The sequence below is a fragment of the Stegodyphus dumicola genome, chromosome X2, assembly GCF_044657685.1.
Source record: "Stegodyphus dumicola isolate Sdum_Otavi_A_Nest chromosome X2, ASM4465768v1".
Taxonomy (NCBI): Eukaryota; Metazoa; Arthropoda; class Arachnida; order Araneae; family Eresidae; genus Stegodyphus; species Stegodyphus dumicola.
Window position 1 is genome coordinate 31,622,954 of NC_140781.1, and position 1,098,481 is coordinate 32,721,434.

The 1,098,481-nt window shown below is 32.0% G+C and overlaps 2 protein-coding genes, 2 non-coding genes and 1 pseudogene across 8 annotated transcripts in view; 3 read left to right on the forward strand and 2 right to left on the reverse strand.

Moving 5' to 3' along the window:
* The first annotated feature begins 110,528 nt into the window (after window positions 1-110,528).
* TRNAA-GGC (transfer RNA alanine (anticodon GGC)) lies at window positions 110,529-110,602 on the forward strand. The gene has a single exon. It is a non-coding gene; the product is annotated as a tRNA-Ala (tRNA).
* A 21,240-nt stretch (window positions 110,603-131,842) lies between these two features.
* On the forward strand, window positions 131,843-131,915 carry TRNAN-GUU (transfer RNA asparagine (anticodon GUU)). The gene has a single exon. It is a non-coding gene; the product is annotated as a tRNA-Asn (tRNA).
* A 288,788-nt stretch (window positions 131,916-420,703) lies between these two features.
* LOC118180861 (cytotoxic granule associated RNA binding protein TIA1-like) lies at window positions 420,704-974,858 on the forward strand. 4 transcript variants are annotated; one of them, XM_085810190.1, is made up of 10 exons: window positions 420,704-420,990; window positions 578,131-578,218; window positions 837,767-837,842; window positions 849,634-849,742; window positions 856,179-856,274; window positions 898,701-898,785; window positions 904,570-904,714; window positions 915,891-915,950; window positions 960,895-961,028; window positions 969,142-974,858. In XM_085810190.1, the coding sequence occupies exons 1-10, from the start codon at window positions 420,921-420,923 to the stop codon at window positions 969,299-969,301; spliced, it is 1,023 nt and encodes a 340-aa protein (XP_085666316.1). In that variant the 5' UTR covers window positions 420,704-420,920; the 3' UTR covers window positions 969,302-974,858. The 4 variants fall into 4 exon arrangements, with proteins under 4 accessions (XP_085666316.1, XP_085666318.1, XP_085666319.1 ...); XM_085810191.1 differs by having other exon boundaries at window positions 420,705-420,990; window positions 904,570-904,696; XM_085810192.1 differs by lacking the exon at window positions 915,891-915,950.
* Window positions 974,859-1,057,104: 82,246 nt separating this feature from the next.
* Window positions 1,057,105-1,057,258, reverse strand: LOC118188209 (5.8S ribosomal RNA; annotated as a pseudogene).
* Window positions 1,057,259-1,063,887: 6,629 nt separating this feature from the next.
* Window positions 1,063,888-1,098,481, reverse strand: part of Ranbp16 (Ran-binding protein 16) — a 195,164-nt gene continuing 160,570 nt past the window's right edge. For both annotated transcript variants that reach the window (XM_085808991.1, XM_085808990.1), the window contains exons 24-26: window positions 1,091,711-1,091,809; window positions 1,077,853-1,077,980; window positions 1,063,888-1,064,136 (exon numbers count right to left, since the gene is read on the reverse strand). In XM_085808991.1, coding sequence (XP_085665117.1) covers window positions 1,064,049-1,064,136; window positions 1,077,853-1,077,980; window positions 1,091,711-1,091,809 — 315 coding nt within the window. In that variant the 3' untranslated portion in view covers window positions 1,063,888-1,064,048. The remainder of the gene's footprint in view (window positions 1,064,137-1,077,852; window positions 1,077,981-1,091,710; window positions 1,091,810-1,098,481) is intronic.

Sequence of the window (1,098,481 nt, forward strand, 5' to 3'; positions counted from 1 at the left end):
GTAAGCTTTTCTTTATAATTTGAATAATGTAAACAGTGAAGTTCAATTTGTAGGCAAAATTTGCAGTTCCATGATATGCTTGTTCTTCCTAAAGTATTAAGTTTATTATTTTTTTAGTATTCCTAAGTATTTATTCTTAACCCAACACTAGTATTATAAGGTACGTGACATTTTAACGCCACTAATATACGTGACGTTTCAACTTTGTAGAGTCCAGGTGAGTTAACTTCTATTTGTATACTGGAGTAGCAGGAAACTGCACAGAAGAAGGGTTCAAACGCTTTATTAACTCTTTAAAATTTACAATGCGTCAACGCGACGCTAACAAACTTCGCCTCTACCTGAGCGGTAACTGAAAGTCAGATAATTGAAATAAAAAGTTGAAATGTTGAACAGGTAATAAAACTAGCCTACAGGGCTCAGCAAGATTCCCGTAACGTCAAACCCCCTTCTAAGCTAGTGGCAGCAAAGCAATACAATTAAGCCACTTGAAGCAGCAATGAGCAAACGAACCTACGGCAGAGACGGCAGCTAGAGCCTAACTCTCTCTTTCTTCTACTGAAACTCGGCTTTTAACTACTTCCTACAAAATAGAAAATTTGCATTCATTCACGCGTGCAACAACTTTAACTATTCTGGCACTGATAATTAGGGGAATGAAGGATTATAGGAAAGTTTCTGATAAAGCTTTAAATTATTAGTTAAAATAAATATAAATCCCTACAATTTGTTAATATAATTTTCGAAACATTTGGTGTTCAGCAGCATGCCTTTATGGAAATTCAGGCTACGCCCCTGGTTATGAGTAACAATTAAGACACTATTAACATCTCACTGATACCTATATTTCGTTCACATTGAAAAATTATATTAAAAGTACAAAAATCTTACCTTCTTGTACAGAATACTTCACATTTCCATATCACTGAAAAGGAACTTCACGAAAAGCAAAAACAAACCTCAAAAGCAAAGCAATATCAATAAACTGAAAGTGTTATGCCGCCAATTTTTTAATTATTGTAAACATAATAATCATCGCTTACTCAGCAACAGCGCCATCGATCATCAGTTAGACAAAACAAAAACGGAAAACTCCAGTGATGCAATTAAAAACAAGAATGCAGATGGTTCTCCTAAAAATCCATCAAATTGCCTGTTAACAAGGAGAAAAACTGTGTTATTAACGACTACAATAGCATATGTTTGTAATTCAAAAGGAAAACGAATTCCAGTTCAATAACAGCAACATATTATAACAGCAGCATTAACGACTGCAATAGCATATGTTTGTAATTGAAAAGGAAAACGAATTCCAGTTCGATAGCAGCAGCATTAACGACTACAATAGCATATGTTTGTAATTCAAAAGGAAAAAGAATTCCAGTTCGATAACAGCAGCATATCCATGGATGCCAACTCTCACTTTCAAATGTCGCTAGATATACCTGCAAAAGTAGCTAAAATGTCGCTAAATTCAGAAGGAATTTCGCTAATGTAATAACTAAAATTTAAAAGAAAAAGTATAATCCATATTCCATAGTAGATTTTGTTTCTCGTCATTTTTTTAAACTGAATCTTCATAAAAATATAAATAATATCCCAATTTTTCTGCAGATCACGGGTTGGCGACCGCTGTAATAGAACACTGCATTAAATAAGTATTGTCAAGACATAACTATCTGAATTTGAAATTTAACTTTTTTTTTAAGAATATGTCTTACGGTTTTAGGAATCTAACATTTAATTCTAGAGGAAGAATTCGAGAGCTGCTACAGCGTAAAGAAATTTTGGAAATATGTAAGGAAATATTTTTATAATTGCGAAAACCATATAACTGCAGAGTTATTTCCGAGAATCTCGAAATTTTTACTAGAAATCGCTCTCCAATAATTTTATAGTTTATTTTTTCAGTATTTCACTAAATTTTATTTATAATATTATTTAAAATAACTACTGGAATATTATTATTATTGTCATCTATGACGTTATCATGTTAGTTAATCGTTTGATAAATTATAATATTTAAACTTTTATCTCTAAAATATTAGCAGAAAAATTTATTGGCTAGTGCATTTAGTATACGTAGGAAAATCTTTGTGAAAAACTATGTGCTACATAAAAAAGTGTTCCTTCTTGAACATGATAATTACTTCCGTTTCATTAGGGAAAAATATGCGATTGATTATCGTATTTATCTAAGGGAAAACTTCCTCTTTGTTTTAAATGTAATTAAAGAGTTACTGAAGAGCTGCTTTTGTGCGCTACTTAATTTGCTTGAAATTATTTTTAGATTTTTGAGAGTATTCCTTTGTCACCTTCCTAGTTTCTAGACCAATTAATTTATCTAACATGAAAAAGTGATTTTAACTTTTAAAGTTATAAATTGCTATGATATTATGAATATTATGAAAGTAACTATAAAGACTCTGCTGTACTTTAAAAATTACGGAATAGTTATAAATAAATTTAATAATTGTGATTAAACGGCAAAATTGGAAATGTTTAAATTAAAAAACTCTGTCAACTTTTGTCGTACGAGTGTCAAACTTCTTCTAATTTAATTTTTCAAAAATAAATAAGTAAGAAAAATAAGCAAATAATTGTAGTAATGGTAAAAAAGTAAGTAAAATAAATAAGTAAATAATTGTAATAATGGTTGTAATAATTGTAAATAAATGTTTTGAAGTAAAGCAAACGCATACACTAATGTAAAAAATACAAATAATGTGTTTATTGTATTTAAATTTTCATCTGAAATTCAAATATTTTAATTTATTAAAATTGCTTAAAATATTTTATATACACTATGTACTTTTCTTTTTCCATTATTTAAATTCATACAGAAATCTCAGAAACATGCTCAAACACAAATTTCAGGAAATTAGGAATTTTTAATTTTATTTTTAAGTTTTTAAAATTGTAGATAAAATAAACTGAAAAGCAGTTTTAAAAAGACAGGTTTGAAAAGATAGAAAGTAAATTTAGAAATGCCAATAAAAATAAGTAATTTAAAAAATTTAGAAATTTAGGCATTTCTAAATTAACCAGTAAATTTAGAAATGCCCTAAAATGTTGAAATATTAATAATTTCTTCGCTAACGAAGCAGTAATTTTTCTTTGGTGTGTGTGTAATTTGCTAATGTAATTTAGAATTAAAATACCGCGTTTTTTGTAGAAAGAAATTTTATATTAAAAAATTGGATGTGGGCTCCACTTGATTTCATTTTGGCCTATTAAATTATACATGCTGCACTTCATTTAAACTTATTTCCTCGATTTTTTCTAGTTTAATTAACCGATTTCTCAAGGCAAATTGAAAATGACATCAAAAACTGCAAATTTTTTAATTAAAAATCTCGGTCAACTTTTGTCGTACTTAAGTCAAACTTCTTTTAATTTTATTTTTTCATAACAAGCGTAAAACTTTACCAAATATGACTAAAGAAGCCTTGGCACCGAACGAAAAGTTAGATTTCGTTATTTGTCGAAAATTAATTTTTCTTTTAAATTTGGCATTGGCAAAGAGTGGATATTTTCGTCGTTTATGAAGCATCTGTAGCTGGAAATATATGACTAAGGCCAACGATTGCGAAATTAAAGGCCTTAGGAGTTGGGTATACATTTTGGTACTGCCAATATGAATAGAGATTTGGCACTATTGATTGCAATTAAAAGAGGAGGTGAAATTAAATGTAAGATGCTATAGCAGTCCCATATACAAAATTTTAAGGCATATATATATGTGAGATATATACTAATATACGTACGTACAGACGTCAAGAAAGAATTCCTTTTGAAATCATTTTAAATCCATTTTACAGTCTGCGTTATTTAAAAAAAAATTCCTTTATTTTGTTCGTACGTACCGACGTCACGTCACGCAAAGAAACATCCAAATGGATTCGGAAAAGGTCGAAATAAATATTCTTCTTCGTATATGATACTCGAAATTTTTCGCGATTACAATATTCCGGTTTCTTCGGACAAGGAAGTAAAAACATAATTAACTCTACATTAGCATTTTTCAGCACTATTCTAGCCCCCTAGCGGCCGAGCGGTAACGTCGCTGAACACTGGTAGTTCGGTCCGAGGTTCGAATCCTGCGAACGGTCTGGCTGCGTGGGCGTTTTCGTGGTTTTACCCATGTGTAATGTGTATACGAGCCAGTTTCCCTTTGAAAGTCCTCCACGAAGGCTTCCCTCCCTTAAGGCAGATAGCCCTCGAGTGATTTGCCGTAATCTAATAAAATAAAAAACCAACATTATTCTAATTTTGTGCTTATATAAATTCATCTGTACAAAGTATGTATAAACTTTGATTTAAGCTAAATGCACACATCTGAGATCGGAAAAAAAAAAAAAAAAAAAAAGATCTGTAATTACGAAATTATTAACCGAGACACCAGCAAATGAATAACATTCGTGTTTTCATGTTCTAGTAGCAGCTTCTTCTTTGAATGTACCATTAAAGACGCGAAGAATTATTATAGTAGTAACGACTAAATTTCAAATGTTTGGATCTAGTTGAATTTAGAAGCTTTTATGTGTAATGCGAAATTAAATGCAAATAAACAATTCATAATTATCTCAAATAATGAGATAGGCAATGAATGTAACAGGAATATTTTATGAAAACATAGTGATGAGCCTCGCATTTTAAAAGAGGTTATCATTTGATTTTATATAGAAAATTTATCAATCTGAAATAAAAATGAAAAATAAAAAACTGAAAAAAAAAAAATTACGCGCAAAATGACGCTTTTTTAACGTTTTGAGTGTTACCTTTATTTATTAAATATCATGTTCTTCGCACTTAAACCATAAAATTCAATTCAAGAGCAACATCGCAAAATAATTTTAAAATAGAATATCTTTAGAATTTCCGATACACAGTTCGCGCGCTGGAGATATAAATGTTTTTTTCCCGTACAGTGTTGCCACTGCTCGCTTTGAAATTGTTGAGTTTGTTAAACGAAAAATTCGTTAAAGTATTAGAAAATATAAAATCTACAATAAAACAAATTTCAAATTCGAAATTAGGGCTTCCAGATGCCCGTATTCGATGGAAGATTACGTTATTCAAAATTTGATGGCTCTAGGTAACGCTATGTTATCAAAATGAGAGAAACATACATACATTTACACAAATTCTTCATTATTTAATTTCTTTAAATATGACACAAGGGGATAATAATTGGTGGTAACAATTTGAAAAGTGAATCAACATTTATAGTGAATCGACGCAAAATGCCAAAACGAAATTAATAGTCCTTCCGGACAAATTGCCCCTTTGGACTAATGAGTTTTGATTTATTCAAGATACAAACATCGTTTTCATTCCTAAAATTAATTATACTTTTCTCTTCGGCGCATATGTAAATGTTCGCAACGGCAGAAGTACAGTTACATATGGCGATAAAATAAATAATTAAATAAATAATTAAAAAAATAGATAATTAAAAAGTTAAAAAAAAAAAAAAAAAAAAAAAAAAACCGAGATTTCAAATCACTGCGCATTTGAGAACTTCGCAAAGAATTTTTGCACAAAGTGTATTAAATTTTTACGCAAAGGAGATTTCAAGCATCTTTTCTATGACTTAGCGATTAGATCGGACATTGAATTGCCGAATATGAAATGATAAGATAATAATTGCAATGCCTTTCGAAAACTACTTGACTTATGGAGTATTCAGCTCATTTGATAAAAGAAATAAATTCGGCACTGAAAGAAAAATTGACATTAATTTTTAACGTACATCGTAGAGAGGGTAAGAACATGACGTTTAAAATATTTCAAACTATTAAGTTTCGAACTAGAGAAGTTAGAGTATGCATAAATGGAAGAAGCGAAGAAGTGTGTGTAAATATACTAATTACAAAATAAAAATATTTAGCAAAACAAGATAAAGAATTATTGCGTATATAATTGATAAAAATGACATCGATATGTAATGGATATTGCAGCCAGCGAAAATTAAATTTAGGAAAGGTTGAATTAATTAACTGCGCATTTATATCAGTAAAATATTTCTTAAATTAATAGTAGCGGGTAATCGAATGGACATCTGGAGAACATATGTATAAAAGCAGCTGTTTCGCTACAATTCAAATAAGTGTCTATAAATAGTGAAGATAAGTTTTATGCAAAATAAATTATTTTAATTTATTTTAAATAAATTAAATTTAAGTTAAAAATTTTATTTAATATAAATAATAAACATTGCATTTAATAAATATACTTACAATTTACTAATTTAAAAATTCTTTAAATTAAATCAATTAAATTTAAAATAAGTAATATGTAATATTTATTTATAAAATAAATGAATATTATCAATCACGTATTTTGAAGATAAATTACAATTATAACTTATTTATTCATAAAATAAATTGCAATTATGTTTAAAATACACATTTGTATCCTAATTTCGGTTGTTTGTAAGGTATTAGAAATTTACATCACCGTTATGTAAGGATAAAACCTAATTTTCGTTTAGAAGTTAAATTTGGTTTGAGAAAGAAATCTACAGAAAAGTTCTTTTGCTTTATTCTAAAACAATTCAATTTATCTAATGTTCCTAAGATAAGAAACTCGAGGGAAAAAACAATTAGTATTAATTTTGAGTTATTTCTTCTGTAGTAAACAGAGTATTCTGTTTATCGCAAATCTGTATTTTCGAAGCTTTACTGAAACATCATTTTTAATTACTTATAATTAATATAAATTTAAGGTCATAAATATATTTATTCAATATATTACGGCATAACAAAGAGTAATTAGTTAGGTAGAAAAGGTCTTCTGCTAATTTATGGCTCTCTTTTGACTTAAAGAGATCAATTCAACAAACCCGCTGCGGAACTTCTTTTACCTCCCAGTAGATGGCGATACTGTACAACTTGAGTAGTTTTTCTAGCAACGAGACGCGAAACGGACTTTTCTGAAAGAATAAAAAGAAAATATTTATGTGAGGTAGCAACGTTTAATGAATATATCTTTGAGATTTCAGTTTCCTTGAGGTAGCCTAAATATTGCAGTTTGGATAAAATTATGTCCAGCAAGATTTACTCTCTCAAACTCAGCCTTCTAAAGAATCGAGGGAATGGGAAAAAGAAGAGTTAGAAACTACCAATATGGTCAGGCTATTCCCCATAAGTAGCCCTTGCCTAAAGATGAAATATAAAAGAAGTACGGGGTTCAAAGGGAATAAAAAAATAATGCATGTTTACATTTAACATAGCATACTATTATTTCTACTACAGATAGTAATTATAGGTTTGATGTACTTTAAAATTCTTCTATACTGAAGATAAATTAAATAGTTACCTAAAATGTAATTGACAAAGTTGCATCTTTCATTACTTTTAATTTGCTTCAATGTTAAAATACAAATGATAAAATTTAAAGCATTTAAGAACTTAAATGTAAAATTTAGTCGAATTTAATTAAACAGTATTTAGATATGTTTAATTAGGAAATAATGACTTTAATCATTAATGAATGAGTATCTCACTAGGTGAATTTTAAGGTTATAAACTAAATTAATAGTTTAATTTATTCTTCTTTAAACGACACCTAATGTTCATTTACATTCTGTTTCGCACTGGGAATGCAACGGTTGATAATAAATTATTTACATGAAGCCACGGATATATGATGAAATATACACGCATGTAAATATTGGATTTTAAGTTACACGGTGACTTTCGTGTTAAAAGTGTTATTTAAGCATGAAGATATTAATAAATGCGGCATAGGAACGAAATTAAAGTCTAACTTACATTTACTCAACCGAATCTGTCAAACAGTGCCCAAAACCATGGAAATTTTTACCACTCGAAGCTTCGATAGCTCGATAGTATAGACTGTCTGAGGAACGCACTAAAGAGTTTCCTTCAGGAAGTCCTCCACGAAGGCATCCATCTGAAGCGCTTGTACTAAATAAATTATATTACATCCTTCTATTAGAGTTTACACTTACGTTATCCTACAGCCGCTTTGAAGAGAAACTTAATCCTTACATTTGATCTTGCAGAAATATAAATATAATGCAGGTTATTAGTTTTTGTTTGATGCAGTGATAAACTGGTAGAGTATAATGATTTGTAACAGTGCACATCCATTAACGTTTTCCGTGAATTATCTTAGTAAAGAAGAGTCTATAAATTGAGAAACTCATTAAGTTTGAAACTTGAGAAACAAAATTTACTTAAAAAGAGGACAGAAATATAGCGAGGGGAAAAAAGCGCTGAAAGAAATTTATAATAATTCAAAACAATTTGCAAAAGTACAGTTTTAAGAAGAAACACGTTCAAACGAAAGTTTCCTAAAAGTTTCACTTGCAGTCTTAATTTGTCACTTTACGAGTTATAAATGAATAACATAGTATCTTACCAACAAAAAGTAATCTAGTCAGACAGAAGTTTTGACTGCGTCATATGACATAATAACTTAATAAACGATGACCTGAAGTTATTTTCTTAGGCGTAAAATAACCAGGCAAAAGCAATGTAAATGTTCACTGTAGACCTTCGTTAAATGTCTTCCGTTTATTCCGTCCAGTTAGGGTATGTCTTCCGTTTTATTGAAATAATCCTAAAGCATCTAGCAACAGTTAATTAGTCAAAATTAAGCTAAATTATTTACATATTAGTAAGTTTAAGTAAATTTATTATATTAGTAAATTATTAAGTTTATTCAGTTTACTTTTATTCTCACTTATTGAAATATAAAACTGAAACTTCAGATATGGAGGGGAAATGGATTTAAAGGTGAAACGAAAAAAACAAAAAAACAAAAAATTAAGAAAAATCTCCTGTCAATTGAACAAATTCTTTTAAGCACAGAAATATAACATTTTTTATCTATATGTGATTAATTTCGATAGTTTAATTTAATATTAAATTAGTTACTTTAAAAACTTTTCTTTTGAGGTAAGCCCTCAGACTTCTATTATGTTAACTCTAAATAACAGAAATTCATTCGGAATATACAAAGAGAAAAACTTTTCTTCTCTGAAGTGACACCAAGTTTTTGTTATGATTTCTATGCTTGAATTACTTTATCTTCTTACTGAATGAATTCAAAACAGTGCTTTAATAGTGGAAAAGAATGGAATGTAAAATAAAGTTTAAATGGACCTACCGTTTCATATCTTCCAGTTGCTTAGTGAAGTATCACCTCCAACTGATGGAATTCCCCAAGTGCATCTTTCTCTTGGCATTTATGCACTTCCTTAACGCTTCAATGGCCGCCGAGGGCCTTGATTTAAAGACACGCAAAATTCGTGAAACCGCTGAGCAGCTATCATTCTCAATCTCTCACCTATCATTTCTTAGGGCTCTGTTCCCTTGTTTCATCCCGTGTCCCCAAACCGAAGAATACTATCAAAGGATCTCATCTATATACATACATATGTATGTATGGTAAGGGAACGGTCTCATACAGAGGGGGTCCAGAAAACGATGATTCTTTCCGAAACGAATGCCGGATCGTGATGGATGAGTTAGAGCGTGCATTTTCAATACTCGCACGCTTCCAACTACGGCGCAGTACGACGGCCAACTAAACAAGAAAGAACCGAGATACTTTATGCAATATTCATAGTAGCTTCCATGAATAGCGACCTTTGCATTTCATAATGTAATAAAAAATGAAAATTTAACGAAATTTGAAAGGCAAAGGCGAATTTTCATTGTTATTATTCTTTGCTTCTATCTCTTTTCAAAGACATGTTTCAGTTTAATGTAAAAGATATATTCAACGAGGTTGCAAAACTTGACAATTATACCAACAGTGAAGCTATATTTTTGGTAGGGGAATGCATACCATGTACTAAAATATATTTACCAGACATATAGTTTTAATAATAGTTATGAATGAGGCGAAGCAATTCAAAACGAAAATGAAACAAATGTATTGATATGTATATATTTCTATATGTGTAATCAAAAGATAAAAATCAAATCAAAGATGGTGTAAAAAATAATTATTAATCCTAATATTGAAAACGTTAATCTCATGTTTATTTTTACAAGAACGATTTTTCATCTTTTAACGCATCTGCTGGACTTATCTAGTCATTTTAATTATCAATTATATGATTACAAGGTAGTTAACTTTCTAATTTGAGTTCTTGAATTTGAGTTCTTGAATTTGAGATTTCCATTAATTATCCTACGATAAATTACGTTGGTTACCTATTTACCTTTATCACATTATTGTTTTTTTATGTCATCATACATTTCTTTGTTTTGATTTTTGTTCATATCTATAGATCATTTTGCCACCATCTTTGATTTAATTATTATCTCTTGATTATTTGATTAATTTCGCAGCATACTGGTAGACATAATTAATAATTTTAAACTCCAAAGAGCTTGGGAATAAAAGTAAGAATGGAGAAAAATATTTCAATGATCGTTCAATCAGAAGACCAAATTGCAGTTGATATTTAATACACAATTAGTAATATCTGAAAAAAAATGCATTGGGTAACAGTCTTGCATAAGATGTTTTAAAATCAGAAATCAGGATAAGGAAATCAGACAGATGTCCGTGATAAGTAAGGTCTGGAAAACATGTGTCGGGAATCGTATCATCTGCCCTTATGTTTTCTCCCAAAGACTTTTCGTCCTTCTTAAAACTTATTAATATTATTTAATCACAATACGCACTGTCTCTGGAGGCTCAGTTACTAAAATTCGTACCACTGTCATAAAAAAGTAAATCTTCGCCTTTGCGTTTTTGCTGCCGACATTTAAATTGTTACGTAGATAGAAATTTTAAGCCAACTTTGTGCTAAATCAGCTGTGTAGTCCTTGACTAACAGATATAGATTTAATTTGAATATGACTATTACTTTAAGTTATTTCGTCACACGTGGTGGTTGGGATTATCAAACACGAGAAGTACTTTTTATTTCCAATTTATAATTTAATGAAAAGGTTTGTTAAACGTTTTCAAGACTTTGTAGTTCTTTTCAGACGAGACGAAATTAGCTGTAAGTCTATTAGGAGTTTGATAATAGTTTATTAATCTCAAAATGGCATTTTGCGTTGAATCACTATAAACGGCTGTATCACTTTTCAGATTGTTGAAACCAAATATCGCCCTCTATTTTATTAAAAAATTAAATAATAAAGAATCTGCAAACCAAATGGTATAGGCTTATATTTCATGTGAAAAATAGTTGAACACCAATTTAAAAATGCAGGAAAATGAAGCATTTAGAAAGAACACAAGAGCCAAATAAAAAGCATTTTTGAATTATTAAAATATTGAAATTTTTACGAATCATTTACATTTTTGTGAACACTTTAAAAAATTGCGTTAACCAAATTGATCAATAATAAATTTCAATAATTGTTTGAATAATTTCATTCATCTTCAAATACATTATGGCATAGTTGCTTAATTATTCCGTAAGAAAAGCTCAGAATTTCTTCAATAACATCTAATGTAAATATATACGAGGAAAAAACGCTCGCTGAGCCATAAATATGGCTAGGACATCATTTACCGTAGAGGAAGGAGATCAAACCCAAAAGCTTCATTTCTCAAAGGAATCATTAAAGACAAAACGACTTGCCGAAACGGATCGAAACTTATCTTAAAGGCAAAAGAAAAAGAAACATAAAAAAGGAAAACCCTTAACAACTACAGGAAACAATATGGAAAGGAGAAAGGGGAAGATGGGGAGAGTTAATGATTTGAAGGAAGGGCAGATAAAAAAATAATAATAATAAAGAACCCCACTAAAATAGGAACTGTGAATACCAGTAGCAGACGATAGAATTCCGGTGAAACTCCCAAAAACATTAAATAGCAAAGCTCATTGGCTACCGAGTGAGCTGTTTTTCTTTTTGTATTGGAATTTTTGAAACAGAGTTCCGGCTAACCCGCGGTTCACTTATAATTTCAAATGATTAACTGGTTCCTCAAATCTTTTCACCGTAGAAAAACAACAGACTTTGTTTACTTTAGTGTGACTCCAAACACTGCCTATACAGTACACTATCAAATTTCATGTATATTTTATGTGTTTATTTCTTAAAATATTTCAGCAATTTTATTTCGTGTTTGAGAATGTTAAGTATTTGACGAATTTCGCTACGTGTTTTTCGAAATGCCATTTTATCATTATACTGGAATCCTCTTTGGTAGACAAACGTTTCTGTTTAACAATATCATAAACAATTTGCCAGTCATTTCCATATTCTTAGGCTAAAATTTATTGTTGATTAGCCATGTTAAAATTTCTTTATTAATGTAAGTTTTCCTTACAATGTTAAAAAAACATTTTTTGCGCTTACTTCTTAGCGAATTCTTTACCCATATTTAGTTCTAAAATTTTAAATCAGTTTTCAGAAGAATAGGGAGAAAGTATATACGAAAATACGTACGAAATAAAAACAAACTCAGTGATTGACCGAAACGATGCCTTCGATTATAGATGCGGAAGGTTTTAAACGAGGTAATTATTGCAGATAAGCTGAAAGACCCAGTTGAGCGGTTTTTAAGCACGTTCGGAATTGCGAGTGTTTGTTCTCGTTCACAGCGTTGAAAGAGTGTACATGGGCACCACCAAGCACAGATAATCCGCATCCTGATAATCGGGAATACAACATTATTTTACTTGCAGTTCAAGCTTTTTATTGTACTTCTGCTTTTCTCATTCAGAAATACCAACACTTTAGCTAAATTTTTAGCGATAGAAATTCACAGGCTGCTCTGAATTTATTGATTCAGTATCTGCAGTTTTATCTACCGATAATTTAGTGTGTTACAGACATTCTCTCCGTGATAACTTAAAAATTAAACAGTTGATAGGTTACTAATTCAGAAGTCAAACAACAAAAATCAGCGTTATATTTTCAAATTTTCACAGGACTATTTTCGATGGTTTTACCGAACCGCCATCATCAGCTGCAAAAGCGCAAATGAACGAGATAGGATATAATGATCCGATAAGAAAGCCTGGACAGAAAATAAGCTAGTGGAGCCATTTGTTGATGAAACCAGAACTAAAGCATAATTTCTTTAAAGGCCGAATGCAAAAATGGCTGTTGCCAAAATTATTCAAAAAACATTTTCCATTGGAGAACTGTGTTTTCTAGAGGCATTTCACATTCAAAAAATCTTTCTGTTCTAGTTAACGATCCTAATTCCAATCCATCTTTGCCTTCAGCCTTTAAAGAAATTATGCTTTAGTTCTGGTTTCATCAACAGATGGCGCCACTAGCTTATTTTCTGTCCATGCTTTCTTATCTTATCTGATCATTATATCTCGTTCATTTGCGCTTTTGCAGCTGAGGATGGTGGTTCGGTAAAACCATCGAAACTAGTAGTGTGAAAATTTGAAAATATAACGCTAATTTGTGTTGTTTGACTTCTGAATTAGTATTTGTTCGGCGTGTTATTGTGTCTTAATTATTTGATAGGTTATAAAACTTCCGTCAAGTAAGAAGGGGGCTAAAACATAGCAGCCCAAAGGTGCCCGGTATTGCATTCTCACGATAAATCTGACCATCAGCAGAAGTGCAAACTTGAACGATTAAGAATGATGTTTCTATGCATGTTTTTTCCTATTATGTCACAAGTAAATGAATATATACGTCACTATGCAGCCCAGGAAGAGTTATATTTCCTTCAAGTGACATCTTTTGGGGAACAGAAATTTTTATACCTCGTCGTAGAACAAGCAGATAGGAAAGGTTAAACAAACTAATTAAAACTAATCAATTCAATAAGATATTTCACAAGTCTTATCAGTTTAATTGAGAGAGCAATTTAAAGCATTTATGTACCCTACCTAGCACTGCGTTATGTATAAAATTTTCTGACATCTGAAATTCCATATAACATCGGTAGGACTTAAAATGTATTGATCTTATATATCAATGCTCTGCTATAAAAGATACACTCGAATATTATTGATGTGGTATGATGACAGAAATTCACGATGACCGAGTAAGTAATGTTTAAATATTTCAGATGCTTTCAACACAAACGTTTCATTAGAAGTTGGTCATCTGATATTAACCAAATTAATAAGTAAATGTGTATTCAAATGCGCTACTGAATTTTTCTGTTAAAAGATTTAATTTGAAAAATTTTCAGGATATTCTTCTTAGCAAGCATATTCTTATGCATGAGTAAGTGTGAAAATATAGCTATAATGAGAATGATTTTATCATATTCTTGAAAAGAGGCATATATTTTTATTACTAAAGGGTGAATTTTTTTCTCATTTGCATCAGAAAAATAAAATATAAATAATGAAAAACAGCATGTTTCTTAAATTAAGTGTCGCAATACGGTGAAGGAGTGTAAATTGTAGTTAGTTATTATAAAAATATTTTCGAATTATTTAATTTATGAATGATTTCGTTACAGTTTTATTTATTCTGATGATGTCTCTAGTATCGCTTAAACATAGTAAAATGTTTCAAAACTATTCTCTACTAATTAAGATTATTATTGAGTGCTATGTTTATAAGGTATTTCTCTCGCCTTCTTAGCATGCCTTCGTGGTGTTATGGTCAGCACACTCGGCGCGTATTCTAGAGGTCCGAGGTTCGAGTTCCGAACGAGGGCATTGCTCATTTTTCAAGTCTCTCAGATTCAAATTAATTTAGTGCATCTACAGCGGCTTCCGAACTAAAAAGGGTGGTGGATAATGATTCTCCACCACCGGGATTTGGCGACTATGTTTTCTAATTCCAAGTCGCCCTTTAAAAGGGGAAGTATATAAGGTATTTCTCCCGCTGTCTTAGCATGCCTTTGTGGTGTAATGGTCAGCACGCTCGGCGCGTATTCGAGAGATCCGTGGTTCGAGTTCCCGCAAGGGCATTGCTCATTTTTCATCTCTCCTGTTTGAAAAATATCTAATGTCTCTACATCTTTAAGAGATGCAGTGTATGGTCTATAAGTCAGAATTACTGTTGGCGGTTCGATATCAATACAACCACATCATGTTTACGTTTTGCAAAGATATGGCTAAAATTATTTAATAATTCTTTCATCTGGTCATTTATGTAGCGTCATACCCAAAGCAAGAATATGAAAAATTATCAAGGCGAAGGACATGTTTACAACTTAGAGGACATTTTGCGAAATCTTTGGGTATTAGGGCACTTAAAATTTGCCCCTGTGAAAGTTATCTAGAGAGGCTGATAGTAGGAAAAATTCTAAACGCTCTTATTTCATGCTTAAGCACGTTCTAGATCAAAACTAAATTGAACCTGGGCAAAACTGCACAGTTCAACTGCACAGTTGTTGATCACGGCGAACATTGTCAGAAATGAAAGGCTGAGGTGATCACTGAAGCAAATATACCCCTCATTGTTTCCTCTTAAGTTCTGATCATATCGTTGATGACAGGAATCAGTTGCAGAAACACCCGAATGATATCAATAATAATTATTTTTTATATGAATCTTAGAATGTCAACATCTTTATTTTTATTACTTAGGAGTATCTTTATTTTTATACATGTTTGTTTTACACAGGAACATTGAAATCTTTACATATTTTTATTATGGAAAAAACTAAACATTTTAGCTTAAAATAAGGGAAGGGAAAGTATATTCTTAGATCTGGCATGGTGCTGGTAAAATGACTTAATTCCGTAAAATGCAACTTAATTCTTTTTTTCACTCATAAGAGTATTTTTTTTATTAAGTCACTTAAATTTCATTTTTAAGAATTATAAATAAAATATTTTGACAGTTTCTTTTGAGTGTACCTGCTTCAAAATAAATGAGTAGCTTTACGTAAAGAAAATAGACATAATTATCAGATGGTTTAAGATAAATTGGTGTTTTTATTATTTAATTTTATATAAAAAACAATTTAGCATATCGAAGGTACATCCTTATACGTATAGAGACCGTATACGTTTAGAGATGTATTTCTTGAAGTAAGTCTGAATATATGTACAATGTATTCTTCCAGTTACATCCTACTGAAAGTATGCAGACACATAAAAGAATGTATGTATATAAATAGCTTTGCATCTTTTTATATGATACTGTAGTCTAAGGTTGCCTAATGTGACAAAGACACACCAGGAAATGATTTTGAATTGGTTGGGATTTGCTTGTCAGGCAGGAAGTGTATATTTTTGGCTTGCCATTTTTTCAGTTACGCTTTTAACGAACTTTACATTTTGAATACAGAGTTGTTAAAATAGTTATTAGTCGTCATTTTGAAAGCAGTTTAAATCATCTAAAACCAATAAATGTAATGTATAGTTTTTATGCATGCTTGAAACAGAAATAAGATTTCTTGAGATTTTATTGTATATAAATATATATTTATATGAACAATGACTTTTAAAGTTCGTTGACACGGTTAAGTTTTTATTCTGTAGTCACGAACATTATCGTGACGAAAGTAAAGGTATAGGCGTGATGGGTCTCTCCTTGGGCTATTTGCAGTTGCTAAGTGATGATAGAATATCTAATGCTAAATATATTTTAGCTAGCAGTCAGGCCTAGTTTGGGAGTTAATATAAGTCTCCAGTTGAAGATTCAGAATTTTTTAATAGCGATGAAGCAAACATTACAAATTTCCAATAAAAATGAATAAAATCCTTTATCTTCAGTCGTGGTTCTAATATAAGAATTTGATTTCTAAACATTTTCCCAATCTGTAACATCCACACAAAAGGGAAATATTTTATGAACATCTATTGAGGAAAAATACTAATGAATAGTTTATTATGACACTCGCAAAGCCTTCCAGACAAAAGGTTGTTTTGGAAATATAATATATAAATTTGACTCTAGGCAAAAATAAAAAAAAAAAAAAAAAAAAAAAAAATAGAAAAAAATCCACATCGATTTATTATCGTGAAGGATTTAATTCCATTACTTTATATTAAATTTCCTACAAAGTATAAACGTCAACTTAGAAGCTTAAGCGTGATTATTTTAAACAAAGGAAGTCTTTAAATTAAGAAATTTCACTCGCAATTCCTAAACGTTAGGACACTTTCCTTTAATAAATGTGATTTTCTAAATGCGACAAACTCGAAGTACCTGGAGAGAGATACTAAAACTCGGGGTTTTTATTTAATGGAAAACGCTAGTAAAAGACTGACAAGAAAACTCTGCTAATTATAAACAATGTTTTTCAATTACAAGAAAGCGTCTAAAATGTTTTTGAATACGGAACTAAGTTTGGGGAAAGATATAGAGTAATCTTTAATAAGCTAGGTGTTTTAAGTCTGGGAATGATACGCATGGAAATCATACAGATAATAATCTGTGCATTTAACATACGCTTAGTGAACAAAGATCTTGCTAAGCTAGTAATTTTTAATTTGAGAAGGGAAAGAAACACATAAATTGCAAAATAAAATGTGTTTGTATCTGTGATATGGTAAAATCTCATGTACTACATGAGTATTCGTGACAGCAATTATTAGTAATAACAACTACAGAAAGGTGACAAAATTTGAAGACTTAAACTCAGTCCATTTTTATCATGAACCAGGAAACTCTCGTCTCATATTTTACGTTAGTGAGGGAGTATTGCTAATATTTTATGATATCTTTGATTTGGGCGTGATCTGAAAACGAAGTTGACCCATCTCGTTAGTATACAATTGATTTTTTTCGGGCTAATAATGAGTGTGGTCAAGTGAAGGCTATGGATTTTTATAAGTTCTTACTAACTTTCTCAGCTGCTAAATGAAAGTGACGGTTTTGAATATTTATTGTCAATATAATGATTGGTATATGTCAATATAATAATCAGTTATGATTATTATATTGATTAGCATTACTAGGTACCGTCCGTATCTTTGGTCCTGGATTAGAAACTGAGAAGGTTTGGATGTTTGTAAATGTTTAGCGTCTTTGGTCATTTCTAATATATATGTTACTGTGAAAGTCCGAAATTGGAGAATGTCGACTTTCACCGGAGAACGTTACCAGTCACGAAATACGTTGGTGAAAGATCGAATATTGCACTACATTCTTGTATATTCGGACCCTCACCGGTGTATGTCGACAATCACAGATATGCTCTGGTGTAAGTTGAAAAGAGAGGCCATAAAGTGCCATAATAGTTTAAGTTGTTGCAATAAATAAGATTTGAATCACATAATTTAGTAAGTTTTTTATTACTGTTATTTTATTTTCTCATTTAGAACGTACTATATAATTAAGTAAGTTTTTAACTTCTATTATTTTCCTTTATTGTTTTGAATGTATTGTGTGTTTTAGGTTCTCATGTTCTTAAGTTCTTATTTCAAGTCTCAAGTGCGTTTATTCGCGACTGAATTACGGAGAAGAAAATATAATATTGTTATATGTTCAACATTCACCATTAGTACATGGTGAATGTCGATATTGACCGGTGTAAGTCAGAAATAAGAGTATTTGGAAAATATTTCGGACATACACCAAGAGACTATGTGAATGTTGACATTCACCGGTTAAAGTCGACATTCTCCGGAAGGTGTTTCACCGTAACATATACAAAAGCCCATACCAATGAAGACAGAAATCCAGCGCTTCTCGGAATATAAATTCGCGGCCTTGATCTGTTTTGAAGTGAGATAAGTTTGAACAAAATAATCTTTTAGCGGAAAACAAGTTGAAAGGACTTATCGAAAGTGAGCGAAATACAGTTTTTCGAACAAGCGGAAAATTCTAATTTACAAGGCTAACATATTTATCGCGATGTCGCCTACATACAGAATATACCTGAATGTCACAAACATATCAAATTTTACAAATATGCTTAATCAATCACAAATTTAAAAGCAAGTAAATGTTTAAAACGTGGAGATTTATGTGGAAGATGCTAAACATTATACCTTTTTCGGTGCTGAATCTTTCAGATTTAGGTTGGGATTTTAGATTTAAAAATTTTTCTTGATCGAGAGTAAACAATTGGCATCTTAATTTGGTGATTCATTCATCGATATGTGGTTCGTTAGTTAAAATTTCGCTAATTCCTTGACTAAGAGTATTAACCTCTTAATAAAGCATTAAATTGCATTTTAGCATTAAAATTGAAGAATATAAATGCCAAAATATATATAGAGTATACATTTCAAAAAATTGTCAACAAAGAAAAAAAATTCAAATTCAAATTAAAAAATAGATTATTAAAAACCATTTGCAAACATTAAAATTCAGGCAAAGATGAACGTTAGATTAATGTTGGATTTACTAGAAAAACATCTAAGCATTCCATGGAGATAGGCTCCAGGTCTTTTCTCCTTCAAGAAGAATGTATTGCAGGATATTTATGCTCTTTAATTTGTAGAGATATTAGGTTTGGAAGCAGGAGACTTGAAAAATGAGCAATGCCCTTGCCTGGACTCTAACACGGACCTCTCGAATTCGCGTCGAACATGCTGACCACTACACCACGAAGGCATGCTAAGAAGGCGGGAGAAATAATTCATCACTTTGACAACCTTATAAACTACTTAACCGTTTCAAAAAACTCAAATATTCCCCATCTTTTTTTTTCTTCCAAAGATAAACTTTCGGTTTTCGAAACTGGCTTCAGTTTACGCTAGAACTATTTCTTTCCCCTTTGCACCAGTTCTCAAGACCTATTTAGAAGTTCGCTTTAAAGCTACCTGAACCGTCTAATTTTCCCATTGAAGGATGTTGAATAGCATCACTTTAACCAGGATAAAAAAATCTTTTGCTTTCCTAATCCCTTACCTGAAGATTAACAAAGATGATCCCCTAAAGTTACGCTTTCAAGCGAACGGTAGTTCCCATTGCAGAGTCAGCTGAAAGGGGAATGGAAGTTCATTCCTACTTCCGTCTTTTAAAACGAACTTTGCTTTGTATGATGCTGATGCAACTCCTGGAGAGAATGTGAAAAATTAAGTCATAAATTACTCTTTTCAATTTCGCCACATTTCGGAGGTCAGAAAGTACGAAGGGATGAATTTCTCCAGGGGCTAATGATCTACGCCATATTTATCCTCAACGAGTGAGTCTCGTTACTGACCCCAGACGATATTTTTATAATCTACTAATCTGTCTCGGGGTAAACGGTGAAATAGTCAAAAACTATGCACGTCTTGCTTTCTCATTTAAAATTCCTATAATTTTTCTGTAAAACATTATTAATCAAACACGTAAATACTCTGTAATATCACTACCAGCATATTTGTGGTTACCATCATATAAAACGTAAACTGAAATATCAGTTTGTCATATAATATCTGTAAAATATCTTGAGAAAATTATATATAAGCCTCAAATTATACCTGAGAAATTAAGAAAAGAAAAATATGCAATGTTTTATGTGTTTAAAACAACAACATTTTAGCAGTGTAAACTGTATGATATATTTGATTTCCTATACTTGTTTCTTTAAATATATGCTCGAATATTCACGAATTATGCTAGAGCTTAAGTAACGTTTCAACATCGAACATTAAATTATTAAATTGTGATGGCAATAAAGACACTTACAGTTCAAATATCATTAATGTTTTCTGCCTATTGTTATTCCGTCTGTGTTAGTGCCTTAGTTTCAATGCAGTTTTCTTTTTACAGAGCAGTAATTAATAGCATCAAAAAGATAGTTTCTCCAATTTAAAAAATGAATACATAAACCAGTTCTTAAAACGTTGGAAGATCAGAATCGTAACAAAAATGGTTTCGGATGACAATGATTGCAGCAATTCTATTTAATAAAACTGTCTCACAAAATTTGGCACGCTTTCAGCAAACTCGATTTGCCTTGAAAAGCGTGAAGGAAAATAAAAAAACTACGAGTTAAAAGATTACTGAAGCAGTTCATGGGCTGGAAGTAAAAATCTTTGTAGTATGCTCTCCCTAATTGCAGTTCTTCTTTAAACATTTAAAATGTTTTTAAATACTTCTTCGCATGCAAATTATACACTCTGACATATAAAAGACATGCAGGACAGTATTTTTCCGATAAGTATAATTCTGAGAATTACAGACTAAACTAAGGATGTTTTTGGATAATTTGGCAAAAGCACTGTTATTGAGAATATTTTTTGGCCCTTTTTTAACCTTAAAGTTTTGAAAAAATAGTCTTGAATGGCTTACATACTTTTATATAATTCTATTGCACATTTGCTCGAAGCAAATAGCTTACTTTGAGATTCAAGTATATTGATTTCCAAGAAATGACATTCTGTGAGACTTTACTGCTTGTCATATTCCTGTACATTCTATTATTATTATCTCACAACAGGTTTCGTTTCAATATAAGAAAAAATAGATATTTTAGAATATATTCACCCATACGCCTTTTATAGAAGTCATTGATTTTAGTTACCCAAGCTTATAAATTCAAATAATTGAAATCAGAAAGAGAAGCAATTTTGATAAGTAACGAGATCATTATGAAGCAAAATAAATGATATGGTCAGAAAAATAAATGATAAGATCATCAAAATAAATTATATGATCAGCGTCAAATAATTCAAGTGGGATGACCAGCATAAAATAATTCAAATATGCACTTAATGTGCATATTTGAATTATTTTATGCTGGTCATCCCACTGCACAAATCAACAGTGCATATTTGTGCAGTGGTCAAATTTGACCACTGCACAAATATGCACTCTTATGTTTAAAGATTTGAAAGTAATATATTCTTTAAAATGCTGTTTAACTTAAAAAACTTTAAATAACTTCACAAAATTTAACAAAGAAATAGACGCCACAAGGTTTAACGAAGAAATAAATAATCAAAAATAAACTTACAAAAAAATTCTAGCCTTACCTTGGCATTGGTTTACCAGAACACTCCTTCGATTTCAAGGAGTAACCTAAATCTCTTTATCTTCAAAAAGCGAAAATACTGTGTTGAACGTTGCTCCTTAGTTTTGTCTACTTTTACTATCAATTTTATCTGCTTTACAAGAAGACTCCTAATTTCGCTCCATTAAGAATGTTTCCTCTTTTTATCTCGCTATATATTTACATACTTTGAAATGTACTTAGTAGTAGTTTTATAGGGGGAGGGAGTTTGTTGCAGTTGTTTTTTAACAAAATAAAATTTATCTAACTTCGTAATTTTATAAACAATAAGTATTCTAAATATATTAAAAATATATGACACTGCGAAAAGACTTTAAATGCATTTAAAAAGATGTTTGAAAATCTCAAGAACGGAAAGATATGTGATTTCATTGTTTCGAAATATTTGACTAAAGGAACCTGTAGCCTTCAGAGCTTAGGTTTCGATATTGGTTTGTGATCTATGTAAAGCCTAAATGGCAAACGTCTGTCAGGAATTCTGAAACCAAAGCTGCGTTACAATTGTTCGATTTCTGAGTGTTTATCTATTGATTTGAGCACCTCCCTCTTATGTGCTTTGTTAAAGATGACGCAGCCGTTTATGACAATATTAAATTGCAGTTCTTAAACAATTGCAAGAGAGCAAATGTCACAGCCAGGTGTTTGTTTGTTATATATTTTCTAACGTTATAAACCTTATTTCATTAATTCAGTTTTTGAACACATGTTCAAATGTTATTATGAATATTCAAATAAGATTAGGAATTACATTTTATGAGTCAAAATTGGAATTAATTTATGCCATTTCATTTTAGGTTTATTTCGACTCAGAGAAAGTTCTGCAATACTACTTTGTCCTAAAGGAAGATATCTATTCCCTTAGAACTTAGTTCCCTTTAAATAATGAAATTAAATCAGTAATGGTACTGATATGTAATATGCAACATATTTATTTACCAGTAATGGTACTGATAAGTAATGAAATCGTACCTCTGCGAGGTACTTTTCCTAACTATCAATTTACTTACATAATAATAAATTCGTTAGTTCTATTAGGTAATTAAAATTTGTTCAAAAACTCAAATGTTAGGAGATTAGGAAAGTTTGAGCGTTAAAATGCATTGCATCACTTTATAAATTAAAATATGTTCTACATGTATTATGTTACATAAATAATAACTAATGAAAGGTAGAAAAATTACATAAAGTAAATTATTATACATAATTCGAAATTAATCAATTGTAAATTTTCCATTAGCTGTAAATTCCCTATCCTTGCAAGGAGGAGACTTTCTAGACGGAAAAAAAGTCCCAATACCAAGAAAAAATTAAAGTATACATTTTCCGAAGTACTATACTTTTTTAGCACGTGCACAACCTTTTTAGCTCGGGAGCCACTTTTAGCTCGGGAGTCATTAGGTAATTTAGAAGCAATAAAGATGACAAATGAGCAACCGCTTTCGCCGGGAATCGAACCGCGGACCTCTGGAATACGCTCCCAGTGTGCAGACCACCACACCACGAAGGCATGCCAAGAAGGTGGGAGAAATACTTTATAACTTAAGTAATTAAGTTTTATCATCTTCGACTATTTTATACTGTAACTTAGGTTATTCATTTTCATATTTTCGTTATATGATTAATAAATCTTAACTAAACCCTCTCGCTGTTTAGTATTTTCATTTAACAAAATTTTGCTTAGCATGCAGCAGTGGATTAATTACTCAGTCATGTTAAGTGGAGCTTTCATACTCCTATTTATCGTTAAAATTTACATATATCTTACAGAAGTTAAGTATATTTTCAAACTAAAACGTTATAACATAATATATAACATAATATTAATTAATTTAAAATCAATATTAAACTTAAAATAAAACTAAACTAAAATTAAGTTAAAGATGTTTCCTTTCAGGAAGAGCTCTACGTATCAATTACATTTTATTAGACGGTTATATTAAGGATTTGTAATCTACAGAACATATCTAATTAACATAATTGGACATTTGGACCATAATTGGACATTTGGACATTTTATTTAATGGACATTTTACTAACTGCTCACTTTGTTTAAGTGACCATGTAAAATTTTTAATTTTGTGCATAGAGAATCATTTTACCCTATTGTTAAAACTGTTCTTTTTAAATTCTTTGGCTGAGTAACATTCTAATGCAAAGTACAAATCTAGGATGAATACTTTGGAAGTTGTAAAGTTTGTAATCACGTTTTTCGAACAGCTTGTACATCTCTAATTTAATACACCGTTATGCAGAAAAATATTAATAACAAGCACTGACTACTAGTAGTAAAAAATGTAATATCAATATTTATCCTCCTGAAATTCTAGCTCAACGTCTGCAGTTTACAAAGTTTCCTTTTATCTTCGAGAAAATAACATTCGGCCCACTTGATAACTTGCTTGTTCCAGTGCAGGGTCAGCCCGTTTTATCATCTCTGTGATTCTACAAGGTAAGCTCTGAGACACTCATGCATTTTAATTTCCAACCTTTTCTGCTTCGCAGAAGTTATATTACTTTCTAGAACGACGAAAAAGCTTCTAAACCCTGCATCTCAGCTTCATAAAATCTTGTTATATATTAAACAAGATAAAATGTCAGCTGGAGACAAGTTTTTCATTTTCAGTCCTCTTCGGGCGTGTTAAGATAAACAAATAAATAAACCTAGCTCCCGCAGCCACCGCATGGTTTAAATTGTCAAGAGAACTGCAGTTGATTTTCATTTGGTTTACCCTTCGCGTGTCGTTCAGTTGCAACGTGCGCTAGGGGACACGTTGGGAATAGTGAGAGACGAAATTACATTCGTTTTACCTGCCCGACTGCAGGGGCCTGGGTTAAACTCGTCGCTGGATCCACCCTTGTCTCTTTTATTATAAGCCCCGTGTGTGTCGTATGGTGGGGCTAGTGGCATTAGCAAAATAATTAATGAAGTAAATGCAATATTTTGGGGAGATTTTATTCGTTTTCATACTCTGGGAGAAAAAATACGGCTAGTTAAGTATAGTAAAGTTTGTCACCTTATTAAACAAACAACCTCCCCTCCCGCAAAAAAAAAAAAAAAAAAAAAAAAATAAATAAATAACGTGAAACATAAGAGATAATATTTTATTAATATGCTTCGGTAATGACTTTTGCTCAGTTCAGTAAACTTTAAATTGTTATTAATATATCAAATACACCATAAAACATACGGCTTGAAATAAAAATTACTTTAGTCGTCTTTTATTCCTTAATATTACGAATTCCCTAATGAAATACAATTTATATGTAGAGTTATTCCTGCACGGAAAGCCTTTTCTTGATTAGCTTATAAAATGTTTAATTGGCGTGATAATAGAATCAAAATATATTTATATCTCTAATCATTAGTTGTGTATTTAAAATTATAACACTTTATCTTTTCTACCGCTCTTATTAAATTCTTGATTGACGTAAAATATTCTGATAATACCATAAGCAAAATCGTAAAATCATCGATTGACCTGTAGAAGAAATAGAAGAAAACCTCCGTAATTAGATATTTTAACCACAGACGTGCTTTCTTGGGTGTCTTCATTTTTGATAAAATGTTAATCACATAAAACTAATGAAAATTTTAATAACCTTTTCTATTGCTAAGTGAGTTTCAAAAACAAAGAATTGTTTAAAGTATATCATGAAAACAGAGTATCTGGATATATATGGGAAAATATCCTTTTGTTATTCCATGTGCACCTTATTGCATCTGCTAGGCCAATATGAAGCAGATTATTCTGAAGTACCTTTATGCTCAATCCTTATAAAATGTCAATATTTGGCTTTACAAAATGTTATTAAAGCATAACTCATATTCAGCAACATTCTAAAATCGAAACTATAGATCTTTCTTAGAACTCGATATTAAATTAATAATGCAGAACTCAATGATAATTCTACTAGGATATTTTTCCGAAAACTTAAACAATAAGACAGAATTGAGTTTGCAGTTAAGAACATACATAGCCAAAATGTTCCATAATCTTATACGTCACATTTACGAGATTAAAACAAACATAAAAAATCTTCGCATTTGAAAGAGAAAACCGGAGAATACTTATAGTTACCACTTTACTTTATAACCACTGCAACGCTAACAACTACCTATTAAATTATCTTACGAAAAAATAAAATTACTGGTCTATTCGCTCCAACATTCATTATTCACACCACTAGCCAAGTTATAATTAGCAATCTTAATTTCCAGGTCTTGCTTATAAATGTCTGGAAGCTATTAATTCTACTTTGTCAAGATAAAATGCAATGGAATCACTGTCTCCGCCTGTCTTTGTATTACATTGTTAAGGGTCTTTTTAAAACGCGATCTACCGGTAGAACATATTTTAATATATTGTTGATTTTACTAAATTTTGGATTTTTCAATATTATTAAAATATTTTGAGATATAATCAGAATTCATTTATCTGTGTTGTTTCTGTTTTAAGCATACTGTGTATTTATATAAATCATAGCGCATATCAAAAGGCACAATCACGAAGATCCTGAGGCACTTTTCCTGTAAAGTTCATAAGTTATTTCAATTGAAAAGAATAAATCCGGATATATAACTATAATTTACTTACTCTATAAGGTACTTCTCCCACCGTCTTAGCACGCCTTCGTGGTGTGGTCAACACGCTCGGCACGTATTCGCGATATCCCTGGTTCGAGTACCGGCGAGAGCATTGCACATTATTCATCTTTCCTGCTACGATGTCTCTACAGTGGCGCCGAACTAAAAAAGGTGGTGGATAATTATTCTCCACCACCAAAATTTGGCGAATGAGTTCTCTAATCCCCAGTCGCCCTTTAACCCTTTCCGGCATGCTACCTTTTAAAGTCGGAGTTTTGATTTTAAAAAAAAGTAGGCAGTCTAACTAGGCCTAGAGGAGCACACAAGTAAAATTTTGGGACGATAGCACTGATCGTTTTAATTCTATGGGTGTGCCCAAAATGGCCTACTGATTGAATAGAGCTTCGAAAACAGTGCTGAAACGAGCACTGTTGTCAATGAACTGACCGATGAGATGCGGAGAAACAACGGATAGAGACTCTCAGTTGTCCTAGATTATCGGTGAGCACGGTCAGGGCACACCTAGGGTTCGCCGTTTGATTTTAGGCAAGATTTCAAGGTAAAAATTTAAAACTAATATAGAATAAGGAGATTAGCATACAGCTAAAAAAATAACATAGAAATTTCTTTTCAAACAATTCCTTTTATACCCTAAAAAATTCTGGAAGATTTCTTTGAAAAATGAGGGTCTTAAAAAAACTAAACATGGCTAAAATATATGGACTGATTTGTGTTCAGCTGCCATCTACTATAAATAAATAAGGTTCAGAGTAACCTATAAATCCTTTTTCATTCAATTTTTCTGTGCGTACAGAAGGAAATTTTTAGGTGTGTCCAGACCGGACACACTGTGCCGCAAAGGGTTAAAAGGGGAAGTATGTAAAGTATTTGTCCCGCCTTCTTAGCATGCCTTCGTTGTGTAGTGGTCAGCATACTCAGCGCGTATTCGAGAGGTCCATGGTTTGAATCCAGGCGAGGGCATTGCTGATTTTTAATCTCTTCTTCTTTCAAAAAATACTTAATGTCTCTACAACTTTGTAATTTAAAATTTAATTTGCAGTTGCCCAACTAATGAAAATCACTTTAAATCTGTAGGTTAGTTTTTTTTACGCGTGAATGTGATATAATAATTCAGGAAAAGGTTTATCTAACAGCTGTATTAGGTAACGAATCCAGATATTCGTTATACGTTTGGACACCTAGAAGAGACTCTAGAGAAACTCCATGTATCCAAAGCAATAATTGCTGTAACCCCATCGCCATAGTTTTCTCCATTGGAAAGAGATATTTAAAACCTGAAAAAGCTTAACAAGGCCATTTTTATCTCATATTTATGATCCGTAAATGCATGCGAAACGATTCAAATTCCAACCCAAGTTATATATCGCACTCGGAAATGTAACTGCAGACCTAACACACGATGAACGGCACCATCATCACAAGGACGCTAAAATAGCCCAGCCGCGAGAAGTGATTAATTAAAAAGAAACAAATCATGAAAAAGATAGCCTCCCGAAAGCTAACTATCTACAACCCCAATAATTATGACGGTGATAAAGAGCCTTAAAATAACCATTTTTAAAAATTTTTCTTTTCCCATTTCTTCCCATTATTTTTACAGTGAATGTGGCAAGCTTTGTCAGCTTATCCTATGGGAACTGAAACCGCGTACTCTGCGTAATTTAGTACCACCACACTGAAAGGTGATTCTGTCCTTAATGCTGCCTGCTTTTGTGATTTTCATTAAATTTTAATTGCAAGAGTGTTTCCTTTTTTAATATGCAGATTCTGTGTAATTTTTTATTGGTAATTTTCCACGGGGTGCCTATTATTCCAGAACATAACTTACTGTTGATTATTAGTGCGCAAGTCATTTAGAGAAATCGCTCTAGAATTTCATTAATGCCAAGAGTTTTAATAAGGGATAAAATATAAAGTATTTTTGCTAAGAAATCGAATACTCAGAGGGTTATGTAGCAATACATTTTAATTTCGGCATTCTATAATTTACACATCCGAAAATTGTTTTTTAAAACGTTTTACGAGAATTTGTTGAGAATAATAACTTGCAGTTTTTTAAGCACTCCATAAAAAGTACTCCCTAGTTTCTTTTACAGATAAAACAATATTCAGAAGTATTTTCTAATGCAGGGAAAAATATATAGCGATTGTACATCAATTGCTTAAAATGTATTTGGACCTGGATATTGGTTTGCTTAAGGAAATGCGATATGCTATAATTTTAGCCTTAGGTCAGTACTTTATGCTTAGTTTATTACATTTATTGATGTTCAAATTCATTTTAAGCAGAAATGAATATGACGAAAATTCAAAACCTGTCGTTGTTATGACTAATCTGTCTTGTCTGAATCAGAACTGGCTCACGAAATTCATTGTGGCAAGGAGTACAAGATAAAGTCTATCGTTGGCAACAGCATTAAACATTATATAGGTGATAGCACGAGTTTTACCCAGTTCCACCCCAGTTTTGAGGACATGTACCTCGGTAGTCGGTCCGAGAGTCCCCCAACCACTTCCCTTACCATGAAACCACACGAGAGGACTTCGGCTTGCCAATATTTAAAGTGCCTCTATGCTGCAAAGACACCATACACTTACAAACATTTATGCCTTCTCGATATTCAAACCCGGCCTTTCGGTACCGTAGTAATATAAGGTGTTTTCTCCCTACTTTCAGCGTGCCTTCGCGGTGTAAATGTCAGCACACTCAGCGCGTATTCGAGTGGTCCAAGGTTCGATTCCAGGCGAGGGCATTGCTCCTTTTTCTTGTCTCCTGCTTCAAAATAACCTAATGACTCTACAGTGGCGCCCGAACTGAAAGGTGACAGATGTTGATTCTTCGCTACCAATATTTGGCGACTGTGTCCCGTAATCGCCAGTCGCCCCTTAAAAATGGGAGTATATAAGGTATTTTCTCCCTCCTTTCAGCATGCCTTCGTGGTGTAACGGTCAGCTCACTCGGCGCGTATTCGAGAGTACGAGGGTTCGAGTCCCGCATTGTTCATTTTTCATCTACTGCTGCTTCAAAATAACATAATGACTCTACAGTAAGAGTCACTAACTACTATTCTATTTGGGCGGCAGAAAACTGTCCTAATATAAGCATAGGTGTCCTACATATTTATTACACTATTTCAGTTATACTGACTAAATGTTTCATTTCGTAAAGGTATTGAATCTATATTTCCAATATTATTCATGCATAATTATTTCTAAAAGTAAAATGGACTATGTCTAAGATTTTTAAGTAAATGTATGCAGAATTTCTTAGTAAAATCTGCATTGATGTTTAACTTAACTGCAGGGGATTTAAGGTTCTGTTTAAGTATTTTATTTTACGCAAGTGCATCTGAAAACATTTAAATAACATGACATTTTAGAGACTCTTTTAAGTTCGTCAGTAAAGGGTTAATTTCGTACAAGTTTACCTTTTTGTAGATATATTTCAAAGCGTTATACAGTACCATCATGATTTTCTTTTCGATTACATCTCTCTTCAGTCTGATGTTCCTTATGGACTACAGTTTTACACATTACCTTTTGTATATTCCGATGTTAACAAAAAACTAAATAAAAATTATTTTACTTAACGAAAATGCGTTTAATTAAGAGAAATCTTATTTGCTGAAATTCTTAATGAAAAATGCCGAATATCTTGTCACATTCTAAAAATGTTAGAAATAATTTTCTTATCATGATGTATATTTTTTCAGTTCTCTATGGATGACAGAAATAACATATCGGTAAATTAAATAAATGCAGAAAACGACAGCTAGCCTACGACAGCACTAGAGATCAGAAGATGGTATTTCAAAGAATTAACATAATTTTAGCGTATGGGAAATAAATAAATACCAATATTGCACTGCGATATAAGTTGTACTAATTCTTTGAATTTTATAACTGTATAATTAATTTTTAGATGTTGTTTCGTCTACACGATTTTTTTCCTCTGATATACGAATTAACTTCTTACTCCTTAGTACAGCGTTTATTCAGCAGAGTACCAGAGTTTTGCTGTTTCTAGAAAAAATTAAAATTGCTTTCTCCAAGGAAAATTTTAAATGCTTTAATGGCACTATTGAGACTGATAATGGAACGAGTAGAAAAAAAAAGAATTTTCTCAAGACTGCCTTAATTAGTCCTTTAAAATAAAAGTGTTCTAATGAAAAATGAAATATTACAGTAATGAGACAAAGTACGACAAATAGTTAACGACTAGTTATGAAATTTGGAAAGTTAGTTAAGAAATTCGAAACGTGCAAACTAAAAATATGGTTTTTGAGCACTAATTTGGATTGGATTAAGAGCGACAGAAATAGGCTTAAAGTATAAACAGTAATACTAAAGCGAAAAATAAAAATAAAATTCACAATTATAATAATAAAAGAAACTAAGATTCTTAATTCAACAATAGAGTAGATATATTTGTTATAATTAAAATAAAACAAAGCTCTTTTCACTTAGAGGAAATTTGGCTAGTTCGTATATTCCGCATAGAAAAAACTAAAATATATATTATGATACTGTTCGTTTCGGCGGAAAATGAACTTATGTTGGTTCTTGCGTTCAGTAACCTTATTCACGTGGCCACTGGAGGATAACAGGAAAGTAAATTTCACAATGAGACAAATAGTAGGACTCTAGAGAAAACAACTAGCAGATATTTTTTATAACCTTAAGTAGAATGATATTTATTTGGTTACAAAAGGGAAAGCTCTTTACAGATAATACTCTTCTATCGTGTTCAATGCTTCATTGAAAGAGAAATGCGATTTCAGCAAAATGCTATGGTATGCATTGAAATGTTATAGCTGTTAAGTGTTAAAAATACATTCATACATACAAATACTCTCTGTCAAAACAAGACATCTTAATACTACGTCACACATAGAAAGACTAAAATAGAAGAATTTGTATTTTTGTGAACATAAATAGTGCATAAATTTTTGAATTTGAATTTGTGTACATAAATAGTGCATAACAACATTCTGTAAAATTATTAGGGAAAAGTTTATAAATTTAACTATGCGAACACGATACGGATTTCAAAATATGTTGCTGATATATCTTTTTGAACAATAAAGCATTAGTTGCGACGTAATATTACTTATACGTGATGCAATCATTAGAGATGAAACAGAAAGTAGAAATCATGAACATTCTGACTAAAAAAGGTGAGATTTTGAATTTGTCATATTTTATGAACATGAAACATTTGAATAAATTTGAAAAATTTTGAAGCCGTTTAATTTGTAAAACACGTTTTAAGACAATTTTGCAAAGAGACAAATATAAAAGAAATTTAAAGGACACGAGATTTAAGAACACAAGAATTAATGATCTAAATTATCACTGCTTAACTCTTAATCTCCTTACTTAACCTATTACCTTTTTGATCTTTCTTCCGCGTGACAATGGAAATTAAGAAACCATTTCGCAGAGAATTATGAAAAACATGTTTCTGATTCGTAAGTTAGAATATTTTTGAAGGTTTTCTTACCCATGAAATCCACATTATATTAGTTAATGATTCGATTTTATTGCCTTTGCCATTCAGAAAGCAAAGTTTTTATTATTTTTTTTCAGGTTAAATAATGCTATTAAATTAGGAAGTTTACTCTAACAACATAAATTTTGTATCTTCGATGTTACTTGTTACTTAGAAAGAACTGATTTTTTGAATTTCTTTCATATTTAAACCTATAAATTGTTATTAATGAAACTTTAATCCTTTTGATCATTTATGTGGCTCATTATCAGATGTATTTTATATCGTAGTGTATACAGTGTGAGGAATAAAAGCAAGAAAAAATTAAATTTCATAATAACTTCAGTTTGTTTCATTTTAATAGACTAATCCTGAATTAATTTAAGTATATATTTCTGTTCTACAGAAGACAGATAATACACAATATTAAGAAACTTGTAATAGCACAATGTTAAGCCTGTAATTTGTTCAAAAACTTACCTGCTACATAATACATTGTAAATTACGTTGCAATACAACTGCGTAGTGTTTGACAACAGCCAAAATTAATCAACCAATCAATTTCGATTAAAACGAAAGTAATTTAGTAAATATCTTTCGAAGTGATATTAAGGCTTATAAAGCTTTTTTTCGATATTTTTGCACTTTGAAAGAGTATTTATTGCATTATAACCTATTTTTATTTCCATATGTGAAAGCCCACCATCGGCCGAGCGGTAAAGTCGCTGAACACTGGTAGTTCGGTCCAAGGTTCGAATCCCGCAAACGGACGGTCTGCATGGGTGTATTCGTGGTTTTCTCCATGTGTAACGTGTATACGAGCCAGTTTCCCTTAGAAAGTTTTCTACGAAGGCATCCCTCCCATTAGAAAGATAGCCCTAGTGTGCTTTGTCGTAATTAAATAAATAAACCGAACCATCCATATGTGAAAATAAAATTATCCGTGATAAAATATCAGCAGTGCAGAATTTCACTTATTAAAATATAAGTTTTCTAATGCATTTTATAATAGCACCGATATTAAAAAAAGGAAAATACGTCATACTAGAGTTTCAGAAAACGTATTAAAATGATCCTAATATCAAATTCGTGAGATTTTTGCCGACGTAGAATCAAAACTAATTGTAATTTGTGTGTTTCGGCAACGTTCAGTATTTTCCAAAACGTACAGTTTAAATTGCACAATAGGCAAAACAATTTATGCCTCAATACTATAATAAGTTACAAACAATAGTATCTATGACATGCCTTCAAACACAGTGAATAAATATATTATAAATACTACAACGGGATTATTAATTTCTTAAAATTAGGCAAACATGCATCTGAAATTAAGTTATCATTTTGAAAAGAACACAGCTGAAGATTTATATCAAATCATATAAAAATAAAATAATTAATATCGTAATTCATTTTTTATCTTAATTTCATAAATACATCAGACATTTCTTTCATCCTTACTGCATTCTCATGAAACAATTACAGAGTTTAGTACTTTGGTTATTAATATCTATACTGTTTTGTTATGAATACTTATGAGTAAGGTATTTGATATTCATTTAAATTTTCGACCCGGTTAATTTCATTTCAAAGTACTAGTTTTTATTGCAATCAAAACAAGAATGAAAATATACTCAAAAAACGAGCACACAGAAAGGCGAGAAGCAAAATCCCGAGGAATGCGCTTAAAATAAACAGCAGCAAAAATGAAAAAAAAAATTAATGAGATCGATGGAGTGTTTTCTTTCCTTTATTCTAATTATAATTTTTAATATGCGATTCAAGAATTCCTGATGCACTTACCCGCCGTTTTGGATTAAAAAAAATAAGGTAAAACATATGTTTTTTGTCTCCGTTTGAAATAAACCCTAGACATTTTACATTTCTTTATGTATATTATGCACTCATAAGTTTATATATATATATATATGTATAACTGTATCACATTTATTACTTCTTATGTCTTCTTTCGATATAAATGCATTATGTGATTTTCAATTAGTTATCAAGCTTAAAAACGCGCAGGGGCAAAGTTGTGAGCAGGCTGCATTAATTAAAATTTATCCTGGATCAAATTAATACTGTTTACTCTAACTGATATAAAAGTTTATCGGCCTAATCGTATTCATGGGTTTAAGGAAGAAAGTTGCTGCTGGTAAAAAAAAAAAAAAAAAAAAACAATAATTTTCTCAATTACATTCTTGAGCTTCGATAAGAAAAATAATTCAATTTAAAAATAAGATGCATATGTATCAGGAAACTTTTATTAGGAATCCAATTAGAAAACTAAATACCCTCGGTTTATATCCAAAACTTTCATTACATTTCAATGAATTTAAAATTAAAGGAACCTAAAATAGTCAGCTCGCAAATATTCTAAGAGAAGGTAGAATAGAACTATGTAGGCAATGTTAATGCGATTAATTATTGAAACAGCTAGCTCTGGCAAAGATCATACGTAAAACATATCATGCATAATAGAAGAAAGCAACATAGTCATATTTGAGAAGAGAGCTCAGAAAGTCGGGAAAAATGAAAAAGCGTTGTTCTTTTTCTCCCTCCTATCGAAATTCAATTTTGTGCCGACATGAAAAACAACAAATAAATTCACTCCGTGCGTGTAAATTAATAAAATATGAAACTCGTTTTGGCCGTTGCTTAATTATGCTAATGCGTAATTACTTTGATGTCAAATAAAGTAATTCCAGGCTCCCTACTCCCGAATTCTGACAACCTTATTTGTCATTTTACTAATTAGACCAAAGCCACATGTTTTGCATCTGCAACATGCCTTCTGATATTCTCCTCACTCTTTTTATTCCAATTTATTTATCTCAATATTTATTTATGTAAGCAAATTATTTCGAAGTTGTAAATAAAAGTAAATAAGATCGATTAAATCTAAATATAGTATATAAAATACAGCAAAACATCTTTTCCATACTTTTTCATTAATTTGTTAACATGTATAATTTGCTAATGACAATACAAAGTTTGGATAATGTTAAAAGGTTGAACGATAAAACGTTCAAAAAATAATAGTTATATTATAAAAATTTAAAGTTTGTTTAATGGCTACTACAGCCGGAATTTTTTTTTTCACTTTAATTCCCCAAATTAGTCTGTAATTATATATTTTTATTATTACCAATAATTCTAGTTCCTTGCAATTGGTCAGTTATATTTTCTTATAATGAACCACTACTTATAATTTCTTAAAGTAAATTGACTGCTAAGAAATTCCGATTTTTTTCTTGCATTTTTCATTCGTGTTCTGTATGTACACCTTTTCAAAACGAAATAGATTTATAGCTAAATCTGTAGCCACGCATATGCGCAAATATATGGTTATATTTCCACTCAAGCTCCCAATTAGTGTATCTTCACCGTTTTTAGCTACTCAGATGTTCTGAGAACGTATAGTTTCCGATTAAGATGCTTGATAAGAATTATCTAGTTTTTCCCCCATACAATGTGCTATTTCAATCATTATTATTAAGCTGTATTAAGTGTATGATTTAGTTTTCATTTTATTTAATCAGTTTTGTTTTAAAATAATTTCTAGCTTTGATGCTTTCATTTTCGCTTAACCCTCACTAAAATATGTAAATTAGTTTCTGCCTTAAATGATAAGCGAAATACAGTTTAAATAGAAGTTGGCTGATTACGCCCACCTATTATCTCTGTGACAGTTCCAGATATATCACTGCGTAATAATACTGGAGTTTGCCTGAAATCTAGGTTGAATTTAGTTTCGTACTCTAGATAGTGGTCTGAGAGATTAGTTACGAAGGCCGATCCTTCGACTAATTTTCACTAAATTCAGATAGCGTATTATTAATGGCTCTTGATATTAACCAGTGAATGCAAAATAAATAAAAGCTTTATTTCATTTCAAATTTGAATTGATGTATGTTATATCTATATCATTAATTTTAAAATAAAGGCCAGACTTACCAAGAGAGCTTAGATTCTAGGCTTCTATAAGAGACATATTTCGAACCAGCATTGACTCGGTTAGAGCTTGATAAAATTACTTGGTGATTATGCAACAGACTTGTACTTATACCATGATTAAATTTAGCGAACAAATAAGTAGGTTTACAAAATTTCTTTCAGAATCGCGTACCTAATCAATTAGCTTACAAAGTTACCTACTATTACCTTTAATAAATGAAAAACTTTCAGATAAAGTAAAATGATTCCAATGTAATACTAAAAATTTACTGATCACAAATTTCTAAGTCTCAAGATTTCACCAGTTTCAACGTTATGCTGCAAAATGTTGATATTTTACTCTCTTTGAACTTGGCAGAGTTTCATCTCTTTTAGATTCTTTTAATCCATGCAGCATAAAGTGTTTAACTTTATACTAGCATTAAAATGATATTGAGTAATAAGGAGGAAACTAATCTGAAAGTATGTAATTTATTAACTTTTAATCTAAAAAAATTAATTTATCTTAAATGACGTAACATATTTCTCGTTTTACAAAATGCAAAGAAATTTTGAAATTTTCATTTAATATTTTTAATACAGCATATTAAATCAATTATCTTATTTACTTATCTCTCGCTAATTAATACTGTGTGCCTTATTGAAGGGACTTCTTTGGATTTGCCTATTTGTATGCATTGAAAACGACAGCCTTTTAAGATTAAATTTTACGAATGCAGTTCAAGCCTTTTCACTCTACAAATAACTCAAAGAATGCATAGCATTGTCTCATATTTTGATATTTTCAATATTACTTACATTTATCACTTTGCAGTTGATACCATTTAATTTCATCAGTCTTTATATGAGTGGAAACCGCAGCGGATTAAAAGAAATTTATTAAATTAATGTAAACAGTGTACCGCGTACGAACTAAAGAAAGGGAGCATCCCTATTGAGCGGAAATTTAAGTAGTTATTCGGACCTGAGCAAGCTGTTTTGACTACAGGAAGGAAATGAAACACAAATGTACTTTACATGGCGCAAAATCAGCATCTCAGTCATGCGAAATAATGTTAAAATTGATTGACTCATGTTTAGTTCTTAAATTAAGTATTTGCACACTAATTTTATTACATGCAGTTTATATGCCATTCTTCCTACATGTAATATGAGAAGGCTGATGTGTAAATTTCATTAAAACTTAAAAGTTGAATTTTGCACGTAATTCACCACGATTCTATATACCACCTGTGCCATCAGATATCGTTTTACTGTTTTTTAACTTATACATAAATTCGCCGCTTGACAGTAAATACGTAACAGGTTTTCCAATAGCACTTTACATAATATTGATGTACAACATATGCCTCAGTTTTTTGAATGTCACTGTGATTTTGGACTGTCACTATCAAATGTCAACTTTGTACTGATTGGCTATAACATAGCATTATTCTTAACTTGGAATGAAAGTAGTCGCTGATTTTGTGGCATTCCCACACGAAACATGCATCACTCTATTTTTCATCTTCATAACACTACACGTTTGAAAAATGTGAAATGACAAGCCATCTATTTCATTATGAATTATCATTGATATCTCCGCACTTGAAATTCTGTGATTTAGGGCTATAAAAATTATCAAGCAACTTTTTACATATTTTGGCATAATTTCTTTTCTAATTTTTAGCCTGAACTTCCAATAAATATTTCAAGCTAAAAAGATGCAAACTTTGAATCATCCGATGAATAATTCAGAGGCATTTAAGATCGTACTCTGGGATGTCTAAAGCTTTTAGTTCACCAAGATTCCTTCCCCACAATGTACGTACCTAAAGAACAAATCTACTACCAAGCAAGTGCATCTTCATTCCAGAAGAATATTCGTTCTTAGAAGAAAGCATAAGGCTAATTTGTTAACTATAGCGATGTAGACGCGATGCCTTCTTCGGTAAGGCTTTGTAACTAAGTACTTAGCCACACTGAACGGAAAAAACGTCAAAAGTGTTAACATTTTAATTTTATTCTTTTGCTTATTGCAAAATTCGAGACCTTAATACTTTTGCTGTATATTTGTACAACTTATTAGTTGCAAACAACCACTGAATCTAGACGCAAGAATTAAAAATTCACTAAGACTATATGTAGTAGATTAGTGCTGAAGACATGTAAATGAAATCTTTTTCCTTCTTTGTGCTCGTTATAACGTAAAACCTTGATTATGAGGAGGTTAATGATACAAAATGTTTTGATTTTGCCAGTAAAATCTAGAGTAAATATAAGAAAGTATATGTTCTTTTTTTTTGCTTACTCTGGTGGGTTCGCTTGTGTTTCTATTTCTTTCCAGGAACCAGAGAAAGTTTTTTATTTGTTTTTAAAGAAGAATTGTTGTTGCTTCTGAACCGATTTGCAAACTTATGCTATAATGCCTAAAAAGTTGTCTTAGCTTTATCGCGGTAACGTTTGGTAACTATATGTTCGTTTTCTAAGGAAAAGTTTTCTTGCGTAAAATATTTTAATTGTTCTAAAACTCGTGACTTAATTCAAGATTTTACCAACTTTCATTACACATTTTTTTTGTGCGATTTGTCGACTTTTTCCTTTTTTAACTTTTTAATCTGCTTTCAGAAATATGCGTAAATGTGATTAAATAACTGTTAATAATTAAGTGGTTATGCTAATTACCAGATTAATCTCAATATGAGAAAGATCTGTTTTTCATTTTTGCAATACCTATGGTAGTTATAGTAAAATGTTCGAAAACGGTCGGAAAAGTTGGCAAAAATTTTACTTTTTTACGAGGATTCCACATGGCTGGATGGCTGAAGTTCGAAATTACTACATGCTTAGCAACGTGAAACGAACCCTCGATTTTTCGTAACAAAGAAATAAAACGCTGACTATACTGCGCAGAACAGACAAAAATTGCACAGCTGCGCAGGGAGATAATTTTCAGTATCTTTCGTAACAGCAATTACGTCCATAACCACGAATTGTAAAGCGAGCATTACATGATGACAAGTGTTTTCCTTTCTTTGCTACTTGAGTGGGGTTGTCCCTTTTAAACTGCATACTCTGCACATTTGAAAATACAATAACGATCTAAGTAATCCTTGACCACAGCGTGAAACGAATGTCATTTAAAACGCTCTGAAAACAGAAGACTGCCTGTCTAATATGTGTATATAATATAGCGGTAGAAATGACTAATATAAAAGGCATTAAAAGAGGGAAACGTTTTGTAGTTAGTTTAAGTAAGTTATTAAATTTGCTTCTTGTTGCATCTTTAAACAATTACGATATCGCAGTCTGTTAATAAATAAAATATATTTAAAATCTTAAAAATTTGTTAAAGTGACAATGATTAGCTACGCCGCAAACAAATGCTTAAGAAAGGGCTAGATAGCAAACATTGAACTTCGGTTTTAATAGCTAGAAACAACAAGAAAACTTTAATTTAGTAATTGTCAAGAGTGAAGTAAGAAAGATACTGCTTAAGCGCAATTAATACCTTGTGGGCTGCAACTGTTTTCCCTTCTTCTTACTTCAATTAACACCTTTACTTAGTGACTGCAGTGCCAAGAACCTGATAATGAACTTTCTTAAGACACTAAAGGGATAAAAGTACCGATAAAACTTTGTAGCTCAACTCGTCTATTCTAGTAACAGCAGTCAGTCACGAAAAGTTTTTGGTCTCTAAGGTAAATCTTTAGGATTAGGTCTTCCCACTGCCCCATTTGGTGACGCACAATGCTAATCTTCAAAGGAAGATACTAAACTTTCAAATATAAACTCATTCAAACATTTTTTTTCTTTGTAAGTCTACTTTTCATAATAATTTATAATTCTTTTAACCTAGATGCTTTTTAACATTTTGATTTATTCAATTTATGAGTTTTTATTTGAAGTTCTTTTTTTTTTTCATGTTGGGTTCTCGTTTTAAATTTAGCAATAAGTATCAAATAAAATAACAAAGAATAATAGATTGCATTGTACAGACATTACGTATTTAAGCAGAAGAGATGAAAAATGAATGATGCCCTGCCCAGGACTCGAACCACGGACCTCTGGAATACGCGTCCAGCGTGCTGACCACTACACTACGAAGTCATGCTAAGAAGGCGGGAGAAATACCTTATAACATTAATAAGAGTTTCAGTAGGAAATATAAATGCGAGTTTTCCCATAGAGATTTAATAAGGGAAAATATATTGCTGTCATACATTTGCAGTAAGAGCTTATTAACCTAGTGAGGAATAGATTAGGGTGGTGTATTAACGTCTAAAGGATTGCTTCTAAAAGAAAAATTGCATAACGTCTGTTTAGTAAAAGCATGACTGAGAACTGCTAGTTCTACCGGGATTAGAATCAGATTGGTCTTAATTCAGTTAAATAAATAAACGAATAAGTAAAAGCATGGTTTTTTATGAAGAATAAAATGACTTATTAAGCATGAAATGTGCGTATGTGTTAAGCATAAAATGTGCGTAATGCAACTTCAGATGCACAATACTCGTATAATTCTTTATAATCAATTACCAAAATATATCTAACTTATTGCACATTAAATACTATGTAATAAATAGGAAATATATTTTTTCGGTACTTGTGCTCGTATTTCCTAAATCATATCCGAGTATTTTCAGTTTCTTTTAACACTTTTATATCTGCTACTAATGGTATCTTCTAGATACAAAAACCGGTTTCTATTTCTGTCATAATTGGTTATAAGAAAATATTAAATTAATAATTTTAGTATTTTTTAAGTTGTTTCAGTTGATTGTTACAAAAAATTAGCTTTCAACTAAAGCTGTGTTATGACTTCATAAGTGCTTTCCCTGAAAAGTTGTTAAAATGTCATCTGTCTTTCTTGTACTTTTCCCTTTCGCTGCATATTACATAACGTTGCATCTTTATTAAAATAAGCAGCTACGCGCAATAGCTAATATTACTGTTTTCTATGACTTTATAATTTTATTATTTGTGTGGCGTAACAATTTTCGGAGGTGCTGGCATTTTGCTCAGCGTACAAGTGCTTTAATTCAAGCCGTATAATTCTCAACAAACTAAGCTATTTAAAATAAATATACGATTCAGAAGTCAAACAACAAAAATCAGCGTTATATTTACAAAATTTTCACAGGACTAGTTTCGATGGTTTTACCGAACCAACATCTTCAGCTGCAAAACCGCAAATGAACCAGATAGGAAAATTTTCCTATCTGGTTCATTTGCGGTTTTGCAGGTGAAGATGGTGATTCGGTAAAACCATTTCCTATCTGGTTCATTTGCGGTTTTGCAGCTGAAGATGGTGGTTCGGTAAAACCATCGAAACTAGTCCTGTGAAAATTTTGTAAATATAACGCTGATTTTTGTTGTTTGACTTCTGAATTAGTATTTATTCGGCGTGTTATTGTGTCTTAAATATACGATTCTCTTAACAATTTGTATTTTATTTTATTTTTAATAACATAGTTAATAATTTACTGCGAAATCATATATTTTATTGCTTAGATGAGGTTTACATATGGCTTGAATTTGCATTTTATAATTTAATTGATCTATTTTGTAGTTTAAAGACTGTTAAAAGAATTTCTATTGCAATTGTAGATAATAGAAGTTGTATCCATTAACTTATGTAATAATCCTTTACTCCTCACCTAAGAAGGAGATCTAGTTTGTTTTGCTCTATTTCTTTTAAAATAAACCGCAAATCTGTTGCTTTTATATCTACCGGTTTACTTTATCGATATCTCAATCGCTTTAAGTGATGAAAAATAAAATGTATCTTCCTTTCTGATATTTTTTAATCCATCTTTAATTCTGACTTAACTGAAAAAACAATGTTTGGGATGATTATCAATTTTTAAGTACATTTGATTGGATGACTTTCTGAAATTTATATATCACGTAACTATGAACTCATTACACACTCTGTTGGATTATATCATTGAAATGATACAATTTTATGTTTTTAACGTATCTTTGAAATTAATCTGTGCTTAGCTTTTTAATTTGCATTTCTTTTTTTTTAGATTGGATAAATATTTATTTTAATGAGACACAAGTAATCTGCACATAGTAAAGAAAAACGAACTATGAAAATTGGAAAAATAATATAAAATTAAAATACCTGTTTTCGGTATTTAATACCTGTTCGATTTCTTTATAATGCGGGCCGCGAAATTAAAATAATTCTCGTTCTCTTTTAAAAGTTTTGTGGAAAAGGAAACATTTTAATGATCCCATTAGTGTAGAAATTTTTTTTATCCACTGTAAAATCATTTTTACGATAATTATTATTTTCATTTTTGAAAACAGTGCGTCGTTTCAACAGATGATATACATATATATATATATATATATAATATCAGAAACAAGTATCTTGTTTTTGAAGAGATATAGCTTTCGTTTACAGTATTTGAACTCAAAATATATATTTCATAGGTTATTAATTTTATTTAATTATATTTTTTATGTATTTGAACACACATATGCACACAAGGAACATATATATATATATATATGCAAATATAATTATTAAGTTTCAATAATATTGAAATATTGTTCCTAAGAGGTAATAACTAAATTTTAATATTATATGAGTATATATATATATACATAGATATAATTACAAAACAATTTTTTTAAATTCAATTCTTTGGATAAAGTTCTCTTTGTTTAAAGACATAATTTGGATTTGAATTTTTCACTAAAGTGTTTTATTATTTCATTTACGTTTTCAGTTCTTTGGACATAGTTTCTTAGTTGAAAGGTAAAATTTTGATTTGAATTTACTTTGTTTTTCCTTGCTTTGAGGAGGGACCAGAATTTTCGGAGAAACTATTGTAATTAAAATTCTGGATACAGAGAAGCAAGGATTTTTTTATGGAAGAGAGATTTTAATTGATTTCAATGTTCATCTTCCTGACGAAGTGGCACTGAGTTTGACTGAATTATTCTTCTTTTATTATTTATTCTTTAAATTTAATTGATTTTTTGAATTAGGGTATTACCTATTTGAATTATTTTAGTTTTAGCATTTCTTAAATTATTTTTTACATTTATAGGAGTTTGTGAAATTTATTACATATGAATTTCAATTTTGGGTCTTTGTGGTAAATTGGTTCTAAATTTCTTACTTTATGTCTTTACTTATATATACATACATCTACATATATATCTACACAAACACACACACACACACACACATATATATATATATATAAAATAAAAGTTCAATTTCCATTTATAAATATTTTTTGAAAAAATGTAAGTAAAAGTTTAGTTTATGTGAAAATTAAAATTTTCTTTCTCCCAAAATTATAGCCTAAAATTATGTTTGAAACTATTCTTTTCAGAGACATATTGTTAGGTAAAAAATCCTAGGACTTGCACATAACTGGGTTTCAATCACATACTAGCATAATACTTTATAAACTTTTATACGATTTTTTTATATCTACTATTTAAATACTTAATTCAAATAATGGTCATCAGAAAAGGAAGTTATTAATGAAAAAGTGTGATAGCTCTTAGATGACGCACAGGTAATTACAAATGAATAATTCAAAACACAGTTATTGTATTATGCAAAAGTAAAATGCCAGCATTGAAATATCAGGGATACATGTTTGTTCCATTTTTCTCATTAGCATCATTATGGAGATTAGAAATGTTACGCACCAGTGAAAGCCTTTTCCGCCAATCATGCAGCAGAATTCGTGACTATAATATGTTCAGCCGTAAACTGCTATATCAACTCATGTGAATATTGCCAAATTATAAGATATTTTCGAACCTTAAGACCTTGCCTTTGTTTGGGAAATAGAGAATATAGTAACTTACCGATTATGTTAATTTGATTTATGCGTACATATTTACGCTTTAAGAAACAAGTTCTTTTAACTCTAATTAAAATTATTTCTGAAAAATCTTTGTTCAAAACTGAGAACTATTGTTTATTGCCCTTTGGTTAGAGCAAATAAGTAACTGACATAAAATGAGCATGATAATTTTCATCACAGCAGATAACTTTTGAAAATTTAGTCAAATACAGAACATTACATATATCATGCATTTGAAGTTTTTTTAGCTTAATATTTGTTGTTATAATGCAACAGAAAATGCCCTTGTAATAAACTCATAGTATGTAAAATTTCTGTGTACCCTGTTTTACCAATCCCAGAGCGTCTTAAAGGTGACGGAACTCAGTAGTTTGCTTCGGATTTGGGACATCATGTAGTCAAATACAGTGTCCATGTTTCTATTGTATAAGGCAAATACGAGCTAATGTTCTTTGAAAAGTCTTGGACAAAAGTATCCCAGGCAAATACCTAAACGCTGCTTTGTCGCAATTATATGTCGCAATTATATTACCAACCAAAATTATATGAAGCACTTTATTTGGCTGCGGTTGATCCGATGTTTTTAACAAAACTGATAGAACTAAGATGAACTAAGAGCACTATTTAAGCTATAAAAGGTAATGGACTTCCACACTGAAACAAAATAGTTTTCAAGTATTTCGTTTTAAGTCTCGCTTTCTTAAAAATTTTAAATCCAGAAAGCTAGTTGGGCGAACCTGGTTAGTAAAAAATAACTGTTGAATGCTACTATTTTTCGGGCATCCAAACGCATTATTTCCGTTCTGGAGGAGAATATCGTTTTTATAGTCTTCCAATGGAGTCAATTGAGACGTGTTCTTTGGTGACATGGGGTCAATGAAACGGAAGACATTCGCTCCTCATTGTAGGGTCCAGTCGTCTACTTCGGAAATGTTTCTTACTGCAGCCATAGACAGCTCGAGAGACAGTTAATTCGAAGACATTTTCTTTCCTCTTTTTGCCACTAGAGACATAGAGCTGTCATTTTGGAATGATCAGTCTCTTGGGCGACCTTATTCTAGCCACTTGACTCATGAAACTGTTAAGTCATTTAGCCGTCTTATTGGTTATATGTGGCTCTTCCGTTTCCGATTTTATCACTGATGATCGATGTAGAAAAAATATTTTTTTTTCAGGTAAATATAAATGCTACTTCAGGTAAATATAAATGCTTCCGAAACAGAAGCCTGATAATTAACTTCTGTGAGTAATCATATGCTGTAGGCTAAAATAGTACCAATTGTACACATATATTGGTTATACTCCAAATGTACACATTTGTTTTTCAGTTGAAACTATCTTGAATAGTTTAATACTATGTTTAAAAATAAATTCATGAGGAATTAAATTAGTTAATTAAATTAGTGCAGTAGTAGTTCAATGGTCAGCACGCACATCCCAGCAGCAATTCTAAAGTTCTAAATTCAATTCATAGCCTGACCATGATTGGCTGCTATTGATTCTTGATGAAAAAATTGTTCTCTTTTAAATAATTGACCCCTCCACTCCAAAAAGAATAACTTGAGAACGAAAATGTTTCAATAGATTTCGATTGCTCGACTGGGAAACATGTACTATTCCTCAGTCGCAAGCATGTGCTATTCCGCAATCCAATTCGATTTCGGACTAGAGCAATATTATATACATAATAGCCACTTATTACTAATGTATATAATTTCTCCTCTCTTACTAATGTAGCTTAATTACTAATGTAATAATAATGTAACGTGTTTTCAGAACGCTCTCATGCCAAAACTAGTAGTAATTTTTTTACTACTAAACCATTTCCTTCTGCTTGTGTGGCTATTATGTATATATATGGCTAATTTACTATTTACCGCTTTTTTGGTTACTTTTGTATTTTTACTTATGACTTATATTACAATTGTATTTTTATTCAAATGTTTAAAGCTTGTCTTAACTTTAATCAACATATTACTTTCAATTTGATTTGAGTTTTAAATACGCTTTTTATTTGTAAGTATTCTAGTGATAATTTAGTTTATTTTGTACTTACACTTTTCATTGCACTTTATTTTAACTTATGTTAAAAATTTTCCCCCCGAACCAAAGTATCACAACGACTTTTAAGCGGAAGCATTAAGAATTTTCTTTTTACCTTGTTTTTTAATTTTTGCAGCTCAATGCGTAAAATTCTTGACCACAAAGATCTTTTTTTAATTTGTTCTTTCTTTAATTATATGTATGTAATAATAAAATTCCATAGTCAAGAATACACTTAAAATTCTAACTGTATGTTCTTTTCATTTATAATGGCGACGGTCTCTTATTTGAAAGAACGTGGAATTAAATCCACAGCCCCGTAGTCAAGTTGTTTTTCCCGCCTTTTCTACACTACAGGTATAGAATGTTCTGGAGATATTTAAAGCGAACTGGAATGGCTGACGAGGCTGACGTCATTTCTTGGAAGCTCCGCCTTTCCAGAGGCTATAAAAGGACACGCAAAGGAATATATGGGTCTTTCTTTAATGTAACGATGCAGTAAACTTCATACAAAAAGTTATTAGTAGTTCTTTTTTATTTACTCCGGAGATCTAATTTTTGGTAACTGTTATTTCTTCTGAATAATAATAAATGTATATTTACAGAACTCTCACTTGCTGTGGTGAAATTGTTTTCATACGTTTTTTAAACTTATCGTCTGATACTTTTGAGCTACGACTACATCTATGATTGTTCACCAAACTATTTATTCCGGACAAAAGCTGGTACATCATATATATATAACAAATTATATATTAATAATAACAAAAATTATATACATATATATATATATTATAAAACAAAAATTATATACATATATATATATTATAAAACAAAAATTATATATATATATATATATATATATAATTTTTGTTTTATAATATATATATATGTATATAATTTTTGTTATTATTAATATATAATTTGTTATATATATATATATATAACAAATTATATATTAATAATAACAAAAATTATATACATATATATATATTATAAAACAAAAATTATATATATATATATATATATATATATAATTTTTGTCCTCTCGGTAAATCTTAACGTCTAGTTGTTTATACACATGTCTCGGAATTAACGTTCAGTAATAGTTTAAATCTAAGACTAGTTTCTTTCAGCTGTGCCATGACATAGATATATTAAGCTGTGTAGCCATTAACCGAATCTTTATATTTATACAATAGTTAAGGAGGAAAATGTTCCATATTTCAAAATGTTAAGATATCTTTCATAGATTTAAATCGATATATTCGAAGAGCCTGCAGTCATTTTCTAGTGCAGAATTCAATCTCTTGTTCTTATATATTTCTTTTTCAAAGCTTAATCTTCAGATCATCAAACTGTCTTCCTAGAAGTGAAAAAAGTTCATCTATATATAAATAAATTTTAAATAATATAAGATGTTAAGAAACAGACTATTAATTTCTTTCTTTAAAAAGAGCTTTTAAGTAATTTCAGAGCTTTTGGAACGAATATAAAAAATCACTAATGAATTCCTTAGAATCGAATATTAAAGAATGTGAATGTCTAGCTTTTATAAAATGAAGCCATTGTTTGGTAGTGTTCTTAACAAACCATGAGCTAAAAGACTATAGACTTATTGCATTACGACAACAAGGCTGAAACTTCTTCTGTCAACTGAAGAAAATAATAGCTTTTTAAAAGAAGAAGAGTATTAGCATGCGGCATCCTTTCATTTTAAAGATAAGGTAACTTTAAACAAAAATTTATGAAAAAAGCGTTACATTATCTTTAACTTGATCATTGTCGTTTTCTGAGTGAGTGACGACTGGAAACAAAAAATAGGATAATGAGATTATTTTCCATAAAGGCAAATCTGATCATTTCAAAATGGCCTATACGTATTACATTCATGGGAGTGATAAGAAATTTTCTAGCTGTGCGGTTTATTTTTTACTTCTATTTAATTTTTTTTTTCAGCCATTAGTTAGTGATACTGCATGGAACTCAAATTCTAGACCACTTTCTATTTTTTTTTTTTTTTCATTTTTGCAAAATAAGGGCGGGAAGGAGGATAAAGAGAAAAAGAAATATAAGTTAATTCTCCTATTTTTTAGAACTTTGAAATATTTTAGATAGCTATATTTCTGTGTAAGGATTTGGTTATTATATATTTACAAAAAATTATTAAAAGAAAATTGCAATTAGTTACTTAGTAAAACGCAAGTGCGAAGGAAAGTGCAACAGAGACAAATGTTTCTGCTTAGTGCTACTTTGTTTAAAAAATTTAATTTCTATTACAGTTACTGTCTCAATTAAGATTTATCTTTTGATGAACATCTGTGTCATGCAAAATAAACAAAATCATATATAAATTAATATAATTTTTCAGACGTATACTTTATTTCTTGCCTCCGTGTACATAGATTTGTACTATTTTAATCGTTCGATTACGTACATTTTTAAAATATGGCTCTGTCATAACAGTTTAAGCAAATTAGGCAAATTTTATGAAATGACACTTATCTATGGTTTTGGTTTATTTAATTACGACAAAGCACACTAGGGCTATCTGTCTAAAGGAAGGGATGCCTTCGTGGATGACTTTCTAAGGGAACTGGCTCGTATACACGTTACACATGGGGGGGAAACCACGAAACCGCCCATGCAGCCAGCCCGTTCGCGGGATTCGAACCTCGGACCGAACTACCAGTGTTTAGCGACATTACCGCTCGGCCGCTGGTGGGCGACACTTATCTATGAAAAGTCAGTTTGTTCTAATTAACTTAAGCCTCAGAAACTAATGAAGGTACTCTTGTGAAATAAAAAATGTATTAAATGAACATTTTTAATATACTATATTAAACAGCAGTTAGTCCGCAATAGCCAGGTAACAATGACGTAATTAACAAAAAATTCGAAAATGGTGGATACAAACTTAATTTCCGTACCTGTTGGTCCTAGAGAAGTTTTTCCAGTTACGAAGCTTTTCCCAAAACTATAAAGTGATTATGAAAACACAGTACTTACTGTGAATGATAAGGTTACTGCAAGCAAAATATAACAAAGAGTATTACAATAATATTATAATATAAATTAAGAATATAGCAAAGTTCTATATTTATATATGAAAAATTTGAGGAGACATTCGAGAACAAATTTGCTAACTTAGATCAATTTTCAGTGTCTCTTAACTTATAATTAAAATTCTTCAACTAAATTTAAAGATTAACTAAAAAAACCAGAACTATTCCTTTCGTTGATTAGATGCATTTGATTAAGTAAAATGTCATTTATTATTAAATTAATAACTATGAAGTTGGAAATCATGTATAGAATAGTTTATACTTAAGTTATCAATCCGTACTGAATACTTTAATTTAGTAATATTTGATCTACAAATATGATATGAGAGTTAGATAAATATTTACAGAACTCTGTCACTTGCTGTGGTGAAATTGTTTTCATACGATTTCCAACTCATTTTGAGAAACGCTGTAACTGAAAGTTTCACAGCTAGGATTATCAGGTTCAATGTTTCTTCTAACCTTCTTCGGAAACATACAATGACCTGACTAGAACAGAGAGCTTACTAAAGCTATGTTCACTAATTGTAGTAAGTAGACAGGATACAGACGAAGGGTATACAAAACCCTTTATTTTTCTTTATATACAATGACTTCCGTACTTCGGAATACAATGACCCTCCACTCGGGGTCTAACGTAAAAGATATCAAAATAAAACTAAACTCTAATTTAACTTTAGAATAATACACGTGTAAGATTGGCCTTATAGTAACAGGAAGCGTATGTAGCACAGAGACTGTGAACACTACAATACGTTTAATTTATCAAGAGGATTAAAAACCTCTGGCCTGGAAGGCAAATAGCAACTGCGTAACTTCTAAGGTAAGCGGCCTGCTTCGAACTCACTGCTTCCTCTCTCTTTCGCTTGGCAAAAAGGCCACACTTAAATACTTGGCGTTCGCCAGACAAACTTTGCATAAATACTTTAACGCTTATAATTCTGGCCGGAAGTAGAAAATAAGAAGTGATAGTAAAGATTTAAAATAAAATAAACGTTAGTAAAACTTAAGATCCTTACAGGATCAGAATTAAAAATTCTGCAGTCCTTTTATTCGAACATCCTGCAGAACGGTTTCGCTTGTCAAAAGCTAAGTGGAAAATGGAGAAAGATAAAACAACCCAAAAGCGATTTGTTTTGCATGTGCTAAATGTAAAGTTGAAGTTAAAAAGGGCATTTTCTGCATATCGGCATTATTAAATCAAAATGATTGATGTTGGTTTTCAATTGTATCTGTAAATTTATTTTAGATATAAACTTAAGATTAATTTTAATTTTTTTTCTTTTATAGGTAAGTTATCTTACACCAGACCGCCCTTTTCACATAGATGAAGCTGGAGTACTTATGAAACACATTATGAATTTTATTCAGGCAACCATGTGGCAAGTTACTTAAAGTTATATGTTTGTTTGAGTCATTAAGTTAATTGGAAGCAGAATAAATGAAAAATATGCAACCGGCTTCGCCAAGGATCGAACCACGAACCTCTGAAGTACCGGCTCCGTGTGCTGACCACTACACCACGAAGGCACTCTAGGGAATCGGGAGAAATACCTTATATATTGATTTGTGATTTTTGAGGGATGTGAAGCACTATATTGAAATTATCACATGGTTTCAGAGTGCGTATGTGGTTGTAATCTTTAAGCTGAAGACAATGTACAAATTTTATACTTGTCTTAAATTGAAAACTTTAGTAATTTAATTCTTTCGTATAATACCAGATTTAAATCTGCATTACTGTACTTGCATGCTTTTATAAAGTTATTTAGAATTTTTATCATTTATTCTTTAGTTATTTAACTTTACTGTAATTGCATCGAATAGCAAAAGAAAGTAATAAGTTGTTAAAATTCTAATATAATAGTTCTTTCCAATTTTCTGAATAACACCGCAATAAAATATCACAGATGGTTACCAACTTAAGGTCGAGGATTTATTTTAACTTCAAAATTTTATAATAAATCACTCCGTCTTTAAAACCATCGAGTGCAGATTTAAGATCTCAAAATAATTATTTTCCCGTCTTTTTTAAAAAAGTCTGATGCAAGAAGAAATTTTCTTTTGCTCATTTTGAATTAGGATGATCAATAATTAACAAGCTATACTTCACTTCAAATAGGTTGTAATTTTTACACAGACGAAGAATAATTAATATTTCAAAACTGAGAGGCGTTCTTTTCGCTATCATAAATTTTTATATGATTTCGAATTATGCGGTTAATTTTATCTCAAGTATTGCACTTTAATTAGTTTACGTCTGAGCAGCTTCTGGAATTTTTGCAGTGAGATGAGAGAGAAGGAGTATTTTTTAAAGCATTTTCTGCCTGTAACGTTTGGCATCTAGATATTGATTATTCAAGCAGGAGGAAAAAAATGTGACAGTTCGATTTGCGTCATATGGATTTTGAGCTTTAATAAGGAACAGCCCACTCTCCAATAATCGGAGCCTTACGTGCATTTTCCCATTTTTCGAAAACTTTTCTTCCATCTCAAATGTACGTTCTTCCCGACTCTTGACACACTCTTGAGGATTCAAATCGACTCTGACAACAGGTATAAACTTCAGGAAGAGTAAAATCGTTCCTTGTTCGATGCTACAGTTAATTAGAGACCGAGGCCTTTTCTAATTAAAGTTCTTTCCTTTTCTTTCCATCTATCTATTTTCCTCTCCAGTGTCAACCCATATTATTCGTTTCCTTCGAGTTTCTACTGCCGCATTTAAGATATTTACTGTTTTCTGACAGCAATAAGACCAACTAGGATAACAAACTCTGACACGCAACGGCGGAAATTCGCGTTTGTATCTCCTTTGGTACCCGTTGACTTTCGGGTTGTGAGTTGCGTCAACTCTACCTTACATTTCGCTTTCGTAATTAACTTCCGTTAAGGAAGATCATAAAAAGAACTTGAGGAAACAGAGTGCTAACACTCTGCCCCAGAGAAGCAGAGGACAGTAAGGAAACCACGCTATATATTTAGAATAAGGTCATTTGTTCTCTTACCCTTTTTTTTCTTTGCTTTGTTGGCATTATCTTAACGGTTCCAATCAAAATGTATGGGCATTAGTAAAAGAGTTAGAGATTTAATGCCTTCTGTTCAGGAAAGGATAATGTATTTATGAGTCATTCATTCTTATTTTTTTCACTCTTTGTATAGCTTTTCTTCTAGAGGTAAATTATTCACTTGAAGAGGAAAATGCTTTTGGCATGGTTTATTCTTCTAACAAAAGAAAGTAGAATAAAAGTAATGTTGTCGAGAAATTGCATTTATTAAAAACAGTTGTTATCAGTTGCGTGAAGATCTATTTAAAAAAGGAAAAATAAAAAAAAACTGCTGTTACAGTTAACCACACATTCGAGCAACAGTGACGTAGTTAAAAAATATTTTACGTCTTTATCTTCTACAGTTCCAAATTGAAGAATGCATAAATTTTATGTATTTTAAACATTTATATTTTACACATCATATATTATTTCTAACAGAGGTTAATTATCTGCATGTTCCTCCTAAAATGGAGATTGATGGGCATATTATCTCTACCACCACGATTCTATGCAGCTCTAACCATTATTAGGTAATGTGAAGTCGTAGTGAGTAGACCACACCTTAAATATTTCAATCACGGAATATTGCTTTCCTTTTAAATGGCAACCAATTATATATAAAACGTTATACGAATGTATTCGAAAATGGCTTTTATAATGGCAATATTTTCCGCTTACTATTGTTTTACATAAACATAGTCTCTGTTTCTTTTAAATAAGTTTACAAAAGGTATAAACTCCTGACAGTAAAGCTATTTACAGATAGTTTAAACTATTTTACATTAGGATTATTGCCTGTATAATTTTGATTGAAGAGATATTTTTGTTTTACTATAATTTTACTATGATGTATAATAACAACCTTGCCTTGCGTAATCATGTCTAAAGCTTTATTCAAATAAGTGCAACTAATTTTTAATTCATTACATGTCCGCATTAACTGATAGTAACATAAATTCACAGGACAGTTTTTTCATGTACAGGCAGCTTCTTATTTTCGTTAAACTACCGTTCAATTTAGATGTAATTTCTGAATAATTTCTTATTTCAAGCTTCCCTAGTATATAGTTTTAACTTTCCTATACTACTCATAATAAGTCATTAATATAAAGGCCAATACTGTACGCACTTCAGATAAGCTCAATTTAATTTTGCCTTCTTTGATGTCCGATGTTAAAGAAAAGATTTTTTTTCTTTAATCAGTTTAGCTCAAGCTGGTAGGAAATGCGACTACAAAGGTTTTTATCATACTTACGTTCAAGAGATTGGTTTTTCTAATTTGTGTTTTATGAAATATTTAATAAAATGAGGGCTTCATATTTAACATGTGTATATGTTATGCATTCAGACCCAATAATATTTAAATAATGAAACATAAATTTATAAAAAGGAAGACCTATGCCAGAAAAGAACTAGGCGATTCTAAAAATTTTCCGTCTTCCGTAATTTCCGTTTGATTATTGCTTTTCAGTTAGGTTGTAGAGACATTAGGTTATTTCGAGGCCAATGAACAACGCCTTTGCCGGGAATCGAACCATGGATCTCTGGAATATACGCCCAGCGTGCAGACCAATACACCACGAAGGCATGCCAAGAAGGCGGGAGAAATACCTTATAAGGTAGTTATTTCTAAAATGTAAAATATTTATCGTTTAATATATTAACTTGGAGATTAATATTGCTGAAAACTCCATACAATTCTATAGTGTTCTTGAAGACACATGGGCTTGACACTGACACAGGATGTGAAGATTACGAGAGTATTATATATAAAGAAAATGGGACCACTTTCTTGCATTTGACAAACTCAGTGGAAGAAACCACTAAACTCGGTTACCTTAGTACTGCTTATGACTAATAAAAGACAAACTGGCAGAAGTGTCCAAATTTTGTCATGTTTAAATGTGAATATTAACTAATTCTTCACAAAAACCTTGAAATTAAATATATTTCACATCGTGAATACCGATTGAATGCAGTAAGCCTAAGCAATTAGCACGTCAGGTACTTTTCTTCGAGCTACCCATCATGCCATTTTTCTCGGAAACTGCAGCTTAATAGCATCTCTCCTATGGTAACCATTTTTCAATTTTAATTGCAGTCCTAACCAAAACAGCAACTTAAATTATCAAAAACTGTTTTGGGGCATTCAGTAATTTACGTATTGCTTCAGTTTAGTAATATTTAGCGAGGTATTAAAATTTTTCCAGTTGTTTAATGTAATCATTCTGATATAATTATTCAAACAATTGTGTCAAGCATTATTACCTGCATTTATTTCACTGCACACACTCTGCACGCACACAACGACACTTCTATATCTCCCGTTCTACTGCGCCGTTTGTCGAAATTTAACTCGAGTTTTTCATGTCTCAAATCCTCGATTTAGGTTATATATTAATTTTATATATAGCATCGTTCTAACCTAGGGGTTTTGACACAAAATTGGACTTTTTCTGAAATGACATGAAAATGTTTTCCATATTGTGATTCCACGACTCAAATTATGCCAAAGTGCTAAGTCTTGTAAAAATCGCACGGATAGTTCTTTAAACCTCAGTTTTCAAACTTTTAGCTCCTCAGTGTTAATTGAATTTGGCATACATTTATTAATTCTCTTTTTTTATTGAACTTACTTGATTTCTTCTTTGATAGTTCAAAATTTAGATTCAATCCATATTCATATATATTTAGATTCAATCCATTCGCAGATATTTTCTGATTTACTTTTCAATTTTTTTAGTAATTTTTATAATTTTTCGAAAATACTTTTGAACTGTAACTCAAGCAATTGCTACCATCAACTTAAAGTAGATATATTTCTAGGCATAACTGCGAAAAATTATATTTTTTTATTCAAAATTTCCCAAAATATACTTGAATTTATATAATGGCGCGTTTTGAAATTTGGCATATTTATTATGAGCGATAATGACGCCAGATATGGTTTACGCACTTTGTTAAAAAATTATTCGGAAGGATGAATGATGGTCCTTTTTTTCCGCTCGTGCACGATAAAATAGAAAGGAAAATAGGTTACCATAAATTAAGAATTTCGCCAAGTGAATTATTCTTGGCGCAGACTGAAAAATGTGCGCTAAGATAAAGTTTTAAATTTGGTTATTTTCCCACCAAATTTTACAAAATTTAGTATTTAGTCATAATTTGAGTCGTAGAATCCAAGTATGGAAAAACCTTGGCATTTCACTTCAGAAACAGTACAGTTGGATTTTACAGTACGATTTCTGGATTTTACAGGCAGGACAGCAAGTTCGTAATAAGAGCATGCGATGCATTGCAGAAGACTTAAGCACACGCGCTATCTTCAGCAATGAGAAAAAGGCAAAATCAAAACATGAATATAATAAAATTGCAGCTGTTCCAGTTTCCTGTCAAGGGCGAAATGAACACCCTTTTGTTTCAGAATTTTTAAGCGAATCTTCATATTTCAAGACATTGGCAGTTTTAGGAACGTTAGTGTAGTTCACAAATAAACCCGTTATGCATTTACCACAGTCTTTATCTAAAGCATTTTTCCCTTTGATTAAAATTAAAATGTAAAAAGAGCAGATAACTTTTGCAAAAAAAAACTTTGTTGTTTAAAATGGGGTTTAATTGCAGTAATTGTTTTCAGTGAACAAAGTGAGCTTAGAAAAAAATATTTGCAACTCCTTAAAGTGCTTCATTCACAATTCCAGTCATTCTTAATGGGCACAAACATTTTTAGAATTTTAATACTGAAGATTTTTTACACCAACTCGTACTTTGAATACTAATCACAAATTTTATTTAAGGGGTAATTAATTAATCACGCTGCCGTAAAAAAGAAGCTTAAAACACTTTTTTAACTTATTTTTTAGTATTTAATGGAGTTAAATGCATTTAGAATTATTCAGCATTTTTTCGTTTATAAATCTCACGCCTACAGGTGTTAGTCGCAAAACCACATGAAATTATTTTATTATTTTAGCTACGTAAAGCTACAAAACAGGTACATACTTTAATTGATTGTTCTCATACATAAAGCATAGATATACTAGTTGAAGCACTTCTTTTCGAAACATTTTCTAATGTGAAATATTCATTAATGTGAACTGTTTCTGGCTATCAGTTGCCCAGATAGAACTTAGCTAACCTTTTGATGTGAAGAATATCTAGTCCACGAAATAGGATTGACAACAAATATGAATCTTTATCGAAACTTTAGGCACAAGTAGAGTCACATTGGAACTTAAAGTTCCTATTTTCATGCAGTGAGCAGAATGTTAAATAAGATTTCAGTCTAACTTTAGTCAAAAAGACATTAAATTTTTATTCAGAAGCTCTCACCGAATCCGGCTCATATAAATAATATCTGTAAGTAAGTCAAATTTTACTTACAGATACAGCTCTGGTCTTAAATCTATCCACATCTAAATGCAAACAAATTGGGAGGGGGTGAAGGCACGGGAGATCGCAGGAATTGGATTGGATTATTCAATTATGGCGAAGCACACGAGGGCTATCTGCCTGAGGAAAGGGATGCCTTCGCGGAGGACTTTCTAAGGGAAACTGGCTCGTATACACGTTACACATGGGGAAAACCACGAAAATGCCCATGCAGCCAACCCGTTTGCGAGATTCGAACCTCGGACCGAACTACCAGTCTTCAGCGTCTTTACCGCTCGACCGCTGGTGGGCAGGAGATCGCAGGAAGTTTTTATAAATTAGGGTTGTATTCTTAGTTCCTAACTGATCTATCTCGAAGGTCTTTGTCTCTTGAATGCTAACTGAATCCTCATACTTCCAAAGCTGTCAAATTTAATTAAAAATCCTTGACAGATCAGTGTGATTAAGAGAAAAGGAAACGATAACAAAGACGGGATAAAAATAAACTGCGATTTCTTATTTTATCCTTGCTGTTCGACTAACATATCCAAACATGTTATACAGTACTTGGTTTGCCACCACTATTGATTCTCTTACGAAACTTCTTTATCCTTTGGTATGTCAGGAAGTATTTGCTATGTGACAATTAATATCAACCGATTAGGCTTCCTCTTTCTTCGCCTCTTCTTCTAAACAATTTCCCGTCTAGGATTAATTATATGATTTAATTTTACATGCACTCATACTCGCTTTTAGCCCCTGCGTGGAAACTGATTCATTCAAACGTAACTATTAATGAAAATTGAGAAACGTTAAAACTTTTCGTTTAAAATTAATTTTAGTCTTTTGTATTTCTATCACTATTTTGTACTTCTGTTTTCAGGCTTATAAAATGATTGACTTTTAGATTACAAAACAATACAAATACGGATATATCTCTGAATAGTCTTGTAAAACTTCTTTTGAAATTTTACAATTTTTTTAGGAAGAAAAGCATAATATCTTTTTGTTTTAACTTATATTGAATGTAAACGGTTAAATTGGATATCTGAACAAATATTACTAAAAAATATCTAATTTTAACTTGAATTTTTTTTCGTTTTGAAAATATTTTGTGTAATGAACTGAAACAGTTGAAATGTATACAAAATTATCAATAACATTCTATTTATGAGGAAGAAAACCTGCATATTTTCCCATTGTACTGATATATGAGTTTTGAATGGGCATATTTCTTGAAAAATTTCGAAAATATATAATTTCTTAACAATAATAATTGTTCATAATGACGTCACTTACCTTAAAATTTATATATTTAACACAGTTTTGATAATAATTTTTACCTGTCTAGACATTCAATATAGCAACTGTTGCGGAATTCTAACTACCCAGTTAAAATACATGCAAAAAGACTAGACGTATCTGCTTTAGTTTCCTTTGTATCTATAAGTGTGAAAATGTACGCAATACTTCACAGAAGAACTTCTGATGGATCAAAATATATCTTTGAATAATATAGAAATTTTAAAATATGAACTGCCGTAAAAATAATTAGCTGACCTTGCGTTGTCACTGGTGAATGCTGAAACTAGACACGTGATCAGAGACTGGATCATGCTATGCCTTCTTCAAGCAAGTGCAGCATTATGGGAAAAAGTAATCGAGTCTGTTATATTTTTAAGTTACTACGGTTTTCATAAATTTGTTGAGACAAAACTGTTTTTTTAGATTTGATACACCACTTTTACAAGCAATCTATGCTGCAGCTATAGTTCTTTTTAATTTTAAATGTGGTTATATGTAGCAAGTTCATTCTTTCATATATCTAGAAAAAAAATCACAGGGTAATTTCAAATCTAGGACCGAACCAAATATTCTTCAATCCTTCAACTAATTTTATTATAAAAAATGAGAAGTACTTCATTTTAGTTTCAAAAACATGCGTTCAGTTAAAAATTTAATTTCAGTTGAAAATTAGGCGGCCTCCTGTGAGTATTAAATTATGAGTATTAGTAAATGAGTATTAGTAAATGAAAACAGTTTTATGTCTTCCTCGGAGTAAGACACATTCAGATTCCTTTTCAAAAGCACTTGTCTTAAAATAAAGAGGTCCACATTTTTAAATTTATAAAATTGAAAACACTCGTTTCCACATCGCACAGTCTCTTAAATAACAGAAACGTTATATACCTGAACGAGTCGTAAATTCAGTTCAGCCTCACAGCGGCCGAACGGTTAAAATCGCTGACTACTGATAGTTTCGACCTACATTCGAATCCAGGCGAACGGGCTGGCTTCATGGTCGTTTTCGCGTTTTCCCCATGGGTAACGTGTACTATAAAAGCCAGTTTAACTTAGAAAGTCCGCCACGAAGGCATCCCTTCCCTTAGTCAGATAGCTCTAATGTGCTATGCCATAATAAATTAAAACAAAATCAAATTTGATGTTACCTTAACTTATATGTGCAAGCTGCCCATTTTACTATGCTACAAGTATAAAATTAAGGCCCTTAAATAGCCGAGTAGTTAGATCACGCTGCACTAATATTTTATATGTGTTCCAATCTCGGCAAATAGACTGCTTGCATGAGATGTTCGAAGCATTTACCTAAGCTTAACGTGAATACAAGCCAATTTCTTTTAAAAAGTCTTCCACGAAGGCATATTTCTTCTTATGCAGAGAGCCTTTACATACTTTGCCTTAGTCAATATACCAATTTACTTCAAAGTAAGAAAGAATATTTACAACCTACTACATTCACTGCTTTCACGAACTCCAGTTAATATTTATCCCGTAATGAAATTTGAAACACAAGTAGGAACAGAACGTAAAATATTGTGCTCACAAGAACTGCATTTAAAAGGTTAAGAAATCTAGGATTAATGAAATTAAGGAATCTAGGAAATTAAGGATTCTAGGAATCTACTAGAGATAGATTCTTTAATATAATTTCCGACATTTGTGTCTATGAGCATGAGTATGAAATTTAGAATTAATTGTTATGTCAGCGTTTTCAATTAGATAATATTAAACATACATAATAAAGAAATCAAACTAGAGATTATTAAACAAATATTCACTGTTTAATGATTTGTGTTTAACTTCCTTAAAAACTCTGAGATATTAAACTATTCCAACCTACGTTTCTTAAAGCATCCTAAAAGACCTTAAGAAGCAGTTTAGTTCTTAAATATCTGGCGGCCCACCAGCGGCCGAGAGGTAAAATCGCTGAACACTGGTAGTTCGGTCCGAGGTTCGAATCCCGTGAACGGGCTGGCTGCATGTGCGTTTTCGTGGTTTTCCCCATGTGTAACGTGTATACGAGCCAGTTTCCCTTAGAAAGTCCTCCACGAAGGCATCCCTCCCCTTAGGCAGATAGCCCTAGTGTGCTTTGCCGTATTCTCAATACACAATACACACACCTTAAATATCTGGCACTTACAATCGATGCTTAAGCATCAAAACAGCAATACTTTGAAAAGAGAGAAGTTACATTTTTTCACACAAGGAAAAATATCTGGAAGAACACGTTGTAAAATGTAAATAACAAAGATGAAAACAAAATTAAGTACTTCATTTGTTAAATTAAAAAGCTGCCTACATTAACAAATTATTCTGTTATTCATAGCTAGAATCAGATCGTCTAAGATGTTAAAAGAGAGTATTAAATCTATAGTTTTACTGTTATTGCAACACTTACCTCTTACAGTAAACATTACAGCAGTGCATAGAAAAGAGCAAATATATTCTGTGTTCATTTTGAAAGAAAAGAGAAAGTGTTAAAAAATAAAGACGTTGGCATGAGCGCAGTACCCAGTTAATCGCAATGAAACGATGCAAAAAGCATTATATTTTTTCTGTAACTCTATGGTTTTTGCTATCTGCATGTAAAAGTCCTCTTACCCCAAATATTTCCTCTCGTTAGCACTCGTTGGATCGAGAAACAAATTGCAAGATGTCCCAGACACTTACCCGATAGTTTGCTCATAAAGTGAAGGCTCAGGACGCTCAAAAAGCAGCCCAGTGTAAAATCAGGCCGTCTGCGGGGTAGCTGATAACGTAGGGCAGTGTAGGGGGCAATCCTAGTCTTTGTTCCTTCGCCCTTTGGCTCTTGTAATCTAAAATAATAAGCGCCAATTTCAGGTATCACAAGCTTCACAGTGCTTATGAATGGCTGCCGCGGTATTTTATCGGCCACAACAGAGGGATGATATAGTCTTTTATGCTCTCGTGTGGGTACGTGCTGATGTGCTTGATAAATATTCACAAAGCGCTGTTTTGGAGAACCTGTGGTTTCATGGTGAGTAGAATGAGTAACATTTTTATAACGGCGTCAGGTGTGTTTGGGGAAATGGTTGGTGATAGTGGATATAGTAGGAGGAAGGGCGCTGCGTTCTTGCCGAAAGGAATTTATAGGTGGTTTCGTGGGAAAACTTGAGCAATGTATATGCTAACAGATATGTTGCCTGAACAAATTTCAGTTATAAATCAATTCCTTCATTACTTAAAATTGTCCTCTGAAGCCAAATTCAGATTTCATTTTACTCATAGGAGCTGCCTGCTACAATGGACATTAAACTTGCCCTTTCTGGCATTTGCTAATTTTTAGATAAATGACATTGATCTGAATGTATTTTAAAATGTGCTAACGGCTTTGGTTTACGTGTTCCATTACGTATTTAACTACAAAAAACTTTAGCCTATATGTGTTCAAACCATTATTCAAACTTCATGCTTTTATTTTAGTTAACAATATATAATACTATTATTATCGATATGTTATCTAGGTGTTATTTAAACATTGGAAAGGGACTGGACTAGCGGATTGCAGTTCTGTAAATTATCTGGTCGTTCCGATGTTTGCGCATAGACTAAATCTTTTCGCGTTGTGGAGTAACGGAAAGTCTCTGATAACCAAAAGCTGATATACGAGTGAATTAATAATGTTTACTCAAAAATGAAACAAAAACACAATAAAACGTTAATTGCGAACTGGTGTTTCACAAACTTATGTTCTAAAACTGTGTTAGGGTAGACGTAGATAAAGAAAACTTGCCTATTAGTTTGTACGTGAAAATAAAAGTTTCAAGTGACCTACTGTTACAAGGAACCTTTATGTAACTGATAAATATCAAACAGAAATTTTAATTTAAAAACATAAAAATAATTTAATCGTTCATAAGGAACCTATATTAATCTTAGGAAGGCATTCCTTATTTAAAAGTAAAAGATAGAATGTAAATAAAATCATGCTTAACGGGCGCCAGTCGCCAAATCCACGTTAAAGGGTCAGATGGTGTAATCTGTTTATATCGCGTCATGAATAACTGTGCAATGCATAAACTGCGCAATGCCAAATTTGTGCAATTTTCTGATTTTTGGAGGGGGGAAGGAACAGTTCTTCTCCTGTACAGGACCATATGTTTTGGCTTAAATAAAGAGAATTGTATAAATTCGGAATCGCGCGCAGCTTCGTTATTGTTCACATTAAGCATTAATTATATAATACATAACACATTACTTTTACTAAATGTTTATGTTTATTTTCATGAAGCTTTTCGTATCATTAGGGTTACCGCCATTCGTAGAGACTCGGCACCAGCATTTATGTTCCCCGTTAACAGAAAAGTGGGCTGATCTTTGGAATATGGTAACAGGTAGTTTGGCGACATTTTGGAGGCGATAAAGGTTACTACCTAGCACTTTGGGAATAATGTGAGAAGTACTCAGTTCCGATTACGCATTATTTTGTGTGAGGGAAATGAGATATCATGAGATATGTCATGTGACATTAATGGACGAATCACTATTCTTTAATCGGAAAAGTGGGTAAATTTGTAAAAATATCTGCTGTACAGCATTAGTTTCATTCTATGTTCTGTGAAACAGTGTTGTTTAATATTTGGATCCCATGGCCCTATATAAAGTAAATCCGAAATTTTTATTGCATTTATGTGTAATTGAAAGGAATTGCTTAATTGCGGATAAGTATGAATGTCCAACATGTGGGTATGAAATGAGATTGTGTGAAAGGAAGGATATTACCGATAAGTTTGAATGGCGGTGCAAGAAATCTGGTGAAAATGGACATTTTGTGATCCGCCATGCACTCAAGATTCTGTAGAAGATTAGGTAAGTTAGTATTTTTAATTATTTGAGGATATTATTTTTATGCATTGTTCTAAATGTAAGGAGTAAATAAATTAATATGGTATTATTCGAAAATTGTTATTAGCAATGATTTAGTTTAAAGTAATTAGGATTGTAAGCTAATTTTTATTAATTTAATGTATGTGCTTATTTATATTTTAAGTAGTGTTTTTAATTTAATTACATTTTAATTTAATGATCGTGATTTTAAGAGTTATATGTTTGTAGTATTTTGGAATACGTTTGAGTAGAAGTAAATGTGCATGGAAAGAATTTAAGTATTTGACACTAAGTATTTGGAACCATTTTTAATGTTTGCATTAGAAATTGGTAGGTAAGGTTTATAATAGATATGTTGGTGACGTTTATAATAGATAATTTAGAGGTAAAAGTTTTTGGATATTTTATTTATATTATACGTGGAAATGTTCATCCTTGGATAGGATATATAATTTTTCGCGATCAGGTAATTTCATATATGTTCTTTTTACCGAGTTTAAAGATTCACAAAATTTTCCTTCATTTTCGTGCAAATTTTTGTAATTTATGAGAAAATAGCAGTTTAGATGGATAAAGTCAAGAATGTGCGCAATGCCATTTTTGTGCAATTCTGGGATGTTTTTTTAAGTAAAAATAAGTCGACGTGTACATGGTTACTGTGTATGTGCGATTTTGAAAAACGCGGCAAGGAGTTTGCGATTCTGCAATTTTTCCCAATTTTGCAATTAATATTTGTCATGATTAGTTTGTTTTTAGTTTATTTAATTATGGCAAAGCACACTAGGGCTATCTGCCTAACGGGAGGGATGCCTTCGTGGAGGACGTTTTAAGGGAAACTGGCTCGTATACACGTTACACATGGGGAAAACCACGAAAACGCCCATGCAGCCAGCCCGTTTGCGCGATTCGAACCTCGGACCGAACTACCAGTGTTCAGCGACTTTCCCGCTCGGCTGCTGGTGAGCCTTGTCATGATTAAGCAGTTTTGTTCCATAAAATTTTAGCATAAGTGTAATTCGGCTAGTAGATTGTTGGAAACAGTGTTGAGTAAATAAAAAGAAAAGAAACATGTCTTTACTTCGTGAAGACAAAGTGGCAAGGAAAAAAAAAACAGAGGGTTGCTGTAGTCGCCAAATTGTTGGTCGCCAAATTTCCGCCAAAAAATCGCCAAGTTACCATAATCCAAAGATCAACCGAAAAGTGCTAATAAAATTATTCAAAACGTTTTAAGGAAATCGCTTTTCTTTGGCGCTAGAAACTCTAAGCAATTGGAAAATTTAATTTGTGAACAATTCTATAGGTTGATCTTATAAGAATTTAATTTCAGTCATTTTGCGTTGTTTATCCATGCGTTATTGAATGTAAAAAAACATTTTCTTCTTAAGAAAAATGTTGTATGTTTTATATATATAAAAGAGAGGTTTGAGTTTCACCACAATAAAAAATAAAGAAGCCTTTTCGTTGTATTCAAGTTTTTGTGATTATTTTCAATAATTTGCATATTCTATATAATTAAATCAAGAAATCCTTACTTAGATGCACTAATGAAAGACAATTGTTTCTCGATAAGAGTATAGTATATCTGCTTTCTTATCATAAACACTCAATAAATATTTTTATTATTTCCTTTCCATCCAATCTCGCGGAGCATTTGCATCTTTTTATATTATTTTTAGCATTGACGACAAGCTGTTTTAACTGAATTAGCTGTACACTAATCAACGAAGACGTCTAGAAGATAATTGAACTGCAAATAGTATAGGATACACGGTTGATCTGATTAATTATATGCATTCAAACAACAGCAGGCTTATGGTTGCAAACAAACCTTCTAGTAATTTTCAGGAAAAATCAAAACAAAATAACACGAGGATAAAAACACTCACAAATATCCCCATTTCGTTACTTGGCACAATTTGCACTGCCTCTTTACCACAACGGAACTGTAATTACTCAAATTCTACAAGAAAAATGCGGGTACCCCGTTAAGAAACTAAACTCTGATCAGGACTCCCGCTTACATTAGGCGAAGACATTGATTGCAATTTCCGAAGAAGATTAAGAACTAACTTGGTGAGCAGAGTTGAGTCCTCAGTTGGTTTTGCTCTGAATGTAATTTACCAGTTAATCTCGTTTAAAGTTGAAATTTTCTAAGCTTATTTTTTTATCCTATTTTGCCTTCAGATTCTTTCTCTACACACATATTCTTATTTGGAACTGATTTAATTAGAAGAAAAGCGTGGAACTTGCGTGGTGATGAAGCAGTTGTGCTTTTAAGTAAGCATTCGTAAATTTCATTTTCGTTTTCCTTGCGCATTTTTAAAGGACTTTTCTCTAAAGGTTCCTCTATGTCTTTTTTTACTTTTAAATTACTCTACGATAGAAAGTTAAATCTGTATATGAATAAACACCTTTCCAGATTTTTTAGCTCTTCAGATTTATTCCCTGTGTTAGTCTTGAATCTAAATATTATTTCCCTTGAATGCTTAATAAACTGCAGCGATAAAACCTACATAAAATATCTTGTTGCATTCAAGAAGCGACGTTGTAAGTCACAAGCTATGCATTTACAATTTGGTTTTAAAATTCTTTTTGGAAGACAAATCTGATATTTTAATTAAAAATATTTACGTACATACAGTATTTACTGTAAACTGAAAACCATAAATAAATGCGATGGGTACTTACTTTGATCGAAATTAAAGCTTTATTCAGTTTCTAATAGTAGCAACTATCACTTACAAATATTGATTGAATCACTCTCAAATAGGAAATTTCAATCAAAATATGAAACACTGATTATCATATCACGTCAGAAGATTAAATTAATATGAATTAATGAATCGGATAAAATTATGCTTTTTTCATATTACATAATACGAGTATATTATGCAGTTATAGTAGTGTCACAGTATCTCTTGATCCAATATCCGTGGCTTCAGTTCCACGTGGTTTATGGCAGTCAAACTATATATTTGAAATTTAAAGAAATAGAGGAATTATAAGTTCAGATACCCTAAATGAGGAAGGATTACGACGAAATTTAGCAACTCAACTGCGCCTTTTGCTGCCTCTTCATGACAATCCTAACTATAAGCACAAATATAAGTGCGCGATATTTCATAGTTTCTAGATAAGCTTCGAGATAAAAACAAAGTATTTAATACGGTCATGACCTTTAAAAATATGTAGTGAAAATAATGTACTTTTATACTTCGTACCCTAAAGTAGGTGATTCAGTGATATTTCATATTTGATCATTTCTTAACAAAGCGTCAAAATTCATAACGTCCATATGGTACGCAAACAAGAGGGAGAGGGAGAGTGAAAAAAATGTATAAATGTTTAGTAACGATTGTACCTTAGTTTGCTTTCTTATCAATGAGTTTTTATCTTATCTGAGGGTGCTAGATGAATATGTGTAAATATAGTGCTTGTTATGTGTAAAGCTACGTGAAAATGTAGTGTTTGGTGCGTGTTTTCATGTAACCGAGGTATGTATATTTCAATTTATAAAAAGGCATGAATAACAATATAGAAGGAAATTCATTTAAAGATAAAAAAAATTAAAGTTATTTATTTTTCGTCTTTTCTTATTCGTAGAAAATTGCTCCAGCTCTTTCTAGACAGGAACCTGTAAAATGTTTCTACACTAGTGTGCAGAACTTAAGTAACAAATTCGTTTCTCAACGGACAACCACGAAATTGGTGTAAATTGCTTTTTCTTATTAGTACAATGAAAGGCCAACTCAGCAGAAACGTGATGCATAAAAATATCAGCATCGGGAGATCAGAGGGTACTTCAAGGCAAGCAAAAACGTGAGGTGCTAGCTCCATCAGTGCAAGCCAACCTGAAAATAATAAAGGAAGGCACATTTCCAGCCATTCTGCTTCAGATGAAATTGAGATTGTACGTGCAGTGTGATTACATGAAAACATTAAGGTGCCTTCACACATTTTAGGGTGATAGCTAAGTTTGAGGAAGGGTGTAGTTTGACATCTGTCGCCCAAGAGTTTGGAATTAATGAGTGTTACTTCACGAGCTTGGAAAGCCGTCCAAACGAAGGGTACAGCTGTAACGAAAAGTCGGTGGGGGTCAATCAATGAAAACAACTGCGATTGATGACTGATATATCGACTTGCAGAGGAAAATAGACAGAGACTAGACAACAGGCAACATTGTTCAGCAATTATGCATACCAAGTGGAGAACAAGTGTCTGGTTTACTGTGGCCAGACGACTTCATAAAAATGGGCTATTTACCCACCGTCCTGAATGCTGACTACCATTGACCGCTCTTCATCGGCGGCACCGTTTATAGTTGGTGTAGATATTACAAAAACTAGACGTGTCATCAATGGAATCATGCCCTCGTTACCAATGAGAATCGTTTCAGTCTGGTAAACAACTGTCGGAGCAAACTAATACAAAAAAATTAGGGACACGCTTTCATCTCACTAACACCAGAAAGAGACCATTGGGTGGGTCGTAGCGTGCTTCTATGAGAAGGAATTACGATGAAAGGACGGACGGAGATGCATATTTTCGAGAGGTTTACTTACCGGAAATCGTTACTGTGATGCAGTTTTCGTTCCCCCACGTGTATCTTTTCCAGGGTGATATTAGTTGTGACTTTGGTTTTATGGATGACAATACACGGCCACATAGGACACATGCTGCTAAACAGATCCTGGAAAAAGAAGAAATCTGCAGAATTTATTGACCAGCCTGCTACCCTGATTTAAATCCCACAGAGCTTGTGTGGGATAATTTAAAGAGATCCTTGGCAACATGAACTTCCAGAGAATTGTAGATCAGAGAGCAAGACAGCTGAGAACACCAAGCAATTGACACAGATGCGCCTTGAAAAAGGGGAACTCTTACAACAAGAAATGTTAGATGGGTCTATTGTTGAGTATTGACAGACGTACAACGCAACCAATGTCGTTAGGGATGGTCATATCCTTGCCAAGATTCCTTTATTTATTCACCCTTTTGGCCAAATAGAGTTTCATACCAGTGCCATTCCGTCAGAAATTCTTTTTATATTCTTTCCGTACTATATGTATCCTATTCATGTTTTTGCTACTGTACATTTATCATCCTTTATGTACTACATTGTGGCTCTGTAGTATGGATTTAAAGTCTCCCAATTGATGCTTAGGGGAATATCGGCCAGAACCAGAAAAGTGCTATAAGTATATAAAGTTATCTAACATCTGAAAGTATTTTAGGGGATCTATCATAAAAAAATAAAAAATTTACTGTTTCTTATTGCATTTTGATTTTGATCCATTTTAAATAACTCAAAAGCACTCATCGCAGTTGCAACTTAATCCAGGATAGCACTGCCGTGCATGATATCTGTATGTTCGTAAATGCTTTCATTAAGATTTCTAAATCTCTGATGATGTTTGCTTTGTGTTCTAAAGATAACTACAGGTTCGTTAGTGCTCAACGTTTCTAAATCAGTAGAAATAAATTTCGATATGGCATGTTTAGATAGCAATACATAATAAAAAATTATGAACAGTACAAATTAAATTAGTCGAGCAGAAATGAAATACATAAAATTCATGAAGAACATGAAAAATGCCTAGAATATAATAATTATATCAAATATTATAATAAAACAGTTATTTAAATGAAAAAAATTTAGATCTCATTAGCTTATTGATAACTGTGTCAGCAATTTACATTAAAATTCTCAAACGACCTGCACTTAATTAATTCTTCAAGGCTTATTTAACTATATGGATATACTGACGCCGGATAACTTTTTTTCAAAACTAACAGTTTAAATATTGAAAGCTTTTGGTTTGATTTACCCGCTCTTGTTTTAAAATGTTTTCCATAATTATGACCACCAAATATCCTTCGACAGTTGTTTTCGTCTGATTTGGATTGGATTATTCAATTATGGCAAAGCACAGGAGGGCTATCTGCCTAAAGGGAGGGATGCCTTCTTGGAGGACTTTCTAAGGGAAACTGGCTCGTATACATGACATCGTATACACGACATGGGGAAAACCACGAAAACGCCCGTGCAGCCAGCCCGTTCGCGGGATTCTGTTTTCGTCTGACGAAATATTAATCACTAAAATGAAGCCTTTCCAACATGTAATGATATTACAACAACTTTTAAGGATTTGCCGAAAACCAGTATCTCACATTTGATACTTAGCATAATCAGCCATCGTAACATGTATTTTCATTTTTCGATTATTCGAAATTATTGTTTGTTTATGATACTTTCAATATTTACTTTATATTGTGTATCAAATATCCTTCATATGTTTTGTAAAACTGCAGATAGATTAATTTATTTGTTTTTGGGGAACTACTCTGATATGCGAACTCAAGGCGCCAAATTTCTCGCCAAATATTTTTGGCGAGAAACTCCACGCTGCCATATTGCTATCTAAATTTTTTGTCTACATTTCGAACTTTAAGCCTAAAATGTCTCCAAAATCACGGTTTTCGCGAATGCAAAAATCACGTTTTGAACACACAATTTAAGCTAAAAATCCGAAACAAAAAACAACAACAAAAAAAAAAAAAATTAGATAGCAAAACCGTGAAGTTTCTAACCAAAATTATTTGACAAGAGTCCATGTACACAGCGATATGTTTTAACTTAAAAAAAATCTACGAATGGCACCATCTAGGCAACGAACGAATTTACGAGCTACGCACACCTCGCTTTAATAAATTAACATAACAACAATAAATTTCAAAGAATACCATGTACACAGCGTTCTGTTTCAACTTTAAAAAACATCTACGAATTGCACAATTTAGACAGTACGCACTAATCAACAAAATAACTAAATTAAATTTCAAACAATATAAAAGAACAACAATAACGACAGAAATTCATACTAAAAAAACAATGAACATAACATTCTACAAAATAAGAACAAGAATAAAATAAAATGCACTTACCATTAATGCTTTTTCGAACAACAGAAATACCAATTTCATACCGCCTTTAACATACCGCCACGTAATCACTATCGTATTTATATGACAGCCAGACACACTATCCAGAAAATTCATACTATGGTTCACAAATAAATAAAATAACAAATAATCCCAAATCCCTACTTCTATCACGCACAGCCACTAATAATAATCTCCCATACCTTCTTTCCACACCTCCAAATACCCATTGCCCCTCAACAGGACGGCCATGACGATATTTTCTTATGCCGAACTTCAATTCAACAACTTTCACCATTAAATCTTTCCCCCCTAGCTTCTCAGACACAAAGCATGACGGGAACCAACGAACTCCAGCGAAAGATTTTTCAACGTCAACAGGGTTGCCATACAACACGCAATCGCGCCAAAAACCAGCGCAGAACACATACCGCCACATTTGGTGAAATTAGGGCGTATATCAGAGTTGTGCCGTTTTTGATAAATTTGTTAATTAGCGTTAAACCTAGGACCACAAAATTTTTTTATCTAATATTGCAAATTTTGGTAACTGTAAACAAAGTATTAAGGTCAACGCCGGCTCTAAGCATTTTGCCACGTGGTGTATCTCTGCGGATGCTAAATTCTGCCGTCAAGTGACTCCTTAATTTTTTTTAAATGACATTTTTGAATTTTTTCGCCCGGAGTTGCTGCACCATTTGCACCGGCTCTTATGCTAACCCTGATTAAGATATTTAATGAAGTGATCTGTATAAAGTTTTCACAATGTACTCAAGTAAAATATTCTGTGAATATGTGGATTTTTCAAACGACATTTTTTCATAGTTTATATGATGAAATAATTTTTACTCTATCGGATATTCCAGGTGAATTTATACTGAAGCTCCTTTTCATTTGCCGTTCAGTAAGAACTATTTTGTGCAAAAAATTTAATCTTGAAATGTTTTCCCCTGGTCAAAAACTATGTTTCCTCTTGGGCAAAGAACTCCCTGAGGAGATTTCCTTCTGTCAACTACCTTCACTTAACGAAAAGTTCCTTCCTGATATATGTTACTTTGACTTAGGGCAAACTTTCTAGGTAGCAAACGAGCTTCAAACATGGAAGTTGAAAATATCTTTATTTGTTATTTTTTATAAATTTTGAAATAACGAGAAAATCTTTTAATACCTTTTCTACTGTCGGTCAGTTTACGTCAAAGAAACGCTGATTACATTCTAATAAAGTTTCGTAAGTATCTTTAGAAAAGGGAAGTTAAAGTTAGCTGCCTTTATAAAGAGATGCAATGTATAAAATTTCTTGCTTAAAACATTGGTCAGAGAAATACGTATAAGGTGTGTGTCTTGTAAATTTAAGAGTTTTACTTCTCTTGCATTTTTATTAAGCTTAAGCACAATAAAGCTGAGAAATACATTGATATTAGTATTTTATTTTCATTATTTTAAACTGGGAATAAAACTTAAAAAATATCTATGTTTTATTGCATCATTTAAGTTTATAGCGTTTTAACTATTTGCATGTTTCATAACAACAAGATCCACATAAGAATATCCAGTTCATAGGGTTTAAGTAGGCTATAGTGTTACGGATTTGGTATTTGAATAGCTAATGTTAGTTGAATTATAAATTAAATTGTTTTATTCTCTGTGCAGCGCAGCGCGTGACGAATATTAAAAGAAAGCTAAGCCGGAAAATTGAAAATACAAGAGCGCGTCCATGTAACATTTAATAAATATCTCTTTTTGATTTCGAGAAAGTTCCAGAAAGTTCTCGCGCGCGATTTTGGTTCAAGAACACAATTAAGAATAAATATGCAATCAGCCGCATTAGAGACTGCACTACCATTGCTAAAAGCATTGCTGACAACCTGGAGTGACTTCTTTCCTTGGACACCATGCCGTCAGCAGCCTGCTCTGTACATATATTAATTTACTTAATGTCTTGTGTTTTTTTTTTTGTTTGTTTTGCTATTTTTAACTATATTTAATATTATGACTAATACAGAACTAATTTAATGTATTCCATAGTTTGTAATGTATTTGGTCATCTTTACATCTGTACCTGATTTTTATAGCACATCCTTAATATAACTGGATGCCTAACATGTACGATAATAGTGGAAAGTGTTCCGCTTAGTCTCAGCAGTCCCCACCATGCACCTTCTTTCCATGTTCTGGTCCTTATTTCAATGTTCCTCGTTTCGTGGCCAATCCCCGGATGACACAGTACTAAGCTCTTTAATTATATTTATTCATGTATTTTTTTTAATTCCATCGACGGGATCCAACAGGCTGAAAAGCACCTAACCCAGTGGGCCAACTGTTCCGTCGATGGTGAAAAGAAAGAAACGAAAAGAGGAAAACCTCTCAGTCAGTGATTTTAGTTAGTTTGTTGTTGTTTTAAGAGTTTGTTTAGAAAACTGCTCTGGTTGATAGCGAATTCGCGGATTAGCTTTCTTTAGCTGTTTTGAATTAAGTTCTTTTGAACGTTTGAGTAGTTAGAAGATAACTACTGTGAGATATTGTAAAACTGAAAGAATATCTGAGGGAATTTAAGCATTTTGTGATAATAATAACTTTTTTGTTCATTTTTCATCGGACTTGTGCATTCATTTCGTAACGAACCCGTACGCACGCAACACTATAAAGCAGAAGTGAACAGTTTGGATAGCCAATCCAAACTGTCAAAAATATTTTACAGAGCAAACAACTATAATTATGAGTTATAGAACATTTTATAAGAATAGTTCTAATTTGGTTTAATTTGAATTTTAAGTTTTGTAGAGAAATTCTTTCAGTGCCGATATAAATTGCTGATATAAATATAGTAGTTTGTTTCAACAAAGGCATGAATATTAATCACGAATTGGAAATTATGTGTCATTTTACTTTATAATTTTCTATTGTCAGAACACATAACAAGCCTTCACTTTTTACTATCTCATAAGAAAACGGTCCATCGTTATTTAGTATCGTTATCGTACGCAGTTGACTAGAAGAAAGTTTCTCAACCGTTGGTTTCTATTCCCTAGGATGTCGCGAAGCCTCGTGACGTTTAGCTCGGTTGGTTTGGTTTAGTTTATTTAATTATGGCAAAACACACTAGGGATATCTGCCTAATGGAAGGGATGCCTTCGTGGAGGTCTTTCTAAGGGAAACTGGCTCATATACATGTAGCACATGGGGAAAACCACGAAAACGCCCATGCCCGTTCGCGGGATTCGAACCTCGGACCGAACTACCAGTGTTCAGCGACTTTACCGCTCGGCCGCTGGTGGGCCCGACGGTTAGCTCGACTGCAGATAATAGGGAAAATCAGCACCTGACCTGAAATTTCATCCCCCGAATGACCCTCGTGCAGAATTCGATAAAATTGCGGCAGGTAGCCTTCAAGTGCTTTGCTTATTTCAAATAATCTAATAATAACTTTCGTGAAGTGTGTTGGCAAAAATTTCAGCTTAAATATGTTATTTTAGGCCTTTCAATAAGAGTATGCATTAAAGTCTATTGTATATTTATTGTTTGTGTAGTGTACTTGTAAATTTTTTTCTTTTGGTATATTTTGCAAAAATAACATACACAACGCCACTTAACTAGCTTTCGGTGGGAAAAATGAATTGTTAGAACTGTCAGGAACGTCTTTCAGGAATGTATTTTTTTTTTCAAAATCATCTTTTTGCATCTATATACAATGTCAGAATTTTAAGTAGTGCAAGAAAATTTTTATTTTATTCTGAAATAATACTTCTGAAACTTATGATTTTTTCATGAAAGTAATACAATCTGAAAGGGGAAATAGACTAGTGTGTTTAGAAAGTGATAGGTAATACTTTTTTAAACTTCATCCAATAGGAAAACAAAATTGCCTTATTAGTTAAAAATGGCCTTTTCAAACTGAAGTATGAGAAAAATTGTGGACTCTAAATATGAACGAATTATATTCTACTAACAGATAAAAATTAACATAAGAATTGTCATAAGAATATTCTAATTGTCATAAAACTTCTCAAACCACAATTTCATGAATACATTCAGGTAAAATAAATATTTATTTAAAAAAATTCACATTTTTAGCTCAGAGAGACAAATCAGTTTGCCCTTGGAAAGTTTGTCATAAAACTTGTCAAACCACATTTTCATGAATACATTCAGATAAAATAAATATTTATTAAAAAAATTCACATTTTTAGCTAAGAGAGACAAAACAGTTTGCCCTTGGAAAGTTTGACAGCCGTTTTACTTGATATTAACATGAAACAAAGGATCATATTTGGTAATTTAAATATTCATATTAGCACGATAACACTGCATCACTTTTATGGATGACTGTTTAAAATGAATCCCAATATTAAAAATAATATATTTCTCGGAATTAAAAGACGCTTCTAAAGCGTATAATATAATTTAAAGTCTGATTCAAAATTCAAAGTCTAAACAATTAAATGTAGATAAAACATAGCTAAAATATTTAAAATAAAAAACATTTAAAAATTTATTTGTTTTTAATTCTTTTTCGGTGAGACTGTCAACCACAAAACCATTATTACGAAACTCTGCAAAACGCTTCACAAAATGTAGGTGAATATGAACTTACCTTGAGTAATGCTCGTCACGCTTTAACCTACTTAACATCTTTTGCAAGGTATTTTTTCTCTCTTTACTGCATGCCTTCGTGGTGTAACAGAAAAACACATCCGGTTTAGCATTCGAAAAGTCCGGCATGAATACGGTCAAGGCAGTACAGATTTTCCACGCCTTCTCTTCTCCAAATAAAAATGTCTAAAATCTCTACAGCGTAACCTGCTTAATATGCATTGCGTAATGCGTAACATACTTGACGTACAATATCATGAGTATTGCTTACATTCCTTGACTGTTACATGTCTTGAGTATTAAAATGTTTTCTTGGGTGACTTTCTGAAGAAAACTGATCTTATTTGCTCACAGTTGAGGAAAACCTAAAAATGTTGAATGCAGCTAGACAGTGGAGTCCAAAGCAATGAAACCTGAGGCCAATCCTAAGGCCACATACTCATGCTAATAATAGTTCAAAATCCAAATCCTTTTGTAGCCAGATCATAGTCGCTCAATTAAGTGGGCAGAGAAACAAAAGATTTTAAGTTACTTGATACGAGGAATATACTGATCATCTCTGGTCCGAGGTTTTGTGCTGAAGAAGATATTTTAACTGGACTCAGTGGGCTTCAACTAAATGACTGATGTCTTGATTTACATCTTGAATAGAAAAATATAAGCGCAAATACTCTAGATAAAAGGAAATAAAATAAGAACTATTTTCTACTAATATAAATTATATATTTTCATTTTCTGGTCTTACGTTTTTTAAAGTCTGTACAAATAGAAGGGAAAGCAATTTTTGTAAGACTGATGACAGCAAAAATGTATAGAAAAGATATTTTAGGCTTGGAATATGTTAAGCTAAAGAATGCAATAATTACATTTGAAGGAAACAAGTATAAATACCAAAACAGATAAGAATTCAATGTTAAGCTAAAGTAATTAAAATATTTATAGCATAGATATTTATAACTTCGATATTTGTAGTATTTTATATTGCATCTTTATTAAGAACTATTAAAATGTAATAAAAAAGTCAATATTTCTACTTAGCACCACACATTTTATCAGTTAGAACTTTAAATGCTTACTTAAATATTACATAGTTTACAAAAAAGAGTAAAATAGAACGTATAATGAAATTTGCATTTAGAACTGTTTATTTTCTTTAAGTTACATTTTTAGAACCAAAAAACTCCAGATAAGTTTCATCTGATGAAAGATATTCCTAAACTTGAAAAAAGGAAAGGCAAAATTTGAAAAAAAAAAAAAAAGATCTGATTAATCACCAGACATCTGAAACACCGGAAAAGGAAACAACAAACACGGAAATGATGAAACGGGAGTAGCTAAGAGCCAATAGGAAGTCTTCGTTCACTCTCAGTGATTCATAGAAAAACGCGATTCTTTAATAGGAGACTTCTAAAGTGATGTGAACGCACATTTGTATCTTACCAAGTTCATACAAAATATCAACTGGAGAACAAAAACTTCCGGTACTTAAATTCAGAAAAAATTCTAGTTGCAATGAGCAGCCGACGTGGTGGGCAATGATTTATTAGATAAGTATACAATGGCAACACTTTTGCCGAGAATGGGTGAGCTTGTAGTTGATAAGTACTTAGTTTAGTAACTAAATTTATGCCTTTAAAACCACTTCATTATTTATGAACCTTAGTTATTGTATTGCAAAGAAGTTGATGGCTATGTTTAGTAAGAAAGTGTTAGTATTTCGTTGAAAGGAGCTGATTTTCTGAAAGTTGATTCGTTGATTTTCTGGAAGAGCGGAATCTCTTCTATAAAGTAATGGCTTGGATTCTTTTAACTACAGGAAAATACGATATAGATATATAGATATCTAGCGATCTCTAGATATCTATTAGAGATATCTGTCTTGAGGAAAAACGCATGTGTGCGATGTTATCATCATTAGATGAATTGTAGCTACTTTATTTTTTACCACATTTTAGATGACGATGTTTTAAACTGCGAAGTTTTTGAAACACTTTATTTCGACCACGAAATTTTGTACCACGATGTTTTAGATCTGTGAGGTTTTCTCTTTGCGATATTTTCTCCCGCGATGCTTTGTACCACGACGTTTTCGACTTGCGTTGTTTTCTCTGCGACGTTTTCGTGCGGGATGGGAACTTTTTTTCAAGGTCAAATACCATTGCTTCGTTACTTTCGGTTCTTTGTCACTGGTAAGGGTTTTCTATCAATCCAGCCTCTTAAAGAACAAAATATAAACTGAATAATGTATACATGTGAGAGATGTTATCTTGTTCATCGTATATTATACTATTCTTTTACTTATAAAATTATTATTACTCGGTTGGAAATGTTAATTTGTTTGCTCTTAATTGGGAAGCACGTATAATAAAATCCGCCTTTCCCACCATGAATTTATTGTAAGTATCTATATTATGTTGGAAACGAAAGAAGAAAAAAATTTTTCTTGACTGACATCCTAAGCTTTTTAAGAAATCCAATCAGAAGATAAAGAATAAGAATAGTCTTAAAACGCAATAACAAAGTTAGCGGCGATGTCAAGTGTCAGATAATGGAACTCATAAGTTTTTTACGAGAAAAGAAAAATGAAAAATATTCGTTGAGCAAATTAAGATCCACGCAGAGATAAATAATTTACACCCATCTGTAGGCAACTGAAGGAGTTGAGATAACGCCGAAGAAAATAATAAGATTTAGAATATAAAAAAAAAGCGAACGGTGAGTGACTGATAGCATAACATCCGAAGAGCCTCAAGGTATATACAGTCACGTTGGACCGCAGTTTTATAAAATGGGTCCCAGAAGAAACCCCGAGGAAGTGTGATATTTTTTTTTTTTTTTTTCAATTTTATAAGCACTTTTTTTCCTATCTATTTTCTTCTTCCTACAAATGCGAAACACACGAATATAGGAGCATCTTTTATTTTTTCACTTTTAGACTTTTTCACCCTCTTTTTTTTTTTTTTTTTTCTCTTGAATCCGACTCATTATTGTTCGAAAGTGAACAACTCTCACTTTCGTTTCGTACAAGACTTATGCCTCCGGGAAGCTAAGGAAGTTGTAGATTCTTTTTCATACACTACTCAACTTTCTATCGTTTGCCTACCTGACCATTGACTATAATAAATAAATAAATTCAGGTAATAAGGGTATAAAATAAGATAGAAAACAAAATTTAAAGACATTTTTTTTTCTTCTTCTTCGATTATTGTTGGGTCATAGAATTTACTTTCGAATTTTATTGCGTATACTATCAGTTTCGCATGTTCCCACTCACGTTTTCTTTTTGATTCCCGTAGTAACTGAAGGCTGTAGGGGGGTCGCATTTCCGCAAAGGCTTTTGGCATTGCATTTTGGCGAAGTCTAAAGGAATTGTTCTAAAAAATTCCAAATAAAATCAGCTCGTATAATTTTATGCTGCCTAAATACTTGATATCAAAAACCGATTAAAAATAACAAGCGTGAAGTTAGGCAAATATATTTTACTGATAGACAATGGGTTTTGTGGAAAATATTTGTAATACTTTTTTTCATAATATTAAGTTACACATGTCCGTTTAAGAGAACATAGAGAACTATTCCAAATACAAAATGCTTTTTTTCTTCAGCAAAATATGATTAAAAAGGTATATTTTCTGTTTTTATTTCTCAAAACATGCATGTTAAAACTTTTGAGATTTGTTGTTTGGAAGCTATATCACGACCTCCTGCCATTCCAATGCAAAAAGAAGTCAGTGCATTAAAATAATATTTACTTATTATTATAATATATGGCAGAAATTCGGCCTGCAAGATTTTAGTTATATAAGTTTTTATTATGTGAGTATGTTAGTTATATTATTGAAATAAATTTTATACTATTGGAATTGTTATATTAAATTTTTATTAATAAATGCTATATTATTGAAATAAATTTTGTAAATATTTTGTTTTACAAGTAAAGAGTAATAAATTTTGATTATCCCCAAAGATATTAGACATATAACACATTGGATAATTGGCCCACCAGCGGCCGAGCAGTAAAATCGCTGAACACTGGTAGTTCGTTCAGAGGTTCGTATCCCGCGAACTGTTATATAAACAATATAAATTCATACTTAATAAATAATTACAATGGAACACCATATCTGTGAAACAACTAGAGCAAAAGTTCATTCTGGGTTATACAGTAGGTAACTGTGAGTATAAGTCACTTAACTGAACATATCAATCAATATTGTAACAATAACATACTAAGTATTGTGAGCAGTCATAGTGAAACATAAAAACAAAATACGTAAACAACTCCATAATTGCGTTGTGAAAATATTGTTAACCCGTTCTATGTTTAAGGTCCAGTGTAAAAGATAATTACAATAAATACAGACAGGAGAATAAAATCAACTAACGTTTATTTAAAATAGGAAAATATTATGATTACACAACATAAAAGAGAGTCATGACCTCACTAAACATTACAGTTAAACGTGGTGGCTGGATCAATTAAAGAACTAATGTGAAAACAACAGAAAAGGATGACATACCCTTCTTTAACATATTAGGGATCCTTCATATATTTGAGTTTTGTTAGCGAACCTTATTTCTCAAGAAAAATTTGGGATAGTATCTGAAATTAAAAAACAAAAGGGGTTAGATTGACGAGACACAACCAAACTATTGATTCGGAGGCCAGGCTTCCCTCCTATTACTGCTTCCAACCAGCAGGACACAGGTCTTCCCTCCATAGGCCATCATGACAGCGTAAATTTTAGGATTTTAGAAATATAGGTGTTGCAGCCTCTCTTCGGTGTTGGTTAATTTACGTTGCTGCGTCTAAGATGAGGCTCAGCTCCCAGCTGCTCGCCCAAGTTGACATCTTATAAGTTCTCGTGAAATTTCTTTTCTCCGTCTCTCTTCTGTCGTCACCGTCACTGTCCCCGTCTCCCGAAGCCTCTCGAAAAACACTGCGCAGCCGCATTAGTAGCTGGCGCGTTTTTTGAAAACTTGGCGTAGATGGTGACTAGCAGGAAGCCAATAAAGGCAACCCACACTCTGGATCTTCACGGGAAGGGGTTTCCCGACTACCAAAAGGAGCCGCTTCTCGCCATTCCATCGTTCAACTTATCAGGTTCAATGTTTCTTCTAACCTTCTTCGGAAACATACAATGACCTGACTAGAACAGAGAGCTTACTAAAGCTATGTTCACTAATTGTAGTAAGTAGACAGGATACAGACGAAGGGTATACAAAACCCTTTATTTTTTTCTTTATATACAATGACTTCCGTACTTCGGAATACAATGACCCTCCACTCGGGGTCTAACTTAAAAGATATCAAAATAAAACTAAACTCTAATTTAACTTTAGAATAAGATTGGCCTTATAATAACAGGAAGCGTATGTAGCACAGAGACTGTGAACACTACAATACGTTTAATTTATCAAGAGGATTAAAACCTCTGGCCTGGAAGGCAAAGTAGCAACTGCGTAACTTCTAAGGTAAGCGGCCTGCTTCGAACTCACGGCTTCCTCTCTTCTGCTTGGCAAAAAGGCCACACTTAAATACTTGGCGTTCGCCAGACAACTTTGCATAAACTCCTTCACGCTTATAATTCTGGCCGGAAGTAGAAAATAAGAAGTGATAGTAAAGATTTAAAATAAAATAAACGTTAGTAAAACTTAAGATCCTTACATACTTCCCGCCAGAGTTAATTAGTTTGAAACTGAGGTCTAAAACGACCTTGTTGAAAACTTTTAGCTCTAGAAACTAACGCGAGGCCAAACTTTTACAATCATAACTTAGCTAGAAACTAGAAAATTTTAAAAGAAAGAAATTTGTTACAATAGCAGCTCCCGGAATATACAACAATCTTTTCTTTTTCATCTGTACTGCATCAAAACAGGAGCTTTATTCAATTCTGGTTCCTTCCAGAGATCTGGAAGGAAAACTAGTTTAATGAAATGTTACAGAATGACATTGCAAATAACATATAGAATATACTTTTCTTAACATTCTTATTTCATTCATGATTATTTTAATTATCTCTCCCCGTGCTCTCTGACATGTGTTGTAAAAACACCAAACACGAATGTGTTTCTGTCTATGTGTTCAACACTTCCTCCTACAATCAAAACACTAATGTGTTAAAATTCAACATACGAGACCTCTTAACACACCCTAATTTCAACTCTAGACCCTGAGGTACTATTCTGAAAGTGGCTAACTCTAAAGTGTAGCGTCAGAGAGCCTAACTACATCATTCAACCTTTAACACATATTCACCATGATTTAATCTTTACAGTCACACGAATAACAAATTTTTTAACATTACTTTCACTTTTACCATATCACGTTATTTCTAAACATTCAAAATAACAGTTCACATGTATACAAGAACATATCAAGATGCCGTTAATTTTACACATTTGAAAACATACATTAGTAGTACATTGTTAACTTCTATTCTTTTCAAAGCAAGTGCCAATTCTTTCTACATTGAAATAATACTACATTTCAAAAAGTCTTTCAGACTAAAACTTCTTTCTTGTTAGAATGTTTTAAATAAAATTTATACAATAACTTTTTACAATATTTAAGTCTTTATACAACGCTATTATACATCAACTTTAGTTTTACGCGCGAGTAATTGAAAAACATAATAAGAAAATCGGTCACAACTCATTTCTCGCCCTTTTGGCGATAAAGGTAGACCTCGCATGAGGTAAAACTTCTTGAAATCTGCCACTTGCAGTAAGAATGAAAGATTAACTTAAGTTTGTAAAGTAACATAAAATTTTACTTATCTTTGTAATATTCAGACATCCTTTTCTGGGCCCAGTCTTTAAAGGTGCTGCAGACCGTAGCTTGGTTGATCCTCCTTCTTGTACGGGCTCGCCCTTCAGTGCTTTCCTCTGGAAGCTTCCGTTTTTCACCACTACGGCCACCCTTGAACATCTTCCTTCTGTCCTCTGCTTGTGGTCTTGGCCGTTTGAAGGCAGCTGGTCTTGGTGGAACCGGGAAACTTCTGTCGTGATCCTGCTTGGACCTCGTTGTTGGCCGTTCAAATTTTTCTTGTACTTTTTCCTCCGCCGCTGATGGCCCTTCCGCAGTTCGGCGACTTTTGCTGCGGAGAGTTCTGTCGGATGAGTCAATCTTCCGTTTCACAGCCGGGTTATAGTTGCCGTCCTTTCTCCCGGTCTTTTCCACATACGTCGTCCTTCTCCCTTCTTCATTCTGGGGGTGTTCGTGAACTCTGTTTTTTGGACGGTGGAACGGCTTCTTTTTCTTTGTACCTTCAATTTTTCCGCGGGGCAATTTTCTTTTCACTTGCTTCTGTCTCTCATTGGCTTGCCCTTGTACTTGTCGTTTTCCCACCTCTGGAACTTGTACCTGCGGTGTCTGCCGTACCGGATCCTGCAAAAGATCTGAAAAGATTTGCATTTTATTACGGTCATAGAATGGTTTTATCTGGTCAATGTTTGCGGAACAGGTTTCACCATTTCTTGCCTTTAACACTACAACAGCGTGAGTTATTTTTTCTATAACATATGGTCCTTCAAAGCGTGGAAAAAATTTGGCAGTTTTATCTTCTGGTGCTGAAGAAAGTGAATGCTTAATTTTTAGTACTTCATCCCCTACTTTATAAGTTACTCCCCGTCGTTTCAAGTCATAATACAATTTTTGTTTTCTTTGTGCTACTTCCGTATTCTTTTTTGCTTCTTTTATTAGTTTTTCAATATCACCCATTTTAAATTCTGGGGCTCTTTGTTGCACATAAAATAGTTTATCTAACGGTGTTATAACCTTTCTGCCTAGAAATAACTCAGCAGGAGTTTTGCCCGTTGTATCATGTTTTGCGGTCCTAAGGGCGAAAGCAAATTCATTGACATAGTTATCCCAGCTTTTATGAAAATTTTTAACATAACTACGGATAATTTTCATTATATTTCTGTTGACCCGTTCCGCTATATTTGATTGCGGCCGATACGGGACCATTTTTAAATGACGTATGCCCAGTTTTTGGCACATGTCTTCAAATATATTACTTACAAATTGAGGACCATTATCCGATATAACTTTTAGGGGCGCCCCGTATTTTAAAATATATTTATTTAAAATAGAATCGGTAACTAATTTCGCGGAGGCTCGTTTTAAGGGAACAATTTCGGTCCATTTACTAAAATGATCAACTATAACAAGGAGATAGCGACTTTTGTTTAACTGACTTTTTGGGAAAGGGCCCAATAAATCGATGCCGATTATTTCATTTGGAAATTCGGATTTAATACTATTTAGAAACCCGGCCGGGCGGAAATTAATATAATTAACGGCTTGACATGTTGGGCAGGACTGGACATACGCCCTTGTTAACTTTTGCAGTTCAGGAAAGTAGACTGCCTCGCGTACGCGTTGAGTAGTTTTTCGAATACCAGCATGAGAAGCTAAAGGGCTGTCATGGAGCTCTTGCAGGATATTTAATCTAAGACTAGCTGGGATAACAGGTCGAAATTCGTTGTTGGAATTCGTAGTTTTTGTATAAAATAATAGACCATCTATTAGTTCGTAATGGGCCGCCCTATTTCTTATCGCCACAATATCTTGGTGGCTAAAATTTTCAGGATCCTTCAAATACTCATAAATACTTCCAAACTCAGGATCCTTACCCAGTTCGGTTATTACAGTTTCTCGGGAATTTATTGTACACGCTGTCAGCATTGCAACTTTTACGGTATTACCCTGTTCGTCTAATTTAATTCGTGACAGGGCATCTGCTAAGATATTTTCCTTTCCGGGGGTATGCTTGATTACCAGATTATATTCTTGCAGCTTGAGTGCCCATCTTATTAACCTTGGGGATAAATTTTTTCCAGAGTACAATCTAGTTACCGCCGCATGATCAGAATATACTGTTATCGGCGCCTTTCCAAAATAGACTCGGAACTTTTGCACTGCTAACAGAACTGCAAGTGCCTCTCTCTCGGTCGCGGAATAGTTTCTTTGTGTTTGATTTAAAGTTCGGCTAAAAAATGCTACTGGCTGCTGATTTTGCGAAAGTACCGCTCCTACCGCATAATCCGAAGCATCCGCTGAAATTTCTAAATTTTCATCCTTTTCAGGAAATTTCAACACAGGGGCTTGCGTTAATGCTTGTTTTAATTTTTCGAAAGCACTATTGGCTTCGGCCGTCCACGAGAATCTTGCCTTTTTCCTTTTTAATTTTAACAATGGCTCAGCGATAGCCGCAAAATCTTTTATAAAGGACCTATAATATGAACAAAGTCCTAGAAAAGAAGAGAGCTTCTTTGCCGTGTTTGGAGTCGGATACTTTTGTACAGCGATTATTTTTGATTCATCTGTCTCGATCCCTTTTTGCGATATTTTGTAACCTAAATATTTTAATTCAGGGGCTGCAGATTTGCATTTTTCGACATTAACTTTTAGACCGGCCTCATTTAATAAAGAAAACACCTGTCTTAAATCCTGTACATGTTGGTCTAGATTATCACTAGTAATAATGATATCGTCTAAATAGATAAATGTGGACTTTCCGAGAACAGGTCTTAACACAATGTCCATGCATCGCTGAAATGTTGCTGGGGCGCCTGAAAGGCCAAACGGCATTTGCAAAAATGCATAAGTGCCAGACTTGGTTATAAAAGCAGTCTTAGGCACGTCCTCAGGCCGGATCCCTATTTGAAAATAACCATTCGTTAAGTCTAAAGTTGTCATAAATTTGGTTGATTTTATGTTCCTTAAAATTTCTTCTATAATCGGTAACGGATATACCGGATATTTCGTTATGGAATTTAATTTACGGTAATCAATAGCGAATCTCCACCTTTTTGGATGCTCCAAAGGATAATCATTATTTTTCTTACATAAAACCACCGGACTAGCATAACTACTTGAGATAGGCGTTACGATCTTTTTACGTAGCATATCGGTAATATGCCATTCTATAATTTTTTCCTTATTCTTATCATACCGGTATGGTTTTTGACGAACCGGCAATGCATCTCCTGTGTCAATACTATGGTTAGTAACCTGGGTAAATCCTGGAATATCACTAAATAAGGAAGCAAATTCACTTACCACTTGTCGGATTCTATCTTGCTCGTCATTAGGCAGGTGGTCGAGATTTAACCTTGGCGGTTCAACCTTTTCTACACGCACTGGTTTCATCGTCAGCTTAAGAGACGCTTCATTAAAATCCAGTGTAGCTTGTGCGTCTGAAAGAAAGTCTATTCCTAGTATTAAGTGTGCTTGCAAATTCTTTACTATAAAAAACATCACCTTTACTTGTTCGTCCTTGATACGGATGTACAAAGGTACTTTACCTACGCACTTACATTGTTCTCCTTGCGCCGCTAATACTGTTGTATTATCCGCATTATATATGCGGTATTTGCGAAAATACTTTCTAAAAAAGACTTCTGCCACACAGGAACACTGCGCGCCGGTATCCAGGAGTGCGGTGGCCGGGATATTATTTACCAAGACTTCAATCTTCGGAAGAGTTAAATTTTTCACCATTACTGTATTTAACTTGTAGGAAGAGGGGTTTTCGTGGCCTTCGGATTTCCGCACCCTCTCGTCAGCAGAAATCCGTTTTAGTTTAAATTATTTTTCCTTTCGGTGCTTTCCTTCTTTCTCCACTGGCCTTGAGACTTTTTTCCTGGGTTGCTATTGAACTGTCGACGTTCGCCGGCTGTTTTTGAATGCTCGGGTTTCCTTGCCCACTGATTCGCTTTTTCTCCGTAGCCATGTGCTTGAGTTTGCTGTAGTCTTGGCGTACCAAATTGGTTTCGCTGTTGATATTGGCGTCTTCTTTCGACGTCCGCCGTTCTTCTACTTTCAAACTGGATTGCTAGCTCAAATAATTTTTCCAGTGTAGTCGGATTTCTCAATTCAATAAAGTCTTGCACTTGGGGTAGTAACCTCGGCAAAATCACTTGAATTATTTCAGGATCCGGACGGTTTCCATACAAGAGCTTGAAAACGTGAATTTTTCTTAAAATAAAGCTCGAGATGTTTTCCATTCTTTGTTGATATATACTGAAAAGTTCTGTTTCTAATTTCGCACGATCCCTTACAACAGGGAAGGCTTTTAGTAGGGCAGTCTTGAAATTTTCGTAGGTATAGGTGGGACTTCCTGCTTGACCCAAGAGACTTCTGCCGATACATTTGAACCAGTTAAGCGCTTGGCCCCTCAAAGCGCTGGTAGCTAAGGTAACTTTTTGAAACTCGTGCACGGGGTAGAGCATGAAGTGGTCATCCAATTTTTCCAAAAAACTGGTTACCTGTGAGTTTCCATTAAACGTTGCTTCTGGTTTCATCGAAGCGCGCATGGTCTGGACAATATACCCAAATCCTTCCAGGGCGGCAGCTGGCATTTCTGGATTCTGAGCTGTTTCTGCAGGCAGCACAGGTTCTTCTTGAAACTCGGCCATGGTTATTCTTCGTCGGGCGCCACTATCAGGTTCAATGTTTCTTCTAACCTTCTTCGGAAACATACAATGACCTGACTAGAACAGAGAGCTTACTAAAGCTATGTTCACTAATTGTAGTAAGTAGACAGGATACAGACGAAGGGTATACAAAACCCTTTATTTTTTTCTTTATATACAATGACTTCCGTACTTCGGAATACAATGACCCTCCACTCGGGGTCTAACTTAAAAGATATCAAAATAAAACTAAACTCTAATTTAACTTTAGAATAAGATTGGCCTTATAATAACAGGAAGCGTATGTAGCACAGAGACTGTGAACACTACAATACGTTTAATTTATCAAGAGGATTAAAACCTCTGGCCTGGAAGGCAAAGTAGCAACTGCGTAACTTCTAAGGTAAGCGGCCTGCTTCGAACTCACGGCTTCCTCTCTTCTGCTTGGCAAAAAGGCCACACTTAAATACTTGGCGTTCGCCAGACAACTTTGCATAAACTCCTTCACGCTTATAATTCTGGCCGGAAGTAGAAAATAAGAAGTGATAGTAAAGATTTAAAATAAAATAAACGTTAGTAAAACTTAAGATCCTTACAAACTTCCAAGGCCACACCAATGTGTCATCACAACTGCAGGCGGAAACAGGGGGGAAAGAAACTAGCCTCGCTCCAGGGTCCCAGTCGATATTGTCTGTCTCAACGTATATTTTCCCCCACCATAAGTATGCTGTAGAACATCACCCTGCTAGCCTGGTCCAGCAAAACAGGGTCCTCTTTTCGTGAAACCCAAATGGTAAAACTATCAAGCACTTCGCCCCTCACACATTGTGGAACGCTTAGCAGAAAGGCATTTTGGGGTGCAGTACAATTGCTGATAAGAATTTCCGCTGAAGGAAAGAGGGCAAGGGGTGAAAATCTCTGAACTAAGTTAATACAAAATGACTTTGGTAAATTTAAAAAAATGAAGCTACTAATTACACAACATTATAATACATAATAAAAATGTCAGTACTGTAATAATTGTTTCCTCAGCCACCAATTGAGACTAAACACAATTTATCCAAAAGAAATACAAATAGAATCAAATTATTTTTCTTCTACCGCCAGTCAGAAAGTATGTATTCGTTTAAAGTTAAAAGAAAGAGGGATACCAATAAAATTACTCAAAGTTAAGGAAATAAATTTAACACACAAAAGTGCAACAGCAAAGTTTTAAAATAAAAAATTAAAGCTAAAAGTTAAACAACCTTAAGGGTCAAAACAACTAGAACAAAAACAAAAATCTTAAGTCCCTAAACTCAAATTAATATTAAACAACTTCAACTCATAACTTTTAAAAGCAACCTAACCAAAAACTTAAAGTTTACAAAAGTTACAATTTAAACTTACAACCAACTTTAAACAACAACAACAAAAAAAAAAAAAAAAAAAAAAAAAAAAAAAAAAAAAAAATAGAACTTCAATTACAAATCAAAACTGAAATAAGCAAAACAACTTAAGCTTAAAAAAAATATAACGATTAATACATAACAGAACGGACTGACTGAACAAGCGTTTTCGTGGTTTTCCTTATGTGTAACGGGTATACAAGTCAGTTGCCCTTAGAAAATCCTCCACGGAGGCATTCCTTCTCTTATGCCGATAGCCCTCGAGGCTTTGCTGTAATCACATAAACCAAGCCAAACAATTGGATAATTAAAAGTGTTATAGACCTTAAAATAATTTATAATATGAACATATATATTTATAATCCATGCATTATTTATAATTTAAATATGTGATATAGAAATGATATATTAATAATACGGAGAAGAATATTAACAGTAATAAGCTAAGAAGCAAGAGGCCACTCCAGAATGATTGTACAGAGTTGTAAATAAGGATGAAAGCTGTAAATAAAGATTACCGACAAAAGGGCTTTTACATGAGATTAATCGCATTAGCGGTGTTTCATTGAGGATTGACCGCATCACTAAAACATTGTCTTGGTGATTAACATACAATGTCATATTGTAAGGAGGGAGGTTAATCAGTTCTGCTTTGTTTGAATATATAAGTGTGTATCTGAGAGTGAGAAATGCAATTTTGTAACTGTAACAACTTTCATACTACACTTTACTTTATAAAGGTTTACGCGTATAAGCATTTTTTTGTATAATTCATTGTTCAAAAATGCAAATGTAAAACAATTCGTTCACGTGTATACAAGTCACAACAAGGATTTTTTCTTCGAGGTTTATTGTACATTTTTACATGACTTACAAGATATTTTAATAACTCATTTAGATATTTCGACCTGCACAATGCGCTTGTAAAGTATAAAGATTTATTCAAATCTGATAAATAATAATTTTTGGTAATGATTACGAATATGTTTCGAAACTTTAATTTTTAGTTTTATTGCTTTTAAATTTTAAATACCGTCCCCTTGCAAAATGACTTATAAATGGCTTTTTTGAACAGATGCTGTCGATACCTGCTGCTATGAACTCTAATGAGAATGAGATTAAAATTTTATTCGAATAAATTATTACTGGTGACGAAAATGTATGTTTCACTTATAACTCAGAAGACAATGATTTAGACGAATGACAGAAACTAGGAAAAAGGGAATTTACAAAAATAATTTACTTGAAGGGAACGACATTAGATTTCGTTTTATATAAAAGAGCAACTAACTAGATTAAAAAATAAATCATTATGCTAAAACGGGAAAATATCAATCATTTACTGTTGTCCCTGTATATATATGTAAGAAATAAAATACGAAAGAAAATTACTAAAAATTATTAACTTAATACGGCAATAGCCGTTTTAATTCCTGCTTTTAATTTCAATTTGGAGTACTGGGAGTCGGCAGGGAATCAAAAGGAGGATATTCAGTTAACTCGTCTACGCAATACTCATTGAAGATTAACACATCAGTATGTTCTGAAAGGAGAGAGAGATACGATTTGTGCTACTTGTAATGTTCCCATTTCAGTGAATCATATTTTAACAAGTTGTGCTGCTTTTAATAAGAAAAAGTATTCATCATTTTAACTATATGAATATTAAGCTAACAGATCTAATTGGAAGAAACCCCCATACTAAGGTCCTAAAATTGTTGAAATCCATTTCTTTTTACTACATGTTCTGAGTTACTTCCCTTTTCTTTTCTCTTTGCTTTGTTTGTTGTTGGAGATTTTTTTCACTTTCATCTGTATATATTTTCATCAACATTAAAGTTCCTTAACAGTTTATGTAATACAGCATTATACTCCTATAGCACTTTAGTTTTGTTATACTTTAACTATGGTACATAAGTAAACGATTCTTTTATTTTTTCAAAAGACTGATCAAATGAACCTCATCTTGTATATTTCAGTCTTTATGTACTTGAAACTTATTCATCATTCGTTTGTCGCACCATATCGTTAAATATTTGAGCCAGTAAAAATAAACCAATCAACCAAATAACCAACCTGCTTTTAGTTGGCTACATCTCCTTCCTGGAATCTGAACTGCGTTACTTTCCTCTGCAATAATTCGCAAAGTTGTAAAGTTCTTGGCCAGTCATAATTCAAAACTTGAACAAATCAGTCCTGTCTTATTTATAGGCCCTGCTGAAGTGCGCATTCACTTTTTCTGCTTGCTCTGGCCTGGGTGACTCACGTCTCTTCGCTTAGCCCTGTCTCCTAGTATTTAAAGTGTAACCAATTTACCTAGAATTGTGGGATGCTTGTCACAGCCATAGTGATGCGAAGAGAGGAAAAAATATTCACGAAAATAAAATTATGTATACTGTCTACAGAGTGTTCAACTTATGCAAGTTTCTACTATCACGCATCCTGTTCGTGTACTAGCTACATCTCGCTACAACATCTCGGCCTTAATTAAAAAGAAATAATATGTGGCTTCTCTTCTTAATTCATTACTAACGATACGTATATATATATATGGTTTTACCGAGTAAATTAAAAAAATTAGGGCGTAGTTATGCCATCTTTTTTGAGATGACAACTGACAGATTTGTTAGAAATATTACTTGCAACTAATGTAAGAATAATTTTCTCTTGGAGGTAAGATACTCCAGAACAACTATAACCATCGTCTTAGACATAACGTTTTAGAAGTTGTCATTTCTACTTTTCTCACATTAGTATTACATTATAAAATTTTTCACAAAAGTATCTTGGAACGTTTGTATTTATTTGTTTAATTACTTTTATTAACAATTTAAGCTGTATTAGCTACTGGATTTAAGTTATGAAAGTCCCTTTTTAGCGCTTTACTTTTATTAACAATTTAAGCTGCATTAGCTACTGGATTTAAGTTATGAAAGTCCCTTTTTAGCGCTTTATATTATGCTGTTATATATATATGTATATATATATCGCCTCACGATTCTCTTAGTGCTAATATCTTTCACATTTGACTCAGGAAGTCTCCAGTACGCTCCTTTTGTGACAATGGGCAGTTTATAAAGACATTTAAAGAACACTTAAACACGTGTTCTGCGCTTAGTAAGTTTTAATTCTGTCACAGATAAGAATTTTTGAAGCTAAACAGTTAATGACTTAATGCCAAAATAAAGGCAGTTGTAAATAAATACGTAATTATCTATTTATAACATTGTTCATTAAGATACGACGGGAGGCTAAATTAATATGGCTTAACGTATTAAATTTAATATAGCTTAACAAATGTGATATTTTTCCTGTATAAAATGGCACTACATTACGGTATTTTATACGTGTGCCAACTCTTCTGTGTAATAGGATTATTTAATTAAATTACTTACTCCTTGTCGTCTAGTGTGTAAATTTTACGAGTAAATCCAATTTAAGAAACAAAGAAATAAAGCGTTTGAAACAGAAATCAGGTATCATTAACAACCTAAGAAAATGGTACCTTTTATTTATTTTCATTTCATCACTCTATATATTTAATATATTATGTTCTGCGCTGTGTAAGAGAAAAGAGCATCTGAAACCCGAATATAATAATTCAAAATAATAGAAATTAGAAATAAGTTATTAAAAGCAGTCTAAATAAAAGTCTTTAGTTGTGAATTCGTAATTAGATGTTCTATATTAGATGTTAGTCGGAAAACTTGAAAGTGAAATGCTAAAAGTTTTGAAGGAATAACTGTCTCGAGTGAAAACCGGTTCCTATTGTATAAGTAGAAGTAAACAGAAGTATTTGAGAAGAGGTTTTTTAAACGCTTTAAATTAAAGGTCTAAGATTCTTTTTTTTAAACCAAATGTATAAATCTACCGAACTTTTGGAAAAACTTTGCTGTTTTCGTAATAAGTATGCGTATTAGTTGCCCCAAGAAACGTCAGAATTTATAAAATGATTGCAGCTAGGAGAGAAATAAATTGGCATTATTATTTTTATATATCTATTTTATTTTATCATTGTGTTATTTTATTTCATTTTGTATTTGCCCTGTCCGCGATTTAGAACCGGCAGATATAAATTCCATGTATTGATGTTGCTGCTAATTTAATTTCGTGAGAATAAATGATTAAATATGAAAAGGAAATACTTAAATCCTTGCATATGGGTACACATTATATACAGTGGTATATGTGACAGGGCGTAAAAGTACAAGATTGCAAATTTAAATCATTTTTAAGCAGAAAGTATTAAAAGTACAGAGTTCTAAATCCACTATTAACTCTGAAGAAATCGGATCAATCATACAATGTTACTGTTACATATGTTTCAAATTATCTCCACGCAGTGCTGATCGGATTAGGTCAGATTTAAAAGCCAATAATAATTTATATATTAAACAAATTGCTTTCGAGCATTAAAACTTCAAATATATTTTAATAAGGCCCTGCAAAAACAAAAATAAAAATACTTCAGAAACCTCATTAAATATAGAAATAATTAATAAAGAAAAACAGGTGATAAAACTGAAAATTTAGAATTGTTTTAGCATGCGCACAAACAGCAGAAGAAAGATGGAAAACAGCCTCATGAAGATAAGTATTTACACTGCTTAGTTAAAAATCAATAACGTTAAAATATTCCTTTCTAAAATTGATATTTTTATTTATCATTAGTTCTGAAATCGATGAATTTTTAGAACAGGAAACCTATATTCTAAGCTTACCGTAAGTTTGGTAAATGATAGTTTAGTAGAAGACAGCAAAGTACACGACAGCTATCGATCTGTGGTGCATTACCAATGCATGAAAAATTGCTAAAAGTAATTCATTGCATGTCACATTTTGGAAAATGTTCATGAAGGATCAGAACTTAGGCCCATAGTTTCTGGGTCTAGAGCTTCGGGATTTAGGGTTTTAGAATCATTAAATAACTCCTCATAATATATTTTTCCTGGCAAACATGAGCATTGGGTGTCATTGAAATTTTCAGTACCTAGGACCCTAAGACCGATCCCATCGTAGAACATAATATTTTACATATTTTATCTATAGTAGATACTTTCTTTCAATATTATATCTGCAGAAAGCTGGTGATGCAACGAGATGTAATTTCCACAAAACGAAATACTTACATAAATTGGAGTTGGCCTTTATTCTAAGAATACTTTCTTTAGAAAACGTTTGTCCAAGTTATTTCCGTGATTTCAAATTGAGTTTTATTTCATTAGAACCACACCCATCACATTATAACACTATATTTGCATGTGTGAGGAGTATATGTTGCAGAATTATCTGTAATAAAATTTAGATTATAATTTTGTAACCGAGAACAGTAGTATTTAATTAAAGATGATATAAAAAACAGGAAGTATTTTATGGAAAATGAGACAGTTTGAATAATTCCAGTCCCAGGCCCGAAATTTCAGACTTTCCAGAGCATTTTCCTGGGCCTTATCTCCATTTGAAATCCTGTATGCTTCACACACAGAAATGTAATAACTCCTGCTTTTAATATTTGTTCCATTTATTTCATTTTCTTTATCCAGAAATTGAAGAAAGTCTACGGAAAACAAACAAATTTTCAGAGTTCTGTTTTTATTAGCCTAAAAATCATTCAGATATATACTGTTCCGTATGAGCTCATTTATCCTAAAATACATATATTAAATTGAAATATATACATGAATACAATGTTAAAAGTATTCGGTATTCATAAACGGATATCAACAGAGCAGCCGGACCGTAACTATTCATACAATTTGCTGTAAGTTCCATGGTTTTATTCATTCATCTTACAGAGCCGGAAAATATTTATAATACCATCATGGTGTAAAACTAATTGTAGAATTATAAATATTGAAAATATGTACATATTTCTAATTACATTCTTCTTGATCAATTTACCATCATATTTGAGTGAATATAGAAAATTAGTGATCTCTAATTTTGATATTAGAAATCAAATTTTTCACGGGAACAAAATTTTTAAAGCTAATATTTTACATGAAAACGCACATGCATGGGAAAAAGCTGATTAATTCGTTAATATGGCTGATTATTCATAAATTCGCAACTTTGTTTTATATGAATAACAGTGAAAATTTACCATCAAACAGTGTTCGGGACATCAAAGCCACAGGTACTACCCATATATGAATCCCTTCAAGGAGGTTCCTACCAGAGTGTTCTGTAATTACCGTTGTTCCCTTGGGATCAACTGGGTTTTCGGCAAAGTCATGTGATGTTAGTGGGTTGAAGTGGGCCTGCCCTCTTTTCTGGCCGCATAACAATTACGGTAAGTGGATGGGATGGTCATTAGAGTAAGGATCAAGTGAAAGAAGGTGTTGTGGATGATGTTTCGGTGCATCATACTGCATACAGTGCATTGGGTCACAACGAGATGTAATTTTCCGTAAGCATGAGGCTCTAGATAAAGAGCTTTTCAGAATATAGAGGTGATTTTCACAGAAATTGGATATCTTGAGTCCCCCCCCTTCCCATCACTGTGAATGGGTTCTTGAAGAGCTTCCTATTTTTTTCCGCCAAGTGGAGGGAATATCTTACGTCTTATACCCCAGGCGAGAGGTACGAGAAGGACTCCCTGAAGTAGTTATATTTTCTATAAATTTGAAATAAAGTTTCAGCTATCGTAGCACTTTCTAACACAAGTATTTAAATCACCTTCAAGCGGATTCAAATAATATCACATAGTTTTTGTAGTAATAAATGTTTTATGATATGCAGTTTCTTCATGATATCCTGGTTTTATCTACGCAGAACGTCTGCACTGAAGTAATACTTTAAGTTCCTGGATTAAGTAATGTTTAAAAAACTTTTAGTTTTTAAAAAGTAGATACAGAAATTATAATTATTAATTCGTAAACATTTATAATGGTATTGTAGACGAATTCGTGAAGATTATGTGTTCACGAGAAAGTATAAATTATTTTAAGAAAAAACTGTGTTTTCGTTAAAAGCATACATTTTTAATACAGGAAGCGGAAACATATGCTTAGAATCGAACAGATTTAGCAGATTTAGCAGATTTGCATAAGCACCAAAACGGTGAAGACACAGACAACAGTAATTGAGATTAAAATATTTTCCTTTCAATATAGTCTTATTTCCTTATACATTTAAGACTGTAGAGTTTTGTAATTTATTCCTTCCAAAATTATTGTTAGTATTTATTTAAACTGCACGCGTTTCAATTTTATCTAATCTTTAAATCAACTGCACGTTTAATGTCCTCTAAAATTTTAAATTTCAAGTATTCACGTCAGAAAATTCTGCTTTCCTATGTACAGTGTACGACTAATGTAATTTCAAAAGCAGCGCATCGTATTATAATTGTTTTAAATGTCAACGAAATACGGCAGCAAAAAGTCCTTGAAAGTTCTCAGAAGTCTTAAAAGGTTAGATACAGATTTAATTGCATTTTCCCCGATTTAACGTGAGAAAGAAAATTAAACAAATTAAAAGGAATTATTCATGAGCAGCAAGTTAGTGAGCGAAGTCCTAGGATGTCAATGCGTCTCCATCCTATTAAAACTCCAGTTCTTAATCAAATGACGACAATTAAAGACGTATTTTTCCAGAATTTATCCGATTACCAAGGCTTCCTAATTTAGCACGGACGCAAGATTAACGCATTTAGACGCTGGATAACTATTCGGCTTTTCCAAGTCCTACTACACGCCAACAAAAGCAGTAATAATCTAGAAACTTTAATTGTCTCTGTGCTTATTTCAATGAAAAATAGTCTCCAGTTGAAATTACGCCGATACGTCAGCAATTATTTCTTGCGATATTCTTTGCTTAATTCCTTGATAGGTAGTTCCGTTCTCACATTTCTTAATACACAAATTTGAAGACAGTGTTTTGACGTTTTTAACGAGCCCTTGATTTTAGGCTACATGTGATGCTGACTTATTTATCATAAAGTACGGAAATTCCAGATCTCATTATTGCTCTTATTCATGATATTAGTCTAATCGAAGGTCTCTAATAGCTAAATAGTACTATTTGCAGAGTTTCAGAAAATAATAATTTTGAGAGATTCGTATGTATAGAAGATCAGTAAAAGTTAAATGAATGCGTTTCTACATACTTTATTTGGGAAAGAAAATTAATTTAGTTTCACAGTAATTCGTCTTTTTAAAGGCGAAATTTAAGGAAGAATCATAAGTATATTACTATGCATTTGTATCCTCCGCGGTCGGAAGCCATCTCAGCGGCGCACGTAATCACTCACCATGCATTTGCATAACCAGTATTCATTTGAAATGAATTATTTACCAATTTTAGATGCTTTATTGCATATACATAGGTATAGTTTGCGCACTTATGCTCTGTTATACTTATAATCATTAAAAAGCTTTGATTTCAAATTTTATCTGATAAACTTCGGTTTTTCAAGAAATCTCTACTTTCCAGTGAAATCATCACAGGGAAACTTTCGCAAAAGTTTTCTGTGAAAAACAAATCGGTGCAGGAAAACATCGCTGATCAGCAACATCCTGTATCAATAAATGCAAAATATAATTAATGTATTTAGTTAAACAAGCACAAACAAAAGAACTTCATTCTCATAAAATGTTTTACATTTTGATTTTCTTTATTTAATTTAATGAATGCATAAAAACTATAAATAATAATAATAAAGTACACGCATTTTCTTGAGTTTATATTACCATATAATTTATATTAATATATAATAATAAAGAAATAGTTTTCTGTGAATATATAAATTAAATTCATTTGCACACATAAGGAGGTTTATAATTTTTAATTAATCGAGTGATTTCCGAATGGACTGTTAATGCTCTAGAAGTTTTTAAGATCATCAAATGAACAGCATAATGGTGGAAAATATGAGAAGAAGTCAGTTGATAAGTCAGAAAACGTAATTATAAAATAATTTAAAGGGATACTCACCTGAAAGTTACCTTTTTCTCAGCTTAATCTTCTTAATTATTTAGGCATTTTCCAATCATTTTATCAGTGTCCTGATAACAGCTGCAAGACATTCTCTAGGTTGCTGCCTCAGCCACATTAAGACTTCATTTTGAACATCATTAGCATTTGCAAAGCGTTTCCTTAAGGGGACTCGTACACCTTAAAACCCATAAGATCTTCGAATATGTGACTGTTGCAAGAATTGTGATAACTGATTTGTTTTAAAGGCAATTACTTCCAACGTTTTACAGTTGACTACATAATATGGCTGCTTTCTGAAATAGTAATCAGAAAGTTTGTGTTGCCTAAAATATTTTTATAATTGAATCCGATTTATGACAAAATGTTTCGTCATGTTTCCACCTTGCGCGCACAATTTAAAACATTCTGTTGCACAATTTAATTCCATATTTAATACATAGCTTTCAAAACATTTGTAAACTACTGTGAACCAAAAATTCTAAGAATTTCATGTTAAAATTTTTATTTTATCTGGAGTTGAGTTTATAAAATGTATTTTATTAAAAAAATCTGTAATAATTTCGTGCCTAAAATTTTTTAATATTAAAATATTCATCAGATTTTTGGTTTAGTTAGAAAATAGTGCTTATATAAAGAATTCCATCCAATTTCAAGTATGTACCATTGGCCATTTTTAAAATATGCGCGCAAAGTGGAAACATGACGAAACATTTTGTCACAAAGCGGATTAAATTACAAAAATATTTGTGGCAACACAAACTTTCTGATTACTAGTTTCCAAATCAGCTATATTATGTAGTCAGCTGTAAAATGTTGGGAGTAATTGCTTTTAAAATAAATAAAATATCCCAATTCTTGCAACAGTCACATATTCGAAGAGCATAAGGGGTTTAAGGTGTATGAGCCCCCTTAACCCCCTTGTGCAAGACTTTACGCGAGAAACCCCTCTTTACATAAACAATTAGCATTCCTTTATGAGTATCTTTCACACGAAGTCCTTTTGCCGTCCTAAAAAAGCTAACAGAATGCTACTCCTCTCTTGTACAGTCTTTAAGTTACATAGGTATTTCAAACGGAACTACACATATGCAACTGGTACTAAGACTCTAAAGAAATGAATATCTTAACTAGGACGATTCTGCTACCTACTTACATACATGAAAAATGCATAGGGCTATTTTTAAATATATCATGCCAATATGTGGCTTAGTTATTAACTTAATTTCATAGACGCAAATAAACGTTGAAGCTTTGATTGAGTTGCTATTTATTTATTTATTTTTAACATAAATAAATTCCTTTCAAAATTTTCGGATTCCTTTGTTTATAATTTGACTAGCTGCTACGCGGCCAACCTTTAGTCTGGCTTTTAAATGTACCGGAAAATAACTAAAGAGACCATTAAATTTAAAAACTGCACAGAATTTTACTCTGCAGAACAACCTTATAAAAAAACACACAAATTTAAATAAAAATGTATTACATAAAAAATACAATGAAATAAGTAATATCCCTCAATACAAATATCAATTATCCTAATAAAAAATTAACCAGTTTCCCGTTGCCTTCTCTCGACAAACGTCCAGTATCCAAAAAAACATTAAATTTAAAAACTGCACAGAATTATCGCCCTCCTTTTTCTGAGTGGCAACAGTGCTGATATCAGCAACAATGGCAACAGTGATATATCAGCAACACTAGCTACTTTCTTAATCAAATGACGACAATTAAAGACGTATTTTTCCAAAATTTATCCGATTGCCAAGGCTTCCTTATTTAGCACAGACACAAGATTAACGCATTTAGACACTGGATAACTCTCATCGACTTTTTAACGTCCTACTGCATACCAACAAAAACAGTAATAATCGAGAAATTTCAATTGTCTCTGTGCTTATTTCAGTGAAAAGTAGTCTCCAGTTCAAATTACGCCGATTCGTCAGCAATTATTTCTTGCGATATTCTTTGCTTAATTGTTGCTGATATAATGAGAGATAATTGCCGATTTGATGCGATTACATCAAAAAAATTTTTTAAAAACTTATCCGAATTTTGAAAAATCGCTTCAAGTTGCACTGGCTCTTGTTTAGATGCACCTATGTACAACATTTCGTAGCCCTGGGTCTATTAGCTTACGTCCAGGAAGAAAGACACACACTCACAGACAGACTCTTCCTTTTATTATATGTATAGATGATAGCAAGAACAATGTTGTAATGGGTTCTTCTAATTTCAGTATTTAATCCATATAGCATTATGAAATTAAACTTCATTGTACATTCTGGGATTTACTGCATTGTGGATTGAACCTTTAATTTATCACGCAATGAACTATAGCAAAAATATAAATTATCTATTTTCGTTTGTTTTTATATTTTAGAGAACTGGTATCGAGTTTTTTTTTTCTACTGCACATTCTATATCTGAATCCCATAATTAAGCAAAAACTGGAAATTCGTGATCGTTTTCTTATTTTAGTAAGCTTCCACAATCACTCGTATAATTTGGTTTGATTTGAATTTTTGATTCTATCAACTTATTAAATCTGGTTATCACATTAATGTGTAGAATAGTGAGATCATGAATTTAGTAATGCAGACTACGGAACGATCCAACTAATTTCTTTAGAATCATAACAGAAAAAGAAATGTGCAACAGCAGAAAATCTGCAATATATATTGCCTCTTATATACTTTACAGAAAATTGCAAAAACCTTCTGGGAAATTAAAGTGAAGAACTGTACATTTATTATAATTCTGTTTACTTTATTTCTTCTCTTAGAATATTTATTTGAATCGAAAATTATTCTTTAATACATTAAAGAAAAGAAACGTCCATTCGTAATTCATTCACGCAATCTTCCAGATTGAAATTCTCCATTACAAAAATTGTGGTTAAACTTCTCATCCTGATAAGTGCAGCGTAGGCAACACTTCGTACTGCATAACAAAAAGTGATAAGTGCAGCGTAGGCAACACTTCGTACTGCATAACAAAAAGTGCATTCGTAAATTTGCACCAGTTGCTTTGCAATGTCACAAATACTTTCCAAGAATAACTGCATGCTAATGGAAAATTTATTAAATATAAATTTCCAACAATTTTTTAGGAAAATAATACGTTTCCGCAAATATATTTTTTTAGAAGCTTTCCAGTTTCATTTTTGACACTAACAAGAAATCCTGTCTTAAATTTTATTTAGCAGTTATTTGGAAAGTTATGCATGCTTCGCTTAACGCAACAGTTTCCATCTTTCTTCTTGTCATTTCTTTATGTTGTATCACTGTAAAAAAATATTTTAATTTTAACGGAATCGCATCGGGTTAGTTCACAGTAAAGAAAGACATTATAAGCTATTCGCATATATTAAAAATCTTTAATTTTTAGACAAATAAGTCAACAGTTGACTGGTCTACACGAACGTCTGTCCAGAACATAAAAACTTCTCAATCACTTACAACCTAACCGTGAGCATGAAATCAGTGTAGTCTAGACCAGGGGTTCTCAACCGGTGGTACGCAAAGAAGCAAAGTATTTTAACTATTAAATTCAAAAATTAAAATTCCAACATTCTGATTGAGTTTTTTCTCCAACAGTCGTAAATTTATGCGATCTGAGCTTTGTTCAAGAGTGGTAGTAGTACTTTGTAGTGGTGGTACTAAAGGTTTTCAATTCTTGTTTAGATTGTACGCGTTAGTCAAAAGATTCAGAACCGCTGGTCTAGACTATTGACGTCAGTGACCATTGCTAAATTCCTTCCCTTAAAAAATAATTATTTTGTACTCACTGGTTCCGTACTCTCTTTAGAGTATATTCGAGACTTAATGAAGACTGTCAGAAAAATTCTGACTTCCAAAGTTTTTGATTAGCAGCAGATTATGATCTATCATCAGCGTGCTCATATTTTAATATTCGTAGAGAAGCATTTTTCACAAGATAAGAGCCTTTTTACACTTCATTACATTATGGCCAATATAATAACCCCAGATGCATTTTCTGTAGAAACCTTGAACAATATTACCACCATAAATGTCCTCTTTGGTCCAATACAATCTCAAATGAGTGTAAGCTTTCTGTAACTTGCCACTACCGTTTACGAGTTCAAGCAATGTTTTAAGATTTATTCACTTACGAATTTATAAATGAGTCTTACTGTCTCACATGACATTCAGTGAATCTGCCTATCTTAGAGCAGGAGAATTTTAATATAGTAAAACCTCAATCATCTGACACCTCAAAGATTATATATCTTCAAGATTCGTTCGTTATTTTCGTTTAGGAATGAAAGACTGTTATAATAATGTTATTTATTCCAGTAATGATCATTCCTTAATTATCATTTTAATCGTTAGAAAATAACATTATTGGTTCAATAATTTCGACGTACATCGTTTAAAAAAGCTTTTGGTGGGTACATACATATTTACTACTTGCGTTACCTTCCCTCTGAATTATAAATTTGACAACACGGTAATGTAGAAATATTTCGTACATGATACACTCAATAGGTGCTCTTAGTGTTACTTACAAGTGTTGGCAATAAGTTTATTTCTATTAGCTCTTATTAGTTTATTCCTCTTAGTAACTAAGGGTTTCAGAGTTACTTTTTAAGTTTTGGGTCTATGCAAACTGTGGAGGAAGAAAATTGAGTTAAAAATAAACAACAGATGGTGTATATTTCAAACAAATTTTCAAAACTTTAAATGATTTTCTTTGTCTAAACTGGAAACAAAGTTGGATGGTGAAAAGGTTTTAATTCGTAGTCTCATTTACAGTTAAAACAAAATTCAGCCAAGAAGATGACACTTACAGAGTTTGATTTCCTTTGCTAACATGCAAGATATTTAATTGTATGTAGACATTCGCTATTATCTAAGTAACAACAGAAAAATGGGAAAATTGTATAAGACTCTTTATTTGAAACAAAGTAAGATGAATAGAAGGCACTCCCGGTGTTTACAAATCCGCCAGCATTTATGGGGAAAAACTCGAAGTAGTAAGTCAAATATTAAAGCTAAATTTAAATAACTAATAGTCAAAGACGATACAGAGAAGTTTAATGCGAAGTTGGTTCAGAACTTCACCGGCGTGGCCTCAACTATCGGCAGTTATAATGAAAGGCTGAAGACAGGAGCTCTTATCTAGAATGGCAAACCTAGTTATGGTCAGGAGTGGTAGAACACACTCTAGTGCAACAATTTCAAAAACTTCCTTTAAGTACAAGCGAGCTCATTTGCATTCTGGAAGAAAAACAGGAAGATTGAATAACTGGAACAGATTCAAAACATAAAATGACATATAACATAATAAAGAAACATAAAACATAATAAAGAGATCTCACACAATGTTAGATGTTTTTTTGAGAGGTTTGGTACAAATATTTCGTAGGAATGTGTCGAGATGCCCCTTTGCAATTTGGGCAACTGGCAGTACAGCTGGTCTACAAGTGTGCAATTCATACCTCATGTCTAGTCAAACTCTATGCACATCCTGTCGTGACGAAGTCAATGTAATGAGTGTAAGTATCATAAAACTGCAGCAGTTTAAGCTGTGGAAGTTCAATAACTAGCAGACACATAATCGGGACAATACGTTAATGAGTAATAGTATATGTACAATGCTATACAATCATAAATACTTGGCAATTACATGAAATACAAGTTTGAAATCCTTTGCAAATATAAGAACTTGACAACATTGTGTAATTACATATATTAATAGACATTTTGTAGTTAAAATTACCTCACAAACACATCTTTCATAGGCTAGGAATTTTTGGCAAATATTATGAAGCATAATACATTGTAAAGAATTTTCTCTTTCCTTGCTAAAACTTGTAAATGGGAGCACGTACGGCTAGCAATCGGAAAGTTTTGAATTCGAATTCCGTCAAAGACATCGGTGAACATATATTCTCTGTTTCAAAATAAACCTGATGACTCTATTACTTGATAATACTCTGTAGTTAGAATATTTGGTACAATTATGATATGTATTTATGGAAGACAGTGTTACAAGTGGCATATGATATGCGCAGTGTTATGTAGTAGCAAGTAGTTAAAAGGTGAATATATGTCCACAAAGTTATATAAGTATTTTGCTTCTTAGCATACTGTGCTATTAAGCAGAATTAGGAATGTTTCTGAAGGCATTTAATAATTTAAAAGTGTTTATAATTTATTAAACGTGTAGAAACAAATTACAGTCTTTACAATATGTACAACGGTTATTTTAGCAAGTTTACAGTATTTACAGCAGCATCTTACAAACTGCAATATGCGTTGTTTTGTGGGGAGAATTACATATAGTATAAAAGTAATAACAGCTATAATGTTATTTTCTGACTTCCAATCTGGAAGATGGATAAATTGATAGCCTGCTCTTGCTGTACTTGCTTGCTACCTTTCTAATACTTTTATTATGCGTTCATTTTGAGCATACTGGGTGCAGTGCTGCTCGGGTTAGCTACTGAAGCTTTCCTTTCGAAGGGTTCTGTTCTTCATCTACAGGATATCTTCCCTTTCTTCCGAAGAACCACTGCAAGCAGGAAGATCCATAAGTCTATAACGAGTACAATGCTGAAGACGGAGGTCGTAAAAAATTGGTTCTGGATCCTCTAGGCAGACACACACATATTGAGGAAGATTTCTTAAAGCAAAATCTTTTGCAGTCGTATTTCTTCTGAGTTAAATCAAACTCAATCACAAGGTCTGATTTTGATTTCATTCAACTAGTTACTTCATCTTATGGAAAATGCATAGGACAGTTTGACAGTGAGTTTCTTATGCTATTAAGCAAAATGCATAGTTTTTTGTGACGATTCTTAAATGGTTCAGATAAACCTCATTGAATTACGTGCTTACTTCATTAAATTAAGTCATTTAGTTATGTGACTGTTACACCATTGAAAGTAATTTTTATTTGATTCCGAATTGCGTATTCATTTATTCATTAATTGCCTAGAAATACTAGTAGTTAGTTTACTATTATTTTATAGCAGAGCTTCATTTGTCTGAACTACCTGAGGTGAAGCCATTTCGAGTAAACCATTCTCAGATACCTTTTCATAAAAACTCTTAATTCGTTTTACAATCATACAATCATATGTCTGATAATAGCATTTAACATTATGTTACTTAGCTTCTTTTTTATAATTAGTTTTCAAAAGTAAATAACTAATTATAAAAAAGAAGCTAAGTAACATAATGTCCCTCACTAACGTTTCCAGTTCTAAAAATTCCCTTCTGAAAAATTGTTAATGTCAGTGATAATCAACTGGAGAAACTTTCCTTACAGAGATGAAATTCAATTGGGTATTCTGCAAAATTCGTTTTAATTTTCTGAAATATTTGACGTTCCTAACTTTAGGAATTTGCTACCATTCGCCGAATTATTTTAATACAAAGAAGATTTTTATAGATGTAATATTTCAATAGTCACAGATACACGAAAATGATCCTTAGAATAAATATTTTATCCCTTATATTTGTTATATACACTACCCTGAGATCCCATGTTTACATTATGAAATAGATAATACTTGCATATAATCAAAACGACGGTAAAGACGTCGATTTAGAATAGAATCTGAGATGGCTGGTTTCTCTCTGTGGCTCTGTCTCATTAGATTATTTCTCAACATTTTTTTTTTCAAGCAGAAGTTAATTGACGCGAAGTTCAATATACCTGATTTGATATCTTTTGTTTGCAGAGATTTCAAAATACTTAAAAAGTTCTTGTTTGTTTGTTATTTTTGTTGTCTTTTATTCTTCTTAAAACATTTTAATTTAGAATAGTATCACAAACGTTAAAGATAAAAAAGAATTGATAGCATGTATTAGTTATTTAAATAACATTACATTCTTATTGATTTGGAAAACTCTTCTCAAAAATTTCCAAACATTCGATAATAAAATGAAATGAATATGTTGCATTATAGGACAGTTAGTTCTGCTTTTTTTCCAACTTCTAATTTATTGCTTTAAAGTATTTCAAACTGACTGCAAATTCTCGTGAAATTAGAGTAAATAGCTTTATGTATTTCTGTTTGCTTTACTCTTTGCCGAGCGTATTTGTTTGCATTTACTGTAAATCGCTGACATTTTAAAATACGGAAACGAATACCCGTAATTTATTCGAGACGTTTTAGATATTGAAATTCAGCGATAGAAAAAATGGTAAGCTTCTTAGATGAGTGCAAAGCAGGTGCAGATGAGTACTTCTATTGTGCACACTTTCTCGCTGTAAATAATTTTACAAAGAAAGCCGATAAATTCGGAAGCTAGTCTAGATTTCCTTCAAGGAGCTGAAGTTAAATAAAAATAATAGAAATGCTTATGCTGAAATATTTTTAGTTAATGAAATATTCACGTTTCTTTGAAGGATATATATTTCTCTTCTTGGAAATAACTACTTTAGATTACACAAAAGGTAATATATAAAACGTTTAAAATTCAGTTAAAATAATGCGAAAGATGAAATATGTATTCTTTGTGATCAATTTGAATTTTTTAAATGTTGAACATTTCTAAACAAAACTTAGGTAAAAACAAATTGACCACAGATGACCTTATGAAATGATTGAAAAGTTAAATAAAGATGCTATTGAAATATTTTAATTCTTAAGAGCATTGATATGTATACCTATGTATTTAAATTTAAGCCGACTTTACTTTTTATTTAATAGTTTTCAAATCTTGCAATTTATAGTTCAGTTAAATCAATAATGACATATTTGTCTTCATACTTCAGAGTAAAAAACATTTATTTCTTTGTTTGATAATCATGAAGTAGCTATAGGAATTGAGATTATTATTTCTGACGTATAATTAATTTTAGAAACTGAAGAATTGATATTAGTTTTAAATAAATTCTAGCCTTGTTATTGTATCTATAAGCAAATGTTCTGGCTTTAGTGAAATTTCAACACGTTTTTACCTTTACAGAGGTAATGAGAAGCAAATATTGGATCAGAAATTCTTAAGCAAAATTTAAAAGTGGGGTTTCATTTCAATTGACTTCTGGAAGATAAATGTTTTCAGGAGCCAAATGGCAATAAAAAAGGTTTTTGATATTTTACAGATAAATGAAAATCTCAAGAATATTATGAAAGAAAAATAGGCACTTTTGTATTTATTTTTTGGGTATTTACTTATTTTTAAATTTGAATAAAAGCACTAATCTTTAAATATATTACAAATAAAATTTGTCATAGAAAAGTTCCCATTCGTTTACATATTGACCATTCTTTATTTGTAGTATATGTTATTGACTTTCTGACTCTTGGGTTATATTCAGCTTGTATGACATGAGGATTTATTTGGGGAAATATATTTTTTTTATTTACTATAACGAGCAATAGCCGTTATAGGCATTGGCCACTATTAAGAACGGAAGCGGTGATCACTTTATTATGGAGACACCTAACGGGTGGGCCACCGTTCCCTCCTATAAAGGGAAATATAATTTACATTCATCCCTTCTCCGAATACTCTGACTGTCGTACCGAAGGATCCGGGTTTCGAACCAGACGCTTCGGTACGACAGTCAGATACTCTAACCACTTCCCCGTCTGGGAGGCAAACTTAAAATATACTTCCGTTTGTTATCTCTTTTTTTAAATTTAGATTATTATTATTCACTTTTCATTTTTAAAGCGACAGTTTTCGCATTAAATAATCTTCTGTAATTCAAGGTCTGCAAATATCAGAATTTTAAATAATATTCACTTTTCATCAGTTGTTAAATGACTAATGTATGAAAGCAAAAGATGCAAGAGCTTATCTGAACAAAACGCCTTATGGTATGCCCAGCAAGAAATTCTGATTTCTGGTTTTCCTCAAAAAACGGTGAAGTGCTGAGGCTAGGCTGTACAGTAATTAAACACTGAAAAAGTGGATCAGTCTGAAAACACCTTCTATTTTAGTTTTTGGAGCTGGTCGAAGCTACATGGTCTCCCACTTAAAGAAATGAAAAGCATATTCAAACATCTTCCACTAACATATGTTTATTAATTGCACAGGGAGCTACCAGAGATTAGAGTCGCCCTACATTGTGAAGGATACACATGTTCGGGAATTTCACTCTTTCATTGAAAGTGTGACGAATATGATGTTTCAGTTATAGTTTCAGATATCTTAAATGCTTGGCCTATTTTTTTAACCTGGGAGACGTGTGGCTTTCGTCCCTGGACCTGATTCATCTAAACAGACTAAACACTGCTTTTAGACTTTTGATATATCAAGCAAATAAATATGGTATTTCAGGCAAAGTGAGACTTTGGGATTCTCCTTCACGATCAGATGAAGACGGTAAGCAGAAAACAAAGGAGAAACTGTTAATCAGGCTTGCAAAAGGAGTGTATCAAGGTAACTTAGATCACATGCTTCGATTCGTTGGACATAAGAATATATTAAAGTATTATTTACAGATGTGAAAGTAGATGAACAGTATACTATACGAAAAATAAATGTAGTTATAAGCGAATACTGTTCTACAGTAATACGTATCGTAAGAAAAATGAAGGTTTTTTTTTTTAAATTAAATGTTCCAAGAAATCATTTTAGAGTAAAAAATTGCTAATGCAATTAAAGTTTCAATATTTAAATTGAAAACAAATCTTTATTTGATTGTTTCCCGTAGAAATTAATATCATTTAATGTTTGATAAATAATAAATAGATAATAATTTAAAATTCCGTCAAAATTTAATTCAGTTGGACATAATATGCTAATGTGTGAACAGGGCTTTATATAAATAGTCTATCTCAGTTGAAATATTTAAACATTTTGTCTGCATAAAAAATAAGCTACACATATGTTTGATTAAAATAATTAACTTTTAAAAAATGTAACACCTATTTTTATGGCATATCTTGTAAACATCTGAAACCGTTTATTTCTTTATACTTCAGTAATGAACCGGACCTGAAAGAAATATTTGTATATTATGTGAAACGGAGACCTCATTGCATATTCTTCGTCTTAAATAAGCATTCATTTCATATTAATGAAATCTGAACAGCATTTTTGAAGATGTGTAGATAACGTAAATAAGATATTAAGCTTGAATAATTCATATGCGAAACGAATAACTGATATATTGTAATAAACATGTACAATTTCAATGCACACGCAAAGGTTAACTTTCCGAACTGCATGCAGTTTCTCAATTAGATTTATTGCTTATTATCCTATTTTCGTATCTTTCATCAGCGAGATAATTAGTATTAAAATCTTCCTAAGAAGATTTGGCTCTTAAGAAATGCAGATCATCTTGATTACTATTCAAGATAATGATAATTATTTGCTTTTAAGTATGCGTATGCAAATTAATATGATTTAGTAAAGTATTGCAAACATTTAAATGTTAGGAAGCGAGATGCAGTTCTTTAGTCTTTAGGAATCTTTAAAATAAAAAGAACTTTCCTATTTCCAATAGAATTCAAGGTACAGTTTCTTCTAATTGAAGGAACAATATCCATTCATTTTGATAATATTTATGCAGTTCAAATCGTGAGAATCAAATAGATTAAAATAACAAAACATTAAAGTAAAAAGCATTAAAATAAAAAAAAGTTATTAACTCGGTTTGAAGGGTTATTAGGGCAGTTAGGTGCAATACTTCACCTTCGTTTTGAGTCATAATTTATTATTTATTAAGGTAAAAAAAAATTCCTAATCTGGGACTAGCATTTTTTAAGCGAGCAGTAAAATAAAGCGAATTATCATTCCTTTGCTATCTTAGAAATCAGTATTATGCATAAATCGTAAAGTTAATGTAAAGTTTATTTGTACTGCGCATCTAACAAACTAAAATGTTAATAAAGCTAGCAACCTCTTCTTGCTCTGGGAGAATGCAAAGATATTTTAAATATATACAAGCTGATTATAGATTAGATATTAGTCGCCCAAATCAAGAGTTATGCTAACGTAATATTGGTACTAAAGCAAAATGTTATAATTCACCAATGCATTATCCAATTCGCATGTGACGCATAAGGGTTAAAGCGTTGGATGGAATTGCGCTTAAGAAACTATTATTCTTGTTCTGTATTTAACTTCAGTTAATTTCATTTCTGGTAGAGCTTACGAAAAATGTAGAAGAGTGCGGGAAAGATTTAATATAATAAATAGCGTATCAGTAAAAATAAATCTTTCAGTACAGTACACTATATTTCTTCCTTTTAACTGTATGCTTACATTTTAAAATCTAGAAGTGATCCAGAAGCGAGTGGGAGTGCTGTTGTTTATAAAATTTCATACATTTTGCGATTGAGTTTTTGATTTACCTTTTTGTACCATTTTTGATTTGATTTTTGAATAAAATAGTTATTATTTGCTTTGAAATAATTTAGCAGAAAATGTCTTCATATTTATCTGCTTACTTCAATAAATAAAAAAAATGCCCTGCTTGATTTAGATTGCAGGAAGGCAATTTTTACAGTAAAGGGACTTTTCCATATATTAAATGTATAATTACGCTTCTAAATATATACTGGGTTCAATGCTCTGACTAATTTTGAAGGATTTAAAACATTTTTTATTGGGTGGGGGGGGAAGGAGTTCCTTCTCTCGAATTCTAAAAGTCATTTCGATTGGATCTTGGATCTTTTCTATGTTCAAATATTTCTTTGCATCTAACATAAAAGTTATTGCTAGGTGTTAACATTCATGAACATCAACTACAGCTTTTGCTGATAGATTGTAAACAATGGCGGGGATACAATACACAACTGTTGCCATGGGAACACACGGTCAATCGACTTTCAGCTCGAGAACAGGGGCCGAAGGAATAAGCTAAAACTGGGGGTAGGGGAGAGAAAAGTGGGCAAGTGGGCCTCTAAATGGGATTGAGCCCGTAGAAACTCGATTAGCTTCACATCAAATGGCCGAGATAATCAAATCGCATTCGGATGCAGATGATCTAACCAGGAACTCTCCATGTGTCTTGTTTGGAGTAAAATAAATAAATATCAACGAATCCGCCACGGTTAGAGTAGGAGAACCACTGGAATTACAAGAATACTGTCTTTTAATTACAGCGAAACTACAGCAATTAGTGAGTTGCGCAATTTAAGCCCATTTCTCAGAATGTCCGCTAGCTTTTCCCCATTCCAATGCTTAATTGGGTATGACGTTCAATAAAATATCGTAATAATTGAATATCTAAGATTTATTATTAAAGCAAATGCTTAATAAAGAATTCTACTCAACTGCATCTCAAATCAGCTATATATATTATATTCACATATAATATATATATATATATATATATATATATATATTATATACACATACAATATATATACATATATATTACATATATATATTATATACTATATACCATATATACATATGTATTATATGTAATACTTATACATATATATACATATATATTATATGTAATACTTATGAATATATATTACATATATATTACGTATATATGAAATATAAAATAAAAATTATTTTTAAAATCTATCCCATAACCACATACAAAACCAAAGAACAGAAGCGCAGTGGCAATCTGCAAGAAAGAGGGAGGCGAAACGTGTCAAAACCAAAAATGAAAGTAAAATTTACATCTTCCCGCTGCATCGTCATTAAGGAGTTGGTGCAATGAAAGAAGTAAACGAATAAAACAGCCTATTTCTGAATCATCAAAGACACAAAGTTTAAAAATTTGAAATTTAAAAATCATCTGATATATAAGAGCAGTCTTTGTTGGCTCAGAAACAGGTTTGCACACAAATTACTTTGATTGTTTCTCTAAGATTATTCTTCTGAATTTTAATTTTTATCAAAATGTTTAAACATACAATAAAATGCGTTTTTACAGCCGGTTAGTTATCATATTTTATGAATTACGTAAAACTCTTTTATATGACAGCTATTTAATAATAATTAATCAGCGAGTATGATTGTTGAAATTTTGTCATGCTTTTGAATCACAATTATTTATTTGGGTATTTATTTACAATATATCATTTTAAATCTGTTTATTGAATAATGTGCAATGAATGCTCTGATTAACTGATATTTATGTTTTTCTTGAAACGAAACTTAATTTATTCAGAAAAGTTAGAAGGTATAATTTATATATATAAGTAATAAGCCTCCATTTGAGAGTTTTTTATAATGCTGTTTAAAAAAAAGCATTTTATGTTTGAAAACTGAAAAAGCCTTGATCACTGAAATCATTTGTGAAGGCAATATGTTTCTGGAGATAATATTTCCAGGATGGAGAGAAAAGTGTCATAATTGCTAAAGCAATAAATCATGAAAATGTATGGAAAAATTTTATGAAAACTATATTTATACCGTTCAGCTATTATATATAGTCTGTTACACTCAAGAAAAAAAATGGATTAAAAATTGTTGTTAGTTAAAACAATGTAAAATTATTTTAACATTTTAATTGAGCATATAGGTAAATTTTTTACTTAATAATAACAATAATAATAATACCATAAATAACTTTTGAGAAGAAAATACCCTTTATTTCGGTATTACGTAGCTCACCTATATTTTAAGGCAAGTTCCTGATATAATGTCTTCGTTAGAATTTGCCCATCAATGGCCAAGTGCTAAAGTCGCTGAGCACTGGTAGTTCAGTGCAAGGCTCTAATCCTAAAGAATGGGCTGGCTGCATGGGCGTTTACGTGTTTTTCCATATGCGTACGAGCTAGGTTTCCGTAGAAAGACCTCCACGAAGGCTATCCCTTCCTTATGCAGATAGGCTTTGAGTGCTTTGTCATAATTAAATAAATGAACCAAACCTTCCTTGCCAATCCTTCCTAAATAATAAAACCTCCAATTTGAAAAAAAAGTAAAAATTAAAATTAAAAACTCCTTTTACATGAATACGTGTAAGCATATATTATAAGGTATTTCTCCCACTTCCCTAGCGTGCCTTCGTGGTGTAGTGGTTCAGCACGCTGGGCCGGCATTCCAGAGGTCCGTGGTTCGATTCCCGGCGAAGGCGGTTGCATATTTTTCATCTTTTCTGCTTCCAATTAACCTAATGACTCTACAATATGAAGGCAAAATGTAAATTATTAGCTGTGTTACAGCACACTCAAGAAAACGTCTTTGATAATATATTTATAAAAGATAAGCAAGTACGTCATAAAATTTATTTATGACCTTACAACTGATATATAAATTATAATTTTGCTTAGCTCTTACCAAACGTGAGATTTAAACAGTTAAATTGGAGTTGCACACTTTCAGCGACTTAAAATATATGACTCAGATATTTGATATTAACCGAGTGAAACATTCAAAGAAAACTAACTCATATGAATTAATTCTAGAAAATATTTTTTTAACATACTCCAACTAATGTCATTTGTTGAATGACCAGTGTTTTAAGTGACGTAGAATAACGAGTAATTTCGTTATTTTGTTTTGATACTTTAAGCATATTTTAAAACGTCTAATATTTAACTCCACAATCCTTTAAATAACAGCCATATAATCATACATTTCTTTACTCTCTTCCTTCTGTAAAGTTAATAATTTAATGAGAAAAATTTCGTTTTTCTTAATGTATTATATATTATAATATACCACTGATCACTTTATAAAATTATTTTCGACTAGGAATCGAATTTATCTAAACATATTAGTCATAGAACATTCGTTAAAAATAAAAAATAATTAGTAAAGAAAAATCTGATATCATTTATTTGTTTTATAAGTAAATAATATGGATTTAACGAATTCACTGAGTTAAATTAATGAGACAAACTTATAATGCGTCTAACACACATATTCAAATTATGATTAATTATTTCGAAAGTCTTTATAGGAAAAATAAGAAAATCTTATAAAAAGCGCTAGCAAATAGCAATTTAATAGGAAAACCTCATAAACAACAGTAGATGTAATAGCATGCATGAACGTATTGAATAGACGTATAATCTCTCATCAATTTAACAAAAAATTCTTTTGAATTGAATGCATCTTTATATCATTTTCATGTTACTGATAATGCATTTCGTTTCGATATATATAATGCTAGACAGGTGACAACAGTAACTTAAATTTGAAATACCTCAGATTCCATTATCTCCATGCAATCATTTTTCATTTTTAGGTATGATTTCATATATATGTGTTACATTTAATAGACCCAGCTTGAAAATCAGGTTTATTCCTTTGAATAAATTTGTACTTCCTTTCCCTTGAATTAAAATAACAAGAGTCGTAAATGCATATTTCGCTCTAAAGTATCACACAATTTTGCAATTAAGAAACTAAGTTATTATGGAGATTATATGATATGTTCTTTCTGTTTGCAGAACACAATACTCGATCGATAAATTTTAGGGTTCGATAGATCCCTAACAGTATATGCGAACTAGTTTTCAAGCCATTGATGCTTTATGTGATGTTATGTGACGTGCTCTTTTTTATCTTTTAAATATAGATGCCCTTCACTATGTGAATTTAGACGTTGTTACATGCTAACGATTCTTAAAAGTCTCCTAAATAAATACCTTTAAATAAAGAAAGTGTCTGAACCTTCATTGCAAATGCGGCAACAATTTTTACAGAAGTTGAAAAACAGCTAAAAATAGCCTAAGGAAGAAAAATATGTAATAGTATAATTTTTCTTAATGCAGGAACGAAACTAGTTCGATCTTAGAAATGCAGTATCGCTGTGGATAAACTTAACTTAATTGTTCAAGAGCACTTCAGTCTGGAAACAAGGTAGACCAACTTCTGATTTTGCTAAGAATTTCAAAAGTCTCTTGCTCGAAGGGAGTACAACGGAAGTCACTGTCAGAACATTCTGTTCAGCTTTACCAAATGGCTGTTTCACTTCTCTATCTCTCCGACATAATTGACGAGTCGAAGCATATATAAAGGATAATTTGCTAATCAATTTGCCTTCAAACCCAATTAAAAGGAATAAAAAAGTGTATTCGTTTGAAATTTCATACGAGCAAGTACAGAGTACTTCTACGAGCAATCCGAGACCGAAATGATATATTTCAGATCAGCCCATGACAGATATAGATTTGTAAGAGAGCAACGCCTCACATTTTTTACTCTACTTTTCTACTTTTATTGTGAAAACAATTTCTTATTTTTTCATACCTTTTCTCATGGTAAGTTCTGCAAGTTGACATCATCCATCCATACATACAACATCCTCCCTGAAGCTGCACTCTACTAATGGAAACATCATCATGAATTATAAACTTTCCACGAGTTTTGAAGAATGAGCGAAACACATGTTTACGTCATTTTCTTCTTTATGCAAAGAAATGAAGCAGGAGAATGACATCAATTTTACTATGCAAAGCAATCCGGCTAATTAATAGTTGGTCATTATTCAACCATGTTTAATTCTAGTTGAAATTCCTTAGGTCAAGTGTCCGAACGGAACTTATTTACAACTATGCATCTAGGTAACAATTTGTTTCCTCTATTACGATTCAGAGAGACGAACCTGGAAAAACATTTAAACTGATGTGTGATTAACAGGCAGCTCTTTCTGATCTGAGTACCGGTTACCACAAATGTTATTAGCAAATAAAAATTGATCCACATGTTGGTCTGTGTAAACTTTCTTGACACTATATAACAGGGTAAGTAATTAAAGATCTATATTTATAATTTGGGTTGTTTCGGTAACAACGCCAGCACAACTTAAGTAATAATCATTTCTAGTATTTGATATTCCTAGTATCTAATTATCTGGACTAGAGTTCTATATCGTGTCAATCTGAGTTAACATCCTAATTAGACAACCGAGTTTTCATGTCATCTGTGAAAGTACTACTAATTCTTTAGAAGGTTTTTAAAATAACCTTCTTAATTTAAACGTGACCTTAACAAGGCACAACTTGTGCGTACAAATCATATTATCCACGGGAATTAAATAGCAGGAAATTGAGTTTAAAAATTAAAATTAATTCGTAGCTGGAGACTATAATAACTTGTCTAAACTAAGCACTGGCTCAAACTTTTAATAGTGTTATTTTAGCAAAATAACTAATGCCGAAATGTTAACTAGCACAGATGGTCGAGGGGAGGTATGTCTACGAGTGTCAAAAGTTCTCTATCTAAAATTTTCAAAACCGTGGCCTTAAAAAGTTGTACCTCATTTGCATACTGGTTTAAGGACCACCGAAAGAAAAGTGACAGTACAAGTCTAAATTATTAGAAAACGAGTTAAATAACAAAAACCTTTTAGATTCACCAGAAAAGTTAAAATCAACTTTTAGGTGTCGAAAATGTGTTCTCTAGAAATTTCCAAAATGTCGCTGATTTGGCGAGAACGTTGTCAAATGCTCTCAACCGGAATTGATGATAAGCACATTCCTGAGGTTATTCTTTTACGTTTCATCTCCTATCAGCCACTTTCTCTCATAGAATTTTGAGATAATGTCAAGCTGCTATTAAATTAGCATTTAGAGTCGGTTTACTCACAGTTAGTTATTTGACATGTTTGAGAAGTACGTTTAGAAGGAAACCTCTTCCCATTTGGCATTTATTCCTTTGTGAAAATTAGTCTTGAATTAAGTAAAATCTCAAAGAGGAAAACTCAAGCATATTATACAATCACGGTTTATTCTTAAGTGTTTTAAATTGTTTCTTGAACCAGAATGAACTCTAAATGGTGATAAATTAGTAAGGGTAGAAGGAAGGCTATTTATTATCCTCAAATATCATACACTTAAATTTAAAAATGCACTGAGATAAAATATTTCTTACAATGTGCGTGCATGTCATTTTCAGCATGTAAATTCCTAAAACATGGCACAGCTTTCTTAAAATTTCAATAAGCTGGATGAAAGAGTAGTGTGTTTGCATAGTTGCGGTTTCTCGAACTGATTTAATTAATGCTTATGGCTTTTATTTAGAGCATATCTAATTTGCTTTCTAAGGTTATATCAAAATACAAATTTAAATACAAGTATTGAGTAGCCAAATATGTGTGAAAAATTTATGCAATGAAATTGAAGTGTGGATTAAATCATTTAGAATCTGGCTATATACTCAGCTATTGAAAAGTCAAATGCAGTGTAAAAATAATAATAAAAATAATAATGAATAATAATAATAATTATGAAATTTTATAATGTAACTTCTATTGTTCTTTTCCATTTTACTGCCAATTTTTTCTGCTAAATATTAAGTTCTAAAAATTAATTCAGTTTAATAAAATGTAGATATGACGCAGATGAATTTCATTTTTAAAGTAGCGTGAAATTTAGCATTTCAAAATGAATCCTTTTAAAGACGAAAAGAAATTAATAGTATTTTAGCTAGAAAAAAAGTGAAAAAAAAGTGAAAATTTGAGAAAAAATTCTAAACGTTAACTTACGAAATAAAAATGGTAATTTATTTTTACATAAAACATCTCTTGGCGGTTCCCGATGATCCGTGGGGTGGGGCTTATCTTTACTTTTCACGGGTCGGGTGGCGTAAATCCCCGTAACTAAGGCATCGGTAGCCAAATAGCGTATGGGCTATTGAGCGTCCAGTCACCACTGTCCTTGGTATTCTGTGCAAGGACTGGAGGGAGAGGTAACCCGTGTAGTGCTGGTAAGTAGCACCATTGACGACCAGTCATAGCTCTGGACATTCAACCCACCCCATCGTGGTCTCTGATCGCTGGGACGGCGGTCTTGGTTGACCAGTGTAGCGGTGGGCCTGCTTTGCAGGTGGAGATCTTTTTGAAGCTGTCGGGCACCGGGACCTCAGTTGGAGTGTACGACCATCTCCAAGGTGGCTTTTTGCTGGGTAGCCCGCCTTTTGCCTAATATCAGGGGATTGAGTTGGGTAGTACTAGCCGCGTAGTCTCATTAATTTGACGAGGCGCGTATATAGTTAGTTAGTTTACGTCCACTAGCGACCGAAGGGGGAAATTGGTAGTAGGTTGACCCAGATTTCAAATCTTAGCGAACAGGGTGCCTGTATGAGTATTTTAGGGTTCTTCGTTTGTGTCTTGTAAATACAAGGTCAGTTTCAAATAGAAATTCCTCCATATGGATTCATCTTTTCCCTTAGGCAGTAACCCTCACGGTTTTCTTGCCGTAATCCTAACATTGCTCATCTGCTTTGCTTGTGTCTAATATAGTATGAGGAATTTTTTTTAAATGACTTTCAAGAAACATTCCACGAAAACAAACCAATTACGGAGAGGTGCAAAGATTCTAACTATATTGTTCCTCGGATACTAATTGGCATCAATTTTACTAGAGTTTTAGTGAATTATAACATGAACGTATGGGCCAGTTTCCTGTTAGAAATTATTCTTAGAAAGTATCCGAAAGCATTCTTCTTTTAAATCAAGTATCAGTCACGTGGTTTGCGGTATAGATATTTATTTTGTGTTTAAATATATTTAAGTAATTTAGTATGTGATGTGCTCTTGCAATACATCTTATCAAAACGCAAATAAACATTAATAACACTTTACAATCAACTAGAATTTCAGTTTAATTATGATTGGGGAGATATTACAGTGTGATTAAAAATCATGCATTTCTGTTCCTAGAAAAGAATTGTATTTAAATGTTTTGATTAATTTTTTGTTTGCTTTCATTCGGTATATTTAGAATCATATACATAGTGAAAGAATAGCAAAATTCTAACATATTTTTAGTGCAGTAGGATAAACAATATTACGAGTTATGAATTATTAGGTATTAAGGTATTAATTGACAGTCACTGATACGCTGCAAACCAAAGAGTTTATTTCAGCTTCCTAGTTGTGATAAGTTCTTTATCTTATTTAGTAAAATGTTAATAAAATTTGAAATTAAAACGAATGCATTTCTGCTCTGATTTATTAGCGGATAAAAATTTATTCTCTTCGTATTATCAACAATTATATTTGCGACGTTTTTATGGAAGATTTTGCAGACATCCAAAATCAATTTATGTTATTTTCGCAATAAAATAACTAGACATATGGAAAATAAAATCATAAATGAATTACTAAGTATCAGAAACTCCCATTTTAACGACTAGAAGACTTATGAATAATATACGCAAATAAAGGAAAATAAATTTTCGAAAGGTTCTTTACTTCAATGTTAAAACAGATAAATTTCTGTCTTTCAATCCCTACATGCATCTCATTTTAGAAATGATGTATACCTTATGTCACTTACACTTCAGTAGATAATGTAAACAAACTGCGTTTTCCCGTATTAAAGGTAAAAAGGAAATAATAATAACACTTATATGCTGATTTTTCTATAGAATGAAGGAATTGTGACCCATAACCCAAAAAATGTGTACAAGTCTGAAAGCACACTAAAATATTTCTCCCTCCCATTTGCAATTTTATACAGTGCGCAACATGCATAAAATCTGCCACGAATAATTTGACATGTCTTCTAGAGTATCTTACCTCAAGAACTTTATTAAATGTTATTTTTTCTAAAGTATTACTTAACTTTTAACATATTATTAATAAGCATTCAATACTCTTTTCTGAAAACATTGATTATATTTATAGTTCTGATACATATTCACTGTTGCTCACAGAACAATATTTGCATTGCTCTATATATTATATTTTATCCTGACTTTTTTCCTACAATGACATTTAACTTAATTTAATTTGACTTTAATATTATTATTTATGTCATTATTTATTTATGTAATTTTAATGTCATTTACATTCGTTAATAATCAATCCATTATAATATCATTAGATTTCAAAAGTCTAAGTAACGTTGCAGAGATTTATATTTATTTTAACTAATAATTTAAAGTTTTATTTGAAACTTTCCTATAAGCCTACATTCCCCTAATTGTCAGTGCCAGATTAGTTAAATGTTGTAGCGCGCGTGAATGCATGCAAATTTTCTATGTTGAAGGAAATAGTTAAAAGCCGAGTTTCGGTAGGAGAAATGGAGAGTTCGTCTCTGTCGTAGGTACGTTTGCTTATTGCTGGTTCAAGTGGCTTAATTGCATTGCTTTGCTGCCGCTAGCTTAAAAGGGGGTTGAAGTTCGGGATCTCGCTGAGCTCTGTAGGCTAGTTGATCACTTGTTAAACATTTAAACTTTTAATTTCAATTATCTGACTTTCATTTACCGCCCAAGTAGAGGCGAAGTTTGTTAGCGTCGCGTTGACTCATTGTAAATTTTAAAGAGTTAATAAAGCGTTTGAACCCTTCTTCTGTGCAGTTTCCTGCTACTCCAGTATACAAATAGAAGTTAACTCACCTGGACTCTACAAAGTTGAAACGTCACGTATATTAGTGGCGTTAAAATGTCACGTACCTTATAATACTAGTGTTGGGTTAAGAATAAATGCTTAAGAATACTAAAAAAATAATAAACTTAATACTTTAGGAAAAACAAGCATATCATGGAACTGCAAATTTTGCCTACAAATTGAACTTCACTGTTTACATTATTCAAATTATAAAGAAAAGCTTACTAATTTAAATGCAAAACTTGGTGAGGAAAAACATGAAATGCTTTAATAGTTTGGTGATAAGTCATTTGTTGTTGTGCTCTATACGACTGGACTTGTATTACGTACTTCAGTGGCTTGCCTTGTCGCGACAAGAAGACAGAAGGAAACAACGAATTCAATAAGCTCGAAATTGTACTTTTTAGCATTGCATTTGATTGTATTAATTCCATTTTTATTTGAAAGTTACACTTTACAAATTCATGCACTAATTTTTTTTTCTAAAATATGCCAGCGTGTGTCACATACTTATTGTGTGATCAAAATTTTAGATCAAATTTGAAAGCTCTAGTGATACATATAACTTATCCTCAGAATAAAATGTTGCAAAAGCAATACTATTAGCAATAATAATGTTTTTGATTTATAGAAATGTAAAGGAAAACAAACCTTTTGAGATTTTCAGACAAATAACGTTTACAGGCTAGAATAAACACGAGAGATTTTAGAAAGCTCATACGTATTACCTCTGTGGAAGTATATTCAAGGCAGATAAGCTAATTCAGTATTCTCACAGTTTCAGAATAATTGATAACGTACTAGCCGTTTAAGTATATTTATACAGTATAAGATTTCTAATTCTGAATCTTTCTCAGGCCAGATTTTAAGTAAATAATTTAAATTTAAGAAATGCTACATCTATAATTAAATCTAAGGTTTTATATAAATGTAAAACATATTTTAAGAAATTTTCCTAGCGAATAAATGACGTACTACTGACATTCACATTTCACAATTATGCACTCCCTTCGCAAAAGAATTCTTGTTACCCTCTGCTTTTAAACTAATTAAAATAAAGGACTGGTGTAAATGAATTTGTGCTTATGGAAATTCACATAGCACATTCATATTGCATAACAAACACGGCGTTAAATATTGGAGATTTACGATTCTGCATGATTAAAGACGTTTTTCATAAAGTCATGTATGCTATGAAAAGCATGCTAGCCACGTTTACAGAAAAACGACTGCTTTTTAGTTCGAGAAAAATTTCTACATGTTGCGCGTTGTATATTCTCTGCATTTGAACTTCATATACAGAAAAGGATATTCATTTCTAATTGGCTATTTGGAGAAAACTCCAACAAATCCCTGAACAACTGCTATCTTTGTTCTCCTACAAAACAATTTGACACCGTTCATTAAATCCCCCGCTTTCAATAGGCAATTTAAACAGTCAACTGCTATTTTTCTTCGCGAAAATAAATAGATACAATGACGGCACACTGGGTATCATAATAAGCTTGTAAAATGATACTTGAAAACTATACCGCTCTTTCTCAGGCTCGTATGTTTATATACAATTGATCCTCCCGTAATAATAGGATTGTGCGAGACACATAGCGAGGGCTCTTGGGACCCTATTTGTTTAATTAAAGCAATTGTTTAAAGCGTGATGCGAGAGATTTTTCAGCACAATCAAACAAGGAGAATTTCTGTAAACAGGATTAAACGAGGCGCGCTATGTGAGCTACCTAATTCTTTCATCAGTAGGTTAATGCCGTCGTCTGTGATACACTATATTATTTGTTGGAGTTAATATCACTGAGACACTTTTTTTCCGTTTCTGATACCTCTGCTCAATCCTCTCAACCCGTGATTTCTTTCCTCGCTTGTGGCTGAAAGGATCCTTTGTTTGAAGCAATGTACGAAAATAAAAGTAGTAAATTTGCAATTGATTGCAGCCCGTTACGGTATAACTCAGAATTTTGCGCAATCTCCTCATGAAAAGGACTTATAGATTTCCTTTTATTTTGAAAGTTCTTCATTGTTTTACATTTCGAGTAAACAATGCATCGCCTGCAATCACATGCAGATTTCCTTCGCTCCTGAATTAACTTAAGAGTATTTATACCGTGAGATTTCATGTTATTTCGTAGAGAAGATAAATAAAACGTTTCTAGCGATTCATTATGCTGTATAAATGCACTTCTCTTATGTTACCTTTCATTGAAAGTTATTTTCGGCATAAATGTTGAGACTTCTGCTTTTTGTGTAGTTTTAAATTTTATTTCGAATAAAATTATTTCCTAATTTTAGCAGAATAAATGGAAACATCTTTACTGAAAATGGTGAAATTAAATGTCACATACCACCCTCCTGACAAAAAAAGGTCTTCCTCATCTAGGAAATATGATTTTAAAATAACACAGGGATAAATTCTTAAGGCATTTATACTTTTAGTAGATGATATTATCCAAGGCACTCGTATCAGTAATAAAAAGTTTGTGTATAATGCTATTACTTGTGCAATTCATCGTCAAGCTACAGAATCGTTCCTTAATTTGTACATTTATTTACAAGATTACTACGTTTCTTTTTAATTTTGTCCACCAGTTTGAGTGCTTTAGTTAATGCTTTCTCCCTTTACTTTTATGTCGTTGCAAGGTATAACTCGTTTTGTTGCTTTGATGTTCCGCTAAAGCTTGCTATCAGGAATAGCCCCAATGTCTAGGTATATAGCACATCTGGATTAGAGAAATGAGTAATTGATGCTTACAGGTAAATCAGTTTGTCTTAAATTAATTTTTTGAGAAAATGTATGCAATTCTAGCTCCCAACATTTATTTTTAACACTGCATAATGCGCAATGTGTTTTGTTCTACTTTCTGTGGCACAAGAGTTTTGCAAGATTAGTAGCTTTAAAACTACTGAAAACATTCTCGAGATTTTAATATCCGCAAAAGAGTAATATTAAATTCTGACTTTAAAGCATGAAGACAAATCAGCTTTCCTAAATAACGTGAATTCTATTCAGTTTCCCTAACCTAATCCTTCACAAACGTATCCGCCTGTTTAGTCATGTAGCCTTCATGTGTTTTCCATATCAAAATAACCTAATTTAACATAACATGGCTTTAAATGATATTATTGGACGAACTATAATATTGAAGTGATAGCGTTAAAAGGCAAAATATATGTTTCAATTCCTTGCGATATGCACGTTATTTCAGGTATAGCTAGTTAAATGAATTAATGATGATGTACAGTAAGCAGAATACGTGAAAAGATATAGAAACATTTTAGATTCTAAGCAGAAATGAAAATTTTAGCAAAAAATTCAAAATCCTAAATAAAAGACTTCATTAAAATTAATCTTTAATTGTTAAGCATACATTATCAACAAAAAATTCTTCTTCTTTCTCTTAAGAGATTTTCTCGAATTGTACGACCCCAAAACTGCGCTTAAATTTAGATCATTTGAGCTGATTTAAATGATAATAGAAATCTTTCTGTAAAGCGCAGCACTAATACATCATTTGAAGCAGAGAACTGTAATCAATTTGTTACTTAAAGGCTTAAGCAAAGCTTAGTTAAATTGCGTGATACTCTTAGTATTAATTGTATGATGGAACGCGTCATTTCGTATTTGACGGGTTGGCAGATTTCTCGAAAACTGAATGTTACTAAAGTGCATTTTGCGATATATTTCAGAATTAATCGCAAAAAAGTATTCTTACATTCTATTTTGTAAAAGAGTGGGGCGGGATCTTACACATCCGCAAAATGCATTACTCTTACTGTTTAACAATTACTTCCTGGAAATGAAAGGGGAAAAAAATAACTGCCAGATTTCTCCGAGAAAGATCCAAACACAAGCATGTTTCTTAAGGCAAAATTCAAAGTGACGTTAAATTATATATGTAATGAATATGCACAAGACGAAAACGGAATATGAAAGCAAGAAAATTTTAAAAAACAAATACGCAGTGTTTATTAAAATTCATAGCTGGTTATGCATTGCGCAAGCTTACAACCTCACATGCAAACGCATATTGAAAGCATTTTTGCGTGAGGAGAATGTGCCTTAGAAGACTTTAAAATATTTTTTCTTTCTTTCGTTCTTATTTTTTTATTTATTTTTTGCTATCTCGCTGATTACAACAACACACAGCTCTCTTTTTTTCAAGGTTTCTTCATTGATGCTTTTATTATCTTCTTTTATACTTTATAAAGACTGTATTTTTAATAGCTCGTCCTGGGCGCTGTTGCTGTTGCCCGTGTATCTAAGAAAGAAAATAGTATGTGGATGAAAACCTTGATGCACAATAAACTAATTTCGAGTCTGTTGTTCTATAAATAATGGATAAGATGTTTCAGATTTTTAGAATTGTTTACGAATTTTAATTTTCTTAGCTAATAAATGAAATTTAATGTAGAATTTCATTGAGTCATCTCATAAATTAGGATGTTTTTACTGTAAGTTTTAATGAAATCAAAACTTTTCTTTAAGCTAAGATACATTAACCATTACAATGTGTTCTCATTTCAGTTTTAAATTTTAATTACTCAGGCGATTGTAACCCTTGTGGATTTGTTCCAGGAATTTAGAAATGAATCTTGATCTTTTCGAAGACCATAATTTGAATTAAAACATTTTCGTGCCATAAACAATTTGGGAGGTTTGATGATGAAAATATAATAGTGAGAATGCCAGAGTAAAATAATATGGAACAGGAGACTTAATTTCATATTCAAATGATTTGAAATTTTGGAACGCTACGTCTAAAAACATGCAGTGCTTAATAAACAAGCACGCCTTTTCTATCTGTCTTAGCAGGTTATCTTGCTTAAACTATCGCTTTAATCGCTAGTTTTTCAATACACAACTATTTAATAATGGTTTGATTTTCAAGAAGCAGCTTGCATCGTAAATAGTCAATACAAATCACACCAATTACTCATCACAATCTTCTTTCTCTTTCGGTGAAAAATCTACCACTTTCAGTGTTGCAGATAATCGATTGCCTTTCATAGTCGTATCATTTATATTCTTATCTATTCATTTTCTTATAACTCTTTGATTCCTAATTGACTATTGTTTTAAATTAGAGCGTTTATTCTCATAGGTCTTAAATGTGATAGACATTTTTGACTAGATCAAATTGTGTGATTTTGAGTTTCGTAGGCCGATATCGTTAAGCAGGGATTTTGGTCCAATGAAATGCATGTAAGAAAGAAAATCCATTATTTGTAGGATGACCCAATAGAGCCATAAAATTTAAGAATGGGAATACCCAAACCAAAACCATTTTGTTCTGTACATGATTGGTTATGATAATAACTGAAGATCTAATAAAAAATTCATTTTAGTCGATTAGAAATGCTTTTGCTATTAATGACTCATTAAACATTTCATGATTATATTTAAATTTCCACCTAACTGAAATTTATTTGTTTGCTTTTATATTTAATTTCTATTTTTTATTGTTAAAACTTAATTTTCTGAGATGATATCAATGCTTATTAAACTTAAGATCTTTCGTCATCTTTTTCCTCAAAAGACTATAAGGTATTTCTCCCGCTTTCCTAGCGTGCCTTCGTAGTGTAGTGGTCAGAAAACTGAGTCGGTATTTCAGAGGTCCATTGTTCGATTCCCGGGAGAAGGCAGTTGCTAATGTTTCATCTCTTCGGCTTCCAAAAAATTCTAATGTCTCTATAGTGGCGCCCGAACTAAAAAAGGTTTGGATGATGATTCTCCTCACCCCGGATTTGGTGACTGGGTCCCCTAAGAAAATCCCCTTTAAAAAGGGGAGTATATAAAGTACTTCTCCCACTTTCCTAGCGTGCTTTCGTGGTGTAGTGGTTTTGCACACTGGGCCGTTATTCCACAGATCCGCGGTTCGATTCCTGAAGAAGGCGTCGCATAATTGTCATCCTGCCTGCCCAAAAAATACCTAATATCTCTACAAGATTTTAAAATATTTTCATAGATATATAACTGTCAAGTGCTACCTTGGCAGAGGAACTAATTATTTTGATGTTACAGTGAGTCTTTTTGCATCACCACTGACAACCAAACATGATCAGAAGAAAATGTTATAGAGTCCTCTGCTCGATTTATAGACTAAACACAAGGCCTTTTTAAAATTGGTTTTTGTTGCATTTAATTATTATCACCTTACTATACATAAAGCATATTTGTAGGCTAAATGTAACCTGTTATTATTTTTAGCAGAATAATCTATTACCATTATTAAAAACAAAACCTTCTTATATGCTTATAACATAAATGTTTCATGAATGAAACAACAAACTGGAACCTATAATCATAAAACTGCGTTACTGCTTTCAGCTCTTAGAACGTAATTCCGAAAGTTAATATCTCAATATTGCCTTTATTTGGTAAAATGATGCCTATCGATGGAAGTCGTACTGGTACCTGTATGGTGCTCAAACTCTTGCTAATGACAGGCGCAATCTTGCTGTCCTTGCTACGATGACTTTCGTGGGCTTGTTCTGATGTTACTGTCAAACAAGTGATAAGTCACAGCAACAGCAGTGAGATAAGTCACAACAACAACGCAACACAGGCGAACAGGACATTGTTTAATTGTAAGGATATGTTTTCCTTAACAAATTTCTTTTAATTCCTTTCGTACAATATGCTCGGATAGTGGAACCTGTGTTAATTACATTAAAGTACGCTTTTCTAGTACTAGTTGACAAGTGCATTTCCTTGTACTCAGTTTTATCCTTTAACCAGATAGGTCATTTGACATCTTTATTACCGCTGAGTAATTAACGCATAAATCTGTTTGTGAGAATTTTGTCAACTGCAGAGATTAAGAAATCCATGTTTATTTTCTATCATTTTCTCCAGGAAAACTGACTGAAATATTTAAAGTTGAAAGTGCGTTATAATAACAACAAAACTGCTTAATAATGAAATAATGTTATTGAAGATAATTATGAATTAATGAGGAATAAATTTATACACATTTGATATTTTTACCCGAAATTGCATTAATAGCAGTAAAATTATTTCCGTTTATTCAAGCGAATATTATTCGCACGATTTAAAGTAGCATGTTTTTTTCCTGCTTACCTTTAAAACGATGTCTAGCTTAAGTTAACATTCGGAATTGCTGGAAATTCCAAATTAAGACAGCATTTTCTCATCAGAAGCTTATGTAATACTCGGCTGAAAAACTGTTTTAGGCACCAAAGGCAAAAGTTTAATTTTCAAATCTCCTTTTTGATCCATTTTGCTTAATTCTTCTACTTGAATATGCTTCTGTCAGAAACTCATCCGTCGTTTTGATATCTACTCTGCCTTTGTTTTGCCGTTTTTCCTAAACTTATGTAAACCTACATTGACTTAACTGTTGTATGGCTTCATCCACATTAGTGAATTCCAAACCTGATTTCGAGTTCCCCCTCTAATGCAATAATGATAATTTTTTACTGAATTATTACTGTTGTCATTTTCAACTCAATGTAGCAAATAATAATAAATTTTATAACATATTTATTACTTATACTAACTATCTGGCAAATATTCTGACTATTTCTTAACACAAAACATGAATAAATAAGTGAACCAATCTACCTAAATTAATGCACTTACCTAAATTAATGCACTTTTAAATTAAAGCTTAAATTAAAGCTACCTAAATTAATTCACTTTTCTTACATTATTTCTGACCTCACGATTGCCTTCCGAATGTGCTTTAATTGCAACACGAAGCATGCCGTAAGGAGGGAGAAAATACCTTGCACGCTTATTTATTAAAATGGGATTAAAGATCCGTTGCGACAGAAATGTATTATTTCTAATAAACTTTAATGAATACTTTGCAATGGGTGTTTTCTAATCTGGAGAGTACCATTATGATGCTACTTGTCAAATAGAGTTAAACTGAAGTTTCTATTTCTGTTAGAGTAGAATTTAACTGAATTCACTCCAGGCAGCCGTAGTTATTACTGTAAGACCTTGAATTCTCATGAGGAATATAGTTTATAGAATTTCTTGGATTCCTATAGTGAACTCTGAGATGCAATCACAGTTCTCAACGGCTGAATATATTTCAGAATTTCTGTGAAAGATATGATCAAAATAAAATGTAAGAAAATGTTTCGACTAGAACGGAAACGCTCGATCTTTTAAACTCCCGCGTAGCCCGCAGAAAAGATGTGATTCGATACCGAGAGAAAAGCGAAAAAATTGTTCGCATCTAGCATCGCAAGTGCTGTAACTTTATTTCACTGGGGTTCTTTGCCACAGTTTCGATTCTAGATGGGTTATTTAGTTACAAGGATAGGAATAAAATAAGACTAGTTTCTAGGGATCTATGGAGGTTTTTTTCTCCCACAAAGTTGGATCGATGCTGTACCTGAGGTTGAGTTAAAATGTCCACTGATTTTTGACAGTCCCCAAGAGAATTTGTGGAAGAAAATAGCCAATGTAATAACTTTTATCGTATTGCTGAGAACTGTATTTTATATTTCAGGTTATTTCAATACTTCTTCATAGATGCAGTAACTTTAACTTATCTAGAATGTTCATTCACGATTCATTCGTTAAATGCTCGAATTGAGGATTGTTTTAAGTGAATAACTTGATTTAAGAAAGCAGATTCTAATCTAAAATAAATTCTTGGATGAAAAATATTGCTTTTCTTAAAGAGTTTTTTTCTATTTTAGGGAATGCGATTATACAACTAAGCTTATTTTAAATGAAAAATGTCAGGATCTCCATTGTCAGTATCTCTTCTCAGAAAATAACTCAAAAATATACTTGGAAATAACATTCGAGTAAAAGAGTTATTAATTTTAAAATATTGGCTGGCAGTTTCATGTACAGCCAGGTTTTGAGAAATCATCATCTGACTAACTGTTAAACATTCTCATGCATGATTATTCTCCATTTTTATAACTAGAAAACGGAAAATATTCAATACAAATTCAGTTTCTGTCGTAGAACTTAATAACTAGTATTTTTGAAACGCTTACAAATTATTTACTACAGTTATGATAATGAAATGTATTAGATTGGAAAAAAATAATGTTTTGAGATATGTCATTTTAAAAATTTATGTTATTTCTCGTTATGACATTACTTTTTGTAAAAGACCAAACCATTTAAATATGTATAATTATAAAAATTAATTCTATTGTTTTCTAACAACTTGCTTCATGTTTTATATATGTGCATTCGCATACTATAAGAACCGTTAAGCAAGGATATCTCAAACGAATTCATTAAAATGTAAAATGCAATTAAGAACACTAGTTATTACGAAATATTCAAAATTTTGCACATTTTTTGCTTGAAATGATATGTCAAGTAACAAAATGAAAATTCATGCGTTTAAAACGAGCATGTCTACTCATAAATAAAAGAAATGGTTTAATCATGGTCATTTTCGATTTTGGTAAAGAAAACCTCAAATGTAAAATTTAACATTAGATAAGAAATTTACCTAATCGTAGCGTAGATTTAGAATAAAACACTATCGATTTCTCGGATACGGACTCCTCTTCTTCAGGAGAAAAACATATTTTGCCCCACTCTAAGAAAATTGGTTCTAATCATGAAAAAGACAGACCTTATCTGACAATAATTAAATTGTAAAGTGAGCGCAAAGTAGAAATATGGCATTAAGCGTTCGGTCAAAGATGAGAGGTAAGGGGTCTCTGGCAGTAATAACAACTCTTCCTTTGTAAAAGAAAGGCAAGCATTGGAGAAGCAAATTTTGAGAGCACATGAAAATGGAAGAGTAAAGCGGAGCCACCTTTTATTACGTAAAATGGCAGTGTTGGCTGTCAAAAAATAGTTTTTCATATGATTTGATACAAGAACTAGATTCATTCCAAGCAAAACGTGTTTCAAGTTGTGAAAGAGACTGGTTTGGCTCAATTTAAAAATAAAACAAATTTCAAAATCTATCAAATTCTCCGCAGTCAGAATCTTAATTAAAACTCCTTCGTCGCAGTCAAAGGAAGCACAATAAAATCAATCCGCTTTCCTCAAAATGGAAGTTTTAGACTAATAAGCAATTCGTATTGAATATAATGTATATTTAAATAGTAATTAAAATTTTATTTATCCAGAAACAATTTTCTAACCTCAATAACAGTGAAACCTGTTGAGGTTAGAAAACTTCTCAGCGGAGTCTTTCTAAAGTTTTAATCATTACTTTATGTTTCACTACTATTCATATACCATACCCTTATCTTAGCAAATGTTTCTACTGCAAGAAACCTATAGCCTTTAACTTACATTCCATGCTGCCTCATAAATATTCACTTCTCAGTGTTTCACTAAGCATACGCACTTTAATTCATATTTGAAATATAACTAGGCAGTAATTTCTTAATGAAATGAGATATTTGAAAGCATCAAACGTATTTATTTATAATTTAAATATTTTAATAATTTAAATTTTTTAAATTATTTTAAATACAATTATATAAACTAAAATACATTTGACTTATGTTATACCAAACTGATATTTTGTATAAATACTTGTAGCGATATTTTAGTTCATAAAGGACATTTCTAAATCCATCTGTTACATACCTGGTGCCGAATAGTTTCCCTTCATTTAAGATAATTATAAAATGGAAAATATGCATTTAATATCAACAGGTTCTTAACAGCGGTAATCATTATAAGTAACGGTTGGCAGAAGATTTGAATACTGATGTTTACCTCTCGTTTCGTCTGAGCTAATTCTTACTACATCTCGTAGTAAGTGAAACATTTCAAGCAGCATAATATCGACCAAATGAACCAAACTAACATGGATTTAATATAGTCACTCTAATTTATAGTGACAAGTTTGTTTTATACTAAACCTTGATGTCCTGTCACTTTCAAAATTTTATTATTAAACTACCAGAACAATTTCAAATGTGAATGCGTGCTAAAAGACCCAGTATCAACGTTGATGCTGATTGGAATTATAAATCGTTTTCTTGTATTTGCTTGTCTGTCCTGTTGAATTATAAACACAAATTTGCAAACATTATACTCAGATTTTTCATCTCATTCGCAAAATATTCTACAAAAAATATCTTTATTATTATAAATTTGAAGCATTTAGTATTTAATGCATTCAATATTCTTATTATAGTTGTGGAGAAAAATGCTTGCCACTTCGTACGACTCCATTTAAAAACAACCTAAATAGCTATCTCGTTTTCTAATTAAACAACTAATTTTTTCTACATGTAGTAAACCTCTGAGTCTTATATACGAGGCATTAAATCCTTATTTACTAATACTGTTGCACAAATTATATTTCCAGACGTCTATCTTCCTCGTCTATAACATACAAAATCTTTTTTTTTTCATTATAAAAACCATAACAGATTTTGTACAAATTTATATGCCAGATATTGTTTCATTAGTCTCAACATTGCGTACATAAAGTCATTATTCAAAGTTGTTTCGTAGGGAACTCAGTCAAATTTGTTTCTATACCCCCCAGTACTCTAAATTCAACTTTTATTTTTTCTGGTCATTAGCATATAGTTATAAACTGAATTCCTTCTCCATGCACTCTAAAAATTTCATCAAACATGATTCCACATTAAAACGCCATTTAAATCATTTTAATGCGAAGCGATCAGAGTTGAGTACTAAATAGTGTGCAGTGTACACGGAAGAACAGGGGCTACTTGAAGGCAAATGAACGCCTTTTAATGATCAATCAGAAATCACACTAGTAGGAATGTAATGTGTTTTTGTTTTAGACGTAATCAGTTTTCGAATTTCAAATAATTAGGGTTGTCTCAAGTTCTAAAGCTTTATAAGGTGACATGTACTGTGCTTTTGTTTTAGATAGAATTAGTTTTCGAATTCGAATTAACTATTGTTACTTTAAGTTATGATGATATACTATATGGTGGCAAAAAAACCGTTGTATTTGATTAAAACTTGTGTTTTTAATGCACGAAGCGTTCCTCTTTTAGGCAAAGTATGTTATTCAGTTTGGCTTGCTTGAGAGCATAAAACAATTCCGAACCTTAATAAACGTTAAGCGAATTATCGCTCTGTCTGAAAATAACTGCAAAATCTTGGAAAAGTTTGAAAATAAACGTTTTAATTTAAACTCAAACTTTGAACATAAACGCATTTCTTCTGCTGACAGATTGACCACCACTTGCGACGATGCAACTAAAATAACAGTCAAATGTAATTCAGAAGTCAAACAACAAAAATCAGCGTTATATATTCAAAATTTTCACAGAGTGAAAATTTTGAATATATAAGGCTGATTTGACGCGTGAATATATAACGCGTGATTTGAAAATATAACGCTGTGTAACTGGGAAAATTTTGAAAATATAATGCTAATTTTTGTTGTTTGACTTCTGAATTAGTATTTGTTCGGCGTGTTATTGTGTCTTATTTAAATTTAATTATAGTCAAATTTAAATTTAAACGTAGGCTTATTACTCAATTATACTTAAACCTAGGCTATCTCAAATTATTTGCTCGGCGTAACAATTCACTAGTCGGCAGCAATAACGCAAGACCGAATAACTGCAAACTTTATCAGAGATGGCAGAACTAAAGTAACGTATCCGCGAGAGACAGAAACACGATCTGTCTTATAATCCAAAAACCACAGCTTAAATGCTCTTTCATTTATTTGCATTCTGTTGAGGAAAGAGAAAGGCTAAGTCATAGTGAAGTTTTAAACCATAATAACTTTCAAATGATAATATTAAAACCTTATTTGGCAAGTCGTGTAATGTGGATGTAAGACGCAATTGTTCTTTTATGTGTGGCTAGGGAAAATGAAAAGTTTGAATGGTGAAGATCATTACATGAGGGTTTAAGGTTTCTTAAAAACAAAATATCATGTTTTAATGACAGCGTTAGAAAAATGTAATCGTTTCGGTGGAGAAGCCGTACGTGGTTCAACAACCGGTATAATTAATAAAGGAATTGCAGTAGACTCTCGATATCCGGACGAAGGAAACAGGTCACGAATAATTAAAAAACACGTATAATCCAAACTATTAATTTTAATGCATATTTGGTTTATTTCTAAACAAATCAGCAATTTTACTTTGTTTTTGAGAGCTTCTAAATAGTTGTCGAACTTCACTGCATAATTTTCGAACTGCAATTTTATCATTGTATAAGGTATTTTTCCTGCCTTCCTAGCGTGCCTTCGAGGTGTAGTGGTTCTGCACGCTGGCCCGTGGTTTGATTCCCGGATAAGTCAGTTGCTTATTTTTCATCTTGCCTGCTTCCCCCCCACCAAAAAAAATATGAAATGTTTCAGATTTTAAGTTACGCCCAAGTCCAAAGAGGCGTCCTTTTAATGTTTTGTGTGTTACCTTTATTTCTTAAATATCATGTTTCTTGCACTTAAACCATAAAATTTAGTTCAATAGCAATGTCACAAAATAATATAAAAATGAGCATTTCTTTAGATATGCAGATCTTCTTTAGATCACAGTTCGACGCGCTGGAAATAATTTTTTTTTTTTTTTTTTTTTTTTTCCGTAGAGTTTTGCCATTGCTCGCTTTTAAATCATTGAGTTTGTTACTCAAAAATTCGTTAAAGGTTTTCAAATTATGAAATCGATATAAAACAAATTCCAAATTTCAAATTTGAGATTTCGGATGCCCATATTCGCAGTCGGATTAGGTTATTCAAAATTGGATGGCTCTAGATACCGTTGTTTTATCACAATGCGACAAATATGCATATATTTATGCATATTTTTCATTATTAATTTCTTCAAATATAATGCAGGACTCGAAAATTTGGTGGCAACAGTTTGAAAAGTGAACCGACATTTATAGGAGTCCGACGCAAAGCGCCAAAACGAAAGTAATAGTCCTTCGGGACTCAAATCCGTTTGGACTAAAAATCCTAATATCTCTACAGTGGCGCCCGAACTAAATGGGCGTTGGATCAGAATTCTCCACATCCAGGATTTCGCGATTGGGTCCCCCAAAACTCCAGTCGCCCTTTAGAAAGGGGAGTATATAAGGTATTTCTCCCGCCTTCCTAGCGTGCCTTCGTGGTGTAGTGGTCAGCACACTGAGCCGTTATTTCAGAGGTCCGTGGTTCGATTCCCGGCGAAGGCGATTGCTAATTTTTTATCTCTCCAGCTTCCAAAAATCCTAAAATCCTAATGTCCCTACAGTGGCGCCCGAACTAAACGGTTCTTGGATGATGAATCTCCACACCCAGGATTTGGCGATTGGATCCCTAAAATACCACAGTCGCCCTTTAAAAAGGAAAGTATATAAGGTATTTCTCCCTCTTTCCTAGCGTGCCTTCGTGGTGTAGTGGTTCTGCACGCTGGGCCGGTATTCCAGAGGTCCGTGGTTCGATTCCCGGCGAAGGCGGTTGCTAATTTTTCATCTTGCCTGCTTCCAAAAAACACGTAATGTCTCTACAATTGCATTGGAATCTCTTTAGTCGACGAATGCCAGCAGAGTTTCAACAGAAGGTTATTGCTGTCTTGGGAGTAATGAAATGATCATCATCCTCTTGGCTTGTATATTCAGTATGACTCTTTGCTTTATCTGTTCTTGTGATATTTGAAACCATATCCTCATCATTCAAGGACTGAAAGTCCAGCTCATTCGAATCGCCATCGAAGCATTCCGCGAAGTTTTCACGATGGGCATTTTCAAAGAATTTTACATTATCAGTTTTTTAGCATACAGCTTCAAATATTGCCTCAATTTCTTCATACTAAAATAAATCTAGGATTCCTTTATTCCCAATATAGGAATTCCTGTTCTTATTATAAAATTTTTCACTGCTCGGACTTGAGTGTGGTTATTTACTATACACTCTCGCGCGTAGCATTGACTGTGCGCGCGTGGGCACTGCTACGCTTGAATAATGTGCAAATTTAAAAATCCGAACCCGGATTATCGAGATTACACAGTATGGAAAATAAATGACTGCATATATGGTAAAGAAATCTTGGATATTTAAACATTAGAAAATAAAACCTGGAAATGCACACTTTTACAAAAAGGGCTGAGTTACAATAAATAGGAAAACTGAACTATTTTCATGAAAATAGGTGTTGAAAACTTTCTTCACGAGTTTGTTCGCATCTGTACAACTCCTCAGAATTTTCCAGTTAAAAAATAGACGCGTTTCTTAATTTATTAAAATTCCCCTCACCTTAATTCATCTATACAACAAAATATTTCATTCTTCAAACTAAATCAGTAATTATCCTTTAAAATAAAGCTGAATCTAATTTCGGATTAGAAAACAAAATTCTGGAATCCTAATGCACTCCTCTTTCAAAAATTCTTAAGCTACAGCTTTACTGTATTCCATTTTATGCAAAGAAAAATAAATAAATTTTGTGTCTTCAGTTCTCTAACCGTCCTTTTACCAACATGAACATCGACTGGGAAAACGATTCTTAAAAGAAGGCACACGACACAAAATGCAAGCGGAAAACAATTTGTATTCATGAGAGCACCTAGAGAGCATAATTAGGGGTCGCGCGTAGCGATTGTCAATTTATTCCCCGCCACAAACTGCATTGCTGGGAAGCTTCACATCAAGCTAACGTAATTGCATCAAGATACTAGCGATTTTAAATATTACCCTTAGTCTATGCAATGCCGCGTATCGAAGCTGCCCATTAATTCCTAACCTTCCTGCTTCTCTTCTTCATCCTAACAGAATGGATTCAGAAGACTCATGAGCTAAGTCACTCGATTGCAGTGAAATGGGATTGCTGTTATTATGATCTTCGGATTAAATGCCACGGCCAAAATGTTTTCGGCCAAAATAAAAAGGTAAAATTCCTGATCAAAGCAAAAGTAAATTATTTAACATATGTAGGAAATCCACTATTTAGTGTTAAATTACTGCTCTTTAAAATCTATGTTCTATTAGAAGCAGTCCACCAGCGGCCGAGCGGTAAAGACGCTGAACACTGGTAGTTCGGTTCGAGGTTCGAATCCCGCGAACGGGCTGGCTGCATGGGCGTTTTCGTGGTTTTCCCCATGTGTAACGTGTATACGCGCCAGTTTCTCTTAGAAAGTCTTCTACGAAGGCATCCCTTTCTTTAGGCAGATAGCCCTCGTGTGCTTTGCCATAATTAAATAATCCCAATCTATTAGAAGCAAACATCCGATGAATACAGTTACCAATTATACACAAATTTTATGCTTTTCTCTTTTACAATGCTCCTGGTATACAAAATTGTGACAAAAGTCTATTTGTATTTCTGAAAGTCATTTGATTATTTACTCCTAAAAATGACACATACAATATTTTGTTACTTGAATCAGATTAACGTCTCATTCTTATACATGTTATTTAAAAATCTGAATAAGTTTTTTTTTTCCTCCAATGGCGGGCACTTGCCTATAACGGCATTGAAGTGGTGGCCATATTTTGTGGAGGCACCTCATACCGCTCCCTTCTATGAAGAGACAGACAATTTTACATCCATGCCTTCTCCGGGATTCGAACCCTGACCCTTTGGTATTAAATTCAGCCTTCCCATGCTGTGCCAGGTTTTCATACAAAAAATTCGTACTTTATCTGAATGTTGTAATGCATCTGTGCCTGTTTATATCTTTTATTTATGGTACCTAATTTATATTAAGGATCACGCGTACCTCAATGGCATGCTTCGCGTAAACTTTAGCTATCATGATAACGTATACTCCCCGTATAGATGTTTATATGAATATGAGTGAGAGTATGTATACTTTTATTTGTTTTGGAATATATATGTATGTAAGTGTATATATATATATCTGTATCTGAATTGGTATTTATATGTATATACATATATTTTGATTTTACTGTAAGAATTATGTTAATTTTATTAACAGTTAAATTTTAAGTTAAAGTTCCTTTCCTGTCAAATTCTTAACTTCAACTTACTACTTCCGGCCAGAACGTAGTTTTGGAATTTGCTGAATATTTAATGAGGAGGAGCGGTATTTAAACCACGAAGTTACTTACTGAGTCAGAGAGAATCAAAGTTTCTGATTTACGCGCGTCTGCCTTTTTGGCTACTCTCTCTCTCAAAGCTGTTATTACGCTCGGCCGTACTCAGGCCCTTGCTAAGCTTTGTAGTAAAATAAGTTAAGGGACCAACTCAAATTGAACCTTGATAGCTTCGGCTATACTTCTTTAGTTAATCTTAGTTTTAGTTTAATTCTTAGTCTTTTAAGTTCAAGTCCAAGTGCGCGCTTTGCTTGTACACTCCCAGGCGGAGTTTTGTTAAATCTTATTGGAATAATAAAGGGTTAGTTACCCTTCTATCTTGTTGTTTCTTGTCACCGAACGCAAGCGATTATTCGCTAATCAGTTCTTAGATTCCTCACTTCCAACATTAACTTAGAATTCCAAAGTGAGGTACACTACATTACTTTTCTTCAAGTGCCTTGGGTGCACATGTATATTTCTTTTTTTGCATTTTATAAATGTCGTCTGTTCTGCCGGGATTGCGGCCTGGCAGCTAGTGGTTGACTCCCACTGAATTGTTAACCAATTCTGCATGGATATATCTATACCTGGGTCGGAAGCCAACTCAGCGGTTTACTCCCCTAACTACTATACCGTCTGGATGGCAAATCTGAATAAATAAATTCACACAACTTTAAATTATTTTAAGTAACCACTGAAATAAAAATATTTTCTTGGAAAAATCATAAAATTCGATTTACAGTTTGTTTATACGAGCACTTAGGTTTTATTTCATCAGTCTTTTTTAATTAGGCAGAGAAAATTTCTTCAAATGGGGGGTTGTTAAATCATGATCTGGAGGCATCGGAACAAAAGGTACAATTAATTAGACTATGCTAATAATGCTACGTACACAAAAGTAATTTACAATCCTACAATTAAAAAAAACCATCTGGATAATTTGTATTTAAATAAAACACCTTTCAAGAACTGAGAATCAATTTTATGACCTACATTAAAAAATACGTACATTCTTATTACTGCATTACCATTTCCGACTGTATAAAACTAAATTTAAAATTTACGAAAATGTGATTTTTATTTTAAACTGTAAATGTAATTTTGACCATCTTATAGCGTATATATAATGACATAACCTGTTGAATTCAAATATCAAAGGTAGATTTGCAAATTGTTTTTATTATTTTTGATGCAGGCCAAATGAAGTCTACAGAATGCCTGACTTCAAGGAGTATGTAAAGTAGTGGATAACACAAACGATATGAAAGTATAAAAAAAGCGAAGAAGAGAGGCACATATTAAAAATGAAAGGAATACTATAAAATAGTTTATATAGCTAGGTGTTTAATATAATTGATAAAAATGATGTATATAAACTAGACGGGATTCACTTTGTGTGCTGTCGTTAAAAGATTTTGGTTTGGTTTGGTTTAACTGATTATGGCAAAGCACACTGGAGCTATCTTCCTAAGAGAAGGGATGACTTCGTGGAGGAATCTTTAAGGGAAACGTGCTCGTATACACGTCACACATGGCGAAAACTATGAAAACGCCCGTGCAGTTAACCCGTTCACCTGGAATCGAACCCAGGTCGGAATTAGCAGTATTCATCAATTTTACCGCTCGGCGGCCAAAGATTATGTGTAGTCTATATACAAGAATCAATGAAAGATTGATTCATGTGATTTAAATAAATTGTAATAGTTCGAAGAATTTAGTTAATGATACTGCGTGTGCTTAAGTTTGAACACGCACTAAGTATAAATCGTATGATTCCCCAATTTTCCCAGTAGTATTTAAATGTTATAAATTGATAAATAATATTTGTACAAAAACGTAACTCAGTTTTGTAACGCATCTTTAAGGAATCAATTAGCAAAAATAAACATAAAGCATTTATTTATCTAATTAATCTGTCTGAATAATATCATCAATTTTGCTGAAATCCTAATGATTTATCCCTTTCGTGCTTTTAATGCATTTTTCATGTTTGTTTTAAGACATTTAAACTATAACATAATATTACATGAAACCATTGTATTGAAAATGTATATACTCTTGCGAATTAATGTTCAAGAAAATGTGCCAACCCTATCCAATTATTTCTCAAATGCCAGTAGTTAACATACCCTAATTATACTCTATAGTTGACTAAATGGTATTTTTTTTAAATAATGCAAATTAAGCTTGTTATTATCATTACTCTCCCTTTATTTGATTTCAGCACTTTCCTTTTCTATGTGTCTTGCCACTATCATTTTAAAAAATTCTGCTTAATAATCAGTACTTAAAAATTATTTGTTATTAAAACATAATATGTTGAATGAAGAAAACAACCAGTTTTTATGTAATAAAGCACAACATTTTCAGTCTTTTAAGCACATTACTTTTTCCCAGTAAATTTTAGTAAGATTTTAAAATACTTGAAAGCAAATGTTTTGTAGATTTCAAATTAAATGGTAAATTCCTAAAATCATCACAGGAAAGACAGCACCTAAGCAAACTCGAAAGATGAACGAACTCACATAAGTCTCTTGGGATAATTTATTTATAAATTCACTTAAACTGATTTCTGAGTAATAACTGAGCAATCGCCTATGTGGCAAATATTTAATTAAGTGTTTTTAAATATATGTTAAAAATCATTAGACATTTTAATTAAGTTGCTCTTTTATTATAAAAGTAACGACTCCTATTACAGCTAGGAAATATAACTGCGGAGCTTGAGAGTGAAAATAAATTGAATATTTCAGCCATATTTTTAAACTGCTATTTGAGTTGAATACAGAGTTTTTCCATAAAGCGACGTTTTTGCTTCATCATATATTGTATTAGATTAACCTTACATTCCGATCTGATTGTTTTATGCTACGTAATAGGAAGATCAATTTCTGTGGCAGTTTAGAATGAATATATTATTTTTAATCATATGTACAATTTATGATGAATTATTTTTAATCAACTTGTAGAGTCATTAGGCTGATTGGAAGCAGAAAAGATGAAATATATGCAACCGCCTTCGCCGGGAATCGAACCACGGACCTCTGGAATACCGGCCCAGCGTGCTACCGTTACACCACGAAGGCACGCTAGATAAGTGGGAGAAATACCTTATAAACTTTTGATGAAAGAATGTCTTGAAAGTTGTCCTGCAGATTTAAGCTGTAGAAATGAAAAAAAATATATATATATAGATCAGGCTATTCCGAATTCTCGCGTTTCTTCTATTTTTTTCACTTTTATTATATCCAACCATCATGTTTAAACACTTGACGAAAATTCTCTTGTCTTTCAAGTAAGCCACATTACATAAGTTATGATAAGTGGAGAAAAGAGTAACTCATTAATTTAAAATTTTAATTTAGGTCAAATTCAACTTTAAATGATGTTTTTTATAGAAAATCCTAAGGGGTGTTGGAACCACAAATCTTCAAAAAATTGTGATTTCAGATTTTTGCATTTTCAAATTCTCTACACTTTTATGTTTCTAAAAATACCATTCTTGAATATCTATGAAACCTAGAACTGTAAATAATATGGTTTTAATATTATTTACAGTGTAAATAATATGGTTTTAATTCGTCATCGATTGCTTTGATCAATGAGGATTTTTACATAAAAACGCGTTTTTCTCCGAACGGAATTTTTTTTTATACTCGATATACCTTTTCTCAGGAACTACTTCTCACAGGTATCTAAAATTTTATGGCTTATTTATTAGGTTTCCTAATGTTTACTGAAATGAGCTTTTTGTGATAAACTTAAGAAAAAATTTTTAAAAATTTTGTGTGAGAAAATTGCTAAATTTTACTATGCCTAACAAAATATCTCGTAAATTACTGTAAAATTCAAACTGTTTTAAATGCTTATTTCAGTATAATCAGATAGGTATACTTTAATTACAGAAAAAAATTATTTCAAGCGTGTATCTACAGCAGATTTTGAGAAAAGGTACATTGAAAAATGGCTAATTTAACATTGTCGGAATAGGGGTTGCTGATACATATTCTTTGGCTGATACCCCTTAATGCCTTGAGAAATTTAGACTGTTTAGAAATGCGCAAAGCCACAGCGCATCTTCAATCAATCGTTAAGTTTTGTCGAATTATAAATATCAAGAGTGTGCATAAAAGCTTCATTATGAAGAATAGCAGCATAAAACAGCACTATAAAAGAATGTAACTAGCATCCTTTTATAGTGCTCAATAACGCAATATTTAGATTAATTTTACAGATTATTATTCTATTCTAGATTCTATTTTATTATATTACTATTAATAATATTAGCACTGTAAAAGAATGTAACTAGCATCCTTTTATAGTGCTCAATAACGCAATATTTAGATTAATTTTACAGATTATTATTCTATTCTAGATTCTATTTTATTTATTTTATTAGATTAATTTATAGTTCTGTTACTCAAAAGGTTACTGAAATATTTTTCAAAGCGTTTTACTCACTTCGTATTCCGTTCATCAGTAATCTGTTATTGTTCATCTTAGTAAACAACGAACTCAAAATCCAAACTTTGCTAAGAAGATGCAACTGTACAAGGATGTCTCAAATGCTACGCTACAAAAGTATTACAAAGGTTTCATTTTGTGCTGCCTTTCTATGCTGTTTTACTGACGTAAGGGATTTGCAATATCTGTTTTAATAGTTTTGATCTAGAGCAGCATGCTTCAAAATAACACGTATGAAATAAGCTAATATTCATCTTTGATAAAATTTGAAATTTGAATGATTTATAGTTATCGCTAGAGATCTGAGAAATTTTACTAATATATAAAAACATTTATCGTGTCTCACATGATTTGTATGCTGAAAACCATTTATACGAATGGAGCAGCAAATAAGCAATAAAATAGCTGACATTATTTTGTCTCAAAGCTTTTTGAAAATAAACTTAGCAATAAATAGAACTAGTTCTATTCGCTCGTGTAATACACCTCGTTCTAAAGTAAAAACGTACCATAGATCCAAGGTTAAATTTCGCTATCGTCTAATTTTCCCTTTTTGCATTTGTAAATACGCTTAGAATGCAGCACCCAATTTAAACACTCTTTTCGTTTTCTCTTTCGACTAGATGTTTTGCGAGGACAACAATAAAATTTTATTTAAAAAAGGAATCCTAGTAAACATTTCTCCTCAGCTTCCTTTTTTTTAAATGCCTTATTTCCTTTCCTCCTGTAAGTCAAAAATAGAAAGACAGGGAGAATTTAAGACTTACTCCATTATCACTGTAAGTTTCATAAGCTACCTTCCAAACAATGAGTTCTCTTCCCTAGCGTTACGCATCAAATGTTTTGATTCCAGCTGAATGGACAGAAAGGTAGTTTTTCATCTTTTCTTTCTTTGGCTAAATCGTGACAACTGCACTTGTACTTACCTGTAAAGAGTAAATTAGGCCTCGATCGAAGTTGCCTGTATTTTATTAAAAAAGTGACACGGGGTACTTAATTTAAAAGGAAATTTATCTTTTTTTCGTTTTATCTTATGAATCAGGTGGCTTAAAAACTAGAAATAACTGCGCCACTTACAGAACACCCGCAATTTATTGCGTTTATAAACTAAGCTTGTCGTTTTGCGGGTACAGTAGTAGGAAGATCAGAGTGTTAAAGAGAACTTTACATGTGAACTCATCAGAACACCACAGCTGTTTCGAAACTAAACTGATAAAAGTACTGGTTTGGATTTTTTTTTCGTAATCTATTTTGCATTCAACTTTTGCATGTTTTAGTTATAGTTATGGCGTAGCTGTCTGTTTTCCGAAATCATAATGCGGGTAATAAATACAGTTTTTACAGCGTGCAAATACTTTCGTTCCGTAAATAATGCATAACTTTCATTTGCTGTTTATGGATATTTCGTAAGTATTACTACACATCGTGATATATATTTTACACTAATAGCCTTATGTATATAATAACTTGTAAAATAGCTTGTTTAATTTTTTATGAACTCTTTAGTTTGCATATAACAAGACGTTAATTATTGAAAAATTATCTCAGAAGGCTTGTTTGTGTAGTAGAGTAAAACAAGGCGCATGAAGGTTCTAAGGGAAGCGCATCTAAAACAAAACGCATGAATGCCTTTATGAAATCGTTCTAAGGGAATAATGCTTATAATCATGTAAAAAGTGTAACACAATAACACCAAATGCCCAAATAAATATTCGCTAAATATCATCAGATAGGTTTAAAATTTTGAGCAAATTTTTCTTTATTTCAAGTAATACAAAAATATGTTAATTTATTTTTATTTTAAAACAAACTTGGGCATTATAATACGTTTAACTCTTTCGTTTCATCCGAGTTCAGTGTTATTCTCTGATGCAGTTTGTTCCAGATATGCTATTCTAGTAAGATAATAATAAATAAAACTATGATATGTATTTAACGCTTAAAGACACTTACCATAGAATTCGAGCAATGCTATTGACCTCCTGTAAGCGGCTGTAGCGTCAAGTTACAGTAATTATTTAAACCCCTGAAGGAATATTCAGCGCTCGGTGAACGAACTTTCCGAGCGCCTCGCTTATCCACGCCAATTTCTGCGAAAGGGTTAAAATTAAACATTGTTTATTTCGATTGTTGTTCAGTTATTAGACTCGATTCTTTCACGGGAAACAGCACAATATAACTACCATTTTATACAGAATTTCATTTCTTATACATCAATAACAGCTTATGAATAAAATTTCCTAATATTCAACATTTCTTTCATTTAAAAAATTCATTTTGAATGTAGACCAGCATACGACTATCTTCATTTATCAATTAAATGTAATTATTTTCTTGAAATCAAGAACTATGTTTTTCGGACATTTTCTTGCATTATAATTGCATATTTAAAATAAAACTGTTTCGGTTTCTTTTGCTTCCTACACTGATTCATTTGCTTGAATTGCGTACAGAAATTAAAAGTAAAAAAATGTTCATTTGTCAGTTTTCCTTTTTATTCACAGCATTAAAGTTCACGTATTGGTTTAATTTAATTTGTCGCGGAAAAAAAAAAGTTTCACTTGCTTTACATACTTACATTTCATAAAAATATTTTTACATTACGCACACACATTTTCTATTATAGACAAGAAAAGTATTCATAGTCATTAATTTCATTCATATTCATTTTTTCATTACTATTAATAAATAAACGGAATGCGTCGTGCATTTTCCAAATGCTAATTTCATTCTTTTATAGTGCTAGATATTTCAAATCTCTAACTAATGAGAAATTTTTATCTTAAATTTTGATTAAATTTAGCGACTAATTAAATAAAATATTTTAGAAACAGCGATAGTATATAATATCTTTAGTGATATTAAAGTCTTGTGCTATGTAAAGTTTCCTAAATGATCTAATCTCATTTATTACACGTAGCAAAATATATGTTCGTAAAAATTACATAATTGATTTTTAATCTCAAAATGTGTGTAAATGCACTTTTAAAATTAAGCTATAATTTCAAAACTTTCATTCTGATATAATTGCATTTCTTTTGCATAAACTGGACATAATATGATATTTATCTCCCTTTGCACTATATGATATTTTAAAAAAAAAATGTATAGGCATTTGAATAAAAATACACAGCATTTATTTCAGGAGTAATTGGGAGGAAATATATATATCCTAAATCGCTTCCGCGAACCTTATGCATACTTTAGGTGTAAATAGCACCATATAATGAATACATATTGATAAATAAAAGTGTAAGTTATTTTCTTCCTTCGAAACAATGTGCCTTCGTGGTGTCACTGGAAACACGTCTGGCTAGAACAGGGAGGCTTGGAGTTCGAATCTCGGCTTGGGCATTGTTAATTTTCACGTTTTCTGCTCCGTAATAAACCTAATGACTCTACAGATTAATGATATTCTGGCTAGCAATTTATCACACACTTATGAAATTTGCACTATAATATTATTGTATCGTTATTGTCTGTACAACAGCAAGGGTTTTAAATGACATAATGTTATTAAAATATTTCAGGGTTAAATTATGCTAATGAAAAATGATAAGCAGAAATTTAATTTATATATGCATACCTTTATTTAGATTTAAAATTAAGGTAGCATGTAAATATAACTGAAAACAGTTAAAAGTATATTAAACGTATATTACCTCTTATTCTTTGGCGTCAACCTTGAAAATTATAGTTGAAACAATTCTTTCATGTTGCAAACAGGAAGGAGATATAGAAGTGAAATTTAAAATAAGTGTAAACTATATCAACCCTGAATTAAAATACAGTTGGAAGTTTGGTTATACATTCAATGAAAAATAAATTTCAGAAAACTGTCGTAAGAATTTCATAAATATGTCAAGCTTAAAATTACATCGATACATTGAAATAATGGGCGAAGAAGAAAAAATAATTGTCAACAGGAATATTGCTTCTTACAATAACTTTGAGGCAACGCTTTGTTAGAAACTATGATCTGACTAAACTTCGAAGGAATTAAAATTCTGCTAAGTTATATATCTACCTCAGATTCTATATCAAGCATTCACTTTGGTTTACCTGCATGGATATTTTCAAAATTAATGCATATAATAAATAGGAGCTAAACATATTCAAAAAATTAATATATACGTATTACGGGAAAATACGTTTTACGCGAAAATATTTCTCTTAAGATAAACAACTCACTTTTTTTATTAAGCAATACAATCGACCATCAACTGATGTTATAGAGATGACATTTAATGAAGAAATTTAAATTTCTGTAATTCCTAAAAGTAAATTAATGACAAAGAGATCCTAATTGCAACTTTTTCAAAATACTTATGAAAGCTGTTGCAGACTGAATGATATTGCCAAAATGGAGATGAACATATTTTGACCTTTCGTTTTTCTTTTATATTACATGTATTATTTTTTAAATCTATTAAGCCTTTTAAAATCAATACACTTAATTCCGCGGGAAAATTCAATAATGAGGTTTTTGGAAATTACTATTAACGGAATGTAAATTAAAGAATTTTCCTAGGAGATCTTTTTTATACTAAACTATTCTTATTAATTAACTACTTCAAAATACTTAGATATATTTGACATTTAATTTGAAATGTATTACGAACAATGGTTTCTCCTAACAATTAGAGTTTTCCAGTGAAATGAGCTTCAGTATTAAAACTTGCTTAATTTGGTCAAATTATAATATAACTCTATTTGATTATATATCTATAAGCATTGAATATATCTATAAGCAACTATCTATAAGCATTGAAATTCAGAAATTACATTTCTGGTAGAAAAATGTTACAAGTAGAGCCGGATTTAGACTTGATAAGGCCCTAAGCTATTTGAGATATGGAGCCCTTTATAAGTCTGTTATACTATATTTTAATTTTGCGGGGGGGGCCCTAAACTATAGCTTGTGTGGCTTATACGTATATCCTGCACTGGTTTCAAGAAATAAGCTTTTAAATTAAAATTAATTTAACAATTTACAGTTATTATATTACAAAAAATATAGTCTTAATAATCAGAGAAATAGTTTTCCAGACCAAACTGAAAAATCCCAATAAACATGAAAATACCTCTTAGTGAACTTTAGCCTAAATATTTCAGATTTAGAATACAAAACCAAGTAATTCAAAAAGAAACTTCTTCTAAAATGTGTTGTATTTACCTAATTGAAAGTAACCCTGTTACAAACCAGTATAACAGGTGCGTTGTCATAACAATTAATGATATCATATTATAACATAAAGATATATTTTTATGAGGTAGACTCGCCATATTACATGCACATACATATTAAATTCAAATTAGTAAATGAGAGTCAAAGTTTTGTAAATTCATGATTAAAACTTAATTAAAGTATTCACCTGAACGTATCAGCTAATTCAGAGCAGCAAATATGAATCATAGGGGAGAAACGTAAAAGTTTGAACCATAAATTCATAAAAAAACACAAAGATCTGTGCAATGTGTAAGAACATAAGTGTTGTTAAATTTGCCTGCAAAAAATATAAAAGTACTACTCTAAAGGTAGGGGCAAAATGAATGAAAACTGTGAATAAGCATATTGCACTTTTGTTACGAGATCTTAACCGCCCCTAGCTTTTCAGTGATGGTACCTCTGCGTCATCCCAAGGTTCAAATTTCTCGAACACTTTTACATCCTGTCTCATGGCAAAAGCAGCTATTTTTTTTCAATTCATGGGAGATACATATCCAATGAATGTCACTGACATTGAAACAAGTGGCTCTTAACATTTAGTTACAATCCTATTTTTTAATCATGCTCCACCGTATTAGCATTCAAAAGCATCCAGGCAGGCTAGAAAAATCGACGGAAGTTCTTCAAATCAAGCGAAGATCCCCTCATAAAATATGTTGTTATCTCTTGGATATACTCTCGTGGGAGGATGATATTTCCTAGTTAGAGGCCATCAAGGATTTTGAAATTGATTTCACTGCCATCGAGTCACACTCTGGAATACGTGGGGGAAAGTGTCAACACCCATCATCCTCTCTCTTCAAAAATCTAAAGTTCTCAATTTTTTAAAAATTTAAATTTACATTTTCGATAATGTAAGTAATTTAATTAGTTGGAGGCAAGGGATCTTCGTCTTATGCAATAGATTGAAGGGCATTAAAACTAAGAACAAGCCTTAAATTGGCTAAATTGAGTAACTGTATACAAACTTACACGAAAACATATTTCAATCATTACCACTGTTGAATAACTCGAGAGAGTTAATATCTCTTGCCAGAAAGCTACTTGAAAATTCGTGTAAAAATTCGTAAAAAATTATATCTTAATTTTCTTGAACCACATCAAATAATCAAAGTAACTAACTGTAAACTAAATATTGGATTTCCAGGATTGGATAGAAGTTATATAGTTTCATCTAATTAATATTAAGTAAGCAAACAAATTGAATAATAACAAACATGCATTTAATAATTACATTAGTAATGCAAATATTTCATTCTAAAAAATATAGAACATAAACTAGATAATATAACAAAATTGCATGGTATGAGAGAAAGAACATCACATCTTCAAAACAAATAGTTACTTAAGTACGATATACTTTCTCAGATATGATTTTTAACAGTTATCCATTAAGAATTGAAACTCCAGAAAGAAGCTTTTGTGATGGTAACATTGACAAAAGAGCCGCGAAATAACATTTATGCCTATTACCTAGGGACGCAGATCAAAATTATTTACTCGCATACGTGGTCTAAATATCGAATGATCTTCATCCAATTACATTAATGATAATAGTCTGAAAATAACTTTAATGTGAACAAAGTGATGCGCTTTAACGTCCCCCAATTTGCATGTACAGCGTGTACAGATTATTCTAACACAGTATCTTTGAGTAGGTTCTTGCTTATGGGCGTTGTCTGTTTGTGTCTCCAGCATTTCGTGCGGTTTTCGCATGCTTTATTTGCTATTCTACAGCAAGTTATTTTCTCCCCTTCAGATAAATTAATTACAGGTTCATTTATTAAACCTTGTGGTTTGAAGATTTGAATATTTCATTTTCTCTAAAATTGTTATGGAAATACATGCGTGCAAGCAGGTAAATATCGTAGGTTTGGGAAATTGTAATTTTGTATTGTATTAATTGGAACGTTTTTCAGAAAGTTTTTAGTACATCATTTATCTAAAAGAACATTCCGAAATTAGTTTCGTGCATCAAAGTTCAAGAGAAGCTGAAGTATGTATATGCGTATAACCACGCCTCTTTTAAATCTTTAAGTATGCCAGCTGAAAACAAGCTGTCGCAGTAATGTCCCTATTTACGGCACTTACACATAAAAAAATTCAGACTCTGAATTGAGAAAACGTAATGGAACTAAAGAGTATAGTAACATAATTGTTGTGATAAAAGTCACTAGATTTTTATTTAAGCTGGAGCACTTGAAAAATGTGCAGTGCGCTCACAGGAATTCGAAACACGGACCTCTCGCATATGCATTGAATATGCTTCCAATTACACCACGATAGCATGCGGAAAGGAGGCAGAAAATAGCTTACAACTGTCATTTAAAAATCACGCAAGTATAAAGTGATAATGAAAGAAATATATGTGTAAACATAATTCATAAATGTTAATAAATGTGTAAATCAATAAAGAGAATTTTTGCTTTAGAGGTTAAAAAATAGTCTTCTAATAGTGAAACAACAGTTATGACATTTTTATGAATAACACAGAAGGAATTTTGACTCTCTAAGCGGCAAGGCCGCATATATACGGCCTAGAATATTTTTGTGATATCTATAAGAACGTATATATACGTGCATATTAAAATATGTCAAAAAATTAAGGCAGTATATCAAAAGTAAACAAATCCAGGTATGAAATAACAGGAGAGCTTTTACATTAAAATCAAAAAAATAATCTGTTCTCATACTAGTTTTAGGAAATTTGTACATTCTTAGCAAAACCCCTGCCCCCTCAGAGAGTTCAGGAGGAACTTAAGCTTAAAATTCAGCATCAATCTGCAGCTTATAGTTTACCGAAACAGTACGATCAGTATTCAAAAATCTAATTAACATTAAATTAACTTAATTTAAAACATTTCTTAAATTCACGAGCGTATTTATTTCACACTTTAAGGAAATTATTAAATGTCATCAATACTAAATTGTTACAGGCTAAAACAACGCGGCAAAATCATCGCACACGAAAACATCTGGCAGAAAGCAATGCAAGAGAAAAATATCGTCGTACAAAGCATCGTGAGAGAATTGAAAGCAAGGAGAAAAGATGGCAGTTTTCCTTAGTTACTTGGGCTCTAAAAAATTCGTAATAATGATAATTAGAAAGCTAAAACATGGATTTGAGACTGTCATTTAATTTCTTATTAACATTTTGAACTGATGTTAGTAGATCTCTTATCACAGGAAATGTAATTTAAAAATAAACTAAAATTTTACAGTTTTATCGAAAGTTTTTATAAGAAATTTTAATGTACGTTGACTTTAAAGTCAGTAAGCATTATTAAATAGGCTTGGAAATCTACAGTGGTATAGGTTCATAAGCTGAACATATTGTACTTTGTATGTAATAACACCAAGTTATTCGACTTCCCTTATTCATGACAACTGTAACTGTTTGATGAAAAGACTTCATAGAGTTTGACTTTCTTTGAGAGCATAAACTAGCATAAAACTCCTAAGCGACGTTAGCGAATTATCGCTGTGTCTAAAATAAACTAAAGAGTCTTGAAAAGGTTTTAAGATAAATCTTTTTATTTAACAGACCTTAGAAAGCGCTTAAATAAACGCAATTCTTGTGCTCACAAGATCGACCACCACTTGTGGCAATGCAACTTAAAATAACAGTCCAGTTCAAAACTTAAATCTTAATGTAGTAGTAAAAGAATACACAATTTAATTACATTCTAAGTTGGCTCAGAACTTCTCACTGGTGTAACAATTTAAATGACGGTAACTATAGCACATAATATTAACAACATAAGTCGAATAACACAATCTTATCGGAACTGTAAAAACTAGGTAACGTAGCCTCGAGAGGCAGAAACATGCTCTATTTTACAATCCCAAAAGACCCCGACTTAAATACTTACTAACTCATTTGTATTTTGTGTCAGGAAACGGAAAGGAGAAGTTATAGTAAAGGCTGAAATTATAATTAACTGGTTAATGCAAAATAATGGTAACCCTATAAACTGATATTCATATTCACTAAAATTGTGTCAACCTGCCGTAGTATCTGTATCGGTAAATACATAGTTAAAAATCATTATGCCACCACCATTTATCTTGGAATTAACGGTCTCAGATGATATACATTAAATCTATTTGTGGTAAAGATGGTGTATTCCTTCTGATGGAAGTAATCGCAGCGCGCTTAGTGGAAAGAAGCATATGATCAGTTGCAAAGTTATGCACTATTATCTAATTACACGAGTTGACACCTTTAAACGTATTGCGATCCAATAATTATTAGTTATTGAGAGTTAGTTGCTCAGCCATTTGTTAACACTACGGCACCCATTTATGAGACAAAGCACATGTAAACTTTCATCTATGGCACTCAAACTAAGACAGTGACGAAACACCCATCTGTGAGATAACCCAAGTAGCACATGATGTGGCAAAGGCGTAGCAAACTGGTTCGAGAGGTAACAAAATGGTCGTAGTAACGTCTTTGCTACGTCATGTGCTACTTGGGAACGTGCTGCATATAACAGCGTAGGATATGCAAATTATCTGAATGCTTCTGATAGCATGCTCTGTCATATGATCAGTGTTATTATATAGTGGACCTTTATGCGAGTGTAATAGTAGTTCTGAAGGTACTTCTGGATAGTACGTTTAGCACCAGTGCATAAATAGTTGACAATTTGAAAAGAGTCAGCTTGCCGCTTTGAAAAGAAACATGTAGCTTACCATCACACCCGCAGTTCATCAGGCCTGAATGTTGGGGTTTTGTAATGCTTTCGTCTGGGGGATAAGCTTTTTCAAATTATCGGATGCAACACGTAAGGCATGTAGATTTCAGTTCCAGAAAGTGTGACAAGTTTTGAGTGAGTATTGAGTTCAGCAAATTTAGATAAAATTGCCAAGTGTTACAGATATTCATCTAAATTATGCTTGGATTAAATCAATTCATATTGTAATCGATTATATCCAAAGACGTATAATCTATAATTTCTGGTTGTTCCATCAGTTTAGGAATTTAGATCCATAACAATTAGATGGTTCTATACAATCGATGAGTTTTCTTTCTTTTCGTTAAATCATTAGATTGAATAACTTCTTTAATATTTTGTTAAGAGTGCTATAATATCTTTTATTTGATAACGCATGTCTAATTTCTAGAAACATACCTAGAATATAAAGTTTGAGACCGTTTAAGCTAAAATAAAAGATATAAAACAGATTTCTCTTAAATCCTGTACGTGAAGAACAAACGTTTTTCTTGATAAAAGTAACGTTTAATAATTTATTTTATATGTCATGTGAGTTCGTTTTCAGCAATGAATAAATATTCAAATTATTTGAACAATTAATTTATATCATCAGAGGCATCAAAATCTGCATATTCTTTTTGGAAGAAATGAAATGCTCTTGAAAACCCAGTGCTTTAAAATGTAGAATTGTGAGCAATGTAGATTTGTAATGATAATATTTCCATATTTTGCAATAGGAAGCTACATACTAAGCACTAATTTCACGTCAAGCGATGGCTACAGATATCGTTTAAAAGTCTTAGTAATCTCTAAATAATGCTTTATGAATTTCATCCTTCTCTGTATCTTTAGAATTTTATATGTATTTTCTGTATTTTAGATGCTGTTTTGTAAATTATCCATTTAATTAATACCGATCATAAATTGGAAGTAAAAAGATTAACTCTTTATCACCAGCGTAACATATCCACAAAGTTGGTATAACTAAAGCACAGCTTCTCATGAATACTTTAAGCTTGTCATGGAAAGGAAAATCTCTGTTCCTTCCATTAATCTTCGAATCATCACTCTTTAACATCAATCTCTGTCTTTAGAACAGTCAGAAGGCATTCTAACCAGTCTAGAATATGCTTTCAGTAATCTTATACATCGCGTTTCCTGATTATTTTGGGAAAGTGTGTTAATAAATAGTTATATGAAATACACTGTAATAAAATATTATTATATTTCAGAAGTTATAGAAGAAATGAATTCTTATCATTTGTAATAACTATATTTCATACAATGCACACAACATACAATGTTTAAGAAAAGAAGGTTTTAAATCACGTTGCATTTAATTTAGCGTCAACCTAAAATTATGTAGCAGTTTTAGAAAATTAACAACAGACGAATCATTTCACGTTTGTCTAGAAAATTTCTGCATTATTACTTCCAGCAGTAAGACTCAACTGCATTCATTTAAAAAATGTAAGTGAGCAATACCATCAGTAAAGAAAAATGTTACACGATTCTATACCAGACATCTGATAGGGGGTGTTAGAAACGTCTCTTCTTAAATGCAATAATATATTCTAATATAGTTTGTTTAAGATACTAGCTAAATTAACTTTACTTTGTTGGCTAGATCTTTACTTGAACTATGAAATGACTATTCGCTAAGTTCAAACTGTACCAATGACAAGACTTGAGAAGGTGAAAGACAATTTTATTCAAATCAAGAAAGAATTTACAGACGGCAGTCATGGTGCTTGAAGACTTAGTTAGTGCCTTTGGCTTCAAACTCAAAATAGAAATATAAAAGACATCAATTGATTTCCAGGAATTAATTGTGAAATTGGTAATTGGTAATTTCAAGTAAATTAATTGTGAAATTGGTAGTAAGAAGTAATTGTGAAATTGGTAAATGTAGATATTTTAAATGAATACAACATTGAATAAAATAAAATATATAATTGATACTAAAATAACAATTTGCCTTTATACGAATCAACACCGTTTCCTTAATAATGCCTTAAATTCCATGCACTGTAATTAGATATATTTTAGAATTATTTTTAGCATGGAAAATATTATGTTATCGCTAAAGTAATTTTACAGACCTAAACGACTGTGATTTTAAAGGACGTTCCATGTAATAAATAATAAAAAAACACCATTTTCCTAATGAGAATTATGTGACAAAGAATTAGTTAGATCCTGCTATTAGTTACGGCAAAGGATGTTTAAATATTTCGATAAAACATTTTATGTAAAATTGTATTTTCAATGATGAAGTTTTTTTAAACAAACCATTAAAATAATATGCATATATATTTATAGCCAAACTCATACATTAAAACATGAATGAGAGTTTTCTTGCCGAGAAATTAATGTTGTGCTCCAAATAATCTTTTGTTGTAGTAATTGAAAATTTATCTAAATATAAATCAGGCTAAGCTGCACGGATGCGATTGGTATGTTATAGGTAGCTCTTTTTAAAATGTAGATGCTTCTATTTCTGATGTCAAACTGTTCAAAACAGGGGAGAGTTTATTATTTCTTATAAATTTACCTCTTAATTTTTTTTTACGATTAAAGTCAAAAAAAGCTTTTCTTTAACCTTTTTCGTTGTATGTCCTAATTTTGTAATCCTGCACTGAAATGTTATTGTAGGTATAATTTTAGTATGAAAATAATAGTTAAATATAAACTTAATTAATTCACCTATTTTAAGCTGTACATTGCGGGCTAAGCTCCTATCACTTGACCTCAGGCTTAGCACAATATTCGGCAAAGGCTTACTAATTCTTCAAGGTAGCATTTATGCTATTATTGTCGTCAATACAGAATCATGCTATTATTGTCGTCAATACAGAATCATGCTATTATTGTCGTCAATCCAGAACTTTACATTCAGCAGACGGGAAGATTTTGCATATTATCATTACTTTTACAGTGTTCAGAATCAAAGTATATGTTCTATGCGCAAGACTGATGTGAACGAACGAAGTGTTTGTAAATGGGACTGCATTCTTTATTTTTCCAAATATCGATTCTAAACAAACAAGATACAAAATTTACAATATTTTGATACAAGAAACAAAAGATATATATATATATGTTTATGTTAAATATTTTAGTTTATATTTTTGTATCTTGTATAAATTTTGTATTTTGTAACTTTCGTACTGGGGGTAGGAGGTTTTTCTAAGTCAGTATTAGGTTTACTAATGAAAAGTCCGTTTAGTATTCGTTGACCCTCCTTGAGATAAAACAAAAAAAAACCTGTGAACACTTGTAGTTCGACCCGGGTATAAATTCCGGTGAACGGTTTGGCTGCATAAGAATTTTCGAGGTTATTCTTATGAGTAACATGCATATGATAAAATTCTGCTTATTAACTCCTTCATTAAAACATTCCTACCTTTAGGCAGATAACCCTAACAATAATAATAATTTGAAACCAAATAATCCAATATATTTCAGTAAGAACTGACTGCGCGTTAAGAAGTAAAATACAAAAATCCTATTTTTTTAATTAGAAAAATTTTTGGACATATTAGAGAAAGAATTTACTGAGATCTCCTTTCATTGCTTCTTCCTTAAAAGAGTTTGTTCAGTTTTAAGAATAACTTTCAGAGCAAAGTTTAGTTTCTCTGGCCACTATTGGTTCATTATTGGGTAAACGATCGCACACGTTTATAACTTTAGCTGGCCCAATGAATTATCTATCAATTATTTCTTTAATATGTATAGAAAGCCATAGGAAATGAAGAATGTAGTTTATTAAAACATAATGAATGTTTATTAATATAACACATAATCTATACAATCTCGTAAACTAAATGCTGAGCCTTTTTTACTATAAATTGTTTTACCTTATTTTGAGGATTTTTTTTTAATTGAAAGAGATATTTAGGTAAAATTATTCACTGCAACCACGCCGGTAGTAATTTTTTTATCTGTGTTTGATTTTTGTCTGTGTTATTATCCCTTTAAAACCACTTTAAACTCCTTTGGTTCTACGAAGTAAGCGTTGGACTCTGTAGTTCTACTAAAAAACTGTAACTTATTAGATCTGAAGCCGAATATATTTTTAACTGTTGTTTATAAGATATTTTATTATTTGGTTAGTTCCTCAATTTAGAGAGCGATTTCATGAACTTTGAATCAGGCATAGGGAAACAATTACTCTATTAATGTTTTGCTTCCTGTATTATTCGCAAATTCATAAACTCCTTACGTTACATCATTCCTTTCCTAGTATTATTTGTGGTACAGTGCATAGTTGAATAAAAAAATTATGCGTTAGTCTTAGCAAAAATATCCCATTGACTATCACTACTCGTTTGTGAAATGGTGTGCAAAATTTTAAACTTTGAAGCCGCAGAAGAATATTTTTTAACCCAACAACCATCAACCGATTTGCATTGTTCTAGAATATGGTAGAATACATCGTTTAGTGAACCATCTTATCTTACTGAAATCAGTGCATCGCAGTGAGTTATATATGTTACAAAATGGATGGTAAATACCACACAAACCTCCAAACGTTACGCAGACATTTGAGCCAGACCATGGGTTTCGAACTGTCATTTCAACCTCTTCTAACCACCACACCGTATACAACGACTGGAAAAGCACATTTACTACATAATAACTGCATATTGGAAAGGAAATCAATTTGTTAACGCAAGCCATTTCCCGAAACGTTATTAGTGAAATTAATTTCAAATACATACTAAGCATACTTCAGAGCATTTTCCTATCACTTAACTCAAATGTTCATATTTAACAAAATTTCACATTATATGGGTGGCAAGAATATAAATTTAGCTCTTCGTAAATGAACATATTTTTAATTACAAAAAAAGGCAGAACTGAAAGTGGAATAATATGTTTATATAATGGGAAAACGTATTCCTAAAATTTATATTTAGTTGAAAATGAAAATTGGGCCTATGTAAGTATACAGCAGCATACATAACAATAAAGGAAGTAAAATTTTATTTTCACATTTCTAAATATAGCAATATACAACAAGTTTACATGCGCATAAAAATATTCAGATTGAAAAATAATATAATGCGGTTTTTACGGTTGCTTAAATACGATGTTTTGCTATAAGTTTGTGTTCAGAGAGATTGCTTAGTGTAGCAGAGTGAGATTATCCCAGGGAATTATGTTACAGTTTGGACGCCCAGCCAACATGGATTTAGGTTCGCGCGTTTGGGATAATTTCTGGCGTTTGTTACTTCATTTAGTTGAGCTGAATGCTTAGCATGGCAATAAAAATTAACCATTCTAAATGACGGGGCGGTCTAGTTCGCTGATCACTTATCTGAAAGGTCTCGCGTCACATTTCTACACACCCTCACAATTTGCTTACACGCAGCCTCATATTCGAACTCCCCACACACCATTTCTGAGTGCATTTCTCCCTCCCCTCGCAGTGCCCATAACAGAGCATTTCTTGACATAGTGCCAAAAGAGTAAAATGCGCTGTTTCTTGCGGCGCGGCAAAGAGGCCCATTAAAGTTTTATCAGACTACACACACTGCATAGAGATTAAAGCATAATTCTGGACTGGTACTCGGATGTGATAAATTGTAGGTTGTTTTAGAGACATAGATTGTAAAGGCGGGGTTCTTGAATCGAATGCTGAGATACAATTGACGAAATGACGTTTCTGCAATGTCTTCTGATTAAGTTTTGTCATCTGAGGGTAAAAAAATGTAAATGAAACGTGTCAGAATTCCTAGAATTAAAATTCGGCTGGAAAGTAATCCAAGCTTGTTCCTTCAGGCTTAATAAATTTCAAAACACTTCACGCCGAATTTTAACAATGAAAGACTACATAACTAAAACCATCAAGACAATCAATTAACAGATATTCAAGTAATGCAATTACAGATATTCAAGTAATGCAATTATCGGCATTTAAACTTTAAATGCCGATAAATAGTTGAGAAAAAAGACGGATATTTTATTCTTCTTACTCCCATTGTAAGGATTTTATTCTAACCAATTATTTTTAGTTTTTCTTTCCTTCTTGCCGGAATGTAAATTTTGCAATGACGTAGTATTCTAATCTAAGCGTGTTTCAGAAGTAGTAGTATTTAAGCTGCGTTTTAAGAGTTCGAATATAGTAGTAGCGGACTTAGTTCCAAGTTTACGATTAGTGTTTGAATTTGGCTCTCTAAGTCGGTGTTAGTCACCTTTCATTTTATACTGATATATCTAGGCTCAGATTTGCTGTGTGCAGTCGTTTTAGCGTTTAGTTAAGCTAAGAGCTAGTCGTTAGCTAGCTTAACTTAATATGCATTTTACATTTTTATTTTCTATTAACTGAGTTAGTCACAAGTGGTGGTGATTTGTGAGCACCAAGTGCGTTCATCTATTCATTAAAACCTTTGTCTGCAGTACTTATTCATCAAAGACATAGCGAGAATTCGAAATTTCGTCTTCTACGTAGAGTTGACTACGTAGAGTCTAACAAAGAGAACCCCCAGTCTATACTCCATGATAAAAATCCGTACATTTAAAACACTATAAATCATACAATGCTTCCTTTATCGATAATATATGATACTGTAAGTCAATAACTATCATTTACGGTAATGCAACTCAATGACTAAGTTTATGGTTTTAGTTATGTTCTTGCTTCATCATTAACATTATTTCGCAACATCCCCCCTACGTTTCATTGAATTACCTTCAGCATTCTCCACAAGTTTTCATAGACTATAATACCTTCGGAAAAAATGATTTTATGTGCCTCTGAATCATCTATGCACCTTTTTTACTGGCCTACAGATAATCGACAAATTTTTAACTTAATTGATATCTTTAAAAGCATACGAACAACGGAATCCAAGTATACGGAAGACGTACCAATTCCTTTGAGTCGAATATATGAGCGTGCATTCAAATGCAATAATTAAAGAGTTTCAACACTAATTCTCAGCATTTAGTTCGATTATCAGGCGTTAACTGTGAGCTTTTGTCTACTCAAAATAATATAAAATAACCGACCTTTGAAAGCGCCCAAATGGTGTAAACAACATTCTCCTGCCAAAAACTGAGTTCTAAGTTTCTTCTTGATTTATTACCCTGGGTGTTTCTATTTTGACCTTTGGAGTCAGCGTTTTTCCTCTAAATGACGAATTTACATTTTATCGATAATGACTATTCTTGTCAGAAAGGTATTTTCATTCCATTTGATGTAACAATATTATACAATGTAAATTTATTATAGCTTAATTTTGACCCAGTCCTATCACTGGACGTGTGGTTTAGACCCCTGAGTGCAGATAGTTCGACTTGGGTTCTAATACAGGCGAACAAGCTGGTTCCGTCGATTTTCACCATGCGTAACGTCAATACGAGCCAGTTTCGATTAGAAAAGTCCTTCACGGAGATATTCCTTCTCTTAGGCCGATTCCTCTTCTTAGGCCTCTTAGTGCGTGCGTGTTCTCTTGCGTGCTTTGCCATGCAGACTAACCTACATTCTAATTTTTCTTCATTCCGATTAGGTAGAAATGATGCAATTATTTACGATCTTAAGCTTCTGAAATTCGGAATGAGGTTGAAATATTATATTTGCTTCGAATTTTAACATCCTTATGTAGCAGGAATCTCATCCTAGTTGGCTCAATACAACTGAAAATTTACAACATAATCTTGTCTCTAACGGTTTTAGAAATTAATTTATTGCATATGTTTTGACAAAAACTCCTTCCTATGAAATTGTTGGATAATCTCTAAACCTTCTCTCTTATTCACTTTAAAATTGGCCTTAACATACTACATTACATACCATTTTTAAAATTTATGTCACAGTTAAATTAGAATTAGGTGCAGAAAAAGCGTTGCTACTGAAGTAAACGTTTTTATCATACACAGTTTAAAAATAATTGTTATGAATTACTCAAGCATCGTAACCTACAGTATTCTCACAAGTAAAACGTATTAAGTTTCAGTTAAAGAGACTGAAATTATTTTTGTTAGGCTGATGAAAAACTGATAACTAAACTATTAAGCAACCAATGCTCAAAACTGGAGACATTTCACAGACACATTTAAAATAAATTTATAGGTAGTTTTGATTTTTAATATGAAAGTTTCTCTTCTATACCTATAACGTATGCTGTAAACATGAAAAAAAAAACGAATTCAAGGATTTTTTCAAAATACGCACGATACTCCCCACCATAATTATGAAGGTCTAGTGAGCATTACTAAATGCTGTTTTTCATATGAAGAAAGAGCTTAACTATTCTCAACAAATGCATCAAAACACTATTAACTCTACTTAAAAGTACTTTGCCTGATGTGATAAGAATATAGAGTATATAAAGTCCTAAAGAGAAATATTTATTTACATCAACTTCATGAAAAACTTGACCTCATTAAACTTTTCGTTCAAGTTATGTATAAACAACCGTGTAACTTCTTAATACTAACATGAATAAATTAATTTTTTTTTGGTTCCGTTAAACTGATACTCGATAAAGCATATTAAATGTCATATTTCGATTCAAAATTGCAAAATATATAAAAACACCTAAAAATATTGAAAAGAGGAAAATTCTTTTTAAATTCTGGGCTACGCTATATTTTTTCAAGAAATTTCCTGTAGGGAGTATTTTCAAGTTCTTACCCCAACGATATTAAATATATTTTAATGAGAATCATGGAACGATTAAATATTACATTCCGAAATTTTCAAAGTTATGGTTTTATCTTATTCTACTGATCTAATAATAACTGTTTTAAGAAGATGTGCTGCTTCTTTCGTTATCAAAAATATTTGCTTTCGTTTTCTCTAAATTATAACGATATCTTTATAAAAACCGTTTATTTTAAAGATACTTTGTAAATATTGCTAAATTTTAGGAGAAAATTTTAAAGTTGTTTTTCTTACATACATTTCTAGTAAAGAATATTTAGTAGAGAATTAAAAATATATGTCCATGTTTATTCATGCGAAGAAAATTAATCGCAAGCTTTCTTCTCATACATAAATTATTCATAATTGAGATATAGATAGGAAATTGAAGTTACATATTTAAAACAAATATATAAACAAAAGCAAAATTTAGCAGTATTGAGAGCGCAGTTCGTGATTCAAAACCCACCAGTGGTCGATTGCTAAAATTGATGAACACTGGTAGTTCGGTCTGGGACTCGAATCTCGGCGAACGGGCTGGCTGCATGGGCGTTTGCGAGTTTTTTCTCCACGTGTAATGTGTATACAAGCCAACTTCCGTAAAACGATCCTCCAAGAAGTTCTCCTGTTCTTAGGAAGATAGTCCATGAGTGCTTTGCCGTATTTAAATTAACCAAATAAAACTTTGTTCAAATCTTCTACAGGTATGTTATATCCAAGGCAACTGTAGAATCATTAAGTTATTTTGAAGCAGGAAAGGTGAAAAATGTGCAGTGCCCTACCCGGGACTCGAACCCAAACCTCTTGAATACGTGCCGAGTGACCTACCGTAACACCACGAAGGCATGCCAGAATGAGGGAGAAAATACATTATATACTCCCCCTTTTAAAGGGCGACTGCGGATTAGGGAACCCAATCGCCGAATCCTGGTGGTGACGAATTACGAATTATTGCACTACCTTTTAGTTCGGGCCGCAGTGTAGAGTCATTAGATTATTTTAAAGTAGGAAATGTGAAAAATATGCAGTGTTCTAGCCGAGACTCGAACCTGGACCTCTCGAATACGCGCCGAGAGGGCTAGCATTACATCACGAAGGCATGTTGGAAAGAGGGAAAAATACCTTGTAGAATGTATCTGTTTAATGTAACTCTCTACGCAGATTTGGGTAGAGATCTCATGCAAGTGTGGAGAGACCTTTATACTATATCAAAATATAAATCTTTGTTACATATAGCAAAAATTAAAGAATAACATATTTAGGAAACAGAAAATATGGTTTTAGCAATCTGAGAATCTGGTTGCCCTTCAATATTAAAATATAAAAATGAAATCCAGATTGCTTAGCTATTAATTTCCGTACCTACCGTAAATATTCCTAACAAGATGCATATGTTTAGCTTTGTAGTAACAGATTAAGCTTTCTCCTTTTCCTGTGACACGCCGATAAATAAATTAGTAAAATAACGGTGAAGTAATTAAGAACGTTTTCTGCTAATTTGCAAGGAACAGGAGCTGATATCAGTAAACAAAGATGTCTCTATGATAAATGCCTGGAGACTGTATCTACCCCATAGATCATTAGAGTCTAAAAGCAATCAGCACTGTGTCAAATTAGGTGCTATTGTCATGGGATTCATTACGGGCATTAAGAGGAATTAAGTCAAACGCATTATTCCCATGTTAGATGAACAACGTTTGGAGAAAGAAACTTCAGGAAATGGATTTCAAATCATTATTGTTGTTGTCCAAATTTTGTTGCTTACTTATGCACGCGACGAGAAATCAAAGGTCACGACATATGTCTTCGCTAATACGCTACAAACATTTATCTCTTCTTTTAAAAGCTCAATACTCTGGATAGGCATTACTTGTTCGAGTCAGTATTACTTACATGTTACAAAAAGTATTTAATTAATTTTCTCTTTACTGTGCCATAAATCGTTTGTTACTTTTAAAATATTATATTCATAGACATATTTTTTAAGCAAATCATCCTTAGTGCCTTGAGTCATTAAGAATCGAGCCGTATACCATTTAAGAGATACTAAAGTAAATTTTACGTTGCAGAAGAATCAGAGGAACAATTAACTTGCATTTGAAATATTAAATACTGCAAAGTTAATTAAGCTGAAGACATATTAAAATAAGACTTACGTTACAGAATGAGAGGAATAATTAAGTTTCATTTAAATATTTCAAGGTGCAGCGTTATAAATAATACTTTTTATTACATGTTTTTGATGGAATTATCCCATGCAACTGCATTTTAGAAACAGCTTTCTAAAAGCTAAACGTGCACAGCTTATTTTGTTTGTAATATGTTTTTTGTATTGTTTGCGAAAGCAACGTACTGAAAGTTTAATGTAATTATTAATCTACATGTCCGAGTCTGGTGCTTGAAAGTAACGTGTTTTTGCCCCACAACGTTTTATATCACTCCAAATCTATGATAAATATCTAATTCAAATACCGGGTGTTCACAGAATCTATGAGTAAATTTTCCTGAGTATTTCAAGCAACATATAAAGGCATTACTGAAACCTTTAGCGGTGGTATTGCATGTACATCAATCAACATGTTTTCCCCAAAATTAGTTTTTGTGTTTCTGAGTAATTTGAAAATCCGAAAATCCTCATGTTGCAAGGGAATTGAAGCGAGACAGCCCGGAAGTGAATGTTTAATATGGGATGATCCATGGCAAAGTTCAAAGACCATGGGCAAGGTTTTGCTTCAATGATAAATAGTAACAGTCCGAGTTTATCTCGAAACATCGATTAATTACATTTGCCTACAGTTGGAGGACTGTCAATCAGAGGTCATTTTGCCGCATGTTGAGGTTGTATAACTTGTGTCACAAAAACCTTGAACCTTGCTTGTGAAACTATTACCATACCAAAGGTATAAATTATTGTATTCCGAAACAAACTGTTAATGTTGTTCCGAGACTTTGTGGATACCCTGTATAATCGACGACCTTTTTGACTCTAGTTTAGGTTTACTAAATAACATCTTGCTCGAAAATGGCAGAAACTCTAAACGTAAGCGTGTACTAGCTTGGATGTATATTTAATGCATTATAACAAAACATGTGTTAGAATCCATGTGTCTGTCAAAGAAGTCTTTGTGAAAATAAGTCGTTTGCATTTACTTTATATTAGCAAAAATTCTCAAGTCGCTGTCTTATTACAATACTTAGCCTACTGAGAAAAGATGCTGAAACGAAATTGATTGTAAAAGCTCTTATGCAAGGATAAATTACAAAGTAAATAAATAAATAAATAAATAAAATACATGAGTTATTATAAATGCTCTCTTTTATAATTTTAGCAAACGATATCTAATTTCCCATGTATATAGTGAGAAACAAAGGTTAGCTGTTTCACATTTTGAGCTAATTTTAACATATTTGGTTCCGAAAATTTAGCCGTAAAGCATTATAATTATATAGCAGCGAGAAAAATTTGCTTTTTGGGGAACGGAGTTTTCTTTCCCTCTGCATAGTATGTTCGGGTGAATAAACATGATACTATTTATGAATGAGATTTTAATTAACATTAGACAATACAGCAGAAAATATTACTTGACTGCCTATATTTTGAGGCCATCTACAGAAATAAATAAATCAAATCGTGATTGGATTTTAATCATTTAAGGCACTTCATAGCTTTAAGTAATATTCTACCATGTTTAATGGAATCAATATTTCAAAACCTCTCTGAGACATCATCGTGAACACTACCCAAACAAAACTAGCAGAAGGCTCTTTGAAGTATGCTAAAGCACGCAATCGTGTTACTTAGATGTACGGCGACATCTCTTTGTGTGAGAAGCAAGTTTTGTTAAGGATGTTATGCCGTGTAATTTGTTAGGAATGACGAAAACTTTATTCGAAAGCAGTACATTGCTATATATTTTAAATTCTGTAGTTATTTTCTGTTCAATGCATGTATGTTCATCCCATTTGTTCTACAACTTAATATCGCAACTAAGTGATCTCAAATTTGTCTGTCTTCTTAGGATTTGTAGTTATGGCATGCACATTAAGAACTATGCTTTTAATAACTTCCACTTATGTTTCTCTCAAGCCTTACTAATTCCAACTATCCATTAATTAATACTTAGTTTGTTTTTGAAATTTAATTTGCAGACTAGCCGAGGCACAATATTTAGATTAATTTGAATTTGCGATGATGTAATACACTTGCATCCTAAGAAATAGCTCTTTTTTCCGTATGGTTTTTTGCTGCTTACCAATATCAATACGTAGATATTAGTTAATTAGACAAATAGAGAGATATACAAAATTAAGGAACGTTGCAAATTACGGCTTTTTTAAGACAAATATTGAACCAAAGGCACTAATTATGCCGCTGGAAGACTTATGCAAATATTCAGAGTAGAGTATTTAAGCGTACACGTGCGTGTCTGCGGAGCAGTGATTGTGGAGGGGGATATAAAATTCTCTGTTTTAACTTGGGTAACATAGTAAACGGAAATCACTGTTTACAAGGTTAATATTTATAGAAAATAAACATACTATTACCGCCGTTTTCAAGCATCAGCTTGCATCATAAAAAAGAATCCACATATAGCTGACAAAAATATCAAGGCAGGTACGGAAGACCGAAATGGGCAAGTTTTGTACACAATGTATAGGCAGAAGCAATACAGGGCGCTGTTGAACAGCAGGTAGAAGCGTTCATTCAGGGCTCGATTAAGCTATATAAGCATATGCCTTAGCGCATCACGAAAAGAAGGTACCACGAAAGGTCTTTAGGTATTCAGGAACCAAAAGCATTCCTGTTGCCGGTTTTACTATGAAATGCTTTTTACAGATAATGAAATACCAACAGAGTGGAAAATTGAGAAAAAAAAAACTGGCGTAAACATATGTCGGGGCGCCAAAATCTTTTAAGTACTTACGGCTTCTTAAAAGTCTTAATTCGGCTCTACGTTCATCTGATGTAAACCGTCAATCCTTGGGCAAATTTCGAGCGGCATGCATCATTACAGTAACGTAGGACTCCCTGAGAGTACCTTTTATCTATTGAACTGCGGTTGAAAAGGATCAACTACTTTAAGGAGGTACAAAGAACAATTTCCGAGGATCACGTTTTAGCAGCTCATCGGTTCGCGTGCTCAACCCTATGAATAAAATGCATAATGGCGAGCTTCGCTTTCATTTAGCGATGCCTATCGGTCAAACTTCATGCGGGGAATGATGTTCAGCCAGCGGAATGCTTTTATCTACCGCTTAATAGTGTTCTGTACCACCTTAATGGCGATTTCCGCATACGTATTCTACTTAAAAATCTGTTTAGGTCATCCCGTCTAGTTATCTCTGAAGTTTTATGCAGTTATGTAATTTTACCAGATTTTTTTTTAAAATCCTGTATATATACATGCATATGTAGAAAAAGGTTGTGTGAGATACTGAAACTCAAGATAAAAGCAATGCGCAAAATAGAAAACCTTTTCTGCTTGAAACATAAATGATGATAGTTGTTTATATTGCTTGTTAAACCAGTGGGATGACAGAGCTGCGTTATAGACATTATTATGTGCAGCTGAAAGTGAATTTTGTGCAAACTTACAGAATTTGATGCTTCTGTGATAAAAGTAAGCAAATTTATTTGGTATATCTCGAGGTACTGAGCCCAAAGTTTCTAGAAAATAGAAAATTCCATTAAAAATGAAGATGAAGTATTCCTTGTTGCAAATAGGGAAGTGCATTGCGGAAGATTTTGAATAAAATCAAGAAGAAAAAGCCGCAAAAGCAACTAGTGAACTGTTCCTTTAATCCCTCAGCAGAAAAGCAATGAGAGGAAAACTCCTCAAGCAGGAAATTTATGGTTACGCTGTAATCTTCAAACAGCTGATTAATGAAGTGAAAAAGGAGTGGTACAACATTCATAAAATTTGAACTGCCGATCAATGAAATACTGTCATCTTGTCTGATGAATCTATCTTAACACCCAACCTGTAGCCTAGTACTGTCATGTTGTCTGATAAATCGAGCTTAGCACTGTTCCCAACCTGTAACCTAGTTTATGTTTGACGAGCATCAACTCAAGCTTTTCTTCTGGATTGCTAGCGGATGTTCAATGATACATGAGCAGCGATATCGTCGTATTCCGCTTGCTTAATTATTGAACTGCAAGTTCATATCGGTGCCGAGGACTATAATTCTACTGGGAATGACATTAATGAAGAACGTATGCGCCCATTTCAGACACCTTTAAAATCTAGTTGAGGTTTTCGGAGTATGGCAATGAGGTTTCCCAGCTCCCTTGGCCCTCGTATTCGCCATACATCAATACTATAGAGCCTTTGCGGTAAATTTTGGAGAAAACACTTTGATATTACTATTTCTTCTTTACAGGTTCCCGCACCTTAACAGCATTTAAACTCATTTTGCAGAAAAAATGGAATAATGTCCAACTAACAGCCATCCAAGATTCATATTTTCTCATTCTGTGAAAACCTTTATCAGTCGCAAATGCAAAAAGTCGCCGTTACTATAGGAATTCGTTCTTTTGTTAAATTTTTAACATTTTTAACAGATATATGTGTTATATACGCACACACACCTTACCATCAAAGCCCCTACGCGGCTTTTATTCACGCAACCATTTTTCGTAGACATATATTTCAAATTTCAGAAATATTTTAAATCGCACAAGTATTCGCACCTCCCCATTTTTAAAGTTTAGAAAGTCAGTTTTCTAAAAAATTGTGAATCAAACTTTTTATGTACGTTCCCGGTTCCCATACTTACAAATTTTTTATATTATTATAAAAAAATTACAAACGTGTGAGTGCAGTACGGCAAAAAATTGCGAAATATTTCATTTTAAAGCTCTCGATTATATTTTGGGGGACTGTGCTCAAACTGAAGGCAAAATGTTTGAATTTTCATAAAATGTTGGAATTTTCTAAATATATAAAATAAGTTTAGAGAAAGGTTTCTGAGCCTAATAAAATAAATGATATATATAAAATATATAAAAAAAGTTTAGAAAAAGGCTTCTGAGGCTGATAAAATAAATGAGGAGCATTTCTATGCAGATAGTCATGAAATGTTATGATGAATATATTTTTTTTTCTCAAAAAGGAGATCTTATTCAAATAATCCTGCAGATTTCTTTTTCAATAAAACATTGGCAGGCTTAACTGTTGGCACATACACAAAGCATAATATACTTCACATAAATTAAAAATATTTATATTTGAAAAGTTATTTTTCGAATAATTAGTATATTATGAGTATATGCTGCAATGAAAATATTTCCGTAATATATATATATGTGTTTACAACCAACAGTTGAGAACGGTGTGTGTATATATATATATATATATGTTTACAACCAACGGTTGAGAACGGTATATATATATATACTTATATATATATGTGTGTGTGTTACAATAAACGGTTGAGAAACGTCAGCCTGAGTAAGGATTTCTGTGGACGCATAGTGTATGTATGTGTACAGTGAAGTACAGATGTAAGCACGCAGCAAATATTTATTTTAGTTTATTTTAGTTTATTTTTTATTTTAGTTTATTTTAGTTTATTTAGTTTATTTTGATTTTATTTTAATTTATTTTTTATCTTACCTATATGTATGGCGTCTTTCTTATACATTTGTCTATGCATATATTGGTGGCTCACTAGCTCACAAAAAAAGCGCTAATCAAATTCGAAGCGAAAATAATTCAATTAATATAAAAATAATAATATGATATAATAAACTGTAGGATTTAGTTATGTAGATGCTTATCATACTAGACTGAAATGCGAGATATTGCTGTGGTCTGAATTAAGACGACAAAGCCAACCGAAGGTTAAATAACCTTTTAAATTCAATTGTATGTGCGCGTTATAATTTTACATAAGCACGTAAAGGCTTTTCACGTCAACCAATTAAAGTGTCAAAATCATTTCTGACAGCTAATTGATATCCTTGAGCTATTTTAATTATGACCCTCTTGTAAGGCACAGCAAAATGAAATTATCCAAAAGTCCTTGTATTTTACTTATTCGCTCCTTTTGAAGAGCATGTTTCAACTCAGAAGATTTCTTCACGCAACGGCCAGCAATTCCTCTTTTTGCAGTGTGCCAAGGACGTTTAAACAGATTTAAAATGCAATTCATGTGCTTACTAGCCCATGTCTTTCACATCCTTGTTTTATAGCTTTCTGTAATCACTTTACACAATATCACTGTAATCACTCTTGTAGCTTACTGTAATCACTCTTGTAGCTTACTGTAATCGCTTTAGTTTTACACAAGTACATTATCTTCTTTAATCTGAAACATTTTCATAATGTAATAACATAATGTATGGGAAATTATTTGCATTTTCTTCTGTAGCTTAGTACTCTTAATAAATGACATTTATTTGCGTCCAGGCCAGATTACCATCATTACTTATACCTCCTGTAAGCAAAGATTTTCCCGCAACTAAAGGAACTCGTTTTTGTAAAAGCGTTATTAATGGTTCGTTTCTCATGACAAATAAGAACTAGTGATTACATTCTTGTGGTATTGTTTCCCCGTATGTGATTGTGGTATCATTTGCGATGTGCTGTCGATAATCAGGATTTCGAAACCCACAATCTTTAATGTGTCTTAATTACCAATGATACACTGGTAATTTCCAAGCATAACTTCATGTTTCCGAAAAACGACAGGAAAAGATTTGTGCAGATGAAAGCCGCCCTGACAATTTCATTACATCTATAGAAATTTTGGCAAATATTTAAACAGGTAAGTGGCAAATGACGTTCTTTATAGGGAGTGGGTGGTATTTCTTTTGCAAGTTTCTTCACATTTTCAATGACCTACCTACTAAGATCGTACAGGTTTAAACTGCCTACGCTCCGACATATGCACAATAAAAAAATCGTGGTAATGAGACAATGTTGAAATTTTGCTAGAATGAATTATTTCCGCACTGCGTTACTGATAAACTATAAAGTTCTAAATTAAAAAGCAATTTTCCTTAATTACAACTGCATATGCAAAACGCGACATAAACGCAAATTTATACAATTCCTGTACCTTTATGCAGCAGTAATCAATCATCTGGTGTCTGCAGTTACGCGTATGTCTGAAGTTACTCAATTCACTTTGTAATTTTGTACTTATAATACATTATTCTCAAATTTTGTTAAGCAGTAAATTATTCCGTGACTGTAGGTGATGTGTTACTGAAAAGGGCTTGGTTATAAAGCTTTCCTTTTAAAGTATTTCTTGTATACGCGAGAAAAGATCTTAAAGACAAGGAAATAATTCTACCAGATAGTATTAGTCAGGTTGTTTTTAATCAGATACAATACTGAAATATTTCATAGTATTGTTTCTGCCAGATGTAACAAGCAGTGCGAATAGACATTACATTTATGTTCGGCATTTTGCCAAACATCTTGCTTAAATATTTTATGCTCACCATGTAAATTTAGCCTTGCACGTTGCCTGATGAGATTTTATTCAAATGTTGCATTTATATTATTTTAATTCCTTTCATCATTATTTTTCTTACTTTTTTAACTTTTGAATACAGGTGTAAAACCGAAAGCATTAAGTCGGAAAACTTTTTCCTTAATTTCGAGTCTCATCGGTAGATGCTCTTAATGGCATATCTGTATGCGAGGTTCCGGACAGCGCAAACCATTAGTATTACGTGTTTGGCATAAGCAATTCCTGAATAGCAATGCATTTAGATTTATTTTCCTTATGGTTGCTGTGTGCTTTATTTGTTTGTGCTCCATTAGACGATTAAAGGTATTATATTAATAACATCACAATATTTTAATTTTGTTATTATGAGTCACTTTCCATTTCGCTTATCCATAACAGATACTACAAACCAAATTAGATGGTTATTTCCCTTAATGAATTAAAACAAATAAATTTCTGCTTGCTCCTAGATTGCTTTCTCACACTAAAATTCTAATGCTGATAGAATAGGAAGGTATTTGATATTCAGGTAATATAATAAATATTTTTATTGATAAAAACATATTTAATAAAATGTTACCCACTTTGTATGCCTAATGTGTCATTATTTAATATGTGAAGCCAATTTCGATCTTTGAAGAATTTCACTTTTGCCATTCCCCGTGCTTCTAAGTTCTGAATGAATAGTCCCACGATGCGAAGATAAAATTTGAACCTTTCTTTCTGTCCAATCTCTTTTATCCAAACTACTAATGTCAAGCTATTTCGAAGTATATTCGACAGATATTTTTGGTAGTACGATGTAAAACTAAATACGTATAATAATGTTCAGAAAAAGAATGTATTATAATAAAGTAAAGTATTTATATTGTATAAAATAACAGATGATTCTGGTTTGAAATTCTTAAGAGGAGCCACGTCGTTCGCCAGTTCTTGTTTCGCAGTGCCTCAAGCGCCACCGCGAGAAGATGTAATTATAATATATTGTTAGGATGAAAAATTCAAGTTTTGATGATATGTTACTTCTTTTGCAATAGTTTTTTCTGAGTTTTTCAAATACCTTCAAACATTGGTTTCTGAGTGTCCATTGTATAATTAGTATTAAAATGTTAATTACAATTTAAAAATAAAAAAGCAAAAGATGAATGTGTAAGCAATTTTGCAAAAATTTGTAAAACTTCTTGTTTTGTTAAAATGTTAAATATATTTTTCAAAACTAGGCTAATATTCAACAATCTTCTGGTTCGTGACAATATCTATCAACAGGCAAAAGTTGTTACAATTTAATTTTTTATGTATTCAATTTATTAAAAATATTTTTCGATGCTTTTTCTGCTTAGCAATACCATCTTTCCGTTTGAAATGCATTTTCTGATAGCATTCATTTAACGTTCATAAACTAAACCGAAGTTTGTCACATAAAGATTTCGAAAAGAGTCAAGGCTAACATATAAATTCTTGTATTCAGATTTTGCATTGGAAGACTGCGAAAGGTCCATATTAAACAACAAGAATCAATGAAGCGCTCGCTACCTTCCAATGAAGCTTATCAGATCCTTTTCCACCGAGCAAAGCTTTGTCATATCCTGACATATGTAAAGCAGTAGCAACCGTAACAAAGGTGAATGGCTTATAATTTTGAATTCCGATTGGTGTTCTGCGCTTATTGAGTTCGAAGCACAATGCCAGAAATAACCAAAGAGTTTCTGTAAGCCTAGCACCACTTTTCAAGCTTATGCGTTGGAGGCTGTACTTCAAAATATCATTCTTGACAAAAGCTTTCATATAGGCTAGTGGAATATGCTGTGTAGTTTTATTTCATACATGTATGCACATTGCAGCTATTGTTTTGCACGGTGTAGCAACCTCAGATCGATGTTTTGGCAATTAATTATATTTCTGCGATAGGTTTCTTCTAAAATTCATATTGTAAAGTCAGCGTATTTTGTAATCATCATTTAACTCTTGTTATTTGTGAAAACATTGAATTCTCACACTTGAATTAAAACGTTTTCATTGTATAAAATTGTGAAAATGTGCATGCAGCAAGAATTAGTTTTATGAAAAATAGAATCTGTGTGTCTGTAAAATACTGAATTGCACATTTTTAAAAATATTTATAAATATTAAAATTTGAAGGATTAGTATTTTTCAAAACAAGTACTTTTCTGATACATTTTGCATGTTATTACTCGCTGCATATTATTTTCCTGAAAGCATATTTTGATCCTTGACTAAGAATAGAAGACAAACAAGTTTGCGCTTTTTCAACACTGATATCACCTACAGAAATGGGAGAAACAAAATACAAAAGCAGTAGTTGCTTGGATTGCGGTTTTTTCTCTTATGTATTTAATTACTACTTTGAGTTCACATATTTATTAACCTTCTACCTCTTCTTCCTTTTCCTAGTTTCATATTTTTATTCAAAAGCCTAATCCTTCATAGATCCACAGCATCAAACCACAAGATCTATAACATCATAAGACGTTTGCAACACTTATCACCATAACATACGAGTATTTGCAATGAATATTTTATCTGTGTTGTATTACTTATGCACTTAGATTTCACAATTGACCATGGCTATCTAGGATGAATATCCTGTCATGTATAAGATTGAAATATCGAAACGTGGTAATTTTAATCGAAAATAAAATTAAATTCTGTACAAAATAAGAATTTAGATTAAAGAGAAGCGTTTCCAGCTCCCCTAGGATAGCAACCTTTAATGCAATTTCTGAAATAACAGATCATCATTTTTCGGTCTTTCTCGGTAAGTTCCTGAAAAGATCAAGGATTAAACTTTGAATAAAGTATTACGTTTATCACGAAACTTTACACTTTGGGATTAAATTTGAAAAACAAAAGTGTGTGTGTGTGTGTGTGTGTCCATATATATATATGTATATTTAATCAACAAAGCACTACATGTTCCCTAGCTTCGTTTCTATCAAGAGCCTTCCTGGGAAATGCCTAAACAAGTTAAAAATAATATTCTGATAAGAGAAAATTAAATAACTGCAGCAAAACAAACGCTTACGGCTAAATTGGAAAGGAAAAAATTCATTAGTCTTATTTCTGTGCGATGAGTGTTCACTGGCTAACCACTAGCTAGCGTTTAATTTGTTTCCTGTACGTTGAGAAAACAGGAGAAGCGTACGCATGGGATTGTTCAGAATTGAAACCGCCATCAGGTTGCTGTATCTCAAAGGACTTGCAGTTGGCAGGATTTTTAATCTTTCCATGAGATCTGATGCTTTAATTTGTTAGAAAATAATTACATACCGTCTTAGATATTTCGTCGGTTGATATGCTTCATGAGTAATTATTTAATAAATTTTTCTATTGCTTTAATTAATTCTGTGAGGAAAATTCTTTTTCATAATTCTTACTGTTAAATTATCTGCCTGTTTTATTTAACTGCAAAGAGAATAAGTTAAGTGGCAGTCTTATTTCGTTGAAGAATGATAGTCCTGTGAAAAAAAATAACTTCGAGACAGCGCTTAATTAAGAATGAAAACATTTACTGACAAAATTAAAAAATTTAATGCACATACATTTCTGGTAATATATATCACTCAAACGTAATTAAATTAACAACTATAATTTAAAACCAGCCTATGCTCAGAAGCGTGCTCAGAAGTAAAACTGTAAGGAACATAACAATTAAATTTTTGAACATGTAATAAAGATGCGAATATTTGTGCTTTGAATTTTAAAACTTTTGTAAAGAGGCTAATTTATTGGTGGATTCTAATTCTTTAAGGAAAATATAATTAAAAATAAACGCTTCATGTGGTTCTCCATTAAAATCAATATCTCACAGTAACATACAGCATTCATTTTCAGCTGAAGATTTTATACCTACGCCTATTTATTTACCTTTACTTAAAGTTTTGTCTTACCCAACGTTTAAAAGAAAACGAAATGTAATCTAGAGTACTTTATTCTATTTTCCCTTATTTATCTTATTATTGAATATATTATATTCCTTTACATAACATCCCTTTCTCAACAGGAAAGCCTAATTTAATCTTTCCATTTCACATAACATACTGGGCTTCCAATTATGAATCCGACACTATGTAAACCGTATCTTTAATTTACATTTTATTTAATAAACATTTTATGCGTCCCGAAATGGTTTAGCAAATAAAGTATATATATTGCCTCTATCTAAAGTATTAATCCTCTTTGGTTTATCCGAAATATCTGACGTTAATGGTAAATATTGCTTGATATTAATTTGACATTATATATGCACGCTTATTCTGAATGCTGCTTCGTGTTTATATTAAAATAGCAACTTTCTTTAGATTAGAAATGTCAGTAGAGATTCTACCCTTCTTATTCTCAGCTTATTAGGATTATGAAAGCTCCAATAGAGAAAAGAAAAGTTTCTTTCATGTTAAAAGCAAGGCGAAAATAATCAACAATACGTGAACGAGAATATCTTTCTTCGTCTGCGTTCTGCATTTTGTCATCTTTTACTAAAGAGATTAGTTAGCCGATTGAAAATCAAAGGGAAAGAAGAAATAAAAGGAAAGGGGGAGCCGGTTTCTTGAGCGTAATTAAGTGTAATTAGCCGGCTAATTAGACTTAGGTAAATGCGTGCATATTTAAGATAGTTCCTGTCATATGTCCTGCCAATCTACTATCGCTCCGTCGGAAAGCCCTAAGCGTCTAAAAGCCGATCGCAGTGACAGTTGCACTTTGAAAATCTCAGGTGGGTCTCGAGTAGAATTAAATTAGAGCAACCCTTGAGGTAAATGTTTAGTATCTTCAATCTATTTATCCCATGTTTGGCGATAGCTGTAATTTTCTTAAATAAAAGGAAATAAGGTCAGAAACCAGTTATTCAGGATTGAAACGACCCACAGTAAACTCTTCAGTAAGGAAGCATTTTTAAACATTGCCTAACAATGAAAGTAATGTAAAACTCTAGCTATTCTGAAACAAAAAAATCTTTCGTGCTTAAATTAGTTTCACCTTCTTTGTCGAAGTGGGTTTTCTGAGTGCATTCAATTGTCGTTAAGCAAGTGCTAAATTCGCAGCGCAGGATTATATCTTTTAATACGCTTTCCTGTACTTTCGCAAATGAAAGCTAATAATCAATAGGCATGGTTTTAAATATTTAAAGCTGTAATCTTTCACTAATACGGTAATAATGCATTTTAAAATTATTACAAATAAGCAGTTCTAATACCACTTTCAGTAAAAAAGAAATAATCAAGTCACATTTTTCATTAAAATAATGCATTGAAAAGTTGTTTATCTTAGGGAGAATGCATTATTTGTTGGAGAAATCATGCAAAGAAACGACACAAATCCCACATATTCTGTTCAATTGTTTGGAATCAAATCTGAAAGAAACTAACACTCTTCACCTTTGTATCCACTCAATGATTGTCAATCTAAGAGAAACTGTAAATTTTGCGTTATATATTCTCCAGTGAACAGACGAGAGCGATTTGCTTTTGTATGAATAGTAGTCAAATTAAACATGTTTTATACGGTTTAAGAAAGAAATGTTTGATATGGAATCAGATGTCAGATTTCCGTGCGTAAGTTCGAATGTATTAATAAAATATAATTTGATGCCTCTAATATATTTTAAGCGCTTCCTATTAATTATTTGTTTAGCGGGGTACGGATGCACCTTCAATGGCTTGTATTGAAATTATGGAAAATAAGAACTTGGGCATTTCGTAACAGCATCTGCAGGTGTCGTTCTTAAAATCCGTTGAAGCAAGGGACTTCTCGAGATAATGGTGGTAGAAGAAAAACACTATAAAAACTCTCAAATACCTTTCTATGAACAATTCGGCCCAAACTAGGATAAAGCTGATAAAAAAGGTATCCAGCTAATGTTCAGTGCATTTGGCTAACTACAAGCGCGTTGTCTGAACTATTAATATCTCATGAGAACGTTCATGGCATCCAGAGCTGGAATTAAAAATTTATTTTATATATTTCTTTCCCTTCCTATGTACCTTTCTACCTTTCTCTCTGTGTATTTGCAAGAATTTTTAAAAATGAATGTATATATATATATATACATGCAGTTTTCATCTGCTCTTTTCTTTTCTTTCTATTTTTTTCAAAATCTTCTTTTTGTATTTAAGTGTTTGGCACTAAGGACTATAAAATACAAGATAAGCTACTTATAAATTTAGAAGTCTTACGTTGTACAGTTAAATTAATTTTAACATTTATATCATTTAAAAATGTAATTCAGAATTTTTTAATTATGACTATTTTCATTTATAAAAAAAAGATGAAATAAATTTTTAAGTTGAAAGAAAGAAATTTCTAACTTTTGAAAACATGTTTTGCAGATGTTTGTATTTCAAAATTAAATAACCCTTTTTAAGTTTATTGTTAATATGAGGAATATTATGCACCTAATATGCTTTCTCTTGTTGAAAATCAGAAGGTGTATAAAATGCAGCTCTGTGCTTAGAAATATACAGAGAAAACGAAATTAATGACATGATTAGGCTCATTTAAAACTTCCTATCTATGTTATGCTCACTAACTTTATTCCTATTGCTTGGAAATATTGTAAATTCTAAAATAAGCTCCTGTTTAATAAAATGATTTACGCCGTCATGCGTTAGATCAGATAACATAGGATTAGACAGATATTTTCCTTTAAGTAAGGCTGTTTTCCCTGATTCACAAAAGAAAGCTTAAATAATCAGTTTCGTTCATTCACATCGAAATATCCTCTTATGAACTGCACGTCTGTTTGTTTTTCAAAACTTAATTCATTTCTAAATGAAGTATTTAATATTTGTTGGGCTTTTCAAAGTTCTTTTATTTATTCATCTTAGAAAATCTCTATCGTAATTTCAACTGCTAAATCAATGCTGCTGGCAGACAAACTAGATTAACTTTATTTGCATTACCAATTAATGCAGCTAGTTGAATAGGAAATCACTTTAACTCTTTAAATTTATAAATCAATTTCCTTTTGATTCCAGAGCCCTTTCAATTAGATCTTTAGCAGACGGTATTACGAGAAAGCGTAATTAGGTAAATCTTCTGCCCAGCTTTCTCTCCTAAACCATGTCTGAAGGCATTAAAATTCCTTAAATAAATCAACGTTATCTGATTATGAAGCCTTTTACCCGTTTAACAACTATAAAATATATGTAAATTAATTCTCTTCGTTTAGCATAACCAGAAAGCGCTCGACTTTTTTAGGTTTAATATCATCATCGTTTTCTTTAAATTTCTTCTTTTTGAGCTGATTAACATTCAAAACAGTTTTGAAGTACCACATAACTTTCACTGCTCTTGCTGGATTAATATTTAACAGAATAGTGAATATAATTGATATTTTTCCTTAAGTAATCTACTTTCAAATATATATATGTCTGTGTGCATATGTGTTGCTTAATATATATAAAACTCATCCCAATTGCATTACCCAAAGACTAATATAATTATTAATATTTATATAGGCAACGCATATCTCGCATTATTTATTGTCGAATTATCGGCGTGACTTACGTATATATAGGCAAGGCGTAAAATTAAGAAAAATAATAACATAAAATTAGCAGAGATTTAATATAAGCATGTGTTGTTTTTGAAAGCAGCTGACATAGATCCCTTTTCTTCATAATCAAAGGAAGTTTACATCGGCGACAGGGATCGCAGTCAAATCAAAGGAAGCAGCCAAATGAATAGATAGGACCAACTATGACATGAATGTATATCCATCTATCGGAGAAAAAAATTGATGAAAGCGTAGACTGATGGATAAGAATTTTAAAATCGGAGATTAGAATCAATCCCACTAACTATAACTAGTAGATTTTTCTGATTGTATAAGCTTCTAGGTATTATAGTTTACTAATTAAAGAAGTAAAAAGTTTAAGTTAGGAAAAGCTACGATAGATCATTGAATACTTATTATTTCTAATTTTCTAACTTAGGATGTATATTCCTTAACAAGAAATACCAGGTTTCTTAAAAGTTCTTGTCATCATTTTCTAACTTCGTACAAATGCATTTTATTCAGCAAAATAATTTCCTCCAGCTTCAATTAACTGTTTCCAAAGAGTTACAATCTTATTAATGTCACATTTGTAAACGCTTTTGTACCTAGAAATAATGTCCTCTGATCTGCTTGATATCTTTCCGGTTTCGAACAGTTTCTCATGCAAATGGTTATCCTTGGCCAAAACCAGATGATAATCAGGTGGAACAATGTTCTGGGAGCAAGGAAGATGACGTAATACTTCCCAACCAAGTGTGTTGATCATCATTTTCGTCGCTTTCACCGTATGATCTCTAACATTCTCTTGAAGAATGATCACTCGTTTCATGCTGAGTAGTGTTGGCTGCTTCCGATGCAGTTCAGCTGCAATCCTTTGAAACTATGACGACTACACCTTGACTATAATGGTTGTGCCACTCTACAGTAATTCAAAGAGAACAAAAGCAGAGTTGGTACACAGGACACAAAACAATACCTTATGTTGATGAATGTTTGGAGGAAAATGCCACAGAACCAGAAACGACCAATACTCTATTCTTTCGCGCTTGTTGTATGAGACCCATTTCTGGTCACATGTCAATATCTGGTCCAGGAATGGTGCTTTCTCATGGCGTGACAGCAATGAAGAACAAATGGTTAACCGAGTAATTTTGGTTTCAGCTATCGAAAACTAAGGAACCCACTTACTGAGCTTCCATATCTTCCCAAGGACGCAATCGAATGATTTCCTCCGACTCTCCAAACTCTTTTGCGGTTTCCTCGCACGTTTTATGTGGATTACGCTCAATGTCTTCTTCCAGCAAGGCTTCGTCGATAGGGGATGGACGTCCAGTTCGAGATTTGTCCTGGAGGCTTTCATCTCCCAAAGAAAACCGACTGATCCTCGGTGAGAGTCGTCGCCAGTTGCATGAAGTGTGTGACGATAACGCAGTTCAGCGCCAGACAATCCTTTATTGACGATTATTCGAAAATGGTCATACCTATATTGAAGATGTTCTCCAAAACGGAAGTTCAGTAACAAGGACTACGATCGTTAATGTTGAACAAGTTAACCAATTAATTTACAAAAACAACACGAATCAAACTGCTTGTATGGAAATGAGTAACATATTTATGTCGGTTGTCTCGAAATACCGGCCGGAGACGAACATTGGCATTATCATTTCTCACAGAAAATTAAACCAATTTCACTAGAAGGGAAACATCCCGAATGCCCATTTCCAAAAAGGCATCAAATATTTTCATTCATTGGAAAGGTAATTTTGTTACTTAGGAAAAATATAATTACACTAAAATTACCTTTTACATTGAACTTTTAAACTACTATCTACTTAACTAACTCTTTCTGAGGCCGCGACAAAAGTACTGTCAAATAAAGAAACTTATTCTAAACTCTCTAACATTTTGGTGACTTCAAAACTACCTTTAAGTTAAACTAAGTTCTCTTAAAACAACAACTATGAAAAATTAAAGATTAACATATCTACTCTCAACTCTATAAATCAAGGAATGAAAAGTCAATATCCTCCTATCCAGATATCTAATATCCTAATATTTTGTTAGAATATTATTTTTATATATTGTGTCAGTATCCTAATATTTTGTTAGAATCAAGGATTACTTATAAAAAATGCAAAAATGCATTTCCGTGACACGCTATCTCTCTCTAAAATAAAACTAGATCCACTGACTTCCTTAAAACACATAAATATCGGTACCACTCTAGAGATAGCCACTAGCCACTAAAACACTTTACATTTAAAATACAACTCAGAACTTTTCAAAGCACCAGGGAAAGATAAATCTCACACCAAAGAAATCTAATCACCAATTCCTATAAACTAATTAAGCCGATCGTATAGTCACAAACACTTAAAACTGATTACCCAGATTCGAATTGAAAATAACCACATTTTCCGCAAGGATCATATGGGTGACTTACACTAGACCACAAGATAAAACTAAAAAAAAAAAAAAAAAAAAAAAAAAACATACACTAATTAAATCAATAAAATGGCAATATTCTAGAAGATTTATAATTTAGATAGCTCGCCAGAATACCTCCTACGAAACATTTTTTAAAAGTACGCATTTCATTTCAATCTGATTTTTAACATTATTCCATTCATACAAAACTCATAGTGAAGCACCTCACAGTTATTAATCTTTTAAACATGTACTCAAGAATTTAAACTCATGACAATTAAACATTAAAAAAACATAACTAACACCTTCTCAACTATTCATAACACGTTCTCAACTATTAATTACTCATAACACTTTCTCAAGTATTAATTACTCATAACACTTTCTCAAATATTAATTTTTTCATAACACTTTCTCAACTATTAATTGATTGATTAACAGCAAATATTCGAATTTTAATCTACATAAAAATGTCAGCTAAAGCTTTATAATTTAATACTTCCCAAACCCTAAAGATTATCTATTAAAAGAAAAGCAAAAATTAAAAATTATCCGTATACACAAGTCAGAGAGCTGCCCGGATCCAGTCACAAATCGTCGAAACAATAACGTTGAAACTAAAAACCGATATTGAAGTCTGTTCAAAGGGAAACATAACGGGAATTTTCATTCCAAAGCACAACGGAAAATTTCATTTCAAAGGACAACGGGAAGTTTCTCATAGTTTCAGCACTATCCTCCGTCTAACAGCGTTTTAACTCAACAAAAATCAGCCTTCCCTTTTATTTTGAAGTTTCTCTGAAGATAACAGAAGGAGATGAAAAACTGGAGACAACAGACCACGGAAGACCTCAGGTGATGACGACTTCCCTCTTTCCACTTTGTACAAAGCAAACTGGAACTTCAGCGCGAGCAATTCAGACTCAACTCTTCCACAAGTGGAAAGCGTCAGACATGATTCTCAATCAAAAGTTGCTGGTTAAGGAAAAACGCTGGACCTAGCCCCAGATCTTCAGCTAATTTCGAAGTCTAACCAATGGGAGCCCGCGACGAGCTTGGACCGGTCCCCGCGGCCAGTACCTCAAAGATAAACAATATTAACCACAACCGCGGTTGCCCACAAGGAGTAGCCGTGCTAAGCTCTTCTCAAAAGTAGATCAAAACTCGACCAAATGTCACAAAAAATATCCCTCCTCCTTTCGTGCAACGGCTTAAGAAAACTCGCTCAATTGAAACGCCTCTAATTCACTCTTGGGTCAAAAAATACTAAAATTTAAAATTACCCAATCTTAAGCAAAACTTGAACTCCCTCTAGCCAACAAGAAGAGAGGTGATAAACAACGACCAAAATTTGGAGAAATTCAGACTCCTAACAAAAATGACGTACCCTTTTTTACAGCGCAACAGAGGAATGTTTCTAACCCATAATGCAGTTAAACTTGGGACATCAGTAAGTAATAAACACGTCACCTAGTTCTCTACTTCAGAAAGGCCGAAATATTTTCTCGCCTCCACACCCTAAACATGTGGTCAACGCCGTGAAAAGAAAAGAGGAAATTGCAGCTGTGCAGTCCGACCTCTCACCCTCAAAAGAAGCCGCCTTGTGAGAAACGGTCTTTTGTTTGTCTCAAAATCCAATGAATTTCTTTAAATGAACTAAGTGCCGAAGAAATAACAAATTTTGACAGTTGTTAACAAAATTACTCCATGGTGAATTAAAGAAGTGGCTTCATGTCAAGCTCAACAAAGGTTATACTTCATTAATGCAATTACAAATACTTCATTAAATTAGAGATACTATATTCTAATGATTGTTTAATTGTTTTAAACCAAACGTATAAAATATGTTTAGCATTCATATTTTATGTGGTTAAAGAAGCAGATCCGGTCATAAAGAATGTAACATTCAAATTTTTCCAAAACTCATGTATATTACATATTTGAATATCTTATATAGAGAAAAATAGTTAAACACTCTTATTCATGTACAACAAATGTCAAGCACTATTAAGAATTTTCGTCTCGTTTTCTTTCCATGGTCATACAAGTTTTCATAATAAATATCATAAAGGAAATTCAAAATGCAATGTTCTGCTAATGTTTCCAAAGTGACTCACATAAACTGCATTTCGCAGTATACATTTGGAAAAATAATGTGAACCATTTCTCTATCCATTCATATAAACCTGACGAATCAATGTGCCATATTCTAAAATGTATGTAAAGAATGCAGCCTCCTTTTACATTTACATTACTTTATTGTCATACTTTTATCTTTAACGTTAAACGTTAAAACTTCAAGCATTCAGTGCTGATACCACTAACTGTTAAAAGAAAATGCAAAAACATGTGCTTTCCTGAAGAATAAAATAGGCCGTACATGAACCATAATATTGTTAACTATCGAAGTATTAAAATATTAGAGTAAAGCTGCAAAATTAAAACGATGAGCAGACACAATCTTAGGGATATAAAGTGTTAGTGCATTCTATGTTTCGCTATAACATATGAAATGTCATTCCTTGCCTTCAAAGGATATTTATGAAGCAACATATTAGCCTTTTGATAAAAGTATATAAACTATGTAAGCAGCGAAAATCACTGAAAAATGAAAATCCAATCATCCGTCTACCTAAAATGTCGGAGAAAAGTTTTAGATCGGCCTCTAGCGTCTGTCATCTTGATTGTTGTTAATAGCAGTTTCTCCCAAGAATTATCTTCGACCCATTATTAATCTCTGTTTGAAACGTCGTCAAAGTTTCTAATTACTGAAGAGTAGAGTTTATTCAATGGATAATTCGTGGTCTTTCTTTATTGACGTAACTAATGGTTTATGATAAAGCAGAGTCCTTCTGAATACATTTCTCATATCTTGGTTTCAGAATGATAGGTTTCCTGCTATAGAAATTGTACTCAAACGCATAATTTCTTCAACATGAAGACTTTACTAAATATTTCTATAGGAAATAAACTCGAGTTCTCTCTAAAGTCTGTACATAAAATGCAAATAACCATGTAGACCTAAATATCTATAAGAACATGCACTCATATATGTGTATGTACATGTATATATATATACACATATATATAGGTATGCACTACGTACACACACATTTGTACGCAAGCGTTTAAAAACCTGGATATATAATTAAAATTGACAAGGAGGAAATTGAAGAAATAAATATGCGGTATAAGACGCAGTACCCAAATAAATTCTAAAGTACATAAAAATGATGGAAAATAATTTTAACAGTAAGTTTCAAACAAGATATTTTTGCGATGTTGGAATTATTCAAATATTCACATTCACAGTAAAATACCCATGATAATTTGAAGCAAAAATTGATATCTGGTTAATTATATAAACAAAAACATACGAAAAGCAGTGAAAGTAGGTGATAATATCCATGTCAATAAGAAATGCTCTGTCTCATCCGTGGGAGGACAGCTTTTGTCATACAATTAAAACATTATCAGTTACATTTCTAAGCGTAGAGTTCTTTTTATTTCTCTACCCCGTCTCACTGTCTGTCTGTGTCTCTCTCTTTCTATTACACATACACATACACATGAATATATATATATATACACTTACCCGACACTGAAAATGCAGCACCAAGAAAGAGTGACCAGAAAGTGATGAAACTCTACAAACAGAGAGAGACAGCAACGAGCAATAAGTGATATTTATTTCGAAATTATATGCATAATACAGAGCGAGAACAGCATCGGTTGAGTAGGTTGTAGGACAGCTTTGGATGGTGATACACGAAATAACATGTCTAAGTACAGAGGTCAGTGAGATTACGGATAGTGTCCTGAGGAATGGCTCTCCGTTCCCTGTCAACAATTTCCCACAGTTCGTCTTCTGAATACGGCAATGACAGGGTCTGCAAATGGCGTCAAATTCTATCCCAAATGTATTCGATTGGTGAGAGATCAGGAGAGAACGGCGGACAGGAAAGCATTTGTACACCTTTGCGGAGAAAGTTGGCTGATGCGAGCAGTATGTTGTCGGGCGTTATCTTGCTCATAAAGAGCACTGTGCACTTTTTGAAGGTAGGGGCGTGTCACCGGAGGCAGTACACCATCTATGTATCGTTGGGTCGTCGTAGTTCCCTGAATAGGAACTAGAGGTAACATAGAATCGTACGCAATTGCGCTTCAAACCATGATGCCACGTTGTAGAGCGGTGGGGCGTTCCACAGTTGCTGCCGGATTGGACCTGTCCCCACATTGATGCCACACTGGTACGAGGCGACTATCATTGGAGAAACAGAAGCGAGATTCATCTGAGAACACGACCCTGTGCCATTCCGTAGTTCACGTCGCTCCAGCTGGGATTTGCCATATGGACCAACTTGCCCTTCTTAGTCCAATCACCATGCCCCTCCTAAAATTGTGTGTCTGCCGAAACTGCCTCCGTTGACAGCGGCTTGGCATTTTCTGCTATTACACGCGTCCTCTGAGACAAGAGCAAATTTTCTACGATGATTTCCCTAGCAGAAATAATTGCATGAAAATTGAGCATTCTGAAGCTTCCTTCCTAAATTCTTCTTCAAAGAGCCTTGGAGAGCTGCGCATTTCACATCATTCGTATAACTCGGTGACGTGCGTCTACCCTAAAATTTGCATAATTCTCGGGCCACTCCTTCTTGGTGGTGCGTTTTTAATGTAGGGTAGTGTATGTATGTATATATGCTGCTACGTTATTCTATAAGAACTTGCTGGTAAACAGCAGGGAACATACATTAAAGTAAACTAGAAATAACTAGCTATTGCCAGTTTTCCATTAAATTCTAAAAATATAAATAAATTGCCAAATAACATAATACTGTAGGTATTTGCTCTTTGTTGGTCCATTTTATTGGAACAAAATGATTAGTTTTAATATAAATATTTTTACGATATTAGTCTAATAGCCTTTCTATTAGCTATCAATTTAGAGCTTGATTTTCTGAAGGAAAAAGGCGTGTTTCATGGGTTTACTACGGCTATGCTATTTCTCTTGTCTCCTTGTGTACCGCACAGTCCATCAATTGCCTTTGGTCAATTTGTAGAAAGGGTCCTTTTTAACATAGTTGAACTGAAGTCGAACAGAGTCATATCAGCAAACATTCCTAGAACAAAGCAAGTTGTAAAATTTGCTATAAAATTATGCACAATTTTACTCAACTTACTTCGTTTTCATTTTCTCAGCAGTTCAGTGGTAGATGTTAACTCGTGATTTATGGTTTTGCCTTGGTAAATTTCAACTCCTTTTATTTTGCATGAATAAAGAAATGAAACAGCTTGTTTTGAATATGAAATTCAAAACATTATTCTGATAGATAAGACACGACACGGAGTTTACAATGCCTTTGAATATTTTTAATTTTAGCTTCCAAATAAATAAAAGCCAGCAATGATCATAAATTGTTAATTTTATGTGGACTCTTGAAATCAAATTTTTTCAAGTCCTCTTTTATGAGGTATAAATTGGTTACTTTCTGCTACAGTCATTCAAATATAGCCATGCATTGTCTACAGAAAAATAATCTATTTTTCAAGAAATAAATGATTTTGGTAAATAATCCTACATCTCTGTCTGCCACATGTCTTGGATAAACACTAAGAATGCTGAATTTTTTAAGCTTTTAGAATTAAAAATCTTTTGTTTTAATATTAATTTTCAGCACAGAAACACATTTTAAAGGTAGTGATATTGCCTGTTGAACAGGTACGTTTTCTTTTAAAAATCATGGATTTAATTTTTGAAATGATGTTTTAAAGTATGTACACTTTTGGATAATCATATGGTGATGTATTCCCTGTAGAAAGTAGTAACTGCGTTTGTTTTCCCTTTGTTCTGAATGATACTGTTAATATTACACTTAGACATCTTGAATCTAAAGTCTTACATAATTTCATACTGAAAAATTATGATATTATTCAGCTGAGAGTTAATAAACGTAGCCATCTGTCCAAAATTTATTTACGCCGAATATTTTTCGCTTGTAAACTGTTTGACGAAGTAATGCACAAGTAGGCAATTATCAACTTTAATGCATATTTAATTTTCTGCATTACTTCCAGTTTTTCAGAAATGCAAGAACAGTCTTTGTAAATGTTAATAAGTAACTTAAAAATCAATTTATAGATTTGTAATGTATTAATAAAGAGATTGTGAAAGTAATCATAATAATAACAGCAAGTAAGGTTATACCGAACCAAGAAATACTGAAATTAGTGAACACTTCCTTACTCTACTCACATAAAATTTCTCTTTGACCACTTATTTTAATACATGAGCTTATTACATTTCAAATTTCTGCATAAGCATATTAAGGGAAAAGTTTTAGACTCATCGTTTCCATATTTTCTTTCCTTTCCTCTCCTCCCTTCTACAAATTTTTTTGACATTCAGCAGCAACAATGTTTTTAAAAACTAGCTACAGAAACATATATTTTATATCTTAACTCTCTCTTCAAGTGAAAGATAAATTCCATACTATTTTTTCACACAATGTAAATTCACTTGAAAACTTATTTTAAGAAACTAATCATTCTCATTTCCTATTTCTTGTTTCACATTTTCTTCTGCTCATTTTTATTTACCTTGTGTATTGTATTTGTTCATTTACTAATATTTATTTTATGTATTTTATTGTTTGTGTCACTTTTTGGCTATCTAAATCAATTGAAATATTTTATTATTCTTTTAGGTTTCAGCAAAGTTATTTTGCAAGCTCTTTGTTGTGTTGTGATTAGTTTCTTAAATAAACAACTATGTTTTTCTCCTAAGTGTTTTTTCAAATAGTATGTGTCCTTTTTAATCAAGGTTTCTAGTTTTAGAGCTCATTGCTATTGTTACAAACGCAACGTACTAAGATTTTGTTGATTGTTTGCAGTTCTGTTTTCTTAAGGAGAAAGTTGCAGATCAATATATTTCAACTTTCAAAGATAAAATAATGTTTCTTTGTTTTAAACGTATTTTTGGCCTGTTCTTTGGTTTTCGGTGAAGGAATTTCCAAAGTGTCCCTCACTTTCCCTAGCCATTTAGAATCTTTAGTTTCTGCAGTATCTGCTTTTTAGCTTTCTTAATATTCATTGAGTGTTTTATGCTCTTTAACAAACATCAATAATGCATTATTAAATTGTCAGTAAAAATTATAATTAAAAAAAAATAAAAAATATAATTAATTACAATTTTTCATAATTATCAGTAAAATTATAACTAATTTTATAAATATTAATCATTATTATTAATTAAATTATAACTAATTTTATAAAATTATGACTAATTTTACTATTAAAATTAAAAATTAATAATTGTTAAAAATTAAATTAAATAGTAAAATTAATAATTGTCAGTAAAAATTATAATTAATTTAAAAATCATAATTAATTTTTACTGACAAATGCGCGGTTTTTTTTTATTTTAAAACAGAAACTTTGAGTTAAGTAAGCCACATTAAACTCATAGGCCTAGACATCCGAATTTCAAAACAAATATCTGAACCTATAAGCTTGATTAAAATAATTTTTAAATGAGTAAACATTTGTAATGCAAATTGCTGTTCATAATTTTCCACTTGGGCTTTTTATCCTCAGATAAAGGCTCTTCATATTAAACTTACAGGCTCAGATAGTCGAATTCCAAAGCGAATATCTGAGCATATAAGCTTGATCGAGGAGGAAACAATCAGAAATCTCTGGCATAATCTAAGTTACAGACTCAGATAGCAATACTCAGGCAATAAGAAAGATATTCAAACCATTAAATACTAAAGCAATCAGAAAGGAACATAATCAGTTTGAAATTCTTTTAGTTAAAAATGTTAAGCTAAATTACAAAGGATGTTAGAGAAAATAATATAGCATAAGTTCGAAAGCAGAGTTTTGTTTTTTTGAGAGGAAATTAAATCGCATTTAAATATTGATTTTACTTTAAAAAATGCATTGGTATATATATATATATATATTTACATTAAATAAACAGTGAAAAATACTTTCTTGAGAGCTTGCCGATGTTGTTTTGCCATTTACTTAAAATGAGAAGAAAACCTTCTTCCTAGAAGCAGGTCTTGGAAAGGCAACAAAATATAATTTTTATGGTCATATTTATACTTAGTCGGCAAACTTAAGAATAGCTCGCTAATGTAAATATTTCCTGAAAATATCGGGATTTAATATTTGCATTTCTTTTAAGAGGAAAGAATATTCTAAATAAAATATGGAGCACGCAAATTTAGTATTAAAAGTATCAAAATTGATTTGCAATGCAAAGCGAAAAGACAAAAAAAAATAACAACCAATTTTATTTCTTCATCTTTATGTTACCCTTTTTAGCCCTTAGATCCTTTTCAGTTTTCATCCGACTTTTCAGGTTCGTCAGATCTGCAAAAAGTTTAAAAGAGAATATTCATCTCTTCTTTTACTCAGCTCGAGAAAATGCTTTGTGTTTTCTAAACTAGATTTTCATATATTAATCCATGATATTAGAAATTCATTAAAATATTGATATTACTTTGCGAGACAGAATTTTCTTTAAGGTGAGGGCAGATGAAAATAAACTTTACCTTAATTGCCGTGTCATTTTACTTACTTGCAGTTACTTCATCATCATCACTGCTATCACTAATAACTCGTAATCTTTTAGAACGAATGATGATGATGTCACTTCCACTATCACTTTCAAGATCATTACTATACTCCTTATTATCACTTCTCATAACATAGACACTTTCAAATGAATCAGAACTTGACATGGGTTATTTCGTAATTATCATTATAACACTTGGTAAAAAAATGAAAACAATTTCCAATTTCTATAAAACAACTGCTACTGATATCACTACAACTGCTCTCAATAATTGCGTAAAGTATACTAACCAACAGCAGCGTCTTCGCATTCTCGATACAAAACAAGAGAACCGCTATCGCGCTGCGCCGTATTTTTGGCATACGACAGGTGAAGCGCGATAGCTCTTCGCCGGACTCAAACGGTTAAATAAAGTCCTTATTGATAAGGTTTTACCCGTGGATACAATTTTTCGAACGAATCGAATACTTTTTCTGAAGTACCTGGACCAAAGCATGCCCCTCCTCCTGATGCGAAACCAATTGAATATTTCAATAATTTTTTTTCAATATAATATATATATATATATAATTTTCTAAGACAGTATTTTATTATTTTATCACAAATTTTTCGAAATTTCAGAAAATGAACAGTAATGAATAAAATGCATCCTAAAAACGTTTGAGTAATGTTCACTGTTTACTAAATGCACTTCAAACTAAATGAACAAAACGGACTATAATTCCCCTCTTTTAGTTTTCTATAACATGATAATTCATCAAATGAAACTTACCAGAATTAAATATTTTTAAAATTTGGACATTTCGCTCAATAAATAATTCTCGAATGAACCTCAGAAACTTGAAAATAAGGAGAGATAAATAGACAACCGTAAAGACATTTTAGTTGGAGACTCTTCGTAGACGTTATTAAAGGAGAAATCGACTCTTCTATTCTGCAGCAAAGTAAATTTGCAAGTTCTGTTATGGTGAAATCCTCTGTAAGAGGAACAGGACATCTGAAGAATCTGGTTAAATCCACTAATTTTCACATCTAATATTGAGAGTATGATTTCAGTGCTTATTATATACAAATTCAATAATTAGACTAAAATAATAGAAATTTTATTGAAAATGTTTCCTGCATGAGAAACATGTTTCACAGAACGACGACAGTTGTTTCACATTCATCAATCAACGACATGAATATTACCATTAATATAATACCACAATGTATCCTGTTTAACGCTTAGCTTTGGAATCAAAAGTTTCTTAGAAAAACTCGTATTTTTAAACTATCGATTACTTAGCAATAGCATTGTAGTAAATAGTATTTTAAAAAAGTGCTTCATTTCTATTTTAAGTAGAAACTGAAATACGAATTATAATTTAATTCATTTGCCGGCGGGTAGAAACGTTTAATTATGATGTTTTTAATAATAACCGGCAAACTTTAGCCTTTGTTTGTCGTTGATATCAACTGAAAATCTGAATGCCTTTTGGGCATCCATTACTTTAACTATCCGATTTCTATAATCGGTTCTTTGAAGTTTGCAAAAATTTAAATTTGTTTCCATGACATAATCTTTCAGTAGTTCCGGATAAAAACGTTTCTCGAAATTATTGCGTGAGACGTCAGCAGAAGTGGAGGGATGAATAATTGTTAAAAGTTTTATCTGTTATACAAATAAGAGAAGTATTTTTAAGAATATATCTCAAACTAATTCATTCCTAGTGATATTAATTATCTGAAAGCTATGTTCGCTTCACATTTTATTTTCAAAAATAATTAATTTTTCTAAGAGTGTAGTATGTAATTAAAATAAATAGCGTAATTGTATTATAAAAACTTCTCCATACATATTCGTAAACAAATTTGTTTTCTTCCTTTTTGGTTACTTGGAAAAAAGCTTTAAAGACATTTAGTTGAAACTGTTTTATTATTTTCAATATGCTATTCCTTTGGACCTTAATACGTTTCAGGTTTTCTCTAACTTAAACACTTGTCGTTCAAATAAAATATTTATTTTCTGGTCATCAGTGTTCTGAAATATTTGAAGATATTTCTTTAGGCTCTTACTTCACATTCATCATCATCTGCTGCATGATTTCTATTCTAATGAACGTAAGTATTGCACAATAATTTTATCTGGCTATTAAACACTGTACACTGTGCACATTATTAAGTCTTGTGCACACATGCTGTGCAACTTACGTCATGAACATATAGGGTAAACCTACTGATTTAGATGAGGCTTATATTGACTGGAAAAGACATTTCCAAGCATGCAACAGGAGTGTATTTTGTATGTTTAAAAGGCATACGTGCGTACCTACATAACTAATATATATACGTCGGGGAAGTGATTGGCATACACTTTGGAAGATTCTCGATGTGTCACGTACTTTTGTGGGCCCAATGCTAATTTTAATGACAAGTTCTTCAGGGAAGTCAATTTGCGTTTCAAAAAAGAGATCCGTTGTTTTCGTAATGCATGCTGATCTTCTTCAGAGCAGTTCTGATAAATACCAAACACTACTTCTAGTAAATATACGATTTAAAAACGTCTAAACGGCTTTTGTTTCCATGTTCTTCGAATTTTCTGTCTTTCAAAGCTCTCATCTCAGGTTCCATTATGAAACTTGTTACTTTAGTCATGTTCAATCAGCCCTTAAAATTGTAGCTATCAATCCTATTGCACCCTGTATCTGTACACTGGTGGACAATTGCTATGGAAGGATCACAAACGGCTATAAGTGAGTTAAAAAGTTAAGTGTGTTTGAGCGCAAAGTGAAATAAAATAATGCCAGAATACTAGGAAGTAACAGTAATATACTGTGCTAGGAAATCTAGAAGGCCTTCAAAAGTGTTCAACGGACAAAATCGTCATATTGTGCTAAATAAATAAAAGTGTAAAAAATGCAGTTATTGTCTGCAGGCATTCTGACGTAAGATGTCAGTTCGGGATGTGGTCACCACAGAGAGCAATATGAGATTCCACACGTCGTGTCATACTTTGCACAACATTATCCAACAGCTGCTGTTTTTTTTATCCTGTTCCTCTGTCAGTGCACGCATGAGTGTATCCTTGTTTATTGGAGGACAATGTCGACCAGCAAGACTCCTCCATAAAGAATCCCAAACCTTTTCAATGGGATTCAGATCTGGAGAACATGCTGGCTATATGAGGCGTCCACGAAAATAAATTTATCACCAACTGCACCATGGAACATGCGAACGTGAGTCAGCTGAACAACATTAAGGCATAGTTGTCCAGTCATAGTCCCAGTTGCAATGGCATTTAGCAGCGTGCGGTCATTGATTATAGTTCCGACCCATACTATGACACTGCGTCTCGGATATTGGTCCTCTCCTGGATATTTTCTGGAAGATAAGCTATGCCATACTAACTATAGATCAGTTGGCGTCTATAATTCTGCAACAGACTGAACCTACTCTCATTTAAGAATAGTACACAAACCCAGTTCTATTGAATCCATTTACGATGCTCGCGATAGCATTGCAAACGAGCCGTACGTTTCTGTCTGGACAATCGAACGCACACTACAGGACGGCTGGTGTATAATCCTCCTTAATACAAACGCCTAACTGCAGGTTTTCAGAAGATTCGCTTCGGAAACAGCAAGTAACTGATTTGCTACCTCACTAGCTGCGTTTATTCTTTTTTGTCCATAGTACTATGTACATATACTCTACAGGTGTCGCTTTGCGACCTCCCCGTGACGTTTGCTAGACATTCCATTTGTTTGAAATGATTTCGAAAGCATCGAAATAAAACGTGGTTGACGTCGGACTCCTTAGCAACATCTATTATTTTTAGCACTTCTTCAGTGTTGCCAATAATACGGTAATCCAAAACCAATAAAATCCCAAACACTCCCGTGTTTCTGTTCATCCAAACTTAGCCGATGAACGACCTTAAATTATTGAATTGTAATAGTTCATCTGTAAATTCTAAACGCAGTAGTCCTCTCTTGATAAGAAATAAAATGCACAAAAATAAGTTTAAATGATATAAATTCAATGCTTAGTAAAGCAAAAGTAAAATATACACTATTTGATTCAACTGAACCCCTCTTCCCTGGAAAACCACTAAGTTTTTGTTCATCCAAAATCAGCTGATGGACCATTCTAAATTGTTTAATTATAACAGTTAACCTGGAAACTGAATTCCTCGACGCATAGGCAGTCCGATAATGAAATAAAAATATACAAAAACGAATCAGTTTGTAAAATATTCAAATTCAAGTAAAATAAAATTAATTAATTAGATACTTTTTACTGAGTTTAAGACTCAAATTAAATGCAGAAATACGAAAAAAAATTAAAACTAAGAATACGAAAAAACACATAAATATTAACAGAGAACAATGAAAGGGCAATTTACCTAGAACGAACAAAATGAAAAGGTTGAAATTCAAAAGTGGACGCCTAGAGTAGCCAGATTGGTCAAACCGGCGATGGCAACGCAGTAGTTTTTAATTGAGTCTGATCTACCTCCTTTTAATAACTTTGATTCAGATTTAATTGATTTCCTCTTCCTATGTATTTTTTGTATTTCTCATATCTATAATTCTTCTGACGATTGGTTGATTATTTATATATTTAAAAGGAATTTTGAAATTTACTGATTTTAATTTAATTTCTTTTGGGTCTTTGTGGATTTGGTTCTAAATTTCTTACATTTTGCCTATAACTAATTAATTTTCAGCAGCATATGGGACGGAAATAAAATTAGGTTAATTTTGCTTTGAAATAAAAATTATGCATATATATGTAAGATATACGACTGCTTTAAGAAATCATTGGCGACCTCATCATTAATTATTCTAAACTTGTTCTCCTCCACCCTAAATTCATCTGTTCTCCCAAATTCGAGATCTTCTTATATTACCTAAAATTCACATCTTAGAATACGTTCTGCATCTACGAGGTATAAATACCGCTCACAAGTAACTACTTCATCTTCCTTTCCCTAGCTACCGCCTTCCATCATCTGCACGCTGCTATGCTCACTTGCTTAAAATGACATCGTATCCCTTTACCTGTGTATATAAAAGTTATTGCAATTGATTATGATCTAGACGTATTTTATCTACTGAGAAATGATTTAGTATGCGTCAAAATAAAAACTGGGAATTCTTCAAATTCATTTGTGTTAACGTCATCTTTCTGTCTTTCCACTCGACTATCGAAAGTTGTTAAAAGCTTCAGGGGTATCTACACACTTAAAATACAACATATATATATATCGAAAAGTTTTAGGTTTATTGGAGACATTTATAGGTTTAAGGAGAAGTCAAACAATAAGAATCAGCGTTGCTTAACTTCTCCAATAATCTTTATTCAGCATGTTATTTTAGCCTAAATTTATAGGGTGTTAAATTTAAATGTGGACATTTTTTAGAAATAGTAAGAAAACATAAGACATGCCTTATCATTAGTACATGTTGGGAATGACGTACTTCAAGTTATTTAGTCCAGTGTGTTTTTCCGCTCGTTTCACTATATTCCTAGTGCTATTGCGAAGCACTTCCTTATATATGCACTGAAAGGGAACAATAATACCCATTTCCTGTATATTGTTTATAAACACAAATTATTTTAAGTGCTCTAGCAAAATGTAGTCTCTGTTGGTAAAATATTAAGATGGAGATGTAGCAAGAGCTATAATGTTTAGATATAATCCTCTCTGTAAACAACTTCTAGCATCCTTACAGTTGAATCTGCGTTATGAGGTAATGCCGTTTCTTGCAATATTCAGAAATAGACATTTCTCCTCTTAGAATAAAGCGGTAAACTGTTAGACTGTATCACAATATCTCAAAATCCTCGATTTCCAATGTAGTTTCAAAGAATAGGGCTTGATTATTCGAATCTTGGATATGGCAAAATATTTCGCAAGATGCAGTAGAGACTCTACAAGCAGGTATAGGAATTAGGAATTCAGAGCTCCATGTTCGGTAATTGTTCCGTTACTGACTTCACATAACAGATTCGATAATGTACGTCGCATTTGTAAAATTATAAAAGTATAGCTATAAATGAAGTTCTTACAAAGTAATAGTGAGGAGCAGTACAATAAGATAAGGATCAGTCCCTGCTTTTCTTCTTTTGTTCTCTGAGTTAATTGTGTCATTTTCTTAGATCTGTTTCTTAGATTATGGAAATTCTACTTCATCATCCTGTTTACACAGTGCCGCAATTAGAGCATTTTTAATTTATTGCTAAAACCTGTCTTCTAAAACGTGGAGATTGAAGAAAGGAAACAAGATTTAATATCCCGTCATTAAAACCTTTCAGATGAATTGCCATCAAACATTAAAGAAATTTATTGTAAAAAATAATTTTAGCAGTTTTTTTATTGATTTTATAACATAATTACTCTGACTGTTGCTTGTGATCCCAGTATTTCGGTTAATAATTGAATTGATTATTTAAAGCAAAATGAAAGTATTCAATTCAAATCCAGTTTTTGAAGCAGTTAGGAAACAGGAGAACATTAAAGAAAAATGCTAATTCGCTTTTTTAGAAATCAGCAGAAACTACGTTTATGCTTAATTTTTCTTTCAGTTTGTAAAATGGTATTGAAATCCCATTTTTCTGTTTATTTGACAGCTGCTAAAAAGCTAAAATAATTTTCTGTATTTCTTGTTTCAAGTATTCTATAATTTCTTGATATTAATATATTTTTACGTAACTTTAACTATTATATTATTATATTCAAAATTGTTTGTGCCATTTATATTTAAAAATAATTTTATTATAAATAACTAATATTTATTTAGATGTGAATAGATTTATTACCTACTTAATAGCTTTGCCAGTCTGAATATTATTTCTACAGCTCCTCAAAATTAATAATTTATTTTCGATTACTTAGCACTGAGTCAAGCGGAAAGTTACCATTCTGTCTTTGTTGTGACGTTTTTCCCTAAGCAACAGGAAATAATTCTACAAAGTCCAGCAGCATTTAATTTTCATCTTTGCATTTTAAATGGATATAATTATTTATAGATGTCTGCATGAAGCCCTATTAATAATGCTGTGACAACTAATTTCAAGTTATTTTAACAGGCGATATCTTTCGTACATATTCTCGCAAGGAAACTATTGATAGCTGTGTTTTAAATTGCATATAGTCTTATTTTGCTGCACTGTAGAATACTCTCATAGACTAGAAAGCTACGTAAATTTTAGTTACTTGCATGTGAGATATATATAGGCGAATTTGCATTGTTGGTCATGCTTCTTCAAAAATACGGAAACCTTGCTTTTTTAACCAACGCGCTCAGGGATAAAGTAAGATTGTTTGTAAATGGTACTCTTGTCAGTAAGCTTGAGCTTCCGTTATTTAAAATACAGTTGCTCGTGTGAATTGTTCAGGTGTGTTTTCATGCCAACCAGACTTCAAATCTGAAATCGTTGAGGGTCAGATAACCTGTTTGTAAATTCAATATTTCCAGGAGCATAAATTTATTTTGTGCATCGTACTTCAGATTGCGTAACAGGTTCTCTTTTCATAAACTCTGTGTTCGTTTGGATTTGAAAAATTTTATTTCCTGATAAAGGCGGTGTTTAGTTGATGCAACTAAAAGAGTCCATCGAGCCGTTTGGTTGCTGTGCTAGTAAAATTCTAGAACTGACCTATCAGTAAAATTATAGTACATTGCTATAACAACTACTGCCGTCATATCAGTTATAGTGTTAAGCTTAATTTGAGTGTCCATGCTAACTAGAATTAGAGAAGAGTATAGTGACTATTCGCTGTTCTTCTTAAACAAAAGCCAAAGAAGTGTTAAAAAATCATTTTATTCAACTCAAAGAACGATAGCAGTCGCCCTCCCCCTCGGGGTTACACTCAAGTCTCCATTTGAGCTTTAACTTAAGACAGAAGATCAGAAATTTACTTAATTCTAACTAAAACTTAGCCGAAGCTGTTCAGAAAAATCTAACTGTGTTGTCCCTTATTTAAATCTCACCTTATTTAAATCTAACACACACGTAAAGATGCGGACGAACGTAGTAAGACTGGCACGACGTGGGCAGAAGGCAGTACACGCTGTGCTGAGAACTTCTAAGCCCTTCTACGGAAGTGACTGAAACTTCCTGTAAATACTGGTTTTACCTCATGTACACAAAACGCGGTATTGAAAACACATTCTGGCAGGGAATTGTAGGTGGGAAACAAGAAAATATAGGAAAGTTGTTTTAAAATTAAAAATAACTATTATGAAATTACAATAAACACCTACATAGAACAAAAATTTCCATAGTGTGCATTTCGCAGTTATAACTCATAAATTTTATGCTACTTCCATTTTTACAAAGTATATTACCAGAACAGAATGAAATTCGTTCACGTTAGAAAGCAAAACGTCCTTATTTTGTATAAGTTTCCGTTTTTCACAATGTATGACAGTTTAAGTAGAACCATAAGTCCTTGCCCATAATAACAATCGCTCGCCAGTTTTTCTTCATCATCTTGATCGCACTATTTTCAATCGGAATTCCTATAGCTTCTTTTTGCACTTCATAATTACGTAGTACTATATTTTATGACACTTGTGTAATTATAATATTCAGTTTTTAACTAACATGTCACGACAACAATTTTATTTCAGTACCAAGGCTTTCCCAACATTCAGTTGCCATTATATCATCAAAAGAGGTTTTTAGAAATATTGTATGTTGCATTCATTTTTAAGGCCGATATCGTAATGAAGATCAATCGCATACAACTTGTGTATAGTTTCATAGACGGTGTTTTGTTTCAGAAAGTGTTTTTCCATAATTTGATTCTCTACCAGTTAAACTAAAAATATATACAAGTGCTGTAATCTGTTCTACTAATTGTATATTAATTTTAATGTTAATTATACTTTATCGGCATCAAATTCAATTAACTATTACTGTTTTAAATATACATTTTATTATGATTACATATTAAATTATAAATAAAAACTATTATGGAACACCACATTTTTAAATATGAAAACCATAATTAAGTAGTAGGCATTCATTGTTTGGTATTTATTTTATCACATACCTATATCTCCTTTATATACAGAAAGAGAGAGAAAGAGACGCACGGATGAAGATGTACATGTACCGTATATTCTGGCCTACAACGCGCACATTTAATACCAAAAAATGAGATCCAAATTTCAGGTGGTTGCTATACACCGATTATAAAAATGTTAGATTAAAAAAAAGGTAAAAATAAGTACAAAAATTATATTTTTTACATGTACCTAAATTCTGCATGTTTAAAAGAAATTGCATACCTTATGAATCTAAACATTTTCATTATCGGGTAACATGATGTCATGTTCATTTATCGTTATATCTTCAGGCAAATCATCTAATTCTGTTTCATCTTTAAAATCATTGCCAATCTGATCCATAAGTAAATAGTTATGATCCATTCCACCCTTCCCAACACCAAATATCCCTACTGCAGCACGATTTTCTTCGCAAATTAAATGGCTTTGCATTTGAACAGCACGCTGTTGTTCAGTTTGGCAGAGGCCATAGTTAATACTAAAAGGAACTCTAAATCAACTGTATTTCAAATAAAACAAACGCGATTTATTAGAAGCTTCGACGTTCATTTCAAAATCAAGGCTTCAAATGGAGAGATATCAAAATCTTCAAGAAATGAAAGCTGGACAAGAGAAGATGAAGCCTGACATTAAGAGCGAAATAAAATCGGGTCAAGAAGAAATAGACATTAAGAGCGAAATAAAATCGGGTCAAGAAGAAATAGACATTAAGAGCAAAATAAAATCGCGTCAAGAAGAAATAGACATTAAGAGCGAAATAAAATCGGGTCAAGAAGAAATAGACATTAAGAGCAAAATAAAATCGGGTCAAGAAGAAATAGACATATAAAATCGGGTCAAGAAGAAATAAACTAAAGAAAGAGGACACACTCGACTCTGAATTCCTCGAATTCACTTGTGTCGGAAGAGCATTCTTACCCCAAATTCTGTCTCCCTTTTCTCAAAAACCTAGAATAATATTCTTGTGCCCACCTGCACTGAATTCAACCCACTCTCTTTTCAGAATTATTTACTTTTTCAAACATTTACCCACATGCACGAATTCGTGCTCTTATCACTTGTCATTTCAGTATAAATTTGTTCGAAGGCCTGGAAAAAATCTTTGAATGAATGACTTCAAAAAATAAAAGCATCACATGTGTATCTTTCAACTTTCTTCGCAAAATCCGGCGAATATACCTAAAAATTAATAAATGGGGTCTGAAATTATAGGTGCGTTATACTCAGAAATATACGGTATGTAAAGAAAACTACATACCGGTACATATATAGACATGTCATATATAAGTTTCGAAGACTTCATTTTACATTATGTTGATTCTACAGTAATGGATAAATATTTATAATTCATAGAAAATCAGAAACAATCAGGCCGACAGATAAACAAATAGCTACGTGCATACAAACATATACATAACCGATGATCTTACAAAGCGTTAATGTAGATTAATAAGTAGACGACATAAATAAAATATATGGTAACTATAGGCAACCAGAGCTATTATGTCCGATTCAATGATAGAAAGCTAGGTAAGCAATAAAAGAGCGCTCTAAATTGATCTATAGATAGGGACGTATAGATAGATTCAAGTGTCTATATATAACAAGAGATATGTGAACGTCATATCATACATTAAACATGATTCTCAAGTTCTCGGTAAGCCTGTTTACTTTACTGCCTTCTATTGTTTTCCTTGCCCACAGATTTCTTGAAAGGCTTTTGATTGGTGCAAAAATTCTGCAATGGTTTCCATTAAGGACAATGCTCGGGAGTAGTTGAGATAGGAAGAGGAATAAGAAAAGAAAAGCTAGTTGTGGTGGTAGGTGGCTGGAAGGAATTCATCATTCTTTGTAAATCACGAAATAATCCAAGCAGCTGTCTCGTTCAGGATTTTCTTTTTTTTTTTTTTTTTTTGCTCCCCTTTCCGTATATTTTTTTCTTATTTAATTGCCTACTTTGCAACATTAAGACAAATTATTCTTTGTATCAAGTTTGGTCCAGCGTACACGAAAACACGCTAAAAGTTGTTGCGGAAAAATACTACAAATCATGTTTCGAAAGCTCTTTATGCTTGTTATACAAGAAGATGGGACTTACAACGTTTGAAAAATTTTTTGTTAAAAAATGTCTCGAAATACAGAACAGGATTCATTACTTTCTGCAGTAGCGATTATTTAATTATACAGATTGCTGAAGCATGCGTAGCAAATTTATAGCTATTTCATAAAATGTTTTTTTCAATCCGAACTTAAAAATGGGCTCCTTCATTTCTAATCTAATGATTTTTCTGACTGAGGGTCGATTTAATTTGTTGTTAACACGCACAGAAATAATTTTATCAATGGTAATCAATATAATTCTAAAGTTTTGTATGCAAAACATTTTGTTTAGCAAAAGGAAATATATTGATCTTCTTTTCTAAGGAATATACTGCAAATAACCTGAGAAAAGGGTAAATAATTGCTTCGTTTACTTATGATATAGAAATTGCATTTCTTTTGCATTCTTTTTCATATGCAGCTTGCCTCAAATTCAACTATGCTATAGCAAATTAATATAAGTCTTTCTTGTAAAGCTTTTCCTCCGTTTTTCTGTGATAAACGGCAATCATCCAAGATAAATCTTTCTCCTTGTTTAAACAGAAATGGGATATCAGTCATCCCTGAATCCATATCGATTAGATTAAACGGATATGTATATGTTCGGTTCTGTTTGTGTACATTTGCACCAGGAAAATCTCAGTAGTGGAAAATTATGAAATTTCACATGTAAATAAGTATCTGAAATCAATAATTTGGAAGGGTACATTTACTTGAAGCTATTGGAATATATCGATCTCTCAAACATAAAATAACCTCACTACTGCTGTGGTACTGCGAATTTGTTATGGCATAAAAGTCGAATATTTTTATAGGAGTATAGTTTTTATAGGAGTATTTTATAGGAGTCGAATATTAACACAATTAATAAATAATAAGATCACCTTTTTATTTTTATTGTGTTTTTAAATTTTAAACAATAATGCTTCTGTCACATGGGTAGGCAGAATTATTTCAAATATAGCTCAAATTATAGGCGTATAGTGCAGATCTAAGCTAATCTTAATATGATTCAACTTTCAGTGTGTTAAAAACTAGAGACCTGTTTTTAAAATCTAAAACTGACTTCCATGAGGTAACTCTTGCTTACATATATATACTTGCTTACACATGACACAATGTTTAATCAGGGAGGAAACAATACCCATCGAAAATTAAGAAGCTAAACATTTCTTCAATTTATTGGCTGAGAGCAGGATATCTGTAATTTCATCTACAGAGAACAGCGAAATGTAAACATTTAAATTTAAACTGTTGACGAAAAAAAGTGCTTTTGAATTAATTTACATAATTTCATGCTTTGGAGAACTTAGATCTGATAGAAGTTTTTCGATTATTCAAAAGGGAACCAAGTTATCAAGTTTTGAAATTATAATATTTAACAACGCATAAACTTTGTAGGTTCTCACAAAAATGTATAAGTTTGGTTCAACCGGAATACACTTTGCGAGAAATTTTGTTTGTAACTGCAGCAATATTATGCAATAAAAATGTTCATGAACTTTTTTTCATTGAAAATTTATATTAGTCATTAAGGTTCAACTTCTAAGATAACAGTATTAATTTTGTAAGAACTATGTTAATTTTATTAACAGTTAAATTTTTGAGTTAAACTTCTTTCCTGTCAAATTCTTAATTTCACTTCCGGCCAGAACGTAGTTTTGGAATCACGTCTGAATATATAATGAGGCGGAGTGGTATTTAACCGCGAAGTGCTACTTGCTGAGTTAGAGTGTGTGTGTGTGTGTGATTATGGCAAAGTCTCGAGGGCTATCTGCTTAAGGAGAGGGATGCCTTCGTGGAGGACGTTCTGAGGGAAACTGGCTCGTATACACTTTACACATGAGGGAAAAATACAAAAACGCCCATGCAGCCAGCCCGTTCGCGGGATTCGAACCTCGGACCGAACTACCCGTTTTCAACGACTTAACCGCTCAGCCGCTGGTGGGCTGCTGAGTTAGAATCAGAGTTTCTGATTTGCGCGCATCCGCCTTGTTGGCTACTCTCTCTCAAAGCTGCTATTAGGTTCGGCCGTACTCAGGTCCTTGATAGCTTCGCAGTCGTTTAGCGTTAAGGGGCCAACTCGGTTAGAATCTTGATAGCTTCGGCTATATATCTTTTAGTTTAGATTAGTTTTACTTTATTTCTTAGCCTCTTAAGTTCAAGCCCAAGTGTCGGCTTTTATTGTACACTCCAAGACGGAGTTCTGTTAAATCTTATTTGAATAATAATGGATTATTTACCCTTCCAGCCTGTTGTTTCATGTCACACGAACTTAATCTATTTTTCGCTTAGCAGGTGTAAAGATTCTTCACGTTAAACTGTAAATTAGCATTTACAAAGTGAGGAACTCTACAATTTTAATGACTTATTTTAAATAATTTTATGCAATAACTGGAAATACTCTTAACTGCTTTATTAGCCAATATAAAGTGAACTTAATAGGCATTCATTTTAAGAAACTATTTTTGCCCTAAGTGCCCTACTAATATTAAACCTATTGCCAATGAGTTATTCAGTGGTTTTACAATATGGCAGATTCTAGATGTTTCACAATGTGCTGATATTTAAGCATAAAATCATAAATTTAAGATTTCTTTCTCCATGCGTTCTACATAAGTATAATTATTTCCCTACTGAGAAACATATATGCAAAACTTAAGGTCAATACGTGTCAAAAGGTAAAAATTTGCATCTGTAAGTTTGTTATCAGTGCTTACAAATTATTGAAATACCCTTTCTAAAATATCTGTATTGATTTCACAATGAATGGTTTAGTAATTAGCATGGAGCATGGAGTTTCTAGAGGGGAATTTCAGCAATTTTCATACAGTTGATAATTTTCAGAAACCATTCAGGAAAATATGTCCACAGCAATGAGCGTGTATTACATGAGCATTTATATAAACGCTCTTTGAGTAAATACGATGTTAACAAGTAGCTCTTCTCTCAGTCCATTGCTTTCCAAGCAAATTTCATTTCCCCCTAGTTAAAAGTGACCCAAACTGCAACGCACTTAAGATGGAGTAGGACAATTATTACTTCGCCGGAGCAGAGCTCTGTTGTTTAATCAAATAGTAGCTTGGCTTCCTCATTCTCTCTAAGCCATCAATCGTTTAGAAATGAAATGGTCAAACTTAGATAGGGAGTAGCATAGCAGGATTTTGACTAGGATATAAAATGCTTTAAATTTTCTTATAGATACTTGATTGTAAAATTAAGTGGCTTAGGTAAGAAAAACTGATTCAAATAATTTTTATAATACAGAATTTGCCTATAATGTTTTCTAGTTGGAACAAGTTTTGAGTTTAAACGAGTAGTAATATAAGAAATAAGCTTTCGCATAGCTCATTTTATGCCCGCAAATGTTTAATTTTATATGACTAGACTTATTCTCAATTCCACTGTTCTCTACCCTTGGCTAAACGGATCTTGTTTCCTAGTGATGGTTTTCATTTAATTGATACCAAATGATTCATTTTTAACGGACATTTAAAATGCGGTCCAAAACAGACCGAAGTTTGGCTACGTTGTAATCTGTACTTCCTTGTACGAGTGAGGGAAGTATTGTAATCGCGAAAAATTTCATTCATCACGTTTCAGCGGAAATACCCATTCTGACCGTTCCGGAATCCATTTTGATGATTTCTTTTGCTTGATGTCTGTACTTTAAGACAGAATAAAAGACTCTCCTTTTTACAAAATGGATCCTAAAATGCATTTCAAATGAATTCAAAAGGGATTTTTTTCGTGAGATCTGCACGTACATACGTATGTATATAAGTGTGTATCTCGCATAAGTCAAAAATGATTAACTCTAGAAAGCTGTAATTCTGTATACGCAACTACTATAACCTCTAGTTATGTACATATATTTTTATTGCCATCGACAGAACTAAACGTATATACACCTGTAGTAAAACTCCTTACAGGTCTTTATTTTTGCAATCATTGGTCATAGTCTTATACTTCCAGTTACAGATGCGTTTTAAATGATCATTTTTTAGCAATGTGAAATTAAAAAAAAATTATTTCCGACAAATAACAAAATCTAACGGCATATACAATAACTGTTTTTATATGTAGTTAGTCTAACAATATTTAATATCAGTTATTTTTGTAAGCATCTAACATTATTTAACATCAGTTTATTGTTGTTCCCAAAAGAATATTTAATAAGCCGTGAAAAGAAGTAATCTGATGGCCATATCCGATTTTCTTTTAATTGTACAAGCAAAACTTTTCAAGATTTTTCAATTAAAGTTTAAGCGTACAAAGATCATTTTCAAATTTCAGCCACAAATAGTCATTATTTACAAATAGGAAATGACTTTAATATTCCGGAAAGATGTAAAACTAAATTTAAATTTTTCCTATGTCCTCACCAACGCGAGCTTGATTAAAATTCACCTATGAAGTTAATAAAGAGGTAATTTTACGATTATAAAATCCTTTCAGTAGATATTAATAAGAATAGTCAGCACAAGACAGAGTATTAGACTATTCTAATAACCAATTATACCCAAGGAATGTCTTTAAGGTTAATTTACATTTTTGAAAAGAAGGGGCATTGCTCACCAAAGAGCAATTGGATAAGATAGGCTCAGCTAAAATTGCAAATTTTTACTAAAATTAACTTACAATCTTTAAATAAGTTTGTTTTTTTAAACGTAAGTAATATATACTTAGTGGTATTTTACATTAATGGTAGAAAGTACAACAAAGTACTGATTAAGTATATTTAGTAGGGGCAACCTGCAATGAAAATAACAGATATAAAAACAACAGGAGTTGCATCATTTTGCTACTAATTTGCAGGAAACAACACTTCTTTTCCAGTTCTGTAGTAGGAATATTCTATGTAGTAGGAATATTCTATATATTGCTGCATAAATATTTTAGAATTAAATATCATAAATTAATCACTGAAAAGGAATTTCAAATTTCAAAGCCGGTTATTTCCATAAAAAACAATAAGTTTATATATTTATATAAGTACTTTTATTCTTCATTTCACCTATTTAGGTGAAATGAAGAATAAAAGTACTTATGGCAGCATTTCGTGCATCTTTTCACCCAAAAAAATCCTTATATTTCTTTGTTTGTAAAATGTTTTAAAACTAACTGCGCTCTAATGTATGATTTTATTTCGATGCGTTAAGTAAGCAGAAGTGATTATTTTAGACTCCATAAAAATGTCCATAAAAGTGTAGCTCTACTGTAGATATTCTGTTTAGTACAAAAGATTTGCAACATTTCATGTAAATATGAATTTTGAGCATTTGAATATGCATTGAAAATAATAAGAATTCCAGTTATAAAACAGAGTATACTATGTGTCATATCACAGGTCAGTACATAGAAGTCTTATAATTCGATTTAATTTCAGATTTCATTTGTAATATGATGAAGATGTTGTTGTGTTTAATTATGGCAAAGCCCACTAGGGCTATCTGCCTAAGGGAAGGGATGCCTTCGTGGAGGACTTTCTAAGGGAACCTGGTTCGTATACATGGTACACATGGGGAAAACCACGAAAAGGCACATGCAGCCAGCCCGTTCGAGGGATTCAAACCTCGAACCGAACTACCAGTGTTCAGCGACTGTACCGCCCGGCCGCTGGTGGGCCTAATATGGTGAAGGATTTCAGTACTTTGCAGATTTAAAAAGACAATATTAGTTTACATGTTGGAAAAGAGAACATATGTAGGAAGTGTAAAAATGTCCTAAAAAGTTTTATATTTTTTAGTCTAAAAAAAACTACTAAATCAGGAAACAAAAGAGAAATTGAAACTTATTGTTATTCCCATATATAATAATCAATGAACTTTACATGTGTTTGGCGACATACAGAATAATATTAATGAATGGAAAAATCCTTTTACCAAATGCATAACATTTTAGAATACTGCTTGCAAGCTGTTCATCTGTAGTTAGATATTGCAGAGTGAAATTATACCTCTTACCCAAGTAGCACACGACGTTGCAAACTGGTCCGAGAGGTTGCAAAGTGGTCGTGGTAACTTTTACTACGTCTTTACAATGTTACGAAGACGCAAAATATCTGCCGTTGCATCTTGGCAATTTGTCGACGTCGCTGAAACGTCATGATATGACCGCTTTTAGACGTGGTCGTTTTAGCATTTTTTTCATAGTTCATCAGCCTTACTTTTAGAATGAAAAGAGACTAAATCTGCCCTTTCAAGAATCTGAAGTCCGCATAAGATTTAATTTGCAATGTTTTATTATTTTATTTCATCTAAATATATTAACCTAAGGTAGATTCCTATAATGAAATATAAATTTAATATAAATACTTTTGATTTATTAAATTTAATTAGTACTAAAAATACGTGCTAAATTATTGTTTAAAATTTTATTAAAATAATTAAGACTTAAAATATTTTTTACAGATATTATAGCAAAATATTTAAAAAGGAAACTAATCTATAAAGTAAGTTATGAAGTTATGCATTTTATATACTTTAAAAAATCATATTTCCGAAATCAATGCAAATAACATGTTAGCAATTATTTCACTGCTGAAATATGACTTTATTTATTATTTTTGAGGTAAGAACGTATTTATTTGAATTAATATGAAACATTTTACCGCATACAGAGCAAAAAGTACAATTTTCGCGAAGATATGATTGTGCGTGAAGATGTATTCACGGATAAAAATGGGGAGATTTTAAGAATTCGGAGAAAACTTCCAATGTTAAAAGACGATGCATATTTAACGGCTGTCCAATATATCTGACGGAAAACTCATCGACAATCAGGAGAAGCAGAACGGTACATTATTTACTGGATGCTTATATAAACGAACATCTCGAGATTTGCTGGCTTTGGCTAGGTGTCAAATTCGAACAAGTAACTGCGCAATTAATTCAGATTCTAGCAATTCTTTCAAGTAATTTGGTACAGATGTCATCTGTAAGGCGTTTGAAAAGACTGACTGCATGTTTGAAATTGACTCAAGCAATGACTGATATAAATAATATTGCTTATATTAAAAGTAAATGTAATACACTGTCAATCAAAGAACGCATTGTGAATCTTCTCATTGTTCTGTATCTACTTATCTCAACTGCCTTCAGTGAGTGAAATTCCATTGCTGTGAGCTCCTACTTGGAAGCCTATGAACTGAGGAGAAATCATCGTGAGAATGCTGAATTTTTGCTTATTTTGTTTGTGAATATCTTCTCTACAAGAAATGGCTACAATGCTAATCGTGAATATAGTGTTCGTGATATAGTGTTGTGTTTTGTTGTTTTATGTGTTTCGGTCGTGTTCTCCAATCTCTGTGGTTCCAGCGGTGCAATATTTGGATACCCTTATTAGCTTTGTGCTTCGGTTATAACATCTTAAGTGCTATATCGCATATCATCCATATCAATCGATTATTGTGTTCATATTGAAAGGTTGGGTCTCAGAATTAATTCATATAAAACCAAAAATAACGTACAACGGTAAGGCACTTTCTGGTTTTGCTAAAAATGCAATCAATACAGAAGCAACAACAATTCAAACTATTATGGTATGGTCTTTATTTTCAAAATACAAAGAAATTATTGGACTGGTACCAGTACTTAATATGACTACTGAAGATGAATTATACATATGTAATAACTAAATTTAATAATAATGCATATTCTATAGTGTGTTGTTTTTTGTATAATATGCAGAAAATGATAATGATTTTAAACAGCGTATGAAATGTATGATCGAAGAACTAGTGTTTGGAGGAAAACATTAGTATTTCTATGAGATATTATAAACTATAATTATGTGATATTTAATTGTGTAATATTTAAAAACACTAAATATTTTTTATTGATTGCAAATTGCAGTTTTATTACTTTTTCGTTCGGTATCTTTTCTTTCAAACACTGTGTAATTCGCGGTTTTTTAAATATTGTCGCTATTTTATGTTTATTAGATTATCTCAATAAATGGATGTTGGAAATTAGGTTTTATTTTTTTATTAAATTTAAGTATATTCTATTTTCTTCGTTTACTTTTTATGTGCTTGTGATAAGAAAGAAATTCATAATAAATAGAAACAAAAGGTTTCGTCGTGTGCTATTTAACGAAGAGCTTACTTTAAAGTACTTAGCTTACTATCGTATGCTATATTATTTAAATTATTTCTGTACAGTAACAAAAGGAAAGTTATTGATTATAAAAAGTGCATGAAATAATCATTGTAATTTACCACTATTCTAAAATGTAGAAACTAAAAATAAGTAAATACATTAACATATGGTCGAAAGAAATGGTATTAAGAAATATCAGCATTACTAGTAAATACTGCAATCCATAATTATTGCACTTTTAATTGTTTACTATTTAAAAAAAACACAAGTATTTTTTTTATTAATTGGGAATTTTAGTTCTGTCACCTTCCTTCTGCTATTTATACTTTCAAACACAACTAGTTCATGTTTTTTCTTAACTAGTACTGTCATGTATATTGTTTGTTAGATTATTATTTCATTTTAGATATGCATATGGGAAGTTATTAGATTTAGGCGTATTTTTGTATGAAATATTTTTTGTCACATTTATTAACTACTTTATACAGTCTTTCATTTGCATATCTTGGAGATATAGAAGTTAATGGTTATATTTTTTACTGTCAATCCCGAATAAATTTATACTTGACCTTCAGGTAAAATATTGATTATGTTACCTTGAACCGCTTCCTAATTTATCATGACAGGGGCAATTTTCAATGTCTCTGAGATTTAACAGAAATAAATGTGATAATGCTGTTATCAGAAACGCTCTTTTTTTTTACCCACATATATATCTTTACTTTTATTTATGTCTAATTGAATTCTATTTATTTAAAACCTACTATTAATGTTATATATTTATAACAACCATTTTCATAATTACTCTCACTTAAAAAAATGATGAAATCTTAAATGATCGTAACTTAGAATTTAAGCTATTTAAAAAATATAGTTTAAAGTACTGAAAATAATTAAGGCTATTATTAATTATGCATATTTAGTCTAAAGAGAAATTTAAAAACTATAGTTTAAAGACTGAAAATAATTAAGGTTTTTATTAATTATGCATATTTAATCTAAAGAGAAAAACTTTTATTATCTTCTGCTTTTTAGGGAACGATAAAATATTTAAACTTTAGAAAAATACAAGAAATACAATATTTTAAAAAAAGAAGAAAAATATATTAATTATTAAATTATTAAGCTTAGTTTTGTGCATTAATCAGTATGTAACACAAGGACATAATAACGACATTTTCACAATTGTTGCAAAAAGGTGGAATTTTGTGAACATTTAGACGTCGTTAAGACGTCGTAATAAGATGCTTTCACAATCAAAATATCACCTGCAAAAGACGCAATAACGTCGTCTATGAGGCAAAAACCTCATCTGCAAAGATGTATTTATTACGTCTTTGCAACGGTTGCAAAACAGTGGAGTTTCGCGGGCATCTGGGCGTCTTAAAGACGACATATTGAAGCGTTTTTTGCAACACGTCTCGCGACCAGTTTGCAACGTCTTTATGACGTTGCCGTGCTATTTGGGTACTAATTGCTCTATATTTCCTAAAGGCTTTGCACTGAGATCTGTTGATTGTACAGGCTTTTGGCGTCTTTTAACATATTTAGAAACAATTCAACTGTTTGCCGGTTTACAAAGTTTGATCTCTATTTAAGTAGATTAATCCGTTATTTCTGGTCATTCCCAAAGATTACTTTTGTATTTTTCTCTTCATCTGAATATTATAAACAACATTCATTTTACCCCAAAATACTCCGTGGAAAGTCTTTACATTCTGTGTGATTCAAGCTCAAAACCCAGATCACAACTGTAGTAGAAAGCATTATATTTTGACCCGTACAGTAGGGTTTGAATCTCTCATTTGTCTTCGCTGAACAAATACCACTTCTACGCTAGGTTTCAAAAAGATTAACATACTAAAGTCGAAGAGATTATTGTTTCATCGTTTTAGGTATGCTTATACCACTAATCCACAGTCCACCCTTTACGATTAATTCCATATTGCAGACACTTGGCACTTTATAATGCTTAACTCTCTGTTATTAATGAAAGTCTCCCGCTCTTGAATCTTTATATTCTAGGGTCTTTGCAAGTAACGAAAGTTTCTAGACAAGATTCTCGGCTCCTAAGTCATTTTCTTAATGTTTACAAAACAGTATAAGTACAGAGAACTGTATTCATTTATTTTTCAGAACCAGAATTTGAGCACAAACCGGCAATCTTTCTTGGTCTTTTTTTCTGGTGACAGTTTTCCAAATTTTGAAGAGCTTATATATATATGTTTTATACAGAATAATTACAACTGCCATTCAGGCCAACTTAGCCACAGGGATTCCTTCATATTCGATGCAATAATCTTGATTCGTGTAAGCACTTGTTTACAAAAGAAACAAAATCTCTTCTGAAGCTTAACGCATCCTCCATACTCTATTTTCAAGTACGAAATGATCTTCGCACGTGACATGCACTCGTTACATTTATATAAATCTCATAACTGGGAGATTTGGAGTGGATTAAGCCAAAAGACACATCTTTTCATTGGTTATTTGTGTTTCTAAAGAATAATTTTTATTATAACTTTCGAAGTCTTCCTGATAGCTTTAGTCTGTAAAATCTTCAAATTTACTGCAAAACTATCTTCCAGGTTTTCTTAGAACATGTTTCTTTTGATCCTGAAAGTAATAATGTTACTTGTATCCATACACTGTTTTCTATGTTAGGTGTTGTGCACGTTATATTTTGAAATGGCGCCAAATACTCAAAAATATTTGTCTGTGGTATCATAGAGCTTCAGTAGCAAATGGTATATTTTATTGTGCTTTCCTTTTATTCAGAGAAGCTCAATGAGCAATATTATCTGAATCAAATGAAAATGCATTAAAATATCCTCATAGCCTCTAAAATTGACGATTGTAATAAATAAAAGATACGTTATATATCGTATATCGTATTTAGTTTACTATAAGTTTGATAATCAAAATCACATTTAGTTGTCTTTATACGTATCTGGAATATCATAAATTTTGTGAATGCACGTCTGCTTGCTGATTCTCAAGCAATACGTTACATGTTTAAATTTAAGAGACCAAAATTCCGAAGTACAAAGCCACAGCTTAGAAATGTTCGACACTTGAAATAGTTATATAACGCAATGTAATACACACTGGAATAAAATTTTACACATGTTTTATCTTAATACATGTAATCAAAATTTTAAATTTTTCAGTGCATCCCAATACTTATAAAACATTGTGAGTATTTTCCTTTAATTTCTTCTATAATCGTTACCTTAAAATAACTGTACTTGTCTAAACATGCATGCATCTCGTAAAATATTTTTCTTATTTCGTTAAAAAATGTCCATCGGGCTTTAACTGCTGACGCTTTTTATATTGTTAAGTTGCTTTGGGAATGTCAATTAAGATAAAATTGCTTTTTGATTAAGCATTTATTTCTTTTTGTAGAGGAATCTAAATCACAGCTTAAGTATTTCACTTATAAAATGATGGGAAAAAATTTAACTTAACTGATGTAGAAGTGTGCATTAAATACTGTAATTTAATGTAAAATGTGAAGTTTACGTAAGATACGGGAGCAGAGCTATTAAAAATTTGACAACTAATAATTATAATTGGATAAAACCTAAAATACCACAAATATATACACGAAGCTTTCTCTTATATGAGGCATTATTAGTTATTATTTAAAATTAATAAGAAAGCTTACATTGTTTTAATGAGTACACTCATTCATTTGGTATATATGTTGTATGCATATAACTGTATATATTAGCGTATTTAATTAATTTTTATTCCATTAAAACTATGAATTAATATGACTTGAAATGGCACGGATAGGAAGCTCTTACGAAATCAGATTTTATGTCATAACTTCTGCTCCGATGAAGTACACTGCCTCTTTTGATTGGCTTACGTAACCTCAAATTACATCACTTCAATCATGGAAGATTTGACGATGTTGAGAATGATTTCACCTGATCTACAAGTCTACATGCATAAGATTATTATAACTGTGCATAAGTATTCGCTTTGTTCACTGTGCCATCAAATAAGACCAGCTGTTTCCACACTTGCCATTTCCAAAGCGAATTAGCACTTACAGAAAATCTTTGGAACGAAGAATCTTGATGGCAAATGCTGCAGTTACACGCATATCTAAACAGAGATGTAGCTGAGTGCAAATGTAATTAGGAACCCATTATCGTTTCAATATCTGCTTGAATGATTCTGTCATTTTCTGATTAAGATAAGTTACTAAGCATTTCCGACAAATATGATTCTATTTTGAGAGAATCAGATTAGACTACTGATAAATTAATTTTTCCTCCAGTTGTATTCAAATAGGAAATGAAGAAGTAGCCATTACTTGAAACGTATCACTCATGAGCTCAGTGATAAGATTACTTCTGAGATCTCTTAAGATCCACTTTCACTCTGCTTGTTTTTAAAACTTTTCTTTTTTGTACCGCATCATTTAAACATTTTGCTTTGCGATTTTCCGAAAGAAATGTAAGGAGAAGAAAGTGTTCAATTTTTTATTTTAAAAAAATAGGGAAGAAAGATTATGAACGTGGTTTATTTTTTTCGCTTTGAAAGCGCGTTATGTGTTCTTGTAAAGAGGGCTAGAAGATTCATTTAAAAGTACATTGGTACCAAGATGGAAAGTGATAATTACTAGCAATCTAGTGCTTTTAGTTTCCTTTCCCTCCCTACAGACACCTTTCTTCTGTATTTTACAAACGTCATTTTTTTCTTTTAGTACTTATAAAAATGTATTTTCAGATGTTCCTTACTTCATGCGTTAAATCATTAGTATTCGCTGAAGAAATTTGAATTACAGTGCAGTTCATAAACTCAAAACGAAATGTTTGAAATAAGAAAGTGCTGCGTCTCCAGCATAGCTTTCTCAAACTGTTTATCTTCCATAACTGAAAATTATTTTTTGTCTCCAATTTTTTCAACTCAAGTGTTTGGGTATATTTCGCTTTGAAAAAGCAAAAAGCAAATGGCTATGATGCTTAACTCTTGACAAAAAATGACTGACTGTATGAAAAGCGCAAATTAAAAAAAAATTATGATTACACATTGTTCCCCTGTACTAAAGTTCAGTAATGAGAAGCAGTACGAAGAACGTCGCATGTAACAACACGTTAAAAAATGATGCTCTGAGAAGCTGGGGAGAGGAGTATGAAAAAAAATCATCTGAGCGAAAGAAAAGAAAGATGGGAAAGGGAGGAGTAGAGTGTTTTTGTCACCTTAACGTTACTTTTTTTTGCTTGAACTTCACTGGTGTAGATTGGATTCAGGAGTCAAATTTTCTTGTAGTTAATTGTTTGCTTTGCTATTGTAGCTACTTACCATTACAAGATGCTGAAGAAAGAAGTATAAAAAAAGCATCGTTTTCACTTTAGGAATTGCTGTAAGCTTAATTATTAGTAGCTTAAGCGCTGAACTGAGGCAACATATGTGCCAACATATGTTGCTTTGAAGTATGTTGATAATTGCAGAAAAGAACAACAAAATAAAGTGTTGTTAAGGAAACACGCAGTTTCAAGTAAATTAAGGAAGCACGAATATGCAGCATGCTTATATGTTATTATATATATATATATATTTTTTTATTTCACGGAAAATTTACGAATGAAAAATTATCTGATTTTCATTTCGTTTTTTATCAAAAGTGTTTGTAATAATCAGTTTAATTTTTATTAAATAAGATATACATAATAAGTGATTAATAGACTAATTTAAACACCAAACAATAATAGTGTATAACGGAAGATAGCTGTAACAATACCAATTGAAAAATTTGGTTAAAAGTAAGCTCCGATTGGCGTATATTAAAAATAAATATACGCTTCCTTTTTCCGTAAAAGTAATGTAATTTGTATTCGTGGAGGAATAAATGCTGAGAACATCTTTTTTCGTATTTAAAATTCATAATTTAATTTACATTCACCATTTCTTGTTTGGTATTAGTTAAGCTGTAGCTGCGTTGAGGGTGATGAGAAGAGTCGAAATGTTTAGAAGAATAGAGTACTAGAGTTAAGAGTCAAAATATTTGACACTAGTCTCATTGGAGCATCCTTCATCAAAGCCACTATGGTTTTAAGTGTTTTTAGAGCTGCAGTTTCCTAATATTCATTATCCACATTCATTGAGAGATCAGCTCAAAGTCATGATAGAATGTACGATCCATGATTAAATATCTACCCAATAGTCGATGAAAGACCATTTTTAATAAATGTTACTGATAACAATGGTGTAGGGCATAATATCTAAGAATAAAAAATCCGCAGGCAAATTGACCACAGAGTCCAATCATCGTTTGATGTTCTGCGATAACCTTAACTAGGTTAAGAGGTAACTGACAGACTGCATTCGCAGAAATTGATAAACACAACAGATGTTCGCAGTGGTTTGGTAAAACACGTCATTTTTTACTCATTTTCTTTCGCTAAAAATGCCAGAAGAACTAAATAGGAAAGAAAACAACAATTACCATATATCCTTTTATAAGTAAAGAAAAATAGTTTTTTTGCATGTGAGACTTTACACAAGTGAATTATCATGTAATGAAAACCTGAAAAGAAATGTCATTCAACAATTAATAAAAAACTATTTAGTTGAAGTTTCAATTAATTTTAATGCTAAAGTAAGATATTTTCTTGATGAAGATGAAGATCGTTGAAGGTAAAATATCTTAAAATTGGATCTAAACTTTCTTAGGCTTACGTATCTATCCTTGTTAGGGTTAAAACGATGATTTCTTAAATTAACAGCTGTAACGGAAACATGGTAACTTTTTTCCAAAGGCAAACGCAGCTCTAGATAAATTTGAATTAATATAGAAAAATTTTCTAAATTATGGCGAAATTACTTTTCTTTTGGAGAAGAGAGTTTGAAAAATTGGTTTTACTCTGACAGATTCGTGGTAAGACGGAAGTCTTAAAATTTTATAATGACTGTATTTTTTCATTCTGCATACATGATTTATTTTTCATCTGAACTTTAATTTGAAAATAGTACTTTCATGTGTATTGGGTACTGTACTAACCACATCATGAATTATGGACTATATTCCTAAACATTTTAAATACGCTTCTAATATTCAGTTTTCACGATTGTCAGTTTTTCTCGCACTTACTTTCACTTTTCTTTTTAAAACGCATCTGGATAAAAGCCTTGATGTATTATAATGTGCAAAATTCTATGTAAATAGCAGTTGAATTTCCTATATAAAGGAAACTTTTATGTAAGATGATTTATGTATTACCATAATTTCTTGCTAAATACTTATTCAAGTTCTTATTGAATATACTTTAACTAAAATATGGGCTTAAAATTCGCATTTTAACTCATAAAGTAATCTGTTATAAATATGTGTATAATCAAATGCTATGAAATATAAAAAAGTTTGCATAAGCTATAAGCAGCAAAATAAAATTTCGATAAACAAAAGTCACTGAAGCAGTCAGTAAAGTGGAATACTAATTACAATATTTAAATTCAGGTTTTTTTAATACACATAAATACATTCAAATGTTATTTTATTAAGCTTCTATTTATGATCAGAAAGAGTTTCATTTCAAGGAAGTTATTTCGCACTTAACTGCTATAATAATTATGAAAGCTTATTGTTAATTACTTATTGATGTTGGTTTTATATATATAACATTTTAATTAAAATGTATAATTTTCGAATAAAAATTTATAAAGTTATTTTCTGATATTAGGTTTATACTATTAGTCGGTATTTAAAACTCAACGTCTTCTCAGAGTTATTTTTAATATTCAGTTTCTAAAGTGAAGACCATCATGTGTTTTCATTCTTCACGCCTACAAGATGGTAAATCTGTGTAGGAAATGCTATTTGTTTTACTACTGAACATAGCGCTCATCTCAATAATATACATAGAAGCTGTTATTCTATTAATTTATTACTTCTTAATAAACCTTTCTCAGTTTTGATTTAATTATTAGCAGTGCTAAATGAAAAAAATCATTTTCTATAAACTAAATTCTCCATTTAATGTATGTATATCATTCTTCACATTATGGCTTTTTTTCATAAATTTATGCACATTGAAATGAAATAAGTGTTAGCGTCATTCCAGTTATGGGGTCAGTAATTTTACTCCAATAGTAAGTTATTTTTTTCAGCCTGACTGCTTAGTGCAGTTTAATTTCGATTATTGTTTCCAGATATTTAAGCAACAAATCCTCTGTTTTCTGTTGAGATTTCCTTTAAGACACCTTTCAAATCAAAGTTCTTCCTATAAAAGTGAATATCCTAAGGAAGTTTCAAGTGGAATATTGAATGTAATATGTGTGTCATTAAAAAGAAGTTTGTTTTGTTAATTTCAGGCATTATTCCATACGCAAATTGTAATATTATTTTTATTCATATTTGTCAAAATATAGGTATCGAAATTTTAACTTATTCACCATGATATATAAGTATTTCACACATTCTATGTTTTGATGACATGCAGAGTAATGAATCATATATTAAACGCTTAACATGAAAGGCAGTTGTAGCTGACATTAAAGAAACAATGTATATCAATAAATTATCGCTCGATTAAAAATATCTCTTTGGCAACTTGATCTTGGCCATTTAATTTCAGAATATGGCCATTTAATTTTAGATGAGCACAGAACTGTTCTGAATCATTTATTTATCGCCTACGCTTGAATATTGCGCATACATCATAAAATAAACCTCCCTCGCAATATAATGACTGCGTCCGCATCCTATAGTTTTCTCATGATAATTTCAGCTTAAAACTAAGCATTTTGCTTTTAGAATGCCTTATAGTATGCCTTAGCACAGTATAATTGTATCACTATCACTTTTAATACATAGACGATTACTTAAGCAATGATGATGTGAGATTTAATAAATAAATAAATATTTCATAAATAAATAAATAACGAAATCTTATTTGTCTGAATAATACAACAATAACCATTCCGTTATTTAATAAGCCTGGTAAAACTCTCAATTTATCGAGCTGTAAGCTATAACCAAATTATACATTCAATAAATATATTACTTAAATGAAAGTTTCTTTGCTCACTACAGCTTTAAAAAAAACGTCCAAATGTTATTCTAAATAGTTACCAATACACGCAGATTTGAAATACTTTCAGTAAATTTATGTCTGAATAAAACACTAATTTATTTAAAAAAATATTTCTTGTATTTAATACAAACATACTTATACTTATATATATATATTCATATTATACTTATATATATATATTCATATTATACTTATATATATACTTTCATAATTATTATAGCAGTTAAGTGCGAAATAACTTCCTTGAAATGAAACTCTTTCTGATCATAAATAGAAGCTTAATAAAATAACATTTGAATGTATTTATGTGTATTAAAAAAACCTGAATTTAAATATTGTAATTAGTATTCCACTTTACTGACTGCTTCAGTGACTTTTGTTTATCGAAATTTTATTTTGCTGCTTATATATATATATATATATATATATAAGAGATTAAGATGAGCCAACATTTGGTAAAAATTTAAATTGCACATATTCCTGAGTTAGCAGGCACCTCACGTCATAGCCATGGATTACTCTTACAACTTGCTCATTTCGCTCATATTCTACGTCATTTATCCTCCTTCTCCGCTTCTAAGAACCACCTATCACCCACTTAAGTGCCAGCATCTTGCCATTACTGACCATTCCCTCTTCCCTGCGCACCCTATTACATTAGCCGCAAAAGTGCCCTCTCCTTCCCTAAACCGCAAATCTCGACCGCCGGACAACGATTACTACAGATAGATCATCTCTGGGATGGAAGGAATCTATCGAGTGATGGACAGGCAAGCATGTAATGTGATTTAGTCTACAGACAATGCGCGCTGATGGGCTGCTTACCTTATTGCTTGCATCTTCCCGATTTGGGGCTTTTAATATCAGTGCTATTCTTTGCGCACCTACTGCAGTGAAAGCGTCAAAAAATATAATACTTTTTCGATTTCAGGAATGCAGAATATTGAGGAGCTTTATTGAACATCATAAACTAACTCTAAATATTATAAAGATTTTAATTCCGAAAAGTAGACTTTTAAGTGTACACAAATAGGGCCCTAGCGTTAATTAGTAAATATCTCCTGAGTGTACACTGAGCTTACATTTATTTTTCGGTTGTACACAGTTATTTTCCAGTCAATTTGAAGCCTCAAAACGTTGATGTTTGTTTGAAAAGAAATAAAAAGGTGATTATTTTTTAGTTTTTCCCTATGGTTTCTTTTCTGTAAATAAAAAAATGATTAAACTGGCTTCTGTTACCAACAAATATTTGAGTTTGTTTTTCTTAAAACATTTAAGGCTTATTTTTATTATATTATTTTTTTTATTAAAATGTGCATCTTAAACGCTTTTAAGTAGTTTCATGAGTATTTACTAAGCCACAATTAAACTGAACTGTGCTGTTAAAAAATGTTAATCCTCTACTAAATGATCTATAAATAAATGAAGAATGGTCAGAATGGATAAGCTATGGGATGCATAAAAATATACCACTTGGTGCATACGCTTGGTTGAAAAACAAATTAAGAATTTTCACCTAGTTTCAAATACAATGGTTTCTCTTCTTATAAAGTGTTTAAGAAAGAAATAACGCTGAATTTTCTTTAGTGACAGTGTTTAATTCAATCCAGCAGACCTGAGAAAATGTTAGAATTTGAGAGCCTGGACATGGAACTTGAAGGTATAAGATACTAATCAAAAACACTAAAATGTAAACCTTACTGAGATGACCTTTGATTAGTCAACATCCTCTTTACCACTAACTATTACAAGGTGAACTGTCCAATGTAATCAAAACTTTTCAAATGAATACCGTAAGAGGACTTCATTTACGCGTAAACATTCCCATCAGTTAACACAATAAACTCTGATATGCTACAAAATTTAATATGTATTTTTACAGAAGTAAAGAAAGCGTCGTTTCTTACCAGCCAAGTAAGTTTCAGTGGATTGAAATGGATTGTTCGAATTATGGTAAAGAACCCCAAGACTCTGCCTAAAGGAAAGTATACCTTCACTGAAATATTTTTGGGTGAATTTAACTCAGTTATAAATCATGAGGAAACGCACGACGAATCTCATCCAGCCAGCCCATTCGTTAGGATTTGAACCCGGGTCAGAAAATAGTGATCAGCGATTCGGCCAATAAGTAGCCATCGAAACCTGTCTTTAATTTAGTGTCTTTTCTCTTTAGAAGAAAACTATACTGTACTCATTAAATCTTTGTCACTAAACTATATGGATTTGAACAGATATGGATATTAGAAATAAATTAAGTTGCAAGTACATTTCTAATATTATCAGAGTTTTCACTTAAATGGTGGTTGCATCAAAAATTAAAATCAAGCTTATTTGATCTTTGTAATTTCCGTTAGGTTAGAGAGGAAGTATATTTAAGGCGGACTAAAGTTTAAAAAGCATAACTGTAGGATTATGAGAGAATATATGTCTTTAAAAAAAGAGGGTTTTAAATTAAATTTAGAAAACTAATAACTGTACAGAGGAGACAGCATTTTCATAAACATATTGTCGACTTTCTAGAGCGCTTTCTGACACATTTTATGCTTGAATAAAGATTAGAAAAATTTTTGTAAATCTAGATTGGAATTCACTAGATATTTCTCACTAAAACTGAATGCTCCCTTTAGATCAAAAAGTAAAGATATTTTGGTACTTGTGTATTAGCCTCAGATATATCGCAAAAGTATAATCATTGACTCTGATTTCTGCTTGTGCTTGGCAACCCTGGAATCTGTTCTAGATTCTTCTAAAAATAAGAATTTTATTTATTTCCTTGGTAATTTTGGGGGACTATGGAAGGGGGAGAGGGCTTCTTTCTTTAATTAAACGCCAAATTTAGGCCAATTTGACAAACTCATATCTGCAGTGTGTCATATTTTGGTAATTTCGCCGTGATTTTCAGGGCAATGTTTGTTGATCTTGTATTACGCTTTATTGCATTTCGCTGCATGCCTTATTTAGAATTGCCAAAAAAAATCGAAACAGAAATTGTCAATTATACCTAGCACTGTGGTATTTTGCTCAAACACTGTCACACAGTTTTGATTTACAAAAAGGAAAATCTACGATATTGTCATCAAAAGCTGACAAAGTAATACTCTCGTTTACTTTAAAATAAGAACTTCAATGTCCTACCGAATTTTCAATTGTTTATGGCCGTAACATGTGTTACCATCATCGCACAGAGAAGATCAGGGGATTTTAGCAAATTAGAGGACTTGGTCATTATCTGCAACCATGGTTACACGACAAGCCAAACGGGACGAAGCGACCTTGAAATCCTTATTCTAAAATAACAGACTATAGCATATAAAACGGAAACTGATTTGAGAGAGCACTTACCTACTTAAGTTACCCACTCCATTCGGAAGCTGACAAACGTTGCCAAGAATGATAATCTGATGAAACATTTAACACCATTACCAACCAAAAGCCTACAGAGACTTTAAAAAAAGTCATCTATCTGCTAAAATCGAAAATACAATTCATTGTCAAAAGACAAAATAATAGACAAAAATACGAATCTGCGGATCCAGTTACAACACAGATACCGCTGCTGCATTCGGGAAAAGATACAGAACGCATGCTTCCTGTATTTCAAACAAACATTTTTAATTCGCATAGACGTCAGTAATATCATATAGAGTTTACCTATTTCCAAATATTTCTTTCATGTTTAAAAATTACAAAAGAGAAATTTAAAATTAATTCTCTTGAAATCAAGCTCTCCGAAATTAATTTTGCTGTTGTTGCTGTCATCAATAAAGGTACTACATGTATCATAACTCGGCATTTACAGTCAAAGTGATCTGGCAAACTGCCAGTTCTAGGAAGTGCTGTCATTTAGTTGTTCCATCAAACTTCTAATTTATAAAATCCAGATTAAAGAGTTCATTATTTGAATACCTATGCGACTTAAATGCAAAATACTTACATAATTAATGGTCTTATTTTGTTTTAGGGATATATCTAATTGATGTAATTTATCACATGTTTAATTTATATGATTTGGAATATACCGAATCTACAAGTTTATTATTAACTATTACTGTCGTTAATATAGCATGTCTTCATGTCTAAAACTTGCTAGCCGGCTACGCTGTTAAATAACGTATGGTCTTTCAGATGCAAAAATGGGCTATTTGATATAAATTTATCTCAATATTCACGCTCAAGTATTTAAATAAAATTAAAATAATTATTAATTTTGTATTAATAATTAGTTTGCTTTATTTATATAATTTCAACATTTACATACTTTGAGTATTCTAATAACATTTGAGCATTCTAAAGTATATTGAATTTAATAGCCATTTACAGTGGAATATTCTCATACCTCGTTTACAGGATTTAAAACAAAAGTTCATAATTACCAAAATTGACAAAGCCAATAATAACTTTAGCATAATATGAAAATTTTTTTATGTCTCATTAATTATTACTGAACTCAATAATGCCATTACTTACAAACTCACCAATCTACAAGAAAATGTTATTTCAAAAAAGCTAAAAGCATTTCATAAGAAACTGCAAATTTCACAACCATCTAACTACAATAGATTAGCAAATCTATATGCTCTCCCAAAATTTCATAAATCACCACTCAAATTTAGATTTATTGCTAATGGTACAAATAATTATAAAAAGAATATGGATTACATATTTGCAATTATACTTAAAAAAGTCTGTAATTTAACCCAACTTCTCGTTAACAAACAACACAATTATAGTTGAATTATTTATAATAATGTTACAGTTCTCAGCAGTTTTAAAAGTTTATCAATCAAGAACATTAACTGCTATGACTTTGAAAACATTTATACTTCTCTACCATTAGAAGAAATTTTTACTAGTTTAATGCAACTCCCACAACTTTTTCCTGAAATACTTGACATCCTTTGTATTGAAAGATGGAATACTTATCTGAATTGTGCATTATTTAATAACTACATTAAATACAATAATAATCTTTCAGCAAGTTAGAGGAATTCCTATGGAAGCAAACAGTTCTACACAAATTTGTAACCTATTTCTTTTTACATTTGAATATAAATTCCAACTCAGTTTAAATAAAAATGAATTAAAGCTATTTGCTCATACTTTTAGATACATAGATGATATTATAACTTTCAATAATAATTCTACTTTTGAGAAATTCAAAATTTACCCAAATAGTTTAACACTTAATAAAACGAATACGAATCAAGATACTATTGAATTCCTAGACCTGCAAATTATTAAACACAACAAAATTAAATTATTTGATAAAAGAAGGAATTTCCATTTTCCTACTATTAAACTAATTAATTGGAACTCTAATATCTCTAGAAAAGTAATAGAAAACACGTTTCATAGCCAAATTATCAGAATAAAAAATATATGTACTGAAAATGACGATTTAAAGGAAGAGATCATAAAACTAATTAATGTACAAATTGATAACCAAGTACAACAAAAATCTATTAATTTATATATTAAAAAGGCAGGCCTTGACTTTACTTTATAATTTTTTAGCTCTTTTGGATATGATAACATTACCTTAAACCTTAACTGGAGGGTAATGAAGGATATGAAAGAGTAGAGAATTTATTGTAAAGTTTTATTGTAAATATTTTGTAAATATGTATATTTAATCAATACTGGATTCTTTCCTTTTACTAATAAAGGGCCAACTCTTTTCAAAAGTCTCAATTATAGCCCGAATTGAGTGAAAATTTTAATCTTCTTCTTCTAATTTTCCATACTTTAGCCAGTATTTAGTTAAGTTTTGATATACCAATTAAATCAAGTTCATTAAACTTTTAATATTTTCTTTCATCAAATTTAAGTTTTCTTTAACTTCCTAAAGGAATTTTTGAGAAATTTCTGGGAATTTTTAGAGGTTTATTAAGGACTTCATTTCAAAAAAATTTTGGGAAATTTTTTACTTTAAAACTTTAATATTAAAACATTTCAGTTTTTCTTAATTACTTTAATTTTTTGCAATTTTCACACCAAATATCTTTCACTTAATTTTTTTAACAATTTTCACAGTTTTTCAACAGAACACACATTTCAAATTACAAACAGTTTACATTTTTTTTCACGTACCACTTCATTTTAATTTCCTTCGAGCAAACATACATCTCTTAATTGGCTCAGTTACTTAACTCCCTAAATAATTGATATTACTACCTTTAGGATTTTTAATTTAATTTAATTTAATTAATATTAATATTTACAAAAAAATTTTTACTATAACAAAGATAGCAGCTTGACACTCAACTTTACCTACATAAGCGCCATCTATATAATTTGAAGAACACACTTACTTCTCTTTCACAACACTTTTGCAGACCCCAACACTCATATAGTAGGTAAGTTATAATTAAAACTTACTATTTACTTGCTTTAAGTATTTTTTTTAAATTTTTTATGTAGTATCTAAGTATTTTCTAAATATGAAATTATATTTTTAAATATATATCTATTTTAAAAATTGTGAATTAGTTCTTTTTGTTTCTTTTTATTTCTTATTGGTTTATATGGATTATGTATAGTTCTTTTATAGTTTCTTTTTATTGATATGCATATTCGTGTAGGGGGAGTTTCTGTAGACAAGGATTACTAAAATACATTGGTTTCTAGATTTTTTTTTATTATTTTATAAAAAAATTAATTTTTAAAAGATTTAATTTTTTAAGAAAAATTAATTTTTAAAAGATTTAATTTTTTAAGAAAAAGTTTAATTCTTGACTTTACTTGCTTGTTTCTCAAAAGACTTAATTAGTATTTTCTTTTTTTAACTTTAATTCTTAAATATTAATACTTAAATGTTAATTTCTAAAGGTACCACTTTATTGGAATTACTTTTGGTTTTGACTTTTACCCTTGCCTGCATGAATGACGAAACACGAATTGAATGATTGGAGAGTTAGGTTTGGAGGCAACTTCCCGTTGATAAGTCAGTCTCCTACCTACTCTACGATCATTCACATATGCATTCTTTTAAAAAAATTGTTTAATTTAATTTTAATTTATTAAATTAGTAGATTTATTTTCATGGATAGATTTTGCACTTGATTTGCTTATTCTTCTGAATTTAAATGATATTGTAGATTAGTTCGAGAATTAAATCTTTTACATGTTTGCATATTTTTAAATTATTTTAAATTATTTTGGTTTTTTTTAGAATTTAAATTTGCTTTTTCACTTTTTTACTTTTATACGTATTTGTTAAGAATTTAAATCTGTTTAAACATACTTTGAGTATATATTTATTACATACTTTGAGCATTCTAAGGTATTCTTCTGAGGTATTAACCAGAATTTCATGTGAAATTCTGGTTAATACCTCAGAAGAGTGGTGACAAAATTGTTAAAACTTTTCATGTATTTCTAGTATGTAAAGCTCTTTAGAACTAATCTTATTATGTATTTTTTGCATACAATACTGAATTTGATCAAGGCTGATACTTCTTTAGAGAGTTTGAAACATTTTCTGTGTTACTGATCGAACGAAACGTTGCACACAAAATTAAATTAAACATTTTTCGCTTATTATTATATATTTCCACAATTTCTTGAATTTACATGCTTCTTTCTTGTAGCAAAACTATTCAGGATTAAAAGGATCTGCATAAGAATTAGAAAAGATTAATTTAGATTGTGTCTCTCATAACAAACTGTATCCCATACGATATTTTATGCATTTGTAATTTTTATACATATGTATATTTTATGTAATTGTTTTATTAAAAAATATCAGTTTTCTGAACATTTTAGTATAGTTTGCAAATTTAATAAACTATAGAAGTTTTGTTTTCACTTAGTCCAATACTTTTTGTGTAAAATCAAAGAATTTCTCGTATAACAGTTTGCGCTAAATTCATTTTTTGAGATTCAAGTCTGAAATGTTGTGAATAGATTTTTAAATATTTGCCGTAGGAAAACAGATTTAATCGTCGCTGTGTTAAACGAAGATTTTTAACTCTGAGAAATTTAATAATTTATTTAAGCAATGATTATGTTAAAACTTTCGGTAATTAAAATTAATAAGATAGTTTCCTGATACAGTCTTTCAGCTTTCAAAAATGATAATACATAATTCTCTAAAACTCGCATACATAAAATGTGCTCATTTTTTGCGTTAGATAAATTTCTAACTTAGGTGCTTGGCATGAGAAATGGGTGCTAGACACGACACTGCTTTGGTGGTATGGCACTAGGTAAGCTCTTAACTACATAATCCACTTTACGCCATGTTTTTTGACATTATTTTCCCTTTAATACCCCTTTTCACTTGAAAAGCATTTGCTGTGGCGTTGATGCAAGGTGCATACTAATAAAACTCGTAATTTATTCTCCGTTAAAATAGATGGCTTGGATGGAAAATTACTCCTCATTGGCTGCATAATACAAAAAGTTAGAGGTCCCCTTCAACAATTTCCCTTTCATTGTTTCTACATTAAAACTCACGCAAAGTTATCCTTCTTTCATAAACGAAAAAAGTAAAACGTGACAAGCCCTTTCTGCAATCAGGGATTTAAGTTAGCTTTTGTATCTTAAATGGTTGACTGAGGAAAGAAGCACAATCCGAATATTATTTCTATTTTTTTGAAACAAATCATGCCATAATCTTATTCATTGTAATACTTTCGTGTCCATGAATCAGAGATGTTCTTACGTTTTCTGATGGTATTGGTCAGAGCCTCCATCTTACATCTGTAAAACTGGGATTCAGTGTGACAAGCCCTTTCTGCAATCAGTGATTTAAGTTAGCTTTTGTATCTTAAATGGTTGACTGAGGAAAGAAACACAATCCGAATATTATTTCTATCTTTTTTGAAACAAATCATGCCATAATCTTATTTATTGTAATACTTTCGTGTCCATGAATCAGAGATGTTCTTAAGTTTTCTGATGGTATTGGTGAGAGCCTCCATCTTACATCTGTAAAACTAGGATTCAGTTTGCTGCAAAGATGCAGTTCAATTTTAAAGGTTTTCAAGTCTTCCGTAGCCGTAATGGCCCTTTAAATTGGAGGCAAATTTCATGCTTTAGCTTCTATACTCCCTACAACATAGCTTAGTTCAAGTAATTGCAATTTAATCTAGTTAAATTTTTACTAGATTCTTACTCGATTATTATTACTAGATTTGCAACGAAATCATTTCACATATTACCCTGGTTATAAAGCGTATGTAGAATTTCTCTCTAACATTGTCATGCTCCATCCTTGATGATATGCATTTAATTTTGAGATTTTATTTGGATTAAATCTTTCTTTGCAATAAATTTCCTCAGAGTTTTAGATTATTATTACAGTGCTCACCTGGTAAACTATATCTGTCTATCTATATACATAGACAAAATAGGAAGCAAATACTTTCACCATCTGAATAACGGTATAGTTTGATTAAAACATTTCGCTATTTCCTTACTCTTCTTGTGAATCATGATGTGCAGTGTTATGAATCACGAGATGTAATGCACTTGCTTCTTGGTGTAGGCAATAAAGTTGGCGATGAAAGGGAGCTATAACATCACCTTATGTGGCCTACCATCTGACTCTCATTAATTATTAGAGAGGATCCGTATCTGAAATGGCGTTAGATTAACGCAAACCGGGGCAGATCACCACTCACCTTTATCCAATCAGAGAGACGAACCAGAGTTTGTATGGTGGAAAGGGATTATGAGGTTATCTCAGCTGTCATCACATAGGTCATGCATCGTTCATTTTAGACGAAAGGTTCCAATTTTCACTAACCTATCAAGTATTAATTCTCAAATAACTCTCGATGACTAAAAAATACAATGTTATCCGATTTTTATCTTCTCTGATTTCAATACTGTAAATAATTCTTTTTATAATAAAGCTGATAAAACAATTGCAATATCCTAAAAACGAGGAAAATATATGTTCCTTTCATTAAATCATTTTAGTACAAAAGTGTTGTGTAGAGAATTTGTCTGATCGCGTTATAAAAACTAGGTGAATCATTTTCTGATTTATGGAAATCTTAATTTTATTTGATTCTGAATTATTTATTTTAATACTTTAATTTTGGGGAAAACAGATGCTTCTGGGAATATTATTTAGTTTAAAGGATATTATTTATTTTTCTTTTATTTGCAATTTTTGTACAAGCTTTGATTCATTGTGAAAAGAAGCAGGGAAAGGGAGGCAATTTTGCTAAGTCATGATTTCGCGCGCTTTGTCCTTTAGAATGTTCTAGAAGAAATTCCATTGTGCAGTTGACCTTAGGACAGGAAGTACGTGACAGAAGGGTCAGAGGTTGCCACTTAACTTTCGATGTAAGTCATTCAGGTTTTGGCGATTGAGGGTCCGGTTGTTGGCTAAGTGAAGAAGGGCGCGCATGCGCGATATTTCTTATAAATGTTCTGACAATTATAATAAAAGAACAATTAGAATAAAAACGTTGGTATCTCTTGCGTAATATTGGTTGAGGTACCCAATAACGGCACGAAATATCCAGTTTCCCTTTCTAACAAAGACGGCGATATTGAGGGACGAAATATATCCAACATATTTGAATATAAAATACTAAATACTTAAGTATTGTTAGAATTTAGAATGAAAGTAAAGAAGATTGTAGAGTAGAGAAATTTTCCATCGAAATATGTTTAATGATGACACTTTAAATCTCACAAAAGGGACAAAATCTTCGAATAACAATAACGTAATTTATTAAAATGGAATTTTATTAAAAGGTTATCATTTCTGAATACTAAGAAGCTGAATTGGAGATATATGTATGGGAAATTTCAATTTTGTACATTATGATGTGCGTAAAACGTTCTAAACTTTAAATTATTGACTATTATTGCCTCCCAAATAATCTATTATTTCTTCGCAATTGCCTAGGTTTATAATCAAAAATTTTTCTGTTTCGTAAAAATGTATGATATGCTTAACATATATTATCAGAAGAAACTCTTGACCGCTAATAATTCAGTTTACATTTCGTCTGGAAGAAACAGAATGGTTTTATTGACATTTTCTCTTGAACAAATAATAAATAATCTTTAATGTCCCTTTCAAGATTTCAATAAAGAGCTATTTTCCAAAGGTGAAAAACTTTCACGTGCCATGAAAAATGAATAAACAGATAATACTAATGCCTTGTTATTAAATTATTCACCACTTTAAACAGTCACATGTGTAACTGTATAATGCCGTTGAGCTGATCTAACGTTTCTGAATAAACGTCTGAATATAAACCATTAACTTTGATATGGCATATATGCCATTAATGCATTTTGCAAAACGAATAACTATAAATATGTTAGTATTCAAGCTTAGTTTATAAGGTATTTCTGCCGCCTTCCTAGCATGCCTTCGTGGTGTAGTGGTCAGCACGCTCGATGCGTATTCGAGAGGTCCGTGGTTCGAGTACCGGCGATAGCTTTGCTCATTTTTCACAACTCCTGCTTTGAAATAACCTAATGTCTCTACAAGTTCGCTACTGAACTTTAATTCTGCTACACCTTTGTTGTAATAGAAGTTGTTCGCAATAGAAGTTGTTCGTGATAGAAGTTGAATTATAATAAAAGTTGAATTGTAATAGAAGTTTTTCAAGAAAACCAACCTTTCAAATATGAAGCAAAATCAGTTTAATAAAATTATTATTGCAAAAGCATGGTGTTTTGCTAATACATGTAATAAAAGCTAAGATAACGATTGTTAGTTTTATGATAGGAAATTTGCGCATGTAACACAAATGTATATGGTAGCTCGACTGAACCTAGTTCCCGTTATTTCTTGGATGCCGCAGTAACATCTTCATCTTACCGAAATATGATGCGTCTTATTTTTCTGAAGGAACAATTTTCCAATACGGTGGGCTACTTTTCTTGTCCGCATACCGTAGAAAAACAAGTACAACGCGGGATGGATTGGGAAGGAATCAACAGTGCTTATATGCTTTGTAGATCAACAGACATAACTCCATCTGACGCTTTCCTGTGGGGTTTCGTTGAAAACCATGTGCTGCAGTGCATAATCTGGAAAACGTAAGCGATGCAATTTTTATAGCAATCAATCAACTCATGGGTTGGGGTAGTATACAGGTTGGACACTTTGGGACAAGCAAAAAGTCTTCTCAAGTACTTTTTTTTCTTGAAGAGTACATATCATTAGTAAACTGATCTAAATTAAGAATGTATTGTAAATGTTTTTACTGAGCGTCTAAACAAAACATCCTGGGAATCAAGAGATATATTTCGAGATTTTTCACACCTTAATTTTGAATATTAAGAGACATTAACGATATGCATTTTAAGAGCTTTGAGCTGTCTATATAGGTAGTCAAATTCTGTGTCATTCAGCTGAAATTTAAGTGATCAGAAAGTAATATCGATTAATCGAAAACGCAAGTGACTAAAAACGTTTAATGGTAATTTAAGTGATCAGAAAGAAATATCGATTAATCGAAAACTCAAATGACTACTGGAGTTTAATGGTAATTTCAAATTCTACATTTCTACACAGGGATTGATTAACTGAAAATCTAGTCTTACCGCAATTCGAGTAATCGTAGCTTTTATAGTTTTAATATTTTGTAAAGGAATGAACCCCAAAGAGCGGATTAATTTTTTTTCTTTCAGTTTTAATTTTGTAAAAAATTATGGTTAATCTGTCGCATTAATTTTTATCAAACAATTTATTAAATACTAAAAATTATAGTAATGTAGGTAAAAATATGGAATTTTATGTATTGAAATTATAAAAGGTTTTGCTTATAGTATTTTAATGTAAGAGTATTTATACAGTAAGATATAAAGTAAATATCCTGTAACTTCCAACAGTATTTACAAAAATAGATTTGTGCTATATACTCCTACGCGTTGTAGATAAGCTACACAACACTAAGAAAGTTGCGCTTTTTTGATATGAACACAGTTAAATGTTTAAAAAAATAAGTAAGTATTTTTATGTGATATTATATAACTCTTGAATTCTAAATCACAAAATTCCAGAATAATAGTCCGTCTAATAGTTAATGCTTTCTAAACTCGCTTTTTGCGAGAAACGTGTCTTTTTAACGCTCTGTAACTAACATGCAGTTGTATTATCTACATTCCCCAAATTTATAATGTAGATAAATTGTACTAAAATGCAAAATCTCCGCATAAAATGGTTGGCATTAGAACATTGATGTAAAACGACAAAAACCAAAAAATCCCATTCGTAGTTATAGAATAAATGTAATAGTTAAACACAAGTTTCAACATCTTTTCATCTAGTTATCTCAGAATGGGTTCTTTAATTATTAATCAGATATTAGAGCATACTCCTAAAATTCTTCCTACATTTATATGCATGAAAATTTCTACAAATTCCCCCCCCCTTTTTTTTTTTTTTAACTAAGCTGTCTAGTTTGAAAGAAATACTTTTATGTGCACAAAAAAAAAAAAAAAAAAAAAAAAAAAAAAAATCGAAGAAAAATATATTGGTTATTTCAATAGTTATACTAAAAATTAAAAACGCTCAAAATTACAAATTTCAAAATTTTTTAAGTAAAATTTATAATTGTTGAAAAATGCTAAACATGTGAAGCTATTTTTTTCTAACGTATACACTTTAGGGAAAGTTTAATTAAAAAATAAGAAATATTTTATCCCCGATTTCTTTAAGTTAGCCTGTAATACATATTTCACTGCCTGGTATGTATTAGAGCGGAAAAGCTTCCGCTGCGAAACTCGTCTCCAGTGTAAAGTTCATTCTCGAATGACAGGGACGTGAAAATCACTTTTAGATCCCTCTCATATTTATATATATATGCATATTACTAAATACATATATATATATTTATCGAAAAAATGGAAATATAGAAAAAATAGCTAAAAAAGGAAAATTATAACTCAAATTAGGATCAAGAAGAATACTCCAAACATTTCTAGCCTTACTTACACGGTACATAGTATGAGAAAGGAAAATTCGAGTTCCGTAAGTTTGTAAGAAACTGCATTCATGGGATACTTCAAAGCAAAAACAATTTACATTACATTCGTACAGTGACCAGACATTATAAATTCGGAAAATTACATTTCAGGTTATTTTAACGAGCCGCGATTATGTATAAATGCGTTGCTTCTGAGAAATTTTGCATTATGTTTTTTGGAGATTCGCTTGAATTGATTAATGCAATATAGATTAAGTTGCGTTAATCAAACATATATAAAAGAATAATAAAACAGTTGTCATATAGGTCTTTGTGCTTCAGTGAGCTGTTTATTGTTATCGTTTAGCATAGGATTTATTATATTTATTTGTCATTCCGGATCTACTATATTCAGAACTCCATTAATATTTAACAGATTTAGATACATTTCCTTTACTGAGTATTAGAAGGGGATAAATTCTTCAGAAACTCAAATGTCTTTAGCCTAATATCCTTTCACTTTACTCCAATCTTGGTTCCTTTTTACACCAATCTTGGTTCCTTTTTTTATAAAATTTGAAATCAGTGCTTCCGATTAACGGTTCTAATTCAATATATAAAAGTATGCCTGTACTAAAATGCTTCTATCGTATAAATTCAAAGAAATTAAACATTAGGCGAAAGTGTGATGCGCAAAAAAAACCACCTCGTTATCCACGCAACAGAATCCATTTGCTTATGCTTTATTTATATTTTCACGATATTTTTCATATGCCAAATCAGGGAGCTGAGTTTTGAGCTTAAGTCGTTATGTGCAATTCACGACTGCTTCTAGAATAAGAAGCGGGTCGGCAAAGTGCCAAAAGCCTACATTTTTTATAGGGCATTTTTTTCTAGTGATTCAGTTTGCTTGACGCAGTACGAAGTGATCTCTCATTTGGCATGTTTTTGCCGATATTGGAAGATCCACAAAAACTTTAAGATTCAATGTTTGATGCTTCATCCATCAAAAAATGGGAATAGCCTGAGAAAAGGAACAAATGGCAAATGTTTTTGAGCGTTTCATATTTAATTAAATTATTCTTTTATCTTTTGTTGAATATTGGGAAATTTAAATATTCAATCACCGTAACTGTAGGAAAGATGCTTCACACTTTAATATTTACTGTGGTTTAAACCAAACCCATTTCTTCATGTCTTCTGATAGAATACTATACTTCATGTCTTCTGATAGAATAAAATATAACTTCATGTCAAATATACTTCATGTCTTCTGATAGAATACTTGTCTCCTTAAAGAGTATTTAAAGTAGAGTCTATGCCATTGCATATCTTTTTAATGAACTCCGCAATAAGTTGATTAAGAAAACAAATAAAAACGAAGCTGCCGAAGGGCAGAACTGTGACTTTAACGATTTAGATAATTTGTTTTTGAGAAATTTAGCCATGTTGAGCTTATGACCGAAATCATGTGTCTGTGGATATAGGCAAGACTAGATTCTGAGTGCCAAAAAGTATTAAATTTAAGCTTAGTATAATAAATCTTAAGCATAAATTTAATCTACATTATCAGTATTAGTGAAAATACATAGACTTCAATAAGCATAACAATATATGTCAATATCAAATTTAACTTTAGAACTTTAACTTAACTTAGAACGTTAGACAGAAGATCGAAATCACATAATAACATGTCTTACGAATATTGCAGTTTTAATAACGTGAACAAAAACTGAGTTTTCCATATGAATACGAATAGAAAAATCTCAATTTCAGCTCCTTGGTTATAAATTTTATTTAAATCTTAATTAAAACGGAAAAATTTGTTTACATTTTATTTTTATCTTTACATTTAAATGTATGTACACAAATAAAAAATTCATTTGTGAGCGAAAGTTGTGAAATCATGATTTAAGAAAATGTTGCCCTACTTTATGAATCTTGTACTAGTATCATCTCCCCTTTGTTTTGGTTGCAAATCTGTTTGAATTTCTCTACTTTCCTTTGGTTATTTCTTTGATTTTATTTCTTTAGTTTTTAGTTTAAGTATTTTCGTCTTTCTTAAGTTCAGTTTCTTAAGTTCAGATTTGTGTTAGCTAAATGTAACTTTTCATGTAATATTTCTCTTTCTTTAAAATAAAAAAATTGCAAATGAATACTCATAGAATATTCTGCGAAGTATATATTTAATGAGAATTCATGTGGTTGAGCTAATAATTATTTATTTTTTACTTTCCATTAAATGCCTAATTCAAATTTATAAATTTTGCTTTCGTTTTCCACTTTCGGGGCAGCGCTATTTGCGCATGGAGTTTTAGGTTTTAAAATACCTTTGTTTATTATTTATCATTAACAGAACCCTTTACGTTGCTTGAATAAACTTACACCTCTTCTAATCTTCCAAGCCTTATGATTAATTAACTGATATATAGATTTAAATTTTTAAAATTGGACTTTTGAAATATTGACAATAAAGTTAGTTTAAAAAAATAACTGTGCATTTTAAAATATTGTTTAGAGTTTCTAAAATTCATGAATTAAAAAGCCAGAAAACAAATCAATGACACAAAAGTCTAAACTCTCAAGCTATATTTTAAATATTCTAGCACAATAAGGAAAGTAAACTTGAGGGTCGAATTAAATACTACTTTTAGCATCTCCTGTGGGAAATGTGAAACTCAGGAAAACTAATGTAGAGACTACAAGTATTGGATTTATAAAAATTTTTTATATTTCATGTCAACAAAACAGTAATATCATATCTACGAACAAATGTTGATTAAAAGCAATTGATCTAAATCTAATACTAGGTCAAATATAAATAATGTTCAAGAGAAATTCTATAGCATCTATTAGTGTTTATAAGGTACTTTTTCTGTAAAAAAATAAGTACAAAATTTTCGATAAATTTCATGATTTGATTATGTGTACAGTAATATTCCTGAAATAATATCCATTGTAATCTTAAGAAACGAGAACTAATTATTAGAATCTAATACATTACATTATGTATTTAAAGCTATGTCTTACGTCTTACACATATTTTTTAACTAATACATTATATTTAAAATTATGTGACGTTTATTACATTGATAAGGTTTAAGTATTTAACGTTCTTGTTCGTTGCATTTAAAATCTATGTCTAATTTCCAGACTTTACTTAAGATGAATTGTGCATTCTGCAGGTCGGGATAAAAAATATTAAACATAAGACCGAGGCAATTTTTCTGTACTGCATCAAATGCAATCCATGGCTTAAACGTAATAGGAGCTGTAGGATCTATTGCATTTGTTGCAGAAAAAGCCACAGAAAAGAGTATTACAGGCCTGAATAACATGAATTTCAACACTTAGCCAACTGACCAAAGATAATCTTCTAGAATTTAGTGTTGATATTAAGCAATATTCTTAATTTATCTAAGTGTAGGTTGTTGAATACCTTGTAGGGATTTATATTTATTTGAAACTAATAATTTAAAGTTTCATTTGAAACTATAACTAATAATTTAAAGTTTCATTTGAACCTATAAGCCTTAATTCCCCTAATTGTCAGTGCCAGAATAGTCAAATGTTGTAGCGCGCGTGAACGCATGCACATTTTCTATGTTTAAAGAAGTAGTTAAAAGCCGAGATTCGATTGGAGAAAAGAGAGTTAGGCTCTAGCTGCCGTCTCTGCCATAGGTACGTTGGATTATCGCTGTTTCAAGTGCTTTAATTGCATTTCTTTGCTGCCACTAGTGTAGAAGGGGGTCCAGTTACGGGATCTGGCTGAGCCCTGTAGTTATATCGCTTGTTAATATCTTCAAATTTTAGTTTCTTTATCTGGCATTCAGTTACCGGCCAAGTAGAGGGGAAGTTTGTTAGCGTCGATTTGACGCACCGTAAATTTTAAAGAGTTAATAAAGGATTTGAACCCTTCTTCTGTGTAGTTTCCTGCTACTCTAATAAACAGATAGAAGTTAACCCATCTGGACTCTACAACCTAATATCTAAACAATAGCGGAAGCGGTGGTTCATCTCTATCAGAGTTTATATCTTCGAAAAATAAAACGCAATCTTAAGATATGCATCGTAAAACTAAATACGTTTTTTCTTTGCTATTAAATCATACGAAATGGGAAGGAAATTTGAAATCAGCTGCACTTGACCCTAACACGTATAAGTAGTAAGTTTATGTCAGTGAAACGTACACTTGTCGTACATATTTGAGAACATTCGAGTAATAGTTTGTTTTCGATTTATGAGAAGTGATGCATTGTTTAAGTTATTACCTAGATTGATTTTCAAAATTAGTTACATGCATGTAATTTATAAGCAGTATGCACAAATATATTTCAAATTTGCCAAATATATGGGACATGTTCTTTGCATACATGGTTTTTAATACTCTCTTCTTCCCTCTCTCTCTCACACATACACACACTTCATTCAGAAGTCAAACAACAAAAATCAGCGTTATTTATTCTTGTCCAGGCTTTTTTATCTTATCTAATCATTATTTCCTATCTTGTTCATTTGAGGTTTTGCAGCTGAGGATGGTGGTTCGGTAAAACCATCGAAAATAGTCCTGTGAAAATTTTGAAAATATAACGCTGATTTTGTTGTTTGACTTCTGAATTAGTATTTATTCGGCGTGTTATTGTCTCTTAATACACACACTTACTTGAAATTAAACATACCGTTATAAACGTTTTAAACGCTGTGACAGAAGCACGAATATAATAAGTACTTAAAGAAAAGTTAGTGATAATGAAGAAAACTACTTACAAGAAAGGTTATTTTCTGAGCTGACTGGATTCAGACTGGGATAGTTGGGATTTTAAGTCTAACTGTGACCACTTGTGTCCACATTTTCTGAGGAAAGACAGCATCCACTCATATCCCTATCAAAGCTTTTCCACATGCTACTGTGACTGGATAAAATAAATATCAATGAAAGGTTTAACAGTTTTTAATTTGTTGTGGTGCTTGTCCATTTTGATAAATAATGAGGTTTTCGTGTTTACCAAGAGATGAAAATAACATTGCAATGGTGATAAAATAATTTATCCTTAGGATTTCATACGTAACACGTATTTTGCTCATTGTTTGAAATCCAATGTCTAGGATTTTTATCTTTAGTTATTTATTATACTTAAAATTATCACATGGTAAAAGAGTTTCACAGCAGTGAAAAGTAATTAACTTGATAAATCACAGACACTTATCCGCAGGGAAAGCGTACACGTGCATTCTCTCTTTCAGTCCTCATAACATGTAATGAAACGAGTTAGTTCTGTGCAATTGGGAGTTTAAGAAAACTTTGTGACATCAATAAATTATGTTGCATAACCGATTTTGAACTAAACTGTCAACATTCAAAAATAATTGTTTGCGGTAATTATTGACACTTAACAGATTAGTTATGTTTGCTCAGCAGTGAGATCTCTGAGTTATGTTTAAATTTTAACGAGATATTTTTAACAAGTAAACTTTGAACAGACAGAACTAACTGTAAATGAAGAAAAACGATTAAAATTAACACCTAGATTTTGACGTCTGGAATATGTACAGAGATAGTTTCTGTATTCAAAATGCCTTTCTGGTTGGGCATAGTCCCTATTTCAACCTCAGAGCACAGCATTTAAGAGTTCTACTTCCATCAAATATGCTTGATGAAAGTAAAAATGTTCATCTGCGATATAAATTTTAAGCCTGCATGTGTATTTAAGTAAATGAGAATTTTCCCAACGTACTGTTTATATTTATTTCAAGCTAAACAATAATAAACTGTTTAATAATGAACTGTGCGACTACTACTCTTCTATAAACCGATGGATATTAGAAAAACCTTTTTTATTATGGTAGAAAAAGAAGATAGAGCTGTTCCTTAGTAGATGGAGCTACTTCTTTTTATCGATTGTGCTAGAGCTAATTAAAGATATCTGTCTAAAGGAGGGATACCTTCGTGGGTAGCATTTTTAAGGAATGTATTTTATTTTTCGCAGAATAATTCGCTGAACAAAAGCATTTATTGAATAATTCTTTAAGAGTTACTTTCTTGTGATTTCTCATGAGTTTGTAAACGCTTGAAAGTAACTGTAAACTGAAGGTTTGCTTTAATAAATGCTTCATTTAAGCAACAACATTTGTGATGAAGCTATGCTTGATGCAGTCTCATCACATCAGCAAAAGTTATTGAAAATGTATAAATGCATTTTTAACAATCACTGTAGTACTGGCATTAGCTTTTATGAAATGATGAATTGAAAAATTCAAATTACAGTTATGGACAGCCTATAAATCTAACTACAAACAATTTCATTAAAAGTTAATATTGATCAGTAAATAACGACTACGATGGAGGCTATTTAAAGCTTAAACTAATTATCATAAACTTTTTATCAATTTAAAATTTATTAATCAAATAACAAGCCATCATTAGCAATTTTTCTCTTTCAACATATAATGAAATCTTTAAGAAGTATACATGATAATTGGGCGCATGTCGTTGAAAAATCAACCACATTTGCCCATTTTCTTTCATCCATGTTCCATGGTTTCGGAACAACAATTAATTTCAGAGGTATTTCATATAAAATTAACCTCGGTCCTGCTTGGAAATATTCGCATTTGCATTTGAAATTTGAAAGGCTTTTTTCTTTAGTCTCAATTATTTCAAATAAATTAAAAATGCAAAATATTTCACATTTTTTTAAATCTGAATAAAACTGTTATTTAATTTAAAAATTACAAGAATCAGATTGAGGTATTAAGTAATGATTGATATGCACGAATATGAACAAAAATACTTTCTACAACTTTAATTTGAGAAAATATTTCAACTGTCGTCTATACGTTTCTTTAAAACTTTCTTTAAACTATAATTCACTTTCTGGTTCATAATATTTTACCTTCGGAAAACAAATGCAACAATAGTTAAAATTTAACGTTTATAATTTTTTCCAGCACTGAAATACCTTAGAACTATGAAATTTTTCTATCCAACATTTGGAAAAGTAAAATATATAAATTTTGCTTTGTAAATGCTTTCAATACGTATTATTGCAGCTGCTTCACTAAATTTAATAAAATGCAAAAATCATTCTTAAAATTATATTTTTGAATTTTAGTAGAGATTGATGAGAAGTCGAATATTATATTTAGATTTTACGAAACTGAAATTTTGCTATATGATATTGGCTTCGACAGCTCTGAAACTTCTGTCCTATAATATTTCATAGATTTTCTTCCTTTCAAAATTATAGCGCATGAAGTAACAAAAAAGATTTCAAGACGGAAATTTTATTCGCTTATAGATTTCTAATTTTTGACCTTTCAAACATATAAATTTATAATATCATTTCTGAACTTAATCACACCGAAAAACCATCTTAGACGCTTTTCAGTAATGGAAAGTGTTATAAGCACTTATTCTGACTGAACCTGACTGCACTTATTCTGACTGAACCTGACTGCACTTATTCTGACTGATCAAAACTGAAACTAGAATTCGGTAATAATTAATTAAATTTATAATCTAGATATCAAATCAAAATAAAAAGCATTCATGCTCTTAAATAGTACTCTTTACATAACTAAATAAGTAATAATACATGCATGCACACACTCCTTTATATATATATATATATATATATTTACAAGGTGTTTCGACAATTCGGTTTACAAACTTTCAGGAGAGATAGAGTATACCTGGACGACAGAAAATCACATAGCACTGTGCGTCGGAAACGCTCTCCTGGCGCAGTAATGAAGACACAAGACACAAGAAAGGATGGACACGGACAGTATGAGAAAACCTGTCTATTATGTTCAGTGCAGCAGAAACCAAGAAATGAAATCAAACACCGACAATAATTAATCATCAAAAAAGAGTTAAATTTTATGACATCGAAATTACGCCCTTGAAGCGTGATGCAGGCCTTACATCTTCAGCGCATAGAAGATCTGATGTTTCGCAAATACCCGGAGTGTCTGAGAATTCCCCAGCAGCTGCGACTATGCGTGAAGCAAAATTTTGAGCACTGTTAACGGGGTTTCGTATACCAGTTGTCTTGACGTACCCCCAAAGAAAGTAGTCAATGCAGGCGAAGGCTGGCGACCTTGCTGCACGGAATCACCCACGCCTATCCAATGTCGAGGATACGCTGAATTCAGGTGGAGAATACATCAAGGATGTTATTTCATGCAAAAATTTAACATTTCCAACATTTTACCTGCACTGCGAAAAATAAACATATTTTCTCACCCTTTTCGTGTTCATTCTTTCTTGTGTTTTGTTTCGTCACTACACGTGCCATGAAAGAGCTTCCGACTATATACTGCTATGCGATTTTCCGTGGTTAAAAATATTTAATTAATAACTATTAATTAATACGTCACCCAAAACGATGCGATATTAATATAAATAAACGTAATATAATAATACAAAATATAAACCTACTAAAAGTGACAAGCTGCTTAATGTGAAGAAAGCTTATATCACACTATAAGATATTTCTTTCGCCTTCCTAGCGTGCCTTCGTGGTGTAGTGGTTCTGCACGCTGGGAAGGTATATTCCAGAGGTCTATGGTTCGATTCTCTGCGAAGGCGTTTTTCATTTTTCATCTCTCTTGCTTTCAAAAAATCCAAAGACTCTCCAGTGGCGCCCGAAATAAAAAGGGTGTTGGATGAGGATTCTCCACACCCAGAATTTTGGGATTGGGTCCCCTAAAAACCCCAGTCTCCCTTTAAAAGGGGAGTATATAAGGTATTTCTTCCGCCTTCCTAGCGTGCCTTTGTGGTGTAGTGGTTCTGCACGCTGGGCCGGTATTCCAGAGATCCGTGGTTCGATTGCCGGCGAAGGCGGTTGCTAATTTTTCATCTCTCCCGCCTCCAATTCTGATGTCTCTACAACACAACAAGAAACATAAACTTGATTTGGTTCATTTCTGAAAGAGGACGTACATTTAAATAAACGCAAAATAATTGAATAATAAAGGTTGATAATTCTTTGGGTTTTTGTCAAAGAGAAATTCAAAAGAATTATCAACAGAGTCACGTATCTGACTTACAGCTGCATGAACTGGAATAAAAGAATAGCAAACAAGCCATTAAATTGAAAATTAATTTTACTTTCTTAAAAATTAGTAAAAAATTTGAAAATTATTAAAAAATCACAAATTAGTAAAACATTTAGAGAAAAGATTTTAAAGCATAAACATTTAGAGAAAAGATTTTAAAGCATTTATTGAGGTATGACTTACCCCGATGCTCATTTAAAGAAAGCTTTTTCTCGCCTTGAAGCTTTCATTTTCTTTCATTTGATAATTTCATTAGTAGCTTGAGACATTTTGTAAAATTTGACACCTTTGGAATTTATTAGTGCTTTTCGTTTAGTAGTAAATTTGTATTAAACAACATTAGAAAGTTCCTTATTCAAAATTTATAAAAATCAATGTTTTCTTTGATTCGAAATTGAGATAAATTACTTTGTTTCATACATTTACTCCCCTTACCTGGGTATATAAAAATTGTAATTAATTTTAACATATAAAATTCGTATTTTCTTTTCAGCCATGTCGGAGTAGGTTATATCTTGATGAATACTTTAAAATTCGATTTAATGTTTTTTGATAATTTTTAATCTAAGAAGTAAATTAATTTTCAATATAATCGTTTATTATTCTTTTATCGAATGTTACTCAGGTACAATTTAGAATTATCCTGCTCTGTTGTTAGATTTGTTTTGATGATTCCAGAGACATAGGCAAATCCCTGGCTGCAGTATCATTCTTTGGGCTTCGGTTCGAATACCAGAGAAAATATGGATGCTCGTAAGAGGGCAATGCATATGCGGTGTGAAGGCACTCAATATAAAATGCGAGCCGAAGGTATTCTTGAGTAATTTGGTGATAGAGGAAGAGGAAGGGAGTCTCTCACACTCGTCGTCTTGGGTGCTCTCCTTCAAAATTGGGACAGAACTTTACAACGCCGTATTGTCACCTGCATGGTGTTCAAGGTTCATGCTAATGACTGACTGCGGTCTTCAGCTCCTTGCGATGATGGAGCTCGCGACTTTGTTCTGATTAGATCAAACACATGATATAAGACTTAACAATACTCTGTTTCAGGATTGATTTTGGTTCCCAGCTTCACGCTTCTTTGCGTTTAATATGTGCTTTTTTCATGTTAGGTAGCTTGCCACGTATACTGGATCTATAGTCTATTTCGTTAGTTATTCATAAGTATATACATACATGTATTTGTGTAGCAAGGGAGGGACAGTAATTCAATACACAGTAAATATGAATTGTTTACTTCCCAACAAAGATATGAAGCGAGTTTTGTAAAATTAATCACATAAATCTGTCGCTATTTGCATATTATAAGTTTACGGATTATATTTTCTAAAAATATAAGTTCTACAAGAAAGAAATATTTCTCGCGAATATATTCTATAGGCGAGTTCAAGACAACGTATTTCAATAAATTTTAAATGGGTATTTTTTGACTCTTTTGAAGCTTTAAAATATATCTCAAGGTAACAAAACATTGTTTGGTTATGCTACAGCCTAAAGTTTGCGAAATTGATTTTAATTAATGCTTTTAAGACTACAATTGAACAATATAAGATACTATGGAGCATATATTTCTACATAGGCTTATTTTCATCAGCATTTTCTCAGTTGGGCAATTGATGTAACATGGAAATAATACAAGGAAAATAATGAACTAAATAAAAGGACTGAAGCCTAAACTCCCAGAGCAGCCATTCTGGTGCCTTCTGGCAGAAGTAACCTAGTGAGTGCACGGCATCATTTTTGCATCATTTGGATCTTTGAGATCAATTGCCTGTGAAACAATAGAAAACTTCTAGAAGCCAGCGGAAGACACAGAATAAACTGGCTTCTCAGGCATGCGACCGGTAACTGTGGGTAATGTGGTCATCAGTGGAACTCCTCTTCCCCTTCTTTAATACTGAGCTCAGGCGTTCCAGTGGGCAGTGGTGCCTCAACAACACATAAAGATCAAATTGCGGAAGTACTTCGGGATTCTTCTTTCCGCTTAACTGTTTCCAAGGGCGCGTTTTTGATCCTCCAATGCCATCAATACAACTAGCTGAATTTCCTGGTAACGTTCGGAATTACACGTTTTCAGTTTCTAAACTATCGAATGTACAAATATTTTCTTTATCCTTGTGCATAAATTATATGTAGAAATTTAAAGCAATATATGCAAAAATGAAATAGAATAGCTTTAGGAACGACTACTTTAATGCTTTTTAATCAAAACTTTAAACTAAATGATCAACAATTATATATCAGTCATTTTTATTTCAGTCAAACCCCGGTATTATGAACCTACCTTATAAAAAATTCCCTATATAACGAATGAATCTTTTAATTTCCTGCAGTTTCTTATACACTTAATTCATATTGTTATATTCTACTTCCAAAGGTATAAAAATAGCATGTAATGAACCATATGGATACCTTCTATTGAAATATTTTTGTGCTTTTTCCAAAATTTCTCAATGTTTTATAAGGTATTTCTTTCGCTCTCCTATTCTGCCTTCGTGGTCTAGTGGTTCTGCACGCTGGGCCGGTATTCCAGAGGTCCGCGGCTCGATTCCCGGGGAAGGCCTTTGTTAATTTTTCATCTTTCCCGCTTCCAAAAAATTACCTGATGTCTCTACAGTGGTGCCCGAACTAAAAGAGTGTTGGATGAAGATTCCCCACGCCCAGGATTTGACGATTGGGTCCCCTAAGAACCCCAGTCGCCCTTTAAAAAGGGCAGTATATAAGGTATTTCTCCCACTTTCCTAGTGTGGCTTCGTGGTGTAGTGGTTCTGCACGCTGGGCCGGTATTCCAGAGGTCCGCGGTTCGATTCCCGGCGAAGGCGTTCTTAATTTTTCATCTTTCCTGCTTCCAAAAAATTACCTAATGTCTCTACAGTTTTAACGAAACATTATTATCCTTTGAAAACATCTACGTTTAGGATCTTAGGATCCGCTTCTCGTATTACGTTCTTAAAAAAACTCCTTTACATTGATTTTCTTATGTTAAACTCTACTTTCCTTTGTGGTCTAAAGCATAGACTTTGCGAAATATGTATGACCCCAGCCTAGGAGAACGAGGACGCTATAAATAGATCTAATGACACCATATGGCATTCTCTGCGTATCATTCTTTGTGTTCTTTGTGTTGTATGGTGTATGTGACGATGAAACTATAGAACTTAAGTGAATTCTTTGATTCCTTTTAAATTCCTTGACTGAGTTGTGAGATAGTCTGGAACTATGATGGAAATTTTGAAATGTTTGCTATTCAGGAAAGGATAAAGTAGTGAATCTTATGAATTAGAATGCAATTGATTCTTTTGAAGAGTGAAAATGTTTTTGTATTCAGCTTTTTTGTTGTTATTGCTGTTGTTTTAGTGTACATGTTATCTAGGTTCTAGCCTCCAAATGCGGATTTTGCATTGCTTAGGTATTTCAAAAGACATAGAATATTTTTTAAAAAAGCCATTGAATCTTTCCTTTTCAACCACGCATATCCTCTTTAACCCGCGAGCACACGCCCCGATCCGACGAACACGAAAACACGCGCCGGGTATGTCATACCCGAATAAAAAAATTTTAAATAAAAATGTTCCGAAAAAAAATAATTGGTTTTTTAAAAGAAATTAAAATATAAAACCAAGTTAATACTTCATTTTAGACAAAACAGGAAACAATAAGGAGAGGAAAAATTATTTACTTACAATTTTTTGAACATTGTTTACAAAATGAAGTCATATGTTCGATACATATACTTTTGCTACAATTTTCACAAATGAATCTAGCCTATCGTTTTTCTTGGAGCACTCTGTACACCTCTTGTAAGTCATTTTAGGTTTTTTGGAGGGCGGTCCATTGTTAACATGTTCACCGGTGGTCAGTTTTCGTCCAGAATAAGGAACCACAGATGCTCGTCGTCGTTCATTTTGAACATTTTCTATTAGCTGCATCCCTAAGGCTTTGAGAAAAGTACTCATCCCGTTCACGAGCGAAATTTTCTCGTATTGAATCAACATAAATATTTGTATTGTCAACTACATGATTTAGACATATCTTCATCGATAAGCAATAACAAGGACTCGTGACGTGAAGGTGTTGAGGCGACTTTAGAATACTTTGTATTCCCAGGGAGTTTAGTTATAATATTTTTGGCGCCAATTCTAACATTATTCCGGAATTTATTTTTGTTCCATTTTACTCAATTTTTTCCAACATAAAACTCATTGCTACATTCCAGAATTTCATTTTCTGTTTCTGTATCTGAATCACTACTCTATATGGATGAATCATGATTACTAATTATATTCTTCGTCATCAACATCTTCCTCTTCTTCACTAAATGAATCCTCATCAGAAGAAACTGTTTCAAGGAGATTTTTCAATCTTTTCATCTCTTCATCGTAAGGAATATACGGCGCCATGCTTACAGCTCAAGAAAAACTTATACTAAAAGCTTGAAAACGATAAATGCGAAGTGACTCACTGAGAAACGCCAGTACACGCGCGGGTATGACATGCCCGAACAATGCTGGTCCTAAAAAACCGTTGCACTTGCCACCTCAGGAATTTCCCCCATTTAAGTATGTGACCTTGAACTCAACTACACCAAGTTTCGTCCTTTTATGAAAGAATGGGTGAGAAATATACAAAACGAAAAATGCACATGGGTATGACATACCCGCCGCGTGTGCTCGCGGGTTAAAAATTAGAGGTAATTTACTCTTTTGGTTTTCTTATTCGTTTTTGTACAATTATAAAAACACTGTTTTCATATTTTTGTGAAGTAGTCTACTTTTCTTATTGAATCAGATTTAACGAACCAAACTTCCAGTCTCATGAAATTCCTTACAGTGGGACTCGACTTCAAATTTCACTCTTAGGAGTTGAAAACGTCTGTCTGTCATCTTTCGTCATATTTATCTAACACTGGTTTGAATTCCGAGAAGTACTGATAAATTGGAGTAAAATAGGTACAAATCAATCGTCGGAAAAAAATACGAAAGATTAACCCAGCTAAATAAAAAAATAACTTCATACATCAGTGGTTACCTTGTCTTACTTTATTCAGATAAATCCAAAGAAAGTAACAGAAGTGCAATTTTTCTCTTCTTTACTTTTGTCAAGTATGTTGAAGAAAGAAAAACAGATTGTTAAACTGATTGTTGAGAAAAATTATTAAATATATCTAAGAAGTTTAAGCCTTTGTGAAATTTAATTTTCAAAATAAGAATAGGAAGCATTTTTGTAAATAACTACCGTGTTTTTCTTTTATTATTTAAGCATAATTTGTAACTTTCTTTCGAAATTTATAAAAAGAAAACATCTCACAATTTATAATTCAAAACGAATAAATTTTACAAAAGTCATTCTTCTTTGCTTATTACTAGATAGGCTTGGGATGATATATCGACTGTTCTGCACATTTGAGAAGGATTAGTTTTGTTTATTAAACGCATTGCTTGCAATGCGAAATTATCCTTCGTAATAGGTGACCGAGTGAAAAAAGGCCGTATTAACATTTCAATTAAGATAGAAGACACATAAGGCTTCTGTTCTTTAATTAAAATGTTAATAACTTTTCGTATTTTTCATCTGTAGCGAAGCTTCGCAGCTTGGTCAGGAAACCTTTTCTAGGATGATTCTCTTGTATTCTGAGTTTTTTTAACCACCTAAGAATTTCCTGACATATACCGCAATAAAAAATAATTCTTTTGGATTACATGGCTCTGAGGGCAATAGGAGTGTTGATGGTAGAAATAAAATTAGAAGACTGCACCTGACGCACTAGAATGAATTTTAATTTAGCTGCGAAACACTGTTTTTCAGTTTGAAATTATTCGCGAAATTTTTATTTTGATGCCCCTTTTAATAACAATGCATTAATAATATTACGCTTCGACTCAACAAGATTAAAAAGGTTTCCTACATTTTCAGATTCGGAACGCCAAATGCATAATAGATTTTTTTTATTGCAAAAAAAAAGAATAATTATTTACTTGAATAAAAATAACTTCAACTTTTCGAGCTAGTATAATCATTACATTGTTAACAATAAATTTATGACAAAACATTAGACGAAATGGTTAATGTAACATTACTGACGATAGTGATCTCAAACTGACGGCCTGCGGGACGCTTGAAGCATCTGAACTAATCTTACGCTGCCCGCGAAGACATTCCTGATAAAATTACAATATTTTTTACATTTATTATTAAGGCAAGAATCTGAAGAAAGGTTTAGGATTTTATTAATTTTGCGTCTTGGTTTACGTTATTTCAATTGCTATTGAAACTGAATGTAAGCAACGTCCCAGAAAATCAACAAATAAAGCTAATTAATTTACATATTAATATAAACCTTATTCAAAGATTTCAAGTGGTTGAACGAATTTGTCAAAAGATAAATAACCTCCTCAGTTGCGAATTTCTGCAAAAGGAATAATCGCTTTGTTTGGGAATACAAACTACAGCGAAGAGTTTACTTAAAAACACAAACAACAATATGTAAACACTTTTCTTCCACCGTTGAAACTTTCCAAGTTAAAAAACAAAGATCCAGGCTGATAGACGAGCATCTAAAATTCATGATAAGGATAATTTCTGAATATTGTTCTTCAAATTTACAAATTTTGTCGAAATCTAAATTTCATACGATTCGGGCATGGTTTATTTTTAAAATTTTAACTGCGTGAAGTTTACGGCTATTATTTTGAATTGTGCTCCTCTAAAATTTTGAAATCATCAATTTGGGTAAGCATATACGTTTACATATATATATATATATATATAACAAAATTCCATATTATATGGATATATATATAATATATAATAAAATTCCATAATCAAGAATACACTTAAAATTCTAACTATATGTTCTTTCTCTTCCATTGGAATTTCTTTCCTTTTGGGTACACCCATCCTGCCGACTCCTTGTGATGTACCAGCTTTAGTCGTAGCTTAAATTATCAGACGATAAGTTTAAAAAAAAACAGGATCCATTGATTATTATTCAGTAGAAATAGCAGTTACAAAATCAGATATCTGGAGTAAATAAAAAGAATTACTAATAACTTTTTGTATGAAGTTTACTGCATCGTGACATTTAAGAAAAAGCCCCGATATTCTTTTGCGAGTCTTTTTATAGCCTCTGGAAAGGCGGAGCTTCCAAGAAATGACGTCAGCCTCGTCAGCAAAACCTGTTCGCTTTAAATATTTCCAGAACATTCTAAAACTGTACGTGTAGAAAAAGCGGGAAAAACAACTTCACTGCGGGGCTGTGAATTTAATTCCACGTACTTTCAAATAAGAGAACGTCGCCATTAAAAATGAAAAGAACATATAGTTAGAATTTTAAATGTATTCTTGATTATTAAATTTTATTATTACAAATACATATATGAACTTATATAGGAAAAGACCACCAGTGGCCGAGCGGTAAAGTCGCTGAACACTGGTAGTTCGGTCCGAGGTTCGAATACCGCGAACGGGCTGGCTGCATGGGCGTTTTCGTTGTTTTTCCCATGTCTAACGTGTATACGAGCTAGTTTCCCTTAGAAATTTCTCCACGTAGGCATCCCTTCCCTTAGGCAGATAGCCCTAGTGTGCTTTGTCGTAATTAAATAATCCAAACCATACCTTATATAGGAAAAAACTTTAAAAATTATTAAAATACTTTCAGTAGTAAAGGCTTTATTAAGGTATCATTTTTAAACAAAAATACCTAAAAATGACATAAAAATTATATGTAAACTTCTTCCTGATATAATGACAAGTTTATTAAACTGTAACTGAAAAATAAATGAGAAAATATTAAAGTGTTTTCAGCAAAAGTTAAAACAATGAAACATATTTCAAGATATAGTGAATTAACTTATGCCAAGTAAACCCCTTCGTAACAGGCACCTAATTAAACGACAATATCCCAATGAATTCACTTTTATCGGTCTAATTTTAACTCTGCAACTTAGGCTTAGGAGATAAAAAATACGTAATGGGCTAACAATTTGAAGACTTAAATGTGGAACTTTTTCTGTTATATTTGTGCCACCCAGCTTAATAAGACTTATCAAACCAAAGCATTATCCAGGATATAAATCTAAATTACCGATCGCTTTTTTATGCATCGGCGTGCGAACTATAAAGGCAATGCCTTTCACTTTCAAAAACAATTCGCATTGAATGATGCTGTATTTATTACTTTTGCGTGGAAAATCTAAAGAACGTTAGTTTACGTTGCTGTTGGTTTAAATTGTGCTTATGGACATATTCGTAGATGTTCAGTCGAGGGTTTTCGTGATTTTAAAACAAATCAGGCTCTCGTGTCAGGCATCTTGGATGTAGTTACATGTTCGGAGAAGATTAGTGTTAGTGAAGAGTATGCGCATCTTAGGATGCATGTTAGCAATTTCTTCCGTTGCCTCAAGATTATGAAGCAATATTCGGACATATACTGGGTAAAGAGAAAGATGCTGATGAGGAAGGGGAGAATGAAGATAAAGACGATACGCGGAGCAAGAGCTTTATGTAAAATGAAGCTTAGACTGAACGACAGACTTTGCTAAGGTTTACTGATAAATGCTCATTCGTACCTGTACGTGATGTTATAAAGCTACATTTTACACATGGCGAACTTTTGAAATGAAGGCGCCAGTCTTGTAACTTTCCTGTGTTATAACTTTCCTGTGAATATATGTATGATAATTTTATTTTTTTTATTTTTCTATAATATAAAATTCATGGGTATGTATTTTAATTTTCACTAATCTTTGCGAATTTCGATATTAGTTATTTAATAATAGCCGCTTAAAAATTGAGCCGACAGACTTTACATGTTGCAATTTTGTAGCAAAATTAGGTTATATCGAAGCAGGAGAGATGAAAAATGATCAGTGCCTTCTCCGGGACTCAAACCACGGACCTCTCGAATACGTGTCGAGCGTGCTGACCACTACACCACGAAGGCATGCTAAGAAGGCGGGAAAAATACCTTATATACTTCTTCTTTTAAAGGGCGACTGACACTTTAGAGGACCTGGTGGCGGAGAATCATCATTCCCCACTTCTTTTAGTTTTAGCGCCACTGTAGAGTTAATAGGTTATTTCGAAGCAAAAGAGATGAAATATGAGCAATGCCCTTGCCGGGAATCGAACCACGAACCTCTCGAATAGTGCTGACCTCTACACCACGAAGACATGCTAAAAAGGCGGAAGAAATACCTTATAATGTATATAAATGGCATCACAAAACATCCACAGGTAAGTTCTGGAAATGTATATTCAATTCTCGAGAAAAGCTTGTATCCAGAATTGATGAGATCCCGTTGTTGCCAGTTAAGAGAAATTTTATTGTATTTATAACCGAACATTATATATTTTTGGCCAGGAAATGAATGCAAATTACCTCCTGCATATTACTGAAGATATGAAAGGAAGTAATGTAAATTCTTTGATTCATTTTAATGTATCCTTCTCTATAAATGTATAATGTTTAATAGTAATTTAATTATTTTAGGAAATGAAGGTAAACTGGGCTTCATCTCCAGGAAATACTCCGAAACAGGACACAAGCAGTGAGTACATTTGATGTCTCCATTTGTTTTCCAATTTTAGTTACTTTGCAATGAATTATTACTTAATTTAATAAACCTCCCTATTTCACAAAACATAGCTTTCATTTCTCTGCAAAATATATAAAATGAGAGATTAGTTTTAAATTAAATAAAAATATAACTAAAGCATTTAAATTTAAATGAAGTAATAAATTAAGTCTTCCAGGTTTGGGTTCAGAAACGTAAAAAGAGTGTAAATAATCATATAATTTGTAATTCTCATCAGAATAATGTGTTTTGCAAGGCTTGTCGCTACTTACGTTCTAGAGTGTTATTGGTAAGTTGTATGTATTGTTGGATGAGAATAAATTATTCTGTTGCAGCTTTTAAGATGTTCTCGCAGAAAAATGTAGATGATTAAAAAATTAACTTTGCTCAAGTGAACATTTTTACAAATTAGCACTAATTTCTGTTTCCCTTTTTGCTGAATTCCCTTGCTGAATTTTATTATATAGTTAGTGAAAAAAAAAGCTGAACCGTTATATTCAAATTGTAATAGAGGTGTTGAAGAAGTATCCTTTGAAATGTCATTCAGGACCAAGTTATCTAATGATTCAAAGTCACAGTAAATGGTCTCAATTAATTTAACCACTGATAGAACTTAAGGTTATGATTCTTCAGCGAGGTAATTTTATTATTTTATGCAGCGATGTATCACTCAAATAATGAATACATAAAGGGCGGTGAAATAGTATTCGCTTAACGTGTTTTTCGCATTATGTTGCAAAAGTAAGTGTCCGTTGTATGTATTAAGCCATTACATCGCACAAATACTTAAGCTTTGGAATTAATCATAATACGGCATAATCAGTTGTTTTATCCAAACCTCCAACAAAAATGAAAATCATTACCGCGCTATGTATAGCAACGTTTGTAGTAACGTATGTTATAAACATGTAGGCAAATAATTGCTTTCAAAATCTGCTAATCTAATAATAAAATGTTATGACAAAGGTACAGCTGTTTTGTCAAAATAATCAAAAATTTCATCCCCTAGCTTACTAAAGACAGAGAAAAACTGCTTAATTTCTAATTGAGTTTGCATGATGCAGTTTACGTCCTCTTTCCTTATACAGTTTATTCCTTTCCTAACTTCAGAAAATATTTTTATAAAGATCGCTAACATCCTCATCGAATACTATATCTGCTTTTATGATCAACAAGAGTCTGCACTTGACATTAGACTCATGCGGAGAGTTAAGACATAACTTTTAGTTATAGAAATATGTAGAACTCTACATCGTCATTAATTAAACTTTCTATAAGCCTTTTTAACTAATTGTTACTCTTCTAATAATTTATCTTTTAAATCAAAAACGTTCACGAGCAGCCCGTTGTGTCCTACAGAAGATGAGATAACTGGAAGACGCTGTTAATTTCTTATTATTTGTGCTAATCAGCTAAGATCGTTACTATGCGCTTGATAAATTGACCGTTGTGTCTCAGACCTGTAGGATACTTAATTATAAATTGAAATCCGATGATTAATTAGGGAAATATTTTCACTTACGCGGCGTATTGATCAACCTGCCATGTGCTTTGGACTAGGAAATTAGGTTTGTCGACTGTGATCTTCGATATATTATAGAGGAGTCCCTTTTCTACTGTAGCCTCCAACAAGCATTCACTTTCAATGCACGTGAGAATTTGTATTTGAATGCTTTCCCGAGATCTCATTTAATTGAATCTTGTTGAAGTATCGCATTTTCAATACACCTACGTAAAATGAACAACGAGTTAGAAACAGCTCTACTATTTCTAAGACACCTTGATTAATATGCTTCAGCCGACGTCGAGTTTCGTCACTATTGCGTTATATAAATGTCATTCGTTTATTATTGATTTAGCTGGCAATTCCTACCTTTTCTCACAGGTATTTAGCATAATTGTGAAATAATACTGCATTCTCTTCTTGTGATAAATTAAAAAAAAGATGATTTATTTAATATTTTTTAATGTAGTTTTTATTTATATTTAATATATATGCTTTATATTTAATATTTTTATAAAATTATGTTACAACATAAATTTAAAAATATAAAAAACTGAAAAACATTTCATTTCTTAAGAAATCAAGTTTCATATATCTGACTCATTCTCATTATTATCAAGATATTTTAGGACACTATGAATACTTTTTTTCCTCTAGGTAAAGCTTGTTATTGCTATACTAGAGCAAGATAATTAATTGTAAACTAATTTATATATTACAAGTACACCTAATCATTTTACAGTTAGCGGACTAGATTATATTTGTATGTCTAGTCAGCCACTAATTTTATATACTTTTAATGTTCAATTTCAATACTTATAATAATTTTAACGTTTTAATGGCATTAACACTCATATCGTACGTACTTTAACCCTTTCCGGAACGCTAGCTTTTAAAGTCAGAGTTTTGATAAAAAAAAAAATTGTAGGCAGTCTAATTAGGCCTAGAGGAGTAGACAAGTAAAATTTTGTGAAGTTTTGTGAACTTATCGTTTATTTCTGTGGATGTGCCCGAACAGGGCGCACTTATTGAATAGAGCTTCGAAAAGAGTGCTGAAACGAGCATTGTTGCCAACGAACTGACCGACGAGATGCGGAGAAACAAAGAATACAGACTCTCAGTTGTCCTAGATTATCGGTGAGCCCGGTCTAGGCACACCTAGGGTTCGCCGTTTGATTTTAAGCAAGATTTCAAGGTACAAATTTAAAACTAATATAGAATAAGGAGATTAGCATACAACCAAAAAATAACATAGAAATTTCTTTTCAAACAATTCCTTTTATACCCTAAAAAAATCTGGAAAATTTCTTTGAAAAATGAGGGTCTTAAAAAAACTAAACATGGCTAAAATATATGGACTGGTTTGTGTTGAGCTGCCATCTACTATAAATAAAGAAGGTTCAGAGTAACCTATAAATCCTTTTTCATTCAATTTTTCTGTGCGTACAGAAGGAAATTTTTAGGTGTGTCCAGACCGGACGCACTGTGCCGCAAAGGGTTAATGTATAAGCTATTTTGGTGCAAATTTTAAATTATAGTGTAATGTACAAGGTACTGAGGTTATTCTAGCGTCTATTAGCAAATAACGTAACTGTAAAATTTGCATTTATATATATTTTTAATTAGAAGTTGCTTATAATGTAAATGTATATATATATATATCAGAAAATTTATTTTCTAGTTGATTATTGAATGTGTTATCTCCTTTGAAAATAAAATAGCTAAGTTAGAATTCTGTTGATATGTATTTATACATTAATATATTTAAAACTGCTTTATTAAAATGGAATAATTAAAAGCGAAAATGCAACCAACAAACTAAGTAGTTGACACCATTGCCCGGAAATTAGTTCACTTTTTATGAAGAACAAACTAATTTCCGATCAATTAACAATAATTAACAGATGCGAAAGTGTTTTGTCTTTTTCTCAAGTAAGAATCAAAGCTACTTAGTAAGACTGAGTTAAAATTACTCACTACCTAACTTGCCTAACTTGAAAGTCAGCTAAGAGTTAGACAGAAATTTCACGTTAGACAGAACCGACAATTTCTTACTGCTTCTTAATTAGCAATTTGAATAATTTTAACTCAGTGTTACTAAACAGCGTTTTTAGTTTTGATTCTTACTTCAGAAAAAGACGAAATACTTTAGCATCTATTAATTATTGTTAATTGATCGAACATTAGTTTCTTCTCCATAAAAAGTGAACTGATTTCTGGTCAATGGCGAAAGTTACTTAGTTTATTGGTTGCATTTCCGCTTTTAATTATTCTATTTTAATAGCTCAGTTTTAAGTGTGCTAATACGTAAATTCATTTCGATAGAATTCTTACTTAACTATTTTATTTTCAGAGGAGATAATATATTAAATAATCTACTAGAAAATAAGTTATTATTTTATTATTTTGCAGCTTTAGCACAAGTATTAGGCAATTTTTTACTAATAATAACGTTATTTACTTATATATTAAAATATGAAGCTTAATTAATATTACTTAGATTTTTAGAGTTTTATTTATGTTTTTCAAATGCATCATCTTCATAAAAATAGTAAATGAGTCATATTTTTCAAAATTAATCTCTCAATCTTATTTCTATATTAAGCAAAATAGCTATGAATAAGTTTAAGACGCAACTGGAAAAAGCAGTTTATTTCTGTATTAGTTTCTTGCAAGAAATTACTAAAATAATAAACATTTTTAGAATAAAAAATTTATATATTAAAACATAATTTCATACAGAATAATACTTTAAATTAATAATAAAATCGATAAACTAAGTTATCAAATAAGCACAAGAAAATATAACTACTAATAAGATTATGCATAACTATATTCAAATGTGGAAACTTACCATCTTTAGAAATAGTAATAAGAACAATGCAGGAAAAAAAAAAAAAAAAACAGTAACTGTGTATTAACTAAATGTTTTCTTTTTCAATAACATTTTCGTTTTCAGAATATTCTACATTACGCTTGCATTTAATTTGATTGTTTATTTATGATGATTATTTATGTTTAATGTAATAAAAGTTATATATTAAATATACTATAGAATAAAAAACAATTACACAGTAAATGTATGTGTTGTAACGAGTAATAAATTTTGTATATAATAAGGGAAATTTTAATCTGAATGAATGGCTTCAACCTTATAAGTTATGTTTTTCAGTCTCTGTTCTTTATGAAAATTTTCTAACATGAAAGTTACTCATTTACAAAATCTTTTACTAAATTTTTACGCATTTACTAAATTATGCTAAATCTAGTAATAATTTAGTAATTTTAATTTACTCATTTAGTAAATTTTTTATCTTTAAATTAATTTTAAATCTCTGTTCAATAAGCTGGCTAGTTCATCTTCAGCTCCTAACTTTGTCTCTTAAATATGTTCAAAGCATGTTTCATGCAAACAACCCTTAATTGGTGATGGAAAGTTTCCGCTGCAGAAAAAATGCCACTTTAGGAACTAAAAAAAGGGGGGAGGGAGAAACAACATTTCTTGTAAGTACTCTTATATGAACACACCCAGATCATTGATTCTTTCTCTCTTTTCCTCATTATCCTCTTTTATTTTAACCTGCGTAACTACCGACTTCATTAATTCTAGGCGTGACCTCATCGGAAGATTGATTAACACCCCCGTGCTTGTGTTGACACGGGTTCATATGAACCGATCAATCTGACTTTATCTTTATCACGTGCAATTTATTGCATAGAGGTGTAATTCGAATATTACATTTAATCTCGTTAAGTGACGTGATACATAAATCCCCAAAGAGCTCTTTCTTTCCTGAATTCTTAAATGGTTTTCCTCCAGAAAACAGGATTTTAATGTTTAAGAATACTGTGCAACTTTGAAATGTGAGGGCTCGAACCTACGTTCTTCATCTTGAGAGAAAGTAGTATCTATTTTCCAGAAAATTCATTCGGCATTCATGTTTATTGCCAATCATAACGTTCTTAAATTACTTTACCGTATTTTTTTTTATGCAGGAAGCTTTTTGTTTCTCAATTTACCCTCTTTTCAAAATTCTGAACACGATAAATTGTCCAAAATTGTCTTACATATTTAGAAATTACATGAATTAAATATAGCGCTTAATGAAACCAGGAATTTTAATATTTTAGTTTGCAAACTTTGCCTGTTTATGAATAAATTTAAATAATTGTAAACGGGCAAATCTTGGCAGGGAATAATTTGGAAAGTGTGAGCTAACTTTCTATGATTAAATATTTAATGCAATCTATTAATTTTTCATAACGTTTGTTCAGCAGTTTTTCAGTATATTGATACGTAAAGATTTTCATTTGACGGAAAAGTTTTACTTGCACTTCTAGCTACTTTACTCATATCTGTACGCTACGTTGTTTTGCACGTATTTTGAAAATGTAATTGCAGTAATACTTTTTAGACAAAATGTATTAATTTTAAAACATTTCACAACTTTTCATTGTAGTATAGGCCATGTTTCCTCCTTAATTAAAATTAAGGTAAATTATTTATTATAACATATTTTGAAAATTTCAGAATTTAAAGTTTTACCTGAAGTTGGAGATACATTTTTAGCTTGGCTTTGGCATTCCTGCTATCATCGACTTAATGCCACTTGATACCTAAATATTACGGCACTAACAAGCCTCCTATTCCCTAACGAATCTAATAAGCAAACTCGTGAATCTCTGTGCGGTATGATTTATATGAGAATGAAAACTCGAGGATTAAAAAGTAGAGACCAAATTCAAATTTAAAGTCGTGCATACATTTTGAGACTTGGTGATAATAATTAAGGAACATTAAAAAGAAATTCAATAATAAATAAATTATATGAAATAAGAATTAAACTAATGTGAATTAGTTAATTTATTGCTTTATATTACAACCTAGCTCGATTTTTGTGCAACAATTAGCAGAAGCAATAAATTTTTCAAAATAGATCAGCTCATGAAATTAATCAAAAACTTCACTGTACCCAGAAACATTGTTAAATAGTAATAAACATTGATCAGCTGGATGAACCCCCAAAGCACTTATGTTTTTTGTCTCTCATTTTCTAATATAAAATTCTGCCCAATTGTATACCGAATCAGAGTGTTTATGTCATGAATTAAACATTTCATGTGTTTCAAATGGATCAGGATTAGAGACGCCTTGTAGCACACATTATTAACGTATTATACAAAATATGCATATTTATGAAGATAAATTATGCAATTAAAATTTAAATTTAGAGCAGAGCTGCCCTGAGGTGAGTGAGGCATTCAGTACTTATTTAAGTGAGGCATTCAGTACATAAGCATGAAAAAATAAGTATTAATATTATAGTGTGGGGCAGTTTTGCGATATGTCTCTTTTAAAATCTCTTGTCACGAATCTGTTTTAGAACTAAAAATTAACCAGTATTATTTTAATATCATTTAGCAAATTTTCTTTATCACACATTATTATACATCATATCAATTTCATGGGTAAAGCAACATTTGTAAAAAAAGTATGTTCACGTAAATTTACCTGTGATTACATCTATCATATTGGAATAAGCAAGAATTTATGAAAGAATTTTTTGTTGCTTTTGTTTTTATTTTTGGAAAGTAACATAAATATTTTGAATAAAATGCATAATACTGAACAGCATTGTGTGATATATTTAATTTCATTGAAAATGAAACAAGAAGTTTATTTAAAAAGTCCTAGAATCGTAAATTGTAAACTGCAGGCGCATTTAAAAACAAATATTTTACTATGTTATTACACAGATAACTTTAAAAGTACCTATGCAATGATCGCATGTATGCATTTTTCTAGTTTTTAATTAAATTGATAATAATTTTATTTTGTTATTATACTATTTAATCTTTATAATAAAATAAATCCTAAACTTTTAATTTAATTACTTATCAAAGTTGGGTATTCTTCATTTTACTGCAGGAAATATATAAAAGATGATCTTCCAGTTAATAAAGAAAAATTACCTAAACTTTTCCCCATAGTAATTTTCTGATTAAATAGTCTTAAACTGCAATATAAAGTTTCATATGAAAAATATGTAGTTGTTTATGGAGCCTTATGTTGAAGAAAGAAGAAATTAAGCGTGAATAAACTGAAAACAAATCCTTAAAAATTAGTTTCGTAGTAGGTTTCCGTGATAATTACATAATTAATATTTATTTTCGTCTACTTCTTATATGTGAGTTTTATGTATCATGAAAATATTCAATTTCGAATGTTAGCTATGTAAAAGAATAGTTAAACCAATAATGAAGCACAGATGTTTAACTGGATAGTTCGGTAAAAAGGGAAATTCTATGTGCTTTATTCTTCAATGATAAAACGTAAATCAAATTTTTCGCACACTGAAGTTAAATGTTTTTTTTTGTAAAGTTAAAATATCTACGATATCCATGTCATCATTAAAAACAGGGACACCAGATGGATTTAAAATGTGAAGAATTTCCTCTTATCTTGGAGTACAAAGTAAGCGTTGCCCTATTTGTCTTTCAACGGCACTTGTTATTTAAGTTCCATTAAAAAATAAATACACGCATCATCAATAAAGAAATTTATATTTGCTTTGTTTCTAACCAAAGGAATATTGTATCAATTATCTTGCACGCTTAATCATGACCCTGCCATTTTTCTCCCAGGTTTTATACAAAAATGTAATTATAAAGTGTGGGAGAAAAACGAGGAAAACTGAACTTTATTTGCATAAAGATTCATGCTACTGTTACGCAGAAATATACGATCAGTGTTAATCCATGGTTATTTTCAAAGATCTAAAGTATTAATCACGGTAATATTTAAAAGTAAAACTAATATCTATAATTTGGTCGTTCCAAAAAGGCCTTCTAATTGATAAGAGAAATATTTTTAACTGATCATTATAGCCGGGTTTCATTAGTGTTGATTAATGTTCGTTTTGGAAGATGCGAAATAATTGCAACCTTTTACTGCTTCTAAAATTGAGAAGTAGAAGTATAATGATGATTAATACACAAATAGAAGTCTGATAATGCAACTAAAAGTTTCGATTAATATATGCAGTCCTTCAATAGATTTTCTGCATGCAGGAAATAAATGGAACAGCTGAATATTACTTTCAGTGCAGTCGCGTGACATTTATGACCTAAATACGTGACACGCATTTGCTAATAATTTTCATGCTCTGCTAAGTCGTAAAGAAATACTTAAGAACAAATGGAATGTTTTGTTGTTAATGTACTGCACTTCTTCCTTTAAAAACATACATTTTCTCTCAAATTCAGTGAACATTAACTATATCATAAAATGCATAATCAATGTATTTTTAAGAAAAGGAACACGCATAATCATCCTGAAATATTTACATTCCTTTCTTTAACTGAGTATATGTGCACGTAAATAACAAAAGAAACACATCCTACATATATATACATATAGCTACAGATATATACATATAGATATATTTCTCTCCATACGCTCTTCCTAAAATATATACTTTTTGAAATAAAACCTATATATATACTTTTTCAAATATAATTAGGTGCAAATTAAATGACTATATAAACATATTATATATTAACAATAAAACTGGTAAATAATAATATTCACTTTAATCGCTTTTTACAAAAGTGATTAAATTACGTGAAAGTATTAAAGAAAGCATAGAACCATGTGCATGAGCAATAATGCTTTTATGTCCTTTTATATAGGGAACAACATAGCTGGAGAAAAACAGGAAATACACATACATATATAATGCACCACATATATAATATGTTGTGTTTTAATTACGTAGAAGGAATCTGGTACTTTTTTTTAACTTCTGGCTGTAGACCTGGCTGAGAATAGAGTAGTGGCTGAGGGTAAAGGCATGATGACGCATTTAACATAACTGAGCTTGAAGTATTACAGCCTTTATCTTCACGCATATCAAATGATATTGTTAGACATTTATCCAATCCAGTTAAACAAGATAAATGCCATCTACACTGTTTTTTTTTTTTTTTTTTTCAAGTACGACGTAAGCGTTTTAGACGGGAAAAAATAAGCGGCGCAGTGTTGTGTGCACTCTAGAAACTAGAGAAAAATATAACGTAGTTGCTTGCGAAAAGTATTTATACTAAGTATGATGTATAAGTACATCTAATCTATGCCTGGTTAATTTCAGGTTGTTATGTAACATGGAAAGATCTCGAATTTAGGTGAACAGATGTACTTAAAGGGGAGAACACCAAATTTAGAATAGTTAATTTTGAAGTCGCCAATCGTTTCTTAGCGCACCTATCGCATTTTGTTATATTTTGCATTACGTATAAATATATTTCTCACTGTCTCTCTATAAGCTTTCTGAAGAATAAAATGAAGTCTTCCATATTAATAAAAAACATTTATTTAAGCTATGAAGACGTTGAACAACAGAGTAGAAGCATGATATAACACAGCGCTTAGCACTTCTCGCTTACATGCGATACTCACCATTAACGTTGGCTAACTACCTAGAAAAGTATTACGAAGGAGAGAACTTGCTTATCATGCGCATGCGCTAGGAGAATCAAAGGCGGTTGCCAATACTTTCTCTTTAAATTATATAAATATATTTATTTATATATGTGTACACTTTTTCAAATGGACATATTAAATGATTATATAAACATATTACATATTAATCGCTCCAAATCACTGTTCAGGTTTAAACAAAGCATTCCGAGTTTATTATTACTTCAGCTGCTTAACACACGTTAATTTGTTTTCCCTGCTTCGCCCACAAACCTGTAATCAACGGCCTTGAAATTTTCGTCTATTGTAATAATGTGATTTGCGTATTTATAATTGTAGAGAACGTATAACTCACTAGTGTTGTACTAGTCTAGAAGAAATATGCTTCTAAATAATTGTTTGGTTCAAATCCTAAGGGTGGGTACATTTGATTGCAACGGTATCGTTATGCGTTCTAACGCCGTCACCGTCCCAGCTACTTGTGTAAAATTATTAGTGCTTTTTCTAGTGAGTTGTCTAATATGTCTGAAATTCCAATTAATTGTGTTTTTCATGCACCTATTAGTTATTCTTATTTTTTTCAAGCTACATTTCTCTACAACATCTCGACTGTGACTAAAACGTTAATTGGTTTTATCTTCTGCCAAAATTATTTCATATATGTAGGTAAATTAGTGGTATTTGACAAACGATTATGCTCTTAATATAAATGTACTACCTCATATATGCATTGTATTCACATATGCATATTATTCTTTAATTAAATGGGAATTTTTGCAAATAAGGTGTTGGTGTTGGTGTATTTAATTATGGCAAAGCACACGAGGGCTATCTGCCTAAAGGGAGGGATGCCTTTCGTGGAGGACTTTCTAAGGGAAACTGGCTCGTATACATGTTACACATGGGGAAAACCACGAAAACGCCCATGCAGCCAGCCCGTTCGCTGGATTCGAACCTCAGACCGAACTACCAGTGTTCAGCGTCTTTACCGCTCGGCCGCTGGTGGGCTTTTTGCAAATAAATTTCACTGTTTCAGATACTGAAGTTAACAACTTCAATAACAGCCTAAAAAAATCATCTATCCGTCAAATCTACTCTTATTGGCAATTCGAAAATATGATTGACTTTCAATATTTTTTCCCGTTTGATTAATTAAATTTATTTTTTAGTAAAATTAGTTGCGAATTTACGAAGTTATGATTCGAAGTTACATAGTTATAATTCGATATTATTCGAAGTATTTTTTATATTAAATAAGAAATTTAAATTTTTTAGAGAATAATTAAAGAAAAACGTCTTTCTTTGAAATATACTCCTGCATAGTCTTTTAATAGAATTTAAAAGAAAAATTACAATTGCAACTTGAAAGTATAAATAAACTGTTTATCATTGCCAATAATATCATTTTTGCTGCAAAATGTCTCGAATAAAATGACACTACAATCACTTTCATTCATTTTCTCTTAAAATTTGGTTTAAAAAAGTAAAACACGTTCATATGATGATAGCATCATTTTTAGGCTAAGTAGATAAATTAACAAAATAATGTTATATATATCATGTAAAGAGACTTTCCTTCTAAACATCTTTAGACACATATTTCAGTAAAAGAAAGAAAAAAGGCCTCTTTAATATTTTCTGTTATGATATATTTTATGCATACACCACAATTCAACCAATTACGAATTGTCGCAAGTTAGGTAAAGAGTTCAAGTGCCTTGAACGAAAGATTTGTGATATTTAACGCAGCCTTTATGACTTACTATTTTCCACAGCACTGTGGAAGGAAACCCATATCTCTACAATTTTCGTAAATTGTAAACACTGTAAATTACCCCGATGAGTGCCAGATATTTCACAAAAGCCCCTTTCTGTATCGCGAAGCGCACACATTACAGCATAAAATAGCACACCGGGAGCATCACATTTTACAGCAAGAGAGCGTACTCTCGAGCTATGAATTTTGCACCTGTTCAGTGTATCTTTAACTGATAAGTTAGGATGGAGCTTAAGCCTGGGGAAGGACGCGTCTGTTTCAGACTGCGCGCTTTGCAGGCCTTATAAGACAAACGGGTGGTCATTACTTTACTCTACTGTTGCACATGACACGTCATTAGTCTAGCGCGTATCTCCAGGGCACAACCAACAACGAAAGAGATGGAAAGACTTTGCAGATCCCGGAACTACCCATCTTTATAATACCCAAATGGTAGTGTTACCAAAAGAACAAGTTTATACTTACCCCAAGCATGCATACATGAATATACAAATAATGCGCTAATAACAAATTTCTACTTTAGTCACAGCAACATATATGATATGTAAATTTTTTTATTTGATTTTTAACCTTTCTGAAGTGAAAAGAATTTCTGAATTTCTGAAGCGAGCATTTTCAGACATTTGTTTCTCAGCATAAACATGTTTTCATATGCAACATGAAATAATGAATAAATATTGTTGCGTGCGTACGGGTTCGTTATGAAATGAATGCACAAGTCCGATGAAAAAAAATGAACAAAAATTTATTATTATCACAACAAAAATGCTTAAATTTTCTCAAATTATCACGCAGTATTACAATATCTCACAGTAGTTTTCTTTTAACTACTCAAATGTCCAATAGAACGTAATTCAAAACAGCTAAAGAACGCTAATCCACGAATTCGCTACAATCAACAACAGTAGTTTTTTTAAACAACAACAAACTAAGCAACTACTACAAACTGAGATGTTTTCCTCCTTTTATAAGATTTTAAAATCAGGCGCTAGAATTTTCCAGTACTTTCTCGAAATCAAAAAGAGATATTTATTTATTTAATGCACGCGCTCTTGTATTTTCAATTTTCCGGCTTAGCTTTCTTTTAATATTCGTCACGCGCTGCACTGCGCGAGAAATAAAACCAATTAATTTATAATTGAACTAATATTAGCTTTTTAAATACCAAATTCGTAACACTGCCCCCTTCCCAAGGACTGCACGTCCCGGGCAGTACAATCCCTGGACAGGAAGCTAAATTTACAACTGTGGCATAAATGCATTAATAAGCATTACATTACAATAATAAACAACATGAACAATAAATGCAATACATAAAACAAATCAAATGCTATCAAATTCAAATCAAATACTAAATGCAAATCAAATACTAAATACAAATCAAATCAAAGACACATTTAAAAACAAAATGGACCATGGTCTTATACTATTTACAATTATTTACATTATGTACTATGGCCATAGTAATAAGCTAACCTGTCGTAAGAGTTCGAAGACTCACGGATCCGAACCACGACGTCATTCGTGTTCAGCACTGTATATGGACCATCCGAAGGTGACTGTAATTTAGGACTCAGTCCTTTTCGTTGAATTGGGTTCCACAACCACACCTTGTCTCCTTTGTTGGATCTCTGTCTAGTAGCTCTTGTGTCGCATCTGGTCTTCATTTTCTCCGTCGCCAAGTTGACTCGCTTTCGTGCAGAACGGTGCATCCCCTCAAACCGGGCCTGGGCATCTTGGATGTGTTCCTCAGGCGATGAAGGCGCATCCGTAGGGCGACTAAACAGGCGGTCACAAGGCAGACGAAGGTCTCGACCGAAGAGCTTCTGGGATGGAGAATAGCTGGTAGTCTTGAGTTTCCTTTCGACCCTGGTATGATTTCGGCAGCTTCCCGAGCTCGATCTTTCGGACAAGGCGTCGACATTTCCAGGCGAGGATCCCTTTTGAGGATGGATAATCATACCATCTGATGCTGAAAGCAGCTTATTGTTTTTGAAATCTAAGGAAAAATTGTATTTCCTTAAAAAGTCCAATCCGAGTATGCATGGATCTGTAATATCCGCCACATATGCCGTGTGATGGTAGGCGGCACTTCCAAACGTGATGTTTACGTTTAACTTCCCAGTTATGTTGATCTTGTCACCAGACGCAGTCTGAAGGGTAACACAGGATGGCGTCCAAATAAGTTTATTTTTAAACTGTTCAGCTAAATCTTTCCTAATGATGGTAACATTAGCTCCTGTGTCAATGATCATATTGCAAGGAACTCCATCGATATTCCCATTGATGGACAGTCCGTTATTGTTGCCACTCACTATAGAGATCTTAAGCGCTTTAAAACAGGGTTTTTCATTATCTGGCAACCTCCGTTCCTTGATATGGTCATTAGTTTGTTTCCTGCGTCGTTGCTCAGAAATTGTCTCAATTTTCGTACCCTGGGGTGTTCTGCAATTCTTTCGTACGTGGCCTTCAGCTCCACAGTTCCAGCACTTTGGTTTCTTGTCAGTCCTTTTCCTTCCCGTGGCATTTAATTGTCTGTTTAAATCGTATGCCTTATTTTCCGTGCTCTGGGGAGTTCTGCAGTTCCTTCGTAGGTGGCCTTCAACACCGCAATTCCAGCACTTTAGGGTCGGTTTTGTTTCACCACTATTCCGTCTTAAAGCATTCACTGGTCTTGTCAACTCATCCGTTTCATTATCCGTGCCCTGGGGTGTTCTGCAATGCCGTCGTAGGTGACCTTCAGAACCACATCTCCAACATCTTACAGCCACTTTGTTCTCACTGCTACTCCATATCAAAGCATCGACTTGTCTGGATAAATCATCTAAACGAGCCATCAATTGGTCCCCTGGGTCGTGGACTCGCACAGCTCTGACTGGGTAGCGATCCCTAAGAGTTGCTTGCTGGGCTGCCTCCAATTTCACGGCGTACAACAGAGCGCTTTTTACATCCTTTACATCTGCCATTCGCAGTGCTTTCTGTATTTCAGTATCTCGGATGCCGTCGATAAAGTATTGCAAGGACAGGATTTCCCTTGTTTCTGTCGGGCACTCCGAAAAGGCGTGATGTGACAGCCTTTCAACATCCGTGGCGAGCTCCTGAAGTGATTCAGTGGGCTTCTGTTGACGGGATTTTAATTGAAGCCTGCTGTAATCTTTTAAACATTTCTCGCCAAAGCGCAGCTCCAAAGCGCCGGACAGAGCTTCGAAATCTATCCTTTTGTTTTCGGGAAGAGTCTGAAGGATATCCGCTGCGTCGGCTCTTAAAGAAGCGGCGAGATGACAGGCCTTAGCTTCGGAATCCCATCCATTCGCATCCGCAACGATAGAAAACTGGGTCTTGTACACTTGCCAGGATGTCTTCCCATCATATGTGGATAGCTTCAGAAATGGACGAGCAGGCATCGGTAAAAATTTAAAATCATCATTCTTGCTCCCTGCCGTCGCTACGAATTTCTTTAACGTTTCCATTTCTTTGGCAACTGCAGAAACTCTCTCATCAATTTGTTGTTCGACTTGGTGTTGGACGGCACAAATTCTTCCTTCAATTCGTTCCTCCACAGCAGAAACTCTCCCTTCTATATGTTTTTTACAGAAGAAACTTTTTTTTCTATTTCTTCTTTCACCGAAGAAACTCTTTCTTCAATTTGATCTTTTACGAAAGAAACTTTTTCTTCAATTTGTCCAACTTTATTTTCAACTGTGTCAATTCTGCCTTCCATAGCTTCAAATTTATTTTCTATTATGCAGGTAATTTCTCTTTTCATTTCTTCTTGACATGCTTCAATCTTTTCTTGACCAGCTTGAACGGCTTTCATTTCGTCCTGTTAAATTGCTTAAGTTCACGCCGGGAAATAATGTTATGAATCTTACTTCACGGCACCAATGTTGTATAGAAGAAAGTTTCGCCACCAAGGTTAAATAGTTTACTTCTAGGTACCAGTTATATCTGAAATTCCTATATTGTTAAATGTTAAATATGAAACTACTTGCCGTTAAAGGAAGTGATCGTATAGTGAAACGTGTACAGCATTTTTGCGTTGTGAAAAAAATGCATTCCGGGACCGCGCCGTGAGAGGATCGAAAACATAAAACATATACAAGATATAAAGGAAAAGTTCATATTAAATATATAAAGAAAACATACTGTAAGAGGTTCCAGATTAAATATCAGTTTATTCAATTACAACACAATAAGAAAAGTCTTAACCTCATCTGAGAGTCTGTTCATTTAAATTCATAAAAAACTTAAGGTTTGTCTGGTGATTTAAAAGAAAGGAAAGGGAAACAATTTATGGCCTGAGAGTTAAATTTTAGATTCGACGTTGTTTTTACTGCTAAGGACGTTTTTGAAAAAACTTGCCTAAAGTTCCAACACACCAAAAAAAATAATACTTATCTTGAGTGGACATCTTGAAGTGGAGGAGAGCTCATATCTTAGCTCTATCCTTACGTCACTTGGCAAATCCGCAAGACAGAGACTCGAACGGCACGACAATAAATTACATCAGCTATACCGTCAAATCTTACGCCTGCTACTGGTTTCCATAGAAGAAAATTATTCCCACTGGAAGCAAGAGAACAGCTTACACCGCACGGCTGTCTGCCTGGACTCTCAGCTCCACCAAGGTAAACGTAGACAATTAAGCTAGGCATTTTAGAGAACGGCTAACGCAGGCTTCCAGTTGACTAAGGTGACATAATTCCTTCTGTTTTCAAGTCGGAGTTCAGAGGACATCGTCCTGACTTTTGCCGATACAGATAGAGACCCAAGTCTCTGTTAATTTTTTTGTTATTCGCTCAACAGTTTTTTTTTTCTTCGCATTTTGAGAAAACCCGCGGCCGGGGAGCATAATTGCCGCTCCCCGCCGGAAGCACTGCTCGACGCCGACTAAATCTTTTCCTTTCTCCGGTCAAGAGTAAGTGTGTCTCGCCTCTTAACCAAACGCGGCCGGGGAGCATATTTGCCGCTCCCCGCCGGAAAACACCTCTCGGAGTCACTTACATTTTGTCCAGCAAGCCCAAAAATCAGCGAGTCAGTCCGAGAGTCAGCCAAAAGTAAGTGTGTCCAACTCAAATTTCCTTCTTCTCCTTCACCAAACGGGCTCCCACTATGGCTTCACTTATCGCCCCCTTAATTATGGCAAAATCTTCGTTTTCAACTCCAGAATGCGGAAAAAAAGAGTGATCGCGCATGCGCGCCCTTCTTCACTTAGCCAACAACCGGACCCTCAATCGCCAAAAACCTGAATGACTTACATTGAAAGACAACTAGCAACCTTTGACCTTTCCGTCACGTACTTTCCTCTCTTAAGGTCAATTAACAATGAAAATTCTTTCTCGAACATTCTAAAGCGCGCGAAATCATGACTTGGCGAAAATTGCCTCCCTTTCCCTGCTTCTTTCACAATGAATAAAAGTTTGTACAAGATTTGCAAATAAAAGAAAATAAATAATATTCATTTATACTAAATAATATTTCCCGAAGCATCTGTTTCTCCCCAAAATTAAAGCCTTAAATTAAATAATTCAGAATCAAAATAAAATTTAAATTTCCATAAATCATAAAATCATTCACCTAATTTTTATAACGCTATCCGGTAATTTCTCTACATAACATTCCTTTCCCCTAAGAAATTAAATTTTGGTTTACCAAAATTTAGCAGACAGACACTTCTTGAAATACCATGACTCATACTGTGCAATAAGGCTAAAGGATAACATGATGTAACAATATTTCATACGACTCCTTGGTATAGTGACGTTACTGACACATTAAATGTAAAGTCCAAAATGTGCAAGTAAAACAACAAGATTAATCAAAGCAATTACTAATTAAAATACTCAAGGAAGATCATCAAAAATAATTAATCAAAAACATCAATTAAATCACTTAATTAAACCTAGAAATACTCAGAACACATACAAAAATAAAAATAAAAATAAGGCGCTAATCACAAACAAAATATGTCTAAGATCAATCAATAAGATAATTAACGCGCCGCAGATACATAAAATACATTCCTGAGAAAATAAACACACTAATAATTCAAACAATTCCAAATAAAATATGTCACATGAACGTATTCAAAAAAAAGAGTAAAGATCCCCTTAAGTACTACGAAATTGAATAACTTCCAGGAATGAATCCCAAACAATCACGTCTAAGAACAAAAGCGGCCTGATCAGGGCCAAGCATTAGAAAAGAAAGGAACATTACAACACAAGGAACCTCGGAACCAGCCGAAAATACCCCACACAAAGATCAGAAAGAAGGAAAACGTGATTGTCCAAAAATTCAATTCAACCAAAATCAATTCCGAAAATGAACATAACGAATACGCTGTGCAAATACCAATTAGAATTTTATCCAAAACACACAAAAATAATAGTAATAATACAACCTAATGTATATACAAAATGACGTTTGGCCAAAAAATTTACAAATACTACCAAGATACACATATACACATAAAATGAAAATACAATTAAACTGTAAAAATTTCGCACATAATTCAAATGAGCAATGAGATCCGTGACACTTAAACAAAAAAAAAATTTTAAACTGCAATACCTAAACAAATACACACATAATCATTACGTTAAACCATATCAAGTCAAAAATATTTCACTGTAATTCAAGTCAAGCCAAAAAAAAATCAACCAGCAAGAGTGAAGTGCCGCTAAAAATTTCAAACCTCACGGTAAACACTAGTGAGTAACAACACCAAACTTAAGTCCCCTTAGAAAGACAACACCAAACAAATTCAGTAATTCTAAAAATCCATTAGGTCCCCACAAAAAAAAAATTTCAACTAGTCAAAGAAATCAATCAAAGCTGGACTGAAGCACGTTACTAGAACACTAAATAAAATATCACAAATCAAAAAAAAAAGTGTTCAAAACAAACCCCCCAATTTAGGCAAAAACTGAGATCTATTGTGCATCAGACTCTTCCAAAACGTTGTATAGTAACCTAAGTAGCAGCCTTCAGCAACACCTCCACCCAAACAAAAGAAACAAAGTAACTCTTTACCGCGTCCATGTAAGCTGAGAAAAGCGCTGTATTATAAATGACAGACTCAAACTTTACGTATCAAGCAAACCTCCAGACACGTTGAAAAAGAACATAAGATCTCTTATCTCGGAAAGAAAAGTGCGCTGACTGAAACGTTACAATCCTGAACCAACACAATGAAAAAAATACAACAATAGATTTCTCAGATAACAAGTTCCTGTTTGCCCCGGTGTAAGAGGTCAAGTGCCACCATGAAGTGCAAGTATTTACAAGAAAACGAGCTTTCAGGACATTACAACTTCACGCAAGACCTAACTGCAAGCAACAAATGCAAAGTTCTCAAAAGTGCTAAACTAAAAAAAAATACTCATAACTCGTAACTCAAAAATCCCTAAAAATCACACAAATGAAATCCATAACTCAAATTCTACTATTTTCCTATGACCACAGAAATCTCAATTCTTCCACAGAAACTAAACATCAGAGAACTTACATTTTACGGACCTTGGCAGAAACCACCAAAACAAAACAAAAACCTGATACAACTATCTTGATACTACCAATTCAAATACAAAACTTAAGCCAAAAGAAGAATTAACCCCAAATTCAGCAACCAGTCCAACCAAGAAAGAAAATTCAATAACTCAGATCAAATCTATTACGATTCACTAGCAAATTCAAGACAAACTACTTGTAATCAACAGAAAATTCTCACACATGAGTACAGAGCAAAAGTAACTAATCTTCTCAAACTTATTTCAAAAATTTCATAAAACCAATTCCCGTTGTCACCAAAATTCTCATTAAAATTCACTTTCTACAATACACAAGACTAACTCAATTTCTACTGTTTAAACAATTCTCACATGACAACTCTTCACCAACTTAAAACTCAGAAGATAACTAATCTCAATTACTCTGACTCATTAAACTAATTAGAACTTCACTCAAGCTGAAGAATACAATCCAAAAAAAAAAATTAAATAACCAAACATCACTAATGCTGATCTCAGGCAAAAATCCAAATCTAACCCATGTTAATTTTAAAACAGAATTTTGCAATTGAAAAACAATCTTCAATTTTTCTAACTCATTCATTTGTATCATTATGCCTTAAGAACTTATAAAATTCATTGCTCAATACTAAATTAAATTACTAACAATTACACAATATACTGGGATCATATCAAAACATTGTAAATCAAAAAGCAATAATATACTACGCTAGAGAATCATGAAAACATTACATACATTTCACAAAATATTATTCAATCAATTAAAAAAAAATCAAAATTTCTCTAACGTTACCCCTCACAATTACACATTTCACAAGATTCTAGGTTAAATAAGTAGCAAAAACACAAAAAAACATTTCTAGCTACGCATAGCTATGGCTTGTCTCATTCAGTAAAATAATTAGAGTCTTTAATCTCTTTCTCTTAGAAGTGCTCAAAAAATGAGTCCAGTTTTTAAAGACAAGCACTCGAAACTTGTTACAAGGATATACAAATAGCATAGGATTATCGTGAAATAATTCATTTTCCATCTTGTATCATAAATCAGTACGTCGAAAATCAAAAATACACATCTAGAAAACACTCAAGGATTTTCAACAGTAAGAATGTACAGTACCTATTCTCCTACATTAAAAATATATATTTTTCCTAACTTTAAAGTTCAATTCTGATTTAAAATTTTTTTCTGATGATTTTCAAAAATTTAAAATCATCATTCTTGCTCCCTGCCGTCGCTACGAATTTCTTTAACGTTTCCATTTCTTTGGCAACTGCAGAAACTCTCTCATCAATTTGTTGTTCGACTTGGTGTTGGACGGCACAAACTCTTCCTTCAATTCGTTCCTCCACAGCCGAAACTCTCCCTTCTATATGTTCTTTTACAGAAGAAACTTTTTTTTCTATTTCTTCTTTCACCGAAGAAACTCTTTCTTCAATTTGATCTTTTACGAAAGAAACTTTTTCTTCAATTTGTCCAACTTTATTTTCAACTGTGTCAATTCTGCCTTCCATAGCTTCAAATTTATTTTCTATTATGCAGGTAATTTCTCTTTTCATTTCTTCTTGACATGCTTCAATCTTTTCTTGACCAGCTTGAACGGCTTTCATTTCGTCCTGTTAAATTGCTTAAGTTCACGCCGGGAAATAATGTTATGAATCTTACTTCACGGCACCAATGTTGTATAGAAGAAAGTTTCGCCACCAAGGTTAAATAGTTTACTTCTAGGTACCAGTTATATCTGAAATTCCTATATTGTTAAATGTTAAATATGAAACTACTTGCCGTTAAAGGAAGTGATCGTATAGTGAAACGTGTACAGCATTTTTGCGTTGTGAAAAAAATGCATTCCGGGACCGCGCCGTGAGAGGATCGAAAACATAAAACATATACAAGATATAAAGGAAAAGTTCATATTAAATATATAAAGAAAACATACTGTAAGAGGTTCCAGATTAAATATCAGTTTATTCAATTACAACACAATAAGAAAAGTCTTAACCTCATCTGAGAGTCTGTTCATTTAAATTCATAAAAAACTTAAGGTTTGCCTGGTGATTTAAAAGAAAGGAAAGGGAAACAATTTATGGCCTGAGAGTTAAATTTTAGATTCGACGTTGTTTTTACTGCTAAGGACGTTTTTGAAAAAACTTGCCTAAAGTTCCAACACACCAAAAAAAATAATACTTATCTTGAGTGGACATCTTGAAGTGGAGGAGAGCTCATATCTTAGCTCTATCCTTACGTCACTTGGCAAATCCGCAAGACAGAGACTCGAACGGCACGAAAATAAATTACATCAGCTATACCGTCAAATCTTACGCCTGCTACTGGTTTCCATAGAAGAAAATTATTCCCACTGGAAGCAAGAGAACAGCTTACACCGCACGGCTGTCTGCCTGGACTCTCAGCTCCACCAAGGAAAACGTAGACAATTAAGCTAGGCATTTTAGAGAACGGCTAACGCAGGCTTCCAGTTGACTAAGGTGACATAATTCCTTCTGTTTTCAAGTCGGAGTTCAGAGGACATCGTCCTGACTTTTGCCGATACAGATAGAGACCCAAGTCTCTGTTAATTTTTTTGTTATTCGCTCAACAGTTTTTTTTTTCTTCGCATTTTGAGAAAACCCGCGGCCGGGGAGCATAATTGCCGCTCCCCGCCGGAAGCACTGCTCGATGCCGACTAAATCTTTTCCTTTCTCCGGTCAAGAGTAAGTGTGTCTCGCCTCTTAACCAAACGCGGCCGGGGAGCATATTTGCCGCTCCCCGCCGGAAAACACCTCTCGGAGTCACTTACATTTTGTCCAGCAAGCCCAAAAATCAGCGAGTCAGTCCGAGAGTCAGCCAAAAGTAAGTGTGTCCAACTCAAATTTCCTTCTTCTCCTTCACCAAACGGGCTCCCACTATGGCTTCACTTATCGCCCCCTTAATTATGGCAAAATCTTCGTTTTCAACTCCAGAATGCGGAAAAAAAGGGTGATCGCGCATGCGCGCCCTTCTTCACTTAGCCAACAACCGGACCCTCAATCGCCAAAAACCTGAATGACTTACATTGAAAGACAAGTAGCAACCTTTGACCTTTCCGTCACGTACTTTCCTCTCTTAAGGTCAACTAACAATGAAAATTCTTTCTCGAACATTCTAAAGCGCACGAAATCATGACTTGGCGAAAATTGCCTCCCTTTCCCTGCTTCTTTCACAATGAATGAAAGTTTGTACAAGATTTGCAAATAAAAGAAAATAAATAATATTCATTTATACTAAATAATATTTCCCGAAGCATCTGTTTCTCCCCAAAATTAAAGCCTTAAATTAAATAATTCAGAATCAAAATAAAATTTAAATTTCCATAAATCATAAAATCATTCACCTAATTTTTATAACGCTATCCGGTAATTTCTCTACATAACATTCCTTAACGGATTCCTATCCCAATTTCATTTCTTCCTTAACGGATTTGACGGCCCCTTCCATCTTTTCTTGGAAAGCAGCAAATGCAGTCATCATTTGCCTGAATTGTTCTTCCATCGCTCTTGTTATTGGCATTCAAATCCCACTTCTGACACCAAAAATTGTTGCGTGCGTACGGGTTCGTTATGAAATGAATGCACAAGTCCGATGAAAAAAAATGAACAAAAATTTATTATTATCACAACAAAAATGCTTAAATTTTCTCAAATTATCACGCAGTATTACAATATCTCACAGTAGTTTTCTTTTAACTACTCAAATGTCCAATAGAACGTAATTCAAAACAGCTAAAGAACGCTAATCCACGAATTCGCTACAATCAACAACAGTAGTTTTTTTAAACAACAACAAACTAAGCAACTACTACAAACTGAGATGTTTTCCTCCTTTTATAAGATTTTAAAATCACGCGCTAGAATTTTCCTGTACTTTCTCGAAATCAAAAAGAGATATTTATTTATTTAATGCACGCGCTCTTGTATTTTCAATTTTCCGGCTTAGCTTTCTTTTAATATTCGTCACGCGCTGCACTGCGCGAGAAATAAAACCAATTAATTTATAATTGAACTAATATTAGCTTTTTAAATACCAAATTCGTAACAATATATTAAGTATCTATCCCAGTATTTATTTGCTTTTTGAAATGAATGCGGCAAGCGCACGAGAGCTATCTGTTTAGAATTTCCCAGTATGCATATGCATCAATCCTATGTATTGTCAATCCTGACTATACTCCAAAGTGTTTTATTCATCACACGTGATCTTTGAAATGACAAAATATCATCCAATCAAGAAAACAAATGTTCATTTGAAGAGCACTTTATATAAATAAATACATTAATAAGAATCAATTTTTAGTAATTATTTATGAAATGAATATGATATTTCAAGTTTTAGAATATCATTCGCAACGTTTATTGGCTTACTACGTTTGAGCTCAAATAAAAATGAAATAAAATTTTAAAAAATGGTATTCTATCGCACCAACTTAACTATAGATTTTGGTAAATCTATAGCAATTTATTAGCTTTGTAGCTGTTGGATATACAGTGCTTTTCCTGCTAAAAAAATACAGAATATATATCCATGAGATGAGGACCGTAGCTAAGCTCTTTTCTTTCTTTTGATTACGAAGGAAAAGGTTTCTAATTGACGATAATTCTAACTAGAATTGTTTGTTTCCCTGTTGTCAGCCCTATTAATTGCAAGTGGAAAGAAAATAAATCTCTGAGGAATGCTTATTAAGTATGAAGTGGATAGTTTGGCAGAAAATTTTTACAATATGTGTGCTCCAAAGAGTCTTCTGTTACATTAATAGCTATTTTTCAGTTATTCAACGTCTAAACCTCTAGATATTAAAAGTTTTCAAAACGGCACATATTTTGTTAATTATTTTCAAACTTCATTTCAGAAAGGTAAGCGCGTATGCTATGAAATTTAAAAATTCTAATATTCCTCCGAACATTTAGATAATCCTCTAATTATCCAAAGATTAGCTTTCCCTGCATCTTTCGTTAGTCAGTCAGACGGTAATTATCTCAAAAGTTTAAAATTTTCTAATTTTTAGTTCTTTTTAAAAGTGATACATTTTGTGAGACCTGTAGAAGAACTAACCCCTGGGAAGTTTTAGAATGCACACTTGAGATTGGGGAATGTATTAGAGACTTTCATCTAATGCTTACAAAAGTTTGAAGTATTTGATTATTAGTTGTCGACAAAAGTAAACTGCTCACCACAATACTTCAACTATAATTTAGCATGTAGCATGAATAATTCTTATAATGTTTCAGGAATAGTTAGAATTATCCAGAGTTGATTAGTTAAGAGTTTTAATATGGATGACCTAACGAAATTCCTGCATCTCTCAACATATATTAATGTATTTATCATGGAAAAATGATTAAGTTGTAGTAAACGTATGGTAAATAACATAAAGTTTGCAAATGAAACACAAAGCATTAATTCTTAAATTAAGACATCATGCATCATATTGAATGCACTACAAAATACATTTTTTAAATTGCTACAAAATTAGTTTTCGTATGAGAGATGTCTGACTATGTTTTGAAACATACTATTGTGTAGTGGCTTAGATTCTTAGAAATATCACACGATTCATTTTTGCTATATTAAGTCAGACAAAACTGAATTTTGGCTTTACCTATACACAGTTGATTTTATCTTTTAGAGTACTTCCAATTATGAACATTAAAAAAACTCTCACGAAATTTTAATGTTTAAATATGGCAGTACTAACAGGGTTTTTTCGACTTTCAATCAGGTTTTGTTTTCAGTGTAATTTTAAACTGATGAGAAACAGAATAAGTACATATAATTAAGCGAAATAATGTTGTCATACACTGTGAAAGTTTCAGATATGCTCTGTATCTTAACACGTTTCAACATCTTCTCGCATCTACAAGTTATCTGCTCAAATCTTATTTTTATGAACAAATTATTGAATTCCCTTTTGTATTCAAGCCATTTTATATATAATACTTAAAATAGTTTGATTTGAGTATGTCTTCAAATAATTTTAAAATAATGAAACGTAATGCTGAAAATTCTAATAAACTTTCCATTTCTTCTTTATTCTCCACCTTGTCTTTTATTGTAGTTATCAGTGAATATAACATTTACTTAGTTAATGAAAAGTAACAATATATAATTTTATGTTATATAATAATTTCTTCATGTTCATTATTTGAATATTCGTTATTTGAATTTGATAAATCTGCAAACACGTTTTTTTCACTAATACTAGAAGAAAAAGGAATTAAAATAACTATTTCCGTAAACTTTTGTATATTTATGTTTAAGATATTTTATATTTCTACATAAAAACTTTAATTTATGTAAATTAAGTGCTTGAAACATATTATTTATGTTTTAAAACAGAGAAAACTGTAAAGGACAATAGGAAGTGTAAAAACTGCAGTACGTTGTCAATGATGGAAAATGATTTGAATTTCAAAATGTTTCCTTTTGGGAAAAGGAAATATGAAAGTCAAATTCCGTCATTAAGGCCATTTACAATGCTTCCAATTTTAGAATTCAAACTACATTTCTCTCAACTTTTCCAGCAAACCAAACGTATTGAGCAGGAATATTTAGACTGCTTATCTGAAAAGCGCGAATATTGTTTGGAGAAAGTATTGATGAAGATAGTTTAACTTAATAAATATTCTAGACTCTTTCAGGAATTTTAGACTTACTAAAAATGCGTTGTTCCTAGTTTAAAGTAATCTCTTAATAAAAGCGTCCAACTTATCAGTTAGTTCATCAAATTATGCACATTATTCAAAGAACTATACGAATAATTATATAATTAAACAATTATACATCAAATTATACAAACAATACACATATTTTAAATGTAAATCTTCAGACGTTTAGTCGATAAATAATTATCAGCGCTTTTATTACTGCATATGTTTTCATAACTCTGACTTCTGAATTAAAAAAGATGTTTTATAACTGAAGTTTGATTATAATAAGTGTTTCGAAGATTTACTTTTTTACAGTATTTAATAAAGATTAATGCAATGTTTATTACTATACAGCAATTATTCTAAAGATCATTTAAGTTATTAGGAAGAATGTTTTTTATTCCTGAATGAAAAATGTGAAGTAAAGTATTATACATTTCTATGGCGTAATTACCTCGTATTTTTTACATGCATTATAGCAACATGGCATCTCAAAATAATAAATATATTATTTGACTTCGATCCCTTTTAATAATTCCTTCGCTTAAATCAACAACTAACACACGCCACTTTGTAACTATGCGTTAGGTGAAATTTTAAGGATGGGGTGTGAATTTGGACGTTTGCCAACAAAAATCCGCTTTGGTGAGAAATTCTCATTGAATATTATTGCTGAGTTTGAATCCATCACCGTTTACAATGTTACCGCAAAGAGGCACACAAATAATATTTTGGCAAGTTATTTATTTTCATTACTACTAGATTTAAAGACGCTATTTTACGGTGACTAAAGCGATCACATTTTTTGTTTGTTTTTGATTTGTTAAGGCAGCTTTTAGTAGTCTGCGTGCTTCGATTTTTAAGTAATGTTACACATTAAATTATTAAAATACTTTACACTACGATTTAATATAAATTACTTTTCATTTACACCAAAATGAAATAGTTAATATTTTTAAACTGTCATAGTATATTTATTTAAAATATAGAAATAATCTATCACACTATCTGAAATTGTCTATCTTGTGAGGTATGACATCAATTCATATCAGAATTTCTTGCCAGTTCTAAAGGCAAATAACTTCTCCAAAATTTCTGTTGTATTATGTTTACGAAACAACATAATAACAGTAAGTATTTAAGTGTTTTATTTCGCTTGAATTGTTAATTTCTTGTTTGTTTAAAACAAGTTTGAGAAAGTTAATTACCTAGAGGTGGGACGCCTTCTCGGAGACAATTCGAATGAAAAATGGGTATTCAAATTCTGCATAAAGAAAACGATGAAGAAAATGGTAATTCAGTTAGCCCATCTTCTGACAGTATGAACCACAGTCGGACTACCACTGTTTAGTGGTCTTATCCTTTTCACCCCCTGGTGGTCATTCAGTTTTTTAAAGATTTTGCTTCGAGGAAACTTTGTAGTCAAACACAAATAAGTAGCAGTGATAATTAATTTAAATATCACAATAGGCCTAATATCTCATGCTGAAAACATTGATTCATGCATACAAACGCTTGCAAAAATATTCAAAAGAAATATTTAAAAAAATTTTAATTTAAAGTTTTATCACAGCTGCCATACAATATAAAAAACATTTTACAAACTTTTTTTTTTAAATTTCTGCTATTGTATACACATTCTTAAAGAAAATTCCCAAACTTTATGTGTCCTTTTTATTATTTTGAATGAAACCTTTTCCAACTTTGCTTCGTTTCTGTTACAAAGACCATGAAAATAATTTTAAAGTGAAATTTCATTGCTAAAGGTTTAATACTGAAATTTCCTTTGTATGTGTACTTAATTTATTTTGGTCTAGTCATGTTAAATTTTCATTAAAAAATAAGCTGAGTGTTCACTACACGTTTAAGTGATTCACCAACGAGAATAAGTTTTATATATTAGCAAACTATCTAAACAACAAATCTGAAAAGCTTTTCTTTCTGATAAATTTCAAGTACCTAGACAAGTGGAAAAAAGGCTCAGTTCTTTCACTTCGGGAAATGGAAAGGCATACGTAGCAGTCTTTCATGCCTATAAAGGAAGACCTCTCCGCTTTTATCAGACATTAAATTAGCAGATAGCTGGGCATTATTGAAGGCGAAAAACAAAGCGGAGATCTGGAGCATGTCAAGCCAAGCCGTCCACTAGACACGCGCTTCATCACATGTGTAGCTATGAAACCCGTCTTGTTGGGAAGTAACAGCGCATAACTGCACTTTATTTCCGTTCACAGTAAGGAATAGGTTGGTAAATCTATTAGCGAAATAAAGATAACTGACATCTCAGTACTTATTTCGGTGTGGACTCTTACGTTTACTCTCAGATATGTTCTGAGCGAGTCCTAGGAACAGTGTCAGTTATGTCAACAAATATGCTCCCAGGGCTAAAAAACACGAGCAAAAAAAAAAAAAAAAAGAATGAAATGGGGTTTGGAGTAAGAGGATGAAAGAATGGAAGGTATGCGTATTAATAACGGCAATAAACAACACTCTTCCCGAAGACATATCCTCTTCATAGTATTAAACAGACAAATGTCCTCAAATATTTCATTACGTTGTTCATAATTATATGTTCTTCGTTCTAATAGCGGAAAAAAACCCACTTTTTTGCTGTCTCAATAACAGTTCAAAATAAACCATAAGCGAAAAAAAAATTTTTTTTTTCTAAGTTAGGCACTTATTTTTAAAAAAGTGAATATTGTTTGCGGAAAGAAGAAAAATAATCTTCTTGTCAGTAAAATTAGAAAATTAATTACGAAATGAGAAAAGTAATCTTCTTTTCTCATTGCTTTGCTTAAGGTGCATTCAAACTCTAAAGCTTTCTCTATTATTGGAAATTAGAAAAAAATATTCTCCTAAAACATTTAATTTTTGCCATTCTGTAGTGGGAAACCAAAAGTTTTAAAGCTTAAAGGCATTTAGCGCAAAGGAAAATTTCAAAGACGATATAAAAACAATTTTTAGTTTTTTTTGTATGAAAATATATTTATAAGAGTGTTAGGTGACATGCATGGAATGAAAAACTGATAGTTTAAGTATTTGTCTAATAAAAAATTGGTTCAGAAGTTATAATTTACATGATTCACATATTTTTCTACATAAACATTTCTTAGCCGATATCAGGTATAAATACAAATAAATTTGATCTGACCAATTGAAAGAAAGAAATAAGCTTTCAGCTTTTATTTTTAAGCCAATCGTAAATTTACTAAGATGAAAACGTTGGATGTTGAAGGTAGTACCAAAACTGTAGAAGTGCTCTCAAAATTTGTATTAATAGATGTAAACATCATGTAATTCAGTTTCCCAAAAAAACATTAAGTAGCATGTAAGGAATTTTAAATCTTTTATTCGTGAATAATTCTAAAACTGATTAAATACAACGACAAATATTTAAAGTAAAACAAATATTTGGTTAAAAATAATTTTAATTCTAATGACTGAAAACTAATCTCTCTATGCTAATATTTAATAATACATGTAAAGAATTTAACACTTACATAGTAACCTATAAAAATTTTAAATAAAATGCATACATAATCAAATTGCTACTCTTACTGACTTGACAGCATTCCTCAAACCCCATGAATAAGATCTAACTTTAAGTCAGTTATTAGCACAATTACTATTTTGATTTGAAGCTGTAATTAATCAGAACAAGTCAAGGCTGCAGAATTAATCCCCAAACTTCTCAAAGCAAGTCGTGATTGCTTTGTTTACACTTACGTTAATCTCAAACTATTCTCGGGGGATTAAACTTCAGAGAATTATTCTTTCTCTTTGTTCTTAAATTATCCTCTAAAGTTCATATTTATAGCTTTACTATTAACCATGATAACAAAGTATACGTGGAGCGTTGCTCCTCAGCTTCTTTCTCTCTCACGATATTAGGAGTAATTTATTAGATTTTCAAATAAATATCAATTGTGATCGTAAATAGAATGTACTTTTAATAGTATCTCAAGAGCAAGAAAATATTCCTTGTTTTTTAGGTTTGGTCCTCAAAGCTGTTTTTTCACATTGCGGTACTGAAAAAAATCAATTAGTATGTTACTGTTTGAATAAGAATGTGTCATTGTTTGAACGCTTTTGTATCTAATAAGCGAGGAGATTTAGGAAATGGCCCATAAGAAATAAATCATACTATTATAAGCGTCAATAAATTTAGTTTTTATATTTATAATGCCTTCTGTTAAAGGTTGTGGATCAGCTATTAGAAAGACATTGATGCAGTGCATATGAAATTCTCACTTAATGCGTTTCTTAAATTCACCAATTACTAATACGCGCTAAGTAATATCTTGCTTAGCGAATAAAATAAATAAGAGGAATAACTACATATCACCCCATCAGGTAGCGTAAATTAAAAACATTTTAGTTGGAATTCCTTGTTGTTATTTTGAATTAATGAGTTGTAGGTGCTCGGTTTGATTAATGCGTCAACGTTTACATATTAAATTAATTAACTAAATTTGAATAAAGCGCAATTATATGTATACGTGATATATACTGCTTACGTAGCGTAAGTAATAAAGTGTAAATTATATAATGAAATTATCTTTAGTATGCAGAAGAAGTTAAGATAAATTGTGACTCATAAACGAATATCATATTAGAGACAATTATTACTTTGCTTTTTTAGCACTGAATCCTGAAGAAAACTACTTAGATTTCAATTTAAACTACTCTCAGTCCATATAAATACCTCTGACTACTATTAAAATATTAACTGTAATACGATCCGCACTGAAAATTATTAGTGGGATGCTGATTTTGAACTGCATGTTCATTGTTAGACTTACTACACACTGCAAAATTTTTCAAGCTAGTTTTAAGCAAAGTTGAGAGCATCTGATAAACGTATTTATAAAGACAAAGAAGTGTGAACTTTAACATTGAAATTGCAGCAGTCACTGAGATTGCAGCAGTCATTGAAATCGCAGCAGTCATTGAAATCACATTGAGTTTAGATTTTATATGACTTAAGCCCTTGATAATTTCTACTTAGCAAAATTTTCTTTTTCAGCATCTGCATTATCTGAAATTATTTGCATCTCAAACAAAGAGCACGTTAAGACAGAAACTTGTTTTTAGTTATTAACTGTAAAATAAGCACATCTGGTTAGAGATCTATCTATAAAAAATATTACTTATTTGCCCAAATAACAGGATCAGCGCGTTTTGCTTTGCTACTCTGTAATTTCAAAATTTTATAAGATAATGAATTTCAAACTCGAAGGTTTTAGAGTAAAATATATTAAAGACCAGTTTCAACCGAAACTATATCCAAGTGTTTTATACTATATAATAATGTCGGATAAAAAACTTAATAACGCATAAAAATGGATATAATCTAGACTCTTACTGTTGCCAACTCCTTACGCTGATAGAATGGAAGTTAACTGAAAATCATTGGCAGTCATATTTAGTGCCACCTCAAAGAAAAAAGAGCAACTCACATGATTAACAAAAGCTGTTTTGTCTCTGAGGAAGTGGCAAGTAATGGACTGTTCACACAAAGGTCTTATCCATAACTATTGTCATAACCATAAAGGGTATAAGTCAATAATTCCCTTAACACCTGTAGAACGGGGTTTGAGCCATAAATAAGCAGTGATGGTAAAGTTGCGTGTGCTTGCCGACCGAAAGCCAGTTCGTGTTTGCTTCGCTGCGATTAGTCGGTTTGTGTATTATATTGAAATAGAAACTTAAGCTTAACAATTAGAATAGTTATAACTGCTTAAGGAAGTTAGAACCATTTAAGTTTAGCAGTTGAAATACAAAGGTTGAAATACAGGTAGAACATTTAGGCAAAATTCTTACTGTACTTTCCGTGAGGTAGCAAGGCTTGGTTCTGTAGCAAAGAAGTTCGGCTTGAGCCACATCCAGTCGCAAATTCTCATGTGAGCACATCGTAATAGAAATGTTATGTGCTTGGTCAAAAGAAAATTTAATAACTCATTTTTTAGATGAAATGTTTGATTGAAGAAACATTACACAGAAGAAACCTTATGCGGAATCTAAAGTAACTGAGTCTAAAATAATTATGTTAATAAAAACCACGAAAGTATCTAGTACTTACAAAAATCGATTATGTAAGTATCGAGTACTTACAAAAATAGAAGTGTTTTAGCATCCCTTGGATTCTGTATCCGGAATTTCATTTATACGTGATTTCTCACAACCAAAATCAATACTAACAATTTAAGAAATAGATGATCCGTAAGTTACAATTCACACTGCAAACGAATGTGAGGCACAATATAGAAGAAAACAACAACTCAGATGCTTTTAATTTTATTTCCTAAAGGCCGGCTATCAACACAAATTGTTTAACGCAGTTAAGACCTATATGCACTGCTGTATGTGCAGTGCTTTGACGGAAATAAATTAGTGTAGCTTAAACATACCTAGAAACTACAGGCTACTGTACAGTATAGATATAGTATTTTATTTCACTAGTATGGGACATATCTGGTTAATACGTAGGCTAATGAATCAGAATCTCTTCACAAAGAAATAAAATGTCTTTATAGAACATTTCTTTAAAATAATCTTTATTTATTTTAAACATTAGTTGGCATTAAACTATGGGAAAGGATCTATCAGTATTCAGGGATCATCCCACCTTGGCTAAAGTAAAGTGGATATTTATAATTAGAGTTGCGGAAGCATTCTTTAAAATTTGTATTTAATTGTTAAGTAACTGAAATTGTTAGTAAAATGCAACTCAATAATGTGTTTCGACATATCCCTTTGTTTCTTAATAAAATACGGAAGCTTTTACCACTGTTTAAGCAGTAAATAGTATTTACTACTGTGAAAATAGTACAATTTATCTTTATCACAATCTAAAATTATGTAAATCACCGACAAACGGCACATAAATTCCCAGGTATCTTCATATACACAACATAATGGAAACTTGACTTGAAGTCTTTTCTCCAGTGACTGAAAGAGATGACTTGTAAACTTAAACGTTTTCCGGTTAATCTTTGGATTATGGTAACTCGGCGATTTTTGGCGAAAATTTGGCGACCAACTCTGCTACAGCAACCTGCTAGTTTTTGTTTGGACGCCATTTTTTTTTCACGAAGTAAAGGCATGTTTCTTTTTCTTTTTTTTTTTAACTCAACATTTTTTTCCAACAATCTGCTTGTCGAATTACGCTTATGCTAGAACTTTTATGGAACAAATGTGCTTAATCATGACGAAGATTAGGTACGAAATTGGGAGAAAGTGCAGAATCGCAAACTGCTTGCCTCGTTTGTAAGAATTGCACATACACGGTATCCATGTACACGTCGACCTATTTTCACTTAAAAAACATCCCAGAATTGCGCACACTCTTGACTTTATCCCATGTACACTGCTAAAGTCCTAGCTAGTAACCTTTATCGCCTGACCAAAATGTCGCCAAACTACCTGTTACCATATTCCAAAGATTAGCCCGTTTTCCTCATACGGAATGCAAGTATAAGCTAATTCCCATTAGAAATTTCTTTACGATGACTTTTCTCACCGGCAGATAATTTAATGTGCTTTGCCGCAATCAAAAGATGAAATCCTTAGGCAAAGTTAGGTGCCAACTATCGTGCTCTTTCTAGATTAGAGATGTAAATTTATACTGTAGTTCTTTATATTTTATGTAATAAATCTAACTGCAGTATTTTATATTAAAATTACAATTCAAAGGATATAAATAAACGGAGAATTTATTCATTATGTTACTTATAAAAATATTATTGGAATTTTTAGCCTTTTGATAAAATAAATGCATTCGAGTGCATTATCAATAAAGCTGAATGTATTAATCAAATTCCAGTTTCATTTTTTGAGTTTCTGAAACTATGTGGTTCCTGCTTTAGGCTTTCATAATTTAGCAGTTCATTTTAACATTCTTAATTGAAAAGGTTATACTTGAGTTTTAATCCTGGGAAAAATACGTTCTTCGCTTTATTTAAGCATTATAAATAGATGACAAGATACATGATCATTAAAACTAATCTTGATTCAAATAACATACATTTTTTCTAACTTTCTTTCATATAGTTATACTTCCTTGAAATTACTAAGTAATGCAAGAATAACACTAACTAAAAAAAATTCTGAGTTTATTCAGATGCGAATTTTCTATAAAATATTAAAGCGAAATGAATTCGTAACTAGTTTCCTTAATGAAGCTGACTTATGCAAAAAAAGATGATAAATTACTCATACCATAAAAAATAAATAAAGAAAGGAAAATAGATTTTATTTGCTTAAATGAAATTTAAAAAGTAGAATAAAAGAGGTATTTGTAATAATTCATTTCATATTTCCTGTATTTTGAATTTGTTCACAATTGATCGCCACTTTAAAATTTGTTTCTTTATAAAACCAAATGAACTACGTGCATAAAGAATTGCATTAGCATGCTGCGCCTGGAAAAAAACAACGTTTTCATCTATTCATCCAAGAATAATGTTGATGAGAAAATGTATTTTTACGATCAAAACACAATATGAACGTTTTTGAGAGCATGTTTCCCTAACAAATAAAATTAGTTTTCTCCGAATCCAGAATGAATTATTACAGGTATTAATCTGAATTCTCTAACTGTGCTGATTTCAGTTGACTTTTGTTTCCTCAACAGAATATAAGCGGTATTAGAAATATTTTTACTTTTATATGAAAATAAATTGAATAAAAGCAAATGACAAAAAGATTTTTCACTACGCACGCTATTTTTTCAGCTCTAGGACGGGGTTCTTTCAGCTTCACAAAAATCGTTGCATTGTGAGTTTCACAATTATTCTTTTACGGCTTTAATAATAAAGTTGCGAAAATAATTCTCTTTGTTTATAATGATTAATAAATGAGCTTCTTTTGTTCTCACTCATTGCTTTCTTTGTGAACTGGATTCGTGTTTCTGTTTAGCGTATTTTACTATGCAGGATGTTACCATGAACGGCTACATTCATAGATATCTAAAGATAGTTCCTCGCAAATCTGCCTCTATTCATTTCAATACTCATCTTCTTAAGGCCGTTTTTTTCATAGATGTGATATTGTTTATCTAATTTCTATAAGAAAATCTAACTGTCAGTGTTTTCTTTCATTATGAGGACTTACAATGTCAGTTGCAAAGATTCATTTATTATCTAAAGCGTCTTTTTGTATGCATCATGTGCTTTATCCCCGATATACTTGTTCCCATTAATTATTTATGCAATTTTCTATCAGCGGCGCTAAGATAAGAAAGTTTGGTTTTTCTATCAGCAACACTAAGATAAGCAGCAATTGCGGTTTGCTGTTTATAATAATGTTTTACGCTAAAGGATGAAGTTAATACCCCAAAAGATTGTAAAACTGATAATATATTTCTGGATGGTAATTTCATTAATTAGCATTCTAATAGATAACGATGGATATGGTGGTAAAATGTTATTGCGTAACTATTACATAGTTAGTGTTAACTATAGACATGATGTAATGCCAATAAAAAATAAACATTCGTAATTTTACTCACTTCTATACAATAGAGTCCACTAAAAATATATTTTTATAAAATATTTAGAAAATTATGAAAGGATATATAAGGAATTGAATACATAACGTTTAGGGAACAGGCTGGGATCCTGAACAACGTTAAACGTATGATAATTAATAAAAAAGGGAAACAATGTTGAATAATATAAAGCTTAGTAACTTTCCTGCAATCGAGAGCTTAAAGAATTACATGCAAGTTGCAGCAAATCATTATGTGTGACTATATTTAGTTCTGGGTCCTTCACGAAAGATTTTAAAACGTAATTGACACTCAAGTTTCCACGCGTTTTCGAATCAATAACAGAAAGAGTAATGAGAAAAACCAATAAACGAAAGTAAGATCTGTGTGATAAATGCTGATTATGCACTGATGATATAGCACTTAGAAAACTGATTTCATTTCTTTTTGTTTGAAGTAATTGTAATTACTGTTTAGCTACGAAAATTCCAAATCTTGGTATCTAAATAATTGCAAACAGTGATTTTAATACGCTTATGGAAACGTTAGTTTACGAAGTTAAGATTGATGTTAGTTATGACTTTCTTCAGTTGCATAATATAAATTTATAACTGATAATTATACTTATTATTATTCTAAACGTCAAAAAATAACTTAACTAACTGTAAATATGATATATTTTTAAAACATATAACATAAAAATGAAATAAAGATTACAAGAATTTGATTTTCATTTTTTTACCTGTAAGTATAATATCTGAAAGTTTGAAGTAATTATTTAAAAACTATACTTCTTTTTAATCTGAAATGCAGAAGCATAAAACAGAATCCAATAACTCATGAGAAAATGTAATACTAAATAGTAAAAAATACAATAAAACAAATTGCTAGAAGTTTGTAATATTATGGAATGCGGCAAGACAATCAGATGCTCTGCTTACCGAATGTATGCATCGATTGACAAAATAATCAACGTCAACTCCCGTTTCCGATTGAAGAAAATAGAAACACGTTTATTTAAGTCCATTTTATACAAAGAGTACGAAATATTTATATACTCTATGCTCTCGGATGCGATTTAACAAGATTTCTTTTAAATTATATCTTTAAATATAATAAATTTTTATAAACAATCCTTAAACTAATTTTATAAATAATCTTTGAATACAAGTTCTACGAAGATGGCTTCTTATTTCACTACTTATAACTTGGCAAATCAAATTTACCTAAAAATAGGTAATATATTTAAAGTTATGCTTGAATGTATTTTAAATAGCGGTCAATCTTCAGTCGAATTTTATAAACAATTATTTTCCTCTATACTACCTTAATGCTTAGGATTGGTGATAAGTTTTGTTTTCAAACATCTGTGAAAACTTGACGAATTTTTCAGCTACGTCAGAAATATTTAATTAATCGTACACCAATGAATGCCACAAGACAACAAATCTAATTTTTTTCAATTTCACAATCTTTTCTTTTTAACAAGCACCTACCTTTATAGATATTATTTCAACACACGATTTCGAAGATAAAAATCCTCTTCCAATATTTAACTATTCTCCTCTCTAGAGAATTATTCGTATATGCTCTCAAGTTCCGTTAGGGGACTTCTTAGTGCGAGATCTGGATACGAAGAAACTAGAGCTCTTCATACAAAGTGCATGGGCGTGCAAAGTGCCGAAAATATCGTTTGCTTTAATAGCATTCCCAGCGCGAGTTATTCCAGACACCACGAGTAATCATTGCTGTTGGGTAATTGTTGAAATGTGCGCAGTGAATACATAACTATACAGCCGAGATAAGGTTGTAGCATAGTGGACAACGACGGACATTACGGGGTGTGATTAGAACCTTCAGTATTAGGATGGATCGCTATGCTAATGAACGAGCAGTATCCAAGACTTGCTGCGAGAGTGCATAAGCAAGTACTTTTATCGAAACGGGCAGCTTTGCCGTAATTAAAATAATCTTATTAGACTAATCAGACGTATAAATTCAGAATGTGGTAATGCTAGCATGTGCTTGCCTCTAGAGGTTAATAATATTACCTAGCAGACCTTCCGAAAGACGAGCAATTACCAAGTCATTTCGCATGGTACTCTGTTCATTGGAAAGACAACGGATAGCCTTTGAATTTCTAGTCCTCTGTTGTTAAACTGATAAGACTGACTCAGCTAGTCTGGAGGAAATTGAAAGTGTGATTGCTAAAATTGGCACATGCTCATTCCTTACTCCGCTCGTTTTTGATTTCACAATTTTGTTCCTTTTCACATTTAAAGGTTATTTTATTTTTAAAGTTTATATTTTATAATTTACAAGGGTAATTGAATTTATTGCAACTACTGCATTACTTTTAGTTCCTCCATTCTATTACACTTTAAATATTTGGTACTTATTATTCTAATGCACGGAAAAAGCTTATCAGTTATATATCTAAGAACTTATTCTTAATAAATTTAGTACATTAGTGCTTATTATAGTCACGGTTAGTATTTTAATATTTTAATTGTTATCAGATATTTTTTAATTAGGTAAATGTCACTCGTAGTGATTGTGAAACTTTATTCACTGTGAATTTATTTAAGTCATCGTTTCATCAGCTATTGATAATAACAGATTTTAACGGTATTTTTTAATAAAGTGCATTAAACTTTCAAAATGAATAACGGTAGGTTATAGGATATTTCCTTTGCAGAATAATTCAGAAGAAATACATATTAATAATAAACTACATTTTTCTTGCAATGTGATAGCTATAATTAATTGATGTTGCGTATATTTCCTGATAAATATAATTTAAATAATGACGAAAACTATTAAATGGTATACGTTTAATTAATACGTAATTTATGTTTAATACGTAGTTTATGTTTAATGCGTAATTTACGTTTAATAGTGAAGATTTAGTTTTTTCTATTCAGCACTTCATTCTTGTGAAGAAAGAAGAAAGAAAAACAATTAATATCGTTGTGACGTCTTCCAGTTTTAAGCTCAAGAATCAATAAATTAAAAGTATTCATCGTGCAAAGAATGTCTTAAGCAATCTAAATCAAGTTTGCTAATGATTATTATACATAAAATTTAAGCAAATTTGTAATTTATGAATGTAACTATAAATCAGTAAAATTCAAAATCTAGGTACATGGGCGTTTGGAAAAACAATTGATAATTTTTATCAATGTAACATTGAATACTGAAGAATAAGTTATGCAAACTTATCGCTTGAAAATAAAAATCCAACGAAACATAGTCCATGAAATTTTAATACTTTCAAGAAAAAGAATAAAGAAAAAAATTAAACAGAAAAAAAAAGGTCTAAAAAATCTTTCAAATGAAAAAATATAAAATTCTGTGATGTAAAACGTTAGCGTGATTATACTACATATATTTAAACCAGAAAACTCCGAATTTAGGTTCCAATCTAATTTCTTTAATTCTGCCTTCCCAACGAGAACGGGAGAAGATGAAGAGACAGTTTTATTGCATGGTATAAATTACGAGGCTGAAACACGTTACTAAGATTTACACTATTTAGTAACCCAGCCTGTCGTCGCAAACTGGAGGAATAAACATCTTTGTATGGAAGTGCTGATGTAATGATATAATTTTTAATTTAGAGAAGTGTAACGTATGACAACAGTTTTTCATCCTCATTAGTTATGTAGAAATACCAAGTTTCCTCAATATGTTTTTACTCTTCTTTATCGCATAAATTTTAGACGAGGCGAGTAAATTATGCATTCTAAAAGCATGGGTGCTAGAAATTATGAAACTCCCTCTGGGTTGCCTTGTTTAGTCGACGGCTCTTGATAAACATGGTGCATTTTCATTATAAATATATATGTACATATATATTAGAGACACGGCGTAGACAAAAGAAATATGACATACAATTTAGCATTTTAATATGTATGTATGGTTACGCATGTATATTTATGCTCATGCGTTATTTATGTAAAATTCCTAGTTCTAGTAAATAGCACGAGAGAAGCTAGAGCAGTTATACATATTCCTTGAAGCATTTAAGACTTAGTTAGGTGCTGAAATTCGGCAGACGTAGTAGTATACGTGAAGCTTTTTAAAGTTCTTTATTAGTGTCTACCAAATGTTTAACAAGTAACAATCATGCTTCACAATAAATATCTGTAAATCTATTTTTCAATCTACAGTAACTTTCTGCTTATTATTTCATCTATATAACTGTAATTACATAAATATATTTTTATCTCTATTAAGTACCTTTCTATAAATTCAATTACTAAGCATTAATAACAACTCTAAAGGATTGTTTCGAGCTCTTTAAATATGTTGCGGACAGTTTCCTTTGTGGACAGTAAATCCAATACAAATTTCCTTTTGTTTGAGCCAAAATCATATTTTAGACTTAACATAAGCTATGAGAAATATGTATTTATGTGTGATGAAAGAGAGTTCTCTAAGTTTAACAAATCAGCTTCATTTGACACTGGTTTTAGAGAAAATCTGAATGCTTATACGGGGAAACAGGAATGGAGACCCTCATTATTAAGGTTCAAAATTATTCTGCAGATGGAAAATGTAGCAGTTATGTAGATGAAATAAATATAAAAGGTAATTAAAAAGGAAGCAACTGACACATTAATTTATGAGTAATATAATAATTAAAAATTCCTATGCAATGAAATAAAGATAAAAAAAATTGAATGAACCGGACTGGAAACGAAGTAGTTAAATAAAGTTATATACAAGTAAATATAAAATGTTTAAAAAAGGTTAATTTGATGACTAAAATGCTTATTGGGGCTCTGAAAGAAACTAAACATTTAAAGAAAACTTGTTTAAAATCATACGTTAGTTATGGAAGATATATTGTTTCCTCTTTTATGACATCAATGTCATGTCTTCAATGAGATTTTTTTGTTTCCTATGGCAGAGAATAAGACAAATATTATACGAATAAGAAAGAACTCTGTGATCATATAACGTAAAAAGTCAATATCTAATCATTTGGTTTCTAGCGCTCCAATACCTCCCTACCTCAGAGGCTCTAAGCAGCGCCTGGTACCTTCCGATGTTAGCCTCGTCCATTTATTCATTCCGCAAACTGGGCAGCTTGGGCAAGTAAGAACACCAACACGACAGAGGTAGCTTGCAAAACACTCGTGACCTATTTCCAGCCTAAAACTGGCCATAGCTATTCCCTACGTTTTGTCTGGTAATTTCATTTCCAAGATGCTCCATCAACTCTTGGTTGCGACACGCATCATGAGTTCACCTCCCCACTTTTGTTTAAAAACTTTACAAATGCATAGCTTTGCAGAATGGTAAGAATAATTTGTAGACATCTTTTGAACAATTTCTGTGCCTATTTTTCAGGTTTTTCGGCCTGATCATTACCATAAATGCCACCATGGTCGGGAAACCATTGTAGTATAATTTCATAACCCCTAATCTCAGTTTCTCCAAAAGAATTTGACATTCAATGATTTCCTCGGAGATTGGACAGGCTCATGATCCAATAGCCTGTGCTGCCGGAGTCCGAGAGGATGACCACTTTGTCCTAGATGAAATTCGGGACATTAATCTGTCTTAGGATCGCACAAATATCCATTACGTCGCCATCGAAAGCAGTTGCCTCATGCCAGTGTAGTACACCTTTTAACCGTTTTAAGAAACGCTTCTAGGGTAAGAAACGCATCATGAGGGGTAGGTCTACTACCGCAACCCATATCTGAGTTACCTTATTTGGCTAATATTGATAAACTCCCCAACAAGAAATGTTATAATTTAGACAAGAACTAAAATCTGAGACAGGATCTTTAAAGTCTGAACAAATAATTATATTAATAGAAGAGAAAATACCCCAGAAATTGAATTTATGAATAATCGCAACTTATTTAGTAACAGGTCTAACGGAAAATCGGAACTTTTAAAATATATTATTCCTATAGGTTTTATCGTGACATACAAAAGGGTTAAAGGGTTGTAACATTATCAGATGGAGACAGGTTTTTGTCAGCTACAGCAGCTTCCAGATAACGGAGCTCCTGAAACATAAGAGTGTAGAGAACAAACCTTAACCTCACGAAACACAAAAGAGTGATTTTTTTTTCAGCAGAACAACGTGTTTTACCATAATGATTTGGCAATCAGAGTATGCACAAAAATGAGGAAATTACATTGAACTAGCAACAAGGTTAATTTATGTCCTTGTCAAATATCTTTAAATATCTGTGTAAATGTAAAATATTGGGTAACTAATATTCAAAGCATTCGAAAATCAAAACACACGTTTGAAATTTCTCCTGTGTAGAAAAAAACACAGAATGTTACTTAAGTGAAAAATATAAACGTTCTGAAATTATGGAATTATGCGTATTTTTATTTTCCTTTGAAAATGTGCTATTATTTGCATTTACTCTTCTTTAGTACTTCGGTATTCCGCGTATGTTGCAAAAAACTTAAAAAAGGAAAATTCGCAACAAATGTTTGAATATTCAAAAATACGCTTACAATTACAATCGCTACAAATTTACTACAGTATCTAGGACTGTAAATGTGAAATTGAAGTGAATTTAATTTATAATCATAATGTAAATTTTAGTAATTTTTCCGTCAGAAAAATTCTTTTTAAAAGTTTCAATTTATTCTCATCATGCAAATTTATGTTTACAGTTCAAATATTTATTGAAAATTTGTCCTGTTTGTTTAGTAAACTTTTATTATTATGCATTAAAATTTTGTGATTATGGAGCAGAAACTTGTCTCCCGTGAAATTTAAGAAAATTATTATCCAATCTAATATTTCAGTCACCTTCTTAGACGCTCTGAAAATGCAACAAAATTTTGTTATTACAATTCTTCTTCCTTACAAGTAAGAAATTCATTATTCTTCAAATATATTCTTCATTTCTTTTCATAAACAATCTTATGACTAAAGAAACTACAAAGACGTATGAATTACTTTTTGAAGATGTTTGGCTGCACAATTTATATGATTTGTGTAGACAAAGCTAATTTATTGCATTATATTTAGTTTTATGGCATTATATTTAATATAAATGCAATCGATTAATACCAGCAATACAACTATATATTACATTATCCGATTCAAAATAAAATGAACATTATTTAGATATTTTGCGTTCAATTGAGAACAGTATTTGGGTTATCTAGTTATGTATAATGAGACACCTTTTGAATGTTTCGAAATATACAGAGATAACTGTTTATCTTTCAAATCGTTTATACATTTACTTTGCAATTTCAGCCTAGGAGTTTCAGACTTTTGTTATTGTTGGTCGCCGATTTAGGCTTAGAGTATACATAAGTCAGTAGAGCGAAAAATCTTTGGGTATTATTAAAAGGAATCATTAATGCCAGTCCTCACCACAAATTCTAAGAATATCAGGTTTAGAATTGCATGTATTAATTTTAACAGCCCTTTTGGATATCTGAAGAAGATTCAAAATAGGGTTTCAGAGGCGACTCCTTTAAGAAAATAGATAAATAAAAAGTTTGGATATATTATGCATTGCTAAGGAACTCTGGACGCTGATTTAATGAAGGAAACGGCAATTGATATTTTATGTAGCAATGTATAATGTTCTCGAGTTTTCTTTACTGTTTTTGAGTACTCTTAACAATATTTGTTTTATTAAATCTAATTAAACTTTAAAGATTAAATAAGCTATATTTGATTCAAAATGCCACGGCAAAATTTTAGAATTTGTATTTCTCTAAACATGATATAATTTACGCAGAGTATTTTTTCTTAATACTTCAAAGGTATTTCTAATATGCGACACAAGTAAAAGTTGAACTTATCCTACCATTACCGTTGTTCAACAGTTGTCCATCAAATATTAATTATAGCACTCATTGTAACTAAGAAGTTTTCATATTTACTTCATTGTGCTTTTAAGTTTTATTTTGTACAAAATTAAGCAAAATGGTTTAGAATGTAAGCAGGAAGAAAATGTGGATAAATTTGTAGATAGCTCTTCGCAAAATTTCGACCACATTTTCGAGATTTCTTTTCAACTAATTCATTATTCAAGTGTGAGCCTCTTGCAAAATGCTTTGAATAAAATACGATTCTTAAGACTTTACACTTTTGGAGTCTTCCTCCCTCTTCGTTCCCCCCCTCCATCCAATCGGTTGTCCTATCTTTTGTATGAGAAACCCATTCAATGAATAAAAGAGCAGGTTTCCGTAAGCGGGAATGATCAGTTCGTCTTTTTAGAATTTAATAATATGTATTTCCGAGCTCTCTTTCTCTCTTACTGGTGGAAAGTACTACGTAGCTAGCTGTGGGAATATTGGCTTTGTGAATGTACGAATAAGAGAAGAGAAAAAGAAAAAAAAACATACATTTTACTGTCGGATGTTTAAAATTCGCTGTTGGGAAATTTTTCATAAATTTTCTGGCGGTTGTTTTCCGAATACATGTATACCAAAACCCGGTGTTTTTAAAGAGAGAAATGGAAAATATGTATGTGAATTTGAAAGATGTGACAACAAGTTATGTGCATTTATTTCGTATTTGTTACTGCACCTAACCTGCATCAAATTCATAAATATCTTCTCAGGATGAATAGAATTTGTATCAGTAAGCTATGTACGATACCTGGTAGGGTGCTTACTCATAACACCCTAAAGATATTTTTTCCTTTATCGAAAACTCGTTTTATATGTATATAATTCGAAAGGATACCTTTGATGCAAGATGATGGTTCATGCTCAGAATTTCTATCACTTGCTGACACGAAATGAACTGTGTATAATAGTTGCAGCTAAACCAGGAAGTAGTCGTTTATTGCTTTCGTATTTATAGTTGTTTGCTAGTGACCCTTTCTACACCTTTTTAAAATTTATTCTTCTAAATAATTTCACTTATCGCAACTTTATTTTTCTCTTTTAATTTTACGTTATTTTTAACCATCTGATCAAATTTAAATTGACAGTAATAAAAATGAGAAATTCTTTCATCTTTCATTGACTCTCCAATCAATTGAAGTAAGAGAAAGCAATAAATGCATAATTTTTCTGATGCATTTTATGTGGCAGAGAAAAGTAATAAATGCATAATATTTCTGATGCATTTTACGTGGCAGAGCAAAAATGCATTCTTTTGCCATATAAAATACTTCAGAAAGATTACATTTTTTCCTCTCATAATAAGTTCAAGAACTAATAAACTAATGCTGAGAAATCAAATTTGTAGCGAGACAACATTTAAAGTAAGACAAAAGCTAAACGAAAATTTTCTTCATTATTTAGATTTTAGAAATTAGGAAAAACTGATTTAACTCTCGTCTAATAAATATACAGCTATTGATTGTCAGTGGTATTTAGAACGGTGAAATGAACGCCAAAGTTACACGTTATTTCTCCCGCCTTCTTAGCATGCCTTCGTAGTGTAGTGGTCAGCACGCTCGGCGCATATTCGTGAGGCCCGTGGTTCGAGTCCCGGCGAAGGCGTTGCTCGTTTTTCACGATCCCCGCTTCAAAATACCTAATGTCTCTACAACTTCGAACATCCAGTTTACATTTTAGATTCAGACACCATACGTTCTTCACCTCTACAGTGTCAAAACTGCAAAAAAAATCATTTTTCCAAAAATGTCTATAAACATCTATTGCAGGTGACAATGAGTTCACTAAGAAAGCAACGGAAATTACTATATTATTTCGTACAGACCAAATTAAAATGCTGCTAATTTAGTAATTATTAAACACGTTAGTGAAGTCATAAAACATTTGCTTGTGTTGAGATATTTGTGATCGCAATTTTGTGCGTGTGTGTTGAGATATTTGTAACCGTATTCTTTTTGCTCTGCAATAAATGTTTGTTTTTCAAACCGCGGAGTTTTAAATGTTCAATAATTTGCATTAGTGGAATCCATGTCCCCCATGTAGCTTGTCTGGTATCAGAATTAACCCATTCATCTTGGCAAGAAGGCAAGTTGCGCCTGTTGTTGGCAATTGCCTTGAGCACCATACAGGTGACAGTACGGCACCAATCTCTCGAGAGGACTTTCGGCTCGCCTGATATTTTTATTGCCTTTATGACTATACTTGTACTGACTTTTGTCTAACATACCAATTCTTTTTTTTTATCACAAATGCATTGGATTTTGAAAGACATACTAATTACTAAAACATTAGTGAAGTTTATTGTTATATTTTGCTAGCTATAAGAAATAAATCTTATAAAAGGTATCTAAATTTACCCAGGTTAATGTGTTTCCTAAATAATCGTGAACAACAGTTATGTAATTTTTAATTCAGTTATGTCTAATACAGCTTTATTCTCACTTGTTTCTTTAGTGTAAGTTTTAAAAACTTACTAGGAAGAAGCTTTAGGAATTTTTGATTACCGGAAATTAATTTAAGAACACTCTTATCTTGCTTTTTATTCAAGCAGTTTTCATATACCTTATTACTATTATTGTTATTATATAGTTACTGCATAAATCTTGAATTCTTGTGTGTATGGTCATATCGTTGAAAATAAGAAAGGAATGTAGCATGTCTTTTGATCACAGACATAATGCCTTTGAAGATAAAAGGAAAATTAAATATCTGAATTTATGAAAAACACGAATTTTATGAAAAATATGTAAACTATTTCAGGAAAATTTCCTATATGCTCAATCTTATGTGAATGTGACATCGTTGTGTAGTTGTCTGACAGAGAAATTTTTATCGCTGTTGCAACTAATTTCGCTTGTCTGGCATCAGAACGAGCCCATTTATCTTGTCAAGTTGCGCCAGTTGTTGGCAATTGCCTTAGGCACCATACAGGTGACAGTACGACACCAACCTCTCGAGAGGACATTCGGCTCGCCTGATATTTTTAGTGCCTCTATGCTGCACTGACACTTTACATTCACAAACATCCATGCCTTCTTCGGGATTCGAAACCGAGCTATCGGTACAACAGTAAAAGTCACTAACCACTATGTCGGTTGGGCGACTGACCAACATATTCAGATATTAATTTTATTTTTTAACAGAAAGAAACATTTCTTCAATACATTGCAATAGATGCGAATGACGTAATCATATGCCCATGCAGTAAATCTTTTAATTAATTCCAAAAAGATCATTGATGAAGATAATTATTAATAATAGTCAGCAGGAAGACCAAATGTGAGTAAATTTTCAATACATGATGTGCATCTGAAACATTTATGCCTGTTTCATATAACGGCTGTTCAGTATGATCAGCAGTCTCACTAAGCTTTGATAAGAGCAAGAAAATTCTTCGACGTGAATGAAAAATTTTCTTACTTATCAGAAAATTTAGTTTACAATAATAGCAAGAGAATTAAATTAATAATTAGATAGTTGGTACAAGGTCTCGTAAGAGCTAATTAATCATCAGTGTAAATCTGTATTAAATTCTTTCATCACGACATTCATTATAATTAATGACATTTGCATTTTCATCTCAGTTATCAGTGTCAGTGATGTCTGGCGAACAACGAAAATTTTGTTTATTTTACCAGTCAGTTTTTATCATATCCTCAACGAAGCAAGAATTTGTAAAGAAAAGATGAGGTTCAAATTTATAGATTATATGTCACTCTCAGAGACTGTTTTTTAATTTGCATATATCACTTCGGATAAAAATATATCAATGAGTACTGTAAACTGTTGTATTTGTATGATAAAATTGCTTTAATGTTACATATTTTTCGAAACATAAAAGCTGATAAAATAACACAGCGAAAGGTCATAGATGTGCGTGCAGTGAATGTTATTCCGAAGTAACTTTGGGGAAAGAGAAAATTATGTTTTTATCTGGAGAGTTTTTACATGTCGAAATATACTTTTGTGTATTAATTCTACATTCTTAAAAATTCATTGTTGAATGAAATAACACATTAATGTATGCTTACTAAATTTCCTTTTTAATATGTAATGCCTAAAGAATTACCGTAAAAGAAAAATTAAATTTACAATATTTTAACAGATGTGAAATCTGTGTAAAATGTTTGCAAAATGCATACAAGCATAACCTTATGAAATTAAATCACCTCAGTGCAGAATATATTTTTCGTAATAAGCATGCAGTTTGAAAATTACCGCACATTTAAATATTGTGCTAAAATTCGAAACACCTTTTAAAAAGAAAGTAATGATTACAAAATGTCTTTTTAAAGCCCTGTATTACGTCGTAAAATTTAAATTGGAAGTAAAGTAAACATACTTTACATATTACGAATTGAGGATTAACATACGATTATGCATTGCCGAACTATTTCTGCTTTAATTATACTTTTGAGTCTGTGTACTCAGTATTACTTCCTTTTCAAAAATTCAATTAGTTTAAATCTACGTTGAGCGGAAAGGTTTGTCATATATTAAAATATTTTTCTCTCTGAGAAGATAATTACTGCATTCTTCTCCCTGTTATAAAAAGCTTGATAGTTTCTTTAAAGTAATTTTTACAAGGAATGCCTACTATATGGCTGTATTTTAATGTTTCATTAAATTAGATACTTCAAAACTTTGATCAAACATTACTGTAACTTTCTTCATTGCATAATGAAATTTATATCGAGTGATATCTTTAAAAATATTTTAAGATCGAAATGCTAAAATTTAAATTTCTAATTCATGGATAATCGGTTTCAATCAGCTTTAGATTTTTTTTTCTTTAAAATAATTCATAATACGCATTTTAAATGGATGCTTTATGAAGTTAAAGTTATAATTTAAAATTCGTGTGTAGTATAAAATACTGGTACTCAGTTTAACTCCAAATATGAAGCTAAATATCTGCTATTTTGTTTAGTTTTAACACGTGGTCCATAAAAAGCACAACCAAAATTAATTTAAAAATATTAAATTTTAAAAATTTAAATTGTATAAATATATAATGTTATTAGAAGTGTATAAAGGGAAACTAATCAGTTTTGGAATGCTTTATAAAAGTTTGCTTAATTTGCTGTAGATATTTAACTAAAGCATTTTTTTGCAAAAATTGCTTATTCAATTATCAACTAATTCCCTACTCATTGCTTTGAACCTATTTCCATTAACTACATTTGAACACCAAAATCTGCTTATAAATAGTATCGTTACATGCTTAGAAAGTAAATTCTAAAAGCCCATCGACTGAGCTTTAGATAACTGATTGATATGAATACAATACAAACAACCTAAAGCATTCAAATCAGATGCTGTTGCTTTGGTATTCGTTAGATCATTATCGGAAATTCAGATGCTGATAGAACTTGCAGTGGACAATACAACAATGGCCATTATGCCATATCATATATCCATTATTACACGAGGAAGCGTTTGGCTTTAGGTGCATAATATATTAACAGCTATGCAGCAGCTGATTTCAGATTGAAACTGCCATAGTTTGAACCAGCTGGAAACATAATCTGGTTGCCCTGTGCATCCAATTGTTTCAGAAACTTGCTCGAATAAATAGTACTTATGCAGCGAAGAATGTCAACGGTTAATGGTATTTAATAGATTCACAATGGTTACTATATAATTGGTTTCGCTCTGTGTTTCCATAGCATTACGGCGTCAACACAATGCAAAATTCAGATGTTTGTTCTAATTATTTGTAACGAAAATTTCAAGTGGATGAAACAAAATTTTTGAAATTCTTTCTGAGGTGTTTCCCGTTTGTCTGTCTTTAATCAAATTTTATAGCTTTTATTTTTCCTTATTATATAATAACTTCTCTTCTCTTAAAGCCTTATAACTGTGTTTTATAAACACCCTGTTTTTTTATAATGTTGGTTCACTTTTCAAAATGTTGTCACAAAATGTTAGAGTCGTACATTATATTTGAAGAAATTAAATAATGAAAAATCTGCATAAATGTATGCATATTTCTAGCATTGTGATAAAACAACGGTATCTAGAGCCATCCAATTTTGAATGACATAATCCTACTGCGAATATGGGCATCTGAAATCTCAAATTTGAAATTTGGAATTTGTTTTATATCGGTTTCATAATTTGTAAACCTTTAACGAATTTTTGAGTAACAAACTCAATGATTTAAAAGCGAGCATTGGCAACACTCTACGGAAAAAAAAAAAAAAAAAAAAAAAAAAAGAATTTTTTATCTCCAGCGCGTCGAACTGTGATCTAAAGATATGCTCATTTTAAAATTATTTTGCGACATTGCTATTGAACTAAATTTTATGGTTTAATTGCAAAGAGCATGACATTTAATAAATAAAGGTAACACACAAAACGTTAAAAAAACGCTCCTTTGGACGTAATTTAAAATCTGAACCTTTTCAGATTTTATATTTATTTATTTATTTTTCCAATCCCACTTGTCTGAGAAAGGTTATCACAAGTCCACGACATTTATCGTGGCAAGGAGTCAAATGTGCTTGTCGTTGTCAACATATAGGTGAGCACCATATAAGTAACAGCCCAACTTTACCTTTGTTTTGAGGAAGAGCATTGCGCGGGTATGGCTTCGAGGGTCTCCCACACTTCTTTCTCTAACACCAAACATTCTAAAGAGCTTACAACTGGCCGCATATTTAGACTGCCCCATGCCGCAGAGACAGTATACATCTACAAACATGCATGCCTTCTCCGGAATTCGAGCCCGGGCTTTTCAGTACGGTATTCAGAGTCACTAAACACTATTCCGATTGGGCGGCAAACACTTACAAAGTAAAGTAATTTCAAATTTACCTAATAGAAAAGAAGACATAATTATTTTTCATCCTTTTCCTCAGAATATTAAGTTTTATCTCATAAGTTGAACACTTTGTATATAATTCTTAAAAATATCAAGTAAATGTTGTTTGATTAAATGAATAAGTTTTAAATTTATTCGTGAATTAAGTGCAGGTGAAAATTGCTAAAAATAATTCAGGTTAAAATTATTCAGTAATCTTATAAAATTTTACTGCTCATAAACGTATATCATATTACAGACAATTATTACTTTGCATTTTTAGCACTAGATCCTGGGGAAAAATACTGAGATTTCAATTTAAACTGCTCTCAGTCCACATAAATACCTCTGACTACTATTAAAATATTAACTATAATACGATCCGCACTGAAAATTATTAGTGGGATGCGGATTTTGAACTGCATGTTCATTGTTAGACTTACTACACACTGCAAAATTTTTCAAGCTAGTTTTAAGCAAAGTTGAGAGCATCTGATAAACGTATTTGTAAAGACAAAGAAGTGTAAACTCTAACATTGAAATTGCAGCACTCACTGAAATCACAGCAGTCAAATCGCAGCAGTCATTGAAATCGCATTGTGTTCAGATTATTTGACCTAAGCCTTTGATAGTTACTACTTAGCAAAATTTTCATTTTCAGCATCTGCATTATCTGAAATCATTTGCATATCAAACAAAGAGCACGTTAAGACAGAAACTTGTTTTTAGTTATTAGCTGTGAAATAAGCACATCTGGTTAGAGATCTATCTATAAAAAATATTACTTATTTGCCCAAATAACAGGATCAGCGCGTTTTGCTTTGCTACTTTGTAATTTCAAAATTTTATAAGATAATGAATTTCAAACTCGAAGGTTTTAGAGTAAAATATATTAAATAAAATAAACCCAAAGATAGATTATCATAAAACGTATAGTGGCAAAAGAAATAATTTCCCCTATCTTGTAAATATCAGAATATCATTTATAGCATAGTATATAACAACTGATATAATTAAGATAAACAAATTTTAAAGTGTGATATGTAAAATGTACATAGTTCATTTTGTTTAGTAAAGTAAAAAAAATATTATAGATACTTGCAACAGTAAACTGATATCAAAGATTATTAGATATTTACAACAATAATCTGATATTAAATATTGTTAGATATATATTGGTGGGCTAACTACAAAAATAAACAATTATTATTATACATGTAGTTAGACTTCGTTATTTGTAGAAAATGAATTTATTTTTTTTTTAGTTTGACATTGCTAAAATATGAATATTTTTGTCATTTCAAATACTTCTGTAGTTGGAAGTACATGACTACCACAAGGACGTTTAAGCCGGGGAAGGGTTTGTGTGTGTGCGTGTATATATATATATATATATACATACATACATACATACATACATACATACATACATACATACATACATATATAGTTGCAATAATAAAATTCCTTAGTCAAGAATACACTTAAAATTCTAACTGTATGTTCTTTTCATTTTTAATGGCGATGTTCTCTTATTTGAAAGTACGTGGAATTAAATCTACAGCCCCGTAGTCAAGTTGTTTTTCCCGCCTTTTATACACGTACAGTTATAGAATGTTCTGGAAAATTTTAAAAGTGAACTGGATTGGCTGACGAGGCTGACGTCATTTCTTGGAAGCTCCGCCTTTCCAGAGGCTATAAAAGGACTCGCAAAATAATATCGGGGCTTTTTCTTAAATGTCACGATGCAGTAAACTTCATACAAAAAGTTATTAGTATTTCTTTTTATTTACTCCGGATATCTGATTTTGTAACTGCTATTTTCACCTGGAATATAATAAATGGATCCTGTTTTTTAAACTTATCGTCTGATAATTTAAGCTGCGACTACATCTATGATTCTTCATCAATCTATTTATTCCAGACAAAAGCTGGTACGTCACATATATATATAGTATATGTGTGTGTATGTATATGCGCGTTTGGTACTGCCGATTTCATTAAAAGAAGGAGGTGCACAATTACATTTTTAGGAGTCCCCCCATATACAAAATTTCAACGTTCTATGGCTAAGCCTATTTTTAGTTATGCGAGATACATACATACATTTTTATAGATAGATTTATAACTCAATATGGCGCGATGAATAACTAAAACCAAGTTTCTGTCTAAAACGTGCACTTTGAGACGAAAACAATTTCAGATAAAGCAGATGCTGAAAATTAAAATTTTGCTAAGAAGAAAAGTACGTAAGTATGTAGTATGGTTTAAATTGGTATGTCACGAATGCATCCCTTTTAAATCATTTTACAATCAATTTAGGGGAAAAAGGTTCTTTATTCTGTCCGTTTGTACAGGTACAGGTAAATGTATGAAGGACACCGGCGATATACCATGGGGTAACTGGTAATGTCTTCCCACACTAACTAACCCTAAAAAAATGCGAGTTTTATAATAGTTTGCAAAGAAAGGTTTAGGAAATGAGAAACAAGCTTTCTAAAGGATATAGATTTTACCTATTATGGTTGCATCATAAAATCCCACCGTGCATCCTGGATCCTGCATTAGGACATAAAAAGATTACAATATAGTTTCAATAAAATTTGAAATTCACAAGTTAAATTGAGAATATCTGTTTTTGATGTTATGGAAATAAAAGATAAACATAATGAGATAAAAATAATAAGCACCGGGAACACAAGGTTATAATGAACTGCACTAATAATACTAAAAAGGTGTCCATGGGTTCGTGCTCTTGAGAATAACATCAAAAAGCATTGTGAGTAAGAATCTGAGAATGCAAAAATTGGAAACACAGAAATTAATTTTGATAAGAAACCAACACAATTAAAAAATATCTCTCTATATATATATTTAAAATGGTATTCTGTAGGTGGTTATTACAGCTAAAAAATTTCTCAAGTGGAATTCGTTTGAACTTATTCCTAGGACGTATAAGTTGGTTTAATTTATGCAGCATGAAAAACTTGTACTTACAGAGATCTAGGGTGTAAGAATAGAGTCACTGCGTAAATATTTGAAACATCCAGATACTCATGTTTATCTTTAATTACAATCCTTTGGAATTCTAACATATCAGTACTCGTATGTGGAGATTTTATGTGATTATCCTAAAGTAGAAGGTCATGTATAAAAACCGTCTAAATTGATTCGGGAACTGTAAAAATGGATATTTCCGTTGAAATATGCTATTCAAAGTGTTTGTTCATTACAATACTTCCCTTACTTCGTACAAGGAAGTAAAAACTGCTGCAGTACAGGCAGCATTTTAATGACATTTAAAAATCAAGTGAAAAAGTAGAATTCCATAAAAAGTAAAATAAATTGCAATAAATACACCGTACTTTTCCTGAAATATATATTACAGTTTCTTTTAGAATTTGATCTTAATTAGAACTGAGTACTTATCTTCTGATCGCAAGCTACCTAAAGATAGGACATATTCTGAACTTTTAATTAGTTGTGGGGACTACTTCGACTGGTATTACACGTTTTCAGCCATACCCAGAATACGAGTCATCACGAAGTTTAGCGTTTTACGTCATTTGCCTCATTCCTAGGCAAACGCATGTGGCATAAACTAGAAATGCTAAATATAAATCATTTGAATATTTTGGTGTACCGAGTGCTTCTTATGACAAATTCTGTTGCCGCCTTTAAGCATTTCGCATATGAAACAGTTACGTAGCAACAGTACAACCGAGCAAAATACCTAGTTTTCCTATGTATCTCTGTTAAATAAAATGTAAGATACGACATTGAAAATTGTAATACACATTGTGTTTAAATAATAAAATATTGATCGGGCACGATTTTATTTTATTTAGATTAAAGTGATATTGTAATTATTTCTGCTTCTTTTCATCGTAAAAGTTTTTATTCTAGCTTGTGGTTTGCTTAGTGCAGAAAGCATGCGAAGCGTGTTATTGATTACTTTATTTCCACTGCATGAAAACAGTTTACTGCTTTAGAATTAAAAAGAATGGCGCACTCACTTCTCTATGCGATTAATTACGTGATTGTTTCGCGTGCGACTGTTTAAAGGCTAAGCGGCTTTAATTACTTGCTTCAATAAAATCAAATAAGAAATCTTTTCAATGTAGGAAATATAACAGTATAAAAAACAAATAACGAGCTAAAATACAGCTAAAGCGAATACACAAAATAATAAAATGATACAAAGAATAAAAACGGATAATAATTAAAATTTTAATCAATATGTATATACAAAAATCATCGAAACAATTACCCTGCTGAAAGTAAAATAATAATGAAATGAAACGCAAAATTAACAGGGAAACGAAAAAAAAAAATCTGACATTTTTCTGAGCTGGTAACAAAAAGTAATAATCATCTATATTCCTTTGTATTTGTTGTGAATTCTCTAGATTATTTTATAAACTATTGTAATTATTTTTATTTTCCAAACATAGACGCTTAGAACAGTATTGTTAGCCAAAACAGCAAATTTTATTTAAAGCGGGATTCGTAAATTAATTAATCTGATAAGATAAACATCTTGTAAATGAGACGCTATAGCTTGTCCGTCACTTTTTAGTGCCATTCATGCACATTGCTAGACGTCAATTGAGCTAAAATTTGCAAGATGTGTAAATTATGGTTAGATATGTAAATATTTACACGTTGTCTCAGTACTTATGCAAATCGTATGCGCATTTAAAGAGCATATTAAAGCAATATAAAATGGAGAAACACAAAGCAGCTGCTAAATAGTGTAACTGAGTTTTCATGCATTCTTACGACCGACGGTTATATTGTGCCATATCAGTAAGCATCGTGGTTAAGACAAGATATGACAAATCGTTGAAGACTAGGATTGTTATGACGGAAGATTCTTTCCCGCTCCCATCGGTACAGCGTTAACGATATTAGCAGCTGTCCTGATTATCTCCGGTCTGAATTCCGGAGAAGATTTGCATGCTTGTAAGTGTATAGTGTCTTTGCTGCAGGTGGCCACATAAAATATATGACCAGCCGAAAGTCCTGTCTAATGGTATGGAGGTAGGGGTTGACTGGTTGGAGATGTTCAAATGCGTTCCTCGAGAGATTCTCCTCTAACACTGGAACAGAGCTGGGTAAGTCCTGTTGTCATCTATAAAGTGCCTAATGCCTATGTCAACGACTGACCAGCTCTCCTCTTCACAGTAAACTCATGGACCTTGTTCTCATGTAATGGTCAGACAAGTCAGATAATTCACAACAAAGGTTCTTAACTTTTACTTAGGAAGTTCTGCAACAGGTCGAGACTGTGAACACTCTTCCCGAGAAAATGGCACTTTTCATGAAACGAAGGCACGGTTAACTCTATGGTCCACTTCTTTCCTAATTCTCTAAGTCACCGAATCCGTCGCCTGTTGAATTCCTCTGGTTCATGATTGCAAAGCGACTGGCACATCACAGATCGACCGCTATTATGTTAGATGAATTTCAGCAACCTTTCAAAGCAACATGGACTGAGACACCCCAAACATATACCCACCAGTTCTTACTCTCTGTAGTGAGTCGTGTAGCAGCAATTATTGCTGCCCTATGTTGACTAGATAGGATGCTGATTTCTTTAGATACCGCAAATCGAACTTAGTAGTAATTATTTCACGCTTGCACTAAAGGATATTTGCATAATAAATGTGAATTCAACTGCTATTGTCTTCCGTACATATTACTGCATTTTTTATGTTCAGCAATGTATGTAATTTGTAATAATGTGGTGCACGGGGAGTCTGTATGTTCTCAAAGGGAAAAAAATGTAATTTCTCTTAAAAGTATTTTGTAATGTTACAAGTATTCGATTAAGAAGGAGGTTAGAATAGATACGCAAATTTATTTATCTCATAATTATTTCTTAATTTTAAATTCAATTCCACTTTTATTAAAATGAGTAAAATGTTTTAATAAAAAACTGTTTAGAAGACCAGAACCAAACTCAGATTTGTACAATGAGGTTACAGGCATTGTAAAGTTATAGCTAGTGCATTGGATTTTTAACTGTTTATTAAAGAGGAATTACATGAATGAAATTATTTTTCGTACTTCGTAAGCTTATAGCTATTCTTGCAGACAGACAGATATCTTGGTGTCTGTCGTTCATCGTAACTTCTAGTTAAATTTCTGTAGATACTTCTTGAAATAGGGTCGCCTTGTTTAAAACAATTATGAATTTGTGCATAAATGCGCAACTTCTGAGTTATTTAAGTTCCAACATTTCTTCGTAATGGCCAGTGTTGCAGCCATTATTCCGTCATAAACGTTTACAAAAAATACTTAAAATTTCGAATGAAAGCATATCAGTTATAATATCAACAATAGCGTTGTGTACATTTTATTTCAATATGTCTGAAATTTATTTCATGTCAGTAATACAGATTGTCACTTCCTGGAAAATGCAGTTACATATAGAATCAAGGTAGATGCAGTGTCTCATTAGTTACGTAAAACTGATTATTACCGACAACTAAGGAGTTATACTAATGCGTGATTACTGGAGCTTATTACATTACAGACAATAGAAATAAGTTTTGAAAGCGGAAAATCAAATTTCTCTGAAGGATTGCCTTCTCTAATGAACTTCCGATCATTACAAGACAGGTATAACTTACTGGAATACCTTTCTATACATTCATCCCTTGGTGCGTATGTCATCGCATAAAGTGCTTTTTTTGTCGTTCAGGTCATACAGTTCATTAAGATTCGTAATACTGTTTCCTAATGAAACGAGTAATGTGTTCCACTAATTCTGTTACGTCGTCAAGGTCGGCAATCTGGCGTCGAAGACAAGTCGTTAAGATGTTTAAAATGTCTTTTTAAACTTTTATCTTCGTAAACCCATGCAAATTCTGTTGCGATATCCTCATTTCTTAGAAGAGTTTTAATACTTTAATTGCCCGTAGTAACTTTAAAAAATTACAATGAAGATTTCGCAAACTAAGTATGCAGCTTTCTTTTCTTTATCTTTTTTAAGTGTAGACATTCAATCAAGTATGAGCACGCAAAGACATGGTGGCTCAATCCAGAAAGTATCATTTAAAGAATAGGATAGCTTTTGGAAATGAATCAGTTTATGAGGGATTACGCCGGAACAACAGACCAAAACTCTCACGAGATTGAATATGTTAACGATTATCAGAAGTGTTAAGGTAGCAAGAATCAGTATAATATTCGTAAATTTGTAGGAGTAGATTCGAATAAAACCTTCTCCTTCAGGTTATAAGCTATTTTCTCCCTTCCGACATGCCTTCGTAGTGTAACAGTAGCACAGCACGTATTCGAGAGGTCCAAGTTCGATTCCCGGTCAGGGCATTACTTTTTTTCATGGTTCCGCTTCAAAATAATCTAATGAATCTACAAGCACTAGAAGTGCATCTAACGAAAGAGATGCCTGTGCTCAGGTGATAACTCTGAGATCAGAACGTCTATTAATTATTATTCGACGTGTTACCTTAACTCAGATATGTTAACGATATTAGTAAAGTACGCATTCTTAACTGATTCTTCTATACCTTACTATTAGTGTACTGAATTATTGCTTCATGAATTATATAAATGCAACAGCACAACAATAATAAATTAAATTAAAAGATTTAAAGATTCTCAGGCTTCAGATGAATGGTAAATCTACGAAATGCCTGAAATATGGAAAATTAAACCTGAATTACAGAACCTGTGTTGCAGAAATAAAAGTGATTTTAATTGTACATTTAAATTTAATTAGCGAGTCTATTAATAGAATAATTTCATATTTTCTTAAATTATATAATTAGTACAAATACAATAATATAATAATTAGTACAAATACAATTATTAGTACAATTAGTACACTTAGTAATAATACAATTATTAGTACTATTAGTAATAATATAATTATTAGTAAAAATGCAATAATATAATTAGTACTTATATATGAATAGTTATAAATAGTATAATTAATGCAGTCTTTGTGTAAAGTAATTCACAACAAGTTGAGATTTAGTTGATTAAAAGGCAATGAATTATTGAAATTAATACTTTGAAAATGACGCATCGTTTCTATTTTTCAAATTGTTATTAGGCGTTCAGAAGCAGATAGTTTTTATAAAATTTTCTCTCAGTTTGGAATTGGAGCTTCATTAAGAAAGTGCAGTTGAATATTTTCTTTTTGAATCTAATTTTTCTTGCTGGAAAAATGAAAATACTAAGTTTTACATGAGTGTAATGATTTGGTAGTTTGTTTTATTAGGATATTTCATATTCATGATGATGTACAAATGTATAAAATGATTAATTAACTGCATGGTTACTTCTCATTTAAATGCAATTAAGCGATAAGATTAGAGATATAGCAGTCTAATATAAGTGAATATAATTTATTTTTACATGATGAGCATATTTGTGCCATTTTCTCCTACAGCAAGTATCTCTTCAGGTAATTTAGATGTAGTTAACGGTCACTTTTATAAAATATCTGTCACTAAGTAGATGTTATTTTACGATGTACGTATATCCTCAATATATTTGTTTGTGCATGCCGGTGTGCAAAGAAAATTCAAAATTATTTCTAAGCAGTATACTGAATGTTTATTCATTGAAATCGTACACTTACACCATTAAATAAATTAATGGAAACTAATATTCATATTATTATGAATTTATGTGCGAATTAATATTATATAAGTATTTTTTCTTCCCACCGGCATGCTTTTAGGATGTAACGGTAGCACATTCGGCGCGTATTCGAGAGGTCGAGGTTCGAGCCCCGGCAGGAGCATTGCTAAATTTTGACGTCCCCAGTACCACAAAAAAAGAAAAAAAAAAAAAAAACTAATTACTCTACAGTGGTGCCCGAACTAAAAGTTGGGGGATGATGATTCTTCACCACCAGAATTTGGAGACTGGGTCCCCTAATCCCCAGTCTTCCTTTAAAATGGATAGTATATAAAGTATTGTCTCTCTCCTTCCAGCATGCTTTCGTGGCGTAACGATAACATACTTCGCGCGTATTCGAAAGGTCCAGGCCCGAATCCCGGATTGTTAATTTTTCATGTCTCCTACTTTAAAAAATCCTAATGACTATATATTCATTTAGCCTACCGTGTTTACGCTAGGTTTCGTTATGTGTACAAAAAACTTCCTATTACAAATATATTGGAAAACAACCTTACCTTAAATAACTGATAGAAGCTTCCAGATTTACTTAAAGATGCTTTAACGCTTAGTAAATAACTTCATATGGTTAGAAATGCACCATTTATTTCATGTAAAGCACTAATTTTGTGTAATTTTTATAGGATGTTCCACTTAAAATAAAAGTAGCCTGGTGTTTACTTAAATGTTTAAACAGAGCGTTAAATATGTAGCTTGAATTTGCTTCCTTAAAAAACAACTCTTAATTTCTACTGTGAACAAAATGAATGTTTCCGACTACTTGTTTCTGTAATTCTCAAAACATACTACGTAAAAGTAAAGAATGTCTCGATATTTCAAAATATTTTCGCCTCCAACTGCGACAAAATATTCTGTAATTTATTTAATCTATATTTTTACTTCAACACATTAGGCGCAATTTCTAATTACAGGGACATAAGCAGCCGGCGCGCTTTTAAATATATTTTCTTCAGTGAAATGCAGCCAAATGAATTCATGTGTAAATGCAATCTAACAAACAACGAAGAATAAACACGTGCACATACGTGGCACAAAACATATAAATTTGTCTCACTCCAGCTTTAGACTTTTTTCCCGAGAGTTGTTATTTATACGTGAAACTTAAGAACAGTAAATTTTGCAAATATTTTGAGCTTAAATGCGACAGTAAATTTTTATTGTCTTCAGAAAAAGTACACGAAGCATGGGAAAACAATAACAGCTACTAGAACTCTAAGACATAGACAATTATTTTCAATTAACTTCATTCACCTATCTTCATCATAACAGTTGCATGCTTAGAAATATTTAGCTTTAAACTTATAAATATATTTAAATAGATGCCAACGTAATTTTGCTTTTATACTAAAGCAAGCTATGACTGTTTTAATGACATTTGTATGGTTAACGGCACAAATTTGCTTATAATAACTACAATAAATTTTTAATTAATTTTGCGTTAAAAGATTTCCTTCGTAGATAATCATATATGAACTTCTTTATATTGATGAAATGAGTTTTGATAAATTGTTTTAAAATTCGGTAAGTATTATAAATTCATCAATTGTTTTAATGTATGTTTATTCCCAAACATTCACTGAATTCCCATTTAAGTTTTACAGTCTATGATTTGCCTGCCGGCTGTCTTTTTAAATTGTGCTGCAGTACTTTAGACAGTGCGTCTAGACAGCAATAAATTACATTATCACACTTAAACCGAGGAATTTCAGTTTCTCCTATTAATGATGCATTATACGAATGTAATGATAGCTCAAGCGAATTAAATGTAGTATAAAATCTTAAAAGCTAAGTTTGCTGCACTGTAGAAAACGTCTTTATGTAAATGAAGCATGTTATTCTTCCATTTTAGTATTTGATCAACACATCCATTTAAATAATAATAGTAAATGAATAAACAACAGACTTCAAAAATATGTTTATAATTGTTTTACATTTTCATTTCTAAGTATGATTAAAATTATTTTGCATCTTTATACCTACGCATGAATACAGTTTTTATGTACTACGATATTTACATTCCGTATCAATTAGTAAATTAGTTTTCCGAGTAAACTCAACTAGTACTGATTTTTAAATTATCATATACCTTTCTTTTAAATTATTTAATAGATAATTAAATCGGAGCTATTAAACTGAATGCTGTAAATATTATTAAATAAAGTAGAAAAATATAATTTTTAACAAAATGTATTCTCTCTTGAACTAACTATCAACTTATTTCCATGTGTTTCTTTTCATTATTTAAATAAATGTACCTATAACTGAGAACACATGATGTTTCAGAAATACATATAATTCCATGTCATTGTAACCAATGTTCATAAAATTTGTTCCATATATATAAATATTACAATAAATAAAACTGAGGTTCAAATTAGATAGGTAGGTGATTAAAGTGGGAAGAGGCAACAACCGATTTCTCTAAAAGTAACTTCGCTTTATAATTCCTTATACTAGATTTTCAAAAACTTTACCTGCATTGTTGAAAAGTTTTCAAACTGCTTCGTGAAATTCTAGCATTTACTAGCACATGTTCGCATTATTCTTAGATATTAAAATTCGAATTTATGGAGAATCTGAAGAATGTAGCAACTGATAGAAGTATAAAATGGAATGAGAACAAAGTTATTGTGGTTAAGTTTAAAAGAATAATGGCTTTATAACGGTTTTTATGAAGGTAAAAGGAAGTTATTTTTAAAATGCTGTTAAAAATTTGACAAAGCTATAAAACGGTGTTCTTTTTTTATCTTTAATTAATTTTTTCGCCTATCAATGAAACTCGCTATTTCTAGCTCTAATTTAGTTCTTGAATAACTTGTAGCATTTCTGATTAATGTGGTTTGAAATATATCGATCGTATTCAAACAGCTTTAAATTCTGCAACAAGGGACATAAATGATGTTTATGGAAAATAGAAAAAAAAATAAACATTCGATAGCTGATTATAACTGATCACTTAACTATCCTTTTGACTTTCATTTTGCTAAAATTATCCGCAAAGTTTCCCAGTTGCTAAATTAGATTTACTTACAGCTTTTCACATTTTGAAAAATTTTACCTTTAGTTAATGGTATTAACTTCAAATCGAGTTTCTTCAACGCTTCCAAAATCCTAATAACTTAGTTTCACTGTTAATTTACTTTTCCTTTATAGATGGAGCTATGTGCGTTATATCTTTACTCCACCTATTGATTTCCCTATGTATTTTTGTGTTTGCTCCTCTCATACAGCAAAGATGGAACCAACTCCAGATCTTAGGCGAAACTAATGTAAATTTAGTTAAATCTATGCCAATCTGAGATTGTTACTTTGTCTAATTTTCTCCTCTATATGTTTAATTATCTAACTATAAAAACAGGGCTGCCAGTAATTAGTGCACAGTAAATAAAACTTCCACAGACGTAAATAATCCTTCAGATATTTTACGTCTAATATATCTCATTTTGATTACACTAATGTTATATCTCATTTTGCTTACAAAAGTGTTAACGAAGAAATGTAATCTTTCAAATACTTATTTCAAACACTCGATGCATTAATGAGAATTCTTTCTTAACACCAAGAGAAGAGACCTATAACATGTATTTAAGCATTTAACAAGACTTATAAGGTTGTTAGTACCCGTAAGTCTCTGAAAAATGTGTTGAATCAAAAAGTAACGACAAATTCATTAGTAATACCTTGTGATACTCAAGCACAAATTTATTAGAAAAATTTTACTATTAAGCCTGTTAAGTAGGATATGAAAGCATCCTGACATTTGGAAACTTATCATTTCCTTTAACAGTACAATCTTAACGCATTTCCGTAAGTAAAAATATGTGAATAAGATTTTTCGATTTTCTAAGGTTTATTTAAAAAGCTGAACAGAAATATACACGGGGAAGATGAAAGCTGCCGTGTCCTAAAAAATGCTGCTGGTTTGATAAAGACAGATTTGATTTTTAGTAGAAAAAGTAGCACAAGCATCTCTTGAAGCAAAATTTAAATCGAATTGGGATGGAGAAAATTTATGGAATCTTTGTAGTTTATCCTAGGCACATATTAAATCAACATTTTCCAGTAATTCTTTCTCCCATCCGATAAAAAGCTTTTATCTTTCTTTTTATATTTCAAACCTGTATTTGCTCTTGGTTGCACTATATCAAGATTTTCTTGAAGGTAAGTTTTATAAAGCCTTAGCCGATAGTGGAGAATAAAATTGCACTCTAGATATGCATTATCTCATACTAGAATGTCAGTGATATGAAAACCACCTGTTGAGAATAAATAAATAAATAAATATTTAAATTTTACGCTATTGCATTCTTGTTAAAATAGCTTAGCGAATGTATATTGAATCTTGCCAGATATAGCATCAAATCTATCCAGCATTTAACAATCTGGAACTCCTCTGGCTTGAAAATTTTAAACAATGTTTTCTATTTTTCATCTTTGATATATTCGTGATTTTTTTCGCCCAAAACAATTATTGCATATATTTTACTTTAAAAAGTTATTCTTTTCTTCAGACGTACAAATATATACTCATGCATTAAATAAACAACAATTTTGCGTCCTAAATGTACCTGAAGTTAAAGTGGAGAATGTACCTGAAGTTAAAGTGCAGAAATGTTTCATAATACTTATTATTTAATATGTATAAAATTCAGATTTTGGTTCTTAAAGGGAATTTTAAACAAGTCTTTAATATCAATTTTAAAATTACCGATAGCCTTGCGCTATGTGACAGAACTAAAGCAGTTTTAAATCTTTGTCAAGATAAGTTTGGGGGAACACAGATACTAGCATTGCCTTGAGAGCATATTGTTGTTTCTTCGTAATTGCCTCTCCGACATGGTCTGCCATTTACCCCAGCTGAAAGGCAACGCTCACTTTAAAAGCGTATAATCCCAATAGGCTGTTGTCAATCATCTTTGTATACATTTTAAGCTACACTGGGATACTTCTCCTAATTAACAGGAAATAGGTAACTGATTTCTTAATGAAGGTGAATTTACTAGTAGGTCCGGGCTAATTGCCGGGCATCTATCATCAGGAAAGTGTAGTTAGTTGAAGGAGCTTTAATCATGTCGATTTTCGTCAGCATAGACGGGTAATTAAGAAACGTTACCTGCTTCAACACACAGACTCTCATGCCCCAGCTTTTGCATTGATTTGCAATGCTTAAATACAGTAGAGTAATATAAATGTGAATGCGTAACAATTCATGTGTCCACTGCTCTTTTAAAGTCTACTTTTATTTGCTACGATATTGATTCTTCACAATTATTGAAATACTTAGATTTCGATTAATCTAAAATGCGCACCACATATATAGTCCCTTTTTATTTGGTTCCGAGTTCTTCTTTGATTGATCACCGTAATACAATTTCATTAAACAGAAAAAATAATAATTTACATATTTAGCTAAGTTCAGTAGAATAAGTGTTGTATATTAATTATAACCGATAGAAATGTTAAAAATAGTATGTTCGCTTGGACTGTACGGAATAAATGGCTCCTTAATGTAAAATTTCAAATCCCATCCTAAATATTTTTTGCTATAGATATTAATACTTTGAGATAACATATGTTTATAATAGTTTCCTAAGCATTATGAATTGCATTGTAAATTGTTGTTCCGTCCGTTCCTTTGACCTGTAAAAGTCTTAGAATTATCGTTCGGACTTGCCAAATATGAGGATTTAATATACCTTATCTCTTTGATTTTAAGACGGACAAAGGAAAAATTTGTCATTCTAAAAATAGGGTGAATATACCAAAATATAGCTAATAGCAAATATTTGTATTAGCATAGTTTGATTTATTAACAGTATCATTCTGATCTAGATAAGTAATTTGGAAGCAATTAGTACTAGGAAAAATAAGCAATTTTGAAATGATTCTACACTAAGACGACATAGAGCTAAGAACACTAAGGCGAAGACATTCTACACTAAGACAAGCAATTCTGAAAAATTCTATACTAAGACGATATAGATACTAAGTTTTCATATTATACCCCAAGAAACAATGCAGTAGTCTATATTTCTTAGGAAACATAGCATCGTCTTCGAATGATATATTACTTCATGAATTTAAATCTCTAGCTACTTATGTAGAAAGATGTTTGGACCAATTTAAATATACCAAATGTTTGGAACAAAGTACAGAAAACTGTAATAGCTTATTTTTCAATATCATATCGTTTTACTTTGATACACGTTTCATATAGTTTAATGAACATATTTATGCCCCTGATAAAGTAATGGTTTGCGATCAAAATATTATATAATTCTTTCTTCTATGCCACCATCTTTCTTAACCCTTTGACTATGAATTAAAAACAATACCCCGTTTTCTATCCAAGTGAACAAAATCTGTTATAAATAAGGTAAATTTAGCATTTGGGATTTTTTCGACAAACAGTTTTCAAGCCAATAAAGCCTGACACACATATGTCCCAGCTGGTAGTTTTAATAGTGGGATACATATGTTCCACGCGTAGCGATCTACGTACTATAAGCACACCTATTTTATTCTGGAAGACTTTATTATAAGAAATAGCTTTACATCGTATGGTACAGGGTAAAGCATTCTTTGCATAACCAACATTATACCTTGGGCAACTCATATTTTCTGTTTTCTCTATGTTCATTTTTGTGCAACGATCACAGCGGCGTCTTTATTTTCCAACTATTGGAAGATGATACCCAACATTCAGAAGATTCTTAGCAATCTTCGATCCAGCAACAATTTTTAAACTTTTAATGGGACAAATATGGAAAAAAAATGCATTACAAAATAAATGAGGAACTCACAAAGGAATATTTTAAAGTAGACGCGGATAAGAAGAAACAAACTGTAACCGAAATGAACAGGCTAACTAGTGGCCGAGCGGCAAGACTACAGAACTCTGGCAGTTCAACCTGCTTCCATATGTCGAAGACCAGTCGGCCTACGTGGGAGTTTTGGGGGTAATGTGAGTATGAGCCAGTTTCCTTTAAAATGGCTTTCGTGACAGCATCCTATCCTCAGGCTCCCTCCCAGATAATACAGTTTAATCCTAATGCTATCGAATTCAAATAAATGGCAGATGACTGAAACATAGGAATACATGAAAGTAACAGTAACACATAATGAAGTTACGTAAAGTACCTAATGAGAGCAATATACAGAAAGATTTCTTGTCTTCCTGTAGTTAGGTTCCCTTTTCAGTTTTTTGAGGGTTTGGTTTATTTAAGAAAGGCAAAACACTCGAGGGTCGCCTAGAACGGTATAATGGTTAGGGCAGAATACTACGACACCGAAGGGCCCGAGTTCTAATCCCGGAGAAGATACGTATATTTGTAAATGTATAGTGTCGGTGCGGCATGGCAGCACTCTAAATATGCGGTGAGCAGAATGTCCTCTCGTGTGGATCAGTGGATGGGGAGACCCCCCCCAGTGTGCTCTTTCTCAAAATTGGGGGTGCAAAATAGAAGTCCAACCTCTCTTCGGAGTAGGCTCTGGCAACCATTATTCCATGTAATATGGATAAGACAACGAGAACAAAATACTCGAAAGCTATCTGCCTGAGGAAAGGGATGCCTTTGTGGAGAACTTTCTAAGAGAAACTGGTTACTCCCGACGAAACTGTTATACATGAGGAAAACTATGAAAACGCCCATACAGTCAGCCTATTCGGAGAGATCCGAACCCCGAACCCGAGTAAACAGTGTTCGGTGAATTTAGGGCTCAATTGTTGGTAGGCATTTTTTTTAAATAAATTATCTCGTATTTACCATACACATTAGAAAAATCGCCCAAACTGACTGCAGTTAGACCTGCAGTCAGACTGCAGCGGCTGAGAAATAAATTCGCTGAACACAGGTAGTTCGATCCGAGGTTCGAATCCCGCAAGCGGGCTGGCTGTATGGGCGTTTTCGTGGTTTTCCCCATGTGTAACGAGTATACGAGCCAGTATCCCTTAGATAGTCCTCCACGAAGGCATCCCTTCCCTAAGACAGATAGGCCTCGAGGCTTTGCCGTAATCATATAAACCCTCTGGACCAAAGTATTCACTTTAATAGCTTTGATCATTGGCATGGCAAAAATTAAAAACTCATTTGTAGTATTAAATTTATTAGTATTTTTTTAATAATGTCTTATTTCTTCTAACGGCTTCATACATTATCACCATTTAGCAACTTTACTGTGTTTTCCTCATACATCCTCTCTTTGGGAAATGAACTTCGAATCCACTAATTATTTATAACTACTAAAGCATTGTGTTAAACTAAGTGGTTTTTTAAATCATAGCTATGTAGAAAGAATTATTTTAATAACGTTAGTGAGTAATAACTGTATAAAGTAAACTGATAACTTTCCCATTATAATAATACAAAAATCACTATAACTATAAGCATAAAAGGCATTACTGCTTAAGATCTATTGTATTGCACATTATGCTAAGCTGTTATTCCACATGTGTAATTAAATACACAATAAGTATTTATTGTAATATATTTAAGTGGCATTATCGTTTATCCCTCAAAGTAAGCACGGACGCGTAAATTCTTTAATAATTTTTAACTGGAATTCGTGCATAATTTATTTTGGTACATTTTTGTAATTCTTTTTTTTTTTTTTTTTTTTTTTTTTTTGAAACTGCACAAAAATGTGCAAAATGTTGTGAACATTTAAGAGAAAAAGTTAATATCTAGTCAAGCATTTTCGAAACAAAGTTCAAAGTGCCATTAATAATTTTTAAATACGTCATTTTTTAACTCTTTTTTCCTAATTTAATGGTTCAAAATTTGATTCTTAAGAAGCGTTGCTAATATATTATAAATACCTTCTTTGCACATCCATTGAAAAGTAATTAATTATTTTCTTACTTCATCATACAAAGAAATCATAGCTTTCAGCATAAACCTAACTCGGTTTCTTATATTTTATGCTTTTTATACACATTTAACCTGTTCATTTACCTTCTTCCGTATGCGTCACAAATATGCCGGTGCGTATGAATGAGATAGTGTGAATGAAATTCTACAACTAAACTCCATGACTTTCCGAATAAAGTACCTAATATTTATTCTGTTACTAAGTGAGTTATTTAAACAATGTTAATTACGATTAAAATTTAATATTTAAACATTTTATGACGATTTAAAGCACCTGGCATTTTTCGTACACTTAAAGTCTTAGTAACATCTTTACTAAAATCGGACCGTTAAAAGACATAGTCAGTGGCATTACTGCCACAAAATTTTCTGTTTGAGAAATGCTTATTTCCCAACCTATTAGAGGCACGCAAATTGCGGGGCTCATTCCATTCCAAATTGTTGTGCCCAGACCAACATCGGAGCCTGTTGTTCACGGTACAGTGCGCCAGAGCCTGTTTTCCAAAGTTCGTAATGCGGCAGCACGTAGGGAGGCTGTCCTAAACATCCACAGTAATTATGACTAAACCGACACGACATTCCTTGTGGTGGCGAAATATGTACCTGAAAGCGAAGATTTCACGTTGATTATTTCCAGAAGTACTACCCCAGATTATAATTTTATCTCATTAGTTTGGAAAAGATACACGCGAAATGTGAATCTCGAAGCTTCTGCCCAGTATCTGTCGGGCTCTTTCGAGCTGGGGTTTAAGTATATGGGACATATGACCCTGTCTCAACCGTTATATCTCACTAATATGTTTATCCGTTATTAGATAATAGACTTGACGTGGAAAAACATGCCCGTGATAGAATCCAGAACCACTCAGCAGTAAAAGTCCTTAATATGCTCAAAAATTAAGCTTATCATCATCCATTTTACGCCAGGCTCGAATTATTAAGTTCACAAATGGGGGTTGTGTTAAGCGGTTGTAACTTGTACACTTCCGTGCATTACGCTTAATTGCTTTCTCGACTTTAATTTAATTTAATAAATGCATTCTTAATAAACAAATGAATTTTCAGCTTAAAATAGCTGGATGTTACCAAAGCTTAAAACATAAAGATATTATGTGGTCTAAGGATATTAAACGTACCATAAAATTATGTGCAGTTTTAAGCAACTTATACCGTATTAAATGCTTTATGCGACAGAGACACAAACAAAAAGTTCTTTCCGTCTCATAAAATTTCAAGTGGTAAACTAAAGCGAAACTATATTATTCTCTCGAAGACACATGAAAAATCATAGAGCAAGATTTATTTCTCCATTAAAGATTGTTAAATTTATTTAAATCTAAATTATTTCCCTATTAAATATTTCTTCCCTATTTCAGAAAATATATTGACTCTACGTCATTCCCATATAATTTTCTTCTAATTTCCTTAAGCGTGTGTAAAATAAGTCCTTATATTATAGCCCAGAATTAGTACATATATCAAATTAGAAAAAACAACGGAATTTATTTGTTTATATATATACAGGTTGTGACCTTCATCGAGTAAGAGGAAACATTATCCATTAGAGAAAAACAGATATTTCCGCATAGTTTTACAAGCTGTAGAAAGAATAGAAAGTAAAACTAAACGAGTAAATCTTACAAATCTAATCACATTTTTATAAGAATTCTTTTAACTACATAGAATTCTCTGTCTTTTGAATACAGTAATGCTTTGAGATATTTGATCGCGTTGGCTATTAATTAATTCCAAAGCAACCACACTAAGTTTTAAGAAGAAAAATCGTAATGATGTTTTAGTATCTGACGCGACTTTCTGTCTGAAGCAAATACATTATTATTGTTGTTATTATACTTAAAAGAAGGGGGCATGCGATTAACCCCATTGCCTAGCAATCTTTAAAATATTTGCTCATGTCCGGATTGAATTTATCTCATTGTGCCTAACAAACCCTTATCCAAATTCCTTTCATCCGCATCTTTTCCCCCTCCTTTAAAGTTTGATTCCCTCCTACTGATTCGCCCCCACATCCCTATCATCTAACTCTTGGTCTTCTTTTAACGCAGACAAACCAAGTCGAGTAATGAATCCCAATGAAGATGAATGCTGGCCGCTGTTTCGATACTCAAATCCCAACAACAGCAACTAAAAAAGGATGCACAAATGTCTTCCTCAATCTCATTTGAAAAGTTTTGTCTTTAATGTTTTCCTCTCTTTCTCCATTCCGATCATTTCTTTTGTTTCTTAGAGTCCATTCCATTTTTTATGCCTCGGCATTTATGTTTCTTTTCTATTTTATATTATGCCTAAATATTTTCTAAGCGTTTTCGTAACCCACATACTATAAACAGATAAGATGTAACGTCATTTCGTACCCATGTGTTTTTTTATTTAGAGTAAGTGGTAAGCATTTTGAGTGATTGCAAATTTGAGCACCACTTCTTGTCTAAGCTTTTTCAATGGTTTGCCGCACTGAGTGATTCATTTCTTTGTCTTCCGCCCCTTCACCTACAACATTGCTGATATCTCTTTCTGCGAGAAATTCATCCTGCTCTCCAAATCCGGGATCCTATCTTCCCGACACGATCCAAATAAGCATGAAAACGTCGAGATTTTGATTTAATGGTACGTTTCAAAAAGGGGCAAATGGAACTTAGCCATGAGCAATCTAGGAATTTCGGAGCCAGTAGAATTTGCAAATTCCATTGGCCCTGCAACTGTAGAAAAAGGACAATGCTTATGGATAATGGATTTATTTAGATTGGTTGTTTCGCAGCTCGTTTACTGATCAATGCTTATCCTTATATAAAATGCCAACTTTCTTCGCAGTAAAACTGCTTGTCAGGACAACTCTGTAATCAGAAATCATTGATAGTGCATTGAACATTTTTCTTTCAAAAATGTCTTTCGAATTTGCCTATCCGCAAACTTTAGTTTTCCTTGAAATGGCATAAGATATAATGCTATCTGTATTTGAGACGAAAAGAAATTTGAATTTACGCGTAGCTTTGTTTTCATCCTCTTTACTTTCTATTCAAATGTAGTTTAAATCTTAAATTTATGTCTCATTTATTTATCATATAGTTAAATTCCAAGATTAAAAGATATTGTAATGAGCAAAATTATGACGACTTAAGTCGTCAACGAATATGAATCTTATTTTTCCGGCTGATACAAATATCATTATTTTCAAAAGTGATTTACCGAGAAGATATTGTTAATTTTTGTTTACTGCTCTTTTAAAAATATTTGCAGCTCTTATTTATGCATTCATAAGCATGCATCCCCAACGGTTAACTTCAGTTGCACAAATAATATCTGTATTCTTTCTTTATTTGCGCAGACACAACCGTTCAACTGTTCATTTTGACGCAAAGCTTATCAGAGTGAATACGTTAATTTTACTCCAATGCGAGAGAGGAAATTATTGATTTCAGTGGTAATTTATCTTCAAATTATGCTGATTAAAGTTATCTTTTGCTATTATATTAGTTGTGATAGTGAATCTTCTAATGTTACACATACAAAATAATAAAAGGGGAAGAGTAAGATATAATTGTACATGTATTGTTTCTAAATGTATTATTATCTTAGGGTATTTAAAAATTTTTACAAAATAAACTGGAACTTTAGCAGCTAGTTAATTAGATAGCGATAGCTTTCACGAGGGAATTAATTATTTATAAATAAAATTCATTTCCTGCAATTACTATTGAAACAGATTGTTCCGCCTGACTTTGAATACTAATGCCGTCAATTTTATCATAAATGAAAATTAGAAGTGCAGAAAACTATAGAGACATTTCTTGCATGCTAAAGTTAATTTTAATGTTGCATTAGTTATGATCATGACTGTTCAGTCTTTCAGATGAAATATTCTAAAAGCTTAGGGTAATATATTTTTTCTATAGCTATATACGTATACACACACCTGTATATTTGCATATATATGTAAGATAAAATTATATGAATCAGAATTACAATATAACTATAAACATTAATTCTTCCTCTCTATTCTACAATCGTAATAACTTCTCTGCATTGCGTCATTTCTAGATATATTTTTTGTCAAAAGAATGTTTTATTCATACAGTTATCTAGAGACTGGCTTCAGAACGGCGGGCTTAAAAAATTGCGCATAGCAAACTCGTAGGATTATTTGCATAAATAAGAATTGAAAAAGATTTATTGTTTAAGAATTTTTATATAGTTATTAGATTATAAAGTAAACAAAAATCATGACAATATTAATAACGCAATTTTAAAGCTTGAAAACTTATAAATTACTTTTTTGGCGTACTATTCATAATACAATCATAAATTAAAGACTGTTACACGTTAGTAAATCAAAAAAGAAGACAGCTATTGAACGATATTAGAAGGAAGAAAATGGACCTAAAATTATTCTAATTTATTTTTTAATTGAAACTTTAACTCAATGCGAAAATGACGTCAAAAATTAAACATTTTGGTCAATTTGTTTCGTGCTGATTTAAATTCTGCTGTGTTTTATTTTTATAAGAAGGATAAAAGTTTCTTACATATAACTAGAGGGACTGGAAGACATAATAAAATGTTAGATTTTTGTATTTCTTGCAAAACTTGTTTTTTAATTTAAAAATGCCAAAAATTAAATAGTAAATCGTTTAAAACATTATATATATATATATATATATATATACTTATATACTAAAAGAGTAATTAATGCGTTAAGTTTACGTATTTATTATTTATGGACTGTGATGTATATGTACATATGTCTGATAATGAGATGCAAAAAATAAGTGTTTCTCAAGTTCGCTTTGAAATGTACAAAGGACCCTATCTTCTGATGAGTTCAATTTGATATTGAGACTTTGGTGTTTTTTATAATTGGGTCCAATGAAGTTTTCTCGGGTAGGCAAACTAGAATATACTTTTCAAATGGCTTTATTTATGCACATACAGATCGAAATAAATTTAAGTTTTTTTTAATTATTATTTATTAGGAGAAACAACACAAGCATGTCGAAACAAATAGACACTCAGATCACGTAAGGATTTCACTACATTCTGGTAATAAATGTATTGCTTTTAAAAGCTCTTCAAAATATTTTAAATTTTATAATTTTTTGAATTATATAAAATATCAGTAAAACAGGGTTTCGTTTAAATTTTAAATTTAGTATACTCTTAGTCAAAAGATATATCTATATATCTACTGTGTTATTCAGGAGACTTAAATATCGGCAAGAGACTTATAATATATCGAGATAGACTCAATAGACTCATACGCTTAAAAGTCGTATGTCAAAAGAAACTTTCATATCGCTTTACGGAGGAGGTGTGAGCAGTTGTATGAAAATAGTGATCACTAAGAATTTGAACATTTATTTCTGAAACACATTAAATACAACATTATAAAATTTAAATATGAAGAATTAATTGATTTATGAAAATAATGATGCTGCTATAAATAAAAGTAATTACGATTCTTATCTATACTGATCCTTTTATTGCTATAATGGTCTAATTTCAAATTTTGTGTGATATGATCATAGATTTTTAATTTTACCTTTCATAACGGATATTTGATATCGATGCAATAGATCATTCCAAAGTATTTTCCGTATACTTATATTATATAATAACTTTTACTTATAAAATTGACTGATATAAAATGGCATTTAATCTATGAAATACGTGGAAACTGCTTAAGCATTACTTGCAGTTTCTGTGTGATCGTTTCTATTGCTGTATTCTTCTATGTGAATTAACAAATTATTGGGATTTAACTCTTTATTACTTATTTCCGTATTCATCACCAGAATGCAGATTAGTTTTTTGTGTATTTAAGCTGAAGCTTTTAAATGTTTAGATTAAACCTCCTGTCAGCTGCGTTTTACTGTTACTTACTGTTTGCTGTTACTGCCAGCTCTAAGTTGTAGTCCGATTTCAGCGTCTTGCTTTCCGATGTTTTAAAATACGCGCCGTTCAATAATTCAGCCACTTTAATTTAGTCTATTTTATGTGCATACGACTACATTAACTGCATTTGAATTTCACTTTTTGATATATGCATTAACTATTCGTGAATAGAGAGTGTGTGTGTGTGTGTGTGATTATGGCAAAGCCTCGAGGGCTATCTGCCTAAAGGGAGGGATGCCTTCGTGGAGGTCTTTCTAAGGGAAACTGGCTCGTATACACGTTACACATGGGGAAAACCACGAAAACGCCCATGCAGCCAGCCCGTTCGCGGGATTCGAACCTCGGACCGAACTACCAGTGTTCAGCGGCGTTACCGCTCGGCCGCTGGTGGGCCTCGTGAATAGAGAATAAGCATAAACTGTGCCTTTATGTTCAATTAAGGCTTATTTAAAACCTTTGAACCATTTTAGTCTTTGTGATTTATTCCAGACTTAGTGATAACACGCTATCAGTCTAGCAGGGTCTACATGACTTTGACACAAGTCATGTAGAAAACCCTATATTGTTAAACAAACAAAAAGTTAAACTGTTTTCCAAAATTGCTTTAGCAAGTATGGAAACACTGTTCATTTTATTACTGTCTCCACAGTAATAATAATGCAGCTTCCAAGATCTTGTAAACTTAAAGGCTTCATGAATGCAACATCTTTCTACTGCAAAGATTAGTAAGATTGACATTATTATAACATTCCGCGATCCAGAAGAAATACAAGGGCGCACAACAAAGTCCCATTTTCGCTCTTCAATCACCGCCCAGCTGGCATAGTATTTATTACAGCTGATTACAGTACCGATGGGCCTGGTTTCGAATCTCAGAGAAGGCTTGGAGGTTTGTAAGCGTATAGTGTCTGCTCGGTAAGATAGCGCACAAAATACACGCCGAGCTGAAAATTCTCTCGAGAGATTGATCGCAGGGAATGTGTGGTTGATCGCAGGGAATGAGTGGTTGATCGCAGGGAATGAGTGGTTGATCGCAGGGAATGAGTGGTTGGAGACACTCGGGCCGTCCTCTGAGAAAGTTCTCTCCTAATCCTGGGCCGGAAGCTTAATAGTTAGCTAGGCCCGGCGATATCTAATACATACATCGGTGAATACGCAGGTACTGTCCTTACTTCAACCTGTCACTGGACCTGTCACTGAAACATCTCATACTGAGTGAATATTTCGGATTTGTTTAATATTCTCTTCGTCAGTATTTTGATTACATTCTGATATCTTTATCTTTTCATTTCATGTATATCAAGAGAAAATATATAAATTTATCACTTAATATATATTAAATGAAAAGCTATTAATTTATCATTTCATGTAAACCAAATGTTAAATGAATGCATTATTGATAAGTACAGAATTTGTGTTAATCGTTTCGAATCATCTCTTAGCTCCACTTTCTGATAATTACTGAATTAACTGTCTATATTTATAAAGAGAGAATGCTAACGTGAACTGCATTTGAATGAGCACCGTATATCAGATTCATTAAGCTTTTAATAAGTATGAAAATCGTGTTTGACATTATGAACAGTTCGACAGTCTACACTAAGAAATAATTATTAAGTTTTATCAATAAGAGGTATGAATTGCATTTAAATGAATATGTTCATGAACATGGGATATTCATTTTATCAGATTGGAAAGCGAAATTTATCTTTCATTTGTAAATAAACAATCTGTTTATTATTTCACTCGTCTACAAGAAGCAATGAACCTATCAAATGCATATCGGGACTGAAATTGGTTTAGCGTTTAAACAGCACGATATTTCTTCCTGTTTATGCTACGTGCTACTTAATTTCTACAGCTACAGTGAAGAGAAGGAAATTTAAGTATACAATGCACCGCCCTGAATGTGTAATGAGTTTATGCGCAAGAATAATCAGATGCAAAAATAAAAAACCATAAATCGGGCTAGATTCTAATAACACATGCAGCACGGAAAACATAATATTTAATGAGAATAATAATAAAATAATTGTGATCCTTCTAAAGCGCATGAATTGAGACATTCTAAGTAATTCATTATCAAAGATGAGAAATAAAATTCATTCGAAACACAGATTACAGGGAAGTCAGGGTCGGTAAACCTGTTCGTGACTAGGTTTTTGATAATTTAAGACTGCATTGCCTAGTTTATTCATCGAATAAAATATTTTTAGCGAATAATATTAAATTCAACGTTAAATAAATAAATTGTTATTCGTTAAATAAAATTCAAGTCTTTAAATACTTGAAGCAGAGGTTACTTTGCAAGATACACATTCTAATGCAATTCTTTTTTACGCTTATTCGAGACTGAGTTGATGAATTACACTTCAGTATTGAATGTAATATTTCATATATATTCGTGCAATACTTTAATTACTACTTTAATTCCCTTTTTGAGGATTATTCGCCGTTTTAACGGATATCTTATTGTTTTGGTACACTTTTCCAAATCAATGGCCTAGCAAGTAAAACCTGTAGAATTGGACATTCCGTCCGTAATATTTTCTGGGGTTTAAAAGGTTTAAATACATGGAGATTTAGGCAGCTAGCTCAATCAATCGCTGAAACGAGAATGTATTTGCGTTATATACGTCTATGTGTAATGTAAAACAAGTTGAATTTTCGTAAAACTTCCTGCACGAAGGCATGCCCTCTGTCAAACAGAAATCGCTGCCCGACAGACGCCTCTTTGCCATAGTTAATTATCATACTAACTATTTGAAGCCTCTTGAAAATGCTTTGTAATTAAAGTTTAGCAGGACTTATATATTTGGCTGCCTATTTAATAACATTATTAGAGTATCAGGTATTATTCCTTTTATTTAATAACATTATTAGAGTATCAGGTATTATATTTTACTCATTATGGGCCTATTCACAGGTATTTTAAGAAAGGTTGAAATAATTTTTTTAAATATGTTATGTTTTTGTCTATTTTGATTTGCCTATCAGAAGATTTCTTTGCAACACTTTTTTATTAAATTACTTTTATTAGACTAGTAATAATTTGATTTTACCTAGCATAAATGTTCTGCATCTTGGGAAATCGCAATCGAAATATTTCCTGTTTCTTCCAGGTTAGACAGGAATTTGAAAACATATTAGGGTAAATCTTTACATTATGGTAACTTGGCGACTTTTGGGCGAAACTCTGGCGACCAACCTTGCTACAGCAACCTGCTATTTTGTTTGTTTTTTTGGACGCCATTTTGTTTTCACGAAGTAAAGGCATGTTTTTTTTTTTATTTTTTATTTTTATTTTATTTTATTTTATTTTATTTTATTTATTTTATTTTATTTTTTTTTTTTTTTTTTTTTTGTTTTACTCAACATTTTCTCCAACAATCTGCCAGCCGAATTACGGTTATGCTAGAACTTTTATGGAACAAAAGTGCTTAATCATGACGAAGATTAGGTGCGAAATTGGGAGAATGTGTAGAATCGCCCACTGCTTGCCTCGTTTTTAAGAGTTGCATATACACGGTATCCATATACACGTCGACCTATTTTCCCTTAAAAAAAACATCCCAGAATTGCACAAAAATGGCATTGCACACACTCTTGACTTTATCCATGTACACATTGACCTATTTTCACTTAAAAAGTCAAAAAAAATTGACAAAAATCCAATTCCTCGTACTCTTGTAAAAAAACGCCAAACAAATAAGTGGGCGATTCTACACTTTAGCAGTGAAATTGTTTTTAAGTGCTTATTAGCTAAAATCACGATCGGAATTTTCCGGAAAATGTCACATGACATGTCTCACGATCTCTCATTTCTCTGAGACAAAATAATCTGTGATTCGAACTGTGTACTTCTCAGATTATTACTAAAGTCCTAGCTAGTAACCTTTATCACCTTACCAAAATGTCGCCAACCTACCTGTTACCATATTCTAAAGATTAGCCACATATTAGTTACGATACACATAAGTACATACTTTAAAAAAATCTGATGTTTACACCACATAACTTCCTTGTACCGAATATTAAATTATACGCATTCTTTCTTGCATTTCATTTAAACTTATTTCCTCGACTTTCATTAGAGATAGATTTCTCATTCAATTAATTCAGTTCTCACTTCGCGGCAAGGCATGAAAAACATAAAACACCAAATACAGTTGAAACAATTAAAAAAATTGCAAATAAAATTACACTTTCTACGCAAAAACAAACAAATCGGGCATGCAGGCAAGAAGGCAGATTTTTCGGCGCACAAAACTAAAAGTTTCCTCTTGATCCCACTCGGCAAAAAGACACTGAAGATGCAGAAAGAATTAATTCACTATTGTGTTAAGTTTCAAATGTAAACAAATACTGCTGTTATGGTAAAACAAATTAGGCTACTTAAACAACTTTTAAATTGTTAATAATTCCTACAACTATTGCATGCAGATTAAATAAAGGCATAAAAACCTTAACCGGAAATTAAGACAAATATAATTCAATCATTTTAAAGCAAAAAAAAAAAAAAAATGCGCAATTTACTAGCATATAAGAATAAGAAAAACTGACCTCACCTTACCGAGTGATAGAATGAGTATATTTATGTAAAAGTAGAAAGTAGTAAATCATAAAACCGTGAGACCTAGTTGGTCAGAACTGCGCGTTGAGCTGCAAATTTTAAATTAGATTTATAAGAAAAAAAGAGATTAAAATTAGCTAGAGCCGTAAAGAACATTTGAACTTCCTAATTTCTGATATTGCATGTAAAGCAACGTCAAATCAAAGTTAAATCAAAATATGTACGCGAAAAAAACCTATCCATTATACATGCAATAGAAAACTTTCCTTATCTTATAAATCTATCTCTCTATCTATATATATGCTTTTGGAGCTGCCGATTACAACCAAAACGGGTGGTGCGCACCTACATGCTATAACAGTCCCCCTATATACAAAATGTCTACGTTCTGAGGCTACTCGTTTTTGAGCTATACGAGATAAAGACATACGTACGTACGTACAAACGTATGTATACCACGAAAAAATCCCTCCTGAATCCATTTTAAATCAGTTTTATAACTCGTTTGGGGAAAAAGAGTCATTTAGTCTGTCTTATTCTGTCCTTACGTACAGATGTTAAATTGCGCAGAAACATCGTTAAATTGCATTCGATTGCGGTCAAAACGAATATTTTTGTCGAAAATACATTCTTTACTTCGTACAAGGAATTAAAAAAATAATATAAGCATCCTTATTATATATATATGTATATATATATATATGATTTTAGGCCTACCAGCGGCCGAGTGGTAAAGTCGCTGAACACTAGTAGTTCGATCCGAGGTTCGAATTCCGCGAACGAGCTGGCTGCATAGCTGTTTTTGCGGTTTTCCCCATGTGTAACGTGTATACGAGCCAGTTACCCTTAGAAAGTTCCCCACGAAGGCATCCCTTGCCTTAGGCAGATAGCCCTACTGTGCTTTGCCATAATTAAATAAACCGAACCAATATATATGATTTCGGAAAAACCTATATACAAGGTTCCATTTATTAATCTTTTTAAACTGCTAATAAATGCATATAATGACATAAAATGCTGCATTACTGAACTATGTTAAATAAAAAATATAATTAAAGGCATGAAATAATTTTTTCTTTATTAGCATTAGCATTAGCTTTGGTAATTTCAACATGATTAAATTGAATATACATATCTATATGTTAATTCCTTTCGAATGCATAACATTTGAACTGACTATAATTTCTTAACAGACTAAATAAACTATTAACTTTCTTACAATTGTCAAGCGTTATTAAGTATTTTTTAACTTATAATGTAATCAAACTGTAAAACTACGAATATACATAAAAACATTATTTAAGAAATCAGTCGATGAGTGTTAAATGAGACCCAAATTTCGAAATGGTCATTCTTTTGTCTATTATTTAAATTCAAGTTTTTATTCTATAAGAATGCAAAATCGCAGATATCACCCATTTTTCAACAATTGTTAAACTTTTCTATTGCGAATTAACATCACGCCCATATTATACAAGCCAGTTCATGCATACATGCAAGCCAATTCATTAATATTTAAAGTTACGTTGTTCTTGCATAAGTTAGTACGTCAAACTCACCAAAGGCGAAGTTAGTCAGTAATCAAGAATGTAAACGAAATTACAAATGTGTACAAATAAGATGCTATTAGCAAACCTAAATATTTTTAATTCTTTCTAAATCAATCCAGTCAATTGCATAAATTTAAGCTACCAAGTTACGTAACATGCAGTTCCGATACCTATTGTTACATACTTACGCACTGTTAATATTTATATAAAGGACTGGCTATTAAATGTTTGGATACATTGCGTTTTTATTTCTCCTTTATAAAAAGAATGCATCAAACTTCAAAATGTGGAAGCTAGCCATGTGCACAAATTTCTGTATGATAGGGAAATCCAGGCTAGTGTTCATATGAGTTTTGGCACAGCAATTTTATTTTTCTGGCTTTCGCATACAACTGCAATACGTTTAATGTGTACTTGCAAAGCTCTAGTCTTGTCTCAGTCCTTAATTTATCCAACAACTCAACAACCACTGTCTAAACACTTTTGGCATTAGGTCTGTTATTGGGAATATTATTTTCGTTAATGAGAACTAACATAAAACTCAGTGAGTTCAAAACTTGATACGCCTTTTTACTTCCACCACGCGCAGAGTTATACAAATTAAAATATGTCACTTAAAGGTCTTTTGCAACTAGTAGATGAGAAGTTTCATGAACATTTCATGTAGCGCAAAGAATTGCAATAAAGGAGTAGGCACCAAAGGAATGGCTATCTCAACCGGAAAAACTTTCCTTTTCAATGGAATTAACCGTTTATTAATGTGGTGACGTTATACTAAGAACATGATTTCCTCTTACTTACAAACAAGTAGAAGGTACAGGTAGAAGTAAGTAGGCGGAACACTAGAAATTAACCATTGGTCGTAAAGAAACAGTCCCACTGGAACTGTGCCGTTCCATACCAATTTTGAGAGAGACCACTCCAAGAGGCTGTAATAGGACTTCCACCCTACCACTTCCCACTTTCTTTCTCTACCATCAACCTCTCGAGATAACTTTTGGCTCGCCTTGTATTTTGAGTGCCCCCTTCCCACACTGGCATTATACGCGTACAAACAACCATGACTTCTCGGGAATTCGAATCTGGGCCTATAGGTACCGTAGTCAGCATCGCTAACCACTATACCTAATGGGCGGCAGTAGGAGATAAAAAAATCATTACCGGCGATCTCAAGCAATAGTGTATTTTTTTATTTAGCATACTCTGCTTTACACAATCCATGCCCTTCTAAATGCGCGATAAACTTACATTTTCTGTATGGGGTCGAATTATTAAATAAACAAATGAAAGGAAGCCCTAACTGAAAACTGATTGTTTATAAACTAAAAATTTACAAATTTAAAATATTTAAAAACTGAAAGTACTTGCAAACGTTGTAACTTAAGTAACGATTGATGTTTGTCTTAGATTCAATATCTTAATTTACTGGTGAATAACGAACATAAAACATAGCTTCTGCGAAGAAACTGTGCACAGAAAGATTTTAAGTGCAAAGAGTTTTGCTGAATGGTACCAAAGACAAAACATGAAATAAACTTTACAGTATAAAATAATTATTACTGAGATAAAAATAGTCAATCAGTATCAAACTTGGAAATTCCAAGATAATTTTGTTTTAGCTGCTGTTGGTAATTCGTAAACGCTCACGACGACTATCTCGTTTAGTTTTAGCAGACTTTCATATATTACTGCCGAAAAGCTCTCCGACAGCAAAGCAGAAAATATACCCGCAAAAAAGTATGCAAATTAAGAGAATTATAGCAGAATCCTATCAATATGACAGTGGTAAGGTTTTTTTCACACTTAATGGCACAAATGTGTTGGCTATTTTTAACTTTAATATGTGTCTAAAACCATGAAGTTTTAAACGGGGAACCTTAGACTGTACAATGCGCTGAACACCAAATATTGGCAGGTCGAACTGACGAAGCTTGTAAGAATACTTTTTTACTTTTTTCTTTTTCCTTTTTTTCTCTAGCAAGCATGAAACTGATCAGCCGCGAAGAACATTTATAACGAGAGTGTGAACGTCTTTCCGGAGTTGAAAATTGAAGGGCGAATTTTTAAACAGTAAACTATACATTATTTATCTTATTCTACGTGAATTCCTTTCGTCTTGGGAAAGAAAAAATATCAAGGAAGAATAATGGGAAGGAGATGACATATAATTATGTGCTGCATATTTTTTGCTGCGAGATCCTCGCCTGATTATTAGGCATTGGTATAAGCGTGGCTCCACCTTCCTGGAGGGGTTTAAAAAAGACAATTTATGGATTTGTTAATTAGTGATGAAAGATATATTCCATTGATTATCTAGATATAATTACATCTTCGAAATCGTTTGCCTTTCAGAAAATGGCACGTTAAGTTTCAGAATAAAATACTTTTTTTGCGAGCATTTAATTCTAGTTTTATATCCTCCATAACAGTAAGTCAAATGCTGTCTTGAAAATTTTAAGAGATTACTCAGATTTTATATGAACTTTCAGGCAAATTACGACTTTGATAATTGCACGTTCAAGTCTTGTAATTGATGTTATAATTCTCACGAAAAAAATTACGATGGCTTCTAGACTCTAAATGCATGTCGTGCTCATATTAATAAAACAAGGGCATATAAAAGTTTCTATTATTTCAAGTATGTAACATGTTACAATTTTTTTCATCTTGATTAATTTTATACATTATTCGAAGTTAATCAATTCATTCTAACATTTTAAAGGAATACGTAACACTATCTGATTTGGATTCTCTGATTTGATAATTGCAAGTTCACGTCTTGTAATTGATGTTATAATTCTCCCGAAAAAAATTAGGATGGCTTCTAGACTCTCAGTGCACGTCGTGCTCATATTAATATAACAAGGGCATATAAAAGTTTTCAAGTATGTAACATGTTACATTTTTTTTCGTCTTTATTGATTTTATACATTATTCGAAGTTAAACAATTCATTCTACCATTTTAAAGGAATACGTAACACTCTCTGATTTGGATTTTGCAATCTCTGATTTGGATTCTCTGATTTGATAATTGCACGTTCACGTCTTGTAATTGATGTTATAATTCTCACGAAAAAAATTACGATGGCTTCTAGACTCTCAGTGCACGTCATGCTCATATTAATAAAACAAGGGCTTATAAAAGTTTCTATTATTTCAAGTATGTAACATGTTACAATTTTTTTTTCATCTTTATTGATTTTATATATTATTCGAAGTTAAACAATTCACTCTACCATTTTAAAGGAATACGTAACACTCTCTGATTTGGATTTTGCAGAACATATTCATTCCTTACACTTTGTTTTTCATCTTTACCAACTTCAAATAAAAACGTTTCAAGTCTACTGATTTTTAAAATGGTTAGTTTAATTAAATCTTATAACATTAGGGAAGAAGTACAATAGATTAAAAAATAGCTAATGAGAATAAATGTTTTGTAACGGAAAGAGGGACGTACTTTCAGCCAGTAAATTATGAGTTTACTTTCAAAAAGAGTTTATTTAACACATGAAATAAATGAAAGCAGCATAAAAGCTATTATAACATTTTCAACATTTCTAACATTCAATTTCTAAAATACGTTTTGCTTAAGTTATTGAAACCAAAGGTTACACACGAGTTCCTATTTCTCTTTCTTAATTTTGCGCTGTGTACGAAAAGGTAAAACATTAAGTTAACAAAATAAAAATCAGAAGAAACAAATAGACTACAAAATGTTTATTATGATGGTTTTGTTAAATGGCAACACAAAGTATTAGCTTCAATTAGAAACATGAACTATTGAAGTGGTTTCCTGTTGAATTGCGTTTAGCAATGCTTGGATTTTAGATAGTGGAACATGCACAGTTCATATGTTTACATATCATTCGTATGTATGAATAAGAGCTACATATACTTAGGTAAGTTGAAAAATAAGTTTCCTCTGTCGACTGTGGTCAGAGTTGTGTATGAAAGTCAAAAATAGAATGAGACATTAAAGATATGACATACCTTTATTTTATTATTCTCGTACGAGTACGTTGAGACATTTGTCATATCGCTTGATAAGCTTCAAAAAGCCCTCCAGGAAAAAATCAGGGCTTTGCATATGGAAGAAGAGTTGAAAGGCTTGTCTCACTTCAGTATTGCTTCCAAAGCGCCTTTCCCCGAGATTTTTCTTCAAAGCCGGAAACAGACGGAAGTCGCTTGTGGTGCGAGATCAGGACTGTATGGCGGATGGTGTAGGCGCTCCCAACCAAGAGTTGCAATATGGTTTTGCGTTGCCATCGCCGAATGTGGTCTGGCATTGTCATCCAACAGCAGAAGGCCAGGCCGCTTTTTCCGAATCGCCTCTTTCAATTTCGACAGGGTATCACAATAGCGCGTAGCATTGATGGTTCCAACCTCCAAAATGTCCAGCAACAAAACTCCTTGGGCGTCCCAGAAAACTGTGAGGAGCACTTTTCCTGCAGAGGGAGTTGTCTTGAACTTCTTTCGTACAGGTGATGACGGATGTTTCCACTCCATAGGTGCGGCCTTCGATTCTGGCGTGAAATGGTGGACCCACGTTTCATCCCCCGTCGCAATCCGAAATAGAAAGTCATTGCCATCTTCGTGGTAATGCACGAGGTGTTCCAGGCTGACCCCCATGCGTTGTTCCTTGTGTGTCGAGGTCAATTGTCGGGACACCCATCGTGCTGACACTTTTCTGTATCGAAGAATGTCGTGGATGATGTTTTGAGCTCGCTCATGTGAGATTCCATGTTCTTCCAAGTGACGTGGGATGAAACGTGGGTCCACCATTTTACGACAGAATCGAAGGCCGCATCTATGGAGTGGAAACATCCGTCATCACCTGTCCGAAAGAAGTTCAAGACAACTCCCTCTGCAGGTAAAGTGCTCCTCACAGTTTTCTGGGACGCCCAAGGAGTTTTGTTGCTGGACATTTTGGAAGTTGGAACCATCCATGCTACGCGCTACTGTGATACCCTGTCGAAATTGAAAGAGGCGATTCGGAAAAATCGGCCTGGCCTTCTCACATCTGGCGTTCTGCTGTTGGATGACAATGCCAGACCACATTCGGCGACGGCAACGCAAAACCATATTGCAACTCTTGGTTGGGAGCGCCTACACCATCCGCCATACAGTCCTGATCTCGCACCACAAGCGACTTTCATCTGTTTCCGGCTTTGAAGAAAAATCTCGGGGAAAGGCGCTTTGGAAGCAATATTGAAGTGAACCTAGCCGTTCAACGCTTCTTTCATATGCAAAGCCCTGATTTCTTCCTGCAGGGCTTTTTGAAGCTTATCAAGCGATATGACAAATGTCTCAATGTATTTGGTACCTATGTGGAAAAATAAAGGTATGTCATATCTTTAATGTCTCATTCTATTTTTTGACTTTTATACACCAATCTGACTACAGTCGACAGGGGAAACTTATTTTTCAACTTACCCTCGTACTTTAAAACTGATATAGTCTAGCATTTTTATATATTTAATATAGTGTTAAACTACAATATAAAAACCTAAATAGCAAGGTTTTATTGAAATTTTAAGTATTCGAATAAATGTATGCAGATTTTTAAGCTATTTACGGTGAAATTTTAAAAAAATGTATAATTTGAATTTCAAGGCTAATTTACCACATCTTTAAAGGATAAAAAATTCAAATAATGCTATAATAAATTTAAAAAACATACTTGAGTATTTGTAAGCATTTGATTAATTGCTTCTGCTATTGCTCTTGCTTTACGCTTGATTTTATAGCCGAGATAATAAAAAATACTGATGTGTAAAAATGTCTGGAAATTAAGTCGTATGTTCACTTTTACACGAAATATCACCTTGATGTACCATGCAGTATATATAAAGTTCATATAAGGTATATGAACCTACCATATAAGTTTCATATACCTTATATGAAGGTTCATATAAGGTTCACAACCATATAAGGTTCACAACCATATAAGGTTCATAACCATATAAGGTTCATAATCATATATAAGGTTCATAATATATATAAGGTTCATAATATATATTCATAACCATAATAACCATAATATATATTCATAACCATAATAACCATCATATATATTCATAACCATAATAACCATCATATATATTCATAATATATATAAGGTTCATAATATATATTCATATAAGGTTCATAATATATATAAGGTTCATAACCATATAAGGTTTATATACCTTATATGAAGGTTCATATAAGGTATATGAACCTTATGCAGTATACATAAGGTTCATGCAGTATATATAAGGTTCATATATATAAGGTTCACCTTGATGTACCATGCAGTATATATTACACGAAATATCACCTTGATGTACCATGCAGCATGACGTAAACATTGTAGATAATATAGTAGGTATACACAATAAACTTATTTTTCTCCGAAGTTAAATTACATTTTCTGTTATCATCAATGCAATCGTAATTAGATAAGTAGCATGGGATTTTCTTACGAAACCTGTAAATACTTTAGAATTTGGAAATTTAATTTTAAATCAACTGTAACCGTTATCGCTCTTTGACTAAAGCAATTTCTTAATCTCATTATAAATAAAAAAAAACAGCATAAATTGTCATTGCTTAAGAGCTTAAAAACTGAAATTATCGCATTCTTATTTATAAAAATTATAAAATTTGTCACATATTAAACCAATGTGATAATTATAAATGTTTTTAATGCGTAAAATTAACACTTTGTTCTCGTTATATTTTTATTTAAGGTAAATAACACGGATTCACCAGAAAATACATCAGAATGAAATGTCAATGTTTATACTTTCACGTCTTGAAAAACCTAATCATAGATTTATACCATCTAATTCTTTCATGCTTTGATAAACTGGCTAGAGAATTACGCCAGGGATTGCTTTGCAGATATGCTAATTCAGTCATTAAGGAAGTGATTGATGCCCGTTTAAATTTCGAAATAATCTCAGTAACGATTTATTCGTTTAAGCATGGACCTTTTTGTCTGGTTAGAAAACAATCGATGACTCATGTGTATGAAATATAAGTACCTAAACGAGCAATAATCACTGTGGTGCGTGCATAGTCATGGAAACTGATATTTAAAAGCCATATTTGTTCTTTTAACCAATAGAGAAATGCCTCTTCCCTCAAATCATCCAAACGATGCACAACTGAATAATGTGATGAATAATTCACATTACTGGACTCTTTTAAAAAGATCTGGGGAATGGAATGAAAATCAGCTGCGTTGATCTCTTTTGTTAGCACTTTTTTACCAGCTCATTACAAGTATTGTTGATTCCGATGACGAGATCGAGACTCTTGCACGAAGCAGCATATATTATGAGAAATTCCGTATTTATTATTTAATTGGAAAACTTTTAGTTCACTTAAGAACTGTTTAAAATTGCTGAAACAAGAGTGAACAGATAAAATTTAAAAAAAAAAAAAAGATTTATGCAAAACTTCGAATGAATGTGACAAACTTGTGAAAAACTTATGAATAATGAAAATAAATGTCAGTAATAATTAGCATATACATGTGAAGAAAAATATTTTATTGGCTTTAGATTGGCTAAAACGAAGTGTTTACGACAACATTCATGTTTTTAAAAGTATTTTGAATTTTTTTTCGCACTGTGAACTAAAAGAGTAATGCTAAACATATTTTCCCTGATCTTTAAAGTATCAAATAAAATATAAAATCAATTCTCTAAGAGTAAAGGTATTATTATATCATAAATCTAAGAACCGCAGATACGTTTATATCATAGTACATTTCAAGAGGATTTCGATGCTTCATAATACTCATTTAAAAATCTTAATATCATACTATAATAGTGTTTAATTTTACGAAGATTATTTTATTTGATGTGAGAAGAAGGCGAATTCACTTTCCGTTCATATGGCAGCTGTCCTGTGAAAAGCGTTCTGAGTAATACTGTTCAGCAAAACACGATAAAGTACATAAAGAAGAAATTTCTTATCCTAATATTAAAATACAGTCAATTAAAAAAGTTTTGTCAACATTCGTAACCTATTGTAAAAAACCCAAAAGAAACGGGTTCAGAATTTCCATTTCCCCTTTCCATGATTTCTATTATGGAAATGGGTTCAGAATTTTTTAGTAAAGTGTAGTTCCCACTTATTTTTTCCAGTGGTGGGCTCTAGCAGTTTAGTCGTGTTGGCCACTACTGAGACTGTAAAAGGCCTCTTTATTATGGAGATACCTACTGAGTAGACCACCGTTGCCTTCTATGAAGGGGACGGACGAATTTCATCCATGCCGTTTTCAGAATCCTTGACCAGACCCTTCGCTACGGCACTAACTTCGGTACTTTTGTCAGGATCACTAACCACTTTCACGTACGGGCAATCCCAAACCTAAGAAAATATAATTTTTATTTGGAGAACTGTGTACTTGTACTGAATACCAATTCTAATTTGCAACATTTTTAACCGATACAATATATCGGCATTTTGAAGTAGCAAAATTCGGTTATTATAAAAGTACTGTAATAGGAAAATTCTCAGATTATTGCGATAGTCATAAGAAGGCTTTCTCTAAACCATGAGAAAACTTCATTTTATAGAAACAAATCCTCAGATTATTGCGATAGGCATAAGAAGGCTTTCTCTAACCCATGAGAAAACTTCATTTTATTTTTATGTTTCCGTGTCTTAAGAATAAAAAAATGGTTTTAAAATCATAAAATGTAAATAACATTCTGAAAAAAAAGGATTAATTATAACATTCTTTTACTTTCAGAATATATTAGTTAAAGCTTTTTATGAGGGAAAGTATAATTCATATCTTTTTATTTGAAGGACGAAGCATTGCCAATAAGTTGTTAATTCATTTTTTTAAGTTCTATTTCGCTTTAAGAGTAATAAATCATAAATAGTTTCAGATTATAACCAGCATAAGCATTTTAACGTCACAGAAAAGGGAATTTATGCTTGTATACTTCAAAATCTGACTCATGTAACTTCTCAAAAATGTAACTTTTGTTTGTAGTTGAAATACGTTCTTTTTTATTTTAACTTTAAAGCAAGCGCCCTACAGCAGTCATTCTGGAAAATATCAGTAGCTTTCATATCTGCAACTACATCTAGTAGGCATTTAAAACAAATTAGAGACTTTACACCACACGCAAACTGAGTTAAAACGTTTGATAGCAACCGTTACTTTCTCTGCTCTACTTTTAGAGATTTAGAAAAATATTAAAGCAGTTTTATATGGAGAAAAGAATAGTTTTATTGGTGTTACACAATCTAAAATTAGAGCTTTCATTTATACCAAAAGCAATTTTTTTGCCAATTCATGTAATAAACCTACTGAAGTGAGAAAGCCAGCATTGTATAGAATACTTATGCATTTTAGTCATCAACTCAATGGATAAAACTCCGATATATATAAATCTACTTTTTTCCCATGTCTTTTGTAGATTTTCAGATACATTTTAGGATATCTGTGACATTCAGAATTAAAAAAATCCCTGTTATTTCTTATTAATTCTCGTTTCAAATATTTAAATTTACGGTAATTTCACAATATACTGAAGTTAGCAAGTATTTATCTAGAACTTACAGAAGACAAGATTGTAGGGATCATTTTAATTTTCTAATAGTTATTTTTAATTTTGAAACCCTTTCCTATATTCTCTTGTTTCTCACCTACAACTCCCTATCAGAATGAGTTTTCAGTATGGCGTTTTATGTAAATGAGGTAGAACCAGTACTTTATGAGAAGTTTCAGTCACTTCCGTAGAAGGGCTCAGACGTTCTCAGCAGAGCGTGTTCTACCTTCTTCCTATGTCGTTGCTTTAAGCCAATCTATAACTACGTTCGTCCGTATCTTTACGTGCGTGTTAATATTCGCCAGCAAGGTTTAATTAAGGTCCAACTCAGTTAATTATTTTTGTATAGCCTCTGCTAAATTACAGTTAGAATAAAGTTAGTTTCTTATTTTCTATCTTAAGCCCAAGTGGAGGATTTCCTGTAAGCCCGAGAGGGGCCAACTATTATTATGATTTAGGTGGAATAAAAGGTTATTTAAACCCTTTTTTAACCCTTTGCGACACAGTATCCAGTCTGACCACGCCTAAAAATTTTCTTCTATATGCACAGAAAAATTGAATGAAAAATTATTTATAGGTTACTATAGGTTACTCTGAACCTTCTTTATTTATAGTAGATGGCAGCTTAACACAAACCAGTCCATATATTTCAGCCATGTTTAATTTTTAAGACCCTCATTTTTCAAAAACCTCTTCCAGAGTTTTTTAGGGTATAAGAGGAATTGTTTGAAAATGAATTTCTAGGTTATTTTTTTGGATGTATGCTATATCTACTTATTCTATATTAGTTTTAAATTTTTACCTTGAAATCTTGCCTAAAATCAACCGGCGAACCCTAGATGTGTATATGTTATCTAAATTATATCGGGCTCACCGATAATCTAGGGCAACTAAGAGTCTGTATTCTTTGTTTCTCCGCATCTCTTCTGTCAGTTCATTGACAACAATGCTCGTTTCAGCAGTCTTTTCGAATCTCTATTCAATCAGTGTGCCACTGGCACAGCCACAGAATTAAAACGATAAATGTTATCTTCACAAAATTTTACTTGTGTACTCCTCTAGGCCTAATTAGACTGCCTACCTTTTGTTTTATCAAAACTCCGAATTTAAAAGATAGCGTCCCGAAAAGGGTTAAACGTTTTCTCTATAGTTGTAGAAGAACAGCGAATAGTCCAATGTTCTAGTTGCGAAAGTCACAGAATTAAACTAGAACCGTATAAGATAATAAGCTAAAATATTTTTGTGATTAGAAAAAAGTACTGTGCGATTCTAGTTTTAGCTCATGTTCAAACTGCACCAATAAAGTAAAGACTATAATTTTGCTTTGTATTCATGCCAGTCTAGTAATAAAATCTTCTCTATCCAATTGTTTAATATTATTACAAGTTTCACAGGTTTCTGTTCTTTAAAAATCTGCCCAGTGTATATGTTATCTAAATTATATTATAGTCTGTCTACAAACAGCGTGCGTAAAATTTAACTAATGTATAAAATTCTGGATTAAATTAATTAAAATCTGAATAAAACACGTGTATTTAAAATTTTGCTAAAAATGATACAAACTCTATATAATAGGATAAATAACACGAAACCCAAATACCGAAGATACTAAAAGCAGCAAGAATCAGTGTAATTTGCATAAATTTGCTAAACTAGTTTCGGAGAATTGAACAGAATCCATTTCTTCAGTTAAGAAAAAAAAAAAAAAAAAATTGGTAAGTCCTCTGTTACCCAATATTGTTCGTCAAAAATCTACATTTTTCTACTTTTTTCATCCGAAATTATTCAAAAAACCTTTTCCTGTTGGCGAATTAGATTTTCTAGAGGAGTTTCACACTAATAAAAATCTTTCCCGTATAGTTAGCGATCCGAATTCTTATCCGTCTTTACCTTCAACTTTTCAGGAAATTATGTCATAACTGTTTTCAATATTTTTACTAATAGATGGCGCCAGCAGCTTTGCTTCTTTCATTAATTAGAAAGTTCTGGAATTTTCTGGTCTGTTTTTAAATCATGTGATGACAGGCGTTTTTTTTTTTTTTTTTTTTTTTTTTTTGTCTATTTCACTCCTGCAGCTGAAATGAAGGTTCTGTTCAGCTCTTCAGAACTAGTCCTGTAAATCTATGCAACTTATGATGATTCTTGTTTTCTTACTAGCAACTTATGATGATTCTTGTATTCTTACTATCTCCAATATAATGCAGCATGTTTAGATATTCTGTACAATACGGAAACTTCTAAGAAAAATTCAAAGACGATTCTTTATAATAATTAGTCATGGCTAACAGAAATATTATTACGAGGCTCTGTTTACTATCGCTAGATTTCACTCATAGATATTGAAATTTGAACAATATTGTGACAATAATAAAAAAAAAAATCTGCAGGCGCTCCTCGTCAAATTTTCTTGACGGCAATCTTCCAGTTTCTTCTTTTCCGCATCCTTTTAACGGGAACTTTACGCCAAATGTTAGCTATCCCGATTCTATTCTTAAGAGCTTCAATTAATGTTTTTACAAACTGATATAAGTTAAACAAGAAATAGACTTCAAATAGTATAGAATAAGTAATGGGTGCTTTGTTTTTCAGGCTGAGTTGCTATGCTAAAACCTTGCCATATAACTGAATCAAAATTCTTTTAGTAGTTTGAGTTCAATGCGCGTTTTAATACGTAGTAACAAACTTTCTTCCATATAAGTGCTACAGAAAATTAGTGTTTTAGAGAAACTACTAGAAAGGCTGGTTATTATTATGAGCTTGCAAAATCTTCTTATCAACATTAATTTTGTTTAAATTCATGGACACTATGGAAATTTTGGAAATGACAGGGCTTTACCAAAGTTAACCGCGAAATTTCACACTAATTTAAATCTCCGTCTTCCTGTTTCTGGAAGCACTTTTATAGAAATGATGCCATTCGTATTTGGAATAGAGAATATCTGGCCTTAAATGCAGTACAGTGGACAAAAGGCTTTTTTCTGATTTTTTTTCAGAATAAGTTGATCTACTTAAAAAAGCTTTTAAACTAATTCGCTTGGAAATTTTAATAGCAATTAAAGCGATGTGGCCTTGCTTCAAGTGCTTTTTGCAGCTGCGGTAGCAACGATGAAGATATTTATCATATTCTTCTTGAGTGCGTTCATCATGCCCAGCACGGGAAGATACGTCAGGCAATTTTGAAAAACCTTTCTGTATCTTGACTACCATTTTTTTTTTTAACTTTCACGTACTACAGAAAATTTCTGCTTTTTGGAATTTGATTCTCAATTTAGATTATTGAGTTCTCCTTATTTTATTATTTTAAATTTTTTCTGTTAATTATTATTTTTCCCTTTGTAGTGCTATTTTACATCTGTTTAATTATTTCGTTACATTAACCATTGTGTTTGGTAATAAATTACTTGCGTAAACCTCGTGTTATACTTTGTGAAACATGAGTAGATGGAATTAGAATTATATAAAAGAAGAAAAATATATGAGTTTAATAAAATGCGGCCAACAGGTCTCATTTTAATTAACGGGATAATCCTTCATTTATGGTTCTTTAAAGTTAATAAAGCCATGAAGTAGCATAATTTTAAATTACATGAAAGTATGCTGTTCTTTTTATCTTTCTTACATTCATTGATGAATTACTTATTTTTGGCCATGCACACTGACATGAAAGCAAATGAAAATCCGTATAAATAACTGGAAAATAAAATTAGTGTAAAAGTATAAAGGAAGACGAGGTAGGGAAATATGAGGTATTTTTTATCTTGCATTTTAAAGTCCAAGTCATTGGGATAACGAAAGAAATTGTGTGAATATAAATAAATAAACATCTGTAAGTAAATAAGCACCTATATGTAAACAGGAATAACGACTATTGAAAATAATTTGTGTGGTAAATACCCTCCATATTATAAAGCTTGTGCCTGTTATAATAACTGTATAATATTACCGTTTTCATAAATAGCATTTGAATTGCCAGCAAAGGTTTTTAAAAGCACGGTAAAATGTATTCGCGGTATTAATATTCGATTATAAAGTATTTCATGCAATGAGTGATGCAATTTTTTTAAGTTTAGGTTCTACTTTGTCCATTATATCTCATCAGCTCTGTTATTCTATAAAACACGCGTTTTCAGTGTTAGTTTATTCTTCATACCAAAACATATTTTTGAATTTGGTTTTTCAAATTTGAGTCTAGCTGTTTTTATATTACAGTACTCAGTATAGGAGTATTCTTCAACATTGAGTTTATTACCCACGTTGATACACATACTATAGATTTCTGCGTAGTTGTGCTATGAATAAATATTACAATTTCATTCGATAATTTAAGTTTATTTTGCATATTTTGTGAATAAAATATTTTTTAATAATCCATACATGATAGCATATTACTTTTAAATTTTTGCATGATGGAAAGGTAATATTTTTGGCATGCTGAAAACTTACATTAATTTTTATTTCCTACCTATACTATTTATGTGAAAATTTTAAGTTATGTTATTTTTACAACGTTTCAGAATGTATCCTTTCTTCTTAGCTCGTGGATAGAGTAATATATTGCCTTAAGCAATTTATCTGCAGTTAAAATGTATAATGTATTTCTTAAAAACTATTTATGCTATAAATTTACATTACGTCCTCCCAAAACTCTAATACCGACGCGTTTACCGTAATTGAAGTCTGATTTTTTTCTTGGTTCGTTCGATACTGTTTCGTTACACTACCTGAACGCTTATTTTCAATTAGGCGTGAGCTGTTTTACCTCCCGTTATTTCATTCTCTAAAAATGCAGAATAATTTTACACAAATAGAAAAGGATGACATGGCATTCTTCAACATTATACTTATCTTTCCAGGCTAAATTTTTGTTCTTTAAATAGAGTAAAAAACAGGAAAAGACAGTTGGTATTTTAAGCAATCATTATTCGTTTCTCATAATTTCCTGATTTTTTTGTTATATCACAACAGCGCCACGATTCAATTACGTATTTTTTAATATTTCATTGCTGACACCAAAACCATTCGAAACAGAGTCGGGAGACAAAGAAAAAGAAATACTGAGACTTAAAAAAAGCGTTGCTTTTTTTCAAGTCTCAGTATAAAGATAAATGCTTCTGAGCTCCTTAACAGCTTTATTTTGCAAGAACTTTGCGTAACTGAAAATGCAGGGCAGTCGCGTGTGTTTGAAGCAAGTTGCAGAAATGTTATTTGGAGCATTTTATTTATTTTATACTGAGTAGTCTCTAAAAGGGAATAAGATAAAAATGTGCCGTACTGTGTAGTCCTTTCTTTACTACGTAGCAAATCTAAGATAAATTATTTAAGAACTAATAACATATAAATATAGGATAATAAAATTAATAACTTTTGCATTATTTTATTACATAGCCAATCTGTGATAACTATAAAAACTTTTTTTTAATTTTCGTTTCGCCATTGAAGGAATAGCTGGTCTACTGACGACCCAGCTTTGGGTTGACACACAAATTTAATTAAATGCTTTGAATGTTCTTGTTTTGTTCTGTTATTATTGACATTTATTTATAATTACAATCAAATTTATAATTATTGAACTATCGATGGAAATTATACATATTTGTTTATTATTTTTTTCACTATTACATTGATTTTTAGACCTTTTCTTTCATTTCTTCCCTTTTCACTTCGAAAGCAGCTACGGAGCAGTGTCACGACACACCATAGCAGTAAAAATTTTCAACAGCATTGCTATAGCTTACCAACTGTTTACTAATCGTTTATTTTGCTTCAGCAACTGATAAAACGTCTTATCGTATGCAGTTTAATATGTTTAAATCAGCAGAAAAAACTAAAATAATCTTTGCTTAACATGTTTAAGAAAACAAAATAAGAAAGTAGGTTAATGTTTCTGATCCAAAGTTTTTGTATTATCATTTATGTCTCGTTTTATTTTCGCACTGGATTCCGCAGCATAATAAACAAAATCCTTTGAACCTTTGTGAGAATTAAAAACATCCCAACATGTTAACATTTCCAGACAGGTGCGAAAGAATATTGTGTACGTTTCCGATTAAATGAGGCATTAAATGATTTTTCAGAAACTTTTATGCTTTAAAAGGGAAAAATAGTAAACAGTATATATGTATGAGATCTCCAAATACCCCGTTTAATGATATAATTTTCTGAATTAAAATTTTACGTAATAGAAAGGTTCTTAAAAATGGATTTGACTTGTTTTATTTTACTATTAATTAATTTGCTTTATAGACCGTAGTTTTACTCGCTGTTTTTTTAGAAAAATAATTTAAATAATTTGTATACATGTAATGTCTATTTGTTCTTAAAATACTCGAAATGAACATAAAATTTCTCGACTGTTTCCTTCATGGCTTGGAAGAGGAATTCAGAAATTATAAAATGCTTCTGATGTCCTCGTTATGAATCTTTCTCTCATAATTTAGCATTTTATTTCTCAAACAATGCTTTAGAAGACCGAGATAAGTGCTGTTTACTTTTAAACCTACGAATACGAACTTAATAATAATTTAAAAATTAAAAAAATTCTTTTTTGCAGTTTGAAGGTAATAAATGCTTTAAGGGGGCTCATACACCTTAAACCCCTTATGATCTTCGAATATGTGACTGTTGCAAGAATTGTTATATTTTATTTATTTTAAAAGCAATTACTTCCAACATTTTACAGCCGACTACATAATATAGCTGCTTTAGAAACTAGAAATCAGAAATTTTGTGTTGCCACAAATATTTTTGGAATTTAATCCTCTTAGTGACAAAAGTTTTCGTCACTGTTCCACCTTGCGTGTATGATATTTTAAAAATCGCTAATGGTACATACTTGAAATTTAATGGAATTCTTTATATGGGTACTATTTTCTAACGGAACCAAACATTTGACGAATATTTTAGTATTAAAAAAATTTATGCATGAAAACATTGCAGGTTTTTTTAATAAAATACATTTTATAAACTCAACTCCGAATAAAATAAAAATTTAACATGAAATTCTTAGAATTTTAGGTTCACAGTAGTTTCCAAATGTTATGAAAGCTATGTATTAAATATGGAAACAAATTATGCAACAAAATGTTTTAAACTGTGCGCGCAAGGTGGAGACTTCACGAAACCTTTTGTCACAAAGCGGATTAAATTATAAAAATATTTGTGGCAACACAAACTTTCTGATTACTATTTAAGAAAGCAGCTATATTATGTAGTCAGTTGTAAAAAGTTGGAAGTAATTGCTTGTAAAATAAATAAGTTATCCCAATTCTTGCAACAGTCAGATATTCGAAGATCTTGTGGGTTTTAAGGTGTATGAGTCCCCTTAAGTGCAACCTGGAAAATTTTCAAAAGTAGTGTACTTAGCATTGAGTTAATCCTAACACAAGCCAATGAACATGAGACGTATTAATATTTACTCTGAGAAATTAGCCTTAGTTGCAACACCTTACTCTGTTCAAACACGTAATAAACTGAGATTTGTTTTATTCTTTTCACGCAGTCATGTATCTTTTCTTAAGTCTGGCTGGCCGTTTCTTTTACATAGCTTACGATGTGTGCTCCATATTTATAAGCTAATAAAACATATATACTCATTTATTAATGCAAGAAAAAATAGTATATAAATTGGTTTGCACTAATCCCAGTATTATTAATAATAAATGATAATAAATAAAAATTCACACTTCTCACACTTCACCAAGGCTGTTACTGAGACATGTTTTATATTGATTTGACATTTAATTTCGAAATGTATATTTTCAGTTACTAAGCTTAAACGTTTTCAAGGTACTAGAAATGATGCTTTATAAATCGGTTTTCTAATATTTCAGGTAAATTCAAGTAATCCATGCTTTAAGCCTGTTTCATTTGACTGTTACGTTTGACGAAACTAACATCTTATCTTCTTATAATGTCAAGTACGATAATTAAATGAAATGAAACAGAGCACGAATTGTTTGGCATTCTAACATTTACGAAAGATTCTTCTAGTAATTTGTTTAGATTAAATAGGTTATCAGGACTTGTATTTTTCTTGATTTGCTTTGGAAACATGAATGGTCCTGAATAGGAACAGGGAGCTTACTCAAGCTATATTCAGGAAGGTGGGAAATAGACAACACAAGCAGGAAGGGTATACGAAACCCTTTATTTTCTATCTTTTACAGGTATTTCCGAAACTTCGGAATACAGAGACCAACCACTCGTGGTCTGAACGTAAGAATATAAAACTACTAATTAAAACTCTAACTAAAATCTAACTTTGAATTAGTATACAAATGCCTAGCACTAAGATTGACCTTTATTTAATGAAAGGTACGTATGTAGTACGCCGAGCTGCTTAAACTACAATACGTTCGCAAATAACAAGAGGGCTAAATCTCTGGCCTTAAAGGCAACCAGCAACAGAGTGAAAACTCGTAAAACTACAGTAGCAAGCGGCTTGCTTCCTATAACTCCTTCCTCTCTCTCTCTTGACAAAAAGCCACAACTTAAGTACTTGGCGTTATCAAGACAATTTGCATAAACGAGTTAAAGCATTTAATTCTGGCCGGAAGTAGAAAATAAGAAGTGATAGTACAGTTTTAAAATAAAATAAACGTTAGTAAAACTTAGGATCCTTACAAGTTTACAGTCTCAAAGTAAAATGACTTCAAAATCAAGCTAACCATAAACAAATCTCTTCCAAAAATATTTATAATTATAATAAAACTTATCTTTTATTTTTCTGTACGTAACTTGCAATCGTTTTCATTTTCCATCATTATGTACCTTTACAACCTTTCATTCTTTATTATAATACTTTTAACCAAAAATAAATCTAAAGTTACATGCTTCCGCAGCGTTTCCCAAAGGCGAAACAAACGGATTACGAGTAAGTGGCACTTCCCCGATCTATCACGTTTTACTTTTTTTCCTTTCTCTTAACAACTATGTTTCTGTTCACTCTACAACACGCCTACGTAGTTATTTTCTTCTGACTATAATATCATTACCTTTTACGAGCAAAAGTCAGCTTTAGAGATAAAATGATGCTCTCTAAACATCTCTAGGCTCACATATACGAGCTTGATGAGGTATCTGTGACTACGCGGATGATCTTTGTGCAGATGCTGTTACCGGAATTTCCCGGAATTTCGCAGTGGTCTAATTTGTATGCAAATGAGCACGAAATCTAATATATTACTAGAAATGTGAATATCTCGTTCCGTGTTAGAGATGGAACTCTGTTTTTTTATTCCTTTTTCTTTTGCTATGGAATCCTACCACTTCCCAATGCATTTATCGTCAACGTATGCAAATTTTCGACATAAAACGCTAAGAAAATTTATATATTTCTGTTTTAAATTTCTGATTAGCATCCATGGAAAATATTTTCTTTTGCATTACCGCTTCCAGTTATCGTAGAAACGAAATCTAGTGCTCACAGGGAAAGAAAAAAAAACATGCAGTTATTTGAGGGTTTTTTCTGGAAGTTTTTTTTTTCCTTCTCCTTTAGTTTTGAAAATTTTATTTAGCTGTCGTTTCTCCCTCTCCAATTACCCTTACTTTTCTTATTGCACATCGGAAGCACTTTCAAAGCAAAGTGGTATAAAATACTGTTTGCACAATTGTTATAAATTACACACTTTTGAGTAAAAAAGAACTATCCAAATCGACCACTTTTAGCGAGACATTCTTGCGATATAAAGTGAGGTAGAATATTTAAATGTTTTAAAGCAAAAATAAAACTTTTAAGCAATTAAAGTGAAAGTAAATTGAAACTAAACCATATCCTACAATGGGAGATTACAGCCATAATCTTTATTCCTGTAGCGAACCCAAACATAAAAGGACATTTCTGGTGTTTCTTTTACACTCCTCTGTATAATATATGTGTTCATTAAAATAAAACTTGGCTAAAATTACCATTTCTTGGAAAGCAAGCATGTTTTTAAGCTGGTTTGCTTTGTTAAATGAAAGCACGATAACGTAGCTATTTTAACATAAACGTGTTTTCGTTATGACGGAGATAATGGACTATTCAAATCCCTTTTTTAATGGTAATTCACATATGGAATCGTAACTTCAGCCCTTTGAGCTTTCATTTTGCGGTTCTTCATTCTAAGACTTGTCGATCTACGTGATCGATAGTTTAAAAGATTCAAAGCTGTACCAGTGTTGCTCTGAGCAGCTGAAGCGAATCGAATTTGTGTATCTGGTAGAGCAGGAACTGAGTCTCATAATATATTCCAAGCGGATACATAGAATCGGAATATTCACTAAGAATATTAACTTCTCTTCGACTTATTATAGGGATTTATGCATGACTACTTATAAGTAAAACATCGTATTATATCTTCTGTGGGAGCATAAATTTATCTACAGAAAGCATGACTGCATTTTCCTTATTCAGCTGATTTCATTGTAATGTTTATTACCTGCTGCATTCGATTATTTGACTCAGTTAAGTCTATAAATGCTTAAGAAAGCTTTTCTTTCAGATTTAATATTGCTTCTAGAAATATTAAAACTGTTAGATGCATTTTTGTTATTGTTTACGGCTAGGTTTGTATGCCTTAAACTGCCCTACACATGCTTAAAATTTTATGCATTAAAATAAAGATTGTGTACAGGCGTTTAGTAACATTTATTTTTATTTTTGCTTTGTATACAATATAGATTATTAATACTGCATACAATCTTACTTTAAACTTTCCTCCAAAAATGTATCTATAATGAATATGTAGACCATTTTTATAACCTTTCAAATTTCATCTGGTTTTACGCCATTTTAGTTATTAATAAGATTAGTTATAACGTAGTAATTTTGTATCATAAGCTTTACATGTGTTCATTGTGACATATTTAAGCATCACATTTTATTTTCTAGAAGGATTATTATTCTTTGATGCAACCAATACAATAGTAAAGAAGAATTGTAATAATGTCAATTTTTAAGTGATATCATTAAAGAATTTCCAGCTGTAATTTTGCTGGCTACAATAATTTACTGATGATCAGTTAAAAGTTGTTTTAATAAAACTGGTTTTAACTTAACACTTTTTCTCCAGATTGCCAATTCTATTAATACAGTATTGTTAGGTTAAACCAATACAGTAGTTATGTATATATGAATAATGTATACGTGTGTGTATATATTTTCCCTTTTTTGGATTCTACCTTCTTTCTTAGCTTGTTGCATTTAATTAGACTAATACCTTGTGAATGGATTCTAAGTTTTCGTAACACATTTTTCTAGTCATTAAGCTCTCAAAAGAATTCTAATTAAAAATTATTATTAAATTAATTTTTTCCCTAATATTATGCCTTTTGCTTGTTGAAATATTTTACAATTTAGGTTAATAGCCTCTCTTCTTATTTTTAGTTTAGTTTCGATTCCTTAAGTCTTTACTTTAAGAATTTAATTGCTTTTGATTTGTGAGAATTTCCATCTTGGTTATGGTCTTGGAAAACTCACCTGATATTTTCTTATAACCTTATGATTCAGTGCCGTCAGATGCTGATTTTTATATATTTCACAAAGCTTTGATTTTACAAATTTCAACATCGGTTCATAGCAGCACGCTCTATGGGAGAAAGATGATCCTATGTTAAAATACTGTGATTTCTTCAGATCTGGATATATTATTTTTGGCATTTGTGTTAAGAAATTAATTATGGTCTTTTGCTTTAAACTTTGTTCATAATCATATAGTTTAGGATATTTATTCTTGCCTTTTATATAATGCTAATTTCTTACCATTAACATAATGTTAAAACAAGCTTCTCGTCTACGATTTCCCAAGTAGTTCTGCATTCTTTTCGAGAAAGTCACGTGATTTTTATTTATAACCCTTAAGGATATAACGATGTCACTATCTAAATGGCTGATGTCGAATATTTTGAATTAACCTATGGGTATTTCCTAAAGCTGTTTTTGAGTTAAAAAAATGAAATAAAATAAAATAATTTAAAATTAATAAAAATCATTATTTTTAGAATCGCAAAGATAAATAATAGCTTACTCAATAACTAAAACTGGATACTTCTATCAAATTTAAGTTTTAAGAAAGTTAATTCAGCAGTTAACCAAATACTTTTTCAGATAAAATAACTTTTTCAGGAAAAAATTAGATAAATAACGTAATAACACATATGATTTTTCTTATTTCATAATTTTATAATAAACTAATTACTCAAATCATGTGCTGTAAATTTATAAAATTTTAAATACAGTAAAATAACTTTAAAAGTCAACTGCGTAATTTATCAGTGATAGTTAACTATAATTTGAAAATCTAATCCACACTTTAAGTACATAAATCCTAACGTTGCAGTAGAAAAATAAGTGAAACAGGATGAGATGCCTATTTTGAAACTTTTCAATCAGATCAGAAGCTGGAAAAAAATCTTTCCACAAGCTGACTAATAAAAGCAAATATATAGGTGTATTTTTAATTTGCGGAGTAACAAGATTTAGTAAGACAGTAAACACACGCTTATATGTATTTTTAAGAACTTATAATGCTTGAAACATGGACATATAAATCACTAATCGTTTTATGTACTGAAATGTGGATATTAAGTGTCATTTCAGAATTCATCGACTTTTTATAAATTAGTATATGGATTTAAATATGAGCATAATTGCAGTTCTCAGGCACCAAAGAAACAACGCTTAATTTGTAAAAAAGCAAAGAGAATTATTTTTTAAACAAGATTATAGGATTTAAAGGCTAAGCGTAATTTCATATGATGTCTAATTCAGTTATAGTATAAGGAATTACGGTATTCTCCCACGAGTATTTTCATGGTGTAAATAGTTATCGTGTACAAATAATGCTAGGAGATACATAGTTCGAATATCGGTGGTGTCACGTTTACTTTTATACTATTCTTTCTCCAAAAACCTGAAGTCTCTGTAAAAAAAAAGATATTTGTATTCAATAATTTAAACCTGTTTCAGATAAGATGATATCTTTAACATGAGGTAGAATGTAATTAGATTATAAAATATACATAAAAATTTTTATCATTAAATAAAGTTGAAATTATAAAGTTCTGAAATTTCAGTGCTAAATTTTTATACTTTATTTACGACTCCATTATATGAAATTTTACAACAAATTTTTTTAAATTTATTTCAATGTTTATACGATTGAATAAATAAAATGTTTTAAGTTGACATAGGCATCTAACCTATCATTTATAAAATTTCAGAATTGAAAATTCTACACTTTCAATTTATTATTAATTTAACGGTCATAAATAGGGTATATTTTCTTATGTATTCAGCTATCTATCGAGTTTCCTATCGTAAGAATCACTATGGATTAAGAAATACTACATTCTTTCGAATCACAATAAATACATCATGCCACACTCTATTCTAAAGGTTCACTGAATGCATCATAAGCAGCGTTCACACAGGTGTTGAATAATGCACACTACATAACAATTATCCGCAGAAACATTTCCTTGGCATTCTCCTCATTTCGTATTTATTATTAACGTTCTCTTACGTATGTATGCATTAATTGTTAGTCTCTAAGAGACTCTGTGTATGTGGACATTTATTATAGAGATAGTAAACAATCAAATATTCCAGCAATGTGAAATAGGCATGTGGATAACCACAAATTAGACTTTCATACAATCCAGTAAACGTCTTTTGAAAGTTCTTCACTGATAAAGACGGTAAGCCCCAAAGGTATGCTACAAAAGCGAAGCTGTATCACTGTGATCAAAAATTTACAGTCGAATGTTGTCACACTGGAAATATAATGGAAAAATAAAAAAATAATGGATGAATGGTGGTACCATATCTATCTATCTATATCTATATAAATCTCTCTCTCTCTCTATATATATATATATATATACAAGTGTGTGTAAATATACATAGATAAATAGATATAGATATATATGTATTCAAACAGCCATAGAAACGAAAGAGTTGATCGTAACTTAATAAAACGAAAACTCAACAAAAATATTCAGCCGCGCTTTCGGTAGAGGAGGAAAGTCTCCCATGGTAATACGTATCTTGTGACACAGTATTTCCTCGCATTTTAGAGACGGTAGCATTCCTACTGTCTACAGCGCTGAGGAGAAAAAAGATGTTGTTTTGACACTACGCATATAAATTATTGAACTGTCGCATCTTATCGTAAAGGCGCCTATTTGTTGAAACCTCGCGCTCCAAATCTTACGCCTTTTTTATTCCCGATATTCTTTCAGCAAAGTAGACATTTACGCAAATTAAGCGTTGGCAAGAGTTTTCAGTGATATTTGCGGCGAAGAGCCAATCAGAGAAAACCGCCAGGGTATTGCTAAACCTTAAAACTGTCGCTAGGCATTTATCGTAGCACACTTCTAGCTGCTAATGTGTGTTTAAGAGTTTTCTTTAGAAGGCATTTTTTCCCCTTGCCGGGAGAGTAAACTTTGCGCAGTATAGATACTTTTTTTAGCTTTTTTAATTTTCGAATTTAAAGCTGATATTTTTAATGCATTAAGTGTGCTTTGGTATAGCTTGCTGGATTTGAAAATTATAAAGGAATTAGTCAGAGAGCGTATTGTATTTCTTAAAGACCTTTTAAAGGAATTTTTACGTAATTAAAGAAAATTAGAATATTAGAATATGTGCGATAAAAATATAAAAATTAAGAATTACTTTTTGAGGGTATGGTTTTCGGACTACAGTATATTTACTTATGCTGCAAACAATATCACCTAGCTTTATTTTTAAATTTGCTGCAAGATTTACCATTTCAAAATAGAGATAATTTTATTCGAAAACTACATCATGCTTTATATTTTTATTCAAATAATGCTTCGCTTTAGAATTCATTTTATTTTCTGCTTTTGAATATTTGAATTTTACATCAATGCAATTTTTTTTCAGTGCTAACTAATCAGTTTGCAAACTGTGTAAAGGTGCTTAGAAATATGCATATCTAATGAAAATACATTTTATTTAAAATTTAGCTTCATATGCATATACATTTATATATAACAAAAACTATTATGAAGTCTCTACATCGTAGAAAAGCAAATAAAATTATATTCAGTAAATCATCATTACAGTTAAACAGTTAAATTATATGGGTATTTCTTCTAATGCTTTTCACACGATTTAATTCTTGTATTAGTCACTATAATAACATTTCTTTTGACATATTATTATTTTCTAGACTGAAAGCGCCTTGTACGTGTAATGGCTGTTTTCTGTGGAACTTGATTAAGTTCCACAGAACACAGCGATTAACACAGCTAAAGATTTGGGTACGAATAATTAAAAATATCATACACTCTTTTTATTAATTATATTTTAAAGAGCATTTCGAAATCCTAGAAAAAAATATGAAATTAGTATCACATTTAAGAAAGTACTTTCATCTTAAAAGTTTTTTTTTTTTTTAATTTATGTAAGTTAGTATGTGATTAAGGTGCATGCTATACTTCTTAGAATATTGAAAATTTGCATGAAAACTACAAATCACATTTACGTTTATGCAAATTAAGCAAAGAAACTCCAGTTAAATGAAAACTAAAGGATTCAGTAATTGCACTTCGATTTTTAAAATATTCATATCCTTTTTATATTGAAAATATAATTAATATTTGACATTTATTATATTTACTCAGAACGTTTTCTTTTCCGCATGTATGTAAAGTTCCGCTTCAAATAAGACCGTATTCGCAGTTTTAAAGTAAACACTTTAGTTTTTTTTTCAGCATTATGAGTTTAGCATTATGAGTTTCAGCATTATGAGTTTAGCATTATGAGTTTCAGCATTATGAGTTTAGCATTATGAGTTTCAGCATTATGAGTTTTCAGCATTATGAGTTTCTTAAATCGCAATGAGAAAATTTACACTCAAGCCTATATATGCACACATATGGTTTCTTCCATGCGGAAAATATCACTGAGTTCTTAAAAGATTTTGAAAAATGTCTTAAGAAACATTTCAGCCACAAAACCAGCCTTTTTTACTAAAGTAAATAAATGTACTTTTATAAGTGTAGTGGTTCTGCTCGCTGGGCCGGTATTCCAGAGGTCCGTGATTCGATTCTCAGCGAAGGCGATTGCTAATTTTTCATCTGGCCTGCTTCAAAAAAATCCTAATGTCTCTACAAGTGAGAAGAATGAGTTTAAAAGGGAAATGCCAAAAGCTTGGTCTCATTGCTGGTATGATCTGAAGACAGGGCACAACGGGAAATCAAGATGTCATTTCGAAAGCTATTCAGCGATGGTTTGTTTAGCCTTCATTGTAGAGTACTATCAAATAAATTGGAAACTAAATGCAAAGAAATACTTTAAAAAAGTTAGATGTGTATGTCCTAGAGGAAAGACTCAAAATATGCTGACCGACTTAGATAATTTATCAGGGACAGGGAAAAGTGGACGGAGCACCAGAACTTTGCATATGCTCACACATGTATTGCTCCGTCGCACTACTGCACAGTAATACAATATAATAGATACTGTACAATAGATAATTTAACAGAACAAAACCTTTTCCAATTCTAAAACGAGATGTTTTCAGTACCTCAATGTTCATATGATTACGTAAGCAGTCATGTAGCCAATGGCGGACCTTCAGCTGTAGAGGCCCAGGGGTGACATCTCCCTTATTATAATGACCGCCATGGAAAATGTCAACACAAATATATAGTTAACGTTTAATTAATATTAAATAGTTAAATGAATATGGAAAACCAAAAATATCCTTATATTAATCTATTAATTTTTTGTATTAAGCGTAAATTATACTGAACTAATCAAAACTATTTTTACAACTGTCAAAGGCCGATCTGTCGTATTCTATGAGTTTCGATAACATTGTATGGGGGTCGGTTTGAACGCCTAGCAAGCACCAGACCACTCTTTTAAAGGACCATTGTATGGGGGTGTTGTGTGGAGCCAAAGGGATAACTCAGCTATTGTAAGTTCTAGAGGGTTAAGACATTGACTCTGGCGGGTTGTCCTTGACACCCTTGAAGTGGCCCTTTCCAAATTATGCAATTTTGCCTTAAATCTAATGAAAACGTTTTAAAATGTGTTTAGTTTGTAAGAGTGTTTTGATGCATGCTTATCCATCCACTTTCTTTGCATGCAGCGTAACTACCACTTGAGATAGCCACATGGGGTGATGGGGCACTGGTTAACAGAGTGGAAAACTACACCTCTTAAAAAATTACAGCATCAACGCTTCTAATCAGAGTTCCGGAGCAGCATTCTCCCTTCGAAATGTACCTCAAATTTGAAATGTACGGAAAATTCACAATCACGCGAATGGTACATCATATAGGAAATCTATGTGCTACTAATTTAAATTTTTTATATATATATTAACTTTCTGGTATCTTTATTTAGTTAATGGCAGACGGCTAGTTGAGTAACTGCACAAGAATTAAGCTCTATCTAAATAAATATGAAATAAAACATTATCACGCAATCCGTTTTTAAAGATTAATGCAGAAGGTCGGATGGATCCTTGCATTCCCTTTATAGGATTATCGTTGCATTCGTATTGTTTACATACCATTAAATATAGTCTTTCAAATTTTGTTACCTATGAAAATTAAATAAAAATTTCTGATGTACCCGTGAAACTATGATATGCAATTTATAGCCCTAAATTCATGCCAGCCTAAACATTAAAACATTTTTTTTTGTAAACATGTTTATATAAATAAAGTAGTCACTTTCCAAAGCTGTTTAATATACAGAAACTTAGATACTTTTTATCTTGCTAGGTTTATTAGATGAAAAAGGGAAGAAAGTAAAAAAAGAAGAAAATAATCTATCTGCTTAGCAATGGAATCTTTCCCCCACCTCCTAATAAAATGTGCTGAAGAAGGATTAAATAGCATTATATTAGAAAACGTGAAGAAAATACATTTTCAGTTATAATATTGAGTTAAAGTACATTACTTTACTTTGCTGAATCAAGTTTTGTTATCATCATAGTATACTCAACATAGTCAAATTACAAATAAGCCTAAAATATATCTCTATTTCAAAGTCATAGTCTTAAATTTAACTCACTGGAGTGTCACATCCGATTGCAAATTCAACACTACAGTTATGAGTTTAGTAAGTTTACTTATTTTCTTTGAATCCTAGAATAATAATTATTGCGAATTTTGTTTAACTTGATTGAAAAATCAGATTTATGAGAAAAATGAAGGGGGGGGGAACTGAACAGATTTAAACAGAAATAAATTTTACATTTATAAAATTTCTACACATTTTGCTCGGCAGCTTTACGTAAGTAAAAAATGTTAAATGTAATCGCATTCGCATTTTTACGAGAATAAAAATATTCGTGTTGTTTGCTCACAAAAGTATGTAAATACTCGTAGTTTTAAAACCTTCTAGTAATAATTTGCAGAATAAAAAAAACTAAATGGTATAAAACATTTAGTTTCTATAGAGAAAGCATAATTCTTGAATATTTAATCTGGAAGTAATATTTAGAACCAAAACTACAGCAATTAAAAATTGCCTTACAGACATATAAATGCAATCCTTATAAATATAACGCGTTTTACTAATGTGAATCCATTTCTAATTAAAGCATGTTTCCTATAAAACTTATTTTCTTTTTTCCAATGGCGGGCACTTGCCTATGCCGGCATCGGCCAATCCTAAGGCCAGATGTGATGGTCTCTTTATTATGGAGGCACCTAATAGGTGAGCCACCTTTGCCTCCTATGAATAGACAGACAATTTTTACATCATTACCTTCTCCGGGATTCGAACCCGGGCTCTTTGTTATTGCAGTCAGGCTCCCCTAACCACTATACCGTCTGGACGGTTGTAAAACATTTTTATATAAATAGTTTTCACTGCTTTGGACTATGTGTAGAATAATTAAAAAGCAATGTATTACTATTAGTTGCACAAACTTTAAGCAATGTCTAATATCGGTCGACCAATCTTGTATTTATATTTAGTTACGAGTCTTGCGCATTACTTTACAAATCAAACTGTTTTACTTACTAAGATCCGTCGCCTAGTTTTTAACAATAAAGAAGGGATCCCAATATTTTATAACTGAATTAGTTTATAATTTCGTTTTTGTGTCTCTAGCAGTTAATGTAAATGCTTTTTCTTGCGTTCCAAAAAGAAATATTTGTTCACTTGTTCTTGAAATAAGAAAAAATTTAATTCTGCTCATGACGTTTTGTATTTCTTTTGCTCAGAACTATCATTACAGATGTTTCTTAGACTGTAAATATCGAGAAAATATTAAGTCGGATTAAAAGAAAATGAGGTAAATAAATTTTCAGATACTCTCGCGGCATTTCTGTCTCTTATCTTTAATATCTAATAAACTTATCTTTAATATACTAATATGTCATCATGCTGAATCTGAGCATTTGTTGCATTAAATTGTATTACTAGTCAAAATAAGTGGTTTAATTCATTTCTACAAAAGACGACAACGAAATGCGAAATTCAGCTTAAAAGCAATGCTTGATTTCAAACAATATATTTGCAATACTATTTTTCCTTTTATTAAATAGCTTAGTATTTTCCTCCTTTTTATGATATTTAAGTTTTCCTTTGTGGATGCTAAAATAGGTTTAGTTTACACTGGATGAAGAAAATGAAAAGGGAAGTAAGCAATGTAATCTCCAATACTATAAAAGTTCATATGCCATTGAATAATATTAAGAATAAAATGTGTACATTTTATTATTCGTCGCACTAGGCAACGTGTTAGCCTGGTAGTCGAGCAGCTGGCTGCCGTAGTTTCAGGCTCGGGTCCGACTGTTGGAAAAGCTAATGCTTGAAAGTGTATTATGTGTTTGCAATATTTAAAGTCCTCACTAAAGTCCTCTCGAGAGATATATGGTAGACGATGGGCGAGGTATCAAAACTTGGTATCCATTTATCAAGACGTTCTTCAAATTTCAGACGAAGCTTCCCCTTTGCATTGAGTATAAATAATTCGGCTGCCCCCTATGTTGTGTACCGTAAACAATTAACTATTTTAATGTTTAATAATCTAATTATTAAACATTAAAATAGTTAATTAAACGCCTAAATGGTAAAGGGATTGCGCCGTACCCGAAGAATGTTTAATTAGGAAAGTGTGCGGTTACTGAAGGAACAAATTATCACAAATTTAAATACTGAAAGCAGATTGTATATGTGCTGTTGAATTCAAGTAGATAATAGATTTAATACCACATAAAGAAATTTTGTGACTCATAGTTGAAATTTATATAACTGTACACAGATTAATATTTACACCCTAAATGGAAGTAATGAAACAGCGTAAGAATGTAATTTTATGTTTTACTTAGAGCAAGAAGCGTATCTCTTAACAAACCAACAGAAGTCAGAAAACATCGTGAAACTCTAATAGACTTAATGCCGTTTCTCAGTATCGTAAAAAATCTGCCCGAAATTTCATCGCTTACCATAATTATCGGTTGACTTACTCATACCGTATTTCTTCGAAACTTCCAAGGACAAAATTAGAAATACACAAACAGTTTCAAAGACAAGGGTCATCCTCGTGGTTTCTGGTGACTTAGAGAGATCAACCGAGTTTAAGAGTAAGAAATGTTTGAAAAGATTCTTTAAAGATTATATAGCTTCTTCAACTAGATTCTCGCATTGCGAAATTCACCGAATTCGTAGTTTCGACAATTAGCTTCCTAAACTACAGTTCGCAGAAATACCGTCTATGCTAATACTGCAGCTTGTAAAAGAAAACTTCTTTTTCAAGGCTTTGTCATGAAACAAAATACCCCTTGAAGTCTTAGCTCACTGTGTATCAGAGGAAATATAGTTTTCAACATCCACAGGTATTATGTAGATAGTATCGAATTGTTTTACTCATAATCATGCTCATTTTGGTCAATATTTTGTAGGCGTCTGATTACCCTTTTCCCTGCTGCTTCTTAACAAACGAACAGAAGTAAAGCAGTTATTTAAAAGAAAGGGGTTTTATACTTGGACTGTTGTAGAAGGATTTTCAGATTTGCCTAGATATTCTCGCATTAGCAATGCGGACTAGTGAGCTGATGGGAGTTAGTTTTCGTCATTATGGTTTGCAGATTAGTTTATGGTTTATTTTAAATCAAAAATATAATTGGTAACCAGTATTAAATACGAAAATAGTTTACAATAAATATGAAATGTTACGCAATTTAAATTTCAGTATAGTAAGCCTGTATTTTAAACTTCAATATAACCTTCATTCTGAGACAGCGGTTACATGTTATAAAGTGATATCACTCGAAACTATGGATTATGGTGAACCCTGAGAGCGTATCGTAACGCGGCATAGATAACGTATTGGAAACATAACTATTTGTTATGAGGCAAAACGTCTGCTGTCAACAGAAACAAGGAATATGTATAATGGTATCAGCTCTACAAATTACAATCTATTTCACTGGATGTTTTGTCTTCTAATTTTATTGTGCAAACGTAGCATATTTTTGGACTTTGAATTTAACTTACGTTTGAATCACAGGGCGCCTCGAAGGTAATTCCCATCCCACTATTTCCAGCAAACGAGAACGTCCATTTACATTGATACTGACTTGGCACGTTACCACAGATAGAAAGTATACCATTAGGCAAACACAGAGTTTGGTTGGTAAAGCAGAAATTCCGCGAGCATTACCTTAATTGAAATTAGGCGAGCTATTTGACAGATCTCATACTTGTTAGAAATGTAAGAGACCTGCTCCATCTCATATAAGTGCCATATCCATTAAATAAGTTGCCTAATTTGACTTACACTCGGCTGCCGCTCACACTAACGTCAACAAATTAACTTAATTTTGATGGAGCTGAGGGATCAACTTGGAAAACAGTTTAAGTCTGAGTGAATTTCAGCAACGCTAAATATTTGCGAGGGATTGCATTTTGATCCAAATTGATTCACAAAGCAAACAAAATACATTTATATTTATTATCTGATTATTTCTAGCTGTCTGAATCGAAGGAAAATTGCTTTAGAAGCCTGTCTGACTATGAAAAAAAGGAAACATACGTCATTTTACAGTACATTAACTTATATTTTAAACATATAACTACATATATATTTTAATTAAGAACTGAAACTGTATAATTTTCTCTCGTTTTTTAATGTAAATGTTTGACATGTCCGTTTCATAGCGTTCATTTTATTCATTTCATAACGTGTATATAGCTCAATTATTGGCATACTTTAGTTTAAATTTTTGACAAATAATTCAAAATTATATTATTTTCAATAAAATTATAGTATCATAAATACAGAACGTACGCATATTTTAAGTATGTTTATTTCGAAACATTTTAACAAACTGAACTAGTATTCTCGGCTTTTATGGAGGTAAATTATTAAAAACGTATTATACTACATAACTTCGCATATTTTGTACTAAATTAAATAAAAAATAGTTATTAGAATTTTGCATACTCACTAACAACGGAAATTCAAACATTACTGTTTTTGTTACATTGTCTTTGAAATTTAAACTGCGTTATTTTATGGCTACATGCCTTACTTTTAGCTTTAAAATAATATTTGCCTAAAGTTTAAAAAATTTTGTTCTCTTGAAGCTACTTGTTTCAAATGCGCACTAAAAGCAAAGTTAGTAAATCTGAATTAAATATAGATGTGATTATGGAAATTCTTTTTGTAATGAGTAAAACATGTTATTATTTCATTATTTAGATAGCTTGCCAAGACTGTAGAATTAAAACAGTTGCCAAGATTGTAGAATAAACAGCTCGTATGCTATATAACACACTAGCTCCTGATTGAAGTAGATCCAGATGATTTTGTCCACTGTTTTACTTACATTAGTGCAAAAAGGAACAAAAATTCACGTTTTCTAATAAATATATAATTCGAATTTAAATGTAGTATACATTTTACTCATAAATGAGTTCCGTGCATTATCTCGTAATCACAACACAATGAATAATTAATGAGAGTTTATAACCTGCATAATATTAAAAGCTCTTTTCTGAAAAACAGTTATCATTTTTGTGAGAGAAACATAACGAAAAAGCATAAATACAACGTATGTCTGCGACAAATCTTTTCTCGAAACATCTTATATTTTTTGCTCTTGAATCTTGAAATAAGAGTCTTACCTAATGATATGAATTACTTATAATATCCATGCGTGTATGCAATATATATAATAATGCAGGAAATCTACATGCAAGTTGATGAATGCATCTTCCATGTATATACGGATGATCAAGAATGAGCTAGTTGTAAAGAAGAGAGTTTTGCTTTTAACTTTTGCCGGCAAATGTTTCATGAAAAACTTATAAATTTCATATATTTTCCTATTTTCTAAATTTTACATTAAAAGAAATTAAAGTGAACTTAGTAAATGTTAAATTAAAGTAGTCTGAATACATGTTCTTGTGCTAAGAATTTCTGTCATACATTTGCTCTTTTGGATATTTGGTATTATTGATGTCAAATTAGACATTCATAGCTTAAAATTATCTCATTTGGAAACTTTAACATAAAATGTGATTTATAATACAGTTAATAAGAATTAAATTAACTATTTTTTACTTATTAAGCAATAAGGGGACAGTCTCGTTAAAATTATTATTATGAAACAAATATTGGGTTTGACAAGGTGTGACTATGAAACCAAATATTTATTTTCGAATTTTGTATCAAAATTCGACATTATGTAAGCTAATTTTTCTTTAAAACTATATTTCGATTTTTAAAATACAACACCTAAACAAACTAAGAAATGAAAATTGTTTGTAAAGTAAATAACATATTTCAGATAATATTTCCTCCAAATTAAATAAGCAATGTTTGATTAGGTTGTAGCTTAAGAGTCTTTACTTGTACAATAATTCACCAGAAATACTTTTATTGTTCATATGTAAAATGTGTCTCCATTTCCATGGACACCCAGCTCTAAATGGAGCCGATTGTATGAAATACATAACAGCAAAAAGAATTACATTTGTATGTGACTCGGGTAGTAATTATCATACCATAATAATTATCATACCATAGTACATTTTTTATATAGGACCGTATATATGCTTATCTATAATAATACAGTGTTATTTGAATTACATTGCCAAATTCTAAAGAAAACCCTTCAAAAGTAACTTGTCAATAGACTCATCAGTAGTTTAAGCTTTGAGTTTTAATGGAAATAAATGCCTTTTATCTCGACACTAAGGAGAAGTGCATTCACATTATTCAGAAATATTGAAATAGAATAGAAACTCTACTGTAAACATTATTAGTGAAATTATTAAATGTTATTAGTGGAAAACATTATTACTGTAAACATTATTAGTGAAATTATTTACTTAAGTTTACATTTATAAACGCTTTACATCATTAATAAAGATTTCAGAATACGTGTCACATTAAGTCCTTATCTGCATTCTGTTCTGACATATAGACACGTAAGGTACAATTTTTTATCTAAATCAGAAATTACATTAGCTGGGTTCATATACAAGACCCCAGCAAGAAATTCGTAGCTTTAAAAGTGACACGTTCTTGTGGTTAACTAATTAATGATTTAAGCTGAGGTATCTTCAAAGTATCTTCTAATAAGTCTCTTTATTGCTAACATTATTTTCATAAATTTGTTTTCAAAGCCTTGGCTAGTTTTAGTATATTTTCCACTATTCAGCCATGAAATGAAAAAATAGATTGAATAAATTAAACAATAAAAGTTTTTTTGTACTCAAAGTGAAAAGAAAATAAGACAAGCTAAGCAGATATTAGCTAATGTTTGTGGCGCATGTATGTTACAAATTATCACATATTTATGTCATTTTAAAACTTACTAACCTTGCATCGCATTGAAGTGATCATTTCTTTTTTCCCATCAATTGTAAATTATAGTTTGTCATACATTTTATTGAAAATAGAAATACATATCTTTCGAATCTTATATGGGGTCAAATACCATAGAAATGCTTTTAACCTGAGTTAAACTAAATATGTTTCTTTATATTCGCACTCCCTTCATACTCCCTTCATAGAGGTATACATTTTAAATTTCAGTTAATTCTGCCCATGTTATCAAAATTTTGCATTGATTTTCATGAATTTATTATTAAGATAAGCATAACAAACGTTTTCCAATTTAATAAATACAGATCATGTAATGGGATGCTAGAGTCTAAGAAGTTAATTTAAATGTTGTATGATTCAACCTACTTTCATACAATAATTTTGAACTTTATTTATTTTCACAATTTTATTGTTTAAACTTCAGTGACTTTACGGAAAATAAGTCTTTGTGTTTAAATAAATTCTTCATGCCTCGCTTATGCATACTAAAATCATCTTCTTGTGCTAAAATTAAGTCTTTTAAACTTTCTCCTTACTGAATTAGTTTAAGTATTTGTTTTCCAGTTTTATGTTTTCTATTAATTAATGGTTATCAAATACATCAACTAGTTAAAACAAAATTTATATTTTACGTCAATAAGTTTAGTTAAATGATTAATAAACGCCTTTTACGCATTCGTTTAGAGAATAGCTCTAACACTTCTAAACATTTCTGATCTAAGCTTAAAAATGCATTTTTATTCTATAAAAACTCTGGCTTGAATTCAACAGCCGGTGCCTTAAATGCATTTCAAATAATTGCATTAAATTTAAGGAACAAAAGGATTACTCGCTTCTTGATATATTCTTCCTGAAACAAATACGGAAACTTACCTAAATCATTTAAAGTCTTTCTTTTTCTTTAAAACAACGATTTGTGTTCAAAGTTATTCATTGATTAAACAAATATGATAGATTAAGTGCCTTCATAATTGAACTCTTCGAAGAAAAGCACTAGAATTTAACTATGATAAGACCATTTTCTTCATAATAACCCGCAGTAAAGAGAAAGGATAAAACAAAATGCCAAATCTTTCTAGCTAAATCAGTATAATAAGAATCTGCATTTCGTTCTTGAGTTTCTTGCTTTGATGGGTATCGTGGAACTGTGCACAGACTTTTGCTTTCATATTAGTTGAACACGCAAATCCGAAATTTAGTTTCAAAGTGAGTACTCTGCCAGTTTGTGAGGTCTGTATGGTGAGTAGGATTGCAAACTTATTCAGAAAAGTAGGAACTCCGTTTAAGAGCATCGCGTGCATTTATGTTTATTGCAGTTATGCGTTTCATTGTTCAAAATTTCCCTAAATAATCTCAGCAGAATTGCCTTAGATATAAATGCACTTCTTTCTCTGAAGAATACCGATGGGTTTGCGTCGACAGCGCTGTCATCGCAGAATCTCCTTTGTATTTCAAGTTAAGGTATATAAATATATAGCAGTATTTTCAAGGTAAATAATTACGTAACATTCCTTTAGTCGAAATTTATTTAGCTTACGCTGGTCCCCAAAATGCGTTATTTAATAATTTACAGGGTAATCAAAACCATCTATACCATAAACATACTCGGCATACCCTAGTGGAAAACTAAGGGAAAATTATTTTCGTATTTTAAGTATTTACCGTTGTTGCTAGTTACCCAAATACATATTCGCGCTATTGATATCGCCTGATTCCCGATATATGCGTTGTAAAAGCTTCATCGTCGATCAAAACTTTATCTTTAAAAGATCCTTTTGAATTGGTACATTACTTTCCAAATAACACAACCGCATTCATGAAGAATTTAGGCTCGGTGATTGTAATTTTTGGAATATATTTGCAGGAAAAGTGTTAGCTTGTTTCATATAGCAACCAATGAAGCTCCTTCTTTATGAAATTAACTGCTGCACTTCAAACACTTGAATTTTTTATTATCATAATTTAGAACAAAAAGCATTTATGACCAGGTTTTGGGAATTTTTTATTATCATAATTTAGAACAAAAAGCATTTATGACCAGGTTTTGGGAATTTTTTATTATCATAATTTAGAACAAAAAGCATTTATGACCAGGTTTGGGGAATTTTTTATTATCATAATTTAGAACAAAAAGCATTTATGACCAGGTTTTGGGAATTTTTTATTATCATAATTTAGAACAAAAAGCATTTATGACCAGGTTTTGGGAATTTTTTATTATCATAATGTAGAACAAAAAGCATTTATGACCAGGTTTTGGGAATTTTTTATTATCATAATTTAGAACAAAAAGCATTTATGACCAGGTTTTGGGAATTAAAACACCAAATTTGTGAAACGAAATTATATACTTTACTCTGAAGTTGAGCTACGCGATTACATTTCGGTTTGTTAAACACAGATCTGTTTTAAATACTACCAAACATTAGGTTCTTGAGCAATACCATCTCTTTTGGTACTCTTAGAAATTCATTGAGCTATTATAATTTTTCTTTGAATTTTGATTAATTTTTCGAGTAATTAAACATATTGTTGGAACTATCCATATCTCTTTTATAACATAACGGATAAAAGACAGATCATCCGCACTGAAATTTCTTGCTATTACTCTCATCGCGCAAGAGTATTCCATTACTTTCTTTTTGTTTTTCTTTTATGCTCTTATAGCTTTTCATGTATTTTTTAATTATTATAAAAAGATTCAATTTCTGTTAGGAGAGCTATTTTCAATTTGGTTATAAGGCATTTCTCTCGCCTTCCTAGCGTGCCTTCGTGGCGTATTAGTTCTGCACGCTGGGCCGGTATTCCAGAGGTTCGTGGTTCGATTCCCCGCGAAGGTGTTGTTAAATTGTCATCTCTCCGGCTTTTGCAAAAATACCTAATCTCTCTACATGGTCAAGGAGCTTGTTTTCTATTCCCAGTGAAATATACTTTTAGAAGGTTCTACTAAAGACGTTTTGTTCAAAAACTTATTTTTAATTTCATCCATTTTCACTATTTATGATTTTTAAAGGTGGTAAACTGAATTTAGCCCAATAATGTTGATTCTATTTCCCTGTGAAGTGCTTTATGTTTGCTTCAGCATCATGGAGCATTACTAAAAACTTAAGCAAATGAGCTGCATTAAAAGTTATTACAGAAAACACAGTGTTGGTCTAACTGCTACGACTCCATTTTGCTTTCATAATTCATCACTGCTTTAGTATCTGGTGCTCGTGAAATATGATTATGGAAAACTAAGATTTAGTTAATTCAAGGAATTTCTTTTAGTTGAAAGTTCAACAGCCCTTTCATCCACTAAACCTAACGTGTTGCATGCCATGTAATTACAGTCGCTATTAAAATATTTTTTATATTTTCATTTACGTTAAGATGGTCTGCTTCATCAGTTTTACTAAAATAATATAACTGCGTTTTGCTGTTGCAGCTACCTTCGTCTTAAAGTATAGCCTGGCACAGAATTTTAGCACCTCATGATTATTAGTAGAATGTGCAAATAGCTGTTTTTAAGAAAATGGAATATTTTCAAATCTAAATGATATTTTTGCATGTTAATAACGAAATATAAATATTAGGGATTCTTGTTAAGTCCAAATGATGCTTTACCAACCCACAACTAAACACACAGACACAGATCTCGTTTCGAATTTTGAATACAGCATCAAAAGATAATTAGAACTTCTGAGTATTAAACTCTTCACTACAATACCATTTTCAACGGCCTTCAGCATTATCATCATTTTGACAAGTCTTAATCGAAGAAATTGAAACCGCTGAGATTTATGTTAATTTATCTAATTATTTTATCAGTACTACCATTTCTACTTTTTGTTACCTTATACCATGCAGCAGACTGGAGACGTGCATATAAGAACAGAAATAGAGAAAGAGCTTTGGCAGCGATGCTGACCGCTGTGCTATTTCCTCGCCTAGCTTTGTGAGTCACTTTAGATGGTGTTAACATATTGCTAAACTAGTTGCTTGCACAATTAGATGAGAGCTGAGCCATCGATTCTCAGGCTTTTGTATTTGAAAATCGTCAGCATTAAATTACTTTAAACTTTAGCTCATATTTTGTGTTAGTTGATTCCGGCAAGCTCTGGAAATGAATTCTGAAGAACATGTCATATATTTGTTGAGCTCAAATTTTTAAATAAAAATTATTGTTTAAACCATCTTCCGAGTCCGTAGTTGCTTTAACAAATGAGGCGATAATTGGCCTGATAGTCTAAATACTGACAAATTTAATGAAATAAGTAATTTAATAATAAACCAATATCCGAAACTTATATGCGATATTGAAACTTTAGTCTGAATGAAAATGCAGATATGGAAACTCATACTTCGTTAAGTGTTTCGAAGAACTTCTATTTATGTGCATAAAGACTTCATTACTATATCCTCATTCTTAAGACCGTCAAATTCTCCTGAAGTTCTTCATAATCAGCGACCTTTATAGTATTTTTCAATTGTTTCTCCTTTTATTCTCATAGCAGCAATAAATTAACATAAAGCATTGCCCATATTTACTCGTAAAAACAACGTGTTTTATTTAAATCATTGGAAGAAACAATTAAATGCTTATAATAATATGAGAGCTAATGGTTTTCAAAGCACTGTAGGAATGGTTTTTATTTAAATCCTACTAAAAGAGCGCACAGCGTGTTCTGAACAATAGGGAAAATTAAAAAAAGTATTTAACATTGTTTTGATTCCAACTACGTCTTGCGGAAATTGAATATCATCCAAGAACATCTTGCTTACTGTAAATGGGAAAACAAAAATACAATTCTATCCATAACTCAGTGTTATAGTACTCTTCTATCTTCTGTTAGAGTAATTTGAGCTTGCTTTCAGTCTAAAATTGTGGATTTCAGGTATTCAAGCTTTACTCAGGTGCATCATAGAAGTAGTCTATGATGCATCATAGAAAAAAAAGTAGTCATCATAGAAGTAGTCTATTACTTAGTCTTCTTCTAAGTAATTAGTTAGCAATGAAAAACATTTCGCAATGCAGTTTCCATCAAGTGTAAGAAGATTGCATCCAAATAACAAGAAATACTTGATAAGCCATTTTTATTTAAGCCTGGTATAGGACTTGGAATTTTGTAACTCTGCTATGTGTAACATCCATTTTTCAAAAATATATATTAATATTTAACTAGCAGTTTTATTAAAAGCCACGTTATGCTTGTGCATATATAAAATCGCAAGATTTGAGGTTTAATTAATTCGGTTGATTTGTGTCGTACGGAAGTAAAAATTGTGTTTTAATTTATATAAAGGGTACAAAAGTTTCCTAAATATTAATGTAGGAACCAGAAGAGCACGTAAAAAGTTATATTTTTAATTTTATTAATTTTTTTAATTTCAAAATACAAAAATAATAAATTTTCCGTCATTTTAAAATTTTCTAACCTGATGTATTATACGGTGTTATACGGATGTTTACACCAACGATTGCAAAACTTAAGGCCAGGTAAAAGCTTTTGTGGAAATGTTGTATATAATATAAAATAGTTAAAATTTTTTTAATCTTTAAAAACAAGTCTATCTCTTTAATAACAACTGCAACTAAAAAGTATGAAATTACGTAATATTAAGCTTTATGTGCTCTACAGTTCTTATGTGCTGAAAATATTTAAAATAGATTATTTTTAATGAGTAATAAAACGTCATGCTGTATGCGTATGGAAGTACATGCACTGAGATACAAAAGGCAATGTGTAGAAAAGAAACATGGAGATACTAAATTTAAAATTAGGTAAAGAGCCTTAGATTAATTTTAATATATAGTCATATTATATTCTTCACGTAATTAAGGCAATTTTTGAGGAAACCAAAAGGATCAGATATTAAATTAGGTTAACCGAAAGAGTATAAGATCAATAAACTGCCCTTCTGTCTGTCTGTAAAAGGTTTCTTACATTCTTAGACGAAGATATTTATTGGCATTTCTTCAGAAGAAATACGTGAACAATATTTTCTCTTCTGTTTAGAAGTAAGTAGATTTAACCTACAATAATTCACATAATTTTTCTGATTTCACTTAATTTTGCTGACATTCCACATACATAAATACATAATGTATGTATTTACTGGACGAATAGGTGTTTTTGATCTTACATATTTGTATTTCATTACATCCTTTCAAATACTTTATACTAAAAGTAACTTTAAAATCTGCAAAGTTAAATAGTTACTCGCACGGCTTTTGTGAAAATACTGTTTACAGATATTAAAGCATATTAAAGCATTTTTGGCACGTACAGTGTTTTGGATATTCCTTTACAGAAGTCATAATGTTTCAAGCACTCCATATCCATCATCAACTGCAAACATAAAATAAATTTCTGCTGATAATAGTCATGAAAAACATATTTCGATAACAGGTCTATTTAGATTATTTTCTTATTTCATGTCTTTTGCCTTATGTAAGACGTAACGAAGAAGCAGTAGTATAAAAACGAATTCTTCCTTAGACGATAAAAAGTCCTGGGGACATTTAGCACATCAAAACAGCAATTCATCGAAATGAAAAGAATAAAACACAGCCCATGTTTGCGAAAAATGTATAAGAAGTTCACTTTAATAGAATACTCTTCATTCGAGTTTAATACAGAAATACATCTAAAAGCTTCTTATGTAAGCAATATAACGTGCATGGTATACAAAAGGCGAAGAAATTTTTGTTAAAATTTGGGATACAATATCATTCCGTTTCTAGTTTATACTACTGTCATGTGAGGACTGAAGATGAACTGAGGCTTTGGCTTGAAAGTTTTGCTATTATTTATTTATTTTGGGCTCCCTTCTTCAAAATATTAGAGTTAATGTTTCATCTGTCATTTAGAGTGGTGGCGCCATTGCTATGAATGCAGCCGCCATTCTCTTCAGATAGTAGTTGGTTTCATCGTTTTCTTCTTAGTTTGCGTTATTTCCATTTATCAATACCAAATAAACTTTTTCCTGTGCCATCAGATGGCTTTTGTCTTGGTCAGAGCTTTCTTCATCATTTGCATTTCTGAATTTTTTCCTTTTGGAGAATCCCCTTTTGAAGTTTCTTATTTTAATTTAAATGCAAGTGTTTAAAGACATTTGGATATTGGATTAAGTATAAACTTTAACATTGTCCCTGTTTCTGCTGTAACCCTACATAAAAGGGGTGTAAGAGAATAAGTTTTAGTTGTTATTCCTGCTTTTAAGAGGATTTGTATTAATTATCTCATTTGATGTACTTACTGAACCGTCAAAAAATACTCTTTCGTATTCATCAGAAATAAATTACACGGAAGTTACAGTATATGCTCTACTGGAGTTTTACTTTAAAGAGAAAAAAGAATACTTTCTATCTTAAAAATAAAATAACGTAAATGGAAGAAAGGAAAAAAATGAAAATGAAGTGATGTTTTTCATTTTTATTTTTAAGAAATGGAAAAATAACTAGAATTAGAAATAGTTGGTTCCTCTCTTTCATCGTCGTGTTTTGAACGTTATTCATCTTTAAAAACGCATTACTTGGCTTTTAAATGTCGTAATTGAACTTGCGTTTGTTCCCAACGACAAGCGCGTTCGTGAAACCTTTTGTTTCATTTCAGTTCAAGGATTTTTTTCCAATAATTACTGCATGTGCCAAAATGAAATCAGTATAATTTTCATAGTCTAAGCATTTTCCCCTTTTTCTAACTGAAGTTCCGTCACTTCGAGATAAAACAGTGGATCCTAGATGGAAGCAGAGGAACTCAGGATAGATTAGTTCAGCTTGAAAACTGTATTAGTACTTAATCTTTTAAAAATAACGACTTATCTTACCACATATACGGACATGATATATATCTATGCAACAAAGGAGCTTAGCACCCTATTTTACGAAATGACCAAATATAATAAAGCTGCATTAAATGTATGTAGGTATAGATTTCATAGCATCGCGATAGAGAGTTTTATATATTTCAAAGAGACTGTACTTTAATTTTAAAAAGGCAAATTCGCACCGTATTTATTTATTGTTTTTATTCGTATTGATAAACTAATTTATGTTGAATCCTCAGATGTTATTACTTAGATTTTATTTATTTTGTCTTTATTTTTCTTTCATGAATTTCACCATTAACCCTTGGCGGCACAGTGTGTCCGGTTTGGACACACCTAAAATTTCCTTCTGTCCGCACAGAAAAATTGAATGAAAAAGGATTTATAGGTTCCTATAGGTTACACTGAACCTTCTTTATTTATAGTAGATGGCAGCTCAACACAAACCAGTCCATATATTTTAACCATGTTTAGTATTTTAAGACCCTCATTTTTCAAAGAAATCCAGAACTTTTTTAGGGTAAAGGAATTGTTTGAAAAGAAATTTCTACGTTGTTGTTTTAGGATGTATGCTAATCTCCTTATTATATATTAGTTTAAAAATTTTACCTTGAAATCTTGCCTAAAATCAAATGGCGAACACTAGATGTGCCCAGACCGGGCTCACTGATAATCTAGGACAGATAGTCTGTATTCTTTGTTTCTCCGCATTTCATCGGCCAGTTCATTGACAACAATGCTCGTTTCAGCACTCTTTTCGAAGCTCTATTCAATCAGTGTGCCCTCTTTGGGAACACCCACAGAAATTAACGATAAGTGCTACCTTCACAAAAATTTACTTGTGTACACCTCCAGGCCTAATTAGACTGCCTACCCTTTTTTTTTTTTTTTTATCAAAACTCCAACTTTAAAAGGTAGCGTGACGGAAAGGGTTAAGGCGAAGCAAAGTCAAGTTAATTTGGGTTCATCCTTGTTACTTTCATTTTTAAATGCACCTGCCTTCATAGTGTTACATCTTAGCATAGGAAACGGCATCCATTTTTGATATTTTTTAATTATCCTTAACCTGTTGCGAGATTATATGCAAATCAAGTAAATTTTCATCACAGTTTTCCAAATCATGCACTCAAGTATTTCTCATCTTATTTGATATATCGACACATAATTGATTCTGGGTCATTAATGTAATTTCACTTATTAATTCCCCAAAATATATCTCTTCATGCACCATTATCACATGGTAAGTTAACTGTGCCTTCCAGAGTTTTTAACTTAGCATGAAATCTTGTTTTTTTTTATCTATTCAAGAAACATGTGGAACTTAGAGTTTTCTTGAAAATGGTAGCGTATAATCTGTAATGAAGCATAATTAAGCATAATTAATTAAATTTTATAATCTGTAATAAATAGCATAATTTCATTTGCAATTATGTTATTTACTGAATTGGTAATAAAATGAGACAAAACAACAAAAACAGTAAAGATCTAGATTGATACATATGTTTTGTTCTTTGAAAACGGAAGGTTTATGTAAGTCGTATTCAAAACTGGTAGAGTTTCATGTAAAATGTATGCCACTTTAATTTGCTTTATAGCATGCTTTTGTTTTTTATGCTGATGTGTGTCTCTTCCACATTACCGAACTTAAATTATTTCTAAGAAACATAAATTGTAAAGCATTATAAATAAAAAATATGCCTTTTAATATCTAAAATATAAATTTCTGGTTTCATGTTTTAAGTAGATAAAAGCAATCAACAAACAACACATGAATTGAAAATGAATGTTAATAACAACAAATTAATCGAAAATTGTCATTACTCTTCGTAACTCGGGAGAGAAAAAGCGAGCTGTCAGCAGCAGAAACTAAATTGTTTGCTAATATTAAAATTAGAAGCAATTATTTACTATTTAATTAAACATGGAATGCTTAATTGGTCCTTGTAATCCATTAAAGTCTGTAATAGTCTCTTTAATTTTTAATTTCTCCTTAAGTAAAATAAAACTCAAATTATGCTCTGTTTTTGCAATATTTTCTTCTTGTGTTCGGTTTTTGAAATCATAAGGTAAATATCTAACTGCAGCATTAATAATTAACTTATATTTTGGCTCCAGAAATATTCAGATATATTTATATTTAAAGTTAATTTTCGGAATGTATACGTACGTTAAAGCACATTTTATTACATATAAAATAATTTAAATTCAATAAATGTGAGTTAGTTTGACCTTCGTTTAAGTTCAGTTCGCTCATTATATTTTACATTCATTTATACTTCAAGCAGAGTTATGTTTTCGCTATCTTATTTTGCATGACATGAAGTAAAATTGTTAATTTACGCGTCCAAAGAATAGTAATTCATTTATTTTTTATCAACTTTATGGTTATTTTAATTCCTTCTAATGAATATATCTAATACTTGATAACTTTTTTAATAATAAAAAACTATCTACTGAGCATTTGTATTTAAAAATGGTGCCTAATTAAAATTAAGATTTCGTTTACTATAAGGTTTTCTCTTTCCGACCAAAAGGCCCACCAGCGGCCGAGCGGTAAAGTCGCTGAACACTGGTAGTTCGGCCCGAGGTTCGAATCCCGCGAACGGGCTGGCTGCATGGGTGTTTTCGTGGTTTTCCCCATCTGTCACGTGTATACGAGCCAGTTTCCCTTAGAAAGTCCTCCACGAAGGCATCCCTCCCCTTAAGCAGTTAGCCCTAGGGTGCTTTGCCATAATTAAATACACCACCACCTTTCCGACCAAAAATCTCGCCTCAAGATAAACCCCTGACCGTGTGACGTCACTTGACTCATAGTCTGCTTCAGAACAATTTCCCCTAAATACACGTAACAACAATCGGGAAAGAACTTAAAAAATAAGAAAAAAATGTTGATTAAATGTTAAAATATTTATAAATTGATCCCTTATCCAACTTATTTCAACATTAAGTTTTAATTAGTTAACAATAATGAGGATAATTTAAATTTAAGACAAAAATTTCAAATATATCTTAACTATGTATTGAGATGTTCTTATGATACAAATTCCATCATTTTTCATCTCGTTTTGAAGGCGAGAACTACATTTTGAAATACTAATATTTCTCATTCTTATTCACTTTCTTGTTTTAGCAAACGAATATACTGCTGGCTAAAATTGTTCAGCATACTTCAAATCAATTTGTTTCGCTAAAACATATTATTATTTCTTTTATTTTCTAAAGTTTATTCCCGTGAAATTTGTCGAAAGTTTATTTTCAATTCATCTGTGAATTTCATTTACTCTTTTGTGGGAAGCGCTAGGTCTGTTTTTTGTATTACTGTTTCAACTGTCGCTTACCGATTTCTTACTGACAGATAAAACCAAGAGTCCTAATCCAAATTTGTTTTGAACAAAAGAAGAACAAACTATTCTTAACTTAGTACTGCTGTATCTAGGGATATATCACGACACTTGATACTGGATTACGAAATATTGTATAACTATTTGCACTTGTCATTAAGTTTTCAAGTTCATTTAGTCCTTCTCATTGAGAATGATAATAAAATTCTAAAAATAAATGCAGATTAAAATGAATGTGCAAAAAATATTTTGTGATCCGGGAGGGTTTACACATTCTTCGTTTTGATTTGCACTTAATTTTTCAATAAATTTTCCAATTGAAATAATAAATTGCTGGTAAATTTCATAGGAGTTGGCTGATCAAAAGTCTGATTAATGATGCGAAAATGACTGAAGAAGTGTTCTAAAGTATCCTGATTAAATCAGTGAGTTAAAAGGAGCATATACACATTTTTATTTTGGAGACAAAAGTATAATACTTTGATTGAAAAGATCCTAGTTAATAAATCTAAAAACAATAAAGGTTACTGAGAAACAGTTTATATATATCATCAAAAATTTCTATGCGGTTGGTATTAAATACATTAAGATATAATTCATTAGCTTATAATTTAAGTAAGTTCATAATGTTAGAGAACTAATCAATTAAAATAATAATTTTTCCTATAATTGAATCTCCCGGAAATAAATATCTGATAACACTGTCAGCGTTTCTTTTAATAGTACAACAGCGTGTTTAACTCTTTGTCTTTCAAATACTAAAACATCAAGATTTTTGTTAAAATTAATATCTTTAGCTGTCAGTTTATATCATAATTATAAATCTTTTCTATCTGTAGGTAATAAAGTCTGAACAATAATTTTACATTCTAGATGCTGCTTGACTATAAGACCACTATCAAGTAAATGATTGCTGAACAGTTTGATCAGATGAGGTAAATAGGCGAAAACATAAACATTTCTGTTGTTGCAATTAGGATTAAAGAATGAAGACGTGCCGTTGGAATTATTTAAGTCCTTATGTTAATGTCCTTTATGTCAAGGCTTGTGGAACTTAAATCTGTACTATGGCCATCACTGGGGAATCGATGTTTTTTAAGGTTTTAATTTTCATAATAAAAAATAATTTCGTATTCTATTTTTTAATGTCAAAATAATTTTGAATTAATTGCTTATAGTCGTTCAATTTTTCTATAACCATAAAAAAAATCTCAAATTTATTCCGTCTAATTACAACATTATTTCTCGAACAGCCGAACTCGGTTGTTTATTTTATCATAAAATTATACGAATAAATTTGTCTTAAAATAATACAAACGTTTCCTCTTCCGTTAATTCTTTCTCTTAATTTTTCAGTAATTCTAACACTATTGATTGTACACCTAGTTTAAACGATCATTTGTTTGCCCACTTGCGTCGATAGCCCTGGTCGATAGCCCTGGTGAAGGGAATTTTAGCTGACGTTTGAAATAAATATTTGCCTTTCCAAATACAGTCCTTAAAACAAATGTAACAGCAAAATCTTTTGAATTCCATGTAACTCGCTTAACACCTAATAATACTTTTATTTGGTTTAGTGTAAAACTTTTTAAATAACGCTTTTAGTTTATTCTTACTACTCTTTCGAGTGACTTTCAGTAACTGCGTTTTTTAAGTAATATATATTTATAAAAGCCCAAATTTTTATATTCTTTTCATTATATTCGTGCAAACGTTTTGACAGTGCTGTTTAGCTTTTACTTCCATCTAACTTTCATTTGAATTAAAAATGTTGTCACATATTCGGAGCCATAGTCTCCAGTAGTTGCCGTTTAGAAGACGAACCTGCATTTTTAATGCAAGTGAAAAGCAAACTGAAGTGCTCGTTAAATGGATTTTTTTAAAAAAAATTAAGTCTCTTAAAGCTTTTGAGACAAACGGAGTAAAACATCACAAACAAGAGCTTTCGTTACTCTAACTCTTGGGATAATGTATGCAAAAAGCATGGAGCAGATAATTATCACATTTTTAATAGAATTTAAGTTTATAATTGTAAAACAAAACTTCTTTTTTTGAAGCGCTCTCTATTATGATGTCCCGGAAGGATTTTCGAAGGAAATGAATTAGAAATTCAGAATTTGTAAAACATATATAAAGCTGTAATATTGTTGTCAAATAATTCCTAAAGGCTCTTTATTATTTAAATCGCAATATGACGTCAGTAGGAAGTATTTAGAAAAGGCAGAGGTGTTATTAAAAATAAAACCGCGCAATCAAATTCCTTTATGACTGTAGCATATTACTGATAAATTTCCGAAACGTTCATAACTAACTCGATGCTTACGTGAATTTATTTTCCTCAAAACTGCTGGGGAATATATTTTCCTATGAATGTTTCGGCTCGGTGAATTATTATTTTGAATATTGAAAGCAATTTTGAATATTAAACTTTTCTTGTAATATTAATATACGTAAATTATTGTACGTATTATGAATGGAATAAACATTTTTAAAACATAATATTTCTCTTTCGTTAATGACAGAATTATATATTCTTTAAAATGAAATGAATAAAAGCTTGATAAAGATGTAAATGCTGCATAATACAGTTTAATTGCTTTTGATTTAAAATTAGTCAATTATTAATTAAATAATATCTGCAGTTAATGTTTTCCCAGTATTAGTGTGTTATTATATTTGTAGTAATTTCGAAATTAATGCATTCAAACATATTTAAATTACAAAAGCACTCTTAGAAATAAATATCAACGTTACTAAATTGCATCTCAACATTCAAAGCATAAGAAATTCAATTTCAACTTTCATTGTAAAATTTTCATAATATGCATGCTGCATACTTGATTAAATATGCTCTTTTGCTTTTTTATTTACCAAGTGCCCGCCTTTCTTAGTTTACATGAGATAAAATGCTTATTTTTTACAAGTACCACCAAACAAAATTTTGCCTATTAAACAAATTCTTAATGTGTAGCCAACCTAAAGTACTGAAGACTTTTAAAATATTTTAATTAATTTTTGTTCCTCAGCGTTTTCCAGACAATTACTTTCCTTGACTCCATTAATCATGCATTAAACCTGAACTGAACATATTAAGGTAGCTAATTAATGGATATATAGTAGAGTTTTTAACAAAATAATAACCTCTTCTTCTGTCCAAACTTTTTTTTATTAAAAATAAGAATACTTAGAAACCAGTGCACGGTATGTTTTGCATATAAAAACCTGCTCCTTTGCAGTTTTACACTCTCTTTCTTTACTTCCGCTGGAGTATTTCTAACAAATAATTGTACTTTAAACTGAATAAATACATTTCCTTTTATTGGATATGAAAACCAACAGTATGTTAAGAACAATGTTATGCAAAGAGTTAAGAGTAATGTTTTACATTATACGTATGCTTATCTTTTATAATAAAACTGCGTTGTGTAATCCATTGTTATTTCAGAACAGATCTATTTTGGTGAAGAAGCTACGTATGTACATTTACATGAGAAGAGTAATATTTTAATTTTGCTTCAGAATCTTGTCATCAAACTGGAATAAACAAACTAATGTACTATAACGATATTTTATTTATCTCTTTAATAATATAGCTTGATAAATAAAATTAACAATTGAAATTAATGTGTAATTTTTAACTAAAACTATAATTAAATATATATTATTTCCATTTGATGCTCAATTTGCGTAAACAGTGAAAATCATTTACTGATCTCGATTAAAATGCTTCGAAATGATTATGTTTTTGCTGCTGATTAAATAATTTCCACTAATGGGCATTTAAAAGTAGTAATGTTCTTGCCTAGAATAAAATTAAAATCCATGCATCTGATGTAAAATACTTCACAGAGTTTCGAAAGCCAGCAACGAAACAAGAGAGTACATAATACGTATTTTACCTAGAATCAGATTAAGAATATAATTGACATTTATTCTGTCCAGGACAAGAATAAAAACGTAATTGGTATTTATTGTACCTAGAAATATGCTGTATATTTTATTCATGGTCTGGTTGTATCGTACTTGAAAATATTTATCATTTAGCTGTTGCCTGAAGGGTCGGCAGTAATAAAGATATAAAATTATACATTATTATCATCAGATAAAAATAAAGCCAAAGAGCAGCAGTGTCATCAAAATATTTTAATCCATTAATGGATGGTTCATATTTACTTTAAATTATCTGCTCAGAATTATCAATGTTGACAGCCATTTCAAAAGGTTAAGCAAAAGCGCTTGAAATAATTTTACTACTTAACGCAAAAGCGTAATACATCCCTAATTTGAAAGATGATACGCCATAAAATGCACACCTAGTTATGGAATGTCAATTTATTACAGCGTAGAAATCGGTGCCTATGAATCGATCGCATAGACGTTTGTTTACAAAAGGAGCATATATCTGTCTGCTTTAGCATGAAATTATCGGAAAACTATATAGCATGTTTCATAATGAGGAAATTGTTGTCTAATCTTTTTCGACAGGTCATCTGCTTATAAATCAGATTTCATTGTAAGTTGCGACAGTGTAAATGACATAGTGGTCGATCCGCTTTCTTATTGCTATTAATACTATAAAGAAAAAGATACATAAACAAATTATTAGTGATAATCCTCTTTTCTGAATATTTATACATTACGTTTTCAGGGAGTTATATCCAAAAAGGAAATGTAAGTAACGTTTAAAAATGTCAAATAAATAATGAAAATGTAATATGGTTCAATCTCCTCTACTGTATAAAATTTTCCACTGAGAATCGAAGTCTAGTTAAGTTGAATTTTGCCCATTTGAAAGTGTGATATGTTTCCGATTAGATTTGCACACACGTTTCCTCCATGCTATTCAACAGTTGTGTATTTAAATTAACTGCCAAAAATTATCTTAAATAAAATCTCATAAATTCGTCCCAAAATATTTTATCGAAGATTTGACTAGTTTCATAAAAGCAGTGAATGAATTTTATCTGTCTGCACTCATGTATCTACAGCTATCTATGAACTGAAGATCTATGAATTGAGGAGCAAAACTAAGGAACTATGAACCGAAGATCAGAGAATATGTAACAACAATCCTATAGATTACGATTGTCTTGGTCATTCAAATATCAGAAAATAACTGATAGATAGTTTCTAATTTCGAAGTGTTTGTAACCAATATCTAATATCATGTTTGCCATATAGCATCATTATTTAATTGTGAAACCATATGTATATTCGCCTTTAAAGCCGGAATGCATTATAACCTGAAACGGAAAAATATTTGAGCAGTGGAAATCCTTACATACGTGAAATCAAATATAAAATGCAAATTATGATATATTCAAAAGACGTTACATTCGTTTAACCTTCAAATCTTTGTACATGAGAAAATCATTTGGTTATTTGTTATTTGTTACTCTGAATTATTTTCTTATCTGCAGATTTGTACTTGAGAAAAATAGTTTTGTAATAATTTAGAAGAAAATTCATATCATAATTATATTCTAAAACTATGCGAATTCTTATTGATTCAAATAATGTGTATCTAGATTTTGAAACTACAGTATTTTCATCTTTTAGTTCAGAATTCATTTTCCTTATGCATGTATTCTAAATCATTTCAATCCTCCCTAAAGAAATAAGTTTAAAACAGTGTTGCATCAAGTCAAGCCCTGTTGCTGCTATTACTTGCGACAATGATACGGACGATGACGGAATTTCATTCCCACGTATATTTACACGCATTCCTTCTAAGTGTATTAAACATATAAATCATGCCTATGATTCTACATGCAAATGCAATAATCCTCTTTGGATATCCATCAGATGACCATCAAAGTACATACCGTGTTGTCGAATTTTGGATAACTATTAGACATCTTTCATTGGATCTAGTTTAGAAATGGATGTTCTAAATGTCAAATAGGATTCTCACTTGCATTCACGTTTTGGATAGAGATGTGTTTAATGCAGTGATATTTATTTTAAATCTATAAATTTGTAAGTGTAAATTTTAACGAACGTAGTTGTCGATCAAAATTGGTAGGATTTTCATAAAATAAAGTAGTTTATCTGACATTTGCAGTTTTGTAATTATATGAATGCAGATAGAATATCTGATAAAAGTGGCTGAAATTTAGTTTTCCGAATTAGTGTTAAAAATTTCAGCAACATTAAACCTAAATTTTAAATCGTGGCTTCTTTAAAGTAGTTATTAATCAAGTCTCTTTTCTGCTCGTGATATTGTTTTTTCAAGAATAATATATTGAACTTAAAAATTAATATGTTCTCCTTTGAGCCGAAAATCATGCCCCAAAAGCGAAAGGAAACTTACCGTTCCATCAGGTAAAAAATAAAAGAAAACTTTTAAAATTACGGATTCATCTTTTTTATAATGGATTTAATGAGATGCCTTTTTAATTTTGGCTTAATTCAGCTCCAGTATGTTGAATCACTGATTTCTGTTACAGTTTTAAGTGTATATAAGCCGTGTCAATAAAATTCCTTCCGGACCTTTAATTTCGCAACAGTTAGTCATCGCATACTTATAGTCACAATAATATTTTAAACGAAGCAAATATTATTATTATAGTATTTTTAAATTTAAAGAATTGAATTTTGTAAAAATTATGAAAATTAACTTTTATACTGTCCTCTGATTGCTGTATTTAAATTTATTAAAATGTTGCATTCGTTAAGAAAAATAGAACACAAAACATTTGACTCCTATGCCACAAAAGTTTGCCAAAATATTTGATTCCAAAATTTGAGATTTTTAACATTTGCACTTAGGGATCGGTTCATGAATAAATTAGAATAATTTGAGATAGATATTTTTCCTTTAAGTGTTATTCGATGATATTTGTGATTTACTAACGTGTTAATTTATACACTCCGACCAACACAATGAACAAAGGCAAAACAAGGAATAAAACACAAATTATTTAGTGGATATTCGTGAAATTGATCTAAGAAGTTGGTGTGGCTTAACTAGACCACCACATAACAAACAATAAAGCAAATATATACAAAAATACATATGATACGACCATCACATCGCGATAAACCAAATGGGTTGGATGAATGTGCTATGGAAAAATCCCGCTAATAACACGTATAATACTTTCTAGCTTAAATGCATACTTGACAAGTACGAATCAAGATGGCAATAGTGTCATTGATCGCTTGTTCTGGCATGTAGCGCCCATTCCTGTCGTAATGCATTTCGGAGCTCGTTCAGGGTGCTTGGCGGCGCATTGCGACAGTCGTCTCAACATATCCGACACATGCTTTATGTTATTCAAGTTCGGTGATCTAGCAGGGCTCAGCAGATGTGGAATGGTTTCACTCTCCAGGTAACTCCGCGCCACTCGAGCTCTGTACGGGCCAGCGTTATTTTCTACTATTAATATCGCGTCGAAACCCATTGCAGCGGTAAAAGAATGCACAGGAGAGTGTAGAATTATGTCGCTATATTGGATTGGCTGTGACGGAACCATCAGGAATCAGGTAGAAATGGGTGCGGCCGTTCATTGCTATCCCAGCCCATACAAGTAAGCCTCTTTCTCCGCTATGGTCTCTTTCGACAATGTTTATCTCCCGAAAAGCATGTCCCTGGCTTTCGCCCTTCCGGAATCGTTCTGGAAGTTAATTCGATACTCATCCATAAAGAATACATGTCTCCACTACTCTTGAGTCCAACTGCGATGTTCACAGGCCCAGTTCAACCATGCCGTGATATGCGATGGGGAGAAAGGAACATACCGTATATACCTGCGTATAAGTCGAGATATTTTGGACAAAAAAAAGACTTCAAAGTGGGGGGTCGACTTATACGCGGGGCCATAAAAAATTAAAAGAATCGGAAGTTCAAAAATTTCTTTACATAATGCAGTTGTTTTCTTCCCGCACTCAAATTGGACGACTTATCAAATAAGTCACTTACTTGAAGTAATTTCATGACTTAAATTATGTGACGAACTAATCCCAGAGTTTCATACATTAACTAGAGTAAGTTTCGATTAAACCAAAGAATTAACGCCTGTTCGATTTAACAGGCGTACACGTCAAGATTTGAAAAAATAGCCCACGCAATAACTGAACAGTTTTGAATATTTCTTTTAACTTTTAAAAAGGGAAAATGCAGATAGATTTTACGTACGCGAATCTTTTCCGGAACAAATTCTAGAAGGTTACTATATACGATCAACTTCAAATTCTAGAAAGCAACATTAAAAAGCCCGATATTACATTAATTGCTCAGTGGGTTAAGGATGCTTGGAACGAAATACCCTCTGAAATGATTATAAAATGATTTAAAAAATGTTGTATTAGCAACGAACTAGACGGCACGGAAGATGATACTGTTTTTGAAAGTGAAAATGACGTCGAAGGCTCTAGGAGAGATTGTAACAATACAGAGTTCGAGACTGAAAATATGTATGATGACGAGCCAATGACGACAGAAGAGCTCTATGAAATGTTTGGCGAATCTGACCATGAATCGGACGTTGAAGGATTTTGATTTTGTTTATTTACCAAGGTATTTTTTATCGTATATTTACTTTTTTTCCTCAGATGATTCTGAATAAATGTAGTACTTAAAAATTTTTTTTCGAAGTTTCTCGATCGATTTCGGAAGTGGGGGGTCGACGTATACGCGGGTTTCTTATTTTCTACGAATTTTCTATGTCGAAGTGGGGGGGGGTCGACTTATACGTTGTATCGACTTATACGCGGGTGTATACGGTAAATAAGAGGTCGTCCGGCGTACAGTCCACTTTCATGCAGTCGACGCGACACAGTTGGCTAGATATGGGCTGTCCTGCAGAAGCAGAGTGATGCAACGCTATCTGTCGTGCTGTTAATATCTTGCACATAGCAAAAGGAAGTAATCGTCTGCCGTTGTAGTAGTCCCCCGGCGTCTAGACCTACGTCTTCTATAGGGGTTTTCATCCCTCTGGTAACGATTCCACAGCGTGTTGATGACATAACAATGCACTTTCAGCTCTTGCGCAAACTATCTTAAACCAGCTTGCAACGTCCCAACAGTCCTTCATCGCGCAAATGGTGTCTTCGTTTCATGCTTCCCGCTTTGCCTATTTCAGATTACGTGGAACTATCGTTGCTTGCGAACTTACGCATACGTCAGGCATACCTCTAAGGCGTTGTGGTGTGACTGGGGAAATGCGTTTTATGCTAATTTTGGTTGCGTATTTGTATTCGTCGGAACAATATTTACCTCATCTGTAAGTTATGTTTTAATTCCCCTTTTTATATTTGTACCTTTACTTTTAGCATTTGTTGCTTATTTCTTGAGCCTGAGTATAATTTTATTGCATTTGATATGCCGGAAGAATTTTCATGAAAGTAATTTAAGAGTTTTGAAAGTCAAAATATACGTTATTCTCGTGAAGTTTTATTGCTTTAGAATCATAATCTGGAAATCCTAATAAAATCTATTATTAAAGTACAAATATTTTTCTGATTTAAAGAATGCAAAAAATATTGCGAGTTGGCTATATGGCAATACTGAAGCCTGACAGTATTTACTAGAAAAGTAATTCTTTACGATTCTATGAATAAGATCTCAGTTTTGAGAAAATATATATTGAAGAATATTTTTCGTAATAATCTGCCTATAAATGTTCGTCACTTTATCTGTTGGTACCAGAAACAGTTTTCTAAACTGGTATTTTATTTTTAGTTACGTCCAAATGCAAATTACCCGCTCTTTAATTCGTATGTGGTCCCTGAATATAATGTCCGATTTTAATGTCATATATGTCGGTCAATTTTTGTAATACAGGATTCTAACATTTGTGCTTTCTGTTTTATGACGAGTAAAAACTTTTGTATAATAAATATCGGGACTGGAAAATCGTATAAAAGCTAGATTTCGTAATTGCTACAAAATTTATATCTTTAATTTTAAAAATTCCAAAAAAGTAATATTTGCGTCTGTTAAAACTTTTTTCTCATTATAAGCATATGTCAACATCAAGCAATATTTCATCCAAAGTCCAGAGTATTTCATTATGTTCCAGAGTGTATAGATAATGTATTTTAGACACTGAGAAGGCTTTGCGAGTACTTCAAATTAATTAAACAACAGAGTCACACATTCTTAGTATGGTACGCTTAAATACAGTTCCTTAGTTAAATTTTTAATTATTTTTCAGATCAAATGCATCTACTAATAACTTAGAAATTCATTTAAATATTTCAGAAGTTAAGTTAGAATTTTTATGTTAAGTCATCCATAAAGCAAGATTAGATTTTCAATGAGTGGCTTTCATTTCCGAATCATAACCTCTCCTCTGCTGTGTTCAGTAACTGGAACTAAGATCTATTTTGAAAAATTTCTATGCGTAACTGATCATCTTCATCAATTGCGCTAATTGAGTTTTCATCAGTAAATATTATTGTACACAAGTACGCAGAATTTTTATTTCTAATAGAGTTTTGAAAAATCATCTGAATATTCTCCTTATTGTTGTGAATTTTGCCTTGCCAACAGTCTCTTATATGCAGCACATCGAATTGCTGTTTTAATCATTCCTAAATTAACAGAAACTCTATATGTTAAATATTGTTCTGGCCCAACTTCTGGAAAACTTAATATTCGATTACTTTAATATTTCTAACAATATTACGTTACACATGACCGCTTTGATGGTCTTCCAAGTCTACTTTAATTTTGATTATTCCAGGATGTTTTGAATTACGTTTTGTTATGCTAAGAATTATTAGAGGATTTAAATTAGCCATTAAAGCAATTTATCTAATACATTTCTCTTTTTCTTGTCGCAAAGGAAATATTTTCTTTAAGAATTAGCCAGGACAAAAACAAAATCTTGAAATTACACAGATTCTAAAGAAACTTCATTAAAGAATTGAAAAGATGATTTTTTTAGATGTTTCTGTTATTTCGATGCAGATAAAGAAGTCATAAACGTACAGGATTTACGACTGCTGATGAGAACATTTTGAAGTCTTAGTAGTGTTCAAAGACTTTTGTGATCAGGTTTCCTCTTTCTAAATAGAAGGCATTAATTTTTTAGCTCTTATTTCTGTACGTAATAGGAAGACTGCAAATGCATTTCTTAATGAAAACCATGATTTGTAATTTCAATTTCACGCATTTAAAAGTTTTGACTTTAGTTTGGGAACTCGAAGTGTCCAATGACTTTGAGACATTGCAGACTAGAAATAAGCAGAAAAATTCTCCTATTTAGGAGGAAATATTATAAAATTCTGCTAAAATTATTTGGATAAAATTTCAAGTAATATTTCTTGCTTTCTTGTTAACATATGGATTAATTATAAAACTTTTATTCAGAATGAAAATTCTATTTTTTTAAATAAAATGCATTGCTGTTCTTATCATTTATTTTCGTCAGACGTCTTTTTAAAATAGATTTTATAATTTAGGGCTTAATTTGATGGTATTCAAATTAAATTAATTTTCAATTATAATTAATTTTCTTAGAAACAGTAGTTAAAATAATATACATGAATATAACTAATCATATATCACCGTTAGTCCTTCCGCATTTTATTCGGAGAATATTGGTTTTACAACATTGAATAAACGTTTTTAATTTCGATTTTTGTACTCATTAGTCTTACTAATCTTGTCATATAAAACTTTCATCAGGTACTGCTGTATAGCATGCTTTCAATGCTTCTGTTTACGAGAAAAGCTCATTACAAAATTTTTCTTGAAACTTCCAATCAAAATTTTGATTATTTTTTCTTAAAGTATGTGTAATTACATTATGTAACACTACCAGAGCATTATCCTCTCTGTCCCCTGCCAAATGTCTCCTTTATGGTATGTTGTGAGTTCTCAGAGATACTGCCATTCGACTTGCCATAGGATGTTTCTTTTATCTTACCTAGATACTACCATTCGACTTCCCATAGGATGTTTATTTTATTTTACGCATTGCTAAATTAATCGTGTGATTTAAAGCAGTATACGCTTTACGTAATTTTATTTTAATAAAATCTGTAACTAACATAATTTGTAAAATATATTCTTCATTTGATTTAATGATATATTTAATTGATCATTTTTGTAAACACATACACAGTTTTTGAAACTGATAGTTTATTTTTTTAATTCCATGTATGAGTTGTTCAGAAGACAATAGTTTATATGTCTCCGCTTAATTTCCGCTTAAGGCATTTTTTTTCAGTAATCATTTGAAAGGAAATGTCGCTAAAGCTTGTCACTTAAGAAATGTCACTTAATTTAATTATTTGATTGTTACTTATTTATTGCTAACTAAACTGAAAAAATATATCTGAAATATTTTACACAATGACTAAGCTTTTAAGTGTTTTAATGCTATGTGCTTGGCATTATTGGAATGAGCTTTCATATTTTTATATTTCTTATTTTATACAAATTGTATAAAAATTGTTGTATGTAGCAAAATATAACTAATTAATTAATTTTTATTTTGAAAACATCCGTGTTACAATATAATATTATAATTTCGGCAAAAAATATATTATATATTGAACATTCATATGTTTTATATATTTATTTAACGAAAATAAAATTTATGCAATGAAAATAAAATTGATGCCTTGGCATTAAATATATTATTATCCACCTCTACACATGAAAAGTAACAAACTCTTACGAGTAAATCTTTAACTGTACTTAAATTATCATTGCTAAAGCAGTAAATTAAATTTTAAATGTTGCAAAATTTATGATTAAAAACAGTTAATTCTATGATTAATTTCAAGATTGTTTTTATAATGTAAAGCTTTAAGCTTTTATTGTAATTTTATTTTCCGATAGCTTCATCTTCGAATTAGTAGTATTAAAAATTCTTTAGTTCTTTTCAAGATATTGGAATTTGCTTTTTAATTTATGTTCAAAGGTAACTTTAAAAACAAATTTCCAGTTTAAAAATACACCAAATACGTCTGATAAATATTTCATTTTAAATTGTAATATTTTTTCACAAAGAAATATATGCGCAGTCTTCTTCAAAAATTCCAGTGGCTAAAAAATATATGGTAATTACGATCTTAATATATAGTACCATTGTAGATTAACTGAAAATGGAATGGAATAAATATTACTTGGTTTAATTCTTTCATAGTTTTTACTCTTAACTCCATTTGCGAGATTGTTATTGTTCAATTAGCGATTTATATATAAGCACTACAATCAGCAGTAAAAATTTAAACGCATCATCAGACTAGTAGTGCAAATCCAGCAAGATAACATGGTTTTAAATCATTTATCAAGATATGTTCATAAAAAGTACGGAAAGAACATTTGATAAAAAAAATCCAATTTCTTGGGCGTTTAGAATATAACATATTATTCGTTTCTAAAGAACAAAGGACTGAAGTTACTTTTTTTTTTACTTCCATTGTTTTTCGGGGAAGAGAAAACAGAATTTAATAAGCTTGGGAACATTAAATAAAAAAGATAAAAAAGGATTTAAGGACAGAAAAATTACCTTTTTGCTTTCGTTAAAGAAATGGCACTGAGCGATTTGTTTGAAACGTTGGTTATAAAACAATATTTTTATCTGAGTTAAGGTATAAAAAGGAGGCCAGAAAAGGTAGTCTTTAAAAAATATAAAATAAAAAACAACTAAGCGAGAACTGCTTTTACAGTTTGTGTAAATACACGCAAGATTTCGTAAAGCAAATCTGTTAGTAATTAAACTTGTGTTTAATTACTAACTTTTCTCTTCCTCCTCCTTTGTTTTAAGGACATGAAATAGTGTCTGAAAATCACATTCTTGTATAGCGTTATTAGGGAAATTTTTTAATTCTTTTTACACTTTTATTTTCTCTTTTAAGACCACGTAAGAAGAAATAATACTTATATATTCACTCGTTCATTTCGCCATTTATTTTCCTGCCTCACTTGGGAAATGAATAAAACTTATAATTTAGATACCTGTATTTTTAATTATGGGTACTCTTTGTTTGTCTTCCCAAATTTTACTGCTTCATGATAGTTAGCTTCAATAAATTACGTTTTTTTTTTCCACAATGCTAGTAGCACTATGCCAGGAGTGCAAATTGATTATCATACGTATGACAGTAAGGATGACTCTAACTTCAAAGCTTGTTAGGTTTACAGAACTGCCGAACAAATCACTCTATTTTCTTAAAAAATTATTTGATCGAAAAGTACTTCTAAAGTGTTACTGTGGTTCAGGATTTGTAATGCCATGTTATGCTTCGCCAACTAGTGCTCTATTACACTACTATTCATGCTATGTTTCGCTTCTAGTGCTCTATTACACTACTAATCATATTAGAGCCGACTACATCCTACTGACTTGCAAAATCTGCAAATTTGAGCAATATACATGAATTACATAAACAAAATATTTAACTTCCAGACTTTGATCTGTAGATTCTGTACTATATCTATAGAATATGGACTATAGACTTTGAACTGTGAATTCTGAATATAGACTTTGAACTATAGACTTTAATTGGAACTCCAAACTACTCTTCACCACTACTATTTCTTTTCGTCGCATATTATGTTCAAAATTCCGCACATATTTTAAAGAGTTATGTCATATATTATGTTTAAAATTTTTGTATTACATTCAAAATTCTGTACGTTTATCATTATGCTATTTTATACATTATGCTTCAATTTTTTTTCTTCATTCCAAACTACTTATCATTCCAAATTATGTATTCATTTCAAATTATGTATTCATTTCAATAATGTATAATTCAAAATTGTGTATTCATTTAAAATTATGTATTCGTTTGCTAATATCAATAAACGGCTGGGATCGCGTAGTGGAGAGACGGCGCTAAACCAATTAACCAAATGGTAAAGGTGTGGTGCCCGTCTTCCCCGTTCCTAAATCCTAAATCCTAAATCCTACTAATCATATTATGCTTCGCATTTATTGTTCTGTTTTACTGCTACTCTTATATTACTATTCTTATAATCTAGTACAAAATTACACTACTGACAAAGAGCTATGAATTCATGCCTAATGCTAAGCTTTATGGAGCGGAAAATGTTTGTCTTTTTAAGAGTATTTAATATAGACTATCGGCCTACCTGCTGAATGTTTGGATAGTGAGTTGTTGAATACTAATTCGGATCACGGAATCGGAATCAGTTCTTAGCGTTCATAATATCTTAATTTTTATGTCTGAAACTCAGTACATCCTTGACACATAAATCAAGGAAATTTGTTAATCTCTATAAAAAGTTGAATTATTTTGTTTTTATTTCGTAGAGTAAAATTAAAATTAACAAATTAGTTTGTTAGTTTTTATTGAATTTTCACTCCATATTATATTATTAGATATTATGCAGAATCTAATAGGTGTCTTTGGGAGTAGGAAGCATGAAGACTTAGCAATGCCCTCACCGGGATTCGAATTCAAGACCTCTTGATTTTCAGCCGATATGGTTCCAATTACACCGGAGTCACGCGGTAAGAAAGGAGAAAATCCTTATATTCTCCTCCATTTAAAGGAAGGAAGAGACCCAATAGACAAATCCAGATGTTCCACCACATTTTACTTTGGACCCCATTTGCAGAATCTGTTATATTTCTTTCGGAAGAGGAGACATCAGAACTAGCAATGTCTCTGCCTGGATTCTATGTCCAGACCTCCCGATCGTTAGCTTTATATGCTTCCAATTACAACCTGAAAGCAGGAAAGAACAAGAAAATTGTTTACAACTATTGAATTTTCTGGCAAATAAAATGACTTAGTATTTTCCAGAATTTAAATCCGCTATTTTTCATTATAGAGCTCTGATAAGTTTCATGTCGTACCCAGTTTGACAGCTTCCTATTAATTAATATTTTGAAAAATTATTCAAATTAACTAAAAAACTTAACTTATAGAATATATTACCTTTCTTCTCAATATACTTAATTTTGTTTGCCATGAATAGTCTTTTTAGTAGTCAGTGTCGTGAGGTAAATAATATTTGAATCTGCAAAATAATTAGTGAGATTATGAACTGCCGAGTTTATAGAGGTGTCGACAAAGTGGTATTGACTGCGAAATAATTAGTGTTAGAAAGACTAATAATTATTGGGAACACGCCTAATACCGTTCGTTTACAGATAAATTCATTCCGGGTATAATACGGGTTTAAAGCATGGGGTTTTTTTAATAAGTATACAGTTTTATTTGAGATAACGAAAGTTTGAAGCTCCATGTCCAATTAGAAACATTTTTGATGATCATTGCAATTATCTTCAGTCTACTGTGAAATTATTTGTGCATATAAAGTAACAATATTTAGCTTTCTAATCCTTACATATTTAAGGGTGGAAATAAAATGGTCGTTTTCTGATACCAAATGCATGCCAAAGAAAATAATTATTATTTCATAATATTACCAAGTTACGATAGTAGCTTTTGGTAAAGCATTGCACTTCTGCTCTTATAAAATTTAAGGGTTCAGATCTGAAGATGAATGTTAGCTTTTATATACTGTTATAGTGTCTTACTGAGTAAGAAGAATAGTTTCCAAAGAAATCAGGAGGACATCAGGCTTTAATAACTGAGCTTTTCTTGAATTAAATTTATCGATACGTTCATTCTAACTAGCCTGTTTGTTAGAATAATATTACCCATTAATATGCGTTTGCGAACTAATAAAAATAGTTTGCCAAATTAGAAGCCAAGGCAATAAACAAGACAAAAGAGTCTTGTGATTGAGTTATTTTTGCGTTTCTAATGCTCTAACATATGATGCTCTAGGCCTTTGATGCTTAAGTCAAGTTATTAACTTATTTGAGGAGAAATATGTTTTTTAATAAATAAGGAACATACATAGGACATTTGCTGTAGTTAACAAAAGACTACTACGAAAGAATTATTTTTAATTACTTCAAGTGTTTCTTAATTAATAGCTAGATAACTGGGAATTTACTTTCAAATTTATTTTCGATTCTTTGATTATACGGAATGAATATAGTGTTCGTTAACACAGAACACGGTTTAAAATACAGGAATGGGTCTTTATTTGTGTGTACCATAAATATATGCACATTGTACGCACTGAAATATTGATGCATCGAAGCAATATATTATAAACTGTAAAAGAAGCACCTAACTATGCAACATTCTCTAAGCAAAAGATGAACTGATTTGATTAATCTTTTTCCGTCCTTAATACATAAATTATTATTTTGTCATTAATGGTTCAAGAATTTCATTAATGATTTTTAACTCAATTATCTTCATTTGCTAGAAGTATTTTTGTGAAATTCTCATTTTAATGTAAAATGTGTCCTTCCATAACTTTTCTTAGCCACATATTCGCAAATTAAAACTATAATCAAATGCAACTGATTGAACTTCATTTGGATCAGGATTTTAACCTTTTGCAAAATTGAAAACCTTATATAAATGAGGAGATTTAATCTGTAGTGAATTAAATTGAGGTTCTGCCCTTTATGTGAAAGACTTCTTAATGGAATCTAGATATAAACATGATGTTAAATTATTGTAATTTTATATGAGCAGTGAAAATAGCTTAATGTTGCATTTAATTTTATATAAATATATATATTTAATTTTTTATACACTGTGAACCAAATTAATAGAATAAAAAATTATTTTTAAGCAACATTTAATTATAGTAGTAGAGTCAATTTAAGGGGTATCAGAAACCCCTATACCGACAATGTTAAATTGGCCATTTTCGATGTACGTTTTCTCAAAATCTGCTGTAGATATAAGCTTGAAATTTTTTCTGTAATTAAAGTATACCTATCTGATTGTACTGAAATGAGCTTTTGAAACATTTTGAATTTTAGAGTAAATTACAGGATATTTTGTTAGGCATAGTAAAATTTAGCACTTTTCTCACACAAAAATATTAAATTTTTTTTTCTGTGTTTATTACAAAAAGCTCATTTCAGTAAATATTAGGGAACCTAATAAATAAGCCATAAAATGTTTAGATACTTGTGAGCAGTAGTTCCTGTAAAAAGGTATATCGAGTATAAAAAAATCACGTTTGGAGAGAAACGCGTTTTTATGTAAAAATCCTCATTGATCAAAGCAGTAGATGACAAATTAAAACTAGATTATTTACAGTTCTAATTTTCATAGAGATTAAAAAATGGTATTTTGGTATTTTTAGAAAGATAAAAGTGTAGAGAATTTGAAAATGCAAAAATCCGAAATCACAATTTATTGAAGATTTTGGGATTCCAACTCCGCTTAATTTCATGATCACAGTTAATTCAAATTACAGGAATAAATAAATACATATTTCACAATCACCGTTTCGTGATCACAAATTGAAGATTAAAAAAGTTAGATTTTATTGCTTGACCTATGTAAGTAAACTATGGCGTTTCGGCTTCCCTGTTCCGAGTAACTCAATCTCACTACAGGTCGACTCTACCTTTGGGCACGTCGTAGAGGTTCAACCTCCACTATTACCCTCCAGTAGAGCCGCGCACCACCTGGATATGACCCCAGGCAGCACCGGTCGTCTAATGCTCCTGCCAGTCGCTCGGGCGAGCCCGTCGCAGCGGGACATTACCCAGCGACCCCGGGGGAAAACCCCACGGGTTACTAGCACCACGCCGCGCTATGACGTGCCAGACTCCGAGGCCGGCCAATAAGTGACCTTTCCCAGAGCCTTCAGAACCACCAAGTTCATAAATTTTATACCCCCGTGGCCGAGACTGCCTAGGTACAGATCCTAGCCAGTAGCTTCGCAGAGTTCTCTACGTCGACCCCCGGGGGGAAATGTAAGTAAACTATAACCAATAAAAGGGGTACTCAATTATTAGTTTCAATTGTCACCAATATGCTTTTAATTTCACGAAGACTGAATTAATTTCACGAGCATTCAATTTTTTTTAAATGTTTAGCATGTACCAGTTTAAGAAAATCTACCTATTATTTAGAGATTACTAGGATGTTTACTTTACAAGAGAGAAAATTATATATCCTTATTCATATTTTTTCTTAAGATTGAAGGGAAAATGCAAAAACATTTCATAGAGAGTCCTGTGATGCTGATAAAGTAACTATAAGTAACTGTAATTTGGGTTGAAAATGCAGTATACGAAAAGCTGAAAATTATTTTGAACACTGTCAAAATATTTAGTTTTAAATTGCTTTACATCAGTGTGTTTTATCTACCATAATGAATACAACTTATGAAAATTATTAATTTATATACAAGAAATTGATTGCGGAAAAAATCATTAAGTCATTACTGTCCATACTTGTTCATGCGTGCGTGCGTGACAGCTAAAGCGCGCCACAGTTTATAAACAGGAAAATCCCGCTATCAGAATTATTTAGCCTTTCAGGTAAACAATTGATCATATTTTCAGGACATTTTTATCTTCTAAGGAAAATAGTGTTCACTACGAAGTTAATGTTTCGAGTAGTGATGGGATATGGATAAAGATATAATGAAGGATGATATTTATTTTCTGAAATCTCACGATTTGAGAAGGATTTTAAACGCGCCACGAAAGTCATACTTAACTCTTCATGAGTTAGGCGCTATTGTTGAAAATTTTGTTTAATCTCTTACATCTTTTACACTTTACTTCCGATTGTGAATAATCCCACCAGTAACCTTACCAAAACATTTACCAGCATAAAGTAATCAATATAATTCGAAAGAGTTTCATAAGTTTAAGAAATTAATTTTAAAATTGCGTGACTCTACCAGTTCCCTGTGCGACACGAGTATGCAAGAGATTATTAATAGTCCTTAATTAGAATTTCTGCCCAAAAATGCTAATGGAGAAGTTGACATTAACATAGTGTGTTCATAATCTCCTCTCGTCTCCTACGTACTTTTATAGGTAGCAGATTCGTCAGCAACTTTACGCATCAAATTTGAAGTGTTTAATTATCCTCTTTCGCCGGATGGATCTGAAGTTAGCGTTGTTAGCACGCAACAAAGCCTCTAGGATAAAAAAATAATGGTTTGTAAGGGTTTAGTTATTATTAACGACTTTCAGTTATTCAGTTCGGATCAGCGCGCTGATAATGAATTGCTCCAAAGTTGTCGAAATGGTACTGTTACTCTAGACTTTTGAGAGTGAGATGAATTTCAGGACATAGGTTTTAAGGCAAGAAGTAGATTGATTTTTAAACAAAATTTCCCTTTATGAAAGCTCTTCTCAATTTAGCCCTTGGTTTTAACTAGGATTAAATGTAAGTAGACTTAATGAAACTATGGTTCTTTCAAATCATAGAGCTTTTGCTCTAACTTGAAAACAAAACTCAAAAATACTTGAGTCTTCGTAAAATGAAATTTATTGCCTGCCTTATTTGCCTTTTGGAGATTTTCAATGTTCACATCTTTTGGAACATTTCTAATGGATTTTATGAATGGTTCCATCTGATCAACTTATCTCTAATTCGAATGATGCTTAAATTGCGTAGGTGATCTGCTTGAATCCCTCTCCTTAATTCTCTGCACATTAAAGGTAAACTTTCAGTTGTAAGGTAGATTTTAATTTTATAACAGTTATTTCAATTTCGAAGTGATTTCCTAGCAATTCATGTTTCCACTTACAAACCCCTACCAGAATGAGTTTTTAGAATCGCGTTGAATGCAAATAAGTTAGAAGTATTTCAGGGCGGTTCAACTTACTTCGTGAGAGAGATGTAGGAATCTTGAGTAGCGCGTGCTTGCTTTCGGACTAAGTCTCTCTTGAAGTTGTTACGCTCGGCTGTATCTTACGTGTCCTTTGATATTTGCCGGCTAGTTTAATTTAGAGGCCAACTATGTCAAATAATGTTAGCTTGGTTAGAGAGTGTTAGCTTCGGCTAAGAGTCTTTTAGTTAGTTATAATTTAGTTCTTATTTCTTATTTTCAGTTTAAGCCAGGAGGCTTTATTGAAAGCCTGAGAAAGGGGCCAACTGTTCATCTTATCTTGAGTAAAATAAAGGGTACTTAACCCTTCTTGAGTCTATGTCTTCGGTTATTTGAACTCAGCGATAATTCGCTAACAGTTCACTAGGCTCCTCAAAGTCCATTTAGTAGAATAAGAGTAAGGAACCCTACACTGTATCACGTTAAGATACATTTTCATTGTTTAAAGCTTAGTGTTGTTCCATTCATTCTTTCAAATCTTTTCGAAATTCAAAGGAGTGAAAATTAAAGAAGTCGCCAGTTGTGAAAGTGTGTATACATTTTTGGATATTCAGCATGTAACCGGTGTTTTTATAACAAAATTTGCTTCAACGTTATAATTAATGAACAACGTATGTAGCACCATGTATTATGTATCTTGGTACGGAATGATTCCATGTATCCCTAGTTGCTTAGTCTAATAATGTTTAAATGTTTTAAATTATTCCGAATATAGTAAAGAATATTTGAAAGAAGGAAAACTGTTCATCAGTATTTAATATTATTTAATATTACTTAATGAACTAAATTTAAAAGTGTATAATTTCGCGTAGTTCAATGACATTTTAAAATTGCAAGTGATTTGGCAGACTAAGCAAATCACGCCAGTTTCAGTAACTGTTGAGAGGATGTTAAAGAAATGCGTTTTTTTAAAAATGAAGTATATTAACCTTAAAAACTGATTTAAATGTTAGAACAAATCTTTATTAATCTTTTGTTAATCTTTCAAAGATCTAGTTTCTTCAAAAATCATGCCTCTAGATAAAGTTAATCTTAATGTCTGATACATCAAAAAGGATTGGCACAGTTTTTTAATTTCTTCTTTTGAGTCATAAAGCAATACATCAAAAATGATTATACTCTAGTTTGTAGGGAGTTGTGGTATAGCTTTAATCGTTCTAATTCCTTTTCTCTTAAAAAGAAAACTGTTTTCCTTACGATATCCTTTAACATATTACTCTTAAATGAAATACATATATAAGCATAAGGTACAGCAAAGTAATAGCAGGTAAAATGAGGGTATAATTAGAAAATATTTCATTTATATGAGAGAACTGATTCAAATTAGACTCCTTATGTATGTGAAAATTATACCAAAAGGACAGCTATAATTAGTATGTAGGACCACAGAATAAGAAGACTGCCCGAAAGTAGTCTAGAATAGAAGAATATATATACTTCTGGAAAATTAATAAAGCATAATAGTACTAGACCAAATTTTCTTACAGCGGACGTTTCGAAAATAGTGATTCTCAACGTGTTTTCCCAAATAAGCCCCTTTCCAATTGTTAGAAGTCATTGTCCCCTACTTTACAAGGCCAGAAAGTATATATATATATGTGATGTATCAGCTTTAGTCGTAGCTTAAATAATCAGACGATAGTTTTAAAAAACAGGATCCATTTATTATTATTCAGGAGAAATATCAGTTACAAAAATCAGATATCCGGAGTAAATAAAAAGAATTACCAATAACTTTTTGTATGAAGTTTACTGCATCGTGACATTTAAGAAAAAGCCCCGATATTCCTTTTGCGAGTCTTTTTATAGCCTCTGGAAAGGCGGAGCTTCCAAGAAATGACGTCAGCCTCGTCAGCCAATCCAGTTCGCTTTAAATATTTCAAGAACAATCTATAACTGTACGTGTAGAAAAGGCGGGAAAACAACTTGACTACGGGGCTGTGGATTTAATTCCACGTACTTTCAAATAAGAGACCCTCGACATTAAAAATGAAAAGAACATACACTTAGAATTTTAAGTGTATTCTACACTTAGAATTTTAAGTGTATTCTTGACTATGGAATTTATTATTACATATATATATATACATATACTTTTATTTAGATTTAGATTATTTTTAACGTATTTTATAAGTTAAACATAAAAAATTATAAAAAATGTTTACACCAAAACTTGAATAAAAGTACTATTTTTATTTATAAACTAAAATGAAATACTTAATAAAAGGCTGACCTCAATCCCCTTTTGCAAATGTAAAATTAACATTCTGTCCTGTCTGAGAGACCCCAGTCTAGAAACTGTAAAATCAATATGGGCCTACGCAGAGATATTCAGTAGAGAAGGTGATGATTCGGAATTTATTCAATTTCGGTCATGCCTGTTAATGTTCAGCAAAAACCTTCTGCTATATCAAGGAAAAAAGGAACATTTATTTCTTTATTTATTGATATTTTAGAAATCTATTTTTGGATTGTAATATAATCTGATATAGAGCATCATTTAACTTTTCGTCCTTTTTCCTGTGTAATTAAACGCATAAAAATATTTCTAAAGCCCAGGAAATGAAAACATGATAGAAACGAATCATGGAAATATATCATTAACCACTAACTGTAATTTCTGTGGCTGCCGTGGTCTTTTATTATTTTTTCATCATTCGCGTGATAATCTTTGGATACAAGGAATTTATAAGCCTTCATATAATCAAAAGAGTTCTTAACCTTGCTCATTAAAATTCTACAAATAACCTATATACTTGTTACGTGTATACAAATATGCTACTTAATTAAGCAATGTGATATAGTGCAAAAATCACATTATTTAATCAAAATCACATCATTTTCCATAAGGATTGGACAGTCGTATCGTAAACTTGAGTTATATTTCTTCTGTGCATAACGACGCGACGTCAAGTCAAATATATGAAATTATAATCTAATAATACAATACAATAGATAACTTGTGATCAAATATAAAACATGGTACGATCGATCGGAGGCTTGCTGTAGAGGAATTGAGCAGCCTTAAATTCCGTTCCTAACTTTTTTTTGGTATTAATTCATTCGCATTTTCGTCTTTAATTCTACGCTAATTTGCTTTTGAATTTCAGAAAACCTAGTTGCATAAGTAGGTTGATTTTTAGTTTTCAAACAAATTCTCTGTCAAATTCTTATTTCTTAACTTATTTTCGTCACCTTGGTGTTCTATTTTGTAGGAAATCTTGTAATCAATTGCGGGGTGAAAGCAACCAGTTATTACGATACAGATCTTTACTATAACTTCTATTTTTCAGTTCCTGGCTAGAATGTAAACTGAGTTAGAGAGTATTTAAGCTGAGGGTTTGGATTGTAAGACAGAGCGTGGTTCTACCTCTTGTTGCCACGTTACTTTAGCTCTGCCGTCTCTGATAAATTTGTAATTATTCAGCTTTGCGTATAGCTGCCGATTTGCAAATTGTTACTCCGGGTAAAGTTTTGAGCCAACTTAATTTAAATTCAGTTGCTTAGTCTTTGACTACTAATCTAGATTTAAATTTTGAATTTGACTGTGATTTTAGTCATATCGTCACAAGTGGTGGTTGATATTGTTAGCATGGGAAGTGCTATTATGTTCAAAGGTCTCTTTTAATGAAAAAAAAGTTTGCTAAAACCTTTTCAAGTCTATGTAGTTAATTTCAGACACAGAGATAATTGACTTTACGTCTTTCAGGAGTTTTATACTAGTTTGTGCTCCAAGGCAAGTCAAACTCTATAATGTTTAACTGGACGTTTCGGGCGCTGTTTTAATTTAAAAGAGAGTTCGTAAGGTAACCGCTTATAATTACTTTACATATGAAATTTATTGCAATATTTTTAAGACGCGAGTTTTTTCTAGTTTAAATATCGAAGCTGGAAAGAAGTGTATAACTTTACATGTTCCTATACTAGCGTAATTCTATTCATCAATAGTTACAATTGCCTAAAATATATTTTCTAATTTTCCTAATTAATTACATTTTTCAGAATCATTATATTATAAGTTATTATTTAAGTATATATTTTAATTTACATGCTCGCAAAGCATTCCACTTAGTAAGAATAATGAGATAACATAATCATTGATTCCTAGAGTGAAAAAATTTCTGTTTGCTTTATCAAGGAGAATACCACACTTAATCCTATCTGTAAATAAATCAGAGATCAGGCTATTTCCTTCGAGGATAAAGATTACTCTACTGAATCCTTATACTAGCTCCTATTTGCCTTCGCTTTTTTTTCCTTAGTAGAGATAGCTCCAATTGATTCCATCACAGTAATTAGAGCTAAGGACATTCCTAAATAAAATCATTAATAAGCAAATTCCCTCTCTTAAGATAGCGATAAAATGTTTAATCCAGCACTTCCCGAAATAGTGTTCTGGGTCCTTGGTTGTGAACATTATATTTCATATGCCAGGAATGAGATAACTTATGAGCTTCTAAAAGCACTTTGCATAGAGTAATCGAGAGAGAATCAATGAGGTTGAAAGTTTTTAAAATTTTCCGAATTTAGGCCTACAGATTGCTTCAACGGTTACTCATTATCGTCTTCTTATAACTATCTTTCTTAGGTAATTTTTGATAATTGCAATTTAATGAATATCCTTAAAGATGCATACGGTCATAATATTATAGAGTTTTAACAGGTATCGTTTACGTTATACAATTAATGCTGAGCTTTTTCCATTTAGTAATATTAACGACAAACTGTCTAAGCTTTCGTTTTCCCTCTTTAAAGTAAATTGAACTACCATTAATGTATAATTTTATATGCTATTAAAAAATTGTTTCCAATCACAATATACAAGAATATGTTATACTATTCATCCTAAATTTCTACATTCTTCATTCAAAAATGTTTAAAAATTGCTTTCTTATCATGGCGTTGTGCAGACTGATTCTGAGAGATTAGTAGTGTTCAATGTATTAAATCATAATCATAGCTCTAAAAATAATGTGCAATTCCTTTAAAATGATTCTTTAAAAACCGAGAAATTTTTCGCAAGAGCTGCCTAATCTAGAATTCCAATTCCGTATATCAATGACATGCAGTTTTGAGCAATGATTTCAAAACGAGAAATAAAAGGATACCAATTAATAGAAATTTTTAAACAAAGGATAAAATTTAATAAAAAATGTTTATCCGTTTTTGAATAAATACCGTGACATAATAACTTCAGTTATTGGTATTTACTAAATGGTATATCAGATTTTAAATATGTTTAACGAAATAAATAAAAAGAACCTTATCAAATTTACTACTTTTTTCACTAATTTGGCAATATGAAAACTGTTTTCTTTGGTATGTTTATACATTGGTATGACATAAAAATCCTTGGTACGAAATATAAAAATCTCCTTGGTATGACATAAAAATATTTATGTTTTTGTACGCTTCACAGCAGATATTACGCTACTTAAATTACTATTTTTTAATTTATTACTTAGACTGGAAACATGAGCCCATAACTAACCATTTGAAAGATATTTAACCGAACAGTCTTGTTAAACATTCATTGCATTTCTTAAAAAATAGTTATTAGAACAGTTTCTAAATTCCCTGCTTGGTGTTTACTATTGAAGTAGCTTGTATATTGTGACATATAGACGATTCATTTCGTACTAATGTTTTTTTTAATTTACGAGAAATGCTATCAGTCTGAAACTCTGAGTGTTTTGTACAATGCACAAGAAAGGCAATATTATTTTTTATTCGTGTTGGCATTTTTAAGATTGAACACACCTCTACTACATTAGTAACGTTACACAACAAGGGGCTCATGTTTCTTCTTAAAGCAAAATTTTATGACTGTTTTGTGGTATAATAGTATGATATAGCTCTTGTTAATCTTCAGAACTTCATTAAACAGTTTAAATGAAAGTTTATCTCCGGACCTTATTTTTAAATGCTGTAAAGCTAAATTACGTGATTTACGTTAAAAAAGACTGAAATATTAGATGAATAAGTAAATTTTTTACTCTCGTTAGCGAAACTTTTAAAGATAAAATATATCTAAAACTGTGTGTATTTCAAAACGAATGACTTGGCTAACTGTGATACAATTTTATGTAAGCTCCTTACACCTTTGAACATTGTATTTTAAAATCTATGCAAAAATATAATTTTTCAACTTTTCAAAACATCGTTTTCTAATAAGCACAATACAGATTAAATTAAAAATTAAAAACATGATTCAGCTATACATGTGAGTATATATAATAAAGCTAATTGGACTTCTTACTTAAATTCGCTATACATTGTTGACTTGTGTTAACGGCAATGTAAGAAAGTCGGCATTCCATAGAATATCTAGGCATTTTATAGTTTGTCAAAACCTGTTCGGGAATGTATGAAACGATTAACATTTTATACATTTCCTAGGCATTCTGTACAATGCCAAATGACGAACCGGGCAAAGTAGGAAATACATCTCAGATTCGTTTCAAATACCCATACATTTAATACAGTCATTCCGTAATTCCATACATTTCATGTACTTTCATGCATTTTTTCCCTTATTAAAAATTTATGACTTTTGCTTTGCATAAATTTCGTTTTCGTTGTTGTCTTTTGAATAAATGTTTTTAATGAAATTCTTTCTCTACTTTTTTTCAAAATAACGTTTGTGTTTTTGATGTATGCACGTCTTTTAAATAATAGCCTTATCATGATCTTTTTTTACACTTTGCCAAAACACCACTTGTTTTCTATAAAATAGCCTAGGTATCATATACAATACCTAGGGAATGTATATAGTAATTTTCATATTTCACACTTTACCTAAAAAAGAAAGGCGTTCTATAAATTGGGCCTAGGTTATTAAATAAAACCCCGCAGTTTCATAAAATGGCGAAAATATATATATACACTTAAGACACAATAACACGCCGAACAAATACTAATTCAGAAGTCAAACAACAATTTCACACAGTCAAACAAAATCTTTTTGTTCTAGTTAAGGATCCTAATTCCAATCCATCTATGCCTTCGGCCTTTAAAGAAATTATGTTTTAGTTCTGGTTTCACCAACAGATGGCGCCACATGCTTATTCTTGTCCAGGCTTTCTTATCTTATTTGATCATTATTTCCTATCTTGTTCATTTGCGGTTTTGCAGCTGAGGATGGTAGTTCGGTAAAATCATCGAAACTAGTCCTGCGAAAATTTTGAAAATATAACGCTGATTTTTCTTGTTTGACTTCTGAATTAATATATATACTTGCTTATATTTTAATTAGTACTCAATGCCCATTTCACAATACATGCTGTTGATTTGTATTTTTTAATTAACGTTTAAGCGCTATGTCATTTATCCGCGCACAAGCTTCCTTACTCTTTCATTACAGCCAAATAATAAGATGAAGGAAAATACTTTTCCTACTTTATTCGGCTGATGCTTTTCGCTTTCCGACAGCTTCCCAGCCACGGTATGGCTTATGTAAGAAAGTAGTTTTTAAGGCTAATAAAAATATCCAAGCAAGTAGCACTTTCCTTTAAAGTGACAAAATATCGCTGTCACTTTTAGAAATGTTTAAAATAAATTTACGTTTAAAAGACCTCTGAACTAAAACTAGAAATGATGAGTGTAATTTTCATATAATAACGGGCTACAGTAAGTAGTCTGCAATTGATTTCACACATATGAAATATCTATTAGCTTTGTGTGAGTAAGGAAAAAAAGGAATTGTAATAAAATATCTGACAAAACTACTAAAATCTCAGTCACTCGACATTGTCACGTAACAGCTTTATCTAAATTCGTAGTATTCCCTTCAGTGTAATTTTGAAGACACGCTTATTTTAGATATTTGGTATATATATTTTACATTTTAGCTGAATTCATTGACATTATACTTTTCGCTTCATTTTAGTGACCGCCTAGATTAAGCACACTCGAAAACACCCTCCGACCAATGGTCATTATGCTTTTTTCTCACTCGGAGGGAAAGGGAAAAAAAAACTCTATTACCACATTCGTCGCAAAACTTGGCTCTATTCCATATTTCGACGAAATTTTGTAGTTTTAATTTGTGATTTGCTCGTCCGTTTCGCATTGAATTTTTTTAGGGGCGTTGGCAACTATTTTCAGACAAAAGCGCATCTTCATCACGGAGTTTACGCTATTTAATGTTTTTCGGTGATGTGAAGAAAGTGTTCGAAATGGGTCAGCAGTTAAATGGAACTTAAAGTTCCAGATCTTCGCTTTATAACGAAAATTAACAATAAATTTTTCATGCTTCAGCCTCTGCTGATAATGATGTTGGAAAATAATCTTAGCTCAGCCTTACTAAAAAACTGCATACAAGCTATCATTTGTTTCTCTTCTCTGCTTTTTATTTACCCGCAAGAGTTCGGCTGTTTAAAATGGTCAAATACTGGAAGATTCTTTGGATTCGATTCAAAGTGATATAACAGTCTGGCTGAAAGTATATTCCTTTGTTTTATTCTCCGCGTAACGTAAACACCAGATATGTTCCCTTAGAAAATTCTCCACAAAATCATCCCTCTTCAGTGTCTAGCCCAATCATATGCCTAGGTGTTCCTTGACTCCCGTCGAAAACTCCTCGACACAATTCTTTCAAAACTGATTACTGTTTGATTGACGGTCAATACTATTTCAAAATATTATTCTCAATGAATAATTACAAAATAGTAAGTTTATGTAAGTTTATCGTAATAGTCTATAGAACGTTTATCGCAGTGTAAGTTTATCGCAGTGGCAACGCAATCTGTATGTATGTATATATATATATATATATATATATATGTGTGTGTGTGTGTGTGTGTGTGTATGTATATATAAGCGAAATACCACTGATTCATCACAAGATCTCCAAAACTATACACCCGATTGACTTGAAATTTTGCAGTTTTTCATTCGACGATGTAGACGTGCACAAAGAGCAGATTTTACGTAAATCCTATCCAAAATGGATTTCTGTTATACAATAGAAGTTTCTCATACATTTGGTTTTCAAATCTAAGTTCAGAAATTTCTTTAATTGTTGCCAAAACTAGATATGAAATACAATGTTGCCAATGAATGTATTTTCCTTTAAAATTATTAAATTGGTAAATAACTTGCATCTATCCAACGAATACAAACAGCATTTAAATAACAAGGTCAATAATAACATTTATATTTAATTGTCATCATACGTTTCATGAAAATAAATGTTATTATTAAGAAAAATAAATTATTGTGATGAAAAATAAAAAATGTTTTTATTTATAAAAATTGCCATACGTGAAAAAGCAAGGACAAATAATTATAATTGATTAAAAAATTTGAACCTGCAGTTCCAGAGTCATACAGTCGCTAAGCTGAAAATCAAATTATATTCTTATATTTTAGGTGAATGAGAAGTTTAATTCTCGTCTGATAGTCGTTAGAAAATAAGATTGAATTTTTATGAGCAGGTCAAAATGATACATTTATTCTTCAAGTCTTTTATGACTTTATTCGAATCAATTTTTGGCAAATAGCGCTGACCAAACTTTCGTAATTTTGTTCGCAATTGCTACAAAATTTACATATTTGAGCTGCAACACAGACAGATGTGACGACATAATTCTTCTGAATCAGATAAGGTTTGTCAATAGACATGAGTGGTTTAATTATAAGTGCTTATAATACAAATTTAACGTGATTGTCGATTAGCACAACAAACTTTGCAAATCCACGCTTATGTTAAAATTTTGCTTTCCCAAATCATTTTTTTTTTGCGTACCATAGGTTTAATTGTATTCAAAAATACGTTTTCATTATGGTGGGATTCTATAAAATTTCAATTTAATCATTAGATTCTAAAAAAGAATACGTAGAAACGAAAACAGATGCAATTTTGGAGGCTAAAACAGAAAATGTATATTCATCGGTATAATTCGAAGTGCGATAGTTGAAAACATAACTGATATCAAACTGATTGTTTTAAATGCACATAAAAATAGCGTAGAAACTGCAATGAATTTTGTTGGCATTATCCTCTATCTCTTGTTACATTTTGGGAAAAGTGCTATAACAAGAACATTAGTGAAGAGTGTTTTTCTTTAAATTTAGTTTTCCTGTTAAAACATTTAATAATCTTGATTAAAGTTCCCGCAGTCTTGATGAGATTAAAATTTTTATGAGCATGAACTAGTTCGAAATTTTATCACTATGTTATTTAGTGATTAAATTTACTTAAACTTATTTATATTGATTTTATCTAAATCATGTTTACCTTTTATGTAATACTTTTAAATAATGCCTAATTTAAAAAAATGGCGAATGATTTTCATCAGTTTAACTACTATAATAAATTACTCTTCTACGTTTCTGCGCTTGGTTAATATCGTTTCATGTTCCCTATGGCATAAATATTTATTATTTTCTCTGAGAAAATCATAAATAAAAGACACGCTTCTCAAGAACTCTCAAGTTTCTCTCCATAAAAAGTAACTCATGAAAATTATGTCTTATTTTAATGTTAGTAAATTATTATCGACTAATATAATTAATGAGACATAAGCATGTAAAATAGCTTCTTCTACTGATGAACTAAACATTTAAAAATACTTTTTTATGAAAACCAGCCATGATCATTCTTTTTAGAACTTTCATTTTATATTATGAAAATGCCACAGTATAATATTGTAATAAGTTATACAGAATATATATGTAATGAAAAAGATTTGATTCTAATAAAACGGTTTTGAATCTCAAATGATTCAGAGGAATGGAACATGTATTAGGAACTCATTAATCAACTTCGTTTAAAGCTTCAAATCCTTTTTCCCTTGACAAGTTCTGTTTGAAGCGTTAAACAGAGGAGATTAATAAGTTTATTTATTTATTTATTTTGTAGAATTTTCAGCTTAGTTTACGTATTTGAAGATTTGTTAAATTTAAATGTGCTCCATTTGTTAATTACTTACCTGGAGAAGAAATTGGTTAAAACTTAATGCAGAAGAAAAAAAAAATTCAATTTGTTCCGACATTTCCTTAAAATTTTTTTAAAACTTTTTATTACATATATCTATAATCATTGTAAATTTATCTATATTGCATTGTAAATTTATCTATATATGTATCTATATTGCATTGTAAATTTAATATATTATCTATGTATAAAACTATAAGTAGTTTGAATTAGAAGAAGCATTACGATGTTTATCTGCGTGTTTAACAAATAATGTTCTCTCTTCAAATAAAACCTCGGTAGTACTAAAATTATTTCCTCTTTTACAGCTCAAAGCTACAGGAAAGCATTATTCTTCAAAACCACCCTAAACCATGCATGATTTAGGTCTAATAATAATTTTCGTATTCCATTTTGTTCCGAAGTGAACAGTTACCGTAATTCAAAATTGTTGTTTCTTGTTAAATTCCAATACTCGTTTCTGTACTAATCCCGGATATATTAGAAATAACTGCCTAAAGAGGTTTATGTATCTAAATTTGTAATAGCTTTTAGTGTAAATTTTTGTCTCCAAAATACTTTTATTTTCATAATAATCGCCTATTACACTTGTGATGGTTTCTTTATACTACATTCAGAATTCCTTTTAATCATATTTTCTGTTTTACTTTTAAAATATTTTTATAAAGTTTTCGCATCACCAAAATTAGCGACGCATCTTTTAATGATTAAATTTAATCCCACCCACTTTGATGCAAAAAGCTCCTGCTTCTTGATCATAACATGATATTTCTTGCACCGATTCATTAATATTTTATTTGCTCGCATCATATAGTATGAGCAGAATGTGAACCTTGCGCCAACAAGTGGCATTTTTCCCCTTTATTTCCTTGGAGGATGGCAGTTGCGTCATGAAAAGAAGGATATAATGTTGTTTAAAAGAATTAACTTTCAAGATGAAGGAGAGAGGGAGGAAGATTTTCTCTAAAAGAACTAAGAAAAACGTTATTGTAGCATTTTACATTTTTAGTGAATAAAATTTGCATATCTATTTCGCATTCTAAATCCGAGTTTAATTTTCCTACTTTCGGAAATGCTTCTCTTTATACTCAAAGTAATGAAAACTTTATTGTTATAATATCTGTTTTACGCTGAAATTTTGGATCAAATCATGCAAAAATAATGAAAGACATGAAGTTTTAATAAGGTATTACGCATTCGTTCAAGAGCCCGGGCTTTGCAGTATGTGTCTTAATCCCGGATATGCGTAGGAGCTTAAATATCCTTTTGTGCAAATATTCAAAAATTCGCGATACATCCGTAAATAATTATTACATACGAAAAAAAAATTCTTTATTTAATGAGTACGCAGGAAGGAAACTTCTCTTGATGTTTTTAAATTACTTCCTTATTTTTTAATTGCAACTATGCAATTAAATCAATCTTTACACTTTTTTTTTGCTTAGTTTAATTTTGACCGGGATTGTCACTTTGTTAGGTATTGCTTAAGTTAAAAGTGGGGTAATGCAGTCTTTAAAAACCTAAAATAATCCTTACGTAATAGTTTTTACGTAAAATAATCTCTGGTAACCTTTACACCCTCATGGATTTTGATTACTGCAATATGTTTTCTTTCAAGCTGGTTTTCTGAATAATTGTTATAATTGTTTTCAAAGCACTGACAGCCCATTTATAGTAAAGTAAATAAAAATATTAAATCCTATCGACTGAAGTTTCGGTAAAATAAATTAGATTTAAGTAGCTCGGTTAATATCATTTCATATTCCCTATAGCATAAATATTTGTTATTTTCTCTGATAAAATCACAAATAAAAGACACGATTCTCAAGAACTGCCGGGTTTCTCGCCATAAAAAGTATATCATGAAAATTATATCTTATTTTAAGGTTGGTAAATTATTATCGACTAATATAATTAATGAGACATTAAGCATGTAAAACAAGCTATGATAGCTTCTTCTACTGATGAACTAAACATTTAAAAATACTATTTTATGAAAACCAGCCATGATAATTCTTTTTAGAATTTTCCTTCTATATTGTGAAAATGCCATCGGTATAATATTATAATAAATTATACAGAATATATATGTAATTGAAAAACGATTTACAGTATTGACGGCGAAGAACTTAGAATGTTGTATCCGTAAAAACAGCAAACGTGGCAGTCAAGGTAAAAACATTCATTATTATTTCAAATGATATTTGCGATCAAATTCACTTGGCTGTCTAATTATGCCTATTCAAGAACATTTACATTTTTTATATTGTTGCTATAGGAAGACAGCAGCTACGCAGCATCTTAGCGAGAGCAGAGTTAGGAACATAAGCGCGCAGTTATCCAATATGGCAGCTTATTAAGAGAAAGTTTCGGTTTAAATTCCGAATTAGGTACTTCATCAGCGTCAAAATATATTCAAATTGGAATAAAGAACTGTTAAAGGTTAAAAAAAATATTCTACAAAGCAATAAATCATTGTGAAAAATACGAAATAAAATAATAATAAATTAAAAATTAAAAATATAAATAAATAATTACAAATTGAATAAAATAAATTATAAATAAAAATTAAAAAATAAATAGCACAAAGATAGTATATTTCCTAGTACCTTCTTCGATGATTTAGTATAGGGAGAGAAATAAATGGATCAGCCTGTGTCCGAACTGATAATAGCACACATTTACTAAATTTAAGACTTACGTAAACTACAAATCATTTTGTGTCTTCATCAGTCCGACCCATAAGACAAAATTTTGTGCCCATTTTTCTGCACCAGTTTTTAAAATCACTTCTTTCGATTTTTAAATTTAGCTCATTTTGAATTTAGCAATAAATCAAAAAACATACTTATCATGTTAAGATTTAATAAGGGGCCCACCAGCGGCCGAGCGGTAAAGCCCTGAACACTGGTAGTTTTGTCCGAGGTTCGAATCCCGCGAACGAACTGGCTGCATGGGCGTTTTCGTGGTTTTCCCCATCTGTAACGTGTATCCGAGCCAGTTTTCCTTAGAAAGTCCTCCACGAAGGCATCCCTTCTCTTAGGCAGGTAGCTCTCGAAGCTTTGCCATAATCACACACACACATAAGAGTTTAATAAACCTCCCTGAATAAAATAATTACAAATCTTTAAATCTGGTGCTTGATTTTATTAAATATAATTATAAAAGAATTAAATGTTTTGATACAATAAAATTTTAATCCTTTTTTATAAAAAGTGCTGCTTAAACAATGCTTAATTTTTAAAACCCAATATAATAAGGCAACAGCATTACATTTTCAAATTTCAAAATAATAATAATGATTAACAATTTCTGTAGGATTATATTTCTATCTGCACTAATTAAATCATCGCTTTATTCATAAAACAATTTATGTAAAATTTTAAAATCCATAGCACTATGTGAGTTATGTTTTACTGAAGCGAATGTAATTGAACTCACCAAGTTTGAAAAAAATAATTAAGAAATTCTATTATAGACAGACATCTGTTAAATTTATCTCACACAAACTTGAAGTACAGAGATTAAATACTTTCAAAAATACGGGGAATGTGTACCCTCAATCCTTGAAAACACTCATTAAATCGCTTTCAATATAACGCTGTAGGAGAACGATGTTAAGACTCCTTTTTTTCGTTTCTAATAATGAATACACCAAGAGCGATGCTTCATATGGATGGAATATGAAATAAAATTAATAATCATTACACAGCCTCAATCCTTGTTGTTAACGTTCTTTAAATTTCACGGACTAATTTCCATTAGTATATCCTTACTTGAGGTGCTATCTACTAGAATGTAATGATGTAGAAATAAACGTAATAGCGTAGAAATATTCATTGCATTAGATATTAAGATGTTGATCCACAATAAACAGCAAACTTGGCAGGAAAGGAACATTAAATATTCACTTTTATTTCAATTGACATTTGCGACCACAAATAACTTGGCATTCTAATCTTGGCTGTTTCCAGAATACTTACATTTTTGCTATCGTTGCGAAAGGAAGGAAAAAACGCAGCAGAACCTTAGCAGGAACAGACTTAGATGCAAAGTGCGTAATTATCCAGTATGGCAGCTTATTAAGAGAAAGGTCTCGATTCAAGAAATTTAAGTTCCGAATTAGATACGTCATCATCATTATGAAAAAATCATATGAGATAAATCAAAAAGAGAGGGGAAACACGCCCATTAAAAAGAAGAATTAAGGGGATATTGTTAATTTAAGTTATAATTTTGATTTACTTATTTTTTAATATCTATCTACCTGTCTAGCTATATTGATCGCTCTCTCTTTCTCTCTCTCTCTCTATATATATATATATACGTGTGTGTGTGTGTGATGTATCAGCTTTAGCCGTAGCTTAAATAATCAGACGATAATTTTAAAAAAACAGGATCCATTTATTATTATTCAGGAGAAATAGCAGTTATAAAATCCTATTTCCGGAGTAAACAGAAAAGAATTACTAATAACTTTTTGTATGAAGTTTACTGCATAGTTACATTTAAGAAAAAGCCCCCGACATTCTTTTGCGAGTCCTTTTATAGCCTCTGAAAAGGCGGAGCTTCCAAGAAATAACGCCAGCCTCGTCAGCCAATCCAGTTCGCTTTAAATATTTCCAGAACATTCTAAAACTGTACGTGTAGAAAAGGCGGAAAAAACAACTTGACTAAGGGCTGGGAATTTAATTCCACGTACTTTCAAATAAGAGAACGTCGCCATTAAAAATGAAAAGAACATACAGTTAGAAATTTAAGTGTATTCTTGACTATGGAATTTCATTATTACAAATGTATATATTTACGATCCGTATGTGTTTGTATTACAAGATATACAGATATGTATGCAATGGAATATCTGACCACTTTATTCCAGAAAAATGGAGACAACAAAAGCTTTTCGTAATAAATAGAATGAATAGAAATAATAGAATAATAAATAGAAAGAAAACATATCGAGATATTTAGATGTTTAACCACCTACGGGTATTTTACCTTTGTAGAACAACCGTTTAGTTTCAGAATAAAAGTCACAAAAACGGTAGTTGCCTCTGGATAATATATTATTTGTGTACTTCGTGAACCTCCAATTAACGATTTATAACATCCAGGAGAATAACTGTTAGGCTTTACTCGGACTATTCTGCTGTTTCTCAGAAAATGACTGCTGCTAAAATAATGTCACTTTCAAAGTCGTCATTATTGTTGGAGTACCCGACAGCATCATTACGACGATATCCTCCAAAACGTAAATACAATTAGCTTTATTAACGAAAATACTGTTATAATAACTCTATGTTGTAAAAGAATAATGAAAAGGTATGGCTGTAATAAATAGATGGGTTATGTTTGAGGCCAGTGTCAAAGAATTCCCTATTTAAAATAAATTTAGTTTATTTCCAATTGCATAGTTTTAATCACGAATGTTTCTTGTGGAGAACATCATGATCGATGGAAAAGAAATGACTGAGTATTTTTCGCACATGATTTTTCCAGATCTAAGTTTTTAATTAACAGTACATATAAGTAGAGGCCGACCTACAGCGATCTAGTCCCGGGTCTCCCTTTATTGGAATGGCTTGGTTTGGTTTATGTGATTACGGCAAAGCTTCGAGGGCAATCTGCCTTCGTGGAAGACTTTTTAAGGTAAACTGGCTCGTATGTACGTTAGACATGGGGAAACCGCGAAAACGCCCATGCTGCCAGCCTGTTTGCGGGATTCCATACTCAGAGTGAACTACCAGTGTTCAACGACTTTACCGCTCGGCAGCCGCCTTTCTAGAATGATCACTATATTAAATGTCAATACAAACGTATAATTAGCGTGTATGTTTTAGAGTCAATTGGTTATCGACGCAGGAGCTTAAAAAATCCGCAGTGCTTTCACTAGGATTGAAACTTCGGACCTTCCGAATGCGGGTCGAGTGTGCTTTCAGTTACACCACGAAGGCATACGAAAGGGAGGGATAAAAATACCATTTTATCACCCCCCTTTTAAAGGGCAACTGAAGATTAGAGGACCCAGTCGGTAAATCCTGGTAGTAACGAAGAATCGTCCCCTAACTTTTAGTTAGGGCGCCAGTTGCAGAGTCATTAGATTCTTTTTTTCCGAAGTCAGGCATCTGATGAAATCCTCAGTGCCCTTGTCGGGATTGGAACCCTGCGCCTCCCGAATACGAGTCGAATGTTCTTCCAATTACACTACAAAAATATGCGGAAGGGGAGGAAAGGGGGTGAGAAAACACCTCATATTTTTTTAAAACGATTATATGGAAAACAGACAGTTTTTAAGACTAAAGTAAAAACAAAATTCATTTAGCAGACATACATATACTTGGAAAGCTCATTAATCTCAAATTTCTGACAATTTCAAAAAAATATTTTGAAATTTTGTGCAATCAAATAAAGCTGAAACTGTTTCTACGAGCTTCTGAACGTTTTTTAGAGCTTAATCAAAACTACATTTTCAGTGGAAAGTATTGCCAACCCATAAAGTCTTACTTGGCGCATTATTCATCAAAGATAGCTTTTAATCAACTTACACTTTGTAAAACTTCTCTCGCATAAAGAAACTGTAATATACCCTGTAAAAAATGTTTTTGGTGAAGAAGTTAGGGACTGCTTCTTGGAAGTCCATTTCCACAATAAACTTAAATATTTTTAATGTAGACCAATTTTTTAGTTTCTGCCTTTTTTACATGCCTACATATAGATACATATCCTCAAAAACGTTGGAGGCTCCCTTTGATGAGAGGCCCGGAGGCGGTCCGCGCCCGTCCCCCTTCGGTACGTCTCTGCATCCATTGATTCAAATGCGAGAAAAAAACAGTTTACGAAAAGTGAGTGTTACTCAGGCTATCCGTGTTCACCTTAAAAACCTCACTAGTTGCGTTTAAACTATATGCCTTGTACACATGCAGTAGATAATGTAATGGAATGGAATGCGGTGTGTGATTCGTATTTTATTCACACTTGCTGTTAGTAAATTAATTGTACTCGCTCATGTTTCGGTAAGTGCAATTTGTGTTTTCGATTAGGATCTTCACCAGGAAAATCTCCCTAAAATTAAGTAGTAAACCTCACCTTATGAAGACCTATCTAGTAAGTATTTCATTGGTAGTGATCTGTTTTATTCCATCCACAATTTAAGGATTTACGGAATTAAGATAACGTTCCAACAAATTGCATTCTGATAACTTAATAATAAGCTCCACGAATTTATTTATAATAAATAATAGCCACCTCGCATTATTATCTCCATTCACACGCTAATGCAGTTTCTATTGAAGTAAACTGGTTTGAAATCAGCTTATCTTCGAGAGCTAATCTCTTACTGATTCTAAATTCCATCGCAGTGTCTATGTGGTGTAGTGGCCGAAACTGCTACGCAAATCCTGAGTTGTGACACAGGTTTGGAAGGAACTTCAAACTCAAGTTTTAACAATAACATGAATTTTATAAGGTTGAAAACCTCAACATATCTGGACAATATGGGACTTGGATATATTTAGTTCCGTAATTTCAAGATTTTGTTACAGAAAAAATGCTCTATCGCATTATACACGAGGAATGATCGTTCTAGCAGGCCAACATGTCCATAGCTCCAAACAGGAAAGTTGTTCTCTCTTCTCAGGAAACCACCTTATATATCTCACTGTGGTTACTTGCACTGAACTCCCAAGGAGGGGGGGGGGAGATTCTTCCACTTATACCTAACAAAGTGTCCATCTCCCTACCCTGATGAAAAGACTTCTTTTACCTCTTTGTCCACTGGAGCGACCTTCGAGGCTTCAAACAGAATCGTTAACAAAGGCACATGATTTCGCCACGGATATGAAAACTATTGCACTCTGAAGTCACTCATTCTAGACAAAGAACCTTTATGCCCCCTTATCACAGCTAAATACTAGCAGCTAAGTAGTGTGCGTTGACACATAAGAAGCAGTCTGCTGATATTATGATCATACAAATAGATAATCTCATTACTCAATTAGTTATATAAGCGCCCCTTCTTCTGACATTTACATCTTCTATTTAAACATTTTTTAAAGGAGTGGATGCAATTTTTAAAAGCCATAACAAAGAAAACTTGACCATATACCTGATTAGATAAAATCATAAAAATCTCGTTTAAACTTTGCTTTTGTAAACCATCTTGTCGATTAATTAGTATTGTTATCATAAAGTAGTTGAAACCAGAAATATGGTTCATTTCTTGCCAATATATATGGTTAATTTCTTGCCAATATATATGGTTCATTTCTTGCCAATATATATGGTTCATTTCTTGCCAATATATATGGTTCATTTCTTGCCAATATATAGGTTCATTTCTTGCCAATATATTCTTTGCCCAAGTATCTATCTACTAAGGCAGAGGCAATATAGTGCACCAAGCATTAACTATTTAGCAAAACACCGATTCTTATAAATATCATGATGTATTGTCTAATGAAGGAGAAATTGGCTGTTTCTTTAACTGAAAATGTTTCAAGGCTATTTGACTTTATTATCTACCTGTATTTATTATAATATTTTCGTGGAGGTTTTTTTAATCAAAAATGTATATTTATATCACTACATATAAGGAAAAGAGCTAAATCTCCATGCAGACAGCTGCTTGGTAACTGGAAATAAAATCCGGGCGAACTACTAGCTTTCAGAGATCTTATCCATTCGGCAGGATATGGACTAATATAAGAGACAAATAAAGATCAAATAAAATTGTCGAAAACTTGGTATGCTATCGTAAACGTGTATATACAACTTCAGAAAATCTTGAAGCAAATTCAGCCACTGCCGATAATTTACAGCAAACATAATGTTAAAAATTGTGAAGAGGTATAATTAAAGCCATTGGTAAAATAGATCAAATCATACAGATAATGTAGATTTTGAAGACTGCAACTAATTTTAGCGAAAACTAAACTAAAAAAATCCAATTTTTTTCCTTATTTTTTGTACAATTCTCAGTAATATTTGATTGGACATATTGAAATGCAGAGTAAATACAAAAAAAGAATTCAAACAAAATCTCATGCAATTAGCAACGTATTCCGTTTGAAAATGAGCATTTCACTAAGTATTAAAAAGGTTGTATTTTAAGGTAATAAGTTAAAGATTTCACTAAAAAAAAAAAGAAGACCAACTTCATCGTGAATGGGCTGTGCAGATTCGTTCTGAGCATAATTGTGCGAAAGCATGATGATATTCAAACATGTATAAGAACTATATACAGAATAAAAACTAATTACAGAATAAGGAACATACATATAAAAATAAGAAAAGTAAAATATAATGCAAACGTTTGGCACATTAATTTGCAAAATTTTGTAATTTAAAGTTACTTCTATAATACCTTCTTAACTGAATGAGCATTAATTTAATATTCATTTTCGGTACAAAGTAAAATAATTTTTATATACAAAAGCAAATTCGCTATTACTGCTTTCTTGAACATGCAACTGCATTAAAATAAAAGTAATAAAAAAGTTTTTTTTCGCTATTTCGACTTCACCATTTATATTCTTATTTATATAACGTTTTAATCTGAACATAACTTTTAACAACCATCACATTTCGTCCATACACTGGAAGAACTTGAGGCATACTTTGTACTAAACGCTTGATGAAATTTAAAATACAATAGATATGGCATGTTACCTGGACATTTAATGAAATATGTGACGCACTATATTTAAAGAAAGTACATAAAAAATGTATTGATTACATTACCAAAGCTACCATATTTATAATGCTTATTATTGTTCAGTAAATCGAACAACAGTTTTATTTCAGAGAACCATTAAAATGTGGGACCAATTTAGAACTAATAATATTTAGTTTTGTTGTTTTTTGTTATGATTTCCTGAAATTGATCTGAACATTATATAATTCGTTAATAACAGAATTTAACTCATAATAACAGAATAAAATTTAACTTGAGAATGGAAACATAACAGTTGAGTAGCTTATCACTATGACCTTCATAATTAAATGGAATTTTTACATAAAATGTGAAAGTTCAGCTTGAACTACGAACAGGTAAGAAAGCTTTCTTTTCTCTTAACTATATACGAATTTAATAAATTATAAAATGTAACCTGAATAGAATTTTAGTAATATATAAGTTCTCTCTCTCTCTCTCCTTATATATATAACGAAAATTCTAATTAAACAAGTAATTATGAGTAATTTAGAAAGCTGAGGACTTGCGATAATGGTGCCAAGTAATAAATCAATAATTTATTATTAGAAAAGTTTTTTCATGTCTCATCTCCGAGGAACAGAAATTTAATTAAAGCGATGAATTATTGAAATAAATTTTAGTCAGTATTTTAAGTTATTTGTATTTCTATTGTAGTTAATTTAAAAAAAAAACTGTAAAGAATAATCATTTCTTTACAGTTTTTAAAAAACATTTGCTGTTCAAAATATCATTTCTTTACAGTTTTTTTTAAAATTTAACTACAACAGAAATCTAAATAACTTTTACTGACTTATTAAATAAAATGCTGACTAAAATGTATTTCGATAATTCATCGCTTTAATTAAATTTCTGTTCCTTGGAGATGATATATGAAGAACCTTTTCTAATAATAAATTATATATATATATATATATATATATATATATATATATATATATATATATATATATATATATATATGTATATATATATATATATATATATATATATATATATATATATGTATAATTGAAATAGAAATTGTAAAGCTAACTAGTATATATATATATATTAACAGAGATATTAATCTTTTCGGAAAATGTAGTGTTAAAACTATTGTAAATAAAAACTTTTTAAAACTAAGACGTTTGTTACAGTAAAACAGCATTATGAAGAAAAAACATTAAAAAATTAAAAATTGAAAATTAAAAATTATTCCTGATTCCGTGAAGAAAAGCTGACTTTCCAAAGGGTGATAACCCTTCTCGATGAAATCACCAATAATCACCCATACAAGCCTTTTTCCATAAAATCAGCAATAAATTTTCATTTTTAATTTTTTTAATTTATTAACATTTTTTCTTTCTACTGCAAATTTACTGTATTTAACTTTTTAGTTTAAAACGTACATTAGTTTTACAGTATACAGTAAATTGCTTTAAGTAAAAATACAATAGTTTTATGTAAAAGTAGAATAGTTTTAGTTCTACTCGTATGTTTCGCGAAGAGGTAATCTCCCTAGCGCTAAATTTTAGTTCTGATGGTCCACTTTTGCATTTTTTTTATTTCAGTTTTTTTTATTTATTTATACACATGCTTTTGTCTGTATATGTATATAATGAGGAAAAAAAAACAATAAAATTCCATTTCAAGAGTAGAAACAACAACTGCATAGAACTTAGCGAATAGAATTTCTGCATAGAAGTTGAAATAAAAAAAATAATTTAAAATTAAATAAACTTACATTGCTCGTTACATCTTCTTCAGCGCTTGGTCACCCGAAAATAGAAAAAATAGCTTCGTTCTAAGCTAACAACTGTAACATTTTTCTAAAATTTAAGCTTGTGGTTTAGCTACCGGTTTATTCGAACGTATTGCTTTTATATTTTATTTTAGTTTGTATATATATCTCTATCTATCTACCTATCTATATCTATATCTCTCTACCTATTTATCTGTGTATACGAGCCAGTTTCCCTTAGAAAGTCCTCCACGAAGGCATCCCTCCCCTTAGGCAGATAGCCCTAGTGTGCTTTGCCGTATTATCAATACACCAACACCTATCTATCAGTCTATATATTTATCTATCTATGCGTGTATATGTATGCAGAATAGTATGACTACGGTATTTAAATTGCATTGCACTGATTAGTGCTAAAAAATTTCAGAAATATATTATACTAATTTCTTAGTAACTGAATTTTTTTCTTTAAAATAGCATAATTACATAAAGATTACGTAATACAAAAAATAGCTCCAGCTGATGAACTTCTGGCACTAACCTTATTCTGAAATCAAATATAATTTGATCACTTTCTTAGCAAATTAGAATCCAGCTTGAGAATCAGCAAGATTATTCTCTAACTAAATCAATCTTCCTAATTTCTAAAGCTCTGCTGTAAACAATTTATTGCACCTTTCCTTTGATAAGGTCAAGTATAACTAAGACTACTTCTTTATTCTCATTACAGTGCATGAAATCAAAGGAAAGAAATTAATCGCATTACTGGTAACTTAATAGATTGATAAAAATAATTCCATCATATCAAACTCTGTAGCTTATAATTCATAAATTATTATTGTTGCTTGCAATTTTCATGTTAATTTAATGATTCAGTGTGAGTTAAGTTTTCTAATGGAAGCTAATAAATAGTCATTTGCATTTCTCTGTATTATGATTATCTTGCTGGCATTAATTAATTTACTCTAAACTAATGAGTTAGACTAGCCTCACAGACTGAATAACTTTATACTCTTCACACACTTTGAAATTGCAGTTGTGTAATTAAATTTTAAGAATCAAATATAAAAAATATTCTGATATATCTATTCCTTTATATCATATCTTATTTCTTCTGATAATTAGTAGAAGATGGATACCAGCTTTAGTAGTTGAAAGTTAAGAGTGTCCACGTTTAGAATAGTGGTCCTGGTTTGAGTTTAAATTTAATCTCATGTTTTGTGTGAAGGATCACTTTCATCTCCAAAGAAGAATCAAATTAAATTTCCAAAGAAGAATCAAATAAACTAAAAATTAGAACCAGAATCAGGTGCAGAATTAGAAATAATCAACATCAAGATGAAGTTTGTTTAGGGAAAATTTCAATAGATTTCAAGGTGTTCGAGCAATGAGATCCCATTTCTGAAGGAGCAAAAGGAACGGCAAAATGCTTTTGTTCCTTGAAGAAGAGTGATCTCTTTCCATGACTCCTTCGAAATCAAGAGAGTATTCTGTAAAATTAACCCAAATTTAAAGTTTTTTTTTTTTTTTTTTTTTTTTTTTAAAATTTTGTATTAAGTCTACTACTATGCTACTACTATGGTATTAAGTCTACTACTATATGTTAAAATTAATTAACCACAAGGACTTAATTTCAGATGACACTAGTAGATCCCAGGGTTAATTTTTCTGGATATAGAGTTACGCCAGATAACTGAAATTTACTTTTATTATGAAGAAAATATCCGATAATATAAAACACTTTTACTTTATCAGTCTAAATGTTTTGGACTCTCTATGTTAACATATAGAAATGTGTAGTATGATGCCAAAGAAAACTCGAATGCTTTTTATTTTACAATTTTAAACTAGTGTTTTTCAGTGCTGATCAAATATGTATTACAGCCTAAAATTTAAAAAGACCGTGCATTACTTTACTTTATGAATTAATTAATTACCATGCATTACTACTTTTTACATTACAAGACATGTCTTCTTGCGAATAATGTAGTTTGCGAAGAGAAATTTCGATATAAACGATAAACAAAAGATTTTTGAAAAAAAAAAAAAAAAAAGAACTGAAACGGAAGTACATGTAAAAAAGAATTTCTGATGGACAAGAAGTAATTAAGTAACATTCCAAATGTTACCTTTCCTCCCTGGAAGGAACACCAAAATGGAGATTCCTGGTAAAAGAAGGAGTTGTGTTGTTCAAAGCTAGTGACTTAACGTGAAAAGGTTATGGTATCAGGAAAAATGACACGTTTGCTTTTCATTTTATTTTATGAAGCATTCCTGCGATTAATACAGTTAAAATATACTCGTTTCTTCAAGGAATTTTCCAGTAAGAGTACCATAATTTATAATACATATTATCCGTTATGCAGCAGAAAAATATAATGCATATTATTCCTTATGCATCAGTAATATCTTGATGACTTCCTTCTTTTTAAAAAATAGTTTTAATTATCTTTTGCAATTTCCCGATCATAAATGACTGTTACTGAATATTTCTTGTTGATGAAGAAATTCCAGATTTTTCCTGAGATAATTTTAAGTGAAATAACTTACAATTAACCTATTTAATTATGTTACAGCATCATTAAATTATATAATTATATACAATTGCAAAAATCTTTTAAACGATTCAAAAATCCACGTTTTGTATTTTTTAATTAAAAAAATTAATTTTGTATAGAATATAAAATCTAATTTTTTATATTTTTCACTTGTCCCTATATTTATATTTAGGGAAAAGTTTACTTTTGTTATAAATAAGAGAACACAAACTGTTTGATTCCCATATGCCAAGAATTAATCGAGATGTTTAATTTCCAAATTTGTGATTTTTGATTCCCTATTACAGCTAAAAGATCGAGTAACGTATAAATTAGAACACTACTAGGCTGATTTTCTTTCCTTAAATTCCACTCAATAATATTATTGTGTGATATACTTGTGCCTTTAATTTTCTAAGTTTGGAATGCCGGAAAACATTTCATGTAAATTTTCCAACGCTAAAAATACGTTATTAGTATTCTCATGCAAATTTGCTATTTTATAATCATAATATAATAATCAGGCAAAAACCACTAAACTAGAAATATTGGTATTGTAATTAATAAAAATAATGTTACTAATTGGCTACATGCCAATACTGAAGCCTGCCAGCTTTTTCCAGTAAACGAGTGAATACGAATTCTGTGAATAAGATCTCTATTTGAAGTTCTATTAAAAACAGCAGTCTCTATATTATTCAGAGAAATGCTGGTCAGTTAATCTATTAACAACGGAAAAGTTCTCTTTTAACTGATTTATGTACAAATGCAAACATTTCCCTTTCCAGTTGTGTACGTCCCCTCAGTATGTTCTACAACTTTAGTATAAAATATTTTGATCGATTTTTATAGTACGGAATTCATACATTATGTATTTTATTTTTTATAGCGAGAACAAAATTTCTCTAAATACAAGTATGGGAAGAGGCAGAGTACATATAATGTTACATTGCACAATCGTTACAAATTAGTATGTCTAATTCTGAAAATGCCAGAAAATGAATACTTGTGTCATTTAAAACACTTCTGCAATTAGAAGTGGGTAACGACGACTAACGGTTTCGAACATAAAGGCTCGATTAGGACTTCCGTATACAAAATGTTTATGCACATGGATATAAATAATGGAATGATGATGAAAATAAGTTTCAAAATAATCATACAACTCTATTTTTTATATTTACAAATGTAACATATTTGTAAATCTAACTGTATAATATATTTTCATATTTACTAATATAACATATTTGTATAATATGACTGTATAATGTATTTTTATATTTAGTAATATTTAAATTTACTAATTAATTTTACAGAATATTTTTATATTTACTAAGAAGATATCACCGAAATGCATGTTAAAAAAAAGTAAATATTGCATTTAGTGCCTCCTGAGCACAATTATTTATTAATTTCTTAATTAATTAATAATTAAGACAGCAGTATGTTTTAGAAATAGCGAAGTTCATGTAGAATTTTTCTGCCAGAAAAGCTACATGGCACTTGAATGGAAATTATACTTATACGTTAGTAATAAGCAAAAAAGTGCAAAATGGATTCTTTATTAAAAGTGTTCACTCGTATAACTGAAAATTAGACAGAAAGCAAATAACGTAAAGGTGGTTACCAATTAAAAATATGAAAGTACTCGTCATTAATATTTGTATTAGTATTGCTATTTGTATATTTTCCTTTCACTATTAGAGTAACAATCTTAATGGTTTGATTTAGAGCTAAATCTACAGTTGCTGCTAGCCCTTGAGAGTATATTTGCTGTTCCTATGTCATACTGACTAACTTGTTTACAGTTTTTTTTTTCATTACATTCAACTTTGAATATTCTATGTAAGCGAATGAAATGAATTTTTTTTCTACTTACAGAATATTTTAACCTTACCTTAGTTAACTCCTTTTCATCCTGGAATTGCTTTTTGTTCTAGTCCTGTAAATATTAGAATTATAGTATACATGATTAAATAAAATTGATTATTACTAACTTGATATAATAAATAACTTAATTGCTAATTTGGTATAGTAAATGACTTAATTGCTAATTTGACAATACTGTATTAAAAATACCTCTAAATACTTAAATATAAAAGCAAAATTGAGAGTAAGAAATGCTTAGTTGAGCACTAGGTGTATTTAAAAAAACTGCATATGTATTTAAAAAACAAAATGCTAAATTTATGAATTCCTGTATTATTGCTTATACAGCTGCACATTAACGACAATAACAAAAATTAATCTATTAATGGGCGTTATAAGTTAATTATAAAGTAAAGGATTTTGGATTTGGATTACAGCAAAGCACACGAGGGCTATCTGCCTAAAGGAAGGGATGCCTTCGCGGAGGACGTTCTAAGGGAAACTGGCTCGTATACATGTATTTAAATTCTAATATTTATAATGCTTATGTGTTATCTTTATTATACCATTCTAAGGTTTTAACCATACTTTTGTTTTCAAAAATATTATTTGAAATAATATATGAACTAAAAGAGATTAATAGAGTACTCAAAAACTGAAAATTAAAAATACATCTCTTTTCCTGTTAACTGAAATAATAGGAATTTTAATTTTAACAGAATTTTAATCATTTTGACTTTAAAGATAGTCTTATAAAGTAAGGAGAAAATCATTAATCTGAGTGACATTATTTAATAATCCCTAAGAGTCAATAAAACCTTGCGTATTTGCGTTTTTATTGAGTTTTAGGCGTTGCATAAGCTGTTTGCTTTTAAAATTATATAAAAACATAATTTAATAATACACTTTTAAATGTTTCCGAATTTAAAGAAATGCATAAAGGAAATTTTCGATTTTAAGGAAATTAATCTTTACTAAGCTATAGCAGTTGTAATTCATTATGCAAATATTATCTCTGCAATAGTTCTAAGGATATCATATTCTGATTGAATAATCAGAGATAACCTATTCATCGGCAAGATTCCTTGTATTTCCATCTTCTCTGCTATGATTTCGGGCACAAGCATCCACTTCAGCGCTTAGAGTAAAGTTCATCATCTTTACTTCCATATGACACTGCGGATCTAAAATACGGCCAACACTCCTTCTCGTGCAGTCTAGTGTGTCAAATCCCTTTAAAAACCGCGTGGTCTACGGAAGTCCAGTTCGTGTGTTTTGTGAAGAGGGGTGTCCAAAAGCACGTGTCTGGGCGCGGCAGCGCAAGTGCGCGCCACCGAAAAAAGCATCCCCTTCGTATTCGCGAGTGGCCGATGGCTGAAGCTCTCGTCCAATCAACATCGAAGTCCTCCCGCAGTAGAAGCGAAGAGCTCGAGGCCGGAGCACACTCCCATCAGATAGGCGCAAAGGAAGAAGGCATTCTCAGACTCTTCGGACTTGGAGATCGGCGATGCTATAGTAGTAACCAAGGCAACGCATGTCGGAGTGAACGCACACACATCCAACGTGGCGGGCCCACCGATTCTTTGGGATCACGTGCTCTTGCAGTACGGCCGTCCCGTGCCCCCTCGAGAGATGACCTCAGCGATGGTCATGCCTCCCCACTGCAAGACCGAAACCAGAACTGAGCCCAAGAAACTCGCAGGTAAGCCCGCTTTTAATCTCGCCTGCTCCGAGAGGATCGCGGTGGTGTAAATGTTACAATTTCTCCTCCACTGGGTTCTGGTAGAACTATAACGGGGTGAATTCAGCGAGCGTTACGCTATGGCAGGTTTGTTTTCAATTTACAATTTCTCTGAATTTAGTAGCTTCTATTGCCTACGAAAAAAAAAGGAATTATCAAATGTCGCTTTTTCCTAGTTTTTCCTTTAAGTAATCGTAATTTTACTACTTTATTGCGTAAATAATAATAGCAAGGTAAACGCAAATATTTCATTTATACGATGCTTTATATGATGCTTTATAAGATGAATAGACGTCCGGCCTGAACAACGGAAAATGTGCTTATTATTCTCGACTTTTAAATGTATTATTAACGTAGTATTTCAAAGTTTTAAATATAAACGTAATTTTCTAAATGTAAAAAGTGCATTTTATTCTCTTCGTACTTAATGTATTTTGTTTAATTCATGGATTCATTGCGCACTGTTTATGTAGTAGGTCAAAGTTTAGATCTGGTCTGGTTCATTTTTATTGAGTCAAATTCCCTTGACCACCAGTCTCTTAGAAACAAATGGCTTTGTGAGCAGATGTTCGAAATTATTCATTGCTCTGAAAATAACGCATTAACAATTTTCTGTTCCTTTATGCATGTAATTAAACTAAAAACTTTTAGACAAAAAAATTAAATAAATAAATAAATAAAATGCTAGATGTTGAGTTTTTTATTTTGCCAACTCAAAATACTTGATGTTGAATTTTTTAATTTAACTATTTGCGCAGGATAGCTGCCATAGATTTCTAAATAAATAAAATTCTTTAGGTCTCTAAATGTAAAAAAAATAATTTATTGACATTTAAAATAAAATGCTTTGCCGGAATATAAAATAAGTATTAATCACTTCGTTCATTTAGCGTGTGTTTGACAAAATTTCGTGAATGCAGAATAAAATCTTAGTTCAGAATTAATAGATCATTGGACATATTCCAATTTTTTTCGTAAATTAATGAATTTCATGTCTTCTTTTGTAAAACCCCAAGGACTTCTATTGTTGCTCACGTTAGTGAATAAAAATGAACTTCTTGATATAAACCGTAAATAGAAACAAGAATACTGAGTGCATAATGTCAGTTTAACATTTATTTAAAACCATTGTTTTATCTTCGATATGGTAAACTTCTTTTATTTTCAAAATCTTATTCCTCAGAGCAAAATAATTTAAATGTTATAAATTTATATAGCATGCTCAATACTATAATTCTTAATCATTCAAAGGTATGATTCTACTGATTTAATTACAGTTAAAATTCACATCACTAGTCTGATTCAGGGATTATTGGCATAATCTATAACCACTTGAATTATTTTTAATTCTGGTATGTAGTGGAACTGCGCCCTTAAAATTTAGAGTGCATAAGAAAGATAGCTATATCACAATCTGTGTTTAAAAAGTAAAAACACGAAGGTAATAATTTTACACTAATATATCGAAATTCTCTTTATAAAGAAATTATATGTTATTTGGGCGCCTGGAACTATATATTATTTGAATGATAACTGTCTCATATATAACTTATTTTACTTTAATTAAAAAAAGAACATTAATACGTCTTTTCAAAGGAGTACGAGTATTAATTAAGACCATATTACTTCAAAATTTGAATATAAGGTATTAATTAACCCTTGATATGTGGTTGTCTGAAACCATTTATTTAAAAAATAAATTCATGAAATGATCACTTACCATACTGACAGAAGGAATATGCTTCTTTTTCTATTAATACATATCAGCAATTAGCTTCATAAATTTATGAGTTAAATAAAATTGATTGTTATTTAGAATTATTTTACAAGTGACACAAAAGCAATGTATTCATGTTTTTAAATGTGTAGTCGCTTAACTATTGAAAAATTGCAAAAGACAAATAATTACGATTTATTTAGAGCCCTTCCTACAATTTAATGAAATTTGCTTTTAATCTCGCTAGAAGAATTTTTTAAGAAGCTTAAGTATTTCGTTCGTATAAGATCATAGTTAAATACTTATGAAATTCAACTGAATTTTTACATTCTAGTCAAAAATTGTATCTAATTTTTGATTTATTGTTTCCCATTTTATATTTAGCCTGGCAGTCATCTAAATATATATCTATCTGCATATATTGAGAGAGTTAGATATAAATAACCATAAAAGAAAATTATCTTCTGTTGCTTTAACTTATTACCGCCCACCAGCAGCCGAATGGTAAAGTCGCTGAACACTGGTAGTTCGGTCCGAGGTTCGAATCCCGCGAACGGGCTGGCTGCATGAGTGTTTTCGTGCTTTTTTCCATGTGTAGCGTGTATACGAGCCAGTTTTCCTTAGAAAGTCCTCCACGAAGGCATCCCTCCCTTCAGGCAGATAGCCCTCGAGGCTTTGCCATAATCACACACACACACACACATTTAACGTATTACCAGTTTTTAACTATATTATCGCAATTTAAAATATTTCTTCTAAAGACGGAGTTTTTAAAGGAAATCGATTCACGTTTGGACTTCTGGAAAATTTAAAATTTAATAACAAGAGACTTAAATATTTTGCTTGCTGGTTTGAATATAAGTATTACTAGACTTTAAATATTTATTATTAGAGAAAAAAATATCTGAAAGCATGATAGATTACGCAATTTGAGGAAAGAAACGACATTTTGGACAATTTTAGACAATTTGTCTATTTTTAGCTCACAATTCTTTCAAAATCTTCTGCGCACTAACACTGATGTGCTTGATTATAAACGTAATCATAGTTTTGTTTGCATAATTTTGAAATTCATTTTAAAAAAAGGAGGTTTCAAACAACTGAACTCGGTAAAAATTTTATTTTTTTTTTTCCTTTCTCCATCCAACAGCAAGAATTTCTCAGCATAAAAAAAAAAAAATTGGATAAATGCCAAAAGGTAATAAACTTTACGAAATTGCACCAAAATATCATTATTTTCTACAATGATGTATAATTTCACACCTGTTATTTTTTTCCCTCCTATAATAAAGCACAGAAAATTATTTTACATTCATACCCCTAAATAAATTGGTTTAAAAAAATGACGAGAAGTAGTTGATTGGACAAAATTTTACTGTGCCACTTGTTCTTAAGTTTCAGTCATGATACACCAATTAATGTAATGAATAATTTTCATTTTGTACAAGGAATTTGAAACCTCACGGTTTGGGCAATATTTTGTGAACCTTCTGGATATGTCCAAATACACATGTCTATGCCTGTTATCGTAAAACAGTCTAAAAATCCAGTATAAGGATGAATATTTTACTTTAATTTAATATAAGCATTTGCTAAATGAAAAGGAAAATAATTGACGGTTTGTATTTGAATTTTACAGTTCAGTGGACGTTGAGTAATAAGATTTCAAAAAGCGGTAACTCCATCTTTGGGAGAAAAGTAATTTTTATAATTAAGTCATTTTTATGTTCTAAATGGCATTTAGGAAAAATAATTTAATTTTTGAATACAGCGCATTCTAATTGTAAAATAAAATAATCAAACTTTCATGTTATATTCAACATAAAAAATAACTTTATAGATATTTTGAGTTATGTTTTTAATTTTACGTGTACCCTTGTGTTAACTTATTCTCTCACCTAATTAATATGCGCGTTTTCTCGGTCGTTATGCCCTTACAAATGCATTAATAAAAATTACGTTCATATTCTTTTCTCCATTCTTTAGCTGTACGTGTTACTTATACCTTTTTCTGTATTTCCTTCTATATATTGATATTATTATAATAATTTTTTTAACTGTATGAAGGTTCTGTTACGTATATTTCTTTGTTATCTTCTATCTGTACGTATGTATCTTTGTGTATACTAGTGTGTACTCCTACATGTATGAACATACTAGCAACAATTTTTGTGTTTTAATTACGTAATCATAAAAAATAAGGTAAAAATATTTTAAATTGTAATTTTAATTTTTCGTGTACCCTTGTATTTATTTCCTCGCCCATCTAATTAACCTGCGTGTTTTCTCGGTCTTTATTCCCGTATATGTGCATCAATATTGTATTCCCTATTCCCGTATTCGTATCTCGTATACGTGCATCAATATTGTATTCCCTGTTCCCGTATTCGTATCTCGTATACGTGCATCAATATTGTATTCCCTGTTCCCGTATTCGTATCTCGTATACGTGCTTTGTTTCCGTACGCGTGCATCAATATGTTCATATTCATACAATTATAGTTATGTAATTAGTTTAAACTGATATTATGAAAATAGTGTTTTTGGTCTATTTGCCTCCTTGGACGATATCTTGGTCATCTGAAAACACCGTTTCATCCGAGATAATATCCCGGATGAGACATAGCCGTTTCCCGCTGCTGATTTGGATATCTTTGAAGAACGGGGTATTTAAAATCTGTTATGCCGAAAGTCTTCTCGAGACATAAATGGCAAGGCAAGGGGGGATGTTACGGAAAATATATGAGGAAGAGTTCAGACACACTGTTTGCTACATGTGAAAAGCGGAAGTCTTCGAAACCCGAATCCCATCATTTTTAGCTTCCCAATATATCTGTGCCGCTAAAAACTCATTTAATAAATGCTATTTTAATAAATCTAAATAACACACTATAGATATAAAAATACTTGAGAAAATGTTCTTTTTTAAATATATGTGTTTTTCCAGCGAAACAAACAAAATTTTCAGTTTTCTGTTGGTCGCAGAAAGAGAATAATTCAGTCAAAAACGCCATCCGCTCATTCAGTTCATTCCTCTCCCTCATCTAAATTCCTTTTATTATTAAAACAGGTCAGAACAGCAGATCATCCGAAATTGGTGTGCAGAAAACCGGATTAGAATCTGTGTTTAAAAACCAATTTTCCCACTGTCCTTGAATAATTAAGTGCGCTAGCTATTAGCATTAGAGTTTGGTAAAAACATTTAGTAAAAGCACAGTAAATTAAAACAAAATTTAAGAACTGATTGTTTATAATTTGGCCCACCAGCGGACGAGTTGCTGAACACTGGTAGTTCGGTTCGGGTTTTGAATGTTGGCGACCAGGGGCTGCATGGGTGTTTTCGTGGTTTTCTCCATGCGTAGCGTATACGAGCCCGGTATCTCTTAAAATGTCCTTCACGAAAGTATCCCTCTCATTGGGTAGACAGCCCTCGAGTGCTTCGTCGTAATCAAATAAACCAAATAAGCCAAAACTTATGATTTCAGTTCCCCAACTTTCCCAAAAATTGCGACGCTTCTTCACTCTTAAAAATGCAATAAAACCGGTTTAAATAGAAGTAGATATTTCAAATTTCGAATACATAAATCTTTAAATGAGAAATGAAACAAAAATGAAGATATTTTTAGTTTTTTTTTTCTCTTTTATCAGTGATGTTTATATGCATAAAAGTTATGGCTTATATGCATGACGACAGATGATAAAGGGACGCACATTAGCATACTGCAAGTATAATGTCCTCTGCTACAGATGAACCTCCGATACTTTTCGTCATTTAGAATAACATATAGTGAAGTTCCATTCAAATTTGTGTAATGTAGTTTAAGACAGTACACGAAACAGTCTGCCTGTGTTGGCTCAATGACGTGTATTTAAACGTCAGTTAACAAGTTAGCTAAAGCCTAAGTAAAACTTTGGAAGAGCTGTTGATAATAAGCAGTTGGTAAGCGAGGCTTTGAGAAGCTCTAAATTCATCAAATTCTCAACTTAAATGCTCAACAGCTAATTTGCCTTCTGGTAAGGACTACAGGAATAAGAATCTAAAATAAATAAGAATTTAATGCAAATCATAATATCTGGTTAATTAGCATAAAGCCTTAAAGCACTAAAAATGGAAACAAAAATATAATATTCAGCAGCCTGCAATTATTTTTTGCGGAGATAGTTGGTTTTTGTAAGCACGTGCCACTTAATTACTTACTTTGCATCATCTTCCGAGTGGTAAAATCTCACACATTTTGCGACCAAATTGCAGTTATTCTCTGTCAAAGTTCTAATTTACATCTTTATGTACTTCTAGAGATTCGGCTCAGAATTCGGCAAAATTCCAAAGTCTTGAATTATTTTGTCTTTCATAAAAATCGGGGGAATACTAATTTCAGGGATTTAAAATGAGGTTCAGTTGGGGACGAAATGTTACTTAACTGTTAGTTCACTTGGAGTAATGATTTAGGGTAGCATAATCAGCAAATTCTTGCCTCCGAAAACTGTAGCGCAGTCACCTTATCTTGCACAAACCACTGAGCTCGCAGTTACACCTATTTAATGAGTGAACTGATCCCCCTTCGCACGTTATATCTCAACGCAGAAATTAGTTTCTACTCAATTAACCCCAAGTATTCATAGTATTAACTATAATACATAATCGTAAGCCGTTATGGTTTACACACGCATATATATATATATATATGTGTAATAAAATAAAATGATGAAAAGCTGTGACTGTCTTATTTTGATATATGTAATAAAAAAAAAAAGGCTTTGCAGTACTGATGGTGTTAGAACGCAGATTGTTGAATCCGTAATGAACAGCGAGAATTTTGATGTCGCGGACTGCTAAAATACCAATCCACAATTAATAGGAAAACTGGCAGCAGAGGCGGATTAAGTCTGCATTTTATTTCAGTAAACATGTTGCGGCCACAAACAAGTTGTCTCATTATTTGTGCCTATTTCAAGACGTGTACATTTATGATAACGTTACAGTACAAAGGAAGCAGCAGCCAGCAGACCAGTCAGAACGAACAGTAACCGAGCAAGTGTATTATGTTCACGATGGAATTTTAATTCAGAATGAAGTAGTTTTAGTCCTCCTTCCATTTTGATTGGATAATTAATACTGCGGTAAAATTATTATTTGTTTGAGTTTTAGTTCTATTTACATTGTGAGGTTCCAACCTTTTGTCTAATAGCTAAATGTGTAGGAACCTCATGAACAGATAAGCGAATAATCGCTTTAGCTCTGAAACGGAAACTTAAAACTCAAGAAGGGTTAATTACCCTTTATTTCTCAAAATAAGAACTTAACAGTTGGCTCCTTTCTCAGAGCGTACAGAAAAGCCTCCACTTGGGTTTGAACTCAAAGTAATAAGAAGTAAAACTTAACTAATGCTTAAATAAAAAAATATAGCCGAAGCTATCAAAATTCTAAGTATTTGGCCCCTAAATATCAAATAAGCTGGCGAAGCTATCAAAGGGCCTGAGATACGGCCGAGCGTAGTACTAGCTTAGAGAGACGTAGCCAAAAGGCGAACGCGCGCTAGTTAGAAACTCTGGCTCTCTAACGAAGTCAATGGAACTTCGACTTAAATAATGCTCTTACTCATTTGCATTAAACGCGATTTCTGATAGGAAACTGTAAGCTGAAATTAGGAAGGACAGGAGAGTAGCATTAACTAAACATAACTGTTAAAAACTTAGGACAAACCTTACAGCATCATAAGAATTACGTAAAAATTATATGACATGGATTAGTCTCAAAATGAAAAACTACAAATAGAAATTACTATTTCTAGAATATAGAGAGAAAATTAATTTGCGTTGCTAATTTAAAATATAATTTAACTTTTAGATATTTTTATATTTTTCGTACACACACATACAGGGGTTGGACAAAAATATGGAAACACCTTTAAAAAAACATGTTTCTATGCTTAATATGGTGTAGGAAACCCGTTGGCATCCAAAACAGCTTGCAGTCTTCCCGGAATGGATAAATACAGTTCCTGTATGTTTGCCAAGGGAATATTATACCATTCTTCCTGCAAAGCGGTGGCAAGTTCAGATAAAGATGTTGGCGGTGGATAACGAGAACGAACTTTCCGTTCCAATGTAGACCACAAAGGTTCGATAATATTCAGGTCTGGTGACTGTGGTGGCCAGGGGAGATGGGACAACTCATCCTCGTGCTCAGAAAACCAGTCCTGGACAATGTGAGCTGTGTGAACAGGGGCTTTGTCGTCTTGGAAGACACCATCACCATAGGGGAACAAAGTTTGTATCATGGGATGAACTTGATCGGCCAAAATGTTCACATAAGTCTTGGCAGTCATGTGCCCTGACACAGTTATCATGGGGCTAGCAGAGAACCACGATATGGCTGCCCAAACCATAACAGAACCCCCGCCATGTTTCACTCTTGGCAACAAGCAGTCTGTATTATAGGCCTGAGATGGCGTTCTCCAGGCGTAAACTCGGCCAGAAATGGGAAACAATGTGAAAGAAGACTCGTCAGACCATATTACTCGCTTCCACTGCTCTATAGTCCAAGCTTTATGACTTAAACACCACCTTTTCCTGTTACGGGCATTAGCATCACTGATGAGTGACTTCTCAATTGCAGCACGGCCAGCAATTCCCTGTTTATGAAGCTCCCTTCTAATTGTTTTGGTACTCACAGGGTTAGGTAACACAGCAGTCATTTCAGCAGTAACTTTTGCAGCTGTGGTCTTCTTATTTTTCGTCACAATTTCCCTTAATGATCGTCTGTCAAGATCACTCAGGACACACTTTCGTCCGCGCTGTGATTTATCAGATAATGTTTTTCCGCTTTTCAAATATGCGGAATAAATCTTCGATACAGTACCTCTTGAAACACTAAACACCTCGGCTACCTTGCTTACGGAAGCACCTACCATACGTGCTCCAACAATTCGCCCACGTTCGAAGTCTGTTAACTCTGACATAATGCAATGACAACCTCACATAACAGTACTCCGACAACAACTGAACTGTTTAGCACATTTACGAAGTTGTATAGGTGGCGTAAGTAGACAAAAACGCCAGCGCCACCTAAATATTTCATTAAAATCAATCTTTCTTTTCAAACATGCATTTCAGAAGGTGTTTCCATATTTTTGTCCATCCACTGTATATATAGAGAGATAAAGATATATTTCCCGATGTGCATCAATATAGTTATCTAGACAGATATAGAGATATAGGTAGATAAATAAAACGATAAGATATAAATGATAAAGATTTACTTAAAACCTCTACCCCAAGCTGTCCATTCGATTTTAGGCAAATGTCTAAAATGTCTATTCTTGTATGAATAGTTCAGGATTTACAATAATTTACAGATATTATCTTAAAGATTCCATTTCATTTAAATTTATCTATTTAAAACTTCAGCTATATGCGAATCGATGTTGCCCACATAAAAAATAGTTACTTTTCATTGTGTAACTTACTAAATAGTAGCGTTTAAATTTCTATGCTGTGTTTGATCTAAAGCGAGGCTTGGCTGAAAGGAAAAAGAAAGGGAAAGGAAAAAAAAGAAGGCTTAAAAAAGAATTAAAAATGCTTTTTGAGTACCCACAGAATGCTTTCTTAGAAATAATTTGATAACGTCTTGACAAAAAATAATGCACATCCAAAGAATTATGCTTTTCATCTGTTATTTAATTTTAAATGACTACATATTTTTTGCTCAGTCAAAAGAAGTCTTTAATATGCTATCTTATATATGACGCATTTCACCACTTTTTGTAAGACATTGTGTTTACTGGAAGCACTCATTAAATTTTGCTTAGAAAGATTTTTTTTCTCGAGTTGCAATTATAAAAATGACAAATGCAAGGCATGAGCATTTCTTTTTCTGTTCTAATTATCATTTGCATAGACGCAGAGTCAACATTTCTGGAAACTTTAGAAAATCATCAAAAATAGATATGTTCTTACAACTAAATGCACGAAATACATCTAAAATTCCTCTCACGTAGCTGTTTTTTAATCGCAAGATCAGAAATGATAAAATCATAATGATCATAAATGTTCATACTAAGTTTGAATTAAATATTTATAAAATTATTTAAAAAGAGCCATGCATAATTATACAATAAGGTAAAATCTTAAAATATTCAACTATAATTTAATATATTGGAAATATTTTATTTTTTTTGTATGGTTTAAAATCTTTGCGTTATCTTAATTCCAGCATTTGCAAATAAATATATATCCTATCACGGCTGAAAAGTATTTTATGAAGATTATACAAACATTTTAAAGTTAAGAATTTTAGCTCATTTTAAAGAATCGTTGCAATAAAATTAGAAAATTGGTTTCAGGTTCGTTAATTATTTGAATATATACAACAACTTATCTTACTAGAATCCTCCGAGCACATCCTTTCATTTCATTTCGTTTGTTTCAGTAGCTAAAGTAAAAATAATGAGATGAACATAAGCTTAATCATTATATATTTCTACTACAAAATTGCGTTCCTCCATTTGGTTATTAAGTGATTTTTAAACGCTGTACGTTATATAACTTTAAAATACGAAGCATGATCACCCGAAATTCCTACCTGTCGAAAGAGTTCCATTTCTATTTAAGCGAATCCATAATGAATTAAAAAAGTAAAATATTTACATCATGACATTTTTTCTCTTTTTAAGTAAATAACAATTTATGAGGATACTTATTCTTGTCTAACTCTAGGGCTTTTAATTTAATCAAGAACAAGTCCAAAGGTATTAATTACATTGTGACTTGTACTAGTCCATTAATATGAGACAAAAGTAAACAATTATATATCCGAAATATTTCACATATGAAATTCGATATTTATATACACGATCTTAATATAAACACTGAAATGAAATTCAACTAAAATAATTAACAAAGCCTCACTTTAAATACTTTCAAGTATGAGTCTAAACGCGATTATTAGTGATGCCTATAATAAAATTAATAGCAGCATTCATCAGTAACACGCGCCTTAATTTTCTGAAGATCCTTATATATCTTTACCTATATTTTGAGTAAAGTATGATTCAAGGCAATCACCTTTCGTATTTAATTCAGTGATATAGCAAGCAAGATTATTTTTATGTGTTTCATATAGGTAACGTTAATTAAAATGTTAATCAAATGTCCGTTTTTATGTCCCAGAAGTAATTCTCAAAACAGACAGTTGATCAGTCTTATAGTATTATCTAAAACAAAGTTTGCTTTAAAGCTTGGCAGTAATCACTTACAACGAATTTAGGTTGAATGTTTATGAACCATAATAATGATTTTATGATAATTTCGGCATTCCATTAAACTAAATATTACATATCATAATTCTTAGCACATTTCTTTAATTAATTCGGATTGAATTGACCATCTAGTTGTTATATATCTCAGATAGGTGTCGTTGTATTTCATGATATTTACCTAAGTAATTAAATGCTTTAATTTATGATAAATTGATCAACGGAAAAAATATGCAACGTTTTTTTCATCAAATGAAGCTTAGACTAAATTGCGCATTGTTTGTGTAATGATTAAACATAATAAAATGTATGTCCATTTAATAATAAAATATATGTCCATATAAAAAAAGATTTTAAAAGGAACTATTCAAATTTGAACGATTTTGCAGAGACAGTAATGAAGATTGTAAATATGAACAAAGATAGAATTGGAATTAGGCACTGAGACTCAGATTTTGGACTTTATATGTTTTTCTTATATTTGTTTTTTTCTCAGTCCCATTTTTTATCATGCAGCTGGCTAGGAGGATCGGGCTGTGCCCTTATAATGATAATGCCCATTTAAAATAATATTTTAAAACTGTGAACGTTTCACGTATAATTCACGCTTGACTTCACGTCTAACAGCGGCATTCTCTTTTAATATTATTTCTGCCAATATATGAACTGATACAATATGATAAACAACACTGCTCTTCAAAGATAAAAGAAAATCAAAGCTATTACTAGATAAAGTTTGTTTAATCAGTTTAAACAAAATTCAGCAGGATTATTTAAAGAGGTGTCTTCTTAAATAAAAGATTTCTTTAAGAGCTCTTTCTAAGGGAAACATCTAATATTCCCGTTATATACAGGGAAATGAACGAAAACGCCAGTGCAGCTATCCAGTCGGTCAGGATTTGAGCCCGGGACAAGTATATTGTTATTTAGCGGCTTTTTTCCAGTTAGTTACTAAGATTATTATATAAATAAGGATAATAATTTTGAAATTTAGGATATTCAGCTCAATTGTAGATAAGAAAAATGGAGTCTTATGTTTCTGTGATTTTCATTCTTCCAAAAAATTATATTTTCTCAAAATATTTTTAAAGTAGCACAAAACCTTTTCCCCCCTAATCTTGTGACTTTTTTGTCTCTCTTTCACTCTCATTCTTCCTCTTATTGCTGTGATTTGAGCTACCAGATGGTTTAGTTGCAAGAAAATACAAAATGTGCTTAAATACTTTCCTGGTTCATTTAATGATCATAGAGGCGATCATGGTAAATGAATCTCTCGCTAGATATTTCCATAAATCCTTGGCAGGATTGAGGGTCATGACATTTTGATTGAGTAGTCGGTCAGTTTGCTAGATATTTCCATCTGAAATGTACTGGATAACTCTAGTTGTTTTATGAAATTAGTCATCACGATTTTGAACCAGCCGTTAAAGGAAGCAAATCCCTTAATGCGGCAGCACTTGCTTTGTAATAATTACATTTAACTAATCATTTACTTTTAGCATACAGAGCGCTAGCTCAGTAACTCTGGACTATTCACAAATTCGTCACCAAACACAAAGAGGCCATATTACACATTCTATCACTAACCCTTTCGATACAAATGGATTGGATCCAGCTAAAAAATTGCCAAATACATCTCACAGAGAATGAGAAATATTTAAGAAAACATTGGATCTAATATATAACTATTTAACTCGATGTCCTTCATATCCTGCGTGCTATCTAAAGACATACAAAATGCGTGATGAAAATTTTATTGATTAAGTCCCCGTTTAAAGAAATTTGTTTTATTTATATTACGTATTATTGCAGACTGAAAGCCAAGCATCAAGCGTAATATTTCAGAAATGAAAATTACTATTGTGTCGCGATTGTTTTGAAATAAGCTTCTTTGTTAAAATTTATTATAAGAATGAGAACACAAAAACTATTAATTTTTATCCTTTTAATGACAGAAAATTCAATTTTAAAACATGCATGAAACAACATGCATACATGTACACACATTTTTATTTTAATCTTTCAGTATTGTACTAACTACCTAGCTTGTTAATTATATATATATATATATATATATAGCGATGCAGACTCGCATAAATGACAAACAATCTTCATTTTCATATAGTTTATCGTTACCTTTTGTCTCCTGCATAGGAAATACTCTCTTGCTTCAAATATTCTCTAATAAAACAAATGAGTGGAACATAAGGAATAGGTTTCCTAACAAACTGTCTTTACACATAAGGCCTTTTCATTGCGTTCGAAACTGATATCCGTTTGATGTTTTACCTATATGACGAATGGCGACAAGCTGAGGTATGGTTGTGTTTCATCTTCGCCAGATAGAAAGAGCCAGGAAATAGTTTTCAGAACTGAGTAATCAGTAGACTGCCTAATATTCCGTTCAGGAAGCCATAGACATGCGAGACGCTTTCAGGAAGCCATAAGCTATTTACAGCATGATAACGATATTAATACTTTCCATACGGCCCAGTCAGCTCAGTCAGCTCGCTATACAGAGCAAACAGCGAAAAGTATTTTTCAGATAACATTTACAGCAGTTACTATAACCTCCTTAGAAATAAATGCATTTGTGCAATTGACAGTAATATGCAATCGAAAATTCTACGTTGAAATACACATTGACTTAATAAACAGAAGTAGCTATAATTTGGTTAATTTGTTTTATATATTTGGAACTCATCTAATGAACAACTGTAGGTTTCCTCTTTTCATGTAATTGGAATATCCCAATAAAATCATTCATAACTTGAAGAAACTTAAAACGAAGAAGCAATTACTATTACTTAAAATGCAAAAGAGTTCGACTTTTTCCAAGATCCCAGTAAACCGATCAAACCACACCAATTAATATACGAAACATAAAATAACGTAAAATAAAGAACATGATAAAATTCTCAAATAAACATAAATGTCATATGTATAACGTTAGTTTCACCCAAACATTTGGAAGACAGCGAGAGTACTTCAAAATTTGGAGGTACTGCCAGTAAAGATATTGCATTAAATCGATCAGCTAGACATAAGGTAGTGAGAGATACAAGAGACTAAATTTGAGAAAGAAAGAGGATGTACGCAATCAATTAAGACATTATTATCATAAGTATTGGTCAGTTTCATATGTCTACAATTATTATTTATGCCTGCATCAGTCTCAGAAATCAATGTTTCTCATCTGTTTTGGCTGCAATGTGTTAAGGCCTGAAATGGGATGTCTCGAGTCTTAAAATTTATAATCTCTCTATCGTGCAATTCGTTGTGGACATCCCAAAATCCTGTAATTCACATTTCACGGTTAAAGTTACATCTTGACTCTATCATTGTACGAAATAAACGATTAATAATATTTTCGTAATTTTCGTAAAGGGAAATGGTTTTGGGTATTTTTACCGCTAACTAAAAAACGAAATGTTGCATGTCTTTCGTAAAATTCTTTGGCATAAATATGATTTTCGCAAAGCGAAGGAAACCTGTATTTTGCCTTTTCGTAAGCTGCTTCATTTTAGAATGCGAAAAGAAATATAATCATTATCTTTGTGAGGGCAGCGTATACTCAAAATTTAAAATCGATTTTTGCTCACAATTATTTGCGAAACAGGAAACGTAAAAAGAAAAATTCCAGTAGCCTTTAACATCATTCAATATGTTTAGCTCAGACCTGACTACGATACTTTTTATATTTGTATGAATTGTTGAGAATGTCAGACATATTCGATTATCATTATTACATGATCTTCTAGTTTCAGGAAAAGGTATTCTTAAATAACATAGGAGTAAAAAGGATTCTTTTGACTTCGTGATTAAAACATTTTGAATAATCAATAATCTTCGCCAAACCATGAATTAACGATGTAATACTTTCAATTTTTAATGAAAGTTGACAGATAACCGTATATTTTAAATCTTATTTTTTAACTAAATCTTTTAATGAATAGAGGTATATCTTATTGAAATTTTAGAATCGAGAAAACTGACTAAGCAGACGAGCTCGATTATATTGTGAGACCTCCAAAATAACAGCCTTGATGAAGAAGAGATACCAAACCTTATTTACTGGATACTTTATGTCCAGTAATAGTAATTATTATAAAGCCTGTTCCATCTTTAAGGCACTAGAGGTTAGTCATATAATCCCAGTATTTGCGCCAGCAACCTCTGGTTGTGTTTCGTTTCAAACCTGTTTTATTATTTCATTATTTAGATTACATTTATCTGCTTTTTATTTTTTACAGTCTTGATTTAATATGGTTAGTAAAATAAAAACTGGTTAGTATAAGTAAAAATGGATATTTACATATTTACAAATTTGTAGGTTTACTGCCTTTACAATCATCGGGTTTCTAGACTTGGTAATTGTTTTTATTATGTTTTTTGCGTATCATTATAGTAGACCATGATTGCTCTTACTCTTTTGTGCCTGTAGTATTTGTTGAGAAGGTCTTTGAAGCTTCAAGTGCTTTAGTTATATGCAATTACCGATGTAACGATTTATCCTTCGGTATGTGTACTGTGTGACTAGATACTGTTATTATCTTCTGATCTGAAATTAAGAAGTAAAGGATTTATGATACGAGAATTAGTTACCGGACAAAGCCCAAGATTTCTTAATTATAGGAGCTTAGGAACGAGTTTCCTTGATTTTCCCTTCTTCATAGTTAAATTAAAACTTCATAAGTTTAAGTTTGTTAATAGGTTACTAATAACGTAATTTAATCATAAGCTGAGCTTCAGTTTATGGACGACAGTAGGAAAATTTTTCTTCATAAATATATTATACATATATCACTATATTTATAAAATCATGCATTGAAACGTATTCAGACTCAGATTATGCATTTGAAATTATAAAACTGTTACTTTTAATTTCCATTCTACACGAATATTGTGCATTGATTTGCTAGAATTATCGTTAAACAATGATTAAAATATTTATTAAAATTTATTGAAATACCTTAAATGCACATCTTAAATTAAAACTTCGATGATTCTTTGGCAGTAATCATGATTCGATGATTTGACCGTAATCAAAATATATAGCATGATTTTACATATTTTGTGTACTGATTTTTATAGTACAGCTAGAAATTATTGTTTAGCATTGTACTTAATACAATAATGAGAATATTAAGTATTACATCAATATTATGGGTTAAATGTTTAGTAAATGATGCTCAGTTGCATTCTTCTGAATTGGAATTAGAATTTCGTTTGCGATCTCAACTCTGCATTCGGAATTAAATAACGAATTCTTTCCCTAGCATTAACCCGAAATCAATGACAGAAACAAACCTTTTATTTATCATGCATTTTCATGATGTGTCCAACTCCAAATTATATTGATTTCCTTTTAAGCTTAAATGATGTGCTCGTTTGAACCATGTTTGTGGAACTAAGCAGAGTAAAAAGGTGCCATTAATTTTACTTCTGATTATTAATTCTTTTTGTTCTCAGCACCTTTAAAAAGTTATTTTGCATAAAGCTTAATATGAATACCCATCGAAATATACTATTGTTTTTATTTTGAATATTCCTTATAGAACTTTCTTTTTAAATTCAGGTAGAATAAAATGTTTCTTCCAAAAAATAAGTTTGAATGATATAGATAAATAATTTCAGAATGAATTCCAGCCTAAATGCAATATATTCTGACGAATTTAAAAGTGTGCTAAAACTCGCTGAAAGATGGTTAAATGGAAAAGATCTCTCTAAACAGGTAATTTGATTCAGACTTAATTTAAATGACTGAGTGAATTACTTGTGTGAAAAGTTCGAAGTGTTCCTTACGTATAACGTTTATAAGAGTCAGTTTTCTTCTGAAAACCCTTCACGAAAGCATGCGTTATAAGTCAAGGCAGACTCATATACATTATCAAAACTAAATAACGATGAGAACACTAATTCAATAGAAGATAAAATTCTAAGAATTCTTGAGATATAAAACGTGAATTACAAAACTGCGAAATTGCGAAAGAATGAATATGAAAATAACAAAATTTAAACAAAAATTTAATTATGAAAAAAACAAATTATATTTTGCAACATTCGTGAATTTTCAGTAACTATTTTTATACGATTATACATCAAAATGAATTATACATTTTGTATGCCAGAGGAAATGTTTAATTTATAAAACAGAGAGAACAAAGCTGTAAAAAATCTTTCTAAATCAACGTAAGTTACATAATATAAATTGGACAGTTTGAGATTAATAATACGTATAACTATTTCAGTTTTGTATACATTCCAAAATAAAGTCTGGCAGAGATTCAAGCAAGTCTATCAAAATATAAAAGGAAATAACTCACCGTGTTTTTGTTATCGTAGTTTCCAAACGTACAATTATTAAAATTGCTGCTCAATTTGGTAATGAACTCTATATAGGACACATTATAAACATTTTGTATGATCTGCCCGTTGGAAGGAGCAAAGCCATTAATATTTTGCTGTTTTCTATAGTTTGATGCATGAAATGAAGCATTATCTTGCTGAAATACGTATATTCTCCACACAGAATTTCTCTCTCTGAAATTATTTGTTCCAGTTATAAAGTATTTCTCCCGCCTTCCTAGGGGGCCTTCATAGTGTAGTAGTCGGCACACTGAGCCGGTATTTCAGAGGTCCGTGTTTCGATTCCCGGCGAAGACAATTGCTAATTTTTCATCTCTCTTGCTTCCAGTTAACCTTTTAAGGCCGGGGCTTTGGTAGCAGTAAAAGCTACCAAAGGACGGGGAATCATGAACCGAATGCTTTTCCCCCTTTAAGAAATCACTTCCTATTTGCAACAAAGATTGTGTGTAGTTTAATGGATTCCCAGAGGGGTGCATCTATGTCGCAAAAGGAAGACCTTTGAAAGAGTTAAGTGGTTAAATCCCAGGGACGTCAAATTTGACATTTCACCCCACTTTTCAGACTGGAAAATGGGGAAAAAGACATGGCCACTAAAGTGAACAACCCCGTCTTTTCAAAGAGAGGACTCTATGACCACTAGAATGGCCATCCCGTCTTCAAAAGGTTAACCTAATGTCTCTACAGTGGCGCCCGAACTAAAAGGGTTGTGGATGATGACTCTCCACACCCAGGATTTGGCGATTGGGATCCCTAAAAACCCCAGTCGCCCTTTAAATGGGAGTGGGTATATAAGGTATTTCTCCCGCCTTCCTAGCGTGCCTTTGTGGTGTAGTGGTTCTGCACGATGGGCCGGTATTCCAGAAGTCCGTTGTTCGATTCCCGGCGAAGGCGATTGCTAATTTGTCAATTTTCCTGCTTCCAAAAAAAATCCTAATGTCTCTACACAGTAACTATGTATAGAACGTTGGATCATTCTTGTAGTAACAAAACTAATCAATTTCTCCTTGGCAAGGGGAATAGCACTTCTCAAAATCTGCCCAATTAACAGCTTCACAGAGATGTATGAGCTGCCTTCAACTCATGCCAGCATGTGTGAAGACCACGTTTTTAGTCTGGCTTATGTTTGTCATTGTAAAATTACGTTTTGTACCTATTCATGGGATCAAGACTTGATTTTCTAACAAAGGTTAGGAGAATGTATATAAGTAACCCTTGAGATTTTTTTCTTTCAGTTTCTGAGACCTGATAGCTGAACTGCTAATGAAGTTTTAAAAATTAATAGACTTAAGAATGTTGCAGTTAGGAACATATTTTATCTATCAAGCTCCCATTTTTCTTCGCACAAAAACTCAGATGCCCTTTTTCCAATTTTTTTTCCGTTCCAAGCTTTAAAAAATTTCAACTGCATATCGAAAGCATCCTAAAATTTTGACTGATGATGATTTTAATTCCACCAAATTTCAAAATTACTTTATTACAACACCGTTTCAAGTAGCATGTTTTCCCTTATCAAACAGTTTTCAATCAAAAGATCAACCTAATTCCTTTATTCATCATTGGTGCCATACAGAGGTTAGAGCCATTCTGTGTAATTATTATCAGAATTTTAAAAATAATCAACAGTCTTAGAATTTTGTCCACACATTATTAAAAAAATATTTACAAATAATTCCCTGAGGATTTCAAAAAACTGCATAAATAAGCCAAATAATAAAATAATATGTATTATATTATAACTCTGTATGCCTTTATAGAAACGTTCAAATTTTTGTTTTCTTTGCCTAACAAATATTCAGTTAATTCACATATTTATAGCTATTTTTTATTTCGCTTAGAAATATTCCATTTAATGTAGAAATTTTAATTTATGTACATTAATGTTTAGTTAACTTACAATATATTTTTAATACATATAGTATAATTATTCATATTTCAGTATACTTGGCCTGTAGCTGATATTCTTGATCAAGGTTATGTGACATTTGATAAAAATATATTGACTTTAATAATTTGCGTGTCTCGTTTATAAATTTCACGAGCAATGAAATAAACTTGCATATGTTTAAGAATCCAAAACAATAAAGTATTTAAACTGTGCGTGCATATAGTCTACAATAATACGACAATCCTTTTTAGCCCCATGTTAATAAAGTTTCAATGGAAATTTTAGATTCAGTAACAGAGTCTGTCAAATGCATTACCTTAATGATTTAGCTCCTAGATGTACTTATACTTTCGTCATAATTTTGATTGAGATTCTCTTTCCCGATGTAAACATTTTTGGAATAATTGATTCCAAAATTCTAATTTACTCAGAAGAATGTCTCCGAAACCTTTGCTGAGATTATTGTGTGATTTACGTTTTAGCAGTTTAGTTAAATTTAGAAAGAAGCAACTTCCTGGTGAAATTATTAAATTCGTCATCAATCAAGCTTTGTATCAATCAGATATCTTTCTTTGTTGCAGAAAACTCTTATAGAATTTAAAGTACATAACAGAACTGATTGATTTAATATGGACCAGATCACTGTATCTTCAAAGCACATAATGATCACTGGTTATTAAATGCATATCGTATTGCTTTTGAAACGTACTGATTTTCTGAAATAGTTAAGTTGTTTGGATATAATTTTAAAATTATTTCAAATTTTCTTATTTCTATTCTGAGTTTTTAAAAGTGAGCATTATGTTCACTAACCAAAATTTACGTCTTGGCCATGTTTTCGGTAATTGTTGTACCAACAGTTAAACTAAATATTTATTAATTTTTTAATACATATATTTCATGCATTCTGATATTATCATAAGCGCAGATAAATTTGATACCATCAATAAATACCATAATTTATTAAAATACCATCATCTGTTTGACATGTTAGATTTCTGTTTGGTGAAATTTCCTGTAGAGGTTTACGCCCACGTCTTTCAATACTACGTCTTTATCTAATTCAAGATATTTATTATATTTGTACCATTTTAGCAAAGCTTTCAGATAAGTGCTCATTTTTAATATAATTTTTCAAGCATTGTTCTTTAAAATAAGTACGCTATCTTGTTTTAAAAGTACTATCACGAAATTTCAGTTAAAGTAAATAGCTTTCGAAAGATACTCTGGTTTTATAGTTGAGGTTAAGGACTACACAAAACTCCCTCAAAATTTTTTTTTTCGTTCTAGTTCTCAGCTCCTAGTGCAAAATCATGAGTTCATGGGTGTTTTTATTAAACTCTTGTAATATAATGTAAATTAAACATTTATATTTTCGAAGGACCTTCGTCAACTCTACATATGTTAGACGGCTATCATTGCCAATATGTACCTTAATTGCTAATCATCATTAAAGTGTTTTTGATTCATCGAAATGAAATCTAAATGCATCAGTATGAAAAGCTTATGTATTTAGCTGCCGTTTCAGTTTGAATATCAGAACATAAATTTAACTTTACTGCGGACGTATTTGACACTATAATTTGCATTTACCTTTAAAATCTCATACAACACTCTGATAGGAAATGCCTTTTAAATTGATATATGTAATGAATTCTTAGCATATCACGTAATTCTAATTAGTAATGGCTCCGTTTTCATTAGTAAATGTGCCATCACATTAAAATCTACAGATGATGGCGCATTTACTATCGGCTACACTGAGTAATTAGTTGCTAGAAATCCTTTTACGTTTGGTGACGGACATCGTTCATATCCAATCACAGACACAAACCAAACAGCACTACATAGATCTACGCTTATTCCTAATTTCAAGGCATGTAGGCTGTCACTGTGAGCACTACATTTGTAGACAACTAGATTGCTGAAATTCGATTTGAGTTGCATCAGACATAATTCAGTGAGGCTAATCACAGAGGACTGAATATCAGCTCACTTGCCATGCAGAACGATGCAATGTTATTCCCAACTATGAGATCCTGTATTCTTTAATATGAATGTAGTTTGTCCCTTTAGACTTTGATGTTTAATCTATACTTCCTATAAGGTTGGTTGTGTAGCCTAGTATTAACAGGAGTTACAGGGAGAAGCTTAATCTCTTATTGACACATACTTTCCCTCTTTGTATCCCGTTCAAAGCAGTTGTATTTCTCATTGTAAACTAAAGTCTTGATTAAGTATTACTGTGATATTATGCCTATCTCACAGGAATTTAATCTTCTGTCAATGATCTAGGCTTTCGAACGGAGTGATAAAGAAATTAAGAATACATAATATATTTAACATGAAACGTACCGATTTCAAAATTTAACCAAAACTATGCATAAACTCATAAAACCAAGAGTGATCTGGTGACAAAAATGCGAAAGTTTTCGCAAACTTCTTAAGGATTTCGAAGGTTAAAGCACACGCTGAAGAGTCTGCTAAGATTACATGAAATTATTTTAATAAGCAATGGTATAGGCATATTTTATAAATGAAGGGTTATATTAATCTGTTAACGTTTCTTATTCCTTAATTATGAGACTCAAATTTATTTTTTACTATATCAGAATGAAAAAAAATATGCTTTGTTATGGAAAACAGTTGCTCTTATGGAACATTACTATGTAAAAGTAAATGGAAATAATGGTATTAAAAAGGTTTCCATAAACAGGATTCTTATTTTTATTTCTAAATTACGATATTTATATTTTTGAATCATTATTTATATACTACATATATATATTCTTTCAGATTTTTTCCGAATATTATTTTCCCAATCTTTCTTCTTTTCCATTCAATTTTATTAGCAGTTTCCTAGATTTACAGTGTGTTACAGGAAGTCGCTAGCCTAATTGTTATTATATATATATATATATATATATATAAATTATATATATATAAATTATTATATATATATAAATTATTATATATATATAAATATATTAAAGTTATTATATATATATAAATAAAAATATATATATATATAAATTATCAAATTTAGGCAACACCTTAATGTGTCATTCTGAGCGGACGCGTCGGGAAATTGGAACAGAGAATTGAGACTATTAAAATTTCCAAGACACTTTGTCAAAAAATTTTTTTAGCGAAAAAGTTTCAATTGTCTGTTTCGGCGAAACGCGTAATGGGGTTAGCTTGATTCGACGTTCAAATAAATGAAATTTCCCTTGAAAAGCCTGTTTGGATGTCGAATTGGGCTAATTTACCATTTTCCGCTTACTTTTTAACTTTTTCTGTTATTTAATTTTATTGTATTTATGTTTTACATGTCTAATGATTTGCTTTTCATGTGTATTAATTTTTAAAAACGTCTTTAACCTTTTGGAGCAGCAGCTCTTGGTAACTTTTAGGCGAGCTTTCTACAATTTTTATATATATATAAATATATATATACTAATTCAGAAGTCAAACAACAAAAATCAGCGTTAACCTACAAAATTTTCACAGTAACAGTTAACGCTGATTTTTGTTGTTTGACTTCTGAATTAGTATTTATTCGGCGTGTTATTGTGTCTTAATATATATATATATATATAAATATATATATATAAATATATATATATATAAATATATATATATATATATAAATATATATATAAATATATATAAATATATATATACATATATATAACTAATTAAAGTAAAAAGAACAAACGATATACGAGTATATACATATATATCAGTTCAGAGGTTTTTCCTTATATCATGTTTTCCATTCAAATTTATTTGGAGTTTTCTAGGTTTACATGGAGTTACAGGCAGTCAATAACCTAGTCATTATTCATATGCTACACGTACACATTTATATATTCTCTCAGAGTTTCTCATACATTATTTGTCCAATATTTTCTCCTTTTCATTTCAGATTTTTTCGAAGTTTCATCTATTTGCATGTGTTGCAGGCCGTCCCTAGGCATTTTATGTATTACACCATATATATATATTCTTTCAGAGGTTTCCCTTATATTATTTACTCCAGTTTTCCTTTTCTTTCAGTTTTATTCGGAAATTCCTAGATTTGCATAGTGTTACAGGCAGTCATTGTGTTTTGGTTGTCTAGGCAAATGCTGCACTTCACAATAAGCAACTGCTAATATGCTGCTTTCTTTCTCAATGTATGGCGGTTTTAAATATAGTAATTTTGTTTTTGTTAAATTCCTTCTTCTTCCTTTGAGAATGCTCAAAAATGATATTATGCAGTTTTTTAATATAACATGAAGTATTGAATGCACTCAGTGGTTCCTCCTAAAGAACAAAAAATTGCTTCCCACGGATAATGGTTTTATTTAATTTTATCTTTAAAGTGCCTTCTCTTTTAATTCAACACAAATAGACATAAGTTAAATTTTTTCGGGAGCGGAAAACACGAAAAAATCAAGTAAGACCTCTTCGGGGTTTAAACTACGGATCTTTCAAGTGACTAGCTGGACGAGCTACGCCACACGTCATGAGAACACGAGCAGGATAATGAAATAATTACTTAAATTCTTCCCATTTAAACTGTGGCTGGGAAGAGGCACGAGACTAAGTAGGTCAAGTTCGAATGATAACGAATTATTGCCCACCATATTTTGGTCCAAACACCGCCTTAGAGACAGGTCTTGGGAGGTTAAAATCTCGAAATCACTCTTCGGGATTCCAGCATATACCTTTCAATTGCTTGCTGGAAGTGCTACAGTTTATATTATGACAGTTTACACGTGGAAATGAGGTAATTCCTTAACAATGTCAACCTGCTCTCTGATGCTTTTAAATTCAAATCGTGAGCATGAGGATTTTTTAATTAAAGAACATTAATCTGAAGCTTCTTATGATTTACCTGTAAATACAAGAAAATTATTTAATGATGCAGCATAAAAACCAAAATGTGATGGGCAAATCGTTATACATTGCGATTCGAATCCTGACGAAAGTGATATTTGCATGGGTGGTTTCCTCAGTTTTTCTCCTTATGTTATGTGAATACGAGTCAGTTTCCTTTAGAAAAATCTTCCACAGATGCATCCATCCCTTAGGAAGATAGCCCTTGTAGGCTTGGTCATGTTCAGATAACCTAACCTATTCTATTCGTCTTTAAATTACAAAAATATGTTCATGAATCCCAAGTAATTGTTACCTTTCCATGAGAAAATTTATCAATTAACACACACTGATTTTGAGAATATTCCAGTTGAGGTTTCTAAAAGCCGAAAACATACACACGCTGGTTCAATAGTGTGAGATCTTTCCACTTTAATTTCCTATTATTTTAGGTTGAATTTTTATCAGATAGTCATGCATTTAATTTATAGTACTTTAATTTTTAGAGTGATTCTTCCAAATTCATTCAAAAGACTCTTGTTAAATAGTTTAATAATAATAAAACTTTTACGCTCAATCCAGAATGGTCTGATGGGAATGCAAAAACTGAGACGCTATTTGAGGTGCTGGCGAATGAGACGCTATTTAAGGTTTATCTATGTGCGTATCTTCGAAAATACAAACGTTACAATCAATCTAAATACATCATTACATAGATAAAATAGCACATTAGCAAACACAAACGGTTTTTAAATATTGGACAGAGGGTACACGCACAGTAACGCTTCAAATTTAGAGAAATTTTGCTGAAGCTCAGTGCGTATGCGCGATTGCGTGTGAGTGGCAAAGTCGTCTGGTAGATAGTCGCGCGTAGACAATGTGTTCGGGGGGTGTCTGCATTATTTTACTTTATTTCGCCAAGCTAGTGCTGTTGCGATTTATGGAAATTTGACGATTGTAGCAGATTGTGTACCAATAGAATTTACTGTTAAGCAATGTAAGAGAATACAGGATTCAGATACAGGCTACATTTATGTGGTTGATGCGGTTGTTAATGGACGGTCAAGATTTATTCTATCATCTGTATATATTCATTCAACTGATAATTCATAGGGTTTGATAATGTTCTTGTTTAGTGCATTGATGAATTATTCTGAGACTACTTTATTGATCGATAAAGAGTTTACTTTAGATACAGATATTCCTGTTATTATAATGGAGATTCCAATGTAGACGTCAAACCAATTGAAAAGGCATTTTATTTTATGAAACATCATTTTAATGTTAATATGGTGGCAAGTAACTATACAAGTACCACTTGGCAATTCATTTATGAATTTAACATTTTCTAGGAATATAACTGCAGATATCTTAAATTTTGTATCTTATTTCTCATACCAACTACCGGTTTTACATAAAATCATTTTGAATGAATAAATGTAATAAATAAAAATGAAATAAAAAAATATAAATGTATGTAAAATCTTTTATTTGTTTTATAGTATCCTCACTCTTGCGTTAGCAGACCTAGGCATTAAACACCAGCAGCTCTTTAAACTAAAATGAGAACCTACCGTCAATTTTTGACAATTTTACTTCATTCTGTGGTTTAACTAAGATGTTACAGCTCAAAATAAAGTGCGTAAAAATAAGCTATTTCTAATTGTTACTACAACAGACTTGACCATAAATTTTCCAAATAACGAGAACAATATTATCCGAAATGATTCCAACGTTTAAACTTTGTATAAACGGTGTCCTACTCTGTGTGCCTCATTGAGCAGCAGACTGCTATTGACGCATAACTTGGGAATCTTAATAACGTAATATTTAATCTATGTCTTAATAGAATGGGTTTTACTATCAAATAAATGTCCTTTTCCGCAGGTTAGAAACTTGAAAAGACTACGGAAAAGTAACTGTCTATATTTACATTGCACATTCTTATTTTCATCTTCCTAAACCAAAAAAATATCTCAAATATTCCATAGAAATTATTGTAATGGGTACCTTTAAAAAATCATTAAAGCAATCATTTTTGTAGTTTGTCACTGGATGCCCTCTCTTGCACACCAGTTCTGAGATGTAGAATTTGAGTTTTAATTCGTAAATGTATTGAATTTTAATTTAATAGAAGAGAATGTCTGATTACTCCACAATTTCTGTAAGTATTAAATAATATGTATAGTATAAATTACTTAAAACATTCTTAATTAATTCTTAATGGCTTTCTAGCGAATAAGACACAATAATACGCCTAACAAATAATAATTCAGAAGTCAAACAACAAAATCAGCGTTATATTTTCAAAGGACTAGTTTCGATGGTTTTACCGAACCACCATCCTCAGCTGCGAAAGCGCAAATGCGAATAGCAAATGCTGAGGATCCATTTGCGCTTCTTTCGCAGCTGAGGATGGTGGTTTGGTAAAACCATCGAAACTAGTCCTGTGAAATTTTGAAAATATGACGCTGATTTTTGTTGTCTGACTTCTGAATTAGGCATTCTAGTAATTAAATAGTGTTTGTAATATTAATGAAACGTAAAAATGCTTATTAATTAAGCAACTTCTCGAGCTAAGTAAGCGTGCTTTCTTCCACATTAAGTAAAACAATAAAATTTAAAATATTATCAGTAATGTACGGATGGAAGTGATTCCGTATTCTGTAATCTTTGATTTATTTTTTAAAAGCAAAGGAATTATTCATATTTCGTAAAACGTTCTGCTAATAACATTTTATTTTGGGATTCACTAAATAGTTTTTAAAAATAAAGTTTTCAGCATATTAATACAATTTTCCTAACCATTTTTATTATTAATAAAAGTAACGAAAGAAACAAATTCTACTTTGTATAAAACTCCTTCATCTCTGTATTGCATCAGGTACTGCAGTTTTTTTTTTTTTTTTTTTTTTTTTTTTTTTTCAATAAAACCGGTATAGCTCTTAAAACTATTTCCCAACTCCTCACCATTAAAATGTTTACAAAATTTTGCATAACCACAAAGAATCCAAATTTTGGAAATAAAATCCACCTTCAGAAGTAAAATAATTTAAAGATAAATTTTACATTTTTCAGTTAAGAATTCCACTAAATTAACGAACTTAAATAATTTTAATGCATATTCTTTGGACGTATTAAAATCATTCTTAGTCTGTCAATTTCAAACCAGGACTGACAAATTCTATTTATAATATTATGTTGCTATATGCGATATGTATATGTATATACAAATTTTTATGTCCTTTCTGTTGCTGATTAAAGACAAATATATTGACATTTGATTCTTCACGAAGAACAGGAAGGAACTGTTGCTTAATATTTTATTAATTGCGCTAATTCATAAAACCTTTTTCATTTAATATTTCCAGTTCAGCGTCTTTGCATAATCAACAAATATGGATTTTAAAAATAAATATGGAAAGTTAGAATTAGTATTTGTCACAACAGTTACTGATATAAGCAGCGTGATTTGCTAGTTTTAAAACCAAGATATTGTTCTTCAAATTCTGTCTTTGCTTAGGTACAGAAATATTACACTTTTAAATAAATAAATTTCTGTTTAAGATAATTTACTTTTCATTGCTTTAATTACGATGTAAATCTGCAAAGTTCATTACACACCGCATATGGTTTGGTTCAGTTTTAATTACAAAGTTTCGTCTTATATCTCCAGTTATAAACGTTGCCTTAATTTTAAGTCTTAAAAAAGCATTAAATCAAGTATAAACATTCAATATATTTCAAAAAATAATTATAATGTACTTTATAAATGTAGAAACGTATGTTAAATTTTGTGATGTGTTTGCTTAGATATCGCCCTATTTGACTGATAGTCTCAAATTTGTGAGTGTTTAATTATTGAGTTACCTATTATTTGCTTCATATTCTGCAGCAAGTACAAACAAAAAAGCTAGGTCGTATAAGATTTAAAAGAACAATTTTTTTTGTTTGATTATCAAACAATATTTGATATGGAAAAGTAGGAATATCTGAGTAAAGGGAGGTATGCCTTCGTGAAAAACTTTCTAAGGGAAAATGGCTCATATGCATGTTACGCGTGAGGAAAATCACGAAAACGCCCGTGCAGACAGCCCTTTTGAGAGATCTGAATCTCGGACCGAATTTAAAGTGTTCAGCAACTTTACCGCTAGGCTCTGGTGGGCGAAAAAAGATATGAATTTAAAATTATTATAGATATCAACGAGCGTACCCTATATTAATGATAAAAGGAAATAAGTAACTTCTTTAGAATATATTATTGGATTCATAATTTTCTTATTAAGTTATTAAATATTTGACTAAATTGATTATCGTTACTTAATATTTGGTTAATATACTCTACTACTTATTTATTTTTAAATCCGATTTACCTGCTTTTAAATCTTTGTCATATTGCAAGTTCTTATATAAATATTCCAAATCGGGAAATAGGGTGAAAGGGTACATTCTCACAACTTCCTTATTGTATTTTTTATGCAGTATCAACAAGTAATATGATACGAGTTTCGACGACTGTTTTTAATATCCCATTAATTCTAAAAGACAGTTAATTACAGTTGCTTTCACGCAGATAAATTAAGGTATAAATTAAGGCCTAATTTGTCTGCGTACTATATATGTAAAATATAAAAAATACGATGGCTTTGCTCTATGCAAACACGCAACATCTAAGTAACTTTCCGTAATTTAGGATCTTCCCCTTGACTAGTACCTTCCAGAATTCGCTAGCCTGTTACGTAACCACTTGTATAAATAACGAGCTCGCGCCATTTTGCGATACAGAAGAAGCCTTCCTCTCCGCTTGCGCTACGGACCTCGCTGCTGTGTATACCGTCTTTCCTTTGTTAGAAATATTGATGACGCAGAAAGCATAAATTTCATCGTACTTAGTTTAAATCATTATGGAATATGTAAGGTGGCGAAGTTAATTTGAAATCTGCCATTCGAATGGAATAAAGATGCGTAATTAAAAGATAAATCATTTTTGTGTCTGGATTCAGCCTAACCACTCTGCTACAGAAATCCCTGCCGTATCATCACATACATACATATAGTCTTTTATGTATTATAAGCAAATGAATCTAAGCATTGTAAAAGGAAATAAAAATAAAAATTACAAAGTGAACCTGAAGAAAATTTGTAAAAATAAAGATTTATTTATCATTTCTCGTTTAGACTAAAACTGAAAATTGTGTAGAAATAATCAGATTTGTCTCGTACGAAGACGTTTAAAATAAGCAAAAGCACAAGTAATGCTATTAAATGTGAATGCATTTATGTCTAAAAGGGCCAAACAATCATTTTAACCACTTATTTATTTCTTATAAGTGCTTTTGCATATGCGTCTGAATTAAATGAAATTTTGTTCTGAGAAATCCATTTGAGTATTGCAACTTCAGTGTGATATTGCTTATTGATCTGCGCATTAAAAATGGCATTATTGTAACCCTCTTTCAATTTTGAATGAATTGATCTTCATTTAAATGCCTTCCTTATTGCATAATTGTATTCACTAAATGCTTAATAAAAGTAAATTGGAAGATGTTAATTATTGCTAATTAAAAGTTTTCTTAAATTGAAACTTTGTGACACAAAATTCATTAGAAAAGAGCACCTTACGTAGTTGACTCATTTTATTGCAAGGTTAAATTAAGAGCTTCATAGGCGTCGAGTGTGCAATACGACCCACATTAGGAAATGAAACGGTGGAAGTGGGCTGGGCTATTGTCTCCTTCAGAATCTTCTTTGATGGGAAACGTGAGAGGCGTACCCATCGGCACAGAAATCTTTTCAAATTACAAAGCCGACTTCGAACAACGAGAGCCATAGGTTTCAAGGAATCACTTCGACTGTAATGTCATCCCATAAAATACAGCTAATGAGGTAAAATTGTAATTCTCTAAGTTTATCGACAAGGGGCAATAAAAATGGAAAGACTTTTTATTTGGAGCCAGAGAGACCTTTTTCCTTAAATATTTATTTTAAGACATATTTTTATTAGTTTTCTTAAAGCATTGCCATCGAAGTAGTTATTTTACGGAAACACATACCTTTAAATTCCTGAAATATAATAAAATTCCTGAAATAAATAATAAAATCTAAAATTCCTGAAATATAATAAGAGAAGTTTTAATTTAATATTTTGTGGTTGACTGAAAAATAGTTTTTTTTATTTATTATGATTACAACTTGTGAATTATCAAATGTGTTAGGTTAAAATGTGTTATCAAATGTGTTAGGTAAGTATAATTAAAATTTACGAATACAAAGAATACTACGTAGTGATCTTGAACAGAGCTGAACTTCAAAATTATATTTACCTTTCTGTTTTTAAATTTTTATTGTATCTTCTAATTCATACCATATGAAGCAAACTATGAAATGGCAGAGAAACGGTTCGAAATAAATGACATAAAATATTTCAAACGTATTATTTCATATCACAAGGGTAAATAAATTAACTAAAATTAAAAATATTTTTCCTAGAAAGGAATTGTTATTTTTCAGTGCAAATCCCTTGTGATATATATTTGAATTTTATTTAATTTGTATCGTTCTACGATAGTCGCTTCATTTGGGTTATAAAAAAATTTCTCTTAGAGAATGAAGCATTTTCATACCCTTGCACGAAGTGCGTTTCGTAGAATAAAAAAGTAAATAAGCATTATCTTAAATTTTAATAGTACGTGCTAATTAGTCAGCAGATAAAATAGTTCATTTTAAGTATAAAATGGAAAACAAAAAAATGGAATAAAATAAATAAAAACCTCTTGCTGAAAAAAACGTCTCTAGAGAAATATATCTTGAACTCAACAGTAAATTTTATACATGCTGATTCTAAAAGGATCTTAAATTAAAATGATAGGCTGATGCTGAAAGAAGGATCTTAATACGCAAAACGTTATTTTCGCAGAAGCAAAATTTAAAAAAAAAAAAAGAAGTCTCAAATAATGTTTTTTTTCTCGAGGGGGAAGATTGTGTCGTATTTGATATAAATATTTTTTTTAATTTTTGCAGAATTTGATAATTTTTTAACATTATTAATTTAAGAAAATATCTTATCTTTCATTGGATATCCCACCTAATAATTTTAAAGCTGCAGCTTGTGCTAAATTATCTTGAAATTTTTTAGAGGGCGTAGAGAGAGCAATCAGTTTTCTTTCGTTGATATACTTATCACATGAAATCATCTTTACCACTAGAATATATAAATTTGGATGCATCTAAGTTTCGCGCTTATAATTAGTTAATGCAGAGAGAAATTAAAATAGTCATGCATACTTAATTGCTTAGAAGAATACAAATCATGCGTATGAGAAGCAGTCGTTCCGAAATGAAGAAAATTATGTTAAACGCAATAACAACTAACAAAAGTTCTGAAACTGGAAACAGCAACATCGTACGGAGAGACTAGTTTTGCAAGAGAATTCGAACAAGGCACACTCGAAGACCTACCGCTGGATAAACGCGATATTTCTATCCCAAAATTCTGTTTGCAGATCATTTTCCTGGCGAAGTTTAGTAAGGATTAAAAGGTGGTAATAGTTAGTGTTTCAGAAACATAAGTTCTTGTGTTATTGAGAAACCCACCGTAATAATGTACCTGTTTAAAGGAAACTCTGGACTATTTCTTCAGAATCTCTCTACATCATCGAATAAGAAGCCGTTTTTATTTTTTATTATAAGCCAACACTCTAATACCAAATATAAAATCATGAAGACTATTTTGTTTCCACAAAAAAGCAAGATACAGAGTAAATGTTTCAAGTGCCATAACGGTGACTTCCAATTAACGGCAAAATCCATTGTATAAGTTCCACAGGCAAAAAGGAGTTTAAAAAATAATAGCTCCACGGCGTCTCTGAATTTGAATAAAAATATTCTTAAATTTAAAATTCAGGTATATTAACTAACTTTATCTTTCTTCGTTTTCTCTAAAATTATATAAAAGAAGTAATGCTGTAAAATAATTACTTATTTGGTTCTGAATTCACATTTGTGTATTCTGCGAGTAACGTAGCTTTAAGTTGCTGAGTAAAATTTTTTCTGATAATAGCTATCAGAAAACATATTACTCAGCAACTAAAATTGTAACTCGCTCTACTCATTTTAGCAATAAACAAACACTTTAAATAAAATTCTATTGAAACCAGATTAATTCCTGAAATATTTAAAGAGCGAGTAATTCTGTAATGAAGGTAAAGAAGATTTCATAATTAACACAGATAGCTTACATCTTTGGATTTCATTTGCAATTCCGTTAAAAATCAATGAGCTGTAATATTTAATTACCTTATTCTAAAAGAGTTTACAGAGTGTAAGGAGTTCTTCTTGTTCAATTGTCGTGAGATGAATGCATTCAAATGTTTAATTTATTTCGTTTCTACGTGATAAACAATTGCTTTCAAAAGAGGTCTATTGGAAGAAATAATGTGTTCTTATGTTCTTTTTTATTTGAATTAGATTATTTACTAACATTTAATCTAATTGAATAAAACATAAAACTAGTTTCAAATAAACATTACCCTTACTTTTCAGCTGAAATTGTGTTTGCCGATGAAAGACTGAGCACTAAATGCTAAGCATTCCATAACAAAGCTCACAAACAAAAATTGCTTAGATTTTAGTATTTGAGCGTCAAGATGATAGTTAATTGAAATAATAGAATTCTTCTGTGTCATAAGGTAGCAGGATCAAATAGAATCTACAATGATCTTTTATTTAAGCAACTGGGAAAATTGCTGATTAAATATAAGAAAACTGAAAAGAAACTTTAGGTTTGAGACGTGTAATTTTCTTTCCTGTATTCTCAAACCAATTTTTGTGCAATAAATTTCAATTTTTTCTGTAATTTAAAAGGTCAAACTTAATCCTCACATAACCATTTTTTACTACCGATATGGATGATCGTAAATGTAATTACTTTCCCGCAGAAGTTTTCATTTGCTTCTGCTATACATCACATAGGCTACTCTGTTGGGTAAGGAACTTCAGCAACAAAGAATACTACTCTAACCTTTCGTTTAGGTAAAGGGGAACACATTTGCAATGATGGCAAGTAAACAAAGCAAAACAAAAAACACTTTCGGATCTGAAATAGACAAATCACGTCTTTGCGGAAGCACTGGAAACACACATGTTTATCTCTTAGAGCTTGGACGACTGGTGCATTCCAAAAACGCTTTCGTCGTACCGGACACTGAATGGCATAAAAAAATTGCCTATATAATGCCCATTTCCGGGCAAGTGAAAGAAATCTCAAAAGCGATTTTTTCTTCTCGTCCTTTTATCCAAGATATGAATACCAAATAAGGAAAGCCAGTGGACACATTGCATGAGAATAAATTTATTTCGGCAGTCCTTCACAATCTCTTATTGAAATAAAAGAAATGCAGACCATATTTTCTTTGTTGAGGTGGCTGATGTAAGGATTCATGTAGAAATGTTAGAGAGATTTATATGTGCCCTATTTTCAGGTATTGTAAAATTTAGACTTGTGCGTTACGCACCACAGAGTAGCAACTTTCTGGCTTCTTTTATGTATCGAAGAATTATGAAACTGATTCAAAATTATTTAAACTTCCTTGATTAATACGAGTTTGCTAAGTTATAATATATTTATATATATGACAAAAATATGTACAATTTTAGGGAAATTTTCCAATAACATTCATTTGTAAAAGAACGCTGCTATATTATACACAAATGAGATACATCTGAAAAGCATAACGGTCCTTTAACTACTAAGCACGGTGTCAGTTCAGTTTGGTACAAAAATTTTGAATTTTTAATTCAAAGTACAATATTTGACACCCATATTTCGGTCACTTACGCGAAGATTTATTTCATAGCCTACTTTTTAACTATTCTTATCCTCTAATTTTTGTGTAGTTAAAAAAATGTAGAACATTACTTGTTAGTGCAAATCATTTCCATATCCTTTTATGCAATTTTAAATGTTAATTTAAATTTAATTGTTAATTTGTTATTTTAAATAACTTGTTAATTTTAAATGATTTTAAATCTAATTCAATGAGAATTCACTCAGGTTTTTCCAATATTTGTTGATTGAATATATATATATATACATTTACTTACCCAATACAAATATAATGTTCTTATTTTGTGATGTGTTTTGCATTGTTGCTAAGTAAAATTATTATTATTGCCGAAATTTGCGATGGCTTTGTTCTACGCGAACAGGCAACCTCTCTATACTGGTCCTCTTATATTACTGGAGTCTCTAAATTGATAAATGAAGGCCCATACTGCTCGATCCCTAAAGATCCTTCAGCTTCGGACCTCACGAAAGTAAAAAGTGCTATTAAATCTTCCCACATTCTGCCAACTCAGCTGAAGAAATCACTTATTCCACCTATTACTAATTGTGCTAGACTTTATGCTCTTCCAAAAGTCCACAAAACCGGTATTCCTTTTCGACCAATTGTTTCCAACATAGGTACTGCTTCATATCCTTTGGCCAAATATTTAGTTTCCAGATTTTCTCCTCTACTTGCTAACAATATTCACACTGTAAAAAATTCTGTTGAAGTCACTGATAAACTTAAAAATATTTCTCCACTTCGTTCCATTATGGTTTCATTTGATGTCAAATCACTGTTTACTAATGTTCCGGTCGAAGGAGCACTAAATTGTCTTGAAACTAGGCTTCGGGAATTTCACTTCACACATACTGAAATTAACGAATTGGTTTCGCTTACTAAAGTTTCTCTAAGTCAAACCCACTTTGTTTTCCAAAATGCATATTTTCGTCAAGTTGAAGGATTGGCTATGGGTAATCCTCTAAGTCCGGTACTTGCTGACATTTATATGCACTATTTTGAGATGAAATTATTTGATAAATTATCTTTTCGTCTATGGATTCGGTATGTTGACGACACTTTCGCACTTTTTGACGGTTATAAAGAGGATTTATCCGATATTCTATCTATTATGAATTCAATTGATCCAGCCATCCAATTCACTCTTGAAATTGAATCCAACAATTCCCTCCCCTTCCTCGATATTCTTATAATCCGCAATGAAACCGATTTTAGCACCACTGTGTACCGTAAACCCTTTGCAGTTTGTTTACCACCCCATGCCAAGTCATGCCACCCTGTTAAGCAAAAAATGGCTTCTTTTTACTATTATGTTTTCCGCGCGCTTAAAGTTTGTTCCTCTGAATTTTTGCTTACCAATGAACTTAATTATTTTAGAGCAGTTGCGATTGACCGTGGATTTTCTCCCGTGATTATTTATAAAGCCGTTAAAAAAATTTCAGATTCCCATCAAAGAAGACATTCCATTAAGACTGTTATAAATAATATTAATGACCTCGTCGTGCTTCCATTTTATCCTTCTGTTAGCTATAAAATTGCACGGATTCTCCAGAAATTCAATTTTCAAGTCGGTTTCTCCCCTATTAATAAAATTCACCCTTCGATTCTAAAAGATTGCGTTTCTGTCTTGAATTCTTGGGGAATTTATAGTATATCGTGTCAGTGTGATTTAAGATATATTGGCCAAACAAAAAGAGCGTTGAAGTTTCGTATCAAGGAACATGAATCTTATGTCAAAAAAGGTGAAATTAACAAGTCTTCAATAGCGTATCATAGTTGGACTTTTAACCATAATTTTGATTTTGGGTCTGCAAAAATCATCCAAAAGGCTTCTTCCATAGGTGAATTGGATTTTCTTGAGGCTTTTCACATTCACAAAGATTTAGCAAGTTTAGTTAATGATTTGAAGTCCAATACAGTCCTTCCTAATGCCTTTAAAATTCTATTATCTTAATTCAGTTATTTTTGCCGATAGATGGCGTTACCTCCTCGCATTTGGTACTACCAGAGGGTATAAAAATCCGTTCAGTGGTTGCTTTCCATTATTTGAAGTTCAGATTTTGAGCGTAAGGTGCATTAGCCCCTCGTTCCCTATTTTAACTTCGCTAATATTTCTTTATGCTTGATCAGATAACCTGGCTCAGTAAAAGTAGGCGGCCAGTGCAACTCTGATTAAAAATCTAGTTATAACCACGAGCAGTGCTAATAAGGACCACGTGTTTCTGTTACTCCTTCTCCTATTTTCTTCTTTCTATGTATTTCTTTCTCCTGATGAGGAGGGACCTTTAGCTGCCCTCGAAATCGATTGAGTGTTTCATTATACCTACGCTAAATACAAGGTTGTTTTTTACGATTTTGATTGTCACATTAGCGTGTTTCTCTTCTATTCTAGTCTAGGCAACCTCTAATTAACATTCCACAATTTCAGGATCTTCTTCCTAGACCAGTACTTTCGAGAACATTCTGGCATGTTATGTAACTGCTACTATAAATTCAGAATTCGCGCCATTTTTCGTCAGACCGCCTTCTCCTTCTTTACTGCCGATCTTCCCATCTGTTTTCCTTTGTTTGAACAATATGACGCAGTAAATTTAAAGTTAATCCTATTTAGTTTAAATTACTATCGCATATATAATTTTGGATAATCTGAAGGTATATTTGCCATTTTAATTGAATAAAGATGTGTAATTAAAGTTAAACTCTTCTGTGTCGTGATTCTGCTGTAAGCCACTCAGCCACAACAATATTCGGATTTTGATGCCAAGCTTCATTCATGAGTCCGACTGCCAAAATACGACATATATATATAGATATATTATATATAAACTGATTGTTATTGTTGTCGTATCTCATTGGTCTGACATGTTTATAACAAAGCCACGAATATTAGCTTGTGAAGTGCAACTTTTGCGCCTGCCCTTTAGCATGAGCCTTGAACTTCATACAGGCGACGGCATGTCCTCTACTCAATTTTACCCCGTTTTGAGAAAGAGCCACCCTGGGAAACGTGTTCGAGGGTTTTTAGCTTTATCTTGCTACCGCCTAAACATATGAGAGGACTCTCGGATCGCCATATATTTAGAGTGCCGGCATGTCGCAAAAACATTACACATTTATAACATCTATGCCTTTTAAAGGATTCGAACCCGGTCTCTTCGGTACGGTAGTTAGAGTCAGTAACCAACATACCGACTGGGCGGAAGAACTGATGCATTAGTCTAATGCTTATTAAGCGTTTATTTAAGTCTGCAACGGAAGCAATGAACTGTAGAAATTCGATGAAGCGTGGACTTTATGAGGTTCTAAAAGTATACTGTAGACAATAAATACCATACTTTCAGCACAGCGTTGCACAGTTCAAGTGTATTCTAAGTTCTTGGATTTCTTTGTTCAATACCGCATTGCTTGGCATCTCAGGCAGCTTTTACCCCCTTCAGATCTGTGGATTTGGTTGGGGACTGGCAGAACTTCATACTAAAACACTTAAGACACGTGTCCAGGTACGCGAATACAAGATCATTGTTCTTTTGGAATATTTTCAATTCATCAGCATTAATGCAGATTATGAACGGGTGTGTCTCTTCAGAATAAATGCCTACATACCGTTAAATATTCACAGACCTTTGAAGATGTAACAGAGACTTTAGCGATTTCGAACTAAACAAACCTCACACGATTGCGGAAACTTCATTAGCTGGCACAATCCCCTATTGATAGCCGAGATTCATGACTTCATAAAGTTTTCTCCTCCGCACAGTTCCTTCCATCTGCCTATACAGTAGGAAACTCAATTCTTTAGACCACATTACTTTTTGTCAGTCATCAAATGTCCGGTGTTAATGTTGCTGTTTTCAAAAGAGACGCATAAGTCTATGTGGTCTATTCGTCAAGGGAATTCGAGTGGGTCGTTGGCTTTTAAAGTCCATATCCTGCAGGGCACTAACGTGGTCTAAACGCTCATGTTTGGTGAGGTTGCAAATTCGATAACCAATGTTACCTGCCAGAATGCTGCACAGCTACGCGTACTTAGGTACGCACTTGCAATAGTCGTCCGTGAAATCCTAATTTCATTTCTATTGCTATGGCCAAGTATATATAACATTCATCTAATGCCTTGAGCAGCTTTTAAGAGGCTTCATTGGATAGATAGCATCAGGGAACAATACTTGTATCACACAGTAAAGTTTCGGTGGCTTGTGTTTATTCCTGTTCTGTCTTGTCGTATGTTTATTCCTGTTCTGTCTTGTCGTATGTTTATTCCTGTTCTGTCTTGTCGTATGTTTATTCCTGTCCTGTCATGTCTGTCGCTTTAATTACACATTGGTGGACGCAAAATGATATGTTCACAAGTGATGTTGCTACGTATTTTGCATGAGATTCTTTGTGCCCCTTGTTCAAGTACCACATTATGGTATAAACTAAGAATCGGCAAAGAAATCCACGAAAAATGTATGTGGGGAAACAATAAAAACCACCAATGAATTTAATTTATAATTTCTTGAAAGTTTGCCGTTCTAAACATGTTTGGTCAAAAACGAATCCTAATTTTTGTGTTTCCTTATTCTTCTCAAACTGAACTTTGAGAAAGTTGAGGTGTCCGCATACATTTCTTCCTTAATTTCTTCTGTTTGCTTAATTAACGGAAATTCTTATAAATAAAATGCCTTAAATGAAGAATGAAATAAGAAGGATTTTTAAGTGCAAAATGACCGGACATGTGCAGCTTAATATATTCGTAAGAGAGGCTAATATCCATCAGTCAATTGGTTGTCTCATTACCGAGAATATTGCCCAGGGAGCAACACAGGGCTACCGAATTACATCCGAAAGAACGATTAAATTCCGTCTCGCGTTCGATAGAAAATTTTGCAAGGATAGAAGGTCTCACATGCGTCTTTCCCTTCTATACATCTCTCAAGAAGTGTGTGTGTGTAATTATGGCAAAGCCTCGAGGGCTATCTGCCTAAGGGGAGGGATGCCTTCGTGGAGGACTTTCTAAAGGAAATTGGCTCGTATACACGTTACACATGGGGAAAACCACGAAAACGCCCATGCAGCCCGTTCGCCGGATTCGAACCTCGGACCGAACTACCACTGTTCAGCGACTTTACCGCTCGGCCGCTGGTGGGCCCTCATCTCTCAAGAAAACTTTCGGCTTGGTAGTATTAAGTGCCTTTATGTAGCGCATTACAAACATCAAAACCTTCTCTGAGATTCGGATCCAGCAGCCAGAATACCTAACCGAACCGACAAAGGCGACTCCGCTGGTAAATAAGTATATGTCTTCTGTAATAACCAAAAGGTCACAATGGAAATAAAAATTTATTTTAATTGTCCCTGTGATCATATTTAAGACACACACACACACACACACATATATATATATATATATATATATATATGTGTGTGTGTGTGTGTATATATATATATATATATGTATGTATATATATATATATGTGTGTGTAATAATATGTTTCTAAAATAAAATTATGTGACTAAAGCGATGAAATGATTACTTAAATAAAAAAAAAACCCAAAGAAATCTTTAGAAAATGAAGTGGGCACGCTTGAATGAAAATGCAGTTATTGTGCGAAATAAGTTCCATATATAACATTCATAAAATTTTCTTCATAGTAATCATCATTATAATCTCAGTAATTTTACGAAACTGAAACATACATGATGTTGTATAATCATTGTTTTCAATATTAATATTTTGACTATTCTGTAGTAGATCATTTACGCTAGTGTTAACTGAACCTCTTTGACTTGTAGATTATGCATGAGTATGTATTGCAGGATGCCTGAATAAATGCAAAAATTTTCACAAAAGCAGGATTTTTCCATAAATACGTTAGATTCTCTAAATTGAAATTCCCTTACTGTCAACTTGATGTTATTTTAATTAAGATTGTACTAGCGTCAAGCAGAATTGTCACCAACACAGCAATAAAGAATTACAACAGAACTAAATAAACAGTAATTAAAACTTAATTTTAACCAAACTTTCTGAGGTATTACATAAACTAATGTACCAAAAATATCGAAGTTTCTCTAGTTTATGAACCTAAAAACCGACTGACTTAAAAGCGTTCATAAATCGCAAATTCAACTTCTTAATCAGTCAGCAAACCGGGAGACAGCCGAAGTCTCTAATTTCAGCTTGTACGTGTCAGATAGACTTTCAATTGCGGTGTTCGAGTTTCACAGGAACAATACCCAAAATGCAACATGCACTTCCTAAAATAAGAATTTATTCTATTGTTTGTCAGAATACGTTGGATTAAAAAACAATTGCATTTAGACTTCCTTTCACGCCATTAGGATTTATATAAAACTTCCGGATTGGGTGAACTGTCATCACGGACAATATAAAAAGGTGAAATTTAATTATTAATTAATTAATTTAAATTTTGCATTTTGACTTAAAGAAAATATTAATCATTAGCCAATCGTTATCTATTTCTATGATAAATGTTGCATTTAAAATACAGTATTTTAAGTTAAAAAGTTATGTTGAGTACATGATCATTTTCTTGTAATGAAACTATTAAAATTACGGATAAAATTAAACATCTGTAAGGACTCTAATGACAATGAATGTCAATTTAGTAGCAGCTTCCATAAGCCGCATGCGAATTTATGTGTACGTATTATTGTGCAAAAAATAAATCAAATTATAAAGAAATATTTGCTAAACTACTTTTGTGTTTTACAATGCAGAATACTTTAGTTAATCTTTTTATTTCTATAGATAATTTCCACTTATGTCTGCAAATCTGAGCATTTTACTGTGATGTTTCCAACATGTTTTCGAAATTGATTTTCATGGCTCTAAATACTTATTTCAGAGTTCATTTTCAGCTTGAGCGTTACATTCTTATTCTCGTTTAAGAGAATGAACTATGAATGAGAATTCGGAGAATAGTTTTGCCACAACATTAAAACTTGGTGTCAGTGTCTTAAACTATTGGTTATTCTGAGATTTTTAAAGCACATGTATTCTATTAATCCAGAGTTATGAATCTGTTGATGTCTTACTTGCTATATACGTTCTTTCGTGACATATTTCTGGGTCAATTTGGACAATTTCTATCATTTTTTAACTCAAGTTATCCATTTGCTCAGCTTTTGCATTCTCTTCTTCCAACTTTCCCACTTGAAATTTCTCGGACTTATAGAGCCCTAAAATTTCTTTTTCTGCATATATTTCTTTGCTTTCTTCCTTATTGTATTCGGCTTTTCCTCGTTGTTTCTATTCTTTTGTTTCATCTTTCATGGCTTCAGAATAAATCTTCCATATATGTTGCACTTTTTTTGTCTTTGTTGCTTGTATATACATGGTTATTTACAGAAAGGTAGGTTTTAAATCTTCTACCCTTACAACACTGTTGACCGTACCTTACCAACACTGTTGACCGTAGTATTATTTTATGACTGCCTGCTGCGTTTTGTTTTATAGAACTAAGGATAACAAACAGATTTAAAATACGTCAAGTTTTAACGTAAGCAGCTATACCGTAAGCAGCTATACTCCAGTGATATCTTTAAGAATAAGTATGTCTTCCAAATCTTTAGCATGCGTTCGTTAATGTAGTTGTAAAATAATTAGTAAGTATTTTTCAACCTAAGACAAAATTTGCGGTATGATATGACTGCCGTTTAAAACCAACATATTATATTTCCTTCAGTGCGTTTCTCTACTGTGCAAGTCAAAACAGGTAGTTGAAGCATTTAACAAAATGTTCATAAACACGAAAATCATGCAGATACAATCAGTTACGCCCACGTCAAAGCAAAATTATTTTATTCATAACTTTTCACTCTATTTGCATACAAAATCTTACCATGCATCCCAAGCTCATCTACGAAACCACTTAATTTACATGCCGTGGTGCAATCAATTTCAAATAGTCGAGCCAGATACTCAAAATTCATCTCAGATATTGCAAGACATATGCATTGCGTTCAGTTTGCCATGAGATCTGAAAGGGAACGTCTTGTTAAAATATTTTTAAATACCTCGAGAAAGCAAAATCCATTTGAACTGATTTTCCGGTCATATCGTGCTCTCCACTGAGCAATAATCTGATGTATGCGAGCAGGGTTAATATTTTTTTTGCCTTTCACGTATGCCTTTTCGTGATGAAACTTCGTGCGTTTATTTCGGCTGAGACGGAACTATGGTAATGATGCCTTCCTGTTGTAGCGTGGTGGAAGCCTCTCTTAATGTTTCTGTTGCATTTCGACTGAACTTAATTGTAGAGGATATCATTTATCGCTAAAAAATCTGAGGAGATGCGTGGTGCATGAAGTGAATAGCAAACTCTTTGAATTAATGTGTCCTATATTGACTAAAACTGGAATTTCAAATACGCTATAAGGAATGAGAAGAATATGAGATGCGTTTATAATTAATTTGTTATTATGAAGATAAACATTGTTCTAACGTGTAAAATATCTCGCTGATCACAGACACGTTTATAATTTGTTACTATGAAGTAAATCTTGTTCCAAAGTGTAAAATATATCGCTGCCATGTAATTATATAATGCTCGCAACAAAATTTAAATTATGATGATCAAGAAAAATAAACATCTAAATCTTGAAGTCTGTATATAATTCAAGATGAGAATCCTTCGCTCGTGCCCACAGGGGTCATGCCTTGGACCAACACTGTGGAATATAGTGGCAAACTCGGCATTTCGTCAGTTTGAGAGCGTAGAATACGCTCGAATCATAGCCTATGCGGACGATTTTATGCTAGTTGTGGCAGGAAAGAGTAACCTCGAAATGAGATCTCAATACTGTCTTGATCTGTTCTCCCAATGGGCCAGAGCACATAAGCTTCAGATTTCGGCAGAGAAAACTAAAGCTTTGCTCATAGGACGCAGCAGGCAGCTAAGACGCAACCCAAGCATTAAACTCCATGGGATACCGGTAAAATGTTTCCCCCAATTGAAATATCTTGGGCTATTACTCGACAACAGACTTTCTTGGATGCCACATGTCAGGAATCTTAAGACTCGAATTAGCATCCTAAGCAACAACATGAGACGCATGACTTCACATAAATGGGGTATCTCATCTAAGCTACTAAAAATTTGGCATAGAACCATTACAGAAAGAGTAATAACTTATGGAGCAGCAATCTGGGGTGGTGAACTTACCTCTCATATGAAAAGATCCCTGCTCTCTATTCAGAGACAGCAGCTACTTCAAGTATGAAGGGCCTACCGTACCACGTCAACACTAGCCCTACAACAACTAGCAGGAATTCCTCCCTTAGATTTGATAGTAGAAAGGGAGGCAGCTATCGTAAGGGTTACCAGGCTGGGTCAAACTTCAACACTCTGGGGTCATAGTTATCACCACTCGGACTACGAGGAGCAAAACAACTGCAATAACTTTCATCCAGCAGCTTTTAATCTCTCTGACGGTATCAGTATAAACGACCAACCAATTCAGAGGTACAGTAATAACCTTTTCACAGATGGCTCCAAAACTGAGAACGGCACGGGCAGCGCCTTCTGTAGACTAGAAAATGGAGTTGTAACATTCGAGTGGAAAAGGAAATTAGGCTTGAACAACTCGGTATACCAAGCAGAGCTTCTAGCTATCAGTGCTGCAATTAGATATGCGAACACATGTCAACAGGAGAAATTCTCCATACTCAGTGATTCGGCATCAAGTCTGACGGCTATCGCAAGTCAAAACAGCCGGAGTCCATTGGTATACAGAATTCAGAAACAGCTTCTGACAATGCCTATTTCGCAAAGACCCACTTTAAAATGGGTTCCCGCTCACACAGGGATTCAAGGCAATGAAGCCGCTGACCTACTGGCCAAGCAGGCAGCCAACTGTACGGATATATTAGAGAGACCAACTAAACTTCCTTGGTCTCATATTAAGCGAACAACTTTGACAAGTCTGCTACAAAATTGGCAAAGTAGATGGACAGAGGCAGAGGTAGGACGAAGGACATTTCGCTTACTGCCAAAAGTTAACATGGAAATAAAGACCCACTGTGCTAGCCTAACACAGTTCTTGACAGGTCATGGACCATTCCCAGTATACCTGAACAGATTCAGACTTAGGGATACTCCTTTCTGCGAATGCGGAGAGGAAGGGGACACGGACCATTATTACTTCCATTGTGTACATACAAGAACCTGGCACTTGAAGAAACCAGCGGACTGTGCCTGGGCAATGTGGACGACTAACACACTCAAAAACAGAATAGCCCTTGATAAAATAGAGAAAATCTCAGAACACTGCCTAAGCAGAAACAACCGCGGATAATATTATAATGTTTCAAAAGTTCAGAACTTAAAGCAGATAACCAGAATAACGCTTAGTGCCTTGCAGTTAACAATATGTAAAAACTATTATTAGTTTATAATATTCAACCTTGTTACTCTGGAGTCTTCCCCGCTGTGATGGTATATAATTCCGTTTGGTTCATGTCCGTGGTCGGAAGCCATCATAGCGGTGCACTCACTCACTCAAGATGAGGAAAAGTTTTTAAATGGTAGTTTGTTATCGTTCCTTTTTATACAACGAAGTTGAAAAGAGGAAATTTTTCATATATTTCAGAATTGCTGAAAGAATGGAAGTCCTTGATTATAAAAATATGGGAAGATATTAAATGCTTAAATTAAGAAATGTAATTTCTTAAAATTCTGCAATTTTTCTTAAGAAGGTACTGTTAAAATATATCTGTCCGAATATTTCTGACACCGATATGTTTTTATGTATTTTTCTCATTTTTAAAAGTTTTGACATTATAGTAAATTAGACATTGGACTTAATTGCTCCATTTTCCAGGGTAGTTATGCTATGTTACGTTATGATCTTTAACTTTGATTTTTGTGGCTTGATAAACTCACAGTTCTGAAAGGTGATGAAGCTTACATTTTAAAAATGTTTTTCATTTTAAAATTGAAGAAATGCTGAGATAATTGAAAACACTGAAACGTTATTTAAGTAACTAAACGATTTAAAAGCAATGTATCAACTTTTTAACTATTTGTATCTTTTAATTTGAATAATGCCTTTAATTGGGGCAATGTTTAACATGTACGATTAATCTGATTTATACACACACTGATTTATACATCACAGACAACGTTATGGAAAATACAGGCGTATTTGAATAATACATTTTATGTCGGAGCTAAAACTGGTTGAACGAAAACTACTTGAGAAGTAAATTCACAGCTTAAAAAACTTCAGAAGACAAAAAGGTAAAAATATTTGTAAAATATGTCAGAATTGTAATAAAATTAAACATCAAGGAATGTAACAAAATTTAAATTTCTGTAACCTTATTTGCAGCTATAAATTTTTCTTTAACTTATCTAACAGCAGATCGTTTTCTTACGATTAATCATTTAACAACGAAAACAAAACACAAAATTTAGAAACTCAGAGTGATTTTGTGTTTTGTATTTTTCCATAAATGGATCTAGAAATCTTCGTAATCCATAACAATATCCCCAACGTTTTAATATAAACCAAAATTTAAGTAAATTAAGCAGAAAAGTGTGGCTATGTTAAATGTTTTGGGACGTAAATCATCACTTTCCTCAGATCTAAAATTATGTGAGAAATATAGGCAAGAAATAGTTTTGCATGTGTTTATGTATGTAAATACATATAAGACATTTGAAACGGTTTACACGATTAAATATTTTGACAATGATTTATTGTAAACCCATTATTGAAATACAATAAATGAGTTAAATAATATAGGCTTTCAGAACATAAAAATTCTATTCATGTTCCAGGTGTTTCTAAAATTATATGAAACTTAAATTTTTATTTGTAGAAAAAAAGTGTAAATGACAAGCCTTTTTTCATAATCGAATGCATACCCACGCTCTCCGAAAAGAAAGAAACCCAGTTTGATATATAAAGAATACCCGGAACAAGCTTAATTAACATTTCTGGCGACAGTATTCCAACAAACAGCTACATATTAAGCTCTTGAATTTGAGATGTAAAGTATTTTCACCATCTTTATCGCGTGACTTCGTAGTGTAACTGTAAAGCATGTATAGCTAGCAATCGGAAGGCTCGAATTCTTGTGATACCTTAGCACACTTTTCACGTATGCTGTTCTGAAATAAATACCTAATGACTCTTCAAGTTTCTGAAAGATAACTTGTATAACAGGAAAATACAATTACGTAAGTTGAGGCTATAGATTCCCATTTGTAGAAATACTAAAATTCGGTTAAAAATTACGATATGTAATTTCAGTTTTTACGTGACACATAAAACAGATATTTTCTTTGCTGTCAAAAGTATGTCTATTTTTAGGAAACTTATTGAACCAAATGTACTAATTATGCCGCCCAGGAATTATGCAACTATTCAGAGTCGAATGGTAAGTATAAACGTTCGTATTTGCAGAGCTCTGAGTAAGTAGGGGTCTTCGGAGATTTGTGTGCTAGTATACCTTCACGACATTCATCATGTTTCTCGCAAGAGTTGGATAAATTTAATAAGGTATCAGATAAATGGAGTAGCCACGAGGATATGGATGATGGAACGATATGGTGAATAATCGGTATATTGGAGGAAGGTCAGTCCAAACACAGGTGACTACGAAGCTCAATGTAGCCGTGTCATCTGCAGTTTGTAGAAACAGTGTCAAGACACTGTATTTATACTGAGAAGACTTGGACTAGGTCGACCATGATTAAGAACGAAGAATGGGAATAGTTGTTTGGCGCTTTCAGCACGGCGATAAAGTGTTGCTACAGTTCACAGCTCTCGCATGGGCTCCCTGCTGCCACTGACTTCGAGTTTCAAGGTCTACAGTAACCCGAACGCTTCGTAAAATAGGGCTTCATGCCGGAATGCCAGCTGTTTCCGTCCAGCTTACTGTAACACACAAGAGAGCGCGTTTAGCTTGGTGCAGACAACATGAGCTTTGGACCAGACTTCAGTGGAGTGCCCAATGCTTTTTACACATGAGTCGAGGTTCGTCTTGGACCCTGATTCTCGGCGTACCTGTGTGTAACTCAGGAAGCGTAATGTTGGACGGCCGCGCACCTCTGCATGAGTTTGGCAAAGGCTTTTTGACTGCTATGAGCTATAGCGAAGAGATCTTAAAGCCCTATATTCGACTTTTGAGTGGCGCAGTTTATATTCGCCGCATGGATTGGCCAGCCAGATCTCCTGCCAATAACCTTATAGAACATGTCTGAGAGCTCTTGGGAGGGTAATTTTATCTCGCCATCTCCCTCTATGAAACATCCCACAGTTGAAAATTGCCTTACTGTAGGATTGGAATCGACTGCTACAGGAACTTCTTAGCTACCTCTTCTCCAGTATGACGTCATTCTGAACTGACATCACAGAGAGAGAGCAAAGGTCTGTGTGTATTTTAAGCGCGGAAAGTAGTCATGTGAAACGTATAAATCGAGAATTACATTAAATATTATAAGTAAAATTTCAGTAGAAAACCCAAAAATGAAGACTAGAAATACCTAAAAGTACAATTAAAGTAAATTACTTAATTTAAATTTTAAAGCAAATGATAAAAATAGCTATAAAGCTGATTTTCTGTGAAGAGGAAAACCTGTAAAATGAAGTATGCAAACTAATAGGAATATAAAATACCACAGTCTAAATAATCTAGAAATTATCTACAATTGCTTGTTATTTATGTTGTAATTGTCACTGCTTTGCTACTGTCTTAATAATTTGAGAAAATAGTGTGTTGATGTTCGAAGTTGAAATTGACTGAAGCGTTTAAACGTTGATTTAATCCAAAATCATAAATCATAAATTAAGCTCGGGTGCAGACTATACGAGTTAAATTAGAAAATAGAAAAAATTATTTTAAAATATATTATTGAAATATAGAAAATATTATTGAAAATTACCTATGCTTTTCCTTTAGAAATATATTATTGAAAATTATCTATGCTTTTCCTTTAGAAATATATTATTGAAAATTACCTATGCTTTTCCTTTAGAAATATATTATTGAAAATTACCTATGCTTTTCCTTTAGAAATATATTATTGAAAATTACCTATGCTTATGAAATATTATCGAAAAATGAAAATCGATAAATAGGATACTTAATGCAAATTAGTAAAAAACACTCTATATAATATTAACTCAACTTGTCTTTCCTAAGTCGGTTTCAAACATAGTTTCTATCCAGCCGTTTTCATTTATTCCAATTTAATACAGTAATTCAATATTATCCTTACATTAATATCAAAGGATACTGGCAAAAAAACATCATAAGCAACAAAACTGATAACACACTTTTTATATTTTGGGGAATGTGAAACTGAGTTCATATACTACTGAAAGTAAAAGAAATGCTAAACAAAAACTTGAGTAGCACAGAATAAATAAAGTAAACATATTTTTAATAACAGATGTTTTTTTTATTTTAATGAAATATATGTTCTAATGTTGTTTAAGTTTCTGAAGGGATTCAATTAATAATTTTCATTATACCACGAAACGGTAAACCCGAAGAACCGCAGTTCCAGTTTAATAAGTTCTTGTCTCAAAATATCATATGTTTTAGCAGCCATAAATTCCTTGATGTAAACAAACTCGGTGGCATAAGAATTAAGTACTCATTGTAGAGAGATTAATTTCGCACTTTTAACGATACTGTGGGCCCCTGACCTGACCCTGATATAAAATATCGGCCGTGTTAAATGCTTTATTAAATAAAATATATTATTAAATCAGTCCCGCAGTGATAATAGTGTTATCACTGATGTTAAAGATATTGACTATAGAAATATATTATTGAAAATTACCTCATAAATATATGACTTAAATATCCCCATTTTTATCGCAGTTTCGCCAGGTATTAGGACATTTAAACTAGGCTAGTTTTTCTTTTTTTTTTTTTTTTTTTTTTCTTTAGCATCAGACTTTTTGTTTTTCATAAAGAAATAGACAATTCCTAAAATGTTTCCAATCAACATTCTGTACTATATTTTTGTAATTAAAAATATCCTCAGCTTAACTGTTTCAGAGACTTAAAAACAACATGCCTATTTCTTAACAATATTTTTCTTTGATATAATTTAATGCAAAATGTTCCTGCGATTTATATATTATGCATGAGTTTTTATAAAAATTTGCACATTGCTGCAATTTATAAAGATGCTTCTAACGCTACATATTACGTTGAAGAGACATTAGGCCATTTCGAAGCAGGAGGGATGAAAAATGAGCAATGCCTTCGCCGGGACTCGAACCTCGGAGCTCTCAAATACACGCCGAGTATGTTGACCACTACACCACAAAGGTATGCTTAGAACGCGGGAGAAATACCTTATATACTCCCCCAGTTAAAGGGCGACTGGGGATTTCGGGACCCAGTCACTAAATTCTGGTGGTGGAGAATCATCATCCAATACATTTTTTAGTTCGGATGCCACTGTAGAGTCATTTGCTTATTTCGAAGCAGGAGAGATGAAAAACGAGCAGTGCCCTTGCCGGTACTCGAACCACGGACCTCTCGAATACGCGCCGAGCGTGCTGACCAGTACACCGCGAAGGCATGCTAAGAAGGCTGGAGAAATACCTTATAACGTAATTCTGCACATAATAATCGTTTGAGTTGCCTAAGAATAAACTTTTGAATTTTTTAAGCTACTTGTAATAAATTAATCTTTTATATATTGCTTTTATCATTTGCAAATGCTAATAGTAATAGTTATTATATCAGTATCTAAATACATCGTTTACACGAGTAACACCAATAAACCGTAAAGTTTTTATGATTATTGAGAGCAGGCTTCGAGAGTTAGGCATTAAATAAATGTGTTGACTCATCTATTCCTCATCAATAAATTCAACAATTACATTATTGATAATTTCTTCTGAATGTTTAATTTCTTTTCAAACTGCTCATCTTTACCTGGAGTCTCAAGCTTTTAGGCTTCCATAACAATTTTCACTTGCCTCCCAATCTAACAACTTTTCTGCCTATTTCGGCATTGATCAGTTTTTCCCACTAATTGTATGCATGTATACACGTGCACCATTACTTGGTGTACATTTTAGTTTGGATCTGATGTAAGATGATATCTTGCAATTGGAATGTTTATTCAGACAGTATAGTACTTTCCTCCAGCCAATTTTCCATTTAATTGTTTGCTAAATCTTGTCTTGATGATTTCAATCTTTACCAGTAACGATTGCTATCGCGTTCCTATTACAACCGTTAACTTACCACTCTGCAATTATGAAAGTAAAAGTAGATATTATAACTTTAAACCATGAATGTATTCCTCATATTTACTTATACTGCCCTTAATAATTTTTAAAACAGGCATTTTGTGCTTTAAAAAAAAAAGACTATTTAATTCCTTGTATGAAGTAAAGGCGAAAAATTTCGATTATCAGATTTCAAAGGAAATATCCATTTTGACTCGTAATTTTCTGCCGCCCAATCGGAATAGTTAGTGACTCTGACTATCCGCGTTCGATTCCTGGAGAAGACATGGATGTTTGTAAATGTATAGTACTTGTGCGGCATGGGAGCACTCAAAAGATGTGGCGAGATAAAAGTCCCTCTAGAGAGGCTGATGGTAGGTTTAGAGGGATGGGAGATCCTTGGGCTCTTCTCCCCCTCCGGGTGCCAAAGTCGTACTGTCAATTGTATGGTGCCTAAGCTACTCTTGCCAACGACAGACGGAATTTTGTAGTCCTTGACGATGAATTTCGTAGGCTTGCTTTAATTTCAGACAAGTGAAATTAGTCACAACAACAATAACGATATTTTTCTTGCCGTTTCTATGGCTAGCATAAAGACTACTTTGTAATGGCTATAATAAAGGACTCTAATTCTCGCCCGCTTTTCAAAAAACGGATTGATTCAAAACGGATTTAAAGGGGAGTTTTCGTGATTTCTATACGTACGTAAAATTTGTCTCGCATAACTCAAAAAAAGGTAAGACGTAGAAAGTTGAAATTTTGTATGTGAGACTGATATAATATTTCGTTGTGCACCTCCTTTTCTATGTCATTCGGCAATATATATACTTATAAGCACCTATCTTACCAAGCCTAAGAAACCTTAGCCTTTAATTTTGAAATGGTTGGTCGTAATCAAATGCTTCCAATTATAGAGGTGTTTTAATGACAAAAACAATCATTTTTGGCTATGTCAAATTAAGAAAAAACATTTGAACGAATAGCGAAATCTAACTTTAAATGTGGTCTCTCGGTTTCTATACTTATATTTGATGTAATTTTATACTCGTTATGAAAAAATAAAAAAAATTTGACTCCCTTACGACAAAAAATGACGGGATACGTAACTCCAAAATTTTGAATTTTGAATGTCGCTTTCAAGTAGCTTTGAGAAATCGGTTAATTAAGTTAGAATAATTCAAGGAAATAAGTGTAAATGAAATGCAGCAAAAAATGTGCATAATTTAATAGTCTGTGCAAGTCCGTCAACCTTGATTGGTTTTCGTATTTTTGAACGTAACATTGAAAGATTTTATTATGTAAATATTCTTAACAGTTAAAATCATCAACCACCTAATTACATCTAAATGGTATCCAAGTGAGGTCATTTTTGATGAATAAACCCATGACTTTAATAGTCTGCTTATTTAATTTCTGGTGCTGAAAGGTGTCTGGATCATTGAGAATTAACAAAGGCCCTTTTAAGGCCAAATTTTAACCTTTAAGCTGCCGCTTAGATAGCAAATTATCTCTTGAACTAAAAACTAATCACCTATACAAATCTATGTCAAAATATGTTTGCTGTTTTGAATATTGAACCAAGCCACCTGTTCTGTTAACCAGTCTTTATATCTACCCTCCAATGGTATCATTATATTTCTTAGCTTGTTGTTTAAATAACTTAATTAAGTAAACTTTTATCTGGTTATAAGTGTTTGCAAAAACCAATAAAACATTAATAACATTAAAAATGGAAGAATAAATGTTGTTATAATAAAATAGTTGTACCCCATCCACTTCAAATCAATCATACATCTAAGCATAAGCGAAGTAAAACAATTTTAGTAGTATTGTGTCTTGTGAACTGTACGATTCCTGCCTTTTAAGTTACAGCTGAAAAGGAGGAATCTTAAGAACTGGCAAGCGAATAATCGCTTAGTTCAGTAGACAGAGAGAAGAACTCAAGAAGGGTTGAATACCCTTTATTATTCAAACTAAATTTAACAGTTGACTCCTTCTTGGAGTTTACAACAAAGCCTCCACTTGGGCTTGAACTCAGGAACACTAAGAAATGAAACTTAACTAAAAAGATATAGCCGAAGTTATTAAGATTTTACTCAAAGTTGGCTAACTAACGGCGAAGCTATCAAGGGCCTAAAGTATGGCCGAGCGTAATAACAGCTTAAGAGAGAGAGAGAGAGTAGCCTAAAAGGCGAACGCTCACTGCTCAGAAGCTCTGATTCTCTAACGAAGTCAGTAAAACTTCAACTTTAAATACTTGTTATTCCTTCATTTGCATTAACTGCGCTTCTAAAAACCCGTTCTGGCCGGAAATTGTAAGCTGAAATTAAGAAGCGATAGGAAAGTAGCTTAAACTAAACATTAACTGTTAAAAACTTAGGATAAACCTTACAAAGCATTACTTTAATTATCCATGCGAACCACATTTTTAGCTAAAATGACAAACCAAAATCTTACCTATTTTGAATGTAATATTGTTACAATGTTATCCTGGTCTTCAAAATTATAACCTAAAAGTTAGCCTGAAACATTTTTACATAACCATCAACAGGAAATAATAAAAGATGCAATATGTCATTTACACTTAATGCCTTTTTCTTGTTACTTCATATTATGAGTAATGACAGATAAGGAATTTATATTTATAGATTTTAGGTTCTAATGGATATTTACATTATATATTACTAGTCATTCTCTGATATTCATGTAAAATGTCTCTCAATACAGGTTCGGAACACAAAAGTTAACATTAGCTGCACTGCTTAAAATTCTTTGTTCGGTGTAAATTCATTTCTGGTACAAAAATTAAAATGAACTCCATAGAGTCTTTAGGTTTGTCCAAGCAGGAAACATGAAAAATGTACATTGCTCTTGCCGGGACTCGAATTTCGAACCTCCTGATTGCTAGCTGGACCTAGCGTTAAGGAAGGAGAAAATATATTATAGCTCTTTGTTGTTGTGAAATGATAAAGTTTATTTTCTCACTAAATTGAATTAAATTTGCTCTCGTTCAACAACTACTTAGTTTTGCATCTTGTTAACCTTGAAGCAACTTTTCTTTATAGTTACAGAAAGAACTAACTAATTTATAAACTAAGCTTATATTTATCTTGAGAAAGTATCTCCCTCTTTTGCACCTTATTTAGCATATTTAGGCATTTTATTGGGAATTATTTTTATTATTATTTTTTATTTATTTTTTATTTTTTTTAAGTATAAAATGAGTTTTTTAAAACACATGATTCTGAATCATACTTTAAAATTTACTCATTCTTTTAAATGTACTCATTTTAAATTCTCTATTCTCTATTTCTTTATACGTACTATTCTCTATACTCTAAATTCCCGAGTACATTTAAAAGATAATTCTCTATCCTTTTATTTATGCACTCATTTCAATGTACTTATTCTAAAATGTACTCATAGTTTAAAATGTGTTCTTCAATCATTTCTGAATATCCTTTCAGTTCCTTTTCACAATAACTGCATAGTTTGGTGCAATACCCATTCTTCTTAGTATTATTATTATTAACGCCTTTGATTTAATACTTTTTCAGATAAATATCTGTGGAAAACGGTCTTTTTTTAAATGAATAAGCTAAGTAAAGTTAGTGAAATCTCTTATTCCGTAAAATAACTGAGACTCCGATAGGTATTCATGGCCATAAAATTTGCATGCGTGTTTAACTACAGTTGTATTTTTTTTACCTATAACTAACTCAACCACCTCGTCTGCAAATGTAGAGTTTACGATTGTACATTACTTGTTTATAATAGTGTAATGTGCGTCATGTACATATTATTTTCTCATAGCTACTCCGTCAAAGTTAAATATTTGAAAAACAAATAATATCAGAACGTTATTGTACACATGTAAATAAAATTTATAAGTTTATATTCTTAAAAATACAAATAACTGATTTTCTTTAGACCATCAATAAAGATGATAAAAGCTTTACTTTTCATATACCTACAAGAAATGGAGAAATTATCTCTAAAAAATCTAGCTTATTTTATCCAAGGCGTTTAGTAAAGCAAGAATTTTTGTAAAATTGTAGCAAGTATAAGTATCTCTGGCGGAACATAGCAGATATTTAGTCACGCACTTGGGACATTTCCAAGCGGAGTTCTATAAAGCAGCTTTAACAGACTTAAAAACATCGACTGAAAAATTATAGGCAGCTAACATATACACGAACTTAAAAATGAATAAAACTGAAATGATAGTTTAAAGCTACGGTAAAATTGATATTAAAATTTGTATTTTTAATCTGATTTCATCTCGATATGGACTAATGTCACACACCCTTGACATTTCTTATCATTTGGGAGAAATATTTCCAATTCGCAAATACTTTGTTGGAAACATTAACTGCGATATGCATAAAAATACCAAATAAGGTGACCGTTACTGACTGTTATTGACCATTTATTAAAGAAGTACGTACGTTCATGCGTCTACTTAGAAGGAATAAAAGGTGTATTTATTTATTTATAACAGAATCTGTAAAAATACATATTTTAAGTGAAATTTGAAGCACATTTTCGAACATGGAACTGTGAGAAAAATTTACTTCTCTCGTATATATTATCAATACTTCAGTATGTAATTTTCGGAAATGCAGTTCTGTAGTTCACTAATGAAGTGATTTAAGGAAGTATGTGTGTTGCATGAAGTATGTGTTAGCAGTATTTCAACTTTCTGAATAGAACACACAAGTGTCGAAATATTTCTTTTTACTGAAACTGATTGGAAAAATCCCATAACGTACTGCTGAGAAGAATTTAAGTTTCAAATCAATTAAGTTATATAAGAAACAGGGAGGCAAATCCGATGATATTTTCGCACGAAAAACTGAAGAAATCTGTCATGATATATGCAGAAAAAAAAATAATAATAATGCTGTAAATCCACGCACTGAATATTTGTGCATTCATTAAGTATCCTTTGGCAAATTAAATATTTTTGCGCCGCCCAACCGGTAATGATAAGCTATGCTGATTGCCGTACCGAAGAGCCCGGTTTCTAATCCTGGAGAAAGCATGGATGTTTGTAAATGTATAGCGTCTGTGCAGCATGGGGGCACTCTAAATATGCGGCGAGCCGAAAGTCCTTTTCAGAGGTTGCTGGTAGGGAAAAAGGTGTGAGAGACTCTCGGACACATCCGCATCAAGTGTTGTCTCTCAAATTGGGTGGGCGGAATCGAGCTGAAGTCGGGCTGTGTGGTGCTCAAGGCTCATACCAAAGACAGGCGCAGCCATACACTGCTTGCTACAATGAATTTCGTTGGCTTGTTCTGATGTTACTGTCAAACAAATGAGATAAGTCACAACAACAAAAAAAAACAAACATTAAAATAAAATTAAAGACAGCAAAAATTGGAGTTATTAGTATCCTCGCAATCTCTTATAATTAAAGCACGCCTTTGTGTCGCATAAGGAAAAAGGAGCTATTGAAAAGTTATTATGTCATTCTTGTTCGTTCCTGTTGTACCTTATTTCCAGAAGTAGCATATCGTATACTTACTCATTATCTTGCGGCATCTTCAGTCACACATATATTCCGGGATTTTATCAGTGTGACCATTTAGTGAAGTTCTGGTGTCTCTCTCATTTTTTCCGGTCCTGTTTTGTGTTAGTCGTAATTGGCTTGAAAGATAAATATTTAATAATAATGCATTATCTCTTAATTGTGTTGCGTGTTATAATAAAATGATACGATACTATTCTCTTCAAATTCAATTAATAAGTTGAACTGCGTTCTCCTCAAAGAGCAAAATTTCATCACCTAAACATATTCTATCTTAAAAATATTCTTCCTGAATTTTAGCAGTTTAATCACAGCTAATTGGTTAACGAGTGAAGAAAGCATGATAACTCGATAATGCTTTAAGGTTTTCTATATATGCCATACCTATTTTATGACTTCATTATAACACTTTTGCTGAATTTGTATTGAATAAAACACGTTATTTGCCTTCCACATTAACTTATGATGTCAATAATGTAATATACTATAAAACACAATGATGCCATAGTAGTTAAACATGAGATTCAGAATTGTTTTCATTGCCACGAAGAATTTATTAAATTTTTATTAAAATATCACTATCGTGTTGTTTACATAATTTCATTAAATTGAAAGTATATTTACCACTGAACTAAAGCGTATTAAGGAGACAAACTATCATTATTCTGACACTAGGAAAAATCACCTTTGAGGGAGGGAAGTAATACATCGCGAAAGAATGACCTTAATTTTATATTTGTAGATATATATTGCAACAGTATGCGTAAATAATGTTGATCGCTTGCCATAATGTTCTCTACACGTCGTTCTAAGCTTACGAAAGCTTCATAATACCAAACCAATAAAACTAAATATGCAATTTAAATTATCTTTCCTTAAGAATACCAGTATTTGTCATTAGAACAAATCTGACAAATCCTGCTGAAATATATTATGAATTTAAAAATTCTTTTTTTTTTTTTTTTTTTTTTTTTTTTGCTATATATTGTTTTAAAAACGTGTTTAATCGCATAATCACTGAAAACATTTAATTAAAAGTAAAATTGTGTTCGTATTTGAATTCTGTATTTACATTTCAAAACTTAATATACTAAATGCTGCTTAGCCTTTTATTTACAAAGCATTAAAGATGTTTATTAATACTGATATGGTACATATAAACGCACATTAGTATAACATTTATGAACTTTCTCAAAGTACTTTCCAGATCTTCAAAACTATTGCCTCAAACAGTAGACTACATTTTACATATGCGTCATGAGACTGCGAAAAATACTTTTGTGCAGCAGACAACACATTATTTTATTGATCATTCAGTAGAATATGTCGTCATATTGCATGTTTGTAACTTTGACTGCGATGCGGAGGTGGGTAATGCACTACAGCACCTCTGATCTGTATTTTTTTGTGTTATGACGAAACATACAGAACATAACTCGAGAATTTTGTGTTGGAACTAAAGCTAAGAGAAAGTCTTTCTTGAAGTATAAAAAATATTTAAAAGGTTTTATATACATTTATAGGTCCGTTAGCAAACTTAGATCTTTTATACGTGATACGAAGAATGTTAAATCGATTAATCGTGCCAATTACTCATGTTATATTGTACAGACATTAGGTTATATTTTAAAGCCGGAGCGATGAAAAATTAGCAAACGCCTTCGCCGGGAATCGAACCACGGACCTCTGGAATACCGGCCCAGCGTGCAGAATCACTACATCACGAAGGCACGCTGGGAAAGCGGGAGAAATACTTTATATACCCCCCCCCTCTTAAAGGGCAACAGAGGATTTTAGAGGACCCAACCGCCAAATCCTAGGTGTGGAAAATCCTCATCCAACACCCTTTTAGTTCGGGCGCCACTGTAGAGACATTACGTAATTTTTGGATGCCGGAGAGATGAAAAATTAGCAACGCCTTTGCCGGGAATCGAACCATGGACCTCTGGAAACCGGCCCAGTGTGCAGAATCACTACACCACGAAGGCACGCTAGGAAAGCGGGAAAAATACGTTATAATATATGTCATAAAACCAGTGTATAAGTGATGATAATTAATAATATTTCCTTTGTGAATAGTTTTAAAAATTATATTTTCAAAATACCGCACATAGGTTTCAAAATTTTAAACAGACTTTATTTCTGTGAATCACAGTTGCTTTTTTTTAGAATTAAAGTGTGATACGGTTTAATCAATATACTTTCTGCAAACAGCTTAGAGCTCAATAAACGTTATTTATGAACTTGTTTATAATTAATTAATCTATGCATTTCATTGTCAAGATACTGAATGAAAAACCATGCAAATTTGTTCAATTAATTATACATGCTTTTGCAATAAACTACTAAAATTATTTATGACACAATTCTAAAAATTTTCAAGCACCGACAACAGTCTTAAAAGTTTCAGGATTCTTTCCAATTACAGTTTTCGCTAGCAAAGTTATGCCATTTTATACACAAAACTGGGGTCTGGCAGACACAAAACTGGGGTCTGGCAGATTTTGCATTGCCTTTCAAATATCGTACAATATCTTTGAACTGTTTGCGCTAACTTGCTTCCACCTTACTTAGGCGGCCTAATAGGCTAAAATAATAAACAAATTGAGCTGTCTAGCTTCTCAATGTTTTATTTGAAAAATTATTAAGTTACGCAAATTTTTATTAATTTAAATGATACTTTAATGTTGCAGATGATAACGCAATTTTCTCCTGCGGAATATTTTATTATAAGTTAAAAGAAAATAAAAGGGAAAAATACTTGCTTCTGGTCTGTAATAAATTTAAGAGGCTTTTGTATGTAATGAGAAACCATCATCTTTAATTTTTGTTAAAAGGATATTGATTCTGCTTGCTTTCTCGCCAAATTTCAAGTTCTGCATTTACTGCATGGCCTTTATTCAGGAAATTCATTCGTTTAGCTTCTAGCGCACACTTTAGTATCATAAATATACTATATTAGAATAGCTATCTCTGTATTGCATATTTACATATATTTCTTTTCAATATTTCTGTATTTATGTGTTCGTCATTTATGACACAGTTATAGTACATAAGCAAACAGATATTTGCTGCAATCATAAAAATTATGTTTAAATTCAAAAAGGGATACCAGCTCAGATAGCAAATTCATAATACCCGAATACAGTTATGTAAATTACTTAACACTCTTATTACTAGCGATGAGTGCTATCAAATTTAGATAATTGTGTATACAATATAAAAACATACTTCAGTTATTTTTAAACGCTATTTTCATATTTGCAATTAGACTGAAATTAATTTTTATATAGTTTAGCTTAATTATATGATCTGATTTAAATCAGAATTTTTCAATCTTTTTTCCTCGCAATTACTTCTGATTAAGCAATTTTCTCTAAAACTCCCACTTAAATAAAAATTAATTTTTCAAAAACGTCAAAGAACTAATGGTAAAATTTATGGAGCTTATTAAAATAAAAAAAATACTTTTAAATGCATGTAATTAATTACACATTACACATTACTGTTACGTAAACATAATTAAATCTAAATTTTAAAAAGTTAATAGTTTTAATTTCAATATATAAACATCAAACGCTATTACTTACGTAATTTTTCATAAGAAAATTTTGAAATGCTTTCATTGGCATAATAATTTTATAAGACACATTTGGTGGATTGCAACATACGTTCTTAGAGCTTCTGGTTCAAATTCAAATAATAATGAACTTTTTTAGCTCCCCCTTGTTTTTTCTTGTGTGATTTAAATTCTGCCCGTTAAATCTGAGATAGCTTCCGTTTATGTCAAGCCATAGAAAATTCGTAAACATAGCAGTCTGCTATCGTAAGAAATGTAATATTCTTTAATAAATTATAAAATATAATAGCATAAAAGTATTTTATCGTATAATAACTTTCATTCAAATAATTAAGATGCTCCATTTCAATTGTCTATTTCAGTTCGGAATAAAATAGAAACCTTTAATGGATTTAATACTTCAATACATCAAACTTTTTAACTTTTCGTATTTTTGCCACCCAATTCTAAGGCAAAATGTTTTTCATTTCCTTCCCTTTTCATTAATGATGATGTTATTACACAGGAATACAAATTTACGTGGAGCACACTGTTAAAACTTGCAACACGTACAAGATTTGCTGTATAATCTGATTTTTTTTACAACGCAGAAATTATCCATTGTTCTTTCAATTTAACTTTCTTCACAGTTCCTATAGATTTTGGTCTTTTCAGTCAGTTACAATCGTGATACAGAGAATTTGCATTTTACTCTGTGCAAATGCTTTTCTTAAGATCTGCCTTTAATAATTTACTTTTACACAATATCTAAGAGCATTCGTAAATGATAAAGCAATGATAATTTAACAAGATAGTAAGGACGAGAAAAAGAAAGGTGAATAGTTACCGAGAAGTGATAAATAATGATGAAAAAGGGTGATTAAAACACAGAACTGAATCATCTAGCGCAAGATAACTTTACTTGGGAGGATAATGCAGATAACGTTTACCTAGGTAGAGATAAGCTTCCAAATCAAAGATAGCCGAAAATCTTGGAAAGAGCCATAAAAGGACTTTTGAATAAATTTGTAAGATTTAAACAAAGAGGAATTTCCGAAGAAAATAAATCTTGATTGAAATAGCAGATGCAGTATGATAATTGAATTAGTAAAAGTCTATGATAAATATATCGAATATGTGTATTCAATTTATGGCTTTATTTTTATAAAATACTATTATGCTATTTATAAAATACTATTCTAATACTAAATTACTTTTATAAAATATTTGTATCGAAATTAATACTTGTTTCCTCAAAATAAAAAACGAACTAAATTTTTCTTTATAAAATAAATCGCTTGCTTTATATTTTATACTGAATAATAGCGTCCAGACAATTTAAATTTAGGAACATTTCCTTAGGAATTCCTCCAGGAAGGTATCTTTTCTTTTAGGCAGATAGCCCAAATTAAATTTGCAGTGATCTAATAAACACGGCCCAGACCAATTATATAGATGAAAAATAGGTAAAAGTAATTAAAGCCCACTAAATCATAAAATGATCTATGAAACTAAATAAAAATATCATATATTAAGAAGACTCATAAACAAGTGCATAAGATAAGGTTGTGTATATATATTATAAAAATACAACGTACAAGTACATGTATGAGTAGAAACTTAGCTTGCTTCATGAATGACTAAAACTATTCTTCGCTTGTAATACCAAAGCATTGATTGCATTTAAACTGAGAAATTGTTTAAAAAGTTCCATATAATTGTATTTATAATTACGGTTACTGTGCGTGCAATATTTTATAACATCAAAAGCAAAATTAATATTGAACACACAACATATGGAGAAGGCTAAGTAAAAGCATGTTTATCTTGATTTATTTGGAATTTTGCTTTCTTTGCTCCCATAATTTCATTACTATATAAAATATCCTAAGTTTAATACGTCACATTCATTTAGAATGTGAGTTATTGTATCAAATACCAAAATTTATAGGAATAAACTTAATAGCTATTTTTTAATCAACTTGTTGCATTTCTGGACATCAGATGATTCTGATTTAATTTACTATCAACATCTCTTGCGTGTATGAACGAATACAGCTTAGCCATGTATCCTGCATCACAAACTCCTATAATCTTCCGTCCTACTGCTTGTCGACGCAGCTGTATCCACTTATTCGGTCACAGATATATGAAAGCTTCATCGCACTCGCAAGCGCGACGAAGTCAAATCGTCTACCCGCCGGGAGTGTCTTCAAAATATCAGCGGCAACTCTGCGAAGCGAAGCGGCTAGCTTTTCTCTCGCCATCGCGTTGATTGGTTTCGGCGATGATGTCAATATGTGTGTCCGATAAACATGCTACGCCATATGCTGTGGTACTTGGATAGCACTATCCTTAGGCGCGAGAGTAAGGATACATGCGTATTCATCTCCTCAATGACGGTTAGTTGACTGATGGCAAACATTGTTCTGACCGGTATGCACGTCTAATTTTATCCAAGAGGAACACTCTCCTGGTTCATCCAATCTTGGAGGTTGACTAATTAGACTTTCCCACAAAAGTATAATTAATTCAATTGTTCGTTCATGAAATTGTCATTTTGCTAAAAGAGGCATGAGGTTTGTCATATTCTTAAAGCAAACATAATTACAATTCATAGTTTTACTTCTTGACCCACTAGACAAAAGCCATTGCAGGATCATGGCCTTATTTACAGATTGCATGGAAACCTACGCAATAAATCTAATTATGGATATACCTTAGAACTATGAACCGCATATATATTCCTTCACCATTTACTTATGGCAGTATCTCTACTCAGAAAAACGTAACTGTGAAACGAATGGAAACATACAGTTGTATGTAAAGAGTATTAGCTGAAAATATTATATAGCGCAAGTTATTGTTTAGCCACTAATAAAATAAGCAAAGATTGTTATGAATCTGGAGAAGATAAATGAAGTAAAATTAAGTAAAAATAGGAAGCTGTTGTATTATGTCTTTTATATACACAGATAAGCTATTCTATTTATATCCAGATTTCATTACAAATTTTCAACAGAAAAATGGTTATATAAATTAATATCCAGAATGCAGTTAAATGTAAATCTAGAAGTATCATCTAGGTATATTGTAAATCTAGATATACCTATATATTAGATGTGCAGAGTAAACTCTGGGTCTAGAGACAAGCTTTCAAAAATAATCGAATAAAATAAAGCAATGTAAACTGGGGAGATTTCAGGTCTTCTCACAGTCATGTGAAATGTTATAAGCCAGCAGGAGTTAACAGAGCCTATGACTCCTGTAATTGAAAACTTCACTTTATCGTAACGATTAGGGAAGTAACTCAGTACTAATATAAGAGGATTCCTGACAAAAAAATACTTGTAAAGTTTAAATAAGGCAAATGCATAAAATGATTTCAACGTTTTATAGCCTTTCAAATAAAACATTTAGATCACACTTAATCTTCTGCATATGAGTACGCTTCCTTATTTGTCATAATTCTTTTTGTATACATATACAAGAAGAGCATAACATATCATACATTTTACTTGCTCTTGCAACTACATGAACTAGAAAATCAGCTGAAAGACCACCTATATTAGCAAGGGGATGTAGTCCAGCCAAAAAGCTGCCTTCGAGATAATGCAATACCAAGTTCCACAGCGGACAGCGGATCCTTGCGGACTTTCACAAAGCTCTCCTTAGCTCTGTCGTCTAACCGGACTCACGGGGGCCACCATTTTCGGTTCCCGGAACTTATGTGACGGTCCTGAACTATTCAGCTGGAAATTTGATTGGTCTTTCAATTACTGCGTGCAAGTACTGCACCCAACCAGTTACTGCACCGTTCAAACCAAGACGCATTTTATTGAACTCCTCAAAGCAAAAATTTGATCTGTGGACAAAACATTGTTTGTATATCAAAAATTATAATAACATAATGTCCCGCCCAGGAAGGAGTCTAATGATCTACCCATCCAGCTGTTTAATATTACAAGAAAACACAATTATACTTTGCAGATCAACATCCTAACAGTGTTTCACAATATACCGGCAATTCAACGTCAAGGTATGTGGTTCCGATTCAAAATTTAAGGAAAGTGTGTATGACAAACATAGTAATTTTATAATTTTTTTATAGAGAAAACTTTTTTTCTTTCGTAAAGTGCAAGTTTGATCTCATAATATTAAGATTTATAAAGCTATAAGAAATATTAAAATTAATTTTGTATGAATTTTTAAATTCAGCGTATTTATAAAACCTTTGCTGCAATACATATTTATGCTATAACTGTAAATATATGCACCTTTGTTTCAAAACTTAATGACCGTTTTTACATAAGACACAAAAGTTTTATAATAGGATTATAGAGCAAAATTCTCAGTTTCTTTTCAAATAAATTTTATCTCAAAATGTTAATAAATCTTAAAATTATAGTAAATTTTATAATATTTTCATATTTATTTTTTATATTTAAATACGTAGAAAATCACTGCTGATAAATCTCATGCTTTAATATAAAATTGTACATGCAATTAATATAGTAAATAACTAAATTGAATAAATTAGCTTATTAAAATATATCATTGAAATAAAACTAACTATTCATTCATAATAATAACTATTAAATTCAGTAGCCCAAAAAACCCATTAAATTGTTATACATCTGAATGTTATAGTAATAAGCTCTAAAACACATATTACTATGTTAGCATTTATATAGCTTTGCAACAATGATCCATCCTGATATTTAATGATTCAGAGGACAAGAACTGAAAGAAACGTTTCATCCCTTCAAACTTTGACAAAATTACAAATGCAACAACACTCAATATACATACGATTTCTAACATCTGACATAATACAGTTATTTAAATATAACTAACATCATTCTATTCTAAATGTAATTCTGAATCTATAGAATTGTAAACCTACATAAATATATTAATTAGGAGAGTAAATAATAAATTATTTGCATGAGTTGAAGACAATTTCATTTCTCAGCACACTCTCCATTCTTATCAAAAACAAATTAAAGAAATGTTTCACTGTACTTTTATTTACCTTTGTACCTTTGATGTCTTAATCGTGATTTTCAAGTATCTTCACTGGACATTTCTGATATAAGCTGTTACTCTACCTTGGAACCAACAAACGAAATCTAGTGCCTTGACCCATCTCTGATCGCTGTTACTCTGCCTGAATCAATGATGATCCTTTCGAAACAGAAGAACAAGACAAGAACAAACACAAGAACACGATCAATAAAATACCACGTATGGAAACGGTTTATTAGCAGTGTCATGTTCTAACAAAGGAAATATTTACAAGATTAATTATATTATAGAAAAAATGATAAAATTAACTATCTTGTTGCCTTAGAAACTCCAACTAAAAGTACTCCTAAATGCACTATACTTAATTTAGCAAGTACATCAGGAACTGAAGTAATAAAATTAATCTCCAAAAATTTTCAAGTCAGCAACTATATTAAACCAATATTTTAACTAACTAACAAACGAACTAATGCAGTCATATTAATAATAGAATGTTCTACATATGCATTTAAAACTCTAATGAACCAAGGATGTTTTCACAATTGTTGGAGAAGCCACAGAATCACTGAATTTCTAGGAGTTAAACATTCTTTTATTTCCCAAGCCTTTGAGCATTTTTCAAAGGACTGTAAGTATCTAAATTATTGTGCCTTCTGCGCAGGAATCCACAATATAAAAGACTGCAATTATGATGAACCTATATGCATCAACTGCAAATTAAAAACGAAGTTAACAACTCCAGTTTCGATGCGCATCATCCAGCTTATACATCTAACTGCTCCACGTACCAAAAAGACTTACAAAAAGTCAAGGCCAGGACCGAATACAAAGGAACAGCCTAATTATGGTCCTGCTTGTACTGTCACCTTTCCAGACTGAAAACTTCCATATTCATCAATAATGAAACTCCTTACTCACTTTCGAAATATCTAAGATCTACAGACATTCTCCAAAATATCCTCTTATCCTTGGTAAAAGTTCAAATAAACGTTGCAAGAATCATATATAGAGAAAAAGTATAAATTACCAGAAAAGAGGCCTCCTCCTTTGTTTTCGTCAGAAGAATTGTCAAAGAAATGTACATCGTTATACACAATTGAAGTATCATTGAGGAAGAAATTTATTCTTTTAGATACACTAAAAGGTTTGCAAAAAATGCTTCCTTTTCATTTCGATGTACCTAATGTTGTCAAATAATGTCTTTGGTTCAGATGCACAACCAGTACTCGTGCAGGGATCCTCTTCTAAAGAACTTACAGGACTAGAAAGCAATTATATTCTTCCTGATGCGCTTGGAGTACAGCGTTTACCGAACAATCTTACTGTCTTCTGAATATGTGGAATTTGGCATCGCCGAAGAATTCTCCGAATGTTTCTGAGGGTAATATACAAAGACGCAATATTAGCGACACAGTAGATAATGTTCATCGAAGCAAAATTTCAAACAAAGTTAACCCAGGTCATTAGATCAATCAACATTTAAGAAAAGCTAAAATGTGGCATCCTGTTAGTGAGCTCTACAAGCTTTAGCACTTCACACTTCAAGGAAGCTATTCCTGAAATAACCACATTCGTTTGCAAAATACGAACTAATCCACAGAAACAGAAATAGTACTTGAGTTTGAACCTACTCCTTCATTAAGAATTGATATTTCAGTTACTGAAGAATATGAATTTCGAAATGATTTATGAACTACTCGTGACTTTTTATGAACTTCATGATCTTCATAAATTTTATACACTGCGAACTATTCTGAACTATTTAGGATTTATTATATCTGAAAGACTTTATAAACTATGAAATTTCAAGGACCTCAAAACTATATTTATTTAATTTTATGATGGAGGAGAAAAGGAACAGTTGCCGAATCTATCTGTAGTAGTATATCCCATGTAGGTTCAGTTGTGTTGAAACTTGATGAATGTGCAGGACATCGAAGTGGTTCGTGTTCTTCTATATGTTTTTAAACCACTATATCTGCAGTATTTTAAGTGTGTGATGCACTCTCATTCTCACATAGACATATTCTTTGAAATTCAATGGTTGGACGAAAGGCTGAACTTTACCTTTCAGAATCCATCAATAGTAATATAATTATCAAGCGCAGCCATTATTCCCAGAGCTTTTCATAAAAATGTGATTCAAACCAAAAGCATTTCACCACAGCGTTTCTGTCTGGGTATGAGGTATCTAAATCACACGCTTATTTCCATAAACTCTCCCAGATGTGACAAAAGCAATGAAGGGGGACTGATCGTTGAATATACACACTTCTGCCCGAGATTTGCATTCTTGGCACCCTTAAAACCACGTTTAATATGTTAATTGATTATCAGAGGTTCTACTCTGTCTCCCGACAAGTGAATCCCACAACAGACAGTTTTTTTTAAAAAAATAAGTGACTCAATAATGCTGAGTTCTGCCATAATAAACTTTGTTTATTTTGAAAATTTTTTTTTCTTCTGAATAATCTACAGTTATTTTTAATACTATAATATCCTGTTTAGATAACTTCCTCTTATCTCGATTATTATACCGATAGAATTAAATTCTTCCCTTTTTTAAATATGTAAGTATTATTATATTACTAATAATTAAAATTAAGAAAATATTCCGGGGTTGTCTCTATAGGTACTGAATAAAAGGCTTTAAATATGCTTTAAAACAAAATGGCAAATCTTTATTGTTAAATATGCAATGTAGGCACGCGACTGGGTGGATTATTTAGAGGAACTATTGCGAAAAGTGCAAATGGCAATTTCCGCGTTTTTTCAGTTCTCACTCTTAGGAGACTTTCAATGTGTGTTTTTGCATCATTTGGTAAAATGCGAAAACAGATAGTTAAAATCAGTATTCACTATCATATGGGTGATGGGAAATCGTTGGAAGACTACAGCAGAGCAGCCTGAAGTGCTGATTGATGGAGACATGAATATAACGCCCATTGACAAGTAATGGATTCGTAAAGAGAAAATTTGAGCACAATCTTTCAAGATACACATCGGCCAATAAAGATCGACATTTGCCCACTGCAGCGAGGAGTAATATGAGTGCAGTAGCTTTGCAGTTTGTTCATGATTCCTATGTGGTCATTTGAGGCTGAGATTCAAGACTTATTGTTTCCAGAAGGCTGCACGAGAAAGGCATGTTTACATGAAGACGTACCCTTTGCGCCCTCATTATTTCTGCGCGCAAAAGAACCTGATGCAGACAACATTGACTTTTCACGAAGCCTCATTGGGGGCCTTTATCTTAAAATGTGATTCCCAAATCAAAATAATCACTAATTCTTGACATACCTTCCGACATAGGCAGACTGGTCTCCATTAAGCAAGGAGGAATTAGTAAGGGCGTGGAGATTTGATTGTATAGGCTGGTATCACGCTGACCCCTCAGACCTTCATGTCTATGACAGGGGCTTTATGACTGCTGCGAGGCATAGGAAGTAAATATTCGTATTCAATGCCTGTCGTTTTACGGGTGCAGTTATCCATGAGTTATTTTTTTATGAACAACAACTCTCATCCACATAACGCTACTCTCATGGTTGAGTTCCAAGATTGGTGATGTATACAATCGGATATACTGGTCAGCCGGATTTCCAGGTCTTAATTCTGCGAAACATAACTGAGATGCTCATGGAAGACAATTTGAAACTGTTTTTCCCCCTCCCATAATCTTACAAGACCTGAAACCAGCGTTGCTGCAAAAAAGAGATTGACTTCCACAGAAGCTCATAACCTGCCTCATTTCTGGTATGAAGCAACCTTGTGAGATCTGTATGGCTACTATAGGGCAATGGTCTCAATTGGCGGCTAGCATACGATCCACGATGCATTTTTATGAGTCCTGAGAATATGCTTCAATAATTAATTACCGTTACTATGCCATTATTTATTATGGCAAGACTTTGAAGAACGGTTTAAAATTTTAAGTTTGAGTCAAGTTTTACATTATTTTCATTAAGATTAAGAAATGAAAGCCTCAGAAAATTTACGAAAGGAGCTAATTAATTTTTACATTGTGATATAAATTTAATTTGAAGATTTAGATACAGATTTGATTAACTTTTTCCTGTACTCGTCAAAAGATTAAATATCCTCAGTTGTACTACCTCAGTTGTACCTCAATGTACACTATATCAGAATTCTACGGTAAGTTATATGATTAATGAACAAACAACAGAAAGGGGCTCATTAATTAAAGAAAAAAAATCTAAAATGTTTAAGACTTTAAATTACGTCCAAAGGGGCGTTTTTTTTTAACATTTTGTCTGTTACCTTTATTTATTAAATATCACGTTCTTCGCACTTAAACCATAAAATTAAGTTCAAAAGCAATATCGCAAAATAGTTTTGAATTGAGCATATCTTTAGAACTTCCGATACGCAGTCTCACGCGCTGGAGATAAAAATGTTTTTTCTGTACAACGTTGCCATTGCTCGCTTTGAAATCCTTCAGTTTGTTAATCAAAAATTCGTTAAAGTTTTACAAAACATGAAATCGATAATAAAACAAATTCCAAATTTTAAATTTGGGCTTCCAGATGCCCATATTCGCAGTAGGAATACGTCATTAAAACTTCGATGGCTCTATGCACCGTTGTTTTATCACAATGCGAGAAATATTCATACATTTATGCAAATTTTTCATTATTTAATTTCTTCAAATATAATGCAAGATTTTAACATTTGGTGGCAACAGTTTGAAAAGTGAAACGTACATTTATAGTGAAACAACGCAAAATCGCTAAACGAAAACAATAGTCCTTTCAGGGACAAATTTTCTTTGGACTAAAAAGCATAAAATATTTATCTAAATATTTTTAAGTAACAAAATCTCGTAAATATCATTTTAACAATAAATGCAAATTGAAAATTCTATTGGAATTTTGAAAGTCTGAATTTTTGTGTGAAAATACTGTAAACAGTGCCCTAATGGTTTGAAGAAATAACTGAAAATATTTAAAGTTCTGAAAGATCTGTTTTTCAGTATCATAACCATAATAATATTTAACAGTCCTTGTTTTGAAAGGCTTTCGTATGAATTAATGTTAGCAATATAAAACCAAACTTTTCTGTTACATATTCATTCAATTTGTATTAAAATTAATTATTTAACTTTTATAAAACAATCCATAGTTTCTTAATTGTAAAGTAAAGTAAAATGTAGAAATTAATAACAGAAACCTAACAAAATGCAATGCAATAATAAAACAACTTTGATTAAAACGATCCTCAAAAAGCGAATGAGCATTACAAATTGCTGATGGCTGTGGGATGCTTAAATACAATAGAACATAAAAACCTCCTTAAAAGAAGTGACTAGATTTGAGTATTGTAAAATTATCAAACTTTGCTTTCATAACTTGTGGCTATAAATATCTTCAAATTAGTTAACTTAAATTTAAAACATGTACAAAAATTAAAATTTAAGCCGAATAAATTATATTCTCAAATTCGGTTCCTAAAATATAACGTCCTAAAATATAAATATAATATAAATATAACTATAAATATAATAATACCACGTCATCAGCAGTATACAAGCCGTGTGACATAGATTGATCTAGAAATTAAACAGCCCAGAAAGTTATTGCTATTTTTAAAATACAGAGGGGAAGAACCGAAATTAAAAATAAAGAATTAAGAGACTATAGTTAAATTAATTTATAAAGCTGATTTACACTTTTTATCTTACTTATACATATACACCATGCGTTGCGCAATACATATTATGTATATATAATATGTATTGCGTCATAAAAATGCATATCCCAAATGAGATGTACGATGTTTGAAGAATTCCTGCTTGTTTATTTTCCCTTTTGGAAACAATTACTAAATGTTATTCCCTTAATAACTCATTTTGTGTGTTTTATATTATGATAATGAACTTTTATAACAAATAACCATGAATTATGAAGAGACTTGGTAATGGAATTCGTTATTATTCACGACCTCTCTTCTTTGTCCACGATACAGTCTGTCCCTTTGATAAACTATGGTATCTTATCTATAAACTTCACGCGGTAGATAAGATCTTACCTTCCCCTGGAGTTAAAATAATGTGTATAAAATATACACTACTTTTCTACGTTTAAATACACGAGTTCTTGCATATATGCAAGCAAGCACGGAGTCTGAAGGCCGTGAAATTCAACTTTATTTGTTTGACAAGATCTTCGTGATGTGGAGACACACCCTTTCGTGGAGCCTGGGATACGTGACCTGAAGCGTGGATCCTGGCCCGTTAAAAGGCTTTTGTTTGATTTCCTTTTGTTGAGGGTTTTTCAGTATCATGTGTAAGCGAATGTTGGTGACAAGGGGAATGTTTACTGGAAAGTTTCGATACGAAAAGATAACGATTAAGTCATGGAAATGAAAGAGAAATCATAAAAACATCTGCTTCAGAGCAGTGTATTTATTATGAATGACATATGTTTTTGCTCGCAAGATTATATGCTTATTTCGATGCAAATAGGCATTCTATATGCAAAGCGCCTCTTGGGGAAAAGACACTAAAGTGCTGTTCTGTATTTTTTTACGTAATAATTGATTACATTTTAGCAATAAATAAAATTGCATCTGAAAAATTTCTACCGTTTTAAAGTTTTCTTTTGGTATAATTTGTTCGCACATAAAATAATATTTAAAAGATTTTTCTCATATTTCAGTGTGAATACTGCTTCCGTAAATTTTTTTCATGTAATAATCAAAAATTAAACTGCAACTCCAAAACCTCCTGATATTTTCAAATTTTCAGTTTAGTGAGTCCGCTGAGTTTCTAATTAAAATCTGTTTATTTACATTTTATATTTTTTACATTTCACATTTATTGTTTACATTAATTACATTTCACGTACGTATCATAAATAAAAAATACTAATCACGGCTTTTGCTAACGCATGTATAATGTCAGTAACAAAAATTAATTTAAATAAAAATGAAATGCTGTAGAGCCATTCGGTTATTTTGAAGCTGGAGACATGAAAAATGAGCATTGCCCCAGTCGGGACGCGAGCCTGGACCTATCGAATACGCGCCGAGTGTGCTACCGTTACACCACGAAATCATGCTGGGAAGAGGGAGAAAATACCTTATATTGCTGTATTATAAAATATGAAAATGAAATGACTATTTTGTGCATTTCATTTTTATAACACAATAGCAATGTTGCTAAAGTAAAATTTTGTTTAATCAAATTTAAGTACATTAAGACTGCAAATTCAGTACTGCAAAGTGAAACTCTCGTTTGGACTGCACAGAGAACATTCCGGATATTAGGTGTGTTGTTGTTGGGGCCAATTCTCGCTCGTCTGATAGCAGGGCAAGCCCACAAAAAAATCATCGTGGCAAGGAAGCACTATTGCGCCTGTCGTTGGCAAGAGCTTTGGGCACCATATAGGTGACATTACGACTTTGCTCAGTCCCCTCCCCCCAATTTTTAAGAAGATCCACCGGGGAGACGGTTTCGAGGGTCGTTCACCCCTCTTCCCCTACCATTAATCTTTCGAAAGGACTTTCGGCTCTCCGCATATTTAGAGTGCCCCCACTATAAATTTACAAGCATGCATGCTTTCTTCGGAATTCGAAAGCGGGCCATCTGGTAAGACAGTCAGCGTCGCTAACCACTGAGCGGAATATTAGTTATAGAAATTTCATTGCTTGAAATTACCTTAAAGGTTGCGACTCTTTCGAATTCAGATCCTTGAAAACAATTTGTGTTCCATCAACCTCACCTTCGATAAATGCGTTTAGTTTTCCAAATTAAATTACCTACATTTTTATTGTCTGCACTTCTGCTTATTAAGCACATTACAAAGGCGACTGAATTCATTGAATTAGTTTAATTCATTCTTGATAATGTTTATTGCAAAAGGCGTTAGTTATTCAAATTTCTCCTTTGATTTCCATTTTAGAGAACAATCTCGACATATTTTCTTCAGTACCTGTTAAAAGACTCTGATCAAATCCTCGTATTGTTTGAAATCTAATTTGCATAGTTTAATGAGCAAGAGCATCAGATTTAATGCCAGAGAATCTTTAATGAAATGAACACCTTTTCAGTTATTCCCCTACTAGTCAAATTTAAAACATAAATGTGATGTTTTCGAGCTTTCCTATACATTTAAACGAATGCAAAAAAATGTATTCGAGTGCTCTTCCTGTCAAATGCATTAGTAATAACAGCTTAGGTTCTTGGATAAAATTTCTGGAGATTTAACCCACATGTAGGATGCAGGTACGGGTACAAGTATGGAAAACACCAGTGATGTATCACAGTTCAACTAGCAATGCTTTCCTATACTAATTAACCGTAGAAAAAGCAAAATTTATAAGAGCTCACAAGGAAAAGATTGAGTTCCACCGAGGAAGATAAAGGTTTCCAAAGGATCTAGAATTCACCTTTTATGGTGCATCGTGTAATCTCGCCATACATCCTCCCGTCTAGCATTTATTTAAGCGAATTATAATGAGACTGCAATACAATTTCAACATAATTTGAAATTCACAAATTAAATTGAGGATTTTTTTGATGTAACAAAAATAACAGATAAACATAACAGATAAATGATAAATATAATGAAACAAATATAATCAGTACTGGGATTACAACGTTTTAATGCCCTCTTCTAATGAGCTTTCAGATTCTTACTCACGGTGTTTTTTATGCTATTCTCAAACCATTTGAGTCAGTGAACATGTAGAATACAGAAGCAGCATCCTTTCTAGATTACGTAGAGTACCATGTTATAATCTCTCACTCATCACTATTTTAATGACTACGAAAAGATGCTTAGCTTTATGACGAAGATAATTTAAATCGCTCGAAATAGATAATATAGATCGATGTCGTTGATCCTCTATAATTACTTCAATTCTGTAAATAAAAGTCCAGCTAAAAATTAGATGAAATAATTAACAAAAGGTACACATAGAGATTTTGCAAATGTCATAAACGCAGAAGCAAGTACTTTTTATTTGATCTCTAGTTCATGAATTCGTAATTAATTCCGTTTCCGTATACTTTGAATAGCTGATATTGAACGAAATTGTAATACTGGTTTAGAATTCCAAACGTTTAGATGACCTTTAAGTCAAATTGAATAACTTTCTCTCCGAATATCTATGACATTTTACCAAAATTAATTTGCAACCGATAGGGATGTTTATCTCATGAACAGTAAATTTAGTCCCGTTTTAGATTACCGGTAGAAAGTGTCCTTTAGCAAGATAAAGGGAACAGGAATTAATTTTACTATAAAGTACAGGCTAAAATAGTAATTTATTGCTTAAAGTGTAACAATCTCTTTGTTTGCTTCATTATTTTAATGTGGCATAGCGCACTAGGGTTATCTGCCTAAGGAAAGGGACACCTTTATTTAGGTCTTTCTGAGAAGACCTGGCTCGTATTGACGTTAAGTGCAGGGAAAAGCGACAAAAACACTTATGGAGACAGATGAAATGTAGTGAGATTCGATGCTTAACTCGGTGGTAGTCTCCATCTTTAACTAGTTGTACAAAGGCTGTTTTAGAGTGAGAAACACTTCAGAGCAGCTAAGCTTAGAAAACAAACCTGTTGAACATTTGTTTGGATAAAAGGTTTCTGGTCATATTTTAGTAAGATGTCTTGGATTTCAAGTTACACTGAAATTTCCTTTTCCGGATCCCATTGGTCATGATCCCCTCTTTTTAAGAAGAAATATTTGGTATCCGGAAATAAAATGATGAGCCTAGCATAGTATTGCTGAATCTCAATCTAAGTCTGATAAGATTTTAACTGAGTTCTTTGGGGCACTTTGTTTTAACAAATCTTCAAACATTTATATAATACTAGCTATCTAGCACAATCTATGTTTTTTAAACATTAAATAGCATTTATCTGTAAACGATTACACTTTTTATAATAGCTTAAAACCATAAAAATAGATTTTTAGACTCAAAATAAATGTTAGGTTTAAGCAATTTTAAAATATCAGAAAATTAAGTACACTTTAAACGATTGAGAAACGAGCATTTTCTTGTTTCTTATTATACACTGAATACTCTAAAATTAAGATTAGTTGTGTTTATTCATATCTAAACATTCTACAGTCAAACATTTTTTCTGTGAGAGAAAGAAATTTAAATTAACTTAGGGATAAAAAAATTGGGAAATCAATATAATGTTGTTAAATATCTTTTTAATATATTTGCTGCTTTTATAATTATTATTTATATTATCATAATAGAAGATTATATAAGTAAAATCAAGTACTATCCTGGTAACCTAAAGAACATTTATATAATACTAGCTATCTAGCACAATCTATGTTTTTTAAACATTAAATAGCATTTATCTGTAAACGATTACACTTTTTATAATAGCTTAAAACCATAAAAATAGATTTTTAGACTCAAAATAAATGTTAGGTTTAAGCAATTTTAAAATATCAGAAAATTAAGTACACTTTAAACGATTGAGAAACGAGCATTTTCTTGTTTCTTATTATACACTGAATACTCTAAAATTAAGATTAGTTGTGTTTATTCATATCTAAACATTCTACAGTCAAACATTTTTTCTGTGAGAGAAAGAAATTTAAATTAACTTAGGGATAAAAAAATTGGGAAATCAATATAATGTTGTTAAATATCTTTTTAATATATTTGCTGCTTTTATAATTATTATTTATATTATCATAATAGAAGATTATATAAGTAAAATCAAGTACTATCCTGGTAACCTAAAGAACATTTATATAATACTAGCTATCTAGCACAATCTATGTTTTTTAAACATTAAATAGCATTTATCTGTAAACGATTACACTTTTTATAATAGCTTAAAACCATAAAAATAGATTTTTAGACTCAAAATAAATGTTAGGTTTAAGCAATTTTAAAATATCAGAAAATTAAGTACACTTTAAACGATTGAGAAACGAGCATTTTCTTGTTTCTTATTATACACTGAATACTCTAAAATTAAGATTAGTTGTGTTTATTCATATCTAAACATTCTACAGTCAAACATTTTTTCTGTGAGAGAAAGAAATTTAAATTAACTTAGGGATAAAAAAATTGGGAAATCAATATAATGTTGTTAAATATCTTTTTAATATATTTGCTGCTTTTATAATTATTATTTATATTATCATAATAGAAGATTATATAAGTAAAATCAAGTACTATCCTGGTAACCTAAAGAACATTTATATAATACTAGCTATCTAGCACAATCTATGTTTTTTAAACATTAAATAGCATTTATCTGTAAACGATTACACTTTTTATAATAGCTTAAAACCATAAAAATAGATTTTTAGACTCAAAATAAATGTTAGGTTTAAGCAATTTTAAAATATCAGAAAATTAAGTACACTTTAAACGATTGAGAAACAAGCATTTTCTTGTTTCTTATTATACACTGAATACTCTAAAATTAAGATTAGTTGTGTTTATTCATATCTAAACATTCTACAGTCAAACATTTTTTCTGTGAGAGAAAGAAATTTAAATTAACTTAGGGATAAAAAAATTGGGAAATCAATATAATGTTGTTAAATATCTTTTTAATATATTTGCTGCTTTTATAATTATTATTTATATTATCATAATAGAAGATTATATAAGTAAAATCAAGTACTATCCTGGTAACCTAAAGAACCCATTCCGTATGGCTGAATAATTGCAGGAAGATTTGAAATTTTTTACATGGAAAATTGTATGCATAAGAAATTATTTAGCTTGGTTATTTAAGAGCTGATGACAATTAAATTTGAAAACAAAAGCTTTCAAGTACTTTTTAGTAGCACTTAAATGTAGAAGTAATACTAATATATTAAATACTAAAAATATTTATATGCTTTTCAAATAGAATTAAACATAACTAAGACTAATTTTCTCATTACTTTAAGCTTATATAAAAATCTGACGATTTATGTTAACCTTACTGTACGTATAATTCTACGTTCCTTAGTGTATAACGGAATAATCATACAATTCAATTTGTAAATACTTCTTATTAAATCCAGAAAAGATGTCACCTTATGAGTTTAAGATAAACACTGCGTAACGTTTTACGCATTTTTTATTACATATATAACAATGAAGTGTTCAGAAATCATGCGAGTAATTAAGCAGAAGTAATGCAAATTATTCTGTGATAAAAATGACAGTGTTGAGTGTTGAGTTATTGACTGGAATATTGTTCTGTGAATTTAATGCTAATACATAAAGTTGCAAATTTTAATAATGATATCGATATGTTCAAACTGAAATTATATATAAGATGTATAAAATTTTAGAATCAGACTGACCTTCTGGGTTTGCAAGAATAACCTAAAAACCTATTTCAGGATCCACCTAGGTGTACCCTTCCTAAAACCTGAACAATTGAGTAGTACATTCAAGTCTAAACTTTGTTCTGTACTATGTTTTCAATGCAAGCTATAGCTATCAATTTAAATGAATTTCGAAGATAAATCTTAGATGATTTTCAATGTGTACCGAAACAAAGAAACAATGTTTCAAGAGAAAGTCGCTATGCACAAAGACGATCGATTGCATGCAATATAAAAATCAAAAATCATGTATCAAAGCATAAAATAGTTTGCATTATCTTTCTAGAAATAAAAAGATGGTTTTCAAATATAACTTTAAAATTCATCTTGCCATCGATAAATTTTGACGAGAAAATTTGAATCGTAGTGGCAAAACTCTTTGGTTAGACTCCGTAATTAAAACGAAAAAGACTAAATATTATCGATTGAATGAAACGTTAAACGAAAACATCCACATAATTAGTACCATTCAGGAAACTTGAAATTTTTGTTGCAGAGGAGGAAACGTAAATTGCATCACTAAATTGTTATTTCTCAAATTCTGTGGAAGAGACAAATAATTACTACTTTAACCCAATTCACAATGATATGTAAAGCAGGAAGTTTTATTCGTATTAAAATGAAAATAACACTTTATAGCCTTTCTTTGCGTTGAATGACAATGAAAATGTTAAAACTGTAAAGTATTCAAACAAGTTTAATAACTACATGTTATGGAATCTCTCATAAATTAGTTTCGTCATAGTGTTTCTTGGTAAAAAGGATTAAAGATTATTTTTAAGCAGTTGTTTTATAGGCTCACCTACTTTACACTCCCTAGTACAAAATAAAAGAAGTATTGTAATCACGAAAACGTTCGGGTATCATATTTCAACGGAAATATCCATTTTGATCGTTCCATTTAGCGGATTCTTTTACGAGATTTTTATACGTACGGGCAGAATAAAGGATTGCATTTCCAAAACGGATTCTAAAATGGATTCAAATTGGATTCAAAAGGGGTATTTTCGTGACGTTCGTACGTACGTAGGTATATATGCATGTATAACTCAAAGTATCTCGCATAACTCAAAAACTATTACCCGTAGAACGTTCAAATTTTGTATACAAGACTTTTATTGTAATCAGCAGTACCATACGTATATATATATATGCAAGTACAACCCTTCCCTTATCCGGGCTTAAAAGCACTTACCCAGCCCGGCCTTTATTTTCGCAATCGTTGGTCACAGCCATATACTTCCAATTATAAAAGTAGTTTAAATGACGAAAATATTCATGTTTTGCCAATGCCAAATAAAAAAAGAAAAAACATTTTCGACAAATAACGAAATCTAAGTACATACAAAATAACAGTTTATCTATGTAGGTAGTCTAATAATAAATATCTAACAATATTTAACATCGGTTTATTGTTATAAATACTTAACAATATTCAGTATCAGTTTATTGTTGCAGCAAAAATTGTGTGTAATTTAATAGGCTATGCAAGGAAAACATGTGGTGTTCACATCAGATTTCTGTATTACAGTGTTCGATCTTCAGGGAATGATGTGCATTCTAGAATATTTTAAATAAAAGTTAGAAGCATTGTAAAATTTGAGTATAAGAAATACAGTTTTTACAACAAAATAAATCCTGTGTAACGTGAGTAGAGAACCTGTGCTGTTGCCTGAACAAACAAAGCAGCTGGAATTTTTTACAAATAACTAATCAAGTAAACAAATATTTTAAAGAAGCACGCTTACTGACCTTACATGTTTGTAAATATTTTTGGTAATTCTCTCATCTCTTATTATAATAACTGAATCTTTGACGAAGCACCAAGCGCATTTTAATTTTTTCCGAGGTAATGGTTTAAAAAAATCATTTTGTAGAAAAAGCACCATCCAAAGAAATGAAAGTTTACATAATAAAATTCTCCTACATTTTATCACATAAATATCTTGATCCATTTTTTAAAAAAATCGAAAAATTCTTTTTCTTCAAAGAAGTATTAAAATATTATATCAAAGTGCACATTTTTTTATTTGATAGTCATATGTTAGTACACTTATTAATTAACAATAATTAACATTAGGACATATAATTAACATATAATTAACATAAGGACATATAATTAACATATAAATAACATTAACATATAATTAACATAAGGGCGTATCTAAATACTGGAGGAGATGAATTATGATTTAAAAGTATAACTCTATTTCAAGAACTAGTGGATATTTAGTTCTCCAGGTTTCGGCAAAATATTTAAAATACTGAATAGAGAGAAAATAGTAGTGTACAAAACTTAGTTTATCAGTAAAATCGAGATAATCCTTTCTTATTTTATCCTTACCAGCTGAAATCGTGAATCCTTTAATGTCAGTTCAAATTACACGTGTTTACACAGAATACCCAAATTCAATTTGGTTGCTCGTATATATGGAGCCCTTGCAAGCGCTGTCCGATGACAGATATTTCATTCATGATTTTTTTATCCTATTCTACTTATGATAAGGTAAGAAATTTTTCTTAACGGCGAGAATTGTCTTTTTTCTTCGACTCATGTGGAAAAGTGCATGGCACTGTGAAAATGCTTCGGAAGAGAAAAAAAAAAGTTCTTTTTTCCTCCCTAGAAACTACTTCTTTATTTAGCTATAAATACTGCATATTTTTTCAGCATTCTTTTGCTCGAAGCCCAGAATGTCAACTAAATATGGCACATTTGTTATACTGTGACATTTTAAAAGGTTTCAAATAACATCTGTTTCATATATTATTTTTATTATAGAGGAAGTTATGCGTATTTTATACTTCCACGCTATTGAATTACGTGATGATTTTTCTGCAGTTAAATACTATTAAAATATATTATCAACGAAGAATAAACATTCATATCTCAAAGCGTTTGCGCTTTTAGCAGATAGCCGATGGTAATAAAGAAATTCATTATAATTTTCAGTGTTATTTAATACTTGATTACAAATAAAATCAGTAGTTTTTCAGCATATGTATCAGTACATGCTTGATATGCTTACTCATGTTTAGTTACTATGTATATATATGCTCGAGATGCGTACTCATATTTAGCTGCAATTTTTATATATATATATTCGTTTGAATGCATTCGTTAGACTTTAACAGCGGAATTTCTAGGCTATTGAACTGTGTCAATATATTAAAATATGATGCTATTTTGTTTTCTTAAAATTGTAATTTCGAGAAAATTGATCACTTAGTTTTAAAGGTATATGTTTCGTAAATCTTTAAAACTGCGAGAACATTTTTTTAGAATTCTATGTAAGTGAGGCATGAAATTTTTCTTTGAATAAAAAAAAAAATTCTCCAAAATAAAGTAATACATTTTTTAAACTGAATAAAAGTGCTAAAATGCTTTTCAAATATTTCTGTTAAAGACTGCTTTTTGGGCTGATAAAATGGCTAAATGTAAATCATTAATCTATCTTAAAATAAAACTTCTGCACATTACATACTTAAATGCAATAAATATTTTATTAAAGTAATTTGACCATAGTAAGATATTGCAACAGGAAAAAAGCGTATTTCGAGATTTACAATCGACGTTGATAATAAAGAAGAATGTTAACTGAAAGTTATGCCGATATAATTTTGAGAGTTCTCTGAATTCTCACCTTTAGAAATTCGTTTACTATGGTGTTCCGTTTTGCTAATTCAAGTTACAAAACATTTCTGCCAAAAGGTTCTTCCACTTACGTGTGCCTTTATGTTTTCACATTTTCCATGTTTTCGAAGAGCCTTTTGGTTAAAATTTATTTTTATAGTCTATTGATACGGTGGTTATTTGTGTTTTTAACACATTTGTAATTTTTGTGCTAATTCATTATTTTCTCTTGACAAGTTAGATATCACATTTGAATTTCTTTATATATATATATATCATGGAGAACTACAATTGAAATTGTAGCCGAAAGCTGTATCAAACAAAAAAGCATGACAATTTTAAAACATTCACATTTCTTTTTTTTAAATTTTAGTCAACACGTTACATACATAAACGTTACACGCCGTTTCACAAAACGAATTTCATTTCACAATGCACTAAGAATTTCCTTTTGAGATTGATTTATCAGTTATGAATGTTATCATATTCGTGTAAAAAATTATTAAATTTTAAAACGATAATTTGGGACTCTTTCATTATTTCAGTTCTAAAACTTTTATTATTTTGCATATTCATATTATATAATTTTGTTTAAAACATCATAATCATCCTTATATGTAATTATTAATATTTAACTGTCGAAACTTTTATATAATCACGTAAGTAGGAATGAGATATAAATGACATGTTACTGAAACAAAATCAAATATTTTTAATACTTCAGGTGTCCCACGTTTACTGACTGAATTTCTGACACAACTGATGTTTCTAGGTTAATGTTTAATAATGGAAGTAATGTAAAACAATATTTACTAATAAAGGTATAGCTTTAATTAAAATGCAATAGAAAATGATGCATAGCCTGTAATTTTTATTACAAGCAAGAACATTTCTTTTAAATGACAGAAATTGGATTCTATAATCATTACAGTTTTATTAAATATTTTGAACACTTTCACTTAAAATGTGTTTTTTATTTTGTAGAGAAGATTTTATTAGATAGTAACGTAAACGTATTAGCCTAAAAAACCATTAAATATATGCCTGGGTTTCCTGTTGCCATTCCACGGATTAAATGAAATTTCTTCTTAATACACACTTTCAAAAATCTTTAAAATCTAACTCTTAATTAAAAGAGACCAATGCTTTGCGAATATCTTAATACATCATTCCTAGATTTAAAATCAAAAAACGCATTCCATTATACTCGTAATGTTGCTGCGATTACTTAGAAGCAAAGCTATTGCTCGAAAGAGTTCTTGTAATGAGTTATTTGAATTTATATCAATATTTAAATTGAGGAGAGCAAGACGTATGCAAAATCAGTATCGAATACGCTATGTAAAATTCTTTAAAAAAAACTTTGACTTCTTTCAAACATATCTAGGCAATAATTTACTTAATTCGTTTCGTCTTCGATGGCGCTGCATGTTTAAGTATTTATCGGTAGAAACTTTTGGATATGGGAAGGGGGGGAGCAAGTACAGCATTTCTAATTACCATTTCCCATTTACGATGGAAGAAAAATATGTCGGAACACGAATTCAAAATTCGGTTGGCAAGCATATTACAATTTTCTTTAACTCGCGGAAGTAATGCATGGGGCTTAATTTCTTTCTGATAGTTCGGATTAACATTCGGCGCGAAATTACTTCTGGAAAGAAATTTCTACGCAGAAGCCACTTCTGTTTTGTTTTTATGTGATGGCCCACACTGAAAACTTCGATAATTATTCGCGTTACAAAGAAAGGAGTATTAAGCCCTTGAAAGAACACTTGAAAAAATTTTTGAGACACCAAAGTGAGATAGAGAGGCACGTGAAAACTCCCTCTTAATCTCTACATGCCTGATTTCCCGCGCGGCATACCTACCAAAAGAACTCATTTGCATATTCAACTCCTGCCCCTTAATCCAAGGGATTTGGCTCATCCTGATTGCATGCTCTGGCCGTTGGTTTCTTCTCCCCAGAGAATAAAGAGGCGAGGGCGTCTTTTATTTATACCGGATTCGTATAGAAATTTTGAACAGCGCGTCCTAACGCCACTTTTGTAGATAACATATCATTTAGTAGTATCTTCAAAAAGAAGAGTTTGGATTTTAAATAAAACATATTTTTGAAAAAAGAGTTTTTTTTTCTCTTTGCAATTCGTAAGCTTTTCTTTTTTGTGAAATGCCTTGAAATAATTTAAAAGAGATAGGCGAGAATAATAGCTCTGTGTTAATAGAATTCCTGACAATGAAAGACTTTTATTTTGATGCATTATTTACATTTCGCTATACAGTGTCGTCAACAGGGAATGCTAGAAATTATTTTAAAACGTGGCCAGGATGTGGAAGGAGAAGTTCTGTCGAAAACTATCTTTATATTTCAAAGTATTTAACTAACCGAGGCATCAAAATTTCTTTTTACTAAGATTTCAAAATAGTATTCTTTGACATCTAAAGCATTTAGCAGGATTTATGAAATAATGCTGTTTTATTTTTAATAATGCATCAGTTGTCTTATGTTTGAGTCTTTTTATTTCCAAAAGTATTACCGTTATTCTGTGTAATTTTACCAGTAGGATACTGAATTATAGCTCAAGCATTATCCTTATTGTATACGTCTTATTTACTTGAGTTTGATATTTTATCATCAAGTACTTGAATGCACTATGATTTTATATTCGACTGTTTATATCTATGGACAGCTGACTTTTTGTTTTTTCTTAACATGTATAAATTGTAAGGTTTATTCTAAGTTTTTAACAGTTAATTTTTAGTTAAGGCCACTTTCCTGTCGCTTCTAATTTCAGCTTACGAATTTCTTGCCAGAATTTGTTTTCGGAATCACGGTTAAATGCACATGAAGGAAGAGCAGTATTTAAAGTCGAAGTTCTACTGATTTTGTTAGAGTGCTAGAGATTCTGACTAGCGCGTTCGCCTTTTGACTATACTCTCTGTAAGCTATTACTACGTTCGGCAGTGTTTCAGGCCCTTGATAGCTTCGCCGTTTAGTTCGCGTTAAGAGGCCAACTCCTGTAGAATTTTGATAGCTTCGCCTATATCGTTTTAGTTAAGCGTTAGTTAAGTTTTATTTCTTAGTATTCTTGAGTTCAAGCCCAAGTAGAGGCTTTTCTGTACGTCTTGAGAGAGGACCGACTGTGAATTTTATTTTGAGCAATAAAGAGTAATTAACCCTTCGTGAGTTTATGTTTCCATTTTCTGAACTAAGCGATTATTCGCTTACCAGTTCTCAAGGTTCCACACACATTGCTGTAAATTCTAGGTTGGAACATTACAAAATGAATACATGAATCTGACTTTTTGTGCGGGTAAGGCTTGATTAAAATATGACATACATTATGCCTACCTAGACCAACTTTATGACGTCTTTGAGCTCTTGTGCTTCTGGTCTCTAAGTGTGTGTTAAGACTGTGTTAAACATACTACATTGCCAAAAACGCTTTCCGAAAATGCTTTAGCACTTCTGCAATGGTCAATTTTATTTCATGTTCCTTCTGAAAGAACTTTGTAGAGCTATTTACATTCAGAATTTGTGGTATGCCATCCATTTTCTTTGGCAATCAATTATGCGCCATGCAATTTCAAAAATGTTTCTGCCATTATTCATTAAACGGGAGAAATATTAGTGATGTCATTTCTTAAAGTTCTACTATAAAAGCATGTATTTAGAATCTATAAATTGATGTCTTACTTATTCTTATTTTGTTATCAACAACTCTCTTAAAATGTCTGCATTTTAATTGTCGTCTGCTTTGCCGCAATTGCTATAATTAGCTTAAAGCATTTCGAAATGAATATGCAATTGAATCCTAATCAGTCAAATGCTAATGCTACCGTCCCGAAATACATCATTTTCTTCTCATAACTATAAACTTTAGAGCGACCAAGGTTTAAAGTATTTGAAATGATGAGACGGAAGTAGCATTTCATTAGAGCTAAGCCGCATTTCTATATTTCTTAAAATTAATTGCCCTCTATCATTAACCCCCAACGGGCTCTAAGGATCTGTAGTATTTAATATTGCTAGGTAATTTTAGAACTAATTTCTTCGAAAAGCAATTTATGAGGCAAACGTGTTACAGAAAACGTGAGCTTGCGTTAAGTTCATATCATACGAATTTATTCATTGCAGCTGATTCCCTAATAGTCTTATTCTAAGATAATATTTGGACAGCTTAAAATAAGGGAAATTTTAAATAATATGAAATCTGGTTGATTTATACGTTGGAATTTAAAAACCAAAAAAGCTAAATAATACTTTTTATCAAAATCTTATTATACTGTTGAAATTTTTAATACTTTATGTCTTTCATATTGCATTCTTAATACAAGTTTTATTTTAACGTTCACTTTTTAAAAGAAATTAGTCTTGTGTAAGGTATGTATTTTTAACTGTACATTTATAATTTACCAAGATATCATTGCTATTGTGAGACAGAGTATATTAACATATATAAAAATGAGGTCAGTTTTTTCATATTAGATTTTAGTATACAAAAGGAAAACCGAAGAAAATAAATAATTTCCTTTCAGTACCTATCAGGAGGAAACTATGCGACAGAAATTTTAAGTTGAAGACAGATTTAGCTCGATAGATGTTATTACTTTTATAGAACAGAATTATTAATGACGTATTGGATATATCACATTATCGGAATAGCGTTTTGATGTGGACTTTTGTATTACAATTCCCATTAAAAACAAATTAAGAAGGATTTTTTTTCAAGATACTTTAGCCGTATGTTATTTATTCTCAAAATTATAAAAGTTTTACTCTTAAGATATTTAGTCTTAATTTTCGTTTTCCAAATCTTAAGTCCTTTTATTCAATTTTTAATTACTTACCGACACTGGTTCAAGAGAAGATAATAGTACATAATTGCATTCGCCAATAAAAGCTTCTTTCCCTTTGAAATACCTAATTACCGAATGTGAAAGATTAAATTCATTAACAATAGTGCAACTGGCAATGTTTCTTTGAAGGAAACCTAACAAAACGCATTTTGGATAATTTGAACAGCAATCAGCACTACTTTGTTCTACACCATTTTAGTATGCATGATTTTAATCAGAAATTATAAACTTTATTCTTTCACGAAAGAATGAGTCTAAATTAAGTTAGGCTACGAGTTCTAATACTTTCTATTATTTTTAATACATTTCATCTCTTATTAAGCATTTACATATGCACTTGCCATGATAATACATTCTCAGCTATTACCTTCTGGCTTTTGAAATACAACAGCTCCATGCTGATAAATTATAAATACTAAAATCCTAAGTTTAGTATTTATAATTCCTGTGTTTAGTATTAGTGTTCTTTAATGTTCTTTAATTCGTCTTGCATGTCTTTCCTCCATTCGTTCCACACAATGCATTATAGAGGAGTTTGAATTTTCTTCTTGAATATAATTGTGATATACTTTTAGATGTATCTCTAAAATTCAAGTCGAGAATAAATAACCGGGTGTCTTTGTAATTACAGCTAATTTTTTATCAGTTTATTTGGATGGATTTTCCTTGTAGAGGCGTTAGGTATTTCGATGCTGGAGACTTGGAAAATGTGCAATGCCCTTACGGGTTTCGAGCTCCCGATCTCTCAAATACGCGGCGAGTATGATTCCAATTACACAAAGCACGCGGAAAAGAGGGAGAAAATACCCTTCAGCGTCTAGCAGAAGTTTTTCATTTAGATGTATTTGAAAAGAATTTTAATATAGAAATATAATCCTACTATTAATGTAATTCGGAAAAGTAGGAATAATTTAAAGTATAAGATTCATATTCTGGTTTCTCTAAACGAGAGCTATTTTTAAGGCAGTGCTCTCTCAAAAATAAGTGCTTACGTAACATGACGGGATAATCAAAGAACTCACTTACTGTGCTCTGATTACATAAGTATTTCTCTGAGTTAATAGCAGTCTAAGTATCAGAGAGCTGCAAAATATTAAAGATCCCTCATATAGCTTAAAACTCATTGAACAAACAATGAAATGTGCTTAAACTTCCTTCTTTAGACACGATCGCGTCTTCCACGCAGATCCTTTGTTTCTAGTTTTTAATGAAGTATTCATGCCATCTCTAGCAATGGACTCGGAGTTATTATTATTATTACTTTCATCACTTTGAAAAAAAAACAGTTTCTCTTTGTTTTCATTGTTCTAACATGCTTCCTTATACTCCATAGCTTTGCCTTTATTGAATCAAAGTTCATGAATCCTAATGATTCTATAGAATTCTGTCCGACATTAATGATTTTAACAAGTAGGGCGTAAAATTTGTAACCATGGAGGAAAAGACAGAGGACAGTATTTAAGAGAAGAAAGGAAAGGAATTTTAGTGTCTGATTTTTATTCGTACTGTCTTCTGTTCATTTGTTTGTGTTGTTTGAGGATAGTAATAAGGAAAGTGGAGGGTCTATTTCGACAATTATATATATTATCTTTTAACATCAAACAATCTATCAAATTGTTGAACTGAGCGAAGGGCAATTAAGTAGGGCATAGAGAAAAGTCCTCGTAGCGGAGTTCACACATACAACTTTAAGCACAGACTCTGATATTTTGGTTTGTCAGAAAATAAAAGAGCAGTTGATTAGAAGAAAGATTGCAACACTAAATATTTTTATACACTTGTCCGATGTTTCAAAATTTAGTCGTTCGTAAAGTCAACAGAAATGTTTTGGAATAGAAGTTCATTGTATTTCGTCAAAAGGTATCGCGTGTAGCTTTCTGTTAAGTCTTTATTGAAATTCATATACACTACAAGGGACTTACATGTAACTTAATTAGCATTTAATCCACGTGGCTGAGTGTGCTTTAAATAAAATTGTGCCATTCTTTATTTGTTGTGAAATCATGTCGTTTTTTCAATAAAAAATTTAGAAGCCGAATAGAATTGTTAGGAAAACACCTCATTCATTTATATACTTACTTAGTTTTAATTTCCATTTTCTGTGTTACTTTTGCTTGTAAATATTGAACAAAGCATTTAGTTGAATTCCCGATAGATTAAAAATCAATTTAGAATCATTCGCATTTAGCTTCATAGCTTCATGTATCTTTCTCTTTAAAAGCTTCGTAATTTTTAGTGTTAATTTTTATGTGAAATATTTCTCCAAACACTTTTATTTATCCGAGTTAAGTAATTTATTAATTAGAATTCAGACCAGAAATTGCTATCTATCTTTGTGATTTTAACTTACGTAGAAAATTTCACGTGCAAATATATATTTATAAGTATTTGGTATGCATGCGGTACTCAAATATATCAAGAGATCTAGGCATTATTAACACGTGAAACATATATTCAAGGCTTGTTTATAACCGAAGGATTTAAAATGCAGGTTGTACATAATTAAGCGTTCATTGCACGTATGTACTTTATAAATTTTTGACATGCGTCTGTTTGCTTCCATATGCATGTTTTATGTACACTTGAATTGCGTGGTCAATCAGAATTTCACTCAAAATCTGCCTCAATAAAAGCATAATATACACTACGTAAACATCTCTTATAAAGAAACTTTTGGTTATGTTTCAGAACGTACTTCTATAAAATAAGTACTATAACTTAACTGAACACCATTAATTAAGTCTAATATTTGTTAGAAATAATGCAAGTCACATGCGTAACTAATTGTCCATATATTATATTAAGCATTTTACACATTATTAACTAAAAGGTGCAAGTTCTATTTACTCTTTATTTGCATAGATAAAGAATTATTTCTTCCTGATGCAGCATAAATTAGCTATACTCTCTCGTGAGCGCTAAAATAAACCTATTAGTACACCTTCTAATTAAACGCTGTAAGATTGTTTTCAAGAGTAACCACTTTGTTTTAGGATGGTATTAAAATTTATTTAAGACCTTAGTCACAGAAAGAAACAGATTTTCTAAGAATATAAATTACAAACAACCTCCTACTCTGAATCAACCAAACGCTGTTTCTACAGGTCATCGTCGACTCTATGTAATTAAACCAACTTCAACGGGAAACATTCTTTGAAGCGTGAAAACAGAAAGTCACCAAACCAGAGACTTCGCTGTTATCGCTGCGGTTAAGGTGGAGCGAAACTTTCAATCACTTTGCGATTTCAATCACTTTCATAATAAGGCAAGCGATCCTCTAAATATCTCGTCCGGATCGGAAGCGATAAGAGGGCCACTCAATCCTCTTAATAAATACAAAAGTGTCTTCGGCTTGTCAGCATGATTTTCCGCTAACTCGCGTTGCTTATTAAGTACGCTAACGCACGCTTATCCTTATTTATTAAAGTATGATGTATTTGTAAAGGATAGGAACGTAAGAGCTGCTTCGTGACATTGTTCTTAACTAAATCCACGGAAATTAGCGATAAGAAGAGCTATTTACGTAAGCTGAAATGCTTGCTAAGTTTGAAAGGTTTGAATTGCTTTAAATGTGCCGTAAGTTCTCTCCATCTTTAGCTGCATTTTCAAGAGTCTGATAAAACAGATATACACAGATGGATCTCAGTACTTAACAGTTTATTTATTCGCAAAAGTCAAAAATAAATTTACGTTTTCAAATGAATGAAAAAAGCTGTTTTTTAATTAATAGTCCCTAGGAGTTTCTGAAGGGTTGAAAATGTGCTTAAAGCTACAGAAAATATTCCATGAATGTAATATTTTATGGCTATATAAGAAACATTTATTAATCTTCTCTACAGTAAGTACCGTTCACTAGATGGAATCACATGTATTTGTTATTTAGGCTCTTATATGGATTTAGGGATAAGCTAGCCTAGTATGCGGTAATCACAAAGTTTCTTATTGAGCGAGTATATTCAGAAACTTAATTGAATGCAGAAATAAAGCTGCTTTTAAAGATTCGAAAACTGAAAAGAGTTACTTTAATCTCTATCTCTAAGAAACGTAACTGCAAGTTTATCTTCCTTTTCATTAAACAGTAAACTAAAGCAAAAGAAGATATCTAAGTTTAATACATAGGTATTAATTAGAAATTTAACAAATTTGGGAATCTAACATATTGCAAATACTTTTATTTTTAGTTCTTCTTTTTGTATTAAAATGCTACAGAATGAGGACACTAGATGCTAACGAAGATAGTAAAATGCTATGAGATTTTACCAAAGTTAAATAGATAAAGGAATCAAAAAAGAGCAATATATTTTAGTTGGCGGGTATAATGACAATTTGTAGTGTTAAATATATAATAAGCATAACAGAAATAAATCCTAATGTAAAATATATATATGTAATAATAAAATTCCATAGTCAAAATTACACTTAAATTCTAACTCTATGTTCTTTTCATTTTTTTAATGGCTACGGTCTCTTATTTGAAAGTACATGGAATTAAATCCACAGCCCCGTAGTCAGGTTGTTTTTCCCGCTTTTTCTACACGTACAGTTATAGAATGTTCTGGAAATATTTAAAGCAAACTGGATTGGCTGACGAGGCTGATGTCATTTCTTGGAAGCTCCGCCTTTCCAGAGGCTATAAAAGGACTCGCAAAGGAATATCGGCGGCTTTTTCTTAAATGTCACGATGCAGTAAACTTCATACAAAAAGTTATTAGTACTTCTTTTTATTTACTCCGGATATCTGATTTTGTAACTGCAATTTCTCCTGAATAATAATAAATGGATCTTGTTCTAGACTGTCATACGAATTCTTTTTTCGTCTTTACTTATCATTATCAGAATGCTTAGTAAATGCAACAGTATAGAAAAATCTGAGGATTTGTTTTCAACTTCAACTTTAAGTAAAGAATTAAAACTAATACAAAATCTAGTTCTTGACAGGCAATAACGGTTTACCACATTTACAATACATTAAATTTAGTTTCTAGTCTCCTAATTTGGCTATTTCAAGACTATTAACGAGAATAACGCATATATAACGCAAACTTAAAATTTAGTTTCTAGGCTCCTGAAATTCCAATAATGTTAACCAAATTTTCAATTAGAGGAAAATTTATTTATTTGCAGCAATAGCGGGCAGTTACAGATGAGTTACGTAAGTGCCAACTGCAGTTGCAAACCTTGATTCTTGCTCCTATTTAATCCTTAACCTCATTTGCATACTCTGATCGAGGAATAAGACAATAGACGTGCAGCGCCGATTTAGCTTAAAAATAACGTGTTAATTAAAATAAGTTTTGAAACGCTTTAAAAATATTATGAAATCAATAAACGAATTAATAAACGATTTAGGAATAAGACAAGAATCATTTTCAAGAGCTTTGAATGTATCTTCACAGAAGGATGAGATGAAATTTTAGTTTTTGTCTTCCTTTAGTTAGTAATAATGAGAAGTTTTATCCTTTTTTGAGTTTAAATGTCGGAAGAGTATATTCTTCATGCATGGTGTTGGGATATCTCTTTAGGAAAACGTAAAACAGATTGTTGCTAAGAAGGGCTTACATGATATCTAAGTTTCATAGCATCAACATAAAAATAAATTTAGTCCTGGAAATCTTGAAAATGCGTAACGTATACCAATCATGTATTGTTATTTGTATTACGACACGACATCATAAGAAAAGGCTAGTTAATGTTTATTCAATATGTGAATTTAATATTAGGAAGAAATGCACTTAGTTATGCATTATATCATATGTCAGCAAAAATGTCGTCAAGAATATCAGTTAAATATTATTAGAAATTAATTCACGAAAACATTCACATTATAATATTTTATTCAACTTATGGATAACACAATATCGTTTGCTCTTGATGAATAACCTTATTGAATTTTGAAAAGGAAAAGCAAAATATATTTTTAGCAATTTGCTTTGTATTAAAAATTAATCTGACAACTTTAGAGTTCAGCACGCACGATTCAGCTCCTAGCATAAATCTAATTCATACGTTTTGCAAAGAGTGGATCTTATTAAAAGTTTCAAGTGTATATTTAAGCCGTATGCAAGTCTAAATAAACCGAAAACATACACATTTTATGTTTCTTCATCAATTTAAATGCACTAGACGAAAGAACATAAAACTGTAGTAACTGTGCTTGTAGGGACATGTTAAAGTAGGTTTACAGCTTCTGTCAAGCTAGAAGCAGCGAAAGAAATTTAAAATAAAAAATAAGGTTTCTTCTTTATTTCTTGTACTTAACTTTACATATGCTATATAAAAAGAAAACTGAAATAAAAAATAGCTTTGAAGGTTTTTTTTAAGTAAAGTTTGTGCTTAATTGACGTTTTCGTAACAGTTTTATTAAATCTTTCTTCGTAAGCTAACAAGTTGTACATCGGCCTGCAGTTTAACTGAATTGAGATAAAGTTTAGCAAGAAGATAATGATGAAACTGAGATGAAGTTTAGCAAGAAGTCCCGTAATCTTTTTTCTCAATTAAACAATCAATTCAATCCAATCATCGGAGCTTTATTAGTCTACCTTTTGTTCTAATTCAACCAAAACGCTTTGGAGTAAAAATATAATTACTAAGAAGTTTCATTCATAAAGCTTTACGAGGCAAAAACGTATTTCAGGATTGCACTGTTTTTAACTTTATCTAACCTTATATTGAAACTGTTTTTTTAAAACGTTGAGAAATGCCAAACTGTGGCATTGTTTGAATGAAGAAAAGTACTATTCGATTCGAAGTAGCGCTAACAAAATTTCTGCTCGTAGTGATAGCAAAATTATGAATTATATATTAACTCGGCGGAAGTCGCATGAAGAAAAGTTACTAGAGTGGGCGCGTGGAGTATCACATACCCCAATATCTAAAATACGAGAAAACTAGTTTTATTTAGCTTTAAAGCTGTTTTGTTTTGTTCTCGTGTATTACAAATAAATGACTAATAATTGGGTTTCAAAAAATTAATTTCCGAAATAATCTTAGAGTTAAAATTAAGATAAATGAAAATAATAAAAAAATAAACATCATGCCTCTAAGTTTCACTGCATCTCTAATACACAATGCTTATTTCATTTCTTCACACTTTGAACGAAATACATTCATGTGTTCTTGGCACAGAATGTTTTCACATTTTAAAGATTGCATTCACGTTCTTCTGTCCTTGGCGCGACGGCAAAAAAATTATCACTTCTTTAATATTTAGTTGTTTCGAATTTAATGTATTCGTTTTAATTCTTCGTCGAAACGTGTGCTTTTGTTTTGCATGCAGTACGTCAGTTTCTTGGTAAAGAAATCTCTGATCTTTGTTCAATACTTTTTTCATTAATTGTAATGTTAAGTCCTTCGAAAACAGACTTCTGTTTCTGGTTGGTGGATTAGCAGCTGAATGTAATATAATTCAAGTATTTATTACAGCAACATTCAGTGCAGGAAAGAACATTACTATTGGCCACCTCCTTGTTATTCTGGCAATTGAATAATTGGCTGGCATTTCATTCCCCATATCCACTGCTCCTTTAGACATATTATTAAAACATATGATTCCTGACATTTTCTTTTCTCCAACACTATCATCTATAGTATGGTCGTTATATAATGTTGAAAGCATAAGAACAGTTTTTCCTTTTTTAGGAACATCAGTAGTTAATGTTTTATCTTTTTCGAAACCAAAACAATGTAGGAAATATTCCTAGTTTCATCTTTAGTTTCTGAAATGCAATCTTCATCGCTTTCAAATATTTCTAATAAATCTCACAGGCGTTGCATCTCCAATTCATGGGGAGTCATTCTTTTTACCATAATGCAGTTAGAAAATTTTAAGAATTTAATGTCAAGTACTTTAAAATCACTTGCGAGTAGAAATATTTACTGTTACACTCTAGAAATAAATTTCTGAACTAAATATTCAGTCATAAAAACACTTACGCGGACAGGCGCGTGGGGTGTGTCATATCCCAGTTCCAACAAAATACGGATAAACCTTTTTCTGAAACACACAGGCAAAGAAAAAGCGGTTCTGAACGTCAACCACAACTAGAAACTCAGCTACTGAAAGCAGCACAGAATTTCACTTTCACAGTTAGGAATATTCCACTTTTATTTAGGGTTGGGGTATGAAACATCCCACGCGCTTTCCCGCGGGTTAAGTACAAATATATATCATTTAAAATCCTTTTCTATAAATTGTTGATTTGGTTCAGTCTGATGTTGTGCTATTTTTGATGGCTTTACTTTATGATGAAAAAACGTTCTGGCCGCAGGTTTGCGATAAGCAGACTCCTGTGTTTCAGTTTCGGATTTAAAATAAGCAACGGAACTTATTATTGCAGTATGTAAGCGAAGTAGTGTCTCGCAAAACCCGTCTGTCCGGATGTTCTCTTAATAAGTTGATGATAAAGATGACTACGAGACTCACAGTTACCATCAACTGCTTTATCGACATTGAAAGTGAAATGTATTGGCAAGTCATCATACTGGCCATTTTCTCCAATGTACCCATACGGAGTGCCCTTCTCCGATCTTTGCTCTTCATGACTGATTAGATACTGCCACCACCAGCAACTAAAAGCAGTTTCAAGATTTTCACTTTGATTAATTTTTGTATGCTACTTGTAGTACACAAAATCAGAAACAATTTAACTTTAGGCACAAAATTAGCAAGAAATCCTTGAAGGTAGATTGTCGATAAGCATTGGAAATTCTATTACGTAGTTTTAACTTGCGAGCTGAATAAATTTGATGAAAAGATAAAATACATGAAATGTTCCTGCTGAGAGGAAAAGAACATTATAATACATATTTATATATCGCACAAAACAAAAACTAGCATTTTGAAATTTTTTCTTACTGTACTGCTCAAAAAAATATCTTTAAATGTTAATATTCTCGTTAAACCTAACCCTATGCTTGTTTTACTTTGGATTAAGCATTCATGGAACGAATAAAGCGTATCAATTTGCGTGAAATATTCTCTCGGCGTTTTAGCGATAGCTTAGCATGACACTGATCATTAAAAGGCTTCTGTTTTAGAAGCAAGAACTGCAATGAGAATTTTATTTATTCATTTTTTGGCTTCTTTCTTTGTGATTTGAATTCAGATAGTTAGGCATTATTCAGTTCCCTCACGGTTTAAACACTAGATGTAAAATATTTGAACACTGCATTATCTGAATGTTTCAAGCAATGGATATTCCATGCTTAATACAAGGAGTAATTTTGTTGCAGTAAACTCTTTTAGTTTCTTTCACAAAGTTAGCTACATTTTGTTCTGGGAATGAAAAAGAAACTAACTGGACAAAATACCAATTACTTATCATATGCTACGTTGAAGAAAGAAAATATTTTCATTTATAAAATTGATTATTATAAATAAGGAAATAGATATTTCATTTATAAAAATTGAGGAATATAACATACGTGTTTTTTTTTAATATGTATAACGTACTAACACAGAATCACCTTGAAAATTTCGTTCCCACAAACATCTTCGCCGTCTTTCTTCAATTTTATAACACATATTATATAAGATATGATCAAGTGAGAAAGTCAGAAATATTCTACTGTTCAGCAAAATTGTAATGCAAACAAACCTATGATTACAATAAAGATATTTATGGCAGTGATATAAAATAGAAAGAGCACAACTGAGAAATTTGTATGCCGAAAGAGACATAATATATCCAGTACTATTTGTGACCAAATTTAGCAGGTATAATAGATTGCACAATGCGTGATAATAAATACCTCATATAGTTATCTGAGGAAAGTCATTCTACGTCTATACAATGCGCATCCACCACTGGTCAGTAGTAGCTGTGGTTTATATGATTAACTCTCAGGCAGTCATATCCACACATGCTTGGTGGAGAAAAATTAGTGTTACCGCACAGGGTAAGGACGATTTGATGATGCATGCTAGTCTTTTAGAAAATCTCGGATTGCATACGAGCCAGTTTCCCTTAGAAAGTCCTCTACGAAGGCAGCCCTTTCCTTAGACAGATAGATGCTTTGCCATAACTAAATAAACCAAACCAAACCAAACTAGAAAATGTTGACATTGCGGTGCAGCAAGGGGGATAGCGTTATCCTACTGAAAGCAGCTTAAGAAAGATTGAAAAGAAATTATAGGACTTGTAAGATATCACGATGTACCCATATTGTAAGATCTCACTATGTACCCATACTGTAAGATCTCACTATGTACCCATACTGTAAGATCTCACTGTGTACCCATACTGTAAGATCTCACTGTGTACCCATACTGTAAAATCTCACCATATTATAGCGATTCGTAGACAGCAAGAGCTTTAATGAACTTCAGTGGTACCAAAACCGCACACTTAGACTACTGTGGTATTCTGCAATGCAGGGTTTTAGACACCTTTTTCCTATATAGTGACGAATAAAAGTCTATCGAAAGGATCTAGCGTTTGTCCCGAGATTTATTGTAAAAAGCTCATTCATGCCCATCCAGTGTTCTTTCTTCGTCATTCTTCGCACCAAGCTCCTTTATAGTTATAAAGAAGTGTCATATGTAGGAGTCATAAGAATTATAATGTCAAGAACTGATATAATATTAACCTCTAAGAACTTTGAACAAGAAAATAAATGTATGACTTTCCTCAGTTTAACATCTCTTATTCAATTATGCTCCTATTATCATGTTTAACAGTATCAAATAACTAATAAGCACTTGTTTTCAGCATTATATATTTCGTTTCATTAGGCGAAGAACATTTCGTGAAGTTTTATATTAAACATACGAATACACTTTGCAGGTAGCGCACGATAAACTATTTGATTAACATTTAAAAAACATAAGGATTTAATTTTAGATAACTTTGAGGATGTAGATCTCATTACCCCAGATTAGAAGAAGAACGTAGAAGACTGCATCACGATCAAAAATAAATATAAGTTCAATTAATATTTTTGATAGATAAGCCTTTCGTTAGAACTTTTTTAACTAATGATAGCCACAGAAAATTCATGAAAACGGAACAACCTGATGATAGCATGTGCGCATCAACTGTTTATATCCGCAAATCACTGACGTTTCACTATATCGAATATTAAGCAATTTCTGTCAAAGTATAATAGATGTCATGAAATATGTAGCGATAATATCTCATTTCTTGCACCGAATTGTTTCACTAGCAGAAACAAAATGCGAAAACATATGTCATAATGAAAGAAAAATAATGGCTAATCAACCTTTTTGTAGGCACACGCGCGGTCCATTGTAAAGGAAGACCGTTCATAATTGGATCCCGCTCACAGTTTAATGTTCTGCAATACTCGTTGCTGGCAGTTTCGTTCTTCATCTGAATTAATGTATACTTCTAGATAATATAGAAGGGTGAAATATACATTTTCAGATTTTAGCTTTGAATAAAAATTTAGCTTCTTAATTGCAGACTCTAAGAGTTATCCTGTTTATCTGCATTAAATTCTGATGATTTCAAACATAAAGTTATTAACAGTAATTTCAGCTAAAGCAGCGTCTTGAGATTTTCTCTATTGTACGAAGGACTACTTTATTTTTGAGCGTGTTGGACGTCCACGTTGCCCAGGCACAATCTGTTGGTTTCATTAAGTGCCAGATTTTTGTATTAATACAGTGAAACTAATAATGCTCCTTGTCACCTTCCAGTTCGCATTCGCTTAATTCGCTTAAGGGAGTATCCTTAAATCTGAGTCTGTTGAAGTATACTGGGAACCTGTCGAGAAATATGTTAGGCTAGCAAGGCGAATTTTGATTTTCTGTTAACTTTTGGCAATAAGCGAAATAGCCTTCTTCCCGCCTTTTTATATGACCATCTACTTTACCAGTTTTGTATCAAGCTTATCAAAATTGCTTTTTAATGTGAGGTCAAGGAAGTTTAGTAGTTCTAGTATTTCCGTGCTATTCGCTACCTGGTTGCAAAAGGACGCGGCTTCATTGCCTCGAATCCTTATTCAGCTTTTAATTATTTGTGTTTCCCTTGAAAAATAATATTTTCGGCGAAACAATCTTTTCAGGTTAATCTCATAAATGTGTCCTTGCTTAGCAACTTCTCTAAACAGTAATGAAATTTCAACTGCATATTCCTAAAAGCAGAAATCCAGGACTTGTTTTCCAGTATGGGAAGCTAGCACCAAATTCTTAAATATCTTAATACTCTTAATAGTGATTTCTCCTTTAACTTTCAAAAGACATTTTAAAAAGAACAGCTGAAATACAAATTCAAAATTTCGATTTGGCTTCTTGGTTTTTAAAGAATTACGACAGTTGTTGTTCATATCTTCAGCTTGATAAGAAATATTTTTTTAGAATAAGTGCTATAATTGTTCCTTTAAGGAAAAACATTTTTAATATATTTCATGTTTACAATAGGAAAGTGGCATATATTTTAATGTTTGATGCTTCATTCTATCTGAATGATTAACTAACATTAGAAATTTATGAGTAAATAACTGGAGAAGTTTCAGTTCATTATTATTATACCTGAATGCATTTGAGTATCAAAGATTACAACTGAGAATTTATTTCGTTTATGATGCACAGAAAATACCTACAGAATATTTCTGCGTTTAATATTTTCACTCAAATATGAATCTATTAAAGGTATCTGTCTTTAGTAGAAAATGCACCAAACTTTAATATTAATCTTTGAAAAATATTAAATGTATTCTTATATAATGAGATAAAGAATCAAAACCTGTTAATAAATAAAATTTTACTAATAAACTAAAGTATATAACTTATGTACTTAACATACTACAAGTTTGACCAACAAAATCTTTCATACAAACATACATCTTTTGCTGTAGACGACTTTACCATTATGCATTCATATGACGCAAATTATTTGCATTCTAATGCATATAATTGTCCGAGTCCTACTAGGGTTCTAAAATTTTAATTATACTATCGTTTAACTTTGATAACTAACAAAGGAAGCATGCAAAGAGATATATGCATGAAAAGGTTTCCTCCTTGAAGGAGTTTTTAACGGAAAATATTTCGCATTTACAATATGAACGGAATGAAAATACTAATGCAATCTACACATACAAATTTGTATCAACGTAAAGCAACTAATTAATAATATTCCATTCAGTTTCAGACTTTGTTTGTGTTAAGTTTTCTAATAATGTTCACTTACAAAATTACATAACACTTGCACGTCTGTATTTCCATGCATTCACTTATAAATGAAACAAATAAACGACCACATATTTCTTAACATTTCGTACGAAAGATATTTGTTGAAAGCACCTTCGGAAGCATAATTATCCTAAAATGATCCTTCACTATCTCGTTTCGCCTTTTATAGGAATTAATAAATTCGAAGCCATATTTTCAAAGAATGTCAATGAAATACCACATTTCAATGAAATACCACATTCGTTGATACAAATTAAAATTTCTATGACTATGTTACCTCTATTTTTTGCCTATTCCAAATTACTCCTTTAATTAATAAACAACTGACAAATACAAACAGCTAAAAAACGTGAGTTTGAAAGAAGCCAATTATTTCTTCGAAATAAAGATCAGTAATTTATCACAGAGATATGTGCGTTATAAACGATCATAAAAATAACACCAGACGTAAGTGATTGATATTTTAATTACGTCTATTTAAAAGTAAAAACTTTAAAATATAATGTACCTAATGCTAAAACTTAAATTACATTAATCATTTCTTGGGAGATTATTAAAGAAACCTGAAAATTTCTAACAGTTTTATCTCAAGGATTTTGTTTATTTAAATCTAATACGACAATAAAAATATTCAAGATGTCTGACAGTTTCATACCATACTTCCATTCCCTAGACATTTATAGAAAATTCTTTAGAAGTAAATTATTTTTTCTCATTTTTTCTTAAGGATGAAAACTTGCGTTTATCCTCAGAAAAATCTAAGAATAACAATCGCATTTTTTTTGCTTTTATTATTTATTTCGTCTTGAGGTTTAAAGAAAAACAAACCTTGATATTTCACATCAAGTGTGCATACCAACAACGTCAGAAAGATTTGATCTAATTTTGCGATTGTTATTATTTTTCTTACAAAAATTTCTTTCTTATATTTTCTTAGCTAATTATTCGTGAAAGTTGGATTTATTTAATTTTTTCGATCGTAGAACAATATGAGATTCTTCAGCGCTTACTAAAACTCTGACAGAATTTTTCTAAGATACAAATAAATGTAGTTCCATGAAAAGTTTACGAAGAAGAAATCTCTGAAGAAATGTTTTTTTAAGAGTGCAGATGCTTTGAACAAATGCGTTTTCTGAAAAGATATCCGTTTTTTTCTCATTTTGAATCTTTGTTTCATTCTAAAGTCTCTGCTTTTAACATTAGCTTTGTCATTTGGAAATAACTGTATGACACATGTAAAGTAAAAAGAAACATCACGTTTCAGAATCATGTAAATGTCTAGTGAGATAAGGGACTCTTTATTCGTTTTGGTGTGCAATCAAGATTCTTAACGCTTACGTTCTATTTTGACTTTGTATGGTTATTAATAGACCTCTTTACTGATTATGTTGAAGATTTTCACAATATATTTATTAAGCAGTGAATGAATTTTTTTTTACTATCTTTCTTTAAATCTCAGGAGCACTGCGATATTTCTATCTCTTTTTTTCCCTAGTTCCAGACTGCTTGAAAAGGAAAACTGCGAAATCTTTTTAAATCGGCATTGTTGCTTTTTACTAGCAGTTAGTATTAAAAATTTCTCGCATCTGCAGATGCTAAGAATCAAAATCGCAAAGACTAATTCGCATCTGAAACTCTTTTTAGATGCGAATTTCTTGCATCTAAAAATGCGATGGAATGTGGTAAAAATTAAATATTTTTTATATTTCAGCTAACATACAATGCAATTAGTATAGGTATTTATTAAAGCCCTGGGTTTTGAGAAATCTCATTATGCTAGCTTTTTTTGTCAGACATCCGTAAAGTAGTACAAAATAATTCACAATAAATACTGAATGTGGTGATCGTCATTACTGAATCATGCTTGAAGACGAACTGAGATGTGCAAATGTCAGAAACATTTCTTTACAGATAACTGATGGAAACCTCAGAATAATCTTTGAAGTTGGCTAGTGGTCTTCTCGAAACATTTACTACAGGTATACCCTTAACCCAGAATTGCACGGTTTCGGGATCTAGAGATCTGATATCAGAGACATATCGTTCACATATCAAAGACTGTCACTTCATTCTTTTCAAATGTTGAGAGTAGATTATGTATAAAGAAAAAGCAACGCTTATTTCATTCTATGTGAATGCCACAAGGTCACTGCTTGGCTTTCTTTCCTGTTTGCAGCGGTATTGCCCGTCAAGAGTTCTTTGAAATATGAACCTGCCGCAGAGATAATACAAAAAAAAGCCATGTGTTTATAAGGTATTTCTGCCTCCTTCTTAGCAAGCCTTCGTGGTGTAATGGTCAGCATGCTCGGTGCGTATTCGAGAGATCCGAGATTCCACTCCCTGAGAGGGCATTGCTCATTTTTCACGTCTCATGCTTCGAAATAACCTACTGTTTCTACAGTGGCGCCCGAACTGAAACAGGTGGTGGATGATGATTCTCCACCACCACGATTTGGCGATTGGATCCCCTAATCCCCAGTCGCCCTTTAAAAGGGGCAGTATATAAGATATTTCTCCCGCCTTCTTAGCATACCTTTGTGGTGTAATAGTCAGCACACTCGGTGCGTATTCGAGAGGTCCAAAGTTCGAGTCCCGGCAAGGGCATTGCTCATTTTTCATGTCTGCTGCTTCGAAATAACCTAATGTCTCTACATGTTATGACTGCAAAGACACATTTCAGTCTAATGAGCAAAATCGTTAAATATTAACATAATAAAATTCTTAAAATGGAATTCGATTTTCATTTCTACGTAAATTTCGTTATGTTACGCTGCAATTTCACTGAAATAAATAATTTTTAACTTTTAGTGCTTTTTTACGAGTTTCACAGCAAATTTAACATCGCTGAAATATCTGTTTATTTTTTAGCTTCATTTCATCAAAATACCCTTTTACTGACTGTTCGGATATTGAGTGCTTTATCAAAATTTATTACCCCAGGCTATTCACATTTCTATGTGCGTTCCTTCTAATAATAAGGAATAGTAATGCTGACAAAAAACACGTTACAAGGTATTTCTCCCGCCTTCCTAGCGTGCCTTCGCGGTGTAGTGTTTCTGCACACTTGGCCGGTATTCCAGAGGTCCGTGGTTTGATTCCTGGCGAAAGTGATTACTTATTTTTCATCCTTCCTGCTTCCAAAAAACCTAATGTCTCTACAATGTTTTCAAATTTTAAAATGTCTTATTTAAATCCTATTACTCTATAGAGACATTAGATATTTTTTGGAAGCAGACAAGATAAAGAATTAGAAACACCTTCACCTGGAATCGAACCATGGACCTCTCAATTACGCGCTGAGCGTGCAGACCACTACACCACGAAGGCTCGTTAAGAAGGCGGGAGAAATACCTTATAAATCTTCTTAAAACAAAGTACGTTTTTCGCATCTTCACATTTTCAGCACAGTTGTTTAAGCTTCCTCGAAATAAACCATATAATTTCAGAGGAGTATTCCAGTTTCTGAATTGTCTTTTACAAAGAATTTGATTTCTATGAAACTTCTGCTAAAAAAATAGCTCTTCTAACTGAGTTCAACGTATTTTGCAAATTCAATAATTATATGCTTCTTCCTCAAAGTAATACTTATTCTATTAACGCGAACACTTCAGCTTAGATTGAGAAATGTATAAATTAAATATATGCACAAACGACTTTTTACTATTAAAACACTGAAAAAGTAGCTGGCGAACGCAATTACATTATCTTTTGTTAATAAACAAGAAACTCATTAAATATGCTTTCTTTCTTTGTGTTTTTTTTTCATATTTCCTAAATTCAAAGCAATGAGGATCCTTTTCAATTTTCGTTAAGTCAGCGACCATTAAACCTAAATAATTTCAGGGAAGAATCTGACAAATAACTAAAACCAAAATTATCTCGAGGCGTTTTTAATTAGCTGTATTGGTGTAATGATCAATACTTCTATATAATGCGTCTCTTAGGTCTCAGATTTTCAGAATTCGCTTTGTGAAATTAGCTTGCCATTTTTATTTCCTATATAATATTGTTATGTATTCTCAATGAAAAGATTGTGATCCTTATATATATTAACACCTAAAATCCACGTCGAAAACGAATCTACGATAAGTGCAAAAAGTTTAATTATTTTAGAGAAATTAATTATGTTCTAATTTAAAATGATAAATGCTTCAGGCAATTTTGTCTACTTTTCAACATAATACAACCGATATGCTCTGTAATAATTCCGGAGTTATGAGTAAAAATGTAATAGATATTTAATAGTAACCTTGTAATATATTTTCACACTCCTTCCAGCATGTCTCCATGGTGCTACGTTAGTACAATCGGCACGCATTCGAGAGGTCCAAGTTCGAGTCCCAACGAGGACACGGCACATTTTTCACATCCCCTGCTTTAAAATAACCGAATGATTTTACAAATGGCGCCCGAACTAAAGGTGGTGGACAATAATTCGTCACCACCAGGATTTGGCGAATGGGTCCCCTCATCCGTACTCGCCTTTTAAAAGGAGGCATTTTCTCCCGCCTGCATGCATCCTTGGTGTAACGGTAGCACATATAGAGCGTATTCGAGAGGTCCGGGTTCGAGTCCCGGCTAGGGCATTGCTTATTTTTCAAGTCTTCTGTTCAGAAAAGAACCTAATGACTCTACAGCCCTTATAAAATTGTACTCTCGTTGTTAAAAGTTTCTATATGTCGTCTGAATGTATTTCTTCAATAGTGAAATAAAGAAACAAAGAGTAGTTGTAAAATGTACTTTTAGTCAGGCTATAAAATACATCACTACGTTATGGTCGTCGTTTCAAATTTTATCCTAAAGTAGAAATTTTCCAAGCCAGTTGCCATTTCGGGAATAGCTAGCACAAGCAAGAATATTCTGCCCGCAAATAGTAACTTCTTCAAGATGTGAATGACTATTCGCACAGGATCGATATAAAGGATGTAATAATTTCGGAATGTCAATAAAATATTAAAAATCGAAATTAAATTATCTGAAATTTATCTCAGCGCGAATTAAAGTGCATCTGCATTAACGGCTGTTTGTCCCAAGTAATTCAGTGAGCTATATCGGTACTATAACAGAATGAATTAAGACTCATTCATCTTATTTCACATAATTTACCCATAGGCAGCTCTCGTTTTGCAGATGAATCATCATTTAAATTTCAGAGTAATTTTCAGTGGTAATTCAGTAATTTTCATTAGAAATCCTATAGAAGGGTCGATTTGTCACAGTTGTGTACTAAAATATACTTTGATTGTGACTGTGTTGACTGTGACTGTGTTAACTGTGACTTTTTATATTCTGAGTATGCTATCGCAAAATGGTCCCTCTCCTTAAAATATGTATATGCTTTTTCACGTTGTTCCAGATAATAATTCTGCTATAAATATCTTAGTATTTGACTCCTGTGTTGATTTTTTGCTGAGTATTGCTGTGTTCTTTAGGTCGATAATTTTGTACGCACTCAAGTGAGTGAGCGTATCTGGTGAAATGATACGCCAAACAATACGCCAGAAAAGAATAGAACAACTAAAGGGTTTTTAGACATCATATTTTTATTTTGTACTTACGAGATACTGAACTAGTTAAAATCTTCTATCATCAGCAGAAGTTATAAGGATCAGAAACTTCCTACTATTTACTTTATATTCTCCATGATTGTTTTCGAATGATTTTTTTATGTTTATTAAAAAAGGTATTTTTTAAGATAGGTAATGTTTCTTCCTAGCCACAGGCACTGTAAAACTTATTTCTAATTTCGGAGCCTCTGTTACGAACAAATACTTAGATATTAGATTTTTTAGAGATAAAATTCGTACATTTTTAAGTTCCAGTGAATAAAATTAAACATGATATATAGACCAATATACAGTCCATAATATATAGACCAATTTTATGTGCTTAGACCGCAGCAATTTATGTTATTCAGAAATGATACGCAGGCTGAAACACTAAGCATTTTATTTTCCAACCGCGTCACCTTTTAGCCGCAAACGTAAACGAATTTAGGCATAGAAAATAATCTTAAATTTTCGTAGCAATAAACAAAACGATAATTTTAATGCTTACAAAATATAAAAATTGAATAGATATTGCCTCGCCAATTATCGTAAAAATTGCCAAAAGTAGAGAAAATTCCATTTTATACTGTTATGTCATTAATTATCGATGCATAATAAATATTTAAGGAAAATTGCGATCTAGAATATTTAACTACATCTTTAAAAATATAATGTTTAAATGTTATGTTAATACTCAAACATTTTTTTTATAATTATGCATAATCTTACTATTATTTACTAAGTCTACACTATCTAATAATTTTTATTTATTCACGATTTTTTAAATACATTAGCATTAAATATATTATTCATATATAATTAAAAATGATTTATATTAAAAAGAAATCTTCCAAAAGGGCAATTAAACTAGTATGATTCACTTCATACGTATTACACTAAATTATATTCAGTTGCTTACAATGCAAATTTTACATGCGTGGTAGAGATAACCTAACAACTGACAATACGTAACATCCAACCACGGCGCCGGTGTGCAAATGAGTTTAATTTTTCATCGACTAAGGTAGTCCGTGAATGCGTTTGCATAAAGGAGTAAAAGCTCTTCAGATGTTTTATGGTTTCAAAAAAGAAAGGTTTATAGCCGTATATCACGAAAGCAATTAAAAATTCTGTATTACATACGTGAATCGTGTAATATCTGTATGTTTTTATTACAGTAGTTTGCGAAGTATATTGTCCAGTTTAAAACTGTTACTCACTCCAACCTCCATACCCTTTCTATTTCCTTTTATTATGTTAGGTCTTCGGGCCAAACAATTCAATACTAACTTGATTTTTTTCCAAACACGAAATGTGATATTTTTTATTCTTCACATATTTACAAAATTAAACACAAAATAGTAGATTTTTATCTTATAGGATACCTTTATTTTTATCGAAGCATTATAAATTAAATTTTAAGTAGTTCATAGAGAAAAATTCAAAATAAAAGTTTAAATTTCTAAACGCACTGGAATTTTATCTTAATTATCACACAAATTAAACAAAGATAAATTAAACAGAACGTAGTGTGAAATATTCAAATCCAGTTCCGGTTTTTGTTGATCAACAAAATTTTAATGTATTTTTTTACATTTGTAGCTATTGCTTTCGCATCGATCAGAAAGGAAGACAGATATTCGAGTATTTTCTTACCACTAATATTCAAAATACAGAAATAAATTTCCGAATGCAGTAGAACTCGGAGTACAGTACTAAGTGTAGTAACTATCTTATCCCTTTAATTGCATAGTAATCCAACAGATTTGTGAAAAGCTCTTAGTTATTTCAATGAAGCAATTAGTTTTCTGCGATAATCAAGTTTTATTTAAATCATCATAGAAATTACTCTTAAAAACTTTGAAAGTTCAGGATCCGAAAGGATCTGGAAATATATATATTGTTGTTGTTGTGACTTATCTCACTTGTCTGGCAGTAATATCAGAACAAACCCACGAAATTCATCGTGACAAAGAGTGCAAGATTGCGCCTATTGCTGGCAAGAGTCTTGAGCACCATACAGGTGAAGTAGGAGTTTGCTCCGTTCCGCCCCATATTTTGATGGAAAACACCCCGGGGGTACTCATCCGACGGTCTTGCTCCCCTCATCCTCTACTTGTAATATCTTGAGGGGACTTTCGGTTCAGCGCATATTTAGAGTGCCCTCATGCCGCACGGACACTCTACATTTGGAAACATCCATGCCTTCTCCAGGGGTTACAGCCGAAAACATCGCGGCAAAAACATCGCGGACGAAAACGTCGCAGCGAAAACAACGCAAGTCGAAAACCTCGTGCTACAAAACATCGTGGGAGAAAACATCGCAAAGAGAAAACATCGCTGTTCTAAAACATCGTGGTATAAAACATCGTCGTCGAAAATAAAGCGGTTCAAAAACTTCGCAGTTTGAAAACATAGTCGTCGAAAATATCGTGGTAAAAAATAAAGTATCTACAAATCATCGCATGACGATAACATCGCAGACATGCTTTTTTTAGGCTTTAATAACTATAAATAGATATTCCCATAATAATTTGAGAGCGCAAGATGTAAAGAATAATAATTTTTACTTTCACATTTTTTGATTAACTAATAAATTTTTGCTGAAAAAGTAAGAAGGAAACATAAGCATAGAAAATTAAATGCAACTTATAGATTATACTTTTTATGAAAAATTAACAGTAAAAACTTTATAAAATTATTTATTAATGGTCTTTATTAGTTAACTATGTCGGTTTAAAATTCTATTAAGTGCTATAAGTTGCATTAATTTTCTATGCTTAAGTTTCCTTCTTATTTCCTCAGCAAAAATTAGTTAATATAAAATATGAAAACAAATTATCCTACTTTCTATTTTGCGCTCACAAATTGTTATGGGAATATCTATTTACAGTTATTAAAGTCTGAAAAAAGCATGTCTGCGATGTTATCGTCACGCGATGATTTGTAGACACTTTAATTTTTACCACGATATTTTCGACGACGATGTTTTTAAACTGCGAAGTTTTTGAACCGCTTTATTTTCGACGACGATGTTTTGTACCACGATATTTTAGAACTGCGATGTTTTCTCTTTGCGATGTTTTCTCCCACGATGCTTTGTAGCACGACGTTTTCGCCTTGCGTTGTTTTCTCTGCGACGTTTTCGTCCGCGATTTTTTGCCGCGATGTTATCGGCGGACACCTTCTCCAGGAATTGAACCCAGGCCCTTCAGTACGGCAGTCAGCATCGCTAACCACTATCCCGCTTGGGCGGCTAACCACATAATGAAAACAATAAAAAATGACCATAACGGAAATAATAACCAAATAACGAAAATTAATTAAAGTATAATTTCTTACCTGTACGTAATCAGAAAATATCCATATTCAGATTCAATATTTTTCTCTATAAAAATATGTAGGTACTTAACTTAAAGGAAGAATTAATTCCTAGTCTATTATAAGATGCATAAATATTATACTTTCCCTCTGAAGCCAATGTGGTCCATACCGTAATATATTACACAGATTTTATTCATCTACTGATAATTAAGTTTCATTAAAAGGTTAACGCTGTGCCCTATTTTATACATGATTAGTTCAACAAGCAGTTTATGTAGTGAAAGGAAAGTTATAAATTTACTTTATTATTGTAGGAATCGAATTTAATCTGCACTGCAGATATAATTCCTTTTATAAGTTACTTTTATTAAATAATGAGATTATAAGTTAGGCATAACAATCTTAGAAGATCTTTTAGTATTAAAATACTTGTAATAAGAATATATAATGTTATATATATATATAATAGGAAAACTTTAGATAATATGACTCTTGGATGATAAAAAGAATTAACAGATTTGTTTTAATTGTTTTTTCAAGTCCCGTTGAATCATTTACTCGTTCCCATGATTAAATTAGGAAGGGGGGAATTCTATAAGTTGAGTTTTTTTTCTTAAGCGTTCTCTTTCTTAACGCCTTTTCGTCATTTAAAATTTTAGAACTCAGCAGCTGTAGATATTTTTGGAGTAAAATGTAAAATATTCTTAACTGTTATATGTTATTTAGGAAATAGCATTTTCTTTCCCCTCGCAGCAAGTTTTTTCCTTAAAAACAATGTTTTAATAATTTAGGAAACCAGTAATTTTCACCGAAATTTGTACATCTTATTTGCTAACTACGGTCATATTTATTTAAGAAAATTGTATAGCCGTGGTCTGGGCTCTGATTTTCAGAAATCAGCATATAGAATTTTTTATCATTAACAGAACAACAGCACTAGGATAAACAAAATAAGACGAATAACTAACAATAGGACAAATAACTGAAGAATTAAAAAGTTTTCGTAAATTCCCGCACAAGCATTACAAACATTCTAAGGTAAAAATTTCCGCCATTTTTACATTTCTCTGAAATATAAAAAAAATAAAAGCATTGGCGAAATATGTATATTTCCTATACATAGCATAAGGAATTTGTTGGAAAATTCACAGCCTTCTAAATTTACATCCTAAAAATGTGATTCTTCATGCTATATTCCATACTCCAAACTACCTAGATGGATGGAATATCTTTCACTAAAGAGAGTTTTGGTGCCATTCGTCAACTCGTCCGGTACAGATATGAAAATCTGTGCTATTCAATCCCCAGAGCAGAAGGTGTATGGAAGCGTACGCACCGTAAAGGTCTGCTCTGTTATATAAATATTCATAACTGTTTAAACTAGAAAAGTCTTCGGGTAGTATTGTCCTTTGTCCTAGAATCGGTGAATCGGTAACTTCAGAATGCCGTAGCAGAAGAGCAAAGGCGCCGCAGAGTTAGAATAGCCAATCTGCTGAGGTAATTACTATCTAATTTCAATGCACTGCTGATTAGCATATATTATGAAACAACCCGAACCGAAACCTTGCCTACATTTTGGAAGGAATTTCAGGACAGAAATCTATAGGTGCAAATGGAAACTCCTCGCCTGAAATCAGTTGGAGAATGTATCTAAGTATGACGGCACTGTGCTAAGTTTGTTCAAAACCCAATACAAATAGCAATGCAATCTGCGTCTTCCAATTCGTGATATTAATTCAGTCAGAAATTAATCAAGTTTAAATTAGTCTAACTACCCTATGCGAATTAAATCTGTTTCATATTTGACAGGAATTCCCTCCATCGATTTTTGCTCAGAACTATAAATTTGAAACTAAAATTTGGAATAGTAGACGCCGACGCCATGTGGAAAAGAGGAAGCACAATATAAAAGTAGCGGAAAGTTTGCTCTTAAAATGATTGTAATGCTTGTGCTGTTGTTCTGTTTATGATAAAAATTCCTAGATCATGAATACAGGAAACCAGAGTCCAGATCAAGACAATATAATTTTCTTAAACAATTGCGTAACTATAATTTACAATTAATATCTAAAATTCTCAGTGAAACATTTTTGTCTCCAAAATTATTAAATTATTATTTCTAAAAAACCGTAACGATGGGAAAGAAAATGTTATATCCTAAATTAATTTTAATAGTTGAAAATATTTCAAATTTTATCTCACAAGTTTCTACAGCTATTAGATTCTAAAATTTTAAATGACGAAGCAGGAGTTTAAAAAACTAAAACTTATGGAAATTTATTTCCTCATTCTAAATTTATTTAATTAAAGAAGAAAGAAAATTATTCACTCGGACTTCAAGAAACAATTTTAAAAATCTGTCAACCCTATAATATCTAAACTTTTTATTATCTGAAAAGACTAAATTTGCTATTTTTTGTACCGCACATTAATATATAATATATTAATATATAATATAAAGAGGTTTTAAGATTATTATACTTAGCTTTCAATTTATAATCACATTTTATTCTATTTATTTTACGTTTACTCAAATTTACCAAATTTTTATATTTTGGCAAGAGTTTTGCTATAAAGTTTACTGACAATCGTTTGATATATATTACATTAACCTCTAAGCGTCGTTATGTCACTGAAATGTTTCATTTCCTCAGAATGTCTTAAATAATCAATAATTGTCGGTAATGCTTCTTTGTAAATCATGCATAATTTGTGTTCCTCGTTTTCATTTCATGAATCATTTTTACAGAACTTGTGAGAATTATTAAAAAAATAAGTAAATAAAATAATTAATAAAACAATTAATGCTTTCGAGTCTGGAAAGAGATATCCTGACAGAATAAAAGCGAAAATGACTGTCGGAGGATTGAAAAAATTGCAACTTTCGAAACATAACTATAATTCAAAAGACTGATTTAGTTTAGTTTAAATGTACGAATGCTTTATCGGAATTTCACAACTCTTTTAATCTTGAGATTTAGCACATAATTCCCTTTTATAGTTACTCTCTTGTATTTATTAAAATTAGTCAAAAAGCGATTGTTAATTTAGCTCAAATTAATATTAATTTAAAATTTGAAGAAGAAAATTAGGATAAATTTTAACTTGTGCGTAACTATTTTCTGGTTTCTAGTAGCACATCCTGTCTGATTGGGTGGTATTTCCTCAAAATTTTTAGCACGTTAATTTTTCACAAAATTGCGCAAAGTGACTAATTTTTACTGACTGTACTGTTTACGAGCTCAGATGCTGAGAGTACACAAGGGTTAAATTAAACCAATCAAAGATATCATGTTTGTTAAATCCTTTTGTCTGCCAGTTCGAAACTTTCATTTTTAGAGGAATGGAAATATGTGTAAGAAATACGAAAATATTTTGCAACGAAGCTGAGTGCCCCAGAATCTTTTATGTCATATATCTAGAATGAAATATGAATCAGAGTTCTCTGGGTGCTCGACATAGAATCTTATGATTCGAAAGACTACTTGAAATCCGTTAGTATTTTAATTTTATCTATTTCACTCCGCTTGCTAGGGAAAAGAAATACACTTCCAGCCTCGGGCTCACTTGAATATGAGCACCCACATAGACGATCATCATGCTTTCGTATTTATACTAATATCTTTCCGATGGCATTTGAATTTGAGTGTAACTTTTGTCGTTTGGACACACGATGCGTTTTGAGGACACTCATTCTTAAAGCTGAAGAATAGATTTCCGCCCTTGGAAATAAAAAAATGTGCTTTGCAACTGCGACGACTTTTTGTACAGAGAACATTTCCCCCATTCAATATATTACTGTAACTCATAGCCATATTTCTTCTCGCTTTCGAGCCCCTTCTTGTCAACCTCTTACAAGATCAGATTTTTTTTTTCATTCTTCTTTACTTGAGTTCCCTTCGAAATCTGTCGTTTTTACTTCTCCATGTATTTTCCTTCCTTTAAGTTCTTTCTATCTGTCTCTCCGTTTTTCTATCTTTCCTACTTCTTTCTTTACGGATGTAAGGCCAACATTCATCATAGTGATGCTAGCAAAATTTGTTTGCAAATGCTGCTCTGGTTTGGCGTCAAACGCCATCACAACTGGGGATAAAAGAGGTGAAGACACGGTGAGGAAAAGTTGAAAATGTTTTTACTCTGAAATCAAAATAAAGGGAGAGTACAGCTTCCAAACAGATTCTCGAAGAAAACAAGAGGGAGGCGAGAGTGAAATATAACTTTAATCCCGGCGATAAATTCAATATCGCTTACTTTTCGAAAGTAACATAAAGGTGTCTGCTTTTGATGTGAAATAATGTGTTATTGTATCAATACAGAATATGTTAAATATCGCACACCGGCTGCCCTTTTGACAAACTTCGCGTATTGATCTTCGATGCAAAGGAAGCTCTTTTAGTAGAAATGCATCATATTTTATAAAATGTGCAGCCATGCAGCCATTTTATTGGTTTATCAGTTTTGATTTTGTAGCCTTCATTTAGTTTTCTTTTCTCTAGTTCAGACTTTAAAGCCATGTTGAAGTTGAATGTTAAATCGGAAGGAAAGTATTATCTTTGAAATCAACTGTCGCATTAAAGTTGTAATTAGTATTTACGACACTTTCACGCGGGGAAATAAATTACACTAGCCATTTAGAACTAATTACTATTTCTTTGAAATCTGTTTTTCAATGCTTTTATACATAAATATGGTCCTTATTTTGTATAATATAGCTTTTTTTATTTATGCAAATGATGTGCTTTTCTCAGCACTAATTAAGTAACAACTGTCTGCAGTACAAGCACTAATTAAGTCTGCAGCACTAATTAAGTAACAACTGTCTGCATGCTTTTCTCAGAACTAATTAAGTAACAACTGTCTGCAGTACAAATAACTTTTTTCGATAGGCTTTGTTTAAGCCGACAAAAGGTTACCTTATGCATTTTAAAAAGGTTACCTTATGTATTTTAATGACTCCTAAATATTGAAACTGTAATTAAATTAATTAAAAATAAACAAGAAATGTTAAGGTATTTTTCTTTGACAGCATCAACGATAATGCATTTCTTTCAATATTCAAAATTTGAAATAAATTTATGTCCTGAAGATAAATTTGCAATTTCATAAGTTTCGCAAATTTAAAGAGCCTTCATTTCCTTTGCTTATAATAATTTAGGTATAATGAGTAATTGTGCATAGATATATCTTTTAATTCGATTTGGCTACATAAAGAAGTTGAAATATATCCATACACTAGAAGGTTAAAAAAATGTTAATGAGTTTAGTTTTGAATAATTAGACTCCAGTGCAACTAAATTTGGAAAACATTCAGAAAGTGTATAACTTCATATTAGAGTTTTCTAGATAATATATAAACGTCCTTTAAAAAATTAGGAATCATTTCAATTGGTTCAGTTAAGAACTGTAACTTAGTAAAAGCAGTTGTATAAATAAGGAGATTCATAACCAAGCATCAAAAATGAGTGTAAAAAAAGAGCAATGGTTTGATGTAATGGCCTAAATATTCAGTGGAAGAGTTTAAATTCAGATATCATTTTCCATTTCCAGGTATAATGTACACGCTTTGAATGAAATTAATCCCTTTTTAAAATAATTCTTATATCTAAGCACAAAAATAGAAAAATGACACTTAATCTTTCAGTAAAAAACGTTATGTGAAACTTTATCAATGACTACACATATTTTAACAGCGCATATTACATAGGTTAACTAAATGAATTCAGAAAAATATCCATTATTGCCAATAAGATTAGAAAATGCAATACTTATTACTGGATTAATGTAAAACATCACGGGATTATGAATTGCTAAACTACAAGTACTTTCAGGCTATTATATATTTAACTTCTATCGCTAATACCAATAATGGAAATTTATTATTAATGGAAAATATTTTTTCATAATAGAAGAGAATATCATTATTTTTACTATTAAAACGACAATAAGTGAGAAAATTTCAAAAATTGTGAGTAAGATTACATTTACTTGTTTTCTGCAACCAATAGTATTTTTTGAAACGTGTAAGCTTTAATTAAAATCTTTTAGTATGTAAAAATTATCTAATCTAAAAAAGATTCTGAAACCTTTTAAAAATTAAACCAAGGATAAACAATTACTTCTAGAAATTATTTTCTTCCAAAAGTGTGAGAAGCAAACAATAATGTTTAATAAAATGCCATTTGACTATTTAGGCAGTTCTCTAATAGCAGGTGTTAAAACAACCCAAACAATCCTTGACAAGCTGCATTCATCAGTTTTAGAAACAGGAAGACATGTCGGGCTTAGCGCTCATTGGGTAACGTGCAGCCTCACACGAGCACTTAGTATGTTATACACTGGAGACAGAAAGCTCTAAAACCGCATTACCTCGAAGAGTAGCGTCCGTTCCAATTTGTACACTGGGTGAACAGCTCTGAGAATCTTGAAGCAAACTTCGGGATACTCCAGGTCCCTAGAGATTGCAGGAAGAAATCCTTTTTACCATCCTTTTTCTTTTTTTGTTCATATTTGTCTTAATGCAGCAGTAAGAAACCCTCGCTTAAACTGTTTTTCCCTATTTTTGTCCCCTTTATCCACATTTATCTCCGGTTTTCCCGTTCTGCTGCGATGATACATCCTGATGAATCAAGATGAAGGTAAGCATGGAGAAAGAATAGATAGTAAATGACTAGGATACTAGTCCTAATTTTCTTAGTGAGATCGTAAACTGCTTTAGGTAAGACATATACCAAGAACGTATTGTCTAGTGCGATATATCACCACAAGCTACTGTCGTATTTCTGAACTTTGTCCGCAACAAGTAATTATGATATTTGCCAAAAATAACTACACAAAAGAAAACACATGTTTGACAAATCTGATGTTTCAGAAATGATAATTTGCAAACTTTAGAACTATTATAAACATATATTGAAATTTCCATTGTTTTTCCTACAGCAGTTGAAATATATCTAATGTTTTCTGTCTTTTTATGTTTTCCATGCTTCATAATGGAATATTAGAAATGTTATTAAAATATAAAACGTTCACATATAATCTTGTATTGAATGCAGATTGTAACGAAATATTATTTTGAAGTATTCTTCTGCTTTCTAATGTTCCTGAAACTAAACACGGGATTTTGTATGATAAATATCACAACTATTTGCACAAATGGTAGTAATTATTTACCTATCAAAACTTACGTTCTACAGTAAGAAGTAACTTACTAAATAAAATTTTATAAGAACTACCTTGGAAAGTAAAGATTTCTGAAGCAAGAAATAAGTTAAAACAAATAGTGCTTGACTTAGGCACAGTTCATGGGCACGTTCAAATAAGCACCTTAAGCAGTAGTTTCATTCACACATTAAGTATCGAACCATTTAGGCCATGAGATCCTATGTAAGGAATGCTTTAATTTCATAAAGTTTTAAGTGTGTTACTTTGTATTAAGATTACAATGCAAATTAATTATTCATATAAAAATCATAAAATATTGAGCAAACACGAGGAATCATATACACTAGTATGGCAGTAAGAAAGTATATTAATATAAATTGCTTAAAGTTTAAAGGTAAAATGAATTAAGTATCAATAAAAGAAAATAAATGTTTTCGTTGAGTATTTCGAGACAAAACTACACTCAAGAAAACCAACAAACATGTAACACGTAAATAAATCCACTGCATGCGTCTAATTGAATTTTCATATGTTACGTAATATTTTTTTCTAAAAAGAAAGTAATGTAAGGAAAGAAAATTAGAACATTTTATTTCGCTTGCTAAAGAAATCAATGTTATCTTCTCTCGAAGCATGAATGCAATAATTATTTCAAAGCTTCAGAAGCAATCATTCGTCTATTTTGTTCTCTTTCAAATGCATTCAAAATCAACCACAAAACAAATGGTCACTTTTCATTGCCCTTCGTAAATGCAAAAATTTTAGAATGGCGCAGTGGATTGCATCTCGAATTTTATTGCTCCAATTAGCTTGCATTTGAGATTAGTTTTTCCTTTAACAAAGACTTTACTCAAATGGTTTCAGATACAGAAAAGAAAAAAAAATACGGACATCTTAAATGCAGAGCGAAAATATATTTTATTGTTTAACGCTTCTAATTTACTCTAATCAAAGCAATTTGTTAAACAAAAGATTAAAACATTTTAGGATTGGAAGAGATGAATGTAACCGCATTGCTTTAGATATGCGGAAATCTGAAATGTTCTGAAGTCTTATAATGAAATATCTTCAACTGGTAACCAAAGAAAGATAATGAGAGTTACAATACCACAAAGCAAATAAAAAAGTACTGAGTCATAAAAGTAGGTGGAAGGAAGAAGCTTTACAAAATGCCAAAGATAATGCTAGTCATTCTTCGATGAAAATTGTCTTTTAAGTTTGGCATTCTTTCAATTGTGCCCTGAGTGTACTCTAAATTAATTAAGCAAGATTAAAAGGAAAACTTACGAGATAAACGGGGTATTTTTTGGATTCATTTTCCTTTTTGAAAAATTCCAATTTGCTGAGGTTCGGATCTTGAACCTTGGTTTTTGAAAATTGTTTTAAAGTTTACTTCCGTAGTTTAAATTTTTTCAAGTATAAAACTGCGTAGTTCCATCAGAATGGCACTTATCCAAATTTCAATTATTTGAAGCTTCAGTTATCATTTTTTTTATTTGGAAATCATTTAACTCTATTTTATTTCTTAACCTTGATATTACTGGATTTAAATGATACAAAATTTTTAAACTGTGTAGATACCATTTAAGAGGTTGCTAAACTAATCTGGGTGAATATGTAAAATATACTCATCGAGAATAATTAATATTTAAGAGGTTGCTAAACGAATCTGGGTGAATATGTAAAATATACTCATCGAGAATAATTAATATTTACCACTATAATAAATAATAAATACAATTAATGTCGTGTTTATTGTTTTGCAAAAACATTGAATTACTGTAAGTTAGTACTGACGTGCCATACATAGTCATTTCACATAATTAAAAAGCATATAAAGACAAATCGATAATATCTCCGCTTATAATTTGAAAAAACATGCAACATTAACTAGGTATTATAAACTAGAAATTATTTAACTAGACATTAAAATAGATAGAAAATAACTAAACTATTTTCTTCTCTCTTCACGCAAGAAAAACAAAATTCTGCATTTGGGCTTAGGGCCTTTGCATATATAAAAATTAAACTCATTGTTTTGTTTCACTTGAAATAAAACAGGCTGCGTATTTAAGCAAAAATAAAAATTAATCTCTTCATTCATGTCTATCGAAATGACGGTATTTTATATTTTGTAAACTTAAGATTCAAATCACAAAAATTTTATCTCTATAAATTTCTGTGAAGTAAAACAATGTTAAACGGAAAATCCAATTTGTTTAATTGCATTGCATTACATAATATACGCATATTTTGTCTTCTAAAGTGAAATTACCCAGTCATTTCCTTTGTCTGATTAACTGAATGATACTTGCCCCTAATTACTAGTTCAGATATTTGGTGTCTGATGCTTGCAGAATGAAATTAGTTAAAACAAATTTCTCTCATTTGGAGTGCTTGCGTTCAAAATAAAACCACGATATGTGTTATCAACTTACAATTTGCCCCATTATTTGAAACTTCTCGTTCTATACAACTATGAATAATATTACCAGACATCTCGTTTTGACCATAACTGTCACGGTTTTATGATATGGTCATTCTCTGAGCCAGTTAGCCACTTTGTCTCGGTCATTTGTTAAAATGTTAAAAGCTCCGAATATGCGCAATGAATATCAATGCAATCCTACAAAAGTTTACAGCATTTTATGACAGGTATCTTTCTTCATTGAACTATGAGTAAACAGTTTTCGTGAAGCCGACTCTTTTGTTTGGATAAATAGCAGTGTGTTAACATGGTCTAAAACTTAAGCTTCAGGTGGGAAAAAATAATAAAATTGATGCAAATGATACATTTTGGTAAAGTATTGACTAAAAAAGCGTTTTTTGTCAATTAATTATGGAATTATGAAAAATAAATTTGTAAAAACAACTGTATATAACTTTACAATCATTTCAAAGAAAGAAAACATTTCATTGACCAGTCTTGTTCAAATAACACAACACATTTTCAGCATGCCAAGCATATGGGCACCAATTGAAAGAGTATTCTTAAAGATGAATGACATATGGTCTGAAGAAAAAGGTAGAATGGCTGAATCAACCATAACAGCTTTACTAAGCTTCAAAATCAAACTTTTTTATTTAGTATTGTCATTCATAATTTTCCTAGAAAGTTTTATTTTCGGTTATGCGTATTTTCGTATTTATCAAGGTTTGGGCAAAACATATGGTACGCCTAGTTGTAGACGCTTCTGAATGGAGATCCCTAAATCTCTTAATTGTTTAATTATGAGGTTAAATATTACTACCATTCTTAAATTTAAATAAATAGCATCTGACTTATAGAAAAAACGAAAGCATTAGAAATCATATACTTCATGATGATGACTCTGATTTATTAGCTCTCAGTTATTTATACTGCTAAATAAAAATTGCTCACTTAGGAAGATTTACATATGTTTTCGGAACGAGAATTCGACGCTACTTCTGCAATGCAAGCAATTATTTGTTTGAAAACATTTGCTCTTGAAGGTCTCTTTTTCATTTCGGGTTTGCGTTTAATTAATATTTCGATTTACTTCCTACAGCATATAAACATATTAAGACAGACATAAGAAATTAACGCCAATTTAAACGTCAAAAGTAGGCAAGATTTAAATTTAGATTGCCATCAGAATTATAGACTAGCCTGATGATTTTTGAAAGAATATCCGTACCTCTTGCTTCAACAAGTAAAATTATAATTTCCTTTAATCATGTTTAATCAAATTACTTTGCTTTCAACGAGATGTTTTGTACTTCTTCGCTATTAAATCTTCAATGAAACTAAGTTTAGAAATCTTAAGAAAAGCAAAATTGTGAAATATATATTACTATTCTATATAATTATAAATTTTTATAATGCTAACCTGCAGATTTCTACCATCATAATTGATTTTACTAATCGAATGCTTCTTATTTCTTTACTTGATTTGAATAATTGAACCGAAAAAAGTAGTATATTTTTTTCTCTTTGATAAAAACAATGTGATTTATTTTCAATATGAATGTTCTTTTTTCGTACATGGTTTCAAAAGCGGCCGATATTATTAAACTACTGAACAGCAGTAGTTACGCTGTAAGGTTTTTTTACAAGCAAAAACAGAAAAAAGGATGCTGTTCGTTTTCTTAAAGTACAACGTAAAGCGAATTTATTTAAAATTAAGGATCTTATTTAAAGACTCCCGTTCTCACACCGCTAGGATTGAACGTTTATTTTAATAAACTAGCTTTTAAAAACACTTGCTAAAATTAACTTGAAATAAAGCAAAATGTCATTTATAGATTTCGTTATCAAAAAGACTTCTTCTCAATCCATCTATGCATTTTTAAAGAAATAGTTCGTCTCCCCCCTTCTCAACCGAGGGATCGAAGGTAGTGGTTGCAGCAAAAACTTCTAGATTGAAAAATCTTTTCATTGTAGTAATAAATAACAATAACTTGATATGTAAATGGTAATATTTTGTTTTAGCTTGTAAAGCTATTTTTATATTATTAGTTGCAGTGTAGAGACATTAGGTAATTTTTGGAAAAGCCGGAGATGCAAAATGACAATCGCCTTCGCCGGGAATCGAACCACGGACCTCTGCAGGCCCAGCGTGCAGAACCACTGCACCACGAAGGCACGCTAGGAAAGTGGGATAAATACCTTATAGCAGTATATATTCCTAGCGCCGTTTATGGTGTAGTCGACGTAAATCAAATAGCGCGAAAAGTAATTCCATTGACTTATAAATAGTTCCAAAATAAATCAATCTAGAAAATGAAATAAATCTTAGAAAATGTAATTTAATTCTTTTCAAATTTCGAATATCTAGGACCCCTTTGAGACACGTAAGTAATTAAAAAAATTAATTAATATTTATTATATTCTACATCAGCTATTAAAATAATTATGATAGGTTGTTAGCATATGCTAATAGTTTCACATATTATTTACGTATTTTTTATAATAGTAGATAAATTTCTTACTGTCTCGAAGAGAATATTTTGTCTAATATGCATATTTTTTTGGAATTGATTTCTTACTCAGTAACATATATTTTATTTTTCTTACTTTATTTTTATAACAATTTCTCTACAGCACTAAATATTAATTATTGCCATAGAAGCCATAAGACAGTAAACATACATATTTGAAGTGAGTGAATTTACATAAAATAGAGATATTCACTGTCTAGCATTTAAAAGTAAAGATAATAATTTATACCCTAAATAAATTCTACTCATTTTTCCAAATGCAAATTGAAGTATTAATTTACAGTTTTCATAAAGCCAAAAAAAGCAAACTGTGTACATAATTTGAAACCAAATCATGCGACCTGTTTGTTCATTTCAAATTTAACGACTGTTGTAAAAATTCCGGTTTCGAAGAAATAACTTTACACTTAGGTTACGGATAGAAATTACCTCATTAGGTAACAGATTGGAAGTTTAACCTGCCTGAAAAAGCGCATGTGTTATTTTATAAATTAATCGTAAGAGCTTCTTAATGATTCTTAATTCTTAGATTCGCAGAGATATTTCATATGCCTGCTTTAATAAATATGCTAAATATGGTCAGTTTAAGTAATTAGTGTTATAAGCTGAAAGAGTTCTCTGAATTTGCAGTCTGTTCTGTCTGCTGTAAGCATGTGTTACAATGGTTGTTACTATTATCCAAATTAACAGACCAAAATGCATGGTAAAACTGTGTTTCTTGTTGCCGTTTTTCAAAAACAAATGTAAGGAATTTTTTTATTTTAGCAGATTTTATCATCCTAAATTAAAGAAAAAACTTCTCTGATTCTTATCACTTGAAATACTGTTGTTGTTTTTACCATTCTCACTTGTCTGACAATGGTCAGCACAAGCCCACTACATTCATCGTAGCAAGGAGTCAAAGGCACTTATCGTTGGCATGAACCTTGAGCACCATGTTGGTGACAGATGCGTTTCCTCAGTTCTACTCCAATCTTAAAGGAAAGCATCCCAGAGGACGGGTCCGAGGGTCTCCCACATTTTCCCTTACCACCAAACTCTCGAGATGACTTTCGGCTCGCCGCATATTTAAAGTGCCCCCATGCCGCACAGGCACTATATATTTAGAAACGTCCATGCCTTCTCCGGGATTCGAACCCGAGGCCTCCGGTACGGCAGTCAGAATTGCTAACCACTAATCCCGGTCGGGCGGCCCTTGAAACACTTCTAGGCTTATGAAAAGTTATGCATAAGCGATGCTAATATACGTGTTTACATTTCAACGTGCAATATATCGCTTTTGTAGACTGTAATAATAAATACGTATAGATATTGGGACACAGAAAGCCAAAACATGGCTAAATAGCGCATTGTACATATATTCTGAGACTTATTTTTATGCGTTTCAAGTTTCATCAAAATACGCTGATTACACTGCATTAAATACAGTATACTATAGCATTCCAATTCCAACGCAATACCCTGTATCTTCTTGCATCAAGGTTAATGTCCTGTAAATACTTATACTTTACTTAAGTTAATAAGGAAAAGAAAAATCAAAATCAATAATGAATGTAATCATAATGAAAAGAATGAAACAAAATATGAAAAGATTTAACATGTGAAAGAATGAATATTTAACTGTGTCAAGTCAATATCCCCCAAATTCTTGCAGTACTTACGCTAATAAGATAATAGGAAAAGTAGGAAATAAGATAATAGGAAATAAGGAACGAAATGCTTCTATACTTCATGAAGAAGGATGTTGAAACTAAACGAAAGCTCAGTCTTTTTTAAGACATCAATTTTTAAACTGCTGACAGTTTTATTCAAATTTAATATAAAACGTAACAAATCTTAATTAGTACATTAAACAAAAGTTAATATACTATAATTTCACTGAATAAATAGTAAAATGCAATTAAGTAGCAGCAGTCGGTGTGCATGTACGATTTTCCTTTTAATTTACAAAATATTTCCCGATAGTAATTGAAAGTTAATTAGTTAATTAATTATTTTTATTTCTGGCGTTTCTTTAACACAAAGGTTTAATGCATTTTAATGAGCGTTTCATTAACAAAAAATTTCAATATTCTTAAAATACATTGATGTTTACGGCTGAAAAATCTCCGTATTTGAAATCAAAATTTTCTACTTTTTGGTTGTATCTCATTTTAGTTATGTTACGAATTTAAGCTACTGTAAAGGTTTTTGATTTTGGGCAGACTTTATGCCGCAGTATTAGTGTTTAAAATTTGTAAACATAATGTATATTAAATGCAACCATTTACTAATATTTGCACATCAACCAACTGAGGATTTAATACTCAACAGAGGATTTAATAATTTAATACTGAGGGTTCAATACAGAACGTGAAAGGAAACATCAATGAATTAGGAGCAAAAAATAAATGACTGCAATCTGAAACATTGCTAAGTTAAAATTTAAGCGATAATTATTAAAGCTCATCCATCACGCACTATTTTTTTAAATTATACTTTGCCTTAAACTGTTAATTGTATTTTATGTTTCTAATTTAATGTTCAAAATAAAAGCAACTTTGAGTGTTGCATTTTTTCTAAAATTCCATTAACTAAAATGATTTTGACACGCCATCTGAATCCCTGCAGTATTAATTAATTTGTTATTAGGATTTCTTTATGCGTGACACAGATGTGCTTCTCTGCAGAGCCGCCTCCGTTGTTGTTTCGCATTTTGCCTCTTATCTACGCGTTTGTAACAGTTACGTTAAATAAATTATGTAAATTTCAGAACTGTGACATTGAATTAACTTAATTATACATTAAAACAAATCTTAAAACAGATTGTACTGCAAATAAATACGAATATATTTTTAGCAGTACATAAGCAGTAGAACACACAGATATGTTATTTAGTGTTTAATAATCCGGGTTAAGATTATGACATAACAAATATTATAAAACTTAAGATCATATTTATTAAACTTTATTCCGCAACTACATATTATAATTTTAGATGTCAAAGAATGCTTAAAAATCAAAGATCGTCGAATTCAGGCATTCACAACAAATTTATTGAAATGTAATTTCTCTTGTCAATTTTTCCTATAATTGGAATAACTACTCTTTAAATATTTGTACTTTGCTGCCAGTTGTTGGTGTATTTAATTAAGGCAAAGCACACTAGGGCTATCTGCCTAAGGAAAGGGATGCCTTCGTGGAGGACTTTTTAAGGGAAACTGGCTCGTATACACGTTACACATGGGGAAAACCACGAAAACACCCATGCAGCCAGCCCGTTCACGGGATTCGAACCTCGGACCGAACTACCAGTGTTCAGCAACTTTACCGCTCGGCCGCTGGTGGGCACTTTGCTGCCAGGAAATGTCTTTAAATACGTTTAATAATAAAATATCTGCAACATACAAAACTAACACACGTATAATGGGAATTGATGAGTTTCTGTTTGCCGCAGCAACTTCTTATACAGAAAATTTCAGTATAGTTTTCATAGGATTGGATTATTCATCTATGGCAAAGCACACGAGGGCTATCTGCCTAAAGGGAGGGATGCCTTCGTGGAGGACTTTCTAAGGGAAACTGGCTCGTATACAAGTTACACATGGGGAAAACCACGAAAACGCCCATGCAGCCAACCCGTTCGCGGGATTCGAACTTCTGACCGAACTACCAGTGTTCAGCATCTTTACCGCTCGGCCGCTGGTGGGCCACAGTTTTTCATAGAGAAAATTACATACTTATTTAAAATAACAACGATCACATTAACTAATTCTGGACGTAATTTAAAAAAAAAGCAATTAAGTTAAAATAGTAATTATAAAATATCTCTTTTTATATTATGTTTAAATTTTAAACCTTTTTTGTTATTATTACACCCTTAGTTAAAGAAATCTGAGCATTCATTTTCAAACATATAAACAAATTCCTTATAAAACGCGTTTCTTATCAAATGTAGAGTTAGAAGCATAAAATCGCATTATTTTGAACTTCCAAAAGAAATAGAATCTGGTTTTTCGTGAGAAATATTTTTCAAAAAATATTAGACATTTCTGAACTTCGGTGGTAGCCTCTTGCTTCAGAGCCTAGCAAGAAGTAACTTCACACAACCAACCGGAGCAGAATTTAATAAAAGCAAATCTGAAGAATGATTGATTTCATGGGAAAATTCTTATATGGGGAGGAATTCTGGTTTAGAAATTCAGCTGTGATTTTTGGAATGGAAAGAAAGCTTTTTTTAGCATATCCTCGAGAAAAACGTGCATTTTTTTTAAAAAAAAGGATCAACAAACCATGCCCCTTTGTTATCTAATATAGAACAGACAGAGTTTCATCTCTTCAATCAGCAAATGACATCTGAGCAAACCAGTTTACTTTTTTTGCAAAAAGACGTATCCAGACAATAAAAAGGAACTACAGGACATAGAAGCTAAGTGTAATGTTGGAAAAATGGAACTGCAGAAGAAAAACTCCCATCTTCTGTCAGAAGACGGAAAAGAATACAAAGGAGTCTTAGCGTTCTTATCACTATGCATCTGGGGTGTTCTCCTACTTCATATCGATTCCAGTTATTCCTTCCAAAATAGCCCGTGGAATTTCCTTAATAGTAAAAATATTACTGCTTAGGAAGATCAATTTTGAGAAATCTGTGCTTAGTTGATTTCCTTAATAGTAAAAATATTACTGCTTAGGAAGATCAATTTTGAGAAATCTGTGCTTAGTTGATTTCCATTCTACAGCACTTTTGTGTTGATAATACGTCCGACGAAAAAATGAAAATAAAAATTAAAAAAAAAAAAATATTGACCTCATTAAAAGTTTTAATAACATTTTAAGTGCCATTACGTTAATCGATTTATTCACTCTTTTGGAGCAGTCATTAAGAAATTGACAACAAATTATTTTCTGATTGATGTCAACATGCTTTAATGAGAAGTTTTTAAAAATAGTAATTGAACTTTTATTAGCTTACGTTTAATACAATATTAATAGTGAATTATACAGAAGTCAATTTGTTAATCAAGTGAATTAATATTGACGTACAAAACATTATCGTATTTCAAATGTGTGTGTAAATCTATTGAAAATTATATTGAAAGATACAGCTATGCAAGATCGACAACTTGTCAAAATGAGCTATTGAGTTATGTTTGTTTCAAATTTAAGTGTCATTGTAATTACTTTTTTCTAAATTTCAGAACCTTCTTACTAATTTCTAAACTTAAAAATATATTTGAGCACTGAGATTTATTCTAAAGAATTATTTCTATTTTTGAAAAATGAAGAGTTAGTCAAATGCGTGTTTATATTCTACGTAGAGTTCAAGTTGTTGTTAAATTCATACCAGCAATGTTCGGATTAATAGCACTCACATCAGGAGACTGTAAGTGCGATTTGAATGAAAAGAAATCTTCGTATATTTATGAGATATTTCTCCCGCCTTCTTAGCATTCCTTCGAGGTGTAGTGGTCAGCACGCTCGGCGCGTATTTGAGAGCTCCGTGGTTCGAGTCCGGCGAGAGCATTGCTCATTTTTCACTTCTCCTTCAAAAAAAAAAAACTAATATCTCTACATATTTTTGTGCATGTTTTTTCTCAATTATGATAAATAAAAAGACACTTTTCTCCTTTTCAATCATCTAAGCATTTTTCTTCGTCTAGGTTAAGCAAGATGTTCAGTACCCGATGCGGTTAAGTCAGTTTTAGAACTCTAACATATGTGGCAAACTGTTAAAAAGTTTAAGATCTATTTTCATTATCATTTAAAGAAAAGTTACGAATTTATTACGAAATATTACCAACTGTACATCCTATAATTAATTTTTAAAGCAACTCTTTTTATAATTAGTTTTTAAAGCTATCTAGCCTATGAAAAGGAACATAACTTGTGCAAAGCAGCGTTTCCTGTATTAAGCATTTTTAAATGATCACCACTAAATGTTTTCATAAAAAACAACAGGCATTGTTTAGACGCCTTATGTAGCATTACGTTTACCTATACTATAAGGATGCATGTGCTTACATATATAGAGAGAGAAAGGCAAAACCATGCTTTTTAAGAAAGGGCATGTAGTATCAGCAATAGATAGCCATGAAAGTCACGTGAACTTATTGTGGATATTATTAAATTAATTTGTATACGGGATATTTATGTTATAAATTCACGTTATATGCATTTATTTCGTTATTAAGAATGTCTGATTTAAGATATATGTGGATGTAAGCCTAAATATACGTTATGAGACAAAGTTGAATTTTTTGTCTCAAAACAGTCTTAAATTTCATGGGCATTGTTCTTCTTAAGTGAAACGGAAATGGTTTGCAAGAGATAAGATAAAAACTTAAATGCTGGAAACACATTCGGCTTCTGTAAAAAGTACTCAAAGTCGCTTGCCTTGCCATTCATTTTTCCCATTCTTTCAAATTCATTGTTTCAAGAATATGGCTTTAAAGCTTTTTAAAGTTTCTTTTAAAGAAAGGCCAATTTTTGGCTGGTTGGAGTGCACATCAAACCTTGGTAACTAGAATCGCTTATATCATTCTTTTCGTGCACTTTTCGTGAGGGACGTATTTATCAAAAGTTGAGTAAGTGAAGCAAAACAAAAGGGGAAAATAAATAAAAGGCTGTAAAGAATAACGCAGGCTGGACCTTAAAACATTATCAAACTTTAGAAAGTAATCGGAATCTAAAACTACTGGGTGGGGAAGTGGAAAGACAGATGTATACAGATAAAGCAGAAAGAAAGAAGGAATTTTATAAAGAAAAATCTTAAAGTGTAATGGGGCAATATACGACATGGTAAGCATGGGCATATAGTCGACTCAAACTTATGACCGGCAATGCCCGAACGGAAAAAAAAATGGTTGGTCTTAAATATAAAAAAGCTGAAGATATATAAATATAAAATTTGAGAAGCGATACAGAATATCTATATTACTGAAGTAGGGCTTAAAAAAGTAGAGAATAGGACAAAAAGGGGGAATAGGGAGAAGAGCATTGGATTGTAAAGAAACCACGAATGGGGGGATAGCAATAAGAAACTTCTGTTGGGCAATCTGATCCTTTGAGCCATGAGGACAGCCACTGGCCATTGCAGATGACCCCGTTTCATCCACATTTCCTTCGCGTGTGTGAACTTTACTTTCTAAAATAAATAAAATACTGTGCTCCATATTCACCCACCCCTTGAAAGACCAGATTCCGTTAAGAAATGATACTGAACTCTACACTCTGGGGGTAGGACGGAGTGGGATAGATATCCTTTTAATATTTTTTTCTCCAGTTTCAGAGGAATTTGCTGCATGCGCTATGTTTAGAGTTAGAAATTTATATGTACCGAGTTGAATTCGAGACTCTCAGAGTGAAATCACAATGCATTATTTACGATACCAATTTCTTCATTTTGTGAGAGAATGATTGCGATGATTCATTCTCTCTCCTTAGACTAACTAGCTTAACGTGTATATATGAGCTGTATTAGTGATCTATACAACACAGCAGGATTTAGTGAAAAGCATATCATAATTATGGAATATTTTCCTATAGAATCACTGTGATTATTCCGCAAAACGGCTGTAAATAACTTACGAATACGTTATCTATATAATCCGCAAATTTTATCTTGCATTTTTCATTCAGTGTTACTTAAACTATTTTTTAATTATATAATATTAGTAATTAAAATGTCTTGTATTGCAGGAATGTCTTTTTCACTATAGTCAAATTCTTGCACGGCGGGAAGTGAATAAGCGTTCTAATTCACGAAACAGTTCAGTGCTAAGTCTTAAAACAAGCGTTTCAATCATACAAACCTCCTTCTAATAACTCAAACTAGTTTCTTTCCAATAACTTTGCGTTAATATCTCTGCTCTGGGCTAAATTGCATTAATCATTCAAAATGTCCCCATTATTTTAAACGCTAATGAGCATTAAATATAACCTTGAGGAGTTTGTGACAAAAGTCATTTGTTTTCAATAGCTAATCATTTAATGCTATTATATTAGAAATGCTTTTTATCCATCATTACAGCAGTTATGGTATGTCTATAGCAGACATTCTCAAATAAGGGAGAATTCCCCCTAGGAGGGAATTTTATAGTTTCAAATGGGGGGAAGCGATCAGCTTGTTTCCATCTGTTTCCTGCTGTGCCATTAAAATTATTTGAATTTAAATTAATGTACATGTGTTTATCGAGTTTGAGCGAAAGAGGGGAGGAATGATCTTCTAACAATGATGAAAGGGGTGTATAAGGCAAGAAAGGTTGATAACGTCTGGTATGCGTTCCACGTCGTAAGGGATTTTAATTTTCCCTCAACCTGCCTGCGTGGTCTAATTGAAGGCACGTCCAGCTAGCATCAGGATGTCAGAATACCTGAGAGAGCAACGTTGATTTATTTTTTTTTGGGGGGGGGTACTTTACTCCGATAAATACCTAATTGTTCTACAACGTAACATTCCTAATATACGAACAAAGTCTGCAAAATGAATTACACATTAAATAAAAGTTATGCAAAAATTTCTTTAATGTTTCCTTCATTTTGTAACTAAGATAAATACAGTGAATTTATTAAAAGTTTATGCATTAAATACCATTCATTCCGAGAGATGGTGCTATGATTTATTTTTACAGCTCAATAAGTCACGGCCACAATTGGTCCACAGCAAAGAGTAGAACACTCTCGTATGAACTGGACTCAGGCGGATGCTGGTGCTGCGCGAGACTCTCTGTGTACCGTATTTTAAACTGTAAAACAGTGCTCTCTGTACACAATGATTTTTGGGTCAGTCAGTACATTTGAAATATTAATGATGTGCTGGTCTTCTCTTCTTATACATCCATGATGAGAACTAGGTAATATTTGTTATAATAATTACGCAACATTTGTTTTAACATCTAAAAACCGCTACTTGTAACTTGTAATATCATTCATTCCGAGAGATGGTGCTATGATTTATTTCTCCAGCTCAATAAGTCGCGGCCACAATTAGTCCACAGCAACGAGTAGAACTCTCTCGTATGAACTGGACTCAGGCGGGTGCTCGTCCTGCGCACGACTCTCTGTGTACCGTATTTTATACTGTAAAACAGTGTTCTCTGTACACAATGATTTTTGTGTCAGTAAGTAAATGTGAAATATTAATGATGTACTGGTCTTCTCTTCTTATACATCCATGATGAGAACTATGCAATACTTGTTATAATTACGCAACATGTGCTTTAACATTTAAAAACCGCTACTTATTTCTACTTAGGTCAGAAGATATTCAGATTTTTTAGCATTATTGGACGAAAAACTGAAGGAAAAATTCGTTTAAATCATTCGTTTAAATCATCGTAAAAAAAATGTGGGAGTAAGCTAACAATTATAAAGCAGTGTTAAAAACATGCGGATCAGAAGACAAACATAGCGTTATTTTCAAATGCGTGCATAGTTAAATTGTTTAAGAATATTTAATTTAGATTCAAAACCAGAAGGTCTAAAATTGTAAGAGAGCGTGGAATTTAGAAACACAATTGCGAAACCTTTACACACATATTAAGGACTAGTGTTACTACATTATCCTGCATGAGAATTTTACACACATATTAAGGGCTAGTGTTACTACATTATCCTGTATGAAAATTAATAAAATTTTAAAATATCGATATCTGTTACAGTTTTTGTAGGTTTAAACATATTCGGGACTCAAACATTCCCAAGAAATTTTCTGTTTTCTGCCCATTTTAAATACCTCCAAAAATATTTCTTCTTATATATCACTATATTTCAATTTCTACATTTTCTTAACATTTTCTGCAATTTGATAAATTATCACTAATTACAACGATTAAAAAGGTGTAATTAGTGATAATTATTAGTGATTGGCGATTTCCAAAGATGAAACGAAACCAAGGAGAATATGCGTTTCCATATAATTCCTCCTGGACGAAACTTCCACCTTCGTGTTCAAATTATTTCTGCCAAATTCATCGCCCCTACATTTTGAGTATTGTTTTATCATGAAAGTTTATGATAAAAGAATATTTAACCAAACGGCATGGTAAAAGAGCTTTAATTTAACAATATAGCCTCATGTCCGACTAAAAGTAAAATATGTAGACAATAACATTATTCTTCCCTTATAAATATAGATTAGAATTTCACGCTCCGTTTTAAATCAGATGTCACATACCAAATCATCGTAATTAAACCCATTCCTTCTGAGCATACTAAAAGGCTATGAGGAGAGCAGTCATAAAATTCTCTAAAAGACAATGAATACAAATGCGTTTCGAACGAATTGGGAAACGACAGAGTAAAGTCGTTTGCATCATAACCCAGCTACGCCAAACATTATAATATCCGTCCATGTTCGATTAATTCTTCCACTTTCCTTCTGCCATAAATCTTCTGTCTCTCGCGGCTGTCTCCTTCAGACAAGGCTGAGCAACCAAAATTTATCTAAGGTTTTTGGTTATTGATTCCGCGAAGACAAGCCCAGCGCTTATAAATTAAGTTCTTCAAGTTTTATTTTTCACCCTTTTTGGTTTTTTTACATTGTTTTCTTATTTGCACACTGATGCTATTAATGTTTGAGATTATAGCACATAAGCTTTTAAATCCTTTTAACAGTAGGTATTACTCCGAACCATACATTAAACAGCTGAATGCCTAGCAGACATTCTACTTTTCTGTTATGCCTTGAAACTGACGTTTAACGATTCTTTAGTGTTGAACATGTGTTTTATCATCTAAAAACGTAATAAATAGATTTTATGATATATGTTAGAATAAACTCTTCAGTTATTTCTTCTATGTAAGGAATGATATAGAGTAAAGTATCTATGCCTGTACTGCGGGCATAATGTGATACGTCAGTTAACACTGCCGCTTAGAGACAAATAGATGGCAATAAAGAATAATAATATATAAAATGTATACAGCAATGAAAACGTAAGAGTACAGATATTTTAATCCACGCATTTCGTTTGTTGATATTCGTTAATATCCACTTAAATTACAACGTAATGTTTATAAGTATGAAACATGTTTGAGTATCATACTGACTATCACAAGTGCTTACTACTTAAGGGGCTCATACACCTTAAACCTCTCATGATCTTCAAATGTGTGACTGTTTCAAGAATTGGGATATTTTATTTCTTTTAAAAGCACTTACTTCCAACCTTTTACAACTGACTACATAATATAGCTGCTTTGGAAACTAGTAACCAGAAAGTTTTTGTTGCCACAAATATTTTTGTAATTTAATCCTCTTTGTGACAAAATATTTCGCCATGTTTCCACCTTGCGCGCATGATATTTTAAAAATGGCTAATGGTACATACTTGAAATTGGATGGAATTCTTTATATGGGCACTATTTTCTAACTGAACCAAAAGTATGATAAATATTTTATTACTGAAAAATGTTATGGACGAAAACATTACAAATTTTTTTAATAAAATACATTTTATAACCTCAACTCCAAATAAAATAAAAATTTAACAAGACATTTTTAGAATTTTAGGTTCACAGTAGTTTCTAAATGTTATAAAAGATATATATTAAATATGGAATTAAATTATGCAACAGAAAACTGTGCGCGCAGGGTGGAAAGATGACGAAAAATGTTGTCACAAAGCGGATTAAATTATAAAAATATTTGTGGCAACACGAACTTTCTGATGACTATTTCAGAAAGCAGCTATATTATGTAGTCAGCTGTAAAAAGTTGGAAGTAATTGCTTTTGAAATAAATAAGTTATCCCAATTCTTGCAACAATCACCTATTCGAAGATCTTATGTGTTTTAAGGTGTATGAGTCCCCTTAATCACTTCAGTGGATGTTTAAGTTATCATATATAAACAAATTTGCTAAAATTGCAAAGGAATGATGAAATGTTTGAGAAAGATGTCGTCAGTTGCTAGAGTTAAAGACCAGATGTTTTTAATATTCCCAAATCTTAACCCTGATCTTAGTTTTGAGCTTTTAAGTAATATACATCTTTCGGTATTTCAAAGAACTTGTGTATTTTGACAACTATGTCATTTTAATAAAATATTTCTAAAAATAAAAACGTATGCAAGCTAGAGAATCCAGTTAATTATTTTTAACTGCCGCCTTTATTCTCTTGTGATGAATTGCAAGAACTAGAATTAATAATCAAGCATAAAATGACAAATTATTTAGTTGCAGGACGTGCAGTAAAACTTCCGTGTAAATAAAATTTAAAACAGTTTCACGTGTTCATATGATTAGCTAGCTTATCGGCCAAAAAATAAACTTTTCTATTTAAGTTAGCTTGTACTATCAGATGTATATCATTAAAGTAATTACAAGATCCAAGTAGAAGAAACATTCCAGATAATAAATTGTTCAGCTCTGTAACAAATTATACCGTTAATTAACTTTAAATTTCCCTGTAAAATAACATCATTAGATTCCGCAAGGTACTTCATTTAGTTTTAGTCCCCATTTTAAATAACAGGCTTTAGGTGCCAGTTAAAACAAACAAGCCAAGAAAAAATAATTTAACAGTGAGTTTATTTTAATCATCGGCTATTCCTCGTAAACCTTTAATGTATCATACAGCCATTTTGATTAACTAATTGCTTTCACCGAATCATTTTTTACGCAATTGTTCTTGTGCGTCACTTTTTAAGCCTCGTATCTGTCCCGCGAGGTGCCGCTGCACATTTGACTTACTTTGACAAATAGAATTTAGACATCCAAAGGAGTTATCTCTGAGATTAAAATAAATTACTTCCCACGTCGTAATCCCGTAAGTACCTTTAAACAGTCAAGGCGAAAATAAAGCTTTAATCCAAAAGACAGGATTTTATTGCCTAAATTATTTATTCTAAATTATTTACTTTATTTTACGGCTGGAAACGGTCAATTACCCTATTGAAACGTTATTCTAAGCCATTCAATAACTCGGCAACTCTCCCTTTAATAACACAAGATAACACCGAGAGGCAGCATTATGTGATAAATTCCTTTCTTCTTTATTCAAGAATAAAAACCTCGCGGTGCATACACAAGTATTTATTGTTAGTATCGCTAGATTAGCTAACGCAACCATATTTTTAGGGCTAGAGCATAAATAATTAAAAAGGGATCGATTAAACGGATTTAAGAAATTTTTCACAAGTAGTTATTTATGTTCATATAAATTAGATCTAGTGGCAATTTCGCTTAAGTCCTTAATCCTTCATTTCTTCATCGGTCCCAAACACTGAAGTGCTATACATCGTCAGTGGGATGAATTTATTTTCTTTCTTGTTAAAATGATACAATCTCCAGCCACTTGGCACTTTTCCGAGATTCTATCCAATATCTTATACATTAAAAGATTTCGATCTTGTTTTGTACGTTGACAGATATTAGATCAACAGCAAAACAAGGCCGAAATATTCTAATGCGTAAGGAAATATCATGCAATTTGTGTTACTTAGGACATCTGCTTACAACAATCGCTTCATCGTGTATTTAACAAACTGTTATCAAGTATCTGAAACGAATGTGGCTTTTTTCGTTATAATTTCTAATGCAAGAAAATGGTGCTTGCTCTTTATAAATACTTTTAATAGACACATAGATTTTTAAAATACTATGTTTAGGAAACAGCTAATTATATTTATAGATGAAAATATTATAATAAAAAAATTCATAAAAAATAATGCTTTAAGTTCCAGCAGATTTTAAGACATTTAGTCATAACTAATGTTGACAATATAAATAAAGATCAAGTATTATACCTGATCTGATCTTTGCAAATCAAGCAAATTTAAGCGACCCTCACTATATTATTAATTGCTGTTCTAACCTTGCTTCTATCGAGCAGCAACGAAACTAATATATTTGTGATTAGAAATAGATAGCATTCCAGTACCTTTCAATACATTCCATAACTTTAAGAATACCATGAATATATATTGAGATAGATAGATAGATAGATAGATAGACAGACAGATAGATAGATTTTGAATTATTTGTTTTATTATAAATTCATTGTGTCTTTGTTTTCCAGTTACAGAATTAAAGGCAGTTACGTATGAAATAATCGAGGTTCGGCAAAGAATTTGCATTTTATTCCGCACCCTATTTATCAAACATGCTTATTGACAACAAATTAATAACATTCGGATTTTCTGTGAAATATTGCCATTACTGTAATAATCCAGTAGCATTTTAAAATAAATTACAACACTAAACAATCTGTAAAAACTTCAATTTTTGATCTATCCCTGATTCTGGATGTGATTCTGGATCTATGCCTGATTCTGGATTGCTTACCAGATTTTAGCCCAGTTAATTTATTTGACAAAATGCCCGGCTTTTTCCCATACAACAAATTCAGAGAAAATAAACGATTAATTATCTTATAACTGAGAAGCATAACTATTTCTGAAGCATAGCTGTATAAGTACTGTAAAGGATGTTAACAGGTTTCGTGCTGTATCATGAAATCAAGTTAGCGAAAACTCATTTTATTAAAAGAGGCAACAAAATTGATTGTTTTAATTAATTGTTAAAAATAATAATAAATAAATCTCCTAATAAAAACTATTATTAGGAGACAGAAAGATAAATCGAAAATTGTTAAGGGTATTTCAAGACAGAATTTATTCCAAAAAACGTAAATTTTTACATTTTTTAAGTAAACAACGTTTTATTGCTTAGATATTAGAAAGAATGGCGAGTTTATTATATTCTTCGAAATTATATAACTATATACTTATAATAAAAGGAACATTAAAAATAAGTTAATATTTTGAAATAGCAAAATATTTTTCTTGTTTGGGCGATGAAGATATTTTTAAAGAAAGTTACATTTTGTAAGCCCCCCAAAAAACTATTTTTTTCTATTTTTTAACACCACAAATTGCTCTTAATCATATTAATCATCTTAATCATAATAATATTTGATATTTAATACGTTTCATTTTTCTTCTCATATATCCTTTGTTATCAAAACATTTTTGATAATTTCAGTTATATAGGGAATTTATAGAGGATACTGTATAGAATATTTATGGAAGAAAAAATATTTTGTCAGATCTTTAACATCTTAATTATTATTATTGTTGTTTTTTGTTGTTACTATTATCATTATTTAATTGATTCATGTATCAAAGCGCTGCTGCTATAAAATAATATGTAATGAAAATAATTTGCAGTTTATATTTAGGAATATGCTCCATAATTTTGAATCATAATTCTTTCTTAATGTATGAAACGAACTTCAAAAATAAAATAATCAAACGAGTAAATATTATGAAATGCAATATAGAATAATTGAGTATGTTGAAATCAATTAGCAGTCATACGCAACAAAATGAATAAAAAAATTTCTGCTCTGCAATAAACGTCAATATATACAACAATATAAAAATGGTAGTTTTTCGGCAAAACAGTGATTTTTTCCATTGCTTCTTCCCATCTGACCAATTTAAACGGTAGAAATGTTTCCGATTTGTTGATTGCATTGCATTGATCCGTTGGCACTGACGGTTAAATCAGCGCGGAAGAAATTGAGTTCAATTTACGGATTGAAACGCGTGGTTATCTATATAGCGCTGCTGTCCTGACTCCAAGTGCATAAAGAGTTAAAGCCTTGAACCACACCCACAACTCCAACTAACTCACGGGTAACCATGGTTACTCGAATGACGTCACAGATTTTCAGTAACACACAAAAGACGAAACGTGCCAACAATCTCCAAGTGTGCTCCTAACTTTGGCAAAGCAATAATTGCTCCGAATAATTAAGGTGAATTCGATTAATCAATTGATAAAAACTTGGAGTTCTTCTTAGGTGAGTTTTTCCAGGTGGTTTAAGGTTTTTCATCATTGTTGATACCACTACACTGCTTGTATATCCTTTGGAGGGATAAAATTTACATGAATTAATGTGATATTCTTTCAGTGAAACAACTATTATCTAAAAGCAACCTTAAAAATAATCTTTTATAATTTTCCAAGATTATAAATTACCTTTTATAATCATACACATTAAACTTTCAAATTCAAAGCTAGGACACTTATGTTCTACTTCAGTTAGTTGTCTTACTGCTTTTATGTTTATTTGCAAATAATGTCAGTTTTAATGATATGAAATATATAATTAAACATTAAATTTATATGTAGGTTTCTAATCTACCTAATGGTTACACATTGCTATTACTCAAACATTTAGTAATTATTGAGGATTAACATATTTTACTCTTAGAAATGAAATGCAAAGATAATATTAATGCTAATTTAAATCTGGCTCCCTTTCGTTTTAATGATAATTGTGTAATTAAAATATTTCGAGGTAAGAAAAAAATCGTTCCAGATTTTTTTATTTAAGTAAAACAAATATGCAACTATAACAAATAATATAGTAAAGCGATTATGTGGAGCATTTTTGTTTCGGATTTAAAAATGTTCTTTTACATGTATGTGGACGTAGGTTAAATAATAACAGTAACGCACTCGAAATATGCAATAAGAGAAAAGTCGAAAAAAAACCAGATTAAATTTAAAATGAGCATCAGTTTATTAAACATAACAACAGCAATAAGACTTCATTATATTTTCTGAATTCTCCTCATTGACGTCCCTTCTATTTCGTTAATATTTATACAAATATTTATTGTCTTATTGCCTTAAATATTATATCCGTTATTTAACAACCAAGCTCTTCGCCGCTTTGACTTCTCGCAAATAAAGCAAGCAAAATCTATTTAAGATGTTCATATGTCAAAAAGTGCTATTTCAAAGGGTCGTGACTAAAACGGGTAAAGCTCTCGATCCAGATTGATTATCAGAATAAAAACGCGCTAACGTTTAAATGTTAAGAAGGAAAAAATAAAAACAAAATTTTGCATTTTAAGAGCTAAAATGAAATAGTTTCTTAAAACGAATAATTTTTCTCATCTAATATACAAAACATTCCCCAGCCACTTAGACCTATATTTTTCTTCAAGAAGAGGGAAGCATATAAACATATTTGGTGTTTTACACTGGTGAAATAAATTAAGAGAATTTGCATGTTTTATCGAATTGCATAAAAAAGAACTGAACTGAAGGAAAAACCACTGCTTAAAGATAAAAATTCAAATGCGTAAGCGCACACGTTTTTGTAGGCAGCGCCAGCAGAAAAACAGGCTTTATAAGCGCGTGGAGTGTAAGACGAATTGCGTTCGCTAGCACACATCGGCAAATTTCTTGGTGTTATCGTGCAGCATTAGGTTAAATTCATATCGGAACAGTAAATATGAGCAACCACCAACGTTTAGATGACGGAATGAGGTGGCGAATTGTGAGATGGCTAGAGGCAGGCCAATCGAAAGTCCAGATATGCAGAGAGTTTAATTTAATGCCCAGCGTCGTGTGTAACCTATGAAAACAGTTCCAGTATACCGGATCCATCGAGAGAAAGCCTGGGAAAGGTTGTCCAAGAGCTACGACGGCCAAAGAAATCGCTATTTGTCCATTTTAGCGAGACGTAACAGAGGGGCTACAGCTTCTCAACTCTCTTGGGAACTGTATGCAGCCACAGAAACCCGTGTAACAAGGGGACTGTTTCCAAAAGACTGAATGAGAGAGGGTTGTTTGCCAGAAGACCTCCTGTTTGTGTCCCGCTCACGACTACAGACAGGAGAGTCTGATTAGCATGAAGCAGGCAGCATAGTGATTGGAGTACGGAGCAATGGGCGACTGTTCTGTTCACCGACGAGACCATTTTAGCCTAAACCCCGATTTCTCGCCGTACTTTCATATGGAAAGAGCCAGGGATCCGCTACCTACCCTCCAATGTCCGCGAAATCAACAATTGTGACGGTGGTGGTGTAATGGTCCGGGCAGGCATCACGTTGGATGGCAGCATACCTCTCCACGTCTTTGACAGAGGCTCTGTGACTGGTGTGAGGTATAGGGATGAGGTCTTGGAGCCCTATGTTCGCCTTTTCCGGGCTGCAGTGGGCCCCGAGTTCATCTTACAGGACAATAACGCAAGGCCACATAGAGTACTTCTGGTCGACAAATTTCTCGAGAGTGAGGATATTCGCCGGATGGATTGGGCAGCCAGGTCTGCAGACCTCAACCCTATAGAGCATGTCTGGGACGCTCTCGGGAGGGCAAATGCAACTCGCAACCCCCCTCCGAGAACCATCCAGGAACTGAAAACAGCGTTACTGAATGAGTGGGACCAATTGCCACAGGTACTGATAAACTGCCTTATTTCCAGTATGACATCACGCTGCAAGGCCCGTATGGCTGTAAAAGAGGACCATACCCTCATTAACCCGTTTTTTTGTGTCTTCCGCAACCGTTATTTCAGACGTTCAGAGTCCCAGTGTTGCACACGAACATGTGTGTCTATTATAACTATTGAATATTTATTTTGTTTGTATTATATCAATTTATGTTCACAACAACTGTTATTAAAACCTGTCCAGTAGTTCTGGAGATCGTAGATCAAATATGCATATTCTCTTAATTTATTTCACAAGTGTAGAATATTACTTCTTTTTATAAGATTTCAAGTATTTTATAACAAAGTTTATCATAATCACTCATGTCTTCTTAATTCAAATAGCAATGATGTGTTTGGGGTTCCGTAATTAGAACTATTGGTTTGTGATAATTATATTTATGCAATATAAGATATTTTCTCCCTCCCTCTAGCATGCTTTCTAACATGCCCATTCTTCGGTGAGTGGGTCCTCAAATTCCCATTTGCCCTTTAAATGGAGTAGTATATAAGGTATTTCCTCCCTTCTTTTAACATAAATTCGTGGTGTAATGGTAGCACATACGGCGCGTATTTGAGACGTCCAAGTTCGAGTTCCGGCAAGGTCATTGCTCACTTTGCATGTTTCCTGCTTCAAAATAACCTTATGACTGTGCAATGTATTCCAACATCAATACATTGTCTCGTGCTATGTATTCCAACATCTGGTAAGCTTTGCATTAAGAAACAAACCAGAACTGAAATCCTCATACCCATTTGCTGCTGGAGCTCAAGGTTCGCATAAACCTTAGCTCTTTACAGCTAATGAAATCATAAGGCTATATAGATAAATAAATCTGTTTACTTTTGTATTATGAGCCAGAATATTTCGAATAATATTTTAAACACTAACTTACGTAATTCAAAATATGCATATCTACATTTATAAGGTATTTCTCCCGCCTTCCTAGCGTGCCTTCGTGGTGTAGTCGTTCTGCTCGCTGGACCGGTAATCCAAAGATCCGTGGTTCGACTCCCGGCGAAGGCGGGTACTAATTTTTCATCTTTCCTGCTTCCAAAAAATACCTAATGTCTGTACAGTGGCGCCCGAACTAAAAGGGTGTTGGATGAGATTTCTCCATACACAGGATTTGGCGATTGGGTCCCCTAAAAACCCCAGTCGCCCTTTAAAAAGGGGAGTATATAAGGTATTTCTCCCACTTTCCTAGCGTACCTTCGTGGTGTAGTGGTTCTGCACGCTGGGCCAGTGTTCCAGAGGTCCGTGGTTCGATTCCCGGCGAGAGCTGTTGCTAATTTTTCGTCTTTCCTGCTTCCAAAAAATACCTAATGGATCTACACATTAACTCATGGATAATGGAAAGCAAGGTTCAATAGAGCGCTAAAACAATACTGTAAATATAAAATGTTCTAGACATTGTAGAACATGCAATATTTTTCGCAGCCTTTGTCTAGCATTTCAAGACATATTGAAAACTGAACGAAAAATATGTGAAACTACAAAGAACCGATAATACTGATAAAGAACAAATAAGTGTAAAAATTACTCTTGAAACGTGAAACATGCTATGTTTATAAGAGTGACCTGTACCGATTATGTAAGTTCATACATATTGTGTTTGAAAAAAAAGTAATAGGTTTCTACTTGTTTGTAAAGCTATTTCTTCTTAACTTACAGAAATGTAATATGAATCACATTACATGAAAAACGAAGAAATTTTGTGGTATCAGTCATCCCATGCGTGTAGCTCCTATATGTCGACATACATCCATAGGATAGTCATTTTCGTGCAGTATACTAGATTACTGCGCAATAATTACGGAACTCACTGCTGCAGCAAATCAGAGGTTCTTGTAATGTGATGGTTAAGAAATTTTTTTGTTTTGGGTCAACTGATTTTGTCTTTGACTAACCTCCCCACAGAAAAAATTTCATTGGTTTCGGATATGAATACTTGGGAGCAATGAACACAGTACACGATAAGTTTGCTCGTTTTAACAGATCCAAAGGTGAAATACAGTTATATTCCGGCAACATATGTGCTGCACTGAGACATAATCTTTTTCTTAACATATATTTTTACCACGTAGAATAATAGTTTTACAAGGAAATAAAACAAGCACCTCCATTCGGACAAACACTGTATTTATGCATATGTAGATAGATGGATAAATGGATAGATAGATAGATAGATAGATATAAAGATAGAGAAATATATATCTGAATATATATGATACGGCGAAACACCGAAATCTGGAGAATGTCGACAAATATGCCAAAGTTTGCCTCAAATAAGGAATGTTATTTAAAAACAATCTTTAGCATGGGTATAAGTTTGGATAACCATATAATAAAATAGCAAACCGTATAAAAAATTTTAGGGGTAGGGGAGAAATTGATTTGAAATTAAATTCTAAGAACAGCTGTGACTTTCAGTGACAACTATGGGAAGTAGCAGAAATTTTACTTAATATATACGTCACATGCTGTATTACATTAATGGATTCTTCATAAGAACTCTCATATTTAGCGAAATGGGAAATAATAATACTTATTTGTATAGAATGTATTTACATTATTAGCTTTTTGTTGTTTCTACGCTGTTAAAGACTATTTCTCAAATTCTCAATTCATCCATAAATATTTTTGGCACTTTCATTTCTCTTTTACTGTACATATGTATATTTTGAATACATCAAAATAAACTTAGATACCTTGATAATAATTAATTCAACAAAAATTGTGATTACACACTCTTTTTCGTATTTAGCATAACAAATGTGAAAATGCAGCTTGCATAGAAAGTTTAAGCTCGAATAAAATTCATTCGAATTTATTTGAATATTATATATGAATCAGTTTTATGTGCAAAAGTTTGTTAGCATCTTTTTTCTTGGTTTTAACCAAAGCAAGATGCATGAACAACAGAAAAATATAATTTTTTCTATATACTTTATAAGATATAGTTATATAGTATAGTTTATAAGTTTAATTAATTTGAATTAAATTTTATTTTTCTCAAAATCATGCCACTTCTGTTAAACACCCGGCTGTGGCAAATTCAATCATGATGTCTATTTGTGTACAGCTGAATTCGCAGTCAGTTTGTAGGGTCTTCTACTCTATAAAATCTCTAAACCCTATTAAGATTGATTACTGACTTATCGCTCCATCTATGAATATGCCACAAAATGTTTTAAACGACCTTTTTTTGTATTAAGAACTTAACAAAATGCATATTTTGTGTGTACAAATTAAAACTCCGCAACTTGCGTGTATTATATAACAGAAAAATTGAATTTGTAGATTTAAATGGATAAGTAGCCTAAGACTACTTACCTAAGCATTGGCTCACATTTTAATTGGATTTAAATTCGGCTAGCAAAGCGTCTAAGCCGGCTAACTAATGTAGCAGAGCTAGGCGAGGGAAAGGTACAGCTGCGAGAGTCGCTGTCAAAACCCCTCTCTCTAATATTTTCAAGCACTCCGCCTTAGCATATTTGTAACGCATTTGCACTGTGGTGACAGCTAAGAAAATAGAAAAGCGATAAATAAATCTAAGCCATAAGAAAATGAGTTAATTAATATAAATCTCTGTAATTTAACAATACTCAGATAATATCATTTCAGCTTTTATGCATTAACGTATTGGATTACATAACACGGAACTCAATATACAGTAGCTCATTTTATTCGAATTCTTATTTTAAAACTTTATGCAATCCTGTAAAGAGCTTTAAACAGTTTATGTAGTACTGAACTATATCAAGATAACAACTGCTTTCCTGACACGCAGTTTATAGCCCATTTTGTGCACTGAATATTATTTTCATATAATAATTTTGTTCATCCGAAAGAGAAGCTTATTTTTCATCATGTAATAACATAGTATACCATAAATATTTCTTTCTATATTGAGAGAAGAGCTTGGTATAAATTATAAACTATAATTCAAAATGCTTACGACGGTAGTGTGCTAGTGAATGCTTACAAAACATATAGTATTTAGAAGAAAAAAGGGCGGGAGGTAAATGCAAATCATTCTAAAATAATGGAAATTACATTAAAAATGTCTTTCTTTATTGATAAAATTAATTCATCTTCAAATGAAGCTTTTGTCTTAAAAAACGACCATTTTTCAGGACTTCTATCCAAAATGAGATACTTCTTTCTACTAGACTCAAATCTGATAAAAAGCTGTATAGAATGCGAATTCATATTCCTCCGCAAAGAAATGGAATTCTTCCTAAATTCGTCATAGTTCTTCCTGGGAAAAATGGAATTCTTCTCATTTCTCTGGATGCAAGTGTTTATTTTCCTTAAATCCTTCTGGAAGTTTCTATTCCAGATGGGAGAGCTTCCTATTTTCTCTTCCAAAATATGCCAGCGTGTTACCGGGACCGTCCATCTTCTGGAACGAGATGATTTTTCACCCACCCTGCTGAAGAACACCTCAAGTTTAGGTATCCATTATTTTCTCATAAAGCTGAGTATCACATTTACTATCTTATAAAACGCCACTGAAATATTCGGTTTTAAAAGTTTATCAGATAAAATAGATAATGCGAATATTTAACCAATGTTTTGCATTTTAGAATAATGAATGCAATTCTTTCAAAGCGAAATAATATTGCATTTTACAAGTTCTTTCTTTGAAAGAGTAAAAACGATCGAAGCGATTTATAAAAGGAAAAGAATCGCAAAATTGAAGAAAATATCAATTGCAAAACAATGGAAGGATTGCTTGTCGAATGAAATTAAGAGTATAAGCAAAATAGCAAACGTTGCAGATATTTTGAAAGGAATTCTTATCGTAAAGATAAAAAAAGCAAATAATAAAGGAAAATAAGAGCCTAAATAGTATCGTCATCCGTGTTTCTTATCAACATTTTTCTGTGCTTCTTTTTCTTATCCTTCTTTATTTTTGCAATTGAGACTTATCCTGGAGCTGAGACACACAGACAGATCACAAAACACTGATACCCCAGCAGTCATACATTCATAACTGTCATAAGCTGCGGCCTTCCCCATGTAAAGCTCCCAATGCGTGGCTTTCAGCCAAAACGACATCAGTTAGCATAATATGTAAATTCAGTTTTTGATTGCTTTGATAAATGGAATGAAATTTTTCTGCTTGCTTTGTTTAGGATGAGATTTTTCGCGATTGAATATTGTTTTCGAAAGCGTAAGATATCGTTTTCGACGTAAAAAAAAGAAAAAAGAAGAAGAGCACATGACATGCAAAGCATATACTGAGAGCACGTACGTAATCACCCCTCGTTCCCTGCTCAATCGCTAAATCTTCTTCCTGAAGTATAACATCTATATTTCTCTGACTTGTTAACGTCTGGAAAATATGAAATGCTCTGTGAAAAATGTAAACTCATTTATTGGCATAGTTTTTGTCTGCTTTAATCGTAAATGTATCTGACTCTGACTTGCTGTGTTTTGCATAAATTCGGAGTGAATCAGAAAGCATAACATTGGAATATCTGAAGCGCGTTTCGTATTTCCACATCAAGTGGTATGCCGTAATGCAACATACTGCGTGAATTGCGAATGTATATAGATAAGGATTTCACGGATTTTTAAATTTGAAAAAATATTTTATAGGAGCTGCCGGCGTAGATATAGATTGTTCATACAAATGCATGCAGCTCGCAAGACTTACACTCAATATGTCAAATAAAGATGATTGAAAATTGAGAAAGGTTTTCATGATAACTTGTCATAAATAAGATTTTCCTTTGCTGCACATTACATCTCAATGCATTTCTTTATAGATTATCTCGTTAAATTTTTTAAACTATTCAAGGCAGGATTTGAAAGGTAGTCATAATACGTCATAATATGCAGTATTCCGTTAGACAGGGAAGGATATGTATCAGAAGTTAAAAGAATGTTTGATTGGATGTAACTGTATATTTCGTTATATATTGTTTCTTAAAAATTTATGTTCTTTGTAGTACATAGCTTCATCAGTTCTGGTTTGTTCCTTTATTATGCCTTAGAAATAAATAAAGTTTAAATTAAAGAAATTTTAATAATATTTATATTATAATTATCGTTAGAATTATAATATAAATAATATTATTCTAACGATAATATTATTATTGTAATGAGATGAAAAATATTCCGTTTCATTTTCTTTAATACAATACTTGGAAAAAAAATAATTATTTCACCAAGCTATTAAGTGCCTCCATAATAAAGTGACCACCACTTTTGTCCTTAGTAGTGGAAAAATCTTACATGGGGCTTAGCTCGCCATTGAGAAAAAATTCCATAAACATCTACGCCAAACACGAGGTTCTTGTTTTGTCTAATTTTAAACTTTACTTTGATGCTTTTCTCTTGTCTTTTGAGTTACAATTTTCCATTTTATATTTTCAATATTTAGAAACAATAACATCATTCAGAAGTATTTAACACACTTTTTTCGTAGAGAATTAAACTATTGGTTCCATTTTCATAACAGATAAAACAAAATACACTACTAAATCTTAGATTATTCCGTTTTCTAATAAGACTTGTTACTAATTATCGGTTGCTATCATCCTGAAATTTTGTGGTATGTATGTGAATAAGCTCCAACTTCACCTACCATTAGCTTCAGCTAAATGGACTATAGCTTCTTATTCATTAAGATATTTAAAATATGAAACTTGTTTCGGTATGCGAACAAAAAGCTTTTTTAGATAAATAACACCTTTTTGTTAATATGAATGATTTGATGATAGTTTGAAGCTATATGTAACTATTTATTGATAATACACACGTAAGTATTCAGTATAAAAATAAAATAACTATTTAATTTCGTCTATCATTAAGAAAGATTCCTCATCAAGAATTAAATATTTTGTGAAATGTAAACTATGTTCATTAGGAAATTTACAAAAAAGAAAACACATTTTAGACCTGACCTCAAATCTTCAAGATTTCGATGCAGTTCGACTTGGTTACAAATTCATGTGACAATGAAAACTAAAGTAAATAGTAGCTTAAACTATTAAAAACGTTTTAACCTCTCCTTAATTTTAAAAACATTTTTACTTGATGATTATTAAGCTAAACTATTTAAATTAAACATTTTTGATAACTGAAGTCTTATCAGAGTGTTTCTAAGCTGTTGATGCTCTTTGTTTTCATTAAAATCATTCAATTCCGAAAATAAAAATAACACTAAATACATGAATCGTGTGTGAACTTAGTTTGAAAAAAAATGGATGCAAGAGAATATCTTCTTAAAAAAAGACTTCCGTCATAAATATTTTACCCCTTCTCTAACTATGATATTCAAGAAAAACAATTTAAATTAAGAAAACGTCAACATAACCACATGTCAACATAATGCACAATGCCTGAAACTTGGTACCAAACGTAATTGAAAAGTTAATCCTTAAGAAATGTATTCACATAGACGCACACATACAAAAAAGCAGAGTTTTCAAATCAGGCAAACGACTTGAAAATTGCTTTATCAGACAGCCACCGATGACATTTTAAATACGTACATTTTCTTTCTGTCTTCTGCAGTCAGTAGCTCCAACGGTATTTCAATGCGTGCTTCTGTACATTAGCGTGAATACAGTTTATTAAGGGTATGTATCATATGCCAATTGATAGCTGGTTTATAACAAAGGAAATAAATAAGTAAAGAATTTCGGAGCGTAGGTATTTTTATGGTCTTAATGGTTAAGCTGCAATATGCAGCATTTTATCTTCGATCAGAAGTTGAACTGGAATGCATTGATTTAAAGATATTATCCATGGATTTATTTAATTAAACTGGATTTTCTCTATATGGTGAGGTACTTGACTGTATACCAAATGATAATGCATTTATATACAACTTTGTTTTCTACTTAACGTCTGTAAAGATTATTAAATGGCTGAACCTCTAATCATAATAATAGTAAATTCTCCTCAAGATTTATTTCTTTATCGGTACAATTATTATACTTTTCGGTTACTTTTTCTTCAGAAACATTACTTAAATAACCATGGTCTGGAATGTTCAAAAAGTAATTAAGCGTAAAATCTTAGAATACATTTAATAATAAGTAAATAGAATGTACCAATTTATAAACTAATTTTAAAGCATTTAGGAATTTCTATAGACACTAGCTTTGTTATTTTCCTTTTAGTTAATTGAAGTAGCAGAATCGTTAACACTAAAAATATTTGTGATATATTAAGTTCATTTAAGACCATTTTTAGTTTAAAATACACTTTCTATCCCCCAATCTATTACTTAAGTACCCAATCTATTACTTAAACACGTTCAGCAATTTATCTCATAATGCTACAATTTACGCTGAAAGTAACCTTTTCATGCATTGCTTGTATTTCATTATCTAAAACTGCTTAGGTTGAATTTTGTATTAAATATTAAATATTATAATACTAAGGTATGGAAAGATTTATTCACGTCTGCATTTTCTTGAATATACACGCATGCCATTTATTAAAACTTTCTGCAATTACTGCAGAAGTCTAACATTGTTTTTGTGTAAAGAATTAAATTGAATAAGAACAGTAGTTAAATTGCATTCGAATGCAAAATTGAAGCACGTTTACCTATATTTAGTGTAGTGTTAAATTAATGAAATATAGGCTCTGTCTTTACACTTCCTTTTTCTCTGCGAAGCTATTGATTTTCTAAAGAGCAACATCTTTATTAGAATGAAAGATGCAACACAAAAATGACCATAAGTCATTTAATTTCCATCTGCTATTAAAAAGCCTGCAATGCACTAATTCCTAATTGTGTTTTCAGATGTGCAAAATGAGGGGGAAGGAAAGTAACGAAGGACACATCTTAAGAAAAATATTCCGTGTCAAAATAGGATAATGAGATTTATACGCAATGTCCTTTCTTTGTTGTTATCAGCTGCATATATTTTATTGCGGTTTTTTCCATCTTTTCTGGAATGGCGGCTTTCTTTAATCAAAGAATATTTCTACAAAATAGCGTCAAGAAAAGGTGAAATGTGTTACTACTGATTTCTGTTTTTCCGATAGAGGCTAATACGAAAATTGAATTAAAAGGCATTATCTGTGTTTCCTGTGTTTGTTAAGAGTGGGCTAAAACGTAATGAGTTCATTGTTTGGTAATTGTTTCTTAACTGCCTTTTACTCTGCTTTTTTCTTCAAAAGATCAAAAGTACCGATAATTAAAGTTGAGGAAAAAACTACCCGAGAGATTTTGGTTTATTATCTTTCGAATCAAAGCAGATGAAGTTCCGAGAAAGATATAATTAAGGATAAAATATTTTGCATAGCGTGAACAAAGCAGCTATTTGCATAAATCTTTATTACGCATTCCTGCCACGAAAATTATATTAACGCAATAAAATTTGAAAATACGTTCATGACATTAAATTTTTTGCTCCTGCTCTTAATGTTGCCAAAAAAATTATTTGTGTTATAGGAATTATCCTTAACACTGATGTTTGATATTTTTTATCTTAATTCATCATTTATTCATGATTATGAAAGACATCTGGAAAGCTCCACCAATGTTTAAACCGCTCACTGTTTAAATACTTAAATATGTAATCTCATTAGATCAGTTCCAAAGTTAAATTTAAGAATGATATGCAATGTTAATGATGCATTTTAGCTGTAATCTAATTTAATTAATTATTGTATAGTACACAAACCTTTGTTCTAAAATCAAGTTTGATTACAAAATTCCTATTTCACGCGGTTTCGTTTAGTTTTTAGTTTCTAGCTTAAAATATGAAATGACAATGAAATTAAACTTCCAAAAGCTTATTAGATTTTATTTTTGAAACTGTAAATGATTCTTTAGAAAGAACATATTTTAAACTATTATAATTTTCATAAATTGTACATAGTTAAGTATAAATAATCAATTTTCGGAGAAATTATATATAATTCATAAAACTAGTGTTATGTTTATCGTTAAGAATTCATATTATACGTAAATATAAATTCATACTCAGTTTAATATCGAAATTTATTTTTAATATTTCTTATCATCGGAATCATCGATATTTCTTGCTTTTTAGGCTATGGTTATATAGGTAGTAAGAACTAACACTGCAAGAAACGTGTTTACAATATCAAATTCAGAAATTATTTTCTAATGAAGCAATAATTAGTTAGAAAACTGAACATATTTTAAGGTTTTCAAATTATAGTTTAACCTTTTTTGGTTACATTTCTTCTTTTGTTTCTTAGACTAAGATAAGGAGAAAAGGACGCGGATAAGGATTTTCGTTATGCTATGAAACATAACGTAAACATTCAATAAATACACTATGAAAGATTTATTTTAGTATGTCTGTCATATATTTTGTTCTAATATGGATTCTGCTTCTACATCTATTTATGCATTCTCACTTCTTTTGAATACTGGTTAATCTGAAAATTTACCGAACTGAATTATTTAAAAAGTATAAAGGTTTCTAAAATTTAGTAAAATACTCAGTAAGTTATTATTTTATTGACAAACGCCTGAAGTAAACGTAAGATGGTAAATCAAACCAAATACGTATGACACTCCTGTTAAGATGTACTAATGAAGGAACTTGATTTGCTTAGAATAATTGTCATTTTGAGGATATTATCAATATGTCATAGAAATTGATGTAATAAGTCCTATAGAGAATTACCTTGTGATTACTCAGCATAATGTGTTATTAAAAACATTCGTTTAGTGGTTAGTAAAAATATTAAATGTTTCAAAATTCATATCATATTAACAAACTACCTTACGTAATTCACATTCTTTTGTTAAAATAAGAACTGCTTCATTACAAACATCGTTTTCCAGTGTATATTGTACAAAAAGTTTGTCTAGACTGCTTTAAACCGCTTTGGTGCTTTCTTAAATAAGCTAATTGTACTAAAATAACCTCAAAACTATGTCAAAAATATTCAGATATTCCGTGATATAGACGAATAAGGTAAATACGAGAAAAGCATGATTAATAGCTTAGCATTCAAGATAATAAGTACATAATTTCAAGATAATACGCACATAAATATGCGAATTATATGGAAATTATTAAAAAATCTACCTAACTGTTAGTTCACAAACTATATAGCAATTCCGTCTGTTCAGCTAAGAAGAAATGTAACTCTAAATTCTTGCCAGAGCTTAATTGCTATCTAAGATAAAAATGCATTAAGTAAGATTAGAGAGAGTGCATTTTTCAATGCATCAATTTAACACAAAGCCCTTTGAAAAAGAGCATGTACGTATAGAGGGTGTTTTAGGAGGAAATGGCGATGTGCTGGGGGATGATAGATTGAGCTGTGCTGAATGGAAGACTTTATGTGAACACGTGTTCGTTTCTCAACGGTTTTGGAAATAGAATGATTTTAAAATCGCATGAAAGGACCATCGATGCCGTCATAACCATAACAACGCACATCTCCAAAGATGGATTTATCGAATTTATTTTCGTTATTTTTTAATATTATGGGATTATATATGGGGAGTGCCTTGATTATTTTCAGTATTTTGATTTATGAAGTGTCATTATTAATGAATAAAGTGGAACTGCCCTAGCATAAAAACAATTAGTAACATATTAAGGTATGTGCCTACGTACGAAGAACTTTTTTTAAATACATAAAATTTTAATTAAACACACATGTTTTTGAGTAAGATGGGATATAAAACTATGAATTTAAATGGAATTTAATAGAACGTTTCATTCATTTTTCAAATATAGGCAATATTTAGTAAAATTTTAGTGAAAATCTTGATTTACGCCAGATCTCCTAAAATAAGTTCTAATGAATACACTTCAAAATTCTTTACACAGTATATAAATAACATACTTACCTGTGTTCTGTAGCAAAAGATTTGCAGTACTTATAAAATGTTTTGAAATATTCAAAAGTTGGTACAAAAATTCAAAATTAAAACAAAAACAAATCCTCTTTTCTTCAAAATATTGTCAATAAAATCAATAAATAAATACAAAGAGCTCATATTTTGCTACGGAACACAGCTAAAGAGGAATAAAACATTTTGGCAAAATTTCATTTCAATATTCTAAATACATTTTGAGAAATTAACGTAATCGCAATCAAAAGTAACTTAAAACACAATTTCTCAGAAAATGCATTTAAAGATTTTTACAGCACAAAAAATTTTATAGCCAGTTTAGACCTTTAAAACTCGCCGTATTTGTATGTTAAGCCCTCTTTTACTTCATCCTTAACTAATGTTGACTTTCTTTTAACATTTTTCTGGATAACTTTGCTGCTTGTAGAGATTGGCGTTTCAATTTCTGAATTTGTTTTTTGTCTATTCCCATGTAGCTTTCAAGCATAATGGGACTAATTTCTATTTCTATATACCTGAAAATAGGTAAAAGTCCTAAATATCTTGAATTAAATAATAATACAGCAATATGTGCACCTAAAAGCAATGTTTTCAGTTGGACAAAAGTTTCTTTAGATAAAATAGTCCTCAAAAGGTTATTAAAACATTCATGTAGGCATTTTATCAGCAAAGTGTCACACAATGAAAGATGTGTTTCTTTTACAACTTTTATATTGTTAAATAATTAGAAAATAGTTGTTTAAACTTAATGTTTACATTTTTACTACCATTTAAATGTCCACTTCCGGCATTCACAAATTCACTTCCGGTTTACTTTTTATACTATAACTTTGCTTCTATTTATCGTAAAAACAAAACTAAAGCATTTTTGGAAACCTAAATATATGGCCTATAAAATGAATAAATAAAATAATTTCGAAAATTTTCACCAAAACGACGAATTTAGGGTAGGTACATACCTTAGTGGAAATAATCGAACTGTGTTAGAAATATGAATACCATACTTATCCCTTATCTTTAAGACAAAGCTTGGACATAGCCATTGGTTTAGAAATTGATTTGGTTTATACATTGATTTGGAAACGTTAATTGCGTAATGAAAGCAGATTTTGATTGAAATTAAGTTATTACATATTACTACGTTAGCTGCATTAGCATCATGCCTACGTGTTCAGACTACGTAAGTCACTAGCCTGTGTTTCTTAAAAGAAAGAAGAAGTAACTTATACTCCTTCCACTGGGATTTTCGTCCAACCTTTGTACGTTAAAAAGATTGTGTATCATTTCTAGGTACATTAATTTTCTTTTTTTATGTCACACTTCTGGAGAATATAACGGTAAATATATAAGCCTGTGATTACTGCAGTGGTACTTCAAAAATTAATATTCTAATTTTTTAGAAAGGCTAGACTGTAAAAACGTTAGTCTTGGCGAGCCAAGTAGCAAACATGAAGATATGAATGGGTAATTTTCTCATATAGCAAAAATGAAAAAACAGTGAAAGAGAGTGAGAGAGAGAAGTTGGAAACCTTCATTTTCTTTTAGTTATGAAGTGATATATAAGCATAATATTATTACATCTTTTACAAACAAAACAAACAAATAAAAGATTAAAATTTACTTATTAAAGAATGTTATTATTAAATAGATTAACATTGCTTATGCTAAAAATATAACTGTTTCTCTGAGATAATATTTCATCATACTGAAGTTTGAAATTAGTATTTGCTATTATTGCTGTTATTAAATAGTCATATTTAATATTAATCTGAGTTGCGATTTTACATACTTCACCTTCGAAAATGTCGTTTCGAGTTGGTAAGTACTCCCAAACGAATATCAATCCCCGTACATATGATTTTAATTGAGCGTGTTAATACTCGTATTTCGATAAGAGACCTTTTACTTTAAACATCATTTTTAACATATAATTGTTTTGCAAATCAGTCACTTCCAGTTGAAAGTCTGATAGAAGCTCCTCAACCATACAGTCAAATGGATTTTCAAACTTGAAAATATCTTTTGCACTTACATCTTTTGATTCACAAAACTCTGCTGTGACTGTAGTATAAGTTCTGAAAATATACTTGAGCGAATGTATTTAAGAATGGGGATTTCACTAATATTTGAAATTTGTTACATCAAGATCAAATTAGTTTAATGTATTTCAAACAATGCAAATTTTCTGCAATAAGCTTTATGATAAAATACATTTTACTCATAAGTACTGTTTTCCCCTGTTATTTTAAATTGAATTCTTTGAGATACCCCATGACGACTGTGGTAAATGCTAATTTCTGTGGCCATTATTGTTTCGATAATAAAGGTTGTGAGCAATTTTCCTCATTAAAAAAATATCAATGACATCTCTCAATTCGAATGAATCTCAAGAAAACTTTCCCACTGATGAGCCTTTGAACAGCTGTATAATAAGGCACGTCACGAAATTCAGCTTCGATCTTTAATACAAATTACCGAAACTGGCGACGGTTTAGTCCACAGGAATGCATGAAGTTTATTACTGATACGACTGCTTCATTAACACATGAGATATTGAGGTGTTTCCCATGAAGAACTTGGTGGTGAATGATAAAATGAATTACCGAAGGTTTTAAACATTTAACACCACAAGCCTTAAAAGTTTATCCAACTAAATATTCTCCATTCCACGCAAAGTTTTCCCACCATCATGTGTAACATAGTTTAACTGATTACATTGTAAATTGTAATGTGTTAGCGTTTTCCTCGACTCCCTTGAAGATATCTTCACCTGTTGTTGTTCCATGCAGACTGTTATAGCCTTGATCCCACGAATAAACAACAGCTATTGGGCAGTATCAGAAGCATCTGTCGCCTTCATCAAGAACCAAAGAAAACAATTTGAAATATTTTGTCTTGACCTTTTGATTGACTTTTGAATGACTCCCCGTGTCCTTAAGTCTCCTAACAGTTGTTCTTGCTGAAAGAACTGACAGATAGAAGTATATTTATTTCTTCTGGGCACAATTCTTAGGCTGCCACCAGCAAACATGATTTAAGTAGTTCACCAAAGGTGAATAATTTTCCTTTCGTAGCTAATAAATTACTTATTCATAAGCTGACTTTAGTTATTGATTTATTTTTTTAATTCTACGAATAAATTCCGTTGTGGTGACGCATTCTGTTTTACCCTTTCCAACTTCAATGATCATCCTTTTTCTGTAAGACTTGAATATCGTGTCGCGTGCTTAGTTTGGTAATGATTATGTATACTGTACTCTTTTCATACAGCTATTATGTCACTGCTTATTAAATATAGAATGTAGTCATTTAATTCTATGACAAAATAATCGGCACTCTATTTCGCCTTAAAAGCACGAGTTACGAAGTCAACTTTTCTCTTTTTATTTGATTTTGAGACTGATATAGTAACAGTAGGTAATGAAAAAAATAAAAAGAACAAAATGTTTCAGAGTTCCTTAACAGATGATTCCACGAATACCACTATAGCAAAACTGCCAACATCCTCGCGCGGCGGCGACTATGCACAAACATTTGTCTGTTCGAAAATACTTTAGAAACAGCGACAAACGAGAGAATACGACAGTAGCTTCAATCGCGGTTATTATTCTCAACTTTTCAACTCAACTATCAACCGTTTATCATAGCGTGCAATTTGATTATTTTTCATTTAAAAGACAACATCTTAGCGCTGGTCGGATTAAAAATAAACAGTTCGCCGGATATGGCCGACGGGTGTTAGTTTGCCAGCCTCTTTTCCAGAATACTGTTAATTGTTTTGTAACCGCAGAGTGCCTTAGTGTAAAGTGTTTTCATATGTCATGAACTTGTTATGTAAGTGTAGTTATCATATTTTATCTAAATGGTAGAGTAACCCAGCTGTACATAAAGAACAACAGATTCTTGAAACGATTCAACACAATCGACAGTCTACTTTAGAAGAATTTTAACGCAATTTCAAGTAACTTGTGCGTACGGGTGTAGCTTACATTGCTCTTAGAAACTTAGAACTTTTATTTCAATTTAAGAAAGAAGATATGTCAAATCCCTGGAATCTTGTGATTGGAGCACGTAATTAATAAACGTTTTGTTTAGTGCATTTTTTTCCATCAATGAAGCACTATTTATAAGTAAGGAGAGACAACTGTTTCACCAGCACTCACCACAAGCCAGATGTTATTATTTACGCTATTGTACATCCTTTTTAAGCATAATTTTCAGGTCCATATGGGTTAGTTTATTATTGCTATTAATTTATTGGTCCTGTTATTTTAAAAGTCTTCTTTCAGGCTGATTTTATGTAAATTTCCTGCAAAATGTGCTACCTGAATATTTTAAAGATGATATTTTAGGGATAGGAGTTGGCATGTACTTTCGTCTCGCTAGATTCTCTTCAGATCGCATCAAGCCAGAGATATGGTATCTCAAATAATATCCTGGGCAATCGATTTGATCAATGATGGAACTGAATGAAGAGCGAAGTCTGTGCTAAAGGAAACGAAGATGATAGAGGAAAGTCTCTTTACATTTTAAATGCTACATCTCGGATTGTAATAAATGAACACGATAAAATTAGCAATAGATTATATGAGGACTCGGTTGGGTGCGAGAGTAAACATTAACGGGAACATTACTAAAGCAATGATTTCAAAGACGAACTGTCCATTTAATACAACGCAAAAGCACATATTTCACTACTTAATGTATTAGCTTGTAGCATTTTCACTGATTTTATTTTTTTTCATTCTATCCTATATCATGACATATGATCAAGTAAAGATATTGTTCAAAAAGATGTAATCTGTGATATCCCAACAAATAAAATTTCCGCCGGAGAGTTCAGTATCAAACGTGTTCAAAGTATGCGCTTCTGTTACAATCTTCAAATTTTATTATTTTCAGAACACTAAATAACTCTAAGCAAGTGAATTCTAAATTGTGTTAAACCTGAACCCTAGGGAGTAAAGAGATAATAATCCGGTGTCCTTGAGCGATGTTTCAAATGAAAATTTTATTTTTTATTCAATCTCATGTTGAAAGCCTATAACAAAAATAGCTAAATGATGAAAGATTAGGATTCTGACAATGTGCTAAATCATGTAAATGGGTAGGTTTAAACAGTTGTTGCTTAAAATAAGAAGTAACATCATTTCGTTCCCAGTTTGTTGATTCAGAGAGTCTCACAATTTCATCATTATTCTGAATTTAATTTTAATGCATTACGCAAGCAATCATGGAGTATTTAAAGGCTTTATGTTGCATTAATTCACTTGAATATGCTACAGAATTAGTAATAAACTTCAAATTTAAACTCGATGGCTTCAAGTATAAGGTTTGCATGGTAAAGTTGGTTGTTCACTGCTTACAGCGTTCTGGTAGATACTCAAATTCTAGTAGAACGTTAGATCTGTTTTGTTTGCGTGAGTTTCAGAACAAGTGCACAGTATCTGTCGACAGTGAACCTACTGTCGTGACGTAAAAAGTGATTTCTGGTGTTTCAAGTGTTATTTCGAGCCCTCATCACGCCCGAACGTGACACAGAATTAACCATAATTCTATACTTACACGTGAGTCGGTTTTCCACTTTTTGAATATCTCTATGCAGTCTGAAGGGTCTCCACACGTTACGAAAACTTTAGCTGTTCATACGATACTCTAGAGTGTTCTAAAACCGAAAGCCGAAAGCAATATTTATAGACCTAAAATTTTATACGGATGGTGTTAACCTCTATGTCACGAAAGTGCAAAGAAAATAAATTCTATGCTATTTACATGTTCATTCTGTAATCAAAATTTTAGAACGTCATTTTATGAACTTTGGTACGAATAATGAATAATCTGGATGAATATAATAACTAATAACTAAGTAAATTTTTTTAAATTTAAGAGATACTATTCAAACACTAAAATCTTGGTGGTTTTACGAGATAAGATGTCTCGAAGAACAAAGTTAAGTAACGTCCATAGGCAAGCGTTTATTACTTACCTGTGCGATTAAATTACAATGACTACATAAATAAAACAACAATCCAAGTTTATTCTTTGTTGTGAAATTTTAGTTATTCTTCTCTTCATTTACTGAGAAAACTTTGGCAATAAATATAATTGGGAAATATGCGAGCGTTTTAAAGTAATTGTGATAAGTATCTGAAATCATTTGATATAGAAAGGAAAAAAGACGTTGCAAATAAAGGAGTTCAAAATTCATTCTGTTGAATTCGTTTTTTTATTATTTTCATCAGCATAATTATTCTTACGTAACTTTCTCGATCTCATTCTCAAGAATACTTCTCCCGATCCATTTTCATTACAGTACATTAAAGAATTCGTACAGAAAAAGCTACCCAAATGCATGCCGTATTATGCAAATTTAACTTCTGAGACGACGTTTTCGATATCTAAAGGCTTGGATGAAAGCCAGAAGCATACAACAAACATAGCGAATTATCCTCTGCTACACAATAAGGCATAAGGAACAAGCTCTCATCATACGGTTCCTAATAATGAATGTTAAATATTCATTAAGCTCTACGCGCCACGGCTGATTATATTAAACAATGCACATTAGTTGTCTAACATAAAGAAATGTTACGGCGTTCGGCTGAATATAAAAGCCATAGCATGTCATTATTTATACATGAGGTGTTATAACAAGTGAGCTTATGAATTTATTACTCGTTAATAAATTGGCATTTAGTCCAATTCAAACAATTACCTGCTTTTCTAATTTATGTGTCACAAGTGGTCACAAAACCAAACTAATGTAACAACTAAACCTAGAACGTGAATCGTGTTATCTGTAGAAATAAATAACAGAAAAATATTCATCTTTAATTTCGCAAGTAATTCGCTCATTATTTCAGCTCAAATGGTAAAGTAAATTTATTTAATAAAGTTAAAAAGAGTCAATTCTGTGCTAAGTATCTTCTAGAAATCATTCTGCTAATTCTATGAAATGTTTGACATTAATTTGATATCTTTATTAACATTCAGTTACCCTTTGAAATAAGTAAATAGTAAGATGAAAAACAAAATATTTGCGTTTGAAATTATAATTACAAGCTGTTGCTTTCAAATTACAGTTTACATTTTCAATAAAAACGAAATTGCGTTTGGTGGCCCAACACAGACAACCACTGAACCCTAGTGTATAAAATGCGAATATTTATTTACCAATTATAAATTTTGTTAACAAAATTTCATCAGTAACTTTCTTCTAAGTAACACAAGGAAATTAAATCTAAGTAGTGCTGTCAGATAAGCAGTGAATGAAGATGGGATAATTTCATTGAATATATCTCATTTAACATATCTCATATAAAATCTCTTAATTTCACAACTGTGCCTTTTACTGTTTGCAATAGTTTTCTAACAGTTTAAAGAGCACAGAAGAAATTATCAACTTATTAACTTTTTACTTGTTTATATTTATTTCTTATATGAATTTATTACTTATTGAATTACTTTAAATTGCAAGAATTAGGCCTCAAAGCTGCTCGATATTTATATTTTAACCTAGCACTGGCAAAAGTGTTGGCAAGTTTAAGAAACTTACTTTATATCCGATATTTGATTCTAATATTTCTATCTTATCTAACTTACTTTCTTACTTTATTCTTTAATTATTAATTAGATCAATATTGTCAGCTTGAATTTTACAATTGAGAAATATTAATCACTTTAATTATTAATTAGATCAATATTGTCATTTTGAATTTTACAGTTGAGAAATATTAATTCTTTAATTATTAATTAGGTAATTGTCAGTTTGAATTTTACAGTTGAAAAATATTCATCGCTTTAATGCTCCTTTTTTGTTTCAGAACACTACCACATATTTGTAGGCGACCTGAGCCCGGAAATTGAAACGCAACAACTCAGAGAAGCCTTCGCGCCATTTGGGGAGATTTCGTAAGTACATTATTTTGTATTACTATTCGCTGATAAGCGCGAATATTCAAATTTCATGTCACGTATACTAAATATGAAGTTTCGTCGTGGTGAGTTTTTTAAATGTTTAATCTCATCGTTTTAAACTCGGATATTTCTTTACTAAGAATTCAGTTGATTTCCTATGATGAAAGAATTATCACGATCACGTATCACGACCGGATGAAATAATTATCACGTATGCTATCCTTTGTTTAAAATAGTTAATAGTATTGAAAATTACATTGATGAGAATCATTTGAGAATTATAGGACAAGAATTAATTTGAGATAGAAACGTTTATAACGAGAAATCCATCAGAGAATATAAATTTTCTGTACGAAAAATTCGAATGTGTTGAGGATAACAAACACACAAGAGTGAAGTTTCGTTTTAATAATAATAAGTTACGTTTTGAATCCTCCAGACAAAGTTAAAACAAAATGAAGAAAGTGGGCATAAGAACATATAGGTTTTATACTGGCCATGGGAAGCATGAACGTTTTCTAATAAGTGCTTGTTTTGTGTAATATTTTCGTTTTCCCTTTTCCTTTTGATGTAGATTCCTGAGTCAAACGAAATATAGAGGATTTCTGTATAACGTGCATCTAAATACCGTTCACAAACTGCACTATTTTGTATATCTATTTTATATTTAACCAGTCGAAAATCAAATCCAATTTATCTGACTCGATTTAAGTAATTTTTTCAGAAATTTGATACTTATAAAGTTCCTTCCTAACACCCTCTTCTAACTTTGGTTTGAACAGATCTAGAGACTTAGAGGAAAAGTCTACATACCGGAAAGTGACCTTGCGTTGTCTATTAAAACGTTTACAACCTTTTTAGCTGAGAAGTGACGATGTTAGAATTTTTATCTTGGAAAAGAAGCAAGCTTGGTCAAACATTTAGCGCTTTTTAATAATAATATGAAACGTTGGGCCTTTTGCTCGTGACTCGAGCACAAACAGTAAAAAATTAGCAAAATTAAATGCATTGATTAAGCTAATACTTTGTCTAATAAAACTGCAAATATCTGAATGAAATGACAAGCAATACTGTGTTTAGAAATCACACACTTCGCAGATGTCTTCGGTGCCAAATTGTGAGCATGGATATTCCACAATCTTTTCACTGTAAAGAAGAACCATCTCATAGCAGTTATTCTCTTTATCTTTTCTGTTTTATTTAATGGTGGCAAAGAAAATGTGTAATTGATGTTCCGTCACTTTATTAGGAAATCCATCTCACATTAATGTATCCTTTCAAAGTAATGCATCAATGAGAAAGTTAGCATCTTGTTGCATTTTATTGTTTACTGTGAACAGGATAATTATTAATTAAAATTACTTATTAAGTAAACGAATTATTATTATTCCATACATATATCTATCAGTTTCCTGCAAACATTTCAGCATTGAACAAGGCAACCGAGTGATTACCTCCTTTCTAGATATTATTTGTTACTACCCTTTTGCATATTAGATGAAAACTGCGTATTTACCTATACTTAATGTCAAATGCTCTAAAACTGTATTATTCTAAATTTTTGCTTTCTTCATTTGTTTTTGATAAAGGGACACTAACTTTTCTAATTTACCATTAGAGATGCTTCAGACGTTTCGAAACGATAGCGAAACTTCTTTTTCCTTTTAGCATACTCTTCACCAATACTTTACAAATAAGTTGAAAGAATTAGATGGAATACTACAACCTTACATCATGAGAATTACACAATAAAACTCGTTGTACTTTTGTAAATTACATTCAAATCGGATAATTAAACAACAGCAACAAATCCTTAGACTTGCATGGATGTAAATTCTGCTAATTTCACCGTTAAATATGTAGCTGCGCTATTAAATGCTGTTTTATACGTTTATTGTTTGATAAAATTATTTTATCATTCCGCAGTAGTATACAAATTAAGCACGAGTTCTGTTTCCGTTTACTTAATTTCCTGGTTGTGTTTCATCAGTATCGGTTAATAATATACATTGCTGTATTTTCGCAAAATATATGAACTGTTAAAACTGTTGAAACTGTAAAGAAAACTGTTAAAACGTTACTCTAGAGATATCTGATTCATCTTTTATTGGAAGATCCACAATTTTGAATAATAAGCTATCATTTTATCGTGAATTATTTTTGAATTATCACATTTTAAAGCGGTTCTAAAAGAACACGACTATCGCTGTATTAAAGAAACATATACATATACCCCAATATTCCTGAAATACATTCCGTTCGTTATCAAAAATGCTTCAAACGTTAGATAATAAGACAGCATTTTCGTACCGAAAGGGAACCATGTATTAGAAATTACGCTTCTTTAACTTCATGAAATTCGAATTTAAAAAGACACCAGTGCAAGATATCGAATGTGTTGGTAATACACAATGCTTCGCGCCATGTCTAATTATCAATGCAGTTCTACCACCATCGAGAAACTAACTGAAAGGACTTTGTTGCTTTATAACGCAATTATTTAAACACGAAAATTTTCGGATTAGTTATGCGCATAAATTAAACTGTGAAGCATGTCAACACTTCAATAGCGGAAATAAATATGTTGCAACTCTGCATCGAGCTGAAATTAATCTTTTGTTCTGAAGGTGCCTGTCGAATCCCCCGAGACCTAGCACATTTACAACAATACATATGGCATCGCCTTTCAAACCGCCTTGCATACCCCTGTTAATGTAAGGATGGAAAAATAGATAAATTACCTTTCCTTTGGCTTTTCCTCGATACATGATCTACCTCTTCGTCGTTGTGAATATTCTCATTACACTGCCAACATTTATCATTCCAAAGATAAACCTGGGTCAAAATTATGAATTTCTGTTTTTACCTTTAGAAACGAAATGTTATTCTTGGTTTGGAGAATTAACCACTGGGAGTAGCTTTTCCACTTTATTACATGCATGCGTTTATGGAAATCGCACGAGTATCACTTTGCACTTTAAGTTTGTAAATACTCCGTAGAATCTATTATGTTTAATTTGGATTAGGAAAGCAATTAGTTTAGAGTTCACGATTTTTCTTTGAATTAATGTGTTTAATAATTATTAGAAGAACCATTATGTTACGTATGTTACGGGAAAGGCTCCAGTTTTTTACTATTTTAAGTATACTTTAAAATACGAATTTTGCTATTATACGATCTTCATATCTTATGAACTTCTAATCTGTTACACTTTATCTTTTTATTCACAGATAAATAACTAGTTATTTAAAGTATAATTCTGATAAGAATTAAATAAGTAGTAAATTTATTGTTGAATGAGGATGAATATGTTTAGAAAAGTAACTTGAGTTTTTAGAACTTCACAATTTCAGTAATGCTTATTAAATGGTGTACGTGATTATGAAATCAAAATTTCTTTAAAATAAACAAGGGTTTATGTGGGGTTCTTAATTCTGGGATTACTAACTAATTTTATTTAGTGCTTTTTTTCTCTTAAATAGACGTTGTTATTAGCTGTAGTTTCAAATGTTATAGCTGGAAAAATAATCATTCAACACAAATTTTATTGTTATAATGTTAAAAAGTTGGCCTTCGGAAGCAATGAAATTTTAAATACAGTTTCTATACTCTTCCGATGGCAGTAACATTACTTCAAAACAGATCCATTCATCCCTATATTTTTAAACAGCGTATAATAAACATCATCACGTTGATTTGGGGCAATATTTACCTTCGATAACATCAAATGTTAAGGGTTAAAAACTGAATGAAAACAATAGAACTGTGATAATGCAACCTCTTTTAGCGAATCGAAGAGTTCCATAATTGTTTCCTTTCATTTCTGCCTCTAAATATTAAAATTCGTGAGCTATGTATTTATTTAAACTTTTCTTTAAGTAGTTAGAGTAAAAAATTATGACATCATTTGCAAGTTGATAAGATCAACTTACAATTTACATGTCATTATTTTTAGTCTATTGTATCTTAAACTATCAGTTCTATTATTATCAGTGTTTCGCTTTTTGCCGTCACAATTTTTATATTGGTGAAAGTTTAATTTTATATTTTGTGCCTTTTTTTTTTCTTTTTTAACAAGCCTATTTCAGTAACAATTTTAAATGCCATGTAATCTTATCAGATAAATGCATAATTTTAAGTCTATTGCTTTCATTAAATATCTAAGAGATCATAAAGCAGCAAATTTAGACGATATTTTCGGGGCATCAGATACACGTTTCGTTTGAAACAAGTGAGAGTAATGTTTTCATTGTTTTTTTGCTCACTATATCGCAGGTAGGTTTCGAAGCATGTTTCGCTTTTTTTGCATCAAAAACATTTACAATGTTAAACTTTAAAGTCTTTATGATTCCCAAAAAATATGTATTTAATAAATAGTAATTCTCTCTTCGCGAGCTAAAGATTTCAACACTTACATGTATTGAAGTGCGTTATATAGGTTTTAAATTTAAGAACATAAAATATTTTCTGCAAATAAAATGTCACAATAACTGTAAACCGTGTCTTCTTCAAGCCACAGGTTTCGTCAGATTTCTAGAAAAAAAACAGCGATTAAGTTCCTGAAAATGCAGTCTCTTAGTAAGTGCGTTATATAGGTTTTAAATTTAAGAACATAAAATATTTTCTGCAAATAAAATGTCACAATAACTGTAAACCGTGTCTTCATCAAGCCACAGGTTTCGTCAGATTTCTAGAAAAAAAAACAGCGATTAAGTTCCTGAAAATGCAGTCTCTTAGTAAGTTGCTGATATTGAATCAGCGCAAACATGTAGAAATTTAAATACATTGTCATTAAAGATGTAAAAATGTAATCTCATAATAATAATTATTTACCTAAAATTCTGGCCCACCAGCGGCCGAGCGGTAAAATCGCTGAACACTGGTAGTTCGGTCCGAGGTTCGAATCCCGCAAACGGGCTGGCTGCATGAGTATTTTCGTGGTTTTCCCCATGTGTAACGTGTATACGAGCCAGTTTCCCTTAGAAAGTCCTCCACGAAGGCATCCCTTCCCTTAGGCAGATAGCCCTAGTGTGCTTTGCCATAATTAAATACACCAGTTACCTAAAATTCTAATTACATTCACCGTAAACGTTTTTACTCCCCATTACGAAATGCTTTAAAGAAAAAGACCCACAAAAGGAATTTAGCTCTTACTTCATTTTGTGATGCTACGCGTTTTTTTAAATATTGCCCTATGATTCTTTCATATTTACGAAACATAATTAAAATTTAATATCTACTATTAAATGTATTATTCTAATGATTTAATAAAATTATTATTGAATCATTTCTTTTTGAAAAAATTATGATCATTACTTTTTTAAACATCAGTTCAATATTTATCCCGTATATAACAGGTTTAATAGTGCTTATTAGCATAAAATGCTTGTAAAATTAATGTATTTTCTTCTAAGCGTTATACGTGTCATAAAAATCAAACTGTTATATCCTATTCCGTCAAAGACAAAACGATCCCAAAAGAGGCATTCTGAATTTCCAATAGTAATCTTCTAAGCACGTCTTCATATTTAACACTTTCCGGCACGCAACCTTTTAAAGTCGGAGTTTTAATTTAAAAAAAGGTAGGCAGTCTAATTAGGCCTAGAAGTGTACACAAGTAAAGTTTTATGAAGATAGCACTTATCGTTTTAATTCTGTGGGTGTGCCCAAAGTGGCACACTGATTGAATAGAGCTTCGAAAGGAGTGCTGAAACGAGCATTGTTGTCAATGAACTGACCGATTAGATGCGGAGAAACAAAGAATACAGACTCTCAGTTGTCCTAGATTATCATTGAACCCAGTCTGGGCACACCTAGGGTTCGCCGTTTGATTTTAGGCAAGATTTGAAGGTAAAAATTTAAAACTAATATAGAATAAGGAGATTAGCATACAACCAAAAACGTAACATAGAAATTTCTTTTCAAACAGTGCCTTTTTACCCTAAAAAAATCTGGAAGATTTATTTGAAAAATGAAGGTCTTAAAGAACTAAACATGGCTAAAATATATGGACTGGTTTGTGTTGAGCTGCCATCTACTATAAATAAAGAAGGTTCAGAGTAACCTATAGTAACTTGTAAATCCTTTTTCATTCAATTTTTCTGTGCGTACAGAAGGAAATGTTTAGGTGCCGCAAAGGGTTAATGTCATACAGCCATGTAAAAACTTTACATTAATGGATCAAAACGGCATCTTCCCACATATATTATAAAAACCAGAAAAAATATTTTCTTTTTTATTCCAGGTAAAAATATGTTATGTTTCATAAAACATTTTATTTTTTTCTGATTAGATAAATGGAATTTGTAAAAATGACAAAAAATTTATTTAAATGAGATTATTTTAAATCAAGATTGCTCTTCGATTAAATAATACTGCAAATACCATCTCACTAAACCACTGAAATTTGCTACAGATTTTTCGCTTGAATGCTTATTCTGTTACTGTAATTATCCAACGCATGGTAGAGTAAGTTACATTTTATTAACATGCTTGTAAATTAATACCCATAGGGTGTGAGAGAGAAGAGTAAGTTACATTTTAAAAAACCCATAATTAACGGAAATCGGAATTCTTTCCTATTGATAGAAAAGTATAAACGAAGTTTTTTTTTTTTTTTTTTTTTTTTTTTAACGTTCACATCTTTTAAGGCCGAAAGTGGTCGCCATTTTATTCTGGAGGCACCTAATAGGCGGCCACCGTTACCTCCTGTGAGGGAACAGACAATTTACATCCTTGTCTTCTCCGGGATTCGATCCCAGACCCTTCGGTATCGCAGTCGGTTACCCTAACCACTATACCGTCTGGGCGGCATTTCTTTTTACATTACCAAATGTAAAATATTCAGATATAGTTTTCATACAGTTTAGCTCTATATTCTTCTCGTGCCTTACAGTTCCAGTTATAAAACAAAGCTATTGATATAGTATCATATATTTAACTTTGCTTAATTATAAGCTGAAATTCAGAACTTGGGGGTAAAATTACTTTTAAATCATTTTAGATCATCTTACCAGAATTTGCAGTAATAAAATTACAGGAAGCTGAGAGCTGCATTAGAAAACGCTTACATATTAATTGCTACTTACGATCACCCCCCAAAAAAGTCCCTATTCAAGCAAGAGTACAAATAACCTTCTTGAAATGTTTTCGCAATATCATTTTTAAAGTATCACTTAAAAGCTGACGAGAAAGGACTAATTTTTTGAGACAGATGTACTAATTACGAAGATAGAATTATACTTTATAAAGACGCTTCTGGTATTTTCAGAAATTATGCTGGATTCATAAATGTGTCTCACATTAATCTTTCAATAATAACAAGGGGGGATAACGCAGAGATAACTTGACATAAGTGACATTGCGAAGCGAAACAAGAGTCACTTTTAAAATAGCTCCTTTCCCCTTTTGCTTTACTTTTAAAAGAGGCACTCAATTAAAAGATAATGGCGACCTAAAAGACGAAGTGCGTTTAAGTGTGGACCGTGCCTGGCGACCGTGGTTAATTTGAGAAAGGAATAGGGACTCCAGCTTTCTTCCATTAGTCGCATCATTAAGAAAATCTTGGAAATGGGAAACAGTTTGACCTACCAGGGTCTAGAGTGTTACTTAATTTCTAAAACAGAAGAAGTTTCGTTTTCTGGATTACTTAAGTCTTACTTTCGAGTGTACCTGCATTATTGCCTGTAATCTGTGCAACATGAATTTTCAAATGTTGGAATGGCTGTCTTGAATGTCTTACGCATGTAACGTTGAGCATGATCTTTAAATGCTATGATCTGCAAACGATTAGCAAAACGATAATGGGAATATGAAATGTAAGTGAAGAGTTGAAATAATGTGAAATAAAATGCGAATTTTAAAAGCAAATTTCGATTATAGATATGACAAGTTATGTGATAAATCAAGAAGAATGGTGAAATAATGTAAGGTTTAATATCGATTGCGTCCCACGAATAATCATTGACTAAAATACCATAGTCGGGATATATTTTGCTTTAAAATAATTATAAATGCAGTATTAAACGTTTAACAAGCAATTCTAAAATACACAGTAGAATACGTACGAAATCAAGTGTGAAGGGTATTTCCAGGATATTTTCTAAGCCATGTATTCAGTTCTGAAATGTTTAAGACATCAAAATTCATTCTTACCCTGATTTAGTATAAAACTTTATATATGTAAACTGATATACCAGTGATCGCAATTCAAAGTACACAATGTTGTTCTAAACTGCAGCAGTATACAAGGTGTTCAGTAAAAATGGCAGCAATCATTATCTTCTTAAATTTTGATGTTAGACTTGTCAGTTTCCCAACATAAGGTAGAGAATTTTATGAAAGCTATGGCTGGAAATGATATGGTTTTGTAAGTATGAAACAAGTCTTTATATATAAATATCTTTTAGAGAACATTACAATTAGTAAATGATTTATTATACTTCAATAGGGTAATGTTTTATACATTAATGTGCTAAATTCACAGAGGTATAGGAACTTAATAAATCCATAAAGCCACCTATAAATTTAATAACTGATACTAGTTTATTTAGCACGGAACCAATAATCGCAAAAAGGAGCAGCTTTAGTTTCGTATTTTCCTTATAAGTTTGGTACAAATTGTCCAATTTCATCGGAAATTAAACAGTGAAAAGTCAGTGTGTTGGTTTTCGAACTTTTCTGCAGGTTTTACACATAACGATATAGAGCCTGGCATTTAATATATTGAAGGTAATGAATATGAGAGCCATGTTAAAAGTTCAATTTCGTGTTTATAGAAACCTTACATCCCGCATGTTCAAAGAATTTTAATGGAATCTAAAGAATTTTAATAGTTTAAGAAATAAAGTATGTAGATACCATTTTCATACACACCGGTAAATTTTTAACCGCATTAAGTATTAAGAGCAATGAATATGATTTCTGTGAGCTGATATTGCCGTTATGTAATATCGTGTTCATTGTCACTGACAATATTAAATAAAGAAAGACATGACATGCATTTACATTTCAGTCATGATGTTAAAATATTTCCCAAGTTCTAGGAAATGTAATTTTGATTATTTTCTCTCAAGAGTTTTTTTTCAATTAGTCTGTTTAAATGCTAATTTAAATCTCACGTACGATTGCTTAGATAACGATGTATTAAGCAAAATAATTAGTTTTCTGACATATGTAGGGTCATTTTTTGTTTAATTAATCCTTTTGATACCCAATTAATTTACTTGCAACTTTATTTCAATACGAATTATTACTGAAACTAAGTTAAAAACATGTTTCCTCAAAATAAACAGTATTTTTTAACATCCCTTACCGAAATGATTTCCTAACAGTAATTTCTTAATAATAGTCAAAAAGAAATTAATGCACTTCAAAATTTAATCTATTGTTAAGTAGACATAAACAAAAGAAGGTATAAAAACATTGTTTAAATATTAAATACAAAAGGAGAAACATCACTTTTAAATATTACAGATACGAGAATTAGATCCGCACTAGACAGGTACTATTGCTTTTCTTGGCTTTGCAGGCTAGTTTTCCTCTTGGTTTTTGAATTATATATTTTTTGTAAGTAAACAGTTTAAACTGTTCCTCCCTTTTACCTACGTATATGCTATTTTGCACTTCAAAGCCTTAATATGATAATAAATTGTCTGTTCACACTAAATGTGCTTCGAAAATGTAACCTGAAAATAAGTTTTCCTACAATAAATGCATCGAAAATGTCGTAAACAACGAGAAAATTAACTATGTATGCCACTCCAAATTAGAATCATTAACATAATTTGTAGGTAATTTAGATAATTTCCCATGTCCTTTGCTCAGGAAATCGCCAGTCGTTTTCTTGAATTCAACACGTCTTCTCCAAAGCACTCAGGTGTAATGAAGCACACTTCAATATCCTAGAGAAAGATTATTTAACATCAGCAAGGAGCAATATATATATATAAAGATTAAATGAAATACTAAATAATTAGCTTTGATAAAGTATTACTTCTTTAGTGTTCCTGGGTATTGTTGCTTCATACGGAACGGAAGTGCACGTATTAATGTTACAAATGTAATGCAAAACCACCATATCAAGCATAACTATTCGAAACATGCTAAGGTTACTTACCCTAGCCCACAGTGTGTTTTGTAGTGGTTTGAGAGAATAGACTTGTTCTTCCATGCCGTTCTGAGCTTCGTTTCTCAGTTTTTGGTTATTTTAATTCATTTTCCATTTTATCTGTTAAAATTTCTTGTACGCTTTCAAGATTTCAGGGAGGTTCTAAATCTGTGTGAGAACAAAATAGGTATTCATCAGATCTTTTCATTTAAATTTATTTAAATCTTCAGCGCAAAATGCGTGTACAGCCAGAATTAATATCCTCGATTTCAATAAGTGTGTAAAACATATAGAAATCGAGTGTATTTTTAAAAAAGGTTTTACACACTTATTAAAATTCAATAAGTGAGTAACACTTGTTGAATTTCAATAAATGTGTAAAACTTATTGATATTCAAAATTCTCACTTTCTGTGAATCTAGTATTTTTTTACAGTTCTCTTGTCTAGTATACATTACCAAAAGTTCTTATAGTGTTCTATACATAAAATTTTTATTTTTATTTACTCTTTGCCTTTCAGTAACCTCAGACTGAATTTTGTTTTGCTGAGCTGACTAAATTTAACTTATATTTTAATGTCTCCAATATTTTAGGTATTTTCTGTGGATCATGGTTACACAAATGCAATTTAACGTATGATTTTTTGTTCAGAAATTAAATTTTGAGACACTTATGAGAAACATAATGGGGTAAATTTATTATCATAAGGATCTGCGTTTTAAATACTTTTAAACCATACAGAATAAACTGAGATATTTATGTGTTAAAGTTTTTGCAAGCTAACTCAGTTAAAGCCATTTGTCAAATCAGAATGCGTTTGAATTAATATTTGATGAATACGTTAATTCGGACACAATACGTTAGCTCTTTAATTTCTATCTCCTTAATATTAACAAATTCTTTCCTTCAAATGCATTTCGCGTTTAGATAATGTAGAGATAACTGCAGTCCCCGAAACTGATATGTAAATGAAATTGAAATCAATGTGTTTTGATTTAGTTAAGGAAAGCTTACTATAGACTGCAATTTATCTTTTGAATAATATATAAAATAGTTACAGATAAGTGAATAGATGAATTTAAATATTCTACTAAATGCATATTAATATTTTAAAGTTTCATTTGTACTTTTTATTTTCCAATCCCAAGGATATCACTACGCTGTGTTATCTTAATTGCCAGTTGCTTTAGCGAAGCACTTAAAATTGCTACATAAATTAAATGAAATCCTTTGTATTATTCTACAGCCTCTATCTACATTTTCAGATTAAATGTACTAAGTTGCGAAATCATGCAATGAAATAGGATGATTCAGTCAAAACCGACCTCATCATGCTGAAATTTTCTCTTTAGCTATTGCCCATTTTTCCATGCATAAAAAGCAGTAACAGCTTCCAAACACTTACTAAATAGCCTTTGGAGTATTAGCTTTTAGCCTGGTTGTTTACGGCTCTTTGGAAATAAAGACAGTGAAAGGTTTCTTTGGCCAAGAACTCTGTGGTCACTTCAGTTATTGGCCATTGTTTTCTAATTAAAAAGCAGTAATAGTTTTCACAACTTTCTAAACAGCTTTTGGAACTGTATCTTTCACATTGGCTGTTTAGAAATAAGGATGGTTCAAGGTCTTCGTTGCTAAGTAAAGTTATTTATGGAAATGAGTTTGTTTTAAAGTGGAGTTCTCGGTGTTTCAATTTATCCCTTTTGGTATACAATTTATTCTTCAATGAGTATAGTTCTATAAAATTGGGAAATTTGTTAAATTATATAGCTGAAACTCAAATGTATGTATATTAAATATTTTCTGTAAAATGAAGTCATAGATCTAAATAAAAATAATTTCCAAATAAAGTTTTTTATAGTTAATAATGCAATCATTCAGTCTTATTTGAGGATAACGTATAAAAACGTTATAAATATTCATATAAAATATTGCAAGGCCTTTTGGTTTGATGAATAGCATTTTACTTTTCTTTTCATGTTTGTTTTACATTATTTTAATTTACATTCTGCATTTCTGGTTTTTCGTAATTTCTGGGTATCGTAATAAGCAAGTCAAATATTAGAACAAGTTATTCTTGTGAAGCCCATGTTAATTTACCAGAGGTTGTTTAGTTTATAAGGTATCTTCTCCCTCCTTCTGCATGCCTTCGTGTTGTAATGGTTAGCACACTCGGCGCGTGTATGAAAAATATGAAGACATTTCATATTTTTCACGTCTTCTGCTTCAAAATAACCTTATGTCTCTACAAGTTTGAAATTCATAAAGAAAATAACAAAACTCTATATTGGTATTTAGTCTTATTATAAGATATTTCGGTCTAAAATGAACACTATAATGAACACTGTTACCTGAATGCTGATTCATTCTTGTTTCAGAAGCTCTTAATGATTGCTAAGTCATCTAAAATATTTTTAAATATCCTTTATTAGTGTTTAATGTTTTAAGTAATGATTTTCAAGAGATTTCTCCAAGCTAACTCTGACTTGGGTTAAATGTAATTACTTTCTTCAGCAACACGTATTTGTCCAGATCTGCAATGTGATGTTTATACTTGTAAATCTTGTCTAAGTCGAATAGCATTTTGAAATATAATCTCTGAAAAATATGAATGATAATCTAATCCACTGTTCTTATTTTTGTATAGTTAGAGTTTTCAGGGTATAATTAATTGTGAAGATGCGATGAAAAAATATTTCTTAATTACAATTGCATAAATTACAGTTTAAAAATGGGTTCCATTTACATGCACATTAATACAACAGTTATAAGTACATTACATGCGATAATACCTTAAACCTACGAAAAGTAAATACATGTAAAATTTGTAATGTTAACGATTTTAATGTGTTTTATTGAAGTATTAAGACCCATTCAAGACTAATTATTTTTTTGCTTAGTGCGGAATTTTCAAGTGATACAGCAGTTTTGGCTGTGGCCTAAACTCGATTCATGAAATGGTGTTCCTTTCTACTAAGTTAAAGCCTACTTCTTGAATTAGATCCTAACATAAATCTCCTAAAACTATGCCTCTCATGGGTAGCCTAATACAGGATAGAATATAAGTTCTCCGTCTAAAATGCTAGTGATTTGAAGGTTTGTTCTTTCTCATTTCTCATCCAGAGCTTTATGTTCTTTACTGATGAAATCCTAGTATAAAGCCGGTTTGATATTGATGGCTAAACTTTATACCTCCGTCAGGAAGCTCTAGGTAATGAAGAAATGAAATTAGAAAAATAACACTTTGCAAAAAATGTAAAATGGGATATAAATTATACCGGACTTCTCTTTGAGAGATTTTTGTTGCCCCCATGGGATGGGCGCCTCTAGGAAGTTTAAAACTGATGATTTAAAGAATTTCTTTTTTACTTTCCTAGGGAGCAGATAGCTCTTGGAAAGATATCTCAACGAATCTAAAGAGACATTTCTTTGGATTTCAGCATAAGAATTTTATGGGATACAGATTTTATTTCAGATGTAGTACTTGTACTAGAAGATACTTCCTAAATATTATCTAATTATTGAATCTTAGAGTATGAAGATATAACACTAAAGATACTTAATTTATCATTTTTATGAAATGTAATCAGGGAAATAATATTTAAGAATAGTAATTTTAGATAACATGAAGCCATCTGACTTAGGCATATCAGTCTGAATATCTGATTAAAACCCTAAATGATCAGGTCTTATGAAACTTGCAAATATGGCGTATTTCTCAAGGAACTGATTTACAACCCAAATGAGTTTTTGATGGCTTTCAAAAACATTAAGAAGAAGACTTCAGAATTGTCATGAATGCTAGAGAACGTATATGGTCATGATGAATCATGAGTGTAATCAATTTTCTAAGCAATAAAAATGTGCAAGGCAGATGCTTTTATACATTAAAGTAAATATAATAAATTATACATAAAAACCGGCATTACATTTTGCAAGCGGTGGCAAAACAAGAAGCTCGTTCCCTAAAACGTAGCCTATTAAATTTATATATAGATGCTACAGTGTTTATTGAATTTATTGTTCATTGTAAACAGGTTAATCTACGGAATATCCTAAGCTAATTTTGTTTAATTTCATAATCAAAAAATAAATAACATTTGCGTTTATTTATTATGATGAATAAGTTACACTGTTATGTAGAACTACAATAACAATAATGTATGAGATATGTTAGGTATTCTTTCACATGTTTCGAATTAAAAAAACCTTTTTATTCTTATGGATATTATAAAGCTAAGCTGGTTTGTGTTATGTAAAGTAATGTTTCATTTGTAGTTAAAACACAAATAAAAGTCTTATATTTAAACAAATTAATAAGTGAAAACATGTAAATATATTCATTTTAGTTGCTTTCACTTGAACATATTTTATCTGAACTTCAAGAGCATTAATAAAGTCCATAAATACAAACCTTTAAGACCCATTTACCATCTACTAACAAGCATATTCACACATGATTTTTCAAAAACGCGATTTCCTCTTAAATATAAATATAATTCATCCACTAATAGTTTAGCTTGCACATTTTCCAGCTGCTAATCACAAAATTAACCTTTCATAATTAATCACATAACCATATTAATTGACTGTAGCGTACGCTGTTAAATAAATATCATGTAATTCCACATTTTGAAGTGTAGTATATAGCCAAAAACGTTTGATCAGTTTATATACTGAATTTTTTTATTGTATGTACTTCTAATCTCAGAATATATTTAGCACTGTTTTCGTACTATTAAGCATTCACATGTACTATGTTACCTATGCTACCAAATAAATACCCATATTTCCTTCAAGCACACACATTGCTGAAAGACTGTTTTAGATTTTTGTAAGAGATTATGTTTATTCATTGGTTAAAAAGTAATCATTATCTGCGTGTAAAATTATAAAAAAGTTTCTTTGCTGTTTAGAACTAAGTGGAGTATCAAAAAAAGATAAAAAGTATATCATAATTTTCGCTACAAAGTAAACATTTGAACAAGGTTCTTCTATAATAGCCTCTAGAAAAGCATTCCTCTTAAGACCTTCTCATGTTTTGCTGTAACTAACGTACATAAATCAAATCATGATGATGTAAATGAAATATTTCAGGTTTAGCAAATTCTATTGTTTAAATATTTTTACATCTTCTGATAAATCTCATTTCATGGCTAATTTTCATACATTACATACAAAATATTGAGAGTTTGGAATTAATGTCAGATATTTTTTATTATTTACCATGCATTACCTTTGGTAAGAAATATTTACATGCTGCCGCTAGAATGGAAGTTATTTTTAAACATATCGAATGATGTAACAAACATTTAGTTGATGTTATTTATAGTTTTATGAATAAAATGCTGTAGAAAATATCATCTAAATAACAATATATATGCAAGTGCAAATTATAGAAATCCTCTTACCTCTTATTCCTAGAAACATACTTCGTATTATGTTCGGAGGAAAAAAAAGGTTTTCCATTTAAACTGTTTTGAATTTTCTTGCAATTTTATAAAGAATGACATTCAGCACAAAAATTATTCATTACTACTCAACTAAACACATTGCAGATTAAAGAATGCCTCTCATAACTGTCAAAATACCACTTTGCACCCAAATATCTGTGCTAAAGATGACAGCAGAGACATTCACGCAATGTAAGGAATACTGTAAAGAAATCAAAATTCTTGCAATATTTAAGGCCCAAATCTATTTGCTCGTTGGGTTGTCGACAAGCAGTTAAGCATAGAGTTAATGATACACTTTCGTAAAGCATAACCGAAAGAAAGAAAGTCTATGTCTGAAGAAGACGAAATGCCCCCGCAAAACAAAAGCCAACAACTTCAGAGAAACAAAGAAAACAAGCTTGACGTGAAATCATTTGGCACGCGGGAGAATTTGGGCAAGATAATCCTGGAATAAATCAAAAGGGTTTCTGGGCTATCGCCCACTAAGTTTTAATCTGTTTTTATGACATGCGGCCTACAACAAAAGGACTCGTCCGGTCTAATAAGCTTCACCGACGTTCTGCTTTTCCCCTCGTTAAATATTCATAGGCCCAATTCCTTCATCCGCAGTACATTTGATGTTTGTGCGCTCCAGAACACGCACAGAGCATCTGTGTAGCTATAAAGTATTTTCCAGAACCGTTATTTTTTAAGACAGCAGCACATCCTTTCGTCTGCACTGACAAGTACATAAAGCAAAGCGGTACGGCCAAACATTAACACAAGGCCCATGAACCGCATATGTAATGGCGCTAGGAAAGTGGGGAAAATGCAAAATAAAAAACACAGCACCAACTTAAAAACACGACTAACTTCTCTTCTAGCTACTCTGGGAAATAAGTAAAGAAGGGTCGGAAACAAAAAGAAGATGTGTTATAAAATATAAAACAGTAGTACAGAGAATTTCCTTAAAATGCAACAGAAGCAGAAGTTGTTTAAAATGAAGAAATTATGCTTATGCTTGCTTTAATGTTGTTAAGATGGAAAGCCCTGTTTTCTTGTTGTCGTGGGGTTGTTGGTGTTTTACTGGTAGAATTTTTGCGGGGAAAGCTTCAAGCTTCAACAATTTTCATAACAAACCTAAAGCTTAATGTTATGAAATAACTATCTAAAAACACTTATACACACGCGAGGTTAGCGCAAGACAAGGTTTTGCATTACCAAGAAAAGAGGACAATTTTAAACATTAAGAGCACATGTTGAATACCATAATGTTCGCTTTCAAAATTTTCTCTTGCAGTATAGATTCATAAACACGGAAATTAAATTATACATAATATATATCTTTTCGTAATAAATCACTTAATTTCACATTACATAATTTGTCTGAATATGCTTGATTGTATTACCCACCTTTAATCCGGATTATATTAGGAAAAATAGCTATCGTGATTTTTAAGCTGTTCTGTAATCTCTTTAAGATTTGTAAAGTAATACAAGGAACACCTTCTTTTTGAATCATTAATTTTAATTTATTCGTCTTATATTGATTGTAATAAAGTTATATCACTTTATCCTGCATTCATATATTTTTTTTTCTGATTGCGAAATTAAGACTGTTTATTCAAGAATATTTTTCGATAGATACTCTGGGTATAATGGCATAACCCTATAGAGACATTAGGTTTTTTTTTTTTTTTTTTAAGCAGGAAAGATGAAAAATTTGCAAACGCCTTCACCGGGAATCGAACCATGGACCTCTGGAATACCTGCCGAGCGTGCAGAACCACTACACCACGAAGGCAAGCTAGGAAGGCGGGAGAAATATCTTATATACTCTCTCTTTTAAATGGTGACTGGGATCTTTATGGGACCCAGTCACCAAATCCTGAGTGTGGAGAGACATCATCCATCATGCTTTTAGTTCGGGCGCCACTGCAGAGACATTAGGTATATTTTGGAAGCAGGCAAGATGAAAATTAGCAAACGCCTTCGCCGAGAATCGAACCACGGACCTTTGGAATACCGGCCCAGCGTGCAAAACCATTGCACCACGAATCCACGCTAGGAAGGCGGGAGAAATACCGTATTTATGCGAATCTAATGCGCCATCGAATCTAATGCGCATCCCCATTTTAAAACTTTAAGTAATAAAAAAATTGTTTGTCGGCGAATGTAATGCGCATCAATAGTATGAGGAATTTATTGAATCTTTAGTTGCAAACAGTGCCAATTTCTGTTGCCGCCACAAGCGAACATTGCTCTCAGCTACGTTGAACTCTCTCCCTGCCTTTCTATTGCCATTTTTTTCAGCATAAAGAATTACTTTACGTTTGAAAGTAGCGTCATATGACATTCTTCTCTGTTTGCCCTCCATTTCGTGACTACGTACTCTGCAGTTTGTATCCTCTATGCAATAATGTGTCAACGATAAATGTAACGGTAAATGTTGTCGAGAAATACAGTAATCCATTGTTACAATTTAAATTTGGTTGACGTCATCGGCGAACTTTGCACTCGAATCTAATGCGCCATCGAATCTAATGCGCACCCCAATTTTGAATACTTCATTTGGCCAAAAACGATGCGCATTAGATTCGCGTAAATACGGTACCTTATAACCAAAAAAATATTAAAAGTTCCCAGTATGTTTGTCACACCGCTATATTACCAAAACGTTAAATGTGAATAAGGAGAATTGGTAATGTTTAGCATTATAATTCTAACGCTTTTCTGTATATTAATTATTTTAAATACGACTTGGTTAAAAGTCATACTTAATTTAAATTTGTACTATACATATATGAACTTAGAATACTGTATGTATTAAGCATGTAAATGATGTCTGCCTGTAGAAACAATTTCCTTCACAAAGAATTTAGAAAACTATTTTATATTCTATTTTTCAAAGATATTATACATAATTTATTAAACTGAGATTCTTCTGCGCAAATATTAGTCAGCTTTGTGCAGAAAAAAAATCTATATAAGCTTACAGCTTTGCTCTAAAAACAGGATTAGTGAAAACAAGACATTTCAGCATTTCTTTCATAACCCTTGCATAACAGAAATGAAGTAACAATCTAACCCTTTCACATTAAAAATGGTTCACGGCCCTTCAAGAAAATGTCAGCTGTAATAGAACTGTCACAGAATTCAAATCATTTAAATGAACTGAAAAAATATTATTTAAATTTTCCATAAAAACCTTTCTTTTATATTTACGGCTATGTATTTTACGTGGCTTGAAATTGTTCCCAAACAAATTTAAAAACTTCTCTGAAATCTTCAAGAGTTTTTTTTTAATGAGTACGGACTAGTCCTCTCCTGACACTAAATTCACAGTACATTTTCTGTAATATCAACCATGACGTAAATTAGCTTAACAACTTCAAATAATTAAGCTATGGATTATCTAGTGTGCATAAGCTACGTACGCATGTTTGCGCGTATATATATGCATAGATCTGAACTGTGAATTATGGGCGAAGCTAAGAACATCATCAGTATACATAGTTGCAAATCAATATGTAATTTTTGCTTTGAAAACCATATTACTGTTAACAAGCTGCTCTTGAGTAGAGCTCAAGCTTTACCGGTAAAGTATTAAGTGCTATATGTATCCACTGCGGTTTCACAATAAAAAAATCTATAGACAAGAGTATCTCCTTAAGAGTCAATATATACCCGCATGGCTTAGGTGTTATTTGCACATATGCTATTAAAAATTCAAATTACGTAATACAATAATGAAAGTTTGAATATATAGCTAAATGTTTAAAAAGTATTATTTTAATTTTCAAATTCTCTTATAAAATGAAGGGCTATTATTTTGAAAAGCTGTTAATAGAAAAATTGCAATTTGTTATTTGTAATAACTCATGTTCTAAAAAATAACGTACACTATGTAAGGATTATGTTAATTTTATTAACAGTTAAATTTTGAGTTAAAATCCTTTCCTGTCAAATTCTTAACTTCAACTTACTACTTCCGGACTTCCGGCCAGAACGTAGTTTTAGAATCACATCTAAATACATAATGAGGAAGAGCGGTATTTAACCACGAAGTTGTACTTGCTGAGTTAGAGAGAATCAGAGTTTCTGATAAGCGCGCTTCTCCTTTTGGCTACTCTCTCTCAAAGCTGTTATTACGCTCGTCCGTACTCAGGCCCTTGATAGCTTCGCAGTCAATTAGCTTTAAGGGGCCAACTCGGTTAAAATTTTGATAGCTTCTGCTATATCTGTTTAGTTTAGATTAGTTTTAGTTTACTTCTTAGCCTCTTAAGCTCAAGCTTAAGTGTCGGCTTTTATTTTTTATTGTACACTCCAAGAAGGAGTTCTGTTAAATCTTATTTGAATAATAAAAGATTATTTACCCTTCCATCTTTTTTTTTTTTTTTTTTTTTTTTTTTTTTTTTTTTTTGTCACACGAACTCAAGCGATCATTCTCTTAACAGTTCTTAAGATTCTTCACGTTCAACAGCAACTTAGCCTTTACAAAGTGGGGAACCCTATAACTACATAATACATGTATCTTACCTGTAATGCTCAAATTATTTTATTTTAAAAAGTTCTGATAAGATTCTTTCAATAAAAGTATACATTACTTCATTTCCACTGAAAGAAGTGTAATGATCCAAAACATTAAAGTATGAAACAGTGATACATCTTCCTTCCTTTATAAAATAGTTCCTATGTATCTTAAACTTTCAAAAATTAGAGTCCAAAGATGTAATTAATTACTATGCAATAAAGAAATTCAGAAATGAACAGTATTTTAAAACAGCATAAAAATTTTAATTATCTACATTGGTAGCACAGACTCTAAAAGCAAAACGTGGTATACATATTTTCCACAAGAATACTTCTTATGTTTATCCCAGATGCTTACCATTTTATTTCTTCCTTTTGGCATATACAATTGACGAATGTTAACGACTACCAATTGTTACGTCTTCTCTGTTCATTTCTGTTCGGGAAAATGTAATATTTCTTGCCCATCTTGACAACTTTCTTTTCCATGTTCCTCTTTGAGCTTTTGAGTAAAGTTTCTTCTAATAATTGTATTTTGAGTAACTTTCTGGCAAGCACCTCATTCATTTATTGCAGCACGATCCAAATTACTATAATAGTAATGTCTGAGCGAAACTTTCACGAACTGTGCGTGTGTATATGTTACCGATAAAGACCTAACTCTGGAGAATGTCGACATTCTCCAAATAGTCGCTTGGTGTATGTCCGAAATTTTTCCTAAATCTCCTTATTTCTCACTTCTACCAGCAAATGTCGACATTCACCATGCACTGATAGTGAATATTGAATAAAAATAATATTTGTTACTCTTTAAATCATACTTTGTTACTAAAACATATTATGATATATGGCAAAATAGAAGAAAACGTAAATAACATCACATGTAAATAAACTGTTGAACTTAAAACGGTAATTAGGAAAGAAAATAGCACCATTAAAATACTTAATTAATTGTGTGGCTGACATTATACATTTTTATTTATTGCAGAAACTTGACGCTTTAAATTTCAGAAGAGTCGCTTGCTTTTACAACTGCATTTAATCGTGGAACACATCTTTGTTCTTGGCTTCTCGTTTCAACCTCCGCCACAGCATATCTGTACTTGTCGACATACACCGGTGGTGGACGGAATGTGTAGAAATATAACCAAATACACGGTCTTTCGCCAACGTATTTTGTATGTGTTGACATTCACCGGAGAATGTAGACATTCTCCAATTTCGGTGTTTCACAGTAACATATACATTATTAAGGAAACGATAACTAGGACAACAAAATTGCTTGCATTTAATTTACTAACATCGTTTTATGGAAAGCAAAATTAAAAAAAGGATTGTAGTACAACTCAAAATTTAAATAAAGTACAAAATCCCTAGAATTAATCAAATTTCATCATAAGCCGTAGAAAAAATAAAGTAACAAAAAAATATTGAACAGACAATGGATACTGATTGGTTTACAGTCCGTAGTATTGTCTTCTAGGGAAGCATCAACCAATGAAAAAATTATCATCATAAATATGCACTTGCACATTTTGATTTGAAAATTTGATTTAAGTATTTTACTATTAACGCATGATATTTTAAGGAAAGCAAGCTGAAATGTGCTAATACATTACCTGTGATTTTCGTTAGATAGCTCTGCTGAAATTGGTTCAAAAGTTTATATCCGTCGACTTGGTATGATTATGATGTATTGTAACTGTGATGTATTGTGAAGTTTATATCTGTCCATCCTCGAACATTACTGGGTTGGAAATTTTGCATGCTGTGTATTATTATTGAGTAATTTTAGGAAAGCATATGAAATTTGACATTGAAAGCTAAAATAACGTTGGAACGTACGAAGACGTGAATTTTGGAGAGATCAGTATGACTGTGATTGCATTTCTGTTCTACCGTTAAATTCATACCATGATTTACATTTAGCAGTAAAAAACAAAGCATTCACTTAGGAACAGTCCTCTGGCTGTTGTCAGCATTACAAACGTTTGTAATAAACAAATAAAGCATCAATCTTCTAAGAGATTCATACTTGCCTTACCTGAAGCCCAGAGATATTATTAAGTTAGGGCAATAACGCTTAAGGAAACGGTCATGAGTGGAAGTTTTACAATGTATGCTAGCTATCCTAAAAAAATAATAGTTCAACTTCGTAGCAAACTGTTAATTTACTTTTTGATTTCTAGCTAAGTAATATTCCTTTTTAACTTCCATACTAATCTGAGGTAATTTAAAAAAATCGAAAAATCGTGTTTAAAGTATCGCATCGCTTTGGATTGTTTGGAATCGAAGAGCATTTAACCAATACCTCGATATTTCCTATTTTCATTTATTTAACACGCTTTCCATTTAACTATTCAAGCAATTTTAAATTTTAAGCGAAAGTTTTATTGAATTTTATGTTAATAATCTTGCAACCAATTATGTTATATGAATTGCTCTTCTGGATAATGTTTAAGTCCTTGTTTTCTAAGAATCTCGGGGTTATAATTTAGCTTCCACTTCGAGTTCAATAAAAAAGTAATTTTTCAAACTTTAGATGGCTTAAGTTACAGAAACATAACAGGGCTACCTGTCACGCTCTTGCAGCTATAAAGTAGTAGAACAGTATTTTACATCATCTTTAATTTGTTCTTTTTTTTTTTAATTTTGCATTCTATTTTATTTTCTTTACGTTATTTTGGCAATTGTGAACCAACTACTGCAAACTTGCTTGGAATAATGTGGAAGCTGTAATGTTTCATATTTAAACCAAGTGAGATTACTACTCTAGATTACTACTATTAGTGATTACTACTATGGTGAGATTACTACTATTAGTTTATAAGGTTTATAAGGAATCATACGGCTTACATTTCACTCCTGTTCATTCTCTGTAATAAGTAGTAAAGGCTTATCAACCTTGCTTAACAAAACAAAATTCAAACTTAAAATTTCAAATTTAAATTCAAATTTTTTCAATTCAAATTTAAACAAAATTCAAACCTTGCTTAACATTGAGTTATGTGTCGGAGACTCTCAAGGATTAATATTTTTCAACTAGTAAACTAATGTCTCATGCATGTGCCATATTTAGCGGAATACTTCTTATTTCTCTAAAATGAAACATCATTGCCAATTTTCCTGAAAAGATATAAGGTTTTCTACATAAGCAGATTCAATATAAAGCTGAATTTAATAAAAATTTACAATTTTGTATTAACATTTATTCTTTGGTTTTAATTTTATTTGTCCATCGCAATATTTATAATACATTATACAGATACAATTTTAGGCCATGTGTACTCATTGCTGATAAAAAATAACAACAGGAATCTGTCTGCTATGAAATGTACTTTCCTTAACACATATTTAAGCACTTGTCACGTATTAAAAGTATTGCCATTTTTTCTACAAATATTTTTGTATTATTCTTAACAGCCGATATTAATTGCAAATTTTTAATACTTCTGCCTTAAAAATTTCAGAGTAAATGAATTTTGATTATCAAGCCAGCATATTTCCCGCTACAGAAATTTATTCCCGCGTTAAATTAAATTTCACACGCACTGAAATGCATTCATGGACAATTGTTTTATTGTAAACCAAAAAATCATATCTAAACCAAAAAATCATATCTAAACAAAATTTGTAAACCAAAAAATCATATTTAAACAAAATATGAATTGCATTAATAAGTAAAGGAAACGTCATTGAAGTTTGTGTTATAATGTTTAAAATATAACGCTGAAATTCCAAACTAATGTTGCACTAAAACGCCTTAGAGGGAAATGTAACTTTCACGCTTTGCGAAGACGTGATTTTTCAATCCAGCATTGAATTTAGGTTCCTTAAACAAAAACAAAATTACCTTTAAGTACAATTAAAATTTCCTCTAAAACAGGCAAATTTACTTCAAAGAATTATTATTTATTTATTTATTTCATTAGCGACAGAGATTACCAGAAGTCTCAAATCTCCTTATCACTTTTCACATGTTGCCCGAAATGTTTTCGCCATATTATTTTTAAAGAAATAATATAACGAATATAATAAAATACTCAGCAGCACAAATTAATGTTATCTCCATATATAATTTTTAAAGAAATAATATAGCGATTGTAAAAGTGTATGGCAGCACATATAAAAGGACGTATTTAAAAAAAATAATATAGCAAAGATAAGAAAACTGTATGACAGCATTTAATGCTTTATCATGGTTTCTAATGATATCTGATGTAGAATATTCTTAACTTCGACGCGCCGGTTTGTTGCTGTTTGGAGAAGCGTTAGATATTTAATTTTTTTAAATTTTTTAATCTTCCTATTATTAATTAAAATAATGATTTAAAAGCAATAAAGGCAGTTCTTTATACCTTTCATTTCATTATTTCCCAGCTATACCAGCAAAATTACATTAGCTGGATTTATTAAAGCATTATAATAAATCTTTTAGACGTGTTAAAGTTGCGCGCTTCCAACCTGCACGCAACAAAGTGGTGACTGCTGAGAACTGGAAATAGACCAAAGTCTTGAGAATGGTTTAAATCCCTTTTATTCAACTTTAGAAGTTACAAATGCGTGCTCTTGACGCTCACAAACTACGCCGACCCGGCGGTAAAATAAAAATAAGAAACTAAAAAGAGATAATAACAAGTGACTAACTACGAGGCTCTCTAAACGTAACTAACCTCACCGCGTTCTAAAATACCGCTGATAATTCAGCAAACTCTGAATATTACGTTGAAAGATTAACAATTTGCCTAGGCAAGCACACAGGCCGAAACGCGTGGTTCTTCAATTTATAACTAGCTACCTCTACACTCGTGAAGCAAGAAAGCACACTTTCGAACTCGTTTCCTTCCTATTTAACTCAGAATACTTCCGCTGATAATTTGAATCCTTGCGCGTTCTACTAAAATTTACATACTCTGGCATTGACAATAACAGGGGAAAGTAAGGCTTAACAGGAAAGATAGTTTAAACTTAAAATAAATGTTAGTTAAAATAAATATAAACCCTACAGACGAGTGGTCGTGTCAGCGGCTAGTTACTTGAAAAGTGAAACGGACAACAAAGTTGATTCGACGCGAAAGAATAATAGCTCTTTTAGGTTAAAATCTGTGTGACAACATTTAACAGAGTATCAAGAATACTAAAAATATGCTGTTCTTTAAAGTTTTATGATTTTGTTGTTGAATTTTATGTCGCATTTTTTTTTTTTTTTTGAATAAAATTATGTTTAGTAATGAAGTCGAAAAGACAAAAAAGGTTGTGTCAACATGAAAGAGTCCAAGAGCAGAGAGATACAGTACGAGCTCAACAAGAGTAAAAAAAATCTTAATGCATCCTTTGATGCGACGTTAAAATCAATTTCCTTTCAGATTTCCATTTTACTTACATTACTTTTCTAAATTTTTATTTATTTATTTATTATTAAATTAAGGAAGAACAAGTGTCAGTCAGTCCTATAGGCTTAAGGAAAAAGAAAACATTTTTGTAAAAGGAATTCAGGATATTACCATCTCTCAAAATGACTATGCTTATCGTTTTTATGAATACTCATTTTCTGTTTATGTCGTAGTGAAACACCCAGTTGCATCGTTGGTGCAGAATGGGCAGAGTGAAACGCAATTGATTGTGATACTGCCCTGTGTCCATATATACCTAAGAGACTTCAGTTCGGGGTCTGGTGCCTATCTTGTTGTGATGCAATGCTGAATAATGTATCATCCTCTGCGGGCGCGACTGTTATTCCAAGTCCCTAGGGTAACTGGCTCGTTCAGAATTGGGGGAAGGAGTAACAAAATAAATTCTCTCTTTCTCTCTCTCTCACTGACGCATCGTTTTGCGCTAAATATTCGGAATGGCATTTCCGTAATCACCTCCATATTGTTTTATTTTAAGCAAAAGTTATTCTGTTGCGTATTTTACATCATGTCTGAGTCGTTACTGAGTTTAAACCTTCTAATCTCGTTGCTATGGCGCTTGCGAAACGCTGCACACCAAGGAGATATTATGTATGGAAAACATGATTAACGATCATAGCAAATTTATTGTGTAGTTGACCGTTACCCATGCGGAGTAAGGCACAGAAAATATTTCGTGATAATTTAAATCGATTCTTTATTGTGAGAGCAGACTATACAAACTGAACATTTAAATGATGGTTCATCACTAGTCTTTAACTTAAGCACTACACATTGATCGAAAAATTAGATTTGAGAGCTAATCAGGGAAGGGGTTGCGAATAGTTCAGATATGCAGAAATTTCAGAATGAAGCAAATTATTTCAAATATGCGTACTTAGAAGAATACTGTAGCTAATTATTACTCGTGCATTCTTGTATCACAGTTTTCAGCTGTATTACAGTACGGTATATCGATTTAATTTTCATATTATTTTTAGTAGACCTGAGCGTAAATAAATAATGAACTTTTAACTTTTTTGCTATTTGTGTTGAACACGCTCTGCCAAATTTGCATTTAAAGCGGTATATAAATTTAGGCAATTTTGGAGGAACTAAATTTTTTGGAGCGCAAAACGTAAAAAATCAACATTGATGTCGCCAGAATTTGAACCATGTACCTTTTAATTGCTAACTGGAGGTGCTGCCAGTTATAGACAAAGATAGGTGCTACGAGAGAAAAGGCAGAAGAATAAATTAATTCTTCATAGGCTTCCTTACCTAAAAGATGAGTGGGCAGGCAATGAGACCCAGTCGACCAAAATCTAGGTGATGACGAATTATCTTTTCACGCATTTGTGTTTTTCCAAGTAAGATATGTGAAAAATCAACTATGCCTCGATTAGAAGATATTTCAGTTGATACTTTGTCACAAAACAAATGCTTGTTGCTAGTTCAGTTGCTGGTTCGTTACTCCGAGGTACCACTTACACTGCAACAAAATCTACTGGGGAAAGGAAAGTATGCATTTCTTAAAATTTTTAAGCTTTAGGGGGGCTGATTGATTTGTTGAAAAGTATATCAATTACCTCCCAGAATAAGGTGAAAAACTTTAAATAAATATTTTGTATGCAATTTCATTAAAATCTGCAATTATGCATGCTTATATGAATGCACTAATGCATATGAATCAAATCAAGCTGTACAAAACATATGTTTTGGTACTAGGTCAACACTTTGAGTATCCAGATATATAAAATAAAAATTTTATATTGCTGAAATGCGTGGATCTGATTTCTTACGCGTATTTATTCCTACAGCATATAAAATTAATTTCTGTTATTAACCCTTAGTTACCTAAATGCTGCAAGAACGTTCACCTTAAACTAGAGACTAGGTAAAGTTTAAATACCTGCAGTCAGTTCTTTCCAGGTTTAAAACAGCTTCTTTTATATCGGTACACCTTTGGTTCTGGACATATTGAACTTGGATGTAAGAAATGAAATATAAAATATAAAACAATCTTCAAAATTGTCATCTATGTGGGTAAATATACGATCACTTTAGGATAAAAGCGTTACTTAATGGGTAATAAAAATATAGAGCTACATCAGTTTTCCCAAGGCTTAGAATTTTCCACTTACAGCTTCAGTAAATAGGTAGAGCGACTGGTGTGTAGAAGTATTTTTTAATTCTTTCATTCTTGGCAGCGTTTAGTAAAATGTTTTAGAAGAGAAAACCAGAAAAAAAGAAATTTGTATAATGAATATTTCTTACACAGTCGAAAATAGTTTAGATGCATTCGCTATTAAAAATGTGGGAAAAAATTTTTTTACTGACATTCATAATCTATAATATTAAAAATAAACATTTAAAAAATCTTTGAATCTAAGCAAAATGCATTTTGTTGAATTTTTCCAAGCCGATATTAATGGCAAATTTTTTATACTTCTGCCTTAAAAATTCCAGTGTAAATGAATTTTGATTATCAATTCAGCATATTTCTCGCTACGCGAAAATTTATTCCCGCGTTAAATTAAATTTCAAACGCACTGAAATGCATTCATGGACAATTGTTTTATTTCAAGCAACAGTACCTTATTCACAATAAGCAAGCATACATTAGCTTGAACCGCCTATGTAAGATAAAGCAATCAATAAAAACAAAGGCTAGCTCCATTACTTAAACTAAAATTTGTTTTACCTGCGCAGGTACTAACGCAGCAGGAAAATACCGCGAACAAATACTAAGCGCGACAAAAACCATCTGTTAAATTGGCCGTTTCCACATTCTTAAATTCGTGGTCAATGTCTCGAATCGTGTAAAAATACCATTCAGTCGTCACAGGAAACCTATTTAAGGCGAAATACAGCGAAAAAATACCTAAAGCAATTTTGCGTGTCGGTGATAAGGAGGAGGGTGGAAGGTTGGGCCAACACATCTGTCTTCGCAAACACCATGCATACAGCATTCAAAAGTGAAGGGTCGAAGAGAAACTATTGTCACGCAGTGTATATTGCGTGAAAAAGAGAACTTAAGCTTTATATTGTGTTGACAGGTAGTGCTTGGATGTATCTGTACCAACAATAAGAATTAAACGAGGCAGAATTTTATTATTTACACTCGCGCTGCTTTTCTTAAAGCCAAATTATATAAGAATTACGAAAGAAATTTACAAGAAATATAATTTACAAAAGTGGCAAAAGATTTTTGAAAACAAATATATAGGGGAGCATAAAATTTAAGAAAGCGCTCTCTTATAAAGCATTTAGGAATTTCGATACAGTGTACAGATGTGAATTTTCACAGCAAATGTGCGTATTAACTGAATTTATATTTAGTGTTATGTTCAATTTAAGCATTACGCGCACGAACCTATATAAACTGAACATATTACTTAACATTTGCAGACCAAATAACGACATTAGTGTATTTCTAATCGTATATTAGTGTAATCGGAATAGTCAAGTGTTTTAACTTACGGTTTTAATGTTATGTTTGCTGAAATATTTATCACTTTAATATATCAAAACTTAATTTACATTGGCCAAGCTAAGACAACCTTAAAATTTCGTGTCAAGGAACATGAACCATATGTCAGAAAAAAGGAAACACAGAAGTCTTCTGTTGCTCAACATTGTTGGTCCGAAAATAACACTTTTAATTTTTCTGCTGCCAAAATTATTCAAAAAACATCTTCCATTGAACAACTGGATTTTCTAGAGGCATTTCACATTCAAAAAATCTTTCTGATCTAGTTAACGATCCTAATTCCAATCCGTCTTTGCCTTCGGCCTTTAAAGAAATTATGCTGTAGTTCTGGTTTCACCAACAGATAGCGCCACTTGCTTATTCTTGTCCAGGCTTTCTTATCATATCTAATCATTATTTCCCATCTTGTTCATTTGCGGTTTTGCAGCTGAAGATAGTGGTTCGGTAAAACCATCGAAACTAGTCCTGTGAAAATTTTGAAAATATAACGCTGATTTTTGTTGTTTGACTTCTGAATTAATATCAAAACTTCTTTGCAAGTATTGTTCTTATATGGCTGAGTGAAAGATTTTCTCTTGCATTTCTTATAGTTGTCGGCATTAATTCATTTTCAAAAGTGTACTAATTTTGCCGTAAAAATATTATACTAAAAGGCATGCCTAATTAATAAAAATGTATTTAACTACTGTTATTTTTTATACAGAAAATGTCAAATTATGTTTTACAAAAACAAGTATTCTTTGTTCGGAAATATTTTATACAATTTCTTTATTAGTTAAACATCTACATTTAAATCTTGTAAATAATTTTACGATCTACATTTAAATCTAGAAAATAGTTTTCCAATTTCCATTTAAATATACCTTATATTTTTGCAGTTTACTATTAAATCTAATAAATATTTGCATGGCACATGACCTTCATTTATTTTAAACCTATAACTGAGTTCAAGCTGAAACGTACTACGTTACTTTTGTACACTAGTTTTTAACTCTAGCTTCCTATAACTACATATGATATGAAAGTAAAAACATAGTACATTTTACATCTAACGAAAAAGAAATAGTATTATTATTAAGAAAGCCCTCTGCTGAATTTTGCATCAGTAAATACAGAATATTTTATAGACAATCAAAAAGAATAAAAAACGTATTAAGTCATTATGATAAATACTTAATATGCGTTTCGCCATTTAACACCAAAATGAAGGGCTCCTCCAGAGGCCGGGTAGATAAGAGAACTGAGCGATTTCATTTCATCCCAGGTTTAATTAGCGCTGCCTAAAGGATCGGTTCACAAGGTTGTAGTAGATAGGCTTCTATATTAGCCTCCATGAGATATTCTTCAATTAAAATATTTTCTATGAAGACCTCTCTTCTAAATCAGATATCACTGAGAGTTTACTGTAATAAATCAATTAGTTGTAATCGTACATACAAAAGTAAAGTAAAGAAAAAAATCTGAGAAACATGGCGAAGTTGACTGAAACACAATCGGTAAAGTACTGATTGATACAAGTACAGTCTAAATCTGATACATTAATATGTGTCTTAAATACCTATAAAGGATTTCTCCCGCCTGCTTAGCATGCCTTCGTAGTGTGGTGGTCTGTACACGGGGCGCGTATTCCAGAGATCCTTAGTTCGATTCTCGGCGAAGTCGTTGCTCGCTTTTTATCTCTCCTGCTTATATATAAAAAAATATCTAATGTCTCTACAGTTTCGCCCGAACTAAAGGGGTGTTGCATGATGATTCTCCATACCCAGGATTTGGTGATTGGGTCCCCTAAAACCCCAGTCGCTCTTTAAAAGGAGGAGTGTATAAGATATCTCTTCTGCCTTGCTAGCATGTCTTCGTAGTGTGGTGGTCTGCACGCTGAGTGCGTATTCCAGAGTTCTGTGCTTCGATTCCCGGCGAAAGCGTTGCTCACTTTTCATCTCTCCTGCTTCAAAAAAAAAAATAAAATACCTAATGTCTCTACATACCTTATGCGTTTAATGCGCTTTAAAAAAACAAACTTTATTCTTCAGACAAAATTTCAAAGACACTTTTTTTGCACATACGAATCTTTCAACAGCAGTTAGACTAAAATGATATTTTTATTACAGAACCTATGATGTTTCAAAATTTATATCTATGTACTATTTCCATGCAAATTCCATGTAAAACAAAATTCGTGTTAAATATCGTGTGTCACGTCCTGAAAGTCCTCCACGAAGACATCCTTCCTGTCCTTCACGAAGATATCCCTCATCTTAGTCATCCCTCCTTTTAGGCAGATAGCCCTAGTGGCTCTTCCATAACCATATCATTTGAGAATTTGTGTAGTTCCTGGTTCTAAAATGCAGGCATGAATTATTCACAGGTAGAACTGTTATGACACTGAGACTGCCTTCGTTGACAGATGAAAATATTTCAGACAGTTTTAATAACTATTATATGGTATTTTCTCCTTCCTTCCAGTATGGGTTCGTGGTATAACAGCACACAAGGCACCTATTCGGAAGGTCCATATTTGAGTCCTGGGGAGGGCATTGCATATTTTCAAGTCTATTGTTCCAAAAAGGAATAGAAACTCTACACTGCGCGCGAACTAAAATGTGGTGGACGAATTCGTCCACCACCAGGATTTGGTTATCCTTTAAAACGGGGTAAAAGGTATTTTCTCCCTTCTTTCCGCATCCCTCCGTTGTGTAATTGAAAGCATACTGAACGCGTATCCTAGAAGTCCAGAGTTCGAGGTCCTGGAAAGGGCACTTCACATTTTTCACATTTCCTGCTTCAAAAAAAAACCCTAGTGACTCTACACGTTTATACACAAATTCAGGTGGAATACTCATGAGTTCTAGCTGGAAAAAAGGTTACTAAAGAAAAGATTTATGAAAAAAAGATTACTAAATTAATTTACATTTTTTTTAATTTACTTTTTATTTTTGCATTTATTTCTAGAATTAATTTCACAGTATGTGCATTATGATATTAAATCTCTTTATATTAAGTAGCTTAACATCATTCTTAGATTAAATTTAATTTTCTTCTCATATATAACAGATAAATTTTACTTGTAATACATTTTTATTTGCTGGAACTATAAATGAGAATAATGTTTTTTCCCTTTCCTTTTTGGTCGTACTAGAGATGTCACATACTCTGCGTGGGATATTTCTCGAAATATAAAATATAAAATCTAACTTTTAATCCGTTTGCCGAATGGATACCAAAATACTCCACTGAACAAAATTTTCGTTATCCTTTTATAGTTATTTCGTTAGTTAAAGACAAAAGTTTTCATTTTTGCTTGAGAAAATTTGCAATTTTCTGTAATTAATAATTTCATATGACACGCTACGAGTATTATTTCATCAATGCTAAGCATTACTTGCCAACACGCGAAAATTTTGTTTCGTACACGTTCACTAAATCTGAACGTTATATTATAAAATTTCAGTCTGATATTTTTAATTTCCGTAAACAATTAAAGGTGATCTAAACCTTTAAATTCTTCCTAGAATGTCTCAGAAAATTTAGCATTAAAATAACATGGGATTCTTTCTGTTACTAAAGCATAACGAATTTTTTAAATGGAAATTTAGGTTTACAGATATTGCATAAAAGTTTAGATGTAAGCTCCTTCAATGGTAACATCTCTGAGAAGTGGCATTCGTTACGCAACGAGTTTTCGTGAATGATAAATGCACGCAAGCGTAAAGTAATGCAACGGACGTAACATAATAAAGTTTAACAACCGCGAAAATCGAAGAATTGCGCTATAGATGTTTATTATATCTAAAACTCAAACAGAACTAAGAATTTTCAGTCTGAAATTTTTAATTTCCGTAAACAATTAAAGGTGATCTAAACCTTTAAATTCTTCCTAGAATGTCTCAGAAAATTTTGCATTAAAATAACATAGGATTCTTTCTGTTACTAAAGCATAACGAATTTTAAGTGGAAATTTAGGTTTACAGATATTGTATAAAATTTTACATGTAAGCTCCTTCAATGATAACAAAATTGCAGAGAATTGCTGAGAAGTGGCATTCGTTACGCAACGAGTTTTCGTGAATGATAAATGCCACACAAGCGTAAAGTAATGCAACGGACGTAACATAATAAAGTTTAACAACCGCGAAAATCGAAGGATTGCGCTATAGATGTTTATTATGTCTAAAACTCAAACAGAACTAAGAATGGAAACTATAACGCTTTCAATTACCGGGTGTCAGAGAGTTATATTTCACTTCATTTACGCTGTTTGGAGAAAATAAGTGGCATACATAATTTTGTTTCAAAACTTGTTTTAAAACACGAAATTATTTTCTTCCTTGCAAACAGAAAAAATATTTTATTAATATTTTACTTTAGATAGACTGCAAATTTAAGGGATATCGGAAACCCCTATACCGACAATGTTAAATTGGCCATTTTCGATGTACCTTTTCTCAAAGTCTGCTGTAGATACAAGCTTGAAATTTTTCTGTAATTAAAGTATACCTATCTGATTAGACTGAAATGAGGTTTTGAAGCATTTTGAATTTTAGAGTAAATTACAGAATATTATGCTAGGCATAGTAAAATTTATCACTTTTCTCACACAAAAATATTAAAAAAAGTTTTTCTAAGTTTATTACAAAAAGTCCATTTCAGTAAATATTAGGGAACCTAATAAATAAGCCATAAAAAGTTTAGATACCTGTGAGCAGTAGTTCCTGAGAAAAGGTACATCGAGTAAAAAAAAAATCACGTTTGGAGAAAAACGTGTTTTTATGTAAAAATTCTCATTGATCAAAGCAGCAGATGACAAATTAAAACTAGATTTTTTTACAGTTCTAATTTTCATAGATAATAAAGAATGGTATTTTTAGAAAGATAAAAGTGTATAGAATTTGAAAATGCAGAAATCCGAAATCACAATTTTTTTGAAGATTTTGGGGTTCCAACACCCCTTAACTTATAATGAAAGAATGTAGTATCTTCATCTGTTGTAGACAAATGTGTCGTGGATGGTTGTGTATGACAGAAGAACGATAGAAGAGGGAATATTTCTTACGAATGAGCTCCTTAATTAATGTATAGATTGATAATTAAAGGATTATATTAACGTATATCATTGGCAAAATTGTAAAATATAGCAGTATATGAAATGCTACTTACTTTGAAAAGAATTTCAGATTTCGTATGAGATAGTAAAGTAAATGTTCCTTAACATTTTGCAAAGGCATTACATTTCTTCTAAATTCACGATAAAAGATATATTTTGGGCACTGAAAAAAAATTAATTATATAAACAAAAGTTAAAATTTATTACATTTTCTTGAAGTTTGCTTTCAAAGAAAAAACGTTCAATCAGAATTATTAAATTTATAATTCAATTTGTGAATAATATATTCTTTATACAGAAGGAAAATAAATAATTTATTTCTGGAAAACGTTTGTAGTTAAATATATAAATCAGTATCCATGATAATATGTGTTTAGATATTATCATAAAGTAAAGGGATCCTAATCTTTATTATGTTATACAGCAACACATTGAATGGCAATGAATACATGAGGTTTAAGCGGAAAGAATCAGTAGCAGGCCCTAGCATTCGATAGCCATCTAGTGACTAGAAGATAGAGAAGGAACTCGGACGTACATCCCCACACCGGAAAGAGTAGAACAGTCTCAACAAACAAGTAAAGATCTCAGAGCTCAATGATTCGCCTCACAAGCGATTCAGGAAATCCACACTATCGAAGAAATTCCTTTCCAACCGCTTTCCATCTTTCTACAGAAGAGAGTTCGTAAAATGGATGGACTGTCACTTAAAGATAAGCGATGAAGCCTGTAAGCCAAGGAAAGAGGAAACATGAAATACTTTAATTTGGGGCATTTTACTATCAAACTAATAAATTGTAGATAAAACCTAAATTATCTTAAGTTGCAGATAAAAGGCTAAGCTTAATTCCCCAAATGTTCTCTTTTGTAGCACATTTAAGTATAATTACGAACATTTCAAAAACCATTTGCTGTGCTGCAGTACTAAAATATGCCAAAGTATTTACTTCATAACCTTTCGTATACCATAAGCGATTGAAAAATATTTTATACTTATTCTCAATACATATGTTTTTTATATTGGATAGCATTTATAAGAAACACAAATATGTTAATGTTCTTTAGAAAGAATACTTTGAAATATGATTATTTTGCTCATTCTAAAACATGGTTAGATTTTATACTTTTGTGAATTTTTGCAATTCATTTCCTCATTTAATTTCAAGTGCTTTGCTTCACCAGTGTCCCCGTATTTAAAACTTTGAAATGCTGAGACTTCGTCTAGGATTCGATGCTAAGCGAATGGGTTGACTGCATGGTTGGCTTTCATGATTTTTCCATGGTGAATGGTGAATATGAGCGAATTTACCCTTGAAAGTCCTCCACAAAAGCATCCCTCTTCTTATCAGATAGCCCCCGTCTGCTTTGCTATATTCAAGTAACATAACTTTGCAAATGCTTCATTTGTATTAGGGTTTTATATAAAAACAATGAAGAAAAATGTGATACAATGGTATCTAGTAAACTATTACACATTGAGAAATAAATAAATTAATTAAATATTTAATTGCAGTTTTAAAGTCTCTAATTCCGTAAAATGAAAAAAAATATCTAGAATCATAACATCATGTTTAACATGTTTAACATTCAAAAATAATCAGTGAACTGTGTACTACATCAAGCTTATTATTTGCCCCTTAAAAGATGAGAAGTTATTAGAACCAGTTAAAAATTAAATTTAGTAACTACACGTTGTTCAAAATAAACATTCTTTGATTCGTATTAGAAATATTTGAAAGAAAAGAATATGTTTATAGTTTCCGACAGGAGCCTTAGAATTGTGGTTTATAGTGCAGCAGAAACAACGATATTTATCAACTACAGTAAAGTGGGTTTTTTTAATAGTTCCCTTTTGTAGATAATATTATCATACCTTGCAGCGTAACAATTTCCATACTTTGCAAAGTAATAATTGAAATATTACAATTCATATTTGTTTCCATCTATTAAGCAACTAATATTTGAGATATATTGATTCGCTAAAATATTTCTTCTTTGCACAAGTGAAATAACAAAATTATTCATTACTTCCAATTCAATTAACGTAAATATGTCAATTAATACCAATAATGAGACATTTTTCAATTTCTAATTTTAGCGTCATTCAAATGAAAGAAAGCCGCACAACAAGAAGGAAAATGCATTTTCAAAAAAACTATAAGCTCATACTGAACAAAGTTTATTTCTATTCAAAATTTTGCTAAACACGAAACAATTACAATGTAATCATTTAATAAAGCAAAAGAGGTACTTTGAATTAATGATTACTCGCACAATTTGAGTAAGATAAAAATCATTAAACCTATATGAAAACTGATCATAAATTAAAATGAACAATGCCAAATTAATCAAACGATTCTTAATTTGGAACTCAAGACAAACTGATCCTTTTTTCAAAACTCAGAATCCATTCATCGGGTGAAATAAATCAAATGTTTGCTTAAAATTGTTTTTCCTCGACTACTTGTTTCCATCCGTCGCGAAGAGATCGAAGGTTGATTAGAATGGTACTCCAGAGAAGTATCATCGAGTGCTGTTCTAAGGAGAGGGAAACCTCAAACAAAAAGCAGTCCTTTCAATGCTGCATTATAATAGAAGCCTTCTAACGAATGCTTGAGAATTAGTCTCTCTCTTCACTCTTTTCTTCTAAAATTACGCTTTATTTATTTTGTTCGTTGAAGTAATTGCACTTGGGTAATTAGATAAGAAATCTAATATCTCTGTATTATATTAAGGTAACGGACTAAGAATTGGTGCAAAAGAACAACTACTGGACTGACTAATTAATGATCGTGATAACGTATCGTCTTATCGTAAATGCTGAAGAAACAATTGCGAGTATCGGGCTGATGAATCGGTTAATGCTTAGGAGAGATATTATTTATTTCATCTGCATGACTAATTGTTTGGAAAGCATCCCACGGCGTTTGCTTTGTTTCACCAGAACACGATTTATATGAAGAATTTCATTGATTAGATCGTCATTAGCTTTTAGGGTTGCAGTTTCCTTCGCTGACGATAGTGAGGCCCCAGCGACAAGAATACCGAAAATCAATTATGGATCGAATTCAGAAATTCAAACTAGAGTCACGTACAATAATGTGCGAAACGAATGATTAGTTTCCAAAAGCATACCGAAAATCAATAATGGTTTGAGTGTAAAAATTTATACTAACGTCAATTAGGATAATATAAAAAAATAAATGACTAGTTTTCGAGAAGCGCGTGGAAAATCAATGATGGGTCGAAAGCATAAATTCAAACTAGCATCAATTACAATAATGTTAAAAAAGATTAATGGCAAGTTTTGCGTTAAAATACAGAACATCGCTCATGTATCCGATGTTGCGAGGTCTACAACCACTTGAAAAAATAAAACTACTGATTAAACTACTGAACTATTGAATTACTAGATTATTATTGCATATTTAATTAGATCATGATATACAATAGTGGAACTCTTAAACATTTCAGTGTGAATACACGGAACAATAATTTTGTAATCGCCTAGACGCATTTCGTGCTTTCATGTCTTACTATTAATCATTACCTTCTACGAATGCTTGCTATTCACTCATTGCGGCCCTGTTTTTTCACCATTATTTCCATCACTGAATGCTTTCATGAACTATAAAATAGTTTCTTTCTGCAAATGCTTGTTATTCACCATTAATAAATTTAATTTTTCATTTTAAGCAAAAGTTATAAACACTTTGTCAAAATACAATGCTTGGTTAAACATTTAAAATTCTTGGAAAGCAGCTTCATAAAACCAAATAATCAAGTATCTTCTAGCACGAAAACTATTTCTACGTAAAGCATTATTGATTAACATCTTATGCATTCATTCACTGTGAGTATTTAGAACTGTTCCAATTTTAATTTAATAGACTGTAAAATAATATATGATGAATTCTTAGGCTGGTGATCAAGTATAAGCAATTGAAAATTTTTGAAATTTTGTTTTTATTTCAATAATATTGTTTAATGTAGTATCATAGTCGATTGTTTCTACTAGAACTGCTTCCGTTTGCATAATAATAATTTAATCAATTTTAAGGAAATTAACTTCCTTAAAACATTTGGCTCTTTCTTTAAATTTAGGAAGAAACACTCAGACAGAATTATCAAGCTATCCAAGCATCATGGAGTAAGAGAATTCTCTAAAACTCCATGTTGTAACTAAAATCGTTCCAGCTTAAACAGAACTATTCATTTGTTGCTCCCACTTGCTAATCAGTGACCTATCTTTATGTTGTTATCAAGTACGTGTCGGCATACAACCTGATAAGCTATTTTTACTTCAGATATCTGGACATAAAGAATTCAGTGATATAACATGAAATCCTTTGAAGCTGGAAAAGCAAGAAATATTTGAAGATTTGTATTGCATTGCTACAGTTTCCTAGACGGCTAATATTTGGAAAATGTTTTAAGAAAAGAAATCTCGGAGAATTCCTACCGAAGTTTAGCAAAATTTATGTTAACAGCTGTGATTTTCAAGTTTATAAAAAAAGAAGAGGAAAACTCTGTACTCTTTAGTAGAACAAGATGTTTAAGCTCTGCAGGAATTCACTTGATGAGCATTTGATTCAATTTGTAAAAATTGTGCTTAAATTTTATATAAAAGTTAGGCTTAAGTTTAACAAAATTCTTAAATGATTGTTGCATAGATTAATTGCTTTATAACGCAGTAGGAAATTTCAGTGTTTCATTATGGGAAAAAATTAATTAAAACTCTTAAAAAGGCTGTAGCTACATTAGGCAAGCAGGCATTGAAAGCAGGCAAGATGAAAAATTAGCAACGCTTTCGCCGGGAATCGAATCACGGACCTCTGGAATACGCACCCAGCGTGCAGACCACCATACCACGAAGGCATGCCCAGAAGGCGGAAGAAATACCTTATATACTCCTCCTTTTAAAGGGCGACTGTGGTTTCAGGTGACCCAATCGCCAAATCCTGGGTGTGGAGAATCCTCATCCAACACCCTTTTAGCTCGGGAGTCACTGTAAAGACATCAGGTATTCTTTTTTTTTCGGGGGGGAAGCAGGCAAGATGACAAATTAGCAACGCCTTCGCCGGGTATCAAAATACAGACCTCTGGAATACGCGCCCAGCGTGCAGATCACCACACCACGAAGGAATGCTAAGAAGGCGGGGGAAATACCTTATAAGGTTTTATTTCAAATATTGTGCTACAGCTTGTGAATACGTTGCTTCCTTGGCTATTTCTGTTATTAAACAGAATTTACTTATGAAATTATTAGTAACCTTTTTTTCTTTTTTCAATTTTTCATCCAAAGCCGAGTGTAGTAAACCCTTTCCTTTAAACATTCTTGTGCGCTGGGTCATATATTTACAGCTAGTTCTCAGATATCTTTTAAAAATATGCGAAGCGAAGATAAATATACTTTTACCAAAAATCTTTTGATTTTAGCTTCACTAGTTGACTTACACAAAAAACATATTTAGACTTATAAAGAATTTCAGTAAAATATTCTTTTCTCATTTGCACCTGATTTACTTGCATTTTATAATTGCTATTATACGGTTGTATTTGATTTATATTTTTGTGTCATAAAAATCAATGGCACTATATTTTCTATTTTCATCGATACACTTTGATTGAAATTTCAGGAAGATATTTTCAAAGCGCGGAGTGGCCTTTAATATGACAATAACATTAATGTGATCTTTGAAGTAGATATATTCAATGCTTTTCATCATCATTTTGTTTTTTACAAGTTGGCGGGAAACTTAGAAAATAAATTTGACTTACTTAGAATAAAAGCTCTGCATTTGGTTGGAATATACGTGCTAAGCTTCTAAGTCATTGGTCCGACTGATTGGTCACTGATATTTGTAATGCAATAAGACTCAAAACTGATTTTGATTTTGGGCAATAATGCATTCATTTTTACGTCAGTTTCTCCCATTTTACGAATATGTTACGTAAGAGTAATTTTTAACTTTCGATTTCCGGTATGTTAAAGAAATACTCTTTCTAGTATCATTTATTTAAGTTTAATTAAATCTGAATCATAACAATTTCTTACATATGCACACTTATTTTGTTACTTGTACTTGATACATGGGAAAAGTAATGCGTATACAAAAATAATTCGAAACTCCTGTGTTCACAGTTGCTGAAAAAAATTACCCTTTTATTTTCACAATGCCACCAATACAAAGGAAACTCATACAGCAAGAGATGTGCATACATTTCAAGGAAATTACGCAACACAGTAGCTCTTGCGAAAATGTTTTTTCGCTTAGCAATAGCGAAGTTCTAATTGCATGCACAGCGTTTCCTTATCCATAAACCCTTCCTGCTGATTCTAAACCACAGTTCTTCGATAAAAACCTACGAATATAACATTTGAAATTTTTCAGTTAGAATTCTAATCACATATGTGTCATTAATGTACAATATTTTGAATAAATCTGAGACAATTGTGAAACAGTTTTGTTCAGCTGTAACATCTCCATCATAAAAAAGTATTCTTGGAGAACGTAAAGAGCTTACACATTTATCCTTTTACTGGATATTATTACTCCGTTGATCTGCTTTTAGTGGCCACTGCCAACTATTCATGGAATATTTCCAAGAGAAAAAGGAAGAACATCATTTAATATAAAGAGCAGTGGGTTTTGCTCGAAAAGATGCTACAACAAAAGGGGGGGGGAGAAGGCAAAAATTAAAAAAAAGGAATAGTTCTATGTTCGGCACAGAACTCGATACAAGGATATCGCATCATATCCTGACTTTGATTAAACTTGATAAATATCCTAGACCTGGAAGGGTACGTGTCCTGCTGTCATTCTACGACAAACGAGTCACATTCAAAAACAGAAAATGCAATTGCCTTTCCATTGGGCGACCAGAATGGTGCCTCTTTCCCTATTAATTCCATCCCCCATCCTATTCACCCAGCGTCAGAGAAAGACAGGCGCACGCTATTTTCTGGATTGCTATATGTCTTCTGTTAATCGTTATTTAATGTGAAACTTAATTACTGGTCATCGAATGCAGTTTGAACTGAGGTTTTTTTTTCTTTTTTAACAAAGAAGACACTAATGCACTAATCGAATTCAAAACAAGTCAGATAAATCATCGTTTACTATTCAGCTTCGGGAGAAGTTTAAAGGCTTCATCCTTCTATTTCTGTTCCAGTTAGGAAGATGAGGGAACTTCCAAATATTGCTAATGAGACTACGTTGACACATATCCTTGTGTGCACGAAAGCGTACATGGACGAAAAACCCGTCGAATAAATAAAAAATTTCTAGTCATTATCAATTTCAACTAACCGGAATTTTACATTTAGAAGCATTCAAACATGTTTTGAAGTAAATTCTATGCTAAAGTATTTTTCAAGTATTTTGTTGCGAAAATCTGACAGCAAAGATACCTTATTCATATTTTCTGCTAACTGCTTTTATTTTCACTTATATTAGTAACTGAAATGGAATACGTTAAGAAAAATATAGCACTTTATGACAACTTGTAAAATGAGAATAATCACGACTAAGGTTGTAATTCAGTAAAATAAAAAAGGAATATAACGAAATAAATATCTCTTGTAAATTAAAAGTAAATTCAGAATTGTGCAGTTAATCAAATAACGATTGCCTAAGGGGTTATCAGCATTTCCAACTCTTTCCAAATTATATCTAATAAAATTAATTAATTTTATAGCTCGACAGAATGAGATGCACTATAGCTTTCATATTTTGTTGTTTTATGATCAACCAGATGGCATTTTTCCAATCGAAAATGAAAGATATGCTTCAAAATAGTAATATTCTCTGATCGTATTTTTCTTAGTTTTAAGTTGTTTATGCAATCATGTTTCTGGCAGCAAAATGAATTGATTAGTTGTAAATGCTTTTGGAAATTATTTTTATTGATATTACGATCATTCCGTAGTAAAATTAGTAAGCTCAATGAAAATATGAGCTAATTAAAATATATTTTCTTGTCTTTTATTGCAAGATTTCTCACATTCGTTTTTCTATGATGACACTTTTCTATTTTTAAACACACTTCACGTTAGCTGGCAGACGAAGATTTTTTCCTGAAATAAGATTAAGCTGATTGACTTAGAACATGATATTAATAATAACAACAAGATAAAAAAGGGATAACATGGGAATAAAGAGAATAGCTGGTTTAATCTAAGTTCAAAATTAATTAATCTTCGTAATTAATCTAAATTCGTAATCCTAAATCAATCTAAATTCGTAAATGATTGACTTAGAACATGATATTAATAATAACAACAAGGGTTAATAATAACAACATGGTATTAATAAAAACAGGGATAACACAGGGAGAATAGCGGAGAGAATAGAGGGTTAATCTAAGTTCTAAATTAATCTAAGGATCTAAGGTCGTAATCGTCGTAATTAATCTAAATTCGTAATCCTAGATCATTCTAATCTACTGATTGATTTAGAACATGATATCAATAATAACAGCAAAACAAAAACATGAATAACATGGAAATAAACAGAATATAAACTAAAGGTGTTCACGCAGAGCAATCAGAATAGAAAATAATTGCAATAATCAATTGAAACAAAATTTTAGCCTAAAAGTTTCATCATACGGGAAAAATGTATCCGTCAATGGATCACTCTAATAAGTAGAACAAGAAGTCATTTTCTTTTCCTTCTTGAAGGCATCTTTCCAAAGGTAGATAATCCATAACTACTTTGCATTAATAGCTGACTTTATGCAACTTCTTTATAACTCAATAAATAATTCAACAAAGTACTAATAAATTAACTGCATATTGCCACAAGATGAAAGGTTTAATTTACTTGTAAATTAAGAACAAAATTCATTGCGTCAATGTTAGAAACGCTAATGAATGTCATAATCAGTACTCAGCTTTAAAAAATGAGGTAAAAGGAAAACATTCACAAACATTTATGGTGTGGCGGTGTATTTAATTATGGCAAAGCACACTAGGGCTATCTGCCTAAGGGGACGGATGCCTTCTTGGAGGACTTTCTAAGGGAAACTGGCTCGTATATACGTTACACATGGGGGAAATCACGAAAACACCCATGCAGCCAGCCCGTTTGCGGGATTCGAACCTCGGACCGAACTACCAGTGTTCAGCCACTTTACCGCTCGGCCGCTAATGGGTCCACAAGCATTTATACAAACTTTTTATTTATCAACTAAGCAATGTTGGAACTAATAACGCTTTCAATTATTTTTTTTCCTTCGAATAGTTTTGGGAATTTTCCCACTCTCTCTGTATATATCTTCTATGTCTCTACAGTTACACATGTGTACATAATATAGTGTATACACATATATCTGCATGTATTATATACATCTGAATTAGATTTAAAAAATACGAAATTGAATCAAATTTGCTCTAATGTCAGCTTGCATCAATGTACACACACACCATATATATATATATTAATCATCTTAATATAATCTTAATAAATCTCATTTGCGCTAACATCTAGATAGATGAGTAAGACAACACGGAATTTATTTATTTATTATTTATTTGATTCTATTACTTACAAACATCTGTTTGTAAGAGCTGGAATCAAATAAATAAATAAAATGTGTGTGTATGATTATGGCAAAGCCTCGAGGGCTATCTGCCTAAGAGGAGGGATGCCTTCGTGAAGGACTTTCTAAGGGAAACTGGCTCAAATACACGTTACACATGGGGAAAACCACGAAAATGCCCATGCAGCCAGCCCGTTCGCGGGATTCGAACCTCGGACCGAACTACCAGTGTTCAGCGACTTTACCGCTCGGCCGCTGGTGGGCAATCAATAAATTGAGATTTATTCAAAGAAGTATTTTTAATTTTACTTGTTTTCTCATTTCTCATTTGGAAGTAAACTTAAATAAATATTTTCCCTTTTATCCAGTATATAGTTTCGTTATGTGTATACACAAAAATGAAAATAAAATGAATAAATTATTCCACTATAGTCAGGAAAAATGTAGTAGAAGAATAACACAGATTAAAAACTAAACACCGCATTCTAATGTTATTAATAAACGAAACTGAAACAAAATTCCAAAGATAAGAAGTACTGATACCATTAATACTAATTATAAATATTATCTTAGAAATATTGTTGCGATAGTGTAATTTTGATAAATAATGTGTTTATTATTATTATAGAATATTATTGGAATATGACTATTGTTATTATTTAGACCCTTTAGGTGATTTTGTTACTTAAAGTAAAATATACCATCCATTGTGGTAATCCAGTTTTTTTACGTTCAATTAGACTAGTGATTACACTATGTCATTTGGACTGCTGAATGTAGCTGGGTTTTATTTTATTTAACCAATTACTTGGCAGATAACTGGTTTATTCTTTAAAATGATGAACCACTACTGTATTTTTAAAGTTTAATGTACATCACCACGACGTCTAAATCAATGTAAATTAATAACTTGTAGAGTTTAAAGAAAAGTAGAGAAAGAGAGAGACTTCAAATATTTCGAAATCTGTAGCATCTTAAGCATCAAACAAAATATTATATAATCGTTTAAAAATAACCACGCGATGGGATTGCATTCATAGACTAAGAGGTAATTCAAAGATGCATCGCGGAACGAATATGGGATGAAATATCGAAGTAGCAAAAAGACCTATCAGATTTGATAGGTTATTTCTGTAGCAATCTAGAATCATATTACATAAGCGCATCTCTTACATGTCGAAAGTGAAGAAATACCAAAAGTAATGCAGCCTTTCAATTGGTGCTTAGTGTAGGTCGTTCTTTTGTTCTAGCTGTCCAAATTACAGCCAAGATTCATTTTCTGATCATCGTTATTTGATCAGCGTCAATCATTTCAAACCATCATTACTGTCTTCAACTCAGTTTTACACAATACATTTTTGAAGCGCATGAAAATATGTGGTAGCGAACGAATCAGAGACTTGACTGTTTTGTTTGTTTAAATTTCTCTCGTAAGATTGACTATAATGTCATTCTGCTTTATGTCATGCATGAAAATAATTATGTAAATATTTTATTCTTTTCTGCCACAACGGCAGTATCTTATCGCCCTCCATCAATGTAGAAACAGTAATATGTATTCAAATGGTGTTTTAAAATGGAATTTTAATGTTAATTACCAGTCTTCATGTTTAATACAAAATATAAAGGGCACATAATTAGGCTTTTAATGTTAAAACTAATTGCCCGAACTTGCTCATGAATTATGAATTAAAATATTTGTTTTAACTAGGCTTGTTCAGCTAATATCCTTTTAATAATGGAAGTATGATTTAGCATTATAAGTAATTAATAGTCTTTGGATGAAGTGTGCTGTTAAAATTCATTGTGCCTTTTATTATGCCTTTAAAGTGCTAGAAGTGAAAGAACTTATTCGAAAACTATTTAAAATATGTCTTTTATTAAAACTTTTCTATCTGTGATTGAAACAAGTTAAGGGACGTTATTTGCTTTGTTTCAATAATACTTTACTCGAAATAACTTGACAACTTGCTTACTTTATAATTTTAAACAGAAAATGCAAACAAATTCTAAACTGTCCTCTTGTATTTCCGCCCGTGCATATATACTGAAAACAAGAGATTTTAATGGACACCAGTTCACTCTTACAAAGCTAGCAAATAATATTCTGGTCTAAATAATCGACTAAGTAAATAATTCATTTAGACTTCCTCAGGTTAGTACAATTTAATAGTTAAAAATCAATTGCAATTATTACAAACTTTGGGCTTCTGAAAGTGATCTCTGGGAGTAAGGTGGTTTGCATTTACGTTATACATGATGAAGAACCACTAAAACTGGATTAAGGTAACCAGTTTCCCCGACTCAAAAATAGGAAGAAATTAGCAGGGCTAAAGGGGTTTATCTATTTCGTCCATAACTGGACCGGAAATGTTATATCATTTCTAAAAGATGTTTTAAGATTATAAGATATTCATTAAAGATTGAAGAGACAAAATTTTTAATTGGACAGGAAGTATGAAAACACAACCGTACCGAAGCCAGGAATAGACACATATAGCTTCCATTTGCTAGTTGGTTGTGTTAACCACTATATGCTAAGGTCATATAGGGTGAATGCCATTACTTCCTCTTATCTGAAAAGCGAATTGGAAGACGGGAAGAGATCTAAATTAGACATGTCCAGATGGTGACGATTTGTTCTCCACAGCATTTTAGCTGAGCGCTACTTTTTTTCTCCAGGTCCTGAAACGCAAATATTCAAATGTGCCTTCGCTCGAAATCGAGCTACACCTATACAGTTTGGAACTAAGGATGATAACCGCTGCACCGCAAGAACATATAGGAGGAATTCCTTTAATCCCTTAAAAGATTGGCTAGAAATGTCAATACTAGAAAATTGATTTTTCGTCATGGTTTGTTGTAATTTATCTCACAGTAACATTAGAACGCATTGACGAATTTTATTGCGGCGAGGAACGTAAAACTGCATCTGTCATTGACCTTAGGCACTTTATAGGTAAGAATCTTGCATGTGCGTTTTTATCCGAATTTTGAAGATCTTCCAAAGGACATGTCCGAGGGCCTCCTTCCACCTTCCTCGTCGCCTTCCTTCGAGAAGACTTTCGGCTTCGCATGTACTTAAACTGTCCCGTGCCGCAAAGACACTACTCTCTTTTAAACACTCAAGCCTTCTCCGACATTCGAAGCCCTGCCCAGCGTTACAGCAACTAACAAAGCTTTACAGATCACAAGGCTCGTTGTGGTTTAGAGAATACATAAGTATTCATTTGATCACGATGCAGAACAATACGTGTGTTTTGCAGTATGTAGTAGTTCATAAAAGGTGATAATAAGTAATAGTTGATTAAATACTTTATCTCACAATAACATTAGAACACGTTGACGAATTTTATTGCGGCGAGGAACGTAAAACTGCATCTGTCATTGACCTTTTTCACTTTATAGGTAAGAATCTTGCATGTGCGTTTTTATCCGAATTTTGAAGATCTTCCGAAGGACATGTCCGAGGGCCTCCTTCCACCTTCCTCGTCGCCTTCCTTCGAGAAGACTTTCGGCTTCGCATGTACTTAAACTGTCCCGTGTCGCAAAGACACTACTCTCTTTTAAACACCCAAGGCTTCTCCGGCATTCGAAGCCCTGCCCAGCGTTACAGCAACTAACAAAGCTTTACAGATCACAAGGCCCGTTGTGGTTTAGTGAATACATAAGTATTCATTTGATCACGATGCAGAACAATACGTGTGTTTTGCGGTATGTAGTAGTTCATAAAAGATGATAATAAGTAATAGTTGATTAAATACTTTATCTCACAGTAACATTAGAACACGTTGACGAATTTTATTGCGGCGAGGAACGTAAAACTGCATCTGTCATTGACCTTAGGCACTTTATAGGTAAGTGCCTAAGGTCAATGACAGATGACCTTAGGCACTTACCTATAAAGTGCCGATCTTATATGTGCACCCCTACTTACAAAGTTTCTCAAAATACGACAGAGAATTTTATAAAACGGACTTTTATGAAACACTGAATGAAGGATATAAAAGGATAATTTTTTATATTGTGACGTAGAGCAAATTTCTAATGCAAAATGTTCTTTTTGATAATATAGTAAATACAAAACACTTGATATTTTTGTGGTAAAAATGAAAGGGGTTATAAGATGATGCATTAACTTTGATTACTTTTCAACACATATCACCGCGTTAATCTGAAACATTTTTGCGGGGTATAAGGAGAAATTATATAGCAAAAGTTTCGACAGTTAATGATTTCATATGTAAAATTGTGTTGTTAACTTCTTAACTGGCCTCATGAAGTAATATAAATATCTCTATATTAGTTATAATTATATTGCAAATATCTATTGCCTAATTGCAGTTACTTCTCTATTAATTACATATAATTTGAAGTAAATAAACTGTTAAGGTCGAGAAAAAAGTCAAAACGACATTTTCATTAAATTTCAGAATTTAGTCTCATATACGATTCCGACATGGGCAAATAAAAACAACAAAAACGATATTTATCAATAATCTTAATTTCTAAAAAAGTGAAAAAATCGGAAAATTTTTATTAAAACCTTTCGTTTACGACAAGGCCTCCAGTGAACAAATGCGTTCTCAAATATACATTTTTAAAATGTATAATTAACAGTGCATATTTATCTTTCGTCCGATATATTAGGGCATAACGCAAATAGTGGTTCGTTCTGGAGGTGTGTTAAATCATAATGTACTGATAATAATTTTTTCTTTTCACCATGCTCAAAATTTCAACATGAAAGGTAATAATTGAGCATAAAAACTGTATTTCTGAAGATTTATTTTTAGAGCATACACCAGCTGTAGCGTAAGTATGATAAAAGTCTCAATGTTTTTTATGCTTAGGTGATTTTTTAAATTATGACTGAATAGATCCTAATTGCAAAAACTACATTTTGCAAAAATAAGTTTAGAGTTTTCATAAAAGCACTTTTTTGCTACCTAAAAAGCTTCTTCTTTGAAAGGCGTCCTCATTTTTCTACATCTCTAATCACATTTATTTCCTTCAAACAGGTGAGCATATCGTAATGTTTTTCATTTTTATTTCTGAGATGTTTTTGTAATGCCAAGGTATCCCATTTCATATAGTTTCTTAAATATGTGTTGTGTATAACACATAGTTTTCTCTTATCAAACCCATAATGTCGTAAGCCATAACTAAATAACATCCATTTACAGTAGCATCAGATAGGAATATTCATAAGTTTACAAATATTTGCTTAAAAGTAACCTGCAATAGAGTGCTACCAAACTGCGAAATTCCTAACAATTCTAGAAAAGTGACAAAAGAAATTGGAAAAGAATAGGAAACGAAATCTGAAATTGTAATAGCATTTATTCGTTTGACTGTCAGACCTTCTTTTGCATTTGTGTTAAATTTTAAGAAACTTATAATTTTTTATCGCTTACGTTCTCCTTTGGAGTATTAAAATATGTTTCCAAGAAGAACCATTTTTTAAATTCATTGAACCTTTAGCTTTATATCATATTACACGAGAGAAGAAAACGTTTTAAAACTTTCCGGGAATTGTGAAGAAATTGAAATCAGAATTACAGAGTCAACAAGTATCAAATATGCAATAAAAAGCCGAAATGAAATAAAACTTAACAATGAATAAAGTTTTTTGATATGTTTTACCCATTAAATGCAAATTTCCGTTCTGAGATACCCAAACTTTCTCTGCATGAGGTAACCTAAAATGACTGTAATTTTGACTATAATTAATATGTGAGAAAACAAAAAGTGGATTTGATAATTAAATATGTAGTTTTTATAATAAAATAGTAAAAGAATATTCAGAACTCTGATGGAAAATGGATATTTTTATGCAGTAGGATGCTTTAAAATAAATTTAATAAACATTTAACTTTAAGAAATTAGCTAGTTTTAAATTTACAACATGATATTATAAGGTATTTCTCCCGCCTTCTTAACGTGCCTTCGTGGTGTAGTGGTTCTGCATGCTGGGCCGATATTCCAGAGGTCCGCAGTTTGATTCCCGGCGAAGGCGTTGTTAATTTGCTTACGAAACTTGCTTACGAAAAATCCTAATGTCTCTACAATATTAAGCAACTAATATTCCATTCACATGTTAGCAAAATCTAACATGTGCTATTTTCTTTTCCTGGAGAAAGAAGAATTATCAATAACTTTATCATTATCACTCATTTATACACAGGGTTTTTTCTCTGAACATGTATTTGGAACTGAAATATGTTGACCAAAAATAAGACAATTTTAGGAGTCTCTCAGAAATCATAACTGCTATTTTCACAATAAATATTTTAATTTATTTACTTGAAACCCTCACACTTGTTATGGAAACCTACAGCTATGAAATTGGCAACAATCTACAGCCTATATATTTCATTAGTTTTATTCATTGTACATTTTATTGAATAAATTAATTGATTTGATATGCTTTAGTATGTTTGCATTAATATCATTTGAAATATTTGAATAATTTAAACTGATACGTTGTATACTACTCCAATTATAAATTTATACAGACGCATTTCTAACATTAGAAAGAACTAAACTATCTTAGATTATTACTTTATCCGTATAATTATTATAATTTTGAAAGGATCCTGGCCGCTAATGAGAAAGAAATGAATAAATTCAAACAAAGACTTCCGATATTTGTTAGATCATTGAAAGTTTGTAATAGTTAAAGAAGTCTCCTATTAATACATGTTCATTCTATTTGCATAAAACCCTTAAATTTTATAATGAATAAACATTAACGCTTTATAAATTATAACTTTAAATAAACAAGTCAGACGTTATAAAGCACGTTCATTGGGCAGTACAGGTTGAACTGTCATAATGCATTATGAATGAAGAACAATATAAGAATATATATATATATATTAATCTTAGTTAAAGGATTGACTTTATAAATTTCCTTTTATATATTATATATATATATATAATAAATGTACTATAAATATTTATTATGAAGTACAAAAAAGCACTCTGTAGAAGAAATGAAAACCTTTGCTCCAGTAATTCGTAACTGTGAACTTAAACTTTCTTATCTTTACATTTTCTAATATTTAACTTTGTTTTCTAATTAGCATGAGACTTATTGCTTGTCATCCTTAAATGACACATAGTTACGCAATTAGAATATATTCCAAAATCTTAATACTTAACTACTTAATACATCACTTTGTAGAAGAAATGAAAACCTTTGCTCCAGTAATTCGTAACAGTGAACTTGAACTTTCTTATCTTTACATTTTCTAACCTTTAACTTTGTTTTCTAATTAGCATGATACTTATTGCTTGTCATCCTTAAATGACACATAGTTACGCAATTAGAATATATTCCAAAATCTTAATACCTAACTACTTAATACATCACATAAATAACTTAGTAATTCCTCGAATTGTCGATAAATAGTTATGGATATAATAAATGTACCATACTAGAACTCTCTTGCAATAATAAATAAAGATAGCGTGTTAGAAAGCATAAAAACATTGTAAAATTTGTTAAGGTAAATACATCACATATTTTCTCACAGAAGGAATAAATGCATTCTGAAATTTTTCGCTATCGAGCTTGATTGGCAAACCTATCTAGAAAGGAGGAATTATATACTGCGCGCAACACCATTCCAAAATATACATTGCACAAAAGGAAGCTATGCCTTCAATAGTAAACTTTTTATATTGTTATCTTTGAATATTGACAATATTAATAACGCCATGTTTAAATAAAATTTACTAGATTAGACTCATTTGCGTTTTAAATTATTAACTTAAGTGAAGAAAGTAAAAGATATTATATCTGTTTCTTCCCTCACTACGATGAAGTGCCATGGAATGAGGTGTACCTGATTAGTAATGATTTACTTCTTTGCCCTCGTAACGGCTGCCACACTACGACGCATGAACTCAACAAAAAGGAAGTTTTCCAAAAATATGACCTGCCAAATGCCTTTTGTATTGTCGTATAAATCAGTTAAGGTAGGTAACATACTTGCAATTTTTTTCTTTGTTGCTCAAAAGTGTTCAGTGGAATTAAAGTTCATATTTCTTTATGGCCAGGCTCAGCAGGAAAAACTTAAATTAGTGTAATGCTCCTCAAACCAGGCGGTAGCCAAACAGGATTTTCGACACGAACAATTATCCTGTTAGTACAGTTCTTTTCCATTCAGATGGCAGAAACGCATGAATAATTATTGCCCTGTAGATTTGTGTACTTAGATTCAATGAGGGTGAGGTTTGGTACAAGTACTGAAAGCCTTAAACTTTATCAAATGAAAATATTCCAGACCATCGCTGATCCATGGCTTCATGGCGCTGGAACTATATTCTATGTCATAGTGTAATACGGTTAGTATAATACAGTAGGAATGGAGACTGGTTGCTCAAATCGTGGATAGTTGAGTCACGGTGTATTTTAGCCCATGCAAAACTAGTGGGGTAGCATGCAGTGATCAGTGAATCCTCGGCTTCTAGTGTTTTGTGTCTTATGCTTCTGAAGTCCATATGATGAAGCAAACTCTACACAGACTGTCTATTGGATGTCCCACTGCTATCGTTATTGACTTAGATAGTCACCTGAGATAAGATTTGGTGTCGCTGGTTACGTAAAGCACGCATGGCGTTTTGTCAATCATGACCATTTAGGCTTTTTCTTCCTTGCAGTTTGCCTGATGACTCTTTTTTTTTTTTTTGGCTATCCTTTTACTTTTGCCATACTCTTGATATTAAAATTCACCAAAACCCAATTTTAAAACTATGTCTCAATCTGAATGACCCATGCGTCGTGCGACTATTATTTGTACTCGAATAAAGTCACGTATATCACGAATTTCACCCTTCATGTTGCTTGCTTAGAGAACTTTACATTTCCTACAGCAGTTCCTGACATGTGCAGAAAATACGCAAAAATGAAACAGTTTATTTATGCTACGCTGTCTCTTCCTAATTCAGAGGCACTTTAGTGCTTTTGCGCTTTACGCTTTAGCTTAAATTTCTAATTGTATCAAGGAAAAGAAAGCAAATATCTTACAGCATACATATAAGCATTGTGTAACAGGTATTATCGTTCTGAAGCGTGATGACTATACAAAATGTTACACTTCTAAATTAGAAACCTACCATCCTATAATAAGGAAATTATTTGCGCTATGGATGCTGAACTTCGTTTTAGATAAAGACATTCTTCGCTTTCATCTTTGATCTATGTTTCTAAAGTGAATTACTAGTGATACAAGGAATTAATCTTAAAAATAGTGATAGAGTAACGCCTACTACAGCATCAAAGAGACACTTTTTCACTCTTTTATCTTGGAGCTTTTACATGTTTACCAGATAGAAATCATCTCTCAGAAAAAATTGGAGTAGTCATTTTTGTTGTAAAATGTAGGTTTAGTAGTAATTCAGGAAATAAAACAACTTTTTACAAATATTACTGGCTTGAAGCACTTCCGCTTTTTTATGCTAAATTTCAGAAAATTCATATTAATTGGAAACTTCAAAACATGCTAAATATTTGCTTTTAAATGTCAACTGTATGTTTAGAAAGATAAGGTGTAAAATGTCAAAACCTAAGAAGTCTTCTATGAAATCCGTAATGCTACAGTTTTATTAATTTTAAGTTCTATAAAATCATTTTAATAAGAATGGAGTAATCAATTTGCTACTTGAAACACCAGTTAGGAAATAAATCAGAAATTTGAATTCGAATATTGTTAATTGTATTTCATCTATTAAAATCTAGAGAAAGAGGAAATTTAATTTGATGTAAAGTTAATTAAACTTGGAGTACTAACGATTGCACTTCCAATTTGGGCTACGCGTTGTAATCAATAAAGAAAGGGCAATACTTGTAAATCAAAATCTGAGTTGGCGGTACGAGAGAGTGAAAAGGTGATTAAACAAATCCGAAGCAATATTATTTCATGGCATCTATTGAGTAAAAAGCACAAAAAAAAAGCTTCAAACGTAGATATATTGCTGAATTAATGCTTGCCTTATGGGATAAAAGAACTGCTGCGAAAATGCATTTTTATGCAGTAACAAACAATATATTCTAACTAAAAATCTGATGTGCACACCACATCACTTCCTTGTATGGGATATTAACTTATACGCAATTTTACCACATTTCATTTAAACATATTGAATTAACAATTAACGAATTTTGAATTAAATCTACTTCGTCGATAGCGCTTAGACCACACTAGAATAAATTCACTTCGGTAAAGTTCACTATATTTATTTACCATAGCGACACTTCGACGCTACGTTTACTTAACAGCATTAACATTCAATTTAAAACTCAGAGTGCACAAAAAATATATCATCTGAAGAATTACCATAAGTTCTATTCAAATGCTATAATAAATCTAAAAAGATACATAAAAGAAATTAAACAAATAAAAAAAAAAAAAAAAAAAAAAAACACTTTTCGCAAACGATTCAGCGCCGCTCACCTAATGCGCATGCGCTACTAATTAATTCAGTTCTCACTTCGGTAAAGCAAAAATACATAAAATTCAAAATATTTTCATTCAAATTTTAAGGCTGTAGACGAACATAAAACACCAAATACAGTTAAAACAATTAAAAAACAATTTTTACAATTAAAGTTACAGTTCCTATATAAAAATAAACTAATAACTTAAATGTTAATTCCGTAATCAATTAAGCAAAATTTAATTCGCAATAATAAAAGAAGACGTTACTTTGTTGTTGGGAAGCTTAGTTTCTCTATATTGGCAACAAATCCACTATTCTGGTAAGTTTTAAATGTAAACAAACATGGAATCAGAAATTAGGCTTAATTTTTAAATTGTTGATAATTCCACAATTATTGCATGTAGATTAACTAAAGGCATAAAATCCTTAACCAGAAGATAAGAACAACATAATTCAATCATTTTTTAAAGCAAAAAATGCACAATTTACAAATGTATAAGAATAAATTAACTGAGATCACTGAGCCGAGTAACAGAGTGGATATAAATATACATACATTTAGAAATATGCGTACAGTATGGTTCAATTATTATCACGAGAGAAGACACATATATTTATGTACTTTTGGTGCGGCCGACTGCAACCAAAATACGAGGTGCACATCTACATGTTATAGCAGTCCTATATACAAAATTTCAACGTTCTGAGATTACTGGTTTTTGAGTTATGCGAGATACATACGTACAGACGCCACGAAAAATTCTCTTCAGAATGTGCTTCACGCAATTTTAAATCAGTTTTATAATTTTTTGGGGGAAAGAGTCCTTTATTCAGTCCTTACGTACAGATTTCACGCAAAAATATTGTTAAATTGCATTCGATAGCGGTGAAAATGGATATTTTCGTTGAAATATGATGGTTGAAACTTTTCGCGATTCCAATACTTCCTTTTTACTTCGTATAAGGAAGTAAAAATGTGCCTGGCGTAAGTAGTGCAACTTAAATGTATATTTTTAATGAAATAACTCTCATTGAGTACGGAAGTTACATTCGCTAAAAGATTTCGTGCCCTTCATATTATGGAACTGTGCTTCACGAATAAACTCCATGAAAATCTTAACCTTACCACTTAAAGCAAGCAGTTAAAGAAATAAATCGCAATGTTTCGCAACAAGCTCTCGTGTTAATAAAAGAACCGTACTGTACGCATATCTCTTTCTATATAATAATATCTCCGTTATGAATTTACTTCCGCATGCTTTACAGCGCTGCTAATACAAACATTTCAACCCACGCGTCTAAACCACACTGTTGCACATTTATTTTCTTAATGGCAACATCACTAACGTCCAAAATGAAATTAAAATAGTAAACTTTTTCGCACAGAAGTATTCAGTCTTTAAATGATGTTAGGTTTATTAAAATTCTTTCTAATGAAGGCAGTTAGTAAAACATTATATCTATATCTGCTTATCTATGTATCTATATATATGTCTATCCATCTATCTAAATATTCACATCTGCCTATTTATTTATGTCTATCTATCTATTTATCTATCCATCTATTTATCTCTATCTGTCTATCTATCTATCAATATATATATATAACAAAAATAGTGATAGCTCTTTAAAAGGTTAATTTATTATACTAAAATTTTATGCATTAGGTGCCCATTATTATGAAGCATCCTTTATTAACCATCGAAAATAATCATTACATTTTATTACTTTATTATTATTTATTATTATAGGATCATTTTGCCCTGTAGGTAAATGTCTGGCGATATGCAAATGCAACCAAACTAAAAGCTTCCCCAAAATATTTATCTGCCTTAAAACAGGCCCTCATACCGTAAATAAGTTTCCCTATTATAGTTTGTGGCAACGAATTCCATTCTTTTAAAAGTAAATACTTTAATGCCTGGTGTATTCGGGGAAGGTATAGGTGTCGTGCAAATGATTTCTTCCTGGGGATTTCAAACATTTTCTTCTGTATTTGAGACCGGAGACTTCGTTAACTACACCATAAGGCGGATGGACTCGTCCTCCAAAAAATCTCGAACCAGTTGAGCTCTCTGTGGCTTCATGCTGTTGTCCTTATACATATAGCCTTTTACACTGTTACCCGGGAAAGCTTCGCATAAGGTTTATGAATCTCATTCATTCAGTTTTTTGTGGTCAAACTGTCCGCGTCGAAGATTTAAAACTGCGCATCCAACCAGCATGATGCCTTCCCATGTAAAACTTTTCCTTCCATGTAAAAATTTCACTTCCGTTAAAGTGGATACTTTCCCTTATGTCGGAGAATAACAGCGAGTCCCATACTGTCTCCAGGTGAAGTATGTCAAGTCACTTTGTGTATTGCTTTTCAACTCATCACTGAAGAGAACATGACCTCAATCTTGCTCTATCCTAGAATGGTGTATTGGCTGCACAAAAAATGGGCTCTCATATATGATCTATTAACGGAAGGCATGTATAATTTGGTCGCTGGAAGTACATGTCCAGTTCCTTCTAGACTTTTTGCTTATATATTTTGTTATAGAAATTGTTGTTTCAGACGCACCTAGCGAGGTCCTAAGGTAACTCTTTATCTTTCACCTTTCAACCCTTTATATCATAATATTTATTTATTTGTCAAATGCCAGTTACATTGGCCGTGAGGCCATTAAACTGTGCTTGCCAATAACGCTGAAATCTACAAGAAAAATTTCTCAGTGCTTCACACTCCTCCAAATAATCCGCCATCATGGGCCGTTCACTATTACATAAAACACACAACGGCGAATCAGCTAGTCCAATGCGAAATAAATGATTCTGTAGACAGTCACGTCCCGTATATATCGTAATATATTTAATGCCATTTATTTATCTTCTGTGAGCGTCTTTGCTCTTGGACAGCCTGCGAGAAATCAGTATACGTACACGAAACGCTATTCTATAGACGAATTTCACACATTCGCAAGCAATCTGCAAGCGCAAATCGTCATTCTCCGCGTGATTTCGGACGCTATGCATTACTACACGAAGGCGGAAATCGCTGACTTGCATTTCATCTGTGGTACTGAAGTTAAAATTTAACAGCTACTCAAAGGAGGTACAGAGAACGACACCTCGGTATTTCCTTTGAGCAGATACTCCATTTCCGTCCACAGCACCATAGACAAAACTCATATTAGTGAATTCTGTATTCATCTAATGGCGCATACCCATCGAACTACATACCGATGCATAGCTCACGGAGAATGATGATTTATGATAACAGAATGCTTTTATCTCCCGCTCAGTAACGCCCTGTATCACCTTAACGTGTCATTTCAACACCCACATTCCATTACAAAATTTGTGATAGTATGTGTATAGATACAGCGTCTTCGAAGAAGGCTTTTTCGGGTTTTATTCTCTTAAATGTTTAATTTAGATACATGTTTCCATTTGCAAAATTTCTTGAAGGAAGAAACTGAAATTTACGAAAACAGTTGCAATTCCGGGAATGCTGAGTTTTACAAGTGCAAAACTTAACTGCTTTAATGAAGATCTTTAAATAAGGAAAAGGTTATTAAAAATGTTAGGTTTTTATATTTATAGAATCTTCCTACATGTATTAGATTAAAGAAACATAAAACTCTCATCCTTGTTCCGACAAACTGCGTACGTGGAAGTGTGTGCTTAGAACCAACATTTAAGAAAAAAGAAATGTACCCACCTTTTTGGAATACGCTGTATATATGTATATGGATACAATAATGAAAATTATAAATACGAACAAAGATAGAAGTGCAATTCGATACTGAGACTCAGATTTTGGATGTTTTTTCTTATATTTTTTTTCTGGCCAGTCTCTTTTTTTTATCATACGGCCGGCATGTGCCGGCTAGGAGGATCAGGGCTGTGCCCTTATAATAATAATAATAGTAATAATCATAATGTGTATAGAGAGAGTATTCAGAAAAAAATAATAAGCTAGATATATATACTGAAAGATAATAGATAGATAGATACACCGACAGAGTAGATAGATAAATAGAATAAACTTACAGATTATAGATAGGATATATGTATAAAGAGATAAATAGGATAAACAGAATGCATAGAAACAACAGCTGTATTGGTAAATATACGGTAAAAGAGAACTCTAGAGATAAAACAGATATTTGTGCCTATGCTCTCTCCCACACTCTTATATGTATATGTATATACGAAATGATTTAGTTCTTAAAAACGGAGATACTTAGGGTCATAAAAGGATTTCTTTTATTGTTGACATATATTTTTAACGCAATTACACATAAAGTGGTGTATGTGCTCCTCATCTTAAAATGACTTTCTGAATTTTATTGCATGCTCGAAATAAGTAAGAAAAGCAGTAGACAGTGAGTTTGTATGAGACAGAAGCGGAGAATGAATGGACAGTGCCTAAGATGAAAACCTAGTTCAGAATAATTTAATTTTGCTTCAGGTTTCTCCCTTTTGGATGCTAAACATTTCGGTTCATGAAATTTAAATCATTATCGGCTGAAACGTTACTTAAGTATCTGCATCATTAGCGCCATGTAAGAATCATACCAGGATAATTAATTTTGAAATGACGCATTTAGAGTAAGTAGAGTGAGGAGTTATTATTTTTTGACAGAAAAGGCAAATAACCAAATAGTAAGAAAGATGTTTTGCAATTTAAAGTTAGTATGATATGTAAACAAGTGAAGGATGATTTGTTAAAATAACCATCTTGAGTTTCAAAAGACAAAAATTGGTATAAAATTTAATTTTGAAGACATTTGTCCCAAAACCTTTTATATTGTAGAGATAGCATGCTTTACATTAACCGATCAAGAATTCATACTAGTGTGGGCGGGGGAGTGAAACAACCGAAATTTCAGTTTGTAGGTGTTTCTATATGTGGAGAGAAAAAGATTACGGAACTTTTCATAAAAATTTCTCTAAACGATTCAGAATGCTATATTTACAACAACGAAATTCTTCAGCTAACTCTAATAATAAACAGTTCGCATTATTTGCAATCCCCTTAAGTGACATTAAGTTTAAAAGAAGCAAAAATGTTTCGTTGGAGTTTAAGACTAGATCCATGCACACGGCTCTGTAAGTATGTGTGCGCGTCTGTGGGCATTCATGTATGAATGTGTGCAGAAGAGGAAACTAGTTTCGGGTTTGAAAATTAACCTCTCGCGAGCTCTGGACTTGCATTTAATGTGTAGCGGGTGGCAATGAGAGCGCGGAAGAAGGGAAGAGGAAAGATTAATGATAATGCCGGTATGATTGAAAAATGTTCATTTGTGTGCCCTCGAACAAATGAAAAGGTTAGTTTCAAACCTCCCGTTAAATGAGTTTTGGGAATACATTTTTTATAGCAATATTATTGCTGTTACCCTTAAAACTTTTGCTTCCTCATGTATAATCTATCCATGGATAGATAAAGATCATTTCTACTGATTCAGAAAGCTGTACATTTACATGCAGGCAGTTTCCAGTTGCTTTGTACTTAATTTTCGCATTTTCTTCTATTACTACTCGATTTACTTATCTGTCCTATTTTCCTATCTCTTTATTTTTATTATTAAAATAATTTTGCTTTTCTTTGTTTTAGAAACGGTCTCGGAAACTTTTTTTAGTTGCTAATAGTTTCTTAGTAGTTTAATTCATATAGGATGCTAGCGAAATTACATATAAGGGAACCTAATTTTACTCTCTGACATGCACTGAGTTTCCCTAAGAAGCACCAAATTTTCCAAAATTGTCATGAGAAAGGAGTATTTTCTTATTTTTAATGCAAAAATGGCCCTGGTATTTTATACCTAAATTATACCTGGTATTTATCTGGTAATTTATACCTGGTATTTTATACCTAAATTTATGTACTTTTAATATAATGTCTTAATTTGTTTGACGTATTTCAAGATGATACACATATATATACTTTCTTAAAAATGTCACACAAAATATTTTAAGCCATATATAGATGGCGTTCCCGGTGAGAGGACAAATTTGCTTTATTTATTTGCACCGTTCTTAAAGAAAATGTTAATTTTCATAAAAGTTTTAGTTTAAATGATTTTTCTTAAGTTTCTCTGAGTTTCTTTTGCTTCTTTGAAATATTCAAAATTGTTCAATATTTTAATTACATGTGAAGTTTATAAGATGAATGAGATATTTAAAAACTACCGTAAAATTGTTTATACTATAGTAAGAGAAGAAAGAACACCTTTTTATTACAATTTAGAAAAAAAAATTCTTCTTAAATATATGTTATATCTAAGCGCATGCCCCTTGTTCTCGCACTGCGTTTTCAACTATTGGGTCATTATTTTATTTGATGCATCAATAAGAACAATAACAAGCATCAACTCTCATCTTACCATAGCATTTACGAAATGTTCTTGCTATAAATTTCGCTTATCAACATTTGCACACATGTTTCGAAGTGATTTTTAGCCATCTATAAAATGAAAAGCAAATCAAAAGATTGCAGTTACAAATTGCAAATAATTTTCAAGATAGTTTGAATCGCTCTTCTATTGATTATTTCAAGAATATACTTTGTAACAATTCCAGAAGCACTAAAATAAAATATGTTTAACTGGAGCGTATGTGCATCATTTGCTTCAAGTATCTAAGATAATTCTGGAATATATATAAATTTGAAGTTCTGTACTAATATAAATGCAGATTTGTTTAATTAAACTGATGTAATAAATTTTACAATATTTAAGCTAAATATCTAAACTTTATTCTCTAGTTCCGCAATTCTTTATACAAAAAGGCTCGAAACAAATACCGTACGTACCAATAATGTTTCTAGTTCTTTGTAATTCTCTAAATGTTTCTGTTTCTCTTCGATTTTCTAAATACTTCTATTTATTTTTGATATACTGAAGTTTGTAGTTTCTTTTTAATTTTCTTCTATTTCCAACTGGCTGTATCCCAGTAAACCTAACAAAACATTTCTCTAAGCATATTAAGCATATTCTGTTATAGTTTGATACTATCATTCCTAAAAATAAATTTTATTTGCATCAGTTTTTAATCATTGTTCATAATATCATGTCTCAAGGCTCATCTTTGCGTTATAATGTAGTGCAAAATTAGTTCACATTACTTTTTCTTTTCTTCTAATGTTAATTTAAGAAAGTTTAAATAAATTAAAATGTAATCAATAATCACCTCTCCCATTCAAAATACAGATTCATGTTCTTTCATATACGACTGAAACTCATAAATGATGCAAAGAAAATTCTAACCTAAAATGTTTAATTTGGGAAATGAAAATTAAAACTATGAAATGCTTAATCATTTCCTTTTTGTGCTTGAATATTGGCTAAATCTGACTTGAGGATGAAATAAAAAAATTTCTATTTTAGATGATACGCATTTGCTATTTCACGAGTTTAAATAAGATAAATTACAAAAGAATTTTACTTGGTTTGAAATTTTATAATAAAAAATGAAATCTCTTTCCTTGTTCCGATTAAAAAGAAAAGAAATATCAATCTATACCAAAAAAACAAAACTTTATCTTCAAAAAGAAAACGCTATTTTCTTCGCAATTGGAAGATATGATTGATGTAGGCAGCTTAGATGATTCAAAGAAAATCTTGTTACCTTTCCCGACTCCATTACAGTAGAAGTTCGAAGGAAAAAATAAATAGTAGAATTTTGCATTAAACGCGAAATCGAGAATGGCGTTACAACTTATGCAACTCATTATTCAATTTAAATTAACGTACTAGAGAGATCTACTTTTTTAACTATAGTTTATGTAAATTGCTCAAAATTAGCAAAATTGACGAAGAATTTAAGCGATAAAAAGCGATGAACGAAATTCTTCGTTTAAAAGCACAGGTAGACAAAAGTGTTTTTATTCCTTCTAACTATTGCTGCTATATATAATTTATCATTCACTTTCCGAAAGACTATTACTGTAAATAATAACATTCTTTTATTGCAAAAATATAAGAAATCACATGTAATTCATTATGCAATCTTGCACTCAAGATATATGTTTACTACTGTTTAAACATGGGACCAAAACTGGTCGAAATGATGAATAAATTCCAAAAGATAAAGTATTAGAAATGGAGATATGCGACAGCATTTAAATAAATACAGTGACTTCTGTCTGATCTCTTATAAACCTTTCTTTATGTATTATGTTAGTTTGAAAATATTCGTAGTGTTTTAAATAGCGTGTATGTTGATAAAAATATAAGATTCAAATTTTAACAGTACGATTCGTTACGCTAGCTTGCTCGTACAATTATGTGTCTCCCACGTGACAAAATATCAATCAAATATAAACAGAATTACATAACACATAAGAAACCCTTAAACATTATAAAACATTTCATAACTAAAAATTATTAAAATATTTCAATAACTAAAAATTATTAAAATATTTCAATAACTTAATCCAAACTGAGGTTTTTAATTCCAAGAAAATTACATCAAGTGTAGTTAAAGTAATCGGTTAGCACTAAAATACTAAGAAAATCTTTTAAACTGCGAATGAAATATAAATCTTCTTCCGAAAGCTCTTAATAGAGTTAGCTGTGAAGACAAGTTTAAAACAATCACCCAACAAACAAATACGATTTCCGAAATTAAATATTGATTTGGAATCAAATCTTTTTTTTCCCATGAAATGAGAAGCTCCCTGTTATATATAAACAGCGTATGACAGAATTGTTGCGTATGTTCTGCATGTACGTAAAACAGACTTTTTCCTTTCTCTTTTCTAAAATTTCACAAAGCGGTCTGGTATTTTCGTTAACACATAACTATTCAGAATTTAAAACTGTTGCTATAAATGCACATTAGATCTTATGAGTATTTTAAGTTTTTAACTGAATACAGGAAAATTTAGAAACTCGGTTACCTTTTCACAAAGTATGAGAAATATAATTCTTTGCAAAGAAACAAAAGTGCTTAGTTACTGAAGTTTTCAAAGCTGAATAAAATACAAAAGCTAAAGGGTTTAATCTAGTAGTGGAACTAATGGCTAAGATTAATGAAATTTCACGAAAAATGCAAGAATTAGTTCCAGACTTCCCATTAACATGTTAGAAAATGTAAATATTCGTTGGCTTTTTAAATATGGTATACAATCGAACTGCCTAGGGAGTAATGTCTTTGAGGAGGACATTTCTAAAAGCTCTTTTCCTTTACATACGGGAAAGGGCATTAAATTTTCGAAGCTGTCTAAATGGAATAAATTCCCGGTGCTAAGAAATTTAAATTCGGTAAAGCGTACGAGGGCTATCTCTCTAAGGAGAGAAATGCTTTCGTGAATAACATTTTAAAAAGAATCTGGCTCGTATGCACTATACACATGAAAAACCCCATAAAAACCTCCTCTTTCGCTGCATTTGAACCTGCTGCGTGTCTTTGGATACAGGTTTATTGATGAGTTTTACCAAGTAAGCTCGATAATAAGAAAGCTAAAAATAAGCGATTTAACGTTTAAGTGACTAGTCGAAAATTTCCCAAACAGAAAACGTTAGCAATAATTGTGTAATTATAAAAAAACTAATTTTGTTAAAAGTATCGAACAATTTATTTTCAACCTGGATTATTTTTCTAAATAATAAATTGTTCTAAAACATTATAAATAAAAAATATTTCTGTCTACAGAACTTCAACACAATTTAGCACCTTTTCTCCTGTGCAAACTAAAACCTGTACATTTTTTAAGACAAATCTGAGTACTAGCAAAAGTAATGTAAGTCTTACCAACGCACGCTAGGATGGGAATATTCAGGAAATCCGCAAACTTAACTTGAAAGGCGTCAGGAGGAATTTCGAATCGACTGGCAGATGAGAGTCATTGGATTCTCACCTGTCACTACATCCTGGCAATCTCGATTTACAGGTAGACTGTGAGACTGAAACCTAGATCTAACAGTCAGACAGAGCAAATTCTAGAGCAAATTCAGAAGGAATTCTCATAATCCAGTCCTAAGAAAACACTTTTGACATTACTTGGATGAGAGTAGATTGTCTCCAGTCATTTTCAGTGTGAAATGAAATTGAAATGTATGGGCGTAAATAAGCTCTTGTCTCTAATGTTGTAGAGTAATATTTCAAACTGAACAGAGGATAGAACCTAAAAGTCTTAAACAGTTTTAATCTATATTTGTATTTCCTAGGAAAACCTAGTTAAAAGTTAGAAATAACTATGATGTTGTTCTGAAACGTTCAGATCATAGATTGCTAAGCAAATATACTAAACTATAAAAGTAACTATGATATTTTCTAAGTTACTAAAAGCTATAAGTAGTAGACTTAAACAGTAGGTTAGAATTCCAAGTAATTTCCCATTTTTCAGCAAGAATGAAAGATTGTTTTCATTTAGTGCTGTTATTCCATGTAGTGCTGTTACTGTTATGTTCTTCAATTATTATTCCAATAACGTACATACTTATAATAGTAAGCGTCTTCATACAAAGTATAAAAATATGAAAACATGTTTAAAAATGTTTAATATATGGATGTGGGATATTTATGAAGACTTTAATGTAGGTATAAATTACTTTCGTAATTATAATTCCGATAAAAGTAAACAAGTAGAATACACATAAACGAAATTAAATACACATAAACGAACACACATAAACGAAACTTAAAAGAAATATTTGAATTCAATTATATTAAAAATTGATAGTATTGATTAAAATGTAATTTATCCGTAAAATTATTAGTCTAATTGGTCAAAGCATCTTTATTTCACAATAAACTATGATTACCGCAAATAATACGTAACATATCGTCTTCAAAATATTATCACACATTGCCACGAGAATCTCTCAGTGTTTTCATATTGGGAGCAATTTATTGCTAAGTTTATGATTTATCAGTAACTGACGCATCCAAAAAAGAGTATTTAAAACAAAACTTAAAAGAAATATTTAAATCCAATTATATTAAAAATTGATAGTATTGTTTCCATAAAAAGGACAGTAAAACAGGAAACTACGTTTTCAAATACTGGTTGTATTGAAGTAATATCGCAGCAGTTTCTCTGCGAAATGAAAGTAATTTCCATGTAACTATTCATTCTATTCCATCTATCTGTACCTAAGATTAAAATGTAATTTCTATGTATAATTATTAGTCTAATTAATCAAGGCATTTTTTATTTCACATTAAACTGTGATTAATGCAACTAATATGTACCACATGGTCTTAAAAATACAATCACACATAGAACGCAATTCATATGAAATTTTTCTCTCAGTGAATTCATATTTTGAGACGCTTATTGGTAAGTTTATGATGTATCAGTAATTGTCGAGTATAAACAAGAGTATTGAAAACAAAACTTAAAAGAACTGTTTAAATTCAAATTAAAAATCAACAGTGTTTTTTTCTATAAAAAGATAGTAAAGCAATTCTCATAAAAACATATTATTTCTAGTTTATTATTATTGTCGAACAACGGATGGAAAGCACTATAATTAATTAGTCAACAAAAATTGAAAAACATACTTAAATCTGATATTTCTTTAACAGGTATAATGCTTTTGTTTTATCCTAAAAACTCATTTTTTATAATTAATTTTAATAAAATTGAATCTGGAAGAGATGCACTAAACATTAGTAAGAAGTTAATGTTAAAACATCTCCCTGTTTAGATTTCGTTAAATAATTGCAATGGTTTTATTTTTATTTTGTAACTAGTTTATTTTGTTTTCGTTCTTATTTTATTTTCTTCTTTACAGCCGTATCTCCAGGCCTTTAAAAAGCAAAGTACGAGAAATATAGAACTGGAGACAATATAGAACTGGAGCAATGATCTGAGCTTTACGAATCGAGCTACAATACCAAAAATAATAAATCCAAATTCTCAGATGAAATTTTTCACATATCTATTCCATAATTTGAAATATTGTTACATTTATTTTAATTATATTTATTTTGAACGTGTTGTGTTTAATACAATGTTCACAATCTTAATAATTTTCTTATATTTATTTTGTTTATATTTTACTGCTATTTTCAAATATATTTTTAAGTCTTTTAAATATATTCTCAAATATATTTTATTTTTATACAGCTCGCATTTTTTGACACCTTATGTTTTCCCAAAACTATCTTTGAGCAGTTAAAGCTACAGCAAAACACTTAAACAAGGAAATAACCTAAAAATATTTTCACATTCTTGACATTTTCAACGCATCTGAAATATAGCGGAGTACAAACATAATATTTTTAAACAAAAACATTATTTACAGGCAATCCGTTTGGGTTGGATCATAACTGCCAAAAGTGTCTAAAATTTTAATGAAGTTTATCTTGTTTTCAGATATTCATTATTTACCTTTTTTCAAGAAGATCTCGTGTACAGCATCGTCTTACAATATTTTAAGAAAATTACTAAAAGCAATTCAGAGTGTATGACATTTATTGCGAGCAAATATTTGCTTACGAAACATTCACTGAAATTCTGATTAATTGGTATACCATAAAAGAAGGTATAATACACTTTCAAAAACTAATACATTGTTTTAAGGCATTTCACACCTAATAATTGATATAACCTCTCCTTGCTAAACATTAAGTTGTTAATATTTTTTTGCATTCTTATGAAGGAAATGTGTTTAAATGAAATATATGCATAGAAATCTAGTAGTAGTATAACTACTAGATTTCTATGCATACAGTTGTTTAATTTTTGATTACTTGGTCTAATTTCAGTAACGAATTCATATTTTTAAGTTTGCTAAACCATTTATTTTAATTTGATAGCTTTTTACGCTCACATTGCTAACGTACATGCTACAAATTTTAGAAACATATTTGCAGTAAAAATTAGGTATGCATTCGCTAAAGCTTTGAATGTTTTAGATTCCATTAAAATATATAGATTCATTTTTTACATTTGTATTAATATGGTATTCAAAATTCTAAGAGAAACTAAACACTTGCTTATTATAGCTTCTTGAATTGACACTTTTACAACAGTTTCAGTCAGGGAATTAATTATTTTTCACCACTTACATATTTTAATGCTGAGCATTCTTTCAATATACTATGCGCATTATTTTTAAATCCAAGTTTATTGTTTTTGTTATTCAAAATAATTAATTTACCAGTATTATGTTAATACTATCATTCAATTGAAATATTAAAAAGTATTATTGTTATCAATGACCGTAAAATGCAAGTTGATAAGAAATGTTTTATATCATTTATTAAATTTTTAGCATATGATAAATAATTTTTCAATACAGAAAATTAAGTTTTTATGTTTTTATGAAGAACACAAAAAAATCATCTGTATTTTTTTATGATAGTGATCTGATCAAATGAGTTGCAAAATATTTTTATTCCAGTTTTTGCAATTAGACATGAAACGTGGTTGAATACATCAGAAATAAATGAAGTCATTTGAGTAAATATAATTTTCTAAATGCATATTTTTTATAATAATTCTAATATGGTTATAATTCTTTGATAACAATTTTTGTTTCTTAAACAAGAAATATACCTTATGTATTTCTCTGAAAAGCCATTTTATTCATAATCTATATTACTTTGAATAACATATTTTCGAGAATTTTTAACATAAAAATGTGTTCGAAATTCAAGTATAAAAAAGATGCAGTCGACCTGTTCTGATAATTACTTTCAAAAGCAAGCTTGCGTTGTATTAGAACTGTCAGAATATTAATGAATCTAGAGGAATTTCTAAAAAACCAATGAGTTAAGTGTTTCTAGGAGAAAGCACACTTAAAGTGAGATGAGATTTATTTCATCTCATCTGACTCATCATCTTTCATCCCTTATCTCACATCCTACTATTACTCTCTGATACTGTGATTGATAAAATATTAGTGAGTTAGATAGGAGCATCCATTACAGGAATACATGCATATACAAAAGGGTAAAAAATGACTCATACCGCTATCATTCCCAGAACATCACATATAGACAGATGGATATAAAGAAAGCTGAAGAAAGAGGGGGAAGGGCTAGAAAAAATGGAAAAAACGGCGCGTCGAGACAACAGAAGGATGTTTAATTCAATCATTCATGGTTCAGTCTCCGGTAATCCGGGTGTAGAAAGGCCGCCTTTCAATCAATAGCCTTCTTAAACAGGGCTTGGAAATGGAAAACTGAAAGTGGGCTTTCCCCCTTGTGTGCGGTTTTTTTATCTTTGTTTCTTTCGTCTTTTTCTTTTCTAAACCCTTTTTTTTTTTTTTTTTTCATATTATTTATTTTCGGGTTTCTGCCGTAAATGAAATGGTAGCAGAGCAGACGGCGGGTGGGTTAACCGGATTCAATTTCACTTTTTGTGTTATTTTGTCCCAGTGCTACATTTAAAACATTGTTATCGAACAGTGCTGATTGTATTGGCTTCCGCGTTATAGTGATCGTGAAAGGTATGCAAACTCTTTGACTGATGAAATATTCTGTAAGAATATCAACACTGATGGAATATTTACGGATTATTCTAAAACATAAATATTTCGAGCATGTTAAATATCGATTCTTTTGTTTTCAAGAACAGGAGATTCTTAAGAAATGTTTTATGCGTTGACACAATTCACGTTTGCTCACATTCTCTCATGTAAATTCCATTGAATAGTATGAGATTTTGTATAAGTTTTCTTTAGAAATTTGCCTTGCTGACAGCTATATAGAATAAAATTTAATTTAAACTAACATTTGCGAAAAGAGATTGTTAGCATGCGACACGTAAACAGAATTTTAAAAAGTATAATTAGGATTATAAATTTTTCAAGAATTTATCTAATTTTAAACGCATTTATTTTAATAACAAAAGTGTAATTTATGCTAAAAATGTGAATATAATTTCATTTCAAATTGCAATAATTTCGGACAGATAAAATTTATAAGATATCGCACATTCAGAATCTAAGACCATACATATACATGCACGAAAGCAGTAAGCACATCATAGCCATAAATTGTCATCTAGTGTAAATTAAACCAGGCAAAACTGTGTTGGAAGCTTTATTATGCACAACATATGCCTTTTTTAATTTTTTATTTGGGTATTAATAAGTAATAAAATACAACATCTGTTGTGGAGACAGAATAATATTTGCTTCTGGCAGACAAAGGCCTCTGGTCTGTTCCTTAAGGAGCTAAGCAACGAGAAATTCTGTATTTCAAAATATTAAAGCTGCGGTCTATCTTGATAAAGGCGAAACACGTGTAAAGACAATAGGTTATTTCGAAGCAGGTGACATGGAAAATGAGCAATTCCCTCGCCAGGACTCGAACCTCAGACCTCTCGAATACGCGCCGAGTGTGCTGGTCATTACACCACGAAGGCATGTTAAGGAAGCGGGAGAAATACCTTATATTCTCCCCCTTTTAAAGAACGACTGGATATTAGGGAACCCAATCGCCAGATCCTGGTGGTGAAGAATCCTCATCCATCACCTTTTGTTTATAGTTCGGGTACTACTGTAGAGACATTAGGTTATTTTGAAGCAGAAAACATGAAATATGAGCAATGTCTCGCCGGGACTCGAACCTTGAGCTCTCGAATACGCGCCGAGTGTGCTGGTCATTACACCACGAAGGCATGTTAAGGAAGTGGGAGAAATACCTTATATTCTCCCCCTTTTAAAGAGCGACTGGATATTAGGGAATCCAATCGCCAGATCCTGGTGGTGGGGAATCATCATTCATCACCTTTTGTTTATAGTTCGGGTACTACTGTAGAGACATTAGGTTATTTTGAAGCAGGAAACATGAAATATGAGCAATGTCTCACCGGGACTCGAATCTTGACCTCTCGAATACGCGCCGAGTGGGTTACAGTTACACCAGAAAGGCATGCAGAAAGGAGAGAGAAAATGCCTTATACACTTAATACAACAAAATATATTTTGAAACCATGTGGAACATCAGTATGCTTCGCAGTGTGATACGAAAATTAATATGGGTTACTACTCAAAATTGGTCAAATGGGACCAGAGTATGATTCTATCACTACCAGATGTGGCATTTAGATATCGATATCCAACAGCAAGTAGAACATAAGAAATAATATACCATAACTTATCACACTTTAATACTGACTTTTACTGGTCTCTGTTCCAAATCACTAATTTGATTTTTACCAGTTATTAATAGCTCCTATGCTATAGCTTGGATATGCTATCAAATTAAAGGTGTCCCTAGTAAGCTGCAATTTATTTCTCTTCACATACTCTGCATCTGAACGTTTTAGCACTTCATTCATAATTAGCCGAGATTTGATTGCAACACCTTTGCCGTTATTTAGCGTTCTAAATAGGTCTTCTTCTAATGACGCACATATTTTGCCACGCTTACAGTTTCTGGATTGCTTTGTAGGCATCAACTCTTGGAACACTTCTTCATTCTGTCGTTACGGTTAATGAATTTCTGAAATGCTTTTGAAATTGGGCCCTTTACTGTGAAATTTTCCTTCAGGGAGAAAGAAGTAATCCTTGAATACCAATCTGGATAAAAAGGGAATGATTAAAAATAGGTGCACTTTTATTCACAATAAACATCTTGATGATAAGTGCGTGTGTGAAAGAAGTTTACTTGCTGCTTCTTCCTGTTCAATCATTTTAAATCATTCGGCAGCAAAAAATCAATCAAAGACTTGCATTCTAGTTTTTTATGTAAGCTGATGATATAAATAGGAGCAATATTTGTAGACATAGGATGTGTCAGGATTGTACACATAAGATGAGATAGATTCCCTTAAAAAATTCCTCCACGAAGACATCCTTTCATTAGGCAGAGAACTCTCGTGTGCTTGCTTTGTCATGTTCATATAACCTAATCTAACTTTATTCATTCTGATATATTACTCATAAATCATTATTACTTATATTTCTTATACAAACAAATTTCAATTATTCGGATTCTAGATACTCGGATTTAGATTAGTTTAAATTTAATTGAACAGAAGTATGGTTTTCGTTTATTTTTATTCCAGTTAAAATAATTATTTCATTTATTCTTAGCACAGCAAAAATAAATACATGATGACGTGTTTGTTTTAAGATATAAAATAATTAAAATCAGAATTAAATTAAAATAAAAACTAGTTTTATTGTTTTAATTTAAATTAAATAAAAATAAAAATAAAATTAAACAAATAAATCTTTTGTTTAATTTTAGGTTTATTTAAATTAAACAACGCTATGGTTTTCTTTTTAAATGCACCTAAATAGACCTTAATGTTGTTAATTTATTTTAGTTGAAATAGCAGTGGATTCACGTTTAGGCAAAGCAGTATTTTCAAAGTTTAATTCTGTCAAAAAAGAGCATTTTTTATTTTATTTTACCGAAATAAAAATGTTTTATTTCATTAACAATATACGAGTAATGTCTGCAATAAACTCAAGCGTAAAATTATGAAAATAATATGAATTCAAATCCAAAATTATGTCAGTTGCAGTATAGTAAATATGTATTTGATTTGCATATAAGCAAACCAATTATCCAGACTTTGGAATATCCGGAACCAATTAGTCAGGATATTTAAAACTTTCTATTGCAGTTTCTCAGGTTATATAACTTTTTTCATTTTCAATTTTCTTGACTTCGACATTGTAGCCAGGTATGATAATTGCAGAAAAGTGGCTTAGCATATGGTTTCTTTTCGTGATCTGTTTGTATCTTTTGGCCATCTTAGCTATTTTTAACGACAGGCAGTATATTGTTTAGCCAACTTACGGTTTTACGAATTCAACGCAAGTGCTGGTAATTGTTAGTCCTTTCTATGTTCAATAACATGACACTGTATGTGATGTTAGTTCACATTTGTTATCGGGTATTAAACTAGTATATTTCGTTTTCGCTTTGAGACCACGCCCTTGTGGTTTCCGCTTCAGAGCAGCACATTTACTGATATTATATTTCTCCCGGTCACGGTGCCTACGATTGTAGATCTTGCGATTTTTACTTTGTATAACACTAATTTCTCTTTAGCTTCTCTGTTTTCAATTTGTATTACTCGTTTACAACTTCTCACGCACCTTAATGTTATACTTCGCTGATTTTGCCTTGTCACTGAATGTTAACGATATCCCACGTCGACTGGGCTTTTCCATACAGACACTGAGGAAGCCACGATTTCAAATCGGTTTCAGCTATTTCACATGCCATTCAGAAATGATTGTGAACGAAGATGTGTGCATGTTAATTTTTGACATAAAATAATTGAATAAAAGGACCATTACATCTATCACTTTGCGGGATACAGACAGAAGTGTTTGCAGTATACCTACTTTCTTTACTGTTATTTATCCTTTTTATTTGTATTTCTATTTCCATCTGCATATAGGCAGAGCAAGTCTATAAGCAACGTAAGAAACTTGCCTCACGTAAACAGATATAAAGGTAATATATATCTGAAACCTATATTATCATGCTTGAATGAAAGCAGCTGAATGGTAGAAAGCACATTTAAAGCACTGAATTCGATGCATCAAAGAGACACATTGTCAGTGTCTTAACGTTATAAATGCTGCACGTAGATATTTTTGCCAAATATCCATCAGTTTGTGTTCGAAGTGTGTGTGTATGATGAAATTTACTGAGTTAATACAGAGGAGATGTTTAGTTAGTTCGTTCGTGTACCGTTCACCGAAGAGTCAAATCTCAAAATTACACAGCAAGACAGCTGTGTAATTTTTTAATTTCTAGAATAGGCTTAGAACAAATTTTTCTCATGGATATTTCTTTTAAATTCTTCCATGAAGTCATTCCTCCCTTTAGGCTAATCCTTTAGGCTTTAGTAATCGGGATATTTGCCTTAATTAATTAATCAATAATCTGTGGGTGTTTAATAATATTATGTAATACTGCTCATGTTGCAGGGTAGATATAAATACTATATTGTGGTAAGTCTAGTATTGAAGTTGTAAGTTCTCGTTTAGTTTATCGATCAGTTACTTTATGTCAAACTGCTTTCTTTTCTTCCCTGCTTCCCATTTTCTTGCCAGAATGTAACTTCGTCGCGTGATATTCAAATGAAGTAGAAATGAGACAGCATTTAACGGAAGGTTTCGGAGCGTAGAATCTTCGCATGATTTACAAGCTTAGTATGGTCGGATTACCCAGCAAAATTATACATCTTCTAATTTCATACCTAAAATGTCGTACTTTCCGAGTAAGAGTCGGCGATATGCTCTCCAAAACGAAGTACATAGGTGCTGGAGTACCATAAGGCTCTGTCCTTTAACATTATTCAATAAATATCTAAATGATATACCGGAGCCTCTAAATTGCAAACCAGCTAGATATGAAGATGGCATTTATGTCATGTTCAGATCAATCAGGCTCCAACATAACAGCTAACAACCTGCAGTTTTGACTTAGTATAATGGCACATTGGTGCAGAATATCGAAAATCAAGCAAAATCCAGGAAAATGCTGTGTCATACTTTTCAGAACATATCACGAAAATCGACTAGCTAGTCTTAATTTACAAATTGATAGTTAACTACTCGCAGCAGCGAGCTCTACTAAATATCTAGGAATCGTCCCGGGTGAGAATCTTAACTTTAAAGAACATGTCATATATGCATTAAACAAAGCCAATGCGCATACATGACCATATACAACCTGATAAGGACGAAGGTCTAAAAACTCCACATGAAAGTAAGGAGAAACCTATACGTTTCCCTGATACGTCTACTATTGGTTTTTGGAGCGCCTATTTGGGCTACATCATCCAAGACTAACAGGAAAAAATCTGGGCCGTCCAAAATAAAATTCTCCGTTCCATCACCAGCTCGCCTTCATTCATGAGAACTTCACGCATTCATATAGATTTTGACTTTCCGCATGCTCAAACTACATTCTAACAAGTTCTCACAAAATTTTCACCAAAGTGATGAACTCAAATTACCCTTATACTGCCAAACTGGTAAATTATGATCCCACAGTTGAACAACCAGTCAAGAGATCTCGCAAGATTTTTCATAATCCAGCTTATTATTCTGACCAATGAATTCACTGCTCCACGTTTTTCAACTATGAAGTTAAAGACTTTATAAATCTTAGAAAGTCAGCAAAACGAAATTTGCATATACTACCCTTTTGTGTATATTCTGTAAATATGCTTTTTATTACTTTTCCAGTGTCTTTAGTTTCCAAACTAAAGACACTGGAAAAGTAATAACAAATTGATTGATAAATTCTGTAAATTTTATCAATCAATTTGTTTGTATTTAAACATAACATGTACTCTCTTCTCTGAATCGCTTCAGTTGGGTCCACAAAAATTTTACTTTTCCCATTTCCTACCTGTACCTTCTAAGTTACTCATCAACTCGAACCAGCCCCATTCCACTACCGTTTAACGGCAGTGCAATCTTAGCGCTTATTCTCCATACACTGCCACTTGCCTACGAGAAAATCCAAGGCCAGGTTAAATACCACGGTGGCTAAATGCTTGTGCACCACCATCACCCAAAGCGTGTTCTACCTGCTGAAGACCACATTACTAATTTGATTCTTTTGAGAGTAGTACTACTGAACTGCGTTATTCTCGCCATTAAGGCTTATCACGCCGACTTTAGGTCACAGCCAACTCGCGCATTACTCTATTTGCGCAGCCATCAGGCTAAATTACTTTAACTTAGTTAAATCAAATTATATCTGATTTAAGGCTCAAATGCTGGCTTCTGTAAGCACGTGTGGTGCCTTCTGTTAATTTTTATTTGAGTTAAATAAAAGAGTCCTTTACATCCTTTCCGCGACTCTGCGGTACTTTACGAGACATAGTTATAATTCACTTCTAAGTCTTAAGACGTTTCTTACAGTTTATGTCACCCAAAAATGCAAGACGTTACAAAGCAAATTCTGAAGTTAGAATATACAGTTAAAATTGTTTAAATAAGTAAAATATTTTAAAATCCCTGCAACTCAACTGCTTGTCATCTCCTGTATTTTTGGAGGATGTTCATAAACATTTGCTTGGATAAATTTTATAAATAAAAGTATTTATGATTGTTACGATGTTTAGATTTACGACCCTTAAGTAAAATTCCAAGGCAGTAAAGTTGAATTTTGAAATGCAAATAAGTTTCGTTTACAAGAATTTCAGTATTTCACCTGCACTTTATTCTAGAAATGTAAACTCTGTGTTCGGGTAAACAACATATGAGTAAAGGCTGAGATTTTATATTTTGCAAAACCCTAAACCATTGAGCTAAATCTTTAGTTCCAGATCAAAGAAAAAATTTCACACTATAATAATTTCCTTTATTGCTATGATATCGAAGCTATAATATAATTCTCCTTTCTTTGTATTGTGGAAATTATGAATTAAATTTACATTTACCCGAGTTATCAAATAGTAAAATTATAGTTCGGTTTGTAGAGACATTGGGTATTTTTTTTTTTAAAGCAGGCAAGATGCAAAATTAGCAACGCCTTCGCCAGGAATCGAACCGCGGACCTCTGGAATACCGGCCCAGCGTGCAGAACTACTACACTACGAAGGCACGCTAGGAAGGCGGGAGAAATATCTTATATCCTCCCCCTTTTAAAGGGCGACTAAGGTTTTTAGGGAAGCCAGTCGCCAAATCCTGAGTGAAGAGAATCATCATCCAACACCTTTTAGTTCGGGCGCCACTGTAGAGATATTAGGTATTTTTTTTTTTGGAAGCAGGCAAGATGAAAAATTAGCAACGCCTTCGCCGGGAATCGAACCGCGGACCTCTGGAATACCGGCCCAGCGTGCAGAACCACTACACCACTAAGGCATGCTTGGAAGGCGGGAGAAATACCTTATATGTTTAGCCTATTATGAAATAGCTCTGTGCGGTAACAGAAAATAGTGACAGCTGTTGTAATGTTCATCTGCAAGAATTACAGATTTCTTATTCGAATAGGAAATAAATCATCGAAAATGAACAAAAGATGATAACTAGGTGTCACTTAAATTGTGAAAAGTAACATAAATTTAATTTTCTTTCAAAAATAGAAAAGAAATTAATGGATATTCCTATTTGCTTTTATGTTCTTAGTATAAGATTCATGATAGAAGTACAAAATTATTTATATTATTCTAAGCAATGGCAAATTAACCTCATAGATCGTATAATATGTTTAAATAGGTTGTTGGACCAAAGAAGTACGAACGGTATTCATACTTTCGAGTAAAAACGTCATTTCCTACGTTGAGAAGCTAAAATCTTTTCGCATCATATAATCTGTTTACTCCATTCTGATTACCAGTAAATACGTATAAATGACCACCCTGTTTCGTACTAGTCTATTAATTCCCGAAGATCTTATATACGGCTTAGCTATATCCGGATTAGTGTACTCTGGAGAACATCTTTCAATGACTTTGTTGCTAAATCAATCCGTTCTACTTATTCATGATTAAGAGAGCCGCAATGCGGTAAAGGTCTCTCTTCGTGGGCAATTGAAACTGGACAGTCGTCTTTTACTAAAATGCTAATCGCATCGTCAGTTGTCTTTGTATTATTCGGAAATTTCGACTTGATTAGCGCATCCTTTGTACTCGAACTGATGAGGCCTTTATATGCTCGAAGGCTGGATGCTCATTTCCTACGGTCTGAAACTCTATAGGAAATGCACTCGAAAGCTTTCTATTAGTTTGGGTACTTCATTGCTAATACCTGCTTAAATTGCTGAGAGTGTCTTTACCTGCATCTGGAAGAAATGAATATAAATATCAGTATTTGTGCAATATTCTTAATTGTAGTTTTATTCGATTTTTTTTTGTCTAATAGGTAGAGATGGTTTAATTTATTAGATTACGGCAAAGCACTCGAGGGCTATCTGCCTTAAGGGAGGGATGCCTTCGTGGAGGACGTTCTAAGGGCAACTTGCTCGTATACACGTTACACATTGGGAAAACCACGAAAACACCCATGCAGCCAGCCCGTTCGCGGGATTCGAACCTTGGACCGAACTACCGGTGTTCAGCGACGTTACCGCTCGGCCACTGGTGGGCACTCTAATATGTAGAGAACAGCATTGCAATTTCAACAAGTATGCTAAGAATGATATATGTAGTTTTTAAGCAAAAGAATTCCAGGACCTTCTTATAAGAATTCTCCACTATCTTGCACGTATAGTTATACCATAATGTGTAATTTATAGAACTAAACTTTAACTTCATACTTACGTTATGCTCTGTTAGTTTATTCATTCTTCCTTTAGCTTATTATTATTAAAACAATTATACATTAAAAAGTGGAAGAAGAGCAGATAAGATAGATATTATTAAGAAGGGCTACATCCACTTCGATACGTTAAAGGTTCTCTACACATGCACCCTCACAATAATTTAACACTAGAAAATTGCACGAAAAGAGCTAAGTAGTTTTTAGTACAAAGTGCTGCATGAGCCTTCATGGAAAAAATGTTAAGTACAAATACTCCCTAACAGCAATTTTATGTTAGAAACTTGAACGAATTGCAGATAAACTTGGTATAATTTTTGTTAAACTTTCTGGATGAGCTTAAATAGAGGAAATGTTCTATGCAAACGCACCAACGGCCAGAACTTGAATAAAGGGATACGGAATTCCATTCTTTCTAAAAGGAAAAATAAGCAACAAAATTAAAAATGGGGGAACAGCGGGAACAGGTCATAAAAAACAAGTATATTTGATCTAAAAAAGCCAGAAATTCGTTTACTGTCCTTCAGCTAAAATCTGAAGTGTTTTTTTTTAAACTGAAGCCATCAAGAAATTCTATTTTGCAAGTTGCAGGTAATGTTTGAATAGTGTTTGAATGATTTCATTTGGTAAACAGTTTTATCTTCCTTAATGAGAAATTACAAGATTGCTCATATATATACATGTACATGTTTAATAATTACACAACTCAATTTGGCTAATCTTTGGAATATGGTAACAGGTAGTTTGGCGACATTTTGGTAAGGCTATAAAGGTTACTAGCTAGGACTTTAGAAGTGTACATGGATAAAGTGTGCGCAATGCCATTTCTGTGCAATTCTGGGATGCTTTTTTAAGTGAAAATAGGTTGACGTGTACATGGATGATACCGTGTACTGCGGCAAGCAGTGGGTGATTCTGCACTTTCTCCCAATTTCGCACCTAATCTTCGTCATGATTAAGCATTTTTGTTCCATAAAAGTTCTAGTATAAGCGTAATTCGGCTAGCAGATTGTTGGAAAAAAGTGTTGAGTAAAAAAAAAAATTGCCTTTACTTCGGGAAAACAAAATGGCGTCCTAAACAAAACTAGCAGGTTGCTGTAGCAGGTTTGGTCGCCAAATTTTCGCCAAAAAATCACCAAGTTACCATAATCTAAAGATTAACCCTCAATTTAATTATGTTACTAAGAAATGTTTATTACTAAGAAATGATAAGAAAATATAAATTGAAAAACTGTTGAAAAGGGAGATTTTGAAAAGTGCAAAACTTATTACAGGTAGCGTATATTATGAAAAACAAAAATTGTAATATGTATTAATTTGAATTTTTTGATGTGATAATTTATATCATAATAGGTATCATATACATATCACAATACGTATTAAGTTCAACGAAAAATTTGTAAATAAAAATATTAAAATCATTAAAAATGTTTTACAAGAATACTTGTTGTTAATTTCATAGAAGAATACTGACATTTCAAGTAGAAATAGCCTCTTTCCATAAAGTATGCTAAAATGCAGAAAATGCCAAGTAATATAAAATTTTGAATTTAAATCAGATTCCCGATAAAAAAAATTCCACGACGGGTGGATGAGAATATATGTGCAGACAACATACATATATAAATATTATGCATGTATATGTGTGTATATATATTTATATATACATATATATTTAAATATATATATACATATATATATATATATATATATATATATACATATATATATATATATGTAGGGTGACTTTGGTGAGGTAGCCATAAATTCTCTTGAATTCAGAATTCATATTTGAAATGAGGTCTTTAATAGTCGAAAAATACAATTTATTAACAGGCGAAAAAGACCTTAATCTTCTTAACGAACTTCAATTATATTAACGTGAAGCATAAATTGCAGATTCCGTTATAGCTAGTCGCTGAATCTTACCTTCAGTGCATCGTTAATTGTAGCAATAAAAATATAAGCTAAAATATTTTCTATCCAAACATGCAGAGAATAAAAATAGTCTTTGTACTGTTACCTAGGTGAATTTGTTAATGCGTCTTGGCGACGATTTCAACCGTGTGTATACAAAAAGCTGTAGACTACTTCTGTTTTCTAAGCTCTTCCTTACTTTGCTAGAAAAGAAAATAGGAATAACATGGTTAGGAAGGGAATTAACAGACCATTCTCTTCCTGCAATGAACTTCGTAAATTAGTACTTTTTCTGGAAGTAATGAAACAAGTACTATTGCTTCCAGCGAGAGTACACTAATCCTAATTTCGTGCATTTCGAGAATGACAGAAAGTATTGTTTTTATTTCTTTTGGGGTTCACTCACATTCGAAACGCGCCAGCTTCATATGCTCCTTTGAGTGGGGTCAATAAATAGGTCAGTTTAAGCGAAATGAAATAAGCGAACAAATTTGGTAACTCGTATTTTCCACAAAGTTTTTTCTCTTTTAGTTCGTCTAATATACTTGTTTTCATGGCATTAATGTAAAATTAGTTTTATTAATTTACAACAATTTTCTTTCAATTTTTACCCTTAAACAGTGTTAAGACAGAGATAAAGCAGTATGTCAAACAAATTTGCGTTTGCTTTACTATACAAATGTGGAAGATTGCTTAATAATATATAATAATGTTAAAGATTGCTTCATAATGTTAAAAGTTGTTTAATGTGCTTTCATGTATAATAGTGTTAAAGACTGCCTAATGTGCTTTAATAATGCTACAAATATGACATTTTTAATTATTTAAGTATAACTCTAAATTGAAACCTGATGAATTTATAAACTTGGCATATCTGATGCAAAAGAAAGAGCATGTTGATAGAACTATGATATTGCTGAAAGCCATACCAGTGAGAGAACAGTTAAGATTACTGAATACTGGCAATTCGATCTGGTTTGGGTTCGAGCTTAAGCGAACAGGCTAGCTGCATAGTTAATTTTATGAGTTTCCCCAGATGTAATGTGAATATGAGCCAGTTTTCCTCAGAAAATCCTCCATAAAGGTATCCTTCTTGTACTTCACGAAGATAACCCTCATCTTAGGCATCTCTCCTTTTAGGCAGATAGCACTAGTGGCTTTTCCGTCATCATATCAGCGTTCAGAATTTGTGTCGTTCCTGGTTCCAAAATGCAGGCATGAACTATTCACATGTAAAAAATGTTCATTTCATAGCATCCAAAATTCCTTTGTTTGTGACAGGCTGAATTATTTCAAACAATTTTAATAACCATTATAAGGTACTTTCTCCCTCCTTCCAGAATGCCTTCGTGGTGTAACGGTAGCATACTCGGGGCGTATTCGAGAGCTTCAGGTTCGAGTCCCGGCAAGGACATTGCTCACTTTTCATATCTTCTGCTTCAGAAAAATCTAATGCCTCTACAAGTGGCGGGCGAAGTAAAAGGTAGTGGACGATAATTCGTCACCAACAGGATTTGGCGACTAGGTCCCATAGTCAGCAATCGCTCTTTAAAAGGGGAAGCATATAAGGTATTGTCTCCCTCCTTTCAGTATGCCTTCGATTTGTAACCGTAGCACACTCGGCGCATATTCGAGAGCTTCAGGTTCGAGTCCCGGCTAGGGCATTGCTCATTTTTCCTGTCTTCTTTTTCAAAAAAAAAATATTTATTGTCTTTGCATCATTATCAAACACGTGATAAATTATGTACCTAAAAGTTACATTTTCTAGTTTTGAAAATTATACTTACCAGTTTTTTTTTAACTTATTATGTGCTCCGCCCTTAGGCACTACACGATGCCTAAGGGGGATGCCCCGTGGATGTCTTTTTAAGGGAAAATGGCTCGTATCCACGTTACACATGGGTAAAACCACGAAAACGCCCATGCAGTCAGCCCGTTCGCCGGGACTCGATTGCTTTGGTTTATTGAGATTACGGCAAAGCACACTGAGGCTATCTGCCTAAGGGGAGGGATGCCTTCGTGGAGGACGTTCTCAGGGAAACTGGCTCGTATACACCTTACACATGGGGAAAACCACGAAAACGCCCATGCAGCCAGCCCGTTCGAGGGGTTCGAACCTCGGACCGAACTACCAGTGTTCAGCGACTTTACGGCTCGGCCGCTGGTGGGCCTCGCCGGGACTCGAACCCCGGACCGAACTACCACTGTTCAGCGGCTTTTACCGCTCTGCCGCTTGGTGGGCCTAGCTATTTTTACTGCTTAGATTTAATGAGCATAAAATAAATTTATTTATTCACCCTTTTTGTATCTGATATTACTTTTATATTCTACACGTTGTTACATTTACTTATGCTAGAGTTACTAGTTTGTTTGCAGTTAAATAAAATTGTTAGTTAATCATAAAATTACCATGACTTGTTTTGAATGCAGACGCAGAATATGCGTTTAATTTTCAAACAACCCAAAAGTGAAATGGGAGTTTCCCATCATAGTTTTCCCAGCAAGATGACAGATATGTTTGATGTGATAATGTACCACTTAGATAACATTAAACAGCAATCAGTCAAGATAAATGATTTTTATTTTGTTAAATTCGACAAACTTGTGTAAAATTTGACGAGGTTAAAAACTGGAATTTGAGTTTTCTATTTAATAAATTTAATTTTCTAAATAAGGACATGAAAAAACCCTCACCCTCCCTTTTTTTAATTGTTTTTAAACAACAGGATGGATAACTGCTGATTAATTTTTGCTAAACTCAAATGACAAAAATTTTATCTAAACACCTGATTTGAATTAATGAATATATGGATTTAAAAAGCAAGCATTTAATCTTTGATAAAAATCCATTATCTTTAACAAGTTCATCTACTTTTTCAGTAGAACCGACGAATGGTTTTTACCGAATTTTTACTTTTTCCCGAGAGCTGTAATCATAATGATGGGTTACATTTCACACAGTACGTAGCTCTGTGCAGTACGTTTAAATAGATTATTAATATAGTCAAAACGAAAGCAATGGAGAATCGCAACTCCTTTTTAAACCTTATTTAATTCGTTATCCATACTGCACATAGTAAAATTAATTGTTTTCAAAACATTAAGCATGATTTAAATGAAATGTAGAAAAATGTAACAATGTAACTTTTCATGCTACTTAATATTATTCATGAATATTTTATGACCAATTCACTGAGTTTTCAAAAATGAGAAACCTTTTTTAACTCAGCGCTGTTAAAAATACTCTTTCGAAACTTGGAGGAAGCTGCTGCATTTGTTATCACCTTACTAGATTTAGGAAGAAGGGTATTTACACTCTAGGTGCATAATTTGATTCGTGATCAGTAATACTTGATAACGCTACAGCATTTATCGGCCATAACTACGTGTTTTAGTGCCAATAACTTCATATAACATCATTAAACGCTGTGCCTGATTCAATATTCAGTTAATCTTACAAAGTTCGTTAGAGCAGGAAGCACATCCCGTTACTCGGCAATTCGCATCGGACAGTTATGACTCCAATAGCTTCTTTATTTTGTCTACTTAGTTTGGTATTATAATGCATATTACCTTGTACACAGTCATTACTTTTTCATTTTCCTTCCAGTTTTAGTATAATAAAAGCAAATATTCTTATAAAGTTCTAGCTTGTAATTTTGGTTCAATTGCAAATTTTTAATTCAGTTGAAAGTGATTTATGAAATTCCATTCACTCCTTACGATGAATAGCTGTAAACACTAATAATTCATCCTTACTAAATATTTAAGGAAATTTAATTTTAATTAAACATCTTTTAAAATAATCATTAAGGTACAATTGAAATTAGGTTGCAAGTTGTTACATTTGATAAATCATCCTTACCAAATATTTAATGAAATTTAAATAGAGTTAAAAATCTTTAAAAATAATCATTGATAGAACTGAAATTAGGTTGCAAGTTGTTACATTTGATAATTCATCCTTACTAAATATTTAATGAAATTTAAGTATAGTTGAATATCTTTTAAAATAATCATTAAGATACAGTTGAAATTAGGTTGCAAGTTGCTAACAAACCAGCTTTTTATTCTCCGTTTTCTTTTAATTACCGGCTTCACCTCACCCATTTTCAGAACATATAAATTAGCACTAAGATATCTGGATGGAAGTCGAAATAGTTAGACAGTGTAGTCAAAATAGTTAGACAGTGTAGTCAAAATAGTTAGACAGCAAATTCGGATGGCAACGAAATTTTTATGGCAGTTCGTAACTCGCTGTCGGATTGTTGAAAGCAGAGATTACAGTTGTCTGAAGGTTTGAATCTTTCCTGAGTTCCATTTTCTACTGCCATAGATTTGTAAAACTTTATTTTCCTAATAGTTATTTTTATTTTGGGACAAGCCTTTCTTTTACCTTTTAATTCCCTACCTACCTTTCACTGCCAGAATGAATTTTCGATATTACTATTTATGCAAATAAGGTATAAACGAGTATTTATGCTGAGGCCTGAGCTACTTCAGTAGGAGAGAGCGTGTTCTGCCTTTCGGCCACCTTATTGCTATTAGTTAAAGCTTCTATTCTTAATGCGTGCCTGCTAGTAAACGCCGGTTATCCTTAATTAAGGGCGATCTCCGCGAATTTGATTCTGTGCAGCTTCGGTTGGTTAAATTTATCTAGTACTAGTTTAGGTTATATTTTCTATTTTGAGTTAAAGTCCAAGTAGCGGCTTCTTGTACGCCCAAGAGCGGCCATCTGTAAATATGTTTTGAATTGGAATAAAAGGGTAATTGAATCCTTCTCTGGAGCTGTTACTTACGCACAAGAACTCAGCGAATCGTTGCTATACAGTTCTTCAATATTCTAGAATTCAAAGAACTCTATTTTATATTTTAGCTAAAATATTACAAATTCCTATTTGATGAAAATTGCAGGAAGTAATATCCTTCAATTTGTTATGTTTCAAAGAACTAGAGTGATAGTATTAATACTCTGATATGCTTTCATTTTATGTCTGCAATCAGCAGTCGATTTTGCATTCTAACTTGCACGTGAGTTTTCATTCTACCAAGAATGCAGAAGCCAAGAAAAGCATCTAACCTTATTTTAAGTTCAGTAAAATGTTTGCACCAGTTTTAAGGCAACTTTTAGGATAAAAGGAAAAAAGCACCGTAACCCTGCATGTCCCAGGTATTTTGTTAGTTAAGTCCTAGTTAACGTTAGGTTCCGTCTAGAGCTCTACAAGGTAAAAGAACATGTTAGATTTTTAAACGAAAAACCTCAATTTAGGTAAATTTGATGACTAGAACGTTGATGAATGTTTGCAAAAATAACCACAGGCCGACTAAATGGCACACCGTAACCGAGATTAGCATACCGTCAAACGGGCTGCTTGCATAAATGTTTACGTGTCTTTTCTCATATACTACAATGTGAGTAGGAGTTGAATTTATAAATATAAGGAATATTTTGATCAATTTGCGGACTTAATTGTAAAAATCGTACCTTTTAAAAAACGTTTGCATATATTTTTAACATTTAGTCTGTTCTGTCATCTGGTATTATTTTTGAAATCCTGCGATAGAACTGCTCAGTGAAGGCAGTGTCTACGAGACTTACCCGCGTAGTCTCAGTCCTGTTTTCAACAAAACATTCCGAAGAGTCCAATAATTGCGATACGATGCCAGTTATCGGACACAAGTTTGGTAACTGTGCTATAAATGCTGTTGCCAAAATCATTGAGGTATGGTTATTTTGTAAAAAATAAAGGTGTTCTTCTCATGTTATTTTGTGCTAAACAGTTAGCAAACCAAGCCGTTTGTAGGATTCTCCACTGTGTATTTCTAAGTTACAGTTGAAAGTGAAGAATCTTAAGAACTAGTAAACGAATAGTAACCTTCGCTTGAGTTCGTGAGATAGAAAACAACACGTGAGAAGAGTGAAATAACCCTTTATTATTCCAACTAAAGTTTAGCAAAACTCCGTCTTGGATTTGCACAATAAAGCCGACACTCGGGCTTCAACTTAAGAAACTAAGAATTAAACTAAATCTTAACTAAAATGCTCAAGATTCTAACCGAGTTGGCCCCTTGACGCTAATTGACTGCGAAGCTATCAAGGGCCTAAGTACGGCCGAGCCTAATAATAGCTTACGAGAAAGTAGCCTAAAAAGGCGGACGCGTGCTAGCCAGAAAATCTGGTGTCTCTCTCACTAAGACAGTAGAACTTTGCGGTTAAACACCGCTCTTCCTTATCAGCATTCAGACGTGATACTAATACTACATTCTGTCCGGATGAGATAAGTTCAAATTAAGAAACGATAGGAAAGGAAGTTTAACTCAGAATGTAACTGTTAATAAAATTAGCATAATCCTTACTCGTTTATTCGGAAATCCCCAGCAGGCCATTGGGAGAGCCACAATGTGTTTTTCAAAGATACTTGGCTCCAAACTTCTTTTCCTTTGCTAATCTGATTTCTGAACTAAAATAGTAGATTATAATTTGTCACAAAACTTGAATGAGGGGAATGAAGTAATCGTCTTGTTACACATGAAGAAATTTATAAAATCTACATCTAGCCAGACAAGTCAGTCAAAGACATCGTACTCAAAACGAGCCACAATTGTTCTGAAGGCTTATGAAGAGAGTTTCACATTTGTATGGATGTTAAAAATTTTCGAAATTGCTTTTATATTTATCAATATTTTAACTTTATGAAACTTAAACTGATAATAAATACTTAGAACATCAAAAGTATTCGAAAAGTGTAATCGATATTTAACATACTTGTTTCTTTTTTACGAAGAAAATATTGTTAGAAAGAAAATTTCATATTTATTCTCAAACAATTTTATTATATTTTATTTGCTTTATTTATCTACCCTGTAACTTTTATTCCGAACAGGAATGCATTAACAGTTTTAAAGTTGACACGATTGTTTTTGATGTGTAATTATTTGTTGCTAGTTCTTTTAAAATTCCAAAAGCTCGTACAAAAAACATGCATGTAAAAACATTTGAATTGAACTGAGAACTTCTGGAAAATCAATTAGAAAACTTTTAAAGTTAGTTGAAGCCAAAGTCCTTAGCTTATGATTTACTGAGCAAAAGTAATACAAAAAATTTCTTCAAAAGAAACCTGGGCTAAACAATTACGACTTATTGATAAAAACAATGTATTATTAGCAATCAGAAATAAATCATGAAACCCAGTATATCATGCGATTTTGGTGTTTTTCTTTCTTGTAAACAACCTGTCTACCTGTCTCTACGGAACACATTCCTGTGTCCCATAGAGAAAAGGTACACGTGAAATTTAATGTGAAATGACTTTCACTAAAATGCATGAAACTGCATAAATATGATGGTCCTGTGATCATATAATCTGACCAAAAGCAGAAACTGTATTTAATGATGAACAAAGGTTTCACTGAGAGCTAATTTCTGTGCACACGAAAGCACTAAAGAATACTTTTTGAAAAAACTATACACGAGTTATTTCTAAATAATTAAGTATATTAACTTCAGATTATTACTTTTACATGGTTTCGTAAAATAACACATAAAATAACACAAAAAAAATAACACAAAAAATAACACAAAATAACACAAAAAAATAAACACAAAAAAATAAATAACACAAATAATAAGAACACAAATAAAAAAATAACACACAAAAACACAAAAAAAATATAAAATAACACAAAAAAAATCGTATGACCATATTTAATCTCGATCACATTTCTTTCGATACACAGACATTCAAAATTACGTTTAGAATGCGTTATGTTTCTGCATGAGATATTTATGTCCTTACGATTTATGTTCAAATTTATATGTATACTCATAAAAAGCCATGAATGTACCGAAATCACTTCTTAGTAATGCACAATGAGGAAACTGCACGTACCTTGCACAAACATGCCTTAGAACATCCACTGTCAATTGATAGACAGTTACTGTTTCTTAACTTTGCCCAGAGCAGAACTAAATGAACTTAATAGTCACTTGTAGTCCGCATGCCACCATTTGGCCATCACGCTATTGAATGATTGGTCTCGTTATTGGCACAATTTGGGAAGAAAAAATAACAGGAAATCAAAATGTCATTTTATTTTACATACAATAATGGTTTGGAAAACATTCGTTTTTGTCGTCACAACCTGTCAACCAAAAACTGAGCGCAAAGAAATACTAATTAATACTAGAAGAATATTTCCTACAGAAAGGACCAAAATATGAGACTCAGCATGGATATTTTAGCATAACTATGCTTCTTTACATTCTGCTGCTTCAACGAGCTGGCTTCATTTTCCATGTATTTGTATGACGGCCAGAATCATTTCTTAGCCCAAGCACTCTAATAGTATAAGTTTAAAGTAAAAGCATATCTCCTTAACCTTCCAGCATGCGCGCTTGGAAACTTTACATGAGCACGCGCGCGTCGTATTTTTTAGAACCCCGTTTTTTTACCGTTTTGGGCACGAAAAACGACAGAAATGACTGAATATTGATAATAATTTTTTTAAGAAATAAAATATTAATCTTATTATTGCAAAATACAAATGATATCACATTCAAATATAAGTAAATTATTTTTAAGTTCTTATGTTTGTGAGATGGAAATGCAATGATGTATTTTATTATAGAAAATTTTTAATTTATTATTTAATAATTATATTTTAAAATAGAAGCGAATTTTAATATTCACCAAAGACAAGTATAGACAATAAAAAAGGAAAACAGCTTGGTAGGAAAAAAAGTAAGTTTAGCATTACTTACTTCTGCAAGGAAATTTACTTCTTACTGGTTACAAAAACGCACTTTAAACTAACTTTAATGTTTTTATTTATTTCTAAGAAATAGAAATAAAAGAAAATAAGGAATGGAAATCGCTATTGTTCTCCCATCCAAAGGTTTCCTTGTCTTTCTTTTCTTTATCAGATAATTCTTGAAGAATCCGAGAAAAATCAGCTGGTTGCACATATTTTTTTGCCATGAAAACCTATATAAAATTTACAGAGCCAAATGTATTCCAATTAAAATAATACACGTCAAATAATAACACAAAATTACAAAATATTTGAGAAAAAAATATTTACCGAATTTTAAAACACGACCACGCGCGTGTCTAAATTTTATGAAAGAGCTACCACGTAGCACAAAAGCCCAGTTTATGAAAGAGCTACCACGTAGCACAAAAGCTCAGTTAGAAAAAAAAGTCAAATGACTTCCTGTTGGCACATTCCATGATGTGGGGAAGGGTAGAAAGGAGGAATAGAAATGACTTTCATACGTATCAGCTTCGATATGCAAAAAATGTGCATTAAAAACTGAATTTGTAGTAAATTTTGCGCATACGCGCGTGCTGGAAGGTTGACCTAGAAGCTACTGCTTTATACACCTAGTGCAGTTATACCTTTTGCTCCCAAAAATCATGTCTATGATGTGTTTACTCTTTCACTTATACGCCATTGGCTTGACACTAATATAATAGAAAATATTTCTGTTTTTGTTTTGTGAACTGACTTTTAAAGTCATGAGTTAAACTGCTACAGCATTCTGGGAAAAGACACAACCAGCAGAACGAAGCTGCTTGCTATATCGATATATATTTTGAATGCTTTTGAATCTTCCTGACGTCCGAATGAATTCTAAACGGTGAATTTATCCAAGTCAGTTTTCGAGGAATACTTCAAACGTTAGCTGGATTATTATGTTTTACTTTATGTTTAATATTTGTAAATGCAACTCAAGCGTATATTCATCCGCATTTATCGACATAAATAAAATGAATTTTTGTAGTAAATGCAAAGTACATCTTGCACTCAACCGGTGTTGGACGTCAGGAAAATTCAAAAGCATTCCAAATACATATCGATATAGCAAGCAGCTTCATTCTTCTGGTTGTGTCTTTTCCCAGAATGCTGTAGCAGTTTAACTCATGATTTTAAAAGTCAGATCACAAAACAAAAACAGAAATATTTTCAACGCAGTTAGATTGTAGCCAAAAGCAGTATTTAAAGCTTCCCCCCACACACATGAAAGAAAGCAATATCATAGCATCCCTTGCAAGACTTAAAAATGAAATCTCCTCTAAAAAAATAGAAAGCGGAAATTTACGCTTGCCAACCATCTTCTACAAACCCAAACACTGTCATAAAAAAGCTCTCATTTTAATCTCTTTGTGGCACTTTTTTTTTAATCTTAACCTGCTGTTTATATTTTGATTTCCCTCACCTTCATCGGTTGCGATGCAAACCAATGTATTCAAATTCTAAACAAAAAAAGTGCTGAGGCTTACATTTCATTCACGCAAAACAAGTAAACAGACATGCGCTGAGAAGAAACTACAGGGGTAAAAAAATGAAAGGAATGATAGGCCATGTTTAAAACTTTTATCATTCCAACGAAGATGATGAAAGTAAATCGTGCTTTCAAAGGTTCACTGTAAAATGATTCATTAATCATTTTTAGCCTGACATTCTAACGGACTATTTCCATTTGATAAATGACAAAGTGTATCGTTGCACTCTGAAGAGGTTTTTGCTTATAAAGGAGGAGAGTAAAAAAATAGTCTTAGGTGTTAGCGTGCGAGACACGAAAGGTTTTCCGATATTAATAAAAAATATTTTTATCTTGCAAATTTGTCCTTACTTTTTATAGCCGAGACTTTGAAGGATAACTTCACGGACTTAATTCAGTCTCTATTACGAAGAAAGGACACATATCAGTGGTTCCTTAGAAACAAATGCTGCATTAGCTTAACAGCATAAAGCAAGCAAAGGCATAAATACTTAAGTCATTTTCATTGCTTCGATTTTTTAGGTTACTTAAACATTCCTTTGATGTACTATATATACGATTACTATCTTCACATGACTTTGCTCTTCTAAGTAAGTTTGAATGAATTGCTAGGCGTAGTCTAAGATGTGTCACGAAATCCCTACTTTTAATTAAAACATTTCTAAACACTAGCTTCAACGTTTTGATTATTTTACAAACCTTCAAAAAAATGATGCTCCATTCATAATATTGGTTGTAAGTAAAGTAATTGTTTCTAACAAATATTTTATGGTACGTTTGTACACGTGTTTCTAAAAAGTATTTTAGGGTGCATTTGTACACGATTATGTAAAGTATATGATAATAGAATAAAGTTTGAGCATTAGGATATTAAGTATTATTAAATCTACAATACCCCTACGAGATCGGTATTGAAGTTCGTAAAGATAGCTCTCAGAGGAAGAGTCATGTCAGTAATCTCATAAGGTGCAGAAGTGTGTTTACTTACTCGGGATAATTGAAACAAACGTAAGTCCTCATGTTCTCTAGGGAAGGTTTTTTATTAGAAAAATAGTACTGGACCCTCAGAGTCTCTCCTTAAGGATTTCTCACTCAAAATTGCAATAAAGCTGAGAAAAATTGCATTGCCACCAGTTCAAGAACTATAATTAATAAAGAAGCGAATGCAACTTTCATAGATTATTCATGAAACCCATTAGTGAGAGTAATGCTGGGGCAAAAGAGCAATGATAATTCTAAAATACAATAAACGGAAATACGTTCAGTTTCAGTTACATTGAAAATACATAATTTTTACCGATATTAATCAGGTGTAGAAAATGGTTAATGTAATTTGTTCTGTTTCATTATAGTGTTAAAAAAATTAACTTAAGTGACTGATCGATATGTAAATAAGTATCTACATTTGTATAAAGTTATAAAGTATATTCTCCTTCCGTTCCGAAAGCCTTCGTGATATAACTGGAAGCACGCTCGGCTCGTATTTGAGAGGTTAGTGTTTCGAATCCTGGCTAGGGCAGTGCGGAGTTCTTCAGTTTTCTGATATCGAAAAAATCCTATTGTCTTAACAAACTATAGTAACTCGTATTTCGTATATTCGCAGACTCCTTGAGTGCGTATGGTCATTAGATAGAAAAGGAAAAAGGCCACTTACTTGCACATTTTTCAAAATAAAGACAATTTTTTCCTATTAAAAACTGACACCTAGTCTTGATGATTGTATTTCAAGTTTTCTACACATTAAATTGTATTTAAAGAAGGGATTTCAGACTTAATAACTGTCTTTAATATTTCATATTTAACTCTTCAAGTTACGATAAGGAATATACTGCACGACATTTTTAAATTCTCTAATTACATTATTTTGAGTTTAAAGTTTTCAAACAATCTTCAACATTTTTTGTCCTTTTCTTACAAATTCCAAAATACTGAATTCAAACACTATACTTAATTTTTCCTGTCATTCCGCAGCTTAAAGAACGCAAGCAACTAAACTCTCTTGTGCAAGACATTTGCTCTTGGAATCTGTACCCTTTCAACATTTAACTTGAACAAATAGTTAGACCCAGTCTTATATGAGACTGAGATAAATAAATTTTTCTCTTGTTCACTTGTGATATTTTCTATTTCATTTAGAAATGGTGAACCAAATGGAAACAGATAGTATTTTATGATGTAGTGATTATACGTAACTCAGTTATTCAGTTTACATAAGGAAATAGATTTCATAAAAACCATACATATTTCATAAAACCCACTTTTATCGAATTTAGTATGATGATTTGAGTATGATGATCAATTAGTGTAGCCCATGTTTCCATCATAGGTTACAGGGATGGAAGTTAGTTCATACTTTCAAAAAACAATAAAGCTTCATTTAAAACTTTCTTTGAATGAGCTGATGTGTGTCACCAGTTTTCGAGTTAATTGATAGTCAGTTTCAATTATCAGGCTATCATGAATACTATATCATTTCTGGCAGAACTATTTTCTGGCAGAACTATTCACTAGGTATTCATACTTAGTGAATGAATACTTTATTTTTTAGTGCTTATATATTGTTTGCTTAATTGAATATAGCCACGCGAAAATTATCTGCCTAATTTGAAGGATACCTTTGTGGAGGACTTTCTAAAATAAACTATCTTGTGTTTCAAGTAAAAAATGACTTCACACAGGCGGAAATTTCTGTGATTAGTTATAATATTGGATTTATAACTAGACTGTACCATAAAAGTCTACTTCCATCGTACTGCTTCTTCTGATCAAAATTGCATTAAAATTTTCTCAAAAAAGGTGAGTGATATGGCCTTTTCAATGCCAGGTTCAGAGTAAACGAGTTCTAAATTGTACAAAATAATCTTAAATTTGTAATGAATATTCTGCTGCGTAACAGTGTTTAACAGCGAACGTTTTAGTCAGCAAGTCAGAATCTGATTTAAGCAAAGACAAACAGGGCTCAGATTTACACTCTGAGGAGGTTTTCATATCCCTTCTTAGTGAATATAAAACATACAAAACTGTACGTCATTTTACACGTCCAGGTTTTAAAAATATAAAATTAGGAGCATAAGCAAAATTTTAAACTTTGTAGTTTTGTTTCCTACACGCTCTTTAAACGTCAGCCGACAATGGGCTATTGTGTCACATTCTTATTAGCGAACAAAATGTGAATAAAATTCTACATTATATTCATATAGTTGATTATTACATAAATAAATTAACAAATTGCATTCATTTAATCTTATTTCTATAATCTACTTAGCTAACATTAGTAATAGAATTATTGAAAGCTATTTAGGTTCTTTAACTTATACTGTACAACCAGCAATATCTATGCTAAAAATCAACTCATTTTTCAAAATGTTATACATTATTTTAAAGCATGATAATTTTAACACTAGAAAATTGTTACGCATCAAATTAAATGTAGCAAATTTTGATTTTCTTCTGGTTCCTCAAATCAATGTTTTATTATGTCACTACAATATTTTATATAACGCCTCTCATGCCATCATTTAAGCTTCTCGTTTTGCTATGACACTTGAATTGATCATAAGAATCTTTTATAATGCTACTGGCTCTGAAGATTAGAAAATAATTCATAAGTGTTCAGAAACTAAAGTTCAAGATTGCGATGAATCTGAAAAGTCGTTTTAATTTTAATTAAGAGTAGAAAGTGGGGTCTACATACATCCAAAAATTTTTATACGTCAAGTGCATATATTTACATCTACATTCCAAAACCTTTTCCAAGTGTAGTAATAAAATTTAAAACTAATGAAAATTTTATGATTTCTTTCTTAACCTTAACACTTCTTCAGTAGTGTATATAATACATTCTTTTACTCAAAATTAATGTTAAAATCTAATTTGGACACCATATAACTTCCTTGTACGGCTTATTAAATTATACACATATTTTGCTGTACTTCATTTAAACTTAAATCCTCGAATTATTCTAACTTGAATAACCGATCCCTCAGGGCAAGATTAAAATGACATAAAAAACAGCAAATTTTGAAATTAAAAACCCTAGTCAATTTTTGCTGTGCGGTAGTTCAGTTTCTTAGAATTTTATTTTTTTATAACGAGTATAAAACTTTCCCAAATTACATGTATAGTAACCGGGAGACCGCATTAAAAGTTAAAATTCGTTATTTGTCGAATATTAATTTTATTTTAATTTAACAATGCCAAAATAAGAAGATTCTCTATATTTAAAATGTCTGTAGTTGGAAGTATATGACAGCGGTCAACGATTGCAAAATTAAATGTCGAATAAGGGCTTTTAAGTTGAGTAAAGGTAATTTATTGTTGCTTGCGTACGGGTTCGTTACGAAATGAATGCACACGTCCGATGAAAAATGAACAAAAAAATTTATTATTATCACAAAATGCTAAAATTCCCTCAGATATTCTTTCAGTTTTACAATATCCCACAGTAGTTATCTTTTAACTACTCAAACGTTCAATAGAACTTAATTCCAAACAGCTAAAGAAAGCTAATCCGCGAATTCGCTACAGCCAACAAGAGCAGTTTTCTAAACAACAACAAACTAAGTAACTACCACGAACTGAGAGGTTTTCCTCCTTTTATAAAATTTTCAAATCGCGTGCGAGAATTTTCTAGTACTTCGTCGAAATCAAAAAGAGATATTTATTAAATGTTTAATGCACGCGCTCTTGTATTTTCAATTTTCCGGCTTACCTTTCTTTTAATATTCGTCACGCGCTACACTGCGCGGAAAATAAAACCATTTAATTTACAATTCAACTAACGTTAATTATTTAAATGCCAAATTCGTAACAATATATATATATATATGTGTGTGTGTATTTATATAGTCTAACTATGTACATTCAGTTCAACTGCTTGAAATAAAAAGAGATAGGTGCAGAACAAGATGTTATAGTAGTCCCATATACTAAATTTCAACGTTCTACGATTAATCAGTTTTGAGTTACGTGAGATAAATGTATACATACGTATATATATATGCAATATACTAAGTGCGCAGTCATGAATCCGGTACTTTAAACTTCTGGTTGTAAACATGGCTGAGTGGATAAGGTAGGAATAAGATGTTGACAAAACTAATTTCGGCGAATCACCATCTTTATTTTTAGGCACATCAAAAAATTATTTCTTTGGCATTCAAATTACTCTTCGATCATAGTTGAATACAAATAATTTTTATATACACAGATAAAAAGCTACGACATCATTTGAGACTCGGAAGGATAAGCGGCGCGGAGGTGTTTGCATGGCAGAAATCAGGAAAAAAGGCTAGCGTACTGCTCGTGACCTCAGTATTTATACTTCGTAGGTGTAGACAGTATTCTAAGCTATGATTAGTCAATATTAGTTTTAGTTACCTTTTCAAGCAGTGTTATGTAATTTAGCATGATCTCGAATTTGGGAGAACAGAGGAATTTAGGGGGGAGAGCACCAAATTTAGAATGTTAATTTTGAGTCCGTCAATTATTTTTTAAAGTAGCCATCGTATTTTGTTATATCTGACATGTACATACATACGTACAGACATCACGAAAAAGTCTCCTTCGAACAGATTTACAATCTGTTATGGAAATAAAAGTTCTTGATTCTCTGCGTATGTACCGACGTCATGCAAAACAATTGTCAAGATGTATTCGGGAATGATCAAAATAGCTATTTCCGTTGAAATATGATACCCGAAATTTTTGACGATTACAAAACTTCCTTTACTTTATACAAAGAAGCAAAATTATCGAACTTCGTTTTAACAGGAAATTTTTAAGCATGACAGATATTACTTAAAAAAATGCCTCCTGTTACGAAAAGTACAATATTAGGAGAGCAAGATTGTCTCTTGGTAACTTATGTAAATTCTAGTTTGGTAGCTTAACGATCTCATGTCGGTCTCAATTAGTAAATTGTCAAATTTCGCATTATGTGTAGTAGAGGTTCACAACCACACTGACTACCAATAAGTATTTGGACACCTGTGGTAGAAAAGAAAAGCTAACTTTATTCAAAATCAACAGTTGGTAGAGCCTCCACGAGAGGTAATTACAGCGTGGACCCTCCGGGTCATACTTTCCACAAGTCTTTGTATGACAGCTAGTGGTACTTTCTTCCACTCGGCTTGGAGAAGACATAGAAGTTCATTCATCGATTTTGCACAGGTAGTGCACCCCTGAATTCGGCGATGCAACTCATCCCAGAGGTTCTCGATAGGGTTAAGGTCTGGACTCTGTGCAGGCCAGTCCATTCTATGAACTCCATTGTCCCCATACCAAGCCTTGGTTAACGTCGAAACATGACAACTGGCATTGTCGTCCTGAACGTCCCGTAAACTGCTACAACGTAGGAAGCACATTGTCATCCAAAATAGTGCAGTAGGCATCGGAGTTAAGCTTACCATGAATGGGGACCAAGGGTGCAGGCCATGCCAGGAGAAACACCCCCAGACCATAATTCCACCTCCGCCGAACTTGACTGTTCGCCCAATGCATTTTGGCAGGAGACGTTCTCCAGGTAGACGCCAGACCCAGACCCTGCCATCCGAACGGTAAAGGGTGAACGTTGATTCGAAACTCCAAAGAACCCGTTTCCACTGATCTACGGTCCAATTTCGATGTGCTTTTCACCACATTAACCGCGCAGCACGGTTGGACTTTGTGATCAAAGGCTTATGGGCAGCAGTACGACCATTAAAACCAAGCAGATGTGCTTCCTTACGGATCGTATTCATCGAAACAATACTACCGGATGCCTGTTGAAGCTCCTCGCGGATGAGGGCCATCGGTTGGGTGCGGTTCTTCCGAATTTCTCTGGACAGCACTCGTCGGTCTCTATCTCCCAGTTTCGTTGGTCTGCCGACTCGGGGCACATTCCGACAATCACCGCTCACCTTCCACTTCTTAATCACATAGGCCACTGTCGATTTTGGGTACCTCAGATCGCTAGATATGTTCCTTAAGGATCGGCCACATTTGTGATACTGGATAATTATACCTTTCTCGAAATCAGAAAGCTCCGAACTGCGAGGCATCTTGCATGCGACTAAAGCCGATGCTGTTTCCTACACGAGATATATCGGCGGAGACCGTGACGTACCTTAGGACAGCAGATATCGTCATTTGCATAGGTGTCCAAATACTTATTGGTAGTCAGTGCAGAAGGAATTCTTTCCTGGAAGAGTATGTCATGTTTTAAGGTGGAAATGCAGTCAGTCGTTTTATGTAGCTGTTAAAATTTTAGTTTTGGTTTAAATAAAAATCTATTTTTATTTAAATTTTGGTATTTATCAACATTTTGCTTACTTTTCTTGTACAGTTTGTAAAACACATCAAAACATTCTACACCTAAATAAATGTATTTGTATTTTTGAGTTTTGGAAAGGAGGAAACAGGAAAGATCTTTATCAATGATAAACGGGGTGGTGCATGGGGCAAAACAGGCTGAGAACCACTAACGTACTGTCCAACACTTAATATTTTTCTTCTTCCTTTATTAACATATTTATTTGTATAAAATCTTTGTTGAAGAAACAATTCTTTGCTTTCAAGCAAGAGGTAAATTATGTTTGGAATTTTAAAAACTCTTGTTTCTTATTCTAACATCATAGCGGAATATCCAGTTTTCTCCTGTGTTTAAACTCGCCCTCCCTTTTTTCAAAAAAAAAAAAAAAAAAAAGAGTATTGTGCAAACAGCTACCAGTAAGTATATTTATACAGTCTTAAACTTAATGTACTTACTTGAAAATAAAAATAAAATCATATATTGTGTTATTAAAACACTGTACTAAAAACATTGCTTTGTATGAATTAGTGAAAGTTAGCATAGCAGCATTGTCAGCAAACAGAACATGAAAGGTTAGATAAAAAAAACTTAGCTAACGTTTGAGTGTTGGACAAAATGCCTTTGATTTGTATGTCTCTTCGCAGTACGCGGAATGGAAATTAATTGAAAACTTTTATCCTCTTAAAACATACTTTACTTTTTCTCATTTTTTATTGCCTATTCACATATTACATATCACTTCTTAATGTGTTTATATTACACTTCTCTTTAGTTTACATACTATACTTTTTATGTCCTAATTTGTTATTATTCTGAATTCTTTCAAATTTAATTTACATATTCAATACAAAAATAAAACACGTGGAAGTACGAATTGATTTCGTTAAAATATATTTCTGTGTCATATTTTTAAATGATAATAACAATCTAGTTAGAAAAAATATACATCGTTTGCAAGAAGAGAAAGTTATATTTCGAAATAAATATGGTCACTGTTTAAGATTTTTCAAGAATAATATTCTAAACTGAAGTGAAAAAAATTATTATAGCTCCTCAAGTTGCCCAAATCATTCTAAGATAACAATGAGAAATTTAGAACTTTAATACAATCATTGCAATAGGACAAAACATTTAGCTCATAGCTCATGGTGTATTAACCCCTTTCTAGCGAGTCATTAGCCTCTTAGAAGTTAGCGTTTAACTTTATTATTCCAACATACTGTGAAACTTATATTAGCTACAGAAGACGTTAGATTTAATTGATTATGGCAAAGCACATGAAGCTATCTATCAAAAGAAAGGGATGCGTTTCAGGAAGATTTTTTCAAGGAAAACTGGGTTGTATTCACATTGCATATGGCGAAAGTTACAGAAACGTCTATTCAGACACATTTCACAGGAATTTGAGCCCAGGCTGACAATAACTGTTTACTTGATTTAGCCATTTGGCCAATGGTTATTTAGTAATAGAAGAAACGTAATAATAAATAGTTAATTTTATTTATTTATATTTTTTAAAATATTCTTTATTTTTCATTATGGAAACCTTTTATTTGATATCATTCATATTATCTGTAAAATAAGCCATAAATTTAACAGGTAAGTTGGACATCGAAAAATGTTTTTCTTCTCTTTAATAACTGGGTTTATTCATTATATTATATTAACGACAATTCTTAACGGTTTTAACGCTATTAATTTTCTAATAGAAAAAAGGCTGGACAGGATACGAAATTTCATACGTATAATTAATAGATTTAATAAATGCATCGAGTTTTAAATTCTCATTGCTTATGAAAGTAATACACTTATGATCCTATAACTTCTGCTGCCCACATTGTTACAGAAATGTTCAAAACATATTTATGAGCTTTTTAAAGTGTAATCTCCAGATATAATAATCTTTAGACAAACAGCTTCCTCATGCACAGTTTTACCAATTTTCTGTAGAAGCAAAAATTACGTTCGATTTTTAAACCTTTTAAAAAAAGTAGGAAATTGTCAGTTTTGTTTCTAGTTGGTAATCAGAATTCTAAAATCATCCGTTACGCATTTTAGTCCTTGTAAGCTCGCCGGAAACATTAAAAAACGCTTTTAAATACATTTTCAGACGCTTTAGGTGATTTTTAGATTTATAGCTATTCATCAGCATAAACTTTCCAATTACAGATGGTTTAACCATTCAGTTTATCTAAAATTCAAGTACCTCTGAAACGTATAAGACATTATATAAATTTGCCATAGTTTATCGGTTGAACTCTTAATGGAATAATCCATTTCCATTACTCTTTATAGGCAAACCTATTATTCTGTACCGAGGAAAAAATCGAATGTTTTTCTGTCATTTACTAACTTTGTCATATAAGCTATAAGCTGACTATTTTACTCAGCTAAGGAATACAGATGACCCCTTCCTGCAAATTATTGGACATCCATTTAGAGCATGTTTAATAAAGACGAGATATTTTAAATTTCTAGTCCTTTGTTTTATTATTATTTCCCTGTTTTTCGTCGTATGAGCGTTCTCCTTTTAAAAATCGAAACTCATATTTGCAAGGCATTTTTAAGACTTTTTTTTCACGATAGTTATTTAAGTTTTATTTTTGTACTCTGAGATTCGCATTCAACCATGAGGACTAATAATAAATGCTTTCGGATATACGAGTGAATATTTGGAGCATTTTTTTCCGAATGACATCAATAATTAATTACTTTTATAATGAGGTTCAACGCACACGTACTTTTTTCAGACTAGAATTTTGCTACTATTGCGAAACCAAATTCTCATCTTTCAGCGTGCATTATACATATTGAAATACTGATGAAATATGCTGAATATTCCATGAAAAACAAAATCAAAATTTGTTTTTAAAATAATTGATTCATTTTTTTAGGGAAAAGACCGTCGTTTTTGCTGGAAATGTCAAATGAGCTTATTTCCATTACCGAAATGGAAAAATTTGATGTGTTTCATGGTTTCTCCGACCGTCTTTCTGTGGGAAAATCTATACGCTTCAAACCACTGACAAATGATGAATACAAATAAAATTTACCTCATAATCCTTTTGTTTCTTTTGAGTCAGAAATCTCCTTATTGCTGTTCTTGAACCTTTTATCTGTTAGCCCTTAACCTTGAATCTGTTGCCTTTAACGTTTGAATAAACTATTTTCCACTAATGTTTAAGTAATATGTACTAATATATTTCTTAGATAAATATGTAAAACACAATACCATCTAAGAATAAAAATTCTGATATTGTTTTTCCTTTCATCTTTCTGTGAAGAACAGGGAAACAAACCATATTAAATCTAATATTGCATTATTTTTTTTATAAATTAGAAAACTACAATGTTAAGATTGTCAAAAATAGTTTACAGACAGAAAACGACTTCAATACCATAATAACATGTGTTATAAACAGCAGAAATCTGATGTAAAGAAAGCTTACGGGTAAATACTGAATAATTTTTCGAGAATGAATAACATAGACTACCAATTAGAAATAACTAAGACGTCTCTACTGCCCTTAGTAAGTTGCCGAAGGAGAATAGTGGCTACTTAAATTTTTAGTCAGACTCCGTTCTTACTTTAAAGGTATCTGAATAAAAAAGAATCTTATTTTATCTCTAAAACACCCACTCTTTAATCACTTAGCTTTATTTAGAATTTTCAAAATTATAAGGCACAATATATATATATATATATCGCAGGTAAGACTCGCTGAGCTGTAAATGCTGTAAAAACATAATATTTTATATTAAAAAGGTTGAATTTAAAATTCGATTTAAATTTCAATTACAAAATTAAAAATTCTGTAGCTTCAAGTTGAAAAACGGGTACTATTATGTTTACATTCAGCAGTTTCTCAAGAGCATTACTGGCGTTTAGATGCTGCTAATAAGGATCCGAAACTATTCGTGCACATAACATTTTCGCCTTTTTTTAATCGGTAAAACTTCTTTCTAAATGTTTTCGGGTGTCTAAGATAGTATTTAGATCCATAGCTCTGAAAAGAACAGAGTACTGAGAAAGTTGAATACACCTTAATTAAGATACAATAACACGCCGAACAATTATTAATTTAGAAGTCAAACAACAAAAATCAGCGTTATATTTTCAAAGCACTAGTTTCGATGATTTTACCGAATCATCAGCCTCAGCTGCAAATGTGCAAATGAAAGAGATAAGGTACAGAGATTAGATAAGATAAGAAAGACCGGACAGGAGTTAAGCTACTGGCGCCATCTGTCAATGAAACGAGAACTAAAACATAATTTCCTTAAAGGCGGAAGGTAAAAGATGGATTGGAATTAGGGTCGTTAGCTAGAACAGGAAGATTTTTTTAAATGTGAAATGCCTTTAGAAAATCCAATTCACCAATGGAATATGATTTTTGAATAATTTTGGCTGCAGAAAAATTGAAAGTGTGATTTTCGAACCAACAATGCTGGGCAATAGAATACTTTTGTGTTTCCTTTTTTCTAACATTATTCTAACAATTTCTAACATTATTCCTTAACGTAAAATTTTAAGGCTCTCTTAGTTTGACCAATGTAAATTAAACCACACTGGCAAGGAATCCTGTAAATACCCCAGGAATTCATATCCGGAATGGGGGACCTCGAATATAGAACTGGAAATTTTATTGATGGGAGAATAAACGACCCGAAAGTTAAATTTCTGTAAAATACGTTTCTGTAAAAAAAAAAAATAGTAATGTATCTTATCTAATCACTATATCTTATCTCGTTCATTTGCGCTTTTGCAGCTGCGGATGATCCTTCGGTAAAACCATTGAAACATTTCCCGTAAAAATTTGAAAATATAATGCTGATTTTTGTTGTTTGACTTCTAAATGAACACATCTTAATTAGTTGATTCCTTTGATTGAAGCAAAGTATGTAATGATTATCTGACAAATAAGGAATTTATTGATGCAGATTTTCTAAGCTAAACTGGTTTGTATTTATAATTCGCACAGAAAAAGGCCACGAAACCTCATGCTTTCAGCCCACTAGATAGAAGTAGGATTCGTCATACATTACAAGTGTTCAGCGGCTTTAGTTATTCGGCTACTGGGCGAGAATTAGATTTAGTTTTACACAAGTGTCATTGATATTCCCTATCTTCATCAATTTTCGTCTTATGTTCGAACGTTTATACAGCATATATGACTGAGGTAATAGTCAAGGATATGGTTCTAAAACCTAATCAAAACCGACTTCCTAATACAAATTTCAATAAATAATTACTGAAAACATCAATATTACTATAAAAATACTTTACTAAGCTAAAGTTTTGATTCGAAATTGCTTCTGCTTATGGATACTTCTAGAAATACATTAGAAAATCGGATCGCCTTCGTATAAACGTTTGTGAACTAAAGCGCAATTGGAATTTGTTTTCCAAGGACTCAGCAACTTGCAAATACCTGTTTCTATGGCAACCAGTGTCACCTAGCTTTAGCCTTCGCAAAGTGGATGGAGCTGTTTCAAGCAATTTGCTTTCAATTTATCCATAAATTTAATATCCTGTAGAAAGCAGGTTTATTGAAATACATCGGCGAAAATCCCACTCTTTTACAGAAGTAACAGGATTAAGTTCTTTAAGTTTGATTTTTCTTACAAATACAGGAAATTATCAAATGATTTTATTTTAAATTAACTTTAATGCATTGATTCTTAATACAGAACGTAAAAAGAACGTAAAAATATTAGTTCCCTAAATTACTAAATTATCCATACTTAGTAAATGTTTCATTCACAATCAGTTATAGATAATCTCCATTGTATACAAAATGTAGAATGAAATTTTATTGACAAGTTAAAATTCTATAATCACTTATTCCCCTTCGCTTATTTTGCATTGTTTATTTATTTATTTATTGCATCATTTGTTATTATCGGCTGCATTTGTTTTGTTTGCATTGCATTGGATTTATTTTGCTGATTCGAATGACAGCATATATTTTCGAAAACATATAGCAAACTCCAATGGACTGATAGATTTATATCATTATACTGTAATAGCTAACATAGATAATATCAATATGTAATCAATATCATAATAATATATGTAATCAATTAGAATTAATAATAATAATAATATATAATGTAATCAATTAGAATTGCAAAATACAATTATCTTAATCTGCGGTAATCTTAATCTTTGATCTTAATTGTAAACTTTTTATTCAAAGTTATTCATAATATTTATTCTTTCTTTTATTCCACTTTGCTTTAGTCAAATGTTTGTGCCGTTTAACTAAGTAGTTAATGATTTGAAACAAGCTTAGGCTTAACGTTGGTTTCATAACAAAATAGTCAAAGCGTTAAACACTACTTACGTAGAGTAGGATTAGAAAATTGTGTAGCCATTAAAAGTAATGATTCTTTCGTTGGATAGTACTCACGTGAGGAAAAATAATTACTTATAAGCGCAAGAATATTTGGGAGTTTCTTTCCTGTTTATATACTCTTAGATATGAGTAAAGATGAGTTACTTCAATTAGGGAAAATAGAATTTATCCCAATTCTGTTCTGACTGTGCAGCGTTTGCTTATCTAGATTTTATCTCTTACCGGTGCGTGTGTAACTTTAGAGTATAGTCTTTTCAATTATTCATTTTCTCTCATAAATGCTTAATAATGCTATGTATAAATAAACCACTTTTTAATCAAAATCTCTATTTTCAATAATCTGGAAATGAGTGATGTAAATCACAGTTTATAAATAATGAGACACAGAAATAAATACAATTGTTTTTACTCTTTTCATTTAGATAAACACGAAACGCAACATGTTATGTTAAAATAATCGCGAAATAATTTTTTAGAACATTTCGTGACGATAGTGGGAAAACTCAGTGATCTGAAACATCTGGTTCAATATATATTCTCGTTTCCATATGAAGATAAATTTTGCTTTTCTCGTAGCATTATTGCACGGATTTAAGCACAGAGCTCGGACACACACATATTTCAGTTTTGCTCGATGCATGGGTTAGATATTTTAAATTTGAATTGCTTGCATGGTTTGGAAGCATGAAATTACGAAGAACACGAGATCACATTATCCTAGAAAAATAAATGCTCTTAATCAAAATTAATATGCTACCGAAAGCGAAATTTTAATCCTTTTATCAACCAGCAATTTATCTTCGTTGAAAAGTAAACTCGAAATAAAATTTGATGCACTCAGAGAATTATGAAGTATAATTAACACGAAGAGTGTTAATTTCGCGATAGTGTATGTCTTCATTTACATCAGTGATTATTTACAAAATTCGACTAAGATATTGACTTTTATTAGCAAACATACCAGCTAAACATACGTTAAATAAAAGATCTTAGTGAAAAAATTTATAATTTAGGATATCTGTTCTATACTTCAGGTACTATACTCTTAGAGCCCAAGCAGTTTAGCAAAATTATAAACATTAACGTGCAAATTGCTTTACGAATACGCTTAAGCCTTAATAGATAAACTCATATCAAGTAGAAAAGTGCCGTATAGGTATTATCATAAATGTAATTAGATTTCCATTTTCAAGGTCTTACTAATACTTTACATAGAACTATTTTTTTTAATTCTGTTATAATTAGGTATCTCTTTTTTAAACAACTCTGTGTGTATAAACAAAATCAGGAAGGAAATCAGGGACAAAAGTACTGTATAAACACTCTTGTAAACGTAATTAGATTATCATTTCTATGGCTTACTATTTCTTTATGACACATATGTTTCTCACAAGAAAACAACAGAAGCCTTCGTGATGAAAATGGTGGATCTGTATCAATCCCAGATGTTGAAAACGATAATTACGCACAATTTTCTAAGATAATCAAAGATTATACATTGAGAAGGATGATAGAGTTAACACAAGAAAATCTTTCTTTATCTCGGTTTCTATTTCTCTAACTTTCACATTTAATCTATTTAAAAATATCAGTTTTTATTCCATAATGCTGTGTTTCGTCAAAGATTCACCAATTTGCATTTGAAATACCGACACATCAACATGAGCATTTTCCTCCTTGGTTGAAACAGGTGCACTTTAATCGTCACCAGTTCTAGTGTTAAATTTAGATAAAAGTAAAGATCGCGTTTCATAATCATTATAAATACTTTTGTTTTGATCTACCTATGACAGCTCTAATGAAATCTTTGTATGTGCTAGGAGCTAAATCGAAGCTTTTATCTGAAGTACAACATTAAATAGATTAGTTTATCCCTTTATTTTTCTGTTATGTTAATATGTCAGTAATCCATTGATCGGCACGCTGTTTTTCTAAGAAAGCCCAAATTTCTTAAATCTACCATGAGAAAGTGGTATTTCCTTGATTTTAATGGTAAATGCCCTTTGCACTTCGCCTTTATGTACTTTTAATATATTGTTCCATGCGTACGGGTTCGTAATAGATTGAATGCACAAGTCTGATAAAAAGTTAACAAAATTTATTCTTATCACAAGAAATAAAATAAAACTCTGTAATTTTACCTCGGAGATGTTCATACAATATCACAATATCACGCAATATAATCAGTAGCTAGCAATTTTTCCTCGGAGATGTTCATACAATATCACAATATCACGCAATATAATCAGTAGCTAGCAATTTTATCTCGGAGATGTTCATACAATATCACAATAGTACGCAATATAATCAGTAGCTATCAATTTTTCATCGGGGATGTTCATACAATATCACAATATCACGCAATATAATCAGTAGCTATATGTTAAACTACTAGAGACGTTAGAGTAGAACTCAATCCAAAGCGCAGAGAAAGTTAATCCGATCTCACCGGGAATTCGCTACAATCAACAACAACAGTTATCTAAACAACTGAGCTAAGATGTTTCTCTCCGGCTTTTATAGTTTTTTAAAATCGGTCGGAAGAGACAGATCTAGCAATTTCTGGAAAGCAAAAAGAGTAGAATTACGGTTACAGCTAACGCAGTAGTTAATTACATTTATTCAAATGAAATATCAGTGACAGAGGTAAACTTTTATTTTTCAATGTTAAATGCACGTGCTCTTGTATTTTTACATTTCCGACGTAGCTTTCTCTTAAACTTTGTCACGCGCTGCATTGGAAGGAGAAATAATGCATTAATTATAATTCTACTAAAAATGTCTAACTAAGTACGAAATTCGTAACAATATTCCCCTCCTTTCTTTGACATATTTTAAGATGCACGTATATTTACGTTCTTACAGACATCACAAAAAATATTCTAGGATGGATATATACAGCCTTGCCGATCAAACACGTGACGTATAATTGATAGAATAAAGCAAAGCAAAATGCACGACGGATTATCTGCCTGAGAAGGGAATGTTCCGTGTAAAGAAACGTGTATTTACGTTATAAACCATGAAATCCCTACATCCAGTGTGACTCTTTTTGAGGACCTGAACTCAGATATTTGACATACTAACATTAATGGTTGAAATATTGCTAATCGAAATCACAATAGCAGGACTTTTTCAAGTTTATTTAAAATCCGCATAAAATTTAGCAATCGTTTTCGCGTTAAAATTCTAGTTCAGACCATCAGAAACAATACAAAAGGCAGTTGTACTAGTTTTATAGGAATTTCTGAAAGCCTATTTAAATTATTCCTTTGCAAGTTTCGAAATTTATACAAAAATTCTATTCTCACAGACTGCATTTAAACTAACAAATATCTAAAATACATCCTTACTTTAGCAAATGAAAACTCCTTACATTTATAAATTATGGTGCATTTTGTATCAAAAATTTTAAATATCTCCATAGCTGAATTTTAAATCCGATTCCTATTTAATTATTCTGTAGAGTGATGACATTTTCAGAGTTAGAGTGTTTTTGATGGAAATGATCTAAGGCGTAGTTTCCCTTTGTCGAGTCTCTGCGTACAATGCTTGTCTGTTTAGTCATGTTTTGCGTCTGTTTACGATTTATAGATTTTAAAATTCCGAGTACCTGCAGACTTGTTTTATTTTCAAGCTCAAATGTCTAGAAGAATATATGCATATGTTGCATATATTCTACTATATTCTATTTTGGGAAAGTTTCAGCTTCCGCTTTTGGTCTAGACATATTTACTCAATAATAGCACAGACTTAGCTTGCATGTATATATGAGAATACTTTTTTATGGTATTGTGTTGCATAATCTATCTTTTGTTTCTACACAACAAAGGAAAATCACTTAAACTTTACTCCTATTAAGCTATGAATTGCGTTTTGCATGAATGTTTCTTTGTTAAGTGATTTCACAGTTACTGTCCATATTTAATTATTGCGAGAACCTTTATTTACAAATCACTTTATCTTTCTTTGAAAATAACTATATGCTTCATTTATAAAAACAATTCGCATTCTTACCCATCCAGATCACACTTATGTAAGTCCTTTTGCCTTCAAACATGATAACATTTTTGCTTTATTTTAACACAAACTGGATAAGAATAAAAAACCGCAATATTATATGGCTAAGAATAAAAAAACCGCAATAATTATTTGCTGATAGAGTAGTCGATTAATTGACTTAAAATGAGTGACACTTTATTTTTACTTAATCTTGCATGAGTGATGTCCAAAACTGTCACAAGTTACCTGTCGAGAGCCATAATGAATGTACATCCTTCTTGTATTAGTATTAATTTCTAATTTAATTAATATTTTCATAATAAATGAAATTAATGTACACTTGCTTAAATTTCGGCATACACTGAATGAAGCATATAACAGAGTTTCTTTTTGTTTTAAATACAAAGCCATAATCAATTAATAATACAAATTTAAACTATCCCTAAATAAAATTTGCTAGTCTAATTTGTTCTAATATGACACGTCAATATCTAACCTTTCTCACATGAATAGGCTGAATTACTCTTTTACAAATTTTAAACAAAAACTATTTTCAATCCAGCAGGAAATCTGCTGTGTGGTGCAATGAGTGCACTTAAGTTCTGAAACTTCTGTACAAATTTGTACGACCTGTTGTTATATATGCACAAGAGTAAAGAAAAGGATATCAGATGTCTGAAAGTAATGGCGTTTATTGTTCAAGATATGATGAAAAAAATATTTTTATATCATTTTAATATTCTTCGTAACCTAAAAGCATCATAGCTTAGCTACTATAGCATGATTTTACTTAGGCAGAAACAAGTTTAATGCACTTTCAGAAATGCCTAAAAACTTTTAAATCAAGCTTACATTGTCCTGCAGTGTATTTAAGCAATACATTGCTATGCAGAAATGTAAATGCATCAAGATGTAAAATTCAGTCTTTTTAAACATATTTGTGTCAAGGACATTTATCAGCAGAATGCCTGACTAGTGATACTGCACATTTACCAATTAATGCTACTGAACTCGAAACATTTCCCGTTATAATGGAAAGTGAAATATTATAAATGCTCAAAAGATTAAGTATGGGACGACAGCAAAAATTTAATTATGTTGTAACTAGATAGGAAATGTTTTTACTGCTCTACGGTAATTATGTTTCAGAAAAGTAGGGAAAATGGCGTCACAGTTCTAAATATTAAGTTTTTACAAAAGAAATATAAACCATAATGTTATTTTAAACTTAAATTTTGTGCCATGTAAAACTTGATAGTATAGAGTAATGCACATAACTGTTATCTGCAGTCAGGTTTATTAACATATAAACATTTTAAATACAGAAACTTTAGTAGATGAAAGCGTAGTCAATGTAATTATTAATCATATGTTTCACCATTATAATGTAATGCCCCATGCAGTCAATGTCGTAATTCTGAAGTCTCCACCTTATGTAGAAAATACCAAAAAACGTATGCAGTCTTAAAGAACGCTTTGTATCCAATGAGTCTATGTTGAAATTGGAAACCCAAACCTCCCCATTTCCAATATCATGCCTCTTTAGATCTGCATTTGCCTTTGCACGTTTTATGTTTAATGCAGAGACTTTGGATTAAAGACCTTGAAATGCAACTCATTGGAAAAAAATGCTATGCTACCAATTTTTACAATGCGCGTAAAAATTGCTCAAAATAAAATGTTCTAGTGTTCAAAATAAACTGCGAAATATGGCCAGTTCATTTTTGTAATCAAATGAATTACGTTGGATGTTCTGACAAATAACTTTTAAATTCAATTACGTCTGCTACAAACTAAAAATTTTAATTCCTTCTAAAATTTGTATTTTATGTGGAAATTGCACACATATTGTCTTGTTGCAAAGAATAATAATCGTTATTTATTAGTCATAATTTATTTACATTTATTATTGAGTTTTATGAAAATTAATATTGTTAAGCTATTGTCATCTAAGTCTCACACTGCATATTTAAAGTGCAATTAACTACCAGTATATCTCGTTTATTACAATTCTACAAACGTAGACTTTAAGAAGCAGAAGAATATACTTTTTAATATTTTCAGTCATACATTAACACAATATATATGCATATAAAGTTCCTATTTCAAAGTTTCTTTGTTTTAATAGATAGCACGATTAAAAATGATTAATCCAATTTAATATAAGTTTAATTCCTCATCTGTTAGACATGTATTAATTAGATATAAATCAAATGAAAGCAGATCATTTAGAGCTTTAGAACATTACCACAAAGATGGTCATCGGTTATTAATGAAGCAACTGCGTTAAATCGGTCGCAGTAGACACGATGACTTAGTTTTCACAGACTTATATCATCTATTACGTGACTTGTTTTCTGAGACTACATCTGAGATGTTGAGTTGTTCTTTGGTAAACTCTAAATCATCTCAAATCTCGCTCTCGAACGAAAGATAGGATACGGGTTATATATTGAAGCAAGTAAAGCAAGAATATATAAATCGTTTATGTTACTAAGAAAAGAGATATAAATTACATGCTGATAAAGTTTCGTCATTCTTCTTTTCATTTCATACGCTACTGAAATTCTGTGATTGCAAATTTTAGAAGTAAATTAATTTAAAACATTTCGCGTTTTAAGCTCAGAAATTAAGGATGCAGAAAATTTTAAGAATATGTGGCTGTGATTGGTAACTGACAGTAAAAGATTACCTGAAAGATTGTCTGCATTCCTGAAATAGTATAGAATCACCACATACTATAGAATATACTATAGAATAATGGAAAACATTATTCTATAGTATAAAACATTAGTCAGTTCAAAGTGTAACGTATGCTAGGTCATATTGTCTATACAACAAAGTCTTAAATTTTAAGACTTAACTATAACTATACATACTCCAACAATTATTTTAGCATCTTTTGACACCTGAATAGTTTTTTAGCAATTGGCTTGAATCAAAATATTTAATACATAAAATCGATTCTAAAAATTCATACAAGTGAAAACATTATCTAGAGTTTTAATTTATATATATATATATATATATATATATATTGATTGATTGATTTCTGTTGTTTAGCTTTTGTTCTTCTTTGCGCATTATTTATTCCTTTCTTTGTTCATTTTTTAATGTTTCACACTGTTGATTTTGCTTTCGTTAGTAATCAGCAGCTGATTAATTTTTATCACCATCGTTTAAAATATATGCATATATTATTAAAATATTCTCTTTGTCTGCATCAGTATAAATTCATTTGCCATATCCGGAATATTCTAATTAAAACAAATATCATGACACTTCAAAAAAATTCTTTTGCATTGCATTTTTGCCATTCTTTTTATTTTATGTGAAAGAAAAGGAAAAGAAGAGATAGATAGATAGATAGATAGATACAGATGTATTTGGTAAATTTTATAATTTGCATTATTGTTTTGAATACTGAATAAATCGCTATAATAAGTTTAATTAACTAATAAAAAATTTACGAAACGAAAAGTACAATCAAAGGTGAAGCACTGTTTGCTTCTTCTATCTTGCGGTTGCGTGAATTTCCTTAAAAATGAAAGAAATGTCGATTGCTTTATGTTACGTATGGCGTTTTTGGCGTTTTTTATACATTACGAATATTTACATTATTAATTGTGTTCAGGATAAATGCAAAAACACATCACTTTTCAACTGAAAAGGATTCATCGTAGTACTAATTACTAATTTAAAAAATGAAAATGCCAATATTCTGTTCAGAGATATATGATCTTATGTAATAGAATATTAAATTAAATTTCCTCTAAAGCTCCTATTTATTGCAATAAAAAAATTATGATGTTGTTCACGCATTTATTTATTTGAAAATATTTCTTTCTTCTGTTTGATTTAGTAAATATTTCTATTTAGTAATTTCTTATGCATCATATCAGAGAAGATTCGAGAAATAGACAACAGCTGAAGGTGTTATAGTACTATAGCTGTGCTTTAAATTACTCTTTAAACTAATGCCAATAATTATTTATGATGAATGGAAACTATTTAAAAATTAAGTATCTAATGTGTTTAAATAGGAAAAGAAAATATGCCCTATTCTTCACATCCTAGAATAATTAGACGAAATTTTCAGTGTGAAATCGCAGAACGCGAATGAATCAACTTCATTCTAAAACACATGTTCTCTCAATTGAAGAAATAGTAAGCAGTAATTTAATAGTCAAAGAATTTAAGAATTTACTTAAAGCACATTATTCTGAAATTAATTTTACCCAGTTGCATTCTAGAAGCATAAATTTAAATTAGTATTATTTAGCACCCGAGCGTAACCTTAAATTGAAATATATATATTTGTGGAAGAAATCTTGGAATAAACCACACATGAAATTTCAAATAAGATATCAGTTTATATTTAGGTTCTATTTAATTGGAGTGAGAAAGACACAAAAAGATAATAAAAAGCTTCTTTTATTTGTTTGAAAGAATTTTATAAAATTCCATCCATTTGAGGCTTACTTTATGCATCAAAGAATAAAAGTATTTATTTAGCTGGTATCGTTCTTTTATAACAGCATAGTTTCGTAGATGGGAAAAGATAGCTCATTCTTATCACGTCTCAAATGACTCAAACACTTGGCGTGGTATTGACAAACAGATATTAAAATAACAGTTTTTCTTAAATTGTTACTGATTGCAAAACTGAAACCCTTCTTCGGATTTTTAAAATCTGTTTTAAAAGAAATAACTTTCCTTTATTAGCGCCTTGTTTGCTCACCTCTGCTCTTTCGTACTTGTTTATTTGCGTAGGAAAATGGATTTTTGAAATCAAGAAAAGGTTTTCAGTACTGTGATATTTGCGCGTTTCCTCAAAGGAATTGCAAGTATTTAAATTATCTGAGCCACAATGCATCATAAATGCTCTAAAACGAATTCGGTACTACTATGAATCGTACTTTTAAATGTTAGAGCATTCATTTTAAATGGAAATTTAAACTACCGAGATACGCTCAGAATTTTCGCCTTTTAAGGGAAATTTATTTTTATCTAATTTACCGAAATATAATATGCGACTCTATCGAGCACTAATGAAAAAGATGCATAGTGTGATATATTTCCGGAAAAGAGGAAGCTGGGATATTCTTTATTTCCTGAATATTTTAACTGTAAATTGTGTTTAGTAAGTATTATCGCCAAACAATTAACTTGTTTGTAATATTTCATCAAACACAGTGCAAGACATTTGCAGTTTTGAGAAGCTAGCACGCTTCTCTTTTATTCATTAAAGCTGCAGTTCTCACACCTATAAATGGAAATATTTTTTGTTTCGCAACTAATCTTTAAATGCTTATTTCAAAATGTGGATGTGTTTGAGAAAAGATTGAATGCATTTATTTATATAAAATATTAGATGTTGAATGGCAAAGCATCCATAAAGTAGGTTTAAAAAATGAGATAATTTTTTAATTATTTAAAAAGAAAGTTTAGTTCTTTTTATCAAATCGACACTTCGAAACAATTGCTCAAAGTACCAAAGTACGGCTAAAGTGCCGTAAAAAACAAAATTTTTAGATTATCTGAGCCACAATGCATCATAAATGCTCTAAAACGAATTCTACGGTACTACTATGAGTCGTACTTTTAAATGTTAGAGCATTCATTTTAAATGGAAATTTAAACTACCGAGATACGCTCAGAATTCTCGCCTTTTAAGGGAAATTTATTTTTATCTAATTTAACGAAATATAATATGCGACTCTATCGAGCACTAATGAAAAAGATGCATAGTGTGATATATTTCCGGAAAAGAGGAAGCTGGGATATTCTTTACTTCCTGAATGTTTTAACTGTAAATTGTGTTTAGTAAGTATTATCGCCCAACAATTAACTTGTTTGTAATATTTCATCAAACACAGTGCAAGACATTTGCAGTTTTGAGAAGCTAGCACGCTTCTCTTTTATTCATTAAAGCTGCAGTTCTCACACCTATAATGGAAACATTTTTTGTTTCGCAACTAATCTTTAAATGCTTATTTCAAAATGTGGATTTGTTTGAGAAAAGATTGAATGCATTTATTTATGTAAAATATTAGATGTTGAATGGCAAAGCATCCAAAAGTAGGTTTCAAAAATGAGATCATTTTTTAATTATTTAAAAAGAAAGTTTAGTTCTTTTTATCAAATCGACACTTCGAAACAATTGCTCAAAGTACCAATCATCTTCCTTAAAACTTATTTTACAGGAGCCGTAAAAAACAAAATTTTTAGACCAATGGGAACATAAATGCAGTGGTAGCTATTTTTTGTTGTTGGGTGGCTTTAAATACTTAATAATAATTTAGCGTGATTGCTAGTCATTGCTTTGGTTAAAAAAAGAATTTAAAAGAATATTTAACGAAATTTGCAATATATGGCTTTAAAAGTAACTTTCATTAATATTAAAATATCGGAAATTAATTTTAAAATTGTAAAGTTCATTACAAAAATTATTATTTTAATAAGAAAAATGTTACAAATATTTGTGAAAATTACTAACTGAGAATGCAAATTAAATTTTTTATTATATCATTTACGAATATTACTTTTAATGAACACATGTTAAGAAGCGTATTTATTTTTTTTAAGTATCTCACCTTGTTAAGCAGTTACAGACTGATTAAATTTGAAAGATAAATGGAAATCTTACTTTTTTACTCTTTGCTATTGACAAAACTCTGAAAACTTCCTACTTGCCATATGGAAGACAAACTAAACAATTTTTCTTTGTTTCGTAGCATTTGCCAATTGCAAGGATCATAAATGCATGGTAACATAAGATATTGCAAGATTCATAAATTTTTTAAAGTTTCCACTAAAGGTAGTTCTAATGTCAAAAAATAATCTTTACATTTAATTTGTAGAAGACTCGCTTACATTCAATGTAAAACTTATTAATTTCTGCGTTCAGCATTTCTACCAATAATGTTTTTCTTGAATGTATCTCCCCTTTTTTTTCAGAATTTCTTTTCTGTTTTAAACTTTTTTATTTTCAGTTTAGTCACAGTAACGAAACGTAACTTCTCTAACTAAAAAAAATCTTAATTGTTTTGTGTATTATAATCTTAACTGTTAAACTAATGCACTGTAGATGTGGTGGTGTATTTAATTATGGCAAAGCACACTAGGGCTATCTGCCTAAGGGGAGGGATGCCTTCATGGAGGACTTCCTAATGGAAACTGGCTCGTATACACGTTACACATGGGGAAAACCACGAAAACGCTCATGCAGCCAGCCCGTTCGCGGGATTCGAACCTCGGACCGAACTACCAGTGTTCAGCGACTTTACCGCTCGGCCGCTGGTGGTCTGCACTGTAGATGAAGCTAGAGAAACGCACAATAAAAGTTAATTGTATACTATAGTTTAAATGCAAAAATATTTACAAATTAGGCCGCTTGTAAAAAATAATTACAACAATATTCACATGATAGTTTGTAAGTTCTCTTTTATAAATTCTCTTTTGGAGTATTGTTAATATCAGAATATGCTACTAGCCAATATCCTCACAAAATTCAAAAATTGAATCTGTGTCACTCGACAAAATGCTTTTAATATCATCATTTTTTATAATTTATTAAAATTTTTGCTGACTGTGTTTTTTTCTAGGTTAAAATCTTGCAGAATATCATGTTTGTACAACGTAAATTCTAAATGGCGTAATTCACCATTGAATGTTAATACTTGAAAATCGCTTCCTTGGCCAGGGCATGATAGCTGGGAGTTGGGAGTTTCTGAGCCGTTAATGGGAATGATTTGTTTTTAACAAAAACTAATGACTGGTTTGGGAAACTCTTATTTCATATTTATGCCGCGTAGAGTATGTTTTAAATCTTTCCCTATAAGAAAAGAATAACAAATTGCCTCTTGTTCTAAAGCCCCCCTGTAAAATACAAGAATACCTAAAATTCTGGCTAATAAATCAACAATGAAATATCAAATATTGAGTTTGTCAATATTACGTTTCATGTTAAATAAATTCGATTTTGATTCATGACCCAAATAATAGGTAAAAAAGTGAATATTTCAAGCTTCGCTATCTCTTCATATTACACTTTTGTTTCACTGTAGTATTTACGAATAAAGCACTTTTTTCTCTGAAATAATACACGTGCAAAATGCTTCTCTTTTCAATGTTCTTCGCCTTTTTTTTTAATTTAAGAAACACAGCACTCATTTAAGTGTTAAATAATGACTTAGCATCGTAAATAACAATTATATTATTAGCGGCTACAGCCCAGTCGTAACATAAGGGCAATTACGCATTCTTTTCTGCACAAGTTTGTTTTATGGTAGCCATTATGCAAATAACTAAATTTTATAAAATGGAAATAAATATCACGCTTGGTATAAATTAGTGCCGAAAACTGGCAATACAAGCACTTTGCTCAAAGGATTCCTATATAATGTAAAATAACTTACTAAACTTAGTTCTAGAGCATATTGTCTTGAGTGAAGTCTTTATAGTCAGTCCCCACAATATGAAGGAATATTTTTAATTTTCTCCCCACTTCATGCAACTGAAGCAATTATTTTTCATTCTTCCATTGCATCTTCCCTTCTGTGTTCATATTTATTATACAAAATAAGTCATTGTGGTAAATTTAAGTTGAAGGCAAACGTTTCGCATTTCTAGCTTAATACGTAAGTTGGATGCCTTTTGATGGCTTAGTGAATCAAGATGAAGTTTTATGATAAGTAAAGGAATAATTTATCATTTCTGCATTAAGATATACGTAAGATTATTTTCGAGCAAGGGAAAAAAGTGTATTCGCTTGCATTTAACAACGCAAGTTTCAAAGCATGGTGTACTGCAGTTAAAATTCTTGGTGATGCTTTAAAATATCTCGGAAGAAATTATTCACATTAATTAGAAACAGAGACTGTGCATTAACTGAAAACATTTATCATTAATCCTAGGATTACGCTTGAGGTAGTTGTAGCTATACTTCAGAATAAAAAATAGATTATAAAGAATTTATATATATTGTTGCAAATTATAGTTTCCGAAGTCTGTAAATGTATTTTTAATGAATCTTAATCTACGTTTTGACCCCCCCCGGTGGCAAAGTAGCTAGCTCATTGCGCAGCTGCACCACAGGTCCGGGGTTCGTTACTCGGGCTGGGCAAAGTTGACTTAGCCTTTCATTCCTTAAGTGGGTCGATAAAATGAATACCAAGTTCGCTTGGGAACTAAACACCGGGGGGGGGGTACTGCGACAAGTTGACCACTTGCCCAGGGCATATGCTGATGCACTCCGGGGCCCAAACGTCAAGAAAGCAGAAAAAGGGTACTGCAAGCCGTGACCCACTAGGGCTGTTGCGCCACTGAGACTAGTTTAGTTTTAATCTACCATTGCAAATATCAGAATAAGATGATATACATAATGCATTTACAACGTTTTACGACTGAATTCATAAAGAAGGAATCCACAGCTGAATAAAAACTAATTTTTCACTATTTATTACTTATCCCCTGTTTATGCATTCCGTCTAATATTATGCGTATTTTAGTATTTCCTTAGGAACTTATGGGGGCCTCCATAAAAGTCAGCTATTGAAATGGTTTTAAGTCCCTCTACATTTCCCTGAATTTCTGAAATACTGTTATTAAATACACGTTATTAAAATGTACAGAAATGGAAAATGTTTTATGACATTTCTGGATCTTCAAAAACAGTTTGAGAAAAACATCAATTTATTAAATTTAAATACTTGAGCATCTTTGTTAATTAAAATAAGATAATAAATTTGTAAAATTGACTCAATATTTTTTGCAGAATGCAAACACTTTTGAAAACTCGATAATTTTAATATTCAGTTTATAATAATACGACTAACTCAAAATCGAAATTTAATTTCTAGTATTCCGAGTTATGGTTATTATTCTAATTACATAGAAATAATATTTACTCACATTATAAAATATTGATTATGCCCACTTTCTCAAAAACATTTTGCAAAATATGAAATAATTAAAACAATTTATTATCTATATGTATTCAAATAAATTACTGCAAGCATTCAACTTATTTCTATATAAAATAATGAGTTTCATTTCACGATTCGATTGTTCCCTTCAGAATACAAAGCTCCTGTATAAGTTCTTACAACAAAAGGCATATAATGAAAGTATTATACAGAAGTTAGATTATTGGAAGGATATAATGTAAGTGCTAAACTCAAGTGGATATTTATAACATTAAATACAAGTGTATGATTGTGTACAAAATGTTTACACGTCTGGAAAGGAGTTAATAGTTAAAATTAAATTATGGTATACTTATTGAACTAGAATACTTTCAGAAGAAGCAGCAGACCGTTTCTGAGTGTTTGAAAACGACAAAATTTATTCAGTAGTTTAAGACTTAAGTTCGAATGGATTCAAACAAATTTAAGTGATTTGTGAATTATTACGAACAAAGAAAAGTTTAATTCCTTTATAGGATGAATTATACGTCATTGAACAAGTTGCGTACAATATGAATTTTTTTCAAATACGAGAATGTTCCAACATGTGCCTCAGAATTAAAATTATTTTCTTTATGGTTACTATCCTAGTTACATAAAAATAATATTTACTCACATCATAAAATATTGAGTATGCCCTCTTTCTCAAAAATATTTTACAAAATACGAAATAATTAAGAAAATTTATTATCTAAATGTATTCAAATAAATCACTGCAAGCATTCAACTTATTTCTATATAAAATAAGGGGAGAGATAACTATCTAAATAAGGGGAGAGATACCTTTGTGGAGGGCTTTCTAAGGGAAATGGCTTCTATGCACGTTACACATGGGGGAAAACCACGAAGGTGCTCATACAGTTAGCCCATTCATCAAGATTCGAATCGCGGCCCGAAATACCAGCTGTCAAGACTTTACGGTTCAGCCACTGTTAGTAATTAAGTAATTTATAAGCTTACGACGGCACATAAAATTTTATACGTTAAATACAGAGGACATTTTAGATACAGCAAAGGTTTAGAAATGTGTGTAAGAGCCCACAGCTATTAAATTTCCATGTCTTTTAAAACTGTATATGAAAACGTATCTAAAAATGTCAGTTTTATGCCAGAAGTGTCAGAGAAAGCAGAATTTCTTTTCAACTTACTCTCTAAATATCGCTACACAGTTGTAAATTCTGTGATCATAACAGCCAAAGAAGGCAGTCTTTGGGCTCTTATGTAAAAGAAATGATGAAAGAGGCAGGAAGCTTTAGATAACCATGAGTTATAATAAAATTATTATTTGCAAATGTATTTAAGTCTTGATCTCACTTATATATCGATATGTTTACCTTAAATATCTGTATGATAACTTTCTGCTGGTAAAAATGCGTTTGTAAAAGTATCAAATCAATTAAAAAGCGGTGTGTAATTTACCTTTTACATGAATCAGAAATCTCAGAATGGTTTTGTGATTTTCGGAAGTTTAGTAGTTAGTAATGCAATGAAGTAAAATCAATCATAACAGGACTGAAAAGAAACATGAAACAACTAAAATTACTATTACTGTGAGTAAATACACAGCTGGAAAAAGTTTGTATTTCAGTGAAAAAATCCCAGATATTGGTACTGCGTAACATCTGTTCTCTCTAAAGAGCAAAATCATAATCCTAAAAACGAAAGGAAAGTATTATACGCAGATAAATTTAATTGATTTCAACTCTTTCTACCGTCTATCTTACCAATCGTATTATTAACATCATTCTTTATGGAAATTGTTTTCGCATAAAGTCGTTACAATGAAGGTTTTTGTTAACTTTGAATGTGTCTGATTAACTTCCCATAGCTTTATATTTTTCATTCTATTAGACTAGCTTTAATTCTATAGTATAATAAAATCTGTACGTGAAAAAGCAGATCGGCTGGCAGTTCTGGCTAGCTTACATTTAATAGACGCAAATTATAGCTCAATCTATACATATAATTTGCTCAGATCCTTAAAAATTGTTCATTCTTTTTATAGGTGCAATTTCAAAATCATTGCTACTGTCTAATTATGAGTTACTGCTACGGAGTTATTGCTAATAAAACATAACTTAATAACATAGTTTATTCAAATAAATAAAATTAAGTGCTTGTTAATCTCCGGTATCTACCAGTAAAAATACGAAACAGATAAATTTTAATTAAAAATCAAAAACTATTTTTAGCGAAAATTTAGTAATAATTCTAACTTTTGTTTTCAATTTTACATTGACAGTCCTTAATTTAGATCCTTTACTGCATTAAAGTTTCGTTGAAACTAAATTTTCCTGTATAAATAATTTTACCAAACACATGTTTTCAGTATAGACAACATATAAAAGTCTCTTCAATCTATTAAAAAAAAAACTGTCCGAAGTAGTTAATAAAGACTTACGTGAAGGGTTTATATCTTGAGATTTTCCAAGGACGTAATATTTATTAGGAGCCTCTTCTTACAACTCCGTCAGCCTTTCATAACTTTTTTAATGCACTCTGGGCAAAAGCGATTGCATTGATTGTATTATCTCATGCCTCCAGGTCCACAGAGTGCGAATTTCTCGCGGGAGAATGCTATGTTATCCTGCGGGGTTGAGGGCAACCATTCGCCGCCCAGCGTTCAATCTTTTACCTACTGGCTACGAACGTACTTTTTGCCACTATTACAAAGCTTTACTCGTTGAATACTACTTTTCATTCGAGTCGACAGAATAGGAGAAATAAGACGGAATTTTTTCCTCCTCTTATAAGTGGGTTATCCTGCGGAGTTATTTCTCCTTTTTTTATCTCCTTTTCTCTTTCTGCTCCTTTTTTCCCTGGTATTTTTGGCTTAATCCATTTTGACGTGGAATCTTGTACGTGGTCGGTTAATAGGAATAGTCAATTTGTAGCCTTCTTTTAACAGTTTTGTGGCATAAAATGCTGCTGCACATCTCGAATTAATATCGAAACCTCAAATAACTCAATATTATGTCCCAAATGAATTGAATGGGGGTACATATTCTCAAATGTAAGTATGCATACTTTCTTAATTCTATTATTTATTTTCTTGAAAATTTCTATTATTATTGTAATAGCGTAAATAGAAACACACTGTGATTAAAAACATCCTATTTTTAAAGACCATAAAAGGTATTCGAGCATCGTACTTTTATTTCAGACGTAAAATTAAAAAGCTGAACATTTAGATAATTGAATATCAAAGCTTTAACTTAAGTTACTGCATTGCTTTAAAACAGTGCTAACAGACCAAAAAGGACCGAAACTCACTTACATAGTTAAGGCATGTTTTCCTGACATAGTTTCTCATTTAAACTTTTATTTCAGAATTGAAAGGATGCATTTTCCTGTTTAAAATATTCCAAACTTTTTATAGTAACTTATATACCACGATTCAAAAATTAAAATGAGCTGCTATTAATATAAACACTGAGAATATCAGTCGTCAAACCAGATATCTAGAAAAGTGACATTAAGTGCTTGGTATTTTAAACTGAAACCACTGATTTCAAACAATGTGTAGATCTGCCAAAATTATACGGGGCATTCAATTTCATTAATATTAAATTTCCGATATTTGTTATATACACGCATATACATTAGTTTTCGATATGAATTGTTTACATTTCACAAGATGCAAAGTTATGTTTCTAATTGTCACCAGTATAGAATTAAATGTTTACTTCCTCAAACTAAAGTTGCTGCTGTCTTAATAAATATATGAATTAGTTTGATTTAATTGATTGCGGCAGAGTACTCAAGAACTATTTGAATAAGGGGAGAGATACCTTCGTGGAGGGCTTTCTAAGTGAAATGGCTTCTATGCACGTTACACTTGGGGGGGAAACCACGAATGTGCTCATACAGTCAGCCCATTCATCAAGATTTGAATCGCGGCCCGAACTACCAGCGGTTAGCGACTTTACGGTTCAGCCACTGTTAGGCCTTATATGGAGGACTTTCTAAGGGAACTGGCTTCTATGCACGTCTCACAGAGAGCGCGGAGGATGTGACGAGTGAAGACGTGTTTTTGTCGCGCTCCGGGAAGGAGCGTAATGTGTCTGCGATCATTTTGATATGTGTTAGTGGTTTGTGCGATCAGTGGATAGGAGGTTATATGTGAAAAAGTGAATAATTCTTTGCTTCGGGAAGCTTCTCAAAAGCACGGCAAAGTTATCCACCTCCTCAGCCATTTCTCAATGATAGGGGTGCCGATGATCGCCACGTGGTCGCCGTGTTAGTGCTAAGTGTTTGCGCGAAATTTCCTGAGTGCAGATATTGTGATCAAAATTCTAAATTTCATATCTCGAATACTATTTGGATCACAATGACCAGCCTCAGAAGTACAAGGTAGGCCTTTTGCATATTATCTAACAGTGTGACATTTGTTGCTGTAACTTAAATATTTTGGACTTTGCACTTTTAATAGCTTAAATTTCTTCTCCCAATACTGCAATTTAAATTCTTTCACTGTTAGCCATTTTTATTTGTTACCAACATTTCTTAGATTAATCAGTACAGCTGTTCAGGGTCTGTCCTTGTGGCTAAGATTCTTATGACTTATTTGCATTAATTTGCCACGGGGTTTGTCTATTCTGAAACTTTCTTGCCACATCCTTATACGCATGTGCGAACTCTTGCGCTCCTAGCGGAGTTTTTGTGTGTTTTTAAACTTAACTGTTATTTTCCTGTTGCACCTGTTTACATAAATAATCTGCTAATTCTAAATTGGTTTCTATAACAGTTGTAATTGCAATTTTGTGCTTAAATTGTCAATACACAGTATAATATTGCTTTAGACAATCTATTGGTATCACATTGTAATTTCAATAGCATATGTGCTTTTTAATTTGATGGTTACTAATTGACACAGACAGACTATATAGACAATTCTGCGAAACAATTGTGCATAATGTCACATTTAGATTTATCTGCGTATTGTGATAGATTTGACATATCAGAATTAGTATCCTCAGCAGAACATACATTTGGAGGAAGAATGCGCTCTTTGATGAAGATGTTCATGTAGCCGAACTCGTATAGAGCAGCAGACACATCTTTTCACAAGATCTCAGAGAGCGTCTGATTGCCACTCTTATTGCCTTTAAGGAACTCGCAATTAGTGGTCATCGTAAGGAACCTATACAGGTGGACACGATAGCAACAAATACAGATACTGTTACAGTGCGTAGTATCTCCTCTAACACCGATTTGGACACACAATTTGTTGCTCCAAACACTACTCGAACTATTGCACCAACTATTTTACCACTCCCAGTTTTACCACCACCCACATTTGTGGAGGTATTGAAGCAAACTAAGCGACCAAGTCCTATAATTAAGCCAAAAGAGAAAAATCTTCAGCTGAAGTCAGAAAAGAGCTTCAGGAGAAAATTCAATTAGCAAAACTTCCGGTCTCAGTGGAATGTATTACACCTAATGCTCAACTCGGCCTTGAAGTCTATTGTGGATTCTCTGATGACATCGCAAAACTGGAAGAGGACATCACCCGAACTGATATCAAAGCCGAATTCAGACGAAGACAAAAACGAAAACCTCGCTGCACTATACATAACGTCCCAATCGATGTTGCCTCAGAAGAACTTGTCGCTGAACTCTGAACTTCCCGCAAGTACATTCAAAATACTCTTCAGACTTAAGGGGACTCATACACCTTAAGACCCATAACATCTTCGAATATGTGACTGTTGCAAGAATTGAGATAACTTATTTATTTTAAAAGCAATTACTTCCAACATTTTACAGCTGACTATATAATATAGCTTCGTTCTGAAATAGTAATCAGAAAGTTTGTGTTGTGACAAATATTTTTATTATTTAATCCGCTTTGTGACAAAGTTATTCATCATGTTTTCACCTTGCTTGCAAAGTTTAAACATTTTGTTGCATAATTTAAGTCCATATTTAATATGTAGATTTTATACCATTTGGAAACTACTGTGAACCAAAACTTCTAAGTATATCATGTTAAATTTTTATTTTATTTGGAGTTGAGATTATAAAATATATTTTATTAAAAAAAATCTGTAATGTTTTCTTGGATAAAAATTTTAATATTAAAATATTCATCAGATTTTTAATTCAGTTAGAAGATAGTGCCCGTATAAAGAATTCCATCAAATTTCATGTATGTACCATTAGCCATTTTTAAAATATCATGCGCGCAATGTTGAAACATCACGAAAAATTTTGTCACAAAGCGGATTAAATTACAAAAATATTTGTGGCAACACAAACTTTCTGGTTACTAGTTCCCAAAGCAGCTATATTATGTAGTCAGCTGTAAGAAGTTGGAAATAATTGCTTTTAAAATAAATAAAATTTCCCAATTCTTGCAACAGTCACATATTCGAAGATCATAAGGGGTTTAAGGTGTATGTGCCCCCTTAAAGACGACGCCTAAACCGTGTCAAGTAGATCCCGTGGTGTGAGCCTCGAAGCTTCACAGCCACAATTAACATTCGTAAAGTATTCACATACTGGCAGCCTCACACCATCACTGAATTTCTTGGCATCAAGTGATGCTACAAGTGCCAAGAATTTGGCCACACTCAGAATGCCTGTACTAGCAAGGGGGAGTACTGAGCCTTCTGCGCCGGCAATCACTCAGTTCGGAAATGCACAGCAGACCACCCAGAATGTATCAACTGCGGTAATGCAAACAATCGATTTGGCACCCAGTTCAACTTCAACCATACGGCCTATCATCCATACTGCACTGTCTACCAACGAGCAGCCACCAACATTAGGAATATCACTGATTATTAATGCCCAACCCTACAACTCTCAGCCTGTCCCTCAGCCTCAGAAGCTATTACTACAGGAGTATTCCATTGTAATGGAAAGCCATTGGCTTTCCATTACAATGGAATGTATACCAGAAAATTGACAGTGCTCAGCCTCTACGCGCCATATTAATCTGCTGCAATACAGACTGGAGTTCATCTGTCATTTGCCAGGAAAAGGACAATGCTGCGGTTCTTCTGGAGCGACAAACATTCTGAACGGTTATAGCCTCCCAGTACTGTTATCCAACAGAGGACCTATCTCCACTGTTTCAATCTACGCGGCTGGAAAATTGAAGATTCTATCAGTCTTTCTGATCACAAATGCATTACCTTCTCAACAGATAAAGTTACCTCCATTCCAATAATAAAACTTTATAACCTCCCAGGTCGCAAATCAAACTCCTTCATCAGGAAAATTCATAGCAAATTAAGAGATCTATGATATCTCCTCTTGCCAGCAGATACTCAATCTGAATTGGAAATCTTTTCTGAATTATTACAAACAGCCATACAGCAAACATGCAATGACACTTTACCTGTTCGAAGCTCTAAATGCCTATAAGCAGTTAACTGGTGGACAGGCGCTCTTTGAGCACAACAGCGGAAGTGTGCTCTTCGTCGAAGGCTAAAAACGGACAGAAGACTTAATCTACAAACAGATACTCTACAGCGTTTTCAGATCGAACGAGCCAAATATAAACGTATGATTCTAGAAGCAAAAATCATTTCGTGGAAATCGTTCTGTACAGAAAATAAGGAAATATATGGTATGCACCATAAAATAGCTAGTGGAAAATTATTTACGCCTGCTCGTTTCCATGTCGTACCTTCCTTACAATCAAGCATTACTTATACTGAGGACACATTTCAACAAATTTTTGATGCTTTCTTTGGCCACGATGACGAAAAAGAAGATACTGCTTCTCACATTCCTCATTCGGAACAATAATCATACGTCTGAAGCTCCCCCGGATCCTGAGTAATTATAAATACAGCTCCATCTCCATGGGTTGTTTCGTGTTTTCCCCATGCGTAACGTGTATACGAGCCAGTTTCTCTCAGAAAGTCTTCCACAAAGGCATTTCTTCCCTTAGGCAGATAGCCCTAGTGTGCTTTACCATAATCTCAATAAATCAAACCAAACCAAACGTCAAGACCAAGTCGAAACAAAATTCAAGAGAAATACAGCAAGTTCCATTTTGTTGTTGTTATTTATTTGGTAAAGATTGGGAAACTTAAGAATTTCGTCCATCCTTTCTGGGACGCATAGCCCTAAAATTATGTTTCGATGACAGAATCGCTCAGCAAAATGTGCCAAGACAGCACAGAGAGTTTAATGCTTATTAATTGCCAAAACATAACGTATCATACGTAAAGTAACTATTACATCTGAAATTATAATATCTGCGTTTTAATCCAAAGGATTTTATAGGAGTAAAATACTATATAAATATTAATTTTTAGTATGACTATCTGACCTCATTTTCGCATATCATTTCATCTACGCGTAGTTTAATAGACTTGGCATCGACTGGTAAATGTTAGTTATTCTTGAAATAAGTTTGTTCATTTACCATCTTTTTACCTTCAAGTTGGAAAACATTTACTTTTAAATTCTTGTTTTCGAAAACAAACTTTATTAATAAGGATTGCTTGAGAACTTCTGAATGTTTTCCTTCAAGTTATAAAGTTTGGGGATAATTTAATGCAATTGAGACAGAGAATAATAGTCGTCGTATCGATGTAAGTTATCGAATTATCGCCGTCTCGATTGCCTGTACAGGAACTTCAGACATCGAAAATGACTATAATTCAGCTGAATGTGTTTATTGCCCCCAAAACTTGTAGACTTTACAAAGTTTCCGCTGCCATTTTGCGAGCTCTGAACTAAACCGAACTGTCTAAGAATGCGCAAGAATAATAACGGAAAATATATAGCTCTAATTCAGCTGAATCTCGCCTGACTAGAACTAACAACTCTTAGCTTATTACTATCTCTGATCAACTGTCACCAGTATGCTAACCGCAGCTTCAAGGGGTTCCTAGTCATTAAAACCCTTGCTAATCCAAGCTCTCCAAGCCCAGTATTACATCAATTTTAATTCAACGTAATTTACTGATTACGATAAATATTACGATGAATAACCAATTACGGTAATAGTCGTCCCTAGTTATAGTTATGGTAATAGTCGACGAAAAATATGAAAGTATCAAATTAATAACTGATTATTTAAATAAATCCTTACAAAATAGGGATAAATTAGAAAACTTTCTTTAATAGATTTTCTTTCTATCGCGTATAGAATTGTAATTCTATTCCATCTGCAATTGTGCAAGTAAATTTAATGTTAACTAAGTGTCCTGTACTCTTAAATGCAAATAGATTTTTCTGAAATTCTGAAAACTATTTTCCGAATCATCTTTTAAAATAACAATCAATACTGTATATTTTTCACTGTCTACCATGTAGGGCCTTAGAAGACTTAATTAGAGATAACAGCAACTTCAGTATAATTGTAAATTCTGTCATTCTTTAAAATATCATTTACCGCCGTAAATGCATTAACGAATCATGTTCAGTTATTTAGAGTAAACAGTCATATCCTCTAAGTCATCTTATAAGGTATTTCTCCCACTTCCCTAGCGTGCCTTCGTGGTGTAACGGTAGCACGCTGAGCTGGTATTCCAGAGGTCCATGGTTCGATTCCCGGCGAAGGCGGTTGCATATTTTTCATCTTTTCTGCTTCCAATTAACCTAATGTCTCTACAAGTGGCGCCCGAACTAAAAGGGTTGTGGATGATGATTCTTCACACCCAGGATTTGGCGACTAGGTCCCCTGAAACCCTGGTCGCCCTTTGAAAAGGGGAGTATATAAGGTATTTCTTCCACTTCCCTAGCGTGCCTTCGTGGTGTTAACGGTAGCACGCTGGGCCGGTATTCCAGAGGTCCGTGGTTTGATTCCCGGCAAAGGCGATTGCATATTTTTCATCTTTTCTGCTTCCAATTAACCTAATGACTCTACAATCTAACCATCTAATTCGTCCTTGCTTAGTCAATGCACTTTGTTTTATAGTTGCCCGCAATTGGGTATATCAGAATTTTTTCTTGTTTTCTTATTATTTTTTATAACCATATCCTATAGAATGAATAAATGTTGATCAAAGTTTCGAATATCTGGAGCGAATACAGTTTCTCGTTCTGTAATATATTATATCATTAATCACATATGTCATCATTTTAATCACATTTTCCCTGTTTCTCAAGTAGTGCTATTTCCCTATTTCTAAAGTGGTGCTATTTCCCTGTTTCCTAAAGTAGTGAATCACCATCGTAATTCTTTGTGAAGGAATTCGTAATCTTGTAAGTCTTTATTATGTTGAGAATTTCGCATTTTTAATTCGATTTTCCTTTTCATTCTCGGCTTAACTTCACTCACTCACCCAATTCTGTAAATCATTAGTTTAATGAAAGAAGGTTACGACGCTTCGAATGTTATGTTGTTTCCAAACACTATTGAATGCAAATCTAATATCTAACTCTCTAACTCTCCTCATGTTGAATACTGTTCGTAGCTGAGTTAAATTAAAGTATAAAGAACTACTAATGATTTTAAGCTCGATTTACGTTAGTTTAGAAAATGTATTTACATCTTAAAAAGGCGTTTCGTCCAGGATTTTGAAATAAGAGTTATTTTATTTTAAAAGGGCGAGCATATTCTCACGGTAACTTGAGAGCAATGTGTGTGTTTTCGTTTTCGCTGTTATTTCAACTTAATTTTAAAGAAACTCGGAGCAAGCTCACGAAATTCATTGTGACAAGGAGTGCAAGATTGCGCCTGTCGTTGGCAAGAGCTATGAGCACCATACAGGTGACAATACGACTTTGCTCAGTCCCCCCTCCAATTATGATTGAGCACTCCTCAGGCGACGAGTCTGAGGGTCTTCCACTCCTCTTCCCCATCTCATCAAACTCTTGAGAGGACTTTCTACTCGTCGCATATTTAGAGTGCCCTCATACCGCACAGACACTATACATTTACAAACATCTATGCCTTCTCCGGCTTTTGAACCTAGGTCTAACGGTACAGTAGTCGCTAATCACTGTTCCAGTTGGGCGGCATAAAATTTAAAATGTTGATTTCATTTTCTCTGAAATTTCAAGCTTTGAATTAAACAGCGTGAATATCTTTGGAGGGGATAATTAGCGGAGTGAAACTGCAATTAAAAGGGTTATGTGTTTAACTTAACGTTAAAATATTATTGTCTTCTTAATTCTAACTAAGTATGATTACCATTCTGGCATTTACAATTTGTATTCTGGAATTCTTTATATATACTCGATAGTCTTTTATTTATTTTATATATTGGAAATTGATATATTATTAATACTTTGATACAGGCAATTCTGTTATATATACGATGTCTTCAAGTCAAATTTAAGAGCTATTAAAAAAGAAGGTAACATAGGCTGTATATGAATTCGTAATACAGGACTTTTCATTTCTGCTTAAGATATTTAGATTTTTAGCTTTATCAACTTGTTTCGTGTGGGGTGTCATTACGATCTGTTCAATGCATGTCAGTAGCTTTGTCTTATTGCCCTTTGTCATGCAAGTGAAATATAATTCTAGATCTTCCTGATACACTGTCATCTCATTATGTCCATTTTCACGAGTGCAATAGCAGGTACATTATTACTGTTTCACATGCAATGAAGTGTTACTGGAATGTTGTAGTGTATGGGACAATATAAGATATAGTTCCATTCTCGAACGTAATTGAAAGTTCCTTGAATTTCAGTACCGAGTATTCTAGTAGAAATGTATAATACTTAATTATAGCCCCTATCTCGAATTAATCCTTCTTAGTCTGACAGATTGATCGGACTAGAAACAGATCCTGTTAAGTTACATTCATGCATTTATATTCTTTATTGATTTATTGTTTTATGCCTCATTACTTGAGAATAAAGTTGTTATTTATATAAAACTCATTAACGTAAATTATTATAATTTCATTGTATTATATAACGCACTATAATTAGAGTTAAAAGTAGGTAGTTCGGGTTGCCTATCCGTAAAACAGTCCATCCAACACAATATATCTGAATTCCGCTATGCGTTTAATGCAGGGCGCTAAGTAGAAACTGTTGAAAATACTTACTAGCTGTAATTTTATTCTATAATTTAAAATGATAAGTCTAATATTTTAGTACATAAAAATAAGCTGTATATAATTACAGTTCATATTACATTCAATAAGCAGTTACATGAAGTGGCTGGTTCATACCGTATATACGTAGAACTGGCTCTCATGGACTTTTCTACCAAGAGGTTTTTCGTGGTTACTGCTTTACGCTGTTAATAATATATATTGCATTACAAATAAAAGCTTTAATAGATAAATCATAATTAAGCACTCATCCTCTTTTGTAACCTCATTATGCATATATTGGAACCAATTTACTCTAGAACGCATAATACGCATGTGTTGACAGATTTTCCGATCGTTTATGTAATTCTCGCGTGTGAAATTGCGAACTATTATTTTTCACTATCTATATCAGTCCTCCAGAGGTATAACGGTAAAGGTACTGAACACTGATAGTTCGTTTCGTGATTCGAATCTCAGCGAAATGGTTCGTTGCACGAGCGTTTTCGTGGATTTTCCTATGTGTAACGCGTATAAGGACCAGTTTCCTTTAGAAAATCCTCCACTAAACTATCCATCCCCTTAGACGAGATAGCCTCGAGTGTTTTGTCATAATCAATTAAAACAAACATCTAATTTATCTTAGAATACGTAATTTATTTTTCCTTATTGTGAAAAAATAAGACTTTCTCTTCAATAATAAAAGAATATCATACCCTATTTGTTATCATACCCTATATGTTTTATTTGAAAATCCCTTTCCGGTACGCAAAAAGTGGCAAAATTAACCTCGTTAAGCAAAATGCAGTTTTAGAATGGCATTTATTTCAAATGAAAAAAGACCTCGATGCATTTCGAGAGACAACCTAGCGCGTGTCATTCTCCACCCCGGGAAAACATACTCTGCAGTGCAGAATAAGTGATCCAGCATTGACCCTTTCGGTAAATGGTAGAATACTTCACGCTACAGAATATTCTAACATTTAACAAGAGCTCTTCGAGAAATGTTTTAGGCAAAAGAAAATATAATTATATCAAAAGTTTTATTTTATTGTTAAAACTAAAAGGATATTTCTCTTCAGCATTTCTTAAAACCTGTGCTGGTACATAATGCTTAATTAGAGCATAGTAACGTAATAAATATCAAAAAGTACTCATGGTTAAAGTTTGCGAGAAACTATTAATGCTCAGAAAGAATGAACTGTCACATAATGTAAATATAAAAATATATTTATATGATAAATATAAATATAAAAAACATATATATAATTTATATATATATAAATAAATAAATAAATTTAATAAGAGGAAAACATTAAATTGAGATGCTTTAAGTTTACATATACATATAAAATGAATATATAAATAAATATATATAAGCAATATTAATAATTAAAAATTAATATAACAATAAAATAAAAAATTATATAAAAATAAAATTAAAAATATATATAATATATAAAATATAAAAATTAAATATATATATTATTATAACATATATGTGTAATACTATAATATACATGTATTAGAACACATATTAGAATAGTACTATATAAGATATACAAAATAAAAATTGAAAAGAACTACAGCCTTCAGGAATTGTTTACGTAAAGTGAGGAATACCGAGAAAAGAGCGGAATATGGAGAAAAAGTTGGGAACGCTATTGTTTTGAGATTAAATGTAAAATACTGATGACCGCTTATCTATAAATTACTGATAATCGCTTATCTTGAGCGCTGGAAACTTGCTGTTACTTGCAAGGAGTTACAATGACATTATAGAGCACAGTATGCTCACAGTTGTCATATGTACTAACAGTTATACAATAGCTTTCCAAATTTGCAGTATGTTACGTGCTTCTGCTAATTCAATACATATTTCAGATACGTTTCACTTACGGTGTATGTTAGGCATACAGGTAAAATTAGAACATGATGTAGATACAGGTACAGACGTAATATGAAATCTGTAAAATATTTATACATTACAAATCATGAAGAAAAGCAAATTACAAACTATGTTAATAAAAATGTGCATGAATACACATTGCGATTACATTATACAACCATTAATGGCAAGTTATACTGACAGAATTACAAACTCATATACCCATATTATATCTACTAATAGTTGCCATGTTAGGTGCTACATGAGTTAAATAAATACAATAAAATATATGTGCAGATTGATTTACGGAGCATATATTATTGCAGGCGATATCTGTTTGTATATATTTATGGCACAATACATTTCTAAGATACCTATATTTTGCCTTGATTCCTCTCATATAAAAAAACTTTAAAAACTTTCCTTATTAATGAATTTCGGAATATTTTGGCCTACTAGAAATTTGAGCACCTTTGAAAATGTCGTTAAATTATCAAAGTGAATTCTGGAAGTTTGGTGCTATATAATGCTTTAATTAAATACGAATAAAGCTCATGTATCCATCACTTTAAAAATCCACAAATCCACGCTTTTCTTCATGTTAAATGACCTCCCTTCATCAAATTAAAAATCTTAAAAAAAAAAAAGAACAAATTTCAAGTTATTTTTCAATTTGTATGGCAATTTTCTCTTCATATATACAAAGTCGAAAACTACAACAAAAACATTCCCTTCAGTTCCCTTGCTATCTCATACATGACGCTCTCTTACAAAAACAAAATAACCATTATTTTTCGCAGTGGATATATTTACTTACCCTGATAATGGAAACTACAATACCACTTGAGATAAAGCAATTTATTACTTAAGAAAATAATAATGAAGATTTCACCTCATTACTGTTAGAGCATTACCATCCTTCTCTTGCTGTCTTTTTTCCTTTCAAATCTAGATGAGAAAATACATGTAATCTTATCTCTGAATGATTTATCTGTATCGAGCAATGCAATTGGCTTAGAATAGGTTGTACAAGTGAGATATAAAACAGTGAAATTGTTTGCGAATTACATTAAAGCCTCATAATTAAAAATTAAACTTTAACAACATTTTGGTTTTATAGCTAACTACAGTCATGTTTATTCATAAACGTTTATGATTATATAATGAGCAATGATTTATAAATGACTTAAAAACGTAGTCTTCACTGCTTAGAGGTAAAGAGCGCTCCGAACAAGTCTGAGAAAAAAAAATTAATTAAAAAAATAAAGAATAACGTAGCGTACAAAAACACAGCAGTCTTTAAGAGTAAATAATTTATAATTTAGACTGTAGAAATTATGAAGAATATAAACAAATCTCTGAAACCAGATTACTTCGAAACCATATTTCTAGGCATGTCAGCAAGTATTCAATTATTAAGTGTCGCCTTTCGGCGTTTTTGCTCCTTCATTGCTTAAAAAGTATGAACACAAGGTTGTAATATTTTGGTTCGATAATTTGGTGTAATAAAAACAAGAAGCGATGTTGAGGATCAGCTCCTTCGTAGAGCGTAGCCGTGCGCGAAATAAAGAATGAAAAAGAATACAATAACATGAAGAGGAAGAATGAGAAAGCATATGCGTTTTCCCTCACCCTCTTCCTTGGCTAAGGACGATTTATTTTTCCTGGTTCAGTTCTCATTAGTCTTAAGCTTTTTACAAAGAACGTACAATTGATAATACTTGAGAGAGATAATTGAATCTTTTGCTTTAGAGGGAATTGCATTTAATTTTATAGATAGAAGATTATCCGTCAAACGCATTCATAGTATTAAATTATATTTAGATGCTTGTTACATTTAAAAGGACAAAATTGTTAATACGCCTTATCTTTATGAATGTTCAGAAAATTTTCCAATTTCGGAAGTTCAGAATGCTGAAATAAAAGCTCAAAAGAAAATTAGTTACATCTTTTTTTTTTTTTTTAATATTATTTTGTTTAGTTCTATTATTATTCTAAAAGTCCTTTTGCTCTTATTTAAGAATTTCCTACAGTTAGTTTAGAAATTTTTGCATTGCATTGTCTAATGTCAAAATATTCGCATTTCAATAAAGAATAAAAATGAAACCTATATATATTTGCGGGCGCGGAACAGAATGTTGCATAGTAAAGGAGTGAATGCTGTAATTTAAAATGCCGTAAGTTATCAGAAATTCAAACCGCCACTTTTCGCAGTGTAAGCTGTGCTTATATATCTACATAGTCTAGCTCCAGAACACAAAGCAAACACTGAAGCATATCCTGAATGCTTGGAAAGGTCATGAAAACCATGTATGGATCTCTAATCCCAAACCTTGTATCCCTGACCCATCTACACTCCCCTTCTTCCATTCTAGAGTCGTATTACCTTACGTCCAACGCATTTCTGAATCCATTTCCCGCATCCTTAAACAGAGGACATTAAAACTTACTACAAACCCCATGTCCTCTCTCCATAATCTTCTCAGCAATGTCAAAATTCCTTTCCCCCTTGAAGACAACGTCAAAGCTGTTTATCGCATCCCATGCAAGGATTGTGCTAAACAATACATTGGCTAAGCGAAAAGGTCTGTACGCACCCATAGAATAGAACACCAAATTGCTCTGTGGAAAAGGGATTTCAATTCACGACTAGCTGAGCTCACTCTGCATTAAGGCCACAAGCTTTACTGACACAAACACAGAAATTTTATATTGAAAATAAAATAGTTAACTTTCTTGTATTTTCTCAACTGCTATAAAGGAAACAAAAATCTCTGGAAACAATGTAACTACCTGAATGCTCTCCTACTTAGTTCAAACTTTTGGCGGAGTAATTTGTTTAATAATCACATTTAATACAATTACCTATTTTTATATATCTTACATGCTCATAAATTAACATTATTTTTTTTTTGTTGTTGTTTTGTTACCTTGATATTTGTTTCAAGATTTTAACCTATTTTGAATTAACTAAGGCAACCGTTATCTACTCCCTCATATTCAGTTTGTAGAACTTCGCTTATTATATTTTTTTCAAATTAGTCTAATAAATTAAGAACTTCTTTTTAATCTTTACGAAAACCATTTTTAAAGTGGATTGTTTCTAGCATCATCATCTTTTGTGAAGATGACTCAAATACTATTAAACCAAATACACTGACATTAACAAAACGTTATTCTGCAAACTGATTCTTTGCTATTGTTACATATATTACAGTTTTGTGTTGAAGAAGTAAATCTAACAATATTAAATAATAATCAATCGCACATTAAAAAGAAATGTTTATTTTAATTTAGGAATGGGATTTTGAAAACTGTTAATCGCAGCATATTCTTTCTGTAGTCTAATACGATAATATTACTTCGATTGAAACTATGTTTCTAACTAAATGTGTACTATGCATTTCAAGGTCTGTTTAGTTATGCTCATTTCTTAAGCAAACACATATCTACTTCGCACAGAGATCCATGCTCAAGACGTATTTGCTCACCAGTTACATTTGGATCACTATTTGAAATATAAATCATTGAAGTTAGTTTGTGGACTTTTGCAGCTCAGCACCAGAATACCTTTCTAAAAGAGAGAATGTCGTAGATAAAGAGTCATTTTTAATGCATCAATTTCAGCGTTTTTGCTTTCTTGTTTAAAATCGTATTATTTTAGTCGCGTAAACCATAGAAAAACGTTATAATAAACACAATGTAGTTTAGTTTCTAAGGGTTCGCGTTCGCAAACAATAAAGGCTTTGTGCGGAAAGTAATGAGCCTCGTTTTTTCTCTCACAATTTATTGATCATATACATACAAAAACTTAATATTCCTCAAAGTGCATGCCTTCCGTATCAATACACTTTTCCCAGCGCGGCGCCCATACTGTATATGCCTTTTGAAACTGTCCGGGATGTCCTTTAGAACAGCCGTCGTGGTTACTTGGATGCCCTCCACAGTACCCAGATGATTTCTTTTAAGCAGCTGTTTCAATCGATGGAACAAAATGAAGTACGCCGGAGTTAGGTCGGGACTGTAGGGTGGGTGGGGAATCGTTGTTACGCCGATCCGGGTCAAGTAGGACGTCGTAACAAAGGCGTTGTGAGAGAGCCCATTGTCATGATGCAGTTTCCATGACCCTTGGAGCTCCTTTCGGACTGTGGTGACCCTTCTCTAAGGTTTTCCCCAGCGTAAGTACGACAAGGTCTCTAAACAGCTGTTTAAGCCGCAACACTTCTCGACTTCCTGAGAGCACCAAAGCGACTAAACCCGGCACCGCTGGAAATTTTAAGGTCTCTCCCACTCCTTTTCACCGGTAGTACCGGTCGGCGCTGTGCAATCGCTTCACTGTCAAGTGGGGCTCGTTACTTCCAGGACAAATCTTGAATTCATTTAAGGGAGTAAAAGTAAGGTTTCCCTCTATTTAGGGAGAGAGGTCAAATTCCTAACAAAGCAAACTTTCAATCTTTACACTTTTATTAAATGAAACTGAAGAAAATCCACTAATGTATTTTATTGTAACTGTACTTTTATTACGTTTTTAAAACTTTCCATTCTGTTATTTAAATTTACACTGAATTTACTGGGGTCTGCAAAATAACCTAAAATTGCATTTTTGCTTTTTTATTTAGAAGAAAGATTAGAAATTAAAAGCATTACTTTCCTTTCAACTGACCGCCCGGCGGCGCAGCTGCACCACAGGTTCGAGTCTCGATCCCCGGGCTGCGCAAGGTTGACTCAGCCTTTCATCCCTAAAGTGGGTCGATAAAATGAGTACCAAGTTTGCATGGGGACTAAACACCGGAACTCCTGCGGCAAGCTGACCACTTGCCCAGGGCATATGCTGATGCCCTCCAGGGCCGAAAGGTCATGAAAGCAGAAAAAGGGCTCTGCAGGCCGTGTCTCACTAGGGCTGTTGCACCACTGAGTTTATTTTTTCCCCCTTTTAGCTGATGATATTAAATGTTTATGAATTCAAATGGAGGGTTCAATTTATATCAATATTATAAATTATTTAAACTATCGTTAGGAATACGATTTACTTTTATATGTTAGCATGCTGTTTTTTACCTTTAATAGAGTTATTCAAGCAAATTAATAATGTAATTTTAATTAGTAGGTTTTATCAAGCTAAAAAATTATCCAGTTAAAATTTCAGCCGCACTATTTAAGCCTCATTAAAACACTTATTCAGTTATTCACTTATTCAGGAGCTAAATATTCATCCACTTGTTTTAGTATTTAAATTATTTGATTCAAAAATACACTCAAAAGTATTCAGTTTTTAAGTTAGATGATGTGCTATTAACGCATATGATTCTATTAATTAATAAACAGAATGGGAATTTTTCAAATAGCCATCAGTTAGCAGTAAATATCCATCACATTACGCGCTCTTTTACAATATAAGTACACTGAATAGTAGAAGTCTAAATGGCATTATGGAACACCAATTCGTAGACAATCGGATCCGATACCTGATATGTGTTTCTTCTCTGATTACCTGAAGGATGTCTCTTCGAAGTCAAACAATGTTACAATGGCTTTGTGTTAACAGTAAATTTGCCATGTAAGCTCTTAGTATGATTTTCAAAAATGTTTCTTGACAGTAGTTTCAGTTTTAAACACCTCCCATAAATGGTTCTTTGAAATATATCTGTACCATTTTAGTGTACATTGCAAAAGGCATAAACATTTTTAAAATAGTACATTATCTTTATATTATTCAGATATAAATTATCTTTGGGAAATGTAAGAGTTTAATAGAAATAATCCAAAATAAAATTCGAAATAAGACTAACTAGTAAACATACCAATTTCGTAGGTAATCCAAACCCCGTTTAACAAGTTTGAAACAAATACCTGGTTTAAGAAGAAAGAAAAGTCACTTTAAGATCGGAATGTGCTACACAGTAAAGATAAATTAATCAATAAAATAGTAATAATCAATAAAGTGCCTGCCTATTTCCCCCATTTCATATCCAGGTGAGATGGCAATTTTTGACAAATCTGATATAACGAGAAAATTGTTTACGATCTATTTTACTCAAATAGGATCTTTCTCTAAGTGTAGTAACATTGACAAAAATTTAATGTGTTATTAATTCAAGTATGATCTTATGTGCTGTATTGCTTACATATTTACATTAACATTTAGTCTCATGAATGAAAAATAAGATTTACCCTTCTCTTAGTACTACATATTACATATTAATATTTAATTATGATTAATTTTTACGAATTTCAGTAGTCAACCGCAGTTTATAACAATACATAATAGCATTAATTGTAATAGCTATTAGTTAAGATTATGACGCAAACCAGAATAAGGGCTGTTAATTTATTCAGCACCTGCACTCCCATTTGGTGTAATAGAAAATGAGAAATTTCAATTATTTTAGCTACGTACAAATTGCGTTGTCAATGGCGAAATTTGATTGTTTCTTGTATCACAAACACAGCTTTCACAAGCGTAGATTTGTAGCTTTTAAAATTTTCAACAGAAACGTTATTAAACTTAATAAAATATGATGAGAATTATATCAATCTCTCTTCCTCTCAAACTCTTTATAAAAGAAAAATATAAATATCATTACTTCCATATTTTCAAGTGTAAGGCTATAAGGTATTTCTCTCGCCTTCCTATGGTGCCTTTGTGGTGTAGTGGTTTAGCACGCTGGGCCGGTATTCCAGAGTTCCGTGGTTCGATTCCCGACGAAGGCAATTGCTCACTTTTCATCTTCCCTGCTTCCAAAAAATACCTAATGTCTCTACAAGGTACATGAAACTTTATGCTCAAAAATGTGAAAATTGCAAGGAAAACAGGGAAAATGAAAATATACAAATTACTGCTAAAATCTTCTTTATTGATACAGAATTGAGGTTTTTTATTTAATGATCACAAAAAACTGCGCTCAATATACTATTACTTGTGTCTGCAATTTTCAGCTATATTTGTCTTGTATTTTTGATATCTACCGGTCTTTAGTTAATGTCAATGATGATGTGATCTTTTGATCTTTTTAGTTACACAATTTATTTTTTCCTCACAAAACAATATATTGTGTGATGAACACGAGTACACATGAATATATTGGGAATTCCAGTACTTTTAATTCATTATCATGAATATCATATAATTATTATATTGTGGACAGACTTTGGAAGACAGTATAAAACATTGAAAAATTTTTCATTTGGGCGTCTTGAGAAGTGTCAAAATATACACACTGAACTCAAAATTTTGCCTGCTTTGTTTTATATGAAACGATGCTCATCAATAATTTATGTGTAATATTTTTCACTTTTCTGTTGTTAGAAACTATGCCAAAGATTTCTGGTAAAACTTTCACAAAAATTGGCTGTACTGATGCTCATAAATAAAAACATTCCTTCTTATTAATTGCGTGCTACTTTTCTCCTTTCCTAGGACTCGTTAATTCTGTGATACACAAATTATACGCAAACAAGCATTGCTTCATAAATTCATTAGGTTTAATGTATTCTAAATGCATATTAACATATGCATTAATATATATATTAATAGGCTAAATGTTACTATTATGAGCTAATAAGAAGTTTATTGGTGTATATATATATATGTGTGTGTAATGAAACTGTGGTTGGATGACAAGACATGAAAGATTTGATTATGAATGCAGCACAAACTTGCATTAAAATTTTCGTTGAAACAGGACTTTTCCCATGATTCACTGTAAACACAGAATAACAACCCATGTAGATTTCTTCATAATTAGAACTGGCCGAAGAATGTAATGCCAGAACTCTTTTAGAGGCACTGAAATAAGAACACTGTCACGCAAATGCGTAGAAATACTAGTTGCGTAGTTACTTGAAGCTTAGAGCGTCCATCCATGTTGAAGAATAAGTAATCGAGCCGGATTAAATTCATTTTATTTATTTAAATTCGCTTGTGACCACAATTCACTTTGTCCTCTACTCGTGCCTATTAAAGAACATTTTCAATTTTGATATTATTCCCATAGAAGCGAAAGTAGCAGCACACACATAATTGCAGAAAGACGTCTGGCCAAGAGGAAAGCACAAGCAAAAGTGACGCATCAGTTCATAGAAAGAAGGGAAGGAATCAGTTTTTAGTTTTGGTTTACAATTTGATGATTGGTCAAGAGGCATCTGCATTAAGGGTTACGTAAGTTTGCATGATTAATTTGAATGACGCAGTTTAGACTTAAGCTTTACTTTTAGGAGAGATAGATGAAGTTCCCAAATGAAATAAAATTAAAAGAGGTTATAGTCAATTAAATATGGAAGTTTGCTTTCATATTTTTAATCTTACACATATATATATATAGATAGATAGATAGATATAGATATAGATATAGATATAGATATGTATGTATATATATAATAATTTATTTGCTAAAGAAATATTGATTATATTATTTCCTAATATAAATTTAGTAGAAGTATCCAAAAAGAGTGAACCCATATGTAGGAAGTTTAATTCCGAAAATTGTGTTTTAATGTAACTTGAATGTAAATTATTAAAAATGTTTTCTTTAGCAAAATTTTATAGCAAATAAATTATTATTACCTTACTTTGAAGCTATTGCGCAAGTAATAGAAAAACTTGTTTTCGAACTAAGTGAATTTAAGATCATACAACATATGTATATATATATATATATATATATATATGTGATGTACCAGCTTTAGTCGTAGCTTAAATTATCAGACGATAAGTTAAAAAAAAAAAAACAGGATCCATTTATTATTATTCAGGAGAAATAGCAGTTACAAAATCAGATATCCGGAGTAAATAAAAAGAATTACTAATAACTTTTTGTATGAATTTTACTGCATCGTGACATTTAAGAAAAAGTCCCCGATATTCCTTTGCGAGTCCTTTTATAGCCTCTGGAAAGGCGGAGCTTCCAAGAAATGACGTCAGCCAATCCAGTTCGCTTTAAATATTTCCAGAACATTCTATAACTGTACGTGTAGAAAAGGCGGGAAAAACAACTTGACTATAGGGCTGTGGATTTAATTCCACGTTCGCCATTAAAAATGAAAAGAACATACAGTTAGAATTTTAAGTGTATTCTTGACTATGTAATTTTATTATTACATATAACTATATATATATAACTATATATATATATATTTATATTTATATATATATATTTATATTTATATATATATATATATAGTTATATAACAGTAATATGTTACATACTCTACAAATTACGAAGTTCCTTTAACTCGAAATTTTGGCGCAAAAACATTCATTTAACGCTACCGAAATAGACTGTCTCGCAATGAAGCATGAATATTATTTACCTAATTATGTTATGTTATTAATTAGGCATGTTAATGTTTTAATTAACGGAGTGTAAATATACATAAACATACCTATAACGGACATATATCATAATAAACACTTAGGTAATGCTTATTTAGGAAAACTAATCTTTGACAGCCTTCTTGGTGTATAAAGTGTTTTTTTATACGTAAAAATTGCTATATTTTTAACTCTTTATATGAAACAAAAATTGATTGATTCTGCCTTACATGTGCAAACCTAAACCAACTGCGTGAAATTCGCTTCCTTAAGCGAGATAAGTATAATGAGTATGATAAGTAAATGAATGTGTAATATATAAATCTCTAAATTATGTATCTAACTAATGCTAATGAATGGGTTTTTTATCTTTTCCCTTTTCTTTAACACTTTTTTTTTTTTTTTTTGTATTTCTCTAATTTCACATAAGAGTAGTCTGGTTTTTGCTTTCTTTAAAACATTCGTACAATCTTTGTAATTATTTTTGTTAGAAATGAAAACTATATCTTTGAAAACGAACTTTAACCTGTTATTTTCGTATTTGCAAGTATATTTAGATCCATTAGATTGTCATATTCGTATACAATGCACATGGAAATTTTTTTAATATTTTAGGTTTTTAAATTCCCTTATTTTAACTATTAATTTTTATTGTTATTATCGCTATGAAATGCTATATGTCTTTTTACTACTTTTCTTAAAATTTTCTCAGATTAATTAGCTAACAAAGGGTAAGAATTTTATTTGTATGAACTCTTGTTTTAGAATACCCGAAAAGATTAACTTAAATACTCAAATAACTCCGAATCCTCATTTTAAAGTTTCTGCAGTGTTATGTTGAAGGATTAAATACTTTGCCCTGTTTTGAATTTTACAACTGCATCAACATTTCAATCGGTTTCTTCTCTCAAATAAATTTGAAAGACGGAAAGAATAATACTCAAAAACATTATTTCTGAAGGCATTCAGATGTGGCGTTATTTTAGCTAGATTAATTAAAATTTGCATTTTCGACAAGTCTTTTCGTGAAACAAGTCTTAAACATATTCTATTTGAATAAACCTCTCAAACTGTAATGAAATTAGAAAATCCTAATTTACATATCTGGGATATTAAGAGAGTTGTATGCAAGAAATCTAGCGAGCGGTTCCGAAGTTTAGACAGAGAAGTGTGCAAGTTCGAAATACAATATTTTAACAATTGTTTGAATAAAAACTAAATTTTATGCCGCTGCTCATTTCTTCCTGTAAATTATACTCGGATTTTCTGTGTGTTGTCAGGAGAAAGGAAAAGTATCATAAAAGGGTTTGAGGATTAACGAAGGTAAAATTTTTAAAAGGACAATCATGATTAAAAAAATACTTACGCACGTAATTGAAATAACCGGAATTGAATAATCGAAAACAAGATATAAGTTGTAGATATACTCAAGATAAATGCAAAATGAGCTTGCAAATATCATGATAGTCATAATATTTTATTGAGATACTTGTTTAGATTTCTGGTGGAGAGGAGGAATTGGATATACTTTGATCTTATTCAACTAAAAATGTTATTTGTTAAAAAAATTAAAATATTTCAATTACGTAGCAGTTTACTTTTTAAACTGAATCATTCTTAATTGTCATGTTCTATTTGATCTATCGTACAATCTTTGTTTAGCTCTAAACGTGTATTTTAAAGTAGAGATAAATTATGCTTCCATAGGTGAGCTTTGTTTCATGCATAAATGTATAAATTATAATATGTGAGATGTATTTTTTAACATTCGTAACCCAGTCTCATTCACTTTTTGCGTCTTTGTTTACTTATTTTGCTTCTCTCCGCGTACATAAATATATTCCTTAAAAGGTTTAGCCGGTATTCTTTTTTCTAGTAATTTCTTTCTACTATGGGTATTTACCACAGGAATAAAAGCTATCGTGTAACTTATTTCGTATATTATTCGTTGAATTTCACTTGATAAGTACATATCTGAAAAGTACAGTATTACATCTCTGATGACTATCGAGCCTATAAATTATCACATGTTTTCATTACTGAAAAATAAGATATATTAAGTTATGAGTATCAGGTCGACTAGCACATTTTTCACATGTGCTAAACGTATTGTACTTCTCTTTTCATAATATTTTTGCAATGAGAATTATTATTAAAACCATGTGCTTTAATTTTCTCTATTAATTGATTAAACTTGCAAAACTCTTTATATATGTCTATATCTATCTATATCTCTCTATATATGTAATACATTAAATTAATAAAATAAATAAGATAATATTTCTTTCATTGATACAATATATCCTATAAATATAACGTAGATATATACATAGAATATATGCATATGTATGTAAAATTGTAATAATTTATATTAAGTAATTATTGCATATATAGCTATATCTATATCTATCTATCTATATATATGTGTGTGTGTAATAATTCCTAAATTTAAATTATTATAATTTTGTTACCTATATTAAAATTTTTCATTATAAGTTATAATTAATTAATTTGCAATTAAGTATTATTACTTTATATTTTATTGAAGGTTAAGATATTACTTGACTATTTGTACTAAGAAAACGAGTTTATGTTATACTGTATTCAAACCAATAATTATTGAATAAGGGTATAATATAGTCTATGCACGGAATTAATGTAATTCAGGTAAATTTTGGAATATGGCCAAAAATTAGCTTAACCATATCAGCCTGTAAAAGAGTTTAGCTGCTGTTAAGTTTTTCCAATTTTGCAATAAATTTTGTAAGAAGATAGCAGCATATTAAAGTTAGTTCTGATAATTGTAATGCAGCTTCTATAACAGTATCTTTGAGAAAAATTATCAAAATCTATTCATTTTCACCGAGATTACGATATTATTAGGGCATTATTTTTACGCCTCTTTTACGAGTTTACTGAATTAATCGGTGTTTGCCATGATTTCAACAAATATGTTGGGATGATAATCGTCATCCCATCATCAGCCTACTTCGTTGAAATATAAGCTCTAAACTCAGCTTTGAGAAAATACGTGCAAATTAAAATTTAGTAATTCAGCAAGATTAAAATAAAAGAACGAAGGAACATCTCTCAGATGAAAAGATTAGTTTTAATTAACTAAATAAGTGAATTTAAATTTCGTCAAATAAGAGCAATAATAGTTAATTCGAGGTTACTAGTTTGCATGGTATATCTTTCGAGGATGGAAAACCATTCTTTGATCCAGAAACTACCTAAACAGTAGTTCATTGTTTCAGATTTACTTATCAAACAGACCAAGAACAGAGTAAATGGATAGCTTTAATTCCTGTCTTCGAAAGCATTCACAGGGATTCTAAGCTTTTCTGCTTGAAAGTGCATTTAGATAGGGAATATATTCAAGTTTACTTTTGCTGTTCTTTATTGCTCGTTCGATCATTTCTACTGGCTTACTGCATTTTTTAAAATTTATTAGCGTAGCTCGCTTTGTATTTTATTCTAAGATAATCTGTGATAGTTGTGTCTTATAAAAATTTATGATCTCTGCAGATCAAGAAATATGCGAAGTATGATGCTTGTACTTGAAGACAGATGTATATTAAAACCTGTCATGGTGACTCCCTTACCTATACACTGATTCTGAAAGCGACTAGTATTTCTCAGATTGGTCACGTTGTAAATAAACACCAGTACAAATCATTACAGATAGTCATGTTCTCTGAGGTGACCACATCAATAGAAGACCGAAATTGTCTGAAGCGGGGTTAGATGTCTTAGGGTGGTTTCACTGCACAAACGTACAGATAAAGTTGACCCAAAAGTAAATTTCTAATGAATTCTTTTTCTTTAAATTAACTTTCTCAAGCCTCTAAAAAAGAAAAAATTTATAGAAAACCTATATGGTCATTTTAGACATAATTATATTAATGTTAGAAGCTTGAAAGCTTGCTGAAGCAAGAAATTCAAGTTTTAAAATATGTAAATCTTATTTTCAGAAAGGTAACGATTCTGAAAGAGTACTGAACAGGAAATCTACAGTTGTCTTAAGTTCATCTTTAAAGTGACAGCCAATCAAAAAGCGCGACTTTTCAAACATTTATCCATGCCGTATGATCTGTTGTCAATATATTGCAAAGAATTCTTGCCGAAGAATTATGGATTTCTCATTTCTTGAAGACACTATTGAAAATAATGATTCTACAGCTATCAAAAAAGAGGAAGAGAAATCTGTCTTCAAATGAAAGAGGAAAATAGAAATCTGTCTGTAAGCACTTCACTAAGTCCAGCAATGTATATTTCTGGCTTTATTCCAAGAAAAAGCTATGCTTGTGACATTTTCCAACTTTGAAATTATCATAGTCACATAGAAAACTTTCCAGTAACGCTCCTTCTTCTCAACTCTTGAACTTGAAAGAAATGAATATAATGTGCTCGTTTTGCTATCTCTGAGAAAAGCTACACAGTTTCTTTCATGAAAGAACATGGATGTGTTTACACTGAGAAATCTAAAATTTTATAGTTCACTTAACATGAAAAATATTATCTAACACGTGTGGAGGGAAGGTAAATAGTCATCGTTACCTTGCTTCTACACAGTATTCAAAGACAAACTTACATTATCATAACTTAGCTTTAATTCTTTTGTTAACAAAAAGGAACAATATTCAAAGTAGCATAGGTGGTCCTCCGAGGTATATTCTGTGATAGTAGGCAAGCTCTCTCAGCTGAAATCAGACTTTCAAAATGCACTTATATGCTGTAATCATAAGTTTCTTTCAGTTTATACCTTTATCTTATATGAAAAGCAGAATAACTTTTGCATGTTTCTTGGAGGATGAAAAAAAATCTGTAAAAACGTGTCCTAAGGAAAATAATAAAGTGTTATGAAAATATCGAAACATACAATTTCTGGTAACATTTAGATTGCATCCTTTGTATTTCTATGTTAAAATCTGGATGCATGTACTTCCTATACACTGAACTGTTGAATAATAAGAATTAAAAACTTATGCAGTTGAATCCAGTAAAAAAGATATGGACATATTCATCAACAGATAGCAAAATTAAGTCAGTTTGCCCCGAAGTTCTCTCAGTAAAAAAAATAATCAACTCAGTCATCTCAGTCAAAAAATAATCATCTCAGTCATTTCAAATCACTGTTTTTTATTTAGAGGAAATTTTGAACACAATAGAAATACATAAAAATACATTAAAAAAAGGAAAAGATAGGGAATGCAATTAAAATCTGATTCGACGGTATCAAGAGGAGGTAGATCAGATCTCAATAGGACCCCATTTCCAAGAAACCCTCTGTGTTTCTGTTCATCCAAAATTAGCTGATGAATCAGTTTAAATTATTTAATTATTGCAGTTCATTCAAAAATTCTGAATGCCAACTCAACAGAACCGCTATCCTTTCATACGAAATGATACTACAAAAATACAAATTCAAATAAAATAAATTCCTGTGTCCTAATAAAGCAATACTAATATATACAATTTACTAATATTATTATTTAAATTTAAAATATTATCAATCAATTTAAAAAGCTGAAGTGGTCTACGCCAATAATTATTTTACGTTAATGAACTTTTTATCTGAAAGCTCAAATAACAAAAAGATAAAGAAGGATTAATTAAAAGGGTTTATAGTATAATTATAAATTACTGTACAATTTTTATTGACTTTACTATTATTAATTGAGGGCCTACTATATTCTAAGTGGTCATGATAAGCCCATGGCGTGAAAGTTTTATTCTTTTCTAACATTTGTTCTTTCTTTCTTTTTCTTAATTGCATTATTTTAATGCTTTTCAGTTTTGATTTTAAAACAAATCTTACTATGAATTTACGTTTTGAGAGATATAAAACTTTCGATCGCCATTCTCTATCGCCAATAGCGCTAAAAATTCAACCCTAAGCATCGCTTTTCCTCCAGTTTGAATTGTCTTTTGTTCTTCCAACGAAGATAAGATATAACTTTTTCTTACTTTGATAAAATATTTGTTTTCAGTTAATAATATTTTTAATAAATAAGACTTGATAATAAGATAATAAGATTTTGTAAATTATTACGTTTTAATTTGAATAATAATATTGGTAAATTGTATATATTACTCTTGTTTTATTTGAAAACATGGATTTATTTCATTTAAGTTTGAACTTTTCTATTATTATTTCATATGAATGGAAAGCGGGTCTGTAGAGGAGACATTCAGAATTTTCGGATGAACTATAATAGTTAAATAATTTAAAACGGTTCATCAGCTAATTTTGAATGAAGAAAACACTTAATTTGGTAAGTATTAAATAACATATTTCATTATTGGTATTTTCAGATAAATAGAAATTCAGTAACGCAGAACAATAATCCAGATTTATGACAGTAATTAAACAAGTGCACACCGAATTTAAAAAAGTTGTCCGAAATCTTATATTAATAAATACTTTCAAAAATCGAGATATTAAAAATGTAATCACGTTTACCATGATTTACCCTTCATAAATTTGCAAAATTGTGCTAAGAACCAAATTTCCGTCAAAGCTTGTGAAATAATGAGCCTCTTGAATAAACTAAAATGTTGTCACTTACGACATCAAACGAGACGATATAAGAAGAGAAAAGGTAATGTAGAGTAATTCTTTTTTCTTAATGTAGAGAATATTTTTTATTCTCAATTCTCATAAAGGAAAAACTTACTACAGGAGATCTCAGATGCCAAGTGAGTGGGGACAGATTGACGGAAGTAGAGGTCATTCATGGGTCAAACTTAGGGCACTTCAGAAGAATGGTATTCATCATTTTATCCATTATGAATCGCTTTGGGGCACTGCGATCATTTAACCCTTGGAGGTTGAGACGAGGTTTTAGAAATGATACATTTTCATTTCTTTGGCTTCCTTTATTTTCAGCTTCAGATTGTTTTATTAGTAGAATGAAAAGTCCTTCGATGTTTAGCTTCTTGAACAAGATGATAATGCATATAATATTTCTAATTAAATGCATTATCATCGTGTTAAACATAATTTTAAATAACTTAATTTTAAATAGTAATAATTTTAAATCGTAGGAAGTTTCAAAAACACTATATATAATTAAGTATACTAAAGTAAAAGTAAATTGTTGATGAATGCAGATACAAAGTACCTTTTTTTCCTCTATGGCATGGCTTATGAATACAGAAAGCCTTTCTGTTCTCCGAATCCTTATTTCTAACTCTAATTGTTTATTTCTGCTTAGTAGCTTTACGAGACATAAACAGCATTACATAGACTCAAAGCAATGCTATGATGTATCAAGCGTCTATATTCAGCTAAGGCACAACATATAATGTTATAACGGATTATCTTTCAATTATTTTGTACCATTAATTACAAATATAGGTGGGGATTTACTTAAAATTTTAGGCCTCAGAGCCTTATGGCTATAAAAGTCAGTTCAAAAGGCAAACTGAAAAACAAACGCATTAACAGTGATTACGCATTAGTTATAATATTAGTATTAATTAATCAGCTGCGTCAGATTAACAGCACTCAGAATGTTAGAACATGGATAATTTAGCAGCTTCTCCAAAAGTGACTTTGGAATAGCATCTTCGTATTTTTTTACCTCATACAAATATTTAATTATAGTGCTTATTTATTCCGAAAACAAGAAGATTATTTCAGTTATTCAAAGGCATTCTGGTCCTTTGTCGAACAATGAAATAATTCACCGTGTGTTTGGTGCATCACGACTTTCCAGGTTATGTGTCAAAAAAAATCCAATCCAGTCTAATCGTTCGTCCAAACAAGCGAGTATATTTTATTTCAGGAAATCATTTCGATTGTTCATCTCATTGATTATGTCATAAAACTTGCTTCCATTTTATTTTCTTTCGGTTCCTCAAACCATTATTTTTTATCAATATTTACAAATACCGTGTGCGTTTCAGAAGGTACTCATTTTTTAATTGTGAGGACAGTTCGCAGCAACTATATAATGCAAGATTACCTGAAATTTCTAAAGGCATCAACTAAGAAAATTTGGACATTACATGATATAGTCGCATTCCTCATTCTGTGCAACTTCCGTTGATAATTTTTTCATTCTGCAAAGCTTCAAACACAGAGACTCGAAGACATCTGGCAATTAAAGTTTGGTTTATTTGATTATGGTAAAGGACTCAAGAGCTATTTGAGTAGTAACATATGATAAAGTTATGTAAAGTACTTAATTAGGGAAATAAACACAAAGACTTCTTGTCTTCCTCTAGGTAGGTTGGGCTTTTAGTGTCTTTAAGGGTTTGGTTTGGTTTATTTGATTATAGCAAAGCACTCCAGGGCTATGTCTTCGTGGAAGACTTTATAAGAGAAACTCTGTCGTATACATGTGACACATGGGGAAAACTACTGAAAGGCCCATGCACCCAGCCCGTTCGCCAGGATTCGAACTTCGGACCGAGCTATCCGTGTTCAGCGACTTTATAATTCGGCCACTGGCTGGAAATTGAACTCCTCAGTTCTTCTTCTACCTTCTTTTCAATTAGACTCCCGACCCACCAGTGGCAAAGCGGTAAACTCGCTGAACACTAGTAGTTCTGTCCGAGGCTCGAACCCCGTGAGCGGGCTGGCTGCATGGGCTTTTCGTGGTTTTCCCCATGTGTAAACTGTATACGAGCTAGTTTCTCTTAGAAAGTCCTTCACGAAAGCAACTCTTTTCTTAGGCAGATAGCCCTCGAGGCTTTGCCATAATCGCATAGTTTGCCATAATCGCAAACCAAACCAAACCATCTGATTAGACTCACATGTTCATTGTTCTCTCTTATTTCCATTATTTCTCATCGAATTATTTATGCATTGTCAAACATTAAGTCATGTTCTTGAAATTATTTTAAATGAAAATGTAACTCCGATTTGCATATGTGCATACAAGTAAAAATAAGTACTAATTGGGCTGTTATTCAAGAAAGAAAATTTGAAATTTTTTCTCAGAATTTTGATGGTTCTAATTTTTTTTGCACGTTTAATGTAAGTACCTTCCATATTCATTTGTATGAAGTAATTATGTTAAAGACTTGATGTTCGATATGCTGTAGTGAATACGCCTTACAGAACGATTCTCATTCGCAGCAAAATTAGTTAAATTCTCATTATTGAATCTGATTTGCTCTAATGAGACAAATTGTCTGAGCTATCGATCTTTTAGATTTGGAAACAATCACTATAAGATCGAATGTATCCTAACACATGCATGTTTCGTTTAAATCTGGAAAGGATTTGAGCTGCAGAAGCTTAAAGCAGGGATCATAAGGTGTATTGAAAAGGAAAATAAATGATTATGCAGATCTTGCGGTTTTAATTTACTGGATATAAGTTTGAAGATCAATTCAAGATAACAAATAAATAAATAATAAACAAGAAGAGTGAAATGGAGAATAAAAGGCAAACAGAAACTGCTTGAAACAAAATTTTACTACATAGTAATTAATCATTATACGACGCATGTGGTGAAAGTGTTCCTAAAAAGGAGATTTTATATAATCCATCATGAATGCGTATGACCAAACATATAGAACGAAGATCAAATAAATAGAAATTAATCAAGTGTTTAGGTATGCACGACGAACAAAAAAAAGAATCTTTTTTATTGTTATATTATTGCCATGAAACTTCCATGTCATATGATCCAATCAGTTTTTTACACAACACAAAGAATAAATGACATTTGTGGGTAGTTGCCTAACTGATTTTATAACAGTGCTCTGAAAATTCTTTCGTCGTGACAGATGTCACTATTTTCGAAAAAAAAAAATAAGACTCAGATCAACCAGCTAAAGCTGATCCGCCGAAAATAATATTTCCAAGACGAGGCTTCCAGCAAAATCCTAATATAAAAAGAAAATTTCAGAAAATATGATGAATGGATTCGCAATACGTGCTTTTGAGAAGATAATCTCACTTTTGATTAGTGACTACAGTGACATGTGGGGAAAAGCATTAAGTAACTATATTATTAGACCATGAATTCCATAAATCTGCTGTCAAAAGAGGTAGGTGAATACGACTGAAAGAAAATGTAGCTATGTAGATCAAAGGTGAGGATGGAACGCACATTATTTGTAATGTAGAACAATTTCATCATCCTCCGCTTTAGCAAACAGACTTAATATTACTTTTAGGGAATCATTTCCCTACATTGTTTGGTAAGGTATACTAATAAATATAAATGATATGTATTTATTCCTAATTTTATATGTGAAACAAGAACAACGCTAAAGAAAAATATGTAGTGGTTGCATTTTTGCTTAGTGCGCAAATTAGTGCATTGCAGCGATGCATCCAAACTGAACTGAACATTTAAATCCAGGCAATCATTTTAACTCATCGGTATATTTTACCTACCTTCGATGTCATATTTGATCTTATATTATGTTATATTAAAAGTTTCCTGAAAGAAATTAAGAATTTTCGTAATGATCAATTTAATTTGAAGTGATTGTCTTTTAATTTATACTGATGAACATCCGTCATCTGAATGAGTTTAAAAAACAATCTGATGACTATTTTTTATAATTCGGAGTATAAATAAACTATTGAAAATATTTTTCAACGTCTTGAATAAAATGTGTTTCCTTTCCCTGGGTACTTCATTATTTTGGATTTGTGATTTTTGAAAATATTTTAACTACATAGAAGTTCTGTAATTTGAAGAATGTCAAGAGCAAAAAATATGAAATGAATGGACACGAAATCAAGCATTTTGAATATAATACGCATATTTCAGTTCATTATGCGTATTTGCTGAACTAAAATCATCAGTGTATTTTCAGATTTTAAAACTTAAAAGTGTAATGGACAAATTTTATATTAGAGATTAAAGAGTACACCTGATATTTTATTCTTATTTATGTCAAACTGTTGGCAAAGCTAAAGTTTTTCATTATTTTCGAAGTGTTTATTTCTGCCGTCATTGCCTCGAAATTGCTTTTGAAATCTTTGATTTATAAATTGCGTATTTCATGTAGAGAGTAGTATTTTACGAAATTTGGATTTTAATTCTACTTGAGAGTTAATGGAAATAAAAATATCTAAGGATCAAAATGAACAAGGCTGAAAAGAGAGTTATAAATTAAATTTATAACAATAATCTGATGTTACAAATTTAATATTGATAATTACATACGCTGCGATACTAATACAAATTTTCAAGCAACGGTCACAATCAGTTTATTTAATGAAATGAAGAAGTTAAATACAAACATGTAAAAGCTAGAAAAGGAAAGAAAAAAAATCATTCAGTTCAAAATACTATTGACTACGGTTTAGTGTACAGTGGATAAGAAAAAAATGTCATAAATCATGTTTAATTATATAATGTTAATTAATAAATATAAAATATCATGTTTAATTAGTCTAACTTCAAACTCTAATTTTTACACAACTTTCATTAGAGTTAGATCATAGAATAAAGAATATTTCAGAACATAATGTTTTGATGAAACTAAACACTTATCTAAGCTATTACACAAAGTTTTTGACATCATAAAACTTTATAAATTTCAATTTAAAAAATTTCAGGAGACTTGGTAATAAAGAAAATTAGAGTCTATCGATAAAACCTGATAAAAATTTTATAATTTTATAATTTATTTAATACACAGAATTTAACTGATCAGAATTTATATAATAATAAACAAATAAAAATAGATTAAATTATAATCAATAAAAATAAAATAAATAATAATTAGTTGATAAAATTTAATAATTAGCTAATTTAATTAGCAGATAATATTGAACTAATTAGAGACCATTGAATAGACCATTTTCTATAGAAATTTCGAAAGTATTGATAATAAAGAAAATTTCTTAAGAAAAAGTTTGCAAAGAGAAATACATGGTTTGGTGCAGTCAGAATGTCTGGAGGTAACCTAATTCTTGATGCTCCCGTATAATTTTACAATGTTAATAAGTAGATAAAATCTGCAATTATTGTACACGTATTTGCTTTTTTGTCCTGATATGGAATGCTCCCCACTTCATGAAAGAGGGAAGTAATTATTGCGACTAGATACAGTATCCTGTTATTTTCTTTAACATTGTATCTACGTTTAGTGGACAAGAACGCATAACATAACTTTCAGTGAATCTCCTTGTTGCTCTCTTTCTTAAATGAAAGAGTAAACTCAAGCAATTAGTTTTACTTTGAAGTAATGTATCAGTGTTTTTCAATCTTCTTCTAAAATTGCCCTGAAAATAAACATAGCAACAGCGTCAAACCTTATGAGGCGATCATGGCAAGTGAATCCAGAAGACTCTGCTATAACATAATTTTCAGTGCATCTCTTTGTCGCTGTCTTTCTTAAGTAAAAGAGTAAAAGAAAGCAATTAGTTTTACTTTAAAGTAATATATTAGTGTTTTCCAATCTTCTTCAAAAATTTTCCTGAAAATAAACATAGCAACAGCGTCAACATTTATGAGGCGATCATAGCAAGTGAATCCAGAAGACTCTGCTATAACATAATTTTCAGTGCATCTCTTTGTCGCTGTCTTTCTTAAGTAAAAGAGTAAAAGAAAGCAATTAGTTTTACTTTAAAGTAATATATTAGTGTTTTTCAATCTTCTTCAAAAATGTCCCTGAAAATAAACATAGCAACAGCGTCAAAACTTATGAGACGATCATGGCAAGTGACTTCAGAAGACTCTGCTTATAATGTAAAACGGAATTTGTATGAAAAATATTATTAGCTCTTTGCAAAATTTTGCAATTCATATTTTATGCAATATTCTCTCTGTCTACGTCTCATCACTCACTTGCGATATACTACAAAAGTATCTTCAGTTTTTTAATTCAGAAAAACTGTGTCTGTAATATCAAAAATAAACAGTAATAATAATTATCAAATTTGTTAAGGATTTATTCATTCATACAAATATGCGTAGAAACGATAATTTTATAACTGCCATTGCAAATTTGCTAAAATACTTTCGGGTGGCTGCTAGGTAGGTGTATCACAGATAAATGTTTAGAAATACAAGAGTGTTACCCCAAAGGACTGCTTTTATTTCCAGAAAAGCTAATTCTGCGTGTAAATCACCATGTTAATGTATCATAAAATCTCTATAGGATACGAAACTCGGCTACTTTCACTACAGATATATGACATCAAGGAACGTGAAAGATGCTTATTATTTCCCGTTTTATTACGGAACAGTATGATGATATTTCGGCATCTCTAGATTATCTTGAACTACTAAGAGATATAGGCTGTTATTCTGTTAAATCAATACAAAAAAAATCCTTTGGAAATTAAGTAAAATGTTTCGTACTGCCAGTGAAAAAAAATCGTACTGATTTTGTTTATTAATAAGGTAGTGATCTAGTTATCAGTATTTGTTAATAAACTCTTGCTTTCTACAATATCCTGGTGCATGAAGAATTAATTATTCCCCTGCTCATACAAAGAAAGTAGTTTCTTCTACTTGCAGAAAACTACACAATATTAGTGCTCTAAATTATATATTGTTTGAGTGCCTTTCACAAGTGTAATGAAGTGTTTAAACAATGTTACATACTCAACTGACAATGGGTTAAAATTTCAAATGTGTTGGTCATGTTCAAATGTATTCTAATGTGCGTCTGACAATGTAAAATGTGCTGGTCTCTGCTGTATTGAAAAGCTGACGGATTTCCTTGCTGAGCAAATTTCAAAACTGTAGTCGTTATTTCTTAGATTTCCAGTGCTTTTAAATACTACTATAAATTTTCTATTTCCAAATTCTTAGAAAACACGTTCATGTAGAAAACAAGATATATGTTAATAAAAAGAGCCTTCTTTTACAGGATTACTAAAAAAACATTTTTAAATATCTGTGCTGTAAGCAGGCAAAGAAAGGATTTCCTAGCAATTAGTTGATAAACATTCTGTAAAACGGCATTTAAAAGTCTTAAACATAAATAATGCATTTAATTTTTTTAAGACTATGAACTTTTTATGTGTTTCTTAACTCTGCTCACACATTTTTTTTTCATCATAGATCACGATGTGGTCTAGCCATATCAGGATAGATACGGTCGTTAACATTCTCGAACAGCTTTCACTTGGTTCTAATTTCGCTAGCGCAATGTATCAAGTGAAACGCCTCGACTGATGCCTTTACAGTAAATTTCTTCTGCGTTTCGAAACCATTTCAAAAGTAAATAAACAATGAACACTAAGGATAATATAAAAGTGACTAAATAACTACCCAAAATAAATGCAAGAAATGCTATTCAAATGAAAGAAATGCAGGTAGGGAAAAGGAAGATCTGCTAACTTATAGGTATTTCTGCCGCCTTCCTAGCGTGCCTTCGTGGTGTAGTGGTCAGCACACTGAGCCGGTATTCCAGAGGTCCGTGGTTCGATTCCCGGCGAAGGCGGTTGCTAATTTTGCATCTCTCTTGCTTCCAAAAAATACCTAATGTCTCTACAGTGGCCCCCGAACTAAAAGGGTTTTGGATGATGATTCTTCGCGCCCAGAATTTGGCGATTAGGTCCCCTAAAAGCTCCAGTCGCTCTTTAAAAGGGGGAGTGTATAAGGTATTTCTCCCGCCTACTCAGCATGCCTTCGTGTAGTCGTTCTTCACGCTGGGCCGGTATTCCAGAGGTCCGTGGCTCGATTTCCGGCGAAGGCAGTTGCTAATTTTTCATATCTCTTGCTTCCAAAAAATACATAATGTCTCTACAAACAAAGTCTTTATTTCTAACACAGTGGACGCTCATTAATTTGAATTCGGTTAATTCGAACTAATCCAAAGCCCCTCCCCCGAAAAACTTCCTTTGGAATAAATATTAAAAATATCTCATTCATTCAAACTAAATTTTTATCACTTCGTTTATTTAAACTAAAAATCTGAGCAAAAAAAAAATTCTCTTTCCTCCTTTAACGGAGAAAATACAAGCTGCATTTATTAATTTGCGTGACAAAATCATTTATGTGTAAAATGTATTTCGTTTATGTGTAAAATGCTCATACTTGCATTCCTAGCCTATTGTAGTTATTGTTCTACTATACACCTTTTATGCGCTTAAGGGGACGGTGGACTTTAAAGATTAGTTTTTTTTAAGTTTTTGTGTTTTCAACAAGAAATTTTATACATATATATATTATAACATTAGTTTATAAAATATATGCTCAAAATTTCAAATTATTTTAAATTAAAAATTTTTAAAACAAATAATTAATTGTTTTAATTAAAGATTTAAAATGCTCCTTGCGCGCTAATTTTCAATATTTTTCCTAATTTTTCCTTTTAGTTAGTTATAAAGACTTGACAAAATGTTTTGTATATCCGTTATTGAATATGATGGATCAGATATTTTTAAAAGCGATTTTTATGAACGTAAACCCAGTTTTTGGAAAAAGGTCACCTTTTGTTAAACTTTATCACAAGTTTAAACTCCTTAATAATCTCATAACCAAAAATGCATACACAGATCTACTGTGACATATAACAATATAGTTGTTTCAGTTTCTTCCACATATCATTCATTTTTAACTTCAAATGAGACGCATGGAGCATTTTCAAGACATAAAAACTGCGAAAAAATTTGTTTTGAGAAAACCGAATTTAAAGATTTTTTTTCAAACTTACCTTTAATACATGGTCATGCGAAACAGCAAATTAACTTTAAATATGAATATATAGACACTATATAACATTTTCGTATCATTTATCTCATAATGTTCAATTTGAAAAAATAAACAAATCGCAAATTGGTATGTGATTCGAAGTTAAAAGTAGAAACAATTTATGCTTTATATCCAACGAAACTTTTAAAATTCACCCGCATCATATGTTTTACCTTCATTTGTTACATTTACATTATTTTTTAAGGCTTTACAATATTTTTTACTATTTCTGTTTTTTTCCAAGCAGGTAAACTTCTCTTTTAGCTTTGGTTCAAGCGACGTTGATCACTCTTTTTTGCAACGAGTAGGAAAAACGAGTTCGCTTCCTCCTGTTCTATCTCTATAGCATTTACATAACCAAAGTTAAATTCATTAATGGTTATCAACACTTGAAATTTCTAGCCTTTTCTAAAGAAATAAACACTTCTCTTGGCCAAATATATAAATTATAACGTCTGTAAATAACTGTTGAAATATATTTCTTTACATTTTCTCCAAAATTTAAAGGGCAAAGTTTAGGCTGTTTACACATTTTAAATGCTTGTAACTTATTAAAAATTAGAATATTTGATCTCGGGTTTTTGCATATGATGTAGTTACGTATGGGTAATATTATGAGAGTAAAAAAAACAAGTTCAATATTTTAGTTGATTCTTAGGTATTTTAAAGTCCACCGTCCCCTTAAGGAGCAAAGCTCCCTGGCCTAACCTGTTTTCCTTGGATTCATTCAGAACCCTTTATGAATGAATCGGGGTAAGGGGAGAATCTTTTATTTATTTTTTTTTTCAGAAAATTTAGTTTTCACTAGAGATTCTAGAAAGCTGCGTCAGTTATGCCTGTATTGGAGACAAGTTAATGTGCTCTAGTTTTTTCTTCCTCAGTATGTGTGAAAGTGTAAAAGTCAGGATATCTACACGTGGAAAGTACAAGACTTTGGAGACAAATATAGAAAATTTAAAGAAAGTAGAGAATGGCGAATGCAAACAAAGTTAGCAGCTGACTGTGGAATTAAAAAAATACCTTGCTCAACTTATATGAAAAACAAGGAATCAATTTCAGATTCATGGTAAAAATCTAAATTTGCTGGAGGAAAGAAACGCGTGAGAAATGTGTCGCAAGAAGATCTAGGAAAAGCTCTACTGTTATGTTTCCAGGTGGCTAGATCTTAAAAATTTCCAATAAATGGACTCCTATTGCAGACGAAGCCTGCTGAATCGGCAGGTGGAATGGATATTGAAGATCTTAAATTCAGTGATGGATAGCTTTCTCAATTCAATTTCACAGTATTTCTTATCAAAGTGTATGTGGCAAAATCTCTGACGTAAACGAAGAAGTACGCACTAATTTCAGTAGGAACAGGACTTTTCTCTATTTACCTGCCAAATGATATTTTTAATGCGGACGCAACCGCACTTTTTTATAGACTCTTGCCGACCAAGACATTACATTTTAAAGGGGATACTTGCGTAGGAATTAAAAGCAGTAAACACAGAATTACAACTCTAATTTGTGTTAATACTGATGGAAGCGAAAAGCTTAAATTATTAGTGATTGTAAAGTCCAATAATCCACTGAGTTTTAAAGGAATTCGGACACTATCAGTTGATTATGTATCCAATACAAAAGCATAGACGACACGAGGCATCTTTGGTAACTGGTTTACAAAGAATAGATAAGCAGATTACGAGGGAAATGGGTAAAACTCTCTTATTTGTGGATAACGCAACCTGCCACAATAATGTTCCAGAACTAAATTCCATACTAGTTGAATAAATATAACTGATAAGCTACAACCAATGGATCAAGGACTCATCCAGAATCTTAAATTATCTTGAGACTCTTACGACAAAAAGTTTTCTTCAGATTGTGGTGAAATCTATGACATTACTCTGCTGACAGCTATAAATGAACTATACGCAGCATGGTATGATGTTAAAGAAAGCACAATTGGTAATAACTTTTATCATGCTAACGTCATGCACGCCGAAGAGAACAATCATATCGAAGAACGTGACGATATTGATACAGCTTTTCTTAAATTCAAAAAATTTAAATGTGATAACGTTACTGTTTCTGATTATGTAAGGGTAGATTAAGACTTTGCAGTCTGTGGGAAACTAAGCGACAATGACATTATAAAAGCTATCCGAGAACAGGGAAAAGAAGAGACCTCATCGGATTCAGAAGAGAATGCAGAGACTGTTAAGCATCCTAATAATCAAGCCATAATGGAGTCTATAAAAACTCTGAAAGCATTGATTCATATTGAACCTTTCCCTGAAGGTGTATTGCAAATGTGTACTTCAAATCGAGACGCTGGCTGAAAAATATAGATGTAATAAACAAAACCAAGCATCCATTTTACAGTTTTTTTCCCAAAAGTGTAATTCATATTTTTTTTTTACATTCTACTGCATATACAATTTTCTTTCTACTACATATATTCTGCTTTATTTTAAGATGAAGTCTTTATTGTTTTTTAATATGTTTAATTTTAGATAGGATAGGAGTATATTATATTTCCTGGTGTTATACATATTAGGAAATTTTTCTTCAGTGATACGCTTTTAAAGTTTTATTTTCTCTTAACATCGGATAATTCGAACTTTTGTTTGAGAACCTTTGAGTTCGAATTAACGAACGCATTATTTCAATTTGAATGTAAGTCTATGTAAGTCAAGGAGCTTCCGTAAATGATAAAAGTCGATTTGGCTCCGTAAACGGAAGTATAATTTTTGGGCCGCCTAACCGGAATAGTGTTTAGCGACGCTGGACTGCCGTACCGAAGGGCTTGGGTTCGTATCTCGGAAAAGGCATGGATGTTTGTAAGTGTAAAGTGTCTGTAAGGCATGGTGGCACTCTAAATATGCGGCGAGCCGAAAGTCCTCTCCAGAGGTTCCTGGTAGGGAAAAAAGGGTGAGAGTCCGAGGCTCCCCCTTAAAAAACTCCGTTTGTTTAAGGGGGAGCCTCGGACTCGGCTTCCCGGGGCTCTAAAAATTGGGGGCGGAACTAAGCAATGTCGTATTGTCACCTGTATGGTGCTCAAGGCTCTTGTCAACGACAGGTGGAATCTTGCACTCCTAGCCACGAGGACTTACGTGGACTTGCTCTGATATTACTGTCAGATAAGTGAAATAACTCGCAACAACAACATAATTTCCGGACTTCGTAGCTTGTAAATCGTAAATGTGGGAATAAGCTCTTCTTGTTATAAGTTGTAAGGGAGCGTTTAAATAAGTTTATTATAACTCCTTTCTGCATCTTTACAGGCTATGGAGGGTGCACTCTATCAAATCAATATATCATACAAGTCTGATAATCAAAACATACCTTGAATTCGTTCCTAGCTACAAACATTCCAATAGATTCCATCAATGTAAGTCCTGGTTTCGAATCCTAGCAAGAGCCTAATTTTTTATAGTGATTCTCTCTTAAAGTAGAACTCTTGCAGGGAGGAGTAAGTCTTTTGAACCTAGCGGGGTACGTTAAACTCTAAAGCCTGTCTGCCAAAAAGTCTCTTTATTCTTTGCTACACATGTCTGAAAATGGTTAATCTGTTCGTAAAACAGGTTGGTCTTTCCATAGAGTGAAAATAATCTCTGTGTTTTCAGAAAAAGTTTAAATCTGCATTCGTCTCTTCTACAATGTGAATCGAACTTTTCTAGAATAAAGCGAGCCAAAAGCAGCTCTCTATCTGATGAGAGAACAGTAGAAGTGAGACCAGACTCAAGAAACACTAACGTTCTGTTATTCCTTTCATATAACTCATGATTAAGAGCATTTGTTTTGTGAGAAAATTTGATATTTTTCAATATATTTGCAATCAGTCAGAAGAAAGTTTATATTATTAAGTAATAATAAAATACTTGACTTTCTAATAATACATTTATAAATGGTATGCATCAAATTCAGGTCAAATTATATTTTTCTTTCTGTCATTTGTAAGGAATAAGTTGCACAATGACCAACCAAATTAAATTTCATTATTCCTGCATCTGCCGAGTTTTAAATGCTACTTTTTAAAATAGCATAGTCCTACCTTTTCGTTTTCCTAAACAGATTAGTCATGGACATAGCTCATTATCTGTATTCAGATCAATATCGTCTAGCCTTTTCACAAGGCATATACTTTACAAAAGAATATTGCATTTGCTTATTCAGAATCACTGTGACTTTGCTACTGCTAGCTTTTAATTCGCAAAGTCATAAATTAAGTATGAAGACAAAAACTGCCTTTTAAATAAATAACTATTTAAAGGAAATATTTTATAGCTAACTGCATTTTCTGTTTCCATTAATAACGTTGTTGTTTATTTGCAAAAGGTATCCGGATAGTTACTTTTCCTACAAGAAGCTTTCAACAAAGAAGGAGATTCAGCACGCAAGACACACAGCAGACAGTCACGATAGCAAAGTGAAGCACAGAATGATTTTAATGCATTGCATTTGTACCAGTGCAACGTGCATTTCAATGAGTCTTTCAGAATTTTCTAATCTGTACCTTCCTTTTCTCTAAAACTGGTTCTCAGTTTGTATTTTATATGCAGGAATGGTGTGACAGCTGCTTCTTCAATTATACATCTTTTGTATTTTTAGAAAACTCCGTTTGTTTAAAGGAGGGAGCAACAGTACAATGCTACTGCAAATTTAAAATAAAGTTTGCGTGTGCTTTATCATAACTTCATTATACAATTACATTTTGGTTTAAAGAGCATGTAGTGTGAGTTCTAAAATTTTATTAACTCGCAATTTTAGCTCGTGAATATTTGAAGAATTTCCATATACATGATCAGTGAAAGAAAGCCTGTCTAAAATAAAGAGTTATTTTTATTTTTATCGTAAATGATGCAAAATGCATTATGAAAATTTATACTCTCTTAAAATTTTAATGAAAATCTTATTAAATTACACTTTATTTAATTCCGGCAAAATGGCGTAAACTATATTTGCTCTTTAAAGTAAAGAGATTTGTGCTGGACACTCTCGAAACAATAGATCTTTCTTAAAAAGATCGGGTAGAACTCTGTGTGATTCTAAATGTTTTTAAATTATGCATTGATTAAAATTTTAATTTCCAGAATCTGTTTTATGAAGTAATAAATCACAAAGCTTTAGAATACATCAGAACATTATATAAAATAATAAATCAAAGAAACCATTTAATGTTCCATTTTATCAAATTATATAACTATAAATCCTATAATATCACAATATTTTTTATATCCGATAGATGTATAAAAATAAGTATATAAAAAGATTTCAATTCAAAGCCTTTAATGTAATTTATTCAAATTTTTTTTAAAACATTAATGCTTTTAGATTTTATGTAATGAGTTCAATGAATTTTTTTAGCGACGAATTAAAACTGCGGTAAAATTTCAATGTTGTAACTGTTATTACCAGAGTAGTCAAAATATATATATTCTACCCTTGTTTCCTCCTTCAGATTAAATCCTGATAAATTGCATTCGGATTTCTTATATCACATTCATAAATGTATGGCATATACACCTTACACGTTACAAAATATAGTAAAAAGAATTTCATTAAGTATTAACCATGAAATGTTTTCACTGATTTCAAATTTTAAAGAATGCCATTATTCCCCACATTTGATTTTCATATTTTCCGTGTCGGTTTCATGAACGAAAATCTGAGCGGATAAATGTAAGCATCATCTCTACTATCTTACGTTTGAAGTTTACTTTAATGAATATAATTAAATGATGGATCTACGTTTTAAAAAGAAATGGTTAAAAGAAGCATAATGTTTACATCCACTGATATTTTCTCTAGCAATTAAAATATTAGCAGGAAGAAGAAATTACAATTAAGTGAAGATCTTCATCCTGTTCTTTGAATAATAAATAAAGCAATTCATAAATTGGCTCTACTACCGCTTTGTGTATGATGGCCGGAAAAAAAAAATATCACTGATAATTAAAAGCATCAAGAACTCGCATCGCTGCTCTAAGGATTAAGCAAAAAAACAAAAGAATTTCTTTTTTCCAGATTAGTGCGGTGCTAGGATGTCATTCCAGTTTAGTTTCCGAATATATTGCTCAAATAAATTTTTTCCCGTTTCATACGCTACTGGAGATACGTTAACATATGATTATCAGACGTTAAAGAATGTCTGGCTCCATCAGATCTTGTTATATTTTTAATTACACTTTCATCTCTTCAAGCACTTTTTTTAATTCTAACCGTAAATACTATATTCATTTGCTTCTTAACATGAAGTAATTACTTTTTTAACGAAGCAATTTTGTGTCATTTAATATGTATCGCTCGGAATGACGATTGTTTTAAATTTCCCAGTAGTAAACTCGGTAAGAATGTTGCATCACATGGCAAAAATTCTTCGCAAATTTGGATGTATTTTGGCTTTAATTTTTAATTTGTCTATTTACAAGGTAATGAAATAATTAATAAATTAATGCTTGGATAAGACGATTTGTTTATTCTTCTTTCCTATACCTTTTATTTTGGAAAAATTTAATTTCCATATTCATTTTTCATTTTATTATTGAATGCATCAGGAAGCAAATATAATTTATTAACAAGAAAATGCAGCATTACCGAGTTGAACATTACTCAAAGCAAAGAAACTAATGTACTACTTCACAGAAAAACTATTTTACTTAGATTACCCAGTTTGTAATTGCATTAATAGACGTTTGCCAAAAAAGCCTTCAGTTACATTCAAAAGATGATTAAATATTCAAAAGATTCATGAAATGATCAGAATGTATTTGATAATTGCCGGAGTTGCCAAACTCCCAAACGTGCCGTATTTTTGATTTTTATTGTAATATAACTTCTAAAAAGTATAGTGTATAGTCCTGCTTACTATATGACATATCTGATAATTCGTTGTTCAAAAGCCTCTTTGTCGTACCCCTCGAAATCCATCTCACATCTCAAATCTCAATGTTAAGAAATGGAAGAACGAATTGCAAGCAAAGCCTGGCTTGCCTTCTTGTGGGCCCTGTGGAATGTAGTTATCTAGATAAATAGTGCGACTGGACGATATCCACATTGCCAATATTTAAACAATGGGTATCCACAGCACTTCATCATATCCATATCCATACCCATATACTGTAAGTATTTATTAGTATTAGTCTGAGTATAATTATTGCAGTATAAGTAGGAAGTATTATGTTATAATTCCTTTCCTATGCTTTCCTTCTTCTTTTTTCAGGAAATGAATAGCTTCTAGTCCAGAGTAAAATGCAGCAAAGGCAGCCTTAAACAAATATTCTACTCAAAAATAACTAATCTGTATCTTTCATCACAACTACAGTAAGGTTTAAGAACATCACTTAGTTAAGAAATTTCTGGCTTAGCTTAATCTAATGCAGAACAGTAAGTCAGAATTATCTGCTTAAGAGAAAAGGGGACTTTATGGAATATTTTCTAAGGGAAATTGATCAGTATTGACGCATGCATGCGTAAATCTACAGACACGTTCTTGAAAGGAAAATGAGAAATTCCTTGCTACAGAACTGAAAATTTTATATTAGAAAAGACGAAGACAAAAAAAATCTGTGCGGTGTGAATGCACTCAGCTAGTCGATGTTTATTAATGTTTAACAATGCTGAACAATATTCTTACCCAAAACATTGTGTAACGTGATGTTTATATTTAATTTCATGAATTCTTTTATTCTGATAACTCTACTGCTCATTGCTACTTGGAGTTATGCTGTAAAACCAAACAATAAAATAATTTAGATCCCTTTTTGAATCTTTAATATTATATTTATTAGTTTAAGTTCCTTTATAAGGTATTTCTCCCTTCCTAGCATACTTTCGTGGTGTGAAGGTATGCACGCCGGGTGCGTGTTCCAGAGGTCTGCGGTTCGATTCCCGGCGAAGGCGTTGCTACTATTTCAATCTCTCTTGCCTGCTTCCAAAAATACCTAATGTCTCGACAGTGGCGCTCGAACTAAAAGGGTGTTGGATGATGATTCTCCACATCTGGAATTTGGCGACTGGGTCCGCTAAACATCCCAGTAGCCCTTTAAAATGAGGAGTATATAAGGTATTTCTCCAGCCTTCTTGGCATTCCTTCGTGGTGTGGTGATCTGCAGGATGGGCAAGTATTCCAGAGGTCCGTGGTTCGAATACCGGCGAAGGTGCTGCTAATTTTTTATCTTGCCTGCTTCCAAAAATACCTAATGTCTCTACACCTTAATCTTCGTTTAATTATATCGTCAGTTCCCAAACTGAATATACAGCTTTAAATTTGAATTTATTTTCTACTTTTTAATTCTCCGTTTCTCATTCCCTTGCAGTTCATACCGTAAAAAGTTTCGGGCGTTCTGTTATTCAACTGGTTATAAAATCGTAAGCTTACTTAATTTTAACGTTAAATAAACTAAAGAAAGAAACGTTAAATACAATAAAGAGAAAAATAAAGAAAAACCCGCACTTCAGTCTCTAACAAATTATACACTTTTAGTTTTTTTTTTTTTTTTTTTTTTTTTTTAATGATAAGATCCAGTGCTTCTAACAAATATTTAAAATTTCTTAGGTGAAAAATGTATATTTTTAACATATATAATACTATGTCGCTGTATTATGAACTTTTAAGCTAGGTTATTTAACTGTATAATGCATTAGGCATGCAAAGTCATTTGTTTTTGCTCATGTGAGGAAACGAGTCAAAAGAAAGAAGACAGAAATAATTTGAAACAAATTTTATTGGAAATCATGAAATGTATGGGAACATATTGCTTTCGTTTACAGCAAAGCATCCTATCAGCATCCCGTCCTATCAGACAGATTAATTCTTTTAATGAATCAAACTTCAAACAACTTAAGATTAGTTTCTAGAACAGCTTTCGATTCCCGTCATCTTTTCCTTGTACGTTAAGCCATACGATTTTTCCACTAGATCAAAGCTTGGTTTAGGCATAAATACTAGAATTAATCTTGCGATGTATTTTTACAGGGAAAAAGAAAGCTATCCGGGCTTAATTAATTCTCTAGGCTACCCAAATTGGTCACATATTCCTATTTTGTGCATATAAAGATTTTAGTCACGTTAAGTAGGAGTAATTTTCACGTTTGTATTTCGAGAAATAATTCCTATATTTATAATCGGAAGCTAGCATTAGATTTCACTTTTATTCACGTATCGCTTTATACTAGGTTATGATTTGTGATTTAGGAACAGCTTTAAAAAGGCAATGCTGCAGTTTATTTACTCACTAAACATTGCCTTATCTAATGATTTCAAAACTGCACATTTCTGTTAAAATGCTACTCCTGTAAAAAACACTAGATCTTATTGAAAAATACGTCAATATTTTTTAATGAAAATACTTCCAGGTGAAATAGTTAAGATAATTTGATAGAAGAAGCATGTTGGCATCAAAAATATTTTAATTTTCAGAAGTGCATATTTTTTCTTTAAAAGGAAGCCGTGTACGGATAGCTAGATAAATAAATTGACAATAAGACAATGAGAGAGAGGCAGACTGCATATATGTGTGTCTAATTGGAGGAAAATAATACATAATTATTTACTCAGAAATCTGCATAAGCTGCTGTTGCATCACTAAATGAAATTTATTTTATATATGTGCTTTGCTAGATTTTTAACTGCAGTTAAACTATACCTATTACTGAGCTTAATTTACTCACAAATACAGGAATTTCTTCATTTGTGTAGTCATATATATACTTAAGCTTAATCTTGGAAACGAGATTAGCTCATACAAATCTGGTAAAGTAGACTAAATTTCTTTACTATACTTCATGCTCTGCTTTCGGTGAAGGAGCAATGCTACAGCGTTGTCTAGGTTTCTCTAAATATGATTTCTTTCAGAGTGTTTAGGGGGAAAGAAATATTTCTTTTGATTAAGTTTCTTCTTACTTTAACTAAGGAGTTACTCTTTAAAAATGGAAATGATAGTATTTTTTCATTCTTAATGAACAAATAATGATCCCTTACGTTTGAAATTCTACACTTATCCTCTGTTTCACATGATTGAAAATATGGAAGCTATATTGAATTTCTATGAAAAATTAAACACCAGTAAAACAGCGTTTTAAAATTTTACACTCTAATATTGTTTTAATGGGCAAAAATTTGCTTAAATGAGCAAACAATTTTTTAATATATGTATATAACTTGCTTTAACTTTGCACTGTAATTTGGTAACTTGTATAACCTTTGTATTAAATATTTGTATAACTCTATAATGTGTGGTTAAATTTTCTGAGTGCAGGAAAATAATTTTTATAACTTTTGAAGATAGCTATAAAGAAGCAATATGATATAAAGAAGAAATATGATAGCTGATGATAGCTATAGAGAAAATGCGTTCATGATAAACAAGTTTTCGAAATCTTCTAGCTTTCTAAATAGGTATATTTACTGTTATGCTCTTTCTGCTATGTAGTCACTGCTACGAATTCTAAGAACACAAGTGTCAAAATTAGATTTAGCGTATCGTTTATGAAATTCCGTAAAAAGTCTAAGAAGAACTACGCTTTTAAGTCTTCTGAAATAAAGATATTTGAAATCATTGTTAGTCCAACATCATGTGCTTATGCAAGACAGATACACAACTTTAGAACTGGCATTTCATATAATGGAGTTTGGAAATATATTTAGTTATCAGTACGGAAATAAAATAAGCGAGAACAAAGTTTCCTTTCCTGTCTACAAAAAATTCCAAATAGAATAATTTATTCCTAAAGAAAAAACAAAAGCGACGTGTTTCTATACCTTTGATTGTAGCTACTAAGTTTGTCAATAAAAAGCTATATATTAAATTTAAATATACTATTTGTTTTCAATCTTTATTGATTCGATGGCGTCGAATTACAAGTCATCCACTCTTTGATCTGCCATCACTTGTTTATTTTAGTGCTGGGAAGGTATTAAACATTTAGTATATTAAATTATTAATACAGTTATTGTTTTAAGAACAGAATTTTTTCTTCAGAAAGTCCTAACAATTAATGCGGCAAAATGAACAATGCTCAGAATTTCTGTTGCACTACTCTGTGCACGAGCTCTATGCTTTAATCTTCTTTGTAATACTTTATGTAAGCTAGTAGTCAAAATGTCCCAGTTAATGTTCAGTATGATCAACCAGAGATCAAGGCAATGAACAGACTACCACGATGTTGTTTAGCATTAACAATATCCAATGCACTGTAGATTCATTGGAATTTTCCGACGTCATGAAACTGAACAAATCCGCAATGCCCTCGCAGGGATTTGAACTCCAAATCTCCTGAATACCTGTCGAGCATGCTTCTAGTTACACCACGAAAGCATGCGGAAAGGAGAGAGAAAATACTTGTAGAGCTTCCCTTAGTTTACAAACTAATTATTTTGAGTTTGATATTTTTCCTTAACCTCTCACTTTCCCCTCCTATTTCTTTAACAGGCTTGTAGCCTGGCAAAGAAATAGGAGAGGAAAGTGGTTAAAGTTAAGTGAAGAGAGCATAATAATTCTTCATCACTCCTGCTTTTAAAAAATACCTAATATCTCTACAGTGTATCAAAATCATTCAAGAAGTAGTTTTTAGATCTCATATTTAAACTCTGTGTTTAGATTCATTCGATAAACCTCATTAGATGTCAGTACATTTTCCTTGCTAGCATCTAGGGTAATAAAAACCTGAAACGTAGTCATAAAACCCGAATTAAACCTGACGACAGAAAGTAAAGAATGTTTGCAAATAGCAAGTCTCACATCCGGTAAATATAAGTCTTCAATATCTAAATCTGCCCAATTTGATATTTATGTAACCATGCTTTTTAGAAATGTAACTTTTTTTATTTCTCAGAGTTAATTTCTAAAATAAAATTCATATTAAAAAAATACCAGACTATTTTTTCCCAGAAATAAGAAATGATAAAATTTTAATTTGCGGGACTATGTATAAATTTGCTTTCATGAATTTCAGGCACAGGTAGCTCAGTTCTAACGTAAATTATTTCTCTTTCCTTTGAGAAATCATAAAATGAAATTTTTTTTAATTTTAATTTGCTAGTGTAGTGTGAGTGGCTTGAACATTTTCTTCTTACGCCTTAAATTCTAAAACTTGTAGTGACAGATTTTTATCATAACCATTAGCACTTGCCTTAAATCATAAATATTAGTTCACCTTTCCATTAAAATTTTCGGAAATTTTCATGAAGAGCGTTCTTCGTATTCTTTCCATTTCTTATTAATTCAGCTCTCCCAAAGGATTCAGAGTGAAACATACCGTAACTCCATACCAAGCACTATAATAAGTTCCATAGCAGGAATTGAATTGAGCACTCTGGTAGATAATTTGTTGTATGTAATAAATCACTCGATATTGAAAGACCTTGGATCTTATCATAGCCACGCGATGCATCATTAGCGTTGCATTTTTATTCAAATGAAATATAAAAGAGCTTTTCACTTTTTAATTTACACTGACGATAAATATTGTAAAATATTTAACTAAAATAAGAATGCAAGACTTAAATTGCTTGCCTGCCGTCAATTAGTTTCCGGCCTACGAATGAAATCGATATAGAAAGTTTAGGTATCAATTAGTTTTCATACTGTTAATAAAAGTCTTGGACTAATTAATATTTTAATATGTTCTGCATACTTATTTTATATAATACTAAATGCTTTATAACATGTAGTTGACTTTGTTGGCATTTGTAGTCTATTTTCCGATCCTTCTCAGCCGAATCTAAATAAATTTCTCTACAAAGTGTAGCATTGTCTTTTTCTCAAGTACAGTACAGTAAGCCAAAAGGATAGGCAGTGGGAGCTATCAACTTTTATTTAGGTAATAAAACTGTAAAATTCTCCGTGGGAAAGCCGTATACATAACACAGATATGCAGATTATTACAGTATGTCAAACACAAAATCATATTATACACATGGTCAAAACATTTTCACAATCTTACTACATCTTTTCCAAATTACACATTGCTATTTATATAATTTTTAAATAAATTTTATTGATGTAAAAAGGTAGAACAACAAGAAGGTACATAAAACATTCCGCTAACTTTGCATTATTAAATCCTTGTTGTAATTAATTTCATATTTTAAGAAATATAGTTTGTTTTTATAAAGGTTACTTAACATGTCGGACAGAAAATCACATGTTACACATTGTAAATATATATTCATATTTTACAATTTCATATTCAAACTACACATTATAAGTTATAATATGCATCTTCTAAATATTTATGAACAAGTTGAGAGAACAGAACAGCGAGAAAGATACGTAAGACATTTCGCTTACTGTGCGCGGTTAATTTCTTGCTATTAAATAATTTCATATTCAAGAAATATATTTGGCATATTACAAATGTTACTTAACATGCAAGATAAAAAATTATGCACTTTTAATTTATACATGTATTATAAAGGTATGCAAATCTAAAAATTATAATTTAAATTTGCAATAACCTTTAATTCCCCCTCTCGATTTAAAATTAGTCTTAAATTTTCTGGACTGCGTCATTTCTAGATCAGTCTATGTCACATGGCTTGCAAAACGTTGATGGCGTAGCTTATTCCAAGCGTGAACTCACAATTTCGAGAAATGAAACTCTTAATAGCCAAATAAACTCTCTTAATAATAATTTAAACCGAAATCCTCCCTTAATAGGCTTGCCATATTGGATAACTGCGCATTTTGATATAAAAATATGTAACTCTGAATTATAATTTAAATTGGCAGTAGCCCCATAATTCCTCCTCTCTGTTCTAAAAGTGGTAATAACCTGTTCAAAATTGCGTCATACCTGAAAACTAATTCCGCGTTCTCAAACCTTCTGCATTGCGTATAGTTTTCACTCAATCAGATTGACAGAAATCTTACTGAATATATAAGTATAAATACCATAGCAGTCCAACTATCCACTCTTTTCTTGTTTCGAGTCTTCTTACCTGGCCGCTATTCGGTTTGCTCCTTTCTTTGTTTTGCCTTGCCGTTATCTAAAATGTGATACGCTATAAAACTATTGTCTGCACATTGCGCCCATGATCATGTGTGATGAAGGATAGCAGCGAGAAAGATACGTAAGACATTCCGCTTACTGTGCGCCATTAATCTCTTACTACCCATTATTTTTGTATTAAACATACTTTTCATTTTAAAAAGGTATTTATTATGTAAAACGCAAAAATAATATGCTACACATTGTATATACTTATTCATATTTCTGTGCTATAAAAATATTTATTTGGTAACAGTTCATAAATATAATAATATTTTATTTGCGACTTTTTCTCCTTAAATTAGTCTTCGCTTCATTTTGAAGAATTCTTTCTTCAAGGGTATGAGTATATTTTCTAATTTTCACTTCCTTCATGAAGTAAATGAAGTACCGCAATCTCGAAAAATTTCGAGTTCAACGTTAATATCCATTTTGACCGCCTCCGTATCCATTTCGACGATTTTTTGCCTGTGGTCTGGACGTACGGATAGAATAAAAGACTCCTTTCCTCCAAACCGGATTGTAAAATTGGTGGGTTCAAATCAATGGAACTGCTATAATAATTAGGTTTGCACCTGAATTTTTTGATGCAATCGGCAGTACTAAGCATATATACATATATAAGACATAAAATTGCACTGTAAGATTTTTTTTAAAAAATTAGGTTTTTTTTTTTTTTTTTTTCCTAAAATTTTTTATGCTTTTATTTTTAAAGTTATTTAGCTTTTGTATATAATTTTTTGATCTCATTTGAGTACGAATACATATAGGGTAGAGATCTGAACATTTGAGAAATATTAGAATGTTGTTTTAAAGTGAAGGTTTGATACTAAAAAATGGTTTTCAGTCTCGAATGATTCAGAGGAACGAAACATGTATTCGAAACTAATTAATCAACTGGCTCTAAGGCTTCAAAACCCTTTTCCCTTGACAAGTTCTGTTTTCATTTTGAAGCGTTAAACAGAAGAGATTAATAAAAAGTTGCTTTTTTTTGTTTTGTATAATGTTCTGTGTTTTTTTTAAGTTTCCTTTTTCCTATATTAATTTCAGTTCAAAATACCATATTTAAAGGTTTCACAAATTTACGTTTATACAGGGTAGAGACGATTCATCAATTTACGTTTATACAGACGCCAAACATGCCTGACACCGACGGATCATTTATTGCCGGACATATTCAAACACATCGGGAGTTTCTTGATCATAGCAGCTGCGTAGGCGAGTCTTGCCGCGAGATCCATTTCAGACACAACAAGATTTTGTGTCTGAAACAAGACAGTTTTGATGGCTTCCCAGAAAAAAAAATTAAGGCTCGATAAATCCGGTGAGCATGGGGACCAGGGAACTGGTCCACCACGCCCAATCCATCGATGCGGGAATGATCTGTTCAAATGGCTACGAGCATCCAATACAAAATGAGCAGGGGTACCATCATGTTGGAGTTACATGTTGCGCCTCACATTTGGTAGAACATCATCAAGTAAATCGGGAAGAACTTACTCCAGAAAGATCAAATAATTCGTGGCATTCAAATGGTCCGTTGGTGTCAGGCGCATGTTTGGCGTCTGATGGCGCAAACTTCGAGCATCTGTTGTAATATTCAAGCTGTCGTACACCATTTGCATTCATGTCCAATAAGTGTTTCAAATTAATCACTCTTGCTTCTTTTCCTATCTTCTACCTCTGCTACCACTTACCCCTGACATTTCCGGGTATAGGCTCCTATGCAATTCTTAATCCTTAAGATGTGTCCTACCTCTCCCAGAAGTTTTTAGCAACATTTACGGTACACCCTGAACATATATATATATGTGTGTGTACCCAAACCTTATGTGACTTAATAGTTCTTACCCAGCCTTTATTTTCGCAATCGCTGGTCGCAATCATATACTTCCAATTACAGAAGTGTTTTAAGTGACAAAGATATTCATGTTCTGGCAACGCAAAATTAAAAAGCAATAATAATTTTTGACAAATAACGGAGTCTAACTGTTAATGTGATCTCCCAGTTCATGTACTTATATTTGGTAAAGTTTTACACTCGTTATGAAAAAATAAAAGTGTAAGAAGTTGGACTCACGTACGAGAGAAACTGGCAGGGATATATAATTTCACAATTTGCAATTTCCGATGTCATTTTCAACTTGCTTTAAAGGATCTGTTATTCAAATTAGAATAATCGAGGAAATAAGTTTAAATGAAGTTCAGAAAAAATGTCTGTAATTTAACAGGCCGTGCAACTAAGTCATGTAGTGTCCATATCATATTTTTAAACTATTGTAATCTTTTATTAAATGATTGTATATACTTATAAATGTGCTGCATAGTTATAGTTCTTTTTTTCTTTTGAATAAAAAAGTATTTTGTGAAGTTACAAGAATGAAATATTTTAGTATTCAGGGCATAACGTCTTACGAAAAGAAAAAAAAATTAACACAAAGCTTTCAGGTTTTCTAGTTAAAGACTGAAATTAAGATGCATATTTTAATTTAAGAGCTCAAAATTTGACAAAATTTAGACTGATGCTCCTTAATATATATATGCATATAGAGGGAGACAAGCAGTGCATTTTTTTCCTCCAAAGATTGGTTATTAAGCATACATTTTTCAAAAATCAAATTAAAATTTTGCCGCTAATTTTAAAATTTGAGTTTAATTTAAAGTTTTTTCATTTAATTAAAGTTTAATTTTTCTTAGTTTTAAGTTTGAAACTCTACTGCACTTAGTGTAACTCCATATATTAAGTTCAAATATGGCCATTTCCCAATTTTTGCTTTCTCAACAAGTCTTCAGTTCCGCATTGCATATTATCGAACAGACACAAATAAGTTTTTTCTAAATGTCCTTTCAAATTATAACATTTAGTAGCACCACGACTTAAAATATCGAAATATTTAAATTTCGGAAAATTATCAGAACTGCAAAAGTTACCTTTAATATCACATCTAAGGAAAAGTTTGATAGCTTTAATCTCAAAAGTAATTTTTAATGCATATTTTTAAATTTTTCATCAACTGTTATGCAACAAAGTGTGTTTAAGTAAATGTACTTTATTACTAATAGTGAATATTGTGACAACATAATGAAAGTGCGTTGTTGTGCAACTAACTATGACTTCAGTTTAAAGCGTAATTAAGACCTTAATGAAAAGTGTGAGACGACCAAACACGGCATACGATTTTTAATCGACGTCCATATTCCCTCAGCAAAGTGCAATATTCACTCATATGAAAAAAGACACAGTTTCACTCAATTTCTCGTGTACCTCAAAAATCTTCTTTCAGGTGTGTTAGACACAAATACATAAATATTTTCTTTTATGAATCTCAGTTAATTACGTAGAGATGAATTTTTTCAAAAATTAACAATACTAGAAATAACGTATTTCATCACTGGCTATCAAACGTGACGAAACGCAGGATATAGAACCAAGGAACTTATCATTCAGCTGCAACTCACAAAAATATCTGTGTGTGCATATCAGAAAAATATTTTAAGTCCGATTTAAGCGCCCTTCGAAGTACATTTCTGTTTTAACATTCAATTAAGAAATTTTATGATGAGATATTAAAGGAAAACTTGAAACCAGGCATGATTATCTAGTCATAAATAAAAAGTTTTCTCTAAACATCCTATTACAGTATTTTTATCGTATTGTCTTTTTCTTGCTGTCTGACAGAAAATCTTCAGTAAAATTCTTACTGGATTCATCCAGTTACACCCATTTGTTTCTTTTCCACGTGGCGTTAACCTCAATTCCCTCTAGGCGGGAGTTATCCCCTTCTTGCATTCAAACTAATGAGGCGAACAAGGTTCCATGTTGGAGGTCAGGATCTCAGCATGTGTCGATTACCGACGCCGTCCAGAGCCGGCCCACTCGGACCACCTCCCTTTGGAGTTTTGGCCACATCAATGGAGAGGATGAGAGTTTATAGAGTTTGCGCTTTCATCTTTCAATACATCGCTCTTTACTCTATACTTTGAGAACAACAGAAATGACATTGTGAGCGTGAAGGTCAAGATCTATTCACATAGACATTAGAGGAGCATTTATTAACTTAGAAATGAACAGAAGGCCTATGTACATTATGATCAAATGTATTACAGTGATATTCTTTCAAGATATTTCAGTAAAAAATGTATATATATACAATCCCATTTAATAATTTTAAATGATAACATTCGAGATTTTCGAGGATAGGATATGTAGATCTTAGTAATAGAAATGAAGTCTATTTTCAATAACTGATGTCCTAATGCCTGATAAAGTCCTTTCTCTTAACTTTTATGTGCTCCATATACAATGAATTTCGCTTGATTTCATAATTGCATGTCATTTAATTGCTCAACTAATTGAAATGTAAAATTACAGCAAATTAATATGTGCATGATATTTTTACGGCCGTTTGGGCTTAATACTTCTAGGAAGCAGAAAATGTACTAAATCTAAATTAATTTGAAAATAAGCAATTTCTCTAAAATATCTTAAGTTTGATACGCGAGCTATTACTTTGATTAATTTTTAATATTTGTTTGACAATAGTCTATAAATTCTATGAAAAATGTGTACAGATTTATTTTAAGACTTATGGGTTGCGTTTTTTGTCTGTTTTAATTTGAATGTATAGTCTAAGTATGAAGAGCTCTCCAAAAAATGTGAAATCTTACTATATTAAATTTTAAATTGTTATTCAACTAAAACAACATTAGTTAATTGTCTTCATTTTAATAACTTTTAATAAACTCATATTGCGTAACCAACTGGAAAAGCAAACTGCTTCAGTAAGTTCACCGCTAGTCATTAAATTCTCCAGACTTGCAAAACTAAAATGTCGAAAGGCGATTGGCTAAACAGATGTGTTTTGTGAGCTTTTATTTGTTTTGAGATCAGTATTTACATTGATCTCAAACATTCCATCGAACAACGCTTTAAATGCAAATTGGCGTAGAATTTTGAAAGGGAAAGTTTTCAATTACCATGTGAATAAATCCTTGATAAAAATTCAACCTACATCAAAATAAGCGTCTAACAAAAGCATTTAAGGCATGTAAATAATTTTCAATGAATTTTTTGTTATTATTATGTTTCGATGCATCTGCATTTCTTTAAGCATTCTTCGCAAAAGTCTGGGAATAATCTAAGTATTCTTATGTTATCAAAAGTTAGCATACTATTCCTTTCTAAATCTATCTTAGTGGTAAACTATAATGTTATCAAAATATTTTTTGCGTGCAGATTTCTGCTAAACTGTCATATGAACCAAGTTAAAAGATTATTAAAGCGTTATCAAAATATAACAATATAAATTCTGTTGATTTTTAATTGTAATAATCAGTTTTGCAAGTATATGGGCAGAGGAGTACCTGTTTGACATTGTACTTACGCCTCAAGTATCTTTATTTGACTTTTATTTAATTATTTACGGTTTAGAGTTACGTTATTGCACACAATTTGAAAAAGAAAAAAAATGGATTAAGACGCAAAAAAGGTCCGTTACAACAGCCTAACAGCCATAGCAGTCAGAATCAACTTTTGCGTTAGAGAGTAAAAAGACGACCACACTCTCTGAAATGAAACATTTTCTGTTTAAATAATGTAGCGTTTATACATTATTTATTATTTATTATTATGTAACGTATATACATTATTTTATATTTTTTTTACTATAAAGGTAGTAGCCTACGTTTTAATTATGTCCCATGTTTTATCATATTTCCCTAGTTTCAGTTTTATTTAATAGTCTTTGCGTGAAATGTAATTTCGAGAGGGCGAAAACAAATAGCAAAGAAGTTTTAATAAAATCGCTTCATTTAAGAACAAAATAAAGCCATTTCAAGCTCATAGACAAGTTAAACAAACTGAGTAGCATTCAGATAAGCAAACGCAAACTGTATAGAATATCGAAACTAATAATTAAAAAACATACAATCAAAACTAATAAAATCTGAAAACTTTCAGATTTTACATTACGCCCAAAGGGGCGTTTTTTTAACTTTTTTCGTGTTACATTTATTTATTAAATATCATATTCTTCGCACTTAAACCATAAAATTCAATTCAACAGCAATATCGCGAAATAATTTTAAAATGAGCATATCTTTAGAATTTCCGATACACAGTCTCGCGCGCTGGAGATAAAAATGTTTTTTTTTTCTTACAGTGTTGCCATTCCTCGCTTTGAAATCGTTGAGTTTATTAATCAAAAATTCTTTAATGACGGAAAAAGTATGAAATAGATAATAAAACAAATTCCAAGTTAGGGTTTCCAGTTGCCCATATTCGCTGGAGGATTACGTTCTTCAAAATTTGATGGCTTTAGGTACCGTTGTTTTATCCCAGTGCGAGAAACATGCATACATTTACGCAGATTTTTCATTATTTAATTTCTTTAAATATAATACAGAGCTGTAATATTTGGTGGCAACAGTTTGAAAAATGAATCAACGCAAAAAATGAATCGACGCAAAATGCCAAAACGAAATTAATAGCGTTTCTGGGCTAACGCCTTTTGGGCTAAAAGAAGGAATACAGTTTCCCGTGGAAATTGATTTCGCACATGCATTACGCTTTGCCACTCTATTTACATTTAGAGGAGAAGAAGAAATGTAGTGTAAAAGTAATATTTTGTTTTCAATTTTGAAATTATAAAGTTTGTATTAGCAGTGGATTAAAAATAAAATGTAATTAATTCGGTCACACCACTTCAGTAGTCATTGTTTTCTAATAAACTGCTAATTTTCAAAAAACGTCAACAACTTGATGATCTTATTGTTCCTGAACTCTTCAATAGTGTAAGCTTCATGCAGTGTAATTTACATTACTTTGAAAAATAGTAATTATTGCGGATTTTGATCCCCCTCTGTTCTTTATCTTCATATTTTATATTTATTGTAATCTTCTCCGTTATTGTGATGTTACTGTAATCTTCTCCATATCGTGGTATGTACAGAACTGCATAATTATGCCAATATTTCTATTTGCGGTTAAAGAGATATTTTATATGATTTTTTGTGTTTTTAAGAGATCATATACGACATTTGAATGAGTCATATTTTCTTTTACTTTTTCTTTGATTTTGCATACGTTCTTTTAATTCTGCTTAAAAATACCCTAGATTTGTCTCTTTATTGACTCGGAAACTATATTTTAATTAAATACTTTGACAGTTTAAATGTAATAAACAACATTAAGGATAAATCTCAAGCACTTTTGTTCACATCTGGTTAAGCTAGATTTGGCTCCTTGCGAATTTATAAAACGTTTTTGCACTAAAATGTTTACTTTAATTTTCTTTAGGCAGAAAAATATTTTAGAATGGAATTAAACTAAAATACTATTAGGCAATGTGCGCATTTTTCATTTGTTTGAAAATATAAATGCATTAAATCTCAATTTTTTTCGTCGTATTTTGATGTATGGTTATATCATAAAAGCATAAAATAACATAAAATACCAAAACAAATACCACAATTTTAATTCAATCTGCTTGAAGTAACGTGATAATACTATAAAATTAATTTCGTGGATATATCTTGAAAAGTATTTAAAGTATGATATGTGAAGCATTAAAAAATATTTATGGTAAAAGCGCTTAACGTTTTTCTTACCTAAAAAATAATCATCATTGTGTTTTACGATATTCATTAATATTATTTAGTACCTTTCTTGTAATTTGATATTTTTTCCGGCTGTCTTTAATGAATTTATTAAAGCATAATGCATATTTATAAACAGGATGAAGTTTTTTAAAAATAACTTTTAAATTTTTATTGATGCACACACTGTTTACAAAGAATGCCATGCCAGTGTTCTTAGTCTTTCATGTAAAAAAATTAAACTTCATTTTGTGACTTTCATGTTTTCAATGACCTTCCTTAATCTATACAAAATATTTTCACTGTGACGTTTTTAAGTGCGCAGAAATGTTCAAATCGTAAAATATATATTGTTAATATATATAGTAATTTAATAGCCGACGTATATACTAAAAGCATGATTGAAATGAATGATCATAACTGATCACTTTTGATAACTGCGTTATTACTGGTCGCATTCGTTATTACAACTGTTAGGATACAAAAGAAGTTATTTTCTACTTTTAATTTTACTCAGAGACTAATAGCGCCTGAATACTGTTAATGAATGACCATTCTTTCCATAATAATTTTCGATTATTTTTCTTCGATTGCTTTTAGACTTTCGTTTTTTGTTATAAATACTCAGAAAAAGAATATGACGGAGGTTTACGCTATAAAATTAATTCATGGGTTCAGAAATTTATGCAGAGAAAAATGACAAAAAGCAAAACAGATGAAAGCAGCATCTTTGAAAGAGCATAAATGTAAAAAAAAAAAAAAAAAAGAGAGAGAGAGAGAGAGAAAACGAAAAAGTAAGAGCAAGGCGTTTCTTTAATATGCGTGGCAAGAAAAAGCATTATCGCCGCAAATGAGATCAGACGTCTTAAAGACAGTTTTGCAAATTTAATTTTCTCAATCGCGTATTCGTCTCATAACCTATGTATAAATATGCTTTCTTTCAATTAGAAATTTAGCGTTTCTAAATCAGTCGGACTGATCTCTCTGATTTTTTTGCCCATTCATCTTACAATCCATCCTCGTATTAATAATAAAAGCTTAGCATTGAATATGAATAAAAGAAAATAATTTTTGCTCACCTCATCTCTGAGGAAATGCTATTTGCTCTTGGTCCCCTCTCGCGTAGTGCCACACAACGTACCCGAGCGTATCCGTCTGCTAGAGTATACACCATGAATATTTGAAGTGCGTCTACCGAAGATGCATGGAATGATATATTGATTCTTGCTCGCGGTTTATCTGATGACACGCGGCTGCGGTACCATATGTAGTACGAGGGAGAGAGGGAAGAATAATGTCATCCCCCTCCGTCATCCCCTTTTATTTCTCTCCATAGTGATGAGAGCACCATTGGCAACTATTGCGTAATCAGGAAGCGAAAGGAACCTGTCGAAGATGGCGGTGTTAGTATTCCCTTCGCTAGGATGCAACATGTTGTCATCTTCTATTGCTGTCATTTTCTTTTGTTTCGCCATCTCCTTTTAACTGATGGTACAGTGCGTCTGACTTTGTAAATGATAATGAATTTTTCTGATTTATATCTGCTATCTCATCTGAGGTAAAGGCAATAAGATTTCTAATAAAAACTTCGAAACTCATAAAGCAATATAGTTGCTTTCGTAATAAACTATTATATTTAAAATATTATTTTAGATACAAATTTTGATATTTTTCTAGATACCCACCTTAACCTCAACTAATGCTTCCACAGTTAGGGATATGTCAAGCACAGCAGTTTCATTACTTTATAATTAAATTTTAGTAAGTTTAAAAATTCTTTTAACTTTCTTCTTTGCTTATCTGTAGTGGTATTTCTATTGTTATTTCTATTTGTTATTTCTACAGAGATGGAGTGATAATTCATCTAATTAGTGACAAAATTAATTGACCATTGAGACTCTACTGCTTATGTTATTATTTACTGAAGGCACTAGAACATCCATCTGCTTCCGAAGACTTAATAATAAAAGCAGTTAGTCATGGAACCTCACCTACAAATCTGAAGCATTTTTATAGGCTTTCGTATTTAAAATTCTCGAATAATGTTGAAATCACAAATGCCACCGAATTAACATGATTTCCTTAAAATAAGTAATGGTTCTGTATATAATCGCATAATAAAAAATATTAAAAGAAAGACAGACCCAGTTATCCGATCATTTAAATTTTGTGTTACAGGAACATCTAATAACGGCTGATGCTTTTCCTTCGGAAGCAGATGGATGTTCTAGTGCCTTTAATAAATAATAACATAAACAGTAGTCTCGATGTTCAGTTTATTTGATCACTAATTAATCCTCAGCAATTAGACGAATTATCGCTCCATCTGTAGAAATAACAAAGAAGAAAGAAGAAGGTTTAACCAAACCTTTTTGTTTCAAACTTTCAACTTAACAGATACGCGCCTTATGCTTATAATTTAAATCGCCACAGCTTGCAAGATTCCGTGTCCCATCGAAGATGAATTAAAATTCAAAGCAAAATTAATGCTGGAGGTTCACAAATCAGGAGCCTAGCAAGTGTGTACAGAAGTAAATAGACAAGTAATTCGACTAAAAGGAAAGGCTAATGCCGGATACGCAAGCCTCAGAGCTGGTCGAGGAAATAACCACAACGGTTAGCGTCGCTACCAAATTTCCCTGACTAATTTTCTAGCGCTTAGTTCTTATATACACGTATCTCATTTACTTACTTGGTGAAAGCTAACGAAAGGCAAGATTGGTAAACTGGAATCATACTTCTAAGAGAAAGTGGAACGGGAAATTGCAGTCCTAAAGTAGAAACAATATCGTCTGTGTGATAAAATCGAATATTAAAATGATGTTATTGTAATTTTATTTAGTACAGCAGCATCGGAAATTTCCATTTGCTTCTTGTTTTATATGTATATTTTTTTAATCTTATGTTTTTGTTATATTTTTTCTAATATGTTTTGAGATAGCTTACACTTTTTCTACATATATATTAACTTTTAAATTCCAATCAAGTTAAGCTTTCATCTTTAGCTATTTTTCTTTTAATATTTTCTACATTTTATGTTTTTACATTTCATACTACAATTGGATCTTTACTATATATTTATACATTTTTGCAAAGGAACGAAGTATCACTTTAAATCTAAATCACACAAATCTAAATAATTAGTTAAATAAACTAAAATCTATTCAAATCTAAATATGATTTTGAGAATAATCTAAGTCACGTTTTTCTTTTTTATCCATCCACTAGTTATACTTCAGTCTCTTCAAAGAGCTAATTAAATACTACGGCATGACTAATACACATTTCCAAGAGTAGGTATGTGAGAGAGAATTTTACTTCCATAGAAAGCTTATAAATTGTATTCATTTAAAAAATGAAGGAATTCATTATCAAACTTAAGTCTCCATGTGATTGTTCAGAATATGCAAAGGACAATATATACTGTGCTTAAACACAGAAAATTCAACCAAATTTTTTTCCAAAACAATGAAACACAATGCATCACGAGTAGAATGTTAGTATTAGGTGCCAGCATTATTATCTTATACTTCAGCCTCTTCAAAGAGCTAATTAAATACTACGGCATGACTAATACACATTTCTAAGCACAGGAATGTGAGAGAGGATTTTAATTCCATAGAAAGCTTATAAATTGTATTCATTTGCAAAATGAAGGAATTCATTATCAAACTTAAGTCTCTATGTGACTGTTCAGAATATGCGAAGAACAATATATACTGTTCTTAAATTCAACCAAACTTTTTTCCAAAACAATGAAACACAATGCATCACGAGTAGAATGTTAGTATTAGGTGCCAGCATTATTATCTTATGTTTTGAAAATGCCGAACTATATACCTGTTTTTCGAATTTTAGAGTAAATAACACAGAAAGTGGGTTATAGGGGTCTAGATCAGCATTTATCAACCTCAAATCTTCTTTTTTTTATTTCTCTTAAAGAAAATTAGTGATGATTAGACTAATCTTACGTAATCTTTACCATTGCTCTCTAAAATATAAATATCCTTCCACAATTTTATATATATGTATACAATTCTGAAAGGAATTGTTACGTAAGGGAGACTTTTGATTTTCAGAGGTACAAATACTTGTAAGGTATGCCCTAATTTTATAATAGTAATTTTAAGTTTATAAATCTTTCCTATCTCTTCTAGCTTCAGCTTACAATTCCTCACCAGAATGGGTTTGTAGAATCGCGTTAAATGCAAATGAGAAGTAGAAAGTAAGTCAATGATACACTGACTTCGCCAGAGAGAGTTAGGATTCCTGAATAACGCGAGTTTACCTTTTGGCTACGTCTCTCTAACTGTTACTACGCTTGGCCGTATTACGTGCCTTTTGATAGCTTCGCTGGCTAAATATTACGGTACAACAGGTTAGAACTTGTGTTAGCTTCTGCTAAATCTCTTTAGTTATTCATTAGTTATTTCTTATTTCTTACATTATAAGTTAAGCCCAAGTAGAGGCTTTGTTGTACGCCCTGAGAATGGGACCGCCTGTATAACTTTATTTGGAGCAAATAAAGAGTAATTAACCCTTCTTGAGTTTACGTCTTTGTTCTTGGACTTAAGCGATTATTCGCTTAGTAGCTCACTAGATTGTTAAACACTTAGTTTAGCAGCATAAAAGGAAGGAACACTACATACTTAAAAATAATTAATTTTAGTGCCTCAGCTAATTTGAAACGACAGAAACATAACTAACTTTATAATTTTACCAGAAAAAGATGTGATATTGGCTTTTCTTCCTCTTGATAAAGTTTTGATTTAAACTAAGTATATATATATATATATATATATATACTTAATGTAAGAAAAGCTTATGAACTAAACAGAAAGGACCTGTGAGGTCAAGAATTTTGCGCATTGAGCTGCAAAATTTGAAATAAAATTAAAAAGTATTTCTTCAAGCTATAGCCTACGAGTTAAAATGATACTTCGTTCCTTTGCAAAAATGTATAAACATATAGTAAAGATCCAATTGTAATATGAAATGTAAAAGCATAAAATATAGAAAATATTAAAAGAAAAATAGCTTAAGATGAAAGCTTAACTTGATTGGAATTTAAAAGTTAATATATATGTAGAAAAAGTGTAAGCTATCTCAAAACATATTAGAAAAAATATAACAAAAACATAAGATTAAAAAGAATTATGCATATAAAACAAGAAGCAAATGGAAATTTCCGATGCTGCTGTACTAAATAAAATTACAATAACATCATTTTAATATTCGATTTTATTACACAGACAATATTGTTTCTACTTTAGGACTGCAATTTCCCGTTCCACTTTCTCTTAGAAGTATGATTCCAGTTTCTCTTAGAAGTATGATTCAAATTTCCTCAGAAAGTAATTTATAAAGACATCTCTCCTCTTGATACAATGCGCAATCCAGCGCATCTTAATCTAAATCAAAGATTTTTATAGGAAAACACAAAGGATTTTAGTTATAGTCTTTACGGAAATTTTTAACACATGCGAATTTCAAAGGTTTTACTTAAATTCAAAACAGTTTTCCCACGATAATCGCTTAAAATAATTGCTTGTGGTCTCCTTAATTTCCGTTTTAAAATTAAAGATAAAGATAAAAGATCTCCTCTCGTTTTACATTTTCAACTGCTATTAACACACATATTGGCATTAGGTAGATACAGGAAGCTTGTAATCAATTTTACTTAAAACATATTGCAGTTCAAAATATGTTACTTATAATATTTTCCCCTGGCAAGATAAATAAGTAGACGGAGTGATGTTTTAGCACTTATTTTCTTTGACACAATAAAATTCGGCAGTCGAAACAATTATATCATTAAGCATATAAAAGTATTAACCATTTTCTAAATTATTTTATTGCAAGGTATCCCTCAAGCAATTTTATTTTTCTCCATTTTATAAAAACTAAATTTTAGAAATTGAATTCTTTGGCAAGATAAGGTAGCACCTCAGAAATGGAGTAAGAGAAAAAAAAGGTCAGAAATTGGAAAAGTAAAAGCACTTTTGAGGCATTTGCCTCTCGAAATTTCGATATTCTTCATGGAAAACCCAGCGGGTTCCAGAAGCGAAAGAATCAAAGATATTTCACCATTCCGACGAATATTTTAGGAACCGATCTTTGGGATTACGATTCCCAGTGTTGCTGTCACGAGACAAAAGCAATCTCCCTTTCGTGATACATTCTCCTACGAGTGTTGTATATCTGCAATTTATCGATATTATCACACTCTCTCATTGATTTACAACCACAATAAACGAAAAGTTATCCACAGATGATGGCAGTAGCAGAGAACGAACTGCCTTCAATCATATTTTTTTATTATTATTATTTCAGTTCCGTAGAAGGGGATATGAGAATTTTGAGAGGTCAAATACTTCTCCGCTGGGCACATCTTACTAGTTTCGTCTTTATTACTTGGCTGCTGATAATAAGCCATTTGAAAGGAAGGCAGACTGATATTGTTTAAGAACGAAATAACAATTGTATTCTTCTATAAGAAAGTCAATGGTGAATAAATGTTGTGAATGAAATCCGCTCCTATTTTTACACAGAGCTATGCCTCACGCTCAGATTGGGGAAAATATTTCCAGCTGAAGCCAACTATGGTCTTCGAAACTGAACAGATGAAGAACTTAATAATAAATGCTACCAAGAAGGGAATTCGATCTCTATGCGCTCAAGGGACTAGGCCAATCTACTCTCTGTAACAATATAGTTCACTGGACAGACTCCACAAATGCAATCTTGTCCGCTATCACCCCAGGAACACTGAACACGCTCAACGAACTCAAGTTCAGCTACGAGTCCTAAGTTTGTTGGTGCTTTTATGGTGTAATTTTAAGCTACTTAAAGTGAAATTTCATTTCTTGTATATTTATACAATTTAGGAAATATTGATTATGTAGTCGAAGCTTGCTGAAAAGAACTTCCGTAAAAAATAGCATGTTCAAACATTTTATTTCTATCTCTTCATTTTAGAATATTTTTAACTTATTCCGGTAAATTAAACTTTTTTAAGAAAGATGAAAGAAACTCAAATTTCTAAAATTAAAATTTTGAGCTTACTAGTAACTAAATGTTAAGAAAGCCTTTTTAGTTATTATCCTAAACGGCAAAATCAAACCTCTTTACGCGCATTTTCAGAAGAAAAATTTGAAACTTTTAAGACGCAAAATATAAAGCTAATTCCGATTATCAGGAACTATAAATATTCACTCTGCATGCATTAAATAAATCATTATTTAAGTGATCTAAACACTATATCCGATGATTTGCTCATGAATTAAATCCGCATTAAAAAGATTACAATGTACGTTTAATAGGGAAAATTTTAACATGCATTTAATCGCCAAGCTTTTCTGATAAAATATATAAACTTAGAATATCGATTTTTCTCACAACTTACTTTAAGTATTTGCAAAATGTTTCTTCTTAAAGTTTGCTTCCCCAAAAATATTGGAGTTATAAAATTCCATTTAAATGGTAGAGAATGTTTAACCTTTCACAAACAAAAAAGGCAGCAGTTATGCGAAAATAGAAAATTCTGATGATATGGAATAAATTAGGCAAAATCAGCATGTTGTTATTTTATATTTTATCTCTTACTTACATCAAGACAATTTCTTTAAAAATAAAAATGGTTTCAGATAAAATCTCTTATAGGAACTAACTCTTAAATCGATTTCATTGCGAACGTTCATTCTGCAAAAATTATGTCCACACTTAAAATTAAGCAAAATAGCAAACTTGTGCTTGGCACAGATTTTAACTGAAACCCTATCGATTTCGAGGGAGAAGAGGTACAGGTCCCTCTTCGTCAGGATTAAAATAATTCCGCAAAAAATTACTATTTTTCCAATTAAAATTTCAATTAAAATCTACGGCAAATACAAGTTTGTTGTTTTGCCTGATTTTCAGTTTTACTTTGGCGTGTTTCTCTTCTCTCTTGATTATGCCCATTTTTATTATAAAGCATAATTTCAGATCAACAATTAAAATTGTCAGAATCCTAGAAGCTAATTTCCTAATTAAGCACTATATATTCCATTATCATGCAGGGATAAAATTCCCAAAATATCGCTGTTTGATCAGAATCACACAATCATGGAGTATGCACAGCTTAACAAAAAGATAATTTATGTAATGGAAATTCCTTATTTTTGAAGTTTAGGCTCAATGAAATGTTACATTATATTCAGTTGGCATTATTCATTATGAAGAGAACTTTGATCAAATCATCTGAGAGAGTAAATACGAAATAATGCAGAAAAAGTTATTTAAAACATCTAAATCTGAAACAAAACATATAAGAAAATCAGACTTACTAAAGATGAGGAATTATGATGAATAACTTGGGTTGCTAGAAGAGTTTCATTATGTATAAATTTGGAGAATTCTGGATTAAGAGTAAATTTGACTCACTTGCAGGAAAATATATACTCGTGTGCAAAATTAAGAGAATTAGCATATTATGTCGAATTTATGAAAATCTAATGAACAGACCTTAATGAAATTTGGAATGAATATACATTTATAACTGGTAAATAAATATACCATTCAAAAGTCATTTTATGTAAGCATGAATATCAGTAAATCTCATAGAGCAGGCACGTCCGAAATCCACGTTGTGATGTCGAACTGAAACGCTGTGTAATATTGGGCAACTTTCCCTATCACAGCCAGATAGGTAGAGCAGGGTGACGGTATACTGGACAAAAGGCAGTTTAGGAGCGTTCCCTGTGATAGTCGATACCACTTCTGCCTTCTATAGTATCCCTTTTGTGTTCATTTCTACTCCAGCAGCAAGTCAATTTCTAACTCCGGAAGAGTTCTCGAAGGGGAATGGGAAGATAAAAGAGCCCTCCCGAGAGTGTCCCACACATATTTTGTAGGATTAAGGTCAGGAGATTAGGTTTTCCAGTCCATGAGGCGAATATCCTCATTTTCTAGGTAATCGTCGACCAATGAGTCCTGTCTGGATGAGAGTTGTCGTACATTAACAAGACCCCCAAGATCAACTGCGCATCTAAAAAGTCGAACATAGGTATCTAAGATCCTCTATGTACCTCAAAGCAGTTAACGGAGCTTTTATCGAACACATGAAGCGTGTGCGTCCGTCCAACATAATGGCTCCCCGAACTATTACATCACCACCATAATGATCCACTTCCCTGATGAGGGAGGGATGATATGGTATTTCAGGCTCTCTCTAGATTCAGGTAAGTCGAAAATCAGTGTCCATGTTGAATCTCGACCCATCTGTAAATAGCATGGAGCTCCATTGAAGTCTAATCTAAGGCGGATATTGTGTGCACTATACCAAATGCGCTATCTTGTGTGCTGCAGTGCAGACAGCGGGGTCTTCAGGCGTATACCCCTATCTCATGAAGCTTTTAGGCAACTGTAGACCGTCAACCCCGGCTTGTAGTAGCAGCATACAGCTCACCTTAGAGCTGTGGAGCTGTAGCAGTTCTGTGTCTCAGCGCTGAAAGTGTAAAATAACGATACTCATTCGTCGTTGTGGATCTTGGTCGTCCAGGTCTCCTCGTTCTGGATCCATTATATTCAGCTCTGTAGCCCTCTTGCACTTGTGATTGGCCTGCCTCTGATCTGACGACAATTCTCCGTCTCATTCCGTCATCCAAACATTCAAGGCTACACATTTTGCAAATTCCTTACAACATTTACCCAGCTCCTGCTAGAAACACAGTGTATATTGTGAAGGATTACAAAAATACAATTACAAAAATTATTACAAAAATACCGAAAACCCCTCGTGAATTTATATCCCCTCCACAATCATGGCTCCTCAGACACGCATGTGTACGCTTCTGTATTTAACTTTGAATATTTGCATAATTCTCCTGGGGGCATAATTATTACCTTCGGTTCAATACGTTTCGTAAAAATAGACATAATTTGCAAATTCTCTTAATTTTGCACACGAGTGTATTTTAACGATATAGTTTAAGTTCTGATAGTGGTACTGTTTGTATTACTTCGATTCCGCTGTTAAATACTGAAAACTTTCCTCAGATAATTTCGCTTACAAAGTAAGTAATGTCACTACGATTTGTTACATGCAAACGTAACTGATAGTCCGAGTTGTAAGTATTCTTACATGACTAACTGAAAGCGATTATCTGAAAGACATCTTTCCTCAGAAATTAACTCTGACAAACTGGACTTAGAGTTATTAGAGCTTCCTGTCAGTTTTAGCAGGTCAATAGCTTTTGTGTCATTTAGGACAGGAAATGACTTTTTAAAAAGAGCATGATTCCTGTGAAAATTTCTCTTTGGATACATTGATAGGTACATTTATCTCCTTAATTAGCTTTCGTGCTCTTGGTGGTAATTAAAAACTGCAAATGAGGGGAAAATGAAAAAAATTGATCTTGTTCTAATCTAGTGTTGTTCCATGTAGTTCTAAATTTAAATTTCAGAAGAGAACATTTTTGTTTGAGGACGTCATTTTGTTTAACAAAACCTAAACAAGTCTGACAGAAATTATTTCATTCATGTCTTACTTTTCTCAGCTATAAAGTTACTTTTGCGTATTTTCTGGCTGGTTAATGAAATTATTCCAGTTATTAAATTATGATAATTTTTTAATTCGCGAAACATATGACAGCTCCCTAAGAAAAAAAGGACGTTACGCCATTTTTAGTTAATCCAAGTAAAGGAGAAAAGTAAAATTGTTAAATTATGATAATTTTTAATAAGTCAAAAAATTTTACAGTTCCATAGGAAAAGAAGCAATTTATGCCATTTTTTGTTTAGAGTAAATATGATGAGGTATATAGTTTCGTTTTTGAGCAATTTAGATAATCTTTCAAGTCTTTTCCTCCATACTGTGAAATTAGCCATAGCGTCTATCTGCGCAGAAAAAAAGGGGAGATACAATACTCTTAAAAAAACTTCTGCGCAACCGAAGGCCTTACGTTTCGCTTAAGATATTATTCACAGATATAGAAATTTTTACAGAATATAAAGCTGTTAAAATCTTTAAGAACTCGTGTTGCATTTATTACTTTAAAATGTTTACCATCCAGTACTCCCATAAAAAGAACTTTCATGCATTTAAATAAACTCGAGACAAAATATTTTAAAACTCATAGAGTTCACCAATGTTTTATTTCGATTTCATAATCGAAGTGTTTCAAGCTGTTATTAAGATATTTTAAAAAATAATTTATTATTTCTCAAGGACAGTATATATTCCAACAGTTTTGGAAACTTCAATATTTTTGGAAAAAGATACTGGTATGAGCGAAAATGAAAGTTATTAGTTTGTAAGGAATTAAAGATATTCCTCCTAAGTGTTGTTATCGTGCTGTGATAAGTACATCATTTCGGTAATATAAAGATTTATTTTCATTTCCCAGCGACAGCACAGTATCTTTTTCAACTCCGTGTTGAAGAACAGGTTTTTCAAGATAACGATTTCATGATGCGAGTTATTGTTAAAAACAGTGTTGCATTATGGTAACTAAACTGCATTTAAACAGTATAAGTGTTGTAAATATAAATGATTTTAAAATAAAACTTTAACTAAATTAAGTCACCGAACCAGTGAATAAATTTTATCCTATTCCTGAAATATATATTGGTGTTGGTGTATTTAATTATGGCAAAGCACACGAGGGCTATCTGCCTAAAGGGAGGGATGCCTTTCGTGGAGGACTTTCTAAGGGAAACTGGCTCGTATACACGTTACACATGGGGAAAACCACGAAAACGCCCATGCAGCCAGCCCGTTCGCGGGATTCGAACCTCAGACCGAACTACCAGTGTTCAGCGTCTTTACCGCTCGGCCGCTGGTGGGCCCCTGAAATATATAATATGTGAAATTAGGTTTATATGCTACTTGAAACTAAATTTATAAAAATTCTGATTTCGGCATGAATTAATTACTCTTATGAATATAATATTTTATTGGTGAGTCTTTCGTCAATAAAGTATTATATTTTAAGTAATTACATATAAGTCAAATTTAACCAAAAATTAACAAACACAAATTTTTCTGAGGGTATTTATGTAGATGAAATGAAAGTAAAGACTAAATTTCTTGCGCAAAATTATTTAGCTAAATAATAATTTGCCTACACCAAGCTGATAAAGACAGTCTAGATGGCTAGAGTGTATTAGAATTTTTTATGCATAAAACACGAAAATTCAGCAGTACCTTCCCCGGTAATCGAACTCTAGATCTTTTTTTGCTAGCCGAATGTACTGCCATTTACTCAAAGAGGACACGCAGGGAGGAAATCGGAGATTCTTTATATTCTCCCCCATTTAATTGGCGACTGGAAAGAGAGAAGACTCAGTCGCCAAATCCAGGTGGTGACGAATCACCGTCCACCGCAATTTCGTCATGCGCCATTTATAAAGCTAATATTTAGATTTTTGGGGACAGGAAGAGGGAGAAAATCAGCTATACCTCACCCCGATTCGAAAGCTAAATCTTGCGACTTTTACTAGACAAATGTGCTTCCAATCACACCTGGAGGCATGCACGGGGAAAAAAGGCAAAAAATTATTTATAGATGCAGCTTATTTCTTTACATTTTGCCTTCAAGATAAATTTCTATGTCGAAGGCTGTGAAAAGTTTCAAGAATTATTTAACTTCCTACCAAAATCATAGGAAGATGGTTCTAATCTTTATAGCTTGGACTTAGTCTCATATAAAACAGTACTTGCCCATAGCTTATCTGTTATATGGCTGAAATGCCACTGAGCATTTAATAAAATATTATTTTAATACCTTACATCTATCAGACAGAAAAACCCTATTATGTGTGATACTGCAATGTAAAAATTTTACTGAACGTAGATAGATCACTGGGCCTAGTGATATAAAGGGCTTAACTAACAAGAAATAACTGACACATGAAAAAGTGTTAAATGTGTATCTCGAAAATATTAGGCTTTCTTTTTATTTGATTATCTGTTACTGAGTCGCAGTGATATTTGGAAATATGTAGTATTTTAAAAATTATTGTTTCTCCAGTTATACATATTATTACTGACGATACGCTTAGTAAGTATTCAAGAGTTTATTCGTGTACTTCCGTTTACATATTTTATTTTATAATTAAAAATAATTCTGAGATAAATTTAATATGTGGCAGCATGTAAAATTATTGAATAGTAAGCATTATTTTATAGAACACATCTGAATGTTGTTTTCGTAATCGTAACAGATGGATTTAACTTTGTGTGAATAGGTTTTTGACGCGCTTTTTTTAAAAATCATTTGTTTTTATTTGCCTTTTGTTTCTCTTTCTCACCATTCTGGACTAAATAAAAGGAAGGTAAAAAAAGAATTTTAAATCTCATCTTAGAGTTCCAGAAACTTTTAACAAAATTGCCAGCGCCTCGACAGTCTTAAAATTTACTATCACGATCTTCCTTATCTATAAAATCTTCCTTATCTATAAAATGTTACGATCTTCCTTATCTATAAAATGTTTTCCAGTTGGGTGGATCTTATCACATATATTTAAACTTTCTTATCCTATCATATATACGAGTATTTAAGCTTTATTCAGAATTTATAATTTCATACGTTTTATATTTTCAAACTCTTCCAGAAAAGAGTAGGCCTAGTATCAATTCCAGAAATGAAATTGCGAAATTTATGCGAGCTATATCCCTCATTAAATTTATCAGAGATCTGATAAGTAAACAGAATGCTTTTTATAATCCTTAATCTTTTGCATTTAGACTACATGAAGCATAAGTATTTCACTTTAGCATCACTTGATACTCACTTAATATTTGTCTTTAAATTCTAATCCTCTGTATAATAGTATAACAACAGAACAATGCTCCCATTGATTCTATGTATTGAGAGCTGATTATTGTGTCTACTGTGCATAGTTTGTAACATTAATCTAGCATGTGAATACACAGAGCTTCTATAATTCGGGATTCTAGAGGGCTTGTAACCCATGCATGTTTTCCTCATCTGAGAGTGGCTATCGCGTGAATTAATCTGCAATGATTGTGAAGCGAATCACATTGGGAAATCTATTATTTTAATTGTCCAAGAGCTATATGGGAACCCATCTAATAGCTGATTATGAATAGTCTCCAGGCGCTCCAGTGGTCATCAGCAAGGCGTCTGCATACGCTTGGAAGGGCACTAGATGCACTGAATTCATCGCTACCATTGTACGCAATCGGAACGACTCTTGCATAAAGCGAAATCCGAAGAAATTTAACAATTTAAACAAACGTATTTTGCAGTTTCAATAAAATAAAATGTAGGAAGTATCAAAATAAATTTTCTTTTTATTCACATTTTATTTCTGTATATTTTACTTAAAAATAGAAGATTATATAATTACTTTAGCGCTTAAATTCAAAAATGGATTTCTTTTGAATTTAAAATTAAAATGTAAAATGATTGGAAAAGAAATTAACATCAAAACATTTGGTCTAAAATATTAATCAATTTTTATTCATGACACCAAACGAACTGTATGATAATATGATTGTTATTCACACACATTATTTACCTATCTGCTGCAGTGTTTTAAAGCACTTTTGAATTTACTTCGAAATTTGACAGTTATGGCAAAGAGATACATAATATGAAAATTTAGCACAAGTACAACGCTTTCTCATGCAAATTTCTCTGTGGACAGTATACTCATCATTGGATAAACATTTTGTGGTCAATAAGCGATATTTATAGACATATATTGCAGCAAGTGTATTTAGTTAAAGATTAAGGACAAGTATTATACTTTTCTAATTATCATTAATTTTCACAGGATATTGTATTGAACTGTTTTATTACATAGAAAAGAGATTTTATGCCCGCATAATAATTATGTCACTAAATTGTGTAACGAAGTTGTCTCTAATAAAAGTCATCTGTAATCGATTTAGTCAAAACGTGATGCAGTTAAAAAATAGTGATTAATGCTATGATTAAGAGAAAAAATTACTTGAATTGACAGACATTAGAAAATACATTTAAACTTACTTATTTCATTAAGTTTTATGTTATATGCATCGCTTGATAATTTACTGAAAGATTATTTTCATAGACATAAATAATAGTGATTTCGTTTTCCTTGACACAATAATTTTCAGGCGTTATTATTACTCACAGGAATAGTTTTGTTGTAAAAATATGATTTTAGTTTTATATAAAATGAAGTTATCGATATAGAGTAAAATAAACTGTAAAGAATTTTAAAGAAAATAAAGTAAATTATGGACCCCTTTGGAAACAAAATCTAAGCAGTTACTGAAGTGTAAATAAATTATAATAACAACGTTGAAAGTACTGTTGTTTCGTTGACGCATGACGGCAAAAAAAGATGAAAGTGGTTCAGATAATTTCCTTGGACTTTGCGATACTCTTGCGATTTGACCTATTTTAAATTCAGAACTCTGAAATGAGTGATTGAAAATTAGGGTTTTTTTTGTTTTGTTTTGTTTTTGTTTTGTTTTATGTATTAGTTTTTGTCAATTTAACACATGATAATTATGTAAAGTTATAAAAAGGCTTGGTTCAAAGCAAAAATTTAAAATAATTTGTTCAAGTTCTTTTGTGAAATTGTTAATGCAATTTTTTCTATTATTACGCGCCTCGTTTCTTAGTTAAATGTTCAATTCAAATTATAATTTAAATTACTTAAGCATACAGATTTAATTTAATGTGTACATACCTTCAATACGAAGTGTTTATTTTAATTATTTCAAATGCACGAGATGTTCCATCAAGCTTATTATTATGTTGCATATAATAAGCAATGACAGCCATATACTGCGCAAAATTTGTGTTTATTTTAATTATTTCAAATGCACGAGATGTTCCATCAAGCTTATTATTATGTTGCATATAATAAGCAATGACAGTCATATACTGCGCAAAATTTTTCTTTGAAAGTAATGATCTGCCAAAAACATTGCAACATTCCAAAATATATCAGAGCTGAGGTTTTTGAGTCAATTTTTTTTTCAATCTGAACTTCAGGAATATTTCAAATGGGTAATTTATTTAAGCTACACATACCAAGAAAAAATAAATCAAACTCATGAATAAATTGTACACTTCATCATACTGAGCTTGAATAGGTGCGATAGGTGTGGCTAATGTATTTTAGAATTACTGTTCAGAAATGAATTCCGATGATTTCTTACATTTGTGTTTTTTTTTTTGTGAATGAGCTTGGCTATGCATTAATACCTTATAAAATATTCAACTTTTGAAAGCTTGGAGAAGAATAGTGAAGTTATTTTTTATGTTGCCAGAAAAGTGCGGTATAATGTTAAGCAATTTTAGAAAGTGCGTATGAAAGTTTTTAAATGCTTAATACACTCTTTACACACACATATATATAGAAAGAGATAAATATAGTATATTTTTATAACAACAGAAGTGGGAAATATGAAAGAATATTTTTATAACATAGAGCTTATTTGTAAAACAACCGCATATTTCTAACAGAAACCAGCCAATTTGAACAGTATCATTGCACTCATTTTAATGAAATTTAATTCAGAATTTTTTATCGGTACTATTCATTACTTCATTAAAGTACAGTGTAGCATAATATTCATTAAAATGGAGAACCTGACAAATAGAAACGTGGAAAAATTCGTTTTCCATATGCGAAGAGGAGATGTTATTCAGCTGCTGATTTTAGCTTAACAGCGCAATGTTTTAAAAAGTGAACATTTCGTGTTTTCTACGAAATACTTCGATTTTTTAGGAATAAGGTTGCACAGAGAAAACATATGCGATATGTTTGGTGTATGTATCCACTATTTTAAACATTGAAAAAATACATAAAAATTATGCTGCTATTTAAAAAGAAAAGTTTTGTTTCAGGTACTATTGGCTTTGATAAATATCGTCCGTCTTATTTTGCTGAAACAATTTCAAGCATCCTGAATAGTATTATTATTTATGTAAACATAACTTAAAATAATTTATTTTGTAAATTGCTCGAAATTAAGAAGCTTTTTTTTTCTTCCCAAGTTAGAATATTTTAAAGAATTTCAATCTTCAAATGTCAAATAGCATACGTTTTAGCAGCATTTCGTTTATGAATGCAGTTTTAGGTAATAACTGACATTTTTCTGCTAATTTATGTTATCAAATAAAGTTGAGAACATTAATGAATACGAGTTCAAGAAAATTCTGAATTTGATGCCTTACCAACATTTAAATAAATACATAATTATTACATTAAAATTATGAATAATATGAAATAAAATTAAGTATACATTTAGACAAAATATGAATAAATTGGAACTATATTCACAACATTTTGGTTTTCAAAATAAATTTATTTTCAAGGAAGAAAAGTACAATATTTCTTCTGACTGCGTTACAATAGCAACTTCTGGCACATTTACTTACCTTGAGACAAGTAGATTTAAAGCAGGATCTCATTCTGTATTCCAATTCTTCATACTTACCATCTGTTTCTTTTTTTTTTTTTTCATCTTTTTCAAAGCTTTACAAATAGCGTAACAAGATGTTTTACTCTCACCTCTTTCTTTACGAAAAAATGCCTGATCTCCTTCTTTATATAAATATTCTTTCAAAGAACATGTGGATACAGAAGATGACAGAAATGTCTCAAGAAAATTTACCTTATCCCCTTTTCCAGCATTTTCTCTTGATACCTTGAAAATTTAAATGCTACAAGTGAATAAACAGCATATATGTATAGCGTATGCATATATACCTGAATCCCTAGTGTAAAACAAACTACATAATTGGGATACATAATATATATATATATATATATATAATGTATTTAGTACTTATTTATTGTTTTAATTAATTATTCCCTAATGAGTCAAAATGGAATATTAAACAATGGATAATTAATTTACAGATTGATTTTCGTGTTTAATTTTTTTTAATTTAAAATTTTTTTTTTTCAAAACAAGTGAAATGTTTATTTTCAATTTTATTTAAAGGCTTAAAGCGACTCATTCTTGATTTATTTGCTAACTTCTTTTTTCATTTTCCAAGATAGTATAATCTTCTTCTCGTAAAAATGTTTTATTTTGTAAAATTAATAAATTTTTCAATCTTGTAAGGATCCTAAGTTTTACTAACGTTTATTTTATTTTAAATTTTTACTATCACTTCTTATTTTCTACTTCCGGCCAGAATTAAAAGCTTTAACTTATTTATTCAAATTTGTCTTGCTAACGCCAATTACTTAAGTTGTGGCTTTTTGCCAAGCAAGAGAGAGGAAGGAGTTATTGGAAGCAAGCCGCTTGCCATTTTAGTGTTACGAGTTTTCACTCAGTTGCTGGTTGCCTTCAAGGCCAGAGGTTTAGTCCTCTTGATAATTGCAAAACGTATCGTAGTGTTAGCAGCTCGGCGTACTACAATACGGACTTTGTTAAATAACGGCCAATCTTAAAGCTAGGCACTTGTATATTAATCCAAAGTTAGTTTTAGTTAGAGTTTTAGTTAGCAGTTTTATATTCTTACGTTCAGACCACAAGTGGTTGGTCTCTGTATTCTGAAGTTCCGGAAATCTCTGTAAAGATAGAAAACTAAAGGGTTTCGTATACCCTTCCTGTGTGTATTGTCTACTTCACAATTTATTGAACATAGCTTGAGTAAGCTCCCTGTTCCGAGTCAGGACAGTTCATGTTTCCAAAGCAAGTCAAGAGGAACACAAGTCCTGATAATCTAAGCCGCTTAAGTGCTAGAATTTATTACTTACTTATTCTAATAGTTGTTGCATATATATATATGCACAGAGAGAGATAGAGTCAGAAATATGCCTACAAATTGGAAATAAATATAGAGTATTACTGTATCTTATTCTAATAATTGTTGTATATATATATATATAGAGAGAGAGAGAGAGAGTCAGAAATATGCCTACGAATTGGAAATAAATATAGAGTATTACTCTATCTTATCAAAAGAAATGATGAATGCTACATTTCTTATTTTACATTACACTCGCTGGTTTAAATAACACAGCTCTGAAGAGCTTCTGTCATTAGCCAATATAACGCTGAATATGCAGCAGCAAATTGCATTTTCATAGTAGACGTTTGAACACTAAAATGATGGTGAGGCTGTGAGTGTGGAAAGAGGTGATTTCAATCTGCACCGTAGCCATTCCTCCCAACTGCGTATAAGTCGTGAAAGCAGCTGCTTACAAAGTTGAACTTCCTGAAAACTATCCAAGGATTCTGTAAAAGGTCTTGCAATACTCTGAGTAAAGTTGGTAACTGTGCATATTGCTTTTCATTTTTCTGATGTGTCTTTCTAAAGGCAATATCTCATTTGTTTTAACCATAAAAAATGTCATTAGACAAACTCACTCCAACAAATACTATATAGCCATATTTTCTAATTCGCTGTGTATTCTGCAATGCAAAGAGAGCGTGTTATTTCCTTCATAATGATGTTACACTACGGAAATGTGTGTGTGAAAGTAAATATTACACAGATACATTGCAATTTTGTTATAAATAAAATGATTACATTAACTGAAGAATTTATACATTGCAATATTATTTTGTCAGGCGCTGTTCTTAAAAGAGTTGTCTTAATTTCAAAATAATTAGCAGAGCATATAGATCTAAAATCATGTATAATTTATGTATGATTATTTCTAGCTTAAGGTGAAACGTAGTTCTAACTGATGCTTTTGAATTTTTAAAATATCTTATAAGGTATTTCTCCCGCCTTCTTGACATGCTTTCGTTGTGTGGTGGTCTGCACGCTGGGCGCGTATTCCAGCTGTCCGCGGTTTACTTCCTGGCTAAGGCAGTTGCTTATTTTTCATCTTTCCTGCTTCCAAATTACCTAATGTCTCTACAATCTCTTCTTTGCTTAAAAATTCACGACAAGTTGCGCCAATCTCTATATGACGTAAATTGGTTTTTGGTTTGGTTTTGGTTTATTTGATTATGACAAAGCACTCTAGGGCTATCTGCTTAGGAGAAGGGATGCCATTATGGAAAACTTTCGAAACGAACCTGGCTCGTGTAAACGTTACACATGAGGGAAAAACACGAAAACGCTAATGCAACCTGATTCAACCGAGAGTCGAACCTTGAAACGAACTTCCAGTGTTCAGCGATTTTACTGCTCGGCAGCTAGTCGGCCTGTCGTAAATTGAAACTGGAAACAAGGAAAAAGGAAGTATACTAGCTTCTTGGTTTGCTTAATGCGTCGATTCTTATTTCTTTGTAGAAGGAGACGTAATATTAATTTCTTTCTAAGAGTCGTTATTAAATAGTTTCGAGTTGAATGTTACTGAATATGCTTCTGCTTTTAGTTTTCATATTTATATATGAGCTTAAGGGGTGTTGGAACCCCAAAATCTTCAAAGAATTGTGCTTTCGGATTTTTGCATTTTCAAATTCTCTACACTTTTATCTTTCTAAAAATACCATTCTTTAATCTCTATGAAAATTAGAACTGTAAAAAAATCTAGTTTTAATTTTTCATCTACTGCTTTGATCAATGAGGATTTTTACATAAAAATGCGTTTTTCTCCAAACGTAATTTTTTTATACTCGATGTACCTTTTCTCAGGAACTACTGCTCACAGGTATCTAAACTTTTTATGGCTTATTTATTAGGTTCCCTAATATTTACTAAAATGAGCTTTTCGTAATAAACACAGAAAAAAAAATTTTAATATTTTTGTGTGAGAAAAGTGCTAAATTTTACTATGCCTAACAAAATATTCTGTAATTTACTCTAAAATTCAAAATGCTTCAAAAGCTCATTTCAGTATAACCAGATAGGTATACTTTAATTACAGAAAAAATGTCAAGCTTATATCTACAGCAGATTTTGAGAAAAGGTACATCGAAAATGGCCAATTTAACATTGTCAGTATAGGGATTTCTGATACACCTTAAGCGAATAATTGAAAGCTGGAAATTAATCAAAAACAAGCGAAGAGCATAAAAACTATGCCAAATAAATTGTTTTATAATATATACATAATATTCACATGACACTTGTATCAGAGACTCTGAAACTGTTAAAGTAGGACATCTAAAGTCCATGTCCGGTGAGGGCCTGTGTCGGGCTGAGGTTACACGAAGTAGATCTAACTTGACCAGCAGCAGCAACGTAAATCTTCTCCGACCAATTAACAATCTTGTCCTTTATTTAACAGAATCCTCTTAGCTTTATTTTTATGTGACAGAGAGTAGAACAGTAGAGTATTTGAGAAAACTCAACATAATAGGAAATCGTTTCGACGTAGCATTTGCCAGGTTGGAGAGCAGAACGACCAGAAGTAACGCTCTAATGGGCAATAGCACCGCACATGGTAACATCAAGCGGCATAAAAATATACCGCTCCCAAACGACACGAGACGTGAAGCGTTAGCCTAGCAGCCTACACGCAATGATATAGTGACCGGCTGGGCCAAGCGAGAGTCCGGATTTATCGCTAAAACAATACGACTACAATTCGCTACTATAACTGCTGTGACGGAGGCAACGGTGACGCAGCAAACCTTGTCATTGACGTAAAAACGTTAATGGTGGACTTCATTAGAAGCGCCGCCAGTGCAATCCACCCTTTACTAGTCGTCACTGTATGGCCTTATGTGACACCAAACGTCCTAAACATGTGTTTAAGATTCACTGAATAATGGAAAATGTAGCTGTTAGAATTATTGTGGTAGTATGCCCGATGGCTTGATCAGTGCATCGAGTCATCCTCCGCGGGCTGCTGCTATCCTCCACCGGCTGAAGGATTATGTGTTAGAAACATTGCTGACAACAATGTCATGTTTCATCCCTCTGACCCTCGTGTCTGGCTATTCAGTCGTGTAACCACCTTCTCTGAATGGGGTGAGACGTCTTCTTTGTCAATCACTTAATTGCATGCGCTTTACTTCTTTTTAATCAGGATCTCGTCGAATGGACCTCCGAGACATTCTCCATGGTTATGTCCATTAGCACTCTCACAAAACCAATCCGAATTTACATGGCAGATCTGGGTGTCATGTATCTGCTGGCTTTCTTCGTACCAGTGCGCATTCAATGACAGCGCATGTTCAATGATGTACAGAGTTGAGTTAACGGTATATGCATGTCAAATGTCCTCCTGTTCCATAACGATTTCGCGGTACGTATTTTTTAATTGAATGTGTGCATATATACGTGTATGTACGTCTGTCCAGCTGTGATAACAGAAATAAACGAGTCTCATTCCCAATAATAGCTCATCACATCTCCCATTCAAACTCAGAAATATGCGAATGGCTCCATCGTGGAGTTAATTCTAAAGATGGTTGACGTGCTGTGGCACTGCCTGTGTGATCCATGATGAAGTCTCTGGTACCCCACTCACTTCTGCATACCTACCTGTTTATGTCTGTGCGTGACAGTCCCGAGCCCTTAAAATGGTTGACTTGCTAGGGCATTGCCTGTGTGATCCATGATGAAGTCTCTGGTACCCCACTCACTTCTGCCTGTTTATGTCTGTGTGTGCATGCACGTCGACTAATAAGCTAAAACTCTTGCATTTTAATGAACGATTTTGCATAAAATTTTATTCAAGTTCTAGATTTGGTGTATTTTATAGTATCGGGGTCTTTCCGTGCAGTTCCTGAAGTGTTCAAACATTTTATTACTGATAGGAATAAAAACTAAAATTCTTAATATGTAAAATTGATCCTAGTTTATTTTTTATCGCATCGTAAATAATTACACTTTAGATTTCATGAGGGTGGCGTATAAGAAGTCAATGTTTCATTTTTCGCTAAAGTTTAAATTGAAATAGATATTGTATATGATGGACACCATGATTATTGTAAATGATAAAGATATGGCTGTACGAAGGAAAGACTGATTTAATATTTTTCGAGAATAAATGGTAAACATTTTCTGACTTCGCAAACTCATTGCAATTCTTGTAAGTGCTAAATATTCAGATATTGCGTCATTAATAAAGTTCCGAGCCCTTAAAATGAAACTGCGGAAGAAACATAAATATCTTTTAAACTAGAACTTTTTAGTCAGGACCTTTCTCAGAGAACATAAACGAATAACGAAATTTAGATGAAGCTGGAAGTAAAGACGGAGTTTAGGAAAAAGCCATTTCTGCTCCCATCTTTCAAGCAATCTTGCATTTTCGTGGCAATGTGAATGGAACATTGGGGTGTGAGAAAGCGTTTACGGAAATGCGGAGGGAAAAATTTTCCCTGTAAATGGTGACTACCGATATGAATACAAATGTAAATGTTATGCAAAATACCTCTCGTCACCTGTCTACCGAGGTATTAGATGGATTTGCGAGCATTTTACATTTAAAATGAAGGCGAGCTTATACAAAGGCTGAAGTCTTTGAAGTAGTTATAAGCAGGTGGGAATGCATCTTTATATGAAGCTTCATTTTTGAAGATTTATCCAGTTTGCTAGAGTTGGCTTTCTTACGCTACTGGCTTACTGACGTATGCAATAAATTAGAACTTTGACGGCTGTAAACATGAACTTCGTACATCTCTTATCAATGTAAGATAAGATGATGTAGTTTAGAAGCTCTATACTTTAAAAGCATTTTTCTGATAGCAACTCTTTTTCAGCTATTTCATTCATTGTAGAAAGAATCTGACTTTATTTGATAAGCTTTTATTTTGTATTCTCATGTATCCGCAATCACACTTTGTGAAATACCAGTCAATAGTTAACATTTGAAGATTGCTTTTCAATTGGACCATTTCTAACAAATATAAGGAATTCTTTTATGTAAATTTTGAGCAAGAGTTAAATAAGATCTTTTTACTAGTTTTCAAATAAGATGGAATTTAAACTGGTTTGGGATTTAACCTGACTTCTGTTTATTATCCGATTTCAATCTAATACAATAATTTGATTATAGCTTATAATTTAATGACATAACAATGAACCCTCACTTAGAGATCACCTCTCTGAAAATTATAATCCTTCTGTATTTCTGAGAATTTAAGTAAACTTCGGCTTTCTAAAACGACCGTTTTTAAGGAAGACGAAAATTATTTGAAACTGTGGGTGTCTTTTCTAGAGAAGACTCGCTGTATTTGATATATTACTGCAAGTATAATGCTTTATTGGAAAATATATTTTGTTCTGACTTTTCTCAGGAAGCTGCTCCGAAGCATAAATTTAATATTTTAAAATTTCAATGTATTTTAGCGGACAAAGAGCTTGCAAATTTAAAATTTAGTTTAATTTCAAAGGAGATCTAGCAAATAAAAAATTAGTTGAGCTTCACATTTTAAAATTAATCTTTATTAAAATTTATCTACGAGTAGTTTTTTATTAACAATTTTGCTATTTTTGAATAGTATATAAAGTGATTCCTAATATTATCGTTTTTTAAAACTTTTCACAAACATTTATTTTTTATGTCAGGATTTAAATGTTTTCAATGTTTTCTTTGTTTTGAGTTATTACATATGTCGTTTAAATATTACAATTATACAGTTAAATATCTCCCGCCAAGAAGCTCTTCAGTAGTTACGTATGATTTACTAACGTCTTCTTTTCTGTTTTTATTTATATAGACACTGAGAATTTAAATCTTTAGCTTAAATTTTTAAATACATTTAACGCGAATACGTAAAACTTAAATAATTAATAAGATTATCACAAAAAATGAAATACGAGCGTATAAAGCGATGAAATATCTATATTATTTGTTATATTCTTTATTATTAAAAAACATTAAATGGACATGACTATTTTCTCTCAATATGAAATATGAAATTGTTCTTTTTACTTCCTTGTAGAAAGTAAAGGAGGTATTGTAATCACGAAAATTTCCGGGTACCATATTTCAAATGAAATTCGATAGCGGTCAAATAGATATTTCTCGGTCAAATAGATATTTCAATAGAAATATCTATTTGGCCGCTATCGAATGCAATTTAACGATGTTTTCGCTTGACATCTGTAAGTAAGGGCAGAATAAAGGACTATTTTTTCCCAAATGGGGAATTATAAACCTGATATAAAATGGATTCAGAAGAGTTTTTTTCGTGGCGTCTGTATAAACGTATGTATATATCTTGCATAACTCAAAAACAAAAATCCTGAGAACGTTGAAATTTTGTATATAGTATATCTATAATATGTAGTTGTGCACTTCTTTTTTTGGTTGCAATCAGCCGTACCAAAAGTACATGAATATATATATCCAATTTGTTACTCGGCTCAGTGAGCTGTCTTATGTGTTGGTAAATTGTGCATTTTGTGCTTTAAAAATGATTGAATTATGTTTTTGTTATCTTCCGGTTAAGGTTTTTATGCCTTTAGTTAATCTGCATGCAATAGTTGTAAAATTATCAACAATTTAAAAGTTGTTTAAATGCTGCTAAGACTATTTTTTAACCATAGCAGCCGTATTTGTTTACATTTGAAACATAGCAGATAAGTGAATTTAGTCTTTCTGCACCTTCGGTGTCTTTTTGCCGAGTAGGAGCAAAAGGAAACTTTTAGTTTTGTGCACCAAAGTATCTGCCTTCTTGCACGCTGGCCTAATTGCTTGTTTCCAATCTGCCCAGAAGGGCTAGTGATTTCGTTTCGGCATTTTGCGTCGATTCGCTTTTGAAATTGTTGAAAATAAATGTGATCTCTGGCGATCGTGAGTTTGCAATAGTCTGATATCTTTTCCCGGCAGGCCTTGCGATAAATGATTAGGTAAACAAATGTTTAGAATTCGGAATGTAACGGATATTTTTTGCCTACTAGGTTAGTTTATACTTTTTCTCGGATTACCTGATTAATTACACTTGGATTATATTTCAGTCTCATATGTTTATGTAAGAGATGTGTTTTGAATAAAAATGAGAAAAATTTGGACAACATGGTCTTAATGCGAGAATCACGTTTATTCTTCAGATGTAATATTTTTTATGATATTGCTGTTGAATTGAATTTTATCGCTGAAATGCGAAGAACATGATATTTAATAAATAAAGGTAACACACAAAACGTTAAAAAAAGCGCCTTTGGGCGTAATATGAACATGAAAACTTTCAGATTTTTTTTTCCTTTTATATTTTTCAATTTTTCATAAAGACATTTTGAAGTTTTATGCATTTTTGCCTTGTCGCTGAACTGAATTAATTAAATGAGTGATATATCTCTAATAAAATTAATTAAATAAATTCGAGGAAATAATTTTCAATGAAACGCAACAAAAAATGCTTATAATTTAATATCCCGTACAAGGAAGTCATGTGGTGTACACATCAGATCTTTTTCTTTCGACTAATTATTCTAGGAATGTTACGTTGTAGAGACATTAGGTATATTTTTGGAAGCAGGAAAGATGAAAAATACCGACCGCCTTCGCCGGCAATCGAACCACGGACGTCTGGAATACCAGCACAGCGTGCAGAACCACTACACCACGAAGGCACGCTAGGAAGGCGGGAGAAATATCTTACATACTCCCCCTTTTAAAGGGCGACTGGGGTTTTTAGGGGACCCAATCGCCAAATCCTGGGTGTGGAGAATCCTCGTCCAACACCCTTTTAATTTGGGCGCCACTGTAGAGACATCAGGTAATTTGGAAAAGCCAGAGAGATTAAAAATTAGTAACGCCTTCGCCGGGAATCGAACCACGGACCTCTGAAATACCGGCTCAGTGTGCTGACCACTACACCACGAAGGCACGCTAGGAAGGCGGGAGAAATACCTTACAACATTATGGGATTTACCATACTAGTGTGATTGCTTAGTGTGATAAATATATTCTGACGGTGAATAATATTTTCGAATTATTTTAGCTGGAAAGAATATCAGCTCTACTAGGAAAATAACAATAATCTGAAATAATAATAATTTGAATAAAAATTTTCCAATAATATTATACAATAATTTGAATTCCACATAGTTCTTTATTATGAAAAATATTTCCCGACAATTAATTTTCAAAACGTAATTAAAAGAAGGAAGTTCATAAAAATTAGAAAGAATTCTCAATCTCAAATTTGTTTTACTTTCATGTTGGTTTTTTAAATGTGTCTCTACTGAGATAAATATTAAAGAAACTCCGCTGAAAGATATTTTTCCCACATTTTCTCGTTCGCTTTACTAAAGACAAGCAAATTTATCTTCAAATGCGAAAAACAATTTACATCACTATCAAGAAGGATAAAGATAGTAAACACTCTTTGTTATCTTTTACATTTACGATACTGTTACAGATAATCTTCTAAACTGGAAGAAAGGGAATGTATGAGCATTATTAATTTTTTAAAAGTTACGCATCTTTTTCAGGCATGCATAAAAATGGTGAAGATCACAGCGTCAGAAACGCAAATATTTGTAGTATAATGTTAACACTTAATGCTCTATATCCTTGTTTAGTTAAGTATTATTTCCAAGATATCTTAAACATATCACATGTGCATGAAAAATTTAACGCAAATTTTTAAAATGCTGCCGGTAATTGCGTAATGGAAAATTTATTACATGCAAAAATGGACTCACAGTATGATTACTAATGATAATAATACACATTTAAACGAAGTGTCCTTTTGTATCGAAAACTGTAAATGTCTTAATACCGTCGATCTCTCTTACCTGCAAGTTTCCTTTCTGTGAATTTTCTGTTGTCGACCGAAACTGATCAGTATTTGTTTCTTTCTTCTATATGGTTTCCTTTTTCGTGAGGTTAAAATGATTTTGTTGCTGCTGTGGCTAACTCACATGTCTAACATAATTAGAACAATTATCGTGGCAAGGAGTGCAAGATTGCGTATGGAACCAAATAGGCGACTTTGCACGGCTTCGTCCCAGTTTTGAAGAACACCCCGCAGGACACTTCCGAGATCTCTTACCTCCCTTCTCCTACCATCAAACCACTCTAGTCGACTGTCGGCTCGCCGTATATTTTGAGTGTCCCCATGCCGCACAGGCACTATACATTTACGAATATCCATGCATTCTCCGGCAGTCAGTGTCATTAATAATTGCACCGTTTGGGCGGCTAAAATTATTCTTTAAATTTTTCATGATTTAAACCAATTTCTGTAAAAAAATATGTTTTACAAAACTTTAACAAAAAGGTTTTTCACTCTAAAAATTAACTCTCCTTATTTGCATTTCCTGTTTTTCGGTGCTTCATCGCTCCTTTCGCTACCATTTTCTCCAAATCGGAAGCATTCCAAAATTTTTTGTTTCACGTCAGACATGAAATCATGCGTACAGCTGTTTTAAACTTCTAGAGTTTGCGTTTAGTTTCTAACAAATTTTATGTCAATCCTCTTTGCTATTTCCCTCATTTCCATTTTTTACTAGAATGTAAATTTCTAGTTCGCGTTATTTGCAAATGAGATAGCAAAAAGAGAGTATTTAAAGGACAATTTTAGAGGTTAGAATCAGAGTGTGTTCTGCCTGCTGAAGGCCACGTTGCTGATTTGATTTCCTTGTGAGTAGTATTCTGCGGCGTTGCGTTTCTCTTGCGATTAGGCTTGTTACGCTAAGTTATCTGCATTAGTTTTAAGTCATCAGTTTTCTTTGATTTAAGCCCTAGTTGTTGGCTTTTGTGAGCACGAGTCGTGCCGTCTGTTAACTTTTAATGGAGGGTAATAAAAAAGCCCTTTATACCCTTTCTCTGTCTCTACGGTACTTAAAGACATAGCGAAAATTCGCTTGTAATCGTCAGAGTTCTCCTACATTTGATATTACCTAAGAACACGAGACTCCACAAACTATGTTTTTCTAGTTATATTATCAGGTTCTTCTTGCTTTCTTCGGAAACATACAATGACCTGACTAGAACAGAGAGCTTACTAAAGCTATGTTCACTAATTGTAGTAAGTGGACAGGATACAGACGAAGGGTATACAAAACCCTTTATTTTTTTCTTTATATACAATGACTTCCGTACTTCGGAATACAATGACCCTCCACTCGGGGTCTAACTTAAAAGATATCAAAATAAAACTAAACTCTAATTTAACTTTAGAATAAGATTGGCCTTATAATAACAGAAAGCGTATGTAGCACAGAGACTGTGAACACTACAATACGTTTAATTTATCAAGAGGATTAAAACCTCTGGCCTGGAAGGCAAAGTAGCAACTGCGTAACTTCTAAGGTAAGCGGCCTGCTTCGAACTCACGGCTTCCTCTCCTCTGCTTGGCAAAAAGGCCACACTTAAATACTTGGCGTTCGCCAGACAACTTTGCATAAAACTCCTTCACGCTTATAATTCTGGCCGGAAGTAGAAAATAAGAAGTGATAGTAAAGATTTAAAATAAAATAAACGTTAGTAAAACTTAAGATCCTTACATACTTCCCGCCAGAGTTAATTAGTTTGAAACTGAGGTCTAAAACGACCTTGTTGAAAACTTTTAGCTCTAGAAACTAACGCGAGACCAACCTTTTACAAACATAACTTAGCTAGAAACTAGAAAATTTTAAAAGAAAGAAATTTGTTACAATAGCAGCTCCCGGAATATACAACAATCTTTTTTCTTTTTCATCTGTACTGCATCAAAACAGGAGCTTTATTCAATTCTGGTTCCTTCCAGAGATCTGGAAGGAAAACTAGTTTAATGAAATGTTACAGAATGACATTGCAAATAACATATAGAATATACTTTTCTTAACATTCTTATTTCATTCATGACTATTTTAATTATCTCTCCCCGTGCTCTCTGACATGTGTTGTAAAAACACCAAACACGAATGTGTTTCTGTCTATGTGTTCAACACTTCCTCCTATAATCAAAACACTAACGTGTTAAAATTCAACATACGAGACCTCTTAACACACCCTAATTTCAACTCTAGACCCTGAGGTACTATTCTGAAAGTGGCTAACTCTAAAGTGTAGCGTCAGAGAGCCTAACTACATCATTCAACCTTTAACACATATTCACCATGATTTAATCTTTACAGTCACACGAATAACAAATTTTTTAACATTACTTTCACTTTTACCATATCACGGTATTTCTAAACATTCAAAATAACAGTTCACATGTATACAAGAACATATCAAGATGCCGTTAATTTTACACATTTGAAAACATACATTAGTAGTACATTGTTAACTTCTATTCTTTTCAAAGCAAGTGCCAATTCTTTCTACATTGAAATAATAGTACATTTCAAAAAGTCTTTCAGACTAAAACTTCTTTCTTGTTAGAATGTTTTAAATAAAATTTATACAATAACTTTTTTCAATATTTAAGTCTTTATACAACGCTATTATACATCAACTTTAGTTTTACGCGCGAGTAATTGAAAAACATAATAAGAAAATCGGTCACAACTCATTTCTCGCCCTTTTGGCGATAAAGGTAGACCTCGCATGAGGTAAAACTTCTTCAAATCTGCCACTTGCAGTAAGAATGAAAGATTAACTTAAGTTTGTAAAGTAACACAAAATTTTACTTATCTTTGTAATATTCAGACATCCTTTTCTGGGCCCAGTCTTTAAAGGTGCTGCAGACCGTTGCTTGGTTGATCCTCCTTCTTGTACGGGCTCGCCCTTCAGTGCTTTCCTCTGGAAGCTTCCGTTTTTCACCACTACGGCCACCCTTGAACATCTTCCTTCTGTCCTCTGCTTGTGGTCTTGGCCGTTTGAAGGCAGCTGGTCTTGGTGGAACCGGGAAACTTCTGTCGTGATCCTGCTTGGACCTCGTTGTTGGCCGTTCAAATTTTTCTTGTACTTTTTCCTCCGCCGCTGATGGCCCTTCCGCAGTTCGGCGACTTTTGCTGCGGAGAGTTCTGTCGGATGAGTCAATCTTCCGTTTCACAGCCGGGTTATAGTTGCCGTCCTTTCTCCCGGTCTTTTCCACATACGTCGTCCTTCTCCCTTCTTCATTCTGGGGGTGTTCGTGAACTCTGTTTTTTGGACGGTGGAACGACTTCTTTTTCTTTGTACCTTCAATTTTTCCGCGGGGCAATTTTCTTTTCACTTGCTTCTGTCTCTCATTGGCTTGCCCTTGTACTTGTCGTTTTCCCACCTCTGGAACTTGTACCTGCGGTGTCTGCCGTACCGGATCCTGCAAAAGATCTGAAAAGATTTGCATTTTATTACGGTCATAGAATGGTTTTATCTGGTCAATGTTTGCGGAACAGGTTTCGCCATTTCTTGCCTTTAATACTACAACAGCGTGAGTTATTTTTTCTATAACATATGGTCCTTCAAAGCGTGGGAAAAATTTGGCAGTTTTATCTTCTGGTGCTGAAGAAAGTGAATGCTTAATTTTTAGTACTTCATCCCCTACTTTATAAGTTACTCCCCGTCGTTTCAAATCATAATAGAGCTTCTGTTTTCTTTGTGCTACTTCCGTATTCTTCTTTGCTTCCTTAATTAGTTTTTCTATATCACCCATTTTAAATTCTGGGGCTCTTTGTTGCACATAAAATAATTTATCTAACGGTGTTATAATCTTTCTGCCTAGAAATAACTCAGCAGGAGTTTTGCCCGTTGTATCATGTTTTGCGGTCCTAAGGGCGAAAGCAAATTCATTGACATAGTTATCCCAGCTTTTATGAAAATTTTTAACATAACTACGGATAATTTTCACTATATTTCTGTTGACCCGTTCCGCTATATTTGATTGCGGCCGATACGGGACCATTTTTAAATGACGTATGCCCAGTTTTTGGCACATGTCTTCAAATATATTACTTACAAATTGAGGACCATTATCCGATATAACTTTTAGGGGCGCCCCGTATTTTAAAATATATTTATTTAAAATAGAATCGGTAACTAATTTCGCGGAGGCTCGTTTTAAGGGAACAATTTCGGTCCATTTACTAAAATGATCAACTATAACAAGGAGATAGCGACTTTTGTTTAACTGACTTTTTGGGAAAGGGCCCAATAAATCGATACCGATTATTTCATTTGGAAATTCGGATTTAATACTATTTAGAAACCCGGCCGGGCGGAAATTAATATAATTAACGGCTTGACATGTTGGGCAGGACTGGACATACGCCCTTGTTAACTTTTGCAGTTCAGGAAAGTAGACTGCCTCGCGTACGCGTTGAGTAGTTTTTCGAATACCAGCATGAGAAGCTAAAGGGCTGTCATGGAGCTCTTGCAGGATATTTAATCTAAGACTAGCTGGGATAACAGGTCGAAATTCGTTGTTGGAATTCGTAGTTTTTGTATAAAATAATAGACCATCTATTAGTTCGTAATGGGCCGCCCTATTTCTTATCGCCACAATATCTTGGTGGCTAAAATTTTCAGGATCCTTCAAATACTCATAAATACTTCCAAACTCAGGATCCTTACCCAGTTCGGTTATTACAGTTTCTCGGGAATTTATTGTACACGCTGTCAGCATTGCAACTTTTACGGTATTACCCTGTTCGTCTAATTTAATTCGTGACAGGGCATCTGCTACGATATTTTCCTTTCCGGGGGTATGCTTGATTACCAGATTATATTCTTGCAGCTTGAGTGCCCATCTTATTAACCTTGGGGATAAATTTTTTCCAGAGTACAATCTAGTTACCGCCGCATGATCAGAATATACTGTTATCGGCGCCTTTCCAAAATAGACTCGGAACTTTTGCACTGCTAACAGAACTGCAAGTGCCTCTCTCTCGGTCGCGGAATAGTTTCTTTGTGTTTGATTTAAAGTTCGGCTAAAAAATGCTACTGGCTGCTGATTTTGCGAAAGTACCGCTCCTACCGCATAATCCGAAGCATCCGCTGAAATTTCTAAATTTTCATCCTTTTCAGGAAATTTCAACACAGGGGCTTGCGTTAATGCTTGTTTTAATTTTTCGAAAGCACTATTGGCTTCGGCCGTCCACGAGAATCTTGCCTTTTTCCTTTTTAATTTTAACAATGGCTCAGCGATAGCCGCAAAATCTTTTATAAAGGACCTATAATATGAACAAAGTCCTAGAAAAGAAGAGAGCTTCTTTGCCGTGTTTGGAGTGGGATACTTTTGTACCGCGATTATTTTTGATTCATCTGTCTCGATCCCTTTTTGCGATATTTTGTAACCTAAATATTTTAATTCAGGGGCTGCAAATTTGCATTTTTCGACATTAACTTTTAGACCGGCCTCATTTAATAAAGAAAACACCTGTCTTAAATCCTGTACATGTTGGTCTAGATTATCACTAGTAATAATGATATCGTCTAAATAGATAAATGTGGACTTTCCGAGAACAGGTCTTAACACAATGTCCATGCATCGCTGAAATGTTGCTGGGGCGCCTGAAAGGCCAAACGGCATTCGCAAAAATGCATAAGTGCCAGACTTGGTTATAAAAGCAGTCTTAGGCACGTCCTCAGGCCTGATCCCTATTTGAAAATAACCATTCGTTAAGTCTAAAGTTGTCATAAATTTGGTTGATTTTATGTTCCTTAAAATTTCTTCTATAATCGGTAACGGATATACCGGATATTTCGTTATGGAATTTAATTTACGGTAATCAATAGCGAATCTCCACCTTTTTGGATGCTCCAAAGGATAATCATTATTTTTCTTACATAAAACCACCGGACTAGCATAACTACTTGAGATAGGCGTTACGATCTTTTTACGTAGCATATCGGTAATATGCCATTCTATAATTTTTTCCTTATTCTTATCATACCGGTATGGTTTTTGACGAACCGGCAATGCATCTCCGGTGTCAATACTATGGTTAGTAACCTGGGTAAATCCTGGAATATCACTAAATAAGGAAGCAAATTCACTTACCACTTGTCGGATTCTATCTTGCTCGTCATTAGGCAGGTGGTCGAGATTTACCCTTGGCGGTTCAACCTTTTCTACACGCACTGGTTTCATCGTCAGTTTAAGAGACGCTTCATTAAAATCCAGTGTAGCTTGTGCGTCTGAAAGAAAGTCTATTCCTAGTATTAAGTGTGCTTGCAAATTCTTTACTATAAAAAACATCACCTTTACTTGTTCGTCCTTGATACGGATGTACAAAGGTACTTTACCTACGCACTTACATTGTTCTCCTTGCGCCGCTAATACTGTTGTATTATCCGCATTATATATGCGGTATTTGCGAAAATACTTTCTAAAAAAGACTTCTGCCACACAGGAACACTGCGCGCCGGTATCCAGGAGTGCGGTGGCCGGGATATTATTTACCAAGACTTCAATCTTCGGAAGAGTTAAATTTTTCACCATTACTGTATTTAACTTGTAGGAAGAGGGGTTTTCGTGGCCTTCGGATTTCCGCACCCTCTCGTCAGCAGAAATCCGTTTTAGTTTAAATTATTTTTTCTTTCGGTGCTTTCCTTCTTTCTCCACTGGCCTTGAGACTTTTTTCCTGGGTTGCTATTGAACTGTCGACGTTCGCCGGCTGTTTTTGAATGCTCGGGTTTCTTTGCCCACTGATTCGCTTTTTCTCCGTAGCCATGTGCTTGAGTTTGCTGTAGTCTTGGCGTACCAAATTGGTTTCGCTGTTGATATTGGCGTCTTCTTTCGACGTCCGCCGTTCTTCTACTTTCAAACTGGATTGCTAGCTCAAATAATTTTTCCAGTGTAGTCGGATTTCTCAATTCAATAAAGTCTTGCACTTGGGGTAGTAACCTCGGCAAAATCACTTGAATTATTTCAGGATCCGGACGGTTTCCATACAAGAGCTTGAAAACGTGAATTTTTCTTAAAATAAACCTGGAGAGGTTTTCCATTCTTTGTTGATATATACTGAACAGTTCTGTTTCTAATTTCGCACGATCCCTTACAACAGGGAAGGCTTTTAGTAGGGCAGTCTTGAAATTTTCGTAGGTATAGGTGGGACTTCCTGCTTGACCCAAGAGACTTCTGCCGATACATTTGAACCAGTTAAGCGCTTGGCCCCTCAAAGCGCTGGTAGCTAAGGTAACTTTTTGAAACTCGTGCACGGGGTAGAGCATGAAGTGGTCATCCAATTTTTCCAAAAAACTGGTTACCTGTGAGTTTCCATTAAACGTTGCTTCCGGTTTCATCGAAGCGCGCATGGTCTGGACAATATACCCAAATCCTTCCAGGGCGGCAGCTGGCATTTCTGGATTCTGAGCTGTTTCTGCAGGCAGCACAGGTTCTTCTTGAAACTCGGCCATGGTTATTCTTCGTCGGGCGCCACTATCAGGTTCTTCTTGCTTTCTTCGGAAACATACAATGACCTGACTAGAACAGAGAGCTTACTAAAGCTATGTTCACTAATTGTAGTAAGTGGACAGGATACAGACGAAGGGTATACAAAACCCTTTATTTTTTTCTTTATATACAATGACTTCCGTACTTCGGAATACAATGACCCTCCACTCGGGGTCTAACTTAAAAGATATCAAAAAAAAACTAAACTCTAATTTAACTTTAGAATAAGATTGGCCTTATAATAACAGAAAGCGTATGTAGCACAGAGACTGTGAACACTACAATACGTTTAATTTATCAAGAGGATTAAAACCTCTGGCCTGGAAGGCAAAGTAGCAACTGCGTAACTTCTAAGGTAAGCGGCCTGCTTCGAACTCACGGCTTCCTCTCCTCTGCTTGGCAAAAAGGCCACACTTAAATACTTGGCGTTCGCCAGACAACTTTGCATAAAACTCCTTCACGCTTATAATTCTGGCCGGAAGTAGAAAATAAGAAGTGATAGTAAAGATTTAAAATAAAATAAACGTTAGTAAAACTTAAGATCCTTACAATATGATAAAAAATCATGATCATGCAACATTTAACTATTTTTGAACTGTCTTATCTAAATCATGCCCTTCATGGGAGTACATGTAATTATGAGTTGTAGCATCCTCATTCTTCGACCACAGAAATATATAAGGGATTCTTGAAATCGGAAAATATTTATTAATATATTAAATTTTATTTTTCATGCTCTTTATAAATAATTCTCGTAATCAATTTTGCATGATTCAATAACTCATGCTCTAACTTAGATTTTTCTAATTCACTAATGAAATTAAACAGACTAATCTTCACTGTGTGAAATTTAATGGGGTATGAAATAAATATCACAATAATATGAGGTTTGACACAGTTATTACAGAAAATCTTACAGAAATGTATAAAAATAGGTTATTCATAAAGTTCTTAAAGAACATTTCACCTGCTTTCAATCATTTAAAACAATTTCGATTTATCTCAATACTGTCAGCTGGTAGATTCTATACAACCGAAATTTTGCTGAGTCAAAATCCCATTTCTCAGGCGTGTTTTACGATTTTACAAACGTAATTTATTTTTGATATGATTCTCTGATATCGCTGGTAGATATTCTATAAAGGTATATTCCTTTAATTTCCTATTAAGAGTTACAATATTCAAGATCATAGCGGCATAAACTATTCATGCACATAAGCTACAGTATCCTTCTGATGGATTTCACTCTGACTGTGCAAATATTATCTCAATGAGAAGCAGGTTCACATATTACTCTCTCTGCTTCAGAAACGCAAACGAACATCACTTAATATATTAACCGATCCAATGTAATCTATGAGTGCAAACGAACTCTAAGGAAAGCTACTTTCTGAAAAGCCTGAGATTCGCAAAGAAGATAGAGACACGGCTTATTTACAGCAAAAATCCTTTGAAGCAAGTTTTAAGGATATATTCTTGCGACAAGAAATATAGAGGTAGCCGGGTATTGAAATTATCCGATATTAATAGTACGATCGAATCTGTATAATGTTCCTGACATTAAAACACACCTTAAAGAATCATACCATCTTGATTTGCTACCAAAATATCCTAGGTAGCTTAAATAGATATAAAAAGGTGTGCATATACAGCTTTTAAATTAAAAAAAAAAAAAAAAAACTAAAATGAAATAATGCGCAAAAATTTCTTATAATGTGTCTTAAGATTTTATACATCATCTCGAAATGAATTGTCACATCTTGGAGTATTATGCATGGTCACGTCGTATAAAGAAGCAAGAGAAATTTCTGGTATACCAATTTCTTTCTTTCTCTCTGTGCATATATATAAGCATACACATAGGCATGCTATTTTTATATATAAAGTATTTATATATATACATATATATATATATATATATATATATAAATACTGAATGTATATATATAAATATATATAAAATGTATATATATAAATATAAATATATATATATATATATATATATATCAAGCAAAGCAGTAAAAACAATTTTGGTCAAGAAAACATCTTGCGCAATATGCTGCAAAATAAGTAAAAAATAAAAATTGTAGAAAGCTCGCCTAAAAGTTACCAAGAGCTGCCGCTCCAAAAGGTTAAAGACGTTTTCAAAAATCAATACACATGAAAAGCAAATCATTAGACATGTAAAACATAAATACAATAAAATTAAATAACAGAAAAAGTTAAAAAGTAAGCGGAAAATGGTAAATTAGCCCAATTCGATATCCAAACAGGCTTTTCAAGGGAAATTTCATTGTTTGAACGTCGAATCAAGCTAACCCCATTAGGCGTTTCGCCGAAACAGACAATTGAAACTTTTACGCTAAAAAATTTTTTGACAAAGTGTCTTGGAAATTTTAATAGTCTCAATTCTCTGTTCCAATTTCCCGACGCGTCCGCTTAGAAAGACACATTAAGGTGTTAAAATATGTAAATCAAAATCAAACTTTCTAAATCTAGTCTAAAATTAAAATCAAAACGAAAATAAATAGCGATGAGCTATTAGTCCTAAAAATACAAATACATTCGGGCTGGGCCTGCAAGCTTAAAGATTAACAATTTAATTTTTAAATTGTAGATTTTAAAAAACTGTAAGGAAACCTGTAGTTAATAATCAATATAAAATTTAAAAAAAAAATTGAGAAAAGAACAACTCGGTCTTGCTAAGACCAAGAAAAAGTTGTAACAAAAGAAACAAAAAACTGACCTTGGCGATGTAAAGCTGTCCCTCTGAAAACATGTAGTAAAATGGCTGCTAACTTTAAGCGTCTTATTTTTGGATGACGTAGGTAGGGGGAAGCGAAGAGTTGTGGGCGTTTAGCCAATGCGAAGTGATTTTCGTTATCTGTAACTCGTCTCCTATTATCGGAGGGGGCCGGAAACCTCGTGAATCGTGTGAAGAGCTCAAAAAATGGCGCTTGGCTTGTAGAAGGATGGAAAAAAATTTTTCGAAGTGAAAATGGCAAATTCAGCTAAAACTATAAAAACTTTGCCATTAAAGCATGAGAAAAAGGAAAAAACAGTAATATGTTAAAAAAGTCGTAATTCTTCAAGCTAGCGGGCGATCAAGCTACTATGAAAAATGAAAAAAGCCCGATTTGTTAATAAAAGCAGTAAAATTGGCCACTAAAGAAATTTAAATTTAAAAATATGTACATAATAGTATTTAAGATTAAAGTGCCAAAATTTTTTTGGAGGAAAGAGAATGAATAAACAAGAATTATCTGTACATTTTTACAATAGATTCTCTGAATTAGTCATCCTTCTTAAACCGTCCGTAGCTTTAGGTATAAAAAATCATTATCTAACTCAAAAAATCTATAATTAGGTAAGGTTAATGCCAGCTTTGGTCAGGGAATTTTTAATTATTTTATGTGGTATTTGGTTACTTTTTAAAATAGTTACGAAGTATAGTATTTCTTCTTGTAAGTGATCCGCAGTATTGCAAATTCTTTTCATTCTAAGTAGCTGTGAATAAATTGTGTTGATTATTACTCTTTTGGAAATATTTGAATTCCAGTTAGTGAGTTTAAGTGTGGAAAAATTAAATTCTCTTCTTTTATCGTAAACTTTAATAAAACGGTAATCAATAATATGTAAATCAAGGTAGACTATATCATGCTGTTCTGTATTGGTTTTATTAAGTTTTAAGCAAGCAGGGTAGATATTAGCGTTTTCTATTTTGTTGTAGTTATTAAATGCTATGACATCATCAATATATCTATAGATGTGTTGGAAAAAGAGACTTTCTTCCGTTCTGAGTGAACGTACATAGGTTAGTTCTTTAGTGAACAGGAATAATTCACAAACTGAAGTTGAAAAATTCCCGCCCATAGGTATTCCCTGTACTTGTTTATAGATGTAATTGTCAAACTGAATAAAATTATTGAAGAGAACGCTGGTAAGGAATAGCTGCCATTTTTCGTTACTGAGAATGGTAGAAATTTGTGGAAATAAATCTGGAAGAGCAAGTAAACTTGTAAAAATTTCTTCGAGTGGTAGAGATGTATAAAGGTTTTCAAAGTCGTAGCATTGGATATGTTCTATTTGAAGGGAATTCAGAGTTTTAATAACTTGTTCATTACTAGAGATCATCCAGTTGCAATGCAAACCTTTAAAATCATAGTTATTGATTAGTTCACGAATCATACGAAGTTTTTGCGCAAAGAGATAATCTATTTCTTTGAGATAACTTTTAGTACTATTAGCTATGAACCTGAATTTAATTGGAGACTTATGAAATTTCGGTAAGGCATAGAGATTTGCAAACCTGTTGTTATATTTCTGGGGTTGTATTTTAAGTCTTTTATGTAGTGCTTTAAATTTATTTAGAAGAATCTGAGTACTGGAAGTTATTTTTTGGTAAGTGCAAGTGTTATTTAACTCTTTATGCAGAAGGTTGTAGTAGAAGTGTTGTCAAAGAATACTAAAATTGTTGCTTGCTTTGTCAATCTTCGTGATGATAAAGTTAAGTAGTAAGAACAAATATATATATATGTATATATATATATTGATAGATAGATTGATTGATAAACAGATAGACAAGTAAATAACGTACTACTTTGCTCTGCTTTTCCCAAAACATTTGCGTAAAGACTATCGTATTGCGTTTTTATATCTGAAAAATAAGATAAATTTTGCCGCATGTGACACTCTAATAAAACTCATCAGTGGCCGAGCGGTAAAGCACTAAACACTGGTAGTTCGGTCCGGTGTTCAGGTTCCGGCAAAAGGTCTGACTGCATGTGCGTTTTCACGGTTTTTTCCAAGTATAACGTAGATACCAGGCAGTTTCCCTCAGAAAGGTCTTCCACGAAGGCATCTCTCTCTTTAATCAGATAGCCTTCATTTTTTTTGCCGTAATCAAATAAAACAAACCAAACCACTCTAAAAAACTGATAACCGAATAATGTTGCATTATTCCTGTAAACGCGTACGTAAAATAAGAGAAATAAATTGTAAAACACCGCTTGCAAAAAAAAAAAAAAAAAAAGGGTGGGGGAGGAAATGTTTTTGAGGCTTGATTATATAACTAAATCCTTCCCAAAACTTTCATTTGCTATATGCAGATTCCCAAAATTTATTTTAATCCATAAGCAGTGAATAATAAATTATTAACAAATTGTATTTTGGAGTAGAAGAAAAAGGGGACGAGAGGGAGAAAATACTTAATTATGTGTAAGTGGATGCAAAGCAAAAGCTTATTAACAGTATAATTTTTTAAGTTACTGTTTTAATGTGACATATAGGTGTAATGGTTTAGTTTATTTGATTACCGTGTACAGTCATTAGGTTAATTGGAAGCAGAAAAGATGAAAAATATGCAACCGCCTTCGCCGGGAATCAAACCATGTACCTCTGGAATACCGGCCCAGCGTGCTACCGTTGCACCACGAAGGCACGCTAGGGAAGTGGGAGAAATACCTTATAACGGGAAAGCACTGATATACGTGTAATGTACAACATGATAAATATAAATCTAATACATATAGTAATATAACCTCTATTTCTATCTGAAATTTGTTTCTTTAAGTAGGCAATAACCAGCATGTTTCTCTAACGAATTTAAAAAATTCACTGGTTTTCTTTAAGGGCGAGTTTCCTTAATTCCTGGATAATGCGAGTCATTTTTCACTTAGGAAGTTCTGTGCGAAGTCATCCCACGCCTGGACACTTAGCCTTCATTTACTTTGCCATATTCAAATGACACTCAATCAGAAATTTATAACTGTATAAGCTTTTCTTTAATTTTTATTTACTTTAATGTATACAACTAGCTTTGAAAAACTGCGTGTACTTTCCAAAAGATTACATGCCAGAATAAAATTAGTAAGCTCGTATAATTATTAAAAAAATTAGCAGAAAAAGAAAGGAATTCTGGATGTGTGATTAATTTGTATTAATATCCACAGCAAACGTGACTTTGTTAAGGCATTATGTGAACACCGAATTGTCGCTTACCACTTTTTGAATCAGTATTAGTAAGTTATTTAGTTGAAAATGAAGTTCCGAATAGCTATGTGAATTTTTCTCACACTATTAGTAGTAAGAGCAGATAGAGCTTTGAGAGCAGATAGATATCAAGTACATGTGAGCATAAATGTTTTCCAAATGAGAAAAGTTTTTATTGCTGCTACTCAGATTTTCTCTATATATAAAAAATATCAAAAGATTTTATGCATGTGAAAATGCTGCAAATAGGAATTCGTAAACTAACTTTTATTTTGAAGCAATATTTTTAGCCCCGAAATTCCAAATTTTTCGGATCAGTGAAACAAAAAGATAATGAATTCATATTTTTGCTTATCTAGTTTATTTGAAGCAAGAAAAAATAATTCTGCAGATCCTTACTAAAAAACCGTGTTAGTTAAATCACATCCAATAAATAATAAGAAAAAGATGAACTGCCATAGGAAGTATGTCTTTAATAAAAGACAGTGTAACACTTTTTTTCGTTTATGGAAAAAAATTGAGATGATAAATATCCAAGCGCTCTATCATTCAGAATTGTCCATAGATCGTTTCTTAAGGTTAAAAAAACTGTACAAAAAAGGCGAAACTCAAAGTGTTGGTGCAATAATGACAATAAAAATTATGAAAGCGACATGGAAACAAAGGCTGGTTAGATTTTTATTATAAATGTAAGAAGATGAAAAGTTTAAGAATTTGCAGAAAGCATACGAAAAGAAACTCTCTGTTAGAAAACAATCGGTAGCTGAAGGAGAACAAAGGTAACAGTGATTAAAATAAACAAGATGAATTATGCCGAAATATGCGTGCTTTGTGAAAATGAAAAAAATGAAGTATCATTCTTTTTTCTAATGTATTTTTCCAAAGTGAAAATAAACAGACTTTGTCTTCGTTGACTAAATATCGCATGTTTCTAGCTGGCGCCAAATGAGCTTATCTTTTTTTTTTTTTTTTTTTTTTTTTTTTTTTGGTAATTATTAGAGACATTGTACCAAATAATGTGAATAAAGAGATGAAATACAATCTTACAGAACTAGGTAGCAAATTATTATTAAGATCTACACTTACTTCATTTATAAATAAAACCCTAGGATATAAAGTAAAAGTAGTCAGTATACTTATATTTCCTGCTTCAAATTTAGACCACTGTAGTGATTCTAAACTCTTCGTTTTGTGATCTGATAATTCTGTATAAATAATTTACGCAGTTTTTAAAGTTTGATGCATTTTCGCGAATCTAATTATTGGAGGTAATGAAAATTATCATATTTGCAAACTTTAAGTAAATGGTAATATGATAGTTTTTTACCTGCGGTGCTAAAGCAGTGGGAATAAACTGAAATTCCTGTGGTTAATGAAAGTCTCCTAAGCCAAAGCACTCTTCTGAGCCAAAGCACAAAGTGGAGTGTGGTTTGATACGAAGGTTTGCTGTTTCTGAGTCCTATAAAGTTATCGGACGAAAGAGTGACTCACTGGATGCAATTATTCAAAACTGTATGAAGAGCATCCAAAACTGTACGAATAATATCCAGAACTGCATGAAGAAATAAACCAGGGTCCCAGTCAGCAAGTAAGTGTGGGATTAACAACTCTGTAAATCTATTTTGCGATAACATTTCCTGTCTCTTGTGGTCCACCATTGTCTATAGGAAAATGCCATTTTCTAAGAAGATGACGTCTCACCGAAGACTGCAAGCTTCACTTCTGCTTCGCTTCGCCAGAATCGAACACCATTCTCTAGTTCTCACTCGATTTAAATGCAATTCAAAAGTTGTGACATTTTTCTCAAGAAAGGATTGAAACACGTGAGTCCGAGCAAAACATCAACCGAAAACATTTGTTCAAGATCAACATTTTCACAAGATCATTGTCATGCTTTCGTCAGTTTGCTACCTCGATTAATTATTGGTGCGTAGGCTGTAAACAAGAAAGACAAAACAAGGGGTGGGAGAAAGAAAGAAAGGGTAGTTTCTCAAAAGCAGTAATTATACCATATAAAAATGGAACAAAAGGTAAAAATGCAAAAGTGGTCTCACGAAAGTAACAATCGTACATGAAAGATAAGATGCAATTAAATTTATTATCTTCAAGATTAGAGAAAAACAATATTGCTAGTACACATCGGAATGCCTGACACAGTATTTTTATTGATTTTTATTAAAACGTTAGCAGAGGTGAGTAGTATGTTTGTTAAATAAGTTTCATCAGAAGAACAAAACTGTTCACTTCTTTTTTTTTAATAAGTACTCCTAGTGTACTCCTACATCCATTATCACAGGAAATGCATGTTTCGCGTTTCCAGTTCGCAAATAATTTTGTCTCAGCAATAATTGAAATTGCAAATTTTTTATCTCAGATGTCTGTATATAAATATGAAATTATCGATTTTTCTGAAGGAATATATTTTTAACATATAAGGTATTTCTCCCACCTTCTTAGCATGCCTTCGTAGTGTAGTGGTCAGCACGCTCGGCGCGTATTCGAGAGGCCTGTGGTTCGAGTCCCGGCGAAGGCGTTGCTCATTTTTCATCTCTCCTGCTTTAAAAAAATACCTAATGTCTCTACAAACGTTAAATAAGATACCTTGTATACAAGCCTTTGTCTGTGATACCTATCCATAACATGTTTACTCTCGAAGCGATTTATTACATACGTTATTACAAAGAACAAACCTTATCATCCACAATGATGCTGTTTTAAAGACCTAAGACATCCGTGCTAAAATTAGAAACATTGTTCAAAGAGGAGTTCGGGCCATTAACAGGATAGTCGAAATTTATGACCAGATGAGGACAAGGTCTTAGCTTTCCTGTTTAGCACCTTTAAACTACTTAACAACAAACCATTAATGCATGTAATGTTACGGCTATAGGTTAATTGTATACACACTGGAATGTGAAATGAGACAAGAGATGCTCAAATGGATGGTTTCACAGAATGTGAATAAAGGCAACAAATACATCATTGAAACTGGGATAAGGAATACTCATCTTTCGTTACAGCCGCTTTTAGCATTGGAAAGTGATAATGTTCAACGTGGAGAGGGGAAAATGTTTTCAGAATTAAGCTTCCAATCTGCATTTATTTTTCGCACTTAAAACAGGAACAGACCTATAATGCTGAAAAAAAAAGAAATATTTGATACAAATTAACGCAGACAGCTTCACTGGTATTTAGAAACAAACTTTACACAGAGCTTGTTTTGCTAAAGATATTAGCAATTTAGCGAACTGTGTAGATACATTAAAGTTTCTTTTAAGTATTAGCAAGATAAAATTTATGGTTTTTACGTATTGTGTTTGTATTATAATGAGCTGTTCTGTGAAATTAATGGAAGAGTTGACTGGATTTATTGTTAAGGTATTCATTGTGAAGCATATTCCACTTTAACAGCAGTAAATTTTGAATTTGATTACCAATGCAAAGGAAGTTCAAACACACTGTATGCTTCTTCTTATTGTTAGTTATGTGTTACTGGAAATGTAAGAGATAAATAACGTAAACTGCTATGAGCCGTTATTCATTAAGTTAGCTCTTCTAGGTTTTAAAACATTATTCTGTAAACATTAATTCAACAGAAAATATATGTTTCTCTAGTTTATTATTAGGAGGAATTATACTTTTGTTTGGCGATTTTGCAATGCTTGTGGATTATATAGATTACGCAATGTTATGTTTATATTAATTTTAGTATCTGAGATAATTTCAAAGGAACATTTTTATGTATAGAGAATTTAAATCTTATTTTCTCTTTTGATTTACAAATTAGAGAGCAATTACTTTGAGATATTTGAATAAATCCAATTATTTTTATATAATTATTACATAAATGTTTCAGAAAACTCTTATTTTGTCTAATTAATCTCTTAAGTAAGTAGGCTGATAAGCGCCAGCAGAAGGTATAGTGTTCAACAAAATACTTTTTTTTCAAATTCAAACAAATTTCAACTTAAATTTTTAGAATAAATAAAGAAAGAATAATCTCAGTTTTAGACTCTATCCATTTTCTTTGAAATTCCTTGAATATTTGAACAGTGCAAAATCTTGTTTATTGATGTAGTAAATAGAAACTAAAAGTCAGTTTAAATCCTTAAAAGTATTAAAATCATTATGTACTCGAAAAAATAATTAAATGATCATTTTGTGATCTAAAAACTGTTTGCCATTTGAAAGAGACTCATATAGTCACATAGAAATATGGAAAAAATTGTTGCACAAGAACCATTTGAAGAAATCGTTCCCTTAAACCCTCTGACAATTTCTAAATGTTCGGTCATTATGCGAAAACTGTTACATGTATAACACAGGAATAAAATGAAGTTTTAGGGAAAAAGGTGACTAAAATCTTTTTACTGCAACTTTAGAAAGCCATCATAGGGAAACGATTATTCGTTAATTTTTCTCAGTCTTATAGCTTCCGTACGATACCATAAAAGCGTTCGTATTTTAAAAAAATTAAAATTTCAAAATGAAACTTAAATTAATTCTAAAATATTTCCAGCGAAAATTTACATTCAAAAATCCGAGACTTAATATTATTAAAAATACCGAAATCCACGCACAGTATAGCAAAAATTAATTCTGCAATTTTCACTTTATGGTACTTGAACGGCAACATGCGTACTCCGAGGAGTTTTCAGGAAAATGATATTCAAAAGTTAGCGAAGATTTTAAGAAATTTTCAAGTTAATGTTCACTCTCTTTCCATTAATTTATGAATTTTTTTACAATTACTGTATCGATAGTATTTGAATCAGTGGTAGATTTCCTCTGATAAATATGAAGCGTTATTCTGTCCTAATACGTACCATTAAATATACTTAGCTACATAAAGGACGTATAAAAATTAGAAATTTTATGGTAATGTAAGTCAGAAATAGGCGTCATTGCTCCAATATTCTAAATTTGAAAGAAATGAATATCAATTTATAGTGAACAAATAACTCTTTACACCTGTCTTAATCTATTTATGAATGGGGAAATAAATTAATTAAACGTTATTAACTTAAATAGAGAAATACTTTGAAAAAGCATAAATCGGAAGAAAGCTTTGATCGTAGCTTTGAAATGGCTATAAAATTCATTACAAATTTTATAGTTAGCGTTAAAATTAAACTTGAGTAATTATTGTTACTTTTAGAATTAACTCGTTTTTAAGCTATAAATATATTAATTGTATTATGTTATAACATTTAATATTTTTATAGTAATAAGCGAAAAAAAGAATAAAATTTATTAAGCATGCTTTAAGTCTAGCGTTATTTCATTTTATTCTTAAACATGAATTCTGTATTTTTAAAATCTTTTTCTGGAGAAGTAATGTTTTTAATGAGTAGTTAAAGTCTCGCAATATTTTTAACAAATAATTGTGTCAGATTATTCATCTGCACGAAACAAAGAAGACAAAAATGTACTTAATTCGATATATGCCATTTAGTTCTTAAAAGTATTAGATAATTAAGGAATATTTTCTTAATTTCTGCTACTAAAAAAAAATTCCCATTTCTATTGACAAGGGCTTTCATCCATTGGATTTATCACAGCTTTTTTTCCTTCAGCTTTAATTAAGAAACCTAAGGTGTGGTTACCTCCAAATAACTTTGGTAATCCATCTAGAGATTTTTTATGCATAACATTGTGGGTATAATTAAATTTCTATAAATACCCCTAGTTCTTTGGCAGTTTTTATAATTTATCAAGATCTTATTATTGTGTGTGGTTTCCTCAGCATGAGTTGTAACAAACGTAGTCTTTATTTTCCAGTCATGAAAAATTAATTTCAGCCTTAGCTTGGAGGGTCCTTAAATAATAAATGATTTCTTCATGACGTATAGCAAAGAAAAAAAGTCAAAGTTTGAATGATGACTCAATAAGGGGAAATTATCATGATCAATTTTTATTTAACGATTGTTTTCGTCGTAAGGTTTTTTTGTAGTAGAACCTTTCTCCTTATCTATTAAACATAGTTTTTCTATCGAAACAATCTTTTTATTTTCATGAAAAGTTAAATTCCTACCGATATCGGTCTAGATTATGATCCACATTGTTTTCAAATACACATGAACCCTTATTTGTCGAGCTCATTCCTTAAGCAGATTCAAAACTTGCTGTCAGTATTATTAACAAATCGCAGACGCGTATTTGAAGCCAATTGTCATATATTACATATAGAAATATGATATAAGAAAATTATCGTGAGAAATAAAATAAAGCAGCTGAAGAAATTTTCAGATGCAATATGTTAAAAATGTACAGCAGCTTGAAAAATGAGTCTGACAGAAACATACGGGCTTTCTACAAATAATGGGCAAATAACGAAACGTATGACAGAGTACTATGAGAATATTTCGAAGCATAACACATTTTATAAAGATTTTACATATTTTGGTAATATATACAGGTGAAACTTTAGCTCAGTCGGCAATGCGCAAAAACGGTCAAGTGCAATAAGGAAGTAAGGAAACAATAGCTAAGATACAAGATTATAAAGATACTAGTAGCCGAAAATAACCACAGGTAAAGAGTATAACGTAGGCAAAGTTATTAATAAATACGAAGAGATGGGACTGAAATTGCTAACCTGCAAGTATATACAACGGAATCGTTCCTCCAAAAGTCCATATCATATCTGATCAATTACACTGATCAGCATCTAATAGTCTCCAATATGCAAAACATGTTAGATCTCAATTGTCAATTAAAAATCAGAAACAAACAACGTTTTCCTTCTAAATGCAATGCTTTATCGTCTTACACCATGTCAAGTGGTGACTGCTCCTCATCACTAGGTTTTGTGTAAGAAAGTTTTTACTTCTAGTCGTTAAAAGACTTTAGTGTAATTCTTCGTTTTTTATGAACCGAAATAAATATTTACATGCATTTAGACTCAAATAACATTTACTGTCTGCACATAACATCTACTGTCTTCTATTCTCATTTCATCAGAGTGCATAGTAGTTTAGGTTTACCCAGCTTTTTCTCGTGAAAGTTTAGAATAGAAACAAAATTGAATCATTAACTATTACATTACATTAACTTTAATTACATCACGTTCTATAATAAAACACGAAAAGGTTACGATTTTCAACGAACACAGCCAAAGTAAAGCTTTCTTTGGTGGTATTTCATTTTGATTAGATTTCTTCCAGGAACTGATTCTCCAAAGTAGCATTTCTAGAACAGAAAAATGTTTGATTCATCTTAAAATTTTCAGTGATACCTGGTACTAACATTGTGACAACCTGAAGCTTCTTGCGAATCATAACTCTTTCTCGGATAATTCTTAGCTAATTCTACCGAAAGTATTAGAAACACAAATCTTTTCTAGCATTTAATGTAAGAAGAAGCATTTAAGTAAAATTGTTTGTATCATTTAATGTTTATATGTCTTTAACTGTAAAGGAATACATTTTATGGAAATTAGTTTTATGTAATATATATAAGTTATAGAGTTTTAAAATGTATCACCTGACATTTACATGTAGAATATCAAGTTCATTTACAGAAAGATCAATCTGTCTGTAGTAGTTCTTAACTTTAAATGTGTTATATTAAAGAATATCGCCGACATTCCACATGTGGTTGACTGTTGTAATACGGTTATACCCTTTCAAATCCAAAATTGAAGTAAAATTGACTACAGTAAAAATTAAAATGCTAAAACACTGTTTATGGCACTTAATATTTATATTTATAAAACATAGCACAAAATTACCTTAGATTACTCTTTAACAGTTTTAGGGCCGCTTCCGCACTTTAATTTTGCAATAAAACAAATTATGAAATATTTCAATCAAGAACGTAATGTGTACTTTCACTTTCCGAGCAGATAACTTAACTATTTAGAATTTTTAAATTGTTAAATAATAACTGCATGATCTATGTTTTATTAATTAGGTACTTCATAGTATTAAATATTGGTCAGATTGCAGCATAATTTTGAGTTTCCCTTTTTTTAATTTTATTTCAGGAAATGCTTGAGCAATCAGATCTAAAATTATGTTCTTTTGACATAAACAGTGCTACAGTGACATAAACAGTGGTTATAACATTTTAAGATTTCAATCATACGTGGATTTCGATTAGAAATTTATATTTTGTATAACTAGATGCTTTTATTATTAGCACCATAATCTGTGAAGACAGTTTTTCTAGTTTTTTATTAAGTGTGCAATTTACTATATCATTCCTTAATAGTTTATTCTTTTATTCTGGAAATTAGATTCGTGTACATAAGAGTACTGTAATTAATCATAATTTAAGTATGCAAAGCATTAAATCCAAAAAGGCATTTAGCAAACTTAATTTCACTTGAAATTCATTATAATTCCATCAGTTAATTGTATCTATGTTGCAATGTATCTATGTTGTTATAATTGTCTTGATTGCATTTATATTGAAAAACATTAAATGTTCATTATTTCAACAGCTGTTAATGTCGATATGGGTACATGATTAACTTTCTAAATGAACAAGTGTATTACAGATAATGACTCCTACATAAATTTCTCTGCAGGGAATTAATAAAATCCACTACCTTTTGATACAATTATCAGAAATTAATCATTTTACCTTTAACACAGCTGAATTTAGAAGCATCTATGATTAACAGAATGGTTTTTCTAAAGAAAATCTATTAAGATGTTATTTTTTCTTCAAACTAGATTCTCGCAAGAAGTAAAACTTCGATAATTGTTTCTTCTTTGATATATTTGAAGTTTACATGTTAAGGGCTTATTTTCAGATGACAGTGTTTGAAAGGATCAAAGAAATATTTTTTTAAATAATTCCTAAATCGTTTCTCTCTATTCATTTTGCAATATATAAGCAGAAGTCTGACACCTTGTTTTTTACAAGGGCTGTTGAAAATAAAATATTTTAAACTCATGTTTCCAGTTTTATCTATTCCCAAGTTTGGAAAGACGTCTAAGATAGGGAAAAGGGGAGAGATAAAGAACACTCCCAAGTATAAAACGACGTTATCTATTTGTATACAACACTTCTCAATATGTATGTACATTTTTCAAAACTGAAAAGTGTCATACATGCAAAGGACGAGGAATTTATTCTTCGTGCAAATGAAAAGAAAAGAAATGTGGAAGGAACGTCTTATTCGGCGATAAGAAGAAGGAAAAAAAAAACATCGTGTCCACCAAGAAATGACTTAAAATTCATTGTACACAAAAATGTAGCTGTGCCAGGCGCTCCGAATCTTCCATTGTTGGGGGGAAGAGAAGAAGAAAAGGGAGGGATATGAGTAGGAAGAAGGGTAAGGATGGAGAAGACTGGGCAGAAGAGCCATCGCTCATTCCCTCGTAGGCTGTCACCCCCACCCGAGTTTGCAAAATGGTGGGATGCTGGGGCCTGTGCCGCATCACTGGTCACGCTGAAATGCCCAGACAATTGAAGCATGCCAAATCGTTGCATAGAAATGCGATGGTCCTCTATCGTTATATTTCTTTATCTCTATTCTTTTTCCGATGTTCTTTTCGCCGTTATTCACTCTGGCTTTAGTGGTCCTCTTTTTTGAACTGTTTGACCGTTTCCCTCTAATGAATGTCAGAGAAAAGACACCGACAAAACAATAATAAAAAGGTCGCATTTTTTATGCTTATATTTCAGACCACTTGAATAGCGGCTGAAGAAGAAGGAAGCAGCTTCGATTTCGGACGAGCTTTGCTCCCGATCACAGAGTTCAAGTGACAGCGAATCACTTTTGATCAATGCACTTGTTTCGAAATTTGGTGTTTTATTTAGAATAAATGCGGAAACTGTAGTATTCGTGTTAGGGAGCAATATTCTAAATCTTCAAATTTATGTTTACTCTTTCCGGTTGCCAGATTAGGGTCTGAATAAGCGCCAACGCATCTTTTGTCCAGCTGAATTCATTTTTACGAAGAAAAAGCTTCTGACGCTTTATAGCATTATGATAAATGCATGAATACTCAATCTTATGTCAGAATAAATTGTCAAATGGCAAAGAAAAGGAGTTATGATACAAAAATTAGTGTTTTTAATTTAATAAAAGGATTTGGAGTGTACAAAAGGAAATATTTTGATAACTTAGTGTACTACAAATACTTTTCTCTCTACGATTTAAAAGAAATGATGAATATATGTCATTTGTCTGCGAAACACCACATAATGAAAGAAATAGAATGTATTTATTATACAAACTTAAATCAAATGACAGAAGTTATGGAAACCAAAGAAAAATACAAATAACTGAAAAATGAACTTGCTTTCGAATTTGAGTTTCATATGCACTAAATGGGGTGTCACTTTGTCTGCGGAAGATGTTCAAAACCTTCAAATTTATAGTAAGGTTTTCAAATATTAATGTGGTATAAATGTTAACTAGTGGCATTAGTATAGTTATTGCTCAAATGTAATATTGCTTTATATTTTTTACCTCATAGTATAAATGATATATAAACAACTCACTATCTGTGTAATATCTTGAAACATATGAAACTCACGTATATTAAAATATTTTGAATGAAAGGCATTTTCTTGCGCGTAACTAAATTTATTACTCCAAAAATACAAAATCGTAATTGCATGAGCGGACGCATCTTATTCACCTTAAAATGTATTGGTAATATGTGCACTTAAATTGAAAATCTTTGTTTAAGTGCATGTTAAAAACTATGAGTTTAAAAGGGGTTTTATGAATATTACTATTATTATACTAATAAATAGTTTTTACTGTTGCTGTCTATTAAATTGCTGAATAGTTTGGAAAATAACAGGCCATTACTAAGGACGGTATGTTGTACATGTAAAAAACAATATTTTAATCCGTTGTTCAGACATAACTACACACGGCATATTCTTCCACTGGAAATCCATATATCCAATTATGTGCTGTTAAAGATTTCACCCTAAATTGAATCCTCCATCCGGAGAACAATTTATCAAGACATTTTCAAGAATTTTTCTTGCACTTAGTCCCGCCTTAATAATTTATTTATACTGTTATATAGATATAACAGTATAGTCCTAAAAGACAGTTATATAGATATAACAGTCCTTTAGAATTATGTTATATAGAAGTAACAGTCCTTTAGGATTATGTTATATAGATATAACATAATCCTAAAGGAAAATGTAATGCATATGTGGGTATGTTTATGGGAGATATTTAAGATTAATTGGAAATATATTCATTACATTCTAAATATATTTAAGCTATTTCTTTATCCCATTATTTTTTACCCCCAATGGCGGGCACAAGTCACATCATAGACGTTAGCCGCTACTAAGACCAGAAACGGTGGTCATTTTCTTATGGAGGCACTTAGTAGCTGGGCCCCCTTTGTCTCCTATGAAGGGACGGACAGTTACAACCATGCTTTCCCCTCCGGGATTCTAACCTGGGCCCTTTGGTATCGCAGTCAGCTCCCCAAACCACTATGCCGTCTGGGCGACCATTATCCTATTATATTGATATATAATTCTAAAGGATTTTATTCTATAATAGGTTTGTGGGTATCTAGATTTAAAATTTGTGACTTTGTAAGGAGTTATCGTGTTCTTCATGCATCCTGTTGTGATGTAAGTGGCTAGCATAAGCAATTAACATCGGAAGATCCGAGACTCTAATCCCAACAAAGGCAAAGTTTATTTCTAATATTTCTCGCTTCGAAAACTTAGGAGTCTATATAAATTAATTCGAAGAAAACCTTTTTTATGATTTTATAGTATCAGAGCATTGCTCGAAAATGCGAACCAAAATGAGATGCATTCCGATGACTTCAGATATCCTGTGACTTACGTATAGCTAATGTAAACAAACAAAGTAGATTACCTCAGAGATCACGTGACTTATGTATAGCTAATGTAAAGAAGATCATTCCTCTTCTTCTCTTGCGTAATGTATCTCACTACGTCCCCACCAGACAACGTTAATTCGGGATTCATAATAGTTTCTCGAACATCCCCTTGCTATTGGTTAAGCTAATTACAAAACAGCTTATTTATGAAAAAAAAAAGGCGCAAATGTTTAAACTAAATGAACTTAAGCTATAAAGGATGTTAACAATATATATAATGGAAGTGAGTATTATTTGAAAACAAAAGGTAATTCATTATGCTTTAAATAACTATATGCACATTGAAAATTTTATAGTCTGAAGTCTCTAATAGGGTACACAGAAATCAAATAAAACTGGAACCTTAAATGTTAAATCACACTGATGACGTCTCCTCTTACTAATGTAAACGATTCAAGATGGAAAGAGCAAGGGATGACAATATTTTCGTCTTCCACGAATGCTATCCGCAAGTATACAATACTGCATGCAACATCAGACCCAGTGTCCTAAAGCTTTGTATTGCCTAAGGACAAGTTTCCAAAAGCTTTTTGCGCACTGAAAGTTTAAAATAAAATTTTAGAAAAAAGTAACCAAATTCTAAATAATGGCATTTTGAGAACTAGAAATTTAAAGAATAAATAAATAAAAAGTCGCAAAGCTTTAAATAAAGGCGTACACCTTGTAAGAAAGGCCCATCAGTAGCCGAGTGTTGAACACGTTCACGCCGGTGCGGGCCACCGGTGCCCCGCACTAGTCTGTCTCATCGGGCGGCGCGTACCACCGGTAGCCCGCACTAGTTTGTCTTATCGGGCGGCGCGTGCCACCGATGGTACGCATTCGATTGTGTTATTAGATGCTGAAAATTAAAATAATGGAAACTTAACGTTTATTTTTTATAAAACCTTTTTAATAACAATTATGATTAATAACTATTAGCCCAAACGTACAACTCGTATACAGGTCTGAACAGGTAATAATCACGCGCCGCCAGATGAGAGGAGGCAAAAATTTGAGCGCCGTTTCACGGCGAAGAACATAAAAATTGGTCCCGACGTGAACGTGTTAAGACCGTCGAATACTGGTATCTCGACCGGTTTTGCTTTCGATTCAAGGCGAACGAGCTGGCTTCACGAACGGTTTTCATGGTTTACACAAAGTAAATAAGAGCCAGTTTCTTCAAAATGTTCTCCAAGAAGGCATTCCTCCTCTTAGGCAGACAGTCCCTGTAGCTTTGTCATACTCAAATAAACTAACAAATTAAACCTTGTAAGAAACATTCTCCTTCCTTACCGCATACCTTCATGGTGCAATTGGAAGCCCCCTGGCTAGTAGGCAGATTGTCCAGAGCTCGAATATCGGTGAGGACATCGCTGATTTTTCATGTTACCCGCTCTGAAATAAACTTTGTAACTTCACAAACTTACATCAGAATTTTTTTTTATTTTTATACTTCATACTTAAACTAAATGGCTGAAAGTTAATAAGGCAGTCCCTTAAATATCTCGAAATTTCATGAAGAAATTGAATTTGTATGAGTATTGTATTATTAAGAAACAATTGAAAAGATTATTACTAATACCCTATTAAGAAACTTTAATTAACTGCTTGATTAACTCACAAGGCACCAAGGAATTATTTTATTACGATACAATTAAGAAGGTTATTACTAAGACTGCATTATTAAGAACTGTGAATTAATGTCTTAATTAAATCGCAAAATAATAAGAAATTAGTATAAGGTACTGAGAAATAAGCAGTAATTGTGTACCTCTCTGTCTAGCCGCTAAATCAACCTAACAAATAAATTTGACATTATGAGCTGCGTGGAAGAAAACATAATATGAAGTAACACTGATAATATAATATTCTTTTTAAGCATTGGGTGAACGTATAAATCTGATAATATGTGAAATAATTCTCATGCTGAAATCACTTTCTATAAAAGCATATTACTACTCATTATGTATGAAACATATTTTTACATTAATCAAATGACGTGCATTAAAATTTGAAGTATAAGTATGAAACTATTATGCAAGGGTTACGTTTAAATGAAATACAAACTTAATTTAAAAATACTGCATACCACAGCTGAAAGTTAAACATCAAAGAAATAGAATTAATAATAAGAGTAAAATATTCCATTTGATGATAAAAGGCTTTAAGTATAATAATGCTAATATTATTTCAGGTGTCATTAATGACCATTATTTTATAGATAAATGCTATGGTGTAAATGAAGTAGCATTGCATTATCAGAGAAAAGAGCCATGTAGCCAAATATATGCAGAAAGTTATATTACTGACCTGCAAAGAAGGTAACTTATAATTCTTGAAGCCGTGAGGGGAAACTGCCGAGGATTATAGGCGTTGTTTCCTACTCCAATGTTCTGGAATCTGGCTTTTCTTAATATCTAAGAGAAGCTCCTCATATTAGCCCGCTCAGTTTCCGATGAATGGAACAATTAGGGAGATCATCACATCTTTGGTGCATAAGTTATATAAGACTCGCTACCCGGAAATGAACCCGTCCCTTTTCCCTTTTTATGGAAGGAAGCGGGGCCGGAAATTTCCCCACTGCGGCTGTAAAACCCGTCCAATTATCGCGAGTTAAGATGGCTTTATTTCTTTGGTTGGACTGGCTCTTCACACCCCTTTCTTCTGGCGGACAGTCTCCAAACAGCTCTCCTTTGTTAATGGAAGGTTTTTAGCCTTTTTAACAACCTGCTGAATCACTCTTCAAATGGGCTCTATTAAAGCTTTTTGTTTAATTATATGGTGTTAGTCAGAATTTCCTATGGGATGCTTTTATATCTATGTCTATACCTATTTACATTTTACTCTCGCATTTTGTTTCGAGTTTAATGCTCGAGATGAACATGGGTATGAGTTTGTTTTCTGGCGCTCGAACTGCCATTTTTAATCCTAGGAGGGTATTATATTATTCAATGGTTATCATCGCTGCATATGGATTTTTAAGCGGTTCGTTTTTAAACAGCAGAAATCAGTAAGTAAATAGACCTAAATCTTGCATTTCAGTTACGAAATGGAAAGGGAATATCTACTTTTCTAAGGATAAAGTTTGTTGATGGAGTTATGATTAATCAGATTGATGGAATCATAAATTCGTTTGAAATACAACTATCTGAATATGTTAGTTAACTTGTCTTTCAGATTTGTTAATTTGATGATTAACTACCCATTCCGAACATTTCAATGAAAAGAAGTTACTAAGATTTCCTAGTTAATGGTTTTCCAAATCCAGTTGGATTTGTGTCCTCAGAACATTCGAATAAAAGTTGGGAATTTTGATTAATAGCTTGCATTATTTTAAGGTATTTTAAAAGCCTATCGTACAGATATGTAGACTGATATATCTCTTCTCCTTTCATGAGCTTGTGAAAGGCTGTAAACACGTAAACAAATACAAAAAAAGACTGAAGCGTAGTTTTCAGTTTCTCATTTAAACTGCCATCCGTAGGCGCATATTATCACATGGTAAAGTAAGTGTTTTGCTTAGCAGAAAATGACATTGCAATCATAAACTGATTTTTACCAGTTTGTGGCGAGGCTTTAAATTTTAAATTTTATACTAGGCAAGCCACTCTCAAAACTTACACAATACATTTTAGCACCCAGACATACTTCGACTATTAGTACTTACCTAACTAAAATCATGTTTGTTGAAATGGCTGAATTAAACTCCATTACATTCACATGATATGGAATTCGATATTCTGTACGGTTCCATCGAAAGCGAAAATAATGATAATTTAAAAGCTGTACAAAAAGGGCTACATTTTGTTAATGTTTTGATCTTCGTTATATTTGGATATGTTTGGAACACTTACTTCCACTGAATATATTAGTAAATTGTTGCCCTCAAAGTATCCTTTTCAAAATTTACGAATTATGAATAGTTATAAAAACGACAGATAATAGTTTTCACGAAGATTAATTACTTTATCTTTTATAAAAACAGTATTAAGCTGCATTTATATCTGTGATTAAGAACTGAAATGTATCATTATTCCTGTTTTTACCATCTTGTTGTTCGTTGAATATTTTTCCTTTGTTTAGTTATGTATTTTCAAAGGAAATTGATTTCACGTGCATTTTCTTTTAATAAAGGACACGTCACTGTAATATTAAGACGAATAACTCAGTAATGTTATTCAAAGTATAAATAAATGAACGTTATTCATTGAATTCCGTCCAATAAGATAATAAAAAATTGGACCTTAAATATTAGATCAACTACATTGACTCTTTTGATTTTTGAACATTTTATGTTAAATGTGCAAAGCTTAATTATATAGTGTCTTGTTATAAATGTTTTGAATGATTCTCCGGCCACTGAAGAAATATATATTCAAATGCACAACATAAAACCAGCAAGATAAAACCAGCAAGATAAAACTGGAGAGCAGCCAATGATAAGTTAGATTCTAATTTACGTATTTAGGAATCAGGAATTTTAAATACTGTTTTATTACATATGTAATAAAACTAAAGCTATCTTATTTCTATGTATTTTATTATGTGACATGATTTTTAACTTGATTGAGTATTAATGATAAAATTATAGTTGAAAATACCTTAAACGTTACATAACCATCTGACCAATATTGTAAAATTGTAATATAAAATCTGAAAGTATATAGCAATATCCAGAAATTTTTTAATTGCATACAGTGTCGTCAAGGTTTTAGTTGTTAATTAGATATAAGATAAATGTTTTTATTCATGAAGATGTCATCAACATTTTAAATTTCAAAATATATCATTTTTATTGAAACTGATATCAGAAAAGATGCGCCGAAAAACAACTGCAAATTATTTCGGTTTCACAAAGAAATGCATTTTTATGTGCTTACAGGTTCTTAATGGATTAAATGCACACAGAACCAACGATAGCCTGAAAAAAATTATTTTCTCAAAAAAAAAAAAAAAAAAATTATGGTTCTGGAACTTTTCACAAAAGTACTTGTACGGCTGTTCTCAGTGTAATACAGAGCAGTCAGTAGTTACTAAGTATGTCAGTATTTACTAAGAACGTTAAACACAAGACAATATAAAATGCCTCAAATGATGATTTACACACACACAGTGATCTCTCAGTACTATAAATTCTCTGAGCTAAGCTCTGAACCCAAATCTTAACTAATTAAACTGATGCTCTTTTCGATCTTATATAGTTTTACCCCGTCCGGCGAGAAATTACCAGTACCTTCGATTTCTCGAAATTGCTGGAAGGCATGCACATTTACAGTTATATAGGGATCTGAATAGTAACAGTTACGTAGGTATAGGGCCAAAATGCCCCCAAATGGTCGCCAAAGTTGGTGACTTTTGGATATTTCTCGCCACGTTTGACGACTAACATTAGTCATCAAAGCCATCGTCACCTTTGACGACGTAGCCATTTAACCTCACTGTTAAATGAATTTACCCCTGTAACCTATTCTTCTGACAATGCTTTACATTCTTCAGGCCTTTCATGATACATTATGCAAGAGATACTACAATTCACATATAATTTCACTAAAATGATTTAGATATATACAAAATGTTCAAGAGTATTTATGCATGAATCAACATTAAGCAAAAGTTTTAAAAATGGGGTTATGTTAATCTCATTTTTATTGTTCTTTAATAAATGTTTAGATCAAAGCTAGATTAAAGACAGATACAGTTTTTTAACTTTTAGGCACATGTGTTTTTTCTTTAATTATTTATCATTGTCAGAACCTAATTACTTTGTACATAGTTCGCTAGTTTTAAATATTCAAGTAGAATGTAAGAAAATATTAGAACATCCAGATACTTATCTTTTTTTTTTTTTTTTTTTTTCATAACATTCTCTAGTACCAAACAAACAAATAACTTCAGATTTATATCTGTTCCGTACATTGGATCGCATGTTTGGAACATATATCTAAAATATATATAATGTTTGTTCCAGGAAAAAGGCATTTGCAATTTTAAAGGTAGGGAAAAATGATATATTTCAATAAATAACATAAAAATACAATTTCTGTATTTCAGGCAATGTCTGTATAAGCAAATAAAAAGAGTAAAATTGTTTACGGAATTTTTCTCCGAGTCTGCTACGAAAGAAAATATTTGTACACTATACGTGGTTGAAGAAACATATACACGAACTGTAACAAGTAAAACCGAAAAAATTACTCTTCATGCATCTAGATTGGTTGTATCTCTCAAAGAATAAGTTCTTATTTTATTTCAATTCTGTAGTTTACTTACTCTTTGACTTTATATTTCCGTTCTTTTAAGCTCTGGTATAATGATTTCGAGTTTAAAACCTTATTTATTATTTTTTAAGGTATTTAGCATTTCGTAAGGTTTCAAAACTTGTTGTTCAACGGTGTAACTTTCTTCCAAGCTTGCCCAAGTAGTACTAATTTATTTACCCAATGCATTGAAATTATGTTATATATAAAACACTTTTATAATAGTATTGAAATTGCTGCAGACCAAAAATGTTTTCATTTTGGAGGAAGGTCATACCCCATGTATCTACATAGTTACAGCACTTACGTTTTCACAAGTTCAACAAAGACACCAAGCAATGACTATGGTAATAATTATTAACACAATTCTATTTCATTTCTCTGAAATAAAATCTGTATACGTAGAAAACTTTAAATGAATTTATTGTTTGATATTATGCAGAGGGTTTTCTCTTTCCTTGCCGAGTAACTTTACGGTGTGATTGGAAGCACATCCGGCTAGAAATAGGAGGTCCGTAGTTCGAGTTCCGGCCTAAGTCATTGTATATTTTTTATATTTCCTGCTCCAATAAAAATTATAATGACTCTAAAAGTAGCGCCCGAACTAAATTGAGATGGACGATAATTTGTCACCACCAGAATTTAGCAGTTTAGTCCTCGTCTCCACTGCCACCATCTAAAATGAGGAGAACATAAGATATCTTTTCTTTCTTACCGCATGTCCTAACGGTGTAATTGGAAGCACATCTGATCCGGTAATAAATTAGCAGCAATTAGAAGGTCCTGAGATAGAATCGCGAAGATGAATTTCCATATTTTTTTACGTTTCCAGTTCTGAAATAAAGTGCTTAATGATCTCCATAGCTCCTTGTAAACAAAAATGTAATTGATCTTAGCCATGGCCCTTACTCACCAGATTCAGCATCTGCAGATATTTTCGTTATTCTAAACTAAAATCTTTTCTGAAGACGATAATATAAAAGAAAGAATATCTGAGAAAATTTCGCGATAATATAAAAGAAGGCTGCAATTGTCAATTTTGCGAAGCAATTCAGAAGCCCTATGAATGAGCCAAGATATATATAACATCAGATAAAATGAATATAGAAAGCTGAATTGTAAAACGATTTTGTCTTGGGACCTCAATGCTTTATGAATTTATCTTAAAACTATGTATATTTACAGCGTATATACAGATAAATGTGTTAATCTTATTCAAAACAATTATAGCTATTCTTCAGTCTTAGAATCCATTAGAACATAGTTTAGATTGCAAAAATACTGTACAATACTTTAAAGTTTTCTTCACACAGTCAAGCAGTTATTACGAGTATAAAGGGTCACTGTTCATGCTCTTAAAAAAAAAAAAGAGAAAAGAAACGGGGAAAAAAGAAAAGGAAAAAGGCTTCTGAGAACTATTTTCTATTGTCTCTTCAAAAAATTCTTAGTTTACAGGTCAAAATTTTGTGAGCATTTCAAAAAAAAATTGTAAGGAAGGTATTACATATTTTTAACAGTTAATTTCTGTGAAAGCAACCGTAAGCTTCATGAAAACATCAAAAATGCATGGAATTAGAACTGCCTATAGAAAGGCTAAACAATGGCGAAATAGAGTCTCTTAAATTTAATTATTTTTACAAATTCACTTCTAAAACTTTATAGAAGCATATTACACATAGATTAGATTGGATATCGTTAAATTTTATCAATTGTTTGTTGTTTAACATTTAATTCTTTAATGGGATTAGTGAAATATTCACTTACCTTCTAAAGGGCTGCACTGAAAGTTCCTTTCTTTCTAGTGCGAAATCCATTCCCTTTTCTCTACCGAAATCCATACCCAGCCGTACTCTTATTCTATTCCACATTCCATGCTGAGATGTATTTTCTTTCCAGGCTTTATTAAGTTTCAGTTAATAACGGTTCTTGAAATGAAAACTAGGTTTTTCGAAAAAAATATCTTTGACAGTATCAACAGTTTTATTTAAACAGTAAAAAGAAAAAAAAGTATTAGCTACTCCAGCATAAAATATTCAGTTACTTGTATATAAATATCTTTAGAATATCATTTTTGTGTTGCCATTCCGGAAAAACGCAATTATTTTTCTTTTTTCCACCAGACCGCGCTGTGGTTGCTGCGTCACTTTTAAACAAATGTGAGAGATACATTCCAGTCAGGCAAATTATCTGAGTACTAACTGTCTATGCTTTCTCTTATTTTTGATTGATTGGCGCCTCGGGGAAGGGAGTCCGAGGGTCTCATACCGACTTGTTCTTATCATCCGATACTCGACAGGGCTTTCGTTTCGACAGATGTTAAATGCTCTCAAGCCATAAGGTACTAGGGTCATAACTGTCTGTGCCTTATCCGGGATTTGAGCCCAGTACCTACGGCATGACAATCTATGAATCTGAGCTAATATTAGTGTTCAGGATGGCATTATCTAAATACATTGTGTGTGTAGATGGACTATGTATATTATTATTAAATGAAGTCCAACAATGAAGGTTTAGTTTGGTTTATTAGATTACGGCAAAGCACTCGAGGGCTATCTGCCTTAAGGGAGGGATGCCTTCGTGGAGGACTTTTTAAGTGAAACTGGCTCGTATACACGTTACACATGGGGAAAACCACGAAAACACCCATGCAGCCAGTCCGTTCGCGGGATTCGAACCTCGGACCAAACTACCAGTGTTCAGCGACGTTACCGCTCGGCCGCTGGTGGGCCCCCAACAATGAAGAAAAAGAAAGTTTGTTGCTGCTCAAAAAAAGGCTATTTATTCATAAAAGATTATCATTTTTTAAGCTTAATGAAGAAAATTTTTTAATATGATACCATAATTAAAAACGATATTAAAATTTCATTAATTTAAATAACATCAGCATATAATTGGGTACAGCAAAATTCAATACGAATGAAAGTAATCAGAAATGTATCAAATAACGTAATTCCATAGTAGCGCTTATTACAAACATCCTGAATAAACTAAACAGCAGGTATGGGAACATTAGTGCATTAATGAGTATCTTCTTCTCTTTACAAAACTGTTCACGGTAATCCATACTTTTTAACTTTAAATACGGTTATAAATTAATTTAAACTGGATGAAAGTTTCTAACTTGAAGTTTCATTTTAGTGTAAAATTAATTTTTTTTTTTTTTTATTTTAATGGCCGACTTGACAACCCATGACCAAGACAACTTCAGCGCCGATTACTATAAATACTCAATCATCACTCCGTGAGTTAAATATTAGAAATGAGTAAACCAAACTGTTAGTAGTAAATTATTTTATTTTTATATACTAAAATTATCGTATACGAAAATGCCCCGTTTTCTACTAGGTTTACTTCCCGTCACGTTGATAATCAGCATTTTAAAACTTTCGCTAGCCCGATATAAGCTTTCAAAAACTATTTTAAAATTTTTAAGGTAATTTTTTAAGACATGAATTTTTAAGTCTTTTAAAATTTCTTAAAAATACGTTAAAATATTTTATCATATTTCTTATATTTTGCATTGGAAGAAAGTGTATTTGCTTAATTTTGTTTCTTTGTAAAATAATGTAAATACAAATTTTTAATACAAAAGTTTAATTATTCTTCTCGATTCAAGCCTTCAATGTATCAAGTACATACATGTAAGGCCGTTTTATATAGACTGAGAGCTTTCTTTTTATCTAGATAAAACGAGCTTATACTAAGCACCACAAAATTTCTTGCAAACAGTTAATTCCAAAAAACACTGGAGTTTCAAACAAACATATTTCATTACTGCAAAATCCTAAATATTCAATAAACTTAACAACGCCTGAATATTAATGCCTGAATGTTTTCCTGTTTATTGAAAATGATTAATGTTCAGTTTTTTATCCTATCTACAGCCGTTTTCGTGGGATGGTCGTATAAAATAAGAGCAGAGAAACGTCTTGTCATTTTCCTTACATCACGATGGCTGAAACACTTCCTTAGCGACAATGATATTCTCTGAGAGCTATGAATATTTCAGATTCTTTAGCTGTAGTGCAGGATCATAGGCGGAGGTATTGATTTGGCCATCCCAGATAATTTAGTGACACGGTAGTTACATCCGCCTGCTGCTGGAGGTTTTTTAGGAAGACAAGTGCGGGTTTGAATAATTATCTTGTTCTTGAGAAGCAATTCATTCCGAATAAGCTTCGGTGAGCAGATCTTTATTAAATTGTCGAAAATTGCTGAAAAATATCAGTTTGCGGAGCTTGTAAATTAGCATACGCCTTGAAGGTTTATATCAATTTATTCAAGAGAAATAATTTCATCTAGAGGAACATTCGCTTTTATTATTATTTTAATTAATACATTAGTACTGATTTCAAAATACTAGTTTCCTTAATTTAACTAGGGAAACGTAACATTACTTCTAAAGCATAAATGAACTCTTTCTGAAAAGAGCAACCATATTCGGAAGGCAAATTTGCAAAACTCTTCATAATGAAAGTTTCGATGCTTTTGAAGAGAATTCAATTCCGAATATACACTCACTTCCAAACTTTAAGCACGAAGAAGTAAAATGCAAAAATTCAACAAATACTGCTTTGATTGACACGAAATTCGGCAGGAAAGTAGTATATATATTTATGCATAAAACAAAATCAATAATTATATACAGAAATGAAAACAATATTAAATTTCTGTAAGTTATCAGATAATGACATAGACTTCAACAGAATTATGTATAAGTGAAAATAAACAGCATAAAATAAAAAAGGACATTATAAGGGTATGCGATCCTCCCACATCTGTATACAAAGTTTACACCTCGTGGCCATGCTTTCAATTAGGTGGTCAACCATCGCAGAATTAAGCAATCGCCATTCTTCTTGTAGAGCAGTTTCCAGCTCAATAAGAGTGGCTGGAGGTGGGAAACGTAAAGATACAGCACGGTCGAGAGCATCCCAAAGATTTTCAATGGAATCAAGGTTGGGCTAATATGCTGGCAACGCCATATGCGCAATCCCTTCAATCTCCAGGTAGTCATCGACGATGTCAGCTCTATGGGAACGTGCGTTATCGTCCATTAAAACAAAAGTAGGGCCACCTTCTGCAGCGTACAATCTCACAATGAGTTCTAGGACTTCATCTCGATACCGGACACCGTCAAAGAATCCCGTTTAAAGATGTGCAGGTCGGTGCGGTACCCTAATGAAATCCCTGCCCACACCATAATGCTTCCGCCTCAGAATGCGTGATGTTCGATGATGTTTTGGGACTGATTGCGTGCTCGTTGTTCACGCCATATCCTTATACGCTTGCCATCTGACTCCACAGCAGATCTTGACTCATCAGTAAACATGACATTGCCCCAGTCAGACACATTCCAATTGACATGTTCCCGGCACCACTGTAATCGTGCCCCTCTTGATTGGACGGATAGAGGAACACAAACTCGAGGTACCCGGGCGTACAGTCCACTCATATGTAATCTTCGGCGTACAGTAGCTGCAGATATCGCCTTACCAATGGACGCTGTAACCATAGATATCACACGTGTGGAGGTCGCTCTGCGATTCCGCTTGGCTACAGTAGCAATATATCGATCTTCCTCAGGGGTTGTAACCCTTGCGCGACCGGCTGCGGGTCTTCGGACAACTGTCTGTGTGGTTTGGAATTGTTTCCATAAACATGAAATTAGAGAATGATGAACGCCGAAGAAAAGAGCAACATCTGCGATCGACTATCCTGCTGCAATGCGCCCCACAGCACGCCAGCGCTCAGAATCTTCCAGTCGTCTTCTGGAAGTCATAGAAACACGTATATCTTGAAAACAAATTGTACGAAAGTTTTAAACTCCGTCTATCAGCACTTACAGTCAACTTCTGTCACCTTTCATAAAGCTGGCTTCTTGCCTCAGTCATAGACAACTAATATATTATCCTGTTAAAAAAAATCATTTTGAGTTTCCCTTATTCTTTTAAAGATACCAAATTAATGTAATATCAGCCTTCTATTCAATGACAAGTAAATCTAAGTACTTTCTTCTTTATGTCAAAGCCTGCCAAATTATGCTAATATTAATAAAAATGTATATTCTGAGGAATGGATCATGTTGAACAAAGTAATGGAAATTCATTGCTTTCCTTTCAATAGATCAAGAAGCAAACCAAAATAATTAGATAAAGTATAAGTATTGTGCTATTATGGTAAATATTGAATTTAACTTAAGCGATCTTATAGCTTTCGGTCTAGGAATCATTTTATTAATTATTTACTGATGTAAGAAAAGCAACATCATGATGACAAAATAGTATCTTGCACTTAATCAAATTCTGAGAAATATTATTAACACCGATACCATACATCTTTTTTCGTAACATGAGAAAATAACATTTTTAGTGCCAATTGCTTAATACCTTTAAGCACAAAGTCAATCTTCAAACTTTAAGTCAGACTTCATAAACAGCCTACTAGTGTTTGTTTAAATACATAAAACCTCCAAACAATGTTAATTTAGCTTGGATTCAATAAATGTTGAAGCAAACTGGCTGCATAGACGAGTTAGTATTTTTCTTTATATGAATTACAAATACCGTGCTAAGGGATCGCAAAATTCATTTCCCGTGATTATAAAAGTAATTGTCATAAATTACTTCTTTTCCCCTATAGTGGCTTTAAATCGTGCAAAACAATTTTTAAAAGAAATATATGTTTGCGGAGGTTTTAATGCAATGATAATTTATTAGTTCATCTCGGCTACTAAGAAAAATATATTTTAAGCGTATTTTGAAAGCATTACGTACGAGTCTCAAAATATGACTTTACAGAAGCTAACTAATTAAAATACCGCCGTTTAGTTTCCTTTATACTATCGATATAATAATTGAGATAAGTTATTTTGAGAAAAAATTTATAAACTCTTGAGTTAATGGTTAACAAATGTCATGTAAATCTGATGTAAAACTTGCTACAGTTTAACAGTTTGTTTGAAATAAATAATATATTTAAGATGGTAGCTGAGAAATATCTTACCGAATATCATTTAAATTTTACAATTTAATTTGGTTTCATTCAATTTGCGATTAAATTTCACAGTAAAGAACAAAATAATCACTGAGCAATTTACAATAAGTGTGATGGCCTGTGTATTAGCGTAGTTATGAGAATCGTTTAAATTCTTATATAATATATTCCTATTTCTCATGTGATATAAATCTTATTGTATGGAAATTTCTACAAGTTCTTTGCAAATCTTTATTTAACACTCATAAATTCGAAAATATTAAAGCATGCATAAAACTGTAAACAGGTTTTTCTGTAAAGCTATGAAAAAGTAATTGATCGTGATATGTCTTTGTTCTAAGCTCTGGTACTTATTTTCTCCTTGCTCTAGATATGCAAATTTATCAAATTTGAAATAATTATTTAAATTTTCAGGCTTTGTTGGACTTCGATTTTTCCCATTGTATGCATATTCGAAAATTTTGAAACTGTTAGTGATAGACGAATAACTAAACACTAATCTTACATTTTGCAAAAGATATAAAAGATATATGTGTGTATGTGATTATGGCAAAGCCTCGAGGGCAATCTGCCTAAAGGGAGGGATGCCTTCGTGGAGGACTTTCTAAGGGAAACTGGCTCGCATACACGTTACACATGGGAAAAACCACGAAAACTCCCATGCAGCCAGCCCTTCGCGGGATTCGAACCTCGGACCGAACTACCAGTTTTCAGCGACTTTACCGCTCGGCCGCTTAATAAAAGATATATGAGAAGTACGTCAAGTTTAACATTAAAATTAGGCAAAATTCGACCTTATAATGTCGATGGCTTCAGCGAAACATTTCACGCTTACACAAAATCTGACACAGATATTTTTCAAACTCTTATTGGCAAAAAATAGTTCTACTAAAGAAAAATAGCTACATAGCGCAGACTGATTTATATCTTACAGAAGAGCTATTGGCATGTTCAATATATTTACGCTTACATCCATAAATTAACCCTGACTGAATTTGAATCTTGCCGGATCTTAACTTGCACGTTATCCCAAATTTCTTAACTAAAAGAGCAAAAAACGATTTGTGTGTTTTTATCTATTCATAATGAAACTCGTTAAACTTGTCTCTTTACCAGTATTGATGGAATTTTGAAGCGGATGTAATATCAAAATTGTTTGGAAAACAGCTTTCAAGAAAAACCAAATGCAATCATAAGTTAATATTCATTCCTTATATCTTAAATATGTGACACAACATTATTTCGCAGGTATTTGTAATTCTTTCTTATTAAAGTGTCAAAATGTATTGAACGAATATTTGACTTGCAATACGAAAACGGTGGTATTTGTTAACTTTAATTTTCATTCGCGTGTATTTTTCTCTTTCTACCCAATATGTTTTAACTAAAAACATTGAGTTTTCATATTTTCATTTGCGCAATAATCCCATAATACTTTTCTTAATTGCATTTATAAAAAAAATTATAAATTGTAGAATATTTCAACTGTTTCAAATTTTTCATTGGTAACATTACTTCCATTCATGTTTAGTTAAGTTGCATTAATGAATAAAGTGAATGACATCGAGTAGCTGTTGACTGAAACTTTTCCTATTTTGACCATTGTCGTTATTGACGTTCCAGGAAAACAGGTTAAATATAGTCAAAACTTTTTATGTACAAATATTTCTATATGATTCAACGACACAGATCCGTTAGTTATCCACAATTACGAGGAACCTTCAGTTATAGCAGGAAGCAAGCCCTTTCTTGTGCAAACTAACGGAAGAACTCAAAAGCATTCAAATGTTTTGTTCATCAGAATTCTGACGAAGAATATGCTGAATTCATCCAAAACAATTGATAGTTGTGTTTCTTTTTTTTTTCTTCGTCATAACTTTAACAGATTTGTTTTGAACAAAAATACCAACTGTTCGCTTTCTACATTATAATACCTACCATCTATACTATACAAAAAAAATACATAAATAAAGTTACGTATTTTAATAAAATGTTCAATACCTTTTAATTTTTAAATTTAATCCCATTACTTAAGATATAACCTGAAAAAAAGATGAAAATAAGTGTAAGTTTAATAGCTTTTCAGTTGTGTTAAAACGTTTATTTTTATTATTATGAAACAGAGAACTAAACATAAAACTAAGATTTTACAACATATATATCCAAACTTGTTACCCGATGTGTAGTTATTGTTGTAAAATCATCGCTCTAATGATCGCACGCATCATCAATAAAATCTAAATCCAAATTCTGTAAGTACTCTAGCACTTGGTTACTGCATACGCGTGTATTTATGCAGGGCGTAAACTCTGAAACAAAAGTATATATTATGGTTGTTGGCATCGCTTGTGTGTTTGTCTATGCATGTGTGTACTTCCGTGCGTGCTAAAGGGTAGATAGATCAGTTTCATTTTTGTAACGGATTTGCATGGAGAATGCACGTCTTAACAATAAACATTTTGTTATAGTTTTTTGCTACTTCGGGATTTATAAAGGGGGACAGACACATATTTAGTACTGAAAAATTACTGAGATGTATAATTTAAGGGCATGTAGGGTGGGTATTCAGAACTTATCTTATCGATAACCTTTTTTTATAACCTTTTCTTATCGATATATATATATAGTATATATCGATAAGAAAAGGAGAGGGAAATCTGAACTCAATGCGCAATTTTTGACCAACTAGGTCTCACATTTTTTATGATTTACTATTTACTACTTATATATATATATATATTCTTATGGATAGATGGTTATGGATTTTTTAAGTAATCTTTCACAGATTAACTTGTAATTATTTTTCAGAACATTTTAATTATTTCATTCACTTAAAAGTTACTTGAATTTTATATTTTGTACCATATGTTTTAAAACCTCTTTTTCTTCACAAGAGGTGACTTTTGGATTCGTTTCGCCTAATCCAAAGTCATTTCTGAAGGATTTTGCTACCGCCTTTCTTTTAATCATTTATCCTATCGTCTGTTTAAAGCATCAGTTTAAAAAATGTGAATCTTAATTTACAGGGTCTTAATTACAAATATGAATCTTAATTTACACACATATAAGACAGGGGAATACACATATATAAGTATTGCAATTAATGAAAAATTAAAAATTATCGAATGTGCGGAGATAAAATATTAAGTGTTGTGTTGCAGTTACATGTAGTTTTATAAGGTATTAAATTTTATAAAACATTGTACATTGAGCCCATTCTAAAACGACCACCCACACAAATCGTGGGTGGTTGTTTTAGAATCTCGTCTCGTTTTAGGGGGTCGTTTTAGAAACTCGTCCATAACACTTGGACGAGTTTCGTTTTCTGTGGTTGCTTTAAAAAACAGTTACTATCAGTAGTTAACTACCAGTGACGGAGATAACGATTTGATTGATTCAAGACTTTTGGAGTATGTTAAAAGTAAATACTGAAACAGATGTGTAGTATATTGGTTTATTAACGACACTGCATTCATAAAATTCAGAATTATTTGCAAAGATATGCAGCAATTTATGCAATAAATGTAAATAAATAAATAAAAATAAAAATAAAAAGGACCTTAAATATAATTTTCCTAAATACTCTAAATAAAGAATATTCTAAAATACAGAAAATATGTGTTTCGTGTTAAACAAATTTTAAAATATTACATTATAAATTTTGCTTACTAATTTCAAAAACATTCGCTGCTTAGTAAAATAATCAGGTACTTACTTACGCACTATCGTAACTGCCTTAGTAGAAGTCGCCAAACTCTATTAAACATGAGCATAACAGTTCTTTAGGTAAACATATCTACTGTAAATTGCAATACAAAAAAATTCATTAAATCACGTTTATTTCTGTAAAAAATTCGCCAAACTGCGCCAGGGGGGTTGCGCTAATACGTAAGTACCAATAAGCATTCTAACTCTTTTGTGGATGACAGTCAATAGCCTCATTGATAAATTTAATCTTACTTCTAAATTTAGTGTTTTTGCTTTTAGTTTTGCAGAAATCTTAATCTATTTAGATAGAGATCATTAGAACATAAGTTACAGAGTTCATTAGAACTTTTGGATCGAGTGCAAATATTTAGTAAATTTAAACTCTACATTAAAGTGACCTCTGTAATTGATGCGTTTTTACAAGGTTTTCTATTCAATTACATTTTATACTATTTTATGGTAATATATTATTATGGTAATTTTATTTTTAAAGTTATCTACTTAAGATTTATTTGTGCAAAACTTTGTCGGGTAATCACATGATTTATTTTAGTATGAGGTTTAAATAATGTACCCCTTTTTCATTTTTCTATTTCAATTTTTCTTCTATTGAGTATTTCCTTTTTATCCTTTAAATGCTCAAAAGGTCATGGTCTTGGATTATTAGGTTTCAGTGTTTCAAATTATTACCCCTCAAGAAGTCGATCTGGAATATATAAATGTGTATAATCTATAATGTGTTAAAAATTTTAATATTATTGGTATATACACTTCAAAATAAATTGTGAAGAATTTCAAAAAACGTTAGGTATTGTCTTTAATTTAATTCATTATTTTAAGATGTAATATGTTTCTTTATACAATTTTAGCATCTTACAGAGATGTTTTAATCTACTTCTACTAAACTATTAAGTTTTTGGTATAGTATATATATTTCCTAATTTACCTGTTTCTTAAATTTTTATTTTAACATTTTTCTTATTCTTCATTAATTTTAATACTCTTATTACTTCTTATTATTTTAATATATATATATATATATATATATATATATATATATATGTTTCTCAATAAGTTTTAAGTCGAAGATACTGTTGAATCGAGTATCATTAAACTAAGGTTATATTACAGTTTTTTTTAATTACACGATACACCAAAGGCCAGATGAATTTAAATCCAGCAATGTTACTTTTTAAAAGTATATCACACTTAAAAACTATTATAAAAATTTTTACCTATAAATCGAGCGAGTCCTGCTTAGTATACAAATTCAAGCTGGTTTATTGAATGATAACCACTTTGGGACATCGACACCAAATGGATAATATTCCAAAAAAAAAAAAAACAAGTTAAAAAAATCGAAATTTCAATAATGATTTTCTATACTTTAAAAAAGCATTGGCAAGTAAAATTTAGGTACAAGGTTTAATGCTCTGGGTACAAATTAAGTGAAATGAGTCAACTTATTGTTTGAAAATAGTTACACAAGCAAGTATTTCAACAGCTGATTATGTTCTTGAAATCATAACTTTCGCATACAAAGCTTCTTTATTGTATTGAGTTCCTACAAAATTAAAAGTACCTTATCTCTCATCTATGTTATTTATTCAACATATTTTACTCTGGAATACGTTTGCTAGAGCAATTTTATATCGTGTGATCTAATGTGCCGTATAATTTTCTCTTGAGATCAAATTTGTCAGTATAATTTCCACTTCATAAGATTAAGTGTGTCACTGGAGTTTCAGCATACGGGGTATAATATGTCACAGTAGAAGGGCTTAATGTAGAAGATTAATGCAGATATATTATTACTCTTGTACGTAAAGTAAACTTATACATACACTCATTTAGTACACTATTGTCAATAGGCTCTTAAATTTTAAAAAAAAACACTTTTATAATGCATATTTATAACTTCAATCCAGAATATACGCTTCAGAAATAATATTTTTAGAAAAAGGCGTTTACATTCTACGAATTATTTCAGATCGTATATATTAGGTTTTGTAATGTTTTGTTTTTTAAAAAAACATTCCATGAAATTAAAGCAGTAATGAATATCATTGTAATATGCGATCCATCATACAGCAGTTGAATGTTTTTTTTTTTTTTTTGAAAACAAAAATTATAAACTTCCCAGCCTTCGTCATTTAAAGGAAGTTGCTTTTTAATTGCAAGCAATATCCTTCTGTAAACAAAATTTTTAAAAAATTCTTATCTCTTGTTACTTTTCAGATAAAAGAGTGAATGTTTATTGAGCATTAATTATAGTAAAAAATATAATTTAAAGCTTTGGCAACTTTTCGTTTTAATGTGCAGCAAACTTAGAATAAAAAAGAAAACTATACAAGATAAATTAGTGCAGCAGTTACGAAGTCAAGCTTGAGTACGAAAGACGCGTATTTTATCCTCAGCATCGACGAACTCTCTTTTTGCGTCGTTTATCTCTGAAGAATATCTTTAAAAAATGTTTTCTTTTTGAAGTTAATGCGGTGTAGCTTGGATCTGAAAGACAGGGATTCTAACCCTAGCAAAATCGATCTTGCAACATCGAAATTCTAATAGCTAAAGAAGAATTATGCCGTTGTTATTAAATCGATTAGATATTAAAAGCATTTTTTTCATTATCTGATGACATTGGAAAAATACGTAATTAACTATAAATTTCTAGAATTATAGTTCAGAATAAATGTAATCATTCTCTTGGATGGTTCACTTGTTATGTGATAATTATACTCTAACCTAACTACAATTGCTCAGATTGTAGATACGTGTAAGTTAGTTTTTTCAATTAATCGATACACAATGTATATTGAAAAGTTGATTTTATTTATTTAGTAAGTGAAAAGTAAATTTGTAGTTGGCCTTTTAAAATCATTTTTACTTATTTTTTATTTCTAAGGGAATTATATAAAGTTATTAATGCAGTATGAATCCAAAATCAGAGTAGGAATTGTCAAATAACTATTACTTTTGTTAGTAATTTGGTCTCTCTCATCCCAAATACGTACTAAAACTGAATCTTAGACTACATATTACAGTAAATTTCGCAAAAAAACAGCGAGTGAACATTCTGGTATGATAGGGATATTTTGACAGTTGCTGGTGTGAGATATCAAAATTGTTTTTATGTTCTCTATAGGAAAGTTGTCTTCAACTGTGGATTTAACAAGATGGGTCTATTACCTACATGTTCAGAGTCACAATGTCTTCCTGACACTTTAACCAGCGCATCCGCTCACGAAATTCCTATATTAAAAGTCCACCATATTTGTCCCCTTCAGCTCTAGTTTATTTCCTCTTGAGATATCAGATAGTCAGAAGGTATATGAACAAATACTACAAGTTTGAGAATCTCAAGAAGAACAAAACATCACTGCAGAAATTAGAGCACTAACCTCTCAAGGATTGACTAATTTTATGACAAAATGCAATCTTAAAATCCCGTTTCAAAGCGGCAGATAGAATTCATTTAGAACAACAGATGTCTTTTTCCATTCCAAAATAAATCTCTGTATGTAAAGCATTTTTAAATATAAAATTATTGAAAATGGTTCATTAATAAAAAGGTTTGGGCCCTATGAACCATACTTTGAGGTATGGCTGACCTTGAAATTTTAGTGATGAATATCCATAGCAAAGAAGTGTCCGTCACATCGATATATAGGTTGAAAACTGGCTTTTTCTTAATGCTCCCTTTAAGGGCTTTCAGTTCGTGCAAAACACGTACAACTCGTGCAGGACTATGCTTACTTACAATATTTCCGTTTCTGTAAGAAAGCTTCATCTGCAGGTCAGTAGACTAGGCATTCATTTGCAAGCTGAAACGTTTCTGGTTGTGCTCTTCCCATTCGCAAAGATGAATCAACACTCTTTAATTTCTAAGCTTAGGTAAAATGGCTAAAAATCATTGCAATCTAAACGTTAGGAGAATATCATGTTCTAATTGATTTCAGGAAAATACGTCTTAATATCATATATATGCTAGATTGAAACACCATTGTGTAGCTTATTAAAACACCGTTGTGTAGCTTTCATGATTTCATTAGATACTACAGAGACATTTTACTGAAGAATGTTGCAATTTCATTGAAGTATTTATGATTTCATAGCTTGAGAACAAAATGGCATTTCCATGTCATCTTTCTTAATACTGATTTGAGGGTGATACAAACGTTTTTTTTTACTTCTTCTGTACTACTTAATCTGTGATCCACTCAACATCTGTGAGGCCAAATTTTATGCTTATCAACATTTTGTTTCTTATTAAAGTAACATTTTTATCAAGAACTAGATGTAGAGAAGTGCACAAATAAATTCAAGTTTCACGAATTCTTTTGCAAATGTGTGCAAAAATAATTGAGAATTTTCTTTACAAGCATAATTATTATTTCTGCAATATATCCATACCTGAAAAATTTAAATTAAATAAACAAATACTTTAATGCCTAATTAATGTAAATTTTATTCCTTGTTTACGTCATCATAGGGCTTAAATTTGAGTAGTTTGTTTTTGTTGTTTAAGAAAACTCATATGAATCTCCTAGAAGCGTTCATTTATTCTAAAACTTATTTTTGTCACTTAGTAACAATACTGATGCACCATTTCGTCTTCTTGTTTGTATTCAACTTCGAGCTAATCGAGATTCTACAGTAAAGCGCAATGATTAACTTTACTTAAGGACTTTGTTTGCAGAGCAGCTACACAAAATTTCGTCTTTTCTGCTGTATCGTCCAAGTTCTCTAACAAAGCTCGCTTTGTTTACCGCTATTTTTCAGTCACATGTTAAAAGCAGATACGGTAGTTTATATCTGTGCAAGGTAGTTAGTTGACTTAGTATTCAGAGTTTAGAAGAAAGCAGAACAGCCTTGTAAATATATGTCGCTGTTTTGTAATACGTATTCCTCTAATGTCGCGGAACTTAGAAATTAGGTGACTCTATTTGTACTATTAATTAAACACTAATTTGAATACTTTTAAATAAGTTTATTTTCAAGTTTCAGCTAGTTTGACAGAACGACGTAAATAATCATGCAATTAATTTTAATTTTTCATTTTTGATTGATAAGTACTGTTATAGAAATAGAAAGAATATAGCTTAAAAATGTCAAGACTTTGAAATACGCTTAAAAACTTTAAGCTAGTGTTTCGTCATGAACTTGTAAATGTAAAAATAAATAGTGCTTAAAATGTATTCTTCAATGTGTGTCAAGGAATCATCTTAAAAGGTGTTGAAATTTTGTTTATTAATCTGCATAATATTAATGTGTAATTGTTATAACGCATCCCTTTTACAAATTAGTCAGCAAGCGTTATAAAATAAAGCTTTAAAGTAAATCTTAGAAAATGTTCGAACGATGAGAAATTAGCTTTATGAGACGTACGTTTCTCCTCATAAACATCTATTAGACAATCACATTTTAACTGACACTGTAGAAATATTAGGTATTCTTTTGGAAGCTGGAGAGATGAAAAATTAGCAACCGCCTTCTCCGGAAATCGAACCACAGACGTCTGGAATAAGCGCCCAGCGTGCAAACCACCACACCACGAAGGCACGCCAGGAATGCGGGAGAAATACCTTATATACTCCTCTTTTTAAAGGGCGACTGGGGTTTTTAGGGGACCCAATCGCCAAATCCTGTGTGTGGAAAATCCTCATCCAACACCCTTTTAGTTCGGGCGTCACTGTAGAGACATTAGGTATTCTTTTGGAAGCTGGAGAGATGAAAAATTAGCAGCCGCTTTCGCCGGAAATCGAACCACGGACCTCTAGAATACCGGCCCAGCGTGCAGAACCACTACACCATAAAGGCACGCTAGGAATGCGGGAGGAATACCTTATAACACAATCTATTTAACAGTTATGTTGCTCGTCATAAATTATTAAATCGACTGAGTCAGTTAAAGTTCAATCACATAACAAAATATTTAAACCAAAATTTGCACAAACCGGCATATTATTCGCAGAAAAACGAATTCTAAATTGTACTGATTTTTGTTTCGATTCGCTTTGTTACAGGTGCACTTCTTTCATATGACAAGTTAATATTAATAAAACTCAGTTAAACTGCATATTTAGTTTTAGCTTTAGTTACTCAAATTACTATACAATAACAGTCACTTAAACTGCATATTTACGTTTAGCTTTAGGTATTCAGATTACTATATAATCGCATGCTAGCTATGTTTTAAAGCAATATATTCACACTTTAACCTATTGACGAAGTTATAAATTGAAGGAATCAAAGTACAAAAGAATGTCATATATCTATACAGTGAATGAAAAAAATGTAGATACATTCAGTGTTATTGGTATATTTATATTCCGGTACTGACAACAATTACGGAAATCTAGCTGAAAAAATTTCAGCATTTCTGTCATGAGTTAAAATAAATCCAAAACAGAACTTGACAGCAATAAGTCTCTCCCAAATATCTCAACATTACGACGGTCAGCAAGAAGGAAGCGCAGGTGTCGTGATGCTATTCACAAATGGGACTTAAACTGAGATGGATTAATATCACTCTTTCTTATCAATCATTCGCCTACAGATATTGATTTTGGGATAGATTCCTTTTTCTGCAAGTTCCTCGACTAGAATCATTTTACGCAAAACCATGGCTTAAGATTCTTTGTTCTTTCGTCTTTAAGGAATGAGTACTTTAACTGAGTTTTAGTGCAAGCACCTTACCTATCATGCTTTTTGTCCTACATCTCAACGTTTCAGAAATGTCAACGAATAGTTCATCTACATGGCTTGCATTTAACTAAGATGCAGCTCTTACGGGATTATCATTCATATATAATTTTGGATACCATGAAAAATAATTCACCTTCGAAACACTTTATCAATACTACTGGTTCTTCTAATCTGTTTAGGGAACATGTAGGTGTCCTGAAAAGAACATTGAGTCTACTGGAGACTATGGTCTGTAAATTGTAGAAGAAATAACACAGATGAGAAGGGTTTAATTACCCTTTATTTTCTAGGAATTACAGATGCTCCCGCACTTCGGGATACAAAGACAAACCACTTGTGGTCTGAACGTAGAAATATCTACGTCCCACCAATCTGACATTTTTAAGGACATCAATCTACATAATCGTAACACTTTGAATGGACTCTCAAACCTGAGCCAGTGATTCTGAATCTTGTATATATGAATTTTATCAAAAATTTCCTAATTAGTATCCTTACTCTCATCTTCTCATACGAATAGAGAAACAATCTTATGAATTTTGTAAGATCGAAAGCCACTTACCATTACTTTCTTATAGCTTCATTAACTTTTTAAAAATCAAATATAATTGTTAGATATACAGGTTGCACAGACATTTGGATATTTTGGAGGCCGGAGAGATAAAAAATTAGAAACCGCCTGAAATACCGGCTCAGTGTGCTGACCACTACACCATGAAAGCAGACTAGGAAGGCGGGAGAAATACCTTATACACTCCCTCTTTTAAAGGGCTACTGGGATTTTTAGGGGACCAAATCGCCAAACACGAATGTGTAAAATCATCATCCAACACAATTTTAGTTCGGGCGCCACTGTAGAGAAATTAGACAATTCTTGAAGCAGGCAAGAGAGATTGAAATAGTAGCAACGCCTTCGTCGGTAATCGAACCGCGGACCTCTGGAATACGCACCCGCCGTGCAAACCACAACACCACGAAGGTATGCTAGGAAGAGAGAAATACCTTATAAAGGAACTTAAAATAATAAATATAGTATTAAAGATTCAAAAAGGGGTCTAAATTATTTTATTGTTTGGTTTTATGACGTAATTCCAAGTAGCAATGAGCAGTAGAGTTATCAGAATAAACCACCACGAAAGTAGGCTAGGAAGGCGGGAGAAATACCTTATATACTTCCCCTTTTAAAGGGTGACTGAGGTTTCTAGGGAACTAATCGCCAAATCCTGGGTGTGGAGAGTCACCCTCTTAGTTCGGGCGCCACTTTAGAGACATTAGGAGTTTTTGGAAGCAGGAAACATGAAAAATTAGCAACCGCCTTTGCCAGGAATCGAACCACGGACCCCTGAAATACCGGCTCAGTGTGCTGACCACTACACCACGAAGGCGGGAGAAATACCTTATAAGGTTTCATAGATTTCTTCTCTTTGGGTTTCAGAGAGAATGTCAGTGAGTTAGTGTCATAACTACTCAAATGCAAAGTATTTCGAATTTTTAATAATCACGAAATCATTATCTGTGAGATACTATTTAATTTTTTAGGATTGATATTTTAATTAGTCTCTATCAGTCAGCTCTCTTTCTCTGTCTCGAAAAATCTACATTAAAACCTGCAGTACATTCTCTTGCATAATGAAGTTAATTTTAGCAAGTTTAATAATTTATGTTATCCTTGCTAAAAGTCGTTTGGACCTTGACTCATTTGTTGGAGAGAAGTGGTAATCTTGCGGTTTTTTCAATACTTACTGATATGATACTGCTATATGTTTATTTTTCTTTATATTTCAAAATATACTTACAACTTCATACCGTTTATTACTTCATATCATTCAAAAATACTTACAACTTCATAACGTCCTTCACAAAGTCCGTAAATGTGTTCTCTCATTTTCGAAAATTCATCCCTTCTAAAGAAATAATTATCACTGAATGTGTGCATTCAGCTTCGTCTTCTTAAACAAAACATTAGTTGATGAGATATTAGTTGGTGAGTTATCGTAAATTATAATTCATAACGCCATGTGCCTTGAGTGCTTAATTACACAATTTTATACACAATTTTATTTTATTGGTCTTAATCAATTGTAAAAATACCGTATATCTTCTACCTCCTCTTTAAGTTTCATTCTTATTTCAAACAACACAACTTCATAAAGTTGCAGTTATCATGGGAAAAACTAGGGTTCTCCGCCCTCGAGCTGGAAATCATGATCACCAGAACAGCCTCGTTGAGTACCTTCTCATTTTCTTCAAAGAGTGGGGGCCCACAGACGACTTAACATTCATGTTTTGTGTACGAACATTTATACTCGAAAGCAGCAATGAGAGTTTATGCCTCTTCTTTCCAATCTACTTAAATTTAAATAATGAAGAGAAGTTCCCAGGTAAAGAATTTCCATTTTGGTAGAATATCTTCATTGCGGGACAAAAATGTGCACATTTCCATCCTTTTCTCTGGAGTTTTCTAACGTTTTGGAAAATTCCTGATTCGAGTGGAAGCAAGGGACTGATAAATAAACTCCCCCCTCCCCTTTCTTGAATACCACACGAGTCTCCATCCTGTTATATTCTAGTTTTAACGAACGTGTTTTGAAAGCAAAATCTGTTTCTGTGAAATTGCCACACGTTGTTATCATTAGAAATGCGTTCTTTTGCGTTTTCTGCTCATTTCATCTTAGGGTGTGAGGTGATATTTTATCTTCAAACGCCACTTTTATACAACGGAAAAGAAAACTTAAATGGAAGCAGGGTGTGCAATTTTTTCATTTTTTCCCTTGCACCTCGTATTTCTTGTTCTGTTTAGGAATTACGAAGGAGGTGAAATGTAAATGTTTTGGTAGAATGCACCTGCAAAATTGGAGGTGTGATTGCAAAATGTAGATAAGAAGTTTAGATGTGGTTCTTTCTGTTTTGTTGAAAATTTTTGCAAAAGCATTTGATCTAATCTCTTTAACGCATCGAATGCGTCTCCCGTACGGCTACTTATTACCAGAGAATTATTCATCTTATATATTCACCTATATATTCAGGCTTGAAGTTAGCTGTTTTCCTTTTCCTTCACATATGAAGTGCGTAATGAATTCAATGGTTACGATTAGAACATAAAAATTCGCAGTCGCAATATATTATCACCGATGACTTTTATTTTGATTATTTTCATTTTACCTGAATGTCACGGAATGTTGTTTATACCAAACACATAAGATTTCCATTCCAAGGCTTAAATAACAAAAGGATTTACTTGTTTTCAATTAATTATGATAAGTCTAAACATGAATGATGGCGTAATAATTTACGTAACAAATACTTAAGATAATAGTTTGGACTCTCGTATAATAGCTAAAGCAAACTGTTCATGGAAATCATGGAATTTAGTATAAAAAATATTATTGGACGCCACATGATTTCCTTGCACGGCCTATTAAATTATGTACGTTTTTTTGCTGAACTTCATTCACACTATTTCCTCGAATTATTCTAACTTAATCAACCGATTCCTCGAGGCAAGATGAAAATGATACAAAAACTGAAAATTTTAAAATTAAATATCCAGGTTAATTTTTGTAGTACCGCTGTCAAATTTCGTCTAATTTTACTTTTCCAAAACGAGCATAAATCATTTCAAACATAGGAACCTGGAGACAGCACTAAAAGTAAGACTTCGCTGTTTATTGAAGATTAATTTTTTTTAATTTGAAATTGCTAAAAATTTAAAACACTTCTGTAATTGAAAGTGTATGTCTCCGACAAAGGATTGCGAAAATAAATGCGGGGTAAGGATTTTTAAACCGGGTAAGGGCTGAGGTTCACAATAGTTGCTATAGCAGTTCCATATACAATATTTCAACATTCTACGGATAATCGTTTCTGAGCTACGCTGGATACATACATACATACGTCACGAAAAAAATCGCTTTCGAATTCTGGAGCGGTCAAAAGGAATATTTCTGTCAAAATATGATACCTGAAATTATTCGCCATTACAATGCTACATTTACTTTGTACAAGGAAGTAAATATAACCTCCTCACTGTCTCCAGGAAAAAGCAAAAGAAAGAGAATTTCACCGTTATTTTTCGTTATTTTTAAAAGATAAAACTTTTCTCGATAGTTAAAAATGCTTTAATTTATGTTTCTTCAAATTATAGTCAAATTCGTGGAAGACTAATAATTTGTTACTAGCTTCCTGTCCCATATTATAGGGGGAAAATATTCCAGTGCCAAATGGAAAATGAATTTATATTTCATGTTAAAATAAAACGTCTTGATTTTATTCATAATTTTAATCCTTGATTGCTTCAACATATTTCTTTCATACACATAAAAGGGGAATTGTGAATCATTTTCATGATGCTGTACCTATCAACCTAGAAATCATATTTCCACGTAAAAGAGCGGAATACTCGTGGAGTGTTCTTCTTGTGGATATGAAGTTGTATTTTATTTGCATCTACTTGAGAAGTATAATGTTAGAGAAATAAGTTACCATTATTTCCAGAAGCATTGTTTAAATAAATAAATTATTTTGGTTTTAAACGACATTAAAGCAATGAATATCCTTAAAATAACTTGAACGAAATCATTGTATCTTAAAAGTATTTCAGTGATAAATAAAATTCTTAAAATTCGTTCATTGCTCATAAAATCCAATTCATCGCTTTACATATGAATTAACAGCTTGCTTCGTTTTGCCTGTTTATAAAAATTACTTAGACACTTATAAATTAGACGCTTACAAACTAGACATTTACAAATCAAGTACTTAAGAATGTTATAGTGCCAATACGTGTTCTCAAAATCTAAATGCAGGAAAATGCAAACTATATTTTTTCTACATTTCAAAGTTTTCTTAATAGAGATGCAAAGATTTTAACTTCCTTTAATTCTAATTACTTATGTATCGGTAAAAATTTATTTGCACTGAAAGTTACGAAGAGAAATTTCAAATATCAAGTTGTTAAAATAACTTAGAAACTGATTAATCTTAAGACAACAAAATCAGATTCAATTACTACTTTCAAACAATATTCTTTTAAAACAGTTTAAACGTACAATAGTGTATGGACATGAGATTACATATTTAATGCAGCTTGCAGAGTTTAAAACGTATAATTACTCATATCAACTAAACTTTTATTTTATCAACACCAAAAATGAATAAATTTCACCACTCATTCATTATATGATTTTTTTCAGTAGGAGATTTTACTTATCATTAAAACATTCTGCGACAAGTGGTCATGACAAATTGAACAGCTTGAAGTTAACTCTTTAAAGAGCCTGAAGTAGAATACCAGATAAATAGTCTTGGATTCAGTACTGACATTCACCGCTCGAAGCTGTGATCATCTTTCTTGTTACACACTTCATATGCGTTTAGTATGTAACATATACATATGTGAAAGCAACTAAACTATTCAAATTACTCTCTTTTTTCTTTCAATGAACTCACATGCGCAAAGTATGCGCTTTATCTAAGATATTCTCTAAATTAATTAATTTGTCCCTATATTGTAGTAGTATTCCAAACATTTCTTGTGTCTGCATTTTGGTATAATTTTAAAAAGCGATGTTCTATACGTATATCATTATTTTCTTTCAGAGACTGCCGTGTAGTTAGAGATCCTCAAACTCTCAAGTCCAAAGGCTATGGTTTTGTGTCTTTCGTAAAAAAAGCGGTAAGTTTAATTTTTATTGTAATTGACATAAATTATTATGCACTCTGCTTCATCTAGTGTTTGTTTCATAGTTAATAAAATTTTTGGCAAATCGCACTCAATAAAATATACAAGACGTTAATATTTAAAACATAAACAAACTTTAGATTATTATAAATGTATACTGCAAACGCTCAAAGCGTTTCTAGAAAAAAATCGACATTCTGTTGTCTTTAGAAAGACGTAGTTTCGTATTGCCAATGTACTGAGTTGCTATAAACATATTACGTAATGCCATCTGTTATCAGAACTGAAATAAAATTTGAGGAGAAAAGGAAAAAGTGGAAAAGAGGGTTGTGAGGTAAAACGGGTGTATTCTTCGAAATTTAAGTACTCACCTCTCAACTACTCTCTTTAAACTTCAGGCAGATACTGTTGGAAAATTTAGAGTCACGCTACCAAATTGTTAGTGTATATTTTAGACATAGACATTTTAATTATTTTTGTGCACTGCTGCTACAATAAATCTAAATGAGGAGAATATTAAGATTTGATTCTGGTGTGCCTTGATAGCCTAAAATTGAATAAAAGATAAATGTCAACTTACTAGTATATAGTATCAAAAAAGAACGCATAATAGCTTCACCTATTAAACGCGTATTTACTCATAACATTAACTCTTTCGCATCGAAGTCGCCCCAAACGCCCGAGCATTCAGACATCGGCTGGACGCCCGAAACGCCTGAATAATTTCCTACCCAGTGCTTTCCCCCATCACGTTACTGCATTACTCATTGCTTTCAGGTGTTGTTAAATCACATGTCAATCATTCTTTTGAAGCTGCTAAAAGTAGCTTCCTTGTTTCCTTTGGAACTTGTTTTTGGAACTTTCCTTGTTTCCTTTCCAAGGGGGAACTTCACACAGTGTCAAAGCGTCGAAGAAAGAAGTTTTCGCTTTACTTAAGTAAGGCTATTGTTAGCGCTGTAGTATTCAACTTGTCATGGGGGAAGGAAAAGCATTCCAAGAGAAATTCTTAGATACGGGCGTTTTCGATGTTTGGGGAATTGAGATTTTGCCCTCTCTCGATGCGAAAGAGTTAATGTTGTAGGAGATGCGCATATGGTCAACTGCATAACATGAGTCACATAATGACATTCGAGAGTTCATCGTAGAAGAGCAGGATCTCGAAGAAAGTGAAATCTTTGATACATCGCCGAAGTCGCTAATTAAATTTCGACATCATGCTTGCAGAATACTATGGACCTGTTAGGAATGAAAAATGTCCATCTATTTTTTAACAAAAGGCATTGCTTGATCGATCTCGTTCCCAGGTATGAAAATAAGTTATTAGATGAAGAAGCACGAGCCCTTGCTGAAGAAAGTTATAGCGCCGAATCGGCGTGGGATGGAAAGTTAGTAGAAGTCTTGCAGCATTCAATCACGTGTGCGAGCATAAAGAAAAAAGAGAGAGGAAACTTAAAAGCGGATCTATTTATAGTCGTTTTAGCCAACGTCCTCTGTCACAACGGAAATGGAATTCAGAGTGAAAATGTGAGGGCTTGCCTTCACATTCCCTCTGTCCAGTATAAAAGAAGAACATTTAATATCACGATAACTGAAAACTTGAGTTACACGGCACGTAATCCTCGCAGAACCACTCCGACGTTGTCTATGAAAACTTTATACTACACCTTTTATAGTCCTGCACTAAGTACACAATTGCCACTTTTATAATCTGTCACTGCATTCTGACTTTCAGCATGATCTCGGCATAATTTTGACACAGTCGTTATCAGTCACTATATTCTTTTTATATTAGCATGAGATTTTCACACATTTATGATTTGACACTACACTATATTGAAATTACACTCTATCATTACAATACAGTACCTTCATGTTTTGGCACTATGCAGAGCACTGCCTACTACTACTATGTAATTCAGAATTAAAACATTTAAAAACATTATTGAAACTCATCCGTAGCTAGAGCACATGCTTTTACGTAACTAATTATAAAACAAAGCACCCCAGAAATAGACTCTATTCCTAGGTATATAAATCTAGTATTTGTGGTTAACAAAGGTTTACAGTGTAATATAAGCAAGAGGGTCTCCCCTCGTAGTGCGCTGAAAATACAAAGCCATGTTTTCTTGATGGGCTAGAAATATTTCAGACATAATGCGTTGGATATTGTGGAAGCCAAAGTTCAACAATATCCAGCGCATTATGTCTGAAATATTCCTAGCCCATCGAGAAAACATGGCTTTGTATTTTCAGTGCACTACGAGGGGAGACCCTTTTGCATTATTACACTCTTGCTTATATTGCTTATATTACACTCTTCCTAATACACTCTTACTTTTATTGTGGAAGCCAAAGTTCAACAATATCCAGCGCATTATGTCTGAAATATTTCTAGCCCATCAAGAAAACATGGCTTTGTATTTTAGGTGCACTACGAGAGGAGACCCTCTTGCTTATATTGCTTATATTACACTCTTCCTTATACACTGTTGCTTATATTGTGGAAGCCAGAGTTCAACATCATCAGCCGCCCAGTCAGTATAGTGGTCAGGGAAGCTGTCTGCGATGCCGAAGGGCCTGGGTTCGAATCCGGAGAAGGCATGGTTGTAACTGTCCGCCCTTTCATAGGAAAGGCGGTGGTGGCCCACCTATTAGGTGCATCCATAATAAAGAGACCACCACACCCAGCCTTGTATATATTAAAGGGACTGGGTTACATTTGTAATTGTTCACAATCTGCCATTAGAAAAAAAAGTTAAACATCATCTAACGTTGCAATCAAGTAGTTATCACTCAGCTAAATCGTAGGAAAACTTCCCGCAGCTTGGTATTCTCGATTGTTCGAATCTCTTGATCAACGAGTTGATCAGAAAGCTCAATTCAGCCATGTTGAATCTACTTTCAAACTATATGCAGTCAATATGTTTGCTACATACAACATCACTATTTCTAATTCATTTCTTTTCAGTAGTTTACGAGAATGAAAATTTGTGTATTCTGAATTCAGAAAGAACAGAACGGAGGTCAACATAAAAGAAAAATTTACTCACTAGCTTAAAACAAACATTACTAATACAGCTTTCTTTGCATAATATGAATACTTTTACGAAAATAATAATAGAGAATAAGAATTATGATTGCACATAATAAGAATTTATATCTGCTGTAATATTCATGATATAATGAGTTTCCTTCCAGAAAAATTCCAGCATTTCTAGAAGCATATTTCTTTTCCAAATCTTTTCCACTCTTTACAGTTAAAAGCATATTTTAATGCGATACTGTCTAAATCCCGGTTAGCACGCGATTCACTTAATTTGGTAATCATTTTTCATTTGTTTTAAATTTGTTGTTAAACAGCAAAGAGGAACTGTAATTGTTTCAGTCAAGAACAATGTGGATTTTGTGAAAACGAATTTATTTCTTTCTTGTCACATTAATATGTATGTTTTTAACAGTTGGAATTAATGAGTAATTTTAATGATTTTTTTTTTTTTTTTTTTTTTTTTTTTTGGTAAATGCAGATATTTTTCATTTTATCTGCGGTAGTTTTAAATGCTTAATATATCCACGAAAAAAGTCCTATTTTGAATTCCTATGACCTGTGCATAATATTTTCCCAAAAACCCCTTTCAGTTGTTAACCCAATCAAATCAGTTGTTAACCCAATTTTCAAGAGAGCAATGTATTCGAAATTTGCTTTGAGAACTGGTTTATGTAACATCATGCCAGTTAAAGTGTAAAAAATACTTAGAAATTTATATTTCAATTAATCTGCTTTTCAGTTAGGCAGTTAAGCAGTTTAGTTTCGGTTACTTGGATTTCATTGAAATTACTAAGCCTTTTAACTACTTTAAGGCAATTTTTCTATTTTTACATTAATGAGTTTAAGATTTAAAGCTCTTTCCTACTTACTCTACTAGAAACGTTCACTCCTTCTCAAACCTTTCTTTCTTTTTTTTTTTTTTTTTGTGATTATTGCAAGCGTTTAAAGAAATGAATTACATATTCATGTATTTAATACGTAAAGTACACAGCATCGAAAGAACATTTTGTTATCTTTTGAAATATACTGGAAGTATAAACTGTTTCTTTATGTTCTTGATACTTGGCAATACACTCAAAAACACTGTGGTCAAAAGATGGAATAATTTAATTTTTCCATTAAAGACAATTAAAGACAACAAAGTCTTTAATATTTCCATTAAAGACAATTTTATTAAAGATTAATTCCATTAAATTCCATTAAATGACAATTCCATTGAAGACAATATTTCCATTAAAGACAACAAAGTCTTTAATATTTCCATTAAAGACAATTATTAATTAAAAGTAAGAATACCATATATGCTTGTGTATTTCCCTCCTTTATTTCTACTTATTGTATCGTACGAAAATCGAGAGGAGAAAATTTCCCGAATAATATAATTTCCGAAGGATCAGGTTATAATGAGAATATAGCAAATGAAAAGGATTCATGAATAAACTGACAGTAACTATCCCAATATTATGTATTTAAAAGAAACATATATTACAATATATTACATAGAAATACATAGTAATGTTAAAATTACAGTACCTAATAAAATTTCTGCATTTCTTCTTCTTTGTTCCTTTTGAAGCTTGCTTCGCTTTTATTATTGTCCGCTGCTTTTCCGCTGGCTTCAAATAGTTTCGTGTTGCTGGAACTGTTATCTGAGTCATCTCCTACAGCTTAAAAGTGTTCTGCATCGTCACTGTTGTCATTGTCTACGTCACAGTTCAATCTTCAGAACCATCAAGAGCGTTAGATTTCCCCCTTTTCTTGAAGCTCTTCACAATTATTGCTACATCGATCAAAGCTCGTTCACCCCAAATTCACGAGCAAATCAATTAGTAAGAAAAAAATGATCACAACGTGGACAAATGAATTTCAAAATTTAGAGGGGTTCGCTTTTTAATCGTCTTGAGGAAGGGGGAAAATTGGATGAATATTTAAAACATTTCTAGAACCTTATGCTAAAAAACTAGGCGGGAAATAGGCAAGTAAATACGGTACATGCTAATTTCTTTAAAGCTGAAACAGATATTTTATACTATACTGAGTACACATATTACGTAGGATAGAAAATAATTCAAAACTTTGCTTTCAATACTTATTTGACTTAATTTCTTGTCTGAGTTAAAATTTTAAAGAAATAATGAGTAGTGCTTCTCTTAATGGTTTCTGAGCTCTCTGTCTAAGCAAACTGAGCATGTTCTGGTATCTGAGAGATATCTGTCTGGATTCAGGTTTCTGTCTGAGCGTGTTCTTGATATCTGAGAGATTACAAAAACTTGGTATTCATGCACACTTTTACTAGTCCGTGAAATTATTTCTTTTCCTTTTCTAATATATAAACAACGTGGCTCGCTATCACTAACTTCAGAGAACGAATTGGTTAAATTTAAGAAGTAATTTTCCTTTTCTTTCAGACATCTGTTTGTTCAATATATTAAAACAAAAATATTTACATCTCGCTTAATAATACTGAATATACTCTTCTTTTAGTTCCCCCCCTCGTATGAAGAAAGAGATTTTTGTGTATGATATATTTTACTATAGCTAACGAAAAATAATATTTGGTATATTATTTTAATAATAGAATGACACTAATATTACTGCAAATCTAATTCTAAATGTAAGTAATAAAGCTTATTCAAAAAAGGCAATTTCAGAAATTTTTTAGTTAAGTTCATCTAATAACTAAATATCTGAATTGTATCTGAGCTTTAAAATATTTTGCTTATTGCAAAATAAATCTGGGAGTTAAATGAAAAGGAATGCCAAGTTCGTTGTTATAATGAGAGTAAAATACGTGGAAATCAAAACAAGCAGTTTAGCCATAATCATTAACTGGAAACGCATTTTAAATGTTAACTTAGTTTATAGCTTGACTAATTGTAAATCACAAAATTTACTCAGTTTTCTCAAGAAACATTTAACGAACGGTAATCTTGCTTATTTTGCTTACGGAAATCTTGCTTACGGAAAACGAAAGGTATAATGAGAAATAATTTATAATAAGCCACTAAACCTGAGAGAAAATGTAACAAGCTACTTCTATAACTAATGTGTTAACAAAGAGTGCTAAAAGTATCCCGTTTCCTTTTGATAAGTACTCAGCAGATATATATTGTCCATAATCAAACATTTTAATAAAAATATTTTCTTTGCTTTATGAACGCCACTAGTAAACAGCTGTCCCTCCTGAGAGATTTTAGCTCAATATCGTCCAAGGTAAATGGAAAGAGCAGTCTGCTACCAATTCCTAGTGTTACGATGGTAGATCAATTGCTTTATTAACGCCACTAGTAAACAGCTGTCCCTCCTGAGAGATTTTAGCTCAATATCGTTCAAGGTAAATGGAAAGAGCAGTCTGCTGCCAATTCCTAGTGTTACGATGGTAGATCAATTAAATTCGTCAAATTCTTGGAACAGATAAACTAGACAAAATGCATTGAAATTAGTAGTGTCTAGTAGATAGATTTTTGTGAGCACGAATCTTAAAAAAGACAAACATTTGAGTTACAGAAGCTGACATTTGCAGCTGGATGTGGTATTATTTATATCATAGTAACGCATGAAATAAGTCTTCTCATTCAAGGCACTCTCAACCACGAGGGGACTCCCTTCCGGGGAGAAATTTCATACTTTCAGGGGGGAGGAATGGGGTCAGCCTTTTACTTACCTGTTAGCGATTTAGTTTTAGTTTATAAATATAAAGTTTAGTTATGAATATAAATAATTACTTTTATTCAAGTTTTGGTATTTATCAATCTTTTCTACATTTTTCTTCTTTAATGTGTTAAACAAATTTTAAAATAATCTAAATTTAAATAAATGTCTATGTATTTTTTGAGTTTTAGAAAGGGAGAAATGATCGTCTAGAAATGGTGGAAAGGGAGCATAGGGCCAAAAAGGTTGAAAATCATTGGTCTAGATGAGCTGTTTTAAATTTTTAGAAAAGAATTTTGAAAGTCCTTGCATTCCACTACATAATATATTCATAACTAAAAAGGACTTTATAAAACTATTTTAAATACATTTCAAAGGAATTCAGTCTAGATACTCTCACAAAAGAAAATATAAATTGCTGTATGAAAGAATCATTAAAACATTAGGTGATAATAAAAATAATCTAACATCGTTAAATTTAAAACAAAGTATTTCTGAGCCTCTTATGTTACTTTTCATGCAAAAGTACAAAAATTTCTGATGTCCGTAGTATTTATTCGAACTGCGTGCAAGCAATATCAAATGTGTTTATAAAAACAATGAACATGCTGTAGTTAACATGCTCAAAAGCTTCCAAATGAAAGGTTTCAGAAGGTATTTTTAACTTAAATTTGTTACGCGTCTTATACTCTACTAAACGCTCCCAACATGTTGAATGAATCTGAGTGTCACAGATGCCACTATCTGAAATGTACTAAAATCAGCGCTTCTTGCCTTGTAGACAATAGAGTTTTGAAATATAAAGTAATAATAATTTCTAAATAACTAAAGTACTTTTCAACAAAACCACTTTCCAATTAATAATATTATTCTGAACCAAACCTTAAAAAATACTTTTATCAAATATTAGGGACGTTTGAAAACTCTTAATAAAATTGCAGGCATTTTGAACATTAATAGCTCGAGAATAGTGCCAGAAATCGATAAGTATAGCCTCCAGGTATTTCTAGAAATAAAAAAATCTTGAAAGTCCTATAAATAGCTTTCTTTGTTTGTTCATTAAGATAAAAAAGCTTTTAGTTGGAAATGCCCTCAAGGAGAGGGAAAAAATTAATCTCTGCGACAAAATTAAGGTCGAAGAGATTGATTTTGTCCTACAGGATAAATAACTCACAAATTTTTGTCTGCACACATTTTTACATGAAATGTGCATTATTTACGCATGAAGCAGGATAATTATATTTTCTGATCAAATGCTTCGTTCATCTGGATCTCAAGTTCATGAATCGTGTGTTAAACAAAAAAGCACTTTGGAAGATGTCCCACTGATACAAATATACCGTCTAAGATATCAAAGAAAATTTCCCTCCATATTCAAATGTTTAAGAAACTATACAAGAAAAACAGCTTTTGATCCATGGCTTATCAAAGAAACTTTTATAAATTACTTAAGTTAGCCAGTTCATGTTTTCTAAAATAAAAGATCTGTTACTAAAGAATAAGGTAGATAATCTACATGTTGATTAAACACCAGTAAACTCCAGTTTTCATACGGCAGTTTAACGAGTAAATAAAGTAAAATCAACTTTATTCCTAAATAAAACATCAGTACAGTTTTCACCTTGTAGATATATTTTTCCTCGCTTCATGCATTTTATATAACTAAACGAAACTCAAAGCGTATTCAAAAATCATATTCAGTATGGCAAAGTAGAAAAAAAAACTAATTGGTATAAAAAATTACAAAAAGTGCAAAAAAATTACTATATAGATGAACACAGGCGAAAACACTTAAAAATTAAATAATCCTGTAGCAAATTTAAGTTTTAATTTTAAAAAACAAAACAAAATGAAAGTAATTCCAAGCTGATCAGATAAATCAAAGATGAAATCTGATTACAAAGCACTTCAGAAGCTCTAGGAATATGAAAGGTTGGGGGTAAGATTTTAATGTCTTTTAATTTAAATAAAAATAAAAAAAATAGTTTGACATTTTCAGGGACATCATCAAGAGATTGATGTCTCAAGAAATGTAACAGAATATTAGCCAGTTTCTAAGCTGCAAATACACAATTCAAAAATTCAATTTTTAGATAAAATTTCAGGGACGTCATCAAGAGATTGGTGTCTCAAGAAATGTAACAGAATACTAGCCAGTTTCTAAGCTGACAAAGACACAATTCAAAAATTCAATTTTTAGATAAAATTTTTAATCGTCTAATAAATTAATTCATTTGTGCAATCAATAGTCCAACCCTTCAAACTTAATTTTTTTGTTTACTTAATTTAAATATTTATGTATATATTTCTCATGTATAAAAGCAATCTGAAATAGAAAAAAAAAAAGTTTTACATAGAAAGAAAGCTTTTTTTTAACATCTGCAGAGTTTACCTAATACTTGATTGGTAATTTAAATTTGTCTAAATGTAGGGCACATAAATCAAATAAAATACCAGTGAACATCAAGCAAGAAAATGACCGAGTCGTACATCGTAAAGCAATCTCTATTCCTCGAATAATACACTCCATATTTCCCCTTCCTCACAAAATTAAATAAGTGTGCCTATCTTCTAGGACTTCCGATCAATATTTCTATGAAATTGCCTTGCTTGAGCCAACGCATTTGGACGCATTCACATGGCATACACCGTCACCAACAAGGGACGTGGTGACGCTTCATGAATAGAAGTCCCCCTTCCGGGGTAACATTGCTTCATGTTTGCTTTGGAGTCCGTCTATGTTTGAGCAGGCAGGGATGAAATGACTGAGGAAATGCCATCCGCAATTTCTACTACACGACAATTACATAACTTATGAAATTCGATTATCGATACAAATTGAATATTATTCGATTATCAAAACGATAGTCACTTTATTGGTGGTGGGATCTCGGAAATAAAATTCCTTATTTTAAAGCTGAAGTATACATGTGGTTAAATTTTAAAATCCCTTTTATTTGGCACCACTACCTTTAGGAAAACAGAATATTTGAATTAGTCTGCTGAAATTATAAAGTTTTATTTTATAAGATAGCAGCACGTATAAAGATATCCACTTAAAGTAAGTTCAGGATTGATTGTTATTTTCCTAGTAAATTGCTAATATTTTGAAGACTTTTTTAAATAATGAGTAGCTTAAATAAATACTAATGAAAAATTAAAACTTGGGTAAAATAAGTGTATCACTGTTTAAAATTTAATAGAACCTTTCTTTCTCAAAACGTGTACATAATGCGTATTTATGGTAATTTATTACTTGTTTAGTTAATAATAATGCACCATAACAATGCATTAGTGAATTGTACTCTTTTTAACCGCTGCATATCAATAGCAATTAGTATAAAATAGAGTACACATGCTTTTTAAAAGGATGTTTAAGGAGTGGGAAAAAAAGAGTTTTAGTTAAGTATCTTTTCTTTGTTGCAACCCAAACAAAATTTTATCAGAGCCAGTAAAGCACTGTTATAATTCGTTATTCTACAGATGAGTGTTATGACTTCGCTTGGAAATGCTATTCTTGAAATGGCGGATGCAATGGAATTTTATCTGCAAAGCATTTTCGAAAAGAAGTTATTTTGTTTTTATTGGTATTCTTCTATAGAGTTTGGCACCTTAAAATAGACTTAAATGTGTAAATTAATGGATTTTATTTTTAATGTATGAAATATTTTCCTCTTTATACTACTTTATCGCGCACTATATGAATACTTAACGCGATTTTGGTTTTGACGGAATAAACTCTTTTTTCTACCAGTTTATTTTTCAAGTTGTATTGTTAGTTATTCTGTTTTATGAATATCATAGATTTACGCTGTGATATGCAGATAGTCTTAGCTTTTGTGCCATAAATAATATATTAACGTAAAAGATTGCTAACAATATTACATACTTCTATTTTGTTCTGATCTTTGTTTTTCTTAAATCCAAATCTCACGATTTTATTGGTGCATTTTACTGAAAGCTAAATTGCACAAAAGAATGTATTACATCTATTATATTTTGTAGAATGTATTTTGCTCACATAAAATGCTTATGCTCATGAATATAGAAACTATGCTACACACTTCGCAAAACAGTATTATATATATGGAAGTAGTTATGGAAGTTTTGTAAAACTTCCATAACTCTGGATACTTTGTACATCAAACTCTGGATACTTTGTCATCATTTGCAATACTTGCAGATAAATAGTAAAAAATGTTGCTTGAAGTTATTAATGTAGGAAACTAATGTTTAGAAATAAGTAGTTCCTTAGAAATAATGGACAAAACGAATAAGGAATGATAAAAAATAAGAAATGTATTTCAGTTAAAACAATATTTGTAAATTTAAGTTTTTTATACCTGCAAAAGAAATAATTATTTTGAAAATATTGGTTAATAAGTCTGGCACGGGAATTTAAATTATGCTTAGATTTACAAAAAAAAATTTCAATCAGCGAATAAGACGAAATCACTGCGTGGAAGTGTTATTAAGCGTCATAGATGGTAGTTTCTTAAACAACTGAGATTAAAAACTTTGTAGCACGTTATAAATTTAATTAGATTTTCATATATTAAATATGATGTAAAAAATTTCTGATACATTTTTAGGTAGCGTGCTCGTAGTAATCATAAATCTGTACTAAATACCAAAGAATGAAAAGCGATAAACTGAATCACGTTTAGCTATAATATCTGTTCATCCTGTATAGGTTTTGCAAGCTGACAATTACACAAGACAATGACACAGGCGTTACATTACGTCTATGAAGAAGCTAATATAGTATAACTTCGTGTTTAATAATACCACTCCAAAAATTCAACGAGTTAAACAAAGAAGTCTGACATTTTATGCAAGTTTTGTGCGATAGATGGCGCCATATTTCAAAGCGCTTGAGAAAACGCATGCCGATGAATAGATTATGTTGAACTGTAGATTTTGTTGAAATTCTTATTGCGTTACTTGAAAACCGTTTAAGTTTTAGAACTTGACTGACAGCTTTTATAATATTTTTATGATATGTTTTGAACGATTTTTTTCATATGTATTTATAAATGACTTTGGCATTAGTTGTATTTATTCAAAACTTGTTTTCCATTTTTTTAGGATGCCGAGAATGCGATAGGAACGATGAATGGTCAATGGTTGGGTAGTCGAGCGATTCGCACTAATTGGGCAACAAGAAAGCCCCCTGCCAATCGTTCTCAGAACGACAGTAAGAAAAAAATTCAAAATTTTTATTCAGTTTATTATGTTTAATCACTTCTTGGAGACTGAGTGCTGAGAATAATATATTCTAACTCACTTGAATAATTTAAAGAATTAATTCTTTGATTAATTTTGGAGTATTGATATTCAATCTTTAAAAAATGGAAATGTTAACTGTATTTTTAATACTTAACATTTTCTTAAATTACAATTTTCCTGAAATGTGCTCTAATGAATAAATTCCTAGCTCTTTAATTCTAAGTAAAACTCAATGCTCTCCAAAACACTTAACTTATAAAAAACAGTATAAAGCGTACCTTCTTTATCTAAAATTGCTGATTTAAGATTATGTAATACTCTAAATTTAAGAAGTTATTTTGAGAATGATTTTAAACATTTGATTACAGGCTGTATTCTAGCTGTATTTAAAATATTCTGTATATGCGAAATAATAACTATTCTTAGATTAATATACATTTAAATTTTTTCTATCAACGTAAATCATTGAGTGTGATTACTTTATCACCTGTATAATTTAGAGAAATAATTCTTTGACTGAATTTAGAGGGTTTCGCTCACAATAAACTACATAATAAGTGTTTCCTAAGCTATTTTTATCATAAGGCAAGCTAAAGACCTTTAAAAAAACTGTTCAACAGAAAATGAGATATATATAAAATTGATAACTAAGTTATAATTTTTAAAATTACTTAAAAGCCTAGCTAGATATGTTAAATCCCGTTTTTCAATTTACTTTAATAATGATGTCTTTATTTACACTAATCGCACAAACGAATTTCGCTGTATGTTCGTTAGAGCTCTAATTTCTTTGATTAAAAATCATCCGACTGATTAAGGATTTTATAAATTGCTGAAAAGTTAACTTACAAAGGGAATTGACAACATTTTTGTGCAAATGGAAATATTAACATAAAAAACATTATTTTCTTTAAAAGCATTTTAATTTATCATTACCTATAAATTTACATCTGAAAGAAAGATAAAGCATAAAGTTTGTTTCGTAATTTCTGTTATTAAATTTAAAAAAAAAAAACACGTATAAGATAGGTTTGGGAGAAAATGATGTAACAGAATCTTTACATCAAGGACAAAAGTCACAAGCATAGAAGATACATTATTAGTAAAACATTTTGAGTAAAGATTGCAACAATGTAAGAAATTAAGAGAAATTCCTTCACCATTCAAATAAAAATGCCTGAGAAGTAGTTACCGAAGTAATCTCCGGAAAATAATAATGTTTTAAAAGAAAGTAATTATGATTTTAAACATGTCGTTAGATGTCAATTTTTTTAAATAAAGTAAGTAAGAAATTCAAACTCAAAATTAATCAATTGCATAACTGGTCAAATGTGGCTGAATTGTTTAAAATTAATAAGAGTTATTATTATTAGCAATATAAGGGAAATTACTATACATGAAATTAGCAACGCAAGACGAATTATTTCGAAATCGAAGTGAAATGAAATAGATAAGCTTTAACTGTGTGTATATTTATCGGTCTCCATTTATCTGTATAAATTTATCCATTCAAAATATAATTATGCTGAAATAATTCTTAAAATTTTCATTTCAAATTTGCACATTTTTCTAACACATCAAAGAAATCAGATTCAGTTATCGAGTTACTGATTCTTACCGTGTTATTAATAAAATTGTTCTTCATAGTTTTCTCATTAATTATTAGACACGCAGTGAAAATCTACGAACGATTTTCCTTCATTAATATTATAATCTGAAAAAGCTTTAAACTGCTTCTGCCAAAGAAATTCATTTCAAAATTCTTCTGCTATCTTTCAGTCATAATGCAGCATTCAATATTTTCCTTATGAAATAATTTAGCATAAAATACACATTTATAGATGAATTTTCTGTTATATCCTTATCAATGGAACATGAAATAAATTCAGAAGCAAACTAAATTTTCCATTTCGCCTAAGTACCTTTCAGTTATAAAAAAAAAAAATAAATAAATAAATAAATAAAAGTGAAAAAATCTAAAATTGCTTTTTTTTTGCAATTTATTTCTAAACATAAATACTAACAGCGAACTAAAAATAGGAATTCAATTTAAACAAAATAGAATTCATTGTTAAAAACAAATCACTGTGATTTTTCCAAATTTGAGTGTACTTTTTCGTTTGCTTCAAATAGTGTGAATGTTGCTTTCCAGCAATTGCTACTTTAAGAAGGCAAAGCCAGATAATCAGGAGGTCTGTACTAGCAGTTCTTTTGCTGCCGCGCCCCCTTCCCCCACACACACATACCCACACTGTCGTCAGCTGAAGAATTTTAAAAACATTCTATTATGATCATCAAAGATAATCTTTTAAAGCAAAACAAATATTAATTTAAATATACATTTTGTATATTTAAATTATAATTTATAATTATTTATTAACTATCATAAATGGCAACAGTCATTTTGTTGACCTGGCGATTTCCGTTATTCAACACTTAACAAAGAATTAGGGTTACACTGAATCTTTTCCGTTTAAGGTTATTAAAGTGCTTTGATTATGAACAAAGTATTTAACTTTGTCATGAAACTGAAAAAAAGCATTCCTTTAGATCTTGTAAAGCAGTGAATTACATACTATAATCGCTAGTATATTAAGTATGGACATCATTATTAAAACTTTGATTTTAGAAATTTAACTCAACAACTTTTTATTTATTTACTCAATCTTTGCTTTTTAAATAGCGATGAAAAACTTACTAAATTATTTTTGAAGCAAAGAATTTTAATAAATTTTAAGATGTTATATTTTAAAGTAGGCATTTTATTTAATCAGGTACATCCTTAACATGCATTATTATCAGGTCCTAAATCAGCTGCCTTACTTGCATAATTCACCCCACCAGGGAACAAACGGTTAAAGAGCACTAAATACTTGTAGCTCCTCCCAGATTCTGTCCCAGGCGAACAGACTGGCTAAATGGTTGGTTTTTGTGGTTTGACCCGTTTGTAAAATGAATACGAGCCAGTTTCTTAGTGTCTTCAATGAAGTCATCCCTCCAGTCAAGTAGATAGCTCTTATGTACTTTGCCATATTCGAGTAATCTAACCTATGTTTTGTGCACATTAAGGTCAATTAAGCAATCTTGCATATGATTCCCATAAATAGCTTAGCAATATGTACACTTAATTTAATCTGCACTAAGTTATCTTCTATTGTTTTGAATAATTTTCGTACATTAGTAGATTAACATATGTCTTATAACTGACATATTTGCACTAATATATAAATTTTAAATGGTAATAGCAAATCCTTTGATAAAAAATCGATATTTGTTACTGTGACTGAATGCATCTAGTTTTGCAACTGAAGTAACAGCTGTCAAATTTCAACGTTGATGCATTCAAGATATCTGTTGCCATGAACAACTCTTATTCAAGAGATTCAGAAAACACCCATTAGGGGATTCAAAATAGCCAAAAAGTCATCCATTAGGATATCTCAATCTTTTGTAACATGAATAGATATCTTTTATAGTGCGCAGAGAAACCACAATTTCATTCATCAGTAATCTAACGCAAGCATTCGATAAAATGCAGTAAACTAGAAAAGAAAAACCTTACTCCTACTTGACGGGGCAAAAAAAAAAAAGGTTTTGGTATCCCTAAACGTATTACGCTTTCCTATTTTTTTAGTTTGTATTTAATTTCCCCATGCCGGCTACGGAATTGTTAATTAATTAACTACTTTTTTGCCTCACGAACATAGGATTGGATAAGGCATCTAAAAGTGTGAAAGAATTTTGTTTCTAATTAGCGCTCGTTAATTCTTTTTAAATCTATCTAAAAAAAATTCCATTAAATCGCCATTTTCAGTTCCCCCTGAATTTAGAATTAAATAAGCGAAGGCATATTTCTCAAGTTATTCTGCATAATCCATTACCTAACACTTTGGAAGAAAAAAAGATGCACGGTAAAGAATTTAGAATCAATAAATCCAACAAAAAGCTATGGATGCACAGATTGAGCACGGTACTCTTCATGCAGCCCAGAGATCTTCAGAATCTCGCTTCCAGAACCAGAGACCTCGCTTCTTTGTGAAATTGCTTCTATCTAACTTAAATGCGTCATACTTCCTACATAGTTCAGTTAGGAAAGATAAAACACCTTTTTTCATACTTCTTGTTTATAAAAATTACAAAGAACAAAGCTCATAGCATAAAAATCCGACCGTTTCGTGATACGTTATAAGCTTGTATCTTACTAAATCATGAAGCATTTAAAAACACTCGTAGACACAGTGTTGTTAAAATAAATGATCAGAAAGACTTAGTTTTAAAGCCACTCTAAGCATAGTGATATTTGATATACTTAAATATGTGTTATTTGGCATGCTTAAATTCAAAATCTCACAAACCTGATAATCTAATTATGAATAAGTACTTTCGAAACTACTTCTCTACACTTTTATAATGGGAGGAAATGCAGAGTCATAAATAGAGCATTAAAGCATATGCTTTGTAATTATCATTATTTTAGAACAAAAAAGCATTTAATAAAGAAAATAATTTGCAAATGATCTAATTACATCCTTTTTGTAATAAATTAAAGAGCATGAACTGCTTAATATTATATAATAAAAATAAGCATAAATTAAGTTTTAAACTGCCTTAGCGTTTGCTGAATTTAAAAGATTTATAAATAAATTTTTTCTAGTGCAGAGAGCATTGCTAATTTCCGGGTTTTGGGAATACTAATTTACTATGAGTGTACGTAGATATCTTTGTTACTATCCTGCATTATTTCGCTATCTGGCCTTATTGAAATCACTCTGGGTACCATATTATGTTATGTGACGCAGCCTAAAAGGTTCCATACATTGTAATCATCCGACTTCTTGTTCTCTGTGATTGTTCTCTGTGAAATTTAGAGGCAAAATATTCAGATTTACTTATTTAAATCACTTCTGTTTTTAATATATATGTATTTTAATTATGGCAAAGCACACGAGGGCTATCTGCCTAAGGGGAGGGATGCCTTCGTGGAGGACTTTCTAAGGGAAACTGGCTCGTATACACGTTACACATGGAGAAAACCACGAAAACGCCCATGCAGCCAGCCCGTTCGCGGGATTCGAACCTCGGACCGAACTACCAGTGTTCAGCGACTTTACCGCTCGGCCGCCGGTGGGCTTTTAATATATATGTTTAACAGCTTTATTTCAATGCCTTCTTTAAGTCTTTTAGTCATAAAATAAAAGGGAGAATTTCTGTTAAAATTACATCATACCCTTTTGAAGATTCAGAGAATCGTATTTTCTGAGAAAAAGCAGTTTACTGCGTCAGCTAACTAATGTGATGAGAAGAAATGATGCAAAATAAAGGTTTATATGTAGTGCCTGTAAATAATTCTTATTCGTACAAGAAGCTTTAATTCTTTACTGTAATTACTCTAAAGACTAACGTTTCTTTCTTCTTATTTCACTTAAAGATACTAAAAATACAAAACTGAAAATTCGAGCTAACATAAATACACATTTTTCATTAAACTACCCGTATGACTTAGCCAAATATATCTCAAATCAGGCATCCTTTACAAATTGAGAATTACTTAATAGTATATTTTATTTGACAAATGTCCCTATTGCACTGTGTTTGAAATTAACTATATAGGAATTATGCACAGGAATTCGCAATAACTCTGCAGTATGCTCATATATGCAAACAATGATTAAAAATATTTTGCTCAATAACTAATAATATTCCAATAAAATGTATTAAAGGAAAGGAAATCAAGTCAAAATTTATTGGAGGAAGTAAGTGAAGAAAAACATTTTGAGGAAAAATATCATTTAAAAAAGAAAATGTATACTTGAAACATACTAAATTAATTTGATTAAAATAGATTTAAAGTTGTTCTATATATATATATATGTATTCAAATAAAACAAATAAAATACATTTTATGCATTTGATTTTAGAAGGAATTTAATTTTCCATACTTAGCAACAAATTTTAGCCTAATTAATTCACTTACTAAATTTCATAAACTAAAATTTAGATATTTAAGCCTAGCGATAAGCTTTAAATTTTAACAGCTGGAAATTTCGGCTACTTTGCTTTACTAACCGTAATTAACGGCTTCTTCTTTACTTCATTCTTTCATAGGTTTTGGCAGAAGAGGTTTGTTTGCTTTATTAAAAAAATATTCTGCATTTAACAGGAAAAAAGAAGAATCAAAGATTGACGTACCTTTGATTAGTTCCCGCATATTATAAATTTATGACACAAAATTTTTGCATTGCTTAAAACAAGTTTATTAATTTAAAGGCATTTCTGAAAAATTAGAGAAAACCTTAAGGATGTTTTCTTCTAAAGTGTTATAAAAGAATTAAAACTTTTTTGTTTGTACTCCAAGTTTGTAATTAAATTGCCACTTTTAATTAAAATTAAAATTTATTATTTAGCCAATGCCAAGCCCCTCACATTTGATGAAGTTTACAATCAGTCCAGCCCAACCAACTGCACAGTCTACTGCGGCGGGATCACTCAAGGTTTGTCAGGTGAGTTGGGAAACCAAAAGGTAAAAAGGAACATACCGAAACTAAATGTCGTCTTATTTTCACCCATTTTTTATGATTACCCATAATGATAAGAGTCAGTTTATTGTCATTTATGTGTTGTTTCATAAGAAGTTAAATTAATCTTTCGTGGGTGAAATTCTACCATATGTATGAGCTGGCATGAGGACTTCATAATGTGAAATAAAAAGTGTTACCTCCCGAAAATAAATTACTTCCAAAATTTATTAAATTTAATTTTTTATTTAATTTATAAATAATCTGAAGCATGCTTTATGAAACTTATTATTTCACTTTCATGAAAATTCATATTTAAAATATGTCCTTTCCTGATTATTATTTGTGATCTAATTACGTGTTTCTATTTTTAGGTGAGTGGACTTTTGTTTCGAATTTCTTAAATGGTTCGTGCTATTGCAGATTTTTCCTTCCACTTTAAGTAAAATCGAATCTCGCGTTTAAGTTGTAAGTATGTTTAAATAAAGCTTAAGTTTTTTTAATTTAGTTTCTTAATATTCCTGAAATATGCAAATAATTTGAAATTCATGAATACCAATCATTTCTTTATCTACTTCTAGGTGAGCTTTTTCTGGCAATTAAATGATAAAGCTATGAAAAAATCCTATATAATATTAAAACCTTTTTCAAAATAGTTTCAGGTAAGCGACAGCCAAATATCAGTCCTAAAATGGGCAGCGTTTTATTGGGCATAATTAACAGCAAATTAAAGGTGGGTGAATTTTATATTTAGTTCAGTATCAAGAGTTTAAAGGGTCACAAGGAAGGAATTTTGAAAATCTCAAAATTCCATATATAAGTAAGTCCCTTTTATTTTATGTTTCCTCCGGCTTTGTAAAGTCCGTAATATTATTATCCAAAGTCGTTTAAATGTTAAAGAAAGATTGTAAAAGGTATGTATTAGACTTATTATTTTTTAGACTTATTATTTACATTTCAAGTAAGTATGCCAAAGTTTGTGAATATTAAAATGTACTAATCCTCATGTTTTATACTATATGATGCTTTGCTTCATGTTAAATAAAACATTTATTACTGATCCATGTTTTTCTTTAATTAACTGTTTATTTTTCAGGAACCAGAAACAAATAAAATTTATAAAACGTTTTAGGCAATTTAATGTAAAATTTGTAGGCAAATATAATTGCTTAAGAACTTTAAAATTATTATTATTCATTAAAAATTGCACTTGTTAGTTATTTCACCTGAGCTTTCTTGATTAATTTCAAATGGTTTGTCTCTGAATTATTATTCTCGTATTTTGACAGCACTAGAACTGGGAAAGAACAGAAGCTATCTTTCTTGTCAGCTTCTAAGCAGAACAATTACGGTTTCTAGAACGTACAAACACTTATAATTGAGAAAAGGAAATTAAAAGATTATCTAAGCCCTTTGTATTCCTAATTCGAGCACTGCATGAATTTTTACTCCATGCCCAAATGTTCTAATGTAATAAGAGTTGAAATTTCTTAATATTAGTCATCTGTTCTATAAAAAGTAATCGTAAAATGGCTAAGAATTTTGGAAAACACTCTCGAAAGCGAAAGGTCTCGAAAGCGGTTAAAATTTTAATATTTAACACTTTTAATTAACTCTAATGTACGTGCAAGATTTTTCTTTACTAATAAGAAATAATACCAAGTTATTAATAGTTCACCTATTTAACCTATCATTTGACGTCAGACTTAAATTGTACAATGTGCTTTAATTGCCGGATAATCTGAAAGTCACACTGAAGCGTAACGAGATTCGATCACATTTCCAAAAATTTTAATATTTACAAATCCACCAAACAAACACGAAAGTTTACGGAATTATCCGTATCTAGTTCATTATCCAAAACTGAAAGGGAAAGGAAGTTTTTGGACTCGTTTCAACTTGACAAGATTTGTCTAATATTCCTAAATATTGACATTTTAGGGGATGACAAATTTCAGACTCTCTAACCTGCCTGTACAAAGTGACTTATCGTAGCTTAAAACACTAGACCCATCAATATTTTAACAAAAAAGTGTGTATGGTAATGCGGAATGTTCGAAAGCGAAAAAAAATGTACAATCAATGGGACAAACAAAATAATGTATTGAAACGCGAAAAATCCTGCGTATCAGCTGCGAAGGAATACATTTTGATAAACGAAGGATGGGTATAAGCCCCTTAACGTCTGGGGGAAAGGGGAAGAAAATCTGGCGTTCCAAAAATGGGCTGTGTGTGGACTTATTTTCCTCCCATCTTATCCTGAGGCAGCAATTTGTCTTGACAGGTACCTCACGTGACTAAGGTTCATTTGAGGGAACCTGGGGGTAGCGTATTCCCATAGTAGATGATATAAGCTGGCTCTGAGCACCTTGCCAGTTTCATTTCGAGGCTGACTAATAGCTGTAGTTTCTGTCATAACTGAAAACATTGCCTGTCTTTTATTGATTAAACATTTGCTTCCTTTCACAAAGCAAAGTTTTTTTTATTTCTTTTTGTTTATTTTGTTACATTGTCTCTCTCTTGAGTTAGTAGGAAATACAAACAATAACAAAGAGCTAAAAGAAAAATTCGATGATTGATCTCAGCAGCCAGATAACCTATTCGCTTTTAGATTTAGAAATTTCTGGAAAGTAAAGAATCGGAAGAAAAAAAAATCTTACGAAATCTGCCAATTTAAATCGTACCGATAATCTCAGTGCATAAAAGGGAAAGTTAGAAACTTTAAGACGGACTGTTGCAAGAATTGAGATATTTTATTTATTTGAAAAGTAATTACCTCCAACCTTTTACAGCTGACTACATAATATAGTTGCTTTGGAAACTAGTAACCAGAAAGTTTGTGTTGCCACAAATATTTTTGTAATTTAATCAGATTTGTGACAAACGTTTTCGTCATTTTTCCATTTTGCGCGCATGATATTTTAAAAATGGCTAATGGTACATACTTGAAATTGGATGGAATTCTTTATATGGACACTATTTTCTAACTGAACCCAAAATCTGATGAATATTTTAATATTAAAAAATTTTATGCACGAAATTATTTCAGATATTTTTTAATAAAATTCATTTTATGAACACAACTCCAAATAAAATAAAACTTTAACATGAAATTTTTAGAATTTTTGCTTCATGGTAGTTTCCAAATGTTATAAAAGCTATATATAAACTATGGAATTAAATAATGCATCATATAATTTTAAACTGTGTGCGCAAAGTGAAAAAATGAAGAAAATTTTTGTCACAAAACGGATTAAATTATAAAAATATTTGTGGCAACACAAACTTTCTGATTACGATTTCAGAAAGCAGCTATATTACGTAGTCAGCGATAAAAAGTTGGAAGTAATTGCTTTTAAAATAAATAAGTTATCCCAATTCTTGCAACAGTCACATATTCGAAGATCATAAGCGGTTTAAGGTGTATGAGCCCCCTTAAGGAATAAGATGTATCACGTCAGAGCCTATTAAATCAATCTTTGAGTCAGCAGATGTATAAATTGACTTTACCTTTCTTAAAACATTCTTATTGATTTTCTCTGTACTACATAAATTAATTTACAAGTAAACAGTTGCAGTTTCTCCGTTATTTCACTTTCAATTTACCACAGAAAGTTAACCATTTGTAAATTTTACATCACTTCACACATTTCGTAAATTTCCATACTACTCCCCTCTAAATAAATAGTTCCTCCTTTTGTGTAACCTTAGTTTACCTTGAAACACCTGCATTCCGCCCTACTTATTTCGATTGCCTATATTATTAATTTACAACGCGCGAAGTATAAGTAAATTTTACAAATGATTAGTTTCTACGTAAGGTAAAATTTTGAAATTTGTCTCGGTTATCTTTTTTAAATTCGCTTGTTTGCCGAATATGTGATCGATGCTATTCCTTATGATGGGAAGTCTACAAATACTACAGGTATCTCATGAACTAAATATTTTGTAAAAGAGTTAACTAAGTCTATAAATGGATCAAACCGTAATATAACCGTATATAATTGATTTACTTTTCTTTCAGCGGTCACTGAGTTTAAACCACCTTTTAAACTTAACATGGTTGGAACTTTAGGAAAGAACAAATGACAAATTGCAGATGAATATATGAATGTTAAAAATAGAAAAGTAGACATATCTTTTCTCTGCTTTGGTAAAAAAATAGCTTTCCTGTCTTACAATCCCAGGCCAAACCAAGTAGATTTACATCTTTCATAGTGATAAAGTCATAAACGCAGCAAGTAGCAAATTGGATACTGTAGCGTTTTATAATTTTACCAAAGGGGACATGGACACTTTGTAGAGACATTAGGTATTTTTGGGAGCAGGCAAGATGAAAAATATGCAACGCCTTCGTCGGGAATCGAACCGCGGACCTCTCAGTTACGCGCTGAGCGTGCAGACCACTACACCACGAAGGTTCGCTAAGAAGGCGGGAGAAATACATTATAACTTTGATCAGATGAGCAGCAAAATGTCTTGCAGCAGAAAAACAAAGATATGGCCTCTTTGTATTTTTTATCGAATTTTAAACACAGAATTAATAAATTTCTGTGCTATTTATTGTCGGAAAACAGAATCACTAGACTTATCAAAAAAGAGGAATAATTCGACCCGACGAAAATTCACGAGAGATGTAAGCGCTAAATTGGGCATACCTTGGTTAGGGAAGCGTCTTATGATTCAAACTTTGAGCAGCTCTCGACGAGAATATACAGAATAATCCAAGACGTTGTTAAGTAGAAGAGAAGTCAAATATGAGGACAATTTTTGCATGCTTCCCTTATTCTAAACGGCAAATTACCACAATGTACATGTGCTTCAATGCTATGTGTGGAGAACACAGGGGAAGATCTTGTCTAAGTTGTAATGAGCAGATGAAATAATAATTTTCTTGCATATGGCAACAATATTTTCCTATTAATCGTTTGATGTAAAATATTTCCGGAAAATTTTTAATTAAATCACGTTTTGATGTAAAATAGGATTCAACTAAGCAATATCTTCCTATTAATCAAGTAATCCTTTTCTGGTTATATAGGTAACACTATAACTTCAGAGTAACAAAAGTAACATATTCATATGTATGTGCGTGTATCCAAAGAAAATTATTAAAACCATACGCATTTCTTAATTTAAATAAGTAGCATGAAAATTAAACACCAAAGTGTCTGCTTAAGCTATATTACAATACTTATATAATTACTTCGCTTTACTAATTTATTTAATGTTTCAGTAAGTTAAATTCTTACGATTTTTCTCCGAATGCCTTTCTTATTTTACATAAATATTTCGCTTTTTAGTAAACGTTTCTCTGTCAGTTTTAATTTTCTTGTGATTTCCAAAATATCCTAGAAATCTTCTAGAAAGTTCTCTGATCTTGAAACAACTACTTCAGTGTTATTTGAATTTCTCATTTTTATTATAAAATTCATGTTTAATTTCAAATCAAAGAGACCTTCTGTTACTTATAAAACTTGAAATGTCTTACCTAAGCAATAAGCTGGAATTTATCATCTCACTAAAATTAAACGCAATAGATGAATTTGTGCATAGACGTTTATATGGCTAATCACAAATAAAATTTTGTTTCAATACGTAGTATGATAAAGAAGAATATTATCCACTGATTAATGGCGATTTCATGTATAACCAAAGATAAGAGATTGTACTTTGCATAGTAAAACATAATTTCCTACTTGATATAATAACCTAAATGCATTCAAAATAATGTTTTGTGTATCGATTTAGCAGGATACATGCGCATCATATTATTAAAAAATACGAACTTTTTAGAATACATTATAACGCCAAATTTATATCCGTTTCCTTCATTCAGGGACATTAATTCAAGGAAAGAATTTATTCGCATAATCAGTTAAGAAAATATGCATGCATTTTCAATTAAAATTGATTCGGAATAACTTCATTCTTCGAAGAAAACATTTTTAATTCAGCACAATGCATTTAATATTAATAGGTAGTTAATTTTATACAAATCCGAACTAAGCTTGAAAGAAAAAAGCTAAATTTATATTCCTTTGTTTGGAAAGCATTTACATTATAACGCAAAATATACCAAAAGCATTTGCTCTTTTCATTCTTGCTTAGCAATTTTGCAATCTAATGAGGTTTTAGAAGTGTGCTGTGGTATTAAGTTGTTAAGTGGAGTATTCACAAGTTTTATTTGCATAGGGAGGGGAGTTTCTATCATTATATAAGTGCGCTAAAAACGTTTATCGGAAAATAATTAAATTTTATTAATAAAAACTACTTACCAAAATTTTAAACTGTAATTTAATTTCTTGAATGAAAGCGATTGCTAGAAGCAGATAGATTTTGATAATTTTTTTGGTTTCAAATTTTTAATCTTTTGTTAAAATTGTAGAGACATTAGGTATTTTTTTGAAGCAGGCAAGATGAAAAATTAGCAACCGCCTTCGCCGGGAATCGAATCACGGACCTCTGGAATACCGGCCCAGCGTGCTACCGTTACACCACGAAGGCACGCTAGGGAAGTGGGAGAAATGCCTTATAAAATAACCATCTAAAGATTATAGTTGAGAACTAGCTTAGTTACATAATTAAAGTTTCAATCGAATTATTGAAAAGCAGCAACACTCGGGTATATACGAAGCGGCAATTTTTGCGCCAAAAATAGCTGTTACACAAAGCCAAAATAACAAGACAAACAATTGCACAAACTCGGTATCCATGTACACGTCGACTTATTTTCACTTAAAAAAAAAATCCCCGAATTGCACAAAAATGGCATTGCGCGCTCTTTTAACTTTATCCATGTACACGTCGACCTATTTTCACTTAAAAAAAATCCCAGAATTGTACAAACTTGCATTGTGCACTCCCTTTATTTTGTTCATGTATACATCGATATATTTTTACTTAAAAAGTCAAAGGAGCACCAAATTCTACAATATAGGCGAACAAAAAATGCATAATCTCAATAAAATACATTTTAAACCAAACAATAAAATAACATAAAAAAGGAAAAACATGTTATACATTTTAGCACTACCAAAAGCAAATATTCACTTACCATGATTTTCGAGTTCGCTTCGTATACCCAAAGCCATGTAAAAATCAAAATATCAATCATACTCAAATGACTTTTTTCAAACCAGGTACTCTTTCTGATCGAACGCTTCACATAGTGACAATCTCAACCTTTCTTCCTACAAACCCATCTAAGCGGTTTTTACGTTCGACTAAATGCATATCCTTCCTACATACAGGACACTTATAATGGCTACTAAGTAAAGCTTCATTTACACACCAGTCAATTAAAGCTCTTTTCCCCTTTCGCTTCAAATCATATAGAAACTTCAAATTAATCTTACTACATTCGGCCATTCTACCGTCTAAAGAATCAAACCAACACACACCACAAAAACGCTTACAAAACATCCCATGATTCAAAATTTCCCAGAATCATGCACCCGATTACGTCACAATAGGGTTTCCATAACATTCAACTACTCAGGCTACCATAAATGAAACAACAACTTGGCGATAAATCAAACAACAATTTCGCCAGAATCCAAGGGGTATCTTAAAGTCTACTCTACACGGCATCTGTTTTGTAATCATATACATTTTCATGCCATTATTCACACTGAAAATTTATTTCTTTTAGGTAAAGTGAACAAATATTTATGAAGTCAGTGGGAGACAGTTTAAATGTCTCAACAAAAGAAAAAGCGTTTGAAGCTTGGTCTTATTATTTCAAACAATTAAAGCGCTTAGATGGTTTTTCTTAAATGCTCACGGCCCACCAGCGGCCGAGCGGTAAAGTCGCTGAACACTGGTAGTTCGGTCCGAGGTTCGAATCCCGCGAATGGGCTGGCTGTATGGGTGTTTTCGTGGGTTTTCCCATGTGTAACGTGTATACGAGCCAGTTTCCCTTAGAAAGTCCTCCACGAAGGCATCCCTCCCTTTAGGCAGATAGCCCTCGTGTGCTTTGCCATAATTGAATAATCCCTAATCCCTTAAATGCTCACATGTTACAATGAAACTACCCAAACACAACCTGCAGCACTAAATCATTTCGGCTAGCTGTGAGGATGATTGTCTTTGAGAATCTAATTATAAACTATATCCAGTACCAGTATTTATTTATGTTATCAGAAATCCTCTACACTTTTAGAGATGCTAGTCATAAGATGTTTTATGTTATTTATCATTTAAATATACATTGCCTTAGTGCAACTGATCCCAATAAACGAAGTTCTGCTATTAATGAACTTGAAAGAAAAGTGATTGTTTTGATTTTGAGAAACATTTCGCTTCATTTCACTTAATTTCATTTTCGTTCTTAGTCAACTGATTAACTTTTTAGGTCTTTCGTGTGCTACTAAATACAATATTTCATTGAATTGCTTGGTATCAGTTATTGTTCATCAGAATAATTTTTCGGTGGTTCGACTGTTCCTTATTTGTTTACATTTTAAAATATTTTTGGAATGTAATATATTAAAATTTTTTCAGATGATTTAATTTCATTGCTCATTTCCAAGTATGAAAGCAGCTGCATTGGAATTCCAGGCATTCTTTTGAAAACAAGTCTTTTCATGAACTTCGCGAATTTTCTTTAACATATATCTAGAAAGTGCGATTATTAACTAAATTCATGTCAAATATGTTTAGAAAGTTCAAGAATATTTACAATATGCGAATTGTCCTGTCACTTTACATACAGAAACTATTACAACATTTCATACGTTCCTTCGGTCCCTATATTAATGTTTAGGAAAATTTTGTGCTCATTGTGAAAAATAAAAAAAAAAAATGTTTGACTCTGGTCCAAGAAAAATTGACAGAAATATTTCATTTCAAAATATAGGATGTTTGATGTCATTTTCAATCTGTCTTGAGAGATGGGTTGCTAAATAAATCAGAATAATTCTAGGTTGGTCCCCTCCCTTAAATTCTATTCAGTAATATTCTTTTGTTATTTATATTATAATTTTATAACATTCTAACATGTAACATTCCTTAATTTGTAATTTTTTCAACTGGTATGCTGAAAGAATTTTCACGCAAGTAACTAACAAGTATTCAAACGGGAAAAATACCTCATTAATATTTTCATGAATAATTATTGCTTTAGAATCATACAAAATTTCATTGTACTGATTTTGTTTTATTTCTTATTTATGGAAATACTGTTATGCCTTGGTTCTGTGCCAGCGCTGAAGCCTGACAGTGGTTTGTACAAGACGAATTCTATAAGATATTATTAATGAGAATATTCTATATGATTTTGTGAATTCCGCTTTTGCTATCGAAACGACAACAAAAGTGTAAACTAAACAAAATGTAGAAATAGCTTATTAACATCAATACCATTCGAGGCATTTTGTGTATTAATTTTACCTTCGGCATTTATTCCTCTCAATATACTTATTTGTTTTGCATTCAAATCTGATACGGCAACATTGTGTTAAGCAAGCTATATAGATAAATTGGACTGCATTTTTCAATGCCCATTGAATATAAGATAGATTACTTATTTTGTTAGCTACACTGGCAGCATGTATGCGAATAATAATGTAATGCAGGTAAATTTTTATGCCTAATTTTAAGGCAATCCATCCAAAGATTTCAAAGCTTTCTTAATTATCCTTTGAGTTAAAGATTTTAGTTTCTAATGCTAAACTAAAATCAGTAGTATTGATTGTACCAATTATTTCTTTTCTTTCTGTAAAACTAATTTTAGACACTGATGAAGCTTTTAATTCTAAGCCAGACTGAAAATATATATATACTCTCATGTCCATAAATTAAGGATAATTCAGAGTCATGCGGAAATCGAACTCTAAAATAAATATATCACTTGTAAAATCACTACACACATCTTCAAGAAACATATGAAAATTTCAGGAAGTAACCAGATGACACCGATGGTACGTCACAATGACGAGAGTGTAAGAGATTCATATATAAAGAATACAGGCAAAGAAGTAAAATTGTTCGCAGGCGCTTTATAAGCATTTCAGTGAAATAACCGGATAGTTATGACACAAAGGTCGCATTTGGATGATTTTTTACGTGGTAGAATTATCGGCTGTCTGGAATGTGGGCGTAACCAACTGGAAGTATCAGACGAACTTGGAATTGCCCCGAGTGTCATCTTCAGGGTTTGGCAACTATTCCAAGATGATGGTAATGTGAGTAGACGTTACAGCACAGGTCGCCCCAGAGTTACAACGCCGAATGAGGACCGGTATTTGGCAGTTACTGCCAAAAGAAACAGGCGGAGCACAGCCCCAGGCCTCTCTCTTCAGCTCTCTTCAGCCACTGGTACGACAATTTCAAGGCAGACCGTGTACAGACGCTTAGGGCAGATTGGTCCATATGCTCGTAGACCTGTCAGATGTGTTCCACTTTCTGCAACTCACTATCGCCTGCGGTTAGCCTGGAGTAGAGTGCATGCATTGTGGACACCGCAACAGTGGGGTTGTGTGATGTTTTCCGACGAGTCCAGGTTTAGCTTGCAGCATGATTCTCGCCGGACTTTCATATGGAGAGCTCCAATTACCCGTTACCACCAAGAAAACATCATTGAACGACACCATTACGGTGGTTCAGGAGTGCTCGTTTGGGGTGGAATTATTCTGGGTTCCAAAACTGACCTGCATGTTCAAATTGGAACCATGGCAAGCCAAATCTAACGGGACGTCATTCTGGAACAACATCTACGTTTGTTTCGGGGCGCCATGGGCGCACAATTTGTGTTTATGGATGACAACGCCCCTCCTCACCGTGCAAACATCGTAGGCGAATGCCTTCAATCGGAGGATATCACCCGTATGGACTGGCCAGCATTCTCACCGGACTTGAATCCAGTAGAGCACGTGTGGGACATGCTTGACCGACGATTTGCAGCCCGTCAACCTCCTCCTACATGTCTACCGGAACTTCGGAGAGCATTGCTTTTTGAGTTGTGTAATATCCCCCAAGATCAGATCGATAATTTGATATTCAGCATGCCTAGGCGTTGCACGGACTGTATTGCATCGTCTGGGAGACATACAATGTATTAACAATCATACCAACCATGTAATATTGGTTTTTTGTAAATAGGGTTTTTTTTTTTTTTTTTTTTTTTTTTTTTTTTTTTTGTAATTTGCTCCAGGGAGAAAAAATCGCTAATTTTTTAATAATATCAAACATATAGCATCTTTTTTTGCTCTTTACCTTTTGTTTAATAAATAAGCTTTACAAATAAGTCAAATTTGTTTTGCTTCTAACTCTTCTTTTGCCTGATTTTGCATTATCCTTAATTTATGGACATGAGTGTATTTAAAAGATTTGACGTGGTGGTCTTCATAATTTAGATCATTTGTTTAATTACAAGCAACATTTGTTAATTCTACGACAAATAATAGTTTGAAAAAGAATTAGAAGAACCTTAGAAGTCCCCGAAATTCTGATAACGAAGACGCTGCAAATATTGCTAATAAAATACTATTTTTAATTTAATCAACTCAATTTAGGCTCATAATAAACACTGAAGTTCATAACATACTTTTCGGTCTTGTTGCATTTTTCAAACTATAAAAATGAACATCGACTTTCTAATTGGACTAATTTCAAAAATCTAAAAATTAAGTCGCACTAATTGGGAAACGGAAAGATCGACTTAGCAATTCCTTAAAATTAAAAATTTCTAAAAAGGAGAAGACAATTAACATTGCAACCGCTGATCTTTTTCTTATATCCAGAACGACGACAGCGATCACTTTGACCACACTCATTTTATCAGTTACGAGTAAGAAACGATTCTTATGATCTATGCGGCTCAAAAATTAAATATGCAGTAATAAAACTGCCTCAAAAATTAATATTTTCATAAACTCAAAGTAATTAAAAATATACTAATTGATGTACGGAAATACATATGCGTGGTATAAATATTAATAATAACTGATATGCAAATAAATATTTGAAAATGGTATTAAATACTTTATTTCTTTTATTAAAACTTTAAAATAAGGTATATATAGCCCCACCAGCGGCCGAGCGGTAAAGTCGCTGAACACTGATAGTTCGGTCCGAGGTTCGAATCCCGCGAACGGGCTGGCTGCATGGGTGTTTTCGTAGTTTTCCCCATGTGTAACGTGTATACGAGCCAGTTTCCCTTAGAAAGTCCTCCACGAAGGCATTCCTCCCCTTAGGCAGATAGCCCTCGAGGCTTTTCCGTAATTAAATAACCTAACCTAAAATAAGGTATAAAAAGTAAATAAGAAATATGTAATAGTATTTACAGAAGGATCACAGCATCTTTTTCTTTAAGTGAACGATTAGTTACTTTTAATAAATGCTTCTCATTAGAAATGTGCATTTTTATTATAAGTATGTCACAGTATTCAATTATTTCAATGATGCCATTTGGCTTGCTGACGTTTGACTGAAGTTTTTCTTTAAAATTAATGTTAGTCTATGCTTACAAAATGTCTAAACAGAGCCTTTATTAAATGCCCACACCATTTCCTTTCAATGGAGGAAAACAAAGGTTTAGAACAGAGCATAACAAGGCATGAATATAATCTTTTGTTTAGAGGGAATATTTGTATTTTCCTCAGAGTTCTTAAATGTAAAGGCATGTAGAGACATTAAGATTTTTTTGGAAGCAAGAGAAGTGAAAAATTGGCAACGCCTTCGCCGGAAATAGAACCACGGACCTCTGGAATACTTGCCCAGCGTGCAGACCACCACACCACGAAAGCATGCCAAGAAGGCGAGAGAAATGCCTTATAGGCAGAAATGCAATTATTGCATAATAAGAAATTCTACATGTTAAATTTGCTTCATGAAGAAAAAAAGAAATGTAAGTTGCCGTGCAAGATTTACAATAACATAAACATAACACCGATGGGAATTTATTACATTTATCATACACGCTTAGACTCATTTTTATGCTCTTTTGCTTATAGCACAAATGGAGCTTCCGAATATCTTCTATTACCTGTTCTCTGCAGATTTCGCTTTTAGAAACATACGCTGCATACATTGTCATATGTAGTCTGTTTCCTAACGAAATTTAATTCTGAAGCTGATCTAACTGAAAAATTTCTTTCCGTCCCCGAGGATATGGTGGTTAACGAAAGATGACTGATATTCAGGGCTTTAGCTAGCCCAGATAAGGAATGGAAGATTTTGAATGAAGTATCTTTACGGAAAAGAAACGTTTGGAATCTTTCTATCCTGTTATCTTGTTACCAGCCTCTTGAGAAGTTGATAACAAGATAGACAGTCTTTAGACCTATTACGAGTCTATCGAGACATACTTATTAGAAATCTCTCGAGAGTTTGGTAACAAGCTACGAGGGTATGAGTACTTTGGATTTCCTATCCTGGGTTCTTTGCTTAAATTTTGGACAACACATAAGCAAATGCTCCTCATGAAGATTGTCTTATTGAAGTAATCAAATATTGAATAATTCAAAGTATAATTACCAAACGAAAACGTTTGGTAATTATACTTTGGATTGCTTTCTTACAAACAACTCTGGCATATAACCTGAAAAGTATTAAATTTAACAACAGTATTGGCTTAATGCAATTAAATCTTGCATTATTATAGTTTTAAATCCAAACAGTACATTTTTCCTTCAGCTATTTTTACTTGGTCGGATAATAGTCTAGACGGAACTCTTATTGAATACCTGCTGTACGATAACAACGTAAAATGCGCTTAATTTAAAAGTCGCTTTTTTTCCTTTATTTGAAAATAAATTGTTTCAAAATCAAGCATTTTAAATTATGTTATCTTGATATATGTCAGTGTTGTGTCACTTTTTTAGTATTACTTGTTGCGTGAAGAAAAGCTTAAAACCATTTCGCTGAATGTGACTACGTCAAAGTCTCATTCTTCAAATTAAAACTCAGCCTTTAAATCTTAACTTCCCTGTAAGTCTTCGGAAGACGAAGAAATTACCAACGGTGCTATTTTCTTCCTGCGCTTAGAAAAGAATTTGAAATGCTCATGATAGTTTTCGAAAGACTTAAGTTCTCCGAATAAATCTCGTCTCTCCCTAACTGAGTAAGAACAGTTTTGTATATTTTTCCTCCATTTAGAAGTGTCAGACTCATGAATACAGAAAAACACAAGGCGAGAAACGTTTCACTTACATTAGCGTGTCCTAGAGTTCTGGAAAAAGATCTGCTTTAAAAGTCTTCCTCTCATTTGTGAGGAACCTAACCACTTTTAATGCTAATCTCTACATATGTGAAGACAGTCAGGTGACTCATCGCCCCGTCTTACCATCTAAATAAACTAAATTCAAAACATAAGATAATTTAAAATAAACTTTTTATTAGCTGGTCAGAATAACAGTTACACAAGTGTAATAATAGAAACAGACTATGCAGCTTTCGGGAATAATCGAAACAAAGTAAAAGTAAAACTTAAGTACTGAAAATATGACAGTTATAGGATAAATCGCGCCTGTAAGGCTAACTTCTGGAGCAGTTCTGGCTTGTAAAGCGTAAACCGATTCAAGTAATTCATACTCTGAAGAAATAGCAGCGTGTCAGCCAACGATAGCTCTCAATAGTTATTCTCTCTCGAACTCAAAACATCTGTGCTTGTAGAATCATTGGGTTTTCTTGATGCAGGAGACATGAAAAATGAGGAATTCCCTCGCCGGTACTCGAACCTGTACCTCTCGAATACGCGCTAAGTGTGCAAACGTTACACCACGAAGGTATGCTGGAAGGAGGGAGAAATAACTTGTTATAAGACCAACTTGTTTGGTTAGGTGCGTCCGTCTGCGCCCACTTCTGGTACCTTACATACCAGAGCTTCTGGGAAGTAGGGGGTCCAATCGCCAAGTCCTGGTCCACCACCTTTTACTTCAGGTGCCATTTGTAGAGTTATCTTGAAGTATGAGATGTATGTATGTATGCTTCCAAGTACACTACGAAGGCAGCGTAAAGGAGGAAGAAACTGCCTTATATACTTAAACACATTACCTGATTTGCATCCTAGTGGGAGCCAACGGAAGCAGAAGTGACAGTAAAGGCAAAATCATAAGACAACTCGCTAATAAACATAAGATCCTACATCTGAGTTGAAAACACGCTTTATATTTCTATCTGTTCTGAAAGATGTGTTATTTATGAAAAAAAATATTTCATTCATTATTATGAAAGATATTCATATAAAAATGCTTTTTATAAGCTTTCATCTTTTCATAGTAGATAGAGCGGTGAAATAAACCGCTGTCGAGCTTCTAGTTGTAGAAGTTTACAAAAACATCGATTTTAAAACAATTACTCGTTTCGAAACTTCGCATGCTATATATCGGAATATATATTTTAGGAAAAGCAATGTAATTTCGCTTCCAGTGCAGAATTTAGGTACTGTAAATTTGAAAGCTCCTGCAACATTATTGTTAAAATTTTTAGGAATTGGGGAATTATTTAGTTTCATTTTAACAACAACTAGCGTTAACAGAAATTCACACGCGGAAGGTCCATTGAAATTTTAATTTTTAATATCTTTAAAGGGCTAAAAATATGAATTTTTAAAATTAGTCATATTTATACCTTCTGGAATGTAAATAATTAACCGTTGGACACCAGTTTAAAACATCGGCATGGTTATTTTGACAATTTGAAATAATAAAATCCAGATTTCTAATTACTTGCTAATGAAAAATACAAATTGTTCTAGATAATTAATATAATAATTTTATTTCGATTGCCATAGGCTTCTATATGCTTTATTATTATACCCGCTTACTGTAAATTTATTTATGTACTGATTCATTGCTGGAACTTAAATAACATCGAGGTAACATAATTTTAGTCTAATATTTTCATGTAGTGAACATCCCGAAATCACAATGCGGATTTTACAAATCTCTCAGATCCTATTTTCTAGACTTTTCATTTCATTCCCTCTTCAAGTTATCGTTTTTTCGTTTAACTTATTTCATATCTGTCAGTGTAGTGGCTTTCCGTCAAAGAAGCGCGCATTTCTCTCGACGCGAAACAGGAGGATTTAATTGGTTTCGATCCGATCTGTGCTCGCCAATTTCATTTTCCTGCCTTGAATTATTTCAATCACAGTTACCACGAGAGACAAAACTATAATAGAAGCATAGCATACGATGCAGGATTCTCTCCCACCCTGCCGTCACAGTCCCCCCACTTCTTCCCTCTATCGTTTGGCCAAGATTCGGTAATAGAGCCATTACTCTTGCCATAGGAAGCGAGTTGCCCGGAGTGAAATTACGAGGACGAACCGCCACACTTTTAAGCGCTGTCTTGATTAGCGAAGGCGTATTACAAGGGTCTGCGACACTTATTACAATATCGGTGAAATTTACAAGCCGGACGGACCATCTCAATCTTCTTTAAGTGCCTAGCAGTGATTGTACGCTAAGTAGGGCTTAGCAATGCGGTTTTATTATTAGCAAAACCTCTTTATCGTTGTCGAGTTCATTACGCTATTCTGACAAGGTAATATCTCGTGCCTAAGCTAAGCCTAGAAAATCCAGCTTTAAAAATCTAATAGAAATGATAAAAATTTATTGAAAACAAACTCCGAAGTTCATATGATGAATTGTGGCGTCTTCCCTCGCGTAACTTAAAATGGGAATTTCTCGCATAATTCAAAACTGGAAGCGCTTTTCTAACTTCGTTATTTCGCGAAATATATTTCATTGTTTTCTCGCAACCATCCTTTTTGCGTTATACCTTCGTTAATATAATCTTTTTACATTTATTCGCTGTAAGGGCGAAGTAAGTAGACGAGAATGAAGTGAAGAAACAACGCATTTATTTTCTCCTTCTTCTTCTTCTTTTTCTTTTTCTTGCCCTTCTTGAAACCGTTTTAATACATCTTATGTTGCATAATTTCATAAAAACATCCGAAGGCAATAAATATAATTATTTTAAATTCTTTAATCAGTTTATTCATTTGAAAGAATTCCATCAAACTATTTACATTAAAATGGTATGTAGGAAGACATATTTTACAAATAAATCCACTGAAGCCTTTATATTGTCAACTGTGTCTTAACATGCCGCCCTGTTTGCATGTTGGTAGGGTAGCCAGCTTCTATAGCCTTGGATTTAAAGCCTGAGACAAGAAATAAATGTTTGCAAGAGTATAGCATATTTTTGGGACAGAAGCACTTGAAAATAGTGTCTAGTCGAGGGTTCTGGTACTCGGGGGATTCTTTATAAAATTGCACTGTTCGTCTGTAAAAGACCAAGCCCTCAACCAGCGTCAAGGTGCAAGCTTTAAATCTTGGCCACGATAAAATTTGTGGACCTGGATATGGCTGAGGTTCAAATCAGAAGGATTCGTAACAACTTTCTTAACATAATTAAATCAACCCTTCAAGCTTTTAAAATGCTTTTTAATATGTTGCTTTGAAAATGCATTTAATTCCATAATACTAATAAAGGAATGTACATTAAGCATTAGAAAAAATATGTGGCTGTAAACACACTGGCTGCGAAAACAAAAGTATACTGAATTTTTTACTTACCTTATATTTTAACATTTTACTTATTTGAATAACACTTTTTGGCAGTAAACAATATGAAAATACATGCATTGAGAGTATACTAATACCTGATATTCCATAAAAACTGTCGTAAATGTCAGCTAAGTTAAATTTTAATACCCTTACAAAAACTATGTAATTTTTGAAATCCTCATATGGAGAGTGGCTGCACAGCACTTACCATAACTAAGTATAGAGACAGGTCAATACGAAATATGAGTATCTGTGCGCTACCAAAGATGACCATTGACCTTATATTTGGGTAAATGTCTGATAGTGTATCGTCATCCTGGCAGATGGAAAGCCTAAGAAGGAAAATGGGTGGCGTTAGTTATTGTGACTATTCAAGATTTACGGAATACAAGACCTACATAAATACACAAGATTCATAACATGTATACACAAAGTTCACTACATAAGTATGCAGTGTTCTGGTGAGTATTTTCATTAAACAAACTAATACACTCATTTCTTGTTTTCATACAATATTTACATGAGCTTTAATGATCTTTAATGATTTTTTCGTGCGTCCATATGTACTCAAACGTCCTGATTAACATTATGTACTTCGGTGGGAATGAATTCAAACAAAACTACAAAACATTATACAGCCCATATTTACAGTTCTATTATAGAGATATATATTTGTATAATTAAAGTAGTTAAAACATTTGCATTGACTTGAAGTTATTTATGATATTTCAAATGCTTTATAAAAGGCATTCTCAACAAATTCGAATAGTAGTGAGAGTAACAAAATGTGTAGTACGTAAGCACCTATACTTACAATGCTGTTGTCTACACTTCATTACGAACATATTAACTTATGATACATTTCAGTAGTTTGTAATTCAACATAGCTGAAACTCAGAAAGCGATGATCCTAGGCAAATAATCCTGGTATCTTTGTGGAGATAAATTGAGTTATTGCATTTAATATTGAGGTTGTGGTAGAAGTACAAGGAGTATTATTGTTACTGTAGTAGTTTTTGAGCGTTGGAGTTGTTTGATATGGCTGCACTAGACTACAGACTACTCACCTAAGAATAATTAATCGAAGCACTGTTCTCCGCTGCAGGCAGTAAAATGTGTTATGCCAAAACAGTTAGGGAATTTTCGTTTTTAATATTTTACTACACAGAATCTGATGATATTCTCAATATTACCATTGGCCCGCTTATTTTCACATTTAAAAACTACAATTTAATTTGGTTTCACAGTTTAGAGCCTAGTAATCAAAGAGTTCCTTAGCGTTATTGTTTCACTCATTCCTCACAACTTGGATGAGGCCTGATTGCTGCCCTAAAGGAGGTTTAAAATAGAAGTACATATATACGCTTGATAGGGTCCAGGTCTAGAACACTTCATTACCAACCGATGTGATTAGCATATTTGGCCTTGAGGAGTGTCTTTACACTTCCTGTCAGATGAAGCATAATATTGGTTTCCATTAAAAAAAGTCATGCAGTACCCGAAGATGCTAAAAACTTCCTTCACTTATCATTCTCCAGTTAGAATTCTACGTTCTAACACGTTTTTATAGTAGGATACTCTCTTTTATCATGATACATTTCCGCACTAAAAATTTCATCGGAGAATACATTGACCTATTGCCAAATTATTTAACTTCTGTGGATATAACTCTCATAAAGGACGCAGTGAGCTCATCTTAAATTACAGGTTACTTTTATTATTATTTTTATTTAGCTGGTATTTCTGCTTATTAGAAGACTGGTTAGGCCTGTTAGTAGACTTTAGGTCAATAAGAGATGGAAGTATTCGCAAGCTTATGAGCCACGAAGCGTTTATTACGCGTTTTGTTTCCCGTGTTCCAAACTCGAACTGTTATAATAACTTCTTATATTGTGTCTGGAATACATTCCATCGACTTCAAAAGCTAAATACAGCAAAGCACTCGAGAGCTATCCTCCTAAGGGTAAGGATGCCTTCATGGAGGACTTTCTAAGGAAAACTGGATCGTATACACTGTACATATAGAGAAAACCACGAATACTCAAAAATAGCAAGCTCATTCGCTAGAACTCGAACCGCGGACCGAACTACGAGTGTTAAGCAACTTTACCGTTCGACCACTTCGTGGGTCGCCAGTTTATCCAACTTCGTGATCAAAACCTTTGGAAGCGTGGTGTATCTCTGCGTCCTTAGGTCTCGGGCATCACGTGTTCACTTCTCTTAAGGCTAGATCTGATCATACTATATCAAATGTTCTTAACAATGCAGTCTACAGCCCATTGAAAAACTAGAAATTAACTACCTGAATTTAGGGGTGCATATAAAATGAATTTTATCACAATTTCCAGCATATAATTTGATTTTAAATCTCTTGCAGGCTTGTAAGATCTAGTTCGTTTAACTATTTTAATCTAGTTCGTTTAACAAAATGTGACTAGATCCACCTAAGTGATGTGATTCTTATGAATTCTCTCACAGGCTTGAAGATGAACACAACCCATTAAAATGGTGTAAAAGAATCTTTTAATTGAAACACATTGTAATTAGCAGACAGCACGGACTTACGTACTTAGGAACGCCGACATCTTGCGGTGAAAACTTAAAACATAATGTAACACTAAATTTTAAAGATAAAGAGCAGTATGAGATGAGACTACAGAATTCAATTTAAGCTACCAGATTGACTCAGAAACCTATACAGGCAGAATAACTCGGCGGCAAGAATGCGCAGCCGACATTAAGATTAACAGCTGAAAGATAATAGCAACGTGCGCTCACAATAACGGAATAATGCTCTCTCTAACCTTTTCGCTCCAACAGTTTAAATACTCTCGTTCCTTCTAACTCATTTACATCCTGGCGAGCAAACGCGAGAGAGAAAGCAGAAAAAACACACAAATTCAAATAACTTTTAGTAAAAATAAATAAAACTTTTCAGGCTATAAATATTGCAAATATTTCAATTTATTTCAGGCTTATTATTAAGTATATAACTTACTGATTTATTAGGCTTGCTGTTTTTAAGTCAGTGTTCCTAAAACCAGAGTTCCTAATGTTAGCCCCAAAATTATAAGGCTTCTGCGAGAAATCATGATGAATAAGATAACTTTTATACATGTTTTTCCTGAAATATGAATCAAGGGCTACAGAAAATAAAAGAGTTAAGAAATATTGATACAGCCAGCTCATTCTCCCAGTCGAACTACCAGAGTTCAATACCCTTTATCGCTTACCGCTGGCGGGCACTTTAAGGAAGGATCTTTAAAATAATAAGGATAATTCACAATTAGTTTTGACCTACTGAGTTACAATGATACTTCAAGGGAAGTGTAAAACTAATTCATAATTAATTACTAATAGTAGTTCGCACTGAAACGTTTTGTAACACTATTAAAGAGCTCGACTTTGTTAGTATCGAGGTTTTAATTAAATAAATTAAGTACCTTAGGAAAACTACTTATTTAATAATAATTTATAACTCCAGACACATGATTTAACACAAGAAACTCCAAAACGTAATGCTTTAGCAAACATTAATTTTTATCTATACGAAAATAAAAGATTAGCTACGAATAATTATTTTTATATCTGAAGATCTAGCTTTATTAAGAAATGTTGAGTAAAAGTACAGAGTTCAGTGATCTAAAAAAAAGTACAGATCTTGGACTTAGATTTAAAAACTGTAATAGATAGACTTACTTAAAAAATTTAGAGAAAAGATAGAGCAAATTTTAATTTCAGTGCTAAAGGGTTTTCATATGAAATGTCTAACTCAGTATCTCAGCATTTAGAAAATTAATTATTAATTCTTAATTTTATTTGAAGAACTAATAAATTAATTGGCAGTAGCTCTGAAAGAATTCTAACTTGAAAAAAATATCTAGTATGCTTCTAAACAATAAATAAAAAAATAAATGAATTACTTCCATACTTTACACATAGATTTGTAAGTAAAGTTTTTATAAATAAATAAAATAATTAGTATGTCACTGTACTTTTTTACATACATTTACAAATCAAACACGTAACTGCTGAACATACAAGGCATTATTTTACAATCACAGAGTGCAGATACACTTTGGTTACATGAACTTACATAATTAAATAATATATGACAATTTCTTATAACTATAGATAATTATTTTTCATTTATTTTGCTAATTTTATTCATTTTGTAAACGTTACGACATTCTGGGATAGATGATAACCCTTGACTGATATACGTTTGCCAGTTTTATCTTTTAAAAAACATTAATTTTAGCTGATTGAATACTGTATATTCTAATGCAGTAATTTTCAAACTTTTGTAACATGTATGGCTAAATTACAGCTAAAATTCATTTATAACCCCCCAAAAAAAATTCTCTAGGTAGTCTCAAATAGGTCTCTGAAACCTTTATAACCTGATAACATTAAAGAAGTTTTTAGCTATTGAAAATCTTATTTTTATTACACATACCTCAAACCTGTTAAATATTACATTTACTACCTTGCGATTATTCTTTATTGAAATATGCAAAGATCAATTAACGATATAGAGAGAGAAAAACAATTTATACAAAAATATAGATAAAAAACGATTTTACATAATTTCTTCAACAGTTACTATGAATATAAAAACCCGAAGCCCGAACTCAGTATTTTCTGATCAAAATTTTTAATATTAATATTGCATTTCAAAGATCCCCAAAGATTTTCTTTAAGAGTACGTGATTTCATTGTCTTAACGTAGTTTAGTTACTCCTCGCTATCCAGATAAAACCTTCAAGTACCCATTTCCAAATTAATCTTACGCTTATGAACGAAACCTCGTTCTCATATGTATGTGCGTTGTTAAAAGAAGCATCATAAACCTGATAGGTGCGGTCAGAATTGGGCGGAAATCCCGAATTTTACGATTGGTCGCACGTGTATAGTCTCACTATACCGTACTAAATGCGCAGTTCCTCCCCAATTTTAAGGGACAATACCCATCTTCCCGACAGCCAAGGTCTCGAGGGGAATTTCAGCTCTCCGTGCATTTTGAGTGCCCCTTGCCTCACAGCCACTATACGTTTACTAATATCCATACCTTCTCTTGGATTCGAGTCGGTATGGGAGTCAACATCACTAAGCACTATAACGGCTGGGAGGCTGATATCATGCACAGTAGTCTGAGAAATCTTCTGTTAAGAAATCGTGTTTAATTAATTACATAGAATAAATAGAATTACGTGGAATAAACCTAAGAAATCCATTATCATTTCGTTATAATAATTAACTGCCATTTTACGATTTTAGTAAAACGATATCTTGTAAATGAAACTATACATTAAATTAGGCAAAGCACTAACCTCCTGTTTGGCGTAGATTTTAATTAATTAAGACTATATCGATTTCGAGGGCAAACAGGTACAAAACTATACACTATTTTTCTTGCGTTTTCTAAATGGGATCACATAGTTACTTGAAATCATACTCTTATTTATTACATTTTGGTGTAACGTATTCTTTCAATATTCACACGTATACATGCTAGGAAATACTAGAAATTAGCACACTAGCTGTCATAAATTGAAATCATTAGACCACTTATCTAAATAGGCTCTACAGTAGCTTTTTAGGTCAATCAATAGCATGATACGTAATATACTGAAGTTTTTAACCTGATATATTACTAAAATGAATTTACTTAGTAGAATATATAAATGTTGTTAATCCGGTACTAACGCTAGATGGCACAAAATAACTTAGCTGCATTTTAACGTCTTCCAAAGAAATGATATTAACAAGTTCCCACTTCGTTGATGCATTTGGTATTGTATACTGAGTGCACAAGATATCGCACAACATCCTCCTGCGAATGCGAAACCTCATTTCCATTGCTCTACGGTATCAAGAATGTTTCCTTTATTTTCGGTATCCCAGAAATGACAACTACATTAGAATATTTTGTGTTGTCGGATACATTTATAAGATAACTTTTATAGCATTCATCTTCCCAAAACTTCACGAGCCTTGAGATAACACTCATCATACAGGAAAACTACCTTATGGTAGTCATACTTTGTGTATTTCTCATTTAATGTGTTGGTAAGAAAGTAGAATGGAAATTGAAATGTCACATGACTTAGTTCGCCCAACTCCTTTGCATATCTCTCAAGAATATTGCGTCAGTACGATAATTTGCATTTTAACCAGCATTTATGTTTCACTGCAAGTCTAAAGAAATAAAAGTGAACTCATGAAATGAATTATGTTCACAGTCTTGTTTCTAGACCTTTCATTCGGAATTACTTCAGTACTAAATGAAGCATTGCATAATTACAGCCTTTTGCTTTCCTTATTTTTTTATCGTGTATATGCATGTTACGTACAAAGTCCTAAAATCAACACAGCGCTTCTCAAAAGTTTGCAATTGAAAATGTCCTCCTATTTTGCTTCAGTTACGTTGTGAGTTCGGAAACATAACTGGAGTCCTGAATAGGAACAGGGAGTTTACTCAAAAGTATGTTCGTGCGTGTGTAGAAGATACAGTACAAATACGAAGGGTTAAATTTACCCTTTATTTCTCACTGCGTACAGCCGTTCTCGCAGTTTGGGATACAGAGAGCAGCACTTATGGTCTAAAACGTAGAAAATAAGGAATAAACTAGCTAAACTAAATAAGAACTAAACTAGAGACTAGTAACGCGAAGATTGGCCTTTTTGACACTATGTATGTAGTGAGCGAAATGCAAAAAAATTACAGTACGTCTTCAAATATCAAAGAGAACTAATTTCTGGTCTTTAAAGGCAGACATGAACTGACTGAAAAGCACGCGCGTGGTAAGGCAGCAAGAAGTCTATCTCTTTTTGGCTAAAAGCCATATCCTAAATACTTATGCAGTTTACAACCTCATTTGCATAAACAAAACTACTGGCGTGTATTCTGGCCGGAAATGGAAAATGAGAGAGGATAGCAAAGTTTTAAAATAAAATAAACGTTAGTAAAGCTTAAAATCCTTAGAACGAAATGAGAATTCTAAGTTCAATTCACCGCTGGTGCGTTACAAAATTCCCGAATCGATACGCATAGGCTATTTTCTGTAAGCGGACTGTTTCGCAGTTTTGGAGCTCTCTTTCAGCAGCGGGGGGGGGGACGGATGCATAAATAATTAACTAATATGTGTTTATTATTCTAGGAAATTATCTGAAATATTAACTATTATTTTTTGCAATTTCTATCATCGCATTCGTATAGTTCCTTCTGTTAAAACACCACATATTTAAAACAATGAATGCAACACCAAAATGTATTTATGCTGTAAGGTAACAAGGAAAAATAATTAGTTCATGGTTAAGTAATTTGTCATAATCTGTCGACCGGATGGTGTAGTGGTTAGTAGAGCCGACTGCGAAACCAAAGGGCCCGGGTTAGAATCCCAGAGAAGTGCGTGTGTGTGTGTGTGTGATCATGGCAAAGCCTCGAGGGCTATCTGCCTAAGGGGAGGGAGGCCTTCGTGGAGGACTTTCTAAGGGAAACTGGCTCGTATACACGTTACACATGGGGAAAACCACGAAAACGCCCATGCAGCCAGCCCGTTCGCGGGATTCGAACCTCGGACCGAACTACCAGTGTTCAGCGACTTTACCGCTCGGCCGCTGATGGGCCGAATCCCAGAGAAGAGCAGGGTTGTAACTGTCTGTCCCTTCATAGGAGGCAAAGGCAGCCCACCTATTTAGGTGCCTCCATAATAAAGTGACTACCACTTCTGGCCTTAGTAGTGGCCAAGCCGAAGTTGGCTGTGGAAGACCCGCCATTGGTAGAAAAAAACTTGTCATACTCTCTTTCCATTTTTAATTATTACTTTTCTTTTTCGGCCCTCATGCCTTTTGTTAATCTTAGTCAAATACCTCACTTGCCTTACCTTTGTCTCTTCATAGTGTTGGTGACTGAAGCTTACCATTATTCTTACAGCAATGAATTATCCAAAACACATGTGATATATTTAACAGTATTTTCAAATTCGAGCTTAAATGATGCAAGAAGACCGGAAACGTACTTTCATGTCTTCTGAAAGATATTGCGATACATATTAAGAGAAAAACATCAATGCATTTTGATTTTGTAAAGTGTTTTTTGGCTTTCATTCATGTATACTATATATTAAGCAGTAAATCGATGTATAATTTAATAATAATTGATTGTGTTTTACTATTCGTAATGGCTTTGAATGATGTCAATCTCTTTTCACACATTTTGTAATTCTCTTATATATCTGCTGTATGAAAACAGTTATTTGGGTAATGCCATTCCACTATGACTTTGGAAATGTGCAGTATCAGCAAGATGTGTTACATGAAAATACAAAACAGTGAAATACACGTTAGCAGTTTATGTGCAACCCAATGAATGGGAAGGAAAGAAACGCAAATAATATGACTACTTTCATTAAGTGGCTCGAAATGAATTTTCGAAGTTTTTTTTTCAAAGAGGAAATGCCCTTCATGAAATATTCACTCTCTTTCTTAAGCTTTATGTGACTTCTTTTAAACTTAAAATAAAGAATTAATTAATTTATACAAGTTAAACTAAGTATAGCTGTATTTTTAAAAACATTTGGCGTTTATTCCTGAAAACAATTGCGACACCATTTTGTTATATTCTTATTAAGCATAACAGATTCGTCTGCAGCTTTCTAAGATTTTAGCATAGCTTTACGTATCAGTAAACCCTGCATTTATCTAAATTACACTGTTAAGTACTCGGTTATCTAAACTACAATTTTATATCCGCTACGCACTCTTATTGTTATATTTCGCATGCCCATTTAAGCCCTTTAATCGTCCAGATTAAACCACATTTTAGTTGGTATTCCGTAAATGTATCCTCACAGATTAGAACTATTTCTATCGAAGCGAATTACAGACGCAATTTAAAAACAGGTTGGAGAAGTTTTAGTCAAAAACACAGCGATAATTTTAACGCCAGCAATTACAATGACACCAATAACATGATTGAAGACACTTATGTTTTTATTACAAAAACTCACTAATGATACGTAGATATAATTTATGCCTTGGCGTAACGTTTTATTACAAAAGGGAGAAAATTAATCTCCCGCTCCGCTACTTCTGTCTAAACTTCCAACTGACGATATCGTTCCTGAAGTTTTCAATCATATTAATTATCTAGTGAGGATTTTAAAGCAGGACTATTTGTTTTTAGTTTTAGTTTCCAACCTTTTGGAAAGCGTTTCATATCTATTTCGTTTAATGTTTTGCGTGTGCAGAAGATATAAGAATTCTGGATTTCATAGATAATTTCATTTTTTATACTTGTCTCTTTTTATACAATTAATTAGCTCAAGGAAAAGAAATATTGATAAATATTCTAATGCATACAAATCTCGAAACATACAGATGAGCCAATTTCCGCTTAGAATTACGCTGCAAGCTTTTGTTTAAAAAGTAAAATATCTTTAGATTTTTAAGTTCCGTGTAGAAAAATTCTATTTTTGTAACAAAATATTCTTTGAATGGAAGTGAAAGATAAAAAGAATATATTTAAGAATCTAATTATTTGTTCTGATAATTGTTTACGTTTTTTATTTTAATTTTTCCCCTTTTCAAACCAATTGAAAAAAAGGAGTTCTTAAAATTTCAATTCTGCTTTAATTTGTTTTTCACGTGCTTATCCAGGATTTTCCCTTAATAGGTTTTTAAAAGCTTGTATTCTAATCAAGAATTATATTATTATTTTCAAATTTTGTTGCAATAAATTATTATTTGAAAAGCAGAAATAATCAACAATATGTTTTCAAAATTATTTCAACAAATTATTCAAAATATTTTTTTATACTCTCAGTAATTTTTTCCGAGAATCATTTTCTAAAGCTTTTAGAGCTCTGTTTTTATAAAAGTGTGAAGTATCTGAGTTATATTTCCTTTTCAGACTTTAGAAATGTGCAACTGCTATTAAAAACATTAACTATTAATAAGAAACGCGTTAAATATCAATAAGAACTTTAAATATTATTAATAAAACCTGAAAATCAACTTTTCACAATAAAAACTGATATTTTGAACATTTTTGATTTCAGAATTCATTAATTTTCTTCCTGAATGTTTTTTTGTATTTTTCCTATGAGATTATGAAAAAAACTTCAAAGTAGCTTAATTTTAATAATTTAGAGGAAATTATCGCATTATATTTTTGAAGCAAATACTCATTTCCGAACTCATGAATAAAAATAATTGATAACATTTCATCATGTTCAAAAGCAAAAAAAAGAGACGAGTACAGAATTAAGCACCCGATGTATGTTACAGAAAAAAATATTCTAATTTAATATTATAATACTCATTACTATTTCGATGAAAGTTTTTCCAAATAATATTTAAATGTGGATGTGTACATGTGTTACAGAGCACACTAGTATATGTATACGCATAAAAGAACTTCCCACACAATATGTTGTTTTGATTATACTGAATGCTGTTTTGATTTATTTTGGTGCTATTTAATAAATTTACGCAGATGATTTTTTTTTAAATTTCAACACCTCGCTATACGACGAGGCTTGCACAAGTAAGTTACAGCGCTAACAAAATAAATTAACAAATTCAAATGGAACTGCAAATGAGGAAATTTATTGTTAAAAAATAAGTAAAAGAAACATAAAGTAAAAAAGTAATACGATAATGAAAACTCGATAATCTAAATTGAGAACGACAATCCTGAGAGAGTGTCTCTTTAGTCCAAAATGTTCAGATAAAATTTGTGGCCAAGATACAGACAGGTGCTTCAGTGTGGCCTGAAGTATTTTCCTCTTCTCGACATGATGAACGCACTCAAGAAGAATATGCTTAGCGTCTTCATCGCCGCTACCGCAGCTACACAAATCACTTGAAGCAAGTCCAAATCGCTTTGAATAGCTCCAATATTGCCATGCCCAGTCAACAGTCAAAAGTTCAGTTATTCTAAAATCTCTCAAAAATTGATCAAATTTTATTCTGTAAAACATTGTACGAAGAAACCTTTTGGTCTCTTGTGCTTTAGGTGAGGCCAGATATTCTGTTCCAAACACAGCAGCGCTTCCAGTGAAAAACAGGAACACGGAGATTTAAATTAGTGTGATGTTTTGTGGCTAGCTTTGATAAAGCATCAGTCCTCTCACTTCCAGAATTTCCACAGTGTCTGTGAACGTAAGCAAAATGAATTTCGATATTAAGGTCCTAATAATAACCTTAATTTCAACGGCAACTTCCTATGAAACACTAATTTTTTCTAATAACTGAAGCGAAGAAAAAGAATCACTACATATTATAATCCGTATTGATCTCAGACCATTACAAGAATTCTGAATCCTGTTCTCACCAAGGTTAAGGAAAACAATTTGGCTTGAGAAACAGAGCACTTATCACTAATTCCATACGATTTCAAGTCTCGTTCTTATTTGTCTTCATAAACACCAAAACCCAGGCCAGACTTATCATTAAACTTACTTCCATCTGTAAAACAAATTCATTTGTTCTCTTCAATAACATCGTCGGAATAGCCAACAAATATATATGATTTCTGTTAAAAGAATGCTACGAGAAAGGAACCGAAAAATTTGCCATCAGGACAATTTTATGAGGAGGCCATATTGTGACATAGATTTCATATTTTGCGAAAAGCCTTCTGAACTTTGCCAAAATTAACAGTTAATTGCAATTTTCTCATAATTTCTTACACATGATCATTAGATGAAAGATCCGGTTAACAGATTTGTTAAAATGTCATATTGATACTGTATGCTGCAATGACACTGTGCGCTGCGATGGCCTCTTTGCTGAACGTACTTCTAGCGGGACAAACTATCATTATATTGCTAAACAATTAGAAAGACAATTAGATATCATATCTCTAAAATTTTAAACCCTCTATATACTAAACAATTAAGGTTTCCTCCCAGAATTATCAACTCTAATCCATATATGCAGCACTTGTGACACGAAGAAGCATCAGACACATCAGACGGGCAGAATAATAGGCTAATTCTGCCAGCACTACTTATCATTTTGCATTGCACCTCGTATAACAGAAATTTAGCTGTTTTCTTCTCCTTTAAGTTTTATATAAATTTCCATAATGAAATTTTTTTGTTCAAATAAAGATACCTTTGTTGCTAATAACATTATCCATGAATATATATAAAATTTAACCCTTAAAGTTATCCAGATTTTAATGCCCACGATCTTATGCTTTCGCGTTAAGAATAGGAAAACATGCATATTATATTTTATAAAGGAAACAAGAATATCAGAAGTAAAGCATTAAACAAATTTTTCAAATTCATATATGGTGATCTGAGCCTTATGGACTTAATGAATCTGAGTGCTTCAGGAGCATAAAATTCTTATCTGAGCTTTATTTTCTTTCTAATGGTTGCGGGCATATACTTCCAATTACAACAATATTTCAAAGAAAGCACGTATATTACGTTTGGTCATTTTGAAATTTAAAAATTCAGTTTTGTACAAAACTACGAATAACTTTTATACGTTTATACTACTGTTATATCTAGAAAAATGTTATATTCATTGTAAAAAAAGTACAAAAATCTTGATTTCTGTATGACAAAAACTGAACGAGATTAAATTTGTAAATCTTATTCAGTGGCTGGATATTAACTGAAGAGAGAAATGTTGCAGTGTCTGATATTAAGTATGTCTAATGTTAACTTGTTTCTGGGACTAGGGACATCTATGTCCCACTCGTTCACTACACTGAATATGGCTCAAAGGAGCCGCCCAGCGGGACATTGGTTAGTGATTCAGACAACTGTACAGAAGCGCCCAGGTTCGAATCCCGGAGAAGTCACGGCTGTTGTAAATGAGTAGTAGCTTTGCAGCAGGGGTCACTCTAAAATATAGGAAGAGCCGTAAATTCTGTCGTGTTGTTTGGTTGTTTGGTAGCAGGGAAAGAGAGATGGGAGACGCTCGGTCTGGCCTCCGGGTGTCTTCTCCAAAATTGTGGTGGAGCTGGGCAAAACTGTACTCTTATCTGTATGATGCACAAGGCTCTTGGCAACGATAGACGGAATCTTTTGCTCCTTGCTACAATAAAGTTCATAGACGTTTTCTGATTAGGTCAGACAACTGAGATTAGTCAAATATGGGCTTAAAGAAATTTTGTTTAGTATGGAGATTTAAATTTTGTGATTGAATGCGGAAATAGAAATTTCAGACGATTTCGATTGCTTTTTCTGTACGTTGTTGATTGAATTGTTTACTAAATAATTTCGGTACATAAAAACATAGTCTCTATAGCCCATGGGGAAATGTTAAGTGAAGAGCAATTATGCAGATTGTTGGCAAAGAAAATTACTCAATACAATATTTTTCATCAAAGATATTTTATTCGCAAAATCTTACAGAATTCGTGTTCTGGAAAACACTAGTATGCTTCAATAATGGCATGTAGCCAACTCCTAACATTATTTGGAGAAATCAAACATTTAAAATACTCCTAGTTAAATTTAATTTTTATATGATTATTAGATAATGATTGCAAAAGCAATAAAATTTCATGACAGTATTAATAACGTATTTTTACTGTTTCTTATTTTCCTATGTTTATTATGTTTTATGATGTTTTTAGAGTTTAAGTTATAAGGTATTTCTCCCGCTTTCCTAGCGTGACTTCGTGGTGTAGTGGTTCTGCACGCTGGGCCGGTATTCCAGAAGTCCGTGGTTCGATTCCCGGCGAAGGCGATTGCTCATTTTTCATCTTGCCTGCTTCCACAAAATACCTAATGTCTCTACAAAGTTATAAATTACTTGAATGAAAATCCTTTAGGCACAAGGCCCACCAGCGACCGAGCGGTAAAGTCGCTGAACACTGGTAGTTCGGTCCGCGGTTCGAATCCCGCGAACGGGCTGGCTGCATGGGTGTTTTCGTGGTTTTCCCCATGTTTAACGTGTATACGAGTCAGTTTCCCTTAAAAAGTCCTCCACAAAGGCATCCCTGCCCTTAGGCAGATAGCCCTCGAGGCTTTGCCGTAATTAAATAACCTAACCTAATCTAACTTTTAAGCACATCATTTGTAATAAAATTAAATGTTACAAACTAATAAATCACAAAGGAATTTTATTGAAGTTTATCTATGAGTAAAATATAACAACCAAAATATTAATTAATTTTTTTATTAACTTCTCTTTAAGCACGTTCAAAATGACGTCAGAAATCACAAATTTTGAAGTTTAATATGTGGGTCAATTTTTTTTCCTCTTACGGTAATCAAACTTTTCGTGGTTTTTTTTTTAATATAAAAAGTACAAAAAGTTCGTAAATATAAGTTTCTGTATGTATTATGTTTTGTGCATTAAAATTCTAACTAGGTAAAAGTAGCGGAAATTAGGTAAAAATAACTATTGCAAAGGAATAAATAATCTAAGTAAAACGGCATTTACAGTTTCGCGATTTTAGAAGTAATACTTCTGCGAAAAAAATGCTTTTCATAAACGATAAAATATTATGCTATACGTATTTTTGTCTAAAATAATAGTGCAGTTAATAACTGTTACGCTTGTGCGTTACGACTATAAGATGTCGTAAACGATATGAATTTTATCTCCCGGAGATTCATATATATTTTAACTCAACTTTTCAGATGTTTTACACAAAACTCTTAATATGAGTATGTGATTAATTATTAAGCATTTTAGTGATAAATTTTGCTACAACTGAATTATCTACTCCAAGGGTAAATAAGGAAAGTTATTTAGAGTTTCTTTTAACTGAAAACTGCTTTTAGTGTCTGCTAAGTCTGCTTTACGGGCTAGCAACTGTCATCGTAAAAGTGCTGATTTATGGACTTTTTACCACTTAAGAATTCAAATGTGCTCTGTTTTACTACTAAAACTTGCCTTTTAGGTTATTTACATAGTAAATGCAAATGAATTTTACGTTTAAACTCATTTTATTTTGCTAGTGGTCTCTTACTTGGGCATGAAATAAAATTTTCATAGCTTTAGCAATGCATATAACACTAGTTCATTATAGTTTGGGGCTATTTATATGTTGTGCTACATCTTTAAAAGAAACAGACTAATTTAAACTTTAAAATTAGTAAAGATCCATCCAATCTCATATTGAAACTTCACCTAAAATAATAGGCATATGTACATTTTGAAAGGCACTCTCTTGCGAATAGCAAGTCCATACCAGTCTGGAAATCCATACCAGTCTGAAATTAAATATCACTTTTCTTAATCGTATGCTTGAAGTAACGGAAATATTAAATCTTCTGTTAATGTTTTAGACACATTTCACGAGGCATTATTTAGATACAAATTTATTTTATAAGAGTATATTACTTTTTTGTACTATTTATTGGTTTTGTGCAAGAGTATGCATATTTTCTAAGAGAGTTAATATGGCTGCATTACATTTCTTTTCAGTAAATCTGATTCATTTTTATCTTTTCTAAGATTAAATTAAATGTTCTGTTGATTTACAGAAAGCGCTTTGAATAGACTATCTTCAGTATGATCGTAATACTTTTAAATACCATATATTTATGTAGTTCTTACTGGAATTAATTGCACAATCTTTCGAAAAACGTTCAGCAAAACTACGAATAATTTCTCGAGTTATAAAATACAGGAAGTAACTAAAAACTAATCATTTTGGATGGAAACGTCAAACTTAATGCTTGCTTATACGTCTCCTACGTAAGAACAATAATTTAAAAATTTTTAAATTGACTAAACTTTTAATCAAACAAGTTTAATTGCGTTGTAACTAACATTTTGCTATACTTTATTAAATAAATCACATATAAAAACCATCTTTTTGATTGCTCTTTTAATTTTCTTTTACTGAAATATTGAATTATGCATTCACGCTTAAAAAATAAGCAACAAGCGCTAAGAGAAAAAGTGCGAATATAAAAAGGGAAATTAAAACATACAATTTACATATGAGGTAGAGGTTACTTCGATAAATGCAAATAGGCAACCAAAATTAGAATAAAACGAAATCCTGCAGGCACACCACCTTAAAAAGGGATATGCTGGCTCTATGAGTCATTTCTCAAGAAGGGATAATTCAGTGTAATCCGAGATAGCCTAAGCAGAACATATGAGTCGAAGACACCATTTTGTACGATGAAATGCTTTGGAAGGCTCTCGGGATGTTAGCTGGTGCAAGACAATCCGCTGTTGCGAGAAAGCTGAATGTGCATTGTAGTGGGATCAATTGGCCGGGGAAACGTTACCATAGGGATCAAAACCCCTGTAGAAGATGTGGGTCTGGACGCCGGAGGATTACCACAACGGCATGCTATCGCTTCCTGTTCCTATGCGCAAGACGCTGTAGATCCCTAGCAGCACGACAGCTGGCGCCGCATTTCTCTGCTGTCGCAGGATGGCCCATAGTCCCCCACATTGTATCGCATTGACTGCACGAAGGTGGACTGTACGCTCTACGACCTGGGGTTTGTATTCCTTTGTCCCCATCGTATATCAGAGTGTGGCTGAATTTGGCCAGAGAACATCGCAGTTGGAGCAGTGAGACCACGCATTCTTTACGGACGAGTCTCGATTTAACATCCAGAATGATTCCCAAAGGACAGCAATATGGCGAGAACCAAAGACAGGCTATCGGGCAGCAAACATCATCGAAAGTGACCATTACAGAAGAGGAGGCTTACTTGCCGAGCTGGTATAGCAAAAAGGGCCGCACCGACCTCTACGTGAATCCTGTGGTTCCGTCATAGCCGTCTGATATCGCGACAAAATTCTACACCTTCTTGTACTTAAATATATCCGCCTATATTTTATCTCCTTGCATAAACTTGGTCCTTCTGTTGATCATAAATGTGCTCAAAATTTATTGTCTCTTGAATTTTCTTTTATTTTTTTATAATATGCAGAACTTGACAACAGAAACTCTGGAGGTCAAATATGTTGCAGATTCCTTTGAGGAATATTTATTTTTATTCTATAGTTTTCTAATTACGCACATATATTTTTCCATATTATACTTTCATTTATACTTATGACTTATAGATAGAAACCTGTTTAATGTCTTCTGATTATTTTTATTTCATTTTAGTTAATTTGTAGATCAATTAGGTTTAACATAAAATGAGTTTAATTGAAGCAGAAAACGTGAGAAATTCATTGTACTCTTTCCAGAATTCGAACCGCATACCTTCCAGTTGCTAGATTTATGTGTTGACCGCTTACTGTGACAGAGAATGCACGGAGGATTGCGAAACACTCTTCCCTAAAAGCGCAACTGGGAATGGGTATGAAGCAAAGTCGACCAAATCTAGTAATGACGAGTTACCGTCAACCATATTTTAGCTCCAGCTCCACTGTAATTGTATCAGACACTTTAGAATGGAAATCATTAAAACCCACCTGTGCCGTTCCTGTGATTTGAACCACAAGTCTTTCGATTCCTATGTGGACGTGTAAATTACATACATCACGAGAGAGCAAACGAGGAAATTTGACGTCTTATAACTTTGACTTATGTAGTCTTTGCTGTATCTATTCTTACTCTTTATATACAAAGGAAGGAACATTTACATTGACAACGCAAAATACCAAACAAATAGAGCAAGCCTCTTTAATATGTCATGTTACACTAGTTTTTGCTTTGATCTATTCCAAAACGTTTTTTAAAAGGGAATTTGAAATAAGCATTACTTTTGCAGAATTTTTGAAAAGGTTTATTCCTAAACATTATATAAACGAAAGATAATGTCCTCCCTGAGAAATTACCACGCATGACAAGTTAGTCCTTTTCTGCACAGACGTCCCCACTATTGCTTTAAACCACACAAATGTTAACACAGTGTTACATGTTTGCTACCTAAGATTTTGGTTGTTTCCTGGATATTATTCCATTATTTAAAACCCTCTGAGTGACACAGATGTTTTAGATCAGCTCACGAGGATTTATATTTAAGCAGAATTTGTTAGCTAAATTTGTATGAATATTTATTTTAGTTTTTCTTTTCATAAACCTTAGTTCATAAAGACGGTTGACAAAATATCTCATGACCAGATAAAGGCATTCATCCACTAAGAGTTAATATCAAACATTAAAAATTAACTTGTAAATTACCTCTAACCGATCCTCGAACCTAGTAGGTAACAAGATTCATATTATTTATGAAAATACATGCAATAAAAATTTTGCGCATATGATAATAATTCTCGCAATTAATGACTTCAGATTCCAATCCATAGAAAACGAAGAGCGATACACTGACACGTTTAGTCCATCTGGAGATATTTAGAAAAACTTCCACGATTTAATTACCTTTTTTAAAATATACGAAGTAGCGAATAAATTAAAAATGAAAATATAAATTTAGTTATCTCTGTAAGAAATAAAAATACATTGTGCCAGCTTTAATTGTGTCGAGTGATAAATACTTAATACGTCTTCTCCAAAGAAAATACGGTAGTTTCGGTTAAAAAAATTACCATAATTTGATTATTAATTAAAATATGAGAGTAATTACTGTTATTTGACAGTGCAATTAAATAATTACTCATTCATCCTACTAATAGGAGGGAATGACTGAGTTAAAACGACAACCATATGGCCAATTTAGAATAGTTATAATTTAATAGAAAATTACACTCAAACCTTATCATTTTATGCTCATTAGGAGACAGTTCCATTTGATGAGCTAATTTATAATAAATACTTTCGTTATTCGAGCTCATTTCAATTTTCAGTTCTCGATAAGTAGTGACGATACAGTAGTGCTCATTTATTTAACATAAAATTCAAGAGGAAAGGGAAGCTAAGTTTTGAACTGACATTGTGCTGAAATTAACAACCCCTATTAACCAGAGTGAGCTTTAACAAAATGCTGAATCAAACACATGTAATGATAACTTTCGGAAGCATCTTTAGAATATCCTTAACAGCGGCACATTGTTGTCTAAAGGTGGTTTGCTCCGACGGTGATGACTTAAGGCCGTGTTTCGTGCCTCTCGTGGAGTTAATTGTCAATTCTGTCAAACATTTCTAACTGAAACAAACATTTGAAACTGCTTTCCAATTCTAGACACGATCGTCGAAGAGTTTGATTGCGGAAATGATCTTAACGGCAGTCAAGCACTTGATTTGGTTGGCGGTTTGAATTAGGCAAATGCTTTGATCTAATGATGCGGATGAAATGATACAATTGAACGTGTAAACACAGATTTTTCTTTCCTTTTCTTTTGTTCTTTTTTTTCCTTTTACTGCATAATAACTGAAACGTAAGTAACGATTAAAGTTTTTCCCTTCGTGTACTTGGTTTCACAGTGTAATTTTTCGCATAATTTTTATTTATGAATGAAAACAATTTATATAAATGTATATGAATTTTGAATTAGAAACATTTATATATTCTCAAAAAATGAATTTTTATGATAATCTTAAACACTTGTTTATATCAGGATCAATAAAAGTCCTGTTTAATTGCTTATTCATATTCCTTTACACTTCTGTATTTAATTAAGCACTCGTAAAATCAGAAACTGCAACTTTCATGAAATGTTAAAAAAAATTTAACTTTGAAGATTAAATATTCTATATTAACACTGGCTTTAAAAAATTGAATCGTTATTAAATACGTTCTCTACGATACATGAAATGATTTGCAATTTTTTCTGGTTAGAATATATTGCCTAAGAGAATAAAAGCCTAATGGTTTTCTTAAAGTTTAAAAAAAATTACAATAAATTATAATTTGAATATTCTTGCTCCCTCTGTCTTACCTTAGACTTTCAATAATATTGTAAAAACCCGTATTAGCGTATAACAGAGACAGACATAACAGAATAAACATAAACATGAATAAAACAGAATTTATAAACAGAATAATAAATAATAAAACAGGATTTATAGAATTCATATTCTATACCTTATTTATTGTGGATCTGAAATAGTGAATGTTTTGAAAAATTAAATTGACTAAAAATAGAAACTGAAAAGCCATGTCTAAGTACAACGCAAACGAAAAACTCGCCATAGTTGTTTCTCATACAACTATAATGTATGAAAAATCTTGATCTTTCACTAAAAATAATTACAAGTAGCTATAAATTACAGTTTGTTAAATATCAGTTATTAAGAATGTCTATTAAACTTGATTTGAAGCTACAGGAATGGTTATTAGATAATATATATATATAAGAGAATTAAAATACTGGACACTAATGAAAACCTCAAAAATACACTGTAGAGACATTAGGATTTTTTTTTTTTTTTTGGAAGCAGGAGAAATGAAAAATTAGCAACGCCTTCGCCGAGAATCGAACCACGGACCACTGGAATACCGGCCCAGCGTGCAGAACCACTACACCACGAAGGCACACTAAGAAGGCGGGAGAAATACCTTATATACTCGCCCTTTTAAAGGGCGACTGGGGTTTTTAGGGGCCCAATCGCAAAATACTGGGTGTGGAGACTCATCATCTAACACCCTTTTAGATCGGGCGACACTGTAGAGACATTAGGATTTTTTTTTTTTTTTTGGAAGCTGGAGAAATGAAAAATTAGCAACGCCTTCGCCGGGAATCGAACCACGGACCTCTGGAATACCGGCCCAGCGTGCAGAACCAAGAAGGCACCACGAAGGCACGCTAAGAAGGCGGGAGAAATACCTTATAACGCTATTAATTAAAACACGAATCCAGAATACTTTTGTACTTAATTAATTAGTTGTTGGGGAAGCAATCAACCTCATTTAAGTAAATATTGTATACGTTATTTCAAATATATTTATTGATATTAAAATACGTATATATTATGTCTTTAAACAAATAAAACGCCGTGAACACTTTTTAATGCTTTATCTTGCTAAAAGCAAATAGAAAGCTTAATTGAATGAAATGTTTATAGGTTTTCTGCTTAGTACTCTGTGCCTCTATTATCGACAGCACAGAAAAAGAGAGCTAATTACATGGGATGCTGAGAATAAATTTTATAGCAATCCTCCTGTGCATCTAGATAAACTGTTACGAATTTATGTTTAGTAATTTTTTTTCAGTTTAAATTTCAGACGAACAATAGTATAAACAATAAAAATGTGAAAACATTTGTTTTACGAAATACTGTTTTTGCAAATTTCTTAAAATCTTTACAGTAATCGGATGAAAATAATTTCCATAACATAAAAGAAAACGTTAAAATTCTCCTTCACTGAGTACAATGATAGTTTAAATGCTGCGTTGCCAGAAATAATTAACAAAAGAATTTTTAAATGGCAGAATTCACAATTGCAATGCACTGAACGAATAAATCGTTTGCGCCTTGACTCCAAGGAAATAATCTCCGGATAAGAGAAAGGCCCATTACTTGAGCAGAAAAAAAAATCAGATTAATTTATTCTTTTGGATTTCTTGCCAACTTTCTAGAATACATTTTCTCTCCCTTGTAATTTAAATATACCATTTCAATTACGTGAGCCAACTGCATGGGCAATGCTTTCTGAAAACATCAGAGGGATTTCAGATATTTATTGAAGCTATACAGAGAGATACTGTGGCGACGCCATTAACGGCACGCTGAGTCTAAAATATTAAACGATTTCAAGGATGACTGAGCGCAGCTGAAAAGAAATTTCTTGACTGAAAATTTTCTAATTTTGTCTGAAATGAAAGAACGAAAGAAAAAAAAGATTTGTTCACAGTTTCACGTTCAAATTTAATACCACAAAGTGCATAAGAAAGAATTCTGTTCAGAGATTACTTATATATTTGCAATTCCAAAAAGCTTACGACTTATTCTTAATTTTTTAAAACTCTTAAAGTTTTACTTCTATATAATTAAAATAATTTATAGAAAGAAAATTACAGTTCAAGTTTAGCAAATCTTTCACTGAAAGCTTTTGATATAAAACAACAGTCCTGCCATTCTTTCTTAACACGATTACTGTAAATTTAAATAAATATCTGAAACTCTGCTCACGTTTTCCAGAAATACTGCCCATAGAGTTGCCTCATATAATATCAATATCATACTCGGCGAGTCACTAATAACTTAAAATAATTAATAGCTGCTTGCGATGCCGAAGGGCCTGGGCTCGAATCCCGGAGAAGGCATGGTTGTAACTGTCCTTCCCTTCATAGGAAAAACGATGGTGGCCCACCTATTAGGTGCCTCCATAATAAAGAGACCACCACATCCGGCCTTGTATAGATTAATGGACTGGGTTACATTTGTAATTGTTCACAATCTGCCATTGGAAAAACAAAAACGTTTGTTGACTGAGGGTTACCATAAATAGCTTCTATCATATCCAGGATAAGGCTTTTAAAAGGCTTGTGAGGGTTAATTCATTTATTTTGACTAATAGTCAATTTTTAGTTAAAGCAACTTTCCTTTAATTCTCTGTTTCACCCACGCTTTCCTGCCAGAATGCAAATGAGTTAGCGCGCGTATATTCAAATTAAGGGAGAAAAAAGTGCTCTCTAATCCTTCACTTAAAGATCTAAAAATCAAATTTTTTAAAAAAACTCTCTCTAAAATCGCTTCCCTAGAAAGATGCTATGCCTGCTTGTAGGCCATGTTTTTACTTGCGATTTGATATTGTAGTGCTGAGTGTCTCTAGCTATTGAGCTAGTTCCGCCGGCTTCTACGAGGCAGAGCCTTCCTGCGAGATTAAATTATCCTGTGAGCCGTTAGTCTAGTTTAATTACATTTTATTTTAAGTTCAACATTACTTGTTTAAGTTAATCCAGAATTGTTGGCTTATGTAAACCGAAGTGAGGTCGTCTGTGAACGCTTTGTGATTGAATAAAGGGTCATTTACACACTCCTTCTGACTCTGTCTGCCTGCTGTCACAGCCTGAGTATGATTCCTCTGCAGTTTTTCTAAAGCTCGTTAGTTTATATATAGAATTCGAGACTCTATAAGCTTTGACAATATATCAATACTGTTTTTATAATATATTTAACTTGAAAAAATTTACTATTTCGTTTCAATTTTTGCTCATAAAAACTAATCTACTTTGTATTATTTTGAATAACAATAAAATTAAAATTAAAAACTTTATTTAATTCATAATTTTTTAAGTTTAGTTTCTCAGTCCGCATAGTATCAAAAAATTACATCATATTTTAATTTTTAGTCTCAGAATCCCTAGAGGAGTTGCATGGAATCCTGCCTCCGTGGAACACAGTTTATAGCCCTTTACTCTAAATCAGGGTTCCTCCTTGGTGAAAGTTCATTGTTTCAGGGGGAGGAATGCGGTTATCATCAATCTACCTTCTTCCCGCTGTTCCGTTAAAAAAAGTATCTAAATCTAATAAGTGTATGTATTTTTCGAGTTTTGGAAAGGAAGTCCGGAAATAATCTTCTAACAATGGTGAATATATGCGGGGGGGGCGCAAAATAACATGAAAACCACTGCTCTAAAAACAGTTATGATTAACAATTCTTCTAAAGAGCCGCATTTCAATACTCGTAAGGGTTAGGAACAATCCACTAGCAACTTGGGAATCTAATCGTTTATCCATTTTAAAATTTCTAATAATATTAATTGCTTAAATTGATTATTGAAATCAAGCAGTCATTGAGCAGCAAAAAGTTGTTAGTGCTTATTTGCTGTTTATGTTTCCCTACAATTTAAAGTTTATTATTAGAAAAGTTTTTAATATTCCTTAAAATAACATTTTGCTCTGTAATAATTAGTTCAAAAACCCACCATCACAATCCATGTTTCACTTTTCACCTAAAGTGAATTATGAAGAAGGCTGAAGTAATATGAGTCTTTACTTTAGTATAAATCTTCCCATTTTGGTGAACGTAGCAGGTATTTGATTATAGAATCATTAAATATTAGATGAAGAGGGCGCAAAATTGAGTCTGAAATCAATAAACTATGAATCTAATCATTGACTTATCTCATGTAGATATTTACATATTGATATATTAAGCATTTCAATTAAACAGATGAAAAAAGTCAATTAATGACTAAAACGACCCGACTTGATGAAAAATCCGCATTTATTCCCAGTTCTTTTGAATTCATCACGCAGTCCCCGAAGGAGCTACCGCCCATCGCTTTAAGGATCTGTTAACTTAGGAGGAACTGTAACAACTTTAAGGTGCCCAACTTCAAACGTTCAGCATCTTTAAAGTGCCCTTTTCAAAGGTTTATGAGAGCTATAGCATGATTAACTTGGCATGCAATTATATATTTACCCTTAATGTTAATTAACAAGGGATGTACGTACTAGAGTCAGTATTTTCTAAGATATTTTCCTTACAGTTACTTATGTTCGGCTGTAAATATAATTCGAAAATAAGAAGACGAGAAATAAAACAAAATAAGATCTGTTAAAATTGCGTTTATTTTTGCAGTGAATAAAGTAAATAAACAAGAATGTAGTTATTCTGAAGTTGCAAAAGCCAAATTCCCAAACTTTATAGAAAACAAGTAAGAGAAATTAAACAGTGAAACTACAAAAACAAATGTATTTTATCTAACGACTTCAAATTCATTTTATTTCATTTAAAGCCTTACATGAAATTGGTATAATCTGAACTTCAAGTACTCTTCTATTTTTGAGTAAAAACTGCTAATATTTTTGCGATTATTCTAGTTATTTCTAAAAGTTTTTGTCTAAATATACCTATCTTATTTAATTCGTTTTACCTCTGACAGAAAACAATAAACTCATTAACTGACGCCAAATAAATTTTACAAAAACTTCTGTCTACAATCATTTCCTTAAAAATGTGTTTCTCCTTCAGATGATATTGCATTTCTTGCTTCCTGTATGATTCACCCTGACTTTTAGTTTTGAATGCACTTTTTTGCCCTTTTTCTTACTGCCTAGTTGTCAATGACAGCAAAATCAATTAACATACCTCTCCAATTTATCTAATATTTCTTTCTTTTCTCTCTTTTGCAGAGGAACTGATGCAGAAGACATTTACTCCATTCGGTCCCATTCAAGAAATCAGGGTTTTCAAAGATAAAGGCTATGCTTTTGTTAGGTAAGTCATTAAGTTTAATACCATTTTAGCTCGATGAAGTTTTTCTATTATTCTCCGCTCCTCATCCCCTTCAATTTTTTTTCCCTCTGAACATGGCTCCTTCTCTGTTTATATATGCGCCTCACTTTCCATCCAGCAACGCTTCAGCCTTGCTCGTCCTTTCAGAGATTTCACTTTTTACTCGAGAACATTTCCTGGAGACAATTAACCCGCATCTGATGGGCTCTTTGGGCTTCAACTTTCCGATAGTTCATTTTGAGTTCAACCGAAAGAATGATAACGAGACTGAAGAATACGAAGGATGACTACTATTTAATTGAAATGGCCCATGCCCTTTGGGGGTAAATTACAGAAAAAAAGTCCCCAGTAATCCTCAAAGTATATTAAGAGACGTTTAAATGACCATTATTAGACTTTAGATAATTGTGCATTTCCATTTGGTATTCACAAGTGCTTATTTTAAGTACTTTCAATTCTTTCAGCATTTTGCTAATTTTTAAATTCATAGTCATATTTTCTTGTGATAGAAACCTTAACTACTTGCAGTAATAGCTCATACTATTGCATACTAGGATTTAAAAAAGCTTTAATTCACATTCCATTCGGATTTCAATATCAAAATTACAGTATGGACCAGAGTCGTAGCTAGGGTTTTCAGCGCCCAGGGACAACTGAAGATTTCGCGCCCCCTACTGTTTGCCAAGGATGGAAAACATTTAACTCTAAAATGTCGTAACATCAGTTTGGCGCCCCTTTGATTCTGCGCCCGGGGACAGATGCCCCCCTTGCCCCCCTCTAGCTACGCCCCTGGTATGGACATTCCCATTTGCCACCCCCTGCTTATGTACCGTTAGGTACGGTCTCACAGCAATGGCTCATATGTAATTATTTTACTTCGGACATTTTCACAAATGTTAATTTATTTGAGGCATTTTCCCCCCTCCTTATAACTTTTATGGGTGTTTGTTTTACATTTTGCTGTATTGAATCCATTACGACATTTTATTTTCGCTATCATTCACCAGTTTTCGAAAGCTAAGAACTTACTCCTTTGAACCAGGAAATTGCTCTTAAATAGAATCCGTTTGATCAATAGCTTTAAGAACCAATTAATAACGTCCAGTTCTAGTTAAAGGCGAAGCAGTTAAATTTACCAACTGTCCATTGCGTTTCAAACCAGGCACTATCCATTTACGTAGAGCCAACATTTTATGAGTTGATGGTTGTTCCTTCCTAAACTATTTTATATTCATAAAGAGCAATAAAATTAAGTGAAATTCACTTTCACCGAATATCAGTAACGTCGTAAATGTTATCAGTTCAAAGACATCACTGATTATCTTTATAATATTGTTACGAAATGTACAGGCGCGGTAAGATGGCTTCCCCGCAAAGCAGTTTTAGGGTTGCCATAAAATGACAAGAGAAGGCAGGGTTGCCACATTTGGCGAGAAATCGCCCATTTGGCGACAAAATTGGCGCTATACCATGGACGGATGGAGAACCTTCTGGAACAAATTCTTACCGGTTTAGCCCAGAATGTTCCCGAACACAAGCCCAAAGCTATATAAACCCTGCTGGTCCGCAGTCAGTTAGTGTGCTTCATCGAGAGGGCGAGTGTGTGGACCTCGTCTAGCGAGCTGTTAGTCAGTCATTGAGCGAGTGTCTCGAAGTCTACCGCCGAGTTGATCGTCGAGTGCATCGAGAGAGTCTTTAAGTGCATCGCGAATTAGTGCATCGCCGAGTTTTGTCTTAGACTGTGCTGAGTCAAGAGCTAAACTCTTGTGTATCGTCGAGTGCATCGCGAGTTGTAGCGTGGAGAGTCTCGAGAGTACGTGGAGTTCCGAGAACGACCAAACAGAGTCGTGAGCTGTACTCTAGTGCTTTGCCATGAAGCTGTCTCCACCGTGATAGCCTGATAACCTGAAGGCTGTGTCGCTGATCGTGTCAACGTGTTTATAGTAGTTCATCGACGACTGTAAAACGTGTTTTGTAGTTGTCCTGACAATACTGGTAAATAAAGTGTGTTTCGATACTTCATCAAGTGTCTTCGTTATTCACTCCAAATCTACGAACCCCGTACGAACGTAACAACTGGTGTCAGGAAGAGAAAAACGTAACAGTATATACGTTAACGAATGCTGAAATTTATTATTAGTTTCTTTAGGAGAAATATAAGAAATTTCATTCACATTAGAATGTAAAACTTATTTTGGATAAACTGATAAAACTTTCCCACTTTTCACCGTTATAAGAAAGTCTGGTTAACTCAGTGTATCATTTAACTGTCATCATCAGCTACGAAACGTCATGATAAAAGATGTTCCGTTTATAATTACTAAATCTCCGTTTTCTTATTTGATGTGTCCAGTACTTCGAGATACTTCTATAATAAACTGAGTAGTGACAAAAATTCTCTCTTCAGTATCACAGTTATTTTTTTTAATATTTCCCCATTTAAAAAAAACAGTTTGACAAAATAGCAGGTGGTAATGCATGTTTAAAGCCAATTTTAGAGTTAAATGAAATACATATCTGACAGAATATCCATCAATTTCACACAAAATATTTTCCATTAGAGTAGTGTTGTCTGCGAACAACTAATAAAGCTGGAGGACTGAGAACAATTAGTTGAGTCAAATAAGTGTGAACAGCGAGCAGACTAGAAAATGTAACGAAATACTCTCTCAGCTATTTATCACAAAAGAGAAAAATGGCGAAAATAATTAAGTACACACCAGATAAGGTCTTATATACACTGAGCATACCCACATATTATATAATGATTATAATCGCATACCGGAACAAATCTTTTTGCTGTGACTTTTACTATCAACTAAGCGTGAGTAGCAGACTAGGAAATGAAAACGAGGAAGTTCGTTCCATTGGTCTTTTATTTGAATCTCCTAACATTGCAAATATAAACATTTTGTCAGCCAAATGCTCAAGTGAGTATTGTTATTAAATCAATAATTACTATGACTGTCTTACAACAATTACTTTGATTTTGACCATCATCTAATGACCTGAAAAGAAAGTATTGATCGCTTAGATGCAACTAAACCACAAAAACACTCGATAGTGAATTAAATATTTGCTATTTTTTGCATAACAGTGCATTATAATCTTAACTTAGCATATTAAACACGCGCGCTCGGTTCGCCGAGAGAAAACATTTATACTATATTAATTATACGTCATTATAGTACATTAATACAAATTGGAATTTTAACCCATATCAAGGTTAGTTTATATATACAAGCTCAGGCGCTAAGAGAGATGCTTGACAGGATGTCTTCATAAACATATTTTCTTAGCCGATATTGAGAAAGGGCCAAACTATGTACGTATGGTGTTAATACAAGTTCGTCTCAGTTCAACTATAAAGCAAAGATTCAGTAAAGTGGGTATCTCCGAATTTTACAAATACCTTCCTGCATAGTATCCAAAAAGCCTCAAATTTTTTATGAAAGGGAACAAATAACCGACGATATCCATGTTAACATGCACTCATTTGACCTCTGAAAATCGCTAGAGTGAGCAGATTGTCTCCAGACAACTGAGTGCTAGTTGCAGGAAAATAAGATGACAAAGGGTTGGATATAAAATTATGACTCTTTGGTCCTCTTGAGATACTGAGTTTGACTTGCCTTCCATAAGCCATAGTAACTCTACATGCGATGTTACCGAATCTGTTCAAAGGTAAGCCCATTAATGCTTTAAGTCTTAACAACGCAAAATAGTTTTATATTTCAAGTGTAATTAATTATTCAGCTATAAAAATTTTAATATTGCCTAAAAGTTTTAAATTTCTTTTTTTATTTCAAAAACTTATATACAAGAAACAGAAAACTTATTGAAAGCTTTGCATACAATGAGTATTTTAGCAAAATGTAAAATCACGCTTTTCAATGTGAGAGGTATGCAGTTCTTATATTTAAATAAAAGATAGGGATCGTTCTTAATAATTAGAATTTTCAAGTTAATCTGCAATGATAAAATATGTCAAAATTTATATTTTAATGCAAAATGTGCTATCATTTTTTTTTATTTCGGAATTTTTCCTACGCTTCTTTCCCTGTTGATAATAATGATACTCACTAGCATTCAAACTTGGTAGGACACAGACACTTCATAAGAATCTGAACAGAACGTTTAAAAAGGGTGAGACCAATTTTTCTCTCCCTTCACCAATGACTCTTTTTTCTGGATACAATGACTGCAATATGTTTTTAAAGTAATCACCACTAACTGTAATATACTTCGTTTCTTCCAGTCGACAAACACGTGTGCAAGCAGTTTTTGATGATGTCCTATAAGTCCGCCCCGGGTATTTCATACGCATTGAAGAGTTAGTTCTATTCTGAATCTTCTTGGTAGATAAGACTTAATATCGAAGTAATTTTAAATGTCCCGCAGAGCCGTATCTTGGCTACATGATGGATGAGGATTGCATTCAATATTAATTTTGGCTCAGTTAGTGTATAATAATATTGGTCAGATATTATAAAACAACGTGAGTTCGCGCATTACTCTGACAGAGGCGCCAAAATGAAGTATTCAGTTTCAGACGTTTCCTTAGACTATGTTTCTATAAATTTACCGAAACAGAGAAATAGTACACTATGCTGTAATTATTCTATTCTCATGAAATTAGTGTGGATACAACGTATTTCTTTTATTATCTCTTGACCCTTTTCCTTCTGAAAAATCATTAAACTATCGAAATGTACACAGAAGCAGCGTATGCTAATCAAATATTTTTAAGAATTTTCATATATATTTCTATCAATTCAGTCAAATGCACGATGAGAAGTAAATGTATTTTAACAACGTCATTTGCACGGAAATTACGAAATCGTGTCATTGTCTGTCGATGTTATGGGGCTTTCAAAATATGTAATACTAGTTTAGGAACTGCGACACAGCTCCAGCAAAAACATTATTGTCCTTCTTTATTCAACATTTCATAATATGTAATATGTATCCTAATTTCGGAAATGTGCGAAGTTACCTACTTTTTTAGCGTTCGTGCTAACTGCAGTACTGTATCTGATTTCAGCTCAAATAACAGCAAAACAGATAAGTCTTTAGTCCAGCGTTAACCGTAATTTTTTTTAACTTTTCTAATTTTTGTAAACGTTTCGGATAGCTCATGAATTTACCTTTAAATCAATAGTTTGGGCTTAAAGCAGCCTTAAATGACATGCCCATGCAATTTAAACAAGAAACTTACTACACCTTTATTACTTGTTACTGTAAATAAATTTCATAAGCAGTTATTTCTGCAGTTTCCATTTTAAATTTAAATTAATTGCTTTCATGCGAGTTTCATTCATAGGGCAACTAACCGAATTTTTTTTAATATAATAATTTTACTCGTACTAAAAACAACTGGAATAAGTAAGCACGAAAGAGCTGTAAAAGGAGGAGTAACATTTGTTAATTAAGTCGTTACTATCAACCCTCTTTCTAAATATCTTAATCAAAAGTTGCTTCACTCTTAATGTTGTGTATTAAACTTAAATTTCTCAAACCATCATTTACTTTATTTTATCTTTAATTGGTATATAAAGAACTGCATGTAAATATGCAAATAGTGCATTTTATTGAACTATGCAAATAGTGAATTTTAAACAAAGATTAAGGAAGACATACCAGGAAACGACAGAGCCTTATTATCATGTTTCCTCATACGTGTAATTGCATTTTTACCTTTATAATCATACTTATAATCTTATCATTCCTCTATATAAATACCAACTTCTTTATTATATATTTCAGATTTGCAACCAAAGAGGCAGCCACACACGCCATCGTAGCTACTCACAATACAGAAGTGAATGGTCAGACGGTGAAATGTTCGTGGGGAAAGGAGGCTGGTGATCCCAACAACCAACAGCAGCAACAGGTGGGCTTAAGTCTCAAGGTGGGTGGGTGGTTGTATGGTTGATAATTGCATCTTTGAATGAATTTTGAACAAGGACTCATAAATTTCTTTTATTCATTTAAAGTTTGCACAGGTGTTATTATAAAGTGATAATTAGTCCAAAATCGAAACCCATGTACTCATCGTAATGTACCAATGTAACCATCGTACTCAGGTAATGCTCATGCCGTTTCTAAGAGTTTCAAAGTGTATGAAATTTTTTTAAATCTAGGCCATGTGAGAAATATCTTCATTGTTCTAATACGGATTAAGTGTTTATGAAAAAATTTAAATTGTTGCTGCGACATTTAATTTCTTTACGGCGTTTCCGCTAACTAGCTTCTGCCTAATATGTAGTTCAGTCCTGACGTTAAACGATGATGACGATGTCCTGATGTTAAAATGTTAAACGTGTTCTGCTCCAGTCCTAAACCCATACTGCAAATTATAAGGTACTAATCATATGCATAATGTATCATGAAATATATTTTCAGACTTCAGCTTTAGACACGATTATTTTATTTGAAAAATGCACTCTTTTTTAAATGTCTTGTATACCTTCAGAAAAAAATAATAGCATAAACCTCATTATACAGTGAAACTTCTCGTGGTGACCATGTCTCTAAGAAAACCACATCTGAAATCGACCAATGTTTCTGAGAATATAAACGAACATCGGTACTGAGCTGCGCATTTATAAGTCCCCTTTTATTTCATATGCAGAGTTGAAAGACTTTTCCTCTTCGTTAACAGAATCTTTTAACAAACCCTTTAACATCACTGCAGCAAAAAAAAAAAAAAAGGTAGGAAAATGTACGCCATAATACTTTATATATATGATTTTATAGATTGCAACTACAAGCTAGTTTACATTCTCACTGTCGTTTCCGTATAAAAATCACTTTATGATAACTCCAGATACTAGTCAAGCATATTTATTTAAGTCTTTTAAAGATAATAAAGGAAAACCATTTCTGTCACATACAAGCAAACAATAAATTTTATAGTAAAATATGCTTTTCAATTAGTTGTTCGCCAGAGAGAAAGCACTTTTAGCTTCAGTAATAAAGCTAAAGAGTTAATATGCATTAGACACTGGAACTCAAGATTCGAAAATAAATCAAGAAATGCAATTATTTATACTGACATCCAGTTTAACGAGCAATGAACGCTGTTATTTCAATATAAGCTTGGAAAATAAAAGCTTAACTTTACTAGTAATAAAAACTTCTATGCTGTGCACAGTATGCATCAATTTAAGCAGAATTGAGGATCAACTAATTAAGATTTTATTATTGTGATTAATGGTTCTTGAACGGCAACATACGTAAATAAAATATAAGATTTACAAAGTAAATATCATGCATTAAAAAGAACTGTTAATATCAATAATGTAGAGCGATCTCAAATTCAAATAAGTAATGAAATACGATTGGAAGCCCTTCAAAGAATTTATCAACGAGCAAGGTATGTATTTTACTTTTGTATTACCAGCATCAATTTCAAAGTGTTTCATTCGACAACGTTTGTCTCCAAAAGCATCAAGCTGAGGTATAATATTTTTCAAGTAAAAATAATGCGTTTTTTGTTTTGTAACACTTTTATTAAATGAATCATCAAATCATTCTCTTCCCTTTTAAACTTTGAGAAAAATGTTTATATGGTTAAATTATTATGGTTAACTGCCATCTTTAGAAACAATAATTTTCTATTGTAAATACTGGAAATAAAAATATATCTGTTATATGCACGCTTTTAATTAATTTTTTTTTTAATTTTATGCTTTCCATATACGCAACGTTTTATATTATTTTAAATAATTCCCTGTAATAATATATTTCAGCCTTGCTAATATTTGGGGCATTTATGCCTCTCATTTGTTCCTTTTACTGAAAGGGTAAATTAATAATTAATCTTAATGTTAGTATATTTATAAGGTAATTCTCCCGCCTTTTTAGCACGCCTACGTGGTGTAGTGGTCTGCATGCTGGGCGTGTATTCCAGAGGTCCGTGGTTCGATTGGTGTACTATGCATTGTGTTAGTTCACGTGTTATTCATGCGTGTTATTTCACGTGGTGTACTATACGTCTACTGTACGCGTTCATAAATGTTCAATGCGTGGTTCACTAGTCTTAATCCAAGGTTACCCACTCTTCCATGGATGAGCGTACTAATTGATTAACTCAGCAGCAGTAAAGACTCAAAATTAGCAACTATAAATTAAGATAAAGCAAAATCAATTAATTTTTATGTGGCATTAACTGTCAAACTATGAAATTAATTTTGTAATTCAATACTTGTATAACAGAATATGTGCAAAAGCTCATATATGCATTGCAGTTACGAAGTTTAACATTAGCTATAGCTTTCAATAAGACTTGCAGTTTCTGCTATAGCCAAGACAATTTAACACACTTGGTGCCGATCGCACCTTCTGTGATGTAGATTGTTGAAGTACATACGCCTCAGATAGAGGTAATCGGCAAATGGGATGTCATATCATAACAAAGCATTAAAATTTACTCATGAAAAATTGAACTAATGAACTCGTGAAAATTTACTCATTTTCCAAAGCATGAAAATTTAAAGTAGTAAAAAAATGCCCAGTTTACTTCAAACTACAGGGATGTGTTCATCATCTTCGGGGCAATTTACAATACTTCTAGCGTCCTCTGGCACCTAGACTTGTGCAACACATCATCTCCGCAAGCCCTTCCTTTGTAAATGAATCTGGCCTCGAAAACCTTCGATAGTTATTAATCATAAATTCTTTCATAAGTGATTTAGTTAGAAGACTAGATATACTTCTCTTAAAGCTTTGGAAGCAATGAAAATGTGAGAATGCGGTAATTTTACAAGATCTGCTGCAGGAGGCGTTTTATAAACAGACAGAAAATAATGAAGAATTTGTTTACGCTGTGTTTCAGACCATGCCTATTCCTATTAATAACGTCCATCTCCTGTACTGGAAGGCATATAACCTGAAAGTTTCTTAAACTAGTGATTTAGACCGTAGCTGCTACGCAAACCCTCTATAAGTGATGAAATTAGCGAAATCTAAAAGCATGCTTACAAAATTCAGTGTTTTGGAACACTAAATTCTTCGAGACGGAAATAATTCAAATAATACAGCAGAAAAGGCTCCAAATACCAAAATGAATTATGCTAACTAGTTGAATCTTGTTTATGTATCAAAATTACTTAATTTCTCGAAACAATCGAAAAGTCACAATTTCCTTGAGTCATTTAGTTACTAGTTCACACATATTTTTCATGCACATGCACTGCGTTATTCCACATTTATATACAATACCAAACATATTCTCTTCGAAAATTTGCATTCAGTATTGTTTACCTCCATATCGATATTAAAAGAACAAAAGTAAAGCATAATTAAAAAGATAAAAGTAATAAAATAAAAGTAAATAAAAGTAAATAAAAGTCTAATAATGTAGTAATGCGAGGTGATTTGTTAGAAAGTGACACATACTGAAAAACTACTTATTTAGAGACTGCGCCCCAGTCTATGAGCAATTGATACTGTTTTCTTTGCAATTTTTCATGACTGCTATACTTTGCTCGCTTTTTTCATTTTTTGTAATCTACCTTAAGAAAGTTGTTTTTACAGTGAACTTTTCTATGGAAACTATCTCATATTCACGTTAAGCATCATGAAAACCACAAAATCTCCATGCAGTCATCCTCTTCATCGCCCACTCAACGCGGGAAAAAATATTATCATTTAGTGATTTTATTCTCTCTTCCACTGTCTCGCCTTACACAGCCAAGAATTTATTATTGCTATTGAAAATCATAAATATGTAATAACGTATTCGAATAATAGCATTATTGTATTTTAAAATGTGGTTTAAAAATTCGGTACAATTGTCAGAGATATCCTTCTATTAATAAAGCTCGTTTTGTAGCTCGTAATGTTTCCTTTGCAATGTAAAGGACGAAAGGCGCACTTGCAAGCACATTGATATTACACAGGCTACACAAATAAACTTTTTTTCTCTACATCTTTATAAGCTTATTTATTTGGATATTGTTATTCTGCATTTTAATACACTGCATTTCAGTCACATCTACTAATATATAGTAAAAAACCTCAGTAAATTATTTATATTCATTTACAAATTCAGAATTAATAATTATTAACATTATTATTATAATAAAATATTGTCATTCATAAATTAGTGTATTCATTATTCATTCATGAATAAGACTTAAAAATTTATATCATTGAAGAACCAGCTTTGGAACAAACGTTGACTAGCGAGTAGATAGGTGGATCGCTCTACGATAAATGATCAATCATCAAAATCCTTCTAAAATAAAAATAGATAATTGGTAAGTATTATTGCACAAAAATATGAGTATCCTATACCAAGTATATACAGTACCTGTACCAAGCACTGTGCAATGTTTGCGAAATTTTGGAATTTCACAAATTTGACGTTTGAACTGTGTATTCAGTAAGCTTTTGCGAAAGGTCGCTACAGAATTTTGCTTTCTCTCAGTTATTATTTGCAAAATAAACGGAAAAGCATCTCAAGATAAACATACCTGTACAATTAATTAAATTTTAAAATAAACGACAACGTATAATAAAGTTTTACATAGTTTGATAGTATATTAAACAATTATTTTTCTTTCACTACCGGTGACAGGTAATCAATAAAATCATTTTATGGAAAAAAATTAAATAAGCAAGAAAATAATTTTTAGTTACAAAAACTCGGATATAATTATTTAAATTTTAAATGCTTCCGATAGGAAGAAAATTATTTTTGTCAATTATGACGGAACCTTTATACATGACTCAATGAATGCTTTTGCATAAAATCTTTCGACTAAGAATTTTAATAATAAACTCTAATATTTGTTTTTGATCGTAATGTATAACATTGTATATTAAGTCACAAAATGATATTACTGATCTTCAGAAAGATGACTTCAGAAAGATTTTCACTGAAGATGTAACGTTAAATATGTAGACTTCCAACGAATATTAATTAGACGTAGAATTTCCTCCATTAATAATTAATACGTTCTTTTAAAATTAAATCAACCCATATTTTATTTTGATTAAATATGAAGCTAAAAGTGCTTGCAGAAATAATTTGAGCTTACATATGAGAAATAAGGAGCAGCAACATTTTTCTTAATTTATGAAGGAAATTTAAATATACAGTAATGCTGACATGATGAGTTTATATTAATTTTAACTACTTATTTTATTGCTTAACCACAAAAATGCATTAAGCATTAAAATAAATAAATAGATAATGTGATTTTCAACATTAATATAATTGTATGCCTAGTATATACAGTTTTAAAATTTGAATTAATTTTATAAGACTGAAACTGTCTTCCAAAAGGTGAGTATAATTTGATATGAATTCTCATGTCCTTACTTTGGTCTCAAGCTGTCTCTTTTAGAACTGTATGCGACTCTGACAAGGTAAAGTAATTTGTATTTGTTCAATGTTTCTGTAAATGCGAAAGTGTTAATGAAAGGGAAAACATATTTTTCAGTTATAAATTATAGGTAAGAGAATATAATGGATCGCTCTACACTCTCAGTATATAAATTTGCAATTAAACATTATGTTTTGACAACATAAAATTAATTGGATTCTAATGCAATTTCTTTCAAAATCAAGGAACGATTACTACTTCGGAAGTTCTTATTAAGAATAGAATAAAACTTCCAGTCTTCTGCTTAATTGTAAATATGATGTACGATTAGAAAGCATTTTTGTAAACAGAGACGTACACTGCGGGGAACAAAAAGGGGGGGACGGTTCTGTTTCTCTCGTCTACTGGGCCGCTTGACGAAATTCAAATTGCCATTTTCATGTCTCGAAAGCGCGACATAGGGTATATATTTGACTTATATATAGCCATTATTATAAGATAAGTATTTTGACACAAAATCGGACTTTTTCTGAAATAACATATCAATTTTTTTTCCATATTTTGATTCTACGACTATAATTATGCCTAGATATTAAATTTTGTAATTTTTGATGAAAAATTTAAAAATTTATCTTGGTGAATTTTTTTCAGTTCGCTCCAAGAAAAATTCCACTTGGCGGAATTTTTAAGTTATAATAACCTACTTGCTTTCCTTTTTCTTCACTGATGCACGAGAGGAAAAAAGTGTCCATCGTTTATTCTTTCAAATAATTTTAACCAATTGCGTAAACAACATTTTCGTTATTATCGCCTATATTAAATACGCCAAATTTGAAAACGCGCCAAGATGTAAATTCACGTATATCTTAGGAAATTTTGAATCAAAAACTCTAAGTGTTTGCAGATATGCTTAGAAATACATCTACTTTAAGATGATGTTAAAAATTTTTTAGATTATAATACAAAAAATATTTCGAAAACTTTATAAAAAATATTTAAAAAATACAAATTAAAAAAGCAATAAAACATGTGCGAATCATATTTGGATTAAGCCTAAATTTCGAATTCTGGAAGAAGGAATCAAGTAAATTTAATAAAAAAGAGATATTTATAAATACATATCAAATTCAATTAACATAGAGGAGCAAAAATTGTGAGAACTAATTTTTTTATAAACGACTCGTGCGATTTTTGCAAAACTTGGCAGTTTGGCATAATTTTAGTCGCAGAATCGAAATATGGAAAAAAAATTTGAAATGTCATATCAGAAAAAGTCCGATTTTGTGTCAAAATACCTATATTAAAACAACTCTTTGTAGAAATCTAATACATATCCTAAATCGCGCTTTTGAGACATTTGAAACTCAAATTGAATTTCGTCAATCAGCCCAGTAGAACGGGAGCTATAGAGCTGTCTCATTTTATTTATTTATTTATTTATTTTTATTTTATTTTTATTTTTTATTTGTTTATTTTTATTTTATTTGTTTATTTATTTATTTTTATTTTATTTTTATTTATTTATTTTTATTTTATTTTTATTTATTTATTTTTATTTTATTTTTATTTTTTATTTATTTATTTATTTATTTATTTGTGTGCAGTGTACATAAATGTTCCCTTTAATATTCAATTCATCGGTCTAACGTGTACATACATTCAAGTATGATGACTGCAGGTTATCAGTCTAACTTGTATTAAACAAAATGAATAGTTTACCGTAAATATTTGCTATTAATGGCAAAATTTCCTTACGCAAGCATCTGCAGTCTAATAGAAACGGGCACATTTTAGTTTAAAATATATATGGGAATGTACCTCTTAATTGAACATAAATTGCCATTTATTCGGACATATTGGGATTATAGACCCTTCATATTTCAGTTACTCAGATTGAATGTTTTCTTTCTGTTTTCATTTTTTTCCATTTATTATAATTATTACTTATTACACTTAAAAATAATGTCAGTCTCGTGTCTTTATTTTTATTTAGTTAATTTTACTTTAAAAAAATTAACTAAATAAAAACATGTATTAGAACCTTCTTTATTGGAGCTTATAAGGAGCTTTAGAGGCAAAGCAATTCTGGATAACATATTTTAGAATAACCCATAGTCAATCTTGTTTTCATAAAGAAATAAAATTGAGTCTTATTTGCGCATACCTAATTGAAAACTAATATTATTTTAAACCAGTTGTTCTCAATCTTTTCTGCTCCATGCACTCCTTTTACCATTTGCTAAAAAATATCCCCCCCCCTTTTCAGAACTCAAAAAATACACACATGCGTTTATTTAGACTTAAATAATAACGTGTATTTTAGATTAAATAGAAAAACTTATAAAAAATATTGATGAATATCAAACCTTTAAAAAGCAAATTTTATATTCATAATCTAAAATTAAGCACTGAGCAGATAAATATAAAGCCGACCGCATCCCCTTGAAACTATCAAATTCCTCCCTGGGAGAATTCCCCCATAGCTGAGGAGACAGTTTTAGATATCAATGTTAATTTTGATTATATCTAACATAAATATGTTACAAAATTTTGATTTTAAATTTTTGACTATGTTTAACTCGTATGAAGTTAATAATCTGTTGTTAGTTGGGGGGGGCGGTTTCATTTGTATGGAAAGACTCAGGTAAGAGGTATTCTGTGCTCTTTTCTTCTGCTATTCTGGACGAGAAAAAAAAAAACACTACCTGCACAAAATTCCAATCCAATCAATCATACTGTATATAATGGAAAGTTTTTATTTATATATTTTATGCATCTGAATTTATTAGTTTACTGACTTTTATACAAAACCTTTACCACAGCGCAAATGTTCATTGATTCAGTTCATCAATGAATATGGACACTAAAAATACCGCCTCTAGAACAGAAAATTCCCAGTTCAGTACTTTTGCGTAAAATTTTACTTTCGCATTTTTGCTTCAAAGTTACTTACTTGTTCACATTACGAAAAGCGTATTTACTTTTAAATAATGAGGTGGTATATCAAACTATATTAAATTTGTAGAATTATTAGGTTTATAGATGCAGAAGACTGAAAAAATCGGTAGAGCCCTAGCCGAGATTCGAACTCTTAACCTCCCGATCCCGCGTCGGAGTTCCTTTCAATTGTACCACAAACACACACAGAAAACTGGAAGAAAATACCTTATACATTTTATAACACGCCACGTTTGTAAGTCAATCGGATGATTAATATACGGCGCACTTAAGCATAGCGCGAAGCCATCAACTTCTACATCGTCACATCTATAGTACGCGAATTTTCCTGTTTTTTCCAAGTCTGATGAATGAAGAAGACGAAGTAATATTTTTAAGACCTCGTCATATTCAGTATCGGCAAACGGCCGAGTTCGCGAGGGAAGGCTTCAGATTAGGCTTCCGTGTCGCTGATTAGCCCTTGCAGCATATCGTGGAGGAAAAGCAAGTTGATGGCGCAACTGTTGGTTGGGTTTGGGGACAATGAAGTCCAAAGGTAGTGCCTTTGAGGCTCTGGAGCAAGGATACGGAGCAATATATAACTAATTGCTGCATACGAAGTCACGCCATTTCTGACTCACGGTCCTCAACTGGAGAAATTTTACGAAGCGTATAGGACTTTCCACTATTCCAGTACCGAACCTTACAGCCTCGTGATAGTTAGCTGATGCAGATTTGGTATCTAGACGACCTTTAATAAGATTTCCAACTGACAGCGAGTCATGGGTCAGTGCGTTTATAATGCCATCGCAGCAGAGTTGCACGGAGTGCTAAATGTAGTCCTCAGTTACCAACCAGTCAGCATAGTCTTCAGCCGCGAATCTCGCTTCTGCCTGATGATGTCTACGCGTAAGGATATGGAGACGACGCGCCCACCGGGCCTATGCTTCTACAACTTCGAAGCGACAAATGGTCAGTTAAAGTGGAACAGAGGTTTGGAGTGCCATAGATAACCTCGTATCTCTATGCGCGTTACAGACGCATTACAGGCCTTTGTATTAATAGTGTGCTGCTCTCTAAACTTCTTCCGTTTTATCAGAACATCCTAAATGCTATTTTTAACACACACTATTCGGATAAATTTGAATGCATTACAAGATGCGCACGTGTGTTATTGGCTAACCTGATGCCTAGATCTCTTTCCACTTGAGTATTTGTGAGACATGAATGGGCGCCAATTGAATATCTCCACTCCTCCATTAAATGAAAATGAATTGCGGGGTCTCATAAAAAAACACATTGTACACAATACTACATATCATGTTTCAAATCGGACCCATCAGCAGCCGAGCGGTAAAGTCGCTGAACACCGCTAATTCAGGCCAGGTTTCGAATCTCGGAGAACGTGCTGGCTGCATGGGTGTTTTCGTAGTTTCCCTCATGTGTAATGTGCATACGAGCCAGTTTCCCGTAGAAAGTCCTCCAAGAAGGCATCCCTTCCCTTAAGCAGCTAGCCCTCGAAAGCTTTCTTATTATCAAATAAACCAACCAAACCAGCCAACCAAGTTTCTAACACCCATTGGTTCGATTCAGCGAAAGGTTCAAAAACCTATTGCCTTAAATAGGGCTGTAAAGTCCTATTTATGCCCTGTACTTGCCTCTAAATACTTATCGCTTTTGAAATCTAAATCATTTGTTAAGAGCTTGATTACCTATTCTATGTGCAAAGTTTGCACTGCTTCCAATAATTATTTCATCGTGTTGCATATTCTCTCTTAGTTTGTATGCTTATCTTGTACCACCGTTTCATGTTATATTAATGAAGAAAAAGATTTTAAATACGCAAGTAAAATAATGCCAAACTTAATTTTACTTCCCCTAGAAAAACTAACAACTAATCCAGACAAATTCAATCCGGATAACTGGAGTTACACTGTATATTAAATCTGAAAGCAATAGATTCTTGGATAAAACAACTCATGAAATTACTTTGTTTAGCGAAAGATGGAAACTAACCTTAGTTTGATCAAGCTCTGATAATATGATAATTAGCCAGCTAATGATGCCCCAGTGATTGATTTTCTTCAGAACCTAAAATTCGATTTTCATGTAAATGTATTCTCGTGTACCTTACTGTTCCTTTTAATTGTAAAAATAGAAAGTGAAATAGGTATTGATTTTATTTGCTTAATTGTAACAGCTTAGATCTTGGGAATCGATGAGCGGTTTTCATATTTTAATGAAGTTATTCTGAATGAATAATGAAATTATTTTGCAAACATCAAACAGCTGATGATCATCATCTAATGCAAATTTTGTAGACAAAGTAAAGGGAAGTAAATAGCCTCAAAACGGATTATTTTGTCGATAATTTATTTACGTAGTTTCTCCACAGTTTCTTACTTGACAAAGAGTTTTCCTTCAATCTATTGTTTCTGATTTTCAATCAACTCCCGATGTATCAAATAGCTAATTTAATGTTTTTTTTTAATCCAGTTCTTATTATTAGACGTACTAGAATTCATATTTGTGTTAGTTTCGGATTCAGTCAGCTAGCCTATATTTCTTAATATGTAAATAAATTAATGTAAAAGCAAATATTCTTACATACCTTTGAAATTATTTTTTCAACTCTTCAAATTTAATTTTCATTACTTATATTTTATCGATATTAAAAAATAAGGTGGATTATATGTTTAGCTGCCTGAGAGAAACCAAAATGCAGCAATTAAGTGTGTCTAAATTTACGATATCTTCAAAGAAAGGCTTATTTTCGTTTTTCATATTCGTTTTCTTCATTTCTTTCTTTTGTAGCAAGAAATTCTGGCTGTAGAAGCAGCTGAAAACAAAGGTTTCCTGGCTATGCTATCTCAGGTAAGAAAATCTCCTCTCCTGCATTGCTTGAAAATCCATTTAAATGAGGGCACTATGGGGGAAAGAACCGTAAAGAATTCACAACTTAAGATACTTTAAAAAAAATATATAACTTATGTTAAACCACCAACATATCAAAAATCCTACAATGTTAATTTGGGCGCTGACTACAGAAGGGATTTCAGATTTGTGCGCCGGCTTCAATCAATATTTCGATGCATACTTGAGAGTAAAATATTTTTGAATTTTCTATAGTGCTTCCTATGTAAATTATATCTCCTATTTAACTACATTCAAATTACCTGCTCTAGAAAAATAAGGTAGTTTGTAGACTTTTAACAAAGAAAAGATTATTTAAAATAAATAGACCAAAAACTTTAATATATTTAATCTGAATTTTGTTTGAAAATTATATCTGAGATTTGAAGAAGGAACTCTTAGTAAAAATGCTTGAAATGTGTTTCTTCAATACTTGTCAAAAAGTAAAAACTTTCGTCAAGGGATTGGTTTTTAAATGCATATTGTTTCTTTAAACGTCAGAAATTAGATGACTAAAAAATGTCTGTTAATTCCCGAGTCAAATGGTTTTCATTGTTATAGAGGTTTGTGGTTGATTTTAATTATGAATATATTTTTAAAAAGGCAGGCAGGCAGTCTCTTATAAAAATAAGATATAATTAAGAAGAAAAAATATCCTATAATTGCAATAAACATTTTTCAATTTTTCTTACACATTTGTGATTATATTTTAGTAAGGAAATATTAAATCTACAGTTTGAAATTTATTTTACGGTACAATTCTGTACCTCTTTCTGTATTTACATCTTTGTACATATTCTAGATATTTGCTTGTTTACATAAGAACGAGTTAATGTGTGTATATTTACATGCAATACAAGAGAAGATAAGTATGTATAAATAAATATACACACATTATGCATAATTTATACGTAATTACTACGTATAATATAGGAAGAGATAGAGAAAGAGGGTACGTACGTAAATTTGATTTTCTGTTTTTCTTTATATCTAAAATTTCGATTTTTAATGCCTTTTACGATTTTTCTTAGAGAGAATGGAAATGAGCAAAATATTTATAATTTTATCTAAATTTTGATAATTTTAAGCATCGAAATTTTGAAATTCAAGCAAAAATTCCAGAAAAAGGGATAAATTAAATGCATAATGTAAAGTATAATCTAGAAACTAACCCAATATAACAGTTAAGCTAAATAACATCTTATCTCTTATCTTGATTAATGCAGGCGTCGCATAGATTTATATAATATATTTTATCCACTTAAACGCATGTAGCTTCTCGCAGCACAAGAGAATTTGACAATAAGGAAAGCAAATACCTCATAGGCTCATAACATGTACCACTTTTTATCCAAAACTTTCAACACAAATACCCATGTGAGTAATACACGAATCACTCATTCAAAGTTGCACTTATTCTTCCCGTGTTACCTCTTGAAAGACAAAACATGTAAAATTAGAAAAATCGAAATTTCGATAATTAAATGCTTTATACAATAAATTAAAATTTCTTCTCAACTTTAGACTACTTTTTTCAAAATTTGTAATAATAAAATACGTTCATCAACAGCAGGTTTTAATATTTATTTTAATGCATTATCTGAAGTAAATTTTACTACATACATTGTCGTAAAGCACATGCAAACACGCACTGTTTATAGAATTTACTACAGCAATGTTTGTTTTCCGATCACTCATCATCCTACGAACAATCGCTCTGTCTGCAGTTTTCGCTTTTGTGATCAAGAAAATGTTTTACCTTTTCCACAGGTCATTTTCAATTGCATCCAATAAATTTTAGTTACCCGTTGCTTTAATATTTTTCAAATAATTTCTTTACACATGTTTCAGATCACGCACACAGCAAGATCGCAGTCTACACACCTGTTTTTCTGAACTCGCATAATAACTTTATATAGCACTTTCTCCTTCAAGAAAATACTTGTAGAGGCATTGCAATGATCAATGCTGTTTTCTTATATTCCTCCCTGAAAATCAGACTCGTATACCACTAGACCATACAGGATATATTATCCAGTAAGGATAACTGGCGAAAGTTGTTTCCGTAATTTTATGCTCTAAACAAAGAAAACGACAAATGTTACTAATGTCTTTCAGATAAATAAAAGCGAAAGTTATAAGAACGTTTTACAAGATTCTTTTCAGAGTCGGTTTTCTCGAGTAGTAATCCTAGATATATAACATATATCTATAATCCTTCGTGAAATGAATTCTTCACTTTCCTTTAAACTATTCGTAAATACAAATAAAGTACATTTTGAATAATCAACACTAAATGGAAGTTACAGAATAGAGAATGCAAAGAATGCAACAGAGTTAACTATGCTCTATTTTTCAAAATAGTAGTAAGTATATTTCTTAATGATATATCCATTTTAAAATGATAGTGCTAGTAGTAGAGTAAAAACGTTTTTAAGATCATCGCGCTAGTAGTAGATCATAGTTCCGCAGTAAACCTTGCTCTACAATCAGTTTCAAAATTAAAGTTTTCAAAATTTGCACTTCTTAAATAAATTTTTCTATAATATTGAAGAAATAATTTCCATAATGTGTACAGTTCCTTTAAAAGGTCAAGAAAGTACGGTTTTTATGTTTAGAGAAATAAAAAAAGATATAAGCATCCTAGCAATATCAACGGAAAGAAAAACAAAACCTGGAAGATTAACATATTCATAAAATTAGATTTTGAGAGAAACGCAAAAGTCCAGTTAACTTTCATTAACTAATTTTCAGTTATCATAGTTAATTTCCAGTCTTAGCATATCAGGTAGAATTACAAGGTGGACAAAATAAAACTGACTCAGAAATTCTGATACGCAGTTTACCCCTGTTAATGAACAGGAGAGCTTCCTTTCTCAAAAAATACTGCCAATGGTAACCGTTGATGTCGATGAAGAGCTTCACTTTTAATACGAATAGTACTGTTAGGCTCTCCTGAATACAAATACTTGTGCTTCGGTTAACACTCAACCATGAATATCTGATGTTTTACCGTTAGCACCATTTTGTGTTACATTCAGTTGATCACTAAGCATGTTTATAGCTCTCACTTTAACTGCTCACTAGGTACATCTACGCATCTCACACAAGCAATTGTTTGCTGTCACATGCGAGTGTATGCTCCTCTCAAACCCGTTGTGTCTGTCCCAACTTCTAATGATATGTTTGCTGTTTAGAGTGCGTTTTCAAAAAATCCAGAAATCACTTTTCTATGCCAGTTTTGTTTTGGCCACTTTATAGTGAAATCTAAATCAGAGCCTGAAACAAATTGTTAGAATACAAATACAGTCCTGAAGCACACAATTTTTAAATATATAGTTTGTATCTATTATATTCAAACTAGGGATTTCTCCGCCCAAAAAAAAAAAAAAAGAAAAGTAACAGAAAAAATATTGCAACTCGCAGTCTGAGAGCATAATAAATAAATAATTCACGTAATTACATAACAGTAACACGTAGAACTTCTAATTATATTAAAATAACTTGACATCAAAATTAGACTTTCTAGAAGTCTTTCGAGTAACTAGAAGTATTGTCAGCAAGTGAACAGATGGCAGCCACATGCGAGGAATTTTCTCGCAGAGACTTATAACTTCATTACTAATCAGTGAATTAGTTACTTTAAATCTTTTTATAATTCTTGTTATAAATTTGACTCCTTTTCTTACTACTGAAGGGAGGAGCCAAAATGAGATGAAAAATTCAGGTATAAAACAATTAGCCTGTTTACATCATAGCAAACACTGAGTGATTTTTTAAACGTTTATCCTCCAAATGCTTTCAGATTAGGTCGAACAGCTCTGTCGCAATTAATTTACTGTTTCATTAGTTTCGCAAAATTTTATTTTAATCCTGGAAGGAAGAGATGACGGCTTTAAAATGTAGGGATATTTTTTAGCACTGTCGACGTTGTCTTATGTCTAAAATATTCGGTTCTGCATTTCTTTGTTCAAATTAAGAACCAATTCCCTACTCGTGCGGTCTTAATCAAATGCTTTTTATATACTTTATTAAGGAAACTCTTATCAAATCCGTTACATACCTACCGTTACATAATCCGTTACATACCTATATTGCACTACCCTCGTATTCTTCATCAGAATCACTTTGAGAGCATTTAGGATCATCAAACAACAATTTTATAATTTCATTTTTTACCAAATCAAGCTCCGACCATTTTTCGTCTAACTGTGTCAATAGGATTTCGATTTCTTCTATATCATGTACTTCTTTTCCTAAATAGTCTTCCAATTTATTAGATATTCGTCTAAAAACACTTCTTAAAGGAGTACTTAATTTCTTTAGACCGACCATTTTTAGAGCTTATAAATAATCATGCAATAAATACAGTGAATAAATTCTTTACGCCCGCCCACCCGGGGCCGACATTCGAAGAAGAGCTCATTCTAGTATATTCCGTATGTAGTATCTTTCCAATTTCACGCCCACTATAATATTTTCTGAGAATTTTTTTTACAGTTCATTCAATTTTAAATAATTTTCCCTATGCATAATTTACTATTTTCTTCATATTTAAATTTTAATGCAAGATTTTGACTTTCGGAGACAAATTGCAAAAAGGGCTGTCAATTATATTTTTTGCGCAAGTTTCCTGCGTATAACTCCTGCATCCGTAGGTATAACTCCTGCGTATAATTCCTGCTGTTCTTTTTAGATGCAAATGCGTACAGTCTGCGATGGGACGTAGGCAGTATTAATCTACACGCAGGAAACCTGCGTATAGATTAATTTAATTTTGCTTCAACATGTTTCACATATTTGATATTTCAAGGAGACTTCTTCTGGACTTCTGGATTTCAAGGAGACTTGAATTCCCCTCACAACCTGTTCATAAATTGTGAAACGAAGCCTTATTACATTTTTTACAAAGTCATCAGTCGTCTCGTCCGAAAATATACATGCATTGCTGTAGCTTATCATACTTAAATTTTAACAAATTTGCAACAGTGTTTCCAGTCTATTGAAAGATTAACTTTTAAACGTAAGTTTGATTGGAAAATGATACCTTAAAGATCAAGACTCTGATATGTTAATTTTTTTCCCAATTTTAAAAGATTCTAAATGACTCTGACTTTTTAAACCATTACATATGCCTCTAAAAATTTACAATTGTTTTCCTGTTAACATAAAAAAAACCTTAGAATTAGTTTCATTTCAATGAATATATATAAATTCATAAATTAAGTACAAAAGTATAGAGAATGAAAACGACTTCCTAAAAGGTGTGTTAAAGCAATTTCTTAAATTGAGGAGCAAAATAAGAGGAACTCATTTTAGTGCAGAAATTATAATAGATGCCTCAACGAAAATACAAATTGAGGACATTTGGAAAGATATTATACTCAACAGCAAGCAAGGTATTAAATATAATGATTCAACAAATAAAGATTAAGGCAGAGCTTTAGGTAAAGGAGTTAGCCATAAGAAATATTCTCCATTAAATGTAAAATAAAATAATTGTTTCGCCGTTCTCTTATTATCAAGAAGAAAGAAACTAGCCAATCATCTGAGTGTACGTTATACACTATAACTTTTCCCAAACAACCTGCGGAATGTTTTTAAAAGGCATAAAGCACACATTTTGCAATTTAAATCGCTTAGTATATTAATATTTTTGCAAGCAAAAAAGGAATGAATAACGCAAACTGAGAATGCAAATAATACGAAGAAATTTTAATGCAATTTTTAAAGAGAGAAACTATCCTCGGTAAAGCAAGGCGTCGGTATTCTTTCAAATACCCAAATTAGTTGGAAATAAATAGAAAACGTGGAAAAAATAGCGCAAGCTGAAATTAAATATTGCATAGAAATAAATGGAAGATGAAAGAGAACGTATGACTCACTATAATACCTATTCAGAGTAGTTAAGTATTAGGTAATCAATGTTGTAACTTACATTTAAAAGTTGAATGTTAAATGCAGCCATTATTGACTTTAACGGATGCTATTCAGATGGATCGTGAGTATAAGTATTTCGTAAAAAGAAAAAGAGCCGCGTGTTTAGCTCACTGTAAAGTTATCTTATTAAAGGTTGCATTGATTTTCTTTCACACAAAATTCAAATAGTGGTTTATTATTAAAATCCGTCCACCGAAACGCGTATCTTTGACACAAAGTATAATTATTTTTGAAGTAAAATGTTAAAATATAAATTCAAACAGTCAAATGATATTACATTAAATTATAAAATCACTTACATAATAACTTTTAGAAAATGTTAAGTATTGCCAATTCGTCAGAAATGAAATTATTTCTGAATCTTAATAAGACTTCTGTTGCTAATTATAAATGCAATAAATTATTAACCCTCTGTTAATAAGAACAGCAATGTAAAATCTGCGCTTGATGATATTTAAATGCACATTATATCATAATATTTTCTACACAGGTTTCAATATTGTGTCTAAAGGAAATGCTTGCGTCATTTATACTTATAGAGCAATGCATTCAAGTATTTTAAAAAGCATATTGCATTACATTAGCTTCAGAACTGATTTTTGAAATTTAGAAGTGTCTACACATCAGGTGAATCTCATTTTTATTTTTAAAGTAGAAATGGAAATCTTATTAGCGTTTCGTCTTTGATGCAATTATAAATGCGTCTACTTTCTAGTTACAACAGTACGAAATATAAAATTCAAAGGAGAGTACAATTTTCTTATTTTGAAATATAAAATTCAAAGGAGAGTACAATTTCCTTATTTTGAAATTTAATATTCAATTCTACCCCAATATTCGTGTGAATTAACCAGATGTGACTTCAAGGATATCTAGCAAAGGAATTTATGTTTTAAGTTGTCTAATTTCTTTTTCTACTGCATTCACTTATTTTATTGTAGTAGTAATTTATTTTTCCTTAATTGTGCTAATCAAATAGATTAAAACTTATTCTTTACTAATTAAGAAAAATTTAATAAATATCTCATGATGAACGGAATAATGAGACTTAATTTTAATTGCTATCAAAAGCTAACGTTAGGTATGTGAGAAATTTAAATTCAAGAAGAGAGAAAAAATGAGATCTTATTATATTAATGCCGTTTTCATTATTAATCTCTTTCATTGCGACAATTTTGCTTTCAAAGTTGCCTTTCATGATGACATAACTGATAGAAGTAAATTTATTTTTTCTTCTAAAGAAACCATTGTAATAAATTTTATGTTATTTGCATGCCCGAATTTTTCTTAGAAATATTTCTTTTACTAGATGCTTTCGTAAGCTCAATGAAACATTAAATACTTGTTGCTGGACTATAATCCGTAATAAACAGAAATATTATTTAGATCTACTAATAATTTTTTTTAATTTTTACTTATTTTTAAGTGAGCAACTTCGCGTAGAAGTTTCAGATTTTTATCAAGCCAATTTTTGGACTCATATAAAATATAAACGATTCAAATCAGTTAACTGCCATTACAATCACTTGAAATATGCAATCAATCAATATACAATTCAAGCAAAATATATAATTCAAGCAATCATTTGAAATATAAGCTCATCCAAAATTCAATAAATATTTTCAATAATTTTCTTGTGTTAGAGAATTTGCGATCAATATTAATGCAGTTAGCATTGAAATGCCAAAAATCACGGAGAAGCATTAAATTACTATTATGCACAATTTTTAATTACAGTTATGTCGACTAGAAGACGCTTCTTCCAATTAAAACAACGCAAACAACTGCTACATTATCAAATCCCAGTGTGACTGTTATGATAACTGACAGCTGCTTGAGGAGGATGTAAGACATATGAACAATAAAAAGCCCATTTCTTTAGAAACATTTGATGCCCCCCACCCCATACAGCTGGATAGTGTCTTTTAAAATTGTCATCGGAGTTCAGTGATATTTCTATACTTTAGGTTACTCCATAACCAAAGCAGCATAAGATTTCAGGATTGATTACTTGGAAGGTCATGCTCAAAGCGGTATTTGACCCTCTCCAAATCTGAAATGTAAGCGTTGTTAGCATGAGTATTGTTCCATTCTACACAAATGTTGAAACATTCAATGCCTGCCTTTCATTTGGATCACGAACAATACTGTTTCGTAACAGGTTAGCTAATGATGACCCTCACTAGTGATAGTTTAAAATCAGGTGTACAGACATTAGGTATTTTTTGGAACCAGGAGACTTGAAAAATGAGCAACGCCCTCGCTGGGAATCGAACCACGGACCTCTGGAATACGCGCCCTGCGTGCTGACCACTACACTACGAAGGCATGCTAAGAAGGCCAAAGAAATACCTTATACAGGATTGTATTCAAGATTCAAAAATATAACATTGCTTATTGGATACATCTGTATCCGTAAAATTTGCGCAACACAGTTCTTCTAATAAACTTTTCATTTTACGTAATTCTGTTTAGACGACGTCACAATACGTCCTAAAAATCTCTCAACACACAATACACAACACATCACTATAGTATTGAAAGCAGCGCCCACATATTTTATCTTGCAACATGTGCAATGTTACGAAAAACATAAATAACGTATTATGTAAGTGCTAACTAAGCTAAGCAATACAATTATATTTGCCTTTTCAAGGAATTTTCCCTTTGGACTTTTACAAAAATGTTCTCGGTGACAGTAGTTAGCATAAAAGGAAAGTCTGCAAGCTTTTCTTACGTTAATCAGAGCATTTGGTCTTCCTTGATTATTTTTAATCACTTTTGTTAATTTATTACTGAAATCATTCTAATTTTACTTCAACTGTTTCAGATTTAAAGAATGGGTTATGTGTCGAATATATGTGTTCAATTCGTGTATCATACTCACCCTTGTTCATTTATAACAACTGTTAAATTATATATTATTGTACTTAATTAAATTGCAGTTAATATGTTTCTTTAATTTAAATGCATTACTAACAAGATCAGTAAGATTTTTTTTTCATTTCTTCATATATTGTATGCTTGTAGTTCCCAAGCAAAATGATAATTACACATATTAATCCTTTATTTCCTCTTAAATAATCAGATAGTATTTCATTTTATTATTGGTTCATTTTGCCTTTTATATAATCGCTTCATTTATCTAATACCAGCATGCGTATTAAAAATTACTTCATCCCCTATAGTGCTAGCTTAAATATTCTCGCTTGTTTCTTCATTGCCTGCCTGTCTCTTTTTCTAACACGTCACTCAAATGCACATATTGTCCTAACAGTTTTACTCCTTATAAGATTTAGTCATTTAAAACAAAGCAGCAGGAGGGGAGAATACAGCCTACCCCCAGGAAATTTTTGTTTTACTATAGTAATATTTTTGGCTTGCCATTTAGTTATTATTTTTATTTTAATATGTTATTAAGCATGTTGTTTAATCTATTGCATTCTTTGTTATTGCATTCATTATTATTATTATATGCATTGTATTTGCTTGTGATATCGCTGTATAAATTCTTAACACAAATATTATAAAAAGGATAAAATACTTGGTAATAAATCGAGGGCTTCTTTGCTTTTAATTCAGATTATGATGAGGAATAATGTGCTGTTGTATAAGAATTTAGTATTAACAAACTAAGTTTCAACTACCTCTTTTTACATATAATTTTTATCGGTAATATAAAAACTGAAATTCGTATGGAAAGTTTCGTAGGAAAGCGCTTTTTTATCATTAAAAGAAATATATCAAATACAAGTTTTCTTAAGCGAGCTATCTAACACTACATGCTTCTAATTAATAGCATATTTACTTACGACATCAATTAACTTAAATGATGTATTTTATCCGCTATAACAAACCTTCGGTCACAATTTACTGAAACAAGGAAACAATTATCCTGGCTATGGATGTCATTTTGATGAACTAGCTTAAACTGCATTTTTGTAATATTCTGAGCCTTATTATATTTAGGTATGTAAATTTAAAGCACTTTCTTTCAGCAGACATTAAATTCTTATCACCTGTAAAATATAGCTTAATCTGTATTTTGCAATTAGCAGCAGCATAACTACATTAATGATTTTGAAATGTCTTTAATGTAATCGTTAACGTAAGTAATCACTCATTATCTTCAGGTTTTTGTATCCATGGTCAAACGAAAACTGAAGTGCGAGTGCAAGTGCTGCGAAACTGATGCCTTGCATCTTTATATATGATTGAATCCATAAGCTTAGAAGGATAAAGATAAACGACACTTATCAGTATTGTGGAGCATTAACAAAAATGTCTGGTTCACAATCGAGATGCTTATTGCTAAATTCAAGAATTTTTTTGCTTCATAAGAAGTCTTTTATTCAAGCTTTGAGAATATTCCTTAAAACGCTTTCTTATTATCTTGCTGATTTACACTTCTGCTGCACATATGCAGTCCTTGAAATTAGATTAATTGAGTCTTACCAATGGCTGAATGGTTAAGACCGTTGATTACTGAGAGTTTGGTTGGATCTCAGGCAAAAGGTTTTGGCAGCATAATTCGCTTACATAGCTTACTTCGTGCGTAAAGTAAATACGAGATAGTTGTCTTTAGGAAGACCTCCACAAAGGCATTCGTTCCCTTAGGCAAAGCGTCCTCCCGTACTTTGCCATATTCAAATAGCCTAGCAGTTTTATTTAATAGGGGGACCATAAAGTAATGTCATTTCTGCGCATGTCGACAACAACATGCTGAGGGCACACGTGGAAGTAAATCCATCTCTTGACCAACCTTGGTCGACCATCCAAGAACAAAAGCTTTAAAGCAGAATGGAAAAATAAGCAAAGTAGGTGTTTGAGTCCCCCATAATCTGTCCGAAAAAAACAAAGCCAACCTATCCATCACATGCAACTTATTGCTTCAACGGCACCATACAGAACCGTTTCTTGATCGTTTAATTAGTGGAGCCAAAACGTAAGTTTTATATGATAATCCAAAACTCAAAAGGCAGTTTTAATAGGGGTTACAAAGGGTTTACATCCCGAAAAGGCACTTTTGGGTGTTTGATGGAGTATCCGCGGAATTGTTCATTTTGAATTGCTGAAACCTGGAAAAACTGTTAAGTTAGACTTTTATTGTGAACAACTGGATCTAGTGAACCAATCTTTAATCGAAAAATATCCGGCGATTGTCAACGGAAAAGGCGTCATTCTGCAACACGACAATGCAAGACCGCACTGTGCAAGACGAGCACTGGAAAAATATAATGAATTGGGATGGAAGTTACTGCCTCACCCACCAAATTCGCCCGATTTTTCTCACCCTCGGATTTCCGTTTATTCCGATCCCTACCACATTTTCTTAGTGACAAAATATTTGAAAATTTGGATAACAACGAACGTGAGAACTAAAAGGAACCACGCTATTGAAACTTTTTTCCCTTGTGTGTGGCCGTCTAAATAAGGGTGCGTCTTATATGCCAGTGCGTCTTATATGCCGTCAAATACGGTAATTACCGGCAGAACCCAGGCGAGGTAAAACATAAGAGAAGAGTTTTGAAGAAATAAACAGACATAGAACTAATTTTGAATTCTGTTTGTCAGAAGTTATCACTGGAGAAGATAAAAGAATTTTCACGATTCCGAATGAATCAGAAATATTAGACAAGAAAGCTGAAGTACGAATTTTCAAACAATATTTCCCAACAAAAATATCAAAAATGATTTTTACTTTAAAAAGGCAGCTAAGTGATGGCAATCTCGAATTATATACTTTCCTAGTAAAAGTGTTGCAGATTCAGAGAGTATTCAAAATTTATATACTGCGAAAAAGTACTTAAAGACTTTAAAAAAGTCTAAATGGAATTCGATAACACAAACTTTTCTTCACATAAATGGCTTACATATTGATTAAATTTTTATCGAACCAGTTTTCATCGTTAAACTTAGTGAATAAACTTCTAAGACTTTTTGTATTGTCAGCATTTCAACTAAAACTATTCAAATTCGGTAAGCATGGTTAATATTCCACTAAATTCATTATTTTAATTTATGGCTATTATTAAAATAATGGATCCATTATTTTAATTATTATTATTCAATCCACGGTTTCTGAGATCTCTGGGATCTGCCAAAACTGCAAAAACCTAACTCGCTGAGATAAAAGTGGATCACTGTATATTCAAAATCTTTATACACCATGTCCACAAAGTTCCTTATCCAGCCTTAATTTTCGCAAAAATTTATCATAGACATACATTTCCACTACAAAAATAAAATGGTTTAAATGATGCAAATTTCCATGTTTTAGCATCTTAAACTAGACGTCGGTTTTCTAAAAATTGTAAAATCTAATTTTTTTACTTTCCTCCGGTCCTTATACTTATCGTTAGGAAAAATGAGTTCTAATAGGAAAGAAAATTTAAACGTATGACTCCCGTACGACAAAAATTGACCGGGATATTTAATTTCAAATTTTGCCATTTCTGTCGTTGTTGTAAACTTGCACTGAGAGGTCGGTTAATAAATAAATTATAATAAATCAAGGTTTATTTTTTTCCTTAAATGCCATTCAACGATATTCCTTTGTGTTTCATTAGTGTCTTTAATTTATAATGGTGTTATATTTGACCTGCTCAAAGGTGTATATACTTTGACATAACTAATTTATATGTTTTCAAAGTGCAAAAGTACTTTATTTATATTTTCGCTTAATTTAGAATCATAATCTAGTAATCATATAAAAAATTAATTAAACTACAAATATTTTTGGAATTTAATTTCTACAAATAGTGTTTCAAGTTAGCTACGTTCTTAAGCCAGTTTTCTAAAACACGAATTCTGTAAGATTATGTTAATTAAGTCTCCTTTTCGGATACAAAAATTACATTCATTAATACTTTCTACAGCATACAAATACAAACATTTCGGTTTTCAGTTTGTATACGGCCCCTGGACATGATATTCGATTTTAATATCAAATATCTGAGTCAACTTTTGTCGCACGGAAATGAAACAAAATTTTCTTCTTTGAATTTAAAAATTACCAAAATAAGAACATTTATAACATTTTTCTAATTGGAAGTATATTTCTACGACCAGGAGTCGCGAAAATAAAGGCTGGGTAATGCCTTTTGTGGAAGCAATGTATATATATATATACACATATATGTTTCAAAAGAATATAGTGAAGTTCAATTAAATAATTCTCTTGCGCCACTGCTGCAAGGAATGAAATTTGAATTCAACAAACATTCTTTATTCTTTAAACATTTAAATGATATTGTATATTAGTTCGCAGCAATAATTAATCATTTATTTGTAATACAATTTCATTTAAAATTTAATTAACTTTAAATTTGCTTTTTACAAATAGAGAAGGTTTGTTAAATTCAAATATATACACATATATATTGATATTTATACTTATTTCAAAAGTACTTACTGAATTTATCTTATACTTCATATTTCCTCCCACATAAAGATGTGCTGTGCGTTTCGATTTACATCAGATGCACTACACTAAAATTTAATATAAGAAGTGCTCATAAATTTTGCACTTAATTGGAAAAATTAGGTTCAAGGATTTACTCTGTGTATTTAGTTGCTTAACCCAGTTCTGGCTGAAATCTGGTTTATATTAATGTGAGTAAATCTAAGAAAAGTGGTATTCATTTCAGGAGGTTACCGGTTTCAGCTATAGTCTTTCATGCTTCTGCTTTATGTAACCTTATAATTATCTCTTTATGTTTATATAACTTTTGTTTCTGTAGTCTACCTACTTAAAGTCCATTTTAATGCAAATGTTCGAAACAAAGATGAAAAAGGCCTAAAGGAGAACGTGCAAGGAATTGGAACTATCCTAATGGCTTATTCTATAGTTTTAGTTTAAAATGAACTTCCATTTGCAAAATCAGCTTTCATTTTGATGCAGCCTGAAGATAAAATAATCCCTTTTATCATAAAATATGGTATTAAATTTTCCCTGATTTTCATCCATATTGATCCAATTATCCATCTTTAATAAGACAGTCATTAATATATGTATCCTGTTCGATGTCAGAAATTAGATTATTTTATAATGAAATTATTATGATAAACTGCTAGTTAAATCAAATGGAAAAGATTAATTCAATCATCAACAAAATCGAATGAGAACAACAAATATAATCTCACCAATAAGCGTGTTTCTGTAGGATATGCAAGTGATTCTGATCTGTTCCAGTGCAATGACCAAGTACTGTTTTATTTCTCTATCTTTTATCTGTTCTACTCAGATTTGCCTGAACTGTGTTATTTATTATCTGTCTAGTTCTGAGATTTTTAATTTGCATAATCCCTCTCTATTTTTGTACAAAGAGTTAGCTAATCTTTCACATTGTTTCGCTAAATACTAAATTGCAAAGTCAAGTGCTGAAATATACAAATATCAGAAATATCTGAGAATTTTCCCGTTGGAAGCAATCCAGATGTAAAGATCAATACAAGCGAATATGTCTACTAGGACTTACTGCAATTTTTTAAGCTATGCAATACAATTTATTATTAAAGAAAGCATTTTTAAAAGCTCTGTCCATTTCAAATACATACTTTTAAATCGCATAGTGTCCTTTATATTTTTATTCCATTAAAATATTTAAACAAAAAGCATTTTTTTCCTTGGATCGGCTTAAAATTTCTACCCAAATAAATATGTTCAGTAAATAAGAAAATATGTAGTTTTTGCATACGTAAATTCATTAAAAATCTGATAAGCAAATACACAAAAATATTTAAAATATTTTCCTTTTATCATTAACTTTTGTGAATCAGAAAAGCGAAACCAAGGCAATGTGTCGCCGTGGTGATATTTTCTAATTATACCAGGCGACTCATTAGGTCATAAATCTAGTATTTTTTATTCACTTATTATACAAATTTTTTACCCTATCCTCATTTCCTTTTTTTATCATTGTCGTTTTCTGGCTCATATGTGTTAGCCCCTTTTCTCTTCTCCCCTGAAGAGCAGGAAAAAGACATTTGCAGAAGATAACGTGGCAAAGGAAATGTGTTTTTCCCCCTTTTAGGACAGTCATATCGCTAGCCACAGCAACTTTTCGCGACTTAAAAATATGCAATGAGTTAAAGGAGGAAGATCGTAAATATAACAATAAAAATACAATAATAATAATAAAAAAATTAAACCCCAGCCCTGAAAAGAACAAATGCCCATAATGTCTTGTAAAACAAATGAACAGTACGCTTCTCTCACCTAGCAAATTGCTTTCTATTATTTGCTCTTGTTTCTCATTTAATTGGCATAAATGTGTTTGGTAGGGGTAAGGGCATAATCTATTCTTGCTGCTCGTTGTGAGCATATATTTCTTGCTCGCCTCATTACCCAGCTATCTTCATTACCGTCGAAACCACGCTGCTAAGGGAGAATAATTTAGAACAGTTTGTAATGACGGGATACTTCTCCTTTTGGACAAACTTTTGAGTCACATTTATTTGATACCATCATTTTTTTCTCTTTCCAGTTCCTTCACATGCATTTACATGTCCCAAGGATTTTTTTCTTCGGGTCTTAAAGACTGTTTTTATTATTTCATTTGAGGATAATCGACTAAAATGACAAAGATAAGCGAATTTTTTTTTCCATTTACGGATGTCATTTCATTCTTATGATTTTCATTTATTCAATTAAGGAATCTTAAAGTCAAGATGAATATCTGCACGCATAATTAAATCTATACACGCTTGTCCTTAGCTAGCTATCAATGTACCTACTTGAGAATGAAAAGCAAAATGATTCGAGCATCTTATACTTTATATATAGTAGATATAGATACAGATAAAGATATACATAAATACATACATATATATGTAGACACTTAATCATATTTTCCACACATTAAGCTCATTTTACATTAATTACATCAAATTTACTTTAAAATTTTTTCATGCATCATAAAGTATTAAAATATGTTTTGATTCAAAGTTTGATAACTTTATTGTTAGCCAGAAGCAAAGGAAACGGAGATTAAATTTTTTTGCGATGATGTTACAGATCAATAAAAAATCTTGCAATAAAAAGGTAAACAAAAATTGCAATAAAAAGGTAAAAAAATAAAATGTAAAAATGCTAACAAAATACATCGAAACAAAGATAAAACTGTACTAAATAAAAAGGTAAAGATACTCAGCCAAAATAAACTTAGGAAGAACAATTCTCGTCATGGAGAATTCTTCTGGAGAATTCTTCCACAGAAAAAACACTTCCATTTTATTATGTTAGACTTTTAGAACATTTAGAGGAAAGGAAGATCACATTTAATACAAATAAAGAAACGTTTTACAACCTGAAAAAGTTTCCTAGCAAATAATTTATTTACAATAATATTTACTCTAAACAGTAATTAAGTATGAAATTAATTTGTACTTTACGTAATGGTATTTAATACCGCATTCATTGTGATTATTAAGACTGTGTTAAGTATAGGGTCTTTCTGCGTCTTGTTTTCTACTCTTTCGTCACTTCATTTTGCAACTTAAAATTAAAGTTGCACTTTCAAAGCATATTTAGTTTTATCCTTGCATAACTGTTCATTTTTCTATTGCATGATAAACTTTCAATATAATATTTTCAACGTTTTAATAAAAATAAGTTATCTAAATGGCAGTTCTATGTTCTGCATTCTACTCAAAATTGGCTCACCAGCGGCCGAGCGGTAAAGTCGCTGAACACTGGTAGTTCGGTTCGAGGTTCGAATCCCGCGAACGGGCTGGCTGCATGGGCGTTTTCGTGGTTTTCCCCATGTGTAACGTGTATACGAGCCAGTTGCCCTTAGAAAGTCCTCCACGAAGGCATCCCTCCCCTTAGGCAGATAGCCTTCGAGGCTTTGCCATAATTACACACACTCTACTCAAAATTGATTAATTTAAGGAAACAGTAAAAATAATTAATCTCAAAATAAGTACAAGTTTTTTCACGATAGTGTCTAATGTGTAACACTACACCATAATTATAAGTATTAAAACGCAGTTCTTTTTTTTTTTTTTTTTTTTTTTTTTTTTTTTTTTTTTTTTCAGTTATACTTCCTAGACTTTTCCTAAGTACTCTTTATATTCTCTCCTACCTTGCGAGTAAATGTCATACTTAACTCTTCGCTCTAAAATTTCTCCAGTTTAGAGGTGAAAAATTATTAACAGTCCTCCTTCCCTTAAAAATTTTTAATTACTCTTTTATGTATTTCATTAAGACGAAAACTATTGTAGCAAATGTGTCATACATTTGTTACAAAATCAATGAGACAAAAACTAAGCACATATTGGTTACAAATATAGACGCTTGAAGAGACACGCGAAGTAATTTAGTGTGAAACGACTTTCTCAATAACTATCCTGCTAATCTCGAAGGGGTTCAATTTCATTCAAATAGAAGAGTATAATTTTCTAATTGAATGAGTTGGTCTCTGAATATGTAAAAATTCATTTAATTTCGAAAATTTAAACTTACTTTAAAAAAAACCATATTAATAGTTTGATAAATCGGCAGTCGCTGTAGTAGAAATGCAAATTTACTTTGTCTTTTATTAAATTTCATAAAGGCAGTTTTACTTTGATTAATTTGCAGAGAGTAGTTTAAAACATGTGAGTCTATAAGGATGTTAATTTTATTAACAATTAAATTTTAAGTTCCTTTCCTGTCAAGTCCTTAACTTCAAATTACTACTTCCGGCCAGAACGTAGTTTTGGAATCACTCTGAATACTCATTGAGAAGAAGCGGTATTTAAACCGCGAAGTCTACTTGCTGAATTAGAGAGAATCAGAGTTTCTGATTTGTGCGCGTCTGCCTTTTGGCTACTCTCTCTCAAAGCTGTTATTACGCTCGGTCGTACTCAGGCCCTTGATAAGCTTCGTAGGCAAATAAAGTTAAGGGGCCAACTCGATTAGAATCTTGATAGCTTCGGCTATATCTCTTTTAGTTAATCTTAGTTTTAGTTTACTTCTTAGTCTCTTAAGTTCAAGCCCAAGTGTCGGCTTTTATTGTACAATCCAAGACGGAGTTTTGTTAAATCTTATTGGAATAATAAAGGGTTAGTTACCCTTCCATCTTGTTGTTTCTTGTCACACGAACTTAAGCGATTATTCGCTAACTAGTTCTTAAGGTTACTCACTTTTCGCTGTAAATACACAGTGGTAAACCTCACAAGTCATAGTAATTTTAAATATAATGCATTACAGGCCTCCCCCCCCCTTTCGATGATTTACTCTTAATTTATAATGCGAGCTTTCAGGCATTTTTGCCATCCTTATTAATTGAAAGTTTACTTTTACTCATCCTATTATATTTTTATACAGGTAAAGTATTTTGTTTACCTTTCATACGCATCCGCAAATGAGTAATTTTATATTATTCACTCTTTTCAATGACTGAAGCAAACTTTCGTGTTAATAAAAGATTGAATTCGCATTTTGACGACTTGTGATTTTCAGGAGTGCACTGAGCTATGTCGACTAGGAACGCTCATATTTATTTTTCATTACGATTTGCAACTGTTTGAAGTTGTGAATTAGTCTGTGCTCAAAAAACGTGTAAGCACTTATTAAAGTATTTTAAACATTTTAATCTATATCGTAAAGCTTCTAAATCGATAGTTCACAGATATAAATAGCAAATATTGACCGTAGTGATTATTTGTGAGTAAAATTAAGTTGAGTATGAATATTTTTCCTTCTTTCTCAAGCAATATAATCTTTAATATCACAGATAAAGATAAGTAGCCCTATAAAGGTTGAGTATAGTAAAAGTTAATATTAATGTAATATCAAGTGGCAATGTTTACGAGCATCCTGGTTTTTGTAACAGAGTAATATATAGGTGATAAAAATCAAAACTCCATAAAGTATTTTGCAGTTTTGTATTAGGCAAAATATATCACTCGGAATAGCGATAAGTAATGTAATAATTCTAAAATATGTTTCAGTTTTCTTTTCTAAAAGTGTAGTTAATTTCGCTAACAGCATACGATTCATTTCCCGCAAAATCTAATTCATTTCCCGCATCAAAAGTAATTAGATTATTTTCTTGTTTAGTAGATTATTAAAGTCTTGAATTCCTTTGAAGTTATCTTAATAAATGTCAGAAACATGTAATTAGACGCATAAAAGATGTAGTAAAGTAGAATTTACTAGACATTACAACATCAGATTAAAATTTCACTTCATGCGAAACATCATAAAATTAGATGTACAGGTATAAACAGAAATTATAGCTGTGAAACTTAAGGTTCCTAAACTCTTAATGGTAACCTGAACTTTGCTTGCCATTACTGAAATGTGCAGACAGATCTTGAAAAGCTTATTTATTGAGTGCAAAATGTTCAGCATTGAATTAAAACTTAATATCATTATCCAAGTCAAATATTTTAAGTATAACGACTGAAATGAGAAAGATTTCAGAACAGGATATTAATTGCAAGCAAGTGCCAACAAGTAAAACTCAACTTATAGTTAAAAATACAAGATAACGTAATATTTGTGTTAATAAAAACAAATTAAATATCTGCTTACAGCAACACAAATTTTAAGCGCATAGACAGATCCCGTTTTAGCCTTCAAAATCAAATGAAGGGTAGCGTTATTATTACCCAAATATGTATATCGTTGTTTGCCGTAAATTATTTACTTAACATGAATATTTATAACAGCCAGGGAGTTCTTTTTATAAATAAACAAAACTACGAATTATAAAAATTATTTGGTTTTGAGTAACAGCGAACGTGCTAAGCGAGTGTATGCTTTCGTGATTTTTAGCATACCTAATGTAAAAACGAATGAGTTTCCCTTAAATGATGCTCCATGAAGGCATCCTTCCTCTTAGGCAGATTAGTCTTCAGCAGTTTTATGTAATCGATTAAAGCAAACTTTTAGAGTTACGTTTTTTCACTGGAGGCTAATAAATTTTAGGAGCCGAAGATTTTTTTTTCTTATTTCCCATTATATACTAAATGACATTATTTTCTCTTTTTTAACTTTTATTTATTTTTTCACCTGAATTTACTTTACATGAATCATAATTTATTTCTATGGCATTCTCCTTTGTTATCAAAATCTATATGTCGTTCTTAAGTAAAAATCGATTATTTCATTATTTTTGCAAACTGGAGGTGGAACATTTATTTTAATTTACTTATATCTTGAATCATGCTGCCTTGTGATCATTAATACCTTACTCACCCTGATTTATTTTCTTTAGCCTATCCCCTTACAGCAAAAATTCTAACTCATATATTTATGACCCTAGAATATATCACTAACGTTTGAAATGGATTCTTACGTTTCCTTCTCCTTTTAATTCAATCTATGATAAAGCAGTTCCTCAGACTGGACACTTTGTAGGGACATTAGGTATTTTTTCCGAAAGTAGGAGAAATAAAAAATAAGCGATGCCCTCACCGGAACTCGAACCACGGACCTATCGAATTCGTGTCGAGCGTTCTGACAGCTACCCCACGAAGGCATGCTAAGAATGCGGGAGAAATACCTTAAATACTTCCCCTTTTAAAGGCGACTGGTTTTAGGAGACCCATTCGCCAAATGCTGGTGGTGAAGAATCATCATTAACCACCTTTTAGTTCGGGCGCCATTGTTAAGACATAAGGTATTTTTTTGAAAGAAGGAGAGATGAAAAATGAGCAGTGCTCTCATCGGCATACGAACCACGGACCTCTCGAATTCGCGTCCAACGTGCTGACTAATACACCACGAAGGCATGCTAAGAAGGCGAGAGAAATATCTTATAACTCAACAGAAAAATTAACAGTTTTTTCCATTGTTATACGTATTCCAGAAGTTCATCAAATAGAAACAAAACAGCCACCGAAAGCATAAATGATCTTCAATATAATATGGACGATAGCAACGTGATGTTGCTGTCTTAATATGACCACCCTTAAGTATTGCGAAAAAATGAAAGAGGTACTGTTATATGAACTTGTCGTTTTCCCAATGTTTTAGAACTGCGATGTTCACGACTTACTTTCTTTTGCAGCACGATGTTTCCCCCCTTGCGTTGTTCTCACCGTGACGCTTCCGTCCACGATGTTTTCCAAGAACATAGAGAAAATACTCTTAACCCTCTGGCTGATCATCCCACGATTTCCACGGGCAACTCAAATGTAGCACAATTTGCTTATCCCGAGATTTCCGCGGGCATATGTTTTTCTTCCTTTATTGAGGAGCACATCCCGTTTTTTCCCCCTTTAAGCACTGAAATAAATTATATACAGTATTATTAGAAATAAATTATATACAGTTTAGTTTACGTTTTGGCCAACAGATAGCGTTAGTTGTCCACTAAATTGTGGCATTTGAAGCCACGTGGTATTAGAGCTCAAACTTCACTTTTTGCCGCTTTTTTCTTACAGAAATGTCTGCTAGAAAACGTTCAGCGATTATCTTGATTATTTAATTAAATTATTGAATTATTAATTAGATTTATTGAATCTGGTGCAAAAACTTTGCCTTGAACCCTGTTTTGAACTCTATCAGACTAAACTGACTAAACCTCAGTGCTTTATATTTTCTTAAATGTTATACATTTTACTTTTTTTATATTATGCAATAACTAGAAATTAACTGTAATTCGACTGAAATTTATTTAATAAAAGCCTTTTTTTTTTTTTTTTTTTTTTTTTTTGTGATAACATCTGAAATTGGTTTTTCTGGCAACTTAGTTTCTCATGATAAAAATCTATGTACGAAATATTTTCTAGAAAGTAAAAATGCAATTTTCAATTCTCCAATATATATAGATTGAAAATAAAAAAAAGCAATTTTTGAAGCGGTATTGGTCCACAAATTGAGCAGTCATAGTGATCATTTTAAAAAAGAGAGAGTAAGTGAAAGAGTGATAAAGATGTCAATTAATCTGTACTGCATCAAGTTGGGATACATTATGCAACACAAAAAACCCCACTCTTGTGTAAAAAATGTATTAGTAATAAAAGGGTTAAGCAGGAGCCAAAGCCACTTCCTTGATTTTGGGCTAGCAATCAACTTCCGCTAACCACTATATGTGCAGGTGTAACCAATGTATGTACTATGTATAACTACTGTATGTAACCACTATGTGTTTAGGGTGGTGTGTGATCAACATACACTTTATCAGACGCATTAAGAGAATCATTTGCTCGTTAAAAGGAATAAACTACCCATTTTAATTAATTTGAAGGTCTTTTTTAAATGAGAATACCAATAAAAGCATCAAACGCTGCTGCTTTCATTTTCATTCTCTCCGCAAAGTACAACAGAACTAGCATTATCGGCATACCGGATAAAACATAGCAGGATAAACTGGATACAACTTTTTGCGTTGCTAACTTGCCCTGCTTGCAGTTTGGCTGAACAACCTTCTTATATGAATTAATGCAACTGATATTAAACATTCTAAGCTCCACTGTCGCTCTTGCTATGCTCAAAGGAAAGAGGAATGCTGGAACAAGAGTCTTATTTCAGATCGCCTGCACTCTAATCAAATCGCTTTAGATGAGAAGCACAACTACCCTAAAATGTTATATGTCCTCTCCATGACGAATGCTGTATAATATTGCATAAATGATTTCTCCGACAGACTAATTCTAGCCGAGGGTTCGTAGTAGACAGTCTACAGGTATTATGCTATCGAGTCATATTATGTATTCACATTAAGTGTTCGTATTATATATTCAGTCATTGTTATAATATATTCTCTCACTCACGTTATTGGCATTAAACATTTCAGTTGCGCATTCATCCCCTGGCGAACAATCCTTGCCGCTTAATATTCGAATTTTATTCTTTATGGAAGTAATAAGATTTTGTGTTTTTTTTATCATGAGCATTAAGAGTTTTTAATGTTTAAAGTAAATACTTAATTTCTTAAAAGTCATATTATCTTTAAAGGTATAAGGTTTATTTTATCTTTACTAATAGTTATTTTAATTTGTTAACCTTTTCTGTTCCTTCTTGTTTCCCTTGCGTTTCCTCGCCACGATGTAAATGAGTATATTTAAACTGAAGTAGAGAAAAGCTTGGTAAGAGCGTGTCTTTGCTATGGAGTACGCACGCTGTTGTTTCTACCAGCTGTTTGAACTTAGACTCCACATTCTTGCCGCCAACTTTTGATTTCAGGCCCGTGTAAGTTTCTGAATCAACCTGCTAGGTTAAGTTAGTCTTGAATTACTAGCTTATCTCTAAATTTAGTTCAGTTTATTATTATCTTAATTTTTATCGCCACAAGTAGATAACGGATACTGTAAGCACAAATACACTGGTGTGCAAAAATTAAGGACGAGACGGTTTTTTCAATATAACTTTGTACAAAAGCTTTCCAAATCAACACATTTAATACCATAAGATCCCCAATACGTAAGGACATGAGTAATGTAAGCAACACTTACTAAAAGAGAAATCAGAGGGATAAAAAGAAGCTTTATTGAAAAAGTAGCACGAAACTTAATGCGACTGAAGGCCGAAACATCCCTGTGATGAGTGTCCAGCAAGAAACATCCGGTCTTTAATAGGGGATATGATCTCCCCTGACTGCTAGGCAGGTTTCACAGCGTCTGCCCATGCTGAGAATGAGGGTGTCAATGAGTTGTTGAGGCATTGCTGCCCATTCGTATTTCAGCGCCAGTCGAAGCTCCGGAATCGTTACTGGTGGTAAGGTACGAGCTGCCAAGCGTCTGCCTAGAAACTCCCATGGGATGGGATTGAGATCCGGAAATCGTGCCGGCCAATCCATACGTTCAATATCCTCACTCTCTAAGAGCTGTTCGGCAGCTACTGTGCGATGACATGGTACATTGTCTGTCGTCCATGAAAAGGAACTGCGGACCCACAGCGCCTCTAAAAAGACGCACATATGGAAGAAGAATCTCGTTACAATAACGGGTCCCGTTGACTGAACCTGCGTCGAAGATGTGAAGGTCTGTACGACTACCAAGCATGATGCCTCCGCAAACGAGAACACCGCCACCTCCATACCTGTCCCTTTCAATGTTGTTCGAGGGATGATTGCGGCTTCCCCGCTCTCTCCAGATGAGTATGCGATGAGAATCGCTACTCAGACTGAATCTGCTCTCATCTGTAAAGAGTACTCGTCCTCATTGATTGTCTCTCCAATTCCGGTTTCCCGGCACCACAGAGAACGCCTTCTCCGATGGGCAGGCGTTAGAGGTACACACCGTACAGGGTGTCGTCCAAACAGACCACCACCGTGCAGTCTTCTGGCCACGGTAAAACGCGATATCGGTCGTCCAGTCGCCTGTGTCGTGTGTCTAGCGATTTCTCCCGCTGTCTGCCGCCTGTTTCTTCTGGTCTGTAAGGCAATATACCGGTCATCTGCGGGTGTGGTTCCTCGTGGACGACCACTACTAAACTCCCGGATAGTTGTTCCTGTAGTTTGAAATTGTCTCCAAAGTCGTGAAACGATGCTGTGAGCAATTCCGAACTCTGCAGCCACACTTGTCACACTGCGGCTTTCCTCCAACTTTCCAATGATTCGACCTCGGGTAAAAGCATCCAGATGTCGTCTAACAGATTGATTATTCGCCATTTCTCGCTGAGGCAGCAACTCGGTATGATTTTAACTGATATACGGCGTGCAATCTCTTTGCCAGAAATACTGATCTTACACCGACAACATGCTTTATACTACTCAGACACTCCCCCATTACGTCTACCTGCATATCTGCGTATGTGCTACCGTACATCACCTTACTTAACCTCCTGATTGGTCTTTCTATTCGCTCTGCCTCTTCGTTCAGCTGATATGCTAATTTTTCCACTTCGTCCTTAATTTTTGCACACCAGTGTATTGTGCCGTCTGTAAATAACTGAGTTCAATAAAAGGGTCTTTTACACCCTTCCCTTCTTGTGTTCGCCTTCTAGACTTAGCGAGAAGTCGCTATACAGACTCTGATGTAGGTCTAGTAGAAGTATATGTTAGCCGAGAGGACTAGAACTTACAAATTTCATCTAAGAATAGCTTGAATCTGAAAGCATGAATGTATTAGACTTAACTTGGTTTCAAGAAATGTAAACATTAATTAAATTATTTCCTCTATTCTAATCTGAATAATCATTTTCTGAAAAATGTTTCGTTTCATCAAAGACTGAAAGAACTCCCCTAAAATTTTGTTTTTTTAGTATTAAGTTAAAGAAAAAACAAAGGTTTTATTACGTAAATTGACATATATATATCTATATATATATATATTTGTAATAATAAAATTCCATAGTCAAGAATACACTTAAAATTCTAACTGTATGTTCTTTTCATTTTTAATGACGACGTTCTCTTATTTGAAAGTACGTGGAATTAAATCCACAGCCCCGTAGTCAAGTTGTTTTTCCAGCTTTTTCTACAAGTACAGTTTTAGAATGTTCTGGAAATATTTAAAGCGACTTGATTGGCTGACGAGGTTGACGTCATTTCTTGGAAGCTCCGCCTTTCCAGAGGCTATAAAAGGACTCGCAAAGGAATATCGGGGGCTTTTTCTTAAATGTCACGATGCAGTAAATTTCATACAAAAAGTTATTAGTAATTCTTTTTATTTACTCCGGATATCTGATTTTGAAACTGCTATTTCTCCTGAATAATAATAAATGGATCCTGTTTCTTTAAACTTATCGTCTGATAATTTAAGCTACGACCAAAGCTGGTACATCACAAGGATATATATATTGTTGAGGAATTGCCTTGCTTTGACTCCAATTTACTTTCAACTTTAGATGCATTAAGTTTATATATATATATATATATATAAACTTATATGTATACTTTTTATATATATATATATACATAAATCTCTAATCAAGTACTTTGCAGTCTTGCGCAAAACCCCACGACGTTTTGAATTTGTCACCATGCCAGCAGGGATATGCTACTAGGAGCACTAAATGTTTAAAATCTATTTTATACCGCAGCTGATTTTTTTAATCGCGTTAATTTCTTTTATTCAACTGTGTTATAACTCCTATGACGAAAGGATTCATGCTTTGACTTTTTTTTTTTATTTAAAGGCATCAGTTTTCTAAAAATTACGAAATCTAACTTTTTTCTTTTTCCTTGGCTCCCTATATATAATTAGGAAACTTTGTACTTATTATTAAAAAAAATGCTTCACCCCTGTATGTCAAAAATTGACCGAGATATTTGGTATTAAAAATGGGAATCATATTCACATGCCGTACACAATGCGAAGAGCGAAATGTTTGCATTTGTAAGTAACATTAAAAGTAAAACATCGTTTAGAAAAGGTTTTTATTATTAATATATTACGTGACGAGCATTTCTATGAAAAATATAGTCCAATATAATTTATTCTCAAAATAGAGAACTTATTTGCGGAATCTTACAGAATACGTGTGCTAGAAAAGACTGGCAAGCATCAATTATTGGAACGTAGCCGACTCGTAATATAATCAGCAGTAATAAAAAATGGTAAATATTTGTACCGGAAAAATGAATTGTTTTACCATTAGCAGATTATAATTCTAAAGCAATAAAACTTCATGAGAATGCTGATAACGTGTTTTTAGACTTTGAGAACGTAAATTACTTAAGCAAAAATTCCTTGGGCACACCAAACGTAACAAAATTGTAAATTAATGACACCGGGAAATCAAAAAAAAAATATCATTAAATGGCATTTAAGGGGAAACAAATCCCCCGTGAATTTTTCTAATTTATTTGTTAACCGACCCCTGAAAGCAAATTGAAAATGAAGTAAAAAATCGCAAATTTTGAATTTCAGTATCTCGGTCACTTTTTGTCGTAAGGAGTAAAATTTGTTTTGTGTCTTATTTTTTATAACGAGCACAAACGTTTCCTAAATATAAGTACATGGATCGAAGGAAGGCGTAAAAAAGTTATATTTTCGTAATTTTTCCAAAATCGATGTTTGTAAATTTTAAAACGCCAAAACATGAATATTTGCGTCATTTAAAACATTGTTGTCTTTAGAAGGCTATGTCTCTGATCAACGGTTACTCCCGGAAGAACATGTAAAATGTTAGATTTCGTGTTTTGTGCACTTTTGTTTTTCGATTTAAAAATACGAAAGCATGACATTTTGCGTCAGTTAAAATAGCTTTGTAACTGGAAACATATATCTACGACCAAAAATTGCGAAAATAGAGGCGGGCTAAGGACTTTCGTGGTCACTGTAAATACAGAAATAACGGAAGTTTTTTTTTTTTTTTTTTTTTTTTTTTTTTTTTTTTTTTTTCAAAAATTTAAAAGAAATAACATTTAAATTGAGGAAATTTGGCAAAGTGTCAACAGAATTTGACAGCGCTGTTATAAAATGACTTTATACTCCGATGTAATGGAAGCTAAGCATTTCTAAAGCAATAAATGCACAGCAGGGCAAAGTTTTTCATGCAACACTATAGATGGACAAAACCGCCCTTTTCCTTTTATGGGATCGAAACAGAAGCGTTCGCTCATGGAAATGAATAGGTTCCTTTTTATGGCTCACCGTTCAGCAACAACACCCATGATGAAAAATATCCGAAACGAGAGTTGAATTAGGAACAATTAGTGAGGACGGAGAGAAGAAAGGAAAAAATAGAACGAGCAGTAGAATCGGGAACGGTTAGCGAGGCTGGAGCGAACTGCGAAAAGAATCGAACTAGCCGTGGGATCGGAAAGTTTAAATCAATCAAACGGTAACACCCTGGACAGATTTCTTTCAACTGTAGTTTTGAGATTCCCTAAAAATCACCTTTCTACACAGAAATAACAATCAATTTCTGGAATAAAATTTTTTGAAACGTTGGGAAATGCTAAAAATTAAACTCACTTTTAATCTGGGAGAATAATCATTCTTTTCTTCCATAAAATGAGAACTGAACTTTTCTGGCACGTTTCCTGCCACGCTTCCAACAAAGATCTTGGAGAATCAAATTGTAGATCTCTATACCTGCCGCTCAGACGTCAGAGTGGTTACGGAAGCCTACTGCGGTACTGAAGGGCCCGGGTTTGAATCCCAAAGAAGACGTGGTTGTAACATGTCCTTCCCTTCGTAGGAGAACCCGGTGGCGCCTATTAAATGCCTCCATAATAAAATGGTCACCATTTCTGGCCTTAGGTGTGTACAACGCTGAATAAGCAAGTGCCCGCCATTGAATTTAAAAAAAAAATATCTTAATTCTTGCCACGTTTCCAACAATAACAGTTCGTGAACTGTAAAAGAGCTACAACTCCGTTTTTTGGAATCGGAGTAAATTCGCTTTGTAAAGTAAATTGCCTCTTTGAATCTGTTACAGAGTAGATCGTTCAGCTTTATAGAACACTATAGTATAGTTAGTTTATGATTCTTTTCAGTTTTGAGTTTTATTTTGATATAGATATCACAACAGTACGGATCTGGAATAAGCTAGCAAGCCTAGACGCAAGGCGTATATTTGATATAGCAGAAAATATCAATTCCTCCCTCACACACGTTCTGCGGTATAATAATGGCCTAGGCGGACCAACGGCAAAGACGCTGAACACTGGTTGTTCGGTCTAGGTTTGAATCCCGGCGAACATGCTGGCTGCACGGGGGTTTTTATGGTTTTCCACATGTGTAGCGTGTATATGAGCTTGTTTCTCTTAGAAAATCCTTCACGGCCGCCAAACAGGGATAGTTGTTAGCGATGCTGATTGCCGTACCGAAGGACTGGGTTCCAATACCGGAGATAAAATGGATGTTTGTAAATGGGTAGTGTCTTTGCGGCAAGGGGGCACTCTAAATATGCGGCGAGCCGAAAGTCCTCTCGAGAGATTGATGGTAGGGAAGAGGCGTGGGAGATCCGTCCCCCTTGCTCCTCTTCATCAAAATCGTGGGCGGAACTGAGCAATGTCCTATGGTGCTCAAGGCTCTAGCAACGACAGGTGTAAACTTCCACTCTTTGCTATGCTGAAATTTCGTGTCCAGCGTGCCACGAAATTCACGCTTGCCACGCTTGTTCTGATGTTACTGTCAGACAAGTGAGATAAGTCACAGCAACAACAATAAGTTCTACATGAAGGCATCTCTCCTCTTAGGCAGATAGTCCTACTGTGCTTTGCCATAACTTAATAAATTTGAGTTCAAATAAAGGTTATTTCAGCAGTAATGCATTTAGGAAATGGGTACCTTTCTACGCAATATTGCAATGCGATACTTGCGATAATAATACTACGATACTTGCGCTTGCCTCAAGTTCTAAAAATAATAGTTAAAAATATTTTCCCTTTTCTTCATTTTACCTTGCTATTGTAATCTTAGTCCCTTATCGCATTCAAATTATAAAGTGGCCATTTGAGTAGCTGAGGAGTTAAAATAGAATATTTTAAATTATCTTTACTTGTTATCTTCCAGAATAAGGGAATTTAAATAAATTTCAAACGCAAACAGAGTCAGCAGATTTGTTTTTTTATGATGCATTAGTAATGATAAAAGTAACGTATAAAACAAACATATTGCTTTTGATAAAAAATAAGTCCTTTATTTCCTCCTTTCCTATGTTGGCAGCCAAAAGCTTCCAAAATATTTATGGTGATAATTTCAACAGTTCATTAAATATAATACAAAAGACCACCTATTTAATCATCTTTTACTCCCCTTTGAACTTAAGAAGACGGATAACCTTCGCGTGCTTTACCTTAATAAATAAGCTAACCCTTAATCTTAAGTGAATCTTAATTTGCCATAATGAAATTTTGTTAACTTTGCATTTTTTAAGCATAAAGTTTAGCAGTGAGATCCATGTAGTAGTTTAGATTCTTTAATTCCTTGCATTTAGTAGTGAATTAGACAGACGGGAAGGATGTGAACAAAATATTCACTCCATAAAAATAACCATATTACGTGCGTGTTCCAGAATTCGAATGCAAACATTACATTTTCATCTTGTAACAACTTCTTTTATCATTAATTATCAAAAGAGACTGGAACATTTTTCCTCCAAAATATAGTGCACATTTACAAGTATTTTAATTGTGCTAGACTATACTAAACTAGTTCCAGAAACATTTTCTCATAACCAAATTTCCTTTTACTTTTATCCTGGGCTTCAAGCCATCTAATTTAGCACACAGCTTAAATCTAAGCTGTTTCACAAAAGGAGTTTATCTTAACTTCTTAAAAACAATAAATCTGTAGAATTTATTCGCTAAATACGGTTACTTAGCAAAAAAAAATAATAATATATAATAATGAAACAATGTAACTTTTTACTTTATTCCTGCTTTAACGGACATTAAATTGCTTTATATGCTTTTCTCTTAAATTCACGCTCATTTAGTTTTTAAATTGCACACAAGACCCCTGATGTTAAAGAGCAGAAAGATTATCACACTACGGAATCTGCATAACAAAATAATGTGACGTTTACTGAGAATCAGTGGGCATTTGATTTGTATATTAGTTACTCTCTATGCAGCGAAACAACGCTGCGTGGAATAAATGTCTTCTTTGGGGAAAATTTCAGTTATGTTTTTAACAAATCAGAAAATGAAAAACAAGAATATTTATGCAGTACAAAAAAAAAATTGGTTAATTAGAAGAAAACTCGTAAGATATGTTATCAAGATTAAAAGAAAAAAATTCTTTAAATAAAATTCATTAGACTAGAGCTTAAGTTCTATAAATAGAAGCGTTTAATCCATTAAACCCGCGAGGATGGCTTTCGACTAAGAACTGAACCATCATCGTGGATCTGGTATCGTGGATTTGTATATCCAGCATGCGGGACGTTTTGCAGATGTAGCGAAACAAACAGAGAAAGGACATAAACAGCGATTGGATTTCAAAACGATAGAGGGCACCACATTCTGAATATGGTATTACTAGTGTTCGAAATAATATGCAAGTACGAATAATTTCAAAGAAACGAATATACAGATACAGATAGTGCAACGCAGAAAATAACTAACAGAATACTACAGATGCATTAAATAATACGCCAATATTAAAATTCTGATCTGTTAATTAAAAATATATGTTGAATATATATTACTACTATGTAGAAACATAAATGCCAGGACACAATACGTGTGTAGAAACATGGTATACTATTGTACCGAAATTTATATTGCATGACTAACAGCACAAAACTTATAAAAGCATTGTTACGTACGCGCGGGTTCGTAATGGATTGAACACACACAGAACCAATGAGAGCTTGATAAAGTTATTTTTCCAAAAGAAACAATTTACATTTCGAGAACTTTTCACAAAAGTACTCACACAGCTCTTCTCAGTATGACCAAGCTCAATCAATAGTTACCACTTCAAATCACTAAGAACGTATTGACGCAATGCAGCACAAAGAGCATCTAAAGAGCGAAGCTCACACTGAGATCTCTCATTATTCTGAAATCAAGTCTGAACTAAAAATTGAAAACTAGTGCTCTCTCCGGTCTTATATAGCTTTTTCCACACCGCTAGGGAATGTCCAGTACCTCCGATTTATAGAGATTGCTGAAGACAAATACGGTTACAGTTACTTTTAAAGCCGGACACAGTTCCAGTAATAAATAAACAGGGATCAGAACGATTACAGTTGCACAAGTATCGGACCAAACTTTCGCCAAATAGTCGCTAAGTTTGGCAAACTTCGGCGGTTTCTTGCCAAATTTAGTGACAAAAATTAGTCACCAAAGCCCTTGCTAGATTGGTGCTATCTCGCCAATTAATTGAGGTCGCCATTTGCCTTGACGCAAAATTCACTTATCCTGTAATCACGCTCCTGAACACGTTGCAGGGAAACCCGTGTCACTGGTTCAAGAACCAAATCAGCATAATGCTGAACTCTCAGTGTGCCGCGAAAAAAGAATAGAGGAGTTCGCTTAAAGTGCATTATTCCATTCTACACCATTACTCCAGCAGCAAGGCCGTAGGTTCATTTTTGAATGCTTGCCCATGTCATTGGCCACATATTCTCCAAACCAATCTCTGATAATTTTTTCTGAGAAAGAAGCAGTACTCATCCCTAAAACGTTTAACACTGTACTCTAGCTTTCGTTGTTGCTTAGTTGTACATCATGATAGCCTTTGAAAACTACGGTTTGGGATTAATGGAGTACTTGTAGCTGCTCACCTAGCTCGTAGCCCAACATCGTACAGTCGTCTTCTGATGACTTGTAGAGACACAGTAAGCTAAGCAATCAAGTTACACACTGGACAGTTTGTAAGCTATGCGATGTCCACACTTTGATGACTTGTAGAGACTTTGATTAGCTTACTTATGACTTCCGATTTCCTTTTAAGGATAAAGACATCCTATTCTTCTAATCCAACCATCCGTCTGAGAAAAAGTACCGGCATTTGAAACTCAAGAGTCGCGATTTGCCGGAGTGACGAACCAACATCTTTGAACTGAAGGATTCTGTCCCTTTTTGGTTTGCAATAAGTATTAACAAGTGGCCCGCTAACAAACTCTCAAGAAATCGCTCGATCAAATCACAAGTCCTAATTTTTTTTAAGCTACACGTGGCAGAATTATTTATTTGATATTTTACACCATGTATGTTCCTCGCAAGCCTCCCAAGGTGTCTCTGATTGAAAGAGAAGTAAAACATTTTAGTCATTTGCATATTTTAATTGCACTTACAATTGCCATAATGTGCCTAACTTTGTGGCTTTTCTCTCTTGGTGTCACAATTCCAGCCTTGCACAATGTATATATACAGTAAAATGGGATAATACCGTAAATATAAATAAAGTAAAGGGCCTACCAGCGGCCGAGGGGTTAAGTCGCTGAAAACTCATAGTTCAACCTGGCTTCAAATCTTGGTGAATAGACTAGCTGTATGTAAGTTTTCGTAGTTTTCCCCAGATATAAAGTGAACTCGAGTCAACTTTTCTTAAAAATTGCTCAACAAAGGCAACCCTTGCCTTAGGCAAATGCGCAACCATCACGTTTCCCTAACTTACAGATTCTAAAGAGTCACGTCACCTGAAAGCAAGTTCACCTGAACTGCCATTGAAAGTAACAGACAATTTTATTCGCGAAGTCCGTCATTACATCGCAAAGGACGGGGCTATCTCACAGATGCAATTTTCAAATAATAAACAAAACGTAAACCATAAAATGGCATTATCTTATTTATCACTTACCACTCTCGACCTTTACAATTTCTATGTAAAATTACTGTAGGAGCTATAATAAAATAGTAGATTGTTTTGACCATACCTTTAGTAAAGATCCAAATTAGAAAAACCTGGTTAATTTAAATAATAGTAACCGCACAACTATGAAATTATTAAATAATAATAACCGTATAACTATGAAAATATTAAATGTTTACTGATTAAATAGAAAATAACTGCAGAAGAAATATAATAAGCATAAAAATAAAAACTTCAAAAAGCAACTTTCCCTTTTTTATAATATTTTAATCTGTAATTTTTAAAGAATATTTGAAAGTAAATTTCAAAGTATAGAAATCTATGTTATTCAAATATGAAATCGGAATATTTGTGGTATTTGTTGCTTAAATATGCATAAAAATTAATTCCCCGGTCTAACATTCAGTATTAAATCTAATTTCATGCAGGGAAATAGTTTAGCACACGTGTTTACCATGAAAATTATATCTGTAGCTTTCTATAGTTTTCAGGAGTATATATAATAGAAACATATTGAAAAATTACTTTAAAGTCCATGTAACATTTTCTATTTTAGTTTCATTTAATAATTGAACTTACAAGAATCCCTTGTAAAACGAGAGACAGCACTATACAGAATTAATGTTTTCAGAAAATACTAATTTTGACTTTTAAGGTTTCATTATTTTACATCGTACTGCATAACATCACGCAGAAGTACATTCGAATTATCAACAAATCTAATTTGATTAATCATATTGTAAATATTTGTACGAAAGAAATAAATTTGTAATTTTTTCCAGGATTTATATTTTTATCTAGTATATATAAAATGTTTGAAAGCTGATAAAATTAACGTAATAAAAATCTTGACTTGCGTCATAAGAATATGTGTCGACGTATGTCTGGAACTGTCTAAAAGTACGAATTTTGAATCGAGAAAAACGGTTTCCTAATGATGTCTCAGTGTATTCGAAAAAATCGAGAAATTTAGAAAATTATTTGTTGAATCTATTTTATAACTCATAAATAAAAAATCGATATGCAGTTCCTCATGTTAAGGGCCTGATTTTTAGAAATTATTCATCTTGCCAGACAACAGGAAACAAATATTTCCCTTAACTTGTGCATCGCTGCTTCAAACTGATTTTGCCGATATTAGCATGAAATTCAAATGAACAGAAAATTCAGACATGATAAAAAATTATACAAAATTCAAATAAAACAAAATGTTTCACCTTTACGAAGGACGTCTGCGATATAAAATTTGCTAAAATTATTATAAATTTAAATGAAAAAAGGAAATGAAATCATTAAATGTTAAATCTTTGTGGGAGGAGGGTACGTTTGCTCTCAGATGAATATTTGTTTTCTTTATACGAGCGTTTTCACTGTTTCAAAGCCACAAGTATAAAAATTTAAATATTTTTCAAATTCGTAACAATCATGTGGAATGAAATCATAAATTACGGGAAAAAATTGATATTTTTACGTAAAAAAAGGCTTTTCTCTAGTTTTCAATCAAGCCAAAACAATAAACTGATTGTGACGTCTGTTTTAAGATACGCTGAATTTCTGAATACTATTGTCACTTCTCATATATGTCATTAATGTTTTATAAACATGTTTACATGTTTAATAAACCAACGATCTCCAAATAGCGTGTATATATATATACACATGTGTATATATATATATATGTGTGTGTATATATTATGTGTATATATACACATGTATATATATATATATATATATATATATATATATATATATACATGTATAAACAAAAGTTTAGAAATTCCAAAATTAAGATGTTCCATGGATATGAAGAACAGTTATTCTTAACAGAGTTTTAATTTTTTTCTGTTCTATTCAATTTATTAATTAGTTAATTCCCTTTTTCAAATTTGAGTTCATTCCTTATTGAATTATGTCTCAAACACATTTCATTAATATAAACTAATTCAGACTTATTTCCATCAGTTCCTTAATATGGTTCTTCCCGTATTTCCTCATTCTGGAAATTTTTTATTTATGCAAAAATTATCTTAGCAAAATTTTTATTTGCTTTTACTTTTAGGTAAATTACCTTCTAAAATAATTTGGTTTCTTTTCCTAAAATTTTGACTTTAAAATTCAATTACTTTTGTTTTGCAGCATTTATTTAGTAGTTTTGCAATTTCTTTGATTAAATATTTTTTTTAATTTGCCTAATTGTTTTTTTGGTTTCTAATTTCGCGTATTTTAGTTTAATTTTTGTTTAAGGTGACGTCGCAGCAGATTATGTCTTGATGATAGTATAAAAACAAATCTTTTAAACTTCATTTTTTAGATTCTTTAATAATATTACATAAACAATTTTGATAGCTTTGCATTGCTGCTTTAAATTACTTTAAATATGTTTCATTTTTATGCTCACTTCTTGATTTACATCCTAAATTAATTATCTAGATGGTTATAATTCAGAAATGTGGCGCTGTTGAGACATTTTCGGCCGCTCTTTTAAATAAAAATAAATAAATAAATAAATAAAATTTTAAAAAAAACCAAAGAATCTTCGACTACTTCTTATGTTGTTATTATTTTATATGTTGTTATGTTTGTGTTTCAGTTTTGATTTATATTTTTCCTTTTAGTTAGTTCACTACCATTATTGTTTTAATTATTCTCTTTTGATTTTATATATATGTTCAGCAATTTATATACATGTTCAACAATTAAGTTAATACTCGTATGTGCATCCATCTTAAAAAGAAGTACAGTCAACTCCCGTTTAACCGTGAGTGAATTCACCAGCTTGTAAATTAACCAGATCTTGCCTAGTTTCAATTTGTTTATTTGGGAACGACAGAAAAATTGCTATCATAAACTATCATTATATAGCAAAATTATGCCCGAAAACAAAAATTAAAAGAAATGCTATGGATAACAGCAGTGACAGCAGACTGAATCACAGTATTTAGGAAATGTTTATATCTATAACAATTTGTAATTTAATAGTACATATTAAATCATACATTAAAAGTAAATTGTTAAATCGTAAAAACAAAGTGCGCAGTCATTAATCTCCTGTTTCCTATTGACTGTTATCGAAATTCAAGAGTAAAATATCAAAAAAATATATTCTTTCCGTTTCCCTGTGTGTTCTTCTTTTAAATGCTGATATAATTTACTTAGCCAAATGAATTTATTTTCCGAATTAAACTGTTTAAAAATACAACTTATTAACAGTATTTTTCAGTTAATTATAATATGGATTATTCCTGTGTTCGTTTAATTATTGTCAGATTAAATGTGATTTCGTTTCAGTTTATTGCAGTCTGCTTTATAGCCATGAATTTATTTTCGACAGCTTTTAAATAAGATTAAAAATTAATATTGCTCTTCAAAGCAAGAGAAAAATAGCACAAAGATCTTCGAACGTGCCGAGACTGCTAACAAAAACACCTGTAAACAAATATGTTACGTAAGCTTATGACATTATTTTACATCGAAGTAATAGGTAACATTTACACCAGCGGTTCCCAATAAGATCGGTATTGAAGACCTGGGGTTCGATAAAAATTTACACGGAATCAAATGCGATTCGCCCAAATATACATCGTCAGTTAGTAGTCATAATTAACACCCCATTAATTACAAAAATAATTAGTAATTAATTTGATAATTCATTATTTATTGATATGTCGTGATTATCTTCAGTTTTCGTTCTAAAACTGACTGATTTATATCAACATTAAACAGAAAACAATTCCATTATGTTGATAAGTCAAAGCGATTCTCCGATATTGAAAATAGCTGTACTTTATCAGAAACTATAGCGTTATAATATTGTTTTATACAAGCTGCTTGCAAAATTTAAAAGAAGAATTTAAAGAAGAATCCAAGACGTTGGATATTTGAATGTACCAGCATGGTTAATAGAATTGCGATGCATCGGATCTGGATATTATAATGCAAGAGGAGTTGATTGCACTGAAGGAAAATTTTCAAGCACAAGTCTTATCCAAAGAACATGGATGCATTAAGTTTTGGATTTTAAAAGACATCCGAGAAAAATTATCCCAAATAAAGTTGTTACCTAACCAACGTTATTAACTTTTCCCTCTTTTTATATTTTAGTTATCTTTATGTTATCGTTATCATTTTTTTACCTTAAAATCAGTTAGGTCGAATTATTTGCATTACGATTATGTTGTTTACTGTATACGACCGATGAATGAAACTATTCTTTTTAATGGGTCTATAGAAGAAGAAAGGTATCCCTGATCTAAACAATCAGATTCACGAATTCTTCGAAACGTTTCCTTGCGTTTGTCATCATGGCTGCTTCAAGAAAGCAAATGTAGTTAGAAATTACCTAGATTAATTCTTAATTTGACACCAAAAGAAAGAGAAATCTCTTAGAAAAGTTAAAGTAGTTACGTTAAGAAATAAATATCTTTTGTTGTAATAAAACATTATTCAATGTATGACAAATTTTAAATAAAAGAATATCATCAAAGATACTTTATGCAATGCACTGCAATGTGGTCAAAAATATCAATACAATCAAAAAACCAAATAATAAATAATTAACTAAAATATTAAAATACTAAAACATTCTCGAAAATGGGAAAAACAGTCGGAATATTAAAGTAATCGAACCGTAAAACATTTTTAATCAGGTGGAGTATTTCTTAAACCAAAGATTGTTAAACTAGTAGTAATTTAATATGCTGAGGATGACAAAGAAAATATTCTGCGTTACTAAATTAACACGAAATTTCAGCTTTCCTTCTCAAAACAAGGACTCTAAATTCTGGAATAAAGTGATATTGGCTAGTGGCTAGGTAATCTAAGTTAATTTAAGTTGGGTTGGATGGTCAGTTTTTATATATGTAGAAGAAACAGTAAAAAGAAGCAGTACAATATGGCAGTGGTGGAGGTATGAGATAGGAGTGCCTGAATACCATTCAGAGTATAATCTTAATTTTATTGATGGTGTAATGTATCAACATAAACATATCGGTATTTTTAAATCATCCACACAAAGAGATAATCTACAAAATAATTCCGATTTCTAAAAGGCAATCGTTCTACACGTACTTCTGTGAATGTGTAACTCCATTTTCTGTATATTTATCCTGAAATACTTAGAATACTATTTCTGAGTCCACAGTTAAATCCAGTTGGACATATTCGGCAAGAAATGACATATAAATTCAAAAAAAAAGCTATTTCTTTAAACCAGCAACCGAAAGCATTCACAGAAAATTAGCGGATGAAAAATTAGATCAATATTTAAATATCTCGCGGAATTTATGTCGAAAAGATGAAATCGTACTTCACGTGTTAATAGTATAAAGTATTAGAAAAAGTGTAAAAAATATGTTTTTCTAATTTTGTTTGATAGCCTAATAAGCGATCAGTCACTTTTGTGACATGATTTTACTTCTCAAAAGAGAAGATAATAACTTTTTAGTTCAATTTTTGTTCTTGGAAAGAAATTATAAAATTATGAAAAAAAGAATAAGAAAAGGTAAAAAGAGAAAGACTGTGTAAAGACTGTATAAGCCGATAAATAAATATCCTGTGATCGCAAATATTGTATAACACTTTCTTCCAAAACGGGTGATCTTTAAATAAACACTGCAAAGTAGTGATTTACTAATCGCTTTTAAATACTGCATTGTGATGCATTACTTATTTCATTTTACATGACCATAGTTGAATATCTTCACGAATGAAAACACCTAATTACAAATTTATGTAACGAAGTTCAAGCATGTTAGGGGAAAAAAAAACATTGTATGTTGTGTCTATAAATTTTATTGCTCAAAATAATTTCTCGAAATCTCTAAAACGAAACTGATTATTTAAATTAGCACAATCTAAATACTCAGAGGAAGATATAATTTCATGAACTTCCTAATTAAGAAAATATTTACACAGTCATATTTTATAAATTTCCTGCATTGTAAAATATTCTTATTTAATAAATTTTTCAAATGATTAATGAATACCTATTACTGCAGTGAGCATTGCTGACGTAGATGCTCATTCTAGTGTATCCCAATCTTTAAATATTTATTTTTAAAAGGAAAATGTCATTTTTTTTAAAAATAAATACGAAATCTGAAATAAAAATACTGTTTCCTCATACCAAAAATAACAAAATAGAATTCTAAGATAAATATCCCAAAACTAAAAATGAAGTTAAATATAGTTCTAAAAAGAGAGTAAACATCTATTTTAAAAACAATTTTAAAACCCTGACAATAGTTTTTCGAATTTAAAAATTAAATACCCATTCCAGAAACAAAAAGTTATTTTTTGTTTTCAGTTACTAATTCATTAAAATATTATCTGAGAAATTTATCCTCGGAAATGGAAGTAGTTAAAACAAAAAAGTAATTGAAGTTTGCCCAAACTTGTTATTGCGAGGGCAGTAACATTTTCCACGTTTCTTTCGGCGCGATAAACTTTCATTTTAACCTGACGACCCCTTGTAATACGAGTACATTTAAAGGGTGATTCTTTACCAGTTTTCTTTTAAAACTAGTAATAGTGTCTCTTTTTGCTCCTCAGAGGAATCTCTTTTGTCGCCTAGAACACTAAAGACTGTCTTTAATCTTGTTTTACCAAAAGACGTAAATAATTTGCTGATAAAACAACCTAAAAATACGACTTTTGGCTAATCGCTTGAGCTAGACACATTGCGCCATCTATTGACGAACTTAAGCACTTTAAACTATTCACGAAATTGATTGCAAAAAGTCGATTTTCAGTTAAGACAAGGAAATTACTTTTTTCTTTTGCTGAAAAGTGGCGAAGAATATAAATTTCAAGGATTATTTTGCGTTAAAGTCCTTACGTTTTCGTGCTGTCTCATATTAATATACTTATTATCATCGTAAATGTGGTAGCATATTACGTAATAAATTTAAAGTCTTTACTAACACTATTCTTATATTTTTGCTAACTTTATTTCTTACTCTAAATAAATATGGAATTCGAAAACTTAGTAAAGAATTTTTAAAGAATGTTAAAAAGGTTTATAGGAAAATTTTAGCTTTACTTTTCCAAATTGCATCAATATGATTAAATTCTTTAGTTTATTAAGGTTTTTATCTTGCAAATCTATTGAAACATTACTTTTTTATTTTTCTAACTATTAAATTTTAATTAAAAGTAAATTTATTTTGAAGTTCTCTTAGATTAAAATTTCTTCTTTTATTTAAAACTATTCATTTACTCATTTAAAAAACGCGAAATATATCTGACTGTATTGTTTTTACGCATTTAAGTTTTTAAAACAAATTGCTTAATATATTTCAGTGTATAGCACTAAAAGTCTCCAGGTTAAAAGATTTATTACGCAAATGATTAGAATTTTGTTTTTCTTCTGCTTAAAAAAAAGTTTGCTTTGAATTTTGAAATGCAACAAACCCATTTTTCTTTCTCTAAAGTCATGAACATGGCATGCATTTCTTTTATTTATGACTTCTTTGACAGCTCAAACAGAAAAATAAATAAATAAACTGAGAAAAGAAATGATAACATGCTCTTTGGTTTCTGTGTTGGATCTTCTTTATCAGAGGCAATCAGATTACGTTCTTCATCTGAAGAACAAGTAACAGCACTCGAAAGTTTTAAACTGACATCGTCTATTTAAGAGAAGCAATAGGCGGATCTCTTAAAAATATGCAAACTATGCTCAATAAAGTTAAGTTTTCCACTTAACTAATTCTAACTACGAAACATTTCCTTGTCGGTCTCTTTTGCGGAATAGAGAGTATTTTAGTTTCAACCATTACATTCCATGTAGCATGCACACAAATATTAGTTATCTTTCATTACAATGTATTACAATGATTTCTACTAAAATCGGCTTATTTCACCTCGTGTTAGAAACTTGTTAGCGAACATTAAAAATTTCTTTTGCTTTTCACCAGGCTTTCATACACTTTTTATAAACTCCCTACATATTACCCCGTCCATCCTTTCGAAGTGTAAGCCAGCGTTTCTCAAACGTTTTTCAAGCAAGGACCACTTTTAAAAATTCCGCAAACTCCCTTACTCTTTGAAAGCAGTTTTTTAGCATATATTATTACAAATATATTTATGTATTTGAAATACCATTAATTAAAATATATTTAATTTTACATCGGTGTTAATTAATTAAGTTTAATAGAATAAAATTTATATTTGGCTATAATAATTCAAAGCTATTAAGGTGTGGATAATTATCATCTTAATAAATAAATGTTGTTACTCACATAAAGCTATGAGTAAGCCCACCCAATCGAGATAGTGGTTAGCGACACTGACTGCTGCACCGAAAGGCCCAAGTTCGAATCCTGGAGAAAGCATGAATGTTTGTAAATGTATAGTATCTGTGCGGCATGGGGCCACTCTAAATACGAGGCTCTTGCCCACTAGAGTTGCAGTCCTTGCCACAATAAATTTCGTGGATTTATTCTGCCGTTACTGTCAGGCAAGTGAGATAAGTCACAATAATACAACAGAATTGAATTAAGATATGAATGGCTTGAGATAGATGAGTCTACCGATTCTTGCGTAGATTTTTTTTTTATGTATATGTTGGTAAGAAGTATCATAATTATAATGGTTTCAATCTCTCCTTCGCTGCAATGACTAGAGCAGAAAGTTCAAAGTAATAAATTAAGTTCGAAGTAAAACTAGTAATAAATTTCATGAAGTGTCAGTCTTGGCAGAAAACTGATTAAAGATTGCCATCAGTAATTTCCAGACTCTGAGATTTTCAACTATAATGTAGTATACGCAGTATTTTATATTTTGCGTTTCTTGGAAACCTAGAAGAACCACAAAGACAGGTTTCGAGGGCATTTGTTGCCCGCGGATCTTAGACTGAGAAATTCTGGTGTAAGTGGTTAGCACGTGCAGTTGGTAAGCAAAAGATTCGTGGCTCGAATTCTGGCAAAGACACTATCGATTTTTTACATTGAAATTCTAATATCTATGTGCAATGTTTTTATCTAAAAAGTTTTTTTCAAAAAGAATTTAGGTAACTATCTAGATCTCTTCGAAGTACTCTTAAAATGTAAAGAACCGAAGTGCAGAAATTTATGTACAAGAATGAATGGAAATAACATTGCATAAAATAGAATCTTTCTAATAAGGAAACTAACCCATAATTATTTTTACAGAAAAAAGTCGGCACAAAGTTCTAATGTCGCTTACACGACCACGAAATTTAACCAGGAATCGAGTATGTCTACTTACCAGAAATTTTCTGCATTTCTTTTTTTAATCTACTGATGAAGAGAAAAGAGCAATAATAACTACAGTTCAACGATTTCTTTCAGATAAAGTTGTAATAATAAGTCATGAAGAATAAAATTAATTAATGATAAATTCTGACAAGTGGACACGAACAAAGATAAATGTATCCATTCTTTTTCACCTACAGCCAAATATGTACATATTTTAATGTACATATACGAGGAAATATTTCATTATACATATTAAAAAAATATAAATTACACGTATTAAGTCATATTTAAAAGTCATACTTATATGTACGTATTTCAATTACTTTTCCAATTTCAGATGTACCCATGTTTTAAACTGAATATTAAACTTCTCTGAAATTTCTTTTTTCACTTTGATGTTTTATTCACGTATATTATTACTTAAGTTCAGTTCTGCTTTCACGTTGTTCCATCTCATCTGCATTTTAGCATATTGATTTGCTGTATCACTTATTCTGGCAGTAATAATAGCTTGCTTTAACCCAGAGTATAATGTCGCAGCCCCCTTTTCCAATTTAGTAATATCAGAATCAATCTTTTCTTTTTTTTTCTCTCCGTTCCCTCCTCCCAATCTATCAAAAATGTATTTTATTGTTCTTCATTAATTTCTCACGTTTCAAAAAAATATTTTATTTTGATATCATGACTTTTCTTTCTATAACTGCACTAATATATTCTTGTCAATAATTAGAGAATTATTTAATAATGTTGGCTTTCCTTACCCAGAGCAAGTTTGATAGTTATGTAAATGAGTAACAAAAATAGATACAATAAGCATATTTAACATAAAGAATAAAAAGTAAAATACTTCATAAAATAGAAATTTTTAATGTAAAATACAAAATAAAATAGAATATTTCCGACGAAATTGCAAATCTATAAATTTGTGTATATTTTTACATTTATCTAATTGGTATGTAAATTACAGTGGATGCACTAGGAATGTATGCAGGGTGATTCTAAAATCAATAAACACTTAAAAATTTAGTATTTCTGAGAATTTACAGCGTATATAAAAACAGTTAGCATATAAACTCAAAACGAAACTTTTTGAAGAGTGCATCGTGTTATTTTACTTTCGTGTTATATAATCTTGAATAATTCGAATTTGATACAAGCTGGAAATGACCAAATCATGTTTCAAGGAGATATTAGAAGAAACTAGTTTACGACTCCATAAATCATCTTCGCTGGATCATCTCCGCCAGTGGATTGGGATGTTCTGAGTTTGGGTGATAATCGAAACCCATATTTGACAGCTTCAAGATTTAAATTTCCTATAAGCAGTCTTAGCACAATCAGAAAATAAAAGCAGAATTGAAACAATTAGAATTCATTTCAAAATACAAAGAATTTAGAGCAGAACAAAGCATACACTAAATTCAATTTTCCTTCAGACATAATTCTGCTTAAAATGTGATTTCTAATAAATTCACTGTAATTCCATTTCTGACAGATTTCACTGGATAAAACAGTGAAACATTCCTTCCACTTCATTACCTCTGATGTCTGCACGTTTAAACTCTTCCGCTCCTTCATATGCCACACATGAGATAACTTTTATTATTCTTGTCTTTTAAACGTTCTCCGTCTTCAAAGTACTTTCTGAGATCTTGTCAAACGTAAATTTTGCAAATGTAGTACAGACATATAAACTGACATTTAAAACGAAGAATAAAATGCATGCAAATCAGTTCGGCTTCGTAAAGATTCTGCAACTTCTGCCATGTGTATTTCCATAAAGTCCAAACCATTATTTAACTTAAATGTAGCTGATTGGGTTACTAAGTCACAGGCAAGTTTTGCTTTTATTAGCGTACACAAAAGAAGAGCTTACAAAGCATGACAAGCAAAGTTCTGTAACACAGTGCTATATGACATAGTCACCATCTGGTGATAAAAAATACCAAGCTTCAATTTCTAATTTTTATATGGTCTAATTTTATATTTATTATACAAACAAACAATAGCTATGGTAGATGAATATGCTGCTTTGGCCTGTACAGTGGTAAGCGAACGCTTTGAGGAATGGAGGCACTTAACAATCTCTAGAATCCAAACTTCTTCTACAAGGTTAGTGGTAGCAGAACGGAATGGAAGTAGACAGTTAGCATATGTGTGCTTTACCATAATTACACAATCCAATAACTTAAATGCGTATATATATGTTACGATAAATGTATTTTATGTTTGATTTAATATTCAATTCAAATGTTTCAAACAATCTTTTTAATTTTATTCGTATTTATTTTACAGTACTGCCTCAAGATAAAACAATATGGGCTAAATCTAATAGATTTTTATATGCATATAAATATTCCAAACCTGTAAAAAGCAGTCATTTTTAAAAAATCGGTTAAAACATTCATCTTGCTAATAAAAACTTTGTACCGAAACTTTAGGTGTATGTTGTTCTTTTCCTTATCTTCTACGAGGTAAGATATAACCAAAGAAATGTTGGGTTTATGGATTTACAAAATTACCAGCATTGTAATTTTTCGAGTTCCTAATAATTATTTTAATTCGTTATCGTACTTTTATTTTGCGATTTATTACATGTGCATGCAAGTCAAAATCCGAAATTCTTAAAAATTTCATCATTTCAGAACCTAGCTGCGCAGTATACCTTTCCGTACCAACAGATGAGCTACTGGTACCCTCAAGGATTTCCTCAAGTCCAAGGACAGTTCATTCAGGGAATGCAGTATCCTTATGGACAGTACTATGGACAAGGATTCGGGTATGTGATTTTTACATGGAACTTTTATTTTTTTAAGTATTGCAATAATGTTTAAAATAGCTTTCATAAAAATTTCCTGAATATTTCTAAAATCTTACTTAAAACAATGAAGCAACAAAAGCGATTAAATATTTTTCTTCGCAAGATATTATCAATTTAATACATCAAACTTATCAATTTAATACGAATGGTATCCAGGAGCAATTGCTGGTAAGTTGTTCAGGGCAAGAAATGAGATAAAACAGAGGCGGTTGCATCACTGTTCATGCACTTTGTCATAGCAGTCTTTCCTTACGTAATCCACTAGCAATTAAAACAATAAGATACATAGAAGATAACGTAACTGTGTAAGGATCCTAAGTTTTACTAACGTTTATTTTATTTTAAAACTGTACTATCACTTCTTATTTTCTACTTCCGGCCAGAATTAAATGCTTTAACTTGTTTTTGAAAATTGTCTTGCTAACGCCCAAGTACTTAAGCTGTGGCTTTTTGCCAAGAGGGAAAGAGAAGGAGATTTAGGAAGCAAGCCGCTTGCCACTGCAGTTTTTACGAGTTTTCACTCAGTTGCTGGTTGCCTTTAAGGCCAGAGGTTTAGCCCTTGTGATATTTGTAAACGTATTGTTGTTTCAGCAGCTCGGCGTACTACATACGTACCCTTTTAAATAAAGGCCAGTCTTAGTGCTAGGCATTTGTATACTAATTCAAAGTTAGCTTTTAGTTAGAGTTTTAGTTAGTAGTTTTATATTCTTACGTTCAGACCACAAGTGGTTGGTCTTTGTATCCCTAAGTTCGAGAGTGCTTGTAAAAGTATAGAAAATAAAGGGTTTCGTATACCCTTCCAGCTTGTGTCGTCTGTTACACATAAATCTTGAACATAGCTTGAGTAAGCTCCCTGTTCCTATTCAGGACATATCATGTTTCCAAAGCAAATCAAGAGAAACACAAGTCCTGATAACTGTGTTAGAAAGAATTACGAAGCATTTTCTGTCCTATTTCGATTTTCTACTCACTGATTACAATATCTGATATAACTAGTTCAATTTAAAGAAATGAACCAATCAGCTCAGTAAGAATTAAATAAATATCGTATAAATGAAGTGCGGTAACATTAATTTTTCTCCAATTAACCAAAAATCGTGTACACTGATTACAGTGAAATTTTGAACTTGGCACTGTTTCCTTTCAGTTCTATATCTCTGATTATGAGCTAACTTTTCTGCTTGTTTGTTTGTTTCTGTTTTGTTTCTTAAGTTGTCTAGTTATGTGACTTTGGTCTTAACTGAAGACTGATATTGCCAAAAGCAAGAGCAAAGATTATGCTCGCACAATGTGAAATTTTTTATCTTTTTACTTTAAATATGAAAATTAATTTCAAGCTTATCTTTTACTCGGGAGAGGCTTATCTAAGCAGAATACCTGTTAGCTATTATCTCACCTTTTATATTACTATTCATGGGTCATTAATTTTCATTGGAAATGACATTAATTGACAAAGGACTTTAATTTTTCTTAGATTTTGAAAACACCCGACAAACCCGATACGTTCTTTTAGATTACGTTCTGACGATTCTAAAATGAAGTCAGTTTGGATTACATAGAAAATCTCCACAACTATGAAATACATAAATATTTATAGTGGAAGGGAAAATGCAGCACTGAAGTAGTACATGCAAGATTAGGCAAAATTGAATCTTTCATTGGTATATGTTTATTTTAAAACATTTCGAGAGTACAAGCAAGGTGTCCCTCGAAATGCATAATGTTTTTTCGTAAACCGAATATCAATCGAAGGTTTAATTTTGCAAATTTTTTATTTCAAACTGACGTTCTTTGCTTCCGAATATCACAGAAGTGTATATTTTTCGTAATATGATTGCAGTCACGGTGGTTGTATCAAATCTTAAATATCCATTACCTTAATAGACTCGACGCATCATTTGCGATACAGACAATATAATTGAGATGATAAATTATTTCAATGCATTAAAATTTCATTTCAATAAAACTCGTTATGCTAATCGGCTTGATATGAATTAAATGAGTTTAATCAAATGCATTTTAAGTATCAATCCTATATTCATTAGCAGAATTTTAAGCTTTTAATCAAGAGATTGCTATATTTCCTTGGATCGAAAAATGTATCTGTGTGCTTTTCCAAAACATGTTTCATGTTTCCAATTTTATTTTTTTTAATTGTCAAAGTTTTCGCAGCTTATCTCGCAATTTCAGTTTTCTGTTCTCAGCAAATAAACTACTTTTTTTTACTAGCACAATCTTCTATCGTCTCTTTGCATATGAAATAGTAAGCAGTATTTGTTTCTATGTCCAAAACGCCTTTGAATGTATACAGCAATGTCTATTTTGGAAATGAGCATATCTCATAGGATTCCAGTTTGTATACACAGGGAAAGAAATGTATTTTAGCCAATTTCATTTCCTACATCATTAAAAATGGCCGAAGCAAATATAGCTATTTTTTCATAAGTTGCAATTGATAATAATAACCCTATGACTTCAATAATGAATGTGTTATAGCTGATTTCTTCCGAGAGTTGTGTGACCTTATTAAAGCTAAAGTGAAAATTTGGCAATTTTCTTACTGTAGAGATGGCTGAAATTTTTAAACGCATAACTCTTCTGCATCGTGACCACCTCTAGTCCTCGGTCATAGGTATAATTGGACATAGATATAATTTAACTGTTAATATACAGATTCCTTTCTGTTCAAGGGGTCAGCAATTTCACTAGGGTTTTAAACATAAATTGTTGTTACGAAATCACAATGCTTAAGTATACCCTCCCGTAACCAAGATTTGCTTAAAATATTTTGACTGGACCAGCTACTTGTGATGAGTGCAAGACGAAGAATAAAGTATAAAATTAAAATTTAACGATTTAATTAAAATTTAACATTTTTAGGATATTTATGTAATTTTGGGAACATTATTTATGCACACTAAAGATAGCGAATGTAAATTATTTGCTTACAAATGGGCTACACAGAATTTAAAGACAATCATTTAAAGACAATGAAACAGTAGAACTAATATACTACTATGTAAAAGTTCACCGTTTTATCTACAGAGTTATTTCATACTCTCTCTTTATCTGAAGAAAATCCTAATATAGACACAGATCACCCATCGTCGTTATAAAGGGTCGTTATAAAGGGTCTATAGACAGGCTACGGCAGTATTCTAGGAAGAGGACGTTCACTATTCACGTTGCATTTACGTTTACTATTTCCATGTGCTTGAATAGCAAATTCTAAAAACTTACGTACATAGAGATGCAGTTTTTTAGAAAGAGGTCTGACCTATCCTAGAGGATAATAAGTGGTTCGTCGTACAAATTCGATTTACATATAAAAAAAGCACATGCTCATGTAAAACTACATGAGCATGAACGATTACAAGTAACGGATGCTATTACACGTATACAATACTCACTCTCCTGATTTAAATTGGATTCAGCATGCATGGGATCCATTTAGTAAATGCTTGGGCAGATGTCGGTCACATTCTAGGCCTCCTTGGGGAACTCAGAATTGTAATTCTCCAATAATGAATCCAATAGCAAAATAACCGCTAGAAAATCTTGTTCAACAAGTTATCTGTCGTAATTATCAAGGTTACTTATAATACGAGGTTTGCTCTGCTGAAAGTGCCCCGTACAGATACGCAAAAAAATTGTACAGAGATCTGGTCTACGGTCACCCGTAGAAAAAAACCAACAGACTTGTACGGGTACTCATAGGTTAGATATCCGGGTAAAACGAATAGACAAAAACCCGTTGACCTTTGTGGGCACCTGTAGGCTACATCACCGTAAAAACAAGCAGACAAAAACTCGTAAACCTATTTGATACCCCTAGGCCAAATCCCTGTAAACCTATTTGATACCCCTAGGCCAAATCTCTGTAAAAGCCAGTACACAAAATTCTACAGAACAATAAGGGTACCTCTTGGCGAAATCTCTGCACAAAACAGTAGACAAAAAACCCGTAAACAAACCAATAGAATTATACGGATATCATACATTGAATCCTTATAAAAAGCAATACTCAAAAATAGAACTGTACATCAAATTTCCGTAAAAAGTAGTAATTACAAGCATAAATCACCAGAAGTACACTATTAGCACTGATGAAATGTACAGAACTCTATTGGGGAAAAAAGGAAAAGCATGTAGAATAATTTTAATTAAATTCAGTGCGAATAAACTTAGTAAAATTTTAAATACCTAGAAGGCTACAGGCCACTGTCCTTCTCTATGCATGTCAGTACAAATGTATTACAAAACATGTGTGTAAATTTTCTTTACAAATTTTTAAACTCCCCGTATATAATTTTGAAAATAAAATTAATATAAAGGTAATAATCAAAGTCGCTATTCGCAACCATCGCATGATATATACTATTTGACTGTTGCGAATCATGACTTTGATTATTATCTTTATTGATTATTTTATATATATATATAAACAATACTATATATATATGTATCAAAAGAAGAAATAGTAAAGTGAATTTAAATAATTATCTTGCGCCATTGCTGGAAGGAATGAAATTTGAATTTAACAAACAATTATATATTTATTCATAAATTTTGATACTTGCACTTGATTTACATATGCTCTCAGAATTTAAATGATATTATAAATTAGTTCGCAGCAATAATTTATCGCTTATTTGTATTAAACTTCATTATTTAAAATTTAATTAACTTTAAATTTGATTTTTACGAATAGAGAATGTTTGTTAAATTTATATCTATATATCTATATAGATATAAATATATATATATATAGTATACTGTATCTCATTGCATACGCTTTTGTCGATTCAAGGTCAATCAGCTTTTAACGTCGACGTCCTGCTGCAAAGCAGGGTTTTTCGTTTCTCCCTCTGTTATGAGTAAAGTGACCTTTTAAAAGAGCATAGTCTAGTCTATCTGCCGGTCTTCGTTGTTACTACCACAGTTGCGCAGTTATTTACAGATCTTGAACAAAAATTTCATAGTTTATTTTTTCTTTTTAGTTCTACCAGATAAGTTTGCTAATGCTTATAGTCAAATCAAATATTAAAAGAACCTTAATTTTCTGTTAGAGTTAACACGCTAGACTTTTGAAATACCCAGCTTTAATGCCATAAATATATTACCCTAATTGCACTCTCGACTGTATGGTTTTAGTAAATACATTCTTCCCATTCATGCTTCGACAATACACTGACTACCAATAAGTATTTGGACACCTGTGACAGAAAGGAAAAACTAACTTTATTCAAAATCAATAGTTGGTAGAGCCTCCACGAGAGGTATTTACAGCGTGGACCCTCCGGAGCATACTTTCCACAAGTCTTTGTATGACAGCTAGTGGTATTTTCTTCCACTCGGCTTGGAGAAGACATAGAAGTTCCTTCACCGATTTTGCACGGGTAGTGCACCCCTGAATTCGGGGATGCAACTCGTCCCAGAGGTTCTCGATAGGGTTCAGGTCTGGACTCTGGGCAGGCCAGTCCATTCGATGAACTTCATTGGCACCATACCAAGCCTTGGTTAACGTCAAAACATGACAACTGGCAATGTCGTCCTAAAAGTAACAGGGGTCCAACCCGTAAAACTGCCACAATGTAGGAAGCACATTGTCATCCAAAATAGTGAAGTAGGCATCGGAGCTGAGCTTATCATGAATGGGGACCAAGGGTCCCAGCCCATACCAGGAGAAACACCCCCAGACCATAATTCCACCTTCGCCGAACTTGACTGTTGGCACAATGCATTCTGGCAGAAAACGTTCTCCAGGTAGACGCCAGACCCAGACCCTGCCATACGAACGGTAAAATGTGAACCTTGATTCGTCACTACAAAAAACCCGTTTCCACTGATCTACGGTCCAATTTTGATGTGCTTTGCACCACATTAACCGAGCAGCGCGGTTGGACTTCGTGATCAAAGGCTTATCGTGAAAACCAAGCAGGACGATCATGAAAACCAAGCAGAAGTGCTTCCTTACGGATGGTATTCATTGAAACAATACTCCCGGATGCCTGTTGAAACTCCTCGCGGATGAGGGCTATCGGTTCGGTGCGGTTCTTCCGAATTTCTCTGAACAGTACTCGTCGGTCTCTATCCCCCAGTTTCGTTGGTTTGCCGACTCGGGGCACATTCCGACAATCACCGCTCACCTTCCACTTCTTAATCACATAGGCCACTGTCGATATTGTGTACTTCAGATCGCTAGATATGTTCCTTAAGGATCGGCCACATTTGTGATACCCGATAATTATACCTTTCTCGAAATCAGAGAGGTCCGACCCGTGAGGCATCTTGCATGCGACTAACGCCTATGCTGTTTCCTACACGATATATACCGGCGGAGTCCGTGGCGTACCTTGGGACCGCAGATATCGTCATTTGCATAGGTGTCCAAATACTTATTGGTAGTCAGTGTATAACGCTTTGCTTCGACAATACTTCATAACTAATTAACGTTAATACTTCATAACTAATTAACTTCATAATTAATTATTAATAATACTTCCTAACTAATTAACGTTAACGTTTTAACGTTTTCTTTCTATGTGATAGTTTAATGCAGTCTTCTTTTTCTTTTATCTTATTGATAATACAAAAAAGATATGCGTGAGAAAATTAGTTTTGTTAGAATATTTAACGGAATAAAAAGAGAAGACAACATCCCAAAACACTTAAGAAAACGTAAGGGAAATATTTGCATGATAAGGAATACATTAAGCTCTTTTATCAAAAACTTTAAATCGAAACAATTAACAAAATCTTAAACGAAAAAAACTATGGTAAGCTAATTTTGATAATAAATATTTTTTTAATTTTATCAAAATGCTACAAAACATCTGAAATTATTTAGATCAATATACATAAATTTTATTCAGAAAACAAATTTACGAAAGTCTTAACTATGGAACCTAACGCTAAAGAAATCAGTTTATAAAAATAACAACATCTGATATTTCGTACGTTCCTTCGTTCCCTACATTTATGTTTAGGAAAATTTCATAATTGCTTTAAAAAATAAAACATGAAAAGTTTTACTCCCATGCGACAAAAATTGACCGAAATATTTGACTTTAGAGTCGGAGATCATTTCAGAAACCGTTCACAAATTGAAGAGTGAAATGTTTTCATTTGTACGTAACTAAAAATAAAATATCAGTTTAGAAAAATGTGGTTTCTGGGCTTAAGAGATTAAGTACTAAGTATGTCTATGTAGATTATTGTGAAAAATATTGATCAATATTTAAAAAGTTTCAGAATTGAGATCTGTTTTCACAGAATTCGTGTTCTAGTAAGCAGTGGCAGGCTTCAGTATCGACACTTAGCCAACTCGTAATATTATTTACGTTACTAAAAATGAAAAATGTTTGAAGTTTAATGAATTTTTTGTGCGATTACCAGATTAGGATATTAAAGTAATAAAACTTTGCAAGAATATTAAGAACGTATTTTTAGACTTTGTAAACATATAGACTACTTGAGTTAAAATTCTTTTAGCATACTAGTTGAAATAGAATTGTAAATTAAAGGATGTCACGAACTAGCAAATCACGGAAGAATGTCATGAAATCGCATCTAATGAGGGAAAAAATCAATCTCAAATTATTCTAATTCATTTATTAACCGACACCTCATTACAAACTGAATATAACATCAAAATTTGAAATTATTGAAAAATAAAATCTGAGTCAAAGTTGGACGCACCAGAATCAAGCTTTTTGTGTTTGTTTTTTATTATGAGGGCAAAATTTTCCTTTATATAAGTATAGAGAACGGAAGAAAGTAGGAAAAGTTAAGATTTCGCAAATTTTGCAAAATTTATGTCATTAAATTCACAAAATTGAATCTTTGCGTCATTTAAAACATTTTTATAATTTGAAATACATGCCTATGACCAACCGTTGAGAACATAGGCCGCTAAGACCTGTTGTGGACATGGTATATACTGAATATACATAGGGATGTTAAATACGTATGTCCATACCAGTTACTCTTAGTTAACTTCTGATTTTTCAGCTTACATGACTGAATATGTTTCCTTTATCTATATATGTTCTATCTTTCTATGTTTCAGAATGGCGGGAATGCAGATGGCTTGGCAAGGCATTCCTGGTCAGCCTCAGATTGCTGCAGCTGCAGCTGCTGCTGCTGCCGCCCAGAGCCCCTTGGCGCAAGGATTGCAACAACCAGGAATGATCGGTGCCTATCCAATGCAGCAGTATCAGGCTCAGTAGTATCCCAGCATCAACTGTATGTAAGGTGCGTCTGTATGTGTGGCGGCAAAACTCCCTTCTAGTCACCCGTATCCCCCCTTGTTCAAGTTAAGCCAAGCGCCCTCCACCGCACAACCGGGACGAAAACCTTTTCAGACAAAGGACAGAAAGAACTGCTTCGAGTTCCGCAAACTACTGTTTTGTTATCGTCTTTGAAAGTAAAGTTTGAAGAAGAAAAATATATGCTGTAAGCCTGCAGAATAGTTTAGAAAAGGGAATGTTACTTCAGAGTTAGCGGAATATAGAATGATTATTTTTTGAGAAGGCAATAGCCGTAGTTGGTCTTAGGAACGTTTTCCGCATTGAAGTACACAGAATATATGAAGCTCACAGATAACTATTTATTGAGAAATATGCATGTTCAAATTTTTAATACGTTTTAAGCCTAAATACTTCTTGAAGAAAAGATATTTTCTGATTGTTGCTCCACTGAAGATGTGATACATTTTTAATTTCAGAGAAGAGATTTTTAGAATATTTCCGAAAATGTGTTCAAAAAGCAAATGCCAGTTTTGATGTCATCAGTAGGTTATTAATAGAAAGTAAACTTTACATAAAAATATGAATGTGTTTTCTAAGATTTAAAAAAGAATTTTTACCATAATAGGGAGAAGTCTAGTAGTATGATTGATTACATTAGACGAATTCAAAATACCCTATACTTCCTCTATTTATAAGTGTGGTTTTCTTTTCTGGAATGTTCTGCATCCATAAAGCATCTATACCAGTATTTGAAATCTAACAAAAGTAATAATTAATTTGTGACGTTGAACTTATATTTTAATATGCAGCAAAATTTCCCTGCGAAAAATGCTTGTTCTACTGAAATTTGCATGTTCTTGTAACATTACAAATCCTAACCCATGAGAGACGGTTTGGTGAAGAGTTGTTAGAGGAAAAGTGCTGATGGAAGTTCTAAGCTCTCTCCTACAAGGAAGTTGTCATTTAATCTTGAAAAGCTAGAAGCTTGTCCAGAGGCAAAAGAACTCTTCGTCAAAGTCTCTACGATGCTATGTGTCAAAATATATCGTGGAACAATGGCAAAAATTAACTGTGGCTGTCGAACTTTTATTACAATTTGAAACGAGAAGGTTCCCGGTGGGGGGACTTGGGTGACTTTATAATTCGGCATTGGAATCCGAAATACCATAACCTATGCTACACAGTCACCACCTGCACTAACCCTTTAATTATTGTGTTTGTTGGTTTTCAACGGAAGAAAAAAAAGGAAAACATAGATTTTAAATGTCATCACGTGTTCAGTGACCAAGACAAATCATCTAGTATACTGTTCGTCTTAGAGTTACAAGTTAGTCATCTCAGTTATCTCCCCCAGGTGGCGCTGTGAGCGAAAAAGAGATAACTAAAATTCCCTGGAACGTATTACATGTTCCAAAGGTGCTGAGTTAGAAGCACTGTTTTATTTATTCACATAAAATAGGAAGATTAGTTGTTAGTAGTTGAGTATAAGATAGAATTTACAGGATGTTTGTGAGTATGTATGTATGTTTTGAAAAACGGAGGAACTTTTGGATTACATCGGTGTATGTACACTTTCGGAAGTACGATGAAGATCTATTTTTGTTTTCCCCTTTTTTTTTTTTTTTTTTTTTTTTTTTTTTTTTGGATAGTGAGCTGCATTCATATGTACTTGCAAAGCCAGGCTTCCACCCGATAAGTCAGTTTGCAGTTTAATTTTTTAAGAGGTTAGATCGAACGAGCTACACTGGGAATCACGAAACCCGTAGAAACATGTCGTGTCCCTTTTGTTCTCCATTTCAAAGAGCTACCATTTGTCACAAAACATTAGCTGAATGCCGTTTCAGTAGCATTTTTTCTACGGGCTTATAAAAATATAAAATGGTAAGAACATTTATCGGACGGGTTGTAAATCCTTACGTCCTGATTCTGACGTTGATAATATCCAGTGGTTATCAAAATGGTGCATCGTGCTTATTGGGGAAGCACCAAAGCTTACAGATTAACGTCGAAACAGATGGACACATTAACACACTTGATTCATAATTAACTTTCGAAACGCGCAACAAAACTCTTCAAGCTATTTAAATTAAACGTTCTTTCAAATATATTGTGTAAACGCAGCGCTACACGTATGACAGCACACTTAATTAAAATATTAACAGAACAGCAGAAAAACAACCACTGATCTTAAGAGATTATTCAGATTCACAAAATGCTTAACCTTTTTTTTATTTTTTCTTCAAACATCAGTGTTTAGTAGAAGCAGACGCATCTTTGATGAGTTTTTAGCTGCAGTTCATAAAATGTAATACAGTTCGTAACACAATCTGATTCCGAGAGCACGTAAATTTTGCAAGTAAAAAGTTGCCTTAGGCACACTACCTTGCAGTTAAAAAGAGTATGAATTTTCAAAGCAAATTGAAACGACAATCCTTATTCGCTTGCTGGAAGTATATTAATTAAATCAAGCGTTTTATTATTTCGTAGCTAATGATGTAGATCAGCATGAATAATTTCTTTTACATGAGCATGTAAAACAATTTACGTACTTGAAATCGTGTGCTTTAAATAGAAATAATTTCATTCGACCGGTAATTAGAAAAGCTTCATGTAATTAGAACTCGTTAGTTCCATCGTTACATGAGAACTCATTGTTACTTTTCATCAATGGTACGCAATCTATAAAGCACATCAGTTTCTAAAGCTCATATAGTCCTAAGTTTTAAAACTTGACTGATAGCTAGTAAAACTTGCAGCAATTTTTGTAACAGTTTAATGCGAAATGGGTCAAGATATTTTACTTAAAATGAGAGTTAGGAAATTGTGCACTGTATTTTGCAAACCACTGGAATTAAAGAAGCAGTATTGTTATGCAGGTCATTAGCCGCTTGCTTTAATGAATACTAAACCAGCTCTCTTAACTTTTTACTCTCCTCTCTTAAACAAATAAGTATTTTTGGAAAAATAAAATAAGGGGTTGAAATGGATAATTTTTTGTTAAAACCTGTTTATTTTATCAAAGCTGTGGTGGGGATTAACCACTTCTTAATCACCCTCCTTTTCAAGAGAGATGATTGATATTTTCATACTGTCTTTAAAATGTGCATTTTGTTTGCTAACGGCATAAATAGAATTTTGAGGCTGTGTGGCATATGAAGGACACAAATACATTACTTTATTATACTGAATGAGCTGATACAACGTTGTATTCACATTGTACAAAACCAGAGCAAAATATCATATTAGCTGATTTGAGTGTGGTACATTGGTTATGCCTGCACTGCGTAATGCAGTGCATGCCGTAGTTAGAAATTAAACTGTTTGTACTAGCCTAAGGAGTTATATATGCTATTAAAATGAAAATAAATTTGAACTTCTGTCATAATAATATTTTCTCAAAACAAAGTAAATTATTTTGACTAATTACATCGATTTAGTGAAATGATATTCCCATTATCAAACATAAATTATCAATATTATCATTTATCATTATATTTAATGGATACACGCGACGTATGTAAATTTCCTGAAAATGTGACAAAATAAATTAATAAATAAGTAACTGAAATACAAATATTTCTTAAATTTAGATTGTATCAAAATTTTGCATCATCATTATAAATTATTACGTACTCTTTTAGGGTACTTCTTGTCAAGATCAAAGCTATTTAAACCTTTGGCTAATACAAATAGTTTCATTATAATAACCATTCCTTAATTATACTGAATAAATATGAGTTTATCTCTATACAGCGTTGTATGCACAATGTACAAACCAAACCAAATACAAACAACAGTGAGCAACGTTTGCTGCAAAGGCACTGTGTTGTACTGTGTGCGGTAGCTAGTTCTATACTAAGGTTTCCAAGCAAAAAATCAATTAGAAGAGAACGCGTAAAACGCCGCTCGGCCGCGAAATGTAACTTTATAACCAAACGTAGTAGTTTGTAGGAGCTTTGATAGTTTAGATCTGATTGTAGTCAGCCACGCGACATGTAGGTTGTTTCGCTACGTAGCATCCAAAGATTTGTACACTTAGTCTAAACGAGTCTCGGTAGTATTGTGCGTGTACTGAACGTATGTTTGTGTATTTGTAGTCCGTGTGCCAGACCAAACGTTCGTAGTTGGCGAGCGTTTGACAATTTATGTACCGTGCGAATGTCAAGTATATGTCCTTGTCTCTAAGTCCATTGTTCCTAGATGACCTTCGTTGCATATGATAAACAATGATGTTTCCAAACCAAACCCATTGGGTAAATTATACAAATATATAAGTCAAAGAAAGTCGTTAGTTTTACAAGTTGATGTTCAAAGAGAAAAGATAGCTTCCGAGGTTGATCTGAAACAATTTTGCAGTACGAAAAACTGCATAAAAACTAATCTTGCTGTTGACAATTCGTTCTTTTACTTTCGGAAGTTTATAGTCTATGAATAATCCGTACGCAGCCGCGAAAAGATGAATTTATCTATCAGTTTGTGTGTCTGTATGTATACATACATATGCTTATAAATATACATGTTTATATATATATTCTCGGACACACGCAAATGCATCATGTTTATGGATATATATACATATATATATTTTGAACTTTTTGTGGCAGCATATTGTTGGTATATTTCCTCTCTTCTAGATATCTTGTTTTTTTAAATGTTTGCTAAAATGTTGTCTGGCATGGCATGCGATAAGTAGAATGATTTCAAAACTTAAAAAGTAACAAGTTTTCAGAAAACATAAAAAGTTCTCTTTTGCATTTAGCAGGTCGTGACAAGTCGCAAGTGCGAACGCACGATACTCATTTTTTACACGTTTTGATATTATATCCGAGCTGAAGATTTTCAGTCGCGCCGATATGAATTATACACAAATAAAACGGACAAGTGACACTCACAAACATTGATAATTTCTTACAAAATCAAAAATACAATTCTTGTTAGTTGACAGGGGACTGCTGTTTTTGTTGTTTGAGATATCCAGCTTGCTTGCTTATATATGTGCGTATGTTTAATGTGTGAGTGTCGAAATTTCAATAAGGAATTGAAAACGTTATCCCCATTTGGGCAGAAATCTGTTGAAACTGTATTACCTGGGGTGTATCAGTGGGGTTTCGGAATTCAATATATATATAATATAGTATATATATGTATAAAGAGGAAGCAAAATTCGTCCGTTTTCTAAATTTCCTTGTACTGATTGACATGCCTAAAACCCTACGGTTCCTGTTATTTCCAGGAGGCTTAGGGTTTCTTGCAATTCTCTCCGAATAGCAGCACAAATGTTTTGTTTGTGTGCTTTGTTATCCACCCTTTGCATAGCATTTGTTCTGTATGTCTGTAATGTTAAAAACCGAAGCCCCAAATGAAATGTATTTATGCTAAGCTGAAACACTCCATCAGTGAATTTAAATGGTTAAAAATATATAATATAATAATAAAATAGAAGATGTTTTGTGATTTGGAATTATGATTGTAGCGCCAGAAAGAGAAATGGAAGAAAATAAAAGTGATAAATTTCTAAATTTCGTTTATGTCATTTATTTTTATTGCGTTATTCATTAATTTATTGCTCAGATAAACAATAGCATAAGTTTACTTCCTTTCTGAGTTAAGAAAATGGCTTCACAATCGAGAACTTGTTTACCTTCAACCCTTCACTGGAAAATAGTAAGCCATTAAATTTACATTTTCTCTTTAGCACACTGTAAAGCAAAAGTGATAAAAAACTGAGAAATTGTCAAATAAACTGAGACATAAAATTCACAGTTCACATCGAAAAGAAAATAAATAAATAAATGTACAAATAACAGGATCATCATTGCGTAAAATCTCAGAGTATTATGAATTAAACACAGTATCATTTAGGCTTGTAGTTTTGCTCCCATTGTGTAACTGAGACATCTTGCAAAAAACAAAACATAAGTAAGAATGCAATTTACATATGAGAGCTATACTTTCACACTAAATCATGAAATACTATTTTATGGAGCAATAAATATTAAAATAATTGTATAAAAAGTATGGATATATTTTACTGAAATATTAATATAATGTTTTCCATTCGCATTTAAAAACAGAACTTTAAATTTTCTCTAACGCAAGAGATATGGTTAAATTTTTTAGGTTAATCTGTAGAGACATTAGGATTTTTTGGAAGCAGGAGACGTGAAAAATGAGCAAGGCTCTTACCGGGACTCGAACCTCTCGAATACGAGCCGAGTGTGCTGACCATTACACCACAAAGTCATGCTAAGAAGGCGGGAGAATTACCTTATAAATCTTAGGATAATTACGTAACTATGTAGAGTATTTTAGGGTTACTATGTGAGGTTCTATTACGTTTTTCATTGCTTTTATTTCAGAAAAGCGTTCAGTTTACTTATATACTTTATACGACTTCAGTTTATTATGGCGAGCAAGCGTTTTTTATCAGACGAATGATAAATGAGCCAATTAGTGATATGAATGAGAGTGATGATTCATTTCCTAAAGAGTTAGAAAGAGGTATTTCTATTGCTTCTTATATGGACATTTTATCAGACTGAGCTCATTGAGTGTCTATCTTCCAGTTCACATGAAAGATTTTACATTTTGTAAACAGACTTTCTTGTACATTTTTTATTAATTTAAAAGTTTAAAAGTTTTTAAAGTCATCCAAAATATTCATAGTAACTGAGTATAAGGTCTTGGCGAACCCAAGACTAGATCCGTCCAACCTTCTCCCACTTAGGTTAAAAATGTAAGTTTAGAATCTAAATCATTTACTAAAATCCAACCACGTTATGCAATAAAATTGTCGGTTAAAATTCCCCTTGCATCTGCAACAGGTGCCCCCCGGCTAAAATGTTTTGAATTGAAATCCCTATAACAATAAAATCATTTTCATCATCATATATATTTAAAATTTCTTCCAATCTAAATAAATGTGTATTCAAGCCCTCAGCAGGAGAGAAATATACTGAGACGATAGCAAACATTTTTTTTTCTCAAAAATACAGATATTGCTACTATAGTATCCCTGACGGCATCCACTTGAATATCAAATTCGGAATTGCACACTACAATTGCGGCTATTTTATCATTAATTACTCTCTATTCTTTTTTAATATAAGCAATTCCATCTTTAACATAACACGGCTCTTGCAGCGCAATATTATCAGGTACCTCACTCACCCTTAATATTTTCAATCGCAGAGAGCCTACATGCCGCAGTATTACAATGATTTAAGTTAATGTTAAAAATATTCATTTCCAAAATTAAAAGAATGATATAGGCAGCAATATACATAAAATCCCATATATGCAAAATTAAAATCCAATACATGCAAAATAAAAAATCCAGTATATTTTGGCACTAAGAAGCAGAAATGAATACACAAGTATAAGATGTCCCAGCCAATATGCATATAATAGGCCTTTAAATATTGTATATCCAGTAAAATTCCTATAGATCCCTATGATCCCTTAAAAAACGCATTTCCTCGATTAAAACTGAGTATTTCTTAGAAAATGCATTATGATTTTCGGAATAGTTTGTTCCATATTTTTTTTATTAACTTCCACACAGTTTGTACTTTTCTCAGTTTCAGATCTACATTATGACTTAACATGTGCGAATGAGCAAATTCCACAGGCGATGTGATTCTTACAATATTTCTTAATATGTTCATATCCTAAACACTTTCATGTTTTTGGGCGAAGACACAATTTAGCGGAATATGACTTACACCCAACTGTAATTCGTTGGTTCTCTAGAAGATCATTTTGGCAGGACCCAGATATCTTGTACACTCTTCTGGAACACGAATCCTAAACAGCAATCTTCCTTTAATCCTTTGTTGCATACAAATAATCTAGAGAAATTAAACGAAAATGTTTGCATTTTTTCTACTTAAAATAACCTTAGTAATAATAAAAAAAAATAATTTTATTAAAATTTCGTTTTAAATAATTGCTATAGTTTGTTCACTACAGTGGACAGCATGCATATGCATACATGCATACAAATCTCTTCCCAACGATTTACGGTCATTGCATTTGAAATCATTTCCTGCCTTGTTTGCAGTGCTCATTACCATCTTCTAAATGATAAATCTACAACTGACATGTACATACAGATCCCCCAAAATACCTTCATTTCGTCGATTGTGATTGAATTCATTTTGCTACGATTTTGTAACCTGTACCTATTGGATTCAAATGTCAAGTGTTCTAGAAATTCCTTGCCAAACATTTCCAGTGGTGTTTTGGCTTGATAAGCAGTACATTTGGGTTACAATTCACTCTTTTTGGTAGATCTTAATCTACCCACTCCACAATTTTCTCAAACTAACATTTAAAATAAATGTCTAAAATTATTAATTATGAATAAAAAATTGCAGTATAAGAAAATGTAAGCAATATTATATAATTTTTACTATGAGAAATTATACTAACTTGGAAACAGAAGTAGCAGCCATTTTCCAAATAGCAGTGCTTTACTTAGTGATGCTATACAGCCGTCTATGATCGTCAGTTGAATGTTCTAATAATATAGAGTGAATAAACACAGGAATGGAATCTGTTAAGGCATTTACAGAAGAATAAACAAATTTAAACTTTTGTCAACTAGAATGGACATTATACAACAAAGGGTTAATTTCACTATCATCTGATCCTCCTGAAGAACACCCGAGATGTTGTAAACAATAATCTTGGGTTTAATAATCACTTTCTTCTATTCAATTTTTCATTCTCTAATACTGTCTGTTCTAAAATTTTACACTCTTCTTTATTCTTTAGGCGCACAACCATATATCCGGTTTTTCGACAATATGAGTCAACTACATTGATGCTCATTTTCGGCGGACTCAAATTGTTCTTATTTTCATCATATACGTCTACATTATCATGGAGCGGTCTAAGGACAGTTTCATTATCTTTCTTCTTTTTCAATTCGTTTTTTTTACGAATGTTTCGATCTTTGTGTAAATCATCTCCATTTCTAAAAAGTTCTATCTTAGGTCGTTTCAATTCAATCATATTCCTAATCATACCAACCTCTCCCAGAAGATCATTCAGTTTTTCTTCATTCCTTTTATTTACTTCTATTCCGATATGGACATAATTATTGCGAGTAGGCCAGTTGGCAGTTTCAGCTAGACCTTTATTCAGCGTCTGTATTAAAGCTTTAGGAACACGTCTCTCTTTTAAAACTTCCACCGCTTCATTTAATTGTGTAATCATCCCAAATACGTCATCTTGAGTATCAATATTAATATTATTCTCTAAAGGAGATTCTTTAGTATTATCATTCATTATGCACTTGAATCTGGGGAAAAATATAAATTTTCCTTTATTTAAACATATAAATATAACAATTTATGCAATAAAAGCTCATGAATTCATTAAAAATCAAATCTTTTCTCTGAAAGCACTTAAAATGACTTAAATTCACTCAAAATAATTTTTTAAATCAAAAGTCCTAGTTAATTACAAAAATTGAGCATAATTACAAAAATCATCCAACGGTATGAAAGACGACAAATTTTGGTTCACCGACTTGTGTTGACACAATCCCACCGGGCAGAAAGAATCAATGAATGGTGCACCAACAAACTATGCTCAAATGCCAACAAACCCGTTGGGCCTAACATTTCAAGCAACAATAAAGTAAACAAATACAAAATACTCTATAAAACACAATACAATCATCAAAAAAGACGTAAATATGATAATCTTCTTTTCTAGAATTCAAATAAGCATTCAAAAGTTGCCACGAAAGTTGTTACGAAAAGTAAACATAAATTTCTCAAATGCGATCAACGTTACACACGACATAAAAAAAGCAAACTTGCATAAAATCAAAACATTCAAGTTATACTTAGTATCAAAAGATTCTAAATTAGTTCGGAAATTATACAATCTTGAAAATACGTAAAGTAAACAAGATACGCACCTTATTTACCACAAAAATATCGGAAAAACCAAAAGCACACAAAATTCAAACCAATATGGCTGCTGACATAAAATATCACTACGCAAATTTTACAGATGATGATTTCTATTTTCCATAGCCCCCTCAGTCGCTACTCCTCATTATTATAGAGTTTCTATGGGTCAGCTTCAAAGAAAAAGATTTGAGCGAAGTATCCGCCTCCAACATCTTTTCAGAAAATTGAGAACACGTTTCGGGAAGAAAGCGAGTAATAAAACCTTATCCAAAATCCAAGACATGTTTATCAATTCCGAAAGAGAATTTAAGTGATTTTGAAAGCAAAATATAGTTCTATACCCTATTATTAAAGAAATTGCGTATTTTATGAGGTGTTCTTACATTTTGTTCAACTTCTATAATAAACTTAATCGTAATAAAATAGTTTTATCACTATTTCAAATTATAATCACATGGAAATAAATAAATATTTTCAAGAATTAAAGTTTATAAAATTATAACTAAAACTAAACTACTACTAATACTAAAATTACTACAAATCTAGAAAATTTTTAATTAAACAAACTAACATTTATAAAACTAAGAAGTAAACTAAACACTAAAAATACTACAAAAATATAAAATTTATTAATAAATATAAACTAAAAACTATAAAACTGACTACAGAAATCAAACACTAAAGATCGTAATAATACTAAATTTACTGATATTAAAACTAACTTTACTGATATTAAAACTAACTTTAATACTTTGCATATAAATTTTTAAAAATTAATTTACATAACTAAGACCAAAAATTAAAATAAAGATTAAATAATTCAAATTACATACGAAGTTTTTTAATTTAAAATTAAAAATATCTTAAGGTTCCAAATATTTGTATATTTGCAGTGATAGAAAGGTTCCAAACCATAACAAAATGGGTTAGTTAACATGAAATATTACTCTAGATAGAATTTTTGGATATTTAAGGATTGGCTTGGCATATTTTCTTATGGCAAAGCACTCGAGGGCTAACTGCTTAATACAGGGAGATATGATTTCTTGGAGGACTTTCTAAGGGAAACTGACTCGTATTAACGTTACATATGGGGAAGACCACGAAAGCGCCCATGCAGCCATCCCATTTGTCGGGATTCGAATCCCAGACGCGTAATGGCAAACCGCACATTGAGTTCATCAATGTTAACGAATTTCGCTTACTGCGCATGCTCATTGGTGTACCGTTGGCGTGGAAGGAAATACTGGCGACTAAGTATAAGCAATTCTACACAAGCCTATTAGTCATGCAGGTCTTATCGATTGTTTACAATTGCAATACTACGGAAATGTGTGTGAGCTTATTGCATTTGCTTTTGTTTCATTTCATTTTGGTTTATTTTGTTCATAAACATTACATTTAATATCAGTTATTTATAATTATTTCTTTGACTTTAAATAACTAAATTAAACTGGATTTATACCTTAATTTTTTAAAATATATACGAATGTAACATATAGTAAATACCCAATTGCTTTTATTACTTAAAAGTATAATCAATAAACATTCAGCTAATATATTTTGTAATGTTTCCTGCTTTGAAATCCTTCTTAAACGAAAATTTGCGTCGTTTACAATTCATATTTATATATTTATAGTCCAAGTAATGAAGCAACTTACAACCTAACAAATTTTAAAGCCTCGAACGTTTTACGCCCAGGAAACGCAATATCAACCATACACCGTATTTATCTTCTTTTAAAAATTGCGCCAAAGTCGTAATTGCGCCAGATTGTCTTGTGGGTATGCGCAGTAAGCGAAATTCGTTTAACATTGATCAACTCTATGTGCGGTTTGCCATTACGCACCGCAGACTGAACTACCAGTGTTCAGCGACTTTACCGCTCCGCCGCTAGATTTTTCAGGGAAGTATATCCTTTAACAACCTTTTTCGAACGTCCTGTATATGAAAAATATATGAGGAATTAAAATTGCGCATGCTGTATGTTTAATGCCATTATTTAGAATTCCCTGTTAAGTTTTATCCCTTTGGAACTCCAAGAGTGGTTTCATCAAAGAACTAAATTAATCAAAACCTGCATTAAGAATTTTGGTTATGTTAACACAGACACGTGGGGTGTTGCTAGCATGGATTCAAACCCATTTTCATTAACACGACTATCAAAGCGAAAATATAAGAATTACTGTTAAGCAATGATTCACGCCTTTTAAATAATATGTTTCATTTTATCCAATAACAATAACACTGCATGTATTTTACTAATATGACTTCAGATACATGCTGCTAAATTCGGATATAACATTTCTTTAGTTCTTGTTTTGTCGCATATGTTCACAATTTCTTTAATAATGAAAAATAAAAACAATTATAATTTTTTACAGCTTAAATTATTTCTGTGAGATCCGTCGGTAATAACTTAAATCAAAGTATCCAAACATTAGCTATTAAAGGAGGAATACCTTCGTAGAGAACTTTCAAGAGGAAACTGCTTTGCATTTCATGATATTGCATGAAAAAATCAGCAAAGGGGTTCATCGAACAAGAACGCTTCTTTACGAGGATGCAGGAATTTTAAGCGCGGCATTTCTGTTTGTATTCATTTAACTACAGCTGTAAAAGCAACTGGGATATTAAGCTCAACTTTATTTCCACGAGTATACAAATTTAAAAAAAAAAGTCTTCATCGTAAACTGCAATCTTCAAAGATGGCCTACATACATTTATAATAGAAAATCTTTACGATGTTAATTCAAAGCTCCTTATACAACGCTCATGAAAGTTCATAACAGGAAAGTGCTTTATGCACATAGTTCATAATAAGTTAATAAACTGTATTCTCATGTGGAAAACAAAGCAAAACTGCTCAAATAAAGATTCAACATTCCACATTATCTCACTGTGGTATAATAATATTCCTATACTCATGTGAATACTTCTGGAGTGCAAAACTGTGTTTTTTTATAATCAGCTGCTTACACAAGCACAAAGTTTGCACTATTCTAATGTTTATATCTTTTCCACTTTTATAGTATTATAGAAATTTTCGCTTTAAATTTACAGCACCGAGAATGTCGACTCCCTAGGTTTCCTACAAATGCGTCGAAGAATGTAATCGCAAAATATGGGAAACAGTCATTCCTGCGTTTGCTAACGATACTTGCTTAAAGTTTATGAAAATATAATAAACTACAGGCTTTTATTAAATTATTCTTTGCGCGGTATTGTTTAACTGCATTAATAAATTTGGCATAACGAAATTATTCTTAATAGATCTTATTTAACACTTCCGGGGCTGTGTTAGGCTAGGGACTATAATAAAAGTCTAAACTTGATATTAATCAGTAATGAATTTATCTGATTCGGTTTCATATATTATGTCGTATATTACAATTACGGTTGCAACTGCGAAGTCACCGGAAGATAAATTGGTTAATTCAAAAACTTTCTTAACTCTCATCATTTAGATAAAATTGACGTAGGATGTATAGTAATGAGATAATTCTGTGTAAGGTAAGTAATGCAATTAAAATTTCAAAATCCACAACATTCCATATTTTATTCCGATATTTATGGATTTATTGGTTCATTATTTCGGTAAATAGTTCAGAGTAGTTCTAATGAATTGCATGCACAAAGGGAAGCGGGATGTAAATTTTCCTACGACTTTTCTGAGACGTTTCATTTCATTTAATATTTCAGTAGTGCAGGAAACATTATATCGAACCTTTTTACAGAATGTTGTCAGATGTTTTCGGAACCTTTGCCATTAATGTGGGAAAATGGATATAATTAAAATACATTAAATATATGCTCTTTAATTTTATACATTCGAAGAGATATTTTGTGCACTTAATTGAAAATGACTGATTTATTAAAAATAGAATCATGGCTTTCTAGATATTTCTAAACTTCGAGCTTGAAAATTCTGCGTATTTTTTTACATAATATCTTACTCTACGTAGAAAACGGGCTTGTTGATAGAGTGAACTATGAAAAAAGCATTATTTGTATTTTTAACCTCGCAGCAGCATTTTCGAATATTTATATTCATGAATTTATTAATGCTTTGTTTTCCCTTGTTGGCATACTCGCACAGTTAGGAATAGTAATACGGGAGCAAGAGAAGGAAAGTTTAAATTATTTACAATTTAATTATAAAAAAATTGAAATCTGTTGCTGTTGCTGCTGATGGCTTGTTACTGACGGTTATTGTTAATGCTGCTTTTGCTGATAGGCAGCCCAGGCCCAGCATATTCCTCTTGGCAAGGAACGCAAGATTACGCCTGTGGTTGGTAACAGCACTGAGCACCTTACAGGTGACAGTGCGATTTAGCTCAGTTCCGGCAACAGTTTTGAAGGAGAACACTCGAGGGAAAGGATCCAAGGGTCTCCCACCCCTCTTCCCCTACCATCAGCCTCTCGAGTGGGCTTTCGGGATTCGAACCCGGGTCTTTCGACATGGCAGTCAGCGACGTTAACCACTATACCGGCTGGGCGGCTTGAAATCCGATTAGTCGTTTAACACGCGGAAATTTTATTCAAGTTTTCCAAAACCAGTGTTCTAGCATGCGGAACAGTTCTGCCTCAGAAGCTAAGAGAACATAAGCAATCAATAAAATATAAAATATATCACGTATCAAAGATACGCGACATCTTTAAAAACAGCTACCTCAACTTGCTTTTTAAATATTTAAACTGAGCTCAGTTTTAGAAAGCGTTTAACTTGTTTTCTCAAAATACCCTGACAATTTTTATTTAAAATCGATATCAAACTGAGACCGAATTTTGACAACTTTTAAACTAGATATCAAAACTTCTGCCAAAATATTAAAAAAAATGTCCAACATATTAGGATAGCTTATATTACCAGTATATTAGGATATGATCCATGTCTACTGCATAAAATGAAATTTTAACACACATAGCTGTTAAATGAAATTTTTAAGTGTTTCTATGAAATTTTAATGAATTTAAATGGTTTAAAGCGGAGAAGCCGGAGGATCTTGGCTTCAGTTTCCAGATATAATCCAAACCTTCGCAGAGGAGCTTACTAAAGAAGAACTTTCGGAAAGTTGCCCTCCACCATCGTTACACTTCGAGGGTCAGAAAGAAGGGGATAGTATGAAGAATTCACCCAATAAGATTACATAGTTTAAAGCATTCATATCAACAGATTGCGTCATTAAAATCTTAGTTCCGAGTTTCATCCATGGATAAAAATGTCGCCGTTGGTGGCTTAGTCAACAAGAAAGTACTATATTCGCGCGGCACAGAAGATTCTAGGTTCAAGTCCAACCACAAGTCTAATCTGTACATGTCAAGTTAAAGATACATCTAATACGTTATTAAAATTATGTTGCATGTGCAGTTATATTATTTTTGAGAATTCTGCTTTGCAATTCAGATTCGTAAATCGTTTCTGTATTTCTGAGCAAAATAGCAGATTCTTGTTAATTTTCTTTTACTTTGATAGAAAGTTGTTTTATTTCCTTGTGCAAAGAAATGGAAGTATTGAAATCGCGAAAAAATTTCGATTATCATATTTAAACAGAAATATCCATTTTGACCATTCACGGATCAATTTGGACTCTTTTCTTTTTCCCGCAACGTCTGTACGTACGGACAGAATAAAGGATTTTTTTTTTTTTCTTTTTTTTTTTTTTTTCAAAACGTATTTTTAAAATGGATTCAAAAGGGATTTTTCGTGACGTCTGTACGAAAGCACGTATGTATGTACGCATGTATCTCGTTTAACTATAAAATGATTAGCCGTAGAACTTTTAAATTTTGTATATAGGACTGTTCTAGTCATGCAGCTTCTTTAATCATTGCAATCGGTTGCACCAAAATTAAAGTAAATACATATACTCCCTCCCCTTCCTGGCTTAAAAATCCTTTCGCAATCGTTGGTCTTAGTTATATACTTCCAGTTACAGAAGTATTTTAAATGAAGAAATTATTCATGATTTTGGCATTGTCAAATTTTTTAAAAAAATTATTTTGGACAAAAATCGAAATCTAATGTTACGAATTTGGTATTTAAAAAGCTAATGTTAGTTCAATTATAAATTAAATGGTTTTATTTCTCGCGCAGTGCAGCGCGTGACGAATATTAAAAGAAAGCTAAGCCGGAAAATTGAAAATACAAGAGCGCGTGCATTAAATAAATAAATATCTCTTTTTGATTTCGAGAAATTACTGGAAAATTCTAGCGAGTGATTTTTAAAATCTTATAAAAGGAGGAAAACATCTCAGTTCGTAGTAGTTGCTTAGTTTATTAGCGCTTTTCAAATCTTTAACATCCGCCATTCGCAGTGCTTTCTGTATTTCAGGGTCCCGGATGCCATCGATGAAATATTGCAGCGACAGAATTTCCCTCGTTTCTCTCGGGCACTCCGTAAAGGCGAGGTGGGACAGCCTTTCAACATCCGTGGCGAGTTCCTGGAGTGATTCTGTGGGCTTCTGTTGACGGGATTTTAATTGGAGCCTGCTGTAGTCTTTTAAACACTTCTCCCCAAAGCGCAGCTCCAAGGCGCCGGACAGAGCTTCGAAATCTAACTTTTTGTTTTCGGGAAGAGTGTGAAGGATATCCGCTGCGTCGGCTCTTAAAGAAGCGGCGAGATGACAGGCTTTAGCTTGGGAATCCCATCCATTCGCATCCACAACGATAGAAAACTGGGTCTTGTACACTTGCCAGGATGTCTTCCCATCATATGTGGATAGCTTCAGAGATGGACGAGCAGGCATCGGTAAGAATTTAAAATCATCACTCCTGCTCCCTGCCGTCGCTACGAATTTCTTTAAAGTTTCCATTTCTTTGGCAACTCTCTCATCAATTTGTTGTTCGATTTGGTGTTGGACGGCACAAACTCTTCCTTCAATTCGTTCCTTCATTCCGTTCAAACTCTCCCTTCTATATGTTCTTTTACAGAAGAAACTTTTTTTTCTATTTCTTCTTTCACCGAAGAAACTCTTTCTTCAATTTGAGCTTTTACGAAAGAAACTTTTTCTTCAATTTGTCCAACTTTATTTTCAACTGTGTCAATTCTGCCTTCCATAGCTTCAAATTTATTTTCTATTATGCAGGTAATTTCTCTTTTCATTTCTTCTTGACATGCTTCAATCTTTTCTTGACCAGCTTGAACGGCTTTCATTTCGTCCTTAACGGATTCCTGGCCCAATTTCATTTCGTCCTTAACGGATTCCTGGCCCAATTTCATTTCTTCCTTAACGGATTCTTGGCCCAATTTCATTTCCTCTTTAATTTCTTCTTTAAATGAGGCAAAGGCTGATATTAACTGCCTTAATTGCTCTTCCATCGCTCTTGTTATTGGCATTCAAACCCCACTCCTGACACCAAAAATTGTTGCGTGCTTACGGATTCGTTACGAAATGAATGCACAAGTCCGATGAAAAATGAACAAAAATTTATTATTATCACAACAAAAATGCTTAAATTTTCTCAAATTATCATGCAGTATTACAATATCTCACAGTAGTTATCTTTGAACTACTCAAATGTCCAATAGAACGTAATTCAAAACAACTAAAGAACGCTAATCCGCGAATTCGCTACAATCAACAAGAGCAGTTTTCTAAACAACAATAAACTAAGCAACTACTACGAACTGAGATGTTTTCCTCCTTGTATAAGATTTTAAAAATCACGCGCTAGAATTTTCCAGTACTTTCTCGAAATCAAAAAGAGATATTTATTTATTTAATGCACGCGCTCTTGTATTTTCAATTTTCCGGCTTAGCTTTCTTTTAATATTTGTCACGCGCTGCACTGCGCGAGAAATAAAACCATTTAATTTATAATTGAACTAACATTAGCTTTTTAAATACCAAATTCGTAACACTAATTTTTAATGCGGTCTCCCGGTTTCTGTACTTATACTTGGAAACGTTTTATATTCTTTATAAAAAAATAAAATTATAAGAAGTTTGGCTTTCATACAACAAAATTGACCGGATATTTAATTTAAAATTTGAAGTATTTAATATCATTTACCATTTGCCTGAAGAAATCGGTTAATGAAGTGAGAATAATTTAAAAAAAGTGCAGCAAAAAATGTTTATAATTTAATAGACGTACAAGGAAGTCATGGGGCGTCCATATCAGATTTTTTAGTTTACTGCAACTATGCTGTCAGCTGTATATATATTGCACCACGGAGAAAAATGACGACTCAGGACTTTTCACTTTTAACAGCATATCTTTATTTTATTTTAGAGCAGATGATTTTTTCCAGATGAAGTTACTCAAATAACTTAATCAGTAATTGAATTATTAGATACGACTGACTTTAATACGTTATAACGTTCTAACAAAGAAAGAGGAACATAGCGGAGGCGGCAGCAGAACGAAGGCGAGAAGGCATCTGTATAGGAGAACTTATGACGTAGCATTTATATGAAAGGTTATGTAACAGAGTAGCTTCTAGAAAAATGTAGAAAAACTTATGATGCAGCATTTATATGAGGAGGTTATGTAATAGGCGCGAATGTTCTAGAAGGTACTGGTCTAGGGGAAGATCCTGAATTGCAGAAAATTAATTAAAGGTTGCTGGTTCGCAAAGAGCAAAGCCATCGTATTTTTTTATATTTTACATATATATATATATATATATATATATATATATATATATATTGTATATATAATATCAATTATACGACAAAATATTAGCAAAAGTAATTTTAATCTGCATATACAATGCCTCCTACATTCTAGCACACATTTCATTTAATATTGTTGTTTTTGTCTCAGGCAGTCTCCTTTCCTTGGATATGTCATAATTATTTAGCTTTCTAACGGTAATGCGAATTTGCTGTCAAGTAATACAAGCTTTTATATGTCCTTCTGAAATATAAGATAGTCATTATGTTCCTGGACTCTATCACTTCTGAGCATATTTTACGTGCAATATTGACATATCTTCCATAAATATTTCAGCAAATAATATTGATCTGCATTTGATCTTTTCAACAAATAAGATTGATTAAAATTGACATAACAGCAAATGTCCGGCTGTTGGGAAAAAAAACTAATGAACCCGCTGATTGCTGGAAGTGACCTCCGTGTGATCAGTGGCAAAATACATCGACACATTTTTTGCCCACTTGTGTCACCATAAATTGCTTAATTTCCTGAGTAGAGTTAATAATGTTTGTTTCTAAGGATTTCAGTTATGGAGTGTTTGCTGAAACATGGTCTTTTAATATCCTCAAGGATTTGTAGGTGGCATAGCTAGGGATTAAGAAGGCTAAATATGCTCCTGTGGTGAAATCTAGCTTTTATTTTTTAACTGTAAAAATATCAAAAATTCGAACATAGCAAGCAGAGTCACTCTTCACTCAGCCAGATTTCCGGCACTGCATGGCTGCATCGTGTAACTCTGAAAATTCTTAAACTGATTTGCCGTATAAGTTTCTAAACTGTTTGCTTACAGCGGCACGCATTTCTTTTACATTTACAATTGGGCTACTGAACGATCACACTGGTTATATGATGATTATAAAATTTATAAAAATTTCATTTACAACGGTAATAAAATTAAAATGCATAATATAATTTAGTATGATTTTTCTGATTATAATCTACTTTAAAAAACTACTTTACAAATGATTATATAGAATTCAATTTTTACGTGGATTTTCATACCTTCAAAGAGTATACGGATGACTATCTGTTTCCTTCAAACATTTTCTCGGCAATAAAGCTGAAAATATTCCACTATAGAGAACACAAAGTTAATCAAATACGCCTTACCTGGATTTGAACTACTGAATTTCTGATTTAATAAATATAGATACTCTAATGTAGCAGTAGAGTGATTTTATACTGGTAACATCGGGATCTCATCGGCTCCGAATAAGAGATATTTCTGGATAATTTAACATCTATTTCTATAACTTACTGGCTCATATTTTGTGATGCTATCTGCAAAAATTGTAGACCGCTAAATCTTACAATCTTTTTTTTATTCATCGGTCACAGATAAATAAATAATAATCAAACATCGCACAGATTATTTAAAATGACAACACATTTAATGATCAAAACACGTGATTATATAATTCAGGAAAATGAAATTAAGCACTATTTTAAAATTATCATACTCATTATCACATGAGAATTACAAATTTCTTTTGAGTATTATGGCATTTTATTTCAAATGCAAGGTTGTCCCCTAAATCTTAAAAATTCGCGGTCTGTACAATGAAACTTCATAATATCATAGGTGACCGTACATAGGTGAATATTTCTTGGCAAATGTTATGGAAGTCTGCAATCCTTCGTCAGCTTCCTTACACGTAACGTTCTTGCTCTGCGTGTTTTTATCCTTTCCTTCCTCCTTATCATCTTTCTTTTTTCAAAGTACACGCCCGATTATTAAGTCGTCATCTTGAAAGAGTGTGACAGAAATAGGACTATGTACATCCACTCAAATCTCACAGCTTCTTCACTAATACTAGCTTTCTCCGATCATGCAACTATTGTATAAATCCAAGATGCTGACCATGGTCTTCGTCACTCGGGTCGTCACCCACGAACATGATCATGTTCGTAGTTCCTAGGATCACGTAAGCTATAAATTTATGCCAATATCTTATCAGGACTTGTGTTTCTTTTGACTTGCTTTGGGAACATGAATTGTCCTGACTCGGAACAGGGAGCTTACTCAAGCTATGTTCAAGAAATTGTGAAGTAGACAATACAAGCAGGAAGGGTATACGAAACCCTTTATTTTCTATCTTTACAGGAATTTCCGAAACTTCGGAATACAGAGACCAACCACTTGTGGTCTGAACGTAAGAATATAAAAACTACTAACTAAACCTCTAACTAAAACTAACTTTGAATTAGTATACAAGTGCCTAGCATTAAGATTGGCCTTTATTTTAACAAAGGTCCGTATGTAGTACGCCGAGCTGCTAAAACTACGATACGTTTGCAATTATCAAGAGGACTAAACCTCTGGCCTTGAAGACAACCAGCAACAGAGCGAAAACTTCGTAAAACTACAATGGCAAGCAGCTTGCTTCCAATAACTCCTTCCTCTGTCTTGCTTGGCAAAAAGCCACAACTTAAGTACTTGGCGTTAGCAACTAATGAAATGGAATTGCATAAATAAGTTAAAGCGTTTAATTCTGGCCGGAAGTAGAAAATAAGAAGAGATAGTAAAGATTTAAAATAAAATAAACGTTAGTAAAACTTAGGATCCTTACAATCTATGAAAAGTAATTTTCTTTACATTTTTCAAAGCAGCAGACTAACAAATAGGTCGTTAATGTAAATCGTTACTGAAAATAATGACACTACTTTCAAAGTCCACACATCGACGCATATAAGGAAATATATGGTTCAGCTTTACATTAGATGACTCCTTGGTCCGTTGGCTGAATTACCCTTCTTACGTCGGATGACAGAAATATAAATATTTTAATATTTAAATTTTCAAACTGTTAGCCTGTTATATATACATTTTTTCTATCTCGTAGGCCTAAATTTCGGATTTAAATTTAAATCTTTAAAAGCGCCGTTATTTTGATGTTGTCAGTTAATAGTGTTACGAGAGATTTTACTGTATCACTTACATCCAAAATAGCGCGTGAGTGAAGGCGATTATTTTTTACATTCTCCCTCAATTAATAGGAAGAGGCACGAGACCAAATCGACCAAATCCAGGTGCTGACAAGTCGGTGTCCATCATACTTTAGCTCATGGGTTCAGACCATAATTCATGATGCTAAATTTTGTTCTTAATCTAAAATAACTTTTGGGATGTTCTCTTCAATCGAAAGAAAGCGCAATTTTTAGTGGCGTAAAACGGTTAGGATAGCACTAGAAAACAGAAAGCTGTTAGTTGATGCAGATAAAAGTTGTAAATATTTTGCTTAAATTTGACAAAACGCTATTTATTTATTTATTATTTTTCCCAATGTGTATGGATTTTTACACAATTTTTTACCAGAGTTTTGATAGATGGCTGATTCAGCGTGTTCGATTTTCTAGAACTGCAGAAAGAATGTTTGAAAGAAAAGGGAATCCGTTTTGCATTGTCCGATTAACTCAAGCTTTACATCATTCACGACCTGCTTGCTACTACTATATTCTTCGTTCTCAACCCCATATGAAGAGCGCTGATAAGTGGAAATAGTCCGTTTTACCTAAAACGTTACAGTAGTTAATTAATACAGCGTTACAGTTATGCATTGAAATATACTGTTCTCTAAATTTTGAATAAACTGATCCTGATAAGATATTAGTCTGATGAAGACAGCAGGACGTTACAAGGTTAATATGCAATTCTAAGCCCACGTCAAAACTGTGATTACTCATAGTATCCGGGAAGGCAATTAATAATTAAAATTCTTTCTGGAAACAATTATTAAACCCAATAGCACTTATAATAACTGATGGAGAGGGATTTCATCACACTGTAATTTCAAATATGTACTACCTTCAAGATTGTCACATTACATATTCTATTATTTCCTTAATCTAAAAGCTTTCGTACAGAGTGTCGTATAAGTACAGCATCCTAGGTATTAATTACCAGCTTCCAGGGCACAAAGTATGTCGCGAAAGGGCGTGTTGAGCGGCCCATATGAAGCTCACACAACAGAGCTTTTACCGGGGCGCTTGCATCAGTCTTGTTAACCAGAAATCACTGATCTGCAGTACCTGGATGAAAAGATCCTTCACGCTTGTCATCAAGTTGATCCGGTTTTCTCCACCGTATTAATGCAGTGGTTGTAGTTGTGCGTTGTTAACAAGAAGCCATTTTGAATAGATTCTATGAAATTTCCTATCAAGGTGGATTTACGGTAAACCCTTAATTATACGACTTATAAAGTATCTGCTTAAATGATTACCATTATGGGACGCATAATTTAAATTTTTGAAATGTATATCAACCACTGTTACAGAAAACTTTCAATTATTTCTTTCTCAGATACTCATAAACTCAAGCAGTTTTTTGAGGTTAAATCATATGACTTGGAATACACCGTAATTTACTAGGAATTATCACATTCTCCCATACAAGATCTCGAAGTGTAGATTGTAGCACGTCCAACTAGCAATTAGAAGATCTGCAGTTTCCGTTCCAGTTAAAGCACAGTTGCTATTTCCTATTTCCCGTTCCAAAAATTCTAAAGATCTCTACAATGCCGCCCGAACTAAAAACGGGATGAATGAAAATTCATCAATACTTGGCTTGGATCGACTGAGACGCGTTCCGTTGCAAGTCACCTTTAAATAGGAAAGAATATAAAGAATTATCACGTTTACTCATGCTTGTTCTTGGGATGTAAATGGTAGCATGTTTCCTCCAGCAACAGAAAAATCGATGTTTCGAATCTCGGTGCTTTTTCATGATTCTCAACCGAGATTTCTGAATGTCTCTATAATTTTACCCATTTGATACTTTTTTTTATTCTATAAATTCAAGTGCAAAATTTTTTAAACGCATGAGGGTGGAAAATACTTTCGTTTAAACCGATTAGCAAAAGTTACTGAAATTAAACAATTAAATTGTTCATTAAAATTTTAAAATTGTATAAAACTGTTCAAAAAATTTGTTGTAAAATATAAAAAGTGCTGAGTATATTTACATAACTTATTCATGTTTCGTGAACTTGTAACATATCCACGTTGATTAAAAGAAAGCTGAAGAAATTATCCGGGCAGAAAACAGTAGTTAATGGACGATTCTGTGAGAATAACTATTGCGTTTAAATTACTATTTAAAGTAACAGTAAACCAAACAGGTATTCCCTTTTGTCTGGAAATGGAAGATAAAAGGACAAAAATCGAAATTTATGTGGAAAGTGTCAAGAATCCAGATTGAATTTAACACGCAGAAAACTGAAATACTAGCCTTATCATTTTAGTTTGGATTTGATAGAAAAAAAAAGCCTCTTAATAGTGACTGAAGCAGTTTTATGTAAAACGTTTTAAATTCAATCTGGATTAGTAAAGTTAAGTGAGACACACACACACACACACACACACAAAAAAAAAAAAAAAAAAAAAACTTTACTCAGAAAATTCTCCACGAAGGCATCTTAGGCAGATATCCCTCGAATATTTTGCCATAAACAAATAAACCAAACCAAATTGACCTAACGTTATTGTTAACAATGTATTTTCTAGAAATGTTTGTAGCGAGTAATTTTTAGTAATAACATCATGCTTAACTAGATTGAGTTTATTTCACTCTCTATTGGATTTCATTTCGAGTATTATGTCGATTAATAAAACGAGTATATCTCTGCATATGGTAAGAATATTTTAAGTTTTGGCTTTGGGGAACATTTGATGACAGAAATAAGATTGAGGTGATCACCTGAAATAGGAAGTTTATATTTATTTTAGTGTGTTTTAAATCTTCGGTTTAGTTTATTTGATTATAGCAAAGCACTCAAGGGCTATCTGCTTAAGCTGAGGGATGACTTCGTGGAGGACTTTCTAAAGGAAACTGGCTCATATACATGTTACACATGAGAAAAACCACGAAAATACCCATACAGCCAGCCCATTCGCCGGGATTAAAAACCCGAACAAAAATGTCAGCGACTTTACCTCTCGGCCGCTAGTAGGCTTTTAAAACTTATTCTTTATTGCGTATTATAAGATTTTCTCGTGCTGCCAGGAGCTGCGTTTTCAATACAGCGATCAGTCTTCATTCAATGACAATAGCTTCGTTCCTCTCGTATACCTTTGTGTACATAGCTGATGCAACTTATGATAAAGGAAACCTACATAATTGGATTTAATACATAATTAAAATATGTTAACTATGAAGAAACAAGGTTTGTACAAAATTGGAATTATAATATCTCTTCGTAATAAATTACTTGAAGAAGTACATGTTGAATTTAGACATGCTGGTGTCTCCTCGTGTTAAATTTGTTGTCACCTCAGTATTATTGGGCAGGAATAGTACAAGATATTTGAAATTATTGTAAACATTGTGATGTATTCAAGTTTAACAAAAAAAGTAAACTAAAGAAATTATGTTTAATACAAACTTTACCATAGCTGCCAAACTTAATTGGAAAGGTTCTTTAAATTCTTAATTTTAATTGCATACATCCCCTCTTCAAGGTTTCATATTGCACCATGTTATTTCCCTGGAGTAACCGCAATGCGAAATCCTTTGCCCAGTCGCTTGCTCCCTATTAAAACAAAGACTTTCCGAGCTTATAAATACTATTGAGGTTATTACTCTTTTGCTGCTTGCTCGGCCAAGGAAAGTCACGTTTGTTTTCTAAGTTTCGTTCTCTATTATCTGAAATGTTAACTCTATAGTTAGAAATTGTGGGTCACAAGCCATTTGTAATTTTCACTCCAGTCAGATCTACGCAGCAGTTTTTATCGGTCAGGACTAAAATGTGAACGGGTTTCATCTTCCTCAAAACTACATCACGTATACAAGTGTGTGATGTGTGTATGGTACTCGGATTCAAGTTACTGATGGTAAAATGCTTTCTCTAAACTCAAAATTTTGTGTAATTATTTACAGATAGTTAATCTTAGATACAAATGTTCAAAAGAAAGCTTTCGATATTTAGTTTTAACTTCATCATTAAAAATAAATCCTCGAAGGGAAAAAAATAAATATTAGTAAATTTTTAATCTAATGAGCAAAACAATCCTTATATTTATTTATATGTGCTTTATAGAGCAATATTTTTCTAGGCTTCAATGGATAGAATTAAATTAAGTGTAGCAGTTTCCTTATAGCTCATGCAATGTAGCTTTAATGCTTGCGACGTTTGCAGTATAGTACTAATTTCTGACCCAATTTAGAGCTTTAAGTAAAATTTTACTCGAATCGTCGCATTTTCCTCATTTTAAAAATTATTTAATGGCAACAGGTGCTTTTCTATAAAAAGCCTACGAGTAGGCATTAGATCCGAAACAGCCACAATATACGGTGATAGGTTTTTATATTGAAATATATTTAGAAGGAGACTGAATTCATTTTTAGCTGAATAAATTTCATATCTTTAATTGTAGAACTTCATTTCGTGTAATCCGTTGGCAAAGATTTATTTTCTACGTTTTTCGGAACATAAAAATTCTATACACAAAATGTAACTAAAATAAACCTAGAAATCCACTTAGTTAGTGCCAAATAACATCAGGAGATATGTTATCTCGCAAGCCGTTTTTACTTTTTTGCTGATAGAACTTTCATTGGGATGATGTCTATTTTCCAAATGAATTAACTACTCAGCGTTTCCTAATCAAGAGAAAACTCAACTAGTCGTTCTGGACTGAGCTAAGACTTTAAAAATCTGTTTTAATTGATCAAAGAGGATTAACGGTCTTGCATTGTACAACATCCCTTACAGACGTTCTGCCATCTACCACTGTACGCATTGCTACAGTGTTTGATCATCCGGTGAATCAAAATGGCAGCCATATTAAAATACTGAATAATATATGTAAAAGCATAAAGTTCTGAATGATGGCGTGCAAGTATATGTATCTTACTAATTGCTCTAAACCGATTCCTGAAATTCATTAAATTAAGTTGTAAAATTACCGTAATTGTAAGGCAGCTAACTCAGTTGCTTGATATGGTCTAATTCCCGTTAAGGAAACTTGCAAAGTGAGATCAGGATGAAGATTTAAGCTGACTATCATTACACAGATTCTCAAATCTGAATCAAAATCGGGTGAAATTATTTGAGTCTGGTGTCACCTGTGCCCCAGAGGCAGAATCTGGTATAGATAATTACTCAATTTCGAGAAAGAGCTTCGAGAAGAAGTATTTCTAGAGAGGGAAAGGAGTTTGGGATGCAAGTTCTTTTACAAGTCACTAAAACTTACGTTTTCAGTCATGTCAGTCATGCATTTGCCTATCTACATACTTTCATTAATAATGTTGTGCTGAAGTTGACATTTCTTTCAATTAACAACGATTAATTTCAATTTTCAATTAACAATTTATTTCAATTTTCAATTAACAATTTATTTCAATTTTCTTCAATTTTAATTCAATTGGACTTAGAACCGATTATAAATTTTAATCCTTACTTAAAATTTATTTCCAGAACCCTAGAAAGATTGTGCGTATAAGACATACCTTAAGTTACTCCCGAATTCAATAATCATGATTAGAGTACTTTACTTGTGCCAGAAATTATTTAATTTGTACGACATTTATGTTAATTAACCAGTTATTTTATATTACGAATCTTTACTGTCACTTCTCTCTTTTCGTTTACCTGCCAAAATGCGAACTTTAGCTCGCGTATATTTCAGTGAGGGTTTGAGATTTCTTTAGTCAGAGCGTGTTTCACTTGCTGAAGGCCTCGTGACTAGTTGATATTCTACGATAGCATTCCTGTCTACCGTGTTGTTTTATTCTTACAGACTGTGCTGTCACGCAGGTGTAGGTTAGAGACAACTTGCGAATTTAAATATTCCTGTGTAGTCTTCAGATAAATAAGACATAGATTCAGTTTTAATTTAAAATTCTACCTTTGAGTTTCAGCCATAAATGTTGGCTGGTTTGTAAGCACTAGGAGAGCCTTCTGTTCAACTATCTGAGTTCTTAATAAAAGGGGCTATTATATCCTTTATACATTTCTGGTCTCTTATCTAGACTTAGCGATATATGTCGCTTACATCAACATAGAATAGTCTTAGCGTCTGTTACCAAAGCAAGTGAGACTGTACGAATCTTTCAATGAAATACTCAATTATTAATAATAAAATATGCAGAATATTTATGATACTAAATCAATAATCCTAAACCTCAGAGGAGACTACACTCTGGGTGCCCTTTCCAACACACTTACACCTCTTTTACGCTAAGTGATGTCAATAGAATGCGCCGCAAACCCGTCTGCAGGACGATGTGTGAAAAAGACTAATTAAATCGCTGTGTTGAGTAATAGCAGCGATAGATTAAATTAAGAGCAGTTCACGTATCTTACGCTGGACACGTTTTTAATTTGCAGCTATGATACTCTTCGGTGGTCTCCCTTATGAGGTGATTCATTTTAATGCAAATCTGAGCCCTTCTGCTGCATCATGAGCGAAAAATAAAATTTGAAGTAAATCATGATGCAAAATCCTTGTACCAGCTTGTACAAAGCTTCCATGAAGAGAAAATATACATAATATGTTCATCTCGCAGAAGGTTTATGCGAATTCTCTGAGTTTATTTGTTCAACAAGAGCAAAGAAAACGAAGTACTGCGGTGTTAATAAAAATAAATAACACATTTATGTAAATAATGTCATCTTCAAGAAGACTAGGTTCATTCTAGAAGGAAGACGTTGTATTTAAATATCAATAAACTACGAGTTCTTGAGGCTAGTGTTAAAGGAAAGCAAACTCATAAAAATTCTTTGCTTCTCTCTCCTTGTGTGTTTATTATTGTTATCTTAAAGTGAAAAATTGCCAAAGAAAGAAAGTAGAAAATTTCTAATCCCAAAGGTTAAGCTTTGAATTGTAAATTTATGTAATAACATGCAATAACTAAAATAAATAATTAGGATTTCTCTTTCGAGATAATAAATTAAATTATATACTAAGAGGGTAAAAATAAAATGTTATTATTATAAAGTATAATTCAAATAAAATTTATGAATGGATATAATAAAAATAGCAAAAAGTAAAAAGTAAATTGAAAGAACCTCTAACTTTTACTATCGCTAACAATTAATAGTTTAAAAGAGAATAATAACAAAATATGATAATCTGTGAGCCCTAGATCCTCTTTTTAGAGAAACGATAGCAAACTGGATACGGCTAGTCTGTTTATTGAGGCCGCTTCCAAGCAAGTAAAACCTAATACACATATTTCATTTAATTCTAAATTCTCACGTTTTCAATTCTTGTCAGATTCGGACTGGTTTCACATTTCTAACTTTCCGAATACTATGAAATTTTGCATTAAAATCGAGAGCTTTCTACAAAATCCCGGTGTGCGTATTTAAGGAACCCTGTCCTCAATGTCGGTAAAACAAGAGTTCACATAGAATACCTATTGCTCAATACTTTAATGATTGACAAGTAAGCCACCGACTCTCTAACGAATCTAATAAGCGAACACGTGAAACCTGTTACGGTACGAATTGGACGAAAATGAGAATGGGAGAATTAAGAAGTAGAGAATAAACCCAGCTTTAAAGTCTTATGTACATTTTGAGATATGGCAATAAGGTTAAACAAAATTAAATAATAAATAAATAATACTAAATAAAGATTGAAAAAAGGAAAATCAATTTCTTTATATTTATTTACATATTTATTTATTTTACTTCACAATATAACTCAAAATGGGCGCAACAATGAGCAGTAAAGCTAACAAAATAAATCAGCTCATGGAATATGCTCTTCCCAAATTTCCACAAAACACCATTTAAATTCAGATTCATAGCAAATGGTACTAAAAACTTTAAGAAAATGTAGCCTATTATTTTGTACTTCAGCTTTAAAAAAATTATAAAATTATTTTCAACGCCTGTAACTCTAATCATAAATATTGTTGGATCATCCAAAATCACATTCCTGTCATTAATATCATTCCGTTTATCGACATACAAAACATTAACTGCTATGTCTTTGAAAACTCATGTTCATCACTTCCATTAAAAGAAATATATACTAGTCTACTAGACCTGCCTAAATTCTTCCCCGCTATGCCCACGATTATGAACTTTAAACGATTAAAACTTACCTAAATGCACTAGTTTTTGTAACTACATTAAATTTCAAAATCAACTTTTTAAGCAAGTTAGAGGTATCCCAATGGGCGCACATTCAAGTACTTCCTTCTGTAATCTCTTTTTCTTCATCAAAGAATTTATTTTCCAAAAACGTTTACAACAGCAAGATTTAAATTACTACACGCACACTTACGGATATATAGATGATCTTATTACATTTAATAATTTTAATAAGATTTAAAACTCAGAGATTTATCCAAAATGCTTTACTCTTATTAAAACTAATCTTTCGCAAAATATCATCAACTATCTTGATCTTTAAGTAATTAACAACAAAAAATTCTACTGTTTGGCAAAACAAGAGACTTCAATTTCAATACTAACAAATTAATAAATTGGACTTCCAACATCTCGAAGAAAAATATAGCAAAGATTAACATCTGTGTATTGTATTTATGAAAATAGTTTTGAATTAACATGCATGAAAGCGGGGAACACTTTACTTAAGTATATAATAAAATATTTTTACCACTTAATTTAGCTTTATTAACTCGAGATTACTAAAAAATCCATTAAATTAACAGAAATGCTACGTTTAAAATGAATTGTTTAGAGCAGGGGTTCTCAACCGGTGGTACGCAAGAGAAAAATAGGTGGTACGCAAAGATGCAAAGTATTTTTAACTATTAAATTCAAAAATTAAAACCCCAACAACCTAATTGAGTTTTTTCTCTAACACTCGTAAATTTATGCGATCTTTGTTTTGTTCATCAGTAGTAGTAGTACTTTGTAATGGTGGTACTAAAAGTTTTCAATTTTTGTTTAGATGGTTCGCGTTAGTCAAAAGATTGAGAACCTCTGCTATAGAGTATTCTACTTAGTTTGGCTAATATATTTCGAGATTTCTCTAACACTCGTAAATTTTTTCCTCTAACACTCGTAAATTTATGCGATCTGAGTTTTGTCCATGAAGGGGGGGGGGTAGTAGTACTTTGTTGTGGTGGTACTAAAAGTTTTCAATTTTTGTTTAGATGGTACGTGTTAGTCAAAAGGTTGAGAACGGCTGCTATAGAGTATTCTACTTAGTTTGGCTAATATATATCGAGATTTCTCTAACACTCGTAAATTTTTTTCTCTTACACTCGTAAATTTTTTTTCTCTAACACTCGTAAATTTATGCGATCTGAGTTTTGTCCATGAGTGGTGGGGGTAGTAGTACTTTGTTGTGGTGGTACTAAAAGTTTACAATTTTTGTTTAGATGGTACGCGTTAGTCAAAAGGTTGAGAACCGCTGCTATAGAGTATTCTACTTAGTTTGGCTAATATATATGGAGATTTCTAAGAAATCCATTAAATTAACGGAAATGCTACATTCAAAATGAATTCTTTAAACTATTCTACTTCATTTGGCTAATATATAGATTTCTAAAAATCCTTTAACTTAACGGAACTACTTCATTTTAATTCATCTCTTTAATCTCATTATTTGAATTAAAACTCAACTACAACTTTGTCCTTGACTAAAATTGCCAGTTTGGCATCATCATTATTACTTGAGTAAAAGGCGAAACACCATCGCATTTATTAATTATTGTTCATTGAACACGGGTTGGTTTTTTCCCCTTGAAAAATCAACCAATTTCCGATCAATGACGATAATTATTTGATTTATTAATTTTCATATTAAAAGTTCGAATTCCTATTTTTCATGATTTAAATTCAAGTTCCTTTAAAAATATTTTCGGGATTAAATTTCCATACATCTAGGTTACTTCATTTAGGTACATTTTGCTAAATTTATATTAGGAGGTAATATAATCAAAATTTCTTTCGTAAATAAAATATTATTATCTCACTTTACAGCTATTACGCAAGTATTAGGAACCATATTTCGATTTCAATGAATTTCAGTTCATTAATTCAATATATATATATATATATATATGATTTACTCATCTAGCAAAAAATAGAAGTGAAAAACATAGTTACTTATATTCTATGGTTGGACAGTTAAAAACTTTTAAATAAAACGAAATTTGGCTCAAAACTTTCAAAATGAAATTTTAAGAATTTGGAAAATGATCAAGTTAACGGATTTACGCTGCCCACCAGTTGCCAAGGGGTAAAGAGACTATACACTGGTATTTCGGTGTGGGGTTTGAAACCCGGTGAACGGGCTGGCTGCATGGACGTTTCTGTTGTTATACACCTATGTAACGTAGATATGAGCCGGTTTTACTTTAAACGTCCTCAAGGGGTGTTCCCCTTTTTTGGGATACCGTTGTGTGCGTTGCCGTAATCAAATGAGAAAATAATAATCTCTTAACTCAATAAAAATATTAAATTATAACGATAAAAAGCGAAAGGTACAATTTTTGGATGTTAATACACAGTAACTTACATCATCACAGTAACAACATCATATTAATTTATGCCCCAGGACTCTTCGAGTACCACTGGGTGTCAGGATACTTTTTGCCAGATAGTGTATCTGTGTATTCTCTTGTTATTCTTTTAGCTGTTCTCTTATAGTGTTATCTGATTTATTTCAGAGCTAATCTCTTCAGCTAATGAGGCAAGAATTTCTTCTGTTACTTTGTTCATCGTAATTTCCCTTGAACTTCTTTTACAGTGTCAGAAATCAGAATTTTTGGTTTATTATCCTCTTGCGTAAAATCTGATAATTTCAAATGTTTGGCTGTGTAATCTAGAAACAACAACCAGACCAAATGTATGTACATATTACTTCCAAATAAACAGACCTAGTTTTACCATGAAAAGTCTATTTCAATATTCCCTTAATTTTTATACTTTGGCAGTCAGCTTGACTGCAGGTTAAAATAAAATCTTTCAAAAACTTGTAAAAATGAAATATGTACAAAATATTCATAGAAGTTTGCATTTAAGCATTTATATGCAATTAAATCGCATAAGTAAATCTACTACAGGGTGGTCATAAAAATCCTTCTCCGATATATGAACCCCTAGCGACCTACCCGCTCTACCAATAGAAATGAAATTTCAGATATCGTTATTTGAAAGTATCACCTGGAAATTGGGATGATTTAAAACAATAAAGCTCACACGGTTACGGTTGCAGTGAAAAGTTTCGATATTTTCGAATGGCAACGTCTACTTTTTCCTGGCTAATTGATCCGCCCCATAGAAAATACATAAACAGCGTTGGAATGATACGCGTATCACGAATTTTGCCAGCGTAAAACATTTTCAAAGAAGAGCATTGTGAAGGACTAATAACAGCACAAAAGAGGAAACGATAAAAAATATTTATATTGGAATTACAAAAATTTTTCAACGATCCCATCTTCGCACTCCCTGCGGGAGATTGTTAATAACAGTAATGAAAGTAACATCGCAGGAAGAATGTGTATAACTTCACGTTTTCAGGCATCTTTAAATTCTGATAAATCTCATGGATTCGATAAGTATAGATTAGATTTCAGATAACTCCAGAACCAGAAGCCCATCGAAGTGAGATCGGACGCTCGGGTTGTCCACGAAAACGAAAATTTGTGGGAGGTGACTCTTATCTTCAAACGCTGTACTTCTTTGAAACTTGTAATTCCAGGATTTTTTTTTCTCCTTCTCTTTTGTGTTGTCATTAGTCCTTCACAATTCTCTTCGAAAGTGCTTTACGCCGACAATAAATCATTGTAATGCCATTTATGATTTTTCAATGCGTTGATCAATTTGCTCAGGTAAACGTGGGTGTTGCCACTCGCAAATTTCGAATTTTCTCATTGTAACCATCATTGTGAGAACTTAATTGTTTTAAATCATCACAAAATCGAGCGTTCACCTTCAAAAAACAATATTTGAAATTTCATTTTGAACAGTTGAGCGGATAAGCCGCTAAGGTTTTATATACCGGGGAAGATTTTATTTACGACCACCATATACTTCCAAAGACCAAGGAAAAATTCTGTAATCATTAAAATACACAAAAAAATATAATGGAAATAAAAATTAAACTAATAAAGTTTCACAAATAAATTATATTAAACCAGAAACGAAAGCAAATTTTCATTATAAAGATTTTTAGAAATGTAAATCCTCGGGTCAAAACTGGGAAGAAATTGTAGCTAAAACACTAAAAAAGCATATATTCTCATTAACTAATCAGACAATTTCTTGCCGTAAGAAAAACATTATTAACCACAAAATAAATTTGTCCCTTTCAAAATTATCGCCAGAGGAATCCATACAATTTTTCGAAAGTTTTTTCGAGTTACAGAAATTACTGTTTATAGGCACTGGAGCTAAACTGTTGGTAAAATACGCGTACCATCTGATTTAATATCGGAGATATTTTGAAATATCCTGTCCTTTCATGTCCTTAAGCTTCAGAACAAGGCAAAAATCGCCTGGTAATAAGTCGGAAGAATATGGTGGGGGATTTATCAATGAAGTTTGCTTTGATTTGGTTTCTTTAATTATGGCCAACCACTCGAGGGCCATCCGCCTAAGCGATACCATCGAAGAGAACTTCCTAAGGGAAACTGGCTCGTGTGCACAATTTATCAATCTGATTAAATGCTTAACAAGACATTTATGTATAGACAAAGTCTGTATGGACTTATCGTTATCAAGTACAAGGAAACATTATCCAGAATCAAAAGGTTCCTTCCGAACTCGTTTTTCTCTGTTTCTTAATCGAAAAAGTACCTCCTTATAAAAATTAATTGATTGATATTCAAGGACAAATTTATGTTGAGTATGTTCTTTGTAATCAAAAAATGCAATCAGCATCAGCTTAGTCTTTTTGTTTTTTGGTCGTATTGTATATATACCAGGTCTCATCTCCCGCTATGACACATTTTATGAAATCGTTGTACCATCTCGCAGTAGTCAGCAGATCTTCATAGCAAAATTTCCGTCCTCATTTTGCTGCTCTGTCAAAATACGAGCCACAAATCGAGCACTTTCTTCATTTTCAGATTTTCAATTAAAATACAGCTTTCTTTGCGTATCTCAAGCATGTTTGAGAGTTGCTGAGTTGTTACACGTCTGCCGAGGAACGAATCAAACCTTTTCACTGGATCTTACCAAAGAACGAATTTCGTCCACATTTTCCATATTTTTTGAAGCTGAAAGGAGCCCTATCTGGCTATCTGGTTTATCTTCAACGCTTTCGCGCCCACATTTAAAGCTACTGTTTTTTGTGCATTATTTTCTCAATAAATGAACATGATTCCGCGTTCGGTAATGGAAACAACAACATAACCAGTTCAACAAGAATTGAGATGTCACACTTTCTAAACATGCTATAAGGTATTTCTCCCACCTATCTAGCGTGCCTTCGTGGTGTAGTGGTTCTGCACGCTGGGCTGGTATTCCAGAGGTCCGTGGTTCGATTTCCGGCGAAGGCGTTTGCAGATTTTTCATCTCTCTGGCTTCCAAAAATCCTAATATCTCTACAGTGGCGCCCGAACTAAAAGGGTGGTGGATGAAGATTTCTCCCCACCCAGGATTTGGCGATTGGGTCCTCCCAAAACCCCAGTCGCCCTTTAAAAGGGGAGAGTATATAAGGTATTCCTCCCGTCTTCCTAGCGTGCCTTCGTGGTGTAGTGGTTCCGCATGCTGCACAAAATGCTGCTGCATGCTGCTGTGCATAAAATATATTAAAAATACATTAAAAGGATATAAAAAATATAAAGATAAAATAAAACAAAACTAACTATAGTTGATTCCACGAAAAAAAGCTGACTTTTCAGAGTAAATTATTTCTTTTCGAAAAGATCACCAGTAATTATTATGTGAGTAAGACACCGAGTATATATACATCTAAAAATACAGTTAGATGTGCATATATTCAATGCATCTCCGAAACAGCGTTGCGTCAGAAAATATATGATGATGCAGCCCTGTTTCGAAGATACAGCAACATTTTAAAATTTGGTCAGGAAGTTCGGTTTTGGTGATTAAATTCGTCAGAAATTTTGCACTGGCGAAGGAAAACTCCACATTTAATACATTTTTTTTATTTATTTATAGAGTCTTATCAGCTAATTAATGTTTACCATTACGTATTTCTAGCTATGTATGTATGGTTGTATATGTAGGGTTCTGAGAAGACTTTCCTTATAAGTACTTGAGGAAAAGTGGAATACACAGCGCGTTAATGAGCAAATTGCTCGATGGTGCTAGCTTAAACTCGGCAAATGCACTTGCAGTTGATGGCGAGATTTTATTATTGCACTAAACTTCAGCTGCAAATAATGAACGTACGCCATGTAGCGTATAATAGTATAATAGAAGCTCCGTCGTTTGCAACATTTGTATACTGATAATTTTCACTGGATGAAGCAAATGCAGATTTTGGATCTAATACTCTAGCCACAAATCCAAAAGTCATTGGAGGTAACTAATTTTTCAAAGAAACATATTGGATAACGTCCTCCCCTCAGACTGAGGAATTGTTCTGAAATAAACTCCCTGCCTTTATAGAAAAATTGCAGTTGTACTCTTCTGCTTTCGGGTATTGATCCTATTCCTTTTGCCATATTGCTTGGTCAAACTCACGATATGGTAACTTTAGAGATAGGACAATACCCGCTGCTTATTAGACTCATTGGTTAATAAAGGCAGCCGCCTATTACGTTCAAATTTCCAGGAACCAAAACAAATACGTGGTAATTAATAGACAACCGCCGTTTGTTAAATTCATCTTGCCGGTTATTAAACTCAGATTGGCAGAAGACTGTTCTTCAGTGTCATAATACCCTACTTTCACCTCCCAAAGCTTTTCGTAGTTCATTCATTTAACCTATTGTGGAGCGTGGTTTCATCATTCAGGTATGAAATACTTCAATGAAATGGGTTTGACCGAAATTTTCTTAACCACCGGCCCTCTATGAGACATTGCTTTCAGAGTTCTATATACGCACTAGATTTCACATAGGCAAAATTTCCTTAAGGTTAAAAAATAATCTTCTAGAAGCATTGTGAATGAGTGAGGGTTCTTTCTCGAATACCAGCTCGTAGGAGGGGAACGTGCGATCTCTGTATCACATCTTTTAAATTTCAGCCTTCAAAGTCCTTCTATTGGGTTAGATAGTCTATTTTTGCACAGAGTTGTAAAAAAAAGTTCATGAAATGCTTCTAAGCATTGCCACACGTTCAGAGTCTTTGAATGGAAAGGAAGTGGCAACTGGGGTCTAAAGAAAAAGCGAGGAAAGCATCGGTTATGCTTGTAATCATGAAGTGGCAGATCGAATAAACAAATAAAGGGCATCTTTCTGCTGGCTAGAAAGGTAAATTTTAAAATTTTAACAAATCACTGGAAGCAGCATTTTTTTAAAAATGTTTATTGTTTTCGTTGCCTTTTCTAAAATTAGAAATCGTCGAACTGTGAGCGTAGAATTTTTCATTTGCAAACAGATTCTTTTCGTTGGCAACTGTAAATAGCATAAGTAAGAAATATGTAAACATTTCTCACATAAATGACCTTCTTTTACAGCTATCAACATATTCATTTAGCAGTTCAATTACTTGAGTTCAAGTGAAGATAGTGAGGATACAGATTATTTTTCAATATTTTCTGGCTCCAAATCATTTGTTGGCGCTTTAGTACCACTAGCGAATATGTGCTGAAACTGAACAACTTATTCAAAAGCAAAAATATGTAAATCTTATCCTTAAATTTGTTGAATATTAAGAAATAAAGAAAGGACTACACTAAATATGTATGGGTTCTGGTTGCAAACGGAAACGTTCGAAAGAATTGTGTCATAATACCCTACTTCAGACCTTCGAAAAAGTGGGAGACGCCTGTTACATCAGCACGAAAGCTTGTACATCAGCTTTGTAAATCAGATGTCCAGGAATAAGCTCAAATTTGATCCACAGGACAGCATTTGGCAAAAGTAAAAACCTTCAAGGATTAAAACCCCTCCATACTTCTTAGACTTGGTTAACACACATTAAGTACGACGAAAAGAAAGACCAGTACATCCCTGTTAAGTTTCGTATCTTTGGCATTAACATGTTCTCAATTAGATTTCTCAGAACTTCCAGATCCCCAAACAAAATAAATTTACTTTAAAAAGAAATTCTTCTAGAAACCCTAAAAATATTCATCTTAATAATACGACCTATTCCAAGAAACAATTGTAACACATTAATGAAAATACTTAGCCATATTACAAGTATGTATGTTATATTTTATTACAACTTGGACTGTACACAGTTCCTATTTGAAAGCCTGTTAAGTTTCGTATCTTTGGCATTAACATGTTCTCAATTAGATTTCTCAGAACTTTCAGATCCCCAAACAAAATAAATTTACTTTATAAAGAAATTCTTCTAGAAACCCTAAAAATATTCATCTTAATAATACGACCTATTCCAAGAAACAATTGTAACACATTAATGAAAATACTTAGCCATATTACAAGTATGTATGTTATATTTTATTACAACTTGGACTGTACACAGTTCCTATTTGAAAGCCTGTTAAGTTTCGTATCTTTGGCATTAACATGTTCTCAATTAGATTTCTCAGAACTTTCAGATCCCCAAATAAAATAAATTTACTTTAAAAAAAATTCCTCTAGAAACCCTAAAAATGTTCATCTTAATAAAAGTTCCTAAAAGTTCATCGTACTTTTAGGCGTTTTTAAATTTCTGAAAAACAAAGAAATTGATTGATTTCAAGAAAGCTGAACTAAGCTTAATTACTCTTTTTCCTCCACAAGTTACTTATTCCAAGAAACAATTGTAACACATTAATGAAAATACTTAGCCATATTACAAGCATGTATGATATATTTTATTACAACTTGGACTGTACACAATTCCTATTTGAAAGCCCCTTCTAAAATGAATTATGATTTTGAAACAACATGTGGGAAAATGAAACGCTAGATAAATTTTCCTGAAGAACAAAAATATTTGAGGAAACACACAGAAAATAATAAGCTATCAGTTCTCTCAAATTAATTCTTCGTTTCTTCATTCTACTTCGAAATCCCTAAAAAATACATACTTTGGATCTCATTTATTCTTTTAATGCATCATTAATATTCCTCTGTAGAATATCAGTCTAAAACAGCATTTTTCAAGCGAGCTCCCGTGAGAGGTCACTAGAGGTTCAGCAAATCATCTGAGTGAAAAAAAATCCATTCTACCGAGTCAACATGTAGAAAAATTAAACCTCATTTTAGCTTACGCATATCAACAGAGGCTTGTTAGACGTACTTTTAGGCGTTTTTAAATTTCTGAAAAACAAAGAAATTGATTGATTTCAAGAAAGCTGAACTAAGCTTAATTACTCTTTTTCCTCCACAAGTAAGATTAGCTAAGAAGCCAGGTTTGAATGATAGAAAAAACAATTCTTGCATAACCCATATTTCATTAGTAATACAGCGTATCAAAAATTTGTAACAAACTTTGAAGCATATTTTTTTTTCCAAAAATAAGCAAGGAAATTATTGAAACCAAATTGGATTTCCTCTGACCTGCATCATTTGGGGTAAATATTTATGTGGAGGAAAAGAGGGAAGAATTCTAATGTACTCAAAATAACCAGGCTCACAAAAGGATATTATTTACTTAAAGTATGGAGTAATTATTTTTGTATTATAAAATCAAGAATTTAAAAATTTCACTTTAAAATACACAAACTAATTACAATATTTTTTATGTAATGATTTCCTGTAAATTGGAAATCTTAAATATAAGATATTCTCCGTAATGAAAAATTTGAGAAAGTGTGTCCATTGCTTATCACCAATACAATTAGAAAAATAATTTTCAGCAAAGCAGTTAATGTTTTACAAATCCATTTTCTGGTTCAAACTCTAAATCAATTTCATTTTTCTTCAGAAATGAAATCTCATACATGTGATATCTTAACATTAAAGATTCGTTTGTTTTACTATCCAGTTATTTTAGGTTAAATTGCTTTGCTGCCTTTCTTGCTTCTCATTTTCCTGCCAAAATGCAAATTTCTAATTCGTGTGTATTCAAATGAGGTAGAAAGAACACAGTATTTGAAGGAAGACTTAGAGGGTTAAATCAGTGCGTATTCCGCCTGCTGAAAGCCACGTTTGCTAATTTGATTCTCTTGAAAGCAGCATTCTGCGGCGTTGCGTTATTTTTGCCGTTAGGCTGGTCACGCCGACCTTCAGCTCAGACTAAATAAAAGGGTCTTTTATCCCCTTTCTCGGTCTCTGGGGCACTTTATAGGGCATTGTGATAATTCACCTTAGCTCTTAAGAATTCTAGTCTGTGCTACCAAAGAATACGAAACTTGGTAAGATATATAATGGAAATTCGTAAAAGGTTGCTATAGGTGTTTATCTCCTGAAATATTCATCCCAGATAAATCTATATTTTATATGGTTGTTGTGGAGCAAAAAGTGGAGTTCGTGAAGTAATTATATTTCTTTACTAATAATATAAGGTATTTTCTCCCTTCTTCCAGCACGCCTTCGTAATGTAACGGTTAGCACACTCGGAGCGTATTCGAGAGGTCCTGGTTCGAGTCCCGCCGAGAGCATTTGCTCATTTTTCATGTCTCCCGTTTCAAAAATACCTAATAACTCTACTATACAAACTAAAATATCCTCGTATATTTAAAAAATATGCGAGGAAAATTCGTGTAAAATTCGTAGTGATATTTGTAATTAATATTTTCTAAGGGCCAGTTACAAACTGGGTGCTATTTTGTCCAATAAAAAAGCCGAGACCACCCTGCGAAAAGCTTTCAGTTTGTAATTGTTTCTGAACTTATTCGAAATTTTAGGGAACATTTTAACTCTTGCCTTCAAATTACTTTGAATTTCTTTTTTTAATCTAGTTCTATCTTAATTTTTTTTACTTTTCGGAAACGTTATCCATGCATCACAGTATTTCTTTTTTTGTTTCGTAAAACATCATGATTAATTTACTAATTGCAGTTTTGGGAAATAAATTCGAGGTTCAGACTTGGTGCGTGAAGGTGCAGTTGCCCCTCGCTCCCTATTTTTAGACTTCGCCGATTTTTTTTTTTTTTTTTTTTTTTTTTTGTGTGTGTGTGTGTGTGTTTGTTTTAGTCTATGTGTTATATGTTTGATCAGATAGCCTGGCTCAGTAAAAGTAGGCGGCCAGTGTAACTCTGATTCAAAATCCGGTTACGACCACGTGCAACGCTGATAACGACCCCGTGTTTCCGAGACTTCTTTGCGGATGCTTTATTTTTCTTCCTTCCCCCCCTTCTAGTAATTTCATTCTCCTGATGAGGAGGGACCTTTAGCTGCCCTCGAAATCGATTTGAGTGTTTTAATATATGTACGCTAAGTACAGGGTTGTTATTGCGATTTTGATCGTAGCAATGTTGTTTAGCGTAGATACTTGATGCTTAGAGCGTCCATCCATTTTGAAGTCGAAGCAGTAGAGCAGGATTTAATTCCATATTTATTTAAATTCCCACTTGTGGCCACTATTCTTTTGTCACACCAGTCGTGCTTATGCCCAGAACAATTTTGATACTATTGCCTGAGAAGAAAACATAGATGATTGCAGCAACGTCTTAACAGGATGAAAGCAGCGTAAGCGAAAGTGAAAGAGTGTCGCAGTAGTAATGCAGAAGAAGAAGGGAGAGAGTCAAAAAGTTTTGGTTTTCAATTATTTTGATTGGGCAAGAGGTATCTGCATTAAACGTTATGTAAGATCACATGATTAATCTGAATGACGCAGTTTAGACTTATGGCGCTATTTTTAGATAGAGAGAGAAAGTCCCCAAATTAAATAAAAAGTAAAAGATTTTATATCCAATTAAAATTAGAAGTTTGCTTTCATATTCCCCCTCCTTCAAAAAGAAAAAAGTCGGAGCGATAGAGAAGCGTTTTTGAGAGAAAAAGGCATTAGAGCAGCAAAATAGGAAAAATATAATTTTGAAATCAATAATATTTTTAAGCAATATATTCTTTTAAAATAATTGCACATTTTTAAAGTTCTATTAAGATTTGGGGCCAATCTGTGAAAAGTTCTTGTTTCTGGAACATTCACTTCACAATTTTGATACTTCAGGGAAGGACTTCCAAAAATTTTTTCACACAGTATCACAATTATAAAAGTTTTATATACCCATTAACTATTAAGAATAATCATAACTCTTAAAATTTTACACCATACTAATTTTCATATTTATAAGTAATACTTTATAATAGAATTATTGAAATTATGGTTTTTACTTTTATTATTACATTTTACAATTTTCTTATTTTACACAAACTGGAAGACTCCACAGCCTTCTCGTAGTACACACATATCCAGCTATTTACGCTTAGCCACTTTAACGAACTCATGTACTAAATTTTGATGAGTGGTTAAGGGCTGCTTTGGCAGTTACTTATAAAAGCCTCCGTTCCTTGGTTAAAGGTAACTGCACTATACATTTTGAACTGCACTATACATTTCATTTAAAAAAATCCCACTCTATTATATGAAAAAATCAAAATCCTATATAAAAAAATTAAATCAAGTGGGAGCCTTCAAAGTTTATTACATGAGGAGGGTAAAAGGAACAATTATGCAGAGGTAAAACAGGCCTCTGTTTATGAACAAGTACTCCCTCAACATACTTTATAGTTAGCATACAATTATTGATAATTATAACATTCATTTACAATAATTCCAAACAAATTTTAATACATTGTACTCTTAATTAAATTCTCATATAAATTTTATTACGATTATTGAATTTCTTAAATCTTTGGTATTTCTATATTAATTTTAACAATATTTAATATTGTCCCATTTAATAATTATTTCATTTATATTTCATATAGCCATAATTCTTAAAATAAATAGAAAACTCTTAAAATTAAAATTTTTAAACAATAATCTTATTTACAAAATAATTCCAAAATTCTTATCTTGTCAACAAAATAATTCCAAAATTTTTAATACTAATTCAAAATTTTTGACAAACTTATACTTACTAATAACAATAAAATTTAATAATCTTCCCTGAATAAAATCTTAGAATCCTAATACATTTTAATTTGAATATTTTCATAAAGCAGTGACACATTATATTTTCAGATTTCAAAATATAACCAATTAATTGAGTACGTTATTTATAATGATGCAGTTGAAGAGAAACTCAAAAAAACGTTTTTATCGCGTAACATCAAAACTCATTTGGACATTAAATTTGGTGTGTATTTAATTATGGCAAAGCTCACTAGGGCTATCTGCCTAAGGGGAGGGATGCCTTCGTGGAGGACTTTCTAAGGGAAACTGGCTCGTATACACGTTACACATGGGGAAAACCACAAAAACACCCATGCAGCCAATCCGTTCGCGGGATTCGAACCTCGGACCGAACTACCAGTGTTCAGCGACTTTACCGCTCGGCCGCTGGTGGGCCATTAAATTTGGAATCGAAGATATTAATCACAATTCGATAATATTTCACTTTTCAAATAAGATAGGCACTTTTGAAAGACGCCGTTAAATGATTTTACACTTGTTGAAAAACACATTGCCTATAACACTCTTAAAAATAAATTTTCGCGCGTGACCTTGGCCTGATTCTAAATTCGGGTAGAGATGAATAGTTTCTTTTTTATTTTATCCATTAGTTAAACGATGATATATTAGTCAAATAAACTCTGCATTGTGAGTTCCACGCACTTGAGAAATGCCTGTCGGTTCGAAAATCGAATGCAACAAATTACTATCAAAAATGTAATGTGTAAGATAAAAAATATGAAAGCAAACTTCTACTCTCAATCACCCAAGATTCCAAACTAAAATCTTACTTATATGTTTAAAATTAGCTACCATTCTAGTTAAAGATGTCGTAAATCCCCAGTTTCCATCTTTCAGCTTAAAACGAACTTTATTCACGTTCTTTCTTATTAGGCACTAAGCAAACTAAAAAAAAAAAAAAAAACTTCTGAATGAAATCTGAATATTTACAACTTAATATTTAAAAAAATTAATTTTCATACAGTGAGTTCTTAAAATACAAAAGAACTCACTGTATGAAAGCACTTAAACTGACTTAAAATACAAAAGAACTTAAAATACAAAAGAACAATATGAAAGCAAACTTCTGCTTTCAATCACCCAAGATTCCAAACTAAAATCTTACTTATATGTTTAAAATTAGCTACCATTCTAGTTAAAGATGTCGTAAATCCCCAGTTTCCATCTTTCAGCTTAAAACGAACTTTATTCACGTTCTTCCTTATTAGGCACTAAGCAAAGTAAAAAAAAAAAAAAAACTTCTGAATGAAATCTGAATATTTACAACTTAATAGTAATATTTAAAAAAATTAATTTTCACACAGTGAGTTCTTAAAATACAAAAGAACTCACTGTATGAAAGCACTTAAACTGACTTAAAATACAAAAGAACTTAAAATACAAAAGAATAATATGAAAGCAAACTTCTGCTTTCAATCACCCAAGATTCCAAACTAAAATCTTACTTATATGTTTAAAATTAGCTACCATTCTAGTTAAAGATGTCGTAAATCCCCAGTTTCCATCTTTCAGCTTAAAACGAACTTTATTCACGTTCTTCCTTATTAGGCACTAAGCAAAGTAAAAAAAAAAACTTCTGAATGAAATCTGAATATTTACAACTAATAGTAATATTTAAAAAAATTAATTTTCATACAGTGAGTTCTTAAAATACAAAAGAACTCACTGTATGAAAGCACTTAAACTGACTTAAAATACAAAAGAACTTACAGTACAAAAGAACAATATGAAAGCAAACTTCTACTTGCAATCACCCAAAATTCCAAACTAAAATCTTACTTATACGTTTAAAATTAGCTACCATTCTAGTTAAAGATGTCGTAAATCCCCAGTTTCCATCTTTCAGCTTAAAACGAACTTTATTCACGTTCTTCCTTATTAGGCACTAAGCAAAGTAAAGAAAAAAACTTCTGAATGAAATCTGAATATTTACAACTTAATAATAATATTTAAAAAAAATAATTTTCATACAGTGAGTTCTTAAAATACAAAAGAACCCCATTCTGAGTGAAAGTGCGTATCCACTGATGAAAAAGTAATAAACATGCAATAATTAATACGATTGAAATAATGAGAAAGATTCATGCTTTGTTTAATGCTAATTTCAACAGAAAAGAAAGGCTTAATCGCTTTAAAGGATTACTCTTTCCTTTTCCTGAAACAAAAATTACCCTGAGTACAAAAATATTTATTCAACAGAAGAACCATTCCATCCTTTAAAATACACTAAGCCTCTCTGCATAAAAAAAAATGAAATCAAAGCCAAACTAATACCCATTCGTAAAATTCCCATTCATTTTTGCCTATTAATAAAATTCACCCATCTTAGCTTCTGCTCATTAAAACAGTAAGAGAAATTTTTAGTTTAAATTAAAGCCAGATTCAGCTACTTTTTTTCTGTTGGTTTTAAAGAAACTCATTATACATTTCAATGGAGACAGTCACTATATTCTTCTTCTTCAAGTAGCAGAATTTATTTTCTTCTTGAAAAAGAAGGACCTTCTTGATTATTTCAGTCAGAATGCGTAAATTTTTTCATTAAATCTAACGTTTCTCTAAGGCTGAATTTTGTCTTAATTTATATTTCATATTGACACGCTCTCTCTCTCTCCGTAAGTGAATTTTCTTAATTTTTTTAACTTCTTATCTTTTGGAGAAAATGCTATCACAATAAGTTATATTATGTCCTTCTTTTTTTTTTTTTTTTTTTTTTTTTTTAATTTTTTGATAAACATTCTTATATTGCAAGGACCTTAAGTTTTACTAACGTTGGTACTATTCGGTTTTGAAGGCCGTAAAAAAATTGCAGGGAAAATGTATGCGCAAAAGCGCCAAATCTAGCAAACGCGCCTATTTAACAGCGCGCCAAGTCTAGCGTACGCATTGATTTCAGATTGCGTAAGTTTATATACGCCAAATCTAGCAAACGCGCCTATTTAACAGCGCGCCAAGTCTAGCGTATGCGTTGATTTCAGATTGCGTAAGTTTATATAGTTCTATATTTCTTAAGACGCCATTGACATACTAGTTTAATTTTTAAATCCTTTTTTGATATCCTATGGATTTAACAATTTGGGAATTCCCATGACGAAAAGTAGGCAATAGAATTTTGGGTAAAGTGCAGAATCCCCCACTGCTTGACACGTTTCTAAGAATTGCACATACTCGGTATCCTTGTGCACATTAACCTATTTTCACTTAAAAAAAAAATCCTAGAATTGCACAAAAATGGCACTGCGCACACCCTTGACTTTATCTATGTACACATCGAACTATTTTCAGTTAAAAAGTAAAAGAAAATTGACAAAAATTCAATCGTTTTTACCCTTGTAAAAAGCGGCAAACAAATAAGTGAGCGATTCTGCACTTTACCGAGAATATTTTCAAAGAAAAAGCATCATTCATTATAGAAAATTACGTTTGAACAACCAACGAGATGAAATTATGCTTTAGCGATAAGTCGGTAGCGAAATAGCGATGCAGGCATCCATTCAGTTATGTTTAGCAATTTTTATATAAATTATAATAATGATCTGAAATAATTATTTACTCTTATGCTTCCATTCAGTCAGGTTTAGCCTTTTTCATATAAATTATAATAATAAAAAAGTATTATATGAAATTAACCTTTCATCTAAATTAAAACATCAATCTTAGATAGTTATCTACTATTATACTTCCTTTTTTGCCGCAATTATTTTTGGCAGCAACGTTTATTTTATTTTAAAACTTTGCTGTCCTCTCTTATTTTCCATTTCCAGGCAGAATAAGTGGGAGTAGGAATTTTTTATGCTAATTAGGTTACAAACTGTATAGGTATTTAAGATGTGGCCTTTAGCCAAAAGAAGATAGAGACTTCTTGCTAACTTATCACGCGCATACTTTTCAGTCAGTTCATATCTGCTTTTAAGGCCAGAACTTAGTTCCTGCTGATATTTGAAGACGTGTTGTAGTTTTTGCATTTCGCTCACTACATACGTAATGTCAAAAAGCTAATCTTCGCGTTACTAGTCTCTGTAAAGCAGCTTAATTCTTATTTAGTTAAGTTAGTTTATTTCTTATTTTCTACGTTTTAGACCAAATGCCCTAGTCTCTGTATCCCGAAGTGCGGGAGCGGCTGTACGCTGTGAGAAATAAAGGATAAAGTTAACCCTTCTTTTTGGTGTTGTTTGTCCTATACACACACAAGCATAGTTTGAGTAAGCTCCCTGCTCCCGTTCAGGATTACTAAATGTTCTCAAAGGCAATTAGAAGGAAGAGCAGTCCTGACAATGTCACCAGAAAACTTTCTGCGCATGAAATAGCTTATTTTTTCGCTTCTCATCAGAAAGCTAATGCATCAATTATCAATTAAAAATGAAGAATTACTATCTTTTAATTCAGTCAAAAGCTTCCGTCTAACATAGTAATGTAGTAATTAATACAGATATGAACATTGACATTTGCGTAACAAAAATAATTTATTCTTAAATTCATTAATTCTATAAGTGAGTATGGTACTGTTTTTAGCAAACCTTCTTTGAAAGAACAGCATTTGTATTTTGAATGCTCCCTTTGCCATATGAAACGGAATCTTTTGCAATAATTTCGATGATAAATTTCGAAGTTAACTTTTGCTTTTATTGAGGCCAGTGTGAATGTTATCAATAGATCCATTAATGAACGTTGTTAAAATGAAGTTCTGTCTTTGTTCTGCCTTACTTATACGTTTAAAATTAGCTACCATTCTAGTTAAAGATGTCGTAAATCCCCAGTTTCCATCTTTCAGCTTAAAACAAACTTTATTCACGTTCTTCCTTATTAGGCACTAAGCAAAGTAAAGATAAAAACTTCTGAATGAAATCTGAATATTTACAAATTAATAATAATATTTAAAAAAAAATAATTTTCATACAGTGAGTTCTTAAAATACAAAAGAACCCCATTCTGAGTGAAAGTGCGTATCCACTGATGAAAAAGTAATAAACATGCAATAATTAATACGATTGAAATAATGAGAAAGATTCATGCTTTGTTTAATGCTAATTTCAACATAAAAGAAAGGCTTAGTCGCTTTAAAGGATTACTCTTTCCTTTTCCTGAAACAAAAATTACCCTGAGTACAAAAATATTTATTCAACAGAAGAACCATTCCATCCTTTAAAATACACTAAGCCTCTCTGCATAAAAAAAAATGAAATCAAAGCCAAACTAATACCCATTCATAAAATTCCCATTCATTTTTGCCTATTAATAAAATTCACCCATCTTAGCTTCTGCTCATTAAAACAGTAAGAGAAATTTTTAGTTTAAATTAAAGCCAGATTCAGCTACATTTTAAACAGCTTACATTTTACAGCTAACATTACAGTGTTGTTAAATGAAGTTCTGTCTTTAATGATCTAGGGGAAATTATATCGATAAGATTACTTAGATTAAGACACAAAGCACGCCAAATAAATACTAATCCAGAAGTCAAACATCAAAAATCAGCGTTATAGTTTCAAAATTTTGAAACTATAACGCTGATTTTTGATGTTTGACTTCTGAATTAGTATTACTTAGATTGTTTTCTTTTGTACCTTATAATGATAAGCAAATATGTTATTATTTTACCTCATTATGGTATTATTTTCATACATTTTGTGAGCAGAATTATAATTAAAACAATATTTTGAGTTAATTTATTTCATCTTTTGGCTAATAAAGTAAAAATTATTGGCTCACATCTCTTTTCATAATACTTTTGTGAAAAAAACTTTATCGCTTCCCATGTATCACACACATCGTCCTGGCATCCTCATTGCAGGTGCTTTCTCAATTTCTTTCATTCACCTTAGCTAAAGTATCAAAATTTTTCATTACCAACGCCGGCTAAATAGCTCAAGATTTTACTAAAATAGCAAAATGTTTTCATCATTAACTGCAATTAAATGGTTCAAGACTTTTGCGGAAAAGTGAAAGAATTACGACATTCTACTACGCGTGCTCTTGTGGTGTATATGACCAGTAAGTAGAAGTTCTATGTTTTAATTCCACATTATTTACCAGAATTTGGCCGACTCGGTTCAATACCACTCCATAACTATTCTTTAAGTTGGACAGAATGTTTAAAATTATCACTTTCTCCTGTGCATAATCTTGTGGCGTAAATATTAATATATTTAGCTAATAAACTTGAACTCCATACTTCGAATCCTGACGAGGAAAGAACTGATTGTTTTCACGTTTCTTGCTAATTTGTAGTGACTTCCAAACAAAAACGCGATGGTCTCATGAGCCCGAGGTCGATCCAGTCTCTTGCATTTCCTCAATTTTAAATTGGAAAAATTGCATGGAGCTATCACATTCCTCCGTACTTTCTTATTTTGCACGTTCTTATTTAAGTCGTTAGATGAATTGTGATGTAGTATTTTTCATCAAGATAATGACGTGTATACGAGCGAGTTTCCCTTAGAAAGTCCTCCACGAAGGCATCACTCTCCTTAGGCAGATAGCCCTCGAGGCTTTGCCATAAGTCACACACACACACATCAAGATAATCACCATTACTGTGTATAATCTTTATTCAGTGTGATACAAGCTCATCCACTGACAAGATTCACAGACAACAATCAATGATATGGCCATTTGCTCCAATATACTGAACGCATTTCTCATCACTCATCAGCAAGAAATCCGGAAATGGTTCTTTTAGTGTGGAAGCTGAATGATCAGCAGATGAAGAGCTTTTGATCCCTTTTCTCCTTCAGTCATACGATACCACACTTGCTTAACTACCTCGTTTTCTGCAATTGTTGCAGATGCAGACAGATAGTTTCAGCACTTACAGCTAACTTTATTGAAAGTTCTGGACATGTAAAGAAGCCATCGATATGGCTAGTTGTATCAACGTCAATAATGGTAAATGATCTTCCGAACCATGGCGAATTGTTACCAAAACGGAATTTTCAGATCCACCGTTGGGAAGAATGATTTTCTACTGCATTGCATTCAAATGCGATGCCTTTTTTCAGTATGGCCCAGTGACAGAGCGGTAAAAGCCGCTGAACAGTAGTAGATTGGTCCAGGATTCGAGTCTTGGTGAACGGGGTGACTGCTTGGGCACTTTCGGTGTTTTTTTCCATTTGCAACTTCGATACGAAACATGCTCCCTCAAAAACCCTCCACAGGATATTGCTTGCTTTCCGTGTAGCGCTGAATGGTGGAGCATGCAATAAATATATAAGGTATTTCTCCCGCCTACTTCACATGCCTTCGTGGTATGGCGGTCTGCACACTGGGCGCGTATTCTAGAGGTCCACGGTTCGATTCCCGGCGAAGGCGGTTGCTCATTTTTCATCTTCCCTGCTTCCAAATTACCTAATGTCACTACAAATAAACAAATAAATAATTTTCGGCATAGTTCAAGATTTTACTTGTACAGTAAACACGTTCAAATTGTTTATTTATTTAACCGTTTACGCAAAGCATGCACAGGCTATCTTTCTAAGGGATAGGAAACCTTCGTAAAGAAATTTAAGGTAAACTTACTCGCATTTTCTTTATACGTGGAGAAAACCACGAAAGCAACCAAACCCTTTGCTGAGTCTTTAAACCTGGATCGACTTAACAGAGTTCAGTGGGCGATGATTGTAACTCCTAAAATTAATATCACTACCTCTATTTATTATCACTTAAAAGGCCATTGGTAGTAATTTCAAACTTACTACATAATAACGCAATTTAATAAACTTACTTTTTAAAATTAATATATGGTGTTGGGAAAATTTCCATAGAAATCTCGATCTCAAGCTATAAAATTTGTTGCCTGATAAGCATAAAAGAGTAATAATGAGTTTAATAAGCTGCTGTCGATATAATGCAAAAACGTTTCATAATAAGTCAAATACATTAAGTGAATTTAAAATGGGACTCAAAACCGAATTCCTGCACGTTTACTCATTGACATCTTATATTTACCTAACAAAAGAAGTGCGATCGCGATAAATTGCGATCCCAGAATTTCCTTTCCGTATAGCTTCGCCATAAATTTTACCAAAAGTAATGTAATCTAACAAATGTGCACTATCAACACGACATTCCCTAGCCTGTCACAAAGGCCAAACGTTTGCAAAAATTGCAGCGAATTTTAAGTCTCGAAATTTCTCGGTGTACAGTCCTGAAACTCTTCTTTTTATCAAAAGCGAAACGAGATTAATAGCACGTCCTGTCAAGGAATTCTAAAACATCTGCCAATTGTTTTTACATATAAGGAACATCCTTAAGGGCAATATTGGAAACATATAAATAAAGAAAGGTTTAATATCACTAATACCCTACTCGCGAGTATTCAATGTTTATCTGTCACACATATCCATTTTTCTCCCATCTCTCTTGCAGCAGAACTGAATGACTTGAAAACAATAGTCGTTACTGCACCAGATGGTTTAAAACGCATGTACATTTCACATACATGTTTTCATCCTCTGTTAAAAAAGGGGGTGAAAACAGAGGTGTCGGGAAGCAAGAATGATTGCTGCAATGCTCTATCTGTGAAATGACATTATAAATCACTCACAGTAACATTCCCTGCAAGGATAATCTTAGAGCCCTTGTATTTTCATGCCCTGCTACTTATACGCTTATTTCCTGTCAAACATTGTAGAAGGGTCTAGGTTCTGCTATCTGTACTTTTTTATCGTTTTATTCTTAGTCCCCCCACAGAAGAGGGGGACTTTAGCATCTGTTTGTATCCCCTTTATATGCTACATTTCTCTAGAATCTATGAAAGAATAGCTTGGGGTTTCGGAAACATTTTACGAACGCAATTTGTATCTCTTGTATCATGTCGAAAGTAAGGGTTGTGTGAAACGTATAAATGATAAAAGAAACAAAAACAAGAAAAAAATCAGTGAAGAAGCATTGGCTGTTTTGTGAAAAGAAGAAGGTGTAACGGGAATTTCTTTCTAGGTATTGGGCTTCTTATTTTTGGCGGGAAATATCGGAAAATGCCATTTCCGTTTTAATCAATTGTTCTAGCGGGTGAATTTGAAATAACATTTTTTCGTTTCTTCAGTAAACGTGAAATGCAGTTAAATTATTCAATATCTTTGTGTTTTCCGAAGTGGATGCATTATTATACGCATTCTTTCTTTCCGTAATGGGACGGGAAAAATATGCAGATGCTTCTGACTGATTGTGAGAGGGTTTCTTCCCCTTTCCCGATCCGAAAAGAGCGTATATCGATGAAATATATTTTATTTGTTTTTCCAACAAAGAATATGATGGACATCACTTATCCCAGCATGGATGTTTTTAACATTGCAAAGCCACTTTTGATTCCAAATATTCTATCAAAAAATACGCGAACGAAACAACTGTTATTTTCCGGTTCCATTCGCATAATCAATTTGCTTTTTCCGAAAAATTTTTGGTTATAGAATGCAAAGGGGAGAAAGAGAAGTCTTCAATAAGAAAGCTGCTCCAGTAGAAAGTCAGAATAAACAAGATTTTCAAGATAAATTATTCGACTTATCCTAAACGGCTCTCAGGCATCAAAATGTGCTTTAGATAAAGGGCTATTCTTGAAGATTTAATTTTTCACCTATATCATTAATCCTGAGAGAGATGCATTTTTTCTGCTTGTTATAAACGTCAGAGTTATACCAAAGTTCAATAAAACTCATAAATGCTAGGAGATGTATGCAAAAAACACTTGCAGAGAATTATAAACAAATTATGAAAAAAGATCGATGCTAAGCATCGGGAAAACACCACTTCATTTTTTTTTTCCTTTAAAGGAAAGTTCATGATTGAAAAAATTGGCATACATAATTTTACGTGATGGAAAACTTTTCCAACTACTTAAAAATTGCTTCATTTTATATCTGTAGACATTAATTACAGAACAAATTACTTCCTTCTGTTGCAATAACTTTTTAGCCACATTTATTACATACTAGATTAAAAAAAGCCATTCATGCAACTTTTCATCCGTATAATTACCATTTTGGCTCTTTTTTGACTTTCTGCATTATATTTATTTTTTTTTTTTACTTTATTTGAATGACCATAAATTTTGAAACACGATTTTGAGAGTCATTTACAACGCATGTATAATATGTTATAGTATAAAAATGTATTATAGTGTAGAATAATAATAAATAATTTGACTGCTGAGTGTTTTATTGTTATTCCTTTAGCAATATTTGTAAACTTAGTGTCTTGTGAAACGTACAGTGCTTGCATTATTCAGTTGTAAAAGTTCTGAGGAATTAACAACAAGTAATTGAATGTATAATAAGCCTTCTTACACTTTTATTTAGTTTCATGTGCAAGTTTGAGTGCATCTTGTAACCTCTTTAGAAGTAATTTAGAAATTAAATAAATAAATTTCAACACAATTTAAGGGAATTAACAAAAGCTGAAGACATTTTAAAAATTTCCTTGATTGATTGATTTTTTATTCATAACTCATGTATATTTATTTTTATTCTTAGACCTACGCAGCACATTTAAGCCTCATTGATAGGAAGCAACAGTACACTTTATACCTAAGTCATGCATTGTACTTATAAAATAAAGTTTAACAAAAGTGCCAATATTTCCTAAACCTAGAAATGAACTGAAAAGTTTATTTATTATCTATATCAATTATGGCTGAGCACGTGAATGCTATCTGTCTAAATTTAGGTATACCTTCATTGAGGACTGTCTACCGGGAACTGTCTCATAACACAAAGAAAACCGGTGAAAAACTTCCATAAAATTCCAGATAAGTTCCAAGAATGGTCCATACCGTTAATTTTATTATTACTTTAATTAAACCCTTTTCTAAAACATTTGCCGCGTGTCATGGATTTAAAACCACTCAAGAACTCTTTTTTTTATCACGACACTTGAGTATTAATTGCAGTTTAGTAAAGTTATTTTTGGATCAGCCGTGTTTTCCACTTATCCATCATTAATTAATACAGATAATAATTTTTTACAGGAAAATACCCACAATAAAACTTATTGCTATTGTGTATAGTTTACCGTATTTAAATTAAAAATCATGTAAAAACCATTTATTACCCAATACATTGGAGAAATAATTTTTTACGTTAAACTGCCTCTATTAAGTACTACTAAAAACTTCCTGTCACTGTTATTGTCAAAGGCAAATCACAAATCTATTAATGCAACAAGTTTTATAAGCACTATAAAATTCAGTTTTTATTGTAAGGAAAAAAGTGATAATTGAGTTAACCTTGAAGAAGGCATAGATGTTTGTAAATGTATAAGGTTTGCGTGACATTAAAATACTGGCTAGCCGAATGTTTTACCCAGTGGTGTGGATCCATATCCCGGAGTGTGCTCCAACAAAACTGAAACGGAACTGTGCAGTTGGTGCAATGTGATGACACCTATGAGACTATTTTCCAAAGTTTTGTTCTCCCTCCCACTTTTTCCTGTCCACCACATGGCTTGGCAATACCTTCCTACAATGTTGGTAACACCATGGACATATGAGGGAAGCTACACGCGACGGTAGGACCAAACTGCTCATCGACAGAAAAGACAGCAGAATCGTTTGTCATGTCTACACAGATTCATTGGCGACCCTATCTACTATACTAGCACTTATAGTCATTTCAATAGGCGTAAAAACTTATAAAAATAGACCAACCAAATGGGCTGGACATGAGATTTTCACATGTTCGAATGGAGAAGTGTGGAAGATCAGATCTGTTGTATATTGAAACCTATGGCGTTTACATTACTTAACTATCTCTAGTTATTAAAATTTGATGCTTTAAGAGTCATGAGATTACAAAATGCACACTCCTTGTAAATGAGAAATTTATTGCAAGAAAATGATCTCATAAAATCACTTTATACTGTATGTTTTTGCACATGTTCATGCGTCATTCTTGTTTTTATTGAAACATCTTTACTTTTGTTAAAATGTCATTGTCATGATAGTGTCATTGACATGATGATGACTGTACTGATAATCATTATCACAACAAACAATAACATTTATATGAGTATATTATACTCTAAGTAACGTGGTAAAAAGCATTCCGTGTCATAGTTTTTCGTACAGCTGGACTATTGTAATGATCTGAATAATGAGTTTTATCATAAGTACTTTATTAATTACGTATCTCGGGGTTTCTATCGATTTGAACCGACTTCCAACTACAAGCGGTGAGTGGTTTATCCGTCGGCAGCTTTGCATTTCTTAAATTTCTAATTCCATTCATTCCGCTAATCGCAAATGGTGCGAAATAAAATTTTGCTTTGATCATATTTTACTGAACTCCATCTGTTCTTTGAATTCAACATGCTGTCAGCGTTTTTACTCTCACGTAAAGTATGTACTGTTGCGCGCGTATGGGTTCGTAATAGATTGAATGCACAAGTCCGATAATAAGTTAATAAAATTTATTTTTATAAAAAGAAATATTTCAGAACTCTAGAATTTTCCACAGAAATATTCGTATAAGTGTTCACAGTATAATCAGTAGTTACACTTCAATCTACTAATAACGTTAAACACAACGCAATTCAAAGCGCATCTAAAGAGAAAGCTAACTCTGATTTATCTCAGTTCACGCGGAACTACACCTCGCAACAACAATAACTAAGCAACTAAGAGCAGATGCTCTCTATACGGCCTTAAATATTTTCAACAGGCCGCCGAGATATATCTAATAGTTTCTTTATCTCGAAATTACTGGAAAGCAATAAGAGGGTGTAATTACGGTTACAGCTAACATAGTGGTCAATTATATTTATTCAGTCATAATACTTATTACGGTGATATAGGGACCGGACCAAAATGTCGCCTAATTTGGCAACCAAATAAGGTGCCAAAACCGTTGTCAGCTTAACGATATCTCGTCAAATTACCGAGATACTCATTTACTCAATATTAAATTCTCTTACCTCTATATTCTTACTTTTCCGTCATAGCTTTCTCTTAAAATTTGTCTCGCGTTACATTACACAGAAAAATACAACTTTACTTATAATTCTACTAAAATTATCTACTTAAGTACACAATTCGTGTAACAGTACTGTCGCTTTCGGTACTTACGTCTTATCGCCACCATTTTAGTAGAAATCGACAAAGCTTCAGAATATACCAAACTCTGGTAACCGCGAGCAAAACAATTGTTTAGGAAACCATACTCATGACAAATATTCCGTTTCCAATGTCACCATATTCGTATGCGTTCTTTTTGTTGTATTCGAAGTTCCAGTGGCTTTTAAAGAAAAATTATGATTACTTTTTGTCGTAAAATAGGGTTTTAAAATTTGTGCTTGTATAATTTTCCTATAAAAGAAGAAAGAATTCTGAAATTTCTGCACAAATGCATAATTTTGCTGCAAAATACTAAAGGAACAATTCTTCGCATTCTTTCTCAAAACGATCGCAACTAAATTTCCTCTACAACAGAAACATAAGCCCATTCGCAACTAGGTTTATTGATTGTTTTTTAGAATAAATATACAGTTGAAAATGCAGAATATGTGTGTAATAATATGTATGTCTGTAACATATAACCTTTTACAATAAAAGTAATTTTCTTTTTTTTCCCGTAAAATTCGCCGAATTGAGTCAAGGTGGTTGCGATAGTATGTAAATACCAGAGTGTAAATGAGCCAGTTTTCCTTAGAAAGTACCCCGCGAAGGCATCCTTTCCGTTAGGCCGATAGCCCTTGTGTGTTTTGACATAGTCAAATAAACCAAACATACCATTTCAGTTTACTGTGTATTGACAGTCAAAATACATTTATTTTGCTTGTCATTTCTTCTTTGGTTGTTTTATACATTTGTTGCTAGAATCTGTCAACTTGACAACTTCCAGAATTTTTAAAACTGAATTTTAGAAATTTTGAAAGTTGCCAGACAACGCTGTATCGCCAAGCCTCATTATTTTAATAAACTTTTGACTGTATACTTACAGAATATTGCAGCTAATTATTTTACTGCTACGTATTTCTGAATGAGAAACTTCATAAATAATGTTTTCGAAAAAACTGAAAGATCGAATTTTGAAGACTTGCCTTAGTATAATGCATTCCGTTCATAAGTATAATCTTAACAAAGAAGCGGACATCTGACACTGTTTTCAATTGCATCTCAGTTTTTTTTAGTCCAAAAGGGCAATTATCCCTGAAGGACTATTAATTCTGTTTTGGCATTTTGCGTCGAAAACTTTAAAAGGCTGTACCATTTTTCAAATCGTTGCCACCATATATTATTGCCCTGTTAATGAAGAATCCGCATAAATGCATGTATGTTTCTCGCATTGTGATAAAACAACGGTACCTAGAGTCATCAAAATTTGAATAACGTAATCTTCCATAGAATATGGACATGTGGAAGCCCTAATTTCAATTTGAAATTTGTTTTATTATCGATTTCATATTTTGTAACACTTCAGCGAATTTTTGTTTAAAAAACTAAACGATTTCAAAACGAGCAATGGCAACACTGTACGAAAAAAAAATCATTTTTATCTCCAGCTCGCGAGTCTCTGTATCGGAAATTCTAAAGATATGGTCATTTTAAAATTAATTTGCGATATTGCTGTTGAACTGCATTTTGTACTTTGAGTGCGCAGAACATGATATTTAATAAATAAAGGTAACCCACAAAACGTTAAAAAAAAAAACGCCCCTTTGGTCGTAATTTTAAAATCTGAAGTCATTAAGTTTTTTTTTTTTTTTTTTTTTTTTTTTTTAGTAAGCAGAAAGAATTTTTTTCAGAAAACGCATTTCTTCGACAAAGTTTGACAACAGATTTTTTTCAGACTTTTTCCCAGGATTCTTCTGAGCAGCGGGTTCTTATTCCTTTATTTGTTACCCCAGATTTGGCATGTTAACTTAGCATTTTAAAATTTTTGCGTAAAATTGCAGAATTGTAATATAGGCAAAACTGAAATGGTCTTCGAATTATGGCAGATCCAACTCCGAAAAGAGGTAAAGGTTAAATTGTTTAAACAGCCAAGGATTGCCTACCTTTGGAGAAACGTATTTATAAAGTATTTTTTAAAAGAAATTCTCTCTTATTTAAATTCTACACTGCTAAATATTAGCGAAACATGTGATTTAGTGGGAACACAGAAATATTGGTATGTATGTGGCACTATTTAAAAAATACATTGTTGAAAGACACAAAAAAATAAAGAATTGAACAGGTGAAAAAAAATCCTGTTTAAATGTAGAAAATTTATCATTTTAAAGAAACTCACCTGGCGCCGTGAAAAAATTCTTTACTACCCTTATTTTCCGGAGAAAAAATCAGCAGTGATAAACTTCGTCACAGTTGTCCAGTAAAGAGTGTGGCTATCCCGAACACGACCGCGGCTTTAAAGGCAGTGAATTCGTGAGATGTTCGATGAGGTTCTAGAGGATTCATGTCCAGTTATCATCATTTTGCAACTAAGAAGTGCGTCAAAGAAGGTTATGATCTAGCAGAAAATGGTCTACCTAATCTGCCGCAAGCATGTCGTATGGGATTCAAATCCCTAGCATGCCGACTATTCCGTACGCTCTGTTGTTTCTATTTCAAGCATCTAATTCACAAGATGTGCTGCATGAGATCGGATGTTATCATGTATGAAAAGGGCTGAATCACTGATGGCGGCAGTATAATGCATGACCGAGGGTCTAAGAAATTTGTCCTTGTACATTTGAGAAATCGGGGTTAATTTCAAAAGACATACATGTCAGTACACCCAGATAAATTTTAATCACTGTTAACACTTTGTTTTCAGGATCTTTCTTTGGCATTGCTGAAACTGTACCAGGTGTCACCTTCTCTTCAGATTAGACGTCGTCGATAATCCTGCTCTAGATGGAATCTGGACTCGTCGGAGAAGAGATCTTCGCTCCATTTGGCAGACCCTCTATAACAGTAGTGGCAGTATAACCGCAAATTGGAATTTTGAACTATTAGTTATTTTCTATTGATTAAACTGCATTAATTTATGTACCTAAATCTGTAGTTTTAACTGTGAAGAAACTGGAATTATATAAATGTATCTGTAAGTAGTGCAGTTCTTCTCGCGGTCGTATGCAGACGCATGCTTCTTGTAACTTGTTTTTGCTGAATATAAAAGTTGTTAATGCTGTAAATTGACTAGTTATTCATTTCTATTAAGCGAATCAGTCTGTGTAATCAATACATTCTCTTCGAATATAACGGCATATCTAGTGACCGACTGATTACCTTGTTCACTACAGTGGTGATTCATAAGTGAAAAATCGATCACGCAATCTTTCATTATATAAGGGTCGTTCAAATGAAAGTGGCACTACTGTCGGTTCGAGAAATGGTTTCATGATATTAATATAAATTAGTACACAAAAGAAAGAAGTAATACACACGTAACAGATAGGCTAGACAAAGTCACCTTGTAGGTTGAAACAAGTATCCCAACGGTCAACGAAACGATGGATACCCTGGGTGAAGACTTTGGGTTTGGTTGTGGAACCAATTTTCAACGGCAGCTTGGACCTTATTATCTTCGGCAAATCGTCGTCCCATCAGAGATTCTTGAGTAGACAGATGATGTGGTAGTCACACGGCGAGAGGTCCGGGCTTTAAGGGGCGATGTTCGAGAAATTCCCAGCGAAATTGCCGTAAGAATGTTTGGTACGCTACAGCCACATGAGGACGAGCATTATCATGCAAGAGGATAGCCCAGCGGGAGAGAATGCCACGTCGGCAGTTCTTTTTATTCTGTCTCAAACTCTGCAATGTGGCACAATATGTGGCAGCAGTGACAGTCGTGCCGATAGGTAGCCATTCCAACAGTAGTGGGCCATCGACGTCAAAGAAGCACGATAACATGACTTTACCAGCTCTAGTGGACGTGCGAGCCTTCTTCTGGCGTGGGAATGAAGAGTGTCTCCATTTTGTGCTCATGCTTTCGATGGCTGGATCAAAGTGATGTCACTTTGGCACCCATTGTGCGCAAACCTTACGGTATCGGAACCTTTCACGCAGTACTATGTGTACACAGCCTATGTTCATAGACATTCCCTCCGTTATTTCTCGAGTGGTTATTCGCCGATTCATTTTCACGAGACGGTCCACACTTGCAACTGCTTCCTGGTGAATACAACATGCGCTTACTAGATCGTGGCCTGTCGTCAGTCCTGCTCCTTCCACTGCAAAAATCCCTACACCATCGGAATACCGTTCTGCGTTTCATATACAGTTTGCATTCGACGATAGATTTCAAAAGCATTCTTTTCAGCAGTTAAAAAAAATGCATTACCGCGCGTTGACACCGTTTGGAGGCATCCATGACTCGAACTATGCCTTTTACGTGCTCCGACGCTATCATACACACATCTGACGAGATCTGACGGTATCGCAGCATTCTGCACTATTTATAGGAGCATGCGCAGTCAACTTTCTCTTCAAGTGGCGCAGTTATTACAACAATGCCACTTTCATTTGAATGACCCTTATAAGCATCCATGTGCATCCACAGCATATTTGCCTTCAATTAAATTATTACATGCGTAATATTATCAACAGAGATATAGAGAAGATAAAAGCTACAAATATTTTCAAATGTTTTTGTGATTTCGATAGTAGCTCACCGCACGAGTGTGCAAGGCCGTATGTATATTTTAAATACTTATGTGCGGGAAATCTGCATAGATTTTTGAAACAGCGTCGCGTGTCATGTTTTTCTTACTCGCTATGGTCGGTACGCAAGTCCGTTTTTTTTACCTTAATTTCCATGTACCATTCCTGTATTTTTAATTATTTATTTCAAATTCGATACATTACAAATGGCTAGCTATAATTTTTCTATCACATATGTTCATAGTTTTGCTAAGTACACGTGTTTAGGACATCACTGTTTATTATTTTTTAATAATCCGTTTGAAACTTTATAAAAGTCTTATCGAATCTCACTCAGACAGCGACGAATTAAGACTACGTACCTTCTTGCAAACCTAACTCAGCGACGCTCGCCTATGTTATTTATTTGCGATTATGCGTAATCTCGCGGGTGATACTGTACGGGTAGCACTCCGCGAATCTCTCCGGCTACCGCGTTGTTCTACTACCATACGCCGCATTGTAGGGTCATTGAGTGACGGACTGCCACACCTGGCTGCTGTTACAGACAAAATTCATAATTTGACATTGTCTCGCCAAATCTATGTAGCATGCAATACAGTCATCACAAAATTCACCGCTGGAAGCAAAATCCTTCAGCTGCTGGATCAATTGGCCGCGACTGTGCATCATCGTAGCCGCTTGACAGATAGTAAATTGATAAATCCTAAAGCACGCAATCGTAGCCGTTCCAGGGGATTCTATAAAGAGCCGATAAGCAGCTAATGATTTTATGAAATGAACTTTAGCTCTAATGCTAGAAATACACTCCTCTATTCTCTTTCCGGCAGTACGGAAATCGCATTCCAGATCGCATTTCAATCATAATCGCGATTGTCATGTAAATAGCAATTTTTTGCGGACCCTTCATCTAAACTGCAATGTTTAATTGACACAGGAGCAAAAATTTGCGTCCTTCGGGCTAATCACACCAAACAGCCCCTTGCCAATGAGGGATTGGTTCTTTATGCTGCAAATAGAACAAAAATACCACCCTCTGATAATCGACAGACACATAACATTTGATTTAAATTTACGGTACACTTGGTCTTTCGTAATTGTCACGATTAGCCAACTTATCATAAGCACTGATTTTCTAAAGTAGTTTTCTATTAGCTGATGCTAGGAAATGATAGCAGAATTATTTACGAAATTATGCAGTTTTCACAGGGAAAGGTTGCTCGTATTCTGCTGGGTGTCAGTATCATTACCGTTTTTCTAGGTCCTTACCTCTAGGTCCTATCATTACCGTCTTCTTACTGAAATTTCGGAAGTTACTAATCCTTCATTGTATACCTAAACAGTGATCTAATCATACTGTTGTTCACCGTACTGAGACAAACGGACCTCCGGTATTTTCTAAACCGCGTCGGCTTTCAGCTAAATTATTCATGACTGCTCTCCAGGAATTTAAGTTTATCTTGGCCCAAGGTATCGTGAGGCCGTCAATGAATACTTCATTAAGCTCCCTTCTTATGGTTTAAAAAAATAGTGCATTGCGTTTCTCGAATATTGTCCCAGACCGTTATCGCCCCCATATCCCAAGTATTTTACGGGAAAGGAGTATTTACATTAGACGTAATTTGTGACTGTCACCATATCCCTGCCAATCCAGCCAACATTGAAAAAAACTCCTGTAATTTTCCCATTCCGCGTATTTCAGTTCCTGTTTACGCCATTTGACCTCCGTAACGCAGAGCATACTTGTCAAAAGTACATAAATCAGGTGTTAGATGGCCTAAATATTTTACCCACCCTCTCATCGACGATACTCTCATCGCATCGTCAAAAGGGAAGGAGTACGACAGCCATTTTAGACAAGTTTTAGATCACCTCAGACAGTAAGGATTGAAAATAAACCTAGCTAAATTTGTTCGAGGAAAATACCCTGTCGCCTTTCTAGGATACATTATAACATCTTCTGGGATAAAAGCGCTCCTCGAAAAAGAATCAAGCAATAGCTGAATTTTCAAAACCTGAACCTATTAACCATTTCTGGCATGCTACCTTTTAAAGTTGGAATTTCGACAAAAATAAAAGGTAGGCAGTTTAATTAGGCCTAGAGGAATACACTAAAATTTTGTAAAGATATCACTTATCGTTTTAATTCTGTGGGTGTGCCCGAAGCGGGCACACTGATTGAATAGAGCTTCGAAAAGAGTTCTGAAACGAGCATTGCGGGGAAGGGCGTAAAAGAGTAAGAGATTTTGTCTACGATTGAAAAACACTAGATTCTGAATACCATAGCAGATTTGGCATTACCCAGGGTGTGCCACGGAGAGATCTACTACTCTACACACCCTAAAATGCTCATTTTGGGATATATCATGATTACATGCTTATGAATGGGAAAAAAAGTAACTTGGGTATATGATATTTACATTATTTACACTTTAGTCTATTTTTTTTCATCGTGGTAATTTTCGAAGAAAATGACACCACCTTTAAAAAAGCACAACCCAATATTGACTGTTTTGCACATGTGCTGGGATCACTATCAGATTCACTATTTGAAAGCAATTTGTGTAGCACTTTCAATGGTTTAGAAATGGTCAGCCCTCTCCTATCCGTTCAGAAAATAATTAAAAATCCGAAAAAATAAACTAATATTATATCTACAATTTTGAAATTATAAACTATAAAATAAAAATATAAATGTCTGCAACTCAAAACTATTAAACGTAGCGCTAAGGAAACTTCTTTGAACCAAAGCGAAAGAGAAAAAGAGAACTGCTCTAGCGAAAAACTCAACAGCTAACTGATAAAATTATCCCTGACCTTCACAAAATCACCCCAATTTCTTAGTTGATAACCAAACCTCCCCTCAAAAAAAGGGGTGAAAAGAAAGAGAAAAGCAGGAAATGAAACCCAGTTGTGGACACACCTTTCTATGTTAATGAGCTGCAGAGAAACAAAGATACACCTGCCTCTCAGTGACCTAGACTCGCAGTGAGCTCAGTCTGGGAACACCTCGGTTCGCCGTTCGATTCTAGGCAAGATTTCAAGGTAAAAATTTAAAACTAATATATAATAAGGAGATTAGAATACAGCCAAAAAAATAACATAGAAATTTCCTTTCAAACAATTCGTTTCATACCCTAAAAATAAGAGTCTTAAAAAACTAAACATGGCTAAAATATATGGACTGGTTTGTGTTGAGCTACCATCTACTATAAATAAAGAAGATTCAGAGTAACCTATAGTAACTTTCAAACCCTTTTTCATTCAATTTTTCTGTGCGTACAGAAGGAAATTTTTAGGTTTGCCCAGATCGGGCACATCGTGCCGCAAAGGGTTAAAGAGTTACTCCTTTTTTTGGCAATGCTTAATTTCTACCGTTGTTTAATTCTATACGCTGCCAAAACCGAAGCTCCCTTACACGAACTGTTAAAAGACTACAGAAAAACTGGTAAATAGCTGGTTTCTTGAGACGATACTTTAACGTAAGCATTTGAAATGTGTAAATAGGACATTATGGAATCAGCTAACTCTAGCTTACAATGCTCCTCATCAACAGCACGACATATACTTCTAGCATTGCACGACATATACTTCCCTGACGGCATATACTTCTAGCATTGCTATCGGCACTGTATTAAATGGTGAAGATTTGCAACTTCAAAGATTCTTTTCGCGTAAACTAAGCGTTACCGGACAAATGTACAGCATATACACTAGTCGACATTGAAAATGAAACACCAAGAAGGAGTGGTCAGAAAGTGATGAAATTTGGAAAAAATACAGAGACAGCAAGCAGCAATAAGAGGGATTTATTTCAAAATGATATTCAGAATACAGAGCGAGAACGGCGTCGGCTCAGTAGGATGTAGGACCACCGCGGACAGCGATGCACGAAGAAACACGTCTAGGAATAGAGTCAATAAGAGTGCGGATGATGTCCTGAGGGATGGCTCTCCATTCCCTTTTAACCATTTGCCACAGTTCGTCTTCTGAACGAGGCAGGGGCAGAGTCTGCAAACGGCGTCCAATCACATCCCACACATGTTCGATTGGTGACAGGTCAGGAGAGTACGGTGGCCAGGGAAGCCATCTGTATACCTTGCAGAGCATGTTGGCAGATGCGAGCACTGTGTGGTCGGGCATTATCCTGCTGAAAAATTACATTAGGCAGCCTCTGAAGGTAGGGGATTGCCACCGGCCACAGTGCATTATCCAAGTATCGTTAGGCCGTCATAGTGCCCTGAATACGTACTAGAGGTGACCTGAAATCGTAGGCCATAGCGTCCCAAACCATTATGCCACGTTGTCGCGCGGTGGGGCGTTCCACAGTTACTGCCGGATTAGATCTGTCTCCACGTCGACGCCACACACGTATACGGCGACTGTCACTGAATAAACAGAAGCATGATTCATCTGAAAACACGACTTTTCTTCATTCTGTCATCCACATCGCTCAAGTCCGGCACCATTCTAAACGTTGGCGTCTATGTTGTGGGGTCAATGGCAGTCTTCTTAACGGTCGCTGTGAGTGCAGGCCACGTTCAACCAATCGACGGGAACTGGTTCTGGTCGACACGGGAATATCCAGGGTATCTTGCACATGCTGCAGAATCGCGGTACAAGTGACTTGCGGGACCGCCACAACTTGTCAGTGGATGCGTCGATCCACGCGTGCTGACGTCACTCTGCCTGCACCTGCACCCCTCCTTCTTCCCACATTTCTTTGTTCCAACCATGTTCGCCATAGCCGATGCACCGTGTTCGCATCCATGTGGATATCAGCTGCGGTTTGACGTAAGGACCAACCCGCCCTTCTCAGTCCGATCACCTAACCCCTCGTAAAATCGTCTATCTGCTGGAAGTGCCTTCGTTGACGGCTGCCTGGCATTCTCCCCTATTACACGTATCCTCGGGGACAAAAACCAACTTTCTTTGATAATTCGTCTGGCAGAAATAACGACACGAATATTGCCCATTACTGCGATACTGCGATATACTGTATTGTACTGGGTTTCTATTGCCGGAGCAATACTTCGCAGTCATACAAGGAGTTCCATGCGGAGCCTGGTATTAGAAAATACCTGATTGAGTTTCCTCTGAGGGGAGAAATAACAGGGAGAAAAGGGGGTTACGGCGCAATTTTCGCCTGGGATCAGGAGCTGACGCGAGCTATTTGCAACACTGGTCCAACCAAGAACAAGTCCAAAGTAATTACTCCAAAGTCCGCAAGATGCTCGTAGCCTGCAGGCACTTCACTGTGATTGGTCGAAATCTAGATTGGAATCCTTGTCAGAAAAGATGATGTGGAAAGATGCACACGGAGTACTGACGAGTAACACTTAATTATTGGCTTGCCTAATTGAGTGTACAGCATACGGTCGGATGAGCAAATCGTCCGGGATGATTTCATAGCTCATAATATACTCAAAGTTAGCTGTACTGTTGGACTTTGCTTTCCTGAAAAAGTTTTCATTTATCTTGGATAAGTAGTCCTTGATATAATCAATATGAAGGTCGCGATGTAAATCTTCATTTCTAATATAGTATGGGGCGTTAGTGATGGTTCTCAGGATCTTATTTTGCAGAACTTGGAGCCGGTGAATTTCACTTGCCTTAGCACTTGCCCAGGCCGGGATGGCACATGTGATAACAGGCCTGACAATTGCAGTGTAAAGCCTTCTTTTGCGTGCAAAGTTTAATCCAGAGTCCTTAGAAAGTAGTGGATAAAGCTTTTTCACAATGCCGTACGCTTTTTCACACACACTGTTTATGTGTGTATTCCAGGTAAACGATCGATTTAAAATGACTCCTAGGTATTTTGCCGTACTTACAGTAGGGACTGTTTTCCCGAAGAGCGTAACATTACAGGTGAGGGGGTCTGTGGTCTTGAATTTTCTGATAACTAAAACTTTTGACTTCTCCTGGTTGATCTGAATTTTCCATCGTTGACACCATGCTTCAATATTAGGAATAATCTGCTGAATCTTTCCCAAGGCGTGGTTTGGTCGTCTGGACTTCGCGATGATGGCGGTGTCATCCGCGTAGCATGCTAACATAATATTAGGGTCTTGACTGAATTTTGGGAAGTCATTTACGTACAAAATATAAAATATTGGTCCAAGGATACCTCCTTGTGGGACACCAGCGTAAATTTGATGTGGGTTTGAATTGGAATCTCCTTGCCGCACTGAAAAAGTTCGGGAGTTCAAAAATGAGCTGAGGATGAGAATAATTTCCCGTGGAAAATTCAAATTGATGAGCTTAAAAATAAGTCCTCTATGCCAGACGCGGTCAAATGCTTTTGCCACGTCTAGCATGAGGATAGCTGCACTATTCTTGTTATGTAAAGCCGCTCCAATATATTCAGTGATTCTGACTAACTGATGAGAAGTGGATAGTCCTCTTCGAAAGCCATGTTGTTCATCCGCCAGAATATCGAGGAAAGGTTGAATTCTATTGTAAATGATTTTTTCAAGAATCTTTCCCAGTGTCGACAGGAGGCTAATTGGTCTGTAACTGGCCGGCTCATCGGGAGTCTTGCCTGGTTTTTGTATCAGAAAAATGCTTGCATGCTTCGACGGGGTTGGAAAATATGAATGCGTCAAACAAGCATTGTAGATGCTAGTCAGCCAGGTAATTAGACGGTGGGGCAGGTTCTTCATCATTCTGTTCGTAATTTTATCACTTCCAGGCGCCTTTTTTGAGTTGGTGTGCTTGACGATATCTTTTATTTCTGACGAAGTAGTGAGCCTAATCGTGTTGTTCGGTGTGCTAATCTCAAGCCATTCTTGAACAAAGTTGTCAATATCAGAGCCACTATTATTCGGAATTACATTCGGAGTGAACTGCTCGCTTAGATGCTTCGCAAAAGTGTCCGCTTTTTCCTGATCGGTATATGCAAAACCGAGTGTTGTTTTCATTGGCTGAGAATGGTGATAGACTCTTTTTAGGTTCCGAGCGAACTTCCAAAATGAACCGTCATCCAGATTTAAGTTATCTGTTTTGTAACTCCATACTTCGTTTCGGTGCTCGCTGATGAGAGCTTTAATCTGCCTTGTGAGTCTATTTATGTCCGTCTTAATAGCCGGATTCCAATCCTTACTGTACTGTTTGCGAAGTCTGTTCTGTTGAGTAATAACCGCTCTGATACGTGCAGGAACTGTGCCGTCCAGGCAATTGCTCGCCATTTCTGTAGTTGCATTTTGTAGGAATTCCTGAAGTTTATTGGTAAAAATGTTTACTGCAGCGTCAATGTCAGGTTTAGTCTTAAGAGTGCCTAAACTGAATTTCGATGTACTAGCGATATTGCGAAATAGGTTCCAGTCCCTATTTTCTTTGGAGTTGGATTTGTCTTGGGAGCTCCACCTATTCTAGCTATAACAGGAACGTGATCTGATGGAAGATCAGCAAGTACCTCTAGTGAAAAAGGGATGTTATCCGTTGAGAGGAAAAAGTCCAGAATATCGTGACGCCGGCCTGGGATGCTTGGACAGTAAGTGGCTTCTTCAGGGATAAATAAATAAACTGGGTGATTATGCACATAACTATGAATTACCCTGCCATTTCTGTTTGTACTGTGACAGCCCCAGTCCACATGTTTCGAGTTCCAATCACCCCCGATTATACAGGGTTCTTGGCTAAGAAACAATTCATCAAGGATGCTATCCGTCAACTAATTGTCTGGAGGGTTATATATTGCACAAAAGTTAGTTTTTCCAAGCCTGGGAAGCTTTACTTGAACCTTCACCATTTCAAACGCCTTAGAGTTGTCTGTCTTAATCAAACAGGCCTCATACGACCTTTTCACGTAAATGATAACGCCACCCGCATCTAAAGGACATAAAGTTTGCCATACGAAGATTTTTATACTGAATAGCATGAGCTTCCGTGATTAAACATATATCCACATCCTCTCTTCTGACAAAGTCCTGGAATTCATGAAGTTTCGTTGTTAAATTTTGTGCATTCCAGAGCATGATTTTGACAGGTGTATACGAGTTGCGAGAAAAATTATTCATTTTGGCTGGATTGGGGCCTGACTACATTTTCAACCAATTTAGTTGGTTGTAAGTCCTTAAGCATATTTAGAGCAGCGGTGGGCTTAGTAATCACTTCTTTGGCTTCTGTGAGTTTTTGATTAAGTTCCGAAAGTCGCAAAAAATAAAATTAAATCAGTACAAATGCACTAAGGCCGTTTTACAACACGTCGGTCACTGAAGACCTATGTGAAAACCTTCTATGTGCTAACACTGGTACTGAACAGAAATGCAATCAGAACGTATCACAGTGCGAGGGGAACTACTCACCTTCACGCTCCGAGTTTCAGGTCCGAATCAAAGTATATTGCCCATTCTGCACGTTCCTTCCCTTATATCTTACTTCACGTGCGTCGGAGAGCTGCGCATTTCACATCATTCGCATAACTAAGTAACGTGCGTCTCCTCTTAAAATTTGAATAAATTTCTGACCACTCCTTCTTGGTGTTGCATTTTCAATGTCGAGCAGCGTATAATAGAAAGCTCATAGAAATCTGTTCGGGTGTAAAATAGTTTCGGCATGGTTTGCATGGTAGGCATTTTAATGAATATATACACGGACCATAAACTCTTGACCACTTTTCAAAAAGGTATGATCCAGGCTCTCCTCGCAACTCAGACACTTCGACTACTTATTACAATCCCGTACGAATATCAGACATGTTAGTGGATACGATAATATTGTTGCTGACATTTTATCCCAGATAAATCAGATTCACCTAGCTGCAACCGACTTTTCCACTATGTCTGAGAAGGCTAAAGATACGTAGTTATTTGACCTATTTGCCAAGCCTAATACATCAATTCCAATTTTTGAATCTTCATAAAATTTTGTTTTTGATATCTGGTCACGAGTAATCATTTAACAAATAACAAGACATATTTCACAGAATGTGAATCCATAAATCCTTCCGACATCATAACTGGATATGACTAGGAACTGTTTGTTTAGAAACACTAAATTTTACAGAAAAAGTAACCTCTAGTAAGTTCTTTTATCAGATGGTAACCGAAGTTCTTTTCTTTTTATTTTATTAAAATAACTATGCGACCGCTAAAGATCAAATTATTCTAGAATGTCACGTAATTAACAATCTTTACCAAATTAAACCTATCGAAAGGAATGATAAACCACCGGTTCACGTAAAATTTCAATGCAAAAACGAAAACGGTATTAAACTTTGGCATAGACGCCTCGATCACAGAAACAATGGCGCGATTAAACAACTTGTTAGCAAAGAACTTGCTGAAGGAATCGCACTAGATAATTGTAAACATGATAACACGTGCATTGAGTATATAAAATGTAAACAAATTTCCATATCCTAAAGAATCGAAATTTAGAGCATTCAAACTGCACCAATTCGTTCAGATTGATCCTTTAGGACAAATGCAAACTCTATCCGTCAATTGTTACCTACACTTCGTCATTTCTGTTGATAATTACAGTAATTTTATAGATTTACCTAATGAAAAGGGGAAAAATGAAGTAATTTCAAATCTAAAACAATTTCTTGCGCTTATGAACAATAAATTCAGAAGAAAAGCAAAGTGGACAAAGAAGCACTACGAAGTGATACCGGTGGACAATACATCAGTAAAGAATTCGAAAAATATCTTACAAAACACGGTATACATCAATAATTAACTGGAGTAATGCAAAAATAGATCTCTAATAGAAATGACAAGATGTCTTTTAGCCGATTTATGTCAACTTCACAAATACTGGGCAGAAGCAGCGCTGACTGCAAATCATCTACAGGTACACATATAAGTAGGGGGGGACACCAGCGATGTACCTTGGTCAGATGTTAATGCTTTCCCATACTAACCTCTCTTTAAAAAAAAAAAGGAAAAGAAATAAGGTCGGCAAGATCGTGGAACAGGCAAGCGTTTCCGTGACAAACCTGTCTCATTTGAACGAATTCATGAATCCATGCGTCAACGTTGTGAAGCATGCATTGCGGTGGAATGTTGAGCACTTTTTGTAACCATGATTATTTTCTTCATTTGTATCGTTAAGCTTTTAAACCATGTTAACACTTCTATTGACTCCTTCTTTGCGTGCCAATCACACTGCTATAGCACCACACGATTTGATTTTCGGGCACAGCTTCCTATGTAAAACTTTTTTTATAAGCGACCTTTTGGTAGGGCCTGTATAATTTGTTGATATGCAATTTATACACAGTTAATATATTAAGGCAAAGAATGGGATAGCTATCTGCCTACGAAGAAAATAACCTGGAAACTTAGATCGCCTTCTAATGAAAACTAACTCGATTTATTTTAACATGAAGAAAACCATGACAACTCATGCAGCCAGCCGATTTGCCAGGATCTGAAGTGTAAAAATACCTGTGTTCAAGAGCCTTATCCATTTGTCTACAGGTAATTGGAATACTGGTATAACTTTACGATGCATTATTCTCGATATCTTCATGTGCAAATTTGTAGTACTTTCTTCTTTTACAGAAGTAATTAAAATTGCTTCTTAAACATAGAAGTAATTTTCTCCTGCATTTAACTCAAAATTTTTCTTCCTTCATAGATTTGATGTCTCAAAATTCAAGGAAAATTCTTTCAACTTTTGTATGCATTTTTTATTTTTTACCAGTCGTAACTTTGTTTGGTTTATTATAGTCACTACTCACATATTACACTCTTGTTCATGTATTTTACCTAGATGTTTCTTCCTATAAGATTTGTTCCAAATAGTACTTTATACTTCTTTTAAAAACTTACTCAAAGTATTTTCTCATTTACATTATACCCTTGATTTGTTTGCATTCTGTTGTTCTTAACAGTTTTCATCAACAAAGTTAATAAAACTATTTTCTGTACCTTAAAACTGTAACAATTTTTCCAGAACTCCCATAAATCTGACATTTGGACTGATTGAGGGGTAAACAATACATTTTGCAGTGAATGGCATTTTTTAGACTAATATTTTATAAATTTTTCAAATTATCTCCTTCGAAACGGTTAAATACGTTCAAAGGGTTCAGCCTTTTCATCAGTCAGATTGTTAGAAATGCAGTCATAACCTATAAAGTTCTTACTGATTTTGCAGACCCTATGATTACATGCAAAAATTTTATATTTACATGCAAAATTTGAGAATTTTTTTTCATTATTGCCGTTATCATTTTTGATGGAAACTAAAGGTCCATTCACACTGAGGTTTATCTCAGCTACTGGAGTCAGTTTCCTGTGTCAACTAGCTTCACTATATCTGAACTTGAGATTTTTCAACTGAAGAAAAACTGTTTTTTTCTACACTGTGGAGCTATGTCGGATGTGCCAGATGTCTCTGTTAACTCAGATAAACCCTAGAGTAAACAGCCCTTAAGGTTTAAAAATGAAATTTTAACAAGATGACAGAAGATGTCTATAAATTACAACATTGTAACATCATTCTATGTCGCTGACAGAAAAAGACCATAATAAGTGACTTCTAAGATTCATTTCAACTACAATAGAGACAATAGTTTTTAGGCATACTGTGTAAAAGAACTGAGGTTTAAAAACAGCAGACCTGAGAGATGTAGTTTATTACCAATATGCCATTCTGGAGTAATATGCCCAAAAGTTTAAGCCTGCAATAATAACAGGACTTTTATTTATGAACAATAATGAATATCTCTGCCAAAATATAAAGGTAAAGAAACTGCTGAAGAGATGGCCTACTTGCTTCTCTCAGTTAAGCCATACTAATTTCAGGTATTAAACATACGACCAAGTTGTTTCTTTTTTGTTATGCAACTCTTCTTGACATCTGAACAAGAAATGAATTTCTCATAGATGAAAAATAGTTTGATAACCTTAGGGTAACAGTATAGTGCTTGGGTCACTATTGAAAGCCAAAATAGCCATGTAAAAATCTTTCTCCATAACACCAGCATTTTTATTCTGCACATTGTTAATTCTCTTCAATTGTTTTTACTTTGATCACTCTAGAGAAACTGCATGGGGGGAAGCAGAAACTCTTCTTGACATCTGAACAAGAAATGAATTTCTCATAAATGAAAAATAGTTTGATAACCTTAGGGTATAGTGCTTGGGTCATTATTGAAAGCCAAAATAACCATGTAAAAATCTTTCTCCATAACACCAGCATTTTTATTCTGCACATTGTTAATTCTCTTCAAGTAACTGTTTGTTTTTTTACTTTGATCATTCTAGAAAAGCTGCACGGTGGGGGGGAGGGGGGAGGAAGAAACTCTTCTTGACATCTGAACAAGAAATGAATTTCTCATAGATGAAAAATAGTTTGATAACCTTAGGGTAACAGTATAGTGCTTGGGTCATTATTGAAAGCCAAAATAACCATGTAAAAATCTTTCTTCATAACACCAGCATTTTTACTCTGCACATTGTTAATTCTCTTCAAGAAACTGTTTATTTATTTATTTATTTTTTTAACTTTGATCATTCTAGAGAAGCTGCATGGTGGGGGAGGGAGGGAGGAAGAAACTCTTCTTGACATCTGAACAAGAAATGAATTTCTCATAGATGAAAAATAGTTTGATAACCTTAGGGTAACATTATACAGTCAAAAGTCGTTAATTCGGACACCCATAATCCGGACCTCAAAGCTAAAATCTTTCTGCGCATGCGCCGCGTTGACGCATGCGCATAGGCGTTTTACGCGGGCGCGCAAGACATTTACAACTGCGTATATGTGTCTGCGCAAGCGCAGAATACGTTTTCGCGTGCGCGTTTAATGTAAAACGAACGGTATAAGCTAAAATTATCTAATTATCTATTTCAGTTAATGTTGATGATTGCGTTGTTCCTTAACCTTCGAATTGGATCCGGCTTATTATTTTTTGCAGACTGTAAGAGCAATTTTATAAAAGTAAGCTTAAACGTTCGATGATGTCAAATAGAATTTAGGATGCTGGAGCTCCCAAAGGATCTAGAAAACGAAAGTATGCTTCGATGTCCATAAAAAAAAACGAATTGCTATAAAAAATGGATAAAGGCATATACTTTGTTTATCTAAACCTTCCGACATCTGTTTATCAATTTCACGCTGCTCTGCGCGGGGGGGGGGGAGAGACTTCGCGGCGCGCTATGAACTGGAAGTTGATCTGTCAGCACTATCGTTATCTTTAGGGCAGATGTTTTTATTTTATTCGGCTTATAATTCCTTATTAAATGTAGTATTTAATCTCAATGTACTCCGTCTTTGATATGATTTAAATCAAATTTCTCGTCATTATAAATATCACGAATACAAATCAAATAGTTTTCTGGTTGCAATTTTCTAATTCCGGCTATGCGTAGGGTATGCTTTACGAATGCGCGCGTTGAAAGAAATGTTTAATAAAGTAAACAAATAAATATTAAGCTTCTTTTTTTGTAAATTTTGATACCCTTTAGATCATAATTGCTCAATATTTTATAAATTACAGTTTCATATTTTTAATTTTATAATTTCTGCATGCGATCTTACCAGATTTAAACTTATGATCTATAATCCGGAAAAATCGATAATCCGGAATCGTCGAAGTCCCGACGAGTCCGGATTAAAGACTTTTGACTGTAGTGCTTGGGTCATTATTGAAAGCCAAAATAACCATTTAAAAATCTTTCTCCGTAACACCAGCATTTTTATTCTGCACATTGTTAATTCTCAAGTAACTTTTTTTTTTTTGTTACTTTGATCATTCTAGAGAAGCTGCATGGTGGAGGGGGAAGAACAGATTAATTTGATACACCCCATATCTATCAGCTTTGTGCTGCAAGTAAAAAGATAAACTTGATATTACTCTTAAATTTTTTATTATTTATTAATATACATATTTCATTTTTAATTGATTACTTTATATCATATGCTAGGTTATTTATTTTCGTTTTATATCTGATGTGTTTCCATGTGGGTCTTCTGTTTTTCAATTTAGAAATTCACTTTCATGTAGTAATAAATGTTATGCTTAACAAGCTCCTGATATTAATAATAATTTTCTAAATTTTTACTACATAAATATCCATGTTTCTATCTCCTCACTAAAATGAAACCACATAAGGAAGCATAGTATATATCTGCTATTCAAGACTTCTTAATTCAAAGTATGTAACTAAATGTTTTATAAACAACCATGTTTTCAACTCAGCACGTTTAGCTCAATATAGCCAGCCGTACTTCACATGAGACTTGTGTAATACGGGATTTTCTATTAAAGAAGAAAAAAAAGATGTAAAATTGCAAATTATTTATTACTTACATATTTTACAATTTAATTAGGCATTTGTTTCTAAAATCAATCAGTAAACCTACATATATGTGGATTTTTTTTCCTGTAGTATTGGTGGAAGTTTGTGGATTGATTGATTTTGTGGCAAAATACTGTATTCCTGCATAAATTTTACTAGTTCCTTCCATTGCTGGAAAATATTACTACGGCTTAATTTAAAATTCAGTTTAAGACAAAAAATATAACGACTTGTCATGAAAACCACTGGAACTCAAAATACAAAGGGAAAAAAAGCATTTAAATGACAGGGTAATTCGTTAAAACTTTAGGACTGTTAAAAGCATAGTTTCCTGATGAACTGTTATGCATATGGCTTCCAGAGATTGGCACATTCTGAAAATTTGGTGGCTTGTACTAAGGTCATTGCCATCATACGTAAAGCCCCCTTCACTTCATTTTATAAATACATTTAATTAAGTTTATCAGCCTTTCAAAACAACTATATTATCCATTTATCAAGCATACATAGGGACCAAGAAATAACTATCCAATGACTTTAGCAAATAACAAACTGTTCACAAATTTCCCAGATGGCATCATATTAATAATGGAATTGCAAGCACATTACAGTATGTAACATCAAATAAGCTACTTGCTGAGCTAAATACACAATTATACCTAAACATTCACTCAGTAGTAGATCAGAATAAATTATAATACAAATACTGCTTCCACACTCGAATCGAATGTTTAAAAAATATGTGACAGCTGAACCATGTATCACTATAAGTAAAAAAATTACATCTGATCACAAATTTGAAAATTGTATAATATTAGTTTGAGACACGGGAAAAGAATTATCTTTAGCTCACATATAAGTTGCATTACTTAAAGACACCTTATTTAAACATGTGCATAAAATTAAAAGTTTCCTATACATTGTCTATTGTTAAGAATTTTTTTATTTTCTCTGCTAATGTAATGTTAAAAAAGTACAAGTCAAGAAGCAGACAAATATAAAGCATCAACTAGTGAAACAAAAGAAATATGTGTAATGAAAGAAATGAATGTGCACATAACAAAAGAAAGGAATTTTTGTATACAATATGGGGCACTATTTCACATATCAACTGCCCTGAAGTGAAAGTTTATGTAAAAAATTATATTTTAACTAACTAAAAAAAAAAAAAAAAAAAAAAATCAAAAGGCCTTGGAAATCAAATTTTAAGAGCATTAGCAAGATTTTCGTATTCTATTCACCTGCTTTTAAATAGAAAGGGGTCATACAGCACCCAAATGCATAATACATATCCATACTGCTTTTGAAGTCATCATAAATGTGCACAGAAATAACACAAAATTGCCACACAGAAAACATAACGTTTTTAGCTCTGCATATTGGTAATAAGAAATGTTAAATATATTAGAAATCCACACATATAAGCATAAGATACATATAAGTCAAGACAATTAAAATAATTTAAAGTTAAAAACATTATTAAGCATAATACAAAATCTTACAATCAATAGAAATCCCTAGTGAGTCACATTTATTTTTTTCTATCACAGCCAACATTAACAGAAAAACAAATCTATGCTTTAATAAAAGATGCTAAACAATTATCATTTATGAACTTTATTTTTCATGAAATCAATTCATTAAATATGTAAAACATATGAAAAATGTTTTACAAATGATTTACAAAATTATTCGATAAAATACTTGATTAATTTAAAGGAATAATTTAAAAAGTTCTCTTAAAAACATTTAAATTATACAAAAAGAAGTTTAACAACTATAAAGGACACCAAATGAGTACTCATTGCAAAAAATCTTAATTATTAATTAAACAATGCCAAATCATATTAAAATTCTGCATCTGAATTTTAACTTTACATACATATTTACAGAAAAAACTAATGAAATACAAATACATAAAACTGCACATTTTACTGTGTATCAGAAATGAATGAAAGCATGCAAGTTATAAATAAAATGGTATGCTTTAATATTATATCTGAAATCTTATTTAATTGAGAAGAATCAAATACTAAATAAACTACAGTTTTGATACACAATAAATTTAAGTAATATAAAATTAGCCATAAACAATCTGATTTCCTTAAATATTAAGCTTACTAAAATCTGATACTTGAGGAACCAAAGGTGAAATAATATAGAGAAGGGCAAAAAGGAAGGATTACACTAGAAATTAAGTATCTTTTAAGGCATTGGAGTTGTTCACTTCAACAAATTTAGACTAAAAAGAAATCAACAAGATCTCATTTTTCCTTTTATTAAAGGCACTGCTTGCTTCAATGGCATCACTTGCTTCACATCAGAATAATAGACAGACTTAAAATTCTGTCATTCTGCAACAGTACGATTCATATGAAAGCTTAAGATTTAAATGCATTGGTAAAAAGAACATATTTCATAATATATTTGTATAATTTTTATTCATACAAAAAAATGTAATAGGTCAAATCTACAACTTCTCTAACCTTCTGCTTCTTTGTTAACCAGGTTGTTCCTTTTCCTTTTTTAAAATTTAGATAGCATAAAAAAATGACTGTGTGTACATATTCATGAACTACTTAGTTTCTTTTGCTGGTGTAAGTACCAAATAAACTTCTCGACAATTACATCATTAAAGAAATATTACTAGAATCTTCCAATCTCCCTTGCAATAAATTATTATCCATTTGGCATAAAATAACTCTGTCCTAGAACCAAACCTTTTTTTTTTTCGAAAAGCAAACTATTAAATAATAAAATCATAAAAAACACAAAACAAATTGTCACTCGTCAAAAACATATACAGTACAAAGCCCTTAATCTGGACTCGTCCGGACTTCGGCGATTACGGATTAGGGGTTTTTCCGGATTATAGATCAATTTAAATCTAGTAAGATGGCATGCAGAAAATATACAATTAAAATTTTGAAACTGTAATTTATGAAATAAAGAGCAATTATGATCTAAAGGGTATCAAAATTCACACACACAAAAAAAACTTAATATTTATTTCTTTACTTTATTAAACATTTCTTTCAATGCAAGTTGTTTAAATTGCTTCGTGTTTTGTGATAATACTTTCTCTTTAATTCCATAAACAGACATAATTCCTTGTTCAGTTACAAAGTTCCACTGTTCAAATCCTGTAATTGCTGTGTTGAGAATTCCGACTAGTTTGTCAATCAAAATTTTTTTTGTTCTCAATAACCTATCTGTCACTTTCTTCACTATCGGAAGCGCACATGGGTAAACGCTTTACTGGCTTTACATGCATGCGCAGCGGATGCATGCATTAAATGTACATGCGTAAGTTTGTAGCTTTGAGATCCGGATTATAGATCATTCCGGATTACGGACTTTGTACTGTATAATAGGGTTAAGAAACCCGAGTTTGGCATGCACAACATAAGAGACAGCAAATTTGTTAATGAACTCTAAAAGAAAACAAATAATAAAACTAATAAAAAATAGCTGCTGCATTTAGAATTCTCACATCAGTGCAATATAACCATTTTTGGTTTTGCACCAGTAACTTTTACTAATTTAACTATCTAGTATTCTCACAAATCTCTCTCACTGACAGAATGTATACTCTTACACATACACATACTTTTAGACAAAATAAATAAAGGTATAATAGTATATTTAATTTTAAACATTAGTTTAAGGAAAGAATCTGCAAACTAATAAAAGAAGCAAAATTTCTTTATAATGAATATAACACACACAAATGATCCATACAGCTACTTGTAAGATGAGGATGGGAAAGAGTTCCTGAGGTAACTCATATTTTTAAATGCCTGATTTACAAAATGCTTTTGAGTTTTACCTTAAGGTATTACTTGAAAGGAACATACAGGCATTTGTTAAAGAATATTTCTGACAAACACTGGCTGTTTGGATTGGACCTATGAAAGAGATTTTGGAAGTAATTAGCCTTTTGCCAACAACTTCTTTACGTTCGAAGATCACATAGCTAATTTTGGGAATTCTTTATAAAAAGAAACATTTCTAGTTTTGGTTTAAAATATTATCATGTAATATTTTAAAACCCCTAAAAGGAACCCCAATCCAGAAAACTGTAGTGGATTTTTTTTAAGTGTACATGCATAAACTAACGTTTAAATACAGATAAACTGCTGTAAAATGGCACGATCAATATTTTCCAACTAATCACTAATTCTGGAATCAAATATTTCCCTCTCAATATAGAATGAAATGACATAAAGTAATTAACAGTAGTGTAAGTTGTCAGCAGATATGTACAGCAAACTCATCTACAGGAAAACTGATGGTGAATACTGTTAACAGCTATTTATGAAACATACATTTGATCAAAATCTCTTAAAATGTATTTTCATAAAAAATTTTAATTTAACATCTAATGCATACTGCTAGAAGCCAAAGATGCAGTGAGCCTTTTGTTCTTTTCCTGCAGTACAAGTCATTTTACTGTATGGCAGTACAGTCACTTCATGTAAAACAGTAAGCTACTGAGCTTAAACTCTAAAATGAAAACAGAGACAAAAGAAATGTTCCATAGTTAAATATAACAGCTAATTACATTTGGTATATTTAATTAATGAACGTATGGGTTCCTAATGGTGTATCATGTTATACAACTAGTAACATATTGAAATCTGGAAGAAAAGAAATTTAATTTGCCTAGATTAAATCATATGCACAAAAAGAAAAATAATGGAATGTCTGATAAAGCCACTGCAGTTTGGAATTATCGGTGTCCAAGCTAGAGTAGAGAAATAGAGCTTGGTGAATGAAAATTAAAGACAAATGCCAAAGATGAGAAGGCTACATTTAGAAAGTGCACATGAATTTAAAATACAGGAATTAATTTCAGATTGACATGAAAGGTAAGGAATTAAAACTCAGTTCAGATAACAGGATATTTAAAATTTAAAAACAAAATATTTTCTCAAATTGCTAAGAGCAGTGAAAAAGGTTAAAACTAAGACATTTTCAGTTGTTGCCCTAACTGATACAGTGATTAGCAATGTTGGTTGTCATAGTCTTGGGTTCAGGTTTGAATACTGGAGAAGGCTTATGTTTGTTTGTGTACAGTGCCTATGAATTATGAAGGCAGTTTGGAAAACCAAAAGTCCTCTTGATGTGGTGTCATAGAAAGGGGACCATCAAATCAGTTACGGGGATGGTTTCAATCAAAATTGGGATGGAAGTTCGTATTTATTTTCTTACAGATGAGATAACTAAATGGTAAGTTGATATTGAAGATTTCCAGCAAATGCATTGAGCTACAAATATCAAGCCATTAAGAGCAACTACTTTCAATGCATAGACACATAAACTTAATCTTAAAAATCTCAGTTCAGTGATTTAAAATAACTAAATATCACAGTGAAGTGCATTGATGTCTGATTCACCTAGTGGCACCCAATTCATATAGCATTCTTACAAATGCACTATACTGTTTAACTTGATTATGAAATTTAAATTTTAGCCAGCAAGGTATAATACTTTTGATTACAAAAAAGTTTTAAATAATCACCCAGAACATACACATTATTCGGAAGAGCAAAAACATCAGTATTAAGAAAACTTTTTCTTCTTGGAAAGTGTATATGAAAAAATTAATGTTTCAATGAAAGGTTTGTTGACAAATAATCTTTTTTTTTTTATTATTAATTTACTAGCTGTAATGACTAGAATTAGTACTTTTGTGACTGTTAATACTTTTGCTAGGAAGTACTAACAAACCAAATAAATTTTTAAAAAAAATAGCTTATCACAATTTGTGTTGCTAGTTTAAATTCCTTTCTGAATTAACATTCTTAAGAGCAGCAGTTTGCCATTACATTATTAACCACTAATTCAGCAATGACTTCATGAACAACATTAATGCATTGCCAAGTAAAAGACACCAACACAAAAATAAGTATTGGTGAAAAACTAGGTGTGTTAAGGAAATTCCCAAACAAAATCAAGCATAAATTCAACAGAAAAAATACAATGGCTGAGCTAAACACGATGAGAACTGAACAACTGTGATAAAATTAAAGCTTATAATACAATAAGGTATTTCTAATACAAACTTGCAACATAAAAGAAGAAAAAAGGGATGAAAATCTAAGAAGAAAAGCAGTCAATCCAAAACAAAAATTGAAACAGCACTTGAGTTTTATTTAGAGTTACTTTTCAAGAATTTGAAAGAGTTATTATTTATTTTATGACAGTTACATTCATTAATAAATGTATCCACAATAACTGGAAACGAATATATGAACATATTACACCTTAAAAAGGCCACATTTACTCACATTTTTTCTGCTAGCACTTCCTGAATACAAATGTAACACTCTTAATTTATTTAACTTGGTTTTTAGACTTAATTCCTGAATTCAAGAAGCGGATTCCACATGAACTATGGATTTCTAGAATTTCTAGTGTAGGTTTCTACATATAGGTGTTTCAGCCTACCAGTAACAGAATGGACAATACCTCTAAACACTGATAGTTTAATCTGGGTTTGAATACAGCTGAATCGGCTGTTTGGCTGGGTGTTTCCTCGGGTACAGAGGCCTTCAGGCAGACAGCCCTCATATGCTTTTCTGTAATCAAAACAATCCAATCTACAGGTTTTTTAATGTGGCTGTTCATTCAATTTATCAAAATTCTAGCCAAGATCATTCATCCTCCTGGTCTATGGATATAAAAAGAAAAATGGAGAAGACACAGAACCTCTTACAGTTTGTCTCTACACATGCCAATAAAGACTGCAGAATATATCACAGAAAAACAATATGAAATGGCACTCTGCACACCTTTAGTAAAGAAAATAGTAATAATAAGATACTATTCGCATTGAATCACACCACAAATTCCCTGAAATACATTACACTGTTGTTGTGGGCACCCTGTAAGAGTAAACAACTGTGCTAAAATTAAAGCTTATAATACAATAAGATATTTCTAATAAAAACTTGCAACATAAAAGAAGAAAAAAGAGATGAAAATCTAAGAAGAAAAGAAGTCAATCCAAAACAAAAATTGAAACAGCAGCATTCTAAATTTTTTGTGGAAATAATACATGTGGACATTCGCTCCTACAACTCATTTGCTTTTTCCTAAATCTGGCAACAGCTACAGTAGCGAGATACTTCTTCAAGCTGCATGAGGAAATGGAAAGAGATTTCCATTCCGATGAGGTTAAAACTTGGCAATGGGTGGAGTTGAACTATGCCACTCTACAATGTTGCTTGATGATGCAATTCCGTTTCATGATGAATCAAACTTCTTATTTTACTTCCTTTCACTCTGTACATACCATAATCATGTTTATTCTTTCATCATTAAATACCTTTAAAATGCCACTGCCTTCCTCTATTTTAATCCTAAACTCATCCCACATGGGGGCTCAGAACCGCGAACTCTTTCAAACCCTTGAACTCAACTCTCTCGTTCCCTTCAACCTTTTAAACCCCCTTGACTAACATATAACATACCGAGTATAACTATAAATGATGGGATACTGTGGAAGCCTATGGAATAATGTCGCAAGATCCCAGTTGTTGTGATTCATCAGCACGCAAGTATAGCTAATTTTATTTGATGAAGTAATACTAATCAGGAAGTTCTTTCAAGTTATTATGAATATTTGATGACGCCTTTTTATGAAGTTTATTTGAAGAAGCCAAAGGCATTTGATTTTGATGAAAATTACAGTATTGATGAAGTTTAATGATACTGAAGATATATTTTACAATTTGTTTAAATCATACATTCACAATTTCTTTTATAATTTTTGACTGTTTTAACATCATAGTTATTGTGTAATGTAATAAGAATTAATATTATTGTGAAGAATAAGACACATTAAGAATATATTTTGTTATCATAATTTCTGAAACCCGATAAATAATATTTGATGAAATCGAAACTTACATATTTTGTGAATTTCATATGTGGTAAAAACGAAACTGATAAATAATGGCTACACTTAACGATTATCGCAACATTGCACAGTCATTAAAAACTGCCACTACCAAGCATATCAAGCTTTTACATCGTTTAGTTTTTACATCGTTTAGTTTCAGATGGTGATTGGCAGAATCGTGCTAGGTTATGCAATTTTTCTGGTTTTCCCAAACCCTTTAACTTTGAAGATATGAAACAAAAAATTATAAAAGAATTTTCTCTCACAGATTTAATTGCCATATGTAACTTACTGTACTTATAATTTTCCACCGATATTGAAAAGTGTGCTGACACCGTTCTCACAAATCTTGCTGACGTCTCATTATTAAAATCAGATTCCGCTGACCACAGCGACCTTGAAAAAGAAGCTTTGGTGCAAAGTCAATCCTCGGCGCGTAGCGTCACCCAAACAACCATTAATCCCATTCCTGAAGAATCTTTATGTAAACAAATGGAGGCAAAAAGCTCTCTTGAAAGCGTGGCTGCAAATTTATTGGTATCGACTAACCCGTAAACACAGACTGTTCCGTTTCAATGTTTTGGCTTAAAGGACATTGTTGATTTGATCAAACCCTTTTCCTCTCGGGATAATTACAGCGTTGAAACATTTATTTCTGACATAGAAGATATTTTTAATCTTTATGAAATCATGAATCCTGAACACCAAGTAATTTTTGTGAAAAAATATCTTACAGGTCCAGCTTTAACTTTAATAAGATCAATTCATGGAATTACTAACTGGGAACAATTAAAACACCATTTATTAGATGAATTTTTGGATAAAATTAATAGCCTTCAATTACATCAAATAATGGAATCTTGTCATAAGGTTAAGACTTGGCGATGGATGGAGCTGAACTATGATGCTCAACAATATTGTTTGATGATGTAATTCCATTTCATGATGAATCAAACTTTCTATTTTATATTATTTTATTTTATTATTATTACATACCATAATCATGTTTATTCTTTCATTATTAAATACCTTTGAAATGCCACTGATTTCCTCTATTTTAATCCAAACCTCATTCCACATATATATTATCAAAGCTTTATTCCTAACAATTTGTTATAGTTTAATACATACATCATGTGAGGATTTGAGAATCCCCAAATCCTCATATCATAAGGGAGTTGGGAGCAAGACAGCATGAAAATGAATGTTTGGTGAGTGATGCTAAATGACAAGATTCTAGGACTAATTTTCCCTCATGAATAAACAGCAGAAGTTACCTTGATTAATTACATTTGCCCACAGTTGGAGGATCGCCATCAAGAGGTAATTTTTCAACAGTACGTTGTGTCACCACACTGGGCATTGTGTACTTGTAGCTTTCTCGACAGAACATTCCTCAAAAGACGGATCAGTAGGGATAGACCTATTCTGCAGCCACCATGTTTGCCTGACATAAGCCCTTTGGTCTTTTTTGGAGCTACATTATAGACATTGTTTATCATTTGAAAGAGCCAAACCTTGCAGACATGAAGACCAGTATCAGCAATGCCTTTGCAACCACTGATCACATAATGTTGTACCATACATAGACAGAACTAGAGTACCAGGTCGATATTTTGTATGTAACCAAACGTGCGAATGTTGAGATTGTGAAACTTGTCACAAAAACTTTAAACTCAGCTTCCAAAGTGTGACCACTGCCAAACAACAAGCTGTTGAAGTTGTTCAGGAACTTTGTGAACACCCTATATGCTCTACAATTTCATTTTAAAAATCTTTTCGAAACTTATCGATATAAAATTTTACTTATAATATTAATATTCAAGCCTAAGTTATACAGTACAAAGTCCGTAATTCGGACTCATTGGGACTTCGGTGATTCCGGATTAGGCGTTCTTCCGGATTATAGATCATCAATTTAAATCTGGTAAGATTGCATGCAGAAATTATACAATTAAATATATGAAAGCGTAATTTATGAAATAAGGAGCAATTATAATCTAAAGGGTATCAAAATTTACCAAAAAAAAGCTTAATATTTATTTGTTTACTTTAGTAAACATTTTTACTTAAGTAAACAAATAAATATTAAGTTGTTTATATGTAAGTTGTTTAAGTTGCTTCGTTTTTTGTGCTAATACTTTCTCTTTAATTCTATAAACAGACATCATTTCTTGTTCAGTTACAAAGTTCCACTGTTCAAGTCCTGTAATTGCTGTGTCGAGAATACCGATTAACTTGTCAATCAAAATTGTTTCATTTTCAATAACATTCTCTGTAACTTTCTTCACTATCGGAGGTGCGCATGAGTAAACGCTTTACGCGCATACGTAAGTTTGTGGATTTGAGGTCTGGATTATAGATCATTCTGGATAATGGACATCCAGATTAGAGACTTTGTACTGTACAACTAAAAGGAAATTTTGCTTTCACTCATAATCCAAACAAAATTAGCAATGAACAATTCTTAAAAAAAAAAAAAAAAAAAAATTAGTGCAATAAACTAGCAGTAATGTTAACATATTTTCTTACATACTTTTTTAATATTACAAGTTCTTCCTTTACTTCTCTCCTCACAGCTAGGATACACTGCAAAATTTTACGCTTTTGATTTTCAAAAGGTAAAACTAGTAAAAACATAAGGGATATAATGCAAATAAATGTAGCATTTACTCCTGAAGAAATATGAAAAAATACTGTTACATTTTGTGTTGAAATTCGGCTTTGTTCTATTTAAAATCAACTCTAAACTAAGGTTAAAGCTTTAAAATTTTTAAGAATAATTTAATTATATAACAAACTATCTCTATAACATAGAGTCAAATAAGTCAAATTTTTATGACAGTCATCTTAAATTTTTAGGCTAGTCTGTTTAAAAAAAAAAATCAAATTTTATTCTTATATTATATTAGATTTAATAATTATTCCAGAACTAATTGAAAGAAATAAGTTACTGATCTGACTGAGAGAGGATGAAATTGACAGACATGCCTGACCAACTACTAGTGACAAAACTGGCCCATATATTTATGCCTAAAGAGTACCATCTAAATGAGCTGATGTAATTACATCTAGTAGTCTTTGATTATTGGCAATATAAATTATTTTCTTGTTTACCGAGTGGACAGCCTGTTCAACATAATGTCTTGACTGCATATTAACCTAAATATATCTAAAAAGAACAAGTTAATCTGATAGGTGTTTTAAAGAAAATAGTTAAAGTTGTAATACATTTTTCAAAAGTTTTATATGAAGATACTAAAACAAATTTATGTCAACTGGAATACAATGGATTATTTACTAAGTAAATTACTACTTTAAGCAAATCATGGGAACTTAGCTACCTAAGTATTTTCCCAAAATGTTAAAGCACATTTAACCCCTTCATGCCGACTGTCACGTAACGTGCCAGCAACGAACACACTTATCTATCTTATACGTGCCAGCAACGAACACACTTATCTACCGGCCGACACGCAGGCGTGCCAGAGCATTGTTGCGTTTTCTACCGACTGTCACGTATTTGTGCCAGTACCTTGGAACGTTTTTCAAGCTATAATTTCTGCCACAAGATGGCACTGTATGCCCATATGGTTTCAAATACATGTAAATTAGACCTTCTACTCGAAATGAGAGAAGCATGACTCACATAAACATGTTTTTGATTATATAAACAAACGGGGAACTAAATGTTTCCGAATGATATGATTTATGACGTCTCTTTAAGTCGCACTTTATTCGCACGTGGTAGTTGTTTATTGTAAGTGGAAGTTTTATATGCGCTAAAGCGTTGAGTATTTCGGTTTATAGTTCAGTTTTTAGAAAATAATTAGATCTTGTTAGACATGAATTCTTTCTGTTTTTACCGTTTCAATGTCGAAGCGTCGAAAGCATGAAATAGCAGAAATGATGCAAAATATTTCAGATATTGATTCTGAAAGACATTTTCCAAAACTTTCAGAAGAGACTGATAAGAAAATGAGACGACGATGCTTCGTTTGTTCACATTCCCGGAAAAATCCTCCAAAACGGCAAATGAGTTAATATGAGTTCAAGGAATGTAACGTAGGACTGTGTGTAGATCCCTGTTTTAAAATTTTTCATACGAAAAGAGAATTTTAAGTAATATATTTAGTTTTCAGATGTGTAATGTTGAAAGTCATAAAATGGTGAGTAATTAAAATAAAATGTGTAAAATATGCATTTAAACAAGAAATAAGGTAATTAAAGTATATATATATATATATATAAATATCTATAAAGCATAAGCCGTTTAAACACTCTATAGAGCATTATTAAACAATGCGTTGATACTTCGGAAATTTCATGGATTTAGGCTTAGTAGCAAAAAAGCCCCCGGCCCTGGAGAGACGCCGCGGAAGACACTGCCGGCCTCCGCGATAAGCGCGCGTTTTCGCTACCCAGCTCGAAGAGGTTAAAAGAAAGAAATTTAATTAAATAATATAATGCTTAATTTGATTTCATTGGTTCCACTCAAATATTAGATGAGACTTTTTTAATTCCTTCTTATTCTTTATATACTGATAAAACTAAACCTGAAATCTGGAATAGTCAGGACTTTGGGAAATTTCTGGGTTTTAGATCATCAGTTTAAATCTAATAAGATGAATCCTCACATGATTATAAAATTAAATATATGAAATAGTTTTTTATGAAATAATGAAGCATTTATGATCTTAATTGGAATCAAAATTTACACAAAGAAAAGCTAAATATTAATTTATTTTATTGACTAGTTCTTTTAATGCAAGTGCTTTAAGCTGTTCTGATTTTTGTTCTAATACTTTCTCATTAATTTTACAGATAGCTGCATTTTCTTGCTCACTGATAAAGTTCCATTGATGATGTCCTGTAACTACCATGTGTCAAGAATTCTTACTAAACTGTCAAGTAAAATATTTTCATTCTCAAGAACCTCTTTGTCACTCCCTTCACTATTGGGAGTAAGATTTTCTGGATTTTAAACCATACTACAGATTTCACTATCCGTTAGTAGATTGATGATTGCGACATTGTCAATGCAATCGAAAACTTCTGTTATATCATCATTATTTATTATTATTATGAGGTTGCAGCCCTCCTTACCACACTCTTTAGCTTAGTCTCTCCCACCATGTAGTAGGAGCAAGCTCCTTCAGCAAGTCTCATCCGACTCTCAGACAGACAAGGTCACGGATATCACGTGAGAACGCAATGCGCATTTGAAAAAATCAGTGCTCAATGTGTCCTGCAATTCACACCAAGTCTCGCAGCTGGCTGCATTCTTACTGTCATTACAATGAAAAACTTTTGTTTTATCATCATTTATTATTATTATGATGTTTTGGCCCTCCTTACCATCATCACTCCCACCCTGTAGTAGGAGCAAGCTCCTTCAACAAGTCTCATCCAACCCTCAGACAGACAAGGCGGCGGGTATCACCCGAGACTGCAATGCGCGTTTGAAAAATCAGTGCTCAATGTGTCCTGCAATTCACACCAAGTCTCGCAGCTAGCTGCATTCTTCATCAACCCGTGAGCAAAGTGATCTACTGCTCAAAGTTGTTTCATCATTATTTATTATCAATTACCACATTTCTTTACAAATTTCATTAATTGAAAAATTTCACCTTCTGTCTGTCATATCCAAAAACTTTGCAGCTGTCATCATCCCAATGAAATATAATAGCTTGCCACTAATTATGCCAAGCATTTTTTTAAATATCTGCAGACTGGCCTCTCATGACCTTGCAATTCTACTTACAGCATATACTGTTTTAAAATACTTTAAAAATGCTTGAATAGTCTTTCCAATATTCAGAAAATTTAGCATAAATGTTAAAAAAGCGTACTTTATATCTGCATTCCAGCACGGGCAGCGCTTTAATATCTATTGGATGAACAATTTGATGGAAAGAATAAGATGGAGACATTATTTTTCACTTAAAGTGAAATATAAGCTGAATGGTCGACTATTTAAGATAATTGTTGCATCATTCGGTAAATTAACTGATTTCCCAATATTGCCAAGCTTCAAGTACAAAATTATTTTCAAATCAATCATTCATTGAAGTCTGCATCATGCATGCTCTTTCATTTGAATGATAGATGACAGTAAAAATCTTTTTCACTTGGCATGCTTGAGGGTCGTGTATTTCTGTCAATCATGAAAAGTTTATATTTGTGTGTTCCTGTATTATTTGTTCATGCAAAAATCCTTAGTCTCATTTTTTAATCCTTCACAACATTTGGGGCATATTCTGCAGAGGTCAGCAAGGTATTTCGAGGAACATATTGCCAGAGGAGACCAATTTCATCAGCATTATAAATTTGTTTCAAAGATGGCTTTTCACTATTAATGATTTCAATGAATTCTTTTACAAACTGCTTGGCAAAAGCTTGATTTTTTTTTTCATCTGAGGAATTTTTAACTGCTTTATACCATGGTGATTTTCAAATTCAGTTATCCAACTGTTAAATAAATGAACTCATACTTAATTTTCCTATAAAATACTTTATCTTGAGCCATTAGCATTGGATCCATCAATGGCACTGTCTCACACATACAATCATCACACTTTTAGCATAACAAAATATTTTTCTGTTATTAATTGCCAGTAAGATATCAGAAGTTACAAAAAATTCTAAAATTTCCATTTATGATTTTCCAGTCTCATATAATTTTCAGATTGATATGTCTTCATTCACTTTTCGCTTGATTGTAAAAAAACTTTTTCGACATACAAGTTTAATTTTCATAAAACGGTTATAATAATAAAAGCCTACAAAAATAACAAGCTGGATTAAATTAAAAGTTAATGAACTGTGCAACTTGCTATGTTAATCAAACTATAGTTTTATTGAATCTAATTCTTTCTGCCTTTGCCACTGGTACAGTACTGCCAGATTGTAAAATGTTTTATAAATCTGCTACTTTTGACAAACCTCTGCGACTAAAATTTATTTGAATGAGATTTTGCAAATATTTAGCTCCTCTATCATTTACCTGTGCTACTTTTTTGCAAATTAAAATTTTTTTTAAATGGATTGTAAAACACTTATATCTTAAAATAATGTATCTGGTAATCAATAAATAAAAAGTTATTTAAACTTAAATAGAAGTTCACATTCGGCAATCCTGAGATTGGAGAGCAGATGTATACGGTTTTCAGCACCAGTCACTACTGTTTTCATGTGTTTGTTGGATTGCTTTATTTTAAGTTTGCCAATTAGCAATGCGACTGTAGAAAAGGTATTTTCAAGAATCAGTTCAACCCAAGAATGAAATAAGTTATGTTTGGAACTCCTAAGTTCCATACTTTGAATGGAGATGCCATTGGACGATTGGATTTTTCCATAGTATAGTTCTGTAATAAAACATTCAATATTATTAAGGGGGCAAAGACAACTTTTATTTATTTAGCATATACTTCAGTAATCTTGTTCCTTTCGATGCTAAAAAATTCTGTTAAGGACCAGAGGAAAAAACAATGTGTACTAGAGTTGTTTGCTTTTTGTGGAAAAGGCAATTTAAAAATTTTCTTCAAGCACAAGGAGAATGTATTCTATTACTGATAGATAGAATTCTTTAAAAAAAGTAGTAATGAAAGGAAAAGTACTGCAAATGAGTATAAAACAGTTATGCACCTTAATACCGGATTTTATAACTTTACACATTTTGCTTTTAAGGCAGTTTTTTCCCTAATTCTATGGTGATAATTAAGCAATTCATAGTCTAAGTGCTATATGTTAGGTACTCAAACAGAGAAAGAAATGAAATTCATTCGCCTGTTTATATTGCTCAGAACTAAACAATTTACTTAAATAATAGACTAAACAATAGACTTTAAAATAAAAGCAAAATTAGTTTTCGAAATAACAATATAAAGAAATTTAACAATTAAAGAACATGGATTTCGTTAGCAATGAGAATCTGATAAAGTTAAACAAATCAACCATGAAGACAGAAAAATTCATTGAAAAGCATTAACAGTTAAAATAAAACAAAAAATAATAAATTAGAAAGCGCTAACTGAAATAAATTTGCCAGCTGAAGTAAATTTGTACAGAAGCACTTACAATCCAAACGTGAGGTAGCCCATATCAATGGATATGGAAAAATTAATTTAAAAATAAAACCTAAATTAACTGAGAATTAAGGAAGAGAATAATGAATGTTAATGGATAATTAGCAATATAGTTTTAAAATTTTCATCAAAATTAAAATGGCTACAAACCAAATTACAATATGTAACTTATGGAACCAACTGACACTGAATTTGTGATGATGTCTGAGGTCATGTGAGAATATGTAACTATCACATCATAAAAATCACATGATCTCTGACATCATGCACTACTTTTTTTTTCTTTACTTTTCAATTCTTCTGCTATTTCAGCTGAAAATTTTTTGGCAAAGCAATGGTATGCCAACAAAAGAAAATCATGTGGTTGATGGTATCGTGAATCAATGCACTGTCACATTGACATGGTGATTCCCTTCCTAGCAGTTGTTTTAAAGTGACACGCAGAAATCTAAGTTTGTCAAGAAAAAAAGTGCTTTTATGGCACACCTGTTTTTTCTTGAGTATTATATTCTCCATTTACAGACTATGATAGAAAAATTCTTACAAAAAACTTGCTTTTAGTCTGGATTTTTCTGGATGCCCAGACTTAAGACTTTGTACTGTTTCACATATTTTCCTAATATAGTAGATAATAGCTTTGTTTATGAATATGACTACAGACAGAACAGCATACTAGCTCATACCATTTCACAGGGCATATTACTTTTGGCTATGCAACATTCTCAACTAAAGTTTCATAACTAACGTTAACTAACTGATAACTAAAGCCATGTGTCTGGACTTTTAAATAAGGTTAGGTTCATTTCTTTTCCAAATCAAACTTTAATAGCTATATCAAAAGCTGCTGTATATGCTCTCATTTTCACTAATACGTGGTGCATGGCTTCAATATTTTTGTAACATCCATTCCTGCTGCTGCTAGCCCAAAAGTCCAAATCCCAGGTAAGCTTCTCACTCGAAAATGTCTTAGATAAACAAGGGCAATTAAGAGATTCAAACTGAAATAATTATTATAAGATTAACTAGTAGGGGAAGAGGGATATAAGATTCTCAGATTTATACCCTTGTGTCATTTTCTACTACAGTTGGGCATGCCATTTTTTCTGCCTGTGAACACTACTATTACAGTTTTAGACAATGACAAACATGTACCCTAGCTCCACCCAGGAGTATTAAAACTGTTCATGTTACACACCCATCTACAGGGATTAGCAATAAGATTTTTTAACATATCCAAGGAAAAATCTTCATATCAGGGTTCCATCCTACTGTTAACAGGATATGGAATTAATTATAAATAACTACAGAACAATATTAAGCTGCTACATCATAAATAATCAAGATTAGCCCAAAAAAAAAAAGGCAGTTGACAAAGATATAGGAAATTTATTACTTTACACATAAAGAAATAGCACCACTAATCAGTTTTGAAATTCTCGAGTTAATGCTTCTGTCAGTGGTTTGTTAATTCTGCCTTTCAGGTAAGGGTAGCATGCTTTAGATCAAAACAATAAATGAAATAAATAAAAAATTTCTTATATTTATATGTTAAGCATAAAAAGAAATACACACACACACACATATATATATATATTCCTTTTTCTACTTAACATATAAACATACTTTCTTAAATCTGAGTAGTACAGATGATTATTTTTAGCATACTGTTTTCTAATTAGCCAGCCATTTACATATCCACCTTAAAGTCTAAGGTTAAGAGTTGGTTAACTGGGAATTTATAGCATGATCAAATACCAACACCTCAACAAACATCATGAAAAGCACGAATTTAAAAAAATAATCTGACCTAAAAGGCTTATTTCCAAAGTAACAGCCATTTTAGCATTGAAATGCTTATTCGGTAGAAATGAATTTCAAAATAACCTGATTTCATTCAAGAATAAAGAATATAATTTATATTTAACCAGGAATCAGGTATTTCTCTTTTAACAATCTAATACAGAAATGACACTATTAAGGTACAAGAAAACAAAACTAAAAGGTAGATAATATACAAGAAACTAGTACTTCTGATTTCACAATCAATGACAACTAACCTCACCTGTGTGAAACTACAGCTTTCTTACATTCCATAGAGTTATGCAATATAAATTTTAAGAGATAAAGAATAATAACATTTGTTTTGAATATTACTGTAAAAAAGCAGTAATAAAAACACAAATGGAGATTATTTTTCAATGTTTCTCATTAGAAGTTTATGTGTCACAGAACTAATTTCAGTTAATTCTTTGGGACTGGTTAAACTTCTGATATGCATGTCCATGTTAACAACATTTTATTCAAAACAAATGCCCCCCCCCAAGAAATAAACTGTCATAAAGTTAATAACCGCTTATGTTTTTCTGTTAGGTATTATCAATTTTTAGTTTCATTCTTTGGGCTGACTGCAAAAGCAGATGCAAATAACAATAAGAACATTATAGAAAAATAACAGAAATATGTCAGAATAGGGGGGAAAGGAAGTGTTAATGATAAACAAAACAGAGGGTAAGATCCACTCAATTAAGACAAGTATCCACTCAATTAAGACTTTTAAGAAAACTATTATGCACTTTACTAAAGTATCATTACGTTAGACTGCCTCATGAACACATGTCAATAGAGGCAATTTTGTTTTCCTTTTAACTGAAATGCAAGAAATTGCTCTAAATAACTAGTTGCATTTATCAGCTCAACCAAACATGAATTGTTGAAAGGAAGAGGATTGTGAAAACTTGTTAACCATGTCATTCTACAGATTGAAGACAATCTTTATATGTGATGTAATTTTTGCAGCACCATGTCACTTAAAACAGAATAGGTTGTCCAATTTTAAAGCCCTCACAATCATACAAAATTGTAAATTATCTTTAATATCTAGAAATGTACAAGAAAAAGCAGAGGGAGTGGAAATTTTGGAAACAATACATGAAATTCAATTTTTTCTTTATAATATGTCATTTATTATGAAATGGTTTCCTACTGCTTAACAGTATGAAATTATTTTAACATAATTCCTTTTGCTACGTTAAATTAAATGCTTAACAATTCTGTCAGTTGAGAAGAAATGCCAGAGTAATATATTTTAATTTATGAAAAATAGAGACTTGAACATAGAAACACTAATCAATAATAACCTTAAACTTCATTTAGCAACAATGATCACTTTTGATATCCCGAATGAAGTAACTTTAGAAGGAATAACTACATTTTGTGGGACTATGTAAACTATGAGCATATTTTACCAAAACACGTGAAGAGAAAATTTCTAACTCAAACATCATAGATATTTCTATCAACAATCAGAAATGTTGCATAATATCATATAATATTAACTTCCCTATTATGCAATTTTTTCCATTCATCAAGCCTACAGACCGTTAACTTATACAGTTATAAGAAAATTTATTTGACTTACACATATATAAGGGGAAAAAAAGTCACATCTAGAACAGCCAGATCTGAAACAGTATGAATACTAATAGCATCAAATAAACAACTGGCAAAAGAGGCCTGAATGATACAGTATTTTAACTTCTGAGATGCACTGCAAACATGAGAAGGAACTTCATTTAGTGTAATTAAAGGTTGCAAACATTTCAGAATAATATCACAAAATGTAATTTAAGAAACAATGAACAACTTGATATATAAGAATTAAAAATTTAATATTCACACTGTTCTATTTGGCAATATTTTTATAATAAAAGAAAACTGCATAATTTAATCATCTGTGCAGTTAAAATAACTAACAAGACAATTTCCTAAATAAATAAATTTAACACTCAGATACACAAGCTTAGCATTCGAACAAAATAAATGAAAAACTGAAGAGCATAAATATACAAGTCTTCACTTGGCCAGATTAGTTATTTAACAAAGTATGCATGACTAAGCTCAGAATCATAATCAATAAAGCATATTTATTATCTAAAAATCCCAGCACTAAAATACCAATTTCAATTTCTGAGTATTTTTTATGAAAGTCTTATCCATTTATATCATTGAGCAAACAGTAGAAAAATATATTATGTTCACGTTTGCATATAAGAGCAATGCAGTTATGAGAAAATGATCATGGAATGCTCTAACATAAGAAAAAGTGATAAATATTTTTCAAAATTTATCTTCAGTTGAATTCAGCCATACAAAACAATGAACAATGATATTAACAATGAGCTTGATGCCTCAAGTATGCAAACCTCTCATACAAGTATTCCAGGAAAGATGTTAACTTTTAATGGGTTCTATATTCTATACACTGAGTTCAATTTACATCATAAATGGAGGACACACTTGGACCTTTAAGAGAATCATTTACATCTCTCCTAAATACTGATAAATTCTGTGTAAACCTGAAAAGAATGGGGGACACAAATTAAATATATTCCGGCTATTTGTGGAAGGCACAATTATCTTATAAAATGAGAGTTTAAAAATGCATTAAAAAAGAAGCAAACAAATATACATAGGCATTGTCATAAATTCAAACAAAATCTCTGGCATGAGACTGCACTGATCTTCAAGCACACAATATACAATTTTATTGCAGCTTTCAGTATTTTTGCCATCTGCAGAAGCTTCTTTATAAAATGCTCCCACTTTCAGTACAAGAAAACCCTCCATTATTTTACTAAAACAAAATATTTTGTTTCAAATACATATTAAGTGAAAGGAAGTCATCATACAGCCTTCACTTTCACAATGGTTGATCACAGACATATAATTTCAATTTCAGAAATGTTTAAAATGATGCAGAAGAGTGTAAATGTTAAATCTAACATTTTATACAACCCTGGTTCCTATAGCTTTATTTAGTAATAAGATTTCGAGTGCCCAAAACCAGTCTTTACTGTTTTTGTTAAGGGGTTGGTTAAAAATAAATTAGGGCATTTTGAGATTGAGTATTTTCAACCTAATGTGATTCAGTGATATTCCATTGTAATCAGCAATATTGCATTGTGATTTACTGGAGTACAAATTTCCATAATTTATAGTTTTGTTACATTTGGTATGACAAAAATATTTTCACAAAAGTAATTTATAAATTTTTAAATGCTTAGATCACATTAATAATATTCACATGCAGTTTAATTACTTCAGAATCATGACATACAAAACATATAATTCATACAAAACCATTTAAAACATAAAATTCATACAAAACCAGCAATGGACTAAAAATACTTTTGATTTTTAATTTATGCAAATAATGTTACGAGTTAGTGGCATGCCAATACGTGAAGCCTAAAACACAAATTCCATAAGTTTCTGTAAATAAGATTTATTTTTCCAACAAAATGGCATCGATCACAAATTTTCGCAGCAGTCTGAATAGCAAGCTTGTCAGTTAATCTGTTTATATTAGAAACTTTTTTTAATCCAGCATTCCATTTTTAACTACAATTTTATTCATTTCCTTCTTGAATTTCTGTATCAACCCTAAATTTTCAGAAAAAAAAAATTCAAACTGTAAAATTAAATACCTCAGTTAATTTTTGTCATTTTGGAAGTTAAATTTTTACTAAACATAGATACAGGGACCAGGAAAATCCTTAACAGACTTCGCAGACTTTACAAAATTAATTTCCTTATTTTAAAAATGTTAAAACTTGAACATCTGCTTTATTTAAAACAACTTTTAACATGTTTGAATAAATTCATTTACAGTTGAAACATTTCTAAAAATGTTCAAATATACAATACTGGCATTGTTACGTTGAATAAATGATGTAAATCAAATTAAAACTTTTATCCATTTTATTTTAAGTCTTCATGAGGTATAAAAATACACTAGTGTACAAAACTTAAGCAACAAATTCATTTTTTAACCTACAACCACGAAATTTTTTAAAAGGGCTTTTTGTGATTCAGTACAATGAAAAGCCAACTCAGTAGAAAAGTGATGCATAAGCAAATATCAACACCATGACATCAGAGGGTATGTCAGGGCATGCAAAATGTGAGGAGTCAGTATGAGCAGTGCAAGGCAACTAAAAAAAAAAAAAAAAGAAAGAAAGAAAGAAAAAGGAAGACATACTTCCGGGCATTCTTTTGCAAGTAAAAGTGAGATTGTACATGCAGTATGGCTACACAAAACATTAAAATGCTTTCACACATATTATAATGATAGCCAAGCTTGAGGAGGGGTATAATTTCACACCTGTCGCCCAAGAGGTTGGAACATATAAGAGTTGTTTCACGAGTTTGAAAGCCTTCCAAAGAACAGGTATAGCTGTACAGAAAGCTTGATGGTGACTGACGACCGATATATTGCCTTGCAGGTCAAAACAGATAAAAACTAGACAGCAAGCAACATTGCTCACCAGTTATGCATGGCAACTGAATAACGGGTGTCCCAGTTTAGCGTGTGGCCAGATGACTTCATAAAATGGCCTATTCACCTACCATGCTGAATACCTTTGACAGCACACCATCAGTGGCACCATTTACAGTGGTGTAGAGATTATAAAGACTGGGCACCTCATGAACGGAATCATGTCCTTTTTACTGATGAGAGTTGTTTCCATCAAAAAAATAATTCTTGGTGTAAGTTCATAGAGAAAGGTAAGGACACACTTTCATACCACTAAGATCAGGGAAAGAGACCGGTGAAGTGGTCCTGGCAATGCTTGTGTGGGTAGGTATTATGATGAACGAACGTACAGACAGAACTCCACATTTTCAACAGAGCTACCAGAGATTGTTACCATGACGAAGTTATCATCCCCCATGCGCATCTTTTCAAAGGTGCCACTGATCTTCACTTTGTTTTTATGGATGACAACACACGGTCATAGAGAACTCATGCTGTTGAGGAGCTCCCTGGAAAGTGAAGATATCCACAGAATAGATCGGTCAGCACACTCCCCTGATTTAAATATCAGGGGAGCGTGCTGACCGATCTACTGTGAAGATGCCTGGCAACAAGACCTTAACCTATAGAGAACAACACACAACTGAAAGAGATGTTCCTCGATGAATGAAAATCCTTACCCCAACTATTACATAATCTGGCATTAAATATCAACAGATGGTGCAATGCAACAAATGCAGTTATAGAAGGTCATATCCCTTATCAAAGCCCTTCGGTTTGCAGTTTGCCGTTTTGGCTGGGTATTATATTGTAGCAATGCCATTTTGTGAAAAATGTCTTTTTCTATTCGTTTCGTACTGTATGCATCCTATTCATATTTTTGTTACTACACTTTTTTCTCCTTTAAATACTACTTTGCCGCTGCAGTATGAATTTCATGTCTTTCAGTTGATTTTTTGCAGAGTTACAGCCAAAATCAGAAAAGTTGTTTAAGTTTTGCACACTAGTGTATAATGGATAAAAACACAAGTCCCTTAATTTTGCAGCCACTATTTGGAACAGATAATTATGAAAACTAAAGGAAACACACAGTGTTCTTGAAATTCTCAAGAAAGGTTATTCTAAAGAAAATTGTGCAGTTTCATTAAACCTGATGACAACAATTTACATTTTGAACGTTAAGAAAAAATATAATTAGAACAGTATACATGAAAAATTCTTTTTGCAAGGAACTTTTCTAGTATACGAGGACTTCAAAAAAAGTCAACTTTGCTTTTTTGTTTTATTGTTCATTTCACAAATTTTTACCATTATTCTCTACCATTTAAACCATTCCATTACCATTACCATTTAAAGAACTCTCTAGGTCCAATACACCACTGCCACAGTTTCTTCCAGTATTAGAATGCCTTCTGGGAATCATTTCTTTCAATGGCATGCAGTGTTTTCCACACATTCTTCTGAAATTCCCCTGCACTCTGTCAAAGTGGTTTTAAGTCCGTGAAATACAGAAATCTGAGGGATCAATTTCGAAGAACAGAATTTGTCAGGCACAACAGAAGTACATCATTTTGTCAGCTAACTGGTAGCTAGGAGCAATCAATAGGCTGGAGTACTATTGAAATGCAACACCATAACTGACACCCTCACAGGTCAGGTCTCTACCTATGCACATCTCTCAACCATGCTAGAAATCTTTGGTAGACTTCTTTGTTTACCATCTAACCATGTCGTTCATATTCACAGTGCACTCTGAACATGTTGGCCATCTGTTGATGTGAATGATCACCCATTCCTTGGATGTTTACCAACCAAACGTCTGCCTTTCTTAAAACACTGAAACAAATCAAAATACTGCATTCAGCTCATGCAGTCATCCAAGTATGCTTGATTAAGCATATGGAATGTTTACCCAAGTTTTACAATAAATTTCAGACAGATTCACTGTTCTTCAACTAGTTTCATTTTTGCTTTTTCACTAAACCAACAAGTAGCTTATGCACAACCTATCTCAATCAATAGTTACATAACAACTAACCCATAGATTGGAATCCAGTAAAAACTGATATGGTTTGAAAGATATGGTAGGTCCACACAGAGGCAAAAGCATGCCATCTGCAGCCGATAACACAAAATTAAAAAAGTTTTCTTTTTATATTAATTAATTAAATCACTTAAAACCACTTTCAAAAATATTTTTTTTAAAATAAATAACATTAAAAATATTCAATACACACATAGTATGAATACATAAAAGTACACAGTAATAAAAAAAAATTTTAAATTGTGATAAGTTACCACTTATTCAAAGAGCTCAATGCTAGTACTCTACATCTGAATGCTTTTACAATAAACAAATAGGAAAAAAGATTTCTTAAAAAGTAAATTAAATTAGAACCCCACCCCCAAATACTGCTGTTTATTTCAAAGTCTATTTTATAAGGTGTCCCCATATGAAAAGGAGATCTTAGCTGTAGTGACATTGTATCAAATCCAAGTGAGTTAAATATGTTAGCCAATAGATGGTGTGGTACTATTCCCAGTTGCTGATGCTAGTTAACGGCTTCATATCCATAGCCTCATTTCTGAAGTGTTGTTTCCGCAGTTCATTACATGACGGATGCCTTCAGATCAGCACTAGCAGCAGTTATCCAAATTCTTTGCACAGACAAAAAGCATACTTCACAAATTTATCACAGGATGAAAGAAATGTATAAAGAGCAGTGTCTCCTATGATGCACCATATTCCCATGGTGTTAACACTATGAGGAAGACATGTAAACATTAAGGACTTGCCCCACCCTGGGCAGGTGCACATTATTACCAATGGTGCCCCAATTTCTGCTGAGGAGGAGGCTCATATGGCAGAATCATCGGATCACCATATGTGAAATTGCTGTTGAACTGTTGAAAAAAAAAGAAACTGTGCATCAAATAATCCACAAAAAGCTTGGTTATGACAGAATTTAAGCACAGTAGGTGTGCAAGCATCTATCATCAGAAAACAGTGAGACTAAGTGTTCGCCTGATCCACACGGAGCAAGGAACAGATTTCTTTGCTAAGATTGTGGCATGTGATGAAACATGGTGTCATCACTTATACCCTGCCTCCATACAGATAAGCATGGAGTGATGGCATCCTGGTTCCCCTTGTCCAAAATAGTTCACTTTGCCCAGAAGGTTTGAAAAGTGACATTCAGTTTCTTTTTTCACAAAAAAGGGCTTTTATTCATCAACTGGCTACAACAGGATGCAACAGTTAACAATGAGCAGTGTTACAATATGTTGATGAGGCTCAAACAGATCATCAAGAACAAGTATAGAACAAGCTCTTGAATGGGACAGTGCTTCTCCAAGAAAACATTAGGCCACATGTATCCAAGAAGACCCTCCAGCTCCCTGAAAAGTTTCGATGGGACGTCCTGCAACATCCTCCTTATAGCCCCAGCATCTCCTCACGTGACTTCCATATCTTTGGCCCCTTTATAAAATCTCCGAAAGGTCAGAGATTCACTTGAGACAAGGATGGTAAGGACAATGTGCGAAACTAGATCCATCAGTAACCAAGAAGTTTCTACACTACTACTTCTTGGTTACTGATGGAAACCATCCATTCCCTACCTACATGCTCGGATCAAAGTATTAATCTCAATGGTGATTATTTATAGTTGTACTGTTCCACAAGAACTGTAATGATAATACTGGTATTAAAATTTCTTTACATATAACTGTAGTCTTGGCACACTTGGGCACACATTACACATTAAACCCTTAAAAATATGTTTCCATTAACAAATTCTCTTTCAGAATATAAAATATGGATACTTTTCTGTTTCACCAGTGCTAATCTCGCCAAGCAGACTTTGTTGGCGACAACAAAAGCTTGCAATCTGTAGCCGATAACACAAAATTAGTATGCACATAAAAAATGTTAACAAATGTTAGTTCTAAGAATTTTTTAGTATTTTGAAGGCATAAACATTTTAATGTTCTTTATAATTTTGTTAAAAGCTAATAAATAAAGATTATAAATTTGCAAAAAGACTTGCTATCATGGTTCAACATCCTGATTCGCCTGTTCGTATCACGTGACCCCAAGAGATCTCATCTCACATGAACTACACTACAAAAATATAATTCTCTCAGTAATTATCTACATTAATTTCAAGTTAAATGTTAACTTCGAATACAAGTTAAAATGCAAGAATTATTTCAATTCGTACGAACAGCTTACTCAGAAATTATGTAAAACCGTAGTGCTTTACTTCGCTAGTGCATTTTCATTAGAATTGATGAATTTAACCCTTGATTTTGCCTGTTCTATATTTTTGCCTTTGGGTGAGCGGTGTGATTGCATCCTAATTGACTTAATTACCGTGGATGGTCTTAGGGCACAAAATTTAATTATCTTTGTAAATATTCTATGTAATTGTATGCCAGTATTGAAAGAAACAATCAATCTGGTAAAAAATGGCTGCGACTTGTTTTTAAAATGAGGCATAAAAGGTTACCAGTGAAGATATTCCGTTTGGCATCAGTTGTAGATTTATTGGCGACTTTTATCATTTGCGCTGGCAAAACGGAAAAGTACCAATACATGATTCAATTACAGGACTTCAATTTAGAGCTCTAAGTAATACCACAAGGCTATTAGTGGTCAATTCTAACTAATAACTAATCTGAGTGTAACTTAGAAATTTAACTTTAGTTTTCTTGTTTATTTTTAAAAGGCAGATAGCAGTATTTTTGTGAGTATTGCCCCTAATATCTTTATGGGCTTGGTCGGCTGCATAGCACCATAGCGTTAGTTGGTTGTCATCTATAACAGCAGTTCTCAACCTTCTGACTAACGCATACCATCTAAACAAAAACTGAAAACTTTTAGTACCACCACTACAAAGTACTACTACCACTCTTGAACAAAGCTGGGATCGCATAAATGTATGAGTGTTAGAGAAAAAACTCAATCAGGATGTTGGGGTTTTAATTTTTGAATTTAATAGTTAAAAATACTTTGCTTCTTTGCGTACCACCACTGGTAAGCATACCACTAGTTGAGAACCCCTGATCTATAATCTTGCTGCCTTAGAACCTCTAATTATCTATAATTGGTGTTGTGAACCAATTGCTTTTGGCCTATTGGGTTAAATGTTAATGGTAATGGTTGCAATGAAGGGTGCCTGTGAAGGTCACTGTTCATGGGTGTTCGACTGCTTCACTGCCAGGCTTAGAGTAGAGGATTCTGAGTACCATAGACTGATTGCTAAACAGATAACATCAGACACAGCTGATATCCAGATTGGGAAGTAGTAGTGATACTGACTGCAATACTAAAAGGCCTGCATTTTGCGAAGAAGGCATGGATGTTCACAAATGTATAATGTCTGTATGGCAAACGGACATTCAAAATACACATCGAGCCAAAATCCTCTCAAGAAGTTTGTAGTGAGGAAGAGGGATGCAAGATTCCCTGACCATACCCCTGGATCCTCTTGCTTGGAATTCCATCCTGGATAGAAACTAAGCAGTTAGCAAGGCACAGTGATACCTAATATGCCTACTTGGATGCATAGATACTGGCCTTGCTTCAACCTGTACCTCTTTCTGATGCAGCCACGAAGACAGGGCAGTGGTTAATGATGCTGCCATTCTAAACGAACTGTGTTCAAATCCTAAAAGGCACGGATGCTTGTACGCATATAGTGTCTTTGAGACAAGACAGCACTCATAATATGTGACAATCTCAGATCTTCTGATAAGGTTGGTAGTAGGAAAAGAGACAGCTCCCCTCCCGGAGGTGCTCTCTTCTGGAATTCTAAATTGGGGCAGTAGCTCAAACAGCTAGGCATAGCAATACCTCAATCATCTACAGTATTACAGAGGTGGTGGCCTAGCTTCTACATCTACCTGTTTCTGAAACAGGCTGCCCAGATAGTGATTAGTGGTGCTGACTGTTGTACTGAACAGCCCAGGTTCGAATCCAGAGATATTTGTAAGCACAAGCTGCTTGTGCAACAAGCTGAAATACTCTCCAGATGTTGATGATATGGAAAGAGGAGTGAGAGACCCTCAGACTGCCTCCCACATCTTCTCCCTTGAAATTCCAATTGCAGAAAAAGCTGAGCAATTCGCAAGGCCTGGCAAAACTTAATTTATACTTACAGAAATGCACAGGTGCTGGCTTTGCTTTAATTTGTACCTGCTGAACAATCTGCACATAAAAAACTTTGGTGATACCTTTCAGAACCTTAATTTGACAGGTATGATTATATTTTGATAGACAGCCTGCATAGTAGCAGAAGTAGGTTTGTGGGCATAGTTATATACCCTGGTCTGTTCACATCTGTGTCACTACTAAGTTGTGAGGTGGAGCGTTAAGTGCCTGGTCAGCAGCGATGTGATGCTGTTGGTTGGAAACTCCTGCATGACGATGTGGTTGACACTGCTGTGATGCAGTTGGCTGTCTGTGTAGGATGGGAATCGGACTGTTTGCGAAGGTCATTTCACTGTCGGGACATCTTGCCATCCAGGCATTATGCAGTCAATACATATTTTTCTTTACAAGCCTCTATTACATTATATCTTGCCTTATTATGTTAAGTTGATTCAGTTTAATAATTTCGTTTAGCTATTGTATATTTAAGAAATAGTTTTTTTATATGCCTATTACCTTGCAATATCACAGTATTAAGTCTATTTAATTTAATACTTTTGTTTGCCTATTGTAACACATCTAAAATTACTAAAATATTACCTAGAATTAATGACTTTCCCTCCGGAAAAGAATTTACTTGGGTTTTCTCAATGTGATAATTAAGTGTATTGTACGTATATAATAGTGTTACGGCAAAAACATTAGGTCATTAATGCTTAAAAAACAGTGGTCGAAAAATTTTTCAAAATTGCAGTATCTCAAAAAATGGCTCTGACCGAAATATTAGCCAGAGAATAATATGGCAAGACATAATACAGTCAATGTAAAGAAAATGTCTTGACAGCAAAAGGTCCTGATGGTCACGGTGAAAAGTTCTAGACCCTGTGTGGAAGGATCAAAGGTAGAGCTGCCAGTCACTTCCTATGGTCACCAATGTGATAGTGATTGCTGGTACTGCCACTAATTGTATTATATAACCTGGATGATCTTATGGCATAATCTATCATATATGTTGTGAACCAGTTGCTGTTGGTATACTCGGGTGTTAATAGTCATGTTTGCCAATAGAGGACACATGTAAGGTCTCTGTTCTTTGCAATTCTGTTGTTTCATCTCCAGGTTTACAACTCGGGACCCTCAGTACCACAGACTGGTCACTAAACCTATCACATCGAAAACAGCTGTCCCTGATGCAAGTAATTTTGAAAAAATCTTTTTGCATTGTGAGTGCAGTTCATCAGCTCTTTCTCCACACATGCATTTACTTTTAGGTCTATCAAGATGCAAATTTTGGATGCAATCAGCAAAACAACACTTCTGCACTTCACAGCTTTTGGATAATTTGCTTTGACTTGCAACCACTGAGTCAACTCCTCCGAAGGATGCCCAAATGGATTAAGACTGGAAGGCAGTTAGTCAAGCTCATGTATTCTCATTTTCTCAAACAACTAAATAATAATCTTTATTTATCGAATGGTCATATTATCATGCTGAAATAGAAATGTGCTAGTTCTAAACTGTTGTTTTAAAGTTGGAAGAATGAAATTGTTTACTACTGCTTTGTAGCCATTCAAACCAAGACAAGCAGCAAGAAAAACACACTGATGAACGAATTTTATTCTTGGCCGGATTTCACAGAAGGAACAATACACTCCAGTTAATCAAGTTGCTTATACAGTAACCATATCCACTGTATCTCTACACCTAGTGTGATTCATAACTTCACAAAATGTTCTACCACTGATCCAAAGTTCATTGGTAATGTGCTTTACAACATTATAAATCAATGGGCAGCAATCCATGTAACGATCGGCAGCTCACTCATGAATCTGATTACAAACATCTTTGGATAGATAGCACAAGAGCTGCCATCCCTTTCTAAAGCCAGTCAAAGGTCAGCAAAAAAAGTTTCTGAAGAGGCTTATTGACTTAACTTCATCAAATGCAGGAGACATTGATAACCTTTATTTATTAATCTGCCAGGCTGGTTTTACAGTTTTATAACCAACTCACATTTCAGTTTTACTACTACTTCCCAGAAATCTCATGAATAGAATGATCAAATCACATAACCATAGCTAATCATAGCTGCCAACATTGAAATCTTAAAAACTGCGAGATCTTTGTCAGAAATCGTGGAGAAACGAGAAGGATTTCAAGTGATACGATGAAACCACTATAAGAGAAGTCCAAACTGATATTAATTTAGTTATAGTAAATGATTAATGTTATTCCACTATTTTTAATATAAATTAGATGTAAGGATATTGGGTTTAATTAGATATTCTAAATTTTATGTTTTTTAGCTAATTTAATCTTCAAAACTTCTAGCAATTTTATACAGAGAAAATCCCACTTAGTGAAGGAAAGCTTTTATTTATCATAGTACTTTTAAATACAATGAAAATACAAATATTAACTGATTAAACATTGCTTGAATATTCATATAAAAATCTACAAATATCTACAGTAGATTAAGATGACTTAAACGAACTAAAATTTAATAAGAAAAATTAAATGATCAATAAAATTTTCATTTTAAAACTGCAATTCAGATGAAATAAAATTTAATAACAAAATTTTTCTGGAAATAACTAGAAGTAGGAGAATAAAATTTGCCTAATTTAACTTTCACTATTCTTTAATAAATTTCATTTATTGCTGGAAATATTTCCCTTTAATATGGCTAAAAATTAAAAGCCGGGAGATTTGGTGATCAGCCAGGAGACTAGGAGATGTGAAGAAAAAACAGGAGTCTAACAGTAAAACCAGAGGAGAGTTAGTAGCTATTCATAACCATACCATGCTGAACTTAACTAAGATGGTGTCAAGCATTCACTTCAATGGCAGTAGCTGTAAATATGTCCACTTAGAGCCCAACATACTGCTTGATCATGACATCTATGAATGACTTGTAGGCAATAATACTTATGTTCCAATGGGTAACCTGTCATTAATGGCAATACAGTATATGTACACAGTACAAGTACATCCTTCATATTTTGTTGACACATTAACAAAAGTACCTGTAACTAGCTAAAGTTCCCAAGCTGAAGCAATATGGACCATGTTGGTAGAACCCAAATATAGATGCAGATGGTTAACATTGATTGCCGACATGCTTTAAGGGTGCAATATCACTCTAGAAATGTTAACCTTTTATTCACATTTTACACTAATTTCTAGACTGATGCTAATTTGAGTTATTATAAACTGAACCATGAAAAAGAGTTCACCCTGAAAGAGCTAACCCCTTTTCAAGACCCTGAAGTTGTTTCATGTTTTAAGGATTTTTATAGAGTTTTAAGGCGTGAATTAAACATACAGGAAAGCAACAGCATATTTATTTCATCTTAAAACAGAGTAGAGTCCCTAAAACTCAGTATTCAGATAAATTGTCCACACCATGGTAGGACTATAAAACCTTGCATGCAGACTCATTCAAGGTTGTAGTCTGTGTGTGTGTGTTCCCCTCTTCCCGAATTCCTTTGTCACACTCCTACTTCACCATGTGACTGGCAGCAGCGCAGGCTCAGCTGTTCATTCTCCTTGCAGCCTATGCTAGTTAATTTATTTCTTAATCACGTTGCGCAACTCAATGTGAGTGACTGTACTGTATTGTTCAGAGATGTTTCAAAGTTCATGGGTGATGGACAGTACTCTGTGATGGCATAAAAGAAAACAAGTGAACTTGTCTATGGAGCAAAAGTTAAAGAGGCTGGATAAGTGTCAGTACAGGTACCTTGTGGATGCATATGTGAATAAAGCGGTATAGTCGCTAAATATTGGTAGTTCTGTCTAACTTTCGAATCCCGGTGAAAGGATGCATACATGAATAAAGCAGGTGCAGCCCATGCAAAAACGCTGAACACTGGTAGTTCGGTCCAACTTTCGAATCCCGGCGAGCGGGCTGGCTGCATTGGTGTTTTCGTGTTTTTCTGCATGTGTATCTTGTATGCAGTATCTTCTGCCAGCTCAGCTGGCGGGTTTGCCCACTAGCAAACATGTGAACTAGAAAATATCTTGTGGATGCATACATGAATCAAGTGAGCTAGCAATATCTTGTCGAAGCATATGTGAATGAAGCGGGTGCTCCACGAAGGCATCGGCGAATGAAAGCGGGCTTGCCCGCTAGTGTTAAATTGAAAACTGTTCCCCGTGAAAAGTTTTGCTTTCTAGGATGAACAGTCAGCCCCTGGTTTTAAAAGGAGCAAGGAGAGGGTAACAATCCTAGCATGCACAAATGCAACAGGTGACCATAAATTAAAAGTAGCTATCAAAGGAAAATCAAAGAAACCATGTGCACACTGAAATGGATAAACTTTCCGTTTGGTATCTAAACCAGTAAAATGCCTGGATTAGCTGTGCCATTTTCAAAGAATGGTTCCTTGAAGTATTTGTTCCATTGGTTGAGTGATTTTTAAAATCTAAACACCTGCCAAGGAAGGCTATTATGATTTTGGACAGTGCATCTTAAGACCCAGACATTGAAGAGTTACAAAATGGGGACATACAAGCAATGTTTTTGCCACTCAGTATCATAGTATTATGCCAGCCAACGGACCAAGGAGTTTTGGTTAGTCTCAAGAGAAGATTATAGGTGCAAACTGTTATCGTCCTTTCTTTCTGCAAATGATCATGGTCAATGCCTTATCCACAACTTACAGAAAATTAATCTACTGGATATTGTTGGATGGATGGCGGATACCTGGAACGAGTTAGAGTCATTAACACTAGTTCATTCCTGATGAAAACTTGATCATGACGGAAATGAGTTCATTGAACATGGTGATGCAGAAAATGTAAACTTATTCGACCTCCTGGAAAGAGTTCCTAGATGTGCGGAAGCCAATTAAAATGATGTTGTACAGTGGTTCCAGAATGATACTGAGCAAGAAATGTCTGCTGCAGAAATTATTAGTATCACAGTTAATGAAGAAATGCCATAAAATGATGAAGATGTTGACGTTGAGGACTCCACCATACAAGCCCCTAAAATATACATAGGGAGGGACTTAAGACTGTTGAAGCCGCCCTTCAGTATTTTGAACAAGGTGCATCAAATAGACTTACTGATCCTTCATCATGTTCATGATGAAGCATCAAAACACAGACTGCAGTAGAGAAAACAATAAAATATTTTGCATTTCTTTAAAAAAGTAGCCAGTTTTTGCAAAGTCGGCTAATTTTCATTATAGACAGCTTTATGCATTTAGAAAGTATTTTTCTGAGGTCTGTTTTATCAGTTAAATTACTGTACAATGCGTATTCGTTAATTTTCATTAGTAAAGGCTCTATGCCTTCATAAAGTAGGCACTTTTCCTTTGTTTAACGGCATTTGGGCAGTTTGAGTTACAGTGTTGCATTCTTTGTTAACTGCTGTATTCTCAAGTAAAAATATATACAAGGACTGTATTTTCTGAGGAAACATCTGTATTTATTCTTTCTTAAAATCTTTCTAGATAACCCAGCACTTTCACAATCTTGACCCAGCCTTCAGTCCATATTCAGGCAAGCTTTCGGGACTCTACTGCACTTGAAAAAATAACAATTTTTCAGAACTGACATCATTTTAAAAGAATAAAATAAGACCTTTATTACCTTTCTCTATTTTTTGTCTGTAAATTTCTTTCAATTCCTTCCATTAGACTATCAAACCATTGAGCCATAACACACTGCTTTTCAGGTAGCTGATTGCTAATTATATTTTGCCTAAGTTGACTGAAATACTAAAAAAAAAATAATAATAATAATAATAATAAAAAAAATTTAGAAGAAACACTGGACAAAATATGCATCACAAACATTTGAAACCCACCTATGCAATCCAATCCTGCTTAAGAAATTTTTGGAAGATCCTGAAGTTTGTTTTTAGTTAATGTAAGCTCTATTAATTCTTGGTTAGCCAACTTAATTTGTGTAACAGGTATAAGTTGCAATTTTCTTGCATTTTGAAAAAAAAAAAAAAAAATGATTTAATACTTGGGACAGCATACAGTGATGTATTTCCAAAATTACAGGATCCAGACATCAAAACAAGCCATGGTATATGTGGATAAACAATGGTAATGTACGATGAAAAACTATAAGCAGTGATTTTTTTATATGCTATGTTTGTAATTTGTATCTACTTATTATCTAATTAATATTTTGTTCATTTAAAATTCTGCTAGAATGGCAGGAAACACCTCCATCAACTTTCATGTTTGGTGGGATTTCATTATTGGATCATATCATGATTAAAACCTATGAAATACCTCAGCTTTTATGACTGAATTTTTTTTTTAAATCTTACATTATCTTAAATGTAGGTGCCTGATATTCAAGTTGGTAACAAATAAGATGATGGCTTTTAGAATTTTAGAACAGAATTTTTCTTCATTCATTTGGCTTTTCTAACATTAATTCCATTTTTTTACATATATCTGGAAATCATTTGAAAATTTAACTTTCAAGCCACTTAATTATAAATTTCTTTAATTAAAGGCCATTTTTCCTTTCCTATTCTAATATTTGTAAACTGTTTGTCACACTACTGCATTTAGTAATAATAACTGCCTTCAGTGGTTAGACTGTGTTACTTATTTGTTGTGCAGTTTTCTCAAATTTGTGGCAACTTTAATTTTGTAATGAAAAAAATTAGATAAAAGCGCCTAAAGTTATGTTTCAAAAAATGTTGAGATAATTCTTCTTAACTGGAGTTCACTGATACTATCATTGGTTGATGCAGCATGTACAACAAAGCAGAGCCTTTAACAAGGTATCCAGCACAGTTCTTTCCACGTTCAGACACAATATAATACTAGCGAAATGCATCCACCAAGATACGTATTTCCCTAATCTTTCAGGTGCACTTTAAATGCCTTAATTATGATATACATTTCAGAAATACGCACCAAAAATTAAGACTTTTTTTAATGTTTAATTTTGTTCTTTATATTAATATAAAAGTTAGAAAATTTTTATTTAGTAAAAAAGTAAAATTTTAAATGCTATAACTACTATATTGACTATTTTGACATGCACATAAAGTAATGGATTACAAAAATATTATTCATTTACAGCTTAAATATAACATAAACCAGTGTTAATATGACAATACGATTTTAAATATTCAAATTTCATAAACCTTTTATGGTATTACATATACCAAAACATGGTACTGCACACAAGCCCATATATAATAAACTCATGTCACACCCTCTTCTCAACTGTACAACATCCGCAATCCGGACTCGTCGGGACTTCGGCGATTTCGGATTAGGGGTTTTTCCGGATTATGGATCATCAATTTAAATCTTGTAAGATGGCATGCAGAAATTATACAATTAAAAATATGAAATCGTAATTTATGAAACAAAGAGTAATTATGAGCTAAAAAGTATCAAAATTCACACACACACACACACACACACAAAAAAAAAAAGAATATTTTTTTGTTTATTAAACATTCATCACTTTGTCATGATTGTCACTTTTAGCATAACGAACCCTTTTTCTTTTAGTCATTGCAAGTTGGGTGTCAGAATCCACAAAATATTCAAAAAGTTCCTTTTTCTTTTTGTTTATGTGATATTCAGTTGACTTTCCAATGTCATACTCCTTGCATAATTTTGAGACGGATATGCCTTTATCCATTTTTTGAAGCAATTTCACTTTTTGCTTGATGGACATCGAAACATGCTTTCGCTTTGTAGATCCTTTGGCAGCTCCGGAATTTGAAACTCTTTTTGACATAATAGAAAGTTCAAGCTTACTTTTTATAAAATTGCTCTAACAGTCTGCAAAAAGTAATAAGCCGGATCCAATCAGAAGTTTAAGGAACAGCACAATCTGCAACATTAGCTGAAATGCCTTATATAATTTTAGCCTAGCTTATACCATCCGTTATACATCAAATGTGCATGCGTAAACGCATTATGCAATTGCGGATATGCATGCGCATATGCGTTTACACATGCGCATAATGCATTTACGCAATTGCACATATGCACATGAATAAATGTATACGCATAAAGTTTGTAGCTTTGGGGTCCGGATTATAGATCATTCCGGATTATGGACGTCCGGATTAGACACTTGTATTGTATTAGGATAGCTTGGTCTTGGTAACTGAACATTTGGCTCATTTTGTTCAACAATTTGTTTCACAATTGCTATTCTGTAGTTCACATTATTTTTTGCCCCTCCTGCTGAGTTATACATAATGAAAGAATTCCATAATGCCTAGTCTAGGAGATGGAAAACTATCTTTAGGTAATAATTTTTACCTGGTAGTCTGTAAAATGTTGATCAACTTTATCAACACCTCCTATAATGTTCTTGTAGGCCTGAACTGCTTTAAATTCTAATTTCTTTTTTTTATCTTTTAACTCCATAATTTCTGCAGTATGGACTGAAGAAACCATGCAAATATCCTTTATGTCATGCCATTTTATAGCAATCACATGTTGAAAAATGAGAATGTCACCTTTCATTTTTTTTTTTTTTTTTTTTTAAATCCGATGGCAGCTCCTTCCTAATTGCACATACTGTGCTGTATATGTTGGTACTGGTGCAACATGCACCAGTACATCGGCCAGCTGTAGAGAAGTATAATAATTGTTGGTAATCAGACAATATCCTTTGCCTAGCAGTGGTTTCATCAGCAACATAACGTGACCATACATACCAAGATATTCAAAATCACTATCAAGCTTTGCGCCCTTTCCTGTGTAAATAATACTGGAAAAAATATATCCAGTCTTATACGCCTTGATCCCAAAGCAAGATCTTTTTAGTGGCATGTATTTGATTCATTCCCAATCTACCTTTATAGAGCATCAAACTTTCATTTACAGTGACATCGCAATCTGAAATGCATAGTGAAGAAAATTTTTCACTCAGATATTGAAAAATTGGCCAAGTTTATAAAATTTTGCATTAGGATGTGTCAGTAGATCAATACCTTCATTTTTCACAAAATGCCAGATTTTGTTTTATTATTATCCGAAACCTATCCTGCATCATAAAATTGCAGATTTCAATACATTCCTTTTTTGACCAAAACATCTCTACAACCAGCTGCTTTACAATACCTTGCAGAATATGCTAGGCAAGAAAATTTTTTCCATTTTCATTCGTTGGAACCAAGTTTTTGCTCTGTTTTTAATTTTAGGGTTCGGCTTTGAATACAGTGTTCTGCATTTCTGTTAGTTTCTGTGGTAATAATATGCAAAAATTAAGAAGCTCAAAACAGTCAGGTTTTTGTATGAAATTTGAAGTACTAATTGCACTTATTTGTGTTGGACAAAATGGAAACTTTGGAGGGGCAGGAGGAAGGTTATTCACACAAGATGGCTTCCAATCGCTACATGAAGAAATATCACTATCATCATTACTTTCCATACATTCATTGGTAGAAATATCGGTATCCGATTCTGAAGAACCTAAACTATATTCCTTTTCAACATCTGAATCAGACTTTGTAAAAAAAAAAAAAAAAAAAGAAAAAGAAAAAAGAAAGAAAGAAAGAAAGAAAGAAAACTTTTTGGTATAAAATTCACAGAAAAACAACCAAAAGTACTGTGTGAAAGCAACATTCCCAAAACGTGTCGTAGCTGAGCAGTTGCACACGCCCATGCCCACCTGACTCAAATCAGTAAAAATGTCGAACCGATAATGTCATCTAGTGTGAAAATAGTGGTCTCAAAATGAAGAGAACAAACTCAGCTGAGGCTTCACAAAATAGAAACACTCATTTCCCTGTCTGGAGTCAGTTCAGGCATCATGCTAAATACTGCATTGGCGCAACTGTCCCAACTAGGCCTAGTGCCAACTGGACTTGGGCAACAATATATACACAAAGGTCTTTTTTACTTTGTTCTCCTTTCTTTAATTATGTGTATATATATATATATATGTTGAACCTCAAAATCGCATCTATCAAACAATCAAAGTTGACAGATTTGAATGATATATATGGTCTTGATATTCCCTGGGTCAGAAATCATTAAAATGTAAAATTAAAGGACTTCCAATAATTAATAGTAGCACATATAAAAAAAGTAATCGAGGATGAATGAGCCAAGATCTGTATAAGTTATATATTCACAATTTTTTTTTTTTTTTTTTTTTTTTTTTTTTTTTAGTTTGCATATATTTGCCAAAATGTTTCTTGAAATGAATTCTATAATGGCTCCATAAAAATGCATATGAATTATTGAATAATTTTATAAGCCTCTATATATTTCAATGCCTCTGTATTACTTGCTCCTACAGCTTCTACATTTTATTCAACATCATGTGTATTTTCTTAATAGAAATGTCTTATTTCCAGATTTCATCCCTTTTGTACATAAATTTACATCAATTGCAATGTACTCCTTTCATTTTACCTTCACTATTAAGTGATTCAACCTACAGCACGATGTCTTACTTTTTCTAACTTCTTTCCAAGTCATTCATCAAACTTTTGCTCTATTTTTTAAATTTCCAAAAATGCTTGAAACGTTGTCTTTAGGCAATAAAATACAGAAGTAAAAACAAAACTTATTTTTTTTTTAACGTTAACATATTCCTGAGAGTCTCTGTTAAAGTAGAACAGAGAAGAAATTATCACAAACCATGCAGCTCAAATTACAGAGAGAGAGAATATGCTGTTAAAATCCCAATCTTCTTCAAATGTACAGCCAAAAATCGTGCCAGACTACAATCCAAGTGCAGCTACTGCAGTGTCTCAAGGATAATCTGAAAAATCACTAAAACCCTTGCTCCAGACTACCTTTAACGCTGTTTTGCAAGCCGTATGAAAACACGTTTTACATAAAGTACATTGAACAATTTGGATGCCTTTCTCTGCCAGAAAACACTGCCATTACTAGGTATGCAACAATGAGATGGACCCCATTATAGCATAATTAATTCTCTTTTGGGAATGAACTAAATGTTTAAGCAATGACAGACATTTTTGAACTCTTAGATATGAAGCTGGTTTACTTTGAATGTTATGGTCAATAAAGAAGAGGAGTCCCAGATAAAATTTTGATAAATTTCAACTATCTGAAGCACTTGTGCACAAATCTTGAAACTGATACTTTTAAGAACTTCAAACATTCAACAAGTCATAATTAGAATGATAAAGGATTTCATATGCTCTAAATTTGCCAAGGGGGGGGACATAACAGTAGGTTTCTGTACATCATCTTGAATGCTTGAATCATTCCATAATGGCTAATACAGTAGTGCTGAAAGTATTTTAATCTTTGCCTGCCTGTTTGTTTGTTTAACTATGTTACACAAAACAGAATGCTGAGAGGAGAAAAATTCCATTTCATTTTTTACATTTTTCACTCAAGCAGCAAATTTGATGAAAGTTTTTGATACCATAAACACCAAACTGTCGACTTCCTAGTGCATACCAAATTAAGATTTACAGTCCAAATTAAGATTACATGTTGAAGGGCTGTAAAATTCCACATCAAAGGATAGCTTTCTCATTCATCACAGATGAAAATTTCTGCCAGATCCTGATCTATGTGATTTCAGGTTAGACGTATATCAGGAGAAAAGGAGTCAAGGTAAAAAATGAGAGGGTAATTTTAGAATTATAATCAAGAAAATGGCACTTATTCATAATATTCTGGGGAACTTTGAATTTTTAGGGCCAAATCTCTAATGCTTGGAAGGTTAAATATGCTAGCTTTTTTGCCATTCTTATAACAAATGGTTTTCCAGCTCCAGTTTGTATTCCAAGCATAACATCATTGTCAATCATTTCAGAAACCAATAATAATTTTCCTCTTTTCAATAGCACTCGAAAGAAAAAAGATAGTTACATTCAGATTGTAAAAGCTTTAGTTTGAAAATTGGAAAAACAGCATCCAACTAAGCATTCATCAACTAACTACGGATCCACTGCCAAAAAACAGATTTAAATAAGACATATGTGTTGGTAAAATTTTTTCACGTCAGCCATTCAAAGTTTTGCTGTTTGTCTTTCTTAATCATTCAGTGATTTCTTAAACTTTCTGTTGCAATAAAGGCCCACATATATGAATTCTGTTTATATATGCAAATAAAACCAAGCAAAAGACAATTAAATGAATTTCCTTCATCTGCAATTTCATTATTCTTGCGTTTTGGCTGTTGCATATCAACTGTTTTCTTGTTTCTTCTTCTTCTTCTTCTTCTTCTTTTTTTTTTTTTTTTTTTTTTTTTTTTGTAAATTCTACAGTATGTATCTTTCAAGCTAAATAGTTTCAAAATTTAGCTTCATCTTTTTCCGAACAACTGACTCCAACACTTTGCTTCAATATGTTTTTATTTTTTCATTGTGACATGAATAGAAAACAAAATAGGGCTAATTTTGCAATTATCTTTCATAGAAGTATTTATGTTATATATTAATGCAAAGCTTAATAATGGGACTTTTCTCTAATGAAGTGCAAGAGTCTCTCGTTAAAGGAAAATAGAGTCAAATAAATTGCATCTTTTGATCAATAAAATATTCCCTCTAATGCAACTGTTGAAAAAGACAGGTCTTTGACGTCATCTGGATCTTCTCAACAATATGTCACATCAACAACTAAGCAAATTCATGACACGCTGATTTCACTATTTCAAAAAATAAAACTGTTACGACTACTGGTCAAGTTTAATTTATTGTGGCAAAGTACACTAGGGATATCTGCCTAAGGGAAGCGATGAATTTGTTGAGGACTAACAGAAACTGACCCGAATATACGTTAAACATACAGAAGACCACGAAAATGCTTATGCAGCCAGCCCATTTATTGGAATTGAGCACAGGTCCGAACCACCAATGCTGAGCAATTTTACTGCTCAGCTGCTGGTGGGCCATATAGTGGACCAAAGTGTTACATTTATTTGATTTCTCGCCAAAAGATATCTGTAAAAAAAAATAATTAATTACAGCACCCCTTTCAAAAATATTCTGTGCAGTTAAATTAACTGTAAATACACGATTTCACACCGTGAACCAAATTCAAAGAAAAAAATCCAAACAAATGTATCATGACATAATATCCAAACCAACAACACAGTAAAACACATAAAACTCAAACACAAAGAATAATGTAATGAGAAACAAGAGATAATCATTACAATTTTCCTCAGCATTACGGATGGAAAATTTCATATAGAAAGCTGGCTTTCGAATTTGTTACACATGAAAATTTCTGCCATCTTTTAATGTATCCAATTACGAGTTGGATGTATGGATGTATACTAGAAAAAAAGGAGTCAAGGTACAAAGTGCCAGAGTTGTTTTTTAAATACAGTAAAGAAAATACCGTTATTTCTGGAAGAAAGGCCGCATCAGCGTAAACGCCGCACTCGAGAAAAATGGCGGGAAAAAAAATTTAAATTACACAGAAACGCCACATCAGCGTAAATGCCGCACTTGAGAAAAATGGCGGGAAAAAATTTAAATTACACAGAAACGCCGCATCAGCGTAAATGCCGCAATAGATTAAATTGCGCATGACATCGTCGTGGGCCGTATAGATGCAAAAACTCAACCTAAGTCCTGATATATGACATACCAGTTAAGAAAAATGCATGAAATGAAACCATAACTCAAAAATAAATTAAAGGTAAGAAATGTATAGCTTCTGTGCCGTTTAGAGACATTTTCAAAAATTTTCCGCTCCCTAATTAAAAACTATCCAACAAGTACTTGTACTCAAACTGATGGGATCTGTATTTGGCAGAATGCCAAGAAAAATCCATTCATGCTGAAGGGGAAATACGTCAGAGTTCGTTATTTCGAGGCAGGTGGAGTCGTGTCCGCCTTTGAAAAAAATTGCAGAAAAGGCAGGGGTGGGGAGAGGATGGGTCCTGGAAGATTCATCGAATGGCAGAGGAGAGAGACTATTCAAACTGATGAGAATATTGATTTGAAAGGGGGAAGAATGTTATTGTTCTGAGATCTCGTTTAGGGTGAATAAGGCATGTAGGTCCGTTCAAGGGAAAGAATGTAAACAAAATAACGTTCGCAAAAAGCAACTGAGTGGTCTTTTGTGTGGGAACAGCACCAGTCTATGCACAATGACAAGGTCATCCAAACCATGTACAATGACCATCATAGGAAATATTTTATTTTTAGTGCACCGAAATGCCGCATGGGTAGAAACGCCGCAGCGTTTCTTCCGGAAATTACGGTACCATTTATTTATGATATTTTGAAAAACTTATTTCAGGGCTTAAACCTATAACACTCAGAAATTTCAGGGCTTAAACCTGTAACACTCAGAGGGTTAAATTTTGAATCATTCAGAGCTTATTACCATGTTTCAAAATAACAAGTAAATAAATACAACATAGAGTAAAACAAAGAAGATTAAAAAACAAGGTCATAATGTCAAACAATGTTCTAGGAAAAAAAAGGTTTTCCTTTTTGCTTAATAGAAGAAACTACAAACAGTTTTATTCCATTTCTAGCTCAGTGAAGCATTTCAAAATAAATGTTGTAGATCACACAGTGGTCATTAAAATTAAAGGATAACGACAGATATAAAAAGTAACTGATACTAACGAATCAGATAATGAAAAATTATTAATAGAAGTTTATACAAAACTATTAGTTAACATACATTATAATGTTTGACAAATGATAATACTCAAAATATTGAAATTAAAACCAAATTTAAGGAAACTGCAAAATGATGGAAAATTAAGTCACCTCTTGTAGAAAACATATTTCTTTAATATGGCATATGGACGCTTGAAGAGATATGCATGGCTCAAATCTTGATTTCACAGACTATACCAAAGTGTTGATCAAGCCCTAAAGAATTGCAGGCCACTCTTTTAAAAGTGCACTTTTCAGTGCCAGGAGAGTTCATAAATTAATTTGGCATGTAATAATTTGGTGCACTAAGACATCCTATATATGCTCAATCAAGTTCAAGATGGGAGAGTAAGGAGGGCCAATCCATTTGAGTGATATCTTCTGTTTGCAAGTATTCTAACACCAGATATGCTTGATAAAGATGAGCACTGTCAAAAACTATGGGCCAAGAGCACCCGTAAACAGATTTAACTTCGGGTTCCAGTACATAGGTTACATATCTCCGAGTGGTTATAGAACCTCCTTCAAAGATAGGCAGCTCAGTGTAGCCATTTATAATCAATTCCTCTCCAAACCATTAAATTGTGGTCATGGAAATGAGATATTTCATAGATAAGGGAAGGCTAGCTGCATGTTCCTTCCTCTCTCCAGATCAAAACCAATTTAAAATCACTTTTCAGACTATATCTGGTCTTGTCAATAAATAATACTCGTTCCTACTCATCTTGGCTACAGTGAACATGGTGACGGCAGCAGTTTAAATGGGCCCCTCTGGTAGCTGGATTGATTGGGACACAAACCATCGATTTTCTTGCATACAGGCCAACCTCCTTAAGCTCCTGTGGCACCTGAAGGTCTAAAACAAAATCTCTTGTAGTTGCATCATAGTTTCTTCAAGCTGACTACAAAAGAAAATGTTCTTCTGATGCAGTTGTTGCTCTTGGTTGCCCTTGACCAGGTTGTTGATCAACTGAGCCAGTACTTAAAAAGTGGTTTCAAACTCTTGATATGACACTTTGAGGGATATTCAAATCTTGGAAGACCTCCATTTGTGTTTGACCTCTCTCGATTCTACCAATTATTCACCACTTCTAACCTTCACACAAATGATGCCTTTGATCCATAACTACTGAATACTGATCACTCTCAGAAACCACATTCACTTTAAGCAACACTACAGACCCAAATTCCAGCATGTGCCCACGGCATACCACACTGTCAATCACTGAATACTACCGGTGCTAACGTATGTGAAGAAGTACAATTTTGTGTTCAACTGTATTTAGTTAACATAAATAAATACAGCATTGGACATTGATGCAAGATGCTCCCAATAGTAAAAATACATAATTAGAGTAAATATCAATACCAATAAATTTTTGAATAATATTATTACTGTAACAGTTTGAGGAAATAGCAAAATTTAAACAATAAATCGCAAAAATGGTCTACAGTGCCCCCACCATGAAAAATGTATGAAATGCAATTATTTAACTCAACTTAACTTCTATAAATCATATTTCAACATAATGTATATTTCATAATAAAAAATTCATGTAGGCATCAGGGGAAACCGACGTACACGTAAGCAGTTCTAAGATAAATAATTCTGAAAATTTCTTTATAAAGACTGATAACCTGCAGAAAAATATTTAAGTGAAAATATTTCTCAGAATGAACAAGTTCCAGTCTCAATACTATTACTCATTTACAACATTATCAAACTCATCAATGTCTATTAATCTGCTTACAAAATGTTTGCGGCTAATGAAATCTGATTGAAGAAATATTTTAAAATTCAGTTGAACTCTGCATTTTGCAACTTCACAAGTAAACAATTTCATCCTATCCTCAAGGATGCCCTCAGCACCCAATGCTGCTTCATTCTTCAAAATATTTTGAGCCTTTGAATCATGATTATGGAAACCTGTTTTCTTATGGACACACTTTTCAATTTCAAATCACCTTAAATATTCAACTGGATCTTCAGAAATGATATCAGTGTTTAATTTTCCTTCAATTTCTGTAAAACCCTGAGATTTTGAATCCTAGTCCTTGGAAATCACTTTACTTAAGGAATCTTTGATCAGCTCATAAAGTATTTAGTCCCATTTGATTTCTATGAACCCTCTTTATGTCTAACCTCCTTTGAGGTCCAAAGCTGCAATAAAAATGGTAATATATAATTCCTTTTTGGGTTCAAAAATGCTTAAAGTATTTGACAAAATATGATCTTTCGGAATAACCTCAGTGCTGAACACTGCCTTAATTTTTCAAATAACTGAAGTCTGAGAATTTTAAATTTAGGAAAACTATTTCATTTTTATGAAAAGTATAAAATAAATTCCATTTTCTCTTTGCAAGCAATTCTGGTTTTAAATTCTGTTTCATTTCCAAGAAAAAGCTCATTACTCAACAATATATGATTTCAATCTATTACATCTTTGTTAGATTGCAACTTTCTGTTAGACTTTTAAGTTTAACCCATATCATCATTTAAAATTCAGCTCACTACACTTGCATGATTAAGTAGAGTATTTAGCTGGTGAGTTGATACAGAACTGGACTTGATGCTACCTTAACATTCCATCAAAAATTAATATGATTTAAATTAATAGAATGACTTCTGCATTATGCATAATTTCACAGCAGTCTGTATGAAGCTAAATTTCTTACTTTATCTTATTTCATTTTCCTTTGCTTGCCTTAATATTAGACGATTCTCAGTGGCTTTTCTGGACAATGTCTACATTTCTATGGCACTTATAAGCTTTAGAGTCTGTCATTTCAGTATGCATGGTTCAAAATTTTAAATAGCATTCATTATCTTCTTACAGAGCATATCTGACAGACTTTGAGTTTTTTGATATCCTGGGCATCAAAGATTTAATAATTTTTGGAATTTTTAAGTTCTTTGATTCAAACTGCCCTCATTTCCCTAGCTTCTTTACCATTCCCCTTTTATTATTATAAACTAAAAATATTCCTTATCCACATGGCTCTGTTTTCAGTCATAGCTTTTGTCCATAAAAGCTTTAAATTCATTGTAACTTCCGTTCACAAGATTTACAAGATCACACAAATCAGTTTTTCCCTTTACCCCCAAATCACATTTCTGTAACTTTAAAATTTCATATCACTAGCTTATATTACAAGAACTATAATCATACCAATGTTGCTTCTAACAGTAATAAAACTCAGAATGCAGTAATTTTATAACTATCACACAAAGTTCAACTGATTCTGGATAGAATAAATAATAATAATACACAAATCCTACTGGCAGTCTTGACCTTAAGAGCATTAAAATTTAATACACATTAATTCTATAGTAGGAAGTACTGCTTTTGTACTTACTTATTAGCACTATAACACATCTAAAATCATGACAATGTTTAAATGTTAAAATTAATTTGTACTACACTAGTAGCAAAAGTTACAAATCTTATTCTTAAAAAAAATTTTGCAGTCAAATAACTTCACAAGAAATAATAATGGACCACTGTCTTTAGTATCAACATTTAGTAAACATCAGTATCAAAGCTGTAATAATAATCTCGTTACTTATAAAACTTCGATCATTATCACTATGAATATTAATCATTACAGAATAAAAGTGCAACAGTATCAAATATGGTTCCTATTCCCCTTTGGTCATTTAAGCCATCAAATTAATTACACTTCAGTCTGATGTACTAATTTACTTTCTCTTTCAACTATGCACTGTATTTACAGATTTACCTTTGGCAATACCAGGTGCATTTAAAGAGGTCCTTAGGTATGCTGAGTTCCTTAACAAAAACAATTTCTATTAATGATTTTTTTTTTTTTTTTTTTTTTTTTTTTTGGGTAAGCATTACCTTTTAATGCCTTAATGCTACTTTTTCTTAATGTCCATGGTAGCAGCTTTTTCTAAAGATAATTTTTGTAATTTTAGTAAAAACCTGCATAATAAAACATAAAATACCTAAGTCAATTTTTCTTCACAAATTCAAATACTTAAATCAATTTTTCTCCAAATAAGGGGGAGAGGAATTAAAGTCTTTAAAATTTGCATGCTTACAATTCCAAACCTTTTTTTTTTTTTTAAATGATCTGTTTTTCAACATATCGTTAGATAAAATGAAAAACTGAACAGTCTGTATGCACAATTCTAAGAAAGTCCAAGTAAAACAAATACTTTGAAAAAGAGAAATATATTTCCTGAAAACAGGTAAAGAAGTTTGGGAAAATGAATGGTTTTGCTATAAAAGAAAATACTAATAATATAAAAAAATGCAAGCTCAAAATAATAAACTGGGTCACAGTATGGCTGTTATATAAACCGGAGAGAAAGAATAAAATTATCATCAGAAACACTGACTAATATGAAACATATTTATAAAGAAGACGCAAGATTAAAAAACTAACATTTAGCACATGTTTTATTAATTTATGTAATGTATTATGTATTTAAAAATATAATAACAACAATAATAATAATAAAACAAGAATTTGCATACATTTAAAAGAAAACTGCCAACCAATTTACAGAAGTTAGTATGCTAACTTTTGTAACAAGCATCATTTCAATAAAGATTAATTAGATATACATGGAGAAAACTTCAAAAAATTTACAGCCAGACGATAAAAAGCATGCTTTGCTCACACAGCCTTTCCCACAGTGTCAGATTAACTATTAATAATTATATTATTACTTAAACATTAAAAATTAACAAAAGCTTTGCATGTTTACAAGTTCAAATGAGACATTTCAATTTAAAACTTTGCACAAATAGTAAAAACTTGAAATGTTAAATACAAATGTTCTTACAGATTCAAAGTGAAACATTTTAAAACTTTGTACAAATAACAAAAATCTGAAATGTTGAATACAAATGTTCTTACCTCTTCATTTAATAAAATTAAGCCTAATAAAGGTCTAGACATCGACCACTGATTTCTACACTCTTCAAATATCACAATATTTAAGTTTGTACTCAGCATCTAGATGAAAAGGAAGAGGGGAAAGAGGGTATTAAATTTGAGAAGTTTGTAAAATAGCAATACACAAAAACTATACACATTCAAAAGAAAACATTCCTGCAAAATTTACTATTTTCCTTTTAAAAAACACAAATTATTCTGTCGAGTGGCAGGTTTTAACTTAGAAATATTTTCAAGAAGTTAATAGATCATGAAGTGTTAGAATTTTTAAAGAGATAATTACCAAGATCTGAAAGTTATTTCAGATTTTTTTATGAAATAAAGCACTAGCAATGCTGATTCATATTGACTCCAGTTAGCAATCTAGACTTGCCACCAATTTCAAGAAACTTCAAATTACACTTGCAGTTATATATATATACTATATGACGCTTTTATGATCAGTTAGTCACAAGAGCATATTACTTTTAAAGCTATAGTTTAAAACATCTGTTACAGGACAGCATATTCATTATAGTTTTGTATTAGTCCTCCTGCTCTTCTTCTATGCCATGCGTGTCAAACTCAAAAACTAAAATGAGCCAAATTAAAAGGATTTAGGAGCCGCCAAAAACAAACTTTAATTTTTACAGAAACATAGGTTTATTTCAACAAATAGTCATAAAAAAGAACCAAAAAAAAAATTTTTTTTTTATTCTGACCCTTGACATTTCCTCTCTGCTATGATCTTATCTATTTCAGGGAAAACACTGCTCACAGTGATTACTTTCAAAAATCACCCATGGTTAGCATCGTTAATTCTTCATCAAACAGAAGGTATTCCTTTCATAGGAAAAACTTCTTGGACCGATAAGTACTTCCAAACATTGAAATAATTTCAGTTGCAAAACTTCGTGTATTTTTAAGCCTGACAGGTAAATATTTGGAAATTTCAGGTACTCAAAAAACCTCAGTGAATATTTACTTCAAATTTGAGTCGCACTGAATCCAAATTACCTCCATTTGCATATGATTAGGTACTGACTCTACATTTATTGAGAAAGTAGGACAAACAAATTTGTCTTCCAAAGATTTAATATCTGCAAATCTTGCCTCAAATACATCTTTAAAACTTAGAATACTTTCAGCGTATTTTTTACATGATACAGTTCCACCTAAACTTGATTTGTTCATATTGCATGTAGGGAAGTGAGTCAAATACTCATTTTTTAATTGATTTTCCCAATGAACTAGCTTATATTTGAATGCTTTAACTCATTCACACGTGTTCGTAATGATGCGATCTTTTCCTAGCAGTGATAAATTCAAAACGTTTTTCAGTGTTTTGTGACAGCAACCATGAAAAATAAATTTCGCAGTCATGTTGAATTAGAAAACCAATGTATGTCTTGATTTTTAGTGATTAAAAACTCATATTTATTCCTTTAAATCCCAGACTTGTTTGAGAATTTTAGAGCAGGATAATCAATGTGCCTCAGTACAGTAGAACACCAGATTATTTGCATTCTAATTCATGTAAGAAAGCAGAGAATTGTTAATGATTTTAAGATCTTATAAATCTTACAAAATTGATAACTTTTTTTTATGTTTGATAACACATTTTCCATGTTCACAATTTTACTATAAAGTATTTCTTGATATATAATATAATGCATGTGATGAACGTGAGATCCATCATAAAGTTCACTTTGCTTTCTTTTGCACTGATGCCACAAAACCTTTGTTTCCTCTGATCACAGAAGGAACACTGTCTGTAGCAATAGAAGTTAATTTTGACAGAGGTAAATTATAGTTTTGTGAAATTTTATAAACACAAACAAATATATCATGTCCTGTAGTAGTACTATACATTGGTACCACTTCCAATAATTCCTCAAAAATGCTGAAATTTGGGTAACAAACACGAAGAAACACAGCTAATTGAGCTACAATCCCAATGTCCATACTCTCATCACATGCAATAAAAAATCCTTCAAAACTGGGTGATTTTTGCTTTGATCTGATCGCTTAATCTGACAGCCACGTGAGTAATTCTTTCTGCAACTGTATTTCAAAACAAAAGAAATTTCTTGAAAAAACTTCATATTTCCCTGATTAAAAATTTCTGCAGCTTTAGTTAAACATTCCTTGATGAAATCACCTTTAATGAAAGGTTCTGAATATTTAGCAATCAACTCTGAGAAGACATAACTTGCATGCACCGATACTACATTTCGTTTGATACTTTACTAAACACCAGCTGTTGTTTCTTCAGTTCCAGTTTCAGATGCTTTAAATTTATTACATATCAAACAGATTCTTTTACCTTTTCTTTCTCAGGAAAAATATTTCAATTCCCACTTTTCTTGAAACTTTCGATGTTCATCAGGAACTTTCCGTTTAGTTTTACTACAACTCGGCTTTGATAAAGACATAATAAAAAAATATCCAAAATACTAATATTAAAACTAATATATACTAAATATCAAAAACTTAATATCAACTGTTTGCACTTTCTCCTTAGGACAGAATTGCAACTGAAACTTTACTATGAAAGGGAGCAAGTTGGGCAGCACTATTGGCCATTTCACAGCCTTGCTCAATATAAAATAATATATATAAAAAAACATTTACTCCTTATTATGTTTCAGCTGAATTATCCAACCAATAAAAATGTGAGAAATACCAATGCTTGGGTAGAGAATTATTAAACTTAGAAATGGGAAAAGTACTGATAAAAAGAAAGATCTTAATTTATGAGAATGTATCAGCTATAAACCTACAAGATCTTTCAGTCTTGAACACACAACTTTTCTCAGAATATTCCACAGGAATCTACTGATCAAGAAATACATAAAAATAAAAGAATTTGCTGTTAACCTTGTATAGAATTTTTTTTAAAAAAATAAAATATGGGGAATAAAAATCTTCAAAACAGCACTACATCACTAAATAGCCTTAGATTTGTATATTTTTACATTGATTTTGCACTCAAAATTTTTTAACATTACATACTTATAAGTGAGAAAAGCCATTTGAAACTATTTTGTCTATGATTTTAATGCATTGTTTGTGTTTGTCTATTAAAGGATTAAATTTTCATCAGTCCTACTTAAATTTTACATTTTAAGTTATTGTGTATTAACAGCCAAAATATATATCTTTCACTAGTTATCGCTTCTTTCATTATTTTACATTTTTGTTGCATGAATCAAAATCAACTCGGCAACTTTCCAGGCTTCCAAAAGTGAATTCTGAAAACATTGGAAGTTGCCAAATAGTGCTGTTTCACTAAATTTTGCTACCTTCTACAATTATGCATTTCTAGATATTAGGTGTCCTAAAACAGGCCGATGGTTTTTCAAAAATTTATAACAGGAAAATGATTAAGGTTAAAAAAAAATTCTTGCAGCATTTTTTTTTTTTTCCTCCTGGAGTTCCTGGTTTCGGTTCCAAGATTTTCCAACAGACGACACTATAAGTCCCTTCTACCGTTCTATCCAGTTTTGAAGTATGCAAATTATCAAATTATGCATCTGAAGAAGGGGTTGATGTTTTGACTTGAAAGGAGTGTTATCTATACTGGATGAGCAGCAGAGAGCAAACAGAAGTTCTGTAGGAAAGTGTTGAAAAAAAATGTATTGGTTGGAGGAAAGGTTCTCCTTATAATGAAATTCTACTAAATGGGCAAGAGTATCACAACAACAAAAACCCTTCAGTGCAAATTCCAAGTCATTAATGATCCACAACTGAATATAATAAAACATCATATGAGAAATTCAAACGAACAGGTAGTGTTGTGGATGGGAAAGTCGAAAATGTTGGATGACAACAGAAGCAAATTTCCAAGTCATTTAGGAAACATTTGGTCACTCCCCTGGAAAATCAGTCCAAAAAACTGCAGCCATATGTCCAATGAGCAAAACTGTGTTGCATAAGTGTCTAATCTTGTTACCATACAGAATTCAAATATAGCAACTGCTTCAGGCTATATCTGTAGAGAAAAGGAACATGCTTGGCGGTGGCAATATTCATGTAAACTCCGGTCCAGCAAGAAAAATTATGTTAAATTCAGTCATGTCTATCTACAAGCACCCCCCCTCATTATTCATCATTCAAACTACGCCACAAAACAACTATCCAAAATCTGTTAATCAAGATAATTATTACATTTATTTATTGTTTATTGCAGTTTAGCTAGCAGGATGATTTTCCTGTGTTCTGAAACCCCAGTGAAAAAATTGTTGTGCCAGCTCTTCTAACCCTCAAGATATTTATACCAAGGGTAAGTCTAACAGCTATTATAAAAACAACGTAAAATTTAAAATCATGGTGATAATAACTTACTAAAACAACAGAATAACCAAATCAGATTGATGAGTTTTGTACCTCAGCATGCTTAGATGCACTACAAACTATAAGAAAGCATGTAATCGCATATGCAGTGGACCACATTATATTCTTGCAGTACAATACAGATTTTGTCACAACTCTACGAAAATACATGCACTGCTTCCATTTTCTTTAAATAAGGCAGATGAAGGAAGGCAGATGAAGTACAGTATGATGCATCTTCTCTTTGCTAGCAACAGTGCAAATAACACTTGTTGAATGTTCATCTGTTAAGTAGCAATTGCATTCTTACCAGTATATAAGTACCAACCTTAAAACGTGAAAAACCAGGAGTTTCAAGAAGGTTTTTTTGCACTGAATAGCAACATCATTTCAAAAGAACTCCAAAATGATTTCAATTCAATTTATAATGCCCAATACATGTTACTGAATTATTTCTGATGTAAACTAAATTTCAAATTAATTAAATAAATAATTTAAATTTTATGCTCTTTGGCTAATTTCATTTAAAATTTTTATTACACTTTTATAACCAAGGAAAGACCCACGAGGGAAATAGAAGCTTTGTACATTTAAGTATTACAAAAATATAATTAATGTATTACTGTATGGATAAACTTTAAAATGTACCATTTATTGATTTAAAACAAATTAAGTACATTTATTATTTAACACTGCTTCAGTTTTCATAAAAAGTACTACAAATCTCTACAACTGATTAAGAGAATTCAGATGAAATAAAATAAGAAAAATTATGTTGAAAGTCATTACAGGTGAGGTGAATGGAATTTGCACAAGTTTCATAAATTTAATAGATATAATTTATGGCTGTGAAACATTTTCCTTGGTAAAGACTAAAAAACCGGGAGATTTGGCAATCTATTAAGAAATGCAAAACCAGGAGAATTTGCAGCTATGCTGTGAAAAGCTTAGCTTGTCAAAGAATAATCTTGTAGAGAAAATTCAAGAATGGAGCAATAATCTGGTACAGTCAAAAGTCGTTAATTCGGACACCCATAATCCGGACCTCAAAGCTAAAAACTTTATGTGCATGTGCCGCATTGACGCATGCGCATAGGCGTTTACGCGTGCGTGTAAGACCTTTAGGACTGCGCATGTGTGTGTGCGCAAGCGCAGAATACGTTTTCGCATGCGCGTTTAATGTATAACGGACGGTATAAGCTAAAATGATCTAATTATCTATTTCAGTTAATGTTGATGATTGCATTGTTCCTTAATCTTCGAATTGGATCCGGCTTATTATTTTTTACAGACTGTAAGAGCAATTTTATAAAAGTAAGCTTGAACTTTCGATTATGTCAAATAGAATTTCCGATGCTGGAGCTCCCAAAGAATCTACAAAACGAAAGTATGTTTCAATGTCTATCAAACAAAAAGTGAAATTGCTGGATAAAGGCATATCCTTTGTTTATCTAACCGTTCTGAAATCTGTTTATCATTTTTACGCTGCTCTGCACGGGGGGGGGCGTCGTGGTGCGCAATGAACTGGAAGTTGATCTGTCAGCACTATCCACTATCGTTATCTTCAGGGCAGATGTTTTATTTTTTTCGGCTTATAATTCCTTACTAAGTGCAGTATTTCATCTCGATGTGCTCCGTCTTTGATATGATTTAAATCAAATTCCTCGTCATTATAAATATCATGAATACAAATCAAATAGTTTTCTGGTTGCAATTTTCTAATTTCGGCTATGCGTAATGTATGCTTTACGCATGCGCGCGTTGAAAGAAATGTTTAATAAAGTAAACAAATAAATATTAAGCTTTTTTTTTGTGTGTGTGTGTGTGTGTGTGTAAATTTTGATACCCTTTAGGTCATAATTGCTCATTATTTTATAAATTATGGTTTCATATTTTTTAATTTTATAATTTCTGCATGTCATGTTACCAGATTTAAACTGATGATCTATAATCCGGAAAAATCGATAATTCGGAATCGCCAAAGTTCCAACGAGTCCGGATTAAAGACTTTTGACTGTACAGAAAATTCAAGCATTTCATTCAAGGGGTTAAACATCTGAGCTGCATTTAAAGGACACTTCGTTATTAGATTAGTGTAATTATCTAATAAACCCTTTGTTTTTTAACCTTCCATTAATTAAGAGGATAGTTAAATAGTTAAAGAAAAATCATTTTTTATAACAAGGTAACATATAGTAAATGAAAACATATATCATGACCAAAATAAGGAAATACCACTCAGTACAGTACTCAGCCTGACCAAAAGCATTTGCATTTTTATTGTATTAATACTTCTGACTTTGCAAGTTTTGTGCCAGTTTTCATGGTAGACAGCAGTGCAGTAAGGGATTTTGCAATGTTCAGCCTAGATAAAAAGCACTGGCTATATGGTTGCACATTAATTCTAAACAGCAAATA

Excerpts from the sequence above, each read along its gene's own strand:
- LOC118180861 (XM_085810190.1), top strand. The coding sequence starts at position 420,921 with ATGACCTCAGCGATGGTCATGCCTCCCCACTGCAAGACCGAAACCAGA. Across the intron at positions 578,219-837,766 it reads GCGCCATTTGGGGAGATTTC|AGACTGCCGTGTAGTTAGAG; the intron begins GTAAGTACATTA and ends ATTTTCTTTCAG. Across the intron at positions 915,951-960,894 it reads TCCTGGCTATGCTATCTCAG|AACCTAGCTGCGCAGTATAC; the intron begins GTAAGAAAATCT and ends TCATCATTTCAG.